This window comes from Saccopteryx leptura, chromosome 5, assembly GCF_036850995.1.
Source record: "Saccopteryx leptura isolate mSacLep1 chromosome 5, mSacLep1_pri_phased_curated, whole genome shotgun sequence".
Classification (NCBI taxonomy): domain Eukaryota; kingdom Metazoa; phylum Chordata; class Mammalia; order Chiroptera; family Emballonuridae; genus Saccopteryx; species Saccopteryx leptura.
Window position 1 is genome coordinate 58,864,670 of NC_089507.1, and position 1,153,433 is coordinate 60,018,102.

The window sequence follows — 1,153,433 nt, forward strand, 5'->3', positions numbered from 1 at the left end:
TTTACTCTAAGCTCAAAAAGAGAAAAAGGCTGCCACTCTCCACTTTTGTTTAACATTGTATTGGAAGTCCTAGCCACAGTAATCAGACCAAAAAAAAAAAAAAAAATAGGCATTCAATTTGAAAAAGGAGAATTAAACTGTCACTATTTTCAGATGATACTATACATATATAAAACCCTGAAAACTTCAAGAAAAACTATTAGAAGTAAGTGAATTTAGTAAAGTTGCAGAATACAAAATTAATCTACAGAAATGAACACACCAAGAACAAACCAGCAGAAGAGAAATGAAGAAAACGATTCCATTTACAACTGCATCAAACAGAATAAAATACCTAGAAACAAATTTAATCAATGAGGTAAAAGAACTGTACTCTGAAAAAAATTGAATATGACACAAATAAATGAAAAACATACTATGTTCATGGATTGGAAGAATTAATGTTGTTAAAATGTTCATACTACTCAATCTAAAGATTTTTTTTTTTTTTTGTATTTTTCTGAAGCTGGAAACGGGGAGAAACAGTCAGACAGACTCCCACATGCGCCCGACCGGGATCCACCCAGCACGCCCACCAGGGGCGACGCTCTGCCCACCAGGGGGCGATGCTCTGCCACAACCAGAGCCACTCTAGCGCCTGGGGCAGAGGCCAAGGAGCCATCCCCAGTGCCCGGGCCATCTTTGCTCCAATGGAGCCTTGGCTGCGGGAGGAGAAGAGAGAGACAGAGAGGAAGGAGGGGGTGGGGGTGGAGAAGCAAATGGGCGCCTCTCCTATGTGCCCTGGCCGGGAATCGAACCCGGGTCCCCCGCACGCCAGGCTGACGCTCTACCACTGAGCCAACCAGCCAGGGCCAATCTAAAGATTTAACATAATCCCTATTAAAATACCAATTGGCATTTTTCACAGAACTAAAAAAGAATTTATCCCAAAGTTTGTATGGAACCACAAAAGACCAGGAATAATCAAAGCAATCTTGAGAAAGGAGGACAAGCTGGAGGAATCATGCATCCTTATTTAAAACTATACTACAAAGCCATAATAATCAAAACAGTTTGGTACTGGCACAAAAGCAGACACATAGATCAATGGAAAATAAGAGAGAACCCAGAAATAAACCCACATTTATATGATCTATTAATTTAATGAAAAGGGAGGCAAAAATATACAATGGACAAAAAATCAGTCTCTTTAATAAATGGTGTTGGAAAAATTGAACAGCTACATGCAAAAAAGATGAAACTAGACCACTTTCTTACACCATATACAAAAATAAACTCAAATAGATAAAAGACTTACATATAAGAGCCAAACCCATAAAACTCCTAGAAAACAACATAGACAGTAAATTTTTTTACGTTGGTCTTTTTTGGATCTGCCTTTTCAAACAAGGGCAACAAAAGCTAAAATAAACAAACAGAATTATATCAAATCAAAAAGCTTTTGCATAGTGAAAGAAACCATCAACTAAACAAAAGGCAACCTACTAAATGATATATTTGCAAATCATGTGTTTGATAAGGGGTTAATATCCAAAATATATAAAGAACTCAGACAACCTAATAGCAAAAATAACCAAACAATCCAATTATAAAATTGGAAGAGTACTTGAGTAAATGTTTTTCTAAAGAAGACATACAGGCCCTAGCCAGTTGGCTCAGTGGTAAAGTGTCTGCCTGGTGTGTGGAAGTCCCTGGTTCGATTCCTAGTCCGGCACACCAGAGAAGTGACCATCTACTTCTCCACCCCTCCTCCTCCCCCTTTTCTCTCTCCCTCCAGCCCCGCCCCCCCCCCCTGCAGCCAAAGTTCATTCGAGCAAGTTGGCCCCAGGTACTGAGGATGGCACCATGGATTCACCTCAGGCATTAAAATAGTTCAGTTGCTGAGCAACAAAGCAATGGTCCCAGATGGGCAGAGCAGAGCCCAGTAGGGGGCTTGCTGGGTGGATCCTGATCAGGGCACATGCAGGAGTCTGTGTCTCTGCTTCCGTGTCTCTCACTTAATAAAAAAGAAGAAGAAGAAGGAGGAGGAGGAGGAGGAGGAGGAGGAGAAGGAAGAAGAGGTAGAGAAGGAGGAGAAGGAGAAGGAGAAGGAGAAGGAGAAGAAGAAATACAGTTGGCCGATAATTACATTAGGAGATGCTCAATAGCACTAATCATAGGGAAAGGCAAATCAAAACCACAATGAGATATCACCTCACACCTGTTAGAATGGCTGTTATCAAAAAGACAAATAACAAGTGTTGGCTAGGATGTGTAGGAAAGAGAACCCTTGTGCACTGTTAGTGGGCATGTAAATTGGTACAGCCACTATGGAAAACAGTATAAAGTTTAATCAAAAAAAATTAAAAATAGTCCTTGGCCAGTTGGCTCAGTGGTAGAGCATTGGCCTGGTGGGTGGATGTTCTGAGTTTGATTTCTAGTCAGGTCACACAGGAGAATCAACTATCTGCTTCTCTACCCCTCCCCCTCCCCCTCTCTTTTTCTTTCTCTCTCTGTCTCTTCCTCTTCCCACTGCCATAGCTTGATTGGCTGGAGTGAGTTGGACTCTGGCACTGAGGATGGTTCTGTGGCCTCTACCTCAGGTGCTAAAAATGGTTTGGTTGCCAAGTAATGGAGCAACATCTCAGATGGGCAGAGCATCATGCCATAAGGGGCTTGCCAAGTGGATCCCAGTCAGGGTGCATGTGGGAGTCCGTTTCTCTGCCTCCCCTGCTCTGATTTAATAATAATAATAATAAATTTAGAAATAGAACTACTATATGATCCAGTAATTCCACTTATGGAAATTTATCTAAAGAACACAAAAACACTAATTGGAAAAATAAGTACACCCCTATATTCATCACAGAACTATTTATAATAAACAAGATATGAAGACAAACCTAAGTGTCCATTGATGCGTGTATGAATAAGAAAGATGTAGTCTATCGATCAATTTATATCTTCTATCTATCTATCTATCATCTATCTAAGTATCTATCATCTATATGCACACATAATGAAATATTACTCAGCCATTATAAAATAAAATCTTGCCATATGCAACAATATTAATGGACCTAGAAGGTATTATGTTAAGTGAAATAAGCCAGACAGGGAAAGACAAATACCATATAATTTTACTTATATGTGAAATCAGAAAAACAAAATAAAACAGAAACAGACTCAGAGAACAAACTCAGAGGTAAGGGTTGTTGGGGGGTTGGACAAAATAGGAGAAGATTAAGAAGTATAAACTTCCAGTTACAAAATATAATAAATAAATCAGATGTAATGTACAGCATAGAGAATATAGTCAATAATATTGTAATAACTTTGTATGGTGATAAATAGTAGATTTATCATGGTGATCATTTAATAAGATATATAAATGTTGGGTCACTATGTTGTATAACTGAAACTAATATAATATTATGTTAATTGTGTTTTCTTCTTTTTTTTCTTTTTTTTCTTCTTTTTCAAGTGAGAGGAGAGAAGACAAAGAGACTCCTACATGCACCCTGACCAGGATCCACCTGGCAGTTCTCATCTGGGGCCTATGCTCTGCCCACCTGGGACCATGCTCACATCCAAGCTAGTTTTAGCACCTGAGGCATAGGCTCCATGAAGCCATCCTCAGCACCTGGGCCGATACACTGGAACTGATCGAACCATGGCTGTGGCAATTGGAAAAGAGAGAGAGAGAGAGAGAAGGGAGAGGAGGAGAGGTGGAGAAGCAGGTAGTTGCTTCTCCTGCGTATCATGACTGGGAATCAAACCTGGGACATACACATGCCAGGCCAACACTCTACCACTGAGCCAACTGGCCAGGGCAACTGTGTTTCAATAATAAAAAAATTGAAGACAATACTGAATGAATTACATATTTCAAACACCACAGCGAATGCACCCATTTTTATGAAGCAAAGAAATCATAAAATTTTGTCTATATATCATTTCACATATTAGAATTAAGCCTATAAAAGCCAAGTTCCATAGAATATCCTTGGCACAGCCCCAGAAAAAATACCCAAGCCCTCTCATTACTTACAAGCTGCACCATTTTGGACAAGTCCTTTAACCTCTCTATACCTCAGTTTCCTAATCTATAAAATGGGTATAATAATAGCACTATCCTCATATGGTTGTTATAAGGACCAAAAGTGCAAATATATATATGATATATAAGTTAAATACAATATATATAATTTATGATAATTATTTTTATATAAATGTTATATTCTATACATTAACAAGCTGTGGCACACAGTGAAACTGTATAGGTGTTTGCTATTCTACTTCCTGTTACTATATCTGAAAGAATCTTACTCAGCAGAACTCAATGTGGGGAATAAAAGCATGAAAGGGAAGTCTGAATTGGGAAAAAATTCCAGATAGAATCAGGAAAAAATTTCCCCTATGGTACAGAATTGCACAATTGACTAAGTCTAAGAGTAGAAGGAGGTCAAAGGGGAAAGGTTTGAGTGAGGTTGCAGAGACATCTGAGGGCACAAACTTTGTCTCCCAAGATTAATCACCTTAGACACTAATATTTCTAAGTGACACTACCCCCCTTTGCCACAAATGTTGGCCAAACTGTAACTAAAACTCTTGGGGTGCCGGTTTCCTAAGCAGCAAGCAAGCATGTTGAACAAAATGCAACCTGAGGTCTCTTTTTGGTTTGAATTTTATGACTTTCAGGGACTCACCTGAAGCTGCACAGGTAATTATTGGCAGAACCAGGGCTGAAACTCACCATTTCCTGACCTTCATTTCATTTTTTTCTCCATTCATGCTCCTATTACAAAATTATTTTTTGTTTCTACTGGGTCACTTTTTGCTGTTTTTATTTTTTTCCAGCATTATTGAGAAATAATTGACAAATAAAAGCTAAATATATTTAAGTTATACAACTTGATATTTTGGTGTATATATACATTGTAATATAATCAGCATAATAAAATTAACATACTTATCACCCCACTTTCTTACCATCTTCTTTTATGTGGTGAGAATACTTAAGGTTGACCCTCTTAGCTAATAGATCTTGTGTTGTGGTTAGTTGCCATTTCTCTTTAACCTCTTTCAGTTTGGAATAGTTCCCCAGTTATTTCCTTGATTTTCATGACCAGGACATTTTTGAAGATTGCAGGCCAATTAGCTTATTGAATGTTCCTTCATCTGTGTCTGATGTTCCCTGTGATTAGACTCGGGTAATGCATCTTCTGTCCGGATATCACAAAAAAGAGGCTGTGTTCTCCTCATTGTATCCTCTCATAACTTTGTTTATTTTATTATTGGTGAGGTTAACTGTGGTCACCTGATTACGGTGATGCCTATCAGGCTTCTTCACTGATCTTTACACTCTCTGTAATTAATAAGTATTTTGTTGTGAGTTACTTTCGTGGTACGCAGTTAGACAGACATGAGCAGAGTAAAGATAACGGGTCAGTTACAAAAGGCCATCAGGGGCCCTGGCCGGTTGGCTCAGCGGTAGAGCGTCGGCCTGGCGTCAGGGGGACCTGGGTTCGATTCCCGGCCAGGGCACATAGGAGAAGTGCCCATTTGCTTCTCCACCCCCCCCCTTCCTCTCTGTCTCTCTCTTCCCCTCCCGCAGCGAGGCTCCATTGGAGCAAAGATGGCCCGGGCGCTGGGGATGGCTCCTTGGCCTCTGCCCCAGGCGCTAGAGTGGCTCTGGTTGCGGCAGAGCGACGACTCGGAGGGGCAGAGCATCGCCCCCTGGTGGGCAGAGCGTCGCCCCTGGTGGGCGTGCCGGGTGGATCCCGGTCGGGCGCATGCGGGAGTCTGTCTCTCCCCGTTTCCAGCTTCAGAAAAATACAAAAACAAAACAAAACAAAAAAAAAAAGGTCATCAGGGCAGAAAGTCCTGGACACCTACCAATGGACAGAACCGATAGAACAAGTATTGGATTGAGTATTTCTAATCAGGACCTCGCCCCCAACGCACCTTTGCCTCCCCCTTTGCCTCCCCCTTGGGTAGCAGTACTGCGAGTCAGGTTCTCCCCAACTCTTCTCCCCTCGCAAGTAGCCAGTCATGTAGACCCCCACAGAGAAGAACAAGGGGGTTGGAGAAAGGCCCCATCTCACTTCAATACAAGGACAGAAGAAAACAGGAGCTCCCCCCTCCCACCATAGAGTGAAGAAGAGGCAGTTAATCCCCCACTCCTTACCCACGGGGTTGAAAGGATCCCCAGCCCACACCCAGTGCTGCTCTTTGAGCCGCCTGCTTGATACTTTTCCTTCGAGTGTACTTTTCCTTTGCTGACTGAATAAACCGTTTCTCGTGAGTTTGAGTCCAGGCTCTGAATTCCTTTCCTAGCCAGAACTGAAGAACCAAGGTCTACTTTCACTGTTAACACTTTGAGTTAATGTAAATATTCTGTTCCTCATCAAATTAAAAACATTTTCATTCATGTATTACACGAATATCATTATGAAATCATGGATTTGTTTTATTCAATGCATTATAATTTATCACTGTTACTTATTTGGTTGCTAAAACTGTGCCAGATTTGGCCAGTGTTCTGTGCCTTCAAGCTGGCTTCTGTGTCATGGTGAAATGTCATCTCTTTTAAAGAACTTCCTTAATTTTTGGCACAATGAGATGCTCTAAGTACATCTTGTTATTTTCTTGGCTCCAGCCTTGGAATCACCCATTCTCTCAAAGAGGCTTGGCTCCTTATAGTGAAGTATGATATTTGCAGTATCTGGGGCCCAGGCTTACACTTGCTGTTTGAGGTCTGCAGCTTCTGGGCTTTCTCAGTGCCCAGAGCTAAAGGACACACACACACACACATTCACATCTATATTTTGCTCTTTTTAAATCCAAATTTTCTTTAATTGGATAATTGTTTTATCCTAATTTTAAAAAAACGTGCCTTACATTTGAATCATTCATCTCATCAATATTTGAGAGGCAACAGGCCATGCAGAAATAATAATAACAGACATAGATCAAATTCTAGTTCTTTTATTTAAGAGCCATGTGAACTTGGCCCAGCTACTCTGCCGATCTCCATTTCTTCATTTTTAAAACAGCATAAGTAATATCCACTTCTCGGATTTGGGTGAGAATTAAGAGAACATATTTTTTGTAGACCTTCCACTCTAAATTTCCTCCTTTGTGTTGGCTGATACTCAATTTTAAGTAATAGAATATTTTCCACTTAGTAATGAAAGAGAATTTATTTGTGCCATGTAACTCAAAGATAGAGGGCAAGAAAGAGGTACATGGTGCTCATAGGAAGTGAGACACTGTCAGATTGTTCCCAGGTGAAGTCAGTTGGAGCCCACACAGAACCAGAACTAGCTGAGAGCCAGATGATCTAAAGTGGTGATTAAGCAAGAGAGGGAGATGTGCAAAGAAACCGTGTCTGCTACAGCCCACTGTACACAGGCACTGTGAGCGCCAGGATCTGTTTGCATCACAGGCAGTTTGTTGTTAATGCATGTATGTCTTAGACTAGGCGGGCAGTATCCAAATTAATCCTAGCTTACAGAATATATATTTCTAATATTCTGCTATACCACATTGATGTTATCATCCTAGACTTTGACTTGAAGAATCAGCAGCAAATCTGACTCACCTATTTGAGGCAGCTGAGGGCATATCCATGAGAAATGGGTCAAATCATATTCATAGTTATAACTCATAGTTGCATTATCTGAAATTGGCAGCTTTGGTGACTCCAGCCAAGCACTACTGAGCTCCTACTTATGAAACTATAAGGGAAATATAAGTCAGTAAAACACAGTCTCTACACTTAAGTTGCTCATCATCTCACTAGGAAGTAACTATAATATCAGGCAAAATGTAACAAGAGCTCTGAAGGCTTGACTCTCATCAGATTGAAAACGAAAAGTATGCTGGGCTTTGAGGATTAAGTAGTGTTTATACTTGCAAATATAAGGAAAAGTAACTTGGTAGAGGAAAGAGCTTGAGCAAAGGCGTGAAGATATGAAAGTGTACTGTGAATAGAAATGTTTGGAACAGTATGGCACAGGGGTCGGGAACCTTTTTGGCTGAGAGAGCCATGAACACCACACATTTTAAAATGTAATTCATGAGAGCCATACAATGACCCGTGTACGTTATGTATTATCCAATAAAAATTTAGTGTTGTCCCGGAGGACAGCTGTGATTGGCTCCAGCCACCCGCAACCATGAACATGAGTGAGGAAATGAATGGATTGTAATACATGAGAATGTTTTATATTTTTAACGTTATTTTTTTATTAAAGATTTGTCTGCAAGCCAGATGCAGTCATCAAAAGAGCCACATCTGGCTCACGAGCCATAGGCTCCAAACCCCTGGTATGGCAAGTGTCCTAGATAATGAGTGCATTGTATAGCCACAAAATTGGCTTGTTCCTGTTCATTTCCTTTGTAGCACCTATTATAATTAGTAAGTACATATTTGTTTATTTACTTATATTTTTAGTTGTATAGGTTTAAGACTTTGTAACAATTTAAGCATATAGATCCTGGGTGGTTGGCTCAGTGGTAGAGCATCGACCCAGCCTGTGGATGTCTTGGGTTCAATTCCCAGTCAGGGCACATAGGAGAAGCACCTATTTGCTTTTCCACCCCTTCCCCTCTTGCTTCCCTCTTTCTCTCTCTCTCTTCCCCTCCCGCATCCATGGGTTGATTGAAGTGAGTTAGCCCCGGGTGCTGAGGATGGCCTTTGCCTCAGGTGCTAAGAAGGGCTCAGTTGCTGAGCAATGGAGAAATGCCACAGATGGGCAGAACATTGCCTCCTAGTGGGTTTCCCAGGTGAATCCCAGTTGGGGCACTTATGGGAGTCTGTCTCTCTGCCTCCCCTCCACTCACTGAATAAAAAAAAAATTTAAGCATATATATATATATATATATATATATATATAGAGAGAGAGAGAGAGAGAGAGAGAGAGAGAGAGAGAGAGAGATGCGGGTGGGCAAAAGTAGGTTTACAGTTGCGAATACAAGGGGTCCTAAAGTTATAACAGTCTTGTCATACAATGTTTCAAGTTTACAAAACTTACTCCCATAAAAATGTAAAAAAAATTGAGACATGAGTGTTTCAGTTTATGCCATTAGCATCCTACTTATGGACAATGTGGGCAAACTAGTTTGGTTAAGTGTGGCAGAAGAGTACACAGTAACATGCCATATGAGTGAGGGTATTGGTGCTTTTCTATGGTAGAAGATGGGTTGGCAAAATTTCAAACTAAGGACCCCAGCAATGACAGATTCAGTAAGATCTAAAGAGCTGTTATGGATACCTTGCAATGCTATAGGCAGATTTTGCAAGAGAATAAGCCGTCAACCTTCCAGACTAGCCTGGAACAATTCTTTAAGAAGGCAGAGAGGCCTGCAACAGATCCTGTACCCTCTACGTCAGCTGCTTCTTGAGATGAAACACCTGTAGTACAGATAGAATCATCTCCAGTGTCTCCTGCATGTCTCTTAGGCAATCCTGATTCACCTGACCAGTATCTCCAGCACCTTCTGCAGGTTCTCCTGCCTCTCCAGCTTCTTCCTCCTAATAGGTCTCTCTCCCACCTTGCAATGCCCCTTCCAGTGTGCAAGCCAACCACAGAAATACAGGCAAGAAAATTATTTTTAAAATTTAGTGAGAGGATGAGGAGGCAGAGACAGACTCCTGCATGCACCCCAACCAGAATCTACCTGGAAAGCCCAATAGGGGGTGATGCTCTGCCCATCTGGGGCCCTTGCTTCCTTGCAACCAGAGCCATTTTTTAACTCTTGAGGTGGAGGCCATGGAGCTATCCTCAGCACCTGGAGCCAACTCACTCCAATTGAGCCATGGCTGCAAGAGGGGAAGAGAGAGAGAGAAAGAAAAGAAAGAGAAGTGAGAGAGGGAGGGGTGAAGAAGCAGATGGGCACTTCTCCTGTGTACTCTGACTGGGAATTGAACCTGGAATGTCCACATGCCAGACTGATGCTCTACCACTGAGCCAACAGACCAGGGCCAGGAATATTATTTTAAACTCATTTTTTGTCATTATTTCTGTTACTACAGTACAGTATATTTGTCTTTTTCCTTTTTCTGTGGCTTAGTTGTGTTTTTATGTTCTAGATTATGATTTTACAACTATGTTAGGATAAGTAAGTGACAGGCTAGGGTGTGTTTCAACTCACTCCAAAATTCAGGTTACATCACGGTCGTGGGAACAGAACTGTGTTATAACCCGAGTACACCTTGTACATGAAACAAATTATTCTTGTATTACTATTTGTTTAGTAATCATTGTGTTGTTCATGTGTATTATTTCCATACGAACAACTGTGAGCCTACTTTCAGCCACCCCTGTATACAATCTGTATGCTGTCACCATAGCAGCCATCTGCTGCTCATTCTGCTTTTCATTTTTAGTAAGAGTTCTTATGTTTACAATGATAGAAGGAGACATATATTTTCATCATCATTACTAAAATATCAGTTGTATATCTCTCTTGCCAATTATTCTAGTTTAATATAAATATTTAGAGCCATTGTCTTGAGAATACCATTGTTCCTGATGAATCATCTCCATTGGTGGGACTCAAATAATTTAACCACCGGTTGGTTCTCTGTCTTAATGACCATTTTAAGTATAAAAAACGATATACCATAAGGTAGTTTATTATTTCATGCATTTAATACTTAAATAAGAACAATAAAAGAGGTATACAAAACTAGATTATAAGAGTTTTAAAATATTAAGGAAAAAATATTAACTAATACCTGACAAAAAAACAATAAAACTGTTATTTAAGATATTTTCATATTGCTTCTTGATTGGCATCCTCACTTGCAATTTTTTTCCCTATGGACACAATGAACATTACTATGGGTGCTTAGAATGCACTGTTGCACAGATGGATGTTAAAAAAGAATAAGAAATGTAAATTTGTGATTTCCACATTGGGTGGCTGCCCAAGTGCCCACCTTAGAGAGAACTCTAATTACAAGTGCCATTTTAACAACCGGTTCACCAAACTCAACAAAATATTAGGTATCGGTTCTGCCAAACTGGTGCAAACCGGCTGAACCCCACCACTGACTCTGGCTCCCATGGAGGCGTCCTGCCTGTTGTAGTGCTCAGCAGCCAGTGAGCAGAATCTCCTTGCACTGACTCTACTTGTGCAGGCGTCCTGCCTGTTGTAGTGCTCAGCAGCCAGTGAGCAGAATCTCCTTGCACTGACTCTACTTGTGCAGGGCAGGCGTTGAGTCCACTCTTTGTTCACAAGAGACAAAGGGAAGTGGTGCTTTTGCTGGGCCTTTCTTAGAAGTGGCAGAGCAGGCATGGTTCAATCCAGGACTATTTAAGAGATTTATAAATTTAGCTGAATAGAAGTTTGTTTTTCCCTCGGTTCTTCTGTTTAAAAATTCAAGAGAATTTCTTTGGTTATGCTCAGAGATTGTCTGAGTCTGACTTGGAGGCTGTACAATAGCATTGCATTTGGGCTATTCAACAAAATTGGAGCCTTTGTCCCTGACTCTATCTGTAAATGGGATCTATAATTCTGATTTCATGGAAGAATGGTTTAATGACTTGGCTGAAAGAGTTGCACAGATAAAGCATTTTGTGCCCTATTACCTGGATTGAAGAAAAACACTAAGCACAGTAAAATAGAAAATGATGAGAGCACTTACCTAAAAAAAAAAGTAAAATTATTAGCTTATACTCAGTCTTCATCTTTCCTAATACTTGCTATTCAGAACTTTTTGTTATTTTGAAAATCAAACCATATCTTTATTGAATAACATGTGCACATTGCATAAATATGTGATTAATTATGTAACACATTGAAAACGTTTTTGCGTTGCTCTTAAATACTCAGGAGTAAAGTTCTTTAAAAAAGCCTGATTATATCTACTTCTGTCTGGCATTTTGAAGTTAGGTATAGATATTCAAGACCTGAAAGTGTCCACTTTAAAAAGAGAGAGAGAGAATGAACAATTATGGTGTCCCGGGGGAAATTTTTCAACAATGTTCAATGAGACAGAATAGTCAATAGTTAAAAAGAGAGTCTGATTATTCTTAGTTTGAGCAGCATACGACTAGACAGATTTAAAGAAATGAAGATGAACAATTCAGGCCAGTGGACACCTTTAGCTGAGAGGATCAGAAGCCACATCCAGAGAGATGAGCTGAAACAGAGAGTAAAAAGGGAAGGAGGCATGTCAGCACAGTCACCTGAGGCAGGCCCAGTGGCCCAGACCAGGAAACTCAGGACAAAGAGATGTAAACCCAAAGGTCTGAGTTACCAGGGGTCAAGAGTTAGACAAGGGTTTGATTAGTAGTCATGGATCCCAGCCAACTGGATGCTAAAATATCTTGCTAATTATAGTTCCAGCTCCCTGGTTTTAGAAATAACCCATTTATTATCTCTCTGAGAAGTTTAAAGTTCTCCTACTTAATTCAGGGTTCAGAAATATGATAATATGTTTTGATATGTGTCTTTTATTATTTTTTTACAGCTATTGCGTGGAGTTTTATGAAATGAATAATCCCTCTTCAAGATTTTCTTGATTTTCATGGAGGATTCTACTTTCCCTAGCCCATTAAGTCAGTTACCACTTGTCCACTGTTATATAGCTTCCTTTGCCTTTCAGGTTTTTTGCCTTTTTAATCATTTCTTTCATGCCATGTTAGTGGAGTTTGAAGATTTTCCATCTCTGCTGCAGGGTGGGCCTCGCCATGGCTGGGGGAGGGGCCCTGGGTGTTGACTGGAGCGCAGAGCAGGCCGGGGCAGCTCCCCTCCAACTCCTGAGCCAGGCTCTTCTCGCTCTGTGACTCCAGTGTGGCCCGAGGCCAGTGCCAGCAGAGCCAGGACTTTCCATTAGAAAGATAACCAAGGATGCTTGAGCCAAATCAAATGTCTAGACAGTTGTTCAGGCCTTCCTACTGCATTGAAATTGAGCACAGTGGCCAAGTAAAGTTAAGATTTTTTAAAAGGGAGTTGGGTGAAAAAAAGAGATCTCATTCAAACCTTGAAATCTCTGGGCTCAGGCCCTGGGGCACTGGGAATCCCTCCTCAGAGACTCAAGGCAGCTACGCCTTTCTCTCCCCTTGGCCAGTCTCTCTAAACATCTTGTTATCATGGCCCCTTTAGTATATATACTATATGTCCTCTCACTTCCTGCATTTTTGCTCACCTTTTCTTTCTAATAAAACCACCCATTTTCCTTTATTGAACTACTCCCAAACAAAGAAGGAAAAAAGAAAAGCCAGTGTGCTCATTACACTTTTCTTAAGTCAAACCAAGCTGTTAATTTACTAAAGGTTAAGGACCAATATACAAAATATGTAATAATAGTTAATTATATAAAGCTACTCCAAAAATATTATTAGTACAAATCTATTTTTGTGATTCATAATCTTGAGCAGTGGTGAAACTCAATGACCAACATTTCATCTACCTTCAGCTTCCCCACAACCAAACTTTTTTTTTTTAAGTGAGAGGCAGGGAGGTAGAAAGATAGACTCCCGTATGCACCCCAACCAAGATCCACCCAGTAAACCCCTACTGGGCAATGCTCTGCCCATCTGGGGCCATTGCTCTGTTTTGGTAACTGAGCTGTTTTAGGTAACTGAGACAAGGTTATGGAGCCATCCTTAGCACCCAGGGTTACATTGTTCAAACCAACTGAGCCATGGCTGCAGGAGGAGAAGAGAGAGAGAAAGAGAGAGAGAAAGGGGAAGGGGTAGTGGAGAAGCAGATGGTCACTTCTCCTGTGTGCCCTGACCAGGAATCGAACCCAGGACATCTACATGCTGGGCCGAAACTACCACTGAACCAACCAGCCAGGGCCTCCCACAATCATACTAAGGATGGAATTATTGGGAGCTGGCTGATGATCGTGGCATATGATAATGTAATTAATTACTTTGGAATGGCATATTCATCAGCTTCCCCATGAGGCCACTTTTCCTTGGAACTAACTCTTCTTCCTCCCAAGAGAAGTGTGCCACTTGTGTATAAAAAATGCCCAGCTAGCCTGACCAGGCGGTGGCGCAGTGGATAGAGCGTCGGACTGGGATGCAGAGGACCCAGGTTCGAGACCCCGAGGTCACCAGCTTGAGCGCGCAGGCTCGTCTGGTTTGAGCAAAAGCCCACCAACTTGAACCCAAGGTTGCTGGCTCCAGCAAGGGGTTACTCGGCCTGCAGAAAGCCCGCGGTCAAGGCACATATGAGAAAGCAATCAATGAAAACTAAGGTGTTGCAACGCGCAATGAAAAACTAATGATTGATGCTTCTCATCTCTCTCCGTTCCTGTCTGTCTGTCCCTGTCTATGCCTCTCTCTGACTCACTCTCTGTCTCTGTAAAAAATAAAAAAATAAAAAATGCCCAGCTAGCTCTTGTCAGCATCAAAGTAGATATAATAAAGATGGACAAAACTCACCTTGACTCACTCCCACATAAGGCTCTTGGCCATTTCATTCAACGTCTTCTCCAGGGTCTGGAGGAGAAATGTCTCAAGCCACCAAGTCAGTAACTTATACAGTGCACAAAAGCAAGAATGATTAATTTGTCCTAGGAGAGAAAGTCCTATCATTAAAAAAAATCTACGTGTGTTCAATTAACCATATTAATAATGTCAATTTAATATTCAACTGGAAGGCCTCTATGTAGAACACTCCTCAGCTACCTATCAAGTTGGGCCATATTAAATGACCAATAATCAACCATTTCTGAAATACAAGAATAAATGTAATGCCCTACAGTTCAATCCAGATAATTTCCACTCGCCCTTCAAGACTTGGCTCAGACATCCCTTCATCGGGACTCCTTCTCTGGTTTCCCTGATTTAGATGTATCATTCTGCTCTCGTTGCGTTCTGGGTATATGACTGTGTCATACCTATTTCCCCCGGATGGCATCTTAGGTTTACTTCTATGTCTTTCCCACTAGACTTAAAGTAAATAAATCTGTCTTATTTAACTTTGAATACCCTGCCTATAACTCAGTAACTGGTAAACAGTAGGCATTCAATAAGTGCTTAAGTAAATGACAATAAAAGAGAAAAGCCACCTGGGCAGTGAGTATGGGTTTCTAAATCCATAATCATCTTATCCAAAAAGGTCCAGGTGTGAATGAGTTTTCTTGGGTATACTGCCTAAAACACAGCTTCTTTGAGTACAGTTCCTCTCAATCTGTAAATCTGCAAAATAAGTAATTTTATCTGCTTCACATATATCCAAAAACAATGGTTGTGCAGGCATAGGGCAATTGATGTAGAGACTGCTGCTCTAAAAGGGAGAAAATGGGATATACAAAGGAGTCGCTGCCCATACCAAATCTGAAATCCAACAAGGGGAATGTTGGAAGTTCCTTTATTTGTTTTCAAGGCCTGGGAATAAGTCTCCACTACTCTCTGGGCTATTGTTCCACCCTTTGAGTCATCCTTCCTTTTTCGTGAAAGGTAGCACTTGTTTGCAGCTGAATAATTTTCTCAGTCTGCTTTACGCCAGTAGAATTTTGGAAGCCCAAAGCCTCTTTTTATCTTGTCCTGTCTCTGTCCCTTTCTGTCCAAGCCAGCAATGTTTCTGGTGATACAGTTTTCTCAAAAACTTTGTGGGGCTTCTGTGAAACGCACTGGGGTTCATTCACACCATCACACAGATGCCACACCCATAAATCTCTGCTAGATCATCTCTTCTCCATACTGGGCTCCTGCTGAGAGGCTGAGACAGGGTTCTAAGCTTCCCATGGGCCCTACTGTTTGAGAAGATCTGGAAGATGCAGCCTTACTCTCTTTACAGAGCTTTTGATTGAATGCTAACCTGGTCCTTAAATCTTTCTGGTCTGAACAAATACATAGTCACGTTTTTGGCTTTATCTCTAGACCACATTTTCCTGACTCAGAAGTCATTTTTAAATTTTAGCAAATTTTTGGGGGGTCTCTAAAAAGGAGGGGAGTTGTTTAAAACCCTCAAGTTCTGGCTCCTTTCCCCCAAGATCTCTTTCTTCTTGCATTTTATTATAAGCAGCAGGAAAATACTAGGCACCAGCTTCAACATTCTTCTTGGAAATTTTATCTAGATTACCAAGTTATTTTGGCACTTTCTCTGCTTCCACGTAAGTGCGGATGACAGTATTGCTTTGATTTCTGCCAATACATAACAAGGATTTTCTTTCCGCCAGTTTCCAATGAAACGTTTCTCACTTCCTTTTGAGCCCTTCCTTATAGGCAGCATCCTCAAGGTCCAGATTTCTCTGTCAGTTTGTTCAAGACAACTGAGGTTTCTTTATCATACTCCTCAGATCTTGCCAGCCTCCTCCCATTGCCACCTCTCAAAGCACCTCCAAACTTGTAAGTATTTGTTATGAAAGCAGCCCACCTCTAGTACCAAAATATGATGAGTTGTTTATTACTGCCTAACAAATTATCCCAAATTTAGTAGAGTAAACTAGTATAGAGTGTGTCACGGTTTCTGTGGGTCAGGAATCCAGGTGCAACTTTTAGGTTGGTCCTTGGCTCAGGATCTCACACAGGTTCCAGTTAAGGTGTCAGAGGGGTTGTTGCAGCTGTCTCAAGAATTGAATAGAAAGGAGCCTTCTTCTCAGTTTACTTATGTGGTTGTTGGCAGGATTCAGTTCCTGGCAGGCTGTTGCCCTGAGGACCTCAGTTCCTCACTAACTGTTGGACAGAGGATACCTTGTTTCTTGCCATATGGGCCTCCCCATAGGACAGCTCACAATATGGCAGTTTGGCTTATCACAATAAGCAAGTGAAAAAAGTGGTAGAGGTCTGACAAGGTGGGGGCGCAGTGGATAGAGCATCAGCCTGGGATGCTGACGACCCAGGTTCAAAACCCCAATGTTGCTGGCTTGAGCGCAGGCTCATCTGGCTTGAGTGTGGACTCACCAGCCAGGGAGCAGGGTTGCTGGCTTGAGTGTTGGATTGTAAACATGACCCCATGGTCGCTGGCTTGAGCCCAAAGGTTGGTGGCTTAAAGCCCAAGGTCACTGGCTTGAGCCCAAGGTCACGGGCTTGAGCAAGGGGTCTGTAGCTCGGCTGCAGCTCTGCTCCCCACCATCAGGGCACATATGAGAAAGCAATCAATGAACAACTAAAGTACCACAACAAATTGATGCTTCTCATCTCTCTCTCTTCCTGGCTGTCTCTCTCTCTCTCTCTCTCTCTCTCTCTCTCTTACACACACACACACACACACACACACACACACAAAGGGAGGAAGGACAGAAGGAGAATGGAAGGAAGGAAGGAAGGAAGGAAGGAAGGAAGGAAGGAAGGAAGGAAGGAAGGAGAAAAGGAGGGAAGGAGGGAAGGAGAGAAGGAGAGAGAGAGAAGGAAGGAGGGAAGGAAGGAAGGAAGGAAGGAAGGAAGGAAGGAAGGAAGGAAGGAAGGAAGGAAGGGAGGGAGGGATGGAGAAAGGGAGGAAAGAAAGAAAGAAATAGGAGGGAGAGGGTCCCTCAAAGAGTGTGGGAGAGAAGAGTCTAGCTTATATATTTCCTGACACTCTTGTACTTTAAACATTATTTCCCTCTGACACAAGTCAGACAAAAGTCATTTTCTATGAACTACTTTTGGAAATGACATCCCATCGCTTTTCCACATTATATTAAAATTTATAAGCAAGCTCACATAGCATGAATAAAAAGAAATAAGGATCATTGGGACCCATTTTAGAAGTTGCTGAACTAGAACTTCATGAAGATCACAACTGGGCATTATTATTTTAAAAGTTGATATTTATTCAAAGTTTATTATGCGCCACTCACATACACTGTATGTGGTCTAGAGATAAAGCCAAAAACATGACTATGTATTTGTTCAGACCAGAAAGATTTAAGGACCAGGTTAGCATTCAATCAAAAGCTCTGTCAAGAGAGTAAGGCTGCATCTTCCAGATCTTCTCAAACAGTAGGGCCCATGGGAAGCTTAGAACCCTGTCTCAGCCTTCTCAGCAGGAGCCCAGTATGGAGAAGAGATGATCTAGGAGAGATTTATGGGTGTGGCATCTGTGTGATGGTGTGAATGAACCCCAGTGCGTTTCATAGAAGCCCCACAAAGTTTTTGAGAAAACTATTGGGTTGGGGAATAAGTTCGTAGCGTTTTTACCGAAGACTTTTATTTAAACAAAAAACAATAATTATATCAATAAGTTAATCAATTATATATTCGCTGTTGCTGTTTACAACCTCTTCTCACCTCTCGACCAATTTGTTGATGCCATTCCGCCAAAAATCGCCTAGTCTGGTGTCAAAGAAGTTGTTGAGCCGGTTTTTAAGGACCTCTTTGTTATCGAAGGTAACGCCCTTCATATGGTTTGACAGGGAGTGGAAAAGATGGTAATCGGTTGGTGCAAGGTCCGGAGAATACGGCGGATGCTGAAGGACCTCCCATTCGAGCTCTTGGAGTGCGGCTTTGACGACTTGTGCAACATGGGGCCTGGCGTTGTCGTGAAGGAGTATGGTTTGACCATGTCGATCAGGTCTTTTCAGTCAAATAGCCTCATTCACGCGGTGTAGCTGGGCAATGTAGAGCTCCTTGTTGACCGTGGCATTCTTTTCGAGCATTTCCCAGTTCTTCATCGAATTCAGAAGGCCTTCCACTGCAGCACGTGTCATCGACGTCAAAGTCGCCATTTTTGAACTTTGCAAACCATTTCCGTGCTGTAGACTCACCTATGACACCTTCTCCATACACGTCGCAAATGTCCCAGGCTGCTTCGGCAGCTTTTTGACCTCGATGAAAAGCAAAGAAGAGCAGGTGTCAAAAATGTTGATTTTTGCCTCCTGGGTATTCCATTTCTAAGCCTCAAAACTAATAAAAAATTAAATAACTCAAAAATACAATTAACATAGTTTTGTAGAGCAGAAAGAATTTTATCGAATGAATACTTACCCTTTGCCAAACAGCAAACAAATCGTTGTAAAATAAAAGAAAATATAAAAACGCTACGAACTTATTCCCCAACCCAATATATCACCAGAAACATTGCTGGCTTGGACAGAAAGGGACAGAGACAGGACAAGATAAAAAGAGGCTTTGGGCTTCCAAAATTCTACTGGCGTAAAGAAGACTGAGAAAATTATTCAGCTGCAAACAAGTGCTACCTTTCACGAAAAAGGAAGGATGACTCAAAGGGTGGAACAATAGCCCAGAGAGTAGTGGAGACTTATTCCCAGGCCTTGAAAACAAATAAAGGAACTTCCAACATTCCCCTTGTTGGATTTCAGATTTGGTATGGGCAGCGACTCCTTTGTATATCCCATTTTCTCCCTTTTAGAGCAGCAGTCTCTACATCAATTGCCCTATGCCTGCACAACCATTGTTTTTGGATCTATGTGAAGCAGATAAAATTATTTATTTTGCAGATTTACAGATTGAGAGGAACTGTACTCAAAGAAGCTGTGTTTTAGGCGTATACCCAAGAAAACTCATTCACACCTGGACCTTATTTGGATAAGATGATTATGGATTTAGAAACCCATACTCACTGCCTAAGAGGCTTTTCTCTTTTTTGCATACTCTTACTTGACTCTCATAATAACCCTATGCAGAGAGTATTATCACTCCCATTTTACATATGAATAATCTCAAGATTTAAGCCTAAATGGTTTAAATTTAAGAATTTAAATAATTTGCTAAAGGTTTCCAGCAAGTAAACATTTAAGCCAGTGTTTAAACCCAGGCAGATGGCTCTAGAGCAGGGGTCCCCAAACTACGGCCCGCGGGCCACATGCGGCCCTCTGAGGCCATTTATCCGGCCCCCGCCGCACTTCTCGAAGGGGCACTTTTTTCATTGGTGGTCAGTGAGAGAAGCATAGTTCCCATCAAAATACTGGTCAGTTTGTTGATTTAAATTTACTTGTTCTTTATTTAAATATTGTATTTGTTCCCATTTTGTTTTTTTACTTTAAAATAAGATATGTGCAGTGTGCATAGGGATTTATTCATAGTTTTTTTTTTATAGTCCAGCCCTCCAATGGTCTGAGGGACAGTGAACTGGTCCCCTGTGTAAAAAGTTTGGGGACCCCTGCTCTAGAGCCTCTTTGCTGTCAGTCTACATCTTCTTATAAATAAAGGTGGGACTCTAGAGATGAACTGATTTATAGCTGGATATAGTCCAGTGGTTTTTAAACTTTTATACTTGGGGACTGGTCAAAATAGGATAATTATTTTGGGGACCACTAAGGCAGAAATCATCCTGAGCATAAACAAATTCAACTAAGATCACTGGGTCTATAATCCTCATACACCATTGGGTGGGTAACTCTTTCACAGACCGGCACAAAATTCCTGGTGGACGGGTCCAAGGACCGGCCGTTGAAAAACACTGATCTAGATTGTGGAGTGCCCATTAAGTAAAAAAAAATTAGAGTAATTTTCTTTCATCTGACCTTTTCATGGTGATGTTATAAAAGAGACACAATGATAAATATCTCTCTACTAACTTTATATTTTCACAAACTTTCTTTTCATGGGAAAAAATATGATCAGAGAGATTTGAGTGACTTGTCCTAAGATATTAAAGTGTATGCTGCTTTTTTCATATTATATAATTACTATTTTCCCATATCAATCATTCCTTTTTTTTTTATAATCCAAAGTACATTTTTATTTGATTCTCAAATTAACATAATGCATTGATATTTTTTAATCTTTCTTTATTTCAAGGAACACTGGAACTTAAAAGCTTTTGTCTCAGTGTGTTACTTTGCTCTGTCAGCGTCAGCTTGTTTGAACATACTGTGGAGGCTGGCATTTCAAGTAGTATAAAGCACTAGAGTGCTAGAAAGTGCCTTTGGCACAAAATGTACAGTACTAATACCTCATTTATCCTACTATTGTCCATAGAAAACCCTTAAGTGCAAAGCATAATTCATTTTCTCTGCACTAGATTACTAATCCTTTTGCATTAGCACTTTCCAAGACGTCCATTGTTGGCGATTGTCTCTAGGCAGAAGGCACTTCAAGTTCTAGGTGCCAAGGAGTTAAAGAGGTATGGTATTATTTTTTTTTATTTATTTATTTTTTTATAAATAAATTTTTATTTTAATGGGGTGACATCAATAAATCAGGGTACATACATTCAAAGAAAACATTTCCAGGTTATCTTGTCATTTAGTTATGTTGCATACCCATCACCCGAAGAGAGATCGTCGTCCTCCGCCACCCTCCATCCAGTTCTCTCTGTACCCCTCCCCCTCCCCCTCTCCCTCCTTCCCTCCCCCCACCCCCCATAGCCACCACACTTCTGTTCATGCCTCTTAGTCTCGCTTTTATGTCCCACCAATGTATGGAATCCTGCAGTTCCTGTTTTTTTTCTGATTTGCTTATTTCACCCCACACAATGCTACCAAGACTCCACCATTCCGCTATAAGTGATCCGATGTCACCATTTCTCCTAGCTGAATAATATACCATGGTGTATATGTGCCCCATCTTCTTCATCCAGTCCTCTATTTTTTTTTACAGTGATTAAGAGCCTTTAAGCAAACTCTTGGCCAATACAGCAAGAATCCATAAATGAGTAGTGTCCTTAACATGTTCCCCAAGTCCAAGTTGGCCCCATCACCATGCCAAATCCCTGAAAAATGCAACCCAACCACAGTTCAGTCTGTTAGGAGCTGTCACAGGGAGCAGGAGTCCAGGAAAGTTCCCCACAGGAAAAGTCCGCATGGCACTGGAATTGTTGTCACCATTCTATACTTTGCAGCTCATGTCCAAGTCCCAATGACCGCTGCTTCTAGCTGGTAATGATTCAGGTAGACTGGAAAAAGCCATTTGCAGCATGCATGGATATGGAGCTTCTGTTCTCCTCTGCCTGGAGAGTTGAGACCAGGTTGCTTTTCCCTGGAGCTCTGTGACTGTGGCCTGGTAAAGAGAACCTTGGGATACACTAAGCTGGGTGGCAAAGGTTAATTCATAATACAAGTTGGCAAAAGGAGGAAAGAGAGCTCTAAATTAAGAGTAGGTCCCAGCCTGAAATATGAGTGGGGCATTGAGGTAGGAGGGATAAAGGAAACACTATATATTAAGCAAAGCAGCAGAAAACAGGACTATCAACACCCACAACAGAGATCTTTGAGGAAAGAATAAAAACCTGACTATTCAGGTAAAACATAGTTAAGTGGCCCTTGTGCAAATGAGATCAGTTTACCTGCTTCTTGGAAGAAATACCCTAGGCTTGTCCACAGTGTCATAGATGGGGCCGATGGCCCTGGGCACCTTCAGCCTTCAGTGGCAAACCCCAGCTTTCTGGGCAAGGTTAGGTCATAGGTGGCTGGAGCAGGGCTGGAAGAGACTGAACCCTCCCTTAGAGGAGCGAGGGGGAAGCCTACCTTCCAGTGTCCCTGTTTCCTCACAGCAGAGGCGTGTAAGCCTGGCAGGCTTTAGCTCAATGACCTTCCTTTCCACTATTGAAGCAGGACCCAGATGGCATCCTATGAGACCTCTTTGGGGTGTTGGAGCCTTTAAGGGTGTATCCTAAAAGCTGGTAGTTCCCCCTGATCTCTATTGGGCTTTTTCTGCCTCTAGGTATCTTAAAAGCCATTCTCAGAAGATCTCGCTGAGGGGTTTGAGGATCCCCATCCGCCTATATAAATCTTTTCCATATATCTGGAGCTATTTGGAAAAAAGACAGAACAGTGTTATTAGCTAGATCTAATAAAGAAGGTAGTAGTTTGCAGGTGAAAAAGATTTGGTGTCTCCTGTTCATCAGCATTCAAAAGAAATGTAATTTTTTTTTTTTTTAAGTAAAAAGCATGATATGGTAGACCCGTCGGAGTCATTGGCCTGGTGTGCAGGATTCCCGGGTTCGACTCCCGGCCAGAGCACACAGGAGAAGCACCCATCTACCTCTCCACTCCTCCCTCTCTCCTTCCTCTTGGTCTCTCTCCTCCCGCCCGCAGCCAAGGCTCCACCGGAGCAAATCCACCCTGGGCACTAAGGATGGCCCCATGGCCTCCGCCCCAGTCGCCAGAATGGCTCCGGTTGCAACATAGCAACATCCCAGATGGGCAGAGCATTCCCCCTGGTAGGCATGCCAGGTGGATCCCAGTCAGGCATATGCAGGAGTCTGTCTGATTGCCTCCCCATCCCCATCCTCAGAAATATACAAAAAATAAATAAATAAAAGAAAAAATACTAAAAAAAAAAAAAAAAGGGGGGGGGGCGGGGGCATTCCCTTGTGCTAAAGCTCCAGGGGGCATGGAGTGAGCTTGAGTATGTCCTATGAAACATGGAGCTCTATGTTTACATATAAGTCTTTGAAGAAGGAGGAACTGCTGAAATAGTTTATCAGCATTTGTCCCTAAGACAGCAGTCTTTATAGTGGGAACACCATACGTAAATATTTGCTGTCTGTCTATAGATTAAGGGGGGAATATGGCAAATGCTGAAAAGCCATGATCTTTGTGCCCCTCCCCTCCCCCAACCCCCTCCCTCTCCTCCCCCCACCCTGTAACCCCAACACTGTTGTTCATGTCTCTGAGTCTCATCTTTATGTCCCACCTATGTATGGAAACATATAGTTCTTAGTTTTTTTCTGATTTACTTCTTTCACTCAGTATAATGTTATCAAGGCCCATCCATGTTGTTGTAAAAGATTCTATGTCATCATTTCTTATGGCTGAGTAGTATTCCATAGTATATATATATATCAAAGCTTTTTAATCCACTCGTCCTCTGATGGACACTTGGGCTGTTTCCAAATCTTTGCTATTGTGAACAATGCTGCCATAAACATGGGGGTGCATTTCTTCTTTTCAAACAGTGCTATGGTGTTCTTGGGGTATATTCCTAACAGTGGTATAGCTGGGTCAAAAGGCAGTTCAATTTTTAATTTCTTGAGGAATCTCCATACTGTTTTCCACAGTGGCTGCACCAGTCTGCATTCCCACCAGCAGTGCAGGAGGGTTCCCTTTTCTCCACATCCTCACCAGCACTTATTCTGTGTTGTTTTATTGATGAGCGCCATTCTGACTGGTGTGAGGTGATATCTCATTGTGGTTTTAATTTGCATTTCTCTAATCATTAGTGATGTTGAACATTTTTTCATATGCCTATTGGCCATCTGTGTGTCCTCTTTGGAGAAGTGTCTATTCATTTCTTTTGCCCATTTTTGGATTGGATTGTTTGTCTTCCTGGTATTAAGTTTTACAAGTTCTTTATAAATTTTAGTTATTAACCCCTTATCAGATGCTATGTCAAATATATTCTCCCATTGTGTAGTTTGTCTTTTTATTCTGTTCTTATTGTCTTTAGCTGTGCAGAAGCTTTTTAGTTTGATAAAGTCCCATTTGTTTATCCTGTCTTTTATTTCACTTGCCTGTGGAGACAAATCAGCAAATATATTGCTGCGAGAGATGTCAGAGAGCTTACTGCCTATGTTTTCTTCTAAGATGCTTATGGTTTCACGGCTTACATTCAAGTCTTTTATCCATTTTGAGTTTATTTTTGTGAGTGGTGTAAGTTGGTGGCCTAGTTTCATTTTTTTGCAGGTAGCTTTCCAGTTTTCCCAACACCATTTGTTGAAGAGGCTGTCTTTACTCCATTGTATTGTCTTACCTCCTTTGTCAAATATCAGTTGTCCATAGAGCTGTGGGTTTATTTCTGAGTTCTCTGTTCTGTTCCATTGATCTATGTGCCTGTTCTTATGCCAGTACCATGCTGTTTTGAGTACAATGGCCTTATAATATAACTTAATATCTGGAAGTGTGATACCTCCCGCTTTTTTCTTCCTTTTCAGGATTGCTGAGGCTATTCGTGTTCTTTTTTGGTTCCATATAAATTTTTGGAATATGTGTTCTATGTCTTTGAAGTAAGTCATTGGTATTTTCATTGGTATTGCATTGAATTTATAAATTGCTTTGGGTAATATAGACATTTTGATGATGTTTATTCTTCCTAACCATGAGCATGGTATATGCCTCCACTTATTCGTATCTTCCCTGATTTCTTTTATCAATGTTTTATAATTTTCCGAGTACAAGTCTTTAATCTCCTTGGTTAGATTTATTCCTAGGTACTTTATTTTTTTGGTTGCAATGGTAAAGGGGATTGATTCCCTGATTTCCCTTTCTGACAGTTCATTATTAGTGTATAAAAATGCCTCTGATTTCTGAGTATTGATTTTATATCCTGCCACCTTGCCAAATTCATTTATCAGGTCTAGTAGTTTTTTGACTGAGACTTTAGGGTTTTCTATATACAATATCATGTCATCTGCAAATAATGATAGTTTTACTTCTTTTCCAACTTGGATGCCTTTTATTTCTTTTTCTTGTCTGATTGCTGTGGCGAGGACTTCCAGAACTATGTTGAATAAGAGTGGTGAAAGGGGGCACCCCTGCCTTGTTCCTGATCTTAAGGGGATTGCTTTTAATTTTTGCCCATTGAGTATGATGTTGGCTGTGGGTTTGTCATAGATGGCCTTTATCATGTTTAGGTATGTTCCCTGTATTCCCACTTTGCTGAGAGTTTTGATCATGAATGGGTGCTGGACTTTATCAAATGCTTTTTCTGCATCTATTGAAATTATCATGTGGTTTTTCTCCTTTCTTTTGTTTATGTGATGAATCACATTGATTGATTTGCGAATATTGTACCAGCCTTGCCTCCCAAGAATAAATCCTACTTGATCATGGTGTATGATTTTTTCCATATATTGCTGGATCCGGTTTGCTAATATTTTATTGAGGATTTTTGCATCTAAGTTCATCAGGGATATTGGCCTATAATTTTCTTTTTTTGTGTTGTCTTTGCCTGGTTTTGGAATCAGAATTATGCTCGCCTCATAAAAGGAGTTTGGAAGTCTTCCTTCCTCTTGAATTTTTTGAAATAGCTTAAGAAGGATAGGAGTTAGTTCTTCTTTGAATATTTGGTAGAATTCACTTGTGAAGCCATCAGGCCCAGGACTTTTCTTTTTTGGGAGTTTTTTGATAGCTGTTTCAATCTCATTTGTTGTAATTGGTCTGTTTAGGTTTTCTGATTCTTCCAGATTGATTTTTGGAAGATTATATGATTCAAGGAATTTGTCCATTTCATCTAGGTTGTCTAGTTTTTTGGCGTACAGTTCTTCATAGTATTTTCTTACAATATTTTGTATTTCTGTTGTGTCAGTTGTTATTTCTCCACTCTCGTTTCTAATTTTATTTATTTGAGTCCTCTCTCTTTTTTTCTTGGTGAGTCTTGTTAAAGGTTCATCGATCTTGTTTACCTTTTCAGAGAACCAGCTCCTGGTTTCATTGATCCTCTGTATTGTTTCTTTAGCCTCTATGTCATTTATTTCTGCTCTGATCTTTATTATTTCCTTCCTTCTACTAGCTCTGGGCTTTACTTGCTGTTCTTTTTCTAGTTCTTTTAGATGCAGGGTTAAGTTGTTTATTTGAGCTTTTTCTAGCTTCTTGAGGTATGCCTGTAATGCTATAAACTTCCCTCTCAGGACTGCTTTTGCTGTGTCCCATAAATTTTGAGTTGATGTATGCTCATTATCATTTGTTTCTAGGAATTTTTTAATTTCTTCTTTGATCTCAATGTTAACCCATTCATTGTTTAATAACATGCTATTTAGTTTCCAAGTGTTTGAATGTTTTTCAATTTTTCTATTGTGGTTGATTTCTAGTTTAATGCCATTGTGATCAGAGAAAGTGTTCGATATGATTTCAATCTTCTTAAATTTGTTGAGCCCGCTTTTGTGCCCTAACATGTGGTCTATTCTAGAGAATGTACCATGAGAGCTTGAAAAGAATGTATATTCTGCTGTTTTAGGGTGAAAGGTTCTGAAGATATCTATTAAATCGAGTTCATCTAATATGTCCTTTAAGTCTGCTGTTTCTTTGTTAATTTTCTTTCTTTTTTTTTTTTTTTATTCATTTTAGAGAGGAGAGAGAAAGGGAGAGAGAGAGACAGAGAGGGAGAGAGAGAGGAGAAAGAGACAGAGAGAGAGAAGGTGGGGAGGAGTTGGAAGCATCAACTCCCATATATGCCTTGACCAGGCAAGCCCAGGGTTTTGAACCGGCGACCTCAGCATTTCCAGGTCGACGCTTTATCCACTGCACCACCACAGGTCAGGCTTAATTTTCTTTCTTGAGGATCTATCTAATGATGTTAATGGGGTATTGAAATCTCCTACTATTATAGTATTGCTGTTGATCTCGCCCTTTAAGTCTATCAAAGTCTGCTTTATATATTTAGGTGCTCCTATATTAGGTGCGTAGATATTTATAATGGTTATATCTTCCTTTTGATTGCTCCCTTTATCATTATGTAGTGACCTTCTTTATCTCTAACTATGGTCTTTGTTCTAAAATCCATTTTGTCTGATATAAGTATTGCTACCCCAGCTTTTTTTTCATTTCCATTTGCGTGAAATATTTTTTTTCAATCCTTTTATCTTCAGTCTGTGTGCATCTTTTGATTTAAGGTGTGTCTCTTGTAGACAGCATATGTATGGGTTCTGTTTTCTTATCCACGCAGCTACCCTATGTCTCTTGATTGGATCGTTTAATCCATTAACATTTAAGGTTATTACTGATATGTAATTGTTTATTGCCATTTTTTTTCTTTAAAACTGTTTTTCTCTCTTGCTATATTCTTTTTTTCCTTTGATCTGTTTACAACAGGTCCCTTAGCATTTCTTGCAGCCTTGGTTTGGTTGCAGTGAAATCCTTGAGTTTTTTTTTGTCTGTAAAGCTTTTTATTTCTCCTTTAATTTTAAATGATAGCCTTGCTGGATAAAGTAGTCTTGGTTGTAGGTTCTTGTTCTGCATTACTTTGAATATTTCTTGCCATTCCCTTCTGGCCTCAAGTGTTTCTGTTGAGAAGTCAGAAGTCATCCTTATGGGGGCTCCTTTGTAGGTGATAGTCTTTTTTTCTCTAGCAGCTTTTAATATGTTCTCTTTATCATTTAGCTTTGGTAATTTAATTATGATGTGTCTTGGTGTTGGTTTCTTTGGGTTTCTCCTTAATGGAGTTCTCTGTGCTTCCTGAACATGTGAAATGTTTTCCTGCCTTAATTGGGGGAAGTTTTCCGCTATAATATGTTTGAACAAAGTCTCTATCCCTTGTTCTTTCTCTTCTTCTTCAGGAACCCCTATGATGCGGATGTTATTTCTCTTCATGTTGTCACAGAGCTCTCTTAGAGTTTCCTCAGACTTTTTGAGTCTCTTTTCTTTTTTCTGCTCTGCTTCCGTGCCTTTATTTATTGTGTCCTCTAACTCACTGATTCGATTCTCTGCTTCATCCATCCTGCTTTTAATTCCTTCCATTGTATTCTTTATTTCAGATATTGTATTTGTCATTTCTGTCTGATTCTTTTTTATTATTTCAATGTCCTTTTTTATATTTGTTATCTCTTTATTTAGGTTTTCGTAATGGCCATCTATGGTGGTTCTAATATCTTTGAGCATCCTAACAATTGTTATTTTAAACTCTGCATCTGGTAATTTGGTTATATCTGATTCACTTAGGTCCTTTTCTGGGGATTTCTCTTGGTTTATTTGTGTTGTATTTCTCTGCCTCCACATTTTCTCTTCACGAGAGTGGCTGTGATCACGTGCTCAGGTGCACAAGGGTTGGTGGCCTTGGCCTTTGCCCCGCCCCCGTGTGTGACGTTATGCTCGGTCCTGAGGGCACTGGCGAGCACCTTTGCTCAGCTGCAGGTCTCCGCCTGTTTCCGAGCTTTCGCCCTGCCTTTGCAGGATGATCTCACTCAAGGAACAGCTGCTAGCCTTGGCTCTACCGCCAGGCAGGGCTGCGTGCCCAAGCTCAGCTTCGTAGCGGAACTCCGCCTCTTCTGGGCTTTTGGCTCCACCCTCGCGGGAGGAGCCGGCTACCAAGTCAGACCGCAAGCCTGGGTTGCACGGGCGGGGCAGGGATGTGCTCCTCTGCCCTTGCTCCGGGGCTGGTTTCTACCCTTTCTGGTTTTCCCGCCCTTCTCCCGGAGGCTGGATTACAGGCTGCCGGCAGCTGAGCTTGGCCGCTTTTGCACGCCCCCTTCTCCCTAGCCGGGCAAGATTGAGCTCACACCTGAGCCCACTGGTGGCCAGCAGGCTTCTGCCCCTGCCAGCAGAACCGCGCTTTTGTCTCCCGCTGCCGCCCGCTCTCTGGAGCGCCATCAGCCGCGTGGGTGGAGGCGTTGCAGCTCAGACCCTAAGACTCACTACTGTAGACCTGAAAGCTCCCTCCTTCTATGCGACTCTGCTCTGAATGCTGTGGGGGAGCTTGTTTGGCTGCTCTCCTGCTTCCCTTTGCTGGTATTGCTGTTTCCGGGGGAAATATTCACTTCAGCTTTGGGGAGTGACTCGTCCCAGGGGTTAGGGTGGCTATCTCTCAAAATGTTTCTCCCTATGCCTCCTAGATTGCACTCTCTTCCTGTTACTGTGGTTCTCTCCCCTCTCCCTCCGTCCCCAGGAGCCCCAGGTGAGTGTTTGTGAGAGAGATGTTCTGCGTGGTCCCTTTAAGAAGGATCCTGGGTCTGAGAAATCAGACTCTCTCACAAACAGTATCCTGACTTGTTTCCAGCTAAATACTGTCCTTACGCTTCTTCTGGGCTCTGGGGCTGCAGGCTGGGGCTTTGTTCCTGGAGCTCAGGACCCTTTCCCCTCTGCTAAACTCACTTCCCGCCACGCGAGTCTCTCCCTGCTGCCGTTCGCAGAAGCTGGGCAGCCCTCTCCACGTTTCCGCGTTTCCGCTTTTCCTACCAGTCTCTGTGTGGCTTCTTCAGCGTTCCTTGGTTGAAGAGTCCTTTTAGTTTAGTCCAAAGTTGGTATTTCCAGCTGATAGTTCATAAAATTAGTTTGTAATCCACATTGGTTCTGTGAGGTAGATACTGGTACGTCCGCCTACTCCAGCGCCATCTTGTCTCCTCCCCCATATCAATCATTCTTAAAAATATGACAATGTCTGTACTTCTTGAGCTTTAATTCAATATTTCTAACATACAGCTTTATCAAGTATGGTATTTTATTTTATTTTTTTGAGATCAGAAGGTTGCAGAACTATTCTGATAGTGCTTGATACATCTGAATTAAAATCTTTAAAGTTACAGTGTGTTCCTATGTGGAATTAGGCATTAAAGAGGGAAATAATGTTTAAAGTACAAGAGTGTCAGGAAATATATAAGGTAGACTCTTCTCTCCCACACTCTTTGAACTTCTCATTGAAATGGAAGGTTTATTATAAAATTAGGGGAACATAGCAACAACTCTGGAATGACTCTTTACATATAGAATTCTTTGATGAATTTCTGTTAGATACAATGGGATAAAATGGATTTTTATAGCATTTATTTTCTGTTAAATTATACAATACCATTAAAATGTTAAGAAAAAACAAGTGTACAAAATTTAACTTTACTAGCACAATATTTCTAAGATTCATCCATGTTTGGCACAAACTTGCTGCACGATCCTAGTCAGGAAATCCTGAGTGCTTCCAGGAGATGTTGCAAAACTTGACACCTCTCTAGTTTTCTATATTTATGAAAAAATATAATTTGAAAATAATGCATGACTTTTTTATTATAACCTATTTTTCTTGATGATGGTTCACATTTTCCTGTTTGTTTTTCATGTATAGTAATATTTATTGTATGCTGAATACAATGGAATACTGTTTAGTAATTAAAGTAACTATTAACTATAAAAATCAGAAAAAAATAAAAATAAAAGCAAGATGAAGACATAAATCAAGCATAAGTAGTAATTATGTTAAATTTAAATGATCACAGTACTCCAAGTAAAAGGATCATATTGACAAATTAGATTTAAAAATAAGACTAAACTATGTACTGTCTTTATTAGATGGCTGGGGCCGCCACAACACAATACCACAGACTGGTGGCTTATACAACAAAAATTTATTTTCCCACATTTCTGGCAGCTGGAAGTCCAAGATGAATGTGTTGGTATGTTGATTTTTTCCTGAGGCCCCTCTCTACGGCTTACAGAAGTGTTTATTTCTTTCTATATTCATATCAAAAAATGTACAAGAGTTTTGGTTGCTCCACATCCTTTCCAAATGTTGGTCTTGTCAGTGTTGCTAATTTTAGCCTTTCTAGTGTGGGAGTAGTGGTTTCACACTGTAGTTTTCATTTTCACTTCTGTGATAACTGATGATATTAAATAGTTTTTATATGCTTAATGGTTATTTATTATTTTTCTTTGTGAAATATCAGCTCAAATCTTTTGCTCATGTTCTTAATTTTTTTGAATTATAGAATTGTGAGAGTTCTTTATACATTCTAGCTACAGGTACTCTGTCATATAAATGTTTTGCAAAATTTTTAAAATTTTGTGGCTTGTCTGTTTTCATTTTACAATGATGACTATTGATGAGCCTGTTTAAAAATTTTGATGACATATTATTTAAATCACCTTTTCTTTTTATAGTTACTGCTTTCTTTGTCCTAAGAAATATTTGCCTGCTCTCATGTCTTAAAGATATTCTTATGTGTTTTCTCCTAAAACTTGATAGTTTGGATATATGGATTTAATGAACTTACTTTTTAGAAACTGACAGTACCTCTGCGCCATGCACTCCTTTGTTTAAATAAAACTACTGTAAGGAAATTCTCATTTTTGTGTGTTTAAAATGAAAATACTTATATTAGTTATCTTCTCTGTTTTATCAATATTTGTTATCAGTTGTGATTAGATTTGCCTGTGTGTAATAGGGAACATAAAACCTGGCTCAAGAGAGCTAGATACTTCTTTCTCTCTCACATAAAAAAAAGTCCAGAACTAAATAGAACCCAGCACATAGAGTACCTTAATGGTTATCAAAGACTCAGGCTCCTCCTAACCCCTTCCTTGACATTTCTAAGCTATTACCCTCATTCTTATACTCCAATGTCAGGATGGATTCTAGCCAATATGTCCACGTTCCTAGCAACAGGATGGAGGAAGGAAAAAAACCCACATGTGAGCACCTTTTAGGTGACTTACCCACTTATATATCATTGGCCAGATTTTAGCCATTTCATTGCACCTAGCTACCAATGAATATTTTAGCTAAGTGGGTAGGAGATTAGTTAAAAGTCAGGGTTCTAGTGAGAGGAAGGGGAGACTGGAAGTCTTAGTACTCTCCTCAATGGCATGCAGCACTGTGACACTTGAGAAAAAGTACCTAACTATTCAAGTTTAAATAAAACAAAACAGCCCATAAGCTTTTCTTTTTAGAAAAAAATTTCACAGTTGTTTTTCCTTCATTTTCAATTAATCTTTTCCATCACCTAGTACCAATTATAACAAAAGGCCATTTTCCTTGCTTTGGTATTACTTCTATCCTTCCCTGGCCTATGAGAAGAAGCTTTAGAGAAAGTGCAACAACTAAATACCACTATGTGGAAAGAGGCTGTTTAATTAACACATACAAGGAAATAATGACCTCAGTTAGAACTGAACCTAATGAAATAAGGCATTTGAGATCATTCCTAAATCTCAATTTTCCTTAAAATAGGGTTTCATAAAAATCTCAGCAGGATTAATATCCTAGAATTAAGTACTCTACAGAATTCTACTAAATATATATACTCCTTATTTCACCTTGTTTTCTTATGTTGTTGTTTTCTTTTCTCCTTGGACCCTAAGAAACTATTTTAGAATCTCAACTGCTGCTTAAAATTGTTGTTAAAAATGGTCATCTACACAAGAAGCACAAGCAACAAAAGGAAAAATAAACAAGTAGAACTACATCAAACCAAAAAGCTTCTGCACAGCAAAAGAAACAAACAACAAATGTAAAAGCAACCTACAAGATGAAAGAAAATATTTGCAAATCATGTATCTGATAAGAGATTAATATTTGAAATATATAAAGAAGACATAAAAATAGGGGGAAATTCAATTTAAAAATGAGCAGGAGCATTGAATAAACATTTTTTTCCAAAGAATATATACAAATGGCCAACAGGTACATGAAAAGGTATTCAATGCCATTAATGATCAGGGAAATGCAAATCAGAACCTCAATGAGATATCGCCTTAGAATGGCTAGTAGCAAAAAGACAAGAGATAACCAGTGTTGGTGAGGGTGCGGTGGAAAGGAAGCCCTTGCACACTGTTGGTGTAAATGTAAATTGGTGCCGCTACTATGGAAAAACAGTATGGAGGTTTTTCAAAAAATTAAAAAACAGAACTACCATATTACTCAGCAATTCCACTTTTGGGTATATATCTAAAGGAAATGAAAACAGAATCTTGAAGAGATATTTGTACCCCCAGGTTCACTGTAGCATTATTCTCAATAGCCAAGATATGGAAACTACCCAAGTGTCTATCAAAAAATGACTGAATAAAGATATGAGATACTATAGATACATAATGGAATATTATTCAGCCATGAAAAGAAGTAAATTCCACCATTTGTGAAAACATAAATGAATCTTGAGGGCATTAAGTGAAATAAGGCAGACAAAAAAAAGACAAATTAACTTACATAATGCTTTATGCTAATTATATCTCAATAAAATTCAAAAAATAAATGCAAACATGAAAGTCTAAAAAGAAGGGCAGGGTTCTTATAAATAAAAATAAACCTGTGGGGTAGACAGTAATACTTACCAAATAGTCCCTTAGCACTCTCCATGCTCAGCTTCCTAGTCCGTAGGTTCGCTCCATGCTTGGCCCTCTCAACTATTGCCTCCCTGTATGCTCAGTTCCCTTGCAGTCAAAGAAGGCCAAGTGACTGCTTCTGACCAATGGGCTGAGAAGGAAGTGAATGTGTGTTACTTCTTGGCTGTGGCAATGAAAGCCCATGTGAACTCTCCGGCCCCTGCCTCTGTGATTGCAGAGGAAGATGCAATTCAGAGAGGAAAACCATGGGATCAAACCAGCCTAGAGAGCTGAGCCATTGCAAGGAAGACTGATGCCCTAAAGAGCTATTTAGATAGATCTACCGATGACTTTACATTAACAAAAAATAAACCTTTGTCTATAAAACAATTTATATTTTGCAGTTGTTTGTGGCAATAGCATAACCTAGCTTATCCTGACTAGCACACAACCAACAGAGCCATACAAATGCCCCATAATAGGAAAATGATAGGTTTGATATGCTATAATTATTTGATAAAGTATTACATAGCCATCGAAAAGAATTATGATAAAAACTAGGTAACAACATAAGGGCTATTATGGTATAATATTATTTCAAAAAGCAGAAATTAAAAATAAAATAAAGGTACATGGGAATAAAATGCAGGGCTTTTCCAGTGAAACTGACAGAAGAAATACAATTGTGATTCAGAAGTCTCCTTAAAATGTTTTTCAGAAAACTATCAACATATCAGAATTTGTGTATTTATTGGATGGGGTGAAGATGGAGAATGGGGTGGTCCCAGCCAAGCCTAAACCAGTATTCAGTCTTGTTCAGACATCTGTTGACTATCTGCTAAATAGGGAGCTTCTAGGACAGAACCCATTTAAGGAAAAAGAGAATAAAGACACAAATTTGCTAAATAGCAATATGTCAGTTTTTGGCATGGAGGGGAACTCAGGTCTAAGCACTTGAATTTGTTCTCTGACCCAACTCCCTTGGACTCATGTCAACACTTGAGAACTATTTGGCACACAAGTCTCTGTGTGCAATGTTAGAAGCATAAGGCCATGCTTCAAGGAAGAGGGTAGGAGTGTGACACAGATGTAAGAGTCAGTGACTAACCTGGATTCAGTGAAGGGCTTCAGTAACCCAGTACAAATGGAGCCTAGGTGTAACAGAAGATGGCCAATGTCAAAGGCACAGCAATGACACCAGCAAGTCAACTTCTAGGGAAGGGGGCTCAGCATAATCCTAAGTGTACTCATGGCTTACAGGGCCCGTGGGGCGGCTTCTGAGCAGGAGGCAGCACTCTGAGTGCACATATCGGTGCTGTGGACGGCAGCCCTTAGCTTTGGCACAGTAGCGACCTCAGGTTGTGAGAATTTATTCATGAACACATCTAAGTGGTATCCTGGAGGTCTCAGAAGAGAAGGCTGGAGATTTGCAATAAGTCAGAGAGCCTGCAGAAGACAGCCATAGATCACAAAATAAGTGGGGAGAACTAAGACAAAGAAATATCGTTTATTACTATGGACACCCCCATTTTCTGCACAGACGGCACAACTTAGCACATGTATGTTTCCACAATGATGAACGATTTAATAGAACAAAAGCAATCACTTGGAAACAGACAAATGAGAGTCAGGAAAGAAGGTAGAATTTCTTTGAGTTCATCCCTCCAGCACTATTCACAGAAGAGAAACTGAGTCTGGGAGAGAAAAGGCTTCAGATCAATGGAGAGGGTATATCAGACATACATATACTAATGCCCACTTTTACATCCTAGATGACCTAATACTTGAATGATGCTGCTCTGGAGAGTAAATGTAGACATTTTAATTACTGTAAACTAACCCACTGGTATGGGGAGAGAATGACTAATGATAACATAAAGCACATGGTCTCCTTCATTATAATTGAAAAGTAAAGAAGCATTTGGTTATTAGGTTAGTCTCTTGGTTAGAAAGAACCTGTACTCAAGAGACTGAATGCTCTTGGGTTACACTGATGAGATTATTATTGAACCTACAAAGCTAAGGTTTGTGACACTAAAGTAATGGCATTGTGAGAGATCTGATCACAGCTGCTGACTAAACTGCTAATATCATTGGCATACTCTACAGCTGCAACAAAACTTGTAAAAAAGAAAATAGGCAAACTTATTAAAATGTCACCCAGTTATTAAAATTTCTATAATAAAAAATTAAATCAACACATATATGTACACATATATATGAGAACAAATGAAAATGAAGAAAATAAGTGTGCTGGATGTGTGTGAGTATGTGTGTGTGGGTGTGCACACATACTGGATCATTTATGTTCTTCCAGAGAACATCTCCACCCTTCCCCCTCCTGGTAGATGACTTCCACTGACTATATCAACCCAATTTGTTGTCTATGAACTTGGTCTATGGTGTCTTTCCTTCATAGAATAGTTAATATGGTCAGTTCCATCAACATTTTACCCTGAGGTTTGTGCTTTTAGGCTCTTATTTTAGAAGATCTTTTAATATTCCAAAAATTACAAAATATATTTACCTATGCTTTCAATAATTAGCTCTATGATTTTATTTTATATTATCTCTTTAATCCATCTGAGGTTCACCTTTATATAGTGTGAGGCAGATATCCAACTTTTTCTCTGGATAGTGATCTACTTTCCCCAAATTCATTTGGAAACATCCTATAGTAAGGTTGTGAAGATTCCCTTATTATATAATAAATATTAACATATAACATTTCTAGATTTTATTCTATTATATTCTCTTTTTTCTTTATTTTGTTCCCTTGTAATCTTTGTTTTTCATTGTTTTCATGAATATAGATTTTAAATATTCCTACTATCTGGCCCTGACCAGTGGTTCAGTAGATAGAGCATCATCCCAGTGTATGGACATCCCTGGTTCGATTCCAGGTCAATGCACTCAGGAGAAACAACCATCTGCTTCTCTCCCCTCCCTCACCCCCTTTTCTCTCTCTTCCCATCCCACAGCCACTGGCTCAACTGGTTTGAGCGTGGCCCCAGGTACTAAGGATAGTTTGATTGGTCTAAGCGCATCAGCCTCAGGCACTAAAAATAGCTCAGTACTCGAGTATCAACCCCAAACAGGGTTGCCGAGTGGATCTCTGTTGGGGCAATGCAGGAGTCTGCCTCACTATCTCCCCTCCTCTCACTTAAAAAAAAATCCTGTTATCTGTCATATTTTCCAGTGTTGGCTTAGCAACTTTTATGGATCTTTATTATTCTAAATTTCAGGATAAATTAGTTAAGTTTCTCAAGTAAACATGATAAAATTGCACTGAATGTATCAATTTTATTAGAGAGAATTAAAATCTTTATAATAATACCTTGTCCTATCCTGGAATATAGGCTACCTCTCTTTATGCCAGTATTCTGGTTTGTCACCTACCATAGTCTTAAATTATTTTGAAAGTTCTTAAGCATTTTCGTCAGGTTTATTCTTTTATACTTTATGTTTTTCTTGCTACAGATAATAGTAAAAAGAGTGGGGGTAAAGAAGGGAGCAGACAGGGTTGAGCAGCAAGATGACAGAAGAAACACATTTATGAATAAAACAGGATAGATATTTTAATGGCTAGATAAGTGTAGACATTTAGGGAATGGAAGGAATGTTTGGAGAAAATCACTGGGAAGACTTCTATGTGATGTACTGTATAAAACCTCCACATTAAAGGCCTGTATTATTTCTCAAAGCACCTGGAGTCATATTTGTGGTTTCATTTCCTAGGGCTGTGCTGAGAATCAGCCACTAGGGCGTTGGTTTTTATTCAGAATATTGGTAAATAAACCCCTTGTACAGGTGCAAATTAGTTATATGGGGGTGGGGTTTGTTTTGCTTTTTGCTTTTCCTATTTGTCAAATCCTGAGTATTTCAGATGTATCCTTCAACACAGCGTTTGCCAAAGGGGCTTCAGTGATTGTAAGTAAAGACTATTCTTTACTCAAAACGTTTTGGATTTGTAGGACTGTACAGTTTTAACATCAGTTCCTTGCTGCAGGATTCCTGAGAGCCTTTAATATACAAATGTTACTATAATTCCCTAAGAAGGAGTCATCATATGCCATCCAGTTTGACCACAGCATTCTTCTCAAGGCAAGTCAGGATAGTACTGTTCCATGGAGCAAACTCTAGGAAATATTCTGATGAATTGCTTACCTTTGTTTGAGTTAGAATGTGGACTTAGCGGATATGGTCAAGGGCAAATTTTTTGCACCTGTTACACAATGGCATCTTGCAAGATGCAGTCTTCATCATATTACACAATCTAGTAAGTGCTTCAACTTTGAAAGTGTTATCTTTCACATCTGTCAATATGCATGATCATATTCAATTAATTTATTTCAAAGCATCTTGTGTTCTTCTCTCTTTGTGGCACCCCATATGGTTAGTCTTGTTTTCCTAGCAGTGTAAGCTCCTGCCTCTACCTTTACTGAATTGTGCATAGCACTTGGTGCAGTGCTAGCTGCAAGGTCAAGAGTCAATAAGTACACCTTGGTTGGCAAAAATAAAACTTAAAAATTACAGCAGAAACAAACTTTTATAAATTCCCTATATATTTAATAACATAATATCTAAGTATTTTTGTGCTTTAACTATCACTCCTCATTCCTTTTTTCTCTCTGTCCCTTTTCAGCATTAAATACACCCTGGAAGTAAAATAGGGACAAGAAATCTAAGCAAAGCATCCCTGAAAAGTGTTGTTGTTTTTTTCTATTTTTCCAATACTAAGGATAAATCTTTGGCTAACAACTTAAAACTATTTCAACTAATCCTTTGCTTGACTCCCATCCATTTTATTCATTAATGGGCTAACGTTTTCATTGTTCCTACTCTTTCATTCTGTAAATATAATACAGTATCGTTCAGAACATTTTCTTTGCTCTGCAAGTCAGGAAAAATTTCCCTACCATTTTATTCTGAAAGTACTTGGCAGGTAAACTTCTGTTAATATATCCTTGTGTATCAAGGTCCTTAGCTTAGTCTAATGGTCTTTTGCCATGTAAACAATTTACAGTCTATTAGTTCCACTGGAAAGTCCCTTTTTCAAATTGAAGAATTTCACAATAAAAAGGCAGTGCTAAGAGAAACCCTAACTTTTTCTTCTTAGCATTGGTATTTGGGGTTTTGTAACTTGATGGGGTCATTATTCATATGACAAGTTAGGTGACACCATCAAGTATAGAATGAAAAATTCAGTCAATAATTTCATTGTTCCCACTTCCCTTGGCTTCTGCTCCCTCCCCCATCTCTTTTGTCCATAAAATAATTGGCACCTCTGCAGGGACCTCTCCAGATCTTGCCCTTGTTATCCCCTCGGCCTTATCTTCACCCCTGGACTTGTCCCTTTTCCTTGGTTCTTCCCATTAATGACCCTTCCTGGCTTTTTTTTTTCATTGTTTTTTTCAAAACTCCATCAACTGTCCACATACTTCCTCTATATTCTCAAGTCTCCCAATTAGTGGCTTCCATTCTCTCACCTCAGTCCAAAACCAGGACAAGAGATATGGTTGGCATACCCCTCACTGAAGCATCCAGACCTTAGCTCCAAAACATTTAATCAATAATCCTACTTATTCTGCTTATACAGCATCCTTATGGTTGTCATCTGCCAGCTTCCAGGGACATGCCTCAGTTTCCTTGATGCCAAGCTCACTGTTTTCATTTTTACCACATTCCTTATTATCCTAGATGGAGTACAATATCAGAGTTGATGGTCCAGCCAACATCCTGGCCACCCTGCTTCTCAGCCCCATTCTCTTCTCTGACTTTCTTTTTTTTTTTTTACAGAGGCAGAGATAGACAGGGACAGACAGACAGGAACGGAGAGAGATGAGAAGCATCAATCATCAGTTTCTCGTTGCGCGTTGTGACTTCTTAGTTGTTCATTGATTGCTTTCTCACATGTGCCTTGACCGTGGGTCTTCAGCAGACCGAGTAACCCCCTGCTGGAGCCAGCAACCTTGGGTCCAAGCTGGTGAGCTCTTTGCTCAAGCCAGATGAGCCCGCGCTCAAGCTGGGGACCTCGGGGTCTCGAACCTGGGTCCTTCCGCATCCCAGTCCGACACTCTGTCCACTGCGCCACCACCTGGTCAGGCTCTTCTCTGACTTTCTAATGCTATCCCATCATGCATGCACAGCCATGATTTAGGTGTTAATAAGGGGTGCTGATAATGTAAATGCCTTATCAAACAAGCTTAATATTTACCTTCACACAACTACCTTTGACTCCACTGAGCTCAGTCAGTCCCATCTTTGAATTAAACTTTGGGCATACTTCATTATTATTATTTTTTATTAATCTTGGGTGTTAATAGCTTCATCTTTGATTTAATAAAACTGTTTAATTAAATCTAAATCAAAACTTCATTCAGTCCATTCAAGCGTTTCTTTTCCCCTACACTTGAGGCTACTTCCCTCCATCTCTTCCCCCTGTTATTGGTTAATTACCCACTTATTCTGGCTTCTAGAGGAGGTGAGGGAGGTGGGAGGTAATGTTCAGGGAAAAGGAGAGAAATCTCCTAACATTGATAGCACTGTAATATCTGTATTAGAAGTCCATATTCTGGCTCTTTGTCTCTTCAGTGCTTTTATTAGTTTTTAGGAGACCATCAACAGTTCTTTAATAAGGGTGACATCTTTTCCTGATAACCATACATGACATAGCTCTCAGTCCCTGCCTTTTGATGGTCTCTGGTAATTTGATCTTCTCACTCTTCCCACAAGGCTTGTATGGTAAAGACCCTTGAAGACAACTCAAAATCAGCTACCCATAACTCAATAATAAAAAGACATATGATGTAATTTAAAATTTGGACAAAAGGATTTGAATAAATTTATTCAAAGAAAATATACAAATGGCCAGTAAACACATGAAAAGATGCTCAACATCAATTCCATTAGTGTAATGAAAATCAAAACCATAATTATATATCACTTTATACCCACCAGGATAGCTATAATAAAAAATTGAACTATAATGAGTGTTGGAGACAATGCAGAAAGATTGGAACTCTCATTCACCACATTTGCATTGTTTGTAGTAGTTTATAATGGGATAGCACCTTTGAAAAGTCCGGCAGTTCCTCGAAAAAATGAACATAGAGTTACATAAGACTCAGCAATTCCACTCCCTGGTATATACCCAAGAAGTTGAAATTAGACATTCAAACAAAAATTTGTAACACAAATGTTCATACTAGCATTATTTATAATATAAAAAGTAAAAACAACCCAAATCTCTCTCAACTGATGACCAAATAAGCAAAATATATTATCTCCACATAGTAGAATATTAGTATATAAAAATTAATGAAACACTGATTTGTGCTATAACGTGGATGAACCTTGGAAATATTATGCTAAGTGAAAGAAGCAGACCCCAAAATAAAGGCAATATATCATAATTCCAGTTAAATGATATGCCCCCAATAGGCAAATCTATAGAGAAGGAAAGCAGACTTGTGGTTGACTAGGGCTGGGGGTGGGGGGAATGAGGAGTGATTGCTAATCAGTATAGGGCCTCTTTTAGGGAAATGAAATAACTCACAATTAGATAATGATAATAATTGCACAATTCTGTGAATATAGTAATATATTGACTTAAACACTTTAAAATGGTGAATTTATGGTAAAATAAAGCTATGAAGAAGGATGAGGAAGAGGAAGAGGAGAAGGAGGATGGAGAACAGTTACTATGTCAGGTCTATTTCACTGCTACTGCGGTCCTTTCTCCTTACTCTAAGCATTCACCCTCTTACAAGACTTTCTCTTTTAGACATTTTTTCAGAAACAACTCAGGAATCAGTCCCTGAGTCATTCAAATTTCAGGAAGTATATGTCAATCTTTCCAAGTGATTCTTTTGAAGTCTTTCTCTTTTGGCTTCAGTTTGAGAATGCGGATGGGGAGAGCATCTCCTTACCTTCTGTCATGGAGATGTAGCACACTAATCCTCCAAAGAAATCCATTCAGTGTCTGAGAGATGAATTCTTTGCCTCTTCTTAAAAAGCTAATAATAGGTTAGTGGTGTGAGAATGGAATTGGAACCTCCTTCTTTGCAAGTTTATCATAGACATTGTAGTGTGTGGCTAAATCAGAGGTCAGTAAACTTTTGTGTAAAGAGGCAAGCAATAAATATTTTAGGCCTTGGGGTCTCTACAGTCTCTGTTGTAATTCTTCAAACTGCCACTGTAATGTGAAAGTAGTCGTAGACGAAGCACGAAGGAACAAGCATGCTGTATTCCAACAAAACTTTAATTACAGGAAAAGTTTGCCCACCCTCTCTGGATCGATGCCTCTTAAATTTCAACGTGCATATAGATCTCCTGGGAATCATGTTAAAGTGCAAGTTCTAACTCAGTCATTCTAGGAGGAGCCTGAGATCCTCCATTTTTAACAAGCTCCCAGGTGCTGCTGCTGCTGCTGGTCTATGGACCATGATTGAGTATCAAGGACCCAGGTAACACAGGGTTCAGCCAGGATTTGTCTGTGGATCCTTGTAGACAATATAGAAAAATGTGACCTCATCAGCATCTTCAACTCATTGTCTCTCTGCCCCTGGCAATCACCAACTGATAGGGAGACTTTCATTCAATGTTTATTGCATATTCTATGTGGACCTGAAGCAGGAAGGATATTTCATGCATTCATGGCCACAGAGATCTCACAAGTCTTCAGGGATGGGTGGAAGAGGAAACGTAACGTGGTTACACAATATCTTAAAATTTGGTTCCCAAGTTCGTCACGACTGTGACAGACATAAACCAAAAGGCCCATGGAAGCCAGCATGAGACCTACCTGACACTAGGGTTCTTACAGCTTCTTGACAGCCACCTGGAAGGTAGCCCACTGCTCACTGGCTCTTGGAGGGCAGAGGCCATACCTGTGGTCCTAGAGCCTAGCACAGGAGAGCTATCAATGTGTCTAGTGAATGTTCTAGATATTTGTGCAAGTTTCCTCTTGCAAACTTCTCAGTCTGGAGCACCTTTTCCTTCATCCATTTCTTATTTGACACATAGTAGGACTTCACTAAATACTTGTTGAAAAATCTTTTTAAAAAACTTTCATTATAAAAGTAAGCGGTAGCTAGATTTGGTCCATGAGCCTTAGTCTGCTGATCCCTGTTCTAGAGTCACTTGAAATACTTTAGATAGAGGAGGGTACATGGCACCTTTTGTTTCAACAAGAGGATCCCATTTCAACATCCTGTTGTAGTATCAGATGATGAAAATCCTCTCTCCATCCAAACTTGCTCTCTGTCCAACATTCTCCGTGTTCTCCCAACACTGGAACAATTTTTGTCCTCATTACCTATCCTGTCCCCCTGTTTACCTGATAGATTAGATAACTACCTCATTTCAGTCACTTCCTGACATCTTAGTCCCACAGCTCATGGACTTTGCTATACCTTTGTCCTAGAGTCACTTACCCTCTCGACATTCTATCAGACCTTTCTTAAGAATTCCCATGTCTCAGAAAATCCAGCTATGTGGGCTTTGTCCTGTTCCTGGATTGCCCAGAGGTGCCAGGACAATCGAACAACCACAGTGACAGGTAGTTCCAGCACATACTCAACCCTCCAGCTGCGTCAGAGCCCTGCCAAAACCCAGCAGGCTCTTTGCTCTCAACCAAGACTCTCCTGTCTTGAAAAGATGGTAAACATCATCTTTCTGAATTCTCTAACTTAAAAGTGCTCTGTATCTTTATACCTTCATTGTACAATACAATGGTCAGAGGCTACATCTGCTTGTTGATATTTGAAAAATATCTAGCATAACTAAGAAACCAAATTTCATTTAATTTTAATTCATTTAAATGTAAAAACAGGAGCAGTGTAAAATTTTTTTTGCTAAACACACGTTTATGTTTTAGTTGGACTGTTTCACTTTATTAAAAAATTAGCATCTGAATTAAGATGTGCTATAACTAGAAACACTAAATTTCAAAAACTTAGTGAGAAAAAAGTATAAAAGATTTCATTGATCATTTTATATTGATTACCTGTGAAATGATAATATTTTGGATGTTCTTTCTATTAGACAGTCGCTATGCTATAGTCTTCTCAGTTCTTCTTGTATCAGAAGAATAAGAGGACTTATATTTTTCCTTTAGGGGCCATTTTCTACAGAATTTATGAATCCTGAATCCATTTGCCCTACAGAATGCTATATAGCATTCCTTTTCTCAATTATCAACCAGTCCCTCTCTACTACTTTATTTTTATCAGCAAAATATTAAAAAAGAAGGGAAGATGTTTAGTAGGAAGTTCTACTGAGATTACCAAGAGGCATGAAAAATATGACTTGGAGTCAGCTCAGATATCCAAAGAATAGGGGAGAAAGTCCAAATGGAATTTCTTTTCTCACCCAGGTCATTAAGAGGCCAAGAGTAGAAGATTCCATTCCCAAAGAATAAATAGAACAGACTCCAAGTAGACTTGCATTTGTGCTCTGCTAGTTATGTCTAGCTAAGTAATAAGGAGCTTGACAGAATTTAATCCATACTGAGTTCCTAAATACAGACTGAAACAGTGTGCTAATGGAAATTTGGAAATATGCCTACGAAAGGACATATCTACCTTCATTTCAGTGAAGACCAACAACTGTTAGTGTTCTGGCGGGATTTTTGCTATTTCTTGTTTTTAATACTATTTTTTTTATTCTGCATAATTGTTAAAAGGAAAAGAAAGAAAATGATGAATCCATAATTTCCTTTGATGAGGTAAGGTGGGAGGAAATTATGTTTCTCTCTCTCTCTCGAGACTCCAGCTTCCAAATGGAAATAAAGGTCAACAGGCCAAATCCTTGGGGTTTCCAGGAAAAATAAAAAAGAAGCTGCTAACTGTTGGAGAGGCCTGAGCTGGGCTCTTACAATTCTCTTATTCCCTAACAAAGAGGAGTGCTGCATCCATTTTTACTATCATTTATTCCTAGTCTACCAAAACAAAGGTCAGCAGCTTGATTCATCTCTGAGTTTCATCTGTGAATGTAACTGAATAAAAAAAAAATCCCTTCAAACCTATACGTACTTTTAATGTATAGTTCCTGATAAGCTTCTAGTATAGAGATCTTGTTGTTAGTAGCCTAAAAACAAGGGTTTTGAATTTGAGACCTCTCTGGGTAGCCCTTTTCAGATGTCTCTGAGTACAGACAAGAAGGAGAATTTGCCTGTGAAGTCTTGCTTATGCATGCATGCCTATGTATAACAAGGTGCAGAAAGTTATGCCAGAAAAAAAATAAAATAAAACTGGGATTTCAGATAAATTTGAGCTGCTTTCATAAGTAGGTGAATCTGACTTCCTTTCAAAGACTATACTGTGGAAATGGAGAGAAAGAGTAACTTTACAGAAAATAAAACTAATAAACATGATCATCAAGCAAGTGGCCCAGTCAACATAGGCAGTGACAAGTCATGTTGATAGTATGTACCCTTGATATGATGTGATGGGAATGGCCCTTTATCTCAGTTGCCTTCCTCCCCCAAACACGTAACTACAATCTAGTCTTGATAAAAATATCAGAAAAATCCCAAAAGAGGGATAGTCTACAAGACACCTAATGAATACTCCTCAAAATGATCACGGTTATCAAAAACAAAAAAAAGTTTAAGAAATTAGGTAAAAACTAAAGGACATTAGGTAAAAAACTAAGAAAATCTGAATAAATTATGGATTTAAGCTATAAGAATGCATCAATATTGGTTCACTAATAATAGCAAATGTATCATACTGATACAAGATGTTAATAGGAAAACTGGTTGTGGGGTATATAAGAAGTCTCCGTACCCATATTATTAAAACAAAAAAGATTATTAAAAAATTAAATAAACATTATTTGTTTTTTCTAGTGTAGGCCCCTAAAAGATTATTGATAAAAATGAATATAAATGGCTTGCTATGAACTTTGCTATGACAAATTCTTGAGTCCATGCCATAGAATTACTTTACAAATTAAGATCATTGTAGGATAAGCTTCTGTTAGTGCCTTAGTAATTAAATGTCCAAAATCGTATCTCTCCCCCACCTCCAAGAAATGGGTGGATCCCTGGGTCACATGGAACTTGAACAGATAATAGCTTCATTACAGCCCACTCACTGTATTGCCTATTCTGGTACCAGCTGCAACCCACCATTATTTATACTATTAATCATTAGATTTTCTTGGGGGGAAAAAGTATTTCTCAATGTAATAAAAATATCATAAAGTTCTAACTCTAAGGAGCAATAGGCACTCTTAATAATCCAATATGCTTCCCATTGTAAAGTGCACAAAATAGGTATGAAACTTATACATATAAAAATAAAGTATTTGTTTAATTTGCTAACCACATTTTTCTGCTCAGTTTTTTTTTTCTCAATTTAGGTGATGTTATAGATTGACTAATACTAGTTTCAAAATAAAAAGCAGAATCTCTGTAACTTTTATTTTAGTTACTCAATTCTAGAATACAAAATAGATTTTTCAAAAAGATGCTACAAATGGAATAATATGGTATCATACATTCACAGATTATTGCCTTCAGAGAGAATTTAATTATCATTAGGAGTATTTGCAATTTCTTAGTTAGAAAACAAAAATATAGTAGTAAGAAAAACAGATCCTTCATGCTACCCATTCAGCAAATACTGAAGCAGGATTTACTATGCGCCAGGCCCCATGCTGAACCAAACATATGAAGGCCCAGTCCTCTTAGTGCAGGATGACATTAGCCAAATCATTTATATAAGATTATTTAACCAAATTAACTGAACAGTCTCAACAAACAGGGTAGAAACAATAAACTATTTTATTTTTCCAGTAAGTGTTTACAATTCTGCTCTATTAATCATCCTTTATACTGGATACCCAAAACCTTAATATCATCTCAGTCCTAATCCTTAATTTTCTGTCCCTTTTAGTAATTGAAACAGAATGTTTATGTTTCAGACTCAATTTTGTTTATTTTATTTTTCATTGTGGCGCAATAACATTATATTAGTTTTAGTTGTACAAATTAAAGATTTGATGTTTGTGTATGCTGTGACTTATCATCACAAGTCTAGTTACATCAGTCACCATACAAACTTATAAATCTGTTTCTTACAATGAGAACTTTTTTGTTTGTTTTTTGTTTGTTTGTTGTTGTTTTTTGGTATTTTTCTGAAGTTGGAAACAGGGAGGCAGTCAGACAGACTCCCACATGCACCCGACCGGGATCCACCCAGCACGCCCACCAGGGGGTGATGCTCTGCCCATCTGGGGTGTTGCTCTGTTGCAACCAGAGCCACTCTAGCACCTGAGGCAGAGGCCACAGAGCCATCCTCAGCGCCTGGGCCAACTTTGCTCCAGTGGAGCCTTGGCTGTGGGAGGGGAAGAGAGAGACAGAGAGGAAGGAGAGGGGGAGGGGTGGAGAAGCAGATGGGCGCCTCTCCTGTGTGCCCTGGCTGAGAATAGAACCCAGGACTCTTGCACGACAGGCCGACGCTCTACCACTGAGCCAACTGGTCAGGGCCACAATGAGAACTTTAAAGATTTACCTTCTCAGCAACTTTCAAATATGCAATATGATGCTTTTGACTATATGGCTCCATTCTGTGCATTACCTCCCCATATTTTATAACTGAAAGTTTATATCTCTTGACACCTTCACCCATTTTGCTTACCCTCAAACCTCCATCCCTCTGGTAGGCACCAATGTGCTCTCTGTATAAATGAATTTTGTTTTATGTTTGTTCATTTGTTTTGTTTTTTAGATTTCACATAATAGTGAAATCACACAATATTTGTCTTCCTCTGACTTATTTCACTTAGCATAATACCCTCAAGGTCCATCTATGTTGTCATAAATAGCAAGATTTCTTTTTTTTTTTTAATGACTGGATTGTATTTCATATTGTGTGTGTGTGTGTGTGTGTGTTTTATATATATCCTATAGGATAGTGGTCCCCAAATTTTTGGGCCATGGACCAGTTTAATGTCAGAAAATATTTTCACAGACCGGCCTTTAGGGTGGGACGGATAAATATATCATGTGACCAAGACAAGCGTCAAGAGTGAGTCTTAGACGGATGTAACAGAGGGAATCTAGTCATTTTTTAAAACTAAAACATCGTTCAGACTTAAATATAAATAAAACAGAAATAATGTAAGTTATTTATTCTTTCTCTGTGGACTGGTACCAAATGGCCCATGGACTAGTACCAGTTCGCGGCCCAGGGGTTGGGGACCACTGCTATAGGATATTCTATTATATATATCTTTATCCATTTATCCATCAATGGACACTCAGGTTGTTTCCATATCTTGGCTATTATAAATAATGCTGCTGTGAAGAAAGGGGTGCATATAGCTTTTTAAATTAGTGATTTTGTTTTCTTTAAATAAATACCCAGAACTAGTATTGCTGTATCATATGATACTTCTATTTTTATTTTTTGAGAAGTCTCCATATTGTTTTCCATAGTGGTTGCACCGGTTTACCATCCTCCAAAAAGTGCACAAGTTTCCTTTTCCCCATATTCTCATCAACATTTCTTTCTTTCTTTTTGACTAGAGCCATTCTGATACATGAGCTGACCTCTCATAGCATTTTTTATTTGCATTTTTCTGATAACTAGTGATAATGAGCATCTTTTCATGTGCTTACTGACCATCTGTATGGCTTCTTTGGAAAAATATATATTAAGATTTTTAGTCAAATTGGGTTTTGTTATTTGTTTTTGGGGAGTTGCTTATATATATTGCTTATATATTTTGAATACTAACCCCTTATCAGATATGCAATTTGCAATGTTTTTCTCCCATTCAGTAAACTGCCTTTTCATGTTGTTAATGTCCTTTGCTGTGCAGAAGCTTTTTATTTTGAAGCAATCCCACTGTTTATTTTTGCTTTCATTGCTTTCGCTTTTGGTAGTATCCAAAGAAAAAACATTGCCAAAACTAATGTAAAGACACTTACCACTTATGCTTTTCTCTAGGTTTTTTTTTATGGTTTTAGGGCTTACATCAATTCTCAAATCCAGTCTGAATTAATTTTTGTGTTAGGTAGAAGACAGGAATCTAGCTTCATTCTTTTGCATTTGGCTGTACAGTTTTTTCAAACTATTTTCAAAAAGACTGTCTCCCATTGTATATGATGCTCCTTTGTCATAAATAATTTGATCATATATGTGAGGGTTTATTTTGGGACTCTCTATTCTGTTCCATTGATCTATGTGTGTTTTTATGCAACTACCATACAGATTCAATTATGATAGCTTTGTGATATAGTTTGCAATCAGGAAACCTTATACCTCCAGCTTTGTTCTTCTTTCTCAAGATTGTATTGGTTGTTCTGGGTCTTTTGTGATTCCATACAAATTTTGAGATTGTTTTTTTGTATTTCTGTAAAAATGCCATTGGAATTTTGATAGGCATTGCACTGAATTGATATGCGTAGTATGAAAGATACTTGATTACTGATTCAATTTCCTTACTAGGAATTGGTCTGGTCAGATATTAAATATCTTCCTGATTCAGTGGAAGATTGTATGTTTCTAGAAATTTATCCATTTATTCTAGGTGTTTATAGTAGCCTCTAGGATTCTTTGTGTCTATGCGATATTAGTTGTAACTTCTCCTCTTTCATTTCTGATTTTATATATTTGAGCTTTCTCTCTGTCTTGCAATATTTATTAAAGCTGAACATATACATATCCTATGACACAGCAGTTACCACATATACTTCTAGATATATACTGAACAAAATAAGTACATATGCACTCCAAAAGGCACAATAGGGTTCATAATAGCATTTTCAAAATAGTTAAAACTGAAAAGTAGTATAAATTTAGTAGAATGGATAAATATATTATGGCATTCACAAAAAGTAATACTTTGCAGCAAGTAAGAGAGACAAACTCCTGCTATATGCAACATAAGTGAGTTTCACAAATATAATATTGAGAAAAAGAAGCCAGAATTAAAAAAATACATAATGTAAATGCCATTTATATGAAGTTCAAATATACAGAACATTGAACAATGGTGCTAGGTGTCAGGATAATGATAACTCTTCGGGAGGAATGGTATATAATGGTGGGAGAATGGGGTTCAGCTAATGTTCTATTTCTTTTTTTTTTTTTTTTTTTTTTTGTATTTTTCTGAAGCTGGAAACGGGGAGAGACAGTCAGACAAACTCCTGCATGCGCCCGACCAGATCCACCCAGCACGCCCACCAGGGGCGACGCTCTGCCTACCAGGGGGCGATGCTCTGCCCCTCCGGGGCGTCGCTCTGTCGTGACCAGAGCCACTCTAGCGCCTGGGGCAGGGGCCAAGGAGCCATCCTCAGCGCCTGGGCCATCTTTGCTCCCATGGAGCCTCGGCTGCGGGAGGGGAAGAGAGAGACAGAGAGGAAGGAGAGGGGGAGGGGTGGAGAAGCAGATGGCCACCTCTCCTGTGTGCCCTGGCCGGGAATCGAACCCGGGACTCTGCACTCCAGGCCGACGCTCTACCACTGAGCCAACCGGCCAGGGCCTAATGTTCTATTTCTTGATCTATTTGTATTCATTGAGCTTTACACTTGTAATCTGTGCAGTTTTCTGTGAAGTACACAAACTATACTTCAACAAAATATAAATAATTACTTTTTAAAAAACGACAATGCACATTTGACTTTGAGTGATGCGAATGCAGCATAAGCAAATGGCAAAATAACCTAGAGCTGTTTTCTCTGAACATATGTACCCTGATTTATCAATGTCACCCCATTAAAATTAATAAAAAAAAAACGACAATGCAATTCCATCTTTAAAAAGTTATATAAAAACTGTATTCAAAGAAGCTTATTTAACATGTATGCCTCAGAACTTAGACATATCCCCGGGGAAGCATGAATTTTCATTTGGAGCAAACTTATAAGTTATTTTGCTCATTGTAAGTGTTCTTTGCATGTACAAAAGTAAAGTGAGAACTGTCAATGTGTTGGTTCAAATAGTAAAAGAACTACTCAAAGCATTGAATTGTCAGTTTTATATCAAAGTCTTCAGATGCTTCAGAGAGAAAGTCAGTTAAATTAAGATCAATAATAGCTATTGTTTTCTTTCATTGCAGGAAATCAAGGTTAGAAGTTCATTATGATGAAAGTAAAATAGCTCTCACTATTGTCAATGTTATTGCAAATTTAGTTTAAATTTCAACATTGAAGATAAATATACTTGCTTATAGTTACAATATTTTGGCTTAATATACATAAGTATATGACATTTTATGGCAAGAATTTTTAAATAGAACTATTTTATAGGTATATCAATATAACAAAACCAAACATTATGTAGTTAATAAATTCCAAAAATTATACAAATTTAATTATTTTTATCCATTCCCTCTCAAAAGTGTCCCAGTTTAGTTATACAACATCTATACATATATAAGTATATATATTAAGTTCACTGTCAATAGTGTCCCATTTAAGGATTGACATCTACAACAGGACAGAATAGAGAGCCCCAGACCTTATTCCCCCACAGAGACACCATTTTAACAACAATATATGATACAGAAAGCCTTTTTGAGAACTCCACAAAACAGCTAAGAAGTCACAGTATCCTGGAAAGTACAGAGGCAAGAACAACTGTATTGAAATGAATAAGAAAAACCACTGCCTTTCACCCAAGATACCCCTTCCCTGAAGCTGGCACAGCTCAGCCCAATCAGGAGAAAATACCCAGCTCAAGGCTTCTTCTCCCTTAGGAGAAAAAGAATAAAAATATGTCCAACTTTCCAGCTTTACAGGGGTTACCAAGGATAGTTTTTATTTAGCCTTACTTGAAACACTGATGGGGAACTGGCATACTTTGGATGTCTGAGGGCCACTAAGAACAAAGGATACCTCAGTGTCTTACTGCCACTGAAACTAAAGTTCAAACACAATCTTGAGAGAGCAAGAGATTACATGCTCCAGAAAAAGAAACAGGAAAACCTCTCTAGCTGGAAAATTACATGTATAAGTCTAGAGATGACATATCCCAGAAAAAGTTTGCGATGCTGCTAGAATCTGTAGCCAGGTAGATTGGTGATGGTCTTCCCCTGCACAGAGCCAGTCTGTAAAGAATAGGAGAGGTGGCTGTTTTTTGAAATGCCCAAATCCCAGAAAAAAATATAACAAGGCATATGAAGAAACAAGGAAGCATGGTACAATCAAAGGAACAAAATAAATCTCCAGAAACTGATTGTAAAGAAACGAAAATCTATGAATTATCTGCCAAAGAATTTAAAATAACCATTTCAAAGAAGGTTGATGAGCTATAAGAGAACACAGACAACTAAAAAACTAAGGAAATGATGTATGAAAAATGAGAAAGTCAACAAAAGGAAACTATAAAAAGGAAAGTAAAAATTCTGGAGTTGAAAATACAATAACTCAGTTGGAAATTTGACTAGAGAGTTTCAAAAAATTTGATCATGCACAAGAATCAGTGACTTCAAAGACAAGTCTTTTGAAATTGCTGAGTTAGAGGAGAAAAAAGAAATAAAAGAATGAAGAAGAAAAGTGAAAATAACCTAAGAAATTTAGGAGATTCCCTAGCACAGACTAGTTATGAAAGTATTTGTGGAGCACTATAGAAGTCCTAGAAGGTAAAGAGAGAGACAAAGTGAGTTTTGGGGTTTTTTTTAAAAAGAAATAATGGCCAAACCTCCCAAATCTGAGGAAGGAATTGGACATCCAAATTCAAGAAAAATAAATCCAAAGAATTCCACATCAAGGCACATCATAATCAAATTGTCAAAAATAAATAAGAATATCTTGAAAGAAAAAAGAGAATTGTAACTTGGCATGTACAAAGGAGCTCCAATTTTAAAAATAAATCAGTGAGATTCTCAGCAGAAATCGGCAAGCCAGAAGACAGTGGTATAGTATATTTGAAGCACTGAAAGAAAACGAACAAACAAGCAAGCAAAAATGCTTGCCAAATAATAATCCTATATCCAGCAAAACTGTCCTTCAAAAATGGAGAAATAGCCTGACCTGTGGTAGCGCAGTGGATAAAGCGTCGACCTGGAAATGCTGAGGTCGCCAGTTCGAAACCCTGGGCTTGCCTGGTCAAGGCACATATGGGAGTTGATGCTTCCAGCTCCTCCCCCCTTCTCTCCCTCTGTCTCTCTCTCTCTCCCTCTCTCTCCTTTCTAAAAATGAATAAATAAAATAAAATAAATTTTAAAAAAATGGAGAAATAAAGATTTTCCCAGATAAACAAAACCTGAAGTAGTTCTTCACCATTAGACTTGCCTTGCAAGAAACGTTAAGGGAGTCCTTCTATTTGAAATAGGAGGATGCTAGTCATCAGTCTTTAAAACTACTGCACAGCAAAGGAAAAAAAATTAAGAGTGAAAAGACAACCTATGGAGTGGGGGAAAAAAATTGAAAACTATGTAGCTGATAGGGGGTTAATATCCAGAATACAGAAAGAATTCCTATAATTTAACAACCACAACAAATAACCTGATTTTAAAATATGCAAAGAATAAACATTTGAATAAATGTTTTTCCAAAGGAGATATACAAATATAAACAAGCGTATGAAAAGATGCTCAACATCAGAAATCATGAGAGAAATACAAATCAAAACCGTAACAAATGCCTCTTGAGGACATTATGCTAAGTGAAATAAGCCAGTAACAAAAAGACAAGTGTTACATTATAATTCCCTATGAGGTGTCTAGTCAAACTTCTAGAAACAATATATAGAATTGTAGTTTCCAGGGGCTAGCATGAAGGGGAAAAGGGATTTCTGTTCAGTGTGTATAGAGTTTTGCAAGATGGAAAATTCTAGATCTGTTGCGCAACAATGTGCACAGAATTAACACTGTTGTACTGTACACTTCAATAGTTAAGAGTAAATCTTATGTTATCTGTTTTTTACCAAAATAAAAATCTCCCAGCTAAGTTATATGTTATACATACATCAAATTATATATATATTTCTGAAGCAAGCCATCTCCAGCACTACTCCAGAAAACAAACCATTCAAAAGCTGTATGTTATAGTAAATCTGCCTGAGGTGAGGGTGGTGGAAAGAACATTCAAATACCCATGGCTTTGCATATACATTTCCTCGGTTTGAAAAGGGCAGGATTTATTTGTGGAACTAGGCTACCTGGTGTGACAGGAGAACAAAGGGTGAAGGGTAGGAAGGAGGTGCAGCTAAGAAGGCCCAATATTATGCAAGGCCTTTCAAAATCTGATGCCATCCAAAAAGTCTTAAGTTCATCTTCAATGAAAAATTCTAAAATTTCCATGGAAGTGAGTGACAAGATTCCATTTGTTTTTAGAAAAGTAATTCTAATAACTGTAAATGATGGATTGTTTTCCAAGTCGAGAAGCAAGAACAACTGTGTAGCTCAGCTGGTGTCATCTGTACTTTTGTAACTTAAAGAAATTGTGGGGCCTGACCTGTGGTGACGCAGTGGACAAAGAATCAACCTGGAACGCTGAGGTCGCCAGTTCAAAACCCTGGGCTTGCCTGGTCAAGGCACATATGGGAGTTGATGCTTCCTGCTCCTCCCCACTTTTTCTCTCTCTCTCTTTCTCCTCTCACTCTCCCTGTCTCTCCTCTAAAAAATGAATAAATTAAAAAACCTAAAAAAATATACCTATTCTTAAAAAAAAAAAGAAATTGTGGGAGGGGTGAATTTAAGAGCTCCTTTTGAGGTAGACTTAAGAGAATCTGGTAACTGATAGGTCATGAGATTAACTGGAAAGCAAACAAAGGAATAAATGTAATCTACCTAGCATAGGACCTGGCACATAGCAGGAATCTGGGAGATATTCATTTCCTTACCTCTTAAAAGTGTGTGTGTTTTACAACTAGAGTGATTTTTCTATTGCTTGGTTATTGAAATAAATACAATTTTTAAAATAAATACATTTTCATCTGGGGAAAATTTTAAATACAATGAAAATTGAAACAAATACTTCGGAAAATTTTTGGTAATATTTGGGAATATTGAGAAAGTTGAAGATACTCCTACCCTAAGACCCTGGAAATACACTTCTGGCTATAACCCCTAGAGAAACTCTCACACATGTGAAAACTGGAACCAACCTAAATGTCTATTACGAGGCACATGGAGAAATAAATTGTGGAATATTCATATAATGCCATGCTATACAGTATTTATCAGCATAGATAAACTTTAAAAACAGTAAGCAAAACAAAAATAAGTTGCAGAGGAATATGTCTGACACCATTTAAAAAAAAGTTTTAAAACCTGTTACATAATACTATATAGTAAATAAGAAAGTGGTCTGTATACAGGAGGGGTGCACAGGAGGTCTTAATTCATTACATTTAATTTCTTTGATAAAAGGACTTGAGCAAGTATAGTATAATGTTAGGATTTGATAAAGGTTCACACACTAGTGCTCATTAGAAGAGTCTCTGTTCTTATTTATGTGTTTGAAACATTTTGCAATAAAATGGAGAGAAAAATGTAGTATTCAGATACCTATTATCCTCTAAGTTCTAGAATAATGTGTCAAGTATTTGCAAAAAAAGCCTTGGGGACAGAAATGGGTTCACGTCTTTACCTCTGAATGATATCCACAGAAAGAGCAACCAGCTTGGTGCACCGCACAAGGAGTTCTGAGAAATCGGTGCTCACTTGGCTCTGATATTGAGCAAGTCGACAACTGTCTTACAACCTTGAGCAATTCATTTTACTTTGGCCCCCAATTTCTTCACCTCTTCTTCAACAGATACAGCTAAGGGGACAGCCTAACGCTTACAGTAAACTTAAAGAATAATAACGGGGATAGTTACAATATACAGCGATGTGCCAGATATTCTGGTAATCACTTTAATTAGGAGGATTAACTGGTACAATGTATTATTCACGTCCTGTTATCTCTAATCTATATATATCAGGAAAATAAGGCTTATAAATGTTAAATAACGTGTCACTGACAGACAAAGCAGGATTTTAACCCAGATCCGCCTGTCCCTTTCTGACTCCAAAGCCCATGTATGGTCTTAATCAGGCCCAAGAACTCTTGCTAGGTCAGATCTATTCTATTAGTGAGTAACCCTCCTAATGTTCTCAATAGAGGGGCCAAGTCTCTTATCTTCCGAACCAGGACACTTTGAGAGTAAAAGGAGCACTATTAATAATTATGCCAGGCATAAACCCGGACTTTCCCAGGCAAACTGGGACACATGGTCACCATAGTTCTGACTCTCTTAACAAATTCCAGCAGCCTTGTCAGAGATATCATATAAACACACTGGTTTTCTAGTAGTAATCAAGCAGGTTATTTAGATGCCCAATCTAAGGTTTTGCTGCTATATTAGTACCAGACATCCTCCCAACCCAACTGGCAAAAATAGAAGTCTGGAATGGTGCCTTCCAATGGCATCTTCATACACAGCTGTTGCCCATAGAGGGACACAGCAGCTGCTCCAAAGCCTTTCCCTTACTGCTCTTTGCACGTTCTGGAAGACAGAGTTTCTGCTTCCTCCGTTACTAAGGCATTTAGAAAAATCTGTCTGCCCAGGAGGCTCTCGGTCCTGGAAGCCTTTGATATAAGAATGGGATGATGTCGCCCTCTGGTGTTACCAAGGAGCCAGGGCGTGGCTTCGCAGATGGTCAGGAGGGTGCCTTACAGAGGCGAAGTCAAGGCAAGTGCAACACTAGCCCTTACCGAGCAAGTGTGTTAACACGTTTTCCTAGTGAATTCTTACAACTTTGTGAAGTCCAGTCTTATGTTTTCCATTTTTATAGATAAAAAAAGTTATCAGAGAGATTGAGGAATTTATTCAAGGTCATACAGCTAGGAAATGGATTGAAATCTGAACCCAAATCTGTCTAGCATTAAAGCCCATGGTCTTTCATCATCCCGTAGGCCATATAAAAACTGGGTCCTCAAGTAGTCAAAATATATTTATGGAACACTGTTTTATGCCAGAAATGGAAACTGAGGATTGGTTGACTTACTCCATTTGCAATGAGCATCCCAGGAATTTAAAGACTTGCTTAAAATAGGGTTAATACAAGGCCTTTGGAAAGACAGCTGGTGCGTAGCACAATTAGAGATCAGAAGGTTAGCCACATTTCCCTGAAAACAGAGGACACACCAGGATCCTCGATCAACATCCTTATTAATATTTTCCCACATCTTTCATAAAAATTCACTGTCTTCCTTCCTCACTGGTCCTTACCTCTCTCTCACTTCTGAACCTCCTCCCACTTTCTCTGCACCAGTTTTCTCAGTTACTCTGTATTCCAGTCGCTGGTGCATCCAATTCCTGTATCCACCATCCTTATACCTTATATTACATAATAAACTACCTGAAGGCCAAGATTATGTCCTATCTTTTTTCATGTCAAACCCCTACAGCATCTATCACAGTGCTCCATGAAGAATAAATCATCAATGAATTTACAGAATTGGACATCAATCCAGACATTAATATCTTCTTCCAACTTAATAACATTTCACTGTACCTTCTCACAGTATGAATTAACCGTGTCAAATGTCTAATAGCCTGGAAACATTGAAGCTCTCTGAACTTATATTCATTCATATACTGGCAAAATGTAGGATAATGAACCTCAGATTTAGGAAATGGGGTGGAGGTCTGGTCTCTCTCCAGATCTCAAGAGTGGAGGCTGTGGGGACAGTGTTCTGCCATCTTTGTCTCTGTCTTCCTTCATGTCCCCACCCCCCTCCTCCATATGTGGTAGTCACTATATTTTACCTTAGTACAATCTACCCTTTCATTCAATTACTCCCTTAAATAGAACCTTTCTGCTTTTTCCTTTCCCTACATGGCTTTCACGGATCTTAATTCTGGTGTGTCCTCTGTTTTCAGGGAAATGTGGCTAAACTTCTGACCTCTAATTGTGCTACAGACCAGCTGTCTTTCCAAAGGCCTCATATTAACCCTGTTTAAGCAAGTCTTTAAATTCCTGGGATGCTCAGTCAGCAGCATCATGAGCAGCAGCACCATCTGCTAGGAGTTTAACCCCTGGCTCCCTGGGTATTAACAGTGGAGGTGGATTGGAAACCCAAGCTCCCATATGTGACTAGGGCTGAGCCACATAATATTTTAATGCCCCTTTGCAACTGCACTCATTCTAAGTGCCCGCAAAGTAAGTTCTGATATTGAAAAGGAAAAAGATTTAGTACATTTATGCTAGTTTCATTGATATATAATAGCAAAATATTAGAAGCAGTTTATATACTCATTAAATACAAACTTCAACCCTATAATAAAAAACAAAACATTGTTTTATTTATTTTTTTTCCATTTACTTGAGGTGAGAAGAGAGAGAGAGAGAGAAGAAACAACTTGCTGTTCCACTTAGTTGTTCATCTAGTTGTGCATTCATTGATTACTCACATACATGCCCTGACTGGGGATTGAACCTGTGACCTTGGCACACCAGGACGATGCTCTATCCACTGAGTTATCTAGCCAGGGCCCCAAAACATTTTGAATGGCTTTGTAATATTCTGTGGTTCTTTTTCTATATTTTATTTATTCATATTAGAGAGAAGAGAGAGAAGAGGGGAAGGAGCAGGAAGCATTAACTCCCATATGTGCCTTGACCAGGCAAGCTCAGGGTTTCAAACCGGCGACTTCAGCATTCCAGGTTGACGCTTTATCCACTGCGCCACCACAGGCCAGGCTATTCTCTGGTTCTGAGTGTATTTATTAACCTGGATAAATGCTTAAGTTACAATGTTAAGTGTAAAAAGAGTAGGATATAAAATGAGTTAAAAAAGTAATAATCATTTTGCTGTATTTTCATCCAATCATTTTGGCTTGCATATATATTCTTAGAAGCATAAAAAGAAAATTACTATTTGTTTAAAAAGTACTTTTACATACTCATAGGAATAAGAAATAATGTAAATACAATGGCTGTGCTGTTGGTACGGCATGTAAACCAGCACGAACCCACATCTGACCAGTGGGATACACTATTTCTATTGCTTTCACCAGTTCCTAGAACTCTATTTCTCCAACATCACCACCATAAAAAACCAACTCGTTCATCTCTCCTTTCTTCTTTTTCTTCCTAAAGTCACCCAGGCCCTGTTCTTGGCACCTCTCAGAGTCACAGATAAAGGAAGCAGAAAAGCAGAACACTTTCCCCATTTCACCTTTCCACCAAGACTCTCCTCCCTGCATCTGTGAAAAGACACAGGGCCCTGTCATTAGAGCAAAACTGGTTGCCTATGAGTACAGAATTCCATTTGAAACTCACAGTCCTTCTACTGCCGTTTCAGACGGGCAAGATCAGAATTTTGTACAGTAATTGCCTAAGTCTGGCAAATGGACAGATAAATAAATATACTTGCCTTTAAAAACTGTAATATAAAGCACTCTCAGGCCTTTGGCATATATGCTGAAAGGATTTCTTATTTCTCTCTCTGGTGTTTGTTTTCAGGATAGGACATGAGACACTGCAATTCCACATGACATAACACTTGTTCCTCCAGACAGCTGAGGATTTCCATGGATAGACGATGGCATTTACTTGGAGAAGCTACTTTAATATGTATTTAGGCAGCAGGTGGTTAAAACACAGTTTGGCCCTGACAGACGAAGAGCATTTCCAGTTATCCCATTTGTCCTCAGAATGTAGAAAGGCCAAAGGAATGCACCTACCTACCATCAGAGGAAAAGAGGCTCAGTGGAAGCCAGTATTCCAGCCCACTGGGACTTGGTACTTGAGGAGGAAGTATACAGAGGAGAGGTACAAGTTTCAATTACCGTAATTGCTTGATCAATTTTCCATTGTTATGAAATCCCACACTTGATTAATTTATTAATCTGTGTGACTTTAAGGGGAGGAAAACTAAGAATGAAGGGTTAAAGAAAGGCTTAATAATTAACTCCTCTCCCATGTGTTTACAATTTTTAAACATTAGAAAGGCAGTCATAGTCTAAGCCTTCTTTGATTAACTTACTTAATAAACTTTTATTGAAGGCACTGTGCAAAGATGGGAAAAAGAAAACTGCTCTACCCTCCAAAAATGAATAATTCCAAAAGAACCTAGTTTTTTATATCCTCTCACCTCCCTAACTTATCCTATGCATTTCCTAACGCCTCTATGCTATGTCTCCATGCCTAGGTGCTGGCCTCCATTGGGACAGAAGAAATATTCACATTTTGCTTTTTTCACATGGAATCCAGTATTCAATGTCACATTGTTTGTAAGTGGTAAGTTTGGAAAGTGAGATGTTCATGGTGATTACCAAAGCTGTCCCCTTAGTTCTAATGGGAGGCATTACCATGTAAAACTGAGAACCTGGTCATGTGGATAGCATCCAAGACACTTCAGAAGCAACTGCTTGACCAGCTGTGTTGAGGAGAAATTCAATCTGGACAGTTGAAAGAAGTAGTACATTCTCATGCTGTCAGCCTTTCTAGTAAATCTTTTCTCCTTCCACAGGGGGGAGAAATGGAGGATGTTCCATGGATCGTTGGGTTAATGCCTCAATCTAACCTCCTGATCACAGGGTAGAGACAAGTTACATATTCAAAACATAAAGTCCTTTTTAAAATTTTTCTGACAGATCGGTATACAATGTAAACTTTCCAAACTTTCCAAATTTATCTGATTTATGTTTAGGTATAGTTCAAAAACTATTCAGGGTATAAGCAAAAAGTTGGGCAAGAACATTTGCAGCTTTGACAGTAAAAGAAATAAAAAAAGAACATTTGCAGCTTTGAATAAGACTCTTAAACAGAAAGATAGGTTTCCCATTTCTTCCATAGATTATTTTATAGATGTAGAAATACTAAAAATGAAGATTAAAGTTTCCATAGAATTAAATATCTCAAAGCATGATTCTCCATACTATTTACTATCCATATACTTTCCACAAATCATTTGTGGTCTACTAAATTTAGACAAATCATCTTGGTTTCATAATTGCAAATTACTAAAAAAGTCATGCTTGTAGGAGGGAAGGTGTTTGTTGTTCTTTGGGTTTTCTTATTTTCTCAACAAGTAAGTTTTGAATAAAGTAGTCAAAATAAGGAAAATAGTTGGAATCTTAGTTAAAAGCTTGCTACTTTTAAGTAATTTCATACTCTTATAGATGATGTCTATGATGATTTCTAAAAATTATGTAGGCAGCCCTACCAGGAAACAATGCTAGGGTTGTGTAAGATTTTTCTGACATTCATGCTGTTGCTACTAATGACATAACTATAGTCATATATTTACAAGTTTTTCTGAAGCAAGGTCTGCATCTATCATCTTAATGAATGCACCCATAACACCAAGTGTATACATACTTACAGAAAGGGAGATGCTTCTTGTGCTGTTTATTTGCCTACTTGCTCTCAGATTCATTGCCATTTTCCTTTAGTTCTGCCTGTATCTCAGGCTCTACATTTTCTTTTTAAACTACAATTTAAAAAAGCTGATGCAAATAAGGTGTTTAAAAAGAAAATGTAGACCGGGCGGTGGCGCAGTGCATAGAGCATCAAACTGGGATGCAGAGGACCCAGGTTCGAGACCCCGAGGTCGCCAGCTTGAGTGCGGGCTCATCTGGTTTGAGCAAAAGCTCACCAGCTTGGACCCAAGGTCGCTGGCTCCAGCAAGGGGTTACTCAGTCTGCTGAAGGCCCATGGTCAAGGCATGTATGAGAAAGCAATCAATGAACAATTAAGGTGTTGCAATACGCAATGAAAAACTAATGATTGATGCTTCTCATCTCTCCATTCCTGTCTGTCTGTCCCTGTCTATCCCTCTCTCTGACTCTGTATCTATAAAAAAATAAATAAATAAAAAGTCTTTGCCCTGGCCGGTTGGCTCAGTGGTAGAGCGTCGGCCTGGCGTGCAGAGGTCCCGGGTTCGATTCCCGGCCAGGGCACACAGGAGAGGTGCCCATCTGCCTCTCCACTCCTCCCCCTCTCCTTCCTCTCTGTCTCTCTCTTCCCCTCCCACAGCGAGGCTCCATTGGAGCAAAGATGGCCCGGGCGCTGGGGATGGCTCCTTGGCCTCTGCCCCAGGCGCTAGAGTGGCTCTGGCCACAGCAGAGTGACGCCCTGGAGGGGCAGAGCATCGCCCCCTGGTGGGCAGAGCGTCGCCCCCTGGTGGGCGTGCCGGGTGGATCCCGGTGGGGTGCATGTGGGAGTCTGTCTGACTCTCTCCCCGTTTCCAGCTTCAGAAAAATACAAAAAAAAAAAAAAGAAGAAAATGTAAAACCAGCAGTGTGTGCTAATGATTTGCTTGTTTGCTCCCACATGCAATCCGCACCATTCCTGTTCTGAATGCACCACATGAAGCAACATTTTCTAGGCTTTTTTGCCAATCACTTCTTAGGTTAGGTTTGGCCAATGAGAGACATGATGGAAAACTGAAGGGAAGAGGGAGGGGAGAGAAAGCCATGGTATTTCTTTCTCTTACTGCTACAGGTAGCATTGCCAGCAGTGTCTGGGTCTTCTCTATGATCCCAGCTCCCAAAAGACAGCCCCTCCCTTTGTGACACCACCTCCCTCAGGCATCCCCTCCATGGTGCTAGCTCCTCACAGGTAAACCCACTTTCTTAGATCTGGCAATCCCATCACCTCCTGGTTTCCGGTGGCTTAATGGTTGTACTGGCTGTTGAATGTTGCTAATCTCTGGTTAGCCTCACCAGCCACTGTTTGACTTTGCTTTTTCCTTCCCCATGTAATGCATTCCCTGTCTTACATTCATCCTAATTGAAATAGAGTAGCTTCTGTTTTTTCAACTGGATCCTAACTAATGCACTCCTTTATTATAGACATGTCTCAACCCAATCCACAGGAAAAGATCACACATCCCCATAAATTGCAATATTTGACACATATTGACCTTTTAAATAAGGCCTACATGTTCATTTCTATGCTTTGCACAATTTTAAGTGTTTGGTATGTACTTATGAAATACTATATATACATGTATACACATACATACTAGGAATTTATCTTATATGCTAAGTACTATAGTTTTCTGTAGCAGGATTTCTAATATAATTAGAAATTATATAGGGAGCACTAATATAATTACCCACCATGTGGATACCCCAGAAAACACATTTTGAGATGGTGACTGGCCTTTGGGAAGTTTTTTGGAGAGTGCTCAGGATGAGACTTGGAAAGTGAAGAAAGCAATGGGGTCACAACAAAGGCCTTAGCCATTCCCATGGGGGCTGGCATGTCCCTTCAGAATCGTCACACATTGATGTGTGGGGCTACCCCACATTCACCAGTCACTGGTTGCAGATAGGCATTGCCTCCCACAATGAGGCAAGGCCCAGAGCAAGGCAGTTGTCTCTCATTAGCCAAGGGAGGGTGTTAGTGGAGATACCACTCCCAGTAGATGAGAGAATGAGTGTTCAGTCCTGAAGAGAAGAATCAGAGGAGCACACATCACAATACCACCAGAGCCACTCAATCACTTGTTTTGTATAACACATTCTGAAATCTCCACCTATATCACAGCCCCAAACATAAAGGGAAAAGTTAGTAAGATGAACTAAAAGCCTCTTCTATGGCAGCTGTTCTGGGGCTACAATTGATCCTCATAACCTCTCCTCCATTATCCTCTCACACTCAGCTTCCTCTTATCCTCAGCTAGCACCTCTGCTGATCTTGATGACTAGTGGGCTAGACTATGACCTGGTTACCATACTCTTTCCAGGCCATGATCCTTGCACTTGTCAATTTAATAGCAAAATGGGGCAAGAATACCAAGTCACTCAAGTATCCTCCTGGGTGCCTAATACATTCCTTCTTGTACCCATGTATAACAGCAACTAGACCGCTTAACACCACGGATCTGCAGGGTCCCATGACCCAGTGGGAAAGGTCACTTGTGCTCGAACCTACTGCAAAGCCCTTTCCTGTCTCCTGTACCAACTCATGCCCAAGATCACAAGGCTATTGGGATACTAAACTTTCTGGGCCTCAGTTTCCTCACCTGAAAAATTAAGACAATTATCGTATATATTTTATTGGCTTGTTGTGATTAAGTGAGTTAATATATATAAAGCATATATATATATATATGCTTAGAAAACACAGGACTATGCTTAAATTTATTTTAATAAACTCTATCATTTGCTATTGTAATTTTACATACATTGTCTTGATTTGAAATAGAAGCTCAAGATCCCTCACCATGTTATATTTGAAGGTAAAAGCTAAGTCTGTATGTCAGAGAGTTAACACCCAGGAAAATTTGACCAAGAAGGTCCAGGAGCCATTGGCTGAATCTTCCCTACACCTCAGGGGGATGTGCTCAGGTGCATTTCACATAGTTCCTCAGAGAGGATCCTGGTAGGATCCAGCCTCAGTTGCCCACAGAGCTCAAGAATTCACCACTGAATTGGCTTGTCCCCCTTCCCTGTGTGACTCTTCATAGTCCTCACTCTTGTTTCTTGAGATCACATCTCCAAATCAACTACCTGCAGGAAGATCTCTCAGGCTTCACTCTCTGGGGAAACATAGGCTAAGACAGTCATTTCCAGAAGTAGCCCAAGAAAGCAAATGCTCAAGATTGGATTCTGGACCTAGATCACTGTGTTCTTGCCTTTGCTATTTGATGTCCCTGGTGTGCTTTTACTGGTGGTGGATTTGAAGTGTAAGTGAAACAGAAGCTTTGGCATACTTGGCGAGCAGTAGCACTTAAACAGTATGGTGCAATGGTAATTCTAAGTATTGTGAGTTGGCTGGTTCTCAAACTGACTTTAGGGACCTTGAGAAAAAAAAAATGACAGTCTCAGATCAGCCAGCTACAATTCAAAACATGATGTGAAAGATAGAAATATCCAGAGTAGTGTGAAATGACCATTATTTCAACAGCCACGGGATAAGCAGTGCTAAAGACCAGGGCCAGGATTTGCATAATAGTGGCAAAGCCACAAGAAATACATGCATAGTCCTTAACGTGAATTCAAAGTGAGACTCTAAAACCTAGGATGGGGATAACTAACTAACTAACTAACTAACTAAATAAATAAATAAATAAAACCTGGGATGGGGACATTTGCTTAAAAAGTTAGAAAAGTGGCCTGACCTGTGGTGGTGCAGTGGATAAAGCATCGACCTGGAAATGCTAAGGTCGCCGGTTCGAAACCCTGGGCTTGCTTGGTCAAGGCACATATGGGAGTTGATGCTTTCAGCTCCTCCCCCCTGTCTCTCCTCTCTCTCTCTTTCTCTCTCTCTCTCCTCTCTAAAATGAATAAATAAATAAAAATACTTAAAAAAAAAAAAGTTAGAGAAGCTAGACCCCCTCAGATCCTTCTCCCTTGCTAAAGGAAAGAAACCTCCTTTTGTCAGGATAACTTGCAAAGTTCTCCTTTGTAGCAGGTGCCTCAAAAGACGATGCTTGTCCTCCTTAAGAGCCACCTAGTCCTCCTCTCCCTGAACTCAGGACACAGGACCAATAAACTAGGGTGACAGCATAGCACAGCCTGAGCAGAGTAGAGTACCTACAGCAGAAGAAAATAGCTTTCACATCCAAAGAATTCTAAGATCTGGGTTAATATGACCAGGAACTGAAGAAACATGTGAAAGTGGATCTTGAAAGTATTGGACCAGGGAGAACTGAATAAGCCTAAAGAACAATTTATTGACACAGTAGCACTCCCTAGTGATTCAAGATTTCAAGTCTTAGCAAGGAGTCCTGTAGAAAGTCCTGGTATCCTGCTTGAAACCTGGTGTGGCAAGTTGTGTTCCTTGGGAAGCATACTCTAGATGGAGATTAGTATGCCGATAACGTGAAAGTGCTCTCAGATTCAAACCCTGTAAAAGGAATCAGAATTGAACCAAGGAAGTAGGTGGGTTACAATGCAGTCTCCACAAAGGCACTCTGAGGAACTCTGAAGATGGGATGGTTCTTGAGTTACTGAAGTGGACTAAGACTGATCCTATATATAACTGCACAGGCATTAGATGTAGGCTGCCCCACCGGAGGGGGTCATTTGGGGCTCACAATGCTGGTGTACAAATAAAGATTCATCACATTGGCATGAGAAAGTAGGGTTGCAGCTACACAATAGAAGGCAGGAAGAAGCATATCTAGACCCCAAGAGATTCACTGGGCACTTCTTTGTTCTTTCATGCCCAGGGATGAGTGGGCAATTTCAGTAACCATGGTTCAAGAAGCATAAAAATTTTGTTGGGGTGAAGGTCTGGGTGACCCATTCTCAGAGAAGCAATCTAGACCCACTGATATGTTGGTGCAAAGCTAAGTAAAATTTGGAATGCATAACAGAAGAGGAAATATGACAAATATTCATCATAGCCTTAGAACCAGCTGCAACTGTGTGCCTTGTTCCACTCTATATTTTGTTGAGATTACAGCGTCATGACCTAGAAGGCTGTGATGAGGTAGACTTAACAGTGGGTCCAACACAGATCTCAGTGATACTAGGGAATACACTGTGTGGAATTCTACTGTGCTGCCTGACATAAACTCACTTTCTTACTCTGACTTGGCAACCAGTAGCACACAGTATAACTTAATAGAACTTTGCCTCAGCTGCACCAAATGTTTGTCTTCTGTACCCCACCACCCCATTTCTCCATTATTTTTGTATGGCAGGTCCACCAGCAGGAACCTGCTTAATGAATTTGACTGATGCACAAACATTGATAGGAAAAGGAATACACTTGGAGTAACTGTGCCCTCACAGGAGTTGGGAGCCTGTAAATAAATTCTCTCATCCCGTCCTTCATAAAAATAACATTCTATTCTGCTCCTCAGAGGGCCTGTAGTAGCTTTGTGCCCCAGTTGCCCACAGAGGTGACCAAGCTCAATGCCTCCTTGGCTTGGCTTTCTCTCCTTTCCAATTTTATTCTTCCTAGTCCACTGCTCTGCCTTCATGGGATCACTTCTCCAAATAAACTACCTGCATTCAAACCCTTGTCTTGGTGTCTGTTTTTGGAACCACTTCATGAGATTTAGTTTCTTATATCTATATTACCAATAAGATGCTTTTTGTCCAAGGTCACATGGTGAAATGCAAGGACACTTGGTAAATGTCATAATTGCCCTATCTTCAGAATTCTTTTTAAGGCAGTATCCTAAAACTTGGTTCCTTCAAGATCTACTTCACAGGTAAGTGATTCTACCTTTGGAGAATTTCCTAAAGGCTAGAAAACATCAAGGCCTCTATAAAGACAGCATCCTTAGGGTCAATGACAGGCTCACAATGAAACCTTGGTAGAAAAAAATCTGTAGGCAATGAACATTCAGCCTAGAGATTACTTGTTAGCAATCTGTTCCAAAACACGCTGCCATTATTTTCTCTAAGCACTTATTATGCTGGACAGCTGTTTGCTTCCCTCTCTTCAAGAATGATCTGGTCTCTATGACACTGTATCTTAAGTAATTTTTCAAACAGGTATCCCTAAACATAGTTTTCAGAATTTCTAATTATTTTATTGTATCCTTCCCTTCCTCTTTCCAAGATTCTAAGATTTAAGATAACTTTAAAACACTTCAGTATTTTCTCCTGTGTCAGAAATAGAAGAGGATTTAGAATGTGAATTCTTGGAGGACAAGGAGCCTATCTTTCTTATATCCCCCCTCCAAACACATAGTAGATAGGTTTGTTGAATGAACTTATTCTTTTGGCAGGTCCACCTGTCCAAATTGGTAACTCAGCAGATCTGAGGGTATCTAGTAGTCAGAATGGGCTAGGTTATGCCTTAATAACAAAACTTTATTTTATTAAGACACTATGATTTAGTAATTGTTTCTCACTCACACTGCACATTCTATAAGTCAGTAAAGGAGTTTTGCTCATCAAAGTTGCTCAAGGATCTAGGATGAGAGGTTTGATCTCAACATACATTTCTATGGTCACCAAGGCAAGGAAAGGGAATATGGCAAATTGCTCTTAAAGCCCCACTAAGAAGTGAGACATGTCTTTCTACTCAGATTTCTTCGGCCAAAGTTAAGTCTCATAACTATGACTAACTTCTGATTCTATTCTAAACAAAGCATTTTTGAGTAATGTAGTTTTCACCAGAAAAAAAAGTAGCATTAATTTGTAACCTTTTGCCTGAATTATCCTGGTTCTCCCTACTTTACTTTGTAAGAGATGTACTGACCTTAACGCAGACACTTACACTGCACACATAAAGAGTAAAAAACCAACACAAAAGTATGCAGTTGCAAAATGGCCATTTATTGCCTACAGGAGAAGAAAAGGGAGGGAGAGAGGGGAAGTACACAGGTGCAAGGAAACAAGCATATATTTAGCCCTATACATCATGTGTGAGCAGTACCCAATCTCCAAAATGGAAAAAAAGTATTTTGTCATCTGACATAGTAGTTAAGGTTCTTAAGCACCTCCCTTCTGAGCTGCCACAAGATTTGAAAGGCAGGACTGCTTTGTTTAGTCAATGTTCACATTAATGAAAAAATACTACCACCCAACTGTGTCCTTTTGCACGCACATTTTGTACAGTGTCTATTGTGAAAAACATCTCAGCTGAGCAGCTTGGTCAAGATTCAGACCTTATCAACTGTTTAACTGTAATAAATAGAAAAATAAATCAGCTGGTGATTTTGTCAGAGAGAATGTGTTCTGTAAGAGTAGAACCACTTTCTCCAGGGATGACAGTGTTAAATGATTAAAACACTACAGAATCAATCTTTTAAACATTAAACACTATTAAGCTACGATTACATGGCACTTCATTAAATCTTCTAATTAAAAAAATCATATTTTAAACTGATTAGAACATAACAAATTGATTTAGTGCTAGATTTTTTCTAAGGACAAAAGCAAACTAAATACAACATAAAACAGGTTTGTTTTGTAATAATATCAATAGAAACTACCAAGTATTCAGGGAAAAAATTACCAAAACAACTTGCTAAGTTTTAAACTCATGTGCTTTACTTTCCAACCATTAAATTAATAACAAAAACCCTTTATAGGCTACAGAATGACTCAAATGTATGCAAAACAATGAATTTAATGCTAAGTACTGAAAATAAATGAACCCTTTTCAATTCAAATGGTAAACTGAGTAGGAGAGTAAGTCATGTCATGAACAATGAGTTGGCACTTGTTTTATAGAAGAATCACAATAGAAGATACAAATTAATCCATGGTGAATTTGACCAACACCTTGACCCTTTCAGAGAGAAAAGGTACACACACACTCCTCTTTAAAAAAAAAACAAAACCTCCACTCACATCATCCCACTCAAGATAACAAAAAGCAAAGTTAAAATGTTCCTCTTCCTCAAAATATTCCAAGTATTCCAATAAACTCTATTCCTAGCTTTTCCTAGATGAAAGAATTGTTTGCATTTGGACAACTGTAGGAATGCCCATAGTGCACTTCTCAGTGCTGCTGGTGTTTAAGAAATTTGCCATTCACAACACTGAATAATTTCAGATCCAGTGCGCATAACACAGCCATCCACCGCCCCCACCCCCAAAGTTGGCAGAGCACCGCTCAGAAATTTCACAGGTAAGGGAATACATTTTTAGGAAGTTAAGCACAGAGAAAGGCCAGTACAGTTTCTGCACACACACCCAGACTACTATATTGTTTGCTGCATCAAGATTGAAACAAGTATCAGGAAACTATGCCTGTTCATTAGGAAGCAAGAGCCATAATTTGACACATCAACGCTGTGCCAATTGTGTGAGTTAACTAATTAAACAAATGTGGTACATATAACCATTGATAGTTTAAAAGAATATGCAGTCATGTATCAGTAATTAGAAATTAACACAAAACTGAAACGAGCAAGAAAGGACCACTTCCAAGGGGGTCACCATGATTCTTTTGCTTCAGAGTTAAAAGTAATGCATACAAATAGGGAAATTATCTCAATTTGGAGAAATTGTTATAACAAAAATAACTACTGATAGGTGCTAACCTATTCCTTCTGGAAGTTTCCAAAACTGAATGTACCAATGCCAACAGAGTCATATCATTTGGCATTTGCATACTCATTTTGTAATGTGATTTATCTCTGATGAGACAATTTCTCATTTCAATGCAATGCTATTTATACTACATGCCACAAAAATGAACATTTATTAATAGGCAGAAATATTCTTATGTCATATGCTTTTGAAAGTAAAATCTATTTTACTTGAAAACATCCACTGCTTCAATGGCATGTTTGTTGAATAAAACCTCAACGTGCTTGTTTTCCTTTGGTTCCAAGAATAACCTGAGTCTAACCAAACAAATGTATGCCAAAATAAACTACTAATCAAGTTAATAAGGTTTGCTTTTCATGGTGTCTCCCTATTTGTTGCTGTAGGAATTGTGATTTAACAGAGAAAATGGCATAAAGAAGGTGTTTGGTTAAAACAAGAAACATACACGCTCTCCCTGACCACTTTCTTAAAAAAATATTTGGTCCCCCAACCCTCTCTTTCTGGATCGTGTTCAGAATACCCTGCAGTATTAAGGGTTTTCTTTTTCCTTTTTATCCTTAATCTTTAAGGTGACACTGATATAGTCAAGATTTATGTATCATTCTGTAAAATGAAAGATGCTCTTGGCATCTTTCTTAAACAGAGTTACTACTTTGTTAAATAAGCCAGGTTATATAGATGTACTATCTTACTTATGTTTGAATTCAAATTTGGTGATTATGATGCTATTAAAAATTTTAAATCACCCAAAGCAACCATGTATAAAATTTCTTATATGTGTACAATTTCAAAACTTTAGTTGAAGTTCCTGGCTTAGAAAAATATTCTAACTTCCCTAGTTAACTTGTCTACCTGTAATTCAGAGTTCTACAAACAATACAATTCAAAGGAAAAGGTTCAACAAATCTTCTACACACATCCAGAAAGATGGTTTTCTTTAAAAGAGAGGGCAAGTAGAAGACAGACTACCTTACAAATTCACATTTCTGTCCAAATATAAGGATGAATAAGTGCTTTATGAAAAGGTGCCATAGCTTGCTATAAACCATTATTCTTATGGCCTGCGAAAGGTATCAGAAACTGATGATGTTTTCTGGGACTGAAGCTACTGATCAAGTCAATGTGTTTTACAAAGCTATTAAAACCTCTCAGAAACTCAGAATATAAGACCTTAGAAACAAATAAGTTTGGGGACAATTTTTATTGCTGGAAAATCTAGTCTTGGATTAGAAATGATGAACCATATTGTCTCTGGTCCCATCAAAGAACACATTTAACCTATTTTTTCTTGTGCTTTCTCTATGCCTTGTTATTTGATTTGAAAGTATATATGGCATTAGTGATTTTTAGAAACTCTTGCATATTCAAACTTAATTTTCACCCATTTAACTATACTTAGAAAGTACAATTTTAAAATGAAGCACAATGTTTGCCCATGTTCCAGTTTAGTGTGCCACATTCTTAATTCTAACATAACCCATCATATAAACAAGTGATATGAGCCTTAGATATCTTTTGACTTTCTCCTTTGCTTCTCTGTGATTTAATATGTAACTTTAAGACACCAAAGAAAAGGGACAAATTAGAAATGAAGCTTTATATTTCTGCAAACTACAACACTAGAACACAGTGGCTTCTTTAATACATTCACACAGGATGCTTATTAGTAAAATTAAATATCTGCCTATGAATATCAGAAAAGTAATTTGAAAACAAAGAGCTTGGAACAGGCAAATGGGAGGGGGAAAGCTGGTCTCAGAACCCATTGTGCCATACCTGACTTTAACATGTGATATTCACACAATCGTTCACACGCCTTACATCAAAGAAATAAACCAAAAATATTCGGCTACGTTGTACAAAATTTTTTTTTACATAAACATCATAAATCTTGAACAGATTTACTATATCTGAATTCTAAAAAGTTGCCTATAGAATGGTGCTGGGATTCTGTTCTCTGCTTGCTTTTAGGCAGTGCTGTTGCTTAAAAGTTGACACCAGGCACAATATTTTAAAACAAAGTCAACAAGCAAGGAGCAGTAAGTGGATTTGAGCCTTCCCAGATGTCAGTCCTGAGGATGCTGCGATATTCCCCATCACGATGTGTAAAGCTATGAGGCAGATACTGATGCCTGAGAGAGTGGGTGACATGACATGCACTTGCATGACTGTTGTAATGGCAAACAGTGCAGTTTTCTTTTCCCCAAACAACACTGTTTTAATAAGTTTAAAGAACACTCCAGTTCTTAGATAAATATCAGAAATCATATTTAACAGTTAAAATAAAAACATATTATCACAATCTAAAATGCCCAAATTTTCTTTTATCTTCAGATAAAATATGCAGCAGCCCCATGGCATAAAGCTTATTAACTTATTCTGAGAACTAAAAAGTATAAGAGCATAAATATTTTAATCTCATTGAATATATACCATATGTCATTCACCTCTTCCTTTTGGCTTCTCACTGCCGAAGTTCCAAATGGCATGGGTGTTAACAAGACAATACTGAGGAAAGCAGCATTTCTGATCATCTGAATTGGCAGCTCAAAACAGAAACCACTCCTTTTACAAAGTGAACAGAGTGAAGGGTGTGTGAAATCTGAGCAGTGGGCTAAAGGGAAACCGTGCACATGAAATTTGGGTCACCATGCCCCAAGTATGTGTGCCACCTGAAACATAACACAATTACCTACTTCAACAGAGCCACTACCAACGTTTACTAAAACCACATTAAAAGTACACAGGATAATGAATGGTCTGAAAGAGTGCATTTGGAAGCAGAGAGAACCCAATTACACACCTTCCAGCAACAGAGTGCCTCGATCATACACAAAATAAACTTAAGCTGTTCACAATGTTTCCCAATTTTTTTTATTTTTCCCTCTACATTTAACTATTAAAAAAGTTTTTTATTAATAAATGGGCTCCTCTGTGGTACATATACAATCATAAGTGAACTTTAAATTCCATTTTATACAAACATCTCAAAAAATATTGGGAGTGAAGTATGGTAGGAAATATTGCTCACATTGCTAATTAACATGCGTTTATGAAAGGAGGAAAATGTTTAGTGCATATACCTCCAGAGCAGAAAAGTCACCCAAAACAAAAGGCTTAAAATAAAACATACAGTAGCTGATTACAAAAAAAGGTAATGTCCACAAAATTAAGTTTTTCATGCTATTCTACTTTCCAGTACTATGCTTCAGGTAATCAATTTGCATGGCTAGATGTTGAATGCTTGAGGTATATAAGAAGGGATACCTGCACATTGAGGAAAATCTGTCATCTTAAGGGTTGTCTCTTTGTGTGTTTGTTTATTCCAGTACTTAAACATTTTAAAAGAATATTCTATTTACATCAACCTTCACTCAACTACAATGACATTCCAATTATAATAGATGACAAACAATGCCTCATCACTAGGCACTTTTTAAAAGGGAGTTTAGGCTTTACAGAAACCTTCTGATGCAATCCCATATATGATATTACATCATCCCGCCACCCTCATCCCACTAAAATTACCCTTCAGGGAAATATATTATATAGCCTGATTAATTTACTATGGAAAAAATTAGTATAAAATGACTAAAGGAAAAGCATCATTTAAGACTAATAAAACAGCCTAAGATGTCAGGTTTGAAAGAGGAGACAAATTGTATATATTTAAAACTAATGAAATAATTTAAATTTGACTTGTACTTTATATATTAATGAGACACAAATATAGGCTATTTTCTTTTAAAATTTCATTCTCATAATGGAAAATTTCTTGTTTATTAAAAATATCATATTTTGAGACTAGAAACAGTAAAGTGCATGAAAAGTTTAAAATATAAATTTCAGAAAACTCTCATAGCAGCAAAAAAGCAGAATAAAGAAAAACTTAAAAACACAGACACAACCTTTTCCTGTTACTGTGCCATAATTAACATCAAGTAGCCAACCAATTTTTCTCCCAGAAAACAATATTACCTTCACTGTCTCTTGAATCACAGATTTTCAACTGACCTCTCGTGGGCAAAAAATAATAATAAATTCCAGCATATCTAAAGAGCATCAACAGTTGGGAATAAACCAGTAGCTTCTTAATTCAACCCTGACAGACAATGAAAACAAGGATTTAAGCATATAATGGCCATTTGGCAACCAGAGTCAGGAAAAATGATCCAAGGTTTTCAACTACTCCCTGTTCTCTCCCCCCCAAATCCTTTCTATTGTCATTTCAAAAAGCCAAAACCAATAGCCACCTGACCTACTTTGGGAAACACATAAAATATCTGGATGGCTTTCCTCCTCTAAAACTTTGATCAGGCCCTTTCATTCAGTAGTTTTTTTAACATTTGATGATAATAGCAAAAATGACACAGATCATATAATACATTTTTCCAGCATGACCAGGCAAAAATGGGTAGACGGGAATAATGAAAAATACTGGACACTAATTTTGTGGGCCTCCTAAATAAACCAAATTCTATTTTCCAAATGTGTGGCAGTAAAAGTTACCTGCTGTTTCTCTATAAACAAACTGAAGAGACAGGCTTAGAATTAATACTTTCCAAAAGGTTATAACTAATAGGGGAACAAAATTCAGAGTGATTCCTCAAAAAAAAAACAAAAAAAAAAAACAAAAAAAACCCCAAAAGATGTTTGCCCAACAAACTGTCATGTGCTGTTAATTGATTGATTTTGAAAGTATATTGTGCAACCATCTTTAATTTCTCAATTTTTATTATTATGGCTAGAGGCTATATTATAGTTTATATACAAATCTAGTAAATTTAAGTGCTTTGTTAATGTGCAAAATGACTTCGAGAGCCAAAAATCAGTTTGTTATAATGGAAAACAGAAATTCAAGAAAGTTTTCCCTGCAAGGCATACCATCAAATTTAAAATCTTATATATTTTTTTAAATTGCCTTTTATAAAACTGGTTGACTCATTTGAAACCATTTAAAAGAAAATATTTGTTTTGGAAAAACAAATACACTGTTGTTGGGCCTCAAATTGGTGATTTATCAATTTTGACTGCTAACTCCTAATATAATATGAAGAAAGTCCAATTTAAAAACATGTTATAAATTAAAAATTTGGAAAGAGAGTAATACTTTGGTTCCAGCCCTAGTGCCAAATGATACCAATATGCACTAAAATGTACAAAACCTTATCACAAACACATAATGAAAGGAACCTGAAGAAGCAGCTTAAGGATGGCCATACTTCACTCCTATATACTTTGATTTACAACTGTACAGGTCCATAGCAACAGATCCCCGTCTTGGCGGGGCAGTACTCCACTACCTCCGATTAGGCAAGTGAACACCATTGACAAGAGGCAGGAGTGGAGGGTGGAGTTCAAGTTGTGTTAACAGTGAGAAGTGGTCTGAAGGGATGTGTGGGTGTGGACACCCAGTGATGTTGTTCTCAACCAGCCATTGAGGATCTAAAGGCCCCAGGACACCAAGCACGTTCATATGAGTCTTGGAATAGAAAATGTAGTCAATCACGCCCTGAAAAGAGATTGGGGGTTGGAAAAACAAAGAAAAATACATGCTTAGAAAAAAGAAAAACTCAAGATATATAAAGAACAATCTATGATTTGCAAAAGCCAAATACCTGAGTAACCTATACTTGTGGTTGTCTTGATAATGGGTAAAATAAGGCTCAAATCTTCAAAGGGTATTACATGAAATGAAGGTTGTTCAAAAGAGAAACACAGTGTCCTACTGGAATCACAAAGACTTGCACTTGTGTATAAACAATAAGCAAACTGAAAAGCTAAACCACACCAAATTATGTCTAGGTATCTTTAGAATCAATTTGCTTGCTTGGGTTAGTGAAATCTAATATAACAAAATAAGCATTATGGAAATTGCACTAATTCTAACAGTTACAATAAGTAGAAAATAAGGATATTTATATAAACACATACATAATTAATTAAAAGATATGACTCAAATTCCTTTAATGAAAATTAGAATTATTTTCAATTTTTTGCACATCAAGATATCCAAAGACATCTGAAAGAAGCCAAGGTAAAGCATTTTTTCACTTTATAATCCTAGCTCAGCTTTCCTTTATTTGTTACATATATACAAAATACTACATACAGTTAATTGTTCTAATCTGTTCTTTAGTTTATTTTCTCAAATTCTGTGGTATACTCTAAATTCTGGATTCTTTGTTGCATAACAATTCCTTAGCAAAAAACATTCAGCAGGGACCATATATATATTATCAGTGTGTCTGTCAAAGTCTGTCTGGTCAATAAGTTTCAAAACTATTGTGCTTTTACTGCCCTAGGCTATGTACGCAAGAATAAAGTCAAATTTTTTTCCTATCCACATCAAGAGACCCGAGCCCAAGCATGGAGAAATATTTCCAGGTCTGAAAGTACCTATTTACAAATACTATACATAATGAGTTCAAGCAAATATTTTATATGGTATCACAGTGAAATGGGTACTTGACAAAAAGAAAAAAAAGAATTTTTAATTAAAAATATTATATTGTAATATTCTGGAAACAATCACCTTAGTTTGCTGATTTTGACCAGTCCCTTAACCTTACTTTACCACAAATTAAGAAATCTACTTGAATCCAGGGTTAGACTTTCTGCCACTAATACACAATCTTCTTGACTCCAAATGGTCAAGAAGTGATATTAATTAGTACAAGGTATTTATTATCCCTTCATTTCGTTAATGCCTATTTTTGCAGTGACATTTTAGGGAAAAGGTTAACAAGGGTCAGAGTGGTCTTACTTTATGAGACTACCCTTTTCTTCAACTATAAAGTAAACAAAACACAAATGAAATATTCTCAATTGCTTATGTTGAATAAAACTTCCTACATCCTATCCCTATTAAGACTGTCATTATATACATCAGTTGCTAGTTAGGCTCCAAGAAAAACATTAGACACTCCAGAAAGTAAGATGTATTTAACTGGAGGCATCATTTGTAATTATTCACTTCATTTGAGACATTGAGAGTAAAAGCCCTCATCAAAATACTTAGCAAGGTCATGTCTATAAACCTAACCAAATATTTGTATATATGCATGTAATTTGTGCATTGTATCATATTTGCAAAGGAGATTATAATTCTTAACCTTTTTTGAATCAAACTGTTCCTTTTTTCTAAAAAAAAGACTATACTATGAAAAAGCAGTCTTTGTATCAGTAGAGACTATAGTAAGTCTACAGAACTGTATTTGAGAAAAGTAAAAACAATAAAAATAGTTTATGAGCTAGCATTACGCTAAGCTTTGTTTTGCAAAAAATGTGAAAAAATTATATAGAATAAATTTCATAAATTACAAAGAAAGACTTACTACTTGACTCAGGCACAGCCTTAGATTCAAGCAGAGTGGGGCAGGGATAGCAGCAGCAGCAATTTTGAATAAAGCTATTTATTCAACTTATGAACTGAATGTTTGTGTACCCCCCAAAATTCATATGTTGAAATCCTAATTCCTAATGTGATGGTTTTAGAGGTGATGAGGTAATGAGTAAAAACCACATGAATGGGATCAGTACTCTATTAAAGAGACCCCAGAGAACACTCTCGCCCTCTGCCATGTGAGGATACAAGACACAACTGTCTGCAACCCAGAAGAGGGCCTTCATCAGAACCCGACCATGCTGGCACCCTGATCTTGTGCTTCCAGCCTCCAAAACAGTGAGAAATAAACTAGATAAGCCATACAGTCTATGGTATTTTGTTATAGTAGCCCAAACTCACTAAGATACCTGGTCTTCAAGTAATTCTCCTAACTGCTTACCCCTTCTGTTCCCTCCAAATCAGTTCTACATTAAATGAATCTCTTAAATTTATTGTCTAAATAAATAAATCTAAATTCTAAATACCGCTTTTCTACATTCCTAATTTATTCAAGGACCAAGAAAGTAAACAAATACTAAGCCAACTAAATAAAACTTTAACAACACCCCACTGATGCAATGGCAGGCTATGATATTTGGATCTGTATTTTAATGTTAATCACAGTACATTTTAATGTTACCTATCCTTTTTTACTGATTGCTTTCACTATTGGTATAGCACTAATTACCTCCCATACATGCCTCTTTCCCACAGATTTTTATAGTCTGTCCTTCTTCCTCATCCTATCCTATATACCCAAACAATAAACACTGAACTATGTACTTTTGGTTCTTTAACTGTACTTATTTAGGGAATGGAAATGGCTTAATAAGATTTTTAATTCAATTATTAACACATGTAAGATCTTTTGAAAAATATCAACAAAGGATTTTGAAACAATTCAGATGACTGAGGAAGATGACTTAAGAGTAATATCCCAAAATTTGTTTCTCTTATTTTAACTTTTTAAGCAAAGCGAAAGTAACCTTCATAAAAGCCTACATAAGGTAGAAAGGATTTGGTCTTTTTACTTGCACACGTACCAAAATAACAATACTAGTTGTAGAACTAATGAACACTTATTTTGGGGAACTTAAAGTTTACAGGATTGTGCCGGCACAGATGTATTACATTCTATGTCTCTGTGTGTTTAGTATATACCACTATATAGGAATTAGCACATTCCACAAAAATAGGAATTAACCTATAGTAAACTGTGTATTATTAAACCTGGAGCTTTTGCTTGAAGCTTACACATGAGTAATGAGGTACTAGAGTGGGCTAATAACTGCTCTCTTAGCACTTCATCCCAACTCTGTGTTCAATGGTATTAGGACCCTGAAATCTACTACAATGGGAGTACTTATACCACAAAAATCAGCAAACAGTACAGATTAGGACTTCATTTTCCCAGAAAGTTAGCTATTAAATATTTACTAGCACATTTGAACAAAACCAAATGTTACTGGATAATATTATGTACTGTAACAGCAAAAATAGTAAAAATTAGATTAAACTTCCAAGCAATTTTTTTCTACTTCATGATTACAAAAGCAGACTAATAACATCAGTAGAGGGATTTCCTTTCTTTTCCCTACTACTTGTTTCTTGGAAAGAGGCTAACAAGCACTGAAAAGGGAAAAAGGTTGTTGGAGATGTGTATGAGCCCATTTCATAAATTTCCTTTGGTATTTTATTAAATTCCCTCTAGGCTTCTTCCAAACCACTTTCTAACATCTGTGTTTTTTTCAGGACCGTAAAAGATTTTAGGACAGATATCTGAAATGTCAGAAAATCAAACAGAGGTATAATAGAAGAGTTATCGGCAGAGTGGTCAGGAAATAAACAGAGGGAAATGGTTTAACTACAAAAAACCACCACAGTCAATCTTTCTAAAAAATAACTGACTTGCACAATGGATTCTCTACGGAAGTATCTTTCCTTTTATTTAAGCTGTAGTGTTCCACTGCCTGGGAATATTTCAGTATGACTACTTGGATGTAAAACAGACCCTAAGTATTGTGCAACCGTCTCTAACCCCATCTCCCAAACCCGGAAAACTTAAAGATAAATAAGATACCAATGGAAAGTAATAAAATTTTCTTTTGAGAGAATACTATATAAATTTATTCAAGGTGAATTTAGATATATCAGGTTGTTTATTATTTGAATCCTTACTGGAAGTTAGAAAGGTTTAGACAGGTAAAAATTAACCATTATTAATAAATGTAAGTGCTTCCAGTGCCTGGCACATCGTAAGCACTTTGGGAGTTTTTGCTGTTCTCAATATTATTTGAAATTTGAACAAATAAGGGTTTAAAAAAGAATTTGCAAGTCAAGAATAATAATCATAAAACCTAACAAACTTCCTTACATTTAGGTGCATACTTAGTCAAGATATTCTAAAAATCTAAAAATTCTTGAGAATTATGCAATTAAGCATTAATAATATAAACCTTTCTTGTCACATTTATACTTAAAATAATTTTGACAGCATCCCAGAGCAACCACTCACTTTGAAATCAAAGGTGTAATTGGTGTAAGGCATCAAGTTATTTTCATAAGCGCTCTTCAGTTGGAAGCCATGTGTGATTCTCCCTTCTGAGCTTCCATTCTTTCCATTGCAGCTGAAGTTCATAAGACACTCATTGTACCTCAGTGCCTTGAAGTCTTTATGGTTGTCAGCTACTCCTCCATTGCTTAAATATTCCACAACACCTAGTAGAATAAAGAAGGAAGAAACACTACCATTTATCACTTAGACCTTACACAAGATTTCATAGCCACAATCCATAAAGGTGGATGTACCTGGTTCAAAGCGCTTTTTATTAGGTTAAGCAATATGAAACTGCATTTTTGTTATTGTTGTTAAAAAAGAAAAACAGCTTTGTCAATTTCATATGGTTTAATCACACTGAAGGGTATTTGCCTATTTCAGGGCAAAGTATCAGGATCACCCAGAAATATCCTGTTTTCTTAATGGTTCTTCAGGCTAAAGGTGATTCCCAGGACCTAGGATGGTATTCACCAGGAAATTCTTGACCCTAGAATATTATCCCAAACAACTATCTTGTTAGTATTTCAACCTCCTATGCAGTCAATTGACAATATTGGGAATATGTAAAATACAGCATAGACAATAAAAAAATCATTTCAAACAAAAATAGATTTTGCATTTTCAACATTTCAATGTCGTTTTAGCTAGACAACATCACTCTTTATTTTGAGCTACAGTGATTTTTTTTTATCAGTCTGACATTATAAAAGGATATTACATACTAGAGATATGCCACTCAGTCAAAAATATTAGATTTGTCTAAAAAGGCAAAGAGAGTAGAAGCATAAAAAAAATACATGGTTTCTATGGAGTAAGTAAACATGAAAAAAAATCACAACCTTCCTATGATTAGTGAATACTGTTAGCCATCTCTTTCTATATGTGATAAAAAATGACAGCAATATATAATGAGTAAATGATAAGCACATTATCCACACTGTCAAAAACTGAAATGAGCTACCACTACTATTTATTACATGCCAGGCATTGTTCTAAGAGCTTTGACACTTAAACCTCACAAACAACTCTATGAGGTGGATAAAATAATTATCCCCTTATTATAAAATAAGGAACTTAGTCATAGGTTGCATAGCTCATAACTGATAGAACTGACAGTCTGGCTCCAGACAAAGCTCATTATGCCATGGTGTCAAATGATAGTTCATTGGCTTAAACAAATCAAGTGAGATAGGAGAAATTTGTACTTGAGAGCAACAAAACTAAAAAAAGAATTAGGAAGAGAGGACATGGTTAGGTACCAATGGGGCTAGGCTAAAGACAAATATTTGGGAAAGGATCATTTCAGCATCAATTAGTTCAGGAGAAAATTTTAAAATGCTTTTTAGATTTGTAACTTCTATACATACTCCCAGTACAGGCATTTGGGTTATTTTATATTTATTGAGTGATATCCTAGGATTCTAATCATGCTTCTATACCTTTTAAAGCAGGGGTCCCCAAACTTTTTACACAGGGGGCCAGTTCACTGTTCCTCAGACCGTTGGAGGGCCACACTATAAAAAAAAACTATGAACAAATCCCTATGTACACTGCAAATATCTTATTTTAAAGTAAAAAAACAAAATGGAAACAAATACAATATTTAAAATAAAGAACAAGTAAATTTAAATCAACAAACTGACCAGTATTTCAATGGGAACTATGGGCCTGCTTTTGGCTAATGAGATGGTGGTGCCCCTTCCAGAAGTGCTGCGGGGGGCCTGATAAATGGCCTCAGGGGGCCGCATGTGGCCCGCGGGCCGTAGTTTGGGGACCCCTGTTTTAAAGAGTATTCAAATAACATTAATGAATTCATTTAAAACTTGCCAGTGGTATTAAGTTAGATAACTTTCTATGCTTAATATTTTCTGGATGCCCTTCAGATCATCCATCTCTACTACAACTCTGTGCATCAGGAGGCTGACCTTGACTGCATCAACTGCAAACCACACCTATTGCTGCAGCTTCTAGTTAGACATGTCAATGGGCAGCACTGGCAGGAGAGCAGAGGACATGAACAGGTTGATGTAGGGCTATATAGTCCACTGGCTCCCTTTTTATTGGTTTGCCAGAAATTAACCACATCACCATATTTAAAGCCATCATCCCTATTAGATGGACCTTTGCTTATAATTACTAATTCCAAGTTCTGATAACAGTTCTACCACTTTCCCCGATAGAGGGATGGTAAAGGGTTCCTAACTCTAGTGGCAGAGTACTGCATTATTCTTGTTTTGTGCCCCTTAAAGCTCGGCACAGACTTTTGGAAATAATTCTTTTCTAAACTCTCTTTGACTACCCTATGTCCCATTCCTAAGACTCTTACATACACTCCCTAATTTAGAAGAGAAATTCTCTACTCAAAAGTTAAGAGCTATCTAACTGGCCTTTCAATCAGAAATAAAAGCAAAACTGAAAGCAATAAGGAAATGATGTTATAAATACCTGAATCTGGCAATGAGTTAAGATCTGCACATAGCACCAGCGGGATGGAATTAGGATCTGCGGTTGGGCTGCCAGGCCTACTAGAGGCTTTCTCCAGAATGTTTTTAACCTCTGAGACAAACATCATGGTCTGAATGAGTTTCACATCTGAATACTCTGGGTCCCAATGCATGTGGGCATTTGCCACTATAAGCAGTTGTTTGTCTGCAGCATGAATAGGCTTCATACCTAAATTTAAATATTAGAAAAAGGAGGACAAAATTATGCTCTATGTATCAAAAAAGCAGTATCTTAAGGTTTTCTCTGCAGACCTATAGACACTTTTTTATTCTTTTCCATTAACTTACATCTTCCCCATTAATTTATATCTCATAAGGTATAGAATTCTTAGAAGCTAAAATGAGACTTTGGTAATTCCAATATAGGAATTACTCCTCTAGACTGGGGTCAACAAACTGCAGCTGCAGTTAAATCTGGCCCACCACCTGTTTTTATACAGCCTGTATGAGCAAAGGTTGGTTTTACCTTTTTTTTTTTTTTTTTTTTTTTTTTTTTTTAGCGAGAGAGAGACAGACAAGGACAGACAGAAAGGGAGAGAGATAAGAAGTATCAACTCATAGTTGTGGCACCTTAGTTGTTCATTGATTACTTTCTCATATATGTCTTGACCAGGGGAGTTCCAGCTGAGCTAGTGACCCCTTGCTCAAGCCAGTGACCTTGGCCTCAAACCAATGACTTTGGGCTTCAAGCCAGCGACCTTTTGGCTCAAGTAAGTGAACATGGGGTCATGTCCATGACCCCACACTCAAGCCTGCAACTCTGCACTCAAGCTGGTGAGCCTGCACTAAAGCCAGATGAGCCCAAGCTCAAGCCAGCAACCTCAGGGTTTAGAATCTGGTTCCTCAGCATCCCAGGTCAAGGCTCTATCCACTGTACAACCACCTGGTCAGGCTGGTTTTACAGTTTCAAAGAATTCTGCAAAAAAATTTTTTAGGACTGCCCTAGAGACCATATGTGGCCCCCAGGGTCTAAAATAGTATCTAAATCTTTACAGAAAGTTTGATGACTCCTGCTCTACATGACCAAGTTAAGAATTATACCAAGATGTTAATCAGTATTTGATTATAAAACTTTAATTCGCTGACTTCCTAATGTAAACAAGAACTTAAAATACTTCTGTCATTTAAATATCAATGTAACTGAGGCAGGTTTTCAGTTAAGTTACCCAAACCTTATTTAAATTATTCCTTCTGCCCAATACTCATTCACCTTGCATTTCCTGAGTGCACCAGTGATAGGTCAGTAGTAATAAGCAGTAACATTATATTAACCTATACAAAATAAAACAAGGAAGTAAATTTCCTAGCAAAACAAATTCATACATTACACCCAGATAAGATAATTTAAAAAATAAAAATCAGGTAATAGTGTGCTCTCAAAGTCTGGACACTTGGGTTTTATAACTGGTTTTCTTACTAATTATTTTGTGTGGTCTTGGGCCCATTCCTCTTTGGTGCTTAGGTTCATCTGAACAATGATGATATTCAACTAGAATATCTCTACAATTCTTTTTTTCCCTTAAAATTTTCTTCTTTAATTTTGTCAAAATAAATATTAATATAGTTTACATTAAAAAATATGAAAATTAAACTTAGTTAACATGTAAAGTATAAAGCTCAATATACATGGTATGAAGCCATTTAATTAAACTATATACATATATCCTTTATGTTAATAACATATAAAGAAATGAACAAGAGCTAGTCCTACAGATTATGAATTAGGTGCACTCTCACTTTTTATTTATATACTTTAGTAATTTTGGAAAATTAGTGAACATACAAAATTAATTTCTCTACAGAAATTTCTATAGAAATGTCTCTTACATTTTTTTTTTTAAAGATTTTATTTATTCATTTTTAGAGATGAGAGAGAGAGAGGAGAGAGAGACAGAGAGAGAGAAGGGGGGAGGAGCTGGAAGCATCAACTCCCATATGTGCCTTGACCAGGCAAGCCCAGGGTTTTGAACCGGCAACCTCAGCATTTCCAGGTAGACGCTTTATCCACTGCGCCACCACAGGTCAGGCTCTCTTACATTTTTATAGTGAAAAAAATAAACCCAACCCTGCAGAAAAGACCTAATTTTCTAAGTCTATTATTTTTGTAAAGTTCCCTTCTGTCTTACCAAGCTATAATTATCTATGATTTTGTGTAAACAAGTAACTGAAATATCTGTTACATGTGACAGAAATAATCATTTTAAAAAGCAATTTGATCACAGAATAAAAACTTGCAGCCAAAATTCTCTAAGCTCTTACTTTCCTAGAAGATTTATAGTGTCATTTTTGGCTGTAGCTTAAATAAATATCCACTGTATTAAATATTAAAAGCTTGCCCCTTCAAAGGGGTTATAAGCACTTCAATAATACTACCTCTTCTTCTAGGAGTATAAGAGTGACACGTTTCATTGTGAACATGTCCAATGTATAATTTAGTTGCTCTTCTGCAAATCAGAAGAGCAAAACTCCAAAAGAAATTTAATTTTCACATTAACAAAAACAAACAAAAAAATGTACCAAACTTTTGAGAAGAATGAGACTAAAAATGACATATTATAAAAGATAAAAATAGAGAGGCTAAAAAAGAAGAAAATTTAAAGTATCCTATCAAAAACTGGTTGTCTTTGATGATGGATCAACTGAATAATGGTGAAAAAAGGAGGTCTGACAGATATGCACGGTCTTTGAAGAATTAAAATAAATACTCAAAGCAAAAAATCTTTTCTTTTACAGCTAGCAAGTAAAAAAGAAAATTATAAATAAAAGCCCAAATGTGTTCTTATAGCTTCTCCTTACTCTTGCCTAAAGTATAGTTAAATAAACAATGAAACGCTCAAAGGTAACAGTAGAAAGGGAGAAGAAAGGTCTAGATATGCAGAGCACATAATCAGTTTCTGACTTTGATGCAAGCTATAAAAAATTTAAAATATAAAAGAAAAGTAGCAGATAGATAAAAGATCTAGCTCTTAACCTGACAATAACTGAGATATAACAAAGAAATTAGAGAAAATGTGCTAAGTACTTAATCTTAAAGACAAAAGCTTTCTTTTCACTCTCAAGAAGCTAAAAATATGGCTAAGAATAGAAACAACTCATCATAATTTACAAATTCAACCTAACTAAACTATTTTCTATTTCAAATAATCTTTTGGAATTAATGGCACACTAAATATCTTTACTAATATCCCAAGAAATATACGATTCTTTTTTTTTTAATTTTTTTTAAATTATTTTATTTATTCATTTTAGAGAGGAGAGAGAGAGACAGAGACAGAGAGAGAGAGAGAGAGAGACACACACACACAGGGGGGAGGAGCTGGAGGCATCAACTCCCATATGTGCCTTGACCAGGCAAGCCAAGGGTTTCGAACCGGTGACCTCAGCATTTCCAGGTCGACGCTTTATCCACTGCGCCACCACAGGTCAGGCCGAAATATATAATTCTTAAACATAATAAGTGCTATTTTCCTGCCAATCTCCCTCAACTTTCCACAAAAGACAAGAAAATAACTGTGCAATCAAGAACAGCAAGATTATCTGTACTTAAGTTTGAGATGGGAAAACATGGAATGGTGTTTATTTTTAGTAAGAGTATTTTAAACTGCACTCACCTGCTCCAAACAGTTCTTTGTGGACCTCTAACACCACAGCCACACCAATGTTATCCTTCGTCATCACTCTGTTCAGCATAGCTTCGGATCCATCTGAATTAGCCATTGCCACTTGGTTAAACTCCACTGTATGCTTCTGCACCAATGTAAATCTATAAAGTACAATGCATTATTATTATATTAGGTACTTGGACTACCTAGGTAGAAGACATTAAATGAAGGGAGTACAAAATACAGACTCTATTCACTGCCTCCCTAATCATTTTCTAGACAAAGGGGTCATTTGATACAGCTCTGGCAATGTGATGTAAGAACTCTGATTACCATAAAACTTTCTTGTAAGTACCATCTACTAATAATGGCATTTAAATCCCTTTGTCCTTTTACACCTCTGTGAAAGGTGTGATAAGAAGCAGGAGGGCAAAAGCCAAACCACTATGGATGAGGAAGCAACTGAACCAGTTCTGACTGCCATTTCTAGATTTCTTGTGTAAGAAAATTACCCTTCTCCCATTTTTTAAGCTACTATTATGATTTTCCGGTATTTAAAGGTAAACAGAACCTTAACTGAATCAGCACGTTAATGAGAAAGAACAGAATAAAATCTACCTACTCTGTTTGTAGTTTTATTCTCATCACTTCAAAATATGTGTCAAGAGAATGCAGAGACACATCCTTATCTCAGCTAACGAGAAGTGAATTTTTCCTTCTGGCTTTTTAGAGAGCTGGAATTAAGTGTATGTAAGTGTTTAGAGAAATAGATTCTATATGAAGAAAAATGGCTCTCTCTGTGATTATAGCCTCTACACTAATAGTATACGATCTACCGGAAAGTTCTGTCCGTTTTTGGAATAAAACAAAATACAAATTTTTCTTACCATCAACAAACTTTATTAAATAATATAATTGCCATTATTATTAATGATTTCTTGCCAGCGTGAGAGCAATTTGTATATCCCATTTTTGAAAAATGTTTTATCTTTTGATGCGAAAAACTGAACCAGTGCTTGTTTGATATCTTCTTCATTTTTGAATTTTTTGCCCTTCAAAAAATTTTGTAAGGACAAAAACAAGTGATAGTTGGAGGGTGCTAAGTCCGGGGAATATGGTGGATGTGAAAGAATTTCCCAGCCTCGTTCTGCAATTTTTTGACGAATCCCCAAAGCAGCAATGTGGCCTGGCATTACTATGATGTAGTATGATGTTCTTCCTATTGAACATCGCCGGCCTCTTTTCTTGGACTGCTGTCTTTAAATTATCCAGTTGCTGACAATACTTCTCCGAATTGAGCTTTTCGTTCGGTTTTAAAAGCTCATAATGTATTGGTCCTCGAATGTCCCACCATATACACAACATTCTCTTATTCAGAGTCAAATTTGGTTTAGGGATGGAAGGGCTAGGTTTTCTGGGTTCACAATATGCCCTTTTCCTTAAGATGTTTTCGTAGGTAATCCACTTTTCATCCCCAGTTATCATTCGGTTCAAGAAGGGCTCAATTTTGTTCCGAGCAAGCAGAGATGTGCATATGACGACTCGATCATCCAAATTCTTCTGACTTAATTCATGTGGCACCCATCTTGAATATTTCCACACCAATCCTATCTTCCGAATATGGTCCGAAATGGTTTGCTGAGCTGAATTAAGCCTTTCTGCAATCTCCGATGTTGTCAGAAAAGGATCTTGCTCCAACATGGTCTTAACAACATCGTCATCGATCAAAGATGGTCGCCCAGAACGTGGCTTATCAGAAAGGTCGAAATCACCTGTTTCAAATTTTCCGAACCATCTTCTGCATGCCCTATCAGAAACTGTACCTTCACCAAACACTTTCAATAAATTTCTACATGCTTCTGTAGCATTTCTTCCTTGTTGAAATTCGTAAAACTTACAGTGGTGTAAATGAACTTTATCAGTAGCCATGGGTACACTATCGCTTCACACATAAGACTAACGTGAATCAACTTTGTTTTAGTTAATTTGCTACGTCAGTATGTATACATTAAATGATAAAAATAGAGAGGCACACATGCACCAAATAAACATGTGCTTATGTCTTGAAACTTGTTGTGACAGAAACGAACAGAACTTTCCGGTAGACCTGATATTTTCTTAGAGCTAAATTAAGTACTGTAGAGTTGTAGGGCTTAACAGAACTCAGTCTAGCACTGACATTTAACATCAATATGATTTTGGTCAAGCTACTTACCCTCGTCTGCCTACTTTTTTTACCAAGTTTGTGGAATATTTATAAACAACCAAAACCTATTAAATATACTGTCTATGTTTCATTAGGTATTAAATGGAAAGAAGACCTTTGTTCTTATAACAGGTCCCTACCTTATCTACCTTCTAGCTTTGAAAGAGAATTATGCACACATCCCCTCAAAAATATTTACTAAAATCTTACTATGCCACAGGACACTGTGTTAGATGAAACAATACTCTTTTTCCTGATCCAATTCTGAATGTCTCAGATGAGTTTATAAGAATACAAGGTTAGGTCACGTGCCAAATTCTAACCTAGAGAGATTAAAGGGAGTCTAGTTTTCACCCTCTACTTTAAAGAGGTCACCTTTAAAAAGAAACATGAAGGATGAGGAGTTAGCTGAGTTATAAGCATAAAGAACAGGGATTATAAGCATTAAAGAAGTGAAATGCCCTGAGCCAGCTAAGAGCTTTGTTCATTTACATGTTGGAAAATAAAAAGGTATAAAATGATATTGGAGATAACAGGAAGAGGAATAAAAGGGTTCCAAACAAGTACATAATATTATATTTATATATTTTAAGATCACTCTAGCTGCTTTGTGAAGAATGAATTCCAGGAGCCAGAGTAGTAATAGTGAGATCAATTAGAAACTTTCTGGAGTTGTTTGGATGACAGGTGAGGATGGCTTTGACTAAGGCAAGAGAATTAAAGAGAAACTGAAAGATTCGTATGTTCTATAGGTAAAAACTGACCATCCTTCATATCAGACGTTTTCAAATATCCTTAAATAGTAGAATATCTTTATCAAACAATTTCTGGCTGGATTCCTATATACAAAACAGGTCAAAGCAGTATTATGTTTAAATAAATCAATTATTTAAAACAATGAATCTGTTTTGATGAATATAAAAATCTGAGAGCAGAGATGGTAATTACAGTCTTACATCAGTCAGTGTCAGTCCAATTTATGCATTTTCTTTTGGTTACACAGTATTAATAAAAATCCTGATTCACATAGACACACAGATACAAGTGGTAAATAACTGGCCTAGAGCTCAGAAAACACAGCAGGCAAAAACTCAGTTCAGAGGTCTGTACCAAAACAAGTCAACTAAGTACAATAGTAATAAGTTATTGATTTCCAAAGTGTTAAAAGTTGGTATTTAAGACATTTGAATGTACCTGTTATTTTTAAATTAGTTATGTATTTAATTTTTGAAATATCTTATAAACATATTTATAAAACTCTTGATGTTTATTTATAGGAACACGCGCGCGCGTGCGTGTGTGTGTGTGTCACAGAGACACAGAGAAAGGCAGAGAGAGGGACAGATAGGGAGATAGACAAGATAGGAAGAGAGAGAAATGAGAAGCATCAATTCTCTGTTGTAGAACCTTTAGCTGTTCATTGATTGCTTTCTCATATGTGCCTTGACCAGGGGCTACAGAAGAGCAAGTGACCCCTTGCTCAAGCCAGAAAACCTTGAACTCAAGTCAGCAACCTTTGGACTCAAGCCAGTGACTCCTTGCTCAAACCAGATGAGCCTGCGCTCAAGCTGGATCAGCCCGTGCTCAAGGTGGACACTTCGAGGTTTTGAACCTGGATCTTCTACATCCCAGTCCAACACTCCATCCACTGAACCACCGCCTGGTCAGGTAAAAACTGGAATACTTTATTCTACCAAAATCCGACCATTATTAGGTGGGGGGTGGGGGGTATCTAATTATTAGAAGTACCTGTACTAAAATGTTTTCCTGCATCTTTCTTCCATTATACCTAGATCTAGATCTTTTCTTTAAGGAATAAAAAATAAATCTAATCTCTCTTCCACTTGACATTCTAGTTGACCCTTGAACAACATAGAGAATAGAGACATCGACCCCCAGCACAGTTGAAAATCCATATATAACTTTCTTTTTTAAGAGAGGAGGGGAGATAGTGAGACAGACTCCTTTATGCAGCCTGATCAGGATCTACCTGACAGCCTGTCTGGGACTGATGCTCAAATCAACTGAGCTGTTTTTAGCACCTGAGGCTGACACTTGGACCAACCGAGCCACTGGCTGCAAGAGAGAAAGAGAAGCAGATGGTCACTTCTCTTGTGTGCCCTGACAGGGAGGGAATCAGACCTGGGACGTCCATATGCCAGGCCAATGTTCTATCCACTGAACCAGCTGGGCAGAGCCCTTGTATAATTTTTGATTCTCACAAAAGTTTAGTTGCCCCTCAGTATCTGCAGGAAATTGGTTCCAGGAACTCTATGGATACCAAAATCCAGGGATGATTAAGTCTTAAAAAAGAACAATGATAAACCATTGTTAAGGGAAATCGAAAAAGATATAATGAGATGGAAGAATACACCTTGTTCTTGGCTAGGAAGAATAAATATAATCAAGATGGCTATATTACCCAAAGCAATATACAAATTTAATGCAATTCCCATCAAACTTCCAATGACGTTTTTTAAAGAAATAGAGCAAAAAATCATCAGATTTATATGGAACTATAAAAAACCCCAAATAGCCAAAGCAATCCTAAAGAAAAAGAATGAAGCTGGGGGCATTACAATACCTGACTTCAAACTATATTATAGGGCCACGACAATCAAAACAGCATGGTATTGGCAGAAAAATAGACACTCAGACCAATGGAACAGAATAGAAAGTCCAGAAATAAAACCACATATATATAGTCAAATAATTTTTGATAAAGGGGCCAACAACACACAATGGAGAAAAGAAAGCCTCTTCAATAAATGGTGCTGGGAAAACTGGAAAGCCACATGCAAAAGAATGAAACTGGACTACAGTCTCTCCCCCTGTACAAAAATTAACTCAAAATGGATCAAAGATCTAAACATAAGACCTGAAACAATTAAGTACATAGAAGAAGACATAGGTACTCAACTCATGGACCTGGGTTTTAAAGAGCATTTTATGAATTTGACTCCACAGGCAAGAGAAGTGAAGGCAAAAATTAATGAATGGGACTACATCAGACTAAGAAGTTTTTGCTCAGCAAGAGAAACTGATAACAAAATAAACAGAAAGCCAACTAAATGGGAAATGATATTTTCAAACAACAGCTCAGATAAGGGCCTAATATCCAAAATATACAAAGAACTCATAAAACTCAACAACAAACAAACAATCCAATAAAAAAATGGGAAGAGGATATGAACAGACACTTCTCCCAGGAAGAAATACAAATGGCCAACAGATATATGAAAAGATGCTCATCTTCTTTAGCTATTAGAGAAATGCAAATCAAAACGGCAATGAGATACCACCTCACACCTGTTCGATTAGCTATTATTAGCAAGACAGGTAATAGCAAATGTTGGAGAGGCTGTGGAGAAAAAGGAACTCTCATACACTGTTGGTGGGAATGTAAAGTAGTACAACCATTATGGAAGAAAGTATGGTGGTTCCTCAAAAAACTGAAAATAGAACTACCTTATGACCCAGCAATCCCTCTCCTGGGTATATACCCCAAAAACTCAGAAACATTGATACGTAAAGACACATGCAGCCCCATGTTTATTGCAGCATTGTTCACAGTGGCCAGGACATGGAAACAACCAAAAAGCCTGTCAATAGATGACTGGATAAAGAAGATGTGGCACATATACACTATGGAATACTACTCAGCCATAAGAAATGATGACATCGGAACATTTACAGCAAAATGGTGGGATCTTGATAACATGATACGAAGCGAAATAAGTAAATCAGAAAAAACCAGGAACTGCATTATTCCATACATAGGTGGGACATAAAAGTGAAACTAAGAGACATTGATAAGAGTGTGGTGGTTACGGGGGGTGGGGGGGGGAGGGGGGAATGGGAGAGGGAAAGGGGGAGGGGCACAAAGAAAACAAGATAGAAGGTGACAGAGGACAATCTGACTTTGGGTGATGGGTATGCAACATAATTGAACGACAAGATAACCTGGACTTGTTATCTTTGAATATATGTATCCTGATTTATTGATGTCACCCCATTAAAAAAATAAAATTATTAAAAAAAAAAAAAAAAAAGAACAATGAATACAATTGGCCCTTTGCATCCCCAGACTGTCCCAACCATGGATTGGGAGAATACTGTTAGTACTATTTGAAAACTGATTAAATCCACAAATATAAAACCCAGGGACACAAAGGGCCTAATGTACATTTACTGAAGAGAAAAAAAATCCACATATTACTGGGTCTGTGTAATTCAAACCCTTGTTGTCCACGGGTCAACTGTACTTTAAATATACCTCCCAAGTCTTTTCAAGAAAATAAATGATCAATTCCTTATATAATATGTGGTGTGAGACAGTTATTCAAATTTAGGCAAAGATGCACTACCCAAAATTGGGCATAAATACACTACTACCACCTTCATTTTGGACTGTACTTTTATTAATAAAGACTTTGGGGCAGTCATATTAATTATAAGCCATAAAATGATGAATATATATCTAAAACTTTTTTTTACACTATTAAACCAGGTCTCTCCAGTCCTTCATTTACAGATGCTAAAAACAAACAAGTGGGAAAAATGATTTTATTAAGCTATGTATGTTAATTATAGGGGTTTGGGGATGAGGGGGAAAAATTAAACTTACCTGCAACCTAACATCCCCAATAACAAGTAAATTATTTTATTCCTCAGACTTTTCTCCATACATGCACAAATATTTTATACACTGAAGATAATATCCATAAGTTTATATTTTGGCTTATTTATGACCATTCTACCAAATACATTTCCCTATAAAATTAAATATTCTTCAAAATCTACTTTTATGATTGTATTATAATTCATTATACAAATGCCCCATAATATATTTAACTATTCTGTGTTAGGCATTTAAGCTACTTCTGATTTGAGCTATTATAATTAATGCCATTATGAACATTTTTGTACAGAAATATTTTTCTATACTCTCTAATGATTTTATTCCTCCCTCTCTCTTTCTTTAATAATCTAAGAGCAGCAGACTTTATCAATTTCTGTTAAGTATCATTTCATGAGCTCCTACACATTAGTTCATCCATTCAGATATAAGTGCACTGTGAAGCTTCATTCCATTTCTCCAAAAGATTAAATATTCCTGCCAGCTTTTTGGTTTTTATAAATCTTATATACATATATCTGTCTTCTCTGAAATAAAATTCTCAGTAGGACAGAGCAGATAATAAACTAATAAAAGCTGCTTATTATTGAGGGTTTATTTTGTATCAAGACCTGTGATAAGTACTTCATACATATTAGTCCTAAAATTTGCAAAAGCTTTGCAAAAGGTGGTCATGGAAGTACACTGCCCAGATTCCTCATCAATACTTCAGGAATTGCGATAGTTGCAGAGTGCTGCCTCACCCAAGGTCAAGTACAATATATACTTCTAGGAATAGCTCACGTCCAATTATATATCATATAAGCAAAAGATGAAGGTCTATGAATTGTGGCCCAATCTGGTTTAATTCTCACAGGACATTTCAGCTCCAAAGCTATAGGTGAGGTCAGCTGAGGTTATCAGGCTGGCAACACAGCTCTATCAAGTCTATTTTGTCAGATATAAGTACTGCTAGCCTAACTTTTCCTTTCATTTCAATTCACATGAAATATCTTTTTCCATGTGTTTACTTTTAGTATGTGTCTATTTTCTTGTTCTGAGGTGGGTCTCTTGTAGACAGCATATGTATGGGTCTTGTTGCCTTGTCCACTCAGCTACCCTATATCTTTTGATTAGAGCACTTAAGCCATTTACATTTGATGTACTTATTGATATGCATGTACTTATTACCATTTTATTCTTTTAACTATGTTCCTCTGTTTTCTTCTTCTTCCTCTTCATCTACCCTCTTCAGTCCTCCCTCCTCCTTCCTCCCTTTCTTTAAGCAAGCCCTTTAACATTTCTTATAGTACTGGTTTGGGGGTAACTAACTCCTTAAGCTTTTTCTTGCCTGGAAGTTATTTCTCCTTCATTTTTTTGTGTGTTTTTTTTTCCATTTCTCTGAAGCTGGAAACGGGAAGGCAGTCAGACAGACTCCCGCATGCGCCCAACCAGGATCCACCCCGCATGCCCACCAGGGGGCGAGGCTTTGCCCCTCTGGGGCATCGCTCTGTTGCGTCCAGAGCCATTCTAGCGCCTGAGGCAGAGGCCACAGAGCCATCCCCAGCGCCCGGGCCATCTTTGCTCCAATGGAGCCTCGCTGCGGGAGGGGAAGAGAGAGACAGAGAGGAAGGAGAGGGGGAGGGGTGAAGCAAATGGGCGCCTCTCCTGTGTGCCCTGGCCAGGAATCGAACCCGGGACTCCTGCACGCCAGGCCAACGCTCTACCGCTGAGCCAACCAGCCAGGGCCTCTACTTCAGTTTTAATCATAGGTCCCTGCTTTTCATCACTTTAAATATTTCAGGCCAATCCCTTCTGGTTTGAAATGCTTCTATTGAAAACTCTGCTGACAGACTTATGAGAATACTAATGTAGGTAACTAGCTGCTTTTCTCTTGCTGCTTTTAAGATTCTCTCTTTGTCTTTAACTTTTGGCATTTTAATTATGATGTGTCTTAGTGTGGGCCTCTTTAGGTCATCTTGTTTGGGATTCTTTGAGCTTCCTGGACTTATGTAACTTTCTCCTTCATCAGGTTAGAGAAAATTTCAGTCATTATTTCTTCAAATAGGTTCTCGATCTCTTTTCTCCTTCTGGTACCCCTACGATATGGACGTTGTTGTGCTTCACTTCACGCTGTCCCAAAGTTCCCTTACACTCTTCTCATTCTTTTAAATGTTTTTCTTTTTGCTGCTCTGATTGGGTGTTTCTTTTCTCCTTTGTCTTCCAAATTGCTGATTCTATCCTCTGCTATATCCAACCTGCTATTTATTCCTTCCACTGCTTTCTTTATGTCAGATAGTGTATTCTTTATTTGTGACCAGTTCCTTTATATGGTTTCTATGTCCTTTTTTAAAGCTAGCTATCTCTTTGTTGAAGCTCTCACTTTGTTCCTTGAGCTTTCGTATAACCATCACTTTAAACACTATATCTGATAAATTGCTTATCTCCATTTCATTTATCTCTTTTTCTAGAGATTTCTCCTGTTCTTCATTTGGGGCCTGTTTCTTTTTCTCCCCATTTTGGCTGCCTCTTTGTGTTTGTTTCTATATATTAGATCTGCTACGATTCTCAGTCTTTGTGGGGTGGCCATATGTAGTAAGGTGGTTCTGTTGGATCCAGTGGTGCAATCTCCTTCATCACCTGAGCTGGGTGATTCAGGAATTTCCCTTGTGTGAGTTATGTGGGCCTTCCTGTTGTAATTGAGTCTTGATTGCTACTGGCCCATTGTGTGTGGGATCAACCCTCAGGCTAGCTGACTGTGAGGTTCTACCTCTATAAAATTTGCAAGATGCTGTGCAGGTGGCTGACCACAGGAAGTGGAATTCAACTCACTAGATTTGGTGCCGAACAAGTGTCCCCTTTGGATATGCTGCTTGTGAAGCTAACTGGAATCATGCTCTAACATTGTCTGAAGTTGGCTACTCAGTGTGTTGGTTCTAGGCCTGTTGGAAGGAACCTGGTGCAGACTAATGTAAGATGCGTTTGTGACTGGCCCTCAACAACTTGTTTGGAGCTACAATCGATCCACAATTTGTGGCTGCTTCTGCCGGGCTTCGGTGAGTGCAGGAAGGACCAAGCTGCACACCAAGTCTGACTTTTACCACCACTGGGGCAGGGAGCAGTTTAGCTAAACTCCCAGGGTATCTTGAGATCTGCCTCCAGCTGCCTCTACATGCTGGCTGCTTGTTAGGCTCAGTCACTGAAAGAGCCTCTAGTGGAGTCGGGAGGATGAGGCTAGTATATCTTCCCTGAGGGTGTAGGTTCCAGTCAGGCTTCAGGGACGCTGGTGAGTGTGTATAATGTTATTTAAAATAGCCTCCTTTTGTCTTACCATTTTCACCAAACCTTCGCTTTTTCTTAATTTACTTGGCAAAAATTATAGGTTTATAATCTTTATTAAAAAATACATGCCTGGTTACTGACTTTTCTTCTTAAAAAAACACAACCCTTTCAAATAAATCCAGACAATTATTTGGTTTATTAGATGCCTCAAACTATCCCTCCAACTTTCTTCCTCCTTAGTATAATTTATTATCGCATTCTCTAACTTTGTACTTTTAAAACTTCCCAATCATCTTAAGGTATCTGCTAATGTCTTTGATTTCAAAAGTTCAGAAAAACAAAACTAGCTTTCCTAAACAGAGTACATATGTCATTATAACATTTCCTTTCTTTGGCACTTAGAAACACTAACGGGTCTTATCATTTCAGCTTCGCCATGTCATGCAGTGCTTAGCAACAGTGATACATTCGAGAAATGCATAGTTAGGCATCTTCATCATTGTGTGAACACCATAGAGTGTACTTACACAAACCTAAATGGCATGGTACAGGCTATAAGTCTGTACAGCATGATACTGCATGAAATGATACAAGATTAAATCAAGAACAAGAAAAAATGTTATCAAGAGAATGGTAAACATGAGATGTATGAAGCTGCTGCTGCATACTGGTTTACAGCAAATGGTTTATTTTGTAAGTACAAAAAGCATACTCTAAAATAATGATCAAAACTATAATATAGCAAATACATAAACCAGTAACATAGTAATTTACTGTCATTATCAAGTATTATGTACTGTACATAATTGTATATGCTATATACTTTTACACAACTGGCAGTGCAGTAGATTTATTTACACCAACATCACCATAAGCATGTGAGTAATGCACTGCACTACTTTATATCAGCTACAACATCAGTAAGTGATAGAAACTTTCAGTTACATTATAATCTATAGGACAACTGTCATATATGCGGTCCATCACTGACAGGAACATTGTTATATGGTACATGACTGTAGTTAAAGAACCAAAAGGATAGTTGAGAACTAAGGACCAAAGAGTGTTCCTTCTTTCCAGTAAGAATTAAATAAGAACACAGCTATACTTCTTGAACCTCAAGCAGTCTTAAGGTACTCTGCTTTTAGAAAATGAAATTTCCAGCAATGGTACAGGTAGCTGTAATCTCCTACAACTTATATTGTTTCTGTTTTTATTTTATACTACATTTATGATTATAATACATTTGTAATTCAGTAAGAAATCATTCCATATTCTATCCATATCCATCTTAACACTACATCTTACTTCCCCCGTGTATACACAACCAAATGTAGTCCAATCTGCTTCTACTTTCTTTTTTTCTTTTTTTTTGTGTGTGACAGAGACAGAGAGAGGGACAGATAGGGACAAACACACAGGAAGGGAGAGAGACAAGAAGCATCAATTATTCGTTGCAGCACCTTAGTTGTTCATTGATTGCTTTCTCATATGTGCCTTGACCAGGGAGCTACAGCAGATCAAACCAGATGAGCCCACGCTCAAGCCGGTGACCTCGGGGTTTCAAACCTGGGTCCTCTGCATTCCAGTCCGATGCTCTATCTATTGCGTCACCGCCTGGTCAGGCTGCTTCTACTTTCTAACAGATTTCCATACAGGTGATATTTTAACATATAGAGGTTTTCCTCCATTCCATCTATTAGATGTTTCTTTTAAATATGATGTACTGGTTTATAGTTACTTTCTACTCATCAAGTCTTGGTAATATGTAAAATCTTACTTGCCTCTATATTTCAATCATTTTATAATTCCTACTCTGTAGCAAGTACACAGACACTGTAAGTATCATTCCTGATGCTATTTTAGTCTAAGAATTCTTCTATATATTCACCTTTTTAAAAATCTTATTTCACAGATGGTCAAATGGATATGAGATCATATGTAATAAATATTGAAATGACCAAAAAATAAACAAAAAGACCCCACTCTTCTTATATGATTTGAAAAAAATTATTAGGTTGATTGTTTCAAATATAGGGAAAACATGTCCAAAATAGCCCTTCAAACAGTACAAAGAAATAACCCGATGTCTTATTAACTTGTGTAAAAGTAACTTTATTAGCTGTGATGTGATTAAATTAATGCTAGAGAGGACAGTGCACACAAACTATGAGCAATCAAAATAATACTGTAAAATTTCACTTATATGTGGACAAAATGCACAAACAAAACCAAACAAACATAGATACAGAGAACAAACTGATGGCTGCCAGAGGGGACAATGGTGGGGGGGAGGGCACTGGGCAGAAAAGGGGAAGAAAAATAAGAAGTACAAACTTCCAGTTAATGCACAGCAGAAGCAATACAGTTAATTATTAGCATAATATTATTGCACAGTGACAGGTGGTTACTAGCCTTCCTGTGGTGATCACTTTGTAAGGTATATAAATATCAAATCACTATATTATACATCTGAAACTAATGCAATCTTGTACGTCAACTAAATAAGAAAAGACAAGTAATATTCCCTCCCTGAGTTCTCATTTATGAGCCAAAAGGAACAATGTAGTACATAGCCAAGAAGAGCATAACTACACAAAAGGTAGCTGTGACCCTTTCTGGGTCATATCCCAGCTCCAAGTTTTTATTGTATATTCAGTACTCTAAGATACTATGTGTTTTGGGGTCCCTTTAAGTAATAATGGGACTGTGAGAAAATAATTTACTAGAAAAGATAAGCTTAGAAACTGGATAACTAAGAAAGGAAAGTGAATATACACCATTCTACCTATATTTGTATAAATCTTTAACCACTGAAAGCCTCTGAATAGCCTTTGAAGTTAGGTGGAACTGTTACTATTATCCTTAATGTAGAGGTACAAAAACTATAGTACAAAGCAATTAATTTTATGTTCAGGACTAAATTAATGATAAAGTTGACATTAGAAACCAGAAATCACAATTTTTTTTAAAAAAATCACATAGGTAGACAGTAATAACAAGTGTTGGAGAAGTTGTGGAGAAAAAAGAACCCTAATTCACTACTGGTGGGAATGGAAACTGGTACAGCCACTATGGAAGACAGTATAGTGGATACCTCAAGAAATTCAGAACAGAGCTACCATATGCAATCCCTGCAATCCCTCTACTAGGTATCTACCTGAAAAACAAAAACATCTGCACACAGACATATATGCACCACCTATATTCATTGCAGTATTACTCACAGTGGCCAAGACTTGAAAACAACTAAAGTGTCCCTCGATAGAGGATTAAATAAAGAAGATGTGGTACATATATACAATGGAATACTACTCAGGCATAAGAAATGATGACTGTATTGCCATTTGTGATAACATTGATGGACCTTGAGAATTCTATGCTAAACAAACTAAAGTAAATCAGACAAGCTAAGAACTATATGATTTTACACATACGTGGGATATAAAACTGAGACTCATGGACATAGACAAAAGTGAAGTGGTTACCAGAGGGAGGGGGTTTGGGGGAAGGAGAATAAGGAGAGTCAAATATACAGTGATGGAAATTTATTTGACTTCGGGTGATGGACACACAACACAATGAACAGTTCAAATGTTATAGACATGTACACTTGAAACCTATGTGTTCCTATAGACCAGTGGTAATCAACCTGGTCCCTACCGCCCACTAGTGGGCGTTCCAGCTTTCATGGTAGGTGGTAGCAGAGCAACCAAAGTATAAATAAAAAGACAGATTTAACTATAATAAGTTTGTTTTATAAAGATTTATTCTGCCAAACAGCGAAAATATGACATAAAGTACTTGGTAAGTAATTATTATTATATGCTTTAACTTGCTGTAACTCTGCTTTATAAATTTTATAAAGTAAAGTTAATTCCCTACTTTATAAATCACCATTACTGTGGAACCGGTGGGCAGTTAGAAAATTTTACTACTAACAGAGATACAAAAGTGGGTGGTAGGTATAAAAAGGTTGACTACCTCTGCTATAGACCATTGTCACCCCATCTAATTTCATTTCTAAAAATCAGTCAATCAACCAATCAATCAACCAATCACATAGACAAATTCTAAATTCAAGCACCACATAAAACAGAGGAAATAACTGAGAAACCAACAAGACAGGATTATCAGAAAAGGTCATTTGAGGGTGATACTATAACCCCTGAATGCCCTCTTCTCAAGAACAAAACTACCTGTAGGAAGGAAATGCAAAAACTTGGCCTTACCTGACACCTGTGAGACTGGAAGCAAGTTAGAAAGCAGAGGCAATACAGCAAAGACTAACTAGTACACCATGCCCAACTAGTTCCCAACCCTCTCAGAAGAGATTGCCTCTTCACAGTGTCCTAAAACTGCTAACCTCAGGAAGAGCAAGCAAGACCAGTCTAGGTCTAGTTTCATTTTTCTCCATTTAAGATTTACAAAAATGGTGTAACTGGATGCAAGACCCCATTTCTACTAACTGTTAAGTCTATAGAATAAAACATGAAAAAAAAATTTAATTTCTGAGTTTAAATAACTTATCTATAATAAGTCTCTGCATACACATACATACAAATATATACATATATGTGCCTATATACTTTAGATTGAAGATAATACTTATTGAGGTAAAGAATGAAGCAAAAGCATTTTAATCAATCCAAACTTATTTCTGGTATCTCTATGCATCTACCAAAAAAAATAATGTTTATAGTGATGACCAAAAGGTACTGCCAAATCTTGAAGTGCTTTCTGAATCCCCAAAGATTAAACTAAAATGACTATAATTAAAAAAATATTTTATTGTATTCTAATTCTCCAGATATTGTTAATCTGTACCCTAGTCTTCACTAGACCATATCTGACCCTTTAATCACAATGGATGAGATTTTTTTACAGCACTTTTTTTTAATAGCCCTAAAAAAATTACTATTTGCTGAAATAGTAATTACTGTACTATATTTTCCATTTATTGTTACCTACTCTGTACCACTGTTTTCAATGAAGGGAAAATACTGTCATCACTGAAGATCAGGAATTGTCAGGTACACTGGTTTTAGAAAAGTGAGACTTTGGGAATGAGTACAGGGAGTAAGTCCGTTCTACAGCTAATTTCTGACTTTGTTATCTTGTATATCAAGAAATTACCTTACAAGGTAATATACAAATATACACAAATGAGAAAATAAGCCCAGAAAGGGTAAGAGAATCATTTAATATCATTTAGCTACATAAATATGAGAGTGACCTAGCTTCAAAACTGTCTTCTTTTGCACAGTATTCTCTCTCCAAAGACTTGAATAAAGGCAAGGTAGTATATTTTGTGCTGAATTCCAAATAGTATGGCATTATATAGTTTTAGCTAATATGATATCAACAAGTATTCCGTACTGCTCAAAAGAGGTAGAATGTAATAATGTATCACACCCAGTCTTTATCTGTTGCTGGATAAATGTTACTATCTAGGCAAAAAGAATTGAGGAAGTAAATAAATCCAAATGATGCATTTTAGTGTTTCTATGCATTCATCTCTTAAATAATTCATAGTATTTATAAAAATTCTAGCATCAATTTTCAAAATATCAGTTGTTTCAAGTTTTCTAGATAATAGGTATAATTTTTAATCAAAATCTTGAACTACCTATAAATTATCAAGATATTTTAGATTTTTCTCTCAAAATCATGAATGAAATAAAATTTTTCTGTATTATCTTCCTTCAGAAAGAAACAGTGGCAAATGGAAAAAGAGCTTGATATTAGATATCTCAATGTTATCAGAACTTTTTTTTATATTATGGTGTTTCAAGGAAATCTGTGTATGAGTATGGGTAACAAATTTCAAATTAAAGGCAATTTTTCCAAATGCGGCAATCTTATAAGAGATACAAGTAATATCAGAAGCTCAATATAAGAAGCCTAAAGAAGGTATGTACAAATCAATGAAAAGTAGTCCAAATAAATACCTTTTCATTTAAATTCTCTTAATTCATTTACTTAAAATAACATGCTGGTAATATGCCTATATCAATAAAAAACATTTAACTGGCTTTGTTATAATAGATATTACAAAGGAAAATAGTCATGACCATGTAGATGCTTATTTTACAAGTAGATGATTCCCTATCTAATGTATCAAACTCAAATTATTATTCATGAGATTCTACCTCTATCAGACTTCATACATTTCAGTCTTCTATTGAGGGTCTCCTCAAAATTTCTACTCTAAAATTGGCAGCTTTTATGAAGCAAAAACATTCTTCTCTCGTTTCCTCATGATGATAACCAAAAGAATCTGCTTCAAACCATCAGCCAACACTATACCTTCTAAGCATGTTATGTATGCCTCAGCACCCTGAAGTAGGAAATACAGTTTTAAATCCAACACACACAACATAATAAACCCAGTAAGGGAGAAATACTAAAATTACAAAGGACTACAGAAAGAGAAAAACATGGTAATAAAAATATGCCCAAGTCACTTACTAGTTTACAAAGTACCTACCCGTTCTTGTAACTACCTTTGCAGTAAGCAGGCTGAATACTGTTTTTCATTTTAAACTCAAAAAATATTACAGCACAGAGAATGCTACAAAATTATTTATGTATCCTAATAAGAAGATTCAGAGTATTCTCATTTTGATTGTACCGTTATCAACTATATTAACAGCCCCAAAGAAAAACATAGGTCATGTTTTCTATACATTTGATAATGACTTCTTTCTACTATCCTGTCTCAATCAATTCTTTAACTCTCTATCTCCATAAGCTCTGTATCTCTCTTATCTTTTGCCTTATTTATCTTAATGACTATCTATCTTATATATCATATTGCGATTTTCTAATATGCTTACTTTTTCTACTAGATATGAGCTGAGTGGGATTAGTAACTGTCTTGTCTATCTCTGAATTAATTTTGACTAGCATAGTACTTGTCACAAAGCAAATAGTAATCATTTAATGAATACATGATTAAATAAATGTATAAAATGTTAATTTAAAATAATGAAAAGGTTGATAAAAATTAATGGTTCTGAAAATGGCTAAGCCAAAAAAAAATTTTTTTTTTCGCAGAAAAACTCAGCAATTCCACTTCTGGAAATTTACCCAAAGAAACCCAAAACACTAATTCAAAAGAGTATGTGCACTCCTATGTTCACTGCTGTGTTATATACAATTGCCAAGATTAGGAAACAATCCAAGAGCTCACTAGTAGATGAGTGGATGAAAAAGTTGTGGTACATTTACACCAGTGGTTCTCAAAGGGTGTGTCCTAGAAGATTTCCAGGTGCACCCTATGGTATTCCAGAGAAATATGTGCCTGTTGGGGACCAAAAAACCAACAGGGTTTTTGGAGTTTAGATTTTTGAGGGACAGAGGTATGGAGAATTGGCTGTAAGCTGACAGTCTGCCCAACCCCCCACCTCACTTGCCTGATTAGGTTGCAAAAGGCTGTTAAACTGTGGGGCTGGATTGTTTACACTACCGCTATGTTCCCCAGAAAGACTAGAGGCAAGTTTCTTCTATCCTTTGGTGTAAAGTTAAGATGATATGTATGGTGGGGTTTTCTGCACTCAACACAATTAAGAGTAAAAAGAGAGGAATTCTTCAATGTATTGATTAGGAAATGAGAGTTTGCCTTTCAAATATATGCCCAAACATTGAAGAAATCGCTAGGACACATCAAGCTCATGTTTCTCATAAACACAATGAAAAAACTTAACACATTTGTGCCAGGACCTGCCGAATTTACTAAATCTAAGAAAGTATCTATATATATAAAAAGATAACTTTTTTGTCATTTTTTAAAATTTTTAACCCCTTTATTACAAATTCTAAAAAGCATAACTCAAAAAATGTAACATAAAAATGTTTTTTAATGTCAGAATAAATTTAATTTTGTATTTATTTTATTTAACTATCATAAAAGCATTCTTGGACTTAAATTTTTTAAAAATTTGACTTAATTATTATAATGCATTTCTCAGAAATTTGTATATAGTGTACCTACAGTTACTTGTAAGATTTTAAACGCACTTCAACTTCAGAAAGTTTGAGAACCACTGATTTACACAATGAAATACTATGTGACCATAAAAAAGAAAATCTTACCTTTTGCGATGGCATGGATGGACCTGGAGAGCATTATGCTAAGTGAAATAAGCCAGGCAGAGAAAGACAAGCACCAAATGATTTCACTCATATGTGTAACTCTAATAAACAAAATGAACTAACAAGCGAAAGAGACACTGACTCATACATAGAGAGCAGGAGGACAGCTGTTAGGGATGGGGGCTGGATGAGGGAGGTAGAGGAAAGGAGCAAAAAAAGACAAAAAAGAGAAAGAAAAACTCACAGACACAAACTATGGTGTGGTGATTGCTGAGGTGGGGGCTGGGAAGTAGGGGAGGAGGTTGGGGAGAGTATAGGAGGAATAAATGGTGATGGAAGAAGATATGACTTGGGGGGGGTCAACACAATACAGTAGACAGATGTGTCATACAATTAGGCATCTGAAACCTGTATAATTAGGTTAACCAGTGTTACCTCAATAAATTCAATTTTAAAAAATTGGTCATATTATAGATTAAGTGGTAGGGAAGTGGTAGGGAACTTATTTCTAATCTCAAAAGGTATTAATTTTTTCACATTAAAACTAATATTTTATTTCATGAAAATATATTTGGTTATATGATAAGGACACCATACTCAAGTATACGAATTTACTTAAAATTTAATTTTTATATCACTGGCTTTCTAGCTTTTTGATTATTTAATAGGGTCAAACCAAAGACAATTTCAAATATGCAGTAAAGGAGCAAGTTTACACTATTATACTTTATTGTCTTAACTCACTTTTCTGTTTTGAAGAATATTGCACAACCGTCCACATGCTTTCTCTCCTGCTCAGACATGATTTTGGCACGTGACTTTGGAGAAAAAAATCCATCATATCCACGCTCCTTCAATGCTGGCAGAAAGAGAGTGAAGTATTGCTCTGTTTCCACTTCCTGAGATGAAAGAAAAGTTATTGACATGACAGAGGAAAACTACGATAAAGATATAAAAATGTTTAGCATTATGAGTAAGATGTGACTAAGTTAAAATAATTCACAAAACAAATATTATCTATCTTACCTTACTGCTAACAGCTGCCATTTAACCATGGCAGCTTTTTAAACCTGAAAAAACCAGATGTTACATAATTTTCTCATGCTCACACAGATAGTGGATCCCAACCCTTTTAACTCCCAATATACAGTTCATTCTACTATACATCACTTCCTCACAACTGGTAATTAAACAAAGAAAGTTGGTCATATTATAGATTAAGTGTTAGGAAACAATAAATTTAATATATTAAAAGGTAATTTAAAAATTTTTTTATATTTTTCAACTGTGGTGGAAAGGAATGATACCCAAGAGTGAGAAGCTTATGATCTATCAACAAAAAATTCTACTTTAAGGAATTTTTAGGTACTTGAATCCAATGCTCTTTGTTAATTTAGTAATTATTAGACTATTTTGTTTTTGATTCATAAAATGTTTTTTAACAAATCCTTTCAAATTAAAAATCAAGTGTGAAGATAATGATTTAAGTATGATAATGTTCATCACATGTTTTTATCACATGCCTAATAGTCCAACAGTAGAGAAAATGATAAATCAATTAATACACATTTATATAATTAACTTTGAAAAAATTAGTAATATAGAAAATGCATTAAGGGCAATAAAAAAGAAACAAAATATGTTAATAGTGTAATGTCAATTTTATTTTTAAAATATATCTGCAAGCCTGACCAGGCGGTGGCGCAGTACATAGAGTGTCGACCTGGGACACTGAAGACCCAGATTTGAAACCCTAAGGTCACTGGCTCTGTGGGCTCACCACCTTGAGAATGGGGTCGCCAGCCTGAGCGACTTGAGCCCAAAGGTTGCTGACTTGAAGCCCAAGGTCACTGGCTCGGCTGGAGCTCCCCAGTCAAGGCACATATGAGAAAACAATGAATGAACAACTAAAGTGCCACAAATTGATGTTTCTCATCTTTCTCCTTTCCTGTGTGTCTGTCCCTGTCTATCTCTCTGTCTCTCTCTCAATAAGATAAAATAAAAATATATCTGCAAATAAATAACTGCATTAAAAATGTGACAAGAAACACTTCAGAAGTTTTAACACAGCAACTATCTTTGGGTTATGAGATCAGGTGTTTTATTCCATCATTCTTTATATTTTTAAAATTTTTTCAACTTCTCTAGAATACTTCATAAGTTAGTATTACTTTTGTAATGTGAAAAACTTTTTGGTATATAGTTATATATGACCTACATTTTGAAAAATCAATTTTTATTAACATATTCAGTCATGTCTACTCCCCAGAGCAGATTTCAAAATAATGATTCTAATGTTTTAAATTACAAGGATGATACTAAGAAAAGCTGTTATTACTACAAATACTAAATCGAAGCAGAGACAAGTAATAATAAGTCTAATTTTGTTTGTCCCTTCCTCCCCCCAATTCTGTGTCAATTCTCAGGGTTGAGAAAAAATTTAATTTTTGAAGATTTATCTTATTATTTCCCAGGAAGTCATATTATCCATAGACAACATAAAAATAAATTATCAAGCTATACTACAAAAAGTTTTAAAAAGTAATAATTTCTCAGGCTCTGCTGAATAGAAGGTGTAATATTATTATTCTTAAAATTTTCAAACACCTTTAAAGAATTTAACATGCTTTGAAAGTTGCTAAGAAAAAAATTACTAAAAATCACCCAAAAAATTTTTCACTATTCATTAGCTGAGAGTTGAAAAGAAGCAATAAAGTATGTATTTCAATGGAAAGTTGCTTCTTCATTACATTCATTGTAATAAAATGTTATAACACGGAATCTATATTTCAGAGGTAGTTTTTAAAATAAGGTGAAAATGCATGATTTACAATAGTTTTAAATGTTTAAAATGTTTATCATGAATGAACAATGGGAAAGCAATTTTTTTTTACAATTAAAAGTTAAATTTATATTCCTAAAACGATCTTTTGCAGTTTTCTCTTTTGGAAATATTAATAATTTATGGCTGGGATGAATTGTTAATATGACTAATGCATGAGATAATTTTCACTTAAGAAAACAGTAAATGAGTGTAAATGGATGGCTGTACTTAGCAAAAACAGTTTCACTGTAGAAATTTTTTATGTGCTTATTAAAGCTGTCCATTTTTAAAGAGGAGAGAAAACAATTCCTTTTGAGTTTTGCTTTGAACACTGGATCTCTCCCAGAAGTAAAATCTTTTATTTATAAAAGTTCACCTTTAACTTAAAGACAATTCAATTTCTAATGTGTTACCTGAAGACTAATGATATCTGCGTCACAGTTAACAATTTCTTCCATAATTCCCTTTTTCCTGTATTCCCAGTTTAATGCCCAGGATGGGCAATAGCCATATAGCTGCCGGGTGGCGTATTTATCACATAACACATTGTAACACATAACCGTGAATGATGCTAAGAAGTGGGAGAAAAAAAAAACAACAGACAAAAGGGAGAAAATTAGGCAACTTTTTCTGAAGCAATTATCATGTGCACAAGCACCCAGGGCACACAAACATACTCAAAATATCGTCATTGTGAAATGCCTCAGGCAAGAATGTATTAAATGATAGCTTCACTGGAGTCCATCACACCAAAGCAATTTTACTAGAATTAGACTAATAGTTCAGATTTGAGATTTTTAGGAAATGCATTTTAATAAATAAAAATTCAAATTTTAAATAAGAATACTAATTTTATTATAGAATTTGCTGAGCAAAGCTTCTCTATATAAAGGAAACATTTAGTTTTGTTCTCATCAAAAGGCTCTAATTTTATTAATTATTATAAACAAAAATCCATACTTAATACTTTTTTGGATCTATTACTGTTCTCACTGCTAGGAGCCAGAAGAATATGAACTAACAAAGTTTAGTTATAAGAGAATCCTTTTTGCCAAGTCAAATGTTCACTTCTGAAATTAAATTCTCATTTTAAAATGCCCTTGAACTACAAAAAGGACTGTAAGCAAACTAATAGTTGGGAGAGCACAGTTTATATTCTTGCTCCTCAAAAGTATGCTTTAAGGACCAGGCATCAATTATCTAAGAAATGCAGAACCTTTGGTTTCACTAAAACTTATTCAATCAGAACCTGCAACTTGATAAAATGCTCAGGTGATTCATATGATGTGCACATTAGTTTGAAAAACCCTGATATTTTTTACCAGTAGTTCTCTATTCTAGCTGCTCATTAGAATCAGTGTGTAGACCTTTAAAAACAAACAAAAAAAGCTGACACCCAGGGTCCTATCCAGACAATGTAAGTCTGTACTTTAAGGTCTGGGTATTCATACTTATAAAATAGCCCAGGTGATTAGAATGGGCAGACAAGATTGAATATCACATATTTAAATAAAAGGTGAGTATTCCAAGTAATAAAGTAACACTTTAACTAAGGTTGAATCAGATTCAGAGGATGGTGAAAGAATTATGAGAAACTTAGTTGAATGGTCCCCTGGGGATCAAACTGGTGGTAACTGTGTATACTGGTATCTTTTCCACTCTCTGGTACTTATTCTTACATATTCTAATAAGTATAACTTTGTGGCTGCAAGTCACTCTTAATCATCATTAGTTATTATACACATCTATACACCAGAAGTAAAAGGCATTTTTAGTACATTGTTTATTAGCACTCAGATTCTACTCAGGGAAGCACCATATATCTCAAGCAAAATTCATACTAGTTTTTCAATAAGGAAAACCCAAGAACACATTACTCTGAGAACTCAACAACTAATGAAAACTTGTTTCTGTGGTTTCTTTTCTTAATGGAAATGTAGGGACACAATATTAAGAATGCTTTTCTTCAAGATTACGTTCACTTGTGCTTGAAAAGGGATTGCTTTGCATAACTAGAAAATGGTGTTTTAAATAATAAAAAGGAAAAATTAATTGCACATTAAGGAAGGCTAGAGATAAAATTAATCTGCCTAACTTAAGGCTGTGTAGATAACCTTGGGTCTTTTTTTCAGATCATTAATGTATCTCCTGGTAATAGAAATGTTATCTGTGATAACATTAACACAGTGCCTCTTAGGACAGGTGATATTGTTGCTCTAGAGCAGGGGTCTCAAACTCGCGGCCCACGGGCCGCATGCGGCCCGCTGAACAATTTTGTGCGGCCCGCAGACTAATCCACGAAGTTCAAAATATTTTGGATAAAATTAAGTAAGCCTAGGGGCCTACTTGTATTTTTCATTTCTCTAGCATCCTAGCTAGATATTAGCTTAGTTAACAGCAGTTGTGATGCGAACTACAGTTTCTGGTCGTTTTGTGACACTGAGTAAACTGCATGTACGATTGTGCTTGTTGTACTGATTTTTTTTTGTTTTCAACTGCAGTGAGAAAAGTGTTGCGTAACAGTTGCCTTTTGTAGACCTAGTGCGGCCCGCTGAATGGCTGTGATCTTGCTCTGCGGCCCACATGCTGAGTTGAGTTTGAGACCCCTGCTCTAGAGTGTGGTGTTTTCAAAATTATTAATTCTAGAACACAGAAATGTATTGTGTATAATAATATTTTAGTGTTAATAAAATGCAAATACAACTATGAAAATGTTATACGGCCCATATTTCCCAATACCAAAGCAAATCACTTTTTTATGAAACCTCTTACTTCATAACAAACAAAAAATAATAGAAAGGCTTAAAAAGTACAAAATAAACTCTGTGATTTACCTGTTAAAAATTATTCAAGTAAAAGTGTTCAGTTATTGGTTTAATCTTCATATAAAAGAGTAAAATTTTTGTTAATTTTATAATGAAATTAGGTACCATGAAAACTATTACTCTTTTGATTAAAAAGAAGGCAACTGGGTAGAGCGTCGGCCTAGCGTGCGGAGGACCAGGGTTCGATTCCGGCCAGGGCACACAGGAGAAGCGCCCATTTGCTTCTCCACCCCTCCGCTGCGCTTTCCTCTCTGTCTCTCTCTTCCCCTCCCGCAGCCAAGGCTCCATTGGAGCAAAGATGGCCCGGGCGCTGGGGATGGCTCTGTAGCCTCTGCCCCAGGTGCTAGAGTGACTCTGGTCGCAACATGGCGACACCCAGGATGGGCAGAGCATCGCCCCCTGGTGGGCAGAGCGTCGCCCCATGGTGGGCGTGCCGGGTGGATCCCGGTCGGGCGCATGCGGAAGTCTGTCTGACTGTCTCTCCCTGTTTCCAGCTTCAGAAAAAATGAAAAAAAAAAAAAAAAAAGAAGGCAACTGGAGAAATACCAATTCATAACACCTTATTTTAAGTAGAATTACCGATCATAAAATGTCTAGTAACCAGTAGAAGGCTCTATAAATAATGTTAAATCCTAGTTAATCTCCACAGAGATAAAGATTTGTATTTTCTACATTAATGCAGTTCTAGAGGTACTAAACCATATTCTTAAATTTCTCAAATGCTCACCCTGTACCATTTCCACACCACTGGTCCGACATCATATTTTGTTTCCAATATAGCAAATATAAGCTCAGTCTAAATTATTCTTTCACAAGTGTTATTAGTCTACTTGCTCAAACAAAATTACTTTATTTTTCGCTCCATAAGACTTACCTGACCATAAGACACACCTAGGGTTTTAAGGAGGAAAATAAGAAAAAAAAAAATTCTGAGCCAAATGGTGTGTTAAAATATTTAATAAAATGCCATATTTTTCGCTCCATAAGATACACGGGCATTTTCCCTCCACTTTTGGGGTGGGGAGAGTGCGTCTTATGGAGCGAAAAATACGGTAAATGCCTAAGTAGGTTAAAACTTTTCAGAAGAAAATTCATTATTACTTTTCTTACATTTCCCTGTATGAAGATGATAACTGGAAGGCTGTAGTACAAAGAATCATTTTAAACCAAGAGTTGCATCATTGTGAAAGATAGGTAAGTCTTGTACATAAGCATTAGTGTGGATTTTAAAAATATCTATCCATTAGTATTTTTACAGCCACCTATGCAGGGGAAGTAAAATGAAGGTCTGTTCATTACATCACAATATCCAAATGGCATTCAAGTATTTCTGAAAATAGTCAAGGAAGAATAAAAAACTAGTTACCTGATGGCAGAATTTGGTCTCGTTCTTTTAATGTAATCCATGGCCTCGGAGGAAGCTGCTCTGGGTGAACTGAAAAAAAAATTTTAACGTAAGTTAATTTCATGTGTTTCTAAAATCAGTATAATTTACCTCATGTCAAATCAACTTCTCTTCAGCTGTAATGACCCATAAACTGACTTAAAATAAAATGAAACTTTAGAAGCTGAAGGAAATTTAAAAAGAGCCATAGAGAAAACACATAACTAACATACAGAGAGTATCAGGAAACTCAATAGCACTTCCACTTACATAGTATTTATGAGAAGTACCTATTTAAAACCTTAAGCAGGTTGTTATGTCTTAAATACACATTGACTCAGTCTTGTTCTCTGCTGGGAAACCAAAGCTACATGAGTTCCAACATAGTGATGAACTAAACTACAGTACTCAAATATCTTTAAAATAGAAAACACCACATATGAATGTACTGTAAAATAAAAACTAATGAATTTTCTAACGGGGCTTTCATTTTCTACTTTAAATCTTTCTCTTTCATAATGTCCGTGAAAAGCAAAAGATTGAACTAAACTGTACAGAAAAAAAGAAAAGCATTGTTAAATATTATTTGCTCAGATACGGTTATCAATACTGTGGAACTAAATACTATCCAACTATTAGGTGAAAAAAAATCATTAACTTAAGATTTAACTACCCCTTTTTCCTCTTCCTTTCAAAATCATTTTCAATTCAGAACAAGTTGATGAAAGTTTGCAGATTTGCCAAAGGGATTAGTGTCTAAGAAATGTATTCCTTTAAAATAAAAACATGTCATCTTCATCCTGCCACAGAAATTTTCATATAAGTATCCAAGATCTTAAAAAATGTCACTTTAGGGACAGGAAAATGGCAATGGGTTAGGCAGACGTTACAACTCCCACCTTCCAGAACCAAAGTAGATTACAACTTAACTTAAGAACAATCATCTTTAAAAACCAACTTTGGACTAAACTAAGAGGATTCTATAACCAAGCATCACCGAAGGAACCACACTGAGCTGGCAGAGATGTGGAAAGGGCTGCCCAGAGCAAGAGGTGGCCCAGAGGGTCACTCACGGCGGGGTGGGAGCTCGAAGAGTTTTGGGTCCTCAGTCACAGGACTGGAACCACAGCCTGGAGCCCCAGAGACTAGAGGAGACGTACGGACAGTATTTAGCTGAAAGAAGAGCTGAATTACTGTTTGCAAGAGGGAGACAGAACTCTCAGATCCAGACTCCGACTTAAAGGGACCTCACAGAAAATCTGGTTCCCAGCCACTTACCCAGGGCTCTGGGAGCAGGGAGCGCCAAGAGGACTGGAGTTGCAAGAGGAGAGTGTCGTCTCGGGGGCACAGGGAGAGACTGTGGGAGACAGCCACCCTGACCCTTGTACTGGGTCAATCCCCAAACCTACAGTGGACATTCTTCCTGGGAGAACCAAGTCAGCAAAGGGAAGCAATTACCCCACTCACCAGAGGCTCTCCTGCTCCAGTCAGTGCAGAGAGACACTTAGAAACAGGGGGCGCATCAGGGACACAGGTTTTGAGTGCTGAGGTCTGGAATGCACGCCCCCCCCCCCAACCTGCTGAGTACCCTCCACAGGGTGGAAGGGCCGGGCTGCGGAGGCAACCGCTGCACTTGGCCCACACAGCAGGCGGGGCAGAGCCCAGTGAGGCAGCCCATGCAGCTGTAGCAGTGAGTGGAGCCCGGAGAGGCCGAACATGTGCCCATGGGGGACAGAGACCAGTGATGGGATCCCGCAAGCCAGTGGGAGGCAGAGCCCACATGGTGACAGCGAGGGGCAGAGCCCAGCGAGGTAAGGGGGGACCCCTGTGCCTGCAGAACAGCACAAGCTGTGGCCTGCCAGCCCGCGCTGGTGCCTGAGTGCCCGAGGAGGTGGAGGCAGCGGGCGGGGGGGGGGGGCAGCATTAAGACCACACTTCAGGAATAGAGAAGCCATACACACTGGCAAAGAGTAGATAAAAGCCAGCCTAGCAGTGCAGCTGATATATACAACGGCATCAGGGCCCAGCAGAGGCAGCCACAAATTCTGGATCGCCTATAGATTCAAGAAAGTTGCTAAGGGCAAGTCAAAATCAGTGACTGCCACTGATCTGTACCAGGTTCCAGCCAGGGAGATCCAGGGCTGGTACATCCAGCGGCCAGATATGAAGAGCATCAGCTGAGGTCCTAACAGCCCTATTTAGAGTGGTATCTTCAGGAAAGTTTCCTCACACCTGACCCAGTTAAGGCATAGAAAACGCTGCCACAAACAGCAAATAAAGCAATCGTAGCAGACAACTAGCTCACAGTGGAATACAAACAGCAGAAGCCAACCCAAGAAAATCTAGACACAACACAACTGAAAGCTGGAGGCAGACAACACCAATCTTATACTCACAGCTAGCTACAAAAACAACACATCCAAAGGAGTAGTCTATACAGAGACAAAATGGGAAGACAGAGAAATGCAATTCAAATGAATCAATAAAAGAAATCTCCAGAAAAAGAACTGAATGAGATGGAACTAATCAAGATACCAGCTGCAGAGTTTAGAATAATGATTGTTAGGATGCACAAAGATTTTAGAGCAACAATAGATGGACAAAATGAGCACCTAAACAAAGAGATAGCAGGCATCAAAAAGGACACTGAAATCATAAAAAAGAATCAGACAGAAATGACAAACACAGTATCAGAAATAAAAACTACACTAGAACGAATTTTTAAAAAGGCTGGATTAAGCAGAGGATCGAATCAACGATTTAAACTACAAGATAAGCAACAGCATGGAGACAGAAGAGCAAAAAGAAAAGAAGATAAAAAAGTCTGAGGAAACTCTAAGAGAGCTCTGTGACAACATGAAGAGAAACAATATCCGCATAATAGGGGTTCCTGAAGGAGAAGAAAAAGACCAAAGGATAGAGAACCTGATTGAAGAAATCATAGCTGAAAACTTGTCTAAATTGATGCAGGAAAAAGCCACAGAAGTTCAAGAAGCACAAATCATCCAATTAAAGAGAAACCCAAAGATACCTACACCAAGAGACATCATAATTAAAATAGCAAAGCTAAGAGATAAAGAATACTAAAAGTTGCAAGAGAAAAAGCAGGCAGTCAACTACAAAGAAGCCCCAGTGAGAATGACATCCAACTTTTCAACAGAAACAATTGAGGCCACCAGAAGGGAATGGCAAGAAATATTCAAAGTAATGCAGAACGAGACCCTACAACCAAGACTTCTTTCTCCAACAAGGCTATCATTTAAAATCGAAGGAGAAATAAAAAGCTTCCCACATTAAAAAAAAAAAAAAAAAAACTGAAGAAATTCATTACAACCAAACCAATGCTACTAGAAATGTTAAGGGGCCTGTTGTAAACAGAACAAAGGGGGGGGGGGGATCTAGTAAAAAAAGAAAGATTTAAAGACTAAAATGGCACTAAACTACATATCAATAATAACCTTAAATGTAAATAGATTAAAAGCTCCAATCAAAAGACATAGGGTAGCTGCATGGATAAGAAAACAGGACCCGTACATATGCTGTTTACAAGAGATACAGCTCAAAACAAAAGATACACATAGACTGAAAGTAAAGGGATATAAAAAATATTTCATGCAAATGGAAATGAAAAAAATGCTGGAGTAGCAATACTTATATATCTAACAAAAGAGACTTTAAAACAAAGACTATACTAAGGGATAAAGAAGTTGACTAAATAATGATAAAGGGAGCAATCCAACAGGAAGAGATAACCATTATAAATATCTAAGCATCTAATATAGGAGCACCTAAATATATAAAGCAGATTTTGATAGACATAAAGGGTAAAATTAACAGCAATACTATAGCCTGAACAGGCAGTGGAGCAATGGATAGAGCGTCGAACTGGGATGTGCAGGACCCAGGTTCGAGACCCCGAGGTCGCCAGCTTGAGCACAAGCTCATCTGGTTTGGGCAAGGCTCACCAGCTTGAGCCCAAGGTCACTGGCTCGAGCAAGGGGTCACTGTCTGCTGTAGCCCCCCAGTAAGGGTACATATGAGAAATCAATCAATTAACAACTAAGGAGCCTCAATGAAGAATTGATGTTTCTCATCTCTCTCCCTTCCTGTCTGTCTGTCCCTCTCTCTGACTCTGTCTCTGCCAAAAATACCCCCAAAAACAAACAGCGATACTATAATAGTAGGTGATTTCAATACCCCACTAACATCACTAGATAGATTCTCAAGAAAGAAAATTAACAAAGAAACAATAGACTTAAAGGACACACTAAATCAACTGGATTTAATAGATATCTTCAGAACCTTTCACCCTAAAGCAGCAGAATGTACATTCTTTTCAAGTGCTCTTGGTACATTCTCTAAAATAGACCACATGTTAGGACACAAAACGAGTCTCAATTTAAGAGATGGAAATCATATCAAGCATCTTCTCTAATCACAATGGCATGAAACTAGAATTCAACTACAATACAAAAACTAAAAAACATTCAAACTCTTGGAAACTAAATAGCACATTATTAAATAATAACTGGGTTAAAAATGAGATCAAAAAGAAAAAAATTTCCTTGAAACAAATGAAAATGAACATACAACAACTCAAAATTTATGGGACACAGCAAAAGCAGTTCTGAGAGGAAAGTTCACATCATTAATGGCATACCTTAAAAAGCTAAAAAAAAGCTCAAATAAACAACTTAACCCTGCATCTAATAGAACTAACAAAAGAACAGCAAGTAAAGCCCAGAGGAAGTAAAAGGAAAAAAATAATAAAGATCAGAGTAGAAATAAATGACATAGAGGCTAAAATACAATACAGAGAATCAATGAAACCAAGAGCTGGTTCTTTAAAACGGTAAACAAGACTGATGAACCTTTAACCAGACTCACCAAGAAAAAAAGAGAGGACTCAAATGAAAATTAGAATTGAGAGTGGAGAAGTAACAACTGACAGCAGAAATACAAAGAATTCAAAGAAATTACAATGAAAAACTGTATGCCTAAAAATTAGACAACCTAGGTGCAATGGACAAATCCCTTGAAACATATAATCTTTCAAAAATCAATCTGGAAGAATCAGAAAACCTAAACAAAACCGATTACACAAATGATATCGAAACAGTTATCAAAAAACTCCCAACAAACAAAAGCCCTGGGCCAGATGGCTTTACAGGCAAATTCTACCAAATGTTCAAAGAAGAACTAACTCCTATCTTTCTCAAGATATTTCAAAAAAATTCAAGGGAGGGAAGCCTTCCAAGCCCCTTTCATGAGGTAAGCATAATTAATTCCTATTTCAAAACCAGGTAAAGACACTACAAAGAAAGAAAACTATAGGTCAATATCCCTGATAAATTTAGATGCTAAAATTCTATAAAAAAAAAATTAGCAAACTGGATCCAGCAATACACGAAAAAAATCATACATCATGATCAAATGGGATTTATTCTGGGGAGGCAAGGCTGGTACAATATTTGCAAATCAATGTGATTCATCACATAAAAGGATGGAGAAAAATCATATGATTATATCAACAGATGCAGAAAAAGCATTTGATAAAATCCAGCACCCATTTATGATCAAAACTATCAGCAAAGTGAAAATACAGGGAACATACCTCAACATGATAAAGGCCATCTATGACAAACCCACAGCCAACATCATACTCAATGGGCAAAAATTAAAAGCAATCCCCTTAAGATCAGGAACAAGGCGGGGGTGCCCCCTTTCACCACTCTTATTCAACAGTTCTGGAAGTCCTAGCCACAGCAATCAGACAGGAAGAAGAAATAAAAGGCATCCAAACTGACAAAGATGTAAAACTATTATTATTTGCTGATGACTTGATACTGTATATAGAAAACTCTAAACTCTCAGTCAAAAAACTACTGGACCTGATAAATGAATTCAGCAAGGTGGCAGGATTTAAATTAATATTCAGAAATCAGAGGCATTTTTATATACCCACAATGAACTGTCTGAAAGAGAAATTAAGAAAACAATCCCCTTCACTATTGCAACTACAAAAAAATAAAGCACCTAGGAGTAAATTTAACCAAGGAGGTTAAAGACTTGTACTCAGAAAATTATAAAACATTGGTAAAGGAAATCAAGGAAGATACAAACAAGTGGAAGCATATATCATATTCATGGATAGGAAGAAATGTCTATATTACCCAAAACAATTTAAAAATTCAATGCAATTCTATTAAAATACCAATGACATACTTCAAAGATATAAAACAAATATTCCTAAAATTTATACAGAATAAAAAAAGAACACAGCCTCAGCAATCTTGAAAAAGAATAATAAAGTGGGTGTTATCACAATTCCTGATGCCAAGTTATACTACAAGGCCACTGTACTCAAAACAGGCACATGAACAGGCATATAGATCAATGGAACAGAACAGAGAATGCAGAAATAAACCCACACCTTTATGGACAATTGATATTTGACAAAGGAGGTAAGAACATACAATGGAGTAAAGACAGCCTCGTTAATAAATGGTGTTGGGAAGCCTGACCAGGTGGTGGTAAAGTGGACAGAGCATCGAACTGGGATGTGGAGGACCCAGGTTCGAGACGCCGAGGTTGCCAGCTTGAGTGCAGGCTCATCTGGTTTGAGCAAGGCTCACCAGCTTGGACCCAAGGTCGCTGGCTCAAGCAAAGGGTTACTTGGTCTGCTGTAACCCCACGGTCAAGGCACATATCAGAAATCAATCAATGAACAACTAAGGAACTGCAACAAAGAACTGATGTTTCTCATCTCTCTCCCTTCCTGTCTGTCTCTATCTCTCCCTCTCTCTGACTCTCCTTGTCTCTGCCATCAAAAAAATAAAATAATTAAATAAATAATAAATGGTGTTGGGAAAATTGGACAGCTATCTGCAAAAAAATGAAACTAGACCACCAACTTACACTATTCACAAAAATAAACTCAAAATGAATAAAAGACTTAAATATCAGTCAGGAAACCATAAACATCTTAGAAGAAAACATAGGCAGTAAGCTCTCCGACATCTCTCGCAGCAATATATTGATATTTGCTGATTTATCTCCACAGGCAAGTGAAATAAAGGACAGAATGAACCAATGGGACTATATCAAACTAAAAGCTTTTGCACAGCTAAAGACAATATGAACAAATGAAAAAGACAAACCACACAATGGGAAAACATATTCGACAATATGTCTGATAAGGAGTTAATAACCAAAATTTATAAAGAACTTGTAAAACTCAACTCCAGGAAGATGAACAATCCAATCAAAAAATGGGCAAAAGGCATGAATAGACACTTCTCCAAAGAGGACATATTGATGGCCAATAAGCAGATGAAAAAATGTTCAACATCACTAATCACTAGAGAAATGCAAATTAAAACCACAATGAGGCCCTGGCCGGTTGGCTCAGTGGTAGAGCGTCGGCCTGGCGTGCGGGGAACCCGGGTTCGATTCCCGGCCAGGGCACATAGGAGAGGCGCCCATTTGCTTCTCCACCCCCCCCCACGCCTTCCTCTCTGTCTCTCTCTTCCCCTCCCGCAGCCAAGGCTCCATTGGAGCAAAGATGGCCTGGGCGCTGGGGATGGCTCCTTGGCCTCTGCCCCAGGCGCTAGAGTGGCTCTGGTCTCCGCAGAGCATCGCCCCCTAGTGGGCAGAGCGTAGCCCCTGGTGGGCGTGCTGGGTGGATCCCGGTTGGGCGCATGTGGGAGTCTGTCTGACTGTCTCTCCCCGTTTCCAGCTTCAGAAAGAAAAGGAAAAAAAAAAAAAAACCACAATGAAATATCACTTCACATCAGTCAGAATTGCGCTCATTAACAAAACAACATATAGTAAGTGCTGACGAGGATGTGGAGAAAAGAACTTTCCTGCACTGCTGAAGGGAATGCAGACTGGTGCAGCCATTGTGGAAAACAGTATGGAGATCCTTCAAAAAATTAAAAATGGAACTACCTTTTGACCCAGCCATCCCACTTTTTTTTTTTTTTTTTTTCTGAAGCTGGAAACCGGGAGAGACAGTCAGACAGACTCCCACATGCGCCCGACCGAGATCCACCCGGGATGCCCACCAGGGGCGACGCTCTGCCCACCAGGGGGGGGATGCTCTGCCCCCCTGGGGCGTCGCTCTGCCGCGACCAGAGCCACTCTAGCGCCTGGGGCAGAGGCCAAGGAGCCATCCCCAGCGCCCGGGCCATCTTTGCTCCAATGGAGCCTTGGCTGCGGGAGGGGAAGAGAGAGACAGAGGAAGGAGGGGGGGTGGAGAAGCAAATGGGCGCCTCTCCTATGTGCCCTTGCCGGGAATCGAGCCCGGGTCCCCCGCACGCCAGGCCGACGCTCTACCACTGAGCCAACCGGCCAGGGCCACCATCCCACTTTTAAGAATATATCCTAAGAACACCACATCACTGATTCAAAAGAAGAAATGCACCCCCATGTTTATGGAAGCATTGTTTATAATAGCGAAGATCTGAAAACAGCCCAAGTGTTCATCAGTGGACAAGTGGATTAAAAAGCTGTGGTAGGCCCTGGCCAGTTGGCTCAGCGGTAGAGCGTCGGCCTGGCGAGTGGGGGACCTGGGTTCGATTCCCGGCCAGGGCACATAGGAGAAGCGCCCATTTGCTTCTCCACCCCCCCCTTCCTCTCTGTCTCTCTCTTCCCCTCCCGCAGCCAAGGCTCCATTGGAGCAAAGATGGCCCGGGTGCTGGGGATGGCTCCTTGGCCTCTGCCCCAGGTGCTAGAGTGGCTCTGGTCGCTGCAGAGCGACGCCCCGGAAGGGCAGAGCATCGCCCCCTGGTGGGCAGAGCGTCGCCCCTGGTGGGCGTGCCGGGTGGATCCCGGTCGGGCGCATGCGGGAGTCTGACTGTCTCTCCCCGTTTCCAGCTTCAGAAAAATACAAAAAAAAAAAAAAAAGCTGTGGTACATATACACAATGGAATACTATGGGACCATGAAAAAGAAAGAAATCTTACCTTTTGCAACAACATGGATAAACCTGGAAACTACTATGCTAAGTAAAATAAGCCAGGCAGGGAAAGAAAAATATTATATGACCTCACTCATTTGAGGAATCCAATGAACAATGTGAACTGAGGAACGGAATATAGGCAGAGCAGGATCAAAGGGACCAGAGGGAAAGCGGACAGAGAGAAAGGGGATGAGAGGATGGTATCAGAGAAGGGAAAGACACCGGTGAAATTATATATACATAACACAGCATTATAGAAAGCAGAAAAGCAAATCCTGGAGAGAAAGGGGGGGGGAGGCAAGGGAGATGTTGAGGGGAACACTGGGGTGGAAGGGATGTATTCAGTGGGACACTTGAATCTATGTAAACACAATAAATTAAAATCAATTAAAAAGGAAGTGTCACTTTACTAACCATTCTCGTGTCAAAAGCCTACCTACCTAAAAAGATGCCTGTTTTAGCATCTATACTCTTCAAAAAATGGAATGAACTTTGCTTTGTATATTCCAAATCTTGCCAGGGAAAGAATGCAGGTTATTATAAGATGACAAACAAACCATTTAGCTGGTTCAACATGGAATTGTGAAAAATAATCATGCTTGCTAGGAGTGGTATGTCAAAATCATGGCAACTACCTCAAAAACAGAAAGACCAATATATATAAATACACTGAAGGGTAAACATGAAATTTTCTACCTGTTAAGATCCTTTCAGCAGATGGTTAAAATTTCAGAAATCAAGAAAATTCTCAAAACAAATAAGGTGATATCAACATTTTGGTGCTTCCCAAACCTTAAAATAATACACTTTAACTAATAAATCACTATAAGTAAAGTGCACAGTATTCAACAACAATATCCAAAGAACCAAAAACATAGGCAAAGACATTCTATCTCACCAATAACCAGAAACCATTACAAATGAGATAGCATCTTTTTAACCAGGATAACAAAAAAAAATTTAATTTTACTAATATCCATGGGTGGTTACAAGCAACACATATTTATTTGTACAGCTGGTAGAAATATAAACTGGTACAGCTATTTGGGAGGAAAAATGAATCATCTTTTAAAATGTAAAACATCCATGTCCCTGTGATCAAACATTCTATTTCCTGGGATCAGCCCTAACTGCTTAAAGCAGTATTCAACTATATCTTCATTACACCACTGTTTATAATAGCAAAAACAATGGTAAAGACTCATTTTATAAAAGTCTACGCTAGAGTTTAAAAGAAAAAGAATAGTTACACGTATGCTAAAGTGAAAAGATTTATAAAAATGAGTAAAAAATATGTATATATATATATAATGATAAAATATGATCTAATTTATCAGGAAAAGTTTTAAAAACATACTTAGAAAGTAATACCATCAAATTTTTACTGGTATAATTTTTACATGTAAATGTCACAAAAATGCCTACAGGATACACACCCAACCTAGAAGTATGTTTATTTACATGGATAAAACTGGAATTAAAGATTGTAGTCAAAGGAAATTCTAGTCTTAACAGAATTTTAACATATTTTTTATAACAAAGGGTGACATATACTTAAAATTAATTTGTTTGTATTAGGAGGTCGTTGTTGTTTGTATATTCCATTTTTTAGTGTGGAAAATTTCTAACATATACAAAGGTGTAGAGAGCATCATCCACTAAATCTCTAATATCCATTACCTACCTACTAGCTTCAATAATCATAAACCTTTGGGCAATATCTTTCTTTCTTTCTTTTTTTCTTTTTTCTTTTTTTCTTAGTGAGAAGAAGGGAGACAGAGACAGACTCCCACAAGAACCCTGACCGGGATCCACCCGGCAAGCCCACCGGGGGCAATGCTCTGTCCATCTGGGGCCTTTGCTCCGTTGCAACTGGAGCCATTTTTTTAGCACCCGAGGCAAGAGGCCATGGAGCCATCCTCAGCACCCGGGGCCAACTTGCTCCAATGAAGCCTTAGGAAGGGTGGAGAAGCAGATGGTCACTTCTCCTCTGTGCCCTGGCTGGGAATCGAACCTGGAATATCCACACACTGGGCTGGCTCTCTAGCGCTGAGCCAACAACCCAGGACCGAACAATCTTGACTTATCTATACTTGAACCTATTCCACATTCCCTATCCCCTACACCTGGATTATTTGAAGCTGATCCCAGATATTTCATGTCTTCCATAAATGTTTCACTATGCATCTTTAAAAGATACTGATGGCATTATCACATCTAAAAAAATTAAGTGATTTCTAAATATCATCAAATCTCTAGGCAGTATTCAAACTTTCTCCACTGTCTCAAATTTTTTAAATCACTCAAATATTGTATTTGTTTCTAAATAAAAAAAAAAGAGGAGTTCCATGGTATGTATTTTCTTTCCAATTCTCATCTTGTATCCATATAATTTTCCTTTATACTGCCCAGTTGTTTAATTCTAAATACTATATATTTTGATTTCCATTAAAATTTATTTTAATTGAATATCTGATCTATTCCCCACTCTTTCTTTATGCTATTGCTGTTGATCAATAATACACCATATCTTTTTTCTTTTTACCTTCTGTCCCTTTCACTCATTTCTTCCACCCTCACCCCCCCTCCCCACATCTAGCAACCACCAACCTGTTTCCTGTATCCAAGAGCTTAATTTCTGTTTTCCTTTTTAGATTCCAAAAAAGAGATCATATGGTATTTATCTTTCTTTCTTAGTATTACACCCAGTATAAGGTCCTCAAGGATCCATGTTGTTGCAAATCACAAGACAGATTTTTTTTAAGTGAGAGGAGGAGAGATAGTAAGACAAACTCCCACAGGCACCCTGACCAGGATGCACCCAGCAACCCCATCTGGAGCTGATGCTCAAATTAATTTGAGCTATTCTCAGCACATAAGGGTGATGCTCAGAACAACCAAGCTATCCTCAGTGCCCAGGGCCAACACTTGAACCAACTAAGCCACTGTCTGAGGGAGGGGAAGAAAGATAAAAGGGAGAAAGGGAGGGGAAGAGAAGCAGATGGTTACTTTTCTGTGCCCTGACCAGGTATAGAACACAGATGTCCATACACCAGGCCAATGCTCTATCCAGTGAGCAAGCAGCCAGGGCCAAGATTGAATATTTTATGACTAATGTTCCATTGTGTGTACATGTATATGACAAAATTTATATATTATATATATCATAGTTTATTTAATCATCCGCTGATAGACACTTAGGTTGTTTCCAGACCTTGACTGTTGTAAATGCTCCAATGAACAGAAAAGTACAGATATGTTTCCAAGTTACTGTTTTCATTTTCATTGGATAAATACTCAGAAGTAAAATTGCTGCAATATATGGTAGTTCTTTTACTTTTTTTTGAGGACCCTCCACCGATTTTTCCACAGAGGCTGCACTAATATATAGTCCCACAAGAATGCACAAGGGTTCCCTTTTCTGCAAATCCTCACAGCACCTGTTACTTTTTTTTTTATAACAGCCATTCTAACTAACATGTGTAAGGTGATATCTCATTATGGTTTTGATTTGCATTATCCTGATAATTAATAGTATTGAGCATCTTTTTATGTTCAACCACATAAATGTCTTCTTTGGGAAAATGTTCAGAATTTCTGCCATTCTTTAATCAAACTGTTTTCTTGCTATTGTATGAGTTTTTAATATACTTTTGGATATTAGTCCCTTATCAGATATGATTTGCAAATATTTTTTCCTATTCAGTAGGCTACCTTTCATTTTCTTGACAGTTTCCTTTTCTGTGCAGAAGCTTTTTAGTATGATGTAGTACTTATTGAAATTTTTTGGTTTTGGTGTCAGAATCAAAAAATCTTCAGTAAGACCTGTCAAGGAGCTTACCACTTAAATTTTCTTCTAGTTTCATGATTTCAGATCTTATGTTCATCTTTAATCCATTTAGAATTAATTGATCAAGTTTCATTCTTTTATATCAATATATGGGTGTACAGCTTTCCCAACACTGTGTATTGAAGAAACTGTCCTTTCCAATTGCTTATTATTGGCTCCTTTGTTGTAAATTTATTGACCACATATGTGTGAATTGATTTCTGGGCTCTCTATTCTGTTCCATTGCTCTATGTGTCTGTTTTTATGCAAATACCATTGTTTTAATTACTACAGTTTCATATTAAAATTTAAAATCTGGGTGGGAGTCATGATACCTCCAGGTTTGTTCTTTCTCAAGACTGCTTCTGCTATTTAGTTTTTGTTTGTTTGTTTTTGTGGTTCCATACAAATAATATAATTATTTGCTCAAGTTCTTCAAAAAATTGCCTTGTAACTCTGATAGGGTTTGTATTAAATCTGTAGATTGCTTTGGGTAAAACAGACATTTTAACTATACAGAGTCTTCCAATCCAAGCATAAAAATATATTTCTACTTACTTGTGTGTTCTTCAATTTCTTGCAATAATGTCTTGTAGTTTTCAATATACAGGTCTTTCACTTCCTTGGTTAAATTTATTCCTTGGTATTTTCTTTTTGATGCAACAGTAAATGGGATTTTCTTTATTTCTCTAACAATTATTGGTGTACAAAAATGAAACAGATTTTTGCATATTTATTTGTATCTTTCAACTTTATTGAATTCATTTATTCTAAAGAATGTTTTTGCACAGTCTTTTGAGTTTTCTAGATATAATACTATGTCATCTGAAAATAGCAACAGTTTTTGCTTCTTTCTTTCCAATCTGGATGACTTTTATTTCTTTTTCTTGCCATACTGGTCTGGCTCAGACTTCCAGTACTATATTGCATAGAAGTGGTGAGGCTGGGTATCTTTGTCTTGTTGCTGCTCTTACGATGAAATGCGTTCAGATTTTCACCATGGTGTGTATTAGCTGTGGGCTTTTCATTTGTGGCCTTGATTACACTGAGGTATATTCCCTCTATAGCTGCTCTGTTAAGAATTTTTATCATAAAATACATGGTGAATTTTGTCAAATGCTTTTCTGCATCTATTGAGAAGACCATTTCATTTTTGTCCTTCATCTACCTAATGTGTATGGTGAACCATCTTCACATCCTTGAGATAAATCCTACTTGATAATGATATAAGGTCCTTTTAATATATTGTTGAATTCCATTTGCCAATATTCAGTTGAGGACTTTTACATCCCTGTTCATCAAGGATATTGGTCTGTAATTTTCTCTTCTTATGGTATCTTTGTCTGATTTTCCTATTAGGGGAATGCTAATATCATAAAATAAGTTTAGAAGAGTTCCCTCTTCTTCCGTTATTTGGAAGAGTTTGAGAAAGATCAGTAATAAGTGTCCTTTGACTATTTGGTAGAATTCAACGGTGACACCATCTGGTACTGGGTTTTACCTGTTGGGAGTTTTTTTTAATTACTAGTAATTAATTCGTTCAGAGTTTCTAATTCATCATAACCCAGTCTTGATAGGCTGTACATTTCTGGAAATTCATCTGTTTCTTCTAGGTTGTCCAGTTTGTTGTTATATAATTGTCAATAGTAGTTTCTTATCCTTTAATATAACTATTGTTACGTATGTACTTATTGCCATTTTGTTAACTTCTTTGGCTGTGTTTGCAGTTCTTTTCTGTTCCTTTTTTTCTTCGGCAATGTGGATGATTCAATGTTCCCAATGGCAACCATTCCAGCAGATCCCCAAGAGAGCCAACTTATCCCATACCTTAGAGTGGTCAGTAACACTGGGCATGGTTTGCCCACAGTAGCGCTGTTTCCTGAGCCTAAAAGGGCATACAGAACTGACAGGCTAAAAATAAACTAAGCATGCTAAAACTGAGACTTAAAAAGGATCAAGAGTCTCCTAACATAACAGTACAAATACCCAGGGTACAAGTGAAAATCACTGGTCATACCAAAGACCAGAAAAATCATAACTTACATAAGAAAAGACTCCCACAAACACTAACAGAGATAATCCAGATGTTCAAATTATCTGGAAGAGATTTTAGAACTTCCACTATAGGGCTGCTTCAGAAAATTACAAAAAACTCTTGAAACAAGTGGAAAAAAAACCAGCAAAGAAGGGTAAGTTATATTTTTTTAAAAAGAGAAAATGGGGCACTCAGAAGCCATGTGATGACAGGGGCAGAGATTGGGGAAATATAGCCTGAACCAACCAATGCCAAAAATTTGGGGTATCCCCGAGAAGCTTGAAACAAATTCTTCCTTCCCTGAACTTCCTAGAGAAAACCAAACCTGTGAACACCTTGATCCTGGATATCAGGTCAGGTCCCCATAATGATGAAAATTTTAAATGATATTTATAAATAAATTGTGCTTTGGGTCTAAGCCTGGACATCTGAGACATCAGCCTCACTCACTAAAACCAGACTGTTTTCAGATGATTACATCATGGGCGGCCAGAGCAGCCACCTGGATGAGCACAGGTGTTCTCTTTGTGGCCAAGGATGGAGGCTACATCAGTGCTCAGTACAAAAAAGGATGCACCCCATATGCTATGTCTCTGATTCACAACCCTTCTAAGGTCTGATATATCTAAATGTGTCTTGCTTTACTTCTATTCACCTAAAACTTAAAAGGTATTTCAAAGTGAGAAACAAATGAATAAATAAAAATAAAAAGAAACAGATTGAAATCATGGAACTGAAAAAATACAGTAAACAAAATAACAAAACTCACAGGAAGGGCACAATAATAAAGATTTAAAAAGATAAAATGATTGAATTTAAGAACCAACAGAATTTATTCAGTGTGAATGAAAAGAAAGTAAACTGAAAATAAAACTGAACAGAGCTTGAGGGTCCTGCGAGACTATCACAAAAGCTTTAACATTCATTTCATCAGAGTCCTGAAGAAGAGGAGAAAGGACGTAGATTTAAACAGTATTCTTAAGAGATAATGACTAAAAATTCCCAAAGTTAGTAAATGGCAAATACCTACAAATTCAAGAAGGTATGCAAACTTCAAGTAGAATAAACCCAAACTAATCCACATCATGATACATTATAATTAAACTGCTAAAAACTAAAGACAAAGACTCAAAAACATCAGCGAAAAATAAGGAAACATGGTAGGCATCAATCACAAATTCTGTATTCAAAAAATTATCCTTCAGAAATCAAGGGGAGCCTGAGTAGGTGGTGGTGCAGTGGATAGAGCATCAGACTGGGACACAGAAGGTCCAGGTTCAAAATCCCGAGGTCACCAGCTTGAGTGTGGGTTCATCTGGTTTGAGCAAGGCTCACCAGCTTAAGCCCAAGGTCACTGGCTTGAGCAAGGAGTTACTTGGTCTGCTGAAGGCCCAGGGTCAAGGCACATATGAGAAAGCAATCAATGAGCAACTAAGGTGCCGCAATAAAGAATGATGCTTCTCATCTCTCTCCCTTCTTGTCTGTCTGTCCCTATCTGTCCCTCTCTCTCTGTCACACACACAAAAAAAGGATTAAGGAAGACCTGTGCACTGAAAACTATAAACTATTGATGACTCAGCTGGAGCTCCCCAGGTCTAGGCACATATGAGAAGCAATCAATGAACAACTAAAGTGTCGCAACAAAGAGTTATCAAGTTGATGCTTCTCATCTCTCTCCTTCCTGTCTCTTTCTCTGCCTCTCTCTCTCTCCCACACACATGCTAAAACAAAAAAACAAATTAAAAAACTACTTGGGTTTATTCCAAGAGTACACAGTGGTATTACATGAAAATCAATGCATTTGCCAAATTAACAAAATAAAGAACAAAGACCAAAAAAGAAACTCAAAACCATTTTTTAAAAAAAGCAAAGGACAAAATTATATACTCAATAGAGAAAAGGCATTTGATAAAATTCAGTAATTATTCATATTAAAAAATAAAATACTCTGGGCCCTGGCTGGTTGGCTCAGCAGTACAGCATCAGCCTGGCGTGTCGAAGTCCTGGGTTCTATTCCTGGTCAGGGCACGTAAGAGAAGCATCCATCTGCTTCTCCACCCTTCCCCCTCTCCTTCATCTAACTCTCTCTTCCTCTCCCACAGCCAAGGCTCCACTGGAGCAAAGTTGGCCCAGGCTGAGGATGGCCACCTCAGGTGCTAGAATGGTTCCAGCGGCAATGGAGCAACACTCCAGATGAGCAGAGCATCGCCCCTTGGTGGGCATGCCAGGTGGATCCCAGTCAGATGCATGTGGAAGTCTGTCTGATTGCTTCTCTGCTTCTAACTTTGGAAAAATACAAAATTTTAAAAATAAATAATAAAGAAACACTCTTAAGAAACTAGAAATAGAAAAAAACTTCTATAAACTGATGAGTTATATATATAAAAACTAGTGAACATACTTAACCATAAATTATTAAAAGTTAATGAATTATTAAATTTGTCATGGATGCCTACTATTACCACTTTCATTAGCATTTTACTGGTGGGAGTAGCAGTGCCCCAAGGCAAGAAAAATAAAAGATATATATAAAAATTAGAGAGTAAATAATAAGTTTCATTATTTGCAAATGATACTATTGTGTAAATTGAAATAAAAATACATTTTCATTACAAAGAGTTTAGCAAACTGCTGAATATGTACTTACCAAAGGCATTTAGCAAGTAGCAAGGTGGCTGAATATTTATAAATACACAAAACTCAACTGTATTCCATAAATCAATAATAACCATTAAGATTTATTTTTTAAAATACTGTAAGAACATGCAAAAAGTCAATACCTAGAATAAATGTAATAAAAATACACAATATCACGGCACAGAAACCTAAAACTCAATATGAGAGAAATTAAAGAAGGCACAGCTCTCTCTGTCTCTCCTCTCTCTCTCAGTCTCTCCCTCTCGTCTCTAAAATGAATAAATAAAAAGTTAAAAAAAAAAAAAAGGAAGGCACAATAAATGAAAGAATATTCTAGACTGTTAGATTAGAAGGCCCAGTATGGTAAACATGCCAATTCTTTCCAAAGTAACCTACAAATTCAACATATTCCCAATCAAAATCCTCACACTTTTGGGAGAGGAGAAATTTAAAACTCTGATTTAACAATTTTAATAAAAAATCAATGTAAAAGAAACATGGGGCCCAAATTAGCCAAGACTAGAATCAAATCAAGGAGGAAGATGTTATTTATGGGATCTTAAGATGTTTTATATATAGTTACTATGCAAAATACTGTTATACTGTCATAAGGACTAGTATAAGAGAATACGGAAACAGACCCATATATCATACATGTTACCAATATATGACAAAAATGGCACTAAAACCAGTAATGAAAGGACACTTTTAAATAAATAGCTCAAGATCAATCTAATTTATATATGGAAAAGTTATAAAAATTGACTTCTGTATTACACAGACTTCAATGTCAGAAAGATTATAGCTTCAAATGTTGCAAGTAAAAAAATGGGGTTTTTAGATAATAAGAGGAAAATATATTCATGAGCTTGAGGTAGGGAAAAATTCTTAAAGAGGACAAAAAAGCAGTATCATAATACAAACTAGCAACAAGTTTAAGTATGTTACTTTTTTCTGTTCATCAAGGACATATTAAGAGAATAAGAAAGCAAACAAAATAATGGGGGAAGGTATTTGTCACAAATAAACCAGAAATGGCTTTTATCTAAAACTTAAAAAACCTGAAATTACAGACACCTCACACACATCCCATATGTTGGGATCAACCAGCTACATTTACAAACACAAGAGATATTTCATTTTAAAGCAAGAAGAAAATAACATACATATAATATGGATATAGCTTAATAACTGCCACATATTCTTAATTTCTTACTAAAAGGAACTCTCTAGTAAGTTTTTCTCTCTCTCATCAATCAACTTTTAGCCTTTTTAGACAAATACTTTTTTTTTTAAAGTGAGAGGAGGAAAGATAGGCTCCTGCATGCACCCTAACCGGGATCCACCCAGCAACCACTATCTGGTTGCTAGAATCAACCGAGCTAACCTCAGCACCTGAGGCTGATGCTCAGACCAACTGAGCTATCCTCAGTGCCCAGGGCCGACACTCAAACCAATCAAACCACTGGCTACAAGAGGAGGAGAGAGACAGAGACAGAGAAAGGGGAGAAGGAGGGGAAGAACAGCAGATGGTCACTTCTTATGTTTGCCCTGATTGGGGATCAAACCTGGAATGTCCATACACTGGGCTGACACTCTATCCACTGAGCCAACTGCTCAGGCCTAGAAAAATACATTTTAGATATTAATTTGGTTTTACCTAATTGTAAATCTTATTATTGTTTAAAACTTTGTAGATAAGTGTCTTCTATCATGGAGAGATTTATGGCCTCTATGGTAAAATGTAATTTCTCTAGCTGTTTTAAGATTCTATATTTTAGAAAGACATTATTCAAAAAAAATTAAATTTAGCAGCATTTCTATACACTTACCCATATTTTGAGTTCTTTTTCTTTTTACAGAGACAGAGAGAGAATCAGAGAGCGGGATAGATAGGGACAGACAGACAGGAACGAAGAGAGATGAGAAGCATCAATCATCAGTTTTTCGTTGAGACACCTTAGTTGTTCATTGATTGCTTTCTCATATGTGCCTTCAGCAGACCGAGTAACCCCTTGCTCAAGCCAGTGACCTTGGGTCCAAGCTGGTGAGCTTTGCTAAACCAGATGAGCCCACACTCAAGTTGGCGACCTCGGGGTCTCGAACCTGGGTCCTCCACATCCCAGTCCAACACTCTATTCACTGCGCCACCACCTGGTCAGGCTATTTTGAGTTCTTAACCAAAAATATTTTAAAGTCAAATACATAATAGCCTTCTTAGGTTAAAAAAAATCCATTTGGAATACAACTTTACTAGTCAGATAAATCTGGTGTTCTTAATTAAAATCCTGCTAGTAGAATTTTCACAAATGTATAGTGAATCAAACCAGTCATATTTCATTTATGAACATGAGCACAATGTGTTAGTTCTACATAATCTATATCAAATTCAAACTGGTAATTACATATCTTTGTGATTAAGAGCAAGATAATCTTGAGTTCACAGCTCTTCATTAATTAGCAATGTTTACTTGGGTAAATTGTTAGTGGTGTTTACCTGGGTAAATTGCTTTATTCTCTGAATCTCAGAATTTGCCAATACAATGCCAGTAAAAATTCTTACCACTTAAATTCTCAGGGAAATAAATGACTAAAGCTCCTTATCTATTGCTTGATAAACAGAAATTAAACAGTATTAAAAAGAATGTCCCACTACCTTGAGATGTACTAATAGTAGACATTCCAACTATATAAGCACTTACAAAAACTGGTCAGATGCTCTCAAGTAACACATGACATATTAGTTAACAGTACCATCAGTAGAGTTTACTGCTTTGTCATTAATAATTACCTGCAAGATTGTCAAGCATGAAGTTCAGTAGCTTTCGGGTTCCATCTGGGTCCTGGTATAAACTCACAATATCCTGTGATAAAGGATTGCCTAAAGCAAAAGACAAATATACAATCTGTAAGACTTATAATAGTAAGATCAATGTACAAATAAAAATAATATTCTGATTTCCATAGTGATTCCATTATTATATTTAATCTAAATATAACTTTAAAGAAATAATGTGAATTTAAAGAAATACTCTCTTTGCTAAGATATTCATAAATAAAAACTTCAAAGGTTATTTCTTTCCACATTTCACTATTTATACTATAATCCTATAATTTACATTTGTCAAAATCACATGAATACATACATATATAACTAATCATATAAATATTAATCTTTTCAATTCTAAAGTAATATCACAAGTTGGCACTTGAAGTAACCTTTATAGGTTCTACATTTGTCTTTGAAGAGAACATTTCTACTGAAAAAGCCCTTACGAGAAAGAATGAGTGAGATAAAAAGAGGGTCATTCTAGTTAGATATTCTGATATTTCATATCAGAAAAGGAAGATATTCCATGTGAAAAAAAAAACCTGATTCCAAGATGATACTCATCAGGGAGTACACAAAGTTATCAAATACCAAAAATCAAACTATTGTTAACAGTCTATATAATCCCTTAAAAAATAAAGGAGGTATTTGTTAAGACAAGCATGCAACAACAGTCTGGAAAACAGATCTGAAAAAAAAAAACAAAGAAATTCCAAAAATAATGGTTCTAACTATTAAAACAAACAAAATATTCAATGCAATACCCACTTACCAACATAGCTAAAATTAAAAAATATTAACCACCAAAGTGTTAGAAAGAAATGTGAAGTACTTGGAATTCTCATAAACTTGCTTGTGAGAGTATAAAATGGTACAACTATGGTGAAAATCTGGCTGGCAGTTTCCGATTATCTTGAAAATAGGAAAATAACTGTTCTGAGATGACAAAAATGCTCTTATGTCCTGAGCTTGGTAGGCAGCAGTTACACATGTTTGTATACTTTTATCAGAATTAGTCAAGTTGCATACTTAGGATTAATTATAACAAAAAAATACTAGGGGAAAAAACTATGATGAATAAGTTAGGAAGATTATACACAGCTCAAAACAAAATTAGTGAACACAAAAAATAAGAAATTACTCAACAAAAGGCATCACTAAGAGTCAAAAGATGTAAAACATGAGATAGTAAAGTATGAGAATTAGAATAAGAAACCTTAATATACATTAGTTAGCACTCTAGAAAGAAAGAACGGGACTTTGGTTTCTAGTCCAACATCTAAAGAGCTTGAAAGCTGTCACTGCATTCCAACAATTAAGGTCACAGGGCAAACTGCTGCCCTAAACACAAACACGCAGATACAGAGATCACAGTCTGCTGGGAGAAGGCTGAAGAGGCCCAGAACTGGAACTAATATTAGTTTGAACACTATATCTGACGGGACCCACACTTTCCTGAGTCCTACCATCCAGGAGCCCCACCAGGTTCTCACTATAAAGAATGGAGAAAAGTTGCCTCTTCTTGCAGTGGGAGTGGAATGTAATGTTCTCTTTAACAAGTCCTACCATAAGGAAAATATTTTATCAGAATATGATAAATTAAGGTTTTACCAAATCCTAACCAACCTAGAGTAAACGAGAAACCCAACATTCTCCAGGCTGCCCTAGACTAATATAGGTAAAGGTGAAACAAATTCAGACTCACAAAAACACTGAGACCTAACCATAGGACTACAGGACTCTATCTCTTCTTCCATACCTTACTAATTTATCAACAGAGCTCCTATATAAGAGGACTACAGCTAAAAGAACTGCAACCCTTGGACCGTAAAGAGTCTCTAGGAAAATGCAAAGACAAAGAGGAGATAAAAACAAGGACACTAGAGGAAATTTTAGATTCTAACAGCTACTACAGTAAATAGCAAACACAACCTAACTCCAGGCCACAAAAAGAGATTAAAGAGAAAAGTGAAAAGAGGCAATGTTTAGAGAGGCAGAGGCTACAAACTTATAAAAATTCATTAAAAATAAAATAACTGTAAATGAAACACAATGACTAAATTTTATGAAAGGATTTCATTTTGTATCATACTGCAGTCTAAAGAATGCCAACAGAGAGCAGAAGACTTTAATGCCACATAGGGAAAAAGGACCAATAATTTCAAGTAAAAAAAAAAAATGAAAATGGCAACAAAATTCATTAGCAAAAACAGAAGCTAGAATATAGAGAATAATATCTCCAAAGGTTGCAGATGGCATTTGAGACTTTAACATTCCTCTACCTGTTATTGAGAGAAAAAGTGAACAGAAAATCAGTAAACATGAAAACCAGAATAACATTGTCAACCAACTTGATCTGATATTCACTAATATTTACCCCCAAAATAGAAAAATATACATTCTTTTCAAGGGCACATGAACATTCACCAAGGGAAACCATATTCTGGACCATAAAATAAACTGCAATATATTTAAAAGAAAATAATACAAAGCATACTAGCTGACCTTAACAAAATGAAACTAGATATCAATGACAGATATTTGCAAAATCCCTATGTATTATGATATTAAATATCACACTTCTAAATAATCCATGGGTCAAAAAAGAAGTCACAAGGGAATATTTAAATGTTTTAACTAAACTAATATAAAAACACATTATCAAAATTTGTAGGATGCAGCTAAATCTTCATTTAGAGCAGTGGTAGTCAACCTGGTCCCTACCGCCCACTACTTGTCGTTCCAGCTTTCATGGTGGGCGGTAGCAGAGCAACCAAAGTATAAATAAAAAGATAGATTTAGCTATAGTAAGTTGTTTTTATAAAGATTTATTCTGCCAAACTTAGCGAAAATACGACATAAAGTACTTGGTAAGTAATTATTATTATAAGCTTTAACTTGCTGTAACTCTGCTTTATAAATTTTATAAAGTAGGCCCTGGCCGGTTGGCTCAGTGGTAGAGCATTGGCCTGGCGTGCAGGAGTCCCGGGTTCGATTCCTGGCCAGGGCACACAGGAGAAGCGCCCATCTGCTTCTCCACCCCTCCCCCTCTCTTTTCTCTCTCTCTCTCTCTCTTCCTCTCCCACAGTCAAGGCTCCATTGGAGCAAAGTTGGCCCAGGCACTGAGGATGGTTCTATGGCCTCTGCCTCAGGCGCTAGAATGGCTCTGGTTGCAACAGAGCAATGCCCCAGATGGGCGGAGCATCGCCCCCTGGTGGGCATGCCGGGTGGATCCCGGTCGGGCGTATGCGGGAGTCTGTCTGACTGCCTCCGTTTCCAACTTCAAAAAATACAAAAAAAAATTTTTTTATAAAGTAAAGTTACCTCCCTACTTTATAAATCACCATTTCTGTGGAACCGGTGGGCAGTTAGAAAATTTTACTACTGACAGAGATACAAAAGTGGGCGGTAGGTATAAAAAGGTTGACTACCCCTGGTTTAGAGGGAAATTTATAGCATTAGTTATATTTTTTTTTCTTTTTTTTTGTGTGTGTGTATTTTTCTGAAGCTGGAAACGGGGAGAGACAGTCAGACAGACTCCCGCATGCGCCCGACCGGGATCCACCCGGCACGCCCACCAGGGGCGACGCTCTGCCCACCAGGGGGCAATGCTATGCCCCTCCGGGGCGTCGCTCTGCCGCGACCAGAGCCACTCTAGCGCCTGGGGCAGAGGCCAAGGAGCCATCCCCAGCGCCCGGGCCATCTTTGCTCCAATGGAGCCTTGGCTGCGGGAGGGGAAGAGAGAGACAGAGAGGAAGGGGGGGGTGGAGAAGCAAATGGGCACTTCTCCTATGTGCCCTGGCCGGGAATCGAACCCGGGTCCCCCGCACGCCAGGCCGAAGCTCTACCGCTGAGCCAACCGGCCAGAGCCAGCATTAGTTATATTTTAAAAAATCTAAAACCAATAATCCATATTAAAAATGTAAAATAATAAGAGCAAATTAAACCCAAAGAAACCAGAAGGATGAAACTAATAAAGAACAGATAAAATTTAAAAAAGAAAAACAAGAGATTACTACTGAATCCAGAACATGGTACTCTGAAAAAGAGGCATTAAATTGATAAACCTATCTTTGACCAGAACAAAAAGACACAATCTATAAAAATATTAAGAATCAAAGAGAAAACAGCCTGTGTGACATTAGAAAGATTAAAAATATGTCCATAAATTCAACAACTTAGAAGAAATGAACTAATTTCTTGAAAGGTAGAATTACCATGGCTCACTCAAGAAGAAATGGAAAACTCGGCAAAAATAGCAGAGTAAGAAGCTCCAAAAATGTGCCCACGCCTCCGTAAAAGCAGTAACAACAATAAAAGCTAATAAAAATTGTCAGAATCAAAAACTTCAGAATTCTAGAAATTAACCAAATCATTGCGGCAACCCAGGCAGTATTTACTCAAGAAGAAAGACATTATGGGTAAGAATAGTGATTTGTGGAGTTTTAACTTCAGGTCCCTTCATTGGCCAAGGCAGCTCAAGAACTACTGGAGCACTCAAAATTAAGCTGAAACCTCTCAAAGTTTCATTTCCAAAGACTGGCCAATATCTGACCTGGATGGGGGTTCCTTAACACTTGCTTAGTGCTAAGAAAAAAAAAAGACTTCTACCTGGAGAAGAGGGAAAGGTTTTAGAAGCATGTTTGAAGAAACCATTATGGGAAAATGTTTTAATTCTGTGGCCGCCTGAAGTCATGGAAACTGAAGCAAACAAGAGACCATTCAAAAAACATAAAAGGAAAAAAAATTAATAAAACAAGGAGCTGGTTCTTTGAAAAGATCAACAAAATTGACAAACCTTTGGCAAGACTCACCAAGGAAAAAAGAGAAAGGACTCATATAAACAAAATCCAAAATGAAAGAAGAGAAATCACCACAGATATCATAGATATACAAAGAATTATTGTAGAATACTACAAAAAACTATATGCCACTAAATTCAACAATCTAAAAGAAATGGATAAATTCCTAGAACAATACAACCTTCCTAGACTGAGTCAAGAAGAAGCAGAAAGCCTAAACAGATCAATTAGCAGGGAAGAAATAGAAAAAAACTATTAAAAACCTCCCCAAAAATAAAAGTCCAGGGCCAGACGACTGTACTAGTGAAGTCTATCAAACATTCAAAGAAGACTTGGTTCCTATTGTACTCAAAGTCTTCCAAAAAATTGAAGAAGCAATACTTCCAAACACATTTTACGAGGCCAACATAACCCTCATACCGAAATCTGGCAAGGACGACACAAAAAAAGAAAACTACAGACCAATATCTCTAATGAATTCAGATGCTAAAATACTAAACAAAATACTAGCAAATCGAATACAACAACATATTAAAAAAATAATACATCATGATCAAGTGGGATTCATCCCAGAATCTTAAGGATGGTTCAACATACGTAAAACGGTTAACGTAATACACCATTATAAAAAAAACAAAGAACAAAAACCACATGATCTTATCAATAGATGCAGAAAAGGCATTTGATAAAATAAAACACAACTTTATGTTTAAGGCACTCAACAAAATGGATATAGAAGGAAACTATCTCAACATGATAAAGGCCATATATGATAAACCATCAGCTAACATCATATTAAATGGCATAAAACTGAAGGCTTTCCCCCTTAAATCAGGAACAAGACACGGTTGTCCACTCTCTCCACTCTTATTTAATGTGGTGCTGGAAGTTCTAGCCAGAGCAATCAGACAAGATAAAGAAATAAAAGGCATCCATATTGGAAAAGAAGAAGTAAAGGTATCACTTTTTGCAAATGATATTATCCTGTATATCAAAAACCCCAAAGCCTCCACAAAAAGATTACTAGAAGCAATAAACCTATACAGTAAGATTGCAGGATTCAAAATTAATATACAAAAGTTCATAGCCTTTTTATATGCCAACAATGAAACATTGGAAAACAAACTCAAAAAAATAATCCCCTTCATGATTGCAACAAAAAAAATGAAATACCTAGAAATAAACAAAGAATGTAAAGGACCTATATAATGAAAACTACAAAGCATTGTTAAGGGAAATCGAAAAAGATACAATGAAATGGAAAAATATTCCTTGTTCTTGGATAGGAAGAATAAATATAATCAAGATGGCCATATTATCCAAAGCAATATACAAATTTAATGCAATTCCCATCAAAATTCCAATGACGCCCTGGCCGGTTGGCTCAGCGGTAGAGCGTCGGCCTAGCGTGCGGAGGACCCGGGTTCGATTCCCGGCCAGGGCACACAGGAGAAGCGCCCATTTGCTTCTCCACCCCTCCGCCGCACTTTCCTCTCTGTCTCTCTCTTCCCCTCCCGCAGCCAAGGCTCCATTGGAGCAAAGATGGCCCGGGCGCTGGGGATGGCTCTGTGGCCTCTGCCCCAGGCGCTAGAGTGGCTCTGGTCGCAATATGGCGACGCCCAGGATGGGCAGAGCATCGCCCCCTGGTGGGCAGAGCGTCGCCCCATGGTGGGCGTGCCGGGTGGATCCCGGTCGGGCGCATGCGGGAGTCTGTCTGACTGTCTCTCCCCGTTTCCAGCTTCAGAAAAATTAAAAAAAAAAAAAAAAAAAAAAAAATTCCAATGACATTTTTTAAAGAAATGGAACAAAAACTCATCAGATTTATATGGAACTATAAAAAACCCCAAATAGCCAAAGCAATCCTAAGGAAAAAGAACGAAGCCGGAGGCATTACAATACCTGACTTCAAACTATATTATAGGGCCACAACAATCAAAACAGCATGGTATTGGCAGAAAAATAGACACTCAGACCAATGGAACAGAATAGAAAGTCCAGAAACAAAACCACATATATATGGTCAAATAATTTTCAATAAAGGGGCCAACAACACACAATGGAGAAAAGAAAGCCTCTTCAACAAATGGTGCTGGGAAAACTGGAAAGCCACATGCAAAAGAATGAAACTCGACTACAGTTTGTCCCCTTGTACTAAAATTAATTCAAAATGGATCAAGGACCTAAATATAAGACCTGAAAAAATAAAGTACATAGAAGAAGACATAGGTACTAAACTCATGGACCTTGGTTTTAAAGGGCATTTTATGAATTTGACTCCAAAGGCAAGAGAAGTGAAGGCAAAGATAAATGAATGGGACTACATCAGACTAAGAAGTTTTTGCTCAGCAAGAGAAACTGACAACAAAATAAACAGACAGCCAACTAAATGGGAAATGATATTTTTAAACAGCAGCTCAGATACGGACCTAATATTCAAAATATACAAAAAACTCATCACTCTCAACAACAAGAAATAAACAATCCAATAAAAAAATGGGAAGAGGACATAAACAGACACTTCTCCCAGGAAGAAATACAAATGGCCAACAGATATATGAAAAGATGCTCATCTTCTCTAGTTATTAGAGAAATGCAAATGAAAACTACAATGAGATACCACTTCACACTTAGATTAGCTATTATCAACAGGACAGGTAATAGCAAGTGTTGGAGAGGCTGTGGAGAGGAAGGAACCCTCATTCACTGTTGGTGGGAATGTAAAGTAGTACAACCATTATGGAAGAAAGTATGATGGTTCCTCAAAAAACTGAAAATAGAACTACCTTATGACCCAGCAATCCCTCTTCTGGGTATATAACCCAAAAACTCAGAAACACTGAATCATAAAGACACATGTAGCCCCATGTTCATTGCAGCATTATTCACAGTGGCCAAGACATGGAAACAACCAAAAAGCCCTTCAATAGATGACTGGATAAAGAAGATGTGGCATATATATACTATGGAATACTACTCAGCCATAAGAAATGATGACATCGGATCATTTACAACAAAATGGTTGGATTTTGATAACATTATACAGAGTAAAATAAGTAAATCAGAAAAAAACGAGAACTGCATGATTCCATACGTAGGTGGGACATAAAAACGAGACTAAGAGACATGGACAAGAGTGTGGTGGTTGGGGGGATGGGGAAGGGGGACGGGAAGGGGCACAAAGAAAACTAGATAGAAGGTGACGGAGGTCAATCTCACTTTGGGTGATGGGTATGCAACATAATTAAATGACAAGATAACCTGGACATGGTTTTTTTTAACATATGTACCCTGACTTATTGATGTTACCCCATTAAAAATTAATAAAAATTTAAAAAATATATTACTCCAAATTAGATTGCTATAAATTAAGATGTTAATTGTAATCCTTAGGATAATCACTAAGAAAGTAACTCAAAATAATAAAGCAAAAGAAACAAGGAACTTAAATTAGTACACTAGAAAATATCCATTTAACAAAGCAGAAGGTATTGAGGAACAAAGAAACAAAAAGAACTTAAGACATATAGAAAACAAATAGCAAAATGGCAGACATAAGTCCTATCTTATCAGCAAGTACATTAAGAGTGTATTAAACTCTAATTCAAAAGCAGAAATTAGCAGAATAATAAACATATTTCATTATATGCTATCCACAAGAGACACACTACAGATTCAAAGGCAAAATAGATTGAAAGTAACAGAAAAAGGTATGCCATGTAAACAGTAACCAAAAGGAAGCGGAAGTGGCTGTACTGAGAAGAAAGGGATAATCTGAATGTCCTGTTACAGTGAAAGAAATTTAGTTAGCAGTTAAAAACATTTCAAAAAAGAAAATTCCAGCCAAACCAGATGGTAGTGCACTGGATAGAGCGTCAACCTGGGACCCTGAGGACCCAGGTTTAAAGCCCCAAGCTCACCAGCTTGAGTGTGGGTTCATCCAGCTTGAACACAGGCTCACCAGCCTAGGTGCAAGGTTGCCGCCTTGAGCATGGGATTATAGACATGAGCCCATGATCTCTGGCTTAAGCAAGGGGTCACTGGCTCGGCCAGAGCCCCTTGGTCAAAACATGTATAAGAAGCAATCAATGAACAACTAAAGTGCCACAACTACGAGTCAATACTTCTCATTTCTCTCTCTCCTGCCTGCCTATCTCTCTCTCTCTCTCTTTCTCATTAAAAAAAAGAAAAAAGAAAAAAGAACATTTCAGGCCCATTTGGCTTTATTGGAAAATTCAAGAAATCATTTTAAAACACAATAATACAAATATTATACACACTCTGCCAGAAAACAGAAGTGTTAGTAACACTCTGTAACTCATTTATGAGGTCAGCTATTATCCTGAAATCAAACCAGACAAAGACATTCTAAGAAAAACATCATAAAAAATATATCTTATGATTATAGATGTATAAACCCTTAAGAAAATATTAGCAAATTAAATTCAACAATATGTTAATACAGAATACCTAATGACCAAGTAGTATTTAAAATGGGATTAAAGGTTGATTTAGTATTTGAAAGTCCTTAAGTGTAATTCAGTATATAAACAGACTAAAGAAGAAAAGTCATCTCAACAGTTAAAGAGAAAGTATTTGACCAAATTCAACTTGCATAAATGACAAAAACACTCAGCAAATTTGAAGTAGAAAGAAATCTATTTAAGTAGAAAAAGCATGAAAAAAAATTGCAGCTGATATAATTGATAGTGAAAGACTGAGTGCTTTCCCTTTAAAACTGATGAGAACAAAGCAAGTATGTGCACTGTCATTACTTCTATTTAAAATTGCCCTAGCCAGTGAGATAAGGCAAAAATTTAAAAGAAAACATATCTGAAAGGACGAAATAAAATGATATCCTTTCCCAGATTAAAAGTTAAGCTCCGCCCTGGCCGGTTGGCTCAGCGGTAGAGCGTCGGCCTAGCGTGCGGAGGACCCGGGTTCGATTCCCGGCCAGGGCACACAGGAGAAGCGTCCATTTGCTTCTCCACCCCTCCGCCGCGCTTTCCTCTCTGTCTCTCTCTTCCCTTCCCGCAGCCAAGGCTCCATTGGAGCAAAGATGGCCCGGGCGCTGGGGATGGCTCTGTGGCCTCTGCCTCAGGCGCTAGAGTGGCTCTGGTCGCAACATGGCGACGCCCAGGATGGGCAGAGCATCGCCCCCTGGTGGGCAGAGCGTCGCCCCTGGTGGGCGTGCCGGGTGGATACCGGTCGGGCGCATGCGGGAGTCTGTCTGACTGTCTCTCCCTGTTTCCAGCTTCAGAAAAATGAAAAAAAAAAAAAAAAGTTAAGCTCCTAGAAGTAATAAAATTTATAATGCTGCAAGAGACAAGGGCAATATATTTAAAAACCAATGACATTTCAATCCTATACAACACTAATGCATAATTAGACATTTAAAAACCAGTATCACTTACAAAAGCATCAAAAATGTCAAATAAATATGAATCTAGCAAGATATTTGCAAGACGTACATGCTGAAAACTACAAAACATTAAAGAAATAAAGAAGACCTGCTTACATGGAGCAATATACTGTATTCATAGATTATAACATGCATACTTAATGTCAAGATTAAGATACTGAATCATCCCAAACTGATCTACATGTTCCACACAGTCCCAATAAAATTCCGAGCAGGATATCTTACAGAAATCATAAGCTAATTTTAAAAAATATAAAAACTTATTTTACATAGAAATGTATGTTCAGATGTTTATAGCGCCTTTATTCCTAATCACCCATACCTGGAAACAACTCAAATGACCTTCAATTTATGAACAGATATAAATACCTGTGGTACATCCACACAATAAATAATATTCAGCAATAGAAATGAAGTACAATATGTGCAACAATATAGATGAACTTCCAGTGCATTATATTAAGTAAAAGAATCCAGATTCAAAAGACTACATACCATATATTTCTATATATGACATTCTGGAAAAGTAGTCGCCATGGGCTGAGGTTAGGGAAAAGGTGTTGACTTCAACAAAAACAAACGAGGTATAATAGAACACTTCTATTTCTAAATTTTGGTGGTAGTTATGCAACTGCATACATCTATCAACATTCACCTGAGAGGTGAATTTCACTATATATAAATTATTGCTCACTAAAAAGGTTGCTAAAAAAATATTTTCCAAATAAAAAGGCCCTGGGTGGTTAGCTCAGTTGATTAAGAGTATCATCCTAAAACAACAAGGTTGCTGGTTCAATTCCCTGGACAGGGCACATGCAGGAGCAGCTTGATGTTCCTGTCTCTCTTTCTCTCCCTGCCTCTCTCTCTCTCCCTGCCTCTCGCTCAGACTTTCAAAAGTCATCTCTTATAGTCTAGAAGTAAAATGTACAAATTCCAAACCAATTGAAAAAAGTATATAGATTCAGAAACAAACAACAGGGGAAAAAACATACTTTTAGAAAGGCAAAAAAAAAGGGAGGAGAAAAAATCACAAAGAGTAAAATCAAAAGGTAGGATAGCGGTCCTGGCCAGCTGGCTCAGCAGTAGAGCATCGGCCCGGCATGTGGAAATCCCAGGTTCAATTCCCAGTCAGAACACACAAGAGAAGCATCCATCTGCTTCTCCACCCTTCCTCCTCTCCTTCCTTTTTTTTTTTTTTTTTTTTTTTTTTTGCATTTTTCTGAAGCTGGAAACAGGGAGAGACAGTCAGACTCCCGCATGCGCCCGACCGGGATCCACCCGGCACGCCCACCATGGGGTGACGCTCTGCCCACCAGGGGGCGATGCTCTGCCCATCCTGGGCGTCGCCATGTTGTGACCAGAGCCACTCTAGCGCCTGGGGCAGAGGCCACAGAGCCATCCCCAGCGCCCGGGCCATCTTTGCTCCAATGGAGCCTTGGCTGCGGGAGGGGAAGAGAGAGACAGAGAGGAAGGCGCGGCGGAGGGGTGGAGAAGCAAATGGGCGCTTCTCCTGTGTGCCCTGGCCAGGAATCGAACCCGGGTCCTCCGCACGCTAGGCCGACGCTCTACCACTGAGCCAACTGGCCAGGGCCCTCTCTTTCCTTTTTATCTCTCTCTTTCCCTCCCGCAGCCAAGGCTCCATTGCAGCAAAGTTGGCCCAGGCACCGAGGACCGCTCCATGGCCTCTGCCTAAGGCACTAGAATGGCTCTGATTGCAATGGAGGGACATCCCATTTGGGCAGAGCATCGCCCCCTGGTGGGCATGCCAGGTGAATCCTGGTCGGGCACATACAGGAGTCTGTCAGATTGCCTCCCCACTTCTAACTCTGGAAAAATACAAAAAAAAAAAAAAGCTAGGATAGCAACAACAGAAAAATATCAATAATTACAGCATAGATAAGGAAACTGGTCTAAACCCACACACTATAAATAAAATAAAGTCAGACTAGACTAAAAACAAAGTCTAGCTACATACTATTTGTAAGAGATATACCTAAGCATAAGTACACAGAAAAGATGAAAGTAACAGATGAGAAAAGATATGTTAGACAAACATTAACCAAAAGAAAACTTGCATATTTAATATTACAATATTAATACAGATTATAAAACAAAAAACTCTACAAGGTAAAAAAAGGCTTACACTCTAATCCCTGGTTTAATTCATGATTAGAAGATACAGCAATATATATGATACACAGCAATATATAGGTACACTTAATAAAATAATCTCAAAGGATACAAAGCAAAAGCTGACTAAATTACAGAGAAATGAATAAATCCACTACTTTAATTGAAACTTTGGCATAAACATCTTAATTACAAAGAGAAACTGTCAAAAATTTCTAAAGATACAAAAAATCTGATCATACAGCTAACAAATTTGATCAATAGATAAATATGTAGACCTGTGCCCAATAGTGAGAGAAACAATATTTTTTTCAGGTACAGTAAAATATTTACAAAAATTCATCACACACTAGGCTATAAAACAACAATTAACATATGTCAAAGAAGTAGTTCATATAGGCTATCATAACTGCCTGCAATTCAATTAAGCTTAAAGTTGACAATAAAAAATATATTTAAAATCACACATGTATAGAACATTTAAAATAACTTATGAGTCAAAGAAGATATAATAACTTATATTAAAAATACTTAGGCCAAAACAGTAATGAAATACTTCAAAATTATGTGATGCAACAACAACAAAATACCTAACTAGGGCAAATAAAGTTTATAGCCTTAAATACTTGAAATAATAGTAAATAATAATAAACAACAGCTGTAATATTTGAAAAATAAGGCCTTGGTCAGTTAGCTCAGTGGATAGAGCGTCAGCCTGGCATATGAACATCCCAGTGTATGGATGTCCCAGGTTCAAGTCCCAGTCAGGGCACACAAGAGAAGCTACTATCTACTTCTCTCTCTTTCCTTCTCCCCTTGCTTTCCCTCTTCCCTCCCATAGACAGTGGCTTGATTGGTTCACGCTTTGGCCCAGGCACTGAGGATAGCTGGCTGGTCTGAGCATCAGCCTCAGATGCTAAAAATAGCTCAGTTAGAGCATCAGAGGTTGCTGGGCGGATTCCGGTCAGGGAACATACGGGAGACTGTCTCATTATCTCCCCTCCAATCACTTAAAAAAAAAATTGAAAAATAAGTAAATATAAATCTGAATAAACCATATATCAAACTTAAGAGAAAAAATACATAAATCCAGAGAAAACAGAATAAAGAAAAGCAGAAACATGCATAACTGGTGGTGGTACAGTGGGCAGAGCGTCAAACTAGATGCTGAAGTCCCAGGTTCCAAATCCTGAAATCACAGGCTTGAACACGGGGTTATCTGGCTTGAGTGCAGGGGTCACACGGCTTGAGCATGGATTGTCAAAATGATCCCATAGTCGCTGGTTTCAGCAAAAAGATCACTGGCTTGAGCCCCCACCTCCTATCCCAGTCAAGGCACGTATGAGAAGCAATCAATGAACAACTTAAGTAACACAACTACCAGTTGATGCTTCTCTCTCCCATCCTGTCTCAGTCTCTCTCTTTAAAAAAAAAAAGGGCAGAAACAAACTAGTTTTTAAAAAATAAAAGCCAATATTGAGTCAGTGAAAAAAACATAACTGACAAACTCCTGGGGAAACTACATCAGGAAATAAAAAAGAAGGCATAAATAAATAACCTTAGAAATAAAGAGAGGGTAATATAGTTCTAAATAGAACAGTCTAAAACTATATCAAGAAAATATTATGAACATTTTTATAAAAATAAGTTTGAAAAACTTAAAAAGCTAACAAATTCCAATAGTACAGATACATTCCAATAAAATTGACTCATTAATAATTAGAAAGCCACAAGAATTCTTCTAACTACAAATCCTATTAAATGAGAAAAATAATATAATCAGCACAACAGATGAAGTAAAGCATTTAATAAAATTCAGGACTTGGATAAGGATTAGCAAAGTAGAAATAAAAGAAAACTGCTAGAAACTAAAATTTATTTTTCATTTTTTAAATTTATTGATTTTAGAGAGAGAGAAACAGGAAGAGAAAAAGACAGAGAAAGAAACAGCAATCTGTTGCTTCATTTATTTATGCACTTACTGGTTGACTCCTATATGTACCATGATCAGGGATCAAACCTGCAACCTTGGTGTATCAGGATGGTGCTCTAACCAACTGAGCTACCTAGCTAGGGCTTAAAATTTTTTTTTTAATCAAAAATAAAGAGTAAATATTCTTAATGGAAAAATATTAAAAAGCAATCCCTTCAAAATCGGGAATAGAAGCATGCCCAGTATTAATGCTTCTATTCAACATTGTACTAAACACCCTAGTCAGTACATTAAAACAAGAAAAAAAAATTAAAGGCTCTGGCCAGTTGGCTCAGTGCATAGACCATCAGCCTATGTGCAGATGTCTCAGGTTCGATCATCGATCAGGGCACACATGAGAAACCAGCATCTGCTTCTCTTTCCTTCCCTCTCTCCCTTCTCTCCCTTTTTCCCTGTCACAGTCAGTGGCTCAAAAGTTAGAGCATAGGCCCCAGGGAACTGAGGACAGCTCAGCTGGTCAAAGTGTTAGCCTCAGGCACTGAGGACAGCTCAGTTGATTTGAGCATCGGCCCCAGACAGGAGTTGCTGGGTGAATCCTGGTCGGGATACATGTGGGAGTCTGTCTGTCTATCTCCTCTCCTCTCACTTAAAAAAAAAGAAAAAGAAAAAAGAAATTAAATACCTAATAATTTGAAAGGAAAAAAGTCACTATTAGCTGATGAAATTATTACCTGCATACAAAACCCAAAAGAATTTGCAAATTTTTAGAATGAGAATTTACCCAAGAAAGCTTATTATAAGATCAATTTTTTAAAAAATTGTATTTATAAACAAGAGCAAATAAGCAAAAGAAAACAACTTTTAAAGTAAAAAAGACAGGCTTTAAAATTGGAAAAGAAAATATAAAAAGTACCTAGAAATAAATCCAATAAAAGATGTGCTTGACCCATTTATAGAAAGTTATAAATTTAAAAGACATATAAGATACAAATAAACGGAGAGAGCATACAAATTCATGCACAGGAAGACTCAATATAATTAAAATGTAAATTCTTGCTAAATTGATCTGGCCATTCAGTGCAATTCCAAAGTCCCAACAGCTTTTATGAAAGGTAATAAGCTGTTTCTTTTGTATGAGGAAAATTCAAGACACCCAAACTCCCAAGACAATACAAAAGAAAAAATGTAAGGGAAATTCCCAAACCAGATATCAAATTTTAATATAAAACCTTAATAATAATTATGATAATGTAGTAATTAGTACAGGATTAAACAAATTGACTACTGGATATACAGAAGACCCTAGAAACAGACCTAGACATAGTTGATATATGAAGGTTACTTTGCTGATTGATCAATGAGAAAAGGGAAAGCTCTTCACTAAATAGTGTTGAGCCCTGGCCGGTTGGCTCAGCAGTAGAGCGTCGGCCTAGCGTGCGGAGGACCCAGGTTCAATTCCTGGCCAGGGCACACAGGAGAAGCGCCCATTTGCTTCTCCACCCCTCCACCGCACCTTCCTCTCTGTCTCTCTCTTCCCCTCCCGCAGCCAAGGCTCCATTGGAGCAAAAATGGCCCGGGCGCTGGGGATGGCTCTGTGGCCTCTGCCTCAGGCGCTAGAGTGGCTCTGGTCGCAACATGGCGACGCCCAGGATGGGCAGAGCATCGCCCCCTGGTGGGCAGAGCGCCCCCCCATGGTGGGCGTGCCGGGTGGATCCCGGTCGGGCGCATGCGGGAGTCTGACTGTCTCTCCCTGTTTCCAGCTTCAGAAAAATGCAAAAGAAAATGCAAAAAAAAATAAAAATAAAAAATAAATGGTGTTGAGAAAACTGGTTATGCAGACAGAATAAAACAACATTAGAGAATTCCCATAATTAGACCCCTCATACCATATTAAAAATCGATTCCAAATGAATGAAAAAATTAACTATGAAGAGTAAAACATTACAAAACTTTTAGGAGGTATATAAAAAAAGGTATTTTTGACCTAGGGTAGGGCAGGATTTATTTAAGAAGATATATAATAATATGTACTAACCATGAAAGGTTTTTAATTCAACTATAATAAATATATCAAATCTATCCAATAAATGATACCAATAAAAAAAAACAAAAATAAAAGCTACAAAGTGGGAAAAGGCATTCATAGTACAAAATAGACAAATTAAGAACTCCTACAAATCAATAAGAAACAAATATTACTGGTAAAAATGAGCAAAAGACATCAAAAGCAATTTCACAGAACATGGCCAATAAGTATATGAAGACATGCTAAGCCTTATTAGTAACTAGGAAAATACAAATTGAAACTACAACCAGAAACTATTTCATACTCAACAATGGCATAATTTTATAACTCTGACAATATTAAGTGGTGAAAAGAAGAAAAATGGAAACTACACTACTTTGGGGAATGTATTTTAGTACAACTCTGTACTACACTATACGGCATTACCTAATAAAGCTAAGAATGTACAGGCCTCCACAACCCAAGGATTATACTCTCAGGAACTCTATAGGAAACATGCACTTGTATTGCTTATAGTACCCCCAAAAAAGGGGGATACTAAGTATCTACAGTAGAATAAATAAATTACAGCAGATGTATGTCAGAATACAACACAGCAAAGAAACAAACTACAATTATATACACGCATGAATATGGATGAATAATAAAAACATAAAGCTAAAAAAAAAAGCAAGTCATAGAAAATTACAGTCAGCTCTGGACGAGTAGCTCAGTTGGTTAAAGCATCATCCCAATACACCAAGGTTGCAGGTTCAGTCCCTAGTCAAGGTACATACAGAAATCAACCAATGAATACATAAATAAGTGGATCAACAAGTGAATGTTTCTCTCTCCCTTCCTCTCTCTAAACCAGTAAATACATTTAAAAATAAAATTACAGTCAGTACGATTCCACTTATTTATAAAGGTTAAAATACCCACAATAGATACATATATAACCCCAGAATTTGGCACATAATAGGTGCTCATCAGTATCTGCTGAATGACTGAAAGAAAAGTAAAGGAATAGCTAACCTGACATTCAGGACAGTAATAACCTCTGAGGGAAGGGATGAAGATGTAATCATGAAAAAGCACAAGGAAACTTAAAATGTATAGATGGTCTACAGCAACAAGATGTGAGTGTGCCTATTTCCCAATAATCTCACCAACAGTTATTTGATACAATTTTTGGAATTCTTCCAAACTGAAAGGTGAAAACCAGGTATAGTTTCAGTTTGCATTATTATGCATAAGGTTATCAACTTTCTATATTTTATAACTGTGAATAATCTTAAATGAACTACAATATTAATATGTTCTGTACTAGATTTTGTTTGTTTTTTTACAGAGACAGAGAGAGAGTTAGAGAGAGGGATAGATAGGTACAGACAGACAAGAATGAAGAGAGATGAGAATCAACAATCATCAGTTTTTTGTTGCAACACCTTAGTTGTTCACTGATTGCTTTCTCGTATGTGCCTTGACCATGGGCCTTCAGCAGACTGAGTAACCCCTTGCTCAAGCCAGTGACCTTGGGTCCAAGCTGGTGAGCTTTGCTCAAACCAGATGAGCCCATGCTCAAGCTGGCGACCTCAGGGTCTCAAACCTGGGTCCTCCACGTCCCAGTCTGACGCGCCATCTACTGCGCCACCCGCCTGGTCAGGCAGATTGTTCTCTTAATGATGTCCAGAAACTCATTTAAACACAAAAACAAGTACTTTGACTCTTTATGAGTGACAATCAAGTTTTTTTTTTAAGTGAGAGGAGGGGAGATAGACTCCCACATGTGCCCCAACCAGGATTCACCCATCAAACCGCATCTGTGACCAATGCTCAAATCAATCCACCTATCCTCAGCACCTGAGACCGACACTCAGACCAACAAAGCTATCCTTAGTGCCTGGAACTGACTCTAGAAATGAATCTAGCCAGTGGTTGTGAGAAGGGAAAAGAAAGAGAATGAAGAGAGGGAGGGGAAAACGGAAAGAAGGAATAGAGAGAAGCAAATGGTCACTTCTCGTGTGTGCCCTGACAGGGATCGAACCCAGGATATTCACATGCCAAGCCAATGCTCTATCCACTGAGCCAACTAGTCAGGGCTAACAATTAGATTTTTGAAGTGCATTTTTAAAAAGGTACTGAGAATGTTAGGTAATAAGTGTATAGTTATTCATTTTATTATTTCCTTTAAAAATGTATGTTGTTGCCTGACCTGTGGTGGCGCAGTGGATAAAGCGTCGACCTGGAAATGCTGAGGTTGCCAGTTTGAAACCCTGGGCTTGCCTGGTCAAGGCACATATGGGAGTTGATGCTTCCAGCTCCTCCCCCCTTCTCTCTCTCCTCTCTCTCTCTCTGTCTCTCTCTGTCTCTCTCTCTCTCTCCTCTCTAAAAATGAATTAAAAAAATTAAATTAAAAAAACGTATGTTGTTAAAAAGTTTTACAAATAAAAGAATCTTCTATTGCCACAGCATTTTGTTTTAAAAGAAATAACTCTTACCCTGGCCAGACGGCTCAGTGGTAGGCAGAGCGTTGGCCTGGCGTGTAGAAGTCCCGGGTTTAATTCCCAGCCAGGGCACATAGGATAAGCACCTATCTGCTTTTCCACCCTTCCCCCTCTCCTTTCTCTCTATTGCTCTCTTCCCCTCCCACAGCCAAGGCTCCATTGGAGCATAGTTGGCCCAGGTGCTGAGGATGGCTCCATGGCCTCTGCCTCAGGCACTAGAATGGCTCCAGTCGCAATCAGAGCAATGGCCCAGATGGGCAGAGCATCGCCCCTAGTGGGCATGCCGGATGGATCCCAGTCAGGCACATGCGAGAGTCTGTCTGTCTGCCTCCTCACTTCTCACTTCAGAAAAATACAAAAAAAAAAAAAAAAAAAAAGAAAAAGGCAATAACTCTTGAATAAACCTAGAAATTTTAACAATTATTGAAGTTCTAAAACTTTTATGAACTGAGGACAACTCAACCGAATGCCAGAAAAAGTACTAACACGTTAGGATATGAATTCTAAATTATTTAAAATAACTGTGTAAGAACTGGTTTTACACCTTTTCTTCCATAAAATTAATACACTTTAGATTTTTCTTTTAAGTGACTTAAGAGAACACTTCCAAATTACTGGACTAGCCATGTCTGTAGTTTTTAAATTGGCCTTCTCAAACTAATTCCTCGAATACCCTACCCTTCATACATATTCCTTGAATTTCAAAATAGAATTTCTGAAAATTAGCTTACTGGGCCAAGATAATCAAATCATTATCAAAATTTCTAAAAATTAGCTTAGGAAGCCAAGATAATCAAAATCATTATCAAAATTTTGGTTTTGATACCTGTATGCTAGTGGCAAACAAGGAAACAGAAAAAAGACACTCCTTTTTTTAGTTTTAAGACAAAATGGGGCCTGACCTGTGGTGGCGCAGTGGATAAAGCATCGACCTGGAATGCTGAGGTCGCCGGTTCAAAACCCTGGGCTTGCCTGGTCAAGGCATATATGGGAGTTGATGTTACCTGCTCCTCCCTTCTCTCTCTCTCTCTCTCTCTCATTCTCTCTCTCTCTCTCTCCTGTCGAAAATGAATATAGTCTTTTTTTAAAAAAAAAAGACAAAATGGAATCTCACAAGTTCATTCTTCTTTCTTTTACATATATATTTTTTAAATGTTCCACTCCACTCCCTCTCCTTTTATGAACACAACGTGCCACTATGTGGCTATTAAAACTAATTTAAAAATTATTTCAAGTTCTACCTTCCCAAGGATATAAAGCTACACCATTCTTTAGAGGCATTTTATTCCTTCAATTGCTTTATAAAACCAATCCTGTTTTCCTTCTTCTTTGACTTTTCAAAGAAGGCAGAAAGAGCTATGGTTTTCTTTCATTTCTAAAAGGTCTTTGATCTTCTGTACTGGACCACCTGCACAGAAAGTGGCACTGCCAGAAAAATAGACTCTCATAGAAGAGAAAAGGGTCACATATAGGTATTTACCTATACCATAGAACAAACTAAAATTTAATGAAAAGGAGTTGATCTATAGGCATGAACAAAGCTGAGTTAGTTAGCAAGGCAGAACCTGACTAGTGGTGCCAGAGAAGACAGAGCATCGACCTGTGACACTGAGGTCCCAGATTCAAAACTCCGAGGTCACCAGCTTAAACATGGGCTCATCTGGCTTGAGTGCAAGCTTCCCAGCTTGGGCATAAGGTTGTCAACTTGAGGGATCACTGACATGATCCCACTGTCACTGGCTTGAGCCCAAAGGTCAATGGCTCGGCTTGAGTTCCTCCCCCCCACCCCTGTCACATATGAGAAGCAGTCAATGAGTAAAGTGACACAACTATGGGTTGATACTTCTCAGCTCTCTCCCTTCCTGTCTTTCTCTCTCTCTCTCTTAAAGAAAAGAAAAAAAAAGTTAGCAAAGCAGAGCTGGTGCCTCATCTAAAAGACTAGAGGTCTAAGGAGATTTTTAACAGTAAATCAGCAGACAAAAAGGCATTAGGATCAAAGGTCAGACAAAAGACAGTATAGTAGAGTAGTCCCTTTCTTATTACACCTCCAGTGACACGCTGGTCAACTGAGGCCCAAAAATATGAAAGGGAAAATTCTAGAAATATGCAATTCATAAAGTGTTAAATTGCATGCCATTCTAAGTAGCATGATGATGTCTGACACCATCCCATCCAGATTGTGAATCATCCCTTTGTCCAGTACATCCACAGTGCATACAATACCTGTATGTTAGCAGTAGTCTCATTTATTACATCAACTGCTGAGGTATCACAGTGCTTGCGTTCGAGTAGCCTATATTTTACTTTAAAAATGTCCCCAACACACAAGAGTAGTGTGCCTTGCAATTCAGATGTGCTCAAGAGAAGCCATAAAGTGCTTCCTTTAAGTGAAAAAGTGAGTATAGTACAATAAAATACTTTGAGAAGACCACATTTACGTAACTTCCATTGCAGTACTTTTATAGTTGTTCTATTTTATTGTTAGTTATTGTTAATCTCTTACTATGCTTAATTTATAAATTAAACTTTAGCACAGATATGCATGCATAGGTAAAAAACAATATATACAGTATAGGGTTTGGTAACATCATTGGTTTCAGGCATCCACTGGGGCAGGGGGGGGTCTTGGAATGTATCCCCTGCAGATAAAGGCTACAATAGTTTAGACAACTAACGTTTTAACCAGTAAAATAAAAAGGAAGAGTAAGAGAATAATAAATATTCAGAATAAGTCATTCAGTTGATACTTAATATAAAATTGGGGGGGGGGATGATGAAATAGCATCAGAGTTATGAAGGAGTAAGATATATGATACACATACACATGCTTTTTCAAGAATGTTAAATGCAGTAAAAAGGGTAGTCCACTGTGTTCAACAGTAAATTATTCATTTATCATTGCTGTATTCTCTATCAACAATATTAGGAGAAAAACAGTTGTTCTGATTGATGTTAAAAGAAACAATAGTATTCTTAGAGACAAAAATAATAGATTATCCCTAGTATAAAAGTGTGAATTGTGAATCTAAGGTTATAAAAAATGACAACCATTCATTATTTTTAGAAAGAAACAGACCTGCCTCCACTCCAAGTCTAGCTGGATGGCGGTTCCAACTATATTTATAAAAATAAGATACAGCATATACATAATCAGGTAAAATATCCCAACAGTTAAATTTCACGTGCATCGTGTTCTCAAGAAAATATTTTTTCATTTCACACATCATTTTTAAAAAAATCATACAGAGAAATTAAAAACATAACACTTAACCATTCATATAATTATCCAATTTACAAAGAGTTAACTGTGAAGGAATCCTAATACCATTTCTGCCATTTCAACCAAGAATGTCAGGATTCTTTCTACTCTTACTCAAGTTTTATTTTTAATGCTCCACTACATGACATAAGCAAATGCAAACAAAACATGTTCATGAACACTAAAATAATCATTGAAGGAGGAAAATAAAATACATGAAAATGTATACTTTATATGGCTGTGATTTATGTTCTTTCCTGATGAGCACAGAATAAAATGTTTAACAAATACAGTATATGTGACTTTCGTCCTCTGAATTCAGAATAAACCCCTCTTGTTATGCTATGCCAAAAGAGAAAATTATACAAATTTCAGTCTTTACATAAATTGAGTATGACTTTCATTCCAAACTAATTAAGATAAGATTATGAGAAGAGCAAGTATTTTGGATTAATACATTTTATTTAGAATAGTTATACTGATTGGGTATAGTTCATATTTACTGTTACAATGTTTTCCCTCTTATAATCATATAATATGTCAATGTTGTTTTATACACTCTAGTAGTACCTGACAAGTCCAGCTAAGGTTAAGGTTTACTCTATTTAAAACCATTCTTAAAAAAAAAAATAAGAAAAAGACAACAGAAAAAAAATGGTGTTAATTTGAAATGCTTCTTCTAAATGGATAAGGTCCTAGAACTATACAATATTCTTAGACTGAGTCACAAAGAAGTGGAAAACCTAAATTAACCCATAAGCAGGGAGAAAATAGAAACAACTATCATAAATCTACTTAAAGGTCCAAGACCAGGTGGCTACACTAGTTAATTCTACCAAACTTTCATAGATGATTTGGTACCTATCCTTCTCAAAGACTTACACAGATGTGTCCCTAACACATTTTATGAGGCCAACATAACCCTGATTACCAAAACCTGGCAAGGATAACACAAAAAAAGAAAACTACAGACCAATATCCTTTACAAATACAGATGCAAAAATTCTAAACAAAATATTAGCAAATTGAATACAACAATACATTTAAAAAATAATATATCATGATCAAGTAGGATTCATTCCAGGAACACAGAATGGTTCAACATATATAAATCAACCAACGTAATAATACAACATACCAACAAAACAAAGAACAAAAATCATACGATTATATCAATAGATGTAAAAAAAGGCATTTGATAAGATACAATATCCATTTGTTTAAAACACTCAGTAAAATGGATATAGAAGGAAAGTACCTCTCTCTCCACTCTTATTCAACATGGTACTAGAAGTCTTAACTAGAGCAATCAGGCAAGGGAAAGAAAGAAAAGGTATCAATATTGGGGAAAAAGTAAAGGTATCTATCACTTTTTGCAGATGACATGATCCTGTATAAAGAAAACCCCAAAGGCTCCACCAAAATGCTATTAGGAACAAAAAGCTAATACAGTAAAGTCACAGAATATAAAATCAATATACACAAATTTACTGCTTTCCTCTATGCTAACAATAAAACTTCAGAAAATAAACTGAAAAAAATTCCTTTTACAATCGCAACAACAACAAAAAAATAAAATATCTAGGAATAAACTTAACAAAGGATGTGAAGGACCTATATACTGAAAACTACAAAGCATATTGAAAGAAAAAAAAACACAATGAAATGGAAAAATTTTTCAAGTGAATGATTTGGAAGAATCAACATAGTTAAAATGGCCATATAACCCAAAGTAATATAGTATATAAATTTAATGCAACACTCATTAAAATCCCAAGGTCATTTTCTAAAGAAATAGAACAAAAAATCACCAGGTTAGTATGGAATCATAAAAAACCCCAAATAGGCCCTAGTCGGTTGGCTCAGCGGTAGAGCATCGGCCTAGCGTGCGGAGGACCCAGGGTTCGATTCCCGGCCAGGGCACACAGGAGAAGCGCCCATTTGCTTCTCCACCCCTCCGCCGCGCTTTCCTCTCTGTCTCTCTCTTCCCCTCCCGCAGACAAGGCTCCATTGGAGCAAGGATGGCCCGGGCGCTGGGGATGGCTCTGTGGCCTCTCCCCCAGGTGCTAGAGTGGCTCTGGTCGCAACATGGCGACGCCCAGGATGGGCAGAGCATCGCCCCCTGGTGGGCAGAGCGTCGCCCCTGGTGGGCGTGCCGGGTGGATCCCGGTCGGGCGCATGCGGGAGTCTGTCTGACTGTCTCTCCCTGTTTCCAGCTTCAGAAAAATGGAAGAAAAAAAAAAAAAAGAAAAAAAAAACCCAAATAGCCAAATAAATCCTGAGAAAAATGAAACTGAATGTATCACACTACCTGACTTCAAATTATACTATAGAACCGTAATAATCAAAACATCATGGTATTGGCAGAAAAAACAGACATACAGAGCAATGGAACAGAATTGAGAGCCCAGAAATAAAACCACGTGTCATCTATAGACAAATCACCTTCAACAAAGGAGCCAAAAACACACAATGGAGGAAAGAAAGCCTCTTCAATAAATGGTTTTGGGAAAATTGAAAAGCCAGAAGCAAAAGAATGAAACTTGACTACAGTTTTTACTGCACAAAAATTAATTCAAAATGGATCAAAGACCTACACATGGCCCTGGCCGGTTGGCTCAGTGGTAGAGCGTCGGCCTGGCGTGCAGAGGTCCCGGGTTCGATTCCCGGCCAGGGCACACAGGAGAAGCGCTCATCTGCTTCTCCACCCCTCCCCCTCTTCCTTCCTCTCTGACTCTCTCTTCCCCTCCCGCAGCGAGGCTCCATTGGAGCAAAGATGGCCCGGGTGCTGGGGATGGCTACTTGGCCTCTGCCCCAGGCGCTAGAGTGGCTCTGGTTGCGACAGAGCGACGCCCCGGAGGGGCAGAGCATTGCCCCCCGGTGGGCGTGCTAGGTGGATCCTGGTCGGGCGCATGCGGGAATCTGTCTGACTGTCTCTCCCCATTTCTAGCTTCAGAAAAAAAAAAAAAAAAAAAAAAAAGACCTAAACATAAGATCTGAAACAATAAATTACATAGAAGAAAACATAGGTACTAAACCCATGGACCTTGGCCATAGAGAACAATTTAAGAATTTGACCCCAAAGGCAAAGTAAGTAAAGGTGAAAATAAATGGGACTATATCAAACTAAAAAACTTCTGCAAAACAAAAGAAACAGACAAAACAAATAGCCAACCAAATGGGAGATGATATTTGCAAACAATAGCTCTGTTACAGGGTTAATATCCAAAATATATGAAGAACTCAAAAGCTCAGCAGCAAACAATCCAAGTAAAAAATGGGGAGAGGACCTGAACAGACACTTCTTCCAAGAAGACATACAAATGGCCAACAGATATATGAAAAAATGTTCATCTTCACTAGCTATTAGAGAAATGCAAATCAAAACTACAATGAGATACCACCTCACACTATTAGATTGGCTATTATCAAAAAGGTAATAAGTGTTGGAGGGGCTGTAGAGAAAAAGGAACCCTCAATTCATTGCTGGTGGGAATGCAAATCAGTAATACCATTATGGAAAAAAGTATGGTGGTTCCTCAAAAACTTAAAAATAAAACTACCATTACTCAGCAATCCCTGTACTGGGTATCTACCCCGAAAACTCAAAAACATTGGTACATAAAGACACATGTGCCCCCATGTTCATTGCAGCATTATTCACAGTGCCCAAGACCTGGAAACAACCAAACTGTCCCTCGACAGAGGATTGGACAAAGAAGATGTGGTACACATATACAATGGAATACTACTCAGCCCTAAGAAATGATGATCTATTGCCATTTTTGATAACATGGATGGACCTTGAGAACATTATACTGAGTGAAATAAGTAAATCAGAAAAAGCTAAGAACTATATGATTTCACACATAGGTGGGATATAAAACTGAGACTCATGGACATAGATAAAAAGTGAAGTAATTACCAGGAGGAAGGGTATGGGGAGGAGAGTAAAGAAGAACAAATATATGGTGATGGAAAATGATCTGATTTTGGGTGATGGGCACACAACACAATCAACAGCTTAAATGCTATAGAGATGTTGACCTGAAGCCTATGTACTCTTATTGATCAAACTGACCCCATTAAATTTCATTTCTTCTAAGAAATATTAGTTTTATAAAAAAATTAAAGGTAAAATATAAAAACAAAACATTTCCCCACAAAAGTTTGTTAAAATCATGGCAGCACGTTGAAATCCTGAAGCTCAATTCAATACGAAAGAACCATTTTTCTTTCAAGAGAAAGTATAGTCACATTTTCAAAATAACACTAAAACCTGATCTATATTTTAACTTAAATGGTCTTTAAAAGGCTCAGAGTACCTCAATACTGAGCGTAATGCTACATTTAAAATAAAAAAAAATAAAAACACTCACCTTTCAAACCTAGAGTTTGTAGCTGGAAGAGCCGACCAAGTTCATAAGGCAAAACCCGTAACATATTGTTATTTAAAAGCAATTCCCTGTTTTAAAAAAAAAAAAAAAAAAAAGTTTTTTCTGTTTTAGTTGAATTTATCAAGGTTTATTAATATCTACAATTATTTTCTTAACCTTCCTTCTAAAATACAGTGACTGATGTTTGCATTCAAGGCACATTTCTATATACTTATCTAAAACTGTTGTGTAATATTAAAGTACTACAGAATGTGTAACTGCCACAACTTTTAACAGTGCTTCTATAATTTACTCATTCTCTATCAGATTATTAAAAGTGTAGGAATTGTATATCATTTTCAAGCTAAATCCACTCTCTTTTCTCTCTCATCCAAATGCCTATCAGATCAGAGTGACAGATATCCTTAGTGCCCAAAGAAACAGATATCCTTGAACCTAGTCTAATTCATAGGAAAAAGTAGATATTTTTTTCAAAGTTCAGGATTTAACTATAACTAATAACCAATCATTTGTATCAATTTTTTTTCTTCTTTTTCCATGTGAGAGGAGAGGAAATAGAAACAGACTCCCGCATGCACCCCAACAGGGATCCACCAGGCAAGCCCTATCTGGGGCTGATGATGCTCTTTGTCCATCTGGGGCCATGCTTACAACCAAGTTATTTTTAGCATCTGAGGCGGAGCCGCCACAGAGCCATCCTCAGCTCCCCGGCCACTACACTCGAACCAACTGAACCATAACTATGGTGGGGGGGGGGCAGGGAGAGGGATAGAGAAGCAGACAGTCACTTCTCAACTGTGTGCCCTGACCCCTGAACTGGAATCTAACCCGGGACAGCTACACGCTGGGCTGATGCTCTACCACTGAGCAAACCAGCCAGGTCCTGTATCAACTTTTATAAGTGATTACAACTACAATCCACATCAAAATACTATGATAAGCCCTGACCAGGTGCTCAGCTAGTTAGAGTATCGTTCTGATACACCAAGGTTATAGGCTTGATCCTGAGTCAGAACACATACAAGTATCAACCAATAAATGCATAAATAAGTGGAACAATAAACTGATGTTTCTCTCTCTCTCTCCTTCCCCTTCCTCTCTCTCTAAAATCAATAAAAAATAAAAATAAAGATACTATGATAAACAGTCACTGACAGAACATAAACATTAAAAGTAAAATATAGGATAGTATAAATAATATGAAAGCATAGATACGGTCTGACTGTATGATTGTAAAATTATGCATAAACTATAGAAAAAATAAACAGCCCTCTCATTAGATGACTAAAAGTATTTTAAAAAATAGAAAACCGCTTGACCAGGCTGTGGCACAGGGGATGGAGTGTCAGAACTGGGACGTAGAGGACCCACGTTCAAAGCCCCAAGGTCACCGGCTTGAGCGCAGGCTCATCCAGCTTGAGCACGGACTCACCTGGCTTGAGCACGGGGTCACTGGCTTGAGCGTGGGATCAAGGACATGACCCCATGGTCACTGGCTTGAGCCCAAAGGTCGCTGGCTTGAGCCCAAGGTCACTGGCTTGAGAAAGGGGTCACTCGCTCTGCTGTAGCCCCCCGGTCAAGGCACATATGAGAAAGTAATCAATGAACAACTAAGGTGCCGCAACAAAGAATTTATGCTTCTCATCTCTCTCCCTACCTGTCTGTCCCTATCTGTCCTTCTCTCTGTCTCTCTCTGTCAAAGAAAGAAAACCAACAAAAACATACTGTAATGGGATGGTAAGAAACAACATTTTAAAATAGTATGTTTAACTTTAAACATATGACAAAAAATATCTTAAATTACTACTCAGAGCCTGACCAGGTGGTGGCGTAGTGGACAGAGCATCAGACTGGGATGCAGAGGAACCAGGTTCAAAATCCCGAGGTCGCCAGCTTGAGCACGGGCTCATCAGCTTGAGTGCAGGGTCACTGGCTTGAGTGTGGGATCATAGACATGACCCCATGGTAACTGGCTTAAGCCCGAAGGTTTCTGGCTTAAGCCCAAGGTCACTGGCTTGAGCAAGGGATCACTCACTCACTCTGCTATAGCCCCCAGATCAAGGCACATATGAGAAAGCAATCAATGAACAACTAAGATACTGCAATGAAAAACTGATGCTTCTCATCTCTCTCTTTTCCTGTCTGTCTGTTCCTATCTGTCCCTCTCTCTGTCACAAAAAAGAAAAAAAAATTACTACTCAGGATATAAACAATCAAAAAAGGCAATCCTTGTTTGTATTGGGAATGTTTATAATACAAGGTCTTAAGATTTCTACAAAATTTTCTCCTATAAAGACATTAATAAAGAACCCTGAAGGACTAGAAATAAATCCATTTATCAGGTGTTAAATTTCCTTAACAAGTTGTAATATAAATGTTGTTATATAAAACAGTGATGTTTCTAAGTTTTATAATAAGCACGTTATATTTTCCCAATTATTTCTGATTAGTCTTATGGTCATATACTTGAGCCTAAAGTTTAGCTCTACCCCATCTAAATTCTGTCAAAAAAACTTGGTAATAAAAATTCACTTCTAGCCTGACCAGGCGATGGCGCAGTGGACACAGTGTCAGACTGGGACTCAGAAGACCTAGGTTCAAAACCCCGAGGTCACCAGCTTGAGCACAGGCTCATCCCGCTTGAGTGCGGGCTTACCATCTTGAGCACAGGGTCACTGGCTCTACTGGAGCCCCCAGTCAAGGCACATATGAGAAAGCAGTCAATGAACGACTAAGGTGCTGCACTGAAGAATTGATGCTTCTCATCTCTCTTCCTTCCTGCCTGTCCCTATCTGTCCCTTTCTCTGTCACAAAAAAAAAAAAACACACCTCACTTCTAGCTAGAAACCTTCAAATTTAAAGGCTTAAACAATTTATATCATTTGATCTTGGAAACACATATTGAAATCCTACTGTAAAATTAGTAACATCCCATAATTTTCTTGTCTAGTAAATTTCATATTCTGAGTCATATCTATATTTCCTCACCTGAGAGACACCATGTTTCCTAGTTCTGCTGGTAAACTTCTGAGTTTATTGGATGACAGATCCAGGTAAACCAGATTATGAAGCTTGGCAATATCAGGTGGAATGCGACTAAGTAAATTGTCATTTAGGTGCAGCGCTGTCAAATGTGTCAAAGACCAAAGTGATGAACTTAAGCTCCGCACTCTACCTAAAAGGCAAAATATTGAAGCATTAAACTCTAGGCCCAAGACAAAGGCTGAACTACAAGAACTAAAAAGTAGCAGAAGAGCCTTCCAATATATACAGATATTGTATCTTTGACATTTTAATTTTATATTTAAAGCCATTGGACTGCTTCCAAACACACTTGACCCTTCTTTAATTTCCAGCCACTTTCACCTGACAACCATTCTTTCTCACAGACCTTCCATGATATTAAATGAGATGTGGCATAATGAGAAGACTCGTGGAATCTGGGTGATCATATGGTCTCAATGAAAAAGCATGAGCTGAATTGAGATTTTGTGGTAGAACAAACATGAATTTATTTTTGAGTCATAGTCCTAACAAAACTATTTCTCATATCGTCCATAAAAAATTAACAATGCAAGGTTTACCCATTTCTAGGGCCTGGACTGGTCTATAAACTTAAACAAATAATAGTTACTATGATACAGAACCAACCTTAGATTAACCACCAGGAAAACCATTTAATACCCCCCCCAAAGAGACATCCTTCCCCAGCTTTCTGATGTTACAATTATACATTAACTCTGGTTTAACATTTTCCATTAAATAAACATACTCAAGGAAATAGTCAACCATTAAGTTTTACAAAATCAGCTTAGAGCTATCGTGGAACACATACTAGAAAGTCAGAAGATATGGTTCAGAGTCCTGATTTTTGCCATTTATTAGCTATATAAGACTGGGCATATAACCCAGCCTCAGCTTTTACAAAATGTGATATTATCTTAATAATTTATATTAAATGATTTTATAAACTTGAAAAGGTAAAATAGTATTTTAATTTTGTATCACTTTTTAAACGATTTTGATTTTAAAAACAGTGGAAGGTAGAGAGGACACAAAATCTCAAAAGAAAAATGTTACTTTTCATGTAGCTATTGAGCAGTAAACTCAAACTTAGATCTTCTGTCCAGGGTTCTTTCTATCACAGGTTCCTTCATGCTATCTATAATCAGGTTTAAAATGCCAACTATGATTTTGCATTTTAATAGGAAAACAAAGTTTTCAAGAGAAACTTACTTCAGTTTTACCTGGGGTTTAATGGAATGGTTTCACAACCATGGGCAATTTTGCTTCCCAAGGTACTTTGGCAATCTGGAGACATTTCTGGTTTTCAAAAATAAAGGAGTGCTGCTGGCATCTAGTGGGTAGAAGCCAGGAATGCCGCTAAACACCCTACAGTGCACAACAGTCCTGAACCACAAAGGATTGTCTGGCCCTAAGGATCAGCACTACCAACTTGAGAAACCCTAGGTTAATCTAATAGGATTTGCTCACATTTCTTCTTCTGATTACCTATCTACGCTGTTATCTTTTTAGTTAAATGTAGAGGTAATTCTTGCTATTGACACTATAACGTGGGTTCCAAATGAAAGCCTACTGGGGAAAAAAACTATAGTTTATAATCAATATTGTATCAATTCATAAAAGAAAAACAGTATCATATTCAATTTTTAATCAACTTCTGACTGTAATATTTTTTTGTAATAATTTTAGATATACAGAAAAGTTACCAAGATAATACAGAGTTCTTTTATACCCCTCATCCAATTTCCCCTACTATTAGCTTCTTGTATTAGCATGGTACATTTGTCAAAACTAGGAACTAACACTGGTACACTACTATTAATTTAATTTAGATTTTACCTATTTTTACACTTTTATGTTCCAAGAGTCAATTCAAGATACCACTTGGCATTTAGTCAATCTGTCTCCTTAGTCTCTTCTGGTCTATGATAGTTTCTCAGTCTTTCCTTGTTTTTCTGACCTTGACAATTTTGAGGACTACTCATTAGGTATTTTGTAGAATATCCTTCAGTTGTTTGTCTTATATTTCCCATTATCAGACAGGAAATATAAGTCTTTGGGAATCATATTTAATTTTACCAAATCCTAAATATTTAAGGTCACATAACACAGCTCTACATTTGTTAGAATAAACAGATAGCTTCTAGATTTCCAACTACTCTGCCAACACTGGAAAGATAGGAGGATGGCAAAGATTTCAATTGCAAACATAATTACTCTGCAATAGCCAAAACAAAATCTATTAAATCAAAAAAACCTAATTTTACTTAGAAACTACTTTCAATGTCTTCAATTCCAGATGCCAACTCTGGCTCAAGGTATTAATCTCAAAAGATAGGATATAAACAAATATACTTAGCTATAGATAAAACATAAATTAAGTATTAGTATCCCTGTGTTTTATACCTGTATTTTCCTGGTTAGTTCATCTAATTAAAAATGTACAACAAAGAAATAAATTTAACAATAAAACTGTGTTCATTATTACTATTATATCATGAATAAAATGCTTCAGGTTCTACTCACCCGAGATTTCTAATTCTGCCCAGTGAGATTTTTTCCCATTGGCTACCTCCTCTGCTGACATGATGGTATAAATTTTGCGAGGATCTGGAGGATCATATTTTTCCTTTGGCATCCCTATTAGTCTGTTAAAAAAAAAAAAAAAATCATTAGAGTCTTATAGAAAAAAAAGGAAAAAATGGGATAGTAAGTTTTCTTTTTGTCTCCCCTTGCCAGGCTACTAAGTCATTTTATACTAAAAATTCTCACTAGAAGAAAAACACATCTTAGGCTCTTGCAGGAACTCAGTAAAAAATGCACAGGGGAAAATTCAAACAAGAAATAACACTGACCTTCACAATGACTATTGTGGTTGCTTCCCATTCATTTTACCCCTTCTTCTTCATTTAGCTGCCTTGCTTTCCAAGACAGGCTGACTCTATCAGTTTTCTGAATGAACTCTGACTAGTCTAAGAGAGTCAAAGAAATCCTACCCTCCTTGCCTCAGTGATATTCAGATACCCCATAACTAATACAATCAGCACATGAAATTCCCTTAGTCACATAAATTAGTTCAGAAGTATCTAACAATCACAAGACTTAAAATTCTTCTATTTTTACAGGAGATGCAGGTCTCTCTATCCTGCTGATCATAAATGAAGGAGAATGCTATACCCCAAATTGCTGTAGGCAACTGTCCAACAACTATAAGGAAAGCCAGCCATTGAAGTCAAAGTCTAGAAAATAGAGAACAAAAGCCAGATTTCTCACCAATCCATACCTGCAGTACTCCCAAACACTGGGTTTTATGGATATACAAAAGCTAGCACATTATGCTTGTTTGAACTAGTTTTAATTGTTTCCTGTTATTTGTAATAAAAGGCTTACTAATTAGGATGATCATATATATCTTGGTTTACTTGGGCCAGTCTTGGTTTTTAACTATAGTTCTTATTAGTATCAGTCCTTTTCACTCTCAAGTGTCCAATTTGGATGATGAGTTAAGTTACATGGCCACCCTAATTGAAACTAACATCATACACTCATACAATTAACAAAGTAATCAATGAATAATCAAGAGTGATGACATAAAAGTCCTCTAGGGTGCATGTAAAATAAAACACATGACAAATGGCCCTAAAAGTAACCATTCAAGGGGTCCAATACAAGAATTACCACTTGGTAATTGGTAAAAAAAAAACCAGTTCAGATCTAACAAGAACAGGAAATAACAAAGCCCTGAGCTTAATTAAACCGTGTATTATATCAGTAAATTGCCTCATAGTATTTATATAAAGTTAATTCTTTGCTTATATTTTCACATACATACACAAGCACATATACACCAAAACCAAGTGTCAAAATCTGGGAGTGTTTCTAAGTAAAATCAAAATTTACAACTCAGTGAAAGTTAATTTCAGGTGGTCTGAAATTTTTTATACATAGAAAAAAAATTACAAGTATTCCATCATGTTTCAAGAAATAAAAGCTAGAGTACAAAATTACCCATACTATAATTTGCCCCTATTTCTGACCGTAGTCATTCTTTTCCCCTTACTAAAAGGGGCAAAGAAAGTTTTCCAGATTTGTTTATCTGTTAATAGTAATTAGCTTACAAGTTTCTATGTTAAACCTTTATGCTTTAATTTTATCATACAACTTGGGTAATCTAAATCATATTTCCCATAATTGTCCCAGATCTTCAAACAGCAAAAAGAGTAAGATCATTTTCCACATGAGAAAAACTTGATTTCTATCACATTAACCTATGTGAAATACCTCTGAAAATGAAAAATTTAAATAACAAGGTTTTCAAATTCCTACTATGCACCATAGACCACGTCTCTCTGTGGGTACATCTGCATACCAATATAAGGGTCTACAAAAACACAAGATCAAAGCCAAGATCAAAGTTAAATCAAACAGATCAAAATCCAAAGATATGCTACAAATCCATCACCTATAAAGAGGACAGGTAAAAAACAAAGACTACAAAATTTGCAAAAACATGTTTCATTAATTTTAGATTCTTTTCATAAAGCAAAAAAGCATAAAGCATAGGATTAGAGGTCATTTTTATTTGGTTGTTTTAATCAGGGGCTCCCACTAGATGGTACATTTTTAAGGGCACTGTGAGTTATTTCCATGTGGAGGCATAGACTTTTTATATCTCTGTACCACATAGTAGATACTTAAATGTATTCATGGAATGATCATGTTTTATACTCCTAAAATCTACCACCTTCCACCTACTCTTCCCATTTCAGAGCCAATTAACAGTTAATGCTTTTCTAAAAATTAACCTCAAGAAACAATAATAAATCCACATGTTCAATTTCCCTATTTTTAAAATCTGTTCTGACCCTCTAATTCTAATCTTGAAACAGCTACTAGACCTGGCCAGTTAGTACAGTGGTAGAGTGTCAGCCTGGCGTGTGGGGGTCCTTGGTTTGAACACAGGAAAAGCTACCATTTGCTTCTCCTCCCCTCTTCCCCTTCTCTCTCTCTTCCTCTCCCACAGCCATGGGCTCAAATGGTTCAAGCACATCAGCCCCAGGTGTTGAGGATGGCTCTGTGGGGCCTCTGACTCAGGCACTAAAAATAGCTTGGCTACAGCACACCCCAGATGAGCAGAACATTGGCCTCAGACGGGGGGGGGGGGGGGTTTCACCGGGTGGGTCTTGATGGGGGCACATGCGAGTCTACCTCTCTATCTACCCTCCTCTCACTTGGAAAAAGAAAAAAATTAAAATTAATTTTAAAAAAGAAACAGCTACTATATAAAACTTTTTAAATATTTCACAAGTTTCCATAATTATAAGTCCATTAAAATTTACAAAATCTGTTTCTGCAAAACAGATCCATAAAATGTTTACCAATGATATAATATGTAAAAACCAAAGTAATATTAATACTGTTGTGTATGGGGTCAGAAGTCTTTTGGATTTAATTAGGAAGCAATAAAAATACAGGTTATCTAATTCCTCAACGTGAATCTAGAATGGATAGTCTGACTGAACTTAAAACATTTTTCATTTGGATTAAGTAATTTAGTAGAGTATATCGTTCCAACATCACAATTGTCAAAAAATAAGGTTTTCCAATGTGCCACTAAAACCTTGGAGAACTCAAATTTAGGAAATTAGTATTATTAAACCAATAAAAACAAATACTACACTTGATCTTAACCAAACAAAATGAACAACGAACCAAAGTGGAGACAGACTGACAGACTCACACATGGAGAGCAGGTGTATAGCTGTCAGGGAAGGGCGTGGGGAGACTGGATGAGGAAGGTGGAGGGACAGACCAAAAAAAAAAAGGGGATCATGAACACAGACAACAGTGTGGTGATTATCAGGGGAAGGTGGGAGGTAAAAGAGGGGATAAATGATGATTAATGAAGACTTGACTTGGGAGCGATAAACACACCATACATGTACAGACATGTGTTGTAAAACTGGCACATGATACCTGTATATTTATGTTAACCAGTGACACCCCCATAAATTCAATTTTAAATAATTGATGTTATTGAATCTTCTAGCTTTATTTTCCCTCAGTTCTTCAGCATCAACCACTTTGGAGGCATACCACAAAAACCTACTTTAAAATAACTTAAAATATGAAATAATAATTCAAATCTCTAAATGTGACACTGATGTAGTTTCATATATACTGCTCACAAAAACTAGGGGATATTTCAAAATGAATATGAAGTGATAAAATCCCCTAATTTTTGTGAGCAGTATATAGGTCATTCCAAGGCTTAAAATACTGAGTGATAGACACTTTTTATCCAAGAAATAAAAATGTTTTATTTTGGAAAGCATAGCAGCTACTTCCTCTCCTAACCTCTTTTTCAAATTGATGAAAAAGGCAGAGGGGTTGTTTTTGTTTTACCATTTAAAAAATGTCTATTTAGTACTAAATAAAATTATACTGCCTTACCTTTAAAAAAAATTAAATAACTAGGAGTGCTCCAAAGCATTTCCTTTCCCTTCTGCTTTCCAGGATGAGAATTATTTTTCTTTGTCTATTATTATTATTTTTTATGTTGCAATTACAATTTACATTCAATATTATTTTGCATTAGTTTCAGGCATACAGCATAGGGTTAGACTATCACAATTCACAAAGTGGTCTCCAATATTTCAGGTACCTACTTGGCATTGCATATAGTTATTACAATATCATAGACTATATTTCCTATGCCAAACTTACATCCCTGTGACTATTTTGTTAACTACCAATTTATATACTTCTTAATTCCTTCATCTTTTAAATCCAACCCCTCAACTCCCCTCCCCTCTGGCAACCACAAATCTGATCTGTTATCTATGACTCCGTTTCTATTTTATTCATTTGTTTATTTTTAAAAGGCAGGCTTTGACTTAGTTTTTCCAAGAGTTTCTAATTTCTATAACATCTTACATCAGTTCCCAAAGGATCCTTTCATTACATCAACATAATTTATACTGGGGATCCTGATTATATAACAAAAAAAAAAACTAAAAGCCCTTCTCAACACAACTTTTTAAACTTCCCATTTCAACACTATGAAGAAATATTCCACATAGCTCCCCAAATACTAATCACGAGAGCTTCTTTGAATCTACTATCCTCCATTCCTTGAACTTTAGCCTATCACACAGCCCTAGATTCTAGCACAAAATCTCTGAGAGTAACCGTCAGTCTTAGAACAAAAGAAAACTACTACTTCTTAGGTCCTACACAAACTATACTGAAAGGAAAAAAGTTTTCATCTCCATCACTGAAGGAGCCCTGGAAAATTTTAAATTTGGAGTTTTCAAAACCAAAATAAAATACATGATAACTACATAACATGCCATTTTAGTGAATAACATATTACAAAATATATATGAAATACAGCCCAAATATACTATTGTTAAGAAATCCCAAATCTCAAGTTTTATATCTGGGGGTAGAAAAAATAATAAATTATGTATATATTACATATATAATTATATTATATTATATATAGTATATATATTATATATTATATTATATTATTATATATATATTTATATGTATTATATATATAAAGTAATCTGAGCCAAATCAGAGTAAACTGTTAAAGGCTAGAACTAAATTTTTAATATTGGTCATCTGAAGCAGCTAACTGAAAAACACAGCAAGCTCTACAATGGATATAAAGATAGAAGTCCTTATGGTGTTAAACCACAGTTTCCCTCCCAGTACCTAAGATCTATATTTTAGATCACTATATCTCAGTCTATATTCAGCATATTATTTCATTTTTTTATTATTTCTAATTTTTAATTACACCTTACATTCATTATTATGTTATTAGTTTCAGATGTGTAGCATAGTGGTTAGACATATACTTGACAAAGTGTTTTCCTCAATATTTCCAGTACCCACCATACATAATTATTACAATTCTGACTATATTTCCTATGCTGTATTTTACATCCCCATGACTATTTCATAATTACCAATTTGTACTTCTTAATTCCTCCATCTTTTTTCACCCAGTCCCCCAACCCCCTCCTCTCTGGCAACCATCAGTCCGTTCTCTGTATCTATGAGTCTGTTCAATTTTGTTTATATTGTTCTTTAGATTTCACATATAAGTTAAATCATTTGGTATTTGTCTTTCTCTAATTTATTTCATTTAGCATAATACTCTCTAGGTCTACCCATACAGTCACAAATGGTAAGATTTCATTCTTTTTTATAGTTGAGTAATATTCCATTGTATATATGTTCCACAATATTTTTATCCACTCATCTATTGATGGGCACTTGGGTTGCTTCCGTATTTTGGCTATTGTAAATAACACTGCAATGAACATAGGAGTGCATATTACTTCCTTTTGAATTCAGACTAAGAAAGTATGCTACAACCATCAAAGAGTGCTTCATAATGAACCAGACTTCTAACTCAATGAATCCAACCCTAAAATATAAGTCATTAGACCTGGACTTATTTTCCTAGCAAAATAATAACTTATGTTCACACACAAACTGTACATAAATGTTTGAGGCAACTTTATTTATAATCACTCAAAGCTGGAAACAAATGTCCTCCAACTGATGACTAAACTGTGGTTCAGCCATACAATGAAATACTACTCAGCAATAAAAAGGACTGAACTATTGATACACACAACATGGATAAATGTCCAATGAATTAAGCTAAATCAAAGGACATCTTGGTTGCTTCCAAGTTTTGGCAATTATGAATAAAGCTGCTATAAATATCCATGTTCAATTTTTTGTGTGACATAAGTTTTCAATACATATGACCAGGCAGCATGATTAATGTTTGGACCATAGGGAAGACTATGTTCAGTTTTATAAGAAATTGCCCACCAGCAATGAGAGTTCCTGCTGCTCCACATCCTCACTAGTATTTGGTATTGTCAATGTTTTGAAATTCTGATTATTCTAATAGAAGCGTAGTATTGTTATAATTTTGCAATTAAAAATTTAAAGGCATTTGACATATTTAAAGATATATGTAAATCTTTCACATTTTAAAAAATAATCTTTTTCATATTCTAATAACCTAGCATGTTGTCAATACTGTTATATATTACTTACAGACATCTGAAAATTATCAAGATAAGTTAACACTCTTGTACTATAAAAAAAAAAGATGAATAAATTGATAAAAAATTCTACCAAGAAAGGTAAATTAAAAATATTCAGATTGACAAAATTAATGAGTTATATAAAGAGCTGTGTCCATTTAAACATTCATATTTTCTTTGATCAAAGGCAACATATTTAAGCATTTTTTTGAAATGTTTAGTTATTATTATAAGCTTAAGATCACAGAAGTATACTATGACATATAATTTCTCTAAGGTATTCATATGTTGCACCTATAACATTTTTCTTAACTTTTTTCCATATTCTGGTTAAGGAAATTAACCTGACTTTATGCTTGGGCATCAATTTAAGCAAGAAATGTAGGGTATTTTCTTCTATAAATCACTCATATACACATAATAATATTTTAAAAATCACTTGGTATTATGAAAATATTCTGATAAGGCAAACCATGTCTAAAGGAAATGTTTTAATTTATAGATTAAAAACCATATTTTTACCAGAAAATATACACATACACACATACATCTGAGCATAAAGATTTTACTCGAAAGTATGTTTTAAGAATTTACTACCAATAATATTGTTACTGTATTTATTCTTTAGTTTTTCAATAATTTTAATGCAAATAAAATACCCTGGGTTACTATTTCTTTTTTTCTAAAGAGCCTAAAGTTCACTTATGACTGACTGACTGCCTAAGGACAACAGACTACCTCTCCAAGCAATAATTTCCTTTTCTGAGTTAGAAAACAATTCCTCCTCTGAATATAAGAAGTGAAATCATCAGTAAAATATGTGATTCTCTTGTTTGTTCTTTTTGAAACCAAAGTGCATTGACATACCCGCTCCCCCCAAAATAGGTTAGGCTTGGGTGTTATCCACTGAAAACTTCCCTAGATGCCTAAATCCATGGCATCTATATAAGCAAGCATGAATTTATTTTTAAGCTATCAGTTTGAGCAGTCACAGATGCTCTATGGACCAATCCCAGTAGCAGCAACTAAATCAAGTTGCTATATGCTAAAGTGAAAATATGAGAAAGACCCAGAGAATAAAACTAGTACCTGTCTAAATTCTAAATACTAATAAAATTGTCATGGCTTACTCAAAGAAATACTAAAATAACAAACTTCATTCTCCTATCACAGCACATAATGAAGTCCCCTCTAAAAGAAGTAGTTCTCAGGCCCTGGTCGGTCGGTTCAGTAGTAGAGCCTCGGCTCTGCATGTGGATGTCCTAGGTTCAATCCCTGGTCAGGGCACACATGAGAAGCGACCATCTGCTTCTCTTCCCCTCCCCCTCCCACTTCTCTCTCTCCCTATAGCAGTCAGTGGCTCTTTCAGCCTCAGGCACTGAGGATAGTTCCATTAATTTGAGCATCAGCCCCACAAGGGGCTTGCGGGGTGGATCCCGGTCAGGGCACATGCAAAAGTCTATCTTCCTTCCTATCGCTAAAAAAAAAAAAAAAAGTAGTTCTCAACCAGGTATGATTTTGCCCCTCGGGACATTTGGCAATGCCTAGAGACATTTTTAGTTGTCACTACTTGAGGGAATCCTACTCACTGTATCTAGTAAGTAGAGGTTATAGATGCTGCTCAACATCCTACAAATGCTCCAACAGACCTTCACAAGAAATATCTTGCTCAAAATGTCAATAGTACCAAGGTGGAAAATTCCTGCACAAAATGACCTAAGCATGAGTCCAGAGTATAATGGATGTTAAACACATGTTTAGGAAGTCAAGCAATACTGGGGGAGGGGGGTTAGAGAGGGAAAGCACATGATAGAGGGAAAGGGGAAAGTCAAAGGTATGAGTTCTGTATAGCCACAAGTTCTTAACCAAAAAAGACAACCTGACCAATTAAAATTGTCTCTAGGTACTAAGATAATCAAATAGCTATATCACCAAAGGCTGAGCATCTCAGCGATTTCTAAGTGGAGACAAATAACAAGTTATAACTACCATTCAATTAGCACCAACTATCTGAAAACATTATTCATATTGTTCTACCTGTATTAATTCACTTAATAATCACAACTACTATAAGTTGTAGATATCTTAATTATCTCTCTTTTAGAGAAGTAAAGAAACATCTCTGGTTACATGGCTAGCAGCTGGCAGACCTGGGATATAACCCAGGGAGTGTGATTGTACAGTCCCAGTCCTATCCAATACATTATACTGCCTCACATGCTGGACCTGGAAAAGTCTTAGAACAATGTGTTGAGTGTTCACCCCCACCGAAGTAGAGTCTTTGTTCATCACCATTTATCCCCCTATACATACCTCTCCACCCTGGCAATCACCACACACTGTTGGCCATGTCTATGAGTTGTTTCTTTCTCTCTTTTTTTGTCCTTTTTTTTCTCAATCCCTTCACCCACCTCACCCAGCTCACCCCTAACAGCTGTCAGCCTGCTCTCTGAGTCTGTCTCTATTTTGCTTGTTATTTCATTTTGTTCATTAGATTCCACATATGAATGAAATCATATGGTACTTGTCTTTCTCTGACTGGCTTATTTCACTTATCTCTACTGTAGAGAAGCACAGGGAACTGCAAATGTAAAAGCTAAAATGATAAAACATCTAGAAGAAAACACAGAAGAAAATTTTAGTGATCATGAGTTTGGCAAAGATTTAAAATAACAGAAGCATAGTCCATAAAACAAAAAAATGGATTAAGTTGACCATCAAAATTAGAAACTTTGCTCTTTGAAAGACATTAAGAAAAAGAAAAATATCTACAGAATGAGAAAAGTATTTGCAAATTATACAACAATAAATGAGTATATAGCATAAACAAAGAACTCTCAAAATTCAAAAAGGAGAATTTTTTAAAGCACAAAACATTTTGACATATACTTCACCAAGAATGATATATGCATATAAGCATGTAAGCTTTTCAGTGTCATTAGTTATTGGGTTGGAGAATAAGTTCGTAGCGTTTTTATATTTTCTTTTATTTTACAACGATTTGTTTGCTGTTTGGCAAAGGGTAAGTATTCATTCGATAAAACTCTTTCTGCTCTACAAAACTATGTTAATTGTATTTTTGAGTTATTTAATTTTTTATTAGTTTTGAGGCTTAGAAATGGAATACCCAGGAGGCAAAAAATCAACATTTTTGACACCTGCTCTTCTTTGCTTTTCATCGAGGTCAAAAAGCTGCCGAAGCAGCCTGGGACATTTGCGACGTGTATGGAGAAGGTGTCATAGGCGAGTCTACAGCACGGAAATGGTTTGCAAAGTTCAAAAATGGCAACTTTGACGTCGATGACACGTGCCGCAGCGGAAGGAACTGGGAAATGCTCAAAAAGAATGCCACGGTCAACAAGGAGCTCTACATTGCCCAGCTACACCTCGTGAATGAGGCTATTCGACTGAAAACGACATGGTCAAACCATACTCCTTCATCACAACGCCAGGCCCCATGTTGCACAAGTCGTCAAAGCCGTACTCCAAGAGCTCGAATGGGAGGTCCTTCAGCATCCGCCGTATTCTCCGGACCTTGCACCAACCGATTACCATCTTTTCCACTCCCTGTCAAACCGTCTGAAGGGCGTTACCTTCGATAACAAAGAGGTCCTTAAAAACTGGCTCAACAACTTCTTTGACACCAGACCAGGCGATTTTTGGCGGAATGGCATCAACAAATTGGTCGAGAGGAGGGAAGAGGTTGTAAACAGCAATGGCGAATATATAATTAACTTATTGATATAATTATTGTTTTTTGTTTAAATAAAAGTCTTCGGTAAAAACGCTACGAACTTATTCCCCAACCCAATATTAAGGAAATGAAAATTAAACCATAAGATACCATTACACATCTACCAGAATTGCTAAAATTTTAAAAACTGACCAGGTAAGAATGTGGAATAATTGGAACACTCATACAATGCAGATGAGAATGACATATAATACAAGTTTGAAAAAGTTTTGCAGTTTCTTAAAAAGTTAAATATATAACTATGATATGACCCAAACATTCTACTCCTAGACATTAACTCCCCCCAAAACGAAAATATATGGCCACTCAAAGACTCAATTGATCCCAAATGTTCTTAGTTTTATCTGTAATAGCCCAAAACTAGAAACAAGCCAAATGTTTATCAACAGACTAACAGATAAAATGTGATAAGTACAAACAATAAAATATTACTTGGCAATAAAAAGTAATGATCTATTGATACATGTGACAAATTTCAAAATAATTGTGCTGAGAAAAAAACAATTTTGATAATTTCAACAAACTGATTCATAGGCAAATTGACTTCAAGAAATTGACCTAGGCCCTGGCCGGTTGGCTCAGCGGTAGAGCTCGGCCTGGTGTGCAGGAGTCCCGGGTTCGATTCCTGGCCAGGGCACACAGGAGAGGCGCCCATTTGCTTCTCCACCCCTCCCCCTCCCCCTCTCCTTCCTCTCTGTCTCTCTCTTCCCCTCCCGCAGTGAGCCTACATTGGAGCAAAGATGGCCCGGGCGCTGGGGATGGCTCTGTGGCCTCTGCCTCAGGTGCTAGAATGGCTCTGGACGCAACAGAGCGACGCCCCAGAGGGGCAAAGCATCGCCCCCTGGTGGGCATGCCGGGTGGATCCCGGTTGGACGCATGCGGGAGTCTGTCTGACTGCCTCCCTGTTTCCAGCTTCGGAAAAAATGAAAAAAAAAAAAGAAATTGACCTAGAAGTAGGGGAGTTAAGGAGTAGAAGATCTACACAAGGTCTTCATTTTAAAACAGCTCTAACACAACTCCTATATATTAATAAGATGGTAATACAATTATCACTTTTGTTCATATGTATAGCCCCATGTATAACTCCATGGAGACAAGTACAGTCCTTACTAGCAGGATATACGGATAGATACTTTTATATAGAAACCCAGGAATATGCAAATCCTAATTTTATACCCCTAATACACTGAGTCCAAGTAACCTGAACAGGTACAAAATGACTCAAAAACAGTTCATTTTTCTGACACAGGAACAACATGTGTAACCCCCATTACAGTGCAGCTTACTATTCAACAAACTTAGAGATAACAAATGGGAAACCATTTTCCATTTCAATAATGAATTCTCCTCACACTAGTAAGTCCTCTCTTCATTTCCTACTTCAGTCACTATTACAGACACTGACAAAATAAGAAAAGTTGTTTTGATTTTTTTATTTGTACTCTTGTCCTTCAAATTCTGTCAACCTAATTCCATAGAGTTCATGTCCCTCTGAAAAAAAAAAAAAGCTAAGATATCCAGGTAAGCAAGAAAAAAGCCACAGAATAAGAAAAAGTGTCCACCGTTATGTTCTCAAGATGTTATTATACAGTTAAGATCAATCCAATACATCTGGCATGTGTTCAAGGATAAACATACAGTCACTTGTCTATTCTCCAGCATTCTCCCTAACATACAGACTATCAAAGGTCGCTGTATCTAACTGCTGCAAATTCTCCTTTGAATTCCTCTTTCCCTCTATAATTAACCTACTAAAGTTAAATGAAAGAGGGAGAAACAAAAGCAAGGATGCCTACAATTTAAGATCAGAAAGCTTACTGCAAGGATTTTCCTGAAATTGCTAATCTATAACAAGTATTGCCCGAAGAAAAGTATTCTCCTAAATCACTTGGCAGTGCAATCTGGAAAATGAGTAAACAAGAATCCACAACACAGTCCTTCTTCAAACCCACCTGAAATAAAAACATCTTTGCTGTTATAAATTCAAGAGAAAAGCTACTGCTCACAAAAATTAGGGGATATGGGAACATGCAAATACTCCAGTACTTTCATCAACTTTTTGTATAGTGCATTTTCACCAATGAAATAAAAGTTGGTTTTGCATTCATTTGCATAATAGAACTTTCTTTGGCTTGTTGTTTGCTTTTATGATGTTCTTGTTTAATAAAAAAAAATCAAATGCTTCTTTTTTTTATCACTTCATATTCATTTTGAAATATTTTTGTGAGCAATGTACATTCAGACCCAAATTGAGACAAGTTGCAAGGGCGGCTGTAAAAGGGTCACAGATCATTAGGTAAACCACATTGTTAAAAAGTAAGCATTTCATGACTATGAGAATTTCTATCACTCCAAGTAACAAATCCACTAGAAAAAAATGGATTCAGTCCAAGATTTATTCTAACACTTCATACAAAATAAAGTATTTCATTGTTTTCCTTCTCCTACCTTCCAATTTCAGGCTCTGCCTCTCTAGTGGTATATAAAAATCAAAAGTTGAGTAATATTTCACAAATATAATGTCTTAAAACTTTGTATAAGCAAAATATCATTTGTATATAAACTAAGAATGTTGCATTGCATCAAGAAAATATAAACAGTAATTCAAGAAACTGGTTTGTTACTAGAAAAGTGAACTTAATAAAATCTAAAACTAATGATTTAATTAATGAATCACTTTTATAAATAGCTTTTCTATTGTTTTAAAAACTAACTGCATTAACTCTTTGATACAAAGTTGACTATGAGAGTCAGAGTAAGCATAGCAGTCTCATTCTTCTGACCTGTATCAGGTAATAAAATGCTCATGCTTCAGCATTAGATGTACAGGCAAAATGTACATAAAAAGGTATTAAAACTAGTTTCCTTTTATCTGAGGACCAAGGTTTAGAATTTGGAAAAGCCATATCTAAATCTGTAAGGCTCCATTAAAAACTGGTGTAAAACAGAAAAACCTTAGTAACTAAACTCTGTCTGGGATAAAATTCGATAAGACACAAAGAAAAGCTCCATCCAGGAAAAGGTTCTAAGGTGCCAGTAACTTAATTATGAAAGAATTTAAAAGGCAGGCCCAATGCTGACTCACATTGATCCAAAGCAGATACCATTAAACAATGGAGCTAATCCTTAACATTTTGGCATGAATAAATGCCTAATGAGAGTACCCACACTACTCATACACATGACTGCCAAGAAGGTGGTGCTTTGTACAGAGCGGAAAAGGTTTGAAGGGAAGGGGTGTCAGCTTTAAAATAGTTCCTAAAATAGTTGCTTACAAGGATGAAGAATAAGAGAACTTACAAAGGCTTTGAATCAAGCTTGGTTCCAGGAAAAGGATACTTTGGCCCCAAGTGAAAGCAAAAACCAGCCATTGTAAAATACAGATACCCAGATTTTGTCAGCAGAAGGAAGAGTATTGTTCACCATTTCCCACAAAGGTAGCAGAGCCTTTAACTTGGGATTCCTATTTTTTCCTGGCAGGTAGATACTCTAAAAGCAACAAAGCAAACTAAATATAAAACTCTTCTGAATTTCAATCCTACAGTCAAAATGCCAACTTTACAAACTCATCAAAGGTCACAGATGAACAAATGTCCTGTTTTGTTACTTAAACTCATCATCTTCCTCCTGAGCTTACCAATACAGAATTTCCTTCTTGTTTTGGGGCTGACAAAATGAAGACAGTATACTTACAACACACTAGGAACAAAAGCAGTTACCCAGAGGCAAGGAATAGAATGCGATACCATATTCTGAAACCAAGTTGCACATAATTCATATTTATTATTTTACCATTTGAAAAGAGCTAAAGAAATATTTCTAACAACTTTTATGTTGTGAATTAAGATTACTTTTATTGTATTATTTATTAATTAGTTGAATTTATTGGGATGACACTGGTTCACAAAACCATACAGGTTTCAAGTGCACAACCACCGCCCCAAGCAAAGTCTCTTTCTGTCCCCATTTTCCCACCCTTTCCCCATACCCCTTTCTCTCTGTCTATAGCCACACTGTTGTCTGTATCTATGTGTTATATTGAGATACATGTATGGTTTTTGGCTAACCCCTTCACCTTCTTTCATCCTGTCCCATCATCCTTGCCCCTCTGAAGCTGCCCATCATCTGTTCCATGTGTCCATATCTCTTAACAATGTTTTAAAACTTTATTTTTAGGTTGTTTTACAAAAAGAGAAATGTAATGCTATATAAGCATTTATCAAAAATCCATTATTTTAATTGTTAGAACTGTGTTGCCTGCCCTAAAAACTTTACCATCTATGAAAGATGAGAAATGTAAACAACCACTACTATAATGTAAACATTTATGAACTTCCCATCTATTTTTAAAATGTATTTAATAAAATTGCTTTCCACAAAAAATATATTAACACTGAAAAATATATATAATACTGCTTACAAATAATTGTATTTAATAAAGAAATGTGTAAATTTCATAAAAGCTACAGAGAATAAAATTCAATTAGAGCAGTTCTAGACTAGGTTGATGATTAACTAAAATGTGCAAAAATACTGTAACTCATAATAGTAAATAAAAATGGCTTAAGTTTGTGTACAATTTATACACAAAATATGAATATACTACATATGTGTTACTATTGCTATCCCTATCCTCTTACTAGCATTCTAACAATGAGAGAAAAAGGTAATAACTTACAATTATTTCTCAGAGATATTATGATGAACTACATGTTGCATATGCACATATTATCCGATCTTCCTGTATGTTATATAGCTTTATTTAATCCGCATCCTATAAAATATGCTCTCTCTGTTATCACTCTAAGATTTACAATTACTAAACTAATTTTCAATCCTCCTTTTAGTCAGTATTCATCCTATATGGCTTCTCTGGTTTTGGAAACTGAGTACCGCCCACTATTTCTTGAAACTTGACCCCCCCACCCTTATCTTCTGAATCAGATTTTAAATTGGCTGAAGGAAGAGACTTTATACCTGGAAGAGAGAAGAAACTATGCACTGAATGCCCATTCTCTATCCAGATACTACTGTTCTGGATGATTTGCATGCATTATCACATTTAATTTCATTAAAATTATAAACTATATATTATTAATTGTCATTTTACTTATGCGGAGGTTGAAGTATAGAGTTATGAAACATCTAACACCTCATAGGTAGTAAGTGACTAGAATGGAATTTGAACATGGATAAGTACAACTACAAAATCTAAACTACTAAACCATTACAAGTTTAATTTAGAATTGCTAGAGAAAATAAAAAATAATTATAATGGAAGAGTACAGAAAACTTTTGTAAGCAAGGTAAACCCTAAAGAAAAAAATGGTAGATTAAATATTATAAAAAATTTTAATGTCCATAAGGAAATAGTAAAGTCATAAAACCAAAAGATAAAGAGAAAACTGAAGCAAAAAGTCTCCACAATATTTACAATGGACAATAAGATAATGTTTTTAGGCCCTGGCCAGTTGGCTCAGTGGTGGAGCGTCGGCCTGGCGTACGGGAGTCCTGGGTTCAATTCCCGTCCAGGGCACACAGGAGAAGCACCCATTTGCTTCTCCACTCCTCCCCCTCTCCTTACTATCTGTCTCTCTCTTCCCCTCCTGCAGCCAAGGCTCCATTGGAGCAAAGTTGGCCGGGGCACTGAGGATGGCTCTATGGCCTCTGCCTCAGGCGCTAGATTGGCTCTGGTTGCAACAGAGCATCGCCCCCTGGTGGGCATGCCGGGTGGATCCCGGTCGGGCGCATGCGGGAGTCTGTCTCACTGCCTCCCCGTTTCCAACTTCAGAAAAATATATACAAAAAAAAAAAAAAAAGATAATGTTTTTAAAATGTAAACAGCTCACCTGCAAAAAATGAAACTAGACCACCAACTCACACCACTCACAAAAATAAACTCAAAATGGATAAAAGACTTAAATGTAAGTCAGGAAACCATAAGTATCCTAGAGGAAAACATAGGCAATAAGCTCTCCGACATCACTCGCAGCAATATATCTACTGATTTGTCTCCACGCGCAAGGGAAATAAAAGACAGGATAAACAAATGGGACTATATCAAACTAAAAAGTTTTTGCATAGCTAAAGACAATATGAACAAAAACGAAAGGATTCCTCAAAAAATTAAAAATCGAACTGCCTTTTGACCCAGCCATCCCACTTTTAGGAATATACCCCAAGTATACAATAGCACAGTTTGAGAAGGAGAAAAGCAGCCCCATGCTTATGGCAGAATTGTTTACAATAGCCAAGATATGGAAACAGCACAAGTGTCCGTCAGTGGACAAGTGGATTAAAAAGTTGTGGTACATATACCCAATGGAATACTATGGGGCCATGAAAAAGAAGAAAATATTATTTTTTGCGACAACATGGATGGAACTGGAAACTATTATGTTAAGTGAAATAAGCCAGGCAGAGAAAGAAAAATATCATATGACCTCACTCATATGAGGAATCTGAGAACAATATGAACTGAGGAGCGGAACAGACAGAGGCGGGATCAAAGGATCCAGAAGGAAAGCGGACAGAGGGAAAGGGGATGATAGGATGATAGGCTGGGACAAGAGCAGAAAAGCAAATCCTGGAGGGAAGGAGGGAGGGATTTATGGGGAGGGAGACAGGGGGGATATACTGGGGAACACGGGTGATATTAGAATCTATGTAAACACAATAAATCAATAAAAAATAAAATAAGCCTGACCAGGCGGTGGCGCAGTGGATAGAGCACCGAACTGGGATGTGAAGGACCCAGGTTCGAGACCCTGAGGTCGCCAGTTTGAGCACAGACTCATCTGGTTTGAGCAAAACTCACCAGCTTGGACCCAAGGTCGCTGGCTTGAGCAAGGGTTTACTAGGTCTGCTGAAGGCCCACGGTCAAAGCATATATGAACAACTATAGCAATCAATGAACAACTAAGGTGTCACAACAAAAAACTGATGATTGATGCTTCTTATCTCTCTCCATTCCTGTCTGTCCCTATCTATCCCTCTCTCTGACTCTATGTCTCTGTAAAAACAAATAAAATAAAATAAAATAAAATATAAACAGCTCTTCCAAATCAATTAAAAAATGTAAATACCCCAACAGAAAAATTTGGGATAATGATCTTGATGAAACAAATAAGAGAATACAGTGACCAAAAACCTATGAGAAAATATAACCCCACTGTTAATCAAATAACTGCAAATTTAAATATATTTTTTTCTTTATTATCAGAATGGCAAGGATTCATACTATGAATAAGAATTTGAGGCCTGACCTGTGGTGGCTCAGTGGATAAAGCGACCTGGAAATGCTGAGGTCGCTGGTTCGAAACCCTGGGCTTGCCTGGTCAAGGCACATATGGGAGTTGATGCTTCCAGCTCCTCCCCCCTTCTCTCTCTGTCCTCTCTCTCTCTGTCTCTCCCTCTCCTCTCTAAAATGAATAAATTAAAAAATAAATAAATAAATAAATAAAAAGAATTTGAGGAAATTGGTACCCATTACACAACTAATGGAAAAATAATTTTACACAATATTTCTAAAGGGCAATTGTCGGACAACATGTATCAAAATTTAAATGTGCATTTTTATCCAGCAAGTCTACTTCTAGAAATTTATCCTTTTAAAAAGTGTGCAGCTTGACCAGGCAGTGGCACAGTGGATAGAGCGTCGGACTGGGATGTAGAGGACCCAGATTCGATACCCCGAAGTCGCCAGCTTGAGCGCGGCTCATCTGGTTTGAGCAAGGCTCACCAGCTTGAGCCCAAGGTCGCTGGCTCGAGCAAGGGGTCGCTCGGTGTGCTGTAGCACACCAGGTCCAGGCACATATGAGAAATCAATCAATGAACAACTAAGAAGCCGCAAAGAAGAATTGATGTTTCTCATCTCTCTGCCTTCCTGTCTGTCTGTCCCTATCTGTCCCTCTCTCTGACTCTGTCTCTGCCAAAAAAAAAAAAAAAAAAGGTGTGCAAAGGTGTATATACTAGTCTTTTCACTGTTAGTGTTGATAATTGCCGAAACTAAGGCTATCAATTGCCAATCAATAAAGCACTGAATTATATAGCTCATCAATAAAATGGATTACAATTCAGCAATTAAAAAGCATATTGTGTGGGAATGTAAAATGATGTAGCTGCTCTAGAAATGTTTATCAATTTCTCAAAAAGTTAAACACAGAATTACCATATAATCCCGTAATTCCATACCTACTTATATACCCAAGTGAAAACATATGTCCACACAAAAACTTGTATATGAATGTTCATAGCAGAATTATTTATAATTATAACTGCCTAAGAAAAGTAAAAACAGTCCAAATGTCCATCAGCTAATGAGCTACTGAACAAAATTTTCACAAATAGCATATCATTCAGCCACAAAAAAATGAATGAAGTAATATTATATGTTACACATGGAATAATCTGGAAAACACTGTAGTAAATAAAAGAAGCCAGACACAAAGCTCACATATTGTATGATTCCACTTACATGAAATGCCTAGAACAGGCAAATCCACAGAAACAGAAGGTAGACTGATGATTGCCAACTGATGAAAGAAGGGGCAAACTTGAATTGCTAATAGATATGAGGTATCTTTTGAAGATGATGGAAATATTCTGTAACTGGATAGTAGTGTTTCAAAGTGAAAATACTTTAAAACGGTGAATCTTGTGTCATGTGATATAGATGTCAATTTTAACGCTATAAAAATTTGAAAAAATTACATCATTTTCACCAATCTCTAATTAAAATTTAGTACTTCTTTCAAATAGACATAGAAACCTACCATAATATTAACAGTAACTGTGATTTTTATCACTAAAAATTATATCTTCACATCACATGATAAGTTACAGATATCTCAAAATATCATGTCTATATCACTACTTCAAATATATGTATCACTATATATATATCATCTATATATATCACTTCTTCAAAATAATAGTAGCTATTAGACTCATTGCTAAATCTTGTTATTTAAATGCATCGATAAAGAGGCACATATAATAATGTACCACAAATTTGTTTTTATATATTCTTGTATTTCAATATAACATGTTATGTTCTTTCATTTGCTTAAAATCATTATTCTAAAAAGACTCCACAGACTTCTCCAGACCACCAGACTGTCCATATCTCCAATGATCCATCCACATCAATCCATGCATTAGATATAGGAAGGGAAACTAATCATGAGGCTATTCTAATTATTCAGGCATAAAATAATTAGGGGCAAAAATAGAAATCATTCCAATTTCAATCAATTTATCTAACACAAAATTCCTAATTTCCTTCCCAAATTGTCTCCTTCTGATTTCTCAGTCATCACTGACTTCTTCCTTCACATTCAATCACAAATGTCAGTTAAAAGCTTTCTTTTCTATTTCAATGAACACATTTCTATCCCAATCTATTTCTTGACTTATCACTTCATGTTTTAATATAACTCTTTAAAATAGAGCCTCCCTCCTCCCATTCTGATCTCAACTCATTTCCATACCTCAACCAGATTAATCTTAAATGTTTTCAAACTACCAGCCTGCTCACTCAATGTTCCCAATGTCTTTAAAATACCAATAATTATGAGGTTCTAGAGACACATTTACAGTAACTATTCATCCAAACTATCATATAGCTATGCCCTACAACGTATCATCTAAAACAATATTACAACCTAAAACTCAAGTATTAGTAAGAGAGTCCCAATTTATAAATGTAAAAACACTACTCTACAATTGAACCTAATAAGAAATTTTAATTCCTTACCCCTCCATAATAATCATGCTCCAAATATGCCTTTTCAGCCTCCTTCCCACTGAAGCTCTAGAAGAGGAGTAATCAACCTTTTTACACCTACCGCCCACTTTTGTATCTCTGTTAGTAGTAAAATTTTCTAAACGCCCACCGGTTCCACAGTAATGGTGATTTATAAAGTAGAAAGGTAACTTTACTTTATAAAATTTATAAAGCAGAGTTACAGCAAGTTAAAGCATATAATAATAATTACTTACCAAGTACTTTATGTCGTATTTTCGCTAAGTTTGGCAGAATAAATCTTTATAAAACAACTTACTATAGTTAAAGCTATCTTTTTATTTATACTTTGGTTGCTCCACTACCGCCCACCATGAAAGCTGGAACGCCCACTAGTGGGCGGTAAGGACCAGGTTGACTACCACTGCTCTAGAAGTTAACTAGAAATTAACTCAATTTCCCTCTCATCTTTGAATCTAGACTCATACCTGTCTGCTACTACACATTTGTTGATGGAATTTCTACTGCTTGCAATGTCATTTGGTTATTCATTCATTTAATAAAGTTATTAAACCCATAATATATACCAAATACTACATAGTAGCAGTTAAGTTCCTACTATGTATCCAACACTTAAGCTATAAAAGTGAAGTACAATAGCTCTGTCCTTAAAAACTCATAGTCTATGGAAAAGCAGAGAGGTAAATCAGGTAAACACAAGACAATGTGGTAAATGTTATGAAAGAGGAATGCACATGATGCTAGGGGAGCACAAAGAAAAAGCAAAAAGCAAAGTAGGGAGCACCTGAGGTGAATTATTAAATAAAGTCAGTGAGGTCATAAAATTAAAGGTATTGTAGCCATATACAAAGCATTAATCAGGCTGTAAGTCACTCAGTATAGCTAGGTTACGGAATATGTTCGAGACAGAGGAGTAATAAATGCTAAAATTGGAGATGTACACAAGGACAAGATCATGAGGTGCCTTACATATAATGCTATGAAATCTCCATTTTATTCTAAAAACAGCAGCATATCTTGGAAAGTACACAGATGTAGGAATTCCAATAACCTAAACCTGAATTCAGACTCTGACATTAACTGGCTATAGGACTTTCAACAAATCTGCCTCTCTATGCTTCAGTTTCCTCAACTATAAAATAGGAATTAATATCAATTTTGCTAGAATTTTAAGAAGTTAATTCATGTAAACCTCCTTGCACAAGGATCAGCAATCTATAGCTTGGTTTGCTAGCAATGAATGAATGGTTTTACATCCTTAAAGAATCATTAAAAGGAAAAAAATAAAACTACAACAAAAACATAAAGGAGACTATAGGACAGATCTTAAGTATCTCCAAAAGCCAAAATATTACTATATATGGTCCTTTATATAAACACTTGCCAACTCCTGTCCTTAGGCAAAAAAATAGTAACTTAATGAAGGATTTTTATGTAGGGTATTTAAGCAAGATCCAATGACTTTTATGTAGTTCTTTAGTGACAATTCGTACAAAGGAAAAGAAGTTAAAGGATCAATAATGGATGCTGGCATAATCCACTAAATGATCCTTACCTTCCTTCTCCTAATGATAAAGGTGAAATTAACTTCTACACCTCTCTTTATCCATTCTATAAGATTACAAACCCATATGTACTCTGTATGTTGTAGTATTTAATGTTCCTTGTTGCTTACATATTCTGCCTTCACGTTTGCTATTTACTCAGGGTTAAATGCCCTCTAAATATAAGTAGTATAAGAGTATTTCTGTGTCAAACATCCTGTTTTAAATATTTACTTTATCAACATTTATGACTTGTTAGTTCACTTGTATGTCTCCTAATAATAAAAAACAGTAATAGCTAACATATAAGAACGTTCTAGTTTAGTTTTTTACCAGGGATGTGCCACATACTCTTCTAAGCACTTTATAGGTATTATTTCATATAATCCTCACAACCACTCTGTAAGATAAGGACTATTATCACCCTATTACAAATGAGGAAACTGAAGCATGGAGAAATTAAATGAGTTTTCCAAGAGCTACAGCGTAAAGGATCCAAAGCTCACATTCTTAACCAGGCTACATATTTAAAAGGAAGGATATGACTTTTCACAGTCCTTAGTACTCAGTAGTCCAATATGTATTAGTTCCATTTCCTGGTAGAAAAGACCATATTCTAAACTTCTTTTTAGTCCCCAGATCCCTGAATACAAAGTTTCTAGCTAGTAAACATTTAATTACTATTTATTACTATGATAGACTTCTAATAATGAAAATTCTTATAATGTTTCAAGACAGTTATTCTGTACATAAGTCACAAAATATTATTCCATAATTTTATATATAGATGCTGAAGACTACTATACATGAACCTACAGCAGAACATATCCTGTCAGTTTTTTAGTTTTGTTTTGTTTAAATATAAACATTAAGATCAGATAGCAACAAATACATATGTTAAGGTCCCAACCAAATCTTTGTACAGACATTAAAGTTGGTATATACTAAGTTAAGTCCTACTCTCTTAGTAGTATTTGTAACTATTATTATATAACTCTCTGATCCATGTTACTCATTTAGGGAATCTAAGTAATTTGGGAAGAGAAAAATAAGATTCTAAACTGTAAGGTTACAGAGAGAGAGGTTCTCTCTGTAAAAGATGAATACAAGGAAAAGAGTATTATGACTTCTATTTTCCGTCACTGATCTCTTTTGTTAATAAATGAAAACTCAGAATTTCCACGTGTCTTATTCGGCATAAACAAGTTCCTCACATAGCAAAGAAACTACTTATTTTCTTGAAAAAAATCAGAAATAAATTTTTATCTATGATATTTTTTAAATGACAAAAAAATAATGAAAATAATCCAATAACACAGATATGAAGTAAAATTCTATTACCGCTTTCCAACTCTGCCATAACAGGAAGATTTATAGCTAAACCCAAAGTTATTTGACCTCTGAGACATACCATTAAAGGACAAAAATAAAAATTTTAAAAAATATTTAATAAGAATATAGCTACATGGAAACACAAAGTTTCAAAAATTAAACAAAGGGTAATAACCACATCAAGTGAAACATAACCTTACCTTGTAAAGCAAAATTTTCTAAGAAAGCTACTAAATTTTTTAAGAAAACTTACAAAAACAAAACTATTGATGCTGAATTATTTTGGGGAAAATGTCAGATGACAGCCAGTTTCAAAGTAAACATGGAATTCTTCATTAACCATACCTTCAATACCACAAAGGTTTGTTCCCTTCTTTTAAATTCTATGATATAACAGCACTTCATTTATTATGTAGTACTGTATTCTCTCTGCTTCCTGTGTTCCCCCTCCTCCAACCTAGCTAGCAAACTCATCAGAGCAAAATTCTCCTCACTGTATTTTTTAAAAGTTTTTCAAAACAAACAGTATTCTCCATTGCTCAAGAAATCTGAATTATTCAAAAATCTGCAGTAAAGGATTAAGGACCCGCCATCAGTGTGTATGGATCAATGGGAAGACAATTAGAGAGCATTAAAGGAGTAGGAAGGGGAAGAAGCACAAGACAGGGTAAAAGAGGGAGAAGAAAAGCTAGCCCCTCTTTTCCAAACAAGCTAAGCATTACTACTGTCCCTCATTACGAGACAAAGCATCTTCCCTTTTCTAATCCGTATTTCATACTTTCATCAAAACTCAACCCTAACATCTCTTCATAATAAAACATTCATAAAACAGAATAGAAGGGAATTTCCTCAACATGGTAAGAGGCATCTATGAAAACTCCATAGCCTGACCAGGTGGTGATGTAGTGGATAGAGCATTGGCCTAGGATACTGAGGACCCAGGTTCGAAACCCTGAGGTCACCAACTTGAGCACAGGCTCATCCAGCTGAGTGTGGGGTCTCCATCTTGAGCACAGGGTCTTGAGCATGGGATCATAGACATGATCTCATAGTTGCTGGCTTGAAAAAGGGGTCACTAACTCAACTGGAGCCCCCCAGCCCCATCTCCTCCACTCTCCCCATCAAAGCACAGATCAGAAAGCAATCAATGAACAACTAAAGGAGCCGCAACTCTGAGTTGATGCTTCTTATCTTTCTTGCTTCCCTGTCTGCCCCTCTCTCTCTAAAAAAAATAAATAAAAAGAAAAAATAAGAAAACAATTCCATTTACAATAGCACCAAAAACAATAAAATATTTAGGAATTAAAGCAATAAAATTGTAGAACATACTCTGAAAACTACAAAATGTTGTTGAAATGAAGATCTAAATAAATGAAAAGATCCCATGTTTATGACTAGGAAGACTTACTCTTACTCTTAAGATGGCCATGCTCCACAAAATGAGCTAGCATTAACACAATTCCTATCAAAATCCCAGCTGACTTCTTTGCAGAAATTGACAAGCTAATTCTAAAATTCATATGGAAATACAAGTCCTCAAATAGCCAAACAATCTTGAAATAGAACAATGTTGTTGGAGGACTCACACTTCTCAATTACAAAACTACAATAGTCAAGACCAGGGGTCCCCAAACTTTTTACACAGGGGGCCAGTTCATTGTCCCTCAGACCGTTGGAGGGCCGGACTATAAAAAAACTATGGCCTGACCTGTGGTGGCGCAGTGGATAAAGCGTCGACCTAGAAATGCTGAGGTCACCGGTTCGAAACCCTGGGCTTGCCTGGCCAAGGCACATATGGGAGTTGATGCTTCCAGCTCCTCCACCTTCTCTCTCTCTGTCTCTTCTCTCTCCTCTCTCTCTCTCCCTCTCCTCTCTAAAAAATGAATAAATTAAAAAAAATAAAAAAATATATATGAACAAATCCCTATGCACACTGCACATATCTCATTTTAAAGTAAAAAAACAAAATGGAAACAAATACAATATTTAAAATAAAGAACAAGTAAATTTAAATCAACAAACTGACCAGTATTTCAATGGGAACTATGCTCCTCTCACTGACCACCAGTGAAAGAGGTGCCCCTTTTGGAAGTGCAGCAGGGGCCGGATAAATGGCCTCAGGGGGCCGCATGCAGCCCGTGGGCCATAGTTTGGGGACCCCTGGTCAAGACAATACTGGCATAAGGAAAATCATACAAATCAACAGAATAAAGCTGAAAATCCAGAAATAAACCCTCATATTTATGGTTAATTGATTTTCAACAAAAGTGACAAGACAATCCTATAGGAAAAGAATAGTCTTTTTAACAAATATTACTGGGATATCCACATGCAAAAGAATAATGTTAGATTCCCTACATGAAGCCTCATATAGAAATTAATTCAAAATAGATCAAAGATATAAATATCAGAGCTAAAACTATAAAACATTTAGGACAAAACAGAAGGGTAAATCATTGTGACCTTAGATTAGTAAACAGTTTCTTAAATATGATACCAAAAGCACAAACAACAGAAGACAAAATAAATTAGACTTCCTAAAATTAAAAACCTTTGTTCTTCAAAAGACATTATCAGGAAAGTGAAAAGACAACTCACTGAATGGAAAGAAAAATCATGTGTGAAAAGGGACTTGTACCTATTAATATACAAAGTACTCTTAAAACTCAATAATAATATTTAAAATAATAATTTTATAGTGGTCAAAAGATCTGAATACTTATCTCTCAAAAAAAGATACACATACGGCCACTAAGGAAATGAAAAGACACTCAGCATCATTAGGGAAATGCAAATCAAAATCACAATGAGATACTACTTAACACAGGTAGGAGAGCTATGATCAAAAAGATAGATAACAAATGTTGGCAAGGATGTCAAGAAACTGGAGCCCTTATACACACTGTTGGTGATGTGAAATGGTGAGACTGCTTTGGAAAACAGTCTGGAAGTTTGTCAAGAGTTTAAGCATCAAGGCACCATATGATCCAGCTGCTATATCCCAGAGAACTGAAAACTATACACTCAAAAACTTACACATGAATGTTCATATGAGAATTATTTACAATAGTCAAAAGTAGAAACAACTCAAATGTCCATCAGCTGATAAAATGTGGTATATCCACACAATAGCATATAATACAACCATAAAAAGAATCAAGTATATGACATGAATGAACCTTGAAAACAGAGTAAATAAAAGAAACCCATGATAAAAGAGTACATATTATTTTAAGAAGAGGTAAATACATACTCAGAAAATAAATCAGTGATTGCCTAGAAGTAAGGATGTAGGAGAATGAAAGGTAACGCTTAAATACAGGATTTATATTCCAGGTGATTAAAATGTTCTAAAATTGTGGTGATGGCTGCACAAATATAAATATACTAATCACTACTGAGTTATCGATATATACTTTAAATCAGTGGTCCCCAATCCCCGGGCCATTTGGTAGCGGTCGGCAGAGAAAGAATAAATAACTTACATTACTTACGTTTTATTTATATTTAAGTCTGAATGGTTTTATTTTTAAAAAATGACCAGATTCCCTCTGTTACATCCAAGACTCACTCTTGACACTTGTCTCGGTCACGTGATACATTTATCTGTCCCACCCTAAAGGCCGGTCTGTGAAAATATTTTCTGACACTAAACCGGTCCATGACCCAAAAAAGGTTGGGGACCGCTGCTTTAAATGGACTACACTACTTCTATGGAAAGTCAATTATATCTCAAAAAAGCTCTTACCAAAAAACTTTTTCTTTATGTAATCTCTGACCTACCCATCATTCCATCTTGTTACTCTCTCTGAGAATGTCTGTAAACAGCTTATCCTATAATGACTTGCACTTGTTTTGAAATAGTTTTATCTCCCTTATTCACAAGCTGTAAGCTTCACAAGCGTTCGTTCTTCTACTTCTTTCGTACTTCTCTTTAGAATTGAGTACAATAATGACTATAGAATGGGCCCTTGAATAAGGCTTGTTTTTTTAAGATTTTATTTATTCATTTTAGAGAGAGGAAAGAGAGAGAAAAAGGAGTGGGAGAGAAAGGCGCAGGAAGCATCAACTCTAGCTGTTTCTCTTATGTGCCTTAACAAGGCAAGCATAGCATTCAAGGTTGATGCTTTATTCACTGTGCCACCACAGGTCAGGTTGAATAAGGTTTTTAATTCTCAAAATACACAGTTAGAAATATTTACCATGAAGAAGTTAACCAGACTACTCAAAAATCTTCCTTTGGGGAAATATAGATATATATAAAATTCTCCAGATAACTAACCAAACTTTTCAGAATAAAAATCAGTACAGGTGAGACATAGAGCTGAGGTTTCACTTTACAAGAATCTAGGCAGTGAAAGAATAGTTGTAATTCAATTAAAATTAAAGTTGTCCAGAAATTAAATGCATTTAATGTATTAGAGGCTCAATGTTACTACAGTTAAAAAAAGCTGGACCCTAGCTGGGTGGTTCAGTGAATAAAGTGTCGTCCTGGCGTTGCAAGTTGGATCTTTGGTCAGGGCACATAGAAGCAATCAATGAGTGCACCACTAAAAATGGAGCAACTAAGTGGAACAGTGAGTTTATGCTTTTCTCTCTCTCTCTCTTCCTTCTCCCTTCCTCTCTCCCTTCTTTCAAATCAGTGGAGGGAAATTTTTCTGTAAGTTGTAGTATTTTCATCATGAAACACAAGCACAAATTAATAATTAAGCCTCTTATTTACTTGATGATTCTGTAATTCTTCTGGGTTAAGGCTCACATATCTTAATTACAATGACTTCTGAATTACAAAAACAGCAACAGCAAACAAACACAGGAAGGTCCACCTAAATGATATTATAATAATAATTATAATGTTCTATCTCATCAGAAAGAAAATTCACAAATGTGTTTCCCATGAAACTATACCCCAGAAACTAAAATTCAAAGTCAACTGATTTCAAAGTACAAAGAGGAACAACTCAAACAGCCAGAATACAGTATACCACAAGGGCAATCAATAACTGGATAGTAAAGAAGAGACCCACTAAAGGTTATTAAATACAATTGTAATGTTCTCTCAGTTATTTGTATTTTTATTTTTTTAAAGGATTTTGTTTTTTTGGGTTTTTTTAATTTTTATATTATTTATTCATTTTAGAGAGGAGAGAGAGGGAAAGAGAGAGAGAGAGAGAGGAGAGAGAGAGAGAGAGAGAGAGAGGAGGGAGACAGGGGGGAGGAGCTGGAAGCATTAACTCCCATATGTGCCTTGACCAGGCAAGCCCAGGGTTTCGAACCGGCGACCTCAGCATTTCCAGGTCGACGCTTTATCCACTGCGCCACCACAGATCAGGCTAGTTATTTGTATTTTTAAATAGCTGAAAATCACTTGTCATTCAAACTCCTCATAGAAAAAAACGCCGTTTCCTCTTCTTCCTTCTGTGGCTCTACTTCTTCCCTTCTTTTTCCCCTCCCCCAATTTACTCTTTGAAGATGGAAAGCAATTTTTAAGTATTATAATTCATTTTTAGACATAGTTTCATAAACAATGCTACCATCTAAAATATCATGAAAAGCCCCAAGCTGTCCCCTTTCCAGAGACTAAATTCCCATCCCTCTTGCATTCAAATGCGACTGTGACAAATTCTCACCAATGAATGTGGGAAGATGTTTGTCCCTGTTAAGTCTAGGGATTCTTGAGAAATGGTCTGTGGGTAACAAGTAGGGATCTGAGGCTCTGAGGAAACGGTGGAGCTATAAGATATAAGGAGTCTGGGACCCTCAATTACCACAAGGAGAAAAGCTACAAGCCTGCTAACTATGAGCACCTGCACTAGACTGTCACGTGAGCAAAATATAAACTTGTATGTGTTAAACCACTTAAATTCTGGGGTTTATTTATTATCCTAATTAGCACTTACCCACAGTAATACATGCACAAATTCCTAAGTATACAATTTCCTCCAATTAAAGATATTTATAAGGAATATTTTGGAAAAATTGTTTAAAAGACCATTTAAGTAACACTGCATTTTCAAAATCTAAACAATTTGCCACTTTGATTTTTATATGTAATTCCTTTGATTTGAATGACAGCATAAGTTCCACTGTTAATGTCACTATCCACATATCTTAATATATAGTTCAACATTATCTATTTTCATATTACAAAGAAATTTTTCCTAAACTATCCCAAATTAAAAAAAGTATAAATTGGCCTGACCTGTGGTGGCGCAGTGGGTAAAGTGTCAAACTGGAATGCTGAGGTCACCGGCTCGAAACCCTGGGCTTGCCCAGTCAAGGCACATAGAAGGAAGCAACTATTACGAGTTCATGCTTCCACTCCACCCTCCTCTCTCTGCCCTCTATCTAAAAATCAGTAAATAAAATTTTAAAAAAAAAGTATAAATTGTTTTAAAATACAATTCATAATATTTAATGAAAACTACCAAATACCTCGTTAACAGCAAAATTCTATTTTGTTCTTAAAATATTAAACATTACCATTTATAATTTTTAAAGAATTCTTCCTTTAAATATAAGGTAGTGAATTCTGTTTGTTTTAAATATACACATACCCATAATACACTCACTTTAACAAAACCATATTTTGCATTCTAATAAAGTTGTCCCTATTATCCTTCACAAAAAGTCCTTCACAAATTTGTTGAAATTTTAGTGCTTTACCAGGTTTATTTTTAAAGCTCATCATTGCTGATATAAATAATGATATAAAGCCTAACTGGGAAACTTGGCATTAGAAAATAAGACATTACAAACTTAAATGAACCTTCTCCCATATTCTCTTCACCCTGCTTTCACATTAAAAAAAAAGAGGGAAAAGAAAGAAAAATTATTTATTTAACTGCTGTTGCCTTTGTCTTAAACTCCATGACATTATTTTTTCCACAATACTATTAAAATTAAATTGACATCACATTTACTACTACACACAGAGTAATAAAAACGGAAAACTACTGAAAATTGATAGAGGATTTTTGCTTTCATTCAGGAAAAGATTCCAAGAGATTATGTTTACCAGAATCAGTCAACATTAAGACATTACATAGCTATTTCTGTAGCACTTTTACTTTGTGGACCTATATAGATAAAATCTAGTTCTGTAATCCTTTTTAACGCTTAATTGTACTGGAACATGTATTTGTTACGTATAGCTTAGTTCCCCCCCCCCACCCCCACCCCAGAGCTACAAAAAAAGAACTCATAAAAAGAGTAATGAAACTGAGATGGCCCATTTGAAAATATCAAAAAATATGAAGTATGACTATATAGTCTCTATAAACTAGTACACTAAGCATTTAAATGAATTCTTATTTCTAGAAAAAAGGAATTCTAAAATATGTTTTAAAAAGGTTTAAATATACTTTATGTATATCAAAGGACTGAAATGTTCTATTGCCTTGATTTAGTTACATAATATTGCTTTCAGCAATTAAATGAGTATTTGTACTTATGTTTTTCAATGTCCAGTCAGGACTACAGGAGGAGAAACTAATATTTAACTAAGCATTTACTATGTACTAAACATGTTTTCTCATTCTATCCTCTGACAACCTTATAATAAATGTATTATCTCCTTCTTGCAGATGAGAAAACAGAAGCTTACATACATTAAGCCTAAGGTCAAATAGCTAAGAGAAATGGCACAGGCAGAGTTCTAAGGTCTGTAGAGCAAATCCTTGTTCCACTAAACTACAGTGTGTGTGTTGTTTTCCAGTAGTGGTCACAGAAAACAGCTCTCCATCCATTCCCATTAGGACCCCCACTTCCCAGTGAACAGCATGGAACATTTTTTTGTGAGACCAATTCAGAAAGTACCAATCACTGGCCATTATACAGAGCATGGCCTGCAAGGATCTCATCTGTATCATGACTTGACTCTCCAGAGGGTTTTAGCTAGATGAGCTAACTAGATACTAATGGAAAAAGGGTGGAGTAGATAAATCAGCAAACAATTATCCATATGCCATTTATATTTAATTCTGAACTGCATTGTACACCTATTGGCAGATTTCTCTTTAGTTTCATTTTGCTTAGACTCCTCGCAAAATAGCTTTTCAGGAGTCCACTCAGAGGCTGCTTGATCTAGGATTTGCAGGCGGTGAGGGAAAGTGTATTTGTGCACAACTATCTCGATTAGGATGACCAGAGGCAACACGGTGGTATCTCCTAAAAGGTAGTACTGCGCTTCCAATGTGTACAAATGGCTCAGGGGAACCTGCCAGAACGCCACCCCATCTGAAGGGCCTCGCTGACCAGTCGGCGGAGTCGAGGAGGATGACAGCTCCCGTCAGCTCCTCTCCCTCGGCCTCCGCGGCTCGGCGCGTACACGCCTCTCCCCCTAGGAGGCAGGATAAAACAATTTCAAAAGCACAAAATCGATCCAAGCTCGCCACCACCACAGGGCAGGCAGGCCGGCTTCCGTTTCTTCTCCCGCCACTCCAAGAAAAATTTCATTTAAAAAAAAAATGTGCTTACCTATTACCAACCATAAAGTATATTTAACGAAAAATGAACAGATGTACTTAGTGCCGCCGCACGGCCTTAAGAATGAAAAGAAGGGCCGTGGGCACCGCGTCCTCGCCAGATGTACGGCTTTGATTCACTTTCCCTCGGGTCCCACCGCTGGCGCCGGGAAGAGTCCCGACGCCAAAATCTGCCTTCGCTTCGCGGCCGAGGCGGCGGAGGCGACATTCATCGGGACGTCCCGCCTCCGCCCCTCACCTGCCCAGGCCCGAGTGAGCGCCCGGGCCCGCGCGCCCCCGGAGGCGTCCCGGAGGCCGGCGGGAGGCCGGCGGGCGGCGGGCGCCGAGGCGGTTAGGCCGCGCTTCCTGCCGCGGCCTCGAGACCTGAGGCGCGGCCCGGCCCCGCAGCTCTCCGGGCCCGGCGGCCGTGCGGGAGCGGAACCCACGCTCCCCCTCTCCGGCCCGGCTCCCGCCCAGCAGCGCTCACCTGCGGGGCTCCCGAGCCTCGGCCACGAAGGGGGAGGGGCACGCCGCTCGAGGGTCCCGGACGCCCGGGTCCCCGGAGTCCCGGGCCCTCAGCGCGGACCCCCCACGCCGCACACGCACACCCGGAACCTCTGACAGAGACACGAGTCAGCCCCCCACGCGAACCACACACACTCGCTGGGGTTCTCGGGGCCGCCTCCCCGCCCGTCGAAGTCCCAACTCGCAACCCACACACAGGACTCCGTCTCCCACCTCCTGTCCCCGGGGACGCACTCCGCTTCCCCACACTCTCGATCCTACTCGGAGGCGCAAAAACACTCTCCCCCATTCTCCTCCTCGGGCCCAGGAGGAGCAACAGCAGCCATTTCCCCGCGGCGGGGGAAACACACACACACAAACACGCGCGCGCGCACCAGGCCCCCACAGATGCTTCCCCTCCGGAGCCGCGGCCGCAGACGCAAACACAAACCCCCGCGGGCCGGCCTTGCTCCCACCCGCCCCGCAGGGGAGCGGCCGCGGCCGGCAGGGCCCGCCCCGGGCTCGCGGGGGGCCTGGGGTCCCGGAGGGCCGGCGCCCCCACCTCACCTGCATTCAGCGCGCCGGGCTCCGGGCGGCGGCGACGGCGGCGGCGGCGGGGCGGCTGGTGCTGGTGCTGCGGCGGCGGCGGAGGTGGTGGTGGCGGTGGCGGTGGGGCTGAGGGCAGCAAAGACATGCAGGCAGCCCGCCGGGGGGATGAGGCACCGGCCGGAGGGGACGCGGGGCGGGCGGGCCGGGCCGGGCCGCCTGAGGAACGGCAGAGGCAGCGGTGAGGAGGGCGGCTGAAGGGAGCGAGGAGGAGACGGACGGGGGCGGGGAAGGGGGCGAGGGCCGCGCCGCCGGGCTTCGCTGCCGGTGACCCTGGGCGCGCAGGAGAGGTCCCGCGGCCGCCGACGAGAAGGCCCCCGCCGGAGGAAGCTGCGCCCCCGCGGCCGCCGGAGCCGCGCTACTACTACCAGAGCCGCGCAAAGCCTGGCCTTGGCCTTGGCCTCCTGGCGCCGGGGCTGCCGCCGCTGCGGGGGTTGCTGCTGCGCTTGCTGCTGCCGGGGCCGAGGCTGCTACACAGAAACGCCAGCTTTCGGTGCCTTCACTCTCGCTCACACACGTTCACACCCCCGAGGGCCGGGGCAGAGGCACTCGCGCGATATCGGTATTGAGATTAATAACAAGGTGCAGAGAGTGCGAGAAGGGTTGATTGACGTGGAGGGGCTGGCGGGAGTCAATCACTCCCCTGCGCCGAGGGGTTGGGTTGAGAGGAAAGGGGCGGAGCTCCATACCCGCGCCTTGGCCCCGCCCCGTGGGCGCAGTATATGGTCTGGTGCGCGTGCGCGCCCGGTGGCCAGGGATGTAACCCGTTTTCTCCTCTAATCTTGTTTTCTTATTCTCTTTTCTTGGTTTGAGTGCCGAACAGAGGTGGAAAAGCTGGAAAAGTAAAAACCCACATCCACAAATGCATGGTGGTGAGAGAGCCTGGCGAACCGCCTCACCCCGTGTTCTTGCGTGGATTCGGTACTGTTTACTGCACATTCGCCAGAGGCTGACAGCGAAGTTGAGCGCTGGTCTGGATGGCAGCGATGCCAGGTGAGGTAAAGTGACAGAAGGAAATGTCCCCTGGTATCTTCAGTGCGTTTTTTTTAACGTGTAATGCCTGTAAGTTGTACAGCGAAAGGTAAATAAAAAGAACCTGTGACGCTCTGCGATAATCACGTCCTATTTCTTTTCTAATTCTTCCTTCTCGCGATAGAATCACGTTTGTTTGGCTTAGAATATAAACATCACAATGTAAGCTAGAAATATTAATGTTTACTCGATGAATGCGGCCTTGACATTATAAATTTCTTGGCTTTAATTTTGTTTTTGTAGGTTAGCTTCATTAAGCTGTTATCACCAGCAGTCCAAAAACAAATCATTCCAGCTCTAGAGACTGAATACTGCTGTTGCAATTTTTGCACAGTCTCCTTGTCAATGCATGCCAGGCTTGTATACTTACCAGTGTTGGTCACGAATATATTAGCAGTGTTCAGTAGTTTTTCCCCACAGGGGTGTTCAGCACACTAAACACGTTGTGTTGGTTGCAGTTAATCTTAGGCCCTATTATTGAATGCAAAAGGTCTTCATCTCCTGGGTAAAATGGTACAGTAAAAATACAAATCATCATTTAGCCAGAACTGATCAACTATTGAGAGTGCACCATTGCAGAAGAACAATTGCACCACTTTCATCTTTGTTACCAGGAAGTGTGAGTGAATGGGTGAAGAAGACCGTTAAGGGCATGGAAGACCTCAAGCTGTTTTGTTTGCCACCTGTGTTGTTTCCATTTCTCTCCCTAGCAACACCACCTCCATACTAGCTTTTGTAACAGGCATCAAAATGGCTTTAATCTTGGAATAAGACCCACTCATTCCCAACTATCTTGAATCTAGGCTGACATATTATGAATAATTATCTTTGGCTTTGTAAACAACAAAGCCAAACAAGTCACTTCAGGAGCCCAGGATAGTAGACCTGCCTCCATGGCATCTTGTCACAGCATTTCTCCTTGGTACACACTTTCTCAAGAAGAAATATTTCCAAATGTTGAAGAAAAGAGGGAAATAAAAACCTAGAAAATGTAAATCTGATAATGGGATATTCTTACAGATTTAAGCTTCTTTAAATACCCGTAACTATATAGATTCCTAGCTATTCATTCCTTTACAATAAACATCCGTGGAGGGTGTATTATATTCCAGGCATTGTATTTAGCATCAGAGATATGAAGATAAGCATAAGTAGTCTCTATTCTTAAGTAGCTCACAGTCATAGAGGGAACACAAAATGAGAAATCCTCACAGGACAAGCCAGAAATGAAAGTGAAAATTAACACAATTAACCAGTGTCACCCCAATAAATTCAATTAAAAAGTAAAAAAGAAAAGTAACACAAAGTTAATAGTTACAACAATGCTCAGGAGGCTGATGGCACTGGCATTTTCACTTGAGTGATGTGATACCTGCCACTTGCACAGGCTGACTAGCAGCAGTAACTGGAGAGGAAAGAGGGAAGAGCCTTTGTGGGTGTTAAAGAAGCAGTAATAAATGGTGAGGTTTGCTGGTCCTGAAGGTCAGTGTTTCACTGTTGGCCTATAATTTTAAATACTAAATGAGTCAATCTATTGAATAATTGTAATTGTTACATTCATAGAGGATTTTATTTTAAAAAGATAAATTGAATGCAGGTTAAATATAAGTAATTTTTACTCAGGGATGTTTCCTATGAAATATACAGCAAATAAATTGACTCTGTAAAAACAAAAGGAAAGCAATACTTTTACATATTATAACCAAATCATCTAAAAAATAGATTTTCGTTTCATTCACTTGCAATGAGATTAAGATTACAGAAATAATAATTTTCAAATAGTTTTTGGTGCTGTGCAAATGCTGAGAAAAAAAATCTTCACTGATGTAAAATAAAACCTATGTCCTAAGACTCCAATTCAAAAGACTTTCCAACAAGAGTAGTAACACTTAAGCTATTTTTAGAAGCAGTTTTATTCAAGATCAATGTTGGCAACAAAATTTTAACCTACTTTTCATATTTCATAGAAATTTTTCATGTCTGTCAGATATTGCAATTTTTAATTAAGGTTAAAAGTAAGAACACAATAAGAAAATATCTCTTTAAAGAAGTGATTTATACAAATGAAAACTTCTGGCTTAAATAAGGCCTTTTTGACCAAATTGGTGTGTAGGTACAATTTGTTCTGAAACAACACTTAGGTTTATTTGTATTATTACAGAATTTGTTGAGTCCTAAATTAAAAAAAAAAAAATAGTACTTTGTGTTCTAGAGACCTCTGTCTTTTCCAAATTAGCAGTTAATATTTGATCTCTTCTTGTTTTTTTTTTCTATTGGTAGCACAGGTAGCTGGATTGATAATATCCCTTATTATATATAATATATAATAAATATAAAAATAAATATATTTTATATTTTTTTATAATAAATATAAAAATAAATACATTACTATTTGATAAAGAATCAATTATATTTTTACTGATATACACTTTTAATGTACACTTTTATATTAATAGCTATACAACTTTTCAAGAAAAGTGTCACATTTAAATTATTCGGTAAGATATAAAATAATTAAATGTAATTTACATGATATTCATTAGTACAACTTTTAAACAAGTATGAATCAAAATGATCTTGAATTTTTACATCCTAGACTTCCTGACAGGACTTCCAAACTATTTTCTACCTTTTACTTAAGTACGGTCCTCTCCATCTTGTCATCTTTTATTCATCTTATTCTTCTTCCTTTCTCTCCCTATATTCTCATTACTTTATTTCTAATATTTTTTCAGGTACCACCTATCATGGGTATATTTGTCCAAGAAAGGTGGCTTTATATATTGCTTCTGGCCATTTCCAGGTCCATCGACTCTTTCTATCAACCTCCCCTTTGTTCCTTTCTCTAGAATGACTGTTGATGACACTAAGGGCCATCCCACTATCTTAGCCAAATATGAACATTTTCCACCATTATTAATAGCATGCCATATGATATGTTAGTCCTAGATAAAATGACTAAAAAGGCAAACTTCATCTTGGTGCCCTGCTGCCTACTCTTTCTACATTCTCTGTCTCAAGTCTCTTGATCCCTGAATATTCAGAATATCTACCCCAACACCATCAACATCAGCACCACTCTTTCTAGTACTTCTCTATATTCCAGAAGTTTTCTACTAGGTAAATGCACCACCATCATCAATGAATATCTGGTGTTTCCATTTGTCAAGGACTTGCAGGCACCTGGCATGCTAGTCAATCAATAAAATCAATTATTTTAATGTTCTATTACAAGGATCCTCATGGATTCCTCAAAGGTACACTTCAAAAGCCACCTAGGATATATAGAGGGGACCATATAGGGTGGATCTCAACTGAAAGCCTCTGTTTTATCTGTGAGCAATGCTTCTTTCCTTTGGGGAAACTATTTCTGCCTATACTATAAACAGGTGATTCTAGTGCCAGCTATAGCTCGAGAGAGTCACCTAACTTCTTGGCTACAGGGTGGGCAATACGACCAACGCCAAAGCAAGCAGAGATCTTCCCCAGAATATTTTTAGGGAGGAAGGGAAGAAAGGCTATTTCATAATATTGGTAGTCTGAGACAAGAAGAAAGGAAAAAAGAGAGTGGGCAGTGGCCATATACTGCCTTGTATATAATGAAGCCATCACAGCGAGGTGAGAAGTGTAGAGAGAAAGTCCTGGTGATGTACTAGTCTCAGGTTCTAGTCATCTCATCCATGGGGTCCAGCTGCACCTTTTCACATAGCATAAATTAACTAGTAAATTCTCTTCTGACTTAGACCCCTGCAACCAAACATCCTAACACATTGTGTTTCTGCATGAAATTTATTTCAAAGAAGGGTAACTGCTGCTAAATAAGTTTGAAAATTACTGAACTAAACTACAGTAAGATTATTATTGGTTGAGTCACAGTCTACCAAATGTTGAAGGTCACCTGGTCTTACTTCCTCATTTTCCAAATGCAGAACCTAAGGCAAAGTGACTTCCTAAACATCATCCAGACAGTCAATGGCTAAGACATTGTCAGAAATTGATCTCTGGAAGTTGTTCTCTTCATTAAATGAGCCTGTTGTCTATTTAATTTCTCCCAAAGGTATTTTTAAGAGGCAATTACTTAGAGATACAACCTTAACCTAAAGGAGTAAATCACAACAATGGCATCTTCAGACACTGACTGTTTAGTGGAAAGATATTTGGTGGTATGGAGGCCATAATAGACCTCTTTTTATTTTTGAGCCTCTCACATATTTTTCATATTGGTCCCAAAAATACTCTGAATCTTAGAAGACCAGATATACAGATTTTAACTATACGCATACCTCATTTGATTGTGCTCCACAGATGTTGCATTTATTACAAATTGAAGGAAAGTCACTCCACCAGTAAAATATTACAACTTGCTTTCTGATACTTGATTCAAGTGGTCTGGAACTGAGTTCGCAGTATCTCCATGGTATGCTTGTACTATCTTAATGCTTATAACTCCCAAGTCTACACCTCCAATTTAGAGTTTTTGCTGCACATTTAGGTATATGTTGTCAATTTCCTTCTGGGTATCTCCACCTTAGCAGTCTGCATGTATTTCAAGATCAGTATATCTAAAACTGAGCTGATTGTCTTTCATCCACAATCTATTCGTGACCTTGTGTGACCCTCTCCCATTAAAAATTGTACCGCCATGCTAATGGTTATGCAATCATATAAATGATTACCCAATCTAGAATCCTAGGATTCATCCTTAACTTTCCTCTCCCATCCTTACCACAATCTACCAATGTGACCTCAATATTCTTGTTAATTGATTCTCTCCATTTCAATGTACTACTGTCTTAAGACAGCCTGTCACCATTTACCTGAGCTCTTGCATTTTGTCTACTAATGTATCCCTACAAAGTATAATCCCAACATCCTCCTAAAATATATTCTATTCATATTACTTTCCTTTTTAAAATCCTTCAATGACTTCCCATAATTTATAAACTACAACCTAATTTCACAAATATATGTCCCTTAATGATCTGCCACTCTTCACCACCACCACCTGCAGCCACTTAACCGTCAGCCTTTCTTTCTGCTTCTCACTTCTGAGACAGGACATGATCTCTTAGATATCTTTGCCCATGCTCTTTCCTCAGCATGGTATGCTCATTCCCATTTTGTCCTCTTCTTGAAATCATCCTTCAAGATTTAGCTCAAGCATCACTTCCTTTGTGAAGCCTTCCCTGAAAGTCCTACTGTGTATTTCCTTAGCACACTGTGCTCACCTATATTACAATAAGTATAAATATATTAACCAGTAAATTCTACATCTAAACTAATTGGAGTTATACCACTAAACCCAAACCATTTGGACTAATTTATTCTGTTTCCTTGTATGTGTGTTCTTTCAAAGAAGGCTAACTACTGCTAAAATAAGTTTGAAAATTACTGAGTTAAACAACAATAAAGCATATTATTGGTTGAATTTTAGTCTTTTAAAGGGGGCATCCCATCTATGGTAATGAACTAGAAAAATTTTCCCCACTGGGTGAATGTTTTGTGTCAAAGCACAGCCCCCACTGAGCCCTTGGCCACATGTCTGTGCAAGATGCAAACTGAACAAACGAATCACAATATACTGTAATTATCTATGTACGTATACATCTGTCTTTCACATCCTAGAGTAAGCTCTTTCTTTAGCTCTAGCATATCACATAGTATTTCAATAGTACTCAATACATGATGCTCAAGGAACATTTGTTTTAAAAAGTGATTAAGGCCTGACCTGTGGTGGCGCAGTGGATAAAGCGTCAACCTGGAAATGCTGAGGTTACCGGTTCGAAACCCTGGGCTTGCCTGGTCAAGGCACATATGGGAGTTGATGCTTCCAGCTCCTCCCCCCGTCTCTCTCTCTCTCTCTCTCTCTCTCTCTCTCTCTCCTTCTCTCTCTCCTCTCTAAAATGAATAAATAAAATTTTAAAAAAATTAAAAAATAAAAATTAAAAAGTGATTAATAATAGCACTTCTCAAAACATGCCGTGTGTTCTTAATTTATTAGCAATTAGCTGCTAGTAAAAGAAGTCAGAAATAACATTGACAAACAACATCTTTTTTTCTCACACAAAAGTAGTCTGGAAATAATCCATTCAGAGCTATGTGGCATATCTATGGTTAGCAGGGACCTTCTCTCTTTAGCTTTGCTGTCTTTAGAAAATAGCTTCCTTTCCTTCCTCATAGTCCAATATGGCCATCAGGGCCACCTCATATGCTTGTGCAGTTTGTTTACTGCAAAGGCACCAGACCAAGAGGTGAGTGGGGTCTGTATAGGGTGATGTATTGCATCTACTCAGAAGAGGAACTCTTTCTAATTCATCTGCAAGGATGACTGCTTTCTATTCTGTTCAAAAGCACCAAAGAGGTTAATAGAGATATTACAGTCATTGAAATTCCAGCTCTCACATCCATTTTCCTGGCAGGACAAAAATTGCTCCTACCAGTAAGCACTTTCCTAGAAGGCTCACACAAAAATATTTGCTTAGATTTCATTGGTCAATACTTAATGACAGGACATAGCCAGCTAAAAGGGAAGCTGGGAAATAGTGTTTTAGTTAAACACACTGCCACTATAAATAAACTAATGGACAGCCTCGGTATAGGTGCAGCATAGATACAATTTAGTACTGCAGTCTCAGATGGCTGATGAGTCTAAAGAAACAGAGTTAAGTCATTGTATTGAGCTTCATAACTAGAAGTTTTACCTTAGCAAAGAAAACTTCTAATTATGTTTATCTAAATTAAAGCAAGACACTTTCATGGTCTGTCTTTAGAAACCAATATTTAGTATCTCTATCATCTATCTATCTATCTATCTATCATCTCTCTATCTTGATGAAAGTTCAGTAGAGTTTGTTTTTGATATCCCAAACACCATCCACATTTAAATTCTAAGTTGTGGAATAAGAGGGTTCCCTTACATTTTATAAATGGAAGGGGGGAAAACTGCTCTTAAGAGAGTCATTCTACTAACACAAAATATCATTGAAATTTTAGGAGTGTGTGTTATATTTATACTTTTATATCTAGGCCAATGGTAGTTGGTAAAGGCTCTCACTGCCTTTTGTTCAGGGATCTTAATAACCTCAAACATCTTGCTGCATTTAGCACATTTCTTTTCCATTCACCCTAGGATCCATCCAGACATGTTCCCTGCATGTACTGACTTTCCCCCTCTGAACTTTTGTTCACATTGTTCTTGATTTCCACTTCTCAACCTTCCATTCTCACATAATTAAAACAAGCACATTTCCAAGCACTAGATCCAATGCTCCTTCTTTCTTGAAGCCTTACTTGATCCCCTCCTCATCAGATATATCTTCTTTCCATCTGAGCACCCACAGCACTTTGAGAGAAGGGACTCTGATATGTAAACCTTGTGTAGTAGAAATTCTATGGCTTTTGGAGTAAGACAGATCTGGATATAAATTCTGGCTCTGCCCCTTAGTATATGACCACAGGCAAATTGCTTCACTTCATCTGAAACTTAAGTATAATATGTACTTGCAGCATTGGCATGAAAACAAAGGAAATACTATATGTTAACTCTGACAATAGTAAACAGTTTTTCTTGTCTAAATAAGTATAGTATACAGGTTTGTGCTGATTTATATTAATACTCTAAAATTTTCAAAGCTACCTTCAAAAAACAGCTACTGTGCTTTCTTCTGTAAGAGTTTATCAGAAGTAAAAAATCATAAAAATGAAATACATTGACAGTAGAAAATACTCAAAGCATGTGTTTAATTCAAGTAATCTCCTTACAAATAATCTCCAGATAACCATAGCCTAAAAAAATTGTGGAAATACACAGATTTGTTCTTACTAGATGAGGAGGCAGAAATGATATGTTCTACAACCAATTCTGTCATTAAATAGTTTTAATACCTTTGGCAATTTGCTAGAATTTTCATTTCTCAGCTTCCTGATGTCAAAAACAGGATATTATATTCCCTAAACAACATGGAAGATGAACATAATCAAGTGAAAATATTATGAAGAATAATAAATAATAAAAAATGTTATGTATTACTCTAGGTTTTGTAGTTATATTATTACAGCAAGACAAATAAATGGTCAAAGAAGTATATCTTTTTTGGCTCTCTTCCTGCAATGTAATTTTTCATTATCAGCTCCATTTCCTTGTTTTCTGATGGCACAATCCAGTCAGTTCCCCAGACCCAACCTACCCACCTTCCTTACCTTTTTCTTCCTTTATAGTGCAGGATTTAGAATTGTGTGATCAAATAAATTAATATTTTTATCTGACCAATCCTTTTGGTGGATAGAAGATTATATGCTGATGCATGGGTTGACCCACATAGCTGCTTTACCAAAAATACCAAATGTCACTGTGTTCTCATGCTAAAAGCATTGGGGAAGGATATGCTTTTGTTTTTCTGGTTCTTGTTTTCCAAGGCAGCCTGCAATTCTGTGTAGACAGGATGAGCTAGAGATTGAAATCACAGAAAGATTATATGACATTACCCCAGGCCTCACACAGATATGTGAATCTTTTGCTAAAGTTACAGTTAGTTGCTATGGGGACGATTTTTTAGATAAGAAATTTCCACAAAATTCCAAATTTGCAAAAAAAATATAAATGTTCAACTTTTAGATTATTTTTGTTTTTCTTTTTACTATATGCTTTTTAATTACCATATCAGTGCATTCGATAGAGAAGAAGGAATGCCTAAAGAAGCAAAGAGGTGGAAAGACACAGTACATTTTATCAAGATTTCACTAGCTGGTATGTTATTCTGAAAGCATGCAATGTATCATAATATTCATAATATTTGGATATTTCGTGTGCTCTAAATTTTGTTTGAAGAATTTTTGTATTTCTTTCAGAAACCAACATCGTTCTAGGATTTTTCCCTGTCAATAAAGGACGTTTAGTGTACAGCCTCTAAAAATATGTTCTATACTATGCTGAAGAGACTATAGAACTAGCTACACTATTGGGATGATGCCAGAGTGAGGGGTTCTTTCCCACAGAAATGAAGATGGCTGTTGGCTGACTTACCCCATCGCATGTGAAGAGTTTGAACAGCAAGAGAAAGAATGGTGGATAGGCCGCTACAGATGAAACAAAGAGAAGAGGAGGCACTAAGGAGGTTCTACTAACATATTGGATATCCAGCTAACATATTGGAGCTAGACACACAGTCTCCTCCATCTGGTGTGAAAAAAAAAAGTGCAGGGTTGCACTTGAGACCCAGCAACCTATCCATCAGTAAACTGTGCTCTAGTAAATGTCAAGCTCTAGCCCATCTGGTTGGCCATTCTTCCCTCCTGGGGCTCTAGTGAGTAAGAGGTCCAACAGAGAAGGAGGTCAATCCAACGCTTTCTCAAGTTAGAGAGAAGCTGAAGTCTTTTTCTCTGTCTTTAGGAGAAAAGGAGACGAGTTTACTCTTAACTTGTGAAAGACTCCCAGAAATATGTGACTGATGAAGGAATAGGAGTGCCATTGAACGGAAGCATTTTGCAGGAGACTGGAGGTACAGCATTCACTTGTAGAATTAAGACCTGGCAAAACTAGGCTTTTACCATATAATCTTCCTACTATTGGGGTGACTCACAATAGATAATACTGAATTTGGGCCCTGGATTAGAGTGGTAACAGTTTTTGCTTCAGAAATCTAGCTTAATGACTTGTGCATATAAAGACTTAATAACTGTTTGGTAAAATATAGACTTCAGTATTGTTTATGTCCTTAAGGACTTTGTTTGTTAAGCCTTGGTATTATAATCTATTATCTGACTGTTTAGTTTATATTTTTAAAGATTTTATTTATTCATTTTAGAGAGAAGAGAGAAGGGGAGAGAGATACAAGGTGGGGAGGAGCAGACAGCATCAACTCCCATATATGCCTTGGCCAGGCAAGCCCAGGGGTTCAAACAGGCAACCTCTATGCTCCAGGTCAATGCTTTATCCACTGCGCCACCACAGGTCAGACTATTTTAGTTTTTATTTGGTTGGTAAATTGAGTTTTACTTGGTATGTCATTGAAGTTAGTTTTCATAAATCATCTTGTGCAAGAAGCTTGCCCAGAGACACACCGTGTGACAGGGCAGGCACACTAGATGTTAATACTTTCCAGCAGATATTCCACTCATTAAATAATTTACATGTTGAAATATGAGACTTATATAATCTAAAATAACTCTTTAAATGTCAAACATTGTTTTTTTTTTAACTAATACCAACTGCTGATACACCCACACAAAACAAATTTGGTGAACTTATACCAGCTGACCTTTAAAATAGTCATTAAAGAAATTATACTCTTTTCTGCAACAGGAATAATGTTGTTGTGTTCTTTCTAGAATCATACTCTATTTTTTAAATTTAGCTCGTCTATATTGGTGACTTAATCCTCCCTAATAATCAAGAAAACACAATATTTCCTTTTGTGTGTGTGTGACAGAGACAGAGAGAGGGACAGACAAGGGACAGACAGACAGGAAGGGAGAGATATGAGAAGCATCAATTCTTCATTATGGCTCCTTAGTTGTTCATTGATTGCTGTCTCATATGTGCTTAGACCGGGGGCTACAGCTGAACCAGTGACTACTTGCTCAAGCCAGCAATCTTTGGGCTTCAAGCCAGCGACCTTTGGGCTCAAGCCAGCAGCCATGCGGTCATGTCTATGATCCCACATTCAAGCCAGCAACCCCGTGCTCAAGCTGGTGAGCCCATGCTCAAGTCAGATGAGCCCACGCTCAAGCTCGTGACCTTGGAACTTTGAACCTGAGTCCTCTGCGTTCCAGTCCAATCCTCTATCCACTGTGCCATAGCCTGGTCAGGCCACAATATTTCTAATGTTTCAAATCATCTAATTTCTTCTTCTTTTTTTTTTTTTTTAAGCAAGAGAGAAAGAGAGAGAGTCAGAGAGAGGGACAGATAGGAATAGACAGACAGGAAGGGAAAGAGATAAGAAGCATCAGTTCTTTGTTGTGGCACCTTAGTTGTTCATTGATGGCTTTCTCATATGTGCTTTGACCAGGGGGCTCCAGCTGAGCCAGTGACCCCTTGCTCAAGCCAGTAACCTTGGTCTCAAGCCAGTGATCTTTGAGCTCAAGCCAGTGACCATGGGATCATGTCTACGATTCCATGCTCAAGCCAACAACCCCGCGTTCAAGCTGGTGAGCACACTCTGAAGCCAAATAAGCTTGTGCTCAAGACAGCGACCTTGAGGTTTTGAAACTGGGTCCTCTGCATCCCAGGTCGATGCTCTATCCACTGTGCCACCACTTAGTCAGGCTATTTCTTTTCCATATATAATATTATATTCCTTCTATAGCTATACTGTGCTGTTTTACTGGGGAAATAGTGGTGTGGTGGAAGCATTTTTCATGAGACTGGAGGTTCAGCATTCACTCATGGAATCAAGACCTGGCAAAACTTGACCTTTGTCATATACCCTTCCTAATGTATAGCCTGGTAAGTCACAGGGAAACTGTCATTTCCTTGAAGGTCATATATTTTGCTATTGTTGTTCTTAATAGCCTTTTATTAATGAATTTCAATTGTAAAGAATACAGACAAGCAAAAATAAAAACATTTCAGATTTAACTATTTTAATTGAATAGACCTACAAACATGATGTTTTTGGACAGAATTTTTGAAACGGAGCAGTCTTTTGAATGACTCATGCTAATTACACATTTTAGTAATTTGTGTTCTTTTGTTAACCATTCAGTTCTTTCTTTCTGTCAACCTGAATTTACAAGTTAGGATTCCACCATATGATATGATTTAAGAGAATTGCAAAACTATTTTCCCCACTGCTTCTTATAATGTCTGAAAATTAGCCATAGGGATTCAGTTTTCTGAAAATAAAAGCCTTTCTAAAACACTACATTAAATGTACATCATCTTAAATTAGTGTGTCCCAATATGTAGAAAGCTACTTCCAAGATTTTCAGGATATAGGGCAGGGGTTGGGAACCTTTTTGGCTGAGAGAGCTATGAACACCACATATTTTAAAATGTAATTCCATGAGAGCCATACAACAACCCATGTACATTATGCATTATCTAATAAAAATTTGGTGTTGTCCCAGAGGACAGCTGTGATTGGCTCCAGCCACCTGCAACCATGAACATGAGCGGTAGGAAATTAATGGATTGTAATACATGAGAATGTTTTATATTTTTAACGTTATTATTTTTTTAATTAAAGATTTGTCTGTGAGCCAGATGCAGCCATCAAAAGAGCCATATCTGGCTCGTGAGCCATAGGTTCCCGACCCCTGATATAGGGAGAGGTGATATTTTGTGGTCAAATATATACAAGAAATGCTATCCCCTGTACTTCTCTTGAAAATTCACAATACTTTTAAGGTTAGTAAAGAAACTGAAATGTCTTACCTAAATAAATATGTTTAACTTCATTTAACCCAGTGTTTTCTCAGATATATTGACCACAGAATCCTGTTTTCTTAACAACCATAAATGTCTTTTGCTATCAGTACTCTGAAACATACTTGGGGAAGCATTACCTAAACCTATAACCAGCAAAGTCTTGCTCTAGAATCAAAGAACTAGAAAGATGTAAATGTGCGTTAATAATAATGTATCTTAAGCCTCAGGTTTTTCAGGGGAAGAAATGGACCAATAAAAGTAAAATGAAGTCACTTAAATAATAAAGCCAAGATTAAAATCCACATTTCATTTCTTATCTGATACCTGGAAACTCAGACAATACACTTCTATAATTCTACAACTGAAATAAAACAAATTCTTTAATCAAAATGCTATAGATTTTGTCTAAAAAAACCTGTGTAAACTGAGAAAATAAGAAATGGCCTCTTCAGTTGGGTTACTTCAATCCCATAAGATTTTATAGGAGGAGAGAGTATGAGTTCTTTTCTTTTTTTTCTTTTTTTCTTTTTTCTTTTTTTTTTGACTAGACAGGGGAACAGATAGAGACAGACAGAAAGGAAGAAGGATGAGAAGCATCAGTTCTTTGTGGCTCATAGTTGTTCACTGATTGCTTTCTCATATGTGCCTTGATTGGGGAGCTATAGTAGAGTGAGTGACCCCTTGCTCAAGCCAGCAACCTTGGGCTCAAGCCAGCAACCTTTGGGCTCAAGCTAGCGAACATGGGGTCATGTCTATGATCCTATGCTGAAGCCACTGACTCCACGTGCAACCTGGGTGCTCATGCTGGTGAGTCTGTACTCAAGCCAGCAAACTTGGGGTTTCGAACCTGGGTTCTCTGCATTGCGGTTTGACGCTCTATCCACTGCACCACCCCCTGGTCAAGTGGGAGAGTGTGAGTGCTTGAGGTTTATGTTTGTTTATAAAAATGAGATCAATCCATAGGAAATACTTGAAATCTTTTTCCCCTTAACCTTATATTGTTAATATATTTTCATGACATTAAATATAATTCTAGAGCACGGTTCTCAACCACATCAGTCCCAACACTCCCCTTTATAGCAAATATTTTGTAATACCATATTTATTCTGATAAGAAATGCATAGATAATATATATATTGTGTGTATATAAATAATTTATTAAATAGCAATATAGTGCTTTAGCTTTAATATATAGGGTCATTAAAAGTGAAACAATTGGCCCTGGCCGGTTGGCTCAGCGGTAGAGCGTCGGCCTGGCGTGCGGGGGACCAGGGTTCGATTCCCGGCCAGGGCACATAGGAGAAGCGCCCATTTGCTTCTCCATCCCCCCCCCCTTCCTCTCTGTCTCTCTCTTCCCCTCCCGCAGCCAAGGCTCCATTGGAGCAAAGATGGCCCGGGCGCTGGGGATAGCTCCTTGGCCTCTGCCCCAGGCGCTAGAGTGGCTCTGGTCTTGGCAGAGCGACGCCCCGGAGGGGCAGAGCATCATGCCGGGTGGATCCCGGATCCCGGTCGGGCGCATGCAGGAGTCTGTCTGACTGTCTCTCCCCATTTCCAGCTTCAGAAAAATACAAAAAAAAAAAAAAGTGAAACAATTTATAACGAAAAAATATACGAAATGCTCAGACATAACTTTATTAGAGAACAGAATAAAGAAGTTAGATGCTTGTAGCTCTAATGAGAATGCCATGTGTACAAAAGCAGACTGATTTATAGCTGTGTTGATTCATCATAGAAGTGACACTATCATGAGTCACATGATTTTACCAAAACGATGAACTACTTTTAGTAAAATTCCAAGCAAAACAAAATTACTTTTTCTGTTTGTATAATAACTACATTCCTAGAATATTTATATTAACACCATGAAAAAGATTGTTTTAAGTAAGATAGGCCTGACCTGTGGTGCAGTGGATAAAGCCTTGACCTAGAATGCTGAGGTCACCAGTTCAAAACGCTGGGCTTGCCTGGTCAAGTCACATATGGGAGTTGATGCTTCCTGCTTCTTTCCTGTGTCTCTGTCTCTGTCTCTCTCTCTTTTTCCCCTCTCTAAAGTGAATAAATAAAAAGTCTTAAAAATAAAAAAATAAGTAAAATGGAATTAAGGTCTAGGTTCAGATCACTTACTCAGGTTTTTCTAGACATTCTAGACACTCATGCAGTAAAACCTACATGAATGTTCTATTGTATCTATGAAGCATACTTGGGGAAGCATTATCTGAATCCATAATCATGTAAGTGAAACTACATGACTGTCTAGGGACATTTGAAAACCATGTAGGAAACCTGGGCATGCATTATTTTATGTACGGGACTTTCCTGAGATTCTAGAATCTCTAGCTTCCCTAACCCCTGTCCACTAATCTCAAGTATCACTTCTCATTTCTACTTTCATGACTGAGATGTCTAAATATCTTCAGTACAAACTCAAAATGCACCCCCATCTATGAACAGAGACATACTAATTAAGAACCACTGTTGTAAAATATACTATAAAGATTGCTTAGCATTTCATTAAATTAATATAGCATGAGTGGATTACTAACTATTCACTAAATTCAAGGATGCAGTCTCCTTAAATCACTTAATCATCACAACAGGAACCACTTTCTAAGAGCTCACACTGTCTCAGTGACATTTATATTTTCTTATTTAACCTTTATAATCACCACATAAAGGTAAGTAGTAGTATTATCTTTCCCCATGTTGCAGATGAGAAACCTGAGACTCAAAGATGTCAAATAACTTTCTTCAAGGTAATCAGGAGCCAAATCCAGGTCTTACTGATATTTGTTCAAGTCCGTGTGCTTAGCCAGACAATATATTGACAGTTAAGTTTTTATTACTTCTTAGAGTAGTCATTCTCTTTCTTTCTTGTTTTTTTCTATTTTGTGACAGAGACAGAAAGAAAGTCAGAGAGAGGGACAGATAGGGACAAACAGGAAAGGAGAGAGATGAGAAGCATCAATTCTTCATTGTGGCACTTCAGTTGTTTATAGATTGCTTTTTCATATGTGCCTTGACCAGGGGCTCCAGCTGAACCAGCGACTCCTTGCTTAAGCCAGAGACCTTGAACTCAAGCCAGCAACCTTGGGGTTTCGAACCTGGGTCCCCTACGTCCTCCCAGTCCGACGCTCTATCCACTGTGCCACTGGCTGGTCAGGCAGTCACTCTCTTTCTGTTGATTGTTTTCCTACCTTCTGATGCCACTTTTCTTCCTAATTGCCTTTCTTTCTGGTTTTTCTGAAACAATTCTTTTCTGGAAACAGGAGACTGGTCCCCACTTCCTCCTCTCTCTGCCTTTTAAAGTAGAGATCTGTATTAGATTTGGATGTACTACAATTGGTTCTAATTAATACCTCAGCCATCAAGCTGTCTCTAAATGAATGACTCAATATAACTGAGCAAATTCAATTTTTAAATGAGTTTAAAATTTTTTAACCTGAATGAACATGTTCAGGGAGTGTACTCTTACATGTCTATTACCTATTTTTCCTCACCAGACATTCACTTTTTAAACCACAGAATGGTTGCCTTCACCCCTCCTATTGTCATCTGAAAAATATTGTATCAGTGGATATGAATGACCTCCTCATTAGTGGAGTGTTTTTTTTCTCCGTTACTAGGCTGGAAGTAATTTGTTTCCTCTATGATACATTGTAATGCTTATGCATAGTAAACTCACAGTAAATATCTATTGAGTTACTACATTAAGCTGAGTTCAATCTAATTCAGCACAATAATTAGAAACCAAACATGAACAGACTTCCTAATTTAGAACCTTTGTGTTTTGTTTCCACATCTATAAAATGAGCTGAATTCATAGGATTGTTGTAAAGACCCAATGAGATATTTGTGAGTGTTGCTGGAACTATATATACTAGCACATAGGAGACATTTGAAAAGAGTAGCTTTTTTTCTCCTCTATCCTTTCCCTACAACCCCCTTCCCTTCACAGCGGGCTTTGAGCCAAAGGGTTGAAGATTAGAATTTTGAACTGTTGTTTTTTTTACAAGAGGGACAAGAAGGGGTAGGGGAAGAAGAGAGATGAGAAACATCAACTCATAATTGCTTTACTTTCGTTATTTATTTATAACAGAGACAGAGAGAAGGACAGTTAAGGACAGACAGACAGGAAGGGAGATCACTTCTTCATTTTGTCACCTTTGTTGTTCATTGACTGCTTTCTCATATATGCCTTGATCCAGGGGTTACAGCAGAGTGAGTGACCCCATGCTCAAGCCAGCAAATTTGGGTTTAAGCCAGTGAACTTGGGATCATGTCAATGATCCTGCACTCAAGCTGGCAAGCTGGCACTCAAGCCAACAAGCCTGTGCTCCAGCTGGCAACCTCAGAGTTTTGAAATGGGGCTCTCAGCATCTCAGGCTGAAGCTCAATCCACTGCCAGGCCAAATTTTGAACTTTATGTACATAGTATCATACATACAGGATTTTTTCCCTCTATGACATATATATGGAAATTGATGCAATGGCTGGTCACAATTAACAAACTTTATTTTATGTTATTCTTACTTTTATAATAGATACAGAACCCATTTTCCTAATTAGGAATGAAAGAAAAAACTGGAGCATATAGTCCTGGCCAGTGTCTCGGTTGGTTAGAGTCATCCCAATATGCCAAGCTTGTGGGTTGGATCTCCAATCAGGGCACATAGAAATAACCAATGAATGCATAAACAAGTGGAACAACAAATCAATTTCTCTCTCTTTCTCTCTCTTTCTCTCTCGCTCTCTGTCTCCCCCTTCCTCCCTCCCTTCCCTCTTCCTTTTTCTCTCTAAAACTCAATAGAAAAAGGAAGTAGCACAGTGGATAGAGCATCAACCTGGGACACTGAGGACCCAGGTTCAAAATTCTGAGGTTACTGGCTTGCGTGTGGGCTTATCCAGCTTGAGCATGGGGTTGCTTGCTTGAGCATGGGATCATAGACATGACTCCATGGTCACTGGCTTGAGCCCAAAGGTTGGTAGCTTGAGCCCAAGGTTGCTGACTTGAGCAAGGGTCACTGGCTCAGCTGGTCAAGGCACATATGAGAAGCAATCAATGAACAAGTAAAGTGCTGTAGCTACAAACTGATGCTTCTCATCTCTCTCGCTTCTCTGCTCTGTCTCTATCTGCCTCTCTCTCACTAAAAAAAAAAAAAAAATCAATAGAAAAAAAAAAAGCTAAAGTGTATCGTACCCTCATAGTATAGACTAACTTTTTCATCTGTTACTATATGTGTGTATGTCTTGAGAAAATGTTCAGCTTATGCAATGTGAAGGACTAGGGCATTCTTGTTGATAATTGCCAAGGAAAGAGCTAGTCCTCAGACAGGAAAATTTTACTGATTTGGTGGGCCCCCAATAAATATAAAATGAGATTTGATCTCCAAAAGTCAAGTCAGAATGTTTGAAAATGTACTTTTGATTAATGACTGTTAAAGATGATTAGACGACTCCCATGATTCACCATATGGTAGCAAGTCGAGAGCCAAGAAGGAAGGACATAGATAAAGATCTCTTTGGTTTTTAATTTTCTTTTTTTTCCCATCCAGCACATGAGCTTTGAAGCCAAGGTATAACTTCAGCACAGATTATACAAATGCATGCTATTATTTAGGTATATTTATCTTTTGTTATCTCCCAATCTTAAGTAAACGATTTTAGCTGTGTTACAGGAAGCAGGAGCAGTGCCAGAAGGAGGACCAACACCTCCTCCAGCTGCCCCACCCCAGTATGGTTATCTCAGTGTCAATCAGTTTAAATTTAAAGATCCCAATGGCTGGGGAAAGGAAGGGGGAAAAGGCAGGACCATGTGGCTCAATTATCTCCTGATTATCAAGAAATTTTTCTAATGCTAAAGTTGGAAGACCTGGGTTATATTTTGTAAAGAAAAACAGAATCCTGACACAAACGTTTCATTGGTCTCTCCTCCAAGCCTTCCCAACATATGGTGCTCGCTAAGAATTTGAAGAATGGATAAATAAGACAGTATATACTTATTGAGATTTGTCTTACTTTGTTACTATCACTGTGTTTCATAGCCTGCTGGTAGAGTACAGGTAAGTTTATTGAAGTTCAACGCAATACCCATTGAGGTCCTTCTATGATCAAGGAGCTCAGCTAGTTGCTCTGGGAGACACAAGTATGGATAAGATATAGCATCTTGCTTTAAGAAGCTAAAATTCTAGTGGCAGTGATGGACACAGACATAAATATCTCTTTCTTTAATGTTGATTTTAGGGATATCTGAAGTTCCCCAATTCATTACTTTTCTCTCTTTTTGCAAGCATTTTCATTTTCTCTCTCTGTTAAGAATATTTGTTCTTTATCTTCTTTGCATGATTTACTCCCTCAACACCATTCTTATAACCTTTCATACTAACAATTCTCATTGTTCTAAAAGCTCTTTCCTCTCTCTTTTAAACAAGCTGTCAGTATAGCCTTCTTGATTGTATGGAGAAAAGACTTTACAGGAAGCTTTTCTTTTTTTAATTTTATATATATATATTTAATTTTTTTTATTTTAGTGAGAGATAGACAGGAGCAGACAGAGAGAAAGTGCACCTTAGTTGTTCATTGACTGCTTTCTTATATGTGCCTTGACTAGGGGGCTCCAGCTGAGCCAGTGACCCCTTGTTCAAGCCAGCAACCTTGGGCTTCATGCCAGTGACCTTTGGGCTTGAGCCAGGGACCATGGAGTCATGTCTATGTTCTCATGCTCAAGCCAGCAACCCCATGCTCAAGCTGGTGGGCCCGCACTCAAGCTGGTGACCTTGGGGTTTCAAACCTGGGTTCGGAACATCCAAGGTTCACGCTGTATCCACTGTACCACCACCTGGTCACGCTACAAAACTTTTTAATGTGTAATCAGCCCATTTGTTTTTTACAACAACATAGTTTTGATGAAATCATAGTTATAACTATCATATTTAGCAAGTAAAAAACCTCAGAGATGCCAAAAGATATCTGTAAATTCACAAGACCTGCTTAAGTGTGACAGACATAAGACTCAAATATAGGTATTCTTACCTTTAGGACACAATCCTTCTGCTTCTTTATGATATACATTATTTCATCAGGCTATTTATATTTACATCTGAAAGAGATTTTTCACCTGACCTGTGCTTGTGCAGTAGATAACAATGTCGATCTGGAATGCTAAGGTCGCCAGTTCAAAACCCCTGGCTAGCCCAGTCAAGGCACATAAGAAAAGTATCTATAGTACTATGAGTTGATGCTTCCCATTCCTCCCCCACTCTTCTTTCTATATAGCCTTTCTCTAAAATCAATACATAAAATATTTAAAAATAAAGTAAAATAAAGTGGTCTTAATTATCTTGAAATTTCTAAACCACAACCTTTATTTTAGAAATATTATTCACGGCCCTGCCCGGTTGGCTCAGCAGTCAAGTGTCGGCCCAGTGTGTGGAAGCCCTAGGTTCATTTCCGTTCAGGGAACACAGGAGAAGTGACCATCTGCTTCTCTACCCCTTCCCCTTCCCCTTCCCCTCCCCTTCTCTCTCTCTCTCTCTCTCTCTCTCTCTCTCTCTTTCTCTCTCTCTCTCTCTCTTTCTCTCTCCTCCTCCTCCTCCTCCTCCTTCTCCTTCTCTTCCTCCTCCTCTTCCTTCTCCTCCTCTCCCACAGCCATGGCTTGAATGGTTCAAGTAATTTGGCCCCAGGGTGCTGAGTATGGTTCCATAGCCTCGCCTCAGATGCTGAAATAGTTCAGTTGCTAAGCAACGGAGCAGCAGCCCAGGATGGGCAGAGCATCACCCTGTAGAGGGTTTGTGGTTTGTGGGGTGAATCCCGGTCAGGGCGTATGCGGGAGTCTGCCTCCCTGCCTCTCACTTAATAAAAAAAATATTATTCACTAAATCCTTGTGTAGAACATTAGTCTAGATTTACATGGTTATCTAGTAGGACTAAACTTTTCACCATATAGAATTCAGAGTTAGCAAAATCTAATGCACATGGTGCTGCTTAAAGGAGCTGGAGAAACCCCGGAGATAGAATCTGTAGATTCAAATAATTTCACTGAATCCAAATACAGCTCTCTAATGAGTTCTATTTCAAAAACTGCATTCGAGTGAGAACATTTTTCCAATTGTCTATGACAATGAATTAAGACCAGGTATCAAAATATTGGCAAGTTAAGGGGCTATTATATTTTTAAATAAATATAACAACGACCTCTTTATTCAAAGGAAATATTGCAATATTTATCTCAGGGAAACAACACGGGGAAGTTATACTTTCTTAAAGTCAAGGTAAATAAATAGAAATCAGTTGTTTTATTGTGATATAATTTACATATAACATTGTATTAGTTTTAGGTGTACAACATAATGATTCAATTTATGTATATAATGGGAGATGATAACCTCAATAAATCTAGTTAACATTCACCACTACCCATAGTTGCATATTTTTCTTTTTCTTATTATAAGAACTTTTAAAATCTACTCTCTTAGCAGCTTTTAAATTATGATAATGTTAACTATGTATAATAACCATACTGTACATTACATCCCCAGGACTTACTTATAACTGGAAATTTGTGCATTTGACCACCTTTATCCATTTTGCTCTCGCCAGCCCTCTGCCTCTGGCTACCACCAATCTGTTCTGTGTATCTATGAGCTTAGTTGTTTTTTCTTCTTCTTAGATTCCACATATAAGTGAGATCATATGGTATTTGTCTTTCTCTGCCTCACTTATTTCACTTAGTATAATGCCTTCAAGGTCCATCCATGTTGTTCACAAGTGGTGAGATTTCTGTCTTCTTTTTCTTTTCATTAATACCTCATTGTACATATATATACAAATACTTCTTTTTTTTTTTTGTATTTTTCTGAAGCTGGAAACGGGGAGGCAGTCAGACAGACTCCCACATGCGCCCGACTGGGATCCACCCGGCACACCCACCAGGGGCTGGTGCTCTGCCCATCCGGGGCGTTGCTCTGTCGTGACCAGAGCCACTCTAGCGCCTGGGGCAGAGGCCAAGGAGCCATCCCCAGCGCCCGGGCCATCTTTTACTCCAATGGAGCCTTGGCTGCCGGAGGGGAAGAGAGAGACAGAGAGGAAGGAGAGGGGGAGGGGTGGAGAAGCAGATGGACGCCTCGCCTGTGTGCCCTGGCCGGAAATCGAACCCGGGACTTCCGCATGCCCGGCCGACACTCTACCACTGAGCCAACCGGCCAGGGCCTACAAACACTTCTTTATTCTTCTACCAATGGACACATAGGTTGTCTCCATATCTTAGATATTATAAATAGTGCTGCAACAACATGGGTGTGCAGATATTTTTTCAAGCTAGTGTTTTTGTTTCCTTTGGAGAAATACCCGAAGTGATATTGCTGGATAATGTGGCAGTTCTATTTTTAATGTTTTGAGAAACCTCCATATTGTTTCCCATAGTGGCTGCATCAATTTACATTTCCACCAACAGTGCACAAGGGTTTTTTCTCCACATATTCTCCAACACTTGTTATTTCTAATCTTTTTGGTAATAGTCATTCTAACAGATGTGGGTTGATTCCACACTGTGGATTTGATTTGCATTTCCTTGATGAGTAGTGATATTGAGCCCCTTTTTGTGTGCCCATTGGCCATCTGTTAGGTTTTCTTAGAGGAAAAAAATGTCTATTCAGAGCCTCTGCCCACTTTTAAATCAGTGTTGTTTTATTCTTTTGAGTTGTATGAATTCTTAATCTATTTTGGTTATTAACTCTTTTATCAGAGAGTTTTTTAATAGAAGGTTAAGATGGAAATGACAAAGTAAAAATGAAGAAAGAATTACAGACTTTATAATGTATTTTCTCAAAAGTCTTCACTAGTCTCATATACTGCTCACAAAAATTAGGGGATATTTAAAAATGACTATAAAGTGATGAAAAAAGAAGCACTTGATTCTTTTTATTAAACAAGAATATAAGAAAAGCAAATGACAACCCAAAGAAAGTTGTTTGATTATGCAAATGAGATGCAAAACCAACTTTTATTTCATTGGTGAAAACGCACCATACAAAAGGCTGAAAGTACTGGAATATCTGCACGTTCCCTGATCCCATAATTTTTGTGAGCAGTGTATATGTCTAAGTCACATAAGACGAAGTCTTATACATCTTGTAAGTGCAGAAGTCTCATAAGTCTGCCATACTGAAAGGCAAATTGAAAATCAGAAATTTAAAACTCGTTCTTATACCTTTCACATAAGACCAGACCCTAACTAACAAAAATATTTTTTACAAAAGTTTATTTTTAAAATGGTTATCTAACCGTCTATTTTTACATCCTGGGTTTTTGTGAATTGGATATTTATCACTCAGGAAGTATGACAGTGTCACAATCAGGTAAGAAAATTAAGTAAGGTCATTTAAGATCTGGATTAAAATCTCTATCAGCTCTTATTCTGTAATATTTTTATTCCTAAAATACATTAATTTTAAAAATGCATAGACATTTGAAGACTTAAGATGTACCAGAAAGAGAGCACTAGAATAGAAATATGTTTCAGCACCCATTTAATCCTTTATATAATTGACAAGAGAGCCTGATCTTAGATACTTACTAAATTCAGCAGGCCCTTCGTCTGCTCCTAGAATTTTGCATTGTCTTTTGTTTTACCTGTCAGAAAATCTTGATCTAAAACATCTTATGAGCGGTTTACATGGGCATATAGAGTGTTTTACTCAGAAAGGAGACTAAGTTATTCATCTCGCCTTTAATGTTTCTTATATGTTGCTCTATATTTCTTAGAAGTCATAAAGGATTGCTAAGTACTTAATTATTTTGTATATTTATCTTAAAATGCCTTTTTATTTTCAAATATTGTTGTTTTCTTAGGGAGCTTAAATCTCCTAGAAGCTTCCTTCCCTAACCTGGATACAGACCCACGTCCTGAGTTGACTCTTCCTTAACCAGTCAATTTTAGGAAAATACCTTCACCTCTTGGACCTCCATTTTCTTGTCTATAAAATGATAACTCTGGCCTTAATGTTTTCTCAGGATATTCCTTCTTAAATGATCATTAACATAAAGCAGTTGTTCAAAAATACTCATTGAAGGAATAAGTATTAACCTGTGCATGTGAGGCCAGAATTATGAGGATTTCTTAGACATCAGTAGAATGAGAGGACCAGCTGAGAAATGGGGCATGTTAAAAGTCTCCCTGCTGGTAATACACAATGTGTGGTGTCACAAAGTTCAAGTCTAGGAATTATTAACAGGATATGCTACAGCCTTGTGAAGAGTGATGATCAAATTTTGACATTGTGATTGTTTTGAAGTTTTCAACTCTTTATTACTTTTATGAACATCAACAGAACTAGGAAAGGGTTGAATGGAAATGTTCTCTGTACCCAGCTACTCATACACTACTGTGGCAAAGAAGCACAATAGACAATTCATCACCTGAGAGAGGCATACAATGGCGGTATACTGTTGGCAATATTTGTTTAACTAAAGATTCTCTTGGATTCTTATCAATTATAGATGAGTGGGTTTTTTTGTTTGTTTGTTTGTTTGTTTGTTTTTTGTATTTTTCTGAAGCTGGAAACGGGGAGAGACAGTCAGACAGATTCCCGCATGCGCCCGACCAGGATCCACCCGGCACGCCCACCAGGGGCAATGCTCTGCCCACCAGGGGGTGATGCTCTGCCCCTCCGGGGCGTCGCTCTGTTGCGACCAGAGCCACTCTAGCGCCTGGGGCAGAGGCCAAGGAGCCATCCCCAGCACCTGGGCCATCTTTGCTCCAATGGAGCCTCGGCTGTGGGAGGAGAAGAGAGAGACAGAGAGGAAGGAGAGGGGAAGGGGTGGAGAAGCAGATGGGCGCCTCTCCTGTGTGCCCTGGCCAGGAATCGAACCCGGGACTTCTGCACGCCAGGCTGATGCTCTACCACTGAGCCAACCGGCCAGGGCCTATAGATGAGTTTTGACTGTCAAATTTCCCAGTACTTTGGAAATTTTTATTTTCTTGTGTCACCTATTATAATTTAGTACATAGGAAACAATCTGGATGAATAAACATGTTAATAGTGGTTACTTCAAAGGAATGAGATTACTAAATAAAGACTTCCATTTTTACTTTACACTCTTTCAAATTATTTGTATTACTTTTGCTACTAAAAAAACATTAATGTATTATATTAACAGTCCAAAACTGATACTTGTAATCCAGACATTTCAGTAAATGGTGATTCTCAGGCTGAAAATTTTTATTCTCTACTTTATAAAGTAAATTTTACCATATGACTTACATTTATGGGCATTCGGCAGAAAATTATTTTCTCTCACTTCACCTGCATTTTATTATTTTATTGTATCCAGAGCATTATGTATGCCTAATTTTTCAAGGGATAGACATATTCTTGGCACATTGTAGGTAATTATTAAATGTTTGCTGAATGAATACATTAAATAAACCTTAGTCCTATTCTATTTTGAAATCAGAATAATATTTAAAATAGGATACCAGTTTGGACTCTGAAACAGGTTTTTTGTTTGTTTGTTTGACCCTAGTAACCTAAAAGATTTTATGATATCTCTAAAGGTTTTTTTTTAATTTCCTAGTTATTTTCAGGGAATAGTTTAATAAAAAATATGATGGAACAAGTAAGTTATATAAATATATGATATTTCAATATCTAAAAGAATTATTAAATAAAGCAATTTATGTTGGCAAAACTTCTTCATATTATTTAGTTAGCTTTTCCTTACAACTACTGTAGTGTCCCCTTTGATTTCAAAAGGGAGTGAGTAAATGAATGAATGGATGTATAAATGCTTTGCTTAAGATCCCTAAGGCATGGAATGGCAAAGGCAGGTTAGTGTGCACTGACCTTGTCTCCCCAAACTACTGTTTGGTCCCCTGAGCCCTCTGTCTCCCCAAAACAAAGAGGTTCTGCAATGCTCTCTTTCTGTATCAGTAAATAAGTAGGTCATTTGTATAGTAAATACTTAACAGGAAACGATGCAAGACTAAGCCAGATAAGAAATGTCTGGTTACTACAGAGTTTAGCATCCTGGTTTATAAACTGTCTATAGTAAATCTTATGATCAACATTAGCAAGACTTTGCAGTCTTTAAATGTGCCAACTCACATTTATTTCCAGGGCCAAAAGATAATTTCCCTTTGTTATAACCCTGGGAAGAAAGAGAGAGAGAGAGAGAGAGAGAGAGAGAGAGAGAGCGCTCATAAACAAAGTTTAAATGGATCTGAAATACTGAGATTTCTTTGCTATATTTTATTGGATTTCCCATTTTGAAATTGACAAAATAGTTCTTACTAAAAAAAATATTGCTATTTTTAAACATGTTTTGAAAAAAGAAAGAGAAATTTAAGTTTTTGATAGTAGATCCACTTTTGCTATATCTGTTTTCCTTTCTTTTTCTTTCCTTATTACATTTACATTGTCTTTCTCAGTTTTTTGGAGTTAAGCTATTTGCTATAGAGAAAAACTGATGTGCAAGTAGAAATGAAGGTTCTTTCCACACTTCATTTGATCTTCTCTTGGATTTTCTTTTTTCTTTTCTTTTTTTTTTTTGGCTTTGGATATATACCTCTCTTCATCTTTTGTGTTTTGAACAGCAGTTTCCCTTCACATCTATTGTTCATGTGAATTGAACAGTCACAGTTACATTTCAAACTGCTGTGGAAATTAAGTTTCCCTTTGTGGCATTCAACTCTCAGAGCACACTGCACCTTTGGCAGAGCCAGATATGCCTGGAACCTCTTCCAGGCTAAGCACCAGTACAGGTGGCTGGCTGGCTGACACCAGTTCTGAATTACAGCTTTTGACTAGTAGGCACAACAATTTCTCTTGTTTCATAGTTTTATTTAGAACATGAATGTTCTTTAAATGGTTTCCAGTTGTTTTCTTTTTCTATTCCAAACTTGTTCTTAGCTTTATCTGTCTCTTGGAAATATTTACCAGCATTATGTCTGAGTATGACCCCTGATAAATGTATATTATTATTATGCTGGCATTAATTCCTTAATGAAATTTAAATATTTTACAAGTTCTTTTGATACTTAACATGGAACAAATCCTGCTGGATAACATTATACTAAACAGCAAAATAACCTAAGTAATGAAAATTCCTACCCCTTATGCTTATGCATTATTTTAAATGTCAAATTTTACCTAGAAAAATCAACTATATTCACCTCCTAAGTAGGTAGTTACAACCAGAAATGAAAAAGAAATGCTTTTATTTAAATATTGTTATATACTCTGGTTTCTCTTCAGATCCTATAAGTCTTTCGCCTTCTAAATATTGTTACAACATTAAATAAATTTGTCTTGAGTTTCTAATATAAATTGTCTAATAAAAGTCCCTCTGTAGGGAAGATGCAGCCCACTTCCAGACTTTTGTTTGGGAAAAGAGCACTTAGAAACAATTGCCTTTAGTACCATTGCATTATTAACTTCTATTTTTCTATTTTTTTCAAGAGTGAGGCAGGTATCACTAACTTCTATGGGTATCTAAGGAGCTCTTTGTGATGAAATTATTACAGTTTCTCTCGTCTTTATTAAAATTCTTCAATCACAGGGACTACAGTAAGTCAAGCTCCTTAGCCTGGCAGGCAAGAGTGCTTTTTCTTCTGGGTCCACTGCAAGTCTTCTCTAGTTTCCAAACATCCACAACCACTTGCTTTCCCAGAACCCTCTCTGATAGTCCCTGCTCTGGGAAATGCTAAACCTCACCCAGAATTCCCTTCCCCTTGGTCTCCCATTACAAACTCAGCTGTGAAGGTTCTTCCAAACCCTTCCCAGTTAGTTGTGACTCCTCTAGGACGGTGGTTTTCCTAAAGTGGTCCCCCACAGGCAGGAACAGCATCACCTCAACACCTGGGAACTTCGTTAGAAATAAAAATTCTTTGGTCACACCCTTAAACTAGTGAATTAGAAAGTCTGGAAGTGAGGCCTATTGTGTGTTTTAACAAGCTCTTCTGGTGATTCCAACCCACAGCCCTAGGGCAGAGATCACCTACTACCCAGCTTAATATCCTCAGACTCTCACTTGTTTTCCTATATAGTAGATGTTCAAGAGGCCTTCCCATAAAACCAATCCTTCTAAACAAATGAAAACAAAAACAGTCATGTAAAATTGATTTAACTGGAATAAATTAGCCTGAAACCAATTTTTTCAAAACTTATTTACTTAATGATCAGGGCCATTAATGACCAAGTTACCTAAAATTTAGCCTCTTTTGAGTGTTTTTTACATCCTTATCACACTTGCGGATTCTTCAAGCCACTAATACAATCTCAATTTTCATTTGAAACCTGAGATTTTTCTCCACATGGGCTCAGTTGTTCTTTTATTTGTTCCCAAAGCAAGTTAGCTGCAGGTTTCTTCCATAATATGAATTTCTTGTGAGCAAAATGCTCTTATTTTTCATGTTATATCTTATACAATGCCTTGTATATAATTGACACTTCAGGAATTCTTGTTAATTATGACGACAGTATAATATTATATTGATATTTGAGACTATAGACTAGATCCAAACCTTGTGTTCAAATGCCACCTTTTACTTGCTGGCGGTGTGACTTTGGGGAAGTTTTCTTTTTCGTGTTTTTTTTTTAAGCTACTCTATGCCTCAGTCTCCTTATCTATAAAATGGGCATAATTTAATAATACTTCATATGGTTGTCATAGACTAAATGAGTTAATATAAGTGAAGTGCTTAGAATAGTGCCATGCATGTAGTATTATAAAGTACTGCAATCTGCAGGTTACATAGAGACACCAGGCAGGTTACAGAAGAAATTTGAGGAGTTTATTAATTAGCCGGCTAGCTAGCTACATGGGGCACGGTCCCAAATCATGTAGGCCCTCTTACAGTTCTGAATCTTCTTTTATACAAAATCAAGTACTGGTTGGGGTGGGTAAGGAGGGAGCATAGTACAATAGTCAATTACTAACAAGCTTACAACATCTATCTATAGGACCTATTAAAAGGAAAAAGCATGGCCCTGGCCAGTTGGCTCAGCGGTAGAGCGTCGGCCTGGTGTGTGGGGGACCCGGGTTCGATTCTCGGCCAGGGCACATAGGAGAAGTGCCCATTTGCTTCTCCACCCCCCCCCTCCTTCCTCTCTGTCTCTCTCTTCCCCTCCCGCAGCCGAGGCTCCATTGGAGCAAAGATGGCCCGGGCGCTGGGGATGGCTCCTTGGCCTCTGCCCCAGGCGCTACAGTGGCTCTGGTCGCGGCAGAGTGACGCCCCAGAGGGGCAGAGCATCACCCCCTGGTGGGCAGAGCGTCGCCCCTGGTGGGCGTGCAGGGTGGATCCCGGTCGGGCGCATGCGGGAGTCTGTCTGACTGTCTCTCCCCATTTCCAGCTTTAGAAAAATACAAAAAAAAAAAAAAGGAAAAAGCATTCTTACACATCTAGACCACAAGATAACACAGTAGTGGTAATTGTTTTACATACCCAGCAAAAACATTCCCAAATTTTCTAATGTCTACCCCCATCTCTGTTGCTACAAAATGTTTAGCTTATGATAAGGAGAGAAGCTGAATGAAATTACCTTTGCTAAAAGTGTTGGGGCTAGCTTAGTAGGAAAACCTAATAAGCTAGTCCCCCCTTGCTTTAGTTTACAAGCTTTATACATATAAAGAATTTCAAAAGGGATGATTATTAGAAAGCATATAAAATGTTACAGAATGCAGTTTTTTCAAGCAAGGGGAGTGGGCTCGTGATCCATTTGTCTAGAGGTATATGTCACTCTCAGGACTCCAGGAGAGGAAGAGTTAGAATCAGTGTAGGAATTTTAATTAAGATATGTAAACATTGTCTCCTAAAGGGTCTTAAGGATGGGGAAGAGGATGTTTTCAGATAAATTTTATCCTTGCAGAGAACTATGATTAGTTACTAACTAACTTTTGCCCCTTTAATCTCTTTCTGTGGGTTTTTATTCTTTTCAGAGAGGAGGGGTAAGGGGGCCTGACTCTTCCTTTTAAAATACTAATGTTAACAATTTTTGCAATTCCTTGGCACCTTATCACAGTAATAAGTATATATATTATAGTAGGATTAGTTATTGTTTCTTTAGTTTCCAAATCCTCTATCTGCTTTTACTCAACAATTGGTTTAACTGTCTTTATTTCCTTTGCAGTGTTTCTTGTTCTTTACCTCCTGTGCCTCTTTTGGATTTAACAGATTAATTTTTATCACAAAAAATGAAAAATTGACACTTTTTAAAAGTTACGATGCATGCTGTAACTAGGTCATTTTCTGGTCTAGGAATTGTCCTTCTAGAACTCTATCATAATTGTTTTAATGGTCAAAAACTTAGCAAAAATTTATGGACAAAATATTCCTATTAGCATTATTAACAAAAGTTGAATTCTTTTTTTGTGTGACAGATACAGAGAGAGGGACAGATAGGGACTGACAGGCAGGAAGGGAGAGAGATGAGAACATCAATTCTTCATTGCAGCTCCTTAGTCTCCTTGGTTGTTCATTGATTGCTTTCTCATATGTGCCTTGACCAGGGGGGCTACAGAAGAGCACATGACCCCTTGCTCAAGCTAGCAACCTTGAGCTCAAGCGAGCGACCTTGGGCTTCAAGTCAACGACCATGGGTCATGTTCATGATCCCACACTCAAGCAGCAACTCCGTACTCAAGCTGATGAGCCTGTGCTCAAGCCGGATGAGCCCAAGCTCAAGCCAGCGACCTCGGGGTTTCAAACCTGGGTCCTCTGTGTCCTAGTCCGACGCTCCATCCACTATGCCACCGCCTAGTCAGACAATAGTAGAATTCTTTACATATTTTGGATACATACAGCTCTTATCTGGTCTGTGACTTAAAAATATATTTTCCCAATTTGTGTGGCTTGTTTTCTCCTTCTAGTAATAATGTATTTCACAGAACAAAAAATTTTAATTTTAATAAAGTTCAATTTATCTTTTTTTCCTTTTTCATGGATTGTGCCTTTGGTGATATATCTTACATCTCATCTCCAAATATGAAGTCACTTAGATTTTCTCCTATATTTTTTTCAACAGTTTCTTTTAGTTTGTGTTTTACAGTCAGGTCTAGGATCCATTTTGAGTTAATTTGTGTAAAGGTGTAAGGTATGTGTTGAGGTTCATTTTTTCTGCATGTACATGTTCAACTGTCATAGCACCATTTATTGAAAAGACTGTTCTGTTGTTTTAACGTCAAATTCTATCCTTTCTCTTATGAGAAAACACTCTTTTTATTCAATAGTTTACTTTTTTGATAGAAGAAAACTTCTTTTGTAATTTAATTAGAATCAGTGGCTGATTAGTTAATCATATAAAATGATAACTAGATATTTTAAACAATTTTTTCATTTAAAATGTATATAATTCATTTATTTGCTAAACTCTCCTTTGAATATGGACCTGATGATTGTTGTTTTGAATTATTTTTTTATTTTATTTTTATTTATTTATTTATTTATTTATTTGTATTTTTCTGAAGCTGGAAACGGGGAGAGACAGTCAGACAGACTCCCGCATGCGCCCGACCGGGATCCACCTGGCACGCCCACCAGGGGCGATGCTCTGCCCACCAGGGGCGATGCTCTGCCCCTCCGGGGCGTCGCTCTGCCACGACCAGAGCCACTCTAGTGCCTGGGGCAGAGGCCAAGGAGCCATCCCCAGCGCCCAGGCCATCTTTGCTCCAATGGAGCCTTGGCTGCGGGAGGGGAAGAGAGAGACAGAGAGGAAGGAGGGGGGGGGTGGAGAAGCAAATGGGCGCTTCTCCTATGTGCCCTGGCCGGGAATTGAGCCTGGGTCCCCCGCACACCAGGCCAATGCTCTACCGCTGAGCCAACCCGCCAGGGCCTGAATTATTATTTTTTTTTAAATAAAACACACATAATGCAATGCCTGTATTATCCAATGTTTTCAGCTAGAAGTCGAGCTTCTTAGTTTTAAAACTGGGCTCCACTAGGTAATTATTTAGAACATCTTAACCTCTCTGAACTTTTATTTCCTTATCTATGAAATCAGAGTAATAATAGTACTCACCTCTAAGGAATAAAATGAGTTAATAATATGTTATTCACTTAGAACATTTGTCTGGCACATAGTAAGTATATACAGGGTGGGGCAAAAGTAGGCTTACAGTTGTGAGTACATGAAACACAGTTTATTCTTGTATTATTATTTATTAATTACTGTGTTATTTTCCATACAAACAATTGCAAAGCTATTTTTGTCCTATCCTGTTTAGGTATTTGCATCAAAGTGGAACAAGAACTTGAGCTGAACAAAGAATCCTTCTTTTTTTGTGTGACAGAGACAGACAGAGAGAGGGACAGACAGGAAGGGAGAGAAATGAGGAGCATCAATTCTTCATTGTGGCACCTTAGTTATTCATTGATTGCTTTCTCATATGTGCCTTGATGGGAGGGGGGGGGACTCCAGCAGAGCGAGTGACCTCTTGTTGAAGCCAGTGACCTTGGGCTCAAGCTTGTGAGCCTTGCTCAAACTAGATGAGCCTGCACTCAAGCCGGTGACCTCAGGGTTTCAAACCTGGGTCCTCTGCATCCCAGTCCGATGCTCTATCCACTGCGCCACCACTTGGTCAGGCAGGAATCCTTCTTGATTTTTACTTTTTTTTCTGTATTTTTACAATTGGCTTGTTACCCCAAAATCGACAACAATGGCTTTTAGCAGCATGCCTTTATCAAGTCTTTCCAAAACACTCAGATTAATTTTCATATTAAAAAAAAACATTTTTCCTTCTTGTACACATATTTCATCAACAAAGACAAACAGATTCTGGGATACAGTGAACTCTTGAATGTAAGACTCCATGGGAGAACTGGTAGGCAGACTACAGAATAGATTACTAGCCAAGATTTCAAGCTGCTGTGGGAATCAGTCAATATTTTTACCAAAGCACTGGAAAGTTTCAATTAATTTGGTTAATTGATTATATGAAAGTTAGTTAATAAGGTGTGCCCTATAAATGTGAAAAGACCATCTTTTCTTTATGATTATTTTTAAGCCAGAAGTGAGTAGACCATGGCAAAGTTTAAATGAGCACTGTGAGTTGCCCCAGAACACAAACTAGTCTTAAAAGTCTTAGCACTTTCAAAATATGAATAAAGATTTTCCTTGGCAATGGAGATTCCATTTAACATATTATAATTTTACTATAATACCTATTTAATAAATTAAGTAAAGTGTTCTATTATATTTTCATATGTAATGCTAGAGGTCAAGTTTAAACAGTGGGTCGGATGGTAGTGGGCAGGCTTCAAATATGAATTCTGGATTAGAGATAAATAATGTCTCAGCTATCAGTATATTATATTCTGCAGCATATAATTAAAACTGGAGAAAACACACAGGATTTGCTCTGGCCACTTGGCTCAGTTAATAGAGCATTGGCCTGCTGTGCAGACATCCCAGGTTTGATCTCTGGTCAGGGTACACACGGGAAATGACTATCTGCTCCTCTTTCCCTCCCTCTCCCCCTTCTCTCCTTCTTTCCCTCCCATAGCCAGTGGTTTGATTGGTTCAAGTGTTGGTCCCAGGCACTAAGGATAGCTTGGTTGGTCCACGTGTCAGTGTCAGGCACTGAGGATAGTGTTAATTCTAGCATCAGCCCCAGATGGGGGTTACTGGGTGGCTCCTGGTCAAGGTGCATACAGAATCCCTGTCTCTCTATTTTCCCTCCTCTCACTTTAAAAACAAACAAACAAAAAAACAAAACAAAAAACAAAAACAGGATTCAAATGAAAAAATTTCTTAGTAATTCAATCATTTAAAAAGCATAATTGATTGCATTTAACACTAATTTACTAAAAGCTAGTTTAGCTCAACCAATTTGACTAATGTTTCTAATGTGTTCCAGTATATAAAAGACAGCATCAGGATGAAAAACATTCACTCAGTTACAAAAACTAACAAATTATATAAATAATTATTAAATATCAAGGTTGAAATGAAAAGACCCATAGTAAATTGCCTAAAATATGAAAGGCAATGTATCTTATCTAAAATTTTAGTCAGATACTCACAAGCGGTCATTTCAAAGCTTTAGCCTTGTGTTTTTGCTAATGGAACCATCTTTAGAGGTTTATTCTTCAGCAATAGGCCTATTCCTTTTTTTTTTTTTTTTTTTTTTTTTACAAGGACAAAGAGTCAGAGAGGGATAGATAGGGACAGACAGACAATAACAGAGAGAGATGAGAAGCATCGATTATTAGTTTTTCGTTGTGACACCTTAGTTGTTCATTGATTGCTTTCTCATATGTGCCTTGACTGTGGGCCTTCAGCAGACCGAGTAACCCCTTGCTCAAGCCAGCGACTTCGGGTCCAAGCTGGTGAGCTTTTTTGCTCAAACCAGATGAGCCCGCGCTCAGGCTGGCAACCTTGGGGTCTCGAACCTGGGTCCTCCGCATCCCAGTCCGACGCTCTATCCACTGCGCCACCGCCTGGTCAGGCAATAGGCCTATTTCTTATTCTGACAGACTAAAGAGGACACAATTTGAAAAGGAGTGGGGGTAGTAGTTGCAAATTCAAGTGTCTGTAGGGCCTAGGCAGACACTGTAAATGAGTGAAATGCCGAGAGACACAATGCAGAGCGATGACAATTGTGGTACATGGGGAGCCTTTAGATGCCCCATCTAAAAAATGCAACCCCTATTCAGTTTCAGGGGGTCATGGCCATGTAGAATTACAGGCCCAGTATGGCCTGGTCTGCTGATTACTTACAAAAGAAGAAAGAAATCTAGATTTTTAGCTTAATTAGTTGTCAGTTTTATTTAAAATATATTTGTGGGCCAATACAGTATTAACAAAGTATATGATCTTTGAGAACTCATATTTCTGCTTAGGAGGTGTGTGTGTGTGTGTGTGTGTGTGTGTGTGTGTGTGAGAGAGAGAGAGAGAGAGAGAGAGAGAGAAATCTGCTAGACAATTAAAAGAATAGATTTCAGTGTTGATGTCCTCTGGGACTGTTCTGTAATCCATACAGAGTGCTAATGGACATAATGAACTGCTTAGCTTTGTTGGCTTCTCTTATTCTTTTTTTTTTTTTTTTTTTTGTATTTTTCTAAAATTGGAAACGGGGAGGCAGTCAGACAGATTCCCGCATGTGCCTGATCGGGATCCACCCGGCATGCCCACCAGGGGGCGATGCTCTGCCCATCTGGGGCGTCGCTCTGCCGCAGAGACATTCTAGCGCAGGGGTCTCAAACTCAACTCAGCATGTGGGCCGCAAAGCAAGATCACAGCCGTTTGGCAGGCCGCACTAGGTCTACAAAAGGCAACTGTTACGCAACACTTTTCTCACTCAGTTGAAAACAAAAAAAAATCAGTAAAACAAGGACAATCGTACATGCAGTTTACTCAGTGTCACAAAACGACCAGAAACTGTAGTTCACATCACAACTGCTGTTAACTAAGCTAATATCTAGCTAGGATGCTAGAGAAATGAAAAATACAAGTAGGCCCCTAGGCTTACTTAATTTTATCCAAAATATTTTGAACTTCGTGGATTAGTCTGCGGGCCGCACAAAATTGTTCGGTGGGCCGCGAGTTTGAGACCCCTGTTCTAGCGCCTGAGGCAGGGGCCATGGAGCCATCCTCAGCGCCCTGGCCAACTTTGCTCCAGTGGAGCCTTGGCTGCGGGAGGGAAAGAAAGAGACAGAGAGGAAGGAGAGGGGGAGGGGTGGAGAAGCAGATGGGCGCTTCTCCTGTGTGCTCTGGCTGGGAATCGAACCCGGGACTCCTGCACGCCAGGCCGACGCTCTACCACTAAGCCAACCGGCCAGGGCCAGCTTCTCTTATTCTTGACTAAACAATTCCAAATATAGATATGCATTGTGTTGGAAATGTTGGAAATCATAGTAATCACACTTTCATTTTATGTACAGAAGGGGTTTTAGCAAAGGCTCAAAGTATAGCTCTTTACATTGGAAGTACAATGAAGGTGATGTTCTTACAGGAATGCACAGACTTCAAGACAGAGTTAAGAACTAAAGCCAACCATAAGGGGACCTGTTGTGAATGATTTGACTTCTTGCCTATGTTTCTTTTGAACTATGAAAATTGTTATTATTAGAATAATATTAAATTTTTTGCCTCACTGGTGGTGACACAGGGGATAGAGCACCAACCAGGGACAGTGAGGGCCCAGATTCAAAAGCTGGAGGTCATTGACTTGAGTGCGGGCTCAACAGCTTGAGCATGGGATCATAGATATGATTCTAGGGAGGCTGGCTTGAGCCTGGAGGTCATTGGCTTGAAACCCGAGATCACTGGCTTGAGCAAGGGGTCACTGGCTCAGCTGAAGCCCCCTCAGTCAAGGCACATATGAGAAGCAATGAATAAACAACTAAGATGATGCAACTACAAGTAGATGCTTCTCATCTCTCTCCACCCCCACCCCCTCCCTACCTTCCTGTCTGTCTCTCTCTGCCTCTCTCTCTCTCTCAAAAAAAAAAAAAAATTCTTTTCACACACGTATATAGTTCTCTTTGTTTATCTCACCCGTTCAGTTAAAGTCTGACCTAGCACTATTTTGACTAGGTGTCTGTATTAGTCAGGGGCTCAGCAGGAAACCAATTGCATGTTCAGAGTTTAACTGAAAAGAGTTTAAAATGGGGACTATTTACAGAGGTGTGGGCAGTGTTCAGGGCACCCACTAGGGATGTTGATATAAACGTACTAGCAAGAGTGCTACAACTGCACGTAGGCCGGAAGGAATAAGGAGAGACAGAGCCTTATTAGCCAGATGAGACTGGAGCTATGGAAGTGGTGCTGCCTGGAAAAGGAGGTGGCCATGGAAGACTGCAGCCACTTTCAGGACCACAGCCAGACAGGAGAGAGCAGGGAAGTACTCTGGCCTCTCTTTCTCCCTGCATGCTTGTGGAAGCTTTCCACCACCAAACCCAACGAGACGTCAGAGGGCAAGAGAGCCTGGGTGGTACAGGTTAAAATGGCCAGTCTTCAAGGGTGCACATAGCAGGGTGGGCCAGTTTGAAAAATGGATATGGTTGATAGCAAACAGAGTATAACCAGTACAGTATTCTTTTAAAATAACAAATCACCCTCTCTCTCTTTCTCTCCTTTCTCAAATCAATACATAAAATGATAATTAAAAAAAAAAAAAAGGCCTGAACTGTGGTGGCACAGTGGATAAAACATCAACCTGAACGCTGAGGTCGCCGGTTCAAAACCCCGGACTTGCCCGGCCAAGGCACATAAGAGAAGCAACTACTACGAGTTGCCCCTCCCTCCCTGCTCTCTCCCTTTCTCTCTTCTTTCTCAATCAATAAATAAAATAATGATTAAAATAGCAAGTTACCAGTGCTTTGTTATTGCAAGGAGAAAAAACTGTCGGGAAAAAAACTAGCAAAGATAATGAAGTAATTTTGTAGCAGGTGGATTTATGGCAATATGATAATGACAGAACAGTTTTGTAAAAATACTTTCTATAGCGATAAATTATTTTACATTAATTCAATTAGTAGAAAGTTATGGTATAGGGTACAGTGTTTCCTATTTTAATTCATAACCTGGAATTACATATTTTATAAAAAGTTACAAGGGGGCCCTGGCCGGTTGGCTCAGTGGTAGAGCATCGGCCTGGCGTGCAGAAGTCCCGGGTTCGATTCCCGGCCAGGGCACACAGGAGAAGCGCCCATCTGCTTCTCCACCCCTCCCCCTCTCCTTCCTCTCTGTCTCTCCCTTCCCCTCCCACAGCCGAGGCTCCATTGGAGCAAAGATGGTCCGGACGCTGGGGATGGCTCCTTGGCCTCTGCCCCAGGCGCTGGAGTGGCTCTGGTCGGGACAGAGCGACGCCCCGGAGGGGCAGAGCATCGCCCCCTGGTCGGCAGAGTGTCGCCCCCTGGTGGGCGTGCCGGGTGGATCCCTGTCGGGCGCATGCGGGAGTCTGTCTGTCTCTCCCCGTTTCCAGCTTCAGAAAAAAAAAAAAAAAGTTACAAGGGAAAAAATATCTGGTAATCTTGGACAAAGAAAATTTAGGAAAATTAAAAATTAAATAAAAGCTAACATACTTCATCATCATCAGGCAATGTTACTGTTAAGAAAAAGAAAAAAGCCATAATCATCTTTGTGGTCTTATTCTCAGATGGCTCTCCACATACACCTGGTATGTTCCAGACCAAGGGTGAACTAAAGTCTCAATATATATATATTTCTGAAGTTGGATACCGTGAGGCAGTCAGACAGACTCCCTCATGCGCCCGACCAGGATCCACCTGGCATGCCCATCAGGGGGTGATGCTCTGCCCATCTGGGGTGTTGCTCTGTTGCGACCAGAGCCATTCTAGCGCCCGGGGCAGAGGCCAAGGAGCCACTCCCAACGCCCGGGCCATCTTTGCTCCAATGGAGCCTTGGCTGCAGGAGGGGAAGAGAGAGACAGAGAGGAAGGAGAGGGGGAGGGGTGGAGAAGCAGATGGGCGCTTCTCCTGTGTGCCCTGACTGGGAATCGAACCCGGGACTCCTGCACACCAGGCCGAAGCTCTACCATTGAGCCAACCTGCCAGGGCCTAGAGTCTCAATATTTCTCTGCCTTAGGACCCCGCCAAAATGATTGGCTCTGCACTTGACCCTGCAGTGCTCCCAATCTCTGGGTATATGTATCCGCTATGCCAAGGCAGAGTTTTTTTTGTTTTGTTTTGTTTTTTTTTTTTCATTTTTCTGAAGCTGGAAACAGGGAGAGACAGTCAGACAGACTCCCGCATGCGCCCGACCGGGATCCACCGGCACGCCCACCAGGGGCGACGCTCTGCCCACCAGGGGGCGATGCTCTGCCCATCCTGGGCGTCGCCATGTTGCGACCAGAGCCACTCTAGCGCCTGAGGCAGAGGCCACAGAGCCATCCCCAGCGCCCGGGCCATTTTTGCTCCAATGGAGCCTTGGCTGCAGGAGGGGAAGAGAGAGACAGAGAGGAAAGCGCGGCGGAGGGGTGGAGAAGCAAATGCGCGCTTCTCCTGTGTGCCCTGGCCGGGAATCGAACCCGGGTCCCCCCGCACGCTAGGCCGACGCTCTACCGCTGAGCCAACCGGCCAGGGCCGCCAAGGCAGAGTTTTATTGAGTGTTTCCAGACACATTTGCTATTGCATGGCATCAGCCATTTTTTTCCTCTTTTGCTGCTTTTGGTTACTTTCTGTCTGTAAGAAAGGGGCTAAGGGTGTCACAGGCTACAGCATGCTTCATTTGAGAATTTTTCTCATGTCCTCTTTGTTGCCTAGTTCCCATAAACAAGAAGTCCCTAGAGGTTTCAATGAAATGTCTCTTTTACATACTTTTCTTTTGCCTCACTGCTCAGGTGCTAACACTTATCTTTGGAAGGCTCTGAGGAACACACTCAGAATTGCCTTCCCTTTCATGCTAAACCTCTGCCCTTCAAAACAAATGCTCTCACCTCCCTTAAACGGCTCCCCAGAGCCATGCAAAGACACCCTGCAGATCCTCTATATGTCCAACACGAATCTGAATCTCAAGGTGCACAGGCAGAGCCTTCCCATTACATAACTGCCACTTCCTGAATCTGGTCTGTGAGCTGTTTAAATGGTGAGTTGTGGTAACACTGCAGAAGCTCCCACCCTCACTGTCAGCCACTACGAAGGCGTCAGCCTCTTCCGAGAGCACAGCCTTGAGAACCAGGGCATCTTGCTCTCCCTAACCTTCTGTGGCCTTCTTTCCAGAGAGAGTTCAGGAGAGCAATGCATTCTTGCGTTTTCTTGAAGAATTATGTTTTTTATTGTTGAAGTAATATTTTAGGCCCCAAATGGAGCTGTTCCAGTGTGGGATGCCACATCAGCAAACCAAAACTTAGATAACTTTCCTGTCCCAGTAAATGCTCAGCTTTACCAGAAATACAGTATGTATATAATTCAGTCACCTAATCCCCAAACTCTAAGCCAGCTCTGGGCCTTCTCACCCCAAATAAGGTAGATTATGTGGCCCTAGCCAATCACGTATTTTCTATTTTTCTCTTTTTTGTTCTTTATCCTATAAAAGCTTCCTACCTTCTGTCCCATTTTGCAGTTCTCCACGGGAAACTACTTCATGTAGTGTTCAAGCTTTTGTTTGAACCACATCAATTGTCTCCTTTAGTAATTTTTTAAAGAATACTATGGCCCTGGCTGGTTAGCTCAGTGAATAGAGCATCAGCCCAGTGTGTGGACATCCTGGGTTTGATCCCCAGTCAGGACACACATAAGAAATGACCATCTACTTCTCTTCCCTTCCTTCTCCTCCATTCTCCCTCTTCTCTCCCCTCCCGGACAGTGACTGATTGGCTCAAGTATTGGCCCAGGCACTGAGGATAGCTTGTTTGGTCAGAGAGCATCAGCCTCAAGCAATAAAAATAGCTTAGCTGACTCAAGCATCGGCCTCAGACAGGACTTGCTGGGTGGATCCTGGTCAGGTGCATGAGGGAGTCTGTCTCACTATCTCCCCTCCTCTCACTTAAAAAAAAAAAAAAAGACCAAAAAAAAAGAATATCATTTATGATGCTACATAGGAAAGATAAGCAGTTACAGTACATATTTTAGAACCTAGATTTTATAACTGAATAGAAATTTTAATTAGTAACCCTTCTATCCTTATCTTTATGCCCAGCCATTATTATTTTTCTTTGACCTATGGAGAAATCTATTAATTTTTCTAATGATAATCTATTTTTCTTAATGGAGTAGGATGCTAGTTACTCTCTTTCCTCAGTCCCCTCTGTATCCCTTTGACCATTTCCTTTTTTTTTTTTTTTTGCTTGGGTTAGAGGTCTATCATCTCTTAGAGAAGCCAAAAAAGTCTTTTATTTATCTATTAAAAATTTACCCTTGCCTGACCAGGCGGTGGCGCAGTGGATAGAGTATCGGACTGGGATGCGGAAGACCCAGGTTTGAGACCCTAAGGTCGCCAGCTTGAGCATGGGCTTATCTGGTTTGAGCAAAAATTCACCAGCTTAGACCCAAGGTCACTGGCTCAAGCAAGGGGTTACTTGGTCTGCTGAAGGCCCCTGGTCAAGGCACATATGAGAAAGCAATCAGTGAACAACTAAGGTGTCGCAATGTGCAACGAAAAAGTAATGATTGATGCTTCTCATCTCTCCGTTCCTGTCTGTCTGTCCCTGTCTATCCCTCACTCTGACTCTCTCTCTGTCTCTGTAAAAAAATAAAATTAAAATTAAAAAAAAATTTACCCTTAACAATTATCTATAGTGGTTTAGCATAAATTAACAAGATGTCGCTGGAGCTAAGGGAGTACAGTGGAGAGTCATATGCCACAGAGATGTCATTCTTATTTACAGGTGGAAAAACTGAGGCACCACGTGGGGACATAACTTGGCTAGGGTTAGCCATGCGGGAAAGCCTGACGTGAACCTCCAGCTTCTCGATTATTAGATGCCCCTCCACTCTGAGTCTCTTTTCTTCCCATCTCTCCTCTTATTCCCTCCAACACTGCAACTATTCTGCCTTTACCATTTGATAACCATGGGAAGAAGAAAAATGCAACCCAGTAGCAGCTATAGGAAAATGGTTAAATGGAATAAAATTATTTACACAATGAGATGCAACTACACATGGGGTGAATATTGGAGGATTTGGGCACAGTATTTTTCAGATAAAAATGACTAAGAAGCAATTTCCAAGATTACCTAAAAACCTTAGACTCATTTCCTGAAGCAGTAAAAAGGAACAATTTGGAGACAGAGAAAAACCTTACTAACCCCTAAGGCTGGAGCTCGGGGAGGAACTCAGCCTTGGTTTGGATTGAGAGAATCTAAAAGAAAGACATGACCTGAAAGGAGTACAACAACAAAATGTCAAGTTCCCTTCTGCATCTACAGAGCAAGAGAGCCACACAGTGCGAAAGGGAGGAGGAGAGCCGTGTCCTTTCAGTTACAACAGCCTCCCCTTGTGAATTGCGCACTCTTCTATAGAAACAAAATATCTTCCTGGGAATAGCTTTGTTGGTAGTTTTACTTTCCTCAGATCTATAGCATTAAAAAAAAAAACGCATTTCCATATTTTAGATCAATATTTCAAACAAGTTTTACTCCTGCCTGTCTTAGAGATTTAAAAAATGAACTCCAATTAGTGTTTTGATGGTGCTTATAAGTTACATGCTTGGCTTTGAAGATAAAAAATAGTGTACATGTGCTTACACGTTGTTTACATTTTCCCACACACTCTGATATTGGCTATTTTCTAATTTAAAACATTGGCGTCAAAAATATTAAGTCACAGTGTATGTATATACCTAAATAACAGAGTTTCAGGGTGGGAATAAAGCAGGAGGAGGGTCCAGTGATGAAATGCACTGGCTCTGCTGTTAGGCTCAAACACTCATTGTGTGGCTTTGCGCAAGTCACTAACTTTTTGAATCCTCGGTTTCTTCATTTATAAAACAAAAATTAAGTAAGGTATTATATGTACAGTGCTTTCACAGCATCTAGCATAAAATATGGGTGTGATAACGTGTATAACAGTGATTAAGAACATAGTCTCTGTAGGCAGGTATCCTGGGTTCAAATCCCAACTCAATTACTTGTTAATTTGCAAGTTACTTAACTTCTCAGTACCTCTGTTCCTTCATCTGTAAAATGAGAATAATTATAGTGTTTATCTCATAGGGTTATTGTGAATATTTAAAAAGGTAAAATACGTAAACATCTTAGAAAAGCAATTGGCTAACCATACATGTTGAATAAGCTTTAGCTATTATTACTCTAAAATTGTGCTGTTCAATATGGTACTAAATATGGCTATTGAACTTTTGAAATGTGATTAGTCCTAATTGTGATATGCTTTAAGTGTAAAATACATACCAAATTTTAAAACTTACTATAAAAAAGAATGTAAAGTATCTAGATTTTTACAATACACATTGAACTAATAATATTACAAAAATACTGAGTTAAATTATTGAAATTAGTTTTACTAGTTCCTTTTTTATATTTTTGGTTTTTTATTTATTCATTTTAGAGAGGGGAGAGAGAGAGAGAGAGAGAGAGAGAGAGAGAGAGAGAGAGAGAGAAAGGGAAAAGGTGGGGAGGAGCAGGAAGCATCAACTTCCATATGTTCCTTGACCAGGCAATCCCACGGTTTCAAAGGTGACCTCAACATTCCAGGTTGATGCTTTATCCACTGCACCACCACAGGTCAGGCTCTTTTTGCTTTTCTTTCTTTTTTTTTTTTTTGTATTTTTCTGAAGTTGGAAACGGGAAGGCAGTCAGACAGACTCCCACATGCGCCTGACCGGGATCCACCTGGCATGCCCACCAGGGGGTGATGCTCCGCCCATCTGGGGTGTTGCTCTGTTGCAACCAGAGCCATTCTAGCGCCTGAGGCAGAGGCCATGGAGCCATCCTCAGCACCCAGGCCAACTTTGCTCCAATGGAGCCTTGGCTGCAGGAGGGGAAGAGAGAAACAGAGAGGAAGGAGAGGGGGAGGGGTGGAGAAGCAGATGGGCGCTTCTCCTGTGTGCCCTGGCCAGGAATCAAACCCGGGACTCCTGCATGCCAGGCCGACGCTCTACCACTGAGCCAACCGGCCAGGGCCTCTTTTTTTTTGTTTTTGTTTTTTTGTTTTGTTTTGTTTTTTTGTTTTTTCTCAGAGACAGAGAGAGAGTCAGAGAGAGGGATAGATAGGGACAGACAGACAGGAATGCAGAGAGATGAGAAGCATCAATCATCAGTTTTTCTTTATGGCACTTAGTTGTTCATTGATTGCTTTCTCACATGTGCCTTAACCGGGGGGCTACAGCAGACCGAGTAACCCCTTGCTCAAGCCAGCGACCTTGGGTCCAAGCTGGTGAGCTTTGCTCAAACCAGATGAGCCCGCGCTCAAGCTGGTGACCTGGGTCTTGAACCTGGGTCCTTTGCATCCCAGTTTGACACTCTATCCACTGCGCCACCACCTGGTCAGGCTCTTTTTGCTTTTTTAATGTAGCTATTAGAAAACTATAATGTACATATGTGACTTGCATTGTATTTGTATTGGACATAACTATTCTAGAATATAGAAATCTTAAAACAAGAAATTCATCAAAAAGAACCTTACCTTTTAGTTTAGTTAAAAATCTGGAATACTTTTGGTATGCTTTTCATCATAAAAAGAGAAATATTGCAGAAAAGAAAGGGAATCACAAAGTACTAAGCAAACACATTTGAACTGCCAAAGAAGTTACTTCAATTTTAGATTGCATTGATTTTCCCAGAAAAAAATAACTATGCCTTTCTCTTCTGGAGTGTTTTTGTTTGTTTGTTTTATGATTAAGTTTTAAGAGGGATATAGGCAATCAGGAGTGTATCCTTGGTAAGGCTCCTAGGAAAATGAAAAGTTCTCATCACCATGCCACAGAAGGGAGCCACTCTGGGTAGATAAGGACATGAACATACTCATCAAAATAAGAATATTTAAGAGGTGTGATAGCTGTTGTCATTACCAGCATGTTTGCTGTATGAAAATGAAATTGACTCAAAGCGTTCAGTTAGATCCAAGTTACAGAGAAAATGAGTCCAGCTTTAATACTATATGGAACACTTTTAACAATTAGAGTTGTCCAAAATGGAATGAACTACCTTACAGAATATCCAAGAGTTTGTCACCAACAATGTAAGAAGGGAATTATAGAAAGGATTATACATCAATCAGGTAGATAAAAGACCTTCAAAAGCTTTTGAAACTCTGAAATTCCATGATTTTAAGGCTTTACTTACAACTAATTCTGGCAGAACTGCCAATTCATGCATTGTGACCAGCATAACTAGAGTTCCATGATTTTAATTAGCTTTTGCTTGTTTGTTTAAAAGATGTAATAATTCACTTGCATTAGCTCAAGAAAATGGAACATATATCGTAGATAGGGATCTCACAAGACGCAGGGAGAGAGGACAGTGATACAGCAGACTTGACGGAAACTGTGACAGGAACTGAAGCAGCATCTGCTGCCTTCCTCTCCGAGGCTGGTCAATCTCTCTCATCTTCGTGCTATCTCTGCATCTGCTGCCTTCCTCTCCGAGGCTGGTCAATCTCTCTCATCTTCGTGCTATCTCTGCATCTGCTGCCTTCCTCTCCGAGGCTGGTCAGTCTCTCTCATCTTCGTGCTATCTCTGCCGTTCTCAGTGTTCTCACTCCATTCTATTCTTGATACTACTGCCTGGCTGTTCTCACTGTTCTCCATTCTATTCTTGATACTGCCTGGCTTCATGTAACTCCACTCATGAATCATTTCTGCTTGCTAATTTCAGCTTGCCTTTCAAGGCTTCTCTAGCCTTGAACCTACTCCATGACTTTATAGCTCGAATCCTCCTACAACAACAAAAATGTTGTCTTTTCTTTTTTTCCAGTTTTTCAGTTTTCCAGTTTCAGTTTCATGAGAACAATTATCCCAGCTTTTCTTTTTGAACCCTGATCACTGGCTACAGAATGGATGGGTTTTCTTTGGGCTAGACCACTTCCACTGATCTAAATAGCTAGGGTCTGGGGACCTGGAGGCCTGGGGGCAGGTTATTTATGTGCGAGAAGGAAGTTTCTACCAGAAGCAGATGTGGGTGGGGCAGGAAATTATTGATATTTCTAGTGTCACCACTGAAATTTGGAGGTCATGGAGGTTAAACCTAGAAATTTGGGGATCCACTTAAGTTCATTTTATGTACGAGGAGGAGAAGAGCCTATTCAAAAGAGTCTGGTTTGGGGCTAATGATAAAAACATGAATTTTGTTCTAGGATGTGTTCTAGGATCCTGCTACATGAAGTGTGGCCCATGGACCAGCAGCATCAATATCACTTAGGAACCTGTTAGAAATCAGAATCTAAAGCTCCCCTTGAGACCTACTAAATTAGAAACTACATTTTAATAAGATATCCAGGTGATTTGCATTCACAGTGAAGTTTGAGAAGAATAGCTCTAGGATGAATTGATTTGGTTTAGTCCTTCTGAAAGTTACCAAAGGATTTTACCAGCAAGTTTCCAGCAGTGTGCTATAGGCATGTGAGAACCAAGTGTTAAGTTTTCAGAAATTTTGTGAGTTAGTTGATTTCGTGTTTGATAGCTTGAAATCAATTATGGTGTGAAAAATTATGCCATAGCAATTGGCAAGTGCTACAGATTCATTTCTTTTGTACTGGGAGCCAGTTGTTAGACATTTACCAGCAATTCCACTGGACAGTTCTATATCTCCCAATTCAATCTGGTATTCATATAGTCTCCTACAGGCTTTGAACAGACCAGCTCCTATATATAAAAATAAAGGAGGGAGGACAGATCAAATGAGTTCCAATTCCTTCTAAACTTTCAACCTTATAACTAAGAAATCATTATTCTCTAAATAGTCACTTCTTTATGAAAAAACATTCTGAGTCTGAAGTAAACCCCCAGAAGGAAGGAAATCTAGGAGTTGGTAATACTTAAAATCCAGATAGGCAGACAGGCAACTCACTTGGCTGACAGATGGACAGTTTTAGAGCTTAAATCCAGGTATGGAGTAGAAATTTCTATATAGAGGAGGAGAGGATAAAAGTAGGTAGATTTTATTCTTAGAGATACCATGTAGGGAAATTCATGTTTTTATTGCCTATATTATATGGAACATTAAATTGTTAAACAAAATAACAACTCCCCCCAAGTTAATGGTAGGTAAGGATGCAAATATTTCATAGAATTACATAGGGAGTGGTATTTAAAGTGTGGTCCCATCAGCATCACCTAAAAACTTACTATAAATGCAAATTCACAGGCCTGCCCTAGGGCTATAGGATCAGAAACTCTTCGAGCTAGCAATCTGAGTTTTGACAAGTCTTCTGGATGATTCTGGTGCACACTCCTGACGTAGTCATGGAGTTCCTTATTTTTATCCAATAAGGAAATGCATTTTCAACTTGAACCCCAAATGAGAAGTGAATCTTCCTGCAATAAAGTTTTCAACATCAACTGGAACACAGTTGAGAAAGGCAGGAAACATGGATTAAAGAACCACTGGGCTGGGCAAATACTTAAGAGTCTTTTATTAACCAAGCAGGCAGGAAGCTGGCATGTTGCCAAGACTCCTGGAAAGAACAAGCCTTCCTAGAAATCAACTGGGAAAAGTTGTTTTATAGTGAATTTTGAGGAACTGCATAAACACAGTCTAATGTTTTTCTTCAAATACTAATAGAAGTTCTGATAAAAAGAAAGTAAGAGGAGGAAATGGGAAGGGAAAGAGACTTGCATGGGGCATGGGGAGATGATGCAAGGGGTAGAGGGTGTTATATTAAACGGGACACTTTAATTCTAAAAAGAAAGAAAGAAAGAATGGAAAGGAGCACTCTAGCATATGTTGGGCTAAGAATAGTATGTATTACATTAAAAATAAGCAGGTATAGCAAAAAGGGATACTGAAACAGCTTATTCATTTTGTCCCTGGTTAAGAACTTTCAGTGGTTCCTTACTGTTGGGGAGATAAAATATATTATGCTCACTTTGTTAAAGATGGTGCTGCCCACATGGAAGCCCATTGCCCAGGTGATAATATTAGTTGCCCTTCTTGCTTGGGATGGGTGTGATTATGTTAATATGTGTTGGGGGAGGGCTTTTGCGCCAAAAGGTTTTAAAGGGAGGAGAGATCACGTTGTTCTGGGGGGGGGGAAGATTGATTACATTGTAGGAGAAGCCCACGTGGAGGAGGCCAGGAGAAGCAGCCAAGATGGTGGAGTGCTGAGGGAGAAGCCAGTTTGTGCAGAGAGATGGAGATGGGGAACAGAGGTGAGTAAGGCTGGTGAGCTAGAAACCTTTGATTCTAGGAAACTCTGATAAGTCAGTGGCTTTGGGAGCTCTGAATGGAATGGGAAGTGTTTTCCCACTGTGTGTATTTCTTGCCTGCTGGGTGCAAGCTAGGATTAAAGCTAATGACCCACCAGTTCTTGGCTCCGTTGTTTCATTACCATTTGTCTGAATCAAATGCAAACCTGCATGGGCTAGGCAGCTGTGGTGGTGGCTATGGCTACTGGCTTTACACTTACTAAAGAAAACATTTAACATTAAATGAGTATTTATTCTGCCTCAGCTCCTCTAATAAATACCTTAATAAATTATCTCACTATTAGTGCTATATCATAAATGAGAAGTCCGAGGCTCAGAGAGGTATAGTAACTTACTTAAGGTGGCATGGATAGTAAGTGATGATACTGGGATTCAAAACCAGGAAGTTTAGCTTCAGAACACCACTGTTTGCCTGACCAGGCATTGGCGCAGTGGATAGAGCGTTGGGCTCCAGATTCAAAAACCTCAGGTCGCCAGCTTGAGCATGGGCTCACCAGCTTGAGCATAGGATCATAGACTTGAGCCCAAAGGTCACTGGCTTGATCCCAAGGTCACTGGCTTGAGCAAGGGGTTATTCACTCTGCTGTAGCCCCCCGGTCAAGGCACATATGAGAAAGCAATCAGTGAACAACTAAGATGCCACAACAAAGAATTGATGCTTATTATCTGTCTCTCTTCCTGTCTGACTGTCCCTCTCTCTGACTCTCTTTCTGTCAAAAAAAAAAAAAAAAAAAAAAAAAAAGAACACCACTGCTTAACCAGAATGTGTTACTGTCTTCTTTCTTTCTTTCTTCCTTTTTTAAAAAATGATTTTTATTTATTGATTTTAGAGATAGTAGAGAGAGAAAGAAAGGTGAGGGAGAGAAGCAGGAAGCATCAACTCATAGTTGCTTCTTGCATGTTCCCTGACTGGGCAAGCCAAGGTTTTTGAACCAGTGACCTCAGCTTTCCAGGTCGATGCTTCATCCACTGTGCTACCACAGGTCAGGCTCTGACTGCCTCTTTTCAATGAGAACCTCACTATGTCTTAAATATTTAAAGGCTTGGAGTTCCCATTTCAGAGTGTGGATTTCTGTAGTTTTTATAAGTCTCAAGCTAAATAACTTCTTTATATATTGTTACATATAAATAACTGGACTGTGGACCCCACTTTTCTAAAGTCATCAAGTTCTGGTGCTCAGAGAGGGCAATTAGGTAAGCTGAGCCTCTATAGGACACTGCTTTAATAAGGCAACTACTATAAGCATACTGCATGAGTTCCAATAATGAATATTTAAATTCTCTTGTTTTAATAGGAGACAGATGAGGTCAACTCACTTTGGCTACAGAAAGGGAGGGATAAGAGTCTAAAGACCAGTACCTCAAATCTGAGTGCTTGTTTTTGTCTGAATGGATTTGGTGAACTTGCTCCAATGCTGGCATTTATCCTCAAATAAAATTCATTTTTAAGTAACATAGCAGCAAGGTTGTTTTGCTTTTATTCACCAGATCTATGCATAGCCAGGCCCATGGCAGGCACTCACATACTTGTGAATAAAAGGAAGGGAAGGAATGAGGGAGAACGAGAAATTATAAAGATAGATTAAAGTTTTTTGAATTATTTTTGAATAACAGCCATAAATGGGTGTAGAACATTTTTAGTAACCATTTAGGTGTTAACAAGACAGAAAAATAAATTAAAAATCTTATTCTTCATGAAGATAAGTGCAGTATATAAATATGAAGTAAAACATTTATCCTAACTTTGGTCCAGTCCAATTTCCTGTAGGCAGCTTCATGGAAGTAAGTTAATTTTGCAGGCTTGCTAGTTTAAGTAAGTCACTAATTCATGCATCCATATATTCATTTATTCAACAAACATTTATTGAAAGTCTCCTAATGTGCTAGGTACTATAGAATGTGCTGAAGTTAAAAAAATGAATAAGATAAGATTTCTGCCCATAGTGAGCTCAGATTAATGGGGAAAACATAGATTGTGGTCATGGTTGCACAACTCTGTGAAGGAATGTTTGAATTGTACAATTTAGATTGTTAAATTGTATGGTATGTAAATTAGATCTCAATAAAACTGCTTAAAAACAAACAAAACCAGATATAAGCCCTGGGTACTGTATGAAATCATGAAAAGATGACCATAATGCATTCAGCCTGGGAAGAGAGGAGGGAAGCTTCATCATTGAGAAAAGTCTGAGCTGAAATCTTAGAAAAAAAAGGTTACCTAGGCGATATGGTACAAGATATTCCAAACAGAAGGGACATAATGAACAGCGTGGTAAGGAGTTACCCTGGGGGTAGGGGGTTGGAGAGGATGTTGCCAGGTGGTTTGAGGTTGGAGAGGTAGGTGGAGGCCAGGAGCAGCTCCAGAAGTCACTGGAGGATTTTATTCAATCTGGGAAGTGATACAGTCTGAGACCAGATTTTAGATAAATCATACCAACAGCTGTGAGGTAATGGAAAGAATACTGATAATTTTTTTTCGATCAGAATAACCTGAGTAGATTTCAGATCTGACATTAAAACTAGAAATGTTATATAAATTGTTAAGTATTATTATACAATTGATCCTAATGCCACAGTTAGCCAGCAGGGGCAAAAATGTAGTGCTGATTAATGTTAAAATTAACTTAAAACTTTACTGATTTTAAGCTGAGTTAAAAGTTAGTGATTGGAACAACCACCTTGGAGGATAGTGGAAAGCCTGGCGAATTCTTTCTTAAGTCTACAAGGCTAGAAATGTGGCAATGGTAGCTGGTGAGATTCTTCAGATTTTGTTTTTCCTGCTTTCCTGGGTACTTTCACAATTCATTAAAACGGTCACCTTGAGTACACTTGCAGAATCAAAAAAGAAAGAGAAAAGAAAAGTGGAAAATGGTTAGGTATCGCCAACAGGACCGTATTCTGCAAGAAGAGCAGATTTCCCTAAAGACGCTTAAACTGTCCTACCGGAACCCTGAAACACAGGGTCCTGGGCAGCACGGATGACTGATAGTAATACCGCCACGGGGCACCGGCGTCCAGCGTCCTCACAGGCAAGCAGAATCGGCATGAAAGCCTATTTTGGTTTCCGCCCCTTTCTTGCTCCGTGTAATCCCTTCCCCTTCCGCCAATTCCGGATGGGAACCCTTTCAAAATTTCATCCAAATTGAAACGTAGGACCAATTTCATCAACACAATCCGGAGAGGTCAATATGGCGGCAGCTGTCAGGTCCTTCGGCAGAGGTAAAGCAAGGGGTCGTGTGGGTTTGGCGGAAAAGACCTCTGGCGCGGAGTGTCCTGGCTGCAGCAGAGGGCAAGCCAGCGTCTCTGACGCACGGGTCTGCACTCGGGATTGGAAAAGCCTCCTCTTTTTGGGCACTTAAGTTTTCCAGAGGGTCACTACTATTGAAAGGCGATCTTATCAGCAGTTTCAGTACTTCCGGGAGCCGTCCCCCGTAGGAGTGGAAGGGGAGGGGGATGAACATCGACAGCCCTCCCACCACCCTTTGGGACTGAGGCGAGGACCAGGGTGCTTTCTAGCTCTGACTGGGGGCGGGGCTGGGGGCGGGGCGGGGCGGGCGGAGGACACGCGAAGTGAGTTCTGATAAGGAAATGTGGTATATATATGTGGCTCACAACTGTAAACTTGAACGTTTGCAGAGTACTTGTTGGTGCTTTCGGAGTACTACATAGTTGCAGACGATCTTTTTTTTTTAACCCAATGGCTATTAAACTTTCAAAGACGTCTACTTTGGATTAACATTTGTCTTTTGGCAGCTAATTGAGGTGTATTTCTTGGTAGCAACTCTTCTCAGCATTTAATAAGATCCAGTTAAGGGCTAGGATGACAGCCCTTTTTTGGTACAATGCTTTTTAATTTTTGTTTTGTTCTGTATTTTCGAAGTACAGAGATATATATTATTTAATTAAGATAGATGTTTACGTGGAGGCAGCATCCAGCGTCACCCCATGGATTTTACATGTTGCAAATATCCATATGTGCATGAATCTGTTGTTGGGGTGTTTATTGATTTATTACTTTGTCTTTCTAGTGCCAGTACCACAGTGTCTTTTATTTTGTGTGTGTGTATTTTTCTGAAGCTGGAAACGGGGAGGCGGTCAGACAGACTCCCACATGCGCCCAACCGGGATCCACCCGGCACGCCCACCAGGGGGCGATGCTCTGCCCATCTGGGGCTTCGCTCTGTCACGACCAGAGCCACTCTAGTGCCTGGGGCAGAGGCCAAGGAGCCACCCCCAGTGCCCGGGCCATCTTTTGCTCCAATGGAGCCTTGGCTGCGGGAGGGGAAGAGAGAGACAGAGAGGAAGGAGAGGGGGAGGGGTGGAGAAGCAGATGGGCGCTTCTCCTGTGTGCCCTGGCCGGGAATCGAACCCTGGACTTACGCACGCCGGGCCGACGCTCTACCACTTAGCCAACCGGCCAGGGCGACAGTGTCTTAATTACCATAGTTTTATCACAAGTCTTCATCTCTGGTAAGGTAGTTGCCTTTACTTTGTTCTTTCAGAAGTACCTTGAGCAACTTGGTGGATGAATTGTCCATTTTAAAAAATGAATAAAATTTAAATTATTTTTAAAATTCAAGATATATGTACATATTCTGTAATAAGAGCTAATATACTCTGAGCCTGTACTAGATTAAGTTAAAAACAAGTGAAGACAAATTGTTCAATTAGTTGTGTTTACTTGACTTTAGTTTCAGGAAATGAAATGTTTATTACTACACTTTTAAAGAATGGTTAGGTTAACAAAATATTGAATGTTTTTGTTTTTGAAAACACTAATTAAAATATAAAGAAAATGAATGTAATTAATATTTAATATTAATATTTTATATGTTTTCTTCTTTCAAGTCTTGGTACATCAAAGGCATAGTCTTTCCAAGATGGCTTATGAGACACTTCTTTATACTTGTTCTACATGTGTTCATGTGCCCAACAGATATTTTGCTGCTGCCAGAAAGTAAGTATTTATTTATATATGTATATTAGTTGTTTCATTTGTTATTATTTAAAATTTTGATTCAAAAATATTATACTTGTTTCCATAAACAGATACAGGGACATGTAGTTGTAAAAGTCTTTCATCTCTACTTCTTTGACCTCATAGTTCTGAATGGAAGATATGATTTAGTATAATAATACTTAACATTTGTTGAACACTGACATTCAATTATGAATTTAGTCCCTACAGCAACCTTATGTGGAAGCTATTGTTATATCTCTTTTAGAGACAAAAAGCGAGGCACCAATAGATTATATAAACTGCCCAAGTTCACAGAGCTAATAAGTGTTGGCACTAGGATTTTGTGACATGATAAATACTTATGTTGGTCTCTGCCCCATTCCTGACACAGAGCTCCTAAAACCTTTGTAAATCTCCTGAGTGATAGGGTTGCTAGGAACATCTTTTGTTCTAATGTGGGGTCTTTGATCCATTTCCTGATACAGAGCTCCTAAAACCGCTTGTAATTTCCTGGGTGATAGCAGCACCTTTTTACTAATAAAGCAACCCTTGATGGGCTCCTGGATTGTGGCTGGTGACCAAAAACACTAAACCACGTTTAGAAGCTTGGAACTTTTAGCCCTACTCTCTGTCCTCTAGGGAGGGGAGAAGGCCTAGAGATTGAGTTCATAATTGATCATGCCTGTATGATGAAGCCTCCATAAAAATCTCTTGAGTGCGGAGGGGACCAGAGAGGTTCTGGGTTGGTGGACTCAATCTGTGTGTCAGAGGGTGATGCTCCCACACCCAATGAGGACAGAAACTCTTGTGTTCCAGACCCTCTGGATCTCACCGTATGTACATACCTATTTCTCTAGCTGTTCATCTGTATCCTTTATCATATCCTTTATTATATAGTAAACTGGTAAATGTTAAATAAGTGTTTCTCTGAGTTCTAGCCATTCTAGCATATTATACAACCTGAGGAGTGGGTTGTGGTACACCCTAAGTTACAGCCTATTGGTCAGAAGTACTGAAGAATTTTTCATTGTTGCCAATTTTATAGGTAATAAATGGTATCATCGTGGTTTTAACTTACCTTTTTTTTTTTATTGAGGTTGTATATCTTTTCATATGTTTAAGAACCATTTTAATTTTTCTTTACTGTGAATTTTCTGCTCATGTCCTATTCCCATTTGTTTGTTGATTAGTAGGAGCTCTCTCTATATATATTATGAATTTGCACACATCTGCCCTATAACTTTAATATGGTTTAACTGTTACAGTAGAGGAATGGACCAAGTGCTGTGGGATCACAGATGAAAGGTCAGTTAACTCTACCTGGGAGAGAGTAGTGCAAGAAGTAGTTGAGCTGGGTCTTGAAGGAATTTTGCAGGGGAATTTGAGAAAAGTGTTTCAGTGCTATAAGAGCATGAAAGTAAATGATATGCATGTGATACAGTCTGATATGATTTGAATACAGGATAAAGAAAGAGGTGGTGGAATGTAACTATATAGAAAGGAGGCTTCCTATGAGTATGAATAATATCTGGATTTTCTTTTGTTGAGAAATTGGAGAGGTATTAGTTATGCCAGTTTACATCTCTACCCAGCAGTGGGTGAGAGTGCCCACCTTTTTCATATTCCTATCTACCCTGGATATCATCAGTCATTATTTATGTTTCTTCAGTGTATATCTAATATATATATTTTCCCCATGTTTCTATTTTTTTTTCTGCTTTGTTAAAGTATTTGCTTATTAGGGATATTAATTACTTTGAGAATATTTTATTTTTAAATGTTTTCTTTTATCCTGTAGAAAATTTTCATTTTATATCTTCTTCAAATTCTATTCTAGTACAACTTTTTTTTTTTTTTTGAGAGAGAGAAGGGAGAGAGATGGAAAGCATCAACTTGGTTGTGGTACCTTAGTTGTTCATTGATTGCTTTCTCATATGTGCTTTGACCGAGGTGAGGAGGCTATAGCTGAGCCAGTGACCCCTTGCTCAAGCCAAGAGACTTTGGGCTTCAAGCCAGCGACCTTGGGCTTCAAGCTAGCGACATTTGGGCTCAAGCCAGCGACCATGAGGTCATGAGCTCGTGCTCAAGCTGGATGAGCCAGTGCTCACGCCAGTGATCTCAGTTTTGGAACCTGCGTCCTCAGTGTCCCAGGCTGACACTATCCACTGTACCATTGCTCAAGTACAACTTTTGAAAAAAATTCACTAACCTAAAAAGCATAGTATAAAAACTATGTATACTTAAAAAAATGAAAAATGATTAGCAATATTTTATGCCTGACAATGAGTTAGTTATTCAGTAGTTTGAACAGAATTATAATATTTATAATTTTATTTTATTTATTTACTTATTTATTTTTTTTTGTATTTTTCTGAAGCTGGAAATGGGGAGAGACAGTCAGACAGACTCCTGCATGTGCCCAACCGGGATCCACCCAGCATGCCCACCAGGGGCAACACTCTGCCCACCAGGGGGCGATGCTCTGTCCCTCCGGGGCGTCGCTCTGCTATGACCAGAGCCACTCTTGCGCCTGGGGCAGAGGCCAAGGAGCCATCCCCAGCGCCCGGGCCATCTTTGCTCCAATGGAGCCTCGGCTGCGGGAGGGGAAGAGAGAGACAGAGAGGAAGGAAGGGGGGGGGGAGTGGAGAAGCAAATGGGCGCTTCTCCTATGTGCCCTGGCCGGGAATCGAACCCGGGTCCCCCCTCACGCCAGGCCGACACTCTACCGCTGAGCCAACCGGCCAGGGCCAATATTCATAATTTTAGTTGTGGTTTTGTTTTAATCTCCTGACTTTATAATGTACTAAAAAATAGTTTTTTTGTGGCTAATTTATTTTTTATCAGGATCTGAGACAGAGTAGAGATTGCGCTTGCTTTTTTCTCTTTTCTCTTGTCATTCTGAATGTCCTTGCTCCTCTATGTATGTGCAAACATATACACCCATGGTTTGCCAATGGTAGACCCTGTTTTAAAAAGGCCACTGTGTTAGCCCTGGCCAGTTAACTCAGTTGGTCAGAGGATTGTCCTGGAACACCAAGGTTGTATGTTCAATCCCCAGTCAGGGCACTTACTGAAAGCAAGTAATGAATGCACAACTAAGTAGAACAACAAATAAATGGTTCTTTCTCTCTTCCTTCCCCTATCTAAAATCAATCAATCAAAAAAGAAAGAAAAAGGCCACTTTGTCATCTCTGACTCTGGTTCTGTTTCTCTCTTGACAGTAGCTTATTTTTCTTGCTTCTTCAAGTATTTAAAAATTTTTTATGGTCTGCCAGATATTTTGCAAAGAACAGCCAAGACTGAAGTACGTAGTATTTATGCCTGGAAATGCACATACCTCTTCTGTCATAGCCTTGAGTCAATCTAGTCAGGTGTTGAGATTTTGGTTTTACTGTTGCTATAGTTACCATCAGCTTCAGATTTCTGTTCTGTCACTTTGTGCTTTGGGTGGGGGCTGGGCTGCTGGAAGGTTTTTCTCAGTGGTCCCTAATCAGTTTTCTGCCTGTGCAGCTGTTTGGGCGGAGGGGGTGTCTCTCCATACTCTTCCCCTCCCCTGGTAGTGAACTGCTATTGCTTATTACACTGCTTGATAAACTGGTGAAGGTGTGTGAGGGATTCTCTTTCAAATCCAGCCTCCATCTTAAGTAGACCCAGTGTAGTTAGATTTTGAGGATGGGATATCCTTAATATGTATTTCTGCCCCTTCTCCCCATGGTATATATCTGTTGCAGGTCTTGTGCGACAGTGTGTGGGCCCTTCCTCAACTTCATTGATAGCGGATACTGCATGCAGGATTGTTTCCTGCCCTACTCCCAAGGGTGGAGGTTTCAGTGTTTTCTTCTTCTCTCTTTCCCTACACAGAATGGGTGTTTACCTGTGCCCTAGAGGTTTCATGGTTACCTGCTTTTCTGGCAGCAGTGGCTGATCTCTTTGCCAGCACCCTGAAGGGAGGATTTCTAGTCTCCTGGCCTGCTCCCGTATTTCCCAGGAGTATTTGGTGGAGGTCTGTGGAAAGGCCCTGCTAACCGAGACGAGAGGGAACTCTCCTTGTGTTTGGATCTCTGGGGGGGTTTACTGTCACATTAGCTCTTAAAATTTTAGCTATTTCCTCCCCTCCCCCTCCCCCCCTTACTTGCTTTCCTTTCTCTCTTACTCTGCTACAGATGAGACTTGCCCTGGTGGCAAGCATGTGGAGTGGGGGTGGAGGGTGGGGTTGATTGCTTGGATTTCAGGCTACTCAGTTGCCCTGTGGTCTCAGCTATGTGTCAGGTTCAAGAAAAGTTGTGATTTTTATTTGATGCTTTCTTATTGTTAAAAGCTCTTTCCAGCTCTTGTTTTTTTATTTTCACTTATATATATTATGACTGGGCTTTATTCTGTTATTTTACATTGTAAGTGGAAGCAGAACTTCCACATTTAGTGTAATAAATAAACCAGCATCAGAAACATTAGTGAATTTACGTAATTTACACTGAGAAATACAAATTCCAGGCATTTGCATCCCATTAATTGTTACATACCCTAGGCATGGTCTCTTAGGTCTTGTTTAGTTTGACAGAGGTTGTATGCATCCCTCTCCCACAGCCATTCTTCAAAGTAAATGGTTTCTTTAGTCTTCAAAGGACTTGGATCTCTGGGTCTTCAAAAGGTCATGAAATGAGATTTATTATATCACTGATTTTTTTCTTATGTTTTATTTGGGTGTGGCTGTGGAATTATTTTTCCTTTCATGCTTTTGGAGTTCGGGGGCAGATGAGGCAGGGAGAAAGTTATTACCTCAGTGCAGTCTCTTTTACTCATTTAATTAGTGTGGTTTAGTTACCCAGGTAACTGCAGCTCAGTTCTGTTTGTTCTCTTTGATTCAGACTGCCAGGTGTTTCTCCCTCATTTTCCAAAAATACCTTTCCTTTCTAGTATGATTTATTTTAGGCTCTGAGAATTATAGTATTTAAGCTCTCCTGATATGGCCTTACATAATTACATTAACAACAAAGTTTTCTGGATGTAATTCTATGACTAAAGACAGACATGTTTTTGAGGGTCATGGAAAATAGGTAGTGGGCCTATGAAATTAATTATTATTGATAGATTTTGTTCAAGTGCAGTTTTTTGTTTTTGGAAGAAAGTGTTTTCCTTAGAGTCCTGTTTGATCTGTGTTATAATGATTTAATCTTTTTTTTTTTAACTAAAGCAATGCTCCAATTGTAACTTAATATTTTCACTGAATCACCTCAGTATGTGTTTTGTGAAACACAGTCCAAAGTATAAATAAGTAAATTGTTGTATATCCAACTCAGTTGCCATGTATCAGACTTTTATAGTGTTTGGCAAATATTTATTAATTTAAAAATCATTTCAGCCTCTGGGAATTTTCTATTAATTGTAAATTAAGTGGACAGTTTCAGCCATGATTAAAAATTGGTGAAATCAGCATTTATGTAAAGTAAACCTGTAGATTATAGCTAGGACTCATATTCATTTTATTTTAGGTAGAGAATTTACTACTGGAACAGGTTCTCTAGGCTCCTTCTTCTGCTGCCTTCACTGCTCTTTTACTAAATATAAAATAAAAATGTGATCTCTCCAGTTTGGAAGGTTTCAGAATTTTGTGGAGTACTTCCTATGTAGCTGGGGCTTGTTGCATTCATCTTCTTGAGCTCCTGCTTAGACTTGTTGTCAGTCCAGAATGAGCATTGGCATGAGAAGCTGTTCTGTTAAATTGCTCATTAGCTTAGAGAATATTAGTTTTAATTGTGGTAATGAAGTTTCGTTGAGTGCTAAATGTGAGAGTAGAATTATACTTTGGATGGTTTTTTTTTTTTTTTTTCTTTCATTTTTCTGAAGCTGGAAACAGGGAGAGATAGTCAGACAGACTCCCGCATGCGCCCGACTGGGATCCACCCGGCACGCCCACCAGGGGCGATGCTCTGCCCACCAGGGGGCGATGCTCTGCCCATCCTGGGAGTCGCCATGTTGCGACCAGAGCCACTCTAGCGCCTGAGGCAGAGGCCACAGAGCCATCCCCAGCGCCCGGGCCATCTTTGCTCCAATGGAGCCTTGGCTGCGGGAGGGGAAGAGAGAGACAGAGAGGAAGGCGCGGCGGCGGAGGGGTGGAGAAGCAAATGGGCGCTTCTCCTGTGTGCCCTGGCCGGGAATCAAACCCGGGTCCTCCGCACGCTAGGCCGACGCTCTACCGCTGAGCCAACCGGCCAGGGCACTTTGGATGGTTTTTGAGGTCCTTTTTAAAAATACTATTTTGTTGTCCTCCACTATTTTCACATAAATTTTATAGAACCTCATTAATTTTCTGTTGCTGCCATAACAAATTACTACAAATGTTACGGATTTCACTGGGCTAAAATTAAGGTGTTGGGAGCGCTTCATTCTTTTCTAGAGGCTCTAGGGAAGAGTGTTCCTTGCCATTTCCAGCTTTAAAAGGCCACCTGCATTCTTTTGGCCCGTGGCCTTCCTCCCTTCCCTTCCTCCATCTTCAAAGCAAGGAACTGCAAATTGAATCCCTTTTCATGCTTGAATTTTCCTGTCTTTTCCCATTTCAGTCAGATGCAGATGGAAAGGGGAACAGTTTCTCTGCTTTCAGGAATTCGGTGTGATTGTATTGGGCTCACCTGGATAATTCAGGATACTCCATTTTGATGTCTTTTTCTTCAGTCACACCTGCAAAATTCTTTTTGCCATGAAGGTATGGACATCTTTGGGAAGTAGTTATTCTGCCTACCACAGAACCCAAAAATATTTATAGAATATTACCTAATTTTTATTTTTCAGAGACAGAGAGAGTCAGAGAGAGGGATGGATAGGGACAGACAGACAGGAACAGAGAGAAATGAGAAGCATCAATCATTAGTTTTTCGTTTTGACACCTTAGTTGTTCATTGATTGCTTTCTTATATGTGCCTCGACCTTGGGCCTTCAGCAGACTGAGTGACCCCTTGCTCAAGCCAGCGACCTTGGGTCCAAGCTGGTGAGCTTTGCTCAAACCAGATGAGCCCGCGCTCAAGCTGGCAACCTCGGGGTCTCAAACCTGGGTCCTCCGCATCCCAGTCCGATGCTTTATCCACTGCACCACTACCTGGTCAGGCTTACATCACTAATTTAAAACTTTTATGGTTAAAAGATTACAGGTGTGGATTGAATTAATGCTGAGAAAATATAGCTCCTCTAGTTCTGTTTTCTTAACTTCAAACTCTTAACTGCAGTTACCTGTTGAACATATTTTCTTAGCTATTTTGTAAGCACCCTGTTACCTTTTTTAATATGTCAAACCACCCCACAATTTCTTGTCATTGCCTATACATCTGTGGGTCAGCTAATCTAAAACTAGGTTGGGATGTATATCTCTGATGACCTTCACTGGGCAAGGTGTGTGCCTGTGTGTAGGCAGGTCAGGTGAGAATGTCTAATCCAGCCTGGGGCTCTGTGGAGGCAGCTCTGTTTCACATCTCATCTTCTCACCTTTGGGTTAGCCCAGGCATGTTCGTATGGAAATGTCAGAAATACAAACCTGTCAGTGGAAACAATGAAGCCACTTGTAACCTAAGCCTAGAACAGATAAACTGTCACTTTTGCTCTTCTTCCTTGGCAAATTAGTCACATGGCCAAATCAAGGTACTAGGAAATATACTTCACCTCTTTAAATGGGAGGAACTTAGCAAAGGGACTTGAATGGAGAAAGGGTGTAAACAAAAGTATAAATGGAGCCACTATAAAAGAGTTAGAGCTGCAATCCCAGAGGAACTAGTCTTGCAGGTGTACTCCTCAGACCTTTGGAATGTTAAAACTTGGCAGAAGAACTTTAGACTGAGTCTAAAGCAACGTTGCATCCCAAACAACTGTTTGCAAAGATAACAAGAAAGCAGATAATATAGCTATGACTATTTGGATTTCTGCCTGGGTCAGTTTTTCCAGAATAACTATTTGTTTGGTTCTCAAATGTTTGCTGCCTCTCTCTTACTTTGACCTCTTATTTTCAGTTGAATAGGATAAAGAATTGGGGTCACTGATGCAACAAACCCCACACTCAGTTTTGTAATGCCCCAAACTGAACTCATCTCGTGACGACCTTCCTATTTTGCTTTATTCCTGGTCTTAGTTAATGATATTACTCTACTCTTTGTCACCCAAACCAGAAATCTAGGCAGTATTCTAGAATCTTCTCTTTCCCTTCTTCCTATATTCAGTATTTACCTTGTAAATATCTTTCTAAGCTCTCATCTCCTCTAGCCTGTTTCCCCTCAATGTTCTGGTTCAGGCTGTCATATCTCCTTAAGAAGAAAGGGAAGAAATAGTCTTTTACCTCCATCTAGCTTCCTTCAGATTCATCCTTTATATTGCAGCTGGAATAATACTCTACTTGGAATATACAATAGATGTCACTCCTGCTCAGTGGCTTCTCATTGCCTCTGGGATACCCTCTTTGATCGAGATTCACCAACTTCATCTTTTGCTGTTTCCTGTCTTTTGCTTTACTCTTTAGTTCATGTGTCAGTAAAATATGACCAGTGGTCAAAATATCTGGTCCATAATCTATTTTAGTATGAGCTAAGAGTAGTGTCACATTTTTAAATGACTGGAAAAAATAAAAAGAGCGGTTTTGTGACACATGAAAATTAGGAAATTTAAACCAGTGTTTATAAAGTTTTATTGGAACACAGCTATGCTCATTGATTTTTGTGTATGTCTGCTTTTATATTACAACAGCAGAGTTGAGTCACTGAGACAAGAGACCATAAAATACTTGTGTTGGGCAGATAAAATGTATTATGCTTACTTTGTTAAAGATGATGCTACCCACGAGGAGGCCGTCCCCCAGGTGATATTAATGTGTGTTTGGGGTGGGCTGTGGGCAGGCAGAATCCTTGTAGCCTGGGACTTGGTTTTGGGATTAAGCCTTTCCCACCCTTTTTGATGTGGGGTGGTACAATCCCATCATGTCTCTGATAAGTGACTTTGTATTAGAGACTTCCCTATTTTGTATATTGGATTAAAGGTTTTGATTTCTACACTATAAAATGGGGGCAGAACAGGAGCTTGCTCTCTTTGGTTCCTGAGATTATCATTAGAGGAGAGAGCAGAGAGGAGAGCAGAAAGAGACCATGTGACCAGGAGAAGCAGCCAAGATGGCCGAAGGTTGAGTGAGAAGCCAGTTAGTGCAGAGTTTGTGCAGAGAGAAGGAAGAAGATGGGGAACAGAGGTGAATAAGTCTGGTGAGCTAGAAACCTCGGATAAGTCAGTAGCTTTGTGAGCACTGAATGTGAGTGGGTTTTGGAGCCCAGTGTGTGTTTTTACTTGCCCGCCGGGTGCAAGCTAGGATTAATTAAGGTAATGGCCCACCAGTTTTTGGCTCCATTGTTTCTTTACCGACTGTCCAAATCCAATGCGAACCTGCATGAGCCGGCAGCTGTGATGGTGGCCGTGGATACTGGCTTTACAACTTGCTACCTGGTCCTTTACAGAAAAAGTTTGCCAACACCTGCTCTAGTCAGGTAGAACTTATAATAAATAGTTTTACTTGTGTACTATTTTATTTCATGCTTTGATACTTAATTTTTTAATGTCCCACCAAACATAATTCTTCATTGATAGTAAAATCTAAAGGCTTCATTTGGTTAAATAAGTAAATAAATAAATAATAGTTATAACAAACAAAGGTTAAAATATGAATAACTTTTTATCCAAAAATGATCGCAAAAGATTAATCTCTTACAAATATAAACACTCACTCTTGATAAAATTATCCAAATGAGCAAAAGACTGCAATACACACATGTGCTGAAAAGAACTTCAGTCTGTTTGTTGGAAAAGCAATATAGTACTTCATATAATGAAGGCACAAGAATCATGGGAGTTGAGAGCAACACCATTGCAAAATGTTCTAGATGAAGGCAATTCTAGAAGAAAATGAAGCATGAGAAATATTCATGTGAAATACCTAAAAGCCACAGTGATATGACTTGGGGTGGTAACTTTTCTCCCCATTTCATCAAAAGGCACATATCTAACACGTCTGTTTCTAAACCAAATGCTTTCCACACTAGCCCAGAAAGCACAGTGAGAGTGCTTTCACAGCTGGCTCCCTACCTAAAACTGCCAGAGCTAGGAAGGTTTTACCTTCCACATGCAGTGCTGAAACCTGTACAAATGTGCAGCCAACATACGCAATTCATTTGCTCCCCAGTCACTGTTCTCAGGGGCCAGCAAACAGCTCAGGAAGCAGGCGTTAGAGTCCCTCTGGCCTGAACTCATACCCTGCTATATAATATTGGACAAGTCACTTGATTCTTAGTTGTTTTTTTTTTAATTTGCAAATTAAATTTAATGAGGTTACATTGGTCTATAAGAACACATGGGTTTCAGGTAAACATCTCTATAGTATTTAAACTGTTGATTGTGTTGTGTGTCTGTTGGGCAGATAAAATGTATTATGCTCACTTTGTTAAAGATGGAGGCCGTCGCCCAGGTGATATTAATGTGTTTATAGCCTGGGGCTTGGTTTTGGGATTAAGCCTTTCCCACTCATTTTGATGTGGGGTGGTACAATCCAATCATGCCTTAGAGAAGTGACTTTGTATTAGAGACTTCCCTGTTTTGTATATTGGATTAGAGGTTGTGAAGCTACAATATAAAATGGGGGCAGAACAGAGTTTGTGCTCTTGGTTCCTGAGATTATCATTAGAAGAGAGAGCAGAGGAGAGCAGAGAAAGGCCACGTGGAGGAGGCCAGGAGAAGCAGCCAAGATGGTGGAGTGCTGAGTGAGATGCCAGTTTGTGTAGAGTTTGTATTTGGGATAAGGAAGGAGATGGGGAACAGAGGTGAATAAGTCTGGTGAGCTAGAAACCTTTGATTCTAGGAAACTCAGATAAGTCAGTGGCTTTGTGAGCACTGAATGTGACTGGGTTTTGGAGCCCAGTGTGTATTTTTACTTGCCCGCTGGGTGCAAGCTAGAATTAAAGACTATGGCCCATCAGTTTTTGGCTCCGCTGTTTCTTTACCGACTGTCCGAATCCAATGCGAACCTGCATAGGCCAGAAGGCTGCTGTGATAGTGGCCCTGGCCCCGGCTCCTGGCTTTACAGTGTCCATCACCCAAAGTCAAATCATTTTCCGTCACCATATATTTGTCCCTCTTTACACCCCTCCCCCCCCATTCACCTCCCTTCTAATAGCTCCCTTTGTGTACCATTCTATTTCATGCCTCAACACTTTTATTATGTTGTTTCTTTGCCTGGCAATTTTTTTTAAGAATAGTGTTATGTATTGAGAGATACTTTACATATACAGTTCACTCATTTAAAATGTACGGTTCACTGGTTTGTAGTGTATTCACAGAGTTGTGCAAACCATCATCACAGTCAATTTTAGAACATTTTCATTACCTTCTAAAACAGGGGTCGGGAACCTATGACTCATGAGCCAGATGTGGCTCTTCTGATGGCTGCATCTGGCTTGCAGATAGATCTTTAAAATGTTAAAAATATAAAACATTCTCATGTATTACAATCCATTCATTTTCTACCGCTCATGTTCATGGTTGCGGGTGGCTGGAGCCGATCACAGCTGTCCTCCAGGACAACACCAAATTTTTATTGGATAATGCATAAGGTACACGGGTCATTGTATGGCTCTCACGGAATTACATTTTAAAATATGTGGCGTTCATGGCTCTCTCAGCCAAAAAGGTTCCTGACCCCTGTTCTAAAAACACTCCATGCTCATTAGCAGTCACTCCACATTTCCCTAATCCCCTCCCCTCAACCCTAGACAACCACTAAATCTATTTTTATCTCTAGATTTGCACATTCTTTACATACCATATAAATGGGATCATAGATTATGTGGTGTTTTGTGAGTGGTATCTTTCACTTAGTGTATTGTTTTAAAGTTTATACATATTGTAGCAGGTATCAGTATTTCATTCTTTTTCATTGATGATTAATATATGGATATAACACATTTTATGTATCTGTGAGATGATGAACATCTGGTTTTTTCTTTTTTACTTTTTATTTTTTCACTTTCTGACTATAATGAGCAATGCTGTTACGAACAATTGTATACAAGTTTCTGTGTGGTCATGCATTTTCATTTCTCTTAGGTATATATATCCCTGGGCCAATTCTTTATCCTTCAAGAATTGACTTTGGGGTTATCTCTTCTAGATCCCTTTCCTAGCCTCCTAGGTGGGATTAAATGTTTATTCCCTATGGCTCAAATCACACTGTAGTACTTAACACATCGTACTGAAATGATCTGTTTGCTTATTTATTTATCTGTACCTCTAAGTTTCTGGAGAGCAGCATCAATGCCTTATTTGACTTTGAATTACTGCAAACAGTACAAGAATTCACTTAATATTTGTTCAGCTAGAAAAACTGGAAAGGAGTCTGTGCTTTTGAATTAAAATAAACTTTATCTTTTGTTATTTTTTTCTGTCTTACTTATAGAGGTTTTTTTTAAAAAGTGTTTAGAATATGTATTGAGATAACTGATTTTGAATTTATCTTTTTACAAGGCCTGAAAAGAAAATGAAAAAGGGTACCAAAGAAAAAGCATCACAAGAAAAAAAAGATGAGATAGAAAAAATAAAGTCATATCCCTTTATGGAAGGCGAACCTGAGGATGATGTCTACTTAAAACGCTTATATCCAAGGCAAATATACGAGGTGGAGAAAGCTGTTCATTTACTTAAAAAATTTCAAATTCTGGACTTTACAAATCCAAAGCAGGGTGTTTATCTTGATTTGACTTTGGATATGGCCCAGGGGAAGAAGGTATATATAATTTATTTATTAACAGTGGCTGAATAAATTGTCCTATCTTAGTTTTTCTAAACTCTTGCCTTTTATAATAATTTTTAGAAAAACTTACGCTCTTTTTGTACGTCAGCATGAAAAATGTGTTTATTTTTTAGCTTTCAAATATAAAATGAAATGTCAAGCAACTATACATGTCATGTATAGTTGATGAATATATATTTCCTATTCAGCAGAAAATCCTTGGTATAAATTTCAACAAAAATATTATTAAAATTAGTCGAGGTATTACTGTAATTTTGAAAAATTGCTTAAGCTGCCTGTATGTCATGGTCTGTCTCTGTAAATGAGGGTTTTGGGTTAGCTTAGTGGCCTCAGATATTTCCCTTGAATGCTTAGAGTGCTGGGATGAGACCGAGTTTGCATGGTGGGGTACCAAACCCCTCACTTGCTTCAATCAGAACCTTCCTGTTGATCTGTTTGTATGTTGCAGTTCCATGCCAGACTTTTGCTTATAAAACTCTAAAAGTAGGAAAAACACTAGATTAGATAGAATTGATGTTCATTATAGCTCTGAATTTTGTAAGCTTCTCTTAAGAAATATACTGTATTTTCTTGTGTATAAGACACTTCCAGGTATAAGACGCACCTTAATTTTGGGGCCTGAAATTTGAAAAAATATGTATTACATAAAGTTATTGAATTCAAGTTACGTTCATCATAAAATTCATACAACTCATCAAGTGTGAAAAGTCAGAAAATGCAAGTAAAGAAACTACAACCATTGTATAAGACGCACCCAGTTTTTAGATCCCACATTTTTTGAAAATATGTGCATCTTATACATAGGGAAATGTAATTTTCTTGGCACTGCTGATTAAATTTTTATTCTCAGAGTGTCTTTATAATTGAACATGTAGAAGAAGGCAGGATAGTAGTGCTTAAGAGCTTGGGCTCTGGAGTCAAAGTACGGTGCAGGCCAGCATCCCTATGTCACTGCTTAGTTCCTCTTTGAGCTTGGGCTTCTGGTGTAACCTCTTCAAATCGCTCTTTTTTTTCATGTCTTTAAAAAAGGAGATGAAATGCTTAGTTCATGTAGTTATAGCAAAGATTGAATGAGATAATGCATGTGAAGGACTTTGGCAGGTGTTTAATAGTAACAGTCAACATATACTGGAAACTTTTTATGTACCAGCCACAATACTAAATGCTTTTCATGCACTTTCTCATTTAATTCTATAATTATCTCAGAAGAAGCTGAGACACAGAAAGTGAAATAACTTGCTCAAGGTCACAGAGTAGGGGGTAGAGACAGGATTTGGACCAAAGTCTATCTCATTTCTTAGTTTTTATGTATTAGGAACAATTTATACTAGCCATGTTATAATTTAATTTTATACCACAGTGTTCCTGTTAGTTTGTTTATTTAAAAAAATGTTGTGGTGTCCAAAGTGATCACTTATCCAGTCAACCATTAATTAATATATTTCATAAACATGTCTTTTAAGACTGTAAGCTTCATTTCATACATGGAAGCCACTTATAAACTAGACATATTGTAAGGGTACGGTTGTCTCCTCAAGATATTTTTAAAATCTTGATAGACTGCTTGTATAAGCCAGTATTCCCCAGGGGATGCTATTATTATGATTGCTTGCCATTGAAAAATTTACTGAAACCAGTTGTGACCTGTAAATGACAAAGGAATGCCAGTATAAAATTGAGTTGCATGTCTGATAGAATGTGTATGTAAGAGTTTGTACTGCCGTGTCTGAAAAGAAATCCACAGGAGGTTATCTCTACTCAGAATAAACTAAAAATACAATCTTTCACTTTTAATTAGGGAACACCCCCTTTTCTCTTATTTTCTGACCTTAAGACTGTACCAAAACTATGAACCTAGAACTTGTTTCCATGTGATATTTCCCTAATTGCTACAAGTCACAAGCATAGACGGGTCCTTGACCAAATGATTAAACAAATTAGTTCTGAGGCACTGTAGAATTTCCACCCACATTAGGGTGACTCAAGTGCATGCCACTGTTTATTTTAGATTTTCCCAAATATATCTGAAAATGGTAGGTGGTTTAGGTTTTTTCAAAACAGGCTTGCTCAGAAGAGCCTTTCAGGCTTGGCATTTTGTCTTAGATTTAGGGTTAATATCAAAAGATATTTTAGAGCCAACAGTGGGGATAAGGGGTGCCCTGCTGAGCAGATCAGCTGTCTATTATCTGTTGTTCAGCACGCACAGTTATGTTCATATCCTCCTTGATGGTGTCAAAAGATAACATGTTCTTTTAAATTTAATTCAAGATAGCAAACATTTATTGGCATCCATGTGGAAAGCACTGTACTAGGTGTTTGGGAAAGATATGGCTATGCAGATAAATCTCTTAATATAGTATATGAGAGACTGATGAATGATGTAGAGATAGAAGCCAAGTACCATGGGAGTATGGACCTGGAAAGAGAGATTTAGATTTTCATTATGATTTCTTACAAAAGAAATATAATCTGTTATGTCTTAAATTATCATCAGTGAATAGTTCTGGATTAATGAGAGGATATGTGGTAGAATTAAAACATTAAAAACAAAACATGCCAGTTCTGTTTTACTATAGATGTGTGACATACAGAAAAGATGAATGAATTTTTCATAATCATCTTTCCATTGTTCTATATTTAGAAAAAAGTGGAGCCATTTTCCAGTGTTGTTAGTTTGCCACACCCATTTCTTTCAGAAATCAATAAAGTTGCTGTATTTACAGGGGTGAGTAACCTTTATCAACTTTTTATATCATTTAATTTGTTTTATATAACACATTAATCAATTATTAGAATAACTGAATGAGTAGAATTACAGAAAGTTCTAGCATTCACCTAGTCTTATTTTTCCCATTTGAAGCTCAAAGCAGTAAGTTGACTCATTTGAGGTTATGTCATTAGTGTGAGAAAAAGCTAAACTAGAACATTAACTTCGTCACTATAAGTCTACCATAGTATGTTTTTCACAGGAAACTGAAGCGAAGTACAGAATTCATCTTTTAGCACCTGCTTCCTACTCAAGCTCTTCCAACAACAATAAAACTATTTTAAAACAATGGGCCCCTAGTGCTGTGAAGATATAGAAACCACACTTTAAAAAATACCTAGTCTGAGCCCTGGCCAGTGATTCAGTGGATAGAGCGTTGGCCCGTTATAAGGATGTCCCAGGTTTAATTCCTAGTCAGGGCACACAAGAGAAGCAACCATCTGCTTCTCTTCCCCTCCCTTTCCCCCTTTTCACTCTTCCTTTTCTCTCCCTTTTCCCCTCCCATAGCCAGTGGCTTGATTGGTTCGAGCATGGCCATGGACACTGAAGATAGCTTGGTTGGTCCCAGTGTCACAGCCTCAGGCGCTAAAAATAATTCAATACTAGAGCATTGGCCCCAGATGGGGTTGCTGGTTGTCCAAGTCTGGGCGCATACAAAAGTCAGTCTCACTATCTCCCCTCCTCTCATCTAAACACACACACACACACACACACTCCGTAAAGTCATGGTGCACTTTTGACACACACACACACACACACACACACACACACACACACACACTCTCACACACACTCTCCGTAAAGTCATGGTGCACTTTTGACCTGTCACCGGAAAGCAACAAAAGATGATAGAAATGTGAAATCTGCACCAAATAAAAGGAAAACTCTCCCAGTTCCATACCTATTCAGTGCAGTTCGATGTGGGCTCACGCACAGATTTTTTAGGGCTCCTTAGGTAGCTATCCCATATAGCCTCTACAGACTCGTCACTGACTGATGGCCTACCAGAATGGGGTTTCTCCACCAAACTGCCGGTTTCCTTCAACTGCTTATCCCACCGAGTAATGTTATTTCTATGTGGTGGCGCTTCGTTATAAATGCGCAGATATTCACGTTGCACTTTGGTCATGGATTCGAATTTAGCGAGCTACAGAACACACTGAACTTTCCTCTGTACCGTCCACATCTCAACTGGCATGGCCGTGGGCTGCTCCGCTGTATACATGGTATTATGTCATCATCTGTGCATGCGCACATGCCGCCACATCATCCTACAGAAACTGGGAGGGTTTTCCTTTTATTTGGTGCAGATTTCACATTTCTGTCGTCTCTTGTTGCTTTTCTGTGACCAGTCAAAAGTGTACCATGACTTTATGAACACACTGTGTGTGTGTGTGTGTGTGTACGTGTATGTGTGTATGTATATATATATGATATAAGTATATAACTAGTCTGGAAAGGGACGAAAGTCAAGGCCATAGAAAATATAGTAATAGATTTTTGTCAATCTTTTTATATTATAAATATTTTTTTATGTGTTTATGAATTTGTTTTGTAAAGTGTTTGATTCTTCTCCATCTGTCTCACTTTCAAGGAAGAAATTCTTTACTTTTCCAGAAAGGTAGAGATTATAGCTCCACTTTTGGAATACCAGAAAACTTCAGTAAGTTAGGAAGTGATACATTTTCATATTTAAACCAAACTATGTAAGTGTATTTTTCTTTGAATTTTCAGACAACAGGCTCAATTTTGGTACTGTCATTTGTTAAAAAGCTTTTCTTCTGCCTGACCTATGGTAGCGCAGTAGGTAAAGCTTTCAACCTGGAAGGCTGAGCTCACAGGTTTGAAATCCTGGGCTTGCCCGGTCAAGACACATATGGGAAGCAATTACTATGAGTTGATGCTTCTCGTCCCTCCCTATCTTCCTTTCTCTCTTTCTTCTCTCTGAAAATAAATGAATAAAATTTAAAAATATTTTTTCTTCTATACTAGTGTGATAAAATGTCTTTAAGTTAGCAAAACTAAATATACTTTAATAATTTACTTTTGGAAGATGATGTATTATTGATGGCATTAGAGACTTAGGTTGAAGTAATTGGTAGGTTCTTTTTTTTTTTTTTTTTTTCATTTTTCTGAAGCTGGAAACAGGGAGAGACAGTCAGACAGACTCCCGCATGCGCCCGACCGGGATCCACCTGGCACGCCCACCAGGGGCGACGCTCTGCCCACCAGGGGGCGATGCTCTGCCCATCCGGGGCGTCGCCATGTTGCGACCAGAGCCACTCTAGCGCCTGAGGCAGAGGCCACAGAGCCATCCCCAGCGCCCGGGCCATCTTTGCTCCAATGGAGCCTTGGCTGCGGGAGGGGAAGAGAGAGACAGAGAGGAAGGCGCGGCGGCAGAGGGGTGGAGAAGCAAATGGGCGCTTCTCCTGTGTCCTGGCCGGGAATCGAACCCGGGTCCTCCGCACGCTAGGCCGACGCTCTACCGCTGAGCCAACCGGCCAGGGCAATTGGTAGGTTCTTAATGCATTTTTTATATATTTGCTCATGTTACAAAAAGTACCTCAATCAACTACAAACTAAACTTGTCTGGATTTAATATTTCTGATACATCTCATTTAAAATTGATACATTTTCAATTAAAAATAAAAGCCACAATTTTTATTTTGAACTGTGATACTATTTCTGACAAAATATTTGAAAGCAGACTGGATTCATTTAAAGATTGATATTTAAACTATTGTATTTTGGTAGAATGCATCAGAGATTAAAATAGCAGAAGAAAATGGAGCTGCATTTGCAGGAGGAACTAATCTGATTCAAAAGGTACAGTGTTGTTTTCACGTTCATTCGTTATAGAAATTGTTCTGTTATCTTTACTGTCCATTTATTTATTACATGTGGAGTTAGCCACTATATTCATACCGTTTGAAAAATGGTTTGTAGAACTTAATAGAATGGGGAAACATTTTCCTATTCTTTTGAGTTTCAAAATCAACCTCAGAAATTATGTTTGGTTTATATTGTGATTGTTTTTTTCTTGCTTCCTATTCTATATGTTTGTGAGAGTTTGTGGGTAGACTGGAAAGGGCAGTATGACTCTTCGTGGTTTTGTATAAGAGGTTTAAATGAAATCGGCAAGTTAGCACAGGTGGATATCTCTATTCATGTTGTGAAGATCAAATATTTGTTTTGCTTTTTTGGAGTGAAGAGTGTAATTAACTTTAGTAGATCACAAAGGTTAGTTCTGGCATCTATGATATGGTACTTTGGGTTACTCTTAACTTTTACCCCTCACCTTCCTCCTCTCAGTTAAGAGTGGCCTGGGCTCAGCATGGAAGCAACAAATAATTATGTAGCCTGTCTTGAGAAAATAACAAAGAATTTGTAGAGCCTCTTCAAAACAACTTTTTTTTTTTTTTTTTTTTTTAATAAGTGGGAAGAAGAGACATGTCTGAAGTTTTAGGGGTTTATTTTATTTCTGAAACTACAAATGTTTTTCCTTAACATTCTCTAAAGCCTTCTTTCCCAAATTTAATCATTTATGTTGTGGAATACTTTTCTTTCTGTTTTAGGACAGGAAAAAGTGGTTTGAAAATTTATCTTCTGCTCCTTATTCAGATTTTGGTTGGGATAAATTTTAACTGGGCCTTTCCTTTGGGGTGTATAATAGTGCTTGCAGTTTGTTTTGTTTTTTAATATCCCAATAATACTATAAATTTGGTATGGATTCTGGATTTTTAAGGCAAATCTCCAGAATGATTTTTTGGGAGCATAACTAATGGGAAATATGAAGAGATTATGCTTTCATACAGATTCTAGGTCAAAGTTAAGAGAGTGGTACCCAGTTCTTAGTGATGTATCATGAATTGTAATTTAACAAAGTTATTAAAATTATTTTAATTATTAAAAATAATACCACTGATTCTTCAGAATTTGAGAGTAGAGCTTGGTCTCAGGAGTCAGAGAACTATTCTTATTAACTTTGTGTACTGCCTTACATCTGTTTTCTACCTGCAAGCATAAGAGTATTTTGTAGAACTGTGATAGCAACAGTGGGGTTTAAATAGATACCTCCGCTCTTTAAATGTTAAGAAGTTACGTTTCAAGGAAGTAATGGTAAGAGCAGAAAGTGTTCTGCAACATTAAGTTTATTAAATAAAATATATTTGAAGAAGTAACCCAAATAAGGAAACTAAGTACATTTTGAAATTATTTGATAAATAAAATATTACAGGTACAGAATTTTTCTTTCAGTGCCCCAGTGATCATCTGTTATTAGAGGGGGAAATGCTGTTTGTATAAGGCATCATAACCAGTATAGTTTTGCACGTTACTCCCTGGTATCTTTTAAAACTCATCCATGTTATTTTTAGAAGGTATTCAGGTAGTAAAGTAAATTCAGTACAGTTTTGTAAGTAGTATCTTGGCTGTAGTTTGAGTTACACATATTCGTATTTTTTTAAACTAGTTTAATACTATTTTTAGCGCTTGAAATAGGTAAATGTAGAATAAATTTGCTGAACTTTTAGTTATATCTTAAGTAAGATCTTTATTGACTTACTAAATATATTCAAAAGGAAATCAAAATTCCTTTTTTTTTTTTTTTCTTTTTTTTTCCGAAGCTGGAAACGGGGAGGCAGTCAGACTGACTCCCGCATGCGCCCGACCGGGATCCACCCGGCATGCCCACCAGGAGGCGATGCTCTGCCCCTCTGGGGCGTCGCTCTGTTGCATCCAGAGCCATTCTAGCGCCTGAGGCAGAGGCCACAGAGCCATCCCCAGCGCCCGGGCCATCTTTGCTCCAATGGAACCTTGGCTGTGGGAGGGGAAGAGAGAGACAGAGAGGAAGGAGAGGGGGAGGGGTGGAGAAGCAGATGGGCGCCTCTCCTGTGTGCCCTGGCCGGAATCGAACCGGGGACTCCCACACGCCAGGCCGACGCTCTACCACTGAGCCAACCAGCCAGGACCTCAAAATTCCTTTATTTTGAATTATCACAAGTATACTTGGTTCTGAGGGATTTTACATAATTTTGTTTTTACTTGTCTCTAAATCATGATTTCATTCTATTTAATTTTGTATTCTGTGATGTAATGTTAAAGTTAACTACAGCATAACTTTCAAACATAATTTTAAATTTAATTCAAAGAAACATGGTTTAGAATTAGTATTAATGGAAAAATCTTAGAGTAGAAATTTCATGTATTATTCGTTAACATTTCATAATTGCCGCTGCTTTAATATGTATTTCTAGTGATACAAGCCCTGGTTCTGGATCCACACTGCCTGTTTTTAAATTCTGGGTCTGCCCATTATAAGCACACAGACTGACTCATCCTCCCTAAGTCTTCACTTTCCTCACGTGCAATGTGTGGTCAATATTAGTAGGGTTATTGTAAAAACTGGATGGATTTAAACCATGTTAAAATTTAGCCAAATGCTTGGGTAGGTGATAAGTTCCTGTTTAATAGGTTATTAAGAGAAGCACAGTATACCATTTAGGGATTAAGAATTTATAAAATGAAAGAATAGTAACAGGAAGATAAAATTTCAGTCAGTCACAGTTTAATTTTGCCAGAGTTCAAATCTTTAGAGTTCACTGTAATCCCAAACCACGGCTTTGAATGATACTGTGGCAAGGTTTCAAGCAAAAAGAATCATTGGTAAAGTATTTGTTGCCTAGGCAGTGTTGTTCTAAGAAGTTGCTTCATTTTATAATTAACTAAATTTTTAAATGAGGTATATTGTATTAGTTTAATAATTATTTTGGGTGCCTGCTTGAATTTAAAATGCCTTTAAAAATTGTTATTATCTGCTCTGAGACTGGAATTAGAGTATAGAAAATAAACTGTAAGTGAACTTGTCTTTGACAGTCCCACCCTTTTATTTTTAATAATTGAAGGCAAGGAGAATTTTAGTTTCAATTCTTTGTGAAAATACTTACAGATTCAGTTCTCTTGATGCTCTCAGTTTAGGAAGGGAGTGTAGTTACTAGTGATTTGGCAGATGTGGTTATTAATGTTACATGTGACATACTGCAAAATTTTCAGCATGTTTATTCAGTTTTAATGACATATGAATTCTGCTTTGGGATTTTTCAGCCATATACAGATCAGTGCTATGTGCTAGCTTCTAACACTTTCACGTAACATAACCCCATGGAAGAATTAAACCCATTAACTATGTATATATTTTTAAATGTGTGTGACTTTTTAAAAAAAAAATCATTTGCTTCTAATGGTTTTCATAATTAGTAAATGTATACATACGATTCCTATGTTTGAAGAAAAAAATTGTGCTTAATGTCTGTTTTCTAAATTATAAGGGAACTTATTAAACTTTATTTTCAGAAGGATAAAGCTTTTCATATCATCTAAGGTCATCCTTTTCCTTATTTTTAGGTTTTGGATGATGAAATTCAATCAGACTTTTATGTAGCTGTTCCAGAAATAATGCCCGAGCTTAATCCATTAAAGAAGAAACTGAAAAAAAAATTTCCAAAGCTTACTCAAAGTAAGGGAGAATTATTTTTATTATTCAACATGCTATCAACAACTTTCTAATATATATATTTAGTTAGAAAACAAAATTGCTAATATATGTGTAGAATAAATAATATGTTCTGGTATTTGAATTTTGTGTTATATAAGAACTTGCAGATTTGATTTTTCCCCCTCTTTGGCATTGCTCTTGCAAATCTATTATAACTTGAAAACCTAATTACGATATAATATTTTAAATTTAGGCCATATTCTAGCTCTGGGGTCCCCAAACTTTTTACACATGGGGCCAGTTCACTGTCCCTCAGACCGTTGGAGGGCCGGACTATAAAAAAAAACTATGAACAAATCCCCATGCACACTGCACATATCTTATTTTAAAGTAAAAAAACAAAACGGGAACAAATACAATATTTAAAATAAAGAACAAGTAAATTTAAATCAACAAACTGACCAGTATTGCAATGGGAACTATGCGCCTCTCACTGACCACCAATGAAAGAGGTACCCTTCCGGAAGTGCTGCGAGGGCCGGATAAATGGCCTCAGGGGGCCGCATGTGGCCCGCGGGCCGTAGTTTGGGGACCCCTGTTCTAGCTTGAAATTAATTGTTGAATGTATTACCCACTAAGTATGTTATCATTGTACTGTGTTATATCAATATAACATGTATAGCTAATATATGTCAGGATTTAGCAGATATATGAATGCTTACAGCGCTCATGGCTCTGTAGATTTTTCTCTTCAGGAACTTCTCTCCCTTATGGATATTTCTCCATTACGAAATATGGCAAGAGAGGTGAGGTTGCTGCATAGATAGCCATGTTATAAAGTATGAAATATTAAATGATAAATTCACAAAGTGCTGCTTCTGTTCTGTAGGAGAGGAATTTACACATAGGTGGGGAAATGAGAGGAGGCATCCTGAAGGGGGTGACAGTTAAACTGACCCTGAATAATTGGATAAGTAGATTAAGGAGAATATAATTTTAAATAGAATCTATTAATCATCAACACTGAAGTAAGTCAGAAATTATAGTCCATGTGTAAGAAATACAATTAGTTCTCTTTGGCTGTATTGAAGGGTACCCCTACATTGATATGAAAGAAAATAATGGGAAAGTGTGTTGGAAAGGTAGATTGATGTCTTATGGAGAAGGATCTGGGATAACATCCTAATAAGCTTGGACTTCTCAGTATTCAGCAGGAATCCCTTAGAAATTTTTAAGGTGGGGAGTTCTAGAAGTTTAATATAGCAAGAGTTCATAAGATATAATGGCATCAATCAAAACTAGAGGCAGTGAGACCAATTAGGGTGCAATTGCCAGAAACTGATAAAGGTAGTTTAAACTCAAGTCTTCATAATGTGACTGGAATGAGGAGGACAGATGTCTAAGATATTAGGACTTTGTACTAAGTTGTTAGAAATGAACAGGACGAGAGACAGTAAGAGAAGAGTCAGATGATGCTGAGATGTTTTAGGTGGTATGTTTGCTGTAGATAGGTGTTATTTCCAATAAGATTTCATCATGTAAACAGAACAAGTATTTTAAAATTGTTTTAGTAGATTGGACTTCAAGATTGAACTTCACATTTATCTCTACGTGAGCTGAAAAATCCTGCTAAAATTCTTTGTATGTGGTAGCCACTAACACTAATCTGAATTATAGGTTATGTTCTGTACTTTAAGCAATTTCTATGTACTCTTCAATTCTTTTGTTGTCCTAGAGTTTTGTTTATTTTTGATAGCGTGCATTGAGTAACACATCCTTATTAGACAGTGAACTGAGTTTTGGCACTTTTTTTTTTTTTTTTCATTTTTCCGAAGCTGGAAACGGGGAGGCAGTCAGACAGACTCCTGCATGCGCTCGACCGGGATCCACCCGGCATGCCCACCAGGGGGCGATGTTCTGCCCCTCTGTTGCATCCAGAGCCATTCTAGCGCCTGAGGCAGAGGCCACAGGGCCATCCTCAGTGCCCGGGCCATCTTTGCTCCAATGGAGCCTCAGCTACGGGAGGGGAAGAGAGAGACAGAGAGGAAGGAGAGGGGGAGGGGTGGAGAAGCAAATGGGTGCTTCTCCTGTGTGCCCTGGCCGGGAATCGAACCTGGGACTCCTGCACGCCAGGCCGACGCTCTACTGCTGAGCCAACCAGCCAGGGCCGAGTTTTGGCACTTTTTATTAGAGATTTCCTTTTCAATAGTGTTTGTTGTCATAGAATCAGACTTAATATTCTTTCCTAAGTAAAACCTAAAATTGAAGATTATTTTAATAAAAGTTAAATATGAATTGGTTCAATTTGATGACAATATTTCTCATAATTTTTTTCTAATTAAATTCAAGCTCAACAAAACCGAACAATTAAAACTGGAACTAGCCTGACCAGGCAGTGGTGCAGTGGATAAAGCGTCGACCTGGAATTCTGAGGACCCAGTTTCAAAGCCCGAAGTCACTGGCTTGAGAATGGGGTTGCCAGCTTGAGCATAGAATCATAGACATGACCTTATGGTCACTGGCTTGAGCAAGGGGTCACTGGCTCAGATGCAGCCCATCGGTCAGTGCACATATGAGAAAGCAATCAATGAACAACTAAGGTGCTCTCTCCCTTCCCATCTTGTCTGTCTGTCTCACTAGAAAGAAAAACAAACAAAAAACTGGGAACTAAATACTGAGTATATCTATTCAGCTAGCTCCTTGCTTTGCAACTAACTGGTATTTCACAGAAGTTAATTTTGTCACCTTTGCTACTTTATCCATTCTCTACTTAACACTTTAGGCCTTTATGGGTTTTTTTTTAGCCTTGGGGTTTGTTTTTTTTAAATTACCATTTTTATCACAAAATTTGTCGTTTTTAGTCTGAAAGGTTTTCAAGAACTTCATTTCAAATGAGAAAAGTTTTCTTTCAAAATGTTTATTTATACTAATGGGCTTTATTTTTACTTTCATAATGAATCATAGTTTCCACACACCAGAGTCAAGTTACCTATGTATGCCCCCCCCCCCCCCTTTGATTAACAAAGCATTTTGAAAAAACAGGCCTTTCTCTTCCTCTTAACTTTTGTTTTTTTTTTACCCCCACATGATCTGTTTAACAGCACTGGCAAAACATTTGTGTTCTTTAAACATGAAGACAAATGATTAACCTGTCAAAAATGTTAAAACAGAATATACCGGATGTGCATTAGAACAAATGAAGCTTGCATTATGCATTCTCAGAGCTTGTTCAGATTCTTGTTTGGGAACATTTGATTCCCCTTATATCCACCAAAAGATTATAGGGTAAAATAGAAATTACATTTTGAGCAAATGGATGATATTAAAAAACAAACAAGCCCCTACAGCTAAGCTCATTGGTTTCCCATTTTGTCTTATATTTTGTTTTAGTAATGGGAGTGGGTGTAACCATCTTGGCTAGATTGAATGTTCACATTTTGCAGCATATTTAATGCTACAGCTTTATTTGTTTTATTTTTAATTTTAATTGCTTACGTAACTCTAGGCAAGTTCTCTATTTTTAAATGCACATTTGGCTTTTTTTTAGTATTTCTTATTTCAGATTAAAAAGACATTTAAAACTTGCTTTTAAAATTTCTTGGAAGAAAACAGGCTTCATTTTATTTGTTAACTAGCTTTTCCCTCGCCCCTAGAATATAAGTGCCCTCTGAAATTCTTTCATCTCTAATATACTGTAGATGTATTTATTGATATTTTTGATATTTTATTTCTAATTTTATATGTTTAGAATTTACTTTAAAAATGCTAGTGTGAAAAATATTTTGACTTACTGGAATCTGTTTTCTATTGTACATATTAAACCATGGTAGGTACTATAGCATATATGGAAACGCTGAATTCTTTTACACTATACTAAGTTATTGACAGGTAGATGGGAAAGGGACATGACGAAAAAATTGAACCCGCCATTGCTAATTTTTCTTTATATCATATTTAGCTCTTAGAATTGAATGTCAGTGCTCTAGTTGGAGTCTTGTCAAAAGGATACTGCAAAATAAAAAGGATATTCCAGTGGACTTGTCCAAAAAAGTATATCTACTGAGTAGGGGACTGGCCTTTGTAAGGAAGTTGATGTATCATATTTGAGAGTAATGGATGTAAAATTATTGAAATTGAATGTGAAATATTATTAGCTCATTGACTGTGGTATTGCTTGCATTATTGAAACAATTAAAACTGGTTATATGAAGAAAAATACAGAAAAAGAAATTTTTTCAGAGTAATCAATTTGAATTTTTTCTAAATTTTCCCCTCTTGTTTACTAGTGAAAGTTTCCACTGGTGATTAGGTACAGTTATAATTATTATAGATGAATTATGTATTATAGCTGATTCTGTTATTCTTTTCTTCATTTCCTTTACGACAGCTGTAGTCCCCCCTTGCATTTCCTCTTATGTGCTAAATGTTCTCTCTTCTCAGGTCTTTGGACTTATTGCCCTATCTGTGTGTAATGCTCTTTGCTTATTTTCGTGGCCCACTTTCTCATTCAAATATCATCTAAACAAAAAGGCCTTCTACGACATCTTGTATAGAATGTTACCCACCACTTCATATTAACACTGGATTTCTCATGTTGTGTTTTTATATTCTTTTTAGGACTTCTGGCATCTGACATTTGTTATTTATGGGTGTGTATTCAGTTCTCCCATTAGAGTAAGGGCATTTTTTGGTTTTATCTACTACTATATTCTTATGGCCTAACAGAGTACCTGGCACATAGTATGTGTTCAGCAAATATTTGTACAGTGCATGAACATTTAGCGCAGCATTCAGTTGATAGAAGATATAGCTTAAATACTGCAACTGAAGAGTAGACTTTCTACAATTTATAGGGTTTTCCTGGATTAGAATAAATGTATTTGTAGTTACTGAATAGCTACTATGTGCTGATCCTGGAGTGCGATGGCCATTAAAAAAACACACAAGTTCCTTGCTGTCTTGGAGCTAAGAGTTTCATTTCTGTATTAGATGAACTGGCTCAACTGAGCATTTGGTCATGCTTAGATTTTTCTAGTGAAATAAATAAACTGAAAACAAAACACATCCCTCCAAACTTTTTTTAAAATTTTTTTAAGACTTTATTCATTTTAGAGAGGGGAGAGAGAGAGAGAGAGAGAGAGAAGGAAGGGAGGAACAGGAAGCATCAACTCCCATATGTGCCCTGACCAGGCAAGCCCAAGGTTTTGAACCGGTGACCTCAGCGTTCCAGGTTGACGCTTTATCCACTGCACCGCCACAGGTCAGGCCCCCCAAACTTTTATTATATTCAGCTATCCTTTCTTGCTGTGGTCTTAGTCCTTTCTGTTGTTTCATACAAGTGTTTCAAACACAAGTGGTCTTTAGTGGTTGGCTGTCTTCATATCTTTACCAAGTGTTACTCTTCCTTTCATTCTTCTCTCCCATATTAAACTAAAATATTCCTCTCAGTAATAACCATAGATCTTTCTTTTGCCACATTTAAAGATCTCTTCTTAGTCTTTTCTTTCTTAAAACTTTCTTTTAAACTATGTAATTTTAACCTACTGCCTGCCTTTCTCAGTAACTATTTCTTCCTTGTCCTGCTTCTTACCTGTAATATCCCCTGCTAAATAAGAAAAGAGAAAGTACATCAGGGTGAAATACCTGACAATATAGTTTAGTGCACGTTAGGTTCATTATGGAAATTGAATGGAAGGAATTAGAGAAAGAGAAAAGGAAAGAAGGAAGAACAAGGAAAAAAGTAGAAGAACATAAAAGTACAGAGAAAAGAGGAGAGCAATTACATAGCAGAAAGGGATAGCAAAGCCCTAGAGGTAACAGTGAAGATTTAGCATTGGGTTATACTGAAAAACAGAATAGAATAATGGTTAATATAGACCTCTCTCAGACTTGGCTTGAACAAAATTTTTTAAACACTTTTGTGCCTCTGTTTGTTCATCTACAAAATGGATTTTATGCTCCCCATAATATTTTTGTTATAATGTATGGAAGACTTAGCACAGGCTGAGTATATAGCAAGTTTATAATATGTATGTGTCTCTCTTATTATTGATTCCCTTTGAGTCTAAAGTAGCTATTCTTGTGCTATAATTACTTTAGGAGAACTCACTCATTTTCATGTTTTCAAATATCATTTTTACTTTCATAACTCACTTATTGAATAAGTAGATAATTATTGAGTACCTACTAGTGTCAGTCAGTACACTTAGTACTGAGAATTGAAAGATGAAAAGATATTTCCCATCTTTAAGGAGATAAAAATTAAACAGTGATAGAAATGAGAACAAAGTGCTGCATTAAAATGCAGAACGTGTACCAGTGGAAAAGTACAAAATGCTTTGAGGAATGAGGCACTACTTTGTAGAATCAGATTATGTGAAGAGAATGCCAGCTACATTGAGCACTTAAGCATGAACAGGCATTTTTTTTCCTCCATACATGGGGAGAACACTAGGTAGCGGAAATGGCCTGTACTAATGCACAAAAGTATGAGTGAGCCAGTTATGTTCAGGAAATTATAAGTAGCTTTCTGTCATTTGGTGCATATATAATATTATCAGATCTTGGTGCTCATTGAGGTTCAACAGTGATAGGCAGTGGGCCAGATCACAGAAGGCTTTGTGTGCTGTGCCGTGCCATGGGAATTAGATTTTATCCATGCAGGTAGGAGCCATTGAAAAATAAAGCTCAGAAGAAAGATATAAAATATGTTAATTAAAATATGTGGGAGCGATTTAAATGATAGAGTGGTGATTTGCAGATGATGAAACGTTAAGGCCAGCAACCAGTGAGGAGGCCTGTGCAGTAGGCTAGGTAAAAGGTCAATAAGGACAGATTTGAGCAGTGGCAATGATGGCAGAGAAGAGGAACTTTGCCGTGGGATATGGAGGAGATAAAAGTAACAGGAGTTACAGATTAGTTGTAGGGGTAAGGGAAAGGGAGGAATCGATAGTAGAATGATTCCCTAATACTTGTCTTGAGTAGCCTAGTGAATACTACTTTGAGGGTAGATATACAGGAGATGAAGCAGGTTTGGGCATGATAATATCACGAGGTGAGGTAGAGAGGATGGAGATAGGCTGGCACAAACTTACTCTTTTCTTGAAAGTTTTATTAAGGTGGAGCAGGTTGTGATAAATAAATGTGCACATTGTAATCTCTAGGACAAGGAAAAAATACGTACACAAAAAGATATATCTTCAAGTTAAATAGAGGAATAAAAATGTTATACTTTTTGTTTAAAACAAAAGTAAAAGAATAGAAGAACAAACAAGGTGAAGCCAAAAATAAACAAACAAAACATTAAAATAAAGACCTAAATTCAGCCATATCAGTAGTCAGGTTAATTGGAAATGAAATAAACACTACAAAAGGCAGAGATTATAAGAGTACAAACAAGTAACCCAATTATATGTTATCTATAGGAGACATACTTTATGTTCAAACACAGATAGGCTGAAAGTAAAATGAAAAGTAAAGATACACCATGAAAACAGCAAGCACTGGAGAGTTGAGTTGGCCATATTAATACCAGACAAAATATACTTTTGAGATAAGGAATTTATTAGAGAAAAAGATGGATATCTTATAATAGTAAAAGGACTTGTTCATCTAAAAACAAAACCACAAAATACATGAAGCAAAAGCTGACAGAATTGAAGGAGAAATAGATTAATCATCAAGTCCAGTTAGAAATTTTAATATTCTATTCCCAGTACTGATTGAAAATATAGATAGAAAATTATAAAGATATAAAAGATTTGAATAAAACTATCAACAAATTTGACCTACTTAATATTTATAGAACATTTCACCCAACAATAAGAAGTATTGTGTGATCTATACTTTTCGAGTGTACATGGAACATTCACCAGGTTAGACCATTTGCTGGGTTATAAGGCAAGTCTTAGTAAATTTAAAAGTATTAAAATCATTCAGAGTATGTTTTCTAATTACAATAGTTAAATCAGTAACCAAAAGAAATACGAGAGGCCATGGTTAACTTGCTCAGTGGGAGTGTTATCCTAGCATGCCAGGGTTGTGGGGTCGATCCCCTGTCATGGCACATATAAGAAACAACCAATGAAGGCCCTGGCCGGCACTGAGGATGGCTCCATGGCCTCTGCCTCAGGCACTAGAATGGCTCTGGTTGCAACAGAGTGACGCCCCAGATGGGCAGAGCATCGCCCCCTGGTGGGCGATGCCAGGTGGATCTTGGTCAGGCGCATGTGGGAGCCTGTCTGACTGCTTCCCCGTTTCCAACTTCAGAAAAATACAAAAAGAAAAAAAAAAAAAGAAACAACCAATGAGTGGACAACTAATTGGAACAACTAAATAGAACAGTGAGATGATGCTTCTCTCTCTCTCTCTCCCTCTCTTCTCACCCTCTCTCTGTCAAATCAATGGAAAAAAATACATGAGAAATCTCTAATACATTAACATCAAATAACCTATTTCTGGATAACTGATAGATAAAATAAGAAATCCCAAGGTAAATTAGAAAATGTCGTTAACTGAGTGATAGTGGCATACAACACAAAACTTGGGTGCAGCCGAAACAATAAGGAACATATGGTAATCTGCACAGGGAAATTTATAGTTTTAAAGACTAACTTAGAAAAGGAAGGTTTAAAATCATTGTTCTAAACTTTTACCATAAGAACCTAGGGAAGAAGCAAATTAATAAAAAGAAAATAATAGTGGAAATTAATGAAATAGAAAAAGGACAAACAATGGAGAAAAGCAATGAAAGGAAAACTGATTCACTGAGAAGATCAATAAAATTGATAAAACTTTAGCTGGACTGATTTTTTAAAAGGAGAGATAACAGATTATCAAGATCAGGAATGAAAGGGTGACCTCAATTCCTAAACCACAGACATTAAAAGATAATAAGGTGATACTGTTACTATGAACAACTTTATGCCAATAAATGTGACAACTTACATGAAAGAGAGATGAGAAACACCAATTATTTGTTGTGGTACCTTAGTTGTTCACTGATTGATTTCTCATATGTGCCTTGACTGGGGGTGGGAAGGCTTGAGCTGAGCTAGTGGCCCCTTGCTCAAGCCAGCAACCTTGGGCTCAAGCCAGCGACCTTAGACTCAAGCCAGCGACTTTTGGGCTCACGCCAGCAACCTTTGGGCTCAAGCCAGATGTCTTTGGGGTCATGTCTATGTTCCCATGTTCATGCTGGATGAGCCTGTGTTCAAGCTGATAACCTTGGGATTTCGAACCTGGGTCCTCAGTGTCCCGTACTGATGTTCTATTCACTGCACCACTTCCTGGTCAGGCACATCTTCTTATTTATTATTGTACTATCTGTCATACTGTTTAGTACTCAGTTACATCAGAATGTGATCCTAAAACTTTATAGGGTAGTTGTTGCCTCTGCACATCTGTTTTTTCTCAATTGATTATAAAGCTCCTTGTGGGTAAAGTGCTGCTGAGCCATGCTACACAACTCAGCTGATCCTAGAAATAATATATGCCTAGGGTATAGTATGCTTTCTGTGTAATGAGATTTTGTTTTGTTTTTTAGCTTTTATTGAATTTCTTGGGTGACATTGGTCAATAAAATATATAGCTTTCAGGTACACAGTTCTATAATACATCATCTATAGATTGTATGGTGTGTTTACCACCGAAAGTCAGTCTCCTTTCATCATCATTTATCCCTCCCTGACCAGTGTCTGCCTCCCCCCCCTAACTTTTTTTGTGTGTGTGACAGAGATAGAGGGACAGATAGGGACAGACAGACAGGAAGGGAAATATGAGAAGCATTAATTCTTCATTTTGGCAATTTAGTTGTTCAGTGATTGCTTTCGCATACGTGCCTTGACCCAGGGGCTACAGCAGAGCGAGTGACCCCTTGCTCAAGCCAGCGACCTTTGAGCTCAAACCAGCGACCATGGGATCATGTCTATGATCCCACACTCAAGCCAGTGACCCCGCACCCAAGCCAGATGAGCCTGTGCTCAAGCCGGCGACCTTGAGGTTTCAAACCTGGATCCTCTGGGTCCCAGTTTGATGCTCTCTCCACTGTGCAACCGCCTGATCAGTCTCCTCCAATTTTCTTATAATCACCATAATTTTGACTGTGTCTGAGTTTTTTTTCTTAATCCCTTTACCATTTTCAACCATCCTCCCAACCCCCCTCCCCTCTGACAGCTATCAGCCTGTTCTCTATGAGTTTGTTTCTCTTTTGTTTGTTTATTTTGTTCGTTAGATACCGCATATGAGTGAAATCATACGGTATGTGTCTTTCTTGGCCTGGCTCATTTCACTTAGCATAATACTCTCTAGGTCTGTCCACGCTGTCACAAAGGGTAAGATTTCCTTAGGTTTTAACAGCCGGGTAGCATTTCATTGTATAAATGTATCACAACTTTCTTTCTCTCCCCTCCCCCCCTTTTTTTTTTTAAATTAGAGAGTGTTAGGGAGAGATAGAGAAACAGGAACATAGAGCTGTCCCTGCATGTGCTCTGACTGGGGATTGAATCAGCAACCTCTGCCCATCCAGACAACACTTCAACTAACCGAGCTATTGATTTTTAGAGAGAGAGAGATTGGAGGGGTGGATGGAAGCATTCATTTGTTGTCCCACTTAGTTGTGCATTCATTGGTTGCTTCCTGAGTGTACCCTGACCGGGGATCAAACCTGCAACCATGTCATTTCAGGATGATACTCTGATTGAGCTAACCAGCTAGGGCCTGTACAGCAGCTTTTTTATCCACTCATCTATACAGATGGACACTTGAGCTGCTTCCAAATCTTGGCTATTGTAAATAATGCTATACTGGACATAGAGGTGCATATATTCTTTTGAATCAATGTTTCAGGTTTCTTTGGATATATTCTCAGAAATGGAATTACTGTGTCATAAGGCAGTTCCATTTTTAATTTTTTGAGGAAACTCCATACTGTTTTCCACAGTGGCTATACCTATCTGCATGTCCACCAACAGTGCATGAGGGTTCCCTTTTCTCTGCATCCTCACCAGCTCTTGCTTGGTGATGTATTGATAATAGCCATTTGACGGGTGTGAGGTGATATCTCATTGTGGTTTTAATTTGCATTTCTCTGATGATTAGTTCATTGAGCATCTTTTCATATGGCTGTTGGCCATGTGTATGTCCTCTTTGAAGAAGTGTCCATTCAGGTCTTTTGCCCATTTCTTAATTGGATTGTTTGTTTTTTTGGTGTTGAGTTATATAAGTTCTATATAAATTTTGAATATTGACTTATCATGGGGTGAATTGCAGAAGACACAGTGGGAGTGGTGTGTCTTTAGTGGCACATACTTTATTTTATATTTTACCCTTCAAATAATTCACATTTTCTATGTATAAATTCAAAGGTTTTTCAAGTTAATTTATGATATTTTGGAATATTAAAATATGTATTTTTATGTATTGAATTTGACTTTGTTTTCAATGACTAAAGATTGGGAAGATTAGCTTATGTTTGGAGTCTATTATGTGATCCTTTGAAAATTCTTAGTTTTTACTTTGATTCCATTTTTCTCCTTTTTATATTCAATTGCATTTATTTTTCACTTCAGTGAAGGACAAAGTGACAGCAGAATTCATTACATTAAGTTTTGGGGGTTTTTTAGGTTTTATTTATTGAGTTTTAGAGAGGAGAGATAGAGGGAAAGTGGGGGAGAAGCATGAAGCATCAACTTATAGTAGTTGCTTTCTGTATGTCCCTTGACAAGGCAAGCCCAGGGGTTTGAACTGGTGACCTCAGCATTCCAGGTCTACACTTTATCCACTGTGCCACCACCACAGGTCAGGCTAAATTAAGTTTTAACCCTAAACTCTTTTTTTATGGCAGCTTCTGTAAAGCAGAGCTGTATCATTCACTGTGATGTTATTTCCATTACTAAATATTGCTACTTTTCCTAGTTTCTTCTCTTCTTTATGGTAAGCCAAATCAGGTGAATTTTACACAAAGGTAGATAAAATATTCTTAAAAGATTTCAAGGCCTGCCTGACCAGGCAGTGGCGCAGTGGATAGAGCATCGGACTGGGATGCAGAAGACCCAGGTTCGAGACCCCGAGGTCGCCAGCTTGAGCGCGGGCTAATCTGGTTTGAGCAGAGGCTCACCAGCTTGAAGCCAAGGTTGCTGGCTCCAGCAAGGGTTTACTTGGTCTGCTGAAGGCCCGCGGTCAAGGCACATATGAGGAAGCAATCAATGAACAACTAAGGTGTTGCAACGTGCAATGAAAAACTAATGATTAATGCTTCTCATCTCTCTCCGTTCCTGTCTGTCTGTCCCTGTCTATCCCTCTCTCTGACTCTCTGTCTCTGTAAAAAAAAAAAAAAAGAAAAAAAAAAAAAGGATTTCAAAGCCTGACCTGTGGTGGCGCAGTGGGATAAAGCGTTGACCTGGAAGTGCTGAGGTCGCCGGTTCGAAACCCTGGGCTTGCCTGGTCAAGGACATGTGGGAGTTGATGCTTCCAGCTCCTCCCCCTCTTCTCTCTCTCTCTCTGTCTCTTCTCTCTCTCTCTCTGTCTCTCCCTCTCCTCTCTAAAATGAATAAATAAAAAAATAAATAAATAAAAAGATTTCAAGGCTCCACTGTGACCTTTTATCATGGATTATTTTACAGATTTTAATTTTTCATCAATGTTTCTAAAGTAGATATGTAGCATTATTGCATATTCTTAATTTATTAATTATCTATTACTGTGCAACAGTAATACTGCAAATATAGTAGATTAAAACACACATTTACTATCACAGCTTCAGGGTCTCATAAAGCTCCAGTCAAAGTGGTTTCATCTGAGACTTGACTGGGGAATGATTCACTTTCAGATTCATGTGGCTTTCTGGCAGAATTAAATTCCTTACAGGCTGCTGGACCGGGCCTTGGTTTCTTACCCTGTGGCCGTCTTCATATGCACCTCATAACATTGCACATTGCTTCTTCAAAGCCAGTAGGAAGAGAGGCTCTTCCCAGATAAGAATTGCAATTTTATGTAATATAATCATGTACACATAATTATTCTGTTCCTTAGAGCAAGTTGTAGGTCCCATTTAAACTCAAGGTGGGGGGATTACACAGGGCATGAATTCCAGGAAATGGAGACACTCTAAAGTCTCTGCCATACTTATTTACTATACCTTAACATGAGATGAATGCTTTTCCTATTCAGCAATTTTTGCTACTTGATTAGATGGAGTGATAACTTTGGATTTTTTATTTTTCTAACCACCAGATTCCATTGGCCGTGACATCCCCAAAATGCTTGAGTTTTTTAAAACTGGACATGAAATTAAAGTAGATGAAGAAAGGGAGAACTTTCTTGAGACCAAAATAGCAACAGTAAGTTACAGTGGAAATTATTCAATAACCCTTATACCAGTCCTTTGAACTTGTACTTATCACTAGCATTAGGAGTGGCGCTAAATATACACATAGATAATTTTTTTATTGATTGAACTCATAAATTTTAATGATACCATAGAATTTCTTCCTTCTGAATTATGTGCCACCCACTGACATTTACTTGTACTTTGATTTATTTGATTATCTGTTTTGTGTATGTTATTTTTTTTTTCTAATATTTCAAGCTTATTGAGAGTGGGGTCCAGATCTTAATGTATGCCCTATAGAACTTTGCATAATGCTGAACCCATATTAGGTATTTAATGCTACTTTGATGGAATTGAGTAATTTGCTTTATTTTTATGAATTATTTCTGATTATCCCTGCATGGGTTTTAAAAATTCTTTGCCTATTTATAGAAGATACTAGAAATCAATTTCCAAAGCTACTTTTGAGACACTAATAGAGATGTTAAATTTTTATAGGATTGTGTTTTAAATATATACATAGCTGTTTGTTAATATCTTTTTATACTAGAATCTTTAAAATACTACTTAGTGTATGTAATTTTGTTCCTGTGCAATAACTATAGGGATAACAATAATACTGATAGCAAATTTTAAATTGCCTTCCAGTGCCAAACACTACACCAAACACTTTCTTTTTTCCCGTTCTTTTCTGAAATGAGAAGTGGGAGACAGACTCCTGCATGCACCAGATCAGGATCCACCTGGCATGCCCACCAGGGGGTGATGCTCGGCCACTCTGGGGCGTTGCTCCACTATAACTGGAGCCATTCTAGCGCCTGAGGCAGAGGCCATGGAACCACCCTCAGCGCCCAGGCCAACTTTGCTCCCATGGAGCCTTTGCTGCAGAGGGGAAGAGAGAGAGAGAAAGGAGGGGGAAGGTTGGAAAGCAGATGGGCACTTCTCCTGTGTGCCCTGGCCGGGGATTGAACCTGGGACTTCCATACACCAGACTGACGCTCTACTGCAGAGCCAACTGGCCAGGGCCCAAACACTTTGTATAACTTGTCTTTTAATACTCAAACCTGTGAGAGGGAAATTATCATCCCCATTTTACAGATTAAAGCATTGAAGCCCATAGAGGTTAAATACTTTTTCCAAGGTTTCATAGCTAGTATGAGGCAGAATAGGTATTTTGAATCTTGGCAGTCTCCTCAAGAGTCCAGGCTCTTTATTTCTATGCCATCCAGCCTCATGGCTGGATTATTTGAATAGCTATTATTCCTTCTCCCACCCTACATCTAAGAGGAGTTCCGCATTAGTAGACCAAGCTAATTGAGCTGTGCCCACTGTAGATAATCAGAAATACTGTATAGAAAAGGTGCTTAGCTAGTTTTATGGAAGGAAAACTTGCTTTAGAAAGGGGCTGTGGAGAGAAAGGAACCTTCATTCACCTTGGTGGGAATGTAAACTAGTATAGCCACTCTGGAAGACAGTATGATAGTACCTCGGAAAAATTAAAAACAGAATTATCATATGACCCAGCAATCCATTCACTGGGTATCTACCCAGAAAACTAAAAAACACTGGTACACAACGACACATGCACCCCCATGTTCATCACATCATTAATCACAGTGGCTAAGACATGGAAACAACCAAAATGTCCCTCAATAAGGACTGGATAAAGAAGATGTAGTACATATACACAGTGGAATACTACTCAGCCATAAGAAATTATGACATAAGTGCCATCTACAACAACATGGATGGACCTTGAGAACATTATACTGAATGAAATAAGTAAATCAGAAAGAGCTAAGGACTAGATGATTTCACACATAGGTGGGATATAAAACTGGGGCTCATAGGCATAGATAAAAGTGAAGTGGTTACCATGAGGGAGAGGGATGTGGGGAGGGGAGTAAAAAGGGACAAATACGGGATGTGCAGCAGATCTCATGGATTACTATTTGGCAATAACAAGGGATAAACTATGTATACATGCTACATTGTGGATTATCCTGAAAAACATTGTGCAGTGAGACACCAGACACAGAAATCACATACTGTATAATACTACATAGATATATAGATTACTGGTTACCTGGGGTGAGGGTGGGGAAAAACAAGCATTAATAGTAACAGTGAATGTTTATAAGAGATCATATTGGGGTGATGATGTTTAAAAACTGGTTGATGGTTATGGTTGCCCAAATTGATAAACTTATTAAAAAATAACTGAATTGTAAATTACAAAGTGGTAAATAATATGAAATGTAAAATATGCCTCAATAGAATTATTAAAAATATGCAGAGTCAGGAATACCTCAATAAAATTGTTTAAAAAGGAATAAAAATCTGTTTACTGTTGTTTCTCAGTATAACTATTCTATAGAAATATTGGTTGTAATTATCAGAAATTACACATTTTTAAAAAATATTTCAAAGCAAAGTAATATAGCTTCCTTAAGTTTGAGGTTTCCATGGTGATGTGATTCTTATTATATAGTTGGAAATACTGAAGGTGGTTTGTTGCCACCAGTATATTATTAGCATTGGATTTCGGACCCATGTGCAAATGAAAGGGCTCTGACAGCATCACAGTCCTCATTTGGGGAGGGGTCCTCCTCATTTTGGATCCTAGGAGGGTGTCAAGATCCAGGTCAAGAAACTATAGCCTATATTGGCTATAGCCAATAATTGTGTCCTGTTTCTATGCAGTCTTTGAGCTAAAAACGGTCTTTATGTTTTAAATGGTTGTAAAAAGCAAAACAAAACAAAGAATTTGCTGCAGAGATCATATGAGTCCCACAAAGCCTTAAGTATTTAATATCTGGCTCTTTAGAGAAAAAGATTTGCTGACCCCTAATCTAGAAAGATGGTTTTTGGGAGAGCAAAATGTATGAATTTTATGTTTTTATTTGCCTGTACAAGAGAGGTGATCCTAACTTTAGTCAAATCATCTGGATGTCTCTTCTTACGGTTCTGCAGAGTCTGTAGTGCCACATTGCTTCATGATCTAGTTCTGCTATTGATGTCATGTGAAATTGACCTGGAGTAGTTTAAACTGGTTCTCCTTCTGTATTAAAATGATAAATACAATCAGTTGAGTCTTTTTCAATTATCTGACTTGAGGATTAGCATCGTGGGTATGAGAACTTTGCCATTTATGTTGCTTTTGTATATCGTAACAGTGCTAATGTGTTATAGCCAGCCAGTATCTAACATTTGTAAGCAGTACATGCAGCTGAATTGATTTTTGTTCTTTTTTCCTACTATTAGAGCCTGTAATTTACATATTCATGAAATTGATTATGTCTACATGCTATCAGATCAAACATCTATCAGTGAAAATGTCATTCAGACAATATGTTGAATATCATGCAGACAACAGTTTATTACTGGAATATTTTATTTTTCAATCAGTTATGTTGCTCTCATGTAGTCATCACTTATTTTCTCTTGGCACAAAGAATAAATTGGTTGGGATAAAAGTGAGTTGCTAGGTCCTGGCCAGTTGGCTCAGTGGTAGAGCATCGGCCTGGCGTGCAGGAGCCCTGGGTTCGATTCCCGACCAGGGCACACAGGAGAAGCACCCATCTGCTTCTCCATCCCTCCCCCTGTCCTTCCTCTCTGTCTCTCTCTTCCCCTCCCGCAGCCAAGGCTCCACTGGAGCAAAGTTGGCCTGGGTGCTGAGGATGGCTCCATGGCCTCTGTCTCAGGCGCTAGAATGGCCCTGGTTGCAACAGAGCAATGCCCAGATGGGCAGAGCATCACCCCCTGGTGGGCATGCCGGGTGGATCCCGGTCGGGCGCATGCGGGAGTCAGTCTGACTGCCTCCCTGTTTCCAACTTCAGAAAAATACAAAAAAAAAAAAAAGTGAGTTGCTAAATTATCAGATTTAAGGGGAAAATCTTAAAGCATAAAACTAAAAATAAAGATTTAGAAGGGAGAAGAAATACATATCTACAACTGAGCCCTAACTTTTTTTTTTTTTTTTTAGTTATGGCTCTTCATGAAATAGAAATGAAACTAAGGCAGATTCTCAAAAAAAAAAAAAAAAAAACGAAGCTAAGACATAATATGTATCTGTTGTGTATATATATTCTAAATAGCAATTTAATTTCAAATAGTAATTAAATAACTTCAAAATAATTTGTCTGAGTTTATAATGTAGAAAACAGTATAAAAGTCAGAAGTCTGCTGCCTCAATATCTCTGTTGACATTTAACATTTTCAATGTACAGAAATTTGTAAGGAAACTCTAAAGCCCTTTTCTCTGCAGTTGTTTTCTGTGGGACTTCTATTTTATTTTGTCCTTCCAGAAATGTCAAGACATGAACATAAATACCCTTTAAAAATTCATTTATATATAAAATTTTATGCTACATACATTGTTCTGTACTTTTTTTTCAGCTTAATATATGTAGCATAGATGTCTTCAAATATGCAAGGAGAGCTGCCACAGAGATTTGCCACGTTCTTTTTAATAGCTGCATAGAATTGTATTCTGTGCATGTATCATAATCATTTCCCTACTGATGGGTGTCTAGTTTGTATCCATTTTGATGCTATTATAAATGATACTTTAATAACATTCTTATCAATATATATTGCCAGTTTTTTCCAAGTTTACCCATAAGGTAAATTCTAAAAATAGAATTTTGGTTGAAAATTTTATCATAAGTATTACCAAATTACTCTCTAAAATGTTTGCAGTAATTTATCCAATAATGTGTTAATGTGCCTCACACACTCACCAGCATTTGATATTATCAAATGTAATCATTTTGTCTCTGTTGGGAGGTTTTTACGGTTTGTGTGTGAGTGCATGTGTACTTTTAGTAACTTAAAAATTCTAAGGATAACATTACCATGTTTTCTTCTTAGGAAACAGTCTTCTTCTGTTCTACTTCTTTTTTTTAATTTAAAAGTGTTGTTTTTTAATTTATTGTGTTGACATGGTTTTAAGTGTCCTCCTCAATATAACACCTTCTGCACAGCACATCCTGCCCTCCATACGCCATGCAAAGTCTTTTTCCACCCCCATTTCACCCCTTGTGCCCCCCTCCTCCACCTCCATCCCCCTTTCCCTCTGGGAATTGCTACCCTGTTGTCTCTATCTATGTGTTATGTATATGTAATTTGGCTAATCCCTTCAAGTTCTTTATTTTAACTTTCTTCATCTGTCCCCTGTTCTTAATCCTTTTCTTGTCAAATATTCCTAGCTCTGGCCTGATTCTCCACCTCTTTCTATTTTTCTGTGTAGAGTCCTATGACTCCCTTTATTGTGGACCATGTCTGACTTATTTCTACCATGACTTGCTCTGTTTACTAGTGCCTTAAATGGAATTGATAAGAGCCAAGTTCAGAGAAGGTTAACTGCTTGTAAAATTGAAGTGTTCACAGACACAGATTGCCTGGCGTCGGCAGACGATGGAGAATAAAGCCTTTTCTACCTAGTGTTTGGGACTGATTTTTTTCCTGACCCATGATATAGTAGAGATTTTCAGTGTTCTTATAATTTTAGAACTTATTCCCATTGTTGGGCAGATAAAATATATTATGCTCACTTTGTTAAAGATAACACGAGGAGGCCGTCACTCAGGTGATATTAATGTGTGTTGGGGTGGGCTAAAGGCAGGCAGAATCCTGTAGCCTGGGGCTTGGTTTTGGGATTAAGCCTTTCCTACCCTTTTTGATGTGGGGTGGTACAATCCAATCATGCCTCAGAGAAGTGACTTTGTATTGGAGACTTCCCTGTTATGTATATTGGATTAAGGGTTTGGATTTCTACACTATAAAATGGGGACGGAACGAGAGTTTGGGCTTTTGGTTCCTGAGGTTAGCATGAGAGAGTAGAGAGCAGAGCGGAGAGCAGAAGGAGGCCATGTGGAGTAGGCCAGGAGAAGCAGCCAAGATGGCGGAGTACTGAGTGAGATGCCAGTCTGTGTAGAGTTTGTATCTGGGATAAGGAAGGAGATGGGGAACTGAGGAGAATAAGGTTGGTGAGCTAGAAACCTTTGATTCTAGGAAACTCGGATAAGTCAGTGGCTTTGTGAGCACTGAGTGTGACTGGGTTTTGGAGCCCAGTGTGTATTTTTACTTGCCCGCCGGGTGCAAGGTAGGATTAAAGGTTATGGCCCACCAGTTTTTGGCTCCATGGTTTCTTTACCGACTGTCCGAATCCAATGCGAACCTGCATGGGCCGGGCTGCTGTGATAGTGGCCCCGGCCCTGACTCCTGGCTTTACACCCATTTACTGACTTTTTTAAAAAAATTTATCTATTGACTGATTTGAGAGAGAGAGGAAGACAGGGAGGGAGAGAAACATTGATTTGTTTTCACTTACCTCATGCATTCATTAGTTGATTTTTGTATGTGCCCTGACGGGATCAAATCCCCAACCTTGGCATGTCAGGACAACACTCTAACCAACTGAGCTATTAACCAGCAGGCCCTCTAACCAACAGGGATTTATTGGCTTTTCTTAAACTTTATTCTCTGAATAGGAAAAATTATTAGCTCATTTATAATCTAACCAGAAAAAGAAACAAAACAAAACAACTTTATGTTCTGCAGGCTCTGTTTAACAAATATTTATTAAGTACTGACTGTGTGTTAGGCACAATGTAATGTAAAATAGAATTTTAAGCTGGTGGGCAACTCAGGGTTTGTTTCTCCAGAGTTAACCAGAGATCAAGGTGGTCCATCCTTCCTCCCTCCCTCCCTCCCTCCCTCCTTCCCTCCCTTCTTTCCTCCCTCCCTTCTTCCCTCCTCCTCTTCCTCCTCTTCCTCTTCTTTCTCTTCCCCCATTTTCCCCCTTCTTTCCCCCTTCCCGCTTCCCCCTTCTCCTTCACCCCCCCCGATCCTCCTTTCTTCCTCTTCCTCCTCCCTCCTCCTCCTCCTCCCCCTCCTCCCCCTTCCTTCCCCCCATCCTTCCTCCTCCTCTTTCCTTCTTCCTTTTTTTGCCATCTCCTAGTGGATGAATCTTGCATATAACAGGCCTGACTTACAGCCAGTGTGAAGGAGGCAAGAGGAGGTAGAGAGTAAGCAGCTTTCTTTCAAACAGGTAAATCATTGGCCTCATCACTTCTGCCCCGTCCTGTGGTCCAGAGTTAGTCATATGGCTTAGCTAAAGGTCTCCACTATGTACTATCTGGCTAGGGTGGCCATGTGCCCATTTAAAACTTTAATTAGAATAAGAGGGGTGGATTTGGGAGACAATTATTAAGGTTTCACTACAGCCAGGGAGGGACCAAGTAATGTAGTATCTGGCTCGGTGGCCATGTGCCCATTTAAAACTTTAATTAGAATAAGAGGGTGGATTTGGGAGACAATTATTAAGGTTTCACCACAGCCAGGGAGGAACCAAGTAACCTAAAAGAATAAGAAAATAAAAAGTAGTAATTTTTGTTTGTTCTGTTTATTGTTGTATTCCCAGTTTCTAGAATAGTGCCTGGCAAATAGTAGGTGCTCAACAAATAATAATTGAATGTATTAATGTACAAGTAAACAAAAACTTCTGCCAATTGAAGATCAGTTAGAAATTATTAAAAGATACTGTTATACACAATATACAATGAATTAGTGTTCTATAAAAATTTGATTTATACTAAACTCTTCAAATAATCCTTATGGACTTATACTGAAAGTGAAAGTTTTAATTTCTGGAATTTCACAAAATGAGAATCAGAATTATCCTGTCCTCTATTTATCATGGGAATACTTAGCCAGGTGTATGTTTTGACATTACACAAGAAAATTAAACAATATCCAAATATTATAGCATAAACCTGCCAAAATGAAGACTTTGAAGTAATTTTCAAAGGGTACCTGTTAGTATTTCTAACATACCACACAAGTCTGTTTTATGCTAGCTCTGAGGCTCTCAGAACCTGCTTTGTTTTTTCTCACTGATAGATTCCTTGTGTGATTCTAAGATACTTGGCCACCAGCCTACTTTTTCAGAACACTCACAAGTGCAATTTTAAGTCGTTTGCATTGTGTTTTGTTTTGTTTTGTTTTGAGCTAGAGAGAGGGGGAGAGAAAGAGAGAGGGACAGACAAGAAGGGAAAGAGATGAGAAGCATCAATTCATAGTTACTGCACCTTAGTTGTTCAGTGATTGCTTTCTTATATATGCCTTGACTGGGGGGCTCCAGCTGAGCCAGTGACCCCTTGCTCAAGCCAGCGGTCTTGGGCTCAAGCCAACGACCATGGGTCATGTCTATGATCCCACACTCACCTTGGCAAGCCCGCGCTCAAGCTGGTAAGTCTGCACTCGAGCCAGATAAGTCTGTACTCAAGCTGGTGACCTCAGGGTTTTGAACCTGGGTCCTCAGTGTCCCAGGCCAGTGTTCTATCCACTGTGCCACTGCCTGATTAGGTGTCATTTGCATAGTTGCTTGACTTTCTTTACTTGTCCTTCATTATAAGGTAAAAGTTCTTACTAATTTTAGTGTTGACTTTACCATTTTTTTTTTCCCCTGTATTTTTCTGAAGCCGGAAACGGGGAGAGACAGTCAGACAGACTCCCGCATGCGCCCGACCAGGATCCACCCGGCACGCCCACCAGGGGGCGACGCTCTGCCCACCAGGGGGCAATGCTCTGCCCCTCTGGGGCGTCGCTCTGTTGCAACCAGAGCCACTCTAGCGCCTGGGGCAGAGGCCCAGGAGCCATCCCCAGCGCCCGGGCCATCTTTGCTCCAATGGAGCCTCGCTGCGGGAGGGGAAGAGAGAGACAGAGAGGAAGGAGAGGGGGAGGGGTGGAGAAGCAGATGGGCGCTTCTCCTGTGTGCCCTGGCCGGGAATCGAACCTGGGACTTCTGCACGGCCAGGCCGACGCTCTACCACTGAGCCAATCGGCCAGGGCTGACTTTACCATTTTTATAAGAAGCACATATAATACTTTTGTGTTTGTTAAAAACTAAAATGTTCTCTCTCCTTTCACTTTGGTTAATGTTAACTGCTTCATATATATATTTCAAAAACAAGCCTATGTGGCTCTGGCTGGTTGGCTCAGTGGTAGAGTGTCGGCCCAACCTGTGGAAGCTGTGGGTTTGATTCCTGGCCAGGGCACACAGGAGAAGTGCCCATCTGCTTCTCCACCCATCCACCTCTCCTCTCTCTCTCTCTCTCTCTCTCTTCCCTCCCGCAGCCAAGGCTCCATGGGAGCAAAGTTGGCCCAGGTGCTGAGGAGCTGAGGATGGCTCTAGTTGCAATAGAGCAACGCCCCCAATGAGCAGAGCATCGCCCCCTGGTGGGCATGCCGGGTGGATCTTGTTCGGGCACATGTGGGAATATGTCTCTCTGCCTCCCTGCTTCTCACTTTAGAAAAAAATACAACCCCCCCAAAACAAACAAACAAACAAGCAAACAAAAAAGCCCCAAGCAGATGTGATAGTGTTATAGTAAAATATGGCACATTAAGTCCTATAATAAGCATTTATTCAGAAGAGAGGAAATAAACTCTAGTTTAAAGGAAAATTTGGAATGTGCTTATTTGGTGTATTTAACCTATCATAGTATTTAATACCAGAATAAGTCATGTGACTCTCATATCCTATTATATACACTCCTATAAGAGCCTATAAAATCAGACCTATGTTTCTGTATTTATGTTTTCAAGTAGCAACTAGCTGTTTGTTTCAATATAGTTAATAAATAGAATCTCACATATGCAGAAGTACTTAAGTTTTCATGAGAAAAAAATTTTGATTTTCAAATAAATTCTAACTGAAAAATTTGGGGGGATTAATAAGTTAGATAAACTTGGAGGATAAAAATACAGATTTGCATTATAATGCCAATGGATCTTTTGAAGGGTATGGTGAAATCTTTCTAATTTTACATTATTTTTTATACTTTTGGCCCCTTTATAAGTGCTTTGCTGTCAGCACAGCAATTTGGTAGAACTGTCCATACTTTATAACGAGTATTTGGCCTTCAAAAGTATGTTTGGTGAGGACCTGCTTTATTCCAATCAACTCTCTATTTTAATTTTCACTTCACAATAATTCTTTTCTATTATACATGTACATACAAGTGAGGTTTTTTAAAAAAGACTACACTATAAAATTTTTCTGAAGACCAGAAAATCAAGAATCTTGATGTTTTATCTTCATTTTATTTTAGAACCTCGACCTCCTTGGATTCATAGTACTTTAGAAAGTAAAATCTAAAGATAAACCGTAGTCTTAACATTTTATGTATGAAATATCACACATTTCTTAGAATTTATTGCTTCATAAAGCCTTTACATCTAGATAAGATGTTACTTGTAAATATCTTCAGTGTCTGCATATCTTTTTCCTCAGGTATTTCTTTAGATTTTATTTATTTCAGGTGGGATAGAGAAAAGAGAGAGAGAAGGAGGAGGAGCAGGAAGCATCAACTCCCATATGTGCCTTGACCAGGCAAGCCCAGGGTTTTGAACAGATGACCTAAAAGTTCCAGGTGGACACTTCATCCACTGTGCCACCACAGGTCAGGCAGTTTTTTATTTTGAAAAAAAAAAAAATTTTTTTTTTTTTGCATTTTTCTGAAGTTGGAAACAGGGAGGCAATCAGACAGACTCTCGCATGCGCCCAACCGGGATCCACCCGGCATACCCACCAGGGGGGCGATGCTCTGCCCATCTGGGGCATCGCTCTGTTGCAACCAGAACCATTCTAGCGCCTGAGGCAGAGGCCACAGAGCCATCCCCAGCGCCCGAGCCATCTTTGCTCCAATGGAGCCTTGGCTGCAGGAGGAGAAGAGAGAGACAGAGAGGAAGGAGGGGGGAGGGGTGGAGAAGCAGATGGGCACTTCTCCTGTGTGCCCTGGTCGGGAATCGAACCCGGGACTCCTGCACGCTAGGCCAATGCTCTACCACTGAGCCAACCTGCCAGGGCCTGAAAATTTTTAAATGAATGAAAAAGTTGAAAGAACACATATACAGTGAACACCTATATACTCCTCACCTAGATTCACCAATTTTGGCATATGTTTAGAAAAACTAGTAAAAAGTAGTTTGCTTAGAGAAAATACTTTGTTTTTGAACCACATAAATTTGCAGACATGATAGCACTTCACTCCTAAGTATTTTCACCTGATTAGCCTAAGAATAGGGCATTCTCCTATATATGCTTTTTAAAGTACTTTTTATTTTTTAGTATAGCTTTTAGAATTTATTTATTGCTAATCTCTTCTATTTATAATTTATGGATTTTCTCTTTTTCTTTATCTTGGATTTTTTTGTTGTTGATTTTCTAGTTTTCTATGAGATTTGTGAGTTTTTGTTATTTTTTTCTAATGAATTTAAATCTGTGAATTTGTAATTACATGATTTTTTGTTTGTTTGTTTTTGGGGTTTTATAATTTTTTTATTTTATTTATTCATTTTAGAGAGGAGAGAGAGAGGGAGAAAGAGAGAGACAGAGAGAGAGAGAGAGGAGAGAGAGACGGGGGGAGGAGCTGGAAGCATCAACTCCCATATGTGCCTTGACCAGGCAAGTCCGGGGTTTCGAACCGGCGACCTCAGCATTTCCAGGTCGACGCTTTATAATTACATGTTTTGATATTTAGTTTTTTTGTCATTTTTTTCTGAATAATCTGTTTTTGTATTTTTTGTTCCTATTTGGAAAAGTATTTTAAAATTTAGAACCCTTTGGGCTTGTTTAAAACGTTGTTATGTTATAGTTTGACTGCCTGTCGTTGAAGAGTGCATCCTTTATCGTTTCTACTTTTTCAAAATTTCTTGAGACTTCATTGTAGCCTATAGTGTAAGACTAATATTCTTTTTCCAAGTATTCCAGAGCATGTGTTTTCAGGCTGCTGGGTGAACATGAAGATTGAACACCACATTGGTAACTGATTAGAAAATGCCAAATCCTGAATCAGCAATGGAGAAAGCCAAAAATTAATGCAATCTTAATTTCAGTATCTTTAAAATGTCTCCATATCTGGGTCTGTATAACTCTGGTTTGTTAGTGGTAGATGTGGGGATGGGGCAAGAGCCTTCTCAGATAGGGAGGAATAGTTGAAAACAAAGATTCTTACATACTTCACGGCACTGGGTAACTACCCTTTCTTATGCCATCAATGGCTGAAAAGATTAAAACAAAGGGTCTCTACACTGAGGGAGATCAAGAGGTGAGAAAATTCCGTACAGGGAGATTAAGTGAATAATGTATACTAAATGCTGAGAAAAGTCTTCTTCCTTCATCTCAGCCCCATCGCAACCCCATCCCAGTACTCTGCCAGCAAGGCAGGCCTCACCCTCAAGTCAGGGGAAGATTAGATGAAGCTTGATTCAAGAATAATAACAATAAGGCTTTTGAGCAGTTTAACAACTTTTTCCTACCCATTTGTACACTCATGGTGGTTTTACTCTCTTTTTCAATCCCCTGAAGAAGAGAGGGTTGTTGTACTTGATATTCCCGTGACTGTTCTGTAACTACCAGTTTGTACTTCTTAATCCTTTTACCCAGCCCCCTCTCGTCTGGCAATCAACTGTTCCCTGTGTCTGTGAGTCTGTTTCAGTCTTGTTTGTTTATTTTGTTCTTTAGATTCCACATAAGTGAAATGATATGGTATTTATCTTTCTCTGATTGACTTATTTTACTGAGCATAATACTCTTTAGATCCATCCATGCTATCACAAATAATAAGATTTCATTCTTTTGTTATTGCTAATACTCCATTTATATATGTACCAACACTTTTTTTTAATTTACTTGACTATTGATGGGCATTGGGTGCTTCCAAGTGACTATTGTAAATAACACTGCAGTGAACATAGGAGTACATACTGTTTTTTTTAATTAGGGTGTCTCTTTTTTTTTTTTAGAGAAAGAGACAGACAGGGTCAGACAGACAGGAAGGGAGAAAGATGAGAAGCATCAACTCATAGTTGCGGCACCTTAATTGTTTATTGATTGCTTTCTCATATGTGCTTGACTGGGGGGCTCCAACTGAGCCACTGATCCCTTGCTCAAGTCGTGACCTTGGGCTTCAAGCCAGCAACCTTTGGGCTCAAGCCAGTGACCATGGGGTCATGTCTATGATCCCACACTCAAGACACTGACCCCACACTCAAGCTGGTGAGCCCATACTCAAGCCAGCAGCCTCAGGGTTTTGAACCTGGGTCCTCAGCATCCCAGGCCAGTGCCCTATCCAGTGTGCCACCGCCTGTCTAGCAGTGTTTTGGATTTCTTCAGATAAATACCCAGGAATGGAATCAGTGGATCATAGGCAGTTCCTTTTTTTTTAATTTTTTTATTTTTTATATTTTTTTACAGAGACAGAGTTAGAGAGAGGGATAGATAGGGACAGACAGACAGGAACAGAGAGAGATAAGTATCAATCATTAGTTTTTCATTGCGACACCTTGACTATGTGCCTTGACTATGGGGCTACAGCAGACCGAGTAACCCCTTGCTCAAGCCAGCGACCTTGGGCTCAAGCTGGTGAGCTTTGCTCAAACCAGGTGAGCCCGCACTCAAGCTGGCAACCTCAGGGTCTCAAACCTGGTCCTCTGCATCCCAGTCTGACGCTTTATCCACTGTGCCACCACCTGGTCAGGCCAGTTCCATTTTTAAAGATTTTACTTATTGATTTTACAGAGAGAGAAGAGAAAGGGACAGGGATCGAGAAGTATCAACTCATTGTTGCTTCACTGCTTGATTGCTTGTCATATGTTCCCTGACTGGGCAAGCCCAGAGTTTTGAACCAGCTTTCCAGGTCAACACTCTATCCACTGCGCTACCATAGGTCAGGCAGTTTAATTTTTAATATTTTTGAGGACTTTCCATACTGTTTTCCACAATGGCTGAACCAATCTGTGTTCCCACCTACAATGCACAAAGGTTCCTTCTTCACATCCTTGCCAACACTTTTGTTGATTATTGATAATAGCCATTCTAACAGGTGTGAGGTGATATTTCATTGTTGTCTTAATTTGTGTTTCTATGATAATTAGCAATATTGAGCATCTTTTCCTGTGTCTATGGCTATTTGTCTTTTTTATAGAAGTGTCTATTCAAGTCCTCTGCCCATTTTTTTAATTGGATTGGTTTTGTATGTATTTTTGGTGTTGAGTTCTTTATAAAGTTTGGATATCCCTTATCAGATGTATCATTGGTGAATATCTTCACCCATTCAGTATGTTGTCTTTTTGTTTTGATGGTTTCTTTTCCTATGCAAAAAATGTTTTAGTTTGACATCTCATTTTTTTTCCTTTGTTTCACTTACTCAAGGAGATATACCAGGTTAAATACTGCTAAGTGAAATGTCTGAGATTTTATTTCCTGTTTTCTTCTAGAAGTTTTATGGTTTCGAGTCTTACATTTAAGTCTTTATTCTATTTTGAGTTTATTCTTGTATATGGTATAAGAAAGTGGTCTAGTTTCACCTTTTTTTTGCAAGTATAGGGGTCCTTGGGTTACGACATAGTTCTGTTCCTACAACAGTGACGTAACCTGAATATTGGTGTAAGTCGAAACACACCCTAGCCTAAGTCACTTACCTATTCTAACACAGTTGTAAACTTGTAATCTAGAACACAAAAACACAACTAAGCCACCAAAAAAGGAAAAGGACATAAATATACTGTACTGTACACTGTACTGCATATTCTTCCATTGTGCGCAACCAAACGAGTTCACCTACATAGTCCATAATTGCAACACTAGCAGCATAAGCCAAAACACTCATGTCTCAATTTTTTAAAGTTTTTATGGGAGTGAGGTTCATAAACTTGAAACGTCAAATGTTGAGACTGTCCTAACCCAAGAACCCCTGTTTCTGTTCAATTTTCCCAACAGCATTTATTGACTAGACTGTTTTTACCTCATTGTATGTTCTTTCCTCCTTTGACAAATACTAATCACCTACATAGGCATAAGCTTATTTTTGGGCTATGTATTTTGTCCCATTGGCCATATATATATGTTTTTATGCCAGTACCATGCTGTTTGATTACTATGGCCTTGTCATGTATGTAGTTGGATACGAGGTGGTGTGATACCTCCAACTTTGTTCTTGCTCAAGATTGTTGTGGATATTCAGGGTATTTTGTGATTATTTGTTAATAGTTCTGTGAAATATTCTATTGGTATTTTGATAGGAATTACATTGAATATATAGATTGGTTTTGGTAGTTTGGGACTTTTAATAATGTTAATTCTTCCTATCCAATTAGCATAGATAATTTGTTTTTGATATTTATTTTCAGGTTCTCCATTTTCTTCTTTTTTTCCTTCCTCCTTCCCTTTTTTCCTTTCAGAAGCTCTTTGAAGTTTTCTATTCTGTTCCCCCCCCCCCACTCTTGTTTCGTTTCTTTCCTTTTTATTCTGTTTTTCCCTCCCCTCCATTCTTGTACATTCGCCTGCAGTTTGGAAAGACATGAACAATATAATTAAATTTGTGGCAAAATTAATATGAATTAATGGGAAGTAAATACTACAGAATAGTTTACCAGTGACATGCAACTTAATTTTGATTACATAGAGTATCTAATCAAAAATTTTTTCTTTTTAGATGCTTCCTGAGTTAATATATCAGTTCTTTATACTAAAAGATGTTTTAACATAAAAGTTCTCTAAAGATATTTAAATGTTTTCTAGTAATTTTATGCATATTATTTATTATACCATAAATCTTTTTAAGCTTATTTGACAGTCTATGAATTACTACTAATTTTAAGTTAAGGGCACCAGTAAGTTTATTGTGAAACACTGATTTCTGTTTTGAGTGAGGGGAGTCCTATTCTTCCTATTTATTTTTTTTATCATAAGACAGAGTCCCATTAGTATACTACAAATTCAAGTTAAATAAATAAAAGAAAATAAAGTTTTTTAAAGAAACCATGTACTTTTTTTTTTAATAAGAGGAGGGAAGATAGTGAAACAGACTCCACATGTGCCCTGACCCAGCAACTCCTGTCTGGGACTGGTGCTCAAATCAGCCAAGCTCTCCTCAGTGCCTGGGGCCAGTGCTCTAAGCTATGGAGCCACTGGCTACGAGGGGGGAAGAGAGAGAGAAGGGAGAGAAAGAGGTGAAGAGAAACAAATGGTGGCTTCTCATGTGTGCCTTGACCAGGAATTGAACCCAAGACGTCTGCACGCTGCGCCGATGCTCTACCACTGAGCAAATTGGCCAGGGCTTACTATGTACTTTTAAAGTCATATGTATGCTACTTGTTCAGTTTTAGTTTAGAAACTATCTATACTTCTTTTTTTTTTCTTTTTTTCTTTATTCATTTTTAGAGAGGTGAGAGAGAGGGAGAGAGGGGGGGGGGAGGAGCTGGAAGCATCAACTCCCATATGTGCCTTGACCAGGCAAGCCCAGGGTTTCGAACTGGCGACCTCAGCATTTCCAGGTCAACGCTTTATCCACTGCGCCACCACAGGTCAGGCTATCTATACTTCTTTTAATATGTGAATAGAATATAAAATCTTGAATAATTTGAAATGGGAAGACTTCTAAAACCATCACTAAATATGATTGAAATTTTGAGGAACATCTTTTAAAATTATATTATGTAATAGCTAGCTTTGACATGAAAAAGTTATAGCATTAAAGGAAAAACAATTGCAACCTTTTTAAAATCACATAGGTATCCAAATTTTGAGGACTTAAATAAAAATCGTATTGGCAAATCAAATCTAAGCTCATATTCTAAAAGGAAGAAACAGAATAGGACAGCTCATATTTATGTTTATACCAGATTATGCGAAGACCTGATTTAACTAGTGTTCCTTGTCTGGATCTTTAACATACTTAATAGAAAGGCAGAGTCTTTGATGTACTTTTCCTCCCCTTTTAAAGTTGTAGACATGGCCCATTCCTAGGTATGTATCACTATACTTTGCTTGTGTAATAGCAAATTATTTTGTGGCAAGAATGTTGTCAACCTGTCAGCTGATAAAAGATGAAATATATTGTAACAAAAATAAACAAGTTCAGGGCAAGGGAATAAACATCGTAAATCTTGTGTTGAAGTAAGAGTCTTTAATTTTAGTGAACATGTTAGAACAGTAAAAGTGAATTTTGGAGTTCAGTTAACAACAAGATGTGGATAGTATAGTATAGTATAGTATAGTACATGGAAATTGAAGGCTTATTTTTAAGCAACTAGGTCCGTAAGTTGAAAAAATGGTAAAGAAAGAATATTGCTTAAATCAATTAGGCAACAATAGTTGGCTAAAAGGTGGCAGCCCATTGGCTCAGGGCTCACTGCCATTTCCCCTCTTTTCTCCATTCCTTCCAGTTGATGATTAACTTTTTTTTTGTAGCATTATTTTAGGTATACTGTGGTGTGCTGTCTCATAGGTAAGGGAATTATAAAGAGAGGAAAGTAAACTGTAGAATTTAAAGTTCAAATTCTGTACTTGTTAGTTCTCATTAAAATTAAAGGAAGTATGTTGGCAGTAGATCTTAAATCTCCAATAATGGGCTAAGAAAGAGCGGAAACTAATGTTTATCTAGAACTCAATCTGCCAACAGTTTGCTTGATACTTTATTGTGAAAGATATATATTTAGATGCTTATAGTATTTTAGATTATATATATATATTGTTTGTTTGTTTTAGTGAGAGAGACAGGAAAGGAGAGAGGTGAGAAGTATCAACTGATAGTTACATCACTTTAGTTGTTCATTGATCGCTTCTCATATGTGCTTTGACTGGGGAACTCCAGTTTTTTTTACCTATACTGTTATAAAATCAGATGATAATTTCCCAGAATTCAGTGGAAATGAAAGTGTGACTCTCCCCTTCTTTTAGATATAAATTATAGCATAATAAAAACCATACTATTTGAGAGAACTAACATTTTTCTTTTATTAATTGCATTGACTCAACAGTGTAGTGACCATTGATTAATACATAGAATAACACAGATGAGAAATGTAAATGTGGTGTAATGTGTAAAAGGAAAGTGAACTCAGATGCTTTCCTTTATTTGCCAGTTCATTTGTCACCATACATCATAGAGCACACACAGCTTTCTTTTGTTAGCTTTATCTCAAAAAACAGTGACAAGTAAAATAACTTTTATAGAATTCTGTCTGTCCAAATGCTAGGAGAAAAAAATGAATGGACCTGAAAAATAATTCATAGTGACTTTTATTAGTGTTACTTCTAAACAAATAATAATATTCATTAATATAGTATTTACTTTGAACAATAAGACATTTATTAGACTTATGAATTATTAAATATATTAAATATAAAAATAAAATTATTTTTTAAAATTGATTTTAGAGAGAGAGGAAGGGAGAAAGAAAGAGAAACATTGATCTGTTGCTGTACGTGCCCTGACCGGGGATCGAACCAGCTCTGCTCTTCGGGATGATGCTCTAACCAACCAAGCTATTTGGCAGAGGCCTAAATTTAAGCATATTTTAAACAGCTATGTCATAAGCAATCGTGAAAGCTGCTTATGCCTTTAGATTTTGGTAGATAACTTATTTGTTAGAAGTAATGTAAAACGTAACTGATACCACAACTTGTGTTTGCATGCATTTTTTAATATGTGTGGAAAATAATATATACTTACAGAGGAGTTGGCAAACCATGTCTCTATGGTCTGTTTTTGAATCATATGGGCTAACAATGGTCTTTTAAAGGGTTGTATAAAAAAGAATAATATGCAACAAAAGTCATATGTAGCTCTCAAAGCCTGAAATATTTACTATCTGGTCCTTTGCAGAAATAGTTTGCCAGCTTTAAAATATAAATCCATAACACATAAGCTTGGAAAGTTCCAGTTCCAGGTGAGAAGCTGTAATCTTATGCTACTCCATCTCTCCCGTGAAGCAGCTGTTATAAAATCTGCAGCTATGTGAAGATTCTGAAAGTAAATAGTGGCAGGTGAATTAGGGAAGACCAGAATTTGAAGTGCCACCAAAGTGGCGGCGAGTGTGTCATTTTCTCCTAGTGTTATTACATGGCCTGGTCTCAGCATAGACCAAAACCAGGAAGTGGACATCAGTGCAGCACAGAGGGCTGCAGGAGAAGCCATCTGCTTCAGGCTTGAGAGGTAGCGATCATGGCTCCTACTGGTAGGAGTAGGTGCAGAGGACACAGATATCTGAAACTCTGAGGTGTAGGGCAGCCTCTCTTTCTGACTAGAGAATCTGTGGTCACATGAGGCTGAGGCACACTGTTTTTGCTTTTTTTCTCTGTATCTGCTCGCCAGTTGGCTGCCACTGCAGGAACAGTTGCAGAAAGTAAGTGGCAAAATGTCATAACTAAAACCCCAGCTTTCTGGGCAGAGTGCCGAAAGGGAGAGCCCCAGAGAACCAGAAAGTACTGGGGAGTTCAAGGAGGGGAGAGGAATTTGGGAAAGGGACCTCATAAAATAATTTATTTCTTGGGAGATATGAAAGTTATTATCTCTGTAATGCTTGCAGCGGAGCTTGACTAAGAGTAAGACCCCAAAACTGCTACTTAATCAATATTATTTTTCTTAATGTTGTATAGGAAACACACAGATTATCCCTCTTTTCTTGTTTTAGACTGTTGGGAGTCATGGGGATTAAGAGTATTGGCCCATCTGCAGCAACCATATGCCAGGCCACCTTTATATAATCTTAGAACATTGTACTTGGAAGGGATTTTGGAGGTCAGATGTTCTAACAAGTGCTTATTCAAAGTAGCAGTCCTTTCTGCAGTTTCCATTTAGAGAGGATTAATCATCTAAAGGCTGTCAGTACATTTATAGTGACAGAAGCTGGCCACTTTAGCAGGGTCATATGATTGCTTAACAATCATATATACATACTTTGAGTTATTTTTTCTTTAGTTTTGTTCTCTGTAAAATGTAAAAAATTAAGTTGAGTTTTTTTTTTACACTGTAGTCCTAATCATTCAGAATATTTGACCAGGCTTAACTGTATACTGGTGACTCTCAAAGTGGTTCAGAGATCTCATTCAACTGATACACTTTTCTCAGTAGCCTGCCTTCTTCCCCCTTCTTTTAATCCGTGAAGGAGCGTGCTGAATTTTTCGTGTGCCTGTATGTATTTTTCTGCTGTAAGGTTTGGTTACCTGAAAAACATTTGAGAATCCCTGCCTTAGACACACTCATGACTACAATTTGCCCTGCATACATTTGCATCTTTTTCTTTTTCTTTTATGACAGAGAAGGACGGATAGGGATAGACAGAGAGGAAGGGAGAGAGATGAGAAGCATCAATTCTTTGTTGCGGCTCCATAGTCTCCTTAGTTGTTCATTGATTGCTTTCTCATATGTGCCTTGACCAGGGGCTCCAGCTGAGCCAGTGACCCCTTGCTTGAGCCAGTGACCCCTTGCTTGAGCCAGTGACCCCTTGCTTGAGCCAGTGACCTTGGGCTCAAGCCAGCAACCTTGGGCTCCTTTGGACTTAAGCCAGCGACCATGGGGTCATATCTATGACCCCACGCTCAAGCCAGCGACCCCGCACTCAAGTTGGTGACCTTGGGGTTTCTAACCTGGGTCCTCTGTGTCCCAGTTCGACACTCAGTCCACTGTGCCACTGCCTGGTCAGGCTGTGTCTGCATCTTAAACGGACAAAAAATGCTTACGAACCACTGTTTTTTAATTATCTCATAATGGTGGGAAGTGATTGAAGACAAAAGTTAGGAATGGAATGGAAAGAGGAAATCTGATAGTTAAAGCAAAGAAACAAAGCTCATCTGTGTGCACAGAGCCAGCACCCTGGCACCTTTGCTAAGTCTGCCGTCTGGCCTGCTGAGGGGAATGGTTTCTGGCATAATAAGGAATGCTAAGCAGAAGGTGGGGTTCTGTGAAGCAGTCTTTTCTTGAAAACAACTGTGCTGCAGAATAAGGAATAACTATTTTGTCCTACATTAGATAATTATTCTAGCTAAAGATAGGTGATATTTTGATTGTTATATCTTCAAGTACATGTATTATACACACACAAAGATATGGCACTTAACATAGTTCAGTTACCCTTCAAGGACAACCTAATACTGTTTTTTTGTTGTTTTGTTTTAACTTGGCATACCAAGTCCCATTTCCTGCTCTTGATAATCAAATAGGTATCATCTCCTCAAAATGATCATCCTTGACTTGCTTTGTAATACCACAGAATGTTACTGCATGGGAAAGCACTATGGGAGGTTCAGAGTGACGGACATACAGGGAGAGAAACTTGCAAAAGTTGCATTCATGAGTTATCTCTAGATTTTTATCAGCCCGAATAAATTTCTCATGCATACATGCATATATTTTGTATTTGTACATGGCTATTTTGTTATCAGTAGGCAATTAAGTAATCACAGTTATACCCATAAAACATACAACTCTTTTTTTCAGTGAGAAGAGGGGAGGCAGAGAGACAGACCTCCAGCATGCACCCTGGGGTCCACCCAGCCAGCCACTAGGGGGCCCATCTGGGGCCTTGCTCCATTGCTCAGCAACTGAGCTTTTCTCAGCACCTGAGGCTAGACCATGAAGCCATCTCAGTGCCAGGGGCCAACTCGCTCCAGTGGAGTCAAGGTTGCAGGAGGGGGGAAGAGAGAGAAAGAAAGAATTGAGAAAGGGAGGGGTGGTCGGGTGCTTCTCCTGTGTGTCCTGACCAGGAATCGAACCTAGGACGTCCATATGCAGGACTGACGCTTTACCACTGAGCCAACCAGCCAGAACCACAGCTTTTTTATAATTTTGCACAATATCTTAAAACAAAAGTAAAATGAAATCTTATGGCTACAAATATATTTTTAAATTTAGTAGAGACATAGTACTCAGTAAAGATAGAGGTGATAAAAAATATTTTAATTTTTATTATATTTTTATGAAAGACAGGATCAGACAAGAAGGGAGAGAGATGAGAGGCATCAATTTGTAGTTGTGGCATTCTTAGTTGTTCATAGATTGTTTCTCATACGTGTTTTGACCGGGGGGTGGGAGGGGGCTCCAGCTGAGTCAGTGACCCCTTCAAGCCAGCGACCTTGACGTTTCGAACCTGGGGCCTCAGCGTCCCAGATTGACACTCGATGCCCTGCACCATCACCTGGTCAGGTAGAGGTGATAAAATTTGGATAAAAGTGTAAACTATTTTAAAATTTAATGAATTCATTGAAGTCATCCTTCTAATGAAAGTTGCAGGAGAAGTAATTGTTTTACATTTCTAAAGCCATGTTATTAGCTTACTATAGGAATGGCAATATAGGTCAGCAGAAATTATACAGTAGTTTCAAAAATCTGATAAGTTTAGTGTATATACTACAACTAACTATTTTAAAAGTTATGTTGTACATCTTGCTTTTCCTTTTATCACTATCCCAAGTTTAAGGTGGGATTTGGTCTTTAACAAAGGGTTAAAGAACTTATGAGATCTGTGGTGGTTACTTCAGTTGATAAAGAAAGGAGGACAGTTTGAAAAGTGGAGAATTAGCGGGGAATGAAAGGAAACAGGGACATGTGTTGATACCCTTCGTGTTCTTTTTTAACATAGCCAGTGTAAGATGCCTGTCTGCCAGTGTGCTGCTTGCTTCAGTGCAAATTAGTCTGTAAGGCCCATGGACTTAATATGGGAAGCTAAACATTGCTTGATATTTTTCTTCCCCAGAATCCCCTCATATAGATTGGCATAAAATGGAAATTTCTCCAGTAGTGTCTCCCCTTCTCATTTAGGGTTTGGGACTACATCATGCCCAAGAGAGCGTCAGGTAAATGTCTGATGAGGATGAGAATAATTTTTTTCAGGAAGAATTCTCTTTAGGGTTATGTGGCACATTTCTCAGAGTCATTAGAAAATAGAAATCTTGTTTGAACTTGAACTCTCTTTGATTTTTGCTGGTTATGCTATTACAAGTTTTATATGAATTTTAAAAAATTGATTTATTTGGTAAAGTACAAAATCGTCTAAATATTAAAATGTAACATAACTAGTTTTGACTGGGATTTTAAAGATAACATGCATTGAATTTGAATGGTAAACACAAGGACTTTCTAAAAGGCTTAAGGTTTTAGGAATAGGTCTTGTTCCCTGTATATATTTACTTACTGTATTTTTTGCTAAATAGCAAGATAATTATTATTGCATAGTTGGAGTGTTAGCGTAGCATCCTGAAAATGTCCCCATATGAGATATGTGTTGTCTGCGTGTGTATAGTCAAGTAGTTTTGTTTTGAACTTGTGAAAGCATTAATTTCTAAACATCTTAGTTTCCTTTATAAGTAAATAAATGAATAATTTAAAGAGAAAATATTACTAATTTCTTGAGGGTTAGGAGTAAGGGATGTGATATATTGTGTGCCAGGATGTGTTCTGGAGCAGTTACTTGGAAATCAAGGAATCTCAATTGGAACAACTTCAAAACACTTTACTGTAATATGTTTGGTAAGGTAATTAAGTCTTGCTATGTGAAGACATGTAAGTGTAGCATTCTAAAAGACAGGTTATACCTGACCAGGTGGTGGCACAGTGGACAGAGCATTGGATTGGGATGCAGAGGACCCATGTTCGAGACCCTGAGGTCGTCAGCTTGAACACGGGCTCATCTGGTTTAAGCAAGGCTCACCAGCTTGAGCCCAAGGTCGCTGGCTCAAGCAAGGGGTCACTTGGTCTGCTGTAGCTCCCCTGCTCAAGGCACATACGAGAAAGCAATCAATTAACAACTAAGGTGCCGCAGCGAAGAATTGATGTTTCTCATCTCTCTCCATTTCTGTCTGTCTGTCCCTATCTGTTCCTCTCTCTGACTGTCTGCCACAAAAAAATAAAATAAAATAAAATACAGGTTATTGTATAGAAGGTTTTTCTTTTATGGTAGGGTCTTTTCATAGGTAATTTGTATTTGTTGAATATTTGAAAAACACTGTCTAGAATACTTATACAGTTACCAAAATTTGTATTACTTTCTCACTTTCATATCATTAATGTTCTATAACCTTTTTTTTTTAAGCTGGATATGTCAAGTGACCAGATAGCTGCCAATCTGCAAGCTGTTATCAATGAAGTTTGTAGGCACAGACCGCTGAATTTGGGTAAGTGGTTCGCTGGTGTTGACTTCCTTATAGTCCTCCAATACTTTAAAAAGGTAAAATAAGAAAACAATCAAGTTCATAATGCAACTACCATAGCAACAGTATTTTCAGGGATTAAATAAGTAAAATTCTGCAAACGATTTCTAATTGCCATGTTAACAAGTGTAGTTTATAAAGAGACCTCTTTAACATTAATGGTAATACTCTACATCCTGAATCCTTTGTAAATTCCCACATGATTTCTACCATTACTTGTAATAAATTAAGTTTGAAGGAAAACTGTAACTAATTGCCTTAAACTTCCAATGGTATTAAATAGAAACTAAACTCATTTATGAAATAATGTTGTGAAGCCACACCATTCACTTTGTCACTAGCACGAGCTTTCTAAATCTGTTTCAAAAAGGAAACAAGGTTTACTCATGTCATGAGAGCCACTTCTTGTGAAGGGGGTGATGCGTGGAGCACAGTGAAACTTGATCGAGTTGCGGAAGCTGTGTAGTGGCCTAGGCATGTGTCCGGTGCCCTTATCACTGCGTTACGTGCTACTCATATTCCTTCCCGAGGCAAGCTTCACTCGCAGCTGTTTGAAGCCAAGCAAGTGTCCATTGCACTCAATAGACTATCCACTTAACGTTTTATTATAGGTGTCTGTCACTTTGAGTTTTGTAACCAAGTGTCTAATTTAAACACAATCTTATGCTATTTTTCACCTCCTTTGAGAGTTAAACACACTGGTGATAAATACCTCATTTGTTAATTCTGTTGTCCTAGATTTGGCCATAGTACTTGTAATGGTATGTGCATGGATTTTTATATTCCGTGGAGAACATAGATTTGAGTATAGGTTTTCTGAGACTATAGTTAAAGTAGAATAGTGGATAGTAAATCTCTAAAAACAATATAGTTATCTGGCTTTTGCTATTTTAAACAAAGTCCCTTAAACACTAATTTTTAAGGAATTTCATTAAATATGTATTAACACAAAGGTTAGCATCTGGTTAACTGTTTTAAATAAATATTTAGAATATTTCTATCAAATGTAAATATTACCACCTGCTCCTTTACTTTTGACTTTGCAGTAAAAAAAAATTCTAAGCGATCATATTTTGGCAGAGAGATAAATTATTTGTGAATTGTTTTTGTAGTTTAAGGAATAAATCTCTAATATTCTAGAGTGTAGCTAGTTTGTCTTCTCTAGAAATTATTATCTCTTATATGTCAAAATATCAGTTCAGTAATGTCATACTTACAACATATGTCATGACTTCTATAAGGTTTCTTGTTGTATGTTTGCGTTTGTTTATTAAGCATCTATGGAATAAAATGAAAGTTGATTCTTGTCTTTGTTTCCAGGACCCTTTGTGGTACGAGCTTTCCTTCGTAGTTCCACAAGTGAAGGTTTATTACTAAAGATCGAGCCATTGTTGCCGAAAGAAGTAGAAACCAAAGAAAGTAACAGAGAAGCTGCCTGAAAGTGTTGTATTATGAGATTATTTTTACTGATTAAGAAGCAACATAGAAAATTAAAAAACTGTATAATTTCTATATTTGGTGTCTTGTTATTTCTTGATCATCATACTTGAATTTTAACACTGGAAAATCTTACAACACTTTCAAAAATAAGAAAATAAAATTTTCTCTGTGTGTGAACCTGCTTTTTATATCCTATTAAATCTTCTTTATTAGAATTCAGATTTTACATGCTGGTAATTATAGCAGCAATTTCTAACTTAATAACTTTCCCTTGAGAACTGTACCATCCAAGGGAAAAAGTAACATCCTAAATTCCCATAAGAGAGAGAAAGGCAGAGTCATGAGCTACATATCAAATATGACTATTTTCTAAGGAAAAAATATAGAAAATGTTGGAAGATGTTTATTCTAAAATGTTCTGAATGTTACCTGTGATAAAATGAATATAGAAAATGACTAAGTCAAAGTGTAGATACCTTTTTTTTTCCTTTTAGGAATCAATCGATAATATTTATATATTTTATAATGACAGTGCTATCTATTTTTATGGTGCTTTGTGATATACACGGCTCTGTGTGTAGTGTTTTCCTATACTTAACCTTGTTTGAGCCTGGGTTTCTCTGCTTACCTAGGAAGTAATAGGTTTGGTTAGTGTTTGTTGAATTAACATCTCATGAGGTGGGTAAAACAACTTCCTTTATGGACGAAGAATCAGGCTAAGAAGTTAAATGTCTTTCATCAAGTGCCAGTTTGCAAACTGGTGTTGGTACTTAAATGTTTTCTGGTATGTGACAAAAAAGATAATTTTAGCATGCAGTTGCCAACTGTCCTTTCTTAGGAATGATTCCCCTACTCTGAGACTATCTTTTACTTTTTAAGGGATGTTCAAATGTCTTTTATTAAATAATAGCACTGCTTAACCCACTACTGTTGGTGGGTTTTGGTAACATCCAGTTTATAAACAAATATTTTGACAACTCCATATAAGTCTCCCAAATTGTTTTTGAAAATTTATTGGTCTGAGAAGTCCACATGACTGTGAGGAACACTATACCCCACTAAGCTTTTTTTCCTACGGGGAAATTAAACTTTAAAGACTGTTTGCCAAACACAACTAACTACATTATCTACAAAACAGTAATTGCAGTTAACCCTCTATTGAGGGCCTACAACCATGTTCTGCTTCACATGCGTCCTCTCATTTCATCTTCAGAACAGTTCAGTGAGAGGGATGTTGTTCCCATTTTACAGATAAAGACATCTAAACTTGTATGAGGTCCCGTAAGTGGCAAGCTAAGATTCAAAGCTGTATCTGTCTGATTTTGAAACTGGTTGTTTTAACCATTAGTCTGTCTTCCTTTCTATTTGTATGTTCTAAGATACTAAGCTATTTAACTGAACACTTTAAGTTTTTTAAATCGAATAATTACACCAGTTTCTTAGTATCTTTTGATTATGGGGTTATGACTTAGCTCCGTGATGGCAAACCTATGACGTGTGTCAGCACTGACACACGTAGCCATTTCGATAACACGCGGCGGCATACCAGACAAAAGGACGTTTCATCCTCAGCTCCTGCAGGGCCGACAATAAAACATTTGCTGTAGTGTAGACACTGTGCTGGAGGTCTGTAGGCCAAAACAACAGAACTCCGGCACAGAGTGTCTAGTTCTGGGACTTCCGGTTAGGCCATTAGGGGATCTTTGACCTCACTTCCGGCTGGTGGAGCAGGGAGCAGCAGAATGCCATGCCCGCGAGCGCGGTGGGGGGGCGAGGGAGGACACGCATCTCTGGGGGCCCTCTGATCGCCATTACCAGCAACCACATAACCATAGCAACCATCATCTAATCTACTGTTCTGGGGTGTCGTGGATTTCTAATTGACCATCATTACTGAGATAAGTGAGGGGGAGGCTGGGAGAGGCGAGGGCCTATGCTATGCGTGCCATTTCCCGCCTTCAGAAATAGCGGCAGCCATCTTAATTTACATAAGATGCAACTTGCAGAATTTCAAGACAGCACCTGGGCTCAGGTGTTTGTCGACTTGAGGTTAAAGCTTGAGAATCTGGAAAGGTGCCGCTTGGAGAATCAAGAGGAGTGCCACTACAAACAGGAAAATTGGAGTGCCTGGAACCGATTACCAGACACTTTTAGCACCCTAAAAAATATAGCAATGGCTTTACTCACAATTTTTCTCTGTACGTACTTTTGTGAGACCTTATTCTCAGCATTAAATAATATCAAAACCAACAAAAGAAACAGATTGACAGATGAAGTTAGTAGCGCTTGCTTGGGCTTGAAGTGTACAAAATACCAACCTTCAATTGAAGATTTAGCCAATGAAATTTAGCAACAAAAAAGTCACTAATAGGCAGGTTAGTTAAAGAATTCCCCCTCCCCCTCACTTATCTTAGTTCACGGCAACCCATACAAGTTAAGTAATATCAAGACCAACAAAAGAAACCGACTGACAGATGAACTCACTAAGCAGGTAAGTTAAATAATTAGTTTTTGGTTTATTAAATACAGTTATATATTACAATTATACATTTTTGTTATTTAAACTATAAATATCGCAAAATTATGGTTTTTTTCTCGAAGTGACACCCCACCTGAGTTATGCTCGGTTTTTTGGTGAATTTTGACACACCAAGCTCAAAAGATTGCCCATCACTGACTTAGCTGATGGGATGACAGAAATAAAAGGGTTGGAAGGGGTGGGATGAGTGAGAAGAGTAGTGCAGGATGGGGAGAAAAATGATCTATTTGTTTCCCATGACTACTGTCTTTTGAAAGCTTACTAATTATTCAGTCTTTGATAATTCTAATTCAGAGTAGGAACTCTTTTTTTTTTTTTTTCTGAAGTTGGAAACAGGGAGGCAGTCAGACAGACTCCAGCATGCGCCCAACTGGGATCCACCTGGCATGCCCACCAGGGGACGATGTTCTGCCCCTCTGGGGCGTTGCTCTGTTGCAACCAGAGCCATCTTAGTGCCTGAGGCAGAGGCCACAGAGCCATCCCCAGTGCCCTGGCAAACTTTACTCCAATGGAGCCTTGGCTGCAGGAGGGGAAGAGAGAGACAGAGCGGAAGGAGAGGGGAAGGAGTGGAGAAGCAGATGGGCGCTTCTCCTGTGTGCCCTGGCCGGGAATCAAACCCGGGACTCCTGCACGCCAGGCTGAGGCTCTACCACTGAGCCAACTGGCCAGGGCCGAACTCTTGTATTTGTTGATTTTCTTCTGCTTAATAGAGTAAATATAGTTTCATTATTGACAGTCTTAGAAACACTAAGGAAATATTTTAAAGATCGCTCAGAATCCTACCCATAGATAACCAGCATTAATATGTTGATGCTTTCCATTGTCTTTATTAGTGGACAGAGCCAGAACATGCACGTATTTTATCAAGTAAGCGTTTCTTCATATTACATATTTAAAATTTCATACTAAAGTGTGATTTTAATGGTTGAACAACCTTTTATCCTGTTGATGCTTTAATTTATGGAGTTATTTCCCAAACTGGGGCATTTAACTTGCTTGGGTTCCTCTCCCCCTCTATAATTTTTAATGCTTTAGAGAAAATCTCTGAGTATAACTTGTTTTCCTCTCTATTTCTAAAAGTGGCCTTCCTGTGTTAAAAGTTATGATACGGCTAAAGGTCTTATGTGTTTGAAAGGTGCCTTTTAATCAGAACAAGGAAATATGGTTGGAAAACTTGCTCTGGGCGAGAACATTCCAGGGTCTTATTAACTGGCCTATGAATAAATAATTTCCTACCCTTCCATTAGAGCATTTTTTTTATTGACTAACTAGAACCAATGTTTATAATGATACGCTTCTGGAAAATAGTAGAATTGTACTAGATTATTCTCTTTTGTATTATTACGTACCATTATATTTTCTTAGCAATAAATTAAATCATTTTAAAAGTAAAAACTTTTAAAATTTATAGTAAAAACTAATGATTCTCAAACATTAGCCTGCATGCAAATCACTTGGAAGGCTTACAAGAACAAATTGCTGGGCTCCACTCAGCAGTCTGGAGTGGACCCCGGAAATTTACATTACTAATGAGCTCCCAGGTGGTGATGATGATGCTGGTCCAAGGACCACGCTTTGAGAACCACTGGTTTCTATTAATGTCTCTTTTAACTGTGACTGGATAAAACGATCGCTTGCTTTGATACCAGCGTCAGTTTATTTAAAAATTCCACAGGTAATTCTGATATACAAGATTTGAGAATCACTGGTGTATGTAATTAGCCAACTTACAAAAGATGTAAAAGTTGTAAAAATCAAGATTTTAAAAGACAGATAAAAAAAAGAGAATGCATTATATTTAAGAGCCAGAACGAGTTTCTAGCTTTCTGGTTTATCCCTATATGTAAGTAATTCAAATTCTGGATTCTAACCCTAGGGGAAAACAATTTAAAATCTGGGATCTTATGCCTGATCAGGCAGTGGCACAGTGGATAGAGCGTTGGCCTGGGACACAGAGGATCCAGGACCAAAACCCTGAGGTTCCAGCTTGTGCTTAGGCACACCAGCTTGACTGTTGAGTTGCTGGTTTGAGCATGGGATTATGAACACGATTGCATGGTTGCTGGCTTGAGCCCAAGGTCTCTGGCTTGAGCAAGGGGTCACTGGCTCAGCTGGAGCCCCACCCCCACCCCACCCCCTTCAAGGCACATATGAGAAAGCAATCAATGAACAACTAAGGTTCCACAACAAAGAATTGATGCTTCTCATCTTTCTCTCTTCCTCTCTGTTCCTGTCTATCTCTCTCTCTCTAAAGAAAAAAAAACTGAATAAAATAAAATCTGGAATCTTCTGTAAAACAAGGACATGAGATGATCACCAATGTACTTTCTAACAAACATTTTGATACACCTTTTGCAGTTGGCATTTCATGCTGTAGAAGTGATATAACATTATTAACATTACTAATATAAACACACACATAAACATAAATTTAATGGTATTAGCATTATCTTGCAAAAGACCAAAGACTTGGGGTAGGTAGGATAGGAGAGCCTATTCAGTAGTTAATTTTTTTATAGCAAGTAGTTAATCATAGTGTCCAGTAGGTGGCAGTAATAACTTTTTATACAACTTAAATAGTCGATTTATTGATAAATGATTGCTTTTTCATTTCAGTATACAAATAAAATAGCAAAAATACTTATAGACCACTTGGCACTTTATTTTGGAATGAATCCTTTCTGCTTGTTTATTTTGTTCTATTTGGTCACGTTACAGAGGTTACTTTAGGTGTCACTGTAATAATGCATATTAAGAATTGTTTTATCTGTTTCTTTTTTTACTTTTATTATAAAACCAAATATGCAGAAAATTAAAAATAATAAAATAACACCTACTTAGTCACCACCAAGCTTTACCATTATGCTATTATTCTTTTTTTTTTTTTTTTTTTCATTTTTCTGAAGCTGGAAACGGAGAGACAGTCAGACAGACTCCCGCATGTGCCCGACCGGGATCCACCCGGCACACCCACCAGGGGCGGTGCTCTGCCCACCAGGGGGCGATGCTCTGCCCATCCTGGGCGTTGCTATATTGCGACCAGAGCCACTCTAGCGCCTGAGGCAGAGGCCACAGAGCCATGCCCAGCGCCCGGGCCATCTTTGCTCCAATGGAGCCTTGGCTGCGGGAGGGGAAGAGAGAGACAGAGAGGAAAGCGCGGCGGAGGGGTGGAGAAGCAAATGGGCGCTTCTCCTATGTGTCCTGGCCGGGAATCGAACCCAGGTCCTCCGCACGCTAGGCCGACACTCTACCGCTGAGCCAACCGGCCAGGGCTATGCTATTATTCTAATTACATGTATTCCTTTATCTGCCCACCAGTCCCAGCTAGTCCTCATCCATGCTGGACTAATTAAAATTCCATATATCATATCACTTAACCTAATAGAGTTTTAAGAATAATCATGTTGCCTGACCTGTGGTGGCGCAGTGGATAAAGCGTCGACCTGGAAATGCTGAGGTCACCGGTTCAAAACCCTGGGCTTGCCTGGTCAAGGCACATATGGGAGTTGATGCTTCCAGCTCCTCCCCCCTTCTCTCTCTCTGTCTCTCTCTCCTCTCTCTCCCTCTCTGTCTCTCTCCTCTCTAAAAATAAATAAATAAAGTAAAAAAAAATCTTTAAAAAAAAAAAAAAAAAAAAAAAGAATAATCATGTTGGCCTGACCAGGCAGCACAGTGGATACAGCATCAGACTGGAACACAGAGGACCAAGGTTTGAAACCCTGAGGTTGCTGGCTTGAGCACGGGCTCATCCGACGTGAGCACAAACTCACCAGCTTGAGCACGGGGTCGCTGACTTGATGTGGGAAAATAGACATGACCCTATGGTTGCTGGCTTGATCCCAAAGGTCACTGGCTTGAAGCCCAAGGTTGCTCATTTGAGCTCAAGGTTGCTGGCTTGAGTCAAGGGGTCACTTGCTCTGCTGTAGCCCCAGGTCAAGGCACATATGAGAAAGCAATAAATGACCAACTAAGGAGTCACAACAAAGAATTGATGCTTCTCATTTCTCTCCCTTTCTGTCCCTATCTGTCCCTTTCTCTATCTCTGTCACACACACACACACACACACACACACACACACACACACACACACACACACCCCCTGTAATTACAACAAGATTTTAGGTACATTTTTCAGAACCTATTGTTTCTGTATTCTACTCTGGCCATTGAAGGCACTTAGTCTTTTTGAATTTTTAAAAAAATACATGATAATGGAAAAAATATTTCTAGTGATTTGGGAACTTAGAGAACATAGTAATACAGTTAGCCACATTGTATAAAATGTCAGTACTTAAGAAATTGGTATTTTTACTTAGTTTTATTTTTGAATGAAAATATAAAATTGGAGATGAAAGTTAGAAATTTAACTGATTATGACAGATTAAAATACTAAATTTTCATCTGAAGGCATCCAAGAAAATGAAAGTTTTACTGTTTTACTTTTTTAAAACTGGTAGTACAGCCTGACTAGTGGTGGTATAGTGGATAGAACATTGACCTGGGAGGTTGAGGTACTGGGTTTGAGGCCCTAAGTCGCCAGCTTGAGTGCAGGCTCACTGATATGATCCCATGGTCACTGGCTTGAGCCTGAAGGTCACTGACTTGAAGCCCAAGGTCGCTGGCTTGAGCAAGGGGTCAACTGCTTGGCTGGAGCCCTCCTCCTACCTCAAGGCACATATGAGAAGCAATCAACGAACAACTAAAGTACTGCAACTATGAACTGATGCTTCTCATCTTTCTTCCTGTCTTTGCTTCCCTTTCTCACTAAAAAAAAATTAAAAAATGGTTTATTAAATTTGGCAGGTGGAGAAAGGAAGAACAAACTGAAGAATTTAAGAAAGCAATGATCCATATTTCCTTAAGTAATGACACATTTTTCTTTCTTTCTGTTCCTTTTCCCGATGCGGAGGTTTTAGGAAGGAAGACATCTTAGGTCTGGAGGTGTCTCCAGCTCTTGAGTAACTTTGAAATGAAAAAAGCCAACCCAAATCCTTTCCCAGTATTTGCTAAATGAAAAGTCTAATAACTGTGATTCAGTATGTGTTACTTAAAACTTTATATTGTTTTCTAAGTTGGTAACTGCTTTGATGAAAACTTATACAGTGTTTTATTGAATTTGTTGGGGTACAGATTTCAAGTGTACAATTCAGTAAAACACCATCAGCATGCCACATCATGTTCCCATCACCCCAAAGTCTCTTTCAGTCCCCATTTACCCCTTTGCCCCCCTTCACCTTCCCCCTCCTTCTTTCCTCTCTGGCTGTAACCACACAGTTGTCTGTATCTGTTATCTGCTTTTATAATTCATCTGTCTCTCTCTTCCCCTCCCACAGCCAAGGCTCCATGGGAGCAAAGTTGGCCCGGGCGCTGAGGATGGCTCCACGGCCTCCACCTCAGGCACTAGAATGGCTCCAGTTTCAGCGAAACGATGCCCCAGATGGGCCGACCATCACCCCCTGGTGGGAATGCTGGGTGGATCCTGGTTGGGTGCATGCGGGAGTCTGTCTGTCTGCCGCCTCCCCCCCATCCCCCGGGCTTCTCACTTTGGAAAATTTTTTTTAAAAAAATACTAAACCATACACATTGTTTTGCAATTTAATTTTTTTACTCAACATTATTTAGACTACTGCATTTAATTTAATTAATTAATTTAGTTTTGAGAGAGAATGAGAGTGAGACAGAGAGGGACAGATAGGGACAGGAAAGGAGAGAGATGAGAAGCATCAATTCTTCATTGCATCACCTTAGTTATTCATTGATTGCTTTCTCATATGTGCCTTGACCAGGGGCTACAGCTGAGCCAGTGACCCCTTTGCTCACGTCAACAACCTTGGGCTTAAGCCAACAAGATTGGGCTTCAAGCCAGTGACCTTTGGGCTCAAACCAGAGACCATAGGGTCATGTCTATGATCCCATGCTCAAGCCAGGGACCCTGCACTCAAGCTGTCGACCTAGGGTTTTGAACATGGATCCTCTGTGTCCCAGGCTGACACTCTATCCACTGTACCACTGCCTGGTCAGGCAACTACTGCATTTTAAAAAATGCTTTATAGCAGTGGTCCCCAACCCCTGGGCCACGGACCGGTACCAGTCCGTGGGCCATTTGGTACCAGTCCACAGAGAAAGAATAAATAACTTACATTATTTCTGTTTTATTTATATTTAAGTCTGAGCGATGTTTTATTTTTAAAAATTGACAAGATTTCCTCTGTTACATCCATCTAAGACTCACTCTTGATGCTTGTCTCGGTCACGTGATACATTTATCCATCCCACCCTAAAGGCTGGTCCATGAAAATATTTTCTGACATTAAACCGGTCCGTGGCCCAAAAAAGGTTGGGGACCACTGCTTTATAGTACTCCATGATATACACATACTATGGTGTACATTTGCAGATATGCATTACCAATCCCCTATTGACAGGCATATCATATTGAAATTATTGAGAACCAGTGTAAAATGCAACACCTTTTTTTTGTTTGACATTTAAAATTTTTTAAATTTATTGTGTTAACATGGTTTCAAGTGTCCCACTCACTATAACACCCTCACCCCACACACACACACCATGAGCCCTATGTCCCATGAAAATGAAACTCTTAAAAGCAGCCAGAGAAAAAAGAAACATCAGGGGTACCAAGATAAAAATTATTACTGATTTCTTGTCAGAAATTATGCAAGCCAAAAGGAATGGAGTAACTTTAATATGTTTTAAAAAAAAAAAAGCCTGACCAGTAGATGGTGCAATAGATAGAGCATGGACCTGGGTCAAAGAGGATCCAGGTTCAAAACCTCAAGGACACTGGCTTGAGCTTCAAGGTCACCGGCTTGAGCAAGGCGTCACTGGCTAGGCTGGAGCACTCCCTCCAACAAGGCACATATGAAAAAGCAATCAATGAACAACTAAGGTGCCACAACTATGAGCTGATGCTTCTCATCTCTCCTTTCCTGTCTGTTCCTATCTGTCCCTTTCTTGCACATGCAAAAAAGTTAGGGTTCTAAGTGAAAATATCCTTCAGTAATGAGAGCATCATAAAGACTTTTTTATTTACAAAAAACAAAGCATTTATTTCCAGCAGACCTGAATTACAAGAAATGTTAGGAGTTTTTCTAGAGAAAGAAACATGATACCAGATACTAATCAGTTCTGTATAAATAAATGAAGAATAATAGAAATATGTGGAAAATACAAAGGTAATTTTCTCATTTTATCATTTTTACTAAAAAATTACCTTTTAAAAGCAAATTAATAACACTACAGTAGGTTTATAACAGTTTGAAGTAAAATATAAAAAAATAGCACAATGGTTGGCAGGGTATATATTTATCATGGCTAATTTCAGCTGGGGGCAGTTATCTGTGTTCATCTAGTATTTTTAGTGGATGAAATCAATCAGAAGTCAAGTTATAGTAAAAATTTTTCCTATCATGTTAGAACAATTTGCATTTTCCAACATAAGCATTGTAGTAGAACTGACTGTATAATTCACAGAGTCTGACAAAAGTTCACACCCTTGTGACCATCATGAAAATCAAAATACTATACAGAACATTTCCATCATCCCCCCAAAATTTACCTTTGCACTTTGTACTAATTCTTGCCTTCAGCCCCAAGCAACAATAGATTTGCATCCTAACAAAACAGTTTTACTTCCTGTAGAATTTCATATGAATAGATCATATAGTCTGATGCATGTGTTTTATATCCACCTTTTTTTGCTTAGAACAATGTCTTTGAAATTCAGCCATGTTGCTGCATGTATCAATATGTTCTTCCTTCCTTCCTTCCTTCCTTCCTTCCTTCCTTCCTTCCTTCCTTCCTTCCTTCCTTCCTTCCTTCCTTTTCTCTCTCTCTCTCTCTCTCTTTCTCTTTCTTTCTTTTCTTTCTTTCTTTTTAAGTGAGAAGAAGGGAGATAGACAGACTCCTACATGTTCCCCGACTAGGATCTACCCAGCAACTCCCATCTAGGGCCGATGCTCAAATCAACTGAGCTATCCTCAGTGCCTGAGGCCAATGCTGGTACCAGTGGAGCCACTGGTTGAGAGAGGGGAACAGAGAAAGAAGGAAAAGAGAAGCAGATGGTTGCTTCTTATGCGTGCCCTAACCAGGGATCAAACCCTGGCCATCCGTACACCTGGCCCATGTTCTATTCATTGAACCAACATGCCAGCTCCCTAAGTCACTTTTTTTTATTGCTGAAATATACTTCATTGTATAGCTATGCCAAATATATATCTAGTCACCTATTGATGGTTCTTTGTGTTGTTTACAGTTTGTTGAGATATTATAAATAAAACTTCTATTCATATACAAGTTTTTGTCAGTGGACATTTGCTTTCATTTCCCTTGGATAAATAATGGAGCTGCTAGGGATCATATGGTAAGTAACAGCTTTCAGAGGAAAATGCTAAGTAGGTCTCCAAAGTGGTCATACCATTTTATACTCCCACAGTGATGTCTGAAAGTTGAAATCGCTTTATATTCTCAGCAATAGCTGGATTTTTTTTTTTTTTTTTCATTTTTTCTGAAGCTGGAAACAGGGAGAGACAGTCAGACAGACTCCCGCATGCGCCTGACCGGGATCCACCCGGCACGCCCACCAGGGGGCGACGCTCTGCCCACCAGGGGGCGATGCTCTGCCCATCCTGGACGTCGCCATATTGCGACCAGAGCCACTCTAGCGCCTGAGGAAGAGGCCACAGAGCCATCCCCAGCGCCCGGGCCATCTTTGCTCCAATGGAGCCTTGGCTGCGGGAGGGGAAGAGAGAGACAGAGAGGAAAGCGCGGCGGAGGGGTGGAGAAGCAAATGGGCGCTTCTCCTGTGTGCCCTGGCCAGGATTCGAACCCGGGTCCTCTGCACGCTAGGCTGACGCTCTACCGCTGAGCCAACCGGCCAGGGCAATAGCTGGATTTTTAATGTTTAATTTTAGCTATTCTAGTGGATGTGCAGTGGTATCTCATTGTGCTTTTAATTTGCATTTCTCTGTTGAGCTTCTTTTCATGTGCTAATTAGCCATTCTAAAACTCCTTTAGTAATTAGAAAAAGTGTCTATTTAAATCTTTTACCCTTTAAAAATATTGGGTTGTTTGTCTTTTTATTACTGAGTTGTAAGAATATTTTCTATAATCTGGTCTCAAGCCCTTTGTCAAATAAAGGGTAGGGCAAAAGTAGTTTTATAATTGTTCCTATGAAAAATAGAACAATAATTAATAAACAATAATACAAAAATAAACTCTCTTTCACATATTCACAACTGTAAATCTTCTTTTGCTTCACCCTGTATATGTGCTGCAAATATTTTCTTCCAGTTGTGAACTGACTTTTCATTTTCCTTTCCTTCCTTCCTTCCTTCCTTCCTTCCTTCCTTCCTTCCTTCCTTCCTTCCTTCCTTCCTTCCTTCCTTCCTTCCTTCCTCCTTCCTCCCTCCCTCCCTCCCTCCCCTCCCCTCCCCTCCCCTCCCCTCCCCTCCCCTCCCCTCCCCTTCCCTTCCCTTCCCTTCCTTTCCCTTCCCTCCCCTTCCCTTCCTTTTCCCTTCCTTTCCCTTCCCTTCCCTCCTTCCCTCCCTTGAGGGGAGATACTGAGACATACTCCTGCATGTGCCCCAACTGGAATCCAATCAAGCCACTAGCTGTGAGAAGGGAAGAGAGAGAGAAGGGGGAGAAGGAGAGAAAGAGAAGCAGATGGTCACCTCTCATGTGTGCCCTGACCAGGGATAGAATCCGGGATGTCTGCATGCCAGGCCAACATTCTGTCCACTGAGCCAACCGGCCAGGGCCAATTTTCATTTTCTTAGTTATATCTTTCAAAGAGCAGATTTCTATCATTTTCATAAAATCCCATTGTAGTAATATTTCTTGAATAGTTAGTATTTTCTGTGTCCTAAGATATCATTTCCCTTTCCAAAGTTACAAATTTTTCTTTTATATTTTCTTCTGCTACATTTGTTCTGTAAGTTTTATAAATTTTACTACTTTTAGGTTTTTGCATGGTGTAATGATCAAAGTATATTTTTTCCATACAGATATCGAATTGTCTCAGCATTATTTGTTGAAGACTGTTTATACTTCCATCTTTGGTACCTTGGTCAAAAACTAATTAACTATATTTATGTGGGTCTTTTTTTTTTCTTTTTTTTTTTTTTTTTAGTGAGAGAAAGACAGACAGATAGGAAGGGAAAGATGACAGCCATAAACTTGTTGCGGAACTTTAGTTGTTCACTGATTGCTTTCTCATACGTGCCTTGACCAGGGGGCTCCAGCAGAGCCAGTGATCCCTTGCTCAAGCCAGTGACCTTGGAGTCACATCTGTGATCCCACTATGTGTGAGTCTATTTTTGAACTCTCTATTTCATTCCACTGATCTATTTGTCTATCCTTAAAGTAATTCCAAATTATCCTAATAACTGTAATTTATGACAAATCTTGAAATTATGTAATGTAAGCACTCCAGCTTTATTCTTTAAAAAAATTTTTTTTTATTCTAGCTATATTAGGTCATTTATATTACTATAAACTTTTGAATTGGCTTGTCAATTTCTACAAATAGGGCTATTGAGATTTTGATTGAGATTTTAGTGAATCAACATTTTATTTATTTAAAATTAAAAATTTTTTTCAATTACAATTTACCTTTAATATTATTTTATATTAATTTCAGGTATCAGCATAGTGGTTAGGAAATTACATGCATTACAAAGTGTTCATCTGATACTTCTATTATTCTCTTGGCATGTACATCACAATATTATTTACTATATTCTCTTTGATATATTTTAGTTTAGAGAGAACTGATACCTTAACAATATTGAGTTTTCTAGGTTGAGACAGTTTCTTTCTATTTCTAATTTGCTGAGAGTTTTTGTTGTTGCTGTTAAGAATAGGTGTTAAATTTTATCAAGTGCTTTTTTCCCATATATTAGGAGAACTATATGGATTTTTTATTTTAGTTTGTTAACATGGTGAGTTACACTGATTGTTTTTCAAATGTTAGACTAATCTTCTGTTCCTGGTATAGTCCCACTTGGTCATGATACATTTTCATTTTTGTATGTTGCTAGATTAGATCTGATAATATTTTATTAGGACAGATATTGGTCTTTAATTTTCTTGTAATAGCTTTTACTTTTGGTATTGGAGGAGTAATGCTGGACTCAAAATGAGTTGAGACATACTCCCTCTATTTTCTGAAACTTTCTGTAAGGTAACTATTATGTCATCATCAGAAGTTGGATAAATTTCACCTGTGAATCCATCTGCAACTAGGATATTTTTTTTGTGTGGGAAGATTTTAAGTCACTAATTCATTTACTCAAATGATACAGGGCTATTCAGGTATTATTAGAAAAATATTTTCTTTTGTGCCAGTTTTGGTCTTGTAAAGTTTGGCTATCAGGGAATGGGTCTATATATTCTAAGTTGTCATATTTATTGCAATAAATATGTTTAATCATTTTTTAATTTTTCAATTACAGTTGACATACAGCATTATATTTCAGGTATACAACCCAATGATTAGACATTATATAAATTAGTAATCATCCTGGTCTGAGACCATACATAGTTATTAGAATATTATTGACTATATTCACTATGCTGTACTCTACATCCCCATGACTGTTCTATAAAAACCAATTTGTACTTCTTCATCCCTTCACCTTTTTCACCCATCCCCTCAGTCTGGCAGCCATCAAAATGTTCTCTATATCTATCAGTCTGTTTCTGTTCTGCTTGTTCTTTATTGTTACTATTTTTTAGATTCAATTGTTGAAAAATATGTATTTATTGCCATTTTATTTTTCATTTTTTATTTCTTTTTTTCTTCTTAAAGAAGACCCTTTAACATTTTATGTAATACTGGTTTGGTGATGATGAACTTCTTTAGCTTTTCTTTTCTTTTTTAATTTTTCCATTGATTTGAGAAACAGAGGGGGAGAGAGAGAGAAGCATCAAATAATTATTCCACTTATTTCATTTTTAATTGTGCACTCATTGTTTTCTTCTTGTACATGCCCTGAACGATGATCAAACCCACAACATCTTTGTGTCAGGAGGATGCTTTATCCACTGAGCATCCTTTAACTTTTTCTGGTCTGGGAAGCTCTTTATATGTCCTTTGATTGTACAGGATAGCTTGCTGGGTAGAGTGATACTGGCTATAAGTCCTTGACTTTCATCACTTGGAATATTTCTTGCCACTACCTTCTGGCCTGCAAGGTTTCTATTGAAAAATCAGCTGACAGTCTTAGGAGAGCTCCCTTGTAGATAATTAAATGCTGTTCTCTTGCTATTTTTAAGATTCTCTCTTTGTCTTTACCTTTTGCATTTTAATTATCATGTGTCTTGGTGTGGGTCTCTTTGGATTCATCTTGTTTGGAAATCTCTGCACTTCTGGTTCTAATATGTCTTATTTTCTTCACTCAGTTATGGAAGTTTGTCATTATTTTTTCAAATAGGTTTTCAATTTCTTGCTTCTCTTTCTGGCACTCCCATGATGTGAATATTGGTCCACTTGAAATTGTCCCAGAGATTTCTTATACTATCTTTATTCTTTTGGATTTTTTTTCTTTTTGCTGTTTTGATTGGGTATTTTTTGCTTTTTTATATTCCAAATAGTTGACTTGATTCTCAGCTTCATCCATTCTACTATAGATTTCCTATAAATTAGTCTTTATTTCAGTTAGTGTATCCTTCATTTCTGACTAGTTCTTTTTCATGGTTTCTATGTCCTCACTAAGTTTTTTGAGCATCCTTATAACCATCTGATAGTTTACTTGCCTCCATTTTGTTTAGTTCTTTTTGTATGTGTGTGTGTGAGAGAGAGTGAGAGAGGGACAGACAGGAACAGATAGACAGGAAGGGAGAGAGATGAGAAGCATCAACTCATAGTTGCAGCACCATAATTGTTCATTGGTTGCTTTCTCATATGTACCTTGACTAGGGGGCTCCAGCTAAACCAGTGACCCCTTGCTCAAGCTAGCGCTTGGGCTCAAGTCATGTCTATAATCCCATGCTCAAGCCAGCAACCCTACACTCAAACTGGTGAGCACCCACTCAAACTGGATGAGCTCATGCTCAAGCCAGTGACTTCAGGGTTTTGAACCTGGGTCCTTAGTGTCCCAAGTCATGTTCTATCAGCTGCAGCACTGCTTGTTCAGGCTAGAGTGAATTGTTTTTGTTGATACATTTTAGTTAAATGACCCATTGGTTGCTGGCTTCAAGCTCAAGGTCGCTGGCTTGAGTAAGGGGTCAGTGGCTCAGCTGGAGCCTCCCGTCAATGCACATATGAGAAAGTAATCAATGAACAACTAAAGTGCCACAACAACTAGTTTATGTTTTTCATCTCTTCCTTCCTGTTTGTCTCTCTCTTAAAAAAGAAAAAATTTTTTGAGTTAAATGTTTAGCCTAGGTGTAAATTAGGTCACTCTCTCATTTCCTGTTTTCCTCTTATCAGATACTGTTCTGCCTTTAGAGCACTTATTAAAATTCATTTGTGTGTTCATTTGTTTAATGTTCAACTACATCCCCATCTGACTCTTATGTACATGTATATTTTCACCACTGTATATCTAGCACCATGACTGTAATATAGGATGTACTCAAATTGAATGACCAAACAGAAATGTCTAGATCTCAAACTCCTATTTTAACTCCATGCTGACTTAAGAAATAACTCACCAGTAAGCCAGTCACTTAATACTCTGCTTGCCTTTCCTGCCTTCTGTAGGTTAGTGAATAACAATGATACCTTACATATAATAAATTATATCTCTTTAATATTCAAAACATTTTCATAGCATTCACTGAATGATTGCTAAGTGCCAGATACACTTCAAGGTTTTTAGTCAAAAAATGAGCCAAAAAAAGAGCCAAAAAAAAATCTGTGTCTTCATGGAGCTTACAGTCTAGTGAAATCAGTTATTTTGTCTTGGTTTTCACAACAATCCTGTGAGAAAGGTAGGACTGATATTAATAATTTATTAATGTGGAAATAGAGAAATATTTACTCAAGATCATTCAGCTAGTGAGTCGAAAAACCAGATGTTTTATATTCATTGTTTTTTCTTCCTTCCTAACTTCTCATCTATCATGTAGGAGTTTCTTGGGGGAAAGTAAGATCCAGTTTATTCAATATCTTCTGTAAAATATACTACATAAATACAAAGTGATGGCATAACTGAGGTTTTTTTTTATTGAGGAGTAATTGACATATAGCATTATATTAGTTTCAGGTATACAACATAATAATTGTATATTTGTATATATTGCAAAATGAGCACTGCAACAAGTCTAGTTAACATCCAATCATAATTTAGGTTTTAAAAACTATGGCATTTAAACCTTGAATCCAAAGGAAATTTAAGTCTGAAATCCTTTGTTTAGGTATGGCCTGTTGTTATTTATGTAGCACCTGACTCTTATACCTAGACCCCTGACTACAGGAGTTGGGGCTTCCTGTTGTTAAATGTTTTAATACTGTGCATTAGTATGGAAATCTAGACAGTGCTTATAGTGGATAACACATTAGTTGCTGAGCAAGGGAAATTATTACGCCATCTGCTGCCTCTTATAAGTTGTGTTATTACTCAACTCATTTTCTGAATCAACCTACTGAAAGTACCATAAGCAATGTAAATTATTGTAGCTTGAACATTTCTCAACTAAATAAGCAATTTATAAGAAAAAAATCCCACAAATTTTAGCCTCTTCTCAATTTTAATGGATGCCTTGAAAAATTATTTTTGTCTTTCAAACTTTGTTTTCATAACATAACTTTATTAGACCATCAGGGTTCCTCTCTTCAAACTTAAACAAGAATTTTTCTTTGTTATGAACCTACAACAGTTCTTAGGCTTTCAGAGTGAGTTATTTATGGAAAATTTGGTATTTATTTTTATTTGAGCACTTCAAATTCTAAAAGCTGTAAAATTCCCCTAAATATGTGTAAGCTTGCATAGAGGAACCTAGACATGGAAAATATATCTATTTTACAGAAATGACCAAGTAATTTTTTTAAAAATCTACACTAAATGCCGTACATTTGATATAATTCTATTTGACCTTTTACTCTATTAAAAGAATAGATTACCATAGAAAAACGTTTCTCAAAATGTGTTCTTTGAGTATACAGTATTTCTTAAATATATCAACAACTATTATTGCGGGAAAAGGAAGGTGTCTGTAGACAAATATGATGAAAATGCTAAGGAGATTTCTTCACCCACAACTTCTCAGAGCCTTAATATATTAATATGTTAGTGTGTACTATATAATCTCTAGTGGGCAATATTTTCCTCAACATTTTGCCACAGAATGTTTTGTTTTTTTTTTTCCTTAGGAGTATCTTGTGGCACTAATGTTCTGCAAAACATAATTTAAGAAACATTACCTTAGAGCAGGGGTCCCCAAACTTTTTACACTGAGGCCAGTTCACTGTCCCTCAGACTGTTGGAGGGAGGACTATAAAAAAAACTATGAACAAATCCCTACGCAGCCTGACCAGGCGGTGGCGCAGTGGATAGAGCGTTGGACTGGGATGTGGAAGGACCCAGGTTCGAGACCCTGAGGTCGCCAGCTTGAGCGCGGGCTCATCTGGTTTGAGCAAAAAGCTCACCAGCTTGGACCCAGGGTCACTGGCTCCAGCAAGGGGTTACTCAGTCTGCTGAAGGCCCGCGGTCAAGGCACATATGAGAAAGCAATCAATGAACAACTAAGAAGTCGCAATGCGCAACGAAAAACTAATGATTAATGCTTCTCATCTCTCCGTTCCTGTCTGTCTATCCCTCTCTCTGACTCTGTCTCTGCAAAAAAAAAAAAAAAATCCCTATGCATACTGCACATATCTTATTTTAAAGTAAAAAAACAAAATGGGAACAAATACAATATTTAAAATAAAGAACAAGTAAATTTAAATCAACAAACTGACCAGTATTTCAATGGGAACTATGGGCCTGCTTTTGGCTAATGAGATGGTCAATCTGCTCCTCTCACTGACCACCAATGAAAGAGGTGCCCCTTCCGGAAGTGCGGCGGGGCCTGATAAATGGCCTCAGGGGGCCGCATGTGGCTCGCGGGGCCGTGGTTTGGGGACCCCTGCCTTAGAGTATATGTTAATGTTTGCATAATGGCCTCAGAAGTCTGTACTTGCTACAGGTTGCTTTTCAGTCCTCTTCTCTCTCTGGGCATTCTCCATTATACCCAAAGCTATAAATATGACTTGTATGGCCCTGGCCAGTTGGCTCAGTGGTAGAGCATCGGCCCGGCATTTGGATGTCCTGGGTTCGATTCCCAGTCAAGGCACACAGGAGAAGCAACCATCTGCTTCTCCACTCTCCCCCCACCCCATCTCTCTCTTCTCCTGCAGCCATGGCTTGGTTGGAGCAAGTTGGCCCCAGGCGCTGAGGATGGCTTCATGGCCTTGCCTGAGGTGCTAAAATAGCTCGAATGCCAAGCAGTGGAGCAAGCACAGATGGACAGAGCATTGCCCCATAGGGGGCTTGCCAGGTGGATCCAGTTAGGGCACATGCGGGAGTCTTTTTGCCTCCTTACTTCTCACTTAAGAAGAAAGAAAATGTGATGAAGCCCAAATACGTAAATCCACCAGCTCTGTCTTCTGAGCTCCAGGTCCATATGTACATCTGCCTACTCAGCTTTTCTAAGTGGATATCCAAAATTGCACTCAATATTTTTCTCCTAAATTCCTTTCTTTAAATCTTATTTTTATTAATTTTAATGCAGTGCCATTGATAAATCAGGGTACATATGTTCGGAGAAAACATCTCCAGATTATTTTGACCTTTGATTATGCTGCATACCCCTCACTCAAAGTCAAATCGTCCTCCGTCACCTTCTATCTGGTTTCCTTTGTGCCCCTCCCCTCCCCACCCTGCACTCCCTCCCTCTCCTTCCTCGCCCCCTCCCCACCCCTCCACCCCACTCCCTGTTACCATCACATTCTTGTCCATGTCTCTGAGTCTCATTTTTATGTCCCATCTATGCATTGGTTCATATAGTTCTTAGTTTTTTTTCTGATTTACTTATTTCACTCCGTATAATGATATCAAGGTCCATCCATGTTATTGTAAATGATCCAATGTCATCATTTCTTATGGCTGAGTTGTATTCCATAGTATATATGTACCAAGCTTTTTAATCCACTTGTCCTCTGATGGACACTTGGGCTGTTTCCAGATCTTCGCTATTGTGAATAATGCTGCTATAAACATGGGGGTGCATTTCTCCTTCTGGAAACGTTCTATGGTGTCCTTGGGGTATATTCCTAAAAGTGGGATGGCTGGGTCAAAAAGCAGTTTGATTTTCAATTTTTTGAGGAATCTCCATACTGTTTTCCACAGTGGCTGCACCAGTCTGCATTCCCACCAGCAATGCAGGAGGGTTCCCTTTTCTCCACATCCTCGCCAGCACTTATTCTGTGTTGCTTTGTTGATGAGTGCCATTCTAACTAGTGTGAGGTGATATCTCATTGTGGTTTTAATTTGCATTTCTCTAATGATTAGTGATGTTGAGCATTTTTTCATATGCCTATTGACCATCTGTATATCCTCTTTGGAGAAGTGTCTATTCATTTCTTTTGCCCATTTTTGGATTGGATTGTTTGTCTTTCTGGTGTTGAGATTTACAAGTTCTTTATAAATTTTGGTTATTAACCCCTTATCAGACATACTGTCAAATATATTCTCCCATTGTGTAGTTTATCTTTTTATTCTGTTCTTATTGTCTTTGGCTGTGCAAAAGCTTTTTAGTTTGATATAGTCCCATTTGTTTATCCTGTCTTTTATTTCCCTTGCCCATGGAGATAAATCAGCAAATATATTGCTGCGAGAGATGTCAGAGAGCTTACTGCCTATGTTTTCTTCTAAGATGCTTATGGTTTCATGCCTTACATTTAAGTCTTTTATCCATTTTGAGTTTATTTTTGTGAATGATGTAAGTTGGTGGTCTAGTTTCATTTTTTTGCAGGTTGCTGTCCAATTTTCCCAACACCATTTGTTGAAGAGGCTGTCTTTACTCCATTGTATTTCCTTACCTCCTTTGTCAAATATCAGTTGTCCATAGAGCTGTGGGTTTATTTCTGGGTTCTCTGTTCTGTTCCATTGATCTATGTGCCTGTTCTTATGCCAGTACCAGGCCGTTTTGAGTACAATGGCCTTGTAGTATAGCTTGATATCAGGAAGTGTAATACCTCCCCCTTTATTCTTCTTTTTTAAGATTGCTGAGGCTATTCGTGTTCTCTTTTGGTTCCATATAAATTTTTGGAATATGTGATCTATATCTTTAAAGTATGTCACTGGTATTTTAATTGGTATTGCATTAAATTTATAAATTACTTTGGGTAATATAGACATTTTAATGATGTTTATTCTTCCTAACCATGAGCATGGTATATGCTTCCACTTATTTGTATCTTCCTTGATTTCTTTTATCAATGTTTTATAATTTTCCGAGTACAAGTCTTTAGTCTCCATGGTTAAATGTACTCGTAGGTACTTTATTATTTTGGTTCTAATAGTGAAGGGGATTGTTTCCTTAATTTCTCTTTCTGATTGTTCATTGTTGGTATATAAAAATGCCTCTGATTTCTGAGTATTAATTTTATATCTTGCCACCTTGCTGAATTCATTTATCAGGTCCAGTAGTTTTTTGACTGAGACTTTAGGATTTTCTATATACAATATCATATCATCTGCAAATAATGATAGCTTTACTTCTTCTTTTCCAACTTGAATGCCTTCTATTTCTTCTTCTTGTCTGATTGCTGTGGCTAGGACGTCCAGGACTATATTGAATAAGAGTGGTGAAAGGGGGCACTCCTGCCTTGTTCCTGATCTTAAGGGGATTGCTTTTAATTTTTGCCCATTGAGTATGATGTTGGCTGTGGGTTTGTCATAGATGGCTTTTATCATGTTGAGGTGTGTTCCCTGTATTTCCACTTTGCTGAGAGTTTTGATCATGAATGGGTGCTGGATTTTATCAAACGCTTTTTCTGCATCTATTGAAATTATCATGTGGTTTTTCTCCTTCCTTTCATTTATGTGGTGAATAACATTGATAGATTTGCGAATATTGTACCAGCCTTGCCTCCCCAGAGTAAATCCCACTTGATCATGATGTATGATTTTTTCCATATATTATTGGATCCAGTTTGCTAATATTTTGTTGAGGATTTTAGCATCTATATTCATCAGGGATATTGGCCTATAATTTTCTTTTTTTGTGTTGTCTTTGCCTGGTTTTGGAATCAGAATTATGCTCGCCTCATAAAAGGAGCTTGGAAGTCTTCCTTCCACTTGAATTTTTTGAAATAGCTTGAGAAGGATAGGAGTTAGTTCTTCTTTGAATAGTTGGTAGAATTCACTTGTGAAGCCATCTGGCCCAGGACTTTTCTTTGTTGGGAGTTTTTTGATAACTGTTTTGATCTCATTTGGTGTAATTGGTATGTTTAGGTTTTCTGATTCTTCCAGATTGATTTTTGGAAGATTGTATGTTTTAAGGAATTTGTCCATTTCATCTAGGTTGTCTAGTTTTTTTGGCATACAGTTCTTCATAGTATTTTCTTACAATCCTTTGTATTTCTGTTGTGTCAGTTGTTATTTCTCCCCTCTCATTTCTAATTTTATTTATTTGAGTCCTCTCTCTCTTTTTCTTGGTGAGTCTAGTTAAAGGTTCATCAATCTTGTTTACCTTTTCAAAAACCAGCTCCTAGTTTCATTGATCCTCTGTATTGTTTCTTTAGTCTCTATGTCATTTATTTCTGTTCTGATCTTTATTATTTCCTTCCTTCTACTACATTTAGGCTTTAATTGCTGTTCTTTTTCTAGTTCTTTTAGATGCAGGGTTAAGTTGTTTATGTGAGCTTTTTCTAGCTTCTTAAAGTGTGCCTGTAGTGCTATGAACTTCCCTCTCAGTACTGCTTTTGCTGTGTCCCGTAAATTTTGAGTTGTTGTATGCTCGTTATCATTCGTTTCTAGGAATTTTTTTTATTTCTTCTTTGATCTCATTCTTAATTCGTTCGTTATTTAACAACCTGCTATTTAGTTTCCATGTGTTTGAGAATTTTTGAGCTTTTCTGTTGTGGTTGATTTCTAGTTTCATGCCATTGTGATCAGAGAAAGTGTTTGATGTGATTTCAATCTTCTTAAATTTGTTGAGACCACTTTTGTGCCCTAACATGTGGTCTATCCTAGAGAATATACCATGAGCACTTCAAAAGAATGTATATTCTGCTGCTTTAGGGTGAAAGGTTCTGTAGATATCTATTAAATCGAGTTGATCTAGGGTGTCCTTTAAGTCTGCTCTTTCTTTGTTAATTTTCTTTCTTGAGGATCTATCTAGTGATGTTAGTGGGGTATTAAAATTCCCTACTATTATAGTGTTGCTGTTGATCTCGCTCTTTATATCCATCAAAGTCTGCTTTATATATTTAGGTGCTCCTATATTAGGTGTGTAGATATTTATAATAGTTATATCTTCCTGTTGGATTGCTCCCTTTATCATTTTGTTGTGGCCTTCTTTTTTTCTTTGTATTTTTCTGAAGCTAGAAATGGGGAGAGACAGTCAGACAGACTCTCGCATGCGCCCGACCGGGATCCACCCGGCACGCCCACCGGGGGCGACGCTCTGCCCACCAGGGGGCGATGCTCTGCCCCTCCGGGGCGTCGCTCTGCCGCGACCAGAGCCACTCTAGCGCCTGGGGCAGAGGCCAAGGAGCCATCCCCAGTGCCCGGGCCATCTTTGCTCCAATGGAGCCTCGGCTGCGGGAGGGGAAGAGAGGAACAGAGAGGAAGGAGAGGGGGAGGGGTGGAGAAGCAGATGGGCACTTCTCCTCTGTGCCCTGGCCGGCAATCGAACCCGGGACCTCCACACGCCAGGCCGACGCTCTACCACTGAGCCAACCGGCCAGGCCATGTACTGGCCTTCTTTATCTCTTACTATATTCTTTGTTTTAAAGTACGTTTTGTCTGATATAAGTATTGCTACCCCAGCTTTTTTTTCATTTCCATTTGCATGAAATGTTTTTTTCCATCCTTTTACCTTCAACCTATGTGCATCTTTTGTTTTAAGATGTGTCTCTTGTAGACAGCATATGTACGGGTCCCGTTTTCTTATTCTTGCAGCTACCCTACGTCTTCTGATTGGATCATTTAATCCATTTACATTTAGGGTTATTGACATGTAGTTGTTTATTGCCATTTTATTCTTTAAAGCTGTATTCCTTTTTTGCTATATTCTTTTCCCACTTTGATCTGTTTACACCATGCCCCTTAACATTTCCTGCAGCATTGGTTTGGTTGTAATGAATTCCTTGAGGTTTTTTTTTGTCTGGGAAACTTTTTATTTCTCCTTCAATTTTAAATGATAGCCTTGCTGGATAAAGTAGTCTTGGTTGTAGGTTCTTGTTCTGCATTACTTTTAATATTTCTTGCCATTCCCTTCTGGCTTCAAGTGTTTCTGTTGAGAAGTCTGATGTCATCCTTATGGGGGCTCCTTTGTAGGTGATAGCCTTTTTTTCTCTCACAGCTTTTAATATTTTCTCTTTGTCACTTAGCTTTGATATTTTAATTATGATGTGTCTTGGTGTAGGTTTCTTTGGGTTTCTTTTTAGTGGAGTTCTCTGTGCTTCTTGAATTTGTGAGAGTTTCTCCTGCATTAATTTAGGGAAGTTTTCAGCTATGATATGATTGAACAAAGCCTCTATCCCTTGTTCTTTCTCTTCTTCTTCAGGAACCCCTATGATGTGGATGTTATTTCTCTTTATGTTGTCACAGAGCTCTCTAAGAGTTTCCTCAGACTTTTTGAGTCTCTTTTCTTTTTTCTTCTCTGCTTTCATGCCTTCATTCCAGTTGTCCTCCAACTCGCTGATTCGATCCTCAGCTGTATCCATCCTGTTTTTAATTCCTTCCATTGTGGTCTTCATTTCTGATATTGTATTTGTCATCTCCGACTGATTCTTTTTTAATATTTCAATATCCTTTTTTATACTTCTATTTCTTTATTTAGGTGTTTGTGATGACCATCCATTGTTGTTCTATGATCCCTAAGCATCCTTACAATCATTATTTTAAACTCCGCATCTGGAAATTTGATTATTTCCATATCACTCAGTTCATCTCCTGAAGGTCTCTCTTGTGGTTTCATTTGGATTACACTTCTTTGTCTTCTCATTCTGCCTGGGTGTTAGGGGTGTTTTCTTTGTAGAGCTGGTTGAGTCTAGGCTTGGTGTTGTCTGCCTCTAGTTTTTATTTGTGTTGTTTCTAAGTCTTCTTGGGTTGGCATCAGCTATTATTTGTAATCCACTTTAGGATTTGGGCCGCTTGGAAGTCTTGATTTGTTTCTTTTCTTAATAGGTGATTGTCTTGTTTGCTGATCTTAGCAGGGGGCTTATTTGAAACTATCCAGGAATGCGGTTGGTGTGACCTGAGGCTCTGAAGTCCTCTTCTGCCAGTTAATCTCTCTGGGGGTGAATTGCTTTCTCAGCTTCAGTAGGGGGAGGTGTATCTCAGATCTCCAAGGAGACCTGAGTTACTGTACCTCCTCCCCACTTCTTGTTTTCAGCTGTGTCTTGTTGCGCTGATTGGAGCTGGAGAGATGTCTGTATCTCTGTGACCTGGAAGTACTTTTGTATTTTGCTTTGTGGAAGGATCAGCCCCTCCCCTAGTTATGGCCACCTCCAGCACTGAATGAGTCAGCTTTTTATGTCATCACCTATATTCCTCTCCCCCTCACCATCCGTCTCTCTCTTTCTCCTTTCTTTTTGGAAGAGAAGCGGGCCCTTTCAACACACCTCGTTCCCTGGTCGCCAGGTAAGTGGCTGTGAGCAGTATTTACTGCTCTTTTCATTGGAAATGAGAGCCCAGCCTCACCACCCCTTCTGTTCCTGTAAGAAGGGGAGATTCAGGCACTCCCTACCAGGTTTGTTGTGGCTTCTTCTTTGCTCCTTGATGTTTGAAAGCTGTTCTTGTAGTCCAGATTTGGTTTTTCATGCTGATTGATCATAAATCTTCTTTATTATATGTGGCTTAAGTGTCTGTTTGTCGCCGATAGCTTATTGGTTGCTTGCGTAACTGTACTAGCCAATGGAGTGAAGTTGCCACAGCTGAATGCAAATTGAGCGGGTCAGGGGGAAGGTGAACATTTGTTTGCATTGGCAATCATCTGTTTTACATAAAAACTATGTCTTAATGTAATTTCTTTTAAGAATGCCTCCTAGAAAATACAGCACTAAAGAGGAGAGAAAAGGAGCTAAAGCTGCACAAAAATGGCTTTCTCGACAAAAAGAAACCACTGAGCAGAGAAAGACAAGGCTTGCTTCAGTCACAGAGCAAATGCGTCTTTCTCGGCAAAATGAGACGAGCTAGCGGTGGCTCTTAAGAAATGTACCGCCAGTGGTTTCCTTCATTGCACTCTACTTTAAGCAATTAAGCAAGTAGAAGGGGGAAACCCCGTGGGGCACTAAGCAAAGGGGCGTCCTCGCCGCCTGCCCTGGGTAATTCAGTTTGAATTAGCAGATACCTTTGCACAAATCATTTTAATTAAAATTTATAATATCTAGAACAGTGGTCATTTCGTATGACCGCCGGGCTTTCTAGTTAGTTTATAATCCAGTTCGGTGGTGTGAGCTGGGAGTCTGTGCATCTGCCTACTCCACTGCCATCTTCACCTTCCTAAATTCGTTTTTTTTTTTTTTTTTTGCTCATTTTCTATCTTTTTGAAAATCACTAATTTTATCCACTCAGTTATCCACACTGGATACCTAAGAGCCATCTTTAAATCTTGCCACTCTTTATCTTCCAACCATCAACACGACCTGATTATCCTAATTTATTATGTTTCTTACATCCACTTCATTCAAATTTCTTCTAACTTAGTTTAAACCTTCGTGATCTTACATTGCTTGATAAAGTAATCTTTTAGTTCAGCCCCATTCAACAGAAATATAATGCAGGCCACAAACCCAAGTTACATATGTAATTTAAAAACATTACTAATGGTCATATTAAAAAAAGTAAGACAAAACAGGCAAATTAATTTTTATAATACTATGAAATTATTGAAATACATGAAATTATTGTTGCATTTACACTGTTATTTTTTAACTAAGTCTATGAAACCCAATGCATATTGTATGCTTTCAGCCGTCTCCATTTGTACTGGCCATATTTGAAGAATGCGGTAACTGCATGCCCCTGTTGGTTATAATATCGACAGCACAACTCTAAGCTGTTTCCCTTTGTGGGAAATAGTCTACCTTATTGATCAACAGTAATACATGTTTTATGTTCCTTATAGTATGATAGCTCTAAATTAGCATGCATCAAAGAAGTATCATGTTAAAATTCTGTGATTATAAGCAACAGAACCATTTCTGACTAACTGAATAACTAAGGGAAATTTATTGGAAGGATACTTATAGATAAGCCACAGAATAGAAGGAAGAACTGAACAACAAAACTTTTGGAAGCTTTGAGAAGGAAAAGAATTAAGACAACTCCAGATTTCTTAGCTTCAGGAGTTTACAGATATGGATATCAAATACAGGTATGAAAATACCTCTCAGGGACTAAGATTCATGGAGAAGGCATCTGAGAGAGTTATTCAACTTTTTTAAAAATTAATTTTAATTTAATGTGTTTACATGGATTCAAGTTTCCCACTGAATATAACACCCTCACATCCTCCCCCATGTCCCTATTTATATCCCCTTCGCCACTGGCACCGTATCTCCCTCCCCCCTTCTCTCTGGGATTTGCTTTCCTATTATCTGTATCTCTGTGTTATGTATATATAATCTCACTAATCCCTTCACCTTCTCTGATCCCATACCCTCATCCCCCTTCCCTCTGATAGCTGTCCCTCTGCTCCCTGTGACCCTGCCTCTGCCTCTATTCCATTCCTCAGTTCACCTTTGTTCATTAGATTCCACATATAAGTGAGATCAGATGATATTTGTCTTTTTATGCCTGGCTTATTTCACTTAGCATAATAATCTCTAGGTTCATCCATGCTGTTGCAAAAGGTAAGATTCCCTTCCTTTTCACGGCCATGTAGTATTCCATTGTGTATAAGTACCACTGCTTTTTAATCCATTTGTCCACTGATGGACACTTGGACTGTTTCCAAATCTTGGCTATTGTAAACAATGTTGCAATAAACATGTGGGTGCATATATTCTTTTGAATCAGTGATTAGGTATTCTTAGGATTTATTCCTAAAAGTGGGATAGCTGGATCAAAAGGCAGTTCCATTTTTAATTTTTTGAAGAAACTCCATACTGTTTCCCATAGTGGCTGCACCAGTCTGCATTCCCACCAGCAGTGCAAGAGGGTTCCCTTTTCTCCACACCCTCACCAGAACTTATGGTGTGTTGTTTTGTTAATGAACGCCATTCTGACAGGTGTGAGGTGGTATCTCATGTGGCTTTAATTTGCATTTCTCTGATGATTAGTGACGTTGAACTTTTTGTTTTTTATTAATTTTAGTGGGGTGAAAGTCCATTGCCTTTCTAAATGCCAACAATGAAACATCAGAAAACAAACTCAAAAAAATAATCGCCTTCATGGTAGCAACAAAAAAAATAAAATACCTAGGAATAAACATAATAAAGAATGTAAAGAACCTATATAATGAAAACTACAAAGCATTGTTAAGAGAAATAAAACAAGATACAATGAAATGGAAAAATATTCCTTGTTCTTGGATAGGAAGAATAAATATAGTCAAAATGACCATATTACCCAAAGCAACATACAAATTCAATGCAATTCTCATCAAAATTCCAATGCCATTTTTAAAAGAAATGAAACAAAAAATCATTAGATTTATATGGAACTATAAAAAACCCCGAATAGCCAAAGCAATCCTAAGGAAAAAGAACAAAGCTGGGGGCATTACAATACCTGACTTCAAACTATATTATAGAGCCACAATAATCAAAACAGCATGGTATTGGCAGAAAAATAGACACTCAGACCAATGGAACAGAATAGAAAGCCCAGAAATAAAACCACATATATATATATGGTCAAGTAATTTTCTATAAAGGTGCCAACAACACACAACGGAGAAAAGAAAGCCTCTTCAACAAATGGTGCTGGGAAAACTGGAAAGCCACATGCAAAAGAATGAAACTCGACTCCAGTTTGTCCCCTTGTACTAAAATTAATTCAAAATGGATCAAAGACCTAAATATAAGACCTGAAACAATAAAGTACATAGAAGAAAACATAGATACTAAACTCATGGGCCTTGGTTATAAAGAGCACTTTATGAATTTGACTCCAAACGCAAGGGAAGTGAAGGCAAAAATAAATGAATGGGTCTACATCAGACTAAGAAGCTTTTGCACAGTAAGAGAAACTGACAACAAAACAGACAGCCAACTAAATGGGAGATGATATTTTCAAACAATAGCTCAGATAAGGGCCTAATATCCAAAATATACAAAAAATTCATAAAACTCAACAAACAAACAAACAATCCAATAAAAAATGGGAAGAGGACATGAACAGACACTTCTCTCAGGAAGAAATACAAATGGCCAACAGATATATAAAAAGATGCTCTTCTTTATTAACTATTAGTGAACATTTTTTCATATACTTATTGGCCATCTGTAAGTCCTATTTGGAGAAGTATCTGTTCAGTTCTTTTTCCCATTTTTTAATTGGATTGTTTACCTTCCTGGTGTTGAGCTTTAAAAGTTCTTTATAAATTTCAGTTATTAGCCCCTTATCAGATGTATTGGCAAATATGTTCTCCCATTGCGTGGGTTATCTTTTTACTTTGTTCATGGTGTCCTTTGCTGTGCAAAAGCTTTTTAGTTTGATATAGTCTCATTTGTTTATTTTGTCATTTATTTCACTTGCCTGTGGAGATAAATCGGCAAATATATTGCTACGAGAGACATCGGAGAGTTTACTGCTTATGTTTTTTTCCAAGATGTTTATGATTTCATGACTTACATTTAAGTCTTTTATCTGCTTTGAGTTTATTTTTGTGAATGGTATAAGTTGGTGGTCTAGTTTCATTTTTTTCACATGTACCTGTCCAGTTTTCCCAACAACATAAATTAAAGAGACTTGTCTTTACTCCATTGTATGCTCTTACCTCCTTTGTCAAATTTCAATTGACTATAAAGGTGTGGTTTTATTTCTGGGTTCTCTATTCTGCTCCATTGATCTGTATGCCTGTTCATATGCAACTACCAAGCTGTTTCGATTACAATAGCCTTGTAGTATAACTTGATATCAGGAAGAGTGATATCTCTGGCTTTATTCTTTATTTTCAAGATTGCTGAGGCTATTCATGTTCTTTTTTGGTTCTATATAAATATTTGGAATATTTGTTCAATATCTTTGAAGTATGCCATTGGTATTTTAGTAGGAATTGCATAGATTTTATAGATTCATTTGGGTAATATAGACATTTTTTTTTCTGAAGTTGGAAACGGGGAGGCAGTCAGATTCCCGCATGTGTCTGACCGGGATCCACCCGGCATGCCCACCAAGGGGTGATGCTCTGCCCATCTGGGGCATTGCTCTGTTGCAACCAGGGCCATTCTAGCACCTGAGGCAGAGGCCATGGAGCTATCCTCAGCACCTGGGCCAACTTTGCTCCAATGGAGCCTTGGCTGCAGGAGGGCAAGAGAGAGACAGAGAGGAAGGAGAGGGGGAGGGCTGGAGAAGCAGATAGGCGCTTCTCCTGTGTGCCCTGGCCAGGAATTGAACCCGGGAATCCTGCACGCCAGGCCGATGCTCTACCACTGAGCCAACAGGCCAGGACCTAATATAGACATTTTAATAATGTTTATTCTTCCTATCCATGAACACAGTATATGCATCCTCTTGTTTTTATCTTCCTTGATTTTTTTTTTTTTTTTTTGTATTTTTCTGAAGCTGGAAACGGGGAGAGACAGTCAGACAGACTCCCGCATGCGCCCGACCGGGATCCACCTGGCACGCCCACCAGGGGCGATGCTCTGCCCACCAGGGGGCGATGCTCTGCCCCTCCGGGGCGTCGCTCTGCCGAGACCAGAGCCACTCTAGCGCCTGGGGTAGAGGCCAAGGAGCCATCCCCAGCGCCCGGGCCATCTTTGCTCCAATGGAGCCTTGGGTGCGGGAGGGGAAGAGAGATACAGAGAGGAAGGAGGGGGTGGGGGTGGAGAAGCAAATGGGCGCTTCTCCTATGTGCCCTGGCCGGGAATCGAACCTGGGTCCCCTGCACGCCAGGCCGACACTCTACCGCTGAGCCAACCGGCCAGGGCCTCTTCCTTGATTTTTTTTAATGTCATAATTTTCTGAGCACAAGTCTTTTACCTCCTTGATTAAATTTACTTCTACGTACTTTATCTTTATTGTTTTTGTTTTATTGTTGCAATAGTGAAAGGGATTGTTTCTTTAATTTTTTTTCCAGACAGTTTATTGTTGGTGTATAAAAATGTCACTGATTTCTGAATATTAATTTTATATCCTGCCACCTTGCTGAATTCATTTATCAGGTCTACTAGTTTTATGACTGAGATTTTAGTGTTTTCTATGTACAGTATTATGTCATCTGCAAATAACAGTAGCTTTACTTCTTTTTTTTCCAATTTGGATGCCCTTTATTTATTCTTGTCTGATTGCTCTGGCTAGGACGTCTAGAATGATGTTGAATACGAGTGGTGAAAGGGGGCATCTCTGCCTTGTTCCTGATCTTAAGGGGATTGCTTTTAATTTTTGCCCATTGAGTATGATGCTGGTTGTGGGTTTGTCATAGATGACCTTTATTATGTTGAGTTATGTTCTCTGTATTCCCACTTTGCTGAGAGTTTTGATCATAAATGGGTGCTGGATTTTATCAAATGCTTTTTCTGCACCTATTGATATTATCATGTGATTTTTTTTCCTTCCTTTTGTTTATGTGATGAATCATATTTATCGATTTGCAAATATTGTACCAGCCTTGACTCCCCAGAATAAATCCCACTTGGTCATGATGTATGACTTTTTTATGTTATTGCTGAATCTGGTTTGCTAATGTTTTGTTGAGAATTTTAGCTTCTAAATTCATCAGGGATTATGGCCTATAGTTTTTTTTTCTTTGTAGTGTCTTTACCTGGTTTTGGAGTGAGGATCATGCTTGTCTCATAAAAGCAGCTTGAAAGTCTTCCTTCTTCTTGATTTTTTTGAAATAGCTTGAGAAGGATAGGTGTTAGTTCTTTGAATAGTTGGTAAAATTTGTTTGTGAAGCCATCTGGTCCAGGACTTTTGTTTGCTGGGAGTTTTTTTCATAACTGTTTCCATTTCATTTGTTGAATTGGTCTGTTTAGGTTTTCTGATTCTTCCAGATTGAGTTCTGGAACATTGTATGTTTCCAGGAATTTATCCATTTTCCCTAGGTTGTCCAATTTCTTGGCTACAGATCTGCATAGTATTTTCTTAAAATCATTTGTATTTCTGCAGTGTCAGTTGATACTCCACTTTCATTTCTAATTTTATTTATTTGAGTCCTCTCTTTTTTTCTTGATGAGTCTGGTTAAAGGTTTGCCAATCTTGTTTAACTTTTCAAAGAACTAGCTCTTCGTTTTATTGATCTTTGTATTTTTTTTAGCCTCTATGTCATTTTATTTCCACTCTGATCTTTATTATTTCCTTCCTTCTATTTCCTCTGGGCTTTACTTGCTGTTCTTTTTCTAGTTCCTTTAGATGCAGGTTGTTTATTTGAGCTTTTTCTTGCTTCTTAAGATGTGCTATGAACTGTAATGCTATGAACTTCCCTCTCAGGACTGCTTTAGCTGTGTCCCATAAATTTTGAGTTGTTGTATGTTCATTTTCATTTGTTTCAAGGAAATTTTTTATTTCTTCATTGATCTGGTTGTTTACCCATTTGTTATTTAATAACATGCTATTTAGCCTCTATGTGTTTGAATGTTTTTCAGTTTTTCTATTGTAGTTGATTTCTAGTTTCATACTATTGTGATCAGAGATGATGCTTGATATGATTTCAATCTTCTTAAATTTATTGAGACTCATTTTGTGTCCTAACATGTGGTTTATCCTAGAGAATGTACCATGAGCACTCGAAAAGAATGTATATTCTGCTGCTTTAGGGTGAAAAGTTCTGAAGATATCAATTAAATCCAGTTGATCTAGTGCATCATTTAAGGCCTCTGTTTCTTCGTTAATTATCTCTCTGGAGGATCTATCCATTGATGTCAGTAGGGTATTAAAATACCCTACTATTACAGTATTGCTGTTGATCTTGCCCTTTATATCCATCAAAATCTGCTTTATATATTTAGCTGCTCCTATATTAAGTGCATAGATACTTACAATGGTTATATCCTTTTGGATTGCTCCCTCTATCATTATGTAGTGACCTTCTTTATCTCTTACTATATAGCCTTTGTTTTAAAGTCTATTTTGTCAGATATAAGTATTGCTACCCCAGCTCTTTTTTCATTTTCATTTGCATGAAATACTTTTTTCCATTCTTTCACTTTCAGTCTATGCATATCTTTTTTTCTGAGGTGGGTTTCTTGTAGATAGCATATATACGGGCCCTGTTTTCTTAAACATGAGCTACCCTATGTCTTTTGATTGGAGCATTTAATTCATTCACATTTAGGTTATTATTGACATATACTTATTTACTGGCATTTATTCTTTAAATCTACATTTCTCTTTTTCTCAATTTCTTTTTTTTTTTCTTTGCTCTTTTTATTGCAGGCCCCTTAACATTCCTTGCAGTACTGGTTTGGCTATTGTTTAAAATGAATTCCTTGAGTTGTTTATTTATTGTTTTGTTTTGTGTGTGTGTGTTTTGTGTTTTTTTTTTGTCTGAGAATCTTTTTATTTCTCCTTCAATTTTAAACAATAGCCTTGCTAAATGAAGTAGTCTTGGTTTTAGGTTGTTATTTTGGAATTGCTGGGTCATATGGTAGTTCTATTTTTAACTTTTTGAGGTACCACCAAACTTTCTTCCATAATGGTTGTACTACTTTACATTCCCAACAACAATGAATGAGGGTTGCTTTTTCTCCACAGTCTCTCCAACACTTGTCATTACCTGTCTTGTTGATAATAGCTAATCTAACAGGTGTGAGGTGTTATCTCATAGTAGTTTTGATTTGCATTTCTCTAATAACTAATGAAGATGAACATCTTTTCATATATCTGTTGGCCATTTGTATTTCTTCCTGGGAGAAATGTCTGTTCATGTCCTCTTCCCATTTTTTTTACTGGATTGTTTGTTTGTTTGTTGTTGAGTTTTATGAGTTTTTTGTATATTTTGGATATTAGGCCCTTATCTGAGCTGTTGTTTGAAAATATCATCTCCCATTTAGTTGGCTGACTGTTTGTTTTGTTGTCAGTTTCTCTTACAACAAAAGCTTCTTAGTCTGATGTAGGCCTATTCATTTATCTTTGCCTTCACTTCCCTTGCGTTTGGAGTCAAATTCATAAAGTGCTCTTTATAACCAAGGCCCATGAGTTTAGTATCTATGTTTTCTTCTATGTACTTTATTGTTTCAGGTCTTATATTTAGGTCTTTGATCCATTTTGAATTAATTTTAGTACAAGGGGACAAACTGGAGTCGAGTTTCATTCTTTTGCATGTGGCTTTCCAGTTTTCCCAGCACCATTTGTTGAAGAGGCTTTCTTTTCTCCATTGTGTGTTGTTGGCACCTTTATAGAAAATTATTTGAATATATATATATATTTATTTCTGGACTTTCTCCTCTGTTCCATTGGTCTGAGTGTCTATTTTTCTGCCAATATCATACTGTTTTGATTGTTGTGGCTCTATAATATAGTTTGAAGTCAGGTATTGTAATGCCCCCAGCTTTGTTCTTTTTCCTTAGGACTGCTTGGCTATTCGGGGTTTTTTATAGTTCCATATAAATCTAATGATTTTTTGTTCTATTTCTTTAAAAAATGACATTGGAATTTTGATGAGAATTGCATTGAATTTGTATGTTGCTTTGGATAATATAGTCATTTTGACTATATTTATTCTTCCTATCCAAGAACAAGGAATATTTTTCCATTTCATTGTATCTTGTTTTATTTCTCTTAACAATGCTTTGTAGTTTTTATTATATAGGTCCTTTACATTCTTTCTTATGTTTATTTCTAGGTATTTTATTTTATTTTTTTGCAACCATGAAGGGGATTATTTTTCTGAGTTTGTTTTCTGATGTTTCATTGTTGGCATATAGGAAGGCAATGGACATTTGTATATTAATTTTGTATCAGGCATCCTTACTGTATTGGCTTATTGTTTCTAGTAATCTTTTTGTGAAGAATTTGGGGTTTTCAATGTATAGGATCATATCATCTGCAAAAAGTGAAACCTTTACTTCTTTTTTCCGATATAAATGCCTTTTTTTTTTCTTGTCTCATTGCTCTGGCTAGAACTTCCAGCACCACATTAAATAAGAGTGGAGTGAGTGGACAACCCTATCTTGTTCCTGATTTAAGGGGAAAAGTCCTCAGTTTTATGCCACTTAATATGATGTTAGCTGATGGTTTATCATAAATGGTCTTTATCATGTTGAGATAATTTCCTTCTATACTCATTTTGTTGAGTGTTTTAAACATAAAATTGTGTTGTATTTTATCTAATGCCTTTTCTGCATCTATTCATAAAATCATGTGGTTTTTGTTCTTTGTTTTGTTGATGTGGTGTATTATGTTAACCATTTTACATATGTTGAACCACCCTTGTGATTCTGAGATGAATCTCACTTGATCATGATGTATTTTTTTTTAATATGTTGTTGTATTCGATTTGCTAGTATTTTGTTTAGTATTTTAGCATTTGTATTCATTAGAGATATTGGTCTCTAGTTTTCTTTTTTTGTGTTGTCCTTGCCAGGTTTAGTATGAGGGTTATGTTGGCCTCATAAAATGTGTTTGGAAGTATTGCTTCTTCTTCAATTTTTTGGAAGACTTTGAGTAGAATAGGAACTAAGTCTTTTTTGAATGTTTGATAGAATTCACTAGTATAGTCATCTGGCTCTGTACTTTTATTTTGGGGGAGGTTTTTAATAGTTTTTCTATTTCCTCTCTGCTTATGGGTCTGTTTAGGCTTTCTGCTTCTTCATGACTCAGTCTAGGAAGATTGTATTGTTCTAGGAATTTATCCATTTCTTCTAGATTGTTAAATTTGGTGGCATATAGTTTTTCAAAGTATTCTACAATAATTCTTTGTATGTCTATGATATCTGTGGTGATTTCTCCTATTTCATTTTGGATTTTGTTTATGAGTACTTTCTCTTTTTTCTTGGTGAGTCTTGCAAAGGGTTTGTCAATTTTGTTGATCTTTTCAAAGAACCAGCTACTTGTTTTATTAATTTTTTCTATAGGTTTTTCTGTTCTCTATTTCACTTATTTCTGCTCTGATTTTTATTATTTCCTTTCTTCTGCTGGTTTTGGGTTGTGTTTGTTCTTCTTTTTCTAGTTCCTTAAGATGTGAACTTAAGTGGTTTACTTGGGCTCTCTCTTGTTTGTTCATATAGGCTTTTAGTGATATGAACTTCCCTCTTATTACTGCGTTTGCTGCATCCTAGAGATTCTTTTATGTCGTATTGTTATTTTCATTTGTCTGTATTTATTTTTTTTATCTCTGCGCTTATATCTTCTTTGACCCACTCATTTTTTAAGAGTGTGTTGTTTAGTTTCCACATTTTTCTGTGTTTGTTTACTTCTTTTTTGCCGTTGAATTCTAGTTTTAACGCTTTATGATCAGAAAATATGCTTGGTATGATTTCAGTTTTTCTGAATTTGCTGATATTATTTTTGTGGCCCAACATAGGCCAGTTCTTGAGAATGTTCCATGTACACTAGAGAAAAATGTGTACTCTGGCACTTTGGGATGAAATCTTTTGTAGATGTCTATCATATCCAATTGTTCTAGTGTTTTGTTTAAGGCTAGTATTTATTGATTTTCTGTTTGGATGAACAATCTAGAGCCGTCAGCATTGTATTAAGGTCTTTAAATATGATTGTATTTTTGTTGGTTTTTGTTTTTAGGTCAGTCAGTAGCTGTCTTATATATTTTGGTGCTCCTTGGTTTGGTGCATATATATTAAGAGCTGTTACATCTTCGTGATTCAATGTCCCCTTAATCATTATGAAATGACCATTTTTGTCTCTGATTACCTTTGCTGTCTTGTAGTCAGCATTGTTAGATATGAGTATTGCCATACCTGCTCTTTTTGGATGTTATTTGCTTGGATTATTGTTTTCTAGCCTTTTACTTTGAATATGTTTTTATCCTTGTAGCTTAGATGTGTTTTTTGTAGACAGCATACAGTTGGATTTTCTTTCTTAATCTATTGTGCTACTCTGTGTCTTTTTTTTTTAAATATTTTATTTTTAACTTTATTCAGTTTTTTTATGAGAGAGAGAGAGATAAGGGAGAAGAGCAGAAGCATCAACTCCCATATGTGCCTTGGCCAGGTAAGCCCAGGGTTTTGAACCGGCGACCTCAGCGTTCCCAGGTTGACACTTTATCCACTGCGCCACCACAGGTCAGGCACTCTGTGTCTTTTTATTGGTGAATTTAATCCATTTACATTTAGTGTAATTATTGACACTTGAGGGTTTCTTTTTTTTTTTTAATAAATTTTTATTTTAATGGGGTGACATCAATAAATCAGGGTACATACATTCAAAGAAAACATTTCCAGGTTATCTTGTCATTTAGTCCTGTTGCATACCCATCACCCGAAGAGAGATCATCCTCCGCCACCCTCCATCCAGTTCTGTCTGTACCCCTCCCTCTCCCCCTCTCCCTCCTTCCCTCCGCTCACCCCCCGTAACCACCACACTCCTGTCCATGCATCTTAGTTTCGCTTTTATGTCCCACCAATGTATGGAATCCTGCAGTTCCTGTTTTTTTTCTGATTCACTTATTTCACCCCGCACAATGCTACCAAGACTCCACCATTCCGCTGTAAGTGATCCGATGTCATCATTTCTCCTAGCTGAATAGTATACCATGGTGTATATGTGCCCCATCTTCTTCATCCAGTCCTCTATTTTTTTTTTTTTACAGTGATTAAAAGCCTTTAAGCAAACTCTTGGCCAATACAGCAAGAATCCCTAAAAGAGTAGTGTCCTTAACATGTTCACCAAGTCCAAGTTGACCCCATCACCATGCCAAATCCCTGAAAAGTGCAACCCAACCACAGTTCTGTCTGTTAGGAGCTGTCACAGGGAGCAGGAGTCCAGGAAAGTTCCCCACAGGAAAAGTCCGCATGGCACTGGAATTGTTGTCACCATTCTATACTTTGCAGCTCATGTCCAAGTCCCAATGACTGCTGCTTCTAGCTGGTAATGATTCAGGTAGACTGGAAATAGCCATTTGCAGCATGCGTGGATATGGAGCTTCTGTTCTCTGCCTGGAGAGTTGAGACCAGGTTGCTTTTCCCTGGAGCTCTGTGACTGTGGCATGGTAAAGAGAATCTTGGGATACACTAAGCTGGGTGGCAAAGGTAAATTCATAATACAAGTTGGCAAAAGGAGGAAAGAGAGCTCTAAATTAGGAGTAGGTCCCGGCCTGAAATATGAGTGGGGCATTGAGGTAGGAGGGATAAAGGAAACACTATATATTAAGCAAAGCAGCAGAAAATAGGACTATCAACACCCACAACAGAGATCTTTGAGGGAAGAATAAAAAACCTGACTATTCAGGCAAAACATAGTTAAGTGGCCCTTGTGCGAATGAGATCAGTTTACCTGCTTCTTGGAAGAAATACCCTAGGCTCGTCCACAGTGTCATAGATGGGGCCGACGGCCCTGGGCACCTTCAGCCTTCAGTGGCAAACCCCAGCTTTCTGGGCAAGGTTAGGTCATAGGTGGCTGGAGCAGGGCTGGAAGAGACTGAACCCTCCCTTAGAGGAGTAAGGGGGAAGCCCACCTTCCAGTGTCCCTGTTTCCTCACAGCAGAGGCGTGTAAGCCTGGCAGGCTTTAGCTCAATGACCTTCCTTTCCACTATTGAAGCAAGACCCAGATGGCATCCTAAGAGACCCCTTTGGGGCGTTGGAGCCTTTAAGGGTGTATCCTAAAAGCTGGTAGTTCCCCTGATCTCTATTGGGCTTTTTCTGCCTCTAGGTATCTTAAAAGCCATTCTCAGAAGATCTCGCTGAGGGGTTTGAGGATCCCCATCCGCCTATATAAATCTTTTCCATATATCTGGAGCTATTTGGAAAAAAGACAGAACAGTGTTATTAGCTAGATCTAATAAAGAAGGTAGTAGTTCGCAGGCGAATAAGATTTGGTGTCTCCTGTTCATCAGCATTCAAAAGAAATGTAAATTTTTTTTTTTTTAAGTAAAAAGCATGATATGGTAGACCCGTTGGAGTCATTGGCCTGGTGTGCAGGATTCCCGGGTTTGATTCCTGGCCAGAGCACACAGGAGAAGCGCCCATCTACCTCTCCACCCCTCCCCCTCTCCTTCCTCTTCGTGTCTCTCCTCCCGCCCGCAGCCAAGGCTCCACTGGAGCAAAGCCACCCTGGGCACTAAGGATGGCCCCATGGCCTCCATCTCAGTTGCTAGAATGGCTCTGGTTGTAACAGAGCAACACCCCAGATGGGCAGAGCATTCCCCCCTGGTAGGCATGCCTGGTGGATCTCAGTCAGGCACATGCAGGAGTCTGTCTGACTGCCTCCCCATCCCCATCCTCAGAAAAATACAAAAAATAAATAAAAGAAAAAATATTTAAAAAAAGGGGGAGGGGCATTTCCTTGTGCTAAAGCTCCAGGGAGCATGGAGTGAGCTTGAGTATGTCTTATGAAACATGGAGCTCTATGTTGACATATAAGTCTTTGAAGAAGGAGGAACTGCTGAAATAGTTTATCTGCATTTGTCCCTAAGACAGCAGTCTTTATAGTGGGAACACCATACGTAAATATTTGCTGTCTGTCTATAGATTAAGGGGGGAATATGGCAAATGCTGAAAAGCCATGATCTTTGTGCCCCTCCCCTCTCCCAACCCCCTCCCTCTCCTCCCCCCACCCTGTAACCCCAACACTGTTGTTCATGTCTCTGAGCCTCATCTTTATGTCCCACCTATGTATGGAATTATATAGTTCTTAGTTTTTTCTGATTTAATTCTTTCACTCAATATAATGTTATCAAGGCCCATCCATGTTGTAAAAGATCCTATGTCATCATTTCTTATGGCTGAGTAGTATTCCATAGTATATATATACCAAAGCTTTTTAATCCACTCGTCCTCTGATGGACACTTGGGCTGTTTCCAAATCTTTGCTATTGTGAACAATGCTGCCATAAACTTGGGGGTGCGTTTCTTCTTTTCAAACAGTGCTATGGTGTTCTTGGGGTATATTCCTAACAGTGGTATAGCTGGGTCAAAAGGCAGTTCGATTTTTAATTTCTTGAGGAATCTCCATACTGTTTTCCACAGTGGCTGCACCAGTCTGCATTCCCACCAGCAATGCAGGAGGGTTCCCTTTTCTCCACATCCTCGCCAGCACTTATTCTGTGTTGTTTTATTGATGAGCGCGATTCTGACGGGTGTGAGGTGATATCTCATTGTGGTTTTAATTTGCATTTCTCTAATCATTAGTGATGTTGAACATTTTTTCATATGCCTGTTGGCCATCTGTGTGTCCTCTTTGGAGAAGTGTCTATTCATTTCTTTTGCCCATTTTTGGATTGGATTGTTTGTCTTCCTGGTATTAAGTTTTACAAGTTCTTTATAAATTTTGGTTATTAACCTCTTATCAGACGCTATGTCAAATATATTCTCCCATTGTGTAGTTTGTCTTTTTATTCTGTTCTTATTGTCTTTAGCTGTGCAGAAGCTTTTTAGTTTGATAAAGTCCCATTTGTTTATCCTGTCTTTTATTTCACTTGCCTGTGGAGACAAATCAGCAAATATATTGCTGCGAGAGATGTCAGAGAGCTTACTGCCTATGTTTTCTTCTAAGATGCTTATGGTTTCCCGGCTTACATTCAAGTCTTTTATCCATTTTGATTTTATTTTTGTGAGTGGTGTAAGTTGGTGGTCTAGTTTCATTTTTTGCAGGTAGCTGTCCAGTTTCCCCAACACCATTTGTTGAAGAGGCTGTCTTTACTCCATTGTACTGTCTTACCTCCTTTGTCAAATATCAGTTGTCCATAGAGCTGTGGGTTTATTTCTGGGTTCTCTGTTCTGTTCCATTGATCTATGTGCCTGTTCTTATGCCAGTACCATGCTGTTTTGAGTACAATGGCCTTATAATATAACTTGATATCTGGAAGTGTGATACCTCCTGCTTTTTTCTTCCTTTTCAGGATTGCTGAGGCTATTTGTGTTCTTTTTTGGTTCCATATAAATTTTTGGAATATGTGTTCTATGTCTTTGAAGTAAGTCATTGGTATTTTAATCGGTATTGCATTGAATTTATAAATTGCTTTGGGTAATATAGACATTTTAATGATGTTTATTCTTCCTAACCATTAGCACGGTATATGCCTCCACTTATTCGTATCTTCCCTGATTTCTTTTATCAATGTTTTATAATTTTCCGAGTACAAGTCTTTAATCTCCTTGGTTAGATTTATTCCTAGGTACTTTATTTTTTTGGTTGCAATGGTAAAGGGGATTGATTCCCTGATTTCTCTTTCTGACAGTTCATTATTAGTGTATAAAAATGCCTCTGATTTCTGAGTATTGATTTTATATCCTGCCACCTTGCCAAATTCATTTATCAGGTCTAGTAGTTTTTTGACTGAGACTTTAGGGTTTTCTATATACAATATCATGTCATCTGCAAATAATGATAGTTTTACTTCTTCTTTTCCAATTTGAGTGCCTTTTATTTCTTCTTCTTGTCTGATTGCTGTGGCTAGGACTTCCAGAACTATGTTGAATAAGAGTGGTGAAAGGGGGCACCCCTGCCTTTTTCCTGATCTTAAGGGGATTGCTTTTAATTTTTGCCCATTGAGTATGATGTTGGCTGTGGGTTTGTCATAGATGGCCTTTATCATGTTGAGGTATGTTCCCTGTATTTCCACTTTGCTGAGAGTTTTGCTCATGAATGGGTGCTGGACTTTATCAAACGCTTTTTCTGCATCTAATGAAATTATCATGTGGTTTTTCTCCTTTCTTTTGTTTAGGTGATGAATCACATTGATTGATTTGCGAATATTGTACCAGCCTTGCCTCCCAAGAATAAATCCTACTTGATCATGGTGTATGATTTTTTCCATATATTGCTGGATCCGGTTTGCTAATATTTTGTTAAGGATTTTTGCATCTAAGTTCATCAGGGATATTGGCCTATAATTTTCTTTTTTTTGTGTTGTCTTTGCCTGGTTTTGGAATCAGAATTATGCTCGCCTCATAAAAGGAGTTTGGAAGTCTTCCTTCCTCTTGAATTTTTTGAAATAGCTTGAGAAGGATAGGAGTTAGTTCTTCTTTGTATATTTGGTAGAATTCACTTGTGAAGCCATCAGGCCCAGGACTTTTCTTTTTTGGGAGTTTTTTGATAGCTGTTTCAATCTCATTTGTTGTAATTGGTCTGTTTAGGTTTTCTGATTCTTCCAGATTGATTTTTGGAAGATTATATGATTCAAGGAATTTGTCCATTTCATCTAGGTTGTCTAGTTTTTTGGCGTACAGTTCTTCATAGTAGTTTCTTACAATATTTTGTATTTCTGTTGTGTCAGTTGTTATTTCTCCACTCTCGTTTCTAATTTTATTTATTTGAGTCCTCTCTCTTTTTTTTCTTGGTGAGTCTTGTTAAAGGTTCATTGATCTTGTTTACCTTTTCAAAGAACCAGCTCCTGGTTTCATTGATCCTCTGTATTGTTTCTTTAGCCTCTATGTCATTTATTTCTGCTCTGATCTTTATTATTTCCTTCCTTCTACTAGCTCTGGGCTTTACTTGCTGTTCTTTTTCTAGTTCTTTTAGATGCAGGGTTAAGTTGTTTATTTGAGCTTTTTCTAGCTTCTTGAGGTATGCCTGTAATGCTATAAACTTCCCTCTTAGGACTGCTTTTGCTGTGTCCCATAAATTTTGAGTTGATGTATGCTCATTATCGTTTGTTTCTAGGAATTTTTTAATTTCTTCTTTGATCTCAATGTTAACCCATTCATTGTTTAATAACATGCTATTTAGTTTCCAAGTGTTTGAATGTTTTTCAATTTTTCTATTGTGGTTGATTTCTAGTTTAATGCCATTGTGATCAGAGAAAGTGCTCGATATGATTTCAATCCTCTTAAATTTGTTGAGCCCGCTTTTGTGCCCTAACAAGTGCTCTATTCTAGAGAATGTACCATGAGCGCTTGAAAAGAATGTATATTCTGCTGTTTTAGGGTGAAAGGTTCTGAAGATATCTATTAAATCGAGTTGATCTAATATGTCCTTTAAGTCTGCTGTTTCTTTGTTAATTTTTTTTCTTGAGGATCTATCTAATGATGTTAATGAGGTATTGAAATCCCCTACAATTATAGTATTGCTGTTGATCTCGCCCTTTAAGTCTATCAAAGTCTGCTTTATATATTTAGGTGCTCCTATATTAGGTGTGTAGATATTTATAATGGTTATATCTTCCTTTTGGATTGCTCCCTTTATCATTATGTAGTGACCTTCGTTATCTCTAACTATGGTCTTTGTTTTAAAGTCCATTTTGTCTGATATAAGTATTGCTACCCCAGCTTTTTTTTCATTTCCATTTGCGTGAAATATTTTTTTCCATCCTTTTATCTTCAGTCTGTGTGCATATTTTGATTTAAGGTGTGTCTCTTGTAGACAGCATATGTATGGGTCCTGTTTTTTTATCCACGCAGCTACCCTATGTCTCTTGATCAGATCATTTAATCCATTAACATTTAAGGTTATTACTGATATGTAATTGTTTATTGCCATTTTTTTTCTTTAAAACTGTTTTTCTCTTTTGCTATATTCTTTTTTTCCTTTGATCTGTTTACAACAGGTCCCTTAGCATTTCTTGCAGCCTTGGTTTGGTTGCAGTGAAATCCTTGAGGTTTTTTTTTGTCTGTAAAGCTTTTTATTTCTCCTTCAATTTTAAATGATAGCCTTGCTGGATAAAGTAGTCTTGGTTGTAGGTTCTTGTTCTGCATTACTTTGAATATTTCTTGCCATTCCCTTCTGGCCTCAAGTGTTTCTGTTGAGAAGTCAGAAGTCATCCTTATGGGGGCTCCTTTGTAGGTGATAGTCTTTTTTTCTCTAGCAGCTTTTAATATTTTCTCTTTATCATTTAGCTTTGGTACTTTAATTATGATGTGTCTTGGTGTTGGTTTCTTTGGGTTTCTCCTTAATGGATTTCTCTGTGCTTCCTGAACATGTGAAATGTTTTCCTGCCTTAATTGGGGGAAGTTTTCCGCTATAATATGTTTGAACAAAGTCTCTATCCCTTGTTCTTTCTCTTCTTCAGGAACCCCTATGATGCGGATGTTATTTCTCTTCATGTTGTCACAGAGCTCTCTTAGAGTTTCCTCAGACTTTTTGAGTCTCTTTTCTTTTTTCTGCTCTGCTTCCGTCCCTTTATTTATTGTGTCCTCTAGCTCACTGATTCGATTCTCTGCTTCATCCATCCTGCTTTTAATTCCTTCCATTGTATTCTTTATTTCAGATACTGTATTTGTAATTTCTGTCTGATTCTTTTTTATTATTTCAATGTCCTTTTTTATATTTGTTATCTCTTTATTTAGGTTTTCATAATGGTCATCTATGGTTGTTCTAATATCTTTGAGCATCCTAACAATCGTTATTTTAAACTCTGCATCTGGTAATTTGGTTATATCTGATTCACTTAGGTCCTTTTCTGGGGATTTCTCTTGGTTTATTTGTGTTGTATTTCTCTGCCTCCACATTTTCTCTTCACGGGAATGCTGTGATCACGTGCTCGGGTGCACAAGGGTTGGTGACCTTGGCCTTTGCCCCACCCCCGTGTGTGACGTTATGCTCGGTCCTGAGGGCACTGGCGAGCACCTTTGCTCAGCTGTGGGTCTCCGCCTGTTTCCGAGCTTTCGCCCTGTCTTTGCAGGATGATCCCACTCAAGGAACAGCTGCTAGCCTTGGCTCTACCGCCGGGCAGGGCTGCGTGCCCAAGCTCAGCTCTGTAGCGGAACTCCGCCTCTTCTGGGCTTTTGGCTCCACCCCCGCGGGAGGAGCCGGCTACCAAGTCAGACCGCAAGCCTGGGTTGCACATGCGGGGCAGGGCTGTGCTCCTCTGCTCTTGCTCTGGGGCTGGTTTCTACCCTTTCCGGGTTTCCCGCCCTTTTCCCAGAGGCTGGATTACAGGCTGCCGGCAGCTGAGCTTGACCGCTTTTGCACGCCCCCTTCTCCCCAGCTGGGCAAGATTGAGCTCACACCTGAGCCCAGTGGTGGCCACCGGCTTCCGCCCCTGCCAGCCGAACTGCGCTTTTGTCTCCCGCTGCCGCCCACTCTCTGGTGCGCCCTCAGCCGCGTGGGTGGGGGCGTTGCAGCTCGAACGCTAAGACTCACTACTGTAGACCCAAAAGCTCCCTCCCTCCTTCTATGCAACTCTGCTCTGAATGCCTCGGGGAGATTGTTTGGCTGCTCTCCTGCTTCCCTTTGCTGGTATTGCTGTTTCCGGGGGAAATATTCACTTCAGCTTTGGGGAGTGACTCGTCCCAGGGGTTAGGGTGGCTATCTCCCAAAATGTTTCTCCCTATGCCTCCTAGATTGCACTCTCTTCCTGTTACTGTAGTCTTCTCCTCTCTCCCCCCATCCCCAGGAGCCCCAGGTGATTTTTTTTGAGAGAGATGTTCTGCGCGGTCCCTTTAAGAAGGATCCTGGGTCTGAGAAATCAGACTCTCTCACAAACAGTATCCTGACTTGTTTCTAGCTAAATACTGTCCTTACGCCTCTTCTGGGCTCTGGGGCTGCAGGCTGGGGCTTTGTTCCTGGGGCTCAGGACCCTTTCCCCTCTGCTAAACTCACTTCCCGCCACGCGAGTCTCTCCCTGCTGCCATTCGCTCTGAGGAGCTGGGCAGCCCTCTCCGCGTTTCCGCATTTCCGCTTTTCCTACCAGTCTCTGTGTGGCTTCTTCAGCGTTCCTTGGTTGAAGAGTCCTTTTAGTTTAGTCCAAAGTTGATTTTTCTAGATGATAGTTCATAAAATGAGTTTGTAATCCACTTTGGTTCTGGGAGGTAGATGCTGGTACGTCTGCCTACTCCAGTGCCATCTTGTCTCCTCCACATGCACAATGCTTTTATCTAATATTCATTTTTGAGACTAAGAAAACACATAGCTGAAATGTCCTTTTTTACTTAGTTCTAACCACTTTGTGATGTTTCAAACTTGTTCCTTGATGTTCAAGGTCCTGCTTCTGCTATCGACACTTGAGGGTTTCTTATTGCCCTTTTATATATTGCTTTCTGTTGGTTCTCTATCTTATTTGATTCTTCTCTTTTGTTTTTCTACCATTTGTTATTTTATGGTAGTAATTTATACTTCTTTCCTCTATTACTTCTTTTTTCAAGTCATGTGCTTCTGTGGTGGTTTTTTTCAGGAGTGGTTACCATTAAGTAATGGAAAGGGTACCTACCATGTTCATTGTAGTACACTATCTCATGAGTGCTTCTCTACTCCATCCTTCTTTGCTACTGTTATTCCTCATCCTCTCCCCTTTTTTGTTTTTGTTGTCACAGTTTAAATGTGATGTTATTGTGTTCTTGGTGGAGCTTTTAATTGTGGTTTTGTTTTCTTTTGTTCTTTGTATCTGGTCGGAAACCCCCCTTTAGTATTGCCTGAAGTGGGAGTTTTCTGGTGATAAATTCTCTCATCTTTTCTGTATCTGCAAATGTTTTTATTTCTCCTTTGTATTTGAGGATAGCTTTGATGGGTATAGTATTCTTGGCTGGAAGTTCCTCTCTTTCAGAACTTTAAATATTGGGGTCCACTCTCTTCTAGCTTATAGAGCTTCTGCTGAGAAATTTGATGATAATCTAATGGGCCTTCCTTTATATGTTGTATTCTTCTTTTCCCTGGCTGCCTTGAGAATTTTTTCTTCATCATTGGTTTGTGCCAGTTTCATTATGATGTGCCTTGGAGTTGGTTTGTTGGGGTTAAGATAACTCGAAGTTCTGTTTGCTGCTTGAATTCGAGGCTTTAGTTCTTTCCATAGGCTTGGGAAGTTCTTGTCTATTATTTGTTTGAATATGTTCTCCATTCCATTTTCTCTCTCTTTTCTTTCTGATATACCTATTATTCTTATGTTTCTCTTTTTGATAGAGTCAGACAATTCCTGTAGTGCTTTCTCATATTTTTAAATTCGTGAGTCTCTCTCCTCTTCTCTCTTTTGTGCCTGTAGTTGCCTGTCTTCTATGTCACTAATTCTCTCTCTTTTATCTGGCCTGTTCTATCAGCTAAGCTTGTTACCTCGTTTTTCAGTTCATGAATTGAGGTTTTCATCTCTGTTTGATTTGTTTTCATAGTTTCAATTTCCTTGGTGATATATTCTTTCCGTTCATTGAGTTGTTTTTTGAGCTCCCTAAATTGCCTTTCTGTACTTTCTTGTATATCTCTAAGTATTTTTAGGATTTCTATTTTAAATTTTCTGTCATTTAACTCCAAGGTTTTCAATCTATTGAAATTTTTTTCTATAGATTTTTCCTCATTTATCTGTGCTACATCTCTGTCATGTGTATCCATGATATTCAATTTATTTTCCTTTAATTGCCTCTGAGGGTGGTTTTGTTAATAACACTAATAAGAATTGATAAAGAATAAAAATCAATTTTTAAAAAAAATTATTTTTTTTGAGAAAATACCATAAAAAACTGAGAATTATATTGTGCTAAATGGAACAAAAACTACCTAGAACAGAAGGCCTAATTTGGGGAGAAGTGACAAAGGGGCAAAAAATGAGGTAATGACCCACAAAATGCTACAGGAAAAAGTTTGGATCAAGAATAAAATAATTTGTTTGTAAATAATGGTCAAATGAGAGATATAGTGAAAGAGAAAAGAAGAGTACAAGTACAAGAAGAAGAAAAAAGAAAAAAATTCTATTTTAATACAGTAGAATTTGTATTTCTTTGTTCCGCTTAATATGCGGAACAAAAACTACATAGAGTGGAGAGCTAGGGTTGGGGAGAATGCTAATGAGATAAAAAGTGAAGTAAAAGGCACACAAAATGCCACAAAGAAAACATTTGAATCCAAAATAAAATAATTTGTTTTTGAGTGAGGATTGAATGAGATGAAAAGTGAAAGAGAAAAGAAGAAACCAAAAGAGTAGGAGGGAAAAAAGAGAGACAGAGAGAAAAGGAAAGGAAAAAAATAAAGAGAGTTAAGGTTTTGGAATGTAACCCTCATAGAGAAAAAGAAAAAAAGAAAAATGGAAAATGTAACACCTATCGTAATGAAGTTCAAGATGAAAAGAAAAGAATAAGATGAAAAGAGGATAAAAGGACCAAGGTGAAAGAAAAAAAATAAAGATAAAAAATGAAAGAAAAAAAAAGTGGAAGAAGTTATAAAGACTGGACTATTCCTTATTTTGAGAGGTTATCTTCTTCTGTTTTCCTTCTTCTCTCTCTTTTTGGTCAGTGGAACTGTACCCCAGGCTCTGCCCCTGTGGCATGCTTAGGTAGAGATTTGCAGTTGATGTGTCTCTATGGCGATGACATATAATAGACCTCAGTCTTATTGTTAGTCGGGGCTTGTTAGCGTTTGCAGGCTCCAACAATGGGAGGGTCCATTTTCCCAGAGCCTCTCCCTGAGTCTCTCCTTCCTGAACAAGCAGCCTGGTGACCCAGCTGTGAAGTTGCCCCTGCCACCGCCTAGAGAGCAAGAGTGCTGCCAAATCCCTCCTCTATCCCCACTCAACGCAGGGCTCTGGGCTTTGCCAGCCAGAGCCACCAGCATAGTCAGGCAGGGCTGGGAGCCAATTGCTCTCAAGGTGTCTTTCTATGAGCCTCTAGGCATGTCTAGTGTGCCTCAGCACTCTGTGGGACCACTCTCCCCAGGCTTTTTGCACTTTGTAACCTGTATTGGCTGGCAGGAAGATTCCCTAGTCACTGCCTGCAGAACAGGAGGTCTTAAAAGCTGCCAAGTCCCTCCTCCAGGTCCTTTTAGAGCACAGCCCTGAGTATGATAGCTCTGCTGACCAGAGCCACCAGCTTAAGCAGGTAGGGGGGCCAGTTGACTTCTGTTCAGGTTTCTTTCTAAGGTTCCCCGGGTGTGTCTAGTTAAATTTGCCTTAGCGTTACCTGGAACTGCTCTCCACAGGCTTCTCCCTTGTTAGGAAGCCTACAGCCTCACCTGCCCAACTTCTGCAGTGTCCTCTGAGGTCTGTTTCATAGGAATGTGTTTTTTACCCTGTATTGGCTGGCAGGAAGTTGCCCCAGCTACTGCGTGCAGAGCAAGAGGCCTTTAAAACTATCACATCTCTCCTTTGGGTTCTCTTAGATCACAGACCTGAGAAAGAAGACCTTGTCAGCCAGAACCGCTGCCAGCATTAGCCAGCTGGGCGGTGAGCAGACTGCGGTTTAGGCTCCTTTCAGTGATCCGATCCACGGCTCTGCTCTCCAAAGGCTGCCTGCAAGCTGCCTGTGCCCCCCTCCCCCTAGTACTTCTGTATTTTTTTCTTCCCAGGTAATGTGCTTTGTTAGCCTGTATGGCTGGCGGAGGTGCCCCGCCTGGAGAGGTCTGGACATAGGAAAGCTGGCTTTCGTGCGCACCCCCCACGCACTATTGTTCAGGGAGCAGGGATTACACCAAGACTCTGGTGGCAGCCCACGCAGAAGGCTACTGCTGACAGCCTCTGACCCAGCCCCTCTGTCTAGGAACAAAGGTGCCACGCCTGGGGTTCTAGGAGGAACCACTCATACTCCACCATGGGTGCTCGCAGATCTGGAGAACGGGGGTAAACAAAGCCCACTCCGTAGGCAAGCCACTTGCCCACCTCTGCCGGGATTTGCTGTTGGTGTTAGCTCCGCACTCCACGTGGGTTGAGCCGTGAGCACACTCTCTCCTCGGCTTGAACGTCTCTGCCCTAGCCCAGCTTTTTCCGTGCCCCCAGCCCTGGCTTTCTCTCAGTTCCAAGTGAAAGCAGCCCTTGCTCAGGTCAGTGAGGAAAGTGGAATACTCCATTCTCTGTCTTATTTCCTTCAGAGTGGATTATATATTCAGCTACCGTTTCTCCCAATCGTACCTTTGTTTGGTGTATGTGTATTTCAGATGCTCCTGGAATTGTTTTTCTGTCTCTAGATGTTGAATTTGTTGAAATTTCATGGAGAGGTGTGGAGAGCCCTCCTCACGGCACCATTTCTCTGAAGTTATTCCCTATGATTTCTTTAAACAGGTTCGCTATCCCTTGTTTGTTCTCTTCTCCTTCAGGAACCCCTATGATGCAGATGTTGTTTCTCTTCATGTTGTCACAGAGCTCTTTTAGAGTTTTCTCAGTCTTTTTGTGACTCTTTTTGTTTTGCTGCTCTATTTCTATACTTCTGTTTATCTTGTCCTTTAAATCATTTATTTGATCCATCCAGCATGCTGTTGATTTCTTCTAGTGAAGCTTTTATTTATGATATTGTATTTGTCATTTCTGACTGGTTCTTTTTTATAATTTCAATGTACGTTTTTATGCTTGCTATCTTTTTATTTAGGTGCTCATTATGTCCACCCATTGTTGCTCTAAGATCCTTGAGCATCCTAAAAATTATTATTTTAAATTCTGCATCTGGTAGTTTGGTTACTTTAATTTCATTTAGTTCTTTTTCTGTGGATTTCTATAGTTGATTCATTTGGGTCGTATTTTCTTGTTTGCCCATTTTATCTGTGTTTTAGATAGTGCTGTCTGACTTTGAGCTTTTTTGTGTGTGTATTTCCAAAGTGAAGCAGAGGAGAGGCAAACAGATTCCCACATGCACCCAACTGGGATCCACCTGGCATGCCCACCAGGGGTGGTGATCAACCCCTCTGGGGCATTGCTCTGCTGCAATCAGAGCCATTCCAGTGCTTGAGGTGGAGTCCATGGAGCCATCCTCAATGCCCAGGCCAAGTTTTCTCCAATAGAGCCTTGGCTGTGGAAGGAGAAGAGAGAGATAGAGAGAAAGGCGAGGGGGAAGGGTGGAGAAGCAGATGGGCACTTCTCCTGTGTGCCCTAGCCAGGAATTGAACCTGGGACTTCTGAAAGCTGGGTCACACTCTACCGCTGAGCCAAGCAGCCAGGGTTGGCTTTGATCTTTTTGTGGTGTCTTTATGAGGAAGATAGGCTCAGTGGTACTGACTTCCAGGCAATCTGTTTTCCTTGTTCTAGAAATGCTTCTTTTTTTTTTTTTTCTTTTCCTGAAGCTGGAAACGGGGAGAGACAGTCAGACAGACTCCCACATGCGCCCGACTGGGATCCACCCGGCATGCCCACCAGGGGGCGACGCTCTTCCCACCAGGGGGCGGTGCTCTGCCCCTCCGGGGCGTTGCTCTGTTGTGACCAGAGCCACTCTAGTGCCTGGGGCAGAGGCCAAGGAGCCATCCCCAGCGCCCGGGCCATCTTTGCTCCAATGGAGCCTTGGCTGCTAGAAGGGAAGAGAGAGACAGAGAGGAAGGAGAGTGGGAGGGGTGGAGAAGCAAACGGGCACTTCTCCTGTGTGCCCTGGCCGGGAATCGAACCCGGGACTTCTGCACGCCAGGCTGATGCTCTACCACTGAACCAACTGGCCAGGGCCTAGAAATGCTTCTTGAGGATATTATTTTCCCTTCTGTTGTCTGTGAGTATTGAATGCAGTTGGTCCTTTTGTAGATAGTTATTCCTTTAGGCTGGCTGACTCTAAGGGTCAACTTGGATCATTTGTATTACACACTGTGCACTGTCCGTCCTGTTGGGCATATTTATTCTCTACCATGTCTGGTGCCTGCTAAACTCCTCCTTTGGGTGTGCTGCTTGTGTAGGTAGCTGAGTCTAGGGTTGGTGCTGTCTGCCACTCACTACCAGTTGCTTTGGTTCTAGATCTTCTTGGGTTGGTGTCAGCTGTTGTTTGTAAACAGCTGTGGGCTACCTGTCTACATTTATTGCTCTTCCGTAAAAACCCCAAGCTCTCTAAGATTTGCCTCCACTTTGCAGCTGCTCCACCTCCTCTTGCAACTACTGGTCTTCCCATAGAATCTTCAGTAGAAAAACTGTAGTGTGGGCCCAGACTGACCTCACTCAACCAACCCTCTGCAAGTTGCAATCTTGTTGGGTTAGGGCAGCCGAGGTTGGGAATACATTAGTGGGACCCCCTACTTCAGGGGTCTCTTGGTCAGTAGCTCAGTATAGGGAATGTGGCCCCTACTCCAGAGCCTAGTTCCTCGGCCACTGCTAGATATTCAAATTTTATTTCTCCACAACAAGGTGAGCAGCAGGTTCAGATCGAGGTAGGGGCCGACAGTTTCCTCTGCAGAAGTTCTTACAGCTGGTGAGACTCTGGTCTCAGAGAGGAAGACTGAGAGAGTCCTCTCCTGGAGCTGACTGTGCCCCCACAGAAAGTGGCTAAGCCCCTTGACCAGATCTAACAATAAGCTCACAGGGACCCACACTTTAAATGTCCATGCTCCAAGCCTAGATTCCCTTTTCCCAGTGGAATCTAGCCTAGCAGGGCAGGATATCAGCACCTCGGCTGGTTGACGCAGAAGCTCCACCCTATCCAATGCACGTGAGCCACTGTGCAGGTTCTAATCACAGAGAGAGAAATTTGACTCAACTTGGCCAAGTGTAAGGAGCCCTTCCTTTGGATACCACTCTAGTAAGTGTTGTTAGGTCCTGAACTGATGCTCTCTGCAGCTGGCCACTGGTTGTGCCAGCCCTGGGCCTCCCTGGCAGGAACCCAGTGCAGACCAGTGGGCAATACTGCCCATGATTGGCCCTTGGCAACCTTCTTGGAGCTACAAGCAATCCAGAGTTTGTGGCTGCCTCTACTGGCCCAGGTGCACATGGAAATAACAAGCTGCACACCTATGCTTGCTTTTACTGACACTGGGCCAGGGGTAAGGTCCACTTAAAAGGCCAAGGTTCCCTGAGTCCTACCTCCTGTAGCCTCTGTCTCCTGGCTGCTTGTTGGGCTCAGCCCCTGAAAAAACTTCTGAACCTGCAGCAATTTAGGGATTAGAAAGGGTGATGAGTGTGGCTCTGCCCCCAGCCCCAGGTGTCAGTCTGCTCTGACTTTTTTCACAGACCTCAGTAGGGTGTGGCCCCAGCAGCCCAGTGTGTGTGGCCTCTGAGACCCAGAGGTGTGATCTTCCCACACTCTGGACAGTTTCCACTTAGTCTCCCATGAGGTGGAATTAACAACCTTAGACTCAGGAGTGTGGGGGAGGGGAAAAGCTCTGGCCTCAACACCAGAAAACTGAGTCACTGATGCGTCCCCTGCTTCCTGGCTTCTCAGCATGACCCAGTCACCATTATTGGAGCAGGAGAGACTCCTGAGGGCAGAGCAGTTGCTTCTCCCCAGGCTGGTGCCACTCAGAGAGGACTGCTCCATCCAAGAGAGATGGTGACTGTAGTACTGGAGAATGACTCAGCACAGAGGCCGTCCCCCACAGTGCCTCTCCCTGGGCCTCCAACTTTACACCTCCCCACGCAACACTAATCCTCTCAAGTCTTCCTTCACCAGAGCCCTGGGTAAGTGTCTGTGAACAAGATTTTCTGCGTGGGTCCTTAAAGACAGAGCCTACAGCTCTGAGAGCTCTGTCTCTTTCTTGCAGACAGAAACCTGGCTCTTTTCACTACAAAATGCTGTCTGGGCGTCTCTTCTAGGCTCTGGGGCTGAAGACCCACACCTCTCAGGGTGACCCTCCCTGCATGAGAATACCTCTGGACCCTCAGCTGCTGCTTGTTCCTGGGAGCGGGGCAGCACTTTCCATGTCTCTGCCCTTCCTACCAGTTTTGGTGTGGCTTCTTCTGTGATCCTTGGTTATAGACTCCTCTTCATTTAGTCCAGGGGTCGGAAACCTATGGCTCGCTAGACAGATGTGGCTCTTTTGATGGTTGCATCTGGCTCATAGACAAATCTTTCATAAAAAAAAATAATAACGTTAAAAATATAAAACATTCTCATGTATTACAATCCATTCATTTCCTATTGCTCATGTTCATAGTTGCGGGTAGCTGGAGCCAATCACAGCTGTCCTCCGGGACAACAACAAATTTTTATTGGATAATGCATAACGTACATGGGTTGTTGTATGGCTGTCACGGAATTACATTTAAAATATGTGGCATTCATGGCTCTCTCAGCCAAGAAAGTTCCTGACCCCTGATTTAGTCCAAAGTTGGTTTTTCAAGATGATTGTTCTTAAATTGAGTTGTAATCTTATTTGGTCCTGAGATGTGGCAGTCGGAATGTCTGACTGCTCCGTCTCTGTTTTTGAATCTCCCTCAACTTCTTAGTGGTTATTTTAATTGGCTATTTATCATTTAGAAGATCCAGTAATACAACTAAGATTTCAATCTTTGTATTTGATACATTAATTTATGATTTGCATTTATTCATTTATTCAAAGAGGACTTATCATGCCAGATACTGCTAAACAACAAGGTTATAAAGAAGAATTAAACATAGTCTCTGCCTTCAAAGAACTTGGCTTTATATGAAAAGAGTCATGAATGGATAATTTAGAGAAATTGGAGTAAGCTTTATAGAAGAGGTTGGGCAAGGATGGACATTAATTTACCCATTGGACATGAAGAGGGAAAGAGTTCTAGAATACCAACAGAAGGAATGGCAGATGAATAGTTACCAAAAGAGAAGAGAGATATGTATGTTTAAGAACTACATGAGGCCCTGGCCGGTTGGCTCGGTGGTAGAGCATCGGCCTGGCGTGCGGAAGTCCCAGGTTCGATTCCCAGCCAGGGCACACAGGAGAGGCGCCCATCTGCTTCTCCACCCCTCCCCCTCTCCTTCCTCTCTATCTCTCTCTTCCCCTCCTGCAGCCAAGGCTCCATTGGAGCAAAAGATGGCCCGGGTGCTGGGGATGGCTCCTTGGCCTCTGCCCCAGTATGCTAGAGTGGCTCTGGTCGCGACAGAGCGACGCCCCGGATGGGCAGAGCATCACCCCCTGGTGGGCGTGCCAGGTGGATCCCGGTCAGGCGCATGAGGGAGTCTGTCTGACTGCCTCCCCGTTTCCAGCTTCAGAAAAATACAAAAAAAAAAAAAGGACTACATGAAATTCAGAATTTCAAGAATGTAATGTGTTCAAGAATGTAATATATGTGTGTTGGGAGAGATTTGGCAGGGAGAATGATTAGTGATGAGACTGGACAGGTAAGCAGGAGCCAGATCATGAATGGCTTTGCATTCCTAGGATCAGGGGTTTAAATTTCATCTTGTGTACAATGGGAAATTATGGAGAGTCCCAAACAACGGACTGTAATGATCAGCTTTCCATATTAAAATGAGCATGTGATGGCTATGTAGTCAAGATATTAAATGGAAGAGAAATTAAGGTAAAAGAAACTTGCTAAGTACTAAATGATAAAATTGAGAAAAATGGTAAGTCTTGAACATAGGCAATGACCATTGTGCAAGGGGAGAGGAGTCAGATAACTTATTTAGGAGGTACAAGGCATCGTCTTATGATATGGAGTTTTGTTTTTGTTGTTGTTATTTTTTTAGTTTTTTGGTGTTGTCCAGTAAGAGAAAGGTGAAATCAAATAAAGAAGTTTATTGGGTCATGTACCTGGAAAATTTAGAGAAAGTTCCGCTGTTATGCTCAACAGTGTTATTTAAAAAGTTTGTTTTCATCTTGCAATTCCGCCTTCCATAACATCAGATTATTTCAAGCCTGGTTTCCTTTCTGGTGACAAAATGACTGCAGTAATCTCAGGCCTCAATTCAGAATAATACAAGATCCAGAGAAAGTGGGTAGGTAGCCTCTTTGAGGCATTCTTAGAGGAGAGAGAAAAACAAAAGTTATCTTGGCCCACCCTGATCTAATCCCTATGACCAGGATAATTTCAGATTTGCCTGAACTGGTTTATTTGTACCAATCACTTTAGCAAGGAGAAGAAGCTCACACCTGGGAATAGGGTCAACTTCCCACAAGTGTAGGACTCTCAGGAATGGAATGGATCTCAAAAACGGAAAGGTTAATTAGGAGAAAATGAATGTTGGGTAAGTCTATTCAGGGAGAATTACTATGGGATATGCACTCTTCCCAGAATATTGATGGTGAGAGGAAGAAAGATATGTAGAGAGATGTAGGGAAAAGGGCAGAATTAAAAATGTTTTTCTTCCTCCCTCCCTCCTTTCCTCCTTTCTTATTTTCCTTCCTTCCTCCCAATTTGAAATAAACCATATTTATAGGCTCATACTTTCTTTTAGATTTTATTGTCCACACTGTGTCACATGGCCACATCCTCCTTCAAGGGCGGCTGAGAAAGTAAGCTCTGTCCAGGGAGAAAGGAAATGGGACCAGCTGCCAAGTGAGCTCAACATAATTTGCTATAAGTATTCTTTTGAAGGTTTTTCCTCCTCAACTCCCAAGATTTGAGGAGTGGTTGTGTGTGTGTGTGTGTGTGTGTGTGTGTGTGTGTGTGTGAGAGAGAGAGAGAGAGAGAGAGCTTGGAATTATATGACAACAGTGTAGGTTTATTATGAAATCAGAGTTCAGCCATGCAGGGGAAAGGAAATGCATTCCTTCCTTTGTGCTAAGACTGCAGTATGGGTGGAATGGAAACTGAAAGCACACACTTCAGATTTTACCTTACAAGATAATGCTGAGGCAGGAATTTGGTTTTCTTGGATGGACTTACAACCTGCATGAAGTGAATGGCTCCAAGGGATAGAGATGAACACAGGAGTCAGAAAGCATGAAGTCCTAGCAATCCATGCATGGGAAACAGTAACTCCCTCTGATCCGGCACAATAAGAACCATTCCTTTAAAGAATTAAAGCGTCAGGTTTTATATGAAGCTCTCAAACAGTATTGTGACAGCTGATCCAAATGACTATGTGATCCCAAATTGCTGAGCCTTGTTTCTTCCACCTGAGATAGCATCAGAAATGAAAATGAATAAAAACTGATCTATAAAGTGAACAACATGATCCAGCCAGGGCAGACAGACTCCCTGACAGCAGCGTCCTGTAAGTGTGTGCTGCTGAAGCATCTATGGATCCCACCAGCATCTATTGACATAACATGATTCATTCTTCATTACTCACTTCTTGATAAATAGGATCAAAGTCAGAATGACTGAATGCCTTGAAAGGGTCAGTGTTTCTGGCTCTGGCAATAATACACAGTGCTTTCCTTCCCCACTTATTTTTCACCAGTGAATTTGCTTCAGCAGTTACCCAGCACCAGGGAGACCATTACTGCATGAAAATGTTCCGTGACAGTGACATTCACTCAGTTTTCTAAAGCTAAGCATGGACTCTAAATATAGAAGACAAGCAGCTTACATTTGAATAGTGATTAGACACTTTTAAAGTTTGGAAAACTCAAGCTTATTCATATTTAATAACAGCAATAGTTAACTTTCTATTCTTTAGGTAAAAAAGCCCTTGGAAATGTCAAAGGCGGTGAAAGGTCCCTAGAAATTTCCAAACATGATTTATATTTTGTGTATACCTTAGTATTATCTTCTATCAAACCCTTTCATTAGCACTGCTGTGGAGTAGCAACACCTCTCTGCCTCTCCACAGGCTCCGGGTGAAGGGAGGAAATAGCAAATGGGGAAGACCCCACATAGCATGACGAAGGCAGAAGCGAGGAGGAAAAAAGTTTCTACACCACCTGCAATCTCTTGAATCTACCACTGAATTAATTAGCATTGACTTTTCCCCTAAAGGCATCTGTGATTGTAAACAGATCTGCCTATTTCAATCTGTCTTTCTTGGACCAGCATCTTGTATGGTTTGGTTTTATCCTATTAGAAGAACAAAGGCACTGATTTTAATCACATGGAAATTGATGTTTACTGTGAGCTTTTATGAAGAGTAATTATTGCATTGGAAAGGGATCCAAAGAATAGTTATTCATCTTTACAGTCTTTGATTTGGGTGTAAATGTGTCTGATCTCAATAGCGAGAATGAATTTGTTCATTATATCCACATTCACATATATATCATTTTTTTAGTTATCAGATTCCTGGTACATTTGTAGATTTTTACCTATTCATAAATGTTGACGTCAAGGCTTTGTTTTGCTTACTTCTTTTTCAATATATTGCTCCCTAAGTATGTTTGCACACATCAGAATTTTTGCTTCCATGACTAGATGTTGCCTTCCTCAAGGTCAGAGCTCCCATCTTAATCAGCTCTGCAAACCTCCCTACAAAGCACAATGCCTGGCTCGTAGGAGGCATTCAAATAAAAGTTGAAGAAAATTAATCTAGGCCAAATACATGATTTGGGAAAAATGAAATAATCTGTTTGTCTGCATTGCTTTATTTGGAAAAAGAAGCAAATAGTTTGATTTACATCATAGGGTTTTTTTTGTTTTGTTTTGTTTTGCTTTGTTTTATTAAGGATCACTATATAATGCTAAGAGAGTAATTGCTCAGGAGATGATTTTCATACAAAACTCAAAGGGAAAAAATATTTCTCTGGTTCTCTGCTGTGATATGTCTATATAAAATCCTACTCCCCTTGTTCTGCAGATGTTGCAAGTACCTGATCAATTTGCTGTTCCCACTTATTCCTGGAGCCACATAGTGTTAATACTTTACAGGTTTCTGGTTTCTGTTGAATAGCAGCTCTTCAGATTTAATATACTCTCAGAATTTAATTAGAAATCAGAGCAAAGGTCAATTGGTGTCTCACTGTGTGGGCTGAGACAGGGGTGTTGAAGATGATTACCTTTTTGCCTGGTGCCCATTGCTCATTTTAAAAAGAAGCTGAAGCTAGCAATGGTGTGAGGCAGGTGTGTTCCCCATCTGCTATCTCTGCTAGCTGAAGTTACTTCATCAACATTGATTAATATGCTCTGGCAGGTGCAGGTCTTTAGAAATTAGCTTAAATGATTAAACACCTTATTTACCAGGGGGTTCCTAGAATTTACATCCCAACTTTACCTTTGCCCATAAATCAGGGGATTCTGAGGGGACTGAATGATCCTCTGTGACTCTTCACTTTCATTGGGGAGAGTCTTTGCCTGCTTTAAATATGCTTTTACCTTTTGACCCAGTAATTCCCCTTCTGAAAATTTAATAAAACAATATGGTCAGAGATCCATGTATAGATTGTTTGTTTTAACATGTTTATAATATCAAAAACCTGGAAATAATTAAAATGCTTATGCAAGACATTGACTGAATGATGAAATCACACAGTTGATACTAATAATCATTTATTTAACAAAATAGGAAAATACTTACTATATAATATGAAGTGAAAAAGCAGACTACAAATATACATAGCCATAATTTTATAAAACAAGCTATACTGTACATTTGTATAATTTTAGAAAATGTATTTATATTTGGTTAGTAAGATTACAGATGTCTGCAAATACATATTTTTCTATTTATGGCCATTTATAGTTCCCCAATTTTCTAGAATTTTATTGAGAGCGGTTCATTCTTCAGTAAGTTAGTTAGGCTATTTTTTCCGTGAGTGATAACCAGAGGCAGTGTCCCACACATGAAACGTGTGGGGGCCTCCTGTGCAGCAGACACTGTAGAGGGGAGAAGCTGGGGTGGGGGACTCAGTGGGGTCAAGGTACCAGTGTGAGAGGGGGTCCGCTCACAGATCTGGGTCACTCTGGCCTGGGGATATCCGAGAATATGGTAAACATTCCATGCCAAGTCAACTACATACAGAGCTGGCTACTGCTTTCAAATGAACTATTAACACACTGTTGATGTTAACAGGGAGACAGCCAGGTCTGGCTCTGTTGGCTGCAGTGGAGTGTGCGAGAAAGAGAGGCCTGAGTCAGCAGGGAGGGCAGCCCTTTAGGCTAAGGAAGGGTTTGGAAGCAGAGATGGAGGGACTGAGGTTGCTGTCAGTGGTGAGGGAGAGGAAGTGAGTCCAGCAGGCAGAGCAAGAGTAAGGTTTCTCACCAGACTAGCATAGCAGAATGATGGGAAATACAGGACTGAGTAATATTTGAAGGTCCACATGCAGTAGAGGGAACCGTGGAAAGTTCAGTGGCCTTTGTCACTCCTCTGCTCAAAACCCTTCAGTTCAGTCAGACTAAAAGCCACAGTCATAAATCTAAATTTAAAAAACTGTGTCCTTGGAAATTGGCTTGAGGTATCACATTGCCTTCTTCCCTGTCTTTCCTAGACTGTGTGAGGACGCCAGACTCCTGAACCACAAAGAGCATCAGCTGCTAAGCCCGGAACCTCAGGGACTCAGAAGACTCAGAAGGGGAAACCTTGATTAATAGGTGCAAGTTGGAGTCTAGGTTGGGGGGGCTGTGGTGAGTACAGTGAAGCTAATGATTTGGGTCTGGATCATAAAGTGTCACTCTTGGGGTGATTGCTTTTGTGCAGAGGTGGAATCCTCCGGCTCAAAGAATGTCATGAATGTGCTCACCTGCTTCAAGCAGTTTGAAGTAATGAGATTGAGGCTTAGCTATCTGTATTTTATTGATTTGTATCCCCAAGATCTGAAATTATATTGTAGTCATCCTTACTATCACTGGTTGGCCAAGTGGGTTTGTAAGCAGCCATTGTAGAAATGTAGAGTGGAGAGGAGAAAGGGGTGGGAGGAGAAAACAAGAGGGAAAGGGAACTGGTGAAGGTGGTATGTGGCTGTGCCCTGACCTGTTACATCAGAGCAGAGTGGAAAGTGCTGCTATTAGAGTTTGGAGAGAGCATTCTGGTTGTACACCCAGGAGCCCCTGGTCTAAATCTACCCCTACTTTTCTGAGGTGAAAGACTGAGTCAGTGAGAAAGCTAAGAATAGAACTCCTGAGCACCTGATGCCCGCCTGCAACCTATCTGTTAAAGCACACAGAGCAAGGTGTGCACACAAAGCATTTTTATTATTAGTGATGGGAAACAGGGCCTGCCAAGTTTAGAAGCTTCTTTGAAACCAGAGGTTCAGTCTTTACAACCTGAACACCAAGACCTACACAAAACGTACATTCCTTTTTCTTCTTAGAAAAAAGGACTTTTTCAAATAATAAAGAATTCAAAGATGTTTTCCTAGACATAAATAGTTGTTTTAAAGCAACACTTAAAAAATAGAAATGTAAATGAAAGGGCTGGATTTACACTGACATATGCATTTCTAAATCACATCATTTCCCACCTGTCTAAGCCAATACAGAGAACACCAGCAATGAAAGTCTGTGCTCAAAACTTGTCATTAACTATTTTTTTTTTGTTGTTTTTTTTTGTATTTTTCTGAAGCTGGAAACGGGGAGAGACAGTCAGACAGACTCCCGCATGCGCCCGACCGGGATCCACCCGGCACGCCCACCAGAGGGCAACGCTCTGCCCACCAGGGGGCGATGCTCTGTCCCTCCGGGGCGTCGCTCTGTTGCGATCAGAGCCACTCTAGCGCCTGGGGCAGAGGCCAAGGAGCCATCCCCAGTGCCCAGGCCATCTTCGCTCCAATGGAGCCTCGCTGCTGGAGGGGAAGAGAGAGACAGAGAGGAAGGAGAGGGGGAGGGGTGGAGAAGCAGATGGGCGCTTCTCCTGTGTGCCCTGGCCGGGAATCGAACCTGGGACTTCTGCACGCCAGGCCGATGCTCTACTACTGAGCCAACCGGCCAGGGCTCATTAACTAATTTAAAGAGCTCATCAAGTCAAGGGGATGACCACACAAGGATTCTGGTTCTCCCTACCTGTTTTTGCTAGGTCTTGACTTTGAGTCAAACTAAAGAAAAGCCTTGTAACAGTGCTTGGCATAGGACAGACCCAAGCCATGTGGGTTTCCCAGCTAGGCTAATAAATTTGTGCCTCTACCAAATGTTACTAAACATATCCTTCTTCTACTAAGTGTAGCAAAGAAAAAGAGAACTTTTGTGGCAGTATCTGATATTTTTCTATCCCGTGTTGGCCAATATAGTAGCTATTAAACACATGTAGATTTAAATTCAAATAGATTAAATTAAAATTTAGTTATTTATTCACACAAGCCCTGTTTCAAGCGCGCAGCAGCCACATGTGGACAGTGGCTGTTGTATTGGATAGCAGGAATCCTGGATCTTTTCATCACTGCAGGAAGTTCTTCCGGACAGCATCATCTGTCCAAGTCATTCACGTTCCAAACACACCGTATTTTTCACTGCATAAGACGCCCTGACCATAAGACACATCTAGGGTTTTAAGAAGGAAAATAAGAAAAAATAAAAATTCTGAACCAAATGGTGTGTTAAAATATTTAATAAAATATCGTATTTTTCACTCCATAAGATACACAGGCATTTTCCCCTCCACTTTTTTGGGGGAAAGTGCATCTTATGGAGTGAAAAATACAGTATATGCCCCTCACAGCATCACAAGAGCCCTCCAGTTGTTTGTCTACTGACAAAGCAGTTTAATAGCAATCTATTCTACTTGAACATCTTGTCATTCAACAGATTTTTATTGAGCATATGTTAAATTTCCTGGCTTTGCTTGCTTCTGGGCCAAGTAGGTCCCTGTGGCTTCAGATTTCAATGAAGGATCTGAGCTGGGAAATGGAAAGACGGATGGTGGTGTTTGAGGTGAGACTGCCAATTGTCACTGGAAATTAGAAGTGGTTTATGGGATGTGACCCAAGACATTAAGAGTATTTGCTACAAACTCTGTAACAGTGTTGCCTATATTTTAACCTTTGCTGTTATTATAATTTAAAATGGTTTTTTTATCCAGTAGAAATGCCATTTAAGTATTTATTTATTTAATTGATTGATTTTAAGAGAAAGGGAGAGAGACATAGGGAGAGAGGAAGAAACATCGAGTTGTTGGACGTGTTCCATCATTGTTATGCCATCATTGGTCATATCTTGTATGTGCCCTGACCAGGGATCTAACCTGTAATGTTGGTATGTTCGGACATTGTTCTAACCAACTGAGCTACTTGGCCAGGTCCTAAACATTCATTTAAAAGTGGTCTAGATGATAGTGTTGAAAAACTGGGCTTGAAAATCAATATCTTTGGAATGGAAGTTAAATGTTCTAAAATAAGATTAAACACCCTAACACACCAAGCTGTTATTTTTAGAGAAAGCATATTATGATATATTAGGGTAATCTTGAGAAAACTTAAGGAAAAAATAGCCAACAATAATGATAGATACATATTGTGAGATTTCTTCTCTTCTTATTTTTTATTTTTTTTCCTATGGAAAAATTAGTCTGAATTATGTATTTCAGGCTAAAGGAACATGATAGCACTCCCATGGAATAGCCCTGAACAACTTTCTTCATCTAGATACGTTTCCAGTGAAGACTCCCTATAGACTGGCACCCTAGACAATTGTCCAACTAGTTCACCCTGCTGGCCAGCTTCAGTCTGGTAGTAAAGTATGGTGATAAAAAAATTCTCGGTTGCCTCCATAATATCCATTTCACCCTCCTGCCTTGAGTTGAAACCATGTGACTGGGTGAGATCAACTTCTTCCCTAGATCTGAGGTGGGTTCTCATTAGTCTAGCTTTGGTTATGTTACTGGTTCAGGCAGGGGATTATTTCCCAGGACTGAAATTATGATGGTGCATGACTTCCCTGGTCACAGTAATTTTTTTCAGAGGTGGGAAAGTTCAGGCAGTGCAAAGCCTATGAATTTGGTTTTACGGTCAGAAGGAAGGGTAAGTCTCTCCTGCTCCCTACCCCATGTAAATGAGAGAACATTTAATCCTGGGAGCTGCTGGCCCCCGCCTTGCTACCACAAGGAAAGCCAGTCTAACTAAAAAGTCAATACAAGATGGCAGGTACAGTCAAGGGAATTGCAAAAAAATCAGAAACACTGACTCTGATGATATTACAAACCTTTGGCTCAACCTGACCTTGGAGTTTGCTCTCTAGTCTCTCTGGTTGTGAGTCAATAGATTCCCTTATTCTCCAAGTCAGTTTAAATTGTGTTTGTGCTACAGAAAGCCTCCTAACTGATAACAGACACATAGAAATAAATGTTCTTTTCTCTCCCTTCCATCAGCAGTGTCTTGACAGCAATCACCACTTATAAACATTATACATGAAGCTTGTAGAAGACTATGCTTTTTTTGCATAACCCAAATAAAACGTTCTGATCTTTTTTCACTCATACTTTTCTTGTATAACCTAATTATTTTATTATTAGTCCCTAATCACTGGCAGTTCACTTCCAAATTGATTTATGTTGCTTATAAAGTGAAACATCATCTACTACTCAGTTTAATTACTGAATTCTGATTGCTTACATAAATAAACAACCCTCTGCATGTGACAATCTGGGCATTGCTGACTTCAGATTGGTGAATTCACTTGTGGTTCCAATGGTGGTCATTGATGCATGTCTGTGGAAGTTCTGATTGTAATAATGCTCTGGTGCAATAATGTTGCATAGTTTCATGTTTTACAAAGTATATAATTGCTTCCATTTGTCCTAGTTATATAGCTAACAATGTTTATTTCAACAGATTCTGCAAATTATCTCCCAATAGGAATGGCTGAAAATATGAATGCATTTTTTATTTTATAGGATGCACAAAGACATTTGTGCAAATGAAATGTATATCAGTTTGGACTCTCTGCTGGGAGGGGTGGAGGACCCAACTTAAGTTGGCTTAACTGAAAGGGGTTTCATGGGGCCAAGAGGTTTCGGTAGGCCGAGATTCGTGGTTCAGACGGTGCTCTAAGAACTCAGCTTCTCTGTCTCCATCTCCGTCTGAGCTCTACTCTCAAGTGCATTGGCTCTGTCCTCTGGCAGCTCTAGGTTCCCTCACATCCCTTAGCCCAACAGAAGGGGTAATGTTCTCCCTAAAAAAAGAAAAATCTCAGGGAGGTCCTACAATTTTTTTTTCTTTCTTTTCTTTTTTTTTTTCATTTTTCCGAAGCTGGAAACGGGGAGGCAGTCAGACAGACTCCCGCATGCGCCCAACCGGGATCCACCCAGCATGCCCACCAGGGGGCAATGTTCTGCCCCTCTGGGGCGTCACTCTGTTGCATCCAGAGCCATTCTAGTGCCTGAGGCAGAGGCCACAGAGCCATCCCCAGCGCCCGGGCCATCTTTGCTCCAATGGAGCCTCAGCTGCGGGAGGGGAAGACAGAGACAGAGAAGAAGGAGAGGGGGAGGGGTGGAGAAGCAGATGGGCGCTTCTCCTGTGTGCCCTGGCCGGGAATCGAACCCGGGACTCCTGCACGCCAGGCCGACACTCTACCGCTGAGCCAACCGGCCAGGGCCAGGTCCTAGAATTTAAGGTTGTAGTCTTGAATGGCCTGAATCAATTATAGTGACCAAGAGCTAGAACACATAGATTAGCTTAGAATAGTTCATCTTCACAACCTCTGCATTCAAAGGAAGAGGCAGTTCATTTGAACCACATCCACAGCTGCTGAAAGTAAGGAGAATCCTAAGTATGTATACATTATATATTCTTATCTAAAAAGAGAGTAGAAAGTGAAATACTGTGAAGCATAGGAAAGTGAGGCCATATGCCATTCTTGTCTTTGGACTCCGGGAACTTACGGTGATCTAGCTGAGGTCTTGACCCCTTATGCCTTTCATATTCAGGTTCCTAGGAAGTAAACACATTGCCTTTTGGTAGGACTTCTTTGCCTTTTCTTCTGGCTCAGTTTGGGTCCCCTCTGAGCACTGATTTCTGGGTGAGCTCAATTCTTTGCCACATAAAGTTCATGGTTATCAGGGAACTGTTAAATCTATTGGCTGTTTGCTTTTTTCTTTAAAAGGCTATTTGCATTAGCCTCACCGTATGATTTATGAATACCAATAGTGGCTAGTTAGACAAGGAATATTCTGCTTAATAGCTTCTAAGGCAGGTGACTAATTTTTTTTTTTTAAGGTAATTTTCTTGTAGGCTATTTTTTTTTTTTTTTTTTTGTATTTTTCTGAAGCTGGAAACCAGGAGAGACAGACAGACTCCCGCATGCGCCCGACCGGGATCCACCTGGCACGCCCACCAGGGGGCGATGCTCTGCCCACCAGGGGGCGATGCTCTGCCCCTCTGGGGTGTCGCTCTGTTGCGACCAGAGCCACTCTAGCGCCTGGGGCAGAGGCCAAGGAGCCATCCCCAGCGCCCGGGCCATCTTTGCTCCAATGGAGCCTCGGCTGCGGGAGGGGAAGAGAGAAACAGAGAGGAAGGAGAGGAGGAGGGGTGGAGAAGCAGATGGGCGCCTCTCCTGTGTGCCCTGGCCGGGAATCGAACCCGGGACTTCTGCACGCCAGGCCGACGCTCTACCACTGAGCCAACCGGCCAGGGTCTTAATATTAATAAATAAAAATAACTAACCTAAGAGAGCAGGAAGTCCATTGGTATTATCCAATATGATGTATAGACTCCTTCTAGCCCCTCACCCCCTGCCCTTGCTACCAGAAAATGGTCAGATTGGTTCTGACAGATGTAGAAGTCTGAGGCTGCTTCTGGGTGATCTGTCTTAGGACCAGTGTCCTGAAGAGGAGTTGTTTTCCATTTTATAGTGGGTGGTGCAAATGCAAGGGTGTTTCCATATCTGGAAAGTTAAAACTGCCCACTGAGAAATTCGCTGAGCTTCTAATTTGGCTCTAATGTGGCTGTTTATTCAATCTAAAAATAAGGACTACTTCAAATAAAAGACCAAATAAATCACTCAGAAGTAAGTCTCTTATCTGTTTCTATCAAACAGTCCAATTATACCATTTAATTACTTATTTAGTTCTCCATTAAAGCTAACATAGTTGCATTTGGTCTTTTCACAAAACTTTATGAGCCCCTTTTTTAAAGTTATGTGCAGAAATATATATCCTTCTTTTTGCCTGTTAAGAGAGTGTGTATATATAATATATATATAATTATTATTATTTGCCTAGGGAGATGTTACTTAGAGTGACTTCAAGGAGTCCCAAAGAAGAAGCTGAAGTAGTATAAGGCAACTAGGAGGTGTCTAGACAACATAATGAATTTAGAGTAAACAACTGGAGTTTAAATTTGGTCCAGCCATTACTGTGTTACCTTGACCAGTTTACCTAACCTCTCTGAATTCCAGATTCTGAGGAAAACAGAGAACAAGTGAAAGAGGTTCCGAAACAGCATAGTAGTTTGACCTTTAGAGCTGGAAAGAGTCTTTGCATCTATTCTCTGAATGCTTAAATGTGGGCAGATGGATATTTCCTCTATTTGAAATGATAGCAATTATACCTTTGATTTATGTAAGCTTCGCCTTAAAACATTTACCTAAAAAAAGGAATAATTTATTCTAAAATCTCACTCTGAAGGAATAAATGACACCTTATATCTGCCAGTGTTTTGTTATCGCAATGTTATGATGATAAGCATTAGGTCCTGAGAACTGGAGATAAGCCAAGTAGCACTAGGCTCATAGGTTCCCTGGATCACATCCAGGACCGCTGAATCTTCCACCCAGCCTTCACGCGCAGATAGGGACAGGAATGCGATAGGCTTGGGAAGGGAAAGTATTCAAATGCAGAGGGAGATGTTTGGCATTCCACATCCCAAATGCAGCATTTTAAAATTAGTCTCTTTATTTTAAAGAAAGGCAGGGTTTTTTTCTGCCTCCATTCTATTGTTCTTGCCCCATCTTTTTCTTGACATTTTATGAATACATAGGTTTTCATATGAAAGAAGACAATATTTGATAAATATTAATTTTCCCAAAGATACTATGTTTTGCCTAGTCAAATTTAATCTAAGCTGATCTAAACTTCAAACCTAAAATAAACAAAAAGGAGAAAAACAAAACAAAACCTGAAAAAATTTTCTTTTGAACTAGCTTTTCTTTTATTAAAGAAGTAAATTCTGATTTTGATGGAAACTTTACCAGGCCACTTTTTAGAAATATTATCCTATCTTCTCCTGATGATCAGATTAGAATAATAGTTTCTAGGCCTTTTGATGTGACTGCAAGCAATCATGGTTATTTTGTAATTATTCCTTCCTGCTTATTTCCTTCCTTATTCTACACTTCAAAAAAAAAAATCACACATCACATACATATGGTGTTATATAACTAATTTTAGTTTTAAAGTTAATGCAATTTATAATAATTTTATTAAGATATAAACATATAATGCACCCATTAAAGTATACAATTCAGTATGTGTAATATATTCAGAATTATGCACTGTGTAATTCCAGAATATTTTTATCACATTTTATTATACTTGATTTATCAATTTCAGACATTATCTAAATTTGCTTCCTGTGTAATAAATGAGAAATGAGATATTTATTCCGTGATACTACCCACCATTTCTCTGATAACACTAAGAGATACAACTACTACATCTTAATTTTTATTTTACCAATTGTAGGCATTATTGTTGATCTCCCATCTTGTCAGGTGAGGGCACTAGTGCTTCCATCCTTCCATTTAGTTTTTCTCTACTCCTTCCCCTTCCTAACTTCTAACATCTGTACTTTTTCATTTGCGTTGTCAAAGTTGATAACATTTACAGTCTATTCTATAACCAAAATTTAGTCTTCCATATATTGCCTAAAAGTTGAAAGCAACGAAATGTTATTATTATTTTGACTTGATAAAAATTATGAATTGCTACATTATGCTATGATTAATACAATTTCTTATATAGCTTTTTCCCCATCATGTTTTTTGTCAGGTATTTTTCCCCGCCGAGGAAGAAGGAAGGGCGTAGCCACGAAGTGTAGAATAATAAAAGCTTTATTTAGTACAGCGCTTCCCGGATGATGTTCTCTGGTCCCGGGGACAGAGACCAGAGAAGTCGCATGGATGAAACCACGTGGGGAATATTTAAAGGGTCTCTAGGGTGGAGGAGAGCTAATATGACGTGGTGAAATCTCACTGGCTGATGGACAGTCGCTCTTTTATTTTTTTTATTTTTTTTTTATTTTATTTTTTATTTTTTATTTTACTTATTCATTTTTAGAGAGGAGAGAGAGAGGGAGAGAGAGGAGAGAGAGACAGAGAGAGAAGGGGGAGGAGCTGGAAGCATCAACTCCCATATGTGCCTTGACCAGGCAAGCCTAGGGTTTCGAACCGGCGACCTCAGCATTTCCAGGTCGACGCTTTATCCACTGCGCCACCACAGGTCAGGCAGTCGCTCTTTTCTAAAGGTCTCCTGGGAAGTTTCTTTTGGCGTGCATGGATGTGGGTGGTTCCAGCCAAATTACCCGGTCTGGTTCCTCACGTGACCTTCCCCCATTGCCCACCACCTTACATTTCTAGAAATCCCCTTTTTCTTGCACTGTTCCTTATTAATAATCTTTATTATTTTCATACTCTATATAACATCAGATATGCTATTCCCTGGAGTCACTCCCTGCCCTGCCACCCAACTGAGACTTACCATCTATTATAATCAATTTGAACCGCTCAGGACATCATGGGACTTCCTTTTGCTTTATTGGTTTATTCTCATGCTTTACTGTAACACATCCTCAAGAAATTTTCTAAGAAATGGTGTGTGGAATGTAAATTTTCTCAGCTGTTTTATATTTGAAAATGGGTCTAATCTACATCACACTTGGTTGACAGTGCTGGTGGTTATAGAATTCCAGGTTCAAAATCCTTTTCCATTCAAAATATTATTCCACTGTTTTTATGCAACCCATATTTTCTTTGAGAAGCTGAATGCTATTCTGAGTGATACTGCTTTGTAGATAAGCAGTTTTGTTTTTAGGGGAAATTTTAGAATCTTGTTTTTATTCTCTGTGTTCACAATGATCTATATGGATGTAGGTCTTTTTTCATTCATTGTGATGAAAGTTGGGGCTTCTTTAATATGAAGACTTAGATTCTTTATCTCTAGAAAATTTTCTTATTTGTTTGAAAATGCCCTTATTTCCATATTTTTCTGTTCTTTCTTCCTGGAACTTCTATTAACTGATGTTGGATTTCTTCTCTTGATTTTATTCAATTTTTTGTTAGAAAAGAACCCTCTATATATTTTTTTAAGATTGACACAACAAAAGAATTTGAGAGCTGGAGAGGTGAACTTTTCTGAAAACATACTTTAATTACTATCTCTGCTTTTAGCCCTATAGCTCAATGCCACCATTTCTGTACCTGGTGCATCTGTGTCCTGTGCCTCTCTTGTATTCTTCAGAGTATTTTTCTCCTTATTTGTATTCCCTCCCTGCTCCCTAATATTTGCATGTACATACTCTCCTCTCCCTTAGATTGAGGCTTCTTTCTTCTTGCTCCAACAGTAAGCACTTCTCAATCAGCATTCAGTCTTCCAGAAATTGGTCTAATCTATTGTTCACCAATGGAGCTCTTCCTCTGTGTTTTGGGGACATTAAAAATTATTTCTTTTATAGTCCATTTTTATCATTTTAATAGCATCTCAAGAGGAAGAATAGATAAATGTATGTGATTGTTTCACTTTATTGACCATCTAACAAGTCAAGCTCTTCATCAGACACTGTCTTCTATTGCACGGCTCAGATCTTTGTCACTTCTTAACATTAACTCATCTTCCTTCAGATCACATGATTTTGCTCTACATGACCTAATTGCTCAGGTTTGCCATTATTCTTCTTGGTACAGAGAAAATCTTTCATATATTACAATACAGGTCTCAGAATCACTGCCTAGTGTTTAGGACTACTGATTTTCATACTGTGAATTATAATCTAAGTATAGTAAGATTATTATTTCCTTTCAGAAAAGTGAAAGTGGCAGAGTAAATAGCTGTGTGTTTGGGCTGGGGCCCAGGGGAGTGAGAAAGGAAGAGGAAGACTAAGTCATAATTTTCTTCAAGTGCAGCATCTACACAGTCTCTAAAAGGGTGACCAACTCTTTTCCATTCACAGGAAAGATAGTAAGAAGAAACAGGCTGAAGTTACAACAAAAGAGGTTTTAAGGAAAACTAAAAAACATTTCTCATTGAGCAAGAATTCCTGTAGGGAAATTCTGTATGTTCTTTCCTTAAGTGCCCTTAAAAATTGGAGAGGGACTCATTTAAGTATTTAAATATAATCCAAATTAGAAATAGAAGCATGGACCGGAAGACTTATATAGCTCTTTCTTCTGTTAGGATGATGCTGAGAAATACCGTATTTCCCCATGTATAAGACGCTGCCATGTATAAGACGCATCTTAATCTCGGGGCCTGAAATTTGAACAAAAATGTATTACACAAAGTTATTGAACTCAAGTTTTATTCATTATAAAATTCATACAACTCCTTATCACTGTCAAAACTCCCATCCATTAGCTTGTCCTCATCTGTGTCTTATGGTGAGTCACTGTCTTCAATGAGCTCAAAAACAAGTGTAAAAAAGCAGGAAATGCAAGTAAAAAAATCTACAACCACCGTATAAGACACACCCAGTTTTTAGACCCCAAATTTTTTGAAAAAAAGTGCATTTTTATACATGGGGAAACACGGTAACAACAAAAATAATAACAGCTATCATTTCTTGAGTGCTGACAATGTGCAGATTCTGGGCTAAGTACTTTCCATGCCAGTTTCATTTAATTTTCACAACAAGCCTGTGAGGTAGGAAATAGTAACATTTCCACTTCACAGATGAAGAAACCCGTGATCCCAGATCCCTAAAGTAACACAGATTCGGAAGATCCGTGCTTTGAACTGCCACATTCATTGTCCTTTCCTAGGATATCATGATTTGCATTTTTAAAAAGTGCCTTCACTGTTCTAAATGATATTTGTAATTATAGTTGTTTTTAGGTGATTTGGTCTTTGTTCTACATTTTATCATCCAGTCAGAGTGAGGTGACACCTCTTTGTTTCTAGGACGATAACTCCTTTTCCATGTTATAAAAATATGCCGCCTCCAAGCTGTTTTTCAAAGTCAGATTACTTCTCACTGTTTACACCGAAGACCCTTAGAGCTCCTTCTTCAGTGTGGCACTTAGCTACTACCCTGAATATCTGCTCAGGAAATGGCTTCCTCACCCAATTCCACCACAGCCTGCCAACTCTCAACAGTTCATGGGATGCTGGCAGGTTTCCAGCCAGAGCAGGTGAGCATTTCTTCTTCATAAGGATGCTCTTCTCATTTGTCTTTTAAAATTGTGGCTGCTTCATGTAGGGTAAAATATTGCTGATTAAAGAAAAACCATCCCACAGACTCTTCAGATAGATTCAATTTTACTTTACAAGCATCGGTTGCATGTTTGTTCCTGCTCTTGTTGGCTTTATTGTTTATTAAAAAGTTGTTTGTTCTTTTCCTATTTACACATCTGAGTGAAGGGAAAGGTATATACTTATTTAAACCCACTTAAAAGTCACAAGAACATTGGGAAGATAAAGGAAGAAAGGAAAGAAGGAAGGAAGAAAGGAAGGAAGGAAGCAAGGAAGGAAGGAAGAAGGGAGGGAGTGAAGGAAGGAAGGAAGGAATGAAGGAAGGAAGAAGGAAGGAAGAAGGAAGGAAGGAAGGAAGTTAGGAAGGAAGGAAGGAAGGAAGGAAGGAAGGAAGGAAGGAAGGAAGGAGGAAGGAAGGAAGGAAGGAAGGAAGGAAGGAAGGAAGGAGGAAGGAAGGAAGGAAGGAAGGAAGGAAGGAAGGAAGGAAGGAAGGAAGGAAGGAAGGAAAGAAGGAAGGAAGAAGGGAGGGAGTGAAGGAAGGAAGGAAAGAAGGAGGGAAAGAAGGAAGGAATAAAGGGAAGGAGGGAGGGAGGGAAGGAGAAAGAAAGAAGGTCTTTTCTCTCTTGCCGTGGAGGCACAGAGAAATCCAGTTGCAGCAGATCCCTATTGTAACACAAAGGCACAAATTATACCCTAAGTGAAATCATGACAATTAAGACATATTCACACAATTGCAGTTAGTTTTCAGATGATTGTTTTTGCAAAGGGATTCTACAGTCCTTTCAAGCTGTTATACCTGGTTGGATGTTTTCTCCTTAGCAGTACTTAACTTGGGGGTGATCGAGGAGGAATCCTAGCTGCTGCTGGCTGTGGTGGGATTGGGTGAGGAAGCCAAGTCTTGTTTATGATGCCCCCTTTCCATTTGCTTTCCTGTCCATAGTTACTGGCCACCTCCTGCATCTGAGAATAGGTGATGCTGCTGGGTCAACACGTTTCTCTTAACTTTACTTCAAGTCACTATAAACAACACACCACTGACAGGGCCTGGAATGTCACTGTCACATTCTGAACTGTAGGCTCCCAGGTTGCTCTGCACTAGAAAACAGGATGAAGCTGACAGTCTCCTATACAGGCTTAAAAAGGCATTCTAATATCACTTGTGCCATGTTTTAAACAACTCTGCTTCACAAATTAGTTCTTTTCTTCTTTGTGTACAGGCCTTATCAGAATTCTCTGTATTATGGCCATTATTTCCACTTGCCTCAGCAACGACAAATTTTCCAATGCTGGGCCAGTAGGAGAAAGAGAAAGTGAACCTGTCTAGACACAATTTAAAGTATATACTATAACTGCACTTTGGGACAAGTGCAGAAGCCTAGAAAGTTCATTCATTCAGACTCAACATATCAGATATCAAAACATTATAAAACTGTAGTAATTTAATAAGCATAGTGTATAGAAAAGAGACACATAAATTTATGTAATAGGAAAAGGACCAGCATGTATGAAATTTTAATAAATGATATTGAAAGGCATGACAAATCAATCAAAAAGGGTAAGATTGTCTATTAAATGATCTGGAGGGACAAGCTTTCATAGAAAAAATCAATTTAGATTTTCACTTTACAATATGTGTGAAAATTTATTCCAGGTGGACTAAATATAAATTATTAATAAATAGGGAGAAACTATAAGTGACTGATCCCTAGAAGGGAATATATTCTCTTGGCATTAGAGCAAAGATAAAAATTATAAAGTAATTTATAATAATTTAACTAGATGACAATGTAGTACTTCTATACATCAAAACCCAACTATGACATAAAGGGCCAATATCTTTTCTCTATAAAGAACTTAGAGAAACAGACAAGAAAAACACATAGATTCTAAGAGGAAAAATGGGCAAAGAACATGAATAGTCAGTTCACAAAAGAGGAAATTTCAGGGCCTAATAAAGATAAATAGTCACTCGAATCTGCACTAAAAAAATACAACTAAAATTAATAAAATGTCTTTTTTTCCTTCTTGTCAAATTAGCAAAGTTTCTGTATTGATTGGGTCCTCTGCGATACAGAGGCAAGGGGGAGTTAAGAATACAAAAGTTTGTTTGGAAGTCAGTCCTCTGAAAGATAAAAAGAGGAAGGGGCGCAGCATCTGACATTTGTGTAGTTTAATATTACACGATGATTTATCAAGAAAAATAGAAAAGCAATTAGTGCTAATAACACTCAAATATAAACCCATTTAATCCTCACAAAAATTCTACAAGGCATGCACTTTTTGGATCCCTGTATTAGAAATGAAGAAACAAATGCACAGGGAGGAAAAGTATGTCTAAGGCTGAGTTGGAACTTGAACCCAGGTAATCTGGTTCCATGGTCTTTGGTCTTGGTCTTATATTGCACTGCCTCTTAAGTATAGTGTGCAATATTAAGCAGTTTTTAAAATGATGTCAAGAAATAATTTTAGTCATGTGGGAAAATGTGTATGATATTAAATTAATTGGAAAGAATAGAATTCAAAATTATCCATATAGTGAAATCTTTAACTATAAAATGCATAAAAAGTACTGGGTAAAAAATGGGATAAATTATTAATAGTAACTACTGAGTGAAAGGTGAGGTGTGGGGTAAGCAACTCATTCTGGCTTACCTTGGACTTTCCTGGGTTTTCTCATGTCCTAGGAATATCCCCAATTCTTAGACAAACTGGGATGATTGATCAATTTTAGTGATTTTAATGATCTTTTAATATGATTTAGGCTTTCCTCCCAAGTTTTCTAAAGAGAACATGTATTAACTGGGTAATCAGGAGAAATAAATTCTTGGGAGAAGAAAAACATGTTGGCTGTGTTTTGGTGTTTTGGTTGAGAAGAGATAGGGAATGGAGGAGGAGCATCCAATATAATGACTCAAGTCAAAAGGATTGAACAAGGAGCATGAAACATTAGTTCATTTTCTCATTTATTTGACCCAGTGCTAAGTCTTGGGGAGACAAAAATGAAGATGGTGAGAAGACACTTGTTCTTAGGAATTTATACTCTAGTAGTCTAAGGCATTCAATAAACAATGACCATGCTTGCATGTTGTGATGAATGCTATGCAAGAAAGAACCAGGATGATGCAATAGAGAGTAATGGGATGGGAATACAACGGGGTCCTCTGGTTACGACAGTCTTGACATATGACATTTCAAATTTACGATGTTCACTCCCAAAAAAACTTTAAAAAATTGAGACGTGAGTCTTTCGGCTTATGCCATTAGCATTGTACTTACAGACTTTGTGGGTGGACTAGTTTGGTTGCATGCGGTGGAAGAATATGCAGCATTCTTCTTCTATGATTTTACAACTGTGTTAGGATAGGTAAGTGAGTTAGGCCAGGATGTTTTGACTTACATCCAGATTCAGGTTACATCATTGTCATAGAAATGGAATTACGTTGTAACCCAAGGACCCCCTGTACTCTAGAGAGGAGGGTTTGGGAAGGCCTCTGTGGGTTGTTGACATTTGATTTGATTTGGGAATGAATGAGAAGTGGCATTATAAACATTATTAAGTCAAGTGTGAAACTGAACCATGGGAGAAAGAAAAAATTTCTAACAACTTACTTCTTCCCAGACCTGGGATCTAGACACGCCTCTGGAGATAGAAATTCTTGGCACCATGTTCCCAACTCACATAAATAATAACTTAGATAATGTTCACATTTTTGGAGTCTTGAAGAAACTGGGCAAGTTTGCCAAGATGGAGATTTTTAAGAGGAAAATTGCTAAAATATTATTTTTCATATTTTTTCCTAATTACATTTTGAAGCAGTAATAAAACATCTTGAATCTATAATTATTCACCAAAATAAAGTTTTTGAAAAATTAGACTTTTGCTTGTGTTTGATCTCATTTTAGCATGGCATTGCTTAGAAGCATTACAAATTTTGAATGACTAAAGAACAGCAAAAAGGAAGCTGCACCTGACCAGGTGGTAGCGCAGTGGATAGAGCATTGGACTGGGACGCAGAGGACCTGAGTTCAAAACCCTGAGCTCACCAGCTTGAGCGTGGGCTCATCCGGCTTGAGTATGGGATCGCCAGTTTAAGCATGGGGTCGCTGGCTTGAGCATGGGATCATAGTCATGTCACTACGGTCACTGGCTTGAGCCCAAAGGTCACTGGCTTGAAGCCCAAGGTGGCTGGGTTGAGCAAGGAGTCACTCGCTCTGCTGTAGCCCCTGGGTCAAGGCACATATGAGAAAGCAATCCATAAACAATTAAGGTGCTGCAATGAAGAATTAATGCTTCTCATCTCTCGCCCTTCCTGTCTGTTTGTTCCTATCTGTCCCTCTCTCTGACACACACACACACACACACACACACACACACACACAAATAAATGTACATCTCCTTAAAAGAAGGCCAAGCATGCAGTTTATAGGAGAGAGAAACAAAGCGCCCCAGTCTTGCAGAGCTTTTCTAGAGTCATCAGAAGTAACGTCTTCACCAAAACACTTCTTAAACATTGAAAGCCGGTTTTGTGAAGAGTGATAGTGGATTCACAGCACCTCCCTGCCTGCTTATCAAGGTCAATGACAATTACACAGAAGAAATGATTCAATATTAAACAAAGAAGGACGACACGGGACAAGATGTTTTGTTTTGGTTTTAGTTTGGAGAGGCTGATAAAGTCCTGGGGTCTAGTTTTGTAATAAATTTAGAACCAGAGTGTCAACAATATATTTTAGAGTATCGTGGCATAGCAGAAGCAGCCCTAAAAAGACTGTAGTATTTATTCTTCCACATGCCTCCCATTCCTACCCCCTCCTTTCTGAAAACACTCTTCAGGAGAAAATTGCTAAAATTCTTATTAAACAATTTGTATGCTTTAAGCTGATTTGAGTTCGAACTTTGAGAAAAGAAATAAACAGAATGCATTTTTTTTAATCCTCAAAAAAATTTCTATGGCAGGGATGCTTTATTGGGTAGCAGTTCAGGTGGGATATCAGTGTCTGTTGGTAGGCTTATCGTAACTGAGAACACTGGACTTTTCTTAAAAAAAATTCCTCAGCTGGAATGAATAATTGAAAATGCTGATCCATTAGAACTTCAAAGATTAATTTTCTCCATTAATGGCACAAGGTGATAGAGAGAAACAATTAGGCTAAAGAAGAATAATCAAGCCAACCCAACTGGGGCATTTCATCTGATATTAAAGTTGCTGGGCCAAAACTTTGATCTCTCTCGGTTTGGTTTGAGAAAGTTTTAGGTCATTTAAAGCTGCAGAAACCTCTGTCTTTGTAACTCAGAACTGTGCTCTGATATATGGTTTTCTTTTAATTCTTTCAGGTAACAGGATACAACGTGCTATTTCTGGGTACTGTAAGCTGCAGGATGTTTATTTAATGACCAGCCTCAGATATTCTCAAAAGGTCTTGGCTATATTTTTAATGTGCTTACTTGATAGCCACAAGTCCATTCAGTTATATTAAACTTGGAGACAGACCATCTTACTTTGCTAAAGAAAGAACAATGATGCAACAGGAAGTCAGATGGCAAAGATAGGACTCTTGTGTTCCAAGATAGACCAAATAAGGCAGAACCACTATATCCTGGATTTGAATAACAGTTGGGGATGATGGCTAGATTTAACTGCCAATTATCCCAGTTATGGATATATTCCTAAAGGTTATAACCAAAAATATAGAGGACAGTTTATTATATACCAGGTAGATTATACTCCCTCTGTCAGTGAAATTTTCACACTGTATAAGTCTGACTTATAAAACGTCTACATAGGTCCTGACTGGTTTGCTCAGTGAATAGAGCATTAGCCCAGTGTGCAGATGTCCCAGGTTTGATCCTGGTCAGGGCACACAAAAGAAACAAACATCTGCTTCTCTTCCCCTTCCCCTGCCCCTTCTCTCTCTCTTCCTCTCACAGCTAGTGGCTCAATCAATCCAAGCACTGGCTCTGGGTAGTAAGGATAGCTCAGTTGGTCTGAGCATCGACCTCAGGCTCTAAGGATAGCTTGGCTGATTCAAGCATCAGCCCCAGACAGGAGTTGCCGGGTAGATCTCGGTCAGGGCGCATGTGGGAATCTGTCTCACTATCTCCCCTGCTCTCACTTAAAAAAATAAATAAAAAATAAGTAGATATATAATATTTGATTTATTTTATAAGCAGTGCCATGTATTATGAGAGGAGGGAGGAAAAGATAGTCAGTAAGTAACTGGGAGGTTTAATAAAATATTTATTCTTTGCCATCTAATCTTGTAAACCAGTAAAAAGAAACAACAATTTTAAAGTCTTGTTAATAGCAATGTTGCACCCAAGATGATAAATTTGTATGTGGGAAGGCCTTTAATCATTTCTTGCTAGTTATTGATCTTTTTAAAGAAACCAAGCCATTAACATAATGGAAATCAGTGCACTTTGAATTCTTACGGAATTTATTTTCTCCTTATAAGAGACTTAAAAATAGGTTATGCTCTCTGTGTAGAGAATTAAGAACAAATCCACACAGATGTGGACTGATCGGTATTTATAGCTAGATGAGCTATAGGCTGTGCAGTAGAAAGCAACAGGCCTAGGACAACGTCCTAATTCAAAGGGGACCCTCCACAAAGGTCTTGTTAGCTGTGTCAACAAAAGAAACTTCCAAACCTGTAAGAATTTTTTAATTGTTTTATTTTATTTTTTTTTTATTAATTTTTTTAGCAAGAGAGACAGAGACAGAGGGAAACAGAGATAAACAGGCAGGAAGGGAAAGAGATGAGAAGCATCCACTTATCTTTGTGACACCTTAGTTGTACATTGATTGCTTTCATTGGTGTGGCTTGACCAGGGAGCTCCAGCCAAGCCAGTGACCCCTTGTTCAAGCCAGCAACCCTGAGTTTAAGCCAGCGACCTTGGGCTCAAGCCAGCGACCCCGCGCTCAAGCTGGTGAGCCTGCACTCAAGCCAGCAACCTTGAGGTTACAAACCTGAGTCCTCCACATCCCAGGCCAGTGCTCTATCCACTGTGCCACCACCTGGTCAGGCTAAACTTGTAAGAATTTTAAATGAGTTCATTTGAGTTAAATGGGCAACAATTGCCAGGAAGCAGTCTCAACAGATTGAGAAGGTGCTCTGGAAAATGGCAGTTCCACCACTTATTTTATACCTTAGAATCAAAGAAAAATATGTAAGAGGGTTCCATGAAGTTGATTGGTGATAGATTAGGGAGGCGGGAGAAAACAAAGTAGGGAAATCTCTGGGATTGGACAAAAGGTAAAAATGTATATATTGAAACTTTTTACACAGGCAGGAATAAGCTAGTTAATAGTTAATTAACATGATAATAACAATGAGGGGGTTTGTCGGTTCTTGCTCTGGTGGAATGCCTGCCCTGGGAGGCACAGGAAAAGAATATTACCCATATTTTCAGATACATTATTATAGATGCAAAAGACAACAGACAAGCTGTATTAAGGCAAGCATTGACCTTTGTTAGAGAAAAATACCTCTTTAGGATAGTACTACCCACCATGAACTGGTTTTAGTTAGAAAGTTTTCATTTCAGACCATCCTGTGTGGTTACGTTAGGTCTCTGAGTTTGTGAGGCCACTGTGCAGGCTTTCCCTGAGCTTGTCGGGTTCAGCATGTGGCCCCTTTTTCGTCCAGAGATAGCATCTTCTGTGTGCGGCAGTCAGCACTATTGCTCTTGTTTTCTTGATAGGTTGTTCTGTAGTATGATAAAACATTGCTAGCATATCTAGGTAAGCTCTATCTTCAACATGTGCCACACAGATTTCTTGTCTTCAGTAATATATACTACTAGTATTATTTTTTAAATTGATTTGGCTGGCCGGTTGGCTGGGTGGTAGAGCATTGGCCCAGCATATGGATATCCCGAGTTTGATTCTTGATCAGGGTACACAGGAGAAGTGACCATGCTTCTCCACCCCTTACTCTCTCTCTACTCTCTCTCTTTTCCTTTCTCCTTCTCTCCCTATCCCCCCCCATACACACAGCCATGGCTCAATTAATTCCAGTGAGTTGGCCCTGGGTGCTAAGGATGGCTCCCTGGCCTCTGCCTCAGGTGCTAAAAATAGCTCGGTTGTTGAGCAATGGAGCAACACCCCAGATGGGCAAAGCATTGCCCCATAGGGGGCTTGCTGGGTGAATGCCAGCTATATCCCGGTCAGGGCACATGTGGGAGTCTGTCTCTCTGCTTCCCCTACTCTCACTTAATTTAAAAAAAAATGAGAGAAAGAGAAGAAAACATTGATTTATTCTTCCACTTATTCATGCATTCATTGATTGACTCTTATATGTGTTCTGACTGGGGAGCAAATCCACAACCTTTGCTTATTAAGATGATGTTCCAACCAACTGAGCTACGGGGCCAGGGATCTACTAGTATACTAGTATTTTTAGACTCAGAGTCACATACTTTATCCATAGTATGGGCAGCAGCAAAGCTTTCTGGCTTCAAATTTGAAGAATAGAGTTTCCACATGCAGTGTTATCTTTCCAATTTCTTGTATCTACTTCTCTGCCACCTGAGCATCTAACACAACCTTTCCCGTCTGATGTCTTGACTGAAAGCCTTCCTGTTGCCTGTAGTTAGTTATTCTGTCCAGCAGGAGGAGTATGATGATTAAGCTGGCATCAGGCTTTATTTTTGACTTATAAAACACAAAAAGAACGGTAACAACAAAAATATGTCAGAAGTTGTAAATGATTTTTAAAAATTAGAGAAAGCAATTTTGTTCTTATTGATAGTAATCTTATTAAGCAAACAAATTGAATGGAAAAGCTTATCACACACAAATTCCACTTCTGATGAAGAAGGCAGTGTAATAAAGTACATAAAACACACACAAAACAAAACCTGAATTTAGACAGGGAAATATGAGTTCTGGTCCTGGTCTTGTCAACCACAGGCTAGAAAATTTTGAGATAGTTACTGAACTTTCCTAGAACACTGTCCTTCTGAGTAAAATCAGAGGCTTGGGACAGATGTTCTAGAAAGCCTCTTGTGACTCTATTATTTGGTGTTCTCAGATAAACAAAGCCAACATCTCCAGTGGACAATTTTTCCAAGAGATTTTCATGAACCTATCAGTGTAAATCAATGTTGTGATTTTTAAAAATGGTTTCATTCTACCCAGATGATTTTAAGATAAATAGAAGTGAAATAAGTAGAGGTATTTCAGAGCAGAGAAAGGAAACAGTGGATTCTCAGTGATTATAAAAATCTAGATAACAAAATAGTAATTTAGCAAGAAAAGCAAGCAAAAAAATAAAAATTCAAATTCCAAAAAATTGTTAATGAAATTTTAATTCTTCTAGAAAAATTTATTTATATTACTTAAACATTTTTATTTATTCATTTTTTAGAGAGGAGAGAGAGAGAGAGAGAGAGAGAGAGAGAGAGGAGAGACAGAGAGAGAGAAGGGGGGGAGGAGCTGGAAGCATCAACTCCCATATGTGCCTTGACCAGGCAAGCCCAGGGTTTCGAACTGGCGACCTCAGCATATCCAGGTTGATGCTTTATCCACTGCACCACCACAGGTCAGGCCTTAAACATTTTTTTAAATTGATTTTAGAGAGGGAAAGGTAAAGGGGAAAAGGGAAACCACCATGTTGATGCATTTCATTCATTAGTGATTGCTTCTCTGGGATATTCTATAGCAGCTTTGAACATTTCAACACATTTTTGTTATTTGTTCATTTGGCCTTTAGCAACTAAAAGTATTCAATTTATTTAATTTGTTGTTTTCAGGGTCTATTTTAGAATTCATTTTTGAACACTTCTAACAGCAATTATTCTGAGATTATGTTATCGCTCCTTATTTTAATCTGAGCATGCACAATGCTGTACACGGTCCCTCATCATGTTACACTTGTAAAGAATGTTCTATGATCCAAGAAATCTGGGAGTTCTAAAGTGGATGCATAGTATAGGTCATTCTAAGTTGTAAAAAATTATTTTTTCTTGATTGGAACCAAGATGCTCGATGGAGGAGATGCTTCTTTTAAATTTGCTTTTAATAAGTTTTTCTGAAATTTCTGAAAAGCTGAGTGATACATGGCATGAATATGTAAAGTTACTTTTAACTTTGCTATTGCCTTTCCCCCCAATATCTTTATCATGCCTGAATGAGCCTCTCACTTGGTATTCCCCTCTTATAAAGATGGCAGCTCAGTGGATGTAGAAAGAAAATGATATCCAGAAAACCCCAGGGCATTCCTACCTTAAAAACACTGGGAAAGTGCAGGATGGAATAGGGAGCTTGATAGCAAATCAAAATTCTTCTATATTCCATTTCATTCTCTCATCAATTTAGCCACTGTCCAATATACAATATTCACTCTTTTGACTTTCTTGTTTGAGTTTTGCTTGCTTTTAACAGGAAAACACCAGATGATAAAGCATTACATTAATAACCAGATGATTTTCACTGCTGATTTTTGTATTACTTTACCCATTCTGCTTTTTCTCTCTACCTAAATACCTAGAACCTAGAAATCAAATCTCTTATTCCTGTTTTGATAAAGTTTATGAAACAATTGGTACACAAACTTTAAGATTCTAGGTAAAAGGAAAAAAATTAGAATGTTTTGTCTCCACCATTTGGTGTTATATTTTAGTACATACATTTCTTGTTCTTATCAAGATTCTAAGCCCTGCCTGACCTGTGGTGGCACAGTGGATAAAGCATCGACCTGGAATGCTGAGGTCGCCGGTTCCAAACCCTGGGCTTGCCTGGTCAAGGCACATATGGGAGTTGATGCGTCCTGCTTCTCCCCCCCCTTCTCTCTCTCTCTCCCTCTCTCTCTCTCTCTTCTCTAAAAAAATGAATAAATAAAAATAATTTTAAAAAATCTTAAAAAAAAGATTCTAAGCCCTATTTCACTGTCTTAATTAATTAACTAGGACTGTGCATGCATTTGTTGGTATAAGGAAATTACTGTTCTGTTTAACTGTGTTTGAAACACAGGTAATCTTTTTAAAGTTTGTTGTTTATCAAAAACAAAAACTAAAGCAGAGTGCAGACCTCTTTAAAGTTTTGTTCTGTTTCTGTAAATAAAGAAAAATTATATTCCTGCTTTAAAAAGAAGGTTTCTTAACTGTCCGTTCAAACATATTTTTGTGTCTATGCAATGGGGATAACTAGATTTTGCATGCATCGTTCCATCACTACAGTCTTATCTATTTGAGGTATTGTCTAGTTCTCTCCTTCCTGCCACGCTTGGTTTCTGTGCTCTGTGAATTGCTTCTGACAAAATCTCGTTTTTACTTATTTACTGCCTAGTCTGGTCATGGCAAGTCACTTATCCCTCATTGTACCAAACTCCTCATCTGTGAAATAGGAACAAAGCTTGGTATTATGTTTGTAGGATGACCTTCTGAAGATGAACTACTGTTTCAGTTTCATTTAGTGTTTTGCTGCTAACCAGCAGAATGCTGACTTTGAGCAGCCTGACAGGGGACACTGATGTGGGAGAGGGTTAGAGCGCAAGTCCACTGCTGTGATGAAAGAGTAAACTGTTAACGTCTTTTTAAGGTACCTTTGATCAGACTACCACAAAAAATATCGAGGCAGAAAATGATTCATTATCATTTGGTCTGAAAATTCATAATACTCATTATGCTTATACTACTTGAGATACAAAATATATTCCATCTGCTAATGTGTTTCATGGTTTTAAAATAACTTCCAGTTATGTTACTATAAAAGGATTCTATATTGTCATTGTGAGCTATGTCTTAAGTCCTATGACTGGTATCATCTCTACATGATGCATTTAAATGTATGAGCTGTTCTCCACAGCATGCACTGTGTTGTATATAAATCACATGGTATTTTGAATCTAGCAGAACAATTTGAATATTGATGGTATTGATACTCTCCATGGTGAAAGCATGACAACTGATAAGATCAAGAAGTCCTCTGCATGCTCTCTTTATTTGCTGATTTGTGTGACCCCCAACACTAAGTCCTTCCTCAGAAAATAAGTCTTGGCTCATATTAATTTATTTAAAACAATTCATTTTACTCAGAGATTCAAAATTTAAAAATGATTTTAAAATATATAGTTTTAGTCCATGCATGCTCATACTACTGTTATATTGGTTTGTACTTGTCCATAAACTCTGAGATAGTCTTAGATGGAGTAGATATATAGGCTAAAACAATTATTTGAGGATTGATTCTCAAAGCTCATCTATCTGTATATCTATGTGTCTCTTATCCCTAAGTCTATCTATCATCTATTCCCATGCATAAATATATACTTACTTGTTATACCATTAGCTTAAATCAGTATCAAAGAAGACCAAGAAAGAAGAATAAAAATCTTATGGATTGCTTTTTTATTTATACATCTGTCTTCAAGGATAATTATGCATTTATACAACTCAAATAGTTTTTTAGTTGAGACCCTTATATTTTTTAACTACATGAATTTATATTTGTTTTGAATTTCACATCAGAGATTCTGTAATAGCACATATTTTAGGTGTCCATATCTTTATTAATAAATATATTTTATGTACATATTATTTTACTTGATCTAGTCATAGTTAAGAGAGGTATGTTGAAGTCATCTATTATGATGTGGTTTGTGTCAATTACTCTTTATTGTGTGTGTGTGTGTGTGTGTGTGTGTCAGAGACAGAGAGACAAAGAGAGGGACAGACAAACAGGAAGGGAAAGAGATGAGAAGCATCAATTGTTCATTGTGTCACTTCATTGATTGTTTTCTCATATGTGCCTTGACTGAGAGACTACAGCAGAGTGAGCAACCCCTTGCTCAAGCCAGCAACCTTGGGCTCAAGCCAGTGACCTTGGGCTTCAAGCCAGCAACCTTGGGCTCAAGCCAGTGACCTTGGGCTTCAAGCCAGCAACTTTTGGTCTCAAACCAGTGACCATGGAGTCATGTCTATGGTCCCATGCTCAAGCCAGCAACCCCATGCTCAAGCTGGATGAGCCCGTGCTCAAGCTGGCAACCTCAGGGTTTCGAACCTGGGTCCTCTGCTTCCCAGTCTAATGCTTTATTAATTACTCTTTTTTTTTTTTGTATTTTTCTGAAGCTGGAAACGGGGACAGACTCCCGCATGCGCCCGACTGGATCCACCCGGCACGCCCACCAGGGGGCGACGCTCTGCCCACCAGGGGGAGATGCTCTGCCCCTCCGGGGTGTCGCTCTGTCGCGACCAGAGCCACTCCAGCACCTGGGGCAGAGGCCAAGGAGCCATCCCCAGCGCCCGGGCCATCCTTGCTCCAATGGAGCCTCGCTGCGGGAGGGGAAGAGAGAGACAGAGAGGAAGGAGAGGGGGAGGGGTGGAGAAGCAGATGGGCTTCTCTCCTGTGTGCCCTGGCCGCTAATCGAACCCGGGACCTCTGCACGCCAGGCCGACGCTCTACCACTGAGCCAACCAGCCAGGGCCTCAATTACTCTTTTTATCACACTTTTCTACCGTATACATTTTGAGTTACATGTTGTTTGATTCACTAAGTTGGAAGGATATCATATCTTCATGGCAGTTTGTAACTTTTTATCAACATAAAATATTCCTTTTGTTTAGTTAATATTTTATCTCGAATTCCTTGTTGTATTTATTCTTACCACTCAATATTTTATTTATTTGTAAAATTACCTTGATATATCTATGTCTTTATTTTTAAACTTTTAGTGTCATTGTACTTGATGTGTCTCTTTATAAATAAGAGACAAAAATTAGGGGATATTTTATTGCTTCATATTCATTTTGAAATATCCCCTAATTTTTGTGAGCTATATATAAATGAATTGCATCTGTTAAAAGAAGTTCTTATCTATTCATGTTTTTTGTGATTACTACTATTTTCTTTTTATTCTTAACCATTTCTTATGCTTTTGCTTTATTATGCTCATTGGCTTTTTTAGAATCACATTTTCTGGTATTTGCTGATTTGATTTTATTGTCTGTCTTTATTTTGTCTTTCATGACTTTGAAAGTGTCATTTATTGAGGTCTGGGGTACTTATAAAGTTTGGCTATCTGGTTTCCTTTCTTTTGGTTTGTTAAGAAACTTCTTCCCTCACTCCATGTGGGGCTCTCAGTCACCATGTCCATACGGTAACTGGAAAGAAATGAGCAGGTGACTCTATCTGACTAGTCTGAGCAACTCACTTGTCTGTCCATAAAAATGAAACCAACAATGAGCCCTTCCCTGATCAAATCTACCCTGGAATTAAAATGACTATAAGCTTCTCACAATAAGATTCAACCTTTGTTGCCTGACCAGGTGGTAGTACAGTGAATAGAGCATCAGCCTGGGATGCTGAGGACCCAAGTTTGAAACCCCGAGGTCACCATCTTGAGTGCAGGCTCACCAGCTTGTGTGCGGGGTCACTGGCTTGAACGTGAGATCATAGACATGACCCCATGATCACTAGCTTGAGCCCAAGGTCAACAGCTTGAACAAGGTGTCACTGGCTCAGCTGGAAACCACCATCCCCCCCACTGTCAGGGCACATATGGAAAATAATCAATGAACGACTAAGGTGCTGCAACTACAAGTTGATGCTTCTCATCTCTCTCCCTTCCTGTCTGTCTCTCTATCTCTTGCTAAAAAAAAAAAAGGCTGCTCAACCTTTGTTATGTTTCTACTCCCTTCCCCTTCTACTAATATGACCTGTTCTGTTAAAATCATTTTCAATTTTAATTATATTTTTGAGGTTTTTATATTCTAGTCATTTCATTTTCATGATATTTAAAAAATTCTTTATCAAGTTTTATATCCATATTAATATTTCCTTATACTTATAAGTTTATTAGTTTCTTTTGCTCAACGCTATTTTTTGTATCTCATATATTCCTATTTTTAAAAATAATTTATTTCTAGAGACATCTTGAAAATTTTCAGAAAGATTTAATGAGCAGAAAATACTTAGTAGTTGAGTAAAAATTTCTCATTTGTTTTCACATTTTAATAGTAACTTATTTTCCTTTGTATGGAATTTTGTATAACATTTTAGGTTCAAAGTCTTTCTTTTAGAACTCTACGGAAATGATTCCATTGTCTTTTTGCATTTTATGAAGTAAATGAAAGTAGAAACTCATCTGAGTCTTGGCCATTTAGAACTATATTTTAAAAATAAGTATATTCCTGATGCTGAGAAATCTTACCTGAATGATCTTAACTGTTTCCTTTTTCATTATTTCTGCTTGGAACTAAATAAAAAGATTCTGTTTCCCGTGGCTCAATGAAAAAATTTTTTATTACTATTTTAGAAACTGTTTTAAAATAATTCAAGTTACATGAGAATACATACTGAATGTGTTAAATTGTCATAGCACAGAGAGTAAAAGCTTAGCACTCTGCCATAATCCCTTTAATTTCCCTGTGGTCATGTGGAGATGTGCCTTCAAGGAATAGCTTCTTGCCCAAATAATCAACAAGCAGCCTTACAGCTTTGGGGTTTGGCTCAATGGCAGAGAACAGCCTCACTCAAAAGTATGACTTCCTATTACGATTCACATTCAATGACTTCTTGAGTTGGGGGTACCAGGGCCCAGAAATGTCTATCCAGTGTGATTTGTCATGTCTGGAAGTCAATATGCTGCAGAAGTTCCGACGGCATTGGCCAAGGCTTTGTCCAGCCCTCGTCACAGTTTAACTTCTTCTACCCAGTCCTGTTTTCTCTTCTTGAGATGATTCCTAAGATATACCCTGTGTACCAAACTCAGCCTGAGCATCTGTTTGAAGAGAACCTCACTTAGAAGAGCTGGTGGCAGAAGTTTTAGGAGAAAGCAGGTGATATGCTGGGGTTTTGAAAATGGATAATGTGTTCAGCCATCTGGCAATGAAACCCTGTCATTGGTGGTAGGAGAGCACAGATAGCCCCTAGCCACAAGGTACAATTGTAAAACTCTCTTGATGGTGAACTAGAATGGCATATTACTGAAAGGGAATATACTAGATAGTATAATTTATCAGGTACTTGAGTGATATAAGAGAAATAGTAACACCAAAGAAAATGGGATTGGATGCTAAAAGCCCTTGAAAGCTTAGATTAGTGCTTCTCAAAACACAGTATGTACTGGGAACTTAGGGAAAAATACAAATTGTGGGGCCCCATCACCTACAGAATCAAAAACTCTGCAGATTGGGTCCAGCAATCTGAAGTTAACAAGCCTGCCATATTCAAGTTTTATAACCACTCTCATAAAAGAGGATAAGGTGAAGCTTCAGACATTAACAGGCAATTGGGAGCCAGAGGGTCTCTCTCTAAGCTTCCCAAGAGGCTCCTATCTCTTGCAGAAAAAGCTGTAGGCCAGACCCAGGAAGAGATAAATGGCTGAACTCTAGAGAATGTTTAACTCCCAACTAAGGCAGGTTTATTATGCCAAGGCCAAGATCCTGGGATAGGACATCTGAACAGATTTCGAGCCTCTAGAATTCTCTGATTTTGCAGTAGTAGATTACCCCACCATATTAAAAGTTAGCACTTGTCCCTTGCCTGAAGAAAATTCAGAGGCCTCTCCCAAGCAAGACAACACATGGTTCTCTCCAGATCAATTTCCACATCCTTTCCTGGAAACTAGGCCTGTATCTTGAGTTACATACATCATCTACAGCTGAACCCGAGAGGGGGGGAACTCTCTACCCCAGAGGAGCTGTAAATCCAGCCAGGAGCTCCTACTCTGAGACTGAATCTGAGTTGAGGGTGCTTGATTAGAGGTCAGGGACATAAGATTGAAGAGTGAAGAGTTTATTGATTTGAGAGCATGACCCTGAGATACAGGATTTAATACTCTGGCCAAGTCCCCAGGAGATGTATGGACTTGATATTAGGATGCTTCTAGAAGCATAGAAAAAGTGATGGCTCACATCACATATATAGGAACTTGAAGTGCCAGAATTTCTGTGGTAGACCGGTCTGAATCCCTGAAAACTGTGACTGAGTTATGTAATATGTTGGGTAGAATTAAGGTTGTAGACGGAATTAAGTTTGCTAATCAGTTAACTTCAAATGTGGAAGAATGAGAAGAGACAGGGTGTTGGTGTGGGTCATACAACATGAGAAAGGCTTGACCAGCTATTGCTAGCTTTGAAGATGGAGGGAGACCATGAACCAGGTGAGAATGTGTAGCCATTAGAAGCTGGAAAAGGTAACCTGACTGGTTGGCTCAGCAGATAAAGTGGTGTCCTAGCACACCAGAGGTCACAGGTTCCGCCCCCTACCCCTCTACAAGAAGCAGTGAATGAGTACATAACTAAATAGAATAATTAAGTGAAACAATCAGTTATTTTTCTTTCTCTCTCTCCTTCCTTCTCTTCCTTTCTCTCCCTTCCCCCTTCTCTTTTCCTCTCTCTCCCTTCCCCCTTCTCTTTTCCTATCTCTCCCATCCTTTCTCTCTCTCTCTCTCTCTCTCTCTCTGTCTCTCAAATCAATGAAAAAAAAAAAAAGAAAAAGGAAGTTGGGAAAGGCAAGGAAATGGAATTCAGAAGGCATGCTAACCTTGATTTTAGTCCAGTGAGACTCATTTTAGACTTCAACCTCCAGAACTGGATGATAATAAATTTTTGTTGATTTAAGCCACCATGTTTGTAGTAATTTGTTCCAGGAGCAATAGGAAACATACAAGCAATAGAATTCATACATGAATACTGAGCCATTTATTTTACAAGTCTGGTCACTAAGGGAGCCAGGTGAATCCTAGAGGATCCCGCAGACCACTGCAAACTCAGTCAACTAGGAGCCCCTTTTGCAGCTGCTGTGTTAAAAACTCTTTTATGTTCTTAGCTGCTCTTTTTTTCATAGTGGCCAGTGCTTGTTTTCAGAAATACTGTCCTTTCAAATAACTGAGGATATTAATTATTTTTTTTTTGGGGGGGGAGGAGTTTTCTTGTGTTTCTTGCATGACATCTTTTTACACAGGGAGTATTTTGTTTGTTCATTTTTATATTTCTAGTCAAAACTGTGGCTCTTTTCTCAAATGTGTTTTGATTTGTGTTGTTCATTCCATGCAGGATTAGGTTGACTAGTACAAGTAGCTGATATGTATTTCTACAGCAAACTTTAGGTGCTTCCTTCCTGATGAATATGTATGGTTGGGATGCCAGAAGGTAGGATAACTGAAGAGGTCTGTGGATAAATGCCTATAGGTAAGAGTCCTCCCAATCGCATGGCCACTGGGCAGGCAGGCTAGCTAGGAACCCCTGTAACTGCTCTGGTAAGAAAGGCATTACTCTGGGTGGACTTTATGCCCTGTATAATACTAATTGATGTGTCTTTTCATCAGAGTGTTATTTTATCTTTAACTGATATAGGTAGCCACTTAGGGGATCCCCACTTTTAAAATGAAAGTTAAAATAACTGATGTTATTTTTGATAGCATCTGTAAAATAGCATCATGTAAACAACTCTCTGGTTCAAGTCAAAGCTTATTGTAAGTCTTTTAATATATTCAGATTAAAAGAGGATTTATAAGTACAGTTGTGGATGAAAACAATTGCCCTCTTTTTCAAATAAATTTGAGGAAAATCACAGTAGAAAGCTTTTATTTGTAATTTTTTTTTTCTATGAAGGGGAGAGCACATACACACCAAACATGATGTTCTAGCCACGCTAAGTCACAAAGGTACCTATATGTATAAACTTTGTTCTGTTCTTAGATATCTACAAAATGAATTGCATTTTTACAGCAATTATTTCCCTTATTAGAGTGAGCTCTCTTTGTAGCATCATATGTAAATTTAGTCAGCATCTATCTTTACATTTTATAAAAAGCTTTGACTATATTCATTATGAGTTAAATTTTGTATACTGCTACTACATTTGATGCATCACTGATTCAGATTCATGTTGATATGATTTGCTGAGAAGAGGGAGGATGATGAAGTTGATAAGAAAGGGCTGTTTCAAGGAGATATGAACATTTCTTCCATCTCTGACGTACTTTCAAATCCCATACACTTTTTGGTTCTATACAAGATGTGAAGGGACACGGGTTCATGGCTCCTCACTGTCTGCTTTCTCACCTTCTTTTTGTCCTGTACCCACAAGGGAAATATTTCTCAACTCTATAACCTCCTAAAAGTGACAGCAGGTTCAGGACTGCCTTCTGCCTGAGACTCCCCTGAGACCCCATAGCCAGTCCCCCCCCTTTTCAAAGTCCACAATCATTTTAAGATTGAATCACTCCAAAAGCATCAAAGCCAGACATATTGCAGCTCAGCTGTTACTAAGTACTCATAGGATAAAAGGGAAAAACAGCAAAATTAAATGCTAATGCATTAGTATGAGCAAACATACCAGACTCTTATTGCTAGTAAAAGTTGTAGCTCTGTTTATATCATTGCTGGAAATATTTAAAAAATAAAAATGCTAAAAGGTACTTAGTTTTCTTTCATGGATCAAGGTATGAGATCATTATCTTTGCTCTCTGCTTCTCATTCATGATTAGAGAAATATCATCATGTCATCATCAACATCATCATCATCAGTTTTGATTTATCTGAATAGCCTGCTGAAATAGACCTCTGGGATCATTTACATATCCAATTACCACAGAATGATTATTCATAGCCTTAAAACTGCCTTGCACATGAAAATGCCTGACCTAGCTGAAAGTTCTTAATAATAATACTTTACACTCATATTGTGCTCTTAATGTTTTGAAAGATTTTCATATCCATTTTCTTAATTTGATCCTCAAAAGAACCCAGTTTAATAAGTGGGTCCCAAGTATTATTACCTCCCTTTTACAGAAGAGGACTTATAAGATCATCTATTTATTCATGCTTATCTAAAGTTAGTCAACCAGTTAGTCTTAGAATTTAGACTTCATCATAGCTGTTACTTCCTGAGCTCATGGAGATAACACAGCCTCTGTGTTTTGGTTTGTGGAGGCCTAAATCTTTGGATTGCAGTGAAAAGAATCTCAAAGTCATGACTTTACTTCTGAGAAGGTCTTGCTATTTGTCATTTCTGCTCTGAGGTCTTTAAGAAACCTTGTGTGTGTGTGTGTGTGGGGGCAGCAGATGGGGAGCCCAGGGCACAGCTGGAGGAGGCCTGAGCTCATTAATGTTGATTTCCTTGTGTTACTTTGGAAAGAATATCTTGAAAACAGGCTGGATTTAGGAGCGAGCTTTGCAGTCTGGCGAGTTTTCCTTCATAGAGAGTATAAGGTAATTACGACCTCAGGGATGCTTTGTTTTCTTGGTAGGTGCTATATACTAAATGTTTGTATACCCGCCCTCACCACCAAATTCATATGTTTAAACCTAATCCTCAATGTGATGGTATCTGGAGGTGGGGCCTTTGTGGGGCGATAAAATCATGAGGTTGAAGCTCCCGTGAATGGGATTAGAGCTCTTATAACAGAAACCCCAGAGAGCTCCCTCTCCCCTTTTGCCATGTGAGGACTCATGAACAATCAATTGCATTATAGCAGCTGGAATAGACTAAGGCAGGTAGGTATGTATGTGACTTAAAACAGTTTTTTAAGTGGTCGTGGTTATCTCCCCTCTGTTCATTCCACTTTCTTTTACTGACTTTTCATTCAGGACCCACATCTTCCCCAGGAAGCCGTGTACATTGGGATCCCTGGTTTGTGTCTGTTATCCTGGGATAGTTCTTAACATATTCCCTATTACTTCTAAACCTCTTGGTTTGAACAACCAATCAGTCACTCTAATTTGGAGGGGAAACTACCTCTACTCCTGATGGTAGGGATGGGCCATTTTTTATGATTCAGGTCCTAACTAGTTCATGATAGTTCATACTCTGACAAATGTGCCCATTCAGGGATGAGCACCAGAGAGAACGTGGGCCAATGAGACACAAGGTAACATTTGCTGGGGTTCACAAGAAAACAGATTCCTTGCTTTTCTTAGATAGCTCTGCATTTATCCTCCATAGACTGGACAGGTAAAAGCAGGTAGTACTGAGAATTGCTGGCAGTTATCTTACCTAAAAGTGAAAGGTAAAGCTGACACAATGGAAGGCAGAGTTCTTCATGAGGCAGGGTATGCTGAAGTAACAAACATCCCCCCAAATCTTGGTTGCTTAACAAAATAAAGGTTATTCCTCACATTATTTGTCCAATGAATGGTGGTAGGGACCTTTGTTCCAAATAGTTTTTCAGGAACCTGGGCCTGTTAAGGTTCCACCATCTTATGCTGCTGCCATCATAAGCTTTAGCCTCACTGAGGCAGGGGGCGGAGCGTTGCTGGAGCTGTTTTGACCTGAAAGTGTCATAGCCCATTACCTAAAACCAGGGGTCCCCAAACTTTTTACACAGGGGGCCAGTTCACTGTCCCTCAGACCGTTGGAGGGCCGGACTATAAAAAAAAACTATGAACAAATCCCTATGCACACTGCACATATCTTATTTTAAAGTAAAAAAACAAAACGGGAACAAATACAATATTTAAAATAAAGAACAAGTAAATTTAAATCAACAATTTGACCAGTATTTCAATGGGAACTATGCTCCTCTCACTGATCACCAATGAAAGAGGTGCCCCTTTCAGAAGTATGGTGGGGGCCGGATAAATGGCCTCAGGGGGCCGCATGCGGCCACGGGCCATGGTTTGGGGACCCCTGCCTAAAACAGTGAAATCTGGTAGAAATATAACATGATCCATATGTGTGAATATTTCAACTAACTTTATTATTGTTGTTGTTGTTACCAAATCTGGAGGCAATGCTTGTTTGCTAAGATTTGTTTGCTTTCCATGCTTTAAATTAGGGTATACATTATATATAGTAAAGCTTACCCTTTTTAGGGTACAGTGAGGGTCAGTTTCAACAAACATACAGTCACTTAATTAACTTTTAAGGCAGTATTAGAACAGTTCCATCTCACTCCCAAATTACCCTGTGCCCTTTGTAATCAATTCTTCCTCCTACTTTCTGTCCCTGGCAAACACTGATCTGTTTTCTGACCCTATGATTTTGCCATTTAAGGATGTCACATAAACAGAATCAGAGTATATAGATTTTTAAGTCTGGCTTCTTTCACTACATCATAATGCACTTGGGATTCATCTGTGCTATGGTATATATCAGCAGTTTGTTCTTTTTTGCGGCCGAGTAGTATTCCATTGTGTGAATATACAGTACTGCAGTTTGTTTATTCATTTCCCAGATGAGGAACATTTGAGTTGTTCCAGGTTTTGGTGAATAATAAAGCCAATGTAGATGTTGATGTACAGATTTTTGTGTGAACAAAGTCTTCATTTACCTTGGGTAAGTATTTAAGAGTGGGATGGCTAGGCCATATGGTAACTTTGTATTTAACTTCATAAGAAACTGCTTTCAAAACTGTTTTCTGAAGGGTCTGCACCGTTTTGCATTAAAAACAGCAAAACAGATGAGAGTTATTCTGCATCCTTGCCAGTGCTTGTATTATCAGGTATTTTTCTTTTCTTTTTTTTTTTTTTTCCTGTATTTTTCTGAAGCCAGAAACGGGGAGAGACAGTCAGACAGACTCCCGCATGCGCCCGACCGGGATCCACCTGGCACGCCCACCAGGGGGCGACGCTCTGCCCACCAGGGGGTGATGCTCTGCCCCTCTGGGGCGTCGCTCTGTTGCGATCAGAGCCACTCTAGCGCCTGGGGCAGAGGCCGAGGAGCCATCCCCAGCGCCCGGGCCATCTTTGCTCCAGTGGAGCCTTGGCTGCAGGAGGGGAAGAGAAAGACAGAGAGGAAGGAGAGGGGGAGGGGTGGAGAAGCAGATGGGCGCTTCTCCTGTGTGCCCTGGCCGGGAATCGAACCCGGGACTTCTGCACGCCAGGCCGACGCTCTACCACTGAGCCAACTGGCCAGGGCCTCAGGTATTTTTCTTTTAAAAATTTTATTTATTGACTTTAGAGAGAGAGAAAGAAAGGGGGGAGAGAGAGAGAGAGAGAAAGAAAAAGAGAGAGAGAAACATCTATTTGTTATTCCACTCATTTATGCATGCATTGGTTGATTTTTGATTGTTCCCTACCATGGGCCAAACCGGCAACCTGGCCTATTGGGAAAATTCTTCAACCAACTGAGCTACCTACCAGGCCAGGGCTATCAGGTTATTTATTTATTTTTTCTTTTTAACCATTCTCATAGATGTGCAGGGGATATAGACACACCTAATTTTCTATTTCTTTTTTCTTTTATATAAAAATTTTTTTTTTACAGGGACAGAGAGAGTGTCAGAGAGAGGGATAGATAGGAACAGACAGACAGGAACGCAGAGAGATGAGAAGCATCAATCATCAGTTTTTCGTTGCAACACCTTAGTTGTTCATTGATTGCTTTGTGAAATATGAGAAATATGTGCCTTGACTGTGAGCCTTCAGCAGACCAAGTAAACCCTCGAGCCAGAGACCTTGGGTCCAAGCTGGTGAGCTTTGCTCAAATCAGATGAGCCTGCGCTCAAGCTGGCAACCTTGGGATCTCAAACCTGGGTCCTCCGCATCCCAGTCCGACGCTCTATCCACTGTGCCACCGCCTGGTCAGGCACACCTAATTTTCTAGTATCCACATTTAAAAAATAAAAAGAAAAAGAAACAGGTAAATATAGTTTTGCTAATATGTTTTATTTAACACAATATTACAAAATTCTATCATTTAAACATGGAATTAATATAAATATTAATGATATATTTTACATTTTTTATGTGTACTAAGTCTTTGAAATTTGATATACATTTTTACACTTACAATACATTTCAATTTTGCCTTGCCACTTCAAGAGCTCAATAGCCACATGTGGACAGTGGCTGCTGCATTGGACAGTGAAGGTCAAGATCTGTTTTATGGCCCCACCTAGCTCTAAGAGGGCTGGGAAAATGTGATAACCAATGTATTCCAGAAATGCTCGTGAGCACTAGCAAGGTCTACAACAAAGGCAGAGTAGAGAGAAAGAATGAATCCAGGTCCTTTATGACATCATTAAAGTACCAAATTAAACTCAACCTAAAAATCTTCTACGGATAGACTTAGTTTCTAATTATGATGGACAGTAAATGCCACGTATAGTTTAAGCCAGTTTGCATTAGCTGATTCTGGTATTTGAAAATTCCTCCAATACAATTATGCCTCATGCAATTAAATGTGTATTCTCTGTCGAAGAATGAGAAAATACAGATAAGCCTAAAAGAGAAATTAGAATCACTTGGAGTCTCAGAGATAATTGGTGTATATCTGTTGAGATATGTGTGTAAGGATATGTGTGTATAAATGTATAATGGTATGAATACTGAGTGATTAGTAAAATAAAAAACGTTTCCATAAAGTTTTCAGTATTTTTTAAAATTATCATGACTATGTTACATTTATTACCAGTATTGATTAGCTAGTTAGGTTATTCAAGGTGGTCTAGGTATAACTAGAAGATAATTGGTGATACAGAGAACAACAATTAAAGTGGGGTATTTTTTTTTTTTACAGAGACAGAGAGAGAGTTAGAGAGAGGGATAGATGGGGACAGACAGACAGGAACGCAGAGAGATGAGAAGCATCAATCATTAGTTTTTCGTTGCAACACCTTAGTTGTTCATTGATTGCCTTCTCATATGTGCCTTGACCATGGGCCTTCAGCAGACCGAGTAACCCCTCGAGCCAGCGCCCCTGGGTCCAAACTGGTGAGCTTTGCTCAAACCAGATGAGCCCGTGCTCAAGCTGGCGACCTCGGGGTCTCAAACCTGGTTCCTCTGCATCCCAGTCTGACGCTCTATCTACTGTGCCACCACCTGGTCAGGCTAACAACAATTAAAGTTTTTAAAAATCCAGAAAAAAGTATGTAATATGCAGGATGAATCAGGTCCAGTACTATAGAATTTTTACCTGTAAAACAAAAACCAGTGGCATATGTGCAGAAAATAAATTGATTAAATGTGCTAAGATGATCTAGCTACTTCCTTTATTGGCTGCTGTGACCAGTTGGTATGTTCAGTGACCTCCGATGTTTGGCTTTCTGCTGTGTTGTTATGATAGGCACAGGGGTGACATTAAAAACATTATCAACTGGTGAAGCCGGGGCAGTGACCAGTGAGAAAAGACCCCAGCTTGCCACAATTGCTAGGACTGAACCAGTGGGTAGGGATGGGTGACTGTCCAAGTGGGGAAGATAAAACATGGAAACAAACAAATAAAAACCTTGGGGGTTTCTGTTCATTTTATCCCAGGAAAAGAGTTCTAGATAAAAAGCCTTTTTATTTTTACCTTGGTTATGGTCTTGCATGTCCTCCCAGTGACACTACTGGGGAAACTATCATTTTCCACAAAAATAAATGATAAATGGCCACTCACTTTCTATAATGCAATGTCCAAATTCAGAGAAAAGGATTAATATCCTGAGTATATAAAGAAATCTTCCGCCCTGGCCGGTTGGCTCAGCGGTAGAGCGTAGGCCTAGCGTGCGGAGGACCCGGGTTCGATTCCCGGCCAGGGCACACAGGAGAAGCGCCCATTTGCTTCTCCACCCCTCCGCCGCGCTTTCCTCCCTGTCTCTCTCTTCCCCTCCCGCAGCCGAGGCTCCATTGGAGCAAAAGATGGCCCAGGCGCTGGGGATGGCTCTGTGGCCTCTGCCTCAGGCGCTGGAGTGGCTCTGGTCGCAACATGGCGACGCCCAGGATGGGCAGAGCATCGCCCCCTGGTGGGCAGAGCGTCGCCCCTGGTGGGCGTGCCGGGTGGATCCCGGTCGGGCGCATGCGGGAGTCTGTCTGACTGTCTCTCCCTGTTTCCAGCTTCAGAAAAATGAAAAAAAAAAAAAAAAAAAAAAGAAATCTTCCAATTCTACATAAAATAAAAAACCCTGTTGACACACATTCATACACACACACACACACACACACAAATACAGTAAATATAAAAGTTTAGTAATTAGCAAAAAAAAAAGAAATGCAGATTTAAAAAATATCTGTATTGCACTTGTCTAATATCCGTGAAGTGGCTGTGTCAGGTATGGTGCTAAGCACTTTTACCTTATTTAATGCAAACAGAAGTCCTGTAACATCAGCACTATTATAATGTCCATTTCATAGACAAGGGTCTGAGGTTTAGGGAGGTTAATGTGGCTGAGGTAACAAAGTGAGTAAGTGATATTAAGCAAGATGCTATTTTACCTTTTGAATCTGCAAAGATTAAATGATAGTATGAAAATGAAAAGCATGCATGCCTTTGACCCAGCAATTTCACCTACAGAATTTTATCCCAGGGTAATAATTAAATAAGTGCACAAAGAACTTCTATAAAGACATTTTAGTGCTGTATTATTTATAATAGCAAAAAATTGGAAACAACTGAAATGTTCTTCAAGTGTTGGCTAAATATGTAAAGACATATCCATATAGTGTAAAATGAAGCGGCACTGGAGAATGAAGTAGATCAATATGATTTGGCTTAGAAACTTGTGGCCTGGCTATTTTGTTCAGTGGGAGAACAAAAGGCAGACTACAAACTAGCATGTAAACTCTGACTCTATTTTTTTTTAAGCGAGAGAGAGAGACAGACAGACAGACAGAAAAGGAGAGAGATAAACATCAACTTAGAGTTGTGACACTTTAGTTGTTCACTCATTGCTTTCTTTTATGTGCCTTGAAGGTGGTGGATCCAGCTGAGCCAGTGACCCTTTGCTCAAGTCGGCGACCCTGTGCTTAAGCTGGTGAGCCTGTGCTCAAGCTGGATGAGCCCCTGTTCAAACTGGTGACCTCAGGGTTTCAAATCTGGGTCCTCAGCGTCCCAGTTTGATGCTCTATCCATTGCACCACTGCCTGGTTGGGCCTGACTCTATTTTTATAAAAATAACTCTATTAGTTTGCTGTGGATATCCTCACGGAGGGACTAGATGATAGCAGAGCTCATCAGTCTCTACTCTGCATCGTTTAAACATTCGTTTTGATATAACTATTTGTTATTTATTTATTTATTTATTTATATTTATTTTTTTATTAAATGAGAAGAGGGGAGGCAGAGAGACAGACTCTCCCATGTGCCCTGACTGAGATCCACTTGGCAAGCCCTCTATGGGGTGATGCTCTGCCTATCTGGGGCCAATACTCCATTGCTTTGCAACCAAGCTATTCTAGAGCCTGAGGCAAGGCCATGGAGCCATGCTCAGCACCCAAGGCCAACTTGCTTGAATCATTCGAGCCATGGCTGCTGGAGGGGAAGAGAGAGAGAAACAGAGAGAGAGAAGAGGAAGGGTGAGCGGTGGAGAAGCAGATCGCTGCTTCTCCTGTGTGCCCCGACCAGGAATTGAACCCAGGACTTCCACACACACAGGCGATGCTCTACCACTGAGCAAACTGACCAAGGCCTGATATAACTATTTGAAGCAGAAAAAAAAAAGCAACCAAAATCATCACATGCTGAAAGTGACAAGCCAGAACAAATACACGGATACGGCAGGAACACTGCCAGAGCAGGGGGAAGAAGGCACATATAAGAGATAGATATAAGACTCAATACTTACAGTAGGGATGTACTGTGAGGAGACAGTGAGAAGCAGAGGAGAGAGGGATGGGAGGGAGAAAGGGAAGGGAGAGTCAAGTGGAAGAGCAGGAAAGTGGAGTAAGACAGGTTGGAGAAAAAACAGTAGAGTATCTACAACAAAGATAAGCAAAACCTGAGTATTGGAGGGGAAGATTCACCCTAAGGCTTTCCTGACAGCAAGCTAGTGTGGCTAAGGGGAGTTAAGAGAGTTAAGAGCATACACTCTGAAGGGAAGCAGTACAGTTAGTGCTTACTAAATACCCATGTGTTTTCCTGTGGACCCCAGCCCTCCTTGCAGTCAAGTTGGGGTCATGTGACTTATTCTTGCAACAGGACTTTGAAAGGCTGAGGCCCTTAGGGACTGCACTGCCTCTGTTGCTCTCTTGCCCTGATGCAGAGCAGTGCATGTGTTTCATGATGACCTAGCAACAAGGAGTCATCAATGTGCTGGGCCACCTATGGCCAGGCGCCAGGATGCAATTGAGAAATAGACCTTTGTTGTTTTAAGACACTGCATTTTGGGGGTTTGCCTGTCTCTGTGGAGTTGCTTGCTCTAATATGCTTTGTCATTTATTAGCTGTCTGATTTGGGACAGATTACTTAACTTTCTGGACATCAATTATTTTTCCTATAAGTGGAAATAATAGCACCTATCTCACAAGGCTGTTAGAGGATTAAATGGGAAAGTGTACAGTGTTAGGAACCAAGTATTCAATATGTTAGCTGTTATTGTTATCACTATCATTTACAGCAGGAATTGATAAATTGGTTCTTCAAAATGGGTAGCAAAAGGCCAGGGAAATGTCAATAGATGACAGCAGTGCTGAACCAAGGAGATATTGTGGAACACTGTAACAGAAGTTGTGGAATCCAGACAGTGAATCAAGAGCACTGAAGATATAGATCCAAATATCTCTGGCTAGTGAACTGCCAACTCTCTGTTACTGGAAACACTGGTTGTTGAAACCAAGCATCATAAGTACAGGTTAGCTTATAGAGATAAGCTAGTTATGAGTAGTTGCATATCTATAGAAATGCTTACTAAACGTCCATCATAATGAAATGTTTTATATAATCCTTTTTCCAATATCTCAATTTAAGTGGCCATATAGGACACTAGGTGTGCCTAATATTACTGACTTATTGGTTCACCCTTTCAACCATTTGGTCATCTAAGGGTCTCTGCACAGGGACTCTGGGGCTACCAGCTCTCTACCTTATTAAGATAAAAGGAGGAGGATGGTGGTGAGCCTGTGTGTGCCCCTGTGCTGGGCTGGTGTTGGAGGAGGTTGTTATATAATGAACAGAGCATATGATTAATTCAGGGAAATTGGTGGTACAATTCTCCTCCCTACCTTCCCTCTTTCTTTCATTTCCTTTCCTTTAGAAAAAGTAGCACATTTGCATTTAGTATAAAAATAACAGAGGTCTTATTGAGACTAATTTGAGTGCCCTTAGTGTACAAATTTTTATTTTTTTATTTTTTTACAAAATCAAATTGATTTCTGAGAGAACAAATTGTCTAAGTTACTCCCAATCAGTGGTGGCTACAAAATTTCTATTAGGAGGGGACATGAGTGGTAATGTGGATGACAGAGTGTATTCGAAGCTAGGTTTTCATAGCACTTTACAAGAAATTGAGAAAATGTCAACTTTCTAAACAAAAGAGGGGAAGGTATCCTTTTTTTCAGGGGGTTAAGCCACCCAACCTCACTTGATGTGGCCACAACTCTCAAAGACTTACTATTTTGCTCAGTCCATTCTTTTAAAAGACTTTTAATGTGCATCTACTATATGCTTCAGATATATAATATAAAGCTGATAAACTGTCTTTGAGACAATCACAGCCCAGGTGACACTGAGGATGAGTTGCACAACCACTGGGTCCTTTCAGTACTCAAAATCGGTGCTAAGTTGTCATAGGTTTCCTCTTTGCTCTGGCTAAACAGAAGTAGTCACAGGGATCTATCTGCTAGTTACAACTTAATGAGCTAAACAGTGGGACCTCCTCCTCCACCCCCCTTATTTCACCACTTGGCGTTCAGTGCTTGGACACACTCTAATCCTTAGACAAACTCCCCTCTAATAGGCTTTCCCATCTCAGGTTAACTGAGGGATCCAGGATGTCTCTCTTCTGGGCTAATCAGAAACCAGCCAGCTTCACTGGGACGCAACCATTCTCATCTGATAGAATACTTTTTTAACCTTGGACCAGCTGTTTTTACTTGGTTCTTAAAAACAAAACAAAACAAAAAAAACGACCATTACTCAGTCCTGACCTGGAATCAAGACCTCTGCTTTTCAAGTGTGTTCTGGAGTCTGCCTCTGCCCTTACATTTACTTCCCAGTCACTGGGATTTGGAGGCGCGGCTGGAACCACCGCGCCCAGACCTCGTAGAGGGGAGGTAAAGGTGCATTCCTGATGGGAGGTCCCGCTAGGACACACGTGCCCAAATCCTTCCCGGCTGCTGGTTAAACTCACGATGCGACGGCCGGAGTGTCCCAGATTGATGCAGATGGATCAGGTCCGCCTCTTGCACTTAGTTCTTCAGGAGTGGCGCGGTGTGGGGGTGGGCATAACACCCTTCGGAGTGGGTCCCTCTAAATGAGGGGTGTGGACCGGGTTCGCGGGCCCTTGCCTGCGTCTGAGCAAGGACCACGCCATTTTCCCCGCCTTCCTACACCCCGCCCCCCCAGTCCCCGGTGTGGCCACTTTTGATCCTGCTCCAGACAAAGGCAAACTGAACTCCAGCAGAACGAATAAGAGGATCAGGTTGCTCTCTCGGCCTCCCCCGCCCCACGCTTTCCCTCTTCCCCACGTGACTCTGGAATTTTTGCCAAAGCTCGAGTCCCTGGGTCCATTTTCACGCCGAGCGAGGGAGGGAAGGGGGAGCGGAGGGAGGCGGAGCGTGTGTCTTTTAAACGCGGGGATCCAGAGGGGGCCCTGTCTGACCGTTTCCGGGCTCTCTGGTGCGAGTGGCATTGAGTTCGGGGTTCTTTTCAGCCCCTAGAGCTCTTTTCTTCGTGCATTTAACGTGATGGCTCCTCCTCCACTCCCGTAATCACACCTCGAGCCCGCAGCCCAGCCCGCGGCAGTGCGGAGGTGGCTGTTGGCGTGGAGCGAGCCGCTCCCCCGGAGCCCTCCTCACCCAGGCGAGGAGTAGGGGCGAGAAAGTAGCAGCCGCGTCCCCCATTCCGCCGCTCGGGTGTTTCCTCGGAAGCTTTGGAACCATCTGCGGCAGGGAGTGCAGCCCCAGGCGGCGCCGTGCGGCCGCAGCGCCGCCGAGTCCCGGGAGCTGCCCGCAGCGCAGCACAAAGTTTCCTGCGAGCGGCCCCCGGCGGCCGCGGTCCGCCGAGCCCAGCGGCCCGCGGGGCGGTGGGGGGGTCTTTCCCGGTTCCTGGCGACCCCCCTCTGCCGACGTAGAGTGTCGAGCGAACTTTCAAAAGCTGCTCCAGACTAACCGGCGCGGGGATCTCCGCCGTGAGGGACCCCGGAGCGGAAGGGTCAGAACTGAGGGAAACGCTGGGAAGTCCGATCAGCTGGTGACCCGCAACTTTCCGGCGAGACCGCCGCGGAGAACTGCGCTTTGCCTCGTCTTTATCCTCCCAGGCTCAGCCCACGTTGGCGCCCTGCTCTGCCGGAGAGCTGGGCAGTGGCTGAATTGAATTCCCCGCCCACCCCAGCGCCAGCCGGGCTGTGAGTGTGGCTCTCGGCCGGTCCATCGCTCCTTTTCCCGGAGGACCCGCCCGCCGTCTCCGCCCTCGGTGCGGGTCCGGGCGCCGGAGCCCGCGTTTCGGCGGAGAGCAGGCTTTTGGATGCGGACGGCTGGGCTCCTCCAGCGTGGGCGCTGAGGCGGCGATGGGTATCTTCCAAACGTGGATCGGGGTGGCCCTCGCGTTTGCAGTCTTGCCTCCTCATTCTGAAGGTGAGCGAGCGGCGCAGTGTGTGTGTTCTGTTTCATGAAGCCAGAGGGTTTACGGTAGTGTGGGTCGGATGGAAGTTTTTTTGGGGGATGGATGGGTGGATGGGAATGGGCTTTTTCTGCAGAGATTTCTGCTCTTGATCGTTTCGCATTTGGATCACAGCCGGTCTCCCGCCTCCCTCTCTATCCTACGGGCATCTGGGCGGGTGGGTGCCCGGCTGAGGCGGCATCTCTGAAATTGGGTTCTTTTTTCCTACTTCCCCGCTGCCCCCAATGGAAAGCAACTACATGGAGCGTAGGTGCGGAGCGAGCAATTGCTCTTACCTTTGTAGAAATCCTTCTGCTCCTATGAAACATACATTCGGCACCTTAAAGCCCCTGTCCCTCCCCCGCCCTCCTCTTCCCGGTAAGTTGACCCGTCAAGTCCGGTGAAGATTTTACAACTAGTGGTTAGAGCATGTTCTGGACGCCCGCAGTACACTGGCACCAAAAGGAATCTCCCGAGTCCGGAGAGACACGAGCCTGCTTGCCCCGGAAAGCAAGTAGTTAATAAGTTTAGCTCATTCTCCCACTCTGTCCTCTGCCTCCCAGTTTTCCTTGGGGGCTCAAGCCTACGTGGAAAACCCCGGCGCTGGGGGAAAGAAAGAAGGAAAGTGTGGGAATTGTCGCCATGATAGCAAAAACATTCTGGGTGCAGGGAAAGGAATTAATAATTAAATAAAGATCTCGGGGGATGGCGGGCCCGGGGAAGCGAGGCGCCTTGAGCTCCCACCTGCTCCGGAGAGCCGGGAGAGGCGCTCAGCTAGCGTTTAGGAGCGGGAGGGGAGGGAGTCGGCAGACTGGGAGGAAGACGGCTTAATCCACAGGACCCGGCTCTCGGCTTCCCCTCCTGGCTCCATTCATTATTCATTCAGCTGCGGAAGGAAGAGTTCACCTGCCCCGTCGCAAATCAGAGCCACAGTCTCGGCGGCGGCGGGCGCAAGCGGGACGGGGCGCCTTCTCCGCCCTGGTGCCGGGTGGGGGCGGCTCGCGGGTGCAGGGCCCGGGCGCGGGACCGGGGGCGGCGGGAGGCCCCGGGCAGGACAAAGCCCTACCTTGGGTCGACCTCCATCCACCAGGGCAGCAGCCTTTTCCTTACTAGGTTTTTTTTTTTTTTTTTTTTTTTTTTTTTTTTTTTTTTTGGGGGGGGGGGGGGAGAAAGTGGCGTGGCCTTGGAAGTCCACGCACAGCTGTGGGGACTTTCCCGTGGGTAAAGGTACCGCCTGCCCTCACTCTCCCGGGAAGTTTGTCAAGTATGTTCTATTCCCGTGAAAAGCACGTTTGGGGCCTGGGCAGCCTTCCTTCAAACAGGGTATAACCAGTAGAAACATGTCTTTATTGTATATGTGCGTGTGTGTGCATACTTTATAAAAATAAACTTACAGAGCTTAATTATGATTATAAACCAGATGGGAGAGTCGATCTAGGCCACCCAAATCTGAACCTGAGACTTAGAAAAATTACGTTTTCACTTGGTAGTGGCAGTTTCTTATTCAGAATCGTATCCCGGCAGCTTGGAAAACGTGCTGTCTCCCCGTGATAGCTCACCAGGGGGCAGTTGGAATGAGGCAGTTTTACAAAACCAAATCTCTTGAATTACAAAAGCCATTATTATTAAGAGCCTGCAGGGTTCACTCTTTGGAAGACTGGTTGATATATTGGGCAAAGTTTAAGAAACTCCAGTCTTGATGGAGGGGGTGGAGTGCTGGGCACAAGGGGCGCTATTTCTCCAAAGATTATTTGGAAAGTTTGCTTCTTCAGAGCCTTCTAGAATCATTTTAGAAATTGGATGATAGATGTCTGAGAGTTTCATACAGATCATAATGATGCTTATCAGATAACGAATGAAAATGACATTATGGAGCACATATTATTTGACTGGCACTATGCTAAGTAAGCACTCTATATCCTTTATCTCATTTAATTAATATCCATCCTACAGCCAAAAAATCAGTTACCAGATGAGACCTTTGATTTGGGTGTTTCAGGGTTTCTTTTTCTCTTAAAAATAAGAGCATTGAGAGTAAGGATGAAAAGCTTAAGTATCTTAGCAGTTGCCTCAAGTTTTTATTAGCCTTGGCAATGATTTTTAAAAAGGGAAAAGAAGCGTTTACATGTGCGCTGCTTTTGGTGTGACATACTCTGTGACACTTTTGCCGACCAGGCCACATCAGAATGTACTGTTTTCTTCTCAGTGCTGAGAGAGAATCTCATACATGTTTCTAGTACACCAATTAATAATTTTGCATTTACTGTTAAAGGTGTGGTTTCTGTCTTCCTCACATTGCTGTGCACTCACTGAGGGCTTAGGATGGATCCTAGTTATATCTTCGCTTAACTATTATACAGTAGCTGCTGAACAATATCGGTCAAATGACCGAGTGTTGCTAATCACATTGTTTTGAATTAAGGTGGACTGGCTTCCATGAAAAACTGCTCTATGACCTTGAATGAGCTACCTAATTTCTTTGGATTGTGGTTCTGTCATTTACCAAATAAAGAAGTTGGACATATGATAGCTCTTAATATACTTTTACTCATCATCCTGCATAGGGGAAAAAATTAGTAGTTGCTGTCTTATTTTGTGGTCAGTTGCAACTTTCTCATTCTGAATTTTATTTTAATTATTAAAAGAAAAATGAATTATTAGCAATGATAAATTACATTGTCTTATATTGCTACACTGACAAACTACTATGATTAGAGAACTTAATAAAATGAAGATGCTACAGAGAAACTTCTAGCAAACATGGTGGCTTTCTGAATCAGAAAAGTTCTGCTGTGGCATTTTCTTGAGAAGTGCCCATATCTTGGGTTATGTTGAGATGGAGGTCCTGTGAACTTAACGCTAGATACAACATGTTTAGCTTGGGGATAGGAAAAGATTATTGAATTGGTGGTTAAGAGTGCTGAGTTCTAGTCTGTGTTATATCACTCCCCATGTGACTTCCACCAATTCCACAGTCTTCCATGCTTTTCCTTTAAATGACATTAATAGGATACACTGAAAAGGATCAGTTTGGTAGTATGTTTTATTTAAGGTGTATCAGCATATTTGGTTCCGCTCTTGGCTGGAGAGTTCCTCTGTGTAAGACTCAATGCTTAAAACCCAGTATTAAGGGAGAGAAGACATTAGCTGGGAAAATAGTCTATCTCGTCATTCTTTCATTCCACAAATCATCATTGAGAGCTTATATATAAGGTTATTTTTGTTAGCATGACACAGACATAAAATAATAATACCTGCCCTTAGGAGTTTAAATATCCAGAAATCATTACCACAAAGTAGCAGTAAGGTTATGTGACCATTGATCCTTGGTGGGTTTCCCAATATTGAATAATTGCAACTTGGCATCTTTTGGCTTTGGCAGCTACCTGCTAGTGGAAATAAAGAGGTTTTGTATAGTCCTAGGGTCTTAATTCCATCAGATTACATTTCTTTTCTGAGGCTTAGGTTCTGAGTGTTACCCACCACGTATACATTATTTAGTGAGGGCACAGACATCTGTATTCGCTGTTATGGACTTGCATGGCAGTATCACTCAGTTTTACTCAGGTACAAGTAGTCATAAAGCTTTCCACCACATGGCTCAGGAGATGGGAGGGAGACTTCCACATAGCCAAGTTAGAGCCGCATGCCAAATCTTAGAATAGTTCAAAAACAGTTGTTCATTTCATTTTAACTACTTTATTAATTGATCTGAGCTGTCCTGTCAGTCCAGAAAATGATTCTGTTTTAACTATTCCACAGTATACAAGCCATGTGCTGAATTATAACACAATATAAAGCTCGAAGATTTAAATAGCAACTTGTGGGTACTTGTTCCTAATGAGTTATGTTTTTGTGATACCATATTCTCCAATTTCTTCATCTCTTATGGTTATATCTGCCACAATTTCTTTGAACGAATGGGTCTGACATTCTGTGGTCCTTGGCTTTTATTTCTCTAATACTTTATTTATCCGGTACAGTTCTAAAATAGGTTGTGCATATAGGTGCAAATTATATCTCAAAATTTTCTCCGAAAACTTTAGATTCTATATAGGAGTACATTATAATGTGCAAACGGGCTCAAAAGCAGACATTTACTTATTTTAATGATTATGAAGTAACATTTTGTCTATGAAACCTGCAAAAAAGGAACCAACCACGTGGGAGGAAGGTCTTACGATCTCAGCTTCCTTCTTGGTGCATGTATTGACTTCACCCTGCAGAACTTCAGGCACTTTCTCACAGGGTGTTAGAAATTAAATTAGCTAGTATTCAGTGCTTTGAAACTGGCAAAGTTCCTGGTAAGAGAACTCTAGCTCCAATTGTCTGATTTTTCCTGTTTACCTTGAAGAAGGTCTGTTTCTCCTTCTAGATGCACACTATCTGTCAGAATTCACCTGGAGAAGTTTCCTTTGAAGTTCAAATTGAGTCATATATTTAAACCTCAGATAGAGTTGCAGTCATTTCAGTACTCCTTAAGAAAAAAAAGTAATGCGTGGAGTGAGTAATTTTGTTTTCCATATTATGTGAGTTGACCAGTGATTGTAAAGGCCTCTGCTCTAGGTCAGAACCTAAAGCTGTCCCCCACCAGCCAAAGCCAGCAAACCTCCTATCTTCATCTGCTGGTGTGAGTGAAGCGTGTCCTAGTGTGGGAGAAATATGCTTGCTTAGAGGACTGCATCTGGCCATGGGTGGTGATAAATGTTTGATAGGACTGGGCATCACTGGAATGCTTTATTTTCTCTAGAGAGTAGAAATGAGGTTTTGGAAGCCGCATTAATGGAGACTCATTTGTGCAGTTGCCTTCCGGGTAGAGCTGTTCTGTTTTAGGAAAGCCCTCAGAGGGCAAAGCTTATTTCTTTTGGAATTGTACATCATGGAGTGACCCAAATTGAGTTATTTCCTTTTCCTAACAGTGGAATTTAGCAGCAGTTACACACCGTTTTTGACTTGAGTCTCTAGCAAATGTTTAGTTTGACCATGTGTGTATGTGGGTCCGTGCACTCAGTGCTGCTTTATCTTTATGTTACAGTGAGTTCATAATGTCCACCTAAAACTTTAGAAAAAAAAAATTTTTTTTTACAGGGACAGAGAGAGAGTCAGAGAGAGGGATAGACAGACAGAACAAAGAGAGATGAGAAGCATCAATCATCAGTTTTTCGTTGCGATACCTTAGTTGTTCATTGATTGCTTTCTCATATGTGCCTTGACCGTGGGCCTTCAGCAGACTGAGTAACCCCTTGCTCGAGCCAGCAACCTTGGATCCTTTGCTCAAACCAGATGAGCCTGCGCTCAAGCTGGCAACCTCGGGGTCTTGAACCTGGGTCCTTCCACATCCCAGTCCGACGCTCTATCCACTGCACCACCGCCTGGTCAGGCCAGAAATGGGTTTTGATATGAGTACTTAGATACTTCTTAAAATATTTGATTTCTTTTGGAGCTTGGAAAAGATACTGGCTTTTGTGAGGTAACGCTATGGGGAAGGGCAAAAAAGTTGTTTGAGGATAGCCTTATTCTAATGGTTAAATTTTTTGTTTATTTTTTTCAAGTGAGAGGAGGGGAGATAGTGAGACAGACTCCCACATGTGGAGTCTACCTGGCAACCCCTGTCTGGAGCTAATGCTCAAATCAACTGAGCTATCCTCAGTGCTCAGGGCCAACACTCAAACCAGTCACGCCACTGGCTGCAAGAGAGGAAGAGAGAGAAGGGGGAGAGGAAAGGGAAGAGAAGCAGATGGTCACTTTTCATGGATACCCTGACTGGGGATCACACTTGGGATGTCTACTCTGCAGGCTTGTGCTCTATCCACTGTGCAAACTGGCCAGGGCCTTGTTGTTTGTTCTCAAAGTTAAATTTTGTGAAACTGTACCTAGGTGATGATCTTTTTTTTTTAAACATCAAAAGTAATTGAATATGTTCATTTAATTTAGAAATTGAATTGTTTTGATATTTATTTGAACTATATAGGATTTTATATGCAGGGTGAGACAAAAGTAGGTTACAGCTGTGAGTATGCCAAACAGTTTACTCTTGTATTATTATTTATTAATTGCTTTTTTTCATACAAACAACTGTAAACCTACTTTTGCCACCCTGTATGAATATATATCCTTTTCTATGACATACCATAGACTGAAATACTAAGTCTTGGGAAGTGGATTTCAAAAAGAAAAATAAGTCAGTCAGGAAGAATTACTTCACAAGGTTTTTAATCTCAATTTATTTTTTATTGGAATGTCAAGGGCACAGAAGTTATTTTAGTAAGTTTGCCCACAGAGATCTTTGATTCAAACCCCAAGGGTAAATAGTCATCTCATTTTCTTTGAAGATTATTCTTAATTACATTATTGGTGAATAGGGTTAGATGTGTCCTTTCCTAAGAAGTTAATATTTTTGAAACTTCGTGAATGACCTATTCAAGGGCAGGCCTGTGGTACAATGTGTCCTTCCCTCTTTGGACACCATGTGTGGCGCATTGTCCAGACGCGCTTCTGCTATTTCAGTCAGTTTTGCAGCATTAGCTTCTGAGAGAGTAGCTGCTAGCATACTACCCACATGTTTCTAGGTTAAATCAACACCTATTGGGCTGTGAAAATATAGGTTGGGAATGTGTGTGTATTTTTTTAAGTGAGCATTTGTAATTTCACATCATTTTCAAATAGAAAGTTTAGAAAAGATTTATTTTATGATGCACTAGTTATTCAGAATATATAGGCAGGCTGTCCCATTCAAATTCAGCCTTCTTTTCTATTTAGAAGCAAATCATCTGTTGTTTTTTATTTGGTGCTTAATGAGTGGAAAATATAAAGATGTATCAGTTTATAGCCAGCCCATTCGGAAAAAAAAGCTTGAACACAAAAATGATGAAAAGAGTCTTGGAGATCCGGAGCTCAATTTAAGAGTTCTTTTCAAATAACTGCAGTCCACACCACTCTCCTGTAAATGTTTTAATATCTCTAAAGAGGAACATACTGTGTTAAAGGCATGAGGTGGATTATCAACCAGATACTTAAGTGGATGCCTACCATGTGAATAGTTAGAGAAAACAGAGTAGAAGGTGTCCCTGTACTAAGAGACAGGTAGAGGGCTAGATGTAATAGCTCCACATCCTCAGCAAGGCTGTCACAAGGAAGTACACAAGAATGAATTTCCAAACCTAGGATGCAGGCACAACATGCTATGCGTTTAAGGGAGAAAGGCCATAATCTGATGGGCTGGAAATCTTCATGAAGGAGATGGGATCATGTTCAATGAACTTGAATAGATCAAATGCATATCCTGCAGTTAACACAGATGAGCAAAGGCCTTCAGATATGAAAGCATTGTCCCAGGATCCTAAGTTGACCTCTTAGGTTGGACTGTAGAATTTGTTTAAGCAGAGTGGCAGAGAAGCCTGGATAAGTAAATTGGGCCTGGATTATGGAGGCTTTGCTGATTTATCACAAGTGAAAATAGACACCGTATTTACAGCATGCCATTATAAATGCATTTATTTTAAAATTCAAATACTAAGTTTTAATGAAGCTTTCTCTCATGTGTGTCCAAGAAATCTTGTTTTGGTGTATGGGGTTATTTCCCTAGGGGGAGAATGCTCAAGTTTTTAAGTTTTTGGAAAGCGCAGTTTGCTGAATACGATGCCTATGAACACAGTATTCCTCCAAGTGTGCTCGAGCAGTGCCTGTTGGTTTATTATGCATCCCTTTTAACTCTTCTTTTGTTTTTCTCCACAGGTGCTTGCATCTATCAGGGTTCCTTGTTGGCGGTAGGTCATTCTTAATATTTTTTGATTTATTTCTTTTGAGTGGAAAATGCTTGACTGAGGTTACTGAGTGAGTGAGATGACCCTATCATTTTAAAATATGTTTATTTTCCTTCACAGTGTGAGGATTATCCCTCATCCTGGCACAATCTTACTCAATTACTTAATACCTTTTTCAGTGAATTAGTTTCATTTGGATACGCAGGTATTGGAAGAGAAGTTCAAACACCCAAAGCACCATTTGCATTCCATGGCTGTCCTTTGTGTTTTTTCAATCAGAGAGAAAATTAGATCCTATTCTCTTGTCAGATTTGAACTAGGGCACAATTTGTTGCATTTTCTTCTTCTATTGAATCCTCTCCAATAAAGGTATGATTATTAAATTGAGTACAATATAGAGGGTTCTTGACTATTGATTTAAGTGATAAATTTAAGATTTGGTAAACAACAGATAGATTAACATTTTATTGCTGAAACTTTGCCATATAGAGAGGGTAGAACTGACTAAATTTAAAGTCAGGAGGGCTTGAGGGGAGGGGAGAAAGCTGAGGCAAGTCTCATGCATTTCTTTTCATTAATAATGTACTATGGTGCATAAAATAGTGTATTAAAACTGTATTGAAAAAACTGTCTATGCTCCATCAACTCTAATAAATGGTGTGACAAGTCATTCTTCACTACTTTTATTCTGGTTTAATAAATGCTATAATAAAAACAGAACTGAAATGGTTGGAAAGGGTTTGCTCATTTCCATCACACTCACTATTGACATATGTGATATTAATAAGTCATCTTGGATTATTCCTGTGGTGTTGAAATAGATGAGAAATACTTGAACTATCCAAGAATCTAGATAATTGTAGATATTTGTAGATAATTGTAGATAACAGTAATATTCTTGAATCTGAACTGTATGTAATACAGTTACTAGAGATTTGTGGGACTTTTTTCTTCCTTATATTTTTCTATTAAACAATCCAGAGAAAGACATTTTCCCTGTCTTTCTCCTTCCATGCTCTGAAAAGCCTACTTTTCCCTCTGTTTATTCATTAATACATTTTTGGACTCATTTTAAAATCGATGTGCTCTAAAGTACCTCATCAGTTTTGGGGATCTATAGTAGCTATTATAGACAAGTCAGTTATAATGTTAATACAAAAAGAATTGCTTATTGTATAGAGTGCTTCATAATTTTTCAACATTTTTTCATAGCTATTGATCCATCTGATGCTTACAATAGACCAATGAAATAGGCAGGCCACATATTAGTTTACGGCTTTCCCCTTTTTAATGAAGAACCAAAACGATGAGAGAAAGGTGAAAAGAAATTTGCTAAAGGTAATTGACTATTAGAAACAACCCATCTTGTTTTCTGCCATTCTGCCTTTATCCTAAGAAAAGTGGCTAGACTTCCATGTTTGATGTTGTTGTTTGCTGCTGTACATTTGAATATGAAAGCATCAAGTACTTGGAAAGGCCAGTGCGATCAAGTTCAAGGTGAGGCTGTCTAAATCAGGGGTCTCAAACTCGCGGCCCGTGGGCCGCGGCCCGCCGAACAATTTTGTGCGGCCCGCAGACTAATCCACGAAGTTCAAAATATTTTGGATAAAATTAAGTAAGCCTAGGGGCCTACTTGTATTTTTCATTTCTCTAGCATCCTAGCTAGATATTAGCTTAGTTAACAGTTGTGATGCGAACTACAGTTTCTGGTTGTTTTGTGACACTGAGTGAACTGCATGTACGATTGTGCTTGTTGTACTGATTTTTTTTTGTTTTCAACTGCAGTGAGAAAAGTGTTGCGTAACAGTTGCCTTTTGTAGACCTAGTGCGGCCTGCGGAACGGCTGTGATCTTGCTCTGCGGCCCACATGCTGAGTTGAGTTTGAGACCCCTGGTCTAAATCATTTGCATTTAACAGATGATCTTGCTCCCCTCCAGTTCCCGGTGGGCTGATCCCGAGGCCCGTGGCTGTCCAGGGCTCGTAGGCTGTGCTCTAGTGCACCAGCACAAACCTGGCGCCTCCAGTTGGCTTCTTGGTTTACCAAGACTCTGCTGCGTGTGTTCCTAAACCTCCTCAAGCCTGATGTCCTTATTATTGTAGTTATGCAATTCAGTTAGAGAGGCAGTACCCTTATTACAGTAATGAAGATGATTATTAAACAAACATTTATTGAAAATTTGACCTGCTAGTCTAGGCATTTGGGATGCATCAGTGAACAAACAAACAAAATTCTTGCCCTCATGAAGTTCAAGTGTTAAGGCGTAAGCTGTATCATATGCTGGATTAGTGCTATGGAGAAAACAGTAGAGGCTAGAAAAGGCTGAATGGGGGCAAGGATAGCTACTTGAAATAAGGTGATAGGGACAGTCTCACCAAGAAGATGACATGTGAGCCAAGACCTGATTATTAGAGCTAGCTCTCTAGATATCCAGGGGAAGAGATCCTGAGAAGGGAAACAGCGAAGGTGGAGTCTGAAGTGAGAGCTTGTTTGGCCATTTGAAGAAGTGTGTGGAGGTCAGAGTGACTGGAGCCTGTGACCAAGGGGGGAAGATGGCAGGAGATGAAGTCAGAGAGATGAGCTGGGGACAGAGCATTGTGGAGCCTTGTCATTCCAGTAAGGTGGGTGAGCCATGGAGGAGCCGGAGCAGAGTGACAGAGTCTGACTTACAGTTTAATTAAACTGCTGGAATGTGAATGTAAATGTGAAAAGATATAGCAGCCTTGTTTCTAGGGGAACTATGTTGAATACCTTAAAAAGTCTCCACAGAGGTGAGTCACTAAAAATTTGCTGTCAAATTAAGTGTGAGAGAAACAGCTATCAAAGATTGGGGGAAAACACAAAAATGCAGAGAGCAGAGAGATTCTGCCTTTGGATTCATTTGCAAGCACTTTAAGCTTTCTTTCCATTTGGAGAAACTTCACACTGGAAATGGAGAGGATGTATTTTGGAGGTTGTTAATTGTCTGCATAATTTCTTGCTGCTCTCTCACCTCATGACCTGGTCTTGAAGAAATGAATGTATCAATGAAATTGGATGAGTTCACATTTTCATGTACTTCAAATTAAAAGAAAAAATTTAAGAACATTTATATACTATTCTAGGATCCTCTGATTAAATAATTCGTTGGGTGAGAGGATTTCTACTCTAAGATGCTTTACAGTCGAGAGTTGGCTCTGAGAATGATGGTGTGGCTCCCTGTCCCAAACCCTGTAAATTCTACCCATGTGCATTTTATTTTTTTTTTATTTTTTTTGTATTTTTCCGAAGTTAGAAGCAGGGAGGCAGTCATGTACCCAACTGGGATCCACCAGCATGCCCACCAAGGGGCAATGCTGCCCATCTGGAGCGTTGCTCCGTTGTGGCCGGAGCCATTCTAGCTCCTGAAGCAGAGGCCATGGAGCCATCCTCAGCGCCCGGGCCAACTTTGGTCCAATGGAGCCTTGGCTTTGGGGGGGAAGATAGAGAGGAAGGAGAGGGGAAAGGTGGAGAAGCAGATGGGCGCTTCTCCTGTGTGCCCTTACTGGGAATCAAACCCGGGACTTCCACATGCTGAGCAAACCGGCCAGGGCCTCTACCCATGTGCATTTTAGAACTAAGCATAACTTCAGAGATCACATAAACCCAACTCTTCATTTTATAGGTGAGGAAAGTGGGGCAAGTGCGAAGTTCCTGAGCTTCATTCATTCAGGTGGGTGACCAGCAGCGGAGAGTGGGTCTGGTGGAACAGCAAAGCATTGGCTTTACGCAGAAGTACATAAAACGTATCAACCAAATGAGCACACTGATATAGGCTCTGGCTGCTAGTTGCTAACTCTCAGTTTGTCTTGTGAGGCTTCCTCCCACTGACATCTTTTCAGTTGCCTTAGAAGCTGCCACATATAGTGGAACATTCATGGCTGTTTTGATTCTTCCTTCCCTGCTGAAGACCAGCGCTGTGACCTTGAGCAGATCACACAACCTTCCTGAATCTCTTTCATGCCCTATCTGAAATGAGAATAAATAAAGCCTCTCCTGGAGGTTTCTGTGGAGTAAGAAGGTAGTGTGGAGAGACACCCAGGTTCAGTGCCTGACGTGAGCTTTTCCACCCGTACCCAGTCCTCTTTACCAGCTAAGAAGAAGTAGAGGAAGAGAGAGTTATTAAGCATGTACTGTGCATTTCATACTCTCCACAGTCTCAGGAAACGGATTTTGTCTTTACAGATGAGGAAACAGGCTCAGGAAGTCTAAATCACTTGCACAAAATGACACAGCTAGTCAGAGTTAGAAGAGGGGATTCAAACTCTGTTCTGACTCTAAAGCCATTTCACTGAGTGGACGGCTTCTCACAGCCAAGCTAGGCTGCTTGTCTCTGAACACAGCGTATTTCACCTTCGGTCCTGTGTGCCCAGCCCTTCCTGCTGCACCTGCTGTGCAGTTGTCTCTGCCAGTCTCTGTCCTGACCTGCAAGAGCCAGCTGTCCCTGGCTAACCCCTCTCCGTTCACTGAGGCTAGCCAGCAGTAGTGTGTGCTAAATTCACTCATCATGCAAGAAACATTTAGGGGTCGTTTCCATCTTAAAAAACATGTAATCATACTCACACACATCCCCAGCAATAGATTGTGTTTCCCAACTTTTGATAGCTCGATGACCTGGTGGTGGCATGCTGGTGATTGGGTTCCGAGCTGTCTCGCCTCTCCCTTCTTTAACTATCATTGCTACCTTTCTTTCCATTCAGGTCAGAAGTTACCTGAAGGGACTCAGAATACCAGGGAGGGTCCTCTACCTTGAGAAACACTGACTGCTCAACTTTGGGTTGTTTCTTACCCTAAAATACCCCTGCACCCCCAGCCTCTCTGGACTTTCTCTAAAGTCAGCCCTTGTGGAAGAAAGAAAGTGACTATGTTAAATCAGAAATCCATCAGAGGAAAACCACCTACATAACATGTTTAACTGTGACTGGGACGTTGAATGTGAGGAGGAAAATCAAGGCTGTTCTTCCAAGTTTTCACCTATCTTCTGTTCCTTACCAATTCTAGGAGTAGAAGAATTTTCATTTCTTTTGGCATCACCACCAGTGAACAATGATTAGGTTCTTCCTGGCAGTGGAGGGACTCACCTCACTTTTTACGTCTGTGAAATGGAGGTAAACTACACTGCTCACAACAATTAGGAAGTCAGGAACGTACAGATACTCCGGTACTTTCAGCCTTTTGTACAGAGCATTTTCACCAATGAAATAAAAGTCAGTTTTGCATCTCCTTTGCATAATCAAACAACTTTATTTGACTTGTCATTTACTTTTCTGATGTTCTTGTTTAATAAAAAAATCAAATGCTTCTTTTTTTTTATAGCTTCCTATTCATTTTGAAATATCCCCTAATTTTTGTGAGCAGTATATTTTCTTCACAGGGTTGTTGTGAGGGTTAAAGGAGCTCAACATGAAGCTTTTAGCCCAGTGTTTAGTGACTACAACGCTCAGTAAAGGTTAGCTGCTGTTTTTGTTGCTATTAAGTAGTTATGATTTAAAAACTTGGACCAAACTAAGCTTCTTCCCTAAACCAAAAGGGTTAAGTGTTTGGGTTTTCTGACATGGAATACTTTTGCTCACAAATGCTGACAAAGTGAACCATGAGGCACTAACTTTTAGCACACATGAAAAAAAAGAAAAAAAATTTCAAGGATAATTAAAAATGTGGAGGGTTTACTATATATGGTATAACATAGTGGAAAGATCCAGGCTTTGGAGTCTGCATCTTAGTAGTGCTCCATACTCACTGTTCTCAGATATGATATTTAATGCAGAGCATTGTACTCCTCATATGGTTGATGTGAAGATTAACTGAGAGCATGCTTGTGCAAGATCTCAAACTGTGCTTGGCAAGGAACCAGTGCTCTTATCATCTAGGTGGAAACAGTGTCAGAGTAGAAATGACTGGGTGATAAAGGCCAGGTTTGGGTCCTGGCTTTGTAATCACTAGCTATGTAGCATTGAGTAAATTGCCTGAAAGAAATGATGTCTCAAGGCCCTGGCTGGTTGGCTCAGTGGTAGAGCATCAGCCCAGTGTGTGGAAGTCCCCCGTTTAATTTCTGGTCAGGGCACACAGGAGAAGTGACCATTTGCTTCTCCACCCCTCCTCCTTTCCCTTTTCTCTCTCTCTCTTTTTTTTTTGTATTTTTCTGAAGCTGGAAACGGGGAGAGACAGTCAGACAGACTCCCACATGCGCCCGACCGGGATCCACCTGGCACGCCCACCAGGGGGCGATGCTCTGCCCCTCTGGGGCGTCACTCTGCCGCAACCAGAGCCACTCTAGCGCCTGGGGCAGAGGCCAAGGAGCCATCCCCAGCGCCCAGGCCATCTTTGCTCCAATGGAGCCTTGGCTGCGGGAGGGGAAGAGAGAGACAGAGAGGAAGGAGGGGTGGGTGGAGAAGCAGATGGGCGCTTCTCCTATGTGCCCTGGCCGGGAATCGAACCCGGGTCCCCCGCACGCCAGGCCGACGCTCTACCGCTGAGCCAACCGGCCAGGGCCCCTTTTCTCTCTTTATCTCTCTCTTCCCCTCCTGCAGCCATGGCTTGGTTGGCCCCGGGCACTGAGAATGGCACCACGGCCTTGCCTCAGTCACTAAAATAGCTTGGTTGTGAGTAACTGAGCAACGGCCCCAGATGGGGAGAGCATTGCCCCATAGGGTGCCAGGCGGATTCTGGTCGGGGCACATGTAGGAGTCTGTCTTTCTGTCTCCCCGCCTCTCACTTAATAATAAAAAAAAAATGAGGTCTCAGTTTCTAAATTTGTCAAATGAGAAAATTAGATGAGCTCCTCTCCAGGATTCCTCAGCACAGCGCTTGCCAATGGAATTTCTCTGCTCTGCAGAGCTTTCCAGTACGGTAACCATGACCCACATGTGGTTACTGAGTACTTGAAATGTGGCTGGTGACACTGAAAAACTGAATTTTAAATTTAGCTTAAAATTAATTTATTAAAATTTGAATGTAACTGGCCACATGTGGCTCATGTCTACTGTATTAGACCATGCAATTATAGAACTTTAAAATTCTAACCATATTCGAGTACTTAAACTTGAATTAGTCTCGTGGATAGTTCTCACCCCTGGTGAAAGCTCACTGTAGTGTTGTTAGCAGTTGTGAGGAAGGTCACAAGAAATTTGTTGGAGTACCTGAGTTTGCTATTTGATTATTAGTTTAAATATATAACTCGAACAGTCATCGCTGCTACAACAGTGCTCTCCCCGTATTGCTCGATGTGTTTCCTTGAATACAAGAAAAGGGGTGGAGTTATACTTAAACCCTCACTAGCAATCAGTCTTACATATTCCATTCAATTTCTTTCTAGCTTTATTGAGATATAATTGGCAAAACTCATATATGTTTAAGATGTACAACCTGATATTTTGTTATGTGTATACATTTTGAAATAATCACCACAATCAAGCTAATAAACATAGCCATCACCTCACTTAATTAACATTTATTTCCCTCCTTCTTTTCTTCCCTTCCCTTCCCTTCCCTTCCCTTCCCTTCCCTTCCCTTCCCTTCCCTTCCCTTCCCTTCCCTTCCCTTCCCCCTTCCCTTCCCCCTTCCCTTCCCTTCCATTCCCTTCCCTTCCCCTTCCCCTTCCCCTTCCCCTTCCCCTTCCCCTTCCCCTTCCCCTTCCCCTTCCCCTTCCCTCCCTCCCTTTCTCCTTTTCTTCTTTCCTCCCTTCCTCCCTTCCTTTTGGTGGTAAGAACACTTAAGATCTACCCTCTTAGCAAAATTCAGGTATACAGTATAGTATTATTTACTGTAGTGATATTGTTGTACATTAGATCACCAGGATTTATTTATTTTACTAAGTGAAACTTTGTACTCCTTCACATTTCCCTTTTTTATGCTCCCCCTAGCTCCTGAAAACCACCATTCTACTCTCTGCTCTATGAGTATAACTATTTCAGATTCCACATATAAGTGAGATCATGTAGTTTTTGTCTTTCTGCATCTGGCTTATTTTACTCAGCATAATGTCCTCTAGTCTGTCTATGTCATTGCAAATGGCAGGATTTCCTTCTTTTTAATGCTGAGGAATACTCCATTGTGTGTGTATATACACACCACATGCACATTTTATATCTATATATACATACACATATACACAGAATTATATATATTTTCTTTATCCATTCATCTGTTAATGTTAGGTTGTTTCTGTATGTTGGCTGTTGTTAACAATGCTGAAATTACAATGGGAGTGCATATAGCTCTTCAATGTCTTGATTTTATTTCCTTTGAATCTATAAACCCAGAAGTAGGATTTCTGGATCATATGGTAGTTTTATTTTTAATTAAAAGAAAAAACTTCCATACTGTTTTCCAATATAGTTGTACTAATTTCCCTCTCACCAACAGTGTACAAGGGTTCCCTTTTCTCCATATGCTTCCTAACACTTGTTATCTTTTGTCTTTGATAATAGCCAACTTAACAGGTATATAAGGTGATTCCTCATTATGGTTTTGATTTGCATACATTAAAATTTTTATAAAGTATTTTTGGTGCTTTGTTAAAATCTGGTATATTTGTGGGAGTGCTATCCACTGCTTATTTTGTAGCAGAAAAATGTTGAGACCCTCTGGTCTAATCTGTAAGCCTTGTTTTTTACGTTTAAAGAAGATTAAGGAAGACAATTAGAGCTCTTCAGTGCTAGTGTCCTTTTTAAAAAATTGGCATGCTATAGCATTACTTTCTTTTTTGAAACTAATTTATTTATTGTTATTTTTCTTAAGTGAGAAGTGAAGAGGCAGGGAGACAGACTCCCACATGTACCCCACCTGCAATCCACTCGGCAAGCCCCTTATGGGGCAATGCTCTGCCCATCTGGGGCCATTTCTCCATTGCTTGGCTACCAAGCTATTTTAGCACTTGAGGTGAGGCCATGGAGCCATTCTCAGTGTCCAGGGCCAACTTGCTCCAACTGAGCCATGGCTGCAGGAGGGAAAGAAAGAAATAGAGAGAAGGGAGGGGGCGAGGAGTGGAGAAGAAGATGGTCACTTCTCCTGTGAGCCCTGACCAGGAATTGAACTGGGACAACCACGTGCCTGGCCGATGCTCTACCTCTGAGCCAGCCTGCCAGGGCTACCTCTTTTTTTTTTCCTTTTAAAAGAGATTGCCACCCTGGTTGGATAGCTCAGTTGGTTAGAGCATCGTCCCAAAGCACAGAGGTTGCCAGTTGATCCTCAGTCAGGGCACATATAAGAACAGCTGTTCCTATCTCTTTCCTGCTCTCTTCCTTCTTCTCTCTAAAATCAATAAAATAAACATTTTTTTTTTTAAATAAGAAAAGAGATCAACCATAGAAGTGGAAATGTCTCATATTTGCATTTGTGCTAGTATTCACCAACAGGCTCAAGAGGTTTTATGAAGAAGAGAAATGAAGAAAACTTGGAAGCTTTCTCTATTAAGTGCTCAAAGATCCCCTAAACACTTAGCGAATCTCGGTCAGTGGTTACTATTAAACACCCTGAAGTTCTTAGCGGCGGTGTGGGGGGACTACTTAGCATCCTGTGCATATCCTCAGAAGAGAAGCAATAAAATCAGCCATTCCTTAATTTCCCTTAAGAGTACTGTTGGGTATTGTAGAAGATGGCTGTTTTTCGTTGTAGCTTAACAAGAATTCATTATTTTTAATGCCTCCAGTCCTTCATTTATTTTTAAATACTGAGTACTATGCTTTTAAGTAGGGAAGCTACTCTTTATTAAAATATACTTATTCTGTGCTAGATTATTTATTTATTTATTTCAGAAAACCAGTAGCATATTGTCACTGTGCTAGGTGCTGGAACAAATTTTGGGAAGTTATTAGCTTCTTTTAACTAGAGGTATGAATGTGAAGACTGGACAATCATGTCAGAAATGAGATAGTGGTGACTCGGTCTAAATGACTTCCACAGGACCTTCTAGTTTGGGTTCTTACTTGTGTGGATTGAAGGGTAGAGCTGTGTGTTTCCACCTAAGGAAGCCCTCACAGAGGATGAGGAACTCCCCAGAGTGTGCCATGAGTGACTTCCCCCTGCATTTTTCCAGAGGCAGTGATTTTGTCCGTGGATGCCAGGTGGACTCTAGGTGATTCAGATGATTTTTTTTTCTGCTGGGTTTTTAAAAATTGTTCATCATAATCAGGTGTGCTAGCTTTTTTGGGGGGAGTTTATATCTTAAAATCCTTGTGTGAGAGGAATAATGTAAGAGATATTGTGCTTTTATTGGTGAATAATCCCTATACACGTTTATTCTTATTTATATTCTTGTGGTAGGCACAGATGTTTAAGTTAACAAACACATCTTTGCTTTGTTTTGAATTTAGAAGATGCAGCTGAGCTTGGCAACCATACTAATTTGTTCAAACTATTGTAGGCATGGTCATAATAGCTCATTTTTTTGGTCAGACCATAAATTCCCCATACCTTTTTAAAAAAATAAAGTTTGTGATATTTTTGCTCCAAATTGCCTTACAATCTAGTACCTCAATTTTTTTTTTTTTTTTACCATTTGTCTGTTTATTATTACATAGGTTTATTTTATACATAGTACATTTATATATAAATATGTATATATCTCCTAGGAAAGAACTGTCACTCATTTATGACAATTTATGGTATAATCTTGTTATAGTTGACTCACTTTTAAAAAAATTCTTTTTAAATTGTTTTTAAAGATTTCATTTATTGATTTTAGAGAGAGAAGACGGAGAGAGAGGAAGGGTGGGAGGGGGGAAAGGAAGCATCACCTTGCTTCCTGTATGTGCCTTGACCCAGCAAGCAGGGGGTCTTGAACCAGTGACCTCAGCATTCCAGGTTGACACTTTATCCACTGCACCACCACAGGTCAGGCCAGCTTACTTACTTTTTAAAGCCCTGTGCTTACTGAGGGAAAAGATAATAAATAAATATCAAATGACAATTATGAGTTAAGCTTATGTTTTCTTGGAATTGAAATGACAACTATCTAAAAACAGTTGGGTTTGAAAATTTTATATGGATGGCATTTTGCTTTTGTGATGGGAAGGCACACTTAAATAAGAAATTGGCACAAAAAATATATATTTAAAAACTCTGAGCAGTTTTGTGTAAAAGAAGTGCACAGCCTCTGGCATCCCAGCTATGTTCCTTTAGCAATGATTTCTTAGACTCCTGGAGTTTGTAAGCTAAATGAAAGGAAGGTGTTGTAGTAAGAAACAGTTTGTTGTTAGTACCCAGGAGACCCTTGAATTTGGGCTGTGACCTGTGAGTTCTTTCCGGACAGCTTCCAAGGTTGGTTATTTATTAAATTTATGTCATTCTTTTTTTTTTTTTTTCAAAGGGAAATTGAATGAGTGGTGGAGGCCCTGGGGAGGGGAGGGTGTCTGCTTTGGAGAGCAGATTTTATAATCCCTGTACCTTACATTCTTGAAATGGTTTTGCAGTAGTGAGCAGGAAAGAATTATTAACAGAGATGGATACTTATTTGGTGCTCTTACTGTGCTGAGACTCCCTGTAATCCAGGAGGAACTTGGTCTAAGAAATGGGAGAACAAGAACAGAAGGAAATCTAACTTGAAATTCATGGCTAAGAAGAAACTTCTCGTGCTCATATTTGCTTTAGGTATATGGTAGTAGTAGAGATCGAACCAGATTCCCGATATTTATTGTTCAACTTCCATATACTAGAAGCTAGCAATTATACCCCCAGGTCATAGAGTAACAGACCCTAGGTTGCCTACTCAACAACCCCTTTTCTCCTTTTCTCTACTGGCAAAGTCCTAATTTGTTTTCAGCCCCCATCCCTCTCCCACATGACTTTGTACATCCTAACTGTAAGCTAATTAGGAAGTTTATATTCCCTTACCAGGATTGGTTCAGGAGTGAGTATATGACCCATAGACCAGTGAGCTATGCATGGATGTCTGCTAAGTTTTGGGTGTTTGAAAGGACCCCATAAATAACACCTCTCTTCTTCCAGTTCTTAATGAGTTGAGAAATAAAGAATAAATATAGAAGCAAGGCTATATCATTTTATTTTTTTAATCAGTGAAGCTAAAGTGGAGGATATCACTTTAATTTTCTTAGCCAAGTGGGCTTACTGATTTTGAACCCCCAAACTCAGGCAGACTTATGGATTCACAAGCAGAGGTTTACTGAGGAAGTCTTCCAATGGGGAATTACTGTTTGGGGCAGCAGAGGAAGACTTATGCTCTTGGTTGATAGGTTTGATCCCCAGAAAAGGAAGGGAGACAAAACTGAGTTAGGTATTCCCAGTTACTCTTTTAAACTTACTAATTAGATCAGGGGTAGTCAACCTTTTTATACCTATCACCCATTTTTGTATCTCTGTTAGTAGTAAAATTTTCTAACCGCCCACCAGTTCCATAGTAATGGTGATTTATAAAGTAGGGAAGTAACTTAACTTTATAAAATTTATAAAGCAGAGTTATAGCAAGTTAAAGCATATCATAATAATTACTTACCAAGTACTTTATGTTGGATTTTCGCTGTTTGGCAGAATAAATCTTTATAAAACAACTTACTATAGTTAAATCTATTTTTTTATTTATACTTTGGTTGCTCCGCTACTGCCCACCATGAAAGCTGGAACACACACAAGTGGGCGGTAGGGACCTGGTTGACTACCACTGAGTTAGATAAATCAAGCCACCATTCCAAGGATAAGAAAGGTCTGGTTGATATGCTGATACCTCTTTGCAAGAAGGAAACTTCAAGAGAAAGAAGAATGAATTCTCCGATAATGGGAAAATTTAAAATTTATTCTTTGAACATTGGCATATGAATATGTGATCCCTGGAGTTGTTGCAACCATTTTGCAGCCATTAAAATACCTAGCCAACATGCAGAGGTTGCGGGAAGGGAAAGATGGAAAGAGTTTGGTTCCTTGAGGAGTTGGGTTTTTATTCTGCTTACTTAACAACCAGCACAGGAACTGACCTTTCTGGGGAATTGATATATGAACTAAAAAATTCCCTCATGGTTTAAACCAATATAAATAGGATTTTATGTTACTGTAGACGGAAACATTCTAATCAATTCCCCAAATCAGGTAATGAACTCAGTTCAAAGCACTTTGGTTTGTGTCAGTATAGGTAGGAGTTCACATATAGCAATAGCATGGTTAAGGTGCAAGTTCTAGATTCAGACTTTCTGAATTCAAATCTGAGTTCTTTACTATTGTTTGATGTTGGACAAGTTACTTACCTCATCTTTAAAGTAGAGATAATAGCTGTGCCTATATTACAGAGCTGTTGCAAAGGTAAATGAGATAATATAGCACATGGAAGTACCTGGGATGTAGTAAGTAGTAAGTACATGCGAGCTACTGAGAATACTGTTATTCATGGAGGAAACCACTTTTGATAGTGGCCTTGAAATATGGGTTTGTTTAGAATTGGAAGAGATGAGGGAAAGTCTCTCTTTTTTTTTAGCTAATTTTTTATTGATTTACTACAGAACTCCAAATGGCCCTGCAGAAGTTAACTTTAGAATGGCTCTTATCCTAAATCATTTTTTTATGCTTTGTGGTTTTATTTTTTGTCTTATATATTTTTAAAATTAATTTTAATGAGGTGACATTGATAAATCAGGGTACATATGTTCAGAGAAAACATCTCTAGGTTATTTTGGCATTGGATTATGCTGCATTCCCATCATCCAAAGTCCAATTGTCTTCCGTCACCTTCTAACTGGTTTTCTTTGTGCCCCTCCCCTCGGAAAGTCTCTTAACATAGAGCAGTGGTTTTCAACCTTCTTTGAGACATGGCACATTTTTTACATTTACAAAATCCTGGGGCACACCACCTACCAAAATGACACAAAATGACACTCTAACACAGTACATATTGTACATATAGTTAATAATATAGTTTCTAAATGTATTTATACTCACTTAGTGTGAAACCTGGGCCTGTTTTTATGAACACAAAAGGGATATCCTGGCAGGAATGGTAGAAAGACACACACGAAGCTCTTCCTCAACGGTTCTCAGTCTCTCTCTGTTTTTAGTTTTTATCGCAGTCAAGCTTGAGAAGCTCAGCTCACATAGATATATGGTTGAAAACGGGAGCAATGTCAAAATAGCTTTGTTGGCCAGAATGGGGAACTCCTTGGCAACAGATAACCAAAAACTGTCCAAAGGAAGATCAGCAAACTTTAGCTTTAAAGTTAGATAACATTGTGATACATTGTGATGCATTGTATATCACCCTCTGCAGGGAGCCTCTTTTAAAAAGAAAAAGGTCAAATATCTATATACACCATCAGGATAGATATAACCAGTTGAGGCTGAGGCTTCATCTAGTTGTGGCAACATTTATCTCCAGTCCTGACCAGGATTAGAAATCAGGACCATGGGGAGGAGTAGCAGCTTCAACTACTCGCTGGGGCCACACAATGACAAGTGCGTGGCAGCCCGAGTGGGGACCTTCCTGGGTGTGGATGAGAGGCGGCCTACTATTGGTTCATCGCTAGTGGTCGGGATGAATCCTAGAAGGTGATTGGTCAGTGAGCGTTCCCTGTGCCTCCACTCTTCCTGTTGCTGATAGCTGGAGGGATTGTGAGGGGAATGTTTATGTTCGGATGGAGGCTGCGGGCCGGATAAATAGTCCGTGGGCCGTATCCGGCACGCGGGCCGTAGTTTGGGGACCCATGTTTAATTTCCCCATGGCACACCTGACCATGTCTCATGGCACACCGGTTGGAAACCACTGACATAGAGGACCTGTATGACTAAAAGTGTAAGAGGCAAATGTAGTCCAATTTGACTGATGTGTGAGAAGTGATGCGATGGAATGCTGAGAAAGGATGCTTAAAGTCCAGATCACGAAGGGCTTGGAATAAGGCATTTGAATTCTGTAGGCAGCGGGGCCCCTTTGGAATGGAAATCATTTGCTCTTGAATTCTAACTCTATCACTACAAACTGATCAGTATATTGTTGGAAGTGAGATATCATGGCACATTCCTCACCATGTGCCTCTGTCTTCTCATTTTCATGAGGGTCCAGATGTAGTTGCTCTGTTAAGCTTTGAAGAGGGCGCATGGGTGGCTCCAAGTAACTGATCCTCATTGCTGAAAAAAAAAAGAGATCAGTTTGCAAACATATTTCTACTGTGAGTGAGTGCTATTAAGTTCATTTTTAGTCCAGCAAAAGTGGGTTCATCTGGCATTATGTCAACTGAAACTCCCTGTTAATAGGCATTATTAATTCACTCCTTTATTATTGATGTTTATAATGATGTCCCTTGAGATGGTGGTATAATTCTTTTCCTTCCTCTTTAACCTAGTTGGCATTTCTTACCTTTCCTTCACCTTTTGCAAAGATTAAATTGTGTTCTGTATTGTATTAGGGCAAGGTACATTTTATTGTGTTAAAAGTATTTTTTCATGGAAACCTGATTATCTGACACATGCTACCCCAGATTTGGAAGAGTGTAGTTTTCCCCCATGTTGTACAGCCAACTTGCTATGTTTTTGCTTGCTTCTAGAGTTTATCAGTTATCAATTCTTACATTTAAAATGTGTTTTAATTACAGTTGACATACAATATTATATTAGTTTCAGGTATAAAACACAGTGATTAGACATTTATATAACTTATGAAGTGTTCACCCCAGTAAGTCTAGTACCCATCTGATGCAATATTAGTTATTACAATATTATTGATTGCACTCCCTGTGCTATGCTTTTGCATTCCCATGACAATTAAAAAATGTATATTAAGTTGATTCTTCTTTACTTTCATCACAATCATTTAATATTATTGCAAGTTGATAGACATTAAAATCCTGAACAAATTTTAAATGTAATTTTCAGTTTAATTTATTATTTTATTTTTTGTATGGCTGGGACATTAGAAGCAAAAAGACAAATTATAATACATTTTGTCAGAAAAAATTTAAAAACGTGTTTTTTTTAAAAGAAAGATCAAGTGTGGTAGGATACTTTAAGGAATAGTAGGACCTCTTGAAAAGCATAAACTGCTACTAAAGATTCTTACTGGCTTGAAGATTTAGGAGAGGAGAGGAAGATTGTATAGGAATGAGATAACTCAAGTGCAGATGAAAAAAAGAGAATCTCATGTTAAACAGCTGCCTTGGTTACTACTTTAGTAGAATAAATTAAGCTGCTGAAGAAAAAGTCTGTTTATATTTCTTACTGTGTCACTGCTGACTTGGAGGAAAAAATAGCAGTAATAACAGGAGATAATTGTAAAAGCATAATAAAAGAAATTCTGTGAGCATCAAGACATGTATATTCGTGTGAGGTACTTTTGTGAAAACATTAAGGTCAATGATACTCAGAGGAGATTGTATCTTTAAAATTATGAATTCAATTTTTATGTATATAAATAAATTATTGTCAAGAAGAAAAAAAATTGAAAAGGGTAAACAATAGTGTGTTTTAAAAACTAAACCACAAAACTGAGAATATCATTTCAACTTTTGAGAATGATTGCTTTATTTTCTAAATGAAAATGGCCATATTATTTTATTTATTATATTAAAAATAATATAAAAATAATAAGAAAAACATTAAATATAAAAAGTCTCCATTAATCCCAATAATTCCACAAAAAAAAGTAATTACTACTAATTATAAATTTATTGCAAACTTTTTCTTTTTTTTTTTCCTTTTTTTTTTGCATAGGAGAGACAGGAAGGGGGAGAGATGAGAAGCATCAATTCTTTTTTGTGGCACCTTAGTTGTTCATTGATTGTTTTCTCATGTGCCTTGACTGGAGGTGGGGCTACAGCAGAGTGAATGACCCCTTGCTCAAGCCAGCACCCTTGAGCTAAAGCCAGCAACCTTGAGTTCAAGCCAGTGACTATGGGGTCATGTCTATGATCCCATGCTCGAGCCAGCAACCTTGCACTCAAGCTGGTGAGCCCCATGCTCAAGCTGGAGGAGCCCGTGCTCAAGCTGGTGACCTTGGGGTTTCAAACCTGGTCTTCTGTGACCCAGGCTGGCGCTCTATCCACTGTGCCACTGCCTGGTCAGGCTGCACAACTTTTTCTATAACTGTCTGTTAAGTGTGTGGGTTTAACAAAAACAAGCATTGCAATGTACATATTGCTTGGTCACTTTCTTTTTTACTTGATACTGTATAATGAATATCTTTCTGTGTCAGTACATATCAATCTATGTCCTAAATTGATCATGGATAAACTGTAAGTTACTTTAGCCAACCCTGTTGATTGGTATTCATATTCCATTGTTTTGGTATTAGAAACAATAAAACATTTTAATTAAAAGTATATAAAAAAATTTTTTCTGAGGGTAAGTTATTTCCTAAAGATAAATTTCAATCATTTTCTATGGGTAAATTCCTTTGAAATACAATCTTTGAGTCACATTATACAATATATAATTTTGAAAAGCATGTTTGTATACAAATTTAGTGCATATTACCAAATTTCCCTTTAGGGAGGTCATACTAATTTTCACTGCTATTAGCTGGTATCAGTGGAGAATTCTGATGTAAGGATAAAACCAACACTTGATTTGTTTTTTCTGAAGTGAGAAGCAGGGAGGCAGAGAGACAGACTCCTGCATGCACCCAACTGCCCAGATTCACCCAGCATGCCCACCAGGGGATGATGCTCTGTCCACCTGGACCATTGCTCCGTTGCAACTGGAGCCATTCTAGCACATGAGGTGCAGGCCACGGAGCCATCCTCAGCACCTAGGACAACTTCTGCTCCAATGGAGCTTTGGCTGCGGGAGAGAAAGAGAGAGAGATAGAGAGAAAGGAGAGGGGGAAGGGTGGAGAAGCAGATGGGCACTTCTGCTGTGTGCCCTGGCTGGGAATCAAACCCAGGACTTCCACATGCCAGGCTGACACTCTTCCACTGAGCCAATAGGCCAGGGCCAACACCTGATTTTTGAATGATTGATTTTTAACGGTTGATGGAATAGAAGAGAACATTAACAAATTTGATAAAATTTTAAAACTTTATAGAAACATAAAACTAAAACAACCTAAGGTGTATACTTTCAAAGAATTAGTGTTATAAAAAAGCTACTTAGTATTCATAAAGAATTCATGAAAATATTTAATGATACCACTAATCTTTTGGAATTAAACTGACTGATAATAGGAATAGAGAGATCACATAAGAGAAAATACAAGTAGCAAAATATATTAAGGAGAACCATTGTTAATAGCCAGGTAAAAACTAAACCAATAATGAGATATCAACTTGTACCTGTTAGGAAAAAATTTTAAATGATCAAATTTAGTTTTGATGAAACTTCTGGAAATTTGCCCATAAAAATTAATTTAGAAGAAAAATTATACCTGAAGAAGTGTTCTTTCCATCATTATTTATAATTAAACTAAGAAATTGTCTTAATGTCTATATTAGAGGAGTGGTTAAGTAAATCATCGTGGATTATGTTGATAGGGGACATTATACAGCCATTACAATAATTGATGCAAAGAGCATCTAACTATGTAGACAAATTGCAGGAATGTTAAGTGAAAGGCATAATACTCAACTCAAACTCTGTGATTGACATTATTTTAAAAAATGTGCCTTTCAGTGACTGAAGCATGATAAGGAGGAAAAACCCATTTTATGTCAAGAGGAGGGAGAAAGCTTGTAAATAGAGGATATGGAACCAGAGGAGAGAGAGGGTAGAAGTTGTGAGGACGAAATGATAATGGATGGAAAAAAATCGAGTGGAGACAAGATGGATAGAGGTGAATCAAACCATAAATGGCAGGGACAACGGAGACAAGGTTCTTTTTCAAAGTCAGAAACAAAGCAGCAGAAAGTATATGAAAATTACATTATGTGGGGTTCTTATTGTGTGTGATGGAAACCCAACCAAAACTGGCATAAGCAAAGCCTGTAATTCTGTATTTTATTGCTCCCTCAACCTAGAAGTCCAAAGGTTTACCTTCAGATGCAACTGCATTCTGTGTTCATGTGACATCTCTTTTGGCTTTGCTTTACTGTGGGTCGGCATCCTTTTCAGGTAGCCTCTTTGTGGTGGCAGTGTTAGTTTACATAGTTCAAACAGCTCATATTCACAGAGAACACTTTTTGGAGGTGATATCTCCAATCAAAGTTCTAGGAAAATTTTTGATCTGTCTGGCTTACACCAAGCATCATACGCCAAGGTATAATTATACCCTCACTGGGGAAGAACAAGCCTTTTGATTTATTAGACTACCAAGAGAAGAGGGCAGTTAGTTCTAACAATGAAAACATGTTGGCCAAAGAATCAAGAGCAGACGTTCTCTACAAGGATAAATAGACACTTGGAGGCAGAGTGGCTCATCCAGTAAGTCTTACATGAGAGCTACCATCTGCTTGATTGTCCTAATCAAGTCTGGAGAAAGCATGATTGGAACCAGGTCTCTTATCTCTGGCTTACCTCACTGTGGTTAGCCCTAGACATCACATCCACGTGTCCTTGCTATTTGTCTGAAGTTGAGAAAGAAAGTTGGGCCTCTTTTACTCTATAATAAACTTTTACTTGTTTGAAAAGCATACTCAGCAAAAACATGGACATATATGATGAATTAGGGCCGTGTTGATGACCTTTTTGGTTATTTAGAGGGGGTAGTGGTGAAGGAAATAGGTGGTAGGTTAGGTATTAGTGCATTTTCAAATAAAATGTTTTATTTTCTTGAAATGCTTGCTTGGACCATTTCTTGGGTACTTAATTAGTTCTTTGTTTTATTTATTTCCCTTTCATAAATGACTTATAGAAAGAGAAAATATTCTGAAATGGAGACTGAAAATTTATTGATTAGAAGGATGGAGCTCAGGTGGGCCAAACATTTTATCAGTCCTCTGAAATGAGTCAATGATTTGATGTACAGTTTCCGTGGTGATATCATTGCCCTACCATGAGGAATGAAAGCAGAGTAAGTTAAACCATGGTACTTCATGTGTTTGGGAACATTAGACTGTTAGCTAAAAAGTTATCATTTTTAGCCTTTTCAGAGTTATAACGCACCCATGTCCTTTGACTGCTAAGTGTGAAAGGAAGATAATTTTGATCATTTCCCTGTACTTAATTTAATGCCTTATAGTGGCTGTTAATGAAGTTTTTCTTTTTTAGTGTAAGGGAGTTTTCTTTGTATATTTAACTTGCTTCTATTCACTGAGACCCTCAAAAATTGCTTTTAGGGAAAAAAATCAAGACGCAGCCTATTTGTTTGTAATCAAAGATAGAAAGTTAGTGACACAATGTTTATACATGCATTTCATTCCGGTGCTAATATTTCTCAACATGGTTCAAGGGTTGTAGATGGTACTGATACAAAGCAAAGAGGAACTGGATGTGTTTGGGTAGTTTAAGCAAAGAGCACAGATGGGCATTGGGCAGGAAAAAATAGGGCCTTGACAGTGTCCTGGGTAAAAGACACCATGTTATTTTCTGTTGGTGTGCGTCAAATATGTATATGAATATTTATGTAAGAGAACTATACAAAACTTTGGGGTATGCTGGAGAGAAAAAACAAAGAAACAAATGAGAGTTTAAAAGGTCTTTTTGGAAAGAACTTTGGGGGCCACTGCCATAGCATGGTTTTTATTAGTTAGAATTGTTCTTAGAAAACATGGCTTAATGTGTTTTGTATCTTATTGTTGTTTTATCTCATTGTAAAGATTTTGTGTATGGATGTCAGAAATAGCTTGAGTGTTAGTGTAGAGATTCTATGTCTCTGCCTTTTGATATGTTCTCCAAATCCTGTATTACTTCTCCTCCTCCCCCTCTTCCTCCTCCTCCTCCTCCTCCTCCTCTTCTTCTTCTTCCTTCTTCCTCCTCCTCCTCCTCCTCCTCTTCTTCTTCTTCTTCTTTTTCCTCTTTCCCTTCTTTCTCCTTAACCTTCTCTTTTGTATATGCCTCAGATTTTCTCCTTTACATCCCTTTACTAATATTTCAGTTTTTACCCCAATCTGACGATGTCATAAGACATGGAAACAAACTAGGATTAAGAGCTTTATTTTCAACATTTACAATCATCTCCTTAATGTAGTTGATGATTATGTGTGTGTGTGTGTGTTTGTTTGTGTGTAGCCATGAAAACTATTCTGCCATTAGTTCTGTCTTGAAAACTGTGGTCTTCTGGATCCCAGAGTGGGCCCAAGCATTAATAGGTGTGATGTTATGTACAACTTACACCACACAAATGGAATGACAGCTCTCCTTTGGTAACTCAGCTCTTTGGCAAACTCATTTATTTGGAGCACAGCTAAGAAACAGGAACTAACAACAAAGGTCTATGAAGAGTCAGAATAGATACCATCATGTGTATGCCGAGAAGGGCTGACTGATTTATTCCCTTGGGGCTGCAGAGAGTATTCCTGTCCATGGATCGGAGGAGAAAGCATAATTGCAGTGCCCAGCAATGCTGCTTAGAGAAATGGCTGATGCGTTGAGACATTTAGGAGAAAAGAGTCAAATGCATGCATATGTGCATTGGGAAAAGATTTTGAGTGTTTCCTTGTCATATTTAAAATCTTTCTTTAAAAAATAACTGTTAGGATATCAATAAAAGAAAATCAAATCTTTACTCAGTGGAGTAGGTTTTATCTTAATAAGATACATTTGATTGTCCAGAGATTGTACTCATGAACAGCTGGTAATGTATGTGCTCTGGGAAATGCTGTGTGAGATAATATTTCCTGTGCACAGTTCTGCTCCTGCCATGATTACACAGTTTAAACTCTGCAGATTCATTGTACAAGCACTTGTATTTAAGCATTCTATGAGATGCGTATTGGGCATGAGATGCATTTATTAGGGTCTCACAAACACTTTTCTGCCTGCAATTCTTTTGTAGTTATGGAATATTTGTTTTTGGTTCACTTTTAATTTTCCATTTGTGTGGTAAGGCTATACTTTTTCTTTCTTTAAAATTAAAAACTTCATAGTTCTATTGCCTTTTAAATCTGCCCTGTGATGCCTTGCTGGATCAGATATGAACCTGGGAAATGCAGGCGGGGGGAGCTGGAATGTGCCTTCCTGAAATCTGTCTTCCTTCCCTGTGCTGGAAAAACAAAACCTCCCTAAGTGACACTGAAAGCATGGGGATAGTGAACTGGTGTTTAGATATAGTTTCTGACTTGTTTAGGGCCTGGGATCCTCATGGGAAAGAGCTTCAACCCTGAAAACATTTGGAATTCAGGCAGCTGATATCATGTCTTAAAGAGTCTGATGGTGGGATCGAAGATGGCGGAGGAGTAGGTGGAAGTTAAACTCACCTCTTCTAGTACCAAACTGGAATTACAACTAAAATACAGAACAATCAACCTGACCAACCAACTGAAGACTAGCTGAACAGAAATCTAATAACCAGGGATTTTACAGGTGGAGCCACATTGACACACTAAATGTAGAGGAGAAAGAGGGCTCTTGCTCGAAATTGCAAGATGGAAGAGGCAGCGTGGAAGGCTCTGGGATCATCATGTAGACGGCTTCCATTCAATATTAGTTGGCTGTGACTTCAATGGAAAATAAACACTTATTGCATTTCATATATATATGAGATATAACTCTGAGGATGGTGTGGGGCCAAACATAAGATAAGAAAGCTAGGTTGCAAAGAAGGACAACTGGTTTCCTGAGAGGAGAGAATCTCCACAAATGAACACGTTGGAACCCTCCAACAGAACTCCCCTCAGTGATGAAAATGTTCTATAACTGTGCTGGTGGCCATTGAACATTTGACATGTGGTTAGTGTGAAAGAGGAAGAAGTGGATTGTAAGTCTATTTTTAGTTACATTTAAATAGCCACGTGTGGCTAGTAGCTGCCATATCGGACAGCATGAATATGACTGTAGTGAAAGTGATGACTGAAGAAAGCAATGATTCCAGCTATAGTTTTGGGCAACACAAAAACTCATCCCACCCAACTTCTCAGAGCAGCTTCACACCTGGAAGGAATATGGCTGGGGGTTGGTGGGATAAAACTGAAAGAATCGAATTACTCGGGATTCAGACCCTCTTAGATACCTGCAAGACAAATTGGCAAGAGTCTTACCACTAGCTCTCTCAGCCCCACTGTAGTTTGCTCCCCCACTTACTCATGTCAGCTAGAGATAAATGGGCACCCAGATTCAGAAGGGAGAAGACAGGGAGCTCCAACCTCGGCAGCTGGCTGAGGGCATTGTAGGTCCATGATAGATGAACAGAAACTCTACTTACCTAAGAACACTTCATTTCTCATTCCTCCTTGCCTCCCTTCCTTACTCCTTTCTTTCTTCCTTCCTTCCTCAAAGAACCCTGATAATTTTCAAGCATTTTTCTTTCTCATGGCCATACCCTTTAGAGGAGGTGGGCCTCTTCCTCAGGCTTCATAATGTATTTTCCTTGGCCTGAGTCAACACTCTTCTGCTTTTTCTTCATTTTTACTATATCACCTCAAAATAATTTTGAAAACCATGTACCTCCTTACCCATTTACAGTTTTATATTTAAAATTTTTATCATAAGATGCACGAGTTGCAATATATGTATTGTTTGCATATGGAAAACATTGACATTTTAGAACTTACAGCTCTATCATAAAATGTCAATGTATCCAACAGGATACTGTAGCGATTTGATTCCCACTTTCACCCATAAAAAATATACAAACTCATCTTCATAGGAAATGTGTATTGTATTTTTTTTCCTTAAACTTTCATTTCTGATCCAGTTTTCCCACAGAATTGATCTTCATGTAATTTATTTTTGTGCTTGAAAGTCTTTTATTGATTACCCTATTATACTTCTCTGCAACAAAATGTGTATGTAAATTTTATTTTAAAACATTTGTAATTTTTTTTTTCTGTGTGTGTGAACATAAGGCTCTTAAGTGTAAGAGGTTTCTTTTTGATTGAGTTATCACAGTTGAGCAAAATAACATAAATACATTACAAATTTTGATAAATACTTGCTAAACATTAGAAAGTACATTTTCATTGAAAATGTATCTCTTAATGAGATGGATGGGGCTTTTCCCCTTCAGTTGGCTTATGCAGGATGCACATTATTTATTGCTAGATGAAATAGGGTTCAGCATCATTTTTATTCCTATTTTTCACTTGTCTGGATCTAAACTGTGAAATCTTATTTATATAATAAGTAGTAAAAAAGGAAGGAATTTGTTATATACAGTCTCTTTGAATTCCTTCTGAGTTATAGGCCAAAACATCAGTTGTGATCTATCATTAAAAATTATTTCTTCTGATCATTTTTTTATTTTTTTTATTTATTCATTTTAGAGAGGGGGGAGAGAGAGAGAGAGAGAGAGAGAGAAGGGGGAGGAGCAGGAAGCATCAACTCCCATATGTGCCTTGACCAGGCAAGTGCAGGGTTTCAAATCGGGGACCTCAGTGTTCCAGGTCGACGCTTTATCCACTGCACCACCACAGGTCAGGCATGATCATTATTTTTAATGATCAGGTGACAACTTGATAAGGTCCTTCAATTTTGTTAAAAGCAAAGGATTAGTAATGGCCTGATTTGCAGAAGGATTAGTTGTGAGTTTTTGGAGTAATTTACTTCCTTACATCCATAGTTATATGTTAAAATGTCCCTGTGTTTGGTGATCCTGATGTTTTATCATACCAAAGAGCATCACACTTTTTTTTTTTTTTAACAGAGACAGAGAGTCAGAGGGATAGATAGGGACAGACAGGAATGGAGAGAGATGAGAAGCATCAATCATCAGTTTTTCGTTGTGACACCTTAGTTGTTCATTGATTGCTTTCTCATATGTGCCTTGACCGCGGGCCTTCAGCAGACCGAGTAACCCCTTGCTCCAGCCAGTGACCTTGGGTCCAAACTGGTGAGCTTTGCAGATGAGCCCATGCTCAAGCTGGCGACCTCGGAGTCTCGAACCTGGATTCTCCGCATCCCAGTCTGATGTTCTGTGTACTGCGCCACCACCTGGTCAGGCCAGAGCATCACACTTTATAAAAATATCAAAATATTGGATAGGTGAGAGGTATACCTTCCTTTAGTAGTGTGAAAAAGAAAATAGTAAAAGAGTTAACCTGTTTAGGAAAGAAAACAAATGGATATGTGGGTCTGGAAATTATTTTAAATGATCTATTCACACTGTACCCTTGAGGAGACTTCATTAAGCCTCAGGGGTATAGTACTCTAATACCCTTAGTTTGAAGGCCAAGGATCAAGGCATTTCCATAGTACCCTTCCCCTGGCCTGGGATTGGTCAGGACATGGCGTAGGATGCAATTCTGGACACTGAGAGGCAAGGGAAAAGTGTGTTGCAAGACTCTGGGAGATGCTTTCTTGTTCTCAAAAAGAGACCCAGGAGAGTTTCTTCTCCCTTTGATGTGGCTGCGTTTGGTGGTGTGGAACAGATGCAGAAGTACTGTGATCATCAGGGGACTTAGCTTAAGGACAGAGTGCTACCTGAGCATGTCAGGACAGAAAGAAAGAGCAGAATTAGGGTTCTCAATGGTACTGTTGAACCACTCACTTAAGTTTGGAAAGACACCCTACCTTTGACCTTCTTCTTAGTTAAGAAAACAAATTTTTCTTATTGTTTAAACCATGTGTTTCTGGCTGCCACCGTATTCTTCTTCTCCTCCCCCTCCATTCCCTTTCATCTCCCCTCCTTTCCCTTTCTTCCTCCTTGGTAGTAGTAGCAAACAGATTTTTATGATAGAATTCACATACCATACAATTAACTCATTTAAAGTATGCAATTCAATGTTTTCACTATATCTCAGAGCTGTGCAACTATCACCACAGTCAATTTTAGAACAGTTTCATCACCCCAGAGAAGAAGTCCATAACCTTTAACAGTCACCCTTACTCCCGTGTTTTTGGTCAACCCCCCCCCCCCTCCCCATCTCAGCCCCAGCCCTAGCTGACCACTGCTCTGCTTTCTGTCTGAATAGATTTGCCTGTTCTGGACATTTCACATAAGTGAAGTAATTCACCCTGTGATTCTTATGGCTGCCTTTCACTCAGCATAATCTTTTCAAAGTACATCTATGTTGTAGCATGTTATCAGTGCTTTGTTCTTTTTTATTGTTAAATAAATATATTCCACTGTATATACAGTACTACTCTTTTTTTTTAATAAATTCATCAGTTGATGCAATTAGAGCCGTTTCTACTTTTTTGGACTATTGTGAATAATGTTGCTACAAACATTTGTGAACAAGTTTGTATGTGAACATACATGTTTTTTAATTCTCTTGGGCATTTACCAGGAGGAGGGTTTCTGGACATATGCTTAATCATTTGAGGAACTTCCAGAGTGCTTATACCAAAGTGGCTACACCATTTATATTCCCACCTGCAGTGTATAAGGGTTCTAATTTCTCCACATCCTCAGGACCACTTTTTAGTTTCTGAGTTTTTGTGGCCATCCTAATGGATATAAATTGAATTCTCATATTTTTTTTTTGGCAGCACAGTGACTGTCCTTTATTTTTATGTCATATGTTTTTGATTTGCATTTCCCTGATGGCTAATGATATTGAGCATTGTTTTATGTGCTTAACTGGCTATTTGTATATCTTAATTAGATCTTGCAATATTAATTTTTTTAAATTTAGAAAATTTTAAACATACGTAAAAAGAAGAAAGACCAGTATTACAAACCCCCATGTACCCATCACCCATCATTAATAATTGTCAGTTTATGACCAAACTTGTCTCATTTACTTTCCCTTATTTTGGTCACTCATCTTGGATAAGTTCATTCATAAATTATGATAGGATATGTCACTAATGATGTGTGTGTGTGTGTGTGTGTATAAATATATGTATATATATATATATATATATATATATATACACACACTTAAAGTATATATGACAATGGCTTAAAAAACATAACCACAAATGTATTATTATGGCTTAAAATTTTACCATATTTCTCAATGACATCAAAATTTCCCATAGATTATGTTTACATTTGGATTGTTTAAATCACTATACAAACATAGTGTCAACATAAGAAACTTCCAAACCTGTAACAATTTTTTATGAGTTTATTTGAACCAAACTGTCGACAATTGCTAGGAAGCAAAGCCTCAGCGAATTGAGAAAATGCTCCAGAAAATGGAGGTTTTACCACTTTATACCTCAGAATCAAAAGGGAAGATGTAAGATGGGGTTACATGAAATTGATTAGTGATAATTAGGGAGGTGGGAGAAAGCCAAGCCGGGGGGAGGGGCGGGTTTCTCTGGGATTGGATAAAAAGTAAAAATGTATATACAGGGGTCCTCGGGTTACAGGTCTCAACACACGACATTTCAAGTTCACGATGCTCACTCCCATAAAAACTTAAAATGATTAAGACAAGAGTGTTTCGGCTTACGCCGTTAGCATCGTACTTCCATGCATGGCGGAAGAATATGCAGTACACTGTACAGTACAGTACATTAATGTCCTTTCCCTTTTTCTGTGGCTTTTATGTTCTAGATTATGATTTTACAACTGTGTTAGGTAAGTGACTTAAGCTAGGATGTGTTTTGATTTACACCAAAATTTGGGTTATGTCACTGTCCTAGGAAGAGAACTGTGTTGTAACCCGAGGATCCTCTGTACTAAAACTTTTTTTATATAGCTGTGAATAACATAGTTAACAATTAATAGTTAACATGATAACAACACCCGTGAGGAGGTTTGTTGGTTCTTGCTTCGGTGGCATGCCTGCCCTGAGTGGTCAAAGACATGTTATCGGGTATGTTATTGTAGATGCAAAAGAGAACAGACATCTCCATTAAGGTAAGCATTGACCCTTGTTAGAGAAAAACACTTCCCTAGGACATGACTACCTACCATGAACTGTTTTAGTTAGAAAGTTTTCATTCTAGACCATCCTCTGTGGTTACGTTAGGCCTCTGAGTTGCAAGCCCACCATGCCGGCTTTCCCTGAGCTTGTCAGCGTATGACCCCTTTTTCTTCCACAATAGTTGACACATCTTTTTTTTTGTATTTTTCTGAAGTTGGAAACGGGGAGGCAGTCAGACAGGCTCCCGCATGTGCCCAACTGGGATTCACCCAGCATGCCCACCAGGGGGCGATGCTCTGCCCATCTGGGGCATTGCTCTCTTGCAACTAGAGCCATTCTAGCGCCTGAGGCAGAGGCCACAGAGCCATCCTCAGCACCCGGGCCAACTTTGCTCCAGTGGAGCCTGGGCTGCGGGAGGGAAAGAGAGAGACAGAGAGGAAGGAGAGGGGGAGGGGTGAAGAAGCAGATGGGCACTTCTCCTGTGTGCCCTGGCCGGGAATCGAACCCGGGACTCCTGCACACCTGGCCGATGCTCTACCACTGAGCCAACTGGCCAGGGCCTCGACACATCTTTTTTAATCTTTAAGTTTTCCATTTTTTTCTTTGCAGTTTATTTATTGAAGTTACTTGCTCATTTGTTTAAATTTTTCTGAATGCATTCCTGTCATGCCATTTAACGTGTTTTTTTGTCATCAGTATTTTCTGTAAATTGATAGTTAGACCATTGACTCATTCAGATTGCATTTGTTTGGCAAGATTTTAACATAGACCACAAGTTACTTTGGTCAAGAGGTACATTATTATTTCTTTCTTGTGATGTCAAGAGTAGGAAGCAGGTTTAGATGTTATCAGTCTGACTAAACATTGTAAAGTTACCCCTCAGCTGGGCACCTAACAGTGTTATCAGCCATCAATTAGCATAACTTGGATCCCTAAATTCATTAGGTTTTAGCAGAATGCTGACATTTCATTTCTATCATTCCTTCCCTTATGAGCTATATATAATCTTTCTAAAAGATAGGACTTTCCTGGATCACCTCTGATTAGCTGAAGGCACGGTTCACAGAGGAAAGGCAGGGTAAATTCTTGGTTGTTTTTTTTTCCTTTTTATTTATCAGTTTTTAGAATAATGATTTCGTTCTGGCATCCACCAAAGGGGCTCAATGAGGTTTCCTCTTTTTTATTTTTTTTAAAATTACTATTACAGATTCATGGATGTTTAACACATTTGAAGCGAATCAGTTCATTGCAGTGAACACTCCTCTGCCGCTCAGTTTGTCCCATCTTTGGATAGTGAGAAGCTCGTTATGTTTGCTTGTGAGTGCTTTAGATGTGACCCCAGTCCACTGACAAATTCTTCCATTTCCTGCCCCATTCCTAGTGTCAGCCAGTTTTTCAGTGAGTTTGGGTCCTTTTAGTTCGAAATGGTATTCTGGGACCATAATCTAGGTGCTTAAAAGCTGTTTATTTTTACTAGATATATCACTGTTTTCTAGCCCTTTCAGAGAATAGAGCTAGGCAAGACACATTTCCTTTTAAAGAGAAAATAAAGCATGAGTTCATACTTATTCTACTTCAAATTTAGGAATATTTTTGTTCTTATTCTCTTATTTTTGAAAGCTTGTTTTCCAATGACACTAATATACTTACATCTATACACTGTTCATTGTGCTATGGCGTATCTATGATCCTATCAGATGAATAAAATTGATACTGAATTTATCAGTATGATTACTGAAAATAGTTTAAGCTTTTTATTTATTTTTTTCTTTAGAATGTATTCTAAGGATAGTCAAATTTATGGTTTTTTTTTTTTGTTTCGTTTTGTTTTTTACAGAGACATAGAGAGAGTCAGAGGGATAGATATAGACAGGCAGACAGGAACGCAGAGAAATAAGAAGCATCAATCATCAGTTTTTCGTTGCAACACCTTAGTTGTTCATTGATTGCTTTCTCATATGTGCCTTGACCATGGGGCTACAGCAGACCGAGTAACCCCTTGCTCGAGCCAGTGACCTTGGGTCCAAGCTGGTGAGCTTTGCTCAAACCAGATGAGCCTGTGCTCAAACTGACGACCTCGGGGTCTCGAACCTGGGTTCTCTGCATCCAGTCCGACGCTCTATCCACTGTGCCACCACCTGGTCAGGCTTAAATTTCTATTTTTTAAGGTCACTTGAAATGAAGCTTCTCTTCATGATTAAGTATGTTGTCATACTTTTAGATGTGATAAGAAATGGTATCTCAGCATAGTTTTGATTGCATTTCTGTCTTTAGATATTTATGGGCCATTTACGTTTCTTTTATGGCACTTTTTGTTCATATCTCCTGCCCATTATTGTTGCTCTTTTAATTCATTTTTTTTCTTAGACAGAGAGAGAGAGAGAGAGAGAGAGAGAGAGAGAGAGTCAGAGAGAGGGACAGATAGGGACCGACAGACACAAAGGGAGAGTGATGAGAAGCATCAGTTTTTCGTTGCAGCACCTTAGTTGTTCAATGATTGCTTTCTCATATGTGCCTTGACCGGGTGGCTACAGAAGAACGAGTGACCCCTTCCTCAAGCCAGTGACCTTGGAGTTGTGTGTATGATCCCATGCTTAAGCCAGTGGCCCTGTGCTCAAGCTGATGAGCCAACACTCAACATGGATGAGCCCATGCTCAAGCCAGCGACCTCAGAGTTTCTAACCTGGGTCCTATATGTTCTAGTTCATGCTCTATCCACTGCACCATTGCGTGGTCAGGTGGTTTTTAAATTTTTTATTGTAGAAAAGTTTCAGTTTTACTTGGTCTTTCTGTGACTTATACCTGAAGACATCATGATACATAAGTCAAAACCACCTACTTGCAGGTCTAATGAATCTAGCATTAAAAATCAGCTCACCTGACCTGTGGTGGAACAGTGGATAAGGCATCAACCTGGAACACTGAGGTTGCTGGTTTGAAAACCCTGGGCTTGCCTGGTCAAGGCACATATGAGAAGCAACTATGAGTTGATGAGTTGATGCTTCCTGCTCCCCCCCTCAATCCCTTCTTTTCTTTCTTTCTCTAAACTCAATAAGTAAAATCTCAAAAAAAAAAAAAAAAAATCAGATAGCTGCAACCAGAGAGTGATGGTAGAGACAGAGCTGTAGGTGGCAGTTGTGAATATTTGGGAAACTTTTCCTCCTGTGTCCCATTCCCTTATTAGGGATGCTTAGACACAAGAAAGGGGAAAGAGACACCTGGAATGAGTCAGGTTATTATTGTTGATTCAGTAGGCTTAGTAACAGTATGTAAAAATACTCCCACATTCTAGAGCACAGGGGCCTTGCCTTTTTACTACACGTTGATTATAGGCCAATTCTTTATTTTGACTGTTAGTTGCTTTCCTTTTGTAAATTCCAAGTTTTTAATTTTTCTCTGGCTCTGTGATACATAGTCCAGGTCATTTGACTTTTTTTTTTTTCAGGTCATTTGACTTTATATTTTGTCTGTCTGGAGAACATAATATATGAAATCAGCCTATTGTCTGAGCTCCTCATAAAGGAATAGAAATAAATAGGAGAAAGTAGAAATTGGATCCAGATCTTCAAGCTTCACATTTTCAAAATTTATGTGAAATCAGTCATGCTGACAATGTGTAACAAATGTCAGTGAAGCTCATGGCATTGCAGACTGTAATTCAGAATTAACTGACCCTAAAGCTGTGCTTCCACGCTGGTCAGATCAATAGACTGGGCAGAAGAACACCATTCTCTAGCAAAAGATCGTGCATTTATGACCATGTGAAAGGTGTAAGCCTTAAATTCCAAACTAGAAGGAAGCAAATTCACTTGTAGAGACCATTTTATTTGTTCTGATCACTTTCTAATACTGGACTGTATGCCAGTGGAGAAAGTTTAGAACACCTTTGGAATCTGAGAGCCATTTAATTGTTCAAGACTCAAGGGAGATAAAATCATGGTCTCAAAATTATACTAAATTTGAAGATATCTGAAAAAAATCTTCCTCTTGAAAAAATTCTCCTCTTGTTTTCAGAACTCGACTTACAAACTCCTATAGTAGATAGATCTGGTTGAGTGCAAAATTGGACTCTGAGGACCAAAAGAGGCCTTTCTAAATGTGTCACTTTCTGCTTTCATCTTTGAGTTTGGCTAATGCTGTTCCCATGGCCCTCAAATCATCAACTCATCTGTGCTCAGGACCATTAAAGCTATAAATCTGCACTATTCCTAAAGTGCAGCTGTGTGTAGCAAAAAATGGTTTTCATGTCACCATTAAGAGAACAAATGCCATGGGACGTTTTTTTTTCTAGAAGTTGACAACTGAAGAAAGGCATTTTCCGTCTGGTTGATATAAGGGCTGTCATCACATAGAATGGCTTGCCTGTCTTATCCTTTTGTGCATTCACTGAGCATAATTTTCAAATGTAGAACTTCAGAGAGGAGCATAATTCTGGAAATGGCAAGATTATAATTATGTGCAGCAGAAAGGGTAAATTTGCAGTTTATAAATCATGGATGTTAATTAATATTCAACACAAGCCTGATTCACAGTAAAACTTGAAATAACTACATTGTTAAAAGTAATTGAATTTCAGTTTTAAGAGGAAATTTTAGCAGTTAAAGTTTATTTTTGTGAGCGGGTTTTTGGGCATCTGGGGTGTTACTGTTGGATTTTGGTGGGGCTTTATTTGTTGCTCTTCAAAACAGTGGCATACATTTAAATTCACTTAGATTATTTTTATCATTCCTACTACCTGTCCCTCTAATCTGTCACAAATGCTTGGTTATAATTTGCATAGACTTGTGAATCGTTCCTTCTGGCTGTTCCTGATTTCTGTGGGGGCTGTTAACCTGTTCCCCACTCTCCAGTCTCATGTCCCTTCAGTCCGTATTCTATAGCATCAAGAGAAATCTGGTCAATATGTGAACCTTACATTATCCCTTTGCTTGAAATTTCTTGAGGCCACCTCAGTATCTATAACATGAAATTTCCTGTGCTCCAAAGAGCCCTGGTTGCTTTAGGTGGAGTGAATGGTCCAAAATATATTTCACTCTTGAGTAATGCAGAACTTTTTAAGTGTTGCTGATTTTCAAAGTGGCATTTCTTTTTAAACAAATATACTTTTACAATCACAGATGCTTCCATTTTGGGATCCTGAAGTTGGAATGCTTCAGACGTAAGAACTAACTTGAGCTTTAGGTTTTTCTCATTCCTTCAGTGCTTCGCTGGTGAGACGCACAGAGTGGTAGAAAAGGGGGCCTTGGGTTTGACCTGAGTTCAACTTCTGCTCTACTGCTTTCTTATTGGTTGTCTATACACATGTTATTTATCCTGTACAAACTGCAGGTCCTGTTCTGTAAGATGGATTGCTGTGATGACTGGCATGTGCTAGGCACTTCATCAGTGGCAGTGGCTTTGGGTTTACAGTGGACTTGGAGGACATGGGTTTCAAGGACCTCACAGTAGAAATGTATTATTCCTTGAAGTAAAGTTTGGCACTTTTGTCACCCGTTGGTGCATGCGTAGATCATGGTTTAGAAGGTATCAGAAGATTTCAGAGTAGGTAACTCTTGCAGGTGCTAGCAAAACACTCTTTCTTTGATACACATACAACCCAGTGGTCTGAGTGCACAGAGGAGAGGCAAATCACAGAGTGTCGTTTGTCATGAATGATGGTTGGAGAAAAATTGGGTTGGCTCTAACTTTTGCTTTTTTGTGTAGCCAGGTGTCCACAAAATGTCACGTGAGCTTATGTGTAAGTTTCATGTGAAGTCACCTTTTGGTTGACAACACTGTTTACCCATGAACATTTGGACCCCAAGCCTGTGTCCACATTCCTGTCTCAAGTCAGGAGCAGCCAAAAGGAAGGAGCTGCTCTCAAACCAGAGTAATTAGATATGCATTGAGAAACACTCAAGATATGATAAAAATTACTCCAAAATGGAAAAATACCACAAGTAAGAGCCTACTACTCAAATGCCTGTGCAGGAGCTATGAAAAAATAAACATTGCAGTAATGGAAGGGAGTTAACCAGAGTTTCTAGAAGCTAAGATAGAAAGTGCTAAGTATAAATCGAAGTGAATCTTTATTTTTACAGCTGTTATGACTAAGGCACATTGCTTATATTGAAAAAGAAAAACAGTATTCATACCACTATGGCAACTGATTATATTTAATATCCACTCCCATAAAAGCCTTATTAAGATTGCAGAAGAGCAGAAGATTAAGTTACCAGGGTTAAAATTATTTTTATCTGAACAGGAATAACAGGTATTTAAAATATGAACTACCAGATCTGATATATCTGGCCAGATGCTCTCCAACTTCTTATTTTTATTTTATTTTTTATGAGGAACCATCTGCTGTAAGTGAACGTGCCTATTAACTTTTCTAGTAGAAAAAAGAAATTAGCTTCTGAAGACATAGGCAGTGGATTGTGAAAGAACACAGTTATGAAGACCAAATTAAAAAATCCTCTCACACTCCAAGGACCAATTTAAAAGTGTTCTATTTAGAGAAATTCTGTTTACAAACATATATTTTCAGTTATTTCTGTTAAGTTTACTACTTGCAGCAATTTCAGAAGTATGTTTTAATAGATACTGTGTTATGTTGTGTTTAATAAGAATGAACTCTGGATCGTAATTCATTTGTTTATGGAGCTCACTCCCCTGTCCTCATCCCCCACCCCTGGTCTTGGTGATGGGTCTGTAATATCACCAGGAAATCACTGTGCAATTAGAAACATAGGCCTGACCAGGCAGTGGCACAGTGTAGATAGAGCATCAGACTGAGACGCAGAGGACCCAGGTTCGAGACCCTGAGGTCTCTGACTTGAGTGAGGGCTCATCCGGCTTGAGCGTGGGGTCACTGGCTTGAGTGTAGGATCATAGACATGACTCCATGGTCACTGACTTGAGCAAGGGGTCACTTGTTCTGTTGTAGCCCCCTGGTCAAGGCACATATGAGAAAGCAATCAATGAATAACTAAGGTGCCGCAACGAAGAATTGATGCTTCTCATCTCTCTCTCTTCCTGTTTGTCTGTCTCTATCTGTCCCTCTCTCTGACTCTCTCTGTCTATGTCCAAAAAAAAAAAAGAAAAAAAAGAAAGAAAGAAACATAGTATCAGGGTGGAAGGAATAGGTAAAATCATTTATGGAAAACCAAGTAGTTTTTTGCAACTATAAAAGTGAAATTAAGAAAGTGTGTCCTGCCTCATTTTTATATATTATATTATCTATATATTTTCCAAGAACTTTGGGTCCTACAACATCTTAGGGGAAAGGTAAAAAATGAGGTCAGTGGATTTTAGATATTTTTCAAAAAATTAAAAATGGAACTGCTTTATGACCCAGTGATTCCACTTCTGGAAATATAACCAAAGAAATTTGAAACAGTAATTTGGAAGATTATATGAACTCTTATGTTCATTGCAGTGTTACTGACAATAGCCAACATTTAGAAGCAGCCCAAGTACCCATCAGCAGATGAGTGGATAAAAAAGCTGTGGTACATTTACACAATGGAATGCTACTTGGCTGTAAAAAAGAAGGAAATCTTATCTTTTGGGACAGCATGGATGGACTTGGAAAGTATTATGCTGAGTGAAATAAACCAGTCAGAGAAAGACACATTCCATATAATTTCACTTTTATAAGTATTATCTAATGAACAAAATAAAGTAGCAAACAAAATGGAAATATTCATAGATACAGAGAACAGACTGACAGCTGTCAGAGGGGAGCTGGGCTGAGGGGCTGCATGCAAAAGGTGAAGGGATTAAGGAAATAAACAGCAAGCAAAAACAAAAACAAAACCTCATAGACACAGTCACCTGTATGGTGATGACCAGAGGGAAAGGGAGGTGGGGGAGGTAGGCGAGGATAAAGGGGATAAATGGTGATGGAAGGAGACTTGACTCGGGGTCGCGACACACAGTACAGTGTACAGATGATGTGTTACAGAATTGTATACCTGAAACCTCTATAATTTTATTAACCAATGTCACCAATAAATTCAATAAAAAGGGGAAAGCTTAAAAAAATATCACAAAAATGATGGCAAATGCTCTTATTTTGGTTGGGGTAGCATAGTTTTTCCTGAGGCAAAATGAGTTCAAGCCACATGCAAAATTCTTTTCTGCCCCTATATTGTATCAAATATATTTTTGAATCTTGAGCTTAAAAAGTTCTCAAATTGGATTTTTTCTTCCTGACTTTTATCTATAATAGAATCTTGACTTGAGAGTAATACTTGCTGTCCCATTAATGCCATTTCCATGTGTGATGACTTGCCAGAATTTTTCAGTTGTCATATGAAACAATTTTTAATAAAGTTATGTTCTAGATATAGACGTTTTGCTTGGTTTTAGTTTTAATAATCATGGGCTAACTTAACCTGGGAAGTGATAAAAAAGGAAGTTAACAGTCAGCCTGTGGTAAGCAGGAGCAATGCTCTTCTTGTGACTGCTTCACCAGGAAACATTTTTAAAAATCACAATCGTAAAAGCAATGTAATACCTGTAAATAAAAAAAATGCTTAAGGCCTTAGTCAGTAGGCTTAATATATAGAGTGTCTGCCTGGCACACTAAAGTTCAGGTTCAATACCTGATCAGGGCACACAGAGGAAGTGACCATCTGCTTCTCTCTCCCTCACTCTCCCTCTTCCCCTCTTGCAGCCAGTGGCTCAGTTGGTTTGAGCATCAGCCCCAGGCACTGAGGATAGCTCTGTTGATTTGAGCATCAGCGCCAGATGGGGGTTGCTGGGTGGATCCTGGTCGGTGTGCATGCAAGAGTCTGTCTCTATCTCCCCTCCTCTCACCTGAAAAAATGCTTAAAACCTGTCTAATTGATCAGAAGGATCTTTATTTTGGATGTAAAAGTGTCAAAACTTTTCCAAGAAAAGAAATTCTATCCTCAAGTAGTTAGATCCTGCTTGGTTAGGTTTCATTCAAACAGTGAAAGCCTCATTGTAGGGGGAAAAAAGGCTATTTCCAGATGGCCTATTGAATTGATAGCTCTAAGAGTTTGTTTTTAATTTGTTTATTTGAAAGTTGGAACATATATATTCTCATAAAATAGTTCATAAAAGCTGGTTAGATTGATTTAATGGTTGGTGAAGTTTCACTGTTATATCATATTATCTTGGTTTTGATCCTGAGAGTAGAAGACTGCTATGGGTGAATTGTGTCTTCCCTACATTATATCTTGGAGTTCTAACTCCCAGTACCTTGGAATGTGACTATATGTGGAGATAGGACTTTTAAATAGTAATTAAAGTAAATGAAATGATTAGGTTGGGCCCTAATCCAGAATAACTGATGTCTCCTAAGAAGAGGAGTGGGACTCAGATATACGGTATATGAAGACCATTAGAAGACAATGGAAGAAGACTGCCATCTACAAGCCAAAGAGAGAGGCCTTAGAAGAAACTCACTCTGCTGACACCTTGATCTTTGACTTTAATTTCCAGAATTGTGAGAAACGAAATTTTTGTTGTGTAACCCATGGAGTCTGTGGTCTTAGTGATCGCAGCTCTAGCAAACTGAGACGGGGACCATGTGGTGTTGGAGGAGCAGACCTGGCTATACGTTACAATGCAAAAGTAGAAGTTTGTCATTCGTCCTCTTTTATTCTTTGCTACCTCTCTCTCCTTTTCCCATTACCTTTTTGCCACTCTGAGTTCCACTATCACCCTCTTCTTGAATGTATCGGGTTAGGATGGATCTGAATTCTGTCCAAAGTGCTCGCTGCTCCTTCTGTTCCAGATGAAGTTAGGAACTATGTAATGTGAGTGGCCATACATACTAAAATATGAGTGCTGCATGGCCCCTTAATTGCTTAAATCTGCGTTCCATTGGGGCATGGATTTCATTTGTTAGCCAGCATATTCCCAGATCCAAGAATAGAATCTGGCATGTGGTAATTACTTCAATTAATATCCCTGAGTGAATGTCCTATTTTAAAAGCCAGAGTTGAACTCAGATGAATCCCCCCTGACTGTAGGAATTGTAGTCAGCATAAACAAATAAGAGTAAACATTTCCAGCACTTGGGAATGTGCTCCATTTTGTGTGGTGGTGGTGGTTGGGGTGTAGGCAGTAACCATAGAGCCCCAACTGAGAGCCCACTGTTAGGATCAGCTTGGGCTGCTTTGTAGATTTTCCTTTATCTTTCCAATTCCATACCCACAGTTAAAAAAAAAAATCTCATTGCTCTAGTTCATAAGGGCTCTCCTGGCATTGCAAACCAGGCCTGAGCTGTTGAGAATAGGGAGATATTTAGGCAAGTGGGGAGGAGATGGCTGGCTTTGTGCATCAGGGTCATTTGTAAGTTGACGGCGGCCTCAGTAACTTATTTTTACCTTATCACATGTGTATGCCATACTTGAATGGGATGGTGTGAAATGTGGGAGTAGGAACAAGCAAATTTGGAATGCTTCTATTACTGGTCCTTCCAGACAGAAATAATGGCGGTGATGGGAGGTGTCTTATTACAGAATGCCAGGAGGCTCTGAGCTCTGCCCTCACCCTTGTCCCTTCTCAGCTCTCCCCTCCACTTATGGAGTCCTTGCTGGTCAACCTGGTCCCTACCGCCCACTAGTGGGCGGTCCAGCTTTCATGGTGGGCCAATCGCAGTGCTGTTTGGTTGCGTGGTAGGGACCAGGTTGACCAGCACTGCAAAAGTGGGCGGTTTTTATAAAAAGTTTGGAGACCCCTTACTATGTTCTGGGCACTGTTCCAAGTGTTAACCTATTCATTCATTTAATCTTTATAGTAATCCTGTGAGGAAAGTCTGGCTAGAGAGGTTCTTGTTGCAGGTTACACCACGAGAAGGGGGTCCCATGGGGTTCAGGCACGGGGAATGTGATTCTAGAGGGTGAGCCCGCACATGAAAGAACCAATAGCAAGTTAGGTGCTTTGTGGAGAGAGATTGAAGAGTGGGAATTTGGATTTGGGAGTGAGATATAGGATATACATGAGGCACAACTTAGGTACAAATGGAGTAAATAGCTTATGATCATATTGAAGTGACCTCCAATTCATCCTGCTTTATATCCCCCTTTTACGGCAGTCACCGTAACGGTGTAGTCACCTTTAGAGGAAATATCCTTGGAAGGAGAGACACAGCCCGGGAAAGAAACTGCTGTTGGGATAGGGAGGCAGGCTTCGGTTAGTGACACATCCTTAGATAAGATGTTGACTCTGTGTGTGTGTTTTTACAAATGGAGATGATAGTTTCTATCCTTATACAGTAACGTGCCACAGGACGACATTTTGGGCTATGATGGACTGCATGTATGACGGTGGTCCCATAATATAACGGAGCTGAAAATTCCTATCACCTCCTGATTTTGTAGTTGTTCTATCAGCAGAGTGCAGCACATTACAGTTGCCTACAGTATTCATTACAGTAACATGCTGTGCAGGCAGGTAGCCTAGGAGCAATAGGCCATACCACACAGCCTAGGAGTGTAGTCAGCTATACCATCTAGGTTTGTGTCAATACATTCTATGATGTTTCCACAGTGACAAAATCACCTAACGACACATTTCTCGGAATGCTTCCCAGTCATTAAGCAGCACATAACTGTACTTATACGGATGTTGTGAAGATATAACAGGAAGTAGAGCATAGAAGTTAAAATTGGAAAGACTGCAAGCTCAACAAATTCAGTAATTCTCACTTATTTTCATGTAACTCATTCCTTTTAAATGAAGTGAACAACGTCAAACAGAGCCATTGTTTCAATTAAGAGTGACCAACTCAGCTTGCCCCTCTTCGCCTGCCCTTTCTGTTCCGGAGGGCCCTCCAGAGATTCTTCAGAGCAGAGTTTCCAAGCATAGTTTGAAAACCACTTCTCTGAGTCAACTTCTGTTCTGCCTATGAGACCACGTAGGCCACGAATTCAATGGCTTCCCTGAAATTGTTCAGTATTTCCACTTCTGAGGGTTTTGTCTACTGACAGCACCATCTCCTTATGAAAATATTCTGAAAACGTAAAAGTTCAGTTCAAAGTAAGCATCTTTGCTGTAATGATACCTACCATTTATTGAATAATTCCAGCGCTCTTGGACAGGGGCAGCTTCACAAGCTTCTGACCGTGCGGGTGTGTAGGCTCCACACTCGAAAGGGCACTGCTCCTGCTTTCATGCTCTGTGGTTGCCGTGTTGAAGTTCTGAGTAGTTTTTGAACAAGGTGCCTGTGTTTTCCTTTTGTACTGGGCCCCAGAAATGATCATCCTGGCTCCTGGTGTTTATATTTCCAGTCTCACTTAAAATTTACAATCATCTACAAGGTGTGACTATTATTATCCTTACTGTACAATCAAGGACATTGAAGCTAAGAGAATTCCCTGAAGATCAGCTGTGTTGTAAGGGGAAATGTAGCCCAGAAATGTTGGCCTGAAAGCCCCTTGTCTTTCCACCGTAGGCCAGTGTGAGTCTCAGGGAAGACTGTGCTGCAGAAGAGGAAGGAAGCTCGTGGTAAATCTTGGTTTGGGGGGAGTGGAGGCTGGGTAGGCAATGTAAGAGCTGCTGAAATGCTGAACCTGGGGGCCATTTCATATATATAAACATTCTTTAATTTTTTTTTTTATTTTTTTTTTATTTAATAATTTTATTTTTTTAATGGGGTGACATCAATAAATCAGGATACATATATTCAAAGATAACAAGTCCAGGTTATCTTGTCGTTCAATTATGTTGCATACCCACCACCCAAAGTCAGATTGTCCTCTGTCACCTTCTATCTTGTTTTCTTTGTGCCCCTCCCCACCCCCTATCCCTCTCCCATTCCCCCCTCCCCCCCGTAACCACCACACTCTTATCAATGTCTCTTAGTTTCACTATTATGTCCCACCTACGTATGGAATAATAGAGTTCCTGTTTTTTTCTGATTTACTTATTTCGCTTCGTATCATGTTATCAAGATCCCACCATTTTGCTGTAAATGTTCCGATGTCATCATTTCTTATGGCTGAGTAGTATTCCATAGTGTATATGTGCCACATCTTCTTTATCCAGTCATCTATTGATGGGCTTTTTGGTTGTTTCCATGTCCTGGCCACTGTGAACAATGCTGCAATAAACATGGGGCTGCATGTGTCTTTACGTATCAATGTTTCTGAGTTTTTGGGATATATACCCAGTAGAGGGATTGCTGGGTCATAAGGTAGTTCTATTTTCAGTTTTTTGAGGAACCACCATACTTGCTTCCATAATGGTTGTACTACTTTACATTCCCACCAACAGTGTATGAGGGTTCCTTTTTCTCCACAGCCTCTCCAACATTTGCTATTACCTGTCTTGCTAATAAGAGCTAATCGAACAGGTGTGAGGTGGTATCTCATTGCCGTTTTGATTTGCATTTCTCTAATAGCTAAAGAAGATGAGCATCTTTTCATATATCTGTTGGCCATTTGTATTTCTTCCTGGGAGAAATGTCTATTCATATCCTCTTCCCATTTTTTTATTGGATTGTTTGTTTGTTTGTTGTTGAGTTTTATGAGTTCTTTGTATATTTTGGATATTAGGCCCTTATCTGAGCTGTTGTTTGAAAAAATCATTTCCCATTTAGTTGGCTTTCTGTTTATTTTGTTATCAGTTTCTCTTGCTGAGCAAAAACTTCTTAGTCTGATGTAGTCCCATTCATTAATTTTTGCCTTCACGTCTCTTGCCTGTGGAGTCAAATTCATAAAATGCTCTTTAAAACCCAGGTCCCTGAGTTGAGTACCTATGTCTTCTTCTATGTACTTAATTGTTTCAGGTCTTATGTTTAGATCTTTGATCCATTTTGAGTTAATTTTTGTACAGGGGGAGAGACTGTAGTCCAGTTTCATTCTTTTGCATGTGGCTTTCCAGTTTTCCCAGCACCATTTATTGAAGAGGCTTTCTTTTCTCCATTGTGTGTTGTTGGCCCCTTTATCAAAAATTATTTGACTATATATATGTGGTTTTATTTCTGGACTTTCTATTCTGTTCCATTGGTCTGAGTGTCTATTTTTCTGCCAATACCATGCAGTTTTGATTGTCGTGGCCCTATAATATAGTTTAAAGTCAGGTATTGAAATGCCCCCAGCTTCATTCTTTTTCTTTAGGATTGCTTTGGCTATTCGGGGTTTTTTATAGTTCCATACAAATCTGATGATTTTTTGCTCTATTTCTTTAAAAAATGTCATTGGAAGTTTGATGGGAATTGCATTAAATTTGTATATTGCTTTGGGTAATATCGCCATCTTGATTATATTTATTCTTCCTAGCCAAGAACAAGGTATATTCTTCCATCTCATTATATCTTTTTCGATTTCCCTTAACAATGGTTTATAGTTTTCATTATATAAGTCCTTTACATTCTTTGTTATGTTTATTCCTAAGTATTTTATTTTTTTTGTTGCAATCGTGAAGGGGATTATTCTTTTGAGTTCCTTCTCAGTTGTTTCATTGTTGGCATATAGAAAGGCTATTGACTTCTGTATGTTAATTTTGTATCCTGCGACCTTACTGTATTGGCTTATTGTTTCTAGTAGTCTTTTTGTGGATTCTTTGGGGTTTTCGATGTATAGTATCATATCATCTGCAAAAAGTGATACCTTTACTTTTTCTTTTCCGATATGGATGCCTTTTATTTCTTTGTCTTGTCTGATTGCTCTGGCCAGAACTTCTAGCACCACGTTAAATAAGAGTGGAGAGAGTGGACAACCCTGTCTTGTTCCTGATTTAAGGGGGAAAGCCTTCAGTTTAGTGCCATTTAATATGATGTTAGCTGATGGTTTATCATATATGGCCTTTATCATGTTGAGATATTTTCCTTCTATACCCATTTTGTTGAGAGTCTTAAACATAAAATTGTGTTATATTTTATCGAAAGCCTTTTCTGCATCTATTGATAAGATCATGTGGTTTTTGTTCTTTGTTTTGTTGATATGGTGTATTACATTAACCGTTTTACGTATGTTGAACCATCCTTGAGATTCTGGGATGAATCCCACTTGATCATGATGTATTATTTTTTTAATATGTTGTTGTATTCGATTTGCTAGTATTTTGTTTAGTATTTTAGCATCTGTATTCATTAGAGATATTGGTCTGTAGTTTTCTTTTTTTGTGCCATCCTTGCCTGGTTTTGGTATGAGGGTTATGTTGGCCTCATAAAATGTGTTTGGAAGTATTGCTTCTTCTTCAATTTTTTGGAAGACTTTGAGTAGAATAGGAACCAAGTCTTCTTTGAATGTTTGATAAAATTCGCTGGTATAGCCGTCAGGGCCTGGACTTTTATTTTTGGGGAGGTTTTTAATGGTTTTTTCTATTTCTTCTCTACTGATAGGTCTGTTTAGGCTTTCTGCTTCTTCTTGACTCAGTCTAGGAAGGTTGTATTTTTCTAGGAATTTATCCATTTCTTCTAGGTTGTTGAATTTAGTGGCATAAAGTTTTTCATAGTATTCTACAATAATTCTTTGTATATCTACGGTGTCCGTGGTGATTTCTCCTCTTTCATTTTGGATTTTGTTTATATGAGTTCTTTCTCTTTTTTCCTTGGCAAGACTTACCAAGGGTTTGTCAATTTTGTTGATCTTTTCAAAGAACCAGCTCCTTGTTCTATTAATTTTTTCTATAGTTTTTTGTTCTCTAATTCATTTATTTCTGCTCTGATTTTTATTATCTCCTTTCTTCTGCTGGTTTTGGGTTGTCTTTGTTCTTCTTTTTCTAGTTCCTTAAGGTGGGAAGTTAAGTGGTTCACTTGGGCTCTCTCTTGTTTGTTCATATATGCCTGAAGTGATATGAACTTCCCTCTTATCACTGCTTTTGCTGCATCCCATAGATTCTGATATGTCGTATTGTCATTTTCATTAGTCTGTATATATCTTTTGATTTCTGCACTTATTTCTTCTTTGACCCATTCATTTTTTAAAAGTATGTTGTTTAGTTTCCACATTTTTGTGGGATTTTTTTCCTCTTTTTTGCAGTTGAATTCTAGTTTCAAGGCTTTATGATCAGAAAATATGCTTGGTACAACTTCAATTTTTCTGAATTTGCTGATGTTGTTTTTGTGGCCCAACATATGGTCAATTCTTGAGAATGATCCATGTACACTGGAGAAAAATGTATACTCAGTCACTTTGGGATGAAATGTCCTGTAGATGTCTATCATATCCAGGTGCTCTAGTGTTTTGTTTAAGGCCACTATGTCTTTGTTGATTCTCTGTTTGGATGACCGATCTAGAGCCGTCAGCGGTGTATTGAGGTCTCCAAGTATGATTGTATTTTTGTCAGTTTTTGTTTTAAGATCAATAAGTAGGTGTCTTATATATTTTGGTGCTCCTTGGTTTGGTGCATATATATTAAGAATTGTTATGTCTTCTTGATTCAGTGTCCCCTTAGCCATTATGAAATGGCCATTTTTGTCTCTGAGTACTTTTCCTGTCTTGTAGTCAGCATTATCCGATATGAGTATTGCTACACCTGCTTTTTTTTGGATGTTATTTGCTTGGAGTATTGTTTTCCAGCCTTTCACTTTGAATTTGTTTTTATCCTTGTTACTTAGATGAGTTTCCTGTAGGCAGCATATAGTTGGATTTTCTTTTTTAATCCATTCTGCTACTCTGTGCCTTTTTATTGGTGAGTTTAATCCGTTTACATTTAGTGTAATTATTGATACTTGTGAGTTCCCTATTGCCATTTTATATCTTGCTTTCTGTTAGTTTTGTGTCTTGTTTGATCCTTCTCTTTTGTTTTTCTATCTTTTGTTTTTATTTGGTTGTATTCCATACATCTTTTCTCTGTTGCTATCTTTTTTATCTCATGTGCTTCTGTGGTGGTTTTTTCAATGGTGGTTACCTTTGAGTAATGAAAAGGGTCCCTACCCTGTTCATTGTAGCGAACTATTTTGTGAGTACTTTTGCACTCCATCGTCCTTTGCTACTGTTAATCTCCATCTTCTCCCCCTCTTTCTTTTTGTTGTTGTCACAGTTTAAATTTGGTTTTATTGTGTTCTTCTTGGAGCTTTTACTTGTGGCTCTGTTTTTTTTTGTTCTTTGTATCTGATTGGAGAACCCCCTTTAGTAATTCCTGGAGTGGGGGTTTTCTGATGATAAATTCCCTCATCTTTTCTGTATCTGTGAATGTTTTTATTTCTCCTTCATATTTGAAGGATAGCTTTGATGGGTATAGTATTCTTGGCTGAAAGTTCCTCTCTTTCAGGACTTTAAATATTGGGGTCCACTCTCTTCTAGCTTGTAGAGTTTCTGCTGAGAAATCTGATGATAATCTAATGGGCCTTCCTTTATATGTTGTATTCTTCTTTTCCCTGCCTTGAGAATTTTTTCTTTGCTGTTGGTTTGTGTCAATTTCATTATGATATGCCTTGGAGTAGGTTTGTTGGGGTTAAGAAAACTTGGAGTTCTGTTTGATTCTTGAACTTGAGGCTTTAGTTCTTTCCACAGGCTTGGGAAGTTCTCATCTATTATTTGTTTGAGTATGTTCTCCATTCCATTTTCTCTCTCTTCTCCCTCTGATATACCTATTATTCTTATGTTATTCTTTTTGATGGAGTCAGATAATTCTTGTAGGGCTATCTCATTTTTTTTAATTTTTTGAGTCTCTTTCTTCTTCTCTCTGTTGTGCCTCAAGTTGCTTGTCTTCTATTTCACTAATCCTCTCTTCTATCTGACCTGTTCTATTAGCTAAGCTTGTTACTTCATTTTTCAGCTCGTGAATTGAGTTTTTCATCTCTGTTTGATTTGTTTTTATAGTTTCAATTTCCTTGGACATATATTCTTTGTGTTCATTGAGTTGTTTTCTGAGCTTCCTAAATTGCCTTTCTGTGTTTTCTTGTATATCTCGGAGGATTTTTAGGATTTATATCTTGAATTCTCTGTCATTTAGCTCCAAGGTTTCTAATATATTAAATTTTTTCTCCATAGATTTTTCCTCATCTAGCTGTGTTACCTCTCTTTCTTTTGTATCCATGATATTTGATTTTCTCTTCCTTAATGGCATCTGAGAGTGGTTTTGTTGATAGTATTAATGAGATTTAATAAAGAATAAAAAGTTTAAAAAAATAATAAAAAAAATTTAAAATCGAAAAGAGTTTTTTTTTTGAAAAAAAATTAATAATGAAATAAAGAAAAATAAAATAAAATAAAAATTAAAAAAAAAAAAAAGGAAATTATTCCCCACCTCCTTTTTTCCTCTCCTCTCCTCTCCCCTCTTTCTTGAGAAGATCTTGTGGTGGACTGTGAATTATAACAAATAATGCCTGTAATGGAGGGCCTGAATTGGGGAAAAGTAATAAAGGGGCAAAAAAAAAAAAAAAAAAAAAAAAAGAAAAAAGAAAAAAAAAGAGCGTATGGACCCACAAAAAGCAAATAAGGAAAAAATTTGGGTCAAGAATAAAATGATTTGCTTTTAGGTGTTGGTTGTCTAAGAGTTATGATGAGAGGATTAAGAGGAAAACGGAAAAATGGGGGGACAGATTAAAAAATTACTATTGTATTTAGTGGAACAAGAACTAGATAATATGGAGAGCCAGGGATGGGAGCACTGCTAGTGAGTTAAAAAGGTGAAGTAAAAAACCCCCAAAATGCCACAAACATAAGTTTGAGTCCCAGATAAGATAATTTGTTTGTTATTGAGGTTTGAATGAGAGGAGATGTAAAGGAGAAAGGAATAAACTAATATAGAGGGAGAAAAGAAAGAGAGAGAGAGAAAAAAAGAGGGAACCACTAAAAGAAGAAAAAAGAAAGGAGAGAGAGAGAGAGAGAGTTAAGGGTTTTGGAGTGCAACCCTCATAGAGAGAAAGGAAGAGAAGAGAAAAGATACTGGGAGATGTAACACTTATGGGTAGTGTAGTTCAAGGAGAGGAGAGAGTAAGACCGGTAGAGAGTTAATCGGCCAAATTGGAGGAGGAAAAAAAAAGTATCAAGAATGAGGATAAGAGAAACAAACGAACAAATATAATAAAATGGGATAGGTTATAAAGTCTGCAGATTATTCTTGATTTTGAGAGGTTATCTTCTTGCTTTTTCTTTTCTCTCCCTCTTCCTGGTCGGTGACTCTGTACCCCGGGTTTTGCCCCTTTGGCACGCTCAGGTGGAGGTTTGCAGTTGATAAGTCTCTATGGCAATGTCATGTATTGTGCTTTAGTCTCGTTGGCAGTCGAAGGTCATTAGCATTTATAGGCTCCGACAGTGAGAGAGTCCGTGTTCCTGGAGCCTTTCTCCTAGTCTTTCCTTCCTCAATTAGTAGCCTGATAATCCAGCTATGGGGTTGCTGCTGCCTCTGCCTGGATAGTAAGAGGCTCAAAGAGCTGGCAACTCCCCACTCTATTTCCACTCAGCACAGGGCTCTGGGTAAGGCTCAGTCAGTCAGAGCTGCTAGCATAATCAGGCGGGCTTTCCGCCCACTCAAAGACCTCTGGGTCTGCCACTCTGTCCGGTAACACAAGCGGGCGCCCACTTTCGGGGCGCTTGGAGGAAACTCTCACTCACTGGCTGCGCGCGCAGACCAGGATATCCGGCCAGCAGTCTCACGCTCTGAGTGAAACCCCCAACCGCAGGGAAAAGTTGCAGCGTTGGAATTGAGTCTCGCTCCGTCCCCGTGCACGGCTTTTGCAAGGCACTGGAGCGGCCTGAGATTCCGCTTTGGCCCACACAAAGGCCCCTGACTCTGCCCCTCTGTGCGATAACACGGGCGCGCACTGCCGAGGCACTCGGAGGAATCGCTCACTCCTTATCTGCGCGCGCAAACCCGGATATGAGGCCGGCTGCGTTTCCCTCTGAGTGAAACACCCTCTGGCTCGGAAAATCTCCACCGTTGGAATTAGTTCTCACTCCCTCCCGTGCGTGGCTTTCCCAGGGCGCTGGGGCTGCCCAGAGACTCTGCCCTCTGCCCACAGAAAGGCCTCTGACCCTGCCTCTCCGTGGGGCAACACGGGCACCCACTCTCGGGGCCTAGGAAGAAATTCTCGCCCACTAACTGCGCACCGACCGGGAGACCGGGTAAAATGGCCGCGCCGCTTGTCTTTCTTTGTTTGGGTTTGGCGCGAGTGTTAGCTTGTATTGCCCGGGTTGCCACAGGATCAGATTTTCCTCGGCTTGGATATCCGTGCCACAGCCTGGTTCGGCCGTTTGTGTCGCGGCCTGGATGTATTCACCCCCTTTGCCCGCCTCAGTTTCTATATTCACAGTTACCAGAGAAAGCCGCCCTGTTTAGGTTAGTGAGGAAGGCGGAGCATTTCTTACTCCCTATTTCCTTCGGGGTTTGGTTATATATTTAGCCAATTTTTCACTCAATCATACCTTTGGGTGTATTGCGAAGCATCTGGAAGCTCCAAGTATAGGTTTTTCTGTTTCTGGTTGAAGATCTTGTTGAGTTTTGGGGGAGATTTATCGGTATCGCTTCCTACCCCGCCATTACTCTGACGTCATCTCTTTAATTTTTTTTAAAGCTGGTTAACTCAATTATTTTTTTTTTAAAAAGATAGTTTGTTATAAGGATGATTTACATAGGACCTTTACTCCACAGATCTGGTGGCTGACCCAATAAGTGTGATTTTGTTTTCTTTACCTGGGAGAAGCTGGGAACATTTGTAAAAGAACATGTTTTAAATCAAGCTGTGACTTGAAGACAAGTTTAAGATTAGAACAGCATTGTGCTTTGCTTTTGCTTCAACATTCAGTTCATGTTTTTATTTTTTCATATATAGTAAGGCAACAGTAGCTTTTGGAGTTGCTTTGATTATGAATATTATAGGAGTAGAAGATACAATTAGTTAATATTCCTGTATGAACATCTGTAAGAACCTAAAACTTTATAGGTCTTCTTTCTCCCCCCATAATTTCAAAATGAGAGTATAATTTTTAACATTTTTTTCATCCAAGGTGTTAGTGAACTTTGTTTTAAGAATAGTTGCTTAGGTAGAAAACAGGAATTTTCTATCTGGAGAAAGTTTTTAAAGAACTGAGAATTTCTGGTTCTAATATTCTCATATAACATTATGGCTCATATAATAATAATATTTTGTATTTGTATAGAGTTTAAGTCTGTAATGCTTTTTTAAAGATTTTAATTATTACTTTTAGAGAGAGGAGAGACAGAGAAAGGCAGATGGGAGGATTGGGAAGCATCAGCTCATAGTTGCTTCCAGTGTTTGCCTTGACTGGGCAAGTCAGGGGTTTCGAACCTGCAACCTCAGCGTTCCAGGTTGATACTCTATCCACTGCGCCACCACAGGTTAGGCTGTAATGTGTTTTCATATTCGCTATAGAAAGAGAGATAAGGCTGCAAAATGGAAAAAAGAAAGCATGTTGGCCTGATATTCTGATGGGACAGGAGGAACACTGAATGAGGGTTTCATTACAAGAGCCAGGCAAGTGGCCAGCGAGGCCGGTGCCACTCGGAATTCAGGAGTGCAGTTTTCCTGTTCTGCTAGTGTCCATTCAGTCTGTTTTAAGACATTCAGCAAGTATTCATTGGATCCCTCAAAATACCGAACCTTGAATGTACCAAATTAGACTGTAGTAGCCCATCAAGATCTAAAATTGAAGCTTTATATCAGTACCATTTTAATATGCTTTAATTAATTAATTAATTTATTTATTATTGTTACTTTTTTTTAGTTGATTGATTTTAGAGAGGAAGAGAGAGAGAGAGAGAGAGAGAAACATTGATCTGTTTCTGTATGTGCCCTGACTGGCGATCAAACCTACAATACCATTTTTTAATTTGAATAACATGCTTCCAAAGTTTTCTAACCAATTGAACTTCTTTGATCGAGGTCAAATATGGTGATTTTCAAAATGAAAAATAAGAACAAAAAATTGGAATAAATTTCTTCTTTATCTAAACTGTTGGACATACTTCTTTAGAGACTTCTCAGAAAAGAAGTAATTTCCAAAGGACCGCCAGACACACTTTCACAGAATAAACAGTGCACAGAAGATATCCCCATTACTAGTCTTCACCTAAGTCCTTGAAAACTCAGTTAGTGAAGTTCATGCCCAGAATCTGTCAGACAGGTGGTAACCAGAGAGTGTTAATGGCTTAATTCTTTAGTTATCAAAATGTCACTTCATATTAAATGAATGGACTCTAAGTACCCATATGCTAATTGAATTTATTTCATACATGTTGGCTGTGGTCATTATCACACCAAGTATGAACTTTACGGAATTACCCTTGATTCTCAGAGTTAGGATGGCATTGGGTATCACCTTCACAAAGATATTTTAACTTGTAGCTAAACAGTGTAGTTAAAGTAAAAGCTGAACACTGGAGAAAGGCTTAAAGAATGAGAAAAAGATTAAAAAAAAAACTTATAGAAATAAGCTGTATAAGCCAAATATATAAAGTACTGATGACTACTATAAAGATTTTATTACCTTAAGATTGAAGTTACCACATTACTATAGATTCCTCTCAGCCAGCCATAGCCAAATTTATTCCCATATAATGAGTGTACTCACCCCATTTTAAGATCTGAGGGAAAAGGACAAAAAGAGTAAAGTAGTTTCATCTAAAGTAGAAATAAGTTCAGAAGTTGAACATTGAACAACTCTGCTATTCTTTAAACCAAATGCAAACATGATCTAGATTTGCATCCCATTCGCAGAATAACGAAACGCTTTTGGAAATGATGTGTAGTGTGGAGGGAGGCTTTATTTTCTTTCTTTTGTTTTTTTTTTTCATTTTTCTGAAGCTGGAAACAGGGAGAGACAGTCAGACAGACTCCCGCATGCGCCCCACCAGGATCCACCCAGCACGCCCACCAGGGGCTACGCTCTGCCCACCAGGGGGCGATGCTCTGCCCATCCTGGGCGTCGCCATGTTGCGACCAGAGCCACTCTAGCGCCTGAGGCAGAGGCCACAGAGCCATCCCCAGTGCCCGGGCCATCTTTGCTCCAATGGAGCCTTGGCTGCGGGAGGGGAAGAGAGAGACAGAGAGGAAAGCGCGGCGGAGGGGTGGAGAAGCAAATGGGCACTTCTGTGTGCCCTGGCCGGGAATCGAACCCGGGTCCTCCGCACGCTAGGCCGACACTCTACCGCTGAGCCAACCGGCCAGGGCTGGGAGGCTTTATTTTCTACATCAGGAATCTACCAGTACCCACCTGTGTTCATTCTGGAGCACAGAGAGAGGCAGGGGAAGCAGCAAGCTGCTTCCTAATGAACTGATTTCTCTGCCTCTTTCTTTACGACAAAAAGGCAAATACCAGCCCTGGAGCATTGTCCCGAAACAACAAGGTTGTGTGTTCTATCCCATCAGGTCACACATGGGAAGCAACCAAAATAAATAAATAAATAAATGCACGACGGAGTGGAACAACAAGTGCTTCCCTTTCCCCTCCCTTCCTCCTCCCCTCTCTCTCCCTTCCTCTCTCCTTCTTTCTAAAAAATCAATAAAAAAAATTAAGCCCTGGCCAGATAGCCCGGTTGGTTGGAGCTTCCTCCTGGAGCACGGAGGTTGCCTTTTGATTCCCTGGTCAGGGTGCATACAGAAGCACCACAATGTTCCTCCCTCTCTCTTCCTGCCTCTTTCTCTCTCAAAAAACAGAAAAAAAAGTAAAAGGAAGGTAAATACCATATCTGTAGTTCAGGGCCTATGGAAGTGGCTGCATGGGAACTTGAGCAAAGCCAGCCTTGAAACCACGAAGTGACCAGTATTTAAACTTTTTATTTTATCTCCAGTAGTCTCTAACTATGGGAACAGGGATGCCGTTGGAAGAAGACATTTGTCAAATCATTTTAATTGCTAAATAAAACATTCTTAGTACTTTAAAAATATTTTAACATACCTAGAGTCTCAAAAAGTACAAGTTTTCCAATTTTCTCTTGCCTTCTGAGAGAGTATGTTTGGCACGTGACCTTCTAGGTCTCCGTGTATAGACAACAGCTGTTTCTTTAGCCCCTAGAATAGTGGGATGTTGGGAGGTGGGAGTTTGGGACAGAATAGAGAGATGGGCCTAGTGAGGGATATACATGTATGAAGAGTAGTGTATTATCATTCTTTACCTTAGCTTTGTAGATCAGTAACACTGCTGGGAGGAGCTAAGCTTGTGCCTAGTCAGCCAGATAACAGCACCTTTCCTATACCCAGCATGCATTGGAATCAGCTTGCTGGAACACCCACTTGTAAAAAATAGCCTCCTTTATATTTAAAGCTCACTTAGATCAGTGCTCTCAGATAGAACCTCATGTATTGCTATGGAACTGTGACAGTGTTTTTATTCAATGTTTTACTCATGGCTCTGACTGGGTGGTTCAATGGACAGAGCAGCATCCTAGCATGCTTTTGATCTCTGGTCAGGGCATATATGAGAAGCAGCCAATGAATGCACAACTAAATGGAACAACTAAATGGAATAACGAGTTGATGCTTCTCTCTCTGTCTTGCTTTCTGTATCTCAAATAAATGGAAAAATTAAAAATATTTTGCTCCCACTGCTTCCAGGAGTGATTGTAGCAACTTTGAAATTAAACATGAAGTGAAAATACGATGGTTAGGAATCAATCTGAACAGAAGCCCCTTGAGGGGCTGCTGCATTGCACATGTGCCAAGCTAACAACAGACTCATTTTCTTGGTCACTCTAATTTTAATGTGTTTTCTCCATAATGTGCAAAATAATTTTAGAAGGTAGTAAGAAGCCTGCTAATGCAATCTTAGCAGACATGAAGGGAAGAGAGAGATTCAGTGCTGCCCACTAGTTCTTTTTTTTATTTTTTTTTTTTTTATTTTTTTACAGAGACAGTGAGAGAGAGTCAGAGAGAGGGATAGATAGGGACAGACAGACAGGAATGGAGAGAGATGAGTTTTTCCTTGCGACACCTTAGTTATTCATTGATTGCTTTCTCATATGTGCCTTGACTGCGGGGCCTTCAGCAGACCGAGTAACCCCTTGCTCAAGCCAGCGACTTTGGGTCCAAGCTGGTGAGCTTTTTGCTCAAACCAGATGAGCCCACGCTCAAGCTGGCGACCTCAGGGTCTCGAACCTGTGTCCTCTGCATCCCAGTCCGACGCTCTATCCACTGCGCCACCGCCTGGTCAGGCTGCCCACCAGTTTTTATCTGTATATGTTGCAAATAATTGTCTTTTAATTTAAATAGCTAGGTCTGATCTTTCTAGCAAGATCACATGATTCACCATGTGCATATTTGCTCACTTTTTTGTTGTTTGTTATTCTACTGTATATCCTTTCAGAAAAAGAGATGAGATAGAAACTGATTCATCCATTTAACAGAAATTCATTACTTAAGATGTCTACCATGCTAGGTACTGGTGGTGTAGAGGCCAAATGCTTGTCGTTTCCAGGAACTTATAGTCACATCAGAGGACCTTTTAACTAAAAGAGGAGAGAGTATATACCGTATTTCCCCGTGTATAAGACACTCCCATGTATAAGATGCATCTTAATCTTGGGGCCCGAAATTTGAAAAAAAAAAAGTATTACATAAAGTTATTGAACTCAAGTTTTATTCATCATAAAATTCAATACAACTCCTCATCACTGTTAAAACTCCCATCCATTAGCCTGTCCTCATCTGTGTCTGATGACGAATCATTGTCTTCATATATTACCTCATCCTCAGTTCCATCTATGGCATTTGAAATGCCACACTTCTACAACCACAACCACTGTATAATATGCACACAGTTTTTAGACCCCAAATTTTTCAAAAAAAGGTGAGTCTTATATGTGGGAAAATATGGTACTTAGTACATCCTTAAATAATATATTAAAAGAAAATAAGCCTTGTTTTGAAGTCATGCCTTTTATACTGTATTTCACATCCTACAACATTTTTTGCTAACACAGAATGTTTTATATTGTTGCATTTTGTAATAAAATTGAACTAATCCTGACTATCAGACAAGGCATTCAGCCTAACCTTCCTGCGTCTTGCCTGCTTTCATTGATTGTTCTTCTGATTTAGATTGATTAGATTTATTTGCTCTCTCAGCAGTGGGTTGATTGCTTTTGCAGTTTTTTGTTTGTTTGTTTTGTTTTTTAAACTTTAGATCCAGATTCTTTAGAAAACCTGCTGTTCCCCAGTTTCTTCTCCTGGCTTCAGGTGGCTCCGTGTGGACAGCTCCCATTAGTCTGAAAGAGACGTGATCTTATTATGAAGCCAGAATTCAGGCTTAGTTTGGCATGATCATTGGAAGAGTAAATGTTTGTTCAGAATAGTTGCCTTCCATATCGGCTCTGGACTGACTCTTGGGTTTACTTGCCTAATATGTTTTTATATGATTATATAACATTCACTCATAATTCTTATTTTTGGAAGAGGGAAGAGGGATGGTGAATTTGATAGGCATCATGAAGTTCTAGAAATTTGGTGATTCAAAGCACCCTAAATGTGCCTTTTGTTCTCTCAGTATAATGGGGGGCTTAGCGACCAGAGCTCTTCAGTTGCTCCTCTCAGAGGGCTTGGGAGGAAATGAAAAAAGGGGGTTGGGGACAGGAGAGCACTTGGTACTTAAAAAGACCCAGACCCATGTGCATTTACTTTGTCTTTCATTTGACTACAGATGGAGCAAGAGAGGATGTGTGTTCCTTACCACTGTTTTCAAACATGTTGGTCTTAACATCTCAGAGGAAAAATGCAACTGTTGGAAATAGAATAAAATATGAAACACAATAATACATGAAATCAGTGCATAAGTCTTACATTGTGAAATGTAAGATGAGGTTCTGTTTTGCAGTAATGTATAAGTCTTGAATAGTTAATTAAGAGAGAAACTAGACACATTGAACAGTTAAGAGAGTAAGATGAGGGGAGAAGACCCACTGCCATCCCGTTTACATCTCATAAGAAGTTGTTCTCTGGTGAATATGAAAGAACTCTGAATCAGAAAAAAATATAAGAATATATGTTTCTAAAAACAATAAAAAAGCAATTTTTGGAATGCTTGACATCCAGGTTTTACACTATATTGAAAATGTCTTTGATAATCTCCTTCACTTTAGTGAGTATATAGCCACTGATTCTATTTTTAACATAAGGAATCTTAATTTTAGTTGAATTAAGCCAGGGGTCAGGAACCTATGACTCTCAAGCCAGATGTGGCTCTTTTGATGGCTGCATCTGACTCGCAGACAGATCTTTAATAAAAAAAATAATAATGTTAAAAATATAAAACATTCTCATGTATTATTACAATCTATTCATTCCCTACCACTCATGTTCTTGGTTGCGGGTAGCTGAAGCCAATCACAGCTGTCCTCTGGGACAACACCAATTTTTTTTTTTTTTTTACAGAGACAGAGAGAGTCAGAGAGAGGGATAGATAGGGACAAACAGACAGGAACAGAGAAAGATGAGAAGCATCAATCATCATCAGTTTTTCATGTGGCACTTTAGTTGTTCATTGATTGCTTTCTCATATGTGCCTTGACCGTGGGCACATATCTTCAGCAGACCGAGTAAGCCCTTGCTTGAGCTTGCAACCTTGGGTCCAAGCTGGTGAGCTTTGCTCAAACCAGATGAGCCTGCACTCAAGCTGGCGACCTCGGGGTCTCAAACCTGGGTCCTCCGCATCCCAGTTCGATGCTCTATCCACTGCACCACCGCCTGGTCAGGCAACATCAAATTTTTATTGGATAATGAGTAACGTACACGGGCCGTTGTATGGCTCTCATGGAATTACATTTTAAAATATGTGGCTCTCTCAGCCAAAAAGATTCCTGACCCCTGAATTAAGCATTCTTCAAAGTAGGAAGGGAAATATTTAATTGCATGGGGTCAACATATTTCTGATGCTTGTTTAAAAACTGTAATCATATTTTCTTATATAGAAAAGCCATATAGAAAACTAACTGAATAAATGAAACTAATGAATAACAAATTAGGTATCAACAAATGCATATTAAGAATCTAGCTTTCAAGGCTCCATTGGAGCAAAGATGGCCCGGGCGCTGGGCATGGCTCTGTGGCCTCTGCCTCAGGCGCTAGAGTGGCTCTGGTCGCAATATGGCGACGCCCAGGATGGGCAGAGCATCGCCCCCTGGGGGGCAGAGCACAGCCCCTGGTGGGCGTGCCGGGTGGATCCCGGTCGGGCGCATGCGGGAGTCTGTCTGACTGTCTCGCCCTGTTTCCAGCTTCAGAAAAAAGAAAAAAGAAAAAAAAAAAAAAAAAAAAAAAAAGAATCTAGCTTTTACTATGGCTTTTAAGGGAATTATGCAGTCACTTCATGTATATATTTACAAATTTAACTTATACTCTGAGATTCAGAGATATGGAACTCATGGATCTACAATTTCTTTTATTATATGTTAGCTGACTTTGTTTTTCATTAGGTGACTCTCTTTCCTGATAGCTATATCTTGAGGCCTCTGAATTGTGAATGGGCTTTGAAAACCTTAATGTGCAATACAGATAATTAAGATTCCATCTTTAATGTCTTGTTCTCCAGAAATGGCTTGTGAAAGTCCGAGTGTAGTAATATGTAATGTCCTAGCCAAATAAATTCTGTGCATGGCTACTTACTTCTCAGTTAATGCAGTTATGAAATGGTCAAACCAGAACAATCAAATTGCTATACTCAATATATTTTTCTTTTAATACTTTTATTATATTCTAATAGTTCCCCAAAAGCTATGTCAACAAGTTTAGGTCAGACTTTTTAGTGTAGTAGTTCCTGAACCTGACTTTGTGTTAGAGTCAGTCAGTAAATACACAGACACCTAAGTTCTGAGGATGCTAATTCAATGGGATAAGAATAGGGTCCTGAATCTTTAATAGGTTTCCCAGGTGATTGAATGACTGGTGCATGGACCAATGTGTAGGAAACTCTGCTTTCAAGAACCTCACTATCAGGTAACAGAAACCAGCAATACCTCTAGACTGAGAGCTGGCATTGAAATTGGGTGAATCAGCCTGGCAAGGCGGTGATGTAGTGGATAGAACATTGGCCTGGGACACAGAGGACCCAGGTTTTTGAAACCCTGAGGTCGCTGGCTTGAGCGTGGACTCACCAGCTTGAGCTCTGGGTCGCTGGCTTGAACATGGGATCATAGATATGACCCTATGGTCGCTGGATTGAAGCCCGAGGTTGCTGGCTTGAGCAAGGGGTCACTGGCTCAGCTGGAGTCCCCCCTCCTCGGTCAAGACATATATGAGAAAGCAATCAGTGAACAACTAAGGAGCTGCAACGAAGAATTGATGCTTCTCATCTTTCCCCTCACTGTCTGTCTGTCCCTATCTGTCTCTCTCTCTCTGTCTGCCTCTCTCGCTAAAAAAAGAAAAAAAGAAAAAAAGGAAATTGGGTGGTTCAGATTATGCTCTTTCGGAGCAGCTGATATCACTGCATTGATGAGAGAGCTTGAAGAGCTTCTTTCTTCACTTTCCCCTGTTTGTTCACTGAAGCAAAACAAGTATAAAATACGTCTTCTTTTTTCTGTTTACTCCTTGTCCTTTTGCCTTAATCAGATCAATAGGGAGCATTTTTTAAAGTTACAGATGGATGTAGTTCAGACTCTTAACTATTTATTGCCCAGGATTTATTTGAACAAAGTATAAGTATATTGTTGAATTTCTTATATCCTTCTTGTTTTAGAGTAAACACTTGGTTTTCTTTAAAATGTACACTGATTTCTTAAGACCAATATTTATGCCAGATATCTTAAATTTAAAGAAATAATTTTTCTTATAAATAACAAAACAACAACAACAAACTGTATGTGATTTCAGGTTAATAACTGCCCTCTGGTATGATGGCAACAAGGCATTGCTCTGTATATGGGTTTATCTCCAAGGTTTAGTTTAGAGTTGCCCAGGAAATTCTACATATGTTCAGTAAGATTTATTTCTAAGATTGTCAAAGTATTGTTCATGTTTCTCTCGTTCCCGTTAGTTCTCTGGGCAGGCATGATGGTTCTGTGGGAAGATGGTGTCAGAGGGAGAAACTCATTAGCTTTGACTTGTTCTCTGTCGGGTTCCATTGTTTCTAGGGGGAAGAGAGTGTGCGTGCAGAGCTGCTGTCTGGGTTGGACTTGTTAAGAGGAGGCCATTCTGTACATGCCTAACCTTAAAGTCAGGATTATTCTGGTCCAGGATTAAGCATACGCTGGGGGCTGCCAACTTTGAGGATCTATTCCACAGTGGTGATGGCTCCGAGTCTTTGAATCTTAGGACACTTAGGTTTAGTTTCTAGACTTTTTCTGATGTAGTCTCAACTAAATTAAAATCTTGTTAAATTAAAATGGCCTTTGCTACTTTTTTTTTTAATAAATAAATATTTTTTAATGGGGTGACACCAATAAATCAGGGTACATATATTCAAAGAAAACATGTCCAGGTTATCTTGTCATTCAATTCTGTTGCATACCCATCACCCAAAGTCAGATTGTCCTCCATCACCTTCTATCTAGTTTTCTTTGTGCCCCTCTCCCACCCCCTTCCCCTCTCCCTCCTTCCCTCCCCCCACCCCCCGTAACCAACACACTCTTGTCCATGTCTCTTAGTCTCGTTTTTATGTCCCACCAATGTATGGAATCCTGCAGTTCTTGTTTTTTTCTGATTTACTTATTTCACTCCGTATAATGTTATCAAGATCCCACCATTTTGTTGTAAGTGATCCGATGTCATCATTTCTTATGGCTGAATAGTATACCATGGTGTATATGTGCCACATCTTCTTTATCCAGTCTTCTATTTTTTTTTTTTACAGTGATTAAAGCCTTTAAGCAAACTCTTGGCCAATACAGCAAGAATCCATAAAAGAGTAGTGTCCTTAACATGTTCACCAAGTCCAAGTTGGCCCCAACACCATACCAAATCCCTCAAAAATGCAACCCAACCCCAGTTCAGTCTGTTAGGAGCTGTCACAAGGAGCAGGAGTCCAGGAAAAGTCCACATCCAGGAAAAGTCCGCATGGCACTGGAATTGTTGTCACATTTCTATACTTTGCAGCTCACATCCAAGTCCCAGTGACCGCTGCTTCTAGCTGGTAATGATTCAAGTAGACTGGAAAAGCCATCTGCAGCATGTGTGGAGATGGAGCTTCTGTTCTCCTCTGCCTGGAGAGATGAGACCAGGTTGCTTTTCCTTGGAGCTCTGTGACTGTGGCTTGGTAAAGAGAACCTTGGGATACACTAAGCTGGGTGGCAAAGGTAAATTCATAATAGAAGTTGGCAAAAGGGGAAAGAGAGCTCTAAATTAGGAGTAGGTCCCAGCCTGAAATATGAGTGGGGCATTGAGGTAGGAGGGATAAAGGAAACACTATATATTAAGCAAAGCAGCAGAAAATAGGACTGTCAACACCCACAACAGAGATCTTTGAGGGAAGAATAAAAAACCTGACTATTCAGGCAAGACATAGTTAAGTGGCCCTTGTACAAATGAGATCAGGTTACCTGCTTCTTGGAAGAAATACCCTAGACTTGTCTACAGTGTCGTAGATGGGGCCGACGGCCCTGGGCACCTTCAGCTTTCAGTGGCAAACCCCAGCTTTCTAGGCAAGGTTAGGTCATAGGTGGCTGGAGCAGGGCTGGAAGAGACTGAACCCTCCCTTAGAGGAGCGAGGGGGAACCCTACCTTCCAGTGTCCCTGTTTCCTCACAGCAGAGGCATGTAAGTCTGGCAGGCTTTAGCTCAATGACCTTCCTTTCCACTATTGAAGCAGGACCCAGATGGCATCCTATGAGACCCCTTTGGGGCGTTGGAGCCTTTAAGGGCGTATCCTAAAAGCTGGTAGTTCCCCTGATCTCTATTGGGCTTTTTCTGGCTCTTGGTATTTTAAAGGCCATGCTCAGAAGATCTCGCTGAAGGGTTTGAGGACCCCATCTGCCTATATAAATCTTTTCCATATATCTGGAGCTATCTGTAAAAAGACAGAACAGTGTTATTAGCTGGATCAAATAAAGAAGGTAGTAGTTTGCAGGAGAAAAAGATTTGGTGTTTCCTGTTCATTAGCATTCAAAAGAAATTTAAAATTTTTTTAGGTAAAAAACATGATATGGTAGACCCGTAGGAGTTCCAGGATATGACTCCCCCCTTTTAAATTTTTTAAATTGACCTTAAAATATTTGCTGAGTACACTTTAATAATACCTTGACTTTAAAGATTGTAAGACAATGAGATACCACCTCACCCCTGTTAGATTAGCTATTATCAACAAGACGGGTAATAGCAAATGTTGGAGAGGCTGTGGAGAAAAAGGAACCCTCATTCACTGTTGGTGGGACTGTAAAGTAGTACAACCATTATGGAGGAAAGTATGGTGGTTCCTCAAAAAACTGGAAATAGAACTACCTTATGACCCAGCAATCCCTCTACTGGGTATATACCCCAAAACCTCAGAAACATTGATACGTGAAGACACATGTAGCCCCATGTTCATTGCAGCACTGTTCACAGTGGCCAAGACATGGAAACAACCAAAAAGCCCTTCAATAGAAGACTGGATAAAGAAGATGTGGCACATATACACTATGGAATACTACTCAGCCATAAGAAATGATGACATCAGATCATTTACAGCAAAATGGTGGGATCTTGATAACATTATAAGGAGTGAAATAAGTAAATCAGAAAAAAACAAGAACTACATGATTCCATACATTGGTGGAACATAAAAATGAGACTAAGAGACATGGACAAGTGTGTGGTGGTTACCAGGGGTGGGGGGAGGGAGGACAGGGGGAGAGTTAGGGGGAGGGGGAGGGGCACAGAGAACTAGATAGAGGGTGGCGAAGGACAATCTGACTTTGGGCGAGGGGTATGCAACATAATTTAATGACAAGGTAACCTAGACATGTTTTCTTTGAATATATGTACCCTGATTTATTAATGTCATCCCATTACCATTAATAAAATTTTATTTAAAAAAAAAATAAAGATTGTAAGAAATACACATAATTCGAAAGGTTTGACAAAATACAGTAAATGCTTTTGCTCCATATGCAAGAGCATTTTCAGTTTAACCAGTTTAGGAAATCCAATAATGGAACAATGGCCTTTGCTACTTTGTGAGAAATTGAAATGTGGCTTCTTAACCCCAATACAAATCAAGGAAGACATCCAGGAATACAACCAGGGACCCTTAATAGTACAGCTGTTGGCTGCTGTGGTACTGTACTTTTCCACCAGGTGTTTTGGGGAATGCAGTGAAAGTTCTGAAACCTCTCAGACAGTCTTGCCACCAAACTTACCTTCTCTGGAACCTGAGTGATCAGTGCTGCAGCCCAGTATGACCTTTCTTCTTGGATCAAGAGCAACGTATACATGTTTGCATGTAATTTCAAGAGTAGGAAAAGGTCTGGTTAGGACGCCTGCTCTCAATAGTGTGGGCTAAAGTAAAACAAGTTCCTCTGAATATTTTGGCCTAGTGCCTCACTGATTGTTTAATCCATGCTGAGATTTAAATTTCTTAAAACACCCCAACCCAGAAATCTTGGGAGCATCTGGAGGCCTCTGAAAAGAGAGGGAACCCTGTTAGAGTGAGGGGCTTTGGTGCAGTGCTGGCTTGCCTTTCTTTCTTTCACGAGTCCACAGAGCCCTAGTCAACAAGTATTGTAAACATTGCATGCTCTGCCTTATGTGCCTCTTGGCATGCAATGTGAAAACACTTAATATAGTGCAAGAATTAAAGAATTAGCCAGCCCTGCCTGGGAGATTTATTCCCTTGCTGCGTAGTAGGCAAGGGGTGTTTTATCAGACTCTGCCACTGTGCAGATTTATTGTGTAAACAAAGACTTCTTTGGTTAGGCTTGAGCTCTGTCTCAGATTGGACTGTGTATGCTTTACAGTGAAACAGCTATGGTGTGCTTCTTGAAAGCAGCACAGTAGACTTGGCTGTTCCTTTTTTTTTTTAATCATAGCAGATGTGGTGGCGTTCACTTCAAATAACCACTAACGGCAGTTGGAATATGACTAGCTCTGGGATAATGAGCCTTGGGTTGCCATAGCTAAAGGAGTTGATGTGGCCTGGACACGTGCTATTTATGTTAGACTCTAGAATCTAGAGTCTAGATCCCTAAAGAATCAAACTGTATCTATTTGTAGTACTTGCTTCAGCAGCACAACAGGTGTGTGATATAGGAACTCTTTGATACTCTGTATCGAAAATTCTTGGTTTTATCTGTCTGCACTGTGCTAGATCATCTCAACTTCTCTTCTTCAAATCTCATTCTATTGCTTATTATTTTTTTTATTTATTTACTTATTTTAATCTCTTTTTAATTAAAAAATTTATTGTGTTGACATGGTTTCAAGTGTCTCACTCAGTATAACATCATGGGGCATTGGAGGGCATGATGCAATGTGTAGAGGGTGTTATTGTTTACTATGTTTGAATCCAGCACAAGGTAAAATTGGAATATTAATTCATATTTTTAATCATATCACATGCCTAGGCATGGATCATGGAACAATGAGTAAGTAACAGGGTGATGGAGGAAAGTGTATTAACATAGTGAATCATTCAGCAACTTCCTGTATATTCGTGGAGCCCTCTAGAATATATTTATTTTGTATTAGTCAAAGCTTTTGTTTCAATTACAAGCAAATTAATGGTATCTCAAAATTATAGCCTCAGAATAATTAAAGGTGACTAAGACTGAACCCAAATATTTATTCATTATTTTAAATTATATATTTATTTTTTTAATTTTAATTTTTAAATTTTTTTAGTGCACCTGCATGCAAGAGAGAGAAAGACAAGGACAGACAGGAAGGGAGAGAGATGAGAAGCATCAACTCATAGTTGTATCACTCTAGTTGTTTATTGATTGCTTTCTCATATGTACCTTGACCCAGGGGGGCTCCAGCTAGAGCCAGCGACCTTGAGCTCAAGCCAGCAACCTTGGGCTTCAAGCCAGTGACCTTTGGGCTCAAGCCAGTGACCATGGGGTCATGTCTATGATCTCACACTCAAGCTTGTGACCCCACACTCAAGCCCATGCTCAGTCCTCAGTGTCGTGTCCCAGGTTGAAACTCTATTCAATGTGCCATTTTCTGCTCAGGCCAGAAAATATTTATTAATCTCCCAGTGTGTGCCCAGTATTGTACTAGTCATTGGGTTACAATGAATCAGACAGGTGCAATCCTGTATGGATGGAACCAAGATTCTTTTTTTTTTTTTTTGTATTTTTCTGAAGCTAGAAACGGGGAGAGACAGTCAGTCAGACAGACTCCCACATGCGCCCGACCGGGATCCACCCGGCACGCCCACCAGGGGGCGACGCTCTGCTCCTCCGGGGCGTTGCTCTGTCACGACCAGAGCCACTCTAGCGCCTGGGGCAGAGGCCAAGGAGCCATCCCTAGCGCCCGGGCCATCTTTGCTCCAATGGAGCCTTGGCTGCGGGAGGGGAAGAGAGAGACAAAGAGGAAGGAGAGGGGGAGGGGTGGAGAAGCAGATGGGCGCTTCTCCTGTGTGCCCTGGCCGGGAATCGAACCCGGGACCCCTGCACGCCAGGCCAACGCTCTACCACTGAGCCAACTGGCCAGGGCCAGAACCAAGATTCTTAATGGAGATGTGATCACACAAACAATTATCAAAGAGAATGGGTAAGAGGTTAGCCATAAGAAACAATATACTTGAAGGCAGAGACAGAGGAAGGAGGGAGGGAAGGAAGGAGAATGAGAAAGAAAGAGAGAGAGAGAGAGAGAGAGAGAGAGAGAGAATAGCATATTGGAGTAACAGAAAGGACTCATTTAAGAATGGCCTGAATGTGGAGTAGGAGGAGCAGAGTGATGAGACATGAGGTGAAAGAGATAATCCTGGATTCCCTAATGACGGGTTGGAAGCCCGTTTTAGGGGTTTGGACTTTATCTTAAGGCAGTAGGAATTAAGCTAGGGTTTAAAGTGAGAGATGTGATCAGATTTGCAGTGTCATAAAGATAGCAGTGTTCTGGATGTGGCCTGGAGACCAGAGTGGATGGGGCAGGAGTGAATGATGGTGGCACTGACCACGGTTATAGCCCTCGCGTGGAGAGGAGTAGGGTTTTAAGAGGTACTTAGGAAGCAAGGTCAGTAAGACTTGGTAATTGAAGAGGATCAAGGGTGAGTTCCAGGTTTCAGGCCTCAGGCCAACTGGGTAAACAGTGATACCGTTCACTGGGAGAAGGCAGGAGGGGGAGCGGGTTTAGAGGAGGGATGATGAAGTATGTTTTAGGGAAGCTTACTTTGTGATATCTGTGAAAAAGGCGAAGGAAGATGCTGGTTAGGTGGGTGCATATAGGGCCTGGGGTAAAAAGAGAGGTCTTGGATGTGGACACTGAGTTGAGAATGTTGTGATAATCCCTGGGAGATAAGAAATGATCTGGTATGAGCCCTGGCTGGTTGGCTCAGTGGTAAAGTGTTGGCCTGGCATGTGGAAGTCCTGGGTTTGATTCCCAGCCAGGGCACACAGGAGAAGTGCCCATTTGCTTCTCCACCCTTCTCCCTCTCCTTCCTCTCTATCTCTCTCTTCCCTGCCCACAGCCAAAGCTCCATTGGAGTAAAGTTGGCCCAGGCGCTGAGGTTGGCTCCATGGCCTCTGCTTCAGGTGCTAGAATGGCTCCAGTTGCAGCAGAGCAATGCCCCAGATGGGCAGAACATTGCCCCCTGGTGGGCATGCCAGGTGGATCCTGGTCGGGCGCATGCGGGAGTCTGTATGTCTGCCTCCCTCTTGTTTCTCACTTCGGAAAAATAAAAAAAAAACCCACAAAAAAATGAATCTGGTGTGTGAAGTTAAACTGGAGCATTAAGACTTGCATACACGAAGTAAAAATAATAGTACAAGATGGCTCAGCAGGAACTTGAGAGATACAGTAAATAACTCTTGAGTCTGGAGATGGGAAATTCAGTAGCCTGGGGTTATCAAGGATGTTGTGAAGCCAGGGTAATTGTTCTTCTAAAATTCACTCTCTCACCTCCCCCTGCCTAAAACCATTAGTGATCCCTCATGAATTTTAGGATGCGGTACAAATTTCTTAGCTGGGTTGCCAAGGCCTATCCTAATCTAGTTTCTCCCCAGCTCTTAACTCTTCACCTTCCATTCTTTTTTTCTCATTTTCCACTTTGGCACCTATATACTGAATTTGCCAAGCGTAAAGCTGCTTCTCACTTCTGCGTCTCTGTCCGTGATGCTCCCTGCCTGGCTTCCTGGCCTGCCCTTCTAGTCCTATTCTGACTGGCAACTCTAATTGATCTTTCAGGCAGAGCTCTGCCTGGGTCCTTCTCACTGTGTCCCCTCACCCCTACAGGTAGCCTTAATCTCTCCTTGCATACTTCTCTCCTTTGTACATTCTTCTATTGCTGTATATAGTGCTTTTTTTGCTTATTATTTTTTATTGCTATTACCCATTCCAGACTTTTAAGTTCTGTATTGACAGTGACTTTTTTTTTCTTCGTCTAGAATCATGTTTGGCACAAACCAGATGCTCAATAAATTCTTAATTGAAATGATTACATTAAGCTTCAGGCATAAACATATAAGGTAGATTACAGGAATATAGGACCTAGATAGAGGAAACTTTAAAAAAATATATATTTTTTTGTTGGTGTTGTTTTTTTTTGTTTAATAGCACTGACTACAGCTCAGAGCTGCATTGTTGTACTAGCATTATTGCTAGTGATAAAGGTATTAATCAGATCCAGCCAAATCAGCACTTATACTTTTTTGGCTTTTTGGCTCCATTATTTCCAGAATCATTTTGGTTTAAATTTTAATTTTACTTCCATTCTTCTTTCTCAAAAATGTAAAATTGTGAAAGTTGTAACCAACCCCTGAAGCTTACTCAGCTTAATATTCAGTCATTCATTAACCTTCCTCATTCATAGGCAATTACTAAGTGTCCATCTTGGGTCCAGGCACTAATAATATGAGGACACATGTGGTCTTAGCCTCAGGCAGTGTTTAGCTTTAGGGGAGAGTTTGCTAGAAGCTTTAGTGTTAGTAGCCATTATTTCTGCTAGCCATGAAGTTATGGTACCAAATCAAGGTTTTGATTCTGATATTTTCTGACTTATTTTGGATATTCTTAACACATGAACTAAAAGTTATATATTTTTTTCTTCCTGTGCTTTTACTGTACCTTGGGTGAAAACTCCCCCCCCCCCCAGAGGAATAGTTCTTTCCAGAATTAAAATTCTGATACTGATATGTAATCACATAGGATTCGATAAGTTTAAATTTATAGAAAACTTGTCAACTATACTGTTCACAAAAATTAGGGGATATTTCAAAATGAATATGAAGCAATAAAATACCCCCTAATTTTTGTGAGCAGTGTAGATCCATTCAGTCAAGCCAGGCACTCTGTATGACACTTCCCTCAGCTCAGCTTCTCCTGACACTCCACCCCAGCCCATTGGTTTTCTTTATTCTCCCCTCCTGTCCCCACCCATACCCACCATAGAGTTGTTACACTATTTTTTTGGTATAAAGTGAGGAACGTGTTTGTGTCTTTATGATTATAGAAGAATTGTGTAGTCTGGTGAGAGGAATGACTATTGTGTTAAAAATGTCTGCTATGTCTTCAAAATAAAAGCAATGTAGGCGGAAGCCAACTTTGTGCCACTTGGAGAAGAAGATGATATGCTGGTGTTAGGATGGCATGTTTTGCCTCTGAGTTGCTTTCCAGGGCTGAAAGCTGCTGCATGTAGCACAAACAACACTGGAGCATTTGAGCGTCGTGCTGCGGAGCATAGTGGCATTAAGAGACTATTTGCATAGATTCTAGCGGGAAGGAAAAAAGTTACCTATTAATTAGTTATTCAGGCATGTAGCTTACAAGGATGGGGGAAATAGGAAATTATTTTACCATCATTAGCTAGACTTTTAAATCAAGCACTGTGCAATAACTTCAGCATGGATTTAAGTAGTTGTTGATAAATAGGTACATGGGACCGTCTCCAAGGGGATAGTTTGTTTCATTAAACGAACTCACTAAACAGGCCATTAAATCTCTGTATTATTTCAGTGTGGTCCCGGACCTAGCCTGTAAAATCCCTTTGCTTTGTCTTACTGTGTCTGGTTCAGGTCTGTGAGGTTGGTGCCCTGTCAGTGTTGACGTGGTGGTTTTCCCCAGGTCTGCTAAAGGTCCCCTGAAAAGGATGTAGGGAGCCAGAAGGAGCAGCCAATAGCAATTGACTTTTACTTCAGGATTGGCTGGGAAAACAACCCCATTCCTATGTTCTTGGAGAGTTAGTTTAGTGTTTATGTAACAAATCAGATCTTGGTTTGGTGGTCCATAATGTGCCCTTTCTTAAAACAAAACAAAACAAAACAAAACAAAAATATCTCTGGCAATATAAACACCAGCCAGTGTTCTGTATTGGGTATTCAGAGCTTTGAGTTTAATGCAGCAGTCTTAGTTCTGTGGAATGAATACATGGATAACTATCTTAATTAAATATTGCAGAATTGTAGGTACCTTTTTGGGCTAAGATAAAGAGACATGTAGAGGAACAGGAGTATCTGGAGATGCAAGAAAGAGGAGCATTTATAGATTCACTCAGGTAAATCATGTGTCAGAAGGGGATGGGCAAAGAGTAGACAAAGAGATTTGCCTGGGACAGAAGGAGGAATACCTCTCCCGCTGACCTCTCTGCTGGCCTTACACTTCACTTTGTTCTTGTAGTGATTTGATTTCTGATTTCTCAACCCTCCCTCCATTTGTAAGTCAACCTAAACACCTCTGGTTAGGCATATAATCAGCTTCTTTGCCTCTTTAACTTCAGCTGTACTTCCTAACTCCGGTTCTTGTCTTTCCACAGCTCAGCAATTTTGCAAATAGATTTCTGGATAAGATAGCCATGGCAGGACCCAGCCCTCAAAACCCGTCTCTTCTTTCCCAACTTTATTTTTAATTTCATTTCATTTCATTTCATTTCATTTCATTTCAAGTGAGAGAAGAGGAGATAGTGAGACAGACTCCTGCATGCACCCTGACCAGTACGCACCTGGCAACCCCTGTCTGGGCCTGATGCTTGGACCAACCAAGCTATCCTCATTGCCTGGGGCTGTCACTTGAACCAGTTGAGCCATTGGCTGTGGGGAGGGGAAGAGAGAGAGAAGGGGGATAGAAAGGAGGAAAGAAGAAGATGATCATGTCTCCTGTGTGCCCTGACCTGGATTTGAACCAGGGACATCCATATACCAGGCCAGCACTCTATCCACTGAACCAACCAGCCAGGGCCTTCTTTTCCAACTTTAAACAGGAGACCCTCACTGTTCCAGCTTGTGGATTGGACTCAGACAGCAGGAGCAGACCAAGGCCAAGTGAAAGTATTATTGACCTGAACAAGGGTCCAGCTGCAAAGTTAGATCACAAATATGAAGTGGAATCCAGTGTAAGAGTATGCAAGGTTTGTCTAAGAGTAGACAGCAGCCCCAAGAGATCAGAATTGAAGTTTGATCCAGAATTAGTGGGTTGTGGGGAGCTATTTGAAAATTTACATGGATGAGAAAGATAAGCGTGTTGGCAGGAATGTCACTGAACTGTATCATTCCATGGTGTCCATAGTGGGATTGAAGAGAGGCCACAATAGATAGGCTGATAGATGGAGAGCAGAGGAGGTGTCAGATACCAATCCTGGTAAGCCCAAAGTAGTGGGAGAAAGTAGATTGGGATTCTCACCCCTATTCTACGTTTTTATACTCTTACATTCCATCCCAACTCTTTCACCTTTCTTAAAACCATAGGTGTACATTGAGGTCTCACAGTCATGTTAGAAGGTTGAATTAGATAAACCAAAAGATCTTCTAAAAAAAAAGCTTAATTAAATGATTCAATTGATTAGTGATCCCCTGATGATGACAGAAACACAATGTATCTTTAGCCCTGTGTTGGCTTCTTTTCTTTTTTTAGCCTTGTTCATTTTGCATGTGAATTTTTCTTTTTCTTTTTTTTTTTTCCCACGGCAGAGACAGAGAAAGAGTCAGAGAGAGGGAGAGATAGGGACAGATAGACAAGAAGGGAGATAGATGAGAAGCATCAGTTCTTCGTTGCGACACCTTAATTATTCATTGATTGCTTTCTCATATGTGCCTTGATCGGGGAGGCTATAGTAGAGCAAGTGACCCCTTGCGCAAGCCAGCAACCTTGGACTTCAAGCCAGTGACCTTTGGGCTCAAGCCAGCAACCATGGATGGGATCATGTCACATGGGGTCATGAATGGTTCCACGCTCAGGCCAGTGACCCCACACTCAAGCTGGTGAGCCCACGCTCAAGCTGGTAAGCCTGCGCTCAAGCCGGATGAGCCTGTGCTCAAGCCAGCGACCTCGGGGTTTTGAACCGGGGTCCTTCACTTCCCAGTTCAACATACTATCTGCTGTGCCACTGCCTGGTCAGGCTCTTTTTCTTTTTTTAATGATGCATTTTACAATTCCTTTCCTCAGGAGTAGTGATTTTATAGTTAGGATTCTATTATAAGTATTCCTGCAGTGAGGGCTATTGGACAGATTCCTAGAACATACCCAAGAAGACCGCTTTATTATTATGGTAGCCATGAGAGCTGCTAGATGCACTAGAAGTACATTCTTTGAGCACTAGATACACTTTCTTTGAGCCTCAGAATTCTTTATTTCTCCCCTTCTTAGCTGCTTATGGTGGAGACTTTTGCCTTACAAGTTTTTTCCTTTGTTTCATTTTCTCAAGCTTATTATCTTGACTATTGTCCTTCCCTCTCATGTCAATGGGATATTGCTGTGGCTTCCAAGTGCTGGGCTTGTAATCACATCATTTTTACTGTAGGATTAGTTTTGGTCTCTGGGAAGTCATTGATACATTACTTAGCAATGGGAGAAGAAAAGTGGAAAGCCTGAAAAACTCAAAAGAAAATCACTGTTCTTTCTTCTTTCTCCTGCCTGCATCAACCCTTTCATGATAGAACCTCCAAGGGTATTTCTGTGAGATGTGTTTCATTCTGGGGTTTCACCTCTGACTTAAGGCCTTTATATGACCGAGATCTGTATGCAAATTCTCAATTATTACTAATAAGTGACATTTTTTTATATTCTAAGTGTGTTATTAGGTGCTTGATATGCAATATTTCATTTAATTCTCAAAACAATCTTACACAGTAGGTGCTGTTATTATCCCTACCTTACAAATGAGGAATCTAAAGTTTAAAAGATAAACCACGTACTGACAGCCATTAGCTAAGTGGTATCCATGGGATTTGAGCCCTCAAATCTGAATTCAGAGTCTAAAGAGAATGCTCTTTTATTTTATCCTAATTTTGATAGCCTCAAAGGACAGTTGCATGTTGGTAAGGTTTTATTGTGTGAAATCATTATACCACAAGTGATGAGATTGAGCTAACTATATATTTGAAACATATAGTTACAAATCATATTATAAAAGAAAATAAACTTACTCCAACATGCAAAGGGAGACAAATTTTGATTCATCATACTGATGCCTTTTTTTTTTAATTCGGTGAGAGAAGGGGAGGCAGAAAGAGACTCCTGCATGCACTCCAACCAGGATCCACCCAGCAAATCCACTAGGGGGTGATGCTCTGACCATATGGGTCATTGCTCCATTGCTCAGCAACCAAGCTCTTCTTAGCACCTCAGGCAGAGGCCATGGAGCCATCCTCAGTGCCTGGGCCAGCTCGCTCTAATTGAGCCATGGCTGTAGAAGAGTGAGAAAGAGAGAGAGAGAGAGAGAGAGAGAGAAGCAAGAGGGGGAGGGGTTGAGGAGCAGATGAGCACTTCTCCTGTGTGCCTTCACCAAGAATTGGACCAGGGACAACCACACACCTGGCCAATGCTCTACCACTGAGCTAACTGTCCAAGGCCCTGAAGCCTTTCTTAAGTAGCATTTATTTCTAAAACTTTCCTTCTCTTTCTTCCTGTTTTTTCTTACTTTCCATTTTTCTACTCTTGTGTTTCCTCTCCTTTCAAAAAACAATCTCCCAGTATATCTTCCAAGTAGGATTTTCAGGTGTGTGCATGAATTATTCATTGTTACTGTCCCAAGTTTCTGCAGTGGATTTGTGGAAAACTTTCTCATGGGGCCACCATCTGTAATTATTAATGACCGTTACAAACTGATCTGAGGGGGCAAGCTTAGAAGCACTTGGGTTTTTTCTTGCAAAATTTAGAATAGTTATATTAGCATAAGAGGGATGGAGGAAAGGCCTTCCAGAGGACACCCAGGTTCCCAGATGGGTATACCTGTGTCAGGAGCCCACATAATGTGAAATAATTTCATCATGACAGACTAAAGGTTTTAGAAGAGTATGTTTGGGGTATGTTAAGGCTAGAAGTTTTCATTTTTGTTTTCTCAACAGTGTTCATTCTAACTAGATCATACCTCAAGGGCCGTGCTGCTACATCTGGCCAGGCAGGTTGTACACTGTACAACTCTAGAGGATGCCATTTACACAGTTGTAGATCAAGTCTGGACTGAGCGTATGTAGTTAATTCTCATTATTCATAATAGTTATATTCTATAAAGTTACCACAAACACTGAATTAGCAAATACTGAACCATTCTCCCTAGGAGGCGTTGATCACAACGTTTTCATCAACTGATCAATACATAACCTTGTTTCATGTGTGATTCTCTTTAAAGACACCTTATTTAAATAATATTGTTGATTCATTAACGCTGGACTCACAGCTGACAGCATTGTGACTCCTGCCTTAGTGAAGCTTATCTAACACACCTGTTTTCTCTGTAAGGATCATCACAACCTTCTTGATCTTAGGAAGCTCAGCACTAAAGACAGTGCTTGAGCTTAGGACAGCACTTCAGCACTATATTTGGGTAGCATTTTAAACAGCAAAATAACCAACAAAAAAGTGCAAAAATTTGAAAAACATGCCACTGAATAGACTGCAAAAAAGGACACTATGGGAGCTGAAACAAGAAGGCAGAGGGTCACCTATTTGACTTCAGCTGGGAACGTGCATGTCTGGTTGCTCAAATATGTATATTTTGCTGCTCTGTGCTAGTTGTCAAGTGACCAGGAAAGCACTGTAAGGCTTTATTTGGGGGTTACAGAGAAATTTTAGCCAGTAAGTGAATTTGCAATACTGTATGGACTCCTTGAATAATAAGGATCAACTGAATATTCTTTTAACTAAGAACTGAAGAAACCCATGGGAGGGAATGATTTTAAGAAAAGCAGGATTATAATACTCAGAGTTAGCACCCAGCCCAATCTCTTCAGTGCTTGGATAAGGAAAGGCTCAAAGATGCTATGTGACTTGCTGAAGGCCAGGCAGCTGATGAATGGCGGAGCCAACATTTGATCTGAAGTAGTAGTAGTTCAGGGGAGCCCAAGTCCTGATGTAACCCCCCTGATGTTCTGCCCCCCTCTGTGTGCCAGGGTAGAACTTCCCAAAGGACTTCCAGAGCTCTGTGTTGAAAAGAAAGGGAAAGAGGGTGATGTCACTAAATAGCTCTTACACGTGTGTGCTTCCGTTTCACTCTAGTAAGGCTGCTGTAACAGAATGCTGTAGAATGGGAGAAATTTATTTCTTACAGTTTGAAGGCTGAGAAGTTCAAGACCAAGCCACCAGCAGTTATAGTGTCTGGGGACTGTCCACTTCCTGGTTCATGGATGACATTCTTGCTGTAACCACATATGGCAAAGGAACCAGGGGTACTATCACATTGGGATTATGTTTCAACATATGAACTTTAGAGAGGGGAGCGCAAGCATTCAGTGCAGAGCACCTTCTCTCCCTATTGGTTTAATTCTTCATTCAAGACTGGCTTTTTTTTTTTTTTTTGTTTGTTTGTTTCTGTATCCTTACTGTCTGCCAGTACAGTGCTAGGTGCTGGGATACTGGGAGTGAATGGGACCTCACGCAAAAAGCTAACAGTCCCTTGTAAAACCTTCACAGGAGAAATGGATACCAGCGCTCAAGCAAGTGGCTTGAGGCTACGGGTGCTGAGACATCTGGAAGCAAAATTCCTTTTCCAGCAAGTAAAGCTCTCCAAAAGGACCTGAATTTAGTGTTACTTTTGAAAATCCTGCCCTAGAAGCCTCTCAAGGCGTGCACCTAGCTGTGGTTTTCCTGAACCTAGGCAGTGCCAGACTACAGTTGACCCTTGAACAACACGGGTTTGAACTGCAAGGCTCCACTTTTATGTGTTATTTTTTCCCCAATAAATACTGTAAGTGTATTTTCTCTTTTTTATGACTTTCTTAATAGCATTCTTTTTTTCCTAGCTTTATTGCAAGATTACAGCATTTAATACATATAACAAAATACATGTCAATCAACTGTTTTATTGGTAAGACTTCTGGTCAATAGTAGGCTATTAGTAGTTAAGTTTGGGGAAATCGAAAGTGTTATGTGGATTTTTGACTGTGTGGGAGTAGGCACCCTCAAAGGTTAGCTGTATACTCAAGTTGCTTTTATAGCCCTTTGGTTCATTTTTCTTTCTCAGCTGAAGAAAAGATGTGAAGCCTATGACAGAGTCTGATAATGCCTCCCCCTTGCATGACCGCAATAAAAGTGTCCAAAGGCCCTATATAGGCCCTGTTGTGCTAGGGAATTATTTGAATCAGTAATTTGTACCTACTAAATGTCAATTTGTATCTGTATATATACACAGAGTCACATATACATTTAAAGAAGTTGTTTTACTCAACTTTTGATTAGATGATGCTCTCTTTTATTTAAGATCATTCAACTAGGAGTGATAACAGTACCCTCTCTTAAAAATGGAGATGGTTGACAAAGGACATTTCAAGTACTGTCTGGGGAGGCTGGTTTGAGCTCCCAGAGCAGGTGCCCCACTTTTGGTGTGCATCACTTTGGCATTGGCGGGTGTCTCTTCACTTCTCTGAAGGATCAGGCCTTGGGATACGTGTGACAGTGTGAGTACTTGTTAATAGCATGTGCTTTGGAGTTAGGTTGAGTTGGGTTCTAATCTTGACAACATGTCATTTTAGGCACATTACAAAGGCTCTCTATGCTTCCAGATTCTTATCTGTTAAGTCATGATAATAAACTGAACCTCACTGGGATGTTTCAAGAATTAATATAAATAATTTTTTTTTTTTTTTGCATTTTTCTGAAGCTGGAAACAGGGAGAGACAGTCAGACAGACTCCCGCATGCACCCGACCGGGATCCACCTGGCACGCCCACCAGGGGCGACGCTCTGCCCATCCTGGGCGTTGCCATGTTGCGACCAGAGCCACTCTAGCGCCTGAGGCAGAGGCCACAGAGCCATCCCCAGCGCCCGGGCCATCTTTGCTCCAATGGAGCCTTGGCTGTGGGAGGGGAAGAGAGAGACAGAGAGGAAGGCGCAGAGGAGGGGTGGAGAAGCAAATGGGCGCTTCTCCTGTGTGCCCTGGCCGGGAATCGAATCCGGGTCCTCCGCACGCTAGGCCGACGCTCTACCGCTGAGCCAACCGGCCAGGGCAATTAATATAAATAATTGTATAAAATGCTTCATGCAGTGCCACATAGAGAAGGCTGGATAAATGGTGTTTTTTTTAGCAGTAGTAAGTAACCAGTGGGTTCTGGTTGTTATTTGAGGCCAAGTGCACTCAGTGTGCAGTGGATTAATCTAAGGTGGGAGTTTCCAACCCAGGGCTCCCCACCAGGTACTGGTCTTCCTTCTGCAGTCGGTCTCAGGCTCTTGCCTGCGGAGAGCCTTGCTTCCAGTTTCCTTGGAGGCTCTGATGTTAAGCTGCTTATCACTTAGGCCCTATAGCTGCTCTCATTTTGAGTAGAAGAGTGATCATTGCATTGGATAAACACCACTCTGGTTCACATATTTATTTTATCCAAGTGTAGAGCTTAGCTAAAAAATGTAAGGGTGGCTATAGAGAGTCGTTTTGTTTCTGGAGGGCTCTAGGCTAATACTATCTGGTGAGGATGTGGTCAGAAGTTCAGGGAAAATTAAGCCAGGGATCAGCAGGATTACAGATAAGCCCAGATGGTCATCCAGGATGTGTATAGAGGAATATATCCGAAGGGTTGTGCAATTTCTCTTAACTATATGTTCTTACTGCCTGTTTTCAAAACCAGACTGGCTTTTCAGCCTTGATTAAAAGATCACAACTATTATATAATAATTCCCTGTCACCTAGCACTGTGTGTCCCTGGACAAGTGACTTAATCTCTTTGAGCCCCAGTTTCTCCTACTGTATGGTGGGAAGATATTTTTAGTACCTATTGCCTAAGGTTGTTCTGAAAATTAAATGAGATAAGTAGGTGCATAAGCAAATGAATGTGCGTGATATAGTGAGGGATCATGACTCAGTCCAGTGATGCCTTATATCAGAGTAAGCATTTGATAAACATTAGCTGCTATTATTTAAGTTGCTGTTGAATTGTAGTTAATAACTGGAAAAAATAAGTTAGGTCTTCCTTAGTCTTAAATAAGTAAACACTGACTGGATAACTGAGGAACCTGGGATTTGTAAACTACTACCTAGTGTGTGTGTGTGTGTGTGTGTGTGTGTGTGTGTGCGCGTGTGTGTGTGTGTGTGAACATGTGAGTACAGGTGTAGGTCTGTATATCTGAGTATTTAAATTACAATGAACTAGTTCACTGAGAGTTCACATCTTGGGGCTCACTAACTTTTCTAGTTTAGGACAATTCTATAGTGTCTTCGAAGGGGAATTAGAGCCACCCCTGAGCACCCACCAAAATAATATGCTGCCTTTTATAGGCAATCACTGGTGAGGGGGTAGCACAGTGCTGGAGTGCTAGTCTCAGACAAGGTAGTGACCCCAAGGGCAGAAGAGCTGGGCATTAGGATGTGACAGCAAAGAGCCAGGGAAATAAAGAAAGAAATAAGGGCACAGCCATAATGAATACTTAGCAGACTATTGATTGAGCAGGGAAAATTTGATGGAGTGTACAATAAATCATTTTTCAAAGTCATTTTTAAAAAATTTTTATTTGGGCTACCCCCCATCCCTCAAGATATGACTTTGTAGATATATTTCGGTACAAAGAAACAATTTTCAGGAGACTGGGGCATTTAGTTGATTTTTATCTTTAGGATTCCATTTTACTTTTTACTTTCTAGTTCCTACTTCTGACAGTTTATACTTTTCTCTCTAATAAGTCTTACTTGGATTCTGAAATACCTTAATTATAGCTAACATTCCACAGAGGATGTTTTGTTAGTGGGAAATAATCTGGGTTGTGGGATATTAAGAATGTGGTGAACACTGAATGTTGTATTACCATAATTAAAATTATTTCTTTTAGATTTTAAAACAGATTATAGTTGATAACACTGAAATGTATAATAAAAATTTACTGAGAGTAGAACTTAAATGTCCTTTCTCTCTCATACATACACACACACACACACACACACATGCACACACACAAAAGATAAATATGTGAGGTGATGGATGTGTTAATTAACTAGATGGAAGGAATCCTTTATATAAATCACCATATATATAAATCACCATGATATGCACTTAAATATTTCACTATTTCACTTGCCAACTAATTATTACTCAATAAAGCTGAAATTAAAAAAAAGATTCTGGGAATAATATTATTAGTATTTGTTTGATGAAATACAAGAAAATGTTGTTGAGTCCTGGTCAGATGGCTTGGATGGTTAGAACCAAGTCCCAAAATGCAAAGATTACAGGTTTAATCCCCAGTGAGGACACATACAGGAATAGATTGATGTTTCTGTCTCTCACTCTCCCTTCTTTTCTTCTAAAATCAAGAAAAAATAATTATAAAATTAAAAATAAAAAGGTGGTTAAATTATGCTAAATAATTCTTTCTCTTGCCTCATAGCTTACCTAGTTTATAGAAGTTATTATTTAATGCAAAAATTTTTGTCATTGGCTGATATTGTATATCTAGAGATATATAATATGTTGTTCTATAACTTTTTGAACTGTATTGTTATAATTGGATTGGGCTTTTAATCTCCTTTAATTCATTCATTTGGCAACTATTTTTTAAAAAAAGAAAAAACCAGATGAACTTTTAACTTTTTTTATTTTATTTTTACTTTTTATTATGGAAAATTTCACATAAATACAAAAGAAGAATGTAATAAACAACTATGTATTATCACGTCTCTCAATTACTGGCCAGTTATGTTTAACCTATAGACTCTCTTAATTCTTCATATCTGACATCAGAGAAATGGCGCCATAAGGAGTGAAACTGATAAATCTCCCCCAAAATTCAACAAGATCTTCAACCAGAGACAGAAAAATCTATCCTTGGAGCCTCCAGAAGTTCCACACTAAAGCAAAGGTATGATCAAGCGAAAAATTGACTAAATATATAATTAACCCCAAAGGAAATAAGGAGGAAGAAACACTCCGCCTTCCTCACTAACCTAAATAAGGGCTGCTTTCACTGGGAACTGAGAGTATAGGAACTAAGGTGGGCATAGGGTGTGAATAGAACCAGACTGCGGCACAAACATCTGAACCAGGCTGTGACATGGGCATCCAAGCTGAGGAAAAACTGTGCTTGTGGCAACCCAGTCAACACAAGCTAATGCTTCTGCCAAACCCAGACAAAGAAATGCACTTGGGACAGCCATCCACCCTGATCTCCTGGTTGGTGTGCGCAGATAGAGAGATTCCTCCTAGAGCCCCGGGAGTGGGCACCTGTGTTACCAGACAGAGGGGCAGAGTCAGAAGCCCTTGTGTGGGCTGAAACCGGAGTCTCGGCGTCGCCCTGTGCCCCAAAAAGCAGCATGCGGGGAGGGAGCGGGAGCGAAATTCCCTACGCTCAAACTTTTCCGTGCGGGCGGGGATATCCTGGTGAGAGGCGCTGGATATCCTGGTTGGAGAGCACAAAGAGTGGGTGAGAGATTCCCCTGGAGTGGGCGCCTGTGTTCCCGGACAGAGGGGCAGAGTCAGAGGTCTTTGTGTGGGCCGAAGCCCCACCTGATTATGCTAGGGGCTCTGACTGACTGAGCCTTAACCAGAGCCCTGTGCTGAGTGGGAATAGAGTGGGGATTTGCCAGCTCTTTGGGCCTCTTACTCTCCAGGCAGAGGCAGTAGCAACCCCATAGCTGTATCATCAGGCTACTAATTCAGGAAGGAAAGACTAGGAGAGAGGCTCCGGGAACACGGACTCTCTCATTGCCGGAGCCTGCAAATGCTAATGAGCCTCAACTGCCAATGAGACTGAACCCCAATATATGACATCACCATAGAGACTTATCAACTGCAAACCTCTACCTAAGCATGCCACAGGGGCAGAACCCGGGGTACAGAGTCACTGACCAGGAAGATGGAGAGAAAAGAAAAAGCAAGAAGATAACCTCTCAAAATCAAGAATAATCCACAGACTTTATAACCTATCCCATTTTATTATACTTGTTCGTTTGTTTCTCTTATCTTCTTGATTATTTTCTTCCTCTTTCAATTTGGTCGTTTAATTCTCTGCTGGTCTTACTCTCTCCTCTCCTTGAACTACACTACCCATAAGTGTTACATCTCCCATTATCTTTTCTTTCTTTTTCCTTTCTCTCTATGAGGGTTACACTCTAAAACCCTTAACTCCTCTCTCTCTCCTTTTATTCTTTTTTCTTCTTTTTGTGTTTTCCTCTTTCTTTTTTTTCTCCCTCTATATTAGTTTCTTCTTTTCACCTTTACTTTTCCTCTCATTCAGTTCTCAATCATGAACAAATTATTTTATCTGGGACTCAAATTTTTCTCTGTGGCACTTTGGGGGTTTTTTACTTCACTTTTTGAACTCACTAGCAGTGCTCCCAACCCTGGCTCTCCATTTTATCTAGTTCTTACTCCACTAAATACAATAGTAATTTTTAAAATTTTTCCCCCCTTTTCCTGTTTCCTTCTTATTCCTCTCATCATATCTCTTAGTAAACCATCACCTGAAAGCAAATTATTTTATTCTTGACCAAAATTTTTTACTTTTTTGCATTTTATGGGTCCATACCCCCTTTTTTGCCCCTTTATCACTTCTCCCCAACTCAGGCCCTCCATTATAGGTAGTTTTTGTTCTATTTAGCACAATATAATTCACAGTTCACTACAAGATTTTCTCAAGAAGGAGGGGAGAGGAGAGGAGAGAAAAAAAAGGGGGGGGAATAATAATTTTTTTATTCTTTTTTATTTTTTTAACTTTTTATTCTTTATTAATTCTCATTAATACTATCAACAAAACCACCCTCAGATGCCATTAAGGAAAAGGAAATCGAATATCATGGATACAAAAGACAGAGATGTAGCACAGATAGATGAGGAAAAATCTATGGAGAAAAAATTTAATATATTGGAAACCTTGGAGCTAAATGACAGAGAATTTAAAATAGAAATACTAAAAATACTCAGAGATATACAAGAAAACATAGAAAGGCAATTTAGGGAACTCAGAAAACAACTCAATGAACACAAAGAATATATTACCAAGGAAATTGAAACTATAAAAACAAATCAAACAGTGATGAAAAACTCAATTCACGAGCTGAAAAATGAGGTAACAAGTTTAGCTAATAGAACAGGCCAGATAGAAGGTAGGATTAGTGAAATAGAAGACAAGCAACTTGAGGCACAACAGAGAGAAGAAGAAAGAGACTCAAAAAATTTTAAAAAATGAGAAAGCCCTACAGGAATTGTCTGACTCCATCAAAAAGAATAACATAAGAATAATAGGTATATCAGAGGGAAAAGAGAGAGAAAATGGAATGGAGAACATACTCAAACAAATAATAGATGAGAACTTCCCAAGCCTGTGGAAAGAACTAAAGCCTCAAATTCAAGAAGCAAACAGAACTCTGAGTTTTCTTAACCCCAACAAACCTACTCCAAGGCACATCATAATGAAATTGGCACAAACTAACGATAAAGAAGAAATTCTGAAGGCAGCCAGGGAAAAGAAGAATACAACATATAAAGGAAGGCCCATTAGATTATCATCAGATTTCTCAACAGAAACTCTACAAGCTAGAAGAGAGTGGACCCCAATATTTAAAGTCCTGAAAGAGAGGAACTTTCAGCCACGAATACTATACCCATCAAAGCTATCCTTCAAATATGAAGGAGAAATAAAAACATTCACAAATACAGAAAAGATGAGGGAATTTATCATCAGAAAACCCCCACTCCAGGAATTACTAAAGGGGATTTTCCAACCAGAAAAAAAGAACAAAACAAAGCCACAAGTAAAAGCTCCACCAAGAACACAATAATACCAAATTTAAACTGTGACAACAATAACAAAAAAAAGGGGAGAGGACGGAGATTAACAGTAGCAAAGGACGATCGAGTGCAAAAGTACTCACAAGATAGTGCACTACAATGAACAGAGTAGGAACCCTTTTCATTACTTAATGGTAACCACCATTGAAAAAACCACCACAGAAGCACATGAGATAAAAAAGATAGCAACAGAGGAAAGATGTATGGAATACAACCAAACAAAAACAAAAGATAGAAAAACGAAAGAGAAGAATCAAACAAGACACAAAACTAACAGAAAGCAATGTATAAATGGCAAGATAACCTGGACATGTTTTCTTTGAACATATGTACCTGATTTATTGATGTCACCCTAGTAAAATTAATAAAAAAATAAAATTCTTAATATATTATTTTGAAGTAAATCCTAATTATATTCATCAACAAATATTTAATATGTACTTATAAATGATATTGACTTTGTAAAAAATATAACCAAAATAACATTATCATACTAACAAAATACTTGTTTCTTAATAACCTCAGATATTTATTCATGATTAAATTTATAATTACCTCTGGTTTTTCCTTGGTCTGTTTGTAAGCATCCATATTAAGTTCCAATGTCATGACTGGGTATGTTCCATTTTACTTATTTAATAAAATTTTTTTTTTTAAGTTGTGCATTTTTTTTTAAATATCTAATGCAGATGCTCTAATTATGAATTGGAATAGTTTCCTAGTTCTTTCAGGAACTTGTTGTATATCCATGAGAAAATTACTTCATCTTTTAGAGCCTTAGTTTTATAATTTGTAAAATTGTAATGTTGAACTATAATAGAAGGCCCTGGCCGGTTGGCTCAGCGGTAGAGCATCGGCCTAGCGTGCGGAGGACCCCGGGTTCGATTCCCGGCCAGGGCACATAGGAGAAGCGCCCATTTGCTTCTCCACCCCTCTGCCGCGCCTTCCTCTCTGTCTCTCTCTTCCCCTCCCGCAGCCAAGGCTCCATTGGAGCAAAGATGGCCCGGGCGCTGGGGATGGCTCTGTGGCCTCTGCCCCAGGCGCTAGAGTGGCTCTGGTCGCAACATGGCGACGCCCAGGATGGGCAGAGCATCGCCCTCTGGTGGGCAGAGCGTCGCCCCCTGGTGGGCGTGCCGGGTGGATCCCGGTCGGGCGCATGCGGGAGTCTGTCTGACTGTCTCTCCCCGTTTCCAGCTTCAGAAAAATGCAAAAAAAAAAAAAGAACTATAATAGAAGACCTTCAAAGTCATTTACATTTTCAGATTTTATAATGACATAAACCAATAGCCAAAAAGGAATATTTGAACTTTCTTTTCTTTCTTTTGTGAGGGAAAATGGCTTCTAGAAACATCGTAAGTCATAGCCACAGGGAAAATGTTAGGTGCTAGACTGGGAGATTCTTTTTGTGGTTTTGGAAAGAAATTATACCCTCATAGAAATTGGTGTTTGGCTTATTACCTCTAGAGCAGTGGTCCCAACCTTTTTTGGGCCACGGACCGGTTTAATGTCAGAAAATATTTTTATGGACCGGCCTTTAGGGTAGGATGGATAAATGTTTCACGTGACCGAGACAAGCGTCAAGAGTGAGTCTTAGATGGATGTAACAGAGGGAATCTGGTTATTTTTTAAAAATAAAACATCGTTCAGACTTAAATATAAATAAAACAGAAATAGTGTAAGTTATTTATTCTTTCTCTGGGGACCGGTACCAAATGGCCCATGGACCAGTACTGGTCCATGGCCCGGGGGTTGGGGACCATTGCTCTAGTGTACACAAACTAACCGTTTCACCCATATTTAACTGAGCATGGTCCAGGGCTGTATTGAAATGAGTTATGAAAACTTTTTATTTGGGATTTAGTTTTAAAAACTTGTTATTTGGGGGAGTGTTCTTTTGGAGATGATAGATTATGTTATTTTAAACCAACTCTCTCACTTAACTGGAAAATATGTACAAAATATGAAAAACCTCTCTTTGATGGGATAGGAGAGCTATTAAGATAGTAAGAAATTATAAGACCAAAATAAGGAGAAGTATCTGAAAGTAGTAATTGAGAGGCTAAGAAACTGAGCACAGCATTTGAAACAATTATGGGGCTGTTGGAGGATCAAAATGGGACTAGAATAGTGGTTGGGAACCTTTTTGGCTGAGAGAGCCATGAACACCACATATTTTAAAATGTAATTCCATGAGAGCCATACAACGACCTGTGTATGTTAGGCATTATCCAATAAAAATTTGGTGTTGTCCCAGAGGACAGCTGTGATTGGCTCCAGCCACCCGCAACCATGAACATGAGCAGTAGGAAATGAATGGATTGTAATACATGAGAATGTTTTATATTTTTAACGTTATTATTATTCTTATTAAAGATTTGTCTGTGAGCCAGATGCAGCCATCAAAAGAGCCACATCTGGCTTGTGAGCCATAAGTTACTGACACCTGGACTAGAACCTATCTGGTAGCAGAGCTGCTAAATACCTCGTACTTTCATTTAAGAACTTGAAGGGCTGTGTCCTAGAAGTAAGAGAGAGCAGAAAATGGGCTAGTCTCACAAGTACTGACGCTGAGCTATGAATCGTTTCAATACCTACTTGGATTAAGATGATTTTAGAATTATTAGTGCCCCTCGACTAGCTGTCTGACAATAGTAAAATTATTCCTCCCTAGAGGAAGGTAGTGTAACCCAGAGCCCAGAGCCTGCAAAGAACTTTACTTTTTAATATAAAATGTTCTGCACTCAAGCAGAATAACCAAGCATATGAGAAGACAAAATGTAACTGAAAACTTAAAAAAAAAAAAAAAAAAGATGACAGGAAAAGTTCCACCAGAGTCTCTCAGATAATGGAATTATCAGTCTTTATAACCATGATTAATATGTTCAAGAAAAAGACCGAGAATTCAGTAAATAACTGGAAACTAGGGAAAAAAACTAAATAAATTCTTGCAAATTTTGGCAAAAGTCAATATTTCTTTAAATAGTAAGTCAAAAAGGAAATCACAAGAGAAATTACAAAAAGGGTAAAGGTGTGTAAGGTGTGTGGGGGGAGGTAGAAGAGGGTGAAGGGGGGATAAATGGTGATGGAAGGAGACTTGACTTGGGATGGTGAACACACAATACAGTGTACAGATGATGTATTATAGAATTGTACACCTGAAACCTAGATAATTTTTTAAATTATGTCAATAAAAATTCAAAAAATATATGAGAGATTAGAAAACATTTGAACAGAATAAAGATACTATAAGTTACAGCTAAGCATTGAATAGTGAAATATTTATAACCTTAAAAAATATATATGAGTAAAAATTTAAAAAGAAAGGCTGAAAAATCTAAAGTTGGAGAAGAGAATATTAAATGAAATACTAAAAAAGTAGTACATAGAAGGAAGAAAATAATGAATGAATGAATAAAGGAGCAGATATTATTTAAATAGAAACCAACATACAATAAAGAGATGAGTAGTGTCAAAATTGGTGTTTTGAAAAGACTAAAAAAAAATGGTAAACCTACGATGAGACTGTATTCTGGGACTTTGGAGAATTATTGTTTGGACCAACAAATACATTCTGAAATCAAAATTGCTGCTTGAGTATCATCTTTTCTTTTTGCTCTTCCCTTTCCTTCTTATTTAAAAAAATTAATGTATATATAATGTTAAAAAATGCCATTACTTTTGTAGACATCTGTACATTCTTTGCTTAATCAGCTTTAGAAAGAAACATTTTACTTTTTTTATTTAAGTGATATATGTTAATTGAACAAAATACAAATATGCAAAAAGGAAATTTACTGGGAAATTTTGAATCTCGTATAATTGCTTTTGATATGTACATTTTGAAACTCATTTCTTTGCTTATAGATTGACATCAATTTACAAAAATGTGATCAGTATGTATGTTGTTGTATAACTTTTTACCCACTCAGTACTATCTAATGACTATTTTCTTATACATTAAATATCTTTCAATTGAATTATTTTAATGACCACATGACCTAACTTGTTCAAGTGTGCCAATTGCTTGTGTTTGGACATTTGTGATATTCTTGATATTATAAAGAGTACTATGATAAACATACTTGTTACTAAATTTTTGTGCAAATCACTGTTCATTTTCACCTGAAAGTGAAATTGATGAGAAGAAAAAAAATTATTTTTAAGTCTTCTTATATTTAGTGTTCAGTTGCCTTCCAGAAAGATTATGCCAAGTTATAATCTCATCAACATCAATAGTGATGAGAGTATATACATTTCCAATACTGTTTCCAACATGAGGCATAATCTTTTCAAATGAGCTTCATCTAATTATCTTAACCTATTCTGAAAGTGCTGAGTCAGGGCTCCCTAAGGGGTGACAGTTGTGGGCATTGAAGCGGGAGAACTTTGCAATATGCCTTGCTCTGTGTGGATAGCACATGGAAGGGGCAGTGATTGGAGTGAGGGCATTCCTGCTCAGTGATTTCCACAGTTAATTTCTAAGAGGCCTTCAGGGACCAGGAACCATGGACAAGCCAAGAGAGGTGAAAGCATGGCTGTTTTCTCTCCTCTGCCTTTTATTTTCATGGTTAATGATATTATTTTATTTTGCTATTTTTAAAAATTATGATCACACAGTTACCAAAAAAGTCACTCAGTTGAAGGGAGGCATCCTGAGGCGGGTGCAATAGGGTGAAGGGGGGATTAGAAAACCTCATTGAGCTATTTGAAGCCCTGAAGGTATGTCATGGCTCCATGCTGGTCTGTTTTATAAGTCAGCAGCCTCAATGAGCTCAAAAACCTCACAGGGGCCTGACCTGTGGTGGCGCAGTGGGATAAAGCATTGACTTGGAATGCTGAGGTCGCTGGTTCAAAACCCTGGGCTTGCCTGGTCAAGGCACATGTGGGAGTTGATGCTTCCTGCTCCTCCCCCTGTTCTCTCTCTATCTCTCCCTCTCTCTCTCTCTCTCTAATAAAAATGAATAAAATCTTAAAAAAAAAAGAAAAAAAACCTCACAGGGGTCCCCGATCTTTTTACACAGGGGGCCAGTTCACTGTCCCTCAGACCGTTGGAGGGCCACCACATACAGTGCTCCTCTCACTGACCACCAATGAAAGAGGTGCCCCTTCCGGAAGTGCTGTGGGGGGCCGGATAGATGGCCTCAGGGGGCCGCATGCGGCCCACCGGCCGTAGTTTGGGAACGCCCGAAAAGTACTTTAAAACTTACAAAGCTTTTTAGACTCTGTGTATCTTAAATATCATGCTTCTACTTTTGTTTTCAATTAATAAGGTTGGCTATAGAATTCTAGATTGTAAATGATTTCCTTCGGAATTCTGAAGGCATTACTCCATAATCTTCTGTCTCCCAGTGTCATTGGGAAGACTTAAACCATTGTGATTCCCAATCATTTGTGACTGGGATTTTACTTCCTTCTAGAATATTTTAGGATTTTCTTTTTATCTCTCATGTTCTAAAAAGCTATGATGATGTATTACAGTGTATTTTTTAATTTATTTTTTACTAATTTTAGAGAGAGGAGAGAGAGAGAGGGAGAATGGGTGGGGGAAGCATCAACTTGTATTAGTTCTTCTCATATGTGCCGTGACTGGGCAATCCCAGGATTTTGAACCAGTGATCTCAGCATTCCAGGTCAATGCCCTATCCACAGGTCAGGTGTAGTGCTTTTTTGTTTGTTTGTTTGTTTTCTTAATCTTTTGTGCTAAACCCATGCAGTACTTGCCTTCACTATGGGATCTCATACTTTTCAGTTCTGGAAAATATTCATAAATTATTGCATTGATGACATCCTTCTCGCCTCCATTTTCTATTGTACCTCCGTCAGGACACATCTACCTCCTCTTGTCTCCTCTGGTCTTTTCTCTTGTCTCGTCCTCTCCCTGCCCCTCCCCTCTCCTTCCCTCTTCTCTATTTTCAGCCTTTCCCATCTTATAGGCACTTAAAGCTGAGTAATCTGAAATGTCTGTCACTGTTTGTCTCTCTGCTTTCTATCTTTAAAATTTGTGATCTCTATCATTCACTGTCATCACCTCCTCTTCTCTTTGATGTTGTGCATTTGTACACTTTTATCCCTTTTCTTTCATTTTAGTGGGACTTTAGGAGAAAGTGGAGATGGATACTTGTTCCATCCACTGTGTTTCAACAAAAGTATTTTTAGCACAATGATTTTTATTTCTATAGGTCACCTTTCTAATGTACCTGATATACATGGAGGCAAAATAAGAAAGGGGCAGAAAGGAAGAAAAGGAAGGAAGAGAAGGGAGGAAGGAGAGTGTGGGTATGTGGAAGGAGGGCTGCTGATCCTTGGGCCATAGATCCCCCAGAGTCAAACCAGGACTGAGTTGGACTTGGCCTTGACTCCTCGGGCCTCTGATAATGTGTGGTAACAGGTGGGGCTTCCTATGGAGAATGAAAGCATTGGTATTTGCCAAAAAAGACACTGGTGGTCTTTATCTCAATATAGCAGTTATTTATTACAGAAAGAATCCCCAAAGTCATTTTTCATCTTTTAGCCAGAATTAATTTCATCTTCTCATTCTATTTTATCAAATAGGGGATTAGATATCTATGCAGAGGGGAATAAAAGTATTTCCATTTCCATTATGGTTTCTTCTGTTCTTCATAGAAGTTTACATTCAATCACCAGCTAAAATTTGAGATGTACAAAATAGTTCAATCATCTATTCACTTTTTCATTCTTTCTTTTAATGCTCAGAGCAGGGTAACATTTTTAGTAGACAGTTGTGACTTAGGGCTTAAGGGTTTACAGGTCTGTATTCATTATTAAATATTTCAACACATTAATTGACCACTATTATGTGGCATTGTTTTGGGTCCTTTGGACCAAAAGGTAAACAAAGTACAGCTAGTGCTCGACTTACAACCACAATTGGTTCCGACAGACTGGTCGTAACAGGATTTGGTCGTAAGTTGAGTAGGCTATATGTACAGTACTGTGAAATGATGTTATAAAAATCTTTAAGTCATATTTTATGATAATTTTCTTTCATTATTGTTATATATAATAATTTTCTTTGTTCATTTTATGCCATTTGTATCATCTCTACACCATTTTGTTTCTTATTTTTACACTCGTCAGGTTTAAGTAAAACACTGCATTACAAGTACAACTGGCTTAATATTTGCAAAACATACAAAATTTACAAAATACAGGTGCATACAAAAATACAAAATACAGGTGTAAAAAATACCATAGAAAACATTTTCCCAATTGCAAAACATATCAAAATATATAAACATGTATGAAACATTTTATTGGCCGCTGGTGCTTGGCTGCGGATCGTTGATGTCGTCATCTGAGACAGCAGTTAGGGTTACCGAGTTGGTTTTTTCATAAACATGTGCAATCACATTCACTTTCTTTCCTCCTTCATACTTGTTCATTGATTGCTTTCTCATATGTGCCTTGACCAGGGGGTTACAGCAGAGCCAGTGGCCCCTTGCTCAAACCAGCGACCGTGGGGTCATGTCTATGATCCCATGCTCAAGCCAGCGCCCCTGCACTCAAGCTGGTGAACCCATGCTCAAGTTGGATGAGCCCACGCTCATTTTCGTGTCGAGATCGACGGCCTTTCTTTCCTTCTTGGCAGGCTGAGGCATAGACAAAGACAATTTCCTCTTGGTAGACATCTTGGGAGGGGTTTGATGAAAAATATCCAAGACACAAAACTCAAATTGCTGTACCAAGTCTGGGATAACAGTTGAAATGGTGTACGCGGAGATGGTAGTGCTGCCGGAAGCTGGTCTGCACTGTCGTACACCCAGCTGGGCAACGCTTGCGCTGCCAGACGCAGAGCAGTCGTGGCTAGCAATTGTGGTTGTAAAGTCGAATGGTCGTAAGTTGATCAATATCTGTATGATTTCTGTTAGTCTGCAGAAATTATAACCTTATAAAAATCTGACCCTGATTCTAAAGAAAAAAATGCGTTGTGAGTTGACACAGTAATTTTGCATGTATGATGAATGAACAGTTTTGGAACCAAGTTTCTGGCAGGAAGGCCATGTTCTATAATGGTTAATCACATAGCCTTGGAATCAGTTAGATTCAACTTTCATTTCAGCTTTGCCATTATATCATGTCTTCTGAATCTCAGTTTCCCCATCTAAAAAAAGGAGGGTATAATGCCATTCATGTTGGTTTAAAGGTTGGTAACATAGCTGAAGGCCTTAGACCTGACTCAGAGGGAGGACTGTATTAATGGCGAGTAGAGCTTTGGAAGGAGAGTGGAGCATGTCAGACAGGCACTTTGGGCCCATGCTCCAGTTTTCCCCCTTTCTAGTTATGTGATATTTGGTAGATAATGTCTCTTGGCTTCAGTTAGATTATGTTTAAAATTGGGATATGATGTCTGTCTCTTTACAGAGTTGCTATGAGGATAGTGTTAATCAGAATAATACAAGCTATACTTGGCCATATATGAGTGTTTAACGTGAGTTTTATTGGATCCTGGGGTACTAGATTGCCTTGTGAGACTGTATCCAAGGAAAGCCAAACATTAGATTGAGAATTTGCCGGCTGCACTGTTTGGTAACCTGATCTTTGTTGTACTTTCTTGCAAACTTACTTTAAATTGAATTGTTTTATTGTGAGAATTTTCTTGACATGTTTTGTGGAGCTAATCCAATCTGGAGGTGACTTTGGAAATAATAAGAAATTAAAAGCAACTCTCGGCCCTGGCCGGTTGGCTCAGCGGTAGAGCGTCGGCCTAGCGTGCGGAGGATCCGGGTTCGATTCCCGGCCAGGGCACATAGGAGAAGCGTCCATTTGCTTCTCCACCCCTCCGCCGCGCCTTCCTCTCTGTCTCTCTCTTCCCCTCCCGCAGCCACAGCTCCATTGGAGCAAAGATGGCCCGGGCGCTGGGGATGGCTCTGTGGCCTCTGCCCCAGGCGCTAGAGTGGCTCTGGTCGCAACATGGCGACGCCCAGGATGGGCAGAGCATCGCCCCCTGGTGGGCAGAGCGTCGCCCCATGGTGGGCGTGCCGGGTGGATCCCGGTCGGGCGCATGCGGGAGTCTGTCTGACTGTCTCTCCCTGTTTCCAGCTTTAGAAAAAAAAAAAAAAAGCAACTCTCTTTTGTGTGTATAATGAGAATGTCATTGCTTCACTCTAAATCCCAAGACCTTCTCTTCTACAAAACATGTGAACAGCTTCCAGAAACTAAGTTGTTTGGGATTTTTGAGTTGTTTCTTTAAAAGAGTAGAGAAACGATTTCATTTCTTAATGGTAAGTAGTATGCTCATAGAGACTCAAAGAATCGTAGACTTCCAGAGATTAAAATTTTTAATTTTATTGATGAAGAAATTCATCCTGAGAAAGCTTGTTATTTGTTCATGACCACAAATCAGTTTACTGAGAGCTCAATATAATAGATCTCTGCTGAAATTTCAGTGAAAACAACATTGTATTGTAAAATAACTCAGTGTAATATTATAATTGAATGCTTTAATGCATTTTTATCAGTTCTCAGCCTAGAAAAGAAAAGATGGACTCCCAAAGGATTTTTGATACAAGTGTGTTGAAATTATGTAAGAAAGTAAAAAAATATATATATAAGTGAATTGAGATTTAGTAACCATTTTTGTGTTTCTAAATTAACATTCCAATTTTCATATGCTACAGAGCTATGAATTATGTATTTGTGTTCTTCATTATTTACTTCAAAATGTATCTAAAGCATCAAGTTCCCCTGTGTTAAGAGTTCTGGTGATCATCACTGCTTATTTGTGGACCATTGTCACTGAAACTCAGTAATTTGACCAGATACTCAATCTCTTTTATTTCTTCTTTCATGTCATCTGTCCTTTTGTTCTTAGTAGTGTTTACTGTCACATGGTGACCGTGAATGCACAATGTTTTTAAAAGAATCTTGAAATTGTAGGACGACATGCAGCAGCAAAATCCATATGATTTGTGTTTCATCAAGTGAAAATGAGGCTTTTTCATGATTGGCAACAGAAGTGGCCCAAATCTCCTGTGAATAATACCATCTTGTTTGAAATATAAGCTGCAGTAATAGTCTTTTTTTAAAAACTCTCAAAGAATGTAAATCACACTCTTTCTTTGGGGAGAATCATTCCGATATTGCTGTTTCTTTACATACTGAATAAAGCTCTAGATTTGAAATTTATTCCCATTGGTACTTTGGCTTCCCCTGAAATCCTTTGAGGAGGTGGTGACTGGGAACAGCACGATGCTGGAGATGGCAGAGTTGGACAGTGCCAGTGAGGGAAAGGCCCACAGCTCGTGCAGGGTTTTGGTTAATTGACCGAAGCATCCTTAGCAGCAAATATGCAGCTAGCTTTTGAATATCTGACTTTGGATTTGTGTTACTGCTGCTTCCTTCTACTACTTAAATTTTACTTCTGAGGGGTTAACTTTCTCAATCTTACGTATCCTTTGGATATATTAAAAAATTATGAGGCTGATACAGAAACAAGAAGTTATACAATGCACTGTAGACCCCCTCCTGTCTCAGTTTTTACAGGAAATGCTGTTTGTTGATTCTTGGGTTTTCTTCTAGACATTTTCCATGCAAACATACTCATATATATTGTTTTTCCTGAAAGGGTTTATAGTATACCAATTCTCTACCTTGCTTTTCACTTAATATATATTGAAGATAGCTTTTTTTTTTTTTTTTTTTGCATCCCAACATGGGGCAAACTCATTCTTTTAAATGGCTAGGCATGTTAGAGATATTCCATTATTTATTAGATTTTTTTCATATCCTTTTCTCTCTTCCTCAGACGATATTCCTCAAGACAGGCCTCGAGTCACTCTCACATTTAAGACATGTGTCACCTGGAGGGGCTCAGTTTCCAACCCTGAGAAAGCAAACTGGTGGCTGTCTGGGACTGCCATTAGCTGTCACCATCTCCACCTCCCTTTCCCCTTTGGTGTATGAGGAATGGTGTATGCTTTTGTGTTCACCACCGTCACAGTGGTGGCTCCACGGGGCAGCGAAGTGTGGGAAAGTGAGTGGGAAGATGGGTCCATCCATGGCAATCATTAGATTGGACATAATGAAGCAGGAAATCAAAGTATTGTGCCGTGAGAATTTTCATGGTCAATAGTGCTGCTCAATCTCTTCCATTCAAGTTAGCACAGGGCCGATTCCAGGAGCTTTGAGTGTTTTCCTAGACAGCAGGAAGTCTCAGCACCTGTAAAGCCTGTCCATGGAAGAGCCCACCGAGTCCCAAAGAAATTGAAATGTCACTGTTAGACTGCTTTCAAGCAACAGTGCTAAACTTTGGACAAGATAAGTAGTTTTCAAACATTTTTTAGAAAGAGAATCTATTTTTTCAAATGAAATCTATGTTACAGTTCCCATTCTATAAAAGAGGTACCAGAGTAGCTGCAGGGTTTGGGGTTGGGTTGGGGACCTGTTGGTCCCCCCCCCCAACAGTTTTCATTGCCTGGCAATTTCGTAGAACATGGACTGAGAAACAATGAACTAGCTAGCATTCATGTCAACCAAGATTATATCTTTTTTGTGTGTTTGTTTCTGAATAAATGATAGGGTTTCTAATAGTATTTAGAAGTAATTATCTGCCTTGTGTATAATTTCAAAAAGGAAACATCTTTTCTTCATCCTTTTCTAAGGGGTCTGTTTTTACTTGGCTGGATTGATGGGCAGCCTGGTAGTTGATATATCACTTCAGTTAACTTTTAGCTACTAAAGGAAAAGTTAAAAGTATCCAGACGGGAGAAACGAGCTTGGGAGGGCAGTAAGTCTTTATACAAATTCCAAAGCCTGTGAGATTGATTGCTTTCAGTGTTTACTGCAGCCAAATGATTAACTAGACCCTGAAACGGAGCCCTCCTGAGAAGTGATTTATGCTGTGAATGCAGAGAGGATGTTTGCATATGGCCATTGGGTTTCTTGTTGAAGCCTTTTAAACATTGTTTATCTTGGGGACACCCACTGCTTAGAGCATTTTTATTTCCTTTTGTATTTTATTGTTTCATGCCAAAGGCCAAGGCCAGCCTTGTAGTAGTTACTGAGTTTGCTTGTTCCGGGCTTTTTAGGGGGGGCACTGAGTGTCAGGGAGAAAAGCATGTTTCAAACCACATAACGTGTGTAGTGCTCTGAAATTTTTCCCTGTTGTGAACAAGGTTTTTGTAACTAAAACACAGTGCTCACAAACATTGACTCATACTATAATTATTTGGGATTTCAAAGATGAGGTTTATGTTCAAGCCAGAGCCAACTTTTATGGAACCTTCTTTATAACACTTCTCCTGTACCTTGAAGTTTTATTATGGATGAAACACTTCCATTTCCCCACATTGAAATAGCATACTTCATTTAAAAATATTTCTTGAGCACCTGCTATGTGCCCGTCAGTGTTCTAGGCCATTGGGATTCAACAGTGAACAACAGAACAGACTAAATTCTACCCCTCACTTTTGTTCTTTTAGCTAGTTGTTAAAATATCTGACAAGTCATTTGCCTCGCCTTCTGCAAAAGGTATTATTTGAGGAAGACAGTGAAGATGGTGTGCTTCAGGGTAGCGGAACCTGTTATTTGGGTAGGGCACTTTTTGTGCACTCAAGGTAGGGCTAATGGACGATGAGGAGTGTGGGCTTGTCCTGAGTACAAAAGATAAATAGCATGCCGGTTCGTGAAATATGCTATTATACCTACCTGCATGTGGAAGAGTAAGGCATTTTCTTAAAAATACACATTCCTCAAGGTGTAATGCAGACTTAAAAAGCATTCGGTTGCAATTCTCTTCTAATCAGGGCGTTAGGATTGCTGAAGAATGGCTGATGGAGAGAGGCTTTTCTTGGCTCCCTGGAGCTGGGGATTTCTAAAGGCTGTGTTTCTCATCTTTCTTTTATAACCAGGAGAGTGCTAAGGCTGAACAGCTGACCAGAACTTTCTAGATAGAGTTTTTCCTCTCTGTTGGGAAGATACATTAATTTTTAAGGTGTAGTGCCTTAGCTTAAAAAAATTAATATTTTTTATCTGGAGATGGAAGAAATCAGACTTGGTGGACTACTGTTCTGAAAAGGACTGAGTCTAAGTGACAGCCCAGAAGTAATATTTGCATTGCTCACATCACACTGTAATTCATTGTATGCTGTGTTTCAGAGAAATGAATGTTGGTGTTGCCATTAAGAAAGGTGGAAATCTCTTTACACGTTTGAAGTGGTATCTTTCCTTATGAATTTGTGTGTCTTTCGAATGCTCTCCCCTCCATGGCTCCTGGAGGGACAGGGTACTGCTCAAGGCTCCTCCCCCACCCCCTTCACAGGGAAGATGGAGGTGCAGGAAGGAGGTTAAGGTGACTGAACACAGGGGGATTAACTTGAGCCTCTTACCTGCATGCTTTTGTTTAGGGCTCTGGGTTGATTATTCAAGGCTCTGAGGGAAAGTAAAGGACTTGCTGATTTAAACTGAGTATTCAGGTCTGCTTGTTGTATAAAGTTGTATACATATATTTTCTTCCCAACTAGTGGCAAGCACTTTGAATCCAAGACCCTTCTCTTGCATTTTTTCTTTTTCTTTTTTTGCATGACCCTTATGTCACACAGACTTGTTCTTTGCATATAAACCCTTTGTTACTATTTGCTGATTGATCAAGAATGACCCAGAATCAATATCTCACAGATAATGACTCATTCCGTTTGGGAGAATTCATTGATTCATTCAACAGATATCTGTTGAGGCCTTACTGTGTGCTAAAGAACCAGGGGGAATAAATAATTTACTCTTCGGTTGGATGTAAATCTGTTTCTCAGTGGTGAAGCCTTATATTTGCCATGACTATAAATTGAGACATTTTCCAGGGAAATGTACATGTAGCCATATTCCATCGGCCGACTAATCCTACTCTATTCCCTAAGTATTGCACAGATCACTTCTTTCTTTCTGTCCTCAGCGATGCAGCATAAATTTGAGCCTTCATTATTGCTCAACTGGATTGTTGTTATAGCTTCACAGCTCTCCCTGTTTCTCTGGTGTTCTTGCCTCTCTCATATCCATCTTGGAGGTTCTTCCACACTGATGCTGCAGTGATCTTTCTAACCTGAAGACTGGTCAGATCCTGGAGGGTTTTGTCAGTGGTGTACAAGTCCTACTAGCCTTCTAGCCTTAACTCCAGCTATGCCTCCTTGCCTATACTCTGTGTTCTTGGAATGTACATTGTCAATATCTCCTAGTTTGAGAGTTCTGTGAGGCCAGGGTCAATGTTTGTATGTTCCTCTATGAATCTCTGGGATCTAGAATGGTGCCCAGAATAGAGTGGTGTTCTGTAAGTTTTTGTAGAGTTGAACTGAATCACGCATGCTCTAAAACTGACAAGACCAGCTTGTTAGCAAACCAGAGTACATTGCCTTCTGTCTAATCCCTTAAATTCTTACTGGATGAATTCAGCATTGTTTGTCAAAGCACTTTGTGAAATGAAAAATAAATGGCTCTTTCCTCTCACTGCTCAACAAAACTCGGAAATATATTGAGAACATTTAGCACTTGTCCAACACTAAAGATGTATTTCATTAAATTGTCCTCATTATCTGATATGAAGAGATAGTAATGATTTCTAAAATACATAATAGGAAAGTAGGATTAAAGTAATGCAAAAGACTCACACTATGTTCTTCAAAAAGATCTTTTGCTTTTTAGTTTTCTTGAGAACAGAACTAGCAATAATCTAGCAGATTTGTCAGTATTTCTTGAATTTTTACATTTCATAATTCTTCCCTTTTTCTATTCTGCAAACCAATTTTCTTTATAACATTGATTCTCCATTTACCCAGTGATGTTCATGCACAGTTTATGGATCCAGTATTATTATTTCAAGATCTCTCTGGCCGAACTAGATCAAATTATTTTCTTAAAAACTATCTGCAGATTCTTCAGTCATTTGTTCAGTAGAAACTTATCTATCCTTACAAGTTTGAATTGCAGATTTTCCCCTTCATCACAACTGCTTTTAATTTATGAGATTGTTTTTCTCATCCCTATTTCATAAGGCTGAGAGGCTCATACATATGTATACAGTTAATATGTGGCACGTCCTTTGTATTCAGAGATGAAGCCACCTACCATCAGGGTTGGTATCTTGAATTGTGCTTCATGGAAACACACGGACAATAATTTCATCCCCAGTTTCTCTCGATCCCCTCATTCTCTTGGAACTAATGGTATACACATTAAAGGGAATTGCATGATCATTCTGCAAATAAGAGGCAATTCAGACTTAGTGGAGTTAAGTAACGTGCTCTATATAACCCTGGCCTGTTTGCCCAAAACCCACTGAAAATATTTTTTATTATAAAAATTCTTAAAAAGAAAAAATAATATTATAAGAAACTCCTGTACTCGTCATTTAGCTTTCAAAGCATCAACATCTGCCGGTTTGGGGCCCAGTCTTGAGTACCGCTGTGCTCGCCCCACACCTTGCCTAGGATTAAAGAAATTCAGTTGACATTGGAAGGATCAGAAATGATTATATTTCTTCATAGGCCTATTTTAATTGCATTTAATTAGTCTCACCACTGTTTTAAATAATTCTCATTGTTAATATTTAAAAACACACACAAAACTGAGAAAATCCATTTTTAATCCCTGGAGGGGAAAAAAATGCAAAAGTAAAGCAAAGTGGAAATCTTAGCAGATGGGTAATTAAAAGCAAACACAGCAGAATTATCCTTAGAGTTTTTCACAGTACTATATACTGAGACCGTGTGCTTTATCTGGGAGATTAACTATACTCAGCCCTTGGATATCTAGCAGCACATAACTGACTTTGTGTCTGGGTCTTCTCCACTCTGTGGTCTGATGTGCTTCTTTCTGCCATCTTCCTGGCCCAGGGAGGCACAGAGGTAGTAGAGTATAGCAAAGGGAACCCTGTGTGACAGTGTCCTTTAATGATTTCTATCATTTTTGGTTGAGGCATTGGATTCTTTTGATTGTTCTTATCACTTCTCTATGATCCTCATACAGGTAACTAAACATTGGTTCAGATAGCTGCATTCAACTACAAAAAACTTTAGGCCATGGCCCGCTCATTGTGTATCCATCTCACGAGGGTAGGGTCTGACTTCTGGTAGGTTCTTGGTGCATGTTCATCTTACAACCACCCTAAGGTGCTATGCCATTGGTTAAGAACCTTTTCGTGGATTGCTTTATTTTTAAACTTGATTGATAGACTCAACAGAAATGTTTTGACATGTGCTTAATAGAAGAAAAAGATTGTTATTGTGGTTGAAAACAAATTGAAAAATGAGAGAATTGAACTGACCTAATTTTACTTGGAGCCCATTACCACAAGTCAAGTAAATAGTATAAATGATGCTGAAATGGAAAGAACAAAATCCGAGGCAGAGACTCTAGTTAGAAAGCAAAGCGATTTTTCAAAACCATTGGTTCTGCTGTGACCTTTTTCTCAAGTTAACCGATGATACAGTCACTTGCTTTTTCTAATGCGGGAACACATGGCCCTCTAGGAGCTCATTTATAACCGGCTGTGTAGAGCAAACAGTGAAGAAGAAAGCTCAATTATACATTTTAAACACCATGCTTCGTGTGGTCAGGATGAAATGTTACTCTGCTTGTACTATGGTATCTTTTATATCTGAGCAAACATACCTGGCTTACTTTCCCCGGCTTCCTCCTCTCCTTTTTCTCTGTTCAGGAAATCAGTTTGGTTGGGTTTCTTGTGTAGGGTGAAACCTGTGGACGGGTGCGGAGCTGGTGAGTGGCCCATCAATGGGATCTCTGTTAGCTCATTTTTCATCAGGGAGATACATTTCTTTCCCAAAGCTGTGATCTAGGAGAGTTGCCAAGCAGCTAGAGTTTAAAAAAAAAATACATACAAAACAGCAAACAACGTAATTCTTTCATGTAGTGATTCCTCCCTTTGTGCTCATTATGCTGTTACTGGCTGACCAGTTCTAAAATAGAGATCGCGACTCCTTTGCCTTCGGCTGTTTCTGGGCTTGGAACCTTAGTTAGAGCTTGCTTCCAAATAACGTTTTACTGACAGCATTCAAAGGGTAGAAGTGGAAGACTCTGTTTGTGGGTTGGGACTTAATTGTTAAAACAATAGAAGTTCATGAGCGATTTCTCAGGTTCACTTTTGTGTGCTTAGCCAGGCGTAAAACATTTATGAAGCTTTTATGTCCGTATCTGAACTTGTGTGTTCTTTGAACCCAAAGTCTTTTATCCTCTTTGATATTATTGTTTATCTCTTTGAAAAAAATCTATAGTGGTGATTTAATACTCAAATATATTTTCTCTCCTTCCTGGATCTTCAGCAGGGCTGGTATGGAAAAAGCAGATAGATGACTTAATTTGCTTCCATCTGCTTTGTTTTGTGAATGCCCCGGGTGGCCACAGCCACGCTCCCCTGACCGGAGCCCACCCAGTGTGTGGGGGGTGTTTCTATTATGAGTACGTGATTTTAGGTTATGTGTAACATTCTGGAAAGAAGTAGTTCTTTTTCCATTACTTAAACAAGACACTCTCCAAATAGCTTCAGCAATCCGAAAAATGAGCTCAGATTGATTTTAAATGATTGAATTGAAATAACTAAATCTAAAAGTTACCCCATTAGTGAGAAATGTCTAACAATCACTTTTGCAGCCCAGGACAAGAGTGGTTTTAGCTCAACTCTTTTCCCGTAGGGTACCACAGTGGTGACCCTCCCCACTGTTAGCTCCTGAAGGATGGGGGGAAGACCCAGGGCCAGTGTCCATCAGGCAGTGTTCATCTCCTTCTGGTGCCTGCTCAGTTCTGCTGCTGCCACAAGCTGAGGACGCCCACACTCTGTTTTCTAACCTCTGAGTCCCAGCAGCCCCTTCGAGATTGGCTTTCCGGTGGCTCTCTGCTCTGATCGCTTTGCGGGAGTGTCTTCTTTTAAGCTCTGCTGAATGAAAAGAGTGATCACTACCTATGGTACTCTAACCATATGTGATGAATTAAATTCCCGTGTGTATATCCTAGTCAACATCCAAAATATTTTTATTTCACCTTGAAAACATATCACGAGCCTGACCTGTGGTGGCACAGTGGATAAAAGCATCCACTTGAAATGCTGAGGTCACTGTTTGAAGCCCTGGGCTTGCCTGGTCAAGGCACATACATATAAGAAGCAACTACTATGAATTGATGCTTCCTGCTCTCCTTCCCTCTTTTCTTTCTCTAAAAAATCAATGAATAAAATATTTATTTTTTTTTAAAGAAAGAAAACTTCCGTATTATGGTTTCAGGCTTGTTGCAATGTATCATATGCTCAAGACAAATCGCAGTTGGGTTCTTTGATCATGATTCTTTGTAGTGAAACTAGGGGTTTTTTTAATTGTAGCTTACATAACCTCATTTCCCAAATTAGGCTGGTTGTTGGACTCTTGTTCATTTAGCTATGCAGTGACTGTTTTATTTTTTTGAAATCTCTTCCTGAAGAATGACTGTTGTGTTGATTGGTGTTAACATTAGGCTCCCTGTGTTTTGACCTTGGGCAGCCAGTAGTGATGACAAGTCATCACAAATAGTGATTGGAATCTGTAAACCGTGTCTGGGGAGTTTAAGTCTATAGCCTTGGAACCAGACAGTAGTGGGAGCTCTTTGACATCTGGGGCAGTACTTCTCAATCACATGTCACCAAATTTGGTCAGCAGTGACATGTGTCACACATCTGATGCTGGTGCGATGAGGCAAAACTTACCAATATGTGTGTGTTCATAGATTCTTGGGGCCCCTACTTCCTGAGAGAAAAAGCACAAAACTCAATGAATGAATCTTTGAGAGAAAAACAATCAAGGCAAAATATGAACTAAGTCCTTGTAGGCTTCATGGAAGGGGAACTTGATATGAAGGCCAGAAAAGTTCAGAAAGAAGTGACCAGAAGAGTGTATACAAAAAGGGTGATGGTGTGGATAAGCAAGAGAGTTCTTGTGGAGTGGGCCAGTGAGTGGCTCCTGTGAGTTGTGTGTTGTCTGAAAATAGTAAGACAGGGCTTTCATGTTGCTGTGGACTCTATTCTAGAACCCTTTATATGATTGTGAGAGGTGTAAGAGAAAAAGGAGATTCTTGTTTGGGCTATGAGTCTTAATTTTGAAATTGTTCTAGACTGTGAGGATCATGGCGTTATGCAGTAATGATTAATATTCTGAATTTTTGGTATGATTTACCTTTAAAAATAACTTAGAACTAATTCATTATTATTCTTATATTATTACTCCCTTTCATAATTATTTAAAGTGTTTTCCCTCATGGGAGAGAAAAGATACTTGAGGGTTTACATGTAATCTCCAACCTATTTTATCTACTCTACAGCTCAGAGCAGGTATCTATTACTATTAATTAGTGTAGCAATTACCATTTATTTATAGTGCTTGTGATTTGTGATTCTATAGTTTTTAATTTACCCATGGGTAAGGTTTCAATAAGGAAGAAGGCTAGGATACATGCAGAAAGCCAGAGCAATGTGTCTGTACCTCCGCCGAACACGAAAAAGAAATATGATTTAAATGTTTCCCTTAGTAAGAATACAGCAGTCTCATGAATCATAAGCTAAAGGACTGTACGTCAAATATGTGAAATACAGCCTACATATGTGTTTTATTTGTCTCTATGGTATTTAAAAAGATTTGAGTCTGTTGTTAAAATATTAGATACAGAGATTGCATAGGAAAATCTTGACTTTCTTACTTCTCTTGAACAGTTGAAAGGCTTGGGAATATTGGGCCCATCTTCCCATTGCAATAATTACCTGGATGTGTTCAAGAAGTCTTGCTCATTAGCTGGGGCATATGCACTTCAGTTTGCTCATGCCCTGCAGTGCTGTTTCCCAAGGCACTGGCTGCTTCCTTTGCTTATGCAGGCATTGGAGTATGCTATTCCTAGCTAATTGCTAAATCAGAGATAGGCAAAATGATAAAGCTTTAAAAGTTTATAATATTAATAATGTTAAATACCTATGTAATATAAAACAATAACAGGGTTTATTTCTTTTAATTAGAATTTTTTATACATTACCATTTCTAATATCTTTCAATGGCTTATATTATTACCGAGATACAAGCATAGCCATTTAAAGATCTAAAAAAAGATGTTTTATAAGCAAAAAGGTATGATTATTCTAATTCAAAGACCTAATCATATTTTTTTAATTTTTTTTTACTAATCATATTTTTTTGATGAGAATTTATCTTTTCCAGTTCTCTAATCCATAGATATTAGTAAGTGAGCCAGTATACATAAATGCACTCTACTTTATTATTTTACATTACTATTCACAGTGTGCACTCTAGATGAAGGTGGTCTGGGTGAATTCTGACTCGATCACACGTAAGCTGTGCAGCCTGAATGAGCCAGGCCTTCTCTGTGCTTTGATCTCCCCTGTAATGTGGGAATCATAGCACTTACCTTAGATGATCGTTTTGATGATTAAAGTAAATAATCTGAACAGGGCAGTTGGCTCAGAATAAGAACTCAATAAATATTACCTATTATTATTATTACTTCTAGATAGATATTTTTCAGTGTTATTTACTTTTTTATAGTTTATTTTTTGCCTAAGAGAATCTTGGTGTCAACATTGGCAGTATGTTGGACATATCTGTATCATTTATCAGGAGTAAGGTTTATAAAACTCTGCCCTAGAAAATACTCTCATATTAAATCACAAGTTTCATAGTTTCAGCTAGTACTACAGATCTTCATCTGTAAAACGAAGAGACATCTCTGCTATCTACCTTTGTAAGGTAAAACCAAGTAGAAAATTTGTAGTGATAACTGAGGCTATTGGTAGAAAGATACTGAAAAGACTGTCTTCCATAAATGAATTTGATGAAGATGAATTTAGTTGTCCATCTTCTAATTCCCAACCCTAGATGTTTTCTAAACCTTGGTAATCGAATATAGAGAAAAGCATAAGTATCAAGTGGTACCCAATAGATATACAAACTACTAATTGATTGATATAGAAATAAATTTTATCTTTAATGTATCTCTGGTCTTGTAATTTTGTTTCTTGTTTTTGACTTTGATTCTTTGCTAGAAGGAGGACAAGCAGGTTTTATTCCTATACTTAAAAGCAATCTATAGAAGAAAAATATTTTTTAATCAGCGTACATGGGATGTAGCATTAACTTGGGACGATGATCTGCATCAACAGAAATTTATGATCATGTCCTTCCATTTTGTTGTTCATGCTCCCAGAAAGAAATTGGTTTTAAGTAGGAAGAGATAGAAATGGTACCACAAAAACTACTTTTTGGATTCAGAATTGCTGTTTTTTGGCACCACGGGAAGCCTGCATTCCTGCGCACCCACTGTCCCTTCTGAGAAAGCAGGAAGCAGTCCTTCATGGTTGTCAATGAAGATTGAGTGTGATGGGTTACATTTGAGCAAAATGTCCTCTTAAATGATTGCAAGAACACAAGTCTGTCTCAGTTATAGGGTTTTTCATGTAGAGGCTCCTGTAAATTTGGTCTGGCTGCCATTGTCATTGTTGTTAACATTTATTCCATTTCTGTCCCTGCCTGTTGGGTGAATGTTTTGCTTTAGTCTGATGACGTTGGGAACCCAAGTTATTTGTCCTGAGGCTATCAGGCGGAGGGGTATTTGAGGAGCTGGCTAATTCTGAAGTATGAAGCTGGGATCCCTGAAGGGAAGGTGTATTGTTAGACCCAGTTTTAGTTCCTTGCTATGTCAGTGTAAACCGTTGAATTGCGGAAAACAATCAAATGAAATTACCTAAGAAAGGAAAATTCCAACAAGTAGTCCAGTTGTTTTTATAGCTAACTGCTAGGAAACAGTTTGTGGGATGAGTCCTTCTCCTCCTTTCTAACTTTTTCTAGGACTAGTGCACCGTGAGGGCCCCGTACTTGAAGTGGAATTAAACAAGGAGCAGCAGGCTGATGACGCACCACTGTCACCATGCCACTTCCTGCTTATTTCTAGAAGAACACACCCAAAACTCAGGATAGAAAAGATGGCAAAGACACCACTCTTTTTTTTTTTGTCTGAAGTTAGAAGCGGGGAGGCAGTCAGACAGACTCCCGCATGCACCCAACTGGGATCCACCCGGCATGCCCACCAGGGAGCGATGCTCGGCCCATGATCCAGGATCGAACCCGAAACTTCCACACGCCCGGCCGACGCTCTACTGCTGAGCCAACTGGCCAGGGCCAGACACCACTCTTTTAATGTAGACTCTTGGACATTTCCCAACTGATATAAAAAGCATTTTATTCACATTTCTCCATTCTGTTTTTATTAATCTTTTTATGAGTAAATTTAAGTGCATAGACCCTTGTTTATATAGATGTACACACTGACATCCATAATTGATTGTGTATAACTTACATAATTTATTTTTCATTCTTTGAAAAATTAGTCTTTATCTTCCTATTGTTGTAAAAAGCTATATAGTATTTCTCCCTATTAGAAAAAAGCCCTACTTTAATTAAATTTTACAGTCAAAGGTTTTTCACATTCTCAGGACCAGTTAATTGAGTTACCTAATTATTCTAAGAGTGAGTTATATTTATAATGGTTTTATTAGCAGAGATCATAATTTAGACCTGGTTTCTAAGTTGTGGGTACTTTCTAAAAGTTGTTGGGTGCTCAGAATGCAAACTATCCTCCCCTGCCAAGGGAACAATATTCTAAATTATAATAAATGAAGATTAAGTTTCCATTCTAACCCACAAATCTATGTAATCCAAATTGGGGCTGATCTCTAGAGCTGCAGTTTATTTATTGCTCCTTTGGAAAAATTAGTCCCAAGTCACAATATTACATATAACTTCCATAACTCCAATATTGACAAAAATAATATTTCACCCTTGCCTTTGTGCTTTTACTGTTAGAGGAAAAAAATTTTTGTTCTTATTTTGTTTGTTTGTTCTTAATTTTCTTCTGCTCTAACCTGGGCAGTATGAAGAGTTCTATTCCTTTTCTTCTTTTTGGTGCAGAGATATGGAGGGTTGTGCATGGTCACATCTGATTAAGATGGCAGCAGGAAGAGGTTCTCGCTCTGCTTGTCCAACTTTCCGTGCCCCCCATCTGGATGGTGGGGATTGCACTGGCCATTTGGCTGGAACAAGGTTTGTGTTCCAAGAGGCACTGAGCCTAGAAAGCAAAAGGGGCAAAGGGGACAATTCAACCCTGAGTTCCTGAGGACAGCATTAAGTTAATGGTCTGTGACAGGACATTGCAGAGCAGACAGAAACAGGGTCCGAGGGTGGGCAGGTAGAAATGCCTTTGTGTGGCAGGCTCAGCGTTTTCCATTGGAAAGAGTGGGGCAGTGTGTAATGCACGCAACACTAAAAAAATGGATGTTTTACAGTGTGTGTTTGTAACTCTGGAGCCACTCACTCTTAATTGCTTTTAAAGCAATATAATTTTTGAATCAGTACAGATTAAGAAATATAAGGAATGGAAGCCATACTTATAACCAATTAATATAATTAATCTTTTTGAAGTTCTATGAAATGTTAAGAAAGATGTAGGAAAAGATTTAGAAAGGTTTTGACTTAATTAAAACACTAAAATTGTTCTAAAGAGAAAAAAATTCTTAGCTGAGGTAATGCCTGACATAGATGTGAATTATTACTATGTAACAACTTTTCTGAAGAAGGAATCTAAAGGCTATTTAAGATCTCAATTTTTATTATGAGGAAGTCGAGTATTTTAATGAAGTTGTATTTAAATATGGGTACAACACAGTTAATATATTTTTCTTTTTAAAAAGGATTCTAATATTTTCCTCATTCCTTTTTGTCCTCTTTTCATGTAGGTCTTTTTGTGTGTGTGTGTGTGTGTGTGTGTGTGTGTGTGTTAAAATATTTAATAAAATACCGTATTTTTCACTCCATAAGATACATGGGCATTTTCCCCTCCACTTTTTTTGGGGAAAGTGCGTCTTTTTTTTAAATTTTTTTTAATTTTTTATTTATTTATTTATTTATTAAATTTAATGCAGTGACATTGATAAATCAGGGTACATATGTTGAGAGAAAACATCTCTAGATTATTTTGACATTTGATTGTGCTGTATACCCCTCCCCCAAAGTTAAGTTGTCTTCTGTAACCTTCTATCTGGTTTTCTTTGTGCCCCTCCCCTCCCCCAACCCCTCTCTCCTTCTTCACCCCATCCCCCCTCCCCCCACCCCCCACCCCTGTTGCCATCACATTCTTCATAAAGTAGCATCTTATTGTCCTGCTTCATCATTGAAAGTCAGTGTAAAGTTCTCTCTCTCACGACTTCTTCTATCTTCTTAAACCTATATCTCAAGCTTTCCTGAAGACCAGACTTGGCTTGGAACTCATTCAGGTCATCGCTAGGCCATGGAATACACTAACCAAATAAGTCAAGGTTTCTGTGCTTCTAACCTTTAGTATCTTAAGTCAGAATACGTGTTAAAGGGCAAATTCTGGAGTGATTCTCCTGATGCTCTAAAAACTAATGAGCACTTATGCTGGGATTCTACCCAGTTGTGGGATTCAAATAATTTAAACACCGGTTCTTGCCATGCTGACTGTTTCAAGTATATAAAAAAGATATACCGAAAGGTAGTTTATCATTTCATGCATTTAATGCTTAAATAAAAACAATAAAAGAGGTACACAAAACTAGATTATGTTATAAGAAAGTTTTAAAATATTAGTGAAAAAATATTAAATAATACCTGACAAAAAACAATGAAACTGTTATTTAAGATATTTCCATGTTGCTTCTTGATTGACGTCCTCACTTGCAATTTTTTTCACCTATGGACAGAATGAACATTACTGTGGGTGCTTACAATATGCTGTTGGTTGCACAGATAAATGATAAAAAAAAGAGTAAGGAATGTAAATTTGTGATTTACACAATGGGTGGCTGCCCAGGCACCCACCTTAGAGAGAACCCTGATTACAAGTGCCATTTTAGCAACTGGTTCACTGAACTCAACAAAAAATTAGGTATCGGTTTTGCCAAACCCGTGTGAACCAGCTGAATCCCACTACTGAGTCTACCCCATCTACCTCGCCCCCCTTTGAAGAATGGTAACATGTCTAGGCAAAAATCTAGAGCTTTCTGAGAATAAGTGGTGAAGCTGACCCAGTGATCTTTCTTTTGACAAAGAAAAGGCTTATAAAGTACGTACTTTCATCCCTGTCTCTTTCATCCAAATACTAACCAGGCCCGACCCTGCTTAGCTTCCGAGATCAGAAGAGATCGGGCGCGTTCAGGGTGGTATGGCCGTAGACCCCTGTCTCTCATATGGCACGATAGTCTACCTTTTATAGTACTTCACCTTTTACAGTGTATTTCACACAATTTCCTTTTTAAAAATTTTTTTGAAAGGCAGATTTAAAAATTTTTTTTAGTTTTTTGAAAGGCAGATTTTTTTTGCTGTTTATTATTTTTATTGATTTTAATTATTATGTTTACATAGATTCTAGTGTTGCCCCAAATGCATCCCCCCTCCCCATATTCCCCTCAACATCTCCCTTGTCCCCCTCCCCAAAGCGCCCTCTCCCCTTCCTTTCAGGTTTATCCCATCCTATCATCCCCTTTCCCTCTGTCCTCTTTTCCTCTGGTCCCTTTGATCTCTCCTCTGTCTCTATTCCGTTTCTCAGTTCTCATTGTTCATTGGATTCCTCAAATGAGTGAGGTCATATGATATTTTTCTTTTTCTGCCTGGCTTATTTCACTTAACATAATATTTTCCAGGTCCCTCCATGTTATCACAAACGGTAATATTTCCTTCTTTTTCATGGCCCCATAGTATTCCTTTGTCTATATGTACCAAAGCTTTTTAATCCACTCGTCCACTGATGGACACTTGGGCTGTTTCCAGATTGTTGCTATTGTGAACATAAACATGGCGGTGCATTTCTCCTTTTGAAACAGTGCTATGGTGTTCTTGGGGTATATTCCTAAAAGTGGGATAGCTGGGTCAAAAGGCAGTTCGATTTTTAACTTTTTGAGGAATCTCCATACTGTTTTCCACAGTGGCTGCACCAGTCTGCATTCCCACCAGCAGTGCAGGAAGGTTCCCTTTTCTCCACATCCTCGCCAGCACTTATTCTGGGTTGTTTTGTTGATGAGCGCCATTCTGACTGGTGTGAGGTGATATCTCATTGTGGTTTTAATTTGCATTTCTCTAATGATTAGTGATGTTGAGCATTTTTTCATATGCCTATTGGCCATCTATATGTCCTCTTTAGAGAAATATCTATTCATTTCTTTTGCCCATTTTTTTGATTAGATTGTTTATCTTTCTGGTATTGAGTTTTACAAGTTCTTTATAAATTTTGTTTATTAACCCCTTATCAGACGTGTTGTCGAATATGTTCTCTCATTGTATAATTTGTCTGTTCTTATTGTCTTTAGCTGTGCAAAAGCTTTTTAGTTTGATATAGTCCCATTTGTTTATCCTGTCTTTTATTTCCCTTGCCAGTAGAGATAAATCAGCAAAGATATTGCTGCGAGAGATGTTGGAGAGCTTACTGCCTATATTTTCTTCTAAGATGCTTATGGTTTCATGGCTTACATTTAAGTCTTTTATCCATTTTGAGTTTATTTTTGTGAATGGTGTAAGTTGGTGATCTAGTTTCATTTTTTTGCAGGTAGCTGTCCAAGTTTCCCAACACCATTTGTTGTCTTTACTCCATTGTATGCTCTTACCTCCTTTGTCAAATATCAGTTGTCCATAAAGCTGTGGGTTTATTTCTGGGTTCTCTGTTCTGCTCCATTGATCTATATGCCTGTTCTTATGCCAGTACCAAGCTGTTTTGAGTACAGTGGACTTGTAATATAACTTGATATCAGGAAGTGTGATACCTCCCACTTTATTCTTCCTTTTCAAGATTGCTGAGGCTATTCGTGTTCTTTTTTGGTTCCATATAAATTTTTGGAATATGTGTTCTATATCTTTGAAGTATGTCATTGGTATTTTAATTGGTATTGCATTGAATTTATAAATTGCTTTGGGTAATATAGACATTTTAATGATGTTTATTCTTCCTAACCATGAGCACGGTATATGCTTCCACTTGTTTGTATCTTCCTTGATTTCTTTTATCAGTGTTTTATAATTTTCCGAGTACAAGTCTTTAATCTCCTTGGTTAAATTTACTCCTAGGTACTTTATTTTTTTGGTTGCAATAGTGAAGGGGATTGTTTCCTTAATTGCTCTTTCTGACGGTTCATTGTTGGTATATAAAAATGGCTCTGATTTCTGAGTATTAATTTTATATCCTGCCACCTTGCTGAATTCATTTATCAGGTCCAGTAGTTTTTTTGACTGAGACTTTAGGGTTTTCTATATACAATATCATATCATCTGCAAATAACGATAGTTTTACTACTTCTTTTCCAGTTTCGATGCCTTTTATTTCTTCTTCTTGTCTGATTGCTGTGGCTAGGAGTTCCAGGACTATGTTGAATAAGAGTGGTGAAATGGGGCACCCCTGCCTTGTTACTGATCTTAAGGGGATTGCTTTTAATTTTTGCCCATTGAGTATGATGTTGGCTGTGGGTTTGTCATAGATGGCCTTTATCATGTTGAGGTATGTTCCCTGTATTTCCACTTTGCTGAGAGTTTTGATCATGAATGGGTGCTGGATTTTATCAAATGCTTTTTCTATATCTATTGAAATTATCATGTGGTTTTTCTTCTTTCTTTTGTTTAGGTGATGAATCACATTGATTGATTTGCAAATATTGTACCAGCCTTGCCTCCCCAGAATAAATCCCACTTGATCATGGAATATGATTTTTTTCATATATTGCTGGATCCAGTTGGCTAATATTTTGTTGAGGATTTTACCATCTCGATTCATCAGGATATTGGCCTATAATTTTCTTTTTTTGTGTTGTCTTTGCCTGGTTTTGGAATCAGAATTATGCTTGCCTCATAAAAGGAGCTTGGAAGTCCTTCCTCTTGAATTTTTTGAAATAGCTTGAGAAGGATAGGAGTTAATTCTTCTTTGAAAATTTGGTAAAATTCACTAGTGAAGCCATTGGGCCCTGGGCTTTTGTTTGTTGGGAGTTTTTTAATAACTGTCTCGATCTCATTTGTTGTAATCGGTCTGTTTAGGTTTTCTGATTCTTCCAGATTGATTTTTAGAAGATTATATGTTTCTCCTGACCAGGCGGTTACGTAGTGGATAGAGTGTCGAACTGGGATGTGGAAGGACCCAGGTTCGACACTCCGAGGTCGCCAGCTTGAGCGCTGGTTAATCTGGCTTGAGCAAAAAGCTCACCAGCTTGGACGTAAGGTTGCTGGCTCGAGCAAGGGGTTACTCAGTTTGCTGAAGGCCCATGGTCAAGGCAAATATGAGAAAGCAATCAATGAACAGCTAAGGTTTTGCAACGAAAAACTGATGATTGATGCTTCTCATCTCTCTCCGTTCCTGTCTGTCTGTCCCTATCTATCCCTCTCTCTGACTCTATCTCTGTCCCTGTAAAAAAAAAAAAAAAGATTATATGTTTCAAGAAATTTGTCCATTTCATCTAGGTTGTTTAATTTTTTGGCATACAGTTCTTCATAGTATTTTCTTACAAGCCTTTGAATTTCTATTGTGTCAGTTGTTATTTCTCCACTCTCATTTCTAATTTTATTTATTTGAGTCCTCTCTCTTTTTTTCTTGGTGAGTCTGGCTAAAGTTTCATCAATCTTGGCCCTGGCCGGTTGGCTCAGCGGTAGAGCGTCGGCCTGGTGTGGGGGGGACCCGGGTTCGATTCCCAGCCAGGGCACATAGGAGAAGCACCCATTTGCTTCTCCACCCCCCCTCCTTCCTCTCTGTCTCTCTCTTCCCCTCCCACAGCCAAAGCTCCATTGGAGCAAAGATGGCCCGAGCGCTGGGGATGGCTCCTTGGCCTCTGCCCCAGGTGCTAGAGTGGCTCTGGTCACGGCAGAGTGACGCCCCGGAGGGGCAGAGCATCGCTCCCTGGTGGGCAGAGCGTTGCCCCTGGTTGGCGTGCCTGGTGGATCCCGGTCGGCGCATGCGGGAGTCTGTCTGACTGTCTCTCCCCGTTTCCAGCTTCAGAAAAATACAAAAAAAAAAAAAAAAAAGGTTCATCAATCTTGTTTACCTTTTCAAAGAACCAGCTCCTGGTTTCATTGATCCTCTGTATTGTTTCTTTAGCCTCTATGTCATTTATGTCTGCTCTGATCTTTATTATTTCCTTCCTTCTACTAGCTCTGGGCTTTACTTGCTATTCTTTTTCTAATTCTTTTAGATGCAGGGTCAAGTTGTTTATTTGAGCTTTTTTTAGCTTCTTGAGGTATGCCTGTAATGCTATGAACTTCTCTCTCACGACTGCTTTTGCTGTGTCCCATAAATTTTGAATTGATTTATACTTGTTATCATTTGTTTCTAGGAATTTTTAATTTCTTCTTTGATCTCATTGTTAACCCATTTGTTTTCTTAACAGGTGATAGTCTTGTTTATTGGTCTCAGCAGGGGGTTTCCTTGAAAGTGTATCCAGGAATGCGATGGGTGTAACCTGAGACTCTGAAGGCCTCTTCAGCCAACTAATCTCTCTGGGGGCAGGGTGTTTTCTCAGCTTTAGTAGGGGGAGGTGTATCTCAGATCTCCATGGAGACCTGAGTTACTGCCCCTCTTCCCCACTTCTTGTTTTCAGCTGTGTCTTGTTGCGCTGATTGGAGCTGGAGAGATGTCTGGAGATCTCTGATCCAGAAGCAATTCAGTACTGTTTTGTGGAAGGTTCAGTCCCTCCCCCAGCTATGGCTGCCTCCAGCACTGATGAGTCAGCTTTTTTAGTTTGTTTCCTGCATTCCTTAGCCCCTCACAGTCTGTCCCTCTCCCTGTCCTTTCCACTTGGGAGATAAGCTGGTCTTTTCAACACACCTCGCTTCCTGGTCACCAGGCAAGTGGCTGTGAGCAGTATTTTCTGCTCTTTTCCCTTGGGTGAGATCCCCTCTGGGCTCTCAGCCTCCCTCTCCCCTCCGTTCCTGTAAGCAGAGGAGATTCAGGCACTCTCTACCAGGTTTGTTGTGGCTTCTTCTTTGCTCCTTGGTTTTTGAGAGCTGTTCTTGTAGTCCAGAGTTGGTTTTTCATGCTGATTTTTCCTAAATTGATTTGTATTCCAGTTTGGTGGTGAGAGCTGGGCATCTGTGCGTCCACCTACTCCGCTGCCATCTTCCCATCTCCATTTGTTATTTAATAACATGCTATTTATTTTCCAAGTATTTGAGTATTTTTCTGTTGTGATTGACTTCTAGTTTCATGCCATTGTGATCAGAGAAAATGCTTGATATGATATCAGTCTTCTTAAATTTGTTGAGACTGCTTTTGTGTCCTAACATGTGGTCTAACTCACTGATTAGATCCTGAGCACTTGAAAAGAATTTATAGTCTGCTGCTTTAGGGTGAAAGATATCTATTAAATTGAGTTGATCTAATGTGTACTTTAAGTCTGCTGTTTCTTTGTTAGTTTTCTTTCTTGAGGATCTATCTAGTGAGTTAGTGGGGTATTGAAATCCCCTACTATTATAGTATTGCTGTTGATCTCACCCTTTAAATCCATCAAAGTCTGCTTTATATATTTAGGTGCTCCTATATTAGATGCGTAGATATTTCTAATGGTTATATCGTCCTGTTGGATTGCTCCCTTTATCATTATGTAGTGACCTTCTTTATTTCTTACTATAGCCTTTGTTTTAAATTCCATTTTGTCTGATGTAAGTATTGCTACCCCAGCTTTTTCTTCATTTCCATTTGCATGAAATATTTTTTCCCCATCCTTTTACCTTCAGTCTATGTGCATCTTTTGTTTTCAGGTGTGTCTCCTGTAGATAGCATATGTATGGGTCTTGTTTTCTTATCCCGGCAGCTACCCCTCGTCTTTTGATTGGATTATTTAATCCATTTACTTTTAAGGTTATGATTGATATATAGTTTTTTATTGCCATTTTATTCTTTAAAGCTGTATTCCTCTTTTGCTATATTCTTTTCCCCCTTGATCTGTTTATGACAGGCCTCTTAACATTTTTTGCAGCATTGGTTTGGTTTTACTGAATTCCTTGAGTTTTTTTTTTTTTGTCTGGGAAGCTTTTTATTTCTCCTTCAATTTTAAACAATCATCTTGCTGGATAGAGTAGTCTTGGTTGTAAGCTCTTGTTTTGCATTACTTTGAATATTTCTTGCCATTCCCTTCTGGCCTCAAGTGTTTCTGTTGAGAAGTTGGATGTCATCCTTATGGGGGCTCCTTTGCAGGTGATAGTCTTTTTTTCTCTAGCAGCTTTTAATATTTTCTCTTTATCACTTAGCCTTGGTATTTTAATCTTGATGTGTCTTGGTATAGATTTCTTTGGGTTTCTCTTTAATGGAGTTCCGTGTGCTTCTTGAACTTGTGAGATTTTTTCCTGCATCAATTTAGGGAAGTTTTCAGCTATGATCTGATTGAACAAAGTCTCTATTTCTTGTTCTTTCTTTTCTTCTACACGAACCCCTATGATGCAGATGTTATTTCTCTTCATGTTGTCACAGAGCTCTCTTAGAGTTTCCTCAGACTTTTTGAGTCTGTTTTCTTTTTTCTGCTCTGCTTCCGTGCCTTTGTTTATCTTGTCCTCTAACTCGCTGATTAGATCCTCAGCTTCATCCTTCCTGCTTTTAATTCTTTCCATTGTGGTCTTCATTTCTGATATTGTATTTGTCATTTCTGACTGATTCTTTTTTATTATTTCAATGTCCTTTTTTATATTTGCTATCTCTTTATTTAGGTGTTTGTAATGACCATCTGTTGTTGTTTTAAGATCTTTGAGCATCCTCATAATCATTATTTTAAACTCTGTATCTGGTAATTTGGTTATATCTGACTCATTCAGGTGCTTTTCTGGGGATTTCTCTTGATTCATTTGGGTTACAATTCTCTGCCTTTTCATTTTGTCTCTGTATAAGATGGTTTTGGCCACTGGAGTCCAATGGGTGTGGCCTCTGTGTTCTCTAGGTGTGGTCTGTCTGTAGGTCAGCCACCCCCTCTGTCACTACCTAGGGCGTTTGGGTATGGGTGTTGCTGGCAGCGGCCCACTGTGGTTTTTGCTGCTCCTCTACGGAAGGGCTGTGTTCATGTGCCTGGGTCTACAAGCCTCAGCCAGCCTTGAACTTCGGCCTGCCCCTGCTGGTGGGGTTATGCACCGTGCCTGGGCCACAAGCCTCGGCACTGCAGGCAGGGGTGAGCACTTTGCTCAGCTCCAGGTCTCCACTTGTTCCCAGGCTCCCACCCTGCCCCTGCAGAAGGAGCTGGCTCACGCTTTGGGCTGCAAGCCTCAGCTTGGTGGGGTGGGCAAGGCTGTGCACCCATGCACCCTTGCTGAGCAGTGAGTCTCCACCCATTCCTGGGCCCCACCCTTCTCCTGCAAGTGGGATTGCAGGCAGCCTGCAGCTGGACCAGACCGCTATTGTGCATCCTGTCCTCCCCTACCCGGCAAGATTGAGCTCAAGCCCAGGCCTCAGTTGTGGCCAGCCGACTTCTGCCCTTGCTGATGGAACCGTACGTCCACATCTCGCCGCTGCCTGCCCTCAAGCGAGCCCTCAGCTGTGTGGTGAGGGCGCTGTAGCTCAGACCCTAACACTCCATACTGTAGTCCCAAAAGCTCCCTCCTTCTAAGCGACTCTGCTCTGAGTGCTGGGGGAGAGCTTGTTTGGCTCATGTCCTGCTTCCCTTTGCTGGTATTTCTGGTTCCAGGGGCAATATTCACTTCAGATTTGGGGAGTGACTCAGAACAGGGATTAGGGTGACTGTCCCACAAAGTGTTTCTCCTTGTGAGTGGATATGAACGAGGTTTTCTGCGTGGTCCCTTTAAGAAGAATCCTGGGTCTGAGAAATTTGTCTCTTTCTCACAAACAGTATCCTGACTTGTTTCACAGTGAAATACTGTCCATACACCTCTTCTAGGCTCTGGGGCTGCATGTTGGGGCTTTGTTCCTGGGGCTCAGGTGCCTCCCCTCTCTGCTAAACTCACTTCTCGCCCCACAAGTCTCTCAAGGCTGCCGTTTGCTCCAGGGAGCAGGGCATTCCTCTCCACATTTCTGCTTTTTCTACCAGTCTCAGTTTCCTTCTTCAGTGTTCCTTGGTTGAAGAGTCCTCTTAGTTTAGTCCAGAGTTGGTTTTTCCAGATGATGGTTCTTAAAATTAAGTTGTAATCCACTTTAGTTCTGGGAGGTGGAAGTTGGTACATCCACCTACTCCAACGCCATCTTGCCGTCTCTTACACACAATTGCCTCTTATGAACTGGTCCAACATTCCTACATGTGGCATCCTCTGGTGTCCAGCTGTTATTGGACCCTAACCTTTATGTTGACTTGTTACACTTCAAAGGTCTTAGAGGTAAAACACGATGATTTCATGGAAAACCCATCAAACTGCTAAATTAGAAGACCTGAGTTCTAATCCTAGCTTTACTAGTGTATGGTTTTATCTCTGTCCTCCAGTCTTCTGTTTACGAATCAGTAAAATGAAGGACTATGTTAGGTAAAAACTAAGGGTTTGTACTGGGTAGTTTTATTGTTATGTAACAAACCACCCCCAAACAGATGTGCCTTATAACAATGGCTATGTATTATTACTCTGGGGGTATCTATGCATCATCTTGGCAGTTCTGCTACCATGGGCTAGGCTTGCTTGGTTTTGATTAGGTCTGTTCATAGTTCTGCGGTCAGCTAATGGATTGGCCACGGACTGGATTCTTTGGAACATCCTCTGGCCCATGGCTGGCTATTAATGGGGAAGCAAGATGAGAGTGTTGTCTGTTTCTCATCATCCATCACGCTAGCCTGGGCTTCTTCTCTTGGCCATTCCATGTATCCCAAGAGTGTGAGCAGATTCAATAAAGCCTCTTGAAGGCTGTTAACTCCACCACATTCTGTTGGCTGCAGCAGATCTCAAATTTAGCCCAGATTGTAGTGATGGGGAAATAGATTCCAAAATCTCATTGAAAGGGCATGAAGACAGGGAGCTGTGAAAAAGAATTATAGCCTGTTTTGCAATTAATTGACTATAGGCCCCTTTGAGCCTTAACTTTTTGTTAAACCCATAAGTGATCTAATTGGTTATTGAAATACCTACCACTGTGTTAGGCACTGAAAGAAATAAAAAGGAAAGAAATAACACTTGACTATATTTAAGGCATTTTATAAAACCATTTTCACTTTCCAGAGAAACATAAAGTGAAAGATACCCTTGAGGAGCTAGCAACGTGGTTAAGCAAATAAAGCTCATATATTAAGACATAAAACATTTCAAGGCCATTGTGGTTTTTTTTTTGTTTTGTTTTTTCTTTTGGATGGAGACTCGTAAGGGCTACAGGACACAGAAAAGCATGAAAGAGATGTGGGTTGGGATTGTCCACTAAGCTTCGAAGGATGGACTCTCATTTATTAGATCCAGACTAATAAGATTATTTTCCTTTTGATCACCCCTTATATTTATGTGCACAAAGAGAGCAAAAGGTATGTTAATTAAGCAAGAGAAACAAACAATTTGCTGGTGGATAATTAATCTCAAAGTGACCACCATCGTGTAACCATGAAAAACAAAATTCTGCAAGCTATCAGACTGAGATTCAACACGAATTTGTCGGCATAGTCATCAGACAAGAGGAAATCCAACCGCTGTCTTGACTTTGGCCTATGAGAAACTGGGAAGAGAGTCCCATCATCTCTCCCTTGACTTCTGACCTACATGACTGTGAGATAAGGGAGTGTTGATCTAAGGCACCAAGTTGGCAGTAATTTGTCACAGAGGAATGAAAAACCTACACTCGTCATTAAAGTAGTTTACTTTTCAAAAATTATAGTGGGTAAAAATTTGTAGTGCAACTAAGAACATTTGAAATCCCTGGGATGGCTTTCTGAATAGCTGTCATTTATGGTATTTTATCTAAATGAATAAGAATATTCCTTCAAAGAATGGTTGTAAAGAAATTGTGGAAGAATTAAATGTATGTACAACTCCACAGAGCTGGGCAGCATTGGACATAGATTTATTGAGAAATATATGTGGAGGGCACACAATACAATATGCAGATGATCTATCATAGAATTGTTCATTTGAATCCCATATAATTTTATTAACCCATGTCACCCCAATACATTTAATTTAAAAAAAATAAAAAATGAAAAAAGACTTATCTTGCTAATTTGAAACTAAGTTTTATCTTGATTATAGATTTTTAGTAACTAAAATCTATTTTCACAAGAATGTTTAATTTACTCATTACTCACCAAATACTTTTAGGTAGCAGTTTCTTGGAATAAAGCAAATGGGATGAATTTCAACCACTAGCAGAGGTTGCTTGCTGTTCACTACAATTCATTTCCCCTTTCTACACCTCCCAGCCTCTCTGCAGTTCATTGTATCATTTGACTAAGTTCTAGCTCGCTGCATGTGAGTGGACAAACATGTGCCACTTTCCGCTTGTCCTGTAAAACCTCCAACAGGCGCTTCTCTGTACAGTTCCCTTTCCAGGCTGTCTGGGTGGCCACACCTGGGATGGCTTTGGAATCTATAGATTGATGTTGGAAGAGCTGCTGTCACCTCATGTTCCTAAATGATTCTCTGGAGTAGAACCCCTCTTTCAAACAGGAACATCTGCCCCAGATTCTTAACTGAGCAAAACATAAAATTCTATTGTATTTAACATAATACATATTGGATCTTTTTGTCCTAGATATATGGTCCACTTTGACTAATACAACCAATAATACCTTTACTTGTCAAATCAAGGTAGCTAAAGTGTAATTAAAGAGCTTTCTGGCTTATCTTCTCTGTCTACAGATCTCTAAATCTTAAACAAATTTTTTTTTCCATTTTTTTCTTAAGTTAGAAGCAGGGAGGCAGAGTGACAGATTCCCACATGTGACCCAACTGGGATCCACTGGCAAGCCCCCTACCCAGGGAAGCTCTGCCCATTGGGGATGTTGCCCTGTTGCTCAGCAACTGAGCTATTTTAGCTCCCGAGGCAAGGCCATGGAGCCATTCTCAGCGCCTGCAGCCAGCTTGCTCCAACTGAGCAATGGCTAAGGGAGGAGAAGTAAGAGATAGATAGTGGGGGAGAAGGGGGAGGAGGAGGGGTGGAGAAGCAGATGGTCGCTTCGCCTGTGTGCCTTGACTGGAAATTGAACTGGGACATCCATACACTGGTCTGATGCTCTACCACTGAGCCAAATGGCCAGGCGCCAGACCTCTAAATTTTGATACAAAGTTGCGTTCACTGAAATTACTGACTCTTTCATTTGCAAAAGGCTGAGCTCATTGCTGAACTCAGAACTGAATGATTGATAAACTCAGGGCATATGCAATCTCCTAGGATTGAATTGTTACTAACAATGGAGTAAACCTATTTTGTGGTACAGACTGAATTAATATAGCACAGAGACCCCACTATTTTGTGACTTAAACAAGATAGAAAATTATTTTTTTTCTGTAGAAGTTCAGAGTAAGGTGGGCATTTGAGTGGGCAGCTCTGCTCTAAAGAGTTATAGCAACAATACCGATCAGAAAGATGACTATTGATAACAGTAATAATGATGATGGTCATTATTATTACAGGTAGCACTAACTGGTACTTACTATGCTATAAGATCTTTCTATTCCAAGTCATTAGGTATAATTAATAACTATAATTTTTACAAAATCCACATGCATTAGGGACTATTTATTCCCCTGTTTTACAGATAGAGAAACCAATGCACAAATTGCTAAGTACTTTACCCAAGGTCATGTAGCTAGGAAGTGAATTAGCTAGGCTTTGAACCAGGCAGTCTGAGCCTATGCTGTTTAGCACCATGCTATGCTTAGATAAGCAAGCTGATGCAGTGGGTAGAAGTCCACTGATCTGGTTGGACATTTGACTGATACCTTTAAACTGTTCTTTTAGCATTTGTTGTATTGATGTGCTTGGTGTTCATGGTTATGCTGATTATATGGTTTTTATGTGTTTTGTGTTCTAGGTATATCATTATTCTTTGAGGCAATTTTAATTTTTGTGGGTTTCTGTTTTCTTATGTAGCCAATTAAGGTTGTACCAGTTCAGAGAAGTTAGTGATGACTCTTTGCAAATGTGATGTTCCCAAGGTGACTTTTTAAGGATCTCCAACTTATTTAGAGTGTGTAATACTGACCTTCACCTAAATTAAGTACCTGATAAGTGGCTTCTTGCTGAGCGAATACAGAATAGTACACTGTGTAGAGTTTACCTTTTGGACTCTTGTCAGATGCATACCCTACATGGTTTCTCCTTGTCCTCTGTGTTTCCTTGTCCTCTGAGAGCTCACTCGGAAGTAGCACAGTGTCCAGACGTTCCTCGTCCTCCGCTGCTCCTTGAGGAAGGCTGGGTTTACTAGAGAGGATGCAAATCGCTTTTGCATAGCATCTTTGTTTTTCCCCCTTATAATATTTACACAAGATAGTGTGACAAATATAAACCTAATCTGAAACCTAAATTCTCTTTTCTTTGAGTAGGAATAGTCAAAATATACAAAGTGCTGTATCTATTACTGTCCAGTTTTTTTTTAATTTTTATTTTATGAGAGTGTTGGATTTTTCCTGAGATTCATACCATATCAGCTCTCTGGTGGGGAGAATTTTAATTTTCCTTAAACTATTGTTACTGCTGCCCTACTTTTTTCCATTCACCTGTGATCATTTTCTCTTATAGGGGATGGTGGAGAGGAGTGGGGTTTTTAATTTTATTTATTTATTTATTTATTTATTTAGAGAGACAGGATGGGAGAGAGACAAAAAGCATCAGTTTTTTGTTGTGCCACCTTAGTTGTTTATTGATTGCTTTCTCATATGTGCCTTTACCAGGGGACTTCTGCTGAGCCAGTGACCTCTTGTTCAAGCCAGGAACCTTGGGCTTCAAGCCAGCGACCAGTGGGTCATGTTTATGATCCTGTGCTCAAGCTGAATGAGCCTGCGCTTAAGCCGGTGACCTTGGGGTTTCAAACCTGGGTCCTCTGCATCTCAGGCCAGTGCTCTATCCACTGTGCCACCACCTGGTCAGCTGAGAAGACTGTTTTCTGAGTATCACATCTGGTATATGCTTAAGTTCTCTGGTGACTGAGCCAGCTCTTTATAAAGAGGCTAGGCAGGTGCTAAAAGATTCTTAGAGATGCTTTTTTTTTTTTCTGGGGCCATTGTGTCTGGCTAATTCTGAACCTTGTTGGATTTTGTAAGAGTGCTTTGTGTACACAATGTCTGGCAAGACAGAATAAAAGAAGGAACTGGAAGTGTCCGCTTACTGCAGTTGGCAGCTCTTCACTGGGAAATTTAGATGTAAATGATGATCAAGGTGGGGCCTGCTGCAGGTGCTACAGGGAGGCTGCAGGTCTAACAAGGGACAGGGGCTTGTAAACTGCAGGCTACCCTTTTATTCCTTGAGTACAATTGACTTGAGCCATTCAGGAACGAGGTAATTTTTTCAATAATCATGCGTTCATCATGATTGCCAGGCAGTGTCACTCAGGTCAGGAAGTGAATAGGAAGCCAGGAATTCCAATTTTTCTGACAGGTTCTACTTTTCACTAACAAAGTTCTTTCTACATACAGCAGAGCTAGTTGTGGCTTGTGGAATTCGTGGACTGGCAAAGAGGATGGTACTATTAGTGGATAGTACTGGAGTTTGAATCTCTCCTGCTATTTACATAGGATAACTTTGGTCAAGTTGCTTAATCTTTCAACTTTAGATGCCATCTCCCAGGTGGGGAGAGTAATGTCCACCTCACAGGGTTGTTATAGGGATCAAATAGGCTATGTGTGGACATCACAAAGACAATGTATGGGGGTCCCCAAACTTTTTACACAGGGGGCCAGTTCACTGTCCCTCAGACCATTGGAGGGCCGCCACATACAGTGCTCCTCTCACTGACCACCAGTGAAAGAGGTGCCCCTTCTGAAAGTGTGGTGGGGGCCGGATAAATGGCCTCAGGGGGCCGCATGTGGCCCATGGGTCATAGTTTGGGGACGCCTGGTCTAGCACATGGTAGGTGCCAATTAAATTCTGATTATTACATTTAATTATTATTTGAAGTTATTATCAAATTCTCAAACTGGATGGGATGCTGGCAAAATATCAACAGAGGTGCAAAGAATGTTCTTTTATGAAAAGAGCATGTTTATTGATAGATAAAGGCACTTTTTTTTCAATGCAATAGGAACCATTATACTCATATTAACAAATTTTCCTTCAGAGACTTATTTTCACAAATGAAAGAGGCACTCCAGAGACCACCTAAGTTGAGCCAGAGTGCATCGTGGATAGAGCGCGACAGAGAGGCAGGAGGGGCCCAGGTCTCACTTTGAATTCTGTCACTGCTGTTTACTACCTGTGACTTTGTACATGTTAATTAACTTCTCTAAGCTTTGGTTTACTTGTTCATAAAATGGAGATGAGATGATAATGTTGATGTAAGCAAGACTCATTTTGAGGACTGGAGATCATTAACATAAAGTCTTGCACATTGCTTTGCGATTAATTAATAAAACAACAAAATGTTGCCAGGTGCTTTCTTAAGGTTTTTTTTTTATGAAGCCGTCATGAGCTTCCCAGACCATCACCTGTGTTGTCCGTTTTTCTTTGTAAAGCATCATCATAGCCGGCACAGTACCAGGCAGAGTTAGATGCCATCTTTGTGCTCAGTACATCTTTGTTAGATGACTGGATGGAAGGATAGCCAACAACTAAAAGATGTTTCTCCTCGTTTATCTGTCACTTCATTTCATATTGCCTTGTCACATCACCTGTTGTCTTGTTAATTAGCTCTGGTAAAATTGCTAATTGTTTTCTTATACTCTCTAATAGGTTGTAAACCCCTTAAGGGCTGGAGCCGTAGATTAGGTCTGTATCCCCCAAAGATCGTGCAGTGCTTTGCACAGTAATTATTTGTTGGATAGACGCAGCAGAAGCTGGAGGGAAGAACTCATTCTGAATATCTCACCCAAGACTAAACTGGGAAATGTCATGAGGTCATTTGCATTCAGCCTTCTTTTCTATTGTTCCTATCTTTTGTATTGGAATAGTGATAATTGTGGTTTAGAAAGATGAGGAGAACAGTCATATGCTTAACTCTGTGACACTGTCCTAACCATTATGTGCTCATCTCAGTGGCTCTCTCCTTATTCCGCTGGAGGTCCTGCTCTGTGGCCACGTGGCATCATCAGTTGAAATGGCTCTGCTTTTGAACTCCTCTCTGAGGTCATTTCCCTCCCTTTCCCTTGTTGAACTGCTTTTTGTCTTCCTTTTGGCTTCCAGCATCCTAGTGGACTCTCCTTCTTTCAGTCTCTTTTTCATTTTTAACATCTGTCTTTGCTTTCCTGCCTATCAGCCTTAGTCACATTCAAGTTCAGAGTGAACCAGCTACCACTTCAGGGACTAGGAATCTTCCTGTGGACCTTGATCGCCCGCCGTCAGCTTTAGCCTGCTGGGCCCTCTCGCTGCCCTGATTTCAGTACCTTGAAAACCATGACATCTCACTTTAGCTGGACCCTCACTGTTGGCAAACAATATGTCATTCATTTTTTTTAAATCCCTACACAAACTGCAACTTCACATCTCTGCTCTCCATAAGCTCTCCTGCCTGACTCTTCCCGGGGATGTTAAGTGATTTGCTCAGGACCGTAGAGCTGGCAATTTGCCAGAACTGGGCTTTGGACTTAGGCACTCTCTCCAGAGTCCCTTAGTCAGTTTTCTCTGCCACCTCTATATGTGCCCATACAACCCAGGCAACATACATGATAGATGTTTTAATGATTTTCTTTTACATAGATACAGTATACCATGCTTAGAATTGGGCAACTTGCTCTTTTTTCATTAAATAAAATATTTTGGATTTGAAGTGTTTCTTACCTTCTCCACCTTTTTGTCACATTCAATCCACAAGGACTCCCTTTGTAGTCTCTCTTTGCGTTCTAACCATGCCCAGGATCACCTGTGTGGTCAAGCCATTTTGCCTTGCACACCGATGTCTCCTTCTGGCTGGAAGACCATCTAAGGATACAGCTGTAAAGTCGTCACCTCCCTTCTGCTCCTGGTTGTTCTCTCCAGCATATCACCACAGCCTTTTAGGCTTTCCCAGGATCTGACTTCCATCTAGCTTCTTCCCTCCTCACATAGTTCTGTGGCTGTTTTCTACCAAATTAAATGCTGGCTCCTTGACCGAGCCCTCAAAGACCTCTGCTGTGCAGCCCCGCCCATCTTTCTAGTTGTATCTGTACACACTGTACACCAGGGGTCCCCAAACTACGGCCCGCGGGCCACATGCGGCCCCCTGAGGCCATTTATCCGGCCCCCGCCGCACTTCCGGAAGGGGCATCTCTTTCATTGGTGATCAGTGAGAGGAGCATAGTTCCCATTGAAATACTGGTCAGTTTGTTGATTTAAATTTACTTGTTCTTTATTTTAAATATTGTATTTGTTCCCGTTTTGTTTTTTTACTTTAAAATAAGATATGTGCAGTGTGCATAGAGATTTGTTCATAGTTTTTTTTTATAGTCTGGCCCTCCAATGGTCTGAAGGACAGTGAACTGGCCCCCTGTGTAAAAAGTTTGGGGACCCCTGCTGTACACTCTCTACGCTTCCCCATGGTCATTCCTCCTTCATGGCATTTCCTGTGACAAGACTAGCTCTTCATCTTTACCTCTTAAAACCCTTCAAGGCACATCTCAAATGCCGCTCCTCCAGCATTGGAGATGGGCCTCGACTTACGGATTCTTCACTCGGTGCCCTGCTCCCTCTCCCCTCCACCTGCCTGTTTATTTCTGTAGTAGCTTCATTTGCTTGCTTCATAGGCCCATCTAGCCAGCACGTTCCTGACCTTCTGTTTACAGTTGCCATCGCCTGGTTCAGTGCATTGATAGTGTAAGAGTTACTACATGTAATTCTTTATTTTAATTTAATAGAATCATCCCAGAAAAGTTAAGTTATATTTAACACCTCTGTTAAAAACAATCTCCTGGCTTTGGCTGGTTGGCTCAGTGGTAGAGCATCGGCCCAGTGTGTGGAAGTCCCAGGTTCGATTCTCAGGCACACAGGAGAAACAACCATCTGTTCCTGCACCCCTCCTTCCCTCTCTCTCTCTTTTTCTCTTTCTTTCTCTCTTCCCTACTGCAGCCATGGTCGAATGGTTTGAGCAGTTTGGCCCCGGGTGCTGAGAATGGCTCCATGGCCTCTGTCTCAGGTGCTAAAATATCTCAGTTGCTGAGCAACAGAGCAGCGGCCCCAGATGGGCAGAGCATCCCCACGTAAGGGGGTTACTGGGTGGATCCCGGTCGGGTTGCATGTGAGAGTCTATCTCTCTGCCTCTCCACTTCTCACTGAATAAAAAAAAGAAATATCCTGTTTTCATGCATTTTATTAGTCTGAAGAACATTAGTCTATTGAGACTCTTGTGAAGTTTTCGATTAAAAAGCTCTTTAGGGCCACTTTAAAATTTAAAATTGTACTTTTCCTCGGAGTGTCATTATTTTGGATTGAATTTAGAGGTGACCATATGATAAAAATACTGTCTTTGCCATCTCTGTGTTGGCAGTAGGATCTTATCCATGACACCCAATAAAGAGGAGTGCACCATGAAATAATAATTTAGGAGATGGGTGTAAATCTAGGTCCACAACTCAGGAGTACTAGACACTGACTTTAGGTTATATAACTAATCAGTTTCTGACAGTGAGCCTCTCTGTTGTCAGGTGGGCAGGACAATACCCTAAGTCCTTCTGTTGTGTCCCTTTGTCTTCCTGGGACTTTGTCAGAGTGTGAGGTCTGACACACTCCCGGTTTTCAAGGAGGTGACTCATCTCTATCTTGAGTCCATACTAGCTGCCAGGAGACAGCTGTAACCCATCTTCACTGATCCCCAACAGTGAAAGGTGTAGGAGCCCTCTGCTGCTTCCACTCTACCCTGGAAGCATGGGCATCTATCCTGGACGGTCCATGGCCCTTCTGCCTGGGGCACCATGAACATAAAGCCATTCCTCTTGGGAGTAGTCTCGTCCCCTCACAGAGGTGCTGTGGGCAAGTGGGGCTCAGCCTCTCTTTATTTCCGGGACTCTTCCCTCCCTTTCAGTGTCCTCACCCTCACTGTCTACCATTCTTTATAACCACTGGGAAACTTCCACGTTTCACCCCAAGAGATAATCATGTCATTTGAACGTAGGATGCAGAATTGAGAGGAGTGTTTTGACTGTAGTTGAATACTTCATTACTAGTCATTCTTATTAAATCCATGTCTTTTTAAGTAAAGGGCAGAAAGTTGGTACTGTGCTGCTTACTGATTAGTGATGGGAACTAACATGTTCTAGTTGGGGAAGTCAGTTTTTTCAAGATCATTTTCATTTCTTATTGGGAAGCCAAGGAAAAAGTGTTCCTCATCTAAAGCATTGCTTTGGAGAACGATCATGGATAAAAACGACAGGCTGGTTGAAGGAATAAAAACACATTTCTATTTGCATTAGACTTATTGTCAGTGTGATTAATAATTTTTACTAGGGCTCCTCACCAGTTACTGTGCACACTCAACTGTGTTGTACAGATGGCAGAACTGGGTGCTCTGTGCCTCACTCTTGATAATCAAGATTTTTGGTGTCTGCTGTGTTTCCTATGTTTCAGCTGAACTACACAACTGCATCTGGGAAATCAGAATAGCAGCCTCTTTTATTTTTTGGACGAATCTCTGATGCTTGGCCTCTCTGAGTGAGCCTTGTGTATCCCAGGAGCGAACTGTGGATTGAATTTTGCTGCATTCACTGCTTCCACTTGGAAATTTGTTGGCTCATGTTCTCAAGTACAAGAAATCACGGTTCACTGAGGTCACATAAAATACCTTATTGTTAATTTAGTGCCTGGCAACTATACCTATGTCAATGTATGTCTTCCGTATTTGGTCTGATCAGGAAACCTGCCTAACAAAAACTTGAATGTCATTTAAATAATCACAAGGATTATCATCGGAAGAGATAATGAAGAGACAGCTTGATGAGTAGTAATGCTTTCTACCAGGGATGGCTGCAAAATCACAGGCCCTATGCCCACTTTGCACCATCCCACAAAACCTTTTGTTTTTCTATAAGCCAGGGGTCCCCAAACTATGGCCTGAGGGCTGCATGCGGCCCCCTGAGGCCATTTATCCACCCCCACTGCACTTCCATAAGGGGCACCTCTTTCATTGGTGGTCAGTGGGAGGAGCACATTGACCATCTCATTAGCCAAAAGCAGGCCTATAGTTCCCATTGAAATACTGGTCAATTTGTTGATTTAAATTTACTTGTTCTTTATTTTAAATATTGTATTTGTTCCCGTTTTGTTTTTTTACTTTAAAATAAGATGTGTGCAGTGTGCATAGGGATTTGTTCATAGTTTTTTTTTTATAGTCCGGCCCTCCAACGGTCTGAGGGACAGTGAACTGGCCCCCTGTGTAAAAAGTTTGGAGACCCCTGCTATAAGCATAAGTGGCTATCTATTTTGGATACAACCAATACAGAAGGGAAGGAAAAGATAGAGGGGGTGTGTTCACTCTCAACTGTCTCAGAAATGCTGAGCCTATAAAGTTGTCTAACAATTAAGATGAGCCAAGTATTTGGCTGACTAGTACTGGTCGTCTTCAGGCATGAAAGTAGCCTGGAACATAATTTGTCTTGGGGATAAAATGACAGGATTATAAATCTTTAACCAGGCTCTTTTAAATCCAGTAAAATAGATGGCTGAATTAGGTCAGAAGTGTAAGGCAAGAGAACACAGTCTAACTCTTGAGCTATTTGCTTGAAGTGGGATTACCTGTGTAGGAATTGTTATCAGAATGGATGTCTTTTATTTGGAAACAAAACATAAACCCTAAATGTAAATCACTGAATTTTCTCCTAGCTGCATTCAAATCATGCATTATGTTCATGCATAGGCTGTGGTATTATCAAGGCAGAAAGGCATTACTGTATTCAGTAATGTTCTGTGAAGATTTCCATTATTGGGTCTCAGCAGGCTTGGTTCTAGGCAGAAAGATGAAGTAGGTGAAATCTGATTTTATTTTATTTTTTTATTTCCTGCAAATGCAGGCCAGCTCCTTTCCATTGGCCACACCTGCCACACTGCCCAACAGTCTCCTGGCCCCATCCCATTGTCTGGGGCTAAATTTTTATAGGGGAGGGCAGGGTCTCCCTTTGGGCTCCTTTAGTACTAATAGTCCTAGTGTCCATTAGTTGAGCTCCTACTGTGTGCCTGCCTTTGGGTGAGCTGTTCTGCATACAGTCAGTCTGTGTCTAGTATTTGCATCCTGAGTGGTAAGCACTTCTCTCTAGATGGTTCTGCTCTTGGACTCTGCTTTCTCATGTTCTGCCCTCATCAATATCACACCATTTCTCCTCTCTCTTCTGACTCTTCTGATATCTCTCACATGGACAAATTTACTATTCAGGTACCACATTTCCACAAATTCGAGTTCTTAGAACCTACAAGGGGAAACTAAGCCAGAACATTAATCTGTGATAATACTTAACATTCATTAAACACTAATCATGTGCCAGGCCCTCTGCTAAACATCCTCTCTCCTTTAACCTTTACAACAACCTCTTATGGTAAGAATCATAATCTCTGAGGAAACTGAGTCTAGAGAGGCTAAGCAATACCTCCAAGGCCATTGGCTAGTAAGTGCTAGAAGTGGGATTTGAGTTAGGGGCTGTCTGATGTTCTAAGAGAGAGATGATGAGAGAAAGAGAGACAGTGCAAAGCAAGAGAGAGTGAGGAAGTGCTCTCCACTCTATCCTCTTTGACACCTTTTCCTTCTTTGTTTCTTTTCAGCATTATAATATTGCAATATTGGCTTCTAAAGGCTACACCGGTCTTAGATGCTCATCACAAAGGAATTTTAGGCCAAATAGGGACCAAGAAGAAATGGCAGATTGGATATCGGACATATCAAACTAGGAAGGCAGGTATTTATAGCTTAAAGCTTAAGTAGTCAGTTTTGAAGTTGGAAAAGATGGAAGCATTTGTTATCTCATTTAGAAAATAATTACATCCTTTTTTTTTCATGCCATGTGGATTCTCATCCAGATCTCATTGGAAGAAATGAAGGTTATTTTCCTCTGAACTTGGAAAAAAGACTAACTTTTGTGTAATGGTCAACATTAATCCTATGACTGAGGGGTCAGGGGAAGAACAGTTATGGAAACCTAAGAGCCAGCCTGTCAAGAGGGTAAAACTCAATGGGGCTGTGACCTTCAGATGAAGGATGTGGCCAGCCAGACCTTTGGTATTTAGCAGAGAGGGAGGCAGGAGAGTAAATAACCTCACTCTCCAACTTCCCTTTAATCTTGAGCCAGCCCTCACTTTTGGCCAAATCCTACTGGAAGCCTGGGGACACAGGATCCTGCTGATGCAGGCTGCCTTGGCCAAGAGTAGGGTGAAATGGAAGACGTCTGGCACATGGGCTCTCAAACATGTGGCATAATTACATCCCTGAGAGATGCTAGATTACTGTGTCTTGGTGGGTGTTATTTTGCAAATCAGTAAGATGAAGACCTCAGCCACTCAGATATTAGTGAACTGAATGTCAAATGCTGCATTGACCATCTGGGAAATTTTTATATTGTCTCCAACCAATTAATGAGTAACAAAGGTAGTTCAGAAACAAAGCAATTTGTCTTTTGTAGATATCTTCTTATTATACGTGAAATGTTATTACTTCATGTATCAACACCCATTAGAATTGGTAATTTAAGAAAAAGGACTGAAAACTAAGAAGCGTAGAATATCATAGAATCTTGGACTTGGAAGAGAGTACCCAATTTATTCTTTTACTTAGAGCAAGAATCTTTTCAAAAGTGCCTTCAGTAATCATCAATGGGAGGACTCAAAATACAGCCCATTCCCTTGCCATCAAATGTAATTGTTAGAAAGAGCTTCCTTCTACTGGACAGAAATCAATTCAATATTCCTTTCACCAGTTGTTGGATTTTTTTCCCTCCAGAGCTACACAGCTTAAATCTCATCATCCTTCAAATGTGTGAAGACAGCTATCATTTCTCCCTGATACCTTCTCATTTTCAAGCTGCATATTCCTGGTTTCTGTCACCTGTCCTTATGTGACACAGTTTAATTCAGTAGACTTTATTAACCTTCTAGCTGTGTGGACCTCGATCCAGGTTCCAAGTGGGTGCACCCTCCAAGCTTACAATATAGTGAGGAAGGGGAACACAAACACGTACCTCAGTACAGGGCAGATTGAAATGTGTTCAGCGGAAGTTCAAATCACATACTTCTAAGTCTTCACGCAAGTTGTGGGTTAAAATGTTACACGAGACAGGAATGAGGAAAGGGCCCTACAGCATACCAATAAAGGGCGATCTCCAGATTGAGACCGACCAGTGAACTAACATCAAGCATTCAACCTGCCGTAGCTCTGCGCATCTTATCTACCCCAGCAAGGCATCATGGGAGACCTTTGTCATTATGTCTGTCCCAACAGTTGTCACTCAGGAGGCTACACAACCATGGAATGGGTACACTAAAACCTGTAGGGGAGAGGGAGACAAAGTGAATTTTTGTTTTATGCATCAAGAGGGGATAGGGTTTAAAATTAAAATTGAGAAACAAATAAATATGATAAATGTTAAAAGTTACGGAAGCTCAGTGGTGGTACATGGGTATTTATACTATTCTACATACTTTTCAGTGTGTTTCAAATATCAGAATGGATGAAGGGAAGAAATAAACACCACCAATGGCCCATTAGTGAAACCTTAAACATTGAGTATGGCCGATCATGAGCCACTGGAGACAAGTGGTTGGGGAGACTGGTTTATGCTCAGTGTTCTCCTGCTGTACCTGCTTACTTTCACTGTTAAACTTATTCTTTGAGTTAAAGCCAAAACAACCTCCATAGGAGAGATCACTTGGGAGCTTCTGGTTCCTGATCGAGCACTTGTGGGCTGTGAGCTTCAGGAGCGGCTCTGGGAGGAGAATCTGCCAGTTGCACTTGAGGTCATGCTTCAAGCACCTGTAACAGCTGTTCCGTTATCACCACAGCTGGGGAATTTAGCCATCTCTCCATCCCTTACACCTTTTTCCTTGGGGTGCCACACCTTCATTTTAACCCTTCCCCTCTTGTCGATGGATATCATGTTGAGCATGGCTTGTTACTTCCTGTGTGTAAGTTATCCCGTGTCCTTGATCCTCAATAAATACATCAGTAAAATAGCCATAATGTTACCTACTGTTTAGGGTTTGTTTTAGTTTCCTTGGACTGCTGTTACAGATTTCCACAGGCCGATGTCTTAAAATAATAGAATTTATTTCCTCAGAGTTCTGGAGGCGGGAAGTCTGAAATCAAGGTGTCAGCAGGGCCGTGCTCGCTCTGAAGGTTCTAAGGGAGGCTTCCTTGCTTTTCTACCTTCCGGTGGCTCCAGGCGTTCATTGGTTTGGGGAAACAGAACTCTAATCTCTGCCTCTGTCTGCACACGGCTGTCTTCACTCTGTGTCTGTGTGCCCACACCTCTTCTTGTGAGGACACTGGTCATTGGATTTAGGGTCCACCTTGTTCCAGTATGACCTCATCTTCATGTAACTAAGTTCATCTGCAAAGCCCCTATTTCCAAATGAGGTCACATTCTGAGGTTCCGGGTCCACAGAAATTTGGGGGAGACACTACTGGGAATTGCTCAGGATGTGATCTTCAGGGCATTTTCCGAGTACCTCACTTTTGCCATCTACCAAATGGGGCCAGTCATTTATCTGTAAACTGTGTAGAAATATAGGAAATGGGGAAGTGGTGGTTGTTGTTTTTTTAATTCTTGTTGAGGTTTTTCAGTTATGAATATAGCAAAGGAAGACTTCTGAGACTGTGACTTAGAATCGGGACACAGAAGGGAGTTGGGAAAATGCAGTTGTTGGCTGTCTGGAAGTGTAGCATCAGTTCAGGCCCCCTTTGTGTCAGTTGCATTCTTCTCATTTTTTTTCAGCCGTGGGGCCTTCGCTTGACATCTGGCTCTCCACCGAAAGAGCACCTGTGGCGGCCTCGCCTTTTTAATATCAAGTGCCAGCAGGCAGGGGGGCGCGCCATGCTGAGACGTTGCTCACAGTCTCCTCAGGCTTCTGATGAGAGGAAGTGGAATTCCCTTGAATGAATGGGAAGTGTTTCATTAAAAATCTTCATTGCACCAAGCTGCCTGTAATGTGGAGCTTTGAAAAGCTGTTCTTTCCCTGCTCCAGAAGATATATTTAAAATGACATCTTCATAAGCTTTGAATGTGTATGGGTACAGAAATCCAGAGAAGTTAAATGAATGAGTGATTCCAGATATTCATTTAGTCCAAATAACTTATCTCAGGGAGTTTTCTTTCATCTGAAGGTGGAATAAAGCCTGATGCTGTTAAAAGAGACCTTTTGTATGTCTGTAGGCATTGAAGGTGTCTAACTGGGAGCCACTTGTGAGCCAGATAGATATACAGTCACTGCTGAGGGCTTTGTAGGGAGTGCCACCACAGCGAGGGTCAGGGCTGGTGAGAGGGTGCAGAGGCCTTTGGTGGCATCCTTGGATAGATGTGGCTGAAACGATTTGGTTAACAAACACTCTTGCATATGCGAAGCTTGCTCTTTGACTACTGCTGATGCCACTGTATTTTACATTGACTTAACCAACCAACTTTTATCAAGCACTTACTACATGCTGGGCACTAGGGCTAGAGAAATAAAAGCCAGTTGCTATTCCTGAGGGGACTAATCTAGTGGAGGAGATACACAGCTAAATAATTGTTTGTTCAGCAACTAATTGGGCATATACAGTCTCAGGCCCTGGGTGTGTTGCTGGGTCTGTTGAAGAGAATAGATGGTCCCTAATGTTATAAAATACTTACTCTGGGGGGGTGGGGGGTGGGAGAGGGTCATTAAATAGAATTATATTTCTAAGAAAATTTATAAAGCAAAAGCTCAAGGGTGCTGTGAGAATATATAGCAGAGTCAACCAAATTGTTGCTGTTTTTCAATTATAATAGTATGTGGTAAGAGCTGCCGTGGCGACGTGTCTGGGGAGCACTCGGGAGCGGAACTTCACCCTGACTGAGCAAGTTCAGGAAGGGTCTTAGGAACAGCAGCATCTGGGTCTTGATGAAGTGTTGGAAGATGAGTAAGAGGTAACCAGGCTCGGAAGCAGGGTGGACTCCTTCTCAGGTTTCCAGTTTCTTTTCCTGGAGTGGATGATGATGCTGTTTCAGTGAAACAGAATGCAGGAGGAAAGGAGGTTTAGTGAGAGTGACAGCCAGTCACTGTGGGTCGCTTTCAGTCTGAGATACTTGTGGGCATCTAAATTAAGATACCCAGAAGGCAGAGAAATGGAAGGTCTGGAACTCTGTGTGGGGATGATCTGGGAGTCATCAGCAGCAATTAAAAACTTGGAAATAGATGATAGAGGAAAACAAGAACTCAGACTGGACAGGTGCATGGAAGAAGAGAAACTGGGGAGGAGGCTTAGAATGAGCAGCTGTAGACACTGGAGGGAAACCAGGAGACAATGGCACAGAAGTTGGGGAGGTCGAGATAGGGGTGGATAGTAGCCAGAGCTGTAGAGAGGTCAAGCTAGACATGGACTTACTTGGTCACTGGGTTTGGCATAAGGAGGCCACTGACATCTTTACTAGGTGCAGTTTCCTGGGCTGATGAGAGTGGTAGATTGTGATGACTGTGGACATGGACAGATGTCCCGGTTTCTGAAGTTCACATTTCTGTTTTCCTCAAGGATATTTTTATTCCCAAGGACGCAAAGCCTTACAGCACAAGAACAAAGATTTTATTTTCATAGGCTATTAATAATTCTAGGTGAGAGAGACAGAGAGAGAGGAAAGTGTTAGTCTCTGCACAAAAGTTGCTTTGGCCTCTTCTGAAATCATTCTGTATTCAGATGGGTGGTCCATCTTCTAGCAAGACTGGTCAGGAATGTGCTTACTGTGCCCAGAGAATGTCTAACATTGCTCCTCCTCTGTTTATATATATATATATTTTTTTTTATTTTTTTTTTTTTTATTATTTTTTTTTTTGTATTTTTCTGAAGCTGGAAACTGGGAGAGACAGTCAGACAGACTCCCGCATGCGCCCGACTGGGATCCACCCGGCAAGCCCACCAGGGGCGACGCTCTGCCCACCAGGGGGCGATGCTCTGCCCCTCCAGAGCGTTGCTCTGCCGTGACCAGAGCCACTCTAGCTCCTGGGGCAGAGGCCAAGGAGCCATCCCCAGCGCCCGGGCCATCTTTGCTCCAATGGAGCCTTGGCTGCGGGAGGGGAAGAGAGAGACAGAGAGGAAGGGGGGGGGGTTGAGAAGCAAATGGGTACTTCTCCTATGTGCCCTGGCCGGGAATCGAATCCGGGTCCCCCGCACGCCAGGCCGACGCTCTACTGCTGAGCCAACCGGCCAGGGCCACCTCTGTTGATATTTGACTGTATTCTCCTTTGGACCCTATAAATACTGACCATACCTTACTCTAGTGTCAAATGATTTCTTTGGTCTTGGTGTTAAAGTATCTTCTACCAACTGGGTTGTAACAGTACGGCCTGTCTGAGTAGTCTTTAGTTCTGGGGATGCGGTATATATGGGAGGGCATTGTTTAGTATTTTGTTATCTTTTTTTCTGTTTTCGCTCTTCTTTATGGCTTTGTTATATCATAGCCATCCAACAGTCTAGAAAGTGGTCAGTGTATTATATATTTCAACTGTATTAACTAATTAAAAAATGAAAACAAACCAATAGAAACTTGAAAATTGAGAGAGCAAAAAAGGTGGTTTGGTGGAAGCAAACTAGCATTTATTTAGTGTCTGTTATCTCTTAGGATGGCTCTTGCTTCACATTGTGTCCGTTGACCAGTGCTGTTAGCATTAGTTAGGAGCTAGTTAGAAGTGCAGGCCCTGGCATCACCCCAGACCTGCTGACTCAGAATCTGTACGCAGGTGATTGAACTGTGCTCATAGCAGAGTTTGAGATGTACTGCTTTAGGCACTGTAGAAACTATCAATTCTCATACCATATCAGTGAGGTACAGAGTTATCTCTGGATCATTTGGGGTTGGAAAAATTGAACTTGTAGGAGATAATAATAAAGATTAATTATAGTTAATTGGCTGACATGATTGTGGGGCTGGCTAAGCAAGTCGGACATGGGACAAGAAGTCAGGGAGACTACAGGCAATTTGGAAACCCTGGGCACACGCTGAGGAAGTTGTCCACAGACAGCCAGGAAGAAAATCGGAGAAAAGAGCAGATGTAAAACCAGCTGCTCTTTGCAGTCTCACTAGCTGGAAAGAGCCCTGTCCCTTATAAGGGCTCACCTGACTAGGTCAGGCCCACTGAGTACGTTATTCCTATCTTAAAGCAACAGAGTAGGAACTTTACATCTGCAAATTGCTGTCACATCAGCACCTACATTAATATTTGATTTTACAAGTAACTGGGGAAAAGTCTGTATATGATACAAATGGCTTTGCCCTCCTATCCTTGTAATTTAGCTTAGCCAAATTGATGTAAACTATCACATTTTATATTTCAACAAACACTGCTCAAGTAGTTTATCTTGGATCATACGGTTGGTAAATGGTACCCTGGCATTTAATTCTAGGACTGTGTACCATGTTGCCTCTAGGAGAATTATTGCTTTTCAAAACACGTTGACCAGACTAATGCTTGTAGCATCAATGCTGCACATCAGTTGATGAGCAGTGATTTGCAGAGCTCCTGGTGCGTCTTGTTTAGGCCTGTGGTAGGTGCTGTGTCCGTGGGTGTCATTTAGCAGAGCCCAAGTAAGGTGAAACACAGTCTCTTATTGAAGTGGTTTATGATATGTAGCTGTTTTATTGGCTTGAGCTTTGTTAAAGTAAACTTGATTTATCAAGTTTATTGCCTTGCAGAATCTAGTCGGAATGTATTTGTGTCATAATTTATAGCTTTCAAGTTGGTTGCTAGCCTTTTTGAATAAACTTGCAGTTGATGTTTGGGTACCTATGTTCCTGGTTTCTTTCCACTTCAAAGGTCTATGTTTTTTAACCTTAGGCTATTAGTGCTAGAGAAGACTTATATGCATTTGCATTTTTAAAAGTCCAATAAAGTTATTTGCTTTTTTAATTGTTAAAAAATGTGCTCCAACAAGTTGTGACCAGGTGCCTTACATACTGATTGATTGATTATCATACAGTTCTAATCTTAGAAGATGCATAATTTTGGTTTGCATTTAAAAATATCTACTTGTGAAGCATATTAGGGCAAGCTAATCTTTGAATCATAGGCTTCTAAATAAGTGTAATTTGCCTACTTCTTAAAAATCATCAACCCTGATGATTCCCTTGTTCTATCCTGGTGATTCATATTTCAAGTCAAGGCTCAATTTCTGGGCAATTTCTATTTAATATATTTCTGTGGTTCCCTTTGAGGTGGTCTTTCCTCTTTGCTGACTTGGACCTACAACCCTGCTGATTGTGCTGCTTTCCATGATTCTCATACATTCAAAATGGTCTTAACCCCAACGTGGAACATTCTACAGCTGCCCATGGGAAAAGGTGATATGGGTAGGATATACTTACATAACTTTTTAGTAACATTGGAAGCTTGGAGATTTTCAAAATAAATTAGGTCAGAATATTAGTAACCTATGGTTCAAGTTGCAGAATATTCAAATACAGACTCTCAAACAACATGGTCTAAATGGTTTGAGTCAACCAAACTAATAGGGTCAATTGAAAAAATCTGTGCATAAGTGAACCCACACAGTTCAAACACTATGTTGTTCAAGGGTCAGATGTATATATTTAATTTTACTTTAAAAAACCCCCAGCTCTGATGAATGATTGACTTATAGAATGGGGAGAAGCAGCTGTTTGACAGACTGCTTGGGGAATTCAGATCTGCTCAGACTCTTTTTCAACTTTTATCATCATGAAACCTTGATATGAGCCTGGGCCAGAGAATACTAAGTGGTGATCAGTTATCAGGGATATCTATTATAAATGCCATCTGTTCAAGGCTTCACGTATATTTAATAGCATTTTTACTGAAGTACTCTATTTATCATAAAACCTGTCACTCGTGAACTGTGTGGAAGGCTGTATTAATTTGGAGCCAGCATACTGAGTTTGACTCACATCAGGCTTATTGGCATTTGCCAGGTCAGGACCTGCTTGGGCCCTTGCCCTCTTTCCTTATGTGCATGTAGTTTTCCAAGACAAACTTATTATTTTTTTTTATCCCAAGCTTGTCAACCAGAGCAGAACAGCAATATGCAAAGTGACACAAATTACTATACAAACTGTGTTGCAATTTTCTTCTTTGGTGATTTCCCTGTAGACCATATCAGAATTCTGTTCTGATTAACTACTTTTCTAGTGGCAAATAAATGTATAAAAAACAAGAAAATCTTAGTTTGGTGGCAGTCTCCCAGGGGTAAAAGCTCTCAATATATCACATTATTTTTCTCCTTTCCCCTTCTTTTCATTCTGTCACCCCACTATGTCTAACCATATTTAAACTCCTGTAGAAGTTTTATTTGTATATTTAATGCCAGCATGCATCACAGTAATATATGTACATAGATTCTCTTCAAATCCTGGAGTCTAAAATCTGGTCTGATTTATTTTAGTGTCTTCCAAGGCACTCAATAAATGTTTTTGAGTGAGGGTATGAACAAAGGAAAATGTTGGTGCATTTTAAGAGGAACTGTAGTCAACTCTATACACCAAAGGTGGAAAGATAGCCGGAAGGGACAGTCTTGAGTCTAGCTCCCATTTTTGGTGCTGGGGTCCAAACAGAGCTGTAAAGTCTTTGCATTGTTCCTTTACTGGAAAAATGAGTCATTTAACTGAGTGTGACTTTTTTATGTGAGAAGAGGGGAGATAGACACATTCCCACATGTACCCCGACTGGGATCTACCCAGAAACCCCTGTCTGGGGATGATGCTTGAGTACCAAGCTATTTTTAGCACCTGAAGCTGATGCGCTCTATCCTCGGTGCCTGGAGATACTCTTGAACCACTCAAGCCACTGGCTGTGGGAAGGAAAGAGGTAGAGAAGGAAGAGAACAAGGGCAAGGTGGAGAAGCAGATGGTCTCTTCTCCTGTGTACCCTGAACGGGAATTGAACCCAGGACGTCCATACACCAGTACCCTATCTACTGACCCATTGGCCAAGGCCTGAGTGTGATATTTTAGAATGGACATACATGAAGTGGTGAGAGGGGAGGGAACCCCTAGTCTTGTAATCCTGATCACCTGGAAATCCAAAGATGACGCCACCCTTCCCCTGCCCTTGCTACTGGGGAGGATGATGATTCACAGACCTTACTTCCAAGGGTGAGAAGAGGGGATAGGCAGAAAACTGAGCAAGCTGATCTTTGCTCTCTGGAGAAGGAATTAATCAAACTTTGCCCTTATAGTTTGCAGTCACAGATGTTCTGCCTTCTGCCCAGGGATTTCTGAGGAGAGTGCAAGGGACTAAACTCAAGGAACTAAAGCTAAGGGTTGAAGGTAGTATCAGCATTAGGTTTTATACTGCTCTTTCTGTACATTGGATTTAGTGTACAGGGGAGTGCTATTGGCTGTACAATTAAGCATGACCGTAAGAACCTGGTTTAAGTTTTAGATTTGACAAGTGCATGGAGCATGTGATTAATGAAAAGTAGAAGTTTTCTAACTGTGTCTTTGTCACCTGTCAATAGCTGTGCTTCCCTTTGCCTCCCAGATGAGCGGGAAGTAACTGTTTCCACTTCTCTTCTATGGAAACAAATACCCTTGAGCTATATATAGTAGTATGCATTTACATAAGCTTGGTCTCTTTTATCTCTGGAGAAAAGGAAGGTGTATATAAGTCAGAGTTCCACCTGCGAAACAGAACTAGTAGTATACATATGCATGCTTGCACACACACACACAAACGCACCTGTCCACAGACACATATGTATATACAGGAGTCCCCACGGGAGATGCGGTCCAAGACCTCCCAGGGCTGGCCTGAAACCAGTGATAATACTGAACCCTATAATATACTGGTTTTTCTTATACTTACAGTGAAGTTTAGTTTATAAATTAAGTACAGTAACAGGTTTATAGGAATCACTAATAATATAAAAGAACAATTAAAACAGTATCCTATAATAAAAGTTATATGAATGTGGTCTCAGTCAACTGGCATGAATTTATTTTTCTTCTTTCACAATTTTACAGATCAAGATTTGTTCTTACTGTAGATCTCAGCAACCCCCGCATATGATTTCTTTTTCTTCCTTATTAAATTGAGAACGTTTACCTCTTAACTTAAGCAATTTATTGCTTCTGTTTGAATATCTGAATTGCCAGCTTTATTATTACACTTGTGCTTTGGGCCACTCTTAAGTAAAATAAGGATTACTTAAAACATAAGCGCTGAGGCCCTGGACGGTTGGCTCAGCGGTAGAGCGTCAGCCTAGCGTGCGGAGGACCCGGGTTCGATTCCCGGCCAGGGCACGTAGGAGAAGCGCCCATTTGCTTCTCCACCCCTCCGCCGCGCCTTCCTCTCTGTCTCTCTCTTCCCCTCCCGCAGCCGAGGCTCCATTGGAGCAAAGATGGCCCGGGCGCTGGGGATGGCTCTGTGGCCTCTGCCCCAGGCGCTAGAGTGGCTCTGGTCGCAACATGGCGACGCCCAGGAGGGTCGCAACATGGCGACGCCCAGGATGGGCAGAGCATCGCCCCCTGGTGGACAGAGCATCTCCCCTGGTGGGCGTGCCGGGTGGATCCCGGTCGGGCGCATGCGGGAGTCTGTCTGACTGTCTCTCCCTGTTTCCAGCTTCAGAAAAATGCAAAAAAAAAAACAAAAACATAAGCGCTGAGATACTGTGACAGTAGATAGGAATTCAGATGGCGACTAAGTAGCTATTCCGCAGGTATTGATGATTCCTGTCCCAGGTGGGATGGAGCTGGATGGCGTGCGATTTCATCACGCTACCCAGAATGGTGCACTTATGCGTTGTTTATTTCTGAAACTTTCCATTTATTATATTTGGACTGTGGTTGACCATGGGTAACTGAAACCATGAAAAGCAAAACTGCAGCTGGGGATCTACGTGTGTATATACGTGCATACAGTATATATGTATATGTATTTTCACAAACACATATATGAATATGTGCACACATACATTTATTTATTTTTGCAAGAAATTGTCTTATACAAATTGTGGGCTCTGGCTAGGCCCCTGGACTCTGCAGTCCACCATGGAATTACTTCTGGGAAACTTCAGCTCTATTATTATTTTTAATTATTATTATTATTATTATTATTATGTATTTTTCTGAAGTTGGAAACAGGGAGGTAGTCAGACTCCCGCATGCACCCGACCGGGATCCACCTGGCACGCCCACCAGGGGGCGATGCTCTGCCCATCTGGGGCGTTGCTCTGTTGCGACCAGAGCCATTCTAGCGCCTGAGGCAGAGGCCATGGAGCCATCCTCAGCGCCCGAGCCAACTTTGCTCCAGTGGAACCTTGGCTGTGGGAGGGGAAGCGAGAGACAGAGAGGAAGGAGAGGGGAAGGGGTGGAGAAGCAGATGGGCGCCTCTCCTGTGTGCCCCAGCCGGGAATTGAACCCTGGACTCCAGCACGCCAGGCCGACGCTCTACCACTGAGCCAATCAGCCAGGGCCTAATTAATTTTTTAAAATTGATTTTATTAGGGTGACACTGGTTAACATAATTATACAGGTTTCAGGTGCTTAATTCTATAGCACATTCACCCCTATCCTTATGGCCTTTTACCTGTTTGGGTCAGGTTCATCCTGATTATGGAGCATAACCTCCATTATACGACATCTACAGAATATCTTCAGAGTGACACCTACATTAGTGTTTGAATAACTGGTATTACAGCCTAGCCAAGTTAACACATAAAACTGACCATCACAGAAGGTTTTTGCTTATTGGACTTCCAAACTACACATTGATTCTGTACCGTGGAATTTTCTGCATTGCTCCAAGTCACTGATACTGTGGTCATGAATTCAGTCCCTGCGTGAATAGTTGGCATTACTGTGCCTCCTGCCCTTGTGTGGTAAGTGGCCGCAGCAGTAAGAATGGGCAGTCATAAAAGCACCATCACAGGCGGAAAACAGCTCAAAGTGCATGTCTTACTGATGTGATTTTATTTCCAGCTGTGAACTAATTAGTTCTGTGCGGGTGAAGAGATGTGGTGGCATTTCTGCTGACTCGCAGGTGAGGCCAGAGAGGGGTCAAAGGCTCTCCCACTCTGAAGGACACAGTAAGTTCCTGGGGACTTGCCTTGGGGATGTCCATAATTTGTTTCCAGTTCTGGTATATACTTCTATTCTCGTGATTTATCTGATCACAGGCATGATTATATCATGTCTCGTAAAAATGCCCAATTGTGGACACGTTCATTTTCATTGAACTTAGATTTAACCTTTCAAAACTAAAGGATAAGAGGTACATGTCTTACTTGATTGTGTTGGGAATTAGTCGACAAGTCAGTGCAACCCTCTTGGTTTCTTTACTCCAGATTGGACAGCCTTAATCATTTCCTTTAATATTCCTACAACAGGCTTTCTTGTATTTGGAATCTTCTCACTTTGTTCTTGAAGTACAGAGGTTGAAATATGCTCTCAGTTCTCCAGTCAGAGAAGGGTATGAGGAGAGGGAGGGGCGTGCTTTTTATCATCCTAAGGAGTTTCTGATGGCTTCCTCTCTCCTAAAAGTTGGTGTGCTGTTGCAGACTGCCTCTCTAGCTATTGGCTCTCCCTGAGTTTTCCTCCAGCTCTGTGGTTCAGATGTGCCGTCTCTGCACCGACCGCCGTGGCGTCTCCCAGCACTGGTGGCTCCCGTGGCAGACACAGATGGCAGGTCTCTGTTTTATTACTGCATTTGCATGTCTGGTGGATCCTCAGACTTCACGAGTTCAGAAAAGAAGCACTGATTTCGTGTACCATTCCCAGCTGGCTTTTTCCTATTTCTCTCCACCTCATAATTTTTGACTTACATCAAATATTTGAGAGTTATTTATAATTCTACCCTCTACCTCCAATCTGTGACCATGTCCTATGGTTCTACTTTCTAAACTAGACCCTAAATTCTTCTAACTTTATTACCTGAACCCATTCCAAAAATCTGTTTGTTTATTTATTTTTTTTGGTGACAGGGACAGACAGACAGGAAGGGGGAGAGTTGATCAATTCTTTGTTGAGGCACCGTAGTTGTTCATTGATGCTTGCTTATATGTATCTTGATTGGGGGGCTACAGCAGAACAAGTGACCTCTTGCTCAAGCCAGAGACCTTAGGGTTCAAGCCAGCAATCATGGGGTCATGTCTATGACCCTATGTTCAAGCCAGCAACCCCATGCTCAAGCTGGCGATCTCTGGGGTTCAGACCTGGGTCCTCTGTGTCCCAGTCCAATGCTCTATTCACTGCACCAGCACCTGGAAAGGCCCCCAAATCCACCGTTTTTGCTAAACTGATGCACCGGTCTTCTACCCGGAGTTTGCTATTTCACCTCCTGCCCATCTAGATCCTTTTCTGGCCACAGGAAACTCCAGCTGACTGCACTGTCGTCGTATCAGGATCCCTTCCCGGTTTCTCGATGCCTTTCTGTTTTGCTTAGTCTAAGTGCAAACTCCTTACCATAGCCTGCATCTTCCTGCCACCTTTTCAGATGCCGTCTTATACTGTTTGCACGTGATTTACTACAGTCCTGCCACTTCTTTTCCCTTGGAACAATCTCCCAGAAACCTCACGTGACTGGCTTCCTCTCCTCCTTCAGATCTCCATGTAAAATCTCTTCTTCCGAGAGGGCTTCCCTCTTCAGACTGTTTGAACTGGTCATTTCTGCTGATTCTCTTCCCCATTGGCCTCACCCCCGATGGTTATTTTTCATGTCGTTGTTTGGTTGTTTATTGTTTATTCTCATCTATTAGAATGTACTATTGTGAAGGCAGGGTCTTTAACCCCTTCTTCCCTCCTACTCTCCCTCCTTTCTTCCCTTCTCCTTTTTCTTTCCTCCGCAACACATGATAGTACCTGGTACAAAATATTTACTTAATATTTAAATGGTTGATTAAATACTTATTTTTGTGCTTTTTGTCTGTAGCAGTATACTAGGTTGACTTCAAGGGGTGCTGTGGACTGAACTGTATTTCACCAAATTCAAAGGCTGAAGCCCTAACCCCCAAAATGACTATATTTGAAGTTAAATTTTTTTAAATTATTTATTGATTGCTTTTAGAGAGACAGAGTGAGGGAGAGAGAGAAGCATTCTTTTGTTGTTCCACTTAGTTATGCATTCATTAGTTGCTTCCTGTGTGTACCCAAACTGGGGATTGAACCCACAACCTTGGTGTTTTAGGACAACACTCTCTAATCAACTAAGCTAACCAGCCAGTGCTCGTTGTGATTATATTTAGAGAAAGGGCTTTTATGGCATTAATTAAGGTTAAATGTGGTTGTAAGGGTAGCCCTAATTTGATCAGATTAGTGCCCTAGAAGATCTTGGACTTCTCAGATTTAAGTACTCTGAGGAAAAAGATTTTGTTATGTAAGCCACCCAGCCTGTGATGTTTTGCTATGGCAGCCTGAGAGACTAACAAAAGGGCGATCCATGTGACTGCCAGGTTGCTTTTGTAGCTATTAACATAAATCATCCTCCACAGATAATTTATGCTGAATTTAATTGCACCAAATTAGAGTCTCCCTCATTATTATCTACCAATTGTCTGCCATATCACCTAGCTTCTGAGATCTTCTGTTATGCTGCCATTTTATTACTCTAGGGAGTTGGTGTTAACTGATGAATTAGAAAATTCACAAAAAGATGTTAAAATATTAAAAAAAAAACATTTAAAAGTGTTGAAAGAAAGCTGTTATTGTTACCAAGTCTTGGGGATCTGTGTTTATTTTCATCTAGAGAAAGGATAATTTATTCTTAATTTTTCTTTTTAAATTTCAAGTCCAGTTCCTTATTTGTAACAAGATTATGTCAATAATACTGATTGTAGTATCTCTAGTATCTCAGGCCTTATAGCATCTATTACAGAACATGGTATCAACTCAAAAATTTATTGAAGAAATGAAGTTTTCTGGACCCATGCTAAGTTGTTCTTAATCTTTAGTATAAAACTTTATTAGAAATATTAAAAAATTATATACTTTGGAATAATTTGTATATACTCATATTATACATCTTATTTTCATTTTTCATCTTGGTGTTCAAAGTTAAAACCCTGAGATAAACTTAGAGAATTTTCTTTTCTTCCTGAATTGGTTTCTCTGACTCTGTTTTAATGGTGTCTCTGGATAAACATTCTGTGGAATTACTGGTAGTGATTGCATATTGCTTTCACTCCAAGACTTCATATACTCTCTGTTCTCCAGAAGTGGTGGAGGAGAAGAAAAAGCTCTATGAAGAATTTGGTATGATGATATTATTTGTCATATCATATAATTAGTGCTGGGAAACTCATATTGATTCTTAGAGTTTGAAGGATATTTTTTTTTCCCTGTAGAGTTTAATTGAAAGTCATAGAATTTCATGTGTTGCTGTTTATAGACCCTTTAAACATGAAGTCAAGAATGAGTACAAATGTGTTGCAATGAAGGGGGGGTATGAAAAGCAAAAGGGTAGGATGGGGGACGATTGGAACAAAGTAGAGCAGAAATATGGATGAGATTCCCAATGTGGTATGTGCTGGGTACTTTAACTGAAATTTTCCTTTTGTTTCTACAGGGAACTCATTTTTTTTTTTACCTTGATAACCATGCTTATTACTTACTATGATTCTTTTGTTTCTCCTCCTACTGCATCTTTCCTGCAAAGTTAGTCTTGGCTCTGAAGTCGTACTGTCTAGGTTCAAATTCTGGCTCCTCCGCTTCATATTTGTGTGATCTTGGTCAAGTTACTGAATTTCCCTGTGCCTCAACGAAGGGAAGAAACATCTATTAAATGGCCAAATAGTTCAAAGAATTGTCATGGGGATTAAATGTAAAGAACGGGCATATAAGATCTTAGTAATTAGTAGTTGTTATTTTAATTATCATCATCATCTTTATTTCTTCTGGGGTGCCTAACACATCAATACTTCAATACAGTTTTTAAATGATACATGGCATTGTGAAAGTTTTTAAAGTGGAAAAGCATAGGCAATTTTTTTTATTTATTTTTTTGCTAGAAAACGTAGCCTGTTTCAGATACATAGAGAAGCTTGGACAAGGAAGGAGGACTCAGATAGGCAAAAAAGTTGAAAGTAAAGAATACTCTATTCCCAAGTGGGCAGAGAGTTCGCACAACAGTTTCAGAGAAGGCCTGTGTGGCAGGTGATTTTCATGCTTCACATTGCGTGTTCCCTGTCCACCTCTGATTTCAGTTACTTCCATTGGGGTTGAATCAGTGGTAGTTTCATGGGAATTCAGACTCACACTGACAGTGCCCCATCATAACCACCAGGCAGCCTCTTTTCACGTCTGTTTCAGGACCTTCTTAGACCACTAGAATCAGCTTGGCCAGCACGCAAGTGCAACCCACCCATATGGGAGAGTGCATACCCCCTGATGCCCTCATCCAACCAGCCCAGCCTCCAGCCCTGCAGATGGATATTCAGGGATACATCTTCTTTGCCTCTTCAAGGTCCCATTGGCATACAGCCCCAGTCTTAATGATCTTTATAACATACCCTCTTATTGCTTTTCCTCTGTCTTTATTTCACTCTTCCTTCTCATTCACTCATGTTTTCTGGGGCATCTTTCCAAATAAATGATTTTTTTTTTTTTTTTTTTTTTTTTTACAGAGACAGAGAGTCAGAGAGAGGGATAGACAGACAGGAACGGAGAGAGATGAGAAGCATCAATCATCAGTTTTTCGTTGGGACACCTTAGTTGTTCATTGATTGCTTTCTCATATGTGCCTTGACCGTCGGTTTACAGCAGACTGAGTAACCCTTGCTTGAGCAAGCGACCTTGGGTCCAAGCTGGTGAGCTTTTTGCTCAAACCAGATGAGCCTACGTTCAAGGTGGCAAGCTCAAGGTCTCGAACCTGGGTCTTCCGCATCCCAGTCCGACGCTCTATCCACTGCGCCACCACCTGGTCAGGCCTAAATGAATGATCTTTCCCTGAGTCCTTGACCTTGTTGTCTCAGTCCATGCTTTGGGAAGAACTGAAATAAAGAAGAAAATGAAAGAAAGAGTGTAGGAAATTAATAGACTGGCATTCACTTGGGAGTTGTCTTGCCATTCTCTCTGGTACATAGCTTGCTGATAAAATACCTTAGCAATATTGCAGTATTTTAACTTTTTTTTTCAACAATATTGAAACTTTCTTGACAACAGGACAATTTTCAAAATGTATTTAGTGTACTTCACCTTCTGTCCCTCAGTGGTAGACACATCTGTTGATGGATTGGCTTTCTAGTTGAATTTCATAATTCCTCTTGGGATGGTCATTCAGAGTAATCTAGTTTTATCAGTGAGGAATCAGTGGCAAATGATAAATGAGTTCTATTAGTTTGGGGATTTTAGTTTTTAAGAGCAGTGGCTCTTGTGAGCTTCCTAGCTGAAGAACAGCTGTGACTTCTGTGAGTAATTACCTCTCTAGAGATGATCGCCTCTGTCAGCTGCCCCTTTATTCTATGTCTTTTCATGAAATGGTGCAGTTTCTTGGCTTTGTTTTTTGTTGTTTTTTTTGTTGTTTTTTTCTTTTGAGGGTGTTATCTTTAGTGGGACACTTGAATCCATGTTAACACAATAAATTAGAAAATTTAATAAAAAGAACCAATAAAATAAATAAATAAATCATTAAAAAATAAAAAGAAGAAACTTCCATTGGCAATACATCAAAAGAAGTAAAATAAGAATAAATTCAATGAAAGAAAAACTGAACTTATTCTCTAAAAACTGTAAACATTGTTGGAAGAAATTAACGATGATTTAAATAAATGGGGAAGCATTTCATTTCTGTTCATGTGTCAGAAAACTTAACATTTTTTTGGAAGGCTTTGTTTTTTATCTGTTTCTATGAGAAAGAAATGAAGTTTGGGGGGGTAGATACTCTTCGACATTTGTCTATAGAGTATAAAAACAATTTTTCCAAATTAATGGTTGAACAAATCAGTGAAATGGTTAAATAAACAGATCAGTATTTTGAATATTCAGTACTTGTAAAATGCCAATGTAACTTCTTCAGCTTTAAGTCATATTCCTTTAGAAATAGATCCGCGGAAAGGCATGTGGATTGGCATGATACCCAGACTCATAGAGAATTCTCATAGAGAATTATGATAATAACATTGATTGATTAAGAAAAGGAAGAGTCCATTAGGATCAATGATGGTGCCAATGTAACCAAGCCTGTGAAGTTGGAAAGACAGAAATCATCTCAATGATTTAAAACATCTCTGATGATGATATATGAATAACAACCCCCAAAACAATAGGGGAAGAGCCCTAATGCCTTCAACTTGTACTTTTCCCTTGGGGATAAGTACAAAGGATAGACAAAGAGAACTGTATGCCTTCATCTCTGTGGGTTGCTATAACAGAATACCATAGGCTGGGCAGCTTATGAGCAAAGGAAATTTATTTCTCACAGTTTTAGAGGTTGAGAAGCCCAAGATAAAGGTGCTAACAGATTCTGTGTCTGGTTAGGGCTCCCTTCTGGTTCATTGACAGCCATCTTTTGCCTGTGTCCTTATGTGGCGGAAGGCATAGGGAGCTTGTTGGGGTCTTTTACAAGGGCACTAATTCCATTCATGAGGGCTCCACCCCCATGACCTAATCATCTCATTGGAGGTTTAGGTTTCAACATAGAAATTTGGGGGAGATGACAAACATTCAGTATGGAACACTGCATTTGTTAGATTTAACTCCTTTATAGAAGAAATATAGGTAGTAAGAGCCAACTACCATTTTAGCTGTCTGCTCATTTAGTGTGAGGTAATTGAAAGCTGGTCTATCTATGGCTGATGTAATGTGAATTTGACTTGGGACGATGAGGCAGTGCTGTTGACAGTAGGTTTCTAGCCCTTATTAGAACCTTAGTTTTGCTGCTGTTGTTACTCCTCTAAATACATAGATATCAAGGTAACCAAAAATGAACAGAACTCTTTTTTTTGCACACAGCATGTGCTCAACTACAAATAATTCACTGTGTGCTTCTGGGAGACATGAATCTGTGCCTGATATTTTAACACACAAAATACAGAGCTCCTGACAGATAGGGCTACACCCCGGTCATATGTTATTGCTGACATATTTCTTCCAAATCAGCACTGCTGATTATTATGAAAATAAGGCAGGTTTGAGTGGAAAAAGAATATGCTGCAGTTGAAAGACAACAGAGAGCAACTTTTCACACAAACTTGGATGCTGTCTTTCAGCACTTTCTCTGTGTTATTTTGATGTCAATAAAGGAATTCCTGCAGTACTGATGTCATCAAGCTAGTCATGAAAGTAATATATCCAAGTTTGTGATGGTCCCAGAGTTACATTGTTTTTTCAGCAAGTAGCTGCCAAAGAAGTCAGTGAGGCACCCGTTCAATGAAACGTCTAGCAAATTGTCATTTCTAATTATTCAATGTATTTGCCTCTATAATCATAGCTTTCATCACTCAGAGTGGTTGTAATTCAAGGGGAGATATCTCCTCTATGGAGAAAGTGATGAGAATGTTCTGACTTGAAGTTTCTAGCATGCTTTGAATATCTTTGTCTTGTTTGTCCCCATTCTGGAAGGTCAAGAAAAAAGTCTTTTTCTTTCTTTTCCAACTTTTGTTCATCTTTTTCTGATCTCATATTTATTCTTATTATATTTTTACTGAGCACATTATTTTGGCTTTTATTCTATGTGTCTGCCTGTCCTCGTTGGGGTTAGAGCCATGTCTTATCTTTTTTTTGGTTTGGTGTGAAGATGGGAGCATTTTACAAAGTAGACTCTCAGTAACTGTTACTTTGAGGAAAAATTTATTGAGTAAATTTAAAAATATTATAGTTATTTTATTAAGCTCCAATATTAAAAATATGAAATTATTGGCCTTGGCTGGTTGGCTGAGTGGTAGAGCGTCGGCCTGGCATTCAGGAGTCCCGGATTCGATTCCCAGCCAGGGCACACAGGAGAAGCGCCCATCTGCTTCTCCACCCTTCCCCCTCTCCTTCTTCTCTGTCTCTCTCTTCCTCTCCTGCAGCCAGGGGTCCATTGGAGCAAAGTTGGTGTGGGCGCTGGGGGTGGCTCTATGGCAGGGGTCCCCAAACTACGGCCCGCGAGCCACATGCGGCCCCCTGAGGCCATTTATCCGGCCCCCGCTGCACTTCCGGAAGGGGTACCTCTTTCATTGGTGGTCAGTGAGAGACGCAAAGCATGGCATCGCTCACATACAGTACTACTTCCAGTGACATGGGATGCACGCCTCACGACTCCGGAAGCACGTCACATCACTTGATACATCTGGCAGTGACAAATATGGAACCGGACATTGACCATCTCATTAGCCAAAAGCAGGCCCGTAGTTCCCATTGAAATACTGGTCAGTTTATTGATTTAAATTTACTTGTTCTTTACTTTAAATATTGTATTTGTTCCTGTTTTGTTTTTTACTTTAAAATAAGATATGTGCAGTGTGCATAGGGATTTGTTCATAGTTTTTTTTATAGTCTGGCCCTCCAATGGTCTGAGGGACAGTGAACTGGCCCCCTGTGTAAAAAGTTTAGGGACCCCTGCTCTATGGCTTCTGCCTCAGGTGCTAGAATGGCTCTGGTTGCAACAGAGCAATGCCCCAGATGGGCAGAGCATCACCCCCTGGTGGGCATGCCGGGTGGATCCTGGTCAGGTGCATGTGGGAGTCTGTCTGACTGCCTCCCCGTTTCCAACTTCAGAAAAATAAAAAAAAAAAAAAAAAAAAAAAAAAAGAAAGAAAGAAATTATTGATGAATTAGGAGCTAGGTAAAGAAACAATGTCTTAAGTGTTCATTGGAATCATAGAATTTTTACAAGTGTGTAGAATTTTAAAGAAACTTGAGACTTTAGTCCAACCTCTTTATTTCACAGATAGGGAATCTTTGACTTACTTTGGGTGACAAATTCATGGTCCATGTACTCTAATCTTTTAGTGCTTTGACCAGAGAGCTGGGGGAACTGGCCTACAAATGACCTGTTGTCAAATTAATTCTAAGTGTGTTATAAGGGCTCTGAGCTCTCACCCCACACTTACCCTTCTGCATATGATATGAGTGAATTCTAAAGTTAAGATTCAGCCAATAGCTTCTGAAAGTTTGTGATATTAAGAACAGAACAAAGTTAACTTTGTAGCTTAACAGAGCCAGGATTTAAGGTGTCACTGATGAGAAACAAAGGACATGTTAAAAGTACAAAGAGCTTTGAGGGCCTTCATGAAAACTGACTGAACCTCTTCTTCTCTGAGAATTCAGTGAGTTGAGGGAGAAGAAAGAAAATAAACATTTATTGATAGCCTACCACATGTCAGACCCTGTCACATTTATTAGGGCCAACATTCTTTTAAGCCAGCGGGTCTCAACCAGCAGTGACTTTGCCCCTCCCCTGGAAATATACTTTTGATTGTCACTACTCGGGTGTTGCTCTTGGCATCTAGTGGGCAGACACCATGAATGCAGACAAATATCCTACCATGCACTGGATAGTCCAATGGAGTACTCTGCAGCCATGTTGTAGAACTAGCTGCCAGGGGAAGACTTTCATGTTGCCTGAGAGAAAATGAGTGATGCTTTACTGAAGTAAATATGGCTGATCTCCACTCATACCGAATTTTCATTTGAAGCTTAAATTAATTGCTTACTAAAGGAATAAAGTAAATTAAAACAAAGCTGTCCCTTTTAAAGACATAATTATCAAAGAAATTTAAGAACCACTTGACTCATTTTCAAGAACTCATGTGAGTGTCTGGACTGATTTCTGGGATTGCTATCATGGAGTTTTATTAATCTTTCTTTGGCTTTCACACTGATTTAAAAATGTATTTCCAACTGAGTCTAGGGTTGGTGCTGTCTGCCACCCAATTTGGATGCCTTTTATTTCTTCTTCTTGTCTGATTGCTGTGACTGGGACTGCCAGAACTATGTTGAATAAGAGTGGTGAAAGGGGGCACCCCTGCCTTGTTCCTGATCTTAAGGGAATTTCTTTTAATTTTTGCCCATTGAGTATGATGCTGGCTGTGGGTTTGACATAGATGGCCTTTATTATGTTGAGGTATGTTCCCTGTATTCCCACATTGCTGAGAGTTTTGATCATAAATGGGTACTGGATCTTATCAGATGCTTTTTCTGCATCTATTGATATTATCATGTGATTTTTATCCTTACTTTTGTTTATGTGATGAATCACATTGATTGATTTGTGAATATTGTACCAGCCTTGCCTCCCCAGAATAAATCCCACTTGATCATGATGTATGACTTTTTTAATATATTGCTGGATCTGGTTTTTAAATATTTTGTTGATAATTTTAGCATCTATCTTCACCAGGGATATTGGTCTATAGTTTTCTTTCCTTGTAGTGTCTTTATATGGTCTTGGAATGAGGGTGATGCTTGCCTCATCAAAGGAGCTTGGAAATCTTCCCTCCTTGAATTTTTTGAAACAGCTTGAGAAGGATAGGTGTTAGTTCTTCTTTGAATGTTTGGTAAAATTTGCCTGTGGAGCCATTGGGTCCAGGACTTTTGTTTTTGGGGAGTTTTTTGATAACTGTTTCAATATCATTTGTTGTAATCAGTCTGTTTAGGTTTTATGATTCTTCCAGATTGAGTCTTGGATAATTGTTTTTTTTCTAGGAATTTATTTATTTGTTGTCCAATTTTTTTGGCATATAGATCTTCATAGTATATTCTTACAATTCTTTGTATTTCTGTGGTGTCAGTTGTTACTTCTCCATTTTAATTTCTAATTTTATTTCTTTTGAGTCCTCTTTTTTTTATCTTGATGAGTCTGGTTAAAGTTCGTAAATCCTGTTTATCTTTGCAAAAACAAGCTCTTGGTTTTATTGATGTTTTGTATTTTTTTTTTTTTTTTTAGCTTCTATGTCATTTATTTCCGCTCTTATCTTTATTATTTCCTTCCTTCTACTTCCTCTGGGCTTTTTTTGTTGTTGTTGTTCTTTTTCTAATTCTTTTAGATGCAGGGTTAAGTTGTTTATTTGAGCTTTTTCTTGCTTCTTAAGGTATGCTTGTATTGCTATGAACTTCCCTCTCAGGACTGCTTTTGCTGTGTCCCATAAATTTTGAGTTGCATGTTCATTTTCATTTGTTTCAAAGAAATTTATTATTTCTTCCTTGATCTCATTGTTAACACGTTCATTATTTAATAACATGCTATTTACCCTCTAAGTTTTTGAATGTTTTTTAGTTTTTCTATTGTAGTTGATTTCTAGTTTTCATGCCATTTTGATCAGTGAACATGTTTGATATAATTTCAGTCTTCTTGAATTTACTGAGATTTGTTTTGTGTCCTAACATGTGGTCTATCTTAGATAATGTACCATGAGTACTTAAATAGAATGTATATTCTGCTGCTTTGGGATAAATGGTTCTGAAGATATCTATTAAATCCAGTAGATCTAGTGTATCATTTAAGGCTACTGTTTCTTTGTTAGTTTTCTGTTTGGAGGATCTATCCATTGATGTTAGTGGGGTATTAAAATCCCCTACTGTTCCTGTTGATCTCGCCCTTCATGCCCATCAAAATCTGCTTTATATATTTAGGTGCTCCTATATTAGGCACATAAATATTTACAATGGTTATATCCTCCTGTTGGATTGCTCCCTTTATCATTATGTAGTGACCTTCTTTATCCCTTACTATATAGCCTTTGTTTTAAAGCCTATTTTGTCAGATAAGTATTACTACTCCACCTTTCTTTTTCATTTCCATTTGCATGAAATACTTTTTTCCATCCCTTCACTTTCAGTCTATGTGTATCTTTTGTTCTGAGGTAGGTCTTTTGTAGACAACATATGTATGAGTCCTATTTTCTTATCCATGCAGCTACTCTATGTCTTTTCATTAGAGCATTTAATCAATTTAAATTTAAGGTTATTATTACATGTATTTATTTATTGCTATTTTATTCTTTAACTCTACAATTCTCTTTTTCTATATTTTTTTCATTTGCTCTTTTTACAGCAGGCCCCTTAACATTTCTTGCAATACTGTTTTTTTTGTAATTAATTCTTTGAGTTCTTTTTTGTCTGGGAAGCTTTTTATTTATCTTTCAATTTTATTTATTTATTTATTTTTAAAATAATTTTATTTTTTTAATGGGGCGACATCAATAAATCAGGATACATATATTCAAAGATAACAAGTCCAAGTTATCTTGTCGTTCAATTATGTTGCATACCCATCACCCAAAGTCAGATTGTCCTCTGTCACCTTCTATCTAGTTTTCTTTGTGACCCTCCCCCTCCCCCTTTCCCTCTCTCTCTCCCCCCTCCCCCTGTAACCACCACACTCTTATCAATGCCTCTTAGTTTCACTTTTATGTCCCATCTACGTATGGAATAATGCAGTTCCTGGTTTTTTCTGATTTACTTATTTCACTTCATATAATGTTATCAAGATCCCACCATTTTGCAGTAAATGATCCGATGTCATCATTTCTTATGGCTGAGTAGTATTCCATAGTGTATATGTGCCACATCTTCTTTATCCAGGACATGGAAACAATCTCTTTCAATTTTAAACGATAGCCTTGCTGGATAAAGAAGTCTTGGTTGTAGGTTCTTGTTTTGCATCACTTTGAATATTTCTTGCCAATCCCTTCTGGCCTCAAGTGTTTCTGTTGAAAAGTCGGATGTCATCCTTATGGTGGCTCCTCTGTAGTTAATTAACTGCTTTCCTCTTGCAGCTTTTAGTATTCTTTTTTTGCTTCTTAACTTTGGCACTTTAATCACAATATGTTTTGGTGTAGGTCTCCTTGGGTTCCTCTTTAATGGAACTTTCTGTGCTTCTTGAACTTGTGTGACTTTTTCCTCCATCAATTAAGGGAACTTTTCAGGTATGATTTCTTCAAACAGATTCTCTATCCCTTGTTCATTCTCTTCTCCTTCAGGAACCCCTATGATGCAGACGTTGTTTCTCTTCATGTTGTCATAGAGATCTCTTAGAGTTTCCTCAGTCTTTTTGAGCCTCTTTTCTTTTTTTCGGTTCTGCTTCTGTGCTTTCATTCATCTTGTCCTTTAAATCGCTTATTTGTCCTTTAAATCGCTTATTTGATCCTGTGCTTTATGCAGCCTGCTGTTAATTCCTTCTAGTGTAGTTTTCATTTCTGGTATTGTATTTGTAATTTCTGACTTGTTCTTTTTTATGATTTCAATGTCCCTTTTGATGCTTGCTATCTTTTTATTTAGGTGCTCATTATGTCCATCCATTGTTGCTCTAAGATCTTTGAGCATCCTAAGAATCATTATTTTAAACTCTGCATCTGGTAGTTTGGTTATTTCCATCTCATTCAGTTCTTTTTCTGGGGATTTCTCTTTTAGATTCATTTGAGTCATATTTCTCCATCTGCCAATTTTGTCTATGTATTTTTTTTTATTTTTTTAAATTTATTCATTATAGAGAGGAGAGAGAGAGAGAGAGAGAGAGAAGGGGGAGGAGCAGGAAGCATCAACTCCCATATGTGCCTTGACCAGGCAAGCCCAGGGTTTTGAACCGGCAACCTCAGCATTTGTCTATGTATTAGGTAGTGCTGTCTTACTTTGAAATTTTTAGTGGTATCTTTATGAAGAAGATGTGCTTGGTGGTACTGACCTCCAGGCCACCTGTTTCCTTTTCTAGGAATGCATTTTGAGGGTACTATTTTCCCTCATGTTGTATGTGAATATTAAATGCAGTTGTTCTTTTATGGGTATGGTTATCCCTCCAGGCTGGCTGGCTCTAAGGGTCACCCTTAAGCATGTTTATTACACACTGTGCAGTGTCTGTCCTTTTGGGTATATTTATGCTCCACAGTGTCTGGTGCCTACTAGACTCCTCCTTGGGGTGTGCTTCTTGTGTCTGAAGCTGAGTCTAGGTTTGGTGCTGTCTGCCACCCACTACCAGTTGTGTTGGCTCTAGATCTTCTTGGGTTGGCATCAGCTCTTGTTTGTAACCTGCTGTGGCCTACCTGTCTGCAGCTACTGCACTTTTTGCTGTTTGTATTTGCATTTTCTGTGTCTGGATAGTATGGGAGGGGCCAACCTTTTTGTAAGGATCAGCTTTTTCCTGCTTAGAGATGATAGCAGCTTTGTAAAAGTACCAAGCTCTATAAGATTGGTCTCCATTTTTTAGCTCCTCCTCCTCCTCTTGCAGCTGCCTGGTCTTCCCACAGAGTCTTCTGTAGTAAGACTGTAGTTTGGGCTCAGACTGGTCTCACCCAACAACCCCTCTATAGTTTGCACGCTTGGTGGATTAGGGAAGCTAAGGTTATGAATACAACTTTAGTGGGACCCCCTACTTCAGGGGTATCTTGGTCAGGAACTCAGTATGGGGAATGTGTGTGGCTCCTACTTCAGAGCTTAAACCGTTAGCCACTGCAGGATACTGAAATTCTATTTCTCCCCAACAAGGTGAGCAGCAGGTTCAGACTGAGTGTAGCCGACAGTCCCCTCTGCAGAAGTTCTTTCAGCTGGTGAGAACTTGGTCTCAGGAAGGAAGACTGAGAGAGTCCTCTTCTGGGGCTGACTGTGCACTCTCCCCCAAGGTGGCTAAGCCCCTTGACCAGATCCAGCAATAGACTCACAGGGACCCACACATTAAATGTCCATGCTCCAAGCCTCTCCCTTCCTTCTGTGGACTCTAGCCCAGCAGGGCAGGATATCCAGTGCCCAGGCTGGCTGACTGTGAAGCTCTACCCTATCCAATGCACATGAGCTGCTGTGCCAGTGCTGATCACAGAGAGTGGAACTTGCCTCAGCTTTGCCAGGTGTGAAGAGCCTTTCCTTAGGATACCACTCTTGCTAGGGTTGTTAGGTCCAAAACCGATGCTCTCTGCAGCTGGCCCCTGGATGCGCCCACCCTGAGCCTCCCTGGCAGGAACCCAGAGCAGACCAGTGGGAGACACTGCCCCTGACTGGCCCTCAGAAGCCTTCTTGGAGCTACAAGCAATCCAGAGTTTGTGGCTATCTCTGCCAGGCCCAGGTGCACCTGGAAATACCAAGCTGCACCCCTAGGCTGGCTTTTACCGACACTGGGCCTGGGGCAAGTTCTCCTTAAAAGGCCAAGTTTCCCTGAGTCTTGCCTCTTGCAGCCTGTGTCTGCTGGCTGCTTGTTGGGCTCAGCCACTGAGAAAACCTCTGCTGGAGTCTAGTGCCTGCAGCAATTCAGGGATTAGGAAGGGTGGTGAGTGTGGCTCTGCCCCTTGGCCCCAGGTGTCAGTCTGTCCAGACATTTTTCACAGACCTCAGTAGGGTGTAGCCCCAGGGGTCTGGTGGGTGGCACTTCTGAGACCCAGAGGTGTGGTCTGCCTGCCTTCCAGACAGTTTGAACTGAGTCTCCTGTGAGGTGGAAGCACCAGTCTTAGAGTCTGGAGCATGTTAGGGAAAGCTCTGGTCTCACCATCGGGAAACTGAGTCACTGACGCACCCCCTGCTTCCTGGACTCTCAGAACAACCCGTTGCCATGACTAGGGTAGGAGAGACTCCCAAGGGCGGAGCCATTGTTTCTCCCTAGGCTGATGCCGCACAGAGGGGGTGCTCAACCCAAGCAAGATGACGACTGCAGTACTGGAGAATGACTCAGCACAGGGGTTCTGGTTGCTGTCCCCCAGTGTCTCTCCTTGGACCTCCAACTTGACACTTTCCTCACACAACTCCAGTCCTCTCAGCTTTCGCTGCACCGGATCTCCGGGTAAGTGGCTGTGAACGAGATTTTCAGCATGGGCCATTCAAGATGAGCCTGCATCTCTGAGAGCTCAGTCTCTTTCTTGCAGACAGAAACCCGGCTCTTTTCACTGCCAAATGCTGTCTGGGTGCCTCTTCTAGGCTCTGGAGCTCTACGTTGGGGCTCTGGGCCTGGGGCTGAGGACCCACACCTCTCAGAGCAACCCTCACCACAGTGAGAGTCCCTTCAGACCCTCGGCCACTGCTCGCTCTTGGGAGCGGGGCAGCCCTTTCCGTGTCTCCACCCTTCCTACCAGTCTCGGTGTGGCTTCTTCTGTGATCCTTGGTTATAGAGTCCTCTTCCTTTAGTCCAAAGTTGGTTTTTCAAGATGATTGTTCTTAAGTCATAATCCAGTTTGGTCCTGGGAGGTGGCAGTTGGAACGTCCGCCTACTCTGTCCCCATCTTTGAATCTCCCAGAGGGCACTTTTATGGCACTATTATTATACCATTTCTTTTTAGAAAAGTAAGTTCCTGTAATATTTGTGGGGAATATGCCTCTTATGCAAATATTTCCTCACACTTCATCTTTATCTGGGAACCTAAACAGATTACTTAAGCATTTTAAGAGGAATGGCTGGGAGGAATCATAAAACTATGTGGCCTTCAAGCACAGCTAGGGAAAATTTTGTCTTTTCCAGTTGGGTTAGCCAGGACTCCCATCCAGGTCTCCTGATGTCCAGTCTCACGGGAGTAAGTGGACAATGAAGCAGATGACGGGCAGTCCTTCTGCCTGGCCCCCTGGGAGCTTCCTGCCTCCTTTGTGAGAGCTGTGTGACTGTCAGTTCCTGCCCTATGGGGTAGTCACACTGCTGAGGTTGGTGAGCCTGGGAACAGCTCTGGCTTTGTTACGGATAAGAAGGGAGCATGAAGAAACAGGTGCCCGTTGGAATAAAGTTATTTAAAAAAAATTATCCCAAATGTATAGTTATCTTTCAAGAACGGCAGTGTATGTTCTGATGTTTTAATCCTTCATTAAGAAATGAAGGGTTTTCTCCAAACCCCAGTGATTAAACTGTTAAATCCAGTCCTTGCTCATCAGATACAAAGTCTGGAGAAGAAATGAAATGCCATAAATTACCTGATTAAAACTGTTTTTTTCTTTTTTTCTTTTCTTTTCTTTTGTTGTGTTCTTTTGGAGAGCCATCTAGGGAGAACAAGAATGCACTGGAAATCAGACCTGCCAAAATGATTATAATACTAAATATTCTGAGCCTAATTACAACCATCATTTACCTTGTAGACTGTTGTCTCAGATAAATAAAGGTTCAGGAGGACTATTTAGAGCTACAGATAGAGGGAAGCTTTTTAAAGTATTTTTTCCTCCATTTAGATGGGAGAAAATAATTCTGATACATCTACATATTTGAAAAATAATGTAGCAATATTAAGCTAAAGTTTCCTATGTTTTTTTTTTGGGGGGGGGGGGGAGATGTAGTAATATTAGACCCTTGTTTTCAGGAGCTTCTATAATCCTGGCAACAATCTATGAGGCAAATATTATTTTATTTTCCCTGTCAAGAAATTGAGTTAATTCAATGAGCTAAAGCCATTAGAAAAGTTACAGTGAGCAATTTGAAAAGAACTCAGGTCTCAAGACCCCCGCTTCAGAGACTAGGCTGTTCTCATTCCTTCTACACTGCGGCTGTTCCCTGCACCTGGACGGCCTGTGCATACGTCTCTGTGTGGGGCCAACTGCAGCGTGACTCCTCCCAGTGCAGGTGTTCAGGCGTGTCTTCATTGATGAAAGTTTTTATTTAAGGAACTGTCTTTTAAAAAGAAAAATCATTGCTTACTTATTTGGATTAAACTTTTCTACATTTATAATTTTTTCTAAAAGTAATAATATAATCATTATAACAAATCTTCAAGGTAAACAAGGCTAAAAGTGTAAATATTCTTCTATAACTTTTCCCAGGCTCATACAATGTTAAACCATCATTTTAAAAAGGATGAGCATTGCCTATTGACGTCCTATCGAACAGAGAAAAATGAATTGTTGTTTATATATCAATTATTCACATGCAAATCATTGCCCCTCAAGCACTACATTGACTTTGTTCTCTTCACTAGTTAACATATTCCCCTGCATTTTAGTTTATCCTCAACCTCATCAGAGATACCTCAAATTCGAAAGTAGTCACTCAGAAATGAATGATGTTTTGATGTGTTACCAATTCTCTCCACTGCACATTGGGCATATGTAACTCTACTCGCCTGAACATTTATTCACTTGGAATGGCTAAGTGTGTAAGTGTCAGAATCCCTGGGGAAGAAGCTAAGGGCTTTCAGTAAGGCGTACCATGGGGACTTTAGGACCCCTCCATGTATAACAGGAGCTGCTACCCTTAGGGCTGATGGGCCTGCCACAGTCTGCCCAAACAAGCAGTAACCAGCTTACTGGAATTTATCATGTGCAATACCTGACTTCCCAGGTGGATCATGGCTTGTGACTCTGGATTTTAATTTTCAGGCAACCCCTTGAAATTGCCCTCAGCGTTCTGTGAATTTCCAATTCTTACCCCTTCCTCCTTTTTTTAATCTTTTCCTAGAACAACAGGAACAAGACTACTCTTGCTCATGCCTATGTTCAAGTATAGAGCCATAGAGGTCAACTGTGTAGTAGAGGAAGTATTTTGGTTGAATATTTTCCATTTACCTCTCCAAACCTACCGCTCCCAGGGCTCTGGAACCCTGGAGGATTCCTGCACTGATGAGCCCTTTCCGGTCTGGTGGCAGGGGGTGTGGCCGGGGGTGGGGGTGGGGCTTCAGGACAGTGAGCTAGGGCTGTGGATTCTCCCCGCTCTCACCCTCTGAGTTGCTTGTTGAGTTGATTGGGTTTGTCTGCTTCCAAAGACCACAGCTCTTCTGAGTTCTGCAAACTGCTCCTCACTGTGTCCCTTTCGGGCCTAGTGGCCCCTGCTGTTGTCTGGCATTTCCTATAGCCTGTGTACGCCACGTCAGCAGTCTCTGTTTGACCCTTCCCTCACTGCCTCTGAGCAGTGAGCTGCCTGTTTCTGCCAGGTCCAGAGTCTCTGGCCCCCTCCCTAAGTCTCCCCACTCCCCACTTGCCCATGAGTGGCTCCTCTCCCCTTGTAGTCTTAGTGTTCTCATCACCACGCCTCTTTCCCTGGGCCCCATGTGAGCAACTTTCTGTCATCAGTAATTTTCACCTTAGTAGGAAATTATCTCAGAAAGCTGTACCAGAACCAGAAGGAATTTGAGAAATTGTGTGCTCTGATGGGTTTTTTAATTCAGAAGTGAAGAAAATAAGGCCAGAGAAAATAGGCATGTTGTCTGAGGTCCCCTGGATACTACTTTGAGGCTGGTCTTCTGTTCTTTCCTTTCTACAATATAGAGACTGGGGAGAAATGTCCCAAATAGGAAACACCTTCAAAATGCAGGTCAGTATATGCCACCTGCTGAACTTTAAAACAGTAAGATCCAACATCAGCGAGATGGAATAAAATCTCTGCAGAAATAAAATGCATTCTAAGAGGAGATACTGGTTTAGAAAATGTATTCCTGACAAGTCAGTATGTTTCAGTCTTCAACTAGAAGATTTAGAAAGATTCCCAAGAAATTAAGGTTTGCTTTATCCAGTGGATTTGACATGCACAAAGGGATGTGTCATCACAGAAGGAGGATTATTTGTCTGGAGAAAAGAGAAATGTATAAGACTTTATATGTGTGTCCCTGATACTGATTAATTACCCCAATTCTCATCCCAATTGACTGACCCACATATTCTGATTCAATTTCGAGACATATCCCTTTAATGAATTTAATGTATCTCTGTTAAATTCAACAAACACGGACCATCTACTACGAGCTTCTCACTGTACTAGGAATTGGACATATAAAGGTGATCTAGATGTAGATCTTGGCCTCAAGTAGGCTACAGTAGGGAAGGAGACACAAAACCAGATTTTAATGTAGACTATTTTAGCTCTCCCTGTTGTGCTTTTTTATAGGCTCCTCTTTTTCTTTTTTTCAAAGCCCCTAGTTGCTAAGATGCACCTGAAAAATTACCTCTCTGGTCTTTGTTTCCACTCCCCTTTGATGATGCCAGCTGCTCTCTGACAAGCCAGACTGGGTTGGATTCTGGGACCCCAAACTCGTGAGTGGTTCAACAGAAAGTGTGAGATTCAGCTTCTGAATGAGACTGAGCCATAAGGTAAGGGAGAAGTCACCGCCCAGGGCTGGCACATAGTATTTGCTCGGCAAATTAATTCACTCCACAGTTGTTTAGTGAGTGTCTACTAAATGTCAGGGATAGAGAAGTTCACAACTCAGGAGTCAATGAGAGTATGTCCTTGCCTTCCTGGAGCCTGTATCCTAGGAAATGTCTTGAAAGAGTGTTTCCTGGAGGGGGTGGTAGGTCTGAGAGAAGAGAGAAGTAGGTAAACCAAGAACTCAAACCTGGAGCCGAAGTGGAAACAATGGGAGTTCATAGTATTTCCCGTGGTCTGGGCTGGAGGGTGGCATTGAGGGGGTGGGGGGATTGGAGAAGGCTCGATAGGAGTTCAAGTCCATGACCATCCTCCAGGTGACCTTTCCCTGAGGTCTGTGCCTTTCTGCGGGTTTGAGGATGGAACTTGAAACTATCCAGACCCTCCTAGATTCTTCTTTGTTACTGGTGGTAGCAGGAGGGCTCATTGAAACTGACCTTTGAAAATAACTGCCCTTAATTAAGAGGAGTATTTGATCCTGGGTAAGTTGTCAAGAATGCTAATTTCATTTACATTCTTTACTGCTGGGCTGCCTCCCAACCATGCTGGCCAATGACCTGTGTTTTCCAGACCAGCTCATTGGCTCTGCACCCCTGAGCTCCCCCTGCCGTTGGTTTAGGGGTCTCTGACTGTGTTCTGTTTGGGGTTCACATAGCAGAGTTACCTGTGCTCTTTACCTTCCTTGACCCGGGCTCTGGTGAGCTCACCGCCTCATCTCTTGCTAGTGCTGGCCTTGCCCTTTCTTTATGCAGTTGTATGTAGTTCACACCAGGCTGTGCCACTTCACACCGCTCTCCCACACTTCTCATTCCTGGAACTGCCTCTTCTTCCTCCTCCCCTCCTCCCTAGCCTCCACAACTAACGACTTCTAAGATTTAATCCAGGCACCACCACCTCCAGAAACCTTCTCTGCTCCAAGGCTCGAGCTGTTATTCTAAGTCCACACGTATCTATCATAGCACTCATCACTGTGTATGTAAATTACCCACCAAGATAAGTTTTGTATTTAAATTTACCATTTATATTCCCATTAAGCTCTTTCAGGCTTGGGTCCATGTCACTTTGGAGCCTTAGCGATAAATACAGTGCTTGGCACATGCTAACTCGCCACTCATCTTGGAAGATGTTATTCTGATTTGTAAGTAATGAGTCATATTTTGGGGCTTCCCCGACATCCATGGAGTTTGTCAGCTTTTTGCTTTGCTTTCCTCTGCCCCAAGCTCTCTGTATCTCAGGGACAATTATGTTGCCCTGAGAAATTAGAGCCGTAGGGATGGCTCATGTGCCATCATCTTGTCCTTGCCTGTGAGAAGGATGACACAATCATGGCAAATGGGTTTGCCTGCGGTGGCAGCCTTAGAGAAAGAGAGAAGGGAAGTGAATTACCTACGTCTGTATGTACAGTCATTGCAGAGCAAGGGGGTTGTGGAGTCAGAGCTTTTGCCAGAAACCAGTGGCTCTTAGGTTATAAAATCATAGGGTCTGTTAGGTGGCAGTGCCTCAGGTAAAGCAATAAGCTGCTCTTTCTGGCTGTGCATTGTGAAGAAGCTGTGGGTGTTCCATGTCTGCATGAGCACCATGCCTTCAGATGCCAACTCCATTCTGAGCATAGCGATTTCTTTTCACCGAGATGGATGCATTCTGCTCCTGATGTTAATGTGAGCATTATGGCCTCTCTGTAGGGTAAGACAGGGCTTGTTTTTTGTTTATTTCAAATACATTTTTATTTTTAAACTGTAGTTGACATACAATATATCAGTTTCAGGTGTACAATATAATATTTAGACATTGATATAACTTACAAAATGATCACCCAATAAGTCTAATACCCACCCGACACCATACATAGTTATTACTATGTCATTGACTATATTCCCTACCCTGTACTTTATATCCCCCATGACTATTTTTATTTTTTATTTTTTTATTTTATTTTTTATTTTTTTTAAATAAATTTTTATTAATGGTAATGGGATGACATTAATAAATCAGGGTACATATATTCAAAGAAAACATGTCTAGGTTACCTTGTCATTAAATTATGTTGCATACCCCTCGCCCAAAGTCAGATTGTCCTTCGCCACCCTCTATCTAGTTCTCTGTGCCCCTCCCCCTCCCCCTAACTCTCCCCCTGTCCTCCCTCCCCCCACCCCTGGTAACCACCACACACTTGTCCATGTCTCTTAGTCTCATTTTTATGTTCCACCAATGTATGGAATCATGTATTTCTTGTTTTTTTCTGATTTACTTATTTCACTCCTTATAATGTTATCAAGATCCCACCATTTTGCTGTAAATGATCTGATGTCATCATTTCTTATGGCTGAGTAGTATTCCATAGTGTATATGTGCCACATCTTCTTTATCCAGTCTTCTATTGACCCCATGATTATTTTTAAATCTGGCAATTTGTACATCTTAATCCTTTCCCCTTTTTTACCCATCCCCAACCACGCCTTCCCTCTGGCAACCATCAAAATGTCCTCTGTCTCTATGACTTTGTTTCTGTTTTGTTTGTTTATTTATGTTATTTTTTTATGTTCCACATATAAGTGAAATTATATTGTATTTGCCTTTGTCTGTCATTTCACTTAATCTAATACCCTCTAGGTCTATCCAGGTTGTTGCAGATGGCAAGATTTCATTCTTTTTTGTGGCTGAGTAGTGTTCCACTGTATATATACACCACCTCTTCTTCATCCGTTCTTCCATCAGTGGACGCTTAGGTTGCTCCCGTAACTTGGCTATTGTGAATAAATGCTGCAGTGACAGTATGGATGCGTACAAGATGGGAGTTGCTGGCAAAGAAAGGCAGCTGTGGATGTTCAGATACTCACATTACAGTGAGAAGTTTTATCTTGAAAGTAATTGCCTGACACAATGAGTTGATATTTATAGAAGTTGGAATAGAAGTTATTTCAGGAGGGGTGGGATGTACGTTAGGAAGGTGCATGAGGGAAACTTCTGAAGTGCTGGAAAGCTTCTCTAGACCGGCATGGTGGTTACGTGGCTGTTTATATACGTATGTAAAGTACCACTGAGCCACACACAGAGGGCTGGTACACTGCATGCCACCTTACTGCAGGAATGCCACCCTACGGTAAATTTTTAACAATTAAGTAAATTGGCCCTGAACAGTTTTCTCAGTCAGTTAGCATTATACTGAAATGACAAGGTTGTGGGTTTGATCCCCAGTCAGGGCACACACAGGTAGCAACTAATGAATGTATAACTGAGTAAAGCAACAAATGAATACTTTTCTTCTCCCTCCCCTCTCTCTCCCTTCCTTTATCTGTCTCTCTAAAAAAATCAATAAATAAAAAATTAAGCCCTGGCTGGATAACTGGGTTGGTTGTAGCATCCTTTGGAAGCACAGAGGTTGCCGGTTCGATCCCCAGTGAGGGCACATACAGGTACAGTTCGATGTTCCCGTCTCTTTGTTTCTCTCCCTGCCTCTTTCAAAAAAAAATTAATTAATTAAAAATATTAAAATTATATCAATCACTTGCAAAAGTTTATATACTATACTATCATTGAAATAATAGGGAGGCTGGAGGCTGATTCTGACACTTATAAAGAGTAGCCTGTGACTAACTGGCTGCCTTCAAACTTACAGTCCTTAGACTCACACAAGGTCCATGCCTGTGGGTTCTTTCCCAAACAGAGAGAGTGTGCAGCTCAAGTCAAAGCAGCTTGAGAAGGGGTCAGACTGCTGAGTCAAGAAAGAGTATCTGAACCGATCGTATGCTGAAAGGAAACACGGGTCCAGCCCAATGCAGCTAGGGAAGGAGAGTGCCAGGATGTTGAGATCTGGGAGCAGGACTAACTTTTAATTCCTTGGAAGTGTTGTTGGGCAAGCCTGGTGGTATTTATAAGACCAGAGATAGTCAAGTCTCTGTAACCATACTTATGTTTTTATTTGCATGCCTTTTACTATATCACACTTTACACTCTTGTGAGGTCAAAGATGTGATATCTCAGAATTTGCAGCACTGACTCAGCATATCATAGAGGCGTAAGTTGAAATATAGATACTACTTGCTCTGACAGCAAATAACAGTGGCTTATTGGCTAAGGTTGGGTCTTCTGAGAAACAGACTCTAGGATGGAAATTGGTGTGCAGGTGTTTTTTGGGGGAAGACTCCTGTGAGTGTGACAGGAACAACCGAGCAGAGGAGAAGTTGCATTGTGACAGAGATGCCAGTGGAAGCCTCAGCTGAGTTTGGGATGACTCTTCAGAGTTGCCCTGCATCTAGGCTAGCAGACCCAGTCTCTGAACCCCATTACATCCCCTGATGGACCAGTCACTGAATGCAGGCTACCCTCAGTGGGGAAATAATATAGTGGGAGGCAATTCCAGCCAACACTTCCAGCAGCCAACGGGTGAGTCTGAGTGGTCTACCAGGACTGGAGTATGGTTATACCATTTTGGGGACCTAGGCTTCTTCTATCTTGTTGATCTATTGTCCCTTAAGTATTGGATGGTCACAAAGACTTACCCCACATCCACAGTCCAAGGGAAAGTTCAGTATGGGATGTTTCTCCTTTTTCCTATCTTCTGAGTCTTTTCCACTTGTATTTGATTGTGACCTCTAAGTTACACATATTATTCCGTTGACTTGCTATTAGCTAAAACATAGCCAGGTGAACACTCTTAGCTGCAAAAGAGGTTGGGACATTATATATACTTAAATTGTACAATGCAATGTTTTCATATACATATACATTATAAAGTGATTACTATAATCCAGTGATTCTCAAAGTGTGTGCCAGGGTGCACTGGTGCACCCTAGAAGATTTCCAGGTGCGCCCTATGGTATTCCAGAGAAATATGTTCCTGTTGGGGACCAAAAAACCAACAGGGTTTTTGGAGTTTAGATTTTTGGGGGACAGAGGTGTGGGGAATTGGCTGTAAGCTGACAGTCTGCCCAACCTCCCACCTCACTTGCCTGATTAGGTTGCAAAAGGCTGTTAAGCTGTGGTGCTGGATTGTTTACACTACCCCCCATGTTCCCCAGAAAGACTGGAGGCAAGTTTCTTCTATCCTTTGTTTGGTGTAAAGTTAAGATGATATGTATGGTGGGGGTTTTCTGCACTCAACACAATTAAGAGTAAAAAGAGAGGAATTCTTCAATGTATTGATGAGGAAATGAGAGTTTGACTTGCAAATGTATGCCCAAACATTGAAGAAATAGCTAGGACATATCAGGCTCATGTTTCTCATAAACACAAGAATGAAAAAACAACACATTCGTGCCAGGACCTACTGAATTTACTAAATCTTACTAAGAATATATCTGTATTTATAAAAAGATAACTTTTTTGTCTTTTTTAAAAATTTTTTAAGTCCTCTTTTTTACGAATTCTAAAAAGCATAAGTCAAAAAATGTAACATTAAAATGTTTTTAAATGTCAGAATAAATTTAATTTTGTTGTATTTATTTTGTTTAATTACCATAAAAGCATACTTGGACTTTATATTTTTTCTTTAATATTTGACTTAGTTATCATAACATATTTCTCAGAAATTTTTATATAGTGCACCTACAATTATTTGTAGGATTTTAAATGCACCCCGACTTCAAAAAGTTTGAGAAACACTGCTATAATCAAATTAACACATTTATCACATTGCATACCAATTTTGTGTGTGTGTGTGGTGGGAGTGCCTAAGACTTGCTCTTTTAGCAAATTTAAGGTATACAATATACTATTAAATATAGTCTGTACATTAGATCCACAGAACATGCTCATCTTATAACCAAAAGTTGGTGTTCTTTGACCAATATTCCCCTTGGAACATTATTGCTTCTATCTGTATAAGACACCAATGAAAAAAACTTAAATGATGAAAGTGGTTTTTTCAGGGTTTTTTTTCATGTTTTGTTCCCCATGGCCTTACTTTATTTCTTATTTTTCTGGAGTAAGCATTTGGAACTTTTATAATTGGGATAAATATTGTTAAAGTCTATAACATATAATTGATTGCTGGAAGAAAATGAACTTTTGTACTTTTTATTTTTTAAGATGAGAGGTGGGGAGATAGTGAGGCAGACTCCTGCATGCATCCCAACTGGGATCCACCCAGCAACCCTGTCTTGGGCTGATGCTCAAGTACTGAGCTGTTTTTACTGCCTGAGGCTGACGTGCTACAAAGCCCAGGGACACACTCAAATCAACCGAGCTACTGGCTGTGGGGGTGGGGGGAGGAAGAGAGAAAGAAAGGAGAGATGGAAGGGGAGAGAAGCAAATTGTCACTTCCTCTGTGTGCCCTGACCAGGAATTGAATCTGGTTTGTCTGTATGCCAGGCTGACGCTCTATCCACTGAGCCACCTGGAAATTGAACTTTTAAAGGGTGAGTTTTTAACTGGTTTCTATATCAAATATGGGAAACACAGAGAGGAAAATGTCAGTAGACAGTTGTCCAAAACACCTTTAAATAACCATTTTACTCAATTCATTAACTCAACAACACTGAGCGTTCTTCTTGGCCAGGGGAAGATTCCTTCAGCTACTTTTGGTAAATGTTCATTAATCACCACCTCTGTGACCTCCTACGGTCAAAAGTTAATCTGTTACAAGTGGGGTGCTTTTTCAAGTTAGACACACTCCAGTGTATTTATTAGTGAACCAGGAGTGCACGGACAACTTTAATAAGTGTTGAATTTATTATTTATGATCGCCACTGGGTTTAGTATGAAGTGGAACATTTGCCGGTAAGGTCCCTGAATCTGCAGGAAAGTAGTTGGTGATGGAGAATTTGGTGGAGGCAGCTGACTTCTCTACTGTAACTCTCTTACTAGATGGGGTTGACTCATCTGAAAAGGCAGAGGAGAGCAGTTGTCTTTGTTATTTCTTGCTCCTTTTCCCAGGCTGTGCACTTGTATTCTGTGACTCATCTGGGGTAAAAGGCATTGTGGTGTTCTATCAGTCATAAATCTTCCTGCTTAATTTTATATTACTTTTTATAGCATCTTAATTTTATAGTGTCTTAGGAAGAATCTAAATTGTGTCTGTCTTGAAATCATTCACAAGCCTGTCATAAATTGTTCTGCCATGTGCACATTTAGAAAATAAACTTTTATTACTGAAAATTTCAAGTAAACATGTAAGTAGGAAGAATAACATAATGAACCCCATGTATCTTTCGTCTAGCTTCAAGAATTATATATTAACATTTGCCAATCTCGTTTCATCTGCCTTCCTCATTTTTTATTTTTTGCTGGAGGATTTGAAAGCGAATTCTTTATTGTGTCTGAACATTCCCACACACATCTTGATAAAAAGCATTGCACCCTTTGGATACTTCTCAGACTGCCTTCAGGGCCGCTTGTGAAAAGTGTTTTTGATTTTACAGCAGAAATTTTCCTCGGGCCAGTTAGTAGCTGTGCCAAGACCAATTAACTTACTCATAGCTGAGAGGAATAGCACAGACGGTGTGCAGGTGAGCTGTGGAGCCTGTCCCCGGCTTCTGCTTGCACTTTAGTGTGATTTGTTTGCCCTTACACAACGTTACTAGCCAGTCCATCTTGACAGCCTTGAATAAACTGAGGGGCCCTTGTCGCAGAATAAGGGCACCAAAAGACCACCTCCTTTGCACAAAGGCTGTTTTTCCGGCCATTATGATCTAGCTACAAAGTCTGTGTTCCCTGTGAGATTAATGACCATGCCAGTGCTGCCTTTTTATTATTATATTTGCACTTTCTCTAAAGCAGTGGCTCACTATCCAGTTTGTAAACCTCCCTTTCTGGCTGTTGGGCATGGAGGTAGGTGCAGAAAGAACTGAGGTTAGGAGCACACCTGATGTCATCCATGCTGTTCAGCTTCACCCTAGTCTATAAAGTGTTTTGTTTTGCTTTTATTGTGGTAAAATTACTATCTTAACCATTTTTAAAGGTACAGTTCAGTAGTGTAAAGTATACTCACGTAGTTGTGCAAGTAGTCCACAAAAGTTTTCACTTTGTGAACTGAAACTCTGTACCCATTAAACGATATCTCCCCTTTCTACCCCTTCCATTCCAGCCCCTGGCCACCACCATTCTACTTTCTGTCTCTAAGAGCTTGATTACTCTAAGTACCTCATAGAAGTAGAATCATACAGAATTTGTCTTTTGTAATGGGCTAATTTCACTTAGCATAGTATCCTCAAGGTTCATCCATGTTGTAGCATGGGTCAGAATTTCCTTCCTTTTTAAGGAATGTATATACCGTATTTTGCTTATTAATTAATATTAGAAAAATTTTTATTGAAATGAGAGATAGAGAAAGAGAGAGATAGGGGTAGAGATAGATAGATAAAAGCATCAACTCATTGTTCCACTTAGTTGTTCTATATGTAGTTGTGCACTCATTGATTACTCTTCCTATGTGCCCTGACCGGGGATTGAACCTGCAGCCTTGTTGCACCGGGGTAACACTTTATCCACTGAGCCACACTGCCGGGGCTCCAATCATCTTTTAATGGACAGTTATGTCGCTTTTATATTTTGACTGTTGTGAATAATGCTACAATGAACATGGGTATGTATAAAATGTTCTTTTAGGTGACAAAATTTTTTCTTGTTCTGGTTTTTGTTGCTCCCTCATATTTTTAGTGTCCGTTCCTGAGGTTATTACAGGACCTATAATACCTCATTAACATTTCTGTCAAATCCTGGGAAGTTTCTCTCCCTGACCTGTGTGTGGCTTGCCATTGAAAGCCCACCACCTGGCACAGTGCTTAGGACGTAGTGTATATATTTGTTAAATAAGTGAATGAATGAATGGATGAGTGTAGCAAACTTAAATTGAAGAGAAACAAAAAGTTATTTTTCTCATAAAATGGTTGGGACTGCAAACCTGTCTAGTTATGTCTCAGAAATCTTCTCTTTCAAACATCTGGCCCACGTTTCTATTTAAATTAACTCAACATAGCTGTTATTTGTATTTTTAATCAAAACACAGAAGCACAATCCATACCTCTTTTCCTGCTTTTCTTTTTATGCTTTGAACATAGTAGGCGCTCAAATATATTCACTGTGTGTGAGTAAATCTGTAAATGAATGTATGTGTGGGTGGATGATTTCATGAATGAGCCAAGAAAAAAGTATATTCTTTGGTGGGCAGTATATTTCTGGGAGACCTTTACTGCCATAGGAGAGAGGAAAGGAAGGAAGTAGGAACTATAAAGAAATGGGCCATTGCGTATTCCCTCATTCCACAAACCCCCACGGTAGTGGGCTCTGGAGTTCCAACAGGAAACAAAACAGGCATGTGTCCTGCACTCAGGACACATTTTAGAGAGTGAAACAGACATGAAAGGTGATTTCCAGTCTGTTATACCAGATGAGGAAGAAGCAGCTGTGGTGGAGAATAATCTGGCCGAAAGGAGCGCAACCTGGGAGGTGAAGTCTTTAGAGTGAGAAGGAGCCCATCAGCCAGGGGCAGGGCAGTGCCAGGGAGGAAAACACCTGGATAGGGGAGAGCGTTTTCAAGGAACTAACGGGGGACAAATGGGACTAGGAGTCAAGAGGAGCGTGTAGCAGGGTGAGGCCAGAGCAGCAGCAGGTAAGGAATGTGGATTTTTGTTAAGTGTGATGAGAATCCACTGACATACCTGTTTTTTTGTTTTATTTTTATTTTTTTAATTGAGGTAATGTTGGTTAATAACTTAAAATTCAGGTGAACAACGCTATAATTGGATGTCTGTATGCCCTATGACAGGGGTCCCCAAACTACGGCCTGCGGGCCGCATGCAGCCCCCTGAGGCCATTTATCCGGCCCCCGCTGCACTTCTGGAAGGGCACCTCTTTCATTGGTGGTCAGTGAGAGGAGCTAGTTCCCATTGAAATACTGGTCAGTTTGTTGATTTAAATTTACTTATTCTTTATTTTAAATATTGTATTTGTTCCCGTTTTGTTTTTTTACTTTAAAATAAGATATGTGCAGTGTGCATAGAGCTTTGTTCATAGTTTTTTTTATAGTATGGCCCTCCAACAGTCTGAGGGACAGTGAACTGGCCCCCTGTGTAAAAAGTTTGGGGACCCCTGCCCTATGGTGTGCTCACCACCAAAAGTACAGTTTCCATCTGTGACCATATTTTACCCATTTTACCCCAACCCACCCCTTCCTTTGAGAACCACCATTTGGCTGTCTGTATCTGAATTTTTGTTTTGTTTTGTTGGTTGGTTTGTTACTTTTTGTTTTATATTTCACAAATGAGTGAAATCATACGGCTTGTGTCTTTTTCTATCTGCCTCATTTTACTTAACATCAAACACGCAGGATCCACCCATGTTGTCATAAATGGCAGTATTTCATCTTGTTATGCTGAGTGGTATTCCATTTTGTGTGTGTGTGGGGGGGTATATGTGTGTGCACGCACATACTTAGGTGGTTTCCATATCTTGGCTGTTATAAATAATGCTGCAGGGACAGAGGAATGGTATAATCTAATTTGTGTCTTTAGAAGCTCACCCAGGTTGGTGTACGGAGAATTGTTGAGGGGGTGTATCTGGAGGAGGAGTGGGCTGTCAGTGCTGCTAGAGCCACAGCCCAGTGAGAGACAAGGGTGGCCTAGACCAGAGGTACCAGTGGATCCAGGGAGATGGGGCGTTTGGAGATAAGAGATTGTCTTTCTCGTCTCTTGTGTTTGGTCTGCTTGTTCCTTTGTTACCTCTACAGGCAGTTCCTCAAGATCTGTAGACTCTATTGTTGCTGTTGTCGCTGCCATTTTTATGAGTAACTTTACCTGGTATTGTGTCAGAGTCTCAGCATTAGTTCATTAGCCAATAGCTATTTTAAGCTCCTAGCCTCTCTAACTCATGAACCTAGAAGACCTCTCCTTCTCTGTTATACACACACATCAAAACAAGGAATAGTTCTAAGTATTTAAGTTAAAATTTCACTGACTGAAATGATAATTCTGTTCATCTTATTCATCTCCCTTTGACTCCTAAGAGATATTTTGTAGATACTCACAGGGAGAAATTAATAGTTTTAGAAGAAACTATGGTTAAAATATAGCACATTGTGCTGCCCTAAACTAACTTTTTTTCATAGTTTTGAGTATATCTGAAAAAATGGTTACATATGCTCTGATTTGTTTAACCTATTATGAATTGGAGAAGAGTAAACTATGTTTTTTCCTAACGTAGCACTGTTCATTTTCTTAATCTCTTAGCACCAAACCAGGGTGACAGTTGCAGGAGTGACATCAAGGAGATTATGTAGGGACTGAGAACCAAGGGCGTATGGTTTGCTTTATGATCCCTGGTTGAAGCCTGGGTTTTGACTTAAGTCTTGAATGTTGTCTAAGGGCAGATCTAAGAGCATCCTTCCATAGAATCCTTGGACTCACTCTAGTTCTGACTGTGCTCTTGAAATCATAGAGGGTTAGCTCCCGAATCAATCAAACTAATCCTCCCAGAGATCTGGAAGTAAGTGACGACCCTGCTCCCCTTGAAACCCAGAGCCACCCACTTGCCACCCTGTCCTAGGGGAAGGGATGAGAAATCGATGGGCTGTTGGGATTGAAAAGGAGGTGATATATGGGGACTTGTTCGCCTCAAAATATCCTGCCCTCTGCTCTATCTCTGTGAGTTTTCAAATCTAAAACGTGACATTTTTTAGGAAATGATCATTGAAATGAATTTTTATCTTTTCAATTCACAAAATAGAACTTGTAAATTTAAAAAAAGATGCATTCTTTTTTCACAGAGGAAACACTGTGTGCTTTAGGATTCATTGCCTCTAATGTGGGATTTCAGTTGCAGTTATAATTTCGGAGGTGCTTGTAACTGTATTCTTTTGCTGATTTTTCTTTTTCTCATCTTGAAGATGATTTTATTTTCTCATGCTACAAACCGAATGCTATTTAATGTTCTTCTTAAGGAAGAACAATTAACGTATCAGTGAATTGTGGCCCCATTTGTACATCTGTTATCAGAGAGAATTACTTGTTTGGCTCAGAATGAAGTTCTACCTCATTTAAGACCATTTTTGTCTGTTAACAATTGAATTCTATTTGAATTTTTATGAGATACGATCTACTTCACGGCAAAGGGCCATTATTTTAGAAAACCAAAACCTTAAAAAATTTTAAGCAAATAAAAAAATGTATTATCTGCTTATAATATATTTCATAATTGCTTTTCCTTTTAGACTTAGCAACAACTGATCATGGGTAATGTTGATATCAGTCAATTTCTAGGACAAACATTATAATACTACTAAACAAAAACATATTTTAATAAAGCTTTAAAATAGAAACCTGACAGGTTAAATTGATTAAGCATCTAAATAACACGTTAGATTTAAATACATTTGTGTGAGGTCTTCGTTTCTTCCTTAAGGAACAATAATAATCTTTGTTGAGAAGGTTGAGCTTTCTTCAGACTTTATTTGAGATGTCAGGATAAGTAATTGCCTTGCTGCTACAAATATGGAGCTTAACATTTTGTTGGGCCTATTTTTGCTGCTACTCCATAGATAATAAATTTCATGAAGGGATCGTTCCATTGGCAGAAGTTAGTTCCTTTTGTTTTCCCTGAAGAAAATGAGTTGCTTTGCTTTGTGATAGGCAGTTATCCAAGCACTTATACTTTTTTTTTTTTCAGTCTGGAATCAGGTAATGACGGCCCATCATTCTCACTGACAACGGGGATGACAGTTTTGCTCATCTCATGTCTTCCAGTACAGCTCAAGGACAGAAACAGTGGCTAGAATTATATCAGCAGGCTCAAGAATCAAGGGACGGGAGTGATACGGGCTGGAGAAGATGCTTAACTCTTTAATACTACTTTTATCTTATGAACTTCAAATTGATCAGAAGGTACTATTTTACTGTAGAACCCTGACTGCCTTCCCTCGCTTATCCCTCTAGAATGATACAGTCTATTTTGTTAATTCAGTCTTCTCTCTCTCTCTTTTTTATGCAGTAGGTCAGGTGTTGGCCAATGATAAATCCACTCTCTGACTGGTAAGCTAGTTAGAACAGGTTTTACATTTCTAAATGATGGAAAAAATAAGAAAAATAATTGTGACAGACAAAAAATGATGTCAGTGGCCTTAAGTCAAATTTGATTGGAACACAGCCTGCTAATTCATTTACATATTGGTTGGCTGTTTGTCTGCTACATTGACAAAGTTGAATTGAATAGTTAGGATAGATACTAAATAGCCTAGAAAGTCTAGGTTGAGGTGAGTCTAAGCAATTCTTTAGGTCGTCTACTATGTGCGTAGCTACAGTTCTGTTCTTAACTGTAGTAGTGATTTTTCTAAATTATAAAAAATATATTTTTCACCATGGCTGGACAGCTCAGTTGGATAGAGCATTGTCCTGAAGCACAGAGGTTGCTGGTTTGATCCCTGGTCAGGGCACATACAGGAGCAGATGTCCCTGCCTCTCTCCTGTTCTCGCCCTACCCTTCTCTAAAATCAATAATATAAACATTTAAAAAATTATTTTTCAGGAGCCAAATGGAGAAATTTTTTAGCACATTTCTCCTCTTTGGTATAGTCTAATGGTGTTAAGGGAAAAGTCAAAGCAAAGCAATAAGGCATTAGAGCCAGTTCAGACAGTAGTAGACGTCATCTGAAGGGATGACTTAGCGCAGCCACTGATTTAACCCATTTCCTCTCTTCCTAGACATTTTATTTAGGAGTTTTTCTCAACTTATTAGGTATACAAACTATTTAGACACTTCAGAAATACTAGCAACGCTTTTTTTTTTCTTAAAAAAAAACCCCAACACATTTACTATTACATATAATATGTGACCAACTTTCTTTTTTTTTTATAGAATTTACTATAATGATTAAAAATATTAAAATTTCTTTAGTGGTTTCCATTAGTGTTTTAACATTTTTTCCCTCTCTGTATATATATACAAAGTTAATGTGATGGTAGACAACTTCTGGGCTGATTAATTGATAGTTGAAATAAAATTACCTGAGGGTTTCCTGCATATGTATTAGAAATTTAAAAAAATTTGCATATGTTCTGCCTTCACTTCTGCAAATCAGCTAAATAGAACATTATTTACTGCATTTGTAAGTGTTGTCTATTAGCTTTAACTAAACATTTTGGTATGCCTGGAAAGGACCCTCGTGCCCAAAATACTGTTATCATTTCCTACAGATAGACATTTATCCTTGCCAAACCTCATTTCATTCTTTTCATTGCATAGCTTACCATCCCCCCACCTTTAGAATGAGGTCCAGGTTGAATGAACCACACAGTGTGCATTGAACAATGTGGTTCATGGACTTACAGTTCTACACAGTTGTAAGATCCTGAGCCACCAAGAAGAGTGTGACAAACCTGATTTGCACATGAATGCTTCTCCTTCCTACACTTGACATTCAGCTTTAGGACAAGATCACAAAACCCCTTCAGTTCATATTAAATGTCAATCACAGGGCCAAAAATGGATAAAGGCTGAAATACTATATTTTGGATGAAGCCCAGGAAACAAATGATAAGGTATGCCCTGTCTTTCATGGACTCATTCCCCCAAGGGTGCTTGGAAATCTCCGCTCGTCCACAGTGGGGCCAGATAGAACTGTCCCAGGTTGTTTACCGGGCTGGAATTGGCCCCCTGGAAGCTCAGGACGAATGTAAGGGAGCAGGACAATGCTTGGAGCCTTGCCAGGTTCAGTCTGCACTGTCATTGGGCCTGACTTGCTGGTAGCTTCTGCTCAGCTCTGGGAGAGTTCCTCAAGATCTCCAGCCAGAACCTGTGAAGATTCTAGTAGAATCTGTCAGAACCCCTCGGTGGGATTCACCTGGGACCCTGGCACTGGTCAACAGATTCAAATTGTTTCAGTTATTCAGAATTAGTCCCCAGCCCTGCTGTTTCCTACCTATATGGTCTCCTTGTACCCTGTGTGCATTTCACCTCAGTGACAAGACTGTCAGCTCCCCCAGAAACTCATTGTCCTTTGTTTCTTTAAAAGCCCTTCAGCACTAGTGGGACTTTGCAATCAGTTTAGTTACTCTGCTGTAAATGTTGACTGTGGAGCAGATGGGAGAGGCTACACATTCTCAGGAGAAGATGTTCTTTGGCATGTCTTTACTGTATAGTGTTAATAAGTCCCAGCCAGACTGTGCAGGGGAGACAGCATTTAATTCTTTTGCCATTAGTCAAACAAAGAGTGGGTGGGAGGGTGTTAAGCTTAAATATCTCTGGTACACCACTTACACCATACACCCACCTGTGGGTTGCCTGCGGCCTGCCCTTTTGTTGAGAAGGTTCCCCTAATTCTCTTTGCAGTCCCTTTCATCTCATCACTGTTCTTGAAGGCATAGCTCTCTGGAAACCACATAAAGGCCTTTCAACTTCCCTTGCATTTTGTTGTATTCAGCCAATTGACTAGTACTGTCAGCTAATTGGAGTGGAAATGTAAAATGAAAGCTGTATTATTCACCTGCCAAGTCTCCTCACTTGGCAGGGAGGGGTGATGCTGGTAATTGTACCAGGAGTGTAATTGCCCTGGGTTCTGCCTCTGGATCTAACAGTGAACCCTGGGAGGGTCTTCCTCAGAGACATCCGATATCTGCCTCTCTTCAGAGGCTTCCTGGCAAACAGCGAGGCTTGGAGCCAACCTCATCAAGCATTCTTGTGTTGTTGGGGAATATAGCCACTGCAGATTTTGCTGACTGTGGGAGTGGATTGCCTGGTCTAAGTTCTTAGTCAATATGTCACTCCCATTAGAACTGGCAGCTCATTTCCTCCTGGTTTGGAATGGGGTGAAGGTGTGAACCTCAGATGCCAGCTGTGGCCTGTCCCAGAGTGTTCTTGGGAACAGTAGCTGATGATGCAGAACAGAAGCCTATTTTGTAAACTAGTTATGAATGAGGAAAAGTTTATGTCTGGAAAGAGTTGAATAGCTTACTGGAAAAATAGGGCAACTTGTAGTTGATTAGTTCACCATTAAAGTTGATTAAGTCAGTGCTTTTGGCCCACCCAGCTTTCTTTTGCTTTTTTATTTCCACTTTCATTTATGAATCAAGTGACAGTGGTGAACAATATTTTAGGGTAGATCGTATTGGCTCCAGCATGTGGGAACATATGGCACAGGTAACTTCCACTCCTCCCCACAACTTAACCCTGAACTCATGGCTAACAATAGCAATCTTTCTCACTTAACCTATTTGGACAGAGCTGTTGGTCCTTCTCAACACAGCATGTTAAATAGCTCTCCCCACAGCTGGCATGTATGATAAAACCTGTTCACTGTCTCTGACTTAGCAATTTGAGAACATTTCCACATGAACTCAGGAAATGAAAATAGCGACAGCTAAGTAATTATTAAACTTCTTGTCGTTTATCAAGATTAAGAAAATTGTTTTGAGCAGTGTTGTCTGGGACAGTTTTGTTATTATATCATTATTATTTTATTATGCCGTGTGGCTTTACAGAAACCTTCCTCAAACACAGAAGAAACCAGTTTTGTTTTCCTAGAAGGTTAAGATCTTGAGTAAGATATTGAGAGTAAGGCTGTCCAAGCAGGGCTAACTGTCCTTGCTGTTCTCTGATGTCCTCTTTCCCAGAAGTCAGGGCCAGCCTCAAGGAGGTGAGAGGGAGGTAGGCTCAGCAGCCAAAGTCTGTTGACCAGTTAGGTTCAAACTTGTTGAGACCTTCTCTCTCTCTCTCTTTAAAAATTTTCCTAAGTGAGAAGCAGGGAGGCAGAGAGACAGACTCCTGCACGCACCCCAATCAGGATGCACCTGGCAAGCTCCTTAGGGACGATGTTCTGCCCATTTGGAGCCATTGCTCCTTTGCTCAGCACCTGAGCTATTTTATTTTAGCTCCTGGGGTGAGGCCATGGAGCCATCTTCACCACCCAGGGCCAACTTGCTCCAATTGAGCCATAGGATGCAGGAGGGGAAGAGAGAGAGAGGGAGCGAGAGAGGGAGATGGGGAGGAATGGAGAAGCAGATGGATGCTTCTCCTGTGTGCCCTGGTAGGGAACTGAACCAGAGACAACCACATGTCAAGCCAATGCTCTACCACTGAGCCAACCAGCCAGGGCTGAAATCTGCTCTCTTTAGAACTATTATTTTTCAGTTGAAAGAACATGGGTTTTGAAACCCAGCAGTTCTGGTTTCAAATTCTGGCTTCACCAATTATTTGATAACTGACCAAATAATTTCTTTTAGTTTGTTTTTTCTTCTGTATAACAGAAACAGCAATAAGTAATTAATAGGATTTGGTAAGGATTAAATGTCACATGCGAATACATACAAACACACACATATGTGTAATATGCATGTGTGCAACATGCATAATATAGATATACATATACTGTATATAACATGCACCTATATTATGTACATATACATACACATATATGTAATATATATCTATAATAGCTGCTCAGTCAATAGTAGTTATACAGACTTATAACTTGTGTACTTATACAGACATTTAACTTGTGTAATGGAGTTTGGGAAGTTGTGTATTTGATTTTTTTTTTTAAAGCAGTATTGACCCTGGCCGATGGCTCAATGGATAGAATGTCAGCCCAGTATATGGATATCCTGGGTTGGATTCCTGGTCAGGCCACATAGGAGAAGCAACTATCTGCTTTTCTTCTCTCCCTCTCCACCTTTTCTCCCTCTTCCCCTCCCACAGCCAGTGGCTCGATTGGTTCCAGAGTGGCTCTGGATGCTGAGGATAGCTGGGTTGGTCTGAATGTGTCAGCTTCTGGTGCTGAAAATAGCTTGGTACTACTCAAGCATAGACCCCAGATGGGGGTTGCTGGGTAGATCCCAATTGGGGTGCATGCGGGAGTCTGCCTCACTATTTCCCCTCTCTCACCTTAAAATAAAAAGAAAAAGGCAGTATCTTGGCCCTGGTTGGGTTTCTCAGTGGATAGAGCATCATCTCCACTTGCTGAGGTCATGGGTTCAATTCCCAATTAGGGCACATATGAGAAGCAACCAATGAGTACACAACTAAATGGAACAACTAAGTGGAACAACAAGTTACTGCTTCTCTCTCTCTCTCTCTCCCTTTCTCTCTCTCAAATCAGTGGTAAAATTAAACCAAAAAATTTTTTTTAATTAAGTGAGAGCAAGAGAGGCAGAGAGACAGACTCCTGTATGTGCCCCCGACCTGGATTAAGCAGGCAAGCCCCTGTGGTGTGATGCTCTTCTCATCTTGGGTGTTCCTCTGTTGCTCAGCAACTGAGCTATTTGTAGCACCTGAAGTGGAGGCCACAGAGCCATCCTCAGTGCCTGGGACCAGCCAATTGAGCCATGGCTGCAGGAGGATGGATGGGGGAGGTGGGAGGGAGAGGGATGGAGAAGCAGATGGTTACTTCTCTTGTGTGCCCTGACAAGAAATTGAACCTGGGACATTTACATGCCAGGCAAATGCTCTACCACTGACCTGACTGGCCAGGGCAAGAAAATAATTTTAAGCAGATTTCTTTCCATTATCATATTTTGAGGCATAGCTTTCTAACTTGTGTGCACATTAGGAGTGGTTGTCTATTGGTGCACACATGAAAAAAAGTTCAGCAGACCATGAACTACTTTACAAATTCTGTGCAGAGGTGTGCAGTAATGATCCCTCTGGAAGAACAGAGGTCATGTAGAAGTTTGTCTGGAGTACAGGAAAGGACTGAAGATGGAGAATGAAAAGCCTTTGTTTTAACCTGTAGGTACTGGGCACTGTGCTAAGGAATTGTAAATGTGTTATTTAACTTATCTGCCTGGTATTCCTCCAGACAGGTTTTATCATCTATTCTTTTTACATAAATGGGGCTGAGTCAGGATAATTACCTTGCTTAATGTTCTATGACTATTAAGGCAGGGAAGTAGATTCTAACCAGAGTTGTTTGGCTCCAAAATCCATCTCTCGATTATGGATGACATAGTCTAATCTCTGTATTTTATGGAGGTGGAATATGAAGCTTAGCAAGTGACTTGTCCAGTGTGCACAGCTTGGTAAAATCAGGTTCTGGCTCAGTCCAAACTCTTTCTTCATACTATGTTCTCTCTTCAGTTATATCCATTTCTTTGTTTGTTTGTTTCTCATTGTTTCAACAGTCTTGCTTTTCAACTATATTTAAAGTTCAAGAGCAAATATAGGGGACTGGGTTGCATTCTTTTGAATCTGGTTTGGGTTGTATTTTCATGTATCTCCCACATTGCTTAGTACAATGATAATAGATAGTTTATATTTACTATTTTCCTATTTGTTTTCTGTCACTCTGTTCTACTTTTTTCTCTCTCTTTTCTTCTTTAAGTTTAATCCAATTTTTATATTTTATTTCTTCATCTATTAGCTTATTAGTTATATATGCTTTTACTATTTCTTTTGTGGTTATCCAAGAAATTACAACATGTATTAATCATTTTATTTACCTCTTCCTAACTAGGATTAAGACCTTGATACACTTTATTTACCCCTCAACTGTAATATGTCTTATTGTTTTTATGCATTTTACATTTACATACAATTTGAATTTCATAATATTGTTCTCGATATAGATTTATCCACATATTTGTCCTTTTCATTACTGTAAAATTATTTTCTTACATACTATGTTTCTATCTTGGATCACTTTCTTTTTGCTTAAATAACTTGCTTTAATATTATTTATTTATTTTAGTTTGGGTTCACAGGAGACAGAATTTCACAGGTTTTATTACTTTAAAACATCTTTATTTCACTTTTATTTTGTAGGCTGTTTTGCTGGGTATAGAATTCTAAATTGGTGATTGTTTTCATTTACCACTTTAAAGATTTGTTTTCTGACTTTTATCACTTTTTTTTAAGAGACAGAGAGTGAGTCAGAGAGAGGGATAGATAGGAACAGACAGACAGGAACAGAGACAGATGAGAAGCATCAATCATCAGTTTTTCATTGCGACACCTTAGTTGTTCATTGATTGCTTTCTCATATATGCCTTGACCATGGGCCTTCAGCAGACTGAGTAACCCCTTGCTCAAGCCAGCGACCTTGGGTCCAAGCTGGAGAGCTTTGCTTAAACCAGATGAGCCCACGCTCAAGCTGGTGACCTCTGTGTCTCGAACCTGTGTCCTCCGCATCCCAGTCTGACGTTCTATCCACTGTGCCACTGCCTGGTCAGGCTCACTTTTTTTTTTTTTTTGATGGAGAACTTAGATGTCAGGTTTAATGTTATTTGAAGATAATTCCCTACCCATCTATAGCTTTTAAGGTTTTTATTTATGAAGACAACCCAAGTGTCCATTGATGGATGAGTGGATAAAGAAAAAGTGGAGTATACAATGGAATATTATTAAATCTTCTCAAAAAGAAGGAAATCCTATAATAACATGGATGAATGTGGAGGACATTATGCTAAGTGAAATAAGCCAGAAAGATAAACACAGATACTACCTAGTATAGCTTATATATACAGTATGTGGAATCTAAACAAACAAAACAATTAGTCAAAATCATGGAAACAGAAAGTAGAAAAGTGGTTTCCAGTGGGCTGGTGGTGGTGGGTGAGGGGGTTGAGAGAGTTGGGGAAATAAGATTTTTCACTTCACTATTGGTTTTTAGTAGTTTTACTCTGATGTGCTTAGGTATTTATATTTATTCTACTTGATATTCATAGCACTTCTTGAATCTATGGCTTGATGTTTTTCTTTCAGTTTGGATATTTTCTATTGACCTATGTTCTTGTTTACTAATATTCTTTTGAGCTATATCCAGTATGTAGTTCAACAAAATCTCATTTGTTTGTATTTTATTGTTCTAGAATTTAAAATTAATTATTTTTTAGATGCTGCTTATCTGATAAAATATTCAGAGTTATTTTTAAATCTCCATTATACATTTTAATTTTCTTCTGTTATCTTTACAAAGTTCCAAACAAAATAGAGTACAATATTTCTTTGAGTTACAGGGTAGTTAAGTTTCTGGGTAATTTGCTGTATATTGTTACTGCTCAATAAATTATTTGTGTTAATATGTAAAACAAAGTTAGGATATATAGTCAGTAATGGTAAACAGATTTTTTTCACTGACATGAATGTTTGGTGGGACATGTGAAAGTCATGTGACTTGGTACAGTTTTTCTTTGTGCAGCAGTGCCTTGTCTGTTACGTGGCACCTGGAGTTTATGATCTCTGTTCATTCAGTGTCAGTGGATAAAACCCAACATTCAGTCTCCAAATCTAATTTTCAAATGCCCCTTGGGGGGCATGGTTGCTGTGTAGAAGCCGGCTTCACATGAAACAGTGAGTCTGAGTCTCCAGTAATGAAGTCTGTGACTCAGGGCCTCGGTTAGGCCTGAAGCAGGTCTAGTAGGATATGACTTGACCTGGCTGAATGCATCAGTACAACTCCTGACCATTTACTGGATGGCCAGTTTTACTGAACCAGCTGCCACGAGGCTGGCTAGAGGAAAATGTTAGGGATGGAGGGCATGAAGCAGGTGATATGACACAGCTTTGGCATGCTAGAACACAATAGCATCAGGCAGACGAGCCTGGCATTCAGTCAGAAATAGAACGACCCTTTTAGAACAAAGGTCCTGGCTGAGACATAAGCCTAGAAAGCAAGATCTTAAACAGTGTGTACTGAAAATGGCTACTGCAGCTCCAAGGCCAATTTTATATCGGGGTATGGAGAGTAAAGTGTTCGTGTCTGTGTATTTGACTTTCAGCAAGTACATTGCAAAATAACTAGCAATTTTTTAAACTTGAGAATATCCATCCATCCATCCATTTATTCATCTATCCATCCATCAATCCATCCATCCATCCATTCTGTCAAGAACATTATCAGTGCCTATTATGTTTCATTCACTATGGGAATACAAAGCACCTTTATGTAAAGAAATTGTTCTCACTTTTGGGAAGAGAGAGAGACAAGTAAAGAACTAATTATAAAATGAATGATAATGATCTAGTGGAGGAGGATAACAAGAAAATAAATAATTTTAATATAAGAGATAATCATATGGCTATAATTTAATTTTGTCTTCAAACATTTTGAATGTTTGATGTTTTTCTCCATTTGCCTTAGGAATATGAAATGAAGTCTGAGAGTTGAATTGTTGGAGGGGATAAAAAGTTAATTACTAGTTTAAGCTTTGTTAGAGTCTCCCTAGTATCTGGATTGCTTAAGTGGAAATACGAGGCAAGCTTCTTAGTCATTACAGAACTTTTCATATAGCTCTAGCTTCTCTAGGAACTAATTTTGTTATTGAGGTGCTCCTTGCTGGGCTCTCACTGTAATAGGATTTTGTTAGAACAAACAGAATAAACAGAGGACTACAGAGCTAAGCCTGTGTTCCCGTTGCTTCAGTATTTGGAATGCAAAGCACACTCATTGGGCAATTAAATTTATTCTATATTTTGAAGAAACACCCCCCCCCCCGACACCCCTCTCCCACTCCATATTCCACTCTAGGATTATAGTTTCCATAGCCCTTTATAGTAGAATATTTTGTAAACATTTAAGCTGTGGGAAATGTTAACTTCCCTATACGGTGGAAGCTGGAGGGATTTTCTAAATCTCTAAACGCTACAACTACTCTTCTGTCACAGAAAATACCATGATCAACAAGTTAAAAGTGTGGCAAGTGACCAGACTCATAGCTACCATTTACTGAGTGGTGTTACCTAGGGACCATCACTGTGCTAAGTACATTAGTTTATTTCATCTCTACTATCACCCTGTTGAGTCCAATCTTCTCCTTAGTGTGCATATTAGGAAATGGAGACTCAGAAAAACTAAGAGATTTATCTAAGGTCTCAAAGCTAGGAAGTAATTGAATTGACATTTGAATCCAAGATTACCCACTCTACCATATTGGCATGGTTACTTGAGTTATTGTGGTATATAACCTGTGTTCATAGAACAAGGCTGTCTATACAGAAGTGGGTATGGTAGGAAAAACATAATCTTCAAAATCCGATGGACACCGGTTCAAATATCAGTGTCATCACTTATAAGTTTTGTAAAACATTACTTAACCTCCCTGAATGTTGTGTTCCTCATCTGTAAAATAGGGGTGACACTCATATCTATCTCAACATATTTTAGGAAGAAATATAAAATACATGAATGCCAAATAATTTGAGATCCAGAGGGATTTTTTTTTTCTTTTTCTTTTCTATGCAAAACAGAGCTTGGAGGAATAAGTCTGGCTTTGTAGATGCAGGGAGAGCTTTGGAAACATGAGAAAGGGAAATATTGATTTAGTCAAGGAGGCAGAGAAGGCCTCCCTGAGGACATGCTATTTCAGCTGAGAGTTGGAGGATATGTGGAAGTTAGATTAAGAAGGCGGGAGTGTGCCGTTGCAGGCACAGGGAACATAGTAGGCAGGTAAGTCACTTAGTCTCACAGTTTCTTCCTCTGTAAATTTGGCAGCACTTCCCCAGTGTGCCTCACCTCGTTGGCCTATTAAAGTGAGAAAGTGGAAGCAGGAATGATTTAAAATGGTTACAATGTAAGGTGTGGATGGTATGATATGATGTGATAACAATATAGCATAGAAGGAAAAAGATGTGTTTGAATCCCAGATCTGCCCATTACTAGATGTGCTCTGGACAATTTTTCAGCCTTTTTCTTCAACCGTCTTCCATCATTTATGAAATAGAGGTAATGATGCCTTGTTCATAGGGTTCTGGGCGGAGAAGTGAGATTGGGAGTGTGTGGAGGAGCTGGGGAAGGAATGGCCCGTGGTGTTAGCCTGGTCCCGTTTCTTTCCTGCCTCCTCCCGTAGCACTGCCCTGTTCTAAAAATCGTTTGTACCAGAACATGATGTTAACTTGCCCTGCGGTTCAGGGTCTCTTGTCAGCAAGTGAACAAAGACATTTTCAGTTATATATAGCAGCTATCTTTTCATCTGTGATTCATGCTGTTCTTTCTGTAGCCAAATGATATTCTTATAGCTGATGCCCTCAGGTTTATCACTTTAAGACAGCAGCGAGGAGATCAAGTACAAGCTAATCACTCCTGGATGCTGACATGGGAAACTCCTGAGGTCCTGGGTATGGAAAACAAGAAACTCCATAAAGGGATGTTATATGGAGCAAGACTTTGAAAAAGATGTCAAACTGGAAGTGTTTGCCTTTTTAACTTTTATTTTGCATTGATTTGCATTTTCTCTTCCTGAAAGAGAGAATTTCATGGAAAACACAGGACTCATATCTTTCTAAATAATAATGTCCTCTGCCCTTTTTTATTTGGGTCTGGATGAGGAGCTTTACCTGAACTTTAAAATGAGACCAAATGGAAAAGATATTGTTTATCTAAGCTGTCTGAGGAAGGGCACTTGGGGGAAGAATTGAACTCTGAAATAACCTTATGAAAGTTATTGATTCGCTTCTTTATAGTGCCTTGCCAAACAAGACCATTATTTCCGTGCCCGAACTGGAGCTGGGTCAAAGAACCTTTTTTTTATGGATTGTCTTTCCTGAAAACCATACTTGTCAGGAAAATGAAGACATGAGGCCCAGTTGAACGTTGTGGCCCTTTTATTGCTTTGAAGGACAAGTAGGAAACACAGTTAATTTTTAAAAACCTCACTGAATGCAAGAAAGTTTGGGGGTGACTCGGGAAGATTAAACGGCTCCCTGTTGTGTATCTGGTGGGTGTTTTTAAGGAGCTCCATTCTGTCAATGCCAGCTCGACTCCAAAACTCAGATTCTATTTTTGGTGGGGACAGAAAAAGGCACAACATTTTTTTTTTTTTTTTGGTCTTCTACATTATATTTTAAAAATAACTTTTAAAAAGCACATAAATTTCATCCACTGTGTGTGAAAACTGTTCTAGGTGGTCATAACGGACACAGCAGTAAAAAAAGCAAACAAAATTTCTGCTTTCTGAGGTCTTTCTTTCTAGTGGGGAAGAGAGAGACCGTAAATAAGCAACTGTTTAACATAGTGCCAGGTGGTGAGTGCTTGGAAGAAAAGAGCAGAGGAATAGACTGACAACAAAATCCTGAAGAGGTGGTGTTTGAGCAGCCACCTGAATGAAGCAGAAGAATAGGCCGTGTTGGTCTTTGGGGGAGGAGTCCTTCAAGCAGAGAGAATGGGGCGTTCCAAGGGCCTGAGCTGGGAACATACTTGGTTGTTCCAGGAACAGCAATGAAACCAGTGTAGATGGAACCTGGCAGAAATTGTTTGGGAGAGAGGTTAGGAAATAAGGTCAGAGAGAGAAATAAGTAGCCACTGGAACTTTTTAAGCAGTAGAGAAGGTGCCCTGAGCGATGACAGTCCCGTCCTGAAGTCATCGCTGCATTCTCACTCCCACCTTGGAGCTTGGCTCAGGGGTCCCCAAACTTTTTACACAGGGGGCCAGTTCACTGTCCCTCAGATCGTTGGAGGGCCGCTACATACAGTGCTCCTCTCACTGGCCACCAGTGAAAGAGGTGCCCCTTCTGGAAGTGCGGCAGGGGGCCAGATAAATGGCCTCAAGGAGCCACATACGGCCCGTGGGCCGTAGTTTGGGGACGCCTGCCAGGCTGTGCTCCCCAGAAGGCGCTGGGGGAGCCGCTGAGCACCCACCTCCTTCACGGTGGCTCCGGCAGCTCTCACTCGTCAGCCCCAAACTTGTACCCTTGCCACACAGTCTCTAGCTGGGCTTGACTCGAGGAAACTGGCTCTCCCAAGGGCCGAACAGAAAAACAGAGGATTCAGTAATTCCTGATGCAGGAAGATCCATCAGAACTTGGAAAAGAAACTCAAAACATAGGAGAGCATTGTGCCGTCTTTCAGAACACAAGGAGACAGGGGCCCGAGGCCCACAGCTGCCCACAGCTGCCCACAGCTGTTCCCTCATCTGCCCCTCCTCCACAGCTCCCGCCCTGCCCTCACGGGGAGCCGGGGGTTCTGGCCAAATTCTTCCTTTCCTACCTGGGAGGTTCCCATCAGCTCTGTATCCCAACACTAAGTTGCCTAGAGATGACTTTGAGAATCTGAGACTTTTGTGAAAATACTTTCTTTAAAGAAATAGGTTTTGCTGAGTAAGGGAAGTACAAGTATCCATTATGACTGGTCAAGCTTTTGTAGGAAATTTTAACATTTTTAAAAAATCATATGTTACATATTTTTGTTACTGAAAAAAAAATCAACAATATGGGTAAGAATAAAGGAAAAAACTGAAAATCTCCTAGAATCCACACTTAGAAATGATTACCCTTTACTAACTGGTTTACATGAATTTCATACCTTGTTTCCATACACGTAATATTGTTTTCTTTTTAACAGAAAGGCATATTTACATACTGTTTTGTACTAAGAAACCAAGGGGATTTAAAATGAGATGAGGTAATCAATAATTAAAGTACAGTTATTATACCATTTAGATGAAAGAAAATTTATGTTGACAGTTGATAGACTGCTGTTATAGAATACCATAAGTCATGGGTCCCCAAACTACGGCCCGCGGGCCGCATGCGGCCCCCTGAGGCCATTTATCCGGCCCCCACTGCACTTCTGGAAGGGGCACCTCTTTCATTGGTGGTCAGTGAGAGGAGCATAGTTCCCATTGAAATACTGGTCAGTTTGTTGATTTAAATTTACTTGTTCTTTATTTTAAATATTGTATTTATTTCAGTTTTGTCTTTTTACTTTAAAATAAGATATGTGCAGTGTGCATAGGGATTTGTTCATAGTTTTTTTTATAGTCCGGCCCTCTATCGGTCTGAGGCACAGTGAACTGGCCCCCTGTGAAAAAAGTTTGGGGACCCCTGCCATAAGTAATATCCCCCAGAAAACTGAGTGATGAGGAAGGGGCTAGTCATTGTTTATTTTTAGCACTAATTAAATGTTCAGTAAATACTTAACCAAATAAAATGTTTTTTTTTTCTTCTTGATGCATCTTGCTATTACTTTAAAAATATTTGAGGATGAAAGCACTATATTATTTGTAAGAACATTTTATTCACGTATTATTAAAATAGAAAAAGCTGTTTATACAGATCCTATTCTGATTGCTTTGTAGGTTTGTCAAAACCTAATCCTTTAATCTATCGTCTAAAGAAAAACTATTTTAAGACTATTTCTTTTACCGAGTGTGTTAGATTGCAAGAAAAGATTCTAAAGTGACGGAATTACAATGGTAACATGAAAAATCTGTAAAACTTATTTTACAATGTTATTTTTTTGGTCTTTATGGCTTTATCCAAAGTTTTAGCTGTGCAGGAACTCTAGCATCCCTGCTGTCATAAAGCAATTTTATGGGACTGTAGAAATTGATTCTGAAAGTTTTAGACCTAAAATATATTTGGCCATCTGTCCAGGTCCTGGTAAAGGGATTACTTTATTCAAAATTAATCATAAACCAATTTACTTTATGAGGACATTATTATAACAACTTTTTTTTTTTGACAAGTCTGATGCTTAGGTAAGGGAGATTTTTCTTTAAACATATAGTTTGATTAGTGAAGTAATAACCTTCAACATTAGGCAGATTTTGTCGTGACATCATTTAAACATTGTTTTGTCAAAGTCTTGCATCCTAACTGCGGTATCTCAGTTCACACAGACAGATACTTTCTGGAGGATAAGCAAGTACTCAGGGTTGTTCATTAAAGAATTCATCCAACACTCAGGAACTGTGTTAGGTAGTGGAAATATACAAAGAAGAATAAAATGAGATCATAGTCTGATGGGAACATATGTAAACAAGTTCAGAAAGGCTTCCTGGGCCCAGATAAATTTAACTTTGAATCAACATAAAAATTATGACTCTGTGAATGAAAGTGTAAAATTATCCCATGTTTTCAGAACGGTACTGTTTAGAGTCCAGTAAGCCAAGTCCAGCTGATTGAGAGCTGCTGAAAAGAGGAATGGACTGTTGTGAAGGCCGGGGTCACTGAGGAGGTAACCGAGGAGCAGGGGGGAACTCGATGCCCGCTGTGAGAAGGCACCTGGAGGGCAGAGATGGCTGCGCCTCGGCGCTGTGCTCGCCTGACGGGAATACGCGGAGCTGGTGTACCCATCGTTCACCGTCTGAGGGAAGTGAAGGCGTGGGTTCGTGGAACTTGATGCCCGCTGTGAGAGGGCTGCACCTGGAGGGCAGAGATGGCTGCACCTCGGCGCCATGCTCCCCTGACGGGAGTACGCAGAGCTGGTGTACCCATCGTTCACCGTCTGAGGGAAGTGAAGGCGTGGGTTCGTGGAACTCGATGCCCGCTGTGAGAGGGCTGCACCTGGAGGGCAGAGATGGCTGCACCTCGGCGCCATGCTCCCCTGACGGGAGTACGCAGAGCTGGTGTACCCATCGTTCACCGTCTGAGGGAAGTGAAGGCGTGGGTTCGTGGTTATGTCAGCTTAGCCAGCAGAGCCGGCAGAGGCTTTCCGGGTAGCTCAGTAGTACTGCGAGCGCCACCTGTGGACTCACTCCTCCCTTCTACTGCAACGCCCTGGGTCTTTCAGTGCTGGGGTCCTGGTTCAGTCATCATTTCACGGTGCTTCACCTGTGTAGGCTGGAATGGGAAGAGGGGAAAGTCAAGGGACTTATGGGATTATTTTCACTATAAGAAAAGGAAAAATTTAGAAGATATTTGTTAAATGCCTGTGACATTGTAGAAAGCATTAAAAATAAATTGCATTTAATGGATCTTTTGTAACTTCCAGGCACTGGTCAAATCTCTTTAAATATGTCACCATCTCCTTTCGTCTTTTCAGTAACCCTATGAGTTAAGTATTTTATCATCCCTACTTTACAGATGAGGAACCTGGGACACAGACACCTTAACTGAATAAGGGATTCCCCATCAGTAAATGGTAACAGCAGTTTTCTTTTTCTTTTTCTTTTTTCTTCTTTTTCTTTTTTTTTAATTATTTTTTATTTATTCATTCATTTTAGAGAGGAGAGAGAGACAGACAGAGAGAGACAGAGAGGAGAGAGAGACAGGGGGGAGGAGCTGGAAGCATCAACTCCCGTATGTGCCTTGACCAGGCAAGCCCAGGGTTTCGAACTGATGACCTCAGCATTTCCAGGTCGATGCTTTATCCACTGCGCCACCACAGGTCAGGCGATAACAGCAGTTTTCAAGCCTGGGCAGCCTGAGTTCTTAGAGCTCATAGAGCTTTGGGAACTTGGGTCAATTGCTCATCCTCTTGAATCCTCGTCTGTAGAATGGGAATGGTCCTAATGCGGATAGTGCCAGCTCCACAGGGTTTCATGCAGGTAAGTGCTTCGCACAGGCAGCGTCCATGTGCACTCAGTCTCCGTGCTGGGCTCAGCCCTCTCGGATGATGGCAGAGTACCGCAAATGCTCCCTTCCATCAGTGTTTCCTGCTCCAAAGTCAGGCCTACGTCAGCATAAGACAATGATCAATAAATGGTAGCTGCAGGCTTTGCGAAGTTGTCATTTTTATTTAACCTGTTTTCTGAAAGTAATATTATTTTCTTGAAATCAGTTGGAAATATATATTACATTGTGCTTGGGAATGGAATTTGCTTTTCCTCATCTACTTGTCATTGCTGTTTGGGTTCAGAAAACACGTAATTGGCGCACTATTGCCAATTTCAGAGGAATGTGTATAACAGTGAAGAGAAAGAAATTCAGAAGTGTTCCAAGTCAGGTTCTAGCACTTACTTGCTTTTGCCTCTGACTTTTTTGAGAACTGACCACTAGTGATGTAATCTCCCCTCAGATGTATTTTGTATTTCTTAAATGACTTTGGGTTTGAAGCACATTGCCTAAAAAGTTATGTATGCCTTTAACATTTCTCAACTCAAAAAGATGGCTTTATTTTTGCTTGGGGCTGTTGTCCACATCACTGTAAATCAGTACAGTGTTGGCATGTCAGACATGGTCCTTCAGAGTAACAGAACCAACAGGAGACATCATTTTTAAGAATTGGCTCATGTAGTTGTGAGGCCTGGTAAGTTCCAAGTCTGTAGGGCAGGCTGGCAAGTTGGACATTCAGTTGAAGTTGCAGTTTTGAGTCTGACATTTTGAAATGTGCAGGGCAGGCTGGTAGTATGGAAATTCTGGCAGAATTTTTATATTATAGTTTTGAAGCTGAATTCCTTCCTCTCCAGGAAACATCAGTTTAATGCTCTAAAACTTCCAATTGATTGGGTGAGGCTCACCCATATCATCAAGGGTAATCTTCTTTACTTGCTTAATCAACTGATCTGTTAATCACATCCACTAATTATCTTTGCAGTAACTTCTAGGCTGGTGTTTGACCAAACAACTGGGCACCATATTCCAGCCAAGCTGGCACATAACATTAATCTTTGCATTTCGGTTCAGGCTTTTGGTGTGAAAGTGTCTGTTGCTACATCTGCCAGTGTCCCGGCTCCTCCAGTTCCAGTCGCATGCTAGCGATCTGATGACTCTATCAGGGACTTGGACACTGCCCTTACTCTGCCCTAAAGTATTTATTAGCACTTCGGTTGACTGAGAAAAAGGAAGGATGAGAATCTTTAGAAAGAAGGGAAATGTCTTTACTAAGCACCTTATGAACTGTAAACCTTGGTTTATGAAGGGTAGCCAAGGTCGGGGCGGTTTTGAGGGGCTTACATTCTGGTCTAGAAAGCTAACAGGAGTATACATGCATGCAGGAAACATTGGGGTCACAGATAATCAGTGAAGATCCACACCCGAGTGGGGCCATTCCGTGTGCAGGGTTAAGGGTTAAGAAATGATTCATCGTTGAGGTTGAAGCTTAAAAGAAGCATGTTGATTTGCAGACTGTCTCTGGTGAAATCATGGAGGAGTGAGTATCCTTGGAGGAAGGTAAGGCGTGAGACCAGATAAGGGAGCCTGGGATTACCCAATGGCTTGAGTAACTTGAACAGAAGGATGAAATTCTCAGGTAGAGAGGCGAATAGATCTACTCTTTATCCCGTCAGAGGTAAAGATGAGTTATATCATAGTTTTAAAGCAGAGAATAACACAGACAGCACTCTTAAAAGGTTTAGTGTTTAAAATTCAGCCAAACAATATGGCTGTTTTCAACTCATATAAAAATAAGAATTTAGGTTAGACAATCTCTTGGAAAATGTATTTCAGTGCAGTACACGGTATCCTCACTCCTGTAATTTGAAGTTATCCAAACAGCCTTGCAAAGGTCAGAAACTAGTCTCTGTGGGTTCTATGCAATAGCTGGGCTCAAAGGTACTTCAAAATGGGCACAATTGAAGTATGGATTCAGCATGATGGAAGGTGGGAAATAGGAAGGATATTGCTAAGACCTTTTGGCACTGAGCCCAGTTTCACTTTTCTGTTATGGCCATTACTTTCCAGTTTGTTGAGACTGAACAGTGTCGTCAATTTATGTTTATGTAATATCCTCGTGTTCTTCATCCAGTCGTCTGTGAGAGCCTTATGGACAGTGCTTTATCGTACCTCCACATGCCTAGCTTACAGCCGGACACAAATAGCCACTCAATGTGCTGGTTGATCTACCTCATAAACATTGAACTACTTACTCAAGTCCTTCTTGTTCCTGATGATCATTAAAGTAGCAAAGAGCCGGAAAACGCTGGTTAGGGCTAGTGCCAATGTCATTTTCCTTTGAATCAGTTCTGATGGATTCTGCTGCCTAACAGCAAAGAGAAACTTCAAGTCATGGAGCAGCTTGTCCTCCTGATGTTTCAGGTCAATCGATGGTTTTTACTCTGGGTATCGACAGCTTTCTGCTGCATGCTCTTGTCTTTGGCTACGTGGCCTGACTGTGGTGAAGTGAATTATACTGCTTTTATTTCCTCTCGAGGTTTAATCAGTGCTCAGCAAGCATTATGTGTGCCTGTGACTTTTCCTTTTCCTTTTAATTGTTCAGGCTGTAGGGCCGTTGATGGTGTTGCTTTTGTGTACTCAGAACATGTCTGATCAGTTTTTAACTCAGAGCTTATGCTTCTTTGCAGGATGCCACAATTTGGAAGCCTGACTCATGCCAGAACTGCCGTTGCCATGGTGATATTGTTATCTGCAACCCTGCTATTTGCAGAAACCCTAAGTGTGCCTTTGAGAAGGTATGATATTGCTAAATGTGTCCTAAATGCATTGGTAAAGTCAGTGAAATGTAGGGTTTTTGCATTTTTTCAGCCATCTGGTTTTGACATTATCCACTAATTGGAAATTTTATAAAACACAGGAGAGAATTTTTGCATATTCTATTTAAGAATATCTTAATTTCTGTTCATTGAGTTCATATAGTACTCCAGACCAGGCACTCGGTGAAAGGTTTTACAAATGTTATTCCACTTACTGTTATGTGAGGGTAGATATCTTTATACCCACTTTACAGATGAGGAAAGTGAAGACTTGAGATTTTAAGCAACTTAACCGTGATTATGTAATTAATAAATCAACCTGCTGCCCAGAGATTTTTTCGGATCTGACAGTTGCCAGACTGTCACAGCATTAATAAGCCATTGAATGGATTGAAAGTCATATCAACTTCTTAAAAATGATTTTCTAAAAGCATTATTTGTTCTGATTGTATTGTTGTACTGCCTTTGGGCTTCCTGGGAACATAAGAGAGGCTCTGACTCTATAAATCGCCTGGTATTTGACCAAGTATATAGGGATATTTTATTTTGTTCCCTCTGTTAAAAACAAATATACTGCTCACAAAAATTAGGGGATCAGGGAATGTACAGATACTCCAGTACTTTCAGCCTTCTGTATAGTACATTTTCACCAATGAAATAAAAGTTGATTTTACATCTCATTTGCATAATCAAACAACTTTCTTTGACTTGTTTGCTTTTCTGATGTTCTTGTTTAATTAAAAAAAATCAAATGCTTCTTTTCTTTTATCGCTTCATATTAGTTTTGAAATATCCCCTAATTTTTGTGAGCAGTATATTTGTTTTTTTCCTAACTATGCTGTTAGAATATTTTTTTCCAGGTGCTGACTTTTCTTTTAAAAGTGAGTCTATTAAAATAAAAAGAGCTTAAGCTTCAAATTTGAATGTTTGAAACTCCCTGGAGAAGCCCAATTATTTTTTCTAAAAAAGCATTCTGTCAATTTCACAAGCATGGTTTATTTTTTTAGTTTTCTTTCTCCCCCCAAAATAATGAATCTTGAGCTTTTAAATCATCTAGTGCTAATAAATTTCTGTTTGTTTCTAACTTTGGAATGAAGGTTCTGTATACCTTTAAGGTATTACTTAATTTCTGCACATGTATATTTCTGAGAAGCTGGTTGTACATCAAGTATTGGCAAATTTGATAATATTTTGTCGTATATCACAGGGCTTCCAGTTTATGGAATAAACAGTCGTAAAAGATCACTATTTCGCTTGCTGAGTAATTCATGTCAAAATCTGAGCTTGTCATGTAATGACCATGAAACATGCCCTCCTCCATGTCACATAAATAATTGTGATATCCCAGAAAAAGTCCTGAACTAAATGTTATAAGACATAAACTATATTGCTGAAAATGAAATGTATTCTGTATCAGGGGTCAGCTGAGAGAATCTAGCCTGTATGACCTATGAAAAGAGAATGGTTCTTGCATTTTAAAATGGTTGTAAAAGACCAATAGAAAACAATATGAAAATGATGTAAAATCAAGTTTCAGTGTCCATAAATAAAGTTTTATTGAAACACAGGCAGACTCATTTATGTATTGTGACAAGAGTTGTGTCGTCATGATGTAGACCAAAGACCAGAATATTTTTACCCTTTGGCCTTTGCAGGAAAAGGTTCTGAGTCTTATTCTATACCAAACATGATTTTATTCCTTCCTCATTTGTTCATCTCCTATTTTTTTCTCATCTCAGTAAATGGTAACTCCCTTCTTCCGCTTCCTCGGGCCAGAGAAGCGCATCACCCTCAGCTCCCTGCTTTCTCCCACACCCCACACCCCTCACCCTACACCCCACACCCCTCACCCCACACCCCTCACCCCACACCCCACATCCCTCACCCCACACCCCACTCCCCTCACCCCACACCCCACACCCCTCACCCCACACCCCTCACCCCACACCCCACACCCCACACCCCACTTCCCTCACCCAGCACATTGGCAAACATGCCAGCTCTCCACAATAGTACATCCCATACACGGCTTCTCTGCTTTTACTCTGGTTTCACCTGTTACCTTTTGCTTCGTTCTCACAGTAACCTTTGAACTTGTTTCACTGTTTCTGTACTTGTCTTTTTCACTATAATCTTGATATAGTAACTAGGGTGATCCTATTAAAATTGAAGTTAGATCGTGTTGCTTTTCTCCTTAAACCCCACTCGTGGTTTCCAATGTCTTCTCTTCTCACAGTAACTCCTCACAGCGCCCTTTAAGGTGCTATTGAGTCCTCTTTAATTAGCCATCTGTTCTTTCCCGTGCTCACTCTGCTTTAGACATCACACCAGCTTGCCGTTTACTGGGTATTCCAGGCACACTGCTGCCACAAGGCCTTTGCGCTCTGTTGTTCCCACAGAGATTATTCTCCAGATAGATATATGCCTTGATCTTTTGCTTCATTTAAGGTTTGCCTGAGTGTCTTCCTGTTTAAAATTGCAATCTTCCACCCCCACCACACATTTCCTGTCCCTCTCCCATGACTTACTTTTCTTCTTAGCACTAGCTACTATTTGACATACTATATCTTTTACTTAAATTTCTTGTTTGCCATCTCTTCTACTCACTGTATGTGCTCAGCACCTACAATAGAACCTTACACATGGTAGGCACTCAGCAAACATTGTTTGGCTGACTGGATGAATGGATGAGAGATGGGGCTAGAGAGTTGGTAAGTTCAAGGTTATAGAGGGCCTTGTACAATGTACTGTAAAGGTTGGAATTTTATTTTTAAGATGATAGAATACTAATGAAGGTTTCAGACATATGGGTAGAATGACCAGCTTTTCTTTTAGAAATATTTCTCTGGTTTTTAAAAGATAATCCATAATATTAGAAATGAGGAGATTAGTTCAGAGGCTGTGAGGTTAATCCATGTGAGAGGATGAATACTTGAATTGGAGCACTGGTGGTGTCGGGATCAAGAGAAAAGGTCAAGCTCAAGAAATACTTAGGGGATAAATCAACGGACTGAATGAGAGTAGGAGGAAGAGGGGAAGGAAAAAAAAAGATGACCCCCATATTTATAACTTGTTGACTAATTGTTAGCTGAGCCATGAACTGATATTGAGAATATAGGAGAATGAGCAAAAGCATCCCATCTGGAAGGGAAATAATGATTTCAGTTTGGGGCACATTGAATTTGAAGAGCCCACGGAAAAGTCAGGTGGATATTTCATAAGGACAGCTGGATGTAAGAGTATTAAGCTCAGAGGAGAAGATAAGGTTGGAGATATAATGTGAATATAATTATCATAGAGACAGTAGTGCAAACTTTTAGAATGATTGAGCTCATCCTAAAAGAATGTGTGCAAAAAGAGTACAAGATGAAGGGTGGAATTTGGGGAACAGAATCATCCAAGGGGGAGGTGAATGTAAGAGAGGAAGATTAGAGAGACACGATCAAGAGGTAAGAGGTGAGAAATGGGAAGTAGTTGATACTTAGTGAGCTTACTTTTTGAAGACTTTAAGGTTTGGTTGGGAGCTGGAGGAGAGTAATGAATGTTAACTGTCACTGAGGGGAGAAGGGGACCAACCAAGGTCAGGGTAAAGTATTTGTGAATGGTATTGAAGGCCCACAGGAACAGCAGGCCATGAACCTGTGGGGGTACCAAGCTGCATGGTAGAATGATTTTCTTAGCCAAGCTTACCAGCCAGGTATAAAAGAGATAAGGCAAATTGAAAAATAGATCCAGGTTTGAGATTCTGCCATATTAATGAACACAAAGAACAGAGGTACAGAAAGTGTTGGGCATTGAGGATGACATGAATAGGAAAATGAAGCTGGCTGGGGCTGAATGACTGCAAGGAAAAGAAATGCTCGAGGATCTCTCTGAAGGATGTGAGACGAGTGGGAGTGACGATGAAAGGCCCAAGGCCAGGAGGCTCAGATCTAGAGTGGAAAGTTTCTGGTATAGAACAGTTTGGAGTGTGGATGGAACCTAAGGTTGACCATGACCATGGGAAACTCAAGTAAAGCAGAGATGAAGAGTATTTGAATTAAGGTGGTTAAGAATGTGCAAGGATAGAATGTTAGACTAGTCTTTTCCATGGACGCTGAAGTTGTCCAGAATTAATTCTAGATATAGGGTAGAAAAGGACTGAGACCCAGGTGCTAAGTCTTTAGTGAGTGACTGAAGGGGTGATCAGCAATTTGGTGAATGACATAATTGGAGAGCATGAACTCTAAGGAGGTTCCTTGTCTATCATGAAGAAATTAAGGTTGAACCAGATGACCCAACTCCAAGATCATGTTATTGTATTCCAGAGCATTTGGGTTTTTTATTTTAAGCATTAAAATAGAACATAGAATGATAGAACCATAAGAGGCTTTTAGAATTCACTTACTTTTTTATTTTATACACAAAGAAACGTTTTAATGGTTTAATCACTTGCTCAAAGACACAGAGCTAGGAAGTGGCATAGCAATGATGAGAACCTTAGTTTCTGACTAATGACCGAATGTAATTTCTACTCTACCATGTTGCTTTTATGTTTTCCTTTGTTTTCTCAGTGGCATGCATTGTTATTCAGATCTGCTGTGCTATGTTTTCATTAGTTCATGGCACAAGTTAATGACTCCTCATTGAACCCTAAACTAAAATATTATTATTTGTATTATTATTATTATTATTATTATTATTTGTGTGTGTGTGTGTGTGTGTGTGTGTGTGTGTGTGTGTGACAGAGACAGAGGGACAGATAGGGACAGACAGACAGGAAGGGAGAGAAATGAGAAATTCATCAGTTCTTGGCTGTGGTACCTCAGTTGTTCAATGACTGCTTTCTCATATGTGCCTTGACCGGGGGGCTCCAGCACAGCAAGTGACCCCTTGCTCAAGCCAGCAACCTTGAGCTTCAAGCCAGCGACCTTTGGGCTCAAGCCAGCGGTCATGGGGTCATGTCTATGATCCCAAGCTCAAGCCAGCAACCCCACACTCAAGCTGATGAGCCTGCACTAAAGCCGGATGAGCCCACACTCAAGCCGATGACCACGACCTCAGGCTTTTGAACCTGGGTCCTCTGTGTCCCAGTCTGATGCTCTATCCACTGTGCCACCTCCTGGTCAGGCTGTATTATTATTATTAATGGTTCATGTTGTGTGTTTATTTTTTACTCATGAATGGACTGGAAATAACCTAGTGTTAAGGGCAATTTTGATAGATAAATAGGTGATAGATAGATAGATAGATAGAGGATGAATGTTTCTATTCATTCTATAATCTATACAACAGATTCTCTATCCATATCCTATATCCATATAGAATAGCTAGAATACACTCTTAAGGATTTCTGGAGAATATATAGGTTTAAAAGACAATGCCAAAGGAACACTATATTATTACATGGGGTGGGGTTTTGGCTGCAAACCTCAATGCAGATAATAGTATTTAACTAATGAAATTGTGAGAATTAAATTATATGTATATACACATGAATATACATACACATATGTACATATATACCTATATATATACATACATATTTGTGTATGTGTACAGGTATGGGCAAAAGTAGACTTACAGTTTGAGCACATGAAACACAGGGTTTATTCTTGTATTGTCATTTTTCCTTCTCTCTCTCTCTCTCTCTCTCTCTCTCTTTTTTTTTATAACAGTATGGGAGATATTGAGACAGACTTCCACATGCACCCTGACTGGGATCCACCTGGCAACCCCCGTCTGGGGCCAGTGCTCAAATCAACTGAGCTATCCTCAGCACCTGAGGCTGATGTTCAGACCACCTAAGCTGTCCTTAGCACCCGGGGCCAACACTTGAACCAGTCAAGCCACTGGCTGTGAGAGGGAAAGAGAGAGAAGGGGGAAACGGAGGGGAAGAGAAGCAGATGGTCACTTTTCATGGCTGCCCTGACTGGGGCTCAAATCCAGGATATCCGCATGCTGAGCAGATGCTCTATCCACTGAGCCAACTGCCAGGGCCCATTTATTCTTGAATTATATATTTTTCCATACAAACAGCTGTAAACCTATTTTTGCCCACCGCTGTACATATGTACACACAATATATGCTCAGCAGAGTATCTAGCTATTCTACATACTCAGTAAGTGTTAGCTATAACATCAGATTCTCATCGTTTTTATTGTTAGTTGGTTCTGCTAGATCCTAGGCAAATAATGCTGCCTAGCCCCCCTACCAGTCTTCACTGATGTCCCTTGCCCATGCAGCCACTTCCCAGTGCAAAACCTGGAGGGGCAGTAGGCTCGTGTGTTCCATGTAGCCCACAGCTCACATGGCTGTGCAAGGCTGCGTGGTTCGGTAGCAAGAACTCCCTTTCTCTCCTCTCAGCACTCACATGCAAAATATTTGCTCTTCCTTTAGTTCCAAATCACCTTTCATGTTTGACCAGAAGTTTAGTAGATAGTCTCAAGATGGAGACCCCTCCACTGCTACTCGTGAATAAGGGATTTTATATTTATGAAATGAGCTTTGAGGGCCAAATCTGAAAACCAGTCTTTATGTAATACAAAGAAAACTAATTTGGAGGCACATACTATCTCTTGAAATCTCCCATTCTATCCCCCTTTCTCCCCTGCTCCCTGTTTCCATATGTTAGAATATAAACAGCACTTAGTTTTATCTCATTTTCTATATGTATGAAATTCTTAGTACAAATTAGGCTAATGTCGTTTCTACATTTTAGTGTCTTAGTGGAAATTATACAAGTGTAGTTTTCTCTTGTGGTTCAGAGGGAACTTTTCTAAAACGTCATTAGCATTGTATAGTACGTGGAATTTTATAAAACCCCTTATCTTATGTTTATCCTTTATTAAGCAAATAGGAAGAACTTGGTAATTACCATTACTGTTGTATTTATCTGTTCTGTGGATTAAAATCTTAGTAAAATCTCAGTTCCATTTCTCATTCACTATTGTGAATATAGTTTATGAAATTATAATTCCACTGTGGGTACAATTTTTTAAATAGAAGCAGCCCCAAATAACAAGGAAACACTAACATACAAACACACTTTTTTTTCAATCTAGCAGCTAAATTCTTTGTTGACTTTTGTTCTATGAACAAGTTATGATTTTTGGATTAATGCAGTATCTCCTGCTATTTTTGACACAAATCACTCATTGCCTGTTCTGCCACGTCTCTAGACTTGAGGAAGTGCTAAGATATCTATCATATATCTATATTTCTATATGTGTCTATACATATACACAGAAAAAACAAATCAGAGGATCCAATAGGAGAATCACTGGCTTAAAAGACCAATATAACCTATCTATTCCATAGTTTTAAAAACTCTTAGATAAATGGATCCTTCCCCATGGCAAATGGATGGTGAGTTAAAGTGACAACTTCCAGTAGTATATCCTGGGGTATCACATGGTAGTGCATTCCCTTGATAGTATCACATCTTGTTTGTAAACACAATTGCAAGTATAGAAACCTTGAAAAACCATGTAAATCTTTACTGGAGCCCATGAATTCTACCCAGCTGTCCATAGCATGCATGGTACCTCAGCAACACTGCTTCCTCTCCTAGCTTTGTCCTTCAGTCTGGGCCTTGCTACTCTGTGTCCCCTGTAAAAATGAGCCTCACACCTCAGCCCCCCTACTGACTGCCTCTGGCCTCTAGAGGAGATCTGGAAGACCTGCCAGGTCTGTGGCCACCCCTCACCCCTGCCCAAGTCTAGAGATACTTCTTCCCTCACCCTCACTGCTTTTCTTATGTAACACTCAGAGGAAGCATTTCTAGTGAATAAAATTCTTCACTTCATTACATGTGAAAATATACAATTTTCAAGGAAATTACTTCCACAAGGGGGTTCATTTTATCTTTGAGAGAAGCTCATCTTGACAGAGAGAATCCTATTTGTTAGTTTATTCGGTTTATCCTGTCTATTGTTGTCACCCGTAGAAACTCATGGGATTTAGTGAATCCACGATGGCTCATGGTGCGATAAACCGTTGTGACTGTGTTTGCTGCCGCTGGTTTATACTGAGCTGCTTTTAAATGTGCAGGGAGAAGTGCTTCAAATAGCCGCCAACCAGTGCTGCCCTGACTGTGTGTCGACGACTCGAGGATCTTGTCATCATGAGAAGAAAATCCATGCGGTAAGTGTTTCCTGGCCCAAGGTTGATTCTCTGTCTGTGGGTCATTGACGAGGAAAGCTGATTGCTAACGTTGTGTTGACAAGAGAGGTTTTTTTGTCCCTTTGACTGGGCTGGGCTGTGGAGGACCGGAAGTACATTTGACTTTCAGTGGGCGTTTGGGTTTCTTGAATAAGATTCAGTCTGTCCTATTTATTCCATAGGCCTTGTGTAAATATTTGTAGATTGAATTTGTGTCTGCATAAAGAGTAGTCTGAGAATATTGATGCTGAAGAAGCTGTGATGCTAAATAACAAAAGTGCCAACCCCACAGTTTTTCATTTGATAGTTACAGACAGCCCAGAGCGGGTAGGCAGAGCAGATATCATTATTCCCGTGTCAGAGATGAAAAAGTTGCAATGCGAAGAGCTAAGGTACTTGCCCAGTGTCGTATTGCTAATAAGTGGTATAACCTGGCCTAGAACCCTAGTCTTCCTACTCCTACCTCAGCACTCTTTCCCTTAGGGTAGAGTTTCTAAACTTGAGAACTATTGACATTTTAAGCTTTGTTGTAGGGCTTTCCTATGCATTGTATGAAATTTAGCAGCGTCCCTGGCCTCTGCCCACTAGATCAGGGGTCCCCAAACTTTTTACACAGTGGGCCAGTTCACTGTCCCTCAGACCATTGGAGAGCCAGACTATAAAAAAAACTATGAACAAATCCCTATGCACACTGCACATATCTTATTTTAAAGTAAAAAAACAAAAAGGGAACAAATACAATATTTAAAATAAAGAACAAGTAAATGTAAATCAACAAACTGACCAGTATTTCAATGGGAACTATGCTCCTCTCACTGACCACCAATGAAAGAGGTGCCCCTTCCGGAAGTGCAGCGGGGGGCCGGATAAATGGCCTCAGGGGGCCGCATGTGGCCCGCGGGCCGTAGTTTGGGGACCCCTGCACTAGATGCTAGTACCAGCCTCTAAAGGGTTGAAAAGCACTCCAGTCCTAATAACCAGAAATGTCTGCAGGTGTGGCCACATTCCTCCAAAGGGGCAAAAGACTCAACTACTCCAGTTTAGAATCACAGTACTAGAAATCAATCCTAAAGTTCCTTTATTACACCTTCTTATTTCAGATCCTTTAGGATTAGTTTTGAGATACTAAATACTGATTAAAAAGTACCATTGTAGGTTTATAATAGAAGTTATGAACGTGGAATGGATATAGTTCATCTTTACTCATACTTAAATGTTACCCAGAGGCAGCAAGTGAAGTTGAATGTTATAGAAAGAGGCTCTTGGCTTTAATCCTCATCTTCCACCTGGTACAAAACTTTCTCCACATTTGTGTCTCTGCCCGTTCGGGAGAGAGCACAGGTTATCAGGTTTGATAACATCCACCCTTGGCTGCTATTCAGTGTGCATACCTAAAGCTCAGTGAGCACAATAGGCTTTCCCCGTGGGACAGGATCCTCTCACTTGGGCCACTGTCTCCTAATTACCCGAGGAAGCCACTCTTTCACTTCTGCACAATGTGTTGCTGAAAGGCACCCAAGCGAGATCTACGCTGGGAATGTCTTCATGCCACGGATCACCCTGTGCTGCTCGTTCAGTCTGTGTGATGTCGGGCGATGTAAGCTTTGCATGCCACAGAAGAGCATTGCCTATGAAACGGAAGGGACTTCAGGGCAGACTGCTGGTGGTGGAAATAATGCCAGTTCATAATGTTTGGAATAGGCCTGTGGTTCGGGGTCAAAAACACAAAGCTGATCATTTCATTGAAGGAGCCCATAGGATCAAAGTAAGATCAGGAGCTGGAGACTACCAGACATCTCCAATGAGAGCTAGTAGTAGGAACATGGGAAGTCAGAGTTCAGCAAATCTTTGTATGGGCCACTCTAATGCCATTTATCATTTGCTCTCTCGTGTTATATTTGTGCACGTGTGCAAATTTCCTATCTGGATTTAGCAGTCCTGAGAACATGGACATTTGCTGTATCTTAAGACTGATCTTCCTTGCCTCCTGCCTGCCCTGGTGCTTAGCACTGAGCTTTCCCAGAGCAGGCGCTCAATAAACATCGATGACTGGAGGACTCCAACCATAAGCAAATTCATTTTCTGACTTATCCATGTATTTGTCCCAAAGATATATTATACTCTTTGACCAAGTGCCTATGTGATTGGGCAGTTCTAGGACCACTAGATGGGTTAGTTATAAATCTGCTTAGCCTATTTTTTTCTGGGAGAATTCACAGAAAGTCTTCCTCCTGCTGCCTCCCTCATGGTTCACCCCTTCTGTAACACATCACGTGGCAAGCTCTAAACTGGGTAAGACCTTATCCATGTGTCATTTTCCCATATGCAACATTCAACATACACTCCCTCGGGAAATTTTATGACTGGATTTCTGGTACTTGATGTAACTGAGAAAAGAGCTGCATTTAGGTAACTATAGTTAAAAAACCCCAACTTTTTGGTGGTCTACTTCTTCAAATAGCAGCAGAAGAATAATTTATTAAGTCAAGACAAAATCATCCAATTTCAGTCTCAATAATAAATATTAAAATGCTTTTGTTTCTGGTCTTCCAATTCTTCCGTACTCCCTTTTTTTTTTTTTTTTTTTTTACTTCCTCCGGATTCTTGCTAAGTCCTTATTTATATTATTTATTTTCTTGAGCAGGTTAAGTGCTTATCTGGGTTTGCTCTGAATCTCGCCTTGCCACTTGCATCACGGTCTCTTCCCCTGGATCTCGCAGGGGTCCTCCTCCCATCCCCGCTGCAGCTGCTTGGGCAGCAGTTTCCAGAGCTTGTTCCTCTCCCGCTGAACAGCGGTAATCCTTCCTAACCTCTGGCTTGCATCCATAAGGCAGGTTGTGGAGACTGTCCCAGTACCTGTGAAATAGCCTGGTGTTTCGGGAACTTTGGAACTGTGATCTGAAGTGAAAGCTTCCATTTAAGAGATTTAGAAGAGGCTGTAGGATAGAGTGAGTGTGGCAGGAGGGAAATCAGTGGAAATGTCCCAGAGACTAGGTTTGAAACAAAGGACAGTCAAGGACAGGAGAGCCCGGGGCAGCGGGAGGAGGCCATGCTTTAAGGAAACAGCCTTGCCTTGCTGTAGGACCTCCTTTGCCTGCAGGGTAGGCAGCATCTTATATAACTGGTATTCCAGCAAGTCAGGACAAGCCCCGACTCTTCCCCCAGAGTGGAGAAAACACTTGAGCCTGTTGGCTGATTTCAGGTTATTTGACAGTTTTACGCAGGATTATTGCAGCCAGTATTTGGGGGACTGTTTTATCCATGACCTCCCCAAAGCTATCCCTTAAAATTAGCATTTGGATCTCTGCCCAGCCTTGCCAACCAGACAGGGAGAGAAGCCTGAAATATGTGTTCCTAAAGAGTGTTGGAATGCTTCCCCCTGTTCTTTCCCCCACAAATTCGCTTGTGAAAGGGAGGAGAAAGGACCATTAATCCCCTTTCTTTTCTTCTGCACTAACTTAAGGCCAGCACCAGATAAGGTCATGTCTGAGAAAATAATGCTTGAAGATTCATTAAAGAAGGAAGTGGCAGTTGGTAAGGTCCTGGTGCCTTCATGGGATTGAATAGAGGAGTGTGGAGGGTGAGGTCTGATCACTTTGCCTGTTTGTGAAGCCAAAAGAAGGACCAATTTATATGTGGGGAGAAGAAGTGAATATTGAATTCTGCAGCCTCGTGCCCCTCAACCTAGAGGATGTAATTATAATACGCACCGAACATTCCCAGATACTTAGTATTCTACCTTTATAACTTCATCACTTGAACAAATTATGTGAAAAAAAATTATTTTATTGTTCTGTCAGTAAGCCAGCTAAATACTTTATGACCTTATCTCTCCTCTGGACTTGTGTCGGCAGCCAAGCCGACTTGTTAGTTGGCTGTGTGGAAGAATATATTTAAGATGTTGTCTGCAGCATGTACTGTTCGCCCAGCATCAAAAGCTCATGTTTTCTAAAAGTCATTAATGAGATTAAGATGGCACAGCTAAACCCGGGTCTTGTAGGAGCATTGCATTGTGTAGCTAGCTATTAGTCTTTGATTTTACAAAGCTTTCTCTGCTGCTTTTTTTTATGAAAAAGTAGGCTTTTGTAAATAGGTAAAGAGAACACTGAAATTTTATTTTATTTTATTTATTTATTTGTATTTTTCTGAAGCTGGAAACAGGGAGAGACAGTCAGACAGACTCCCGCATGCGCCCGACCGGGATCCACCCGGCACGCCCACCAGGGGGCGATGCTCTGCCCATCCTGGGGGTCGCCATGTTGCGACCAGAGCCACTCTAGCGCCTGAGGCAGAGGCCACAGAGCCATCCCCAGCACCCGGGCCATCTTTGCTCCAATGGAGCCTTGGCTGCGGAAGGGGAAGAGAGAGACAGAGAGGAAGGCATGGCGGAGGGGTGGAGAAGCAAATGGGCGCTTCTCCTGTGTGCCCTGGCCGGGAATCGAACCCGGGTCCTCCGCACGCTAGGCCGACGCTCTACCGCTGAGCCAACCGGCCAGGGCTGAAATTTTAGGTGAGAGAGGTGTCACTGACTTAGGGCTAGGAGTAGGAGATGAAAAGGGGGGAACTCATGTGACTTTTCCCTGAGTGAGAGGTGGGAGTAATTCATTTACTTTGTGCACTTTGCACTTGGGGTCACCATCTGGTGTGTATTCTATGGCTTTGACCTTAAGTGGTACACAGTCTTCCTGCTGAATGTTCTGTTATTCTCATAATTCTTCAGCTTATTGTGAAGGGAGAACCCTCTGCTTAATTTAATGTTTCCTGAGTTAGATAATAGATTTACATCATTAGAGAGTTTGAAAGTATTGAAGAGATTAGCTAACACAGCTCTGACATTTTACAGATGAAACTTTTGGTGATTGACAGATTGTTATTATAATTAATTTTTGTGGTCTCTATCTGAAAAATGGTGTGATTGCAAACATTTAAGAAATGACAGTGTTTCTGAATAGTTAAAAACAAAAAAACAAACAAAAAAAAGCTCTTATTTTAATGGAGTGAAATGTCAGAACATTGAGAAACAATCTCCGAATTTGTAATAAAATAAAGTAGTTCAAGATGTTTGGTATGCAGCCTTCAAGTGTTACTGAAGATATATAAATGATTCATTAGGTATTTTAAACAGTAATTTGCTCTCTGATGACAAAAGTAAATTTAGGTTTATTGATGAAAATTTGGAAAGTAGAAAACTATACAAAGGCAGAGAAAAAAATCTACTAGTAACCCCCAAACTCTGAAAACCACTGTTCTTGTTCTTTTAGTTTTTTGGGGAGGGATTGGGAGTGGCAGTGGAGGTGGACATGTTTTTACCTAGTTTTAATTATACTATGTATACAGTTTATGTCTTGCTTTATATATATATATATATAATATTATGTTGTGGCTAATTCCCTAGCATACTCTTAGAGAACATGGTTTCCTACTCTTAGGTGTTTGGTTAGCTTCCAGTGTTCAATAAACTATTTCTAATTTTGCTATAAAGAACAGTGAAATAAAAGGTCTTATATTAAACCATTTTGTGTCTCATTGATCATTTTTCATGTAACTTCTTACAAGTGAAGTTAGTCAATCAAAGCATCTCAAGATTTTGAGTTTTGAAGCTGTGACATCTATGGTTGTTATTAAATCAATTTTAAGTTGTCTGTGTCTAATGATAAATCCGGTGGGAGCATCCCAGATAGACAGGCCCCTTCTGGCTGAGTCACTCCAGCTGCTGTAGGAGGGAGGCTTTGGGTGGGAGAATCCCACTCCGCTGCAGCTTCGCCAACATTCGGAGTTTTAACTCTCCCTGTACTTGATTTTAAACAATATTATCTAATTTTTATTTTAATTAAGATTTCCTTGCAGTTAGGAAATTCATCAAAACCTGTCCATTTTTCTTTTATAATTTCTTTTGTTGCTTATGCTTAGGCCTTTCAAAGTATAAAGGTCAGTTGCCCCCTATTAACAAGTTGTGGGATTGCCCATTTAAGTGCGGTACTGAAGTTGAAATTTTGCATTTAATTATAGCAAAAGTAAAAAATGGACAGGAGAGGACATAGCCTCGGTGTGCACATCCTATCCTACAGTCACAGCGGGCACATTGGTGTGAAAGGGGGTGGTGGGCCATGAACTCAGGCAGTGGAAATGGACGAGAGAATGGAGCACCTTCCACCTGCCAGCCCCCTTGCTGGCTCTTTGATGAGCTGCCTCGAAACTGAGATTTAGAAAGATTAAGTCATTCTCCCATAGTCTCCAAAGCAGGCAGGGCTGAGTGGGGCTCTGAGAATCTACCAACACCCAAGGAAATCCTTGGTTCTGATTCGGTGCATTGCTTGCATTACTGCCCCCTGTGCTCCCCGTGTGGCCCCCTAGAGGAAAGTACTCTTCATGACAGGCGAGGACTTGAAGCCCAAATAATTAAGCTACTGTGACTACCTATTATTATCATTGCTATAGTAATAATAGCACAAATTATTAGTAATTACAAACGTCAGATGTGGAGTGCTTGCAACCTGGCAGCAACTTGCAGAAGACAGAGGTACTGACATGAGTTCTTTTGTGTTTGAGAGAGATGAATAATTATTCTGGATGCTGGCTTGTGGAGAAGCAAGAGGACTTTATTTTCTGTGCTTCTCAGTGACACAGTTGCAATCCTAGGTTATATTAGATGAGTGAACACCTGGAATGTGTGATGTTTTTAATAGAATTCTGTAATGATTTGTGCTGAATCAGCTATCATATGCTACATTTCACAGAGGCAGAGGAAGGCAGGTTCCAATATGTAAGAAAATGTTGCAGGAGGACAACTTCATTCATTAAGCTAAATATTGGTCCCTATATCTTGTAAAAGACCACCATTACTTAATTCTATCATTGAGAACATAACATTTTGACAGATAACTTCCCTAAGCAATCAACCTATTTGTAGCTTTTTCGTTCACCCCCTCTTAAGCCTGTATCACATCTGAGAGTGGCTCATATAGATACTTTTGGTGCTCAGTAAATCATTTGGCAACTCAAAACAGGGATGTCTAGACTACCGATGTGATGCTAGCTTTGGGAATGTTGTATTCCAGTCTAAAGTATATTAGGAAGATTCTCAGGGTGTAGATGGGCACCCTCACAGGAAATGAGTTGTCTCTGCAGTTTGTGTGAGAACTGGATAAAGCAGTGCCTCCTGCTGACTCTCACGCTTTCCCAGGACCATGAGCTCATTGGAACCAAGGAGAGAGGGGGGCGGGGAGGGAGGGAGAGAGGGAGGGTAGGTTAAAGGGGAGTGAAAAGATGAATGAATGTGGGACATAATCAGGGTAAAAAATAAAGGCAAAAAAAAAGGAAGAAAGAAATATACAGAGTGTGAGTTATTGGAAACAATATGATCATTATAAAATTTAAGTAGATGTATGTGTGTGCATTTTATTTTGGGCTTTATAGAATTGTTTAAATGATGGGATTTGGGATAATTTTTGTTTTCTTCTTGTGCTTTCCTGAAATTTACAAAGCTACATGTTAAGGATAATAAAAAGAAAATAAAAGCTGGTTTTTGGACTTGGAACATTGCTAAGCATGGTCTCAATCTTGCAAGCCTAGAGCCTTCATCTGTCTTTCCTGAGCTCCATCCTTTGTGTAGGAAGGTTGGTTTGTATTTGGACAAGTGAAAGCCTGTATTCTGCCAATAACCTTCTTTTTCTTTTTTTCCCCTAACATCCAGCATGGGACAGAGTGGGCCTCTTCCCTGTGTAGTGTGTGCTCCTGCACTCATGGGGAAGTCCGATGCACCCCCCAACCATGTCCACCGCTGTTGTGTGGACCCCAGGAGCTGGAATTCATCCCCGAAGGAAGCTGCTGCCCCGTCTGTGTAGGCCGCGGGAGTGAGTATGACCTTGTAGAAAGAGACCCTCTTTGCCTTTGAGGTTCATCTGGTGAGATTCCAACTCTTCTCTTTCATGTTTAATGTGGTTCAAAGATCCCCAACCCCGTTCCTTATTGGAGCAAGATTTAGCCTTGCACTTGGCAGGAAGGGATGTTGCAGAGAGTGAGGTTGGAACAGATCTTTAAGTTCCACACTTGGGATTCTGCAAGTTTCTGATTTATATATTTTGCCGTGGCCAGATGCAGGCCTCTGCATTCATAGCTCCTGAGAAGGAAAGGGAGAACCCTTTGTTGTGTTTCCACAAGGCCAAGGTAGTTCCTCCTGCCTCCTGGTGGAGAGAACAAACAAATCACTTCTGCTTGTAGTATCATCTGCCCCAATTCTGCCGGCTGGTCTTTGAGATGACATAGCATCTTTCTCCATGACACGCAGAGCAGGAAGAGGTATTTCATGTGTCTTTATTGCATCTTCGCTGTGGAGATTATGCCGGCCTGCAAACCAAAGTATAGTTTAGCAAGACAGGGACACACTTGCAGGCCCTGACCTTGGAATTCACTCTTGGTCGAACTACCCCTTTTATTACATTTACAGATGTTTGTCCCCTTCCATTTTTATAACTAAGTAGTATCTACTTCACAATAAACACAAATTGTTGCCATTGCTGCATTATGTTCTCTCCTGGTATGTAATAACTACAATTATTCTTTTACTGAATGGCACCTGGAAGTTATATTCTATTTATTCTTGGCTTTTCCCTTTTAAAAGACCCCTGCTTTCTTTGTGATTCCGAGTTATTCCATTTCTGGCATTCCCTTCCCCTAGAGAACCATTCCAGGGGTTAAAAAGTATGTTAGGAAATGATGGAGGTAGAATGCTTGCCTCATGCATTTCAGTTGTCTCACTCACCAGAAAAGGACTAACAACTGCTTCAGGTCAAATAACCCTGCAAATAAATATAATTGAACAACAGAATTTAGGCATGGAGTGGGGAGTGGGCTGTCTGAGTTCGCGGGACCCTTTCTTGCATTTGAGGAAGCTTTCTTGCTGGCCCTTCATGAGAAAGGGAGACTGGAAGCACTTCGCCAGGAGACTCGGGAGAGTCGGGCTAGCTCCGTAACTTGCTGGATGGTGCGCACAAAGGCAGGGGCGGGGGGATGCTTTTTTTTCTTCTTCTGTGGTCTTTCTCAACCTGTCATGTTTTTAATTTGCTATTTAATACGTATTGTATTCCCTCAGGTATGGCAGTACTTGCTGGGTGGGTGGAGACCTCCACGGGCTCCCTGACCTCACCCTGCTACCTGGGGCTTAGGTCACATGCACTCCCCTGGCACGGCACCCAGGTCCCCACTGTGGCAGCATTTACAGGGTGGGGTTTGGGAGCAGGATGCTGAGAACCAATCGCAGGAAGGCAGTGAGAGGCGGGGCCACGCAGTAGCCAAGGCCCCATACCCCCAGTACACACTGCATTGTCTCACTGAACTTCACTTTCAAAGCTCGGAGATTTAATAAGCGCTCCACACGATGACTGCAAAGCATTAACCTCTAAGAATGGGGCCCCATCTTTGCACTGAGCCCTGACCACAGGACCCTGTATGATTGCACTGGCCCCCATGTGACTGTACTGACACTTATGGAGTCAGACCTGGGATCAGCAAGTGCAGGCCCTCAAGTCATTTTTATTTCTCTCATTTTCCAGAATCCTGTTCCTACGAAGGTCGTGTGTTTCAGGATGGGGAAGACTGGCCCCTGAGTCGTTGTGCCAAGTGCGTGTGTAGAAACGGGGCGGCCCAGTGCTTCACGGCTCAGTGCCAGCCTCTGTTTTGTAAGCAGGTAAGGAAGACAGCCTCAGAGTGGACCCTTCACAGACCGCTAACTTCTCTGTGCAGGGCTTGGAGTCCCTTCTGAGATGATGTCAGGCAGGCTTTGGAAGTTTCAGAGCAAGAAGCCAAGGCTGTTTCCCTTATACTTTTGGAGACCACCGCTGAGACATTTCTTTTACCCTGAGAAGCCGTGGATGGGTCTAATTACCAACCATTTAGGCTAATTGTTACATTATGAAACTGAGCCTGGAGGGTACATGGAAAGAAGCTGCCTGCCCTAGTTGCAGATGTTCCAAAATGTCAAGCTCAACATCTGGAAAATCCAGTGATCTTGACCAGGGTTGTTACTGTTGTCACTAAGAGGTATATGCTGCTTTTTGGTGATATTTGCATGTCTTTAGGCATGATTATTAAGATGTACACTATTTAATTTTTAAAAGATAATGATTCACATTATCAAAGGATTTTATCTGGGGTGGTTTAAAACAGTGGGATCTTACTGTTTATTTAAAGCTGATCTAATTTTCAAAACATTAGGCTCTTTACGCAAATTTAAAAAAGAAAATCAATTGCAAATAAATGTAGTATACGTGATATAGTTTTTTTACTACACAGTTTTCTGTCGGCTCCTACAGAGCTTTCTTGGCAGTTGACAGATAACCATAAAAGGAGTTTGCCTCCAGTGAAAAAATAGCTCATTTTTGATCTAAGGAAAAGCTGGAAGCCAACATTCAGTTGATACAGAGTCGTACTTTGTGTCAAATAAAACAAAAATCAATACCGTGGCATATTGTGACAATTGGGCAATATTTTTAAAGGCAGGCAAAGGCAATTAGACAAGAAATGCTAAATGCCAAATAAAAGGAAAATGTGTCTAATAGAAAGACTAGCTTGTGTTACCCACGCTGTGCTCATGTCACACCTCCCAGTTCATCATAAAGTCTTGTCCTAGCTGTAAGTTGACAAACGATCTTGGTAGAGTTGCACAATATCTAACATTTGGAGGACACTGTCGTGTTGAGCTGTTTTGATTTACACATTTCAGGGCTTAGAGCCCTTGTGAATGCAGTCTAGTTAAGCAGTTTGCCAACATGACAATTAAGGAGGTAGGAGGAGAGATGGAGAGGATACCCCCTTGTGATCCTTTGCTTTAAAACTTGAAAAACTTTACCACAGACTGCATATTAGGGGGTTAATATTGGAATAATCAAAAGTACTAGTTCTCATTTTTAGAAACATTAAATATAAATTCTAGCTTCAAATGGTAGCTTCCAACACATATTGTCTGTTCTGATTCCAAAGATGGAATTTTGTACTGTGTGTCAGAGCTGATTGATATGCAAGCATTCTGCAGTTTTGGAAATAGGTTGATTTTAATCACTCTTGCATCAGTAAGTCTATGTTTTTGTCATAACATACTTTTTAAAAAGCCACCCATCAGATTATTAAGAACTATTTTTTTGATTTAATATCAGTATTAAATATTGGATGTTCTGATTATGTAAAGAGGTGATGTAGAATTAGTGCTTTTGATGGAAACATTATCACCACCACCATCTATCATTACCACATTATGGGCATTTATTATGTACCAATCATTAATTTTAATAGCGTTAATTAATTCTCATAACAACCTTATGAAGTAGGAGTTATTATTATCATCTCATTTTACAGTAGATAAAACTGAGGTACAGAGAGGTAAGTAACTTGTTTAAGGCACACAGTTAGGAAATGTCTGTGCTTCTAACTTAGGCAGTTCTATATCACAACCTTAACACACCACACCTGACTTGTAATTTTAACCATTATGTTATATTCCCTCCCAAAATGATGTTTCATAGCATTTATAAAGAATAATAATCTCAATAACAATTGTTGCTAACATCATTGAGCATGATTATGAGTGTTATATATGTATTAACTCATTAAATATGAAAAAAAGTTCATCAGAAGAAATGGATTCCCAGGTCTTGAGCTCTAGAAAAATTTGATTTTTTTTTTTAAGTGAGAGGAGGGGAGATAGTGAGATAGACTCCCACATGCTCCCTGACTGGGATCCACCTAGCAACTCCATCTGGTGCCAATGCTCAAGTACTGAGGTATTTTCAGTGCCTGAGGCTGATGTGCTTTGATCAGTGGAGCTATCCTCAGTGCCTGGAGCCAATGCTCAAACCATTTGAGCCATTGACTATGGGAAGAGATAAGAGAGATAAGGGGAGGAGGGAGAGGAGAGAAGCAAATGGTTGCTTCTCCTGTGTGCCCAGACTGGGAATCGAACCCAGGATATCCATATGCTGGACTGACACTTTATCCACTGAACCACTGGCCAAGGCCAAAAATTTGATTTTTAATATAAGATTTTTTAAATTATAAAAGCAATTTGTATTCATTAAGGAAGGTTTAGAAAAGGCAGAAAAACAGACAAGAAAATGATCATTCATATGATATTTCCATCATTCAAAAAGAACATGATAGAATTTTTTTGTAAATCCTTTCAATTTTTTTTGGTAGACAAATGTTTGTTTGTTTTCATAGCTATAATTATATTTTAGAGGTTAATGATAAACCCTGATGAAAAGAGAAATTTATGTTCAAATAAGGAGTTGTTCCCTTAACAAGGGATGTAAATACTGAAATTGTTTGCTCTGAACTATTGTCCAGATGCTTGGTGAGAAGAGATCCAGCCCATCCACATTTTTGTGGGTTTGTTAAAATGGCCTCTTCATTCTGATGAGAGTTGTTCCTGATGCTGATACCACCAATTTTTTTTTTAATACCATCATTTTCCTGTTCCCAATATTGATTAATCTGAGTAGGTGTAATTTCATCTTCAGATATTTTGTCTTCTGAACCCCTAAGTATTTGAGAATCATTTTCTTGTTATCTAGATTTGTGAAAGAAAATTAGGGAGATCTACAGTTTGGGATGATTATGTTCTCTTTCCTTCTCCACCCTGTAATCTTCTTTCCACTGAATTCTGCAATTTAGTTCTGGGAGGTCGGTCTGCTTTCTGTTCCACTATATTCAGCTAGTTTCACTCAGTTGGATTCTTGCAGGATGTTTCTTTATCTTTATAATTCAAACGTTTCCTCAGATCCTTCTAGGCGAGGTATCTTTTTACATATTTTGCCTAGAATATTGTGAAGCCCTTTTAGTCCATATTTTAGTTTTAGAAATGTTTTCTTCAGCTAAGGCTTTGACTAATCATTTTTGTTCCAGTTATTCTCATTTCTTCAAAAGCACCTATGATTCTTAGATTGCTCCCCTGTCTTCCCTCATTATCAATCATGTTCTCTTGCATCATTTTTTACTTTTGTCTTTCCCCTGCATCATGGAGAGAGCCTCTTCAGTTTGTATTTACTATCTCCAGTTCTGATTTTAATTCGAAGATTTCATATTAATTTTCTTTTGATTCTTCCTTATTTCTCCTTATTCTTCCTTATATCATTGGTTCATCTATTTTTTTATCCTAATGCTTATTCTTTTTTTATTGCTTCCTGCTTCTTTTTAATAAAAACTGCATTTTCTTAAATCTTATCAAGTTTTAAAATGGCCTTTAAATCTTTTGTTTTAGATCTGTATAGTGTTCACAAATCTGTTCTTTCTCTGAATCTTCAGAATGTTATTCTTTTCACCTGTTCTTCAGGGTTTCCCCCCAAGTTCATTTCTTTCTGTTTACTCATCCTCGATCAAAAGAAATCTAACCATACCTACTGCTTGAAAGCTGCCAGGATAAGAGGCCTGCCCTTGGCAAGTTTCCCTTCTTGAAACCTTAGCCAGATGCTCTGTAATGCGCATGTCCTCCTGGTCCAAGGGTCTGGCCAGTTCCTAATCCCACTGCCCAGCCCTCTTACATCCTGAATGCATGAAACAAAAACTGTAATCTCTACTTTGAACTGCTGCAAAGGGCTCTGTCTATCTCTCTCAGTAATTATATGCTTTATATTCGGGATGTCCTCCTCCCTTCATACCTGCTTTTTATCACTCCCTCTACCTCCCCCAACACACATACTTCCCACCCTTTTTAAAAATTGATAGGCTCTGACTAGAGGTAGAAAGAAAGATATTTAGGCATCCTGACTGCCTCAGACAGCAGAGCCACACACTGGAGGAGTGATGACCATGTTGTGTTCAACACAGGAAGAGAGAGAGTAGGGAAGACACGATGGTTCTTGTTTCTCTTTAGGCTTTTACAAAGCACAGGAATGCTTTGTCTTATGGTCTGTGGGACTTCCTTTTGGCCATGGCAGGAGGTTGGTTGTTCTGCTGTTTGGTGATGGAAGTTTTATGTCTTTATCTTCAGAGGTATCACAGTGGGAAGATATTTTAATCCAGAGCTGTTAGCTATCCTACACTATAAACTTCTTTACCTTATTTTTATTTAATGAATATGGAAAACCATAATTAAATATATCCAAAATGGTAGTTTGAACCAAAGTTGTAATGACATTCATCATATACATACATATTTTTATTGGACTCCTCTGATAACTGAGGATAACATATTCAACATGGAGTTAGCCAGCTTTTCCACATAGTAAAAAGTTTCAGCTTTGCATGCCATTCAGTTGGGACAGCTACTCAACTCTGCCATTGTATTACAAAACCAGCTATAGATAATGTGCAAGTGAATGGATATGGTTGTGTTCCAATAAAACTGAAGTTACAAAAACAGGTGGTGGGCTGGATTTGGCCCACAGTCCGTAGTTTGCTGGCCCATGTATTAAACCGTATGTTTGGAAGGGCAAATCTAGTAGACCAGGATGATAGGATACAGGTGTCTGGTAGCAACAGAAGTGCATGTTAAAAAGCTGTGCCCACGTCTCTCACCCACCCCACTGCTCACCTTCTTGTGGGCTTCTCCAGTTTAGTTTATGAAGCATCAGCTCAGATGGGATCTCACCATTCAATCATATAGTTGTCTTGTATACTAGAATATTTTCTCTTTATATGCTTTTTCTTCCTTCCCTTATTGGTCAATATTTGTGATGAAATCTTCTGTTTCTGTCAATAAATTATATAATTATTGTCGATAAGAGTTGAAAAGACTGATTTTCCCTGTACCAACCTCTATCTCAGTAATTCCTCCCTCCCCCATACTCTCTTGTTGACTCTGTTACAGTACTTGGGTTTAGTCCAGGTTGGTTAAGACAGATTGATGCTAACTCTGTTTCTTCTCAGGAATTGCTCCTGTTTACTTAATGTTGTATAAGTTTGTTTACTTCAATAAAGGATGTTGACTCTGTTACAGTACTTGGGTTTAGTCCAGGTTGGTTAAGACAGATTGATGCTAACTCTGTTTCTTCTCAGGAATTGCTCCTGTTTACTTAATGTTGTATAAGTTTGTTTACTTCAATAAAGGAACTGAAAAGTGTGATATCAGATAAACCTTTATTTTATTCCTCACTGAAATTTCATTAAACTAAAGAGATCTGAGATCAAGAAATCCTCAGTGATTTTAGTATGACCAGGCAGTGGCACAGTGGATAGAGCATCCACCTGGGACGTAGAGGACCCAGGTTCAAAACCACGAGATTGCCAGCTTGAGCCTGGGCTCATCCAGCTTAAGCGTGGGCTTGCCAGCTTGAGTGCAGGGTTGCCGGCTTGAGCATGGGATCATAGACAGGACCCCAGGGTCACTGGCTTGAGCAAGGGGTCACTGGCTTGGCTGGAGTTCCCCAAATTCCCCATCAAGGCACATATGAGAAAGCAATCAGTGAACAACTAAGGTGCTGCAATTGTGAGTTGATGTTTCTCATCTCTCTCCCTTCCTGTCTCTGTCCCTCTCTCTCTCTTAAAAAAAAAAAAGGCTCAATGATTTCAATCCATGTCCAATTTTCACATGCTCTGTTAAACATCATTGATCATAATATTTTGCATATAGAATCAAAAGAAACAAAATAACTAAAAGCTTAGTGATTCAGGTGTTTGAAATAAATCCTGTTTGATAGTAGCACATTAATCTAACTCATCATATGTAATTGGAGTTAAGGAACTACTGAAGTATGACCAGAACTTTCTAAGAAAAATTTAGGTTATTTAACAGCCCCCCCCCACCCCTGCCAAGAACATCAATCTTTTTTTCCTTGCAGAATGAATACAGAGTAACCATGATACTAAAATCTCATTTTCTGCTTCTAATAAGAGAAGGAAGTCACTGTAATGGAGGTGTCCTCTATATAAGATCTACTGCTTCTTAGTCATTGAAACTTGGTTTGTTCTAACCCTCCTTCCGCTGCCTTTAATTTGTCTATCTTCCTGCCCTTCAAGAAGGTTGTAGTGATAAGTCAAAGTGAGAAGCTGACTTTTTGCTGTTAATAAGGAGACTGTGAAAGTTCTCCTTAGAGCAGCAGAGACAGGTGGTCTGACATTCTGGGGTTGAGGTGGGATGTTAGAGGTGAATAAGCACTAGCTGATTTCCAGATATCTAGAGATATGATTAATTTTTTCATGTTAAGGCCCTCCCTAATGCATATATGTAAATGTCTGGATTCACATAAAGATGCAAAAAAAATAGTGAAGTAGTGTATGAGAGATACCTTCTCTTTGAATTTATAGAGGTAACTCTGCAAAGAGTGTAAACATTCTTAGGTATTGGTATGATTAGTGATCTGAGCATCCACTACTGACTGTCTACTATTACCAGATCAGCTGTGTGACCTTGGGTGGGTCACATAATCTCTCTGGTCTTTACTTTTCTTAAGTAAAGCAGGGATAAGAACATCTACTTCATACAGTCCTTGTAAAGCACTTAAAACAGTGCCTGGCAAACACTAAGTACTGTGATTATTGTTATGGTTATTATTATTTGTGCTTTTGTTTATTCTTAGAAGAGGATAAGAGGATAGAACTTAATGAATGTGCAGACTTCTTAATAGTCACACTGACCTTGGAAGTGCTAATTCTTATCAAAGCACTAGAGTACTAATAGATACTAAACGAGAGGGAATTCCTGTCTATGGACACGTGAGGCACAAGACTCAGTTGGCTATGAATAAAATTTTCCTACTTTTATGGATTTTATTAATGTTTCCTTTCTGGGTATTAAGGATGAAACTGTAGTTCGAGTTCCCGGAAAATGTTGTCCACAGTGCTCTTCCCGATCCTGCACTGCTGCTGGCCACGTCTACAAGGTAACCTTTGATGTACTCCATGTAGGTGTTTTGACATACGTCTTCACACATCTTCTCTTCACTTTTCCAACCACTGTACCTCCTGCCCTCATGTCTGACTCTTTGCCAAAATTAGTAACTCAGTGCATCAACAACTTTTTTCTTCTCTACATGAAAAGTCTTTATGAAAAAAAATTAAACTGGCGGGGATTAGAAATAAAAGGAATGTGCTGGCAAGCTGCGCCTAGTTCATGAACCTTGTGAACTTACTGTTCATACATCTTGAAGGGAGAAAAGGACTATCATTGGTTACTATCAGTTTACACTTAGGCTGGAGGCTCTGGGAGTGCCTGTCTGCTTTGGTTAATTTTTATGTACTGATATCCAGAGACAGCGTCCCTTTGCCTTACGCTGGGGAAGGGGGCACAAGGGTGGTAGATGAGAGAGGGGAGGGAGGCAAGGAACTGGTGGTAGTGAATCATGCAGACTTCAAAGTACTATTGGGGCAGTCTGAATGCCTATCTAATAGATAGTAGGCATAATAACATCAGTTATAGTAGGCATAAATAAACATCCGTTCAACAAAGTGAATAAATCAATGAATATGCTGTGTTAGGAGTGCCCAGCTGAGTCAAAAGAAGGTTATATTATTCAAAAAAAAAGAACATATTAAAAATAAACCCAACCACTTCTCTTGCTTGTCAGCCACTCTGAGGAAGACTAAATAGAAATTGGAATTATGACTCTCAGCGGAGAATCTGGAACTGAATATTAGGGGGTGGTGTCAGAAATTATAGATGGACCACATGAAATCTGAATGAAAATAACTAATTGGGGAAAGATTTTTGTGTGAGTAGCTCTGTGCTGTCCAATACAATAGCTATATCTGTGCTAGATTAATTTCTCATGGAAGAGATAGCCTCTGTACCTGTTATGGTGTTTTGGGCTGCAAGTAACAGAAATACTCCTCTAAAAGTAGCTAAAGTGAAAACATTTATTATATAACAGGAAGTCCAGAGGTAGGGCAGCTGTAGGGTTGATTCGGGTTCAATGATGTCAAGGATCTAAACCTCTTTTGGTCTTTCTCCCCTGCCATCCTCAGCATGTGGTGTTTGCCTTCTGTCCAGTCTGCTACAGTGCCCGAGGTGGCTGCCTCGGCTGCAGGCAGCTTATCCTCACATAAGCGTTACTAAAGGCTGGTGGAAGAAAGGAGTGGGCTTCTTGCATGGGGGAAGAGTCTTCTTGACCTCTGCCTCTCTAGCCAACTTCCCCTTGGTCCCTTCAGTCAGCATTGGGACAGTGTGTGCCCTAGCTATAGGGGAAGCTGGGAAAACAAGTATGTAGCAGAGAGAACTGGGTCGCCCAGCAAATAAGAACCAAAGAATGACCATGGATTAGCCAACAAACAGGGTCTTCCTGTTCATCTTCTGTGTCCCGGCACAGGCCAAGCCCTCCGCACTTCTGTGGGGTGAATAGAATGGAAACACAATCCAGAGGTCCTTGTGGGCATTTATTGACTTTGTTCTTAGAGGTTGTGCCAACCTCTAAGTGCTGTCATTTCTCAAGAGTACATTCGATGTGGCTGAATTAAAAATTGTAATAAAAAATTGTGTGTCTATGTGCCTGTGTTTCTATCTGATATACGTGACTTTTGATTTCCCACCTTTTTTCCTCTTCGTTACTCAGCATGGTGAACAGTGGAACGAAAATGCCTGTACCACGTGCATATGTGACCGGGGTGAGGTCCGGTGCCATCAGCAAACCTGCCCTCCACTAAGGTGTGAAAAGGTATTGAAAGTGTGTAGCTTGATTTTCAAAAGTTTATTCTGGGTTACTTAAGAGATGCATTTTTTAGAGCCTTGGCCAGGTAGGTCAGTTGGTTAGAGCATCAACCTGCTATGTCAAGGTTGCAGGTTGGATCCCTGGTCAGAGCACATACAAAACCAATCAATGAATGCATAAATAAATGGAACAACAAATCAGTGTCTCTCTTTCTTCTCCATCTCCCTCTCTCCCTTTTCCCCCTTTTCTCTCTAAAAATCAATCAATTAAAAGAATGCATTTCTTAGTCCAGTGTGTCCTTTAAAAGAATAAAAAGTTCTATAAAGTTTATAGTATATTAAAGATATGAACAATCTGTTTCCCAGCAAGGAAGGTTATGGTGGAGGGGACTTCCTCAGCTGGGTGGGTGGGGAAAGAAGCAGAGGACAGTGGTGTGCCATGTCCTCGGCCCTGGCTCGGGTGTTTCAGGCCCTCCTGAGCACTGCCCTTCACCCAGCATGCTCTGTTTCCTCAGGGTCAGAGAAGGGCTCGGCGGCATGGGGAGTGCTGTGAGGAGTGTGTGTCCCCTGCTGGAAGCTGCTCACACACTGGGATTGTGCGGTACCAGGGTGAAATGTGGAAGAGTCTGGCCTGTGAGTTCTGCGTGTGCGACCGTGGCCAAGTGACCTGCCACTCCGGAGAGTGTGCCAAGGTGGAGTGTGCCCAGGTAAGACGCAAAGGCATTCCCACCTGGGCTGGAGTAGCACTCTCCACTGGGATAGGTGGAGAGTGCCCAGGTAAGACGCAAAGGCATTCCCACCTGGGCTGGAGTAGCACTCTCCACTGGAAAAGGTGGGCCCTCACCTCTTCCTTGCTTCCTGGCAGCAGAAGGGACCACCAGGTTGACTTCTCACATTTCAAGGAGCCTTCTTCTAGAACAAAGATTCTGCGGTATCAAAGTAAATGTCACTGTTTGTTCAGACTGCCTTGGGACAGTCCCCTGGAGCTTTTAGCTCCCAGTGCAGCTGGTCAGATTAGAAGCTCTGCGATAGACACATGAAAGGAAAGGACACGACACGGGACATTAGCCTGTCAGCCAGCGTGGCTGGACCTCATGCTGGTGGCCTGCCCATCGGCCAAGGCTGTGGAGCTGAGTCCGTGCACACAGGTGGCTCGGCGTGTGCAGCGGCCGCACGGCACTATGTAAGCAGTGAGGGGAGCTGCTTTTGCGGCTCAGGAAAGAGAATAAAATGGTTTTGGTTTTGGTTTTAAGTGGGGAGGAACCCTAAGTAATTAACTGTGGATCTCTTTTGACTTCTGCTGTCTGCTGAATTTCTAGAAGCGTCTCACAAAGTAGCCTCTGTTTGGACCCAGTATACTGTAGGGAACTTGTTTTCTCTCTCGGGACTCGGTTTTTACCCACTGCAAAACAAGTGGCTCTTAAAGCTGTCTCTTTCCCCCTCACCACTCCCATCCGCCCCACCAGTCTCCCTCAGGGTTGGGAACTTGAGAAACTGGGGAGAGCTGAGGTGCTGGTGGGTGTCTGTCTGGGAAGCCATTTTCCTTTCTAGCTCTTCTTCCCCACATTTCAGGGCCCCCAACACTGAGTCCAAGGAGGAACAGCCTTTCAAACCAGGCTGTCAGTGACAGGGTTATTTTTCATTTTGCCTCCTACTTCTAAGTCCTGGCAGAGCTGAGACATGTTTCAGTAAAAAGGGTCTTCTTGCAGATTTATGTCCACCTCCTCCCAACGCCTTTTTATTTCTTCTCTTTCTTTATTGGGGGAGTCAGAATGGTTGGATGAAGATGAGAAAAATCCCGATCAGGGCTCCTTTCTTCCTCCCCCTCTCAGGCCGAGGCTGGGCTCCCTGGCCTCGGCAGTCTGCCCAGAGGAGGATGGGTGATCTTCCAAGGCCAAGAAATGATTATCTTCCAAGGTTTTACTTTGTCTCAGATCTTTGGGTTTGTGGAAAACGTGGAAGAGGTGATCCTGGTGGTGACATCCTTCAGCCACCTATTACGTCAGGTCTGAACAAAGAGTTGCACTCACAGAAAATAATTGGATTCACGACCGTCAATGTCAGTGACTTTCCAAGTGCTTTCCTGCCGTGACACCTACCTGTGGCAGCGGAAGCCAGGTCTCCTTCTCTGTTCTGAGGAAAATGAGGAGCAACTGCTGACATACGTGGAAGGAGCCTCAGGATTCCCCAAGTCACCCCATCACAACACCTCATTGCTTTGCACTTCCGTCTCCCACCTCCACCTCATTTATAAATTGAGGAGCTCTAATGGTTTTTAGCTTATTTCTTCACATCTTTCATCAACTAAATTGCTTTCTTCCAGATTACTTCCGTGTTCTTACGTTTCTTTTAAGGCACTGGCTTCTAAACTGTAAACGCTATCAGAAGTGAAATTCTAAAAAAATGTAATCTTACAAAGAATATCCTTTTACCTTATTTCTATGCCGTACTGGTAAATAATGACCTTGGTTAAGGACCTTGGAAAAGCCTGGGCATACCAACTTCCCAGTTTCTGTTTACTCAGAGATACAAAGATGAATAAGACACATTTCTGCCTTAAGAGTTCCCAAGCTTAGAGGAAGTCAGATACATAAACAGAAATTATAATACGCAGTGGCACCAACAATTATGGAAGTGTAAATTAAATGCATTATGAGCACCTGAAGAAAATAACTTCATCTGCCAAGGGGAGCAGTGAAAATATACTACTGGTGTTTTTAATCAATTTGATCCCACTTGCTGCCTTTTCTAAAATATCAAGGTCATTAAGTTTCTAATCTTGGAAGCCAAGGGAGGATTAAGTCGAAGTGTTTGCACATTCACGAAGATGCATAAATGTAAACACTTAGAAGAAGAGGCAAATGATGCAGCTTCACAATTGTAATAATTATCACACTGGTTATCAACAGCAATATTCTGAATAGCATTGGAATTGGCACACAATTTTTCTTTAAAAAGAAGAAAATGGTACGACCCGTGTTTTTGATATATCAAACCAAATCCCTAGAAGACATTGGGACATAAATAAATCAATAGAATAGCACAACACGATGATTTTCATTTTCTATATTTTGTGTTACCTTTGAAGATGAATTCAGACAAAGAAGTCAAATTACCCTTTTTTCATTTTAAAGGACCTAGCATTCATACAGGGCTAGGCAAAAGTAGGTTTATAGTTGTGAGTACATGAAAGAGTTTATTCTTACATTATTATTTATTAATTATTGTGTTATTCTTCATACAAACAACTGTAAACCTTCTTTTGCTAGACCCTGTATATGAGACATAAAACTGGGGGGGATTGATTGAAGCTTGTAGAAGAATTCATGGAAGAGGGTAGACACGCTATAATGTGAGGCGCCTTTCCCTTCTCCAGTAGAGCAAGAACCTCTCAGAAGAGTGTCCTTTTCCCCTGGGCCGGTCTGTGGCATCACCGAGACTTTTGTCTGGCGGGTGACTATAGTTGTGATTCATTGGAAAGGGGTTGGCGGATCTCATCTGGCCTCTGCAGCAGAACCCTCTGACAAAGAAAATAATTAGTTTTCTTCACAAAGCAGTTTTTCTCAAAGCAAAAGTCCAAAGCTAATTGGAGCAAGCTGCCCACCACAGTGAACTGACACCATTTGGGGCATCCAGGCTCCTTCTATAAATAACAGATCTCTTTAGAACTTCCCGCCTCACCAAAACTGAAACCTTGCTCCCTAGGAGCAGGGCTTGCTGTCACTACAGGGGCACGTGAAGACCCAGAGCAGCACCTTCTTTTCTTTCTTGGGTGATGCGGGCTCCAATTTCAGTTTTTTGTCTCTGTACTGTAGCAGGCACTCGAGAATCTCATGCATTTTATCTTTAATAAAATGACACCTACTGTGTCTCGTTTTAAAACATTGTTTTAAGCAACTGAGATTACATGTCTCTAAACCCCTTCATATGCTTTGAAAGCAGTTTCACTGTATTTCTGGGCTATGCCTTCCCTACTAGCTCATTTGTCTCGTTTCTGCAAAACAATTTATATGTAAATACATCTGCTCTGTGTAGCACCCAGGGCTCCCACTGGCCTCTGATTGGCATTAGATTTTGATGGCCAGTGGTCTGTAGAACGCTCTTCTTTTTGAAATCACTTTTTAGACATTGTAATAAGTTGCAGTCATTCATGTATTTTTGTGTTTCTTTGAAAAGTTTGTTTTCCTTCATTAAAATAATACATTTTCATTTTAGGAAATTGAAAACTGAAAAGCAGAAGAGGGTTTCAGATCCATTCAGAATGCTATAATTCAGAGCAACCAATGCTATTTATATATATAATTTTTTTCATGCACAGCATTTTAAACATAAAATATCATTGTGATTATTCTGTTTGTTATCTTACATGATTCAGTTTTTACCTAACATGGTTTCTGTACTTTAAATGTAATATAGATCTCAAATTAAATATTGTCTTCATTTAAAAAGAAATCACCATTCTTTAGAAAATAGATAAATCTTTTCCAAGTGGAAAGTGCTTTAAAGAACATTCTTTAGCTCATAGATATTAGATGTTAGTATATGTATACAAAAAATTGTAAACAGATTGTATTTTTGACAAGAGATTCCCTGAGAACTGCAGTGGAATTATACATTCTAAATTATAAAATTCGGAATTATTTAATTTTTTATAGTAAGCATTTGTTATTTTGTAAAAAAATAAAAATTTTGAAATTGTTGATATTGGAAATTTAAAACAAGACTTTGAAAGTTAAACATCTACCTTACTAGTGTGGAATTTCTTTCCTTCCTCTTATAATTTTTAAAATAGTGATTATGTAAGTTCAAAAACAGTTACAAAATACTGAATAGTAATTAGTGTTCTACTGTTTAACACATGCCTGAAACTACCTTTGTGCATAAACGGTTGTGTCTGATGTTGTATTCAAGGAAAGATGTTGGTTTGATTTGGACACTGTGATTGAAACCAAATCACAAGTTCAAACCTTGTGTATTTAAGAAAGCCTGATTCTTTTCTGAAACTCATAACTTTCCAAGAATGTAACATTAACCTTGGGCATTCTTGTTATTCATGGGTAGGAAATCATGGAGGAACTTGTGAATAAATCTCACTAGAAGTGGAAAGAAAAAGTGTTTGGGGGTGACTGGTGACTGTATTGACTAGATTTTCTGTAGGAAGACAGCATGGGAGGAGGTAAAGTAAGTCAAAGGCAAGTGCTCAAGGTTTTTCATTCCAGGCAGGGAATCAGCTGCTTTGAAATTTAGCACTGCTACCTGGGGATATTAATTTGATATGTCTCTTTGCAACCCTTACTTCTACAGGGTGAAGAATTAATTCACTTAGATGAAAAATGCTGCCCTGAATGCATTCCAAAGAATAGCTATTGTGTTTATGGAGAAAAAGCTGAATTTGTGAGTATTGGGCTAATCACTGAAGGCTATTAAATATAAATTCAAGCCCTGGCCACTTGGCTCAGTGGTAGAGCGTTGGCCTGGCATGTGGAAGTCCCGGGTTTGATGTCTGGTTGGGACACAGAAGAGAAGTGCCTATTTGCTTCTCCACCTACCCTCTCCCCTTTCTCTCTCTCTCTCTCTCTCTCTCTCTCTCTCTCTCTGTCTCCTCCCGCAGCCATGGCTTGAATGGGTCGAGCAAGTTGGCCTCAGATGCTGAGGATGGCACCATGGCCTTGCCTCAGGAACTAAAATAGTTCAGTTGCCAAGCAACAGAGCAGCAGTCCCAGATGGGCAGAGCATCACCTGGTGGGGAGCTTGCCAGGTAGTTCCCAGTCAAGGCACATGTTGGAGTCTGTTTCTCTGCCTCTCTGCCTCTCACTTAATTAAAAATATATATATATACTTAATAACTCAAAGTCAATTTATTGAGGGGGTATTACCTTCTAAGTTTTTTGACCTGTTCATTTGTTCAACAATGTGATTGTGGACTTAGTGTCACCGTGTGCTTTTGAGAGTACTGGAGATACAAGTGTGGACACAGCAGACAGAGTCCACACTCTGTGGAGCTTATGCTGTAGTGTGGGAGCCCAGAGGACAAAATAATGTCTGGGGAATAATGGGGCTAGAGAGTCCCTGGGGTGGAGGGAGGTGCTTTTTTATTACACAGGTGATCAAGAAGTCCTCTCATGCAGAGAAATTGAGCAAAATTTCTCAGCAAGTGAAAAAAGCCTGAAGCCAAGAATGTGCTTGGTGTATTCAAGAAACAGCAAGAAAGTGAATATGGCTGAAACCAAGTGACTGAAGGGAAAGGAGTTGGAGTTGAGGTTCAGTTGAAGCCTGGATGCAGTTACAAAGATGTGTGTTGCCCTGGTGCAGAGGGTAGCTGCTGGGGAGTTCTGAGCCGAGCAGTGCTGTGATCTGGCTTACTGGTGAAGGGTCATTTTTGCTGCTATCTTGGCAAGTGACTGAGGGGGCGAGACTGGAAGGGGGTGGTCCAGTTAGAAGGTTTTTGCCTTAGTCCAGAGAAAGGATGATTGTGGCTTCGTCGAGGAAGTGGTGAAAAGTGATCAGGCTCTAGATTTATTTCGCAGAGAAGATTAAAAGAATTCTGATGGATTGGGTGTATTGTGAAACTCAATTTGTTAAGGTTTTATTTCTCCCTATACCTGTACTTTATTATTTACCCAAAGGAAAAAAATATTATCATAATTTCTTCAAATTTACTCTATTTACATAACTCATATTTTCCACATGAGGTTTTGGAATGTTAATAAATACACTGTGTTCTTAAAAATATGCCAGTTGATCATTAATACGACTGCTTCATTGACCAATCAGAATAGGATTACAGGAAAGGATTAGGTACTTTGATTTGTAAACAGATTCCTACGCACTTTTTCTTTGTGATTTGGGTAGATGTTATCTGTCAACTTGCCGGTGTTCTGTATATGCTGAGAAGGCAGTGTTGTGTGGGGTTAATGTGCAGGCTCAAAGTTGAAATCCCTACTTTGCCATATACTGTGATGTTGGGCAAATTAATCCTCATCTGTAATGTAAGGATAAAAATGGTACTCACCTTATGGGTCTATTAAGATGATATGTATAGAGCACTTAGAACAGTGTCTAACACACATAAAACATCTTTAAAATGATATTATTATTGTTATCAGGCTGTTGCTATTGTTGGTTCAATAGTGGTTTTCCATAGTTGAGTCATTCTCATTTCTTAAGAATTGAAGAGATTAAAGGTTCCCTATAAGCGTTGAATCTCTATTTTCTCATAGTATTACTTTTCCTGTTCATTTTTTGGAAGCAAATTAAGCCCAGTGGAATTAAAGTAAAGCAAATTGTTTTTTGTTTGTTTGTTTGTTTTTTACAGAGACAGAGAGAGTCAGAGAGAGGGATAGATAGGGACAGACAGACAGGATTGGAGAGATGAGATGCATCAATTATTAGTTTTTCGTTGCGCACTGCGACATCTTAGTTGTTCATTGATTGCTTTCTCATATGTGCCTTGACCACAGTCCTTCAGCAGACTGAGTCAGCGACCTTGGGTCCAAGCTGGTGAGCTTTTGCTAAAACCAGATGAAACTGCATTCAAGCTGGTGACCTTGGGGTCTTGAACCTGGGTCTTCCACATCCCAGTCCTATGCTCTATCCACTGCACCACCGCCTGGACAGGCAGCAAATTGTTTTAAGTAAATACAAATCCCCATAATGCTTTATCTAGCAACACATGAGATTCAAGAATTGACCCTTACAAGCTTAGATTTCTTGACTGTGCAGCCCTTCATATTGAGGAGATTTGAAGTCAAGTGCTCAAACACAGAGTGAGAATGGGAATTTAAAAATATTTCCTGGGCAGGCCCTGGCCAGTTGGCTCAGTGGTAGAGTGTTGGCCCGGCCTATGGAGGTTCTGGGTTTGATTCCTGGCCAGGGCACACAGGAGAGGCGGCCATCCGCCTCTCTACCCTTCCTCCTCTCCTTTCTCTCTCTCTCATCCCCTTCCAAAGCCAAGGCTCCATTGGAGCAAAGTTGGCCTGGGTGCTGAGGATGGCTCCATGGCCTCTGCCTCAGGCGACAGAGTGACTCCAGTTGCAACGGAGCAATGCTCCAGATGGGCAGAGCATTGCCCCTTAGTGGGCATGCTGGGTGGATCTTGGTTGGGTGCATGTGGGAGTCTGTCTCTGTGTCTCCCTGCTTCTCACTTCAGAAAAGTACACACACAAAAAAATTTCCTGGGCATGTTGTCTTCACCTCATATTGGTATGCTTTTCTTATTTTTCATGTAAATAGATTTTATTCGTATTCATAACTGATGAATGATATTGCATGTCCATTGGGAAAAAATGGATAGTTCCTAATGAAAAATTAGATTAAATTAATGGTGTTTTTTAGTGGTATAATGAATGCATTTCTCTTTGTTTTTAGATGTCCTCAAATGCAAGTGAAGTTAAACGTATTGCAGTAAGTATAGATTTCTAACTTTGTATAGATATTTATAAAATTGTTTTAAGCTATGATCTGCATAAACTGTTCTGCGGGATATTACTGCCTTAGTATTTTTTTGTTTGTTTGTTTGTTTGTATTTTTCTGAAGTTGGAAACGGGGAGGCAGTCAGACAGACTCCCGCATGCGCCCGACCGGAATCCACCCAGCATGCCCACCACGGGGCGATGCTCTGTCCATCTGGGGCGTCGCTCTGCCGCAATCAGAGCCATTTTAGCGCCTGAGGCAGAGGCCACAGAGCCATCCTCAGCGCCCGGGCAAACTTTGCTCCAATGGAGCCTCGGCTGCAGGAGGGGAAGAGAGAGACAGAGAGGAAGGAGAGGGGAAGGGGTGGAGAAGCAGATGGGTGCTTCTCCTGTGTGCCCTGGCCGAGAATTGAACCCGGGACTCCCACATGCCAGGATGACACTCTACCACTGAGTCAACCAGCCAGGGCCTGCCTTAGTATTTTTAACAGTCATGCTTGATGGCCATGGCCTGAGATTAAGAATCTTAATAATAACTAAGACTTTGTTTTAAACTTTCTTCCTTTCTTTAGCTTATTTTTTCCCCACAATTGGTAATTAATAGTTCTCTGATTATAGCCCCTACATAGAAACTTTTCTGTTGTTGTCATGATTTTTCAACTCCTGTTTATTTCTGGCTTAAAAATCTCAGTTTAGCTATTAGTGCAATTTCATCATGTTCTGCAAAGCATTAGAGAGCCTTTGGAGTCTTGAGAATGTTCACTCCCCAAGCAATACCAAATGCTCATTCTCTCTGTGTTGTTTGTAGGACAGTGTTATATGATTTCTTTTTAAGGGAAAATGTAAGCGTGTTTGTTCACTCAAGTAACCTTATAGTTTTGGATGTTATAGAACCTGGTCTGCCTTGTAATGGAAGAAAAGCACTTGTACTTTTATCTTGAAATATTATCTCAATACTAAATACTGTCACATTGTTTGGAATTTTAACAGCAGTTGGCTTAGTGAATATTTTATCAAATCTTTATTTTACTCTCACAGCCAGTGGTTTGATTCGTTCGAACTTTGGCTCTGGGCACTAAGGATAGCTCAGTTGGTCCCAGTGCTTCAGCCTCAGGCACTAAAAAATAGCTTGGTTGATTCAAGCATTGGCCCCAGACTGTGTTGCCAGGTAAATCCTGGTTGGGGCGTATGTGGGAGTCTCACTATCTCTTCTCCTTTCACCTAAAAAAATCTTTATTTTAAAATATGCTCTTCTATTCTTACCTGTTTTACCTCCTTAATCACCCCAAAATATTCTGGTAGGAACCTTTGTCTCTTTCCTATAGCCTGGGTAAATGGGATAGTAAGCATAAATAAATAACTCCATGAATACATAAATACATAAATTTCTCTTTATAATTCACATTGGAGTCTCTGTTAAAGCAGTAATGTTTATTAGCACAATTTGCTTGGGTGAAAAAAAATATTTTAGTTTGAGGCAACCCATGACAGGCACATCTACAACCCCCGAAAAAGGCACCTGCAAAAACCTTCACCTTAGGAATACAATGACTCTACTGTTACTCTTACTGCATTAACCATAAGGAAATTCAGAGCTTTAACTAGCCTCCCACTGTTATTGTAAAGATTGTATTTAATGCATCTGCTAATCATCTAATCATTTTGTACCCAGTAAAACCCTCTGGTGTTGTGTGTGTGTGTGTGTGTGTGTGTGTGTGTGTGTGTGTGTGACTGGTTGAATGAGAAACAAGTATACTATGCTACTTACTTTTCCTGGTAACCCCAAAATGCTTTCACAAACTGTCTTTCTGCCTGGATTCTAAATTAAAATAAACCAATTAAAAACAAAGAAGGAGAATTACTATCCTTTTAAATTTAGGACACTTCTCTCCTGTTTCAGAGTTAGGTTTGACATGGTCCTGATCAGGAGCCTTCACTTTGTCCCTTATGGAAGTAATGCATTGTATCAGCGACTGTTTTCTGAATCTCTGCGCTCTGACGACAGTGTCCCTCTTTCCTGTTTCATGCAGGAGGGGGAGCAGTGGGAGGACGGCCCTTGCAAGGTGTGTGAGTGCCGGGGGGCTCAGGTTACTTGCTATGAGCCCTCTTGTCCACTGTGTCCAGTGGCCACACTAGCCCAGGCGGTGAAGGGACGGTGCTGTCCAGAATGCACGTCAGGTGGGTCCATGTCTAATTTATTTCTACTGAGATATTTTTTCTGTCAAAAAATTCAGAGCGATCCTCTCTTCCCCCCTTTTCTTATTTTCAAGCCACTCACTGGGTTTGTTAGTTTGTTTCTTCCTTCCTAATTTTTCTAACCCATGGTGTTAATTAATCTTTGTCCTTGTATTTGCCAAATACATCTGATTATGAGTATATGGTCTTTGGGCAAGTCATTGACCCTCTCTCATTCTTAACTTTTTTGTTGATAAAAATGTGTCTTATCTACCTTACAAAAGTATTGTGAAAAACCAGACAATGTAATTTTTGAAAATGTGTACAGGCAGTTGCATGTGTGAAGGCTGCTTCTTTTTGGGGATAGAATGATTTCTGGAAGTTGGTTATGGATGTCATTTTTTTAACGGTGAGCTGTTCAACAGATGGTTCCTTTCGGAATTCTTGAAAGGATTTTTGAAGTTTAAAGACTCATTAATTTATTCCAAAAGAAAATTTTATCTACTTGTTCTGCAGCTCTGCTTTCAAACCACCTGGGGTTGAATTAGTTCCAGTTAATAATTGTTGGCAAGCCCTGGAGTTGCTCTGGCGGAGCTGTCATTTGCCTGTGAGCCGAGTCTCCCAGAGAAGTAGCATTTTCTTCCATTCATATTTCATAATTAATTGTTTTCATCTGTGGGTTGCAGTTTTTCATATTGGCTGTCGCTCTCGCAGTGCTCAACTTATTTTGGCTAATCACAGTGCTTCTGTGAAGAGTTTATCATGGGAAAAGAAAAGCAACTTTATGGATTAATTACATTACCTTCGCTGAAGTGGCTTTCTGGGCCTTCCAGCACAAAATATTTAGCACATTATAATATACCATACCTCGCAAACCAGGTTCTTGACAACTGCAACACCTGAAAGAAATTTTTTAACAATTACTGTTAAATTTAGTTATAATTCCAATTACTAGGAATGAGATTTGAAATTTTAGAGAAAAAGAAGAAAACTGGCTGTTTTTCTTTAAAGGAAATAATGATTCTTTAAAATAGTAGGTTTTATACCTTAGCCTTTTATGCATGCACATCAAAGCTTAAGCACATCTAAAAAGTCATAAATGATTGAATTTGTGTAAGTCATATACTGCGCAGCTAGTCATTCCTGTTATGAGAGGCATTTCAGCAGGTGGACACATTGACAGGAATGGGGCTGGTCGGTAATGTTTTTAGCATCTTCAATTTGAAGCTACAGAGAGTACTATCATTTCAGATAAGGAGAGATTCTTGGAAATTTTGCATTAAAATCATTTTTTATTTCCACTTGGGAGACTTTTTTTATAGTTCCAGAGTTTTCTCTTCTTTGTATTCTATACAGCTTCATCTAATATATCCCAGAGATTCTTTTTAGGAAGAATGTCTTTTTTTTTTTTTTTTCTGAAGCTGGAAACGGGGAGAGACAGTCAGACAGACTCCCGCTTGCGCCGGACCGGGATCCACCCGGCACGCCCACCAGGGGGGGTGCTCTGCCCCTCCGGGGCCGAGACCAGAGCCACTCTAACGCCTGGGGCAGAGGCCAGGGAGCCATCCCCAGCGCCCTGGCCATCCTTGCTCCAATGGAGCTTTGGCTGCGGGAGCGGAAGAGAGAGACAGAGAGGAAGGAGGGGGGGGGGTGGAGAAGCAAATGGGCGCTTCTCCTATGTGCCCTGGCCGGGAATCGAACCTGGGTCCCCCGCACGCCAGGCCGACGCTCTACCGCTGAGCCAACCGGCCAGGGCCTTTTTTTAGGAAGAATGTAAGAGAGATAAATTATAGGGTCTTTACTGAATTTTCTTCTTTGCCTTTGGTTGTAGTTGATTGCCACCCAGACTGCTTGACCTGCTCCCAATCTCCAGACCACTGTGACCTCTGCCAGGATCCCACAAAGTTGCTGCAGAACGGGCGGTGTGTGCCCAGCTGTGGTCCAGGATTTTACCGAGCCGGTGCTGTCTGCTTAGGTAAGGCTCCAGGCAGACCGTCCAGAGGTGGACAGAGGCTGACTGTTGTCAAGGAAGGGGTCATGGATGCAGGAAATGTACAACTTTCAAAACCATTAGCGGATAGTAAAGCCATCCATAGGTTACTTGGCCTCTTTACCTGCAAGTCTGTTTCTTCTAATATTTTACAGGTATTTCACCTCTCTTACTGGGAGATGGGTGAGGAGGAGGGCAGATGCTTGCTAGGTAGTCGTGGATGGAGTTTTCATTTTTGAAGACTTTCGAAGATAGTAATATCAGGATGCTTGGTGTCATTTATTAAAACATAAAGTGAATCCAAGATCGAATTTTAGAATTGGCACAAACCTTTGAGATTACTTACTAGAACTTTCTAATTTTTCAAATGGAGAACAGGTGGGACAGAGAATGAACTGGCTTTCTCAACAGCACACAGGTCATCGGTAATAGAGCTTATCTCTCGTGGGTTCTTGCCAAAGGATCCAGAATGGGTTCATGTGACTTTTAGGATTCTTACACATGTGAAAAGGAAAACTTACCTGGGAAAATCTGGCATGGTTGAAGCCAAATCATAGTTAACGTCTTTTTTTTTCTATATCTGACTCATAGGGTTAACTATGAATTTAAGGGGCTGTAGGTTCCTACCCTGTCTATGAATATTTAAGCTCTCTGTGCCTCGGTATTCTTATCTGTAAAGTGGGGTAATACTGGTACCTTTCTCAAAGGATTCTTGTGAAGATTAAACATGTCAATACATGTAAAGTATCTAGAATAATGTCCAGGATATAGTCAGAGAGCTCAATAATAGTTAACTGCTTTTATTATTTTTGCAATTACCCGTTTATTCTTACTTTTGCTCCTGATTCATAATCTTCAGACTGTTTAAAGTTATTTATATCTCTGTCATAGTTTGTGGAGAAAAAGAGGCAAAGGATATTTTGTAAAATTGTTGAGTGAGAAATGTATTGGGGGGCTAATGGATCAGAAGAAAAGAACACAGACCCTTAAACCAAACTGCCCGGCTTCAAATGCCAGTCTCCTGTGTCCCTGGGCAAGCTGCTTAACCCCTGTGAGCTTGTTCCTCATCTTTAAAATTGGGGTTTATAATATCTCCCCGCTAGGGCTGTCATGAGGTTGAAATGTACTCATATATGTAAAGCACATTGTATAGGGCCTGGTGTGAACTCTGCGCTGTGTAACGAAGGCTAAGTTGTTTTCTTGCCTTTCTTTTCTCTGTGACCCCAGAGCCTCAGGATAGGGCTGTGCAGGAATGGGCTCTGGGGCGGTGTCTCTGAGCTAACCAGAGCTTCCCTTTTCTTTCTCCCAACCTTGTCCTGACCAGCCTGCCAGCCTCGGTGCTCCACGTGTACCAGCGGGCTGGAGTGCTCCTCCTGCCAGCCTCCCCTGCTGATGCGGCATGGGCAGTGCGTGTCCACCTGTGGGGATGGCTTCTACCAAGATCACCACTCCTGCGCAGGTAATCCCTGGCCAGACCAACAGCTGGTTGGGCCACTGAGAAAGCCACTTCCTACTCCCAAGCCATCTGGGGTCACCAGGGGCGGCGAATCGTTTTCAAGTAAGAGAATTCTGACTGAGACTCCTGATGAGTCAATGGGTGAGAGAGATGACATAGTGATGTGCATGTGTGATGTAATTTCTGTCAGTCCTTCTGCACACATCTGGGAGCACTGGCACAGTATTTAATTAACCCATACTTTTGGTTCAGGATTGTCATTATGTTGTAAGTTCTATTTCTTCGTGGTGTTAATACTTAGGGCTTATATGAAAATAAAGGGGAAAATACATCTATATATTTTTTTAAACTTTATTTCTACCTAAAGAGAGAGTGAGAAACAGAAATAAAAAAGTGACATTATGATAACAAACTTTGACAAAAAAAAGGTAGCCAGTTAAATTTGCTCTTACTTTCTTATCTATGTATTTTATTAGTTTTATATGCCTACTTTTATTTAAAGTTAAGATCTAGTTGAAATTCTAATATTGTAACAGTGTCTGCAGATGAAAGTAGTTTTAATATCATTTAATTTGTTGTTTATACTTGGTCATTTTTACAATAGTGATTATAATCATGGGTAGAAGTAAAAATGAAATGTAGGAAGCATTTTATAAGTGCAGAAATGGGGGGAGGGGGTAATGGTGAAACAAAGACAGGAGTCAGGTCCCAGGAAATATGTCTCCTGCGGGAAGCAGGGAGTCAGATGTGCCCAGAAGCTAAGGCAGGTGTGCAGTGGCAGGTAAATCTGAAAAGGCAGAAAGGCCAGAGGGAGCATCTCGGATGTCATCCGAGGGATTGTGGTAGCTACGCTCTGCAGCTGAGCTGGAAACGGGCAGATCCGTGATGAGAATCAGAAGGTAGGCCAGACTGAGGGTCAGCTGATGTGCTCTTCTCTTTCAAGCCCTTGGCTAGATTTTCAGGAAAGTCATTTGAAGGGAATAAACGTGTAGTATTCTTCAGATGTGCAGGCTGAATGAGCTCTAAGGCCTTGTGAAGGTCCCACGTGGACAAAGCTGCTGGCCCTCTCCTTCCAGGTCATGATCAGAAGCACCGTCCATAGGATTGTGGATACTGTCTTAAAAGCTATCCACCAGCACTGCCTGCGTATGCTGATATGGGGATAGTGGGACCAGTCACATTATAGAACATGGAAGGTGCACAAGCTTCAGAGCCTGGCTTGAAGGCTCTTTGAGGGCTGTATGAATATTTTCTGTATCTCTTTATCCCCAACATCAAGGGCTACACAAAGTGTTCAGCATTTGTTGAACAAGTGTTTGATGAATGAAGTAACGTACTACCCCTTGGTGATCCTTGAAGGACCAGTGTTGTGATAGAAATTTCAACCATCAAAGAGAAAAAAACCCTTAATGTTTATTACTTATCACATTCTATTTACCCATTATTTTAGAACAGGTTCAGAGTGGGCACAGACAAATGGCTTTGTGAGTGTCTAATGTTTGGGCAATTTAGGTAAACTGCTGAGATTTCAATTTGATGAAATTATTGAATGTATTCTTCACTCTTTTCTTCTGTCCCATCAAAGAGACCTCCTACTAGCACTCCTGAGACAGATTTGCCTTTAAAAGGGAATTAATCTCCTTCAATTTTATTCCTCCCTCCATACTGCCTCCACCCCCTGCCACATCACATACGTATTTGCTTTTTTATTTCCTCCCTGTTTCCTGGCCGGGGTGGGGGGCATTTTTCTTTCTCCGTGCCCAGTGTTTTAATTGGTGATGTTAATGGTGTTCTAGGGCACTTTAGGAAGGGTGATATTTCATTTGATTATTGGTTTACGTAGCTGATGCTTCCTCATTCCATCCACACATCCATACACAAGTGACTGTAGTAGAGAGTTGCTGGGAAAATTTGTTCGTGCTTCTTCCAGGGAATTAAACCAATTTGCTTTAGTTCAGCCTGGCTGCATTTTATGCATTAAATGAGAAGAAAGAAAAGAGCCAGAGGAGAGAGCAAGAAAGAGAGAAGAAAAGAGGGAGAGTAGTCTTAAAAATTAAAGGTAAACTTGTGATCAATTTCCATATACCATCTCGGTGCTGCGACTACTACCCAGATATTCTTTCTACCCAAGCTTTCTCATTATTAGATTTTTTTCCCCCAGTATTTCTGCTTATGTCATTTTTGGTGACTTTTCACCATTGACCTTGGAAGTCAATCAACCAGTGCTCTTCCAGTATGTGTTAAACTTTTTAAAAAGAAGCCTGCCATTCTACGATAACAGGTTTTTTTTTCTGGGGTCATTCTTCTTTGCGGGGTCATTTGTGTTATGACTGGATTAATTCTCCACTTTATCGACCCATCAAAACCAAAAGAGAGTGAACATTGTGCTTGAGGAAACTAATGACCAGAAATGACCTGATTAATATTCATTCTCACTGTCGGATGCAGGCAGAGTGAGAAATGTGGGGCAGAGCCAGTGGCACACACGCGGCTCTTCAATAGAAGAGTTCCAGCAGGGAAACTGGGGAGGAGTGCAAGACGACGGGGTCCTGCCTGAGACTCGCATCCTTAGGGGCCCCATCATTTCCCTTGGTCTTGTGGTGTGCGTGCGCGTGCACGCGCGTGCGTGCGGGTGCCCACACACACATACACACAGACTGTATGCATACAGACATGGGCACGTGTGCATATATTGATATTATTGTGATATTCTTGTGCTTGATTAAACTGAATACTGTAATATAGACCACATTATACGCCCCACACCAGGCCCTACTTCATTTCCCCTGCCTTCTCTGGCCTTGGAATTTGATGCTTTATCACTTTCACACTCAGCGACCACCAGACTGGGCTTCTACTGTGCTTCCCGCTATCTTGTCCTGTTGTGACCCGTTTTCAGGAGTTAATAACCCATCTCATAATCACTCCCAGCCTGATGGTCAGGCTTGATGCATGTATGGATGCTCCTTGCCCCATCCCTCACCTTCTCCACACCACATAACCTTGAATCCTTCTTGTATGGCTTGTGGGAACCACTTGCCCTGAATGTATGGCATTCTCTCTATCAGAGTGGCGGTTCCATTGCTTCTTAGAAATCCTTATATTAAATCTGAATCTGGATCTAGACCAAGTTCATCATGTTCTCAGGTCATTCTTTCCTGCCTGTCTTGCTCCTCTTTCCTTCCCTCCCTCCATCCCTCCTTTCCTTCCTTCCCTCCTTCCCTCCTTTCCTTCCTTTCTTTCTTTCCTTCCTTCCTCCTTTCCTTTCTTTTCTCCCTCCCTCCCTCCCTCCCTCCCTCCCTCCCTCCCTCCCTCCCTCCCTCCCTCCCTCCCTTCCTTCCTTCCTTCCTTCCTTCCTTCCTTCCTTCCTTCCTTCCTTCCTTCTTTCTCCTTCCCTCCCTCCCTCCCTTCCTCCCTTCCTCCCTCCCTCCCTACCTCCCTGCCTTCCTTCCTTTTTTATTGATTTGAGAGAGACAGGAAGGGAGAAAAAGAGAAGAGAGATGAGAAACATCAATTCATAGTTGTGGCACCTTAGTTGTTCATTGATTGCTTTCTCATATGTGCCTTGACTGGGGGGATCAAGGTAAGCTAGCAACATTGGGCTTCAAGCCAGTGATCTTTGGGCTTAAGCCAGTGAATATGGGGTCATATCTATGATCCCATGTTCAAGCCATTGACCCCACGCTCAAGCTGCCAACCTTGGGGTTTTGAACCAGGGGCCTCAGCATTCTGGGTTGATTATCTATCCACTGTGCCACCATTCATCAGGTTTTCTTTTTTTTTTCTTGCTCCTCTTTTCAATCATTTTCTGTTCCACTCTGGTGGGACCATTGAGTTATGCACACAAATCCTAGATATAAGATCCCATAAAACAAGTTAAAACAACCAAGCTAAAATGTACCTTGTGAAATTAGTTTAAAATGGGTAGCTCAGAAGACTGTAGACTTTGAGTACAGAAAGAGTATAATTTAACCCATTTTTATATGTGTATCAATGTTTGTTTTGTCTCCATAAAATTTTCCTCATTCACAAGGGCCTAAGGATGGAGCTGTGTGTGCCCCATGGCAAGTCCTGCTTTCACTCTGCAGACCCCAGGTAGGAGGGAGGCAGTGCAACACGGTGCTTAAGACCATTGGCTCTGAAGCCAGACTGCCTGGACTCCAGTCTTGGCTCTGCCACTTACACAGTGCATTCTTTAACCCTGAGCTTCCATTGCCTTATGGGTAAAGCAGAGACAATAACATCTGCCACATAGTGTCATTGTGAAGATTAAATGAGTAAATTCACATATGTCCTTTAGGTTGGTGCTTTCCACTACCCCTCTTTCCTGCTTCCTTTCTCTCCCTCCTCCATTCATGCTCTTGACCACTTATTGTAGGTCCTAAGGATGGGAAAATGAGTAAGACTCTGTCTTTGCCTGTGGAGAGCTTCAGTCAAGGCAGGGTTAGCTGCTGCTCACAGAGACACACACAAAAATAAAAAAACACAAACAAAGGTCTATGCAGTTTATTCTATTACTGATTGCTGTGTGGTCTTAGATTTTGAAACTTAAAGAATCGAACAGTTGAACTCTACCACTGGTTGCTATAGGATTTTGGATAAGTAGTTTAATCTCTTTGAGCCTCCATTTCTTCATCTATAAAATGGGGCAAATACTACCTACTTCAAACTATTATTATGAAGTTAGAAAAGATGTTTGAAAATGTAAATATTATATATTATGCCTTGCACATAGTGTCAGTCTGTCAAAAGGCAGCATTGTCATGATCAGATTTGTTCCTTTATTCTTCAGTTTATTGGAATGGGAACTGAGTAGCTTGCATAAAGAAACAAAGAGTCGGCCCTGGCCAGTTGGCTCAGCGGTAGAGCGTCGGCCTGGCGTGTGGGGGACCTGGGTTCGATTCCCAGCCAGGGCACATAGGAGAAGTGCCCATTTGCTTCTCCACCCCCCCTCCTTCCTCTCTGTCTCTCTCTTCCCCTCCCGCAGCCAAGGCTCCATTGGAGCAAAGATGGCCCGGGCGCTGGGGATGGCTCCTTGGCCTCTGCCCCAGGCGCTAGAGTGGCTCTGGTCGCGGCAGAGCGACGCCCCGGAGGGGCAGAGCATCGCCCCCTGGTGGGCAGAGCGACGCCCCTGGTGGGCGTGCCTGGTGGATCCCGGTCAGGCGCATGCGGGAGTCTGTCTGACTGCCTCTCCCCGTTTCCAGCTTCAGAAAAGAAAAAAAAAAAAAGAAACAAAGAGTCATACCGTTAGTGTCTGATCTTAAATAAAATCTACTTTTATATGTTATAGAGATGTAAATATAATACAGAGAGCAGTTTACTGTATTCATCACAAGTTAAAATTCTTTTACTTTCTTTAATTGCTCAGATTAAATGATGAGAATCTGTATATATTTGTTTCTCAGCCATATTATGGTATATTTAGAAGGACAAGGTGGAAGAAAACCCATCACATGGACAGATAGGATGCTGATCTAGCTAAGATTTAAAAGCTGTGGTTTGACGAGAGGAACTTGTAAGGTTAATTATTTGTTGGAACTGTGGTTGACTAGCACGCCCAATCACTCATGGAAATGAGGCACAAACTCTTCAAAGCCAGGTCCAAAGCAGTGAAGACCTAATGGGTCTTGGCATTATAATTGTGCATGGGCTTTAGCTTAGTCTAGCTGAGCCCGGGAGGACCTCTCGGCAAAGACATTTGTGAAACTGCTTTTCTGAAATCTTCAAGAAGACAGGAGCCATCCTTGGTCTGTTGGGGCAGTCCCTGTGAAACTGGTGTTCTCCGTGGTCCATTCCCCACCACTCTAGCATTGGAGTTCAGTCCCAGCTTCACTGCCAGATCCCGTATTCACTTGGAGGGTCCAGTATCTCCTGCCACTTGCTCTTCCCTCACTTTGTTATGCTCTTTCGACCTTATGCATCATTCAAACGTTCTGTGGAATTCCAGAGCAGTTGTGGCCTCTCCATTGTTGAATGCCTTGTAAAGGGGGCTTATTGCTTCAAGTGATAAGTCTTGTATCCTCCATTCTGCTCAACAAATATTTGTTGAGCCTCTTCAGTGCGCCAGGCCCCAGGGGTACAGCAGTGAACTGAAAGACAACTAACTGCCCTGTGTTAAGGAACTTAACTCTCCCTATGGGAGAGAAGTGTCGGTAAATACGTAAACAAGGAAGATAATCAGATGGTTACTGCTCTCTGAATTCATTCCTGTCAGCGCTATAAAGACTGATTATTGAGGCAGGGATAGGTCTGATGCTTTTGAATTCCTCACATTGCTAAGCACATATAAGGCCTCTGGAACCATTTGTGTTTGAAGAATATGTGATAAACCACTGAGTGGAGGAGAAAGGACAGGAATGTGCAGACATGCCTAGACTTCGGCATTCAGGTGATCTGTCTCCCATGTAGCTTCTATTATTTACTCCTTGTCAGCAATTCCTGGCTAGCTGTGGCCTGAAGAAAATTACAGAATCTCTTTTCTTCCCTCAATTTCCCTCTTACGATAGTTGGGTACCTTATTGGTGCCGGAAGAGGGACTCTTTAAAACAACTATCCATGGGCTGTTTTAAGCCATTCAGGAGGGAGGACCACAGGATTACCTTCCTTACATGTATGTTTCTTGAATACATTGGAATCAAGCAAATGACAGTGGCATTCCCAGTCCCCTTCCCCTTTGGACACTCATGCCAAGGATATGTGGAGAGAAGAAGGAAAAAGCAGCTGGTGGTGTTTTGCCTGGAACCCTTTCTGTGGCAAGGGATGGGCTGTGTTTGTCATTTGTCTGTGCTCTGTCTGCTGAATGACAAATGACAGAACAAAAGGATCACATACCAGCCGAGAAAGCCCGCCACAAATGCAAGGGAGTTTATCTTCCAGACAGATCCCATTCTTCCTTACAAATCTGAACCCCCGAATATTTCAGCTATGGATTACAAAGTAGTGACAAGTTTCCTGGCTCTCTGCCCAGCCCCTAGAGCTCTCAGTTACTTTAGCTAGACTGTGCGGCATACCTTCTTTCTCTCCCCATCTCTCACCTCAGCACGCGGGCTGTGCCGCCCTTCCCTTCGGTTTCGTGCTGCTACAGCTCCCAGCACCTCTGTTATCGCTGCCCACGCCTGAGCAGGCTGTGCTAGTGCAGTCAGGAAGTCTGAAGACTCTTCCCATCAACAGCATGGTCTGGGTTGGTGGTTCCTCCTTTGGATCTTCGTTTCTGTAGATAAATAGACTCAAGGCATCATTGGAGAAATCTATAGCCATTTAACTTTCCAGGGCTGAATAAAATCCCAGGGAGTCCCCGCAGCGGTGGGTTCCCAGTGGTCACTGTGGAGAGTGGAGTCGGAGCGTTCCATTTGGCTCATCAAGCTAGGCCTGGGTAGTCACTGCATTGAAAATCCTTGGGTACTTGTGTGGTAGATTTAGGAGAAGAGGGAGAAGGGCAGGAGGTAGAAAGGATATGTATCTTTCTGGTCATTTAGCCTGTCTGCCTTTATCCCCTAAGTTGCATACCGAGGAAAAGCTAGCCAGCTTTTACATCTGCCTCCCCGTTGGCCTGCCCCAAACCCCCCTCAGCTGGGAAGTCTCACTTCACTTCAAGCTCTGTGTCTACAGAAGATCCTGCTAAAAATTCACATACATTCTCGGAGTCGAGTAAATCACTCATCTGTATCACAGATGTAGCTGATAGACTAACGAGCTATTTACCCTACTTGTACCTCAGGGAAAGGAGAGCAGGCTTGTGATTTCTCTCCTTCAGTAATTTTTCCCCTAAGTACTAAATGGATTCATGTTTGTTCCAAAAATATAATTTGATAAAGTTAGTAAAATTCAAGGCACAATTTAAAAATCAGTGGAAATTCTGGACTCAAGCTCTCCCAAATCATTACTGTTCGCGTTTTGGTGAATGTCTTCCTCATTTTTTACTATTGTGCGTGCGTGTTGTGATGTGTACACAGAAATACATACACACATTTATTTCTTTTTCTAAAGTAAAATCACAGTGTATGCATACTATGCACAGTGTGTATAAATAAATAATATTTACTGCTTGCTTTCTCCATGTTATTTGTGACTCTTCCACAACATCTTTTTTTGTTACATAGCTTTCCATCTGTGGCTATGCCAGAATTCATTTAGCCAATCTTATGTTAACTGACGTTTCTTCCTAATTTTTCCATTATCTTAAATAACCATGATGTGAACATTTTAAATTAGAGTTGTGGTAAACATATTTGATTAGGGTGAATTCTTAGACATGTGCTTTCCAAGTATATATATGTACATTTTTTAAATTTTGACACATATTATTACTCACTCTTTTTAAAAGTTTGTAATTTGTACTCTTACTAGAAATGTATGAAAGTGCCTGCTTCTCACGACCTTTGTCAAAACCACGTATTGAGATTCTTCTTAAGTTTGTCACATTTGATTGCTATAAAATGGAATCTTAATTTCTTTTACTTTACTTATTTTTGGGATTTATAAGAGAAGAGTTGAATTCATCATACTTATCAGCTCATGGCTCATTTTCATCATTGACCCGGGCCAGCCTGTCCTCCTGCTTATATCTCTGTCTGTCTGTCTACCTGTCTGTCTATTCTTCTTGTTCCCATACACTGTTCCCACTTCACTTCTCCCTAGGTCTCCACTTAAGTCACTACTCTGGTGCAATTTAATATCGATTTCTTGTATCTGTGTGCTCTTATTGCTCATAATCATGTATTTTAAATATTCATAAGTATTACTAAATGGAGATTTAATTCTTTTTGTTTTATTTTTATTTTACAAACCTTATTTTTGTTCAGCAGTTTTAAGTTCACAGCAAGATTTAATGGAAACTAGAGAGATTTTCCATATTCCCCCTGCTCCCAACCCATGCACAGCCTCCCCATTATCAACACCCCCACCGGAGTGGTACATCTGTTACAGCCAGTGAACCATGCTGTTACTGTCTTCCTCTCTCAGCCCTGTTTCTGAGATACAGTTTGTTGTGTGTACATCTGATCCGCCGCATCTAGTTGCTGCTCTCCTGTTCAATTTGCTTTTCCCTGGCTATTCATAAGGCTGAAGAGTTTTTCATGTTTTACATTTTTTCATATTTTGTATTTTTTCATGTTTATATTCTTTCATTATCAACTCCCTTAAGTACATACGGGGTTTTAGAACATGTGGAGACCAGACATCTCTGCTGCAGGGGGCGAAGACGTCCGTTGGTTCAGGGAGGCAGAGGGATGGCAGAGTCCCTGCCTCACAGGGGAAAAAAGAAGACTGGAGTAAGGCGATCAATAATGATGATGACTCAGATGCACTTCTCCTTCCAAACATGTCTGGCCTTTGTGCTTCTGAGGCAAGTAACCTGGGCCTCGTGTGGTGCTGGGATGGGGCAGGGAGAGTGGTCTGCCCCACCCCAGGGTTTCTCCAGGGGTTTCTCCGGGTTCTTGCTGATGTTTTGTAGAGAGTGCGAGCACAGAGCTTTGGAGCAGGAGGTCTTTGGGAAAAGCTGAAGCCCCTTGGTGTAACTGCTAGAATAATTCATGAGGGCTCTGTCGCTTCCCTTCACTGTTTTGAAGTCAACCTACCTTTCCTATAGTCCTATGTCCTTTCCTCTCCTGTCTGCGTTGCATTCAGTGTGCTCCCTTTATAATTACTTTGCTTTTGACGCCAGTGGAAACAAAAATTGCTGGATAACCTATGGTATGCCACTCATGTGATCACGTCCAACATTCTCCATTTCCTTAAATATGTCATCTCATCCTATTCCTGTGAATGAGATACAACAAATACAGTTGACCCTTGGTCAACGTGGGCTTGAACTGAGCAGGTCCACTTACATGCAGATTGTTTTCAATGAACGTGCAGTTGACCCTCCATGTTCCTGGGCTTCCACAGATTCAACGAGCCACGACTTGAGAACAGTATTTTCAACCTGTGGAATCCAAGGACGCAGAGGACCAACTGTATGCATTGATCTATACCATTTTATAGAGGGGACTTGAGCGTCCTCAGAGTTTGATATCTGTGTGGGTCCCAGAACCAGCCCCCTGAAGATATCAAGGGTCAGACTTGAGTTTGAGGGAGAATCATAGTTATATGCAGATTTTTGACTGCACGGGGGTTGGTGGTGCTTCTAACTCACACTTTGTTCAAGGGTCAACTCTATTACTGTTCCCGCTTTGCATACTAGGAAAGCAAGGGACATTGAAGTTGAATTAGGGGTAGAAAGATTTTTCATCCAGCAGGAGCTTCTTGGAAATTTACCCACAGTCTCCTGATCATACTTTAAAACTTGGCGAGTGCTTCCTGGTCATTTATGGGATGAGAAGGAACACAAGCAATTGCCACAAAATGGATAAGGGACAGAATGACAGAATTTGATCTGTGTGTGGCATACCTGCTTGTGCCTCGAACTTAGGCTGTTTCTGTTGAGTGGCAAGTGAAAACTTCTTGACAGTTTGGAAATCTGAACTGCAGCCTCACTGACGACCCTGAAAGAGGCTGCTGATCAAGTGTGCTCATTCCCTGGTAGTGAAGAAACGTAGAGAGACTGTGGGAGACCTTGGCTCCTCCTCCTGAGGGGCGGTTCCAGTTGCCCCTGGGTCTCTATTGGGAGACCTTGGCTCCTCCTCCTGAGGGGCGGTTCCAGTTGTCCCTGGGTCTCTGTAGATCTACTGCCTGGGTCTTGGAAGGCTTCCTGGAAAATAAGTGCTTGTTTTAACATTTCCCTGAAAAGGCTGCATTTTATACTTAGAAAAAAATTTAAAGCAATCTTCTATTTCAAATTTATCAAGTACAAAAAGAGTTTCTTATTTTTAGAATAGAGTTTCAATATACCGTTACCAAAAGAAAAGTAATTTGTTCCTTTTCATTTTGAAATGAATTTCCTAGCAAGCCAACACACGTCTTGTTATGTTCCAGAAAAGTCAGGGGTTTTCCCAAATAGATTATCAACTGCATGTGAGATAAGAAGATAGCTTTCCCTTATTATTCCTCTTTTTTAATTAAGTGCCACAATTTTTGCAATGTATAATTCAACCCCTGGGTGATCTGGAATGTATTACTAAGAGAAATAATGGTGAAAAGTCAGAGGGTGACCTTTTATTTTTATAGCAATCCAAATGTAGTAAAAGTCACCTATAAAGTAAGTCTGCAAGAAGAGATTATCTGAAGCAGCATATGTTCAGTTAGAAATTAGAAATTAATTGCAGAACACAGTGGGAATATGTCATAAGAGCTGACAGCTCAAAAAAAAAGAAAGAAAAAGAAAAGGAAGGACAGCTCAGCGTAGTTCTGGGTTGAAATAAAAATCCCTTCTGCTGTTCCCACCTGACCTGGACCATGGCTTCTGTCTGATATGGAAAAAAGAGAAGGGCCAGCATCACACTTGGTTACTCCATATGAATACAGCGTAAGTATTCGTCATCGTAAGCACTTACTAGCGAAATTCTACAGCCTCAGGTTTATCTATCTTAAATTTTCATATCTTCAGACTATGACCTTATGGTTACAACGTACCATGTAGTTGTTTCCATGTAGAAGGTAATTAGTAGGATGAACTCCCCGCAGCCAGTGAAAACAAAAATGGCCATGCGTTCATTTAGTGAGTACTGACTGTGCACCGGGCATTGATCTGGACATGGAGTAGACTATAAGATGACTGAAACATGGCCCCTATTGTGGAGGATATTACATTGAGGAGAATCCATTTGTCCCTGAATAATTTGTACAGTAGGATAAATAGCACAAGAGAGCCAGGTACAAAGTGCTGCAGGAACATAAAAGAAGTAGGGACCAACTTTGTTTAAACAAGTTCAGTAAAGCTTTGCAGAAGTACTGACAACTTCAGAGGTTTCTGAAGTGTAAACAGGACCCCAGAAGCTAGGGAAGGAGCCAGAGGGCTTGCCAGCTGAGTGACTCCAGTGTGGGGAATCCAGAACCCACAAACAGGCACATGGCATGCTTAGGGTACCCAGTTTCATAAAATCGGTGTGCATGAGGGGGCTACCGAAGGCAGGTCTGAAAAGGGAAGTAGGGCTCAGTTTGTGATGGGCCTGAGTGCCAGCCCTAAGCTCTAGCTTCCATCCTGCTAATCCTTTGGCTTCTATTCTGATTGGCAGTGCCAGAGCAAATATAAAACTATGTAACAAACAGTATGGCGTAAACTGGATCAGTTGCAAGGAAGGAGGACCTGAGATGCTCTCCTGCACTAGATCTTTCCGTTGCTGATGCCTGGTGTCTGCCAGGTTCCTAGGGATGAAGTCAGAGTGTCATTGAGCGGCAGGACAACAGCCATTTACCAACCAGTTTGGAAGTGTTTGTACTATTTTAACAACCAGTGCCACAGAGTCTGCACTGCCATTAGCCAGTCCTTGAAGAGAGCTTGCTTTGCCTCCATTTCTCAGCAGTGCTTCACCTCCTGAACAGAGACAGTCTCATTCCTTATAGATGCTATAATTAGCCTCTCCTCTGCCCACTGCGGAGTAGACTGTCTAAAGAGCAACACTGATCAATTTCACTGCCCTGATTAAGATTCTCACAGGATGAAGTTCAAGGTCCTTACCTCGTTCTGTCTGACACTTGTGATCTGGCCCCTTTTGTCTTTTTAGCCTCCATTTCCATTATCCCCTCAGGCACACACTCCCAAAGCAGTTGGCACGTGCCACCAGTGTGGTGCGCTCAAGTGATGGGATGGCTTAGATGTTTCCTCTGGCAGACGTGTGGTAACATGGCTTCCCTGCAGCTAGCTGGGGAGGCCCCACGGCTGGCATAGCACCTTGCATCTAGTAGATGCTTCTGAATATTGATAGATAGGTCAACCTGGTATACCTTCTTAGACATGAGATGGGGCTGTTGTTGTTGTTTATCTGTTTAGGTACAGACTTTGTATCAACTTCTGAATCAGCAAGATGGAGGTATGAACAGTGTTAGACACTTGAGACGATGACTCTAGTCAGTAACTGAAGGGTAGTTGAATAAATAAATGACAAATTTCATGTGTATTGAGGGTATAATATTGCAGTGGAATCATTGCACCTACAACTTTAATTATAATGTAGTGTCAGTAGGTTATCCTATTATGAACAGTATTCTTGTGTACCATGTATCGAATATAAATGAAGTGTTTGTAGAGCAATAAGAAGTGTGCTGGGTGCAGAGTTCACAGAGAAATGGGCTCTGCCCTCAGGAAGCTTACAGGATGTTCTCATGAGGAAACTAGATAACATATAACTAAACTTTCCTCCATTTCTGCTTCCCACCTGCTACCATTCTCTCTTACCTGGACCATAGTGTAGACTCCTCATTGGTCTCCCTGCCTGCATGCAAGTCCTTAAATTCTCTCTGCATAGCAACCAGAAAGAGCTTTTAAAAATCTAAATCAAGGCTTGTGTCTATCTTGCTTAAGCCCATTTATGACTTCACGTTGCAGTTAAGATAGAACCCTAATTTCTTTCCATGGTCTCCAAGGTCAAGCTTGATCAGACCTCTGCCTCACCTCCAGTAATGAAGCAGGTCCCTCTGCCCGCTCTGCCCCAACCCCATGGCACCAGCTCCAGCCATGCGGGCCGCCTTCAGTTCCTTGAACTCCCAAACTCCTTCCCTTCTCAAGAACGTTTTGTTGTTCTTTGCTCTCCCCATGACTGGCTACTTCTCATCCTTTAGGTCAGGCGTCCCCAAACTACGGCCTGCGGGCCGCATGCGGCCCCCTGAGGCCATTTATCCGGCCCCTGCTGCACTTCTGGAAGGGACACCTCTTTCATTGGTGGTCAGTGAGAGGAGCACTGTATGTGGTGGCCCTCCAACGGTCTGTGGGACAGTGAACTGGCCCCCTGTGTAAAAAGTTTGGGGACCCCTGCTTTAGGTCTGCCTAAAGCTGGCCCTTTCCACCCTTACCACTGTTATTCTTTATCGGAGAGCCCTGCTATCAATGAACACAACTTGTAATTTTCTCCACATTTGCTGGGGAGAAAAGTCTGAAATTAAAGCTTTCCTGTGAAGTTTAGAATAGAGAGGAGAGCAGTGGGTCTTGAGATCTGCAATGTAGATATCCTTTCAATGTAGGCATCCTTTCTTTAAAAAAAATTTTTTTTATTGAGAGAGAGAGAGAGAGAGAGAGAGAAAGGAAAAAAAGAGAAGGAAGAGAGAGTGTGAAGCATCAACTCATAGTTGCATCACTTTAGTTGTTCATTGATTAATTCTCATATGTACCTTGATGGAGGGCTCAAGCTGAGCCAGTGACCCCTTGCTTAAGCCAGTTGTCCTTGGGCTCAAGTCAGTGCCCTTGGGATCATGTCAGTGATCCTGTACTCAAGCTGGCAACCCCTTACTCAAGCCAACAAACCGAAGCTCAAGCTGGTGACCTTGGGATTTTGATCTGAGTCGACACTATATCCACTACACCACCACCAGTCAGGCAGGTATCCTTTCTTCTTATTCCAACGGGATATCTGATTAAATTACTTAAATAAAATCCCCAAGTCATTTGCAATCAGGAAAGGCATCTTCTTACCAATTTTGATCAGACTGAATATGTCTTCCAAACAGGTTGTGTTTCACTGTGAAGCAAACATTTTGAGAATTAGGGTCCACTAACGAAAGCAAAGGTGGGATTAGACATGTAGGGAGTTAAGTCTGAATGTACTCAGTCATTCAGAATAGGCCTCTCTTTACAAATATGCTAAGGTGATAAACAAGCCAAAAGAGTAATCAAAACTTAAATGTTGGAGGAGGCAGAAATTTTGGAGTCTTAAAGGAATAGCTTTGGTCTAGGAATAACACATACTTAGAACCTCAAGTGTAAGGAAAATAGGCTCTTCAAGGTACACGTCCAGAGCAGATGCTACTGGGAGTAACCAGAGACTGATGGAGAATGAAGGAGTTGTGAGAGAGGACAGAGGGGGGTATGGTGAGGGAGGGAAAGAGGAGAGAAATGGAAAGGGAGGGAAAATGCAACACAGTTAAACTGTACCAGCTCCTGCTAGGTCTAATCAAGGCCTTGAAGACATGGCATCCTTGCTTAGCTGATTCTTGATGGTGCTGGAGATGGGAGTGGTTATCCTATTGACACTTTGTTGTGTGGTTATAAAGGCGACGTGTTAGAGCGCCATCTGATCTCATTAGATCATCATAATGTCATCAGACATTATGGTTTCTTTCCCAGTGATTTCCATTATTCAAATACTAATTTCCTGTTTCATTTTTTTTAGCCATAATTTATTGAAATTGTACTTCTGGCTAACAGAAGTAGTTTTGTTTGTTGGGGGCGGGGGTTCCCCTGGGGTGTACATATGTGCATAGTTGTTTAGGAATTAAGGAGCCAACATCCTCCTCATAAATTTTAAAACTTTCCCAGGAAATACTGAGCCGTCTTTCTGCTGTGGATGGTTCACTGATTTTGCTGTTTGCCTGCAGTCTGCCACGAGTCCTGTGCGGCCTGCTGGGGTCCCACGGAGAAGCACTGCCTGGCCTGCAGAGACGCCCTCCACGTGCTGAGCGACGGCGGCTGTCAGAGCAGCTGTGGCGGCGGGTTTTACAACAAGCAGGGGACCTGCCGTGGTAGGTGCCAGACCTTGCATGCCAAAGCATCTCTTCTTCTCCCAGCATCCCATGTTTAATTCAAATCAGAGCTCCAATAATTGAGTTTCTTTTACTCAACAAATATACAAATGGCTGGTGTTTTAGTAATTTATAAAACCTGTGCTTTTCACTTGGGGGAACCCCTTTAATGCATTCCCTCCCTCGCCCATAATGTGTTCTAGCTTTGGTCAGAGGATAAAGACAGTGAGCCCTGGGCTGCTTGCTTCAGACCCACAGCTGCAGGGACAGGAGCAGGGCTCCCTTCTCCAAATATCAAAGCCTCTGTCAGCTCTAGACCGCCTTCCAAATATGCATGGAGACAAAGACACTTTTAGGTCAGCCCAAGGCAGATCCTGCTTTGTTTTTGGTGCCGCTGACTTAAAGCTGAAGTGCTTCTTATAGATTCTACGTTTAACACCTACTTCACAACGGTAAAGATTAGCCCAGCATCCTGTGTCCTTGTGCTAGGCACTGTTCCAAGTACCCTATAAACATTAACCCACTGAGGTATATTGGGAAAAGCAGGGACTTGGGCAAGTTACTTAATCTCTATCCACACATCAGTTTCCCAGTTGTAAAATGGGGATAATAATAGCACCTGTGGTAGACAGAATAATGGCCCTTCAAAGATGTCCACATCCTAAGCACCATAATTTGTGATTATGCTGCCTTAAATGGCTAAAGGGTTTGGAGGTACAATCAAGTAAGCAGCTTCAGATGGGAGATTATCCTGGATTACCCGGCTGGGCCAGTGTCAGCACAGGGTTCCTTACACAAGGGAGGCTTGAGGGTGGGAGTCGGAAAAGAAGTTCTGAGATGGAAGTAGAGGTCCAAGTGAAGGGCAGGGGAGGCCTGGAAGGGCCCATGAGCTTGCAGGCAGCCTCCAGACCTGGGAAAAGGCAAGGCAATGGACCCCCTGCCTCCAGAAGGAATGCAGTTCTGCTAACACCTGATTTTAGGACTTCTGACCTCTAGAGCGATAATAAATTTGTTTTAAACCACTGTTTGTGGTACTTTGTTACAGCAGCAATGGGAAATTAATGCACACCCAACTCAGAGGCTATTGAGAGGATTGAGTTACTTATAAGCAGGGCATTCAGCACACTGCTTGACAGAGCATGTGCTATGTAAGTGTTTGGTGTTTAATCCTCACAACAGTTTTCTGAGATAGTTATTATCATCATCCTCATTTTCCTGCTCCTGTCAATCTTTAGATCATTCCCCTTTTCAGTAGACATTACCAAATTGACAGGCCAGCACCTGACAGTGAGCGATTGAGTTTGCTGTCCTGGTCGCAGGAATAGCAAGGCCAGTAGCAACAATGAGATGATCTTTGGGAGCTGACAAGACCTACTTGCCTTAGGGAAGAGAGAGAGCTCTTAGCAGCCACTTGCTTAAAGCTGTGCAGACGTCTATCAGCATCAGTGGTGTGGAAAATCTCACCTGATTTTGATGAGTCACAGGCAGCTATTTTGTGAATTCAGGAGGGAACAAGGAAGGGAGAGACAGGCTGCCATTTCCATCTTTTTCTGTCAGCATCAGTTCCTGCTCATTTAAACCAGATGTATTCTCTCAAGGTCAGTGGATGTCAAATTTGCACTAATCCGAAGGCCTAAAGGTATTTGCTCCTTAAACCCCCAAGGAGGCTATCTACTGTCACTGACAAGGAGCCTTGACATTGACCTGCTGCTGAGAAGGTATTGTCTGAATTGAGAAAGCAACTTTCGCTGGGGAAGCGAAAGGAGAGATGGTTAGTGTGAGGCTGCAGGTCATGAAGGGTGGGAATGTAGCCGAGCTCGGAGGCGGAGTGAAGAAAGCTGGAGCTCCTTGGGGGTTGGAAGAATTAATAGAAGGCTGTTTAACAGGTGGCTAAGGGAGAGAATATACTCTGAGATGCTATCTATATACATTTTGAAACAAAGGATGAGAAAGAAAACTTCCCAACAGAAGGATGCACCGTTGCTGGCAGTCAGCCAGCCAATCAATCCACAAGTGGTAACTGAATGGATGCGCGATTGCTTGCCACAACGCAAGACTTTGTGATGTTGCTGGCATCGGCCAGCGTGCCTTTTGGTAGACAAGATTGGAGTTCACACTTTTCATAGAATTGTTAGAGTTCTCAAAGATTTTATCAAATGCCTGCAGAAACATTCAAATGATATTTCCTAAATAATGGGGAACCAAGTCACTGATTGTTAATTGGAATGTTAATTAAGATGTCTGATGCTGATAATGCTGACTTATTTCCGATTCAGATGAGTGCTATTCAAGATAAAGACTAGCAATGTTTGTTTAATAATTTATAGCTAAGCATCTCATATCTGCAGAAATCTCAAAGTCAAGTGCTGAAAAAAATCCAGAATGACCTGTTATAAACAGTGGTATGCCCTGGTTGAAAGAATTTACAGTAACCAAGTTCACCTGTGGTACATGCTTAGAGTTTTACAAATATTAGATATAAAGGGTGGGGAAATTCAAAGACAAAAATCTCCTCATTCTTTAGTCATTTAAGTACTTGTGCTGTTAAGAAGGCTTTCCTGACTTAGCTAACATCATAAATCACAGCAAGTTCAGAGGTTTCTGTTAACCATTCTTTCTTTTTCTGCCTTTTCTTCCTTTTATCCTCATTTCCCTTCTTCACTTAGACAACTATTTTATTTCTTTTAATCTTTTTGTTTTTATGGGTTCTTGTAAACTGGGTATTGAGTACAGTTGACCCTCAAACAACAAGGCTTTGAACTCTGCGGGTGTACTTATATGTGGGTATTTCTCAATAAACACCTGTGCTGTTTGCAGTCTGTGGTTGGGATGCAGAGGACTGGTTGTATGCATTGATATACGTATGCCAGGGTATATAGGGAACCTAACATCCACAGATTTGGGTGTCTGGGAAGGTCCTGGAACAAACTCTCCACAGATGCTGAGGGTAGTTAAGAGTAGTTAAGTTTCGGGGGAGTCAAAAATTATATGTGGATTTTTTACTGATTGGCACCCCAACAAGGGTAACTCTGTGTGTAGGTATATTTAATGATATTGTGTTGTAGAGGTCATGTTCTTTTTTCTCTAAAAAACCAATTACATTTTTAAGGTTGCTCTATCATCTAGTCCTTTGCTTCTTATTTATTGCTGCATAATCCTCCCGGTCTCCATCCCGCACAAATCTCCCATTCCCTCTCCCAGCGACAGACTCGCTGGGTTGCTTCCTTCCATCCACATGCTATCACTAGAGAGTGCTAGTGAGCAGCCTAAAACATGTCCCTTGGTGAACCCAGGGGAAGGTTTCCTGGGATGATAGCCCAGGAGCAGAATTGTTGGTTTCTTGACTCTGCATATTCTTTATTTGACTAAGTAGTACCAGGCAGCTCACCAACTTCTATACTCCAAAACATGAGGGCTCTCTCATTCCCATATTCTTGCCACCATTTGTCATTTTCAAGCTTTAGATTTTTCTCTGGTCAATAGGTAGATATACAGGGACATCCCATTTTAATTTGTATTTTTCTGATTATTAATGAGTTTGAAAATATCTTCAACTCCTTTTGGACTTTTGTGTTTCCTCTTCTATATATTCTTTTTAAATATATTTTCCCCATTGTTTTATTGGTCTTGCTGCCTTTTGATCATTGATTTTTATGGAGTTCCTTGTATGAAATAGGTATTAACTCTTCTCAGTCTTAAATAAATAGATATTTCTCAATTTTGTTACCTTTTTAACTTTTATTATGGTGTCCTTTGTTGAAAAGAAAATTTTAATTTATCATTTTTTACTTTAACATTTTAATTTTGAATTTTTAAAAATAATTCTTTTTGTTTTGAACTTGAATTATTTTTCTTTTCTGCTCAAGTTCATAAGAAAATTATTTTACATTTTCTTCACAAGATAATTATTCTGCATTTTCTTCTATTAATCTGACAGTTTTAACTTAGGTTGTTGAACCATCCAGAGTCCACTTATGGGTAGGTTTAAGGAGAGGAACCCAGTTTTATTTTCTTCATTTCATGATCCAATTTTCCCAAGATCATCTAGTAATTCAGTCTTAACTTCTCCACTGATCTTTATTGTATATTAAATTTCTGTGTGCACATAAGTCTGTCGCTGAGCTATTCCAAAGGTCCAAATGTCTGTTCTTCTACTCTATCACATTGTTTTGTTTTATGTTTTCATTAATTTCTATTGCTTTGTAGTATGTCTCAATATCTGATTGGGTAAATTCTCCCTTTCTTTCCTCTTTATTTTCAAATTTGATTTAGTTATTCATAGACTTTAGAATATGTTTATTGAATTCCAAATAAAATATAACTGGAATTTTTGCTAATACTTCATTGAAATTATAAACTAGTTTAGGAAGAAATGACATTGTCCTAATAATTTTATTTGAATTGACAAATTACATACACTCTTAAGTATTAGGTTAAGTGTGTCCTAAAATGTTTGCCTTAAAATGTTTTTTTCTTGTTGGTCAATTCTAAATTTAAAAAAAAAATCTGCTGTTCCTTATTTCTAGGGAAATCCACGTATCTTTAAGATTGTTCAGTTCTGTCGAGATGTCAGTTATAGAATTAGAAACTACAGAAGTTTTTATGGAGGGTGGAAGGAAAGATGCTTTTCAGATTTATTTTTGCTTCTTCCAGTTATGAGTTGAGGTGGTGATGTTCTTTTTCTCTGACATAAAGACCATTGCCTTTGACCACTTGCTGAACATTATCTTGCCTTACATATTTGCTGCTAGAGAGATGCTGAATCCTCCAGGATGCAGGATGGAACATTTGGCCCTATTACTTACATCTTTTTTCCCCCAAGTTCTTGAAATGTTTTTGAGGAGGTTAGCATGGTGCAGGTGGATTAAGAGAACAAACAGAATAGATCTCATCATTGATTCTCTGATAGGGAGAAGGATTGTTTTGTTTGTTTTCAAAGCATTTATCCGATGAGTACTTTATAGAGTAGGTGGAGTCATAGACTTACCTGCAGCTGCATTCACGCCCACCTCCTTTCTTCCACCCTCTGAAAAGGAGGCCTTTCTTTGGTCTGTCCAAGGCTAATAGCTCCTTCTGTCTTTTTGAATATACACCCCCTTTTTCTCCTAGGAATTTTTAAAAATTATTTAAACTCTTCTCGTTTTAAAAATCATTCCTTGAGTCTATACTTGCCTTGAGTTTCTACAATACTGGAGAGATGAAACATCCTCTTACCCTTTTAATTATTTCTCTCTCTGTCCTTTCACAGCCAGGGGCCTTTAAAGGAACTTTCATTCTAATGACTCCACTTAAATGGTGTGGTACAGGTCACCCATATCTTAATTTCTAAGTGTAGTGAGCCGTGTTCAGACTTTATTTGTCCTCTCTACTCTTTCAATGACTCCCTTCTTGAAAGTTTCTTCCCCCAGCTTCCCAGCCATCACACTTCTGTTTCTTATTCTACCTTTGTATTATTTCTTCTTGGTCACCTTTGCTAGTTTTTTCTTTTTTCATTAAATGTTGGTGCTCTCAGATCCTTGGCTACTTCTGCCTTATCCTTCATGTTTTTCCCAAATAAATCAACTAAGTTCTGATTTCAATAACCACGTATATGTGATGACCCCCAGGCCTCCTCCTGAGCTGCAGAACTATACATTGGGCTGTTGACTGGACTGCACCTATCCAAACCTGAGCCCATTAGAACCCCCCACACCTACTCTCCTTATTGTGTTCTATGAGGGGCATTACTCATCCCCCAAAACAGGTCCCTGGAATACATCTGAGATACTTGCGCCTACACAGGTCTCAAATCTGTCATCTCCACAGCCTTGATTCAGCCTCTGATCATCTTGTCCTGTGATCATTGCCATGGTTTTCCAGCTAGACCCCAACTCTCCTTCTTTGCCTATCTGACTACTCTCCAAACTGAAGCTAACGTAATCTTCCTTATACCCAACATGGTGATGCTTCTATCGTGTTTAAAACTTGGCAGGGATTCCCGCTGCCTTCCATTCAAAGGACAAGAATCTAGACTGTGAGTCTGGCACAAAGGTATATGTCCACTTGTATACCTGAGCACTGCTGCTCTGTCCCTGGGTAGCCTCAGCTTTTGCCAGGCCCTTGCACCTTTCTTCGCCTCGCTGCTTAGGCCAGGAGTACATTAGCTAAGCATGCTCTGACTCACTTCCCAAGACAATATTTAAGTGTTGCTCTTAGGTGAATCTTTCCTTTACATTTCATATCACCTATACCACACATGTTTTTCTTTGAATTATCTGAGTACCTAAACAAACTGATCTGAGTGATAGCTATAGTATTTTTCATATCACATATGTCTGTCTCCCTCTGTTAGACTTAAAAACCCCTTAAAGCAAAGACCAAGTTGATTTAATTTTTCTGCCTCTACCGCCTGAAACAGTACCTGACACAGAGCATAAGAAATTTTGGGGGAGTTAAGTGAATGAATAGATAGTAAAGATTAGGGAAGTTCAACAGTTGAACATTTTTGTAGCATGACTGAGCTTAGTAGTGCTCGGAGTTTCTGAATTCTCTTTCCACACAAGGTTGCCATATAAAGGATGAAATATTTGGGATGAACTTAAACTAAATAATTATTATTTATCCAAATTCAAATGTAATTGGGTATCTGGTATTTTCATTTGCTAAATCTGGCATCTGTAACTACAAGGCCATTTAACTTTGTATGATTTTTAAAAATTTAATTTAATGGAGTGACATGGGTCAATATAATCATACAGGTTTCAGGTGCACCATTCTGTAACACATCATCTGTACATTGCACGGTGTGTTCACCATCCTAAGTCAAGTCTCCCTCCATCACCACATTTTAACTTTAAATCCTCTATTAAATTGGGTACACTGGAGGTAGTGGCGGATACCTCAGAATATCTGTTATTCTTAGGGCAAAGAATAACTCTGGCTCTTCAACTGTGAAAACAGAAAGTACAGAGTCCTTTGAAATGTTGGAATCAAGGAAACAACTCAGTTGAGCAGCCAGAGAATAAGATTACTATTCCGACACCAACTGTGAACATTGTAAAGAATAGGCTTCCCTGCTCCCTTGGCTCACTGTTGACTTTCTCTATTGGGTTTTTTCCCCCTTAGCTTGTGACCAGTCCTGTAAAAGTTGTGGCCCCGATAGTCCCAAATGCCTTACCTGTACTGAGAAGGCAGTATTGCATGATGGCAAGTGCCTTTCTGAATGCCCTGGTGGATACTATGCTGATGCCACTGGCAGATGCAAAGGTAAGATACGGGCCATTGTCATTGTCATCGTCGTTGTCATCATCATCTATACTGGATATGCTGCTTACTTGGGAACTTGTGTGTTTGATTGGAAAATGTTGAATTAAGAAATATTGAATTAAGGAAATGTTTTCATTAGACTAATGTATTTGGTATGGGAGTACGAGTCATGGGTGGATGCTGGGGGACAAAAATGAGTAAATAAAGGACTCATACATATCAATCATCAATAGAGATCATCTTGTCCTTTTGAAATGCTAAGAACATCTTTAAGACCTTCATAGAGTTCTTTTGCACTTGTAATCCATCACCAGCTTAGGTAATAGGTATGACAGAATCATTCCTTATTGGCATTTATAAACACATACAGGGGTGGGCAAAAGTAAGTTAATAATAAAATGATGATAAATAATATAATAATAAATAAACAAACGATACAAGAATAAAGTCTGTGTTTTGCATACTCATAACTGTAAACCTACTTTGCCTGCCCCTGTATTTTGGCAGCTAAACACACCACAAAAATAAAATAAAAAAGGAGACCCAGTTTGATAGCATGTAAAACTGAAGTCTGTATCTCTTGAAAATTTGGTTTCATGTGCTATTTGTATAGTATATTGTTCCTTTCAGACTTACATAACCTAAACAATGAAAACATTCCCATTTGAGTCTTTATAAATTCCAGTTTGTAGATGCTCGACTTGCATCTTTCCTTTTGAGCCCCTCTGGGAATGTGTTGCTGCCTCGATCAACCCTCCTCTCTGAGGCACATACACGTTCTTACTTCTCCCTAGTGTCTGTTAGGGGCAGGATATTGAGACCTGTCCCTCATTTTCTTCTTACCTCTCCTTTGTCTTTTAACCTCTTTACTCACCCATTGTTCATCCGTTTTCCTCAGCATTCTGCTCCCAAGGGTCTTATCTTCTCCCCTCTCCCAGCTCCTGACTGTTGTCCTCTGGAACCTTCTATTTGTGTCTCATCCTGTCCTTTAGGACAGGCCACAGTACCAAGTACCATCTGTCTCTTAGAGTCAGATATCCCCACTATTAACACCCAGGACCAAAGGAGGGATATGTGTGTATGACATTATAATATGTAGCAGTCAGATTCTTAAGTGTAATTCTTTCACAGTCTCAGGATACCCGCTCTGGAAGTACCTTATATGATCGGTGAGCCCAGCCTCTCACTGTGCATATGCCAAGGCAGCTTGGCCTGGAGATACCACACTTGTTGAAGAGCACAGATAAATTAATAGACGAGACAGTAGAAATTTCACTGCTTCCACCTCGCAGACTATGAACTTTCCCTCATCCCTATTCCGGCGGGGAATTTTAGGTTCAGACGGACCTAGGGCTAAATTCCAGACTTGTTACTAATTAACTCTGTGATCTTAGATAAATTTTTTAACTTCCCAAGACTTCAAATTTCTTCATCTGTAAAATGAGGTTAATGATGCCTACCTACCTCATAATATTCCTGTGAAGATTAAAAGTGATAATGTGTATGAAACACTTAATACAACCGCTACATAAAGGATGGGTAGTAAATAATAGATAGAACACAGATAACAGATGGGTAGTTGGGCTTTGTGGGCAGATCTGGTGCTATCAGCACCCCTAACGCATCTTTGCTTCGGATGTGAGAGCCGGAGCCGGGTTGACGGCCTTAGAGGAGAGGCTCTGACACAGGGGCGCCAGCCAAAAAACAGGCTCGTTAGTCACTCGATTGATTCTTCTGTGTTTATCTCTCTCACTCTCGTCCTCAGTTTGTCATAACTCGTGTGCCAGCTGCTCCGGACCCACAGCCTCTCAGTGTGTCGCCTGCACCCACCCCTGGGCCCTGCGCCAAGGCCAGTGTCTGCCCGGCTGTGGAGAGGGCTTCTTCCCTGACCACGGGGTCTGCAGAGGTATCGTTGCTGCCATCCATGTTTCAAAAGACCTTCCCAGCATACGGGCGTGGATTGAAGTTGCTTTTCAGTTTACCTTTTCTTTGGTATATCTATGGCTGTGCATACGTTATATGCTTTTTCTTTTCATTACCAAGAGATCGTCTGAAAACTCATGTTTGAATATTTGTGGCGATGATGACACCCGTATGTTCCTGACCTTTTTGGCCATCCTTGAGAGCAATGTCATTGTCTTGACTGCGCATTAAACCACCCTTATTTCCTCCTTTTTTCTATTCTTTTAGCAATGTTTCTATTCTTTTTGCCAATGTTTTTCTAGTCTTCATTTTGTTTTTCCCTGAAGAACCTGTTTGTGTTAATGGTCCTGCTGAGCACACTGAGAGTCCCTAGGATGACTCTGGGCTGAGCAGAGTGGGAAATCTCAAATAGCTGTTTGCCCAGAAGGCTCTGGGCTCCTCAGGAGGGCGGCATCATTTCAGCCATTTGATACGAGCACATTGGGAGCAAACACTCCAAGTGAAATTAACTTATATTTATTTATGCACAGGGCACCTTAGAGAAGAGCTTAGGAGTAGTTACAAGCAGAATGTTTTTAAAACAAACAGCTGCCATAAATATTAAGGAAAGGAAAATGTAGTGAGTCTTTGATAAAACAGGGAAGTTGATGGGATGAAAATGTGGGCCTGAGGTGATTCAAGGACTCTAGTTGGCTCTGCTTTTCACCAGTCACCAGGGTGGCAAGAAGCAGCCATGGATTGGGAAGTTCCTGTGACCGCTCCAAAGGGGCCTCTTCCTGGCTCAGAAAAGCACAGAAACCCTAAAAGGAATTGTTGCCTGGACCCTTATATACACTGCTCACAAAAATTAGGGGATATTTCAAAATAAATATGAAGCAATAAAATATCCCCTAATTTTTGTGAGCACTATAGTAGGTGGTAAATAGCACAATGGACAATAACACAACGGCCATTTTTGCAAAAATATAGTAATGGCCTTTATGTGACTGGTACTTAAAATCTTCAATAAAAACAGAGGACATAGTATTAAATCGCCATTCAGTGACTGTGTTTCTCTGGAGAATCAAGCCAATAGGGTCCTGAGAGAAAGGACTAGTTAACCTCACCCTCACTCTGCCCCTTACAGATGTTATTATTATCACCCTGTGATTTGTACAGCACACTAGAATAACAATGTTCTGGAACAATGTCTCTGGCGAACTTCTCTAAGTGGTTTTGATTTAAGGATGGACTCCTATTGGTTGCAACAAATACATGATCTTTGGATTGTTTTCTGCTTTTTATTCCTGTTGGCAGCCTGTCATTCTTCCTGCCTAACATGTGTGGGTCCAGAGCGCTTTCGCTGTACCCAGTGTAAGAAGCCAGAGGACGGACTGCAGGTTGAGCAGCTGCCTGGGGCAAACATCACCGCTGGCACGTGCCGGTCCCCATGCAGAGCCCAGTTTTACCTGCAGAACACTGGGCTGTGTGAAGGTGAGTGAGCACGATTTGAGAAATTGTTAGGTATTTGCTTCTAAAGAGACCCTGTGAGGCAGAACCTCAGGCAGGAAGAGCTTTGTTTCCACGTAAGGATGGTTCCAAGGATGCTTATGGCTGACTCAGAAGACTGATGTGCCAGCGAGGGCCCCCCGCTGGGGTCCTCCTTCCTTTTGTGAATCACAGATGATCTGAGAGATCTGGTGCCTTTACACCACTGTCCCCAAAGTTATACTCAGTAGTTCTAGTCAGGAATTCTTTAAGAGGTTGGTATGGGGAGCTAAGAAAGACTTAGTACTCAGTGTAGAGTTCTATTTATTATTTCTTCTAATTTGTTACTCTGAATGTGATTGGTTCCTTCAAGGCAAAATTTGGACTTCTGTCAAAATTTAGAAATGATTTCTGTCATTTCCTTGGCATATTGTCTATAGGAAATTGATGCCATCCTGAATAGTTTGGCTTAATTGCTAGATCATCTATGCGTGGTGAGGAGATGAAGGGAGATGTATATATATATATAATCTCTTGGGAGGTAAGAGAAGCTCCTCTCTGCTCCTACAGGAAGTTGCCTTGCTGTTGGGTGAATTATTTGTCTCCCAAGCTACCTGAAAAAAATTATTACTCATATTTCCCATTGTAAACCTAACATATGTATCATTAAAGAAAATTTAAATGTAGAAAAAAGTACAAAAATAATGTGCCCACTACCTACCACCTAAATCCAATTGCCTTTACCATTTTGCTATAAAATATCTGAGGATTTTTTCCTATACATTGCTTTGAGTTTTTATTTTTACAACATAACTCTAAACATGCTGCAGATGCAATTTTGTATCCTGCAGTCTCGCTTATTAAAGTGGCTTCCTCACAGGGAAATGTGGGATGTCAAGGTTAGGTTAAAAGATTTTGGATGCAGTGAGTCATATGGCATAGTAGGAAGCAGGCAGAATTAGAATACGGGGACCCCAGGCTAGACACTTAAGCTCTCTGAGCCTTTGCGTTCACTGCGCTAGCATAGGGATAATTTTCTTTCACACTGGCTTTTTGCCAAGGCAGAAGGATTTTAGGAATGTGAAAGTGCTTGGCAAATTGTAAAGCCCCCATGCTCAGTTGGTATAAACTTCAGTCCATATACTCATGTTCAGGAACACCATAGGGATATAGAGGTAGCTTCCTGCTCCCCGGGAAGCACCAGAGCCCCTGGGGGGTTTACATTGGTACCTAGAAATTGGGGGAGGGTTCCTGCTCTCTAGACACCTTGGTGACTGCCGTGTGTGCATTGCCCACATTCTCTGCGGTCCCTTACCCTCCCCTCACTGTTTCCCTAACCGCTTGTGAACTGCGGGGATCTGTGTGGCTGCTGAGACTGCCAATGCCTTCGGAAGGCACATCCCACACAGCCTTCCCCTCTGAGTGCAGGGGAAATCTGCCCAGGCACAGTTGGCTTCTTTCTACAGTTTTGAGCACTGCATTAAAAACGAAATAATTACCATTTTAAAAGTTATGTTGTAAATAAAGATTACAGTAACTAGGGTTATTCAGCCAGAAAATAATGTTACTGGTGGTTTGGTATACAAATCGTGAGCCAGGCACTGTGAAGTGTGCAGTATTTGTCTACTCACTTAGATCCTGATACCAACCTTGTGGGGTCCAGTGGCCCAACTAGAGAAGAAGACAGCCTGGAAGAGGTTAAGGCTGGAAGGGAGTCATGTAGCCAGCACAGAATGGGGTCCAGTGGAGGCATGAGTCAGCCTGACTCCAGTGTCTGTGCTCCAGCCCAGGGTGCTACTCCATTATGGCTGCTGGCGGGGCAGAAGCACAGTGTGCTGAGGCTGCAAGATTGTGACATCATAAAGTGACAAAGGGGTGTTTTCTGGGAATTCCTTTATACAGACATTTTAAAAAAGGATTAGAGTCTAATCCCTCTGGAATGGTTTAATTGTGGTCCCAGGTGAATGGACTAGACTGACCTCTTGAGTCCTTGCAGCCCCATGATTTCATGCTAGTTAATATAATGTTATTAGGTATCACACACATCGCTGTCTGCTCCCATTTATTACCAAATCCCTGTGCAATCTCTGCTAGATAGATTGTTGTGCTCAATTTATAAGCGATGAGAATGTTGGCAGAAAGAGGTTAATTGAGTTGCCCAAGATTCCACTGGGAAACTGAGTGCAACCACCAATTGTGTCGAACCCTACCTGAGTATTAAGTGTGTTGATTGATGTATTTCCTGTCACTCATCCCCTGTCTCTGGAAACCTTTCTGCCTTCCCAAAATCGGTTCCATTTTCCATTCTGCTGAAGTGTTGTCTGTGAAGTCAGGTCTGGGAGCGCTGTGAGGTTACCTTGGGCTCCTCACACATTCCCAGAAATATCCTTGACTCTTTGCACAACATTTAGAAAGGTTGGAGTTTGTCTGTATGTGGCATTAGGAATTTATTTTATGGCACCTTTGATCTCAGATGTTTTTATATAAAGAGGAGAAAACAACTGTCTTCTGGGAACTCTCCCTCTTCCTTTCTGTGAGACTGCAGCACGGAGTGGTTAGAATGTTACTGCAGCTAATGAAAGTGAGGAGCAGATGCATTAGAGGAAGAAGCAATTTACTCAGAGTCTGAAATGGTGTCAGGTTTATTATAAAGATTTCCATTCTGACTACAAGACAAAACCCGGCATTACCTACTGGAAGATGAAGCAAAAATTTGAGATATTTGACTATAATCCAAGTCTGTGATTGAAGGATGAAAAAATAGAAAATTAACAAACAGTGACAAAAGAGAACACTATTAGTAGCTGCAAGAGAGTCTATCTTTGTTCATTTCCTCTACAAATGTTTATGAAGTGCCCACTGGGTGTTAGGCATTGTCCAGACACTGGCAGAATACTCATGAGTGAGTCAGATGAAATTCCTGCTCTTGTGGAATTCATATTATAGCGAGAGAAACGGATAGTAAAGAAATCAATGAATAACAACAGCAGCAAAACTCAAGGCACACACTTGGCTAGTGTTCTGAGCTATGATGCCCACACAGGGTAAGGGGGGGGGCGGGGGGGGGTTAGCTGGCCTCCAAAGCGGGAGTGCTCTGGCAAGGTGGGACAGCCCCCTGAATGTGATTGTCCTGTGTTTTTGGCTCATTCTTCAAAATGAACTTGGGAACTTCAGGAGATGGAACTTTGATATCATGCATCCTTTTTTTTATGTGTTGTCAAAGTGTGGCTGGAATTGCCAGTACAAAGGAGAGTCTGTTACTAATTGTGAGATTCTTTAAAGGCATTTGGTAGTTGACCAGATTTGTTTATGTTTATTAAATATTAACAGTTAAGATTCATTAAAAGAAGGATTTATAATAATTTTATCTAGAATAGATCCAACAAAATCCAAGAAACATGCATCAACCCTCTTGCCAAAACAAAACAAAATAAAACAAATTACAAGTCAGTAAAAACCCATGCCCTCTAAAACAACATCAAAATAGCATCCTGTACTTTCTCATCTATCTTCCCCACTCCTTTTCCATGCCCCTCTGAGAGCTGGGTCTGGCCACTCTGCTGCACTCCGGGTTAGTGGCCATTTATCGGGTGGTGCCTCCCAGTCAGTGACTGTGCAGCCTGTGCCCGTGGCAGCCCAAGTGGATGGACAAGCAGAGGACCAGGAGGCCTCTCCTCTCTCTCACTAAGGCCCCTGGCTTTGGGTCACATTGTTCAACTCAGTCTCAGATTCTCTTTCCTTTTTTATTGAGGATTTTTTTCTCTCTCGTGAAGGATTCAGCTATAGTGAGGATTTAGCTGTTATTGAGACCTCTAGAGCGGAGCTTCTCTCTGCGGTCCCCTGGGGATCTTGTTGAGATGCGATCCAAATGGAGTAGGTCGATCCAAATGGAGTAGGTCGATCCAAATGGAGTAGGTCGGGCAGGGCCTGCGTGTCTGGTTCTGACAGGCCCTCAGGCCAGGTGGCTGCTCCTGGCCCATTGATCGGAGATTAAGGAAAGCCTCTTAATTAAAGAAGGGAAAGCACATCACCTTATCAGGTATGCTTTTTCTAAGGAAAGCAGTTTTAGAAAAATCCCATTTTTATTCTCATTGCCAGCATTATACACATTACAGCAACTTAAAAAAAAATAAGAAAAAGCTCTACTATTAGGTTACCCAGATTTAGCAAATAAAAATATAGAATGAGGAAATAAAAACATCAGGTGGGGCAAAAGTAGTTTTACAGTTGTTTGTATGGAAAATAATACAATAATTAATAAATAATACAAGAATAAACTCTGTTTCACATGCTCACACTGTAAACCTATGTCTCCTTCACCCTCTATTTTGCAAATTAAAAAAATGATTCTTTTTCAGTATAAGTATGTCTCATATGTTGCCTGACATACTCTAAAATATAATTTATTGTTTAGCAGAAATTCAATTTTAACTAGGTATTTTCATTTTATCTGTAAATCCTACCTGTGACCCCTCTATCTTGAGAGAATCTTTTTTACACACACACACACACACACACACACACACACACACACACACACACACACACAGAGTGTGTTATAGTTTTTCAATTCCTTACAACCAAAAAGTTTATTGGAGGTCCTCTGAATTTACATTTACTCCCATTTTATAGATGAAGCAAATGAGGCTTAGAAGGAACCAACTAAAGAATAATGTAGCCGTGGAGGATCCTGGATCTAATAGAGGACACAGTTGCTTAAGAAATATTTTCTTCTTTCCAAGCCCAGATGCTTTGTTCTTCATTTCGCACGTAGAGCTTTACAATTGAATTTCAGGCCAGGCCATCTCAATTAATGATGCAGTTCAATCACCATGTCAACCATTTGGCAGTGGTGCCCAGGAAGGGAAATGAACATGATCAGGATGATTAGTTTAGCCACATAATTGCCCCGATTCTGTGGCAAATTGATGGATTCTTTCAATTCCCACACAGTTCAGCAGGAGGTTCAAAATGATATAATTTTGAAGACGTTACGAGCTTTATTTTAAAAATGAACTCTGTCCTGCAATAATGAATTTTACTTACATATTTCCTAATGTATTATGTCAGTGAAACTGCTTCAAAAAAGAAGGCAGGGGGAGCGAACGTTTGGGGGCCCCTCCCCCACCTCCGCAGCCTTCCCATTGTCAACCATTGCACTTTGGGCCGGTAAACATGGGGGAAAGTTTAGCAACTAAATTTTCCCAAGCCTCATTTTCCAGCCTTGACGATAGCATTATTGCCTTTCTTAAGCTAGTTCTTACAGTCTAGGGCAAAATTCCACAAAATTAATATAGGTTCGATATTCATTTTTACATTTTTCCCCGTTTCATTGAGATATAATTGACATATAACATTATATTAGTTTAAGGTGTACTACATATTGATTTGATTTATGTATGTAGTGAGAAATGATCATCACCACAATAAGTTTGGTTAACATTCATTGCCACATACAGTTACAGTTTTTTTGATGTGTGATGAGAACGTTTAAGATTTATTCTCTTAGCAACTTTTAAATATACAATACGGTTGTGTTAACTATAGTTACCACACTGTGTATCACATCCCCAAGACTTATTTATCTTATGACTGGAAGTTTGTGCATTTTGACCACCTTCACTCATGATTCCTGCCCCCTGCCCCCCCCCCCCCCAGAACCTTATGATTAAGCCATCATAGCCCATGGTTGTCTCTCAAATGTTTGATTGTTCAAGCTACTGTCTTTGTTCTCAGTGGCTCCCAGTAGTTGAGTGTGTGCCAAGGGCTGTCAGTGGCCCCGAGGGGAAGGTCTCAGGCAGCACCCAGATGCAGGCTGATTGGAAGCTGGGCCTTCAGGCAGCAGCTTTTATTTTATTTTTTATTTATTTATTTATATTTATTTTTTAATTCATTGTATTTACATAGATTCTAGGGTCACCCAGAATGCATCCCCCCTCCCCCTATTCCCCTCAACATCTGCCTTGTCCCCCTCCCTACAGCGCCCCCCCTTCCCTTCAGGTTTATCCCATCCTATCATCCCCTTTCCCTCTGTCCTCTTTTCCTAGGCAGCAACTTTTAAAGTTCTAAGGATGCCTCTTTGGGGGGTCACTGAGAGATGATGGGTGTTTTTATGTTCACTCCCTCTGAGCCCAAGAGGGACAGCCGGTTAACAGCTGTTCTCTGTTTGCTTCCGTCCTGTTGAATCTAGGAACTCAAGTCCCACTGGCCACCAGAGCCAGGCTGTCAAGGGCTGTGTCCTCTGGGTGGCGGCTGCAAAAGTCATGCTTTAGACATTACATGTACACCAGTTTTATCCAGGGAGGCACCAGGAACCTGGAGCAGGGTAGAGGGAAAGCTGAATATAGTGTTCGCCAGCTTCCCAGGTCTCAGAAGACAGACGATCACAGGCAGTCTTGTTAAATTACAAGTCTGACCTTCAGGCTACAGTTGGTGTTTTGTTTTTGTTTTTTAAAATTATTTACTAATTGAGTTTTAGAGAGAAAGTATAAGGGGAGAGAGAGAGAGAGAGAGAGAGAGAGCAAAGAACATCAATTTGTTGTCCTCTGCAGTGTCACCATTTTGGATGGGAACAACAATTTTTAAAAAAATAATTTTTTAAATAGCATTCATTGGGTGATTGTTGTATGTGTCCTGACCAGGGATCGAACCCACAACCTTGGTGTATTAGGCCAATGCTCTAACCAACTGAGCTACCCAGCCAGGGCCAGGCTGTAGCTTTTAAGATTCACAAATACGTCTGTTTCAGGGAAAGTCTGGGAGACGAGCATTTCTGACTGCTGCCTCTGCACTGAGTCTCGGAGGAGTAACCCCTACAAGTATTTACAAAACCTTGAAGAACTGCTTCTTTGTTTGCTCTAGTCTTATGGATTGTGTGGGTGCTGGCCCCCATTGACTTTAAGAGCTACAGTTTTGGGGACCAATGCCTCAGGTCCAAGTCCCAAAAGTTGAGGCACTAGATGTTGGGTCTAAATCCTTCACTCTTCGGGGAGAAGCTGGGAGTTGGGAGTTCCCTCGGATTGTATGTTGCTGTCCTGAGGGACAGGGTATATGGCCACAGTGCCTCGGCCTTTCCTACCCATGTCCTTACGGGTTTTTCCTCCTTTGCTTGTTGTGTAGGAGGAACTGGCTAGAGTCTAAATTCTCTCAGAGGGAGCTGTCCCATGTGTGTCTGTGGGAGGAACTGAGTTCAGGAGCCTGCAGGGTCACCATTTTGGATGGGAACAACAATTTTTTTTAAAAAATAAGAAATTCACTAATTATTTTGGTCAATTAATTACCTTGCTTTAGGGGAATGGGCGGAAGTATATTGTGAGTATTTTGATCTATTTAGTTGTTGCTAAGACTCACCAAAGGCCTTGAGGCAAAGAGTTTCAATTAAAGAAATTAATGGGCGTGAGTCTGCCTGCTCAGCTTAAGAACATGTTACTATTTATGAAGTTGGGGTTCCCTTACAGTAATTGAATAAAAGACATGGCTTCTATATTAAGCACTGCTCTTGAATGTGCTCCCTAGAGTGCCAACATCAGCTATACAAATACATGTCTTCTGGTAATGTGCCATCTTCTTCCCTTGCTCCTTCCTGCTTTTATAGCATGGGCGTGCTAGGCTTTAGGAATAGAAAGATAACCATGCCTTAAGGGAAGCGTGATCAAGTAGGGGAGACTCACATCTGAACAAGTAATTAAAAGAACAGGATACACGCTGGAATGGCAGTAGACACAGGGTGCAGAAAGAGCCCAAACAAAGGAGACTGGCCCTGTCTGGCAGACAGTGTATGAGGAGGGATTTATAGAGGGAAAACTTGACATCGTCAGGCTGTCAAAGGATTAATAGGAGTTCATCAGGGGACAAGGTGGGAAAGGGTATTCTAGGCTAAGGGAGCAGCAGGTGCAAAGGCATGGTGTGTTTGTAGAAGTACAGTGTATTTGGTATTCCTACAGTGTAAAGGCCAAAGCAGTAAATTGTGGGGACTGATACTGGAGACATGGGGTGAGTCATGTCATGAAGTGCTTTATGTGCTGTGCTGAGGAGCTTTGAGTTGACACGATTGGTATTGGAGAATCATTAAAAGATGTCACAGGGGAAAAAGAAGGAAATCTCACCTTTTGTGGTGGCATGGATGGACCTGGAGATTATTACGCTAAGTGAAATAAGCCAGGCAGTGATCTCACTTATATGTGGAATCTAATAAACACAATAAACTGAGGAGCAAAATAGAAAAGAGGCGGGGTCACAAGGAAAAGATGGACTGCTGTCAGAGGGAAGAGGGAAGAGAGGACGAGACCAAAGAAGGTGAAGGGATTAGCCAAATTATATACACATAACACAGATACAGATCATGGGGTAGCAATTCCTAGAGGGAAAGGGGGGATGGAGGGGAGAAGGGGCGCAAAGGGGTTGAAACAGGTAGAAAAGAGACTTGCATGGGGCATGGGGCCACGATGCAGTAGGTAGAGGGTGTTATAGTGAATGGGATGCTTGAAACCATGTCAATAATTTCTTTTTTAAAGTACAGGCAGACCCAGGGTTATGAACAAGATAGGTTCTGTAGGTTTGTTCTTAAGTTGAATTTGTGTGTAAGTTGGAACAGGTACATTTACCTGTTAGATTTAACTTAGAAAAAAAAGATGTCATAGGGGAATAATTTGGTCAAGTAGCATTTTATAAAGATCTGTGTGGTGGTTGTATGTCAGGCAAGTGGGAGAAGCAGAGTGGGGATGGTTAGGAAGCTTTTACACAAATCCGTATCATGAGTAGGGCTGGGGGTGGTTAAGTTGAGACAGATGTGGCAGAGATTTGAGAAGGAAAAATCAATATATCTTGGCTGTGTTATGGCGATAGACAAGGCTAGGGTTTTCAGCATGAGTGTCTTGGTGAAAGGTGGGCTACAAAAGAAATGCAGGGGATACATAAGGAAGGCCAGATATGGGAGAGGATATGGGGTTGAAGGTGGCTGGTAAGTACAGCTTGGGACAGAAAGAATGTGATGTCATAATTCATGCTTAGATGTGGGCTAAGCCTGGAAGTAGTAGTGAGTAGTTCTGTAGAAATTTGGAGTATGAGATACTGATAAAAAAAACACCATGTAAAAATATCCCTTAGGCAGTTAGATTTATATGATTGGAGATCAGGGTAAAAGTCAGAACTGTACACATAAATATAGGACTCACCAGCATGTAAGTCATCATTAAAGCTATGGATAAGTTTGCCCCAGAGTGAGAAGAAAAGGTTAGAGGGTGCAATTTTGGGTGCAATTTACATCCAATATTCATGAGATTCATGTAAATCGAGAAAGACTCAACAAAAATTATCACAGAGATAGGAGAATTAGGAAAGTTTGCTGCCAAAATTCCAGGGAAAAGAGGTGATTTTTACTCTTGAAGCATTCTCAATATATTTAGTTACATCATGCTCATTAAGAAAAGAAAAAAGAATGAGAATAAAGGAAAGGAGGATGAGGGAAAGAGGGAGATGGATTTTATTTGACTTCACTTGTTTCAGTGTTTGCTTCTGATGACAGTACTTTTCTGGTATATCTTAGAGCAGGTCCTCAACTCCCAGGCCATTTGGTACCGGTCCGCAGAGTAAGAATAAATAACTTACATTATTTCCGTTTTATTTATATTTAATTCTGAACGATGTTTTATTTTTTAAAAAATGACCAGATTCCCTCTGTTAAATCCGTCTAAGACTCACTCTTGATGCTTGTCTTGGTCACGTGATACATTTATTCGTCCCACCCTAAAGGCCGGTCCGTGAAAATATTTTCTGACATTAAACCGACCCGTGGCCCAAAAAAGGTTGGAGACCACTGTCCTAGAGGGTTTTCACATTTACATCATAATATGGGAAAAGCCTGCCTCAAAATTGTCATGACATGAAAACCCAGGAAATTTTATACGATATGAAACTAGGGAGGCTGGACTACTCTTTATATCATTAAAAGGGGGAAAAATGAGGAGGGGAGAGGAGGGAAGGAGAACAAAGAAAAAAAAAGGGGGAAATAATAAATTATTACTGCTTTTTTTTTGTGGGGTGTTTTACCCTTTGTTTTTTGGTTTTTTTTTTGTTTTTGTTTTTGTTTTTTTTGTTTTTTTGTTTTTTTGTTTTTTACTTTTTACTCTTTATTAATTCTAATTAGTGCTATCAACAAGACCACCCTCAGATGCCAATAAGAAAGAGGAAATCGAATATTATGGATACAAAAGAAAGAGAGGTAACACAAATAGATGTGGAAAAATCTATGGAGAAAAGACTTAACATATTGGAAGCCTTGGAGCTAAATGACAGAGAATTTAAAATAGAAATCTTAAAAATACTCAGAGATATACAAGAAAACACGGAAAGGCAATATAGGGAGATCAGAAAACAACTCAATGAACACAAAGAATATATTACCAAGGAAATTGAAACTATAAAAACAAATCAAACAGAAATGAAAAACTCAATTCACGAGCTGAAAAACGAGGTAACAAGCTTAGCTAGCAGAACAACCCAGATTGAAGATAGGATTAGTGAAATAGAAGACAAACAACTTGAGGCACAACAGAGAGAAGAAGAAAGAGACTCAAAAATAATAAAAAATGAGAAAGCCCTACAGGAATTATCTGACTCCATCAGAAAGAATAACATAAGAATAATAGGTATATCAGAGGGAGAAGAGAAAGAAAATGGAATGGAGAATATACTCAAACAAATAATAGACGAGAACTTCCCAAGCCTGTGGAAAGAACTAAAGCCTCAAATTCAAGAAGCAAACAGAACACCGAGTTTTCTTAACCCCAACAAACCCACTCCAAGGCACATCATAATAAAGATGACACAAACCAATGACAAAGAAAAAATTCTCAAGGCAGCCAGGGAAAAGAAGAGTACAACATATAAAGGAAGGCCTATTAGATTATCATCAGATTTCTCAGCAGAAACTCTACAAGCTAGAAGAGAGTGGACCCCAATATTTAAAGCCCTGAAAGAGAGGAACTTTCAGCCAAGAATACTATACCCATCAAAGCTATCCTTCAAGTATGAAGGAGATATAAAAACATTCACAAATACAGAAAAGATGAGAGAATTTATCACCAGAAAGCCCCCACTCCAGGAAATACTAAAGGGGGTTTTCCAACCAGATTCAAAGAACAAAAGAAAACAACACCACAAGTAACAGCTCCACCAAGAACACAATAAAACCAAACTTAAACTGTGACAACAAAGGAAAAAAAAGGGGGGAGAGAATGGAGATTAACAGTAGCAAAGGACGATGAAGTGCAGAAATACTTATAAGATAGGGTACTACAATGAATATGGTAGGTACCCTTTTCATTACTTAATGGTAACCACCCTAGAAAAAACCACCACAAAAACACATGACTTAAAAAAGGTAGCAACAGAGGAAAGAAGTATGGAACACAAACAAACAGAAACAAATGATAGAAAAACAAAAGAGAAGAATCAAACTAGATACAAAACTAACAGAAAGCAATTTATAAAATGGCAGTAGGGAACCCACAAGTGTCAATAATTACACTAAATGTAAATGGATTAAACTTACCAATAAAAAGACACAGAGTAGCAGAATGGATTAAAAAAGAAAATCCAACTATATGCTGCCTACAAGAAACACATCTAAGCAACAAGGATAAAAACAAATTCAAAGTGAAAGGCTGGAAAACAATACTCCAAGCAAACAACACCCAAAAAAAAGCAGGTGTAGCAATACTCATATCTGATAATGCTGACTACAAGACAGAAAAAGAACTCAAAGACAAAAATGGTCACTTCATAATGATTAAGGGGACACTGAATCAAGAAGACATAACAATCCTTAATATATATGCACCAAACCAAGGAGCACCAAAATATATAAGACAGCTACTTATTGACCTTAAAACAAAAACTAACAAAAATACAATCATACTTGGAGACCTCAATACTCCGCTGACGGCTCTAGATCGGTCATCCAAACAGAGAATCAATAAAGATATAGTGGCCTTGAACGAAATACTAGAACACCTGGATATGATAGACATCTACAGGACACTTCATCCCAAAGCGACAGAGTATACATTTTTCTCTAGTGTACATGGAACATTCTCAAGAATTGACCATATGTTGGGCCACAAAGACAATATCAGCAAATTTAGAAAAATTGAAATTGTACCAAGCATATTTTCTGATCATAAAGCCTTGAAACTAGAATTCAACTGTAAAAAAGAGGGAGAAAAACCCACAAAAATGTGGAAACTAAACAACATACTTCTAAAAAATGAATGGGTCAAAGAAGAAATAAGCGCAGAGATCAAAAGATACATACAGACAAATGAAAATGAAAATACGACATATCAGAATCTCTGGGATGCAGCAAAAGCAGTAATAAGAGGAAAGTTCATATCACTTCAGGCCTATATGAACAAACAAGAGAGAGCCGAAATAAACCACTTAACTTCACACCTTAAGGAACTAGAAAAAGAAGAACAAAGACAACCCAAAACCAGCCGAAGAAAGGAGATAATAAAAATCAGAGCAGAAATAAATGAAATAGAGAACAGAAAAACTATAGAAAAAATCAATAAAACAAGGAGCTGGTTCTTTAAAAAGATCAACAAAATTGACAAACCCTTAGCAAGACTCACCAAAGAAAAAAGGCACAGGACTCAAATAAATAAAATCCAAAATGAAAGAGGAGAGATCACCACAGACATCATAGATATACAAAGAATTATTGTAGAATACTATGAAAAATTATATGCCACCAAATACAACAATCTAGAAGAAATGGATAAATTCCTAGGACAATACAACCTTCCTAGACTGAGTCATGAAGAAGCAGAAAGCCTAAACAGACCAATCAGCAGGGAGGAAATAGAAAAAACTATTAAAAACCTCCCCAAAAATAAAAGTCCAGGCCCAGACGGTTATACTAGTGAATTCTATCAAACATTCAAAGAAGACTTGGTTCCTATTCTACTCAAAGTCTTCCAAAAAATTGAAGAAGAAGCAATACTTCCAAACACATTTTATGAGGCCAACATAACCCTCATACCAAAACCTGGCAAGGATGGCACAAAGAAAGAAAACTACAGACCAATATCTCTAATGAATACAGATGCTAAAATTCTAAACAAAATACTGGCAAACCGAATACAACAACATATTAAAAAAATAATACATCATGATCAAGTGGGATTCATCCCAGAATCTCAAGGATGGTTCAACATACGCAAAACGGTTAACGTAATACACCATATCAACAAAACAAAGAACAAAAACCACATGATCTTATCAATAGATGCAGAAAAGGCTTTTGATAAAATACAACACAATTTTATGTTTAAGACTCTCAACAAAATGGGTATAGAAGGAAAATATCTCAACATGATAAAGGCCATATATGATAAACCATCAGCCAACATCATTTTAAACGGCAAAAAACTGAGGACTTTCTACCTTAAATCAGGAACAAGACAGGGTTGTCCACTCTCTCCACTCTTATTTAACGTGGTGCTAGAAGTTCTGGCCAGAGCAATCAGACAAGACAAAGAAATAAAAGGCATCCATATTGGAAAAGAAGAAGTAAAGGTATCACTTTTTGCTGATGATATGATCCTATACATCGAAAACCCGAAGGACTCCACAAAAAGATTATTAGAAACAATAAACCAATACAGTAAGGTCGCAGGATACAAAATTAACATACAGAAGTCCATAGCCTTTCTCTATGCCAACAATGAAATATTAGAAAACGAACTCAAAAAAATAATCCCCTTCACGATTGCAACAAAAAAAATAAAATACCTAGGAATAAACATAACAAAAAATGTAAAGGACCTATATAATGAAAATTACAAAGCATTGTTAAGGGAAATCGAAAAAGATACAATGAGATGGAAAAATATTCCTTGTTCTTGGATAGGAAGAATAAATATAATCAAAATGGCCATATTACCCAAAGCAATATACAAATTTAATGCAATTCCCATCAAAATCCCTATGAGATTTTTTAAAGAAATGGAACAAAAAATCATCAGATTTATATGGAACTATAAAAAACCCCGAATAGCCAAAACAATCCTAAGGAAAAAGAATGAAGCTGGGGGCATTACAATACCTGACTTTAAACTATATTATAGGGCCACAATAATCAAAACAGCATGGTATTGGCAGAAAAATAGACACTCAGACCAATGGAACAGAATAGAAAGCCCAGAAATAAAACCACATATATATGGTCAAATAATCTTTGATAAAGGGGCCAACAACACACAATGGAGAAAAGAAAGCCTCTTCAACAAATGGTGTTGGGAAAACTGGAAAGCCACATGCAAAAGAATGAAACTCGACTACAGCCTGTCCCCGTGTACTAAAATTAATTCAAAATGGATCAAAGACCTAAATATAAGACCTGAAACAATAAAGTACATAGAAGAAGACATAGGTACTAAACTCATGGACCTGGGTTTTAAAGAACATTTTATGAACTTGACTCCAATGGCAAGAGAAGTGAAGGCAAAGATAAATGAATGGGACTACATCAGAATAAAAAGTTTTTGCTCAGCAAGAGAAACTGATATCAAAATAAACAGACAGCCAACTAAATGGGAAATGATATTTTCAAACAACAGCTCAGATAAGGGCCTAATTTCCAAAATTTACAAAGAACTCATAAAACTCAACAACAAACAAACAAACAATCCAATAAAAAAATGGGAAGAAGACATGAATAGACACTTCTCCCAGGAAGAGATACAAATGGCCAACAGATATATGAAAAAATGCTCAGCTTCATTAGTTATTAGGGAAATGCAAATCAAAACTACAATGAGATACCACCTCACCCCTGTTAGATTAGCTATGATCAACAAGACGGGTAATAGCAAATGTTGGAGAGGCTGTGGAGAAAAAGGAACCCTCATTCACTGTTGGTGGGACTGTAAAGTAGTACAACCATTATGGAGGAAAGTATGGTGGTACCTCAAAAAACTGCAAATAGAATTACCTTATGACCCAGCAATCCCTCTACTGGGTATATACCCCAAAACCTCAGAAACATTGATACGTGAAGACACATGTAGCCCCATGTTCATTGCAGCACTGTTCACAGTGGCCAAGACATGGAAACAACCAAAAAGCCCTTCAATAGAAGACTGGATAAAGAAGATGTGGCACATATACACTATGGAATACTACTCAGCCATAAGAAACGATGACATCAGATCATTTACAGCAAAATGGTGGGATCTTGATAACATTATAAGGAGTGAAATAAGTAAATCAGAAAAAAACAAGAACTACATGATTCCATACATTGGTGGAACATAAAAATGAGACTAAGAGACATGGACAAGAGTGTGGTGGTTACCAGGGGTGGGGGGAGGGGGGACAGGGGGAGGGTTGGGGGGGAGGGGGAGGGGCACAGAGAACTAGATGGAGGGTGGCGAAGGACAATCTGACTTTGGGCGAGGGGTATGCAACATAGTTTAATGACAAGATAACCTGGACATGTTTTCTTTGAATATATGTACCCTGATTTATTAATGTCATCCCATTACCATTAATAAAAATTTATTTAAAAAAAAAAAAAAAAAAAAAAAAAAAGGGGGGAAAAGAAGTAGTAGTGTTAGCTGTCTGAAATTTAAATAGAAAATAGAATGAACACAAATTAATAATGTTTTAGGTAAATCATTTACTGTCATCAAGTTGGCTGGACTTTACAACCATCTAAGGACACTTTTAGTGCCAGTACTTTTAGTACTTAAGCAGCTCAGTTCTGCTTCTTTGAAAATATATTTAGCCATCAATTGGAAAGCCACTGTCTAAAACTGTAGAACTAGTGGAAAAATGATTCATAGACCTTCCTCCGTATCTCTTTCATATGTAGTTTGTAATGAACTTACCCTTCCTTGAAGGATCTTAGATTTCAGACCAGAAGTCTTGCTATGAAATCAGCTTCCATGGAATGACCAAGCCTCATAAAAGTCACTGAGATGATGGAGACATTTCCACAACCAGCACAGAACTGAAGTTTTATAAGCTGGTTTTAAAGACACAGATAGAGATGCCTGTGCTAACAGAAACAGAGCATGTAGAGAAAAGGGCACTTGGAGAGGGTGGTCCCCAGCTTATCCTTTCCCCTCTGTGCCACATGGCAGCTGCCTGGCTCATTGGCTACTTGGTTCATAAACATTCCAGTGAAGGCAGTTCTGACGTCTGCCACGGCGATGTTCACTGGGGTGTGTTTCTACAATCCAGTGGGTGGCAAGGGGACTTTCTCCTGGGATTCTTGGTCCATCAGCCTTTCGACTCTTTTGTCCTCTTTGCGTTCCTTTTTAGAATTCAATACTATCTTTGTTCTCATTGAGCCAGGTTATCACATTGACTTTGTGACCAAATGGAATGAAATAAAATAGGCTCTGTGCTCATAATACATTGATTTGTATCTCTGATTTTCCATTTCAGAATGATATGCTTTAATTTCCTATTTTTTAGAGAGGTATAACAGGAAGAAGTAGGGATTTTAGCAATCTTGTAAAGTCTAATATAAACATATTAGTATTACCAAAAGTGTATTTAAATAGAAAATATTGTGTTGCTTCTCATTGCTTTCTCCAGATTACCCTGGAAAGCTTGTGTTGACAGTATAATTAGCTGTTATTGAAGCATTGCCACCTGACTTTCCACTATATGCTGTTTCATTTTTGTGTTAAACATGTCTTAAATAATGGCTAATGTGTACCCTTCTTTTATAATATTTGCTTAAACTTCAATTTACTTGTTTTTTTTTTAACTAAAAAAAATTTAGAGGCTTAAAACAATACATATTTATTGTCTTACAGGTCCATAGGTTAGAAGTCAGACAGGGGTTTTACTGGGCTAAAATCAGGGTGTCAGCAGGGCTGCCTTCTTCTGGGAGTTCTAGGAAAAAAGTCTGTGTCCTTATCTTTTCTAACCTCTAAGGGCCACTTACACGACCCCTTCCTCCATCTTCAAAACAAGCACACAAGGATCTCTGATCTTGCTTCTACATCTCTTTTTCTTTTCTTTTTGCAATTTTTTATTGAATTTTTGGGGTGACGTTGGTTAATAAAATCGTACAGGTTCAGGAGCACAGTTCTACAATACGTCATCTGTATATTGCATGGTGTGTGCACCCCCCAAATCAAGTCTCCACCTCCCCTTGCCCCCTACCCCTCCGACAGTCCCCACACTGTTTATATTTTAAAGATGAAATCGTTTTGCAGTGATTCTGAAAATACTTAGGAAAAAATTTCTGTGACTTGTGCTAAGAAAGCTATTAACAAGGCCATTTAGGGGGAAAAAAGAAGTTATTTTTAAATTGCGATTCTCACTCTGATTTTCATATAGTAATAAATACTGTTACACAGATATAAAGCTATACAGTGTATTCAGGGATAATAATGAAAATATTTACCAAGGAGGAAGGCATGAGAACTGCCCCTTCAGAATAGGTACTGGCCTTAGATCAGGACAAGGTCCTGGGACTTCCTGGTACCGGTGTTAACCCCTTAGGTGCTGGGTTATAGATGAGTGGGAGTGCGAGGCTCGGGCCACGGCTGAGGGGAACACTAGAAGGCTTTGGACAGCAGCCACAAACCAGCCATATAACAAGGGTTTAACACTGTAACACCCGGTACTGCTGGACCAGGGCATCCTTGCTTATTTTAGCCCCATGCATATCCAAGATTGTAGGGGACCTTTTTGTTGGGGCATGGTAGAAATGGAGACCGCAGAGGTGTAAAATCATATCCGGGTCTTCCAAGTTGTTGGTTTGTGAGTCTTCTGGGTATTTGATACAGGTAACAGAGGAGGCACAGAGGAGACTTTGAGTGGATCGTGTCCATTGGATAGAAGGTGCCCTTAAATACAGGGGGCCATCTACATGGGTAAGAACCAGTTCTTACTGTTGCATTGCCAGTACCTAGCTCCCATGACAGTCGGTAACATGTGAATGAACGACTGGAGGCGAATATCAGGCTGTATCACGGTCTAAGTTATATTGTATATTATCACTCAGGTGTGGTAAGGCTAACAGATTAGCACACAATTGCTGTTGAGCACATAGCTTGTTAGTCCCAGTCCCCAAGAGGAGAGGGCACAGCACTGCACAGAGGGGCCACACAGGGAAGCCACAGAGCAGTCAGGAGGCAGAGGGGATGAGGGGGAGACGCAGGAAAGAATAAGTGAGGCAGGGTGAACAGGTTAAGGATTGGCTAGTTTGAATAATTTCAGTGGGCTGTAGGGTGTAGGGGCTCTTTCTCGTTGTCTGGTACCTGGCATTGGAGTGATTGGGGCAGGAGGATAGTGGTCCTGAGTGTGAACCCTGATAGAGGATGTGAGGGGTGTATGGACTTTAGAGTGATTAGTGTGCATACAAAAGACATACTCACAGCCTAGTCATGTACCATCTCTAGAACTCAGCTAACTCTGAGAGGTGCAGTCTCTCCAGGACCACCAGGGCCTCGATGTCAAAGTATCAGGAATACAGAAAAGAAAAAAAGCATCATTAATACACTGGACACACTTGGGCAATTATGTAAATATTCCTTTTACCCTTAAAGGGCTGATGTAGGCAGGCAGAGATGTTTTCTTTCTCTTTGCATCCACACTTCTTTTTGCACCTATGGGTACCTATAACATAGCATTGGATGTGAGATGTGTCCTTGGGAAGATGAAATGAATATGCAGAATGTGTTTGGACCCAGGAACGCTAACTGGAGAGATAGAGCTCCCACACTTGTCACGCGGTGGCTTTCCTGATTATCTTTTCTGCTTCATCTTCCTAGCTTGCCACCAGTCTTGTTTCGAGTGTGCAGGGAAGAGCCCGCATGACTGCACAGCCTGCTGGCCTTCCCATGTGCTGATGGATGGGCAGTGCCTCTCCCAGTGCCCGGATGGGTACTTCAACCAGGGAGGCAGTTGTACAGGTGAGTGTGCAGCACGCTGGGGCATATTCCCAATACCCCTGTTTTGTCTTCACAGTGCATCCAGACCCTGTAATTAGAAAGCTTGCCATACCATGGGCTAAAGCAGGGATCCCCAAACTATGGCCTGCGGACCGCATGTGGCCCCCTGAGGCCATTTATCCGGCCCCCGCTGCACTTCCGGAAGGGGTATCTCTTTCATTGGTGGTCAGTGAAAAGCGCAGCGTTGCTCACATACGGTACTACTTCCTATGACGCGGGACGCACGCGTCACAGCTCCGGAAGCGTGTCATATCACTTGTTATGGTTAGCAGTGACAAATATGGAACCGGACATTGACCATCTCATTAGCCAAAAGCAGGCCCATAGTTCCTATTGAAATACTGGTCAGTTTGTTGATTTAAATTTACTTGTTCTTTATTTTAAATATTGTATTTGTTCCCGTTTTGTTTTTTTACTTTAAAATAAGATATGTGCAGTGTGCATAGTGATTTGTTCATAGTTTTTTTTTATAATCCAGCCCTCCAACGGTCTGAAGGACAGTGAACTGGCCCCCTGTGTAAAAAGTTTGGGGACCCCTGGGCTAAAGGGTTGGCCTGTAAATCCCTACCTTGAACTTGTAGGAGTAAAGGGAACAGGAGAAATACAGTTCTTCTAATAAGGAGGCATGGAAGCAGTGGAAAATTAGAATCCACTTTACCCGGAGCACACAGTGAGGGCTGGATTTGACGGTAGTCATCACGGAGACAGAGTACCGCCGGCCCGAATGCATTTGTGTGGGATCAGGCGCTGGGCGTGACCTCGGCAGTTCTCAGTCCACTTTCCTTGGCTACAGCCTAATACAATAAAGCAAAAGGAGTGAGGTATTTATTTTTTTCTTTGACAGGTCAGTCCTGTATGTTTTAAAGAGCACTTTCATATTTCATTGACAGAGATTCTAGAAATTACTAGTTGAGATAAATGTTGAGTTTTATTAAAATTGACAAAATACTAAAATTTAAGCACCTCATTGTAGCACTGTTTTCTTGTATCTACAGTGGGGAAAAAAGACTAAATAGCTTCTATCATGTTTACTATTTTATTTCTAAAAATACACTGGTTGAAATCAGCTCACAGGAAAAAGCCCAATGTTACAAAATTATATTACATGTATTTCTAGCATCAGAAAAACAGGTAGTAAATTTGTAAACTGTTTAAAAATAAATTAATATTTGTTAGATTCATGTAGCCTCAAACTCCAAAGAGGAAATTTAATGTGAACATAGATTAGATGATTGAAGATCAATATGAGACTTCTTCCAGAATATTCTTTTTCCCTAGCACCTTTTTAATCTCGCTAGGCCCCTGGTGGGTTGCTTTCCTCTGAATGCTCCATCATGTTCAGAAGGGGGAGCGATTCTGGTTTCAGTGTCATTGAGGTTGTCCTTGAAAACTGTTGTCTATCCTCCAGTGCTTTCGCACTAGCCCGGTGGGTAGTGTGTGTGTGAGGTTGTTTGGGGTGAAGTCTGAGTAGCTCTAACTCTGCTCTGCCTGTGCCTCTGCCGGCTTGAAGTGGGCAGGTGGCCGGGGCCACAAACGCCAGGGCTTGAAGCCGGCAGGTGGCCGGAGCCACAAACGCCAGGGCTTGAAGCTGGCAGGTGGCCGGGGCCACAAACGCCAGGGCTTGAAGCTGGCAGATGGCCGGGGCCACAAACGCCAGGGCTTGAAGCTGGCAGGTGGCCGGGGCCACAAACGCCAGGGCCACCGGTCAGTGCAAATATTCCTGCAGGGAGGAAACACTGGGAGGTGGGAACCTCCCTAGAACACCAGTATCTTTTGGATGAGGGTGTTCAAAGTTAAGAGCCACAGGAATGTAGAAGGGGTGACAGTTCATGCTAGCCTACTAATCAGCAGTTTTCTTACTTGCTTACTTTTTTTATATATATAACTCCTTATCTTCTTTTGGTCTTTTGCCAGCAGAAGCAAGAAGGCATTGGCTTTTTTCAAAATCTGTGCCTTTGCTTTTCACCAGCTCTGTGCCAGAAGGGAGTTCTTTGTCCTCAGTTCTAGCAAGATCCCTCCAGCTCCTGGTCCTCATCTCTCCTCCCCTTGGAGTCAGACCTGCTCAGACCTCCTGGTCCTTGGCAGAGAAACCCTTACATTTCCTTCCATGTGCTGCGCATGCTGCAGCCTTGGCAGGACCGGTGCAGCAGCTGCAGCTGCCCCCGCCCCTGGCCAGCTGCCTACACCGCTGTGGCCCGCTCGGTCTGCAGCAGGGCAGGGCCTCTTGTTCGTTTGGCGGCTTTCCTGGGGAAACATAGCTTCGGCATAATTTTATCTAAGCAACTTAACTTCAGACCCAGATGTAATCACCTCTAGGAAGAGGACTTTTTCTGACCTCTGTATTTGAATTAGGAATTGCTACTAAAACAGGCACCCGCGTTTTGCTATTTGACTCTAGGAGAGGGTTCAGCCTTCATCGCTGTGTAAGGTTCCCCCTTTGCCCGCGGGGAATTCTGAGAAGTGATATACATCTCCCTCTTTTCCTTACCTTGCTCTCTCTCAATCATGGCACTTTGGAGAGGGTGAGTCTTTCCACTTATCTTTCTGCTTTGTCATTTTGAACTTAACTTTCTTATTTACATAGATGGGGATGGTCAGCTGGCCCCTCTGGCACGTGTGGCCAATGAATCTAATTTTTATGGTTCTAGATTCTGTGTTCTATTCATGGGTGGCATTTTCATTGGCTTCAAAAATGCCTTCTCTTGGTCAGGCTTAAGGGTACACCAGGCTTGCTCAGGAATCTGCAAAAGGTGAGAAGTGTTTGACTTCTGCTCTGAGTGTAATTTGTGGAGTGCGTTACATACATCATGTATTTACATGCTGAGCTGGTAATTCCAATCCTGGTTCCCATTCTCCCCCCCCCCCCCCAGGATGCCACCCCACCTGCAGGCAGTGCCATGGCCCGTCAGACTCGGACTGCATTTCCTGTCACCCTCATGTCACTATTAATGGTGGGACCTGCAGGACCAGCTGTAAAGAAGGGCAGTTCCTCAACCCCGTGGGGTACTGTGCTGGTGAGTGGTGTCTCCTCTTTGTCTCAGAACCACTGGCAAAGCCAGGGGCTTCTTCATTTCAGGCTTTGGAAGGCCCTGGTACCTGTCATTTGCTAAGCAATTAAGAGCTGTTTCTTTAGGGAGACATTTGTTTCATGTCTGGGAACTCACTTCACTGCTGCCTGTCGGATATTTAGTAAATATTGGTAGATTCAAATGAAGTCTGCTAATAAGCCTCTTGTAATTTCTAAAAAAAAAGTTAGAACTTCATATTAATAAAAATTGGAGGCATGAGAATAGTACATTATATGCATGTGGCATAGTTCAGCTTAAGATGGCAAAATGTATTTTCAAAACAATCTCTCAAAGACTCTCTCCCTCTTGTCTACATTATCTCCTGCCCCATTGCTGTGGAGAACATTTGCCATCAGCCCTAGGCACCAAAATTTAAGGAGACTAACCCCAAAGTAAATCAGTTGCCTCAGCAGTTAGGACTTTTCCTTCTCATTTAGAACTCAAATCTCAAAAAAGAAACAAATTGAGATATTTAGCATGAAATTTGGATGATGATGAAGGCTCCATACAGTGTTGGTGGTCATCAATTCGTTCATGGTCAGATGCTCAGAATAAAAATAATAAAAATGCTGAATAAGGCAATGACTCTCTCCTCAAAGAGCTAAGAGTCTAGAAAGAGCAATTTATAGGCTAGTGGGTCATTATATGTTTCTTGACACACTTTTGCCAATTTCGGAGGAACTTGAGATTTGCTTGTGCAGCAGTTGTTAGGGCTCTGAAGGGCTTGCCTGGGAGGTGTTCTGGGATGCCACTGGGCACTTGGAAAAGTGAGAGGGCCAGAACCTGGTTGGATGCGTACTGGAGGGGTTGACTTGCTGTGGGGCCTGTCCCTGGTCTGGGAGGAGGTGTGGCCTGTCCAGATCACAGCATGGACAGGTACATCCAGTCTGGGACAGCACTGTCCAGAATGGTGGCAGGGACACAGCGTGTCGATGACAGTGCTCCAAGTGTAGCTGGTGATGCCATGGTCTTCGGATTTCTTCCTTTTTGTACATGACCTTTGCTATACACATTGGGGTCCAAAGTCTATATCCTAGAAAGACTGCGCTGTCAATAGCCAAAAATGCTGGAATTCAGGGCAAAAACAAAACAAAACAATTGTTGTATGAGTTCAAAGGAGAGAGAAGAAAAAGATATGGAAGGCATTATGGAAGAGGTAGAACCTGAAATTCTTCCTAAAGAATATTTAGGATTCAGTTGGACAGGGGGAGGCCAGGCCGACTTTCTGGGTGTGGCTCCACCAGGAGGTAGGCACAGAGGAAAAGCATTTGGGCCGTTGATGGCCAACGAGACGTTCATCCTGAATGAAGAACATGGTTTGTTTTAAGGCATAGCAGGTGAAACAGTTAGAAAATTTAAGTTGGAACCAAAGCATACAAAACTCACAATTCAGACAAAAAAGTTTGAATGGAATTTCGTGGGCAAAGAGCCTTCAGAGTTTTGGAGAGGACGGTGACTTGCTTAAGAGTGTGTTGCCGGAGGAAATGTGCAAGCTGTGCAGGAGAGGGGCTGGAGCGAGGGGAGATTCTAGTCAGAGAGAGGAGTTAGAAGGCAAGATCCTCACTGTGGCTTTTCCATTTCCAACCTATCCAGCATGTGGACCTTAAAATTTTTATGCTGGGGGAAAATTTTTAAATAAATATTTATATAAAGAGATTGGAAATTTTTAAATTTTGATGAACTCTGCTTTCTCCAATGTTCAAGAAAGGGGGGGAAAGCAGGAAGCATCAACTCCCATATGTGCCTCTACCGGGCAAGCCCAGGATCTTGAACCAGTGACCTCAGCGTTCCAGGTTGACGCTTTATCCACTGCGCCACCACAAGTCAAGCAGGAGTGCATTAACTTTTTAAGGCTAACAGGCGACCGTTAGAATGAAGAATCGTGGGACTAAGCTAATGCCTCTGGAAAGCCCTAGCCATAGATGAGCAGGTCCCACTAAAAATGCTGAAAGGGATAAACCTTGGCTGTCCTGGGCATTAGATATATTAAGTAAAGGTTTTAAATAAGACAACCATTTACTGGTGCTTGGAACTCCTGTGTTGAATGGAGACTGGTGTATGAGTGTCTAGTATAGAAAAATTTGAACAGTAATTTCAGTTGTTGATCTTTGAGAGAAGAGTATTGATCTCAATTTTACTTTTTCAATAAATTTATGTCATTTTCAAACACCTCCCACTTTCTCTGTAGCATTGTAACAGCATTTAATCATTTACTGCTTCATCAAACATATATTAAGCATATGCTTCATGCCAGGCACAATGCTGGGCTCTGGGGATGCAAAGTCAAATGAGAAACATACAGTGTAGCCTGACCAAGTGGTGGCGCAGTGGATAGTGCATTGAACTGGGGTGCGGAGGACCCAGGTTCAAAACCCCGAGGTTGCCAGCTTGCGTGTGGGCTCATCTGGTTTGAGTAAGGCTCACCAGCTTGAACCCAAGGTCACTGGTTTGATCAAGGGGTCACTCAGTCTGCTGTAGCCCCCAGATCAAGGCACATATGAGAAAGCAATCAATGAACAACTAAGGTGCCGCAATGAAGAATTGATGCTTCTCATCTCTCTCCCTTTCTGTCTGTTTGTCCCTCTCTCTGTCTCTTTCTTTCTCTGTCACACACACACACACATACACACACACACACACAGGAACATACAGTGCAAGAAGGAAGGGGATATGTGTTGAATATGCTACTGCTGTGGATGTGAGATAAGCCTGGGGTACTGCAGCCCAGACCAGAGGGGTGTGCGTGTGTGTGTGTGTGTGTGTGTGTGTGTGTGTGTGTGTGTAAAGTAGGTATGGATGGCTTTCTGGAATATTTCATAACTGAGATGATTTTGAAATATTGAAAGGAGTTTGGGGATTTGGAAGGGAAAACATTCCAGGAAATGAGCCAGAGTTGTTATCTGTTCCAGCACCCATGGAACGCTAAGGAGGATGCCTGTCGTTAGCGTGGGAGTGGCGGACCTGAAGCAGAAGGAAGCAGGGCCGGTCGGGAAGGCCTTTGTATTTTCTGGTTAAGGAGAACATTGTCATCAATGCTGTGGAGGTTTCTTGAATGTTTTTAAGTAGAGGAGTGTCATGGTCACATTTCTGTCAAGAGAAAGAGCTGCAGCCTGACCAGGCGGTGGCGCAGTGGATAGAGCGTCGGACTGGGCTGCGGAGGACCCAGGTTTCAGACCCCGAGGTCGCCAGCTTGAGCGCGAGCTCATCTGGTTTGAGCAAGGCTCACCAGCTTGAGCCCAAGGTCGCTGGCTCGAGCAAGGGGTCACTCAGTCTGCTGAAGGCCCGTGGTCAAGGCACATATGAGAAAGCAACCAATGAACAACTAAGGAACCGCAATGAAGAATTGATGTTTCTCATCTCTCTCCCTTCCTGTCTGTCTGTTCCTATCTGTTCCTCTCTCTGACTCTCTCTGTCTCTCCCACAAGGAAAACAAAAAAAAGAGAAAGAGCTGCAGAAGATTGCTTGCAGGAAGGCAAGGCAGGGAGCAGAAAGGCCTTTGAAAAAGTAATTGTAGGAATCCAAATGGAAGATGAAGGCCTTTAATGAGAAAATTGCTAAGGACATGGCTTCACTAAATATTAGTTAAATATTAGGTTGACCCATGTGAGGGTGCTATTTTGGGGGCACAAGTGGTCAAATAGTGGTAATTTCATATGGTTCAACCTGTCAGGTAAGTCTTCCCGTATCTGCAAGGTATGCATTCCAAGACCCTCAGTGGATAGTACCAAACTGCAGATGGTACCAAGCCTAGTATAGATAAACACTGTGTTGTTTCTTTATATATATTTTTACTTAAAAGGAGCACTTTATGGCTTCTCTTTGGCATATCTGAAGTGCCAACATCACTCTTGCACTTTGGAGCCATTATTAAGTAAAATCAGGGTTACTTGAACACAAGGCAGTGATGTACCTCGTCAGTCTCATAACCCAGAAGGCTACTGTGACTATGGGGCAGGTAGCGTGTAGAGCATGGATATGCTGGACAAAAGGATTATTCACATTCCTGGCTGGACGGTATAGACCGGCGCGAGATTTCATCATGCTATCGGAATGGCATGCCACTTAAAACTTATAAATTGTTTACTTCTGGAATTCTTTCCTTTAATACTCTGAACAGTGGTTGACTGAGGGTTACTGAAACCAGGGAAAGCAAAATTGCACATAAGGGGAGATTACTGTAGAAGCAACAGAATTGCTGACCTCTTAACCCTGGAGGCTAAGAGAGGGAGTTTGGGGGATGATTTCCAGGTTTCTGGTCAAGTAAACTTGCGGAATGGGAGTGCCATTTACCAAGGGCTAGAATAGGAATATAATGGCTTGAATTTGGACAAGTTGAACCCTGGGAGACCATTGGACATCCAGGCATAGCTGTCCAGGAAGAGGTTGAAGACCTAAATAGGTTTTTTGTTTGTCTGTCTGCTTTTTACGGGAACCACCAGGAGTTTATCTTCTATCTTTATTTTACCCTGAACTTAACGTCCTGGAATCTTTTTTTTTAACTGCAGTGTTGCTTGAGTCAGGTCATAGTTAACTAACCTCGTGGAACATTTCAATGACTTTTATCTAATCTCAGGAAGGTGTTTGGAAGAGGCCTGTGATGGTAGACAAAGCAGAAGTAATCCGCCCCAGGCAGCGCCATCTGTGGAATGTTCCCATCATCCTCTGGATGCTCTGGCACAGTGGAAGCCCCAGGGGAAGGGCCCTGTCAGCTCCTCTATCACGTGTGAGCTTTGCAGGGTGGTGGGATTTACTCATAGGATTTATAATTTATCTGAGCCTTACCTAAGATCATCATCACAGACCTCTTAATTGCATTTGGCTGTTTAAGAAATTACATCTAATCTATCACATAGCCCAGAATAAACACATCCTGGGAACAGGTCCAAAAACCTCAATGTGTTATCACATATGGAGACGTCATATGTGTGGTTCCCCTTCGGGTTTATCAAAGCAAATATACAGTTTGTGAGAGTTAGACCAGGGCTGAAGGTGTTCAACAGAGATAAATGAACTGAGAAGCAGGGGCAGATAAGATTATAGTAGGCATGGTGAAGAGTTATGAAAATCCAGGTTTTCTATTCATAGAATATTTTTTTTAGTATATTGTGCACATTTCAAATTGCCTAAAAATTCCAAAGCCTGAGGTACTTTCTGCTTTTCTCAGCTAAAGCTTTTCTCTTGTTTGTAAAATTATGTATTTATTTACTTACTTTTACAGAGAAACATTGATTTATCATTCTCCTTAGTTATGTACTGATTGGTTGATGTACCTTGATCTGATATTGAACGCACAATCTTAGCATATCAGGACAATCTCCTCTTTTTTGTTTTTTAGTAGGGGGTGGACAGACAGGGATAGGCAGACAGGAAGGGAGAGAGATGAAGAAGCATCAATTAGTAGTTGTGGCATCTTAGTTGTTCATTGATTGCTTTCTTATACGTACCTTGACTGGAGGGCTCCCAGTGACTCCTTGCTCAAGTCAGTGACCTTAGGCTTCAAGCCAGCGACGTTTGGGCTCAAGCCAGCGACCATGGGGTCACATCTATAATCCTATGCTAAAGCCGGCAACCTCGCGCTCAAGCCAGATGAGCCTGCACTCAAGGTGGTAACCTCAGGGTTTTGTACTTGGATCCTCAGCATCCCAGGCCAACACTCTATCCACTGCACCACTGCCTGGTCAGGTAGGACAATCTCCTCTTTATAGAAGATGGTGAAAATTAAAAAGAAAATGTACAGATGGGCCAAGCATCACCCCCTGGTGGGCATTTCAGGTGGATCCTGGTCGGGTGCATGCGGGAGTCCGTCTGTCTGCTCCCCCCCCCCCCCAGCCCCGCTTCTCACTTCGAAAAATTCAAAAAAAAAAAAAGAAGAAAGAAAATAAAATGTGAGAAATACCCAAATGCAAAATAATAATAAATGCCTTGGACTTTGTGGAATTGCTTAATGGAACAGGTAAGCTTTGATGTGAGAGCGTTACTGGAGAGGGGAAGATGGGAAAATTTAAACAGCTTATTTGTTAGGGTGGTAGGGTTCTGGGGGATTAAAACTTGCTTGCTTATGCAGTCAGTTTTTTAAATGCTGATTTGTTTCCTCATTAATCTCTACCAGAATGTAAGCAAAAGGAGACATAACGGTGAAGAAATACTACTCTGAGCATTTTCACATTGTAATCCATGGTACTCAAGTTCCAAGCAAAGGTTAATAAGTGTTACATGCAAAAAAGATTCCTGGCTAAATGCATTTGGAAACCTCTGAGTTCAATAGCTTAAGCAACTTTCTTTATTGCAGGATTTCTCAGAACCTTAAGTAAATAGATGTGCATTGTGAATGTCTAAGATGAAGGAGGCCGGGCATCATTTCCCAAACATTTCATTGCATACCCTTCCCATCATTTATCATAACCTCTCACAAAGCTCACCAGTGGTTTGCAGAAAAAGCTTTGGGAAGCCCTGGACTAGGTGATGTAAATATGTTGAGCAATTTGTTGGCATCTTCCTAAATGTAAGATGAAATAATGAACCGTCTTCAGATTGTGGAATTCCCTCTTTCCTTCCTTCTCTCCCACCCCTCCCCTCTTCTCTTCTTTCTTCCCTCCTTTCTTTTGCCATTCCTTTCCTCCTTCTCTTCCTTTTTTCCTCCCTCCCTCCCTCCCTCCCTCCCTCTCTCCCTCCCTTCCCTCCCTTCCCTCCCTCCCTCCCTTTCTTCCTTCCCTCCTTCATTTCCCTCTCTGTGAGCCAGCAGAGGGGTTACTGATGGGACTCAGGCTTGCCTCTCTGCCTGCTGAAGAGCACCAGAGAGTGATCAGTAAGTATCCTCCAGTGTTGAGTCTGAGTAGTGTTCACTTGCTGAACCTGCATGAAGCCATTTGTTGACTGGTTAGAAAACCTATTAACAGTTTTCTTCCAAATCATTAACAAAAAATACCCTTTTGATCCCCTTCCATGATTTTCTCCATTTGTTACCATAATTTCTGAAAGAGGCCCTAAAAAGTGGGAAGAAAGTTGCAGCCCAGATTAAAAGAACAAGAGATCACTGTTTTGGAATTTGCAGACAGAACCACCACACAAAGTAATGAAAAAAACAGTTCAAGTTGAACATAATTAAGGTCCTGGGAAGCAGCCCTGTTTGAGCCAGTGTACCGGCTCTCTGCTTCCAGGCACGGTGACTGGAAGCCAGAGAGGTGAGAGCCAATTCTGTTTTCCAGCAGCTCCTGCCTGTGGGAGAGCTGGGCTGGCACCACCCTCCATCTTGCTGTAACTGCTCCGGGCTGAACCTGGGAGGAAGGGAAGAGGCCTCCCGTGTAGCGGTTAGGACCTCATTCTGATTCAAATTCCTACCCATCCATTTCTCATGGCCTGGCTCAGATTCCCTCCCGAACAGGACCAGCTTTCTCTTGGCCTCTCCCACACTGTGGTTCCTGGTATGCTGATCATTTCTACCACTTACCTAGCACTGGGCATTGATGAGCTCAGGTTCTCTGTGAGGACTGCTTCTGGGCGTCCAATAATAGGCAGCTGTTCTGAGGGCTCATTATGTGACAGGCACTGTGCTAAAGGCTTTGAATGCATTTTGCTATTTAATATTAACAGTGACCCTCCAAGGCAGACACCGATTTGATTTCCATTTTACATATGAAGAAACTGAAATACAGAGAGGTTAAGTAACTTTTTCAAAATGACAAAAGCTGGGAAATACAGAGCCAAGATTTGAACCTAGAGAGTGATTCTGGCATCCAAACACTTAACCCTTTCGTTGTGCTCTGTGATGCCAAATACAGTTGATTACACACAATAGAGACTCAAGGGTGATTTTTTTTTATTGGTGGATTAAAAGGTGGATTAGCAGGGACTGGTATGACAAGGTGGTTTGGAGAGGCACTGTTGCGAAAAGTTGTAGGAACTTGTTAGTCTATTTAAAATGCTGAAGAATCTAATTTGGAGAGCCCTGTGTACATGTGGCCCTACTGTATATTATTTTTATTGAACCAGTAAGTTTTACAGAAACATTAATGCACACTATGTTTTAATTTATATCTACATTTATTTTAATTTTTTTCAACATATCTGTGTGTATTTTTGATAGTTGTAGTCAACAGCTACACATTTCTTTGTTTCTCTTAAATATCACTTGAATATTTGCATTTCCATATGTTGGCAAATATTCAAAGAATCTACATAGTTGCCTTTTTTAATGGCTAAATAGCATTTCACTGTGTTTGTGGAATTTGATTTGATTCTCCATTTTCCTTCTGTGGACCTGGGTGATGACTACCAGGATGTAATTTACTGCCTAGTCCATGTTACATTAAGTTTGACTTCCAAGGCTTCAGTTGGACTAGGTCTGTATTTCTTGTTATAGTTAATTCAAATAAAGAGGTTTGTGGAATTTTATAATTTCAAACCAGTTTCTCATCTATCTTCTCATTTTATCTCGCAAGAAAGAGTCCTGCTAAAGTGGGAATAAGAACTCAGTGTAGGGCCCAACAAACACATAGATGCTGATTAACAAATGTTGAGTGGCCTGACTGGGCGGTGGCACAGTGGATAGAGCGTCGAACTGGGATGCAGAAGACCCAGGTTCGAGACCCCGAGGTCGCCAGCTTGAGCGAGGGCTCATCTGGTTTGAGCAAAAGCTCACCAGCTTGAGCCCAAGGTCACTGGCTTGAGCAAGGGGTTACTCAGTCTGCTGAAGGCCCGCGGTCAAGGCACGTATGAGAAGGCAATCAATGAACAATTAGGTGTTCCAATGCGCAACGAAAAAACTAATGATTGATGCTTTTCATCTCTCTGTTCCTGTCTGTCTGTCCCTGTCTATCCCTCTCTCTGTCTCTGTAAAAAAAAAAAAAGAAGAAGAAATGTTGAGTGAATGAATGACTCAAAGCTGGGGTCCTAATGTCCAGTATAATTGCCTTCTAATGCACTGTGTGGTAATTATAGCAAGGATCTTTCTTTTTAGTGTGGCTCATTTATTTGGTTCTTATCTCTTCTTTTTCACCTCCCACTTTATTCCAACTGGTTCTATTCTTCTATCTTTCTATATTTTTTAATTTTTTTGTGTCTTCTATTTTTTTAACACTTTCTTGTTTATTTTCCTTATCTTTTTTTAATGCATTTTTCTTTCTTATTTCTCATTTTGTCACCCTATCTCCTCTTGTTTGAACTGTGAATTGTATATCCAATTTCTTTTTCCAGAACTTTCAATGATTATCTCTTCTTTGTTCTCCCAATTTGGGTCTTATTTAAGAGGCCACCCTGTCTGCAGAAGGACAATCGAATATCTCAAGGCATTTATTTATTTATTTATTTATTTATTTATTTATTTATTTATTTATTTATAACTTTTCCTTTAAGAATAAAAGAACATGACATGCTTAATTTAAATTGGACTTCCCTGAGTTAACAAGAAGAACTTATGTTTTCTTCTCCATGTGACTTTTACTAAACATTGTCTTACCTAGCTTTGGTAATGACAGCAAGATCTTACTTATAAGCTTTCAAGTCGGCAGGGCTCCCAGTGAAGTCTCATCTTCATAAGAACCACACAGGCCGGGGCTTGAACTGAAGAGAAGGCCTTGAGGGTCTGTGCTCAAAGAACACAGCTTAATTTAGACTGCTAAGTTATCCTTTCCGTACTAAAGAAAGCAGTACTGCTGAGGCTACACTTACCTACTTTCCTAACACATACTGACATCTCCGTGGTTTACAGGTAATAGGCAAAACTGTGACTTAGATGCAAGCATGATCGTCACTATCGACGTCAGTTCTGATCGGACCTACTGCAGGGAATGTGTATTGAGCACTTTTTATATGCCAGCTCCTTCCATGCATTATCTCATTGAATCCTGACCGAAACCCCAAAAGGTTGGTCCTGTGGGTACTACCATCTGCATTTGCTAGCCCAAGAGACTGCGATAGGAGGCATTCATCAGTTTACCAACCGTTTCACAGCTATTGAAGCAGTAGGACTAGGCTTTGAAGCAATGGCACTTCGGAAGACACCCGGGGGACCACTGTTCACCAGTGCCCATCACCTGATCTACTTCCAGTAAGACCGGCTCTGCTTCTCGGTGGTCATACTGTTTACAGTCTGTCTGACGCTTTGTCATCTTGCCCACCATGGCCTTACGTCTGTGTTCCCTACACTTCTTCTCAACTTACATTTTACTTAGATCTGTTTGCATCTTTGCTTTCTTTTTAGTATCAAAGATTAACATAATCTGATTAAAACAACAATAAACTCTTCTACCTTTCCCGCTCAAATGCCCTGTGTTTTCTTCTAGATGCCTCTTTGCCCTCATTTTTAACTTTGGAAAGGAGCTTCTTTAACCCGGCCCATGGAGCCCCTCCATCTGTGACCCAGCGCTCGTTGCCCCATCACCTCTGTGAGCTGGTCTTCCAGGCGGTGGTTTCCTCTTCTGGTTACTCACTTCATCTCCCTCCTTCGAAGCCTCTTTATTGTTCTCTCTCTCCTTCTTCCCCATCCCCTTCCTTCTAGGACTTTAGTGTCTTTCACAGCCTCGGTGCAATCCTCATTTCTATTTTCTTTTTAGAGTCCATGTGATGCACACGTGATGATCCTCTCGGGCCCTCGTTTTTATCTACCTGATAGACAACTTGATCCTCAGGAATATCACACGCAAAGCCCTTCAAAGGAAACTCCCCCCATCGTCCCCACCCCCTCCACCAGGTCCTTTTCTTCCTTCTCCTAGCTTTCTCCTCCACCTACTGCTGATTTTTCAAATTGTGCAATTCAAAACAGCTGAATTATACCTAATTCCTCCTTTCCCTCAGGCCACATGCTAATCACTGCACATCTTGGAAACTCTACTTTTGCAAAGACTCTTAAATATATTCCCCTTTCTCTGCTAGGATAGAGAAACCTAAGCTTATCTTTCTCAGATAGCCTCAATTTTGTCCTGAAGGCTCTGCCCCAGGAAAGCTCTCCCCATTCTTTCCTAAAAGAAGATAACTTCTGGAAGATCAGTTTTGGCTTACAAAATACACTGATAGTTTGAAGTTGATGGCTTCCCATTGCCTACCACATTGAGTGTAAATTTCTCCCCCGGATTTCAAGATCCCCTGGTCTCCCTTGGCTCCTGACTGTCTGAAGCTGTAGCATGCTGGATGCCCTGCCCTGCTCCCCACTGCCCCTGCTCTGTCCTGTGCACACTGTTCTCGCCCCTAACTAGGATGCCTTCAGCCAGCACCATTTGCAAACACCCAATAAGCATTACTCCTTTTTTTTTTTTTTTTTTTTTCTGAAGCTGGAAACGGGGAGAGACAGTCAGACAGACTCCCGCATGCGCCAGACCAGGATCCACCCAGCACGCCCACCAGGGGCAATGCTCTGCCCACCAGGGGGCGATGCTCTGCCCCTCTGGGGCGTCGCTCTTGCCGCAACCAGAGCCACTCTAGCGCCTGGGGCAGAGGCCAAGGAGCCATCCCCAGCGCCCGGGCCATCTTTGCTCCAATGGAGCCTTGGCTGCGGGAGGGGAAGAGAGAGACAGAGAGGAAGGAGGGGAGGGGGGTGGAGAAGCAAATGGGCGCTTCTCCTATGTGCCCTGGCCGGGAATCGAACCCGGGTTCCCCGCACGCCAGGCCGACGCTCTACCGCTGAGCCAACCGGCCAGGGCCACCTCTTACTCCTTTTAGATAAATATTCTCTGGTCCTCCTTTGATGCCTATTGCATTTTAGGTGTGGCAAAATTTCTTCTGACATTAGACCTTGTCATGAGCACCTCAAAGAAATGCTTTGAGCCTGACTTAATGCTCTGTCTTTTGTGGTAATGTTCGTGGTGCCTCACATCCAAGTGATGTTCAGTAAATGTTAATTGAAGTGCACATTTTTCTATTTTGGAAGTGAACCAAGAATAAAACATAAACTGATGGGAGGCGAGGTATGAGGCATCCAGATGCATGGGCAGAAGTGGTAGTCATGTCTCCTTGATGGCAGCAAGAACTGGCAACAAAAATAAAGAAAGAGATTTGCCCATATACTGTCAGTGCCTCTTGCCCCCTCCTTCCACAAACTGTCTGACCCTTTGGGTCCTACTGCAGCCTTCTCAACACATCTGTGAGTTTGTCCACACTGAGTAGAAATATAACCTAAAGGTCAATCTATTGTAGTGGGGGTTTTTTTGTTTGTGGGGAGGGAGTGAATGATTTTTTTCAGAGTAACATAATAGCTGCAGACACTGAAATAAAGGGGAAGTTTTGTTTGTTTTATTGTTTTTGTACTAACTCAGAGCCTCTAACAAAAGAACACGCAATTTATAAGAGCTCAGGGATGGGCTAGGACCAAAGCCATGATCAGAGGGGAAGAGAGGATGCTTCTTTCTCTTCTGCCACCCGTATGTTATTCTCTGGAGTCCACGCTCTTATCTCACAAGTAGCACCCTTTCAGTCTTAAAAGTGGCATCAGAATTCAAGTTCTATGCGTACTTTAAGGGCCTTGAGTTTTGGTTTGAAATTTCCTTTTTTTCCTGATGAATCGCTACAAGTGCTGATTATTTTAATCGCTTCCAACCATATTTAATGTGGTTGCATTAAGAACTTCATCAACTGACAGGTCATTATTAAAACTCTCACTGTGTGTCTAAATTTGATTTTATAGGTCATTATTTATTAGCTAAGGAGTCATTGCCCCATAAAACCAAAGCCATTGCTACAACAGTACACATTGACTTTAATATCTTCAAGCTTTTTGGACTTTGCTCCAAAGACGTGAAATAAGACATTTCATTGCCATGTGCTTCCATCCATCATGATTGCGGGTAATCCTCCCTGATCCTCGGAGCAGAGCCTTTGTGACGTGAAGAAAGAATCACACAGTGATGACCACATGTCATTTCTTCACAGCTGCAGGGTGGCATATTAGAGGATATCACAGCTGCTGAGTCAAAATATTAATTGTTTATCTATTTAAATTTTTAGCATATCGGCATGCTGTGCATATTTAGCAAAACAAATGGAATCTTCTGCTGGCTTAAAAACAAGAAACGTATTTATTTCAGCTAGAGCTAGTACTGCATTTGCAGGCTGCCTTGTAAAGCATTCATTAATTTGTTTGTTTAAAGTGCTAATTCCCTGGGTTTGTTCGCATGTAGGCACATAGACAAACAACTGAAATTCCATCTGCCCTCCCCCTACCACCTGCTTATTTCATACCAGGAGTCTGAAACCGGCAAAGCATAAATGTATCCTAGGTCTCTCGTCTTCCCTTGTCACCTTTAATGAGTTTAATATTTAAAGACGCTTCACTGTAATTGAAACAGTGACAAATAAGGATTTACTTACTGAGTAGCAAGGGGAGAGCCAGCCTCCACAATGGCACTGGTTCTAAGCGTTTAATGGATGCACAGTGACCATTTAGTCATTTTTGAGGTTAGCCTCCTCTTGATTATAGACAGGAGGGTCAGAGGCAAATGCCTTACTGCACAGATGGAGCTTTTAGGATGGAACATTAATCCTTGCGGGGCTGCTAGATTGGTGGGTTGGAAACTCAGTTCCCCTGTTTTAGTGACTGCAGTTCTGGTACAAATTAAGGAATGACTGTACAAACTTCCTCTTGTGTAGCTGTGAAATTGTTCCCAGTATCACCTATGGGGAGGAATGGGAGTGGAAGGTGGGACAAGGAGGATTATGGGGAAAGTCACTCTGGTTTGTTGGCCTCTTGGGGGATACTGCCATTTTCAGGACATGCTCTCTGACTGCTGTGCTCCTACATGTGGGTCCAGCAGGAATATGAATGAGAATGTTTCAGATGGCCACCGCCTACCAAGAATTCAAGAGCTGCCTCCAAATCAGCTTAGTTTTTAGAAAACATGTCCACAGATTTCACTGTGCATGAAGTAACTGGTGTCATAGCAGTTCCTGAGGACACCGAGTCACCGCCTGCAGTGCCTGGAGATGGCTCCTACCATCCTTACTTATGTTTAGATTGTATAATTAATGCGGTTGGCTGACCATGGGGGCATCCCTCTGTTCATTGTCTCCAGCTGTACTGACAGGCGGTTGTACGTGGCACACGCACAGCCTCATCGGCCCTCCTCTTGGCCTGGAGTACATTTTGAAAACCAGGTGGTGCAACCCAGATCAACCTTTTTCATAAGCCTCCAAGTTCTCAATTTTGTTTTCTTTTCCCTTATTTAAATGTTTATTTTATTGATTTTTTTTTTTTAGAGAGTGAGCAATATTAATCTGTTCCTGCCTGTGCCATGAGCAGGGAACGAACCGGCAACCTCTGCACTTTGAGACTTTGCTCTTACGAACTTGAGCTGTCTGGCCAGGGCCCAATTTTCTATTGTTATTACTCCAATAATGATTTTTCTTTCTTTCAACTGAAAGGTAGGGACTTTCTACTAGGTACTACTGATTTGGCCAGATGCTACTTTGTTTTCATTTATGAAGGTGTTTTAGAAACTGACAATTTGTGAAAAGATCTTTCTCAGTCATTATCTGGAAGACACACCACTGGTTTGTTTATGTGAGTCTTTCTTCTTAAGGGACACTCAAGATTTTCATTCCCAGTCATGATAGCTTTCATGTGTTTATGTCATAGTATTCTTAATAGTTCTTAATATGCCTAATCTACATAGCATAAGCCCCTTGAGAACAATTCAGCTGTGGGATATTAACAGAGAAGGGTCACCCTGGCTGGTTGGCTCAGTAGTAGAGAGTCCACCCAGCAAACGGAAGTTCCAGGTTTGATTCCCAGCCAGGGCACACAGGAGAAGTGCCCATCTGCTTCTCTACCCTTTCCCCTCTCCTCTCTCTCTCTCTCTCTCTCTCTCTTTCTTTCCCTCCCGCAGCCAAGGCTTCATTGGAGCAAAGTTGACCTGGGCACTATGGATGGCTCCATGGCCTACACCTTAGGCTCTAGAATGACTCCGGTTGCAATGGAGCAACAGCCCAGATGGGCAGAGCATCGCCCCCTAGTGGGTATGCCTGGCGGATCCTGTTTGGGCACATGCAAGAGTCTGTCTCTCTGCCTCCCTGTTTCTTACTTCAGAAAAATACAAAAATAAACAAACAAACAAAAAAGAGAAGGATCTCTGTATTCACAATAGAGGGGAGGAAGCAGAGAACAGTGGAGACCCCGCTCCCACAAAGGTTTCATATTAGATTGTCGGTTTTCTGTTGTGGTTCTCATGTCTTCTCCCATCACTAGTGACCTTTCACGCAACAATTTCTCATTCACATCTGTAAAAAAACAGGTGTCTCTGTAGCTAGACTAAGGTAAAAGATAAATATGCAGAAACTGATCCCCAGTTGCCTGCAGGATAAAATCATACCCTTTTGCATGATGCACAGGGTATTCCAACACCGGCCCAGCCAGGTCCCGCATGGCTCTTGCAACTGACTTCACGCTCAGTGTTCATGTCTCAGCCTCCTTGAGAAAGCCTTCCCTGCCTCTCAGATGGGGTGATACCCCTTTTATAGACTTCCATGGCCCTGTAAGCACTTTGTGGAATGTTTGTAATATGGTAGTCCTGTGTCAGTGTCAGCCACACACTGTCTTCTTGCTCACCCTGCTGTGCCTCTGTCTCTGTTGCCCTGTGACATAGGACTCAATTTGGAGACAGTCTTTTTAAAGCAAGAAGCACAGCTCAAGTCCACTCTCCTGTTGGATTCTTGAATATTCCACTGGGCAGCCTCCAACCTATTCTTTGAGAGGGAAGGCAGGGGGGTGCAAATCATATGGTGTCTCTGCCCCTTCCTCTCCAGCTTGATGAGTTTTTCTAGGCTGTGGAACAAAGGTGGAGAATGGAGGGGCTGTGTTGGTGGAGAAAGGCCTGGGTCTGTTAGCTCCAAAGCACATCCATGTTTGTTTTTTCTTCTTCCACCTGTGCTGGGCTCTTTGAATTTGGTATCTTTGTAAGTCTGATTCCGATGACTTTCTCTGGAAGCACGTGATGGCCCATGCTTCTTGGCCCAATGGGAGATAGTTACAGTGGATGAAGAAAGAACTCACTGGTTGATATCTCAAATTGTTTAGTTGCACATATTTTATACTCATTCGAACTTATCCATCTAGGGTCGTTTTTTTCCACCATGCTAAAAGTTCTATGAGTACAAAAGATTTTGGACATTTTTGTTGTTTGAAACAAAAGAGTTTTTAAAATGTTCAGTCTCACTAAGTAATGCCAGTTTTCACCAGCCAAATTAGCCAAGATTGTTTTACTATTTTTAAAATCTTAGTGGACGCAAAGTTATAATGAAATAGTTCTATGGATGGTTCATTGGAGATGTAAATTGATATAAGCTTTTTGAAAAGAAGTTAATACTTATTATTTTTCATTTTTTCATGACTGTAGTGGTTAAAGATCTTGCTCTGGAGTTAATGGGGTTATGGTGTATGTGAGCAAATGACTTAACCTCCAGATCTCAGTTTTCTCATCTTTCAAATGGGGATAACAACAATGCCTCTTTAATCTTTTCAAATGAGATCATACATTTATAATAATTAGTACAACACTTGATATATAGTCAGAGCTCATAAATATAAACAACAATAATAATATGAATTGTATTCTTTTGATATTTCTTTTAGGAAATACAGTTGACCCTTGAACAACATATTTTAGAACTACACGACTCCACTTATATATGGATTTTATTTTCAATGAATACTGTCAGCTCTCCATGTCTCCAGGGTTTCACATCTGCAGATTCATCCACTGCCTGTTGAAATTAGTATTTTTTTAATAATTTTATTTTTTTAATGGGGTGACATCAATAAATCAGGATACATATATTCAAAGATAACATGTCCAGGTTATCTTGTCGTTCAATTATATTGCATACTCATCACCCAAAGTCAGATTGTCCTCTGTCACCTTCTATCTAGTTTTCTTTGTGCCCCTCCCCTTCCCCCTTTCCCTCTCCCCCCTCCCCCTGTAACCACTACACTCTTATCAATGTCCCATAGTCTCACTTTTATGTCCCACCTACGTATGGAATAATGCAGTTTCTGGTTTTTTCTTATTTTTTTTTGTATTTTTCTGAAGCTGGAAACGGGGAAAGACAGTCAGACAGACTCCCGCATGCACCCGACCAGGATCCACCCGGCACGCCCACCAGGGGCGACACTCTGCCCACCAGGGGGCGATGCTCTGCCCCTCCGGGGCGTCGCTCTGCCGCAACCAGAGCCATTCTAGCGCCTGGGGCAGAGGCCAAGGAGCCATCCCCAGTGCCCGGGCCATCTTTGCTCCAATGGAGCCTCGGCTGTGGGAGGGGAAGAGAGAGACAGAGAGGAAGGAGGGGGGGGGTGGAGAAGCAAATGGGTGCTTCTCCTATGTGCCCTGGCCGGGAATCGAACCCGGGTACCCCGCACGCCAGGCTGACACTCTACCGCTGAGCCAACTGGCCAGGGCCTCCTGTTTTTTTCTGATTTACTTATTTCACTTCGTATAATGTTATCAAGATCCCACCATTTTGCTGTAAATGATCCGATGTCATCATTTCTTATGGCTGAGTAGTATTCCATAGTGTATATGTGCCACATCTTCTTTATCCAGTCATCTATTGACGGGCTTTTTGATTGTTTCCATGTCCTGGCCACTGTGAACAATGCTGCAATGAAATGGGGCTGCATGTGTCTTTACGTACCAGTGTTTCTGAGTTTTTGGGGTTTATACCCAGTAAAGGGATTGCTGGGTCATAAGGTAGTTCTATTTTCAGTTTTTTGAGGAACCACCATACTTTCTTCCATAATGGTTGTACTACTTTACATTCCCACCAACAGTGTATGAGGGTTCCTTTTTCTCCACAGCCTCTCCAACATTTGCTATTACCTATCTTGTTAATAATAGCTAATCTAACAAGTGTGAGGTGGTATCTCATTGCAGTTTTGATTTGCATTTCTCTAATAACTAAAGGAGATGAGCATCTTTTCATATATCTGTTGGCCATTTGTATTTCTTCCTGGGAGAAGTGTCTGTTCATGTCCTCTTCCCATTTTTTTATTGGATTGTTTGTTTGTTTGTTGTTGAGTTTTATGAGTTCTTTGTATATTTTGGATATTAGGCCCTTATCTGAGCTGTTGTTTGAAAATATCATTTCCCATTTAGTTGGCTGTCTGTTTATTTTGTTATCAGTTTCTCTCGCTGAGCAAAAACTTCTTAGTCTGATGTAGTCCCATTCATTAATTTTTGCCTTCACTTCTCTTGCCTTTGGAGTCAAATTTATAAAATGCTCTTTAAAACCCAGGTCCATGAGTTTAGTACCTATGTCTTCTTTTATGTACTTTATTGTTTCAGGTCTTATGTTTAGATCTTTGATCCATTTTGAGTTAATTTTAGTACAAGGGGACAAACTACAGTTCAGTTTCATTCTTTTGCATGTGGCTTTCCAGTTTTCCCAGCACCATTTATTGAAGAGGCTTTCTTTTCTCCATTGTGTGTTGTTGGCCCCTTTATCAAAAATTATTTGACCATATATATGTGGTTTTATTTCTGGACTTTCTATTCTGTTCCATTAGTCTGAGTGTCTATTTTTCTGCCAATACCATGCTGTTTTGATTGTTGTGGCCCTATAATATAGTTTGAAGTCAGGTATTATAATGCCCCCAGCTTCATTCTTTTTCTTTAGGATTGCTTTGGCTTTTCGGGGTTTTTTATACTTCCATATAAATCTGATGATTTTTTGCTCCATTTCCTTAAAAAACGTCATTGGAATTTTGATGGGAATTGCATTAAATTTGTATATTGCTTTGGGTAATATGGCCATCTTGATTATATTTATTCTTCCTAACCAAGAACAAGGAATATTCTTCCATCTCATTATATCTTTTTCGATTTCCTTTAACAATGGTTTATAGTTTTCATTATATAAGTCCTTTACATTCTTTGTTATGTTTATTCCTAGGTATTTTATTTTTTTTGTTGCAATCATGAAGGGGATTATTCTTTTGAGTTCGTTCTCAATGTTTCATTGTTGGCATATAGAAAGGCTATTGACTTCTGTATGTTAATTTTGTATCCTGTGACCTTACTGTATTGGATTATTGTTTCTAGTAGTCTTTTTGTGGATTCTTTGGGGTTTTCAATGTATAGGATCATATCATCTGCAAAAGTGATACCTTTACTTCTTCTTTTTCGGTCTGGATGCCTTTTATTTCTTTGGCTTGTCTGATTGTTCTGGCTAGAACCTCTAGTATCACATTAAATAAGAGTGGAGAGAGTGGACAACCCTGTCTTGTTCCTGATTTAAGGGGGAACGCCTTCAGTTTTGTGCCATTTAATATGATGTTAGCTGATGGTTTATCATATATGGCCTTTATCATGTTGAGATATTTTCCTTCTATACCCATTTTGTTGAGAGTCTTAAACATAAAATTGTGTTGTATTTTATCGAAAGCCTTTTCTGCGTCTATTGATAAGATCATGTGGTTTTTGTTCTTTGTTTTGTTGATATGGTGTATTACGTTAACCGTTTTACGTATGTTGAACCATCCTTGAGATTCTGGGATGAATCCCACTTGATCATGATGTATTATTTTTTTAATATGTTGTTGTATTCGATTTGCTAGTATTTTGTTTAGTATTTTAGCATCTGTATTCATTAGAGAAATTGGTCTGTAGTTTTCTTTTTTTATGCCATCCTTGCCTGGTTTTGGTATGAGTGTTATATTGGCCTCATAAAATGTGTTTGGAAGTATTGCTTCTTCTTCAATTTTTTTGGAAGACTTTCGGTAGAATAGGAACCAAGTCTTCTTTGAATGTTTGATAAAATTCGCTGGTATAGCCGTCTGGGCCTGGACTTTTATTTTTGGGGAGGTTTTTAATGCTTTTTTCTATTTTTTCTCTACTAATAGGTCTGTTTAGGCTTTCTGCTTCTTCTTGACTCAGTCTAGAAAGGTTGTATTGTTCTAGGAATTTATCCATTTCTTCTAGGTTGTTGAATTTAGTGGCATAAAGTTTTTCATAGTATTCTACAATAATTCTTTGTATATCTATGGTGTCTGTGGTGATTTCTCCTCTTTCATTTTGGATTTTGTTTATATGAGTTCATTCTCTTTTTTCCTTGGTAAGTCTTGCCAAGGGTTTGTCATTGATCTTTTCAAAGAACCAGCTCCTTGTTCTATTAATTTTTTCTATAGTTTTTCTGTTCTCTATTTCATTTATTTCTGCTCTGATTTTTATTATCTCCTTTCTTCGGGTGGTTTTGAGTTGTCTTTGTTCTTGTTTTTCTAGTTCCTTAAGGTGTGAAGTTAAGTGGTTCACTTGGGCTCTCTCTTGTTTGTTCATATATGCCTGAAGTGATATGAACTTCCCTCTTATCACTGCTTTTGCTGCATCCCAAAAATTCTGATATGTCGTATTGTCATTTTCATTAGTCTGTATATATCTTTTGATCTCTGCACTTATTTCTTCTTTGACCAATTCATTTTTTAAAAGTGTGTTGTTTAGTTTCCACATTTTTGTGGGATTTTTTTCCTCTTTTTTGCAGTTGAATTCTAGTTTCAAGGCTTTATGATCAGAAAATATGCTTGGTACAACTTCAATTTTTCTGAATTTGCTGATGTTGTTTTTGTGGCCCAACATATGGTCAGTTCTTGAGAATGATCCATGTACACTGGAGAAAAATGTATACTCAGTCACTTTGGGATGAAATGTCCTGTAGATGTCTATCATATTCCGGTGCTCTAGTGTTTTGTTTAAGGTCACTATATCTTTGTTGATTCTCTGTTTGGATGACCGATCTAGAGCCGTCAGTGGTGTATTGAGGTCTCCAAGTATGATTGTATTTTTGTCAGTTTTTGTTTTAAGGTCAATAAGTAGCTGTCTTATATATTTTGGTGCTCCTTGGTTTGGTGCATATATATTAAGAATTGTTATGTCTTCTTGATTTAGTGTCCCCTTAGCCATTATGAAATGGCGATTTTTGTCTCTGAGTACTTTTGCTGTCTTGTAGTCAGCATTATCAGATATGAGTATTGCTACGCCTGCTTTTTTTTGGATGTTATTTGCTTGGAGTATTGTTTTCTAGCCCTTCACTTTGAATTTGTTTTTTTTCCTTGTTGCTTAGATGAGTTTCTTGTAGGCAGCATACAGTTGGATTTTCTTTTTTAATCCATTCTGCTACTCTGTGCCTCTTTATTGGTGAGTTTAATCCATTTACATTTAGTGTAATTATTGACACTTGTGAGTTCCCTATTGAAATTTTATAGATTTCTTTCTGTTAGTTTTGTGTCTTGTTTGATCCTTCTCTTTCATTTTTCTATCTTTTGTTTTATTTGGTTGTATTCCATACATCTTTCCTCTGTTGCTATCATTTTAAAATCATGTGCTTCTGTGGTGGTTTTTTCAATGGTGGTTACCTTTAAGTAATGAAAAGGGTTCCTACCCTGTTCATTGTAGTACACTATTTTGTGCGTACTTTTGCACTCCATCGTCCTTTGCTACTGTTAATCTCCATCCTCTCCCCCCCCCCCCCTTTCTTTTCGTTGTTGTCACAGTTTAACTTTGGTTTTATTGTGTTCTTCTTGGAGCTTTTACTTGTGGATTTGTTTTTTTGTTGTTGTTGTTGTTGTTTGTAACTGATTGGAGAACCCTGTTGAGTAATTCCTGGAGTGGGGGTTTTCTGATAATAAATTCCCTCATCTCTTCTGTGTCTGTGAATGTTTTTATTTCTCCTTCATATTTGAAGGATAGCTTTGATGGGTATAGTATTCATGGCTGAAAGTTCCTCTCTTTCAGGACTTTAAATATTGGGGTCAACTCTCTTCTAGCTTGTAGAGTTTCTGTTGAGAAATCTGATGATAATCTAATGGGCCTTTTTTTATATGCTGTATTCTTCTTTTCCCTGGCTGCCTTGAGAATTTTTTCTTTGCCGTTTGTGCCAATTTCATTATGATGTGCCTTGGAGTAGGTTTGTTGGGGTTAAGAAAACTCGGAGTTCTGTTTGCTTCTTGAATTTGAGGCTTTAGTTCTTTCCACAGGCTTGGGAAGTTCTCATGTACTATTTGTTTGAGTATGTTCTCCATTCCATTTTCTCTCTCTTCTCCCTCTGATATACCTATTATTCTTATGTTAATCTTTTTGATGAAGTCAGATAATTCCTGTAGGGCTATCTCATTTTCTTTTTTAAATCGTTGAGTCACTTTCTTCTTCTTTCTGTTGTGCCTCAAGTTGCTTGTCTTCTATTTCACTAATCCTACCTTCTATCTAGCCTGTTCTATTAGCTAAGCTTGTTACCTCGTTTTTCAGCTCGTGAATTGAGTTTTTCATCTCTGTTTGATTTGTTTTTATAGTTTAAATTTCCTTGGAAATATATTCTTTGTGTTCATTGAGTTGTTTTCTGAGCTCCCTAAATTGCCTTTCTGTGTTTTCTTGTATATTTCTGAGTATTTTTAGGATTTCTATTTTAAATTCTCTGTCGTTTAACTCCAAGGTTTCCAATATATTAAATTTTTTCTCCATAGATTTTTCCTTATCTATCTGTGTTACCTCTTCCTTTTGTATCCATGATATTCAATTTTCTCTTCCTTAATGGCATCTGGTGGTGGTTTTGTTGATAGTATTAATGAGATTTAATAAAGAATAAAAAGTTTAAAAAAATAAAAAAATGTCGGAGTTGGTTTTTTTAAAAAATTAATTATTAAATAAAGAAAAATAAAATATAATAAAAATTTTAAAAAAGGAAATTATTCCCCCCCTCCTTTTTTCCTCTCCTCTCCGCTCCCCTCTTTCTTGAGAAAATCTTGTGGGGAACTGTGAATTATATTTTACTAAATAGAACAAACAATGCCTGTAATGGAGGGCCTGAATTGGGGAGAAGTAATAAAGGGGCAAAAAAAAAAAAGAAAGAAAAAAAAGGGGGTATGGACCCACAAAAAGCAAATAAGGAAAAAATTTGTGTCAAGAATAAAATGATTTGCTTTTAGGTGTTGGTTGACTGAGAATTATGATGAAAGGAATAAGAGGGAAACAGGAAAATGGGGGGACAAATTAAAAAATTACTATTGTATTTAGTGGAACAAGAACTAGATAAATTGTAGAGCCAGGGATGGGAGCACTGCTAGTGAGTTAAAAAGGTGAAGTAAAAACCCCCCAAAATGCCACAAACATAAGTTTGAGTCCCAGATAAGTTAATTTGTTCGTTATTCAGGTTTGAATGAGAGGAGACGTAAAGGAGAAAGGAAGAAACTAATATAGAGGGAGAAAAAAAAGAGAGAGAGAGAAAAAAAGAGGGAACCAGTAAAGGAAGAAACAGGAAAAAAGAGGAGAGAGAAAAAGAGAGAGTTAAGGGTTTTGGAGTACAACCCTCATAGAGAGAAAGGAAGAGGAAAGAAAAGATAATGGGAAATTTAACACTTATGAGTAGTGTAGTTCAAGGAGAGGAGAAAGTAAGACCGGCAGAAAGTTAAAAGACCAAATTGGAGGAGGAAAAAAAAATATCAAGAATGAAGATAAGAGAAACAAATGAACAAATATAATAAAATGCGATAGGTTATAAAGTCTGTGAATTATTCTTGATTTTGAGAGGTTATCTTCTTGCTTTTTCTTTTTTCTCCCTCTTCCTGGTTGGTGACTCTGTACCCCGGGTTCTGCCTCTTTGGCATGCTCAGGTAGAGGTTTGCAGTTGATAAGTCTCTATGGCGATGTCATGTATTGTGCTTCAGTCTCGTTGGCAGTTGAGGCTCATTAGCATTTATAGGGTCCGATAGTGAGAGAGTTCGTGTTCCTGGAGCCTTTCTCCTAGTCTTTCCTTCCTCAATTAGTAGCCTGATAATCTAGCTATGGGGTTGCTGCTGCCTCTGCCTGGATAGTAAGAGGCTCAAAGAGCTGGCAACTCCCCACTCTTTTCCCACTCAGCACAGGGCTCTGGGTAAGGCTCAGTCAGTCAGAGCTGCTAGCATAATCAGGCGGGGCTTCCACCCACTCAAAGACCTCTGGCTCTGCCACTCTGTTCGGTAACATGGGCGGGCGCCCACTCCTGGGGCGCTTGGAGGAAACTCTCGCTCACTATCTGTGTGCAGACCAGGATATCAGGCCAGCAGTCTCACACTCTGAGTGAAACCTTCGCCCGCATGGAGAAGTTTCAGCGTTGGAATTGGCTCTTGCTCCCTCCGTGCGCGGCTTTTTCAGGGCGCTGGGGCAGCCCAGAGATTCTGCTTTCGGCCCACACAAAGGCCCCTGACTCTGCCCCTCTGTGGGATAACACGGGCGCCCACTGCCAAGGCACTCGGAGGAATCTCTCGCTCACTATCTGCGTGAACAGACCAGGATATCAGGCCAGCTGCCTCACCCTCTGAGTGAAACCCCTGCCCGCCCGGAAAAGTTCCAGCATTGGAATTGGCTCTCGCTCCCTCCCCATGCGCAGCTTTTTCAGGGCACTGGGGTGGCCTGGAGATTCCGCTTTTGGCCCACACAAAGCCTCTGACTCTGCCCCTCTGTGGGATAACACAGGCACCCACTCCTGAGGTGCTCGGAGGAATCTCTTGCGCACTCTCCGTGCGCGCCGACCAGGAGATCGGGGAAAATGGCTGCCCCACTTGTCTTTCTTTGTCTGGGTTTGGCGCGAGTGTTAGCTTGTATTGACTGGGTTGCCACAGGCACAGTTTTTCCTCCTCAGCTTGGAACTTTGTGCCACAGCCTGGTTCAGCCGTTTATGCCGTGGCCTGGATCTATTCACCCCATTTGTCCCCCTTAGTTTCTATACTCTCAGTTCCCAGTGAAAGCAGCCCTATTATGTTAGTGAGGAAGGCGGAGCATTTTTTACTCCCTAATTCCTTTGGGGTTTGATTATATATTTAGTCAATTTTTCGCTCGACCATACCTTCGGGTGTATTGCGAAACATCTGGAGGCTCCAAGGATAGGTTTTTCTGTTTCTGGTTGAAGATCTTGTTGAGTTTTGGGGAGATTTATTGGTATCTCTTCCTACTGTGCTATTACTCTGACATCATCCCGAAATTAATATTTTTGATCTGTGATTGTGAGTCTAAGGATGCAGAGGGCCAACTGTATGCATTGTTTTACACCATTTTATATAAGGGACTTGAGCTTCCTCAGACTTTGTATCTGCAGAAGGTCCTAGACCCAACTCTCCACAGATACGAAGGAAAAATTGAAACTAAGGTTTTGGGGAGTCAAAATTATATACAGACTTTTGCTTGTTCAAGGGGTCAGTACTCTTAACCCCCTGTGTTGTTCAAGAGTCACCTGTAATTTAAAATGTACGAAGGTCTTACCATGGCTTTAATTATAAAAGTGGAAAAATTTGAAGTAAATGTTCAAGCTATAAGAAAAATGGCCAATTTTTTGTTTACTCAATGCTGAAATATTATGCACCGCTGAAAATGATGTTTACAGAGAGTCTCTAATAACATGTGAAAATGCTGATGATATTGAGTAAAAAATGAAGATATTACATGACAACATTTAATATCATCTCATCATTAAAATATATAGTTCAAATTGTAGAGAAAAAGAACTAAGGAAAATGTCAATGCTAATATTTCATCTGCAAGGTCTACTTAGGGTGATATTTATACTTATTAAAAATGCTTTTCATATTTTCTTTCATGGCTCAATTTACAGACAGAAAAGTAGAACGTCAAGATCCCTCTTTGAACCCCTCAGCCCCTCTTTCTGAAGATCACAGAGGCACCCTGGGCGTGAGCCGAAAGCTTGCTTGCTGGTGGTGCCCAGTGGGACTGGCCACTTGTAACCTGTCATGCCTGAGTTCTGTAGTCTGCCCTCGGGAACTCGACTTTCCTGATAAGTCAGACACTGTTATTAATCCTCAAGCCCTCATTGCTCTGATTTCTGGCTCCTTTCCCTGCACATCATTAGTCATTTTCAGCTCTTCCCAAGGAAATCTCTCCTATAAAGGATTTTGACTTCCAGCTGTTTAAGGCAATGGTGTTTCTCAGGTTTCAGAAATTTATTTTTCTTTTCTTGTTGGTTTGATAAAAGTAAGTCAACTTTCAGATTGACTTCATAGCATATTTATTTAAGGGGTATTATATTGGGGGCTTGTCTATGGTCAAGTTGGGATCAGAAGTTTGCATGAATGTATTATCAGGGGGCCCTTGTTGTTTTGGAATGAATATATTCATGGGATGGGGTGTGTAGTATGACTGTTTTTGTGTGTGACAGAGACAGAGAGAGACAGAGAGAGGGACAGACAGACAGGAAGGGAGAGAGATGAGAAGCATCAATTCTTCATTGTGGCACCTTAGTTGTTTATTGATTGCTTTCTCATATGTGTCTTGACTGGAGGGCTACAGCAGAGCAAGTGACCCCTTGCTCAAGCCAGCGACCTTGGGCTCCAGCTGGTAAGCCCACACTCAAGCCAGATGAGCCCACGCTCAAGCTGGCGACATCGGGGTTTTGAACGTGGGTCCTCTGTGTTCCAGTCCGATGCTCTAGACACTGCACCACTGCTTGGTCAAGCTGACTTTTTAAACCATGGATGAATGAATAAGGAATAACTACTGGTAGTGAACAAAAAGAGTTAGAGTTCTACTTTCCAGACTCGGGTAGTTAACAGGCATGAGGTAAAACTAAAAACTAACTCAGATTAATGTAATGCTTTGGGCAGCCTGCATTTGATGGCTTTATATTTCCAGATGCCATTTATTGATTTTTCCTTGCCTCTGGGTACTCATTCCATCACACTCTATGACATGTCTTAACCCAGAACCATGGAGAGAGGCAGAGGCAGAGGCATAGGTAGATTTAACTGCGGGCACACTGGGCGCACACCCTAGGCCCCGATTTCTGAAGGGCCCCGCAAAACTCCAACTTTATACTTTTTTCTAGTGTAAGGGGCCCAATATTTTCTTCTGCGTCTGGGGCCTCAACCGACCTTAATCCATCTCTGGGCAGAGGCCTTGAGATTTTAGAGTCTCTACCACTCTTGAGCCTTTTCTTCCAGATTCTGGTAGCTGCAGCCAGCCATTCCTGCTTTACAACCTCCAGAGAATGAGACGTAGTTAGATGAATAGACGTTGAGGGTTAGGGGAAATCTTCACATTTCTCAGAGGCAGAGAACAAGGACCCAGCCGAGAGGATCTCCAGGGTAAAGAATGTGAACAGGCGACAGGTTTGGGAGGGGGATGGTCTGAAGTGTCATGTGTTGCAGAGATTTCAGGTAGGTTAAGAATTAGAGGAGGCCATTAGATCTGGTCATTAAGAGGAGGTCAGAGACCATGTCAGGGTTAGTACCACGGTCATATTGAGGAGACTGAAGGCAGATTACAGTGAGGTGAGGAGTTAGGGAGGCAAGGAAGTTGGGTGGTAGAGAGACAGCAGGAGAAGGGGTGGTTGCAGAGATCTTCTTGTGGGGTAGGTGACGGAGAACGTGTTTGGAGGTTGAGGTCAACGGAAATAAATGGAGATGAGGAAAGTATGTGATAATGTTGAAATAATGTTCAAACAGTCTTGAAAATTGGTCAGGAATATAGGTGGAAGTATCAGCCATTTCATCCTGTGAGAAGAAATGAAATAAAAATAGGTAAAGGTGGATGTTTTGAGGTTGGCAGGGAGGAACGGAAGGCACTCATGCTTGATGGGCTGAATAAAGCCGAAGATGAAATGACCTGGAAAGGGACGAGGTGCAAGGGGGGGGGGGGGTGAGTGGAGCGGAGCAGCAGGGGTTTGAAAGCAGCTGTCGTGGAGGTGGAGGGGTCTGAAAGCAGCTGTCGTGGAGGTGGGAAGGAGCGCCCAGCTCTAGAATGACCTGGAAAGGGACGAGGTGCAAGGGGGGGGGGGTGAGTGGAGCGGAGCAGCAGGGGTTTGAAAGCAGCTGTCGTGGAGGTGGAGGGGTCTGAAAGCAGCTGTCGTGGAGGTGGGAAGGAGCGCCCAGCTCTAGAATGACCTGGAAAGGGACGAGGTGCACGGGTGGGGGGGGGAGTGGAGCGGAGCAGCAGGGGTTTGAAAGCAGCTGTCGTGGAGGTGGGAAGGAGCGCCCAGCTCTAGAATGACCTGGAAAGGGACGAGGTGCAAGGGGGGGGGGGGAGTGGAGCGGAGCAGCAGGGGTCTGAAAGCAGCTGTCGTGGAGGTGGGAAGGAGCGCCCAGCTCTAGAATGACCTGGAAAGGGACGAGGTGCACGGGTGGGGGGGGGGGGGAGTGGAGCGGAGCAGCAGGGGTCTGAAAGCAGCTGTCGTGGAGGTGGAGGGGTCTGAAAGCAGCTGTCGTGGAGGTGGAGGGGTCTGAAAGCAGCTGTCGTGGAGGTGGGAAGGAGCGCCCAGCTCTAGAATGACCTGGAAAGGGACGAGGTGCACGGGTGGGGGGGGGGGAGTGGAGCGGAGCAGTAGGGGTCTGAAAGCAGCTGTCATGGAGGTGGGAAGGAGCGCCCAGCTCTAGCTTCCTTTAGAAACACTACACATTGCACTCCTCCTCCTAACAGCTTCTAGCAATCCCTCAGATAAGACAAATCCATAAATACTTGTTTATTGTACCCACAAAATACTCTGATGATCTGCTTACTTTCCCTTCAAAGCAACCCTGAGTGACTATTTTTTTTTCATTTCTCTAATTGCACGCTGGGGAAAGCTTCGGTTAGATGCAACTAGTTTTTAGAACTCTGAACACCTGCAGGTTTTGTCCATGCGTGCCTGAGCCCAGAACTCTCTGTGAGCACGTTTTAAGGAGGAAGAGGCCATGACCTTTCAAATAATGGTGCCTTGAATCAGTCGTGTTTCCCGGGCGTCCAATCCTAACGCGTACCCACTCATTAAGGTAATCCTAATACAGAGTCTCCTCCATTCGCTCCAGTGTTTTGAGTCTGCCCTTTGCACCTGTAGGACTGTGCTCCTGGCACTGGGAGGAAGGCACAGGAACAGGGAACAGAGAGGGGGTGTAGTATGGAAACCATACACTAAATCAGAGACAGTAGCCTCCTTATCATATTTCTCTCAATACAGTCATAATTTCCTTTATAATTCTCCGAAGGGCTATCATGAGGCTTAACTTGGCTCTCAGGCTATCCAGAATTGTTCCTAAGACTGGAGAAAGGCTGCCTGTAACTTGATACTCCCAAAGTTCAGGGAAAGGTCAGGAGCTGTTCCCTTGTGAGCTTCTAGAAGAGTCAGCATTTTTGAGGAGGTAACTTTTCTTTTAACTGTTGGAGTGGCTATTAAGGTCCTAGAACGGTTTCTCATGCGGATAAGTGGGTGCAGAGATCTGCTTCCTGTGTAGGAAAACATGTGTCAGATGATCAGCAGGTAAGAAACTGTAGCACTGAAAGTATAAGGAAAGACTTGTTTTAACTGATTTCAGGGGGCAGGCAGTCTGTTCAATGACAGAGCTTTTTGTTTGTTTGTTTTTTTATTTGAACATCGGTAGAAATCACAATTTCTATCTATAGGACATTGAGATGAAACGAGACCTAGTAGGTCCCTGAGTGGGGATTAGCGAGTACAAGCAGTGCTTTGAATCCTGAGGGGACGAGGGAAGAACCCTGTAGTCAGACCTCTCCTTGTCTTTTCCTGGGTCTTTTGCCCGGTCTTCATTCTGGTGGTAGTTCAGGATCAGTGTCTGTTCTTCCACCTTGGGGACGGAGGATGGTAAATGGGACTCAAAGGGTGGTTACCACTGAAAGCCGGACAGAGGATGTTTTTACCAAACTGGGAGCTGAACACAGTCAAGCACTTTAATTGAAGGATGACTATTATACAGGTGAGAACAAGAGAGTGTTGGCCATCCCCGATAATTTGTCTTACAGCTTCAGTCATAACTGGTACAGCAGAGCTTCTGCGAGCTGTGTATTAAGTCATGAAAGTGAATTTTTAATAAATTGACCTCTAGTTAAAAACTAAAGTTTTCCACCAACTCAACCCAATGATTTCCTAACTCCATTCCCTTCATACCAACACCTGAAACCGGTATCCTGACTTGGGAAGACCTGACTGTGAGAAGGAGCCCTGTGAGGGCACTGAGCGCAGCGCAGGTGCACTGGGAACAGGAGGCACGCTGTCCTGAGTTCTTGGAGCTCTTGCGAAAATGGCGACAGTATTGATGATCCTGTTTCTGCAACTCTGACAGTTCTCTGGGCATCCCTAAGCAAGTATCTATCACAAGCTGCCCTAGAACTTGAAGGTCATTCAACTGGAAAGGGAGGGAAACGCAGTTGCTGCGCTGGGCTTGGCCATTTGCTGTAAACCTCAAAACATGATCTGTACAGGTCCCAAGCTTCTGCTTTACTGCCGTGTTCCGCCTGTGGGCTGCTCCGGCTGTCTGTGCTGCAGCGGTGGTAATTGCAGCTCCATCTGCCCTTTGGTATAGTGATGAGACTTGGAGCTGATATCATTTGTGTCTCTTTGTGTCCCCTGTCTTCTCCAGACTGCCATCCTCTGTGCCAGCAATGTGCAGCTGACCTCCACAACACCGGGAGCATCTGCCTGAGGTGCCAGAACACCCGGTACCAGCTGCTGGGGGACCTCTGCGTTCCCGACTGCCCTTCTGGATATTACACAGAGAAAGGAGCTTGTAAAAGTGAGTAGGTGGCATCTCGAAGAGAGCTGGAGCTTCTCTTTGGGGTAATAGCTAAGAAGGCTTGGGGGGGATAGAGAGAGAGAGAGAGAGAGAGAGAGAGAGAGAACATGCACATGGAGCACACTGTGGGATAATAAATCAGACCAGCGTTGGGCCTTTTATGAGCAGCTCTTGGGATGTTGCTTGGGTAGGGAGCTTCCCTACAAATAATCAGCAGGGTAAGAAACTATATCACTGAAGGTATAAGGGAAAGACCAGTTTTAACTGATTTCAGGGGGCAGGCAGTCTGTTCAATGACAGGGTTTTGTTTTTTTTTTTTGTTTTTTAATTAAACATCAGTGGAAATCACAATTTCTATCTGCAGGACATTGAGATGAAATGTGACCTAGCAGGTCCCTGAGTGGGCATTAGCGAGTACAAGCAGTGCTTTGAATCCTGAGGGGGACGAGGGAAAGGCCCTGTAGTCAGACCTCTCCTTTTCTCTTCCTGGGTCTTTTGCCCGGTCTTCATTCTGGTGGTAGTTCAGGATCAGTGTCTGTTCTTCCACCTTTGGGACGGAGGATGGTAAACGGGACTCAGAGGGTGAGTCTCTTTGTGTCACTTTTCCCTCTGCAGAGTGTCACTCCTCCTGCAGAACCTGCCAAGGCAGAGGACCCTCTTCCTGCTCCTCGTGCGACACTGACCTCGTTCTGTCCCATCTCGGCACTTGCAGCACCGCCTGCTTCCCCGGGCACTATCTCGATGACAGCCATGCTTGTCAGCGTAGGTTTATAAAAATGAACTTTCCTCTTTTCCTGCTCTTCTGGGGTCATCAAAGGAAATACGAAAGTTTCCTTCCACGATCTTACGTGTGGCTTTTATTGTTATAAAAGGAAGAAAATTAATCTAAAAAGGCATATGGATGGTATTAGCAAATTTAACTGAGATATCAGCCTAATTGGAAATGCTAGGCGGGGATCTATTTCTGCAAGTACCAGCTGTGTGTTCTTGGGCTACTTGTTTAAGCTCTCTGTTCTCTAGTTATCTCACTTGAGAAGTAAAAGTACTATATTAGTCTATTTCCTTTTATGGTTTCTCTCAACATTTCAATTACGAGCTCCTGAGCAGAGCTCATTCTGGTACACAATCAGTGACCTAAGCACTTCTCTGGATTCAATTTGTTTTTGACATGTATTTGTTGAATATTGATGATGGGCAAGGCTTGATATGTACAGAGCATTTAATTTCTGCCCAAATAGTAGTTATTTTGTCTTGCACAAGAGTTACTTGTATAGATGTCTTCTTTTTCAAATAAGTCAAAATATGATTAATTACCTAAGTCAGGCAAAACAAAGAGTTATGATAAATTAGGGAAAGGGCAAATTTGAGTGGAAAAAAAAATTAGGAAATCCTTCACAGCTGAAGGAACACTTCTGAAAATAGGCTGAGATGGCTTTCAATCACTGAAGTGTCATTTACAAAATAAATTTTTGTTATACTTTCTCATTTTGAAAGTGACAGTTAACAAATACAGTGCTGATATTTCAATTTCATGTCCTAGGCTATACCACACTGAAGGACTTATAGAGGAGTAGGCAGGAGAGTGGGTTCTAGAGTCAGGTGCCTGCAGTACAGATCCTCCCTACCACTGACTAGCTTTGTAACCTTTAGCAGGTAAATTAATTGCAAAGCCTCAGTTTCTTTTTCTGCCAAAGGGGGATTGTAATAGTACCTATATCTAATGTTACTGCACTAAGCACAAACCCTAGCAAAGAATAAGCTTTCAGTGTAGCATTGTTGATATTGTTATCATTAACATATTATCATCATCAGCTGGAATGAGAGGCAAATCAAACTGTGAAACGTATTTTTGTTTTACAGATAGAAAGGTAAGTATTGCTGTTAGTTTATTGAGGTACTGCAGGGATTTGCATTTGATATGAAGTTATATGGAACTCACAATTTTGTATCACTTGTTGAGATATCAGACATTAAAAAACCCTTTTTGGGCCTGACCTGTGGTGGTGCAGTGGATCAAATGTCGACCTGGAATGCTGAGGTCACCAGTTCAAAACCCTTGGCTTTCCCGGTCAAGCACATATGGGAGTTGAAGCTTCCTGCTCCTCCCCTCCTTCTCTCTTTCTCTCTCTTTCTCTCTTCTCTAAAATGAATAAATAAATAAAAATAAAAAACTTTAAAAAACAAAACAAAGCAAAACAAAAAAAACCCTTTTTGGCCTGACCAGGTGGTGGCACAGTGGATAGAGCATCTGCCTGGGACACTGAGGACCCAGGTTTGAAACCCCAAGCTTGCCGGCTTGATTGTGGGCTATCCAACCTGAGTATGGGGTCGCCAGCTTGAGTGTGGGATCATAGACATGACCCTGTGGTCACTGGCTTCATCCCAAAGGTCATTGGCTTGAAACCCAAGGTCGCTGGCTTGAGCAAAGGGTCACTGGCTTGGCTGGATTCCCCCACCCCCCCATTCAAGAAAGCAATCAATGAACAACTAAGGTGCCAGAACTATGAGTTGATGCTTCTCATCTCTCTCCCTTTGTCTGTCTGACTCTCCTCCAACCCCAATAAATTAAAAACAAAACAAAAACCCCTTTTGGGACTGAGGAAAATATTTCTTTACTATTGTAATAAAATATTTTGCTAGGAAATAGGCCCCAAATGAAAGAACAGGAGAAATCTCCAGAAAAAGATCTAAACAAAATGGAGGCAAGCAATTTACCAAAAATAGAATTAAAGGAATGGTTCTAAGAATTCTCAAGGAACTTAGAGGCACAAGGAACGAGAACTACCACAACTGAAAAAGAATATAGAAACCATAAAAAAGAACCAGTCAGAAGTGAAGAATACAATATCTGAAATGAAGAATACACTCAGAAGAAATAAACAATAGGTTAGATGAAGCAGAGGAGTGATTCGAGGATTTGGAAGACAAGGTAGAAAACAATCAGAACAACAAAAAGAAAAAATAATTTTAAAAAATGAGGATAATTTAAGGGACCTTTGGGACAACATGAAGCATAACAACATCCACATTATAGGGGTGCCAGAAGGAAAACAGAGAGAAAGGGGTCAAGAATTGATTTAAAGAAATAATGACTGAAAACTTTCTTAACCCGATGAAGAAAAAAAGGCAAACAAGTCCAGAAGTGCAGAGTCCCAAACAAGATGAAGCCTAAGAGGTCCACACCAAGACACATCATAAGTAAAGTGGCAAAGATTAAAGAAAAAGAGAATTTTAAAAAAAGCAAGAGAGAGACAGTTACCTACAAGAGAGCACCCGTAACTGTCAACTGATTTCTCAACAGAAATATTTCAGGCCAAAAGAAATCTGCATGGAATTTCAAAGTGATGATAAATAAGGACCTACAACCAAGACTACTTTACCCAGCAAGGCTGCTATTTAAAATTCAAGGAGAAATAAAGAGCTTCCCAGACAAGAAAAAGCTAAAGGAGTGTGTTACCACCACACCAATATTACAAGAAATGTTAAAGGGCTTGCCTTAATAATAAGAAGAAAACAAAGAACATAGTTAAAACTATGAGAAAACAAGACTCATATACATGTTGTCTCTAAGGAATCTATCTCAGGAGGAAAGATACACATCACAGTCTAAAAGGGATGGAAAAAGATATTTCCTGCAAATGGAGATGAGCAAAAAGTGCAGGTAGCAATACATATATCTGACAAAGTAGACATCTAAACAAAGGCTATAGTAAGAGACAAGGAAAGGACACTATATAATGGTAAAAGGAGCAATCCAACAAGAGGATATAACCCTTGTAAATATTTATGTACCTAAATATGTGAAGCAAGTGTTGATGGACATAAAGGAAGAGACTGACGGTAATAACAGTTACAGTAGGGGATTTAACACCACATTGACAGCAACGGATAGATCTTGCAGACGAAATCAACAAAGAAATGGCAGCCTTAAATGACACACTAGATCAGATGCATTTAATTAATGTCTTTAGAGCATTTCTCTTCAAAGCAGCAGAATATAATTTTTTCAAGTGCACATGGAACATTTTTTAAGATAGACCACATATTAAGACACAACACACGTCTCAATGCATTTAAAAAGATTGAAATCATATCAAGCATCTTCTATGAACATAATGGTATGAAACTAGAAATCAATCACAAGAAAAATACTGAAAAACACACACAGACATAGAGGTTAAATAATATGTTACTAAGCAATGAATGGTTTCTCAACAAGATCAAGGAACAAATCAAAATATCCCTTGAAACAAGTGAAAATGAGGACACAATAACCGAAAAACTATGGGACACAGTGAAATCAGTCCTGAGAGGGAAACTCTTAACAAGAAAAATCTTCAGTAAGCAATCTAACTTTATACGTAAAGGAAAAGAACAAACAAAGCCCAAGGTGAATAGAAGAAAGGAATTAATAAAGATCAGAGCAGAAATAAACAAAATAGAGTTTTAAAAGAAACAATACAAAAGGTCAGTGAAACCAAGAGTTTGTTTTTTGAAAAGGTAAACAAGATTGACAAACATTTAATCAGACTCATCAAAAAAAAAAAAGAGATCCCAAATAAATAAGTCATAAATGAAAGAGAAGTAACAACTGACTCCCCAGAAATACAAGGGGCTGGAAGAAAATACAACCATATACAAATATTACAACTATATACCAACTGGGACTATCTGGATAAAATGGATAAATTCATAGAAACATGCAATCCTCCAAAACTGAATTAGAATAAATCAGAAAATCTGAATAGATTCACTACAACTAGTAAAATTGAAGCAGTAATAAAAAAATTCCCAACAAGTAAAAGTCCTGCACTGAATGATTTCACCAGTGAATATTACCAAACCTTGAAAGAAATAACACCTGTCCTTCTCAACTATTCCAAGAATTCAAGATGAGGGAACACTCTCAAGGTCATTTTATGAGGCCAGCATTATTCTCTTTCCAAAACCAGATAAAGATAGTACAAAGAAAGAAAATTACAGGCCAATATATCAGAGGAACAAAATCCTCAACAAATATCAGCAAACTGGATCTAGCAATACCTTAAAAATGTTATCACCATAATCAAGTGTGAATTGTTCTGGGATGCAAGATTGATACAATATCCACATATCAACTAATGTATACATCACATAAAATGAAAGATAAAAACCACATACTCATATCAATAGATGCAGATAAAGTATTTGATAAAATTCAGCATCCATTTATGATAAAAACTCTCAATGAAGTGGGAATAGAGAGAATATACATCAACATAACAAACGCCATATATGACAAAACCATAGCCAACATCATACCCAATGGGCAAAAACTGAAAACGTTTCCTTAAGATCAGAAACAAGACAGAGGTGTCTACTTTCACCACTCTTATTTAACATAATACTGAATGTCCTAGTCACAACAATCTGAAAAGAAGAAGAAATGAAAGGCATCCAAATTGGAAAGGAAGAAGTAAAATTGTCATTATTTGCAGATGACATGATATGGTATATAGAGAACCCTAAAGATTCCAGCAAAAAACTACTAGAACTGATGAGTCAATTCAGTAGAGTAGCAGGATACAAAATATCCAGAAAACAGTTGCTTTTTGGGGGGTATTTTTCTGAAGTTGGAAACGGGGAGGTAGTCAGACAGACTCTCGCATGCACCCAACCGGGATCCACCCGGCATGCCCACCAGGGGGCGATACTCTGCCCATCTGGGGCATTGCTCTGTTGTGACCAGAGCCATTTTAGCGCCTGAGGCAGAGGCCATGGAGCCATCCTCAGCACCTGGGCCAACTTTGCTCCAGTGGAGCCTTGGCTGTGGGAGGGGAAGAGAGAGACAGAGAGGAAGGAGGGGGTGGTGGAGAAGCAGATGGGCGCTTCTCCTGTGTGTCCTGGCCGCGAATCGAACCCGGGCCTCCTGCACGCCAGGCCGACGCTCTATCACTGAGCCAACCGGCCAGGGCCTAACAGTTGCATTTTTATACACCAATAATTAACTATCAGAAAGAGAAAACTAAGAAATCAATCCTAGTTATGATTGCATAAAAAATAAAATATCTGGAAATAAATTTAACCAAGGATGTAAAAGATGTATACTCAGAAAATTATAAGACTCTGAAGAAAGAAATTGAAGATGATACAAACAAATGGAAACATATACTGAGTTCATAGATAGGAAGATTTAACATCATTAAAATCTCCATACTACCCAAAGCAATCTATAGATTCAACACAATTTCTATCAATAGCGTATTTCACAGAACTAAAATAAATACAGAAGGTCCTCGGGTTATGACAGTTTCAACATATGATGTTTCGAGTTTATGATGCTCACTCCCATAAAAACTTTTAAAAATTGAGCCATGTTTCGACTTATGCCGTTAGTGTAGTACTTACAGACTACGTGAGCGAACTAGTTTGGTTGCACATGGTAGAATACACAGTAACACGGCGTATGAGTGAAGGAGTTGGTGTCCCCCTGTATGCTTACCTATACGATTTTGGAATGTTAAAAGCACAACTGTTCCATTTATGTTGCTTTGTTTGGTGACTTTTTGGCCCTTATCATGGCTCCAAATTGAAAGAGTCTTTAGATGTTGTTAGTGCTTTGAAGAAGAGGAAAATCATCACGATGGGTGTCACAGAGCTACTGGCATCACATGGAGAGGAACTGTCTGCTGAGGACCTCATTCAGCTGGAGAAGTAGCTGATTGAAGAGGAAGAGATAGAAAACCCAGAACCCAAGAAATTTACTACCGAGGGTTTGGCAGAAGGTTTTTCTGTGGTAGAGGATGAGTTGGCAAAATTTCAAGCTGAGGACCCCAGCAATGACAGACTCAGTAAGGTCTACTGAGCTGTTATGGATGGCTTGCGATGCTATAGGCAGATTTTGGAAGAGAAGAAGTCATAAACCTTCCAGACTAGCCTGGAACAATACTTTAAGAAGGTAGAGAGGCCTGCAACAGATCCTGTACCCTCTACATCAGCTGCTTCTTGAGATGAAACACCTGTAGTACAGGTAGAATAATCTCCAGCATCTCCTGCATGTTCCTTAGGCAATCCTGATTCACCTGACCCAGTATCTCCAGCACCTCCTACAGGTTCTCCTGCCTTTCCAGCTTCCTCCTCCCAATAGGTCACTCTTTCCCACCTTGCAATGCCCCTTCCAGTGTACAAGCCAACCACAGGAATAAAGAAATTTTTTTTTTACACTAATGTTTTATTTTTTCTGTTACTATAGTACAGTTTAAAGTACAGTATATTCATGTCCTGTTCCCTTTCCTATACCTTAGTTGTGTTTTTATGTTCCAGATTATGACTTTACAACTGTGTTATGGTAGGTAAGTGACTTAGGCTAGGGTGTGTTTCGACTTACATCAAAATTTGAGTTACATTACTGTCATAGGAATAGAATTGTGTCATAATGCAAGGACCCCCTGTAGTCCAAAAATTTGTATGAAATCACAATAGACACTGAATAGCCACAGCAATCTTGAGAAAGATGAACTAAGTAAAGGAATCATACTACCTGATATCAAACTATACTACAAAGCCATAGTAATCAAAACAGCATGGTACTGGCATAAAAACAAACATATAAATCAATGGGACAGAACAGAGAGCCCCCAAATAAACCCTGGACTTTATGGTCAATTAATATTTGACTCAAAACCATAAAAATCCTAGAAGAAAACAGTAAAATTTCAGACATTCCTTGTATCAAAAGTTTTTTTTTTTTTTTTTTTTTTTTTTTTTTTTATTATTATTTTTAGAGAGGAGAGGGAGAGACAGACAGACAGAGAGGAGAGACAGAGAGAGAGAAGGGGGGAGGAGCTGGAAGCATCAACTCCCATATGTGCCTTGACCAGGCAAGCCCAGGGTTTCGAACCGGCGACCTCAGCATTTCCAGGTCGACTCTTTATCCACTGCGCCACCACAGGTCAGGCCCAAAAGTTTTTTTTTAAGATTTTATTTATTCATTATAGAGAAGAGAGAGAGAGAGAGAGAAGGGGGGAGGAGCAGGAAGCACCAACTCCCATATGTGCCTTGACCAGGCAATTCCAGGGTTTTGAACTGGCAACCTCAGTGTTTCCAGGTTGACGCTTTATCTACTGCACCACCACAGGTCAGGCCAAAAAAGTTTTTTGATATATCTCCTCAAGCAAGGGAAACAAAAGAAAAAAAATAAACAAATGGGAAGAAAATCCACTGAATGGAAGAACATATTTGCTGATATATCAAATCAGCAAATATGTGTGGGGAGTGACATCTAAAATTTATAAAGAACTTGTAACACCAAAAAGAAAATGTAATCTGAAAGTGGGAAAAATACCTGAATATACAGTTCTCCAAAGAGGAAAGACAGATGGCCAATAGACATGAAAAGATGCTCAAAGTCACTAATCATCAGAGAAATGCAAATTAAAACCATAATGAAGTATCACCTCAAACCTGTCAGAATGGCTATCTTCAATAAGTCACCAAAGAAGCATTGATGAGTTTATGGAGAAGGGAACTCTTGTGCATTGTTGGTAGGAATGCAGATTGGTGCAGCCACTTTGAAAAGTAGTATGGAGTTGTCTCTAAAAATTAAAAATGAAACTGTCTTATGCCTGAGCAATTCCACTTCTGGGAATATATCTGTAGAAATCTGAAGCACTGGTTCCAAAGAATATATGCACCCCTGTGTTGATTACAGTGTTATTTACAATAGCCAAGGTTCAGAAACACCTCAGCTGCCCATCAGTAGATGAGTAGATAAAAAAGCTGTGGTAAATTTTTACACAATGGAATACTACTTGGCCATAAACATGAAGAAAATCTTACCTTTTGGGATGTCATGGATGGACCTGGAGAGTATTATGCTAAGTGAAATAAGCCAGTCAGGGAAAGACAAGTACCACATGATTTTACTTATATATGGAATCTAATGAACAAAATAAATAAACAAAATAGAAATAGACTTATAGTTACAGAGAACCGACTGACAGCTGTCAGATGGGAGGCTGGAGGGAAACTGGGTGAAAAGGTGAACAGATTAAGCTATAAAAAAGAAACCCTCATAGACATAGGTATAGTGATGACCAGAGGGAAAAGGAGGTGGGGAGAGAGGAAAGTGTATAGGGAAGATAAATAGTGATGGAACAGAGACTTGACTTGGGGTGGTGAACACACAATACAATATACAGATGATGTATTATAGAATTGTCCCCTGCAACCTCAATGATTTGATTAACCAATGTCACCTCAATATTTCAATTAAAAAATAAAAGCAAAATCATTTTGCTTATAAATCAGCTGCTGCCAGATCGTGTAACACGAAAAACACAAATAAAGCACTTGCGTGTTCTCAAGAGCAGTACGGTGTGGATGGAGAAATAGCGATATCAGGCTCTTCATAGCAGTGGAATGAAAGAAATAAATGTTCAAAAAAATAGAATATGTAAAGTACAAGTGACAAAAATATGTTGCATTGAAATATTTTTCTTCTGGGAAGCTTTTGCTTTGTTACAGGGTAATCTCTACACAAATGCATTTGCTATAATAAGATGTAAATGGGACTTTATAGATTATTTCCATTAAATTAAGAATATTCTAACTTTTGTCCTTTGCTAAAGCTTAAGTTTCATTCTTCCTGAGACTGAATAATGCATGAATCTAAGTTGGGATATCTGAGTCTCTTGTATGTAAAAAATAAATAAATTACATTCTTTAAAAAGTTTTTAAAAGCCCTGGCCAGTTGGCTCAGTGGTAGAGCCTCTGGGAGTCCTGGTTTTGATTCCTGTCCAGGACACACAGGAGAAGCACCCATCTGTTCTCTACCCTTCCCCCTCTCCTTTCTCTCTCTCTCTCTCTCTCTCTCTCTCTCTCTCTCTCTCTCTCTCTCCCCCTCCCACAGCCAAGGCTCTATAGGGGCAAAAGTTGGCCCAGGAGCTGAGGATGGCTCCATGGCCACACCTCAGGCGCTAGAATGGCTCTGATTGCAATGGAGCAACACCCCAGATCAGGGGTCCCCAAACATTTTACACAGGGGGCCAGTTCACTGTCCCTCAGACCGTTGGAGGGCTGACTATAAAAAAACTATGTCCCCCTGTACTAAAATTAACTCAAAATAGATCAAAGATCTAAACATAAGACCTGAAACAATATAGTACATAGAAGAAGACATAGGTACTAAACTCATGGACCTGGGTTTTAAAGAGCATTTTATGAATTTGACTCCAAAGGCAAGAGAAGTGAAGGCAAAAATTAATGAATGGGACTACATCAGATTAAGAAGTTTTTGCTCAGCAAGAGAAACTGATAACAAAATAAATAGACAGCCAACTAAATGGGAAATGATATTTTCAAACAACAGCTCAGATAAGGGCCTAATATCCAAAATATACAAAGAACTCATAAAACTCGACAACAAACAAACAAACAATCCAATAAAAAAATGGGAAGAGGATATGAACAGACACTTCTCCCAGGAAGAAATACAAATGGCCAACAGATATATGAAAAGATGATCATCTTCTTTAGTTATTAGAGAAATGCAAATCAAAACTGCAATGAGATACACCTCACACCTGTTAGATTAGCTATTATTAACAAGTCAAAAGTTTATTAGAAAGTGTGCAGTAAAGGGCTTTTAGGGAAATATAGTCAGTATTAAGGAGAGGCATTAATTAACCATGTTATAGAAGAAAGAGCTGGAGTACTAACTACCGTATTTTCCCATGTATAATATGCTCCCATGTATAAGACACATTTTCTCATGTATAAGATGCTCCGATGTATAACACGCAACTTAATTTGGGGCCCTAAATTTGAAAAATAATGTATTACATAAAGTTATTGAACTCAAGTTGTATTCATCATACAATTCACACAACTCCTCATCACTGTCAAAATACCCATTCATTAGCTTGTCCTCATCTGTGTCTGATGACGAATTGCTGTTTTCAACAATGAGCGCAAAAAACAAGCATGAAAAAGCAGGAAATGCAAGTAAAAAAAAATCTACAACCACTGTATAAGACACACCCAGTTTTTAGACCCCAAATTTTTCGAGAAAAGATGCATCTTATACATGGGGAAATACAGTAGATTCTGGTTAAGGAAACCCTTAGAAATTAAGTACTAACTAAGCTCTGAACTTAAAGTATGACTAGCTGAAACAGGAACTTAAAAAAAGAAAGATGCTAAATGAGGTTCTTTGTACTTGAAATCCTAGTGCTGCAGAGCAGCATTTTCAACTGGTGCCAGTCCGCCAGAAAGTTTGTGCCCATCCCTGAAAGAGTTGATCAGCCTGATGATGTATGAGAAACACTGCTGTAGGGGAGGAGGAGGACTTGGGTACCTGAGCCAACCTTGCACCCAGTGCAGAGCTCCTCTCTCATCCTCACTGACTTCTACAGGCGAAGATGGAAGCTGTGTCCGTTCTTTGTGGAGGGTGGTAGTTGTTTAGTTGGTTGACAGTTTTTTCTCATTGGCTTTAGAACCTCCCACCCCATAGCAATATATTAATAGAATAAGTGTCCTCCCTCATTCACATGACTACCTTGGAAAGTTGGAAATGAAATGCTATCTCCCACTTGGAATTCTCTGCTCCAGGCAGAAGTGAAGACTCTGAAGTATTTAAGCAGAAGAGAATGACCGTCTCTCAGAGCTGTGGGTAGGAAACAAACCTATGGAAGAGGGAGAATGGACTTCATAAGCTGTGAGGGCCCTTCCTTCTCGAACAATGGTAAACTACGTCCTTGCTTCCATGGCTGGTTTCTGGTCCACTCATCTCCTTCCTCACTATTTTCCATGGGTCAATGACCTCAGAAAACTACACCTGCCACTCCAGCTGTGGTCATAACCAACATGACTGCAATAGGACCGATACTCGGTATGGTCTGAACATCATAAGTTGGAAAAAATAAATGCTTCTTACCTGCATTCCCCTGAAGATGGAAGCTGAGAACCTGAAGGACTTTGGGTATGCGCCGAACTGCTCTGGGTGAGACAAGGTCATTTGAAGATTCCCTTGGAGAAGATGAGGGGCTCGATGAGAGAGGAAGAATGGTTCAGATAGAAACAGTGGAAGCCCCATGCTTCCCATGTGACACTATTGCATCTCTCCAAAACGTCTTAACATTTCCAGATGTCAACATGAATCCATTTCTTTTGGGAGGCAGTGTGGAGGCTGAGGTCTACATCGAGGTGCTGAGGGGCAGTGAAAGACTGCATAGAAGGATTCAAGAACAGGGCTGGAGGCAGACAGGAGCCTGAGGAAGTGAACCACAGGAAACTCAACCGAGCATTGACCTGTGGCCCTACCTGAGGAACTGGCATTTCGGCCTCCTTTTGCAGCTCCAGGTTAAGCAGGAGGCACCAGCTAACATTTAGTGCACATGAAGGCTCTTCAGTTTAAGATTGTATTTGTGTCTTCAGTAACCATAGAACACTTTTAGTAAGCTTTAAATCAACTAAAATTTTCAGGTCCTTTTTTTTTTTTTAATAGTAATTGCTGTCTAAGGTTTTGTGTATCCTTTATTTGTGTTATTTGTTATGGAACATAAATGCAGGACTCACAGTTTTGCTTCCTTCATCTTAGTTTATTGCTTCAACTAGTTTATTGCTTCAACTAGCTAAAATAAGTTTGAGATGTTATTCTTGCAGCTGGTAAACTTAATTAGAGTGTCAGCTATGTAGGTATATGGCATATTTAAATATTATATTAGCATGACATCTTTGTTTTCATTAAATTATTAACAAAAATATTGATCAAGTAAAACTTAAGACTTTATCATAATACTCTTCTAGACATTTATTTTACCAATTACAAAGATTTACTGTTCACTCTTTAAGTATGCATTTCAACCATCTTCAAACCATGTAAAACTAACTACTAGACCCCTTTATTTTTATACTTGCAAGTTTATCTTTGGGATCGTTGTTAAGTTTGCCGAAATGACAGATACATAGTGACTGAAAATGATTTGATTTTGGGTGATGGGCACACAATGCAATCAACAGTTCAAATGCTACAGAAGTGTTCACCTTAAACCTATGTACTCTTGTTGATGAATGTCACCCATTAAAATTAATTTCAGATAAAAAAATTAGAAAACAATACACCCTGTATAGAAATCCTAGTTTGAAAAAAAAGAAAATTTTAACTGTTATGTAAGTTTCCAACACTTAAATTATTCTTTTCTTATTATTCCCAAATTATCTGAAACTCTCACCTAGAATTTTCCTGGGACCTTTAATTCTACATACTCTAATGAATATGTTATACCAATGGCTTTTCTTATAAGTCAAACAAGAGAGTTTACTTTCTTTTTACTTTAAAGGGAGGTAGTTTTCTGCATTGTGCCTCATGCTTTGATATCCCACAGATCTAAAACTCACATGATCACTCTGTAGACTTTTCTTCTGACCTATACTTAGAGGAGATTTCAGAATGAGGTGGAGATACTAGTGCTTGAGTATATATAATTAAAGTATCTGGCTTCTTTCATTTCTGTAACAAGTGTTTACTGAATACCTACAAAATGATAAATAACCAGTTAGTTGCTGAGATTATTGCAAGAAACAAAACAAACCTGGTTCTTGCTTTCATGAAGCGTACAATTTAAGGATACAGATGTTAAATAAATGGGAATTGTTAGGTGTGGCATGAAAGAAATGTAGAGAGCACTATGAAAGCAGTAACTGGGAGACCACTTCTAGACTGAAGAATCAAGGAAGGCCGCCTTGAAAAAGAGACTGCAAAATGAGTGTGAATTAAAGTCAAGAGATTTGGAGATTATACTGAGAAAATTCAAATGTGTGTGTTAAGATTTCTAGGTGGGAAGAATAAAAGGAACGAGAGAGGAGCCATGTTTGCATAAGGGAGGGCAGGGAATTTTCCAAGATTCAAGAAAAATATGAGTTCATAGATGAAATTGACCTCAAGTATGAGCAGTATGAATAAAAATATCGCTCTGATGGAAACATAGAAAATAGATTGCAAGGGAATCAGACTAGATTTGGGGAAACTAATTAGGAGGCTGTGGTCGTAGTCCAGCAGGAGATGATGGTGGCTTGGATGGACTTGTGGATATGGAGAAAAGCACGAAGTTCTGAGAATTATACGGAGAATTTGAGTAAATAGGATCCAGTGAGGGCTTGGGAGAGAGGGGTTGTCAAAATAGACTCAGGTTTCTAGCATGAACAGCTGAGTAAATGGAGAAATGCCAGTTGCTAAATTAGGGAGCTGGAAGTATGATTAGATTTGGGGACCATCCATGACTGCCTGAATTAAGTCAGTAGCTGCTAAGAATCACAACTGGGCAAAGTAGGTCACCCTTAAGTCCTTTTATTTTATTTTATTTTATTTTATTTTATTTTAAGGGAGAGAGCCTGAGAGGGAGAGACAGGAAGCGAGAGAGATGAGAAATATCAACTCACCGTTGTGGCACTTTAGGTGTTCATTGATTGCTTTCTCATTATTTGCCTGACTGGGGGGCTCCCACTGACACCTTGCTCAAGCCAGCGACCTTTAGGCTCAAGCCAGCGACCATGGGGTCACATCTATGATCCCATGATCAAGCTGACAACCTTGGGGTTTCAAACCTTGGTCCTCAGTGTCCCCCATCGATGCTCTATCCACTGCACCACCACCTGGGCAGACAGTCCTTTGTATCTTAAAACATGGTATTTCCTGAGCCCCACAATTAAAGTTGATGCCTAATTTTAATCCCGGCATCACATAAAAATCTGAATCTACATCATAAACCATAGGGGCCTTGATTCCTTAAAAGTAAGGTTCAAATAAAACTCTGGACTCTTATCATTCCAGGGATGTTAGACTTATTATAAATGTTGTTGCTGAATCACAAGACAATTTTCTGTGGGATTTTTATTCCTGGGTTTATAATTTATCTTCTCTGGAAAATTAGATTACCTTTTTTTTTTGGAAAGTAAAACTAATATTTTCTGTTTCTGTTGATTGCAGGGGAGGGTTCTGAGCTGTAATTAAAGAACAGGTTGCTGCAGGGCCTTGTTTCTTTGCAGAGTCTGTCTGGGTTTGATCAAGACTTCAGCATTTGCAATTGTAATCATCTATCTGGTCATTTTCTTTTCCTCGCTGCTCAGCATGCAACAGGCATTGTGGAAGCTGTGATTCCCAGGCCAGCTGCACCTCCTGCCGAGACCCAAACAAGGTCCTGCTCTTTGGGGAGTGTCAGTACGAGAGCTGTGCCCCCCAGTACTATCTGGACTTCTCCACCAAGACATGCAAAGGTAAAGCTCTTCCAGAATTGGATGATTTTTATTTTTATTACTCAGTGATGTCCCTTTACTATAGATGTTTAGTCCCTTATGTGGGAAAAATTCTGTCATCCTCTATTTAGATTTTCTCTGGGAATAGCAAGAAGTCATTGTGTATGTATGTATTCGTTTATTCACTCATTAATTCATTTGTTAAAGGGTCGAGCCAGGAGGTAAAAAAAATTTTTGTTAAATATTTTTGAGTGCCTACCATGTGCCAGACATTGTGCAAGGTATTGGTAACTAGACCAGAAATGGCAAACTAGAATCCCTTAGGTTGTGTTTGGGCCATCTAATCTTCCAGTGTTTTAAAATGTCTGTTATTTACACTTTAAAAGTCAGAAAACCTCACATACAAAAATTCAGATTTTCCTCATCTTTTGAAAAAGCCACAAGATCTGGCACATCTGGACTGGCATTTCCAGAATGCAGCAGGAGGTTGGAGATGAGCAGCTGTTGTCTCTGCTGGAGGGAGCATGACCTCTGCAGGTCCCACAGTCCCCACCATTCCCTCCCTGTTCCTTCTCACAAGACCTATTTCAAAGACGGCCATTACCTTCCTGGGCCCTGTAGGCCCTTGCATTTACATCTCTAGATTGCTAGACTCTATGCTTAATGAGGACAGGAGTTGTATCTGATTTGTTCATCTCTGCTTAACATACTGAAATAATGAAGACGCGGTTTTTATCCTCAAGGAGTTTATAATGTCAAAAAGCAGTTGGCTTTCTCTTTGTTCTCTAGCAGTTGACCGTCTGCAGTGCTTGGCAAACTTCATTAGTCACCAGAGCCAAATATCAACAGTACAACGATTGAAATTTCTTTCGAGAGCTAAATTTTTTAAACTTAAACTATATAGGCAGGCACATTCCTTATCGAGGTAGCGCCCGCACGTGGTATTGTGTGGAAGAGCCACACTCAAGGGGCCTGAGAGCCGAGCCGCAGTTTGCCGACCAGAGGTCGAGGGCCTTTTGCTCTTTGAATGGCAGCGCTCAGCCAGAGGAGAAGCAGACTTAAAGGATGGCCATTCCTTGCTGCTGTTCTCTTTCCCTTCTCCATTTTTCCTTCTGTACCTCCCTCTCTATCTCCAGTTCTGCCAGAGAAGCTAAGGCTCAGATTTGGCGGTCACACATGTGTCAAGTAAACTTGGGATGCTGTAAGCCTTTGAAATGTTGCACACTTTCCATTCCAAGAAACTCTACTTGGTTGTCAACTTAGGTGGTCCGCTGTGCTCAAGACCACAAAAGCTTTACTGATTCTTCCCTCCTAACCAGTGGTTTTCAGTTTGTAGTGAAAAATGAGATCATCTCAAACCCACTGCGTTGTAAATGATTTTGAAACTGTGCTGGCAGTTTTCAAGGTGCTCTTTTAGTCATTTTCCCTCAGTACTGATTCAGCCAAATAAATGAATGAGATTAACTTTATAAATCTCCTTGGAATCATGTGTACTGTCTTGCAATTTACCTGCTTCGCTGGGACTTAGAAATATTGCGTCAAGGAAGAGAGAAAAGTGACTGAGAGGTTTCCCCAGCTTCTTGGCAGGGAGGGGAGGTAGTACCCAGTGGAGATATTTCTCCAAGATAAACAGATCAGCAGCAAACATTTATGAAGCTGTTACAATGTGTCAAGTACTGTGCTGAGTTCTTTACATTCATTATTTCATTCAGTCCTCACAATAGGTTACTGCAGTGGTTGGCAAACCGTGGCTTGCGAGCCACATGCGGCTCTTTGGCCCGTTGAGTGTGGCTCTTCCACAAAATACCATGTGCAGGTGCACAGGTTATATAATAACAATGTACCTACTTATATAGTTTAAGTTTAAAAAATTTGGCTCTCAAAAGAAATTTCAATTGTACTGTTGATATTTGACTCTGTTGACTGAGTTTGCTGACCACTGGGTTACTGCAATAGGTACTATTCCTATTCTTTTTACAGATAAGGAAACTGAGGCTTAAAAAGTTTAAGGAAGATGTGTGAGATCTGCAGATAATAAGTGACTTGCATGCAGACTTACCTGACTTCAAAACCCAAATACTTAACCATGCTGTTATACTGTCTTCCAAGTGTGAAAGACTTACCTTACCAGCATGTTTTCAAATATGAGTTTTCTGTCTGCATCCAAACTGCATGGGCCATTCAAAACAATAGCAATGACAACTATAATCATCACAATAACAAGAACAGTAGCAGCCACATGTTTTTCTGTGGCCCAATCCCTGAAGCTGACTCTGTGGTTCTGACGTTAAGCCTGGTCACCTGTATTCCTAACAGTCCTGTGGAATTATTTGGGTGCACATTGTAATGCCGACGGCCGAGGCCAGGCAGATCCACATTGGTTTCTGGCAGACCGTATAGAAACTGCGGAGCTGGAAAGTGTCGGGCCATTCCATTTAATAGTCTCACAACGCAGACGTGCACACAGGCAGGGGAAACCCGCTTCTCAGGCAAAGAAACAGCAAGAACGGCCCCTCCCAGCGGCAGGCAGGCAGTCTGCTATCCACCATTTGCCTGAGCACAAGCACCTATAGCCTTATATAGACCATACACATGTGGTATGCTGACACGTGCTCACGCACCAATCAGGCAAAGTGCTTGCAGCCGGTAAACCAGCAAGCACACCTAACACAGCTGTTTCCCCACACACACCTGTGGCTGAGACCCACTACAACACAAGCTCCTTGAGAGCAAGGTCTACATCTATCCCTTTATACCCTGGTTCAGTGCTGTGAGTGAATGAACATGTAAAGGAATTAGTTTTGCTCTACATGAGATCTTTTATTTCAGTGAGCTCTTTAACTCTGGACAGTTCCTTTATGCCCTGCTTAATTCTACCATTGCTAGCTAGTTCTTTCTGCGGCGGTCGTCAGCACCTGATCTTTGAGAAGTACAGAGTCGTGCGGCTGGTCTCAGTGGAGACAGTAGGTGGATTCTAATTTGACCCTCTGACATCCTTTCCCTCTCAAGCATTTGGAGGAGATCCAAATTAGGTCTGGGGAGTAGTTGACCACTTCCTATAGCAGGCGTTGCCTGAAGATGTGTGGCTCAAGGATAGAGAACTCAGGGCCCATGGAATAAGATCAAGTTGATGTGGCTCCTCCACCACCCTACTGACAAGCAGGCTGTGCAGCAGCACGGAGCGATCCGTGTACATGCTCATGTCTAACATAATTAGGAAACACCGAACCTCCGAGAGATGTTCAGGCTACTACAAGTAGAGCCTCGTTAGTGCTCACTTATCAGACATCTCTTGTGTTGCCCTCACTTTCCCCCTTGCCGCTGCAGACAGCATCCTCATCAATTAGGCACTGGACAGAAAGGAAGCCGATCTAATGTGGACTTTCTCTGTAGAGTGTGATTGGAGTTGCAATGCGTGCAGCGGGCCTCTGAGGACGGACTGCCTGCAGTGCGTGGATGGCTACATCCTGCAGGACGGGGCCTGCGTGGAGCAGTGCGCGCCATCATTTTACCAGGACTCAGGTCTCTGCAAGAGTAAGTGTCACCCACACGTGCTCATCCATGCTCCAGCCTCCTCTGGGAAGGAGCCTGTGGCAAGGGTTCACTCTGGCTTTTTATGAAATTTCTTTCCTAAGAACTTTTCTTTGGTATAATGAAAATGTTTTCTTTTTTCCCCCTCTCATGCCCAAATATAACATAACATTTCCTACAGTTTGAGGGCAGTATGGAATCTTGGGGGGATCTATGGCCACAGAAATAGGTCTATTTTGGCCATTACTTTTGGATTTTCTTAGAAATGGAAAGGCCTGTGCTCCAGATGGAAAGGTCTGTGTACTCTGCTCACTGGAGCACATGGAAAGACCACATGATTACACCGCCTGCTCCCCACAACCCTCCTTACACCTTACATCTCACCTTCACCTTTCTCGGCCCCGTACCTGCTCCCGCCTCTATTTAACACCACACAATTTCCAGACCCTGAGACGCCGCCCAGAGTGTGTGGTTAACAATGTTGGCAGACTGATATTGGCTGGGTGAGTCAGGGGAAGCAGTACAGAGGGCCAAGGATTAGTTAATAACGTAACGGCTAATATCTGTTCATTTCTAGTTTGCCTAGTATTTCCCATTATTTACTGTGGTCTTCACCCAGGGAGCTGGGTGGGACAGTATGTCCACTGCCGTTTTACAGGAGAGAACACCGAGGTTCAGAGAAGTGACATAATTAGTTCTGTCACCCAGCTAGTAAGTACAACAGTCACACCAGAAGGCGGGCTCCTCGACCCCCAGGCTGCGGCTTTGCCCGCATGCCAGATCATATTGTTCACTGCTGTCTAGCGCTGCCTCGCTGTGAGGCCCAGGAGGCCCAGGGAAAGCGTGCACGTTCCTGTTCACTTGACTTCTGTCGTTTAGGCTGTGACAGCCACTGTCTCCGGTGCCACGGTCCCCATGAGTGCACCCTCTGCGAGGAGCCGTTTCTTCTCTTGGAAGCCCGGTGTGTCCAGGAGTGTGGGAAGGGATTCCTTGCAGATCATGCAGATCAGAAATGCACAGGTAACTTGGAGACCATGCTGAGTTCTCTGGAAAGAAGCAAAGGCAGCAAGCAAGGCAGGTGTGCTGGTCCTCAGGTAACCGAGGAGAATCGGAATTACTGGTAGCGTGAAAAGCCAGGGACTGGGCCTGAGTGATTGATGACTTCCCATGTGCTCAGCCAATTGCTGGTTAAACAGAACATAGAAGAGCAGGCCGATAACTCCCTTGCACAAATCAATATTGTCCCTAACAGTCATGGAAATGAAGCCAATATTTTATGGAATGTATAGCTTATATTGAACTAAGGTGTGGTATTCATTAAGAGTAGATGATTAGCCCTGTTGGTATGAGCACAGAATTTTCGGTGTGCGGCCTGAATAACCAGTGACCCTGATATTGCTATAATATTCTTGAAGAGTAGGATTTCTGGTGAGACACAGTAAAATTAAAGTTAAGCCCAAAGTCTTAATTACTGTGTTCATGGAGTTATTCACAGGAGTTTTCTACCAAAAACTTGGTGCAGTTTGCCCCACTTTAATGAATACCTGACATTTAATAGTGATGCCATTATCCAGGCATATAGCTTTTTATAGTTCACCAAATTTCCTTCATCTGCGGTATGTCAGGCAGGCACTGTGAACACTGTTTTACAAGTGAAAAAAACAAAGAGGCTTAAGAGTGTTAACCAGGACAACATAAAATAAGAGACCAAACCCAAGTTGTTTTAAAAAGCTAACCATTTATTTATTTATTTTAGAGAAGGGAGACAGAGAGAGAGAGAGAGAAGGGGGGGGAGGAGCAGGAAGCATCAACTCCCATATGTGTCTTGACCGGGCAACCCCAGGGTTTTGAACCAGCAACCTCAGTGTTCCAGGTCAACGCTTTAACCACTGCACCACCACAGGTCAGGCCGAAGTTGTTTTATTCTAACCCAGGGCCCTTAAACTATACTGTGCTGCTTCTCTCTAACAAAATCTTAATATGGAAGCATAAAAATTAAGCAGTGAACACTTGATTTATAATGTTCTATATATAAACTTGACCCAAAGAAATAGTCTGTGGTTCTTTAAATAGCTTACTCTTTGTGTGCATTTAAATAATAACAATAAAACTAACACAAGAGTAGCAGTGATAGTTGTAATGCAATTGTGTCCGTTTTGTGTGCCAGGCACTGTTCTAGTCATGGTGCATTATAACACATGTGATCTTTCCAGCAATCACTTACATTAAATGCTATTAGTTTCTATATTTTTAAGACAAGAAAATGGCACCACAGAGTGTTAAAGGAACTTGTCCAAGTTTGGCAGCTGATAAGTGGTAGAGGAAGAGCTGAACCCAGAAAGGGCCTATGCTCTTAATCACTATAAACTGCCTCTCTTACAAGTCAATATAGTTAACTTTTATAACAATCCATTTATGTGAAACATTTTTAGATCACAGTGTATAAAGCAAGAGTGCCCCTCCCTGTTCATGCTCCTTCCGAGGGTAGACCAGCTCTCTGTGGAATTCTGTAGGAAACTGTTGGAGTTCTCTTTTGCTGCAGCTGAGGGCCTGGGTTGCTTGTGCGCTCACACTTCATTGCTTTCTCATTGGTGGCCCTAGCTGGGTGTCCGTGCCTTTGTTGTGTGTCATTTAGTTTGTCTTCTCTTCAATAGCCTGCCCTGGGGGGTGTTTGCAGTGCAGCCACAGAAGCCGGTGTCACCGCTGTGACCATGGATTCTTTCTGAAGAGTGGCCTCTGTGTTCCCATCTGCGTTCCTGGCTTCTCTACCCACTCTTCTAATGAAACATGTGCTGGTAAGTACTTCTCCACTGACGGTCGGGGTGTATTTACCTGTAATATCTACATGCAAAGGCTGAGTTTGCACATGTAACTGACTCGTGGTATAAAATGCAGGGTTCCAGTTCTTAAAGAAAACTCTAGTGCTGCTAAGACTAAGGAACTCTTTATAGAACATGAAAAATAGGTTTGGCCCATGGCTCAGTGGATAGAGCATCGGCCTGGAGTATAGATGTCCCAGGTTCGATTCCTAGTCAGGGCAGAAGTGACCAGTTGCTTTCCTCCATCCTTCTCCTCCTTCTCTCCTTCTTCCTGTCCCACAGCCAGTGGCTCGATTGGTTCGAGCATGGCCCCAGGTGCTGAGGAGGGTTTGGTTGGTCTAAGCACATCCACCTTGAACACTAAAAATAGCTCAGTTTATTTGATCATCTGCCCAAGATGGGGTTGCCAGGTGGATCCCAGTCAGTGTGCATGTGGGAGTCTGTCTCATTATCTCCCTTCCTCTTACTTAACAACAACAAAAAAAAGAGCATGAAAAATTGGGAAAACAACTTCTAAGATTTTTGGAGGAGAAAAGAAGCAAGCTGTGTTTTAAAAGTCAACTGTCAGATTAGAAATTTGGCATAAGCCTTACTTATGTTCTTTAACTACAGTTATGTTGTGGAAAATTACGTCTATACTTATATAAGATGTATTTATATTTATATAAACCTGAAGAGCTGATTATGCCAGGGTGCAGTAGTGCATCTTTTGTGCATACACTGGAAATAAATTGTACAGAAATAATGAATAATGTGAGGAACCTGCCCTGTTAGGTTCATACATTTGAAGCCAGTGGATTTCAAGACATACTGTTTGCCATTAAGAGTAAAGAACAAGTTAAAGGGATGGAGCTGGTCTTGTCCAACACATCAGTGGACACTTGGCCTTACACAACAATGAGAAGCAAATTTAAATTTAACCTCCATTTTGAACCTCAAAAATTTTATAGGTGACTAAAGTTTGTCATAGTTCTGTTATAGCTGAGTATTCGTTGGCATTGGGTATCCTTTACCAATAATGTGAGACATAGTTTAACACCTGTAGTCAGTCATATTTTTTATCTCTGTATTTTTTTTTTTTTGTATTTTTCTGAAGCTGGAAACGGGGAGAGACAGACAGACTCCCGCATGCGCCCGACCGGGATCCACCCGGCACGCCCACCAGGGGCGACGCTCTGCCCACTAGGGGGCAATGCTCTGCCCCTCCGGGGCGTTGCTCTGCCATGACCAGAGCCACTCTAGTGCCTGGGGCAGAGGCCAAGGAGCCATCCCCAGCGCCCGGGCCATCTTTGCTCCAATGGAGCCTTGGCCTCGGGAGGGGAAGAGAGAAACAGAGAGGAAGGGGGGGTGGAGAAGCAAATGGGCGCTTCTCCTGTGTGCCCTGGCCAGGAATCGAACCCGGGACTTCTGCACGCCAGGCCGACGCTCTACTGCTAGCCAACCAGCCAGGCCCTATCTCTGTATTTTTGACCACCAAAGATATTAAGACTTCATATGGGAAAAAGTATTTTTGATTTATTTTAATGTGATCCTTCTGAAAACCCCGAATACTTGAGAGTCGGCTTATTCCTCTTGGCATGTAATACAAGTCAACATCAAATATGAATTCTACTTACAATAGAAGTAGTTCCTTTGAAACTTGACATTTCCCAACTGTCTTGTCTGACCTACACATAGAAGGAAACTCAACTGATTCACGTCCAGGCAAAACAACTTGCAAGAGACAGAATGGTTGGAAATCCTAATTCATCCATCAACTCTTTCCCATGGACAAGACTGTAAATGTTTTAAACAAAGGGTATATATTGTACATGAATTCTGAAGATAAGCCATTGACAGTCCCACTGCACTGTAGATTAACTGGTAATGTTCTAGCATTGATATTAGAAACTCACCTCTTTTCCTGCCTTTGGTGGGTCTGATGGTCAGAGATGACAGATCACAGTCTTAGTTTGTTTATTTATTTATTTATTTATTTATTTATTTATTTATTTATTTTTGTATTTTCTGAAGCTGGAAATGGGGAGAGACAGTCAGACAGACTCCTGCATGCGCCCGACCTGGATCCACCCGGCACGCCCACCAGGGGCTACGCTCTGCCCACCAGGGGGCGATGCTCTGCCCATCCTGGGCGTTGCTATGTTGCGACCAGAGCCACTCTAGCGCCTGGGGCAGAGGCCACAGAGCCATCCCCAGCGGCCGGGCTATCTTTGCTCCAATGGAGCCTTAGCTGCGGGAGGGGAAGAGAGAGACAGAGAGGAAGGAGAGGGGGAGGGGTGGAGAAGCAGATGGGCACCTCTCCTGTGTTCCCTGGCAGGGAATTGAACCTGGGACTTCTGCACGCCAGGCCGATGCTCTACCACTGAGCCAACCGGCCAGGGCTAACACAGTTTTAGGATAGGACTGTGGTTTTCAACCCTGACGCCCGATAGGATTACCCAGGGAGTCTGTAAAATTACTAAGGTCTCACTCAGAACATGTGAGTCAGGATCTCTGGTGGTGGAGCTCCCGTATCCTTACTGTTTTCAAAATCCCTATGTGATTCCTTATTGTTATTATTATTATTGAATTATAATTCCAATACCATAAAATTCACAATTCAGTGGTTTTTAGTATGTTCACAAAGTTATGCAACGATCACATCACCACTATCCAATTCCAGGACATTTTACTCACCCTAAAAAGAAATCCGGCAACCATTAGGAGTCTCTCCCCACTGCCCCATCACCCCAGCCGCTGGCAATCACTGATCTACTTTCTGTCTCTATGAATTTGCCTAGTCTAGACATTTCACACAAATAGAGTCATACAATATGTGGCCTTATGTCCTTTATGTCTGGCTTCTTTCGCCTGGTATAAGGTTTTCAAGGTTATTCCATGGTGTAACATGTATCAATCAGTAGTAGTACATCATGTCCTTTTATGCATCTGTTAATCAGTTGATGAACATCTGAATGTTTCCATTTTTTTAGCTATTATGAATAATTTTGCTGTGAACATTTGTGTACAAGTTTTTGTACGGATATGTTTTCAGTTCTCTTGGGTTCATGCCTAAGAGAGGAGTTGGTGGGTCACATGGTAGCTCTATATTTAATTATCTGAGGAACCGCCAGACTGTTTCCCCAAGTGGCTGCACTATTTCACATTCCTACCAGCCATGTATGAGGGTTCTGAATTCTCCCATCCTCAGGAACAGGTTTTGTTGTCCTTTCTGGCGGGTGTGAAGTGGTATCACATTGTGGCTTTAATTTGCATTTCCATGATTGCTGATGATGTTCAGCACCTTTTCATGTGCTTATTGGCCTTCCTAAATCTTCTTTGGGGAAATGCTTATTCAAATTCTTTGCCTATTTTAAAACTGGGTTATTTGTCTTTTACTGCACTTGAAGAGTTCTTTATACATTCCATATTCAAGTTCCTTTTCAGGTATGTCTGATTTGCAAATATTTTATCCCGTTCTGTGACTTGTCTTTTTGCTTTCTTGCTGCTGTCGTTGGAAGCACAAATTTTTTCAGTTCTAACGATGCTAATTTATCTATTTTTTCTTTTGTCACTTGTGCTTTTTTTTTGGTTATATTTAAGAAAGCATTGCCTAATTCAAGATCACCAAGATTTACTCCTTATATTTTTCTAGGAGTTTTATAGTTTCACATACAAAATAAGATCCTATGTTATTTTCATGTGCATCCAGGGTGTGAGAACCACTTAATTAGAAGGAAGGTTATGGTGTCTCATCTTTGGAGCTCTAAAGGAGCATTACAAGCCTATTTCTTTTCACACACACCTAAGTAGTGAATTACCAAGCCTGACCTTTGGATTCGTATGTTTTCCAGGCAAAATACGCACTCCTGGTCTTCATGTGAATGGTTCTCTCACCCTTGCAATTGGCTCAACGATGCCACTGGATTTTTCCCTCCTAAATGTCCAGGACCAGGATGGCAGGGTCGAAGACCTCCTGTTCCATGTTGTGAGCACACCCACCAATGGCCAGCTGGTGCTCTCCAGGAATGGAAAAGAGGTTCAGCTCGACAAAGCGGGCCACTTTAGCTGGAAAGATGTGAATGAGAAAAAAGTGCTTTTAGTGCACAGCAAAGACAAACCCAGGTGACTAAGTGTTCTGCTTCCCTCCTGCTTCCTTCCCACCAGCGCCCTGTGCCTCCCTGTCCCCCAACTCCCCCTTTCTCAGTAGTTATCCCTCCTCTTCTGGGAAGGATCCATGCTCCACAAATGCCAAATGCTTTCAGCTGCCTGTCATCATTTCACTTGAATTGCTCAGAGAGCGTGCTTCTGTTAGAGGCTTTTTTATTTTATCACATAATTATGGGTAATTCTCTACTGCGACAGGAAAGTTCCTGGTACAATTGCCCAGTCTTTTGGCCCAGCAGAAACAAAACCGGATATACACTCAGAGGCTGCAGCTGCTTGTTGGACATTAGCATAATAGACTAGGAGTAAGGAGTGGCTGGAGGACGGGGTACACGCTTGTCAAGGTGTCGTATGGGTCCCAGAATTTCAGAGTTGGAAGGAAACAAAGAATCGGTTAACTTTTTATTATCCACTTTATGGAATTAATTGTGGTTAATTTTTAAGCCCTATCCAGTTTTCCTCTGATGCCTCGCACACTTCTGGCCGTCTTCCCGCCTCAGCTGACATATGCTTCAGGGATGCAATTGAATGTTAATACCAACCCCAGCAAATACAGCCGTGTAATTAGCAGAGTAGATCTATTAAGCAGAAATCAGAAATGTACCCCAAAGATTAGCCTCTTGGATTATCCTTCATCCTGCTCTGCTTCATTAGTGCAGATAATTCAGAGTAGACTATGTTTGTAAACAAGCAGTTGATACCCAGGGAATAGTGATAAGGAAACAGTGAATATTTTCTATTGTCACCACTAAACTTGAGATTTTTTTTTTAAGGTTTGAGCTAGGACGAATATGGGGAGAAAAGTAAATGACATTTTCCCTATTTGCAGTTCAGAACCATCTTACAGGGACACAAACAACTAATGTTCACTGAGTGCTGACTGTAAGCCAGGCACTGTTAAGCACTTTATATAAGTTCTGCGTATTTATATTTCCAGGCTACAGATAGACACCAAGACCTTGAGAGTGTACGTGATCTTGGCCAAGGCCTTACACCTTACAGTCACAGAGCTGAGACCAACCCAAGGCTGGCTGATTCCACAGCCCATGCCTTGAGCCACTATGATTTCTGCCTTCTTAATAGTAGCAGGAATAATGGGCATGCTTCTCTCCTCCAGAGGCGGACAGAGTATTGCCACAGATGGAGCTTAAGACTCCAGTGTTTGTTGTCATAGAACCACTCTTCAAAATCAAGCTCCATCTCCTGCATTCATTTTACTGCAAGTATAGTTAAGTGTTTGCATCACACACACCCCCATGATCGTAGTTTTTTGTTTTGGAATCACTTGTGCAATGTGTATAAGGTACAGAAAGCTTCAAAGACAACCAAACTGAAGCCTCTTGTCTACCTAATCTCTTTAGTTTCGTATCACCTATTTTTTTTTTTTTTTTTTACAGAGTCAGCTTTTGTACTCCTAAACAGGACCAAGAATGGCAACTATTTTTAGGGAATTTTTAGTACTTTTGGGGGAGATACTTAACATTGGCGTTTTTTTATGTAAAAATGTAAACAGAAGAAAGAATGAGAGGATAGTAAAACAAGCAGGGTTGGTAGAATCTCATGAAAAAAGGAAAGTATATGTCTCAGAATGGTATGAAAACAAAAGACACCACCCGCTGCTGTCTTTCCCCGTGCAAACACTTATCACGATTGTTTAGGGTTGGAGTTCTGGGGGATGGAATTTCTCTGCAGTGGAATGCTTGTGGAACAGACAAACTAAATATAGTCACAGTAGCCGGGGTAAGTGGGCACTGCTGAGGTCGTTTGTCCCCAGTAGGTTCCTTGTTCATATGGTTGCTCCCACCAATGGCAGCCTCTTGAAGTCTGGAAGTGGGGATGGAGAAGAGCAGGATTTAAATGGGGCAGAAAATGAAGGGAAATATAAAATTGGAGGGAATACAAGTGAAGTCTTTTTTTTAAAAAAAAACCCTCAAGTTTATTGAGGTACAACTTGCATTTAACAATTCCCTATTTTAAAGTGCACTGTTCTATGAGTGCTAACAAGTGCATACCGTCTAGCTGTCTTGAGACCCAACCACATTCAAGATATAAAGCAGTTCTCTCACCCAAAAAACTCCATTAACAATTCCTTTCCCAGTCCCTGGCAACCACTGATCTTTTTTTCCCCCATGTAGTTTTACCCTTTCTGAAATGTCACGCGAATAGAATCAGATAATATGTAGTCTTTTGTTTCTGGCTTTTGCTATAGTGCTTTTGAGATCCGTCTGCATTCTTTTTTTTTTTAATGTATTTTTCTGAAGCTGGAAACGGGGAGAGACAGTCAGACAGACTCCCGCATGCGCCCGACCGGGATCCACCCGGCACGCCCACCAGGGGGCGACGCTCTGCCCACCAGGCGGCGATGCTCTGCCCCTCCGGGGCGTCGCTCTGTTGCGACCAGAGCCACTCTAGCGCCTGGGGCAGAGGCCAAGGAGCCATCCCCAGCGCCCGGACCATCTTTGCTCCAATGGAGCCTCGGCTGTGGGAGGGGAAGAGAGAGACAGAGAAGAAGGAGAGGGGGAGGGGTGGAGAAGCAGATGGGCGCTTCTCCTGTGTGCCCTGGCTGGGAATCGAACCTGGGACTTCTGCACGCCAGGCCAACACTCTAACACTGAGCCAACCAGCCAGGGCCCTGTCTGCATTCTTTTCTGTATCTGTAGTTATTTCCAAGAATACCTTTTAGAGAACTTTTAGAACAGTGATGTTTTCTCTGAACCTATGTACCCTGATTGATCTATGTCACCCCATTAAAATTAATAATAAAACTAAAAAAAGAAAAGAAAAAAAAAAAGAACAGCAGTCCCTATCATTGACCAGAATTCAAACCTCTCATAATGCATTAATCATGTCTTACCAGCTCACAGTAAGTTCTGTGCTTGGTTTGGCTTTGAAGAGAGCAACGACTACTTTCCCTTCTAGAAGTCTCTGAAGCTGCTGAAACAGCACTCATTTATGGGGAGTAAAAACCACAACAAAGAATGAGCCTTGTTTTGTTTCCTTAATTAGGATTCTTTAGTTTCAAGTAATGGAAGTCAACACAGCTAGATTAAGGAAATGGTAAGGCTTGTTACAACATTGCAGGTATGGCTCCCATCTCAAAGACATCAAGCAAGTGCAGCCGGGCTCTGGGGCAAGCCAGGGAGCTCAGCCAGGAAAAGGAAGCAGGACTGGATTCTTTCTTTTGTCTCCGTGTCTTGGCTCATAGGCTTCATTGACCTCTCTCCTGGAACTGGCTTTCTCCACATTCTCATCAATACTATGGTTTCCCAATAGTCAATAATCAGACATCCTTCCCTAATCAAGTCCACATTAAATGTTGCATGTGTATTGCTGGAGGGGATAGATAGAGTCATGTAATGAAAGTGTTGCAAACATTGTTATTTGGGGTCCACTCACTTGAATTGGGTGGGGCTTGGGGAGATGGTTTACCTGGAAGAGGAACTCATTGAGAACTACTCAAAGATTATGAAAAAATTTTTTTATTCTTTAATTTTACCATTAGGCTACAATCTATTACTAACCTTTCTTGGCCCAAAAACTGGTTTTCAACTCTTTATATATTCAACTTAGAAAAATAGAAGAAAATGTTGACATAGTTATTATAATGAAATCTAAGAACATATGGTAGTTTCACCTGCACTTCACTGGGTGTATTCATCTTTATCTGGTTATTTTTATTTATTGTATGAGTGTTACATTACTGTAGTCATTTGATCCAAATACTTCCATGCACATAACCCAAAAATATTTTCAATCCTTGTCTTTCTAAAGACTGATTTAATGATTGTATTTTCTCATTTCTTTCTTGGGGACTTCTTTAGGAAGGGTTACTTTTCCCTGAAAATTAGTGACCAGCAGTTCTTCTCTGAGCCACAGATGATCAGCATACAAGCATTTTCAACACAGGTAATAAAAATACCATGCTATTAATAATTTCACATGCCTACCAATTCTCAAGCACAAATCAAGGTTTCTTGTAGTTGTAGAAAAAAGGATTGAGCTGAATTAATCTTGTCTCAGTTTTCTCATGGAATATTTTTAGTACTTGCAGGCAATAATCACAGCAGCAACAATTACTAATACATATATAGTGCTCATTGTAGTGTTTCTGATTTAATGCCTATGCCATCCCTATAAGGTGTAATTATCCCCAATTTACAAATGAGGACCCCAAGTCACAGTGGGGTTAAGTAACTTGTCTGGTGACACTGCTAATCAATAGAGAGCTAAGATTTGTGCCAGTAGATCTGGATACAGATTCTGTGTTCTGGACCATTGCATTCTGGTGCCTTCTTTTGCTATAACCGAGTCCAAAACTAGCCCATCAAAATAATTTGAGGTGTGCTAATTTTTAAGACTCTTCATATTTTAGAGAAATGAACCTGTTCTGTCTAAATATTTCTCTCTCCGGGATATGGAATTGTGTTGGCTACTTGTGCCTGTCTATCATACAGCTGGACTGCATTTATTTTAGTCGGCAGTAGTTAGAGGTCCTTATTGAGGATGTACTTATAGAGTTGAGAGATCCTTATTAAGGATCTACTTAAATGTTGTGCCAGTGTGGTCATTTGCCGTACATTGGTATGAGGAAATCACGGTAGATGTTGAAAAACTCAGTGTGAAGTTTCTTCTCTTCTCATCACTCATCTCTGTCAAGTTGTACTCATATGTGTAGAGTACATAGAATGGTAGAATCTCTGAGTCATTGAACTTGAGGGATTGAACAGCTGAAATGTGCAGAGAGAATAGGAAGAGAGATAAATTCTTAATTGTGAACAGCAAGAGAATAGGACATCATCGTGGGAAACCAAAGCTACCTAAATATCCAGATTTCAGTAGTGTGTTACTTGTGATTCAAGGAAGGACATGAAGTTACTGTTTTCAAACTAATATTTTTATATAGTTGGTCCAAAAATGAAAAGACCATGACCATGGATAGACTTGCACCAAAGTGACTGCCAAATGGCATGAAGAGCCCAGCTCAGCTCTTCTTGATGGCGTGCTCACTTTAGGGATGATTGAAGTAGAGGAATGATTACAAATTGATCCTCATTCATTTGATCTTAGGGTTGGGCTAAGAGTATTTTTTGTTTGTTTGTTTTAACTGTAACTAAAATGTGGTCTCTGTAAATAGGGGCAAGAGGGCGACATCAAGCCTCTGGATTTACTGACTTAGATCTTATTCAGTTATTAAGCTCAGAAGTTTGTTTTTGTTGTGTATGTGTTGTGTGTGTGTGTGTGTGTGTGTGTGTGTGTGTGTGTAATATAGTTACTCTAAACGGGTGAGTAAAAGGCCTCGTGCTGGCATGCACAGGTGGCTTTCTCATGGAGGTGGTGAGTTCCCACGGTGCCCTGATTTTTATTTGTTTTCCCAAAGTCAAGTGAGTAAATAGTGAGGGCACATTTTTATTTTATTTACGAGAAACTTTCATCATTTTACCTCTTCAAAAATGGAATTTTAGAAATGAATTTTAATTTATTGTTGTTCCTTTACATTTCTGTGATATTTCAAAGCAGTCTTGAGCCTCCCTGGGATTTTCTCATGTAAAATAATTTAATGTTTTTCATTTATGGATTTTTGACATCCCCTTTGACCTCCCCAATTTATAATCCAAAGGGCCTTTCATTCCCATGTGTAGAATCACAGCTTTTGAATTTTCACTGGGGAATTCTAAGTAGCTATTATCTAGTTTCCTATTATGTGATTATTATAATGATGCATCAGTTAGACATTACTTTAATAGATTTTGAAATTCCCAGGAGGCCAGGAAGGCTAGTTTCAAAAGAAAACCATTTTTATTAAAGAAAGTAATGTGCTGAGAAAAGTCCTAGATGGCTCAACTTGAAATGATATAAAAAACTAATATAATGTTTTTTTTGGCTTCTGGCCTTGATTTTTGTGTGTGTGTGTGTGTGAGAGAGAGATTTTTTTTTATTATGGTTCATTAACTTTTATCTTTGTGAAAGAACATTTATCTGCCTACTCAAGTTTGTCAGAGAAAACCTGATAATCCTAAGGAAAATATATTAAATTTTGCTATATTAGCAGTGTCACATGAATTAATCAGGTGGTTGCCTTACTCAGACCATGATCTTATCAGGCTTTATAACCTGAGCAGGGGTGGGCCCTTTCAAGATATGGAAGAGACAGCTTAAAGCAAATGACTGGGTGGGACCAGAAATAAGCGTGAATTCAGAATGCAACAGTGTTTTACTCCAAGTCAGCATGCTGCAACACGAACTAGAATGAAGTGCTCAACTCCTAACACAAATGCAAAAATTCGGAACATCTTATTAGTCTCTCTTGGCTGCAGACAGCTGGTTGGGCTGCCTGACACTGAGCTGATCGCAGTTACAATGCAGGGCGTGTAGTGTAAATCAAGACAGCGGGGACTTCAAAGCTGTGGAAGCAAGCAGCTCTCGCTGATGACCTCTGGTGAATACTGTAGTCCTGAAGCAGCTTGGGAAACCTCCAGAACCAGAGATGTGAAGTAACCTTATTTGCTGTAATTACGATGACGGATCATACCTTTTGACCAATATGTTCAACGTGCAACAGCTTGGCACTTTGCTAGAACATCTAGAGTTCTAAAAAAAAGCAACAGAATATCAAGTAGATTGCATACAACTGCTCCTAGTCCACTGGATGGTCATCCTTTTTTCCTGCTAAATGGTTTCTCTTCTCTCTCCCTTCATTCTGCAGCCCCCCTATGTGCTGAGAAATGAGGCGCTCCACATTAGCAGAGGAGAGAGGGGAACCATCACCACCCAACTGCTTGACATCCGAGATGATGACAACCCGCAGGATGTGGTAGTGGAAGTGCTGGATCCCCCACGGCATGGCCAGTTGCTTCAAACCCTTCACTCCCCTGCAACTCCCGTCGACGAGTTCCAGCTAGGTGAACTCGCCCGGGGCCTTCTCCACTATGCTCACGATGGCTTAGATAGCACATCCGATGTTGCAGTCTTGCAGCTCAGTGATGGACACTTCTTCCAAAATATACTGTTTCACATGAAGATTGTGCCCAAGGTAGGTGGCAGTCCCAGAGCTACACTATCATTGCTCCTAGATGTTAAGTTTTTTTGCTGACATTCTTTTGCAATTTCATAAAGATATGCGTGGCTATTTATTCAAACATTTATTAAGCGCCTATTATGGAGATACTTAGAACATTCCAAGATGAAGAGAACACATTACCCAATCCCAGGGACAGTATATATTTAGTTAGGAGCACCTTTGATCTGAAAGACCTGGACCCATGTTCAAAAGGTAAGCTTTTGAATCTTTATGTTGATTTGCTTCCATAAAACTGCCTCATTGTCCACTGACCCTTTTGTCTCCTGCCTGAGCGTGATCATAGGAATCAAGTGCACCCCTGTTCTTGTCTGCGCTTCTAAAACAGCACATGCAATAATTGAAGCCCATAACCCAGTTATCGTAATGGATCAAGAGGATGAGTTCAGCCTCTCTGTTAGCCCAGCTGGAGTAGGGAGAGGGAGCTCTCTCCTAGTCATCATAGGAGTCTGTGCTGGGGGGTAGGAGCCATGTTTCTCAGGCTTGTCAGTCCCATGCCGCCTCTGTTATGTTTCTGCCATACCTGTGAGCACCCACCCTATTATTTACTTAATTTTTTTTTTTTTTTGTATTTTTCTGAAGCTGGAAACAGGGAGAGACAGTCAGACAGACTCCCACATGCGCCTGACCTGGATCCACCTGGCACACCCACCAGGGGTGACGCTTTGCCCACCAGGGGGCGATGCTCTGCCCCTCCGGGGCATCGTTCTGTTGCGACCAGAGCCACTCTAGCGCCTGGGGCAGAGGCCAAGGAGCCATCCCCAGCGCCCGGGCCATCTTTGCTCCAATGGAGCCTCGGCTGCGGGAGGGGAAGAGAGAGACAGAGAGGAAGGAGAGGGGGAGGGGTGGAGAAGCAGATGGGCGCTTCTCCTGTGTGCCCTGGCCGGGAATCGAACCCGGGACTTCTGCACGCCAGGCCGATGCTCTACCACTGAGCCAACCAGCCAGGGCCTTAATTTTTTTTTTTAATCAACTTCCTTTTTTACTGTGGCCTCATCCTCAAATAATACTTTTGAAATCATGGACTTAATGTAGAATTATGCTTTTTTTCTATAATAGTAAATTAATATTTAACCATTTTACAAAATTTCATCCATGTACTACATAAAGTATCTTGGATACTACTACTGAGATAGCTGTCACATGTGGGAAATGCTGGGCTAACTCAAAGAGATCTATTGAAAAATATTTTCAAAACCATTTATGGTTTGGTGGTATTTATGAGATTTTTATTTTAACTTACTTATTTTTAATTTATTCATTTTGGGGGAGGGGTGGGAGAGCAGGAATTATCAACTCCCATATGTGCCTTGACCAGGCAAGCCCAGTGTTTTGAACCGGCAACTTCAGTGTTCCAGGTTGACGCTTTATCCACTGTGCCACCACAGTCGATTTGATGGTATTTCATTAGAAGCTCTTTTCTGTATGGTAGCAAAAATGGCTCTTTCCCATGGTGGCAGACTGAGAGACGTAATTATTTTGAAACTTTTCATTCTAAATATCAGTGCCTAATGAAGTGTCATTAATGATCAGCTACAGAGACTGATTTGAAGAAAACAAGTTAGAAATCCCTTGTCACTTTCTCACCAGTGATCACTCAGAAGTTGTGATTGATCCTCGTGAAGGTGAACACCTGAATCTAAGACGCTTTGCTAGCTAGTTTCTCAGGCTCTTGTCTCATTATTTTCAGCTGCTGAAAACAGTGATGGGAGAGAGATGGGAGCCAGTGAAGGCTGATTATGAGACAGAGTTGGCAGATAGCCACCTTGTAGTCCTAATTATCACTCTCTTGCAATCGCCCTGGGAAATGAGTTTTAGTTCTGAAGAAATAAAGTCTAGACAGGCATGGAAAGTTTTCTTCTCTTCTTGGTTTCTTTTTAAAGATTGTTATAGGACTTCGGTGCAACCCTAGCAGCTGCCCTTCTTACTGTGGTCTCAGTCTTCATGTTTGGAGCTCACTCAGTATATTGCACAATCATTTTATGTGGTATGGCCCAAGTTGAAGGGTATTTCTTGGATTTTTGCTGCTTTGACTACCAACACACAACAAAGAAAAACAGAATTTTAATTTAAAAGTAGAGGATAAGTACAGAACTTGAGAATCCTTGTGATGTACGTAACTTGGGAGTCATGTTGGTATTTGTGGAGTGTGTCCCTGCTTCCCCCTGCCATCCCTCCATCACCTGTCGTGCTTACCTGTCCATCAGGTGAGCTAATGGCTTATAAGTCAATGAGTTGGGATAATGAACCCAGTGATCAGAGAGAGCCCCAGCATCCATCAGGATGTGCTACTAATAAATTTGACTCAGTAATACTGATACTATTTTTATAAATATATAGTATATTTTTAAAGGAATTCAAAGTACTTTTCCTCTTGTATTTTCTGTGGATCTTTACAATACCAGTAAAGAAGATTAGAATAGAATTTATATAACATTTCTTTTAAACAAAATTCTGTGGTTGGTGGGTGTTTTTGTTTGTTTTGTTTTTTAACCTTTATTGAGCGCTAATGCTTGTTGTGAGTTATTTCATTTTATCTTTATTTTCTGATGCTTGTACAATTATCATCTCTTAATTTTCCAAAAGGGGAAACTAAAGAAGGAGATTTGAAAACATTCAAAAGGGTTTAAAAATATTTATTTTTTTATAAAGGTATTTAAATGCTGGAGTGATGATTTCAGTTCAGGTGTGTTCTGGCTCCACAACACTTAGCCTCCTGGCTCTTTTCATTCTCCATGTATTTCAGTGTTTTGGTCATATATATTCTTATCCCTTAATGGACAGCATGGAGACAGTAATTGAGTCATTTTCTCAGTGTCCTATTCAAGCAGTCTAGAGCCCAAACCTCCCAGAATCTTCTCTCTGGACTCACCACATCTTCTTACAAGGGAAGCTGTTTATAATCATAAGTCTGCTGGAGCCCAAGAAGAAAATAATGTCTCAACAGTTAACAATTTCCAGTATCTGTATCGTCAGACATGACTGATATCGTTGTGATCGCTGTTTCTGGAGATGGCAGCCCAGGCCTTTTCCTGAGGCTACCTGTGTATTAGATTGGAGTGAGGCCAGTGACTGTGTCTTGAATGGAATGGCCAAGGAGTTTAGGTCTAATTTCTAGTGAGTGGATGTACTAATTAATCCCAGTGTTGTTCAACAGAAAACTCAGCCTGGTAAGATAGATGGAAAGGGAACGAGAAGTAGAAAAAGGAAGCTTTGTGAGAGCAGACACTATTTCAGTCTTATTCTCGAGCCAGGCACATCTTAGGAGTTTAGTACTTTTTGCTGCATGGATAGATGGATGCGTGCAGTAGCTTGAGTGAGGCTGGTGCCTGCGTCCTGTCTGTGAATGGGTTTCCTGTGTCCGATGAGAAGCCTTCAGAGCACCTCTGCTGATGCTGGTGGGTCCCCTCTGGGACTGAGGGAAAGCGCTGTCAGGTCCACTCTGGTTTCTCGAATTCTACATCACTTCCCCCAAACTTCAGTTCCTATCCTTGGCCTGGCAGGGAGTGAACTTGACTGTCACCATCCAGGCTGATACTGAGTGGCTAAGGAGAAAATAGACCCAGGACTGATGTTGAAACATGTTCTGTTGAAGGGAGGAGGCAAACGAAATTAAAACGATTAAGAAGTAATAAAGAATGCTCTGCTGAACAGGCTTTCATTAATGAGGTGACTTACCAAACCCAAGCCTGCTACAGATATGATTTTTAAAGCAATTCAGCATTTAGTAAATGCTAAAAATGTCGGTGGGTTTCTCTCCACTGCTGGCCTTTCAAAGAATTGCCTTCTTTTTCATTAATTAAGGCATCTCTGGAAATCATTTGTCTTTTTCCACGTTGGCAATAAATCTGATGACCTTTCCGATCTTGTTTGTTGTTTGAACAGTTATTTTCTGCAACTGGGTAATGCTTTGATGTTAAAAGCCTCCAAGCGTCATGCTATGAACTGAAGGGGAAATTCTATTACCGAGCGTCCTTTCTGGCTGTTGGACCTTGGTAAGGCCCATGTGCAGCTAAAAGCTCTTCTGTGCTTTCTGTCTATTTTCTTGAAAGCTCTCCTCTTACCTGGTTGCCTTGCAGGGACACAATTTGATCATAAGGATGTTGGTGAGAAGTATAAATATCAGTGGCACACAAAAAGTTTTTATTTTTCTGAAAAAGAGTCTATCTTATAAATAAATCCCCACCACGTGTTAGAGTTTCACCTTTTTTGAACTTAAGTTGTTCAATTTAGTCTTATAAGAAGCATCATTCAGAGTATACATTCAGAAAAGTCTTTGTTGCTTATAAAAAATTTAATTGTCTATTGTTTATAAAACAGTTGAAATCTACGTGGAGAGAAGTTTCTATATTCTTGACTTAAGGGAGCAAAGCTTCTTCATACAAACATTGACAACCACAAAAACAGTCCAGTTTCTTTCCATCATTCTTCATCTTGGTAAATGGCCTCGGAGGTTAGCCTTGCACACATGCCCCACTGCACATGGGCCTTCCCTAAATCCACAGTCTCGACAATATTACATTTTCAAAGCTATAGCATAAGTAAGCCTTTGCAAATTAAGATATGTTTACAGAATAACTAAAATGTTAGGGGTAACATTGATATAGACTATATCCAGTTATAGTCATTTCCTTTTCCTATTTAAGTTAAAATTAAAAAAAAATATTATTCTTTTTTTTTTTTTTTTGTATTTTTTTTTTTTTTTGTATTTTTCAGAAGCTGGAAACGGGGAGAGACAGTCAGACAGACTCCCGCATGCGCCCAACCGGGATCCACCCAGCACGCCCACCAGGGGGCGATGCTCTGCCCACCAGGGGGCGATGCTCTGCCCCTCCGGGGCGTCGCTCTGCGGCAACCAGAGCCACTCTAGCGCCTGGGGCAGAGGCCAAGGAGCCATCCCCAGCGCCTGGGCCATCTTTGCTCCAATGGAGCCTTGGCTGCAGGAGGGGAAGAGAGAGACAGAGAGGAAGGGGGGTGGGAGGGGTGGAGAAGCAAATGGGCGCTTCTCCTATGTGCCCTGGCCGGGAATCGAACCCGGGTCCCCCGCATGCCAGGCCGACGCTCTACCACTGAGCCAACCGGCCAGGGCCAAAAAAATATTATTCTTAAATATTTCTTAAATATTTTTCTTAAATATTTTGGCCATCCAGGCTGATACTGACTGAGTGGCTAAGGAGAAAATAGAAATATATTAGGAAAAATATTTATTTCTTAAATATTTAGGGTTGGGGTACACTATCATTTGAGCTCATCATTTTGTTTCAAGCTTTAATTTGGAAGTTGAGAGGTTTTCATCGTATTAGTGGGATATTTTCTTTTTACTACAAATGAAAGGCTTGGGTCCTTCCTTTTGGTTTACAACATTAATATTTTTTTATTTGTAATACAATATATAATGACTAAATTTTATTACCAACATTTCTGTATACTTATTGTTCTATGAAATGAATTAGAAGAACTTTTTAATTTAAAGCACTTTTAATTATACCACCATAATCTCTTGCTGGGATTTCATTGCCTTGTGATATAGTACCCTGAAAGATATATAAAACATCACTAAGCAGGCAGGAGATTAGTCAGCTGATATTAAGGCTGATTTCTTGAGTTTATAGGGATATATGCATCATTGTGCAGAAGAAAAAGAAGAACTACAAGGAGATAAAGAAATTGCAAAATGTCAGACCTACTGGGGAAATTAGGCTATAAAATTTTTGCTTTTTTTTCTACTTCGGCTGTAGAAGAGATGTTGTATAGCTTTCTATTCATCTCTTCTTAAATCTTCCCTAGACCGTCTCTCAAAAGAGAGCAACTGAAAAAACCGTCTTCATCATAATGAGTAGGGAAAATTATCCTTCATTTCCTTAGATAGTTGTCTATTTCTTCTTAAGTAATATAAACAAATCAGCAGAGGAATATTTAGTATTATAAATATTATAAATGTGTAAATATCCTAAATGTCTATCTGTTGAGTTTTTGGAGAATCATTCTTGACCCATCATGATCTCTGTCCCAGGCCTTGTGTCTCACACTTCAGCATGACACCACATCTCGTGGGGATCTTGTTAAAATTAATGTGGGAATGTATCAAACTAAAAAGCCTCACAATGAAGAAATTATATCTACAAAATGAAAAGTTAACCTGTGGAATGGGAGAAAATATTTGAAACCATATATCTGATAAGGGATTAACATCTGAAATATATAAGGACCTCAAGCAATTCCATAGCAGAAAAGCAACCTGGTTGAAAATGGGCTAGGGGCTTGCCTAGGTATTTCTCAGAAGACGTACAATGGCCAACATGTACATGAAAAGATGCTCAGCATCACTAATTATTGGAGAAATACAAATCAAAACCACAGTGAGATATCACCTCACACCTGTCAGAATGGCCCTTATCAAAAAGAAAAAAGATAAGTGTTGAAGATGGTGTGGTGAAAAGGAAACCTTTATACACTGTTTGTGGGAGTGTAAATTGGTGTAACCATTTTGAAAAACAATATGGAACTTTCTCAAAAGTATGGTAATAAAACTACCATATAATCCAGCAATCCCACCTCTGGGTGTAGATGTAGTCAAAATGAAATAAGCATTTTGAAGAGATATTTGCACTGCTCTGTCTGTTGCAGCACTATTTACAAAGTGCCAAGATATGGAAGCAACCTAAGTGTCCTTCAGTGGATAAATGAATAAAGAAAAGATGGTCTGTATATACAGTGGAATGTTGTTCAGCCTTCTAAAACAAGGAAATCCTGCCATTTGTGACAGCATGGATGAGCCTGGAGGACATTATGCTAAGAAAAAGAAGACAGACATGGAAGGACACATGCTGCATGATCTCACTTAAATTTGGAATCTCAAAAAGTTAAACTCATGAAAGCAGAGTAGAGTGGTGGTTGCCAGGCGTTGGGAGTGGGGGAAATGGGGAGATGTTGGTTAAAGGGTACAAAGGTTCAGTTATAAGGGATGAATAACGTCTGGAGATCTGATGTACAGTATGGTCACTATACTTAATAATACTGTATTTTATACCTGAAATTTGCTGAGAGTTGATTGTGTTTTTACCACACCAAAAGCATCATAACTATGTGAGGTGATGAATACCTTAATTAGCTTGATTGTAGTAATTATTTCACAGTGTATACATATATCGAAACATCACATTGGACACCTTAACTATATAGTTTTTATTGGCCAAGTGTACTTTAATAAAGCTAATAAAAAATAAAATGCAAATTTTAATTCAGAAGGTCTGATTCAGAAGACTGGGGTAGGGGCCTAAGATTCTGAACTTCTAATAAGCTTTCAGACGTTGCTGGTCTCTGAACACTGACTTGGAAGGGACACTGTCTCCGAAAAATTTATACTCACACAAAAATTATAGGGAATTGTGTTGAGAAAGTGTAGTTAAGATGAAAATGTAGTAGGAAGACATCTGGGATGTGCATTTGGGTCACAGTGCTTACTTGTATGGAATATGAAAAGCCACACTGCCTCTCAGTCCAAGGTTGTGGTCATTGATGTATGACTGATCTCCGTGACCATAGTCAAAATTGACAAGGCTGCCTCTATTCAAAGTATTTCTAGCAATTAAGACACCTAGGTCCAAGTGAATTATGCGATTTAAAACCTTACTAGAGCAGTGGTTCTCAACCTTTCTAATGCCGTGACCCCGCAATACAGTTCCTCATGTTGCGGTGACCCCAAACCAAAAAATAATTTTGGTGGCTACTTCATAACTGTAATTTTGCTACAGTTATGATTCAGAATGTAAATACCTGATATGCATTATGTATTCTCATTGCTACAAATCAAACATAATTTAAACATAGTGATTAATCACAAAAACAATATTTAATTATATATTGAGAAATATTTATTACTAATTCCAATAAATAACATTTCACCATGGCATAGCATGGGTTTAAATATAACAACAGTAATATAACAGTAAACAACAGTGCAATATTTTGCAACAGTATGCTGCCAAATTCAGTGAGATGGTTGTGGTTGCTTCTTGCTTACCAATTCAGAAATTCTTGGGGCAGTCTTTGCAAGGGCACAGCGAAGATCATTTTCCACAACAAGTTTACTTCGGTATTTAGACTTGATTACCAGCAAGCTGGAAAACCCTGTTTTGCAAAGATATGTTGTTGGAAAAGGAAGAAGTAGGCGCAGCACAGTCTCAGACAGAATAGGATATAACTGTAAACACTTAATCCAGAATTTTGTCAGTGGCATCGTAGAGAAATCTGTTCTCGCTGCATCATTGTTAATTAGGTCAATGAACTCTTCTTGTGCTGTCTCCGGAACATCTTCAACTTTCACTGTGAATGGACTTCTGGCAAGTGCAAATGGGGTGTCAGGTAGATTAGGAAAGTATGATGAAATTTCGTCTGCAAGCATGTGCAAATGTTCTTTCACAGAAGTCGAGCGCCTTAAACAGTCGACTGTTTTGGCAACTGTGCAAAGAGCTAGATGCGCCAAACAATGCTCTGTTATTTCACACTGAAGTCAGATGGTTGTCAAGAGGAAAAGTTTTAAAACGTGTCTTTGAGCTTCGTGATGAACTGAAAACATTTTTTAATCAGAAAGCAAGACCGCAATTCAAAGCACTTTTTAGCGATAAAACTGAGCTGCAGAAAATAGCTTACTTGGTGGACATCTTTGTCATCTTGAATGACTTAAATTTATCACTGCAAGGGCCAAATGCAACGTGCCTCAATTTGTCCGAAAAAATTAAATCATTCCAAATGAAACTTCAGCTTTGGAAAAATAAATTGGATAAAAATAAAATTTACATGTTTCCTACATTATCTGCCTTCTTTGAGGAACATGACATTGAGCCAGACTTCTATAGGAGGCAGATCTTTTACACTGCAGAATCCACACAGCAGATTCCTCAGTGTGAGGCCTCTTTCAGTCTATTGGGGGTGGCGGATTCCACCTTTGGAATTTTTCTGCTCTAGGAAAAAGTTCTAGCGTGAAAAAAATTAAGCAACCTGCTCTATATTTGAGCGGAATCTGCTGCGGCCTCCCATTGACTTGAATAGGAGAGGAAGAAATGTGTCGGAAACTGTCATTTCTCTGCCTCTTATTGAAATCAAAAGGAGGCTGCAGCGGATTGTGTGGTAACCCGAGATTCTCGGGAGCTCTCTTCCACAAAATCCGCCACACTCCCAATGAAATCAATAGGAGGCGGATTCAATGCCAGAAACCGCTGATTTCAGCAGTTTCCTCATTCAGAATATGGGAAAATAGTGGGAGATATGGGAGATAATTATACATTGGGGAACAGTGTGAACTACATCTTATAGTGGTCTCTTATAGTATAAGACGGATGTAGTTCACACTGTGTAAATGTATGGTGCTTTGTGTAAGTGTAAGCTGCTTTGTGTGCTGTGTAATGATTACACACAAAGCACCTTACACTTACACAGTATTGTGTGTATGGCGTGTGTACTGTTCTTACATTATTAACCTTTTTTACACCAGCAGGCTGTTTCACAGGCTCTCTTGGCTCTCTGCCTCTTGCCTCTCCGCCTCCTAGGCTTCTGTCCTCCGGGGCTTGCTGCACCCGCCCACTGATGACGTCAGCAAGCGCCGGACACACGTAATGCGCTGCTATGGACTGTGGAGCGTGTCCCCCACTTCCCCCGCTTCTTAGGCCCCAGACGGATGATGCAATCACGTCTGCGCATGACTGCAGGCATTCAGTTTGGAACGCACGTCCATAACGGTGTGCGTTCAAGCTGAATAGCGCTGCTGCAGATGGTAGCACAGCTTCTCAGCGGCTAAAGCCATCAGGCGACCCCTGTGTTTTGGTCATTCGACCCCCACCGGGGTTGCAACCCACAGGTTGAGAACTGCTAAGAGTCCTGATAGATGACATGCCAGGTTCTTAACACAGTTTGATATTTTGTAAATAATATTCTTAATATTCTGTATCAACTGTGAAAGAAGAAAACTGGGATTTTGCTCCTAGGCATCAATCACAGGAGAAGGTGCCTTTGCTGCTGTTCTCCTGAGTGCTGTTTGACTCAGTTTCCTGGTGACTGGTGAAAATGGCTATGACTGCCTCCCAAAAGGGAAACAGCTGTCTTGTCAAGTGACTGGAAAGAATACTTGTGTCAGTCTGTTGTGAATATTCCCCTCTGCAGAGTGCTGTTTATCTGTTCTCTTTATTAGCCTGTTTAAAAGTAAAAACAATACAGTAATGTAACAAAATGTCCATTCTGAAATGCCGTATTTTATACTGACTGACTTTATTTATTTATTTAGTGAGAGGTGGGGAGGCAGAGACAGACTCCCACAAGCACCCTGACCAGGATCCACCTAGCAAGCCCCCTAAGGGCGATGCTCTGCCCATCTGGGGCTGCTGCTCTATTGCTCAGCAATGAGCCATTTCAGCACCTGAGGTGAGGCCACGGAGCCATCCTCAGTGCTCGGGGCCAACTTGCTCAAACAGGCATGGCTACAGGAGGGGAAGAGAAAGGGGAAAGAGAGAGAGAGAATGAAGAGAGGTGGAGAAACAAATGGTTGCTTCTGTGTGCTCTGACCAGGAATCAAACCATGCTGTGCCAATGCTCTACCACTGAGCCAACCGACCAGGGTCATATTTACTGACTTCTAAAGTATGAAAACAAACCAGAAACTGAACACTAGCCGCCTCACTAATCTCCTTCTGTGGAAAGCATCAATTATGAGGCTTTTGAAAGGGGCGTGCACATCACAAATCAGAAGTGGCAGCACTGTTTAATGAAATTAGCTTTAGCAATTATGATGGTTGCCTTCTCAGGAGTGCCAAATGGGTGATTTCTCCAGTCAGGTATTCCCAGCTGTTGTTTCTAAAGCTTCACTTTCAGTCATGAAGACCTGTCAATTCAGCCTCAGTGGTTTCTGGAATCTATCCATTCCTACTGCAATTACCTTCTCATCTTCTCTCCTCTGAGCCCATTAGAAGAACTTGCCAGATGGTCTCTATAGCTCCAGATTGACCCGAGCCGTAGTCCCTTCCACCTCTGGCTCCTGGAGGCTTTCTATATCCCAGATCTGATCATCCCATTTCCGTCCCAAAGATGCATGTTGCCTTTACAGTGCCTGCAACCTAAACTTAGTGTTTTAGCATAGCTTTTGCCTTCTACTAGCCAACCTTAAGAGAGTGTCACTTTTCTTTTTTTTTAAATCTTTAAAAAGTTGTTTTATTATGTATTTTGGATGTAGAGCTTAATGGTTAGACAATGACATACCTTACATCGTGTTTCCCTCAATGTTTCCAGTACCCACCTGTCACTATACATGATTATAACAGTATTAATGACTATATCTCCTTACTTCTCCATGACTATTCTGTAACAACCAATTCGTGCTTCTTAGACCCTTCACCTCTTTCACTCAGCCCCCCAAGCCCCGCTCCCCTCTGGCAACCACTAGTTCAAGAGAGTGTCACTAATCATTTACCCGCTCATCCAGCCCCCTGAACTTCACTTGCCCAAACGCTTCAATATTTTCTTAAAGACACAGTGCTTTGTCCGTGTCTTTGCTTAAGCTGGGCCCTCTGCTTGGAATCTGTTTCAGCACTCCCTACTCAGCCCGCAGAGGAGTCTTTCTGAGCATTCCTTCTTCAAAGAGGAAATCTCCTTTTCCCTTTTTTCACCCACAACATTCTGCTCAAGTGTCTTATAGGGTATCATTTGAGATGCATCTTCATTATTTATGTATCTTTCTGTCACTAGATGGTAAGTTCTGAAACTAAAGCCTTATTTCAGCCATCCTTACATACCTTAGCCTTACTCTAGCAAAAAAGCTGGCATATAATAGGTGCTGAACGAATAATTCCTGAATGTGGGTAAAGGGCCAGGATGGAAGGACAGGTAGATGGACAAATGATAGAAAGAAATGAAGAAACGTACTCATCCTGAATACAGTAAGTTATTTGCTCATGATAAATTAAAAGAAAAATCGGGAAAATATATATGTACATATACACACCTACATAGGAGATCGTTAAACAGTGCGCAGTTAGAGGTGGCAATCTCCTACGCAGTCAGAAATCTACATAGAACTTATTAATCATTCGGCTTTCTGCATAGGAATTCCTGACCTAGGTTGCAGATTCCCAAATGTGGAGTTGACCCTTGAACTACACAGTTTGAACTGCACCAGTCAATTGAATGCACAGGTTTTTTGTTGTTTGTTTTTTTTAAATCATCTATAAGTGGACATGTGTGCAGTTCAAACTTGTGTGTTTTAAGAAACAGTTATAGTTTATAATATGACTATAGTTCATAGTATGACTCTAAAGCCATGAATCTCTCTTATTAGATGATCTTTAGCAATGTAGGACCTGATAATGTGTTTTGAAGGGCTGATATTTTCTTACTTGGTTTGGACTTAGTTCTGTACTCTCTCCTTATTCTAGAACGACAGAGGTCTTCGCCTTGTGGCTAGTTCAGTGGTGTGGGTTCCAGAAGGGGGAATGCTGCAGATTACCAACAGAATCTTACAGGCCGAAGCTCCCGGTGCCAGTGCCTCCGAAATCATCTACAAAATTACACCGGACCACCCCCAATTCGGTAACCCTTTCTTCCTTTGTCACGATGTCAGCATTGTATTCAGCAGTCCTAGACTTTTGTGTGATGCCATTGCAGCACGGTTGTGATCCCAATGAACTTGACTTTCTAATACCTCATATCCTTTTTAAAAATGGAATAATCAAGGCCCTGGCCGGTTGGCTCAGCGGTAGAGCGTCGGCCTGGCGTGCGGGGGACCCGGGTTCGATTCCCAGCCAGGGCACATAGGAGAAGCGCCCATTTGCTTCTCCACCCCCCCCTTCCTCTCTGTCTCTCTCTTCCCCTCCCGCAGCCAAGGCTCCATTGGAGCAAAGATAGCCCGGGCGCTGGGGATGGCTCCTTGGCCTCTGCCCCAGGCGCTAGAGTGGCTCTGGTAGCGGCAGAGCGATGCCCCGGAGGGGCAGAGCATCGCCCCCCGGTGGGCAGAGCTTCGCCCCTGGTGGGCATGCCGGGTGGATCCCAGTCGGGCGCATGCGGGAGTCTGTCTGACTGTCTCTCCCGTTTCCAGCTTCAGAAAAATACAAAAAAAAAAAAAAAAAAAAGGAATAATCAAAATAGCTACCACACTGTACACATATTATATACTAGGTAGTATGCGAGATAATATACAATATTATATAAAAACCTAAAATTTAAACTTTAAAAACAACTTTATGTTACAGAAAATATAACTTGCTAAGAGTCACCTCCCTAATATATGTCAGTTCAATTTCAAAGCTCAGACTCTCAAACTCCATCTTGTGTCCCTCCTAGAGTGTCACTAGACTTCGTTTTATTAAATTTATTTTATTTTTTAAAAATTGAATTTATTGGTGTGCATTGGTTAATAAAATTATATAGCTTTCAGGTATACAATTCTATATTATACCATCTGTATATTGTATTGTATGCCCCCCCCCCAAGTCAAGTAAGTTTTTTTTCCATTACCATGTATCTCCCTTTATCCTTCTCTATCCCCCCCACCCTTCCCACTGGTAATCACCATGCTGTTGTCTGTCTATGAGGGTTTTTTCTTTGCTTAATCCTTTCACCTTTTTCATCCAGCCTCCTTCACCCTCCCCTCTGACAGCTGTCAGTCTGTTCTCTGTATCTGTGAGTCTGTTTCTATTTTGTTTGTTAGTTTATTTTGTTCATTAACTTCCACATGTGAGTGAGATCATATGATACTTGTCTTTCTCTGACTGGCTTATTTCACTTAGCATAGTACTCTCCAGATTTATCCATGCTGTCACAAAAGTTAAGAGTTCTTTCATTTTTATGTCTGCATAGCATTTCATTTTGTAAATGTACCACAGCTTTTTCATCTACTTATCTACTGGGCTGCTTCCAAATCTTGGCTATTGTAAATACTGCTGCAGTAAACATAGGGATATAAATATATATATTCTTTTGAATTAGTGTTTTGGGTTCCTTCAGATATATTCCCAGAGGTGGAATTGCTGGGTCATAAGGCAGTTTCATTTTTAACTGCTTGAGGGAACCCCATAAACTTCTTCATGAGACTTTTTTTTAAAAGAAAAACTTTACACAAAGTCATTTTTAAAAACCTCCATTGTTACTAGAACTTTGAGCAAGCTATAGAGTATGATAACATGAAAAATTTTCCATCATTATCAACTAGAAATGCTGGATAAAAGATTATAAGAATTAGAAGGTGGCCCTGGCCTGTTAACTCAGTTGGTTAAAAACATCACCCTGAAACCACAAGGTTGTGGGTTCATCCCCGGTCAGGGCAACATGGGAAGCAACCAAAGAATGCACGACTGAGTGGAACAACAAATGAATGCTTCCCTCCCCTTCCCCCTCTTCTCTCTCTCTCCCTTCCTCTATCTCGAATGAATGAATGAATGAATGAATGAATAAATGAAAATAAATGAAGCCCTGGCCGGATAGCTCAATTGGTTGGAGCATTGTCCCAGAGCACAGAGTTGCCAGTTTGATTCCCCAGTACGGGCACATATAGGAGCAGCTCGTGTTCCTGTCTCTCTCTCCCAGCCTCTCTTTCTCAAAAAAAAAAAAAAAAAAAAAAGAAGAAGTAATAAAATTATAAGGAATTTAGAGTTGACCTTGCAACAATACAGAGAAATCTTTAGGTGTCAGAAAGAAGAAACTAAAGCCAGTCTGGGCATGCAGTCCCTGAGAAGGGCTCTTTATAACTCAGGAGCGTGAGATTTAATGCCCATGCAGGGACAGAAAGTTATAATTAAGACCCTGCATACAACCAGGACTCTGGAAAGACTTACTTTCCATTACAGAGACAGAATAGAAAGCAAGACGCTCACTAGCACAGGGGAATCATCACAAGAAAACCTCGCTGTGTTTTTCAGGCTCGGAGTAAACCAAAAAAGTCTGCTGAGAATTCAGAACTCCAAGCATATTTCTTTTGCTAATCCAGAGTTAGGTTATACTGTGTGTATTGTTTGAGAAACCCAGGGCTGAGACATGAATATGAAATTTAATCTCATGCCAATGATACTTCTTGGGTTTCTTATAGAAACGAATAGAAATTGCTGTAGAATGTCCACTCTCAATTCCAGACCACTCAGGATCCTCACAGATCAAACCATTGACATTTAGTTCAGAATCCAAAATTATAGAACATATGAGAAAACAGCCTATAGTACCATAACTAAACGAGAAGATTAAAACCCCAAAGATTTCAAATAAATGAAGAACATTATAAAAAGTATGAAATAAGTATATTTGAAATGATTTAAATGATATACACACATAAAATAATTGAAACTGTAAAGAATTAAGAATGCTATAAAAATAAGAGATTGAGTCTGACCAGGTGGTGATGCAGTGGATGGAGTGTTGGCTTGGGATGCAGAGGACCCAGGTTTGAAACCTCGAGGTCACCAGGTTGAGTGCAGGCTCATCTGGCTCAAGCATGGGGTCTCCAGTTTGAGTGTGGGATCAAAGACATGGCCCCATGGTCACTGGCTTGAGCAAGGGGTCACTGGGTTGGCTGGAGCCCTCTGGTTAAGGCACATATGAGAAAGCAATTAGTGAACAGCTAAGGTACCGCCACAATGAAGAATTGATTCTTCTTATCTCGCTTTCTGTCTTTCCCTCTCTTTCTCTTTCTCTCAGGCAGGTAGATATTTACAAAGAAATAGATTACCTGAAAATTGAAATTATATTCATTAAAAGTAAAAAAATTGCTTGGCATATTAAATAGAGAATTTTTTTTCCTCTGGGTTATTGGGTTTAAAAAATTATATATTTTCTGTAGTAAAGAAAAAGTTAACTTTTATATAACTTAAAAAAATAATTCCAATGTCCACAGCTGATATAATTATAAAGCTGGTATGTCATTTGTTATAGTTGTGTGACCTTGGGGAAGACAGATGGACCCCACTGAGCCATAAGTTTCTTTGAAATATTATGCTAGAATTTAACTTTTTATTTTAAAGTAATTTTAGACTTACTGAAAAGTTACAAAAATAATATAAAGAACTCTTGAATACCTTTTATCTAGTAAGATGCAAGCATCTTACATTACTGTAGAATATTATCCAAAGCAGGAAATTAATATTGATATAATACTATTAATTAGTCCACAGACCTTATTCACCTTTGCCTTACTTTCACCCACTGATTTTAAGCTAGATAATGTTTAAGACCTTTACAGCTTTAAAAAATCTTTGATGTGTTTGATGTATTAAATTCTCTACTTTTATCTTATTATTAAAAGCCAAAAATTAAATTACCTAGTGACAACCCAATAGTCCAATATTCTGTTTAAAGTGTTAAACAGAAAAATGCTGAATTAAATGATTTTGAAGCTGTTTCAACTTGATTAATGCCTCGTAGGCTTGACTGTGACCCTTTGTTATTGTAACTCTTTTAATTAACTTCTTCCTATGAACATAATCCTCTTTCTCTGTGTCCAGAGCTCTGTATTAGTAATGAGCAAATCACATTATCCTTAGGAACCATTCAAGGGTAAAAAAAAAAAAAAAAGGTGGTGGGAACTAGAAACACACTTAATACAAATCTATTTACACCCATCTATCCAGTGATGTGAAGTGTGGAGCCTGTACCTCATTGCTCCCCCTCCCCCAGCTCCTATGTACGCTCTCATCACTTTAGAATGTCTTGTTGGGTTTTAGCCTTTTTGTGAAGACCTGACCGTAGAACTGAACCAAATGTAAATTGCTTGTATAGTCTGTACAAAAAGGACCTAAGTTTAACCACTGGCAGACTTCACATGTACATTTAGACAAGTGGATTACTAGTACCCTCAGCCACTTCACAGATTTGAGAGTATATTTAATGAGATAGATGGTTTTAATGGAGTATCTTCAGTTTCATTTGAAGGAGAATCTGACTTTCTTTAGCATACTGCCCACTCTTGAGTGTAAGAAAGCTTTAATACTGATTATCTCAATTCCCAATGAGTTCTCGGAGATTCCAATGAGATCCTAATTCTTAATACCTCTTAAATATTTCCTTCAGAATTCTTGGTTGAAATAGAGACGTCATTATAAAGGAATTCCAAAGTAGAGATTTTCTATTTTTTAAACCTGCATTTTCATATATATAAAGGGTCATTTTCTGGTATTTGTCATATTATAATAAAAGTGGAGGTGAGGTTCTATGCAGAAGTTCTCACCTCAATGGGCTGAACCCCACAAAACACTAGCATTTCTTCCAGTCTACTCGTGGGCTTGTCACTAAGGCACCTTGTATTCAGCATACTCTGTGCTGAACTCTTCTTCCCTCCACCCTGTTCATCACTCGGTGGCATCACCTGCCTGCCCATATGTGACCTGGTCAGTGGTTCTCCAGCTCCTCCCTCTCTCTCATCCTCACAGCCGCATTTGTCAGGTCTGCTGCTTCCACTTCCTCACGTGGCTCTCATAGCTGTGTATTTCTTTCCAGTCATACTTAGATCGGCTCCCCATCACTCATCTAGATTTTGCAGTAGCCTCACAATTGGTCACACTGTCCACTTAAATGTTAGCTCTTATTGTTATCATTTTTATAGAATAAAATCCAGTCTTTAAAAAAAATTTTTTATTGATTGATTTTAGAGAGATAGAAAGGGAGACAGAGAGAGAAAAAGAGAGAGAGATAGGAACATCCATCTGTTCCTGTATGTGCCCCAACTGGAGTTTGAACCGGCAACCTCTGAGCTTCAGGAGATGCCAATCAACCAAGTTATCTGGCCAGGGCAAAAATCCAATCTTTTCCAGCTTCATAGGCTCCCTGTACTCCAGTCATGTACGTTCCATGTTCTAAGTCAGTTCGTGCCATTCTCTTACTGAAAATCTCCCAGTGGCTCCCAGTTGCTTATGCAAGAAGGCTGACCTTCAAAGGAAGGAAGTACAATTTGTTTATCTTTGAATCCTCTCTCGCTTAAAGGTCTACCACAGCAGCTAGCACCTAACAGGTACCTGCTGACTATTTACTAGGTTGAAATGAATAGAATTAACCTATATCCTATTATTCCTGTTAATTTTCACAGTATGGCAATGATTCTTTTTTACCGAGGGTGGGGGACAGTTAGGGACAGACAGACAGGAAGGGAGAGAGATAAGAAGCATCAACTTGTGGCACTCCTAGTTGTTCGTTGATTGCTTTCTCATGTGTGCCTTGACCGGGGGTGGGGGGGGAGCTCCAGTAAGGCCAGTGACCCCTTGCTCAAGCCAGTGACCTTGGGCTCAAGCTAGTGACCTTGGGCTTCAAGCCAGCGACCTTTGGGCTCATGCCAGTGATCATGGGGTCATGCCTATGATCTCATGCTTAAGCTGGTGACCCTGCAATAGAGCCAGTGAGTGTGCGATCAAGCCAGATGATCATGCACTCAAGCCAGCGACCTCAGGGTTCAAACTGGGTCCTCAGTGTCCCAGGCTGACGGTCCATCCACTGCTCCACCCCCTGGTCAGGTGATACGTTTTTTTTTAATTTGAAAAATAGGTTTATTTCATTAGGCCTTGTTAGGATATTTCTGCTTAGCTTTTAAATTATAAAACAGAATGGCAAGGAGCTTGGTATATGAAAAATTTCTATCCTTATTCTCCACATGTTCATTTTGAAAATCTTCTAAAATATTTTACAACTGTGCTCACATTCATAAACAGTCCACATCCTGAAAAAGCATGTTTTTGTTAGTAGCATCTTATAAACAGAAGTTGGACCAGGGAGAGACATGTAATGGAGTTTGTGACTTAGGTACAAATGAGAAATAATACAAAAAAGAAATTAGAAGGAGTTGACTTTGCACAATATTACATAAAGAATAGTATTGATGTTTTTCTCTTCCTTTAGTATTTCATCATTATCCAGGATATTATGCTGATTTTTAACTTGAATTTAGTGCTTGTAAATATTAGAATATATCCTTTGAGTAAAGAAACAAATTTCTAAAGCAATCAAAATATGTTATCAGTTGCCCAGTATGCTTACTTTACTAACAGCTGGGTATCCTCTTGTTGACATATACATAGTTTCTCTCTCTCTCTCTCTCTCTCTCTCTCTTGTTGACATATACATAGTTTTTCTCTCTCTCTCTTGTTGACATATACATAGTTTCTCTCTCTCTCTCTCTCTCTCTCACACACACACACACACACACACACACACTGAGGATTAGAGAGGCTTCTTTCAGATTTATTGTTAGATGTATTTTTCAGCTTCTGTTTTCAGCAGTTCATGCATTCTTCTTTTTGGTCTTCACTTGAAGGCATATTCTCCTTGTGAAATTTTAATTGTTTGTATAACACCTCTGTATTTGCAATCTCACTTTTAAACGATAGTAGCTTCAGGTGAAGAATAAGCAATAGAAACAGATTGGCAGCGGTGGTGGTGTTATTTAGATTTAGACTTCCTTGCTTCAATTCTAATGAAGTTTAGAGAATGAAAGAGAAAACATGACTAGTTCTTTATCAAGGTTGGTATTGGCCTGTGAATACAAAGTAATCATGATTGTTAACAGAGTTTCTATATGACCAAGAATATGAGCTTCGGATTCATAGCCCAGCTCCTTCACTTAGGATTTGTGTGACCTTGAACAAGTTATTGAACTGATTTGAGCCTGAAGAACTTTGTCTTTAAATTGGAGAAGACAGTAGCATCTTCAGAAAGATTAAAAATGTAATGATAAGGAGGACCCACATTTTTTTTGTGTGTGTATTTTTCTGAAGTTGGAAACGGGGAGGCAGACAGACTCCCACATGCGCCTGACCGGGATCCACCCGGCACGCCCACCAGGGGGCGATGCTCTGCCCATCTTGGGGAGTCGCTCTACCGCAATCAGAGCCACTCTAGTGCCTGAGGCAGAGGCCACAGAGCCATCCTCAGCGCCCGGGCCAACTTTGCTCCAATGGAGCCTCGGCTGTGGGAGGGGAAGAGAGAGACAGAGAGGAAGGAGAGGGGGAGGGGTGGAGAAGCAGATGGGTGCTTCTCCTGTGTGCCCTGGCTGGGAATTGAACCCAGGACTCCTGCATGCCAGGCCGATGCTCTACCACTGAGCCAACCAGCTAGGGCCGGACCCACATTTTTTTAAGCACCTGTGAAGTATGGATTATTATTCTTATTTTGCCAACAAGGAACAGCTTACACAGCTTAAGTAAGCCACACAAGGGGGTGTGATGGGACTGGGTTTGAACCACCATGTGAAGTGCTTCATGTGTACCTGCTGTACGCATTCCAGCATTAACTATTACTATTTTCATTGTACGAAATTCTTTCTAAGATAGCTTTTTCTGATTTTCCATTGTGTTTGCAGCAAAAACATTCTGTTTAGAAAGCATTTTCTGTTCAGAGAAAGTTGTGAGCAGAAATGAATTCTGGTATTTGAGGGTTTGTTTGCAATGTTATGACTGTTTGGGTCTAGTATAGACAAGTCAGTAATGTCATACATGAATTGCCCTTAAGTGACTTCTTTCAGCTAAAAGACTGGGAATTCTACAGCTGAAGATGGGTTTGATGGTACCTATAGGATCCTGTGTTAATGTTCTTTCCTTTACCTTATGTAAGAATAAAGAAGTATATCATTTCTCTTCTGTTAAAAAGAAAAGTGATAGAAAAGGAGCTGAGGGCTCTGCCTCCCTTTTACCTCTCCCCGGATCCTCACTCACTCTGTGGCTTTCGTAGGGGAGGTGGTCCTGGTTAATATGCCTGCAGACAGCCCTGCAGAAGGAGGGCAGCACCTGCCTGATGGGCGAACAGCAACCCCCACCAGCACCTTCACCCAGCAGGACATCGATGAGGGCGTCGTGTGGTACAGGCACTCGGGGGTCCCGGCCCAGAGCGACTCCTTCCGTTTTCAGGTACCTTTCGCTTCCTGACTTTCTGATGTCCATCACCTTTATTTATAGACAACTCAGATAATTTTCTGTGATTGCATATTTGGAGGAAGAGAAAAGTGTAATTAATAGCATTGAGAGATATTTTCAATCTGCAAATTCAATCTTCTAGATATCTCTACAAGCAGAGTCATTTTGCAGCAAAGTGGCTTATAATAGATAAAGTGTTTAGAAAAAAAAGTTTACAAAATATTAAAATGCCATATAGAGTAAAAAAAATCTTCTTTTCTTTATTCAACTGTTTTTGGAACATTTACCATCTTCTGATAAGATCATGGACTTGGCAGCCAGACCCAGTGGGTTCATATTTCATCTCTGCCACATATTAACAACACACTTCAGGAAAATACTTGGGCAAAATCTTTGTGCTTCAGATTCCTAAGTTGTAAAATAGTTACTGTAATGATTTAATAAATTAATACATATGAAGCATTTAGAATACTGCCTATCACTAGATAAGGGGGTGTTACTATTATTTATAAAGATTGGCCAAATACCAGTGACTAAACGTTTATGCCCTGCCCATCAGATTAATATGTTGCAATCCTGCCCTCCCCCATGTGATGGTATATGGAGGTGAGGTATATAGTAGGTAATTAACCTTAAGTAAGGTCATGAGGGTTTTGCTCTCATGAGTAAGTTTAATACACTTACAAGAGTCACAAGAGAGCTTGCTTCCCAATCTACTCCCCACCCTGGGGATACAGTGAAAAGATGGCAGTCTACCACCCAGAAGAAAGCCCTCACCAGAACCCTGCTAAGCTGGCTGGCACCTTGACCTCAGACTTCCAGTCTCTGTTACCAGAAGAAATACCATATTTCCTCATGTATAACACACACCAGTTTTTAAAAATTTGGGGTCCCAAAACTGGGTGAGTCTTATACAGTGGTTGTAGATTTTTTTTTTACTTGCATTTCCCACTTTTTTGACAGTGATGAGGAGTTGTATGATTTTAGGATGAATAAAACTTGAGTTCAATAACTTTATGTAATGCATTATTTTTTTGCAAATTTCGGGCCCCAAAATTAAGGCACTTCTTATACATGGAATGTCTTATATGTGGGGAAATATGATAAATGTCCTTTGTTGAGGAGCCACCCAGTCTACGTTGCCTGAGTCAGCTAAAACCACCAGTTTATAAGAAGACTGTCGATAAATGAAAGAACAAGAAACTTAGGCTGGGGACATTCTCTGGCTTTCATGAAATATTATTAAAAATTAATATTTTAAAAAGATAAAAATTCAAGCCACTTGGAATTTTTTAGATAGCTTCCCAAATAATTATATCTCTTAAAGGAAATCAAAATGGCAAACTATTAAGAAATATTGATGAGGAGGAAATTATCAAAATTTAAATGACGTGAGAAAAACAAAAACAAAACTTAAATGATGTAGACAAAACAACACTCAGAAGAAAATTGATGGTCTTAAGCTCTAATTACTGAGCGGAAAAGCATGAAAATAAGTGGACTAAATATTTAACTCAGGAAGGTAGAGAACCACAAAGACACCTAAGTAAAGGAAAAGGAAGGAATTAATAGATATAAGCAGAGAACTGATTAATTATAAAATGCTAGAATTGATAAATGAGTACAAAACCTGATTCTTTGGAAAGACCAAGAGAAATAGAAAGACATCTGTCCAGAACGATTGGGAATAAAGGACAGAATAGAAGTACAAAGAATCAGGTAGTATGAATGAGAAAGAACATTTAAGCATAGATACAGAAAAGAAGTTGGGGAAGTGTAGAGAAAATATAAAGAGCATTTAGGAGGATCAACCAAAGCAGTGCACAGCCCCTTTAAGTCGGAGACTTCTCCTTTGTGTAGCAGTCCAGCTGGGGATAAACTTCCACAATAGCTCACCTTGTTAAAATTATCATACGTTCTGCTTCTGATGCCTGGTGTGTGCATCTTCATTGCTTGACTAATTTATATTGTATAAAAGATGTGCTTTTCCAGAGAGCAAGTTGAAATAAACTTGGATACCATTAAAATGAGATTATACTGAGCACATTAATGTCCAATGAATGAGCAAACATGTGCCCTTTGCCAGAATTAACTTTTCCTTTTTAGCACCTGGGGACTCAGCACTCCTCAAAAAAATGAGTCAGAATGGAGGTAAAGACCTCAATCAAAAGCAGTCACCTTGGCAAACTAGAATCCTCAGATCTGCCTTTGCCTTAAGTGTTAGGATGAAGAACATTATCAGTGTGGAGCATTTCCCTGGAAAGGGATTCTCAGCACCTGCTTAAAATGATATTTGATTGCTTTTGCAAGTTGGTTACTAAGTGGGTACTTATAAAATAGTAAAATTTACTGTTTATTTGTTTTTTCTTTAACAAACATACTTGAGTTTAAGACATCCAGTTGAACATCATTACTTAGTAAGTGGTTCCATTTGAAATGCCTTCACACAGTTTGCTCAAAATGTGTTTAAAAATCCTATTTGAAATCTTCAAAACCCATGGGATAGTTTTCAGAATATTCTTAATAATGAAAGTATATCATCCTTTGGAAGTAGACATTAAAATATAACCAAATAGCCAAAGTCATTCACAATCAGTGGCTGTTATGAAGAAGGCTAATGATTATTTGGGGTTGAAACAGGGAGTACTTACGAAGTAACCAGCTCAGTTGTCTTATATGATTTTTATACTCCTTCTGAAGGCATTCCAAAAAGTGCATGTCGACCACTCACAGCATCTTTATTGCAAGTATGAAACGACTCCCTGAGATAATGTTCTCCGGGATGTAAAAGGTTTGGTGCGCTTGATTTTAAAGTCTCATTGTTTTATAGGCTTACCTCTTACTTTGTTTTGAAATGATGTAGACACTATAACTACGTGCAAAAATAAATAGCAACTTTCCCCACTTATTTTAGTGTCTCTAAAGTACTTTCAACACACAAAAAATACTGTTTTCATGATTCTTCTTTTTCTTCCCATATTTTTCTTCCAAGCAAAATTGCAGTACAAAGAGTTGCATAAATGTAATTGTATTTTAATGTTCATGTGCTGTCATGAGCCATCAATGCATTCATTCCATCTGTTACTTTGCCTGGAAGACGTAGAATTTATGTAATGTGTGTGGCTTTACAAAAGAGAACATGGCATAAGGAGGAGAAAGCACACACATTTATGTCACTTTTGGCACAGGGAGGAACCTGGTTTGGGTATATTCAGATCATGTTGACACAGCCTCAGGATATGTGATTTAAGAAAAGACCAACATGTTTCACACCAGTACCTTTACTAAGGAATCTAGAACTGATTCCCTTGGTTAGCAATATGCTCACATTTCACTACCTGGCCGGGGTTCCATTTCTCTTCTTCAAAAGATAGGAGAACATATTTTCCTGATCTCCTATGGCTTTCAGACTGAGTCATCTTGGTCAGCAGGAAGATCACAACCCACTGACCTGGTTAAATACCAACCCTTATTGGCTTTTTGTGACTTTGACGGCTTGCTTGACTTTTTGACCTGCAATTTCCTCATCTGTGGAGAAGGATGTAATAGCCACTTTGAGGGTATTACATATGGTGACTTTTGAGAAGTAGCCAGTACAGTGCTAAGCCCATGATAAATGTTCAATGAACTATCACTATTGTTACGTTATTTATAGCAACACTATGAGAACTGTGCGACGGCTTTTTGAAAATGGGTGGATGTTCTGAAACTTGAGCTCCAGGAATCGGATGTGATCAAGATACAGAGAAGACAGTTTTTGTTGTTGACCTCACTGTAGAAGACATAGAAAGGGCAGCTATTAACTGCCTTTTTCTCAGAATGTATGGTCCCCACGCCCTCTCATATGGAATTCACGCAACTACACATGGCCCCACAGGCCTCAGCAGTTCTTCTAGAAGCCTAAGCTGGGGCAATCAGTGGCAGAGAAGAGGGTGTGAGGGGGCAGCTCAGGAGCACTGGAGGGAGGAGGAGCTGCATTAAGAAAAGCATCATTTTTTTCAACATTTTCAAAGCAAGAAAAAGTCAATTTCGTGACCACTACACTAATTGTTATGAATCTTGCTTTGCAGTGATTAGTCTGAGATTTTTCATTTATAACCTAATTTTAGATCTCTGTGCTGGGTAAAACTTTTTAAAATGGAATAAAAAGCACACCTCTAGCATGTTTCATGTGTGCTCATAGTAAAACATTAGGTAGTTCTCAAAAATTGTGTTTTTAAGAATGTTCAGTGACATAGCAAAATATCATAGTATTATATTCAGCAAAAATTTAGAATACATAATTTTATACAAATTTTGACATATGCATAGGAAAAAGATTCAATTAAAATGCATTAATATGTTAATAACAACTATTTCTAGGTAGTCAAATTCTAGATGATTTTGTATTTTTTTTTTCTTAAGTGAGATGCAGGAAGGCAGAGAAACAGAGAAACAGACTCCTGCATGTGCCCCAACCAGGATCCACTGAGCCAGCCCCTTATGGGGCGATGCTTTGCCCATCTGGGGCCGTTGCTCTGTCGCTTGGCCACTGAGCGATTTTAGTGCCTGAGGCGAGGCCGTGGAGCCCTGCTCAGTGCCTTGGGCCAACTTGCTTCAGCCAAGCCATGGCTGCAGCCTGGGAAGAGAGAGAGAGAGAGAAGGGGGAGGGGGAGGAGTGGAGAAGCAGATTCTCGCTTCTCCTGTGTGCCCTGACCAGGAATTGAACCTGGGACATCCACATTCCGGGCTGACACTCTGCTACTGAGCCAACTGGCCAGGGCCAATTTTGTATTTCTTTTTTATACTTCCCTGCAGTTTCAGAATTGCCTAAAATGATTATGTATACTTTTGTAATGCAGGAACAGGTGGAGTTCAAAGACAAATGATTTAAGAGGGTAAGGGGATAAACATTTGCAAACATGCTCTGTCCAACTGAGGCTCACCAGTGTGACATTATTTCTTTCCAGGTTTCCAGTGCCACAGATGCCCACGCCCACCGGGAGAGCCGCACGTTCAACATCGCAATCTTACCACAGGCGGCTGAAGCCCCTCGGCTCTCTCTGGGTGCATCTCTCCATATGACTGTGAGTTGGGTGGGAGGGTTTGTGGTTTCTGAAGCATGCTGATGGAATTTGATGGAGTGTCCTGTTTTGTATTTGGTGAATGTTTGCCCCAGAACACTGACCATACCAGCCCTGTAAGCACATTACTTGTTGACTTGAAAAATAAAATTCTCTGAGTGGAAGGAGAGTTAGGTGGAATCAGACCTGACCTCTTATCCATTGCTACTGTCTTCTCTATAGTATTGCAGACAGTCACGGGACCTCGCCTTGAAAAGTTGGAAAGAATTTCAGGCTTATGTCTGATTAATCAGAACCATTTAGATATAATTACTCAATCAGTTATAGCTCCAACTACCTGGAGAAACTGTTATTCCATTTTTTAGAAGCCCTATCAGAAGTTTCCTTTCTGTTATAAAAGCTTCCTGAAAAAGATAATGTCTGTGCTGAATCCAGAGAGATAAGGAGCAACTATCCAAATGAAATTTGGGGCGCAGTTGGGAAAGAGTGGAGTGGTGCGGCGAAGGGCACTGAAAGACATGAAAACAGCAGAGACCAGCGGTCAGGGAGACTGTGGTTGTTGGGGGCAGCTGCAAACAGGTCGGTAAGACTGGAGACATTAGGAAAGCAGAGGAGGAGTGGTGAGGATGTGAAGGCCACTGAGCTCTGTCACGAAGGGGCCTGCATACTGTGCGGGGAGGGCTGCGGGCACATGGGAGGAGCTGAGGGGAGGCAACCGCTAAAGGAGTTCAGATAATGAGCAACTCCACTGGAACCCCATAACGAGGGGGTGTGATGGCAGAACCACTCTTTTAGACAGAGCCACAGCATCTGAGACCTTGTAAATTTTTCACTACGGATCTCCATTTTAGTTAGCACCTACATAATTACAGTTCAAAGTGTGTATCAACCTCAAGCCATGACAAAGAAATCAGCTCTAGTTTTAAAAATTATGGGTTTGGGGCATGACAGAGATATAAAGGCGGAAATAGAAAGTTTTTAATGAATAGCTGATAGAGGCATTTCCACTGTAAACCATAATTTAAAGAAATCATAATTCAGCAGCACTTTATAGTCTATAATTCATCATCCTGACTGGAGGAACTTGGATCAGAATTTTCTCTAAACTGTGAGGAAAAATGTGCGTGCACATTTCTTGCCAAATGCTAATGCAGTGTTATTTTGAGTGTAGAGGGGGAAAGAATGGGCCGGGGGCCAGGAAGCCGGGGCTATTCCAACTCTGCTGCTATGGACTCGTAGAGACCTGTCAAGCTACTTAACCTTTAGGATCTCAGGTTGCTAGTTTGCAAATTAGGTCTGTTCTATGTAACTTAGGATATAACAAAGGTTAGTTTACCGTAAAATGCAATTAGCCTAATCTTTCATTCCTTAAAGTACACATAGTTTGTATTTCTTTTGACATTAATTAGGGCCATTACTATAGAGCGCACTTGTTACTGTGACATAAACATCCTTGATCCAGTGATCTGGACTCATTTAAGTACAAGTTTTGCATTTAGATTATGAATATATATGCTAAATACATACATGCTATATTTATGTATGTGCTGAGGAGAAGGAGTCTAACTCTCCTATCATTGAGTCACACACATAAGCCCCTAATTTATGCCAAGTGCTCTGGAAGACATTGGTGGGTCAATGACCATAAAACACAAGCCCTATTCCTAAGGAATTAGAGTTTCCAAGGGGAGATTAGCACATAACTAGGCACTGATAGTATAATGGTGAATACAATAACAAAACCATGAAATGGAAGCAAATAGGAGAGCACCTGACCCAATAGGGTGTGGCAAGGTCATGGAAGGCTTCCTGTAGGAGGTGAACTGAGCTGGTTGAAGTGAAAATTATCTCTCAAGCAGGGTCTTGAACTTATGCCTGCATTAGGATCACCTATGGTGTCTGTTATATCACAGATTACTGGGCCCTACCCCCCAATTTTCTCATTCAATGCAGCTCGTACAGGGCCAAGAATTTTGAGTTTCTAACAAGTCCCTAGGTGACATTGCTGCTGCTGCTCTGCTCACCACACTTGGAGAACCACTTATCTACAAGAGGAATAAAGGGAAATTCATTCCAGACAAAGTAACAGTAGGTGAGGACAGATGGAGATGCGGGAGAACATGATGTGTTTGAGGAGCAAGATTTCAGTTGGCTGGGGCATATATTCCTAGGTGAAGAAAAAGCAATTTATGAGAGTCAGATCATGGAGAACCCTAAGAATAAATGAAGGAAATTCCATTTTGTCCCGAAAGGCTGGTGGCCTGATCAGATTTTCAATTTAGGAAGATTATTCTGGCTGCAGGGTAGAGAATGCCCTAGATGGGGACCAGACAGGGAGCAAGGGATCCAAGAAACAGACTTGGATGAAAGTATCTAGAATGAGAAAGTTTAATGGCATGACACCTTGCAATAGCAATAAGGACTAATAGTGAGATCTTGAGATACTTGTACACCCATTTCATAGCAGCATTGTTCTCAATAGCTCAGATGTGGAAGAAGCCTAAATGTCCTTTGGCAGAAAGGTGGGGAGGGAAAATGTGGTACACAGCAATGAAATATTATTCAACCTTTAAAAAAGTAAATTCTGTCTTATGCTACAATACGGGTGAACCTTGAGGACATTGTACTATAAGCCAGTCATAAAAAGATAGAGTCTAATGATTCCACTTATATGGGCCATCTAAAGTTATCCAACTCTTAGAAACAAAGTAGAATGGTGGTTGCCTCTGTGGGCGGTAGGGGTAGGGAGGGAGAGGGAAAAGGGTCGTTGTTGTTCAATGGATAGGGAATTGCAGTTTTATAAGAGGAAAAAATGTTAGAAACCTGTTGCATAACAATGTGTATATTGTTCACACTACTTTACTGTACACTTAAAAGTGGTTAAGGTGGGCGGGACATTAGAGAAAGATTAAGATGTGTTTAGAAACATTGTGGCCAATTAGATGTGAGCGGAAGGTGAAACACTCTAATTTCTGAGTAGATCGAGATGCCATTCATTGAGATCAGTAATGTTTGAAGACTTTAGGGGGAGGGATGGAAGGCAGTTTGGGGGTGCACCTATTAAGCGAGGGTAGGAGATCAGTAGATATTCTGGATTAAAGATAAACCTTTAAGAATCATTAATGGGGCCCTGGCCGGTTGGCTCAGTGGTAGAGTGTTGGCCTGGCGTGCAGAAGTCCCGGGTTCGATTCCCGGCCAGGGCACACAGGAGAAGCACCCATCTGCTTCTCCACCTCTCCCCCTCTCCTTCCTCTCTGTCTCTCTCTTCCCCTCCTGCAGCCAAGGCTCCATTGGAGCAAAGATGGCCCGGGCGCTGGGGATGGCTCTGTGGCCTCTGCCTCAGGCGCTAGAGTGGCTCTGGTCGCAACATAACGACGCCCCGGATGGGCAGAGCATCATCCCCTGGTGGGCAGAGTGTCGCCCCCTGGTGGGCGTGCCGGGTGGATCCCGGTCAGGCGCATGCGGGAGTCTGTCTGACTGTCTCTCCCCGTTTCCAGCTTCAGAAAAAATACAAAAAAAAAAAAAAAAAAAAAGGAATTATTAATGGTACATAGTGATTAAATCCTTGGGCATAACTGAGATTTCCCAAGAAGATTGAATAGAGTCAAAAGCAACATAATCAAATTCCTGCCCAAATTGAAATTGGTTCTGTGGCCTTTCTGACTTCCGTTATTCATCAAATCTAAGATCTTTTAAATGGAATCTAATTATTTAGTTTGCAGTGTTCATCAGAATTATATGCATACATGCATGTATAATATATATGTGTGTGTATGTATGTATGTATATATACACATGCATGTAATAAAAATATAGATATGCATGTATGTACTTATATTTGATATATGGAGTACATATATCAAATTTGGTCAAGAAGGTCTGAAAACATGCGTATTTACCAATAAATATCATAGCCTTGTTAGTGTAAAATTCTGCAAGTGAGTTAAAAATTCACATCAACTCATAGTTTTCTATGTGATCATCCACTATTTGACTTACAGAATCCTTAAGGGCAAAATCTTTGATTAATTAGTCTTGCTATCTTCCTCAGCATCTCGCACAATGCCATATATAAAGTATCAATAGTTGCTTAGTAAATATTTTTGACTAAATGAATATTTTTAAACCTACTTTCACATAGTTAAAAAAAAACCCTGAACTGTATCCTTTTCAAATTCAAATAAATTAATCATATAGGTACACACACGCACACTTTGAATTTCATATTTCCAATTCCTTTCTTAAAGGGGAATTATTTTTATTTATTTATTTATTTTTTTGTATTTTTTTTTTTTTTCGTATTTTTCTGAAGCTGGAAACGGGGAGAGACAGTCAGACAGACTCCTGCATGCTCCTGACCGGGATCCACCTGGCACGCCCACCAGGGGGCGACGCTCTGCCGACCAGGGGGCGATGCTCTGCCCCTCCAGGGGTCACTCTGTCGCAACCAGAGCCACTCTAGCGCCTGGGGCAGAGGCCAAGGAGCCATCCCCAGTGCCCGGGCCATCTTTACTCCAATGGAGGCTCGCTGCGGGAGGGGAAGAGAGAGACAGAGAGGAGGGAGAGGGGGAGGGGTGGAGAAGCAGATGGGCGCTTCTCCTCTGTGTCCTGGCCAGGAATCGAACCCAGGACTTCTGCACGCCAGGCCGACGCTCTACCACCGAGCCAACCAGCCAGGGCCTCTTAAAGGGGAATTAAATTCTATTATCTCTCAATGTGAAAGACATAATATTATTATTTACTTTTTCAAATGACTGCAACACTCAGGGTTGGGTTGACCAAAGTCTCTGCTTGAGGGAAAGGCCTGAAATAAGCTTTCCTTTTCTGGTTTCACTGGTTTTCAGTGTGATTGCTGTAGCAGAGTTCTCTAAAAGCACTCATTGGGGCTAGCAGGGAATCCTGTTCGAACAGCTGGTCTCCTTTGTGATATGGACTGGAAGCTGGGCATGCTCTGTTTATTTTGTGCGTGCAGGCTTCTGTGTCCATGTTTATTCTCAAGACCTGTCAGAGGCTAATAGAATTATTAGCTGCAATTTCTGGAAATGTTTGCTTATCCTTGGAATTTCTGCTGTGCTTTATCTGAGCCTTTCATACCACGTAGAATTTCCTACATTAAAGCTACTTATGATTTTCCTCTAAAGATACTAGAATTCCTTGAGGAAAGTATCTATATCTCATATAGCTCTTTGCTTGATACCTTGCACACAGTAGGTGCTTACTAAATAAATTGCTATATGAATATTTGAATGAATGAATTTTGTTGTCCTAACTGAAAAACTGTGTGAGTAGATAATTTCTTGTAATACCTCCATTTATTTATCTCATCTCATTAATTATGGATGTCTCAGGCCCACTGTGGGCTTGACTGCTTTAACAGAATGATCGTCAACATGTGAAATTGGTATTTTCTTTTAATAGAGGGTGAGATGATAATGCACTTTGTAAATTCTTACCTAGAAATTTTAAGTTATGCACACTTTGCTAAGACTTAATTATTAAAATGTTTGTTTCTACCCCCACCCCACCTGATTCTATAGATGACATTGAAATACACTGGAAAGTAGCCTAAAAACATTTTCTGATTAAGTTATAAAAAGTATCTTTATTATTTTAGTTTTTAGCTTCATCATTTTATAATGATATATTTTATTCACTTAACACATTATTATCAAGTAATTCCATGTGCTATATGCTAGGTGCTTGGGATCTACCCATGAACAAACAAAGTTCATGTTCTCAAGGAGTTGTCATTCTTTGGGGTATCAGTAATAAAATAGATAGCTCATGTATAGCAAGTTACTGAGAAGTATTGTGGTAAAACAGAAAGTAGGTCAGGACCAAGGGTATCGGAAATGTCGTGGTGGGGGCAGGGGAGACCTACATTGCAGCTTTAAAGAAGGGTGGGCTTTTTATTAAGATAATGAAATGTAAAGAAAGACTTGCAGGAAGTGAGGGAAATAGCTATGCAGATACACGAGGAAAGAGTATTCTAGGCCCAAAGAACCATATATTTATAGGCATCAAGTTGGGAACAGGCTTACATGTTCAGGGAATAGCAAGGAAGCTGTTATGGCTAGAGCAGAGTGAGGGAAAGCAGTGTAACTGACATGGGGTCACAGGTGGGCGGAGTGTGAAGGGGAGGCTGACCATGTCATGCCTCAAAGGCTGTTCAGACTTAGCTGTTACTCCGAGTAAAATGGGCAGCCATTGCGTGATGTTGAGCAGAAGTCTAAGGTCCTTTTTAGAAGGATCACACTGACTACTGTGCTGAAATGGGATGGGGGAGGAGCAACAGAGCAGCTGCAAGGCCATCCTGGTAGTCCAGCAGGGTGGGGTCAACGACCATGGGGAAAAGTGGTTGAATTCTGGATATATGCAGAAGTAATGCGGGTATTATGAAAATCATTACTCTGTAATATTCTTTTGTTGACAGATATTTTAATAAAATAGTGTCTTCTGTAATGATTTCTATGAGATTTAATCTCTCATTTCTTACTATGTTTAATTGATGAGTATTGAATATTCCAAACAGGCAATATTAAAATTGATTATACTTTGATACATCACAATCTCAATATTGCTTTCTTCAGAGAATCAGCTCATTTTTCTACCTAGTGTCTATGTCTATTAGGAGAGAAATAGTATCCATAAATTTCATGGATGTGAAATATCTGTTATCTTGGCTGAAACATATTTCTCTTTTCCATAGTCCTATGTCTGTGCTAATTCTTCTTATTGCTTTATTGTTTTAGGGACATCTAAATTTTCAAAAATATCTCACAGTACTCAGAATTTGCAGTTATCCTGATGGTTTTGAGTTGCAAACGTTGCAAACAGTATGAACAATGTACTGTGTACTGAGCCTGCACCTTCTTGTTCGTGTGTCTGTGCACACATGTACACATTTATAGGTGTGTGCACATATGCATAGTTTGTTAGCTTATATGGGGCATATGTATTTAATTTGTTGTCCTTACCTGTTTTATTTTAGGGTGAGAGACCAGATACTGTTTTGCAATCCTGATTTTCCTTGCTCTTTAACATTCCAGAGCTGAGCAATGGCCAGAAAGATGGCTCTTTACTGTAGAGGAATTGTCCCAACTTGCTAATGCTGCTGCTCCCCAGGACAAGTATGACTAGGGACAATGAAAAGAGCAACTGTAACCTTCAATCTTGCCATATTTAAAAGGAAGAATACCACGCCCTCCTCTGTGAGAACTACTGAGCCCTAGTTAATCCTTTCCTAAACAAGGAAATTTGTTCTTCAAGGAAGCAAAGCTCCAAAGACAGGAGAGGGTGTCAAACTCTAACCCTTCAGGGACCAGATGGGAAGAGCCTGCGAAGAACTGGCTATCTTTGTTCTGTTTTGTTGACAGCACATGTGACCCAGTCAGAGGGCCCGTGCTCACACTACCTTTCCTGCTTTCCTCTCCACTGTGGTTTGGCTGCTGTCCCCAGCTCACTGTGATGCCTGGTCTAAATCTCTCCTCCTGCTCCCATCTTTTTTTAGTGTTGTCACTGTGAATGAGTGATAGATGAGTACAGGTGAATGGAGAGGAAAAGCTGCATACACATTGGCCTTCTGATTAATTTCGCTCAGGTCTCCATTGGGTTCCGAAAATTGTAAGAGAAAAGCAGAATCTAGTTCTTTGAATAACAGGATGGAGAGAAAGAGAAATTTGACGATTTTATTATTTAATAAGTAATTCTTTAATCTCTGAACTCAAATGATGATCCTCTGTCGGTTCTTGAGTTCATCTTGAGTCCTTTGAAACCATCATGTTTTCAATTAAAAAACAAAGAATCAGTTTCATCAGCAAAGCTAGGGATTTAGAGGGAACTTTTAAACAGATGCAACCAACCTTAGCTCATTTAGTCGAAGGAGCAGAGGTGTAAGCAATCCAGCTGTGAATAGAATAGCCAGCTGTGATGGTTCATTTTCCAAGATATACCACTGAGTTCTACCGAGAGAAAGTAATCACACTGGGGTCCAGAGCCCGCGCCAGCCAGCATAAACCTGGGGCAGAGGGCAGGGGAGGGAAGAGCCAGAATGCCACAGACCTGAAGAGGACTCAGTAGCCCTGAAAAGTTCCTAAGACTGAGGCCAATCTACAGGGCAAGTGACAGCTCCTTCTACAGCTCCTTCTTTTGAACTTTCAGAGAAAACTTTGTTAATTGTAACTAATCTAACAGCCCAGAGTATGTTTGTTTTTGTTTTTTTTAATAAGATGTTTTTGAATCTGGCTCTTGTTTTCATCAAACTGTTTTTTTTTTCTTCTTCTTCTTCTTCCCTCTTAAACTTTGTTGAGGCTCGGGAAGATGACCTGACTGTGATTCAGCCACATTCCCTAACCTTTGTGAACTCTGAGAGGCCAAGCGGACAGATTATATACAATGTCACTCTACCTCTGCATCCAAGTCAAGGTAAGATGTGCAGTAAATGATCTCTTCAGTGATGTCTTTTAGCTGTTGACCGGTCTTAAAGCTCTGGAATGTCGTTTGTTTATGGTTGTTGACATTTTAAGAAGTAGCAATTATTGATACCCCTTGTTCCCATCCTCTGAGTTTAGAACCAATTGAGAAAAAGAGAAACACTGTGGTCAGACCTATGGAGATGAATGTGTCAGTTTTGGTATCAACAGAGCTGTACTGGAGAACTTCAGTCCCTGGATTGAGCTCCCTCTCCCATGCATAGGCAGAACTGACAGGCACAGGTACGGTCCATAGGGACAGAGCCTGCCCTGGTGCAGTTTCGATAGGTGAGGATGTGCTACCAGTGAGGATGTGCTAAGGACAAGGGGCTCTGCCAGAGGCTCAGACGGGCTGAGCCACATGCACATACTTAGTTCCTTCCCCAATTGGGTAAGTCACTCCTCCTCCCATATGGAAGCATGGAAATGTGGAACCATAGTCAGAGGACAGATGGACCTCTACCATCAGTCCTGTCTTAAGATCTCTGAACTTTGGGTTTAACTGATAGGACTATGCCCAAGAGAGATGGGACTGTCCCTCATGAAAGATCAGCTTCTATTAAGACAATTCTGCTTTCATTTCTGAGGCTGCTCTCCCATGATCAATCACTGCCCTAGATGTTACCTTTCACATTATCAAATACCCAAGAAGAAATCAGAGCCTAAAAACTAAATTCTGTCCTCCTTTTGATAAAATCAAAGAATTGAAAGTCTAAAAGTCATCATCCTCTTTTTTTACCTGCCAAGTCACAACTGGAGTCGCTCCCCCCCCCCCCCCCCCCGTGTTGCCAGGAAGAGATGACGTTCTTTCAGCCCAGCAGCCTGAATGGGCTGTCTCTCGGCCCCTCAGAAGTAGAGTTAGTTCAACATCAAGTCTCATGCATATCTTCCCTCGAAAGAGGTAACAGAGCATGAAAGATGATCACAGCCTCAGTCCTGTGCCTATAAAATTTAGAGGTGACAGGCAAATAGGCAGCTTCTAAAGCATTTGTCACAAGAGAGTGATAACTCTAAATCCAGGTGTTAGAATCATCAAGATCCATGTTACTGATGCCACAGTTCATTAGACACTAAGGAGTTTCTGGAGCAAAGAGGGTAGACTGAGAAAAAGCTTTCTATACCCTCACCAGGGGACCAGTCTGTGCCATCTTCTCAGTGACCTTGACCTTTGAACTTAAACTTAATTGAGAGAACCTCCTAATTATGGTACAATGTCTATGATTTATGGAGGATTACCCAGTCTAAGCTATGGTGGGGGCTGTAGTTTGTGTCTTGCTGTTGTTGATAGTCAGTGTTTCCTAGTCAAGAGTCCATTTGCGTTTTGGATGAGCCTTTTCTTGAATAGCAGAAGAACAACAGTACACCAAGAGCAACCTGAGAACAATTGTTCCTGAAGGATAAAAGACTCGCCAGCGGGAAAGGCAGCCAGTGGCTCTGGCGATTCAGTTAGCCATCCAGAGCTACTGTTGATGCGCACGCCCCGTCTCCTTCCCCCAGGTATCATCGAACACAGGGACCGGCCTCACGCTCCCATCCGGTATTTCACGCAGGAAGATATTAACCAGGGCAGAATCCTGTACCGCCCTCCCACGGCAGCCCCCCACCTCCAAGAGATCATGGCCTTCTCCTTCGCTGGTAATGCTTTCTTCTTGGTTTTGAGGCACCCAAGCTGTTCTCTGTGGATCTTTGTGCAGGTTCACCCAAACTCCCCTGTAGTCCTGGATCGTTTGGTGACCCTGCTGTATAGCTATTCAGAATAACTTGAGACTCATGGGCCAATACACAGCTTGGACTCTGTTCATCAGTTTTGTTTGTTTTGTTTTTTATTCATACATGCAGAAATACCTTCAGTAAATCTATATTTTTGCCTACTATGTGGCAATGACTGAGTGAGGCCTTGGATATTTAGTGGTGAGTAAAAAGAGCATAATTCATTTTCTTGGAAAGTTTGGGGATCTAAGAATAGAGACACAGTTGAATAAATAATCCCAGTAATGAATGTTTCATTGCAGACTGAGATATAGCTCTGATAAGTAGTGGAATTACATATAACAAGACTTCCTAAGACTGAAGATTCAAGAGAGGCTACCCCAGGGTGGGATTGACCCTGAGAGATGAGAGATGAGAGCCAGGCTAAGTGTGCCTGTTGGGACAGCTTAGTTAGAGAACGTTCGTGAAGAAAGGACACACACCCCACGTGCAGGGCCCCTGGGGAGGGAGAGAAGGTGGCATTCTGGGGATTGAAAGAAGAAGTCCAGTGGATGGTTGAGCAGAGCAGGGAGGGGCCTGGAGGGGCAGCTACAGGGAAGGCCTCTGAGGCGCTGTACACCTGGAAGGGTTTGGATCTTTATCCAAAGAACCGTAAGAACCTGGTGGGGAGAGGAGGTTAAGATGTCAGGGGGATGGCTTTTCATAAGCAATTCTTCAACTGCAGTGATATGAGTAGATTTGAGGAAGGGGCCCAAGTAGATGGGCACGTGGCTGAAGAGAAACAGTGAGAAGGAGTCTGCAGTACCTCAGGGAAGACCCCATGTGGGAGTGGGGATGCAGGCGACCTCTGGGGTTAAAACATGGATTTGTCAGAAAGCGCCTTTTCAAAGGAAGACTACATAAAGGAATAACTGAATTTCTAAATCAAGCCAGTGTGGACCTTTCCACTAAGCCCAGATAGCCTTAGTCCTTGTCACCCTTATCTCTCCCTTTGACCAGTAATCAAAGCTGCTGATGGGAAAGTGGGAGCTTTTAAGTCCCCATGCTAAATATTTCTCTGCCTTGGAATGATTCTAAAAATCTTGAAACCTGTTTCTTTATGATCTTTAAAGGTATATGTACTACATAACACAATTAATATAGAATCTTTTTTTTTTTTTTTTTACAGGGACAGAGAGAGAGTCAAAGAGACGGATAGATAGGGACAGACAGACAGGGACGGAGAGAGATGAGAAAGAAGCATCAATCATCAGTTTTTCACTGCGACACCTTAGTTGTTCATTGATTGCTTTCTCATATGTGCCTTGACTGTGGGCCTTCAGCAGACTGAGCAACCCCTTGCTCGAGCCAGTGATCTTGGGTCCAAGCTGGTGAGCTTTTTGCTCAAGCCAGATGAGCCTGTGCTCAAGCTGGCGACCTCAGGGTCTCGAACCTGGGTCCTCCACATCCCAGTCTGAAGCTCTATCCACTGCGCCACCACCTGGTCAGGCGACATAGAATCTTATTTTTATATGGTAACTTTAATATAGAATAGCTGTTTATTTCTTCTGATAAGGTGAACATGGACAAAATAATTTTTAGCCTGACCTGTGGTGGCACAGTGGATAGAGCATCAACTTGGGACACTGAGGTCCCAGGTTTGAAACCCCAGGGTCACTGGCTGCACCTTGGGTACAGGCTCCCAAGCTTGAGTGTGGGGTCGCTGGCTTGAGTGCAGGATCATCAACATGATTCCAGGGTTGCTGCCTTGAGCCCAAAGGTTGCTGGCTGGAGGCCCAAGGTTACTGGTTTGAGCCCAAGGTCACCGGCTTGGCTTGAGCCCCCCCCCCCAAGTCAAAGCACATATGAGAAAGCAATCAGTGAACAACTTGATGCCTCTCACGTTTCTTTCCCTTCTGTTCTGTCTGTTGCTCTTTCTGCAATAAATAAATTTTAGAGTTACATTTTAAATTATGGGAAACATTTAAAGTAATATTTTCCATTATTTATATGAACGTAATTGCCTAGGAAATGATTAGTCAGATTGAAAATCTTTAAGGGAGAGGGTACGCCACTTCTCTAAGGAGTATCCGCAGTGTTTAGTAACTAGGTAACTAATAGCCCATGAAAATGTTCATGCTCCCTACTTTACAAGACCTACTTTACAAGAAACTTAGAATATCTTGGGATTAGAGAGAAAGAAGACATGTCAGCCATGGTTGAAGTTATTTCCGTATCCGTTATGCTCATCTGAGTTCCGGGAGCCTTTTAGAAGTGGAGTCCTGTCCTGTATAGTCTATGGGATAAATGCCATGAGATAAACCCCTCACACTGTCACTGTGTATAAATCATTGTCCCAGACATCACTCAGTTCTACAGTGGAAATGACCCACCAGAGAGCCTGATCGGTGATATATGACATCAGCCACACTCACGGATTTGTAAGATTTTATGTACTGATAAAATGGGATCCGAATAAATGTATTATAAATCACTCTGACTGTTATGATATAAAATTATTCCACTATGTGGTTCTTTGTGTTACTTAAAATTAAGTGCTGGCACCATTAAATCCAACATAATGGTATCAAACAACCTGGTAGCCTTTCCTTAAACCATAATGATTTAGATGAAAATATCCTTTACCTTTCTAGTTTCTGCCCCCTATTTTATACCTTCTCCATCTGTTTCTGACCCTAAAGTGTTTAGTACACTGATTTTCTCTCTTTGGTTCTTGCAGGTCTCCCAGAATCGGTGAAATTCCACTTCACAGGTGAAGATTTTAAACTCAATTTTATTAGAAAATAGAAATTTTCCTTTTCTTACTAGTCCTTTCTTCTTGCTCTCTTCATCATTACTTTTAGCTATTTTCTAAGAACTGCCTAAAAGATACATAAAACAAGTTTATTCTAAAATAATCACAGGAACTAGTCAGTCATAGCTTAACTTGGTGTTCATAGGAGAAACAATCCACCAAGAATACCAAAGGTTAGTGTTGTTTCAATCCCATTTCAACTGGCTCAAGTTTCTATTAAAAAGTGATAATAGGCCCTGGCCGGTTGGCTCAGCGGTAGAGCGTCGGCCTAGCGTGCGGAGGACCCAGGTTCGACCCGGCCAGGGCACACAGGAGAAGCGCCCATTTGCTTCTCCACCCCTCCGCCGCGCTTTCCTCTCTGTCTCTCTCTTCCCCTCCCACAGCCAAGGCTCCATTGGAGCAAAGATGGCCCGGGCGCTGGGGATGGCTCCTCGGCCTCTGCCCCAGGCGCTAGAGTGGCTCTGGTCGCAATATGGCGACGCCCAGGATGGGCAGAGCATCGCCCCCTGGTGGGCAGAGCGCCGCCCCATGGTGGGCGTGCCGGGTGGATCCCGGTCGGGCGCATGCGGGAGTCTGTCTGACTGTCTCTCCCTGTTTCCAGCTTCAGAAAAATGAAAAAAAAAAAAAAAAAAAAAAAAAAAAAGTGATAATAGCGGTTAAGATTATAAACTCTGAATACAGACTGCCTGGGGTTCAGCCTGCTCGGGGAATGTTTATTATCCTCTCTGTGCCTGAATGCCTCATCCATCGATGGGGATAATAAATAATAATTATATTTATGTAATGCTCCCAGGACAGTGATGAGCACGTAGTCATCTCTATGTGACACTCATCTAATTAAAGTGTTTATATATAGTCTCAAATAGAGCCTTTCATTGAAAGCCTGTTAGTGAAGGGGGAAGTGTTAGGACCCAGAGAGTGAGTGGTGAAAGCTGTGTGTGGGAGACCTCGGCATCACGGTTTAGTTCAGTGAAACAGAAGCTATGTGCCAACAAGCAAAAGCAAAGTCAGATCTGACATACGTGCTGGGCTAAATAGGGACAAGCTTTCCTGTTGAAGTGTGGAGTGGGATGATTAATTAGAAACGGCATCCTTGAATAGCTGTTAGGTTAGGATTGACTATTTCATTAGAATCAAATATCATATGAAATATATGCTGTTATATTTCAGGTAGCCGTAGATTTTAGTGGGAGATGCACCTCTCTCCTACTCCCAGACCTACCTTCTTTCTTTGAGGTTAAAACTCACATTTGAATCAATAGTAAATTTTAGTATTATGTTTAACAAATTTTTATATTGAGATACATTTTCTCGTGATGAGAACTGTTTTTATGGAATTTAGTGGGGTGACATTGGTTAATAAAATTATGTAGGTTTCAGGTGCACAGTTCTATAATATTGATATATCATCTGTATATTGTATGGTGTGTTCACCACCCACATCAAGTCTCCCTCTTTCACCATTTATTCCCCATTTACTTTCTGTTACTTCTGTTAACTGCCTTATTTGAAGTTAACTGGCCCTTAAAATTAATACAAAGAGTAAAAGAAATGCCTGGCCTGTGGTGGCGCAGTGGATAAATGCATCGGCCTGGGACGCTGAGGTTGCCTGTTTGAAACCCAGAGCCTGCTGGTCAAGGCATATATTGGAGTTATGCTCTTGCTCCCCCTTCCTCCAAAAAAATTGAATAAATAAAAATCTTAAAAAAGATAAAGAGGAATGGACCTTTGGCTGACCTTAATTTATCTTGTTTCTGCCTGAGGTTCCTATTAATTATTGAGGAATCTTTTCAAAAATTATTTTAAAGGCAATTTTAAGTTTATAACAAAATGTAAAACGTATAAAGATTTCCCCTATCCACCACAGCACCATACATAGCACCATACATGCAGAGCATACCCTTTCCCATTGACAGTATCACTCACCTGAATGGTACATTTTATTTTTTACCAAGCAAGAATCTACATTGATATATCATAATCACCCAAAGTCTCTCGTTTGCTTTAGGGTTCACTCATGCTGTTGTTACATTTTATGGGTTTAGACACTTATCCATCATTATACTAGCATCATAAGGAATATGTATACTGCTCTAAAAATCCTCTGTGCTCATCTACTCATCTCTCCCACCCCACCTTCCACCTTTGACAACTAATATTCTTTGTAATGTCTTCTATAATTTTGCCGGATCATATGGTAAGAGTATGGTTTGTTTTATAAGAAACCACCAAACTGTTTTTGAAACTGGCCATACCATTTTGCATTCTCATCAGCAATGTATGAGAGGTCCTTTTGGTTCACATCCTCACCAGCATTTGATGTTGTTAGTGCTCCAGATTTTGGCCATTCTAATTGGTATGTAGGATATCTTTTTATTGTTTTAACTTGTATTTTCTTGCTGACATATGACAAGGAACATCTTTTAATATGTTTATTTGCCATCAGTCTATCTTCTTTAGTGAGGTGTCTATTGAAGTCTTTGACTCATTTTTTAATGAGTGTTTGTTTTCTTATTGTTAAGTTTTAAGAGTTCTTTATATATCTTTTGCAAATATTTTCTACCGTTTTGTGGCTTGTCCTCTTATTCTTTTGACATTATCTTTCACAGAAGATTTTTTTTTTTGTATTTTTCTGAAGCTGGAAACGGGGAGACAGTCAGACAGACTCCCACATGCGCCCGACCGGGATCCACCCGGCACACCCACCAGAGGGTGAAGCTCTGCCCACCAGGGGCACGCTCTGCCCACCAGGGGGCAATGCTCTGCCCCTCCGGGGCGTCGCTTTGTTGCGACCAGAGCCACTCTAGCGCCTGGGCCATCTTTGCTGCAATGGAGCCTCGGCTGCGGGAGGGGAAGAAAGAGACAGAGGGGAAGGAGAGGGGGAGGGGTGGAGAAGCAGATGGGCGCTTCTCCTGTGTGCGAGAATCAAACCCAGGACTTCTGCATGCCAGGCCGACGCTCTACCACTGAGCCAACTGGCCAGGGCCTCACAGAAGAATTTTTAATATAATTTTTTATTATTTTATTTTTAAGTAAGAGGAGGGAAGGTAGTGAGACAGACTCCTGCATGTGCCCTGATTGGGATCCACCTGACAATCCTCATCAGAGGCCAATGCTCAAATCAACTGAGCTATTTTTAGCACCTAAGGCTGATCCTCGGAACAACCGAGCTATCCTCAGTGCCCTAAACTGATGCTCAAAGGAATCCAGCCACTGGCTGCAAGAGGGGAAGAGGGAAAGAAGGGAGAGAGGGAAGGGAAAGAAGTAGATGGTTGCTTCTCATGTGTGCTCTGACCAGGAATCAAACCTGGGACATCCATGTGCCGGGCCAATACTCTATCCATGAGCCAGCCCGCCAGAGTCCAGTTTTTAATTTTAATGAATTCCAGTTTATCAGTTATTTCTTTTATGAATTATGTCTTTGATCTCGTATCTAAAAAGATGTCACCATACCCAAGGTCATCTACACTGCTCACAAAAATTAGGGGATATTTTATAGCTTCATATTCATTTTGAAATATTCCCTAATTATGCTCACAAAATTTAGGGGATATTTTATCACTTCATATTCACTTTGAAATATCCCCTAATATTTGTGAGCAGTATATGTTTCCCCCTATGTTCTCTTCTAGGCATTTTGTAGTTTTGTGTTTTTACATTTAGGTCTCTGGTTCGTTTTGAGTTAATTGTTGTGAAGGATGTAAAAGATTCCTTTTTGGGGTGGGGGAATAATTTTTAAAAAATCTAGTAGGAATAGAGCTATCTTCTTTAGGAGAGTTTTGTGAGAGAGAACTTTAAATTGGACCCATAATGAACTAAGGCAACGATAAACGCAAGCCCTGCCATTAACCCACAGAACCAAGAGAACACATTTGATTAATCAGCTAAGATAGAAAGAAAGCTGCGGCAATTTGACTATTTCTCAGAAAAACTCAGAAACACTACTTAAAAAGAGGGCTGGGGCCTAACCTGTGGTGGCACAGGGGATAAAATGTCAACCTGGAAATGCTGAGGTCGCCGATTTGAAACCCTGGGCTTGCCCTGGCCAGTTGGCTCAGCGGTAGAGCATCGGCCTGGCGTGCGGGGGATCCAGGTTCGATTCCCGGCCAGGGCACATAGGAGAAGCACCCATTTGCTTCTCCACCCCCCCCCCTCCTTCCTCTCTGTCTCTCTCTTCCCCTCCCGCAGCCAAGGCTCCATTGGAGCAAAGATGGCCCGGGCGCTGGGGATGGCTCCTTGGCCTCTGCCCCAGGCGCTAGAGTGGCTCTGGTCGTGGCAGAGCGACACCCTGGAGGGGCAGAGCATCGCCCCCTGGTGGGCAGAGCATCGCCCCTAGTGGGCGTGCCGGGTGGATCCCGGTCGGGCTCATGCGGGAGTCTGTCTGACTGTCTCGCCCCGTTTCCAGCTTCAGAAAAATACAAAAAAAATACAAAAAAAAAAAAAAAAAATTAAACCCTGGGCTTGCCTGGTCAAGGCATGTATGGGAGTTGATGCTTTCAGCTCCTCCTCCCTTCTCCCTCTCTGTCTCTCTCTCCCTCTCTCTCTCCTCTCTAAAAATGAATTAAAAAAATTAAAAAAAAAAAGAGGGCTGGGTATATAATTCCTAACATTTAGATCGTAAGCTCTCATATTTTCTTACAAAACCCTGTACCCACATGATGTTTTTTTATGCAATATGTACCATAAAATAGCTTTCTTCCATGTGCTTATAGAGGCAAAGATATACCTCGATCAGAGTGACATCTGTACATTATGACCAAAGCTCTTAAGTTTTAGGGCTTTCCTTTCCTCTTCTGTAAAGCAAGGATGTTGAAGGCTCCCTGAGCCCCCCCCCCCTTAAAAATAAAATCAATGTAAAACATAAAAAAATTAAAATTATATTTTGCAATTATTTATTTTTATTTAACAGAGGGGCTTGTGATTTAGATACTAGGAATTTCAGGAAATCCTGGATTGACTAAAAGTTAATGAAAGTTTGTATGTTTGTCCACAAACCCTCAAAAGTTAAGAATCATCTGTTCTTATCTTTGATGGTCCAGGAAGAAGGCTGAGCTGAGCGTAAACAAAGAATCAGAGATAATAATTTTGACATTTGACTAAATGGCCAGAGCCATAAACCGTCCTTCTTAAGGGGATGATGTCTTCTCTCCTTTTATAGAGCTATTTTAGAACTTCTCTTGGACATGGAGTATACCTTTTAAAATGCAGCCAAATCTTTTAAATCTGTTCTCAAGAAAAAGAGAACTCTGAAATCTAAATGGAATCATTACTAGGAGTCACTGAATAATGCTTTACTTTGCTTAAGTACAAGTCAGATTCCTACTGACCGTTACTAAGTCCAAAAGAAGGTAAAGAAGGAAACCAGTTTTTTATAACCAACCCATACACAACCATACCACACATTTAAAATACCCCGTAGTATATAGCTTTCTCAATCACCACTATTGATACACACATGAATGAGTTGGTGGTGTAAATATTCCTCCTGGCTTTTAGAGAAAAATGGGTGTGTTTAGTTGTGGGAAAGTGGAAATAAAAGTCAAAGATCAGGCAGTTCTACTTTTATTTCCCTCGAGGGGTCAATATTCACTTAGATGTCACATAGTCCAGGGAAATAAAATCTTAAGGTCACTGTTTTGTTCATAAAGGTGTTTTTCATTTATTGTATTGTGCATAATAACTAGGTAAAAATGGGTCTGCTTAGTTCCAAACAAATGCCATTAGAGATGTATATGGACATTTTCTTATGTTCAAAAGTTGTTTTCTAATGAAACACAGACATGTCATTTCTAAAAGAGATTTCTTGAAAAAACCTATCTCTGGAACATTGGAAGGATGAATTTAATTGAAAAATAATTCCACAAATGAAAGCCTTTACTAATGTCATCTAAGGATGCACTAACACTTATCAATATCACCTTGTTGTGAAACTTGCTTCTTGGATAGAACTTGTTATGGTCCTGTAGCCTTTTTGTTAAACCGCAGAAAAAGTTTTTTTAGAAGAGCTCATGGTATCTTGCTTGGTTACTTTTTCCATTTGTAAGCATCTCTTCAAAGTGCTAAGGTCATCTAAAAAACTTCTGGCTACCACATTAATGGAACTAGCCGGAAGGTGAGCAGACTACAGTAGATGTATGTGTATGTGTGTTCTTTCTAGTTTCGGATGGAGAACACGCGAGTCCGGAGATGGCCCTCACCATTCACTTAGCTCCCTCTGATCCGCACCCGCCAACGTTCCGGGTCACAGCTCTGCCGCTTGAGGTCAGTCCAGGAGGCAGCACCTCTCTAGGTAAGAGCGGGGAGCCTAAGTAAACATGGCTTTGGAAATGGAACCACATTTCAGCTACAGCCCCTGTTCAAACTTCTCAGCGGGTACCAAAAAGCAATGACCTTCTCTTCCAGAAGGTGCTGGCATCCGTATCTGTATCCTTCTGTCTGCCAGTTTCCACGAGAATAGAAACACACGGAGAGGAGGGAATAAACCCTTCAGAGGCCAGTGCTCGGTGATAGAGTACAACACAGAATTTATTTCCCAGCCTCTAGGAGATTGATTTGTTGCCCTCATTAACAATTAAAGTAACAGAGAGCAGAGAGAATCGAGGGGAGCCATTTCAGTGACTTCCTTCATTTCTTATTTAGAAAGTAAAGATAACAGGAGAAATGACAGATCGCAATAACTTTTGCAAGTTGTGAGGAGTTAGTGTTGGCCCCATTCTTTTGTATGTGATTTGATTTACCTATTATTATACTCTTTAAAAGTGTAATCTTTTACCAAGAACATCTTAAGAACAAACAGTGGATATGGTGATTTTGGTTAGTTGTGCTCTACTGACCTTAATCCAGTTCCGACATGCGGGAATTGGCCTAAAATTATCATCCAACTTATCAACAAGCCATGTACATACAAAGACAACTGTCGCTTTTACCCTATTTCTCACTCCAGTGATGGTCAGAGCAGCCATTGTTAATAACTTGGCTCCTGTGTAGATCAGAGAAAGAAGGGAAGAAACAAGATAAAGCAAAAACAGTTTTTGGGAGTATTTTCTGGAAGAAAGCCTACCCCCCCAGTCAGGACTGACTGACCGTTTTGTGGACTTCCAACGTCTCATTTATATGGAAGAAAAAGGTGTTCTGAATTCAGAACTGCCTACTTACATGTTAACTTGTGGAAAAATCTGCTTGTAATTTGGGAATTGACTCTATTATCATTTTTCAATCCTTTGTGGTTGATTGGAATTAAATAGTGCTTTCTTATAACCATCGTATTGCTCAGCGTGGCCCGTGGTTTTAATGTATGCAGGGAATACAGTGTTTAACATACCCCCTTCTCACCAGGCTTTATTGTCCTGACCGCAGGGCTTCAGCTGGTAGTGAGGGAGGCCGAGACAGCGCCTGATGAACTCCTCTTCGAGCTCCGGAAACCTCCAGACCACGGCATGCTCTTTAAGGACACAGCAGCGTTCCGAGGGCCCATGGCCACAGGTAGCAGCTGACTCTGTTACCGACCAGCTTGGGGGATTTCTTGCACGACTGTCAGTTTTATGTGCCTCAGACAAGAAGTCAGCAATTTTGTGGGGTGAAATAGGAGATACTTAGGAAAAAAACGTTAGTGTTTAGTCCATCAGCTGAAATATTCAGGACTTCTCTTTGTGTGCCACCTCCCATGCCCACAGCGATGAAGCTGTTACCTCAAATTGTAGGTGAAATGAGTTGATTTCTGAAACCTGGAGTAAAGGCATTTAGAACCACAGACAAACTATCAGCTGCCACTTTCCTATGGGTTGTCCGTGGACATTAATTCATTTACCTTACATGGTATGTAAATCTTCACAATATTCATAGCCCTGTGATTCTGATAGTGTAAACTACATGTATCTCCATCCATAAAAAGAAGGGAACACATTTTTAAACTAGTGTTTTATGTGGTGTAACAGCGTGGTAATGTGACCAGCTTTCCAAAATCATATTTACTGTGCTTTCTCCGTTATAAAAAAATCATACATATTGATTGTTTAGAAAATACAGAAAAGCACAAGGGATATAGCTAAATCTAATTTTTAACAGTCATTTTTTATATATTAAAGCGGATATTATCCCTTTGAAAGTTGTCACCATGGGATCTGCTCATTCCGACAATCTACTTTCCTCAAAACCGTTATACGATATAATCACTAGTTATTATGTAATAATGCATTATTCTGAATAGCCCTGCAGAGGTAGGGGAGCAAGTCTCTGACCTTGAAGGTAGATTGAATTTGTGAGTACAACTAGTAGGCATTTGGGAGTCACAAAAGCAGATTTTTAAAACTTTACTGAGCAAAAGAAGGACTATTAGAATAGATTCCTAGTCTCCTAAGAGAACTGCTTCAGAAGCATGATAGTCCTGGACCAATTCTGTTAACATTATATTTCATCTATATTTGTATAATTAACACATGAAATCCAGAGATACTTGGAATACTCTTCTTAATGTATTACAGTAAACATCAGTTTTATTACTTTTTAAAACATGGTACACTAGCACCAGTAAATCACTTTAACATCATGTTGAAAGAGAAGGCTTAGAAGACTAAGACAGAGAATGAATAAATTCTTTAGTTTAATTATATAGCGCCAGTTATGATGGTCAGTAATGTCAGGAAACAGAGTTGAATAGAACACTCAAGAAGACCAGTAGCTTGCTGTGCTCTGAAGAATTGTTGGGACTGGTGGCACTTAGTAGCATTTCTCATGAAAAGGGCTCTATGACTGACCAAACAGTTTTGAGAAGCTTTAATATTGGATATTATAGAATCTAAAATTCTAGTAAGTCCTGCAGTTTAAAAGTTTTCAATTTAAAGTTTTGTTTAAACCTATTTTTCCAATATTGATATGACCTTGAAACTTTTTTCGCACAACACATCAAATCTATCAGAATTAGTACACTAGACTTAGTTTGAGTTTCTAACTTTAAGTATATATATTTTAATTTTTGGATATTTTTTTAATTTAAAAAATCTTACATTCTCAATGAAAACAAAGACCCCTTACAGGTTCACTAAGCATAATTTAATTACTCAAAAAAGTTTCAGTATTAAGATTAGGTACTAAAAGGACTATCATAGAGAATAGACACCTGTCCTCTATTCTCTAGAATTAAGAGTGACGAATAGAGGCAGATTTAAAAAAGAAATAGAGCTGCCTCGCATGGAATGAGCTGCCTTGTACAAGAGTGAGCCCCAACCTTGGAACGTGCTGAAGGACAGGCTAAATACCTTTTTGAAGGGTCGTGTAAAGGGAATTCTATATTGGGTGGGTGGCTGGACTAATTAGCTTACATCTCAGAGTTTATGATCCTATATGTACTTTGAAATCTCGAGATCAAAGGTGTTGTATAAATGAAAAGCACCATTCCCAGAAGTAATTGGTTTTGTAATTTGTTTTATTCTTGAAAGGTGACACTTTCACATATGAGGATATTGAGAAAAATGTTCTGCGGTATCTACATGACGGCTCCTCTGTCCAGGAAGACAGCATGGAGATCTCAGTCACAGATGGCATCTCAGCAACATCCGTGGACGTGAGAGTGCAGGTGTCACGGCCAGAGGACCGAGGGCCTCGGCTGGCGGCTGGCGCCTCTCTGAGCATGACCGTTGCTAGTAAAAGCACAGCGGCGATCACTCGATCACACCTTGCTTATGTTGTAAGTGCTTGTGCTTGTCTTTCCGTTTGCCACCGTCCCCTCTGGTGGGGCTGACTGGGGAGAAATGCCAGTCTGAGTACAGAATTGGGGGCATCAGGCATATGGCCATACGAGGAACTTTTTTCTCAATTTTCCTATAGTTCTACTTCTCGGAATAGTTACACTCTATTCCAGCTGCTCTCAGTGTCTCATGAACAGACCACTGAATGAGCAAACCTTGATGAAAACACAACGGGTATGTGCAAGGATGGGAGACTGGCAACAGGAAACACTGCCAATGTCAGAAAAGCCCAGGTGCTCATAGTTTAAGCTTCATCTATAGTGTTTGAAATGAGAATGTTATGGAAAGAGCATGTTAGAAGAACTTACCTGGTCAGTGACTAATCGCTACTGGTATTTCATGACCCACTTTTCTGAGGGAAAGCCCGCTTTTTACCAGCTTTTATCTCAGGGCCAGCGCTTGACAGAACATGGCACACTTCTCGGGAGTGCCTCTCTGCCAGGCTTCCTGAAGATTTCTCACTCACCCTCCGTCCGCGCCCCAAGAGGAGCAGGGGTTAGGGGCCAAGGGGGAGTTCAGGAGCTCTAGGTTTGTGAGGTTTTCTATTCTCATCTGGCCTTAACTTGATAAGTGGTCCTTGTTAATTAAACTCATCTTCTTTCTTTGATTTTACTTCTGGTGCTAAGGATAATGAGGATAATACATTTTATTTTTCAATTATGTATGTTGTAAACAGATAAGAACTCTCTATGTAAACATAGTAATGAGAAGTTTTGACAAAAGTTTTGAAAATAGAAATGATTATGTGAATGGTAGTCATTCTTAGTATTGAATTTTTCACACACACACACACACACACACACACACACACACACACACACACGTTTTAAGTAATCCTTGCCTGGGCTGAAGAGTCTGGCTATAAAATCTAGTCCTGAGTAGCAGCACGAAAGATAAAGCACTGGCCTGGGAACAATTTCGCCAATTGCTTTTGCACAGATTTTCCCCTCAGATTGTCTTTTCTTAAATTACGGGAAACTGCATTCCACCCTGATCCTTCTCAGGGGTCTTGTACGGTTTCAGAACGGCTTTGATTTTGTTTTTCTTTTTTAATTGACTGGTGACTTTTACCACAGGTTATGGTCTTGAATTTTATGAAACTCATGAATTCATAAAAATGTATGAATACGGATATAATCAATAGATCTCCAAGCCTTGAAAAATGTGTGACAGACCCAAATTGCACTCCAGGAGCCGTTCGCACCCATTAACTGCTTATTATAAGCTGCATATCAAAATGCAAGCCCATTGGCAACTGAACGTGTGTTTTCAGAAATTGATAGAATGTGAATTCACCCACCAGAGCAGAGAGACTATGAAAGAACCAGCCTCGCCTGCTGAAAGCATAGCATATTTTAAAGACTTAGCGAAGGCATATGCCAGCTTTCTCTGAGGGCTGTAGAAGAATGTTATATATACTTAGTATAAAGGGGAAGATTTTTTCCAGCTATGCATGGTTAGTGAGTTTGCAGCGAACATCCGGGAGGGTTGGAAAAGCCATATGAAATCTGGTCATAAATGAAGCAGGATATAAAGGGATAGGAGCAGGAGGGCCTGTTCTTAATTAGAGTTCATTAATTAGATGTCAGGAGAGACAAAAGGGAAAAAGGGGATTCTGTGTGATTTGCTTATTAATGTGGTTTCTTTTTTACAGTTTGCTATGCACTGCAAGCAAACACATAGAGGAGGGAGACTGTGGGTTTTGTAGTTAGAATAGGTGGGTTTTAATCCAAGCTCCCCACTTACTGACATAGTAACCCTTAGCAAATTACTTAACTTTTTAGGGCTCAGTTATTGTTTTCTTCATCTGTAATATGGGGAGGATGATCTAAGATTGATTTTAAAAAATTAATAGTGATTTATATACACCAGCCAACACTACAATAATTCAAAATATACCGTTTATAATATTGCATAATACATGTTTAGGAATAAATGTAGCAAAAGACATGTAAATTCAAGGGATAATTAATGCTATGACTGACTCTAAGGAAAATCCAAATGAGTCTCTTGACAAAGTATTAGAAATAGAAGAATTCACCAAGGGACCAGATAGAAGATTAAGAAAGCAATAGCATTGCTATACATAGGCAAAAAGTAGCCAGTAAATGTAACTAAAGGGATGATACCACTTAAAATAGCGTTAACAAAAATCATGTTCACTGGACAAAGTCTAACAAAAATCAGGTGGTCCTTCTACAGGGAAAATTTAACACTTAACTGACAGACATTTTACAAAGCACTAAATAAATGACGTGTTTGCCATAGTCATGAATAAGAAGATTTAATATAAAAAAGATATCAGTTCTCCCAGAAAGTAATCTTTCTGTTCAACTGAGATTCAGTCAAAAGCCCAGTGAACTTTTTATGGCTGATTCTACAATATACAAGGAAGAACAAAGGGCCAATATTCTGGGGAAAAAATGCAGGAGGACCGGCACTTGCCCTATGAGATATCAGGGTTTATTATAAAGCAGCACTGTTAAAGCAGTGTGGCACAGTACTACACAGAGAGTCCAGATACAGACCATCCATGGGAACTAGCAAGCCAGATTCATGGAAACAGGAGGAACTCTGTCAGGCACAGAATGAGTGTTCATATGGGAAACCAAATAACTGGTACCACTGCCTCACACCCCACCCAGTTCTCAGCTCCAGGCGTTAAGTACTTAGATGTCATAAGGACAGTTTTATAATTTTTTTAGAAAATAGGTATTTTTATGATATTGGAAAAAGGAAGAGTTTCTTAAACAAGAAACAAAAAGTGCTAACGCAAAAGAAAAGATTGATAAATTTGACTATATTAAAGTTATGATTCCCAAAACACACCATTAAGAGTAATTTCTTGCCTGACAAGGCAGTGGCACAGTGGATAGAGCAGGGGTCCCCAAACTTTTTACACAGGGGACCTGTCCCTCAGACCATTGGAGGGCCGGACTATAAAAAAAAACTATGAACAAATCCCTATGCACATTGCACATATCTTATTTTAAAGTAAAAAAACAAAAAGGGAACAAATACAATATTTAAAATAAAGAACAAGTAAATTTAAATCAACAAACTGACCAATATTTCAATGGAAACTATGGGCCTGCTTTTGGCTAATGAGATGGTCAATGTCCGGTTCCATATTTGTCACTGCTAGCCATAACAAGTGATATGGTGCGCTTCCAGAGCCGTGGCGCGTGTGTCCCGCCTCACTGGAAGTAGTACTGTTCGTGAGTGACGCCGCGCTTTGCGGCGCTGCCACATACAGTACTCCAGGAGCACAAGATGCATCTCACTGACCACCAATGAAAGAGATGCCCCTTCCGGAAGTGCAACGGGGGCTGGATAAATGGCCTCAGTGGGCCGCATGCGACCCATGGACCGTAGTTTGGGGGTCCCTGGGATAGAGCATTGGCCTGGGATGCAGAAGACCCAGGTTCAAAGCCCCAAGGTTGCTGGCTTGAGTGCAGGCTCACCAGTTTGAGCATGGGACCACTGGCTTGAGCATGGGATCATAGACATGACCCAAGGTGGCTGTCTTTGGCCCAAGGTGGCTGTCTTGAGTAAGGGGTCACTGGCTCAGCTGGAATACCCCAGTCAAGGTACATATGAGAAAGCAACCAATGAGTAGCTAAGGTGCCGCAACCAAAAATTGATGGTTCATCTGTCTGTCTCTATCTGTCTCTCTTTCTTGCTAAAAAAAAAAAAAAAAAAAGTTATTTCTTTAAATTATGACAGAATTTGGTGTGTGTGGGAGGGATATAGCTGATTTCACACTTTCTAAAATCCTGCAGTCATTTGAGATTTGGAATATTATAATAAGATGTGCCTGACATGAAAAAGTACTTCTTTACCAGATTTGTCAATGAGGAATTTAGAAGATACTCCTAATCAAGAGTCGGGACCTCTGTCCTTGTAGTTTATTACCATCTTGGAAGACAATACTTAGAACTCTCAGCCGTCTTTTTAAAATTCTCTTCCAGGGAGTACTCACAGTCATATTAGGAGGTAGTCTTTTGGAAGCCCGAATATTGTATTTGACAATCCATGTGGAAAAATAGAGAAACTCTTAAAGTATAAATTGAAGGGAAATCTTTCAAAGTTTTGCAGCTTCAGTGAATTTGAGTTTCCTTTCTTTCTGGTGCCCAGAGATGAGAGGAAATACAGAAAGTTCTGTGATCTTGCCTGGAGGCTCTGAACAGCCAATTTAAAAAGGCCTCCCGGTCTAGAAAATGAGAACTGATTAGAATCTTCTGCCCCCAGGGCACCATGTATCTGTGCTCACATTTCTGACCCATTACCTCAACTAACTGTACAACACAGCTGTGAAAAGTGGCATTTGAGAGTATACCAAATTATGCAATGATTTATCTTCACTGTTGTGGTAGGAGTGTATATAGTGGCCCTGTGTTCATATCAGGGGGTAATGACTAAAGAAAACTTTCTAAGAAGATGTTGCCTGTCTTCTAGATATTTCCAAAAATATCCCTAAAAAAGAAGAAATTACTCATTAAGACATTCAGTTTTTGTCTATGTAAAGACAAAGAAAGCCAACTCTATTTCCCAATAAGCAATGCGAAAGGGAAGGGAAATGGTTTTTTCGGTCCAATAAAATGAAATCTGAAAGATTTCCTAAATTCTGTTAAACTAAAAATTTTTAATGTTCAGCATTAAAATGAGTCATTGGCTGAGCTAAGTAACTTCTGTTCCTTCTGTTTTGCAGAATTTTCTCCCTCACTAAGTTATAAGGGAATTTTACTTGTTTCTAAAAAGCAAGTCATCCTTAGAAATTCCAGAAGAAGCTTACAGCTGTGATTTTAACTTTTTAAAAGACTTTATTCATTTTAGAGAGGAGAGAGAGAGAAAAAAAAAAAAAAAGAGAAGGAAGGAGCAGGAAGCATCAACTCCCATATGTGCCTTGACCAGGCAAGCCCAGGGTTTTGAACCAGCAACCTCAGCATTCCAGATTGACACTTTATCCTCTGCACCACCACAGGTCAGGCCACAGCTATGATTTTAGAAAGATGACATGTCTCTGACCATGCTTTGTTCTTCACTAGATGATTGTAATAAAAATAAAACCCCTTGTGACTCTTATAGTAACAAAAGACTGTCTTTGTTTTATGCCCCATGCCTAAAGTGCATTTCCCCACTGTTATCTTGAACTACTCTTGGAAAAAAAAGATTATCAAAGAGGCATTTTAGGAGGAATAAGTACTGGCATTTTTTATGCAATTAGAAATGGTGTTGCTTTATCACAAAGGGAAGGAGACTTTTCTAGTTAGCATAGAAGGAAGCACCCATGACCTTTAACTACTGGAAGTAGTCATTTCTGCAAATGTGCACTCATGTCTTAATGTCATATTTGCCTGATTAGGATGATTCTTCCCCCAACTCAGAGATCTGGATTCAGTTAAGTTCTCTGCCCATGTATGGTACTCTTTTAAGAACCTCAGGACCGGAAGTGGAAGAAATCTCCGAGGTTGCCAATTTCACAATGGAAGACATTAACAACAAGAAAATTAAGTATGTAACCACTTTGTATTCCTTAACAGAATTTTTAAAAATTGTGTTAAAATATCATAGTTAACCTTAACTTTGAGTGGTGAGTGCACAATACAGTATACAGATAATATATATATTATAGAATTGTGTATTGGAAACCTATATAATTTTATTAACCAATGTCACCAATAAATTCAATAATTTAAAAAAAAGATGTGTGGTAATGGAAGGAAACTTTACTTGCAGTGGTGAACAAACCTATATAATTTTATTAATCATTATCACCCCAATAAATTCAATAAAAAATAAATATTTTTTAAATGAAGTGGAACAAAGTAAAAAAAAAATTAACAAGTAACCAATAGCTCCCTTAAAAGATTATATTGCTTTTAAGTTGCAGTCATCTTACTTGGCTTCTCAGTGTAGCTCATTCATTTGTTTCTTCTCGTGGCTTCTGCAGGTACTCAGCTGTGTTTGAGACCGAAGGTCAGCTGGTTACTGATAGCTTCCATTTCTCGGTGTCTGATATGGATCACAACCGTCTAGACAATCAGATGTTTACTATCATGATCACTCCTGTCAAGAATCCACCTCCAGTCATTGCATTTGCTGACCTTATCACGGTAAACAATTCTCAGATCAATAAACAGGGAGTGCTACAGAGAGCTGGGATCTATGGTGATGTAAATAATCTCTTTCTAAATTGGCTGCCAAGTTCTTTCCTCAAAGTATCTAGGCAATAGTAACAAGATAGGTATTCTTTTCAACTGTGAGTTTTTCAAAAAGTAAAAAAAAAAGTGATCATATGCAGAAAAATCAAATCATTATACCCACACTGTTTAGTTAGTCAACAAATATTTATGTGTCAAATATAAATGTTAGATGTGTATAATGGGGGGAGTAAAATTAGAAATGAAATATATCTCTGAGGAGTTTATAATCTAATGTTAGCGGAAACTAAAGTATGGGCGTATGGACAATGTCCCCCAAGTCATTCCTTAAATCCAGTTTATACTTATGGTGAAGAATGTTGACACTTCCTTGGGGTAGGGAGTGTGAGGGAGCCAGATAATGCATCCCGATCATGAAGTTACCCGGACCTGAGTTCCAGTACCAGTTCTGTTACTTAGTAGCTAAGTGACCTTGAATCAGTTATATAATCTTTCCTAGCTTCAATTTCCTCATATATAAAATATTAGTAATTTCAGAAGATTGATCTGCCGATTAATAAAACAGTATGGAAAAAAAAGTATAGTACTGGCATGTTGTAGTCAATCCATAAAAGTTAATTCAGTTTCCTCATCCTGCTGTCTGTATAGAATCATAATGCCAAAAGTTCAGCTTTTCTGGTTTTGTCGAGCAACTGAAAATTGAAAAACCGAGTTGTTTCTAAATGATTCTGCCATTCTACCCATTTTCCCATTTCCACACCTTACACAGCCATTTGGGTCTCCCTCAATCCCAGAGCCGGGTGACCTTCCACTTTGTAACCTGTTGATCTTCCTACATATAGCCAAGAGCTGTTCAGAGTGAAAGGGCTGGGTCATATCCAGCAGGCTAGGAAAAAACCAAGCTCAGCTTGCAGAGTGAGCATGCAAAACAGGGCCCTAAAGGAGAAAGTTAGTGTGAGCAACTGCTTTTACTTGTCCTGATTTATTTCCCTCCTCGACATTAAGGCAAGCACTAGCTTTTGGGTATGTTGAGCCCTTTCTTTCTGCACCTCTATAAATGCTCACTGTAAAGGAATGAACGGGACTCTGTTCTGCGTGGGAACACCTATAGGACAGCCGCCCTCATGGTGTCCGAAGGAGGACTGGAGGATCATTCTTTAGCTGCGGGCTTTTGAATGTTGATGTGGAAGGCAGGCAGCCATCCTGTTGTGCAGTTGTGACGAGGTGGGTGATTAGAATGGGCCAGAGCTGGCTGCTTTATAACCAGATCCATCATTGAAGGCAGCACGACTTTGAAGGGAGACACGCAAGTCATCGTGCCTGAGTGTCGCTTTGAGAGGCGCTAAAAGATTGCCTGGCTTCAGCAGTGTGCACATTCCTCATCTTGTAGGTAAAGGATCTGCCTCCTCAAAGAAGTGAAATTGATGCCAGAAGGTCACCCCAGGCAGCACTTTGCAATTCGGTTCCTTTTAGCATAGTTATGTGCAACCGCCCAAGGACTCTCTGCAATCTTTTCTTTCTCAGGTTGAGGAGGGAGGGAGAACCCCCCTCTCATTTCACCATTTCTTCGCTGCGGATGATCATGACAACCTCCAGGGAGATGCCATCATTAGACTAAGTGATCTGCCCAAGTACGGCTGCATTGAGAACACAGGAACAGGTACCAGCAGGAGCTTTGCTGTAGACTTCTTTTAGACCCAAAAAGAAAGGAGGGTAGAGGGAGGTAACCACTTCCAGTTAAACCTGGACATGGGGAACTAAAGAGGAATGGAACCATTTTAAAGGAATGGAAGGAAGGAAGATTTCATCCACTCAACAGAAATTTACTGAGCATTTTCTGTGTGCCAGGCACTTTTTCAAGAGGAAGGGATGCATCAGTAAACAAAACCGACAGAAACCACTACTTTCCTGGTGCCTTAGATCCTGGGAGGGAGTCAGATAAGAAACCTAGAAAAATTGTGTAAGATGTTAGGAGGTAAATCAATGCTATGGGGGAAAAAATAGAGCAGGGTACCAGCAGTAGAGATGGAGGGCCTTGTAGATTACACTCAGAATTGAGTGTCAAGGAAATAAAATTTTCTGTCCTTTTATTGCGAGACAGCTGCAGGTTAGCCAAACCATAGCTTATGTCTCGGCTCCTTCTAAAGATAGGACGTGAATTGAATAGCATGCTTGTTTATCTGTGACCCTCTCCTCACATTCTCCCTCCTCTGCTATCTGCCCTGGACCTACTACCCTTGGTGGTTATCCCAGAGAGGGAGAAGCGAGAGGATGTGTTCCATCCACAGGCCCTCCGAGACCGCAGTGACGGGTGGTTTGAGACAGGTCCTGGCAGGTTACTGTGCTGCTTGCTGCCTCTGCAGTGCGATTCCTGAATGCCAGGACTTGGCTGTAATTGGCGTGCTGCCAGCAGCTCCCACAGAGAGGCCATAGACTGAAGGTGTCTGTGGTGAGCATGGCACCTGAGATCTGAGCCTGGTTCCTGGAAATTCACTGAGCGGTGATCAAGCTTGCTTAGAGATAATCTTGGGGCTTTTCCCCATCTTGCTTCTCAGTGTGTGTGCACTTAGATTTGTTTATCGCTGAGTTAGATTTACCTCCAAAAATGTTGTTGCCAGATACAATGGTTATAAAGATGAGTAGGGCACAGCCTCTGCCCTGAGTGGGAGACAGACAGAAGGCTGATGAATTAATTACACAGAATATAAAATGCCAGGACAGGGTAGGAGCAAAGCACTGTGAAAGTGCATAGGACAAAACAATTACTTTTGCCTGGGAGCCCGGAGAAAGTCTAAGAAAGTGACATTTTCAATTGGAACTTGAAGGGTTAGTGGAAGTCACTGTGGGAAGAGGGAAAATGGCATTTATCACAGAGGGAAGAGCATGGACAAAGGGTGGAGAACCCACAAGGGATGGTTGCCCCTGGCCTTCTCTTCTCTCCAGATGGTTTCTTACTAAGCCTTCCTAACATGGTTTTACATTAGCCTGGAATGCATGCAGAGGAGTATTTCACCAGTCCAGAAGTCAAATTTCTGGCAAGCCTCATCCTCTCTAACAATGGTTCCCAAACTTTAATGTCCATAAGTCTCACAGGGAGGGCTCATGGAAACATGTTTTCCTGGCCAGCACATAAGAGTTCCTGTTGGAAGACGTGGATGACGCCCATGTGTTTGCATTTCTCTCTACTTTTTTTTTCTTAAGTGAGAGGAGGAGAGATAGACTCCCACATCTTCCCCCACCAAGATATACCTAGCAACCCCTATCTGGGGCCAATACTTGAACCAACTGAGCTATTTTTAGCAACTGAGGCTGACACTTGGAACAACAAGCTATCCTTACCACTCAGGGCCAACAATTGAACCAATCAAGCCACTGACTGCGGGAGGAGAAGAGGGAGAGAAGGGAGAGACAGAGGAGGGGAGAAGCAGATGAGCACTTCTCCTGTGTGCCCTACTTAGAATCAAATCCAGGGCATCTATACACTAGGCCGACACTCTATCCCAGGGGTTGGGAACCTTTTTGGCTGAGAGAGCCATGAATGCCACATATTTTAAAATGTAATTCCGTGAGAGCCATACAACGACCTGTGTACATTACGCATTATCTAATAAAAATTTGGTGTTGTCCCAGAGGACAGTTGTGATTGGCTCCAGCCACCTGCAACCATGAACATGAGTGGTAGGAAATGAATGGATTGTAATACATGAGAATGTTTTATATTTTTAACATTATTTTTTTATTAAAGATTTGTCTGTGAGCTGATGCAGCCATCAAAAGAGCCACATTTGTCTAGCAAGCCATACGTTCCCAACCCCTGCTCTATCCTTTGAGCCAGCCAGGGCCTGCATCTCTCCCTAATCACAGGCAATGCCATTGATGCTGGTCCAAGGGCCACACTTGGAAAACTACTACTCATCTTAAAATGAACCCGGAAGTAAGGAAGAAAGGATCCAAGGACAAATAATTGTACCAAGGCACATAATTTAAGGACCCTACCCTTTGCTCCATGGGTATAAAGAACTGAGTCTGTTTTGTGTATGTGAAACTAGTTACCTAGATTTAGAATCCAGCTGATCAGAAGAATGTCTTTTTAAAAACATTAGAAGGAGCAGCTGAAGCTTCTTACCAGCAAGACCAGGAGCAACAGAATAATTATATAGTTAAGTATAAAATCCAACAGCATGGAATCTATATTCATTCAGTACCAGCACAAACAGGACAGGACCCACCCTGCTTACCTACAGGGCATCGCCGTATTCTAGTGCAATGTGGTAATAGATGTTCATGATGATAGCCTGCATACACTGACAACTGTTTAATTTGTGTGTAGTCTATTCCGTTTAAGAAGAAAAGGAAGTCATAACAATGATGTACATAAAAAAAGATAAAAGGTACAATTTTAAAAATTGGAAGGGTTGATGCTAAATCTTCAGTGACAGATTCACTTGTTGAATGGCTTGTTTTCCAATAACAGAAAATAAGTCATTAATCTATTTGAATATATTTTTAAGAATTATGTATTTTATTTATGCTATTTTGGATCCACATAAAGAGGCCCCGGGCCCTGGCCAGTTGGCTCAGTGGTAGAGCGTCGGCCTGGCTTGTGGAAGTCCCGGGTTCGATTCCTGGCCAAGGCACACAGAAGAAGCACCCATCTGCTTCTCCACCCTTCCTCCTCTCCTTTCTCTCTATCTCTCTTTTCCCCTCTCGCAGCCAAGGCCCCATGGGAGCAAAGTTGGCCTGGGCACTGAGGATGGCTCCATGGCCTCCACTTCAGGCACTAGAATGGATCCGGTTGCAGCAGAGCAATGCCCCAGATGGGATGAGCATCACCCCTGGTGGGCATGCTGGGTGGATCCCAGTTGGACACATATGGGAATCTGTCTGCCAACCCCCACTACCCCCCCACTTCACTTCTCACTTCAGAAAAATACAAAAGAGAGAGAGAGAGAGAGAGAGAGACCCCATGTCTCACACTGATAATGATCGATGGAAAGAGAAAATAAGAATTTGAAGGAATGATAACAAACCCTGAACTGTATGTCCAGAGGTTAGACTCCTCTATGCTTCTGTTAACAAGAGATGCCAAATTTGAGGGGTAAAATTTGAGAAAACTTATGTAATTGAAGAAAAAATATTTGTCTTGAGTTCCTAATTCAAATAATTTATAAATAACACTTTTTAATTCCTAGTCTTTCTGTTGAGAGGACAACAACAAAAAAATAACACTATCTACAATTCAGGAAGTCAGTGGCCTTTTAATACACGACCTGACCCTTGCAAAGGTCTATGGAAGAAGGAAAGAGAAAGCCTGGCTGATTTCAAATTGTCTATAATTTTCTTTGTTGATATGTTCAGGGAATATTTGAAGACACAGGGGTTACTTTTTTTCTTTTTCTTTTTTTTCATTTTTTAGAAAACTGATAACTATTTGAAATCAATTAGAGAAACTCAGATGGAGTAAGAAACAAGTCATCCATCATGTAAACAGCACTTACTCTTCCCCTTGGTATTTTACAGTCTTTGAGGTTGGCATGAAAGGAAGTGTTAGAGGCAGCATTTACTATGGTGCTCTGAATGGTACCTGAGCGTCTTAGTACCTGAATGCCATCTGAGCTCTGGATGGTCCTTGAGTATCACAATAGTCCTGGTGGACCATTCTAGGCACTGAGCTCAACCCATGCTGAGGTTTCATTAAGGAACTGAGAGGTCAAATGAAAATATGCTTAAGGAGATTTTTCTTACATTAAAAAGGCATACAGCCTGACCTGTGGTGGCGCAGTGGGATAAAGCGTCTACCTGGAACGCTGAGGTTGCCGGTTCGAAACCTTGGGCTTGCCTGGTCAGGGCACATATGGGAGTTGATGCTTCCTGCTCCTCCCCTTCTCTTTCTCTCTCTCTCCCCCCTCTCTCTCTCTAAAAATCAATAAATAAAATATTAAAAAAAAAAAAAAAGGCATACAGTTAACCTATTCTTTGGGGGGGGTATTTTTCTTAAGTGAGGAGTGTGGAGGCAGAGAGAAAGACTTTCACATGCACCTGACCAGGATCCACCTGGCATGCCCACCAGGAGGTGATGCTCTGCCCATCTGGGGTGTTGCTCCGCTGTAACCGGAGCCATTCTAGAGCCTGAGGCGGAGGCTATGGAGCCATCCTCAGCCCCCGGGCCAACTTTGCTACAATGGAGTCTTGGCTATGGGAGGAAGAGAGGGACAGAGAGAAAGGAGAGAAGAAAGGAAGTGAGGGAAGAGTGGAGAAGCAGATGGTCGCTTATCCTGTGTGCCCTGGCCGGGAATCAAACCCGGGACTTCCACACACTGGGCCAATGCTCTACCACAAAGCCAACTGGCCGGGGCCTAACCTATTCTTATGTAGAGCAAGAGGGCTCTTCTTGCAAGGACATGCCATGTAGAATGGTCTTAAAATTAAATAACGCTTAAGGTAGAACCTTTGCAATTGTATCATTACTTGCCCCAGCACTTGCTTTATCAAAAATTTCTAACAAGTCACTTATTCTGTGCTTTATAAAATAGTAATGTTGTGAGTGCTTTCATGCATATTATCTCATTTGATTTCCCTTGGAACCAGCAGGGCAGATAAATTCATTTATAGATGCGAAATAGTGGTTAATCTGGGGTCTAACCCTAGGTCTTCCGATTCTTGGTCTTCTGCTCCTTCTACTTTCCCACCTTTACCCTCAGGTACGCTTTCATCTTTTGTTGATAATGCTGCCACGTTTTCTAGTTCAGCCTAGTAAGCAAAGACTCAAGGTAAAAGTTCTCCCTTGATGTTGATGCAGGTGATCGTTTTGGCCCGGGAACTACCACCAGTGACCGAGAGGCATCATTCCTCATTCAAGATGTCCTGGAAAACTACATTTACTACTTTCAGAGTGTTCATGAAAGCATTGAGCCAACCCATGATATTTTTAGTTTTTATGTAAGTGATGGAAATAGTCGTTCAGAAATCCACAGCATCAATATCACCATCGAGGTAAAGACTCTGGAAGTTAGAGAAGTTGAGCCTTTGATCATAACATCCCACTGTGAAATAGCTTCATATAAACTCAAAAGCAATGAAGATTGAATAGGACCCTCGGTTTTAGAGGTTAATTTGAAAAAATAACCCTAACCTACAGGAAACGTACAATTAAGGCTGGCATTTGGGGATGATCTGACTTGGAAATCTAAACTTCCATGTCAGGGTAAAATCTATTCTCTCTTATGTAAAAAACAGTTTGTGAGGGTCAGACAGAGAAACCTTGCCAATCTTATATTTAGATGAAAACTAACATATGCCAATTTTCCCCTGAAATTATTGTATGTGGTTCAATATACATAGTTACCTTTTATTATTTTTTAATGCACTTATTCATTAAATTGTCACATCAAAGAAATGTGTTCCTTGATGCTGTATTTATTCTCATTGGAGCAAATACAGAGGCTTGCTCCACTAACCCAGGGCGAGAAAGGTAAAAGTCAGAATGGAATACCCTCTGCCTTGCTTTGAGAAAATAAAACATATGGTACCTGGGCACTTTTCAGGGACAGTGATGACGGTGGCGCTGGCATACGGGCAGGGAGACAACTTTAAAATCTCACATTTTCAAGTGTGGTGTCCTCACACAGATACTGTGCTGTGCTCAGGGCTTTCTAAGACCGTTAGTTCTGATTTCAAATAATGTGCCTTTAGCCCCCAAATCGGCTTGTACCTGTCTAACCACACATCCACAGTTTTGGTCTGGAAACTATGACCATTGTACCTACAGAAAAGATCTGAGAAGATCTTGTGTAGAGTGTTTTGCAGTTTCTTTTCAAGGGGACATTTTGTTTGTGTGACTGCTCTCCTTTGACACTAACCATGTTGATTGGGAGTCAAAGCAGGTGACACATTAAATGCTACTTTGATCGTGAAGGTTGATGCACCATTACTTTCTCTGAATAATGTGTGTTGTTCTTTCTTAAACCAGTGTCTGTCTGAGACCTAATGTTTTATGCTTTTATCAGAGGAAGAATGACGAGCCCCCCAGGATGACTTTGCGGCCTCTCCACGTACGGCTGAGCTCGGGAGTGGTGATAAGCAATTTTTCTTTGAGCCTGCAAGACCTGGACACTCCAGATAATGAGCTGATTTTTGTATTGACACAAAAGCCTGACCACGGTAGGACACAGCTGCTCTGTAAAGCTTCTTAATTGAGGCGCCTACGGTTGTTAGAATAAACACGTAGATGTCAGTTACTTTTCTGCCTTGCCTCTATAGCATTTATTTTTTGCATCAACGCACAAATCAGATTTACAGGTAGCTGATATTCTTTGGACTCACAGTAGACAGTGGTTACTCTAAAAGCCTGAATCCGAGGTAATTGGTGTTTCTGAAATTCAGTTTCAGCTATTTTCTCGCGTTCCTATGTAACCTCAGGCAAAGCAGGTTTCGGCGTCTGCATATTGTCTTCTCAGAGAAAGCATCATCGCTTGATAATTTGGGGCCCTCTTATGCGAGGAACACCCTTGTTATCAATTACAAAAGGTGTTCACTTCAAGTTAGAGCAGTGATTTTCAACCAATGTGCTGTAAGAATTGTTAAAATGTGCAACACCCGACTATGTAGTCAGGTTCCATTAGGTTACCGAATAGAAAAAATGACAACAGCCAACACAATAGCCATCTGGTGTAAATGAATCAAATTTGGATCTTTTTTTTCTGTCAGATCAACAGAAAATATATTTTTTGTGGTGCCACAGAGATTTCATAATTTATTTATGTGTGCTATGAGAAAAAAAGGTTGAGAATTGCTGGATCAGAAGCATGAAAGATGTCTTTATGAGCTTTTGTTTTGTTTTGTTTTTTGTTTTTTTGGCAAAAAACAAAAAAGTTACTTTTCCTGATTAAACCAGGGATAAAAGCCACCGTGGGAATCTTCCACCTACTTCTTTTCTAAGTGCCATCTCCCTGGTATTACCAAAAGCTGGAACTTTCATCTCCCAAGCATCCATCCTAACACCTGTCGGTCTCTTAAGGATGAAACCATTCTTGTTACTGGAGAGTTAAGTGAAGAGGCTATTGGTCGCTGCAGTTCAGGCTGCTTTTATTCATTTTTACTGTCTTTAATGAAGCACTGTAACCGTCTCACTGTGGTACCCCTGCCCTTGAAAGCAGAAAATTATGTCTCCACCCAAAGATGCTCAGCATCTTTCTGAATTTTAAAGGAGTTCCAAACATATGTTTATCTCCTATCCCAGAAGCCCTCAGCGGAAGGCAGCGTGTGAAGAGTGCGACGTTCACTTTGCAGAAGGGAAAAATAAGGGTTAGATAATGAGATGAGTTTGAATTCGTGGAGTGGGATTTGACTTCTAAGCCATTTTATTACCACATCTATCTGTGTCTCTTTAAGAGATTTTAAACCAGGAAAAGTGGGACTTTATCTTCTTCATTTGTATCTGAGGCCATAGGGAAGCAGCCTGCACTTATTTATAAAATGCTAAGTTGTGGGTCGTTTATGTTTGTGTCACCAAGAACCTCTGAGGCACTTGACATTCCACCCAGGCTCACGCTAGTTGACAAACTCAGACAGTGTTTTGGTGCCATATATATATATATTCTCGCATTGTTGTTTTTTTCTATACTTCCTTCCTCAGGTCATCTACTCCACAGACAGACTGCCTCTGAGCTTCTGGAGAACGGGAGGATTTTAGACCAGGGCTCCTCCTTCACCTACCAGGACATCCTGGGTGGGCTGGTGGGGTACGTGCCTGGCGGTCCTGGTGTGGCCATGGACGAGTTCCGGTTCTCTCTCACCGATGGACTCCACATGGACACAGGGAGGATGGAGATATATATAGAGCTGCCGACAGGGGGTGCCCCCCACGTGGCTGTTAACCGAGGCCTACAGCTCTCAGCAGGTACCACAAGAATGGAAGAGAGTGGCTGTGGTCCTTTGTCATGGTCCAGTGCTTCCTTCCCTGTTCGCTCTGTGGGAGGATTCGGAGCTAAGTGTTCAGAACTCAGGGACAGTGGAATTGGGGAAAAGTGTTGTTTTAGGGACACTAAAAGTTGTGAATAACAAGTGTGAATCTCTGTAATCCTTTGGGCCAGATGCCTATGTCTATGAATTTGAGAGAAGATTGAGATAAAATGATAGTATTTCTAAGGTCGGACATTGCCACTCCCCAACCATCCCCACACAGAAACAAGCAACAAAAGAAATCTGGCGGGATTTTCAACAGGCTTATTTAAAAAAAAAATGGCATGGTGGGGCAATTGGGAAGTCATCGTGTGCTAAAAGAGACTCTGCAAATAATTGGGAACATTTGACATGGGATTCTGGGGTCTGACATTCACAGGTTTGCTTATGTATCAACAGCCTGTGACACATGGCAGTCTCGAAGTCAGATCGCAGTGGATGTTAATTAGGGAGTGGGCCTTTCACCCACAGAGCATCTACATCCCACTGAAGTTCTTTTGTCTCTTCTTAGTTTCACGTGTATTTTGTAGTAAAAATATAGTATAAAAGTATTTGAAAATTTGGAGATCCCCAAAGATCCCAACTATTAGGTCTGGGGTTTAATTTACCTTGTTTACAAGCAATTGAGTTAGCCTGGTATTCTTTCATGGATGCTGGAGGAAGACACACGATTCCAGGGCCCAGACCGAGTACTTGCGACGGTACAACAGGCAGCGGTGCCATCAGCGTGTCTGCATTGGTTCTCTCTGCCCTCCAAGTCTCGCGGTGCTGGTACGGAGGCCCAGGTGGATGCCTTCCGGTGCAGCGGGAAGCATTGCAGGAGAGGCACACTGAGCTTGGGAACTCCTCGTGTTATAATAAGCAACAGGGAAGCCTGCTCTTTGACCCAGAAGAAGACATCGCCTCCTCCCTGAGAATGGCCTGGGTAAAAAGTGGTCAGGCCTTGCAAGAATGGGCAGAGCCCCTCAGGGCCCCTGGGAGATTGTCTCTCCAAACACCAGGATGACTAGGACCTACTTTACCAGAATTTACCATTTTTAATATGAGAAAATGGCTGGACAGAAGAGCAAGGGCCGAGGCCCTGAGAAGAGGAGCCAGCCCAGTAGCCAGGGCTTTGCCTCCATCCCCAACAGCGGTGCAGCGCACAGGGCCCATAGCCTCGGTCCCCGGCTCTGTAATCCGCACCATGTCCTCTGCCTTGAGAAACAACGATTGTGATGATTGCTTCTAAAATGGCAACCAGAGTTTACTTACAGCAGTTTTTGTGATTTGGTGATCCCCAAGATAGTAAATAAACCGGGTCGAAGCAGGTTTTCTCATAGGTCTAGGAGTGATTTATAGCGCAGAACAAGGAGTTGTGAAATAGATATCAGTACTAAAGGATAGGGACTAGAGCAAGCACAGGGAGCCAGTGAGAAGGAATCAGCAGGGGAAAGGGGCTCAGATCTGACTAGGACGTGGGGAGGTCGGGACTGTTTCACTTGGGGAAGTTAACAGGAACTCAGCTGGAAACGGAAGGACAAGCACAGGATGCTTCCTTAGACCCAGAGAGTGTGTGATGATGTACTCTTCAGTCTCCTGAAATCATTTGATATCCTACTCAAAGGCGATGATGGAGAATGACCTATGTCTCCCATTCTCTTCCAGGGTCTAGAGCACGCCTCACAGAGCAGCACCTGAAAGTGACTGACAAGGACTCAGATGCAAGTCGGGTGATGTTCATCATGAGAGAAGATCCTGGTGCAGGGCGCCTGCAGATGGTAAAGCGTGGCAGCCCGGAGCAAGTGTCCGTCAACGGCCCCATCCGCAGTTTCAGCCAGGCTGACATCAGCCAAGGTCAGCCGGTTCTCCTCTGCCTTCCCAGACCTTGTCGGACTTCTCCCATAGAAGCGCAGTGGGAGTTAGACGCCTGGTAGCCGGTGGCAGTAAACTGCACACTCTTTGTTTTGAATAACAACTGAGTTATAGCTTCACTTATTCTTTCTTGGCTCTTCAATTTTTTTTTTTTTTTTTTTTTTTTTTTTTTCATTTTTCTGAAGCTGGAAACGGGGAGAGACAGTTAGACAGACTCCCGCATGCGCCCGACCGGGATCCACCCGGCACGCCCACCATGGGGCGACGCTCTGCCCACCAGGGGGCGATGCTCTGCCCATCCTGGGCGTCGCCATATTGCGACCAGAGCCACTCTAGCGCCTGGGGCAGAGGCCACAGAGCCATCCCCAGTGCCCGGGCCATCTTTGCTCCAATGGAGCCTTGGCTGCGGGAGGGGAAGAGAGAGACAGAGAGGAAAGTGCGGCGGAGGGGTGGAGAAGCAAATGGGCGCTTCTCCTGTGTGTCCTGGCCGGGAATCGAACCCGGGTCCTCCGCACGCTAGGCCGACACTCTACCGCTGAGCCAACCGGCCAGGGCTTCAATTTTTTTTTTTTTTTTAACTGTCCTTCTTGACTAAAATGCGTTCATCTTTTAACATAGCATTGATGAAATTTGGGGATATTGAGAAGGGAAAAGTCATTTGACTTCCTGTGCTGCTAAAAAGTGTATGTGAGAGAAGAAAAGGGAAAAAAAGAAGTGAATTGGGATGGATTTAAGTGAAAATCATGCCTGCCTTAGGTGAACAATTTGTATCTCTTTTCAGCTCTCCAAGGAGTGCAACTTAATGAACTAAGCAAAATGGGAGGGCATAAATCGGAGCTGCCTGGGGAGATTACATAGCTCATCCCTCCTCAGGAAATGCTGATGTCACGTAAAAGCATAAATGTTAAATGCTATGTAGTTGCTGTACAGTGCTTTCAGAGGTGGAAAAAAAGAGGGAGGGAGTTACATATTGCGGGGGGAAAACTATCCAACATCATTTGATTATGTGAAGGTCCATTTAGGAGCAGAAATAAGGGTTCTCTTTATGCACTAACGCGTAAAATTGGTAGCAGCCTAATAATTCTCATTGGACCTGTATGTACTTTAACGAGGGAGGGGGCAGAATTAGCAAAGGGGTAGGAATTCCTTGGTTATTCCTTACATTAGTGTTTCTTCTTGAAAAATGAGACCAGGCGCCTCGTCCCAGAAATCTGGTTATATTTACATTGCTAGGTACTTAGAAGTGATGTTGTGGGTTCACACACTGCACTTCTCCCTTTGGAATCTTTTGACTTCTCTGGAGAATTTGTTTTTGTTTCTCTATTTATTTGTTGGATAGTGATATCTTATGTTGTTCCAAAAATGATTGAAAGCTGTATTGGGAATTGGAAGTGAAGCTTTCTGGGAGGATGTGGGCTACAGCTTGGCGTGCTCTTGTCCTGTGATGTGGATACATAACAGGGTCACACCAGTGACATGGCTGCGGTCAGTGCACATTTCCACACGGCGACTTTGCTGATCTAGTTATTCATGAGACTTCCTCAGACTCTTTCCCAACAGCTGGGCCTTAGCCACGAGCAACACTGTTGGGGGTGGTTTTCATATGAGCACTTTTTATGAGAAGGTCCGTAGTGGGAGAGGAAAGGAGGAAATGAAAACTTTAAATTAAAATGCCCAAAGTAATGTCAAAGTGAGGAAGGTGTTCATTGATTCCTTGGTGTGGATACCAGTCAAATGTCCACTTCACCCTTCAGAAACATGAACATAAAGCCTTAATAGCAGATCTTGATTGATTTTTGTCCTTTTTACAGGCCAAGTAGAATACAGTCACAAAAGAGGAGAATCCAGTGGGAGCTTTGTTTTTAAATTCGATGTGGTTGATGGAGAAGGCAACAAATTGATCAACCAGTCCTTTTCCATCAGTGTTTTGGGTAAGGGGACATTCGTTGCATTTCTAAAAATGCGTCAGCATTTCTGAGGTTAAATAATCTCTATTGTAACTGGCTTGAGGCTGAGCCTCTCCTTTACCCAAGTGGCAAGGAAATCTAGAATCACGTCCCTGCTGCTGCATGAAGCTCTGTCTCCCTGGGGCACTCTCCCTCTCTGAGAGACGGGTCTAAGGACTGTTCTGAGGTGTTACCAGAATCGAAGAAAGGAGGCTGAAAACATCCCATTTCATATCACTATGTCTAATATTTTCAGAAGACAAATCCCCACCAGTCATTACCACTAATAAAGGGCTGATCTTGGATGAAAACTCAGTGAAGAAAATCACCACGCTGCAGCTCTCGGCCACTGACCAGGAGAGTAAGCCTGCGGAATTAACCTACAGAATCACCAGACAGCCCCAGCTGGGCCACCTGGAATACGCAGCATCGCCAGGTAAGCCTGTGGTACTTGCCTCATCAAACCGAAAGGTGGCATTTTGTCATCCCGGGGGCAGCCGCAGCATGTGTACACATATACCCAGAGTCTACCTTTATTAGTATTTATTTTCCGCATCACTGCTCTTTTTTTTTTTTTTCCTGAAGCTGGAAACGGGAGAGACAGTCAGACAGACTCCCACATGCGCCCAACCGGGATCCACCCGGCACGCCCACCATGGGGCGATGCTCTGCCCACCAGGGGGCGATGCTCTGCCCATCTTGGGCATCGCCATGTTGCGACCAGAGCCACTCTAGAGCCTGAGGCAGAGGCCACAGAGCCATCCCCAGCGCCCGGGCCATCTTTGCTCCAATGGAGCCTTGGCTGCGGGAAGGGAAGAGAGAGACAGAGAGGAAAGCGCGGCGGAGGGGTGGAGAAGCAAATGGGCGCTTCTCCTGTGTGCTCTGGCCAGGAATCGAACCCGGGTCCTCCGCATGCTAGGCCGACGCTCTACCACTGAGCCAACCGGCCAGGGCCTGCATCACTGCTCTTGACCACTCATTATAATACTGCCTTGAGTTATACTTAGCACACAGTAGCTTCTCAATAATTACTTGCTGAAAGTTGAATAGAAATTGGCAGTTTGAATAAGCAGTCTTATCTCCATAACTAGATTGTCCATTTCTTCGGGGCGAACACTGCACCGTGTTCTTCTTTTTAAGCCTTTGAGCACTTGGCATGGTGTGTTCTTAAAAACTTAATTCAGCAAAGAGCACATGAACATGTGTATTGAGCAAGATTGTAGTTTAGCTGCTTCTGGGAAAAGAAAGAAAAGAACAAGAAAATATAGTTCTCCCCTTTCAGAATTTTCTACTGGGTGAAATAAGGAACTTCTTCCCTGCAGATAACAATAACCCAGGGAAGAATGTGGAAGGTGTTTTTAACCTGGTGTCATAAGAGTTCAAAGGAGGCTATATCAGGTGGGAAGGTGCCCAGTGTTGGCATTTAAGAGTGCCCTTGGATGACAGCGTTTGAGCAGACAGAAATTGTGTTATTTCCAGAAATGGGAACAATGTATGGGCACATTAGAAAACAAAACAACTGACCAGGTGATGGCGCAGTGGATAGAGCATTGGACTGGGATGTGGAAGACCCAGGTTCGAGACCTCGAGGTTACCAGCTTGAGCGCGGGCTCATCTGGTTTGAGCAAAGCTCACCAGCTTGGACCCAAGGACTCTGGCTTGAGCAAGGGGTTACTCGGTCTGCTGAAGGCCCACAGTCAAGGCACATATGAGAAAGCAATCAATGAACAACTGAGGTGTTGCAATGAAAAACTGATGATTGATGCTTCTCATCTCTTTCCGTTCCTGTCTGTCCCTATCTATCCCTCTCTCTGACTCTCTCTCTGTCTCTGTAAAATAAATAAATAAATAAATAAAAATTTAAAAAACAAAAAAAAAACAACTGGGCTAGTTTAACTAAAGCACATATTCTAAAAATAGAAATCAATGGGGCTCATGGATAAATTGGCATTTTATGGAAGGTCTTCAAAGGTGAGATAAGTTATCTCTATTTAATTCAATAGGCAATAGGAAGTCTCTGCAGAATTCTGAGGAGGAAAAGGGAGTGAAATTCATCTAGTGTCCAACAGGATGAACCAACAGAAAGAAAAAGGAGGCCGTGACAGCGGGTGGGAAGTTTCACTTTGGCTTGGCAGGAGCCAGAGCGGGCAGTAGTGGGAATAGTGAGATGAGAATAGCGTAAGAGATAATACCTGGAACCTGCTAAGTATTCCGTGAACAATAGCTGGTTGAAGGAAGGAGAAAGTTTCAGGGAGAGAACCTATAGAACATGGCAGTGGAAGGGCGGTGAAGGACAAGGGATACTGGCCAAAAAACAATCTAAAGGGGAAACTGTCTTTATTTTGTACATCATACAGGCAGTGACAGCTTGCAGAAGACTTAGATCTTCATTGCTTTTCTTTACATTTTAGGCTACAGAGTCTTTATTCAATCAAGGAAATAGCAAAATGGGGGACTTTCTTGCCCTGATGGTACTCACCATCCAATGCAGAGAGTCAGACAGTAAGCAAACAAGCAAGTGAACACATCAGACGTCACTGGTGGTGAGAGCTGAGGGAGAAATAAGGGCATGACCAGGGCGCGTAGGGAACGAGGGGAAAGGGGTGCCCCCTAATAATGAGATGACGTTTGAGCAGAGATCTAAACAAAGTGAGGGAGCCAGCCAAGCTGACTGGGGAGAGCATTCCAGACAGAGGAACCGACCAGTACAGACATCCAGAGTCGGGCTCGGCCAGGTGCACTGCATGTCACACACAGGAAGGGGGCGCTGTGCTGTGGCCGAGTGGGCGAGGGAAGGGATGATGGGGCAGAGGCGGTGAGGAGGCAGGCCGTGCAGGGTCCACAGCAATGCTAGGGGAAGAGGTATTGTGTGCACATGGCGGGAGGGTTTGAGGAGGGATGGTCAGATTGGCCAAAACCCTAGTGCAAATGAAAGCAAGTGGCCTGCTCTTTTGTCCCCCAACTCCCCGGAGTAAGTACGCAGCTCAGCACTCCCAAGATCTTGGCTGCATGAGGTATTTGTTAACTAATTCACGAGCTAATTGCTTCTTCCAAAATTCAGTCAGGTTGCTGACTCTATCTCTCCAAAGATGAAAGGACAGACTCGGCTGTTTGTGCTGAACAACAACGGCTCCGAGCTCCGTGCGGGACACGGCCAGTGCCCGCAGGCTGGTAAACCTCAGCACTCGCTCTTCTCTGGCCTGGGCTGTGTGATGCGCTCCACATTCGCCTCTTCTGTGTTTACCGTGTCACCTTCACAGGGCTGAAATTCTGTCTGCCCAGACCAAGGCGGCCCTGCTTAGGGAGCGGCCCAGAGCTGCACACACGTCTCCCGCCTCTTGGGAAGGTACTCTCCCGAAATGGGGGGACGGCTCTCTCAATCTGGGACTCCACTTCACCAGCCTTCTTCCTTCAGGTTTGACTTTTTAATCCACTTAAGTCTCCTGCCCCCGCCCATTTTTCTGAAGTCCCTCTTTCTGGTAACTCTTAAGTAGGCGAGATGCAGGAGTTAGTCCCCTCCCTGTTATTCTTGGGGGCCTGTCCCCATTGCTAACAGGGCAGGCTTCCCCGTCCCTCCCTCATAGGAGTCCTTTCTGTAGCATTTCATAGCCATCCTCTCCTTCCCTGCCTACGTGAGAATACTTTCTTTCATGTATTTGATTTTTTTTAAATGTCAAAGATCTCCCTTCAGAAGAAGTACCTGTTGGTGACTTCTCAGCCTCTCCTAGGGCGACCGGCTGCAGCTTGGAGGGCAGCCGCAGCTCCCCGCACTCCTCTCAGGGGCGAGGGTGTCTCTCCCAGGACTCCGGCTGGGCTGCACCTGGTCTCTCTGAGCAGAGCCGAGCACCTTCCCGCCAGTGTCCATGGGCAGGCACTGAGCTGTTTTGAGACCTATGCCTCTGGCAATGAGCACTTGCCACCAGTGTTTGCAGACATTCTCTTGAAGGTTCACTGTGAGGTGGACTTATTCTCATGCCGTCCTTCTTTCTTGCTCAGCGGGTGGTGGGTGGTAATTGTTCCCTTCCGATAGACAGGAGAGCTATGAAGATCCTCTTTCCTGCCCCTGAGGGGATGCAGTGAGCCATCTGCCTGTGCAAACGGCGCTGTAGGCAGCCACCAGCCTGAGCCCACTCTGGCCCTGCAAGCGCTCCTTCCAGGTGAAGGCAGCCACTCCCTCACCGCAGGGACCCGCAAGATTCTCGTTTTCTTGGTAAATCAGAGAAGGAATTAAATTATTAAGCCAGAAGCTAACCTGCTGGTATAAAGAGGCTTCAAAATACAGTGTCTAAAACAAGTTTTATTTTCTGCGCAGAAAAATTAAGAGGCTGCCGGCGCACGTGGCCTCCGTGGCTCAGTGCCCCCCCCCCCCCCACGAGGCTCCCGAATCTGGTCTGACAACTGCTGTAATTGCCATGCCACAGCCAGCAGCCAGCAGCCGGGGGAAGGTCGGGGCCCCACGCCCACTCCCTCTCAGGAGCACTACTAGAAGGGCACACATCCCTTTTGGTCACACCCTAGTGGCATGAGTGGAGTTTCATAGAGCCGTGCAGTGCCTGGGAAATGTCAACCCTAACTGGGATTCGGTTGCTTAGTTAATAAGAGGGTTTTTTTGTTTTTTTTTTTGTATTTTTCTGAAACAGGGAGAGACAGACAGACTCCCGCATGCGCCCCACCGGGATCCACCCGGCACGCCCACCAGGGGCGATGCTCTGCCCACCAGGGGGCGATGCTCTGCCCCTCTGGGGCATCGCTCTGCTGCGACCAGAGCCACTCTAGCGCCTGGGGCAGAGGCCAAGGAGCCATCCCCAGCGCCCGGGCCATCCTTGCTCCAATGGAGCCTCGGCTGCGGGAGGGGAAGAGAGAGACAGAGAGGAAGGAGAGGGGGAGGGGTAGAGAAGCAGATGGGCACTTCTCCTGTGTGCCCTGGCCGGGAATCGAACCCGAGACTTCTGCACGCCAGGCCGATGCTCTACCACTGAGCCAACCGGCCAGGGCTAAGAGTTGTATTTTTAAAGGAGGGAGGAGTAATACTGGGACCTAACAATCTCTGGCCAGCACCGGCTCTCACCTTTATCAGACGTTTACTGAGTAGCTGCTGCAGGAGCAGACAGGTCCTGAAGCTGTGGTACAGATGTGTTTGGGTCGTGGTGACAACACCATGAGAGAGGAAAGTGGGAGCCAGAGGAAAGCAAATTCTACCTAAGTGGGGTAAGGCAGGGTAGCCTTCCCAGAAGTGCTGTTTGAGCAAAGGTGTTCTTTGGTTTTCTTCTGATCTCAGCCTCTCTCAGTATTGTGACACCAAGCAAAACAGGATGCATCCATTGTCTTCATTCAGGTTTTTCTAGAGAGCACAGGTGCGTGCGCCTGCGAGAGCTGCTGTACACGGTACCACAGACTGTGCAGCTTCAACAGAAGTTGACTGTCCCACGATCTGGGGGCTGGAAGGCCAAGATGACGGTGTCAGTAGGGTTGGTTTCTTCCGAGAGAAGGATCTGTTCCAGGCCTCTCTGCTTGGCTTATCAGTGGCCTCCCTCGTGTTCACGTGGTGTTCTCCTTGCAGGTGTATGCTGTGTCAAAGTTTCCCTTTTTATAAAGACACTAGTTGTATTGGATTAAGTCCTATCCTAGTGACCTCACCTTAACTAATTACATCTGCAGTCATCCTAACTCTAAGTAATGTCACATGTGAGATACTAAGGGTTAAGACTTCAACATATCAATTTAGCCCATAACTGGAGTCTTTGAAGGAAACCTGAAGCAGAAAAGCTGTGAGTCTCCCAGGGCCTGAACTTGCAGTGGGGACAGATGGCAGCACAGCGCCACCCCAGCCATGCCAAAGGCAGGAGGCCGAGGCAGTCACCTAACCTGCTCTTAGGAAGGCAGCTTCTTCAGAGCTGCTGTATTCCCACACCTCTTCTCTGACCAGACAGAACTTTCTCTGATGTGCTGGCCTTTCAGGGGAATTGGAAAAGCTGATGGGGTTAACAAGGGTCTCTGCTATACTGCCAGAGGTATCATTTAGCCAGCAGGTTGGTGACTGCAAATACCTTTGATGGGATTAAAAGCCTTCAAGATATTTCAAACAGTAACTACCTGCTGTGACAGCCAGTGAGCACAATATGTTATTAGGAACACCAGCTTGCTGGGGAGCAGCTGACGTCTTCCAGTGCCTAGTTAGCACAAGCTAAAATGTTTTTAAAAGTGTGTAGAGATTAAAAATGTGTGCTTAATAAGGCCTCTTAGATATCTATTATAGTGATTGAACTATATCATTCACCAAATGTGTTTTGAGTACCTACTGTGTGCCAGATACTATTCTGGGTACACATTGGTGAAGAAACCACCAGAATGTTTGTCCTCTTGAAGCATACATTCTAGGTGCAGTTTATTATCCTCTGGCACTTAATTATTGATATGCTATAAATGATAATATTAAGTGCCCCTGTCAAAATCAATATTTTGTATAAGAAAATGGTTATAACCAACAAAGTATGAGAAACAATCCAATTCACAAATATTACAGTGGTGACATTTCAGTGGTAGATGTATGAGTGGTTTTTGTGGTTCTTTACTACTTGTCTGTGCTTTTCACATTTTCTTTAATAGGCAAGTATTACATTCATATTGAAAAATATTAAAAGATAACGATGATATCTAAGAGGCTCCTTGTCTAGTCTGTGTGACCTATGATAAGCCGCATTGCTCTTCTGATTGTACTACAGTGCCCTAATATATAAAAACAGAGGTAAATATGCCAACCTTGGCCTCCCAGAGTTGTTATAAGGTGAAACTTGAAATATATAAGCAAGCCTGAAATAGTATTCTGCACATGGTAGGTGTTCAGTGTTTTCTAGATAGATCAGGCCTAGAGCTCTCGTGTGCTGCTGGTGGGAATGGAAAGTGGTGGCACCTACCTTGAAATAGTTTTTCAGTTTCCTAAAATGTTAATCATATACTCAACATATATTGCAGCCATATCACTCTTAAGAGATTTACCCAAGAAGAATGAAAACTTATGTCTGTACAAAGACTCGTATACCGGTGACCATAGCAGCATTATTTGTAATAGCCTTAAACTGGAAATAACCTAAATGTCCATCAACAGGTGACTGGATAGACAAACTATGACATATCCACACAATGGAGTCCTCCCTAGCAATCAAAAGAAATGAGCTGTTGATACGTGGTACAATATGGATGAATTGCAAAATAAAGGTGCTAAGTGAAAGAAAGCATACATAAAATAGTACATATTGTTTGAGTCTGTTTATTAAAAAAAAGTTAGAGAAAATGCCAGCTAATCTAGAATGGCAAAAAACAATTTATTTATTGCTTTAGGACAGTAGGGGGATAGGAAGGATTGAAGATTTAAAAGTGTCAACTGGGAACTTTTGGGGTGATGGGTATGTCCACTATTTTGATTGCGGTGATGGTTTTATGAATGTGCCAAAGCTTATGAAATTGTATACTTTAAATATGTGCAGTTTACTATATGTGCATTTCCTCTCAATAAAAATGTTTTTAAAAAACCAAGCCCAGTGCTTCCTTCCCAAGAGGAAGGAGACTTCCACCACCTTTCTCAGGCAGTCTTAGGCTCTCATAAAGAGAACAGTGAATCAGGTGGCCAGTGGATTGTGGAGTCCAGACGAGTATTTCCCCATGAGCTATGGGGCAGGAGTCACAGCAGGGGAAGAGATTTAAATTTCTCAGCACAACTAGTATGCAGTTATTAAATTTTTAAAGAATGGTATGGATTTCTGTCCAGACCACAAGACAAAGCTATAAGATGGGAGGGGGGCTGTCAAGAGCTGATATAGCAAGCACAGAAATATAGAATGCCTCATAAAAAAATTAATGCCCTAATACCAGGAGGCTGTTGTAGCTGGGTGACAGATTTCAGATGATAAAGAGAGATGCAAATGTAAACCATGTAGTTTTATTTATTTACTTTTTAAGATAGCAGTGATGCTGGTGTCACAAAGTAGAATATCTGGGGTTTGGTTTTGTTTTACAGAGAAGCTAAACTGATATCGCCGGGATTTATAATGACAAATAGTAAATCCCAGGCAGCAGCAAATGTATTGTAGGCCCAACCTGAAGGATTAGATTAAATGGATTAACACCCCAACACCTGTATCGGACAGCAGGAGTGTGTGCTGAGGGTCTAGAAGATGGGATTTTGTTCCCATCCTGGCTGGCACCAGAGAATGAGTCCCACATCCCTAAGATGGAAACAGGAATTGTGTGCTAAATGTTGTCGGACATTTAAAGACAGAGACGTTGTTCACTTGTGGGATGCTCTGGCATTATTTAAAAACCACATTAGATTTTTGTACTTTTAAAATGACCCTGAAAAAATATGTAACGTGTTTTCTACCATGTTGTTGAAAGATGGTGGTTTTCTAGGGCATTTTAGAGTTGATACAGAATGATTGCTCAAAGCCCAAAGTCACACAGTAAGTTTACTGTCAGCCTGGCTAACATGGTTTATGACAGGCCAGAATCACAGACCTTGCAAAGAACCTTGTAAGAGGGAGACTTGAAAGGGAATTTGAAGAATATCCAATGAAACTTTGGAGGCTGGGGAAGCCTCACCAATCACAGAAACAAGGCTATGTTTAGCCAAGCCCTACTAGTCCAGTGTTCAAAAGCTATACCATTACACAATATTAAAAATTAAGACAGGTTTTCATAAAGGACTCTGAGGCTATGGAGGAATATAAATCTTAAGAGAGAGGAGTTTGTAGAACAAGACAATGGCTCTACCTTTTACAGACTTTACCTGCATACATAATCCTCAGGAGAAAGGAGAGTAAGTTATTGAGCACCTGCTGTTGACTTGGCACATAGTAGAAGCCTAGGTAATTAAGCTAACGTGCTGCTACAGAACGTATGCTATTGTAGAAAAAAGTGTGTGACAACTCTAACACAGTGTCTCAGGGAGAAGCACATAAATGCTATGAGAAAAATGCTAAGGACTCTATCTAGTGAGACATCTCCCTAGCCTCAGAAGTATGCCTGGCATTTTTACATCGTTTCTGTTTCTCTTCTCCTCTGTTGCTAGGTATCCAGATTACTTCCTTTACCCAAGCAGACCTGATGTCACGAAGTGTTCAGTATATCCATTCCAGTGAGTCCGAGGAACATTCAGATGCCTTCAGCTTTACGCTGTCAGACGGAGTCAATGAGGTGGGTGAGGAACCCGACTCCCTTCTTGAATGGGTGTCACAGAGCTGTCTGCAGGGCAGCTAGTGCTATCAGAGCTTCCTCTTCCTCTGCTCTCAGCCGAGGGCAGAGGAAGATTCTGACAGCCCCTGGGGCTCTTGCCCAAGAGAACTCACTTTTGGGTCCTGGTCAGTTAGTCATGCCAGATATGGTGTGAAAAGGAAAGCAGAGGGTACCTGCCTTCTACTAGGGTGGCGCTGGGGACAAGTGTCCCTCCAGCCTGCATGTTTCTGCCATTCTAGGTGGCTCAGACTTTCCATATCACACTTCGCCCTGTGGATGACTCGCTGCCCATTGTACAGAACCTGGGGATGCGGGTGCAGGAGGGCTTGAGGAAGACCATCACAGAATTTGAGCTCAAGGCAGTGGACGCGGACACAGAGGTAAGAGCACTCCCCTGGGTTCTCTGGCTGAATGACAGGCTGACCTGGTGACGGCTCTTGCTCTGTGCTGCGCATCCTGAGTGGAGGGCAGAGTGCTGGGGTTAGTACAGGTACCCTTGAATGACTGAGAACCAGAAGAGACCAGAGCCTTCTGGAAAAGAGAAAATGCATACATTTGCACTCAAACTGCTTTTAAACCCTTTCTGAAACCCAAAGTACCTTTTCTCTCTCCCCTGATAACATGCTGACTTTTTACCATGATTTATAAAAAAAATTAAGTAGAGGACATTTTATCCAATATTTTTATTCCTTATTAGCATGAACAAGGATTTTTGACACCTTTCCCTTCTTCTTACCTTCTTTCTTCTGACTTCTCTGGATGACAACTAATTATTACAATTTAAGCATCCTCAGAGAACTAGGCTTGATACGGTAAAACAGTGCCTGCAGAGACAGAGCTCTCATTCTCGTGAGGCTCCCAGATAAAAGGGTGGAACCTTTCGGCATGATTTAGCTCCCATGGAAGAGAACCAGAGCATTCATTAGTTAGTTCTACGTACGGTCTACCCTGTACCAGAGTTCCTTCATTCATCTGTTCACTCTTTCTGCAAATGCTGATGACCTACTGGTGCTGGGCTCTGCTCTGCATGCAAAGGACAGAGCTGTGAGCAAAACACATAAAGTTCCAGCCTTAGGGAGTGTTCAACCTTTGATTAGGGGGGCAGACAATAAAAAAAAGAACACATAGGCCCTGGCCGGTTGGCTCAGCGGTAGAGCGTCGGCCTGGCGTGCGGGGGACCCGGATTCAATTTCTGTCCAGGGCGCACAGGAGAAGTGCCCATTTGCTTCTCCACCCCCCCCCCCTCCTCTCTGTCTCTCTCTTCCCCTCCCGCAGCCAAGGCTCCATTGGAGCAAAGATGGCCCGGGCGCTGGGGATGGCTCCTTGGCCTCTGCCCCAGGCGTTAGAGTGGCTATGGTCGCGGCAGAGCTACGCCCCGGAGGGGCAGAGCGTCGCCCCCTGGTGGGCGTGCCAGGTAGATCCCGGTCGGGCGCATGCGGGAGTCTGTCTGACTGTCTCTCCCCGTTTCCAGCTTCAGGAAAAAAAAAAAAAAAGAACACATAACATCATGTCAGATATTGTAAGTGCCATGAATAAAACTAAAGCAAGCTAAAGGAGACAGATTGATGGGTGTACTACTGCTCACAGAATGAGGGGATCAGGGAACGTGCAGATACTCCAGTACTTTCAGCCTTTTATACAGTGCATTTTCACCAATGAAATAAAAGTTGGTTTTGCATCTCATTTGCATAATTGAACAACTTTCTTTGACTTGTCGTTTGCTTTTCTGATGTTCTTGTTGAATAAAAACAAACAAACGAATGCTTCTTTTTTATTGCTTCATATTCATTTTGAAATATCCCCTAATGTTTGTGAGCAGTATATTTTAGACAGAGTGGTCAGGGAAGGCTTCTCTGAGGAGCAGAGATATCAGAAGTAGCAGAGCAAGCTGGGCAGTCATCTGGGAACAACACTCTCTGAGCAGAAGAACCAGAAGTACAGAGGCCCTGTGCTCAAGTGAGCAGAGACCTTTGAGTTAGCACAAGGGGCCAAGAGGCCGGAACCTAGTGACTAAGCAGGTGAAGGGAAGAGTGGGCCCAGAGGGGAGTCTGGGGGCCAGGTGACAAAGGGCCTTGTTGGCCCAGGTCAGGCCTTTTCATTTTAAGCTATGGTGGTAACAAATCATTGGAAAGGCTTGAGTGGGGTATGCTACCTCTTTATTTTTGCTTCTCTGTGTCACTCGAGATGCAGCAATTAGAAATGGAAAACACATTTCTGTTCTGATGCATATGGTATTCTGTATATAAGAGTTTCAGGAAAGTAGGGGGAAATGGATGGAAAAGAAATGAATAATTTTAAAAAGTCTAGTTCCTATCATCCCAGGAGAGGTTCAAGATTCAGGTTTTCCTTCTGACTCCCAAAGGACAGATTTAAATATGTCAGTTTTACAACTGAAGCCACCAGAATATAAGTTCAGTTATAGTAACCAATATAATTTCATTCCTTAGCTTTGTTTTTCATATCTATAAAGAAGCACAAGTCTTATTTTATACATGTCGTTAGGTTTGTCTACACCTGACCACCTGTTGGCCATCACTGACTCACCTGGTTTTTCTTAAGACTTTCCCTTCTCTTGCTGTTTACCTCCTGGGCAGGCTGAGTCTGTCACGTTCACTGTTGTGCAGCCTCCACGGCACGGCGTCATCGAGCGAACCACCAATGGGCAATATTTCAGGCACACTTCTGCCTTCACCATGGAAGACATCTACCAGAACCGGGTCAGCTACAGCCACGACGGCAGCAACTCCCTCAAAGACCGGTTCACCTTCACTGTTGCTGATGGGACGAATCCCTTCTTTATTATTGAGGAAGGAGGAAAAAAGGTAAGGGAAACAACAGAAAGGGAGGCATAGCTGAGCAGGCCAGAGGTTGCCCAGAACATGACATTTTAAGGCCAAGGACAGCCTTGTTTGAGTTCCCGTTCTGTCACTTACGAATTGGCCTTGAGCAAATTAACTTCTCTAAGCCTCTGTTGTATTTTTTATCTGTAAAATGGGTACAATAATAATCATCAGCTTCAGTTAGACTAGAGATTAAAGAGGTAATCCTCATAAAGTACTTAATACTATTGGCAAATCATGAACACTGTCAATAGAAGTTGATAGTTATTGTTATCATTCTGCTGTTAGTGCTCCTTTCTCTTTACCTACCTTTTAGTCAATTTTTCTTTCATCTGTTTCTTCAGTAAAATCATATGGTTCTAGATTGTCTTACTCTTTTATATGTCCCTTGAGTCAGCCAATGTTTCTATCTCATGAAGAATAACAGTGGTTAATAGTATGGCCTTTGGGTCCTTGCTAGTTGGCTCAGTGGTAGAGCATCGGCCCAGCATGTGGATATCCCAGGTTTGATTCCCAGTCAGGCCACACAAGAGAAGTGCCCATCTGCTTCTCCACTTCTCCCTCTCTTCTCTCTCTCTCTCTCTCTCTCTCTCTCTCTCTCTCTCTCTCCTTCTCTCCCTTTTTCCCCCTCATGTAGCCATGGCTCGATTGGAGCAAGTTGGCCCCTGGCGCTGAGGATGGCTACATGACCTCAGAGCTCAGTTGCTGAGCAACAAAACAGTGCCCCAGATGAGCAGAGCATCGCCCCCTAGTGGGCTTTGCTCCTAGTTGAGGTGCATGCAGGAGTCGGTTTCTGCTTCCTCTCCTCTCACTAAGTTAAAAAAAAAAAAAAAGATGTGTGGCTTTTGCATCCAAAAGACACTGATTTAAATTCTAGCTCTGTCACTTACAGGCTGACTAACTTTCTAAGCCATTTAACCTTTCTAAGCCTCCACTTTCCTTATCTGTAAAATGAAGATGATACCTACCCTTGTGATGTGCATAAAGCACTTACGCCAGTGCCATGCACAGGAAACATCTAATAAAGTGTGGCTGTCATTATCATCAGTGTCATCATTTTAGGACCGGCATGAGAAACAGGTCAAGTTTCTTTTCTCTTGAGGTCATGCAGCCATCAATCTTTACTTTCTTAAGAGAATTGTTCTCTTCTAATGTCCAGGCGTCTGGAAGAAACATTAAGACAGCCCCTCCACTACCATCCCACTACTTCCTGCTGTTTTCATCCATTCCTTTATTCCTTAGCCTGGTCCCCTGCAGTTCCACGACCTCCCCCACCAGTAACTGCAACTTTGGTAGAAGGTAGGCAAGGACACTCCTACAGCTAGGCAGCTGTTTGTGACTCCACAGAAGAGGGGTTTTTTAAAAAAAACATTTTATTTATTGATTTGAGAGAGAGAGAGAGAAAGAGATATCCATTTGTTATTTCACTTATTTTACACTCATTGGTTGATTCTTGTATGTACCTAACCAGGGATCGAACCTTGAACCTTTGATGTATTGTTCTTACCAACTGAACCGCCAGGCCAGTCTTAGTGGGCTACATGATTGCACCCTGCCATACTTCCAGGGTTACAAAAGGGTCAGCTGCTCTCTCCTGCGCAGTGCCTTTCGTGCTTCATGATGAATGGTAATGCTGCCTTTGTGGACGGAAGATTGTCCCGCATCCTTTAGAGATGGGTCATTCTCGGTGGGTCGAAGCGTCGGGAGGCTGTCTTCTGGGATTTCCCTGCCATTTCAGTGTCTGCACAGCATCACGCTTGGCAGTTCACTGCTTTTTATTCTTTCTCTTTCTTCTCTCTCCCAAACTATAGCTGATGTCCAGTTAGTTTGACTTTCAGAAGAAAAAAAAGATTTTAGCATAAATCAGCAAGAGGGCTGCCCCTCTGGTAAACTATACAAGGTCCCATTGGGTCTCCAGAAGGACCTTGTTATTCTAACAATGGAAGTAACTGAGAAGGAGGGTGGTAGAAGCTTGAAAAGCCAGCGCCAACCGCCCTGCATGGCAGCTGCCTTGCCCTCTCCCAGCCCGCGAGGCGCTGGGTCCCTCTCACCACCTATGCTTTGTATGGATGTGTAAGGATAAAATTAATAAACCAAAATTTCTTTTCACTATTTCCACAAACACTTTTATTCTTTATTTCTTCTGCCTCTTTCCCCCATATGGATAGTTCTTTCTCTCAAAAAACAATCTCTTCCCAGGAAACCTCTTTTTATGTCTAGCAGAGTTCCACCCGGAGACTTTGACATTAACATTTTAATGATGGGTTTCCTCTCTGCCTCTCAGGAAAATTTGAACAAGATTTATTAAAAGGAAAATGTTTATCATTTCACCTGGAGGTAATATTGAACTCAGCGCAGAATGCATAGGCATGTAAAAGTCAACTTCCATAGCAGGTGGAATTCCAGCGGGAGTGCCACTGTTTCTTGCTTTTCTTCTCACATTGTTCCCTTTATCAATCAGTGCTCTCCCGTAAGCCTCATGCCAACAGGCGCTAAGTGACGGAAACTGGCTCCAGTGCTCATTCTTGAAGTGTCACCTGATTTCAGGGCCTCTGGACCTGACCTGTATCAGACATCTGTGAATGATGAGTTTTCTTCTCTGGCTTCCCCCCAACAGATTATGACAGCAGCACCTCAGCAGTTCCGAGTAGACATCCTCCCAGTAGACGACGGCACCCCTAGAATTATTACCAACCTGGGACTCCAGTGGCTGGAGTATATGGATGGCAAGGTGAGGCCTTTCTCTCTGCCCCATTCACACTCACCAGCTTGGGCAATAGCCTTGGTCATGATGATAACTGCTGACTAGAACTCCAGTTCACGTCATGTTTACTACTCGCTAAGTCAGCTGATACTCCTAAGGTTGGAGAGCTTCATGAGTTGAAGTAGGATTGTATATAGATTAACATGTTCTTATAAAATGACTTCCAAAATAGCAATTATTCTTTCCCTTATATAGAGGGTGGAAGTCTAGAGCTGTACATGGCAATGTACAGAGATGCAGAGTCCTTCTGTTTTATTGGTCTGCCATGCCTGGCCTGTTGCTGCCGACACAGCCCAATCTGTTCAGCTCTTCATTAACGTTCCAATCCATGGAAAGAGGAAAGCAGAAAACTAGAGAGCCAGGAATATATTTTAAGCAAGTGATACAGGAATTAAATACATCTCTTGCACTCACATTATTTTGGCAAGAAACGGATCATATGGGCCCGTCCGTTGAAGGGGAGGCTGGGAAATAGAGTCTGTAGCTGGACGGCTCGGTTTATTAACAAGAAGAAAAGAAGGATGGGTTTTGAGAAACATCTGGAATATGCCATTAACGGGAAGGAAGTATTTTTGTAGGTGAGTGTGCTCAGAGGAATACTTTAGAAATTCCTTTCTCCTCCTAAATCCTAATTTGGTCATTTTAAGATACGCCATAATCTTCACCTGGCAACACGCTGAGCATTAAATCCCTGTCCACAGCCAATACACACAGTGCTTCATTCAGTACAGTTTGGGAACGGGTTTCTTTCTCTTGTGTGTGGTATTCCCTCAAAGATGTGAATTTTCTCATCTCCATGGAGCTGATTGGTTGGTTGTACAGGCACAGCTCAGGGATAGTGTGGGTTCGGTTCCAGACCACTGCAGTGAAGCGAGAGTCACAGTAAAGAGAATCATCCTCATTGTCTAAGAAGCACAAGAAAACACGGTGTGCCTGACTCTGCAGCTGTTGTGCTGAAGTTTCCCACTGAACTAATTGGAATGTTTAAAATATATGAAATAAAATTAGTATAAATTTTTTGCCCTATTTTATCTTTTTTTCGTGTTCAGAACTATCCCATTCTCTTCTCAACAGTCCACAGTTGGTTTTCTCCTTCCCACCCCTATCTACTCCACTGCAGGACTCTTGTCAAAGTCACCCATGCTCTCTATTTCACCAAGTCCAAAGATCCCTTACATGTCCTTACTTTACTAGAGCTGGTAACATTTAATACTATTGGTTGCCCCTTTTTTTCTCTCAAATCTTTGCTCTGATTAGATATTTGTTGAGTGAGTTAAAATATAGGTGGTATATTTGGGCAAAATTGGGGTATCATATTTATTTCATTCAATTGCAAGCATTGCAGCTGACTCCTGTAAGGTGTCATGTGGCCATCTGTTCTGTATCCTGTCATTCTTTCAAAGATCAAGCCTTCTTTAAGGGCCATATTCAAATCCTACCCTCTCAAATTCCTCCTTCCCCAGTTCAGATGGAATTCATCTCTCCCACTCCCAAAAAGTGTATCTTCTACTCCCAAAAGTATATACCATTCTTTTTTTTTAATTTCCCAATGTAGCGCTTGCCACAACTATCTTGCTTATCAACTTTTCTTTCCCAATAAAATGTGAACATGCCAAGGGCAGAGGCCGGATGGTTTTTATCCTCTTAGCCTCTTCAGTACTAACAGTTTTCCATGCATTAAATGCACTCAGTAAATCATTACTGAACTGAATTAAATCTGAGTCACAGGGTCTTATCCATGCTTTATTCCCACCTCATGAATTAAATTTAATGGGTTTCTATTCCAGGCAACCAACTTGATCACCAAGAAGGAACTGCTGACCATGGACCCGGACACGGAGGACCCACAGCTTGTCTATGAGATAACGATGGGCCCTAAGCATGGCCACGTGGAGAACAAGCTGCAGCCTGGCAGAGCGGCTGTGACCTTCACACAGGGTGGGGACTCGGGGAGTGGGAAGAGAGAGGAGTCTATTCTAACACCATTCTCCCCATCTCTCGAGTCTTAACAACCACTGCTAGCTTCTCACCCCTAAGTAACCTATTTGCAGACAAATAGATCTTTTAGTGTCTAACCATCCAACTTTGGAATTTTACTTCTCTTTTTTCCCTTGTTATTACGAATTATGAGAAAAAAAAAAATTCATCTTCACCATGCTTCCTTAACTCCCAAATTTACTTTTGGTTTTGGCCAGGTTTTCTGGAAGCGATCATCTTTACTGGTTGGTTTCCTTTAAAAATAAAACATAAAAACAGCTACCAGCCATAATGAAAGATCTGTGATCCTCTGTGGTTTATATTTTGCCCTCTATGGGTTATGCATATTTTTAAAGTCTTCAGCAAATAAATGACAATCAGCATGGGTAAATTCCTCAATAGAAATATCTTCCTGTTTCAAATCATATCAAGCAAACCACTTTGTATTTTAGATTCTCAAAAGTGTCTGGGGTGTTCTCTAGACTTCTGAGTGTGGACCTGATGGGAGTAGTCACTGAGAGAAACGGCATGTTGTATAATTCATGAGCCATGTTTCCTTTTTCTCACGGTCCCCAGTCTGTGAGCTCTCCTAGCCCACTGTATCTGTGCCTTGTGTGGGGCTGTTTGGATCCAACCTTAGTTTTTTTTTAGTAGCACATACCTTCCAAAGAACCTTCTTTAGAAGGGAGTAGTGTAGCCTGACCAGGCGGTGGCCCAGTGGATAGAGCATCGGACTAAGATGCAGAGGACCCAGGTTCGATACCCCGAGGTCGACAGTTTGAGTGTGGGCTTATCTGGTTTGAGCAAAGCTCAGCAGCTTGGACCCAAGGTCTCAGACTTAAGCAAGGGGTTACTCAGTCTGCTGCAGCCCCATGGTCAAGGCACATATGAGAAAGGAATCAATGAACAACTTAGGTTTCGCAACGAAAAACTAATGATTGATGCTTCTTATCTCTTTGTTCTTGTCTGTTCCTATCCTCTCTGACTCTCTCTCTGTCTCTGTAAAAAAAAAAAAAAAAAAAAAAGAGTAGTGTGGATATGAGCATACACACACAGAAGAACATGGTGCCATAGACTTTTCTCCAGCAGCTCTCAGATTTGCTTCTAACATTCCACAGACATTACAATACCTTTTTTTTTTTTTTTTTTTTTTTGGCCATGACCCTGGAATTCTTATTTTACCACCACGTAAGGTATTTCCTGGCCTTTGGTCACACACAGCTGCAGGAGCCTGTGTTTACATCTGATGGGAACATTTATTTCTTAGACCGTTATCCCTTTCTGTCCTTGTTAACACGAGTTCTGTCTGTGACCCATTAAAAGAATAAACGAGATGCGTCAGTGTGGGCATCTACGAGGCTATTTTCACAACCCTGAGTTAATATGCTGTGCCTTTTTTCTCACAGAGGACGTGAACTTGGGGTTGATTCGTTACGTGTTACATGAGGACAAGATCCATGAGATGATGGATGGTTTCCAGTTTCTGGTGAAAGACAGTAAACCCAATGTGGTCGGCGACAATGTTTTCCATATCCAGTGGTCCCTCATCAGCTTCAAACATACCAGGTATAGGTGTCGTTGTGTGTTCACTTGTGAGAAGTGAATCAGGTGAGCAGAGAATTCAGGGTGAAGAACTCTGTGGGTCAGCTCTAGTCATTTGATGATGGTGGTGGTGATAATAATAAAAAAATAATTTTACCAAATATTTTTATGTACTGCATGTAGAAGACATTGTACTAGACCGACATCACCTTCTTTGATACTTGCAGTTATGAGATGACTACTGTTGTTGCCCCTGCAACAACAAAGCAATAGAGACAGAAAGAAATGAAGTAATTTGCCCAAAGTCACATAAATAAATAATCAGCGGTAAAATCAAGATTTAAGCCCAGTGATCTTAACCATTGTACTTTACTGCCTCTCCTGTAAGTATTTTTGCTTTTGTCTTTCAGTTTTAGAAGATAATCTGGTAGAACTATTGGGGGAAAAAATGCACATTCAAGTTCTACAGATAATCACTGGCCCATGAGAACAACACCTTTGTCTTCTATCTATATTCTCTCTGTTCTCCAGATCATATTCTCCCCCTAGCTTCTTTGGTATTTGTAAGATTGTATATCTTTAGGGGACAGATTCATAGGTAATGCAGACAGCTTTTTAAGATGCTTTCGTAATCTGTTGGGGAGTTGAGAGGCAAACCGAGAGGCACCAATGGATAAAGGTGGGAAAGCACAGAGCTGATTGTGTGGTTTAAATTATAACTAGGGTTATAATTTTTTGTGGGAGGAAGAATTCTATAAATCTACATTTCAGAGGCTCACTGTTTCTAACAAGTCAACTTCATGATAAGTCAATTGAAAGTTGGAACTTATAGGGGGAAGGAAAACATACAAATTTCATTTCCTGTGCCTCAGATGTGGGCTCTTTCACTCTCACCCATACACACTTGGAGAAAGAATTAGTGTAAAAACCGGGACCAACTTTTATATATGTAATGTTTTGCTGTTGTTTACCCGTTTTCTTCTCCTACAAAATTAATTGAATAAAATTGATCATGTATTCTGGAAGCCCTCTCATGTTTCATGGACTAAATAGTATAGAAAACCCCCAAAGCAAACAGTGACTAACCTGTTGAGGCACTGTGCCCACCAACCTCACAGCTACAGGACACCCGCGCTGGTCCAGTGCCTGTTCTCAGTGATGAAAAACAAGTCCAGCCGAGGCCCACTCACTAGACACATTATAATTAGTAGCACATGGATACTTTACCTCGTATTTGGCAAAAGCAATACAACTTCCTAGCAGCAAGCTAAGTTAGCTCTGTGTCTGAGTGCATTCGGGCTCCTATCACAGAATACCATAGACTGGGTGGCTTATAAACAACAGGAATTTATTTCCCACAGTTCTGGAGGCCGGAAGTCCACGATCAGGGTGCCGGCAGATTTGGTGTCTAGCGACAGTTCGCTTTCTGAGTTGTGGACTATTGGCTTTTCACTGAAACCTCATATGGCAGAAGGATGAGAGGACCCCCCCCCCCCCGTGTCTCTTTTAACTCCTACAGGAATCATCTCCTAATATAATCACATTAGGATTAGGGCTTCAATATATGAATTTGTGGGGGACACAAACATTCAGCCCGTAGCACCCTGTCAACTCCCCTGTTGTCATAAAGCTCCATTTGTCTAAACACCTTTGTTAACTAAGCCCATCTATAACTTTTGGTTTCCATTTTCTTACCTCTCCCACTGCTCTAACTTCTCCCCCCCACCCACTTGCCACACTGCCTGGGGGGTCTGATCCAGTTGGTCTCTATCTGACCTAAGGCACTGCGCTCCAAGCAGCTTTTTCCCTGAGAATCCACCAATCTCTTCCAAGTACTCTACCACACCGAGGAGAGATGGTCATTTCTCCATGGTCTGAGATACAAAGTTCATACCCATCTTCTTCATGATTTTTCACCCTCCCTGAAAACAAGGCAGGTACCATTCTGCATCCACAGCTTCAGTGGACACGTGGTGCTGTGACTGTCCCAGCTGAACATGTTTCCTCAGTTTACAACCTAGCTTCTTAAAGCAATTACTAAATTTCCTCTTCTCTGACATGCCTGCCACTATACACCACCCAGAGGAGACTGGCATTAAACATTCTTCACAGCCCTGGTGCAGAATTTCAGAGACTACCTTTGTGTGTGTTTCTAGCTACAACATCAGTGAGAAGGCGGGGTCTGTCAGCGTCACCGTGCAGAGGACTGGGAACCTGAACCAATACGCCATCGTCCTGTGTCGCACCGAGCAAGGCACTGCCAGCTCCAGCTCCAGAGTCGGCTCCCAGCCTGGGCAGCAGGACTACGTGGAGTACGCGGGCCAGGTAGATGGGGGAGGGCATCTGGTTCCCGGACTGCCTGCAATGCTGTGGAGTGGCTACAGGCTACTCTGACACCTTCCATTTCTTTCCATCCCACCTCCCTTGCCATTGGCATCTTTCCTCAAGTACTTTTCCTACGCTCCATTCCCACAGTGCTTTGTTCTTCCCGGTCTGCCTAGCCTCCATGGACATTCCCGCTGCCCAAGCTTAAGTGGTTGTCTAGCTTCTCAGTCTTTACACTTTGCTTCATGACAAAAAATAAAAAAAAGTCTCCAAGGCATCGTGTGCTGCACTCAGCCTTGGCTTTGGGAGTCCTGATTCCCTCTCTACCTTCTTTACATGAAGAGAGGGAAGAGAGAGTGTGGGGAGACCAGTTGGGAAGCCCCTGGATGGGCTGGGTGAGACAGTATGAGATTTTAAGCTGCAATTATAAAGTGAAGGTGGAGAGAAGCAGATAGATTCAACAGAAAAGCCATCAGCTGTTAGGATTTAGCAGTGGGTTAGATAGTGGGGCAGAAGGGAAAATGGATGGTGATGCCCCTTGCCAGGAGGGATAGGAGCAGGGTAGGTAAAGGGGTGCTCTTGACTTTACTTTGAACATGTTGAGTGTGTGTTGCCTTAGAGACAATCAATGGACCTCTATCTACATTGGTAGGGAGTACAGAGAGAAGTATTGGGGTAGAGAGAGAGAGATTTGTAAGTCTCTATATAGCAGCAGTGGTAATTAGTGCCAGAGTAGGAGTGAGAGTAAAGGGAGAGAAGGAAAGCAAAAATACAGGAGGGCCTTAAACAGTAAACTCCTGTATGGCAGAATGCCCTGTATTTGTGATCTTTTATGTATGGCACAGTGCCTGCATTTACTAGGTATTTATTCAATGTTTTTTCAAAGTAATTGAATTACTCTTGCAGCAACATAAAGCAACAGAAATTATAAACAGGGGTGTGCCCTCTTGAGGTATTTCAGCTGAGCTGAGCTTAGGCACCTTATTTCACATTTAAATGAGTAATTAGAAGAGATAAACTTAGGAGTCTTTTAACAAAATGATAAAATGTACTCCTGCTTTTCAAGGAAAGATAAAAGGAAGTGTTCTAGATCCTAACAAGATCTGTGAAGACTTTAATTTAGTTGGGAGCGTTTTGAAATGTGGAGCTCAGTAAAAATTTGATTGGCTGATTAGTAATTTTCTGTTAATGGAAAGTATGTGTTTTTAGAGGTTTATGACTATTTTTACACTTGTTTCACTTGTCTCCTGTCCTTTCAATTGTGAACAGATCCAACCCCTGTTTCCATTTGACAGTTTTATCTTCCTCTTTTCTTTTTAGACCAAGTCAAATCACAGAAAATCCCTGTAAGTTCACAATTATATGCACGTATGATAATTTCTCTCTTTTGTACAAAGTAAATGTATTCACATTATAGATATAGCCCATCTTATTAGCAAAGAATCTACTCAGCTATAAAGTTAAAATTCAGTCTGGTTTAACCACAGTGTAACTTTTCCTGAATTCAAACTTCATGATTCAGTACACTGAAATTTTATGTGAGTTTTGATTATTCAATAATATGATGATGGTAATAGGATAATATCTTACATTTGTTCAGTGCTTTTTTTTCTTGAATTTATTGGGACGACATTGGTTAATAAACTATAGGTTTTAAGTATACAATTCTATCATACCGTGATGGCGAACCTTCTTATAAAAACCTCCCACTTTTGCAGTGCTGGTCAACCTGGTCCCTCATGCCCAGTAGTGGGCATTCCAGCTTTCATGGTGGGCGGTAGCGGAGCAACCAAATGCATCACAGCTTTTTTATCTACTTATCTACTGATGGATACTTAGGCTGCTTCCAAACCTTGGCTCTTGTAAATAACACTGCAATGAACATACGGGTGCACAGTCTTTCAAATCAGTGTTTCGGGTTTCTTCAGATATATTCCCAGAAGTGCAATTACTGGGTCATAGGCAGTTCCATTTTTAATTTTTTTGAGGAAATTTCATGCTGTTTTCCACAGTGGCTGCACCAATCTGCATTCCCACCAACAATGCAGGAGGGTTCCCTTTTCTCCACATCCTCTCCAACCCTTGTTTGTTGATTCATTGAATGATACCCATTCTGACAGTTATAAGGTGATATTTCATTGTGAGTTTTTTGGGTTTTTTTGTATTTTTCTGAAGTGAGAGTCGGAGAGGCAGAGAAACAGACTCCCGCATGCTCCCAACCAGGGTCCTCCTGGCATGCCCACCAGGGGGCGATGCTCTGCCCATTTGGGGTGATGTTTCATTGCAACCAGAGCCATTCTAGCACCTGAGGTAGAGGCCGTGGAGCCATCCTCAGAGCCTGGGCCAACTTTGCTCCAATGGAGCCTTGGCTATGGGAAGAGAAGAGAAAAAAAGAGAAAAAGGAGAGGGGGAAGAGTGGAGAAGCAGATGGGCACTTCTCCTATGTGCCCTGACCAGGAATCGAACCCAGGACATCTACACGCTGGGTTGATGCTCTACCACTGAGCCAACTGGCCAGGGCCTATTTCATTGGGGTTTTAATTTGCATTTCTCTGATGATTACTGACTTTGAGTATCTTTTCATAACTATTATGTCTGTATGTCTTCTTTGGAGAACTGTCTATTCAGACCCTTTGCCCATTTCTTATTGGATTGTTTGTGTATTGGATGTTGAGTTGTATCAGTTCTTTATAAATTTTGGATATTAACCCCTTATCAGATGTATCATTGATAAATATGTTCTCCCATTCATGAGATATCTTTTTATTTTGTTAATGATTTTCTTTGCTATGTAAATTTTTTTAGTTTGATGTCATCCCATTGGTTTGTTTTTGTTTGTTTCCCTTGCATGAGGAGATATAGCAGAAAAAAATATTGCTATGAGAAATGTCCAAGATTTTACCACCCACCAGGGGGCGATGTTCTGGGTATCTGGGGCCCTTGCTCCATTGCAACTGGAGCCATTGTTTTAGCCCCTGAGGCAGAGGCCATGGAGCCATCCTCAATGCATGGGACCAACTTGCTTTAATTAAGCCATGTCTGCAGGAGTGGAAGGGGGAAGAGAGAGAGAGACAGAGAGAGAGAGAGGCAAGAGAGGGGTAGAGAAGTAGATGGGCACTTCTCCTATGTGCCCTGACTGGGAATCAAACCAGGGACATCCACATGCTGGGCTGATGATGCTCTACCACTGAACCAACCGACCAAGGGCAAGTCTTTAATACATTTTGAGTTTATTCCTGTGTGTGGTGTAAGGTGATCCAGTTTCATTTTTTTTGCATGTGTCTGTCCAGTTTTTTTAAGACCATTTATTGAATGGACTATCTTGACCCCATTATAGGTTCTTGCCTCCTTTGCCTAATATTAATTATCCATAAAGGTATGGGTTTATTTCTGGGATCTCTGTTCTGTTCCATTGATCTATATCTATGTTTTTATGCTTGTACCACGCTGTTTTAATTACTAAGGCCTTGTAGTATAGTTTGATGATTATCAAGTATTACGATTCCTTTAACTTTGTTCTTCTTTCTCAAGATTGTTGTTGTTATTCAGGGTCTTTTGTGGTTCCATATAAATTATTGGAATATTTGTTTCAGTTCTGTGAAATATGCCATTGATAAGGATTGCATTAAATCTACGGATTGCTTTGGGTAGTATGGGCATTTTAATGATATTAATTCTTCCTATCCATGAACATGGTATATGCTTCTACTTATTTATATTTTCTTTAGTTTCATTCTTTAGTTTCTTATCATTTCACAAGTATAAGTATTTTAAATTTGTTTAAATTTATTCCCAGGTAGTCTTCTTTTAGAAGCAATTAATGGGATTGTTTTCTTTGTTTCCCTTTTTGATAGTACATTATTGATGTATAGAAATTAACTTATTTTGGGTATTTATTTCATATCCTGCTGCTCTACTAACTTCATTTATCAATTCTTGTAGTTTTCTGGTAGAATCTTTAGTGTTCTTTATATACAGTATCATATCATCTGCAAATAATGAGTTTTACTTCTTGCTTCCCAATTTCTATGCCTTTTATTTCTTCTCCTTGTCTGATTACTGTGACCAGTACTTCTAGTATTATGTTGAATACAAATAATGAAAGTAGACATTACTGTCTTGTTCCCATTCTTAAAGAAAACATTTTTAGTTTTTCCCATTGAATATGATGTTAAATGTGAATTTGTCATATATGGTCTTTATTATAATAGATACATTCCCTTTATTCCTACTATGCTGAAGAGTATTTTTTATCATAAATGGGTGCTGAATTTTTACCAAGTGATTTTTCTGCAACTATTGATATAATCATATGATTTTTATCTTTCATTTTGTTTATCACATTATTTACTTGTGGCTATTGTATCAATATCATATCCCAGGAATAAATTCCACTTGATCATGGTGTATTATAATTTTTTTTTTTACATTTTTAAAAAAAAATTTTTTATAAATAAATTTTTATTTTAATAGGGTGACATCAGTAAATCAGGGTACATATATTCAAAGAAAACATTTCCAGGTTATCTTATCATTAATTCTGTTGCATACCCATCACCCAAAGAGAGATCGTCCTCCGTCACCCTCTATCCAGTTTTCTTTGTACCCCTCCCCCTCTCCCTCCTCCCCTCCCCCCACCCCCATAACCACCCCACTCCTGTCCATGTCTCTTAGTCTCGTTTTTATGTCCCAACAATGTATGGAATCCTACAGTTCTTGTTTTTTTCTGATTCACTTATTTCACTCCGCATAATGTTATCAAGATTCCACCATTCTGCTGTAAGTGATCTGATGTCATCATTTCTTCTAGCTGAATAGTATACCATGGTGTATATGTGCCCCATCTTCTTTATCCAGTCTTCTATTTTTTTACAGTGATTAAAAGCCTTTAATGGTGTATGATAATTTTAATGGATCAGGATTATTAGTATTTTGTTGAGGATTTTAGTATCTATGTTCATCAGGGATATTGGCCTATAATTTTCTTTCTTTGTAGTTTCTTTATCTGCTTTTGGACTTAGGATAATGCTGGCTTTGTGAAATGAGCTTGGGAATCTTCATTCCACTTGAATTTTTTGGAGTAGTTTGAGAAGAATAGGTGTTATTTTTTGAATGTTTGGTAAAATTCTCCTGTAAAGCCATAGGGTCCAAGACTTATGTTTATTGGTAGTTTTTTAAATTACTTGTTCAATTTTATTAGTTTTAATTGGTATATTCATATTTTATGATACTTTCTGATTCAATTTTGGGAGATTTTATATTTTTAGGAATTTTTCTATTTCATCTAGATCAGTGATTTTCAACCTTTTTTGAGCCGCGGCACATTTTTTACATTTACAAAATCCTGGGGCACACCACCTACCAAAATGACACAAAATGACACTCTAACACAGTACATATTATACATATAGTTAATAATATAGTTTCTAAATGTATACTCACACATGACCATGTCTCACGGCACACTAGTGTGCCGCGGCAGACTGGTTGAAAAACACTGATCTAGATTGTCTAATTTGTTGGGTGTATAGTTCATAATATGGTTTTACAATCCTTTGTATTTTTTGGTGTCAGTGTTACTTTTCCTCTTTCATTTATGATTTTATTTATTTAGGTCCTTTTTTTTTCTTGATGAGTCTGGTTAAAAGTTTGTCAACCTTGTTTATTTTTTCAAAGAACCAGTTCTTGATTGTTTTGTTGACTCCTTTTAATTTATTTCTTCTCTGATCTTTCTTCTACTCACTTGGGCTTTGTTTGTTATTCTTCTAGTTCCTTCAAGTGTAAAGTTAGATTGTTTATTCAGATTTTTTTGTTTCTGAGATAAGCCTGTAATGCTATGAATTTCCCTCTTAGGATTACTTTCAGTGTATCCCATGGATTTTGGCTTGTTTTATTCAAATTTCTTTTGTTTCAATGTATCTGTTAATTTCTTCCTTGATCTTATTTTAACTCATGCATTGTTTAGTGACATGTTGTTTAGCTTCTATGTTTTTGTGTGTTTTTCAGTTTTTTCTTGTGGTTGATTTCTAGATTTATATCTTTACTGTCAGAGAAGGTGCTTGATAGGATTTCAATTTTCTTAAATTTATTGAGATTTGTTTTGTGTATTGACATGTGGTCTATCCTAGAAAATGTTCCATGTGTACTTGAAACCAGTGTATATTCTGCTACTCTGAGGTGATAGGTTATGAAGATATCAATTAAATCTAGTTGATCTAGTGTGTTATTTAAGGCTGCTATTTTTCTGTCTGGAAGATCTATCCATTGATGTCAGTGAGCTGTTAAAATCCCTCCCTATGATAGCATTACTGTTGATCTATCCTTTTATGTCCATCATAATTTGCTTTATATATTTAGGCATGCCTCTGTTGGGTGTGTAAATGTTTACAGGGGTTATATCCTGTTGTTGCATTGCTCCCTTTATAATTATGTAATGCCCTTTTTTTTGTCTCTCAATATGGCCTTTGCTTAAAAGTCTATTATGTCTGATATAGGTATTATTAACCCAGGGGTTCTTTTTATTATTATTATTTCCATTTGCATCAGTTATCTTTTTCCATCCCTTTACTTTTAGCTTGTGTTTCTTTCTATCTTCTTTCTTTCTTTCTTTCTTTCTTTCTTTCTTTCTTTCTTTCTTTCTTTCTTTCTTTCATCAAAAGAGAGACAAACAGGAATGAAGAGAGAGAGAAGCAGCATCAACCTGTAGTTCTTCATTGATTGCTTTCTCATCCATGCCTTGACTGGTGGAGGAGGAGCTCCAGCCAAGCCAATGACCTTTTGCTCAAGCCAGCAACCTTGGGCTTGAGCTGGAGACCTTGGGCTTCAAGCCAGACACCTTTGGGCTCAAGCTAGCAACCTTTAGGCTCAAGCCAGCAACTGTGAGTTCATGTCTATGATACCACCTTCAAAACAGTGACCCTGTGCTCAAGCCAGATTAGCCTGCGCTCAGGCTGCAACCTCAGGGTTTTGAACCTGGGTCCTCAGCTTGCCAGGCCAATGCTCTATCCACTGCACTACATCCTGGTTAGGCTGTGTATACAGTGGCTTTCATTCTGACATGGGTTTCTTTTAGACTGTATGTATATGAGTCTTCTTATCCATTCAGCTACCCTATGTCTTTTGATTTAAACCATTTACATTTAAAGTGATTATTGATAGATTGTATTTATTTCCATATTATTTTATTAACTATGTTCTTTTGATCTTATTCTTTTGATTTTTTTCTTCTCCTTCTCCTCCTCATCATCTTCCCTCCTTCTTCTCTTTTTATTACTCTTATTCTTCTTTTTCTTTCTCTTCTTCCTCTTCTACTTCTTTTTCATCTTCTTCCTTTTCTTTTTTCTCTTCTTCCTCCTCTCATTTTTCTCCTTCTCCTTCTCTTCCTCCTCCTATTTTTCCCTTCCTTCTCCTCCTCCTCTTCTTCTTCTTATTCCTCTTTTTCTTCTTCTCCTTCTTCTTTCTCTGCCTCCTCCTTCTCCTTCTTTGTCTTTTTCTTCCTTTTCTTCCTCTTTTACATCTTCTTTTCCTCCTCCTCCTCTCCTTCATCTTGTCCTTCCTCTTCTTCTTTTTCTTGCTCTTTTACTTTTTTCTTCTTCCTCTTCTTATTCCTCTTTTTCCTCCTTCTCCTCCTTTTCTTCTTTTTCTTCCTTCTTTTTATCCTTCTTTCTTCCTTCCCCTTTAACATTTTTTGTAATACTGGTTTTGTGGTAACAAAATCTTTTAGCTTTTTCTAGTCTAAGAATATCTTTATTTTTCTTCAAATTTTTATGATAATCTTGCTTGATAAAATAGTCTTGGTTATAGGTCCTTGTTCTTCATTACTTTGAATAATTCATGCCAATCTCTTCTGGCCTGAAATGTTTCTATTGAGAAATCTGCTGACAGTATTATGGTAGCTCCCTTGTAGGTAACTGTCTTTTACTTGCTTCTTTTAAAATTCTCTTTGTCTTTAACTTTTGTCATTTTAATTAATGTGTTTTAGTGTGAGCCTCTTTGAGTTTGTCTTATTTGGGACTCTCTGTGTTTCATGGACTTGTCTGTTGTTTTCTTTCACCAGATTAAGGAATTTTTCATTCATTATTTCCTCAAATAGATTCTCGATCCCTTTCTTCTCAGTCTAGTACCCCTATGATGGATGTTGGTATGCTTCTTGTTGTTTCAAAGGTCCCTAAAACTATTCTCATATAAAAAATATTTTTTTGTTGCTCTGATTGGTTGTTTTCTGCTACCTTGTCTTTCAAATCACTAATTCAGTCCTCTTCTTCATCCAACCTACTGTTTATTTCTTCTAGTTTAGCCTTCATTTCAGGTACTATATTCTTCATTTCTGACTGGTTCTTCTTTTAATGGTATCTGTATCCTTTTTCATGTTATTGTAGTTCTCACTAAGTTTGTTGAGCATCCTTATAATCATTGTTTTGAACTCTATGTTTGCATTTCATTTAGCTCTTTTTTAGAGATATCTCCCATTCTGTCATTTGGGGCATATTTCTTTGTCTCCCCATTTGGGCTGTGTCTTTGTGTTTATTTATATGTATTAGGTATATCTGCAATGACTCCCAGTGTTGTTAGGGTGTCCTTATGTAGTAGGTGTCCTGTGGTACCCAGTAGTACATTCTCCTTGATCACCTGAGCTCAGTGCTCCAGGAATGTCCCTTGTGTGGGCCCTCATGTTATAATCGAATCTTGATTGTTATTGGCCCCTTCTTGCATGGTGTCAACCCTCAGGCTGGCTGACTATGAGGATCAACCCCAACCACCATCTATGAACTGTTGTGCAGGTGCTGACTACATGGAGTGTAATTCTCCTCAGCTGGGTCTGGTGCCTACTGGCCAAGATTTCCCTTTGGTTGTGCTGCTTGTGTAGCTAATGGGATCCTGCTTTGATGTTTTTCTGAATCTTGCCACCAGGTGTATTGATTCTTCTTGGGAGGGACTCTGGTGCAGCCCAATGTCAGACACTGCTTGTGACTGGTCCTGGGCAACCTGTTTGAAGTTACAAAGTGATCCACAATTTATTTGTTGTTATCTCTGCTGGGCCTGAGTATGTGTAGCAAGGACAAGCTGTGTACAAAGTCTAGCTTTTACCAGTCCTGGGCTCAGCAAAAGTCCCAAGGAATCCTGAGATTTGCCTTTCCCTGACTCCACCTGCCTGCTGCCTGTTAGACTCAGTCATTGAAAGAGCCTCTGGTGGTACTCAAATTGCAAGTGATAGGTTCTCAGTGAGTCACTAGATAGAGGTGAATGGTGTTTACCATATAACTACAGGTTGAAACTTGATGCTGGTGCTGGGTCTGAGGCCACTCAGTAAATGTCCTAGGGATTGCCAAATCTAGTGGCTGTGTAAAGGGAAGGCTCTGCACTGATTAGGCATGTGAGGGGAAAATTGTCGTTGTTTTAGAGATACACCAGACCTCAGTCTGTCCCAGGTTCTTCTAAGTGCCCAATGTCAGCAGGGTAGGGCTACCAGGAGTTGGGAGGATGGGGTTAGTAGATCTCCCATGAATGGGGGTATGTGCTAGTCAGGCTTGGGGGAAAGTAGGTGGGGTTCCCACCTCAGGGCCACATAACTTAGTCAGTCCTGGATTTTACCCAGCCCTCATCAGGGAAGAATTACCAAGAATTGGTAGGGTGGGCTTGTTGGGGAGTCCAGAGAGTGGAGCTAGTAGAGCTCCTATGAGATGGAGACACCAGTCACATTCATGGGAAATTTCAGGACATAGCCCCTGTCACAAAGCAACACAATTAGGTCATGACACCCCCTGAGTCTTCCCAAATCTCTATACTACACCCAACCCAAGCAGCTGACTCTTCCACATGGTGTGAGCTCTGCAGGGTAAAGTAAGTGGAAGTCTAGAGAGGCGGGCTATTGCATTCCTTTAGGCTGATGCCACATGGAGGGGAGCACTGTACCCATGAAAATGGAGTCTGTGGTGTGGAGAGAATGTCTCAGCACAGGGATCCTGGTGGCAGTTCCTTTAGCTGTCTCCCAGAGCCACAAACCCCTGTTTCTCCTCAAACAACTGTAGTCTACTCTATTCTCCCTCTCTGTTGGAGCCCAGAGTGAACCCCTATGAATGAGATTTGGTATGTTGGCCCTTTAAGAGTGTACCTGTGTCTTCAGAATACTCTTGTCTCTTCCTGAATCTTTGTTGATTGAATCTTTGCCGATTTTCACAGCCAGATCATATATGGGTGCCTATACTTAGCTCTCATGCTCTGGACTGGGTATTCTGGTGTGGACTTGAAACCCTACTCTCATTAGGGGAAACTTTTACTGTTGAGAGATACCTCCAGAATCTTAGCCAGCGCCCATGGGATTGAGGCCAGCCCTTTTCACATCCTTGTCCTTCCTACCAGTCTTGATGTGGCATCTTCTGCAAGTCCTTGTTTATAAGACTTCTCTTCAGCTAGTCTTCCGTTGGTTACTCACACTGATTACTCTTTATTTAGTTGTAATTCCAGTTTGGTCCAGGGAAGACATGAGTATAACCTCTTCCTACTCTGCTACCAGCTTGGATCTCTTTCTCAATGCTTTAAAATAAATTTAGAGCTTGACCTGTGGTGGTACAGTGGACAGAGCATTGATCTGGAACACTGAGGTCGCCAGTTTAAACCCTGGGCTTGCCTGGTCAATCACGTACAAGAAACAACTCTTGAGTTGATGCTTCCTGCTCCCCCCTTCTTTCTCTCTCACCTCTCTAAAAATCAACCAATAAAAAGTCTTTTAAAAATAAATAAATAAATTTAGCACTTTCATTAAACATTGTCTTCATTTGAAGTATGTGAAATAAGAGTGTTACTGTTATTTAGCTGATGAGCAATTAGCTGATGTTTGTAAAGTTTCAAAGCCTGACTCAGCTTGGAACTAACAAAACCAGGACTTCAGCTAGAACTTCACACTCCAAGTTCAATGATCTTTCCAGTTAAACTTACCACTATTAGAAGGAGGACTAAATAATCAAATCACTCTTGTTATCCCACGTGAGTTAACAATACAGGATATGCAACTTACCTACATGTTTTACTAAACTCACCAAACAATAAGTGATGGGTTCACCCTCCATGTCCCTATACAGTAAATCAGTCCCAAATGCAGATGAAGAATGGGAAGAAGAAGCCAGGTACAGCAGAAAGTTGGGGCTAGAAGAACCAGCTACTTCATTCAGTGCTCACTGGACTTGAGCCCTCTCTTCACATGATGGTTCTGGGGGAGCGGAGCAGGGGAAGCTGAGGCACAGATTAACTCCTTGGTGTTTCCTTTGTGACAGGTACAGTTTGATGAGAGAGAGGACACCAAATCCTGCACCATTGTCATCAACGATGATGACGTGTTTGAGAACATTGAGAGTTTCACCGTGGAACTCAGCATGCCAGCATATGCCCTATTAGGGGAGTTCACCCAGGCGAAGGTCATTATCAATGACACTGAGGATGAACCCACATTAGAGTTTGATAAGAAGACCTACCGGGTCAACGAGAGCGCTGGTTTTCTATTTGCACCTATTGAAAGAAAAGGTCTGTTGGCGCCAAAGTTGACAAGGAGTTATATAATAGCTAACATTTATTGAGTCCTTTGTATGTGCCAAGTGCTCATGTACCATATTAACTTATATTTGTAAGTGCTTTATATGTACTAACTCATTTAAATCCCTCACACAACCCTAATACAATCAGGCGGCTTCTCCTGTTAGTTCAGGTTGTTAGCACACCCATTTATTCTTTAATGGGACTAGAAGACAGATATTCATATACTGGGGATTTTTTAAATGAATCACCCAATCCATAAAATAGCTAGTAGTCTTGGTCCAAGAGGGAAGTTACAATTTGTAAGAACTGGTTTCCCACCTTAGTTCTTGAAAGACAGAAAATGTGTTTAAAGGGTTCCTTATGTCAGTGTCACAGGTAAAGCTCAGATGAAAAATAAACTGTGTATAAGAAGTAAAGGGCAATTCTTGAGGGGCTGAAAATTACACCAGAGATTGTATGGATTTATGATTGTGTAATATTGAGACATTAAAGCACAAGGAAGTTAAATCTTCAGACAGAGCCACCCAAAGACTGTAACTGATGATGTCAGTTTTTCATTGAATCTGCTGACTGACTGGATATTAATATAACAAACACTGTAGATAATAGAAACCCTCGGTGATGCCACATGGAAAACCAGCAAGCCCTATTGATTGCTCTGGTTCAGGAATCTGGGCCCAGAACAGGCTGTCACCTGAGACCATGGCAGCACTACTACTAAGTAAAGTCATTTGTATAGAGAGGTGGATTTTATTTTCTTTTGTCTTTTTTAACAAGCTTGTTTTTCCCTGGGAATTAAAATGTAGAAGTCTATTCAGAAAGGCAGCGAACTGTGCTCATAGCACTACCTTCAGGACACAATTACTTTGCTACTTAAAGTACCAAATATGTCCCTTATTGTTCCACCTGCTGTGGTCTTAGATGGTGGGCAATGAGTCTTGTGAATTAATAGAGCACAAAATTTGCAGAATAGGAAATCCATTTTAAGCTATTTGGTGAAGTATCTGGGGTATATTAAATCCTCAAGGGGTTTATATCATAAGCTTAAAAGAGATTCCAATGGAAGAAGGTTTCGTGTCAAGAGTGTGGACATAAATTGTGATGGAATATCTCAGAGGGAACCAAGTTCACTAATTTATCAGAGATTTTAAAATTTGAGAAGTACTCGTTCAAATGCTTTGGGTTTTGCCATCTTACATTTCAGGGGATTCAAGCAGCATCGTGTCTGTGATTTGCCACACCATCCCTAAGTCAGCTATGGGAAGTAGCCTCTATGCTCTAGAATCCGGCTCTGATTTTAAATCTAGAGGGATGACTGCTGACAGTCGTGTGATATTCGGGCCGGGTGTCACCATGTCCACCTGTGATGTCATGCTCATTGATGACAGCGAGTATGAAGAGGAAGAAGAGTTTGAGATTGCCCTGGTAGATGCTTCTGACAATGCCCGCATTGGAAGGGTGTCATCAGCCAAGGTGCTCATCAGTGGTCCCAATGATGCCTCCACTATATCCCTGGGCAACACGGCTTTCACAGTCAGTGAAGATGCAGGTAATAAACAGCATCTTAAGGTTCCATCACCCATCTCTCGATGTCTTTCTCGAATGATTTCCTCTCAGGTTTTAGAATGTCCTGAAGACATTATGAATGGCATTTCTCAGTGACACCATTGTTGGTTCGAGACACTAGATAATGTTAGGCATTACATCCAAGAATGGAAGGTAGTGACGAATAGTGAGTTTCAATTACTTTTCTTGCTCTGGTTACCAATGGCAGGGAGGGATCTTGCTTACAGCTTCATTGGCTGACCTCTGTGGTCCAGAGGGAAGGCATGGTGCTAAGCATTTTGGCTTGCAAAGAAGGAGAATGTGACCTATTGAGAATGGAGGTAAATTATTTAGTGCAATTCTAGCTACTAAAACAAATATATTCTGAAATGTTAGTGTCTTCACAAGTGGAACTTTCTCATTCATGTACGAGCCCAAAGCAGTCCGTGGGCAGAGATTTCTTCCACCCAGGTTCCTTCCCTTTCCTGGTTGCACAAAGGTCCTCTGCATGCTGCTGGCAGACAGACCACCAAAAGAGGCAGCAGCTATAAGGATTATCTATTAATTGAAGTTACTTGACTAAGGCCTTTCAGCTCTTTGAAGGTGATATTCTAAGGGATAGTGGAAACTGTATTTTTAAGTACTTACTGAATGCCAAGCACTATGCAATGTGCATTTCATTCATTCTCACTTAATCTTCTGGAGAGAAGATAACATTATAGATGAGAGCAAATGGAGATGCAGCGAGGTTAAATAAATCATCAGAGATCAAGCAGTTAATATGCCATGGTTGGAATTAAAACCCAGACCTTTCTACTATGCTGTTTCCTTTCCCATACACCAAATGCTCAACCCTGACTACCCAACACCCCACCACATACGACTAGAAAAATGTAACTGATGGGTTTTCATGTAGCTTTTCTCTGACCTTGACTGTGAAAACAGCTAAAAATCCACATGTATATCATTAGGACTCTATGAAGTATATTGTCACAGTGGACCAGAAGATGAGTTTCATTCTAAGATAAGCAATAAGCCCATATGGCTTATGTAATGATGTGTGCACCACCCAGATAAAATGGGGAAATCAAACCAGTTAGGAACATTTAATTAGAAACATTCAGCTTCAGGCTCCTGGAGTCCCCTGGCTGGTTCGTCCTTAATTGACTATTTTCTAGCTCACCCATGAGGCGCTAATCCCTGAGTTTCTTCTCCCTAAATAGGCTTGGGATTTTTCAGGAGATCCTCCTGCCTTAAACTCATTGTTATTCCCCTGTGAACAGTCTCCTTTTGTGAAGGTACAAAACCACTTTCCCCCAAGGGCTATCTCAAGCACCACCTCCATGAGACCCTCCTCCAGGCCTGCTCTTCCTGTTAGTGTCAGTTAGAGGAGGGTGGTGATACCTCTCAGCCTTCCCAGAGGGAGCGTAGGGGCAGCAAACCACTGCTGCTGTGAAGAAGAACTGTGGTGTGAAAGCCCCATGGATTTTCTGGCTCAAGATTGACCATAGAAATCTCTATGACTGACTTCAGGCACGGTGAAGATTCCAGTTATCCGCCATGGGACAGATCTTTCGACCTTCACATCTGTCTGGTGTGCTACGCGTCCCTCAGACCCAGCTTCTGCCACTCCAGGAGTCGACTATGTTCCCAGCTCTAGGAAAGTGGAATTTGGGCCAGGTGTCACTGAGCAGGTGAGCATGCAGCGGTGAACGGCTGGGTGAGTCTGTTAATGTTGCACCTGCTCTGTTCTCCAAACTCTGGAGGATGCTAAACTCGCCTTGCATTATTACTATCTTGCCTTTCTTCAAAAACACAAACATACAAATAAGAGAACAGACTTAAAGCGATCATCTACAAACTCTCCAAGTGACATTCTTAGCAGCGGATATCCAGCACCACAGATTTTGGATAGAAACCACACTTGTTTGATATAAATATCTAGAAATGAAACACCTAAGAGTGTGTAATAAAAAAAGTATAATTTTATAAATAAGAAAACTTAATTTAAGACCACCAAAGAAAGGCAAGTTGTTGCCATTGTCCTAATCTCCCAAAAAACAAATAAGTGTTATATGTTTGGCGTTCTTTAAGGTTTGCTTGAATTTTCCTTTTTTTAATTTTAAAAAATTTTAATTGAGATATAATTGGCATATAACATACATAATATTAGTTTCAGGTGTACAACATAATGATTCAATATTTGTATATATAACAAAATGATCACCACAATAAGTCTGTTAACATCCTGACTTTTCTTCTAGTATTGCACCTTGACGATCTTGGATGACACTCAGTATCCAGTAATTGAAGGGCTGGAGACATTTGTGGTTTTCCTCAGCTCAGCACAAGGGGCTGAACTGACCAAACCCTTCCAGGCTGTCATTGCGATTAATGATACATTCCAGGATGGTAAGAGATTGGGGATACCAGCTGGTGGCTCATATTATAGTTCTGTTTTTTTCCTTAACTTCCATGTGTATAACAACACTCATTCACATTTCATTCAAGAAATGTGTGTGTATGTGTGATTGCATGTGTGTGTGCATGTGTATATGTCTGTGTGTGTATAATCACATGCATGTAGACACTTTTATGTAGAAATATGGGAAAGAACTAATTGTTCATGTTCTGGCTCTTTGCTAGATACATAAAAAAATGTATAAGCCTTGGTTGGGCCATGTTCTCAGTATCTGGTTGGGGATTCAGACCTTTAAAATGAAAAATTAGAATATATTATGATAAATGACCTAATATAGTATTGTATATCCAGTATTATCAGGGTAGATGGGACTGAATAGTAACTTTGTGCGGAAGAATCATAGAAAGAGTTGATATTTAAGCTAAGTCTTCAGGTGTGATAGTGGTTTCCTTAATGGATAATAAAATGAAGTGTTGTCAAATAAAGAGATATAGTATACATAAGGTATAAAATTTTGAAAAATGTATTATTTAGAAAACAATGAGATGCTTACTTTTACTTTGAGCCTGGTAGGAGATGAATAGAAGGAAATGAAATGGAAAGATAGGTTGGAGTCAAGTTCTAAGAGGTCTAATGTTCTAGCCTAAGGAATTTCTAAGCAGAATGAGCAATGGATGCTTGTGTGTAGAGAAGTGTGATTTTTGTTTTAGGAAAGTAATATTGGCCATCCTATAGATGACGTGCGTGAATGAAGAGAAACAGGTGTATGAACAATATCAGTCACCACTAAAGACCTAACCCAAGTAACATGAGGATGAACAGGAAAGGACAGCTGCTTCTTAGGAAGAATTGATAAAATTTAGAATTGTCAGATTCTAGAGTTGGGTGCAGATCAAGGCAAACCTTCCCCCTCCAGCAGAAGGACCCTAGTCAGCATCCCGGTGGTTGACAATAGAGTCCATGATTAAACTCTTACTGTGAATAAAAAGTCACCAAAAAAAGAAACAGATGGCCCAGCATAATATTTTTATTTATTTTAAATAATTTATTCATTTATATAGTAAAAACTCAAATAGCAAGAAAAGGTACAGTATACTATAAAAATTAACTCTTCCTTCTACTTCTGTTTCCCAGTCCTTCAGTTCTAATTCCTAGAGACAACCATCTTAACCACGTTTTTTGTTGTGTGTATACTTCAAGAGAGACAAGAAATATATGCATATGTCCAAAATGGTATCTTACTTTAGAGCTAGGTTTGTTGAAGTTTATTTATTTATTTATTTAGTATTTTTCTGAAGTGAGAAGCCGGGAGGCAGAGAGACAGACTCCTCATGCACCCAACTGGGATTCACCGGCATGCCCACTAGGGGATGATACTCTGTCCATCTGGGGTGTTGCTCCATTGCAACTGGAGCCATTCTAGTGCCTGAGACAGAAGCCATGGGGCCATCCTCAGCACCCAGGCCAACTTTGCCCCAATGGAGCCTTGGCTGCAGGAGGGGAAGAGAGAGACAGGGAGGAAGGAGAGGGGGAGGGGTGGAGAAGCAGATGGTGCTTCTCCTGTGTACCCTGTCTGGGAATTGAACCTGGGACATCCACACGCTGGGCAGATGCTCTACCACTGAGCCAACTGACCAGGGCCAATGTTGAAGTCTAATTTACATAAATTAAAATTTATCCTGTTTAGTGTACAGTTCTCTGAGTTTCAACCAGTGGACAGTATTGTGCCCACCACCATAATCTAGATGTTAAATAGTTCCAACACCCTACAGAGTTCTCTCATGCCCCTTTGTAGTCAACCTTTCACCCATCTCGAATCCTGGCAATCACTGATCTGTATTCTATCCATAAAGTTTTGCCATTTCCAGAATATCATATAAATGGAATCCTGTAATATGAGCACCATGAGTCTGGCTTCTTTCAGTTAGAATACTGCCTTTGACAGTCATGCATGTTGTTAACACATATGAGTAGTTCACTCCTTTCATTGCTGAGTAGTTTCCCATTGCACGTACCACCATTTATTTATCCATTCTCCTGCCGAATGGCTTTTGGGTTTTTTACAGGTTTTGACAATTATGATTTGAGTGGCTATAAACATTTGCAGATAGGGTTTGTGTGAATATAGGTTTTCATTTCCTTGGGGTAAATACTTAGGAATGGAATTATTGGGTCAAATGATCAGTATTTAACATTCTGAGAATCTGTCAGCTTGTTTTCCAGAGTGGTTGTAGCAATTTTGTATTCCTACCAGCAGTGTGTGAGAATTCCGGTTGCTCCACATCCACACCAACATTTGATGCTGTCAGTTCGTTTGTTTTTTTTTGTGAGGTATATTAGTCATTCCAGTAGATGTGTAGTGAGTGGTTGATGACATTGAGATATTTTTCAGGTGTTGCCATCATATATCTTCTTTAGCAAAGTATTGTTAAAAATTCCCCTTTGATAATTGGATTGTTTCCCCTTTCTATTATTGTATTGTAGTCTCTGGACAAAAATTTATGTTTTGCAAATATTTTATCCAAATTTATTGCTTCCTTTTTGTTCTCTTAGCAATGTCTTTCACAAGAGCAATAGTTTTTTCATTTTGAGGTAGTCCCCTTTACTGATATTTCTATTACAGATCATGCTTTCAGTGTTGCATCTAAACTTTGCCTAACCAAAGTTTCAAAGATTTTCCTTCTACATTTTCTTCTGGAAGTTTTAAGTATTACATTAGGTTTGTGATTCACAAAACGATAACTTTCTAAGCATGAACAAGATGATAATTATTTTATTTTATATTGCACGCCCCTTCAGAGTTTACAGAGTGATCTATTAAGCATTATCTCATTTGCTCATAATCCCATAGTTTCACTTCTGTTTCTTTTTTGCAGAGAAGGAGACTGAGAATTAGGGAAGAAATATGCACCAAGTCTAGTGTGTGGAGGAACCAGCATACATTCTAGGACTCCTGGCTCTAGATCCATAGTCTTAGCACTACACTAAATGATTTCATTTGTATGATAGTAGAATCGGTTAAAGAGGAAATTGAGTTATTCTTTTTATTTTTGAAACAGCTTCTTATTCTTTTGTATGAAAAGGTAGCTAGTTTCCCACTGATGAAATGGAAAGTGAAGGCAAAGTCAGAAGTCCTAAAATTTAATTCCAGCCCCATCACTGCCTTGCTCTTTCAGCCTGGGGTTATTGAGCCTCATTTTTTCCTTCTATAACATCTGAAAATAGCTACCTGACAAGATTGTTGTAGAGAATAAATTAGAGAAAATATGTGGAAATACCTACCATCATGGCTGGCACATAGTAGACTTTATTACATGTTAATTTCCACCTGACACATCTGTAATTTATTGCACTTGCCAGTGGGACTCCAGTAACGCATAAACTTCATTGTGCTGTGATCAGCACAGAACATTCTTTTCAGATTGTTTTTGTATTTTATTGATGGGCATTAGGATTGAAAACTTAGAAAATGAATATGTTAAATAAAATATCATTTTTCAGGAACACTACGATAAAATATATTCAATCCAGAATTTATCACAAAGAAAGAAATTCCCAAACCTATTTCAGTAACCCTTTCTAGTGTTCAACAATTACTTCTGTCAGTTATCCTTCTAAGTGACTACTAACTTTTGTTGACTCCCTTCAGTTTGTACATTCTAGGGTAAAAAGATCTTACTAGCTCTTCAAATTGTGAAATCTAAGGTTGAATAATTTAAGATCACACAGAGACGAAGTGATAGAGACAGTGTTAAAACTCAGCTTTATTCTATCCAAGTCAAATCTTCTAGTTTTATACCTTACCATGCTTACTTTTCATACTGCAGTTTTAGCTGGCCACTGCTCTCTCTGTGAGAATGCTTAATGTCACTCAAAATCCTTATAAAGCAAGCCTGATCAGGCAGTGGTGCAGTGGATAGAGTGTTGGCCTGGGATGCTGAGGATCCAAGTACAAAACCCCAAGGTTGCCAGCTTGAGCTCGGGTTTGCCGGCTGGAGCATGGGATCATAGATATGATCCCATGGTTGCTGGTTTGAGCCCAAAGGTCACTGGCTTGAGCAAAGGGTCACTGGCTCAGCTGGAGCCCCCCCCCCCCATCAAGGCATATATGAGCAAGCAATCAATGAACAACTAAGGTGCTGCAACTATGAGTTGATGCTTCTCATCTCTCTCTCTCTCTCTCTCTAAAAAAAACAAAGCAAGAAAAAGAAAAAGGATCCTTATAAAGTCAACTTTTAGCCTTCTGAAGCGATCTTAGCTCCTTTCACTTTTTCCGAGGGTGACTTTAATCTCCTAAGTAGCTCATCTCAGAACATTTTTCTATTTTTATCTTCTCCTTCCGCTCTGGTACCTAGAATTAGACTTTGCTTTGGGTCTGAGGAATGCTGAACAGTCAAGAAAGGCCTTGTGGCCACTACCGCATCACACTCCTGTGTGTACAACTGGCTTACCTACTCATTAACTCAGAAGAACCAGAGGCAGGATTTCTCCCATTTAACCATTGCCCATGAAGAAGCCATCACATTTCAGGCAGTGGTATTTGCACTCGCTCTGTCAGTTACTAAGAAGATTAGCATGTAACAGCATTTGGTAAATTTTCCATGCCTAAGACTGGTTCTCAGCACTTGTGTGGGTTACAGAGGAGTAGAGAGTAGAGTCCTATAATATATTCTGAAACACGAGGTTTGCACAGATAAGAAGATAACTACAAAATGGGTCGTGCATGATGAATATTTTCAGAGTGGTGTTGACAAGGAGTGCAGAATAACCCATGTGAGCCCATGAGCCTTTAGAGAGTGATTTCTATTTAGTATTCATGTACCACATTAAGAATTTAACTTGGGCCCAGGACTCTTACTTCCTGTAGTGATCATAGTGCTTTTTAGGGTTGTCAAGAGAATGATGGGAAATGACATGTATGGAAGCCTTTAACACAATACCTGAACTCTGGTTGGGCCCTTTCTTTGCATGCCACTACCCACCTCCATATATAAATTTACTCCTGAACACTCTCCTGGTGTCTTTTCATTGTCTCTGGCCTCAGTCTCCCACTGGTCTGGGAACTCCTTAAAAGCAGGACTGTTTCCAGCCGTCAGTCATGAGAAGCATTCATCCACTTTTTCTTTCACCTTTCCTTTCTTTCTCCCTTCCCTTCCCTTCCCTTCCCTTCCCTTCCCTTCCCTTCCCTTTCCTTCCCTTCCCTTCCCTTCCCTTCCCTTCCCTTCCCTTTCCTTCCCTTCCCTTCCCTTCCCTTCCCTTCCCTTCTTTTCCCTTCCCTTCCCTTCCCTTCCCTTCCCTTCCCTTCCCTTCCCTTCCCTCCCCTCCCCTCCCCTCCCCTCCCCTTCCCTTCCCCTCCCTCCACTCCCCCCTCCCTCCCTTCCTCCACTCTCTCCTCCCTCCCTCCCTCCCTCCCTCCCTCCCTTCCTTTTATTCTTTGCAGATAAGTATGAGGGTTAATATCTTGTTAAAGAGAAAAAAAGTGTCTTTTACAACACAAAACCCAAACATTACCACTCAAAAAATTAAAAAATTTTAATGAATTTATTTGGGTAACACTGGTTAATAAAATGTCACCCCGGTATGTTTCAGGTGTATATTTCTATAATACACCATCTGTATATTGTATTTTGTGTTCACCACCCCAAGTCAAGTCTCCTACATTAACCCTCTTCTACCTCATCTCATCCCCCTTTCCCTCTGGTAATCACCATACTGTTGTCTGTGTCTATGAGTTTTTTTGTTTGTTGTTGTATTTGTTTAATGCCTCCAACTTTTTTATCTATCCCCCCACTCCCATCCCCTTCAATAGCTGTCAGTCTATTTTCTGTATCTATGACTCTCTTTTTTGTTTGTTTGTCTATATTGTCATTAGGTTCCACATGTTAGTGAAATCATATGGGACTTATCTTTCTCTGACTGGCTTATTTCACTTTACATAATACTCTTCAGGTCTATCCATGCTGTCGTAAAACATAAGATTTCCTTTTTACAGTGGAGTAGTATGTATTCCATTGTGTAAATGTACCACAGCTCTTTTATCCGCTCATCTATTGGTGGATACATGGGCTGCTTCCAAATCTTGTCTATTATAAATAATGCTGCAATGAACATAGGGGTGTATATTGTCTTTCTTTTTTTTAATCTTATTTTTATTAATTTTAATGCAGTGACATTGATAAATCAGGGTACATATGTTCTGAGAAAACATCTCCAGATTATTTTGACCTTTGATTATGCTGCATACCCCTCACTCAAAGTCAAATCGTCCTCCATCACCTTCTATCTGGTTTTCTTTGTGCCCCTCCCCTCCCCCCACTCCCTCCCTCTCCTTCCTCGAATGTATATAGTCTTTCAAATTGGTGTTTCAGGTTTCTTTCAGATATATTCCCAGAAGTGGAATCACTGGGTCATAAGGAAGTTTCACTTTTAAGTTTTTGAAGAAATTCCATACTGCTTCCCACAGTGGCTACACCTCTCTGCCTTCTCATCAACAGTGCATAAGGCTTCCCTTTTCTCCATGTCTTCACCAGTACATGTTTGTTGATTTATTGATGATAGCCATTCTGACAGGTGTGAGGTGATATCTCATTGTGGTTTACATTTGCATTTCTTTGATGATTAGTGATGTTCAGCATCTTTTCATGTGTTTATTGACCATCTGTATGCCTTCCTTGGAGAAGTGTCTATTCAGGGTCCTTGCCCAATGTTTAATTGGATTTTTGTTTTGTGTTGTTCTGTGTTTTGGTGTTGAGTTTTGTAAGTTTTTTTTAATATAAAATTTGAATATTAACCTTTTACCAGATGTTTCATTGATGAATATGTTCTCCCATTCAATAATAATAGAGGGAGCATATCTCAACTTAATAAAAGCCATATATGAGCCTGACCTGTGGTGGTGCAGCAGATAAAGCGTCAACCTGGAAACGCTGAGGTCGCCAGTTCGAAACCCTGAGCTTGCCTGGTAAAGGCACATATGGGAGTTGATGCTTCCAGCTCCTCCCCTCTTCTTTCTCTCTCTCTCTCTCTCTCTCTCTCTCTCTCTCTCTGTCTCTTCCTCTTCTCTCTAAAATGAATAAAAAAAAAAATTAAAAGCCATATATGACAAACCCACAGCCAACATTATCCCTAACCGGCAAAAACTCAAAACGTTTTTCTAAAGATCAGGAACAAGACAGGTATTATCTGCTTTCACCACTCTTATTCAATAGAGTACTGGAAGTCCTAGCTACAACAATCAGATAAGAAGATGAAATAAAGGCATCCAAGTTGGAAAGGAAGAACTAAAACTGTCAGTATTTGCAGATGACATGATACAGTATATAGAGAACTCTAAAGATTCCACCTAGAAAACTCTTGAACCAGTAAAAGAGCTCAGTTGAGTAACAGGATACAGAATAAATATCCAGAAATCATTTGCATTTTTACACACCAGTAATGAACTATGAGAAAGGGAAACTAAGATTACAGTCCCATTGCAGTTGCATCAAACAGAAATAAACTGGGAATAAATTTAACCAAGGATGTAAAAGACCTGTACTCAGAAAAGTATAAGGTACCGAGGAAAGAAATAGAAGAAGATACAAATAAATGGAAATATATACTATGTTTATGGGTAGGAAGAATTAACATCATTAAATGTTCATGCTACCCAAAGCAATCTAACACAACAATGCTGTATTTCACAGAAGTTGACCCAATATTCCAAAATTTATATGGAACCAAAAAGGAGCCCAAATAGCCACAACAATCTTGAAAAAGAAGAACAATGTTGGAGGAATCATACTACCAGATATCAAACTAGATTACCAAAACAGTATGATACTGGCATAAAAACAGACATGTAGATCAATGGAACAGAATCTAGAGAGCCCCAAAATAAACCCAGGCCTTTATTGTCAATATTCAACAAAGGAGGCAAGTACAACGGAGTCAAGATAATCTATTCAATAAATGGTGTTAGAAATATTGAACATATACATGAATAAATATAAAACTAGACAAGACTTCTTGCACCATACAGAAGAATAAACTCAAAATGAATTAAAGACTGAAATGTAAGACTCAACAATAAAAATTCTAGAAGAAACCTAGGTAGTAAAATTTCAGATATTCTTGGAGCATTTTTTTCTGATATGTCTCTTTGGGTAAGAAAACCAAAAGAAAAAGAATAAACAGATGGGATTATATCTAACTGAAACGTTTTTGTACAGCAAAGGAACCCATCAACAAAATGAAAAGACAACCACTCTATCCTTTTAATTCTTATCTGACTTGCTGCCTGTCAAGCCACAGGAAAAAAATCAATCCACAACACTAGATACTGCCATGAGCAGAAAAGCTTTCTTGCTTGTGTTGTTTTTTACTTGGCAACAAGCTTCTTTCTTGTCCTCCTGTGCTAGGTCATGTTATTGCCACCCGCTTTTTAACAGCACAGACCATTTTATTGGATGACACAGCCCTCAGTGGAAATTGTCCAGGGGCCTAATGCTAAAGGTATTAATTTTTCTTTAGGTGTGGTGTTCTTTTGAGAGATATCTTCTGGGTTTTTCTTAGTAATAAATGGTAACTGTTAGGCTTAGCTCAGATCATGGGTTTGTTTTATTTTGCTGATGCCAACAGTTTGAGCAGCAGCTAGGTTGGAGGCAAACAGAGCTTCCTCCATATTGACTTGCACAATGCTGGGGTGTATACCCTTTCTGTTCCTCCCTTTCAGGTTTGGCAGGGCTTACCCACGACAGAGCCAGAAAGTAGGTATCTACAGCTGTAGGGTCAGCTTCCTGCAGCCCCAAAACTAATTTCAGATGTGACTGGGCAGACCACCTCTTTGTATTGTTCATTAAGAAATGAATAACTGGCAGTCAAAGGAATGCTGGTCTCTGAAGGGGACATGCCTTCCTGCAGAATATTACCATAGGCATTGTAAGAAGTAAGGAGAAAAAGATGACCCTTCATATTGAGAAGCCTGGAGTAGGGGGCAGTATAAACCGTATGATAGTAATTGCTACCAAATTTGAGTGCCTGCTCTGTGTCAGATACTGCATTGAGCACCATGCACACATAATCTTGTTAAATTCAATACTCCTTGCCTGGCTGGTTGGCTCAGTGGTAGAGCATCAGCCTGGCATATGGGTGTCCTGGGTTTAATTCCTTCTCTCTCTTTCACTTCCCCTCCCACAGCCATGGCTAGATAGGTTCTAGTGCATTGGCCCCTGCACTGAGGATGGCTCTGCGCATCCTCTGCCTCAGGCACTGACAATAGCTTGGTTGCAGGCATGGCCGCAGATGGGGGTTGCTAGGTGGATCCCAGTCAGGGTGTATGAGTGAGTCTGCCTCATTACCTCCCCTACTCCCACTTGGAAAAGAAGAAAAAAAATTTTAATACTCTTGATAACTGTGAGTTAGATATTAACATTTCCAGTTTACATATTAAAAAAACCCAAGGCTCAGAAAATCTAGGTAGATTTCCCTCTATCACACATCTAATAAGTAGCAGGGCTGGGATGGAAAGTCATACCTGTTTACTCCAAAGCCTTTGTTTTTAACCACGATTTGGCTGTGTGTTCCCTTCTGAAAGTCAAATGAGGGCTTCTAAGTTATAAGAGAACAGGTAACTCTCTAGCAGGAGTCACAGATTGGGGACCTGCTGGACATTTCAGTACACGGATGTGTTTTGTTCGGCCCAAATAGTTTTGACCTACATGGAATTTCTTTTTCCTATTTTAATTGGTTGCTATTTTAAAACTTAGGAGATATGACATTAAAATCCAGATAAGAAATCTTGCCTGTGTTGTATTTTACTTGCTCTGTTTGAAAATAGGAAGATCTTCCAACAAAAGGCAGCCTCGTTGAAACAGGGCCTGTTCTGTTCTCTTGACCAGTGTCCCAGCTCTTCCCTGTTGTCTTCCTGGCCCCTGGCCCCTCCTTGTAGCCTTAGAAGGGAAGTGAATTTTTTTGAGTATTCAAGTCTCTATCGAAAGTTTTCTTACACCTGGCCCATCTCTATACTTACTACCTGTCTGCATTTGAGATGGTGACCCTACCCTGAAGCTGGGCAAAGACAGGGTGAAGTTGATTTATTCCAAGCACACTCACAGTGGAAGTGGTTCCCTTTTCCTGAGAGCAGCAAGCATGCCTTGAAGTCCGCTGACCACCTGTGATTTGCCAGCCTAGGGTGGCCCTTCCTGGAGCCCTCCTGCCATGGGGCTGTGGCCACCTTCCTCTGTCTCCCTCTAACAATGCTCTGTCTTTCCTTCTGCTCCTCTAGTGCCCAGCATGCAGTTTGCCAAGAGTTTGCTCCTTGTGAAGGAGAAGGAGGGCGTTCTGCACGTGCCTATCATTCGGAGCGGAGACCTGAGCTATGAGTCGTCAGTGCGGTGCTACACTCAGGGCCATTCAGCTCAGGTCATGGAGGACTTTGAGGAGAGAAGAAATGCAGACTCTTCACGGATTACGTTTCTGAAAGGGGAGAAAGTAAGTGGAATCATGGTTGCTGAAAGATAAGATTCTCTTCCTTGATGCCTTTATTTGTCCACAGGGAAGTAATTTAGACAAATTCTGAACATGCTCGGAAGTTTCTTATTAACTGATAATATTTTTAGTAATATCTTATGTTCTATGTGGCTATCTTCTTGGTCTCCCATTTAAAACCAAATACATATGTCATTGGTTGAGTTGGGACATGTAGATGATGTGAAATATTTTTGGAATTTAACAGAATTGAATGAATGAGGCTGCTCTTAATTTGAAGTGTTAAGATGAAGACATTCCATCAGTGTTACCTAAAGAAGGAATAGATAACTCTCTAATACATGGGCCCCTGTCCAGGGCAACATACATCCTGATAGGACCAATAGGATGGGACCAAATAGGCAGACGTTGAGCAGATTCAAGTCAGTAGTATAGTGTCTTGGCAACGTATTTGAATAGCAGTGCAGAGTGTATGGAACTCCTGAAAAGCTCCAGTCACTAACCACGGCTGCATCAGACTCAAAGCCTGCGTGCAACTCAGTGTATGTCAAAACATATACGAATGATAATCACATTTTTCCATTTTTTGGATCTCAGTTGCAGGTGGTTGAGTCTATTCTACCCCTTGGTACAAGGCACAGGTCTTCATCAGTTAGTACAAGGCCCTTCTTTTATTTTGTTTATTCATTTTTCTTTACACCTCTCTGCCAGCCACATTCCCTTCCCCACCTCAGAGCTCATCAATCTGTTGTGTTTAATGTGTATCTTTTAATTTGTATTTGTCCTTAAAAAATGCTTGTTCTTTGTGTACCTAATTTGTATTTTATAAATTTGCTTTTGTGTCTTATCTTTTTCAAACTTTGTGTTTACTCAGCAATGTTTTATTCATCCATTTTATTTATGTGTACAGCTAATCTGTGGCTTCAAACTGTTGCTTAGTATTTCATCATGTGCATCTACTGCATTTTACCCATCTACTGTCAGCAACAGACAGTGAGGAACCACAGTGATTGCCTCCAGTCACCTCCTAATACTCTGTCACCTCTAATAATGCTGCAGGCACAGCCACATACAAGACTACTCACAGATGTGAGTAGAATGTCTTTAGATGCATACTCAGAAGCCTACTTGCTGTACCATAGTGCACACATGTACTTAATTCTTTTAAAAATGAGTATCTAGGCCCTGCTGGTTGGGTCAGTGGTACAGTGTCAGCCCAGCATGTGGATGTCCCGGGTTTGTTCCCGGTCATGGCAGATTGGAGAAGCGCCCTTCTGCTTCTCTACCTTTCCGCCTCTCGGTTCTCTCTCTCTCCCCCATCTCTTCCTCTCTTCTCCCCTCCTGCAGCCACGGCTTGATTAGAGCAAGTTGACCCCAGGCGCTAAGGATGGCTCATATGGCCTTCACCTCAGGCGCTAAAAAAGTGGCTCCAGTTGCAACAGAGCAAGGGCCCCAGATGGGCATAGCATCGCCCCCTAGTGGGCTTACTGGGTGGATCCTGGTCTGGGCGCATGCAGGAGTCTGTCTCTGCCTCCCCTCCTCTCACTAAATTAAAAAAAAAGTAGTGTCATAATACTTTCTAGAATATCACTAGCAGTATATGAGGATTGCTATAATTCAATATCCTCTTTAACACTTAGCATTACTCATTTTTTGACTTTTTGCTAATCTAATATATATATATATATATAAAATTGCATCTTGTTTTAATTTGCATTTTTCTAATTAATGGTGTTTTATACACTTGTTAACTTATTGAGCTTCATTAAAAGAACTTATTATTTTTCTCCTTTGTTCCTCATTTCATCATATTGCCATCTTTCTTGAATCTGCTGTACTTTCTCAAATATTCTAAATATTAATTCCTCATTATTTTAGATATTATAAACATAACCTTCCCTTTCTGTCACTTATCTATTACCCTTGACCATGGTGTTCTTAGTTGAACAGAAGTCTCTAATTTTTATATAATCCAATGCATCAAATTTTGGCATAAGAAAACCTTACCATTACAGTTCACCCCAGATTCTTCTGTTTATATTTAATAACAATAAAAAGTGCTAGTTTTCTTCTTTTACACATTCATGACTCAGAAAATCCCTGTCTCAGTTATGTGTTTTACGAGAATTTTACTGGTGGCAGGCTGAAACGTGTTTTAAAACACACACAAATACTATAGATGCAATCTGTATCTTTGAGTCTACATGTCTGTATTTGTTTTAAATTCAAAATAGGATTTTCTGCTTATCCCAGAGACAGTTTATCATTTAATAAAATTATAAAGAAATACATTCTAATTGCTAAATGTTACCCACATTGCAATCTATTAATCATTATTATTTATAAGCACACTTTGGAATCTTAATTTTCTTGGCTTGCTAAGCAATATGTCTTTAGAACTTGTCATTCACCAGAAGGTCTTCTTTTAAAGATAGCCTGAAGAGTCACTACTAAATCCATATTTTCTATAAAGATATTCTTATTGTAAATAAGATGTGGTAGGAAAAAAGAAACATTCTTCAGGGATTTAAAATCAGGTTAGCAAGCCATATATAAATGTTTACAGGAATGTTCCACAATATTTAGTATAATTAGGAGGTATGAGAATGAAACTTCTTTATAACCACATAGCCTATGCATATAGTAGTATAGTGGATTTTAAATGGTTCAGTTAAAAATAATCCCACTTACCACATGACTCTAGTATTGAGGCTACTCTGTTACCTAAAATGTTGTTACCTTCTTTTACATTTCTGAAGGGTACAATCCTCAGTAGAGAATATTCAATTTGAGAAACATGATTCTTTCCATCAAACAGGAATTTAGGTTGGGTTCAGAGACTTTCCGTACTCAGCAGTTTTCATATGAGACCACATTTGGCAGCACATTTGAGAATTCTGCAACATTTAGAGGTGTCTTTAGCTTAATAGGAAGCCTTTCTAAAGTTCTTTATATGACTATTCAGTTTTTACAATGGAAAAGGAACATTATTTAGCTCTCCGGGAAGTCTAATCCATATGTTGAACACCCTGCATCAGAAATCAACCTATGATAGCCTGTCCAAATATATTGGTTAGCCCAGGCAAATGTGGGAAAGCATACAAATGTTCTACACGTACTCAATAGTGGGTGTTTTATTTTATCTTTTTTTTTTTTCATAACTCATTACCAATAACTCAAAATGGTTTGGAATGGCCTCATTCAAGGCTCCACATATAAGTAGGTTTCACACAGACACGAACTCTCAGAGATAAGCATTCTATTTTATAAATGAAATGCTTTTGATTCTTTTGGATTTGCGTTGACTCTTGAATGCTGCAAAGAAGAAAAATCATTTTTCCAGGAAAACCAAGCAAATCATTGGTATCTCACTGCAAATTTTAATCTTCTCTTATGCTATTGATTCTAGATGAAGAACTGTACCGTCTCTATCCATGATGACTCCATGTTCGAGCCTGAGGAACAGTTCAGGGTCTACCTCGGCCATCCTCTTGGAAACCACTGGAGTGGAGCGAGAGTTGGAAAGAATAACATGGCCACCATCACCATATCCAATGATGAAGATGGTAACAGTTACTCTAATAGACACTCAACCTACATTTACTAATAATGTAATTGTGTTTTTGAAAAATGGAAGTGCTACAAAAGTGCCTACAGATAATAATCTTGCAGTATATATATAAAATGTTGGCAGCAAATGCTAATTGTCTATAAAGCTCCAATAAGTTTATAGGTATTTTTAATCTCATTATTTCCTACCACACTGTCAAGATGTAAGGAACAAGTATGGTTAAAAGCTAGAACGAAGACATTAAGACACAGAGAGAAGAAAACTACTTAAGTCACTGCAGTTCAGGAGCAGAGCTGGAAATACAATCACAATCAGTTGAATACAATAAATTAATTTTAATTCTGCACCTTCTTAGAAAAGTCTAATTTCTCAGTTTTCTTTTTTCTCATTGACTGGGCTTACTAACCTCAAAAAAAAAAAAAAAGCAAGCAAACAAAAAAAAACCCCTTAAATTCTTTAATCAGGTAGTAGTCAAGAGTGACCCCAGCACCAGAGAAAGCAAAATCTGTTACAAATTGGGACATAATTGTTTTATTAAAATAGATATTTTAATGAGTGAATGGATAATAATATTACAAATAATAATAGCAGTTTTATTGAATATTTCCTGTATACCAAGGATCATGCTATGCATACATAAAATCAGGGGCTAATTTGGACATTGGGTAAATAAGAAAAGCCAGCCTTGAAGTTGAATTACTACCCGAGGAAAGTCAGGCCCTGCAGTGGACCCTTCCCAGTCACACAGAAAACCCAATGGCTGAAGCTCAGAGTGGTGATGAATTCACCCTGTGTTACAGAGACACTAAGTTTCAAAGAACATGTTTTTAAAATCTGTGCAGCCTCCAATGAGGCTTATCGTCTACAATTAGAAAGAATTTCTTAAAGGGAAATGAAGAGAGACTCTAGCAATCTCTGCAAAATTTTATATGTTAAAAATGGCATAGAATTTGTAATTACTCTGAATTTTTTATCCTACTCTCTCTACCACTACCACTTCGCCCTTCCCCATAAAAATATAATAGAAAAGAAGGCATAATTAGAACCTTTTGTAAAAAATTATCATTATAATATTAACCATACCCTAGCAATAATAGTAGTACCTTAAGCCAGATTGTGTACAGAAGTCTCTTTCTGAATGATCTTTCTAGCCAGTCATTGAAACCACCCATTCTTCACTAGATAACCTGTGAGAGGCTAGGAAAAGCTAAGGGTGGGGGGAGGTGACAGCACCAGGAGGACCAGAAGGACCAGAGATGAGAGAAGGACTGGGTAAATTTAAGTTGTGTATTAATGAAATAAATTATTAACCTTAGAAATTTATGTATCATAAATGAAAAGGAGTTGATTCATGCAATCAGTTAATAGACATATATCAGCTGCAAACTATATCTTAGTCCCTTGATAAATTGTGCAAATTTTAAAACATTCTGTGAGTTGTCTTGCCTAGAAGGAAACTTGGACATCATGCTTTCCAAAAGCCCTTAAAAATATTTCCCCCATCTTATTGTTTTTAGTAAGAAACATGAGAAAACACTTCTACAAAAATCACAAATAAATTTTTTTATCCCCAGATTGCTTAAGGGTAAATACTGATTGGTTTTCATAACTGTAAGCCATTTTGTCTTTGTGTTGTTAACTATGAAAAAACCCTCTCTTGTCATTAGCAAGTGTTCCACGGAAGTCGGAATCCTTCTGCTTTTCTAACTTGCTCTTGTTTCCTGCCCATGTCTCCTCAGCCCCCACCATTGAGTTTGAGGAAGCTGCATACCAAGTCCGGGAACCGTCGGGGCCAGATGCCACAGCCATTCTGAACATCAGGGTGATCCGCAGAGGGGATCAGAACAGGACGTCCAAGGTCCGCTGTAGCACGCGGGACGGGTCTGCCCAGTCTGGTGTGGATTATTACCCAAAGAGCCGAGTCTTGAAGTTCAGTCCTGGTAATTGAATGCCATTCCTCATCTGTGGGTTTTACTTAATAGCTAATCAGAATATCTTCTATTTGAACAAAGGAATGAGCAGGGAAATGAAAGAAGAAAACAGTTATTCCAATAGCATAAAGTATCTGTTAAGCACACATTTGAGATTACTGTAGTCTTTGGAATTATTAATTAGTAAAAATGGCACAGAAAAAAATATAGACCACTGACTTCGAATCATCCATGGCATTTTGCTTCATTTAAAAGGATTTTTGTTGTTGTTGGTCCATGATTTGGTTGAGTAACAGGAGCACTTGATTTTCAAAAAAAAATGTAAATCACTGCCATCATTCCACAAATACTGGAAGCAACCACTGTGCTGGGCTCTTTAAGATGAGGGTTGCTAAAATCCAGAAGGCACAGTCTCTGTGCTCAAGTGATTTAACATCTACTAGGAAATGAGACAGACACCCTATTCTGGAGTTTCCAAAAATGGTATCTCCTAGAGAGCTATGGCGACAAGTCGGGGAAGGGAGAAAGGTGGGATTGAAGTCACAACTGGCTGTTTGACTGTCTGATGTACTAATTTGGAGGGAGGATGAGACAGGGAAGGGGCTGAATTATATGCTAGGTTTTTTTCACAGTCCTTTCTGGAGAAGTGTAAGGTGAAGAGGCTAATGTCAATGATGGCATCATTTCTACTGTAGCCAGAAGCGGGCAACAGCATTAATTCTTTTCAGTTCTTTTGTCTTGGCAAGTGGAGAGAGAAAATGACTCCCTTAGAAGTGAGTTTGGGGGGTCTCTGGATATCTCTCGCATAGCCCTGGAGCCTCAGGGGGCTTGCAGCTCCATCTTTTGTATGTCCGGTTGGTGTTTTCTGGAAAAGCAGATGTCCTTTCCCCACATCTGCAGGAGGACCTCTCTATTCCGAGTGTCTTTCGTTTTACATTTTCTGCATAAGGACCTGGGGAAAATAGAGCTCTTACAGTAACCGAGCCCAGATGTCCATAGGAAACAGGAAGGGCCTTACTGCCAGGAATATTTGCACTTTCTGAGAGTCATTTTAGGAAAAGGGAGAGGGTTTCTAAGACTCTATTGCTGCCCCTTGAAGGCTGCCAGACCTTCGCCTTCTCGACTTTATGAAACTTGCCTGGTAGGGAGCCTTTGAGCCATCGCTTCCCTTCTCAGGGGATGGCTGTGAAACATGTCTGTGTGCACGCCCTTGCGGCCACGCAGGCGCTCATGCCTACGTGTAAAGGGGAAAGAAAAATTAAGCAAAAACCCCTCATAACCAGGGTAGAGTGTATTTTGGATCATAGATTTTTATTACTGCCAACTAGTGTCAGACAGGGGCCATTAATCCTCATATGGTGTTGAATAGTAGTAAATCTGCAATACTGAGCCTCTATCACAGGTGGATTCGGGTCTATAAAGTAGATTCCCTATTTGGGATGGACCAACGCGATCAGCAGCCACTGCCTTTATAGGAAACCTCTAAAAGGAAAGGATGTGTTTAAACATGAAGCATTGTCCTAGGTCGGTAACCTAACGAGAACTTCCACTGTCCTTGTGTTCTGTCCTTGGCGAAGGTGTGGATCATATCTTTTTTAAAGTTGAGATCCTGTCCAATGAAGACCGGGAATGGCACGAATCCTTCTCCCTGGTCCTTGGCCCAGATGACCCAGTGGAAGCAGTTCTTGGTGAAGTGACCACTGCCACAGTGACGATTCTAGACCAGGAGGCAGCAGGGAGTCTTATATTGCCAGCACCACCCATTGTGAGTTGCTTGACCCAAGGGTTGCTTTTTTGTCTTAGTGACTAGTGGATAAGAACGTGAAATAAGTAGGACTTCCGTGCTATATACCTTCTTCGTTCCTCTAACACAGTGGTTCTCAAACAGGAGCAATTTTGTCCCCTCCCCTGCAACACCTCCACTTTCTGCTACCTCCTCCACAGACATTTGGCAATTGCTGGTGACATTTTTAGTTGTTATGACTGTCATACTGGGTGTTATTAGCATCTAGTGGGTAGAAGCCAGAGATGCTACTAAACATTCTTCAATGCACAGGACAACTCCAATGAACAAGAATTATTTGGCACAAATATCAGTCGTGCAAAGAATAATAAATTCTGTTCCAACATAAAAGTAAGATCATGTCCATACTATAGTCTGATAAAGACAGAAAGCACAACGTAATTGATCTTCTCATTTCTTTGGTAAGACCTAGAAGAGTAAAAAAAAAAAAAAAAACAAAAAAAAAAACAATGCTACCCCATATCTATTATCCTTCATGCTGGCCACACACATAGAATTAAAAATCTGTAGTACCGACTTTACAATTAGGAAGAAAATGCCCAGAGGTTGCAGAAGGGCTTTTAACCCATAATAATGAAGCAGTCAGAACAAGTCTTCTAACCTCCCCTGACCGCTGTCATGTAGCAGAAGAATCATTCCAAAATGTGTCTCGTTTGACCATGGGAAGAATACACTCCTCATATTTATTCTTATTTTGCCAAATGTGCTAGTGCATACCGTTAACAATTTAATGCAACTTTGAACTAGGAACTGCTTGCTATTCATGGTATAGTTTCAGTTACAGTGTGTGGGAAAATAAAAGTATTTTTCACATGCGTGATAGAGCTCTGGTTTAGGAATAATACTAATAAGATAATAAAGCTTTAGCTGAGTAGTAGAAGGGTCTTCTCCACCGCCCAAGGTCTGTGGGATCTTCTAGGGCTGCCCGTAAAGCATTGTAAAGTTCTGTTAGATTTTTGAGAATCCCATGATCCTGTGGGTCTCATGGAGCCTTAGGTCTCTGACCTTCCCGATACCAAACCTAGGCTGAGGCTTTGTTGCTCCTTTGCAGGTTGTCACACTTGCAGACTATGACCATGTAGAAGAGGCGACCAAGGAAGGAGTCAGGAAATCTCCCTCCCCAGGCTACCCCCTGGTGTGTGTCACCCCCTGTGACCCGCATTTCCCCAAGTACGCCGTCATGAAGGAGCGGTGTGGCGAGGCTGGCATCAACCAGACGTCTGTGCAGTTCAGCTGGGAAGTGGCTGCCCCCACTGATGGCAACGGGGCCCGGTCTCCCTTTGAGACCATCACCGACAATACACCATTCACCAGTGTCAACCACATGGTAGGTCAGGGGGTCTGGAACTGGTTGCGTAGGGAGAAAACTGGTGTTTCTCTTTGTCACCCTGACTCTGCCAAACTCCCTAAGGTCCAAATGATACAACTAAGTAGATCAGCAAATAAATGCCTTTCTTTCTTTCTCTCTCTCTCTCTCTTCCTCTCACCCCGCTTCCCCTCTCTCTCTTAAAAAAAAATACAATAAAGAAATGAGCAGGTACACACAGTGCATACAGTCTTTTTATTCTTATATATAAGGAAGGCATATATATATGATGTAGCAGAAATAACTAAACTACTACTCAGACACCCTGTTTACAAACCTTAATTCTTCCTGTTTTTAACTACGTGCTGTTAAGAGGTTACTTAACCTCTCTGTGTCGGTGTCCTGGTCTGCAAAATCATACCTCTTCCACTCAGCCGCTGGACAAGGTCAGACAAACCAGATATAAATGTGACCTATAAACAGTATAGTAAGTCAGAGGTTCCAAGTCGGTACAGTTAATGATTACTTTTTGTTCACATGTCTTCAATCATTCAATAAGTAGTAGGCTATAAACTCCTAAAGGACGTGAACCAAGGGGTCTCCCACATTTGTATATCCCCATGTGGCCAGCGCATGGATGGCACATACTAGGGACCACTTATTAAACAAGAGGATAGAAGTTCTTATTGAGTGACCAGCATTTTACCAAGTCCTGTGGAAGAACTTGAAAGGAAGGTCACAATGCAGCTGCTGTTCTCAAAGAGTTAGGAGAGCAGACCAAGGCCTCTGGCTCCACCAGAGAGCAGGGAGCAGTGACGGTTCTCCCAGGGGAGGAAATGGTGCCCTCCAGGGACCGCTCCTCACACAGTGCAGTTCATTCCCTTCAGGGAGAAAGCAGAACGCAGTGGAGGCGGAGGCTCAGCCCAGTATCTGGTGCATTGTACACACCCAATGATTTTTGACTAAAATTAGTGCACTTAGTTAGAAATTAGAGATTTCTTTTAGACTGAATTTCTCCTCTTCAACCCATTGTTTGTTCTCACTTTAGTAAGTACATCACTTTGATGGGATAATAGTGGAGGAAGCTATTAGACCTAGATAAAGAGGGGTCACTCATATCCATTGCTTTGGCACAACTTATTCAGAAAGGATAGGAGGTTTTTTGCAACCTAACCTAGCTCAAATTTAAATGATCTTCTATATTATTGAAAACTTTAGGCCCTGGCCAGTGGCTCAGTGGACAGAGTATCAGCCTGGTGTATGGACATCCCGGGTTTGATTCCCAGTCAGGGAACACAGGAGAAGCGACCATCTGCTTCTCTCTCCCCCTTCTCTCCTTCTTTCCCTCCTGCCGCCAGTGGCTCCATTGGTTCAAGTGTAGCCCTAGGTGTGAGGACAGCTCTGCCGGAGCGCATCAGCCCCAGTCGCTGAAGGCAGCTTGGAGCTAGAGTATCAGCCTCAGATGGGGCTGCCAGGCAGATCCCAGGTGGAGAGCATGCAGGAATCTGCCTCGTTATCTCCCCTCCTCCCACCTAAAAAAAAAGAAAGAAAAGAAAACTTTAAATGGCAAGACTTAACAGCGTGTTGTTTTATAAGTATCTAAGTCTCCATTTAACAGAACCGTGAAAGGAGTTTGATCTGATGTGAGCCAAATACACATTTTAAACAGGTAGCAAGTTTATAATAATTACTTCACATTTCAGTTTTTCGTCTTGCAATGAACTGGTGACTAATACTTATACCCTAGTTTTTTTTGCTGTATCCTTATTTCTTTCATTATTTATTTACTAGTTTATTCACTTATTTATTTTTAGAGAGGAGAGGGGAAAACAACTCAAAGTAGTTGCTTCCTGGTTTTGCCTTGACTGGGCAAGCCCAGGGTTTTAAACCAGTGACCTCTGTGTTCCAGGTCAACACATTATCCACTGCACTCATTATTTATTTAATATCATATACTTTATGCATTTTTGTAAGATGCCTCAAATCTCTTCTGATCTAAATCCATGTGTAAATAAATAAATGTGTTAGCAGCTAATTAAAAATTTTAATGGAAAAATCTTTAATTTTTAATAGACTTCGATGAAAATTGTTTTCATGGGTAGAATTCATAAGTTTGTATGTTTGCTTTGTGGGAGGTCTGTGGCACACAGAACTAATTAATTTTTCCTGGTATTTGCTTCTCTGTCTGTATGCACACATTACCTAGAGTTCTGTGACCTGTGTGCCTCTGCATAGATCGAGTTAAGCACTCTTACGGCTTCTCTATGTCTGGGAACATGAAAGAATCTGTAAAAAGAACTTCAAAGGGCAGTTGATATCAGAAGCCAAGTTCTTCACTTCCAGCCTGCATGTTATTGTAACCCTTGCAATGTGTGTGGTCATTAGATGGGGGTTGGAGGAGGGAAAGCAGTAGAAAATAAAGAAAAATAAGAAGAACTCCTGGGATGGAAGTATCTCTCCTCTGTATCCTGACACCATGCTCTCAACAAAATTGACTTGGAAGCCCATGACTCTTTCTAAAAGGGCTGAAAACCAGTTGAGTGGTCCTGGTGGAAGCATCTCTCTCCTCTGTATCCTAACACCATGCTCTCAACAAAATTGACTTGGAGGCCAATGACTTTTACTAAAAGGGCTGAAAACCAGTTGAGTGGTCCTTACACTGAACCTAACATATAAAGAGAACATTACCATCACTGGTAACCAGTCATGTCTGGGCTCTTACTTTACATCTGTCACTTGCTCATTGCATGACTTACTGACTTAGTCTATAAGTACTCACTGTTCTGTCTATAGTGCCTTGCTCCTGGTAGAAAGTCAACATTTATGTGGTAGAGGGATGGATGGATGGATGGATGGATGGATGGACGGACGGATGGATAGATGGATAGATGGATTGTCTTCACAGATTATCTTGTGCCAGGAACTGGTTGTGTCAACTCATCCAGAAGACACATTTTAAGGAGCTATTCAAGGAGTATATATATACATGTCTGAGGTGCTTTATTCTTCCTGGTAGGTTCTGGATAGCATTTACTTCAGCCGGAGGTTCCACGTGCGTTGTGTGGCAAAGGCTATAGACAAAGTGGGTCACGTGGGGACCCCCTTAAGAAGCAACATCGTCACCATCGGAACAGACAGTGCTATCTGCCATACCCCAGTGGTGGCTGGGACAGCAAGAGGCTTCCAGGCACAGTCTTTCATCGCAACTTTGAAATACCTGGATGTCAAGCACAAGGAGCATCCTAACAGGTCAGCCTGGCAGGGCTATCCACAATAAGAGGGCGGCGTGGATCTCGGGCTCTTCTGTGTGTATTTTCCAGGCAGGGAAGATCTGTGAGTGATGCTTCAACAAAATAGGTATAGAGTTGGTGCATGCTTCAGAATAAGTTTAACTTCTTCAAAGGCTCCCTAAGATCCAGCCGCTTGCCCATCCTAGCCTCATTTCTTTCATCTTGTCATTGTCACCTACCAGTCTACCCACAGCAAATCACTGTAGCTTACTCAGGGCTTCAAACTCTTTTAGGTGACCTGCCTCCACCTTTCCACGGCTCCTGACTCCAACTCACCCCCGACCCCTTCTCAGTGTAGTTAAATCCAGTTGTCCTCCTGTACCTAGCTCATGGCATCTCTTCTAGGAACTTTTTCATCATCTCCAATTTAGTTTGGAAGCTCCTCCTTCCAGCTCTTCTGGCCCCCTGTGCCTCTTTAAAAGCATTGTCATCATTCATTCTCTCTGTCCCCATAGTCCATGGAGAGGGTAGGGACCGTGATTATTTATTCTGTATTTCCCGTGCCTGGGACACTGCTTCTTGGCACCTCAGAGGGCAGCTGTGCCTTTATATTTTCCTGTGCTACCATGATGTTGGTGGAAGATGAATACTTTCATCTTTGCAGGGCAAAAATATAAAAAGAATTCATGTATATTATACATATTCATTAAACCTCATAGTATTTATATGTGTGCCTTTGTGAGCAACTGAGTTCAGAGAAAGGGGTTCATTTGCATGGGAAGAAAACAGATTTGAATATATAGCCAAGAATATGTAAATCCTTCTTTTGTTCTAAGAGAATAAAATTTATCTTTGTTAGAAAGCAATAACAGAAGTACCAGGGCACTACTGGCCCCTTCATGAGAAAAAGAGCTATCCTGTTCATATGCCAAAATTCTAATTCCTCTTATAAACGTGGGACCTTGCTCTGAGACATAAGCTGTAAAAACTCAAAACGCACCTCAATAAACACTTTGAAAATTTAAACTTGTACAATAAAAACATCCATCCGGCAAGTACAGTTTCATTGTGGTGCAGTCTTAATGTTTATTAAGCTTGTATTTTATTTAGAATTGTAAACTACATGCTCTAAAGAAACAAAAGAAGTGAAGGAAAAGGTACTGGCCCTCAGAGTGGGGACGCAAGATAAACAGAGTCTGCAAACAGGCAAGAAATAGCTGCCAACATAAATAAGTTACAGATTTTCTAGTACAAAGGCACTTAGATGCTGAAGAATGTAGATGGAGAGAGAGCGTATTGCAGAAGGAGGCCAGTGAGGAGAGGGACAGTTCCTTCCGTGGGGGAGGGGGAGTATGAGTAGTGGGATATGATTATTTCTGAGGTATTTTCTGGTTATGGATATTGTCCTTAGTGTTTAAGAGTTGTATTAAAATAAATATTTTTTTAAAATGTGAGTGTTGACCTTACCCAAGCCCCACACACTCACTGTGACCGAGAAGGGAGCAGCACCTGTATCCGCCACTCGGCTTTAGCTCCTGAGGAAACAAAGCTTCCATTTAAAGCAAAAAAAGCTTTAAAGTAATTTGTGGTTGGGATTTTATCTTTCCTTGTGTAGTAGAACAAAAAGAAATCTCATTTCTGATTGCTATCAGTCCCGAGTCTGAAGGATCTCTCGGGAGAAAATACAACCCTACATGTACAACATACCCTCATGCTCAGAGAGAAATCTTACAACATAGAAAGCTTTAGGGAACAAAAAATTGGATCAATTCACTGGGAAGACAAAGTGGGTTTTGAGAGAGAATGTTCCGTGTGAACTGTTTTTAGCATGCAGCTGACCAGTTATTCCTGCCTTCCCCCCTTAGAATCCACATTGCGGTGCAGATCCCACACCAGGACGGAATGCTGCCCCTTATCTCCACCATGCCCTTGCACAACCTGCATTTCCTATTATCCGAGTCCATCTACAGACACCAGCACGTCTGCTCCAACCTCGTCACCACCCAGGATCTGAGAGGCATCTCAGGTGAGGGATAGCTGTGTGCCGGCTCACCCTTCCTTCCAGCATAGCCCAGTGGCCTCGGGCGATGGCTAAATAAACCCTGCTTCTCGTGTTTTCTCACACCCAAGATCTGCACGATTAGCCAATCTCCTTCTGAGCAGGCGACCAAACCTAAGCAGCTCAGACAATGACATGAACAGGAGAAAACTTGGACTTTGGAATCAAACTAACTTAGGTTCAGATCCTTAGCCCGTGGCTGGACCTCCCTACCGTGCCGGTGGCCGAGGACAGACAGATCCATAGTGGATTCAGGCAGATGGTAAAGAAACGGCGGACCTGAAAAGCGTTGGGCCATTCCGTTTAATAAAGTCTCACAACGGTGGACAAGCACACAGGCAGGGGAAACTGCCTCTCTGGCACACAAACAGCAAAATGGCCCCCTCATCGTGGTGGGCAGGCAATCTGGGTATCCACAATTCCCCATCTCTCTCGAGTACAAGCACCCAAAGCCTTATATAGGCCATATACACACATGCCAGGTGCTCAGCCCTAATCGAGCAAAGTGCTTGCAGCTGGTACACCAGGAGCAAGCCTAACACAGCTGCCCCACACTCCCCAAGCCGTTCTTTTCTTATCTCTAACATGAGAAAACAATTATGCCAACAAAGGTGAGCATTAAATGCACTAGCATTTTTATATATTGTTTAAATTTTTTCAGTTATAGTTCCCATTCAGTATTATTTGGTATTAGTTTCAGGTGAACAGCATAGTGATTAGACAATCATATACACTGCTCACAAAGGTTAGGGGATATTTTAGCCCTTCCTATTCATTTTGAAATATCCCCTAATTTTTGTGAGCAGTATACTTTACAAACTGATCCCCTGGTATTTCCAGCACCCACCTGGCACCATACATAGTTATTAGAATATTATTGATTGCATTCCCTGTGCTGTATTTTAATCCCCATGACAATTCTGCAACTACCAATTTGTACTTCTTAATCCCTCCCCCTCTTTCACCCAGCCCCCCATCCCTCCCCTCTGGCAGCTCAGTCTTCTTCTGTATCTGCCAGTCTGTTTGTTTTGTTTGTCTGTTTTTATTGTTCTTCAGATTCCACGTGTATGTGAAGTCATTTGTTATTTGTCTTTCTCTGACTGACATACATGCATTGGCACTTTCTAAAGTGCCAACCAAGGTAAATATTTGTTCTCCCCCCCCCCCCTTCCCTCCGCTTGAGCATGTTCGGATCTGTGCCCGAAAATCCCATTATCGCAACCTCTTTAGAAAGCTGAAGCACAGAGGTTATGTTCTAGGATGGGCTCTCCAGGAGCGGAAGTGGGGGTGGAATTGGGGGCCAAGCTGTTTACTAGGGATCAATGTCTGTGAAAGGGAAGGAAAGGAAGCAGGATTGGGCAGAGGGAGAAAGCAAACTGCAGTGCATCCTGATAAGGCCTCGACCAGCTCTCCAGGGAGCTCTGGATAGAGCCTGTCATTCAGACTTGTCCTACTGTCAGCCTAAGAGGCCGACCTTTCCACCCACCGCCTCCCTCGGTCACTGGCTGCTGGCTGCCCCAGCGGGGGCCTGGTGTCGCCTGCGTTGCTCTGCAGCTGCAGCCCACCTGGAGGGCTGACAGCTGAGGTGGCGCCGAGTCCTGCCTGTTTCCGTTTACCTGAGCGGGTGCTCAGTAACTGTGCCCTTCCCAGCTGATGATCACTCAACAGTGTTTCTGGAGATAGAAAAGCATTCTTGTGCTCTTTCACGTTCATTAAGCATCAGTTTGGGTAGTGACTGTCTTTACAGAGTAGAAATTAGTTGAATGCAAACTATTCCTAAGTCACTGGACTACACATGAAAGTTTAATTTGTCCACATTTGTAGCTAGTGAAAGGAACATACTATGTTTATAGGCTGAATGTTTGCACCTCTTGCTACTTAAACACAACTAAATTCAACACGTGTGAGTTGAGATCCAAGTCCTTGTGGGGCAGAGGGTTGGGTGCTGCTGTCCAACATGGGAGGAGATGCATCAGCTCTCAGAACCCTGGAGTTGCTGTTAGTACTCTAAAAATCTCAACCCTAGTACAGTGTTCTAAAATTGTATCTGTATTTAGCTCTCTGCCGCATAAAGGTCTTCCTTCATTTAAAATAGTTCAGTTGCCTGGCAGCCCTTGATCCAGTAATTTTTGCCTGTATCCGGGAAGATGTAGAAAGGCATCATTAGTAAGCTATTTATTCATTAACACAAAATGAAGACTTTTCCCAAGAGTTCACTAACACGAGGGGAGGGGGGTGTTAGATGTTTGTTGACTTTTCATAAAAGCTGTTTTATAATAATTGGTCTTAAAAAAATAGTAACTCATCAACAAATTATCCATATAGTAAACCCATTGCTTCAAGGCCTGACTGAAGCACAGAACCAGACTTGTCAGGTGTGACAGGCAAAGCTTCAGTGTGTTTTCTTGTCCAATAAGCAGGCCCACCGCGCTCTGACGTCTTCCTTTACGGCACCATTTGCTCACCTTTTCCTGCCAGGTTCCTGCAGACCCTCTGAGGAGCCTGTGAACCCAGTCACTCTAGCAGGGGTCGTCAAACTTTTTATAAAAACCGCCCACTTTTGCAGTGCTGGTCAACCTGGTCCCTACCGTGCAACCAAACAGGGCCGCGATTGGCCCATCATGGAAGATGGAACGCCCACTAGTAGTTAACCAGCTCCCCTCAGCTCCTCACTGTGTGTGTTGGGAGCCCTGGGCTGTTCTGTTCAGAGAGTCGCAGGTGGAGGGGAAGCTCTCTCAGCGTCAGAAGGATGTGTCCCTTCTCCCCACCCGGCTTCTGGGCAGCCGGCAAGGGGTGCGTCCACACACTGGGTTATGGTTTCTTGCCCTTTCCCTTGCTCCTCTGCAGAGGCAGGGTTCCTGGATGACCAGGTCTACGACAGCGTGGCCATGGGGCCCGGCTACGACCGCCCTTTCCAGTTTGACTCCAGTGTGAGGGAGCCCAAGTCCATCCAGCTCTACAAACACCTCAACCTGAAGAGCTGCGTCTGGACCTTTGATGCCTATTACGACATGACCGAGTTAATTGATGTCTGCGGGGGGTCTGTAACTGCCGACTTCCAGGTGGGTGCTCCAGGGGCTTGTCTGAAGGCTGCGTGCACCTGGATGCCACGAGAAGCCTGCGTGTTCCAGAAGCGCTTCAGTTAGCACTTTGTACCCAGTGGCCCCCCCCAGAACTGGGCCAGCCAACTAAGGGAGACTTCTTTATAAGTCCCCCAAGTGAGACCTTAGGAGCATCGTGCTAGAGAGAGCCTCTCAAGTCCTCTAAATGTTCGAATTAATGTGGAAGAAAATTTACTGTCTGGCATAGTCATTTATATAAAAATCTAATGTTTGCTTTTCTGAGTATATAATGTTTTTTTTTCCTCTGGGTATATTTTGGAAAGCCAAAGTGATTTCTATTTTTATGGTACAGTCATTACTAAGTAGATGTGTTCTCTTCCCCACCTGGGGAAATGAGTCAAAATGACAGGTAAGTAGAACATTGTCATCCTAAGCCTTATGGAGGTGTCATTGTTTAAAATGCCTTGATTTCCTATCTATTCCAAACTGGCAACCCTGGCAAAAATAGACCCTTTTTAACAGTCATTAAACATTAGTGACAAAAGAAAATTTTATCGCAAGAAGCCGTAGTCCTAGCAGGGCAGTTATATCAAAGGATTAAGCTAATGCACCCTCATAGGAAAAATAAATCTAAAATTCGACACCATTTTGAGCAGTTATCTCAATGAACTAAAAATTACACTGTTGGTCTTCATTTCAAGCTGGGTTTAACCACACTGAACGAGGAAACTTGCAGAGGGACTTAGGGTGATCATTTTGGGGAAGTATCTTTGAGTCACATTTGTTTTGTTTCTCTGTGATGCCTCTCATTTTGGTTAACCCTCATTTTGTATACACTACTGCCCTCTACTGAATGGAGTTTTAAGGCATTCTTAGATTTTCTTTCCATCTCTGCAGTTCTATACCCTACATTCACTTTTGAAAGTGCAACACTGAGTGATTGGTTTCTCCCTGGGCCCTCAAAGTTGGTATTCTCTACATGATTTTACTTTGATTCTACTTTTGGATATTTTTTTTATCAGAATATAATTGAAAATCTCAGATACAGGATCTTATTATATATGTCCCACTTCTTACATCAACACAGAAAGATTATTTATACAGAAATACTTCATCATTGTCTGTTTCTTTAAAAATAGTTGAAATACCTGAGATATGGTAGAAAGAATATAGAACTTAGAACCAAGCCCCAGGTCATCTGTTTATAAAATAGCAACAGACCTGAACAAGACATAACCTCTCTGGACCTCATCCGAAACAGTCGCTAATAATCTCAACATGGAAAGGCACTGACATAGGCCCTGACACATTTAGTACAATATTTGTCAAGGATGTTTTCCCTTTTTAAGTTAGTAAGTAATAGGAAGGTTAAAGGAGAAGAAACAGAAGAGGGAAAACTAATTTTGCCAATGAACTCGGGAAGTTTTGGAGGTCCTAGTATCAGTAGTTGTGAGATTAAGGCAGTGTCTTTAATAAAACCTATATATTAACTGGACAGAACATAGTGTGAGATCCAGATAAAAATCTGGGAATTTTCTAAAGAAAACAATAAGGCATATCAAAAAAAAATTTTTTTAAATAAATATGGAATTAGTAGAGTCCTTTGAAAAAGTTGGGGCCCTGACTGGTTGCTCAGTGGATAGAAAGTCTGCCTGGCATGAGGACATCCAGGGTTCGATCCTGGTCAAGGCACACAGGAGAAGCGACCATCTGCTTCTCCCTCTCCCCCTCCCCCTCCCACTCCCCCTTCTGCCCTCTTCCCCTCTCACAGCCAGTGGCTTGGTTGGTCCGAGCATCAGCCCCTGGCACTGAGGACAGCTCAGTTGACCTGAGCATGGGCCCCAGACAGGGGTTGCTGGGTGGATCCCGGTTGGGGCCCATGCAGGAGTTTCTCTATCTCCCCTCCTCTTGCTTAAACAAAGGAAAATATTTTTTGGAATAAAATTTTAAGTCCCTGACAACATTGAAGATAAAAAAATACTTTTGGGAAATCAAATTTGATGTTATAAATATTAACAAAGCATTTGGCTCTTTCCCTTATTGAACCATAGAAATACTTTACATTTGTATTTTCAAACAAAAAATATATATAAAGTTCCATTTAGCCAATGAAAAATAAAATTGTTTTAAACTGAGCTTTTTTGTTATAAAAAGATATACTTATAAAGGAAAATATAAGACATTTAAGAATGAGTAAACCGCCTGACCAGGCAGTGGTGCAGTGGATAGAGCGTCAGACTGGGACGTAGAGGACCAAGGTTTGAAACCCCAAGGTCACCAGCTTGAGCGCGGGCTCATCTGGTTTGAGCAAAGCTCACCAGCTTGAGCCCAAGGTCACTGGCTCGAGCAAGGGGTTACTCGGTCTGCTGTGCCTTCCCCCTTGTCAAGGCACATATGAGAAATCAATCAATGAACAACTAAGGAACCGTAATGAGGAATGGATGTTTCTCATCTCTCTCCCTTCCTGTCTATCTGTCCCTATCTGTCCCTCTCTCTGACTCTCCCTGTCTCTGCCACACACAAAAAAAATAAGTAAACCAACTCCCCCACTCATACACGCGTGTACACAGCTAACTTCCCCATGAAGCCTTCTGCTGGTGCTATTTTTCCATCCAGTTTTTGTTCATTGCATAGTAAAATAAAAAAATTTTGAGCCAAATTAATTGTAGTTACAGGCGCCCTCTTAGAAGACGGGTTCCTTTGAAAGGACACCATTCTGCCTTTTCAAAGTTATTTTGACACAGCATTGTATGAGATGGGAAATTATCCGAACATATGCAGCCCTGAGCTGTCTGTTGGTACGTTTCCTAGAAATGATACCAGATCCTGCGACTGGGGTCCCTGGAGCAGGAGCTGTGCGTGCTCGCTGGAACATCCACGTCAGCCGCTCGTTCCTCCCTCGGATCCAGACTTGGGCATCTTCCCCACTAGGGTTAATTCAGGCTCTGCTCAGGTTACTGGGAAGTCCAGTTGGCGAGGGACTGTGTACTGACAGTAGATCCCAGTTTTGTCTGATCAGTCCTTTAGGAACAACTGAAATTGTAAAATCTCAGCCAAGCCTCCTGGCAGTTGAACAGTAAAGACAAAACTCCTTCTCGCTCTTCAAAGTATTTGTTCAAGTGTCACCGCCTCGGAGAAACCTTCCCAGATCGCTTTACCTCAGAAGCACCTTGACCAGTTCCTGACCCTTTATTTACTTTATTTTTTTTTTTTTTAACTTTTACTTATTGATTTTAGAGCGCGAGATGAGGTTGGGGAGAGAGAGAGAAACATCAATTTGTTGTTCCACTTATTTATGCATTCATTGATTGATTCTTGTATGTGCCCTCACCAGGGATTGAACCCGCAACCTTGACATATCAGAATGCTGCTCTAACCAACTGAACTCCCTGGCCAGGGCTATATACCTTATTTTAAAAATTATTGTATCTTCCTTACTAGACTTTAGGCTCCATACAGGCAGTGATTTTGGTCATTCCACTGCTGAGGATCCAGCGTCTAGCCTGGCACCTGCCGCAATTCTGGCCACTTTATTAATAACTAAGTGGGTTAGTGGAGGTTGAACTGAGATATGATGATCACATGCCTTTTCATCCCAGGGAAGAAATAACCCTCCCTGTGTGCACATTGTTGTCTTGGCAGGTGAGAGACTCCGCTCAGTCGTTCCTGACGGTGCACGTGCCTCTCTATGTGTCCTACATCTACGTGACAGCCCCCAGGGGCTGGGCCTCCCTGGAGCACCACACGGAGATGGAGTTTTCCTTCTTCTATGACACTGTTCTCTGGAGAACAGGTATATCCATTGACATCTGAGTTATTCCTACCTTGTGCTCCAGCAGGATTTAAGGAAAAAAATAAATGACTTTTAACATTAGCTGCATTCTTCTTCCTGTTGTTTGATGTACAGGCAAAGGAGGGCTGCCTGGAGTCTGGAAAGGGTATATAGATCTGTGATGTGGTTCGTGAAAAAGAATGCGGTCCATCCATGTTGACGCTGGAAGACCGACCGCCAGGGAGGCATTCGGCCCAGATAACACCGGGCCTAGAATAGAGGATGGCACCTGACAGACGGGCCCTGTGTCGCCCATGAAGGGTTCAGAGGAGTGGATGTTCTTTTGGAGCATAATCTTGCTCATTTTCCCTTAGCTAAAAGATGGTGTGATTCATATTTAAGGAGCAGAAAGGGTCTTCAAATTAGATACATGGAAATGGAAAAATGTATCAAAAGCAACTTAGCTCCCTTTATTTAGTTTTGCCTTAGAGTTTGCTCTTCTGTTGCACTCCTAAAAGTTTTTTGTTTTTTTTTTAAAGAAAAGGGACTTTAACCGTACTATTACTTTAAGGATTTCAGTGCTGAATTTTTGAAATGACCTTCACCTCAGGCTTATCTCTGGATGAGTGACAGCCCCTCAGCTGGGAGCTCACCCCTCGCTCTGCCCCCCACCTTCTCCCGCTGCTGCCGCAGGAATGTCCCTTAGAACTGCATGGTCCTCGCCTCCATTCCTTCCAACGGGTCCGGATTATTTTTTGCTCTTTTCCCGTTTTCAGTGTCCTGTGCTTCAGAAATTACCCGCGGTGCACTTTCCTCACTCCTGCTGCTCTCGTTCTCCCCCTCTCCCTCCCTGAGGTGCAGGACCCGAATGAGGCGGAGATGCCCAGGGCTGCAGGAGTTGTCTTTAGATGGGCCTCATTTCTGGTCATGGAATGTGCAGTCTTCTGTTAAGGGATTGAAGCTCACATTATTTATTTGCTTTATGTTTTTCATAGGAAGAGAACTTTAGGAAGTTTTCATACTTTGGGTCAGATAAACCCTTGAGCTATGATGATTTTGGTTTTTGATGTTGTTGTTTTTCCTTTTTCCTCCTTTTTGTGGTTAACCTTTAATTTTGGGTCAAATTGAATTCATTGGTATCATGATTACAGCTGCCCTGACTAAAGCTACAATTTATTCATGTCATGCTGTTACGACGGGCCTCTCAGCTAGCCTTAATTCTTCACTGGTTTGAATACTGAACGCAGGCACCAAGACTGATGGTCCTGTTAGATCCTAAGAGGAGTCCCAGTGAGGAAAAGAAAATATGCTCTGAAGCAGATGTGGTGTAACCACATCCTGGTGTAAAGCTGATGGAAGAAGTTTTAGAGCCACTTTTTTCTGAGCCCTGGACAGGGGCTCTGGGCAAGAGACACAGGTATAAAGCAGCTGTGTCACAGAAAATGGAACTGTGAAAAAAGAACAAAGTAGAATGAACTGTCCTATAATTTTTAATTGGCAAATATCTCTAAATAGACATGTGAAGATATGGATTTTTTCTTACATTACATCCAAATAAATGTGCATGTGTACTTTAGAGGAGTTGCTGGGCTAACTTCTGTGTCCGTTACTGTCGGGAGTCTCCTCCACACCCTAACTTGAATGTCTTGTGTATGGTTGCCCACCCAGGAATCCAGACGGACAGTGTGCTCTCTGCACGGCTGCAAATATTAAGAATCTATATTCGAGAGGATGGCCGTCTTGTCATTGAATTCAAGACCCATGCCAAATTCAGAGGTAATGTCAGGGCTGTTTTTCTCCTCAACTTCCTAATAGGAAAATTTTGAACATAGAGAAAAGTTGAAAGGCCAGAACAATTAAAAACAAAGTCAATAATTATTGACATTTTGCTTGATGTGTGCACACACACACACACACATTCATACCCATATTTTGTTGTACCATTTGAAAACGTGTTGCAGGCTGCCTGTCAAGTTATCCTAAGTGCTTGAGCCTTCTCATGCGAAAAAGGGCATTCTCTTACACATCACAGCAGCATTACCACATCTGAGACATGTGACTTGGACATGATAATATCAAGTTCCTATTCATATCTTCTCCATTGTACCCCAAATGTCTTTTCTATTTGCTTTTATGTATATTAGTTTATATTTATTTTATATGTATTCATATACAAGGAAGAATCCAATCAAGATTCATATGTTACAGTTTGATTGTTATATCTGTTTAGTGTCTTTTCATCTAGAATAGTCATTTATTTCATTTAGTCAGTATTTCAATAGTCAATACTTTCATTTATTCATGACACTATAAGACTGCAGTTTTAAAGAGTAGAAATGTCTTGCCGATTTACCTTTTTAATCATGGTTACAATTGTCTCCCACCACCAAGGACTTGAGTGGTGGTAGGTGAGATTTTTTTAAATCCAAATTTGGTATTTTTATTTATAAACTACTGAGATGTTTCTAGATTTTCAACCTTTTTTTTTTCATGGCACAAACACACACTAATTACTAAGGTCAGTGCCCCTGACTAAATACAACCATTTTCATCTCATGGCACAAATAAATTAGTTACTAAGGAAGAAGAGGTCAGGGCCCCTTTTTCTTTAGTAATTAGTTTATGAGTGCATGAGAAACAAAGGTTGAAAATCACTGGCAAGGAACACGTTGGTTGGATTTCAATGCTAAGCTTATTCAGTGTTGATTGTCACATACAGACCCCTATTATTGTGAATATACTCGTTAATGCCATTTCTGCAAGCACATTCATATTGTTTATAAATGTCTGTGATTCTGATGACCATCACAAGTATGATGATGAACTGAGGGCTATACTTTTATATGGTCCCAACCGTATGTGGAATATATTCTAAAAACGAGAGGGTAGGTCTAACCTTAGTTGTTTGGTTGAGGAATGCTAATTCAATCCTAAGACTTGTAGGACATCACCAGAAGTACCATAAAGCTCACAAATAAGTGCGTATGTTTCCTTTTAAAACAGGACAGTTTGTGATGGAGCACCATACCCTGCCGGACGTGAAATCCTTCATACTGACGCCAGACCACCTAGGGGGAATTGAATTTGGCCTGCAGCTACTGTGGAGCGCTCAGACCTTTGATTCTCCCTATCAACTTTGGAGAGCCACAAGCTCTTATAACAGGTGCATACAGGGTAGGGGCTCTCGGGGGAAGGCCTGAAATGTTTAGAGATTCTTTTAGGAGCTTGGGAAATAGAGCTTTTCTTCAACAGCTAGATTTCTTTTTTTTTTTTAAATTTATTAGAGTGACATTAGTTAATTGTTGTGGTGACAATGAGCTACTCGGAGACCAGATGACATGCTGAAGGAGCCGAGGGGAGGCAACAGCCCCGGTCTGCAGACCAAAGAACTGAAGCCCCGTCCCCAGCCTTACTCAGATATTTATTAGCCAGTACAACTAACTCAAGGAAGCAGACAGCAGAAGTTTTCAGAGGGTGAAGTCATGGACAAGGAACATGCTGACTCCTAATCTCTGTTCTGAGAGCCTAAACATTTGTGTTACTAAATCATATCCTGCTGTTTTGCTGTTTCCAGAGAGTACTATCTCCAGTATAGGTCAGAGAGGCCCTGGACTCTCATCCGCTCAGGGCTTTTGCCCTAAGGCACCTCCCTGTCTCTGATTGTCATCCTAACTCTGCATATTTTCATAGCATATTCCTACAGTTAATAAAATTATATGTTTCAAGGTACATTTCTATGATACATGACCTGTGTATTGCATGGAGTTCCCACCACCCAAGTCTAATCTGTCACCATATATTTGACTCCCTTTACCCTCCACCACCCCATCCCCCAACACTCTTTCCTCTGGTAAGCACGATACTGTTGTCTTTGTCTATGAATTTTTGTTTGTTTACTTATTTGTTCATTTACGGCTTTCAGTTTGATATTCCACATCTGACCGACATCATATGGTCTTTGACTTTTTCTGACTGACTTACTTTGCTTAGTGTGATATTACCAAGATCCATCCATGTTGTCACAAATGGTGGTATTTCATCTTTTCTTGTGACTGAATAGTATTCCATTATATATATGTACCATATCTTCTTTATCCACTCATATCATTTCTATTTTAAAAGGAGCATAGATAGAAACAACATTCTGGCAAATAGAGAAGAAGACACATGTAACTCAGATCAGCTTCTGACCAAAAAAATCCAGGAAGTAGTCACCCTTCTTCTAAGGGTGAGACCAGGCAGCACACACATCACTTTCACTCACATCCCATTGGCTAGGACTTAAGCGCATGGCAGTGCTACCTGCTAGGGAAGCTGGGAAACGTGGCCAACTGAAACCTTAGTGTAATAAAGAAATTTCCTTCTAATGGCCACAGCAGGGAAAATTTCAGGATCTCTTATTATTAGGACCAGATTTAATCCTTATGGTCCAATGTCCTGTAAAATAAATAATATGAATTCCTTCCGCATCCAGTATAGAAGTAGAATGGGAATTGGATAAGTACAGTAAATTATTCCATTTGTAAAAGGGAAGAATGGGAGTAACAAAGTTATTAAAGCTATTACCATAAAAAAAATAATGGGGAACCAGGAGTCTGTCATAAATGTAATTATCCCCATGTTATAGATCAGAAAAGTAAGATTTATATTTATCATGAAAATGTTATTCTAGCATTATAGTTAAGAAGTGGCAGATTGCCTTAAGAATTGATTTCTTTAATTATAAATTTTTGGTTTTACATCATGTATTTGTCCGTGTAATGATTCCTTTGAAATTGATATATAGTAATCTTTAAGGGCTGTGCTACCTAGCAGTTTGTGAGATTATTTATGCATGTACTTTGTCCCAGTTGATACACAGAGAAACTGTCCTCTTTAAATCCTCTGCTGACTCTCATCACCTGTTAAAGTCCAATTCTTTTACAAGGTCCACCCCCTCCCCTCTAGCCTCATCTCAAATCCAGCCTTCTCACCACATGGGACACCTCACCAAGTCCCGAACCACTGCCCATCTATACCCCTGTGACTTTGCAACCCTCTCTGTCTTTCCCACTTCTTTCCTCCTGCAACACGCAAACTCTTCTGAGCCACAGCTCAGATACTGACCCTCTGTGACACCTCCCTGACTTCTCGTTAGTGCTGGAAGCTCCTCCTCTTTGCTCCCAATTTGGTCCAGCTCCTACTCTGACACAACTCATTATATTACAATGTTCTGAATAGACTTTCATTTTCCACTAGATTATAAGCTTCCCAAGGGTAAAAGATATGCTTGATTTCTCTTGTGCCCCCAGAACTGTAGGTTTTAGCACATAGTAGGTCCTGAATAAACATCCTTTAGGAGCTTATGCTGAAGTAAGGAGGTGAAATATACAGAAAAAAGGCAAAATGAAGAACTACACCACAAATTCTGTGCTTTGGGCATGATGAGAAATACTAAACCCCAAGACCGCAGCTGTTCAGGGAACGGAGAGCCCAGCCTGGGCTGACCAGCTGTGCAAGGCTTCCTCTGGGAGGTGGGGCAATGGCTCCCCTGTTTTGATGTGGGAAATGTCTAGTTTTTAGAAAGGAGGAAGAAAGAACTATAGCAGCGGTTCTCAACCTGTGGGTCGCGACCCCAGCAGGGTCGCCTAAAGCCATCGGAAAATACATAATGCATATCAGGTATTTACATTCCAAATCATAACTGTAGCAAAATTACAGTTATGAAGTAGCCACCAAAATTATTTTTTGGTTTGGGGTCACCGCAACATGAGGAACTGTATTGCGGGGTCACGGCATTAGAAAGGTTGAGAACCACTGAACGATAGGATTAAAGACCTGCATCTAGGACCGTGTTTGGTTATTTTCAAGGAGAGCGAGGCAATCAACCCAAATTGTATTTCAGGGTGGGGGAAAGTAGGGCTGCGATCTTGAGAAACCAAGCAGTCTGCCTTGCACTCATTTGTCTAACAAATACCTATTGAGCCTTTACTATGTGTCCACGTACAAAATAAATATCCCTGCATGCAGCACTGAGAGTAAGAAGACACGAGAGCGGACATAATAGGTAAGTTAGTCCAACATGCTGGAAGGTGATGCATGCTGTGGAAAAATCAATGGTATAGAGCAGGGTAAGGGGAACGAGGGAGGGTATCGTCATTCTAATTAGTACCTTAAAGAGCAGGCCTCACCACAAAGGCGCTTTGAGCACAGATGTGAAGGAAGCAGTGTGCTGTGCAGATTATCTGGGAAAGGTGTGGGGACAGCGCTCCTGAGGGGCAGCACATCTGGCATGCTCGGGGAACAGCATGGCTGACGTGGAGTGAGCAGGGAGAAGGGCCACAGGCAGCACAGAAGCAAGGAGCGGGGGTAGGGCCACAGCGTGGGCCTGTAGGCCAGTGTGTGGACTTCGGCCTTCACTCTGGTGCAGTGGAAGCTACCGCAGGGTTTGATCAAGGGCATGACATAATCTGACCTGACTTGTGGAAAACCAGGGTCAGGCAAGGACAGTTTTGCCTAATTAAGGATTTCTATTAATTAAGGATTACTATTCACATTATACATGTCAATTTTCATGCGATGCAAACATGGCGTACAAAGATTCATTTTCTGTGGTCCAAGCTTCACGGGAAGATACGAAAACTGCAGAGATACCGACAGACATCTGGACTTTTAGGGCAGGGTACGAAGGGGCTTAGACTAAGCCCTGAGAGTTCGCGTGGCTTGTCGAAAAGCCTACTGTGTACTGTAGCAGAGGCAGAGCCACGCCAGGGAGAGGCGGCCTCCCAGTTTCCATCCTGTGCCCTTCCAGTAATCCCACCCCGGGATGTCCCATCAAGGTTTTATTTAATTATTTTCTTACCAAATCTTTGCTATTACTTTAGTAATAAATAGATATAAATAATACAGAAGAAACGGTCAGAGAATAAACCCGTGGGTGTGAGGAGCATTCGCCGGTTGCTGACAATAGTTTTAACTAAGACGCAGGGCCCTGTACTTCTCTTTCAATGGATGGCAGCCTCCCAAGGGTCTTGAAGAATCTTCCTGAAGTTTCTAGATATCTGGCTGCCTGCCCAGGCTGCACCGCTACTCAGTGACAAGTGTGGGGATTGAAGTAGGTGGAGGTACAAAGGTCCATGCTCTCAGTGTCATGACTTACAGAATTCTGTGCCCCACCATAGACTGGGAAGTTCTCAATGAGGAGGGTATTGTTCTTCAACTCTGCAAAGGGGTGAGGCTGTAGTCTGGGAGAGGAGCCCCAAATCTGAAGGCTAATGAAATGGGTGGGGCTCTCTCTGGCAGGGTGTCGTTTAACCCTGAGGCATTTGTTACCTCTCCTATGAGAGCAGCCGCTGACGATAATAAATAAAGCTTTTGCAGTTGAGAATGCATTGATCAGGGTGTCAGCCAACAAGAAACACTGAACAGAAATTGTCCAACCAGTTTATGGAAATCTGCAGGAAGTGGCCAGTTCTGTTTTGCTTTCACCTGAGCCTTTTACGTTTTTATAAACAGTGTGTCTTTCTCAGCTTTCCTAATGAAAAGGACTTGAATAAATAAAGTAGCTCTATTTAACACCTGGGTAATACTCTGAAGATTGCAACGATCAGTGATGAATTCCTGAAAAATATGTTTACAGACTTGTCAAGTTCTTAGATTTAGCGGGCAAATACCATCTGAAAACTATTCAGCAAACTTAGCGTATCTCTGGGTGAGTGAGTGATCCATAAACCGTTCTCTCTAACCACCCTGTGCTCTGCACGCCTCCAGGAAGGACTACTCGGGGGAGTACACCATCTACCTGATCCCTTGCACCGTGCAGCCCACGCAGCCGTGGGTGGACCCAGGAGAGAAGCCTTTGGCCTGCACTGCGCATGCCCCGGAAAGGTAGGGAAATGCTGTTGATCCTTATTGTTTATGAATTCACCTACTGGCTAACACTTATTTGTAACCCCAAAACCAGTTTTGGGGATGCTATCACGGTCATTCTTGAACATACAGAGTGGCAAAATAGCGAGTCATGTGGCACCACTTTTGCAGCTCAGGCTGAGCAAGGCAGCGCTCTGCCAGCATGGTTCAGCTGTTGTACCGTAAACAAGTGTCCTTTCCACAGTCTGTTTAGTGTCATAGGGTTTTTTTGTTCTGTTTTATTTTTTAAATTTTTGTGCTTTGTTGTTGGTGATTTCCTTGTGTAAAATGGCTCCCAAGTACAGGGCTGTACTGCCGTCTAGTGTTCTGCGTACAAGAAGGCTGTGATGTGCCTCATGGAGGGTCAGGCATGCACTATAGTGCTGTTGCCCTGAGTTCTGTGTTAATGCATCAGCAGTATATGCTTTCAAACAAAAACATGCATGCAACAAAGTTAGGTGGTGATCAGGTGATGGACATGTGGGGACCAGAGGCTGCAGGAACTCCACCCTTTATTTCCCCTGGGAGCAGTAGATCAGTATTCACTGATGCCATGTTTGTTGTGACTTTACAGACCACAACTATCACGAATAAAGAGAATCAAGTATGCATCAGCTCCTACCCAAATCAGACCTGAGACTGAGTTGTACCAACGTTCATTCATTCAACCGGTATTTAGTCAGCTCTTATTAGGTGCTTTGCTCTGGCCTAGACACAGAAATTCTAGCAGAGCATTAAAGCAACCTCTGCTCTCAGGCAGTTTATAGTTTAATTCCACACTTCTAGGAACAGAACAAAGAGAATGGAAAAAATCTGAGAAAAGATGCTGAACTGCACAGATCTAGCTATATGTGGGTTTGTTTGTTTTTTCAGAAAACACTGTAGATGTATTTCCTCTTACGATTTTCTTAAGAACATTTTCTTCTCTCCATGTTACTTTATTGTAAGATTACAGAATATAATATATAAGACATACAACATATGTGTTGATTGACTGTTTATGTTATTGGTAAGACTTCCAGCCAATAGTGGCTATTAGTAAAGTTTCTGGGAAGTCAAAAGTTATATGCAAATTTTCCACTCTGTGGGGATCAGCACCTTCCACATTGGTCACGAGTCAACTGCACATACACGGAATGGCTGGGTCATACATGTTTAACTTTCTAGGAAACTGCCGAACTATTTTCTGAAGTTCTTGGGAATATGTACACCGTGTGTCCTTACCCATCACGGGTGTGTCAATGTTCCAGATCCTCTGCATCCTGCTGGAAGTGGTCAGGGAGGTCCTGGTGTGATTGAAGAAATACTGAGTGGGCCTGACCTATGGTGGCGCAGTGGATAAAGCGTCGACCTGGAAATGCTGAGGTCGCCGGTTTGAAACCCTGGGCTTGCCTGGTCAAGGCACATATGGGAGTTGATGCTTCCAGCTCCTCCCCCCCCCTCTCTCTCTGTCTCTCTCTGTCTCTCTTTCTCTCTCTGTCTCTCCCTCTCCTCTCTAAAATGAATAAATAAATAAAAAATATTAAAAAAAAAAAAAAGAAATACTGAGTGGGCATCAAAGAAGAGGAGAGCTGGAGAGATAGGAGGTGCCAGTTAGAGAAATGAGGAATTTGAAAATGAGATTTTTGGAGGCAGCACATAATAGGACTGTGAAGCATTGGTGTTCTCCAAAGACCAAACTCTTTGGAGGTGCAGACATCAAGAACTGGGAGGCTGGGGTATTAGGTGTTCATCCTTGTGGGATCTGAGTCCTGGGGATGGATGGCAGGAGCAAGGCTGGAGAGTACCGGACTCAGCCAAATGTGGGAGAGAAGCGGCCAGGAAAATGGCGGTTGGCTGCAATAGGAGGAATAGAGGGCAAAGTCTGATGAAATACGCTTGAGAATTTTTTTCACCTATTAAAGTTTTTAAAGTATGAAATATGTTAGATATTCAGAACATCATATATAGTGGACATATAAAACCTTAAGAAAACATTGCTTAATATGAATTGCAACTGCAATGATTGACTATCCCTTGGGCTGTGATACTGATGATCAAATGAATAATAATAATTATCAGTGATATTAATGGCCATGTGTGGAGTGCGGACTATGTGGTGGGCCCTGTACTAAGCTCTGAACATTTAATTCTCACTACAATGATCCCCCACAAGATCAGCACTTTTGTTCTTTTCATTTTATAACAAATGGAGTCAAAAGGGAAAAGAAAAGAAAGAGAACACTACCAGTACCTTTTAAATACTTCAGGGCCCCTTCCTGTTGCACTTCCTTCTACCACCTTCCACCAAGGTAACGGCTAGCCTGATATCTATATTTATCACCCCTTGTTTTGGTATATGATTCACCTCATATTTGCTTCTCTATGGTTTTCCATGGTTCTGAGCTCTATATAAAAATGTCAGCCTGCATGTATTCTCTCTGCAGCTTTTTTTCCCCTCAGTGAATCATATGTTGATTCATAAGTGAGTCAAGTTTTGTGTTGATACATGTAGCTGTTTGTTTTTCACAGAATTAAGGTAGTCATTGTGGGAATATCCAACAATTTATTTGACCACTCTATTTGGCTTATAATTCCAGATTCTATTGCAAAGAATATTACATGTGAAAGAAGAGTTTCTCCAACGTGGGTGCTAATTTTCTTTTTAAAGACAACCACAATGCTTTGAAAATGGCAAAAGGAGCAAAAAAGACACTGATCTCTCTGCAGGCTCAGTGCTTTGAGGGTGAGAGAAGCCATAGGGGGAAGAGTGGTGTTGAGTATACTGAGGCTTCAGGTCTGGAAATCCTTCCAAATTATTCCTAGAGTGGCTTTCTCCCTGGGTCTAACCTTGCTTTTGATCATTTATATGGCTCTATATGGATGCGACAGAAGTGGAACACAAAAAAATAATCAAGACAGACTCAAGGAATGCTGACTTAATTCAAAAGAATTGTGTTTCATTTTATGCCTAGTTTTGTGAGGTATGACATACATTTGAATCTTATAAATCATCATCACCATCTTAAGTCCATTATTCATTCTAATTAATCAATAAATATTTATTGAGTGTCCTTATGTGCCAGATACTATGTGGGTTCTGACAATGCCAATATTAACAAGCAAAACCTGTTTCCCTGAGTCAGCTATATGACTAGTTCAACTAGTGGTTGTATCAAAGCTGGCGAAGCAGGTTAAGCCCTGGCTTGTGTAAGTTTCTTCTGCACCCGGAGTTCCTTCTTCAACCCTGTCAAATCTACCCACTGGAGAACCTTTAGTAAAAAGTAAGGACTGGTCAGATGGACTCTATTGGAAGAGTAAAGCATTGAAATGATCACTCATGCATTGTTTCTTTAACAAATATACGTATCTAGAGCTTGGCTAGCATTGAAGATACAATGGCGAGCAAATAGATATGACTCTGGAACCTGTAATGGTTGAAGCAGATTTCAGTCGGATAGTGATGCGTTTCAACAAAATATCAAACCATGATAAATACCATGAAAGCAGAGTGCACAGTGTCATGAAAACAAATGATAAGGGGTTTGACCTAACCTGGAAGGGAAAATAAAGAGGCTAACCTTTGTAGAGAAAGTGGTGTTTAAGTCGAGACCTGGAAGACAACTGAGAGTTAACTAGGCAGAGGAGGGTGGATAGAGGAGAGAGTGTTCCGGCAGATCTTCAGCAAGGTCTAAGTCAGGAAACTAAATTCCTTCCCGCTAATCTCAAGTTAGCCCTCAGAGCTTCCCAGCCAACCACAGTGCTTCCCTATCCAATGATTTCCCGCTTTCTTCTCAAGTATTTTATTTCTTCTCATCCCTCTTCAGACTGGCTGCATCTCCCATCCTTACCCTCAGTTGACTACCATGTATCCTATTTTAGCAGGAAACAGAAGGATCAGAAGATAACTCACACAAGCCCCTACCATCATATCTGCCCACCTTCCTGGGTCTGTGCATATACACCTGCTTGTGTGAATGAACAGCCTGGGTTCCTATCCAAAGCCAGCCACTCACTCATGCACTGGAATCCAACCCTCTTGTCCACTTTATGAAGAACATCTCTCAAGCAGTTCTTCCCTCTATTAAGTACTCCCACCAGCCTAAAAACATGTAAATTCTCCCATCTTTAAAAAATAAAAAATTTTTCTTGACCATTTCTCCCTCCACATCCTTTTTTTTTCTTCTTCCTTTTCCTTCAAGATGTCCTTAAAGGGTTGCCTAGATTTATAATTTCCAATTTTTCTCCTTCCATCCTCTCTCTTTTTTTTTCTTTTCTTTTCTTTTTTTTTTTTTTTTGTATTTTTCTGAAGTGAGAAGCAGGGAGGCAGAGAGACAGACTCCTTCATGAACCCAACTGGGATCCACCCGGTGAGCCCACTAAGGGGCAGTACTCTGCCCATCTGGGGTGTTACTCTGTTGCAACCAGAGCCATTCTAGCACCTGAGGTAGAGACCATGGCACCATCCTCAGCACCTGGGCCAACTTTGCTCCAATTGAACCTTGGCTGCAGGAGGGGAAGAGAGAGACAGAGAGAAAGGAGAGGGGGAGGGGTGGAGAAGCAGATGGGTGCTTCTCCTGTGTGCCCTGGCCGGGAATTGAACCCGGGACTCCTGCATGCCAGGCCGACACTCAACCACTGAGCCCACCAGCCAGAGCTCCTTCCATCCTCTATTGAACCTACCTCAAACAGGCTTCTGCTCTCAGCTTTCAACCCAGCTTGTTCTTATCAAGGTCACCCGTGACTGTATCTTACTGGAGCAGGGGTTGAGTGTCCGTCTTCATTTTTGTGACACGTTCACAGCAGTTCACAGCTGTTGAGTCTCCCCCTCGGAGCACTCTCTTTGGTCACCTAGGGTAGCCTGTGCTGGAGTTTTTCCTCCAACCCCATCAACTTCTCTTCCCTCTTTGCTCTGCTGGTTCCTTCTCTTGTCCATAGTATGCATTTGGAGTGCCCTGTCTCATGCTTAAACAGTTTCTCTTCTCTCTCTCTCCACTTGATGATCTCCTTCCCCCTTTATTCTCTCAGTTTTACGTACAAAGGCGCATCCCAGGGCTTACCTCTCAAATTCAAACTTGTACATCAGGTTGACTACTCAGCATCTCCATGTGGCTCTTTCATAGGCCTCTCAGGTTGAGCATGCTTGTCACTGACTGTCACCTTCCTCCTGCATTCTCCCATCTCAGGGAAGGGCAGCTCCCACCTTCTAGGCCAGAGGTGGCAAACCACAGCCCACAGGCCAGCTCCCTCCCGCTGCCTGATTTGGGAAGCCAGGTTTTATTTTGGAGCACATTGACATTCATTCGTTTACGTATCGTCTGTGGTTGCTGTCGTGCTACAGAAGCAGAGTGGGGTAGTTGCAGCAGAGAACACAGGACCACAAAGCCTAAAATATTTACTGTCTGGCCATTTCCAGAAAAAAATTGCTGGCACCTTTTCTGTGTACTTTCACTCAAATTCCTAAAAACACTTTTGACTCCACTCCTACTCTGAGATTCTAATACCCCACATCTATTCTGTCAACCAAGCTTATGGGCATCCCCTACTAAGTATATATATTACTCAAGTCATTTTCATGGCATTTGGCAACTGCCCTGGTCAGAACCACTGTCATCACTTACCTGCATTACTGCAGTGGCCTCCTACCAGGTCACCTGCTTCCACCCTCCACTCTGTTCTCAACAGAGCAGACTCCATTGACTTTCTCCTGCCCTCCAACAGTTTAAGTAAAGCCCACAGACCTTGCCATATGGGGATAAGGCTAATGTGGCCCCTGGTTACCTCTCTTCATTCCAGCTATTCCACCTAATTGGCTGTTCCTATATACTGGAGACACGTGTTACCCCCAAACCTTTGCTTCTGCTGTTTCCTCTGCCTGGACAGCTTTCTCCCCAGATAACGGCAGGACTGACTCCCTTGCCTCCTTCAAGCTTTTGCATAAATGTTTCCTCTCCTTGAAGCCTTTTATCACTATCGTATTTAAAATGTCCAACAGAACTTCTTCCTAGCATAATTTGTCTCCTAATTCCCTGTTACCTTGTAGTGTGCTATATCATTTTTTTTCAGAGACAGAGAGAGGGATAGATAGGGACAGACAGACAGGAACAGAGAGAGATGAGAAGCATCAATCATCAGTTTTTCATTGGGACACCTTAGTTGTTCATTGATTGCTTTCTCATATGTGCCTTGACCGTGGGCCTTCAGCAGACCGAGTAACCCCTTGCTCAAGCCAGTGACCTTCGATCCAAGCTGGTGAGCTTTGCTCAAACCAAATGAGCCCACGCTCAAGCTGGCGACCTCAGGGTCTCGAACCTGGGTCCTCCGCATCCCAGTCCGATGCTCTATCCACTGTGCCACTGCCTGGTCAGGTGCAATGTTATTTTTGAACTTTGTTTATTAACTTTATCTCCCTTTTAGAATGTAACCTCCCTGAGAACTTTCTTCACAGATGAGTCCCCATTACGAGAACAATGTCTATCACATAACAAAACCTCAGTGAATATTTGCTGACTAAATGAGCCCTGAGGCAGTTGAGAATAGAGAATAGAGAACCTAAAGAAAGCTGGTCTGGCTGGAGGAGCCCTTCCCCACCAGAGGCAGGGAAGGGTGGAGCATATTCAAAAGACTGAGAAAGGAGTCCGTGGAGGTTGAAGTAAGGGGGAGGCAAAAGTTGTCTAGCAATGTCATGAAGAGTGGGACATCGGATTAGATAAGTGTTGTTCAGGTCGAAAGGATCAAAGTCTCCAAGCCTGCGGATCTGGAGAGGAGGAGTCCGGGCAGGGCGACTTGGCAGTGACCCTTTGAGCAGCGAGCAATCTGAGGGCCCAGAGAATGAAGTGGGTGGGGAAAGCCAAGAGTACTGAAAAGTGCTAAAGATGAACTAGAGTATTCCTGTTGGGAAGAGCAGGTTAACCTCCTCATTACCCAGACTAACAGAGTCCCCCTCCTATATACTCACCCCCTTATTCAGTGAATATTTAGCAGCCATGACAAGACACTGTTCACAATCCTGAGGGGTGGGAAGGAGAGGGCAGTTCGAATGGCCTTTGCAGAGTTGACCCACTCTCAAGGAGCTCTCCTTTTTCCCGCATTTAGGTTCCTGATACCCATTGCATTCCAGCAGACCAACCGCCCTGTGCCCGTGGTGTACTCTCTCAATACGGAATTTCAGCTCTGCAATAATGAGAAGGTGTTTCTGATGGATCCCAACACATCTGATATGTCACTGGCAGAAATGGATTACAAGGGAGCCTTCTCAAAAGGTGAGCTGGCTCCTTCCCCTGCACAAAGGCACTGTGGCCGGATGAGGAGTGTTCAGATAAGCCCCCGGAGCTAGTGTCTCTGCTCAGGAGCTTTCAGTCAACTTGCCAGTGGAGTTGCCCTGGGGTTGATGCCAGGGCAGCCAATGTTAAAAAACAGACGTGTCTTCTTTCTTTGGGTCGTTTTACAATGAGATCACATACTTGGCAGTGTGATTATTGGCAGCGTCGCTTTGTGGTCTGACTGGTAAGAAGACTGGAGCTTCCAACCAGATTCTAACATACTAACTTTGGGGAAATTGCTTTATCTCTCCATTCCTCAGAGAGATTGCACTATGACCCACCTCCCACCCCTCACCCCCACCCCCCTACCCCCGCCCACAACCTCCCAGCCTCAAAGGTATGCAAATGTGTGTGTACTCTCCATCATGCTTCCTCTACTTGGACTGCTTGTTTTGACCCCTCCTTGCTCCAGACATGGTTGGTTCCCTGACGTTTCAAACGCCTAGCTTTCTTCTCCTTCAGGTCTCCACTAACTGCAGAGAGCCTTCCCTTCCCCTGACCGCACCAGACCATCTAACACAAGCCTTCTGATTTTTCACTTTCATAGAACACTGTTCATCTATTCACTTTCTATAGGACTTATCACACTTTTAATATTATATTTTATATATTCTTCACTTCTTTATTGCCTATCTTTACCAATAGCCTATAAGCTCCTGGAGAATAGAGATTGTGATCAAACATCAAATTTGCACAGCATACCACCAGTGCCTGGGTGCTCAGTGAATAAATTCATTAAATAAAGGTCTGCCTATCTTCTCTCTCTTTTTTTTTTAAATATTTTTTTATTAAGTCAGAGGCAGGAAGGCAGAGAGACAGACTCCTGCGTGTGCTCTGACCAGGATCCACCTGGCAAGCCCCCTACCAGGGCAATGCTCTGCCCATCTGGGGCTGCTGCTCCTTTGCTCAGCAACTGAGCTATTTCAGCACCCGAGGTGAGGCCATGGAGCCATCCTCAGCACCTGGGGCCAACTTTGCTTGAACCATTCGAACCATGGCTGTGGGAGAGGGAGAAAGAAAGAGAGAGAAATAAAGAAAGGAGAGGGTGGAGAAGCAGATGGTTGCTTTTCCTGTGTGCCCTGACCAGGAATCGAACCTGGGACTCCCACACGCCAGGCCGATGCTCTACCACTGAGCCAACCAGACAGGGCTTTGCCTATCTTCTCTCAATGACCCCTTCTGCCTTTTTTTTTTACTTTTAACTTTCTTCGCATGTCTGAATTTTTTCTCTCATTCTAAAAACATATTTAAGTTCTCTTGTAATAGCAAAAAATAAATGTCTCAACACCACCTCCACTTCGAACCTTTTTTTCCTTTGAGGAACTTCCTAAAGGAGTGGGGTGTGCATACGCTGTCTCCATGGCCTTTGTCACAGTCACTCCTCCACTCTGTTGCAGACTGGGTGTGTCCCACAGCAGCTCAGAACTCTCTCGTTAATGACATGAAATGCATGGATTTTGACACGTTTTTCCTGGTTGGTTTTCTCTGCCTCAGCCTCACCTGGCACTGTCTTGCCCCTCTGACCACCCCTCTCTCTCCTGCCCTGAGGCTCTCTCTGCACTGTTCTCTCTGCACTGTGGTCCTCAAGTACTGTGCTTGGCTCCTCTGTTCTGACTGTGGCGCTATCTGTGGCTGTTCCCCTGGCTTGTCCCATCCATTTACTCCGTACCTCCAAACTCTTCCTACTTCCATGAAAGTTGACCTTATCCCTGATCTTGCCTGGGCTTCATTTTTCTCTTTTTCACATGCAATCTGGAAGTACCAAGCCTCTCCAGTGGATGTCTTTCAGACACCTAGAGATGTCTCGAACTGCATTTAACTCCCTCCAAAGGTGCCTCTTCCATATCCGCCGCTCCACTGACTGCATCACCATCCTCCAGGTGCTCCAGGAAAAAAACCTCAGGGTTAACCTTGATGTCTTCCCCTCCCACACCCCAGCTGTCATTAAAATAAATGGAATCCAATTTCTTGAATTCGTCCCCTTGCCTCACAGCTATATTTTTAGATATCTTTCACTACGTTAAAATAGCTCCTGTCTGATCTCTGTGATGCTAATCTCTTCGTCTTTCCTCCATTCTGTGTTTTCTGAAGCCCAGGTGTGTTGCTGTTACGCCCCTGCTTAAAACCTTCCAGTGTTCCCTATTACTTAGGTACCTAAGCCCAGAACCTCAGCCCCACGAGTCTGTCTTCACAGGCGTCTCTCCCGCTACAGCATCTCCGCGTCCGCCAAGCTGGTCGCACTGACCTACCGCAGAGTAAGAGCTCTGGACCAGCGTTTGGAGCCGACTGGATTTGTGCTCAACTCCTGTCCCTCATGTTGCAGACAGAAAAATTTGGACAAGTTATTTTAAATGTGGATAATGATTGAACCTGTCTCTTTGAGCTTGTGGGAGGATTAGATAACAGAGTGTGGGTGAAGAACGTGTTGCCATAGCAGGACTAAGGAAACGGTGCCAGGACTCATGCCCTTCCGGCACTCAGCGTTTTGTACTCGAGTTTGTTGTGCCTAGAACGCTCCCCCTTCTTCGTCTTTGCATCGTTTGTCAGTAGGCTCTCTCTGAAAAACGCCTACTCATGTTTCAGGATTCTGCTCAAATATTGTCTTCTTGTTAAATCCTTCCCTACCTCTCCCCAGGCAGATTTCTGTGCTCAGCTATATGCTTCCTGAACATTATGTGCCGTCCTTTGTTGTGGTTGATAACAGCAGAGTGTTGTGGTGGTTAATAGTGTGGGTGTTAGAGCCCAAGTACCTTTGACTTTGACTCCCACCCTCACCATACTAGCTTTGTGACCTTCAACAAGTCGCTTAACCACTCAGCCCTGGATTTCCTCATTTGTGAAATTGTTGATACCGTATGAGTTCTTACGTGCAAAGAACTTAGTACAGTACCCAGCAAGTAGTACAGACTGGATCAATGTTAGCTATTTTTAGCAATTACTTAGCTATTGTTTCTGTCCTCTCAGCTGCATTGCACTCATATCTGTATCCCCTGCACACAACAGAGTGCTTGGCAAACCTTAAATGCTTAGTTAGCACGTATCAAATAAAAGTAGCAATTAAAGAAGCAGTAAAATGAATGAATATTTTAGGGGCACATGGATTCATAGAGCTCTTCATTAAAGAGGTAGTTTTGACTCTAAGGAAGTGTGTTAGATCCTTTTTACCCTTGACATTCCTTTTTCTTTCATCTTAAAGTCTGACCTAATTAATACCTCTCAATCTTTCCAGGTCAGATACTTTATGGCCGAGTGCTTTGGAATCCAGAACAAAACCTTAATTCTGCTTACAAACTCCAGCTGGAGAAAGTCTACCTTTGTACCGGAAAGGATGGCTATGTGCCCTTCTTTGACCCTACTGGGACAATCTACAATGAAGGGCCACAGTATGGGTGCATTCAGCCAAACAGACACCTGAAACACAGATTCTTGCTGCTGGTATGTAACTTGTAAAGAGCTGACTCTTAAGTAGATTTTCTCAGCTATGAATTCTGTCTAAAGCAGTTGTTGTTGCTATTGTTGTTGTTTCTTTCTGATCAGCTGACTTCTAGAACATATTATCAAATCTGATAGTTACGATGGGTAAGCAGACAAGCTATTATTCATGTTCTAGGAAAAGAATGTTCTAGGAAAAGCCAGCGTTTCTCAAAGTCTGCTCCAGAGAGCCTGACTATCCTCAATACTCTGTCAGGGAGTCCACAGATCAAAATTACTTTTATGACAATATGATGATGCTTGCCTTTTTTACACTCATTCCTTCATGAGTGTGGACAACAAGAATGATTTATTGATATGGTTTCAGATTCCACATTGTTACTAATGTTTTAAAAATACCACTTAGCAACTTATTGATAAAAGCTTTTCTTCCCTTTTCCAACTGCATAGCTGTGTGAGGTCATTTTCCACACATACTTCAGCCCAAACCACATATCATAACTCTGATTGAATATAGAAGTTTTGAGAATCCAGTCCTTGCCCAGAGGTCTGCAAAAATGTAGAACAAATGCCAGCTCTCTTCTGGGGAGGTTGGGTGGATATAGGTATTTTCTCTGAAAAATATGTTACTTATGTTAATATGTAATGGGGTTTTTGTTGTCATTTTTAAAAGAATTCTTAAATAAGTATTTAAAAAAATTTTTTCTGTGTTAATTTTAGTGTAGTAAATGTTGATCAATAATATAAACCACATAAACAAAAGACTATTGGGGTCCTTGATTGTTAATTCTGTAAAGCAGGGGTCCCCAAACTACGACCCGCGGGCCGCATGCGGCCCCCTGAGGTCATTTATCCAGCCCCCGCCGCACTTCCAGAAGGGGCACCTCTTTCATTGGTGGTCAGTGAGAGGAGCATAGTTCCCATTGAAATACGGGTCAGTGTGTTGATTTAGATTTACTTGTTCTTTATTTTAAATATTGTATTTGTTCCTGTTTTGTTTTTTTACTTTAAAATAAGATATGTGCATTGTGCACAGGGATTTGTTCATAGTTTTTTTTATAGTCCGGCCCTCCAGCGGTCTGAGGGACAGTGAACTGGCCCCTGTGTAAAAAGTTTGGGGACCCCTGCTGTAAAAGGTCCGGAGACCAAAAAGCTTGAAAATGACCTAAGTTATCCTACTCTTTGTGTTCTGAGATCAAAGAGGCCACCAAGTGTCCTCCCTTGAAGAGGGCAGTGGGTGCCCAGAGGCAGCGGTCAGCCCAAGGATCGGCTTCTGCCGCACGTACTCTCCCGACACACAAGACAGGAGTGGGGAGAACTTTCTCCTCCCAGTGACTACTTACCAGTTCAGTGGTTCCATCTCTCTAAATCTTTTTTATTTATTTTTCTGGAATCTAGGACCGCAGTCAGCCAGAGGTAACTGATAAGTACTTCCATGATGTACCCTTTGAGGCCCACTTTGCTTCCGAATTGCCTGATTTCCACGTGGTCAGTAGCATGCCAGGTGTGGATGGATTCACTCTGAAAGTAGATGCACTCTACAAGGTGAGTGTGGTGTGAAAAAAGGAGGCAGAGGACCAGGGCCACTTGAAAGGCTGCAGAAAGGAAGACAGCATCACCTCTGGAATGTCAGTTTCTTTATATAGCATCTTGCTGGCACACCCTTTTTAATGTTGTTAAGCTTATCACTCAACCCAAATTTTTACCACCTATGTCCAATACAACAAAGCAATGATAAAATTATTTAATTTGCACATATCCTCTTGTAATTGTGCGCATTTAGATGCCTAGGATACTCTAACTTTCCCTGATTTTTTTATATTGCCTACCTTTTTTGGCTCTATTTTCACAAAGCATGTGGAAAACATTTAACAAAATCCTAAATACAATAATTTAGAATGATAAAAATTACTCCTATTTGATAAGCAAAAAAAAATACTCTCAGTCCCAGTAATAAACATGAACTTCCAAGATAAGATTCCACGTTTTTCTGTCTCCAGATAGTAATCTATGACTTTAGATTTCAGAACTATTGTCACTCTTAGGCATTAGTTCAAAACCGTGGAGGGTTTCAATGGGGCAGATGACATGGCGATAAAATACTTGATCTAACTGCTCTAGGGGTGATCCAGGAAGTACTCAGATTTAGCAGATTTTAATCAATTATCTGCTTATTATGCACAGAGTAGGTGTCTAATGAAAATATGGTGAATGACTTTATTTTAGCTAAAGTTCATCAATAAATAGTAAATTAGCATAACAAACAATTAAAGGTCACTGGGAAAACATGTGGTTATTAATACTATTCTCTACTGTCAAAGACAACTGACAAAACATAAGCATTTACCTAGCTACAGAGGCCATGAAAAATAAATGCTTAGGACTATTCTATACGCAGAGAGAAAGAGAAAAGAATGTGAACAGCTGGACCAAGATCAACCTAATGGAGAAATCAAATGGAGTCCATAATATTTGGTTGAATTCTCTAATGGTTGGTGAACCATCGCTAATGCTTTTCTAGAAACCATTTATACGGCAAGGCTTCTGGGGGCCATTGTCTTTCTGTTTCCTTTTGAGAGAGGCCATCTGTGGGCAACAGTGACATGCTCTGTTTGTCTCCTGTTTTCCACCTGCAGGTTGAGGCAGGACACCAGTGGTACCTGCAGGTCATCTACATCATTGGCCCTGATACCATCTCGGGGCCACGCGTCCAGCGCTCTCTCACAGCCCCACTGAGGCGCAACCGAAGGGACCTGGTGGACCCCAGTGGCTGGCTGACCCTGGACGACTCCCTCATCTATGACAATGAAGGGGACCAAGTCAAGAACGGTACCAATATGAAGTCCCTGAATCTAGAGATGCAAGAGCCTATTGTCGCTGCTTCTCTCTCCCAGACGGGGGCCTCCATCGGCAGTGCGCTGGCTGCTATTATGCTTCTGCTCCTGGTGTTTTTGGTCGCTTGTCTCATCACCAGGAAGTGCCAGAAGGAGAGGAAGAAAACACCCGCAGAGGACGTTCTGGAGGAGTACCCTCTGAACACCAAGGTGGACGTGCCCAAGAGGGGCCCGGACGGGGTGGAGAAGAACGTGAGCAGACAGTACTGCACCGTGCGGAACGTCAACGTCCTGAGTGACGCCGAGGGGGCTCCCGCGTTCAAAGGAGCTAGAGTAAAAAGGTTGAATCTGGAAGTCAGAGTTCACAACAACTTACAAGATGGAACAGAAGTTTAATGAAGGAGACCCATGTGGAAAAGAAATTTAATGGAGGAGACCCATGTGTATTTTTTTCTAAAATCATTTTTATAAAACAGGGGAAATACTGGTATTTTTATAATCTTGCAGATTAAAAAGGGAAAACCATAGCTTTGAGCAGCGGAAAGCACACATTACTTGCATAACTCACAACTGAGCTACCTCATTGGACAAAGAACCACTAAGACCCCCCGAGTGTTGGAGTAGTTCTTTCTGTGGATCCCGTTGTTAGTCTTGGTAGCTGCAGTTGCTCCTCCAGGAAGGCTGATCTTAGAGAGCAAGAGCTTTAGTATTAGGACAGGAGGTAGACAGACAGGTCAGCTGAGGCCGTTCAGAGGACTGGGGGATGAACAGTGGCAGACAGGAAGGCTGGTCTTAGAGAGCAAGAGCTTTAGTATTAGGACAGGAGGTAGACAGACAGGTTAGCTGAGGCAGTTCAGAGGACTGGGGATGAACAGCGGCAGATAGGAAGGCTGATCTTAGAGAGCAAGAGCTTTAGTATTAGGACAGGAGGTAGGCAGACAGGTCAGCTGAGGCCGTTCAGAGGACTGGGGAATGAACAGCGGCAGACTGAGAGAGAGAGTGCGGTCAGGGCCTTTGGTTTCCTCCCCCACCTCCAGCTTTCTTCTACTTAGACGTTTTCTGGGCCTCTGGACAGCAGAGTTCAAATTGCTGACACCCAGATTCCATTGGGAATTCTGCTACCCAGCACAACGGGTGAATTTGCTCATTGTATCCACTTGACAGCCAGCAGCCCATGGCCTCTAACTGTACGTTGCACTACCACGGCCCCTTCTACCTGGGGGCTCAGAGTGCTCTAGACTAGAGCACTTTTCTGTAACTCTCAGGAGAAACCTCCGTCCTCTCCTGTCAGATACAGGGCGTGGCGGAGCTCCCCGCCACCCCTCTTTCAGAGGGGAACACTGAAACCTGGGGAGCGGTGGGGCCTGGCTAGCACCTTAGAGCACATTAGTGGTGCACTGCATCCCAGGCCCAGGGAGGTGTCCTTGTACCCAACTAGTTTATGCTGCACCAGGGATGTGTGAAGACATCCTCCCCATCAAAGGATGCTACAAAACAAGATCAGCGCACCACGGCCTTTTCTACATTGCCGTGGATGCTTTAAAAACCTACCGCATGTCCTACTACCCCAGGCTTTGCCTAGTCCAATAATAGACAAGCCCGTGTGCTTTGCTGGCTGTGTGGTTTTTATTTTGCTAAGGTTTCAAGAAAATGTCTCATTGAATAAAGCAAATTAAGAGAAAGCCTAGGCCAGAGTGAAATCAGTTAATAGAAACCTACTAATACAGCAGGTAAAATACAGATAAAGTACTAGTATACACAGCAGATAAAGGCACCATTCCTGGTACTGTATTTCAGGGATTTCTCTTTTGGGGGGGTTCTTTTCTGGTAGCTCAGGCACTTACTTTACCATATCAGCACATGACAGGGCCATAAACACATGGCTTTAACCTGATTTAGTGTTCAAATAGCAGCTTAACAATTTTGCACATAATGTGCACACAGCTTGCTTTTGAATTTCTTTTTGGTTCCTGACCTTTTGGCAAAAACATAAGCATGCGTGTCATGTTGTTTTGAACTGGAGACACCATTTCATTATTCAGGAGTAAGACACTGTCTCTTCCTGACACGGCATATCATAATCACTCAGCAAACAACAGAACACTCACCTTGTATAATACAATATTTGTACTAGAATGACCCAAGCTCTTTGAGAACATTCCAGACTGGAAACACTTTGGTACTAGAAGCTAGAAAGAATGGACTCACAGGTTTTAGGCATCTCCACCTGACTCCCAGCTCCTTGAGAGTAGGACCTGTGTGGGCTGGGCCTTTGACTGTTCAGCAGTGCCTTGCATATAACAAACACTCCAAAAATATTGTTGAGTGAACAAATGATTGGTGTCATGGGTGAAGTAGTGAGGAATAAATTTAAGGGGAGGTGAGAGGGTCTGGTGGAATATCACAAGGGCAAGTAGAGAAAAGAAACCAAAAACTTGCTTCTACTTGGATTATGAAATAATCTTATTGGAGCAAAGAAACAACAATGTACAGAGACATGGATCTGGCAATGGTCTTACGAAGGAATGGAGAGAAAAGTCATAATAGTGTCTTAGCAGGAGGTGAAACTGTGACTTGGTCCCCGGAGCAGGACATTTAAAGGAAGGTCTGAGTTAGCTTTCTGAGATGAGAGTGTAAAGTTGTCAGGATAGTCTGAATTGGGGGAACCCAGAACTGGAAACTCCTGGCTGCCAGGTCCTACCTGAGACCAGCTCAGGCGATTTGGTGCTGAACTTATATGTCTGCCTCAGGAACATCCTGAATTGGTGTCTTATGGCTGGAGGCCTCACCAAATAGGCACAGAATCTTCTGACAACCTAGAAGGTTAATGCTAATTCTACAAAGACAGGAAGCCAGTCATTAGAGGGACACCTTTGATTTGGCCCATTTTTTTATAACTGCTCCTCATTCCAGAATTGCTTACACATTCAAGTAATATCTTTCCATTTGCTCAAATACTCTTCCTGAACATCCCTTCCATTATTACGCCACGGGACACCTGCATGGGAGTGCATCTGGTGGCATGAAGCTAATTGGGAAGTGATGGAGACTGAGATCTCTGAGTGCCCCCAGCAGCCTCCATGCAGGAAGTCTTACGTGACCAGGGAAGCTTCCTGTGAGGACCTTGAGATAGTGCAAAGGAAAGCCCATGGAATATCCCTGCCGCCCTTCTTCCCCACCCTTCCCCCCGCTACATACATGTTACTGAATGTGGTGCTTCTCTAGTGGATGATACTTACCACAAGAAACAGTTAAGATGTGAGCTTGAGGTTGACTCCTTATACAGAATTTTTCATTTCATTTATGTTTTATATTTCATATAGGGATCAGATAATTTGGTGACTGATGTGGGATGATATTTCAGTCAACACTGCTTTCAGTCTCTCTAACTTGCTTTCTAAAGCCTGGTGTGTGTTACTAACCTTTTCTACCATGCTGTCAAGTGAGAAGGAACAAAGCCCCTCAGGGGTTGCTATTTGCCATCACCCGTTGGCTGGCTGTGAAGGTTAAAAGAAAGGCGAGTCTGCATCTGTTTTCTCTGCCTTTTATTGTCCCCCAGTCATCCTGGAGGACTCCTGCAGATTCTTATTGGTGGATGGAAAGTAGTGTTGGAATACATTTGCACAGTCTTATTACGTTCAGTCTCAGTGTCCTATCGGAATTTTTGTAACTCTTGGATACTACGTAACTGCTCAGACTGAGTAAAACATTTGTGGTGCTGTCAACCTGATTTCTTGACTCTGAAGTGATTTTTGTATTTCCAATACCAACTTGTGTGTTATGAATTTCTGATCTTTCCAATAGCATATGCCACTATATAAATTTGTATTAATAAATGACAGGCTGGTTTCATTTTTTTTCTATGTTCCTTTTATATTTATTTCAAAAGACATTGGAAGGAATTTCATCTTGGACACATATTATCTGTGCTAAGAGAAAGAGAAAGAATAAGTAACACATCTCCAGATAATCACAGCTTTTTTCTTGCCATCAGTGAATCCCCAAGACAAAGAGGAATAATTAAAATCTCCATGTGCAATACAATAAGATAATTATTCACACTCTGTTTCCATCAAACTTTCCCAGCATACTTGATCTACTGTCAGAATGGCTGTGTCCTTTTATGCACACTCAAAGCTCTGTTGAGTGTCCGTCAGACCCTGGAGATGACGAAAGCACCAAGTCATAGTTTACTGGCTTGTGAAGGGCAAAGGGATAGTTGGAATGGGGCCGAGCCCAGGCAGTCTCTGCATTCTGTACCATGCACGTGTGTGCCTCTCCCCTCTGTGGTATTGCTTTATATGAAATATATGTGTATTGCCAGGGATGGTGGCCAGCGGGGCTTGTTGACACCTTTCCATGGGACATTAGCAAACTCAGCAAGACTTAAGAAAGCACATTTTCATAAAGTCCGGGGACTAGGGAAAGGATGCCACAGCTAAGCCTAGGATTTCCTAGGAGGCTGCCAGGGACTTAATGTAATGTAAGCTTCACTTCCGCAGTTTCCTCTGATTGTTCCTTGCCTCATAGCAGGCTTTAAGCCCTGGATTGCATTTCTATTGGCCCACGGAGAAGCTGTATCAGACACCAATCTGAGAATTTTTAGAATTGGCTCTGAAAATGCTCCCTAACACCTGAAATTTCATAGCTATAATATTTAAGAAACTTGGAAGTAAATGGCAGAAAACAGGTTCTTATATAGACTTTACAATATCTCACAGATGAGAGTTTTGAAGAAATCCTGGGAGCAGGAGAGGGAGACTATTGAGAATACCTTACTAGGTTCAAACCCACATAATTGTTGATTTTGTAGATTTAAAAAATAGTCCTGTATCAGTAGTTTTATATGTTTTAACCTAATATTAAGATACCAGTAAATGTCAAAAGAAACATCCAAACCTGTAGAAAGCATTAATAAGAATTTATTTGAGCCAAAATTTTGAGCACATGCTCAAAAGCAGTATCTCAATGGATTGAGAAAGTGCTCCAGGGAAAGGTAGTTTTATAGTTTCTTTAATACGTTTAGAATCAAAGCAGGGAAAGGAAGGAAGGTTACACGAAATCTTTTGGTGGTATAAGGAGGTGGGAGGAAAATACCCAGGAAATCTCCAGGATTGAATAAAAAGGAAAATAGATATATACTTCTATATTGGTGGGCACAGGTTAGTGAGTATTTAACAATTACAGCAAATAGAGATGTAATATGTGGGCAACAAGATAACAAGGAGTTTCCGTGTTATCTTGCTCTTGTCAGTGATCTGTTTTTGAAGGATCTGGAAGTGAAAACTATTCTGACATTTCTAAGGGATATTATCCTAGGTGCACAAGAGCAACAGACAGGGTGCCCTTAAGGGAAAGATTAACCTTTTGCTTGCCTGACCAGGCAGTGGCACAATGGATAGAGCATCAGACTGGGACACAGAGGACACAGGTTCAAAACCTTGAGGTCTCCGGCTTGAGCGCAGGCTCATCAGGCTTGAGCACGGGCTCACCAGCTTGAGTGTGGGATCATAGGCATGACCTCATGGTCGCTGGTTTGAGCCCAAAGGTTGTCGTCTTGAAGCCCAAAGTTCACTGGCTTGAGCCAAGGTTGCTGGCTTGAGCAAGGGGTCACTTGGTCTGCTGTAGTCGCCCCCCCCCCTCAAGGCACATATGAGAAAGCAATCAATAAACAACAAAGATGCTGCAACGAACAATTGATGCTTCTCATCTCTCTCCCTTCCTGTCTGTCCCTCTCTCTGTCTTTCTCTGTCTCTGTCACACACACACACACACACACACACACACATACACACACACACACACAGAAGCTGTGGGCCTGGGGTATGACTACCACAGTGACCTGCCCACTTATAAGTTAGTGTTCAGACTCTCTTGTGTGGTTCCTTTTGGTCCTGAGCTTGTCAGACCTGCCATTTTTGTCCTGCACTTGTCAGGTCTGTGTACACCTTTTCATTCACACCATCGTGTATAACAGAGATTATCCCCAAATAAGCCTGAGAGAACTTTAACCAGGAGCCCTTTAGAATTGCATCCTGGAGGCCAGTAAACATCTAGGGACATTATCAAATACAATAGTGGGCAGGCACATCTAGCTATCAAGAGCGATGACTCTTTTACATTCTCAACCCCATGCAGTCCTGTAACAACCTTATGGCATAGATCTAGGTGATTGTCCTGGATAATTGTCTTTTAAAAAGTTTCATACAAATCCCAGGATTTCAAATCTTGGCCTTCACAAGCACAAAATAGTGTTGCTTAAAAATTCTCCAAAGCAGCCCTGGCTGGTTGGCTAAGCTGTAGAGCATTGGCCAGCTGTGTGGATGTCCTGGCTTCAATTTCCAGTTAGGGCACAGAGCAGAAGCAACCATCTGCTTCTCTATACCTCTGCCTTCTCTCTCTCCTTCTCTCTCTCTCTCTCTCTCTCTCTCTCTCTCTTCCTCTCCTGCAGCCATGGCTTGATTGGTTCAAGCACATTGGCCCCGGGAACTGAGTATGGCTTCATGGAGCCTCCACTTCAGTCTTTAAAAATAGCTAATAGCTTGGTTGTGAGCACGCCTCAGATGGGACTTTAAAGTAGTTCTTCTATAAAGGAATGTATTCAGGGTGATGAAAATCTTTATCAAATAATCTTTTCTGGATTTTTTTTTTAGATAACTATAAACCTGGCCTCTGGGATCATGACATTGATCATTAATACCATTATTATCATATAACATTTCCTTCTGAGAAAATTCATCCTTTGAGGGAAAAACATTAGTTTTATAATCATAATACAGCATAATTCTAGTCTAAATGTTGGGAACTGGCTCTTGTTAAAACTAGAAAAATTCAAAATATGGTTACAGTGAGTTTTATTGTAAAGCTGCCACCCTGAAACCAAAGAGGTTAAACTGTAAACCTGGAACAATTATAAACACCACCTATTACTCATTTCCTTCTGGATATAAATCCAGTCCTATTATTTCCTGGTTGTGTGGCATACAACCTGTGGGAGTTACCAAATTGCTCTCAACCTGTCTCTGTATTTCCGAAAAAGAGTTAATCACACCAAATTTCAGTTGGTGAGTAAGCATGAAATAAGACTATGTGGGCAAAGTGCATTACTAAATGCCCGGTTTAAATAATAGGTCCTCAGTAAATATGCCTCTTCGGCCCCCATGCTAATCCCAGAATAATTTTTTGGGATGAGGTGAGACTTAATCTATTGTGGTGGTCTCTGAATGGGAGCCAGGAATCCAGTGAAGAACAGAAGGTGGAACACTGGCCTATCTTCTCACTTGGCAGAAAGTTTATCACTTTAGATTTGTAAATCTGGTGCAAAGCCGGTGGGCTCCAGCTTTTTAAGCAAGACCATCTCTCTGCTTTCTCCATTGCAGCTCCTCTTCTATTTAAGGAAGGATGTCTTCTTAAACCAGAGGTTCTTAAGCTCTAGGGTCCATCAGAATCACCTGGAGGGCTTATTAAGAGAGTAGGTTTGGGATAGAATCAGAGAATTTGCATTTCTAACAGGTTCCCGGATCCAGCACCCAGCTTGGAGAACCTCTGCTCCAGCCTCTTCAGCTCACACAGCAGTCCAAGCCGGTGGTTTCCTTCTGAGCCCCAGCACCTCCTGGATTGGTTAAAGGGGCGTGGCATCGAGTGTTATCCTGCTGGGAGACCAGGGGAAAAATACATTCTGATAGTTTAAGTAACTATAGTGAAGCCAAACCAAAAGTTTACAAACATCTAAATGACAATTCATTAGTACTAATTTTTTTTTTTTTTTGAGTATTTTCACTAAAACTTTTCTCAGGATAACAGTAATGGCAGTAAGGCAACTTTACATCGTGATTGAGAAATATGGAGTACATTAATTTAAAATTAGAAACTAAGAGTTCTTCAAATGACAATTTTCAAGTCTTTCAAATTTAATTGCCTTTTCCCCTGACAGCCCCAATCTTCTGATGTTTCTTTTCTCTGAAAGTTACAATGCTTCAAATCCTTTCTTAAGATTTAGCATTGTATATAAAAATTGTAAAGCATCATGCATTACTGACTTTAGTTTCACATGAGTTTGTCTTGACTCGATTAGACTGTAAACTCGTTGATATCCCAACTACATCTGATTATTTCCTTTTAATCTTCCATGGCACTTAGCAAATGCCCTACAGGGAGTGTGCAGTCAATAAATACTTTTTACTAATGTGACTTTGGGTACATTACCCTTTCTGAGTAAGCCTCAGTTTCCTCTGCTGCAATTCTAATAAAAATAGCACTTCCTAGGATTGCCTTGAAGATAAAGAGGTGATGGAATCAAGCACTTACTTCAAGGCCTGACAGCAAATAAATGATAGCTTTTATGACTTTTACGATCTTCTACTCCAGGGGTCCCCAAACTTTTTACACAGAGGGCCAGTTTACTGTTCTTCAGACCATTGGAGGCCGGACTATAAAAAAAACTATGAACAAATCCCTATGCACACTGCACATACTTTATTTTAAAGTAAAAAAACAAAACAGGAACAAATACAATATAAAAAATAAAGAACAAGTAAATTTAAATCAACAAACTGACCAGTATTTCAATGGGAACTATGGGCCTGCTTTTGGCTAATGAGATGGTCAGTGTCCGGTTCCATATTTGTCACTGCTAGCCATAACAAGCACGATATGACGTGCTTCTGGAGCCATGACGCGTGCATCCGCCTCACCGGAAGTAGTACTGTATGTGAGCGACGCTGCGCTTTGCGGTGCTGCCATATACAGTACACCAGCATCTGCATCCTGTGCTCCTCTCACTGACCACCAATAAAAGTGCCCCTTCTGGAAGTGTGGCGGGAGCTGGATAAATGGCCTCGGGGCCGCAGGCGGCCTGTGGGCCATAGTTTGGGGACCCCTGTTTTACTCCATCCTTCAGCTCACAACTGCCCATAATTCCCCCATACAAGCGGGGCTTTAATTTTTAGCCTCCTTTTGCTTTGTTGTTCCAAATGCCAAGTATGCCCTTCAACCTTATCTCCTCTGGTCTTTTTTATTTTTAATTTTGTGTTGAATTTATTGGAGTGACATTGGTTAATAAAATTATGCAGGTTTCAGGTGCACAATTCTACAGAACATCATCTATATATTGTATTGTGTTCCAGCCCAAGTCAATCCTCCCTCCATCACCATCTATCCCCTTCTACCCTCCTTCACCACCACCCTCTTGCCCTCATCCTAGAAATCCTACAAGCTTAGCAGAGGGACTGACTACACAGCTACCTGGATCCAAAAGTGTAGCTCTGCATTTACTCCTCATGTGATTTTGCTTAAATTACTTAATCTCTCTGTGTCTCGGTTCCCTTATTTATAAAATAGAGGTAATAACAGTATCTACCTACTAAGAGTTGTTGTAAGATGATTTAAAGGGTTTAGAACAGCGCCTGGCACAAAGTAAGTGCTAGGTGAATATTACAGGTTGCTGCTAGTGTAACCTGCCCGCCAGCGGTACCAGGCCATGAGCTTCGTGGGAGTGAGGACTGTCTTCTCAGAATCCACGTGCCTAGAACAAAAACACTGGGGAAAAATTTTTTTTCATTTTCTGTTGCATGAGGTTTTAGAACTGTTTCTATATTCCTGCATCGCTGATTCAAATCTGAAATTCGTTTTTTGGTGAATGCTTTAGTTTTTATGCAATTTTAATTTCTTTTTGGTTTTTTTGTTTGTTTTTAATTTTTTTTTAATTTTTTTAATTTCTTTTTGTTACAGTTAATGGCATGCATTGGTTTTTAAGTTGGAGTTAAAGGGCAATGACTCTTGAACTGAACACAGCCAAAGGCAATTAATGTTTTACAAACATCACTTTTACATAATTGTAGTTGTTTTTAAATGTTAAAAATTATTATCTGATAAAAACACCCTCTTGTTTTGTTTTAAGATTGAATCATGGCTTGTTCGAGTAGGCGTAAATATAAGAATAGTCCTTGCCTGACCTGTGGTGGCGCAGTGGATAAAGCGTCAACCTGGAAATGCTGAGGTCACCGGTTCAAAACCCTGGGCTTGCCCGGTCAAGGCACATATGGGAGTTTATGCTTCCAGCTCCTCCCCCCTTCTCTCTCTCTGTCTCTCCTCTCTCTCTCTCTCTCTTTCTCTGTCTCTCCCTCTCCTCTCTAAAATGAATAAATAAATTTAAAAAAAAAAAAAAAAAAAAAAAAGAATAGTCCTGACACTTTCTGTTATATATGTGGCTGTTACACACTTCAACGTCAAAGGCGCAATATTTCATCATTTGTGACACGTGCATATATTGCCTATTTTCAGCAGTTCCAATTGGTTATTCAGCTCATCTGCAAGAAGATTATAATGATATAAAAATTATCCTTGACTTTCTGAAGTATGAGGAGCATAACTGGATCATTTGTGTGGATATTAAAATGGTAAATTTCTTGCTAGGACAACAGAGAGGTTTCATGAAGCTTTCTGTGTTTGTGGGACAGCTGAGCTCGGGAGAAACACTGGACACAGAAGGAGTGGCCAAAACATGAAGCTCTGGAAGTAGGGATGCAAAATATTGGGAATGAACCTGGAGTTAATTGAGACAGGATCATTTTTCCCCCATGTCACATCAAACTTGGCTTAATGAAGCAGTTTGTTCAGGCTTTGAATAGAGAAAGTGAATGTTTTCGACATGGATATTATTTCTACTTTTCCTGCCTTGTTTTTTGAGAAGATAAAAGCAGGTGTATTCAATGGACCTCAGATTTGATCACTCATACTTGACGAAGAATTTGCCAGGAAGATAAATAAGGAGGAGAAAGCAGCATGGCAGTCTTTTGTGGCAGTTACAAAGGACTTCCTCGGCAACAAAAAAGCAGAAAACTATGAACTTCTGGTTCAAAGGATGCTGTTGGCTTTCCGTGACATTGAATGTAACATGAGTGTTAAGATTCACTTCCTGAACAGTCACCTTGATAAGTTTCCCGAAAATCTTGGAGCTGTTAGTGATGAGCAGACTACTGCTGGAGCATCAAACGAGATTGTCCTCAATAAGTACACAAACACAAGAGCTACAAATGCAAATTTTTGCCTGAATAGAATTTAAATAAGTTTTGCACAAATTTTATGATTAAAATAAGTGTTTTAATATGTTCTATTTCAAAATTGTAGACAAATTCTGATGCAGTCATATCTTTTAGTGCAGGGGTCGGGAACCTATGGCTTAAGCCAGAGGTGGCTCTTTTGATGGCTGCATCTGGCTCGCAGACAAATCTTTAATAAAAAAAAAAATAACGTTAAAAATATAAAACATTCTCATGTATTACAATCTATTCATTTCCTACCGCTCATGTTCATGGTTGCAGGTGGCTGGAGCCAATCACAGCTGTCCTCTGGGACAGCACCAAATTTTTATGGGCTAATGCTTAACGTACACAGGTTGTTTTATGGTTCTCACAGAATTACATTTTAAAATATGTGATGTTCATGGCTCTCTCAGCCAAAAAGTTTCCCGACCCCTGTTTTAGTGTATTAGTATATTTACTGCATTATATAAATTATTATATTTTCACAAAGATGATGCCCAAGAAGACATTCTACTTCATTATGTTAAACAAAATGTTGAAAATCTTACAATAAGATGAAAACCTAAAATCTTGAATTGCAAAAGAACTGTAGCTCACAGAGAAAAACTAATGTCAGATTTGAGATCAGCACACTCGAATTAGGTAACAAGTGTTTTAGTGGATGCAACAAAAATTTTGTTCCCCAGTGAAATCATAGTTGCAGTTGCAGTAAGTCTGAAGAAGAACTTAACATAAGTGAAGAAGTGCAAACCGAGAGAATGGGTTTCAATATGAGGCTGGTAGGAGACCGCTTGGGAAAGTTGAGCGACCTCTGAGAGCCCAGGGCTCCTGCCTGCGGAGCAGGAGCTGAGCCGCGAGCCGCCGCGCCCCTCCCAGAGCCCGGCAGCCGGCAGGCAGGTGGAGTCCCGGACGGAGGCGGGGCAAGAGGAAGGGGCGCGGTTGCAGTAGCGGTCGCCCTCGCTGACCCGCAGGAAACCAGCTTCGGAGCACCAGCGCACGGACGCACACCTGGCTCGCGGTTCTCCCGCACACACACATACACACGGAGCCCCGCTTCAGGGTAAGTCCAGCCCCCGTACCTCCCGATCCCCGCCACGCGGGGCGCCCACGCCGCACACCGCCCTGCCCCGCAGGTGTAGGACCGAGGGCCGTCAGCACGCACTGAGTCTGCGTCCCACATTTCAGAATCCAGGATACACGCCCAGGGGATCAAAAGTTTCTTTCCCTAGGAGGGCCACCCAGCTATGGTCACCTCCGAGTGTAAGCTGACCCCCAGCTGTCCGGGCGCCCTGGACCCTTCACTTTTCACACAGCTAGCAGTGTAGGGATCCAGTTGGCATCACCACCTTCCCAAACCTAATGGTGTTGGGAACAGAAGAGCAAGGCGTCAAGAGGATCCTCTGGGTCCGGCAAGTCTCAGTAAGGGAGGGGCAGGTTCCAAGCCCGTTCTGATTACTCGGAACCCCACCTGTCCTTGTGAGCACACTGCCCTCTTCCTATGGGCAATTTATTATGTTTTACTTATTTTTTTAGGAGGTGGAAGAAGAATGTGTTTAGATATTGGGCGTTGGGAACCCAAGAAGTTTGCTTTTTCTTGAAAGGGCTCACCTTTTTTATTGCAACAGAGTTTCATTCACTAGATGTGAATCATTCCCCTGGCATTTTAGCATTGGAGTCAGCAGCTGGGGGATCTGAGTACTTGATTGCAAATGACCATATATAGATAATTGTGGCTAGGAGGTTCTGGATGGCTAGGGGCCTTTGACTGCTTATAAGAAATTGCACCCCCAGAGCTTAATTCTTTCCAAGGATTTGTGATCACAGCAAGATAAGCAAGACTGTGCCCTCTGGGAGAGATCATTACAACTTTTTTAAAATCAACATCATAAAATAAGTAACTCACTAAAACATTATTTTGCAAAGTTGTTTCTATCGGCTTTCATAAAGGCAAAAAACTTCAAACTGACCAGAAAGTGAATTTAAAGATATAAAGAAAACCAGAGGCTTTTCCCCAGAGCCATGTGGTTGTGTAGAGATATCCATTTAAAAACAGGATGCAGGAGAAAGTAAGAAGAAATGATGTAGCTACTCCAATTCCTTTCAGAAAAGGATCAAGTTCTATTGTTAGGTCATTTGGCTTCCACTGTGAAGTAATTCTTTATTTCTTAAAACTTAAATCAGTAATAATGGTGAGTAATTTAGATATTATATAGATATTATACTTGATAAGCTTTGACCATGTATGGAACAACCACTTGGGTAAGGCAGAAGCATGGGGTTAAGGTCATGTCTTTGGAGAATGGCTGCCTAAAATCTGTTCTTAGCTTTTGTGAGCAGAGTCATATTTTAATTCTCTGTGCCCCACTTCTACATATGCGAAGTGGAAATGGTATTAATGACAGCTACCTAGATTATTGAGAGGTTTATATGAAATCGTTCGTTCATTCAATGAGTATATTTTTATTGCCTTGTGAGCAATATTTTATTGCCCCAGTGAGCAAACGTGAGAAAATGTCTAGCTTTATGAAATTAACATTTTAGTGCTTTTTATATTACCTGGCACATAGTAAAGACTCAAAACACCTAGCCGATAAGATAACATATATTATTAAATGCCAGCAACAGCCCTCCCCTCCCCTTTTTACAGATAAGGAAACAGAGGCCCAAAGAAATTGTGTCTAACTTTAAGAGGAGGCAAAACCGGAACTAGTGGTTCCTTTTATCCCTATGTATAGAGAGAGTTAGACTCTGTAACTAGAGAGCCATCTGCCCTCGGCTACAGAGAGCTTGAGAATATCAGGGCTAAATATTTTCAGGGACTAATGGTGTAATTTCCTGTTGAACTTTGTTCTGGGGTTGTCATTGTATTTTTAGAATATTTTGTTCCCAGGATGGGTGGGAACAACTTACATTTCTAAATCAGCCCTGGAGATATGCCAGCATACTTGAATAATGTTGATATATAGGTTCCCAGCTGGGGCTCCATAGCACAGCGGCCCTTACCACCTCTGCATCCTACCAGGACCGGACTGTTTATAACAGTCTGTAGGCTTCGAGCCTTGTACAATGTAATTGGAGATTTCACAGTCAAACACAAGAAATCAAATTGAAGCCAGCTAAAATATATATTGATGGGGGATAATTTCCTGTGGTTTTCTTGTTCCCTATAATGGTAGTCTGTCCTGATTAAAAGAAGTTAGCAGTTAAAGTAATTCTACTGGATTTTAAATAGTCAAAAATTGGCTTTCCAGGAAACATATCTGTAAACCCCTTAAGACAGGCATTTTTTTTTTGAGCCCTTCCCACGTCTAGCACCGTCTCTTGTATATAGCAGGCGCTCAGTAAATGTTAGCACGTGGCTACTTGGTGTTAAAGACACATGCTCTTCTTGATGAGGTTTCTCTATGAATGTTGGTTCTGTTGACTGGATTAAAGATTAAGGGTTGGTGACCTTACTGTATTCGGAATCCTAGATTTATTCTATTTAGCAATATTTTTTCTTCTAATAGGTTAGTGTGATCTGAACTCAGGCGGAAGTGGGACAGCATGGCATCTCTCTGGGTAAGTAAACACCAAGCCTTCCTAACACAGTTACTTATCTGAGTCCAATAAAAATACAAAAAAAATTTTTTGAAAGTTGATAAACAAGTTCATCTAAGAAAATATTAATATGCCCAAAAAGCTTGTGGATGTTTGAAAGTAATAATATATTGTAGAGGTACAAAGTTAAAATAACTTATGACGACATCAAGGCAGAGAGGTCAATAATAGAGAATTTATTTAGTACATAATTTGGAAATTTATTATATGATAAAGATGATATCATTGCAGAGAGGAAAAGATGGCATATTCAGTAAATTCTGTTAGGAAAACTTATAGCTGTTTGGAAAAAAGTAAATCTGTATTTCTCCTTCCTTCTTACATTAAAATAAATTTCAGATAGAAAAAAAATACTGAAGTGAGAGATGGAATGTGGGTAAAATTAAAAAATAATCTTGGAGTGGGAAAGACACTTAAAACTGTGACAGAGATCAAAAGCCTAAAAGAAAAAATTGATTTAACTACATATAAATGTATAATTTATGACAGCAAACAATACTATTAGTAGAGTCAGAAGACAACCCATGGGAAAAATATTTGCAGCACATCAGACAAAAGACATATTTTCTTAACATACAAATAATTCAAATAAATCAATAAGAAAAATGAACTCTATGGAAAAATTTGCAAGGGACATGAGTAGAACATGAAAAGAATTATAAATGTTCAGTAAACATATGAAAATGTAATACACCTCTCTGAAAATTAAAGAAATATAAATAACACAATAAGAAATCATTTTCTACCTAAGGAATTGGTAAAGGTAAAAAAAAATGCAGTAAGACCAGTGTTGCAAAGGATTTGGGCAAGACAGGTTCGAATCTGTTCCTAGCAGGGCAAACTTGGCACACCTTTAGATGTTATTTTGGCAAGAGCTATCAATGTTTAAATGTGTACACTGTTTAATCCACTAATTTCACATCTGGGTATTTATCATATGGATATATGAATAAATAAGGGCCTACGGATATTCATTTGTATTAATGAAAACATATGGACAGCAAAAATGTCCATCCATGGGGTATAAAATTACTAAATTACTCATTTGTAATTTATAGCGACTTTTACGTGATCATTAACAAGAATGTGCCTGACCTGTGGTGGCGCAGTGGATAAAGCATCGACCTGGAAATGCTGAGGTCGCTGGTTCAAAACCCTGGGCTTGCCTGGTCAAGGCACATATGGGAGTTGATGCTTCCTGCTCCTCCCCCCTTTCTCTCTCATTCTCTCTCTTGCTCTCTCCTCTCTAAAATGAATACATCTTTTTTAAAATCTTTAATAAAGAAAGAATGAGAGAAGAAAAGGCTCCTGCTGCCTCTTCTCTTTGTTCCTATTGTCCCCCCTCTTCTCAAATTAGAGAATTAATATTTATGAGTGAGATCTCTGAGAACCAATATAAAAACAACTCAGAACTACTGTGGATAAATAGAATGGCTGTCTCTCAAAAAAAAAAAATTGAAACTAGAACTACCATTGATCCAGAAGTTCCACTGTAAATATCCAAAAATATTGAAAGCAGAATCTTCAAGAGATCTCTGCACTCCTATGTTCAGAGCAGCAGTATCCACAATAGCCAGATGTGGAAACAACCCAGATGTCTATCAGCAGACAAATAGATAAACAAAACGTGGTCTGTACATACAGTGGAATATTATTCGGCTTTATAAAGGAAAGAATTCTCACACATGCTACAACACAGATGAACCCTGGGGACATTATACTAAGTGAAATAGGCGAGTAATAAAATGGCAAAATACAATATGGTTCCATTTATCTGAAGTATCTAAAGTAGTCAAATTCACACTGAGAGAAAATAGAATTATGGCTCGGGAGGGGAAAGGGGGAGTCATTGCTTTATCGGTAAAGAGTTTCTTTCCTGCACCATGAAAAAGTTCTGGAGACCTGATTTATCACACTGAACAGCCTCACCACTACTGAACTGTACGCTTGAAAAGGGCAAATGTGGTAAACTTTATGCTATGCTTTTTTACCACAATTTAAAAGACCCTCAGATTTCTGTAACTATTCTTATCACTAAGTTTTATCTGTTCTCTTGTTCTTTGTTACACACAAGCACACATACAAACACAAATGAGCAATCAAGTCAGCGTTTTTCTACAAACTATAGATGGTTTGTGGTTACCAGTGCATGGTGAGTTTACTGAATTAGTCTGATCAAGAGAGAAGACTTCAGTCTTTGCTAATGGAGATGAAGGAGTGTTTGGTTTGCTAGTTCTGTATATTCTCTCTAGGAGTGTTGCAAGCTCCCATTGTTTCAGTTGAGTGTAAAATCTATGTTGCATTACTGTTTCCTTTGTTTGGAAATGTTGACTATCTCTGTCAAGCATGTGTTCTACTGCTTAACCCTGAGGAAAGGACTTGCTGTCTCAGTGGTTTGTACTCTGATTCAGGGTCCTTTGTCATATATTGCCATTAAGTACACAGTAAGCACTCAGGCAACCCACAAATGAGAATATCTTCAAATGTGACTTTTTAATTAGATACATAATAGTATTTTTTCTGTGTGCCTTCTACAACACTGGCTTTCTCATGCAAATATTCTGGGCTATTTCCTCCTCAGTCAATTCTTAACTTATTTTTGAAGTATAGTTATTTTTTGTTCAAACTCTCACATTGCTATTAGTATTTTTATTATGGAACTAAAATATTTCTAAACTAACTCATAATTGTAGTTATCATGAACCCTTATAACACCTTACCTTGCTATACCTCTTCCTTCCGTTTCACATTCTTAATTTGCAAAATGAGGAAGGAGAACAAAGAGCCACTCTGGACCAAGGGATGAAAGGAGTTTTACTAAAATATAACTTCCCATAAATATGATGCCTACTAACTTTGTTTTGAAAGGGTACATCCGAAGGGTTAACAATTAAAGCAGAAAGTATCTAGTGCAGTGAGCTCTACTGAGAGCAGAATGAAAATAGTAAAGCCACAATCCTAGTTCTCTTTCTCCTAACTGTCTAATTGGTTAAAAGGCAGACTCTTGAATACAACATTGAACAAAATACTTAGTCTCTGTCAATCTCCTCCTCTGTAAGTGGGTGTAATAACAATACCTACCTCATCCAGTGTTTGTAAGCATAAAATCAGTTCATGGGAAATGCATTAAGAGTGCCTGTCACATGGTGAGCACTCAGTAAGTATAATCATTAGTGTTTCTATATATTAATTTTTTTCTAAAAACATATTCCTTGCTAATTAATATCCCTGCAACTATTTTAGTAAAGGAGAGTCTGCCCGTTTACTGGGCCTGAGTTTATTTCAAATCAACAGCATCCCCCTCCCCAATGGAATGCTTTCTCTGAGCTACAAAGAACAGATAGATTTTCCCCCAATGGAATCTTTCTGACAACTTCTGTTTTCAGTATTTCCTAGAATGTGTGTGTGTGTGTGTATGTGTGTGTGTGTATGAATATGTATATATATATATGTAAGACTATTTTTAGAGTAATTTTAGGTTCACAACAAAATTGAGAAGGAGGCACAGAGATTTCCCATGTGTCCCCTGACCCCACACAGGTGCAGCCTCCCCCAGTGTCAGCATCGCCACCAGAGTCCTACATTGGTTATCATTGATGAACCTACCTTGACACACTATCACCCAGAGTCCATAGTTATATTACAGTTCACTCTTGGTGGTGTATATTCTGTGAGTTTAGACATTTATATGTATATATATCTTGAGGACATATAATGCTCATTCCTGCACACAATTTTGACAATACCAGAGATCACTCTCAGACTCCAAAGGTTAAAGGCTCAGTCCTCACTTCAGATGCCAGCCACAAGTCCTAGAACTACCTGTATTTCTGACCAATTAGCTCTAAATTTGGGGATTTCTATGAACTTCTCAGGTTTGATAGTTACCTGGAACAACTCACAGAACTCAGTGAAAGTGCTATACCTACAATTACAGTTTTATTACACAGACTGCCCACAGGGTGAGGCCTGGAAGGGCCCTGGACGCAGAGTTTCTGTGCCCTCTCCCCGTTGCTACTGGAACAGCTTGGGTTTGAGTCGCCCAGCACTGCAGAGCCAGCCCACGGGGATGAGGACTGAGTGGAATATGAGTGTCTTTAATCAAATTGCCAGCAACCCGAGAAAGCAGCAGACTTCAGATCCAAAAACCTGCCTTAATAGCCTCAGTTTGCAGGCCAGTTTTACAGGGTGGTCAGAGCTAGTTAAAGATGGGAAAAGGCCCTGGCCGGTTGGCTCAGCGGTAGAGCGTCGGCCTAGCGTGCGGAGGACCCGGGTTCGATTCCCGGCCAGGGCACACAGGAGAAGCGCCCATTTGCTTCTCCACCCCTCCGCCGCGCCTTCCTCTCTGTCTCTCTCTTCCCCTCCCGCAGCCAAGGCTCCATTGGAGCAAAAGATGGCCCGGGCGCTGGGGATGGCTCTGTGGCCTCTGCCCCAGGCGCTAGAGTGGCTCCGGTCGCAACATGGCGACGCCCAGGATGGGCAGAGCATCGCCCCCTGGTGGGCAGAACATCGCCCCCTGGTGGGCAGAGCATCACCCCCTGGTGGGCAGAGCGTTGCCCCATGATGGGCGTGCCGGGTGGATCCCGGTCGGGCGCATGCGGGAGTCTGTCTGACTATCTCTCCCTGTTTCCAGCTTCAGAAATATGCAAAAAAAAAAAAAAAAAAAAAGATGGGAAAAGAAGGTGAGTACGTGTCCTTTCTCAGGTCCAGATCCTGTTCTTCGCTTATCCTTGGCATGCTCACTGTCCTTGGACATAAGGTTTCTGGCCTTGTTCATTTTCTCAAGGACTTAGATTAGGTCCAAGTACTCCACAGTCAGGGCTGTGGAGTCCTGCGTTTGATCTGGTTTTCAAGGCCTATTATCTGGGGTAGGGAAGCTGTTGGGTTGCTATTCCTATGCCTGGGAAAAAACAACAACAACGCTCAGACAATTCCACAACATGGAGTGTAAGATTAGTATATTGGGAATATGTCTACTGTCTGTACCCTTTCTTAATCTCTGGGTTCCTCCTGGATGCTTCCCAGGGGCTGCATGAAAAATAAGGTTCCTGCTACATTTCAAAAAGGATGGTTATATAGAAATCAAGAGAAAATCAAAAGCAAATGTACTAATTAGCTATTTCCTAGCCCTTGCATAATTTCCTATTGATTACAACTAAAAGCTACTGTTACTGAAGCCAAATTACTAACTTTTGGGTTTTTTCTTTCACCTAGGAGAGTTCACCAGCTAGGAAATTCTTCCAGGCCTCAGTGGCCAGAATTTTCACTGCATAGGTGCAGTTGATTGGATCACTGGCCACGTGATTGAATGCAATCTCCAGTTCTTTTCCCTTCTCGAAGTGCCAACCCTCTAATCCAGTCATGGCTGGTCTTTTTAATGGCCATCCCTGATGCTAAGGCATCATTAACATAATAAAGACACTTTGATCACTCAGGAACTTATAATGGTTTTTGAACCTCTGTGCTTTGAACTCAGGACAAAGACCAGCTATGTTCTTCATTATACCTTATATACATAACTCACACCAAGGTCTACAGGGTTTCTAAAACATCATATATTTTTATTTTTTTTTTACTAAAATTATATCAATACTGGCACTGGTTATCTTGTGCTGATCAGAAACTCTGACTGGAAGTTACAAATTTCATAATAAGTAACAGGAAAATGAGTTAATGTTTCATAATAAATACAGAGTGGCAGGCAGAATCATTCAAAACATGAGGTCCATGGAGAAAAAAATAATAAAAGGGCTTCTTGATGGAGGAAAATTTGAAGAAGGTGTACCTAAGTTGAGAATTAGAGAATGCAGCTTCCCTTCCCCCATAGATCCTTCCTCTCTTTCCTGGGAAGAAGATTAGTGCAGCTTGACACCAGAGGACATGCCATATTTCCTTGCGCATAAGACGCTCCCATGTATAAGACACACCTTCATTTTGGGGCCTGAAATTTGAAAAACAAATGTATTACATAAAGTTATTGAACTCAAGTTTTAGTCATCATAAAATTCATACAACTCCTCATCACTGTCAAATCTCCCATCCATTAGCTTGTCTTCATCTGTGTCTGATGACGAATCACTGTCTTCATATATTGCCTCGTCCTCAGTCTCATCTATGGTATTTGAAATGCCACACTTCTACAACCACTGTGTAAGGTGCACCCCATTTTTAGACCCCAAATATTTTGGAAAAAGGTGCGTCTTATACATGGGGAAATGCAGTATGTTCGCATTTCTGCTGTGTAACCCAGAGGAACAACATCAGTGGTAGGGCTTCCAGGATGAATGCAGTGTGCTGATATGAGAGAGGATCATGGGAAGGTAATGCCTTTCAAATTCTGTCCCACGGATGACACCAGCCCTGTGCATTTGGATGCTGTTGGTCCTGGGCACAAGGGGTCTATGAGATCCCCTTTCTTGCTTTGGTTGGGACATCACATTGGACTTTTATTTCCAGGTGTAGTTGCTCTTCCTGACCATGCAGATTTAATCCATGTGGAGGAACCCCTGTGTTACACCCATGTGGATGCACTGAATTTCTCCTCTGGTCTCCTTCCTGTCTGCCACACCTCAGGCCTGGAAGATCTATCTGGCTGTCTAACTATTTTAACTGAAATAGACCTTTTGCATCCCAAGCAGAGCAGTATATAATGATGAAGTATTCTTCAACAAGATTATAACTTCCTGTCTGGTGTGTTTTAAACCATGTTCCTGAAGCTTCTTTAGATAAATATTGGCACTCAGACAGTTACATAAATGGCTCTCTGCAGGAAGTTAAAGAAAAACAGGTTAGGTCTGGATTTCAAATCAAAACACAAGCATTTTGTTTCAGGACAAAGCCTGAGAAGTCCTGTGTAACTGCGAAGGAGGAGAGAGGCTTCCTGGGAGTGAATGGAATTAACAGTAAATATCTGTTCTTTGCCACTCCCCGACCCAAACCCAGACACCAAGGAGGAGGGTCCATCTTTCATATTTAATAGTAATAAAAAGTGTAATTTATCAGTCTAATGAGTAGCGTTGGAAGAAGCCTGGTAAATCAGAAACAACAAGAAAAAGAAAATTTTATATTAAGAGCAAAGAATGTGAAAGGGAAAAGGTATGATCTGATTCTCTTGAAAGTCTACTTTTTGGTGGATGCAAAGCAGTTAGAAAAATATTTTAGCCTGACCAGGTGGTGGCACAGTGGATAGAGTGTGGGCCTGAGAGGCTGAGGATCCAGGTTTGAAATCCTGAGGTCACCTGTTTGAGTGTGGGCTCATCCAGCTTGAGAGCCGGCTCATCTGGTTTGAATGTGGAGTTGCTGACATGAATGTGAGATCATAGGCATGACCCCGTGGTCACTGACTTGAGCTCAAAGGTCGCTGGCCTGAGCAAGGGGTCACTGGCTCAGCTGGAACCCCCCGGGCAAGGCACATATGAGAAAGCAATCAATGAACAACTAAAGTGCCACAACTACAAGTTGATGAGTTGATGCTTCTCATCTTTCTCCATTTCTTTCTCTGTCTCTGTCTCTCTCACAAAAAAAAAAGTGTGTGTGTGTGTGTGTGTGTGTGTATTTAAAGTCCTGAACAACAAGAATAATAAAAGGGTTCTCAATGAATTAAAAGAATAAGTCAAAAGGGCAAAAATTCTTGAAGTCTGCTCCTTCCTCTACTATCATATCTTTGCTTCTTTCATTTTCAGCTATTTTTGTTCGATTAACTATATACCTCCTTTAGGTTCTGGAGGCATTTTTACATAGGAGTAGTGACAGCTCCATGTGAACAGGATTAAGAAAAGATGGAGAATGCATTTGTCAGACATTTGACATGCAGCTTGGAGCTTTGAAAATTCTGTATGGCATTTGAGAATTATCGAAGAAAGCAAGACCTGAAAACAAAGCATTTTTATTCACTTATTCATTTAACAAATATCTACTAAACATCTACTGTGTGCCAGATGGTGTTTTAGGCTCTGGGGATACAGCAGAGAAAGAATAATAAAATAAAAAAAGCATAGCTCTTACATACCTTTGATTTTTTTTAAATTTTATTTATTCATTTTTAGAGAGGAGAGAGAGAGAGACAGAGAGGGAGAGAGAGGAGAGAGAGAGAGAGAGAAGGGGGGGAGGAGCTGGAAGCATCAACTCCCATATGTGCCTTGACCAGGCAAGCCCAGGGTTTCGAACCGGCGACCTTAGCATTTCCAGGTCGACGCTTTATCCACTGCACCACCACAGGTCAGGCCCATACCTTTGATTTTATTACGGAAAATAGATAATAAATGAAGAAATAAATGCATAATAAAGAAAGTCTGTTTTAAGTACTCCAGAGAAAAGCAGAGGTAGACAATGAGAGTGAGGAGGAGAGTGTGCTTTCTGTTCAGATGTGTGAGCAGAAGTCAACATGAAGTGAGCTAGCAGAATATCGTAGGAGGAACATCCAGGCAAAGGGATCAGCAGGCGAGAAGCGCTGAGGCAGGTGGGCTAGGGGTATTACTAGAGTATTAAGAAAATCCCCATGAATGTTAGGAGGCAGTAAAGGAGGTTTGAGGAGGCATTATAATTCTCTCTTTTTGTTCCTTTAAGATCCTCTGAGGGCCCCATAGAATCCCAGTAGTTTCGATAGCCTTTGCACGGACTATTCAAGGACTGTCTGTAATCCAGGTTTACTTTACATTAGGAAGCGTTCTTAAATCTGTAGCAATTTATTGTCAGGATTTTCACTTTCCAAATACAAGTATGCAAAACCAATAAAATGATGCATTTTGCTTCTATGTCATGTGGGCATTAATGACCTTGGCCAGTGATACAAGAAATGTTCCTTCCAGAATGTTACAAACAGTAAACGTCCCTGATCTCAGTCCCTCACTGGTGGATTTCCATTCCAATAGGAGTGAAGAGGGAAGGGAATGGGTGTCACCATAGCACTCCCCAAATCCTGCCAAGGTAGCCACTGTTCTCTAGGCAAGCACTCCTTTAACAGGATGGGGGTGATGCCAGATTTCCCACTACAGAGAGCCAAGTTCCCTGACCTTCCACAGTCAGAGTACAGGTCTCTTAGGTCCCCAGGGGATGAAGTTAGATATGGACAGAGCTGTGGATGTGGCTAGAATAGCCACATTTGTCTTCAACTTGGCAGAGAGTAGACTTTGGCCCAGAACTTATTTAAATTAAACACCTGACTTTGATTATGATACAAAAAAATATAATCTTCAGATACTGGTACTAGATAAGTCAAAAGAAAAGAAAATGTATATAAATTATTTTAGCCCTAGCCGTTTGGCTCAGCGGTAGAACGTTTTCCCAGTGTGTGGAAGTCCTGGGTTCTATTCAGGACACACAGGAGAAGCGACCATCTGCTTCTCCACCTCTTCTTCTCTCTCTCTTTTCTTCCCACCCCACCGCAGCCATGGCCCGAATGGCTTGAGCAAGTTGGCGTCGGGTGCTGAGGATGGCTCCATGGCCTCGCCTCAGGTGCTAAAATAGCTTGGTTGCCAAGCAACGGAGCAGCAGCCCCAGATGGGCAAAACATCTAATATAATAAAACTATATTATTTTATAATCTGCTTCCAACAAATAATAATGAAAATTAATGAGAAGACATTTGTGTTGATAAAGTCTTTCTGGGGCCCAATGTTTCAAGCTCAATACAGATAGTTGGATTTGCTGCTTTTGTCAGAGAATGAGAGCTTAGAGAGAAGATAGAATCACTAGAAACACCCTAGTGCACCAGGCATCAATCCCAGTGTCTGGAACCAGCTTTGAAAGACCTGAACTAGCCTGTGGTGCTGTAAGTGGTCACTGAAATACTCCCAAATCTCCCAGTATACAATGACCAACCACTCTGATTTCTGGACTGTGGGTATTTGAAAAAAACAACTTCATCAGGCCATTGTCTAGTATAAGCCTTGGAGAAAATCCATACCTGGGGATGTCATTGTTTCCATCTACTTTCAGCAAAACTCATTCACAGTCACTGATTATGACCCTATCTAGAAGCTAAGCACTGGGCTAGGAGCTGGATATATTTAAAACAAAAGGTCTCTCAATGGTAGAGCATCGGACTGGCGTGCAGCAGTCCTGGGTTCGATTCCTGGCCAGGGCACACAGGAGAAGCATCCATCTGCTTCTCCACCCGTCCCCCTCTCCTTCCTCTCTATCTCTCTCTTCCCCTCCTACAGCCAAGGCTCCATTGGAGCAAAGTTGGCCTGGGCGCTGAGGATGGCTCTATGGCCTCTGCCTCAGGTGCTAGAATGGCTATGGTTGCAACAGAACGATGCCCCAAATGGGCAGAGAATCGCCCCCTGGTGGGCGTGCCAGGTGGATCCTGGTCGGGCATATACGGGAGTCTGTCTGACTGCCTCCTCGTTTCCAACTGCAGAAAAATACAAAAAAAATAAAAAATAAATAAAAACAGAAGGTCTCTGCCCTCTGGAACTTTATTTTAGAGGAGGTAGAGACAGACATAAACAGTGAGCGATATTATGGAATGCTGAGTGCCCTAAGGCGGAAAGGCTCCTGAGATGGAGAATAGTGGGAGAGGACCCACTCAGGTCAAGTGGCCAGGGTGGATGGCCAGAGCCGAGAGGATGACCTCTGTACACGGAACTGAAGGCAGAAAATCATTCCACATGGAGGGAACAGCATGTACAAAGGCTAAGTTAAGATGAGAAAGAGTTCAACATATATCAGCTGGACCCTCAGAGAACTGAAGTGAAATGAGCAAAGGTGAGGGCAGTGAGGGAAGTAGGTCAACATTGCCAGCCATGTGGATGGTGCAAGGAGTTTGGACTCTATTCAGTATCCAGTGGGAGGTCAGAGAAGGGTGTTCAGTCAGGGAATGCCATGACCTGACCTAGATCTCTCACAGATCCCTAGGCTGCTACGTGGGAAATGGTGGGAGGTGGGCAGCAGAAGGAAGTGGGGCGGGAGGCTAGTGCCATGTCCACATCCAGGAGAGCGATGGCGACTTGGATGATAGCAGCCGCAAGGAAGGAGGAAGAAGTGCGCATGAGATTGTCTTTTTCAGAGAGTCTCAACAGGTCTTGCTGATGATTGGATTTGAGGGAAAGAGTGATGAAGGAAGCAAAAGAGACTCCCGGGTTTTGGTTGGTGGTGGTGCCATTTAAAGAGATGGAACAGATTGGGGACAAGCTCAGAGACTGGCATTGGATTTCCTGGGTTCAGTCCTGACTGTGCCACACACACAAGCTCTGTGACTTTAGACAAGTGTCTTGCCTCTCTGTGCCTAAGTCTGACCCCTGTAAATGGGGTCATCGTAGGGTGGCTTTGAGGTTAAATGAACAGATACTTACAAAACACAAATGCGTCCCATGTAAGCGTATGCAAGAAACCAGCTTGGGAGGAAATAATGAGTTGATGTGTGAGATAGAAAAATAGATACATCAAGTAGACATTGAATAGACAAGACCAGAGTTCAAGATAAAAGTCTGGGCCGGAGATGGAAGTGTGGGAGTTGTCTGCATACAGAAGGGAGAGTGGTGGGAATAACCCACAGCAGGGTCAGAGGGGAAGAAAAGAGAGACTTTCTCTTTTAGAAGAACCTGTTTTATAAAGGTCAGACAGAGGCCAGCTGGTATGGTAGGAAACCCGCAGAAGGAGGCCCAGGAGCCAAAGCAAAGGCTGAGTGCCCCTGGGTTAACCGTGAGTGACACGTGCTTCTGAGGGGTTAGGTTTCTGTCAATATAGTCTGGGTTCCAGGGAAAACACAACACAGATTACTTGTTTACCCCTAGCTTCTCTAACAATCACATTTATCTATCTACTCCAGCCCGACACTCTCTTCTGTTCCCACATTCCAACACTATTGCTCTGTGACTGCCCTGATGAAATCAGAAAAAGAAAAGCTGGCAAGTGTGGATAGTTTCTCCTTGGAGGGAGTACAAGATGAAATGCAAACATCTCTGGACCTCCTAGATGCATTGCTAACATAACAAAGCCATAATGTCAGCCTCGCCTCTGCCGGGCATCCCTGAGGCTGCCAACCTCTGCTTCCCACCCCCTGCTTCTCTTTGCTGCCCTGGGAGGAGAGCGTGCCTGCCTGCCAAAGCGATGGGGAGCCGTCTGTTAGCACTGGTCTCTGCCAGCTTCTGGAAGAAGATAGGGCCCCGGGTATTTGCCCTGCAGGACCTCACGGTTACCAATCTTTTTCTCTGACATCTTACCTTCTGTATCAGTTTCCTGGGGCTGTAGTTACAAAGTGCCATGAACTGGATAGATGGTTTTAAACAAAAGAAATGTACTGTCTTTCAGTTCTGGAGGCTAAAAGTCAGAAATCATGGTGTTGGTAGGGCCATGCTCCCTCTGAAACCTGTAGGGGACTCCTTCATCGACTCTTCCTGGCTTCTGGTGGTTTGCTGCAATCTCTGGTCATCCGTGGTACCACTCCAGTCTTTGCTTCATCCCCTCATCGTCACGTCACATTCTCCCTGCATATATCTGTCTTCACATGGTTCTCTTCAGTTAGATTAGATTAGGGCCCACCCGACCCCAGTATAACCTCATCTTAGCTAATCATATCAGCAGTAACCTTATCCTGGGTAGGTCCACATTCTGAAGTACTGTGAATTAGGACTTCAACATACCTTTTCGGGGAGAACACACTTCAACCCATAGCACCTCCACACTGAACCATATTTTATTTCAGGCCTTTCATGGTAAACTTTCTTTGGTTTTGAAAATGACCTTTTACTTGAAAAATCGGAAGAGAAGTTTTACATCTTCCAAGTTGCTTTATTTTTTTTAAATCTACTTCATTTTTCCTTTGATCAGAAACCTTGATGACCAGTCTATTTTGACATTGAGCAGAGAGAATGATTATTTCTCCCTGGCTCTTCGAGAGTTGCTGAGTCCTGAAGGTTTACATGAGGCACTGATTTGGAAGCTTGACTTTGGGATATGACCTTACAGGGCTGTATGAAGTGAGAGATGGTTCGGCTCTGCCTCACCTTCAAAACATACCGCAGCAGTGCTCTGTTCTGGGGCATTTGGCTTTAAATGTTTCTTGTCAACAGAATGGGCACCTTGTGTTTTTTTTCTTTTATTCATTTGTCTAAATATTAGTGTTTAACTTCTTGCAAACCCGGTGCACTTTGCATGAAGAAATATGCTTGGTTTTCATGAGTCAACAACAGACTGGCCTCTCTCGGGGGGTTGTATCAGACAAATCCCCCTGCTCAGCTTGCCACATCAGTGGCTTCAACACCTCGTGCTCTATATCTGATCTCCAAAGGACAGCTTTAGAAGATCAGGGCAAACTATATTGTCAGGAAGAAGGTGGTTCAAAGGAGAGGCAGCCTAGCCTAGTAGTTAGCAGCAAAGATCGATGAGACTGATCACTTGCTGGCTGCGAACGTGGGCAAGTTACTTAAGGATCCGCTTTATTCTCATCTGTGAGTAGAATTTAGTATATCTGCCTTATAAGTTTGTTGTGAGGGTTGAATGAGCTAGTTAGTGCTGGAAACACAGTTAGCACGGTACCTGCCCACAGTAAGTAGCAGCAATTGTTATTCATGTGAAGAGCACCTGTTATTTCCCCCCTTTATTTACACATTGCTTGCTTTCATTTCTTTTCCAACTGGTTTTAGGGTCATATTTCCTGTTGGGGCATCTGAAGGTCAAGCTTGAGAAAAGGGAGGCAGTTAAGTGTGTTTAAGGGATGTGGATGGAGATCTGATTAAACATGATTTTTTCTTAAAAAGAAAGACTGGCAAGTATTCATACAGTGTCCTACTCCAGCACTGACACTTGGTTAGGGTAATAGAATTAGTTGGAAATAAAGTCAAACATTGGTTAGTAATTTAAATATCAAGGAATTAAGCCTGCAATGAAGCAGGCAATGCAAATACAGGGTGGGGCAAAAGTAGGTTTACAGTTGTTTGTATGGAAAACAATACAATACTTGATAAATAATTATACGAGAATAAACTCTGTGTTTTGTGTACTCCTAACTGTAAAGCTACTTTTGCCCCACCCTGTACTTAGTTTTGTTTGGCTGCAAAAGCGCCAACATTCCGGAAACAATGAGCTCATCATCAAATTCTTTTTCCACACCCATGAAAGAATCTAGGACTTGTTTGCCCGTTTTTGCTTTGTTTTCCTGGGCAGCTGAGACTAAATAGAGCAGTGGGTTTTAAACTTTAGAATGCATTAAAATCATTTGGGGGACTTTGTTAAAAACACAATTCCTGAGTCTTAGCCCCAGAGCTGCTGATTTCTGAGACCGAGGTGTGGCCTGAGAATGTGCATTGTTAGTAAGGTCCTTGCTGATTTTGATGTGGACGCTGCCCAATGATCCAGGAACCACACTTTGAGAACCACTCTGTGGACTCCTGTGAGGCATGAGCACAGAGCGTTTTAGACACAAAGAGATGGGTTCAAATTCTGAGGCTGTCCTTATTAGCAGACTTATGTTAAGCAAATAATTCTTCCAAGATCAAGTTTCTTCCATTTTAAAGTGGAAATAACAAAATCCCTCTTTTTAAGGCCATTGTAAACATTAAATAAGTTGTCTATAAAACATATTGTTTACTGCCTGGCATGTATTAGTTTAAAAAATTCTATTGATTTCTTTTACTGTAAGAGTTTTTCCTAAGTCATGCAAATATTTCTGAATGTTCTGCGAAACCAAGTCCATCAAATAAACAAAGCTGCTCATTTAAATAACTGAAACAGTTTGAAATCACTGAGAGTCTACTTCAGAATGCCTGTACCACTTTTTCAACCTGGTATGTGTGTGTGCAGAGGGGGTGTTTAGTTTTTTTGCTTTTAACTAAATGAGTAATTCCCTCTTAATTCTTACTAGCTATCAAGTTGTAAAACAGACTGGAAATTTCTTCTCCAACTTTGCACATTGGAATTCCAGCATATTTTGATGTGTAGGTAGTATAGGGCAGTGAAAATGTCACAGCTGGTCTGGAAACCTTGAGTTTTCATAATTCATGAATAATCAGAATCAGACTACAAATTTTGTCTTTTTGAATTCAGAAGCCACCATATTTATCTGCATGACACACAATCACCTGGGGAGCTTCTTGCATGTGTAATGTCTACCCTAGCACCACATTCCTAAGGAATATGAGTCAGCGTGTCTAGGACCGGACCTGGTCATGTGCAATCACTCCAGGTTATTCAGAGGCCAGATTTTAAGAAAGACTAGGAATGGACTGCCATGGTTGTGACTGCATTCAAATTCAGATGCTACTGCTTAACTAGCTGTGAACTTGAGCCGATTCTCCAGCCTTCTTAAATCTTGGCGTCTTGAATGTGAAATGTGTTCCTTTTACACCTTCCTCAAAACCGTTATATAGGTTATAGTTCGGCTATAAAATGTCTAGTATAGGGCAGGGCATAAAGCACTCAAATACTATGATATTGTGGCGGTTCCTCTAACATGCCACACATGGAAAGGTGGACACGTAAGATAAACACAGAAGTTCATAAATGGAGAGAGTTGATATGAAGCCATTGACTCCATGAATCCACAAAATAGTTACTAAGCCCCGGATAAAGAGAATTCTCCAATGATTATGTTGAAGTGACTGGGTTCTTACAGTTGCTGGTAGATCAGGCACATCCACATCTAGTTTCTGACTCATTACAATTACTTTTTTAGAATCAAAATTCTTTCTTTTGGATACTGTAAGATTTAATGATATTTGATTGTGTTGAAACAAATTGTTCAACCTAATTTATTGACTCAACAGACTGTCCTTTTTTACTGTGGACATTAATCGTCCATCACTTTAGTGTGACAAGATAATGTCTTTTCATGAAAATATGAAACACTTCAGGGGAGCCCAAGTGAAGCCAAAATAAGAGAACCAGTATTTTTCAGTACTAAGAGGGGAAATCTGTTTAGGGGAAAAAAAACAAAACAAAACATTGTTACTGTAAAGATAGATTTTTATTCAAAGAGTTAGAAAATACCATATAAGGACATGTTTACTTTCAAAGTCTTGTAGCTGTTCTACAGTCTCTTAAGCAGTTTTAAGATATTTTATTCCTTCTGTAGGACAGTCTTTCCAGATTCCTGACATGACATGTTTTTCATTTATCCGTTTAAAATTAGTATTGTGGCATTTTTCATTTCCATGCAGTTCCTTAAGATCTATGTCAGTGGAGCTTTCTGGAGAGAATTTATTGGCTGCAATTGCTCATCCATTAAACAAAGCTTAGCAACAGGCAGTTCTAATGGGGTTTTCATTTATGTATCCTTTAGTGCAGGGTTCCCCAAGGGCAGTGGTCAATATTAATCCTTTGAGTAGTGAGTCTTTTTCATGCTTACTGACCCCCGGGGGTGAGTTTTTTGTTTTTTTTTTTTTTCAAAAAATGAAATTAGTTCCAGTTACAGTTTTATTAACTTAAAATCATGTTTGTTTGATAACCAATTTATGTAAACAAGGAGAACATACATTTGCCTTTTTTTAATGTTGGCTTACATGTTTTTAAAATAAAAATTTTTTTACTCTGGATGGTCAGGAGGCATGAGGACGTACATGAATGTTCGTACTACTCAAGGGTTGAAACATCTTGAAGACTATAAACCACAATTACTTTTGTGTGAGGTGCAATGAAGAGCTTAGAAATGAACTTGAAAATGAACCGGATGTAGGACAGACCCACTTCCTTTTTGCTTTGATGCTGACGCCACTTTAAAGCAAATATTCTTCAGTTACCAGGATTAATATAATGTATTGCTCTAGAGAATGAATATTCTACATTTCTTATTTGTTACACAAGATGAAAAAAAGGAGAAGCCTTATTAAATATGCAGTTAGTGACATATTGCCTGCTTCTCTCTTAAACACCCAAGAGGATAAGAAGGCGTGCAAATGATGGGTTTGTTATGTTTCCAAAATGTATATGGGGGTATGCATATGTAATATAAACAAAGATGTAATTTTGAACTAGTGGGACTGTCAGATATTGCCTTTTAGGTGGGACACCGAGGGACAGTGAGAGATTATCCTGGCTTTAGTCCATCAGTGGATGCTGAAGCAGTTCGTAAGGCAATCCGAGGAATTGGTGAGTCATGGTTTACAATCCCTTTTTAAATGTTGAAGCAAATTAGATTATATTTTACTTTTTTAAAGTTGAATTTGCCTACCAGTTAGTGGTGCAGTGAACAGAGCACTGACCTGGGATGCTAATGACCCAGGTTCAAAACCCTGATGTTGCTGGCTTGAGCATGGGCTCACCAGCTTAAGCGTTGGGTTGCTGATTTGAGCATGGGATCATAGACAGGACCCCATGGTTGATGGCTTGAGCCCAAGGTCGCAGGCTAGAGCAAGGAGCCACTGACTTGACTGGAGCGCCCTGCCCCCACCCAGTCAAGGCATGTATGAGAAGCAATCAATAAACAACTGAAGTGTTGCAGCTATGACTTGATGCTTCTCATCTCTCTCCCTTCCTGTCTGTCTCTGTCTCTCTCTCTCTCTCTGTCTCTCTTGCCAAATAAAAAAGATTTATTATACAGGTTGCAGGTGCACAGTTCTACAACACATCATCTACACACTGTATTATGTGTTCACCACCCAGTCAAGTCTCCATTTATCCCCTATACCCTCCTCTACCTCCCCCAACCCCCTAACCCCTGGCAATTAGTACACTGTTGTGAATTTTTTCCTCTTGTTTTTTGTTTTTTGCTCGATCACAGTCTAAAAATGAAATGGTTCCATTTGCCCAATTTGGCTTACTCAATTACAGAAATTGTAAGGGGCTTAAAATTGTGAAATAATGAGGAAAAGTGATGTAGAGTATGCACCATTGATTGCCAAAGGGTATGTATAGCCAAGGTGTGTGTGGGTCATCTCAACAGAGAGAAGGTGAGTCTTGCATGCCAGTTAATTTATAACATTCTAGTCATGCAGCAGGCCCAATGCATGCAGGCCAACTCATAGTTCCCCAAGCCAGGTGTAGTCCTTTACTGCTAAGGAGGCTCCCACGACTCCCACATTATCAATACTATAATGACCGAGGAGCTAGTGATCTCAGGCTATTCTTGGGCAGGCTAGTGTCAGCCCCGGCCTGATGTTATTCTTTACTTAGGTGCTTAGGTATACAGGTGTGAACCAGAGAGAGATACATGTTTTAGAGTCAGAGATTTGGGGTCAGATTCCTGCTACACCTGTTAAAAGCTGCGTGAGTTTGGCAAATGAGGTAAGTTTTCCGAGTGTTATTGTCTTCATCTTTAGGACAGCTTAATCATGCCTACTGCCCAGGGCCTCTATGACTGTTAAGACAATGATTAAAAGATACCTAGGTTCTCAATAAATGTCAAGGTTTTTTTTCCTAGAAGAAAGGAGATTTTCCTATCAAGTATGGAGATGAGAAAGAAAAGGTGACACAATAGTAACTGAGCCTCACACAGGTGAAAACACCTTATCCAAAAGCAGTATGCTCCTTGTGGCTCCCTCTGTCAGAGGAATATGTAGGCAATGATTGTTTTTTTTCCCCCCAAGATCATCTGAATAAAGTTAATTTCATTGCCAAAAGCCAAGGAAACAAAGAAAATTTTCAACCTGGTAATAACCTGGAAATTAAAAACTAAAATGCCTTCCTGTCTGCATTTGTTTCAGACTATTAATTTTCTTTTGTTCATGACAGATATTAAGGGTCTTTGGGTTGATGGGGAGTAAGATTCTTTTTGTTCCACTTAGGGACCGACGAGAAAACGCTCATCAGCATCCTGACCGGGAGGTCGAACGCACAGCGGCAGCTGATGGCTAAGGAATATCAAGCGGCATATGGAAAGGTATGTTTTGATTAACACCAGCAGCAAGGAGCTAATCACTAATGGACCAGGGGTGTTCCCATGAGATTATGCCCACAGATCTTTCGCTTGAAGCTGGAAGTAACAGAAAGTACCCTGTGTATCCAGTTAACAGCCTGGAGGATGAGTCCTGGTTTTGCCCTTAACTGGCTGAACAGCCTTGAGCTGTTATTTGGTCTTTCTGGACCTTCAGTTCTTCACCTGTTGAATAAGGACGGTTGCCTTAGATGGGTGGCTCTAAACCAGGAATTTTGCTTTCTAGGGAGTATTTGGCAATTTATCCAGATATTTTGATTATCACAACTGGTGGGAGAGAAGGTTTTTCTGGCATCTGATGGGTAGAGGTCAAGGTTGTTTTTAAACATCCTACAACGCAGCAGAAAGCTCCCTCCCCGCTGAACAAAATATTATCTGACCAGTTATCTGATAAATCCCGTCTTAGATGAGCCATTTCTCTTTCCACTTGAACGTGTACATGTAATTGTATGTTTGATTTATTTACCAAATGAAAACTTATTAAGTACCAAAAACTATATTAAGAACTATACAAGAACATTTGTGTGTCTTTTTCTTCATACACTTTCTTTGTTCAATAATAAACTACTCTGTGTTGGGAGCTGGGTACTACTCTGAGTCAGAAGGTATCCTAGACATTGGAGATTCACCGGTGTAAAAGCAGATCCTCTCTTCTCTCATGGAGCTAACATCCTATTAGAAAAATAATAAATAGGTAAATAAAATAAATTCAGATACTGGTAAGTGCTATGAAAGAATTAAAGTGCAATGATTGACAGAGGGTGGCTGCAGAATGGCTGGGTGGTGAGGAAGGGTCAGTGAGTGGCTGTTACCTTAGTCGCAGCTAAGACTGAACACCAAGACCTTTGCTTGCTCTGGAGAGAAGAGCATTTCAGACAGAAGGTACAGTGAATGCAAAAGCCCTGAGGCCAAATCAAACTGGGACTATTTAAGAAACAGAAACTGCAATGTGGCAGCAGTGTAGAAAGTCAAGGGAGAAGAGGGAAGAGATGAGGTTGGAGAGAATTTAGAATAAACTGGGCCTTAGAGTCTTGGTACAGAGTGTAGATTTTATTCTGAGAACAATAGATAACCACTGCGGGCTTGTAAGCAAGGCAATAAAAGGATCTAACATAAAGTTTTAAAGGATTATTTTAGCTGTTGTGACTAATGAAGCATGGAGGGGAGGGACTGGTAACTGAGACCAGTCGGGCTACTGCGTCCGGGTGAGAACTGAGAGTGTCTAGTGGCCATGCACAGGCAGCTAGACAGCACTTCCGGAAAGGGTTCTCCAAGCCTGCAGACTCTGCTGAGACACCCTTCCCAGATACTTAACCTTCACACTTTATCAGATACTTAATGTATTATATTGAAATTTTATATTTGAATGTGTCCATTTTTCCCATGAATGTCCTAACAGTAAGGATTGTGTCCAACTGACCTTTAAATGCCTTGCACAGAGCAGGACCCCAAAAAACATTTGTCGCATTAAGTGAATTGCCAAGCTCCTAGGCAAGGCAACACTCATGAATAGGAAACACGAATGAGCCAAAGAATGATTCGTTGGCTTTTCAGGATTTGCAAAATATGGAGGAAGGATAGAGGTGAAGGGTAACAAGCGTTCCTCACAGTGGGACAGAATGAGAGCATGTGGAGTAGGGTTCAGTTGGCAAGTCTTAGGTTGAGTACAGATGGTGGTGGAATTTAGCATTTAAAGAGGAAACACCCTGTGGCAATTAAAGCAAGGCTAGTGACACTTGGCTCCATTTCATCTATTTGCATACAATTTACATGCAGAAGCCTGCCCCTGCCTCAGGCCCCAAGGATTGGTCTGTATCCTCATTGTCACAGTAGTCTGGGAGGCTGCCAGCATATTTCAGAGCTGAAAATAATCAAGAGCAAAAAAAATATTTGGTAACACTTCTCTGAATATTGGAAATAGAAACCATGTTACCTGCCTTCAAGCAGGGATGATGGACCTTACTTATATAATTGGCATTAAAGAACAGTAGCACTAAGTTACGTCTGCCCACATCCCCACATTTATTTTCCCCCTGCTGTTGTCACAGAAACTGCTCTTTTTTTTTTTTTTTTTTTTTTACAAGATAGAAACGGAAAATGAAAGGGAGAGGAAAGAGAAGCATCAATTTGTAGACGCTTGGCTTTAGTTGTTTACTGATTGCTTTGCATCTGTGCCTTGACCTGGGGGCTCAATCCAAGCCAGTGACCCCTTGCTCAAGCCAGTGACCTTGGGAATTATGTCAATAATCCCATCCTCAAGCTGGCAATCTGGAGTTTTAAACCAGAGAGCTCAGCATTCTGGGTCGATATTCTATCCACTGCACCACCACTGGTCAGGCCAGAAACTGCTTAGGATGGGACCTAGATCTCTACTCTTACCAGAGGCAAATGACCAACCACTGTCTTCCCTTCCCTCTTCTCTTTGAAGCTTTTTACCAATCACTGTAAAGCAAGACAGGAAGAGAACTCCTACCAATGAAGCTGGGAGTGAATTATAGGGCTCCTCCTCCTCTTCCTCTTTCTTCATCCCATCTAAGCATTGTGAATACCAAGGACCTGGGAAATGCATCTGAATATAGTTTCTATTTGTGGCACCCATGGAACCTTCTTCCACTGGCTTTTCTTCAGAAAACCTTCAATAAAATAGAAGAACATTTTGGAGACAATCATAAGATGTAGATTAAATATCCATAGAAATATTTTCACCATGTTTGTTTATTCCCTGTGAATGGGTATGTTTTTGTCTGAATTGTTACATTTGTTCATCCTTCACTAGGTGACTTAGAGAAGAGTATGTCACACTTACTTTTGTGGGTTTTTTATGTTAGGAACTGAAGGATGACTTGAAGGGCGATCTCTCTGGCCACTTTGAGCATCTCATGGTGGCCCTGGTGACTCCTCCGGCAGTGTTTGATGCGAAGCAGCTGAAGAAATCCATGAAGGTAGGAGCCCTACACAAACCACTTTTGCCCAGGATTTGACTATGTCATCAAAATTAGTGACTTCTTTCTAGTGCACACTTGAGATATGGGTGTAAATGTGACAGATTTAGATGTCACTTTGATTCTGTGCTCTCCAATTGGTAGACCAACCCTGACATGAGAAGCACTTGTGGAACCTTGAGCCCACATGATCCTGGGCTAAAAGGATATTGTCATATTTTTTGACCTGAAGAGTCAAAGTCTCTCATTTATTGTCATTGAAAATGAATGGCAACATCGTCAACCCCATTGTTTCGGCCAAAAACCTAGTATTATCTTTGATCCCTTGCTTTCTCTCATTCTTCAGAGCTCCCAAATCTATCTGCAGGCCTATGAGCTCTACTCCAAGTGAGAACACATCTCTCAAAATTCGTTGCTAATATTCTAGTTAAACCACAGTCATCTCGACTGAACCATACCAATGGCATCCTAATGAGTCCCTTTGCCTCCATTTTTGTACATCTCAAATTCATTCACACAGAATAGCCAAAATTATTTTTAGAGTCAATTATCTTATTCAGCTACATAAATCCCCAATGGATTTGAATACTTAAAATCCAAACTCCTTATTATGACTTTCATCATCCAGCACAGTCTGGGTCTTGTCTGTCTCTGAGATGTTTTAAAATTCTGTTTGTATCAGTTGGGGTTTCTAGGAAAGGCAGAACCAGTAGGCAGGAGATATATATTGAGATTTATTGCAAGGGGTTGGTTACACGATTATGGACCTGGCTGGAAAATCTGAAGGACAAGCTTGAATTCTTAGCACAGTTGGAGCTGCTGCTCACAGGTAGCATTTTTTCTTCTTCAGAGAAGCCTCAGATCTGCTCTCATGGCCTTTCAGTTGACTGAATTAGCCCCACATATAATATCTAAGATGATTTCCCTTACTTAAAGTAACTGTAATGGACTCTAGTTATATCTACAAAACGCCTTCATAGCAACACCTACTATTACTGACATCTAGTATTTGGTTAAATAACTGAGGACTCTAGCCTTGCCAAGTTGACACATAAAACTGACAGTCACACCCTGTCCTCCCCTCCACCCTCTCCCAACCATCCCAATTCAACAAAAATCCAGTTTCTGTTCAGCCATTACATCTTTATCCAAGCTAAAAAGAATAAGGGACAAAGAAGGGACATCCCTGATCCTTGAGTACTAATTGAAATTGTATGTGGAACTTCACATATATTCTACTGATCAGAATTTAGTTATATGGATAAACCCAGCTCTAAGGGAAGCTGAGACATAATATTTATTTTGGAAGCTATGTACTAAGTTAAAAATTAGGGGTTCTCTTACTAAGCAAGGAAAATGAAAGATATATTTGGTCCACACAGTTTTGCTATGAATCTAAAACTGCCCTAAGAAATAGTGTATTTAATTTTTAAAATTAATTAATAATTTTTAAAGGAGACATAGGTATGGGGGCAACTAGAAATCTGCCAGAGAGGAACAGAATTCAACCTCTTTTCATAGACTGCATTGGTCTTATTTGATCAAGTGCTAGTGTAAGTGGTTTCTCTAGGAATCAACAGTGGGATTCAGTGATCTCGGTATAGACCATTGGTAGTCAACCTGCTCCCTACCGCCCACTAGTGGGCGTTCCAGCTTTCATGGTGGGCAGTAGCAGAGCAACCAAAGTATAAATAAAAAGATAGATTTAACTATAGTAAGTTGTTTTATAAAGATTTATTCTGCCAAATTTAGCGAAAATCCGACATAAAGTACTTGGTAAGTAATTATTATTATATACTTTAGCTTGCTGTGACTCTGCTTTATAAATTTTATAAAGTAAAGTTACTTCCCTACTTTATAAATCACCAGTACTATGGAACCAGTGGGCGGTTAGAAAATTTTACTACTAACAGAGATACAAAAGTGGGTGGTAGGTATAAAAAGGTTGACTACCCCTGGTATAGACCAAGGCTCAGGAGTAACTAATCTCTAAGCCAAGTGGGCCCATTGTACATTATTGAGGCTTTGAAGTCTCCCTGTATGAAGAGGATGATACATGCTGACCAGCCTAAGACATTAGAGTAGGGATGAACTAACTCAGGAGAATTGCAGAGCCCTTCCTAAATATAATGGCACATTTGGATGCTCCCTTCTATCTTGACTGACATAAACTTTCCCCTTTCTACTATTTCTTCCTAGAATTATTCGATTGATTTTTACACTAAACTATGAAATTTGGGGGAAAATTGCAATGTCACTTAACTCCACATGATTCATATTATTTAATACTAAAATACAGAATATTAGAAGACTGCTTTTAGATCAATATGGGACCTTATGTTGATTTACTCAAAACTGTTCTCTTCATCCATATAAAACAAGGTATTAAGACTGAAATGCATGAAATGAAGTTTTTTAAGTGTTCAAAAAATAGAATCTCTTTTTAGGGCACCGGAACAAATGAAGATGCATTGATTGAAATCTTAACCACTAGAACAAGCAGGCAGATGAAGGAGATCTCTCAAGCCTACTACACAGGTAATCTTAGTCTCTGCTTACCTTTCCCACCATTCACACATATAGGAGCCAATGTTGCTCTTTCCAGAAACCCACCAATCTCCTCTTCACAAGGCCTTTGAGAAGGCAAGACATCAAAAGGAGGTTCCGTTCTAAAATGGGTTAAGGTCTGTGGATTTTCAGGTAAAAATCGAATACAACTGAGCTAGAAACTGCTACACAACAATGGCATCAATACTTTGCCTTTTGCTCTTAGTAATCACTGCTTAATTAAATCAACTAATTTCATCAATGCAAGTGACTCAGATCATTGTATATTACTATTGTACGTTAAAAACCACTTAGATTAGCCTCATGATTTTTGGTGTGGGAAATTAGATGAACCATTCAGAGAATATGTTGAGCATGTGGATTCAGTGTAATTAGCTAAAATCCAAATAATCTGCCAGCTATGTACAGATGAGAAAGCCCCTGCAATGCAGTGCTGACACTGACTGCCCAGGGTCTGCATGACTTCACAGCCAGAGAACAGGCCCCACAGGCTCCCCTGACGTCAGAAACCAGCCACAAGTCCAGCTGTTCCCAGGCCACATACACTTCTAACGAAATGGCTACAAATTCAGGGGTTCTTCCTATGCCCTCAGGTTCAATGGCTCACTAGAATGACTGAGAAAACTGAGGACAGAGCTGTACTCACAATTAGAGTTTAACTATAAATAATGTAAATCAGGACTGGTCAAATGAAGAGATACACAGAAGAGAAGCCTGGGAGGGTCCCAAACGCAAAGCCCCCATGTCCTCAGGAGGCTCCTCTGCATCCACCACAATACAGACGATAGGAAGGGTTACAAAAATGTTCCCATCTCAGAAGAACAACAGGAATTTTAAAAAAATGCAAGATTTATTTTATTAGGTACTCATTTATTGCCAACATTGACATTTAAGCTTTTCTCTGGTTTATTATATTTTTCAGTCTGTCAAGGCTTAATTTTATTCTTTTTTTGGTTTCAGTATATAAGAAGAGTCTTGGAGATGATATTAGCTCTGAAACATCTGGTGACTTCCGGAAAGCTCTGTTGACTTTGGCAGATGTAAGGTTTTTTTGTTTTGTTTTGTTTTGTTTTAATTCCTCAATGAGCTGTATTTTTAATAATAATTAGGGAGTTTAAAAATAACCAAACTGAGACAACGAGCTTGTGATTTTCCTTATGAAATGATTTTCTCGCTTTACATTTTCATTGCCCCTGAGCAGTGTGATGTTTAACCACCATCATAGAAATAGAACATAATCACGTAACAAAAAGTCTTTTTTTGCGGTCAGTAAATGGATAGAAGTGTTTAGATCAGGTTTCACAATACTTTAGAAATGTTCTGATAATTCATCTGACATCATTGTTCATTTCTATTATAAGTGTCTTCACTTTGAGAACATGTTTATTTTCTTGTGGACTTCAAAGAATATATATTTCTTTTGTCAGCATTTAAATGATACGAGAAATTATCTTCAGAGATGAGGATATCAGTCTCAGGATTTAAAAAAAAATGGCTTGCTGCAACTTCATCCTTATACCTTTGGAAGAATTGCTAAATCATTCGTCACCATGTAACTAAATGAGACCACACCTTGCTCTCAGTATTTAGGAGTCAAGGTCAAGGGTGAGCTATAATCACGGATGTGTGTTAGAGAGGAAATAATTTAAGTCCCGTTTCACTGGCCTTTTTCAGCTGATTGACAGCCCATAATGTGTGAAAAGGCCCCAACAGTGGTGTTTGCCTGAGCTCTGAAACAGCACCTGTCAAAGTGAGGCATGTGCCGCTAGGAAACAGGGTGTCCTCATTTTGGTCTCACTTGTTTTAGATGGTGAGAACCTTATGAATGTTGAACCTACAAACCCAGTTTATGAAGCATGGCTGCAAACATACACCCCAAGAGGTTTATATTCAAAAGTGCACATCTGGGCCCTGGCCGGTTGGCTCAGTGGTAGAGCATCGGCCTGGCATGTGGAAGTCCCGGGTTCGATTCCCAGCCAGGGCACACAGGAGAAGTGCCCATCTGCTTCTCCACCCCTCCCCCTCTCCTTCCTCTCTGTCTCTCTCTTCCCCTCCTGCAGCCGAGGCTCCATTGGAGCAAAAGATGGCCCGGGCACTGGGGATGGCTCCTTGGCCTCTGCCCCAGATGCTAGAGTGGCTCTGGTCGCGACAGAGTGATGCCCCGGATGGGCAGAGCATCGCCCCCTGGTGGGCGTGCCAGGTGGATCCCAGTCTGGCGCATGCGGGAGTCTGTCTGACTGCCTCCCCGTTTCCAGCTTCAGAAAAATACAAAAAAAAAGTGCACATCTGTGTTTGTGTGTACATGATGCACACGCTCCCACAGGAGGCAGTGGAGACTAGGGCTTCTGGGCAGGATTTTAGAATCAAACAGACCTAGAATCTTATGCTCCTCTGTTACCCGCTAGCTTCATGTTTCTGGACACATCACTTTAAGCCTTAAGCCCTCTCTGTTTCACATCTGTAAATTGAAAGTAATGATAGCATTAACCTCATAAGCTACTGCAAAGATAGATAGATAGATAGATATCAATACATGGTGGTGGTGGCTTATTATCAAATCAATGATAACCAGCATTTTTCTGACTGTTGCAGAGTGCACAATGAGAGAAAAGAAGGCAAACCAACAGTAGAGACTCAGCAGCGCTCAAAAGGAGCGAATAAAATAAATTATGCAAAAACCAGACAGGCACACAAGGATCTAATTTTGAAAAAAGGAAGAAATGCATCTTTAAAATATTATAGCCAAATGCTTCATTCACCTATAACAGGGATCAGGAACCTTTTTGGCTGAGAGAGCCATGAATGCCACATATTTTAAAATGTAATTCCGTGAGAGCCATACAATATGTTTAACACTAAATACAAGTAAATGTGTGCATTATATGTAAGACCAACACTTATAAAGTACAGTAAGTCTCTGAATTCTTTTTAATAACGTTGTTATGCTGTTGCTAATCAATGATGAATAAAGTACTTCTTACCATTAATGCGACTTCTGGTGCTGCATGGTTTTGCTGATGGCTTTGTAGTCTGGTTGATACGTGCTGAGGTTAAGCTTCATGCAGGCATTAAGACTTCCATCTGTTAACATGATCGTAGGTTGGTCTTAATGTTCTTTAGATGTGAGAAAGACAGCTCACATGCATATGTAGAGCCAAAAATTGTCAGTACAGCAATACTCACATGCTGCGGTGTGTGGTATGTGATGGGAAGCACGTTCCAAGTTTTGACAATCAGCTGGTCCGCGGGCTGAAATTTTTTTATTTCTCCCCACTTGTGTTTGCTCACCGACTCTGCTTGCTGTTGTGCAAGTCTTTCCAAATCTTCATTCAGTGACTTGAACTTATTCACCCACATGTCTGAGGCCTTCAGGTCAGCAGCTTGTAGCTCAAAATCTCTGACGGAGACACCGGGGATGTAACTCAGGTCGGCGCTGTCCACTGCACACTCGTGTGGATGGGTGATGAACTTAAAAAGACAAGTGTGCTCATGAAATTCTCCAAAGCGCACTTTGAATGACTGCAGGAGATTAGATGTGAGGCCCGCTAGCTGCTGGAGATCAAGACGTTGAGCAGGGTCACTTGCTGTGCATGCATCTTTAAACTCTCCCAGTTTTTCAAAGTGTAGTAAACGACCTGTTTCAGTGTCAGCGATGAAGAGTTCCAGCTTGTTTTTAAATGCAAACACTGCTTGTTGAAGGTTTAAGACTGTATTTCCAATGCTTTGCATTTTCACATTGAGCTGGTTCAGATGTTCAATCATGTCCACGAGATAGTAGAACTTCAGGAGCCACTCAGTGTTAGCTAACTCAGGATGCTCGACATTTTTCATTTCAAGAAAAGTCTGGATTTCGCTCGGACAAGCCGCAAAACAGCTGAGCACCTTCCCTCTTGACAACCAACGCACATTGCTGTGCAGAAGCAGACCAGGATAATTATTCCCAACTTCATCCAGCAGTGTTTTAAACTGGCAATCATTTAAAGCTCAGGCAACAATAAAGTTGACCACCTGAATGACCAGCGACATCACCTCACCTAGCTGCTCGCCACACATCTGAGCACAAAGTTCCCCCTGATGTAGGATGCAGCAAAAACTTAGGATGGGTCTCTTTTCATGTTCACAAAGAAGTGCTACGAATCCTCTGTTTTTCCCCACCATATACGGAGCACCATCAGTACACACCGAAATAAGTTTATCCATCGGTAGATTTTTTTCTTTAGCGAACTCAGTGAAAGACTTGAATAAATCCTCCCCTCTTGTCTCTTTCATAGGCAAAATAGCAAGACTTTCCTCACGTAGTGTGTCACCGACAGCATACCTTGCAATCACGCTGAACTGGGATAAATGGCTTACGTCTGTTGACTCATCCAAAGTGAGAGAAAGGAATGGTGCTGCATTTATGTCCTTCACTTGTGTTGCCTCAGTTTGATTTGCCATCATGATGGTACGATCGTGAACAGTTCTTGCCGACAGAGGCATGTCTTTTATTCATTTGATTATCTTGTCTTTATCCAAAAAGTCATCAAAAAGTTCATTGGCAACATCAAGCATGAATGCTTTGGCAACTCCCCATCTGTGAATGGCTTTCTGTTTCTCACAATTGCTAAAGCACCAGCAAAGCTAGCTGAATTCCAGTCACCTGTTGGGTCCAAACACGGAGTTGCTGCTGACTAGCTTGCACTCTGCACAGTAGCTCTTGACATGCTTTCTTCCTGCTGTCCCCCACTGGATATTTTGATGCAAATGTAGTATGGCGTATGTCAAAGTGCTGCTTTATATTTGACCGTTTCATTGATGCAATTTTATCATTGCATATTAGACACACTGCAAAACCTGCTCTCTCCACAAAGGCAAATTCCTTTGTCCATTCCTGCTGAAAAGTACGATACTCCTCATCTTTTCTTCTTTTAGCCATCTTCTTTGTCAAAAGGGTTTCTGCAACTAGCTAGCTGACTACTTGATTAAAAGGAGGGAAGTTTACTTACTGACCTCACAACGACTCATGTATGTTATGCATTATCCAATAAAAATTTGGTTTTGTCCCGGAGGACAGCTGTGATTGGCTCCAGCCACCCGCAACCATGAACATGAGTGGTAGGAAATGGATGAATTGTAATACACGAGAATGTTTTATATTTTTAATGTTATTATTTTTTTTATTAAAGATTTGTCTGCAAGCCAGATGCAGCCATCAAAAGAGACACATCTGGCTCACAAGGCATAGGTTCCCAACCCCTGACCTATAATTTTCAAATAATTCCAGCAATCCTCTTTTCCTTCTCTTCCATCTTTCTAGAATGTGTGGAAGTGCTTGCACATGAGCACATACTCTTAGCCACAGAGTCTTGAACAGTTGAGTTGGCAGGGACCTTTGAGACTTTTTCATTGTTGTTGTTAGACTATTTTTTAGAGGAGTTTTAGATTTACAGAGAAATTGATCAGAAAACACAGAGGGCTCCTGATGCCCCTCCTACCACCCCCTCACTGTTTCTCCTATTATTAACATATTGCATTGGAGTGGTACATTTGTTACAGTTGATGAATGACTACTGATACATTATTATTATTAACTAAAGTCCCTAGTGTACAGTAGGCTTCATTTTTTGTGTTATACAAGCTATGAGTTTTGATAAATGTCTAATGTGTCATTACAGTATCATAGAGAATAGTTTTCCTACCTTAAAAATACTTGTGCTCTTTGGTTTTGCCTTTTCTAGACTGTCATATATGTAATTGGAATTGTGCAGTGTGTAGTCTTTTCAAACTGGTGTATTCACTAGCAACATACTAAGTGTCTTTTCGTGGCTTGAGAGCTTATTTTCTTTTTATCGCGGAATACTATTCCATTATACAGGTATACCGTAGTATGTTTCACCATTGAAGGGCATCTTGGTTGCTTCCAAGTTTGGGTAATTATAAATAAAAACTTCTGTGAACATTCATTGTAAGTTTTTATGTAAATATAAGTTTTCAACTTCTTTGAGTAGATACCAAGGAGTGTGATTGCTGGATTATATGGTAATGGGTTGTCTAGTTGTGTTAAGAAACTGCCAATATGTGACTGTATCAGTTGTATTCCTACCAGCAGCAGTAAGTGAGAGTTTCTGTTGCTGCATATCCTTGCCAGCAATATGGCAGTGTTTGGATTTTAGCCATTTTAGTAAGTGGTATCTTACTGTTCTACTTCTCAATTCCCTAATGACAAATGACATTGAGCAACTTGTCATGTGCTTTCTGCCATGTGTATATCTGGTGTATGCTCACATTGTTTGCCCATTTTCCAGTGGGACTGTTTGTTATCTTATTGTTGAATGTTAAAAATTCTTTATATATTTTGGATACAAGTCCTGTACAGATATGTGTTTGTCAGCGATATTTTCTCCCAGTCTGTGGCTTGTCATTCCATTCCCTAAAGATGGTTGAGTTCTCAGAGTAGGAAACCGAGGCGCAGAAAATTGTGTGATTTGCTACAAATTTCATGGCTTGTTGGTGACAGAACCAGAACTAGAGCCCCAGGTGCTTGAGTCCTCTGTGTGACACGACCTCCACTGGAGAGAACCTCTAAGATGTCCTACTGGTTCGAATGCCCTGGCTTAGAATCTTCTGTCTTTAAAAGTGTTGCCCTTGTTCTTACCTTCCTTGTTTAGGGCAGAAGAGATGAAAGTCTAAAAGTTGATGAGCAGCTGGCCAAAAAGGATGCCCAGGTCAGTAATAGCGATGAAAACATCTCCTTTAACTATCACCCCCCCCCCCCATCTACCCTCTCATTTCTGAGAAGCAGACTGACAGCACCAGCTGGGGCTGTCGTCTCCTGTTCTGCATGAAGGAGACACCTGAAGGCTGGGATCACCCACCGGAGCTCGGTGCCTTCCCAAGGGGTGTTAGTGTTCCCTGGTTCCTGCCACCCAGCTCTCAGATTTTCAGTCCCCTAAATGTGAGACACTTGAATAACTTATCGCACTGATTCTAAAACAAAGGAAACCTCCCTCTCCTCTTCTTCCACTTCTTCAAAACAAGAAAGAGAATTGTGTCCACAATAACACTTAAGTCTTCCTCCCTTGTCCTACAGATTCTGTATCATGCTGGCGAGAACAGATGGGGCACAGACGAAGATAAATTCACCGAGATCCTGTGTCTAAGGAGCTTTCCTCAGCTAAAACTAAGTGAGGACTCACATTGCAATTCTTTTGGCTTTTTGTTGTTTTGCAAATGTTTTTGGGGGTTTAATATACTAAGTTCTGGAAAATGAAGTTAAAAGTTGCAAAGGCTACCGGCCAGGGCACACAGGAGAAGCGCCCATCTGCTTCTCCACCCCTCCCCCTCTCCTTCCTCTCTGTCTCTCTCTTCCCCTCCTGCAGCCGAGGCTCCATTGGAGCAAAGATGGCCCCGGCGCTGGGGATGGCTCCTTGGCCTCTGCCCCAGGCGCTAGAGTGGCTCTGGTTGCGGCAAAGCATCGCCCCCTGGTGGGCAGAGCATCGCCCCTGGTGGGCGTGCCGGGTGGATCCCGGTCGGGCGCATGCGGGAGTCTGTCTGACTGTCTCTCCCCGTTTCCAGCTTCAGAAAAATACAAAAAAAAAAAAAAAAGTTGCAAAGGCTGAAATGTTTCATTTTCATGAATCAGCAGTTCAGAAAACAAGAAGTCAGGGCAGAGCTGACACTGCTCTTGACCCCTTGAGGCTGAGTGGATCCCTAGTGAGCGACAGGTAACAGGTGAGGAATGGCAGGGAGAGGACAGGGGCAGCCCTCTGGCGTGAGAGCAGAGAGGAGTGTTCCGTGGGGTGGAAGAGCCCCACTGCAAGGCTTCCACCCACCCTCCCCTAGTTAGGCACCTTCCAGAAAAAGCAGGAATTGTGCTACCTGGGTGAATGCATTAGCATGGGTTAACATGCAGCTCTTTCTGCTACGGAGGTAAATGGGGGTGGGGCAGGAGCTCTCTTTGTCAGACCAACTATTATGTGGAACTGCTAAGCACCCACCCCCTCACTCCTGAGTCTCCCTGAACCATTCTGGAAGCCCAGAACTTTCCTATGAACATCTGGCTGTGACTTCCAGGTGCAGGTCTAGAGATCAAACCCAGTCCATGACTAAGCTTATGCTGAGTTCATGGGAAAATGAGAAAACGTAAAGCCATCACCAGGATTTTTTTTTTATTATTCTGAGGTTGCCCTCCCTTGAATATGGCCTGAACATTTCATTTATAAATTAGTGGTAATAATATATCATTTTTGCTTTATTAACAGCTTTATTTAAAAAATAAAATCAAACAATTCAAGATCTCTTGTCAAATTTTTTTTTCCCCAAAATTTACTTGGCTTGCAAAAGATGCCCACGTACTTGGTGACACATGCATAGGTGTTGCTGTGGGGAAAAATGATCAAGAAGTTCAGCCGCCCCTGGTGAATGTGAAGTGGGCGTGTCCCTGAGGGCGTGGTCTCCTCGGCAGTGAGAAATCTCATATCTCAGATTGCATTGGCAAACAAAGTATATATATTTGATTGATGAGCACACTGTTGTTTCCCAGGTGCCTATTATAATTTGAAAATAGCCACCTTACTAGATATAGTATATATTTAGTATTGTATTTAACCTTTTAGGCTCTTTTAAATGCTAACAGCCTAGGAAGAGGGAGAGATTCCTCTCATCTCTGCAGAAAAGGACCTAGGAAGTTTAGGTTTTATTGTAGATGATTTTTTTTTAAAGATAAGAAAAACAGAAATTTCTGTGTTCAAATTTGATGATTGAAAGAAGGAGTGTTTGAGCTCACGGCTCAACAACTTGATTTGGAGCCTATCAAATCCAAAGTGGAATATATTCACGTGTGCTCAACTGGGATGCTTTAACTGTTTTTGTGGTACTGCCTTTTAGCATTTGAAGAGTACAGAAATATTAGCCAGAAGGACATTGAGGACAGCATAAAAGGAGAATTATCGGGGCATTTTGAAGACTTGCTGCTGGCCATAGGTAAGCCAAGTTACTCTGCGCTTGATTTACTCAGTGTCGGGGTCGGCCCTGACTGACCCCCCTTCCTGCTCCCACAGCCCCCAGTACAGCCCACAGCACACACCGTATGCTCAACAAATATTGTTAAAGGGATGTGTAAAAAAGGTTTTGTTTTTTTTACATTTTATTTTGCTTTTAACTTTGTATTTGGCTTGTCACCACGTTTGGATTATAAACTCCTTGAAAGAGAAAAGTACCGCATTTCTACTGGCATTTTTACTGAGTCTTGTTGCAAGCTAAGATCTCAGCCAGTTTGGTAATTCACCATTTGGGGTTATTTTTGGAAGAGGTCACTGGCAAGGTGAGCTCAGGTCAGAACTACAGGTCTCCTCCCCCTTGGCTGTGCTAGCAGGGAGTATGTCAAAAAGAAAGTCGCAGACTGAATCGGTTCCTGGAGAGAGACGTGGGTAAACAAGCAGCCGGAAACACCCGCTGCATAAACTGGTCTGTCTTGTCAGGGAGGCCTCAGCAGTCTGTCCTTGTAGGCACCTGAAGAACACCTTGCAAGGACGGTGTGATCGGAAGAATGAGAGTATTCAGACAAGACGCATTGACTCTTCCTTCTAGCCAGAGCCGGGCAACAAAATCTGTTATGTGCTGGTTGGTGCACACAGGATTGTTAGGAATCCTAACCCGCTAGGATAGGGTGGTTGCCGGGCTTCCTACAGACTTCTTCTCCATTAATCTACTCCGGGGACACTCTTGTCATTTCATCAGTGAAGAATCATTTCCATCCTCCATCATGATAATTAATAACTCTCCTGGTGAGATACAACTAGCCGATGTCTAAAGGTAACCCCCTCTGGAGCGAGCCTCTGGCTCATCTTCACAGTTAAGTTCATCTCTGGAAGCGAACTCCCAATTCGGGTTCCTTAAATTGTATTTTTATATAAATACTCATCTGGCACTCACCACGTGCTCAGCACTGCGCTAAACTCTTTCCGAATACCGACGTATTTAAGCTTCATAGGAATCCCATGGATTAGGGACTGTTATTATCCCCCTGGTAGGGACGGTAAATCTGAGGCACGGAGAGTTCAATTCCTTGCCCAGGTGGCCCAGCGAGTACGTGGCAGAGCTGAGATTCTAACCCAGGCGGTCAGGCTCTGCAGTCTGTGGGGATAACCAACCGCTTGGTGTGTGCAGTTCAGACAGTCTGAAGCCGCATGTATCACACAGTCTGTGCCGAAGTATTTTCAAGTAAGTTACAGAAATATACCAGGGAGCAAGCACTCACTGGGGTCCAGGCCCCATTCTCAGGGCTTCTTCCACAGATGTTATTTCACTTTACTTCTGATCCTCCCTTCAGCGCCAAGATTTGGCTCTCTATCCACATGCTGCTCGAAAGACAGAGGGGGTGGGGGGAGGGGAGGGAAAGAGGGAGGGAGGGAGGGAGGGAGGGAGGGAGGGAAAGGGAAAACACCGCTGACTTGAAATTGTTAAAAGATAGGCCAAGGAAGCAAAAATAAGTTTTTCAATTAAAAAAGTGGAATAGAGATCGGTATCCACAATTAGTTCTGAGAATGTTCCAGTGGCAGTGGTATATATAGCCAGTTTATTGTTCTTATTTCACATTATTACTCTTTATGCAGTGGTGGGACTCAAATCATTTCATAACTGTTTCTCTGCTTTAAAGACCATTTTAAGTATAAAATAATGATCTACCAAAAGGTAGCTTATTATTTCATGCATTTAATACTTAAATAAGAACAATAGAAGAGGTACACAAAACTAGATTATGTAATAAGAAAGAATTTTAAAATGTTAATGAAAAAATATTAAATAGTACCTGACAAAAAACAATAAAACTGTTATTAAGGTATTTCTATATTGCTTTTTTTTTTTTTTTTTTTTTTTTTTTTTACAGAGAGAGAGTCAGACAGGCAGGAACGGAGAGAGATGAGAAGCATCAATCATTAGTTTTTCGTTGTGACACCTTAGTTGTTCATTGATTGCTTTCTCATATGTGCCTTGACTGCGGGCCTTCAGCAGACCAAGTGACCCCTTGCTTGAGCCAGCGACCTTGGGTCCAAGCTGGTGAGCTTTGCTCAAACCAGATGAGCCTGAGCTCAAGCTGGCAACCTCGGGGTCTCGAACCTGGGTCCTCCGCATCCCAGTTCGACGCTCTATCCACTGCGCCACCGCCTGGCCAGGCCTCCATATTGCTTCTTGACTGGTGTTTTCACTTGCAATTTTTTTCACCTGTGGACAGAATGAACATTACCACAAGTGCTTAGAATACGCTGTTGCGCAGATGAACATTAAAAAAGAGTAAGAAATGTAAATTTGTGATTTCCCCATTGGACGGCTGCCCAGGCGCCCACCTTAGAGAGAACCCTGATTACAAGTGCCATTTTAACAACCAGGTCACCAAACTCAACAAAAAATTACGTATCAGTTCTGCCGAGCTGGTGCAAATGGACTGAATCCCACCACTGTCTTTGTGTCAGTTTTACTGCCTTTTCCTTTGCCTGCTATTGAAAAACTTGACCGAGATGTACAAACTCTTACTCATTGAGCTAAAAAGCATTCTTGGAAATATACATTGAATGATACACTAAATATAGACTATAATATACGTTATTTTATCAAGTAATAGGAAGAAAGACCTCATAATTTGACTAATGTGAAGTTCAAGACATGTCACACTCATTTTCTATTTGTTTACCATTGGAACACATCTCAATTTTTCTCCTCTTTACTGACATACCATAAAATTCACCATTCAAAGCGTGAGATTCAGTGCTTTTTCGTATATTTACAAAGTTGTGCAACCATCACCTCAGCCTAAATTTAGGATATTTTTCTCATCCCCCAAAGAAACCTGGTACCCACTAACAATCACCCCCAGATCCTATTAACCACTAACTTACTGTGTTGATAGATCTTCCTAGTCTAAATATTTCTATAAGGAGTCTAATACAGTACATCAACACATAGGTTTTAATATGAAAACCCTTCTGAGCTATATCACCTTAGAAATGCGTAATAGGGCATTTCTAGTAGTCAAGTCTGGACTTAGATAAGGAGAAGCTCCATTCAGAAAGACTTGTGATAGGGAGAACGTTTTCACCTCAGAAATGTGTAAGAGTCTCAGAATCAAACAGAAATGGCCTTTCTTCTAAGGGGAAGTAGGATAGCAGGGGCTCGTGCTCAGTCAGGGTTCACAGGAAATGTGTTCTGCTCCTTCAACTGATTCTCAGGGTAAGTGGACAAGAGGGCATGCTTTGTATTTTAGCACGTGCTTGGGCCAGGGGTGGTGGGCGGGGGAGGCAAGCCAGAGTTCAGGGACGGGGAGGGAGGAGACAGGACTGACTGGAGTTTGGTCAAGACAACACAGAGGGTAAAAAACGGGCAACTGTGGACTCTTGTTCATTGCAATTAATTTTGATGGACTACCTGCATTTCAGAGATTTCCCTGAGTTTCCCTACTTCTGATGCTGGGTGCCAATGCAAGCTTCCTACCGCTATAGATAACGGCACTTCCCAAAAAGTTAGGGCCTGAAGAACAAGCTGGTGGTTAAGAACATAAAGCAGAGGACAAACTAAAGGATTATGAAAAAAGAAAAAAAAGACTCAATAAGGATTTAGTTTAGGGGGAGGGAGGAAGACGATTGAAAAGCTTAATCGGATAAAAGTAGGCATGATAACTTTTGATCAAAGTATTAAGGATTGCTTAATAGGAATTTGAGGAAAAAAATAGGTAAAACTGACTTAAATGATTGGTTTATTCTTAGACAACAACTTCACATCTAACTGTGTTTTCAGGTTCGCCCCACATTCCATGTTTAAGTTTCTTGTTCATTTCCTCTTCTATTTCCCTTAAGTCAATTACACAAACTAAAACCTTTAGCTTTCCTTAAGAGAACTTGTAAGGCTCTATGAGAAAGCTACTTATTCTTGTTCTGATCTCCAAAATCCATTATAAAATTTATCCACTTTTGGCAGGGTCCTATCTGCAGATTAGATTTAAGATTATAAAAGTAATTGTGTTGCAGTAAATAGACTTACTCTCTACAGACTTTTCTGTTTCTGATGATTTTTACTTTTTAAAAAAATACAACTTGCACATCTTTTTTTTTTTATATAAAATGAAGCTTATTTATATATATATTTTTTTTTTTTTACAGAGACAGAGAGAGAGTCAGAGAGAAGGATAGAGAGGGACAGACAGACAGGAACAGAGAGAGATAAGAAGCATCAATCATCAGTTTTTCGTTGCGACACCTTGGTTGTTCATTGATTGCTTTCTCATATGTGCCTTGACCGTGGGCCTTCAGCAGACCGAGTAACCCCTTGCTCAAGCCAGTGACCTTGGGTCCAAGCTGGTGAGCGTTTAGCTCAAGCCAGGTGAGCCTGAGCTCAAGCTGGCGACCTCGGGGTCTTGAACCTGGGTCCTCCGCATCCCAGTCCAACGCTCTATCCACTGTGCCACCACCTGGTCAGGCACTTGCTCATCTTTTTACCAATTTCTTTTTTTCTTATTGTTGTTTTATTTCTGCTTTATTTGTTATTTCAAAGTGAAGAATTATAAGATTGCAGTATTGTTTGGTAACTCAATTTAGAGGAGCTGGTTCTAATATAATTACTCTAACCAGCTTATAAATTCTCATGCAGCCACTTAAGAGAAAAATCTTTCCATTTTTGGTTTTCAGTTGAACTTCAGTGCCCCCTTTCACTTAATGGGTGATTTGTAGCACCATCTATGCGGTCTTTAGACCCAGAATCTTCGTCAGTAGTTAAAGATGTTAGGAATGGAGCAATGGTACGCCCTGGGGAGGGATCAGAGTAAGGGCGGGTGTTGGTGTGCCTGGGATCTGGGAGACGAGTCAGCTGCTGTGGGAGTTTCTCTGGCAGGTCATTTTCTTTTCCCCGTGGCTGAAGATAATTACTGTGCTAACGTTCCGTACAAATATGATGCTACAAGGGTTTGAAATGTAGGTTAAGTATTTATTCTTTCATTCTAAATAAAAGCCAGGGGTGGAGAGGGGGTAGGTAGAGTGGATATGGTTACCCCCAAAATTGTTTTTTCAAACATTTTATTATTAATTCAGTTTCTATTAAGTGACTGTGAACTTACTTTACTTTTTAAACAGTTCATTGTGTAAGGAACATGCCTGCCTTTTTAGCTGAAAGACTGCATCAGGCTTTGAAGGTTAGTGTGGAAATTTCATACATGTTCTTAGCTTCCCTCGAGGAGAATGTGAAAGTATTGCTATTATTGATGAAATGTCATAGTCTGTGTCCACTTTGATGAGTTCTCTTTTGTAGCTAATTTGTCTACTAATGTGTCTCATAGATTGATAATGAGTGGCCTAAGCATTATAGAGGTAAGTGCAGTGAGATGCTGATGAAATTATTTCCTCCCCGTTGACAGTAAGTGTAGGTAGTAGAACTTGTAGAACTCCAAGCCTCAAATTAATCCATTAAGTCTAGTGGCCTCTCAAGTTGCCTCACTTAAAGTAAACCACCCTGAGGCCCTGGCCGGTTAGCTCTGTAGTACAGCATCGGCCCGGTGTGTGGATGTCCCGGGTTCAATTCTGGGTCAGGGCACACAGGAGAAGTGCCCATCTGCTTCTTTACCCCTCCCCCTCTCACCTCTCTCTCTTTCTGTCTCTCTCTCTCTCCCTTCCCCTCCTGCAGCCAAAACTCCACTGGAGCAAGTTGGCCTGGGCACTGAGGACGGCTCCATAGCCTCACCTCAGGTGCTAAAAATGGCTTTGGTTGCAACAAAGCAACAGCCCCAGATGAGCAGAGCATCACCCCCTAGTGGGCTTTCCAGGTGGATCCCAGTTGGGGTGCATGTGGGAATCTGTCTCTCTGCCTCCCCATTTCTCACTTAAGAAAAATACAAAAAAAAAAAAAAAGAAAAAGTAAACCAACCTGAGTTAGATGCTTTCTTGCCTGCTGCTGCTGCTAGATAGTGGACTCCATAAATAGAGGGTTTTCTTTTTTCTTCTATATCTTCAGACCCTAGCTAGCACTGAACCTGGCACATAGAAGATGTGTACTGGACATTTCCTATGAAGGTCCACATGCACCTTCTAAGTATGTCCAGAGTGAACACATCATTTCCCTAGCTTCACCTCACCTCCACCCAGGCCTGCTCCCCATGCCGTGGTCAGTCCTCGCTTCACCTCACCTCCACCCAGGCCTGCTCCCCATGCTGTGGTCAGTCCTCGCTTCACCTCACCTCCACCCAGGCCTGCTCCCCATGCTGTGGTCAGTCCTGGCAACGACAGCCCTTGCAGCTCTGCCCTTGCCCAATCTCTGAAGGTATACCCTTCCTCTCCATCCTTGTTCTCTCTTCCTCAGCCACTTCAGCCTTTCTGTTCCTTGACTACGCCAAGTCTCTTCCCACATCAGCATCTTTGCATGTGTTGTCCTCTCTGCTGAAATCTCAAACGTCACCTCCTGAGAAAGGTCTTCCCTGCCCACCTGACCTGCATAGGTCAGTTGGCTTCCTATTAGTCACACTCCATTCCATAGTTTCATTGCAGTTTACTTAAACAATTTGTTAGTTTTCTTTACTGATCATCTCCATTCATTAGAATGTAAACCCCATGAGGATAGAGGATAGAGATTGTTCACAACCACGTGCACAGTACATGGAACGATGCCCGGCATGTAGTAGATGCTTAATAAGCATTTTGGGATAAATGAATTGTGTCAATACCCACTTAACTGCTCAGATATTTTACACTTCTCCCCCTCCTTCATTCTCTTCAAACGATACATCAAGTTTTGTCATCTGCCTTCATAAGCATGTCTTAAAACTGACCCATTTTTTCCATCCACACTGCTATTTGTCCAGGTCAGGCCATCATCATTCTTTTTCATATTAGTGCAGTCACCTCTGGGTGAGTCCCAGAGCCTCTTGTTTTATTCTGTTATCTTCATCCTACTCCTGCCCTGCAATCCATCCCTCATGCTGCTGTCGACGACATCCTCTGAGACTGCAGATCTGATCTGACCTCAGCACTCTCCTGTTTAAAAGATGGCAGGTTTTCTTCACTCGGGATGGAGTCAGACTCTCACGTCATGGTTTACAAGGTCCTGGCTTTGCAAGTGCATCTCTTGCTATTCCTCCCCATGATTTATGTATCCTTGACTGTGGCATTCCTTCTTGCCCTAAACCTTCACATCTGCCACTTGCTCCACTGAAACCCTTTTTCCCTCTTTCTATGAAGCCCACCCTTCTCCTGGCTGATTATTTAGGCCTCAGCTGAAATACTACGTCCTCAGACAGACCTTTCCTAATCTTTGATCTATTGTAGGCTGCCCTAATATATATGCCCATACTACTCAATATTTCCTACCCATCACATTATATTGGAATGGCCTGTTTTCTTGCCTGTATTCTTTGCACAACTGAAAGCTTAACAGGGGTATCTCATCTCTGTTTTCAACATTTGGCATGGTAGCAGAGAGTAAGTTCTCAATAGATATTTCTTGAATAAATGAATGAGAAAGTTTGATGATAAACAAGTGAAGAAGAGTCATGGCAGTTGACCATGTTGTGCACAACTATCTTTTTCTCATAAATAAAGATCTATAAACTGTTATGTGACTGATGAGATTTGAACTGTGGACGCCTGCATATCTTAACAGGGTGCTGGAACGGATGAGTTCACTCTGAACCGAATAATGGTTTCCAGATCAGAAATTGACCTTTTGGACATTCGAGCAGAGTTTAAGAAGCGGTGTGGCTATTCCCTGCATTCAGCAATTAAAGTAAGTCTCCTCTTAAAAATAAAAAAAACCACATTTTGCCTTTCCCCATCCTTTTTACTTCTCATCCTTAGAACAGCAGATATATGACTTAGATTTCTCTCTGTCAATGTGTAAAGAGTAGTAATAGCAAAAAATAGTCAAAATAGACTATTTTTCAGCTCTAGACTAGAATCTCAGGCACATGAGAGATACTCAACATTTTTTTATTTTTTGGTTTAGCAGCCACTGATTTTTCCTTTTTTGTCAATTGCATATGCAAGATGTTTACCTATTTTGTATATTGCAGCATTTTTATTTATTTCAGGGTTTCTTTATAAGAATGCCAGGAAAGAAAAATATATTTAAAATTTCCTCTTCGTTTTACACAAAGATAACATGGTTCTGCAGCTTGGTGTTCTTTTTATCTCAGTGTGTATGAAGCTGTCTCATTCTTTTTTTTTTTTTTTTACAGGGACAGAGAGAGAGTCAGAGAGAGGTATAGATAGGGACAGACAGACAAGAAGGGAGAGATGAGAAGGATCAATCATCAGTTTCTCGTTGGGACACCTTAGTTGTTCACTGATTGCTTTCTCATATGTGCCTTGTCCGCGGGCCTTCAGCAGACCGAGTAACCCCTTGCTCAAGCCAGCGAGCTTGGGTCCAAGCTGGTGAGCTTTTGCCCAAACCAGATGAGCCCGCGCTCAAGCTGGTGACCTCGGGGTCTCGAACCTGGGTCCTCGGCATCCCAGTTCAACGCTCTATCCACTGCGCCACTGCGCCACCGCCTGGTCAGGCTGAAGCTGTCTCATTCTTTTAAGTAGCTGCATATCATTCTGTTGCTTGTTTATCCCCTCACAGCAACAGATGTTTGCAGTTTCTGCTATTACAGACAATGCTGCAATATGCATACACACTTTCATAAGGTACAAATATATCTGTGGGAAAAATTCGAACAGAGTTTATTTCTGAGATAAATTCTCAGAAGTAGGTAAGAACTGCTGAGACAGATGTGAATCTATTTGTAATTTTGGTAAATATTACCAATGGAATTCCATCTGCACAAAGAATATACACATCCTCGTTTCTCCGTAGTTTTGGCACAGAGGGTGTTTCCAAGTTTTGGCATCTGGTAGGTGAGAAATTGTATCTCAGTGTAATATTAATATACATTTTTCTTAATATAAGTGACTCTGAACATATATTCATGTTTTAAGTACCGTTTTCATTTCTTTCCCAGTAATTATTTAATGTTCCTCACCCATTATTGTCTTGAAATTTGGAGTTTTAATTTTTTTGGAGGGCTGTCAATTTCTTAGACTTCTTTTCATGTAAGTTAGATTCGCCTTTGTCTGTGAATTGTAAATATTTTTCCCAGTGTGTTATTTTTCCTTTGACATACTGAAATATTTCCCAATCATTTGGTGTCAAATTGAATTTGTCAGTCTTTTCTTTTATAGTTTCTTAAGTTAAAAAAAGTAGAATTGATCTCTAACAATATCATTCTGGATGAAAACCCTCCTAAAATGTATTTCAACTTCCTTTGAGTTTTAAAGAATGAAACCAATTTTCATTGTTCTCAGATCTTAGTTGTCAGTATATATATAGAAACCTCAAATAAATGACAAATTATTAGAATTAATAAAGAGGTAAGACCTGCAAAAATTGTGTAAGAGGCTTCCATACATTAAGCTAATGGTTCAAAAGTCATAGTCCCAATAAGAATATGACAACTGCCTGACCTGTGAGGGTGCAGGGGACCCTCACATCGACCTAGAATGCTGAGGTCGCTGGTTCAAAACTCCAGGCTTGTCTAGTCAAGGCACATACAACTAGCAACCATGAGTTGATGCTTCCCACTCCCCCACTCTGCCTCTCTCTCTCTCTAAAAATCAATAAAAATCTTCAAAAATAATAATATGACAACTTGGGAATGATGAACTAAGGGGCTGTGGCCCCCACTGAAGATAGTTCTCTACCTCAGCCCCCTAGATGGCATTCAAGTCTCCAGTCGATGAGTGAGAGTGTCAGTCCAAGCTGGAATCTGAAACAAAGCGGGAGCCCAGGTTGTTGAACGGGCAGTCAGACTGTCCCAGGCTCCAGAGCTACTGGCTGGTGAAGGGGGGGAGTCCAGGGCTGGCTTCACAGACGTCCCACAGGTCTTTCTGTGCCTCAACCTCATCCATCCTCAGATGTCAGGAGAAAATCAGCTTTGAAAAGCATTAAGTCCAGAAGTGAAGACAAGAGGATCTAAAGTAGTGTAAGAGCACTGAGGCCCAAGCTCTGAGGTAGGGCCCGACGGATAAAGCTAGCCTGGGAGAAAAACGCTTTTGCTCTGAGCACCAGTGGTCCAAAGGCGGTCCACCATTGTGTATGGAGTCTGAGCTATACACTCATCTGGGCCCGAGCTACAGGATCGTTTTATGTACCCTGTGGATTCTGATCCTGGGCCCCTGACCTCTCTCATGCCCCTATGAAACTGGAGTTCCACATTATGCAGGAGGTGCCATCCAGCCGTGGCCACCAGGGATTCCTTTGTTAAGTCTGCACGCCTATGTCACTACAAACTGCTGAAACCCATGGCCCAGCCATTGAGTTGGCCCCAGCCACAGTAGCCACCGTGGACCAGGTACATGTGTTGGCCTGGGCCTGTGAGCAGCCATCCGGAGAACTTGACTGCCTCAAGTTTCACAAATGGTTTTACGATGGGTGGATGAATAAACATCACTCAGCCAACTAGATTCATAAACCAGAATCCCCCCACCCACCCTTATTTTTTTCTAGCCAGAGCTAGAAAAAATTTTTGTTTTTGTACCAAACCTTTGCAGAAAGAGATACATGCCTAAGTTGAAATCAGGGGCTTACTCAAAAAGGCAACAACCCTCAGACCGTGCCTGGGGCTTAGCGAAGATTTCATCAATTGCTCACACTCAAAGCAATTCAAATCGATCCTGACACATTACAACGGTTTCAATCAACAGAGGAAGATTCAATAATGTTAACCATACTGTTCTTACTAAGGCAGAAAAATAGACGCATACCTTTTATAAAGATTGTCAGTAACAAGATTGAAACATAAAGAGGGCTTTCCATTCACCCTCAGCACACCAGAAAATTAAATTAACCAGTCATTTTCCTTCCCCCAGCGGTCTGGGTAATTGAGGCTTATTGTATTATGAAACATTTAAACTAGGGGTAATATTAATAGAAAAGAAAAATACATTGCTGAAGAGTTCAGTTTGTAATTTTAAATGATAAAAGGTTTCTTCATTTCTCCTTCCTGTAAGTGCATTATTAAGTAATATTAGATTTTCACTACTGACGAATAAGACCCTGTCAGATGGTTTACTTTCACAACTCAGGAGCTGGAGGTCCGTTTTGTGTATCGTGGGGTGGAAGAAACTTTCCCCTTCGACTTTCTTTCACCTTGTCTAATAAATCTACATGAGACAGGCTAACAAGAGAAAATAACCCGCTCTAATGACATGCGCATGTATGGGGACCCCACATACATGAGTCAGAAAGTTCAGACACAAGAGGCTCGGGGACAGAGAGGTAACATGAGGTGTATATGACCTACCTCCTTGTCATACATGAGGTAAGATGACTTGAGGCTTCAGAAGGTCCCTGTAGGATGATAAGAAGAGCAGATATTCAGTAATTTGTACTTTGCCTTGTCATACAGATAGATCAAAAAAGGTTATTTCTGATACTCTCTTATGGGCAAGGCCCCTAATTCACATTCTTCTTGGTAGTTAGGAGGGAGGACAGAAGTTTTCTTTGAGCCCTAGGGCCTCTGTTGACTTTAGTTTTAACTAGTCTGCAAATTACAGAGGCACATTTTGGTATGAATCTTTCTGAACCCTACAGGGTCCTCCTGGCCTCGGCTTCTGTCTTCCTCTTCCTTCTGCCTGTTTAGACATTTCTCTGCTCACTAACACCTTCCTCAGGTGATGACTGGTGGGGAGAAGGAGACAAAGATGTAGGTGGAAACTGTGTATCTCTTATTAATTAATAATAAGATATTAAAAGAATATTTGGATGAAATTGCATTTTTGGTAGATTTCCTTGATCAACAAATTAAGTAACTATTTAACAAATAGCAAAATTTTTAGGCTCATTAAGAGAAAACATAGTAGTCTCCTTCAACTTATTTATAATATACGTGAAGTGATATGGGCATAAATAAAATAATTAAAAGATAATAATGTAAAACAACAAACAAGGCCCTGGCCAGTTGGCTCAGCGGTAGAGCGTCAGCCTGGTGTGTAGAAGTCCTGGGTTTGATTCCCGGCCAGGACACACAGGAGAGGGGCCCATCTGCTTCTCCACCCTTCCTCCTCTCCTTTCTATCTCAATGTAGCCAAGGCTCCATTGGAGCAAAGTTGGCCCAGGCACTGAGGATGGCTCCAACTGCAGCAGAGCAACACTCCAGAGGGGTCGAGCATCGCCCCCTGGTGGCCATGCAGGTGGATTCCGGTCCGGCGCATGCGGGAGTCTGTCTGTCTGCTTCCCCCTTCACCTTGCTTCTCACTTCGGAAAAATACAAAAAAAAAAAAACCCAAATATTAGATTGTAGGGTACAGAGAATAGTAATATAGGAATTGAGAGTAAAAGAAATTTGAGATTAAATAGGAAATATTTTCTTAGGGAAATGGGTTTGAGCCTACCTTTCAGGTTAATATGCATGTGTTGAGTGCCTCCTGTGGGCCAGGTACTATACTGGTTGGTGGAGTCTTTTTTTTTTAAATTTTTTCTTTATTCATTTTAGAGAGGAGAGGGAGAGACAGAGAGAGAGGAGAGACAGAGAGAGAGAAGGGGGGGAGGAGCTGGAAGCATCAACTCCCTATTTTTTATTTTTTTTTTGTATTTTTCTGAAGCTGGAAACGGGGAGAGACAGTCAGACAGACTCCCGCATGTGCCCGACCGGGATCCACCCGGCACACCCACCAGGGGCGACGCTCTGCCCACCAGGGGGCGATGCTTTGCCCCTCCGGGGCGTCGCTCTGCCGCGACCAGAGCCACTCTAGCGCCTGGGGCAGAGGCCAAGGAGCCATCCCCAGCACCCGGGCCATCCTTGCTCCAATGGAGCCTTGGCTGCGGGAGGGGAAGAGAGAGACAGAGAGGAAGGAGGGAGGGTGGGGGGTGGAGAAGCAAATGGGTGCTTCTCCTATGTGCCCTGGCCGGGAATCGAACCCAGGTACCCCGCACACCAGGCTGATGCTCTACCGCTGAGCCAACCGGCCAGGGCCTCAACTCCCATATGTGCCTTGATCAGGCAAGCCCAGGGTTTTGAACCAGCGACCTCAGCATTTCCAGGTCAATGCTTTATCCACTGCACCACCACAGGTCAGGCTGTTGGTGGAGTCTTAAAGGTGAGAAGTAGGAAGGGAAAAAAGTAATAAGTCACTTGATTGATTAGAAAGTCTACCTTGGGTCTGACCAGGCGGTGGCACAGTGGATAGAATATCAGACTGGGATGCAGAGGACCCAGGTTCGAAACCACAAGGTCACCTGCTTGAGGGCGGGCTCATCCGGCTTCAACACAGGCTCACCAGCTTGATTGCAGTGTTGCTGGCTTGAGCATGGGATCATAGACATAACCTCATGGTCACTGGCTTGAAGCCCAAGGTTGTTGGCTTGAGCTCAACATCACTGGCTTGAGCAAGCAGGTAACTCTGCTCTGCTCTAGCCCCCTAGTCAAGGCACATATGAGAAAGCAATCACTGAACAACGAAGGAGCTGCAGCGAACAATTAATGCTTCTCATCTCTCTCCCTTTCTGCCTGTCTGTCCCTATCTGTCCTTCTCTCTGTCACTCTCTCTGTCTCTGTCACCAAAAACAACAACAACAACAACAACAAACAAAAACAAAGAAAGAAAGTCTATCTTGGGAAGTATTGAAAAATAAAACCTAGCCTGACCTGTGGTGGCACAATGCATAAAGCATCAACGTGGAACGCTGAGGTCCGTGCTTTCCCAGTTAAGGCACGTACAGGAAGCAACTATAAGCAACTGAAGTTGATGCTACCTGCTCCAACCCCCTTTCTCTCTCTCTCTCTCTCCTCTCTCTAAAAATCAATAAATAAAGCCTAAAGAAAAAGAAAATCTGCGTGTGGAAGTCCCAGGTTCGATTCCCGGCCAGGGCACACAGGAGAAGCACACATCTGCTTCTCCACCCCTCCCCCTCTCCTTCCTCTCTGTCTCTCTCTTCCCCTCCCGCAGCCAAGGCTCCATTGGGGCAAAGTTGGCCTGGGGGCTGAGGATGGCTCCATGGCCTCTGCCTCAGGCACTAGAATGGCTCTGGTTGCAACACAGCGACGCCCTGGATGGGCAGAGCATTGCCCCCTGGTGGGCATGCCGGGTGGATCCCAGTCTGGTGCATGCGGGAGTCTGTCTGACTGCCTCCCCGTTTCTAGCTTCAGAAAAATATAAAAAAAAAAAAAAAAGAAAGAAAGAAAAAGAAAATCCAAATGGCAAGATGAATTCAGTTGAAAGAGAGCTCTGAGATCATGAAATTTGTATTTTATTTATTCAATCAAAAATAGTTACTACATTAGAATTATGTGCTAAGCTCAGGGTTACAATTATAAGAGAAAAACTTTCCTGTTCATATGGAATTACAAATAAATCTGGAACTATGTTAAACATAAAGGAAACTATGTACAAGTATGCTAAATGTAAAGGAAAAAAATATTATGCTGTAAGAACATATAATAGCAGCATTTGACCTGCAGGAAAGGTTTCTATGAAGAAGTTATGGTTCAGATCTGAAAGTAGGCCTTGACAACATCAAGGCCACGTTTATGGGTATCGGGGAAGGTAGAGCATTCTTATTTTATTTAATCATTTAATTAATTAACAAATTAATTAATTAATTTTAAATGAGAGGAGGGGAGATAGACAGACTCCCACATGCGCCCCAACCAGAATCCACCCAGCAACCTGTCTGGGGCTGTAGCTCAAATCAGCTGAGCTATTTTTAGCACCTGAGGCCAATGTTCTTGAACCAACCAAGCCATCCTCAGTGCCTACAGTGGACACTTGAACCAATTGAGCTACTGGCTGTGGGAGGGGCAGGGAGAGAGAAGGAGTAGAGGGAGGGGGAGAGAAGCAGATAAAATGCTTCTCATGTGTGCTTTGACTGGGGATTGTACCTGGGACGTACCTATGCCTGGATGATGGTCTACCCACTGAGCAAACCAGCCAGAGCCGAAAGTAGAGCATTCTAACAAAAGGACTTGCAAGTGGAAAGCCCTAGTGGTAGAGGAAAAATAATGAAAAATGAGGCTGGAGGGATCAGGTCACTAGGACTTTTCTGACAATGTTTAAAGATTTTGTCTTTAGTTTAAGAGCAATGGGAAACCACTGAAGAATTTTAGTTTTAAGCAGATAGTGTCATAATTAGAAGTAAATTTTGAAAAGATCCCTGAGATAGTAGAGAGTAAATTGGACAGAAAATAGAAGGATGCCGGGTAATAAGTTATTAGTCATACTAGAGTAGCTATGACTGGGTGTTGCAAAGTCGTCAGCAAAGCTACTGGCAATACAAAGAGAGGGGAGAGCAAAAGCTCAGTACATACTGCTCAAAAACTTAAGGGCTCTATCAAAATGAATATGAAGCGATAAAATATCCCCTAATTTTTGTGAGCAGTATATTTAGGAGTTAAAGTGAAGACACTTGGCATGAGGAACAAGGAAGAGAGATGTCAAGGATGACTCCCAGGTTTCTAACTTGGGAAACAGTCATGCCATTTCTTACAAGAGCGTCAGGTTTTAGGTGTTTGTTTTGTTTTGTCTTGTTTTTAAATTTATTTTTAAAAATTATTTTATTGATTGATTTTTTTTGTTGCTTTTTTTTGCTTTTTTGGAGCAGAGGAGAAAGTCCATGAGTTTGTTTTTGCACATGTTGAGTTTGAGATGTAAGTGGAGATGTTGAGTCAGTAGCTAATAGTATGAGATATATTTTCAGAGTCAATTATGTTATTGAATCCTTGGACATAGATGAAAATCCTCCAGGGAGAAAATATAGATTGGGAGGAGAAAACTGAGAACTGAAGTTTAAGCATTACTAACAATTATTGGATGAATAGTAGAGGATAAGCCTGCAAACATGCCAGAGAAGAAGGAAGAAAAGCCAGGACTACTCACAGGAAAAGTAAGGACTACTTTCTTGATGAATGTGTGGTGATTGGCCTAGATTTATAAAACAGTAAAAATTAACAACTTGGAGAAGCAGATTGATGAATCTAGAATCAAGGAAACTAATGACACGAGATGAGAGCCTAGAGTATATTTGTTGTGGTCAGAATGCAAAAAATAACTGAAAGAACACCACAAAGAAATAATTGGGCCTGACCAGGAGATGGTTCAGTGGATAGAGTATCAGGCTAGAACACTGAGGGCCCAGGTTTGAAACCTTGAGGTCGCCAGCTTGAGCACGGGCTCATCCAGCTTGAGCGCATGGTTGCCAGCTTGAGCATGGGATCATAGACTTAACCTCATGGTTGTTGGCTTGAGCCCAAAGGTCACTGACTTGAGCCCAAGGTTGCTAGCTTGAGCAAGAGGTCACTGGTTTAGCTGGAGCCCCCTGGTCAAGGCACATATGAGAAAGCAATCAATCAACAACTAAGGTACTGCAATTATAAGTTGATGCTTCTCATTTCTCTCCCTTCTTGTCTGTCTGGCCCTGTCTTTCTCTCTCTCTCTCTCTCTCTCTCTCTCTCTCCCTCTCTCTCTCCCTCTCCCTCTCCCCCTCTCCCCCTCTCTCTTTTTCTTTCTCTCTCTCGCTAAAAAAATAAAAAAGAATAAATAATTGGGAAGCCAGATTAAATGTAAATGATAAAACATGGAATAAAAGTTGGAAGAAGAGAGAAACACTGTTAAAAACAGGCCAACAGAAACTTTTAATTTCTTAAGAACATTTAATGTCACCTAATTAGGGAAGTATGAATTATTTTCAAGGGTTCTAAAATTTCACTAACATTATTTTGATAAAATTTCTAAAATGCAATATAAATAGGATAGCTATTTTACTAGAATAGAGGTAAGAGAAAAGCATGAATATTTGTGTAGTGTCTATAGTGGGTCAGAATTTTAAATAGAGCTGTATGTTAAGTTGCTTGAATATATTTTCTCAACTGATAGAACCCCTAACAATTCTTACAACTTTGATGACAAGAGGGAATATTTTAACACAAAGCTAGAGCATTGTTGACTTGTCAGCCATTGGAGATATTATTACATGTGGCAGAGCAAGACTTAGGAAAACCAATAGGAAAAGAACTGAAATTTGTATAAAACAGAAGAATATATATTAATGCCTGCTATGTCTTATGAAAATAATGCTTAACTTCTTTTCTAAATGACCCTTTTTTATTCCTTCCTTTACATTGCCACTTATTTAATATTTACCCAATGTGAAACTTAAGTGATAAGAAATGCTTGCTATTTGAGTTGCCTTAAATAAAATAAGAATAAGGTGAGGATTTTAGGCAATTTCGGTTTAAAGCCAAGTTTTACCTCCAATGCCATGCAACATTTTTACCGCTTTTGCATAGAAAACATGGCAACTTGGTACTTTAAGCTTCAATCTCACAGGGTATCTTTTCTGAACCAAGATTTTTTGGCTGGTCTAAGGGAAAGGAATCGAGAAATAGACTATCTGGGGATGTAGTTCATTTCACTTTCATAAGTATAGTATGGTATTAAGGCAGCAGGTGAACTGGGTTCAAATCCTGCTTCTGTCACTTATTATATGATTTGGAACAAATTTCCTAACCGCTCTTTTTCTCTTATCTGTTAAATGGAAATACTTACGGTACCCACTACTTAGAGTTATTTAGAGGGTTAATTACTTTACCCTTAGAAGTGTTTGGTAGATATTATATAATATTAAAACTATAGTTTTTTTTAAGTTTTGTTTAAAAAATTAACATTTTGTAATATTATGTAATTGATGAAATCTTATATTGTTAAACCCAAATTGAAATTTAACTGCAATATATCAGGAAGAATTTAAACATTATATATTATAAAAAAGGTGATAGGCTGGCAAATAACTACACTCGGATATGAATGAATGATGGAATTACAGGCGTGTTTTACTAAATGGTACCCCACTGAATCCACTGGGGCTATGGGATTTGATTCATTTACGGTCCCCTCATTATTTATGCTGCACCTGTTCTCTCCATCTGTCCTATTCTTTGCAGTCGGATACTTCTGGAGACTATGAAGTTGCACTCTTAAAGCTCTGTGGAGGAGATGACTGAGTCAAGAACATCATCTCCAAAGGTTGCCTGCTCCCACGATGGGCTTCTCCAACAGCTTTGCTTACTCATTTTCACAGTATTTAAAAATACAAGCAAGTATAAACAGCAGCCTGTTTTCCTAACAGAGATTTTCATTGTTTCACAACAATAACAACAATGTGATTATTTTAGAGCATCTCATTATAATACAGTAGTTTATAAATAAAAATATAAAGTGATGTGACGGATCTCCTAATACTATCCAAATTCTATTTCTGCTTAGGAGGTGCGAATCTTTGTACAGTTCTGAAGTATTAAATGCAAAATCAGGGTAATAAAAGTTGTTGCTTTTGTTAAATTGTCTGTTTAGCATTGCCAACATTGTTGATCCATGGTGCCAACAACTAATGATATTTTATAACATGTTTTTATTACAAAAGCTATTGCTGCTTCAATCTATTACCTTATTAATCACATTCATCTTTAAGAAAAGGAATAAAAATGAAGATGTATGTAATCCTGCCTACCCTTTCTAGTCGTGATCAAGCTAAAGGAGAGGCTATGCATAGTAAGTTATTTTAGTCTTTAAAAATACCTGATGAACTATTAATCTAACCACTTTCTGTCTTAATGGAAGGCATGAGTTGTGGTTGTTTTATGCTAAATTTTCTTTCTCAGAATGGATATTTAGAATCAAGTTGATAAGGTTTCCTTTTTCTCTAAAATAAGTTTGCAAAATGATGCATTTAAAAAATTCCTCATGTTATCTTTGAAAGGGATTTACCGTGAAATATCTTGACTAATATGAAATATGTAAAGTAAAAAATTCCAGTTGGAGTTATTTGTCTGGAATAGAATAGAAATGATAGGTGTGTGAAAAATAGAAACGGTAATGTGCGGGTTCAGAGCTTGTAATCAATGCAGTCCCCCGGTGAACACGCCTGAGAGTTTCAGAAAGATAGAGAAGTTATTTCCTTTTCTGGAATTTCTAGAATGCATGCAGAAATAAAGTATAGGCATTTAGAGTCTTACACACCTGGTTTTGACTTCCTACCCTACCATTTACCAGTTCTGAGACCCTGGCAACTGCTAAGCCTTGCCAAACCAAAGTTTTGTCATCTGTAAAATGGTGATAATTATAGCACCTTCGTCTTTCTCATTGAGTTTCTTAAACATTAAGTAAGATAATGCCTGTGAACACTTAGCCCTGTGCCTGGACACGGTAAGTGTTCAATTACCATGTTATCATTAGTATTGCCAAGCAACATTAAAATGAGCACAACAGCATTGCAGCCGTTTTTCAATAGTTCACCCACCACATGCCAGGCCCTGTACTAAGTATTGGGTACACCAAGGGGACTAAGACTCATTTCTTTTTTCCAAAGAGCTTAAAATCCGAGGAAACATGTAAGCAGATAAACACAGCACAGTATGTGCTGTGCATTCAGGGAAATGACGCTGTATAAGGGATAGAAGCAGCATGGAGGTGGGATCAAGAATTCAGCCTACTGGCCCCGGCCGGTTGGCTCAGTGGTAGAGTGTCGGCCTGGCGTGCAGAAGTCCCGGGTTCGATTCCTGGCCAGGGCTCACAGGAGAAGTGCACATCTGCTTCTCCACCCCTCCCCCTCTCCTTCCTCTCTGTCTCTCTCTTCCCCTCCCGCAGCCGAGGCTCCATTGGAGCAAAGATGGCCTGGGCGCTGGGGAAGGCTCCTTGGCCTCTGCCCCAGGTGCTAGAGTGGCTCTGGTCGCAACAGAGTGACACCCCGGAGGGGCAGAGCATCGCCCCCTGGTGGGCGTGCCGGGTGGATCCCGATGGGGCGCATGCGGGAGTCTGTCTGACTGTCTCTCCCCGTTTCCAGCTTCAGAAAAATACAAAAAAAAAAAAAAAAAAAAGAATTCAGCCTACTGAAGGTTGTAAACTCCACCAGTTAAAAAGAAGAGGAGAGGCTCCTCGTACAAGTAAGAGCACTTGCAGAGTCACAGAGTTTTGAACTAACATGATGTCTGTACAACTCTACCCAAAGGTTAGTGTGATGGAGGCGTAGGGTACAAGGGGAGGTGAGCAGTGATAGTCAAGGGCCGGCTTATGAAGGCTCATATACTGTTCCAGAGAGTTTATAAGCAGGGGCCAGTCATGGAGGGAGCATTCCGGGAGGATTTCAATCAGGGAAACAATGGGCTCAAATTTTTTATCAAGAATGTATAGGAGAAGAAAGCTAGAGGCAGGGAGCCTGCTAGGCAATTAGCTCTATAATCAATACCAGAAGTGTCAATCTGAACTACGATAATGGCAAGGGAACCCAAAGGGGGAAAGTACACACATATACTTAAGAAGTATTTAGGAGATAAAATTGATAGAACAAATTAATCAAGGTAGTCAAGTGTCAATTTTGCCCTCATGAGTTTGGCTGGAGGGATTTGATGAATGAATGTCTCACCAAGCAAAAAATCATGGCTAATACTTGAGTGCTTATCATATATCAGGCACTGTGTTAAACTGTAGTCAATTTTTTTTTGTTTGTTTGTTTTTATAACAGCTTTATTGACACATACCACAAATTGACCCACTTAAAGTATACAAGTCAATGGTTTTTAGTATATCCCGGGTTGACAACCATAGCCACAGTTAATTTTAGAACACCACGAAAACAGACCCTATACCCATTAGCAGACACTTTCCATTTCCTCCCGATCTCCTCAGCTTTGGGCCATTTTCTCTCTCGATAGATTTGCTTATTCTGAACATTTCATGTTAATGGAATCAAATAATACGCTTCTTTCACTAAGCATAATGTTTTCAAATGTCATCCATGGTGTAGCATGTTATCAGTGTTTCATTTCTTTTTATTGCCAATTATATTCTATTATGTGGCTAGGCCACATTTTATTTTATCCATTCATCAGTTTTTGTGGTAACTGTTATAAATAATACTGCTATAAGTAAATAAATAAATAAATGAAATTCGCTGTTATAAATAATACTGCTATAAATTCTCATGTACAAGTTTTTGTGTGGACATATGCTTTTAATTTCTCTTGGATGTATAACTAGGAATAGACTTGCTGAGTGGCAGGTGTGGACTGCTACCTCATTGCGGTTATGATTTGCATTCCCCCCCCCCATGTCTAATGATGTTGTGCCTCTTCTAATATGCTTATTGGCCATTTGTATATCTTTGGAGAAATATCTACTCCGATCCTTTTATAATTATATATTTGGCCAATTATATTTCATTATTGAGTTGTAGAAGTGTTTTTTTATATATATTCTGAATACATGTTCCTTATCAAATATATAATTTGCAAATATTTTCTCCCATTTGTGGATTGTCTTTTAATTTTCTTGATGTTACACTTTGAAGCACAACATTTCTTAAAATCATTTTTTATTTTTCAATTACAGTTGACATACATTATTATATTAGTGTCAGTGTACACCCCAGTGATTAGACATTACATAACTGACACTATACATCGTTATTAGAGTATTATTGACTATATTCTCTATGCTGTACTTCACATCCCCATGACTATTCTATAACTACCAATTAGTACATTTTCATCCCTTCACCTTTTTCACCGAGTCCTCAGACCCCCTCTCATCTGGCAACTGAGAAAATGTTTTCTGAATCTATGAGTCTGTTTCTGTTCTGCTTGCATGTTTGTTTTGTTTTTTAGATTCAACTGTTGGTAGATATGTATTTATTGTCATTTTTTTATTCATAATTTTGATCTCCTTCTCCTCTTCCTTCTTCTTAAAGAAAACCCTTTAACATTTCATATATGTAATACTTGTTTGGTGGTGATGAACTCCTTTAGATTTCTTTTGTCTGGGAAGCCCGTTATTTGTCTTTTGATTCTAAATGATAGCTTTGCTGGGTAGTGTAATCTTGGTTACAGGTCCTTATATTTCATCACTTTGAATATTTCTTGCTATTTCCTTCTGGCCTGCAAAGTTTCGGTTGAGAAGTCAGCTGACAATCTCATGGGAGCTCCATTGTAAGGAACTAGCTGCTTTTCTCTTGCTGCTTTTAAGATTCTATCTTTAGAAACATTGATACGTAAAGACACATGCAGCCCCATGTTTATTGCAGCATTGTTCACAGTGGCCAGGACATGGAAACAACCAAAAAGCCCATCAATAGATGACTGGATAAAGAAGATGTGGCACATATACACTATGGAATACTACTCAGCCATAAGAAATGATGACATCGGAACATTTACAGCAAAATGGTGGGATCTTGATAACATGATACGAAGCGAAATAAGTAAATCAGAAAAAAACAGGAACTGTATTATTCCATACGTAGGTGGGACATAATAGTGAAACTAAGAGACATTTATAAGAGTGTGGTGGTTACGGGGGGGAGGGGGGAATGGGAGAGGGAAAGGGGGAGGGGGAGGGGCACAAAGAAAACAAGATAGAAGGTGACAGAGGACAATCTGACTTTGGGTGGTGGGTATGCAACATAATTGAACGACAAGATAACCTGGACTTGTTATCTTTGAATATATGTATCCTGATTTATTGATGTCACCCCATTAAAAAAATAAAATTATATATATAAAAAAAAAAAAAAAGATTCTATCTTTAACCTTTTGCATTTTAATTATGATGTGTCTTGTTATGGGCTTCTTTGGGTTCATCTTGTTTGGGACTCTCTGCACTTCCTGGACTTGTATGTCTATTTCCTTCACCAAGTTAAGGAAGTTTTCTGTCATTATTTTTTTCAAATAAGTTTTCAATTTCTTGTTCTTTCTCTTCTCCTTCTGGCACCCCCATGATATTGGTACAAATGTTGGTATGCCTGAAGTTGTCCCAGAAGCTCTTTATACTATCCTCATTTTTTTGGATTTTTTCTTCATTTTGCTCTCTGATTGGGTGTTTTTTTTTCTTTCTTATATTTCAAATACCTGATTTGATTCTCGGTTTTCATTTACTCTACTGTAGATTCCCTGTAAATTAATCTTTATTTCATTTAGGATATCCTTTATTTCTGACTGGTCCTTTTGGACTGTTGTGGTTCTCACTAAATTTATTGAGCACCCTTCTAACTATTGTTTTGAACTCTGCATCTAGTAGATTGCTTGTCTCCATTTTGTGGCATTCTTTTTTCTGGAGTTTTGTTGTTTTTTTCATTTGGAACATGTTTCTTTGTCTCCTCATTTTGGCAACCTTCCTGTGTTTGTTTCTATGTATTAGGTAGAGCTGATATTTCTCCCAGGTGTGGTAGAGTGGCCTAATGTAATAAGTGTCCTATAGAATCTAGTGGCACAGCCTCCCCAATCACCCAAGCTGGGCACTCACGGTATATCCCCCAATCCCCCTACTGGGGCTGTGTACAGCCTCCTTTTGTAGTTGAGCCTTGATTGCTGTTGGTATGTCCATGGGAGGAATTTACACCCAGGCCAGTCAGCTGAAAGGACTGGCTGCAACCACCATAGAGAACCACGCCCACACCAGAGTAGGAAATGTTTTATCAAGCTTTGGTGCTCACCACGACTGCCCCTTAAGTGTGTCACTTATGGAAGTGGTTGGGTGCTGGTGCTTTGAAGCTGTCCATTGGGTGCCCTGGCTCCGGGGCCTCTTGGGAGATGCAGGCCAAGGTCAGCCACCACCTGTGTTATGCATGAGGCCACCTAGCAAGAGCGGCAAAGTGAACTGCAGATGTCTGATACTTGTGATTGGGCTTGGAGGTACCAGGTGAGGTCAAGCTGAGAAACAAGGCTGACTGCTGCTAGTGCTGGGCCTGGGGCTACTTAGCAAGATGTATGGGGCATGCTGAGGCCAGGTGCTGCTTGTTTGAGAGGTTTTAGGAAAAACTGAAGCCTGAGCCAAGGCAGACCATTTGTATGGAAAAACCACTGGAAACAACTTGGGTGAGCCAGAAAGTTGGGTAGGGTGGTTCTCAAGGAATCACCAGGGCGGTGTAAACAATGTGAGCAGATTGATGGAGACTGAGATACCTCTGTCAGTGGAGGGCATAGAAAAGGAACAATAAACTCTGCCAGCACTTTTCTGGGAGGCTGCATCCCCCTAACACTCCCCCCACCCCCGCCGGCTCTCGTCCTGATGCCGGCAATTCAGTTCCTTCCCAAATGTCTCTGGTTCCTTTCAAGCTAAGGCCCAGCGCTGGAGCTCAGATGGAGGGAGTCAGAGTAAGTACCTGCACGAACCCTTTGTAGGAACTGCCTGGGATTCCAGCAGCCCTCTGTCTCCCTCAGCCTCAATCCCTGCTGGTTTCTATAGCCAAAGGCTGTGGGGACTTCTCTTCCTGGCACCGGAACCCTGGGGTGGGGGGCCTGGTGTGGGCCTGAGACCCTTCATTCCTCCGGGGGAACCTCTGCAGCCGAGGTGTCCCTCCTGATTTTTATCTACCACTCGTGGGTGAGGGACCAGCCCGTCTGTGTCTCTGCCTCTCCTGCCCGTCTTGATGCGGCTGCTTCCTAAACTCCCCAGTTGTAGGACTTCCAGTCAGCCAGATTTCAGGCAGTTCTGAACACTGTTGTTCTGTAGTTTTGTTGTAATTTTGATGTGGTTGTGGGAGGAGGTGAGTACCACATTTACTTATGCGTCCATCTTGACTGGAACCCCAAACTGTAGTAAATGTTAAATCCTCAATCCTCAGGAAACTTGACAAGGTAGGCACTAACTCACACATAACAAGGAAGGGAGGCTTGGAGAAATTAAGTAACTTAACCATTGGAAGGGCCAGGATTAAGCCTAAGCAGCCTAACTTAAGTGTCCAGCTTCTTAATCACTATTTTGCCTTAAAATTTGTCTCACCCCAGGACCACTGTTCTTCTCAACCCTAGAGCATAAGCTATTTGAATGCAGGGAATTTTGTCTGTTGCATTGACTGCTGTATCCTTAGTGCTTAAAATGTGATTGGCACATAAATAGCACTTATTGAATGTTTATTGAAAAAAAAATCTTTATTGAATAAGCAAAGTTCTTTTTCTCCCTATACAGTACGTCTGAGATATATAAGTGAATTTGGGGTGCCTATGTAAACATTTGTAAATATACCTGAGTATCCGCTTCCTAGACTTGGGAAAAGAAACTCATATTATTGCACTGTTCTCTTTTCCTCTGGGAAAATGATTTGCTTCACTAGAGTTCTCCCACATACATACATTTCTTCCTTCCTTCCTTTTTTTTTCCTTCCTTTTTTTCTTCCTCCCTCCCTCCCTCCCTCCCTTCCTTCCCTCCCTCCCTCCCTTTCTCCCTTCCTTCCTTCCTTCCTTCCTTCCTTCCTTCCTTCCTTCCTTCCTTCTCCCTCCCTCTCTCCCTCCCTCCCTCACTCCTCCCTCTTTTCCTCCCTTCCCATTTATTCTTCTGTCTCTTTATTTCTGTAATCTAGTAAGTGCTTTTGAAACCACCTTTCAATATGAACACTAAGACTTTGACAACCTGCTACCAACCACATGGTCTTCTCCTTCCATCTCCTGATTGGATGTAAATACCATCCTGAACTCCATGTTTATTGTCCTCTTGCTTAATTTTTATAGTTTTTCATTTGGTTTTTTATTTAGTCCCATGTATGTAATTCCTGGGACTTCTTTTTTCACTTAGGATTTTGCTAAGTGGTATTTATATTCATATCATGTGTTGTATTTATTTTGACTGCTATATGTCATCTATCATTTCGTTGTGTAAGTCATAGCTGTAATTTCTAGGAGGCCACAGAATTGCCCTGAAGGAAGTAGGGAAAGCATAATTTTGTCTGGCTCCCTCCCCTTTATGCTTCTTTGAAGCTATGATGCCCTACTATGGCCACAGAAGTAACCTTCATCCATAGCCAGTACATAGAACTAGGAAGAACCTGTTTTTTCTAATAGGTTCTGATCACTAATTTCCAGTGTATGTGGGGAGAAATATTCCCCATACTAACGAGCAATCCTTTAACACCAGCTGGAAGTCTTACAGCTCAGCTCAATCTGACACTGTCAATCTGGAGACAGCATCAGATCCCACAGATCGAGGGTTCAGTCTGACAAGACTGCCCTAACGTCTCCAGATGTCAATCACAAGTCCAGGTTGTTACCTGTGCTTCTGACTGACTGGCTACAGGTCAGAGATTGCAACAACTCCCTCCTTGGGTTCAAGTAATTTGCTAAAGTGGCTTACAGAACTCAGGAAAATGTTTACTTATGTTTACTAGTTTATTATATTGTAAAAGGATATAATAAAGAGTACAGGTGACCCTCCAGATGGAAGAGATGTGTGGGAAGAGGCACGGAGGGTTCGTGCCCTGTCTGAGTGTGCCTCTCTCCCAGCACCGCCGTGTGCTCACCAACCTACAAGCTCTGAACCCCATCCTATCCAAGTGTGCCTCTCTCCCAGCACCGCCATGTGCGCACCAACCTACAATCTCTCTGAACCCCATCCTATCCAAGTGTGCCTCTCTCCCAGCACCGCCGTGTGCGCACCAACGTACAATCTCTCTGAACCCCATCCTATCCAAGTGTGCCTCTCTCCCAGCACCGCCGTGTGCGCACCAACGTACAATCTCTCTGAACCCAATCCTATCCAAGAGTGCCTCTCTCCCAGCACCGCCGTGTGCTCACCAATACAAGCTCTCTGAACCCCATCCTATCCAAGTGTGCCTCTCTCCCAGCACCGCCGTGTGCTCACCAACCTACAATCTCTCTGAACCCCATCCTATCCAAGTGTGCCTCTCTCCCAGCACCGCCGTGTGCTCACCAACCTACAAGCTCTCTGAACCCCATCCTATCCAAGTGTGCCTCTCTCCCAGCACCGCCATGTGCGCATCAACCTACAATCTCTCTGAACCCCATCCTATCCAAGTGTGCCTCTCTCCCAGCACCGCCGTGTGCTCACCAACCTACAATCTCTCTGAACCCCATCCTATCCAAGTGTGCCTCTCTCCCAGCACCGCCGTGTGCTCACCAATACAAGCTCTCTGAACCCCATCCTATCCAAGTGTGCCTCTCTCCCAGCACCGCCGTGTGCTCACCAATACAAGCTCTCTGAACCCCATCCTATTGGGATTTTTATGGAAGCGTCAGCACATAAACCTGACCGACCATTAACTCTGGTTTCAGCCCTTTCCCCTTCTCAGAAGCATGGAAGCATGAGGCTGAAAATTCCAAGCTTTCTAATCATGGCTTGGTCTGTTTGGTGACCAGCCCACCTCTGGAAGGCATCCAGGAGTCCACCCAGAGCCACCTCATTAACAAAAACCAAATGTTAGAACAAAAGATCATACTAGTACTCTTTTCACTTAAGAAATTAAAAGGGCTCTGGAAGTTCTGAGCTAGGGACAATGATCTCATACTCTTGCTTTCTTGGGGTTTCACTGTGTAATTTTGTCATATAAAGGAACAGCCACTAAACTATTGTGAATGTCAATGTGTATGTCACATACCTCTAAATTTCTAGCCCGGTTCCCTATTCATAGTAGGTACACAATCAATTTTAGGAATAATGATTTGTAAAGTGATGTAGTAGACCTTTCCTGTCAATTGTACCAGGTTGTTGTAAGAAGCAGAGAAATAATTAGAAGTTTAAATGTTATTCAAATATGATGTAAATTATAGAGTTGATATAGAGCAAATTGATTATGCCCTTTGAATAATACACTGTAATAATATGATCTAGGCTAATATTTATTAAGGGCTTCCCATATGGCATTCTCTATGTTGAATACCTTTTAAATTGTTTTCTAACTATCAAAATAACTTTATGAGATAGAAACTATTATAGTTCCCATTTTGTAAATTTCCTAATTTTAGAGAGGGAAAGGGGAAGAGAGAGACAGGAACATCAATCTCTTCCTGCGTGTGTCCTGACCACGGAGCCAACTGGCAACCTCTGTGCTTCAAGACAAAGCTCTAACCAGCTGAGCTATCTGGCTAGGGCTATTGTTCCCATTTTAAAGAATAACCGATTCTGTTTTATATATAAATCAAGGACTTAGACTGTAGATATTTTAGATTTTATTTATTCTCAGAGTTGTTATGCTTTTTATCTGTCTTATGTGCTTTGAAACAAGGCATGGTTGTATGTGTCAATATTATCCCCATTTTAAAGATGAGGAAAAGAAGGCTCAGAAAGGTTAAGTTACTAGCCCAATGTTGCACAGCAGCAAAGCCAAGGTTTGGAATCTGAGTCAGCTCGTATCTGTGCATTAAGTATGAAAGAGTGAGAATGAAAGAAATGGTGATCACTTGAAAGGATGCTCCAAAGAGAAAACAACATTGAAATAATAAAAAATGGCTCCAAGGAAATCTCTCCTCCTTCAAACTTTTCACTCTCAATCTTCTTGCATTGTATGCATTGGACAAGATAGTAGCTGCTAAAGTATATTTCTGATGATTCTGATGGAACACAGCCAGCTCAAGATAAAGGGTTGTTAATGGTCCTTTCAAAGAACTACAATAGTTATTTAAATATCTATCTACCAGAAGGAGAGGAGCAATATCAGGCACAGGACAGTGCCATGGTTAAGTGTCTGGGGTCATGCTGCCCAGATCTGTGGCTTTAAGCAAGTTATTTTACTTTGGTAAGTCACATAGTCCTCACCCTTAAAATGGGAACAAATAATAGTTTCCACCTCATAAAATTATTTTGATAATTAAATTAGAAAACACAAGGTGTTCAAAAGAGTGCATCCATATGGTAATTTTTTAATAAATGTTAGCCTAGGTTATATTATTATTGCAGTTATTCAAGGGGTATGTTTATTGCCTCCAATTTCCACAAGGTGGCAGGTTGAGTTCAAAGTGGACCCATGACTCTTGTGTCTCAAAGGCAAAACCTACTTAATCTACTTGCTTCAGAATAACTGGGCCAAATGTGAATGGTTTGGAAAAGTCTTCATTATATCTATAGAATGTTTGTATGATCCAGGCATATTGTTGCTGTAAAATCCTTCTTAATAGAACATATGGATCATTTTATTTAATCCTCTTGCTTCTCACGATCCCCAGAACCATCTGCACTTACATGAAATGTATATTAACTTTTTGATAGGCCACCTGCATAAGTGAGTACATTTGAGTCATGTCTTTTTTTTTTTTTTTAACAGAGACAGAGAGGGATAGACAGACAGGAACAGAGAGAGGCGAGAAGCATCAATCATCAGTTTTTCGATGCGACACCTTAGTTGTTCATTGATTGCTTTCTCATACATGCCTTGACCGCAAGCCTTCAGCAGACCGAGTAACCCCTTGCTCGAGCCAGCGACCTTGGTCCAATCTGGTAAGCTTTACTCAAACCAGATGAACCTGCACTCAAGCTGGTGACCTCGGGGTCTCGAACCTGGGTCCTCTGCATCCCAGTCCGATGCTCTATCCACTGCACCACCGCCTGGTCAGGCTTAGGTCATGTCTTTACATACTAAAGCTTAGTCCCTGAAGACTGGAGGAGGAGAAAATTAGCAAGTTGTAAGGAGTCCTAGATTCTATGATGGGTGAATTGCAAAAAGCAGATTTGCATACATTGTTCTAGAGTGATGAGATGTTAGGTCTATTTATTAGGAGGTACAACAATGACAAATGTGCCCTGGCTGTGTAGGTCAGTTGGTTAAGAGCATTGTTCTAATCGACAAGGTTGAGGTTTGATCCCTGCTCAGGGAGCATATAAGAGTCAACCAATGAGTGCATAATTAAGTGTAGCAACAAATTGATGTCTCTCTCTTTCTCTTTCTTCCTGTCTCTCACTTTCTTTCTCTTTAAAATCAATAATTTTTTTAAATGACAAGTGAAATATCGAATGGGAATTCTCTAGTCTATTTGTAAGGATGTAATGAAGGAAATTTTTAAGTAGCGTAATTCAGACTTTCTTCTGTGTATCCTCTCCTCCCATTTCCCACATTTCTACAATTTCTACAAGTTTATTTTGTTTTTAAAGCATTAGTTTTGATGTCATTCAAACTGGGTCTAAGTCCTGGCTTCACTATCTATTATAGCAGTTTTATAATAATATTTGACAAATACTTACCTTTTCACCTGGGCCTGGCTTCACTATCTATTATAGCAGTTTTATAGTACTATTTGACAAATACTTACCTTTTCACCTCAGTTCTTACCTTAAAGAGTTGTTGTGAGGATTAAATGAATAGAGCACATGAAGAATGTGTGTCAATCAAAAGTAGTTACTGCCCATTGCACTGGCTTAGCCTTGCCTAGCAAGTGGCAGGTAGTAGGTTTCAATAAGCATTTGCAGAATAAACGATGCTTATTTTAGCACTGCACCGTGATAATAACTCTAAGACTGGCTTTGGAAGTCTTCAAGGAAAATACTAAGATCAGTATTATATTGTCAAAAATTCTATCCTCCGACAGTGGGAATCAAATGTGCACCCTTCAGTGGTTAGGTGTGCAAGATCTGAAGACAAGTTCTGTGGCCTTATTTCTTGCCCATCAGCTGGTAAAACTGTGACATGTGAGTAAGCAACCTACTTAATTTTTTTGTGCCTTAGTTTCCTTATCTGTAGGGCCAGGATGACGACAGAATTTATTGTTCAGATTCTGATGGGTTTGAGGTTTCAAGACGTCAGCCTAGGTAAAGCACTTGGGAAAGAGCCTACCATCCTTTAGTGCTCAGATAAATGTTAGCTGTGATTCTCTGGTTCAGTTTGACAACTTATAATTGCTTATACTCAACTCACTTGGGGGTTTTTTGGATGTTGTCAAGTGAACCCTTTTAGTTTGTAATTAGGAGAGAAGATAAAGCAGGCTTCTTGGCAATTTCCTGCCTACGAAACCTGTGTTTTATGAACCACGGAAAGTACCCCAGATTTCTTCTCAACCCCACCCCAGCACACCAGCAAACTCTGCTCCTTCCCACCCACTCTCTGCACGTCTCCCGTGGGACTCTGAAAGTGAAGCAAGTGTGAGTTGCTTTGTGCTCAAGCATTTTACTAATGCGACATTTCCTCTAGTTTCCACAAACTCAGCTTTATGCAGTGTCAGTGCTATCTACCAGAGGGTCAGCCCTGCTCGGAAGCCGGAGTTTGCCTGTTTCCATGGATTTTACAAAGTCAAGGGTGGGAGAGAGGATTTTAAGTGAGAGGGGGAGTTAGGGAGAAGGAGTAGCACAGAATGGTGACTAAAAAGAAATCCCAAACCCCCGAACCCAAGCCTCCAGAACAACCCATTTGGCTGTATGTGTTTTAAATCACACCCATGAGTTAGGGAAAACGTGCCATCAGAATTTACCTGAGTCCTCTTTCGACACAAGCTCCGTGGAACTGGATCTGGTGGGAAACTAGCCCAGAGCCAGGACTTGCGGGGCTCTGAGTGTGCACTGAACTAACCAGTCACACAGTACCAACCACCAGGCAGAAGGAACTTTGGAACGGGACATGGAGATCCAATCAGCTCCTACACAAGGGAACATGCCAGCCTGGGTAGGTGGGGGGACAGACTCTCCAGGGGGGAGGTGGGTGAGAGTGAGCCACTGTCACACCTGCCCTTGGAGCACTGCAAGGCCACCAGAGCATGATGATCAGGGGCTCAGCCACTTTCCTCACGTGGGGTCTAGAGATTTCCAATGTGGGAAACTTAAACTCCTTGTTTTGTTTTGTGTTGAAAAACTAGGTCTACAAAGAAAAACCTAGATCATGCACTGCACGTTCTATGTGAATAGCTGTTAACCGATCTCTTCATGCAAAGTATCTTCTTGGTTGCTACTGGTCAAACCAGCTCCTTGAGTCCTCTGTTCCTTCAGTCAGTTATTGCATGGTCAGCACGGTCCAGGAACTGTGCTAGGTGCTGGGGTGACACAGATGAATAAAGTTACACATTTTCTCATTTCAAGGGATTGATATTCTAGGGAACGGGGAAGGCAACATCGAGGCATGCCTGGCTAATTGGCAAAGGTAGCAAGGTGTGGAGAGTGGTGATGTTGATGGTGATGGTGATGGTGATGGTGATGGTGATGATGATGGTGATGGTGTGGTGGTGGTGATGGTGATGGTGATGGTGATGGTGTGGCGGTGGTGGTGATGGTGGTGATGGTGGATGGATTTCGGAATCAGGCAGAACGGGCTGCCCTACTTCACAGCCGTTTGACTTCAGACAAGGTCCTCACAGTGTTGTATCCAGAGTTAACAAATAAGATATCAAAGAAACTGCTGATTAGCTCTGTCAGGGAAGGATTCACGGGGAATGGAAACTATGAGCTAGATATTAAAGGAATTAATTGGGAGGGGCTTTGAAGATAGAAAGATTGGCACAGAGATGAGAACAGGCTGCCAAGAACTGCCTCGGTTGTGTGTTATCTGATTACATTGGAAAATCATGCTGTGATAAATGCGTGGGCTCACTGGGCCGTTAATCCTCGGGGAAGAGGCCTTCTCTGAGCACGAAGAGCAGAGTCCGTAGTTAACGTTCATGTGTTTTCCTGGCCCTGAGGTATCTGGTGGAAAGTTGGGCTCCTTTCTCTCTCTCTCTTTCTCTCTTTGATTTCAAACATTTATTGTGAGATCTTGTCTGCGGAAGGTAGCTCTAGACTACTTAAAATTCTTCTGTGATAGAACCCACAGAATAGATGCTAATTATATTTCCTACGTCCTGATACTGACAGGTAACACGAGAACCGTGTGGACCTCCCTATGGTGGGTTAGGGCCAGAATCAGCCACCTCGTGTACACTAGGAGGTGAGTTTTTCTGAGGAGTGGGTGATCCCTGAATGGTTTTACTCCTTTCTGTGCCTCACCCAGACCTCGGGACTCTTAAGGAGGTGAGTTTTTCTGAGGAGTGGGTGATCCCTGAATGGTTTTACTCCTTTCTGTGCCTCACCCAGACCTCGGGACTCTTAAGGAGGTGAGTTTTTCTGAGGAGTGGGTGATCCCTGAATGGTTTTACTCCTTTCTGGGCCTCACCCAGACCTCGGGACTCTTAAGGAGGTGAGTTTTTCTGAGGAGTGGGTGATCCCTGAATGGTTTTACTCCTTTCTGGGCCTCACCCAGACCTCGGGACTCTTAAGGAGGTGCCAGAGCGTGCTGCAGGCACGGCCAGGCAGCCCAGGCCCCTGACAGTCATTCTGGGTCTCCTGAGCATCAGCCCACACCTTTTTAAGCCTTCCATCACTGGAAGGCTAAATCCAACAGCAATGACTGGAGAATGTCTCAGTTAATCCAGACATGTTTCTGGAGAGAAGTCTAAGTGATGGGGAGAAAAGCAGCTTCCTTCCTCTCTCTGCCGCCTGTCTCTTCCTCAGCCTTTGGGTTTAATTTCTGGCTAACTTCAGCAATGTTAACAAGACAAAGAGAAGTCTTTTCACTGTTTAGTCTACTTTTAATTATTTCAATCTGGAGACCTTCCCTGGCCACCAGGCAACAAATTGTCCATTCTTGATTTTCTCCTCACTCTTTCTTCTGGGTATTGGTTATATAGTTTGGCTGGGCCAGGTGCAACCAGAAACTTCTTGGGAGGTCCAGGGCTTCCCAGAATTTATAATCCACCCAGAGAAAGCCCCTGGGGAAATTCCACCAATCTTTTTTTGGTTATGCCTCTGAAGACAGGGCAGTTGTTCTGTTCCCAGGGGCTGCTCTCAACTTCCTCAGTGTGTGGGTCCTGTCTTCTCTCTGACTTTTTCATTCCCAGGCTTAAAGGAGTGACTCCAGGCTCTGGAGCCACACTCTGAGTTTGCTTATCACCTCTCGGCTGTGTGACTTTGGGCAGGTTACTTAGTGATGCTGATCCACTTCCTTTGTTCATCAGGTGGGAGTAGTGAAGTCAGACAAAGAAAGGCAAATACTGGGTGAATTTCACTTATATGTAGAATCTGGAAAGAAAAAACTGAACTCATGGATACAGAGAACAAATGATTGGCTATCAGAGTTGGGGTTTGGGGAGGGGGAGCATGAAATGGAGGAAGCTGATCAAAAGGTACAGACTTTCACTTATAAGATATTAGGTCCTGGGGATGCAATGTACAGCATGGTGACTATAGTTAATAATTGCATACTGTATTTGAAAGTTGCTATAAGAATAAATCTTAAAAGTCCTTATCACAAGAAAAATTATAACTCTATGTAATAAAAAATGTTAATTATACTTATTGTGCTAATCATTTTATAATATATATACATATCACATCAGTATGTTGTACACCGAAAATTAATACAATATTAATGTCAATGATATCTCAATTAAAAAATGATTGGAATAATAGTGCTGGGGAGATCCCAAGGAGGGAATGATTAGATTTATTATGGAAGATATGAAGAATTAAATGAAGTAACAAAATTTTTCAAACAAAGAGCACTTGACACAACATCTGCAGTATAGTAATATTATAATTGGGTATGATTTACACCTTTCCTCAATTTCTCATTCTTTTTTGTTATATACAAGTACAGGCAGAAGACCCTTTTTGTTTCAAAAGTTTTACTATTAAAAATTACAGGGAGCCTAACCAGGTGGTGGCTCAGTGGATAGAGCATCGGACTGGGATGCAGAGGACCCAGGTTCAAAACCCCAAGGTCGCCGGCTTGAGTATGGGTTCATCCGGCTTGAGCATGGGTTCATCCGGCTTGAGCACAGGTTCACCAGCTTGAGCCTAAGGTCGCTGGCTTGAGCGTGGGATCATAGACATGACCCCACGGTCACTGGCTCAAGCCCAAAGGTCACTGGCTTAAAGCCCAAAGTTGCTGGCTTGAGAAAGGGGTCACTCATTTTGCTGTAGCCCCCCAGTCAAGGCACATATGAGAAAGAAATCAATGAGCAACTAAGGAGCTGCAATGATGAATTGATGCTTCTCATCTCCCTCCCTTCCTGTCTGTCTGTCCCTAACTGTCTTTCTCTTAGTCTCTCTCTCTGTCACACACACACAAAAAAAATTACAGGAAAACAACAAAGGACTGCATATATTGAATAATAACCAAGGGGAAGTTTTGCAGTTAGCAAATGACACCACATTCTTGACTGCCTTGCAGAGAAGAGAATTCAGCTTCTCTTGGACTTTGACTTTACGACTTCACAATTCTCTTCTCAGAAGACATACCTGAAGAACCAGCAGGTATTGACTTGCTCCATCCTTTCAGGTGTCCTCATCTCAATAATAATAGGCACAGTTTTCTTTAATCCTCAGTTAATGAACAATTACAGATGTTATGTCATTTTAACCTTACAACTCCAGGAGGCAGGTAACATTATCCTCACTTATTAGATAGGAAACAAACTGAGATTCAAAAAGGTTGAGTGCCATTCTAACTCACATAATCATGTCATTCTGGAGCCACAGCACAAACCAAGATATCTGTCACTCCAAAACCCATGTGATGGAGTCTCTCTCTATGCTGCCTGATGCAAGAGTAACAACAAATGCAAAGCTCTTGACTTTAGAGATCTGTTTTCCAAGGGGAGAAGAGTCTGGAAATGAATGTCTCAGGAACCCCCTGGCTTCACACCCCAAACAACTTCACAATACATCACTGACATCAAACAGTCATAAATACTGAAGTCAAAATCAGTCCCTCAGAAGGTTACAGATCAATAATGCCATCTAGACCCTGGCCAGTGACTAAGTGGTTAGAGCATTGGCCTGACATATGGACATCTCAGGTTTGATTCCCAGTCAGGGCACACAGGAGAAGTGACCATCTGCTTCTCCCCCTCCCTCTCGCCCTTCTTTCTCTCTTTCCTTCCCAAAGCCAGTGGCTCAATTGGTTCAAATGTGGCCCAGGGTGCTGAGGATAGCTCAGTTGGTCCAAGCAGAATCAGCTTCAGGTGCTAAAAATAGCTCAGTACTCAAGCACTGGCCCCAGATGGGGGTTGCTGGGTGGATCCCAGTCAGGGCGTATGTGGGAATCTGCCTCATTATCCCCACTCCTCTCGCCTAAAAAAAAAAAAAATAATGGCATTTAGTATGGGACAAAAACCGTCTTGAAGACAGGGTTGTCCTCTCTCCACTCTTATTTAATGTGGTACTAGAGGTTCTAGCCAGAGCAGTCAGACAAGACAAAGAAATAAAAGACATCCATATCAGAAAAGAAGAAGTAAAGGTATCACTTTTTGCAGATGATATGATCCTATACGTCGAACCCCCAAAGAATCCACAAAAAGACTACTAGAAACAATAAGCCAATACAGTAAGGTCGCAGGATACAAAATTAACACACAGAAGTCAATAGCCTTTCTATATGCCAACAATGAAACAATTGAGAATGAACTCAAAAGAATAATCCCCTTCACGATTACAACAAAAAAAAATAAAATACTTAGGAATAAACATAACAAAGAATGTAAAGGACTTATATAATGAAAACTATAAACCATTGTTAAGGGAAATCGAAAGATATAATGAGATGGAAGAATATTCCTTGTTCTTGGTTAGGAAGAATAAATATAATCAAGATGGCCATATTACCCAAAGCAATATACAAATTTAATGCAATTCCCATCAAAATTCCAATGACATTTTTTAAAGAAATGGAGCAAAAAATCATCAGATTTATATGGAACTATAAAAAAACCCCGAATAGTCAAAGCAATCCTAAAGAAAAAGAATGAAGCTGGGGGCATTACAATACCTGACTTCAAACTATATTATAGGGCCATGACAATCAAAACAGCATGGTATTGGCAGAAAAATAGACACTCAGACCAATGGAACAGAATAGAAAACCCAGAAATAAAACCACATATATATAGTCAAATAATTTTTGATAAAGGGGCCAAAAACACACAATGGAGAAAAGAAAGCCTCTTCAATAAATGGTGCTGGGAAAACTGGAAAGCCACATGCAAAAGAATGAAACTGGACTACAGTCTCTCCCCCTGTACAAAAATTAACTCAAAATGGATCAAAAATCTAAACATAAGACCTGAAACAATTAAGTACATAGAAGAAGACATAGGTACTAAACTCATGGACCTGGGTTTTAAAGAACATTTTATGAATTTGACTCCAATGGCAAGAAAAGTGAAGGCAAAAATTAATGAATGGGACTACATCAGACTAAGAAGTTTTTGCTCAGCAAGAGAAACTGATAACAAAATAAACAGACAGCCAACTAAATGGGAAATAATATTTTCAAACAACAGCTCAGATAAGGGCCTAATATCCAAAATATACAAAGAACTCATAAAACTCAACAACAAACAAACAAACAATCCAATAAAAAAATGGGAAGAGGACATGAACAGACACTTCTCCCAGGAAGAAATACAAATGGCCAACAGATATATGAAAAGATGCTCATCTTCATTAGTTATTAGAGAAGTGCAAATCAAAACTGCAATGAGATACCACCTCACACCTGTTAGATTAGCTATTATTAACAAGACAGGTAATAGCAAATGTTGGAGAGGCTGTGGAGAAAAAGGAACCCTCGTCCACCTGTTGGTGGGAATGTAAAGTAGTACAACCATTATGGAAGAAAGTATGGTGGTTCCTCAAAAAACTGAAAATAGAATTACCTTATGACCCAGCAATCCCTCTACTGGGTATATACCCCCAAAACTCAGAAACATTGATACGTAAAGACACATGCAGCCCCATGTTCATTGCAGCATTGTTCACAGTGGCCAGGACATGGAAATAACCAAAAAGCCCATCAGTAGATGACTGGATAAAGAAGATGTGGCACATATACACTATGGAATACTACTCAGCCATAAGAAATGATGACATCGGATCATTTACAGCAAAATGGTGGGATCTTGATAACATTATACGAAGTGAACTAAGTAAATCAGAAAAAACCAGGAACTGCATTATTCCATACATAGGTGGGACTTAAAGTGAAACTAAGAGACATTGATAAGAGAGTGGTGGTTACGGGGGGAGGGGGGAGAGGGAGAGGGAAAGGGGAAGGGGGAGGGGCACAAAGAAAACTAGATAGAAAGTGACAGAGGACAATCTGACTTTGGGTGATGGGTATGCAACATAAGTGAACGACAAGATAACCTGGAGTTGTTATCTTTGAATATATGTATCCTGATTTATTGATGTCACCCTATTAAAAATAAAATTATTAAAAAAAAACAAAAACCTTCTTGAAAAAGAAAGCACTGACAGTACCTTTAAATCTGACAAGATAGGTCAGGAGGCTCTCAGACCAGAACTTAATGGTGACTGCGTGTGTTCCATGCATGTCTTTCACTTGCTGAGTTCTGTGCCATCAGATGTTGAGAACTCTAGAATGTGCCAAGGTAGGGTACAGGTGAAAGGGTAGAGCTGGAACAGTTTTCACTATTATTTTCACAATTTCCCTGGTTTTGTGTTCCCCATACTTCTCAAAGGAAAGTATGCTATTTTTAATCTTGCTTTCCCTGTACCTCACAGAGCAATAGTACTGAAACCATTCAGCATCGAAGACTTGGCAGCTTCTAAAGGCCTTGTCACTGCAGGTGCAGACTGAGCTGAAGTAATTGCAGACATGCAGGCAAACATCCAGAGGGTCAGCAGGCCCGGGCCAGAGCTGGAGAGGAATCCACAGTTTCTGGAATGGGAGGGGGAATAGGAGTCCAGAGAGGAAATTGAATGAAGAGGAGGAAGATCATGCAGAGCTCTGGAGATGCAGATCTGGTCCCTTTGCACCAGAGACACCTTTAATAAGGGTTGTGAATTAGTAGCATATGTTGATGGCTTGCTGTGTGCTTAGCACTATGCTGCTTGCTTTATAGAGACCTTCAGGCACAGTGGAGTTAGAAAGACCTCATTTATCCTTACTTTTCTACCAACTGGTTTTAAGAAATTGGGAAGATCATTTAATCTCTCTGAGTGATTATTTCATCTATAAAATTGGAGTATTAATATCTATATTATATATTAAGCCCCTAATATTAATTGAAGACCTATTATATGCTAATAATATAAAAGCTTAAATTAATATAAATATGTGTCTTATAAGTTAACAATAATATATTACCTATTTGAAAGTTGCTAAGAAAGTAAATCTCAAATGTTCTCATCACAAGAAAAAAGTAACTATGTGTGATGATGGATGTAAATTAGAGATATGCGGTAACCGTTACACAATATATGCAAATATCAAATCATTATATTGTACACCTTTTATACTATATGTCAATTATCTCAATTTATTTCAGTAAAACTTGAAAAAATTATTAATAAAATGGAATAAATGAGTGTCTATCTTCATGGAACTTACAATCTGTGGATAAAGGCAAGTGTGATAAATTATATAACATGCTTGGCATTTGGCAGTTATGTTTCATTTAATTCTCACAGCAATCCTATAATGACTATACTCTTTTACATCAACATTATCTACTATTATTAAGTGTTGAAAGGAAATCTAGGCAGATCCAGACTGAGAAAAAAAAATACCAAGTACTATATTCATCTTAATTGCAAAAGTTAAATAGCCATAATTAGCTGGCGGCTCTATATAATTAAAGTCCGTTTGGAAATGTGCCATGCAGGCACACCTCAGCGATACTGAGTTGCAGTCCACCACAATAAAGTGAATATCACAGTAAAACAATTAATGAAAAAATTTTTTTGGTTTTACAGTACATATAAAATTTATATTTACACTACACTAGAGACTATTATACTGTTGACTATTAAGTGTGCAATAGCATGTCTAAAAAAACCAATGTACATATATTTTGGGTTAAAAATGCTTTCTTGCTTTAAAAAATTGCTAATCATCATCTGAGCCTTCAGCAAGTCATGATCTTTTCTGCAAGTGGAGAGTTTTACCTTAAATTTGTAAAAAATGCAGTATCTGCAAAGCACAGTAAATTCAAGCATAGTAAGAAGAGGTATTTCTGATTTTATACTTAAAGATAGACAATGTCCTTTATTGATTCATGACTTCTATCCGTGAATATTTGTGGTCCACAATTGTATTCTCAGCATTTAGCCCAGTACCTGACACATATAAGATGACTGATATATAAATGTTGAATAAAATTGAGCACTTATTACATTACATTGCATTATTACCAGGCATTACTTATTCTGAAAATTCATCGACCTAATCTTTGTTCTTAAAAATTGTATTAGGACCATGGGTGAAAATAGTAAAATTCTGGCCAAGTAAGCTTAAAGCTGTGTGAATAGAAATAGAGGTAAGAAAGAGTGATGGAATCCAGTCGTAGATGAAGAATGTTCCCCACATCTCTAAAATATGCTCTCTACTTCTCTCTGACCCCACTTGTCCTTACTCCCAGCTAGTGCTCATAATGATGGATGGTCCCCAAGATTCTATCTCTAGGTTTCTGCTGCACTAGAAAATGCGTGGATTTTAGAGTCTTTAAATCACAGTCCCAGAACGTACTAGCTGGTTAATTGTTGTGAAGTTACTTAATCTTAACCTCTTAATTTCTTCTTATGTAAAACCGAGACAGTGTCAACTTCTGTGGTCAAGAGGATTAAATAAAATGATGTATCTGAGAGTACTTAGCACACTGAATGAGAGGATGGCACAGTAGAAAAAGGCAGTTACATGTTACATTAAAGTAAGGAGGACAGAGTGTAGAGTCTTATTGGTACCCCAGCTATATCCCCTTGACGCTCAGCATTCCATACATACTGACTGCTTTTCACTGTAAGTGCCCGTGGCTCTCTGCCTTTAGCCTTTATCTATCTATAGGAGCTTGGCTTGGTCCACATCTAAGGCAGAGCAAAGCACCAAGGTGTTAGCACTCCAGGAACAGCCTTCAACTAATGACATTTGGGAAACAGTGAAGAAATATCTGACTATTCTCCCCTTCTCACATGTACAGTGATGAGATATGATCTATACTGCCTGTCTCCCAGAGAGCCCCAGGGAGACTCAGCCCCAATTCCCCACAGTCATAACCTGCTTATAACATATCTGTATTGGCTTCCTTCCCTTTTCTCTTACCTGTCTGCACTGACCTTCCAGTGTCTCCTGGGATCCCTAGATCCTGTGTCAAGGTTTTTTTCTGGAGAATCCATCCTAAAATAGATTATTTTAAGTAGCAGGTATAACTGTATGTGTAGCTTTTTGTGGTTACTGGGTAAAGGGTCCAGGGGGAAAAATGGAGTCTGTGGAGGTACAAGTAATCTAGAATGGTAAATTCTCTGTGTTGGTGTGCTAGACAGTTACAAAGAGATGTAAAAGGAAATTAAAAGGTAAGAATCATGGTGCATCTAAAGTTACATAGCACTGAGTTGGATATGAATCATATCTTCAGAGTTTTACATTTTTCCAAAAACATAAAGTAACTTGAAAACATCAGAGAAGAAAATGAATGAGAGATCCAAGATGGCAGCAAAGTAGGGGGAAGCTACCCTCACCTCCTCCCAGGATCAAACTGGAATTACAACTAAAATATAGAACAATCAAACTGAATAACTAAATAAAGACTAGCTGAACAAAAATCTTAACACCAAGGATTTATAAAAGAAGGGCACATCAAAACTGGTAAGCAGGGCGGAGATATGAAAAGGGCTGGCTTTGCTCCCATGAGTGGCAGCTTGGATTCTGGAGGGATGTCTCAGCTACAAAGCTGCCCCCTGAGGAGTGAGGCAGCTCAACTTCATACCAAGCTCCCCATCCCTGTGCACCAGAGCTGAGAAGTGGTGCCCACCTACATCTGGCATTGAAAATTAGCAGATATTCTGTCTGCCAGGGAGAGACAGAAGTCTGCTAGAGACAAGCACCCTCTTAAAGGGCCAGTACAAAAAATCTCATTTGCAGTCACTCATCCTGGACTCTGGCAGAGGGAAGGCAGAACAGTCTAGTGTGAGAAGAAACTGGGGGTTGTGGCTCTAGGTAGAAAGCTTAAGGTCCCTGCGCTAAGTCCCTCTCTCACACCACACATGCCATTTTGCTTGGATAGAACACTGCCCTCCTTAAAATGTCAATTTGGGGAATGCAATAACTCCACCCTCTGAATTCCCCTGGCCCCACTTTGTCAAGCTTAGGCTCTCCAGGAGGTCTGGAAGAATCTGGGACAGACTGAATATGTGGCTCTAGGTGGGAGCCATCTTTCCCTCACACACCTGACTGATGCAGAGTTCTTCCTTTACAAAATCTTGGTCTGTTTGGACCTGATAAACTCTGTTGGCCTCACCCTGATGACTCCTTGAGACCCAGCCCCACTCAAAATGTCTTCAGACACCATGTGGGTGGCAGCTAGCCTTGGTGTACTCTGGGACTTTTGCTGAGTGGCCTCAAAATCAGCATTGGCAACAATTATGAACCTGATGAATCTGATGAACACTATTCACCCCTACCTACCTGGTGACTCACTGAGAACCTACTTCTTGCAGCTCAAGTACTACCAAAGTGTCTTTCAGTAACTAAGCCTAACAGGCAGCTGGCAGGTGGGAGCAGATGGAGGAAGATCTCTGGGTACCTTGGGTCTTTTGCTGACATGCCTCTGAGCTCAGTGCTGGTGGAAGCTGGACTTGGTGAGCAGGTTAGTCCTTCCTACACATACTCAAGCCCAACAGAGGCAGCCACACACTGTGGATCACTTTGTAGCTCCAAACAGATTGGCCAGTGCCAGACCAAGGAAATGTCTGAAATTGACCCATACCAGAGCCTCTCCCAAGAGGCCCCAGAAATGACATACTCAGTGATAAGCTTTAGACAATATCATAGCAGAATCCCATTACCTACACAAGTGGCATGTCCAAAGGGAGATCCCAGCATGCACCAGACCCTGTCAAGGCCAATTCTGCTTTATGTGGTCAGCACTGGCACAGAAGCTCACACACTATGGTCAGGGCCAATCATCACAGTCAGAAAGCCTGAGGGTCAACCCCATGAACGAATGAGCTATTATCAATCAAGACTCAATTACAATAGGAGGACTCACATAACCCACACAGAGGACATTCCTGGAGCATCCAGTGTGGGTGCTCAAGAGGAAAGTGCTGCTGGGCCCCACAGGACACCTATTATATAAGGCCACCCTGTCAAGACAGGGAGACATAGCAGATCTACATAATACACAGAAACAAACAGAGGCAGCCAAAATGGGAATACAGAGAAACATGACACAAATGAAAAAAATAAGAGAAATCTCCAGAGAAACAGCTAAATGAAATGGAAGTAAGCAATTTACCAGCTATAAAATTAAAAAAAAATAGTTATAAGGATTCTCAAGAAACTCGGTGAGAACTTGAACAGTATGAAAAAGAACATAGAAACCATAAAAAATAACCGGTCAGAAATGAACAATATAATATATGAAATGAAGAATACACCAGAAGTAATAAACACTAGTTAGATGAAGCAGAGGATCAAATCAGTGATTTGGAAAACAAGGTAGCAGAAAACACCCAATCAGAACAGGAAAAAAATAAGAATAATTTAAGAGACATTTGGGACAATAAGAAGTACAAGCACATTTGCATTATAGGGATACCAGAAGAAGAGAGGACAAGGAATCAAGAACCTATTGAAGAAATAATGACTAATAAAAACGTCCCTAACCTTTTGAAGAAAAAAGACACACAAGTCCAGGAAGTGCAAAGAGTCCCAAACAAGATAGACCCAAAGAGGCCCACACCATAATTAAAATGCCAAAAGTTAAAGACAAATTTTTAATTGAACTTATTGGGATTACACTGGGTAACAATTATACAGGTTTTAGGTGCTCAATTCTACAACACTTCTCTGAAAAGACAGCATTTTAAAAGCCATAAAATATAGACAGTTAGTCACCTACAAGGGAACTCCCATAGGCTGTCAGCTGATTTCTCAACAGAAGCATTTCAGGCCAGAAGGGATTGGCATGAAATATTCAAAATGATGAAAAGCAATGACCTACAATCAAAACTACTTTACTCAGCAACTATTATTTAAAATTGAAGGAGAAACAAAGAGCTTCCTAGATGAGAAAAATCTAAAGGGGTTCATTACCACCAAACCAGTATTACAAGAAATGTTAAAGGTTTATTTTAAAAGAAGAAAGAAAAAAAAGAAGTATATTTATAAAGAATAAAATGGCAATATATATATATATATATATATATATATATATATATACCTATCAGTAATCAAAAAATGTAAAAGATTTAAATACTCAAATCAAAAAAACATATGGTAGTAGAATGGATAAGAAAACAAGACCCATACATAAGCTGTCTACAAGAGGCTGACCTCAAAACAAAAAATGCACACAGACTAAAAGTAAAGGGATGAAGAAAGTTATTTTGTGTAAATGAAAATTAAAAAATAAAAGCTGGTGTAGCAATATTTGTATCAGACAAAATAGACTTTAAAACAAAATCTAAAAAAAAGACATCTATAAAAAAATGTTCTTTAAGGACACTAAGTGGTGATAAAGGGAGCAATCCAACAAGAGGATATAACCCTTGTAAACATTTATGCACCCAAAAGAAGAGCACCTAAATGTGCAAAGCAAATTTTGATGGACATAAAGGGAGAGACTGACAGTAATTCAATCATAATAGGGGATTTTTAACACCCCACTGACATCAATGAATAAATCTTTCAGAAAGAAAATCAACAAGGAAATAGTAGTCTTAAATGACACTCTAGATCAGATGGATTTAATTGATTTATATCTTCAGAGCATTTCACCCCAAAGCAGCAGAATATATATTCTTTTCAAATGCATATAAAGCATTTTCTAGTATAGACAACATGTTAGAACACAAAACAAATCTCAATAAATTTAAGGAGATTGAAATCATATCATGCATTTTCTTTGACCATAATGGTATGAAACTAAAAATCAATCACAAGAAAAAAACTGAAAAACCTAAAAAGATATAGAGGCTAAATGAATGGGTTAACATTGATACTAAGCAATGAATGGATTAACAATGAATCAAGAAACCAATCAGAAGATCCTTGACACAAATGAAAAATCTTTAGGACCCAGCAAAAGTGGTCCTAAGAGGGAAATTTATAGCATTACAGCCTACTTCAAGAAACAAGAAAAATCACAAATAAACAATCTAAACTTAGACCTAAAGGAACAAGAAAAAGAATAACAAACAAAGCCCAAAGTGAGTAGAAGGAAAAAAATAAGAGTCTAAAAAAATATAGAGAGAATCATTGAAACCAAGAGCTGGTTCTTTGAAAAGATAAACAAGGTTGACAAACCCTTAACTAGAAAGGGCTCACTCACATCACCCACACAGAGGACATTCCTGGAGCATCCAGTGCAGGTGTTCAAGAGGAAGGTACCACTTTTTATTAAGAAAAATAAGAGAGAGGACTCAAATATATATATTTATATATAATCAGAAATAAAAGAGGAGTAGTAACAACTGACAGCAGAAAAATAAAAGGATTATAAGAAAATATTATGAACAATTATATATCAACAAATTAGACAACCTGGATGAAAAGGATAAATTCCTAAAAACATAAAATCTCCCAAAACTGAACCAAGAAGAAACAGAAAATCTGAAAGAATAATTACAATTAAAGAAATTAAAGAAGGAAAAAAAACTTCTAGCAAACAAAGGTCCTGGACTGGATGACTCCACTGGTGAAATTACCAAACATTCAAAGAAGAACCAACACCTATTCTCAAGCTATTTTTAAAAATTTAAGAAAAGGGAGGACTCCTGAGCTCATTTTACAAGGCCAGCATTATGCTAATTCCAAAATCAGGTCAAAACATTATAAGAAAAAAAAATTACAGAGCAATATCCCTGATGAACATAGATGATAAAAGTCCTGAACAATGTATTAGCAAACCAGATCAAGCAATACATTAAAAAGATCATACACCATAATCAAGTGAGATTTATTCAGAGGATGCAAGGTTGGTACAATATCTGCAAATCAATTAACAATGATATGCCACCAAATAAACAAAATAAAAGATAAAAGTAATATAATTATATCAATAGATGTAGAACAAGCTTTTCACAAAATCAGCTGAATTTATGATATAAACTCCCAACATAATAAAAACCATACATGACAAACCCACATTTAACATCATACTCAATGGGGAAAAACAAAAGCATAAGATCAGGAAGAAGACAAGGATATTCACTTCCACTACTCTTATTCAACATACTACTGAAATTCTTAGCCACAACAATCAGACAAGAAAAAGAAATAAAAGATATCCAAATTGGAAGAGAGGAAGTAAAACTCATTATGTACAGATTACATGATACTGTATTTAGAGATCCCACCAAAAAACTATTAGAACTGATAAATACATTTAGATGTAATAGCAGGATACAAAATAAATCTCCAAAAATTGGTTCATTTTTATACATCAATAATAAACTATTAGAAAGGGAATATAAGCCAACAATACCATTTACAATTGCTTTCAAAAGAATAAAATACCTAAAGATCAATTTAACCAAGAATGTAAAAGACTTTTACTTGGAACACAGTAAGACACTGAAGAAAGAAGTTGAAGAAGATACAAATAAATGGAGCATATACCTTAGTCATGGATAGGAAGAATTAACATTGTTAAAATATTCATAATACCCAGAGCAATCTATAAATTCAGTGCAGTTTCTATCAAAATACCAATGGCATATTTCACAGAACTAGAACAAATATTCCAAAAATGTATACAGAACCACTAAAGACCCCAAATACTAATGGCAGTGTTGAGAAAGAACAAAGTTGGAGATATCACACTATCTGATATTAAACTATACTACAAGGCCATTGTAATCAAAACAGCCTGGTTCTGGCATAAGAACAGGCATACAGATCAATGAAACAGAGCAGACAGCTCAGAAATAAACTTATGCCTATATGGTCAATTAATATTTGACAAAGGAGACAAGAACATACAATGGAGTAAAGATGTCTACTTCATAAATGGTGTTGAGAAAATTGGACAAATATGTTTATACAAATGAAACTAGATCACCTTTTTATACCATTTACAAGAACAAACTTAAAATGGACTAAAGACTTAAACGTAAGATTCAATATGATTAAAATCCTGGAAGAAAACATAGGCAGTAAAGTATCAGATGTTTCTTTTAGTAATTTTAAAAAATATATATCTCCTTGTGCAAGGGATATGAAAGCAAAAATAAACAAATGAGACTATACCAAACTAAAAAGGTTTTTCACAGCAATGGAAGCCATCAACAAAATGAAAAAAGAACCCAGTGTCTGGCCTATGGTGGCACAGTGGATAGAGTGTTGACCTGAAACACTGAGGTCACCAGTTTAAAACCCTGGGCTTGCTTGGAAAAGGCACATATGACAAGCAATAAGCAAGCAATGAACAACTAAGTTGAAGCAAGTATGAGTTGATACTTTTCACTTCCCCCAACCCCCATAAAAATCAATAAAATAAAATCTAAAAATAAAAAGAAGAAGAAGAAAAGAACCCACTGAATGGGAGAACATATTTTCCAATGAAACATCTGATAAGGGGTTAATATCCAAAATTTATGAAGAACTCATACAACTCAACACCATAAAAACAAACAATCCAATTTAAAAATGGGACACTTCTCTAAAGATGACATACAGATGGCCAATAGACATGAAGAGATACTCAAAGTCACTAATCATCAGACAAATGCAAATTAAAACTGTAATGATGTGTCACCTTACACCTGTCAGAATGGTTATCATCAACAGGTCAACAAACTAGTGTTGATGAGGATGTGAAGATAAGGAACCCTCATGCATTGTTGTTGGGAATGCTGATTGTTGTAGCCACTGTGGCAAACAAACAGTTTAGCGGTTCCTCAAACAATTAAAAATGGAACTGCCTTATGATCCAGTAATTTCACTTCTAGATTTATATCCAAAGGAACCCAAAACACTAATTCAAAAGTATATATGCACCCCTATGTTCATTGCAGCATTATTCACAATAGCCAAGCTATGGAAACAACTTAAGTGCCCATCAATAAACAAGTAGATAAAAAAGTAGCGGTGCATATATGTATATACAATGGAATATTACTCAGCCATTGAAATAAACAAAACCTTACCTTTTGTTACAGCATGAATGAACCTAGAGGTTATTATGCTAAGTGAAATAAAGCAGAGAAAGACAAATATTACAAAATTTTACTTACATGTGAAATCTAAAGAACAATACAGCTCTGGCTGGTTTCTCAATGGTTAGAACATTTGGTCCAGTGTGCAGACATCCCAGGTTTGATCCCTGGTCAGGGCACACAGGAGAAGCATCTATATGCTTCTCTTTTCCTCCTTCCCAACCTTTCTCTCTCTCTTCTCTTGCAGCCAGTTGCTCGATTGGTTGGAGCATCAGGCCCGGGTGCTGAAGATAGCTTGGTTAGTCTGAGCATTAGCCCCAGACGGAGGTTGCCAGGTGAATTTGGGTTGGGGTGCATGCGGGAATTTGTCTCTCTATCTCCCCTCCTTTCACACACACACACACACACACACACACACACACACACACACACACCAATATAAATTAACAAAACAGAAACAGATTTATATGATAGATACAGAAAACAGACTGATGATTGCCAGATGGCAGGGGTTAGAGGAACTAGTTGAAAAAAGGTGAAAAGACTGAGAAGTACAGATTGGAAGTTACTAAATAGTCATGGACCTGTGAAGTGCAGCATAGGAAGTATAGTCAATAATATTGTAATAACTGTATGTGGTATCCACGGGATACTAGAAATACCAGGGGGAACACTTTGTAGAGTGACTACATATATGATTGACTAACCAGTATGATATACACATGAAACCAATACAAAATAATATTGAATGTAAACTGTAATTTAAGAAATATTTTAACTAAAATTTTTAGTGAAATAAACCACTAGTTGTAATGGAAATAAATGAAATAAAAATAGGAGAAAATAAATGAGAGAAGATGAGGAATAAAAGAAATAAAAGAGGAGGAAAAGCCTCTATCTAATTATTATCTACCCAGTTACTACTACTTTACTTTTATTTGCATGGGTTCTTTGAAAGTCAAATACAGGATGTGGTGACAATAAGGAGTCAATGACTCTAGCTCGAAAGACAGGAAGCAATGAATGCAAACAGCATTAGTGAATGAAGTAAGGCAGATGTATCAAACAGGACAGATGCTGGACAAGCTTACTCAGTGGGCTGGAGCACAAGGCAGGCATTGGCTACTAATGGGATAATAAATCTCCAAAACAGACCTGTGCAAGTGCAGAGTATAGTTCTGCTGACTAAGGCGGACCAGAGATGAAGGTCATTAACCCAGGAAATGTGTAAAGGAGTCAAGGAATCAGAAAAGTTAACGTGAATTTTAAAGTCACTAAAAATTATGGCAAGGGACAGGGCAGAGGTGAAAAGACAAGAGTCAGCTGAAAAGTCTCAGGAAGCAAGAACAGACCCTGCAAGTCCCAGTGCTGGAGTGCTATGGCCTCGGGGCTTCCGGCAGGTGAGGGGGTGAGGGGGTGAGCAGGGGAAGTGCAGCGGGAAGGCAAGCTGGCGCTCCACCAGACCCTCTAAGAACTGCTGGCAGAACAGCGAGATCCTAAGAGAGCACGTTTCAGGCCAGGAAATGGAAGAAAGGTGGGAAAAAAATATTAATGTTAATAAAAACTGTAATGGTTAATGTGTCAACTTGGCTAGGCCACAGCACTCACATATTTGGTCAAACATTATTCAACACGTTTCTGTGAAAATATTTTTTGATGAGACCAACATTTAAATCAGCAGACTTTGAGTAAAGCAGATCTCCCTCCATAATGTTCATGGGCCTCATCTAATCAGCTGAAGGCTTTAACATAAAAAGATTCTTCTTCCCTGAAGAAGGAATAGTTCTACCAGCAGGCTGCCTTTGGACTTGAATGGCAATGTCAGCTCTCCGTGGGTCTCCAGCCTGCCAGCCCACCCTGCATGCAGGTTTTGGACTCATCTGCCACTGCAGCCATAGTCAATTTTTAAAATCAATCTTTCTCTATGGGAGATAGTATAAATAGAAAGATGATAGATGATAGATAGATAGATAGATAGATAGATAAGATAGATATAGATAAATAGATTATAGATAGTTAGACAGACATATAGGCATAGATACTATATATCTACACCCACACACTCACTCCATTGGTTGGTTCTGTGTCTTTGCTGAATGCTGACCAATATTGGGACTTAGGGACTTTCCCCACACGGAGGGGGGAATTCCAAAGATTGTAGTAAAATGCAAAATGGTGAGAGGCAAAAAAGGTAAAACAGAGATGGGGTGTGAGGGGCCAGACTGACCAAACTGGCATTTGAGAATAAGAAACAGATTTAAAGGATTCAGGAGAATAATGGCATTAAACCTAATTGTTCTGTCAATTAGGTTTAACTGCAGAAAACAGAAATTACTCTGGTTATTTTAATCAAGTTGGGATTTAACACAGGGAATTGGGTGCTGGCAAAACCTTAGGAAAAGATTGGTTTCCAGCAGTGATTCCTAGGACCACACAGCGCACGGGCCTTCCAGGGAGCTGCTCCCTTGCCACCATCATGAAGACGGGCACTCGGAGGCTGCCACTAGAAGTGGTGACTTCAAGAAACACATTGCTTTAGCTGAAATCCAGGGAACAGAACACCCGTAGGGCTGACTTTTCCACTAGGTACAATAGGTATAGTGGCCTACCTCCCGCAATACATTTAGAAACCCAGAAAAATATTTTTATTTCTTTTAAAATCAAAAGAAAAAAATGAACTTTTAGGTTGTGTTAAATGTTTAATATATAATAATTTAAAAAAATTTTTAGTAGAGAAAGGAGCCCATCAAGGCAAGAGTGACTAAGATCAGTGAGAGTCACAATACATCCCCAAAGCTCTTGCTGCTGCCACCTTAGTAACTGCCTGTGACCCCTGTGAAACCAGTTCCTGGACACAGCTATATGCTGCAGAAAAAGCATATTGGACAACAGAGATAATGAAAGAAGCAGGGAGCCTCGCTTTCACCTTTCCAAACTGATGCAAGTATGTGTAATCAAAGGAAATGAATTAACATCCAGAATTCTAGCTCCAGAGGAGTCTGGAACACACGATTTTCAGATTCCCACCTCTGCAGTGTGAAAAGACACACACGAGGAGGCTGGAGTGGAGGCCGAGTGCCTGTCCCTCCACATTCATCACACTTATGTCCGTTAGCAGGGGTACAATGAGGCCTCACATCACAGGAAAGATGGGGCTCTTATAAAAAATAAATTTAATTTTGCTGAAAATGAAAGAAATGCTGCTTTGCTTTCTAAGGAACAACTTGTCTCTGGCCAGTGGTGATGGCAAACATACTACAATTAGACTGACAGAGTGTATTTCTCCCTATCCAATTTTAGTAGCCAGTGGTCCCCAGATACTAGGATAGGGAGAATTCATATTCAAGTAAACAGCAGCTTCTAGCTTCTTTGGTATTTTTCCTTTGCTTTGATCTCATCTTCTGCCACTCTTCCTTTGCTCATTGTGTTGCAGCAACACAGGAGTTGTTCCTGTTCCTAAAACACTCCACCTTGGCTCCCTGGCACTTGCTAGTCCTGAGTAGTTTCAAATACTCTCTCAACTTCTCAGGTCTCTCTTCCAATGCCTCTCATGCATGGACACTTATATGAAAGGGCAACCTGGAGCGTTTCCTGTCCTAGCTTCCTACACAGTTTTGTCACTTTCTGATATACTCCATTTTATATATTCATTTGATTATGATGTATCTTTACCTCTAGAAAATAAGCTCTCTGAAGTCAAGGACTTTGATTTGTTCATGGCTGTGTCCTCAGTACCCATAGTAATGCCTGGTGCTTAAGTGCTCAAAATATTTGTGAGTGAGTGAATGAATGAAAAATATTAACACTTAGTCTCTCCTTCCCTCCCAGCTTAATTTCCATTAGCCACTGTGATCACCTTCAAAGTTCTGAGATAAATCTTTTTTTAAAATAAATTTTTATTAATGTTAATGGGATGATATTAATAAATCAGGGTACATATATTCAAAGAAAACATGTCCAGGTTATCTTGTCAATCAATTATGTTGCATACCCATCGCCCAGAGTCAGATTGTCCTCCGTCACCCTCTATCTAGTTTTCTTTGTGCCCTTCCCCCTCCTCCTTCCCCTCTCCCTCCTTCCCTCCCACGTCCTCCCTCCCCCCACCCCTGGTAACCACCACACTCTTGCCCATGTCTCTTAGTCTCGTTTTTATGTCCCACCAATGTATGGAATCGTGTAGTTCTTGGGTTTTTCTGATTTACTTATTTCACTCCATATAGTGTTATCAAGTTCCCACCATTTTGTTGTAAATGATCCGATGTCATCATTTCTTATGGCTGAGTAGTATTCCATAGTGTATATGTGCCACATCTTCTTTATCCAGTCTTCTATTGAAGGGCTTTTTGGTTGTTTCCATGTCTTGGCCACTGTGAACAATGCTGCAATGAAAATGGGGCTGCTTGGGTCTTTATGTATCAATGTTTCTGAGTTTTGGGGGTATATACCCAGTAGAGGGATTGCTGAGTCATAAGGTAGTTCTATTTTCTGTTTTTTGAGGAACCAGCATGCTTTCTTACATAATAGTTGTACTACTTTACAGTCCCACCAACAGTGAATGAGAGTTCTTTTTTCTCCACAGCCTCTCCAACATTTGCTATTACCTGTCTTGTTAATAATAGCTAATCTAACAGGTGTGAGGTGGTATCTCATTGTAGTTTTGATTTACATTTCTCTAATAACTAATGAAGATGAGCATCTTTTCATATATCTGTTGGCCATTTGTATTTCTTCCTGGGAGAAGTGTCTGTTCATGTTCTCTTCCCATTTTTTTATTGGATTGTTTGTTTGTTTGTTGTTGAGTTTTATGAGTTCTTTGTAAATTTTGGATATTAGGCCCTTATCTGAGCTGTTGTTGTTTGAAAATAACATTTCCCATTTAGTTGGCTGTTTATTTTGTTGTCAGTTTCTCTTGCTGAGCAAAAACTTTTTAGTCTGATGTAGTCCCATTCATTTATCTTTGCCTTCACTTCTCTTGCCTTTGGAGTCAAATTCATAAAATGTTCTTTAAAACCCAGGTCCATGAGTTTAGTACCTATGTCTTCTTCTATGTACTTTATTGTTTCAGGTCTTATATTTAGGTATTTGATCCATTTTGAATTAATTTTAGTACACGGGGACAAGCAGTAGTAGAGTTTCATTCTTTCGCATGTGGCTTTCCAGTTTTCCCAGCACCATTTGTTGAAGAGGCTTTCTTTTCTCCATTGTGTGTTGTTGGCCCCTTTGTCGAAAATTATTTGACTATATATATGTGGTTTTATTTTAGGCTTTCTATTCTGTTCCATTGGTCTGAGTGTCTATTTTTCTGCCAATACCATGCTGTTTTGATTGTCGTGGCCCTATAATATAGTTTGAAGTCAGGTATTGTAATGCCCCCAGCTTCATTCTTTTTCCTTAGGATTGCTTTGGCTATTCGGGGTTTTTTATAGTTCCATATAAATCTGGTGATTTTTTGTTCCATTTCTTTAAAAAATGTCATAGGAATTTTGATGGGAATTGCATTAAATTTATAAATTGCTTTGGGTAATATGGCCATTTTGATTATATTTATTCTTCCTATCCAAGAATAAGGAATATTTTTCCATCTCATTGTGTCTTTTTTTATTTCTTTTAACAATGCTTTATAGTTTTTATTATACAGGTCCTTTACATTCTTTGTTATGTTTATTCCTAGGTATTTTATTTTTTTGTTGTTGCAATTGAGAAGGGGATTATTTTTTTTAGTTTGTTTTCTGATATTTCATTGTTGGCATATAGAAAGGCTATGGACTTTTGTATGTTAAATTTGTATCCTGCGACCTTACTGTATTGGTTTATTGTTTCTAGTAATCTTTTTGTGGAGTCCTTCGGGTTTTCGATGTATAGGATCATATCATCTGCAAAAAGTGATGCCTTTACTTCTTCTTTTCCGATATGGATGCCTTTTATTTCTTTGTCTTGTCTGATTGCTCTGGCTAGAACTTCTAGCACCAAATTAAATAAGAGTGGAGAGAGTGGACAACCCTGTCTTGTTCCTGATTTAAGGTGGAAAGTCCTCAGTTTTATGCCATTTAATATGATGTTGGCTGATGGTTTATCATATATGGCCTTTATCATGTTGAGATATTTTCCTTCTATACCCATTTTTTTGAGTGTCTTAAACATAAAGTTGTGTTGTATTTTATCAAATGACTTTTCTGCATCTATTGATAAGATCATGTAATTTTTGTTCTTTGTTTTCATGATACGGTGTATTACATTGACGTATGTTGAACCATCCTTGAGATTCTGGGATGAATCCCACTTGATCATGATGTATTATTTTTTTAATATGTTGTTGTATTCGATTTGCCAGTATTTTGTTTAGTATTTTAGCATCTGTATTCATTAGAAATATTGGTCTGTAGTTTTCTTTTTTTGTGCCATCCTTGCCAGGTTTCAGTATGAGAGTTATATTAGCCTCATAAAATGTGTTTGGAAGTATTGCTTCTTCAATTTTTTGGAAGACTTTGAGTAGAATAGGAACCAAGTCTTCTTTGAATGTTTGATAGAATTCACTAGTATAACCATCTGGGCCTGGACTTTTAATTTTGGGGAGGTTTTTAATAGTTTTTTCTATTTCCTCCCTGCTAATTGGTCTGTTTAGGTTTTCTGCTTCTTCATGACTCAGTCTAGGAAGGTTGTATTGTTTTAGGAATTTTATCCATTTCTTCTAGATTGTTGAATTTGGTGGCATATAGTTTTTCATAGTATCCTACAATAATTCTTTGTATATCTATGATGTCTGTGGTGATTTCTCCTCTTTCATTTTGGATTTTATTTATATGAGTTCTTTCTCTTTTTTCCTTGGTGAGTCTTGCCAAGGGTTTGTCAATTTTTTAAAGAACCAGCTCCTTGTTTTATTAATTTTTTCTATAGTTTTTCTGTTCTCTATTTCATTTATTTCTGCTCTGATTTTTATTATCTCCTTTCTTTGGCTTGTTTTGGGTTGTCTTTGTTCTTCTTTTTGCAGTTCCTTAAGGTGTGAAGTTAAGTGGTTCACTTGGGCTCTCTCTTGTTTGTTCATATAGGCCTGAAGTGATATGAACTTTCCTCTTATGGCTGCTTTTGCTGCATTTCATAGATTCTGATATGTTGTATTGTCATTTTCATTTGTCTGTATATATCTTTTGATCTCTGTGCTTATTTGTTCTTTGACCCATTCATTTTTTAAAAGTATGTTGTTTACTTTTCACATTTTTGTGGATTTTTTCCCCTTTATTTTGCAGTTGAATTCCAGTTTCAAGGCTTTATGATCAGAAAATATGCTTGGTACAATTTCAATTTTTCTGAATTTGCTTATGTTATCTTTGTGGCCCAACATATGGTCAATTCTTGAGAATGTTCCATGTACACTAGAGAAAAATGTATACTCTGTCACTTTGGGATGAGGTGTCCTGTAGATGTCTATCATATCCAGGTGCTCTAATGTTTTGTTTATGGCCAATATGTCTTTATTGATTCTCTGTTTGGATGACTGATCTAGAGCTGTCAGCGGTTTATTGAGGTCTCCAAGTATGATTGTATTTTTGTCAGTTTTTGTTTTTAGGTCAATAAGTAACTGTCTTATATATTTTGGTGCTCCTTGGTTTGGTGCATATATATTAAGGATTGTTATGTCTTCTTGATTTAGTGTCCCCTTAGTCATTATGAAATGACCATTTTTTGTCTCTGATTACTTTTTCTGTCTTGTAGTCAGCATTATTAGATATGAGTATTGCTACACCTGCTTTTTTTTTGGATGTTATTGCTTGGAGTATTGTTTTCCAGCCTTTCACTTTGAATTTGTTTTTATCCTTGTTGCTTAGATGTGTTTCTTATAGGCAGCATATAGTTGGATTTTCTTTTTTAATCCATTCTGCTACTCTGTGTCTTTTTATTGGTAAGTTTAATCCATTTACATTTAGTGTAATTATTGACACTTGTGGATTCCCTATTGCCATTTTATAGATTGCTTTCTGTTAGTTTTGTATCTTGTTTGATTCTTCTCTTTTGTTTTTATATCATTTGTTTTTGTTTGTTTGTATTCCATACTTCTTTCTTCTGTTGCTACCTTTTTAAAGTCATGTGCTTCTGTGGTGGTTTTTTCAAGTGTGGTTATCATTAAGTATTGAAAAGGGTACCTACCATATTCATTGTAGTACTCTATTTTATGAGTGTTTCTGCGCTTCATCGTCCTTTGCTACTGTTAATCTCCGTCCTCTCCCCCTCCCCTTTTTTTCTTTTGTTGTCACAGTTTAAATTTGGTTTTATTGTGTTCTTGGTGGAGCTGTTACTTGTGGTTTTGTTTTGTTTTGTTCTTTGAATCTGGTTGGAAAACCCCCTTAGTATTTCCTGGAGTGGGGGCTTTCTGATGATAAATTCCCTCATCTTTTCTGTATTTGTGAATGTTTTTATTTCTCCTTTGTACTTGAAGGATAGTTTTGATGGGTATAATATTCTTGGCTGAAAGTTCCTTTCTTTCAGGGCTTTAAATATTGGGGTCCACTCTCTTCTAGCTTGTAGAGTTTCTGCTGAAAAATCTGATGATAATCTAATGGGCCTTCCTTTATATGTTGTATTCTTCTTTTCCCTGGCTGCCTTGAGAATTTTTTTCTTTGTCGTTGGTTTGTGCCATCTTCATTATGATGTGCCTTGGAGTAGGTTTGTTGTGGTTAAGAAAACTTGGTGTTCTGTTTGCTTCTTGAATTTGAGGCTTTAGTTCTTTCCACAGGTTTTGGAAGTTCTCGTCTATTATTTGTTTGAGTATATTCTCCATTCCATTTTCTCTCTCTTCTCCCTCTGATATACCTATTATTCTTATATTATTCTTTTTGATGGAGTCAGACAATTCCTGTAGGGCTTTCTCATTTTTTTTTTTTGAGTCTCTTTCTTCTTCTCTCTGTTGTACCTCAAGTTGCTTGTTTTCTGTTTCACTAATCCTACCTTCTATCTGGCCTGTTCTATTAGCTAAGCTTGTTACCTTGTTTTTTAGCTCGTGAATTGAGTTTTTCATTTCTGTTTGATTTGTTTTAATAGTTTCAATTTCCTTGGTAATATATTCTTTGTGTTCGTTGAGTTGTTTTCTGAGCCCCCTAAGTTGCCATTCTGTGTTTTCTTGTATATCTCTGAGTATTTTTAGGATTTCTATTTTAAATTCTTTGTCATTTAGCTCCAAGGTATCCAATATATTAAATTTTTTCTCCATAGATTTTTCCACATCTATCTATGTCACTTCTCTATCTTTTGTATCCATGATATTTGATTTCCTTTTTCTTAATGGCATCTGAGGGTGGTCTTGTTGATAGCACTAATGAGAATTAATAAAGAATAAAAAGAAAAAAAATGGAAAAAAATGGAAAAAAATTTGGAAAAAAGAAAAAAAAACCCAAAAAATCAATAATAATTTATTATTTCCCCCCCTTTTCTTTCTTCTATTCCCCTCCTCTCCCCTCCTCCTTAGGAAAATATTATGATGACCTGTGAATTATATTATGCTAAATGGAACAAAAACTGCCTATAACGGAGGGCCTGAGTTGGGGGGAAGTGTTCAAGGGGCAAAAAAGGAAGTAGGGACCTACAAAATGCAAAAAAAGAAAAAATCTTGGTCAAGTATAAAATGATTTGCTTGTAAGTGATGGTCGACTAAGAGATATAATGAGAGGGATAAGAGGGAAACAGAAAAAAGGAGAAAAAACTATTGTATTAAGTGGAGCAAAGACTAAATAGAATGGAGATCCTGGATTGGGAGGAATGCTAATGAGTTAAAAAGCGAAGTAAAAAGCACCCAAAATGCCACAAAAAATAAACCTTGAGTCCCAAATTAAATAATTTGTTCGTGATTGAGGATTGAATGAGAGGAAAAATAAAAGGAGAAAAGAAGAAACTAATAGAAAGAGAGAAATAAGAAAAAGGGGAAAAGAAAGGAAAGAAAAAGAAAAGAAAAAAACAAAGAGAGAGAGAGAGAGAGAGAGAGTTAAGGGTTTTGGAGTGTAACCCTCATGGAGAGTAAGGAAGAAGAAAAGAAATAAAATGTAACACTTATGGGTAGTGTAGTTCAAGAAAAAGGAAGAATAAGATGGGCAGAGAATAAAAGGACCAAGGTGGAGGAAATAGAAATAATAATAATAAAGGCAAGAAGATAAAAGAAACAAAAAAAAATAATGGAACAAGTTATAAAGTCTGTGGATTTTTCTTGATTTTGAGAGGTTAACTTCTTCCTTTTTCTTTCCTCTCCCTCTTCCTGGTTGGTGACTCTGTACCCCAGGCTCTGACCCTGTGTCACGCTTACGTAGGGATTTGCAGTTGATGAGATTCTACGACAATGTCATATAGTTGGCTTCAGTCTCGTTGGTAGTCAAGGCTTGTTAGCGTTTGCAGGCTCTGACAATGAAAAAGTCTGTTTTTCCGGAGCCTCTCTCTTAATCTTCCCTTCCTGAATTAGCAGCCTGGTGATCCAGCTATGAGGCTGCCGCTTCCTCTGCCTGGGGAGTAAGAGGCTCCAAGAGCTGGAAAATCCCCACTCTAACCCACTCAACACAGGGCTCTGGGTAAGGCTCTGGCAGTTAGAGCCACCAGTGTAATCAGGCGGGGCTGGGAGCCAATTGCTCTCAAGGTAACTTTCAATGAGCCTCCAGGCCTGTTCAGCACGCCTAGCACTCTGTGGGACTACTCTCCCCAGGCTTTCCGCATTTTGTAGCCTGTTTTGGCTGGGAAGAAGATGCTTTATTCACTGCCTACAGTACAGGTCTTAACATCTGCCAAGTCCCTCTTTTTAGCGTATATCCCTGATATGAAAGCTCTGTCAATCAGAAGTTGCCCCCACCCCTTTAGCAAGAGGCACTAAAGAATATCATGCCTCTTGTCTTGGATCGCTGAACTGAGAGAGATCTTGTCAATTAGAGCCCCGTAGGTCAGTTGGGAGGTGTGCAGACTGTGGGTTAAGCTAATTTCAGTGATTGGATCCGCAGATGTGCTCCAGGACAGACTGCAATTTGCCCGTGTGCCCCTCCCCCAATGCTTGATTGTTAGCTTGAATGGCTGGGTGAGGTGCCCCGCCTGCAGAGAGAAGCTTGGCATAGGGAAGTTCGCTTTGGCACACTCCCTGCTTGCCGCTGGTGGTTGGGGTGCTCTGAGCGCATGGGTGAGTGGGGTGCTCTGGGCACGTGGGTAAGGGTGGAGCTCTGGGCACACCCGCAGCTGGGGACACTAGCGAGGCACGGGTCGCTGGGGACGCTCGCGGTGCGCCGGCCCACAGCACAGGGCGCACGGTTTCTCATGGCATGCAGGCAGCTGTGGCGCATGGGCTGTTGCTCCCGGAGTGCGGGCGGGCAGGCAGTTGCTCACGTGGGTTGACTCACCACAGGCACACTCCCTCCTCGGCTTGAATGAACATCTGTGCTGCAGTTAGCTTCCTCCACACCCTCAGCTCCCTCCCGACTCTCAGTTCCAAGTGAAAGCAGCCCTTTCGCCTTCAGTGTATGTGTGGAACTCCCGGATGCTCCAAGGATAGATTTTTCTGTCTCTAGTTGATGAATTTGTTGAAATTTTGGGGAGATCTGTCGGGCTCACGGCACCATTTCCGTGACGTCACTCCAAGATAAATCTTTTGTGTTTAGACCATGTACAGAACTAAAAGTAAGAATTACATCAGCAATTTCTGTTTTAGTAATCCAAATGTATTGCTAGATGCTTTCTTAACAGTTATTCAATTCCACCTTATATTTATGAGGAGAGACCAAAGAGAAGTGACTTGCTGAGAACCACACAGGGCCAAAATTTAAGACCCCTCATTCTGAGCCCAGCCAAATATACAGTATTTTCTGCTCCAAAATGTAGTGGCTTCTGTTCTTTTCATATTCTTATTTTCAGTCATAGTCTAGGAATATTTGAGGGAAAAAAGTGACTAACATTGGCAATCTGCCCTCTTATTTTTGTTGAACTTATATCATGACATGGCTCTTTATCTTTGGTCATATATGGTTTAAGCCAGGGGTCTCAAACTCAACTCAGCATGTGGGCCACAGAGCAAGATCACAGCCATTCGGCGGGCCATACTAGGTCTACAAAAGGCAACTGTTATGCAACACTTTTCTCACTGCAGTTGAAAACAAAAAAAAAAAATCAGTACAACAAGCACAATCGTACATGCAGTTTACTCAGTGTCACAAAACGACCAGAAACTGTAGTTTGCATCACAACTGCTGTTAACTAAGCTAATATCTAGCTAGGATGCTAGAGAAATGAAAAATACAAGTAGGCCCCTAGGCTTACTTAATTTTATCCAAAATATTTTGAACTTCATGGATTAGTCTGCGGGCCGCGAGTTTGAGACCCCTGGTTTAAGCATTAGTATCTTGAGTTATATACAACTTCACTTATGAAAGGAATTCATTTATGTCTATTCTTTAGTCATTTCCCCCCTTTTAAAATGTATAATCTATTGAGAAGGACCAGCACAACTTCACAGCTTGCTATTTAAATTCCTATAAGTACCAGTTACAAAAAAATTTTTATCGAATTGTTACCATTCATTATGTTTCTCTCATCTATTGGAAGTATGACATCCAATTCAGGAATGTTAGCTTCCTAGAAAGTTGAAACAACATCCTTTGGCAAATGAATAATGATTGCTGGATTCACTAACCAGGTCACAGGCTAAATTCACCTCACCCTGGGAGATATCGAACACTTGGAATTTTTAAAAGAAATTCTAAAAAACATTCTGTGCTGAACCCATCCTTGCCAACTAAGTGGTTCTGTATACTAGATTCTTCTTCTGACCTGAAAAGAATTCCTATGTATAGCATTTCCCCCTGTTCTTGTGTCTGTGAATTTGGCAATCAGAAGAGTGAGTCATCAGTCAGGCTTAACTTTTGGACAGGTATATTATTTGCAAAACGATGGTACCTGGAAATTCTATTTTAAGATTGGAAAGACATGTAGCAAGTTTTTTCTGGGACAGATTGGCAATGACACCTGACAGAAAGGAGGAGGATGTGGGCCTGAATGGCTGGAGGGAGCTTCGGCTGTGCGAAGGCCATCTAGAGCAAAAGTCTCCGTGGGGGACATTCTGGAAGGCTTTAGGCACAGCTGGATTCAGGGTTCAACATGTAGCATTAGGATATGGGTTACTTCTTCATCTCTCAGCTCTGCCTTCCACTAATTGGCTGCAGCCTCGGGTGTCAGATGGCGCCAAATGACTGTGGAAGTTACTGCTTCATATTATCTCAGGTACAAGCCTGAGAAAGAGTGTCGGCCTCTGTCCTAAAGCCGTGGCAAAGATTTTACTGAATCTTAAAGACTATTATGGGCCATTTGTCATCCTTTAGCTAAATCACTGTAAAGCCAGTAATCAGGGCCAGGGCTGGAGCCACCATCAAAGCAGCCCAGCCCATGCAGGTTCGCATTGGATTCGGACAGTCGGTAAAGAAACCATGGAGCCAAAAACTGGTGGGCCATAGCCTTTAATCTAGTTTGCACCCGGCGGGCAAGTAAAAATACACACTGGGCTCCAAAACCCAGTCACACTCAGTGCTCACAAAGCCACTGACTTATCCGGGTTTCCTAGAATCAAAGGTTTCTAGCTCACCAACCTTATTCTCCTCAGTTCCCCATTTTCTTCCTTATCTCAGATACAAACTCTACACAGACTGGCATCTCATTCAGCACTCTGCCATCTTGGCTGCTTCTCCTGGCCTCCTCCACGTGGCCTCCTTTAGCTGCTGGCTCTACTCTCTCTGCTCTCTCAGGCTAATCTCAGGAACCAAGCGAGCAAACTCTCATTCCATCCCCATTTTATAGTGTAGAAATCCAAACCCTTAATCCAATATACATAATAGGGAAGTCTCTAATACAAAGTCACTTCTCTGAGGCATGATAGGATTGTACCACCTTACACCAAAAAGGGTGGGACAGGCTTAATCCCAAAACCAAGGCTACAAGGATTCTGCTTGCCCCTAGCCCACCCCAACACACATTAATATCACCTGGGCGACTGCCTCCTCGTGTTATCTTTAACAAAGTGAGCATAATACATTTTATCCGCCCAACAATCACCAACCCACAGAACGCTTGGTTCTCATTGGTCTGAGTACCTCTGGGGTGGGGAATATATTGAACAATCACCAGAACCCTGGGGACTGAGAATGGGGGTGGAGTAAGTTCCCAACTAAAAATCAGGGAGTTTAATAAAAAATGCTGAAAATCAAAATAATCAGGAATATCCACAAAATAGGGAAAATTTATAGTTTTATTAGTGAAATAATAGAAAATATATATGATATATTGGTCTCTGCCTCTGGTTTATGGTACAGAGCTCCAAAAAGCCTTGTGATTTCCTAAGTGATAAGAGTACCAGAAGCATCTTTTGTTTTACTCTTTGGTTTTTGACCCTGGGTCCTGACATCAAGCTCCTAATTCCCTTGGAACTTCCTAGGTGATAGGAATGCCTTTTGTTCCAGTGAGAAGACTGGGTGGGCTCCTGGATGAGTCAGTCACCAGAAAGACAAAGCCATGGTCAGAAGATTGGAATTTTCAGCATCCTCCAGAGAAAAGAGAAGAGCTGGAAATGGAGTTAATGATGGATCAGGCCTACGTGATGAAGACCCCATAAAATCCCAACAGTGTGGGGCTCAGGGGGCTTCCAGGCTGGCAAACACATCCACACTGCGAGGATGACGCACACCAACTCCACAGGGTCGTAAGCTCCTATGCGTGGGACCTCCCAGACACAGGGAGACCTGTGTATCTTGTCATCTGGCTGTACCTCTGTGTCCTTTATCATAGCCTTTGATCATCTAGTAAACCTGTGTGTTTCCCTGGGTTCTGTGAGCCACTCTAGCAAATTAATCAGAGCCGAGAAAGGGGTTATAGAAACCTCTAATTTGTAGACAAATCAGGCAGGCATCGGGGGTTACCTGAGGACCTACTGGCTATTTGCGATTGGCACCTGAAGTAAGGTGGGAGCAGTCTTGTGGGACAGCCCTTAACATGCGGGATCGGACACCACCTCCTGGGAGACAGAGTTGGAATTGAGTTAAATTTTAGGAGTTATGCTGTGAAGAATTACATGGTGTGGGAAAAACCCCACATACATTTGGTGACCAGAGTGTCAGAAGTAAAGTCTTCTGTGTGAGTAGTAAAAGAGACACACAGGAAAAGGGAGACTCGAGGGTTTTTCCAATACATAATTTATATTCAAATTCACTACAATAAATATTGTATAACTTTTTACACATCCCACCACTGAAGGAGATAGCAGTGGGTGTTGATAGTAAGGTTAAAAGGATGGACACACCGTATTGGTAGAAAGATTATGAAACTGGGCTTCAGGATTGCTGAATAATAATCTTGCATTAACCACTAAGTTTTCCATGTGATCCTGAGTGACTCAACTTATTTTCCTGGTGCTCAGGCTTTTTTTTTTTTTTTTTTTTTTTTTTTTTTTTTTTTTAATCTGTTAAACAGATGAAAGAAACGTCTGCCTGTGTTACTTAACTCATTGGGTTATGGTGTGGCTAAAATCGAAAGCAATATACAAAGTGAGACACATAGTTTTACTAGTTTATCGTAAGAGGTATTTCCATACAGATATTATATATTTTGTTTTAATAAAAGATGATTAGGTTAACCCACCCAATGACTTTATTTCTAAGGGTTATGCAGTTCTTAATTCCTGACTACAAAACTAAGGCAAGTGTCTTTTATTGGTTTCAATAGCTGATTCCAAAGATTAACTAGATATTCATTTACTGACCTTTTACTTAAAACAAACAAACAAAAAACATTTGAAGAGATAACATAAGATCTGAGATGAAGGCAATCCATGGACAGATTTCCTTTTATTCTTATTCATTTCTTCTGTTAATATTTTTGAATCCTGCTGTATGATGAAAAGTATAGACATGGTCCAGAATTCATAAAGCTTAGAAAACTGACAAGAACTGTAAGTCATTCTAATGGGGACCTTTTTTTTTTTTTTTTTTGAAGGAAGCCTCTCTGCTGAAGTTACTTCTAATCTGAAACTCAAATTGTAAATAGAATTAGTCATTTAAAAATGTGGTGGCCCTGGCTGGTTGGCTCAGTGGCAGAGTGTCAGCCCAGAGAGTAGAAGTCCCAGGTTCGATTCCCAGTTAGGGCACACAGGAAAAGCAACCATCTGCTTCTCCTCTCCTCCTCCTCCTCCCTCTTTTCTCTCTTTCTCTCTGTCTTACTCCTCCAGCAGTCATGGCTTATTTGACAAGTTGGCCCCAAGTGCCAAGGATGGCATCATGACCTTGCCTCATGTGCTAAAATAGCTCGGTTGCCAAGCAATGGCCCCGTATGGACGAGCATCGCCCCATAGGGGGTTTGCTAGGTGGATTCCAGTTGGAGCACATGCAAGAGTCTATCTCTCTGCCTCCTCACCTCTCACTTAATAATAATATAAAAGAAAATTGTGGTGATGGTGGGCGTAACAAATAAGAATCAAGAGTTCCAGACAAAGGGAAATGTTGGTAGAAATGCCCCATATTGAATGTCTATTGCTTTTTTCACTCAGTATACCTATTGCCTTTCTGTTGGTAATCTAAGCCTTCTCTCTGTCAGAAGCTGATTTCCTGTAGTTTACACAGATATCTAACCAAGACCAACCACAGCACTCCTTCCTCCAGGCTATAGTCATTGGTTCAGGGATGAGCACTTATTTCAAGCTAGCCAGAAAAGGCGTTCCTTAGAAAATTCTTTTTAGAATATCAGGGGAAAACAGAATCATTAGTTGTAGTTATTAAGCTAAGAATGTCTAATAGTGTGAGAACTGACAGACCATATAGTTAGAGGAGTACAATTTACACAAGACCACCCTCATTTCTTTCTTTCTTCTTTCTCTTTCTTTCTTTCTTTCTTTCTTTCTTTCTTTCTTTCTTTCTTTCTTTCTTTCTTTCTTTCTTTCTCTCTCTCTCTGCCCCTCCCTCCCTCCCTCCCTCGCTCTCTCTCTCCCTCCTTCCCTCCCTTCTTTCCTTCCTTCCTTCCTTCCTTCCTTCCTTCCTTCCTTCCTTCCTTCCTTCCTTCTTTCCTTCCTTCCTTCCTTTCTTCCTCCCTTTCTTTTTTTTGACAGAGCCAGAGAGAGAGAGTCAGAGAGAGGGACGGACAGGGACAAACAGACATGAAGGGAGAGAGATGAGAAATATCAATTCTTCATTTTGGCACCTTAGATGTTCATTGATTGCTTTCTCATATGTGCCTTGACCAGGAGGTTAAAGCAGAGCAAGTGACTTCTTGCTCAGGCCAGTGGCCCTGGGCTTCAAGCCAGTGACCTTTGGGCTCAAGCCAGCGACCATGGGGGCACGTTTATGATCCCACACTCAAGCCAGTGACCCCATATTCAAGCCGACGACCTCGGGGTTTTGAACCTGGGTGTTCTGCATCCCAGTCCAACACTCTATCCACTGTACCACTGCTTGGTTAGGCAGGCCCATCCTCATTTCTGATACCAATTGTGAGTTTGGTAGTCTTCAAAATTATCCTCAATTTTGACAATTTACCAGAAGGACCCACAGAGCTTACTCAAAGCTGCTGTACTCATGGTTACAGTTTATCACAGAGATGGGATACAGAGTAAAGTAAGCCAAAGGAAAGAACATAGACTGGCGAGGAGGGCACCAGACCTGGAACTTCCAGTTGTCCTTTCCCTGTGGAGTCAACATAGCATCACTCTTTTGGTATCTATGTGTGATAAGACACACAGAGTATTGCCAACCAGAAAACTCACTTGGTCCTCAGTATCTGGAGTTTTTATTGGGGCTCAATCACATAAACATGATTTAGTGCCCATATATTTGATCTTACTCTCCAGCTGCTCCAGAAGTCAACTAGTAACATGTGACTTAAAGAAGTCTCTAACCTAAATCACATTGCTACTATCTATTGCCCCAGGCAAAGAGGACATTCTCTTAAAGCATGCTATTTTAAGAACCTAGAAATTACCTCCCAAAAGCCAATGGCAAAATTAATTCTGTACAACACAATTAGCCATCTCTTAGAGTGGATATCTTGCCTCTATGGTGACAGTCTGTGTTAAGAAGAATTCAAATCAAAGGTAAGTAGAGCTAAAAGATGAAGCAACAGGGTCATCATTTAAGTCTTTGGAATTAACCATGCCTGATGTTAGCTGCATGTTAGGCTCCTCACTTATATGAGCTACTACATTCCTATTTATTTATTTATTTAAGTTTGTTTGAGTTGGTTTTTTTGTCCTTGTTATTAGAGAGAAATTCTGAAGTGGAAAAGAACTTGTTGGTTTTAAAGATTTGAAAAATAAAAGCTGGAAAGTAATGAGCAAGGGGAAGTGATATTCGATAAAGTTAAAGACATAGGCAGGAGTAAGCTTATATAAGAATTTGCATGCTAGCCCGATGAGGCAGTGGCACAGTGGATAGAGAATTGAACTGGGATGTGGAGGACCAGGTTCAAGACCCCCGAGTTCACCAGCTTGAATGTGGGCTCATCTGGTTTGAGCAAGGTCTGCTGAAGGCCCTCGGTCAAGGCACATATGAGAAAGCAATCAATGAACAACTAAGGTGCCACAATGAAGAATTAATGCTTCTTATCTCTCTCCCTTCCTGTCTGTCTGTATCTGTTCCTCTCTCTGTCTCTCTCTGTCTCTGTCTCACACACACACAAAAAGAGTTTGTATGCTATATTAAGGTTTGGGAAATTTATCCTAAATGCAGTGGGAATCTTCTGAAGGATTTTAAAAACAAGTGATTATCTGAACTGTACACTGCTCACAAATATTAGAGGATATTTTTAAATGAATATGAAGCAATAAAAAAAGCATTTGATTTTTCTTTATTAAATAAGAACATCAGAAAAACAAACAACAAGTCAAAGAAAGTTGTTCGATTATGTAAAGAAGATGCAAAACCAACTTTTATTTCATTGGTGAAAATGTACCAATGCTTTTCTGATATTCTTGTATAATAAGAAAAAATTAAATCAAATGCTTTTTTTTTGCTTCATATTCATTTTAAAATATCCCCTAATTTTTGTGAGTAGTATATATTTAATCATATATGAGGAGACTAGAAGGAGTCGTGGAGGAGAATGGAGATCAAGAAGACTACAATGGAGAATAACTAGGAAGTAAAATTGGCAAGATATGATGACTGATTGGCTACTGATAATGAGACAGAAGGATATCTCAAAAACTACCCTCAGATTCTAGCATGAGACACCGGATAAATAGAAGTACTATTTATTGAGATGAAAAAATGAAAGGGTAGAGGTTGGAGATCAGTTTTGGATATAAATTTAACATGTCTTTGAGTCACTCACATAAGAGATTTGTTTCCAGGATCCCTCTTGGTACACGTCATGAATAAAAGCGTAGTCAACTTTGTAGAGTCATGAGAATTACAATGACAACACAAAAATGTCTGGTGGATTTGAAAACATGGTGTTATTATGGACTTCAGCAAGAGCAGCTCTAATGGGTTGGTGGCAAAAACAACCCATATAGATTGGGGTCAAGAACGAATGGGAAGCAAGCAATTAAGACTGTGTATAAATACCTTTCCTAATAAGATTGTCTATGAAATGAAGTAATGAGAAAACTGGGCAGGAATGTGAATTCCTACAGGAATGTGAAACTACAGGAAAGTAGTTTTTTTGTTTGTTTGTTTGTTGTTTCTTCAAGATAAAAGATGCTTGGTCATATCTGAATGCAGATAAATAGATTCCAATAGAGATAAATGGGAATGATATCGAGGAAAGAAAAATAATGTGCTAGTTATAATGACAACTGCTCTAACAAAAGCAGTATATAATAGGTCACACACAATGAAAATTTATTTTCCACTCACATAAAGTGTTCAAAACAGAAGTTTTTAATGGCAGGTGAGTCTCTCAAACTGATGATTCAGAGACCCAGACTCCAGCCACCTGTGGATCTCTCATCTTTAATATGTGGGTTTCAACTTTGATGTGCCCCTTATACCAGTGAACAGAAGGGAAAAGAAGGACTCCAGTTTTTTCTGGTTTTGTATTTTTCCAAAGTGAGAAGCCAGGGTGGGGGGGAGGCAGACAGAGAGACTCCCGCATGAGCCCAACTGAAATCCACCCGGCATGCCCACCAGGGGGCAATGCTTGGCCCCTCTGGGACGTTGTTCTGCTGTAATCGGAGCCATTCTAGTGCTTGAGGTGGAGGCCATGGAGCCATCCTTAGTGTCCTGGCCAACTTTGCTCCAATAGAGCCTCGGCTGCGGGAGGGGAAGAGAGAGATAGAGAGAAAGGAGAGGGGGAAGGGTGGAGAAGCAGACGGGTGCTTCTCCTGTGTGCCCTGGCTGAGAATTGAACCTGGGACTTCCATATGCCAGGCCAGTGCTCTACTGCTGAGCCAACTGGCCAGGCCAGGACTCCCATTTTTTAAGCTGCTTGGTTAAGAAGTTATCAATATCACTTCTAATCACATTATATCCACAAGAACTAGTTGCATGGCCTCATCTAAAGGCAAGGGAGTCTGGGGATCACAGTTTCTGGCTGGACATTCACTTTGTAGCAACAACTATGTACTATAGAAGACAGAAGCCTGAATGTAGGAGGAAATCATTTTTGCTGCAGATAATAACCAATTAAACACATTCTCTGAAAGGGCAGAATGGAATGGGACCCAGAATATATGTGGAAGAATTTGCCTTTGATGGGAGAAGGGACAAATCCTTCATTGTAAGGGAAGGAAGAAAATTGGAGTTTATATTTTTATCACCAAGCACTTAGAGCAATTGCCAATTAGAGCAACAGAATAAGGGTAATAGGAGTTGAAACCTGGTTGTGCCAAATTTGGAGCCTCAGCCCATCGTCCAGAATTTGGCTAAGGAACAAGGACTGCTGGTCACCTGCTTTAGCAAGAATTTTTATTAAGAGGATAGAATCAATAGGAAGATACAGCCAGGGTCAGCCATGCCTGAAGAAAGTTAAGATTAATTCCTTTGGGAGCTACTTCACATGATTTCTGGCCGCTCTCATGATAACCTGAAAGAAAACCTCAGGGAGAATGAGGTTTTGTCTCAAAATGAAATCATCTTAAAGTAGAGCCAAAGGCTTTGCACTCCCTTGAATATAATAGCATAAAAAACAAACTGAAACCTTGCTAAAAGTAACCTGGGGAGAGGAGGCCAAAAGATGAACAATAACTTGCTCTCAACCTTGCAGAAACCAAGGGAAAGCTAATCAGGAGCTGGGGCAAGTTAGCCAGATTTTGATACCACAACTGGAGGTGCAGTCAGCAGTACAAATTCAAAAAGGCCTTGCTATACTGAGCTTCACGATCTTGGCTCTCAGACAAGAAAGAGAACTTGTGACTGAAAGGGACACTCCAAAAAGAATTTCAATGAAGCACAACTTGAGCAAAAACAGTAAGTTTCCCAGATTGCTTGGATCATGGACAGAGGGCCTGGCATGTGGAATGAATGTCATCAGCTGCGAACACAGCCTTTTGATTGGTAGCTATGGAGCCTGAGCCCACGTGGTTCCCTTGGGCTGGCTTCCTGGTGAAGACTATTTGGTAAATGCCAATTCACTCCTTTCTGTTTGCTGTTTTTTCCTCCTGCAAATGACTCCCACAGAAACCTTTCCCACCCTAGGCACTGTGATAAGTATTCTTGGGAAGCAGAGAGAACAGCTTTGATGGTATGAATGTAAAAAGGTTCAATCCTTAGGAGAATTGTTCGGCAGTTTCTTATAGTGGTAAACATACATTTTAGCCTATGACCCAACAGTTCTATCCCTAAGTATTTACCTAAGCACAGTGAAAACATATTCATACAAAGACTTTCACAAGAATGTTAATAGAAGCCTTATTCATAATAGCCAAAAACTAGAGTAACCTAAATGTTTACAAACAGGAGAATGGATAAACAAATTGTGGTATATCTACACAATGGAATACTACTTGGCAATAAAAAGAAGCAGAGTACTGTAAATCAATGGCATGAATGAACCTAAAAAATATGTTGAGTAAAAAAGAGAGAGAGACACACACACCAAATCATAAAACAGCATGATTCTGGGGTGATAAAAATATTTTCTATTTTTTTTGGGGGGGGTAGTGGTTGCATAGGTATATAAAGTTATCAAAAGTCATCTAGCTGAACATCTAAGATCAATACTAAACATCTAAGATCAATTTATTGAATATAAATTATACCTCATGAAAAGAAATAACCTTCTTTTATGAAATGCTGTTAACATGTTTGTTTGTTTTTTTTATCTTTACAGACTTTCAGTAGCTTGAAAGTCAGTTTCCTGTCCCATCTCATGCTTCAGAATGACTTCTGAGGTAAATCTCAGAAATCAAAAACAATCACCAACAGGATAAATGACAAACTGTAGCTAAACCAAGGGAGAAACTGGACAAGCGCTGAGGCTGGCCTAGAGGCACTGGGGTTAAACTCTCCTAGCTGTTTTTGCCCAAAGCAGGCACCTCTTCCAGTGTGGCCTTGAAGGAGGTCAGTGCTAAATCCAGTCATCCTGGCCCCTGGGGTTCCCACAGAGAGAATTTAGTGGGAGCTCACCCCTGTAGTCTGTCCCTGTACAGAACGCTCCCTCCCTGAATGTCTTTATATTCTTAGCTGTATAGTAAAATTTAGCTCTTTGTATTTAATAGATTCACTGGGGAACAATTTTTTCTGTTGCATGAGGTTTTAGAACTGTTTCTATATATTTCTACATCACTGATTCCAAATCTAAAATCTTTTTTTGGGTTCATGCTCCAGTTTTTATGCAATTTTAATTTCTGTTTGTTACAGTTGATGGTATGCATTGGTTTTTAAATTGGAGTTAAAGGGCAATGACTCTTGGATTGAACATAACCACAAGGCAATTAATGTTTTACAAACATGACTTTTACATAATTGTAGTTGTTTTTAAATGTAAAAAATTATTATCTGATAAAAAACACCCTCTTATTTTGTTTTAAGATTAAATCATGGCTTCTTTGAGTAGGCATAAATGTAAGAATAGTCCTAACACCTTCTGTTATATATGTGGCTGTTACACACTGCAATGTCAAAGGTGCGATATTTCATCATTTGTGACACGTGCATATATTGCCTATTTTCAAGTTCCCCTTGGCGATTAATACAAGAATTGGGCTCCTCATATTGTGTGTCATAATTGTGAGGAAATGCTTCATGACTGGACAAAAGGAAAATGCAAAGAAATGCCTTTTGGTATTCTCATGGTTTGGCGTGAACTTAAGGACAACTATTATTTCTGTCTGATCCATACAAAGGGCATTGGCAAGAAAAAACAGCATATGATCACATATCCTAATATTCCTTCAGCAATACGACCTATCCTACACTCTGAGACACTCCCAGTTCCAGTTTTCAATGGTTTTACTTCTTCTAATGATAAAGAAAGTGAACGTGGTGATCAAGTGTATTTTGATAAGATGTATGAGGAAATGGTTGTAGAATCTGAAGGGTCTTCTTCTGATGCCAAGCAGTTATTAACCCCTCAGCAGTTTAGCTAACCTGAATTGAATGATTTAGTAAGAATGACATAGGCCCTGGCCGGTTGGCTCAGTGGTAGAGTGTCGGCCTGGCGTGCAGGAGTCCCGGGTTCGATTCCCAGCCAGGGCACACAGGAGAAGCTCCCATCTGCTTCTCCACCCCTCCCCCTCTCCTTCCTCTCTGTCTCTCTCTTCCCCTCCCGCAGCCGAGGCTCCATTGGAGCAAAGATGGCCCGGGCACTGAGGATGGCTCTGTGGCCTCTGCCTCAGGCGCTAGAATGGCTCTGGATGCAACAGAGCATCGCCCCTTGGTGGGTGTGCCGGGTGGATCCCGGTCGGGTGCATGCGGGAGTCTGTGTGACTGCCTCCCTGTTTCCAGCTTCGGAAAGGTGAAGAAAAAAAAAAAAAGAATGACATAAAAATTGTCCTCAACTTTCTGAAGTATGAGGAGCATAACTGGATCATTTGTGTGGGTCTTAACATGGTAAATTTCCTGCTAGGACAACAGAGAGGTTTCATGAAGTATCCTTGCTTTCTGTGTTTGTGGGACAGCCAAGCTCGGGAGAAACACTGGACACAGAAGGAGTGGCCAAAACGTGAAGCTCTGGAAGTAGGGATGCAAAATATTGTGAATGAACCTGTAGTTAATCGAGACAGGATCATTTCCCCCCCACTTCACATCAAACTGGGCTTAATGAAGCAGTTTGTTCAGGCCTTGAATAGAGAAAGTGAATGCTTTCAACATATTATTTCTGCTTTTCCCACCATGGCTTTCGAGAAGATAAAAGCAGGTGTATTCAATGGACCTCAAATTCAATCCCTCATACGTGACGAAGAATTTGCCGGGAAGATGAATAAGGAGGAGAAAGCAGCATGGCAGTCTTTTGTGGCAGTTACAAAGAACTTCCTTGGCAACAAAAAAGCAGAAAACTATGAACTTCTGGTTCAAAGGATGCTGTTGGCTTTCCGCGACATTGGATGTAACATGAGCGTTAAGATTCACTTCCTGAACAGTTACCTTGATAAGTTTCCCAAAAATCTTGGAACTGTTAGTGATGAGCAGACTACTGCTGAGCATCAAACAAGATTGTCCTCAACAAGTACACAAACGCAAGAGCTACAAACGCAAATTTTTGCCTGAATAGAATTTAAATGTTTTGAGCACATTTTATGATTAAAATAAGTGTTTTAATATGTTCTATTTCAAAATTATAGACAAATTCTGATGTAATCATATCTTTTAGTGTATTATTGAATTTACTGCATTATATAAATTATTATACTTTCACAAAGATGATGCCCAAGAAGACATTCTACTTTATTATGTTAAACTAAATGTTGAAAATTTTACAATAAGATGAAAACCTAAAATCTTGAATTGCAAAAAAAAACTGTAGTTTACAGAGAAAAACTAATGTCAGATTTGAGATCAGCACACTCGAATTAGGTAAGAACAAGTGTTTTTGTGGATGCAACAAAAATTTTGTTCCCCAGTGTTATTGATTTGGGAGGCAATATAGTGAAATGGTTAAAAATATGGTGTATGGCCTGTGGCCGCAACCTTTGTGGCCATGCAGGTTCTCATTGGATTTGGGCAAATGGTAAAGAAACAGTGGAGCCAAAAAATGGTGGGCCATTCCATTTATTAAACTCTCTTAGCAGCAGATGAGCAAACAGTCAGGGAAGACCATTTCCCTCTCATTCAGGGCTCCCAAAGCCCTGACACATTCTCCAGTTCCACAACCTGGAAAATCTTCTCCAGTTCCTCCTGGAATCAAAGGTCCCCACCAGCCTCAGAGGCGCTCCTAAAGCCCCTCAAGCTCTGGTTCCATATTTGCATTCTTTCTTCTCCTCCTGCAAAATCCTGGCTGGGGAAAAAAATCTCTTCTCCAGCAAACATTAGCAATACAACGGCCCTCCCAAGCAGGAATCTAATCCACAGTCTGCAATCTGCCACTCTGAGGGCAAGCACCACAGCCTTTCACAGACTACATACACATGGTGCTGCCAGGGCAACGCAAAATATAAGCGAGCAAACCTAAAAAAATACATTTTACAAACTTATTTGCTCAATATATGGTCTTTGTAGTTCAGAGAGATGTGAGTTCAAATTCTATATCTGTTACTTATTATCTGTCTAAATTTGGAGAATGCACTCTACCTCTGTAAGGTTCAGTAATCTTTTGTGCTACATGGAGGGGCTTCCAACAGGAAGAGATTGAAGAGGGTGTATTATACTTGTCAAACCCAGCAATCCGTTTAATGCTGCTGTGAAGCAGTTTTATTATCCACACTTTATAAATATAAAAAATGAGATTCAACATCATTATCTGTATAACCATAAAGCTCACAATGAGCAGCAACACCTTCTGTAAATAAAAAAGTCTTTTAAATAATTTTTATAAATTTCTAACATGGGAAAATCTTTCATATTTTTATTTATAAATGAAATACATAAAGGAAAAATGCACAAGTAAAAAGTAGGCACTTTTATACATTTTTAAAAATTGTACTTATGCATGTTGTCATCATCCAGATTAATAAACTGAATACTTTCATCACCTTCAAAGACTACTCCCCTCTGAGCTCATTTTGATCAATAAACCAACCCCAAGAATAACCATATCTTTTTTTTTTTGTATTTTTCTGAAGTAAAAAGTGGGGGCGCAGAAACACAGATTCCCACATGCACCTGACCAGGATCCACCGGGCATGCCCACTAGGGGGCGGTGCTCTGCCCAGCTGGGACGTTGCTCTGTTGCAACCAGAGCCATTCTGGTGCCGGGGGAGGCCATGGAGCCATCCTCAGCACCTGGGCCAACTTTGCTCCAATGGAGCCTTGGCTGTGGGAGGAGAAGAAAGAGATAGAGAGGAAGGAAAGAGAGGGAAGGGTGGAGAAGCAGATGGGTGCTTCTCCTGTGTGCCCTGGCCGGGAATCGAACCTGGGACTTCCACATGCCGGCCAATGCTCTACCACTGAGCAAACGGACTAGGGCAAGAATAACCATATCTTGACATCTGCTATAGACTCAATGTTTATTTTCTCTTCAAACTTATATGTTGAATTGAAAATCCAATGTGATAGTATGTGCAAGCGCGGCCTTTGGAAGTGATCAGAATTAAAGCCCTCGTAAAAGAGACCCCAAAGAGCTGCCTTGCTGCTTCTGCCTTTGAAGGACGCAGTGAGAAGACCACCATTTTCTCCAGGAAGAGGGCCCTCACCAGACACTGAATCTGCCAGTGCCTTCATCTTGGACTTTCCAGCCTCCAGAACTGTGAAAAACAAAAATCTGTTGTTTATAAGCCACCCAGTCAATGGTATTCTGTTATAGCTGCTGGAAAATCAGTTTTTCCCATTTTGAACTATATGCAAATGAAATAATATGGAATCATAGTAAGCACTCTTAAAATTTTTTTTTAAATTCAATAAGAGAAGGGGAGACAGAGACAGTTTCCCACTTGTGCCCCAACTGGGATCCACCCAGCAAGCCCACTAGCGGGTGATGCTCTGCTCATCTGGGGCCCTTGCTCTGTTCCAACTGGAGCTATTTTTTAGCACCTGAGGCAGGAGCCATGGAGACATCCTCAGCTCCCGGGGCCAATTCACTCTAATCGAGCCGTGGCTGCAGGAGGGCAGGAGAAGAGAAAAAGAGAGAGAAGCAGGAGGGGGAGGGGTGGAGAAGCAGATGGGCGCTTCTCCTGTGTGCCCTAACCGGGAATCGAACCTGGGACTTCCACTTGATAGGCTGATGCTCTACCACTGAGCCAACAGGCCAGGGCCTGGCACTCCTTTTTTAAAAATTTATTTATTGATTTTACAGCGGTGGGGGATGAAAAGTAGTTGCTTCACTTTAGCTGTTCATTAGTTGCTTGTTGTATGGGCCTTGACTAGGCAAGCCCAGGGACCTGAACCCGTGACCTCAGTGGTCCAGGTTGGCACTCCATCCACTGCACCACCACAGACTGGGCATAATAGGCACTCTTTTGTATCCATTGCTTCTCTGAGGTTTGTAAGCTTCACCATGTTGTTATGATGCCTTCATTCTCACTGCTAAATAAGCTCCCACCGGCAGGACCTCACACAGTGTGTTTATCCAACCTCAGTGAATCGGTATTTGAGCAGTTTCCAGTCCGGAACTCTTATAATTAGTGCTGCTATTAGCATGAATGACCAAATAAATGTATGCATTTCTGTTCAGTTAGCACCTAAGGGTAGAGTGGCTAAGTCCAAGGCTGTGCTTGTGTATATTTAGCTTAAATAGATATTATCAATCAGTTTTCCAAATGGTTTGTACCAGTTTGCGTTTCTACCAATAGCTGTTCCTTTTGTTGCAATACTTGTTACTACCAGTCTTTCCCATTTTAGCCATTCTGGTAGGGACGGGGCACATTTTATCTCTATTTTGTTTTCAGTACCAATTTTGGCTCTTTTTGTTTTGTGTTTTTATTTTTTTTGACTGAGACTTGAATTTCATTTCCTTTCACTCAGTGGCTGAGATACTTTTGTTCCAGTTTCTTCTTAGCATTACCTGTATTACAGGAAATCTGGTGCCTCCTTCTCATCTTTTCCACCTCATCTTTGCAGTGTTATTTTTTCCTGATGGTTGCTTTCAATCACTCTTCCACACACTTCACAGCCACCTCTCAGAGCAGCGCTTGCAGGTGACTCCTGTGACATTCACGAGAGTTCTGTGTGAATCACATGGATCATGACCTCGTGTGGATTCTCAGGGTCCCTGCTTTTGTATTTTCACGCCTCCCTGTCTAGCCTCATTTGTACCCATCCTGGGACTAATTCTTATCCCATTTCTTCACTGGGCTCAGCCCTAAAACCTCTCAGACATTAAGATTAGTTAGCATTTACTGAGAACGTTTGCAATACTCCTATACCTTACACAAAAATCCTGCATTTTTCAGGTGAAGAAACAGAAGTACAGGCAGCTTAAGCAAATGTTCCCACTTCAAACGGTTTGTATTAACTGACAGAGCCAGGATTCAAATGCAACAAATCTGACCCCAGAGTGCATGCTCTTAGGTCTCTGGTGAAGTTACAACTTGCTGTTATACCTACTGTCTGTTCCACTCATCTGACATTTATATTTAGATCCTTGTATTGTCCTTTACCCTTTTATTTCCACCACCATGATTTTGAATCTTTAGATCTTCGTCTGATTTTATAGAACAGTTTTGAGAGAGAGAGAGAGAGAGAGAGAGAGAGAGAGAAGCATCAACTCATTGTTCTACTTAGTTGTACCATTAATTGCTTCTTACGTGTGCCCTGACTGGGGCTCGAACCAATGAATTTGGGGTCAAGCTTGTGCCCTCCAGATTGAGCCTTCCCCTTTGGCTTCAGTGATCCCAGGATCAAGCTGACATCCTTGGTGCTCCTGGATGATGCTCTACCAGGCATCCCCAAACTACGGGCCGCACCGCATGCGGCCCCCTGAGGCCATTTATTTGGCCCCCACTGCACTTCCGGAAGGGGCACCTCTTTCACTGGTGGTCAGCGAGAGGAGCACTGTATGTGGCGGCCCTCTAACAGTCTGAGGGACAGTGAACTGGCCCCCTGTGTAAAAAGTTTGGGGACCCCTGCCACTGCACCACTGGCCATGACTGATTTTATAAAGAACATTTAAAAAGTGAATATATTGACTGAAAAGAGAATAAAAGTAAAATCTTAAAACTTCTATGTGGAAAAGAACACCACAAAAAAGACAGATGACAAATAAGAAGAGTAAAATATATGACAAAAATTTAATATCTTTACTACTAAAATTCTTTTACAAATCCATAAGGAAGAAAGCAAGCCAGCTATTAGTTAAATAAAAATATTTTAAAAGGTAAAATAAGCCTGACCAGGCGGTGGCACAGTGGATAGAGCATTGGACTGGAATGCGGAGGACCCAGGTTCGAGACCCCGAGGTCGCCAGCTTGAGCATGGGCTCATCTGGTTTGAGCAAAGCTCACCAGCTTGGACCCAAGGTCGCTGGCTCGAGCAAGGGGTTACTCAGTCTGTTGTAGCCCCATGGTCAAGGCACATATGAGAAAGCAATCAATGAACAACTAAGATGTTGCAACGCACAACGAAAAACTGATGATTGATACTTCTTATCTCTCTGTTCCTGTCTGTCTGTCCCTGTCTATCCCTCTCTCTGACTCTGTGTCTCTGTAATAAAAAATCAAACAAAAAAAAAAACAAAAAAAACCCAGTGGTGTGATGGCAAATATTTTATAAACAAAAGGTAAAATAAACAGTTCACACTAGTAGAAAATTTTAATTCACAAAAAGTTTTACTTCACTGGAATCAAACAAATGAAAATCAAAATGATTTTTTAATTTATAATTTTTTTCTATATTTATTTTGCAAGAAGTATTTGTTAATTGTATCCTTTTTATAAAGGGAGTTATTTCTATCATGGGCAAACAAAAAAGTGTACACCACACAATTGGTGAGGCAATGTCAGAGCCTTACTACACTCGCTGGAATCTAATGTTAGAGCTTGAACAGTTTGGGCCAACAGCTGCATGTCTAAGAAGCCAGTTAGCACTCACTCAGTTTCTCTCTTATGTGTACTCAGTTTTCTGACACAGTCCTTATGGTACAAATTAGTCATGTCTGGACTCTGTCATCAGGACCTGGCACAACTTGCTTGCCTTCCTTGCCCTTTTGTCCTGAGGCCACAGTAGGGCCCTACACGTCACTCTTCCAGGTCCCACCTGTATTAAGACCTTTCCTGCCCAGATCCCGGCCAGACAGGGTTCATTTTTGGCCAGTCAGATGCTGCAGGCCCTGAGATGACCTACTAAAAACCTGTGTTACTTGTTGCTATGACCCCCCCTTCTTGGCAGAGATCTCATCTGTCAGCTCAGACCCCAGCTCAGTTCCTCTTTGACTCCTCTCTCAGCTTCTCTGCTTTCGGCCACAAATGTACCCATCCCTCATACCGGGCTCAGTACAAAACACTGTCAACAATTGACTGCGTGTTTACTTCATGCCTGAAATCGACACCTCTGCTCTATTTCATTCCCCCAATAATACTTTTAGTTATGTCTAAACACTATTTTACAGGGAAAACACAAGCGTTACCAAAAAGAGCACAGCCAGGATTCAAAGGCATGTCTACTTTCTTCTGACCTGGGGGTCTTTCTGCCCTCAGCTTTTCTTTAGCTGAGAGGAACCTCTGACTTGATTCTCTGCTAAGGACTGAATGGCTACCACCACCAGGAGATCGGCTCTTTCTCCTGCAGAGAAATTTTGCTTGCTTTCTGCATAGACACTTGTATGGTTATGTCTGCCTACCAGTCTCTTCCTGAATCTTTACTGTAACCTGTAAATCCAGCACAGCCCAGTTAGGGGACCCCTCCGTTTACCTGCAGCTTCAGATCTGTTTCAAGTTTGAGTAGGAAGATATTTTGTATTTCTTTTGATTGAAAAACGTGACCTTCCCAGAGTGTAGGTCTTTGTGTTTTAAAAGAAGAATGTATCTATCTGAGTAAATCTCTAATGCTAGCAAATTCTTAATAGGAAGAAGTTCAGAATAGTGAGTAGGAGGGGATGGCAATTAATCGCTATTTTACAGAAAAAGAAACTGAGTCTCAGGCAATCTTTAGCTTGGTCAAAAGTAAACAACCAATGTGAAATGAAGCTATGCTTTCTAACTGTGGACTCCAAACTTAGCCTTCTTTATACCCCTACCTGGTGTCCACCTTCCTCAGCTGAGTGGGCACTAAAACCCTCCTTCATTAGGTCCTCATTCTGTAGAAGCCATTTCTTCAGACTGTCCTGGGGAGGGGGCTGAGACAGGACTTTTTTCCTCCAAGGCTTTACATCATCCAGAAGCACTGTGACCCCACTTGAGAAAAAGTGTTGATAAAACCACTCACTCCATTGCCACACTTTATGTCATTATTATTTACTGAGATAAAATACTCAGCTCTTGATTACCAGTTGTAGGGACCCTAAGAGTGAAGATCAGAATGCGAGCTCTGGTTCTCATGAGAAACTGCAAGCAGCACCAGCCCCTGTGCTGGGCAGCCCGCCCGGGTGCCAGCTCCCCCGCATATTTGGGCTAGTTTAGCCTTGGTTCCCAGGTGTTTCTAGGTCAGGCGCCCAGAAGACTGCCTTTTAGGGTATGGGCTAGCTAACTCAGCAAGCTGACAACACCACACTGATGTAATGGTTAATATGATACTGCCCTGTGCAGCTATCGTCCCTAAGCCCTCCACCTACCCCTGCTGGCGCTGCTGAAGAGGAGACGGGAGATGGAAGACGTCAGAATTCAGGAGACTAGAGACTTGAGCACAGAGAAGACCAGGGGCAGCATCAGAAGCGGAAGTAACAGCAGCAGCAACAGGAGTATCAGACACAGCAGAGATGGAACAGCAATAAAGCATTAGAAAATGCACCACCCTGCCTTTGGCTCCTCGTGCTTTTCTTCACCGTGGGGATCTTACTGCCTAAATCATTCCTTACGGAGCAGGTGTGCTCCAACACCAGTCTCTCCCAGTGTTCCACTGAGGATATGCTCTCCATGTACTTTCAAGTTCCGTAAAGCTTTCCCATTCATCCTTTTGTTTAGGAAGTGTCATGGCATAACAAATGCCAGCTCCTGGGTAGAGAAAGAAGGACCCCTTTCCTCATAGAATTAGGGGGTTAATTTTATGAAATGATGTGATCTAAATTCGCTGGATCCTACTTGACTTCCAAACAGACTGTATCTCTAACCCACAACTCAAGGTGAGCTTGCATTCTTGTACTCTTTCAGGTATTTGATGGTTAATCATGCTGCATTGTGGGCTAGACTCTCTTGATGCTCCATCCCATTTGCTCTGCTTTCTGACCATGGCAGCCATGGCAACAGCTTGCATTGTTGAAAGGCATAGAGCCAGCTTCCTGCTGCCACTACTGCCCCCATTTGCTTCCTGACACCAACTAACAGATTTTCATTTCCATACCCCATGTCTGCTGCTCGTGGGCTCCTCAGTGGTCACGGTGCCCACATTTAGTATGCTGTATTGTCTGGGAAGTGCCACAGACTTGTGTCTACTCACTGCTTCAGCTGCTGTCCTGACATCTGGCTTCCTTAGGGACAGGTAGAAGGGCCAGGTGTACAGTCCCAAAGTACAGAGGTCGTGATTTAAACAACTTCCCATCCTAAGCACTTGGAACATGGTAGGAGCTCAGCAAATATTTGTTGAATAAAGAAGTGAAAAATACCAACTTGCCTATGAGACTAGTTTAGTGGAGAACTAGACAAGAACCCCGGCTCCCTGAGTTCTGTAGCAGTGCTCATTGGACTCTACCACCCTTAGTTTACATAAACTCCTGCCAGCAAGAAAAATGGGTGAATAAGAACAAGGGAAGGAAGAGATAGAAGAGAAAGCACAATAAAGTAAAATTTGAGGTTGGATTTACAGCTGGCATAACAGCAAGACCAGGGGTGACATTTCCTAGGTCTGAGGTCATCTTCTTCAAGTCAGTACCATTATTTATAGATAAATGGTACTGTCAACCAAATTCTCATACCTGGAGCAGGCCTGGCAAAATTTGACTCCACGTATAGTGGAAGTAGCTCAGACTATAGCTGTAGAATTAAAATGTGCCCATTTAGCAGTTTTCCACTTCTAATTGTTAACTATTATTTATATATATAAATATATACTTGTGACAGAGATAGAGAGAGAATTAGAGAGAGAGACAGATAGGGACAAATAGACAGGAAGGGAGAGGAGAAGCATCAATTCTTCATTCTGGCACCTTAGTTGTTCATTGATTGCTTTCTTATATGTGCCTTGACCGGGGGGCTGCCCTCAGCTTTTCTTTAGCTGAGAGGAACCCCTGACTTGATTCTCTGCTAAGGACTGAATGGCTACCACCACCAGGAGATCCGCTCTTTCTCCTGCAGAGAAATTTTGCTTGCTTTCTGCATAGACACTTGTATGGTTATGTCTGCCTACCAGTCTCTTCCTGAATCTTTACTGTAACCTGTAAACCCAGCGCAACCCAGTTAGGGGACCCCTCCGTTTACCTGCAGCTTCAGATCTGTTTCAAGTTTGAGTAGGAAGATATTTTGTATTTCTCTTGATTGCTCAAGCCAGAGACCTTAGGCTCAAGCCAGCAACCATGGGGTCATGTCTATGATCCCACACTCAAGCTAGCAACCCTGAGCTCAAGCTGGTGAGCCTGTGCTCAAGCTGGATGAGCCCACACTCAAGCCGGTGACTTTGGGCTTCCAACCTGGGTCCAACACGTGCCAGTCTGATGCTCTATCCACTGCGCTACCACCTGGGCAGGCTGTATATTTTGTTTTAAAAATGAATATGACCTTTTTCTACCCTTTAGGTAAACTTCTCCCAAGAACTTGTTATTGTTCTTATTGTTATTGTTTCTAGATTAAGTAGGTATTAGCTATTTTGACTTAGTATGAATTAAATAATACTCAGAAATCACAGTGGGAATTCCAGTTAAGTGACTTCTTTTCAGAGTATGACTTAGACATGTCTTTTTTTTTTTTTTTTTACAAAGTATAGATTGAGGAAGAGTAGTTAAAAAAAAGTATCTTTTTTTTATTTGTTTTTTTTTTTTTTTTTTTTCCCTTGAGGGGAGGGGGAAACACAGGAACAGACAGGAAGGGAGAGAGATGAGAAGCACCAACTCGTAGTTGCAGCACCTTAGTTGTTCATTGATTGTCTTCTAAGAAAAAGAATCTTAAAACGAAATTTCTTTGCATTAGCCGTACTGTTAACAAAGACTAAAAACCGGAGGCACACAAATGGAATAATTTAAAAGTGATGACAATGCAAGATTCAGGCATGCTGTTCCAGAGTCCAACAAACTCGTCTTGGAAATTACCTTTAATTCTCTTCGTAAGGAAAAGTTTTATACAGAAAACGATGAAGAGAGAAATATTTCCTGTAACCATATCATTGAACGATGACTACAGTTAACATACTTTTAGTCTATTCTACTTTAGCAAAATCTTTGTATCCCTAAGAAATCTCACATTGCGAGAATATGTAGAGAAATAGCTAACACTGATGAAAGCTGAGGAAGGTGCCTGGGGAGTGGGAGTGGGAGAGAGTTTTCACTAAATACTATTACGTATTTTTAAAATTCTGTCCTTTATGAATGTATTTCCTATCAAAAAATAAATCAAATTTAAATTTAAATTTAAAAAATATTTTAATGGAAACAGTAATTTTAGACTCACTGTTGAACAGTTTTGTTTTGTTCTTAATAGTAATTCAATGATAAATATGTTTTCATAATCACAAATTTATTTGGTTAATTTCAGTTTAAAAAAGAATGGTGGTTCAAAACTATAAAACAAACCAGGCTCCTCCTTCCTGCCCTTGACTCCCGGTACTCCATGCCGTCTGAGCCCCATCGCTTCTGCTGCGCCTCACAGTCCGGTACTCCATGCCCTCTGAGCCCCATCGCTTCTGCTGCGCCTCACAGTCCGGTACTCCATGCCGTCTGAGCCCCATCGCTTCTGCTGCGCCTCACAGTCCGGTACTCCATGCCCTCTGAGCCCCATCGCTTTTGCTGCGCCTCACAGTCCGTAACAATTAGGAGAAACAGCAGCTCTATTTGTATTCCAATGATGCTTATTCTCAATCAGTTCTAGTTATCACTAAGAGTGGTTCATTTAAATTATGTGTCACAATTGCTCATTGTGCTATATCCAGTTCTTGTTATGGATACTTTAGGGAGAAATAAATGTTTGTATCGTTTTCCATGTGTTTTTTCTAGGTATATTTACTACACTTATTTTACATAAAAGTTATCCTTTGGTATCATAATACACACACTATATTAGACTGTTTTGTTTTTTTTTTACCCAACAGTGCATTCCAAGAAGCTCTTCTATGATGATCAACATTGATCTACATTATCATTTTAACTCCTCACTTTCCACTTGCTCATCTACAATAAAAGTTCAATTAATCCCCTATGCATAGGCATGTATTTCCTTAAAATAACACTTTAAGAATTTGTTTTTCTTTATTAAACAGGACTATTTCAGCTTTTTCAGTACCTTTACAATGTTAGTATTTGAACTATTAAAATGAATCTGATTCCATTATCATTTAAAGACAGACACTAAAGTCAATGTAGGCTGAGATTCCCGTGGGGGTCATAGCTACCCTGGGAGATACTGCCTTGGCTGAAGCTATAGCAACCCCAGGAGTACTGAGTCCACCCAAGGCTTCAAGTCCACCCAGGACGGCAGGAGTTGTGCATGACTCAACATTCTCAGATCTACTAGAAATCAATTATTTTCTTAGGATTCAGCTCTCTTCAATTCAAGCATGAGACATATTTAAATACGTATAATACAAGAAAGACTTGTAAGTAAGTCAAATAAACAAGTGTTAAAGGAAAGGACAAATTAAATGAGGCCGGGGAAGCTAGCATTAGTTGCTCTCAGAGGCATAGGTGAGATTGCAACCAAGAGAAGAGGGAGAAAAGGCTCTAGGGAGTAACAAGAGTCTAGGCTGTTGACATAGGCTTGATTCAAGCTGCTCAGAGCTGTAAAGCCTTTCTTCTGTTCTCACTCTGTCCTTTCTAGTTCTCTTCCCCAGGCTGCTGTGTTTCTGGGCACGCCCTGAGGATCCTCAGACTTTACAAACCGGTTGTGCAGAGCCAGGCATTTCAATAAGAAACAAAATGCTGAGTAACAACATGAAGTCAGTATGTTGCTTGCCAAGATCTGGGAGGCCTGGGTGGTTTCCCAATCTTAAAGAGGCAGAGGGATAGTAAAGCCAGCCTCCCAGGAAAAACCTGGATAGATTTACCAATACAGAAAATTCTATGTACTAATCCAATGTGGGTAGGTGTGCCACTTATGATTACATAATATTGTTCACTCTCAACTCAGAGGGACTAACTGTAACTCCCAATTATTTTGCCTCCCCTCCCCCCCATAACAGATTACACATATTACTAAAGGCTTACTTTTGTGAAGAATTTTTCATTCTCTTTAAAACAGAGACTATTTTCAGTCAGCCCTGGTTCAAAGAGGAAAGGTTAAAGAATTTTAAACAGTAAATGACCCTGCTACAAGGAATTCAGGAGTATTTGTGAATAAATAATCCAGACACAAATTATGAGTTCTAGGTGTTCTAAAAACAGGGCCCAGTGCCTGCTCAGATGGGTGGAATCCCAGTCTGATAAAAGGCTCCAAGCCCCCACAGAGATCATTGGTAAATACATCATACCAGAGTCACAGGGCTGCCGCCAGCTAGCTCTTACTCAGCAGCCCGAGGCCTTTTGCCCGGTCACTCATATTTGAGCACTTGTTCTAGGACCCAGGTACTGACTGTTTGGGAGCCCTCCTGGAGCTGATAGCAGAAATGAGCAGAAACCAGTAGTCAGACAAACCAACCCAAGAAGGGCTATGGCAAAGCAAGAATTTATTTTAATATCCACTTATAATTCTCAAAATTTAAAAATATGCTTGTAAAAATACCTGCTCCTGATGGAAAATTAGGACAATTAGAAATACATAACAGGAAAAAACCCAAGTCCAGCACTGACAAATATTAGGTATATTTATGTTTATTCTCTGTTCTCTGACCACATGAATATATAGAATTTAAATCATATATAAACATGGGTTTGTGCTCATTTTAATCTACTATTACACTATAGTCATTTCCTATGTTATTAAGCATTGTTGTAAACGTTTTTTAATGGCTACATATTTCATCCTATAGGTATACAATAATTTATTGAAATACTTCCCTTCTTGGGACAGTTAGATTGTTTCCAGGTTTTAGAAATTATTATTATTTTAATAGCACTGTGATGGATGTCATACATAGAAATATTTTACCAAAATTAAATTTGTTTCCTTAGGATTTATATCAAGAAGCAGGATTATTGAATCAAAGAGAACTCTATTTTTTTTTTCAAGTTATGAACAGATAAACCATGCTGTGTGAAGTCTGAACATCCAGTGTCTCTTTGAATCACTCTGTGGGTGAGTCGGGGCATCTGTGCCCTTACTTACTAGCCTCGCTTTACACGTTTCACCTGCAGTCCCTGAGCTTCGCCACGCCTGACCCGGACCTCAGGTTAGCCAGTATTATCCCATAGCTCATCATCTTTTTCATTTGAAGGATTTTGAAACTGGTCAACTCAATGGTTCTCTCTTTTTCTTCACAGACACCTTATATCCAAATGATTTCAAGGAACAGTTCCTCTTGAGCCATGAGACTAAGCTCTCTATTTGTCCATCTTATGCACCTGCCTACCTCTATATGCAATATATCTGTCTTCTTTTCTTTAAAGATCATGTATAGAGTGACAACACCCAAATTATCTCTACCCCAGGCTTCTCCCCTATACTCTGACTAATATCCAATGGCTTTCACGTATGTGTCTATTTGCAACTCAGCAAACTGGAGAATGAATTTTCAGGGAGAGGCAATGCAGTATTGAGATGATAATAATCCTCTCAAACTTAGCGTGTCTAATACCAAACTACTTATCTTTCCCAAACCTGTTCTTCCTGAGGTCTTTTGTACATAAGTTAATGGCAAAACCATTTTTTACTTTTTTTGTGCTAAAAAAACTTGGAGTCATTTTGGACTCCTCTCTGTCACATCCACTCTATCATGAAATATTTGCATCATTTTGTTTTCCACCAGCTTATTGCAATAATTTCCTTACTGATGGCTTTTCAACCTATTTTTCAATACAATAGTCAGAATAGTCCTAGTAAAACATAAATCAGATCATGCGATCTCTCTGCTCAAATCCACCCCAAGCTTCCAATTCACTTACAATAAAAGACAGTCTCTCATGGACAAGAGTGTGGTGGTTACCAGGGGTGGGGGGAAGGAGAACAGGGGGAGAGTTAGGGGGAGGGGGAGGGGCACAGAGAACTAGATAGAGGGTGGCGAAGGACAATCTGACTTTGGGCGAGGGGTATGCAGCATAATTTAATGACAAAATAACCTGGACATGTTTTCTTTGAATATATGTACCCTGATTTATTAATGTCATCCCATTACCATTAATAAAAATTTATTTAAAATGAAAAAAAAAAATTAAAAAAAAATAAAAAATAAAAATGCACTTTGTACATAAAAAAAAAAAAAAAAAAAAAAAAAAAGACAGTCTCTAACATGGCCATACACAGTCTGCCACCTCCCTGTCTCCTTACTCATCTCACTTTGTCTTCCTGTTCTCTCCTTCATTGTCTCTGCTGTAGCCATGCTGGCCTTCTTACTGTTCTATGAGCACTTTTCCTGCCTCAGGATTTGTGTATATTCCATGCCTTCTATGATCCTCCCAGATTTCCACACGGCTCACTCCCTACCTCCTTCAGGTTTCTGCTTGTTCATGTTTGCATGCAGCATCTGCCGACCATTATTTTTTAATTGCAAACTCATGCCTCAACACTCTGTATATTCCTTTCTACCTAATTTTCCTCCATCTTGCTTTTCACTCACCAGTAGACCGTATTTGGTTTCTTATCTGTCTCCCCCTGCTCCCCAACAGAGAGGATTTATTTTTGTTTTGTTCGTTAACACCAGCTCAGCAACTCATTTAGTGTCTGGCATATAGTAGTTGGTACTTCAAAAATACTTGCTAAATAAAGTAAAGGCAAATTATAACAAAGCATGGACAAGGATTTCCAGATTAGGATTATAAGGGAAGTGATAGCACCAAAATGTTTCTACCTAATACTTTGATTCCTGTTACACAATCTGGGCCAAAAGGGCACAAAGAACCAGAATTATTATAGGTCAAGTGAACCAGGCCAAGTGTCTTCTAGATTTTTTTAGGTACTTTTGTAAATTTTACATATTACAAAAATTTTTAAAGTTCTGTACACAAAAGAAAATGGAAGGTTTTGACAAAGATTATATTGAATTCCTCATTGTTTCTACTTGGTCACTGAATCTGGCAAGGGTTTCTGAAAATGGAGCCAATATTGAAGGGGGAAGGAATGAAATGAACATGGAATTGAGTGGCTTCCAAATTGCTTGTCAGGCATCTTATAATATCCCACTTTTTATTAAATTTTTAAATTTATTGTGTTAACATAGATTCATGTGTCCCACTCAATATGACACCTTTAACCCCCAACAATATGTCCCCCATTATACCCACTTTGCCCCTCTCCCCCTCCCTCATTCCCATAATATCTCATTTAAACCTTTAATAGCCCTGAGAGTCTAGGAGTATTATTCCAATCATAAATGTATTAATGTTGAGGTTCAGAGATAATAATGTCTCCATAATCACACAGGTATTGACATGCTTAGAATTTCCTCTTCTCACTAACTCTCTGCCTAATACAGGACTTGAAATCTAATTGCTTATATCTTGATGAATTAGATAAATTGGGAGAAATTATTTAATATTTCTGTCTCAGTTATCTTCAAAACAATCTACATTCACTTTGGACACAGGTTTTGCTGGCTTTGTTCACCTCTCAGCTCTTTCAGAAGAAAGACAATGTTCTAAATGCTACAGTCCACTGCGGCTCTTGTGTTTTCTAGTTCAAATCTTTCAAGTCCTCAAGTTAAACCACAACAACCACAGCACAAAGCCTCCTGGAACCTTTTCCCGAGGACAACAAAACTGCTAGCTTTAGGAGGCTGTCCGGCAAGCTAGAAAGGAACTCCTGTTGACTGTCCGTATGGAGGACTTTGTGTAAGGGAATCCTATGTTGCCAGCACAGTCCATTGTCAGTGACAATAGCTGTTGGCATGGCACTGATATGTGAAGATCGGGAGAGCTGCCGGTGAAAGCAAACTCTTTGTGCTGTGTGCAGGGTTGTGCTGGGACATCAGCTGAAGTTCACCATTGATGGCCATCTGAATGCCGCCTTTCACTGATGGTACGCCCAAATGGACAACTCAGCAAATCGGAGAATGAATTTCTAGAGAGAGGCAGTGAGTGTAATGGGAAAAAATTAGAACAGGGTGAGGAAATCCTAATTTTAATTCCAGTGTTGTGACACTGATACTTCTTTTAACTTCCCCAAGCCTCTTTTTCCTTATTCACTCACTAACCAGTCACCCATCCGGGCATTCAACAAGTATTTATTAAACGCCAACTTGTTTTCAAGGCATTGGGTCAGACAATATGAGCATTTCATGATTCTGCTTTGTGGGTATTGAGGATAATAATAGTCTCCTCTACCTCAAAGTGATGTAATGAAGAGGAAAACCCAGTTACTACATTAGTAAAAATGGAAATATTTTATGCTTGTGTTACTTATGGATCTATTATGAGAATCATATCAGATAATTATGTGGGTATATTTTATTAACTGGAAGTATTATATAAATATGTAGGAAAACAGACACTTTGACTAGATGAAATTATACTATTGCTGGATATTAGTGAGAGAAAGAGACAGAGATGGAAATACTAATATCTTGTGCCATATTTTTCTTGTTTTCTTTTTTTTGTGTGTAAAAGCAAGACTTCCCAAATTTAAAATAGAAATTAGTTTAAATAACTATCTTTATGGATTGTTCAAGAAAACACACAGATAATCACCAGACCTATGGTTAAACCTCTACTTTTGTATTATACTGACTACTAGCAGTTTTAGATGTTCAAGTTCTAAAATTCTATATAAAGACTGGGGGTAAAAAATTTTTATTACTAATAATCGTTAGGATTAGGTTTTGCTGCATATAAAAGGAAATTGTATACTATCACTGTCTAAAGCAAGCCATAATTTGGGAGGACTTTTTTTTCAAATAAAATAAATCTGGAGGGAGACAATCTAGCTTTGGCCATTGCAGGACGTCACATCCTAACATGTGGCTTTTATTATCAAGGCCATCCCAGGGCTGTTCACACTCCACTTATCACATCTGCTTTGCAGGCCAAAGGAAGAAGGAACAGCAGAAATGACCCCTCCCCGCTGAGTGGAATCCTTTTAAGCAGCCTTTCTGGACTTTCCAGCTAGGAATTATGTTTTCATATCTTTGACAGAAAATAATCACGTGACCATACTTAGTCGGAAAGGAGACTGGGAAATGTACTTTTTGCCTAACTAAAAATTGGGGTTCTTTTAAAGATAAAGGGAGAATGAATAGGAGGGTAGGCAACTAGCAGTCTCTTCCAGGCAAAACATTAAGAAAAAAATAAGCCAATGGATAACATTTCCTCAATTTTAAGTTTTTCTCCATAATATTTTAGAATGCTTGGGTTTTAGTAATACATATTACTATTCTCTTAAAACAGTACACAATAGTATCTGATTCAATACAGAATTATATGCTTGTGGTTTTAAAAAAATAATGGGTTTTATTTTATTTTATTCTGTAAAAACAACAAGATTTGCAGGTGTTTCATCACAGAAATATAATTTAAGCCCCATCAACCCAAATTAAAAAAAATCTGTTAAGTCTAACCTAAGAACATAGCCTATGTGAACTAAGCTGCCAACTTCTCATTCATTCCGTAGCCTTTGCCCTGAAGCACATACTGTAAAGTATATTGACTTGAACATCAGCATAAAGCAAGGCATTCCTGGATGTTTTTCAACACAGAAGAATGTCCTCACACTGTGGCCACAGTATCTTTCTACATCTGTCCTCAAATTTCTAACAACACAATTGCTTTATGAGTGAAATCCCTTTAGTATAAGGGGTTGAGGTTGACCTTATCCATTTGAGTATTTATGGGCCATTCTGTTTATTTAGAATTTGCCTTCTTAAGACCTTAAAAAACTCTGAGCTACAGTGCCCAAGGGGCTTGTTTCCTAACCTGAAGAGCATGGCAGACCAACTGGGTTATGAAAGAGCAGTGGAGCATCCCAAACTGACCTGGTCGTTAGAGAAAGTGTCCTCTGCATGCCACCACACTGGGATGGCAGCCAAATGAGAAGCATAGCTCTGGATTCTGAAGCAGAGTTCTTAAGTCTTTCAAAACTATTGCTATGTGACATGAGCTTAAATTCAATCCAATCTGGGCCTTGCAGGCAATAGTATAATTACTGGGTGAAATAAGGTTCAGAGAAATGGGGAAAGTCTGCTATGTTATGTAACCTTAGATGAATCACTTGCCTATACCAAATTGTTGCTGTTACAAATAACAATAATGGTTACATTTGATTGTTAATACAATAATTCCCCCAAAATATTGCAACACTATTAAATAAATATAAGAAACATAACCACTGATCATTCTCCATTTGGTCAAAAGATTTTCTTACTTTTAAGATAGTTTTAGCAAGACTTTTAATTGGAGGTCAGTAGGTTACTCACTCAAATGAGGAAACCGAACTCTATGATCTATAATATTACATAGGAGGCTTTAGTATTCAACCATTCTAGATTTTATTATTTCTAGACTCCTTTTTTCTTCCTTGAGTTGCTTCTTGATTATGGGCATTTTATTTCCCATTGCTTCTCTCTCTAAAGGTTGGCAAAGGAAACAAATGGCAATTCTGGCAAATAGAGTAAATATAAATGGAAATGAACCAGAGGCGGCTCATTGTGTTCAGTAGATATGTGTTCTGTAGAGTGTCATGTATTGATCAAATGGCTCCATACTTGGAAGACAAGATGAAATGGTAGCTAGAACACAGGTTGTGGAGTCAAGTGTGAGAAATTCATGTCTTGAGACTAGTCTGTACTGGCCACTTGACCCTTAACAAATCATACAGCCTCAGAGAATGCATCTAGAAACTGAGGGTGATAATACTACATACTCCCTAAGATTTGTGAGAATGAAATACTATTTATTATTTATATTGTGGGCAGTGTATTAAATGTTACCTATTACTATTAACCAACACTATTACAGAATAGCTCCATATAGCAACAACGGAATTTCCTAAATTTCAAGGTCCATTTATTTCAAGTAATAGTTGATCCGATGCAAATCTAGTAAAACAAAACAGGCCTGGAATGATTGTAATAAGTCTAAGACTGTTTCCAAGTCATTTCAGTAGGAAAATTGAGACTTCCTTATCTAGTTGTAAATGCATTATTTAATCTACAGTTCCTCACTACAGTACTTTTATTTTGTCTTCTTCCGGTGTCTTTAATAGCTCTGCGGCTTTGAGACTTTGCTCTCTTCCCGATTTACAGTTCAGTTTCATCAGCACTCCTGTTTCCTGTTTTGTCCCTGTCTAGGCTGCTTGTTTTGAACCTCTAACTCCTTCCCCTTCCTCTTCAGAGGATATCATCCACATTTCCAGTAGGATGAGCAATATCACCAGCTTCTCTTGCTATAGCTCTTCCTCTTCTTTCTTTTTCTTTTTTAAACCTCCTTTGAACCTTCCTAAACTTCCTGTAATGACTATGTCTCTGTTTCAGCTATTTCAGTATCTTTGTGGCTTTTGATTTTGATCTGGATTCAGGTCTTCTACCCAAAACCATCTCAAATAAGTAGTTTGAGGTTTTTGCTAGAAGGTAATTTGAATTTGTTTACATGGCTACTAACTTCCAATTTAGATGTCATGAGATTTCTGAGTGGAGGAGTGACCTTCCCAGATTACTTTTCTCTTATTATCACTGAGCTGTGTTATTAGTGGGGATGGGCTATTTTGTTTATGAGTCAACCTTGCTTCTTATCATTCTAAATAATTACTACAAAATCAGAAGAATTAAGAAAGTCTTTCATTTCAGGATCGTTGATAAAGAATTAACTAAAGTCAACCATAGAAATGGCTATTTCTACATAATTTGTATCTACATTTATAAGAACAATCACACACACACATGTGCACACACACAAAAACATGATTATTTAGTTGTAAAAATCTGGCATAATCTCTGCCAAGAAGCCACAAATACAAACTGATTAGGAACAAAATAACTCAGTTGCCATGGCAGATGACAGATGACCTTTTCTACTTCTCTTTTTCTTTCTTTTTCATCGCCATTGTTTAAGTAAAGAGCAAAAAAAAAAAAAATGCCCAAAATATCTTTTAGTCTGCTCTAAATTATTGGACTCTAAGATGTACATTCATTCACTCATTCATCCATTCACTGAACACCTATTGTGCTCACAACACAGCTGTATACAAAATAGACCAGACCCCTCCCATCAGGAATCTGCTGTCAGGTCAGACATCCTGCTCATTTGACAGAAACCGAATGTGGTTCAAGATTTCAAAAGGGGAATGTGAAGGCAGAAGCAGGGACGGGGTTTATCACATGCCCCACCACGTGGTTTTCTATCAGGCCAAATGCAACACAGACTAGGGTATTGCTCACTCTTCCTTCCGGTTTCTGCTGCTCAGAACTCACAGCGATATTTCAGGAGCTAAAGATTTTATTTCCTACCAAGCTAAGACTTTTCTATATTTCTTATTCTCATCAAGTGAGAAGGCCATTCCCTTCCTTAAGAATATTTCTGTCCTGCACCCTGACAACCCTGGATAGAAATTATCTTGCTTTAATTTTCTCCAGGTGGCAAGATAGTTCTTTTTGCTTTGTAATATCAATGTTTAGACTGATTGAGAAATTTACTGGAAAATGCCAACTGTGAAAAGCCACTAAGTTCTTAATTGAATCACCACTTTAGTCTTTTTATCCTTTTGATTTATACAGTAAAAAACAAAAGTACACAAATTATTTGTTATTGGCCTTTTACTTATTTGTGTGTGATTAGGCATTTGTAGTATACCTACAGATATAAAGCATTCTCCAAGTCTCTTTAATATCATCTGCTTTGTATGAAGCAAGGACGTAGTAGTGAGTGAGTGCTTGGCTTTTGTTTATAGGGAGTTGTGAGTATTTCTATTATTTTCTAATATCTTTTACTGTTCTTGTTTTCAACTAATTGAAATGGAAAAATAAAGATTGTGGGAGTATAAAATGGATGCTTGTAATGTTTGTCATTTTTTAAAACTCTAGTTCTATGGCTCTTGTGTTTTTTCTGAGATGACTTCACCAAAAAGCCAAGGCCAAGGCAAAGCCCTTGTAAACAAGTGACACGGGACATGATAGCTCATAATGAATACAATCTGGGCTGTCAGTAGCATACAGTGTGGATAAAACGTAAAAAACTAATTTGGAATACAAAGGTAATGAATAAAGCCTCTTGCCACTAAAAGAATGAAAAGAAGACTATTGGAAGGCAGCATTCATCTATGCAACTGGACTCATACCTTCCCCCAGACTGGTAACAACACAATATGGTTAGGAAGCCTGGCTCCTCCTCAAGGGGCTCATATTCAGTGCTCCTTTTGGGCAAGAGTTAGGAGGAGGTAGAGAACAGCAGTTAAGAGACTGCTTGGGTTCAAGTCCTGACTTCACCTCTTATTTTCTATGTGTTTTCTTAATAACCTGAACACTGAATAACAGTGCTGGCCTCACAGGGTTGTTAGGGAGTTTTAATGAGATGATCCATGTTGTGCATACTGCTTATAGGACACATAATAATAAATGTGAGATAATGATGGGTGTCCAGGGAGTTACCAGGCTGTGTACCTGGAATGATGTTGTAGGTTACTGGAAGTCAGAAATCAGAAACATGAACCAGACAACAAGCTTCAGAAGGTAGAGAACTGACTGGGTCAGTTGGGTAGGGTTAGTAAGAAGGACACACAGGGCAATGCCTGTAAGACCAAGAGGAGCAAGGTCGCCTTTTTGTCTCCTGTGGAACAAAGAGTGCATCACCTGGTCTGCATTCAGCTACATAAGGGCCTGGACCCCAGCAGAGGAAACATTAAACACAGCTAGCATGGTTAATAGAGTCAAATAGAGCAAAACTTTTTTGGTTTTCTGTTTGTCAGGTTTGGAATATTCCTGTGGAGGAATGTTACAGTTTTTGCTCTTCTAATATCTGCTTCTGTATAATGGAAGGAAGAATAACACTCTAGTAATTCTCTAGAAAACTATACACATATATAATTGAACAAGGAGACCCTGTGTAGGATGTTAAGAAAGACAGACCTCGTTCTTTCAAATCATGAAGGTAATAAATTTCCTTTTAAACAGGTCATCGCTATAAAAATACAAAATATATTGCAGTAAATGAGCCATCTATTTGCAAATCCCACTGCATATAGTTTGTATAATTACCAAACTGGTAATTGAAAAAAATATAAGGTTACCAAAAATCAAGGAACAGTTGTGAGTACCTAGTGTGTACAAGGTATGATTAAAAGATGATAGAATGATGCTATTATGTTACTTTCTGCATAGATTTACATTGCATAGTCAATGTCTAGCTAAGTTTTTAATCTTCATGAAAAATAATAATCTAGAATCTCCTGGTACGGAAGCATGTAATCATAAATTCATAGCATTTAAAGCTGAAGGACTCTTAGAAGAGAATAAAAATCAGTGCCTTCAGCTTTCTTCAAAATGCTACTTAATATCCTAAGTGGCTTTTGAAATTCTTAATATTATTTTAAAAACATAAAAGAAATTACTTAGTCAAATATATCAACTGGCTCATTGAATCCCCACCTATTATAAGAATTTATTCATCCCAGCAATGTCAATTTTAGGCAGCCCAGAATAACAATTCAGATAGCCTAAGTGACTGATTTGAGGTGAATGGCATGAATCATTCATTAGCGTGTGATGACAGTCAGTAGAGCATCTAAAGAAATCAGGCCTAGCATTTGACCTGGTTGATTATTTCTGCTCCCAGCTGAAAAATCTTTACTGAATTCTTCCCAGCTCATCTTGAGGTAGACAAATGTTAAACCAGAAAGAGGTGGTGATGTGCTTTTGTTCAGTACAGGCTCATGGGGAAAGTCCTTATAATATTTTCAGCTGGTTGCTATGGAGGCAGCCAGCAGTGTGCTCAGCTAATAAACTTGGGCTGACATTGTTGTTAATAGACAACTGAGCGTTGGCATCATGCAGCAGAGAAAAAGAAAGGCAGGAGGAAAACAACAAAGTTTGCTAAATAGATAATCACAATGTGCACACGGAAGAGCATGGTTTTCAAACTTCATGAGGTATTTACAAATACTGGTGAACAAGAGATGCACATTACTTTCCCAGTGGCCCTACCACAGGCAGATACTCCAGGGAGAGCTATTTACCTGTGCATTGTAGTCGGGACAGAAGAGGAAGCTGGTTGAACTATTCAGGGATTTAGCTGAGCTTTGAGAAACTAGGTTTCAGGCTCATTAGATTTCTAGAGTAGTCAGGTCCACGCTGTAGAACTTCTGAAAATAATCAGAAGTTCAATTGGAAAGAGTTAAAGAACAAGAGGCCTTCATTTGTTTAAATAGCCAATGAAGAAACAATGACCATCATCCTTAGCTATTCTTTCCTATGGCTCCGGACAGAACCTTTCTTTTTTTTCCCCTGCTCAGAGCTTCCTGCTTGGTGTTTGTCTAAGCAGAGAGGAAAGCCATCGTTCAAACTCTGCAACAACAGATTGCAAGCTAAGGTTTTTCTACACTTTGTTTAATTTTCCCGAATTGTCCTTTTTCCAGAAATGATTTATTGGTGACCTAGCATGCTTTTCTTCTTACTCAACACTCCCCTGAGGATGTAGTTAAAACACCACTCTTAGCTGTAATTCTTCTGGGTGGGGAAGTGGCGGGTGGTGGCAATGAAACCAAAGCCCAGATTTGAGCCGCTGTGGGCTGTTGACTTTATGCTAGTCTTTCATAAAGGGAACCCTCAAAACGCCATGGCCATTCAGCAAACAGTGTGCATTTCATCTAAGCCTGGCTGGCTTTGTGCTTGCCTTTCTTCAGGCTAGAGTGATCCTAACCAGCAGTGTCTTTGTGTCATGATGCAGAAAGTTGGCAAGTACACATGAGGATAATGCTGAAGTCTAACTTCCACATGGGGGAGGGAATCAGAGAGAGAAGTAAAGCTCTGCACAATGGCTGGTGGTTTTCTCTCATGATGTTTTTTCAACAGAAGTCAATCATTGTGCATTGTCTCTGTGGGAGTGAATGCAGCATATTATTTTTGAGTAAAAATTGAGATTTCTTTTGGTGGCAAAGTATATGGAAAATAAAAGCTCTCTGTACTTGAGTTCTTTGTTTTTATTTAAATGCCTCCAGAGACATTCTTCTGTGAAAAGGAAAATGACATAATAGGTCTCTAAAGATGAAACTGTTTTAGTGATAAAAATATTCAATATTAAATCCACTAGAACTACTAGGAAATGTTACCAAAGTTAAAAAAATATTCTTGTATGTAGTGAACTTCGTTAATTGTGGACTCAACTAAATATCTTCCCCTTTTTCCTAAAAGAACTTCAATTTTGCTTTCCTGTTCATCTAGCCAAGTGCCTGGAGGAGGTTGGTCTTAGCTCTAGAGACAGGTCTGATTGGTCTGGGTAATGCCATCCCTCTGTCAGTCAACTACTCAGGAATGGACGTGCAATTCAGTTCTGACCAATGAGATGTAAGCAGAAATTTGCTGAAGGATTATAGGAAGTTATCCCTTGCTATTCAGAAAACCACAAGAATCCAGCGTTTTCCAACCACAGGCATCCTTGGATGAAAATAAGGAAGACATCGTCCCAGTTGCTTTCCCAGTCATCCTATGTGTATAAGATAAATAAAATTCAGGTTAAAGGTATGGATGTTCCTTGTGGCATCACTGAGCCAGTGCATTGATACATCAGTTTCTTTGTTGTTTAAGCCATTCAAATCAAGCTTATGTAACTGGTAGCCAGAGGCATTCTATTAATATAGAGTTATTATTTCTGTTACCAGCTAAAAAAAAATCTCTTAGTTTTTGCTTTCTCCACTTCTTTTCCTCTCTATTTTTCATGCAAAACCCCAACCATTGCTCTGACTCACATTATTTCACTTTGACACTCTCCCTCTTATTCCCCTTGCCTCTTCTCTGTTCCTCTCCCTTTTGCCCTTCATCCCACAAGAGGTATCCCTAGGTATACCTTAGTCACAGCCAGGACCAAAGAGTAGGTCCACCAGTAGATTTAACTCTGGATTATTGCTCCTATCTTGTCCTATACTTTGGCTATCAATACCCCTTGCCTCCTAACACTTCCCTCCACTGTTCTACCACATACAACAATGTCTGTATGCTCTAAGACATTCACCCCAAAACTGTATTTTCATTAAAATGCCTTTTGAAGATAATGCCTTAATCCAGTGTTTCTCAAATCTTTTTAGCTATAACCCACATTAAGTATCCATGCTCACTATATATATACAGTGTGTCCATAAAGTCATGGTGCACTTTTGGCCGGTCACAGGAAAGCAACTAAAGATGACAGAAATGTGAAATCTGCACCAAATAAAAGGAAAACCTTCCCAGTTTCTGTAGGATAATGTGGCAGCATGTGTGCATGCGCAGATGATGATGTAACACTGTGTACCACGGCCATGCCAGTTGAGATGTGGACGGTACAGAGGAAAGTTCAGTGTGTTCTGTGGCTCGCTAAATTCGAATCCGTGACCAAAGTGCAATGTGAATATCAGCGCGTTTATAACGAAGCACCACCACATAGGAATAACATTACTTGGTGGGATAAGCAGTTGAAGGAAACCAGCAGTTTGGTGGAGAAACTCCGTTCTGGTAGGCCATCAATCAGTGATGAGTCTGTAGAGGCTATACGGGATAGCTACCTAAGGAGCCCTAAAAAAAATTTGTGCATGAGCCCGCATCAAACTGCACTGAATAGGTATGAAACTGGGAGAGTTTTCCTTTTATTTGGTGCAGATTTCACATTTCTATCATCTTTTGTTGCTTTCTTGTGACTGGTCAAAAGTGCACCATGACTTTATGGACACACTGTATAACACACAAATCAATAACTGAAACAAAAGTGTCACAAAACATATTTACCTTTCCTACCTGTAATGCATTCTGACATGTTCTAGTCTGTTCTGTCTCATTTAAAAAAATGTTTGTCTTTACTCACTAAATTAATTTCATGGATGGGCTGTGACTGCCAAAAACACTGTCTTAACCCACAACAGAAACTCTGAGGGGATTAAGGAAGTCTGCAGTGTTTCCCAACCTTTTTTGTGCCATGCCCCACCTTAACCTTTCTAAAATTTTTATGTCCCCCCCTATGTAACATACATAATTTTTAACATTAAAAAATTGATTTGTTCACTTAATAAACATAAATGATAGGTTCTAGGAAGAAATCACTATGAAATTGTTAACAAAACACAGTAAGTAAAATTTCAAAACATATAATGAAAAACAGAAATTTAAATTCCAAATAATTTTAATACAGATTTTTCTATATTAATTTATTATTTTAATTTAGTGTGATCCTTGCGCTTGATGCTTGCTGCACAGAGATTTTATATTAGGTTCCAATTTGGTTAGCTTTAGTCTCAAGTCTCCACGTTGTGTTATATCCAGCCGACTTCTTTTTTTTACCAGTAAATCATTTACAGCACTAAATCCACATTCAGCTAAAAATGAAGATGGAAACGGGCAATAGTTTTCTTGCACATTTGGTTGAATTTGGGTATTTGATTTCTGTTTCCTCACAAAGCCATGCCATCGCTCCTTTGATATTAAATAAAGCTTTAACTGACTCATCATTTTGCAATTCTGCAAGTTCTTCTTGATACTGCATATTTGATATATCAGACAAATCCACTAACATTGGCTGCATCATCCATGTTGGGAAGTCAATTTGTTTTAAATCAGAAAATCTTTCTTTTAAATCAGCCGATAGAATATTCAAATGATTGACAATAACAAGTAAAGCGGTATCAGTTACTTCACATTTTTGGAGCCAATGAAACTGTTTAAAGTTTTTGTTGTTAATATGTTTCTGACATAACTCAATATTGGTAATGAAACCAAATATCTTTGCTTTTGCATCAACAAGAGTTTTATTTGTTCCTTGAAGTTGCTTATTTAATATATTTAGTTTTTCAAAGATATTGGCTAAATAACTCACAAATGCTTTACCATCTATTGTTAACAGATACTTCATTTCAGGTTTGTCGCTTAAAAAATCACTAAGAGTATCAAACAGTTCCATAAATCTTTTCAAACAGTTTCCTTTAGATAGCCATCTTACTTCAGTATGAAGTAAAAGTCTCACATGGTCTTCATTTTGTTCTTCACAAAATAGCTTGAAAAGACGCTCACATTTGGCACTAGCTTTAATAGCAATAACACACTTTATTACTGTATGTAATACTTCATTCAGAACAGGCGAGATGTTTTTAGCTACCAAGTTTTCCCTATGAATAACACAATGCACAAGAATCATTTCTGGATTCGCATCTTTCATCAATTTTAAGCAGCCATTTTTCTTGCCCATCATATTGGGAGCACCATCTGCAACACAAGATGTTATATTTTTCATTGGTATATCATTGACATCTAAGTAGTTTTTTAGCTTATTATATATATCTTTGGAGGTAGTGGTGCTTTCTAATCTTTTACAGAACAACATTTCTTCAGCAAAATGTCCTTTATCAATATATCTTACGTAAGTTATCAATACTGCTTCACTGTCTCTCAAAGTTGATTCATCCATTTGCAAGGAGAATTTTCTTGTTTTCAGCTTTTCAATAAGTTGTTTTTCAATATCCTCACTCATTTCGTCTATTCTTCTGCTAACAGAATTGTTACTGAGTGGCATAGCTTTTACATCTTTGTTATCTTTTTCAAGAACCGTTTTAAGAAATGCTGATATTGACGGTTTTATTAAATTCTCTCCTATAGTGTGATTTTCTCCAGTTTTAGCGATGAATAAAGAAATTTGATAACTAGCCTCAAGAACACGATTATTAGTTGAAGTATGAGCAGTAAATAGAGACTTTAATGTGACATAGAGTAAACGTATACTAAAAATTCATATTTATTTAAGTGTATATAACACATTTACTACACTACCACCGCAAATCAAAAGGTATCTATATTTTTTCCACTTGACAAAATTTTCTGGAAAGTTATGCTTCTAAAATTAAAATTGTCATGCATGCACTATTATAGCCCCAATAATATTTATAAAATATTAGTGCTTTCTAGCCTCGATGCAAGAAGTACTTAATAAAGAGTTTAATATTGATAAAAATAAAATCAAATACTTACCAATTATATCTATACAATATATATATGTATATTTATTAAATCAACGAGCTTTTACAACAGTTTTGACTGACACTTATTTCAAATTAACACCAACTGAATGATGTGAAACACTACAGAAGTTGCGATGGGCCAATTAGGTGAGAATAACTGCATTGTTTAGCGAGTTTTTAAAACGTCCGGGGTTCCCCGCGGCAGACGGCACGTTCCGCGGTGAACCCAGGATGAAGTTTACTTGACAACGCCAATCACCCAGTTGATATTTTGGTCTCATCAAATGAAATTATACTTAATTATTTACCGCAATTATTTAAGAATTGCATTTTTTGTTAAATTTGGCACCGATATCTAGCATTGCATTTAAATGGCCCGGGGCGAAAGAGTTAAAGTCGTGTCGAATCCATTTTCAAATTGTCCCCCTTAACTATCGAATTGCCCCCTGTGGGGCGGGGGCGTGGGCCCCACATTGGGAAACACCGAGTTAAGGTCTCCTTTCAACATGAATGAAATGGCAGCCAACACCAACTGAAAAGGAGTGTGTCTGTATGAGTATATGTACTATGGGTTTTTTTTTCTTTCTTTTTAAAAAGAGAAACTTCAGATATTTTTGTTTTAATTATTGTTATTTCTTCATTTTAGAGAAGAGAGAGAGAGAGAGAGAGAGAGAGAGAGAGAGAGAGAAGGAGGGGGGAGGAACAGGAAGCATCAACTCTCATATGTGCCTTGACCAGGCAAGCCCAGGGTTTTGAACCAGCGACCTCAGCATTCCAGGTCTATGCTTGATCTACTGCGCCACCACAGGTCAGGCCTATGTTTTTTTCTAAGAAAGCAAAGAGTGAGTGAGAATTAGTGTATGAATGCTGACAACTGATGTGGTCCTAGTAACTTTCGCAGAACTTTCTAAAATGACGAATGTGCTTGACAGATACCATTGCAGTTGTTTCTGAAAGGTAGAAGTATTTTCTTCAAAAGCTGCTGGTGTTCCAGGGTCGTTTTACTGATTGCATTTTTATGTTTAGCTTGTTAGAGCCTATTAAATACATCTGCCTGATTATTCATTTGGCAGCTTTGCTACTTCTTTAAGAGCTGGGAACTTCATAATGGCAGATTATCTGTAAGCACCATTTTTATATTATTGGAATGTGGCCAAAATGTGTTAGTCTTCCTGTTGATAACCAGTCTTTATCAGCTGTAACCACTCTTGCGGTCTTACCATACACAGGCTACACATGCAAAGTTCCTAGAATGCTTGTGGAGCACATGATATATAAAAAAAGCCTGGTATAACTGTCAAGTACTATGTAAATATAGTATATGATTATTATGACTTTTTAAAAGAAAATATCTTTGCCTACTAAGTCATTCATGAATTTTTATATTTTTATCAATGCTACTGAGTCTTAGGAATTTTTTCTACAGCTCTAACTAATACACATATATGCGCACGTGCACACACACTCACACACACACTTGATTTTTAAGCCTATATTCAATGCAACGCAGCCTAGTTGGTTGTACACAAGCCTTAAGTTCTCCCTTATAGGATATATTAGGAAATTGGTTTTCTTCTACATATAGTTATGTATAATGTGACATATCCCAAATTGTTAAATGATGTATATAGCCTTAGTAGTTAAAATAAGGTTTTGAAGATAGAAACACTCCAAATGCAATTGGATTTACCTCTTAGTAAATCTGTGAAATCGGGTGAGTTCTGATGTTCCTCATCTATAAAATGGAGATAATATAATTCACTTCCCAATGTTGCTATAGGATGGACGTTATCTCTACCCATTAAATTAACTTCATGATTCACTAATAGATTGTGACCGCCAGAAACACAGCCTTAATGCACTGTATAAACTCTGATATTAAGAATCATGGGCACGTGACAAATTTGCCATAAGTGGGATGCATGTGTGTGGTGTGTGGTGTGTGGTGTATGGTGTGTGTGTGTGTGTGTGTGTGTGTGTGTGAATGTAAAGCACTTAGCAGTGATGATACTGAGCAAGAGCTCAATAAAACGTAGCTATTAACAATAATGCCTAATAATAACCATGAGATTTTTATCTCATAAATTCATCATTGTGAAGAAATGCAGAAGTCTAGGATGTAGTAATTCCTACTTTCTCTTTAGTGTTGGGGGTTCTCTTCACTGCTTCTCGAATCACCCATGTGTCATGGGCCATGGTACTTAAATTGTGGAATAATACTGTAACACAAATTTAAAAATCTCCAAGGGATGTGTGTGTGTGTGTGTGTGTGTGTGTGTGTGTGTAGACAGCATGCTGGCCTCTCTCTTATTGCTAAAGGAACTTCCTTAAAAATAAATAGACTAAAAAGTAATGACAGGAAACTTCACAAAATCAAAAGAAGATGTCAGGAAGTACAGGATGTGAGGTTGTTTTCATTTCCTTCAGTGTTTTCCTTATTAATCATATATATTTTTATAACTTTAAAAACAGTAAAGTTCACTTAAGACCCAGTTCATAAAATAAAAAAGCTGTGACAGAAAAAGATAATATTTTCTATGTTATAAACAGAATTTAAGTCTCTGATCCTACATTATTGGATATCTGAATAGGACTTGTCACAGTGATTCTCATTCATTTGTAACACCGTTGCCTTTTCAGGCACTTCATGCCAATGTTCTTTGAAGACTACATTGAAGTGGAAGCTGATAAGAAAAGTTGTGAATTTCTGAAAAAATTCTGATCATTACTTTTTACCAGAAGACAGCTTTCAAACAAAGCAAGAGCCTGGACAAATTAACAAACACTTAACACTAAAAACCCTTCTCCCTTTAAAAAAGAGAGGCTTCAGGACTTAAAGAAACAGAGACTATAAAAATGATTACCAGAAGGGAGGGCGTGGGGAGTTAAGTAAAGAGGGCAAAGAGACTGCACTCAGTAATATTGTGATAAGTTTACCTGGTGACAGATGATTACCAGAATTAGTGGGATGATCACATTGTAAGGTATAAAAATGTCGAATCACTATATTGTACACCTGAAACTAATAGAACCAATATAAGTTTGTATGCCAACTATACTTAAATAAAAAAGTTTTTTTTGAAATTGAGGCTACAGGAACATCACTACTTAGTCTTCATGGGAAGGTGAATATTCTGTCTTTCTGTTTAAACAGGGCAATGAGCATGTTGCCTATAGAGTTCTCTCTAAAACGGGGACCTGCGTCCTGTGGCAGTCACCAAGCAGCTCATTTCCTCTCAGACACTGAAGCACAATTTATCTACAAACAAATTTCTAGAGTTTCTATTTGGCCTAAAGCCAAAGCAAACAAACAAAATATGTTTTGTAGTCTTCTGCTTTGCTGAACAGATAGATATGAAGTTTCTGGGTAGTTTTGTCTTTATTAGTGCACTTGACTTACTAACACCTTGGGACTCAAAAGAATAAAGTGCAATCCATCTTTTAAAAATTTAGAATCTCCAGGCCTGACCTGTGGTGACACAGTGGATAGAGCCGTGACCTGGAACGCTGAGGTTGCCCGTTGGAACCCCTGGCTTGCTGGTTAAGGCATACAGGAGAAGCAACTATGAGTTGAGGCTTCCTACTCCTCCCCCTCTTCTCTCTAAAATTAATAAATAAAAATTTTTAAAAAGAATTTAGGATCTCCTTTAAATTTAATTTCTAAATTAAAGTATTTGTTTTTGTTTTGTTTTTTTAATTTAGGATCTAAGTCAAACAGTTCAAAAGGTCGGAATTCAGCTCCATCTAGAGAGTTTGATTTGAGAGGCAGGAAGCTGCTTGGTATTAAAAACAGCCTCTCCTTTACTTCTTAATAAAATTCCCTGTGGAAGTATATGGAGGACATATGTTGTTTTCATCTGCCCTGCATCTCTTGCTCTGGGAAAATACCCCTCCCTATGTCCATCTTGTTTGAGAGAGGCTGCCCACCATTGTTCCCTACTCCTACACAGGACACAGGTCTAGCCAATCCTAAAATCCTCTTTGCCTGAAATTAAGATACCAATGTTGTAATAGATACACTTTCTTTCCCCTGGGATGCCAAGCTCGGGCAGAGATCCCAGAGCTACTAGCTGCCATCTTCATCACACTCGGAGGAGGTAAAGGAGGCCCAGCTGCCAAGGAGGATAAGACTAAGACAAAGAAGGGAAAATTAGAGAGGAGGAGGAGGAGAGGGAGAATAGGAAGATGGGGGAGGGGAAGAAAAGAAGGGATAGAAAGAAGACCTTTAATCTAATCTCAGTGGAATTGTGATCGAAGCTAGCTGCTTCCTCAACTTCCTAGATTCTCGATTCAACATTTTCCTTCTCTGTCCAAAATGGTTTGAACGAGGGGTTTGTAGCCAAAAGAGTTCTGCCAAGTATAGTAGCTGATATTCATTCATTCATTCATTCATTCATTCATTCAACAAATGTTCACCCTGTGCCTGCTATGTGCCAGACACTAAATGGGTACAGAGTTGGAATGCAAGGAGATAGGGAGCACATGGTCCTTGCTCTCATAGGATTTATAATCTGGTTGTGGAAATAAACATTATACACACACACACATTTCATTTGAATATATATATATATATACACACACACTTTTCATCTTACAGAAGAAAATAGGGTACTGAGAAATAGCATTAGAGGAGAATGAGATGGAGGCCTACAGTGTCAGTAGAGTAATACTTATAAAAAATGGATTGTTTGAACTGTGGTTTGGAAATTCAGATGAGGCAAAAGGGTGGAAAGAGAGGAAAATTCACTCATAGTCAGGAGACTGGGAGTTGTATCCTAGCTCCATGAAAAACTGCAGGAGCATTCCTCATTAGCAAGGAGGTAATAACTGTCTTTATTCCTCAAGGTTTATAATGAAAAGTAAATGAGAAAATATGGCTGATGATACATATTTGAAAAGAAGAGTGTGGTGTTAAATTTCAGTGTGTGCATGATAGAAAGACTAACAGGACCACCTTGTGCTCCAATTAGGAGGCCTGGACATGGTCTTCTGGTCAGGGAGGCATTGAAGAGGCCAAAGCTGAAACAACAAGTGAAGGTTAACTGACCACTAACAGTCACCGAGAGAGAGGGTTGTTTGCATATATAAAGGACACAATCTTTATTTACTTAGTCATTCTATCCTTTGACGTGGGATGAGTGCATTTTAGTTAGTACTGTCCAACATTTATTGTTCAGCAATTTTCTGAGGAAATATCTCTCAATAATGTTTAATGTAATGTTTTTTGGGAAAAAACCCCACTTAAGGTATTTTTACTTTTCATTTCCCATGTGGCTTTTGTGCCCTCCTTACAAAACACATTTAAGGCATTTTCAAAAGAAAGGCAAAAAACAAAAAAGCAAAGGAGGCACTACCATTTCTCTGACTCTTGAGTTAACCTGTAAAAATCCAATTGTAGAAGTAATACACCAGTATTGTGGAAATTTCTAGGAGTATAGAAGGGTATACAGTGAAAGGTCTCTTTTCCACCTACCCCAACTTCTCCTTGCCCAGAGGTAACTCATCATAACAGTTTACTTTAAATCCTTCTACAATTTTCTTTTTTTTTTTTTAAGACTTTATTTATTCAATTTTCAGAGAGGGGAGAGAGAGAGAGAGAGAGAGAGAGAGAAGCAGGAAGCATATGTGCCTTGACCAGGCAAGCCCATGGTTTTGAATTGGTGACCTCAGTGGTCCAGGTTGACGCTTTATCCATTGTGCCACCACAGGTCAGGCCACAATTTTCTTTTTAAAACAGTTGTTTGTTTATTGTTTGATTTTTAAGGAGAGAGAGAGAGAAACATCCATTCTTTCCTTGTCTGCATTGTCAGCTCAGTCTGGAAAGCTGAGCAGCAGGCCCTCGGCAGTCGCCAGAAGGAAGGGTATTTGTACAAGTGGAGGAATGGCATGAGCGTGCACGGTCACGGGTAGGATTGGCTTCCAGTCCACGTTCATATGTACCGTGCTCTTCCAAACTGAGTATAATTTGGCCTGTGATCACATTGGTAATCAGGCAAAAATATTCCATGGTATTCATTTGAGTGACTTTTTCTTTTCTTTTTTTTGTATTTTTCTTAAATGAGAAACAGGGAGGCAGAGAGACAGACTCCTGCATGCAATCGACCAGGATCCACCTGGCAAGTCCACAGGGGATGATATTCTGCCCATCTGGGGTGTTGCTCTATTGCAACTGGTGCCATTCTAGCTCCTGAGGTGGAGTCCATGGAGCCATTCTGAGCTCCTGGGCCAACTTTGCTCCAGTGGAGCCTTGGCTGCGGGAGGGAAAGAGAGAGATAGAGAGAAATGAGAGGAGGAGAGGTGCTTCTCCTGTGTGCCCTGACCAGGAATTGAACCCAGGACTTCCACATGTCAGGCCAACACTCTATCGCTGAGCCAGCTGGCCAGGGCCTCATTGACTTTTTGAATTTCCCCTCCAAGGGGTCAAAACAACATCCCAGAATTATGTCAGAACAGTAAAATGGGGTTAGAATTGAATTTGTTCCTTGGCTACTTACTGCTCTTTGATGTGGTCCCTACCATCTGTGCCCTGGGAAGGCGCAGAGGTCCTCTCCACTGACCACAGGCAGCCATGCTTCTGTTCCCAGTGTGCCAGAGGGCAGGGCTTTCTCTTCCTTCCTTCCAGAGCCACAGCCTGGACCTAGGAAGGGCCCGCTGTCATTCCCTCCCTGTCTGGAAGATTTCACAACACTGAACTTTTTTGAAAAAAGATGTCAGTATGCTGGGTTTTTTTTTAAGTTTCTTTATAGTTCTCCTTTTTATAAAAGGGAAGAGAAAGAGGCAGTAAACAGCATGACCCACTGGGAAAACTAATATTTCAGCCAGGCAGAAGGGTTCCTCAGAGGATGGCAACACGGGCTGTGGGGGCAGACGAGGCCCTGCTGGGAAGTGTTTGCATGGTGTTCTCCTGTGTTTGCATTTATCTAGGCGTTGAGGGGAGGAGATCATTGGAGGCTTTAACCGGGCCAGGGGCAGGAATCAGAGTTTCCTTTGGAAAAGAAACTCTGGCGCCAGTAGAATAGTGGTTGGAGAGGAACAGGGCTAGAGGCAGTAATACCAGTTAGGAGATCATGGCAACATCAACAGTTAATGAAAGGTATGTCATGGACCCAGAATCTTAATCCCCTCTTGTATCTGAAGAAGTTTCCATTTTATTGGCTTACAGTTTGGATCATAGGCCAATCTCCTACCATAAAAGACACACACACACACACACACACACACACACACACACACACACACACGAGAGGAGACTGAAACTCTGAAAAGATTGGTGATTTTTATTAGATCAAAGCTGGTAGTGGCATACCGAGGGTGGGATCCAAGTCTTTACTGTGGGACTCAGCACTTGTTCCACTGCCCCCTTGCTTATCACACATGGTAGCTCATAGCCCTCCGTACCTATGGCACCATGAAGGGAAGTGCTAGAGACTATAGCTTACTCATGGCACAGCTTCTAGAGTTATGTAGAAGTCTTATTAGTAATCAGTTGCTTAAAACAATATATAATGGAATAAAATACAAAAATCTAGGCACAATTAGTACATTTGAATAAATTTTACCTTGGTAGGAAGCGATTATCTAAATTCTCCAGGGATACAAAAGCATTCATCTTTTCAGTGTATACTTTGGTAGACATCTATCAGAAGTCCTAAAAGGAAACATTAGCTGATCTTTAGGCTAGTGTTGCAATTAGTTAAGTGTCCCCATTTAATTTAGTTAACACCACATTTAATACCACATATACAATGTATGTGTACATATAAAATTACCTCATTCATAGAAGTCCACAACATCTTAATAAGCGTGAAATAAAATTTATTTGACTATATATTGGTAGAGATGCAGACACTAAAAATACTTGAAATACTCTGGTAAACCCCTAAAGAAAAAGAGATAAAATGTAAGATGTTTATCCATAGCTGCAAGTTATGCTGAAATGACTATTTGTCATCTGGAGATGATTATGTGCAATGACTTCATAGTGAGGAAGCAAACTCATGCTTCAATGAAAGGGTAAGGTAGATATGAATCATAATCATTCTAAATTATAGTTATTAAAATTTTATAAATTCAAAACATTTCAATTCCATAGTTTAGGCTATGAGTTCAGTCCAAGCAGCATTGACCAAGTACTATTATTTTCAGATGTTCTAAGAATACCAAGTTGCATGTGACCACAAAATGTTTCTCTAGATTATTTTTACATATGTCCATTTATACTTTCTATTCTTCATTCAGGTCCTGCTAGGCCTTGCGGCAAAGATAAATATTGCAGTGACATGTAAATAAGGAATTATAATATGATATGATACATAATAATAGAAATACATACAAGGTGCAGTATAAGCATCAAAAAAATAAGCTGTCTGCCTATTGGCTTCACTGAAGGGTTGATTCTTACACTCAAGTTGAGTCTTAAAAGTTACACACAAGAACAACAGTGGATAACATGCTCAGAAGTGGGAAAGGTGAACAGAGGATAGTAATTTAGATAGAGGAAGTATATATGCAAGGGTATGGAGGCATGAAGTAGTTTAATGACTTCAAAATATTGCAGTATGTTTGCCTTTATGGAACTTAACATTGAAACATTATAGTGGAATAGAAGTTAGGACAGGTTATATGAAGGATCTTAAATAATCATCCTATATGGGCTTTATTTAATGGACATGAAGTAACAGGGTTTCAGGCAAGAGCACAGACATTATTTACCCTTTGGGAAAAGTACTGTATTTTGTGGAGAATAGCTTGAAGAGGAAAGAGGCAAAAGCAATGGAATACATGGAAGGGGCCAGGGCTGGCTGTACTATTTAAGTCATTTATTACACATGTAGTACAGTAATGACAACTATGGGAGTGAATGAGATTGCCCCATAGGAAAAAAGATATTATGAAAACATATTGTGTTTGTGACTGAAGTGTTGTTAGGTAGTCATCATGTCCTAGTCAATAATAATTACTGCAGTCTGTTTTCCCATTCATGCCTAGGAATGTGCATCATGATGTAGTGGAAGGAATGCTGGACTGGTGAGCCAGAGACTTGACTCCCAATCCTGGGTCTCCTTCAAAGTCATTGCTTTATTTGGGGCAAGTCATTGAAGCATTTCTCTCCTTGGTATCCTTATCTGTGAATGAGGCTGGGTAAGATGAGCTCTAACATCATGCTATAATTCATTAGCCTGTTCTCCAAATCTCATGATTTCTCCTGATGGGCTCAAATGAAACAGCCAAATATCTGAAAAATAAGCATCAAGGGAGAAATCTGACCTAGCAAGAGATACAAACCTGTTCATGGAAAGCTGACTTCGAAAAAAAACAAAACTTCGCTGTAAGTTGGAAGCAGTAATCGTAAACCATTATGAAAATATAGGGGTTTTTGTTGTTGTTGTTTTTATTTTTTTATTGAAAGGGAATGCTACTTGGTCACAAATATTTGGGTTTCTACTGAATGACCTTTTTGGTTCAAGTTTTTTGGACAAGAAGTATATCAGTTTGTCCTGTTTAAAAGCCACCTACGCCCACCTTCATTGTATTAGGAATTATGTAATAGGACTCGCAGTATTCATCCCTTCTGGCCAATTATGACTGCCCACAAGTAATGCGGGAATAGGAAACATGCACTGTAATTGCATTGTATTAAAATCACAAGCCCTGATGATGGCAGCCAGTCCAGATGAATGTGCTCAAAGACTTTACTGACAGATGACTCAAAGGTGCTGAGCTGGCACCCAAACTAAATACATAACAAGCTTTCCTTTTGTGTTCCCCAAAATGTGAGGTAAGTGGACGATAAGCACCAAAGAAACCTAGACTGTATAGTTCAACTAACAATCCCACACCCGTGAAGATATTCACCAGCTGTGTTGGAGTACATGGGTGGGACAGTTTTTGTAAAGGTTCTGTGTAGTTTTCATTGAGCTGCAGCCTAGCAATACCCTTACACTAAGCCTCTGAGTTATAATTACTCTCTGAATGAAAATAAACAAGGGAAAGAACAGTATGTATTCTACTTTTTGTATAAAAAAAGAAAAATAAAGATCTACATTTGTATTTACTTCTCTATAAAGAAACTCTGAAAAGATTCATAGAAATAACCTGTGGTGGGTATGGAAAATGGGCAAATAAGAGACAAGAGTGGGAGAGAAAACATTTCATAGTTGTTACAGAGCACTTCCTCACCTCTTTAATAGTTATATAGTATTTCATTCTATAATTTCATATACTATTTGTTGTACTATAATTGGTTTCACTCAGGCTCTTATTGATCATATTTAGATTGTTTTCAGTCACTTGCTATTACAATCAATTATGCAATTAATCATATAAATAATTACCTTTTCAAAGAACCAAGCTAAACCATACATAAAGCTTTCCCCATAAAAATCCAAAAATAAAAAGTACTTCCAAATAAAGGCTCTGACTTCTTAAATATAAACAGTAAAGTTCACAATGGCAAGTCTTAGGAGGAACCAAAGTCCAGAATGGTCACCCTCCTTTTCTTCTCTCTTTCTATCCACATACCACCACCCAAACTACACCAGCTCTCTTGCTTATAAATAAAGAAGCAGCCTTATGTCGTATGTGCACTGAAAAACCCGCTGTGTAGATTAGAAACACACTAAGTAGTATTATCCATGCAAGTTGTCACAAAGCTCAAAAATCATTCTAGTTAATCAGCTGTCATTGCTCTCATAGTGTCTCCTACCACACTGTCTACTTTGCTAGACTGGTAGGTGTGACAAGGTGATTTATTAAAATATTAAGTTGTGTTGGCTCTCTCTAGTTCTTCCTCTTCTATTTGAAGCAGATAGCTGAGCTTTTGCTCCCTTGTCTCAGAGCTGGTTTGGAGCTGAAAGAAAGCAGGAGCCGCCTGAGGAAAGGCATTCCATTTATTTGTAAAAAAAAAAAATCAACTCCCAAGAAGATTATAATAGATGTCCTGAATGCAAGAAAGAGAAAGGGGGAGTGCCTGTAAAAGTGGCAAGAGGATAAAAAGGGCAAATTTTCCATTCAGGGTGGGGATAGCAGTCTATTGTTTTTTTTATTTTTTTTATTTTTTATTTTTCTGAAGCTGGAAATGGGGAGAGACAGTCAGACAGACTCCCGCATGTGCCCAACCGGGATCCACCCGGCATGCCCACCAGGGGCGACGCTCTGCCCACCAGGGGGCGATGCTCTGCCCCTCCCGGGCGTCGCTTTGTTGCGACCAGAGCCACTCCAGCACCTGGGGCAGAGGCCAAGCAGCCATCCCCAGCGCCCGGGCCATCTTTGCTCCAATGGAGCCTCTGCTGCGGGAGGGGAAGAAAGAGACAGAGAGGAAGGAGAGGGGGAGGGGTGGAGAAGCAGATGGGCGCTTCTCCTGTGTGCCCTGGCCAGGAATCGAACCCGGGACTTCTGCACACCAGGCCGACGCTCTACCACTGAGCCAACCGGCCAGGGCCCAGTCTATTGGTTTTTAAGCAGGGACCTGCTCCTGGTTCCCAGACTGGGCCTCGGTGGTGATGGTGTATGGCTTTTGAACCCTAGACACCAGGGTCCCAGACCTGATCATTTCCTAAGTCCAATAAACGGCTCAGGAACAGTTTTTTATTGTGTTTCAAGGAACCAATGGACAATAACTATATCAGCAGCAACCATGATGAATTAGAGAATAGAGCTGTGTCCTCTATGAATCAGAAATGCTTTATGCTGCAAATAATGAAAAACCCAAAATATAGTAGCTTAAACAGAGAGGGTGTTTCTTTTTTCTCTCACAACAAAAATTCTGAAAGAAAAGGGATCATGGGCCTGACCAGGCAGTGGCATAGTGGATAGAGCGTCGGACTGGGATGCGGAAGACCCAGGTTCAAAACACTGAGGTTGCTGGCTTGAGTTCAGGCTCATCCAGCTTGAGCGCAGGCTCACCAGCTTGAGCTAGAGGTCACTGGCTTAAACATGGAATCATAGACATGACCCCATGGTCATTGGCTTGAGCCCAAAGGTCACTGGCTTGAAGTCCAAGGTTGCTGGCTTAAAGCCTAAGGTCGCTGGGCTGGCTTGACCAAGGGGTCACTCACTCTGCTGTAGCCGCCCCCCCCCCCCGTCAAGGCACATATGAGAAAGCAGTCAATGAAAAACTAAGGTGCCACAACAAAGAATTGATGCTTCTCACCTCTCTCCCTTTCTGTCTGTCTGTCCCTATCTGTCCCTCTCTCTGTCTCTGTCACACACACAAAAACATAAAATAAAAAATAAAATAAAATAAAGGGGATCATGGAATTGACTCAGTGGCTCAATAATGTTGGGGCCACCAAATCTACAATTTTCCTGGTCTACCTTTTATGGTTGCAAAATGGCTGCTGCAATTCCATATTTTGTGTTCTTATCAAGTCAGGAGAAAGAGAGAGAAAGGGTGCCCTAGGATTTTGCATCTCTTTTATCAGGGAAAGAAAAATGTTTCCTACGCCCGCAGCAGAAGTTCTTTTTCCTCTCATACTCCAGTACTGTCACTTGACCATTTGTCCAGCCCTGGCAGCAAGGAAGGTGGCAAAGCAGAGGGGTTTGGAAATGACTGTTAGGTTAGCCAAAACCACAGTGACTCCCACACCCAATCTGCTGGGCATTACATACACATCCTGAGTCCCATGTGATCAAGGGGAGATAAAAACCCAAGAATGACAGAGATTCCATTTTCCACTACTCGGTGAGACTCCGTGGGGTGAAAATGGATTTCAAAGAAACTAGTTAAGAAAAAATAAACACACATTTTTAAAAAACAACAATAACAAAAAAAGAAAAGGTTAAAAGGTGATTTCTTGTACATCAGAGTTTGTGGCTGTAAATTAATTACCTTTCGCATTAGTATCAGTGACCTTCTCTTTTGATGAGTCATCCTTAAACAAAGTAGAACTGAAACAGCAGCACTAGAAGCTTCCTGACAAGCAGTCACTGTGGACTTAGGTGGACATGTGAACACCGGCAATGATCCCAGTTTACGAGGCACATTTAACTGAAGGTCAGCATTACTTAAACTTAGTCATAGAACTGCTAAAATTTGTGATGTAGGTGACTGGATATGGACTCTTCCCAAATCTCACTTAATTGGATAATGCTGGTATTTTAAACATCAGTTGTCTTTCTCCGTTAAAGAGTCATTCTACTAAAACCCTAATCTTGTTCGGCAGGTAACCAATCTTAGTAAATTTCTGTTTTTTGCTCAATGTTCTTTTGGACTTGATTTTCACTTTGCTTCTAACTGACATTACACTAATTAATTCTGTTATCTCTTAATGCTGGTCTGGATTCCCCTCTTCCTTCTTCTCTGCTCAGCTCGTGTTTTCTTGTCCACTGCTATTCCAAGGAATGTGTTTGTTTCCTCACCAGCTGGCTGACACTTCTCTCCTCCCAAATATTACAGTGAGGCAGGACTAAGGAATGGCAGCAGAACTTGGGACCAGGCAAGCAAGCTGCTCTTGTTACAGAGATGGATCATTAACTTCAGATCAATAAAAGCAATTTATCAGCTTATCTCTTTCAAACTTAGTACGTATAAGGAAACCATTTCCCAATAGTAACCTTTTGCCTCCTGGAACTTCTATGCATATGATAAGAATAAATGAAATTGATGGAGAGGGTGGATCCTCTCTTCCCAAGGAATTTTCTCTATCATGTGACACTTTTCTCCATGTCATGGTCATATTGTTAATATTAACAAGACGTTCCTATAAGGTGTTTGGAGTTTCTAAGATGAAAGATGTCACATACATGGAATGAATCCATTTGAGGAGGTAGAATTTGAATACAAGGAATGTTACATACATTATGGAGGTAACTCTTAAGGTTTTGGACTTAGTCTCACTGATATGCAACTAAGGACAGTGATAAACACTTTTGAACATGGTTTCTCCCCATTGAAAAGGATAAGTAATCTGTTTCCTCCACATGTGTGCGTGTTTGTCCTGTACAGAGCAGATCTGCCGTAAAGCCAATGAAACTTCCCCTTCAGAGCCCCTCTCTTACATGAGCCCTTTGCAAAACTCTGTACTGGAATATGTAGTTTTACATTATTTCCCTTAAAGAAGATTCCCTAAATCGCATCAGGTTCAACATCCCAAAATCTGGATCCGTACTTTATCCAATATATGACACAATTTTCCATTTTGAATTTTTAGTAGAATGTAGCATTTTACAAGAAATGAGTGAGCATATTAGTGGCATCATTTTAAAATTTTTTTCTATTTGCTTCTCTGGCTTTATGCTTAGTATAGTAGTTAAATCTAACCCTTTGGAAGCATTTTCAAATAATCCTCATTGAGGATGATTCAGCAATAGCTTTAAAAATTATAAATATACTTGCATAGTTTTAAGTGGCTGTATGGCCAATAGTCGTGGCCACCATCACAGCCGCCTGGCCCACGCAGGTTCGCATTAGATTCGAACAGATGGTAATGAAACAATGGAGCCAAGAACTGGTGGGCCATTACCTTTAATCCTAGCTTGCACCCAACGGGCAAGTAAAAACACACACTAGGATCCAAAACCCATTCATTCAGTGCTCACAAAGCTACTGACTTATCCGAGTTTCCTAGAATCAAAGGTTTCTAGCTCACTAGCCTTATTCACCTCTGTTCCCCATCTCCTTCTCTGCACAAACTGGCTTCTCCTTCAACACACAGCCATTTTGGCTACTTTTCCTCTCCTCCACGTGGCCTTTCTCTGTTCTCCTTTCTCTGTTTCTCCTCTAATGCTAATCTCAGGAACCAAGAGAGAGCAAGCTCCCCGTCTGCCCCATTATATAGTGTAGATTCAAAACCTTTAATCCAATATACAAACAAGGAAGTCTCTGATACAAAGTCACTTGTCTGAGGCATAATGGGATTCCTCATGGGAGTGCACCATCCCACAGCAAAAAGGGAGGGAAAGGCTTAGTCCTAAAATCAAGCCCCAGGATACAAGGATCCTACCTGCCTATAGCCCGCCTCCAATACTCATTAATATAATCACGCCCACCCCAAGCAAGAAGGGCAACCAATACCATCACCTGGGCAACAGGCTTCCAGGTGGGCAGCACCATCTTTAACAAAGTGAGCATAATATATTTTATCTGCCCAACAGTGGCCATATCTACAAAACTGTTCAATAGCTTAAGATCGGAAACACCCAATGTTTAATAAATTATGAAAAGTAAATAAATTATAGTACCTCCTTATGAACACTGTGCTGCTGTAAAAAGAAAAAATGAGGACGTTTTCTCTGTGCTAGCATGGGAAGGTTTCAAAGGTGTGTTAAGTAAAGTATAGAACGGTATATGTAGTATGCTATGTAGTGCAATAAAAGGGTGCAGAGATAAGAATTTATATTTACAATTGTTTGTGTTTGATAAAGTACTTTTGGCAGGACATATAAACAATTAATAGAAGAGATTATCTACAGCAATGTGAGGTTTGAGAACTGGATGAGTGAGAAATAGGAGTTATAAGTGTCATAATAATGACTCCACGAGGTGCTCCTCATGGTGGGAATTTTGCCATTTTCTTAACTTCTGTAGCAATAGCACTGTAAGCAACTTCTGTTAGGACAAATCATTCTAGCACGTATGATCATTGTTCACAGATGTCATTTTCAAAGCTGTTTACTTACCTCTTGCTGCTCTCACCCTCACGTCTACATGACCTTGTTATACTTCTCTTAACTTCTTCAAAGGCTGCAGTTTTCCCCACAAGGCTAAGGATTTGAGAAAGACTATGGATGTGTCAATACAAACCCACTTCAAAACTATTAAACAGCCTGACCAGGTGGTGGCACAGTGGTTAGAGCGTCAGACTGGGATGTGGAAGGACCCAGGTTCGAGACCCCAAGGTCTCCAGCTTGAGTGCGGGCTCATCTGGCTTGAGCAAAAAGCTCACCAGCTTGTGTTCACGGTCACTGGCTTAAGCAAGAGGTTACTCAGGCTGCTGAAGTCCCCCAATCAAGGCACATATAAGAAAGCAATCAATGAACAACTAAGGTGTCGCAACGAGAAACTGATGATTGATGCTTCTCATCTCTCTCCGGTCCTGTCTGTCTGTCCCTATCTATCCCTCTCTCTGACTCTGTCTCTGTACCTGTAAAATTAATTAATTAATTAAAAAAAAAACTATTAAACAGTCACTGGCAATTCACATTTCCTGATGTTGTAGTAAAATCAATGATGTGTATTGGCTGTTATATATCATGGGGTGGGGTTAAGAACCTCCCCTGTGTTGGGCACTTCTCATTTAAGCCCCCCCCCCAATTATATGAGGTAAGTATCTGTCTTAGTGTGAGTTCCTACAGCTGTTACATGAGGGGAATAAGGGTATGATTTCCAGGTGAAGTCTCTACTAGGGGTGGAAGCCCAGGGTAATTTGAGGATATAAAATGTGTCCCCATTCTGACAGGTATGAGATCATGTCTCACTGTGATTTTAATTTGCATTTCTCTGATGATTAGTGATGTAGAGCATCCTTTCATTTGTTTATTAGTCATCTGTATGTCTTCTTTAGAGAAGTGCCTATTCAGGTCCTCTGCTCATACTTTAATTGGATTATTTGTTTTGTTTCATGTTGACTTCTGTGAGTTATACTTGCACAGAAATAAATAATGGGACTCAGGGAATGTGGGTAGAGCATTGACAGTGTCTCATTCCTACCCCTTTTTTGTGACAGAGAGAGAGAGAGAGAGAGAGAGAGAGAGAGAGAGAGAGAGAGAGAGAGAGAGGGACAGATAGGGACAGATAAACAGGAAGGGACAGAGATGAGGAGCATCAGTTCTTCGCTGTGGTTCCTTAGTCTCCTTTAGTTGTTCATTGATTGCTTTCTCATATGTTCCTTGACTGGGAGGCTACAGCAGAGTGAGTGAACCCTTGCTTAAGCCAGCAACCTTGGGCTCAAGCCAGTGACCTGGACTTCAAGCCAGCGACCATGGGGTCATGTCTATGACCCCACGCTCAAGCCTGCAACCTTGGGATTTTGAACCTGAGTCCTCCACATCCCAGTCTGATGCTCTATCCACTGCACCACTGCCTGGTCAGGTTAATTCATACCCTTACTTTATATAGAGCCAGTCTGGAAATTTATGCACTTACGGAGGTTAAATACTTTGCTCAAAGTCTTTTACCTATTAAGTGGCAGAGTTTACATAAAACCCAAACAGATTTGACTCTACAGTTCATGTTCATTCTCCTCCACCATATTCACCTCCTTTGCCTGAACATTAGCCATATATACAGAAACATATTCTGTATTTACATAAATAGACATTCTTATCTAGCTTCCCAAGGCAAAAGACTACCTATGATTTGCCATGAACACATTATCTTTTAGAGCAGGGGTAGTCAACCTTTTTATACCTACTGCCCACTTTTGTATCTCTGTTAGTAGTAAAATTTTCTATCCGCCTACTGGTTCCACAGTAATGGTGATTTATAAAGTAGGGAAGTAACTTTACTTAATAAAATTTATAAAGCAGAGTTACAGCAAGTTAAAGCATATAATAATAATTACTTACCAAGTACTTTATGTCAGATTTTCGCTAAGTTTGGCAGAATAAATCTTTATAAAACAACTTACTATAGTTAAATCTATCTTTTTATTTATACTTTGGTTGCTCCGCTACCGCCCACCATGAAAGCTGGAATGCCCATTAGTGGGCTGTAGGGACCAGGTTGACTACCACTGTTTTAGAGTCTCTAGAGGAACACTGTCCAACAGAAATATAGTGAGAGCCAAATATGTAATTAATTAATTAATTAATTAGTTTTTTGCTAGTAGCCACAATAAAAAAAGAAACAAGCAACATTAAATTTAATAATATATTTTATTTAGCCCAATATATTCAAAATATTATTTAACATATAATCTATATTTTAAATTTTAATGAGATGTTTTACATTATTTTTTCATACAAAATGTTTATGTATATTTTATGCTATACACATTTCAATTTAGTTGCAAAATATGTATCAGAAATACCTGATATAAGTTTAGGTTTCCTAAAATTTACAGTTGGAAAAAGTAGGTTCACATAGCCACATTGGTCCAAACATATGTAAAAATTTTTCTTAATTGGCTCAAGTATCATTTTTTAATTTAAATCAATTAAAATTAAATATAAAAATAATTCAACTCTGCAGCCATACTAGCCACACTTCAAATTCTCAATAGTACCCTTTTCTCTACATCTTCATTAACACTCCTTATTTGTTGTCTTTTTGATAACAGCCATTCTGACAGGTGTGAGATCATGTCTCACTGTGATTTTAATTTGCATTTCCCTATGATTAGTGATGTTGAGCATCCTTTCATTTGTTTGTTAGTCATCTTTCAAGAAGATGCCTATTCAGGTCCTCTGCCCATATTTTAATTGGATTATTTGTTTTGTTACGTGTGGAGTTACATGAGTTCTTTATTTGTTTTTGATATAACCCTTTATCAGATGTATTATTTGCAAATATCTTCTATTCAGCAGATTGCCTTTCATTCTTGTTGATGTTTTTCTTCACTGACCCAGCAATTCCACTTCTGGGTATTTACCCAAAGAAAATGAAGACGGAAATTCAAAAAAATATATGTGCTACTGTGTTTATTACAACATTGATTACAATAGCCAAGATATGGAAGCAACCTAGGTGTCTATTGATAGATAAATAAAGAAGATGCGATATATAGATATGCAATAGATGTGATGATATATATCAGTGCTTTTCAGCTGTCAATCCACGGACCAGTACCAGAAATTTCATGCTGGTCCGCGAAAGAGTTAACCACCCTGATTTTGTATGAACTACTGATAGATATATATACAGTGTGTCCGTAAAGTCATGGTGCACTTTTGACTGGTCACAGGAAAGCAACAAAAGATGATAGAAATGTGAAATCTGCACCAAATAAAAAGAAAACCCTCCCAGTTTCTGTAAGATGATGTGGCAGCATGTGCGCATGTGCAGATGATGACATAACACCAAGTATACAGCGGAGCAGCCCACGGCCATGGCAGTTGAGATGTCGATGGTACAGAGGAAAGTTCAGTGTGTTCTGTGGCTCGCTAAATTCGAATCCATGACCAAAGTGCAATGTCAATATCGGCGCATTTATAACAAAGCACCACCACATAGGAATAACATTACTCGGTGGGATAAGCAGTTGAAGGAAACCGGAAGTTTGGTGGAGAAACCTCATTCTGGTAGGCCATCAGTCAGTGACGAGTCTGTAGAGGCTATACGGGATAGCTACCTAAGGAGCCCTAAAAAATCTGTGTGTGAGCCTGCATCGAACTGCACTGAATAGGTATGAAACTGGGAGAGTTTTCCTTTTATTTGGTGCAGATGTCACATTTCTATCGTCTGTTGTTGCTTTCCTGTGACTGGTCGAAAGTGCACCATGACTTTACGAACACACACTATATGTAAATATTTATATATATCACTCAGACATTAAAAAAATTGAAATCTTGCCATTTGCAATAACATGTATGGACCTAGAGAGTATTATGTTCAGTGAAATAAGTCAGACAGGAAAAGACAAATACCATATGATTTCACTCACATGTGGAATCTAAAAAACAAAATAAATGAACAAATAAAATAAAACAAATGCACAGATACAGAGCACAAACTGATGGTTCCCAGAAGGGAGGGGACTGGGGGAATGGGCAGAAAATTGGAAGGAGATTAAGAAATACAGATTACCAGTTATAAAGTAAGTCATGGGGCTATAATGTACAGCATAGGGAATATAGTCAATAATACTGTAATAACTATGTATGGTGACAGATGGTTACTAGACGTACTGTGGTGATAAGTTCGTAAAATACATAAATGTTGAATTATTATGTTATACACCTAAAACTAATAATACCATAGGTCAACTATAATTAAAAATACATTTAAAAAATGTTCAATAAAGAGGACAGGTGACAGAGGGCAGACACTGGAGGGCTGGCTGCATCTGTCATGTAGAACACTCGATGGATGAGGACAAGTCATGTTGCTGCTCTCATTTCCTATGCAGCAATGTATGTGAAGTAACAAAATGTGAAGATGAAACTTTAATTACCAGTTACATACCTTTACACAGAAAGACCTAGGGTACATAGAATTGTGCTCATCCTGAAAGACTTTAGCTAACTATTTATTATCTGAGCTCTCACTATGAATATTTATTGTAACAAACTGTAGAGCAGTGGTAGTCAACCTGGTCCCTACCGCCCACCGGTGGGCGTTCCAGCTTTCATGGTGGGCGGTAGCGGAGCAACCAAAGTATAAATAAAAAGATAGATTTAACTATAGTAAGTTGTTTTATAAAGATTTATTCTGCCAAACTTAGCGAAAATCTGACATAAAGTACTTGGTAAGTAATTATTATTATATGCTTTAACTTGCTGTAACTCTGCTTTATAAATTTTATTAAGTAAAGTTACTTCCCTACTTTATAAATCACCATTACTGTGGAACCAGTAGGCGGATAGAAAATTTTACTACTAACAGAGATACAAAAGTGGGCAGTAGGTATAAAAAGGTTGACTACCCCTGCTGTAGAGATATTTACCCAGAATACTATCTGAATCAGAAACCAGCTACATAGAACTTGTAAGTTCCTCACAAGTTCAGGCATATGAGCTCTTTGAAAGCAGATCACTGTTGTTTTCATGTCTTTCTGATCGTTCAGAGCTTATGAGGGATAGTTGCTGCCTGTAATTTGCTTGGAGTCAAGTGAGGTAGACGCAGATCAATGGTTGCAGTGTAGCCACTCAGTGTCTTAAAAGAGATTGCAGATGAACATGGCCTTGAAATAAATCCTTTCCCTTGTGAAGTTGAGTTTCAGCAGATTGTTTATGGTATTTTAAGGAATTGGAATGTTTTACAAAAAAAAAAAAAAAGTTCTGTTAGCTTTTGTTCTAGACTTGTTTTCTTCTTATAGAAGATGACAAACAGTTTAAACAAATTCTTTATGGGAAATTGGTTATCTTTCTTGCTTAAATTAAGTGGATTTTAAATGTCAAAGCCACTTACTTCTGAATGGTTTTTCTCTTGATCAAATAAAATTTTACTAAAACCTTAAACAATAAAGATTAAAATGCTCAGCAGTTTAAAGAGGCTAGTGGTTACCGTATTGAACAGTACAGAGAATTTGCTCCTGTGAGAAAATAAAAGGATGTGATTCTGTATATCATCAGCAACCTAACTAGTCAGTCTACCAATGAATCAATCTGGAGTATCTATCCTGTACAACAGTGATCCCCAACCTTTTTTGGGCCACGGGCCAGTTTAATGTCAGATAATATTTTCACGGACTGGCCTTTAGGGTGGGACGGATAAATGTATCACGTGACCGAGACAAGTGTCAAGAGTGAGTCTTAGAAGGATGTAACAGAGGGAATCTGGTCATTTTTTAAAAATAAAACATCGGAGTGAAATAAGTAAATCAGAAAAAAAACAAGAACTGCATGATTCCATACATAGGTGGGACATAAAAATGAGACTAAGAGACATGGACAAGAGTGTGGTGGTTACTGGGGGGGAGGAGGGAGCAGAGGGAGGGAGAGGGGAAGAGGGAGAGGGTGGGACACAAAGAAAACTAGATAGAAGGTGACGGAGGACAATCTGACTTTGGGTGATGGGTATGCAACATAATTGAATGACAAGATAACCTGGACATGTTTTCTTTGAACATATGTACCCTGATTTATTGATGTCACCCCATTAAAATTAATAAAAATTTATTTAAAAAACAAATAAAACATCATTTAGACTTAAATATAAATAAAATGGAAATAATGTAAGTTATTTATTCTTTCTCTGCAGACCGGTACCAAATGGCCCACGGACCGGTACCGGTCCACAGCCCTGAGGTTGGGGACCACTGCTGTACAATATATAGTAACAGGTGGTGAACGAAACACTTTTGGCCAGGAACAGTTAACAGCAAGGACTTTGCAATTAGAGTTTTTCAGAATGAGAATTAGTCAAGTTAATACTTTTGAATCAGAGCACTAAGGAATAAGATAAGGCTGGCTTTTGATTGATCTTTGCTGTACTGTTTACATGTAATACTTGATTTTTTATCTCTGGAGACTTAGTTACCTGATCTCAGTGCATTTTGTAATCTGGTGAGAAACTCTGCAACAAACCGAAAAGCACTGGTAAGAGGCCGTTTGACCTTATAACCTTACCTGTACTTGTTGGCTGGTGCTGGAAGCACAGCCAGGTGCAAATACTGCAAAGCACTAAAAAGAACCTGCCATACTTTTAAATATATGTGCAGATTTATGCTCCAAGGGAGTGAACCCATTTCTAAAAGACCTATGCATAAATGTTTATGGTAGCAGTATTCCTAATTGCCTGAAAACTGAAAATTATCCAAACACACATCAACAGTAGAATGATTTTAAATAGTGGAATTTTCTAGAATATGTATGCATTGAAATACCATTCAGCAATGAGAATGAAAAACTTACTACTATATTCCACAATATGGATAAATCTTACAAACATATTGAGTAAAATAAACCAGACCCTCCCAAAATAGAACAACATGTCGAGTAGCATCTATACTAAGGTCAGAAATAGGAAAAACTAATATATGATTATAGAAGTCAGGATGATCTTAACTTTGATGGTGAGGAGGTTTTGTGATTAAAAAGTATCATAAAGGGGCTACTGGGATGCTGGCTAAGTTTTTTCTAATTATAAGCTGGTTATGCAGATATGTTAATTTAAAGAAAATACTTATATTCTGGCACTTTTCTCTCTATATGCTATACTTTAAATATATATTTAAATAATACATTTATTTTATTTATTTATATTTTCTCTGAAGACCAACCAATTTTTGTTATCTATTCTGGAACTCTTAAGAAAAGCTGTGCATGCGTAAGAAAGTAAATGTCATCATTCTACTCTGTGGTTCTACCTTCTTAAAATCCCAGACTTTTTTTTTTTTTTTTGGTGGCAGAGGAAGGAAAAACAGACATATCTTAGAGCATGGGAGTTCATAAGATAGTAAGTGGGGGAAAAAAACACCCAAAAACCACTTAGTTCTCATTGAGATTCTTCTGCCTGGCATGTCCTTTCCTCATCTCTACCTAATGAAATCTTAACTTCTTAAAAGGGCTTTTTAATGATGCTTCCTCCAGGAAGTCTTCCTTTATTGCCCCAAACAATTATCTCTCCTTCTTCTAAATTTGTAAGACATTTGTGAATACAATTCATCATAATCACATTTTACCAAAAATTATAACAATTTCTAGAAGACATTGCAGTATAGTGCTGAAAAGCTTGGGTTGGGAGTCAAACAAGGTTTAAAACATGCTCATATGACCTGGGGCAAATTGTGGTGTGACCTGGAGCAACTTGCTTAATCACTATGCATTTATTTTCTCAGTTGTAAAACAGAGAGGATAATGATAAGACCTCTTCAATAGGCTGTTGTAAAGATGAAATGAGATAACAAATATACAACTGCTAGAAATCAGTAAGATCTAAGGAAATGTTAATTATTACTATTCTTGAGTATTATCTATTCTAGCAGCTAACAGATCTCTGAAGAATATGGAACCTGACTTCGATGCCTTATGATGTAAACGTGTTACACACATCCCAGGTTGGCTTGCCTTATGCGTAGTCATGGGTTTTTTTTCTTTTTTTCCACTAGCCTAAGCTCCCCAAGAACTAGGACAACAACTATTCATTGTAATAGCCTTCACATTGTATAACACTGGGATTTAGGCTGTGTAGATGCTGAATAAAGGGTTGAAGTAACTGAAGAAGACTTGCCTTTTCTCATTTGGCAATACTCAAAACAATCCAAAGAGAACTTCCATTAACTCACACTACAAATTTTCCTATCTCTAGAGTGAAGGTTGACCAACCATTCCTGTATGCCCTTGGCTGCTCCAATTTAGACACTGAAAGTCCCATGGTCTAGGAAACCCTTCAGTCTCAGACAAATCGGAATAGTTGATCCCTTACCTGCATCTGAGCCCACAAACATGGACTATCCTGCTGTTTTTTGGGTGACCAATAGTTCATGCTTCTACTACAGCCAGGCCCTCATTCTGGCTGGCATTTCCTCTGCCTACTCAAGGACTGGGCTCTTGAAATTCTCCTCTCCTTCCTGCATCATCAATCTTTTCCTCTCTACCAAGTCATTTCCATCAGCCTTCAAACATACTGTAGTTTTCCCTTTACAAAAACAAAACAAAACAAAAAAAACCCTTAAAAATTAAACAACAAAAAGCCTTGAACCTATGTCTCCCTCAAGCTACCGCCCCTTTCTTGGCTCTCCTTTACGACAAAACCACTTAAATGAATAGTCGATGCACAATCTCCAATTCCAATCCCCTGTTTCCATTCTTTGTTGAACCACTTTAATTAGGTTTTTGTCCCCAATTTTCCATAGAAATAGGTCTTGTCATAATTTGCCTATGATCTGGAAATTCCCTAGGCTTTTGAATTATGAGAAGTAAACTTCTGTTATTAAACCATTGTATTTTGTCATTTTTGAATCACAGAAGTTTATCCTAGTTTAAAGGAGCTAGGAACTTTTACATTTGTATCTTCAGTTTGTATACTTCCTCTCTAAGACTCCACATTTGTATACCCAGATGTCTCCTCTGCAAATTAATTGAGTGTTTAGTAAACATCTCATAATAAATATGTCAAACCTAGACTTTTAATTTCCATCCCAAACAATCTTCCCCCCCCCCTCCATTTTTCTTTTCCTTTTTGAGAGGAGGGGAGATAGTAAGACAGACTCCTGCATGTGCCCAGACTGGGATCTACCCAGCAACTCCATTTGGGGCTGATGCTCAAATCAGACAAGCTCTCCTCAGTGCCCGGGGCTGATGCTCGGACCAGTCCAGCCACTTGCTGAGAGAACAGAAGAGGGAGAAAAGGGGGAGAGGGACGGGGTAGATAAGCAGATGGTTTTTCTCCTGTGTGCCCTGACTGGGAATTGAGCTTAGAACATCCATACACTGGGCCTGAAGCTCTATCCACTGAGCCACCAGCCAGAACACTTCCATTTTTTCTTGTTCAGGCCACAAACCATGAAGTCATCCCTGATACCTCTCCCTCTCTTGTATCTCACACCCAGTCCACCAGGAAAAGCCATCATCATCTCTTGCCAGATTATTGCAATAGTTTCCTATCTGTTCTCACTGCTTCCTCCCTGGCACTGACCCCTCTCAACACAGGAGTCACAATAATTCTCCAAAGACATAGGTCAATGTAAGTCACTCTTCTGCTCAAAACTTACTGCAGAGGCTTCTCATCTGAATCAGAATAAAGTCTAGAGTCTTTATCTTGACCTACAAACAAAAGGATCTGTTCTGTTACCCATCTGACTGAAACCCTTACCCCTGTCCTCCTCCCTTCCCGTGCCCCGGCCCTCGGACCACCTTGCTCTTCCTCACACGCATCACGGCCCGTCAGCCTCCCAACCACGCACTTGCTGCTCCTCCTGCCCAGAAAGCTATTCCCCCAAATAATGACATGATTCACTCCCACACTTTCTCAGTCTCTATTTAAATTTCAAACTCTTCCTTTTGGCTTTTAATTTTTTTTTTTTTTCTGAAGCTGGAAACGGGGAGAGACAGACAGACTCCTGCATGCCCCCAACCGGGATCCACCTGGCACACACACCAGGGGCGATGCTCTGCCCCTCCGGGGGGTCGCTCTGCCATGACCAGAGCCACTCTAGTGCCTGGGGCAGAGGCCAAGGAGCCATCCCCAGCGCCCGGGCCATCTTTGCTCCAAGGGAGCCTTGGCTGCTGGAGGGGAAGAGAGAGAGAGAGAGGAAGCAAATGGGCGCTTCTTCTATGTGCCCTGGCCGGGAATCGAACCCAGGTCCCCTGCACGCCAGGCTGACGCTCTACTGCTGAGCCAACCGGCCAGGGCCCCTTTTGGCTTTTAAATCATTCATTTATTATAAGAAATATTTTTCCACAAAATAGACACTGTGCTGAGAACATAACAACGAACATGAGAAGGTTTCCACTCTCAAGAAACTGTGAATATGACTGGAGACTAGGCTTTCCAGAGAGTTTTCTGAGTGGAGACGGCCCCGAAGATGAATCCTAAAGGAAAGGAGAAGTTAGTTCACGGGGGAAGGGGCCACAAGGCAAGTGCCTTTCAGGGAGAGAGCGTAGCAACTGTTAATGTGTGTGGAACATAAGCCATGTTCAGAAACAGCAAGACCAGCTTTTCCTGTCCCAGAGTGTGGTCATGTGCTGCAATCTGAGTATGAGAGAGCGTTCTGTTAACTGTAGAGGATGGGAAAGAGATACGAGAACCAGTCGGCCCAAGCATGGTACAAGAGACAGAGCCAGGGGCAGTGACCAGATGTGGACACTGCAGAGCACTGCCAATGACAAGAGGAAACGTTCAGATAAGAAGTTAGAATGATAGGCCCATTAGAAGGAGAGAGATGGCCCGATATATAGTCAGAGTTCAGGAGCAGAGCTTCCTGCAATATATGTATGATGTTCAGAGATGATAATAGCAGTGTGAGTCTGCTTCACTAATGGCTCTCAGTGAACCAAGTCTCTGGAATGAGTGCCTTCTTCAGCATCTCCCCTTGAATCTGGGCTGAGCCTGTGACTTGCTTTAACCAACTAGTTCTCAACCAACCAAATCTCAGGGAGATTTTGCCTTTCCGGAGACATTTGACAATATTTGGAGACAATTTTGTTTGTTACAAGTTAGAGAAAAGGGGTGGTGCTACCACTGGCATCTGGTGGGCAGAGGCCAGGGAAGTTTTAAAGACTGACAATGCACAGGACAGTCCCCCACAACAAAGAATTATTCAGCTCGAAATGTCAACAGTGCCCAGGTTGAAACACTTAAGCCTTAAGATCTTATGCCTTAAGGACCTAGAAGCTTCCACTTTTGCACTCTTGAGAGCAGGATAGCCAGACTTCTTATATGGACACCTCAGAAACTCCATTAGAGGCTACAGGGAGTGAGAGCGGTCCTAAGGCTATATGGAGAAGACCTGAGAACCCAGCTGACAGCAAGAACCAAGGTCTCAGACATATGATTCCAGACTAGGCTTCTAGCCAGCTCTTAACCATGGGAGCCATCTTCACTGAGGTGCCAGACATGTGAGCCAAGATGTTATCATGGATATTCTAGCACTAACAGACATCAGGGACAAGCTATCCCCTCCAAGTCCTGCCCAAATTACAGAATCATGAGCAAATAAATAAAATGTTAATCTAAGGCACTAAGTTTTGGGATAGTTTAGTTACACAGCGAGAGATGAAACAATTGCCAACATAATGAGCACTGTTCTAAGTTCACTCTAATTACATTCTAAGTTCTAAGTATATTCTACCTACAACCCATTGAAATAGAACTTATTATCAATGCCACTTTAGCTATGAGGAAACCTAAGCACATAGGCACAAAGCAGTTAATTAAGTACCCACTCAAGATTAGCACTCTAGGAAATAAGAGTTGGGCTTTGAACCCAGGCAGCCTGACTCTAGAAGCAACATCTTAATCATCATGCCATATAGCCTCTCTAGTTATTCATTCATTCATTCAACAAATATTTATGGAGAACCTACCAAGGGCCAGGCACTGTTCTATGCACATGGGATATAACAGAGACCAAAACAGATAAAAACTCTGCTCTCAGAACTTATTCTAGTGAAGTCTGAGAAGCCATAGAAGTGTGCTATCAAGTTACAAGACATTGATTGGTTGTTTTTGGGGGGGCTGCCAGGTCTCCATTCTAGCACCCCCATTTTTACTGAGGAATTATCCTTCCTTACCCTTCCTTTTGGATACAGTTGTTAAGACTGTTGCTTAAGCCTGATTGGAAGTGGCACAGTGGAGGTCCCACTCTGATGTCCCAGGTTCAAAATCCTGAGGTCACTGGCTTGCACACAGATTCATCAACATGATCCCAAGGTCACTGGCTTGAAACCTAAGGTTGCTGGCTCAAGCAAGGGGTCTCTGGCTCAGCTTGAGCCTCTGGTCAAGGCTTGTAGGAGAAGCAATCAATGCACAACTAAAGTGAACCAACTTCGAATTGATACTTCTCACTCTTCTCTCACTCTCTCTTCTTTCTCTCTCTCCCCCTTCCTCTCTTGCTAAAAAAGTAAAAGAGCCTGTTACTCAGAGTGGGAAGTCCTCCTCTTCCCCAAGAGGCTAGGTCATATGTTCCTGTCCTGGGATTCAAATCTTCAGAAAAGTAGCAAAAAGATTGAAAAGAATTGGAACTTATTCATGCCAGGTCTGGCTTCCAGATAAAACTATTGGAAAGCTCCTGTTACCCAGACTCCCACATCTGCCAGGCTTCCTCCTCATTTATGAGCCTTGTTCTATAGACCTCTTATTGCTTTGGGAGCCATTTGACTTCTTCCTAATAAATTCCCATGTTGGTAGGAAGAGACTGGTTCTAATATTTGTGATTAAAGAACTCTAACCATAGTCTGGAGTCCAGGAGGTCACTAGGCCTAGGGGCAGGGACTGGCAGGGATAGAGCAAACAGTAATGGTGTTCCCCACTAATCTCCATTAACTTTATTGCTGGTTTCTTTTTGGGTCACTGATTTTGCCTAAGTCTTATATAACGTGTTGAGCAAAAACAGTTTTAAGCCTCCTTCTTCAAACAGATAGCTGTATTGCATAGAAATTCTGAAGCCATCAATGGTGAAAGTTTTAAAGCAGAGACTGAGACACAAGACACCAATTAATAGAACCATGCCAAAGACACAAGACTATGTAGAAGTCCAATTGTCAGGACTGAGCCTGAGCTCAGACCCAGACCAGGAGCACATGTCCCACAAACAGGAAATTTTAATCCCAGACTCCCTGAGTCAAATCTCTGGGTAGGGTCCAAGGATATTCATTTTTTGTGTAAATTCTATCAGTGATTCTGAGGCTCACTGACGTTTGGCCTCCACACTGGTCAGTGCTGTGCTAGAGCCACTTAGAAGAGTGCTTGTCAAACTTTAACATGTATGCTTGTGATCTTGCTAAAATGCAGATTCTGATTCAGGAGGCTTTGGGAGTGCCTGAAATTCTGCTATTTCTAACAAGTGGGCAGATTATGCCCTTGCTCTCACATTTTGTTTAGAAAAGCTCTATAACACTCTGGCCTCCACACTAGATGGGTCATAGAGTCTGGCTAGGGTTAAACCTGAAGCCAGGAGGCAAGAAACCAGATGCAAGAGAGAAGCTGAGAAGTAGACAGGAACCTGATAGCTCATTCCTTGGTCAACTGACAGAATACAATCACAGAGTCTGCAAAACTGACCACTAGATTCTTTTTTCTTTTTGGGTCACTGCTATTGCCTAAGTCTTATATAACGTGTTAACCACGGCATGGCTACCTTCCTTCTGGCTTAACCTGAGCAGCCCTGAAAGCAGCTATAAGACTCAATCCATTAATTAAATTCTCAAATAGCTACTTAGCCTGACCCTCTTGCACTGAATCCTTGTTCAGTCTTAAGAGATGAAACAAAAACAAAGGTGTGATTCCAAAGTTCAGTCTAATGTAATTAGGTGCTTTGTTCTTAATTAGAGTGCAAAGCACTCCTTTTGTAGACCATGGAGTCTATGTAGATAATAGTTTTGTGTTTACTGTTCTAATGAAAATGACTTTTCATTATGAGAATAAAAGTGTCTAAAAGCTGACAAAGACAGTTTCCAAATATAGATTAAATCAAATTATTCTAAGAAGCTTGTATATATTTAATTAGTAGAGTTGGCCTTTCCTTTTCTATATACTGATACTTTTAATGGTAATCAGAGTCCAAAGTATGATGCTAAGCACTGGCATTTGTTATCAAGGTTATGTGATCCAAAGGGTCTGGCCACGAAATTCAGAAATATAGCCTCTGTATGCAATTCACAGGACCACTCTGGTGTTGGATTTATTTATTAAATGGAAGACCATGTGCAAATCCCTGTTCATGTCCTCTGGAGGAAACCCAGAAACGAAGGTGGAGTTCCAAATGGCAGAGGATAAGCAACAGGTGGTCTGGGCTTCGTTCAAAATGTAAGTCACATACAAAAATGTGTGGGTTTTTGAGAGTCATTTCCACTCCCGAATTCCATGTATGCTGCTCAACAGAGAGTGGGTATTTAGTAGCCACCAAAATGGCTGTGTAACAAGGCAAAGCTCTGCTGAACTGATATCTGTAAGTGTAAGCAGCATTTGCAGGGCTGAGTAGAGGGAGCTGGGAAAAATACCTCTCCCTCTCATAGCCTTGTATCTCCTACATACAGCTGTTCATCAAACCAAAAGTTGAGAAACCTCTGGTTTATACTAGAATTATTTCTCAAATAGTAATCTCCAAGGCATGGACATGATATTAAAATCACTTTGAACTATAAGTTAAATTTCCACATATTTTTGTGATAAGGCTATGCTGTTTATGGAGACTCCTAGAAATAATTAGGGAGAAAATAAGAAACAGACAGGAGCAGTCCAGAGTGAGGGCGAACAGGGGCACGTGGTCAGTCATGGAAAGGGCTGGCGTGAAGGATGAGGTAATAAGAATGATGGAGAATGAGAGGTACAGAATAGAGATGCAATGAGTAAGTGGGGAAAAAGCAAATAAAAGGAGAATATTTTATCACCTATCTTAAAATTTAAGATAAAAAGGTATGTGAGTCCTAAACCCACCCCAAGTCTAATCTAAAGAGTTTAGAAACATGGCAAAATATTTCTGAGCTTCAGAAGAAAAAGCATCAAATAATTTCAAAGGGAAAAACTAGGTCCTTGGTTTTGGGCAAAAGGGCCCACAGACTCCAGAAACCCTCCAACTCCTCTCACCCCCAGCTGCAAAAAAAGGCCCTGGGCAAGTTGCATTGGCTTCAGGGGCTCATTGGAGCCTCTGTGGAAAGTCATACTATAGGGAGAATCAAATAGTAAGTAGACAGAAAAGAGAATTTGATTAGCCAGCCCTCCTACCACCCCTTAGTCCCCACAGACAGTGTCTCATTGTTGGGATTATGTTTATTTGAGGGAAGACAAAGCCTCAGCTGTGAGTCTGTGGTCATGTACGCCCAGTACTTACTTCACCAAATGTCTTGGTGCCGGCAGGGGTGATGCCGAAGGGCTGGTTTAGGCAAAGGGCAAAGAGACATTTCATGCCTCCACTAAGAAGAGAATACGTCCCAAGGCACCTTCTCCAAAAGAGACCCGCATTAATCAGTCCTGGCCTCGTGTGCACTGGTTGCCTACTGTCAGTAATCCTCAGACCAACTCCATATACACAGACTGCTTCTTTCCTGCACACAAAACTCAAACACAGTTTGATATATGCTAATGGTAGTTATTTCTAAGGAGTGAAGAGGAAAAGGGAGGGACATTTACCTATTTATTATTTTATGAAGTCATTTAAAAAGTGGTGACATTTGTTTTGATTTGTCTGTTGACTTGCTTTTTGTTCAATTGATATTTCTGAAAATGTTATTTTATTAAATAAAATAGTAAAGGATTATGGCTATTTTTTTATTACTTTTCTCTTCATTTGATATTTCTAATGTACATATATTTTTAAGATGATCAGGTTGTAGGAGAAAATCATGTTTAAAAACTTGGTGGCCATTACATTAAAAATGGTTTGAAGATATAACTACCAGCCAGGTATATGCTACAGTCAGTGCTGTATAAATTTCAGCACTGGGCAATAATAAAAATCAATTCTTACTTATCACTAATTATATCCCATAATCTGAGTTTTTTGTTCTGTGTTTATTTATTTAATCCTTACAACAACCACATGGGGAAAGTATTGAGGAGTGGATGAGATAGACAATTAACAAAGTCTTCTGATGTGTCACCCATAACTCTACAGTTAATAACACAGAGAGGTGGTATAACCTGTCCTGGGTTTTTTTTTCTTAACTTTTCAATTGAAACTTAACATATGCATAATATATACCAATCCTAAGTGTATATATATAGTTTGACAAATTTTTACATATATCAAAAAATTTTATTAATTTTTATATATATCAGTCATCAGGAAATAATTATCAGGTTAAAATATAAAATGTTTCCAGCAACTAAAAAAAAAGGAGTTCCTATGAACCCCTTCCTATTCAAAATCTTCCCAAAAGGTAACCATTTTTCTGACTTTTATCATCATAGATTAATTTTTTCCGGTTTCTGAACTACATGGAATCATATACACTATGTTCTCATTTCCAGTTTCTTTCATTCAACCTTATGTCTGTGAATGTCATCCATGTTGTTGTATTAGTAATACATTTTAATTGCTGTATAGTATTCTCTTATATGACTATTTTACAGTTATTTATCTATTTTCCTGTTGAGGGACTTTTGGTTGGTTTGCAATTTTTTGTTTACTATGAACAAATCTTCTGTGAATATTCTTTTTTCACGTCTGTTAAAGAACAAATGCCTTATTACTCTTGGGTGTATACTTGAGTGGGATTGCTGGGTTATAGAGTAGATGTGTATCTAGAGTTCACAGATATTGACAAATAGTTTACTAAAATGTTGTCACCCACTTATACTCCTACTAGCAATGCATGAAATTCCAGTTGCTCCACATCCTTGCCAACTCTTTGTCATTCTTGTAGGTGTGTAGTGGAATCTCATTATGATTTTAATTTGTATTTCTCTGATGACTAAGAATGTCAAATGCCTTTTAATATCCTTGTTATCATTTGCATATCCTCTTTTATGAAGTGGCTATTTAAATCTTTTGCTTATATTTTTTAATTAGGTGGTTTCCTTATTGAATTATAGAATCTCATAACCCATTCTTGTTTGGACTTGTTTGTCAAGTACATGTAATTGGTAATAAATTCTCTTTTTACTTTTTCAATAGTGTGTTTTTCTTTCTTTCCTTTTTTTCTTTTCTAAGGTGAGAGGAGGGGAGATAGTGAGACAGACTCCTGTATGCGACTCAACCAGGATCCACCTGGCAACTGCGTCTGGAGTCAATGCTCCAGTACTGAGCTATTTTCAGCTCCTGAGTCTGATGTGCTCCAATGGAGCTATCCTCAGCACCGGGGCCATGCTCAATAGAGCCACTGGCTGAGGGAGGGGGAAAGGGAGAGACTGGAGAGAAGCAGATGGTCATTTTTCCTGTGTGGCCTGACAAGAAATTGAACCAGGGATGTCCATATGCCGGGCCAATGCTCTATCCAATGAGCCATTGGCCAAGGCAATACTGTCTTTTAATATCAAATCCTTTTTAGAAATTAGGTGATAAATATATACATTTTTTTTATAACACATATAAAGGAGAGAGCTTATCTAATTAAGTTACCAACATTTACAATTTAATAAAACTTATGTCAGTAACTTCAAATAAAATCTATTTCAAATAATCAATTTATTCACTCAAGCATGCATTTCAATATTTTTCCCAAATTAACAATGTATAAGATGTTGTAAGTTGGATAGCAACATGGCTGAAAATCTTCTTGCCCTCAAGAAAGCCCATGAGGTTGTCAGGTGATAAACTGCAAAATTGTAATGAGAGAAACGATAATAGATACGTGTACATTTCCAGGAGATCAGGCTAGAATTAATGTATATGAGGGAGCCCAGATCCCTGAATTAGAGGTAAGAGGACTTCCCCAAGCACACTAGTTGAAGGGGAGTGGAAGACACGAGGGGTCAAATGCAAATACTTTGCTGTGGCTAAAGCACTGATTTCCAGTATGTATTCGACTTTTAGACCACCTGTACCCTGTTGAGTCAGTGTACTTGTAGAAATGCAGATTAATGCTTTTCACTCCAGAACTTCCTAATTCACATCTTTGGAGGTAGTAATTGACAATTTGCATTTTAAACATGCCCCTTGAGTGATTGCATATGAGTGCGTGTGTGTTTACACACTTATGTTTGAGAACCACTGAACTAGAAGGTAGGAGAACAAATATGACAAAGGAAATGGTGCCAAAAGTCAGGTTGTGAAGAGCCTTTCCGTGAATTTCAGTTCAAAGAGTTTGGATTAAATCCAAGTGGACAATGTAGGCTGTTAAAGAAAGGAGATTTTCCAAGGAAGAAATGTTTAAAATAAAGAATAATGATCGCGGCAAATGTAGTTCTTTCCACTTCCCAAATGTTAAAATCATCAAGGAGATCTGTGTGATCTATTTGATAGTATTTGAACCATGCCTTGACTAAAAGTCAAAAGAGAAAGTAACATTTGTGTTGCTTGTTTTAGATCAGAGCTCTGCAAAATTATTCTGTAAAGGGCCAGATAACAAACATTTTTTTAGTCTTTGCAGCCCACCCTGTCTCTGTTACACCTACTCATCTCTGTCTCTTTTGCAGGAAAGCAATCAACAGCCATTGAAAATATATAAATAAATGGATGTGGTGGAATCACAATAAAACATTATTTAGAAAACCAGGCAGGCCAGATTTTCCCAGGGGAAGTAGTTTGCCCTCCTCTGTTCTAGATAATTTTACTTAGTGTAATTAAAGGCTTATAATTCAAGGTTCATCTTCAAGAAGCTTGGCTCGTGGTACCTATCTTCTCCTCCAGAATTATGTTTAATGACTGTGGTTTAATTTTTATTAGTTAAAACAATTTATATTGATTTTAGAGAGAGAGGACAGAAGAGAGAGAGAGAGAGAGAGAGAGAGAGAGACCAATCTGTTTCTGTATGTGCCTTGATCAAAGATCGAACTGGCAACCTCTGTGCATCAGGACTGTGCTCTAACCAATCGAGCTATCTGGCCAGGGTGATGACTGTGGTTTTAAATAAATATAAAGCTAAAACAAACTATAAAGAAAAAAAATAGCAAAATTTAGAATGTGAGATATTCTAAAAGGAAACACACTATGGTAAGCACACAATGCAATGTACAGATAATTTATAATTGTACACTTGACACTAGGATGAATGTATTGACCAATGCCACCCTCAATAAATGTAATTTAAAAAAAGAAAAAAAGAAAGAAAATACCCTAGATATTGAAAAAGGATGAGAAATGACGGGGGAAAGCAGAGACTGTTTTAGTCTAGATTAAAAGGAATTTAAAAAATTTTTAAACCAAATAAAATGCATGAAGCTTGATTGGATTCTGGATCAAAAAAGAGAAAAGAATAGCTATAAAGGAGATCTATGGAGCCCTGGCCAGATAGCTCAGTTGGTTAGCATCATCTGATATGCCAAAGTTGTGGGTTTGATCCCTGGTCAGAGCACATACAAGAATCAACTAATGAATAATGCATAAATAAGTGGAACAGCAAATCAATGTTTCTCTCTCTCTCTCTCTCTCACTCTCCCTTCCTTTTTTTCTCTAAAATCAATAACTAAAAAATTTTTTTAAGAATATACATGGGACAATTGGGGAAATTTGAATATGATCTATTTATTAGATGATATTAAATCAATGTTACATTTCTTAGATGAAATAATGGCATTATAGATACATAGAGAATGTCTTTGTTCTTAGAGATACATGCTTATATTTAGGGAGTAGAGTTGTGAAAATAATTCAACAAAAACAAAAAAAATATGGCAAAATCTTAACAGTTGTTCAATCTAAATAAAGGGCTCACAAGTTTCATTGTAGTATTTCATCTTCTCTGTGGGTTTGAATTTTTAAAAAACTAAATTAGGGAAAATAAATATTGTAGAGCTCAATATACATCATGCTGTTTATTCCTTTTGAAGTGCACTAGAGAACTGATCTGCTTCAAAAACGTTAATTGAGAATGCTCTCTCACCCAGGGGAGCACACCCCTGCCTTTCCCTCCCCCCTCGTGTTTCCCTCCCTCTTCTTTTTCCTCCACAGCTGTGCATCTCCTAAACTCTGAGGGTCCCCAGGAGACTAGTGGGCAGCGGCAGCTCATCCCAGGGTATCCCCCTGAATTTGTTCCTTTTTCTCTGACTTCCCAGAGAGCCAAAGCAGCCCCCCAAGCTCTCTGTTGCTTCTATCTTAAACCCTTCCTTGTTTCACTATGCCCAGCTTTAATACACGTACTTTCAAAAAAAATAGTCATTTGAGTATTATAATTCTATCGTAAAGTTAATGGAAAGCCTCGTAGAAATCTTCATTTTAGGCCTGGGGTTGCCCTTTATAAACTTTGGTTCCAGTTTGGCACATTCTCACCCCAACTCTGTACGCCTTTTCCCCCTCTCTCTGGAGGGAGGGGCCTGGGAAAGTTCACATTCCACAAGTGTATACGACATGTCATAAATTCGTGGACTGTGGCCATGTTCAGAGCACTGCCTCACATCCTTTCTGGCGAGGGTGTCCCATATTGTGGCATTGGCTCTGTCACTGCTGACATTTTGAGCCTCTTCTGTGTGGAGTGTGGGAAGTTGATCAGAATGCGGTGACAAAGGCAGAACTGCCACAGGTGGCAGACTCGCCTGTTTACACAGTCCTCCCCTGTTTCCGGCTCGAGTCCTCAGCTCTGTTATCGCCCTCCTCTTTCGGCACAGCTGGGCCCCTCTGGGGGTCATTTCCGGAGTGGAACACTTGCTCTGTCATCAGCTGTCTGTTTCCTTCCCCTTCCCCTTGGCAGTTAAGCTGAAAATTATTTATTTTATTTTTTAGATTTTTAAAATTTATTCATTTTAAAGAGAGGATAGAGAGAGAGAAGAAGGGAGAAGCAGGAAGCATCAACTCCCATATGTGCCTTGACCAGACAAGCCCAGGGTTTCGAACCTGCGACCTCAGCGTTCCAGGCCGATGTTTTATCTATTGTGCCACCACAGGTCAGGCTGGTTATGCTGAAAATTGTTTGAAGCGAGACAGGGTGGTGGACAGTTGTAAATAATTAAATTGAAAACTTATGGAAAATAGCACTAATTTATAAATTTATCCTGAAAAACTATATAAATATAATACAAATGGACAGACAAGTACAGTGAGTGCAGTGCTGTTTAAAAAGAATATAGCTAATAACCGCAAAAGCATTCTGCCTATGAGAAGTCATAAACTTTGGCTTTAAGTAAACCTGGGCTTGAATCTCTGCTATGCCATTCAGCTGGCAGGATGATCTTGGACAAATTTCTTAACTTCTCTGAAACCCACTTTCTTTATCTTTAAAATAGAACAAAGAATATCTAGTTCTTGTTAAAATGAAATGTCACAATATAATCTTTCCTTTTCAGCTGAGATGCTTTTAGATATCTAAACATTGATCTAGTATAATGGCTAACATGATCCTTTATGTCCCATAAGAATGATCGAGTGCCCAACCAAAATCTAGAAACTGGGGCAGTTAAATCAATTACCAGCAAAGTGGAAAAACCCTTCTTTGAAGCCTTTTACTGTTTAAATACATCCAGATATTATCAGTGCTTCTCAAACTTTAATATGAAGAGGAATCATCTGGTTTGGCTCTTGTTGAAATGCAAAGTTTTAGTCTTTAAATCTGGACTGGGGCAGAGTTTTGAACTTTATCAAGCTTCCAGGTGATACTGACACTACTCTGCCACCAACTACTCTCTGATAAGAAGACCACAGGGTATATATGCTAGCTTTTCCGCACTTGGAATGCATAAGGTTTCTGAGCTCTTTCTAATCCATCTTCATTCATAGGGTAAGAAAAAATAATTTTCTTCTCACATTTCTAAATTCTTCTGGCTGGAATAAGAATCAAATTTACACGAGACACATTAACAGGAGAAAATAACCAAATTTTTTTGGTGCACAGATGGGGGTTCCATAAGACTATGAGACCTGAGGAGGCATTGGGCCTCTGAGGTTTATATGCCATTCGTAACTAAGGAGAGGGAAAAGGGGGTCCAGGATTTCAACAGGAAAGTGGGCAATCCACTGGCGGATGAGAAAAAGCAAACATGTGGCGAACAAATTCTTGCTGGGCCCCCCGGGAAGCAACAGGCTATGGAGGACAGTCCAACAAACAGACTTGCTTAGATCCTCCTAAGAGCCACAGTTAATTCCTGTGTGCTAAGACCAATGGGCCCCAGTTCCCTTCCTGAAGCACGTTTTTCTGAGTTTCTTTAAGCAGGTGTGGGGCAGCTGTGTTAGGCTTGCTCACTGGTTTACTGGCTGCAAGCGCTTTGCCTGATTGGTGCATGCGCGCATGGCTGCGCCAGGTGTGTGTGGCCTAGGTAAGGCTATGGATGCTTGTGCTCAGGGAATTGCAGATGGCTGATTGTGTGCCCAACACTGGGAGAGGCTATTCTTTCTGTTTCTTTGCCTAAGAAGCAGTTTTCCCCTGCCTGTGTGCTCATCTGCCATTGTGAGACTCCATTAAACAGAACGGCCCAACGCTTTCCGGCTCCGCAGTTTCTCTACCGTCTGCCCAAACCCAATGCGGACCCGCCTGGCCTCGGTACCGGCATTACAGCAGGTAAAGGAAGAGGGTCATGGGTTCTTTTGAGAGTTTCTTAAACAGTGACCAGCTTAAAATAATCAATATCCAAGAAGGCATCTTTTTGGGTGGCAAACTCTAGACCCACAATCCTCATTCCCATTCTGAGGCAAATTCCCACTCTCACTTAACTTGCCCATTTTTAGTTTTCTTTCTACTAAAAGTGATGTTCCACCATGTTTTAATGAAGTAAATTTTTTTTCAAAATGAATTCACAACATTGTTAGCTGCCAGTTGAACCCTCACTAAAGAAGAAATAAAAACCATGAGCTTAGCAGACATGAAGGAATGAGTTTGGCGGCGGGGAATTGGGAATGAGAGAGGAAGCTGGGCAGACAAGTGCCCCTGTGTGCAACATGGACTCCCAGCCCCCAAGGGTGCGCAGGAGACCCACAATCTCTTGTAATTGTGAAAGTGAAGATTTAGAGAGGTGAACCGCTGAACGGGTGCCTGAAGGCTTTGAACCTCGGCCTTTTTCTTCACTTCCCTCTCCAGCCCACAAGTCAGTACTTGCACAGCCCTCCTTCAGAGAGTGAGTAATGGTCCTGGGGGAGTGGTTGGGGGCCCAGAACTTGCCCAGCAGGTTTTGGCCATTCAAAAGGCTTCCCTTTGTGAGTCCTGGTAGCTAGCAAGGCTCAGAAATTTTGAATGGCTTGATTTGGGACATGTTTAATGTTGGTGAGGTGTTAACATGAAAGTGGTGGTTAAACTTCTAATCTACCAATCACCAAAATAGTTTTGAGGTTAAAAAATATATATCAACCAAAGCAACAAATGCTTATTCATTAAAAGAATTGGGTTAAAGCCCTGGCCAGTTGGCTCAGCGGTAGAGCGTCGGCCTAGCGTGCGGAGGACCCGGGTTCGATTCCTGGCCAGGGCACACAGGAGAAGCGCCCATTTGCTTCTCCACCCCTCCGCCGCGCTTTCCTCTCTGTCTCTCTCTTCCCCTCCCGCAGCCGCAGCCGGGGCTCCATTGGAGCGAAGATGGCCCGGGCGCTGGGGATGGCTCTGTGGCCTCTGCCCCAGGCGCTAGAGTGGCTCTGGTCGCGGCATGGCGACGCCCAGGATGGGCAGATTATCGCCCCCTGGTGGGCAGAGCGTCGCCCCATGGTGGGCGTGCCGGGTGGATCCCGGTCGGGCGCATGCGGGAGTCTGTCTGACTGTCTCTCCCCGTTTCCAGCTTCAGAAAAATGAAAAAAAAAAAAAAAAAAAAGAATTGGGTTAAAGACTATGGAAAATAAAGTTTAATGAGGCACCCTATTCTCTTTAATACTATTTAAGTTTTAATACTATTTAAGAAGATAGACAAGCAGATTTTAAAAGTTGCAAGACACACACAAAAAATGCTGTGTCAGTGAAACCAGTAAGAAGATGCAACTAATCAGAGATTGGAATGATGGAGTCCATTAAGGCAGTGGTCCCCAACCTTTTTTGGGCCACGGACCGGTTTAATGTCAGAAAATATTTTCACGGACTGGCCTTTAGGGTGGGATAGATAAATGTATCTCGTGACCAAGACAAGCATCAAGAGTGAGTCTTAGACAGATGTAACAGAGGGAATCTGGTCATTTTAAAAAAATAAAACATCGTTCAGACTTAAATATAAATAAAACAGAAATAATGTAAGTTATTTATTCTTTCTCTGCGGACCGGTACCAAATGGCCCACGGAGCAGTACCGGTCTGTGTCCCGGGGGATTGGGGACCACTGCATTAAAGTATAGTCTGTATCTGCCCAGTGAGTGCCATAGGGCATGTTATATAAATGCATAAATACTGCTGAATAAATGAACTAAAGAGTGAGAATGAGTAAGTGAATGCAGACCAAGGCATGAATTTCTTCAAAAATTCATTGCATTGCCCTGGCTGGATGGCTCAGTTGGTTACAGTGTCATCCTGAAATGCAAAGGTTGTGGGTTTGATCCCTGGTCAGGGAACATACAGGAATAGACCGATGTTTGTCTCTATCAAATCAATAAATAAACATTTCTAAAAAATGAAATGCATTTCCCTTGTTTGTTTGTTTTTTTCCTTTTCTGAACTGAGTAGCACCTGCTGGCCTCACATCCCACACAGCCAGCATCCCGCGTATCACCCTGACCCAGCAGGTGGGCGCTCACAGCATAAATCTCCCTCACTCTGCCGTTAATGGGCTTTGGGAGGCTGCAGAAGCTTCTTGTGTATTGGTAGCTATATCTGTCTGGTATTTCCCTCAATTATTAGCGGTTATTCTGAGAGGTGTCCTGTAACCTTAGAAACAACTGTTGCCAATTTTCTTATTAAAGAAAACAAGATGGGGAGGAGGAAGAGTTACAGAGGAGACAGCACAGGAAAGTTACAATGACAGCAAAGGACTGAACATTCTGGAACAATATAGTTACCTAGTATCTTGCGGTTGGCTAGTCATGCCCTAGAGCAGCAATTTTCAACCTTTTTCATCTCCTGGCACACAGAAACTAATTACTAAAATTCTGCTGCACACCAAGAAATATATTTTTTGCCGATCTGACAAAAGGAAAAAAATAGGTATAATTTTGATTCAGTCCCACTGGAGAGCTATTATTTTGTTGGCTGTTGTCTTCTTCTTTTTTTTTTTTTTTTCATTCGACAATCTAAGGGAAAAGAGGTCAGTGCCCCTAATAAATAGTCAGGTATTTGTTGTATTGGAACAGCAAGAGACAGATGCTTTTGCCACCCAATTAAGTAGACAAATTAAGGACTCTTTATTTTAAAGCAGGCGACTGCACAGAGATCTAAGTCATCCAAATCATGCGGCCCTAAACACAGTTTGGTGCCAGCTTTTAAAGAAAAAATTACACACTGATTGGGGAGTGGGGAGGAGGGGAAGCCTAGCAGTAAAACAAAGCAGTGAAGCAAGCTCTTACAACGCTTATCTGTAGGGTTAATTCAGGGAGAAACATTCCCGGAACACCTGCAACATTGCAGAACCAGCCCAAGGCCGCAGCCTGGGAAACCAGCCTCAAGGCCAGAGGTAGGGAGTCTTTTAGAAAAAGTAAGTTCTGCCAAAAGTCTCTTTGTTTTAGAGAAAGTAAGTTCTGCTAAAAAGTTACTTATGCTACGAGGCTTTTCCCCCTACATTTCGGTATTACAATATATGTTCTAAAAATTCTTGTGGCACAGCGGTCAAAATTCACTGCCCCAGTGCAATGTGGGATACAGGCGGACAGGGCCGGAGCTCTGTTCCAGGGGAGAGTGCTCTACTGCAGATTGTATTCAGTTGTGTCTTACTTTAATAATATGGTCAGCTGATCAGAGTAGTATAATAGTTACTAAAAACTGAGAAATAAAAACTGTTCGTCTACATAACTCTATTTCAGAGCTTAAACACTGCTCTTTAAGTGTCTATTAAGTGCCCACTCACAAAACCTGTTGGATGTCTTTTATCATAAATCTGTGTGTGTGTGTGGTCAATAAGTCTTTGAGGAAAATTTGTGAAAGACTTTGAAATATGCACACTTTTTAAAATGTTTTAGAGCCCTGGCTGGTTGGCTCAGTGGTAGAGCGTCGGCCTGGCGTGCAGAAGTCCCGGGTTCGATTCCCTGCCAGGGCACACAGGAGAAGCGCCCATCTGCTTCTCCACCCCTCCCCCTCTCCTTCCTCTCTGTCTCTCTCTTCCCCTCCCACAGCGAGGCTCCATTGGAGCAAAGATGGCCCGGTGCTGGGGATGGCTCCTTGGCCTCTGCCCCAGGTGCTAGAGTGGCTCTGGTCAGGACAGAGCAAAGCCCTGGAGGGGCAGAGCATCACCCCCTGGTGGGTGTGCCAGGTGGATCCGGTCGGGTGCATGAGGGAGTCTGTCTGACTGTCTAGCCCCGTTTCCAGCTTCAGAAAAATACAAAAAAAAAAAAATGTTTTAGATTGCCAAGTGTCCTTTTAATGGAAAACTAGCATCGAGCACAGTGTTTATCAACCTCTGGTCCATGGACTGGTACCAGTCTGCCAGAAATTTTGCGCCAGTCCATGAAAGAGTTAACCACCCTAATGTTGTTTGAAGATTATAGACCCAATGATCTTAATCAAATTCACTTATGCTTAGGGTGATTGCCACTTGGCCTGTAACATCAATAAAGATACTATTGTGGTTGTGTTAGATATCTTTGGAACTTGCAGGCGTGTTTGAACAACCTTTCATGCCATGCAGAGCATTTACACATCACACGCAATACACAAAAAGCATCTGGACAAACCTATGTGGTAGTCAATGCATCCTGCACGTGGAATACAGCACCACCTTGTACCATGTTGCACTATTATGTGCAGTAAGATAAAACTTTTCCGGTGCATGTTTCTGTTTCTGGCCAGCTAGCACCTCAGTCCCCACATGTAAAAAGGTTTAAAACCACTAGTCTAGCACACCTTTCAAAGTGTATCTTATATGGGGTCTGTGCCTTTCATTGTCTTTGATCTATTTTATAAGTATGTATTGTAGAGAATTGATGGTGATATAAACAGTTCTTGTTTATAGAAATGCAGATGAATTTTGTCAAGGTGAATGTACAGTTGGTTCCACCAAATGGAGGAGGCCAGTTTTGTCAATTAGCAATTTCATTTCAGTGCTTCTGATTGCCTGAAGTCTCCTGTGAACTGGGTTTTACATCTTACTGGTTTCATCATCAACTAATGAGTTAAATATTTGACATATATCCACTTTATATTTATATGAACATACTATTTCATTTCTTTTTAAAAATCCTTTACCATAGGAAAAACAAATTCACCTAGGTATTAATATTCACACTTTACTGGCAATAGAGAAAATAATAAAATACAAGCTTGTAATTACAAAAGAGGGAGTATTTTTTACAAAATGAATATTAAAACTTTATTTACTGGAGCTGATAACTTTACATAGAGCATATTACTATTAATTTCCCTTTAAGAACAGTTGTCCTAAGTTAGAGAACAATTTGACATCATCACATCTTTATTTACAGGTGTTTTTTTTTCCTTCACTGTTTGTCAGTGGGAACTATTTGCCATATCAATGGTATGAGTGAGAGGGACTATTCCTCTGTCCTCTTTATGTCAGTGACTGAGACCTTCAGATTAAACTGATAAAGAATAGATTAACAGAAGAAAAGATTCATTTTGCATGCACAGGGGGGCATATAGTAAAGCAATAGAGCCCTAAACAAGTAGTTAGGCCTAGGAGCTTATATCTCATTTTAATCAAGAGTGATAAATTGTGGAGCAGTGTCTACATATAGACTCAAGAGTGTGGGATTCTAGGAGCAGTAAATTCTGAGAAGTAAACATGGGGAAATGAATGGAAGGTAGGAGTTATTTCAATCAGGGTTGTTTTGCAGACTCATCTCAGTACCAACTTTTTGTCTCCTATGGTAAGGGTTGTTCTCCTTCTGGTGCTGGACAGGGCAGGCAGCATTCCTTCATAAAGGGAAACTTCTGTTACTTTGGCAAAAAATTTTTTTTGCTCTGCCTTTAGCTAAAAGCAAAAGAGCAAACAGTTCCTCTTGTGTCTGCTGTTTTTTAATTGCCTTCAGCTGGAAATAATCCTCATGCCAAAATAACATATTTGGGGTTAGTATATTGTCATCCCCTTCTCTGACATCACAGAGATTGCTTTATTTGGGCCTACTCCCTTATACCAGTAGAATATTCAATTTTTTTTCCTGAGAAAATCCCTGAAGGTTCCTTTTAAAGCTTTTCAGAGCCAAGTCTAGATTTCTGTATGGCTGAGCTGGCTCCGTTCACTTTTCTTATCACATCTACTTCCCAAGACATCTTGCCATTAGGAGTCCACAGAAGATAACCTAGATTAGATCTGAACTGTTGCTTTTGCCAAAATGACTAAAGTTATAACTGATTTAATCTTCAGAGAACTTGGAGAATGATGTAAGAAGCATCTCTTTCATTACTGACATATATATGTAATCTGTATGTGCTAATCTGGTTCTAATCTGTATGTGCTTAACCACTACTCTATGCTGCATTTCATGTAATAATATGGGGTGAGCTCTGATATGTTCATCGGGAAACAAACAAGGTGCAAACCAGGGTCTACAACATGCTACCTTATATATAAAACAGGGTCTACAATATGCTACCTTATATATAAAACAGGGTCTACAACATGCTACCTTATATATAAAACAGGGTCTACAATATGCTACCTTATATATAAAAGAGGGAGGGAGATAAGAATCTGCATTAGAATTTTCTTGTATATGATAAAAAAAAGAATTTGGAAAGATTATAATATGAAGATGAGAACAAAACTGGGCATTTGGGAGACAAGGATAGAAGAGAGATTTAAGTGGCACACCATTTTAGGTGTTCTGCTTTTTGAACCTTATGACTATTATTTTTTTTAATTAAACATTTTTCAAAAACCTAAAAAAAAATTTAAGTACAATATAGCCCATTAGTCATTTCTTGAGTCCCAATTTCAACATGTTACAAAAATGAAATAAACTTTGAAATAAAATGTGAACTGTAAAATTATTTGAGCGTGTCTACATTCACATGTGCTATGTGTGTAACAGAATAATGCATCAGAACAACAGTCCGAGTGACAGTGTACCAGACAGATGACTCCTGGCACTGAGGACACAGGTACTACTGAGCAATAATATTATTATGTATAACCTTTCATTAGAGAAGGAAGGAGGATTGGGGAGGAGGGAGAGGTAGAGAGAAAAACAAATGTTTAAAACTTAGAGACTCTGGTCAAGAGTATGTGGATATACAGCATACTCGACTGTCCAAATGATGTGGAGATGTTTTCTCTAAATCTGTGTACTCTAGTTGACCAATATCACCCTGTTAAATTTGTCTAAATAATAATAATAATAAAATAGAGTATGTGAGTGTTATCTTTACTATTCTTGTGATTTTTCTGTAATTTTCTGATTACTTTTAAAGTAAAAGCTTTTTAAAAGTCTCTGTACGGCCTGACCTGTGGTGGCACAATGGGTAAAGTGTCGACCTGGAACGCTGAGGTCACTGGTTCAAAAGCCTGGGCTTGCCTGGTCAAGGCTAATATGGGAGTTGGTGCTTCCTGCTCCTCTCCCTTTCTCTCTCTCTGTCTCCTCTCTCTAAAATGAATAAATAAAATCTAAAAAAAAGAGTTGATAAAAAAGTCTGTATGAAGTAAAAGGCAGTAGGGCATATGCTAAAGTACTGTGGCAGAAATGATGTTTTCCAAATATCTGTTCTTTCTTTCTTCTAAAAGTAGTATAACCCTGATTTGCAGGCGGGAGGAAAGGGAGACAAATCCTGCCACCTATTTTCTATCTATTTATTTATTGACAGAGACAGAGTTAGAGAGAGGGACTGACAGGAAGGGAGAGAGATAAGAAGCATCAATTCTTTATTGCGTCACCTTAGTTGTTCATTGATTGCTTTCTCATATGTGCCTTGACCCAGGGGCCAGACCAAGTGACCTCTTGCTCAAACCGCCGACCTTGGGCTCAAGCCTTGCTCAAACCAGATGAGCCTGCACTCAAACTGGCGACCTCAGGGTCTCCAGCCTGGGTCCTCCGCATTCCAGTCCTATGCTCTATCCACCGTGCCACCACCTGGTCAGGCCTGCCACCGGTTTTTAAAAATAAAATTTGTTAGAGCACTGCCATTCATTTGTGTATTTTCTATGGCAGGGTTTTAGGCTACAACGCCAGTTAAGTGGTTGCCACCAAGAGTATCTGGTCCACAAAACAAAAAATATTTATTTTGGGGCCCTTTACAGAAACAGTTTGCTGATCCCTGCACTAAACCAGTAGGTCTCAAACTTTAATAAGCATTAGAAAGACACACACACACATCTTTTCTGAACCATTTATATCATACCCTTTGTCCCTTAAGTGTGTATTTCCTAAGAACAAGGATATTTCTTGCATAACCAAAATATGGTAATCAAACTCAGGAAATTTAAAATAAATACAATACTTTTATCCGACATACAAGTCCACATTTCAGTTTTGTCAATTGTCCCAATAATGTCCTTTCCCCCCTACAATACAAGAGCTGGCCCAGGATCACATATCTGTTTTGTGAGTTGTCTTTTATGTTTTCCCAATTTTCAATATAATTTTTAAAAATTCTCTGTGTATTAGAGACACTAGCCCTTTATTTCATATACTGCAAATGTTATCTTATAATTGGCCATTTGACATTTGTCCATCAAAAAATTGTGTTTTTTTAAATGTAGTGGAACTTACCAATATTTTTGTGTCTGGACTTTAAGTAATAGAAGCTTTTTCTTACACCCATCTTTTCTTCTAGTACTTGCATAGTCTCACTTTTTACATTTGATCTCTGATTCATTTGGAGGTTTTTTTAATGTTAGGTATGAGGAATAAATCTAATTTCATCTTTTTCCAAATGGCTACCCAATTGTCTAAATCAGCGGTTCTCAACCTGTGGGTCGTGGCTCCAGCGGGGCCGCCTAAAGCCATCGGAAAATACATAATGCATATCAGGTATTTACATTCCAAATCATAACTGTAGCAAAATTACAGTTATGAGGTAGCCACCAAAATTATTTTTTGGTTTGGGGTCACCGCAACCTGAGGAACTGTATTGCGGGGTCACGGCATTAGAAAGGTTGAGAACCACTGGTCTAAATAGTATTTATTAAAAAGTCTGTGTTTGCCCCTGGGATTTGTGATCTCATTGTTATCACATATGAGATTTCCATATGTAGTTGGATCTATTTCTGGGCTTTTAATTTCATTTCATTGGTCTGTCTGATTATGCATGTTCTGGTATCATATGGTTTTAATATAGAGGCCTTGCAGTATATTTTAATGGTGGGTATGGCTAGTCTCTCCTTGTAGCTCTGACTTTGCCATGTTTTCCTAGATATTCCAGGGTGTTTATTTTTCCATATGAACTTCCTTTCGTATCAATTTGCCTAACTCCAGAAAAAAAAGTGTTGGTATTTTTATTGGGATCCCATTAAAATTCTGAATTAAGTACAAAACCAATATCTTGATGATTTTGAGACGTGAATAAGGGACAAACTCTTCCACCAATGGAAACAAAGTAGTGGGAATAGTTGTTCCCACCATCCTCCCCACAGGAAGCCTCAGTTAGCAGTTTGGATTTGTTTGAAATTCATCTTTCCAGACTTTTTTTTGCGGATGGATATAAATTTTACATTTTTTTGCACAAAAATCAGAATGACATTATGTATACTACTTTACAACCTCCTTTTTTGGCTTAAAATATATTGTAGGCTCTTTCTTTCAAATAGGTATATACAAACCTAACTTATTGTTTTTAAATAATACTTAGAGTTTTAATGAATTTAGTTTCCCTAGTGATTGGCAATTAAGTTCTTCCTAATTTTTTTATTATTGTTCAAAGTAATCATGCAATAAACATCACTGTTTATACAAGGAGGCATACATTAATAGTTCTGTTTTAGGCATAATGAACATATTTAGATATAGACCTGACCTTGGCAGATATCATTAGAGATAATGAAAGCTGCAGATGAGTAGTTTGAGCAAAAGTCTAACAATTATGGACTGCACCAATAGTAGAACTCTGGCAAGTAAAGGAATTGTATAGTATCCACTGTAAAAGATATTCCAGCCTTAACAAGAAAGAGCTGTCTCGCATGCATTTGCTCAAGTTGCTATCAAGTGTACCTTTGGTTCATTGTCTTTACTAACTCAGCAAGAGATTTCCTGACCAAAGTTTCTAAGAAACCCAGAGAAGAAATGAGATCAGTCTGTGACCCTTGAACCCAACGTCTCAGCTATTTTACCATTTTCTTTTCTTTTTTTTTTTTTTTTAATATTTTTTAGAGAAAGAGAGAAAAACATCAGTTTGTTGTCCCACTTATTTATGTATTCATTGGTCGGTTGTTGGATATGCCCTGATCAAGAATTAAGTCTCATGCTCTAACCAACTGAGCTACCTAGCCAGGGCTTGCTTTACCATTTTCTAATAAATTGTCACAGTGTCTCTGCGCACCAGGCCATTAAAATAAGGGAAGAGCCAGCCAAGTTCTTAAAGGCAATTGCCAACATTACTTTTTGTTTTCAAGTGGGGGAAAGTGTAACTGTTTATAATCACTTCCAAGTGAACGTTTCCTCCTTCTCTTAGTGAGCCCAAATGTGGAGCCTTTGAAGACATTAACTTGTCAGCATTTCAGGAACTTTTAAGATGTGGTTATGTGGCGTTCTCAATGACTGTGGCAGATAAGTACTATCCTGAGGTTTGGTATTAGCAAGGCCCATTACTGTCTCCCAACAAGGCCACATTCTACTGTCGTTCTAGCACTAACAAAGCAGACATTTTTATGTCTATCTACCTGATTCTATCTCTCATTGTGTCTGAACCTGGATGAGTATCATTTATTAAGCCTTCAAATGTGAAAACAATATCCTCTTTTAAATTTTTATTCTTATATATTGTTTGAATTTTTATACTAATGAGCATGTATTACATATTTTCATATAAATATATACTTCTAGGCAAAGAGATAGGAGCTCATAAAATCTATATATATAGCCTGACCAGGCAGTGGCGCAGTGGATAGAGGGTCGGACTGGAATGTGGAGGACCCAGGTTCGAGACCCCGAGGTCGCTAGCTTGAGTGCGGGCTCATCTGGTTTGAGCAAAAACTCACCAGCTTGGAACCAAGGCTCGCTGGCTCAAGCAAGGGGTTACTTGGTCTGCTGAAGGCCCATGGTGAAGGCACATATGAGAAAGCAATCAATGAACAACCAAGGTGTTGCAATGCGCAACGAAAAACTAATGATTGATGCTTCTCATCTCTCCATTCCTGTCTGTCTGTCCCTGTCTATCCCTCTCTCTGACTCTCTCTCTCTGTAAAAAAAAAAAAAGGAAAATTCTATATATATAGTACAGTTATTATCTATTATTAGCATTCTCTTTGATTTGTATTTGTCCTTTATACATCAAATGCATAAAGCTACCATATTGCCTTTCAAGTTTAGAAGAGGTATTTTGGCTTGATCTACCCTTTACTCTGTTGGTCATTAGAAATCAGTTCTCTTGTTCCATTCACACATTTCCCCTTCTGATTTAAATCACCAAGTTTAGTTTCTTTCACGGAGTCCACTGCCTTCTATTTTAATAAGTCATTTTTATTGCCTTGGAAATAGCTCTCCATAATTTTTTGCCCCCCAGGATACCTTTGCGCTGGTGATAGTCTAAGAATTGTCTCCAAAGCATTTGTAGGCTGTCTCCTTCATCTGCATCATAGCCTGCAAATATATAAAATGGTAGGTCTGCTCAATTCTTTATCTCTCCAGGCAAAATATTGCCAGTTTTTTCAACTATATATCACATGACATAGTTTTTACTCCTTTTTAATATTTGGGCCATTCTCCTCTGAATGAGCTCCAGTCTTGTTTTATTTTGTTTTAGCTCAATTGCTTTTTAGGGAAATGAGATTGTTTGAACTTTTTAGATTCATGTTTGCAAACATGTAATAAGGAGGGTGAAAGGGGAAACCAAGAACAGCCCACACCATCCTTTCCCCAGCTCAGCCGCGGAAGCAGGACCTAGATTAATGGGGCTCTAGATAGGGCTTTCCACTTGGACTTCGCCTGGCACCCTGAAATGCCTTTGTAATCTGAGATCTGGTCCAGGTTGTTTTGAGAAACCTCCTAAAAGGTGTCAAAGAATGACACCCCCTATCCCCAAAAATGAAATGTAGTTCTCTGGTGTGATCTGACCAATACTGATACATCAGTGATTAGTGATTAGTAATCATGTCATAGGGTCTATTCATACTGGGCTGACTATGATATAAAAGAAAGAAATCACTTTCATTCATTCTATTGGTAAAACAGATTAATTCCTCTCAACCTATAAACATCTCAGTCACTTCTATGCTAAATTATAAGATGCCCTCATGGTTCCTACAGTGATCATCCCTTCACAACCAAATATTCTTCCTTCTTTACCTTTTATTCATTCCTCATTCTCAGATGAGTGATTTGAATTTATTCTTGGAAATAATGCTAATAAGCAAAATCTAAGAATCTCTTTTCAGGCCCAATCTTGACCTCTATAATTAAGTTGACATTGGTAGCCATTCCCTCTTTCTTCTGTTCAAGACACTGTTGCCTTCCAACTCTCAGACCATTTCTCAAGATTTCTCTCTTATGCTAAACTGTTTTTCTTTAGGGTATCTCACCTAAATCCAACTGTCATTATCCTGCTTAAAAAACTTCAATGACTCTTTAGAGCAGTGGTTCTTAATCCACTTGTGTATTGGAATCATCTGGGGACCTTTAAAAAAATATCTAATCCCAGGTCTCATTCTGGATGAACTGAATCTGAATTATAGAACCACCAGAAATGAGCTGCACTTTTTTATCCAGTGTCATCTCTCATCCTTTACCTAGTGATCCAGTCTTATTAAATGACGTTCTTCAACACTCGCTGTTTTCTCTGTCTAGCTTGTGCCCTGTCAGTTTAAGTGTCACCTCTTCTGTGAAGCCTTTCCTAGATATACATCTCCAACCTCACTCTACAGTATTTTCTCCTTGATGTATTATTCCTTCAACTTGAAATAAATATAATTCCTTGATTATTTTAAACTTTTTCCAGCACATGCCAATCCCTGATATAGTTACTGCTTTATTTTTCTCAATGAAAATTTTAAAAAGGGCTTCAGTTAAAGGAAGCCACATAGTCCAAATTTTGAGAGTCTCATAATTTTTGGCAAGTTCTCCCAGAAATTTTGTTTGGACTTCTAGCAAGGCTGTGAGTATATATGACTTTATATTTATGCACATTGTTCCTGGTTACTTTTTGGACAATGCTAAGCGTATCCCTTTCCTAATGAATATTCATACTTCTTGTAATGCAATCTGCTTTACCACCTGCTGTTGGCAATATTCTATTTTCTTTCATCATTACTAGATTACTCTGTTTACATTTTTATTTCACACATCTTCTGTGAGCCTTTCACTAGAAGAAAGTCAATTTTGTAGCTAGATTAATAAAAAATACTTGTTTAAGGTCTAAACAGTCTGATCAGGAGTGGTGGAAGGGAGACCTAAGTGGCCCAAAAAAAAGAAGTTGAAGATGTAGTTTTTGAGATATCACTGGCCAAAGACCACACACACACACACACACACACACACACACACACACACACACACACACACACATATATATATATACACCAATGCTATTCAGTGGCCTACAAGACATACATTCATTTTGGTTATAGACATAGAGAGCAGGCAGTTGTTTTTGGCCCTAAACAGTTTCCTATTTTGGCTTCCTCCATTCTGGCTACATTAGCTTAAGGCCAGGGAGCAAAGGAGCCTATCAGACTAAACTCTTTACTGACACTGACTTGATTCATCTGGTGAGGAAAGCTGGTTTTGTCTTGGATTAAAGTGAACAATTGCTATGCACTCTTTTATAAATGTAACACTCAAGAGAAATACATATTAAACTTTGAAAGGCTGTCCTTGTGTCTTTAATCTTTCTCTCTTTGAATACTGTTCTTTCCATAACTGTAATTGTACATCACGAGAAGTTAAATAGTATAAATATTAAATTAGAAATTCTTATTAAAATGATGTGCCTAATTTTTTAGCCTGAAGAACATTTTCCATTTTAGCTTTAAAAATAAGTACATTTAGGAATGAGATACAGAGTAAACACCATCTCAGAAATCTGCCAATTCCTGGGAGACTCAGAAAAATTAAAACCCATGGCTATGCCTACCAATACTCATTTAATTGCATGCATTCATCCAACCAAGTAAATTCCATAGAAATTAATGCCTTTTTATTTTTCTTTTCAACCATATAGTTGTGATAAACATCTGATTAGTTGAGAATATTTTTAAAAAATTTTTGTTAATTGAATTTATTGGGGTCACATTGGTTCACAAAACCATATAGGTTTCAAGTGTACAACTTAATAAAACACCATTTGCTCTTCATATTGTGTACCCTCTGCCCCAAGCAAAGTCTCTTTCCGTCCCCCCATCCCCACAACCTTTGCTCCCCTCCAACCTGCCCCCACCCCTTTTTCCCTGTATCACCATACTGTGGTCTATGTCTGTGTGCTTTATATATATGTTTTTTGCTTAATCTCTTCACCTTCTCTTATCCAGCCCCCAACCTTTCTCCCTTCTGACAGCTGTCATTCTGTTCCATGTGTTCGTGCCTCTGTTTTTTGTTTTTATTTTGTTTATTTATTTATTTTGAGAGAGAGAGAAGAACAGACAGGAAGGGAGAGAGATGAGAAGCATCCACTCATAGTTGTGGCACCTTAGTTGCTCATTGATTGCTTTCTCATATGTGCCTTGACTGGGGGCTCCAGTTGAACCAGTGACCCCTTGCTCAAGCCAGCGACCTTGGGCTTCAAGCCAGCAACCTTTGGGCTCAAACCAGTGACCATGAAGTCATGTCTGTGATCTCATGCTCAAGCCGGTGACCCTGCACTAAAGCTGGTCAGCCTGCATTCAAACTAGATGAGTACACACTCAAGTCAGTGAGTTCAGGGTTTCGAACCTGGGTCTTTTATCTATTTTGAGTTTATTCCTATGTATGGTGTAATTAGTGGTCTAGTTTCTTTTCTTTCTTTCTTTTTTTTTTTTTTTGCATGTACTTATACAATTTTTTCAGCACCATTTATTGATGAGACTGTCTTACAATGAATGAAGACATACATTTGAATGTCTATTGTATTCTTGTGCTTCCTTTGTCAAATATTAATTGACCATAAAGGTGGAGGTTTATTTCTGGACACTCTGTTCTGTCCTATTTATTTATATGTCTATTCTTATGCCAGTACCAAGCTGTTTTGATGACAGTGGCCTTGTAGTATAGTTTGATATCAGGTATTGTGATACCTCCAACTTTGTTCTTCTTTCTCAAGATTGCTGAGGCTGTTTGGGGTCTTTTGTGATTCCATTTAAATTTTTGGAATATTTATTCTATATCTGTGAAGTATGCCATTGGCATTTTAATAGGAGTTGTGTTGAGATATTTATAAATTCTTAATATGACTTTTACATAAATAATTGTTATTTTATTCCAACCACAAAAGCAATGCATACTCATTATGGGAAAGTTGAAAAATAAGAAAAAATCCAAAGAACAAAATAAAATTATCCATAATCCCATCTTTTAGATATAATCATCATTATTTTTTATTGTGTGTCTTTTGGTTTTTTATGCATAAATTATGTAAATGTTTAAACAAAATCAGGCTAAAATTGTATGTTATTTTGCCATTTGTTTCTCCCCCCCTCAAAATTAAGCACAACTACTTTCTCTTTATTATACTTCATTTAATCTCTTATGATTGATATATAAATTATTGCCACCATTTTGATATACTGAATACAGCTGTAATAAATTTCTTTACAAATAAATTTTTATACCCACTTCTGATTATTTCATGAAAGAAATATTAGCACTGGAAATCTAAGATAATAGTTAAGGCTTTTGAAACATTTAGCCTTTTAGAAACATTAAAATAAATCATACTATTACAAATACTGATAAGAAGGCTAGTTTGCTCCTACCCCAGCTAACACTAGGAGGAAGCCACCATCTGTTTTCATATGAAGACAGGGCGTAATCTAATAACGCAGGAGGTGGAAAAAAATACTTATATTTTCTTCTAAAAGGTCCATAGATTTCCCTGAAGTTCCCTTTATGCCCACATATAATGTGAGTCAAGACCACGTTTTCAAAAACAGGGTCAGAGGGACTAACCTGACATCATAATTTCAGCCACTATGCCCATCACTTCCCTTGTCTGATTTATTTGTTCCTTTTATACTCATATATCTTAGAAGCTGCCTTTGTTTTAAGCTATGCAGTAAATTGCAAAAGACAGATCAGCAGCAAAAAAAATAAAAAAGAGTGGAACACAATTTAAGGAACGACCCTTTTATCACTACAAATTCAATGTATATTTAAGTATGTTTGTTTAGCCATAAGACTAAAAAACTGGGACTCATTTAATCTTTTATTATTTACAACAAAATAAATATATTTAAAACAAACAAAAATATATGAATTTCCTTTGAAAAATTCCAAAGGAATTATACTATCACAGGCATCAACAAATGTAGCATGTAAATGACTACATAGTAAGCATTTTAGTCTTTGCAGATCAGATGGTCTTGGGCACAATTATTCAACTCTGCTTTTGTTGCTTGAAAATAGCAACAGACGATACATAAGCTAGTGAGCGTGACTATGTTCCAATAAAACTTTATTTTAAAAATAGGCAGCTGGCTGGATTTGATCTTCTGGCTATAGTTTACCAACCCCTGCTCTATTTGATTATAAAGAAAAAAAAATACAGCATCGGGAATTTTGTAGAATCATCTCCCTGAAATGAAATAATTATTTCCATGAAGTGAAATCATTATTTACATTAAAATATAATTTTTATTAAATATGGTTAAGTAAGTTGGGTCACACAAAGCTGCTGATAGACTAAGAAAGGGTCAATACTTTGGTCGAAGGAGCATAAAAGCGAAGTCAAAGAAAAAGGTTAAAGTTTGAAAGGGTTTCCACAGGGCTCCCTTTGCTTCATCCAAATAGAACTTAACACTGAAACTCTTATAAAGTACTTTAGAACTTATAAATTTTCATAGACAACAACAAAAATAGGTGGGAATACAGGTTGGTGCAGTCACTTTGAAAAACAATATGGAGAGTCCTCAAAAAATTAGAAATGGAATGCCTGGTGACTCAGCAATTTCACTTTTGATTATATATCTGAAGAAACACAAAACACTAATTCGAAGAATATATACACCCCTATGTTCATTGCAGTGTTATTTACAATACCCAGGATATGGAGGTACCCTACGTGCCCTTCAGTAGCTGAGTGGATAAAAAAGTTGTGATACATATATACCATGAACTATTACTCAGCCATAAGAAGAATAAAATCTTAACCCTTCGAGTTGTACGAACATTCATGGATGTCTTTGTGCCTCCTGACCATCCAGAGTACAATCGTACTTGTATGATGGCAACATTAAAAAAAGGCAAATGTATGTTCTTCGTGTTTCTATAAATTGGTTATCAAACAAACATGATTTTAAGTTAATAAAACTGTTAACTGTAACTAATTTCATTTTTTGAAAAAAAAAAACTCATTCCCAGGGTCAGCGGGCATGAAAAAAACCTCACTATTCAAAGGGTTAACATTTGGGACAGCATGGAAAGACCTCAAAAGTATAAGGTCTACCGAAAAGTTCTGTTCGTTTTTGGAATAAAGCAAAATACAAATTTTTCTTACCGTCAATAAACTTTATTAAATAACATAATTGCCATTATTATTAATGATTTCTTGCCAGTGTGAGGGCAGTTTGTATATCCCATTTTTGAAAAATGTTTTCTCTTTTGATTCAAAAAATTGAACCAGTGCTTGTTTGATATCTTCTTCATTTTTGAATTTTTTGCCCTTCAAAAATTTTTGTAAGGACAAAAACAAGTGATAGTCGGAGGGTGCTAAGTCCAGGGAATATGGTAGATGTGACAGACATGCTTCTGTAGCATTTCTTCCTTATTGAAATTCGTAAAAATTACAGTGGCGTAAATGAACTGTATCAGTAGCCATGGGTACACTATCGCTTCACACATAAGATTAATGTGAATCAACTTTGTTTTAGTTAATTTGCTACATCAGTATGTATACATTAAGTGATAAAAATAGAGAGGCACACATGCGCCAAATAAACATGTGCTTACGCGTCGAAACTTGTTGTGATAGAAATGGACAGAACTTTCCGGTAGACCTTATATTATACTAAATGAAATAAGCCAGTCAGAGAAAAAAAGTACCATATAATTTCACTTATATATGGAACCTAAAGAACAAAATAAACAAATTTGAAACAGTCTAATATATACAGAGAATGGACTAATGTTTGCCAGAGGAGAGGGGTGTTGAGGGACTGGATGGAAAAGTGGAAGAGATTAAGAAGTAGAAATTGTTCATTACAGAATAGTCACAAGGATGTAAAGTCCAGCATGAAGAATGGTAGTCAATAATACTGTAAAAACTGTGTATGGTGCCAGGTGGGTACCGAAAATATCAGGGGTACACTTTGTAAATTACATAATTGTCTAACCATTACTCTGTACATCTGAAACTAATACAAAATAATACTGAATGTAAGCTTGAATTTTAAAAAGGTGGAGACAGGCCCTGGCTGATTAATTCAGTTGGTTAAGAGAGTCATCTCAAAATGATAAGGTTGCAGGTTTGATTCCCCAGTCCGGGCACTCATGGGAAGCAACCAATGAATGCATAACTGAGTGGAACAACAAATGAATGCTTCCCCTCCCCCTCTCCTCTCTCTCTCTTCTTCTGTCTGTCTCTCTAAAAATCAATCAATAAAAAGGAAAATTAAGCCCTGGCCAGATAACTTGGTTGGTTTGAGTGTCCTCCTGAAGCACGAGGTTGCCAGTTAGATTCCCTGGTCAGGGCGCATACAGGTACAGCTTGATGTTCCCGTCTCTCTGTCTCTCTTTCCCTGCCTCTCCCTCAAAAAATAAATAAAAATAACTAACTAAATAAAAATAAATTTAAAAACGAACAAAGGCCCCAAAGCAAAAAGCAACAGTGCTCTTCTCAGTGCAAGGACACAGCTCTGCCATCAGCAGACAGTGAAGAATAGCCAATGCCATCTTGTGTTATTAGTATTGGCAGGTTTGTTTTACTTTATTGCCCATGTTGGTACTTATTTTGGAGTTATTTTTCAAATATTAGCTATTAAGGCTAGTAAGAACGAAACAACAAAGGAATAATAAAACTGCTTAAAAGTGCTCGCATGAGACAAAAGATGACAAAAGAAATGTTCAAGTAGAGAGTCAGAACCAGTATACAGTTCTTTTACAAATTGATCTCTTATAGGTATGTCATATTGTATACATTTTTATAGTAGTACTATGACTTTATGAATAGAAGTGTTAGATATCAAAGGACCAACCTGTTCAAAAGTTCAGTAGAGCATTTGTATTATATATTTTTTCTTCATGACAAACCCATCTGCCAAAGGGCTTTGGCCCATGTGTATATTAATGATGGCCACAGGTCCTTTGATACTCCTACTGAGACTTTGACTCTAAACTCTATCAGATTCTGTGACGAAAGAATACAGTGAAAACAACTTTGTGCCAATTTCCAGGTCTAACCATTTTTATTTTATGTCTCTTGTAACACTTTGTACTTGACACTGAGCTGTCAAGTACAAAGTCTAACTACCCTGAAACACAGAGAGGCCCTGAGACTACATATAGAGGAGGAGGGGTCCAGCTGAGCCCAGCCTTGCTTGCAGCTGTCCCATCAGGGTGCCAGGCACGTAGATAAAGCCAGCTTAGACACTCAAGACCATCTCAGTTACCACTACGCTGAAAATAAGAATCATCTAGCCAAACCCTTTCCAAATTCGTGAGGCACAAAATTGTGAAATACAATAAAAGTTCTGTTGTTTTAATTCACTACATATAGCAATAGATAACCTGAACAGGATGCACGAGTGACAAACAGCTATGGAGATTTACATGCATTCTATAGCAATTAATTACTTTGTGTTTCTCCCTTTTAGTTTCTGGTTATTCCAAAGAAAATATACATCCCAGGTTTTGACATTCTGTGAGTATAGTCATCTGAAAGTCATAATAGGTCACTTTCTAAACAACAAAATTCACCAAGAAATTTCTGAGATTCTTGTTAACTCATGATTACCAATAAAAAATTACTTAAATTTTTTTGAAGCTTGCCACAGAATCAACGTGATTTGGCAGGAAGATCTTAAAAATAGTGGACCAAAGAGCTGATTTAGTAAATGATTTCATAGCCAAATCCAACTTCATTACTTTGTTCAAAATTTTCAATCCTAGTTTTAAAATATGCCAGACATTATTAATACAATAGATTCAAGGAATCACAAATTCTCCTTATCTTAAAAAATTGTCTTATTCACACTAAAATAAAAATGTAATGCATGTCAAACAGCCGGAATTTGGGAAAGGGGTAAATAGTGCCATGCATAAATAAACTTCTTCAGAATGTAGAGATATACCGTCAGAATAGGTGATACTTGTTTATTTGCTTTCTTCGTATTCCTATCTGGTGTTCTCATGTGTGTAACTCCACATCTACATTTTATTCTCTCAGGTATGAGCCAGGAACTTTGTTGAATCGCTATATCCCCCTTGTTTATGATCTCATAAGATCTACTAGTTAGGAGTGACGTCATGGAAATGGCGCCGTGAGCAGCACGTCCGACAGATCTCCCCTAAATCACAACAAATTTATCAACTAGAAACAGAAAAATCTATCCTCGGAGCATTCCAGAATTCCACACAAACTGATAGCAAAAGGACTGTTATCACTTGAATCTGAGAGACGAGGGTGTGGAGGAAGCTACCGCAGGGACGTTCATTCAAGCCGCGAGGAAGTGCGCTTGTGGTGAGTTAACCCACACTCGGGAGCCGCGAGCCGCCGCGAGCCGCCACGAGCCGAGCCGCCAAGAGCCGCGGGGCACGCGCCCGGTCCGGTTGCAGAGTGAGCACCGCTTACGTTCCCAGTGGCCCGCGCACTGCGAGTGAGAGTCGCCAGCCACCGGTGCCCGGAGCACCCCATTCGCGCGCGTGCCCTGGGCATTCCACGCGTCCAGAGCGCCCTACTGGCCCGCACACCCAGGGGGCCCCATTATCCTGCACCTGGTGCGATCCAGCCGCCAGCGGCAGGGCGAGCGGGAGAGGCTTGGGAGATTCTCTCCGTGGGCGGGGCACCTCACCCAGCCATTCAAGCTAACAATCAAGCGTTGGGGGAGGGGCGCGCGCAGGCAGCCTAAAATACCTTCGGGAGCACAGCTGCGACCCAATCACTGAAATTAGCTTAACCCATGAAATCTGCACACCCTCGGTTCTAATTGATAAGATCTCTCTCAGTTCAGCGATCCAAGACAAGAGGCGTGATATTTTTTAGGGCCTCTCGCTAAAGGGGCGGGGGCAACTTCTGATTGATAGAGCCTCCATATTCAGGGATAAACGCTAACAAGAAGGACTTGGCAGATAATAAGATCTATACTACACTAGTCGCAAGCAGAGACTAGTGCCTCTTCTTCCCAGCCAAAACAGGCTACAAAGTGTGGAAAGCCTGGGCTGAGAGGTCCAACTGAATGATAGGCGCTGAACAGTCACCTTGACAACAATTGACTCCCACCCCCGCCTGATTACACTGGAGGCCCTGACTGCCAGAGCCTTTCCCAAAGCTTTGCACTGAGTGGGGATAGAGTGGGGATTTCCCAGCTCTTTGAGCCTCTTACTCCCCAGGCAGAAGCAGTTGCAGCTTTATAGCTTGATCACCAGGCTGCTAATTCAGAAAGGGGGGACTAGGAGAGAGAATCCAGGAAAGCAAACTCTCTCATCATTGGACCCTGCAAACGCCAACAAGCCTTGACTACCAGCAAGACTAAAGCCAATTATATGACATTGCCATAGAATCCCATCAACTGCAAATCCCTACCTAAGTGTGACACAGGGGCAGAGCCTGGGGTACAGAGTCACCGACCAGGAAGAGGGAGAGAAAAGAAAAAGGAAGAAGTTAACCTCTCAAAATCAAGAAAAATCCACAGACTTTACAACTTGTTCCACTAATTCTTTTTTTTGTTGTTGTTGTTTGTTTCTTCTATCTTATTGCCTTTATTTCCTCCACCTCGGTCCTTCTATTCTCTGCCCATCTTATGATTCCCTTTTCTTGAACTACACTACCCATGAGTGTTACATTTTATTTCTCTTCTTCATCCTCACCCTCCTTAAAGGTTATACTCCAAAACACTTAACTCTCACTCTCTCCTCTTTTGTTTTTTTTTGTCTTGCTTTATTTTGTTTTTTTTCTCTTCCTATTTTATTTCTTCCTTCGTTTTTCTCTTTTTCTTATTTTTTCCTTTCTATTCGTTTTTTCTTTTCTCATTTTACTTTCCTCCCATTTAATCCTCAATCACGAACAAATTAGTTAATTTGGGACTCAAGGCATTTTTTGGCTTTATTTTTCTTTTTTGCTTTTGTTTTTATTTTTTTTCTTGTTTGTTTATATTTTTGTGGCATTTTGGGTCCTCCCAACCCAAGGTCTCCATTGTATTTAGTCTTCGCTCCACTTAATACAACAGATTTTTACTTATTATTATTTTTATTTTTTTCTTCTTTATTATTCTTTTTTGGTCCTTTTTTCTGGTTCCCTCTTATCCCTCTCATTATATCTCTTAGTTGACCATCACTTACAAGCAAATCATCTTATGCTTGTCTAAGATTTTCTTTCTCCCTTTTTTTTTTTTTTTTTTTTTGCATTTAGTAGGTCCCTATTCCCTTTTTTTGCCCCTTGAACTCTTCACCCCAAATCAGGCCCTCCATTATAGGCACGATATTTCCCTGAGGAGGGGAGAGGAGGGAAAGAGAAGAAAGAAAAAAGGGGGAAATAATAAATTATTACTGTTTTTTTTTTTGTGGGGTGTTTTACCTTTTTTTTTTTTTTTTTTTTTTACTTTTTACTCTTTATTAATTCTAATTAGTGCTATCAACAAGACCACCCTCAGATGCCGATAAGAAAGAGGAAATCGAATATTATGGATACAAAAGAAAGAGAGGTAACACAAATAGATGTGGAAAAATCTATGGAGAAAAGATTTAACATATTGGAAGCCTTGGAGCTAAATGACAGAGAATTTAAAATAGAAATCTTAAAAATACTCAGAGATATACAAGAACACAGAAAGGCAATATAGGGAGATCAGAAAACAACTCAATGAACACAAAGAATATATTACCAAGGAAATTGAAACTATAAAAACAAATCAAACAGAAATGAAAAACTCAATTCACGAGCTGAAAAATGAGGTAACAAGCTTAGCTAACAGAACAGCCCAGATTGAAGATAGGATTAGTGAAATAGAAGACAAACAACTTGAGGCACAACAGAGAGAAGAAAAAAGAGACTCAAAAATAATAAAAAACGAGAAAGCCCTACAGGAATTGTCTGACTCCATCAGAAAGAATAACATAAGAATAATAGGTATATCAGAGGGAGAAGAAAAAGAAAATGGAATGGAGAATATACTCAAACAAATAATAGACGAGAATTTCCCAAGCCTGTGGAAAGAACTAAAGCCTCAAATTCAAGAAGCAAACAGAACACCGAGTTTTCTTAACCCCAACAAACCCACTCCAAGGCACATCATAATAAAGATGACACAAACCAATGACAAAGAAAAAATTCTCAAGGCAGCCAGGGAAAAGAAGAGTACAACATATAAAGGAAGGCCTATTAGATTATCATCAGATTTCTCAGCAGAAACTCTACAAGCTAGAAGAGAGTGGACCCCAATATTTAAAGCCCTGAAAGAGAGGAACTTTCAGCCAAGAATACTATACCCATCAAAGCTATCCTTCAAGTATGAAGGAGATATAAAAACATTCACAAATACAGAAAAAATGAGAGAATTTATCAACAGAAAGCCCCCACTCCAGGAAATACTAAAGGGGGTTTTCCAACCAGATTCAAAGAACAAAAGAAAACAACACCACAAGTAACAGCTCCACCAAGAACACAATAAAACCAAACTTAAACTGTGACAACAAAGGAAAAAAGGGGGGGAGAGGATGGAGATTAACAGTAGCAAAGGACGATGAAGTGCAGAAATACTTATAAGATAGGGTACTACAATGAATATGGTAGGTACCCTTTTCATTACCTAATGGTAACCACCCTTGAAAAAACCACCACAAAAACACTTGACTTAAAAAAGGTAGCAACAGAGGAAAGAAGTATGGAACACAAACAAACAAAAACAAATGATAGAAAAACAAAAGAGAAGAATCAAACTAGATACAAAACTAACAGAAAGCAATTTATAAAATGGCAGTAGGGAACCCACAAGTGTCAATAATTACACTAAATGTAAATGGATTAAACTTACCAATAAAAAGACACAGAGTAGCAGAATGGATTAAAAAAGAAAATCCAACTATATGCTGCCTACAAGAAACACATCTAAGCAACAAGGATAAAAACAAATTCAAAGTGAAAGGCTGGAAAACAATACTCCAAGCAAACAACACCCAAAAAAAAGCAGGTGTAGCAATACTCATATCTAATAATGCTGACTACAAGACAGAAAAAGTACTCAGAGACAAAAATGGTCATTTCATAATGATTAAGGGGAAGTTGAATCAAGAAGACATAACAATCCTTAATATATATGCACCAAACCAAGGAGCACCAAAATATATAAGACAGCTACTTATTGACCTTAAAACAAAAACTAACAAAAATACAATCATACTTGGAGACCTCAATACACCACTGACGGCTCTAGATCGGTCATCCAAACAGAGAATCAACAAAGACATAGTGGCCTTAAACGAAATACTAGAACACCTGGATATGATAGACATCTACAGGACACTTCATCCCAAAGCGACAGAGTATACATTTTTCTCTAGTGTACATGGAACATTCTCAAGAATTGACCATATGTTGGGCCACAAAGACAATATCAGCAAATTTAGAAAAATTGAAATTGTACCAAGCATATTTTCTGATCATAAAGCCTTGAAACTAGAATTCAACTGCAAAAAAGAGGGGGAAAAACCCACAAAAATGTGGAAACTAAACAACATACTTCTAAAAAATGAATGGGTCAAAGAAGAAATAAGCGCAGAGATCAAAAGATATATACAGACAAATGAAAATGAAAATACGACATATCAGAATCTCTGGGATGCAGCAAAAGCAGTAATAAGAGGAAAGTTCATATCACTTCAGGCCTATATGAACAAACAAGAGAGAGCCGAAGTAAACCACTTAACTTCACACCTTAAGGAACTAGAAAAAGAAGAACAAAGACAACCCAAAACCAGCCGAAGAAAGGAGATAATAAAAATCAGAGCAGAAATAAATGAAATAGAGAACAGAAAAACTATAGAAAAAATCAATAAAACAAGGAGCTGGTTCTTTGAAAAGATCAACAAAATTGACAAACCCTTGGCAAGACTCACCAAGGAAAAAAGGCACAGGACTCAAATAAACAAAATCCAAAATGAAAGAGGAAAGATCACCACAGACATCATAGATATACAAAGAATTATTGTAGAATACTATGAAAAATTATATGCCACCAAATACAACAATCTAGAAGAAATGGATAAATTCCTAGAACAATACAACTTTCTTAGACTGAGTCATGAAGAAGCAGAAAGCCTAAACAGACCAATCAGCAGGGAGGAAATAGAAAAAACTATTAAAAACCTCCCCAAAAATAAAAGTCCAGGCCCAGACGGTTATACTAGTGAATTCTATCAAACATTCAAAGAAGACTTGGTTCCTATTCTACTCAAAGTCTTCCAAAAAATTGAAGAAGAAGCAATACTTCCAAACACATTTTATGATGCCAACATAACCCTCATACCAAAACCTGGCAAAGAAAGAAAACTACAGACCAATATCTCTAATGAATACAGATGCTAAAATACTAAACAAAATACTGGCAAACCGAATACAACAACATATTAAAAAAATAATACATCATGATCAAGTGGGATTCATCCCAGAATCTCAAGGATGGTTCAACATACGCAAAACGATTAACGTAATACACCATATCAACAAAACAAAGAACAAAAACCACATGATCTTATCAATAGATGCAGAAAAGGCTTTTGATAAAATACAACACAATTTTATGTTTAAGACTCTCAACAAAATGGGTATAGAAGGAAAATATCTCAACATGATAAAGGCCATATATGATAAACCATCAGCCAACATCCTATTAAACGGCATAAAACTGAGGACTTTCTACCTTAAATCAGGAACAAGACAGGGTTGTCCACTCTCTCCACTCTTATTTAATGTGGTGCTAGAAGTTCTGGCCAGAGCAATCAGACAAGACAAAGAAATAAAAGGCATCCATATCGGAAAAGAAGAAGTAAAGGTATCACTTTTTGCTGATGATATGATCCTATACATCGAAAACCCGAAGGACTCCACAAAAAGATTATTAGAAACAATAAACCAATACAGTAAGGTCACAGGATACAAAATTAACATACAAAAGTCCATAGCCTTTCTATATGCCAACAATGAAATATTAGAAAACAAACTCAAAAAAATAATCCCCTTCACGATTGCAACAAAAAAAATAAAATACCTAGGAATAAACATAACAAAGAACGTAAAGGACCTATATAATGAAAATTACAAAGCATTGTTAAGAGAAATCGAAAAAGATACAATGAGATGGAAAAATATTCCTTGTTCTTGGATAGGAAGAATAAATATAATCAAAATGGCCATATTACCCAAAGCAATATACAAATTTAATGCAATTCCCATCAAAATCCCTATGAGATTTTTTAAAGAAATGGAACAAAAAATCATCAGATTTATATGGAACTATAAAAAACCCCGAATAGCCAAAACAATCCTAAGGAAAAAGAATGAAGCTGGGGGCATTACAATACCTGACTTTAAACTATATTATAGGGCCACGATAATCAAAACAGCATGGTATTGGCAGAAAAATAGACAATCAGACCAATGGAACAGAATAGAAAGCCTAGAAATAAAACCACATATATATGGTCAAATAATCTTTGATAAAGGGGCCAACAACACACAATGGAGAAAAGAAAGCCTCTTCAACAAATGGTGTTGGGAAAACTGGAAAGCCACATGCAAAAGAATGAAACTCGACTACAGCCTGTCCCCGTGTACTAAAATTAATTCAAAATGGATCAAAGACCTAAATATAAGACCTGAAACAATAAAGTACATAGAAGAAGACATAGGTACTAAAATCATGGACCTGGGTTTTAAAGAACATTTTATGAACTTGACTCCAATGGCAAGAGAAGTGAAGGCAAAGATAAATGAATGGGACTACATCAGAATAAAAAGTTTCTGCTCAGCAAGAGAAACTGATATAAAAATAAACAGACAGCCAACTAAATGGGAAATGATATTTTCAAACAACAGCTCTGATAAGGGCCTAATATCCAAAATTTACAAAGAACTCATAAAACTCAACAACAAACAAACAAACAATCCAATAAAAAAATGGGAAGAGGACATGAACAGACACTTCTCCCAGGAAGAGATACAAATGGCCAACAGATATATGAAAAGATGCTCAGCTTCATTAGTTATTAGAGAAATGCAAATCAAAACTACAATGAGATACCACCTCACTCCTGTTAGATTAGCTATTATCAACAAGACGGGTAATAGCAAATGTTGGAGAGGCTGTGGAGAAAAAGGAACCCTCATTCACTGTTGGTGGGAATGTAAAGTAGTACAACCATTATGGAGGAAAGTATGGTGGTTCCTCAAAAAACTGCAAATAGAACTACCTTATGACCCAGCAATGCCTCTACTGGGTATATACCCCAAAACCTCAGAAACATTGATACGTGAAGACACATGTAGCCCCATGTTCATTGCAGCACTGTTCACAGTGGCCAAGACATGGAAACAACCAAAAAGCCCTTCAATAGAAGACTGGATAAAGAAGATGTGGCACATATACACTATGGAATACTACTCAGCCATAAGAAATGATGACATCAGATCATTTACAGCAAAATGGTGGGATCTTGATAACATTATAAGGAGTGAAATAAGTAAATCAGAAAAAAACAAGAACTACATGGTTCCATACATTGGTGGAACATAAAAATGAGACTAAGAGACATGGACAAGAGTGTGGTGGTTACCAAGGGTGGGGGGAGGGAGGACATGGGAGGGAGGGAGGGAGAGAGTTAGGGGGAGGGGGAGGGGCACAGAGAACTAGATAGAGGGTGGTGGAGGACAGTCTGACTTTGGGCGAGGGGTTTGCAACATAATTTAATGACAAAATAACCTAGACATGTTTTCTTTGAATATATGTACCCTGATTTATTAATGTCATCCCATTACCATTAATAAAAATTTATTATAAAAAAAAAAAAAAAAAAGATCTACTAGTTAACTCATGGGGAAAAAAATATTTTTAACATGAAGAAAAAGGATAGTTTGAAGTGACAATCTTTATCTATAGAAATTACTTTTAGGCCCAGGCCATTTGGCGCCATGGCAGAGTGTTGGCCGAACGTGTGGATGTCCTGGGTTTGATTCCCAGTCAGGGTACACAGTAGAAGCAACCATCTGCTTCTCTTCCCCTCCTCCTCACCCTTATTTCTCTTACTCTCTCTATTCCACTCCTGCAGCATGGCTCGATTGGTTTAAGGGCATTGGCCCAGGAGCTGAGGATGACTCCCTGGCCTCCACATCAGGTGTAGGTTGCTGGGTGGATCCCCATCGAGGCACATGCAGGAGTCTGTCTATCTCCCCTCCTCTCACTTGGAAAAAAGGAAAAGAAATTATGTTTAAAGATTTTATTTTTTTTATTGATTTTAGAGAGACGAGAGAGAGAGAAAAAGGCAGGGATAGGAGGAAGAGGAAACATCAACTCATAGTTGCTGCTCATATGTGCCTTGACCAGGCAAGCCTGGGGCTTTAAACAGGCAACCACAGCTTCCAGGTCAAGCCTTATCCACTGCATCACCACAGGTCAGGCTATGGAAAGTACTTTTAACATCACCTAACATGTTGCAGTATGTCTCAAAAAGAGTTCTAAGGGAATTTATTCCTCAGGATCTTAACATGTTTTAGTTGGATTAAAAAATGCTTTGGCCCAAATGTTTAGGAAAATTTAGGAAGGAAATTGTTAAACACATTTTCTGTGTAGAATCCTCTGGAATCTTGAATATGCTAAGCTCTATGAACCTGTGACAAATCTCATGATATGCTGAATCAAACATAGTTGACGGTGGCATCTTTTATGGAAAGTCATTTTGGGTTTAAGTGTAGACTGAAGCACACTTTCAGAAATACTGGCAGAGCGGAAAGAGTCTGGGACTTGGAGCCCAGAGGCCTTGGCTATAATCCTGATCTTCCACTTACTGGTTGAGCAAGTCATTTATCCATTATTAATGTCAGTCTTATGTTATATAAAATGAGGATAATTATACATGTACTAACTGGTGCTTCACAGAATTATTATGAGGAATAAATAAGAACTTTTAAGTAAAAGTGACTAATTTGTTGCCTGACATATGACAGGCCCTGGTGACCAATGCTGGAGGGGTGATCGTTTTTGTATAAAACAATGTATTTAGTGTTTAAATGTCTAGGCAAGAGACTCACATGATTATAAATTCTGGTGCTTATTTCTTATCAACTGCCGAAACTTCACCCTGCTTGGATGAGCCTAGACACAGTTCTCCAAAATGAACTCCTGCAGCTTCACCACATCTAATGGCAATGACCACAGACCATGCTGTAATGTCTGCCAAATTAAAGATCAGTTGGTTTTTTGTTAAACCCATTTTAGGGTTGGAGAACAAAACCCAAGGATTTAAAAATAAATGTTCTCAATAAAACATGAGATGGAGGTGCAACCGTAGAGCAAGGGGTATACCAGAAGCTTGGGACATGACCTACTTAATCTCTTCTACCCTTTGTTTTTCCACTTATAAATAAAAATAATAATCACCCTATAGGAATATTATGAGAAATAAATTTAGTATTGTGCACGGTAAGCACATTGTATAGTATAGTATATAGTTAATATACTAGCATCAAAAGAGATTTTTCATAGAATTATATCAGTTAACTCTTAGACAATGCAGGGTCTAGGAGTGCCAACTCTACCCCTGTAGTAAAAAAAACAAACATGTATAACATTTGACTCCCCCAAAACTGAGTTGCTCCTTGGTATCTGTTGGGGGTTTGGTTCCATGGTTCATGGATACCACTATCTGCAGATGCTTAGGTCCTCTTATAGATCAATAAATACAGTTGGCCCTCTGCATCCAGGGACTCCCAGCTGTGCACAGAAAACAATACAGATATTTATCAAAAACATCTACATATAATAAATGAACTCATAAAGTTCAAACCCATGTTGTTCAAAGTTTAATTGTAGTATTAAAATTAAAGTTTCAGTTATAGATCACCTACACCAATTCCCTCCTTCCTAGAATTAAAAAAAAAAACAACAAAACTACAACTCAGTGGGATGAAGGAATTTAGTCAAGGTCATTATAAGGCCAGTAGCCACGGCCACCATCACAGCCGCCTGGCCTGTGCAGGGTCGCATTTGATTCGGACAGACAGTAATGAAACAATGGAGCCAAGAACTGGTGGGCCATTACTTTTAATCCTAGCTTGCACTCGACGGGCAAGAAATAACACACAGTAGTAAAACACTTCCCTTTCCATTCAGGGTTCCCAAAGCCACTGACTTATGCGAGTTTCCTAGAATCAAAGTTTTCTACCTCACCAGCTTATTCACCTCTGTTCTCCATCTCCTTCTCTCTGCACAAACTCTGCACAAACTGGCTTCTCCTTCAGCACTTGGCCATCTTGGCTGCTTCTCCTCTCTTCCACGTGGCCTTTCTCTGCTCTCCTCCAGCATGGGCTCCTCTGCCCCATTTTATAGTGTAGAAATCAAAACCTTTAATCCAATATACAAACAAGGAAGTCTCTGATACAAAGTTACTTATCTGAGGCATAATGGGATTCCTCATTAGAGTGCACCACTCCACATCATGCAACAGTCAAAGGTGTGGGGAAAAGCTTAGTTTTAAGAAGATTTTAGGATTAAAAGGATGGGAAAGGCCTAGTCTTAAAACTAAGCCTTAGGCTTTAAGGACCCTGCCTGCTTACAGCCTGTCCCCATACCCAATGCAAACTATAAGCAAGCAAACATATACATCATATTTGCAAACTTATTTGACCCACTGTCATATAGCTTTTAATGCCAGGCAGGATATAATAGCTTTCTCCAAATATTCAGAGAAGGAAAATGAATTTCTCTTGTTAGACCCCAAGGGATCAAATCAGTGGTAAAAGCTAGAGAAGATGATGTAAGGAAGACCTATCTAACAGTCTCAGTATTCCACTGTTGAAACAGACTGCCCCAGGCAACCACTTTCCCCCCAATTTGTATTTTGAGGCTAGTTTTAGGAAGTTAGTTTATGTACTGAAGCAGGCCAGATATACAGTTATCACTCTCAGGGTTCTGTGCATTGGAGATAAATTATATGCATTATGGCTTGGCCACATGGTTGACAAATTGCCTGAGAAGTACAGACCTATGACAGAGCCAACTCTGGAATTTGTACTTCACAGGAATAGGAGAACCACAATTTCACTGGAAGAAAGGACTCCACCCTGTAATTTCTTAGCATTTTACATGAGATGGAGAAAATGTCAAATCCGTATCAAAGAAGGGTTTCTAGGAGATAATAGAGAGGCTAAATTCCTTTAACCCAGTGGGCATTGCTACAGGGTGTGTAAATATATATATAAGCTTGTCAGCTCTGCCGGATGGTTAACCACAACTGTAGAATCTGTAATTTTTCTTTTATCTGTATTGATTGCCTTTTTTATTCATGCAGATAATTGAAAATTGATTGTAAATATGAAATCTGACAACCTCAAGACAAACTCATTGAGCATCATTCTTTAGAAACCATGTAAATTGGGTTGTTCCACTGACTAGACAACCTGAGTGATGTTTGTTCATGGTTAAAGAATGTGCTGTCAATCACAGTATCCCAAAAACCCACCCCCAAAAGAAAGTTTTCTCTTAGAAACAATCTGAAACAAGACTGGCATTAACAACAAAAGAGAAGTGAGAGGTGATTTGAGGAAGTAAAATAAAGTTCAGCCAAGGCTCGGATATTTCTGTGGAACCTGTTAAAAGGGGAACTCCAAGATATGCCTTGCATATGCTCAGATCTGGTTCTGAGTTTGCATATTTTTTTACTTCAGGGTATGTTCTGACTAAAACAGCAAATATACTTAGTATAAGTGGTTAACGAAGCTAGTAACAAAGTGGGCAGATCCTGTTACAGCACACATAATAAATAATAACAGAGCTAACATTAACCAAGTGCTTACCCTGAGCAGGCAGTGTGCTAGTCTCACATGAGTTACCTCGTTTAATCATCATAACAAGCCTGTGATGTAGGTACTATTCTTAACCTCATTTTCAGGAAACTGAAATTTAGAGACATTAACTACTTTCCACAGCGGGTAAGTGTCTAAACTTCAGTTTGAATCACAGCCTTCCAACCTTGCTTGTGTATGCTATATGTCCATTTACCATTATAACATCTGGCATGAAATTTAGGCTTGTTGTGTTAGTACTAGTATTAACTAGTATATTTAATGCCTTGAGTGGCTTGCTCTATGCAAGCCAGCCTTTGAGAACAATGTACTGCTTTCATTTTAATCCTTGGAAGAAACCTACTAAAAATAAGTTTACTTTCAATCAGTGATACGACAGGTCAAACATCTATTAAAGATAAGAGGTTTTCATTGGGAGAAGTAGCATAGTTGACTAGGAAAACCTTCTCATTATTATTTCATTTATAATGATACTTAAAATTAAGTGTGGCTTTCAGAGGCTGCAGAGAAAACCATTCAAAGGTCCAAGCTATCTGTGTCCGGTCTATTCCTAAACCTAAGGAAGGTTGGAAATAGGGCCAGCAAGCGACATATGTCGAGTTAGTGGACATTCAGTATGATGAAAAGGGCACCTGCCCCTAATTGTCTTCCTCCAGAATTGTGAACGGGTCTAAAATTCTCACCACTACTATTATTTATTTGGATAGAATATAAATATGTTCTCAATAAGTATGTAGACCTGTGAACTGTAAAGTTAGAAAAGAGATCTGGCTTCAAGGGAATTAGACCACAGTAGGTAAATTTTGATGGAAAAGAGAATTTGAAAGGTCGCTGTGGTGGTTTCCAAACACAGGTTTGCAAATTAAAGTTGGTCCAAGATGAAGTTTTTATTACTTTATGGTGATATATGAAAAGGACACTGTAAATTAAAATCACAAGTTCTGAGATCATGTCCTTCTTTTTGAATGGTACCATGTCATTTCTTTTATGAAATGATTGTGATGATACATGGATGTTGTGTTTTTTTCTTTAATGTCTTTACTTGGCTAAATAAAAAGCTAGCAGCTTTTTGTTGATCTTTAATATGTACACATGCATGTGCTAAATGCTTCACATTCAATATTTTATTTAATCTTAAAAATGACCATATGAGGAATGTCCTATGATAATCCCTATTTTATAGATGAAGAACCTCAGTTTGAGAGGATAAATAAAGGCTATATAGCTACTGAGTGACAGAACTGTGATTTGTCCTCCTTACTGCTCCCATTTCAGGCAGGGATATTGGGCCTTTGTGAGAGAGATGGGTGCTAAACACAGAAGAACAAATGTTAGAGGAAATGAGTATAGGAAATAAATTTCACTTACTTAGTTTTTCCAAGATTTCCTAAAACTTTTCTTGCAAAAATATTTCCCTTTATAGTCGACATTTATAAACTAACATCGTAAAATTCTAAAAGGCTAAGGCCAAAAGAGTCTTGGAGTTTATCTTCTTTTTAATAACTGAGAAAACTTAAATCAAAAGACATAACATAGCCATTGTTGCTAATGTAGAAAAAAAGAGAGAAAAGTACAGCCTGATGAAACCAGCTAAATATCTGCATGTGATAAACTCCAGTACAGCCAAGTCAGTCATCCATGAAAATTAAGAATAAAAGAAAAAAAAAAAGTCCTGGCTGGCTGGCTCAGTGGTAGAGCGTTGGCCTGGAGTGTGGAAGTCCTGGGTTCGATTCCTAGCCAGGGCACATAGGAGAGGCGCTCGTCTGCTTCTTCACTCTTCTCCCCGCCCCTTCCTCCTTATCTCTCCTATCTCTTTCTTCCCCTCCCACAGCCAAGGCTCCATTGAAGCAAAGTTGGCCTGGGTGCTGAGGATGGCCTCTGCCTCAGGCGCTAGAATGTTTCCAGTTGCAAGAGAGCAATGCCCCAGATGGGCAGAACATCGCCCCCTAGTGGGCTTGCCGGGTAGATCCTGGTTGAGCACATGTGGGAGTCTGTCTCTCTGTCTCTCACTTCAGAAAAAACAAACAAACAAAAAAAAAACCAAAACCCCAAAAGACACCAAAATACAGTTAACTTCAACTCAGTGTTTTGTACATAGTAAGCACAAAACAGTCAATCACTAAAAGAATGAATGAATCCCCAATTTTACATTGCTCATAATAACATGAGCAATATACATCTTTTTTCTTTTTTTGTTCTAGAAATAAACATTGAAGACCTGTGAAGATTTCTTAACCATGAAACAACTCTTATAAGGCTACACTATAATCAACCAAGTGCACTTGCCATTAAATACAAATATAAAGATAAGATATGCAAATATGCTAATTTAGACATAATACATGTAGTGATTAAGTGTTAAGAATTAGTATCATTCATTTGGCATTTTCCAAACTCATCATTTGAAAACATTTTATATTACTGAACTTCTTTGCCACCAGGGAGCCCAACTGAGTCCAAAATTGTGCTTTCTTCAGGGAGTGAGGGGGGGAATTTTCATCAGTCACAACAACCTTGGCAGATATCTTAGCTCTCTTGTGCTTGCTGTGTAACACACACCCAAGAATTAGAATAAAGACTAAAAAACATACTCAGCATTTCCAAGCTCATAGGTGCCCCTAATTGGCATCTTCTGTTGACTAAGACAATGGGTGAACAGTCAATGAAGTTACTTGGGTGAGGAGGCATGGAAGAGGAACAGAACCAAATGGTGTTCTGTGGCCTCAGCTGTAAGCTTTAGGAAACCCCATTGGAATTCTTATACTTCTAAGCCAAGGATCTAGAAAAGTCCATTTAAAGTTTTTGAAAGGCAGGTCTGGGACCTCCGAGAAACCCTCATCTATCCTGTAGGCCAATATACAACAATCACGGTGAAAGCTCAGGTACCACACTGAGGATTTTCCCATCATGGCTTGGGTTTGTATGAGAAACATGATCTAACTGGATGGAGGGACAGGTAATTTTCAAGATGCTTCTTTATACATTCAGGATTCAAGATCATGCCCTACTTCCTTCACTCACAGAGGGAAGTAAAACGTCCTGATGGCAATACTTGAGCCTATAACTGACTTTCAGAACCCATTATACTCATAAAGTTGTGCCCCCAAGGCCCAAAGGAGATAAAAAAAATTAGGGTTTAAGGTTTTCCTTTATTTTCATTCCATAAAAACCTGCCCATTTAACAGTAGCTAGATCTCTGCCAAGCACCTAAATTATCTGTAAAAGTTCTAGTAGTTATCAAGCTCTAATTCCTGCTTCAGGCCTCATGTTTGAAAATAGGAATTTCCCAGAGCTCTGTGAAGAAGTGCTGTACCATGGAGGGTCACAAGCCTGAACCTAAAACTCCCATTGTCTTCTGAGCGGGGCCAGCAGCCATTCCAGGAGACTCGGAAGTTTAAGTGTTGGTCAGCTTTGAACTTGGGTAACATGATCTTGGAGCATTACCTTCCAGCTGGGATGCTGGACTCATTCCTTCATTGATTCAGCAAAAATGGATTAAGCACCTATTTTGTGACACTAGAGAAAATGGGATCACTGATAGTTTGAGGATGATTTCATAAAGCACTGAAGTAAAACTAGGATTTGGGATTGCTAGTCATGACCAGCAAAGTTCCACAAACCACACACTCACTTAGACCGCTAGCCCACACTTTCTTTGTCCCATTAAATGGAAATTACCTATTTGGCATCATTCATTTTATCAGATTTATTTCCTCCTGAAAATTTCTAAAAATTTTTAGAAGGTGATCTTCCTGTAAGAAAGAAAAAAAAATAAGAGTTTTCCTGATGACACTACTCAATATTGTACCTAACCATCTACATTCCCTGGTCCCTTTTCCGTCTTTGTCTTCTCCTCCTCAGCACTCATCTCCATCTGACATACTATGTATTTTAATTATCTCTTTATATCTTTCTTTTAGAATATAAACACTCCTTGAAGACAGGGATAATTGTGTTTTCTACTGTTTCCCAAACTTCTACAACATTACCGAAAGTAAATATAAATTAGGATGGATCTAATATAATGGTTAGTTTCTCTGTTTAACAAATTATAAACAATTACAACACTTTTTAAAGACTTGAATAGTATATAAACTCCAAGAGTTCTGAAAAAAAGAAATACTTCTCAAATCCATATCTTCCAAAAGAAAACTGTATATCAATTGTCAAATGAGATAGTACTATTAACTAAACAATAAATTAGTAATTCTACTAAATAAGACTAAAAATTTTCCTATCAACTATTGTATTAAGAAGGATGAAACCAAGATAAATCTATTTATAATTGTCAGCCAGAAGTAAAAATATTAAAAGTCTCAGTTTATTTCACTAAAATACCCTAAACTTGAATATCATCGAACATAAATAGGCCCATGCAATCTATTCTTAATTACACTGTTCATTTTGAGATAATTGTTGATTTACATGCAGCTATAAGAAATAATTACAAAGAGAATCCATGTATCCTTTAGCCAGTTTTTCCCAATGGTAACATCTTGCAAAATTATAGCACAAGATCATAGCCAGGATATTGACATTGATATGGTTCATAAACACAACATTTCCACCACCACCACCACCACCACAGGGAACTCTTATGTTGTCCTTTTATAGCCATATATCTACTTCCCTCCTGCCCCAAATTCCTCCATAACTCCTGGGAACCACTAATGTATTCTATATTTCCAATTTTGTCATTCCAAGAATGTTATAGAAATGAAATAATTTGTTCTAAGATTACAGTGTTTAGTCTTTTGAAAATGGCACTTTTTTATTTCACTCAGCATAATTCTCTGGTGATTGATATAGGTTGTTTATTATATCAATAGTATCTTCCTTTTTATTAAATAGTATTCCATGTTATGGATGTAATAGGTTGTTTAACCATTTATGTATTAAAGGACATCTGGTTTTTGGCTATTACGAATAAAGTGGCTGCAAGTATTCATGTACATATATTCAGAATTTTATTTATTTTTTATATTTTTGACTTTAGAGAGAGGCAGGGAAAGAGCAGAGAGAGACAGAAACATCTGTTCCTAGTATGTGCCCTGACCGGGGATCAAACCAGCAACCTCTGAGCTTCCAGAAGATGCTCTAATCAACTGAGCTATCCAACCAGGGCTTCATGTACAGATATTCATATAAACAAAAGTCTTCAGTTCTCTGGTATGAATGCTCAGGAGTACAATTGCTGGGTTGTATAGTAGTTGCATATCTAGTTTTTATAGAAACTGCCAAACTTTTTCAAAGTGGCTATTCTTTTTTACATTTCCACTAGCAAAGTATGAGCTATCCACTTTCCCTGAATTCTTGCCCATATTTAGTGTTGTCACTACCTTTTTTAGCCATTCTGATAGGTATATATTGATATCTCAGAATGGTTATTTATTTATTTATTTATTTTTCTGTATTTTTCTGAAGCCGGAAACGGGAGAGACAATCAGACAGACTCCCGCATGCGCCCGACTGGGATCCACCCGGCACGCCCACCAGGGGGCGACGCTCTGCCCACCAGGGGGCGATGCTCTGCCCCTTTGGGGCGTCGCTCTGTCGCGACCAGAGCCACTCTAGCGCCTGGGGCAGAAGCCAAGGAGCCATCCCCAGCGCCTGGGCCATCTTTGCTCCAGTGGAGCCTCGGCTGCGGGAGGGGAAGAGAGAGACAGAGAGGAAGGAGAGGGGGAGGGGTGGAGAAGCAGATGGGCACTTCTCCTGTGTGCCCTGGCCGGGAATCGAACCCGGGACTTCTGCACACCAGACCGACGCTCTACCACTGAGCCAACCAGCCAGGGCCTTCAGAGTGGTTTAAATGGTGGCTGATAATAGTGTACATCTTTTCATGGGCATTTTTATATCCTTTCAGTATAATATCAGTTCATATCTTTTGTCAATTTTACAATCAAACTGCTTGTTTTTTTATCACTATTAGATTTGAAAAGTTATTTATATAGTCTATACTAGTTCTTTGTCACATATATGATTTATAAATATTTTCTTTCAGTCTGGAGCTTGTCTTTTCATGGCCTTAACAGGATTTTTCATTAGCAAAAGTTTTCATTGTGATGAAATCTAGCTCATCAATTTTCTTGGGTTGATCATGCCTTTAGTGTCAAATCTTGCCTAGGTCTATATCCCAAATATTTTCTCCTACCGTTTTTCTAAAAGTTTTATAGTTTTAAGTTTTATATTTGAATCCAAGATTCAGTTTGAGTTAGTTTTGTATATGATATGAGACTTACCTCTGTGTATGTCCCTTTATCTTTTTTATTTGCAATATAAATGTCTGAAATATTTTCTCTGTAGAACGACATCCAACAATGATATAATTTTAGGCTTCAACCCTCAATTTTAATGTAGAAAACTCAAGAGAAGAAGGAAAACCTATAGTACTTATCTGTGTTTTTGCTTACCATGTTCTAGGATTCCTTCTTTTATCATTCTCTTTTTGTTTAGAGAACTTCCTTTAGCCATTCTATTACAGTAGTTTTATTGGTGGCTAATTCTCTTATTTTATCATCATCTGAGAATTTATTATTTTTTAAATCTCTTTATTTCTTAATTCCTGAAGGATAATTTTGCTGGGTTTAGGATTCTAGATTGACTGTTCTTTTCCTTGGCACTTAAAAGAGCTTGTGGGCTCATTGATTTTTCATGAGAAATTTGCTATTATTGAAATTATTTTTTCCCTTTAAATACAGTGTCATTTTTCTCTGACTGCCTGCAAAAAAAAAAATTATTTTTAATTTTCAGAATTTTAATTGTTTTGGTGTGGATTTCTTTGGGTTTATTCTGTTTGGAATTTGCTCATCCTCTTGAATCTATAAGTTTTTGCCTCTTATAAATTTGGGAAGTTTTTAGTAATTATTTCTTCAGGTTCTTTTTCAGTCTAATGCTTTTTACTCTCCTGGGATTCTAAGAATACAAATCTTTATCTTTTGTTTTGGTTGCACTGGTCCCTGAAATTGTTTTATTTTGTTTTGTTTTTTTCCTATGTTGTTCAGATTGAGTAATTTCCATTGTTCAGTCTTTGAGTTCACAGATTCTTTCCTCTGTCCCCTACATTCTGCCATTAAGCCTGTCTCCTGAGATTTTTATTTGGTAATGGTATTTTTCCACAATTTTCTAAAATTACCAACTGGTACTTCTTTATATAGTCTATTTATTAATAATTTCAGAGGGTTTCTATATTTTCATTTGTTTGAAATATTTATAATTGCTCATTGAAGCTTTTTATCATGGCTGCTTAAAAATTTTCTGTTGGATCATTTTAACATCTCTCCCATTTCAGTGTTGACATTTATTGGTTGTTCTTTTTTTTCTTCTTTTTCATATGAGGAGATTTACTCATTCAGTTGTAGGTCATTCTTTATTGAACCTTTGAAAGAACAATATCAGTTTGAGTGTTTTCTCTTCTTCTTGGTATGATAAATAAAATTTTAAATTAAAACTAAATATTTTTGTATTAGGAGATTCTGTATGTTATTTAAACCTTTCATCTTAACTGGTTTTCTTTCAAATCACTTTGATAGGAGAACGGTGGGCACTGCCTCCTCATAGCCAGGTGGAGGTAAAAGTCAACATTTCATATTTAGCCTAGTCATCATCTAGTGATGGTAAGCTCCTCACTACGGCTTGTAGGAGTGGGAGTTCATCTCTCTACATGGTCTCCACTGACACCACAGGCGGTAGCCTCATTACTGCTGAGTGCTTGTAAGAATCCTGACTCTTCATGAGACTTCCTCTGACACAAACTTGGTGGGGAGAAGAAGGGGTGTCTAAATACTGCGGGGTGAGAATAGATGGCCAGGCTCCCCATGTTATCTCCACTGAAACCCCAGGTGGCCTCATCACAGGCTAGCAGGGGTGAAAGTCTTGGCCCCCGACTTGCCCCTCCCTGCAACCATTTTGAGGGTTTGAGGTACTTTATAGACTGGTGAAAATGGAAGTCTTGGTTCTCACTCAGCCCTCAGCCTTTACTAGTCTGGGTAGGAGAAGGATTATAGGTTTTTCCTTGGTGTTTGGCACCACAGAAAAGATAAGTTTGTAAGTAGAGGGATGAATGTCTAGATTTTTTTTTGTCTTGCTAGGGTGTTTCTTTTTTGTTCTTAGTTTGTGAGAATAGGCTTTTGCTGGGGCTTTTCTTGGGGGGGTGTTCTTTGTTCATTGGTGTCCTGGGTTACTTGCTTTTGCAGCAAGTCTAGGATATATGAGGCTAAAAGAAAGCCCAGAGAACTCACATCTCATGTTGTTCTTTCCCACCCAAAGTCCCTGGCTGGTCTGTCTTCCTCACCTTTAAAGTCTTTTCATGTTTGTTTTATATATGAAATCTAGGGAGAAATCAGAAAATAGTTATAGAGAAAAATTGTCTATTTTGTCTTTCTGGATATGGAAGCCCATGCAATGTATTTTATTCAATAAAATTGTCAAATAGATAAGTAGGTAGTCATTATTGAACCTTCTAAAAAAAACCTAGATCTGTGCTGTCCAATGTGGTAACCACTCGCCATATGGGAGTACTTAAGTTTAAATTAATTAAAATTAAACAGAATAAAAATCTAATTTCTCAGTTGCATTAGCAACATTTTGAGTATTCAGTAATAGCCACATGTGTCTAGTAACTACCATATTGGACTGTACAGATACAGAACATTTTGACATCCAGAAAATCTACTGGACAATGGTGAAGTAGACACTGACCAAAATGGTTGATGATACTATTAAATGTTGATTTAAAAAAAGAAAATGAAAATGTGAAACAGACTGGTGAATAAATGGCCCTGTAAATTATAGGGATAGAAAGGATATAGATTTATTCATAAAGTGAATTTGCAAGTAGACACTAACCTATTACCATATCATAGATTTTCAGTGGTTTTTAAGCTGCAAGCCCATGCTTATGACAAACCCCCTTTTCTACTAGAATTTTACTAGCTCATTAATGTGGCAGCTGAAATTAGTGTGTATTTACTCTGCTATTGCATATTATGTTACACTTAGATATCATCTGACAAATCTTGGGCATATTCTTTCAACATCATTTTATTTGCTAAAGGGGATACAACTATTCTATAGAATTGTTTTCTAAAACAGCAAACTGAAATATTATAAAGGCAATTTTAGCAGGAGAGTAGAATTTCAGGGCAGCAAAACCCAAGTAAAAATAAAATATATGCAAATAAAGTATAACATGGCTAAAAATCACAAAGATTTCAGAATTATTCAGAATAATTCAGAATTAAATTATTTAATTTAATTAAATAAATATCTTAAATTAAATAATTAAATTACTTATTCAACAACTATTTATGAAATGCATGTTTATCACAGTTCAACCATCAATTTCAAACTGGCTTCATTACCTACTGGAAAGGTAAGGAAAAAAAAACTTAGCCCATTTTATTCTAAATCTAGTTTCCTTACTATTTATGTCATATGATCATGAATATCTTCCATAGCCATACCAGCTACACTGGACTCCTTATTATTTGAAAAAAAAAAATAACTTGTACTTTCTGCTTCATTGGTTAACTTATATTTTCCCTTTGTTAGCTTATTCCACATATATTTTCCAAATGCCTACAATAATCCAGGGAATTCTAGGCTCCAAAGTACATCTGTCAACAATACAAAGATCCTTACATTCCAGTGTCTCTGTGTGTGTGTAAATAAATAATAAATATAATAAATAAATTATAAGATGAGTTCTATGGAAAAAGAAAAAAAAAGGATAGGTTAAAAGAGGATGACATGAGAGGTTTGGGACAGATTCAGTCACTATTACAGGATCATTTGCTAAAATCTTAGCTCTTCTCCAGTATCCATCTCAAAGCTAATTTCGCTATGAAGCTCTCTTTAATACTTTAGTTAAAATATACTTCTCCCACTATTCTCTTTTAGCTCTTCCTACCTCTGTCATAACACTTGGCATTCTGCCTTGTGTTCGATATAAATGGATCTATCCTTTCACTAGACTCTTAATTCCTTAATAAATAGTATGTGCCTTATTAATCATTTTATCCCTTGCAGAGTCACACATAGTGGTTAGCTTAATAAGTGTTTATTGAATAGTGAACCATAAATTGACATGCATTGAAAAAGATAAAAAATAATCCTGATATTAGGATTCAAGAATATAAATTCTGCGTGTAGCCATGGGGTGCCAATCTCTGTTCACCTTGTTCCCTTTTGCTAATGTCTATAGGGATAGAAAAATAGTAAGTGTTTTGTTGGAGAAAGTCTTTTTCTGCTCTGGCTGGAGTTCCAGTAAAAAGTACCACATATCAACCTACCCAACAAATCAAGCAAAATAGTGGCATCATAAAGAATTTCAATTTGTCTTTAGAGCTGTCATGCATTATCCATACAGCCTACTACATTAACTATTATGCATTAGAATTTAGGCATCTTAACCAACACTGTTGTCTTTATTTTTTTCTTTTTTTTCATTTTTCTGAAGCTGGAAACAGGGAGAGACAGTCAGACAGACTCCCGCATGCGCCCGACCGGGATCCACCCGGCACGCCCACCATGGGGCAACGCTCTGCCCACCAGGGGGCGATGCTCTGCCCATCCTGGGCGTCGCCATGTTGCGACCAGAGCCACTCCAGCGCCTGAGGCAGAGGCCACAGAGCCATGCCCAGCGCCCGGGCCATCTTTGCTCCAATGGAGCCTTGGCTGCGCGAGGGAAAGAGAGAGACAGAGGGGAAAGCGCGGTGGAGGGGTGGAGAAGTAAATGGGCGCTTCTCCTGTGTGCCCTGGCCGGGAATTGAACCCCGGGTCCTCTGCACGCTAGGCCGACGCTTTACCGCTGAGCCAACCAGCCAGGGCACTGTTGTCTTTATATAACATCATGCTTTTATCTGAGAAAATTTGTTTTATGTGAAATTGTCAATCTTTATATTTCTTTTTGTCAATAAAAAAAAAAGCTACAGTCTCTTCTATTTCTATCACAAAATATACTCCTTTAAATGCCCAAGAACCAATAGAACTTGTTGGTTGATAAATTGTATTTCTTACAACATAATAACATACTATCTTGAAAGTGCAGTTATAAACAATATGCACTACATTCATGAGTATTGAAAAAAGCATAGCTATGAAATTGACTTTGATTTTTTGATTACACATTCTGTAGGTATCCTAACCAGTAGGTATGAATAAAAGACTCCCACTAACAATCACATAACTATAAATACATGCAGTTTTTGCATTTTACTTCTTTTTTTTTTTTTTTTTTTTTTTGTATTTTTCTGAAGCTGGAAAAGGGGAAGGACAATCAGACTCCCGCATGCGCCCGACCGGGATCCACCCGGCACGCCCACCAGGGGGCGATGCTCTGCCCCTCTGGGCGTCACTCTGTCATGACCAGAGCCACTCTAGCGCCTGGGGCAGAGGCCAAGGAGCCATCCCCAGCGCCTGGGACATTTTTGCTCCAATGGAGCCTCGCTGCAGGAGGAGAAGAGAGAGACAGAGAGGAAGGAGAGGGGGAGGGGTGGAGAAGCAGATGGGCGCTTTTCCTGTGTGCCCTGGCCGGGAATCGAACCCGGGACTCCTGCACGCCAGGCCGACGCTCTACCACTGAGCCAACCGGCCAGGGCCGCATTTTACTTCTTTAAAAAAATATTTTAGAATGTAAAAATTTAGATAGTGATAATTAGAGGGCATTTATAAATTCCTAGTAATTCAGCTAGATTGAATTGGTTGAATTAGTGATTAGTGTTGGTTTTTTGAATAGAGATGAGACAACATGAAATATTAATGAGTATTCTATTGAAATTGCTAATGACAAATTCTTTTGGTGATGAAGAATTTAAAACAAACTTCTTTTACATAAGGGAATTCATTTGTATTCTTAATGTTTTTATTAAACTGAAACATTGATGTTTCTCTTAAAGGTACTTATTTTTATCTAAAATGATTATAATGGTATATATTTCTACTCAGTTTTATCCCTGATATGCAGAGAATTACCACAGATGATAATAATTCGAGTTCACATTATTAGAGAAACAAGGATTATTCTTTATGATAATCCTAAGAAAGTTGATGGATCCTAAGTGAGAAAAGTACCAGTGTTGAGTGGAAGAGAGAATGTGCTGGTGATAGCAGAACAAATGTAAGTAAGGGATGGACAGAATGATCACAAACGTGAGAAACCATGCCCATCCCCGCTGGATTCAAGGTTGTTTGCCTTAAGGTTTGAATGTTATGTTTTATTTCTATTTTCTCATGTGACTAGTACAACACTGTGAATGTGTATGTATACACAGGCCTGTAATAAGTACCTATTTAATTAATTTAATTACTTATATCCGGCCAGACCAGTTGCTAAAGTTACTCTTCGTCTTCCAGGCTGTGTATAAATGCTATCAAAACAAGTGATAAATTCGACAAAAATGAAAATTGTTATGTGAAATAATTTGAGACAATTTTAGTTGTTTGACTTAATTTTTAAGGTTTTGACTGTCTATTTGTTGTCATATTATTACGTAAGAAAGTTAAAGTTTAAGTGGGCCAAATCTATAGTTAGCTAATACTCTGGTAAAAAATATCAGTTTTAGTAACTCTCATAATAATTACTTTTTTATTAAAATGTATTGTTAGACACATTTTCAAAGATCAAGTGTGTTTATATATGTGTGAAAATTTTGAATTAAGTATCTGTCAACAAAGAAGGAACATTTTAGTGCATAGCTGCTGAAATACCCACTCATACACCGACACACACACTAAATTTATAAGTTTAGAGCTTATAATAAATGAGATTGTCAATAGAAAGGATACAATATGGTGACTCAACAGTGGATATTTCATTTGCATAAAAATATTTTTTTAAATAAATAGTTAACATGAAATAATTTTAGCTATACAATTTCCTTCACTTCTGAATTAAAGTTCTTACTCAGGAGTGTGAATTCCTCTTGAATTTTGTAAATGTTCTGACTTGCTATTAGTTTATCAGTAAACGTTAGTTGGGTGTTGTCATGGTAAGAGAAAAAAATGTTTTTAATCTGTCTATTTAAGTAGGCCCACTGCTGTCAGCAGATAAGAGAGAGAACAGAAACAAGATACAGTATTGAAGTATGAAAAACTAAATGGTTAATGAAAAGCATACCTATCCTTTAAGAATGATTTCTTGAATATTATTTTTAGAGCAACATGCAGTAACATAATTGAAGGTCAACAATAAGCAATTTGCAAATATAACTTAAGGGGGTATGTAAATATAATTTTTATTTTAGCTTGAAACATGTACTAAGGTGGTGTTTGATCCTTATCAAGTCATAGACAAATGATAAAAAAACTGCTTTTCTGTAATATCTGGTCACACTTCACAGATTTTTCTGAGGAAAGACCTATAATAGGAACTTTTTTTTTTTTACCTTTATAGAATAGTACAGTCAAATTTATCTTTGTTTATCTAGACTCTGATCAATTATAACTCTCCCCTCAAAGCCTCCATCTTTAATTCCTTTCTATGAATCCAAAATGAAGTAAAAAAAAAAAAAAAAGACAAAACACATTTTAAATGTCAATTCAAAATGACATTTATTCATTTATTATTCAGGCAATTTAATTCAATAAATATTTAGCACCTATAATGTGCCTAATGTTGGGCTATGTACGCAATGGAATTACTTAACATGAAAACCATACACTGGGCATTTTGTTTGACTGTTTAGATGCACATGCTGATCAATGAAAGAACACAGATTGCTAGGTTTTGCATGCAGACAAAAGTGCTATGGCAGTTCAAAGAAATAATGGATTATTATGAATTAGGGAAGTTGGGAAAAATCTTCCAGGAAGAGGTAAATTAAACTGGGAAAGATGTGTATGTCTAAGGTAATGAGGAGAGGAAAAACCAGTGTTCAAGTTCTGAGAAACAGTAAAAGCAAAAGAGAAAAGGTGAGTTATTTTAACCAGTAGAAAATCAATCAGCCTTTTAGAGCAGTTTGTTTGGAATGGTGGGGACCTGGACTTCACTGTTGTCTCAGATTATGTTTTCAGGTTTACTTCAAGTTTCAGAGTTCTCACCTCTCTTTACTGTGTTCATGATATTACGTATGGCATTCTCTTGCTTATGTGTCCAGATATTACCTTTGTAAAGAAATTTTTAAATTACAGTTGACATAAAATATTATAAAAATGTGTAGATGTACAAGTTGATTAGATATTTATATAAATTATGAAGTGATCACCCTTATATATATAGTACCCATTTGACAACATTTAGTTATTGATATTATACATTATAGTCTCTATGCAACATTTCACATCCCCATAACTATTTTGTAAATACTAATTTGTACTTCTTTTTTCTTTTTTTTTTTTTTTTGTATTTTTCCGAAGCCAGAAACGGGGAGGCAGTCAGACAGACTCCCACATGCGCCTGACCAGGATCCACCCAGCACGCCCACCAGGGGGCGATGCTCTGCCCATCCAGGGTGTCGCTCTGTTGCGACCAGAGCCACTCTAGCGCCTGAGGTAGAGGCCACAGAGCCATCCTCAGTGCCTGGGCCAACTTTGCTCCAATGGAGCCTCGGCTGCGGGAGGGGAAGAGAGAGACAGAGAGGAAGGAGAGGGGGATGGGTGGAGAAGCAGATGGGCGCTTCTCCTGTGTGCCCTGGCCGGGAATCGAACCCAGGACTCCTGCATGCCAGGCCGATGCTCTACCGCTGAGCCAACCTGCCAGGGCCTAATTTATACTTCTTAATCTCTTCCCCTTTTTCACTCATCACCCCAACACTCTTTTTATCCAGAAGCCTTCAAAATATTCTCTGCATCTATGCATTTGTTTCTGTTTTATTTGTTTATTTTGTTTTTTAGATCGCACTTGTAAGTGAAATCATATAGTATTTGTCTTTCTCTGTCTGACTTATTTCACTTAGCATAATACCCTCTAATTGCATTCATGTTGTGGCAGATGGTACCCTTTTTTTTAAGTTTTCCACTTTAGAATCAGAATATCCTTTCTTATGTAGTCCCATACACTGAGCAGTTTCGCATTTCTTGTTTTCTTCGGGTACTTGTATTTCTTCCCTGAGGACTGTCCTCAAAATCCAGGAAACCATCCAGGTTTAAGCTGGCCAACGTACTTGAGTTCCATAAATCTTTAGTAAGCATTTACTAGGAGACTGGCATATACAGAGTTAAAGAAGTCATGGTTTCTACTCTCCTGAAGATTTCAGGCAGGTAAAGGCTTTTCCTGTCCTGGTCTGCCTACACTGTCCTTTATTACAATTGC

The 1,153,433-nt window shown here is 40.0% G+C and overlaps 4 protein-coding genes and 1 non-coding gene across 9 annotated transcripts; 3 read left to right on the forward strand and 2 right to left on the reverse strand.

Moving 5' to 3' along the window:
- Positions 1-67,657: 67,657 nt before the first annotated feature.
- On the reverse strand, positions 67,658-195,954 carry CNOT6L (CCR4-NOT transcription complex subunit 6 like). Of its 3 annotated transcripts, none has more exons than XM_066386957.1 (12): positions 195,467-195,954; positions 162,978-163,099; positions 160,416-160,602; positions 157,410-157,495; positions 130,937-131,026; positions 110,665-110,733; positions 106,887-107,044; positions 104,394-104,548; positions 85,456-85,607; positions 81,786-82,013; positions 79,299-79,501; positions 67,658-74,908 (listed from the first exon to the last, which is right to left on the reverse strand). In XM_066386957.1, exons 2-12 carry the CDS (start codon positions 163,087-163,089, stop codon positions 74,696-74,698), a joined length of 1,653 nt encoding a protein of 550 aa, XP_066243054.1. In that variant the 5' UTR covers positions 163,090-163,099; positions 195,467-195,954; the 3' UTR covers positions 67,658-74,695. The 3 variants fall into 3 exon arrangements, with proteins under 3 accessions (XP_066243054.1, XP_066243053.1, XP_066243055.1); XM_066386956.1 differs by lacking the exon at positions 195,467-195,954 and adding an exon at positions 195,134-195,259; XM_066386958.1 differs by lacking the exon at positions 195,467-195,954 and adding an exon at positions 194,883-194,977.
- Positions 195,955-246,689: 50,735 nt separating this feature from the next.
- On the forward strand, positions 246,690-309,551 carry MRPL1 (mitochondrial ribosomal protein L1). 2 transcript variants are annotated; one of them, XM_066384656.1, is made up of 9 exons: positions 246,693-246,899; positions 248,529-248,637; positions 261,169-261,427; positions 264,096-264,179; positions 266,976-267,047; positions 270,624-270,735; positions 283,945-284,051; positions 307,922-308,003; positions 309,360-309,551. In XM_066384656.1, the coding sequence occupies exons 1-9, from the start codon at positions 246,869-246,871 to the stop codon at positions 309,476-309,478; spliced, it is 975 nt and encodes a 324-aa protein (XP_066240753.1). In that variant the 5' UTR covers positions 246,693-246,868; the 3' UTR covers positions 309,479-309,551. The 2 variants fall into 2 exon arrangements, with proteins under 2 accessions (XP_066240754.1, XP_066240753.1); XM_066384657.1 differs by lacking the exon at positions 264,096-264,179 and having other exon boundaries at positions 246,690-246,899.
- Positions 309,552-409,980: 100,429 nt separating this feature from the next.
- On the forward strand, positions 409,981-923,512 carry FRAS1 (Fraser extracellular matrix complex subunit 1). Of its 2 annotated transcripts, XR_010751479.1 has the most exons (75): positions 409,981-412,450; positions 420,210-420,241; positions 609,930-610,037; positions 618,091-618,183; positions 625,895-626,054; positions 627,753-627,886; positions 634,926-635,009; positions 636,675-636,776; positions 637,285-637,476; positions 642,074-642,163; positions 645,137-645,172; positions 647,211-647,358; positions 649,187-649,330; positions 650,670-650,804; positions 666,204-666,347; positions 673,452-673,592; positions 675,358-675,498; positions 676,812-676,988; positions 695,783-695,923; positions 698,833-698,976; positions 729,326-729,478; positions 730,094-730,240; positions 744,584-744,730; positions 748,103-748,243; positions 749,120-749,260; positions 750,895-751,035; positions 754,893-755,163; positions 759,027-759,111; positions 761,909-762,235; positions 774,700-774,853; positions 782,957-783,132; positions 788,088-788,204; positions 796,511-796,625; positions 798,170-798,307; positions 801,102-801,134; positions 807,334-807,465; positions 808,533-808,658; positions 810,611-810,858; positions 816,285-816,433; positions 816,873-817,035; positions 818,608-818,743; positions 823,883-824,076; positions 825,090-825,243; positions 826,718-826,981; positions 828,691-828,879; positions 830,709-830,828; positions 831,100-831,279; positions 839,908-840,032; positions 840,311-840,451; positions 842,666-842,893; positions 845,529-845,642; positions 847,463-847,613; positions 849,059-849,218; positions 851,351-851,519; positions 862,790-863,036; positions 864,253-864,597; positions 866,127-866,287; positions 866,858-867,005; positions 877,280-877,485; positions 880,892-881,048; positions 882,793-882,993; positions 884,562-884,749; positions 885,840-886,115; positions 889,111-889,343; positions 891,190-891,350; positions 894,231-894,445; positions 898,088-898,238; positions 899,886-899,993; positions 901,221-901,380; positions 905,967-906,083; positions 913,179-913,345; positions 916,635-916,840; positions 918,236-918,382; positions 919,474-920,509; positions 920,614-923,512. XR_010751479.1 is itself a non-coding variant. In XM_066384281.1 (74 exons), exons 1-74 carry the CDS (start codon positions 412,384-412,386, stop codon positions 920,065-920,067), a joined length of 12,030 nt encoding a protein of 4,009 aa, XP_066240378.1. In that variant the 5' UTR covers positions 409,981-412,383; the 3' UTR covers positions 920,068-923,512. The 2 variants fall into 2 exon arrangements, 1 of the variants encoding a protein (XP_066240378.1); XM_066384281.1 differs by having other exon boundaries at positions 919,474-923,512.
- Positions 923,513-931,628: 8,116 nt separating this feature from the next.
- On the forward strand, positions 931,629-985,951 carry ANXA3 (annexin A3). The gene is made up of 13 exons (XM_066385788.1): positions 931,629-931,773; positions 934,223-934,274; positions 951,251-951,338; positions 952,973-953,067; positions 955,950-956,063; positions 958,511-958,601; positions 959,592-959,671; positions 965,279-965,335; positions 965,701-965,794; positions 967,497-967,592; positions 972,728-972,786; positions 975,243-975,365; positions 985,555-985,951. The coding sequence occupies exons 2-13, from the start codon at positions 934,260-934,262 to the stop codon at positions 985,612-985,614; spliced, it is 972 nt and encodes a 323-aa protein (XP_066241885.1). The 5' UTR covers positions 931,629-931,773; positions 934,223-934,259; the 3' UTR covers positions 985,615-985,951.
- A 56,694-nt stretch (positions 985,952-1,042,645) lies between these two features.
- Positions 1,042,646-1,042,721, reverse strand: TRNAD-AUC (transfer RNA aspartic acid (anticodon AUC)). The gene has a single exon. It is a non-coding gene; the product is annotated as a tRNA-Asp (tRNA).
- Positions 1,042,722-1,153,433: the final 110,712 nt, after the last annotated feature.

Coding starts and splice junctions, on each gene's coding strand:
- CNOT6L (XM_066386957.1), bottom strand. CDS start 163,089: ATGCCAAAGGAAAAATATGATCCTCCAGATCCTCGCAAAATTTATACC. Junction 160,603..162,977: donor GGCAGAATTAGAAATCTCGG/GTGAGTAGAACC, acceptor TTTGCCTTTTAG/GTAGAGTGCGGAGCTTAAGT. Junction 157,496..160,415: donor GGAAACATGGTGTCTCTCAG/GTGAGGAAATAT, acceptor TTTTTAAAACAG/GGAATTGCTTTTAAATAACA.
- MRPL1 (XM_066384656.1), top strand. CDS start 246,869: ATGGCGGCAGCTGTCAGGTCCTTCGGCAGAG. Junction 246,900..248,528: donor TGTCAGGTCCTTCGGCAGAG/GTAAAGCAAGGG, acceptor TCTTCTTTCAAG/TCTTGGTACATCAAAGGCAT. Junction 261,428..264,095: donor ATATGGCCCAGGGGAAGAAG/GTATATATAATT, acceptor TTCTATATTTAG/AAAAAAGTGGAGCCATTTTC.
- FRAS1 (XM_066384281.1), top strand. CDS start 412,384: ATGGGTATCTTCCAAACGTGGATCGGGGTGGCCCTCGCGTTTGCAGTC. Junction 610,038..618,090: donor CTAAGTGTGCCTTTGAGAAG/GTATGATATTGC, acceptor TTAAATGTGCAG/GGAGAAGTGCTTCAAATAGC. Junction 851,520..862,789: donor ACGTGGAGTACGCGGGCCAG/GTAGATGGGGGA, acceptor CCTTTGTGACAG/GTACAGTTTGATGAGAGAGA.
- ANXA3 (XM_066385788.1), top strand. Junction 965,336..965,700: donor TGGCCAAAAAGGATGCCCAG/GTCAGTAATAGC, acceptor CTTGTCCTACAG/ATTCTGTATCATGCTGGCGA. Junction 972,787..975,242: donor GACTGCATCAGGCTTTGAAG/GTTAGTGTGGAA, acceptor ATATCTTAACAG/GGTGCTGGAACGGATGAGTT.